At 39.9% G+C, this 1,028,529-nt stretch overlaps 30 protein-coding genes and 1 long non-coding RNA gene across 51 annotated transcripts; 18 read left to right on the top strand and 13 right to left on the bottom strand.

The window, feature by feature from the left end:
- Nucleotides 1-47,834: 47,834 nt before the first annotated feature.
- Nucleotides 47,835-56,490, bottom strand: LOC109044536 (probable transcriptional regulatory protein WD_0484). Its single transcript, XM_072299769.1, has 3 exons — nucleotides 55,925-56,490; nucleotides 53,519-53,830; nucleotides 47,835-49,932 (listed from the first exon to the last, which is right to left on the bottom strand). The coding sequence occupies exons 1-3, from the start codon at nucleotides 56,219-56,221 to the stop codon at nucleotides 49,495-49,497; spliced, it is 1,047 nt and encodes a 348-aa protein (XP_072155870.1). The 5' UTR covers nucleotides 56,222-56,490; the 3' UTR covers nucleotides 47,835-49,494.
- Nucleotides 56,491-86,948: 30,458 nt separating this feature from the next.
- Nucleotides 86,949-92,766, bottom strand: LOC109038940 (uncharacterized). The gene is made up of 3 exons (XM_072299768.1): nucleotides 92,484-92,766; nucleotides 91,845-91,946; nucleotides 86,949-90,567 (listed from the first exon to the last, which is right to left on the bottom strand). Exons 1-3 carry the CDS (start codon nucleotides 92,562-92,564, stop codon nucleotides 90,106-90,108), a joined length of 645 nt encoding a protein of 214 aa, XP_072155869.1. The 5' UTR covers nucleotides 92,565-92,766; the 3' UTR covers nucleotides 86,949-90,105.
- A 170,210-nt stretch (nucleotides 92,767-262,976) lies between these two features.
- Nucleotides 262,977-265,963, bottom strand: LOC109037030 (uncharacterized). The gene has a single exon (XM_019051514.2). It carries the CDS (start codon nucleotides 265,196-265,198, stop codon nucleotides 263,882-263,884), a length of 1,317 nt encoding a protein of 438 aa, XP_018907059.2. The 5' UTR covers nucleotides 265,199-265,963; the 3' UTR covers nucleotides 262,977-263,881.
- Nucleotides 265,964-267,062: 1,099 nt separating this feature from the next.
- On the top strand, nucleotides 267,063-271,340 carry LOC140224497 (uncharacterized). The gene is made up of 2 exons (XM_072299766.1): nucleotides 267,063-268,970; nucleotides 270,304-271,340. Exon 1 carries the CDS (start codon nucleotides 267,625-267,627, stop codon nucleotides 268,888-268,890), a length of 1,266 nt encoding a protein of 421 aa, XP_072155867.1. The 5' UTR covers nucleotides 267,063-267,624; the 3' UTR covers nucleotides 268,891-268,970; nucleotides 270,304-271,340.
- A 105,183-nt stretch (nucleotides 271,341-376,523) lies between these two features.
- On the bottom strand, nucleotides 376,524-384,201 carry LOC109044513 (uncharacterized). Of its 3 annotated transcripts, none has more exons than XM_072299763.1 (3): nucleotides 383,640-384,167; nucleotides 380,951-382,750; nucleotides 376,524-376,916 (listed from the first exon to the last, which is right to left on the bottom strand). In XM_072299763.1, the coding sequence occupies exons 1-2, from the start codon at nucleotides 383,701-383,703 to the stop codon at nucleotides 380,973-380,975; spliced, it is 1,842 nt and encodes a 613-aa protein (XP_072155864.1). In that variant the 5' UTR covers nucleotides 383,704-384,167; the 3' UTR covers nucleotides 376,524-376,916; nucleotides 380,951-380,972. The 3 variants fall into 3 exon arrangements, with proteins under 3 accessions (XP_072155864.1, XP_072155865.1, XP_018917826.2); XM_072299764.1 differs by lacking the exon at nucleotides 376,524-376,916 and having other exon boundaries at nucleotides 378,125-382,750; nucleotides 383,640-383,811; nucleotides 384,060-384,201; XM_019062281.2 differs by lacking the exon at nucleotides 376,524-376,916 and having other exon boundaries at nucleotides 378,125-382,750.
- Nucleotides 384,202-384,317: 116 nt separating this feature from the next.
- Nucleotides 384,318-390,381, top strand: LOC109044508 (uncharacterized). Of its 2 annotated transcripts, none has more exons than XM_072299765.1 (3): nucleotides 384,318-384,490; nucleotides 385,888-385,980; nucleotides 387,206-390,381. In XM_072299765.1, exon 3 carries the CDS (start codon nucleotides 388,535-388,537, stop codon nucleotides 389,021-389,023), a length of 489 nt encoding a protein of 162 aa, XP_072155866.1. In that variant the 5' UTR covers nucleotides 384,318-384,490; nucleotides 385,888-385,980; nucleotides 387,206-388,534; the 3' UTR covers nucleotides 389,024-390,381. The 2 variants fall into 2 exon arrangements, with proteins under 2 accessions (XP_072155866.1, XP_018917813.2); XM_019062268.2 differs by having other exon boundaries at nucleotides 384,337-384,490.
- A 1,285-nt stretch (nucleotides 390,382-391,666) lies between these two features.
- Nucleotides 391,667-400,664, top strand: LOC109044528 (uncharacterized). The gene is made up of 5 exons (XM_072299761.1): nucleotides 391,667-392,624; nucleotides 393,452-393,611; nucleotides 395,589-398,991; nucleotides 399,618-399,711; nucleotides 400,343-400,664. Exons 2-3 carry the CDS (start codon nucleotides 393,548-393,550, stop codon nucleotides 397,379-397,381), a joined length of 1,857 nt encoding a protein of 618 aa, XP_072155862.1. The 5' UTR covers nucleotides 391,667-392,624; nucleotides 393,452-393,547; the 3' UTR covers nucleotides 397,382-398,991; nucleotides 399,618-399,711; nucleotides 400,343-400,664.
- Nucleotides 400,665-430,795: 30,131 nt separating this feature from the next.
- LOC109044468 (protein CDV3 homolog) lies at nucleotides 430,796-436,591 on the bottom strand. The gene is made up of 5 exons (XM_019062196.2): nucleotides 436,220-436,591; nucleotides 434,910-435,141; nucleotides 433,815-433,922; nucleotides 432,435-432,543; nucleotides 430,796-432,021 (listed from the first exon to the last, which is right to left on the bottom strand). The coding sequence occupies exons 1-5, from the start codon at nucleotides 436,433-436,435 to the stop codon at nucleotides 431,769-431,771; spliced, it is 918 nt and encodes a 305-aa protein (XP_018917741.1). The 5' UTR covers nucleotides 436,436-436,591; the 3' UTR covers nucleotides 430,796-431,768.
- A 396-nt stretch (nucleotides 436,592-436,987) lies between these two features.
- LOC109044457 (uncharacterized) lies at nucleotides 436,988-448,432 on the top strand. The gene is made up of 5 exons (XM_019062184.2): nucleotides 436,988-437,259; nucleotides 438,385-438,592; nucleotides 440,540-441,128; nucleotides 441,792-442,001; nucleotides 443,064-448,432. Exons 2-5 carry the CDS (start codon nucleotides 438,394-438,396, stop codon nucleotides 443,302-443,304), a joined length of 1,239 nt encoding a protein of 412 aa, XP_018917729.2. The 5' UTR covers nucleotides 436,988-437,259; nucleotides 438,385-438,393; the 3' UTR covers nucleotides 443,305-448,432.
- A 1,222-nt stretch (nucleotides 448,433-449,654) lies between these two features.
- On the top strand, nucleotides 449,655-471,071 carry LOC109044438 (uncharacterized). Its single transcript, XM_019062162.2, has 15 exons — nucleotides 449,655-450,092; nucleotides 450,910-451,006; nucleotides 451,439-451,714; nucleotides 454,143-454,334; nucleotides 455,298-455,386; nucleotides 456,136-456,330; nucleotides 457,060-457,299; nucleotides 458,468-458,588; nucleotides 459,366-459,607; nucleotides 460,279-460,577; nucleotides 461,627-461,799; nucleotides 463,487-463,570; nucleotides 465,084-465,295; nucleotides 465,858-466,007; nucleotides 466,917-471,071. The coding sequence occupies exons 1-15, from the start codon at nucleotides 449,967-449,969 to the stop codon at nucleotides 467,241-467,243; spliced, it is 2,823 nt and encodes a 940-aa protein (XP_018917707.2). The 5' UTR covers nucleotides 449,655-449,966; the 3' UTR covers nucleotides 467,244-471,071.
- A 1,107-nt stretch (nucleotides 471,072-472,178) lies between these two features.
- On the top strand, nucleotides 472,179-602,188 carry LOC109044449 (uncharacterized). Of its 3 annotated transcripts, XM_019062172.2 has the most exons (14): nucleotides 472,179-472,371; nucleotides 477,776-479,471; nucleotides 564,192-564,386; nucleotides 576,902-577,084; nucleotides 584,618-584,725; nucleotides 586,025-586,170; nucleotides 587,034-587,091; nucleotides 587,911-588,054; nucleotides 589,247-589,441; nucleotides 589,871-589,982; nucleotides 590,964-591,101; nucleotides 592,096-592,410; nucleotides 593,105-593,210; nucleotides 594,346-602,188. In XM_019062172.2, exons 2-14 carry the CDS (start codon nucleotides 477,834-477,836, stop codon nucleotides 594,515-594,517), a joined length of 3,510 nt encoding a protein of 1,169 aa, XP_018917717.2. In that variant the 5' UTR covers nucleotides 472,179-472,371; nucleotides 477,776-477,833; the 3' UTR covers nucleotides 594,518-602,188. The 3 variants fall into 3 exon arrangements, with proteins under 3 accessions (XP_018917717.2, XP_072155854.1, XP_072155855.1); XM_072299753.1 differs by lacking the exon at nucleotides 564,192-564,386; XM_072299754.1 differs by lacking the exons at nucleotides 472,179-472,371; nucleotides 477,776-479,471; nucleotides 564,192-564,386; nucleotides 576,902-577,084 and adding an exon at nucleotides 580,679-583,386.
- Nucleotides 602,189-603,456: 1,268 nt separating this feature from the next.
- Nucleotides 603,457-605,108, bottom strand: Alg2 (alpha-1,3/1,6-mannosyltransferase Alg2). The gene has a single exon (XM_019062255.2). The coding sequence runs from the start codon at nucleotides 604,788-604,790 to the stop codon at nucleotides 603,555-603,557; it is 1,236 nt and encodes a 411-aa protein (XP_018917800.1). The 5' UTR covers nucleotides 604,791-605,108; the 3' UTR covers nucleotides 603,457-603,554.
- Nucleotides 605,109-605,239: 131 nt separating this feature from the next.
- Gyg (glycogenin 1) lies at nucleotides 605,240-645,978 on the top strand. Of its 6 annotated transcripts, none has more exons than XM_072299757.1 (9): nucleotides 605,240-605,377; nucleotides 624,554-624,689; nucleotides 627,507-627,681; nucleotides 636,003-636,165; nucleotides 637,293-637,419; nucleotides 638,099-638,279; nucleotides 641,748-642,203; nucleotides 642,903-643,260; nucleotides 644,504-644,794. In XM_072299757.1, the coding sequence occupies exons 1-9, from the start codon at nucleotides 605,347-605,349 to the stop codon at nucleotides 644,551-644,553; spliced, it is 1,677 nt and encodes a 558-aa protein (XP_072155858.1). In that variant the 5' UTR covers nucleotides 605,240-605,346; the 3' UTR covers nucleotides 644,554-644,794. The 6 variants fall into 6 exon arrangements, with proteins under 6 accessions (XP_072155858.1, XP_018917770.2, XP_018917752.2 ...); XM_019062225.2 differs by having other exon boundaries at nucleotides 605,242-605,377; nucleotides 644,497-644,794; XM_019062207.2 differs by having other exon boundaries at nucleotides 605,332-605,377; nucleotides 644,603-645,978.
- Nucleotides 645,979-648,307: 2,329 nt separating this feature from the next.
- Nucleotides 648,308-755,707, top strand: yki (Transcriptional coactivator yki). 2 transcript variants are annotated; one of them, XM_072299758.1, is made up of 8 exons: nucleotides 648,456-648,958; nucleotides 650,034-650,567; nucleotides 709,948-710,126; nucleotides 718,932-719,090; nucleotides 740,586-740,755; nucleotides 741,854-742,028; nucleotides 742,933-743,039; nucleotides 744,345-755,707. In XM_072299758.1, exons 2-8 carry the CDS (start codon nucleotides 650,074-650,076, stop codon nucleotides 744,435-744,437), a joined length of 1,377 nt encoding a protein of 458 aa, XP_072155859.1. In that variant the 5' UTR covers nucleotides 648,456-648,958; nucleotides 650,034-650,073; the 3' UTR covers nucleotides 744,438-755,707. The 2 variants fall into 2 exon arrangements, with proteins under 2 accessions (XP_072155860.1, XP_072155859.1); XM_072299759.1 differs by lacking the exon at nucleotides 718,932-719,090 and having other exon boundaries at nucleotides 648,308-648,958.
- On the bottom strand, nucleotides 649,225-659,598 carry LOC140224496 (uncharacterized). The gene is made up of 3 exons (XR_011899764.1): nucleotides 654,559-659,598; nucleotides 652,178-652,440; nucleotides 649,225-649,881 (listed from the first exon to the last, which is right to left on the bottom strand). It is a non-coding gene; the product is annotated as an uncharacterized lncRNA (long non-coding RNA).
- A 1,306-nt stretch (nucleotides 755,708-757,013) lies between the features above and the next one.
- On the top strand, nucleotides 757,014-768,278 carry Rab35 (RAS oncogene family member Rab35). Its single transcript, XM_019041956.2, has 6 exons — nucleotides 757,014-757,307; nucleotides 758,700-758,874; nucleotides 760,747-760,871; nucleotides 762,465-762,589; nucleotides 763,607-763,783; nucleotides 764,673-768,278. Exons 1-5 carry the CDS (start codon nucleotides 757,256-757,258, stop codon nucleotides 763,736-763,738), a joined length of 609 nt encoding a protein of 202 aa, XP_018897501.1. The 5' UTR covers nucleotides 757,014-757,255; the 3' UTR covers nucleotides 763,739-763,783; nucleotides 764,673-768,278.
- Nucleotides 768,279-769,091: 813 nt separating this feature from the next.
- Nucleotides 769,092-792,147, top strand: LOC109030415 (ubiquitin specific peptidase 36). Of its 5 annotated transcripts, XM_019041636.2 has the most exons (14): nucleotides 769,094-769,440; nucleotides 769,610-769,917; nucleotides 772,972-773,428; nucleotides 774,280-774,355; nucleotides 774,882-774,995; nucleotides 775,888-775,996; nucleotides 777,086-777,153; nucleotides 777,749-777,980; nucleotides 778,519-778,735; nucleotides 779,654-779,928; nucleotides 780,857-781,321; nucleotides 784,201-784,424; nucleotides 784,934-785,049; nucleotides 785,922-792,147. In XM_019041636.2, exons 3-14 carry the CDS (start codon nucleotides 773,012-773,014, stop codon nucleotides 786,141-786,143), a joined length of 2,535 nt encoding a protein of 844 aa, XP_018897181.2. In that variant the 5' UTR covers nucleotides 769,094-769,440; nucleotides 769,610-769,917; nucleotides 772,972-773,011; the 3' UTR covers nucleotides 786,144-792,147. The 5 variants fall into 5 exon arrangements, with proteins under 5 accessions (XP_018897263.2, XP_018897181.2, XP_018897097.2 ...); XM_019041552.2 differs by lacking the exon at nucleotides 769,610-769,917; XM_019041477.2 differs by having other exon boundaries at nucleotides 769,094-769,909.
- Nucleotides 792,148-792,743: 596 nt separating this feature from the next.
- Nucleotides 792,744-862,169, bottom strand: crb (cell polarity complex component crumbs). Of its 4 annotated transcripts, XM_019041126.2 has the most exons (26): nucleotides 861,751-862,169; nucleotides 827,586-827,841; nucleotides 826,210-826,396; nucleotides 825,783-825,972; nucleotides 824,681-824,806; nucleotides 823,649-823,750; nucleotides 822,491-822,610; nucleotides 821,255-821,365; nucleotides 816,391-816,612; nucleotides 815,827-816,063; nucleotides 814,930-815,010; nucleotides 814,072-814,221; nucleotides 813,155-813,303; nucleotides 812,141-812,222; nucleotides 811,293-811,406; nucleotides 810,910-811,096; nucleotides 810,225-810,410; nucleotides 808,931-809,150; nucleotides 808,205-808,447; nucleotides 807,376-807,588; nucleotides 806,577-806,754; nucleotides 803,924-804,234; nucleotides 802,995-803,222; nucleotides 802,195-802,388; nucleotides 800,168-800,483; nucleotides 792,744-799,893 (listed from the first exon to the last, which is right to left on the bottom strand). In XM_019041126.2, the coding sequence occupies exons 1-26, from the start codon at nucleotides 861,779-861,781 to the stop codon at nucleotides 798,214-798,216; spliced, it is 6,114 nt and encodes a 2,037-aa protein (XP_018896671.2). In that variant the 5' UTR covers nucleotides 861,782-862,169; the 3' UTR covers nucleotides 792,744-798,213. The 4 variants fall into 4 exon arrangements, with proteins under 4 accessions (XP_018896671.2, XP_018896752.2, XP_018896835.2 ...); XM_019041207.2 differs by lacking the exon at nucleotides 821,255-821,365; XM_019041290.2 differs by lacking the exon at nucleotides 824,681-824,806.
- LOC109030704 (18S rRNA aminocarboxypropyltransferase) lies at nucleotides 804,776-805,826 on the top strand. The gene has a single exon (XM_019041835.2). It carries the CDS (start codon nucleotides 804,933-804,935, stop codon nucleotides 805,689-805,691), a length of 759 nt encoding a protein of 252 aa, XP_018897380.2. The 5' UTR covers nucleotides 804,776-804,932; the 3' UTR covers nucleotides 805,692-805,826.
- Nucleotides 862,170-863,727: 1,558 nt separating the features above from the next.
- On the top strand, nucleotides 863,728-873,271 carry LOC109033789 (juvenile hormone esterase). Its single transcript, XM_019046601.2, has 10 exons — nucleotides 863,728-864,473; nucleotides 865,151-865,339; nucleotides 865,940-866,077; nucleotides 867,059-867,206; nucleotides 868,659-869,210; nucleotides 869,692-869,876; nucleotides 870,338-870,506; nucleotides 871,058-871,193; nucleotides 871,868-872,068; nucleotides 872,866-873,271. The coding sequence occupies exons 1-9, from the start codon at nucleotides 864,429-864,431 to the stop codon at nucleotides 872,019-872,021; spliced, it is 1,716 nt and encodes a 571-aa protein (XP_018902146.2). The 5' UTR covers nucleotides 863,728-864,428; the 3' UTR covers nucleotides 872,022-872,068; nucleotides 872,866-873,271.
- A 760-nt stretch (nucleotides 873,272-874,031) lies between these two features.
- LOC109033630 (sodium/calcium exchanger Calx) lies at nucleotides 874,032-929,197 on the top strand. The gene is made up of 15 exons (XM_019046368.2): nucleotides 874,032-874,328; nucleotides 914,236-914,493; nucleotides 917,346-917,654; nucleotides 918,854-919,088; nucleotides 919,952-920,093; nucleotides 920,730-920,838; nucleotides 921,697-921,881; nucleotides 922,332-922,425; nucleotides 923,372-923,513; nucleotides 923,894-924,087; nucleotides 924,508-924,652; nucleotides 924,940-925,118; nucleotides 925,881-926,031; nucleotides 926,748-926,926; nucleotides 927,707-929,197. Exons 2-15 carry the CDS (start codon nucleotides 914,248-914,250, stop codon nucleotides 927,947-927,949), a joined length of 2,553 nt encoding a protein of 850 aa, XP_018901913.1. The 5' UTR covers nucleotides 874,032-874,328; nucleotides 914,236-914,247; the 3' UTR covers nucleotides 927,950-929,197.
- A 1,845-nt stretch (nucleotides 929,198-931,042) lies between these two features.
- Rexo5 (RNA exonuclease 5) lies at nucleotides 931,043-942,192 on the bottom strand. The gene is made up of 11 exons (XM_019046490.2): nucleotides 942,020-942,192; nucleotides 940,332-940,464; nucleotides 939,304-939,486; nucleotides 938,337-938,494; nucleotides 937,264-937,490; nucleotides 936,471-936,750; nucleotides 935,601-935,742; nucleotides 934,557-934,751; nucleotides 933,491-933,680; nucleotides 932,448-932,648; nucleotides 931,043-931,755 (listed from the first exon to the last, which is right to left on the bottom strand). Exons 2-11 carry the CDS (start codon nucleotides 940,434-940,436, stop codon nucleotides 931,391-931,393), a joined length of 2,046 nt encoding a protein of 681 aa, XP_018902035.2. The 5' UTR covers nucleotides 940,437-940,464; nucleotides 942,020-942,192; the 3' UTR covers nucleotides 931,043-931,390.
- A 299-nt stretch (nucleotides 942,193-942,491) lies between these two features.
- On the top strand, nucleotides 942,492-949,294 carry LOC109037076 (E3 ubiquitin-protein ligase rnf146). The gene is made up of 4 exons (XM_019051604.2): nucleotides 942,492-942,703; nucleotides 943,690-943,833; nucleotides 944,679-944,921; nucleotides 946,048-949,294. Exons 2-4 carry the CDS (start codon nucleotides 943,797-943,799, stop codon nucleotides 946,476-946,478), a joined length of 711 nt encoding a protein of 236 aa, XP_018907149.1. The 5' UTR covers nucleotides 942,492-942,703; nucleotides 943,690-943,796; the 3' UTR covers nucleotides 946,479-949,294.
- A 677-nt stretch (nucleotides 949,295-949,971) lies between these two features.
- On the top strand, nucleotides 949,972-952,505 carry LOC109044295 (small ribosomal subunit protein eS17). The gene is made up of 4 exons (XM_019062349.2): nucleotides 949,972-950,127; nucleotides 950,403-950,554; nucleotides 951,438-951,609; nucleotides 952,346-952,505. Exons 1-4 carry the CDS (start codon nucleotides 950,125-950,127, stop codon nucleotides 952,406-952,408), a joined length of 390 nt encoding a protein of 129 aa, XP_018917894.1. The 5' UTR covers nucleotides 949,972-950,124; the 3' UTR covers nucleotides 952,409-952,505.
- Nucleotides 952,506-952,887: 382 nt separating this feature from the next.
- On the bottom strand, nucleotides 952,888-956,044 carry LOC109038811 (succinate dehydrogenase assembly factor 4, mitochondrial). Its single transcript, XM_019054051.2, has 2 exons — nucleotides 955,656-956,044; nucleotides 952,888-954,995 (listed from the first exon to the last, which is right to left on the bottom strand). The coding sequence occupies exons 1-2, from the start codon at nucleotides 955,831-955,833 to the stop codon at nucleotides 954,826-954,828; spliced, it is 348 nt and encodes a 115-aa protein (XP_018909596.1). The 5' UTR covers nucleotides 955,834-956,044; the 3' UTR covers nucleotides 952,888-954,825.
- A 527-nt stretch (nucleotides 956,045-956,571) lies between these two features.
- On the bottom strand, nucleotides 956,572-979,133 carry Rsod (Related to Sod). The gene is made up of 19 exons (XM_019052348.2): nucleotides 978,446-979,133; nucleotides 976,996-977,236; nucleotides 976,133-976,295; nucleotides 975,028-975,235; nucleotides 974,230-974,476; nucleotides 973,633-973,877; nucleotides 972,960-973,095; nucleotides 971,827-972,154; nucleotides 970,378-970,631; nucleotides 969,404-969,575; nucleotides 967,862-968,127; nucleotides 967,366-967,477; nucleotides 966,124-966,210; nucleotides 965,250-965,384; nucleotides 963,703-963,835; nucleotides 962,975-963,122; nucleotides 961,921-962,045; nucleotides 961,232-961,396; nucleotides 956,572-958,932 (listed from the first exon to the last, which is right to left on the bottom strand). Exons 1-19 carry the CDS (start codon nucleotides 978,501-978,503, stop codon nucleotides 958,826-958,828), a joined length of 3,330 nt encoding a protein of 1,109 aa, XP_018907893.2. The 5' UTR covers nucleotides 978,504-979,133; the 3' UTR covers nucleotides 956,572-958,825.
- A 141-nt stretch (nucleotides 979,134-979,274) lies between these two features.
- LOC109030144 (PEST proteolytic signal-containing nuclear protein) lies at nucleotides 979,275-986,086 on the top strand. The gene is made up of 4 exons (XM_019041004.2): nucleotides 979,275-979,479; nucleotides 981,409-981,572; nucleotides 982,257-982,387; nucleotides 982,745-986,086. Exons 1-4 carry the CDS (start codon nucleotides 979,461-979,463, stop codon nucleotides 982,863-982,865), a joined length of 435 nt encoding a protein of 144 aa, XP_018896549.2. The 5' UTR covers nucleotides 979,275-979,460; the 3' UTR covers nucleotides 982,866-986,086.
- Nucleotides 986,087-987,870: 1,784 nt separating this feature from the next.
- Nucleotides 987,871-1,000,447, top strand: LOC109029737 (uncharacterized). Of its 3 annotated transcripts, XM_019040374.2 has the most exons (5): nucleotides 987,871-988,018; nucleotides 988,615-988,739; nucleotides 989,619-989,741; nucleotides 991,497-991,566; nucleotides 993,800-1,000,447. In XM_019040374.2, the coding sequence occupies exons 3-5, from the start codon at nucleotides 989,626-989,628 to the stop codon at nucleotides 995,789-995,791; spliced, it is 2,178 nt and encodes a 725-aa protein (XP_018895919.2). In that variant the 5' UTR covers nucleotides 987,871-988,018; nucleotides 988,615-988,739; nucleotides 989,619-989,625; the 3' UTR covers nucleotides 995,792-1,000,447. The 3 variants fall into 3 exon arrangements, with proteins under 3 accessions (XP_018895919.2, XP_018896000.2, XP_018896074.2); XM_019040455.2 differs by lacking the exon at nucleotides 988,615-988,739 and having other exon boundaries at nucleotides 987,876-988,018; XM_019040529.2 differs by lacking the exons at nucleotides 987,871-988,018; nucleotides 988,615-988,739; nucleotides 989,619-989,741; nucleotides 991,497-991,566 and adding an exon at nucleotides 992,518-993,118.
- Nucleotides 1,000,448-1,001,267: 820 nt separating this feature from the next.
- Got1 (Glutamate oxaloacetate transaminase 1) lies at nucleotides 1,001,268-1,013,553 on the bottom strand. The gene is made up of 8 exons (XM_019040762.2): nucleotides 1,013,158-1,013,553; nucleotides 1,011,266-1,011,447; nucleotides 1,009,189-1,009,297; nucleotides 1,008,419-1,008,636; nucleotides 1,007,399-1,007,549; nucleotides 1,006,661-1,006,826; nucleotides 1,005,713-1,005,855; nucleotides 1,001,268-1,005,014 (listed from the first exon to the last, which is right to left on the bottom strand). Exons 1-8 carry the CDS (start codon nucleotides 1,013,270-1,013,272, stop codon nucleotides 1,004,872-1,004,874), a joined length of 1,227 nt encoding a protein of 408 aa, XP_018896307.1. The 5' UTR covers nucleotides 1,013,273-1,013,553; the 3' UTR covers nucleotides 1,001,268-1,004,871.
- Nucleotides 1,013,554-1,014,295: 742 nt separating this feature from the next.
- On the top strand, nucleotides 1,014,296-1,023,397 carry Aldh (Aldehyde dehydrogenase). Its single transcript, XM_019040651.2, has 10 exons — nucleotides 1,014,296-1,014,679; nucleotides 1,015,367-1,015,471; nucleotides 1,016,006-1,016,146; nucleotides 1,016,789-1,017,035; nucleotides 1,017,711-1,017,895; nucleotides 1,018,508-1,018,657; nucleotides 1,019,888-1,020,025; nucleotides 1,020,872-1,021,036; nucleotides 1,021,753-1,021,910; nucleotides 1,022,484-1,023,397. The coding sequence occupies exons 1-10, from the start codon at nucleotides 1,014,569-1,014,571 to the stop codon at nucleotides 1,022,629-1,022,631; spliced, it is 1,548 nt and encodes a 515-aa protein (XP_018896196.1). The 5' UTR covers nucleotides 1,014,296-1,014,568; the 3' UTR covers nucleotides 1,022,632-1,023,397.
- A 221-nt stretch (nucleotides 1,023,398-1,023,618) lies between these two features.
- LOC109030075 (octanoyl-[acyl-carrier-protein]:protein N-octanoyltransferase LIPT2, mitochondrial) lies at nucleotides 1,023,619-1,025,394 on the bottom strand. Its single transcript, XM_019040886.2, has one exon. It carries the CDS (start codon nucleotides 1,025,126-1,025,128, stop codon nucleotides 1,024,430-1,024,432), a length of 699 nt encoding a protein of 232 aa, XP_018896431.2. The 5' UTR covers nucleotides 1,025,129-1,025,394; the 3' UTR covers nucleotides 1,023,619-1,024,429.
- Nucleotides 1,025,395-1,028,529: the final 3,135 nt, after the last annotated feature.

The raw sequence follows: 1,028,529 nt of genomic DNA, 5'->3' as shown, positions 1-1,028,529 counted from the left end.
TGAATAAAGAGTTTTTTTTCTTGTTGAATTTTTTTAGAGTCTCGAATCTAGAATCAAGATCAAAGATACTATTTAGTGATGCAGCTGCCAACAGTGCCGAAGAATTTCATCAATGTTTCCTCAAATACGCGCTTTCCTTCATTAGCTTTATAATCTTTCAAAAGTTATTTTTTTTATTTCTTTCTTTTGTGCTCTTTGCACTAAAACATACAGAATGAACCTTCTTAGCTGTAGTGAGGTCATTTTATTTAATATTCCCTCCACCTTCAGTGGGCTTTTCCGACTTGGTACATTACATACGTAAAAGTAAAAAATTATCTAGGATCTTTCTTCCCTCCCAGATCGGACCGTGTATGGAAACAAAGTCTACATTGGAACATGACAGTTACAGGGGAGAACGAGGGAAAGGATACAGAATACAAACATGCATGAAATACCGATTGGTTTCAGGAAAGCCATTTGAATACCCCGATACCGTGAAGTAGACCGTATTAGAGCATGCACACGCACACATATCGAAAGTGCACACACTGAATTCGCGCCACAACTTTCTTCGGCCGTGCTCGCCGTGCGCAGATATTAGAATCCCACAATCCCCTCATAATGCGTCCTTACAATGATTTATTCCGCTCGAAAATCGTAAAACGTAGCTCCTGAGATGCTCGCGAAATGGCCGCCTCAAGATTCAGAGCCGCGCATGTTTTCCGCTGAATATGTAATCAATGCCTCGGAAAAGCGGGACATTAACGAACGATATTGATGTACTGCCTTACTCAGTAAAAACGCCGTATAAACATTCGAACGTTGCCAAATTTCCTCTCAGAAAATAGTAATTTTTGAAAAAAGTTGGGAATATTTGGCCGTAAAATTTTCAGACTTTTTAGATCAAACTACAAACGAAATCCTCTGAAAAATGGGGAGCGAATGGACCACTAGACATTGTACGAATTTAAGCAATCTGATACATGTTTCTTAACCAGAATTTTACGTAGAACACGATTCACACTACGAAAATTACCGAAATCAACTTCTAACGAAGATATTAACGTTTTTATTTCGCACTAATTACGAGGAATTTGAACTGCCCGCTCACAAGAAACTCAAAGCTCTACGTGAGTCAAATCGCGCACTACAACGGTTTCAGCAAGCTTCTCAATCGAGCAATTTTCATTTCCCACCACGTGTTGTTCAAACTATTAGCAATTTGCTGTAGCTGAGCCAAAGCGTCAAGATCGAGGTTGCAAGATTTTTATATAGCAGAGGCTGTCATGATAAACATTTAGCGCGCGATGTGAATCACGTAGAGCATTGAGTTTTCATGAGCGGGTGGTTTGAATTCACGCATCAAGAATCATTAAATATCTTTGGAAAGAGTTGATTCCGGTAATTTTCGTTGTGCGCGTCGTATTCTACGTGAAATTTTAGTTAAGAAACATGTATCAGAATGCTGAAATTCGTACCTTGTCTAGTGGTCCATTATTCTTAAAGTTTCCGAAAAATTCATGATTTTAGGAAATAAATTTGGCAACGTCTGATGTCTCATACGTCGTTCTTCCTTAACACGGCAGTGTAGGCATCCCTCCGTGCGCGTAGAGAGTTTTGCAACTTCATTCAAATGGATTCGCTGAAACTCGTTCGGACGTCACCGATTCCCGGAGTTGACATAAGGGCGACGCGTTCGTAAATCACGTACTGTTTGTTTTCCCTCTCACTTTATGATGATTGGAGTTTTTGGCTCTTTGAAAAATTCGCCCAACGTTCGAGAAAACTCCTTCTCGTAAGTGTTTCATGTATGGCTCATTGTGCCATTATACAAGTGAATGTTTAAACTAGAAGAAGACCTCACGTTTTCTCTTCAATATCATCCATAGAAAACAATTTCTACAACGGAGAGTTCGGAAATCATCTCTTAAGAGAGTTACTCGCGAGTAGTTTTGCAAAACACTGTGTACGTTTCTTCAGAATACCTTGCTCATTATATGTAGGCAACTTAGCTACTTGGGAACTGGGACAGTTGTATCATGTGCTTCTCTCTCTTGTTGAATGCGAATCCTTCAACGTGGAAACGCCTTCATCATACTAGGTATGCAATCTGAGCTACTTAGGAGTTAGAATAGTTGTATGGTACAATTTTCTCTCCTAAGAAATAGCGGGAGCTATACATTGAAAGTGCAAGTTTTATTGAAGGGTTCAGAGCAAGAATAAGTAATTTGGGGAGGGGGGTTTAAGGGGGATGAAGCACTCATCTTCTTAAAATATTGCTCGTTTCAAGGATTACTCGTAAAAAAATCGAATCATGGAACTTCAGGATTTAGTTCTCAAAACACCAGCTTATGCTTATTCTCTGCCGTACACTTTCGCGCCTTCGTTGCGCAGGGTATAATACAAAATACCCTTCATCACGGGAAAAAAGTGTAAGGGATTATCCCCTACAATTGTGGTACTACCCTGATTTGTTGGATCTTATGGAAATTTCCAATTCATTAAGGTAGTAGCACAATTTGGGTTAACCTAATTTATTGGAATACTACCACAACTATACCCACACCCTATACCTTTTTCCCCGTGATGCGCCAATTATTAGATTTTTGAAAATGTATGTCATCGTTATATTAAGGCTCTTACTCTTATTTTCAGACACTTTTTTTGACGCATCGTACACGGCGGAGTGAGCCATTGAAAACGTCGAGCACGAATTTGTTTTACTAAACATGCAAATTTTTATATTTATTACGTTCCAGCAAAAATTGTAAGGGGCGTTTCTGCAATCAAGTTTGACCGAAAAAAACAGCTGGATCCACTTTGAAACTTCTGCGTTGTATGATGATGAAGATACAAGATTCCTCCCGTTGACTGTAGCTCCACTTTGCAAAGTTAGACCACTGGTTTCAGCACGCAAACATACGGCGCGAGTTGTATGAAATCAGGAACATCATTCAGGGCTTGTTTTTGTCCCGGGCGGTTTTTCAGGGTGAAGGGAGCGCGTGTTTTTGTGCGAGCGTCATAAGTGAAAACGCTTGGGGGCTTTTTTTGCAGGGCGTACGATGGAGCCTCTCTTGGCTCCTCAAAGCTCGATATTGTGTTTTTGTCATGTCATATCGCGATGAGCGGAGGGGAGGGCGGCAGTCATCCTTCATCCCTTCCGGCAGCGCCAGTAAAAACAAATTTCCGCTGCGGTCTCGGTAAATTTGCCACATGATTTTAGTTTTTTGCTCTGCCCCGCCTCCGCCCGGGCGTGCTTCGCAATTGATTCCGAAATGAAATTGGCGTCAATTCTGGCTTTACATCCAGTCAGGTTTATTGTTTTTTGTTTTTAAAAGGAAAAATAGCGAGCTGATGACGGAAAGGCTCCCTGCAAGTAATTAGTCGTTTCCAGGCGAAGGGACTTAACTCCATTTTAGCGTTGTGAAATTTCCACTTTTAAATTGTACGTCGACGGTGAAACTACCAAACCACGCATCTCGTTTGCTGGGTTTAAAAATCTTCGCTCCTATTTCATATTTTTACGGAAGAACATGTCTACACTTTTTCATTAATTTTTTTCGGAATTTGCCTCCCACGGAGAAGAAAAATCACCTGAGTTTTCAAAATTTGACGTTCAGTAGCTATCCATTTGAAAATTAAAGTATGACAAGAAGTCTGCAATGTCGCAAACCGTGGTTTGGGAGTTTTACCGTCGACATTTACAGAGGAGCTAGTGGGATTTACTGTCAGAATATTTCACTGTTCTTTCTTTTAATCAGTCGCAAAAATCGGTAAGAAGGCAGGTTGTTGCACAGACATATACTTGTAAAGAAATTGAATTGTCTGAATTAATTTTGCAACCTTGGAATGGAGTCACATTCCTAAGGCTGGTAGACAAAAATTAAGCGCATATCAACAAGAAAGTCAATCAATGTGAAGAGATTTGAAAAAACCACTTGAGTGTATGTGCAGCCACGGATATGGAGCTGCGCAATTTCTCTTCAAAACGCTTCTGATTTTTGTGTGTTATCAGAAAAATATCAGAGAAAATTTTCATTTGCAGGAACGCCCAACATACACCCGGTAAAATAACTATTTCCGAATAGAAATTTTGCAGCGTTGAAATGCAGTTACGTTCTTTTGTCCACGAAACGACGTTCGGTTATTGTGCGCCGGACCCCTTTTCAGTCAGCGAACTTCACAGGGGTTGCACCACGCCGCTTTTCGCCAAAACTCACTCGGAAATCTTGAAACGCCTAAGCCGAGGCATATTTGTATGTTTTTGCAGTTCCGTCGTTGCATTCCATCGGCCGGATGAAAACGAAAATGAAATTGAAACTCAAGTCACCGCTCCGGCGGAAAATAAAAAAAATCCGCAGCAGATTGAATCCGAACGAGGGAGCACAAAGGACTTTGTCATAAATATTAATCGCTCGAAGCGTTGCACCACTTTATTTGAATAACTGAACGTCCCCCCCATCCCCACCCCCTCGGCACCTGCAAGCTGTCCGGTGGGGAGCTACCTGAATTGAGCCGCGAATTTGAGGAGTCTTCGCGGCGCGGCGTGTTTGACGAGGCTCGTTGCGCTGTTTCATGAAGCCGCGGTTTCACAGGCGGGACACGGAGGGAAGTTGCCCGCGCGAAAGGGTGCAATGATTTCAAACCTGATCGTTGTCACTGATCTGTCTGCCGAAGAGAGCAGTACCGCCCAAATTTTCAGAACCGAGCTCAATTAAAAAATCGACCAATCCACAATTTAAGAGAATGAAGAAGTTGCACACGAATTTTATACGGTTCCATCTGAGAGTGCTTCGAGAGCTAATTTCGCAGTATGTTTTATAATTTTTTTTTCGAAAATGGGAAATAGTTTAAAAATAGATTTAAAGTAAAAAAATATCAATAACTTTTCTCAACAACGTATGATCTATCCGAAGAAGCTAAGCGACGTACGCATGTTCATACAGCCTTTTTCTTAAGCTGCTTGTTAAAATTGATAAACAAAACGATAAACAAAGAAGAAAAAATTGGCCTCCGGCCAATTTATGCGCGGCGCAAGCGCCGCGTACCGGCGCTTCGCGCCGGCATGTGGGGGGGCTTCGCCCCCCATCATGGTGCGAAGATCGCACAAGACTTTCTCGCTTTTGCCGGCGCTCCGCGCCGGCATAGACACTTTTACTGCAATATTTAGAAAAATACTGCCAATTTCACAAAATCATAAAGTTTGATTGGAATTTTGATCGCAGGATAATAGTTATTAAATTTTTATTCAAACCACTGCACTATATTGTAAATGTCTTCGAGATATAGGATGAATTCATACATTCGGACTCGACTTGTCGATATTATGAGGCATCTTCAATTAAATATGTAATTGATTAATGATGCCTCCTATTAAAGACGGCGATCCGTAAAAATCTTAGCTTTTCTACGATTCATTAGGATCCATTAGATTCATTGGCATCATACTTCAGATAAGATTATATGTTATAATCTTTCCTTAAGCACGGTCAAAAGCCATCAAAAATCTACTTCAATGGGTAGATTGACTATTCGATGTTTAAATAGTCTTAAAACTAAACGGTTTTCGCTTAGCATCGTCCAAATTTTAAATTTGGCGGGCGAATCTACCTGCTGGTAATGGTTCACCACCCGCCCGCCAAGAGCGCCAGTTCCTTAGCGCGTATCCCCGTAATTCGAAACGAAAACAATAGAGAGCGCCACCTTCTTCTTGCTGCTCGTAACCAGTCGTAACCCCGTGTCAACAGACCTCGCAACAGGCAACAACAACATCAATACCTAATTAAATCAATCATGTTTGTGCAGTTTTATTATATTATTATATTATATTTGTGTTCAGTACCTCGTAAAAAGGAACCGCGAAAGATGGAATCTGCCGGGATTCTAAATTCATCAACAACAAACATATTAGTTTCTAATAAAAATCCAAGTGTCAGTGCTTGCGTTTTAGCTTCGATAATTGTATGTAATGTAAGTACCTGATTAGTTGTTTAATTTTGCTTGGTGTATACCTACGGAGTAATTTTGGAGATAGTATATGATGCATTATACAATGCATTTGAATTCCTAGGTTTCATCTGACTCAAAGTGTTCGCTGCTATTATCTAGGAGCGTACCGACTCATTCATTGGAGAATTGAGCGTTTCCTATCGGCCCCTCTGCAATTATGAGATTAGTCCAAGGACCCTTTAGGAACTTAATTAATGACTCAGGTGGTGCTTTTGAGCCAACTTTCAAAGAATTAAAGGCATTTTTTTAAAATCTACTGTCCATGAGCTCTCCGTCTGACCGAAGTGCTCTCCTCGCCACATGACGCGTAACCCTTCAATTTTTAGTTTAGTCCAAAGACCTCACAGGAACTTAAATTAATGAACCAGGTGGTGCTCTTATGCTAACTTTCGAAGAATTAAAGGCATTTGTTTCTAAAATTTACAGTCCTTGAAAATGAGCTGTTTGTGATGTCGCGGAGCAAAGTGCCCTACTTTTGGGCCTCGTAATCCCTTGAATTTTGAGTTTAGTGCAAAGATCTTTTTGGAACTTAAATTAATGACCCAGGTGATGTGCTTGATGCCCATTTTTAAAGAATTAAAGCCATTTTTCAAAATTTACAGTCTTTCAAAATGAGCTTTCCGTGTGATTTTGCTAAAAATGGACAATTGAGCGTAGCCCCCCCAAATTTTAGCGTACCTCAAAATCGTTGGACGTGCATAAGGAGACCATAGATATGGTGTCCTGTGCCAGTTTTGAATGAAATCGAACAGATAGATTCTGAGATATCGCTGTAGACAGATTTGGGGGACGCCACACGGACGGACACACATTTTTTCAAGTATGGTTATTTTTACTCCTGGGACCTTAAAACGTCTAGAAATGATGAAATTTCAACTTTTTTTTTTTTTTTTTTTTGGAGGATGACAATACTTCCTCTCTACCCTATGGGAGCGAGAAAGTAAAAAGGAAAATAGAGCGATATTATTGGTTGAAACAGATGATTTGCAGCAGACCAAGGGGAAAAATGATGGGCTAACTATAAGGTCTCTCGTGGGTTGCCGTTAGTTAGACTAGTGTAACCACACGCTTTCACCGATAGAATCACTCCGTTTTCTCATTGGTTCCTTTGTCAATAAGCTTTGTTAATCAATATCAATAATCAACCCACAGAGAAAGTGGTGGACCAAGGTAGATTAGTGCAATCACCCGCTTCCACCGATAGAATCGCTCCGTTTTCTCATTGGCCCGTTTGTCTATAAGCTTTGTTAATCAATATCAATAATCAACCCACAGAGAAAGTGGTGGACCAAGGTAGATTAGTGCAATCACCCGCTTCCACCAATAGAATCGCTCCGTTTTCTCATTGGCTCCTTTGTCTATAAGCTTTTTCAATAGCAATAATCAGCCCGTAAAGATGGTGGTGGACCATCGCAACGTAGCAGCGAGTCATTTGCTGCTACCGATCAGTTGATTTTGCGTCCAACACCACGTCGCGGTCTGCTGGTGGAGGCGAGACTTTCGGAGGAGAATAATCCGAGGGTAATCCTTTGGGAAGACGTTTTAAACAGGGTTTTTCAACACGTAGGTACACGCCGCACGGGGCACGGCGGACGGGTGGGGGTGCGACGACGACATAAGCGGCTTACGATAATTATTTCAAACTTGCCGCTTTTCACTTACGAGCGTCTATTGCGGGACTCCCGCCGCACCGCTGCGTTGCGTTGGGCCGCCACTCGGGTGTTGAGGGAAGAATTATCCGTAAGTGCATTCGCTACCGTTCACGCGTGAAAGTTTTACCAGATAACGAGGCTAAAATTTACCTCCGATGTTCAGGTGATTCCACGAGAGTAATTTATCGTAAAATTCAATTTTGAAAGTTTCAGGAAAATAAATATATTTAAATGCATGTGAGGTTCCTCCGTCAGTAACGTAAGGCTTATGGCGTTTTCCTACTACAAGCGTTGTTAGCCTTTAAGGAGATGAGGGATTACTATCGCGGAAAAGCAAATTTCATTCGCATGTACATATTTTCATTATGTGTCATATGGACTACGTTTTGCATTTAAACTATTACTTCGATACCTCATTTGCCATTAGTTTTCTAACACAGAAAGGTGTTTTAGTGAGCCAGAAATTGTATTTCCTCATGAAATACAGATGTAATTCATGCGCTGGCTACTTTTTTGCAAAATGCGATCTCAATAACATTCTAAATTACTATCATTGCTGAACATTGTGGAGTGAAATTCTGTGCCGGAGTCTATGTTACACCCAAGAACCCCGAGTGATATGAGCGCGGAGTAGAATCTATTCACTTACTACTTACTACTCACTTACTACTACTTACACTATTACGGAGTGGAATCTACTCTTTTTGCGGAGAGACATACACTTGTTGCTAAGTTCACTCGCACTCAGATCACTCGGGGTTTTTGGGCGCGTTAAGCAGAAAGGAACCAAGCCACATCAGCTATCGCCAAATTTCATTGGACAATTTAATTTTTTACTTGAAAAGGGTTGTGCGGATTTTTGTGCAAATACCAGGAAATTTTCTGCACAATACAAAGCAAATCCCTTAACATTTTTAAAGGAAGTCACACAAACGTTCTCTTACAAAACAATAAATCGCCGTGTTGAATTTGGCAATAGCTGATGTGGCTTGGTTCCTTTCTGTCGCGGTTCATATATACTCCACCTCACTAACTAATATGCGTATTAATGTTTCATTAATCTAGTATTTACGCTAGGATCTTCGATCTACCAATTAGTCTTAACTTATTCTATAAATTGTTAAACTGATATTTCTTAATACTGTATAGTATAGGCAAAATGCAAATAACAGATTTAAAAAAAAAAAAAAAAAAAAAAAAAAAAAAAAAAAAAAAAACCCTACAACCGAATTTCACTCCTCGATTTTTAACAGTGCGCTACAGCATGGATTCTTGAAACAGATAAAAAAATCAAAAGCGAATCGCATCTCGCATCAAAACGGAGAATACGTTTTTAATCCGGAGATTTTTTTTTTTATCGATTTACTCCTGCGACTCTTTTTCAATTAATCGGTGGGACAGTCCCAGACTGCGGCGAACCGGGTGGAGCAGCATATAGATGGTCATCATTAGGACGAGACGCGCTCCTCCGTCATGCAAAGGAGAGGCGAAATCCTGGCGGCGGGGTTGCCGTTTAGGGCGCTCACCGCGGATCCGGCATCGCCCAGTGCTAGGGGATGAAAACAACCCAAGCAACACCGCTCGGAGAACTTGTCCTTTCAACGGCCTGTCCAGGAGCACCGGCCCAGCCACCCGGCGACCTGCTCCACGGTTGAGCACACAATCCAAGTTGCCGATCTGTGCAAATTTCAAATGTACCCGGTTGTGTGTAAACATCGGGTAAAGGTACACTGGAAAAAAAACACATTGGATCTAGAGTCCAGACTCTCAAAAACATCGACAAGAAAAAATACTCTTGATTCAATCAGATTTCAGCTTAAATCAAGAACCAAGCCTCTTGATTTGAGCGGATTTCCTTTTGATTTAAGCTTAAATCTGATTGAATCAAGAGTCACTTTTCTTGTCAATTTTTTCAGGAGTCTGGACTCTAGATCCAATGTGTTGTTTTTTTTCCAGTGTAGAGTCTAAATGCCAAGTTAAGAGTGTAGGGCGTGGACTTGTTGATCGACATGAAGCGATCGAAAAATAAAAAAGTGAATCGATCGATGAATTAATATAAAACCAGAGTCGAATCGATGGATCGACAGACCGAAATCGATCGAATCGAACAATCGATCAAATTTTGTCGATCGAATCGGTGGCGATCGGTTCAAGTTTTTGTTTTCCGATCGATTCATGTCGATCGAATTCATATCCTCTTAAAATAATGATGAAAATAAGGCTGATAATCATTGTGTTATCTAACGTAACCCTGTAAATTTAATGCAATTCGTCTTGTTTTAATTTTAAACCATGTAGGTAGGTAGATATAAGGAAGTACTTGTAGTAGTACTTTAGACTATAATACTTGTAGATTATATAACGATATTTTTAATATAATTCCTGAAAAAAGGCTAAGAAACAAGGGGGAAAACTTAAATTAAGAATAAGATCGCTGAAATTTCTCTCGTTGGTATCAGATATATCTACAAGGAGCACAAGGACCATATTGGGAGAAATTGACTAACTCAATATTTTTCCCAACTTTGTAAGTGGGATTTCCCTGAGACAAATCCCGTGAAAACGTCCCGGGGAGACAAGGCCTAATATACCCCTCGCATGACATGTGTCGATTCAAGTTTTTTCCCTAAAAGGAGCCTACGAACTAAAAAAATCATGATTTTTCATCGGCGAATCGGCATCAGGGGCTGGACCAATCTCTGCGACAAGTCCTGTTCCACGTCTTAAAACCGAGGATTTTAATCAGGCTGCCGTGGTTGGTGCTCAGAGCAGAAAGATAAAAATAAAAATAAAGAACAACGTGTAAGCAGTGGCCCAGGTGAATAAATTACTCCAACTCCTGTGTCCTGCGTCCACAAGCGCGTCGGTGGACCCGAAGAAACCCCCCCCCCCCCTCTTCCTCCAAATAGGCTGCAGCACAGGTAGGTCGAAGATAATCCTTTTTGGGTCCACACAGCTGCCACGGTGGAGCACTCGACCGAAAATGAAAATAAAACGAAACACCGCAGCTGTCGTTTCGGGAAACGCGATGCAGATACGCTCTTTGTTCGATCGGAAGGTGCGCGGTGGCGAAATCAGAAATCGATTTCAACCCTTTGAGGATCGCCTTTGGAGACGGGCGGAAAGGCTACGCGGGAGGTTGAGAGCCTGATTTTCTGCTCCGTCGAAGTCGCGAAGTCTCTTGCGGCTCGATTGTTGAATCGTTATCGATAGATCCTGATCGATAAATCCATCTTAGCAATGCTTTCTATCGATCAAGGTCATTAGGTATCGATAAATACCTATCTTAACAATACTTTCAATCGATATCGGTAAATCCCTATCTTAGCAATGCTTCCTATCAATCATGGTCATTCGATATCGATTCAAAGATCGAGCCGCTAGACCGCGAGGAAAGGTGGCACACTTCCGATCAACTCGAGATCAGATGAAAACTGTGCGGACATCTGCAAAAAGAACCCAATGTGAAGTTTGAATTTCGGTGCAGATAAGAAGGGATCTGTACAAATTCAATTTTATCCTTTAATTCAAATTTTCTTATGATTTTCTTTTCAGAGAAAGGGAATGCACAGGGAGCACTGAAGGATGGAGGCATTTGGGAAGGGGGCTGTTCTTGGATTCTCTCGAAACATATTCTGTAAATTCTGTAAGAAGAACCCGCTATGAAGTTTGAATTTTGGTGCAGATAAGAAGTGATATCAACCGCCTGTGATCTGTGCAAATTCAATTCTATCCTTTAATTCAAATTTTTTTATGATTTTTTTACAGAGAAAGGGGATGCCGAAGGAGCACTGAAGGATGGAGCCATTTGGGTAGAGGGCTGCATTTAGATATTCTCAAAGTGTATTTTGCAAAATTCGAGGGTTCAAAGAATGCAGGTCGGAGAAAAAAGAATTTTTACTCCTCTATGGTTACAGCTTTTTTTAGCAGCTTTATATACTTTATATGCAATAGACCATCTAATGGCACAAGAATGAACCAGCTCGCTTTTAAGTATTCCTTGGGATCCTAGAATTTTATTTTTTCAACGCTACGGCTTAAATTTTGATTTTTAAAACCAACTTGACAAAACCCTTAAAAATTTGCCTCTGAGGACAAATATGAAGAGTGAAATTTAATTGGTTTTCTCGTGATTGAACACTTTGTTAGAGATAAAAAAAACCGAAGAACCTACAATAAGATTCCTGCGCTCTTGCTTTAGTAGTAGTATTATCAAGCTATATACACAGAGAGGAAACAAAAAAACAAACAAAAGAGTAAGAAAAAAAGGGAGGAGGTAAAACAAAGTAAGGCCTTTATGATCCGGATTTGTGCCAGCAATTCGACAACTTAAAAGGAGTTCATGAGAACTCGATCGGTTTTTTCAGTTGTTCGATGAAAGTTTCCGCTAAAGTTATCATGGGTTTCCACCGTTCCCAGAATCTGAGCATTCCACCTAAATTAATGATTCCAAGTTGAAGTTTCTCTGTTGTTCTCTTTGAGTTCTGTAGTCTTTTAGCTTTGAATTCATTTGGGAAAAATCCGGAGTTGGTGATTAGTTCATCGGTAACGGAACCGATGCTTTTGATGGAGAGAGTTACTGTTTGACTCAGGTTATCGTTATTGCTAGTCAATTATCGCAGATTATTGAGAACTAATGACATGAGCTAATGTAGGACTTTTGGTCAAAATGTTCCGGGAGAGAAGAAATAACATGTAACTTGATCGAAAGGATTAAAAATCAATGCTCATTTTTTATATTATAAGTCAAATAGGACTTTTCGCTCTTGAAAAAATTCCTTTATCAACCTAAACAAAATCAGTCATTGAAAATTTACGTATGGGCCGGGAAAAAACTAAAATTGACGACGGGTTTTCAGTTGATGTACGGTCCTTGAGAATTTTGTCGAATATGAATAATATTCGAGCGCCAACATTCGCCCGTTAAACATCGTCGCATTCAGAAATCGAAAACACCTTCAATTATCTCTATTTATTAAGCTCTGATTTTGTTTAAGTTAAATCCATTTATAGTGACCAGGGTTTGTGAGGACTTTTTTCTTTTTGCACTGATCTCGCGTAGAGCGTCTACCCTGCTCCTGTTGGACACGACGTAGGTCACCCTATTCTTCTCTCTCTCTCCCCAAGGACTGGAGAGCAGGAACAGTCACAAGCTGAGCTTGAAATTAGAAAAGGAGCAGTGGCGTGGCGTGCTTTGCGATATATCGATTGATACATCACTCAAACCTGTGAAAAAAGATCGATTATCAGGGTGTTCGCAGCGAACACCTCAGTAATCGATTCTTTACCATAGCTTCAAACGGCGAGATATCGATAATCGATCATTCACGCCACGCCACTGAAAAGGAGAGAGCCGGGAGCAGAATATACGAAGAGACGCTAAGTGTGAAATTTAAAAACTGAGGTACACAGGGTGTTGCCAAATTTTGCTAATTCTTGGTTCCGCACTCAGAATGGGCCTGTTGCAAACTTCAACTAGAGCTTAGGTTGCAAAATTGACCTGAACAATTATTTTTTTTTTCTTTTTTTAAAAGGAAGAATATACCTGTGTGCAAAGTGACCTGTCCATGAGATCAGAAGAAACTCAGTGATATTTTAGATAGAAATGCCAAAGATTCTCCTGGAATGCAGTTTGCGAGAGGGAATTTGGCAACATTAAAAGGCAGTTACGTTCTATCGTAAAGGAAACGACGAAATTTGGGACAAAATTTGAGCTTAGACACTCCAAAACTGCTAGCACGGAGTTCCATCGTGGTAAAATAAACCTAATTCCTGGGAAGGAGACGGTATGGCAGAAAACCTGCCAAGAGACCCTGCATGGCTAAGCTTTTACTCTCGGGACTCCATCATTCAACTGTTGACCTACCTGCACGGTGGATGCTGAACAACGAGTTGGGTATTTCGTTTTGCAGACATAATGAAGTTTGGTAAACTTGTTTGGCTCATTATGTCACCCGAGGCTATTCATCCACCTAGTGGGTATGATGACTGTTGCTCTCTTATAATTGTACTGCATTTTGCAATTTGGAACTATAAATCATGGCTCATCTGAAAAAACACTTTTGTGCATAGGGGAACTAATAGCACATGCGTTGTTTTTAAACCGGGCCGGAATTTATAGTTCCTAATTGCAAAATGCAATCCAATTGACCATAAGAAAGTGTTGAATCTCAGTAAGTTATCGAGTCACCCGTCGCCTAAAGGCCAGTGGAGAGTCTCTTGTTTCTGGCAGAAAAGGCAAAAAAAAAATAAAAAAAATTAAGAGCCCTTATAACCTACTTTCCTGGTCGGAGCTTGATTTTAATTGAAGAAATTAAGCTTAGATTTGACATCATGGTGGGTAATTGCGACGACGAAGACAGCCATGACACCGCAGCTGAAACGGGGAGCGGAGTTGAATATGCAGGCGTCAGAATAATGTCCGCAAGGTGTCGTGCAACTTTGAGCCGGGTTGGCGAACGACAATTTTTTCACTCCCCGGAACTTGTCAGAATATTAAATTTGTTGAAATTTCTGGGACACCCCCTCCGCCGCCCGTCAGCTTGTTGCCCCCGGCCGGTCGGGACTTAGCTCTAATATATTGCTCTTGAATAATAAATCGGGGGTAAATGAAGATTTGCATGAAAAATGGTCCGAGCGGGATGGAAGGGGCGAGGCGGAAGCGCCTTGAGCGTATGCAACCCATTTGTTTGCCCGGCACCGCGGTTCGTCCGCCTCGTAGGTGCTGCGAAGGGGTTGTGTCACGGCTGATTCATCGCGCGCGATGGGCACTTTATGATGAAGTCTGGCCAGTCTCTGATACTCACTGATGCCGTCTTCCCCTCCGCAGTGACGCAGTGTTGCCGAATCGGGTGGCAAAATTTCATGAAAAATGAAATTTTGAAATTTCATGTGATATTTCATGAAATTTCAGAAATTTATGAAACATATTGAAAAATACCGGTTCGTTATCGTGTTTCGCAAAATTTAAAAATATTGACTTTCTTCTATTTTTGTGTGTTTGAGTGCGGGTTGCCTACTCTAGCCCCTGAAAATATGAAAAGTTTCACAGCCTCGTGAAATTTCATGAGATATTTCACCGGAATCTTTCATTTCTTTCTTACGTTTCATGACACTGTGTTGCCGAAAATCAAATAAAATAAAATGGGATGAAATTTGTGTCCAACCAAAAAAACAATTTTCCGCAATATAACACATTTTTGGTATTTTCAGAGTTGTGTCGTTTTCGAACTGAAGGATTCAATTCTATCGGGTTCAGCAGAAAGAAGAAAAAAGAATCGAAAAATAGGTTCATAGTTGTATTTCTTGATAGAACTCAATGTCAACGAGAAAATTTAATTTCTCTTTTTCTGTTAAGAAAGGGTTTTTTTAACTTTGAATTTTTGACTGTATAAAATGTATACGACAAGTTAAACCAAGACGTAATTTTCACATGTTTTCGCCAAAATTTGGGTGTGCCTGTGAGTTAAGATCCCTCCACACCACGAGTTTTGCTTCAAAAATCGAACATCTTATATTCATTGTAAGAAACCCTCCGCAGTCTGGTCTCATCTAAGAAACTAATTTGCCCTCACGGAAAAAAAAAACGCGATGACCATTAAATGTGTTCTTTGTGAAATCTAAAGGCCAGTACCAAATTCTTGACGGTGTTAACAATGTGTCTAATTCATACTGATTGACTTGGTCCTTTTTCGGACTCATAATGGAAATTCCATATCATAGCATACATTTGACAACTTTGGATTTGCCAGGTTATGAGTATCTCTTGTCAACTGGGCCGAAAAGTTCAGCGACTAACTTCTCTTCAGCCTCCGAAATTTTGATTACCTAGCCCCAATTTCTCCCTGCTAAACCTGACCCTAACACTGTCCCATCCCCAAACACGTCACACATTTCCCTCGTATAGTACATCATGCACATGCGATTAATTTTGTACCAACAGCTTGTCCGATTAACAGACAATCTTGTACAAAGCGCCGAAACAGATATTTTGGGAATATTAGCACACAATTTTGATTCACTATAGTGACTATCACTATGATCACTATAGGTCACTACTGTGAGCAAATCTAGAGGAGGTTCAGTTGTAAACGAGGAAATACGATCAATTCATCTAAAGTTGACGATGAATTCATGTGGTTCAAAAACCATGCCTAAACTCCTCAATCAGAAGTGTTCCTAAAGAGCTCTTTACTGAAAGTAGCCAGTACTAATATAAGTAGTACCAATATACTAATACTAATATAGTACCAATAAGGAAATGGTAAGTAAAGTGAGTAAGTATAAGTAAGTAATAGTAGTTTACTAATATAGTATCAATACTAATTATTTTTTCAACAGTGGGTGATCATTTCACTAAATTAGTGATAAAATTAACAACGTAGAGGTAAAATTACCATTTATACTGGTCATAATTATCATCGATAAGGAGTGCATACGGAACACAAAGAATATGGTAATTTTAACCATAGTTCTTTCTCAGACCAAAAATTCAAGTGCGGCCAGACTGCTCTGCAGACAGAGCGTTGGTAGAAGAGATTTGACTAGTAGAGATCCATCATAATACTGGTAGGATTCTTTACCTAGTCATACCTCTTATTTTCAACAAAGGGACCAGAGACAGCTTACATCGACAAATTTTTGCAAAAGTTCGTAGCAGACTCGGTTTCAAAATGACTAATCATTATTGGATTGGATTTAGCAAAAAGGAACCAGCGCTATTACAGTGTTGTAAAAAAGTTGCTTCTTCAGAATTATCCAAAAAAAAATCTCCCGGAATAGCAAACAGCTTTGACTTCCCACCAAAATATTGTTAATTCTAAGGGAAAATAATTTTGTAAATTATAATACTTTACGTATATTAAGTATTTTTAAAAAAGAAGGAGAGGGTGCATGTTTTTGAAAACATTGTAATCGCGCTGGTTCCTTTTTGCTAAATGGATTGCATTTTGCAAAAAGGAACCAAGAGTATTTTAATGTAGCTATGATTGTGTAACTTACACTGAAAAAAAAGAATCTTAAATTGGCTGCCAAGAAGTATTTCTTCTTAAATCAAGAATCTTGCTGGTTAATATAAGCTACTTTTTTGCTTATCCCAAGCATTATTTTTCTTGAATCAAGAAAAAGTCAGCTTAAAGCAAGATAAAAAAATTCTTGGCGGCATATTCAAGAATTATCATGCTTGATCCAAGCTACTTTTTTTTCAGTGTACATCCTTCGCAATGAAATTACTGAAGTCATGAAAAACATTAAAGTCACAAAGGTAATAAATTTCAGTCTTGAATCTATATTTTATTGGGAGTTAAGATACAACTTGTTTCGACGAGTATTTATATTTGGACAGCGTTCAACAGAAAGGAACCAAGCCACATCAGCTATTGCCAAATTTAATCGGCTAATTTAATTTTTTACATGAAAACAGTTGTGCGGATATTCGTGCAAATTTCAGTGAAATTTCTCCATAGTATACGAAGCAAATTCCTTAACATTTTCAAAGGGATCCGCACATACGTTTTCCCGTAAAAAATTAGATTGCCCGGTTAAAATTGGCAATAGCTGATGTGGCTTGGTTCCTTTCTGTTAAACGCGGTCCATTTGCGAGTTAAAAAAATTGCACAATTTTAGTGACATTGAAATTCCTTTGGTTCCTTTTCGCAAAATGCTATCCAAATGTGATCCTTTTGAAATTATGTTTTGTCTAGTCATCTTCTGATTCTTTCAACAGAAAAAAGTTAAAGTTACGAAAAGATCAACTAACGCAGCCGGTAAAAAAAGGAAATGCTTCTGTAGCGTATCAAAGCGCACCATCGCAGAGGCGAGGAAGGCGGAAAATTAAAGCTCATCTGAGCTTTTATGAAATGACGCTAATTTCATAAGGCTCCAGAGGGCTTAGCTAACACAATTCAGAGTCTTTGATTAGCCTCATGTTTCTGACTCATCGTCAGTTTTATTACTTCTTCTCTAATTAATCCTCTCTTCTCTCCCGAATCTGCGAGGATAATTAGTTGGGGTTGGGGATCGTGCGGGAGGGGGCGGTTTTACTACCCTTGCCTGTCCTCACGCAGCTCAATGTACTTTAGAATTCTGTAACTTCAATTATGAATTCGTTACTCGTGACTTACGGTGGCGGCGGCTCGTCCGCAGAAGCAAGAATACTGCCGTGCTAAGGAAGAACGCCGTATGAAAATTCGAGAGTCGCCAAATTCCCAACGATAAAAGTTTCATTTCTTGGGAAAGTTATGAATATTTTCTCTTGAAATTTTCAGGACTTTTCGGCGGAATTTCGAGCAAAATCATCTGAAAATTTTGAAGAAAAATATTCATAAGTTTACCAGGAAATTCGTGTTTTATCAAAGGCAATCAAAGGCAACGCTTGAAGGTTCATACGATGTTCTTCCTTAGCAGGGTAGAACAGCGGTGTCTTCGTAGTCCTTCTTCTCGAAGGATCTGAAAAATAATTAAGGAGTCGAAGAGACAGTGACGATTTTGCAAGTCGGCATTATTATTTTTTCCTCCGTTTAAACCCATTAAAAATATCGATTTTTTGAATATCAAGAAATATCGAATAATCGAAAAAGATCGATTATAGGCGAGGCAAGCTACCTCACCAAGAATCGATTGTTTTACATACATTTAATGCCTGGACGAAAATGCACAATTTCACCCGAAAATTCGTGCTCTGTTGGAGGGAATTTTACAATGTTGCGGATATCCATATTACAATTTCCTTCGGAATGACAGTAGTTAAAAGCATACTGCATAAATGGGGGGTAGGGGGTGGGGAGGGGAAGGGTGGCATGGACAGGTGGACGAAGCGCGATCCGATTCGTCACAGGACGATGACAAATATGAGGTTTTTGACAGTTTTCAAAAGTCAAAGGAGGGGACAATGCCCGCAAGGGCGATCGTCGTCGATAAATTGACACTTTATTCAAAGATCCGTCACACTCCAGATTTTGAAGAGGTCGTCCCGACTCAATGCGTGGTATTTTATTTCGGAGGAGGAGGGTGAGATCGAGGCATTTTCATACCACCCTCCCATTCGGCACTCAACCCGTGGTCTACTTTTGGCTATCCTTGATCATCATGACTGAGTATCATTTTTTGGAACACGTCCACTCAGAGATGAATATTTTTAAATCCTAGCACCTAGTTACAGCTCTATAACTCATCATTAGGGTTAATATCAATCAATCAAGTTGCTGAAATCACACAAAACGCGGCGTGGTAATTTTTAATGTTAATTCAAGTTGATAATGGGTCCGCCGGCTGATTATTGAAATTGATAGACAAAGCTATAGGCAAAGAAAACGTAAGGAGAATGGAGCAACCCTATTTGTTAAAATGGGTGGTTCCTATTGACTGAGGGAGGAAAGAAATGATGGACTAAATGTAGGGTTTCTATAGTGGGTTGCCGGGTTACCTACTTCTTTGTCCATTGCAACCACCCGCTTCCACCAATAGGATCCCTCCACATCCCTTTTGTCCTCTTTATCCATAGCTTTGTCTACATATTTCAATAATCGGTCCGCTGTTGTACGCTTGTAAAGTAGCCGAGTAAAGAGACTCTGCGCAAGTTACATTGCACGAAAATTGCATAATGGCACATCACAGAAGTGTAGAATCCACTGTTTACCGTTTTTCTCCATTTGAATGCGTTGTAAGTAATCGATTCCAGGCGAGACAGACTGCTCTGATAGACATCGCTTGATTTGCAAGCCTTTAAATGGACGAAACTCAGCGTTACTTTGTAAGATTCACCTTATCCTGACCGTTACGTAGCAAAGATCACGGCACTCAACTCCGCTATCATACTGACCGACTGATATCAACCCTCTACCGTGAGTTCAAGGTGGAAATTGATAATTTTTTTTTAAAGTTTAAGTTGATAATTTTTAATTTCAGATACAACTTCCTAAGACTAATGTTGATGCACTGTTGGGTTGCTCTGGTAGAAATACGCAAAACCAATCTAGTTGATGAGTTCGTAACATCCTTCGTGAGAACAGAGATACAAAAGCACGGCTGAAGGCTCGATAGTCTCAGTTTCCCATTGTGATTCAGCCTCTGTGCGTGATCAGATCCCTGCCTGTTCATTCTTGCCCATCTTTTGCGACATGAAATTCCATTCTACGTTTGTCTCATGTTTGATGGTAGCTATTATTGGCATGTTCGCCTTGGTAACACAAGTTGTAGGATATGAACTCCCAAAATCCAAATTCGTTCAACAGACTTCGGTTCAGCAGAACGACGATCCAGAACGGACGATCCATATACCGGTGGTGCCGTCGCCGGCGCCGGCGCAGCCGCAGGCGACGCTCCATGTATACCGGTGCAAGAGCCAATGTAAAAAGTTTAACACATTCGACCGGTCCTAAGTACTTCAAATTCGGCTTGAAATATTGAGTCACGAACATCTGTGGTAGATGGAAACACAGTAAGTTGTTTTATTTAGCATTTCCATATCCAAACTATTCACAGGGTGTGCATTCCCCCCCCCCCTTTTTTTTTCTTTCAAAATCTACACCAGAGTCTTCAAAATTCTGAAAAATGCCTAAAATTATCTTGTGAATCAACAAAGTTTGTTCCATGTTTTATTTCATTTTATTATTATTTTTTAAACGCTTTTACCTGTCACATGAAAATATAAACAATTTCATTACATTTAAGAATAAAAAGTATTAGAAATACAACAGCATGATGGACTCATTCAAAATTTTCGATTAAAATTTCTAAGCAAGAAATTAGTATTTTCCGTGGATATTTATGGATGCAAACTTTTCTTTCGAACATTAAAATTTTAATTTTAGTAGTACGCTGAACTACGAGGAAGTTTGTGAAATGATTCTCTCACGGTTTTCTGAATTGTTCTTGATAAATTTATAAGCACCTTACATCAGAAGGGGATGGATTTTGTTTATGAAATCAGCAAATCTGATTTTAGTTAAAAGATTATTTGTGTTCAACTAATAATACATTTTGTTTTATGTTTCTTTACTTCGTTTACTTATTTTACTGTATTTTTCTTCATAGGCGAGATGGCGAGAGGTTATGAGCGCCGGAAATATTAAACCCTTTTCTCCTTTTGAGTTGATTTTAGAATTCTTAGTAAGTCCAATCAGTTATACACGAACTTTTGATGAGAGAGCAAGTCTGGTGATTCTGTAAAATCTACCTAGTGTAGTGGTTCACAGCTTAGCCATTCTTTGAGGAAACTACGTTTGAGGTTTCAATTTCTGATGAGATCTCAGTTCGAAACGGGACGATATGAAGGTCATATGAAAGTTTTTCCTCCAAAAAAGCTAGTGTACTTCTGTAATCTCTCCAATGAAAATTAATAGCCTGTGTGTTTGTTGGGTTCCGTTCACTACTTTAATATACGCAATTGCACAATCTGGACAGCACCGCACAAAACTTACACCTCGTTCTTGCGAAAAATGTCTGAGCTGACCTCATTATTTTAGTCTTTCGTAACATAATTTGCAAGACATTTTTAGAGGGTGAAATAGTAACAAATTACCACAAACGAATCAGAGTTTACAAGAGTGTCAGAAAACACGTTCCTCCGTTATTTATTTTTTCAATTTAAAAGGCTCGTTTTAAAATTTTCGATCGGTCAATTTTCTAAAATTGAGAGACAACACTGGAAAAAAAAACACATTGGATCTATAGTCAAGACTCTTGGAAACATTGACAAGAAAAAATACTCTTGATTCAATCGGATTTTTGCTGGAATAAAAACAAAATCCGCTTAAATTAAGAGGCTTAGTTCTTGATTTAAGCTAGATTCTGATCGAATCAAGAGTACTTTTTCTTGACGATGTTTTTAAGAGTTTGGACTCCGGATTCCAATGTGGTTTTTTTCCAGTGAAAATAACACTCGGAACATTCAATTTCAGAGGGCCGCAGACTGCGAAGTGCAAAATCTCCGATTGTATTGAAAACGTGAATGAGCACCCCCTCCTCTCAAGCTCGGCTGGAGCCTTGCTGTGTATAAAACCGCCTATTACTCCGGGATTGTCACGAGACAAACGCGGTTTTGGCCATGCTCAGCGGGGTATACAGCGGATCGGACTCGGAGGCCAGGGGGTCAGCGGGTGAGCGAACGTGCCGTAACGAGAGGAAATGGAATCATGATTATTATTTTATTAATGCGAGTACGATCGCTAATTGCCCATATCCGCACCCCCCTCCCCCTCTCCGCGCCGTGTCGGGCTCGTCGCTTTAATCAAAACTATCCTTGTTTTAAATCGAGCCATCCAGCCGCATTATAAGGGGGATGCCGGGGGGAAAGGGTCATTTTCCGCGCCTACCCCCGAAAAAAAGGGATATTACTGCTTTCCATTTCGGCTTAAGCGTGGCCGACCACGTGGTTTTAGTCCATGGATGTCAAGTTGAGGGTAATGGCGAATATTAATGGACCACTAGACAAGGTACGAATTTCAGCATTCTGATACTTGTTCCTTAACCAAAATTTTACGTAAAACACGATGCGCACAACAAAAATTACCGATATCAACTCCTTACGAAGATATTTAATGATTCTTGATGCGTGAATTCAAACGATCCGCTCATGAAAACTCAATGATCTACGTGATTCACATCGCGCGCTAAAGGTTTTCATGATAGTCTCTGCGATATAAAAATTTGGCAACCTCGATCTTGACGCTTTGGCTCAGCTATAGCAAATTGCTTGTAGTTTGAACAACACATGGCTGGAAATGAACATTGCTCGATTGAGAAGCTTGCTGAAACCGTTGTAGTGCGCGATTTGACTCACGTAGAGCTTTGAGTTTCTTGTGAGCGGGCAGTTCAAATTCCTCGAACCAGTGTGAAATAAAAACGTTAATATCTTTGTTAGGAGTTGGTTTCAGTAATTTTCGTTACAAGAATCGTGTTCTACGTTAAATTCTGATCAAGGAGCATGTATCAGATTGCTTAAATTCGTACCTTGTCTAGTGGTCCATTATATGCAAAAAAGACTCTCTAACATGCGTAGATACATTTGTTCTGCTTGATGCGGCTCTTAGAGGCCGTCTTTAAATTTGGTAGTATACGCTAGGGGGAGAAAGGGGGTCGAGGGGCGTTAAGCCATTTTGTTTTTACGTGGTAAACGATAGGGGCCTTTGCCATAAAAGCTTTACAAGGGGGAAGGGGGTCACCAATGCCGGAAAAGTGCGTTACGTATTTCAGGGACGACCCCTTAGCGAGAGTGGAAAAACGCATGGGACTAAGGAAGTTAAGGCTCGTGGGTATTCATTAGCTCAAAGGGAACTAACAAAATGGTAACGCCACGAAAGTAAACAAGCAGGGTTACGTTGGAACCAGGTTTGAGTCATCATGAATCATCAGGGATAGAACGAAGTGATTTAGAGGAAGGATGAGCAATAATAATGAAGTCTTTTTGACCATGGGCGATCACAATTGTGTACTTACTGCCAATTCGCTGACAGTTTTTGCCCATCAGTTGGTGCTCTCTTGCGTCCGTCGTTTTCCCCTTAAAAAAATTTTGCGTCTTAATTTGGGCAGAATCATCTAATTTTTTGTTTTATTTAAATCAACCTACGTGGAAGAAACGCATAATTTTAAGGATTTGGTGCACGCAGATAAGCAATTTTGGTTCACCAAATGGAACACCCTAGTTCTTGCCTAGGACCCTGAAGTTTTTAGTCGTAAGAAAGAAACTTCAGGTCAGGTAAGTAAAGTTTTTTTGGTTACGTTGAGAGTCTTTTCCTTTGCCGAAGATTTAGGTTATATGGAGCACAGTCTTTCTATGACCGAAAACTTTAGTATTACCTCAACCAAACGACTTTGTGTTCAATACGCCGAATTTTTTTTTCTCCCAGTAATAACCGTAACTCGGCAGCACAGCGCAAAGGAACATCATCGACAAGAATTAAAAACATGGGGAGATAATGCATAAAGAATAAAAACGGAAACGATAAAAAAAAAAAAATCAGGTTAAATCGAAGCAATTTGAATGCTAGAGTTGAGTCAACGCAGCATCTGTGACTAGATGGGATCAAACTGTACTACCCTATTGATGAGAACGCCGCATGAGCTTTCGGGCGTTGTCATATTTCCTTGGAAAAAACCACGAAATTTTCTGGTGAACTTACAAATACCCACCTATCAATTATTCAGAGAATTCTATTCGCAGTTTGATTTTTGGGATCTGAAAATCTCATTAAAAAATATTCATGGCTTCTTTTTGAAAATACAAATTTTTCTTCGGGATATTTGGCAACATTTGAGTTTTTATACGCTGTTTATACTTAGGCAGGGTGTCTATGAACGTTATGCGAGAGCAGTGGCGTGGCGTGAATAATCGATTATCGATATCCCGCCATTTGAAGCTATGGTAAAGAATCGATTACTAAGGTATTCGCTGCGAACACCCTGATAATCGATCTTTTTTCATAGGTTTAAATGGCATAACAATCGATAAATCGCAATTCACGCCACGCCACTGTGCGAGAGGGCTCGGGCGGCCAGGCAGGCGGCTTTTGAGTTTTAATTAGTAAGCCGGATTAACCGATATCCATCGATATCTAATTATACCCGAATTGGAAAACGAAAAAACTCATAGACTGCTCTTTTCTCCGCTATACTTCTATCTAAATGATACTGCAGTTGGAGTAAAAATAGAAACCTATTTTTACTCCAACTGCAGTCGACACCATCACTTCTGTTCACACATTATGATTCGATCAGTCGGCTATCGTGGGATCGACCAACTGAGATAGGAAAAGAAATTATAAATCAAAACAAAAATACGAGTCATCACAATTTTAGAACTTGGTGTGACTCGGGAGGGAGGAGGATGAAAAATTTCAAAATTCAACTTATAAGTGAGAAACCAGTAATTTCTGTGTACCTAGGGCCTAGGTACACAGAAATTACCTAGGTCCTAGGCAAACTTCCAGGCGTCAAAAAGCCTAGGTCTACTACAAGATAAAGTTTGCATCTTGATTAAATAAAACACTTTTTTATATAAGATCCATATCCACTTTTCCGGTATGTGGCTATACAAACTTTGCCAAATCTTCGCAGAAAAATATTTATTTAGTGAAAAAGTCGTGAATATTCTTATTTAAAATTTTCAGACACTTCAGAATAAACCGTGAATAATAATAACTATGGATTGATATGTATTTCCTCACTAATTTCCCGAAAATGTATAAGTAGCCACGTATATACAGGAATTAATTAATTATTTGTTTCTATCACGGCATATTTTCGGGCTACATACTATGGCTGAAATGTCTGATATAGGAATTAATGGTGAGCCTTTGAGGCCCCTTCCTCCGAAAACCCGTATATTCAACAATGTTAAATCATTTGATTTATTTTTCCGAGTTAGAAATCTCCGTGTAAACACACTAACTTGTCTTGATTTCATCTGACCCTTATTCTTTCCGATCCCTCGCCATGTCTCGTTTTTCCTTAAATTCTCCTGCCAATTAACAATTAACGAGGCAACGACACGGAATATTCGGAAACTGAGTCTCAAAATTCAGGAAAAGAATAATGTCGTGCTGAGGAAAAACGCCGTATAAGCCTTCAGGCGTTGCCAAATTTCCTTTGATGAAACTCGAATTTCCTGGTAAACATCTGGATATTTTTCCTTTAATTTATCAGGTAATTATGTTCGCAATTTTACCTAAAGTTCTTGGAATTTTCAAGGAAAAATATTCATAACTTGCCTCAATGAGAAGCATTTTAAAGAGGGAAATTTTACAACTCTCGGATGTTCATACGGCGTTCTTCCTTAGCACGGCAGAATAAATCTAGAGCCAACGAACGGGCAGGGGTTCATCCAATCAACACGAAGCAAACACGACAAGCGGTCGGCGATCATATTATACGAAAAAATCGCACAACAAACTCAACATGGAATAATTGTCAATCCCGCAGATAAATCAATCCTCGCCTCGACATTTCGCCACACGCGAGTTTTTCGGTCCTCGCTGATTTTTTTACAGAATCCATATCGACTCTTCCATGCTAATTAAAAACGGCATATGGACATTTGAACGTTGCCATGTTCCACCAGATAAAATATTCATTTCGCAGAAAGTGGTTAAAAACTCTCATCACTCGGTTGTCCTTGATCTCTTCTTCCACAGGGAAAAAAGGAGGTGCGTTTGCATCTCGGGCATCTTGGATATTTTTAATGGCGTAGGTCGGTATACGGACGGTTTTATCATCGATTCTCTTGGAAATAGTGTACTTTATGAAGAAAATTCATTCCATATAAAGTGTTTGAAATTATACCAAGAGTTGATTTAAGCAAAAAAATCGGACGTTATGGTCCATTTTTCATACTTCTAATTCCGGATTTTGCTCTAGTACCTGTACCGACCTACGTGACGGGGTAAACAAGCCTCAATATGCAAATACCTACTTTTCAGTGTATTTTCCGAAGAAAATACACGGGAAATACACTATTGCATTCTCCCATGATGTCGAACCCAGACCTGAGACATTGTGAAAAGCACCGATCACAGGTCGTATTTCAATTTGCACTGATTCCTACCTTCGTCAGTTGCATGATCATTTTCTTGCTTTAATTCTTATAATTTAGCCATTATTTTTAGCTTCAGAGAATGGGGTTCTAAGTGGCCTAAAATGTCCTAGTTGTGCGGCTTTTACCATTTTCCGACCTTCTTATGTCAATTTTGGGAGGTTTTCCCTAATAATTATGTTGAAAGGCTAAGCACATTTCTACTTAACATTTTTGAACACATAGAGCGAAATGTGAATAGAACTCGATGACAAATTAAAAGATGTACATGAATTGGATGGACTTAACGCAAGTCGGCATAACTGAATTTCACGATGCCTGATTTTCCTTTGTAAAATATTTTTTTACAGGCAAACTTAGCAACACAAAGGCTTGAAACTCCGTGTAAATTTTGGCTAAGGTATTTTTTCAAAATTTCAAAGCGAAATGCTGCTTCGTTTCCTCGTAAAAAATGAAAACACGAGAGGCAATTATGCAACGTCTGATGTAGTTAGGTTCTTTCTGATTCCTACCATCTGGAAAAAACGCAAATTTGCATTATTTCCAGCAGAATTTTGGCAACGTCTAAATGTCCTTACGGTGTTTTTCCTTAGCTAGGGCTCTCTCCTCCTCGCCCTCTCCTTCTAAACCGTTGATCGATTCTCCAAAACTTGACTATAACAAATTTCAAATCGATGACGAGTCACTTGATTACTATGTAATATTCCGGTCGGTAACATATTTCAATGCGTAGAATATTTAAAACGAAGAGCCAGTTGTGTTGGTAGCATCTCAAATTTTTCACGCATCCGAAACTTGACCGGATTAGGAAGGACTGAGGAGAAAATATTTAAGAACGAGATGGGATGCAGGTAAGAAGTACGGTTGAGGTGTATTTGCTTAGCTGATGGATCGCGTCCCGACTGTCAACGTTGCCTTATTACCTTAATGATATTTTGATCGATCGAGATATTATTTGGATCTTTGGACGAATGTTGAAAGGAACTATGTGCGCATGTACAGCGTTTGCGTTCTTTAGTTCGATTAAATTTACTTGTAAATATATGTGGTCTTCCTAAGCATATATATCGAGAGCTAAAGTGCAAAACCACGAATCTTCATTGCGAAATTTCATGTTTCAAAATTTCCGCTCCAATTGAATTTTTTCGAAGAGGCACAAGCCAACTTTATAACTTGAAATTCATACCGAATAGCATTTTCCTAAGAACGGTATACTACACCGGCTATATTTCTTTATGAGTGGTAACAATCATAATTTCTACACGGAGAAAAAAACTTCGTGCGTGGGACCCGAAGTTGAGGTCATATGGATCTCTGAAGTTTTCGGATCAAGTATCTAAAAACTTGAGGTCCAGCTGTCGAAGTTCGGGTCAGACATCTGAAGCACTTCGATATATACCGAAGAGTTCGGGTTACACATCTGAAGAACTCCGGTGCATACAGAAGGGTCTCGATGTCTGACCCGAACTTCGGCAGCTCGACCTCAAGTTTTCGGATGCGTGATCAGAAAACTTCAGAGATCCATATGACCTCAACTTCGGATCCCATGTACAAAGTTTTTTTCTCCGTGTAATTAGCTGAGCCAGTGAGCCATGAAGCTATAAAGATCCAAAAAACATCAGGCGTTCTGTGGAGATGGAAACGACAGATAATAAGGTTTTTCTATTTGCTTTCATCGCCGTGAACTTTACTTTAACTAAACAGCCATTTTTACCCATAGAATCTACCCATTTTTTAAACCAATCATGTGCTACACTCAACAAAAATGTTCAACTTTGACCTCGGCAATAAGAGAGGAAGGTGATAAGCGTCAAGGGTTGGCAACAACCACCTTCCATCTAGGGTCAGTAGCATTTTCCTGGACCCTGAGGATCCTCGGTGGAGAATTTCTATTCCACCGTGCTAGGGAAGAACGCCGTATCAGCCTTTAGGCGTTGCCAGATTTCCTTTGGTAAATCACGAATTTTTGAGAAAATATGTTAGAAAATTTCTTCCAATTTTTCATATGATTTTGTTCGCAATTTCACCTAAGCCTCCTGAAAATTTTAAGGAAAAATATTCATGGCGATCCTAAAAAATAGACATATTATCGAAGGAAATTTGGCAACCCTCGAATGTTCTTACGGCGTTTTTCCTTAGCACGGCAGTATTCGTCCCTGCTGAGCGGCAACAGAGCATGCGCGAATCCAATCAGGAATAGCCAATACGCGCGCTAGCTTATGGAGCCCGACCATCATGAGCACCGCCATGGATGACCAATAAAGGGGGAGCCGCCCCCTTCCCTCTTCTCTGGGCCCATTTCGGCGTGACAAATCGATCGGCGACCGAATAATGGAATGCCGATCCCTGGACTCCTTCACCCATCAGGATTTTCAGCTCCATCCGGGCATGGGCATCGTGCATTGAGGCATCATCCCAGTGTCACCTTCCACCCCCGCCACTCTCATACAGTGGCGTGGCGTGCATGATCGATAATCGATATTTCCCCATTTGAGGCTATGGGAAAGGATCGATTGTCAAGGTGTTCGCTGCGAACACCCTATCCATCGATTCTTTTTCATAGGTTCAAATTGTAGATGAATCGATGTATCGCAAAGCACGCCACGCAACTGCCCTCATACTCATCGCTAAGACATGGCGCACTGTCTTGAGAGGTACCTTCAGTTATCCCAAATCAGTTACGATCCGGCAGGTTTGTATTTCGGCGCTTGGCAGTGGTGATTCCGCAAGTTGGCAACACTGTATTTTCTCTTTTTAAATTCATTGGAAATATCGATTTTAGGCGAGGCAAGCTGCATCACCAAGAATCGATTGTTTTACATACATTTAAATGGAGGGAACAACAGGGTTGCTAACTTTCAAGAATTGCCACTGGTTCTTAAGATGAGCGCAATAAGTGGAAAAAATGATTATCTGTGGAAAAACTGAAAGATTTTTAAAATAATGTTTCAGATGACGAGATAAGTCCGTCCTCGTCGGACCGACTAGGTTCGCTTTTATGGCTCAAAAGGAGGTGCTCGAAATTTTTGGGGGGAAAATATTGAGCTCTATTGAGTATCAGTACAAGGCTGAGAAAATAAGGAATTACATTTCCGGCTCTTATTGAAAACAACATGAGTGTCTTAGTATTCCAATGCAGATAGGTCCTTTTATGCAAGACTGAGAGATAGATGTTTTGCAATGCAAAATGTACACCATCTTTGGCTGTGATAGGTTTATGAGACACAGACTTGAACTATCAGCTGACCTGGGAGAAGACCTGACTGTCCAGAACTTCCAGAGAATCGCCCTTGGCAGCCTGACAGCATGGACTAGAATCAGACGTATTGCTAAAGAAGTGATTAGTGTTAAATCTTTAGTTTTTAAGACACTAGATTTGCCATAGATTTTAGATTAACCTAACATAGCTAAATCTGCTCATTGCCCCATTTTCTTTTTAATCTAGTCCCCTGTCATCTTGTTGTCTTGTCCTCCAATTACTGGAGGACGGGAGGGGAGAGCCGATGGTATGCTTTCATTGCGTTTCCGGTTCTCTTCTCTCTCTCTCTCCTTTAATACGGTCACACCATTTTAAATTTCTAACCCTTGTTACTTGTAGTTTAATATTCTTTTATAATGTAATGCATTTAAATTGACCAATAAAGGAGAAATGAAATAATAATAATAAAAAAAAAAAAAAAAATATGCAAAATGTTTTCAATGTAATGTGTACGCGTGAAAAATCCTCTAACCTCGCGGAGACTATGTTAAATTCTTAATTGGCGATTGGCATGAAGTTATAGGAGCACCTCTGAAGAGCTTTTTACGATGATACTCATGCGTGAGTCAGAGAGGAGTTCAATGATCCGATCTTCGGCGTCGGCGAGGAAGACATTGTAGCGGGTGCACCCAGCACCAGCCCCCATTCGCATGTCGCCGTTCACTGTTCTCCGTGCGAATTTGCATGCCACAAAGACCACGCGCCGAAGCCGCCGCACAGAGATGCATCCTCCGACAGTGTGGACTTCACCATTTAAACTCACGATATTATGCAACTATTTTTTTGGATACTGATTTTTTTTTCTTTTTCTTTTAATTTTCGCAATAACATACGGGAGGATGTTCATAATTTACGACTTGCACTGAGAGAAAAGGTCGCTTCAGTCTTACATCGCGGTCAGAACCATGGCACTGACACTACGCATGAGGTCATGCAAAAATTGGGCGAAAGAGAAATAATTTTGAAAACGTATTCATTGTTTGATTATGGAACTGAAGTTTAATTGAGTTCATTTAATATCGTACGAATCCCTCTCTAATATTGCCGCACTGCCATAAATCGAGGAAGCAATGTCGGCAACGGAGTCTATAAAGCGCCCAAAAACCCACAGAGTGATATAAATGCGAAGTGAAATTAGCACCATAATAAAATCGTATGGCACTTCGCAAAAAAGTAGATTCCTCTCCGTAATAGTTTAGGTCACTCCATTGATAGAATAAATTCCGCTCCGCATATGTATCAATTGGACTGAGTTAAGCAGAAAGGAACCAACCCACATTTTGGAAATAATTGAGTTATGAGTGGTTTTGAACTCAACCACTGTTCTACTATCTATCGCCAAAAGTTCAAAGTTTTTGTTGGGGCAAATTTTGCAGAAATTGAACTTGAAGTTTAACTTTTACATTGAGTCTTATGCAGGAGCTAAACTTCAATTCTCTTTTTCTCGGTTCGATCCCGATGTGGCTTGGTTCCTTTCTGTTTAACTCTGTCCAATTGGGGTTTTTGGGTGTTAAAAAGATTTCGGCGCATGAAGAATTTCACTCCAAAATGTTAAACAGTGTGCTAAGGAAGAATGTCATCTGCATGAATGTCCAGTCGTTATCGCGCTTCTTTTGGTAAAATAAAAATTCTCCGGGCAACCTTTCAATTTTTTCCGGTTTTCAGAGAAATTAACTTACGAGTTGATCTAAAATACCTGAAACATTCGAGGAAAACTATTAACGGCTTCCAGAAATAAATGCCTTATTAGGAGGAACCTAGTAACATTTTAAAGTTCTATTGGCGTTTGCCTTAACGCAGCTGAGCCTCTCCGACACGTTTAAGGATCAACTGCTGCATTTAGTTATTTTTCCAAACCCCTCGTAGTAGATAAGTCCTATTTGCTTAATTCCATCCAAGTGTCAACAAGTTAACGATAACCCGACGCCCTTCCAAATGACAGATTTCATTTTACAATCATGCATAGGGCCCCTCACCGAGGAGTGCTTTTAGGGTTGGCCCAGAGAGCGCCGCGTCTAGAGGCAGGGGGTGGGGAGGCGAAGTGGGGGGGGGAGGCGAAGTGGGGGGGGAGTCGAGGGGGAGAGCAAAGATCCGTGGGTGATATCGATATGTCTCGAGCGACGACGACAAGGCGTGATGCCTTAATAACCGACTTCATTATGCATCTACCATGTTTGATATGCTTTGATTGATGAAGACGTTCGCGTGGGCGGGAAACGACGGGGGGGGGGGGGGTGCAGGAAGGAGTCGAAGCCGTTGCATCGCGCCCGGAACGGAGACGCACAGTCGAAAGATAAAGGGGCGCAGTCGCGTTTCCGCCCGATGAGTTGCGAGTTCGTGCGATGGACCACCTGAATTTCAACTTTGAAGCTTTTAAAGTTGAATCAAATCCCGCGGTGGAATTGATTAGAGTGTCTATATCGAGGGCTAACGAACAAAATCGCCTAACTGACAATTTTGGCCTAAATGAGATAGTGACTTTGCCGCATTCTACAATATAAACTACGCAAGCTAATAATTTTAGTTTTTTTTCCAATTCTGTAAGAGATCACTTAAATGACGCTAATGATTGGAAAAATTGCAATTGCAACCTTAAAATTACAAAAATGGCGAAGTTTTCTCTTCTTTCTGCAAAATCTCAGTTCGTAGATAGGCGGCAGTCCTAGTTAGCCATCGATATAGATTACGTGGCTTTCAGACGCCGATAGGAGAATTTCGAAGCTACAACAACGCAACAATGCAACTATTCGTACTCGATGGATGGCCACGTTGCATATACAAGAAATTGAAGGCGCACCGGCTTTCATACTTTCAGCATTTATGCGCACGCCGAAAAGCACTCCAGGTGCCTCGTATCTTAAATTGTATGGCAAAGGCACTCTATAACTACATTAAAGTCAATTACACACGGACCACGTTAAACAGAAAGGAACCAAGTCACATCAGCAATTGCCAAATTGAATTAGGCAGTTTAATTTTTTACATGAAAACGGCTGTGCAGATTTTCGTGCAAATTTCAGTGGATTTTCTCCATAAAACGAAGTGAATTCCTTAAAATTTTCAAAGGAATTCCTACAAACGTTCCCTCGTAAAAAATTAAATTACCCAGTTAAATTTGGCAATAGCTGATGTCGCTTGGTTCCTTTCTGTTAAGCTCGGTCCAAATAATCGATACCAGGAGCAGCAGCCTGCCTCGATGAATATCGATTGTTTCCCATACATTTAAATAGGCGATACTTACTCAGTGTTGCCAACTTGCATTGCCGCGGGGTGTCCTCCCGCGAGGACAGGATGGACAGGTGTTCCGTCGCCCGGACAGGTTGCTCGGACTGTAACTCCTCAAACGATCCAGACACGAATCAAACCATTCCGATGACACACATACGTTGAAATAAACCGTTTATTTTGTTTCCCTCCAAATTTATGCTCGACTAAAAACGGAGGGAGCCGGCCCTGGGGCCCCCATCAAACTCGAATAAACGATATTTCCATTCAAAAACCCGCGAGTGTCATCGGACGGCGCTGACGAAAAACAAAGACCACCTAGAAAAACCGTTGACAATAAAACGACTGCACCGTCTTCGAGCTCCGCTTGAAACCAGTTCTTAATCCACCGTCTAGCTTGTTTCCCGTCATAAATACTAGATAAAGGTGAAAGATAGGTCCATGCACTTTCCTCCCCCCTTCCTGTTTGTTCATTCATTTTTATTCTACCTATTTATTTTGATTTTTTATGTTTTCGACCATCTGTCCATGGTCGGTGTCATCTCTCGATGACTGGCGTCATTTTTCATGGACTTATTTTTAGGCAAAGAGAGATTTCTGATTGAATAATAAAGACCTTTAATTGAATACACTCGCCGCATATATAATAAAAAAAGATATACAGGAAATTAGTTCATTTTAAGTTTAAAATTTTTTGGAACGACTGGGATTTTAGGGTATACGGTGCATACAATCAAAGTTTCTTGTGATTCAAATATCGATGGCCAAAGTGTGAAATCGCATATCATTGTTCTCTCTTTTGGATATCCAACGTAATTTATCGAAAATTTCCTCTCTGTGAGCAGAATGTTCTGTAACACCGTAAAGTTGATGTTTGCCTCTTCATAAGAATAAAATAGGAGCGGAAATTTGAAACATCGCGATGTATTAGATATACGTTGTTCCAGCAAAGGAATGTTCGAGATTAGTACGCCAAATTCAGCTTAAACCCTGGTCGAAACGAGCAAAAATTGTGTGGTAAAGTGAAAATTTTACGAATGAAGCAAAATATCCCTGGGAAATAGGGGTACAAAACGCCCAAAATTTGACAAATACTGAAAAAAAGGTTGATTTAAAATAGGGGAGGGGGGCAAGACCCCCCGGTCCTCCCCAAATATCACCTCAGTTTGACAAGTACCCCAACCTCCGCCCCGATTTGCGTTTTCAAGTGCCCCCTCCCGGGCACTCCAACGCAATATCCGAAGTTGCGATGGGGTAAACACACCCGAGAGCCCCCTTTGCGCCCTCTCGCGGGCGTTAATATGTACACATGAATAAATTAGCGCCCTGCGAAGAGAGGTGGAAAACTAACGGACATCCAGCCGGGGGATGGGGCGGGGGCGAAAAATTGAAGACAGAGGAAACTGCGCCCAGGGCGGGGGGCCGGGGGAAGGAGATGAGGAAAGTGACAGCGATAAAAATTAACCGGCTGCGTCGCAAATGGAGTTTCCATGTCCGGGCCGGAGAGGGAGCTGCAGTAAGTTATTCGCGGGGTCCCGGAGCACTCGACAGGAACAACTCGCGAATCGTCCCCAGCCGGGGGTGGGCGCGCGAGCGAGGGGCGGGGGTGGGTCCCGGATCAGGGTGCAGGAAATTCGAAATGTTTTTATCGATCTATTGTTTAAACAGAGCGCCGAGCAGCCGTGACAACGCGGCCGTCGTCACGAAAAACCGCCTACCCGCGCACGGTCTCGATTGCAGTCACGCGGTTATATCCGCATCGTACCGCACAAAACAAAAACCACCTAACTGCAGATGGTATTGGTATGGAATTACGTGGTTCTATACGACCCGAGGGACCAAGTGGTGCAAACTCAGTACCGCACATCTACACTGGATTTCAGTCGCTGTTACGTGGTTTAATCCGGCCTGAGGGATCGAAAACAATACGCTGATTTAAACCGTGTATCTGCGTTGGACTTCTGTTGGCGTTGAGCGGTTTCATCCGGCGCGCGAGGGACCGAGAGTATGCTCTTCCGTGCTGAGATGAAACCGCGTATCTATGCCCAGAGTTCCTTTTGGAGTTGGGTGGTTTTTGGTCGAGCACTTGATGGTGGAGAGTTGGCCGGTTCCGGCTCGGAGTGGGACATTTGCATAGAGATTGAAATGTAAGAGCGTGCATAGCAGCGCTTACTCAGGCAGGAGTGCTGCCTGCTGCCGCTGCTGCAATCTTCGGTCGACTCTGTTGTCGCGTCGGCAATGCTGCCGCGCTGAGGAAAAACGCCGTATGAGCCTTCAGACGTTGCCAAATTTCCTCTGACAAATCATGAATATCCGGGAAAATTTGTGAATACTTTTCTTCCGATTTTTTCGGAGAATTTTGTTCGTAATTTGATCTAAAAAGTCTGAAAATTTCGAGGAAAAATATTCACAACTTTCTTGAAAATAATTATTTTCAGAGAGGAAATTTGGCAACATTCGAATGCTCATACGGCGTTTTTCCTTAGCACGGCAGAATGCCTGGGCCCCTCATCAATATTCCCAACACCCAACGCGCCCCTGCAGGAGTTTAGGGTTGCTTTTGACGGTCTGTCTTCTATGGACTCATCATTTCATCAAGCGCCCGGCAAAACATATTTTGCAGTGGTGTCATTTTGGCTGAAACTTAGGTAGGGGCGGCATTCGTCTGGAGGGTGCTTCGCTTAGGATGACGTCAGAAACAATGCCGTGTTAAGGAAGACTCTAACTTTAGTGTTTAATATATCAAACACTACCTTCTTAGGTCTACTCCTTGGGTCTAACCTCAATGGGGAAAATTGTCTTGGTAATGCAGATAGAAGCTCTTGACCTCGCGATGAATTGCGTGTAAAATTGAATCACGCAGTTCGAAAACGACCAATTCGGGAAAATGAAATATCTTAGGAGACGATGAAAACCACGTAACAGTCTGAAAAAGAGTGTTTCTACGCAAGAAATGAACATCGTAAAGAACCCAAGTTGGGTCGTTTTCGAACTGAGAGTTTCAATTGTGGTGATTCATGAGAATATTTTAAAAATGGGAGGGTCGCGAAAAGAGGTTTTGAAGATAACACAATTTTAAAAATTCAGACGAAAAATCGTTCGGCGACCGAAATTTCCTGTTTTTTTTTCTAGCCTTGTTCCCAATTTCCCCCTTTTCTCCCGTGTATTTCATATCGCATAAATATATATACAAATGCATTCATAAATCATCAAATCCATCGCTTCGATGCCCGATGACCCATGCAGCTCGCCCACCTCACACAGGACCCGATCCAAGTGGGCGGATTTTTCCGAACGACTCGCAGACCGCGGCGCACAGTGGATCGAGTCAATAGGAGAGGTCGGACAAAATTTGGAAACTTTAAACGCTTATAACTCTGTTTATACAAAACTTTGAGGTTCTAAAAGTAGTTTCATTGGTTTCGCGTGAAGTTTTCGTTTAAAAGCACCCCTTGAAATGTAAATTGTAACAAAATACACACCAAAATTTGTGGTTTCACTGGAAAAAAAATACATAGGATCTATAGTCCAGACTCTTGAAAACATTGACAAGAAAAAATACTCTTGATTCAATCAGATTTTTGCTTAAATCAAAAGGAAATCCGCTCAAATTAAGAGGCTGGGTTCTTGATTTAAGCTTAAATCCGATTGAATCAAGAGTATTTTTTCTTGTCGATGTTTTTAAGAGTCAGGACTCTAGATCCAATGTGTTTTTTTTTTTTTTTTCCAGTGTTTAACAAAAAGTTCAATTCCGACCCCTCTGATTGATACGATCCACAGTGCGGCGCTGTTAATTCGGCCCGAATCTGGATCAGGAAGCATGAATTTTTAATAATTCCATCAGGAATCAAGCTTTGAGCTCCGATTATTTATTACCTGGGATCGGTCATAACAGCCAATCTGGCTTCGGCAACGAGGCGCCAACCACCACTCCACAAAAATCGCGTAAGCCCATTAGTTATCCCGTGGATATACGCGGTTCTCGCTCGGCGTGGCTGCGCTATGCCGCCGGCATTTTAACGCTCCGTCGGGCAAAACATTAAGAAATCATATCACATTATTGCGTGCTTCCTTTATTCCCTCGAATAGAGTTATTTACTGTTCCCTCAGCATCTGCCGTGCTCATCTCTTGCCGGAGGCTCTTTCCTTTAATCCGGGATCTATTAATTAAGACGTATTTTGTCGAGTTCATTAACGTCGTTCTTCGCTAGATTTTGGAGAATAAATTAATAATTTTTGGTGGATCGACTTTTGAATCGTTCTCTAAAGTTCGGAAGAACCACCTTAAAAACCTACAATACTTCTTTTGTCTTCTTTGTCTATAGATTTGTTTATACATTTCAATAATCAGCTCGCTGAGAAATTTAATAATCGATCGATCGAATGCCGATTGATCGATTGAGAAATTCTGGATTTTAGGACATTTCTTTAGAATTTCCGAGAGGACGTCAGGTATTTGTGTACAGAATTTGACGGAGAAAAATTTTAAAATAGCTTTAAAATACATCCCTGGTAAATACCGCAAACGATTTGCGGTAGTCACTCTGAACGTTCTTTGGAGTCATTCCAAAGTGTTGCTTCGTTGAACTTTGTGTAAAAATATTTGACGCACTACAGTCTGTCATGATGTTTGAAATTCTCGAAAAATGTCTTAAAATCCAGAAATTATCGATTAATCGATTGACTCTTGAATCATCCTCTAAAGTACGGAAGAACCACCTTAAAAACCAATCAACACTCCTTTTGTCTTCTTTGTCGATCGATTTGTTTATACATTTAAATAAATACCCCACTGAGAAATTTAACAGTCGGGGGAAACGCTATTTGGACTACATTTTGCGATTGGGAGCTGCAATGTCCGGCTTATCTTTAGGAAACACCTATTTGCACGTGGAAGCAATGCACGTCGTTGTCCTGAACTGAGCCAAAATTCCAGTCCCTAATTATTGCAAAATGCAGTCTATCAGTCAATATTTTCCTTATACTGACAAGGGATTAATTTTGAGGGTCGGAAAATTGTATGGTATTCGGCCAGAGGAAGGAAGGGAAGAAGTAAAGGGGGGAAAAATAGAGGAAAAATGGCTTCATCAATACCTGCTGAAGCAAGTTATGATTTAAAAATTTACAAGATGATATCACGTAATTGGTTTCTTGATATGCAGAGGGGCCATGAGAGGGGGCCCCAGCGTGGAGTCGGCGACTTCCTCGATGGCTCCCATAACGTCGTCCCCCTGACGCAAAGGCGTACCTCGAGTCTAACGTGAGCCCTATTTCTCATGTAAATATATGCGTTCTGAGGCTCATGCGGAAATCGAGCTACGCTTTTACGCCAGGGGAGCGACGATAAGAGCCTGCTGGCGAGGACCGGGGAGGAGGCATGATCACCTGTGAAGCTACGTGACTGACCGGAGAGCCGCCCGATTGGCGACAGAGTTTCATTTGAGCCAAGAATGCAAATTGAACATCATTCAATTTTTCATCGCATCCATGGGAAACGCCGCTGTTTTTACGCGGCTCCCATGCCCAGAAGCGCGCGGCGGGGAAGGGGGGCGGGAGGGGTCAGCACGTGGTCAATGTTTGAGGAACGATCAGTCTTCGCCATCATGTTGCCATATGTGACCGCTGACCGGTCATCGGAAAAGAAACCTGTGTTTGCGATGGTAAAATTTTCAGTAGAGCGATTTTTGACCATTCGGGTTCAAAATTTGGAGTTTGATGCTTCGGTGGGAAACTCTCCCTGAATGAATTTAGAGAGTTTGTGGGCGGTAATGCGTGAAAAACGTGATGTACGGTTATTTTTAAATGTTTGTGCGCTATAGTGTCTTAAATTTAAGTCTTACCTCAAAACTAGTTCTATTCAATTTTCTTGAAATTTTACTCGGCTAAGACTCTGATTTTGAATAATTTCTCGTTTCGACGGAAATTGAGCTTTCATACAGCCGGAATGGCGCGTTTTTTGGCAGTTCTCCGGCTTTGCCGGAAAATACTCCAGGATTTAGTGAGAAACATCAAATTCGGAATCAGCGACGAAAAATGAATGGGAGTTAGCTTCAACCTCCTCTGACCTCTTTCTTGCATTCATAAACTACTATTGATGCCGGATTACTAGCGCGCCACAGAATTAGTTGTGAGCTCTTAGATTCATTTTGGTGTCGATGAAGTTACACTATATTCTTGCATTGTTGTGCTCTGAACATAACAGATTAGAATTTTAAATGAAACTAAATTTTTCCTTTAAAAAAATGTAAATCTTGAATGACCTCATCATTTAGTTACTTGCCATCCCATAAGTTCAATATCCCCTACAAAAATTATCCATTGACAACAATGCCATCTCTTCGTCGTGTCTGCGTGACGGTAGGAACTTTGCATGTGACAGGGGAGGGGGACGAAGGGGTGCCTACCGAAGTGCCGATGTCTCCCATGACATGGTAATCGATTCCCACAATGAGCTGCTTCCGATCATCTCAAGTGATTCGACGATTCGACACGCTGTCCGCCGCTCCCAAAATCGGATTCGTGCTTCCAGCTCCGGCAGCCCAGATTCCTGCCCTCTTAAAAAAGAACCGCTTACCTTTGGTGGAAATCCTGTGTTGATCCGCTGTTTCTGCTTAGCACGGCGAGTTCTCTGGCTGTAATTTGAGGCCCAACCTTAGGGTGTGCCTTATTTTTGAGTTTTCCGAAAATCAAGTTGGTCAACCCCTAAAAAGTTTCTATGTGGTCTCTAAATGAACCCCCTAAAAGGAAAAAATTTTAAAAAAATTTTAACCCGTGCCTCAAAGGGCCTAAAGGGCCTAAACCCAAAATTCAAAAATTTTGGCAAGCGACACATCAATTCTGAAGGAAAATGGCAAGTTACGGCCCTTTTAGGGCAGAAATTTCGTCCGTTTTGCCGTATCTTGAAGCGTAAGGTCACAAACGGCCCAATGACGACGTGAGGCTATGGGCTGGCTGGGGCGCGCCGCGGCCGGCCCGCCGCTGAGCGTGCGCGCGCGGCAGGGTTGCGCATCGCCGCTTTACACCGGCGTAGAGGAACGAACGGTGGAGTGGGAGGGGGATATCCGGTGGAAAAGCATCCACATTTTCTATCCATAATGAAAATGCATTATACTTTTTCAATATAGGTGAGGAAATATGAGCCATACAAGGAAGTGATGAAAAGAGTGACAAATACATATATAGTTTGTACGGTTAAGAGTGTAAGTGGGGAAAATTTGCCGTAACTACAGAACAGCCCTGAAAATCTCGGGGAAATAAAAGCTGCTATTGATGAGAGGTTTAATTAAGGACTAATTAAAAAGATAGGTGCGATGTTGTCGAATCGTAAGCCCTTTACGCGATCAAAAGCGATTAGTGTAAATTTAATTGGAAAAGTTTAAGAAAAATTTGATGAAAGAAAATTGCCCCAAATTCGGGAAGTGCTTAAAGTGTTTTTCTATCATGTGAAGTGTTCGTACATGAATGTCAATGGCAGTAATTCCAATATGGAATGAAAAATGTAGAATCCCTGTGATACATAGTGTCTATGTTTACCCTCCTTTTCATTAGTGCATTTAACGTGACATCAATTAGAAAGTTTAATTCGAGAGGTTCAATATGGCTTACCCTCTTACATTTTCTGGTACTGAACCCCCCCCCCCCCCCGCCACAGTTACTTGCTATAATCAAAAATGTAATATTAGTTTCTCGAAAAAATATGATTTAACTTGGGGTTTGAACCCCACTCTTTATAACCGTGGGCAATGCCCTTGACCACTCGGCTACTGGGGAAGATTTGAGTAAACGAGGCTAATGTGTCATTTAGCCCCGTGGGTGAGGCCAGGCAATCAACATCAGCTGTAAGTTGGCGAAGCCAGATTGAACCGATTGAATAAAACTTTCTAATTGATGCATCAAACCTTCAGTGATTTCATATGAAATGAAAAAACTTATTTTCTTCCGTTTGGCGGGACTCATAAGCGAGCGTGAATTTTTCCTGTCGAGAAACTCTCTCCTGGGCGCGAGCTTTCTTCTTGTCTGCTCTCTTCACCTCTGCTGCAAGGATAGTATCCTTCACTGTGGATATTATGCATTCTCATTCAGGTTTTTGCTGAAGAATTAAAAATGCTTCATCCTCTTCATTTTCCATGATATCTAGAGTATTGCATAAAGCAATGTCGAATAACACGTCGATTTTTGCCGTAAAATCAGTCTCCAAATTCTCTTGAACCAGCGATCGACGGCTAGCATTTATTGATACGCGCCTCCACTCCTCATAAAAATGTAAACATTTTTAAAAACATGGACACTATGTATCACAGGGATTCTACATTTTTCATTCCATATTGGAATTACAAGATCAGAGGTTTTCGACGCACCGCCATTGACATTAATGTGCGAAAACTTCACATAATAGAAAAACACTTTAAGCACTTCCCGAATTTGGGGCAATTTTCTTTCATCAAATTTTTCTTAAACTTTTCCAATTAAATTTACACTAATCGCTTTTGATCGCGTAAAGGGCTTACGATTCGACAACATCGCACCTATCTTTTTAATTAGTCCTTAATTAAACCTCTCATCAATAGCAGCTTTTATTTCCCCGAGATTTTCAGGGCTGTTCTGTAGTTACGGCAAATTTTCCCCACTTACACTCTTAACCGTACAAACTATATATGTATTTGTCACTCTTTTCATCACTTCCTTGTATGGCTCATATTTCCTCACCTATATTGAAAAAGTATAATGCATTTTCATTATGGATAGAAAATGTGGATGCTTTTCCACCGGATATCCCCCTCCCACTCCACCGTTCGTTCCTCTACGCCGGTGTAAAGCGGCGATGCGCAACCCTGCCGCGCGCGCACGCTCAGCGGCGGGCCGGCCGCGGCGCGCCCCGCCAGCCCATAGCCTCACGTCGTCATTGGGCCGTTTGTGACCTTACGCTTCAAGATACGGCAAAACGGACGAAATTTCTGCCCTAAAAGGGCCGTAACTTGCCATTTTCCTTCAGAATTGATGTGTCGCTTGCCAAAATTTTTGAATTTTGGGTTTAGGCCCTTTAGGCCCTTTGAGGCACGGGTTAAAATTTTTTTAAAATTTTTTCCTTTTAGGGGGTTCATTTAGAGACCACATAGAAACTTTTTAGGGGTTGACCAACTTGATTTTCGGAAAACTCAAAAATAAGGCACACCCTACCCAACCTGGACAAGAACCAATAAGTGGAACTCATAAACAAAATCATAAATTCCACAGGATGTTTGTTCAGATGAGCGCAGACATTCGCGAATCAAGGGGTAATTTAATGTTGAGAATATGAAATCAATTCTTAAAATTTGCATATTATTTTTGGTCAAAGGTGTGAATTGGAGGGATCTGAAATCCCATACTCCTTTGAGTCGAAATTTTCCCCCTACAATAAAGGAATTTTTCGAGATTTTAACCTGAATTTTGCACCAATCGGAATTCTTGGCATTAAATGCCCTCAAAATGCTTCGATAAGCATTATTCATGAGTCTTATGACTTCATGGTCAGTTAATATTCTCTCGTAATAGAGATCTAGTCAGGCATATGAGCAGAATTCTTGGGAGAAAATGGAGAGTTCTCTTCTAGTGAGTGACCAAATTGTTATTGCTTTTTGCAGAAAGAAACCAAGAGCAATCCAATATCACGAACAGTAAGATTGTGCAACTTTTTTCTGAACTTGCAAATACAAACTGATCATCTGAATAAGGTTTATCTTTACTCCCAATAAACTATGAATTCAAGACGAAATTTACCTTTGCACATTTAATTTTTTACCTGATTTCAGGACTTTTTTTTCCAAAGAATTGTAAGTTCCACAATCCTAGCAACATTGGAATGATCTGGGTTCCTTCTTAGAAGGTTCGATCCAATTAATACTCGTACAAGTTCTACGTGGATATTTTCTTTTTTTTATAACAGCTCGAAATAATTTTTAAACGTTTCCCGAATTTACGCCCTTGTACAAAATGCGATCCAGTTAGCTCACGTACTACTTAGCATACCAAAATAATAAGCAAAAACCGTTTGCAATTTAGTTTCGCAAAACATCCATCTCGATAATATGGATCGACGGACTGAAATCGGATGGAACTATATTTATTGTAACGTGGGCCTTTCCATGCACGTCTTTTGTGGACTTTAAGGCCCAGGTCACAACGGAGATAGTTCCTTTCGATTCGAATACGTCCATATTTCCGCGATGAGACTCGAGTTTCGGTATTCATTTAAAGTTTGATTTGATGTGCTTCACGCATTGATGATTCATCCGCGGGAGAGAGCCGGAGCCAACGAAGTTAAGCAAAGCCGGATAACTTGAACGCCGAGCTTTGTAGCGATATTGTTGGGTTATTAGCCGCCATGAAGTGGGGATCAAAACAATTTTCGTGGACGGGTTCGAGTCATAATCATCGGAGGGCGGCGGAAAATGGGGGTTGACGGGATATCGCCGGGGGCACCCGAAACAGGGATGAAACGGGAAGAGCCCTGCTCCGAAACCGACGTGCTCAGGAGAAACGGCATATGGGCATTCGGATGCTGTCAAATTTCCCTTGATAAAACATTTATTTTTTGGAGGATTATGAATTTGCAAAGATGTGGAGGAAGTAATTTTAAAATTGTCTGACAATTTTAAAAAAATTGAAGTTTATCTCACTGTGATAAAATTTTACATTACTAATGATGTCTAAAATTATTATTTCTCACTTTGCTTTGTCATTCACAAAATTGATGTGCACATACATACAAGAAGCGGATTTAATAAATTATGTTCTTAAAATTTTGAGATTAAAGTTATGAAACTTTGCAGGAGCGAAAGATGCAACCGGCACCTAAAATAAATTAAGAAATTTCAAAAAATTTAAATAAAGGTATCTCTCCTTCCAATTTACTGATTAACTTGTGACTTTTTACTATTCCATGAGTCCAAGTAAACTTTGGAGGGTGTACAAGCGGGACTTTTGGAAATTACGCGTACATTTCAAAAGTTGAATTCAATTTTTGGACATTAACAGGAATAAATATCATAAAATTCCATGTAAATTTGCTGCGCTCTCGTAAGTAAATTTGTTGCAAATTCCTTATCAAACGTCTAACAATTTTCTTCATAAAAAGATGAGCGAAAATTTTGAAACGACGCGTTTGAGACGCACGTTTTTGCACTTTTTTGGGTCAATATTTCCCTCAAAATATTCTGAGAATCAATTGAGATTGCGAATGAAATTCTCTGAAAATTTTACAGAAAAACCTTCACAGGCTTCCTGAAAAATTTGTATTTAGCCAGACTTAAATCGGCAACGTGAGAGGGTTTAAACGGGATTGTTCCTTAACGTGGCAGAAGACACCCTCGGGCTCGCGAAGGGGTGAGGCAGGGCTCAAAGGGAAACTCCGAGGGCGGTCCTTCTTGGTCTTGCAGCGAGCAAATGAACTAGAGAATTATTAGATTTCGGCGAAGAATAGATGCTGGAACTTAATTTGCCCCGTATTATTGCTCCGACTGCGGTGTTTTGACATTTCGCCACCCTCCACCCGCTTACCCACCCCACCCCCGCCCCCACCATTGTTTATTTATTCATGCGTTTTTTACCCACAATGCACCGCGGCGGCACGTGGACTTATTTACTCTCTGCGTCCGGTTTCTCAGGGATTCGGGCCGGGGGATGTCCCTGCACTTGTGAATGGAGCCCTTTAATCCCGGGTATTATTTCTGGGTGTGGTAAATGTGCCTCCCGTGGGTATTGCATTTGTGTCGTGTACAACCGCATGTTCCATTCTGCCGCGCTGAGGAAAAACGTCGTGTAAGCATTCCGACGTTGCTAAGATTCCCCTAATAAAATACTATTCCTTTTACAAAGTCTATACATTTTTTAGATTGAAATTTTTAAAAACTTTATGATAAATTCTGAACGAGATTCTGTAAAAAATTATAGGAAAACTGTTCTTAAGTTTCCTGAAAAATTTGTATTGTATCAATGGAGATTTGTCAACATCGGAAGGCTCATACGCGCCGTTCCTACTTAGCACAGTAGAGTAGCGTGCGAAACGAATGAGACGCTTGGCTTCGAGTTGAGCTCATGAATACTTTTAAGAAAAGAGAGCGTATTCATTTTTTATTGAACCACGAATTTCATAGAAATACATGCATCTCAAGCTTCATCAAAATTTTTCTTTGGGTTTATAACAATTTGTAGATGCAAATCATTGTAATACCCTGAAAAGGTCTATATCCGAAGATGTCCCGTTGAGTTTCACTTGGAATTTAAAAAAATTGTCTTTTATATGGTGCAATGTTAAGGATCTCCTTAAACTTTCTAATCAGCGGCGCGGCGAGCTTTGCAATACATCGATTGATCTGTCATTTAAACCTATAGAAAAGGATCGATAAACAGCGTGTTTGCAATGAGCACTTTACCAATCGATTCCTTACCATAGTTTCAAATGGGAAATATCGAAAATCGATCATTCAAACCTTGCCACTGCTCCTATAAACCATATCGACGGCTTGGCATAAGTCCTCAATCACATATCTCGTTTGCAGTGTCTGAAAATCTCCGCCTCTATGTTATTTTTTCAAAGGAGAACGAATTAACATCATTCCTTTAAGTTTTTGCAGTTCACGGCAGTTTTAAAGGATTGGCGTTGAGTAGTCTTCCGTTTAAAAAATAACCTATGACAGGAAGTCTGCGACGTCGCAAACTGAGTTATGTGATTGCCGACTTACCGATCGATATGGGGCTCCCTAGGGAAAAGATCTGATTAAGAAATGATTATAGATCCGACTGTTATTCTTTCGGAAACTTAAAGAGTTTCCCATGGAAATCTCGAAGCGGGAGTTTTTGACGCAACTCAAAAAAATATCGCTCTATTAAAAATTTCGCTTCCGCGGACTGGAATCCCTTTTCCCGTGGACGATTACAAATTCAAAAGAAAGCTGAAAAGCTGAGCGGGCGCCGAGCCGGCCAGGGTGCCGGGCCGATATCTCCTGGTTGGCTGTTTGCTCTGGCTCTCTTTTTTCGCCCGCATCCGTCCGCGTCCGCGTCGTCCAAGGGACTAATTATGTTATTACATCGACAATTCGATATAATTACGAGCCTTGCATGCTAACGCGAGGAAAGCGGACTCGCTCCGAGAAAGACGCCAAGAAGCTCAAAGAGCGCCCGGGGAGAGCTGACGCGCATGGGGGGTGGAGGGGTGAGGTTGGTGAGGGGGTGAAGGAGGGACGCACGGCAGGGTAGCTGTAATTTCTGTTGCACCTGAAGTGAGCGAGAGGCCAGATTGCCGAGCAGTGTTTTTTTTTTTTTTTTTTAAATTATTATTTTATTTATTTATTCGGGGTCTGAAGTGTTTCCCTCACACCCCAAGTAGAGTACCTATAGGGAGAAATATAGAAACATCAAAATAAGGATTTCTTAGGGCCCAAAAGGGCAGTCAACCCTTTAACAAGAAAAACAATATAAAAGTGCCGATGCCAATAATCAGATTCAACTATCAAACCAAGATGTCCGAGAATGTACATAAATTAACGCTCTTCAGCAAAAATAGTTATATTTTTGCAGAAACCAAGTGAAATACATGCTTTAAAAACGATGGTTCGTAACAATTGTGATAATGAATCATTCTGGATAATTTGCCTTCACAGGTTGGCTTGTCCTTTTGGGCCTCAAGAGCTCCATGACCTAACCTCCAAAATTACTAACGTGTCCATACTCTTCCCTTTGAACTCTCTGTCTATCGATCCTTTTCCATAAGTTTAAATGGTTGATCAATCGATACATCGCAAAGCATGCCATGCCATGGTTCTTGCCATTGATTTACCGAACTTCAGTAAACTTAAACCCTTTTGAGAGCAACAAAAAACCGAAGGAAAGATGTTTTCCCCGGTGTGATGTCGGGGGAAAAAAACGAGTGTTTACCTCGGCATCGGCAATGTTGGCTCGGATGCGCGGATGGACGGAGGCTGGGCGATATAGCTGCAAGAAGTGGAAGTAAGAGTGGTTTGCGTGGCGGTAATTGTAATTTGCTTCTTTTCTGATCGCGCCATCCCTCCTCCTCCCCCCCCCCCCCGTTCTGGAGCCAATCGACAGCCCCCCCCCCCCCCCCCCCCGACCACGGGTAATCCACTCGGGCAACTTAACTAAATCGCAGTTTTGAACTGTTGGAGCGTCGTTGATCGATCTATCCAGCCGGCTTGAATTTCAGCCTCTTCATTAAATCTCCGATCGGCGGGGAAAGCTTGGCTACGGTTGCGGGGTAGCAAGGCGTGGAAGAAGGGGGCGGGGGCTTGTTTCACTCCGTCTGGAAAAACTGGGCGTCCAAGCCCGAGCGATGCGCTCACTTAACTTTCGATGATGCTACAGGCGGAGGTTGTTGTCTTCTCTCATAGGCGGATCCAGACACTACAGATGGAGGGGTTGGTGGAAGGAGAGGGTTCACATCCCGAATTTTTTTTGAAAATTTAAAGCATCAAATATGAGGGTCTTGGAGGACAAGGCGCGTAAGTGCAGCTTTTGCTATCTTGAGAAATACGTCTTTGAAGTTTTCGAAGTTTCCTTATGACGGAAAAAAGTTCAAACTGACTTTTTGATGCTTAAAAATTGGAATTTGGGAGCGAATTTTTCACAAGATTTGCAACAAGACCAGTTTTACTTGAAATCTTTAATGTATCAATTTTCTTTTAGAAACTGCACGTACGCGCATTGTCCTCCAAGCCCCTCATATGTAGTATGAGTCAATTTTGTCACATATCGAATGAGAAATCTCCCTTCATCCTTCTTTCGTCCGTTTCTTTCTTTCCTCCCTTTTCTTTCCTCCTTTTTTTTAAAAGTTATTTGAGGTTTTTAGTCCATTTGAGGATTCTGCAGCCTTGAATGAGCACCAGGTTGAAGTTAGTACACATCCATGCTCCAATTCAAATTTTCAGGGATTAATGCCGAAATTAGCCGAAATGAGCCTGTTTCTACAGATCTACTCGCCAGTTCCTTGAAAATTTGTTTCCACCACCGGGATTCGAACCCGGGAATTGTTCCAGGGAGTTTTTTGCAATCGATTGTGGGACATTTTTGTATGTATAATTTTAGAAATTGTTTTTCCAATTATGTTTTCCTCTCTTCCAGCAAATTTTGCTTCATCTCATAAAAGTAAGTCTTAAGAAACGATGGGTGAAATAAAACATAAAGACAATTTTAAGCATCGTGCATTCAATTTATGTCTTTTTTGTTAACTTACCTACAAAATAAGTAAACACTTCAAGGAAAAGGGACTTTAGTACCAGAAATCTCAAACGGAGACATTGGTACAACTGCTCAGAGAAGTGTTAAACCCACATTTTTTTACAGGAGGCCCGTCAAATACGTCCACAGGCGACAAAATTACGAAGAGGAAAACGAACACACAAACTGTAATAGCTCTAAGAACAGAGGGATGAATTCTCGTTGGCGAATTAATTAATTTATATTGATTGCAATCAATAAATATAGCTTATACTCTATTTACATGCTAGAAAAAAACACTAAAAATTGTGTTCCTACATGTGTGCTGTCTTTTCATACCTTTTAATCTTACCTAACCCTAAGCGAGCAATTCCGAAGACTTATTCGATGTGAGAGATGAAAGTTATCAATTTTATGAAGATTTTGAAGGCTTCTTTACGCAGAGAAACTTTTTTTGAGAGCATGCATACAGTACTTCGGGTAAATGTTTCTGTTTAAAAAATGGAACTATTTAAATCAGTAGGAACCATATCCATTTTGACATATGGATCCTGAGAGGCTGCGAGACTTATGAGGATACAGAACTCAAGTCACAATGAAGATACTTCTTTTTGATTTAACTATGTCAAATTATGATCTGAGATTAGTTGTTCTTTTTTATTTACTCCCCGAACTCCTAACTCTGATATGCCCACCCTCTCAAATGGTTGCCCCTTTTTCATGATTTGCTCTGATTTTCCAAATACCTCCTCTTCAGCCGCTCTGTACAAGGAAAAATAGAAATAGGGGCTGAGTTCCAACTAAGATTTTTCCGATGAATTGTGGTAGTATCCCAAAGACTTGGTTACTATCCCAAATTTTGCGGAACTACCCGAACTTGAATTGCGGTACTACAAAAATTAACTGAAAATGTCCATATAATACAAAAAATTGGGGGTAGTATCACAATTCGTTGTACTCCCCACAAAAGAACGTAACTCTATTTCAATGTTGCCGAATTCTCCTTGAGAAATGTCTTTTTACCAAGAAAATCTTGGATATTTTTAAACGAAAATTTTACTAATTTTTCCTTTAATCTTATGGAAAAATCAGAACATTTTTGAGCAAAAACTGCACAGGTACATTCTTGCAGCAAATTGAATCGTTTGAGTCAATTTTGCGACCCTGGAATTGAGTTACGTTCCTTTGTCCTGGAAACGACGAATTTAAAAGGATAACCCTTAACACTTTTTCCCGTGTATATCTCCGCCTCATGGTCCATCACACAAACAGAAATTGAACCCTATCTTGCAATAAGGAACCATTATTTCCGGCTGATTTTAGAAACAAAATATAATACTATTGGTTTCCCTACGCAAATAGGTGTTTTACAGAAGAGCCAGAGATAGTGGCTCTTTACAATGAAAAAAAAAGTATAGCTTGGATCAAGCATGATGATTCTTGAATTTGCCGCCAAGAATTTTCTTTATCTTGCTTTAAGCTGACTTTTTCTTGATACAAGAGAAATAATATTCGGGTTAAGCAAAAAAGTAGCTTATATTAACCAGAAAAATTCTTGATTTAAGAAGAAATACTTCTTGGCGGCTTTAAGATTCTTTTTTTTCTTCAGTGTATTGCAAAATGTAATCCAATTATTCTTTTGGCAAAGTAAAATTCGTCTCGACGTACTGGACCTCGTCAATATCGTCGAGGTCATCCATAAGTTGCGTAATTTTATCAACGAGTTCTTTATCAGTGATCTCCAGTACGTTCTTAGGGATGAACGAGAGGCGGGCCAACTCCGGGTCCCCCAGCTTTTTAATGAGGGCGTCCCTGACAATCCCGAACTGCTTGACGTCGCAGGTGATCTCCGCGATTCCTTCGTCGGCGTCCTCTTCGACATCGATGACGTCCAGGTCGGTGGCCAACTCGTAGATATCGTCGAATTTGGTCGCGTTCGTCCTGTAGACAATGAGACCCACTTGGTCGAAGAGATGTTTCACGCTGCCCGCCTCACTGAGTTGTCCTCCGCGGCGGTTGAAGACTTTCCGTATAAAAGCCACGACTCGATTCTTGTTTTCCGTTTGCACCTAGAAACCAAACATTAGGGAAACAAAAATAATCATGCCAGGGGGTCGACTGAGGGATCTAATGAATAAATTTTCCCGGAAAGACTTTAACAGGGTTTCTACTAAAATTTCATTTTGGATCTTCCTGATATTTGGTGGATGATATAGATTGCCTAAGAAGGCACTAAATTCAATTGGATTCTTTCTGGCAGGACGTATAGGGGACGCCCAGCGAAATCGGAGATAGGTGGCATTCAAAATGAAATGGCTGCACGACACTTGCGCACACTTTTCGTACCGATAACGGTTGCGCACAAAATTCCGAATTTTCATTTGCGCACAGTTTTACCGATAACGTTTGCGCACACTGCACTATGTGGCAACGCTGCACCTACGCAACGCGAATCACCCGGACACCGGGCCCGGGTTTGTTATTGTCGGCGAGGTGCATTATCGTGTTGTGATAAGGAAGGTCCACGACAAAAGGAGGAAGAGGTGTGTCTGGAAAGGAGTAACTCAGTAACCTGCGGACCGTTGCTGTCAACACAGTGCCGAATTTTAAATTGTTTTAATGTGCAACTTTTTAACGTGTTTTAGCTCGAGTTTTAAACAGTTTTAATGATAATAATCGTTTTTAATAATCGTGAGTTGTTTGACAGCATATTTTAAACCGTTTTTATTCCTTTATTCGCAAGTGTGTGTGAGTGTATTTCAGTTAAAATTTAATAAAATGAGTTCTGATACGGGCTTTCAGATAATGAGAAGCAATAAAGGCAAACCAATGATACTAGTCGAAGGCTATAAATTCCGACAATTTCGCGTTAAAAAAAAAAATATACATTGGCGGTGTTCGAAAAAAGAGTGCCGGGCTACGATCAAAACAGATGTACCGATGACTACTTTGCTTGAAACGACCAACAAGGAACACAGACCGCAACATGCTCCACCAAGTGATAAAGAAATCGAGCTGCAGCTTATAAGAACCAGTCTGAAGAGAAAAGCAACCGAAAATCTAAATGAACCACCATTGAAATTGATACGCCATGAGGTTGAGAATTCAAAAAAGGTAACATTTTCTGACCTACCGTCCCTTTCACAGTCCAGTTATCGCGCTAGAAAAAAATTGAAGAAACCCGTACCAAAGAACATTGATGGGGCTTTGGACGGGATGGCCAGTACGGTAACCTCTTCCGATGAAAAGATTATTAGAGTTGATAAAAAACATCAGATTGTCGCCGTAACATGTAAAGAAAACCTGCAATTTTTGGTCGACTTCGATGATGTTATTTTGGGAGACGGAACATTCACTTATGCTCCCAAGCATTTCAAACAAACTTATACAATCCACGTGTTCCATCGTGGCTTTTATTTGCATGTTGCCACGTTCTTCCTCCCCTCAAAAGCGGCAGAAACTTACTCAGCTATGTGGGATTTATTGAAACAAATGTGTGTTAAACACACTGGTAAAGAATTGAACGTTAAACTTCTCCTACTTGACTTCGAATCCTCCGCTCACAAAGCCGCTAAAGTAGCTTTCCCTAATGCAACGATTAGGGGCTGCAGATTTCATCTGGGGCAAAGCTGGTGGCGGCGGATACAGAAATATCCAGTGCTACGATATGCATTCACTCGGTCAGAAAAAAAAGGAGAGCAGTTAGAGATTCAATCATGGTTACAGCTATTCTTCTCTTTGTCTTATCTGCCCGCCAATGATGTCCCTGCTGCATTTGAGCAGTTGGCCAGTGCTACTCCTCATGTAAGTGGCGCCTCTGCATTTGTTGCTTACATTCGAAAAAATTACATAAACTCGAAGATGTTCCCCCCTCATCTGTGGGCCAGCCCTCTTACACAAGATTCTTGCACAACGACTAATGGGGTTGAGGGCTTCAATAGTAAACTTCAAGGCGAGTTTTATTACCACCATCCAAGTGTGTACGAAGCAACTGACCAAGTTTTTAAGGCCCAGACTATTGTTTCTTTAAAAATAAAATCCGTACGGAATGGCGAGTTGTTCAATAAACGCAAGGCTCAACAAACGAAAGATGATGAAGTTATTGTGCTGACCAGTGCTTTTCAAAGTAAAGACCTCGATATAATGGAGTTCCTTGAAATGATCCGTGATGTGAAATATGCGAAGCAAGATGCATCAGACTCAAAAAATGACTCGGGAGCTGAAAATGACTCCTTCAATGAAGACGATCTGGACGAAGAAATTTCCTTTCATGAACCACCCACCAGCCATCCTGAGAATACTATTGGCTCCAGTTCAGACTCCTTCAATGAAGACGATCTGGACGAAGAAATTTCCTTTCATGAACCACCCACCAGCCATCCTGAGAATACTATTGGCTCCAGTTCAGACGACTCTGACGATGGCATTTTCTTCCGGCGAGAGTATTTCCTTTCATGAACCACCCACCAGCCATCCTGAGAATACTATTGGCTCCAGTTCAGACGACTCTGACGATGGCATTTTCTTCCGGCGAAAGTAAAACCAAAAATCTGTAAGTATAGCCAATACTATTTATTCAATTAATTTAACTATTTTTTACATAATTCATGTGGAAATAAGCACCTCACACACACTCTCAAACTCACTCACTTCTGTTTCATCACTCGTTTACTCGCCCCCTCTGTTCGGTTTTAAACAATGCGTGCGTATAAATATGCTCCGTATAATGCAGCGTTGCCACATAGTGCAGTGTGCGCAAACGTTATCGGTAAAACTGTGCGCAAATGAAAATTCGGAATTTTGTGCGCAAACGTTATCGGTACGAAAAGTGTGCGCAAACGTCGTGCACCGAATGAAATTACAGGGAGCAATGAAACGCATGACCTCTGTCTCAATAGACAAGATGGCGATTACGTTGTCGCAGAGCGCCTGGGTTGGGCCCGCATGTAGAAGCGACTTATGTGTATACATGTATTTTCCAGATATTTACCTGAAATATCCTGACTTTTAGCGTGAACAAACTGTCGCTTTGTCATTGAACAAATCAAAATATTCGATAATGGAGAATTTGCAGGTGTCTGAAATTTTGTGAATTCCATATTTAAAATGAAACTGTTAAGAAAACCGAGCACGAGGATATCCTCTGTTTCTAAATTGAACAATTATTGGAGGAAAGATTACAGAATAACCTAATTTTCCAAAATACATGTGTTTAAATGGAAAATGCCGTCACATGGCGCATGGTCTCAAGGTGACGCATTTCCTCACTTTTAAATATTTTTTTTCCTATTTCCAATTTCAGAAAAATATACGAAAAATACTGCGAACTCAGCTTATTAAGCACTCTTAGATAAAGCTATAAAATTTTTGTGTGCAAATTCTCCATTGACTCAAATGTTTGAAAATAATTAAAGTACTCAGAATTTCCTGATCCATGACAGATTTTCCTGATTTTTCTGATGACATCGTATTTCCAGATATTTTCTACTTTTAACTGTCGGTAGAAACCCTTAACTCCCTGACAACCCTCCGTCGCTCTGGCCCATACGCGGTGCAGCCCCCAAAAAGTGCCTCGTCGCATGAGAAAAATTGGAGGTATCCATGCTAAAAGGAACTATGTGCATAGGATTTAAACTGTAAAGAGTGAAATGATACCTTGATCATTAACGCGGTGCCGCCAGGGCCGTACGCTTCGTAGTGGACCTCCTCGTAATTTTCCATAGCAGCGTTACCCATGGCTTTTTTGATGGCGGCATCTATCTTCTCTTTCGGCATGTTTACTTTCCTCGCTTCCAGAATGGCGTGCCTCAGACGCGGATTCGAATTCGGGTCCGGCGCACCCATTTTCGCCGCTACTGTGATTTCCCGGATACTTCTCGTGAAGAACTTGTTTTTCTTCTTGTCCTGCCGCCCTTTCCGATGTTGGATGTTCGCGAAATGCGAGTGGCCTGCCATTGTTAAACCATGCTGTGCAAAATAAATGCAAAGTGTATTAAGCTCATATTCACCGTCGTTCCTTAAACAGCGCCTTATTTTTAGGAAGACCTACGCTGCCGCACTAAGGAAGAACGCCGTATGAGCCTTCAGATGTTGCCGAATTTCTTTAAATAAACAGCAAATTTATCGGGAAAATTGTGAATATTTTTCTTCAAATGTCTCAGACAGTTTGGTTCACAATTTGACCTAAAATTTCTGAAAATTTTAAGGAGATATATGAATAACTTTCCTAGGAAATACGTGATTTATTCGTGGAAATTTGGCAACTCTCGAATGTTTATACGATGTTTTTCCTTCGCACGGAAGCACGGGTCCCTCAAAGGTTGTCATTACTTCCTCCCTTTGTCCATTGCATCCACCCACTTCCACCAATAGGATTGCTCCATTTTCTCTTAGTCTTCTTTGCCCATCAACTTCAATAATCGGCCTGTAACTGCTAAGCCTGGAACCTGTAACCTAGTAGGCGCCGTCAGGTAAGTGTTGCTGGGATATTGCATGGGTACTCCCTCTTAAATGACCTGAATGCCCCTACTTCATGGACTTTTTAATTGGACATTGACCCTAAATTTTGGTATTAATTTCATTACTAGAATTGTAATCATCGACATTTGAGAGCGAGACTCTCACAATGATAGAAAGAGGTTTTGTACCTCCACTCTTCAAACAGACCCCTTGGTCCCACCAAAACTTAGTAGTCCGAGAGCCAGACGTTAAGTAACCAAATCTTGACACAATTTTTGATCATTTATAACTGCACTGACTTGGAAAATAGTCGTCTACCACGTGATGTGATGGCACACGCTACAACGCAACGAGGCAGATGACCGTTTTCCATGTCAGTGCATGTAGAGCTATCGATTTAAGTGGTCTTAACTTGTGTCACAAGTTAGTCACTAAAAACTGTCTGTCTCTCAGACTATAGAGCCATTACCTTGACCGAATTTCAATCATGATGAAGCTGATTTCTCGATTGCTTACGTTCTATTTGTTAGATTAACTAATCATCAGATCTATGCTTGTGATATGAGTCCTCTATGCTCTATGCTATGATGTGCTTCCCTCCAAGTTCGCTCTCTTTTTTTATGTCTATCTATGGCTTATCCCAGACCGGAGCTGCGCAGGGTAATATAAATGGTGGAACTACGAAAGTGCGCACCTCGATTTTTGGCGGTTTTGATTTAGCTGTATGAGGAGTTTCTTGTCTACCATCAAAATATACGATTCGGAAAAATCGGGCAGTTACACAAAAATGTGAATCAATTACCGCGTATGTCGAGCCGGCGTCTGTGTGATTCTATAGACTACATAAAAAATCAGTGTTCCTAAAGAGATCAAACACCGGGGCTACTCGTCTGTAGTTGCCTGTACCGCCTCTGTTACCCTACATGCGCTGTGTGGATGCTCCTCGACATATTTACCGGAATGGAACCCTTAAAAGTAGAGCAGTATTTTTTTTAAAAAAAGGGGAATACGAGTGAAAATTTTCAAAGACCGAATTAGAGGTCCGTGGTTTGGTTTTTAGCCATCTTTTTTGTGATTCAGTACCGACACCGGCTCGGTGACCGGTGCTGAAACATACAACTAAGCACATTGCGAATATTCCGGTGCAGGCAAGAAAAGTCAGGGCGCCTTCAAGTGTTGTTTATGCAACACGCATAGCCACGGAACACGAATAGTTGCATTCAGGCGCTATTTACAACTTTACCTCTTTCTGCGCATCTGTCGGCAATAAAACTGAGAGAAACGGAGAACAATTCTATTGCGAATGTAAAATTACCAAACCACGTATCTCGGTTTGCGACATTGCATATCTCCAGTCATATTTCACTTTCCAAAAAGGCCTGATTGTCATTTGTGCGCTGTATTGATTGTTTTTCTCCGATTTTTTCGAAAGTATTCTGTGAAGATTTTCATATACATTTCAAAAAAATCGTGCTTTCTGAGGTATTCACTTTAGAAGTTTTACTGTCGGTACATCAATATACTATGCGCAATTCATATTTATTCTTTTTGATTAGCGCCTATGCCAACTTAACAGCGAAACGGGATCTCCAACACAATTACCTTCGGCAAAACGAGTCGGTCCTCTGAAAAAGTGCCAGCGGGCACTCTGGGTATGTCTTGGTTCCCGGAAATTGGGGACTGCTCCCCCGGGTACGCCTGAATCGATACCTGGATAATTTTTAGAGCACCCTTGGGCAGTTTCTGTTCCGGTAAGGGCGGATGCTTCTCAGCTGAAAGTCGTTTCAATTTTTTGAGAATTTCAGATGAAATCTCCGATGAGTCATCTTCATAATGCGGCAACCAACACTCAACACCGACCGACAGAACTATGACCGCAAGATAAGGATATAACCTCATCGTAGTTTTAAAATTTAGAAAATGCAATTTTTATCCCACGATTTTTGGAAAAGAAGACACCGGTAAAATCAAACACTCAGAGCTTCTCGATACACGCAACACTGACAGCCAACCCTTTGTTGCAATCACGGCACTAATTTCATTGTAAATAAATTTAAAAATGCACTTAAACTTTCGCTCGTTTTTTCAGAGAGAAGTGTCCCGGTTGAAACCATGCTCTCACACTAAAAAAGGTCAGCTTTTTACTAGACCACGCGGAGACTGATACTAATGACATGTGGGATATCAGCGTTTTGAGTGATAAGCATTTCGAGCGTTTAGTTTCGACTATGTAACTCTGATAACCTGCCGTCTAACTGACATTGTTTCAGTGCCTACGTCATGATAGTTATGCTGACTACGACCAAGTAACCTCGGAGCCCACTTGGGTCTATCTCACTCTTACTTAATCTTCCTGATTTGCTTAGTACCTCCATCTCTCGTCAAACGCCGCACGCCTGATAAAGTTTAAAGCAATGATTTTTGGGGGGAATTTGAAAGTCTTGCAATGCGAGCAGTTACGTCTATCTTTGTACCAAAAGATTATGTTGCTTTAACTACTTATTTTGCACTGCCACATAACATCAAGCCACCACAGCTACCGTTCTATTTGACATTCGTCTTGGACTTTCATGTCCCAAAATACCCTACACTAAAAAAAAAAAAAACTGTGGCAGTGCTAGCCATACTTATGGGCTGTATGTATAAACATACCGTCCGTTCTGGGCTCAGAAGCCGAAAGTTCCGGGTGCAGGATTCGTAGCAGCTTCGACTGCTGCGAGTTCAGTAGTCAGAGCAATGGATGCTACACCCAGAACTTTCGGCCTCTTTGCCCGAAGCGGGCGATATGTCTACATAGCCCACAAGTGCGGCTTTCACAGCCGGAGTTTTTGGGTTTTTTTTTTTTTTTTTTTTTTTTTTCCCCCAGTATGAAAACGCCTTCATGCTGCGGTATTTCAATTTTGAGTTTTTAATTTTCCCATTTGATGATCCGGTTTTTTTTTTTTGAAAATTTGCGTCGCATTGTGAGTTTGTCGGTTCTTTCGTCCGATTAGCAACCTGCACACTGCACATCTATATGACTGATTTGAGGGGAGTAATGGTGAAGAGAGAGAGGATGAACACAAAAGAGGAAAAAAGGAAGGTGATGAAGAAGAAGAAGGGGTGGGGGCAGAGTACGAGGGGGACAAGGAGCGGGGGGATGAGGGAAGGAGGAGGAGAGGGGGAAACCTCTTGTTTTTATAAATTTTAGATTCGCAGTCTGAGCCTGGGGTCGTGTACGAATGGGAAGCTTTTGGCTCGGACTTATGGACTAGCTCTAATGTACCCGGGAGGTCTGGTGGCTATCATCGAATGGGGGCGGCTCCGGCGAGCCCCCACCCCCCTCCCCGTATGACAATGAGGCAGGCAATAATTCTGATTGTAAGTCCATTCTGGTCGCTGTTTCAGCTTCTTGGATCTCGAACTTGACCCCGGCTCTGCAAATAGAGTCATCCATTCCTGTCAGACGCTGCTCCTGCCGACTCCCGAGCGGCGCGGGACATCGGTGATGTCTTCATTTCGACGCACGGTGGCGCCGCGTCGCCGAGTACTAGACAAACGAAACCGATTCTTATGATGTCGGTCGTAATACAGTATGAAAACTCTCACATAACTATTTCTAACTGTTGCGGTCGCGAGAGGTACAGAAATAACGCACTCGCAAGATTATGGTTTTGGGCAAAGTCACATCGACTTAAAGTGCATTATTTAATAGTTGGCCCTCATGCACTCTGCACATTGATGAAGTTTTTAAATGTGTTCGGGATTCGCGATTTAAGTACTTTTCCTTAAGGAAAATTTCGCAAGAAACTCGATGGTGCCGATGGTTTTCTCTGAAATCAACTCCCAAGCTCAAAAAAGCTCTCAAAGTTCAGACCTTAATGGAGGGGATATATTACGTTATGTTGAGAGTCCACCTGCATAATATCCATTCAAACTCTCTACGCAAAGCTAGGGAGCAAATACATTAGCAGGGTTGCCACTTCGTTTAGGGACTCCAAAGTCGGAGCCACGGTAACCCTGCCAATGACAATCTGACTTGATACTGAAGTGGTCTCTCAGGATAGCGTGGGATTTCCTCTCCATTTGGGCCTCAACTTTGAGAGCTTTTTTGAGCTTTGTAGTTTGTTCCAGAGAAAACCAGTGGCACCATTGTGTTTCTTGCAGAATGTAACATACGTAGAAGTACTTAAAACGCGAATCCCTAAAACATGCAAGAGTTCCATTTCTTTGTAATGGTGCCAATGCTCCACTTCCGTTCAATCTTTTTATCCCCACAGTGCTGGCTGTGAGGCCTGATTCTGAGGATCGGTGACTCACCGAGCGTCGGGGCATGTGAGCGTAGACCAGTGAACTGGTGCAAGTGGCAGTCGAAGCTAACTGATTGGTTGTCGATGTCGAGCCAGGAGACATGAGCCAAGATCCGAGAAGCGCGGACGCGACGCGCGGCGGCGACGGCGGCGGTGGTGGCACCATCGGCCACCGCCAGAACTAACCAGAAACCGCGTCTCTTCGGCGGCCCCCCTTCGGACTCCCGCTCGACCAATGTCTGATCATGCCCGGAGGCGGGGCGGAGGGGAAGAGAAAGGGGGCAGGGGCTCTAGGAGCCGTGATTAGGCCACCGACTCGGCCCCATGCCATAAAAAAGTATCCATGGCGGGGATGCCGTGTTTATCGTCGTTTAATATGGTTTATGTTACGTGGGGGCAATGTTGTCGGGGTTGTAAACGCTGGTGTACACGGTATGGGTTCCTCTAGGTTTTTATCATAATTGGGTGCATTAACCAAACGAGACAGATCTACATTGAGAGTCTTGAAAAAAGTTACCAGATTATTGAAACTATGTCAGCACGACAGGGCAAGACTATCTTTGCCATCTTTGCTATGCAATATATCCCATTTCGATGTCTTATCGGACTGCTTTAAACTTTCAATAATCGGCCCGCAGCGGGCTTAATATTGAAATAGATAGATAACGAAGACGGAGAGAATGAAGCGATTCGATTGGTGGAGGCGGATGGTTGCAATGGACATAGGGGATAATAACAGATCATTTAACGGCAACCCACCACGAGAGACCACTCAGTTAGTCCAACATTTTCCCCTTTGTCTATAACAATAGGCAATAGGATTGCTCCGTTTTCCTTTTGTCTTTTTTGCCTATAGCTTTGACTATCAATTTCAATAACTAGTCCGCAGAACAATAGTGTATAGCTACCAGTGTATTAGCTAGAAAACGTATACGAATTTGTAAAATACAGGGGGCATGACTTAGAGAGCCAGGAATGGGGCGCAACCGAAAACCACAGAAGGCGCTGATTTCTCCTCGTCCATTCGGTCAACTAGATTCTCAATGCATAAAAATGTATGTCATCAATACATACATAACATTCGATGTCACAACGCACTTCAGCGCTCTGCGACACCCAAACGCCGCATGTGCCTAGCCTCCCGAAGGTGATCGGGCAACTGACAACGCAACTTAGCTTCGCCAACGCCCTACTGGCCCTACCACCATTCCTCCCTGGGACGTCCCCGTCGCTTTTTTCTAGGTGGTACCCAATCCAAAACTATACACATTTATGTCGCTTTATAGCACTCCCTGGCGCTCAACGACCCCTAACCTCGTTTGTCCCCTCGTCGAACCAGAACCCTTCAGGCATCGAGAACCTTATCATCTCTGCTTCGATCTCATCCCTCCAACTTCTCATTGGGCTTTTTCAAAACTATCGTCGTCAATAATTTTCTAATGTTTCCATATTACTAGTTTTTTTTTATCTTTAATTATCATCCACGGATTTCAATTAACCGCGGTATCGATCCTCCCCTATGCACAAAAACCTTCTTTCCTGGCGAAGCACGTCGCGTCGCATCGTGTCGGGCAGCCTGAACCCGCAGCGCGAAAATCAGAACCCCATTCTGGAAAGGGGGGGCAAAGGGGGGATGGGGGGCCGGGGTCGGCGGCGAATTGGCGATTACACTCGCGTCCGCGCGGGGGTTCGCGGAAAGATGGAAAAAGAGGCCGGACTCGAGCTCGGGACTGGTTCTGGTCTCCGAATAAATAATAGCCGCGGCCACGGCCCCAACGAAGCGACGCACAGTGGTTCGACTCAATCAGATAAGTCGGATATAAAATTTTGGACTAAATCTGAAAATTTTGATGATTATTTCGTCACATTTTAAATTTCACGGGGTGCTCCAAGTAGAAAATTTCACGACTAAACCAACGGAACCACTTTTGGAGCCTCAACCTTTTTTATAAACGGAGTTACAAGCGCTTAAAGTTTCGAAATTTTGTCCGACCTTTCCCGTCGACTCGATCCAGTGTGCGACGTCGCTACCCGGCCCGGCAACGGAAGGCTCACCGGCAGATAAATCAACCGGAATCAATGCACCGGGCAGAAACGACTTTTTCCAGCCAACTTACACGCACACACTCGCACGCGAGTACACGTACACACCCTCGTGGTCGTGTGTGCGAGGAGGCTGCGGCAGCGCTCCCGCCACCCGTTGCATCGCAAATAATGTCCCCCGGTGTAGGGAAAGCGATAGGGTCCTCCTCCTGGTCGCTACGCGGGCCAACCCGTTCACAAATGCTGAACTGTATTAGAAATGTTGGGGTGAAATGGAGATGTTGCATGTGTGAGGAATTTGCGATTTGACTGTTGATTCCTATGTAAAAGTTCGCGAGAAACACGACAGTGCCACTGGTTTTCTCTGAAATCATCTCCCAAGCTCAAAAAAAGCTCTCAAGTTGAGGCTTAAATGGAGGGGATATCCCACGCTATCCTGAGAGTCCGGTGCGGTGGCGTTTGAGGATTCTTATATTTTGATCGTGGCGATTGCGGAAAGGCGGAACAGGGCCGGTGGAGTTTGCGGACCAGAGAATTTCGGCGGTGGCGATTGCGGACGGAGGGGTAGGCACTTAATTATGCTGCCCCCCACCCCTGCGGTGTATATTAAAGAAAAAAATTACCGGAGAGGTTTTAAAATTATTTATAAAAATATAATTGAAAAGATGCGAATTAGCTGGGTTTTATGTAATATTTTGTCATTTGAAATGACAAAAACAAACTCAACAAAAGCTTCGAAATCATAAGTTCAAAACCGCTGACGCCGCAAGTTTGAATTATCACATCAAACACAGTGCGGCCGGCGCGCACGGCGCACAGTAGCGCCTTACAAGACCGCAGGATACTTCATGCATTGCGCGTGCGGCACGGTGCGCGTGACGCGTAGTATAGCGCCTTACAAGACCGCAGGATACTTCATGCATTGCGCGTGCAGCACGGTGCGCGCTGACGACATAGCATAGCGCCATACAAGTCTGCAGGATACTTCATACATTGCGCGTATAACACGGTTTGCGCTCAAGTCATTGAAAAGTTGTATTTTCTTGGTGTCGAACCTACCCCGAAGTACCCAATTTCCGAATAAAGCACACTGCCAGGCTCTGGATTCCTTTCCGCGGATGAAAAAAAAATATAAATATTAAACATTAGTCAAGAATCGATTACGGAGGTGTTCGTTGCTAAAACCCTGTGTATTGATCCCTTTCCATATGTTTAAATAGCAGATCAATCGAAATATATATAATAAATATAAGCACGCCACGCCACTGATCGTAACTCGCTTTTCCGCGCCGTAGCGCAACAACATCATCCATAAATTCACGGGTATTTTCGGCGACCCGAACGCTCGACCGAGAAAGCAGAGCGCGACGCCCCCCCCCCCCCCCTCCAACCCTTAGGGGGAGGAGTAGAGGACACTCAAGTGATTATTACGGGGCTCCGGTTTCGTGTCATGTGTGCTGCTATGTTTAGGCTCAAATATTTGCACGCCGGTTATGGCCACGGCGAGTCGATTAGAAGTCAATTTCATTGTCGCGGTAAACAGGTGGACGCGCCGTGACCGGAGAGCGGGGGACGCGGAGGGGGCGGTCGGGGGGGTGAGGCGGGGGGTGTTTCCTTCAAAAACGTTTGTGAAGTTGTTTGCATATCGATTCGGGCTGTGAGAAGTGGTCTGTCAACAGTCAACGCCGAGGACGTGCATCGGCTTTCCCTCCGGCGTTGCCAACTTTCTAACGTTACTCAGAAAGCGTTTCCATCCTACCTTGCGGGGGAAAAATGCAGTTTGAACTTTCGAATGTTGTTAAATTTACTCTCAGGAAATGCTTATTTTAGAGGGTAGCTAGGAGTATTTTTCTTTGAGATTTTCAGGCAATTTAGACCGAATTCGGAAGACAATTCTCAGAAAAGTTGGAAGAAAATTACTTGCAAATTTACCCGAAAATACATTATTTTCCAATGGTAGTTTGGCAACGTCTGAGGGCTCATTCGGCGTTTTTCCTTCGCCTGGCAGCATTAAAAACGACTGAAATTTTGTCCTCACTGTCGCACGGAAGTAAAGCGTCGGTCGATGAGCTGAAATTTCAGCGCACTGGCTCAAATCTGTCCGGACGGATTTCAGCGGATTCGTGACTCCTCTCAAGTATGTTCCAGCCTTGGGAAGAACTAGAATTTTCTCTTAGATCTCGTACCTAAATTGGACGCATTTTTGCTTAAAAGATCTATCTATGTAATGTATTTTTTAGGAAAGAACCTATCTGTTTAAAATGAAGCTACCGATTGGGTCAATTTTAAAAAAAAATGGATAGTGTTTGACTCGGTTGGATGGCAATTAATATTCACTCCTTAATCATTATCTAGAAAAGGTACTAAGACAGGGAAAAATAATATTCGTGGCTCTTTAAACTTATCAATAAGGACGTACAATGACTGTAATGAAAACGACGGAGAAGTATTGCCTTGTAATACATGCATATTTACAGAGAGAAAACAGACAAATTTAGACATAAAAAATGTTAATCAATAATTTTTACTGCATTTCCAGATGTTAACTGCAGTAAGAAGTGATAGTGTGCTGTACTAAGTAAAAACGCCGTATGAGCTTTCGAATGTTGCCAAATTTCATCTTTGAAAATATTTATTTTTGAAGGCAGTTATGAACAAGACACGATTCCTTAATATTTTCAGACTTTTTAGATCAAATCACGAACGAAATCCTGAGAAATCGAGAAATCGAAGGAGAAATATTCACAAATTTTCCTGAAAATTCGCGTTGAATTAAAGCTGGCAACGCCTGATGGCTCATACGGCGTTCTTACTCAGCACGGCAGTAGTGAGGCCTCGACAAAAAATACATTTAATTGAAACCATTTATCTTATTATGGCTCTGCTACAAAGTACTTTTTCTAATTTTTTTAAATGTTTTTTATCATGTTCGTAACTTCGTACCAATTACTTTTACGAGTAATATTATAACAACGCACTTGCACACAGCTTCCCTCCCTTTGTCCCTTCTAACTTGCTGGGCAAGCTCCTGTGGAAAGCGAGAGTGATGACAAATGAATTTTTTTAATTCGATCGAATCCTGTTCCAGGCTGCGAATAAAGAATCGGCGAATTCCATATTGCATCGGATAATAGGAGCGGTGACATCGGTTGAGTAATCACACTCAACGCTCCATGTATCGGGTGTAATCAACTGTGCGAGCCACCCGGACCCGGACCCGTTCGTAGACGATATGCATTATCGCCGGCGAAATAATGAAGCCAAAGAAATAAATTTCGGCCCACCATATCCGCCCGTTCGACAAAAGGCCGCAGATAAAGTTAACTCGAGTGTGAGCAGCAGAATTATTGTTGGAAATGCTCGAACGGGGCGCTGCACTGCTCTGACAGGCGATGATGACAAGGCATTGTTGAAAAAACCTCCCACAATAATAATTATGCTGGCAACTCGTAACAAAAAGTATTTGAATAAAATAATAATCAAAGTTTAAAATAATATGGCGATGAGCGATATCCTCAGGCAAACTTGCTTAAGGTGATTTGTTACAGTTTCTGCGGGGTGATTGTTGAAAGAGTTAAGCAGCAAGGAACCAACCCCATTTTGAACAAAATTGAGTTATGAGTGGTTTTGAACTCAACCACTTCTCTACTATCTATCGCCAAAAATTCAAAGTTTTTGTTGGAGCAAATTTTGCAGATTTTGAACTTGAAGTTTATCTTTTACATTGAGTCTCATGCAGGAGCCAAACTTTAAACCTATTTTTCTCGGTTCGATCCCGATGTGGCTTGGTTCCTTTCTGTTTAACTCCGTCCAATTGATAGACGAAGAGATGGACGAAGTAGGCATAGGGAATATGGAGGGATCCTATTGGTTGAAATGAGAGGCTCCTATAGACTAACAGAGAAAATGATGGACTAAGGTTCTCTCGTGAGTTGCTGTTAGTTAGTCTATTACTTGCCTCCTTTGTCCATTAACCACTCTGCTTCCACCAATAGGATCTCTCCACATCCCTTTTGTCTTATTTGTCTATAGCTTTGTCTATAAATTTCAACAACCCCCCTGATGTGGAGATGGCGTATGCATGGCGAGCATCGATTTTTGTTTAAAATCTCGGTGGATTTTTCGACGGACAAGTCATGACGATATAGCTCCTGATAAAGAGGGAAACTCAAGGAAGTTTTCAAGAAATGAAATTAAACAGTTTTCGAAAGAAAAAATAAAGTATGAATTGAAGTCTGCAAAGTCATAAACGGAGATACGTGGTTTTGCACTTCAGCCATCTAAGTTTTCTCTCACCCGCTGAAAGCTCACAGGAAGTTTCAATGTACTTTAAACTCAGTTCTGGTAAAAAAGTAGGATGTATAAGTAGCATCCTGAAATGCATCAGGACGGATTCTCATTAAACCCTTTGAAATCAGTGAGGGCTCAGCCTTAAAGTACGGAACGCTCTAGTAAGGAGGGGAGTCAAGGAGAGTGTTAGGCCATATTGTTTTTACGTTGTGAAGGGTAGGAATCTCTTCCTCACAAAAGCGTTGGAAAGGGGGTGAGGGGGTCAAAAATGCCGAAAAAGTGCGTTACGTAATTTAGGGACGGCCCCTGCCAACCCTTAGTTTAAATGAGCTCCTTCTTCTTGTCTTGCACTTTTCCCTTTCTTTAACTTTTGCCTTTAACTGACTGATTCATAAAAGGCTACATTTTTATTCGCTGAACTTGGTGCATCGCTTAATTCAGCAATCAATCTCCCATGCATGGCTCTGAAATCACGCGCGCGCAATCCGCAACCCCGTCCGCAGGGCGCGACGACACAAGGGTTGAAAAACACCGCGAGGGGCGAGCGGCAGCTGCGACTGGGAAAAATGCCCGCTAAACGGGCTCAGGCGACAAGTGAAACACCGCGACCTTTAACCTCGCCGCGCAAAAAGCGCCAACGCGATCCCAACCGCCGCCATCTGGGCTGCCACTCTACAAAAAACAGCAGTAAGTACAAATACGCGTGAGCCGTGAGATGCGTAAGGGTTCGTGTCGACCGCGGCTCAAGCTGAAACGCGCTGAGGGCTGGCTCCCGGTGGGGTGGCGGCAGGAGAGCACTTGATACCCCTTTTCGGCACTAAATCATCGCGCAAGGGTGGAGGGTGGGGCGAGGGGCGGTTTCCTAATGAAGCTGCGACGCGTGGCGGCCCCGTGCGTCTCGTGCGTGGGCCCCGGTGTCACGCGACCGGGCCCCTTGAAAATCCAGATCCCGGGGATTTCCGGGTTATTCCCACTCGTCTGGATTTTTCGCACCAACCGTGGCGGGAGCTGCACTTGCCACTTGTGATCCCATTGTTTTCTTGGTTAAATTGGCCGGTTGTTAGAGCGCACAGTTGGTGGAAGTAGGAATGGAGCTATACCGTCCACAGGAAAACTGCCGTGCATAAGGAAATATGCCGTATGAACCTTCAGACGTTGCCTAGTTTCCTCCGATAAAAACCGAATTCACTATAGGAAAATTGTGAGTATTATTTACTAAAATTTTCAGACGATTTTATACGCAATTTAATATAAAATATCTGAAACTTTCAAGGAAAAAGATGCATGATGTCAAAAATGCATATTTTATAAGGGAAAATTTGGTAACTCTCGAATGTTCATACGGCGTTCTTCCTTAGCACGGCAGAAAAATACCGTAACTTTAATAAAGAGGAAAGGTTACAATTTTATACCTTAAAACACATATTGGTTTCGTGGAGTTAGTTTATTATTTATTGTTCGAAGTTCAGGCATATAACCAGTTATCAGCCAAAAGAAAAGTTAAAATTGACACAAGCACGTGCACGCAAGATGCGTTTCAAAAGTTCTAATCGAGGCTTTATATATTTCTTCCACATATACTGCTCTACTAAAAGAATTCTTGATCACCTTGATGTTTCATCCTGTGAATTCAAATTATTAATTTTAAGTCACCGTTGTTTTGAGATTAGGAAGGATAAATGTTATTTTTTTCGGTAGTAAAACATTTCGTCAAAAACTGGAAAAAATCTAGACCGAGTTACGGCGTTTTGCTATGAAAACTAGGCAAAATAAAACATTATAAGCACAGGATTAAATGTTTACATCAAAATTTCACGCAGAACGCGGTTCAAACATAAGAATTTTCAGAGTAAATTCATACATGAGAAATCATCGTTTTATGTGTTGACCAGTTCAAACTTTCCGGTCGCAAAGAAACCAAAGTCTGTACGTATCAAATTGACCGTTTCACTAACTGCATTGTTTTTTCGCATCCAAATCCGCACTAGGAAATACCATTGCTGTATTTTTAAGATCTGACTTTTAAAAATACTTTTTTCCCAAGAGAATTGTGTTTTGAGATTAGTTTTTATTTTTGCGAGAACTTATGGGTTAATTTAAGGTTGAAGTTTTTCTTTATTTTTTTCGGACGGCGAGTCAGTGCATTTAAAAGCGGTTCTTTTTTTTAAAAAAAAAAAAAAAAAAAAAAAAAAAAAAAAAAAAAAAAAAAAACCCTCTCAGATAGCGCGAAAGAGTTCTGAGCTCTGTTCTCTAGGACAGCCTTTTCATTCCGCTATGCGAATTGTGTGCAGCGCACATGCATTCATAAGTGCGGAGTCTATTTAGCAAAACTTCGCCAATTACTTTCGGGAGGGCTGAAATTATTTTATGATGAATACAATTTGAATATGTTCGCTTTGATGTTTGTTCGGGGTTCCGAGCGTAAATAGGAAATTCCTGGAAGTCGGCGCGTTTGCACCCCTTTGCCTCTTGAGAGGAATGGGGCTTCTAATTATCTCATCCTCAAAGGGGAAAATTGAAAGGAAAATTGCATATTGAAAGCGTTAAACAGAAATAATATCGGATATAAGCAGTGCTCACTTGGAGATGCATTATTGGTTTTTTTTTTTTATTAGCATACACTTTAAAAATTCAGAAAATGGGGGGCCGTATTCATGGTCAGTTTTTGAACAGATCCTTCCCTCAGGAGGCTCCTTTGGTTTATACGGTGATTTTGGGAGGATTAGGGAGTTTCTAACATTGTATCATAAAAAGGACAATATATACACTGAAAAAAAAGTTCGGTCGTAATTCGGTGTTCCATTATCCCGATTGATTCGGTTCGTCAAACCGAAATTGCTCCTTGTAACCGAACTTTCGGTTCGTGTAACCGGTAAAGTGAACTGACGAACAAAGTTTGGTTATTGCCGAACGTTCAGTTACACGAACCGCAAGTTCAGTTTGACAAACCGAATGGTTGATATGATATGGACAGGGCCGGATTTACCTACTTGCCGCCCATGGGCCGCCTATATTTTTCCGCCCCCTTCTCATTCGTTTTGAAACATCAATAGATCGTATTCGACAGTGGTTCGATGTATCGTTTGGTTCAAAACAATAGAACAGAACCTCGAACAAAAATTTTAGGATTTAATTTGGAAAAGCTGAAAATGAGAAAATTTCTAACAATTTCATTTTTCATTGCCATTTGGTACTCGAGAGAATAAAAATTCGATCACATAAGACCCGTAACCTGAGATTTCTAAATTGACTTTTGAGGCTGCGGTTACATATTGAAGCAATCGATATCAATGTAATCTCACCTGTGTGATATGTCGAATACGATCTATAAAAACCATCAAGTGAACGTGCCGGTGGGGGAGGGGTGTGTGAGTCGCGTTCACTCGTGTTGGGCACATTTTTTGTGAAAACCCTGACAACACTAACAAAAGTTCAGTTCCGTAAACCCATCCCCGTTTGGACAAGGCCTTCTATTTATAAAAAACGAACGAAAAAATTATGAAAGAACAAACATAAATGTGATTAAAAATTTTAACTTCCACCGCCGCGCGGACCGCACTGTGTTGGCGCAATGCGTGAAGTATTCATGCAGTCTTGCAGGCGCTATGCGTTTCACGCCGACCGCGCTACTGACCACACTGTTTGGCGCAATGTGTGAAGTATTCATGCAGTCTTGTAGGCGCTATGCGTTTCAAGCCGACGACTGCTGCTGACCGCAGTGTGTTTGTCGCAATGCGTGAAGTATTCAAGCAGTCTTGTAGGCACTATGCGTTTCATGCCGACCGCTGCCGCCCCGCTTCAAATTACGTGTTTGGTTTCTCTCTTAACTCGTCTGTTTAAAGGTGTTGTCTCTTGTATCACCGAAAGACGACAAAATTATAAATTACTATACTTTTACTCTCAAGAAATGGGAGATTTTGTCGCTTTTTCTCGTTTCTAATTTATTTTCTGAATCCGATTTTTTTCTCTCTTTTTTTGATACCTAAGTACATTCAAAAAGATTGCAAAATTTGCCACCCCCTACACTTTGCCGCCATGGGCCGCGGCCCATGTGGCCACCCCCTCAATCCGGCCTTGGATATGGAGCACCGAGAGTTCGGTTTATATGACCGATTAATTTTTCAATGATACCAGTTTCGGGTAAAATACTACAGAATAATTCCGAGTATACAAGGACGCATACGGTCGCAAGGACCTACGATGATTTGTCTCTGAGAGTAAAATTAAAAATACAAAAGAATAACTTCGGCAGGTTTTAAAATATTGAGATAGATTTACATCTGCCACGAAGATGTCAAAATTATGGATTTTTTTTTTTCGTATTTTTAATTGTTTGTTGATGCAAGTCATTGTGATCTCTCTCTCTTGATCAAACTCCCAAGTTTTTCTGTTGTTTTTTTCTCGAAATGCGTTATAATCGTCCGTTTAATGACGCAATACGGAGAATCTCCTTGACACCCCCCCCCCCTTAATTACCATGTAGATATTAAGGGAACTCTAGGAGAGGAGCTATTTAAGGAAGGACTATGAATACGATTCTCTTCCATTGAATATCTTTGGCTAAAAATTGCGAGAACCTTACCGTTCCAACATTATTAGAGAAGGGTAAGGGTACAAATATACATGCAGTCCTCCATGAGAGAAGCCTTGAATAATTGTGTGCATACACTATTAGTGCACCAAGCTCAGACATTTCGCTAAATGCACATCCTCAGGTCAAATATTTGCGTCTGCTGGATGGGAGAATTCTTGTACAAACACGCGATCAATCGACTCATTGTAGTTGGCGCCCCCTCCCATCACATTCTGCGATTGTAGAATGGCAAGTGTACGTATGAAGGGAGGGTGCTTGAAATTATAGTGATACCCACATGTGAGTCTGATTATGATCGCATTTGTTGCCATCGCCCTCCGCCACGCAGCGCCACAATCGCATTTTGACGCCTCATGTTACGTTACGCCCTCGCCATGCCGCCAGATTGTGCAGTCGCCGATTCCAACTAGCTTTCATACGTGGTAGAGCTTATTTTTCTCTTTGAAGTTTTCTTTTGAACTCTTGGAACTAAATAGAGCGATTTGTTTGATACTATTGCTTTTTAGATTGGAGAATGTATAGCGATTTTACTGACGTCGATTTATTGTAATATTATCGAGCAAAAAATCTTGATAAACTGAGATAAGATTTCAATTTTTTCTGACGCGATTTTGAGATATCATTGCTACCAATTTGAGAAAAATAGCTCAGATGATTATAATAGTGATTTTATCGCCCAAAAATCACAAAGGAATCGCAGCTTGACGGGTCAGTTGCGCTGGTCACAGAATCGTGTTTTGATGCTTGATTCTTGTAGATTAGCTAAAAATGATAAGATCCGTCTTAACCGCGAATCTCTACGTTCAATACTTACCGAAATATCGCCCTTTGAAAAGTCGGGTTTTTGACGTCATCCACCACGGTAGAGACACCCTTGGTTTCTTCCATCTTGCTTTCATCTGGGTTTCACGTTGAATAACCAGTCACACCGACTGATGGAGACACGGTGGAAGAAACCAAGGGTGTCTCTACCGTGGTGGATGACGTCAAAAAACCTACTTCTCAAAGGGCGATATCTCGGTAAATATTGAACGTAGAAAGTGGCGGTTTCGACAGATCTTATTATTTTTAGCTAATTTACAAGACCCAAACATCAAAACACGATTCTGTGACCAGCGCAACTGACCTTTTTCTGAGTATCGCGATTTTTCCGTTAAAGAATGCTACTTGGGTAGGATCGGTTCATTTTACTTTTGTCTTCTTCATTTGGACGTATTTCTGTCAAACGGAACTAAGCGCCGTAGGGGGAGGAAGGTAGAGGGGGGCTTGGATTGGCGGCGGAATCGGGCGTCGGATTCATTCCGTCCTATACTCGCAATGCTTTTCCATGGCGCTTGGTTCCGTTTGACAGAACGCGCTATCCGGCATTCTAAATTCCTCAAAAGGAACTCAAATTGGCGCTTAGTTCCGTTTGACAGAAATACGTCCATATAGTTTTGTCTATGAGATTCAATAATCAGCCCGGAGGGCTCATTCTTCATCTCATTTCGACGATTTTTCAAACACGTGGCAGCTGATGCTCCCCAAGACGGAGTCTGTGAGTGAATTAACACCGTGATTCGCTGCGGAGGATGATTACCGCCCAGTGCGATCGAGATAAAACACAGACTAATTTTAAGACGCGCTAACAACGGGGAACGGAGGACTGGGAAGACGCAGGCGCGGGCTACGAGCCGAGAAAACGAGGCCTGGCTTTGAGTCTTGAGTGATAATCACGTTTTGATTGGGGCCAAAGGGTTGATTTCGCTCCTCGAAATCGTGGCTCCGGGTGTGAAGGACGAATCGGGACCGGCCGGAAAATTGGGGGCCGCTTCTTCTCATGACTCCGCACCCGTGACCTTGAACCCCGCGTAGCATACACAGCACTGCTGTGATAGCGAAAGAGCAGTAAAAGTCAAATTTTCGAAATCGAGTTTCCTTCAAAATTCCTCTGATCTCCTTAAGATAAAATCTTTGAAATAGCTAAACAAATCAACTTAATCGTATGGAAACGAGACCTATGAGAAATCCATAAGTGCGTAACAATTGACGTAGTTTCAGGCAAATCAGTCGTAAGTGACATTATTCCTCCAAAAAGCCAATGAAATCATTTGAGTGCTTTCAAGTAAAGAGCCGACCTCTTCTGCCAATTTCGAAATCGAGTTTCCTTCAAAATTCGTCCAATCTGTTTTAGATGTAATCTTTGAAATAGCTAAAAAATGCATGTTAATTGTATAAAAACGTGCCACATGAGAAAGCCGTAAGTGCGTAAAATCAGTTTCAGGCAAATCAGCTTTAAGTGACGTTATTCCTCCAAAGAGAAACAAGCCATCTTTGTTACTTGAAATTTTTACCGAATATTTTGCTAACAGAGAACAAAAAATCAGAGACGTCTTTCAGACATTGCTGCGACAAGTTTTGCGGAAAAAAAAATAAAGTAAGACGAGTAGTCTGCGTCGTCGAAAACGTGGTTTCGCCCTTTGGCTGCACGACGGTCTCAGAATCTAAAAGACCTTTTTCAAAACTACGTTTTTCGAACTGAAAGATGATGTAGGGACATGGATATTTCATTCTATTCAATAACGTTCATCGTGAGGTCTATAATCCCGAGTTTGAGAAGAGGTTAAAACTACGAGCTAAAAAATAAAAAAAACTTAATTTTTCATGTGATATTCCTTAGAGGATTCATTACAGTACGCGTCGTCGCTGAGAAGCTGTTAATCCGACGAAATCGCGAGGAAAGCGGATTCCCCGTTCAAACATTCGGCGGACGGAAGCGGATTTTAGCGCGAGCGAAATCTTCATCCCCATGTTGCCAGTTTAGAAACTTTCCTAATTGAAAGTTAAGAAAATCAAAATTGACATGAAGAGGGTACGAAGGATGTAAACTTTATATTCGAAGATACGAGTGTTTTCTCGTTGACACATCTTGCCTCGCAATAATAATGGACTAGGTACATTTAGCGACGAGGTACTAAAATTTCCAAACTGCTTAACATTCAATCTGGGAGGGCCTATTTTTTTAAATTATCCGAGGGATGCCCCGTAGACCCCCTTTTTTTAGGGGGATATCCCAGACTCCCTCTCAACATCAGCGATTGACCCCTCCGACTCACTCTGGATCCGCCACTGATGACTGAACATACATCCAAACCAGTGGAGAGGCGTGAATGATCGATTATCGATATTCCCCCATTTGAAGTTGTGGTAAAGAATCGATTATTAAGGTGCCCGCCGCGAACACCCAGTTCATCGATCCTTTTCCACAGGTTTAAATAGCAGATCAATCGATATATCTCAAAGGACGCGCCATGCCACTGATCGGAACGCTTCAATCCGCACCGCGTCTAAAGGCCCATTGAGTGGATGTACAGCACCAAAAGGGTTAGCTTTTTTTAGCGCTTAAGGGCTAGCAGTCTCTCCGTATCCCACACAAACTTTTATTTTCAACGAAGCAAGCCCGGGGTCTAAAATTGTGTCTCCGCACGATCAGTTCATTTTCCGACCCGGAAGGAACTCCAAATTGGCTTAATTAAAAAGCACCCAATCCCGCACTCACCCCCAAACTTCTGAAAACAAAATCCTCCCTTTTTCCGGGCTCACATGACAATTAGCGGAATCCGCGGTGGCGCCGATTCCACCGAACCGCGAACCACCACGGCTCGGGGGGGGGGGGGGGGCAGAGGGCGAGAGGGGGAGGGGGGCTCCTGCTTAATTTTAAATGAAAGCATTAAAAAGTTGGAGCTTAAACATCCCGGAGTCGTGGCTCATAGTTAAAAGTGCATTATCCCCGGATCCACCCGCAGGGAGTTGGCGAGGGTGGGGCGGGGAAGCAGGGGGGGGCGGTGTAGACAATGCACCCTCTAATGAGCAACCCAGCATCTCGGGCCGTAATGACTTTTATCACTCGCTTTACGATTCCGCCAACATCCCGACGCGGCTCGGACGGACCTTTGATGCCCGCCCGGAGTCGGAATTTAGGACACTGACTCAAATGCGAGCACGCGTTATGGGCATCATAACTAAGGATCGCCATTTTTTCGAACTTTCGGACGAGCGCGAAAAAGTTTCATCCCGGTGCCGCCGTCGCGAAGAATAGCCTCGTGGAAAGAGAGGGAGAGGAAGAGAGAGGGAGAACGGGTAAACTGCCAGAAAAAGAATCTTTCGGACTCGAGAACGATGGTGACTTTGAACAAGCATTGGTGGATCCAAGAGGGGGATATAAGGGCCGTATGGCCCACCCTCCCCATTTGCTCGAAAAAAAGGAAGGAGAAAAAGAGGGAAAAGCAAGAAGGAAGGAATGGAGGAGAGAAGAGGGAAGTATGCTTATATTTGGTAAGTATTTATGATTTTACTAATTCACTAATTCATAAATTCAATTTAATTAGGAGACCTTAGTTGGTATAGGCAGCTAAACTAACTGCGTGGCAAAGCGTAGCGTATCATACAAAAATGAAGGCGTTTAAAATTGAGATCGTGTGTTTGAAGTTCTTCAAAATTCCATTTTTGCCACGCCAACACTCGTAGGCCAGCTCGAAAATTGCCTGCGACAGATCTGCCGGCAAGGGCGAGGGGTAGAAACGCAAAAACGTGTGTTACACCATACTTAAACGGCCCTTGAACCGATAATTAATTTTGCCTCCCGCCTCGAAAAGCCTGTTCAAAATCCTGTGAAGACATGCATTTTCATTTCCCAGCTGCCTGCCATTGCTAAATTCAAATTAACGCACATAGGAACTTTCCATTCGCTCGGCGTGTTGATCAAGCTGAAATGAAAGCTGTAAACGGAAACTTATTTAATAAACGAACTTCTCCTCCAATGGTGTCTAGAGCTTCCGCGAGTCCGTCAATATAGTTTGTCGTCAGTTGAGTCGGTGGATGGTATCAAGTCCATTTTCTGATGCGCTCCGAGTTTCACGAGAGTGCCCGCAGTCCTGGGCTCATCAAAAAATGATTATATTCGCGGTTTTAACGCACACGAAGTCGGCTGTGTTCGTTACCACGCTTGTAAGTGCATATTATGATCAACAGCGGTACGAAGATGAAACTACAAGAAGTAAGTTCAGTGGCGTGGCGTGCTTAGCGATATATCGATTGATCGGCCATTTAAACCTATGGAAAAGTATCGATATACAGGGTGTTCGCAGCGAACACCTTAATAATCGATTATTTACCACAGCCTCAAATGGGGAAATATCGATAGATCGCAAAGCACGCCACACCACTGCACGTAAGCACCTCAATCACGGTGTTTCAAAAGCTCCATCACGAATCTACGTGTGATATAAAGTGGTCGAGTGGACCTGAAGGTGGACAAAAAAGGAAAAAGGGGGAGGGCGGAAAGAGAGAAAATGAGATAGAAATGGCACATATTAGATGTGTTAAAAAATTCCCAAAATTCACCCTTAGAGAGCAATATTTGGACGAAGTTAAAAAAAGCAGTCTCTATACATCAAATTGTCTAATTTCTTTTTATTTTGCTTTTTTACTAGAAAACTAAGCAACATTCTGACTTGGAATTTCTCAAGTATACTCCTCATAATCTGAGGAAAATATACAAGAAGTTTCAAGGCGATAAGTTGGTTAGCATTCTGTTAAAAAATGTAAAAATGAGAGGAAAAGAGGTAACGTGGGATGCAGGTTGTTAAGTTGGCTATATTTTGCAAGCAAGAACTGCAATTTTTGGCTCTTACGTAAAAATACTTATGAACTTAGGGAAACTAATGGCACATACGTTGTTTCTAAACTGAGCCATAAATTGTAGTTCCGAATTGCAAAATGTAGTTCAATTCTGGTTATCTCTTTAGGGTATCATAACAAAAAATCACAAACTTGAGAAATATACTGATTTATTTTGCCGACGCAGTTGCCAACTGTTTGAAATATGCATTTTAAATGCGTAAAACATCATTAATAATACAAATTATAACTTTGAATTTAGGCAAAATGAACTTGAGATTATTAAAATGCGTTCAGCATCGAAAATTGAAAAACGATTTTTGCTGTACTGAAAAGTCCAAGTCTCTACCATGAAGACAATTTTACCTGTTTTGATCACATTTTTAGAGGTAGAGTATTACTGCACATTATTGCAAGAACTTTTTAGAGAATATTCTAAAAATAGCAATTACTAACCATACAAAATTTTCCGCAAGGACGATGAATAGACATCCTAAGAAAAAGTAAAACGTGTCATTGAGCCCCCAACGTCGCAAACCAAGATACTTGGTTCCACAGTTCCACCATGTAACAACCGGATGGCTTGTGCCAACTATTTGGGGTTATATGACTTTTCGAATCATTATTCCTCCATTTCACTGTTCCTGTAATGGGCACTGGTGAGATTTAGGATCTGCTTAAGGGGGTCAGGCGTAAGGGGGAGGGTGTGCTTTTAATGGCAGCGCTTTTAATGTATTTTCAAGTAATGTTGCTCGCAAACTTGAGAAGTGCAATTGCGGTGTTTATAGCTCTTTAATACCGTGTAAAATTATTTTGTTGCTTGCATTATTGTAACGCCTTCCTCCTTAAAGATGAGTTTAACAGCATTATAATTTGCTATCTTTCGTAAAATTTAATTTTAGTAAATATTATTTGCTGTGTAGTTCATGTATGGCTACATATACTTAGCTTATTTGCTTCCCTTTTCTTAAAAACATAGAACACTAAAGTCAATGACACACCTGGTCTTATACGAGGATTATACTTTCAATTAGAGTCAGTAAAAAAACACCTTTTCTAAATTGTTTGGCATGGATCATGCGAAGAGGGGGAAAAAGAGAAAGGTAAAAAGAGAGAGGACCAAGCAAAAAAGAGAAGAAAGGAGGGAAGGAGCAAAGAAGGAGAGAAGTAAGAGGAAAGAAAAACGAAGAAGCAAAAAAAAGCTAGGAGAAAAAAGAGGAAAAAGGACAGTACGATCGTAGAGAAATAGGAGAATAAGAAGTAGGTATATAGCAAATAAAAGAGGAAAGTAATAAGGAAAGGTAGAATAAAAAGAGGACGATGAAAGCTAAAAGAAGATCACGAAAAAGGCGAGGAGGCACGAGGAGAAGTGTAAGAAAAATAAAAACTGTCGATGGAAAGGGTCACGAAGAAAGGAAGGATTAATTTATATAGGATGAAAAAGTAAGACAATGAAGAAATGGGAGAAGAGGAAAGAACTGACGATAAAGAAGATGACGAAAAAGAGAAGAAAATGAATGAAGAGGGAAAGTAGCAGAAGAGGAAGAGGAGGAGATTAAGAAGGATGATATGATGAAGAAAGGATAAAATCAGATAAAAAAGAAGAAGGAGCGGAAATACACGACAAAAAGTGAGCAGTGCTGTGACACAGAAAGGACTCGAGGCGTCTATCGCGCCCTGAAAATTTGAAGGAATAAGCTTCGTCTGGGGCCTCATTATGGCACCCGCATCTCAAAGTTCTTTTGACATGCTTTTCACAAGACCCACCCGAACTTGCTCTGACCCGGTTATCCAAGAATAAAGGCCAGATCCCCCGAGCCCCATCCTTTTCAACACCCACGTCGATGCGTTATGCAGCGCGGGAGAAGAGTCAGCGGGGACTCGACTCGGGGAGGATGCAACGATGCAATTGCTATCCGGGCGCCAAGACGGGGTCCGAGGCACAAACAGGAGCCGTGCTTATGACTCATGAGTCATGAGTGAAGTTCCGTCAATTTCGAGATTTCCAGTTTCCCTCCGCACCGTTTCGGGGCTCGTAAAAGTCTCCGGAGTAATGAATCTCGCGGAAAAATTGTGCAGCGCCAGAGCCGGGCCAGAGCAGGGATGCAACGAGAGGATGGAAATAAAATTTTGAACGAGTGCTCGGCGCACGGTGTCTTTCGAGACCGAGAAACGGGATCTTTTTGCGAATTTTTTTAGCTTGTGTTCTTGAACTAAGAATAGGGGAGCATTGATTCAAAATGCATCTGAATACGTCTGCCGCGCTTTTAGGAAGAACGCCGTATGAACATTCGAGAGTCCCTTGATTTCCCTGGATAAAATATGTATTTTTGGGGAAAATTGTGCTAATTTTTCTTTGAAATTTTCAGAATTTTCGGTTTAGGTGCGAGTACAATTTTCTGAAATTTTTGAAAAAAAGGCGGTAGTGGTAGTGGTAGTAGTAGTAGTAGTAGTAGTAGTAGTAGTAGTAGTAGTAGTAGTAGTAGTAGTAGTAGTAGTAGTAGTAGTAGTAGTAGTAGTAGTAGTAGTAGCAGTAGTAGTAGTAGTAGCAGTAGTAGTAGTAGTAGTAGTAGTAGTAGTAGTAGTAGTAGTAGTAGTAGTAGTAGTATTAGTAGTAGTAATAATAGTAATAGTGGTAGTAGTAGTGGTAGTAGTAGAAGTAGTATTAGTAGTAGTAGTAAACAAATAAAAACAAAAGAAAGTTATCTCAGATTAATCAACAGTTTCGGCCGATTTTTGGTTCATAATGTTCGATATGACCGGAAAAAGTGACTCAAAGTTATCACAAAGTTACCATCGAAATGTTGAGTTACTCAAAGTAACTCAACATATTGAGGGCGGAGGAACAATACTGCCTACCTGCGAACTGACATTTTTTCAGGGCGAGGAAGAAACTTCGCCATTTTATTATTTTGAGGCTAGATTTGCAATTGTTTCATACATTACAGCGCCATTGTGCCACTTTACAGAATTTGAGAAAAACTAAAATTATCAGCTCGCGTATTTTATATTGTAGAATGCGGCACAGTCGTTAACGCTTTTTTGCCAAAAATGTCAGTTGCTGGTATTGTTCCTTCGCCCTCAATTTTCAACTATGTGTGTGGTCTCTAAAATACGTTGTCTCTGTTCAGCGAATCGATTATTGAAATTGATAGACAAAGCTATAGACAAAGAAGACAAAGGGCACATGGAAGGATCTTATTGGTGGAAGCGGGTAGTTGCAATGGACGAAGGAGGTATGTAATATACTAACTAAGGGTAACCCACGAGAGACCTGACAATTAGTCCATCGTTTTCTCCTTTAGTCTATAGGAGCCACCCGTTTCAACCAAAAGGATCGCTCCTCACTCTCTATGTCTTCTTTGTCTATAGGTTTGCCTATCAATTTCAATAATCAGCTCGCTGGACTGAAATGTGTTAAACTAGGGTCAACGGAGCTCTCTGTGTGACGATCGAGAGGGCAACGGGCGAAAAATCGCGCGGGCGGAGACGCAATATGAATTGCATCGCTGAAATGGCGAAATGCTTCAACAACCCGTTTCAGGTCAATAAATGCGGCAATCGTCTCTTTTTGCTCCATAACTTCTACACGTGTAGTTCTCATGTCGCCCCGGTGTCTATGTTTTATAGCCTACCACTCAGCTTCATTCCTGCCCCCCTTCCAGCCTCGCGCTACTTCTTGGGGGATGGAAAATGGGATATCCTCCCTCATGCTCCTGCAATAGAAACTTGATGTGTACGTTCAATTTGGTCCGGGAAAATTGTCGGGTGTGTAATTCAATTCATAGTTCCGGAGCAGTGGCGCGGTATGCTTTGCGATTTATTTATTGATCTGCCATTTAAACCTATGAAAAAGGATCGATAAACAGGATTTTTGCAACGAACACCTCAATAATCGATTCTTATCCACAGCTTCAAATGGGGAAATATCGATAATCGATCATTCACACCTCGCCACTGTTCCCGAGTCGTCGAGGTTTTAAGAAATGCAAAATTAGTGGTATCTCTCGTTTCTCGTTTATACAATAAATCTATCTCACATTGAGCACAACAAATTTACAGACATTTACGATGTGAATTACCATCAAAGGGCAATAACTGAACGATGACACACGCGGAAAAATTTACGTTGGGGGATCAAAAGGGCCCCTAACAACTCTGGTTTCATACAGTAAAGAATAGCTCTCTCCCATTTCAACTAGTTGATTTAGTTCTTCATAATCACTTCGTCTCCTGTAGATTGATTGTTGAAATTGATAGACAAAGCTGTAGACAAAGCAAATATAAGGACTAAGGAGTATGGAGCAATCCTACTAGTTAAAATGGGCGATTCTTATCGACCAAGGGGGTGAACATCGAGAAGAAAGTCACTTAAAACTACCAAAAATCTGGTGAAGAACCTCGAATTCGAGGTTCTTTATTCTTGATTCCAGGGGAAATCCTCTCACCAGCAAATGATAAATATTTCTGCCGAAAGCAAAGTCAGTTTTCCAGTGTTAACGCGTTACTAGAAAAAAAAATCCGTCTTATAAACCGAACGTTCGGTGTTTTACATCATCCAACATATTCAGTTTGTCAAAGCGAACATTCGGTTCGTGCAAATTCAGCGGTAAAGTGAACTGACGAACGAAGTTCGGTTTGACAAACCGAACACTCGAGCAGTTGGTGTGAATGTGGAACCCCGAACGTTCAGCTCATAAGACCGAACTTTTTTCAGCGATTGTTCTGACACCGAGCCATCTTTATTTTTTCATACTTCGCTGAGCTATTCAATATTTTGAACACTAGGCTTCGTGCAAGGATTCCAAAATCCGCGTGAATACGTGAATTTTAACATGAGAATAGGCCCGAAATCTCCGGTTCCATTCATAAACGTCTTGAATAGGTGACCCGGTTACCCGCCAACTTTCCATCGACCGAACAGGAAAGTGCCACCGAGACCTCACTTTCGACCTAGGTTCGGACAGATGGCCGGTAGCGTGGCGTGCTTTGCGATATATCGAATTATCTCTCATTTAATCCTTCGAAAAAGGATCGATAAACAGAGCAAAACCTTAATCATCGATTCCTTACCATTGCTTCAAATGGAGGAATATCGATTATCGATCGTACGTCTCGCCACTGCAGATGGCCCTCTGCTGACGCGGAACGTTGAACTTGAAGGAATCCCTCATATCTTCGTGCTCCTGACGACAGGGGTACAAATCGTCTCTACATTAACCTAAGAGCGTATCTCTCTCAATCTCCACTTGAGGCCTGTTCTGCCGTGCTAAGGAAGAACGCCGTATGAGCCTTCAAACGTTGCCAAGTTTCCTTCGATAAAAACCGAATTTACTGCAAAAATTGAGAATATTTCCCCCAACATTTTCAGACCATTTTGTACTTAATTTAATCTAAAATGTCTGAAAATTTCAAAGAAAAATATGCATGAATGCCGTCAAAAATACATATTTTATCAAGGGAAATTTGGCAACTGTCAAATGCTCATACGACGTCCTTTCTTAGCACGCCAGTGCTGTTCATATAACTCCATGCTATCCGGGGTTCACGTGGAGATAGAGATACGTCCTTCCGTCAAAAGAGGGACGAAATAGAGGCTGTTTCATATGCAATTTGCCGCGTCTTCGTCGTTGTCCGCGGGTCTTCTTTCCTGGAGGTGGGGTGGCGGTGAGGGCACGTGGGCCGCATCGCCAAGTAGCCAGGCGGGCATCGCATCGGCGTTATTTGTTATTCGTGTGGACAAGCGCGCCGGGCACCGATACATGCAAGAACAATGCTCTTCCCATAATCAGCGCAACAAAGACGCGGCTTGTCCCGCACTCCCGCTCGGGAAGGAAAAAAAAACCTCGTACACCTTCCCTCGGCGTTGCCGTGCCCTCGACGGGGTGAATTTCAACCGAGATGGAAGCGAGCGCAACACCTACAGATACACTGGGGAAAAAAAAAAAAAAAAAAAAACATTGGATCTTGAGTCCAGACTCTTAAAAACATCGACAAGAAAAAGTTCTCTTGATTCAATCAGAATCTAGCTTCAATCAAGAACCAAACCTCTTAATTTAAGCGGATTTCGTTTTGATTCAAGCAAAAATCCGATTGAATCAAGAGTATTTTTTCTTGTCAATGTTTTCCAGAGCCTGGACTCTAGATCCAATGTGTATTTTTTCCAGTGCATCCAGGGCAGGGTGGCATGAAACATAAGAAAGAAATGAAAGATTGGAAATTTCATGAAGCTGTGAAATATTTCATATTTTCAGGGGCTGAAGTATGCACTCAAACATACAAAAATCGGAGAAAGTCACAATTTTTACATTTTGCGAAACATAAAAAGGTACCTGTCAATATTTTTCATGAATTTATGAAATTTTATGAAATATTTCACGTGAAATTTCAAGATTTATTTCATGTAATTTTGCCACCCTGACATGGCCGGATTCACCTGCTTGTCGCCCCCTCCTCGTTCGTTTTAAAACTAGATAAAAAACCATCCAATGAACGTGTCAGGGGGGAGGGGTGCATAAGACGCATTTACTCGTGTTGAACACATTTTTTGGGAACGCCCTGTCAAGACTACTGGCAAAAGTTCTCAGAACTTTGCGAGAAAGTTAAGTTCCGTTAACCTATCTCTGTGTGGACAAGGCCTTCCATTCATAAGAAATGAACGGAACAATTATGAAAGAACAAACATAAATGTGGAACAATGATTTTAACTTCCGCCGCCGCGCCGCGGCGACCGTACCGTGTTTGGCGCAATGCATGAAGTATTCACGCAGCCTTGTAGGCGCTATGCGTTTCACGCTGACCGCACCGTGTTTGGCGCAATGCGTGCAGTATTCACGCAGTCTTGTAGGCGCTATGCGTTTCACGCTGACCGCACTGTGTTTGATGCAATGCGTGAAGTATTCGTGCAGTCTTGTAGGCGCTAATATGTGTTACATGCCGATCGCCGCGCCGAGGGCTTCTCCTTTCCATCTCAAGTCCTCGCTATCATTTCCCTCTAAGTCGCGCCGTTCTAGACCAAATTGCGTGTTTGGTATCTCTCGTAACTCGACTTATTGAGGGTGCTGTCTCTTGTATCACTAAGAGACGACAATATTAGAAATTACTATACTCCCAGGAAATGGGAGATTTTGACGCCTTTTCTCGTTTGTAATTTTGTTTTTATAAATCCGATGTTTTTTATACCTACACTTTGAAAAATTGCAAATTTTTGCCGCCCCTTAGATTTGCCGCCATGGACCGCGGTTTGTGGCCACCCCCTTAAACCGGCCCTGCACCCCGATCGTGGGACACCTGAAGATACAGTGTAAAAAAATTGGAGTGAAATTCAATGTCGGGGTCTATAAGGCGGCCCAAGAACCCAAGTGGTATGAATGCGGGGTAGAATCCACTCCTTTTACGGCAAGGATAAAAGAGGTAGGGGTTATGTTCCAACTTTGACACCATATTATGTTAGTACCCCAATCAATTAGGTCACTAACTCAAATGTTGCGGTACTACCAATATTAATTGGAATCCATAACATCTACCAAATTCAGGTACTACCACAATGTTGAGGGATAACCCCTAACATTGTTTTTTTTTTTTTTTTTTTTTTTTTTTTTTTTTTTTTTTTCTCTCTGTGGGAGTGACTTACATTTATACGGAGTGGAATCGACCCGATTCCAAGACTACTCGCCTGAAGACTCATCACCCACGGTATGATGCACCCAGACCTTTACTCTCACAACTCTTGACCCCACATCATTTGAAACCCCGTGCACTTTTGTACACATGCAATTTTTTGAAGAAGGACTTTTCATTTCCATGTATGTTACACTACCCGTAAAAGTCTTAGGGGCGGTTGAGTTGAAGGTGGACTTGGTTTCTACCTTCCGTTTACTCGTCCCTGGAAATCATGCTAACCTAAGGGGCGTGATACAACTATTTCAACTCCTGAGTCGCTCAAATTGCATCCATCGAGTTGAAGGCGAACTTGATTTCTAATTCTAGTTTCCAGTTACTTAGACATGACCGCGATAGCGGTGCTCAATTCTATCTTTGGCATTTTACAACTTAATGAAAACGTTTGTAGGTAAAAAAAAATGTAGGTTAAAAGGGTTGTGGATGATTATATTTGGGTTAAGAAGTCTTGAGTGGAAACGTCTGGGGTGGACGTAATTTAGGAGATTTAAATTTGTTTTAATTAATTAGATTAACTTACGGGGTCCGCGAAACGCGCCATAAAGAGTGCGAAGTGCCCTCAGGGGGTCAGGGGGCCAACCCCCTTGTTTTTGCTAAGAATTGAACTAACACAACTTCACCTTGACTGGTGCAATCTAACCCATATTCTACTGGGGTTTTCTGGAGGTATTCTTTCTCAATACTGGATACAACACTAACTTCTCGATGACACCATCTCGCCTCAATAGACGGCAACAGTGTATCAGTTCACCTTTACGCGTGTCAGATTTTCCTAAAACCGGTCATTTCTACATCCTCCCAACCAGAAAAACCAGACCATTCTCGGCCCATGGCGACAACGCCGCCCGGTAAAAAGACCGGCGCGGCTACAAAGAAATGAACCTCGGCTGTAAATTCAAAAAGAGGTGCTTCGGAGAAAGGGCGCGGGGGGCAGGGAGGGGGAGGGGAGGAAAAGTCTTTTTACGTGAAGTGTCGTCGCGGCGGAGAGTCAACCTGTTCGAGGACTGAAAACGCGAGTGAAATAATGGGCAGGTGCGAGCCTTTTATTTTTCCACTCGAAGAGGAGCCGGGAGCTGAATGAAAATGCCCGGAGAAACTGAGCGACTGAATCCATGAATTCGAAACGGGATAAAGGGAAAACGAGCCCCGCCGCCGTTCCTGGCCCTTGTCCCAACCTGTGCCCCGCGATCCGGGTCCCGGTTGTTAGAGGAATATTGGCGCGTGCTCGTGCGGCGTGCGCGCCCAATAAGTGCATCGAACACTGCCGTCCTAAGGAATAACGACGTATGAGCCATCAGACGTTGCCAAATTTCCTTCGAGAAATCACGAATTATCAGGTGAATAGTTCTCTTCTGATTTTTCAGAGGGCTTTGCTCGTAATTTGATCTAAACAGTCTGAAAATTGCAAGGACAAATATTCGTAACTTTTTTCATAAATAAGAATTTTTGGAGAGGAAATTTTGCAATATTGTCTAATGCCCATACGCGATTTTACTTAGGATGGCAGAACAACCGACTTTCCTGCTGTCCTTTCCGACCAGAGCTGTAACGAAACGGCCCAATTCTAAAATCAGGATTTCTTTAAGTTTTACTGACTCAATTAAAACCTGTGATCTAAGTAGTGAGGAAATTTAAACAAAAACCCCCATGAGCGTGATTTCAGACTTTGACCCCACAGTTCCTGGGAACGTTTGAAATCACACCCCTGAAGGTTACTCCGCGTGGTGGTCGGAGGTATTTTTTGGTTTGTATATGAGTTGGTCGGTCAAATTTTGAAGAAAACTCGATGCTCGATAAGCTAACCCGAAGTTCGTTGAAAACTTGATCCCGCAGTAAGGCTGTCGGTTGTTATTTGCTTACCCCTGATACTTTTTCGGCACACACATACGATGAAGGATGCGATACACATGCGATATCTCCGTTGCAAGATTTGAGAATTTCCGATTATGTTCGATTTCTTTGAAGAATACTAACTATTTCTTTAACATTTTTGGCGAATATATTTGAGTGCCTTAAAGAATATTTACACAACAATTCAAGAAAAACCGACAAACATTAAACAAAAATAACACAAAAAAACAACAACAACTTGAGAGGAGGCTTCCGACGTCGCAATTGAGGATACACAATTCTCTGAAGTGCTTCCTGGGCGCGTACTGATGCTAAAATGAACTTCGCGCAAAATACGTGATTAAAAAACAATTGTGTAGCACAAAAATTCCATGCACATACTTTCATTCAGCATAAATATGTCCTTCTGTCACTTTTACAGGAGTAGCTGTTGCACATTATTTTCATCGCGGTTGAAATGAACCCTTTACAGCCTTTTAATCAAAATAGTGTGCACCGTGACCCATTTCCGAGTTAATCTCATCTCGGGAAACCCCGAAAAAGTAGTTGCGGAAAACAAGTCGCGCTGGCGGTATTCGCGCGGCGTCGGGCGATAATTCACGATCGGGAGGGCGGGGGGTGCGGCGAGGGCGCATTTAAATTCCGCGCACAATTTGCGGGAACAAAAAAGAAACAATATTCATTACTCAGAGAGATGAGCACGGGGAAATTGTTATTCATTTATTCCACCGATAGGCGGCTGCGGGTCCCCCCGTCCCCCTCCTTCCCTGTATCACAATTTCTTGCTATCATTTGCGTAGATTTACGGACCCTTATCGATATCACAACTAATTAAGGTTTTTTAATGTTCTTCAGTCAGGAATTTATAATTGGAAGGAGAATGCTGCCTGTTGAGTTCAATGTTTGACTGTGTTAAAAAAACAAAAATTCAAGTGGCACAGGAAAAATTTACAGAAATGTTCGGCTAGTCGCGGAGAAAGTGAAGGGTACAGTGGAAAAAAGAACACATTGGATCTGGAGTCCAGACTCTTGAAAACATCGACAAGAAAAAATACTCTTAATTCAATCAGATTTAAGCTTAAAGCAAGAGCCAAGCCTCTTAATTTGAGCGGATTTCCTTTTGATTTAAGCTTAAATCTGATTGAATCAAGAGTCCTTTTTCTTGTCAATGTTTTCAAGAGTCTGGACTTTAGATCCAATGTGTTTTTTTCCAGTGTAGGGAGAAAGGTCTTTGGTCTCCGGGGGCAAATTTTCCATCGAAACGCTCCGTCAACAAGAGTCAAAAATTCAGCAATGAAGGTTTCAACGGAAAACGCTCTCAAGTATCCTTAAAAAATATAAGTTTACCTGCTTACTGTCACCTTGTGCCAAATATTGGCCTGATATTCAAATTCTACGGTTTTAACATCTGAATACTACAGAAATCCAGTAGGTTTTTCTCAAAAGCACGTTTTTTTAATAGCGACTACAACTTTATATCGTCATAACTCGGGTTGATTAAACATTTTTCATTCGTTTTCATTTTTGTGCAAACGCTTGATACAGGAAAAATATCTCCCAGTAGTTGATGATTTCCTCATCATATTTTTAGTAGATAAAAATTTCGGCGGAATACCCCGATGGCGGCGATGATATTCGGTTATCGTGACGAGAATCTCACCAGAACATTGGGAATTTCGGTTTTTCCGAATACAAATTAGATGAGGAACTCAGAGGGGCGTAATTTTTCGCTCATAAAGACTCCATGGCCACCGTGTAATGGTACCGATGACTCAATCTGAATTTTTTGGTGGCATTTTGGCATTTGGCTCCTCTCCCAATGGATTGTCATAACCACCAAAAAATGACATCTGTGACGTTAAAATATGTTGCAACTGGACGATCTCCTTAAAATTCTTAAGATAGATTGTCGTTTTCCTTCTTCCCAACGCATTTATAAAATACTAGCAACCAACCCATGCTTCGCACGGTGATAAACCGTCATTAATGAAATTACACCATGTTATAACAATAACTTTTGTATTAATATATTTTACTATACCTATTATGCCCATATTTATATTTTTTAATATAATTATTCAGAAGCTACAAAATATTTTTACATATGGGGGCTGTTGTTGTACCCATCAGCAAAAACAAAAAACATGTTTGCGAGTATCAATTTTGTAAATATGGTAGTAATTTATAGACCCAGCAGTCTTGAAATTAAAAAATAAATAACTGTTGTAAGAAGATGTATTTATTAATTTCAATAAATAAAAAAGGCAAATTTTGAGATGTTGCTCTACACTAAAAACATTAAATGAAAAATCATACAAAAGAATAAACTTAAAAAATATAAAATCATGAGTGTGACAGACATTTTGAGATCTTGCGCTAGACCTAAAAAAGTAGTTAAGTTATTTATTTTAATTGAATAGCAACTTGAATTGACAATAAATTTTGAAAGAAGATATAACATGCTCTGAAATTTTGGAAATTGGAATTGGAATTTTGAATTTATCATCATTTAATAACAATTTAAATTTATAATCTGGAAAAATTAAATTATTCCGGAAAATAATTTCGGACTTTTAAATGTGAAGTACCAGTATTGTGATGCCTTGCATTTCAAAAAAGAGGAGGTGAACGGCCATTTTAACAGATGCTGTCATAATGGTCTTCTCAGACTTGCCGAGCCTGGAATCGAAGACCAACTTCGCGACCTCTTCTCCAAACCTATTTTCATGACCAACATTTTGAGGTACAACAGTTGTATGGCTTTTGCATCTCTGTCTGCTTCCAAAGCTCATATAATTTTGAACCAAATCTTCTGCTATTGAATACGAAAAATCATGGAGAATTTAAGTTTTATGTTGACCAGCTTCTCGAAAGAAAAATAAAATTTCTAAGGAAGTCTGCAACGTCGCAAAAGAAGAAACGTCGTCTCTCATTTTGCCCAAAAATATGTATGTATAAAATTGAAGGCATTATGACTGGCCTCTCTCAACTTATATTCGTATGTAACGATAAACAATGGGACGCGTTTGCTACGGCGCCTTGATACAACTATATAACCTCGACGGATGTCCGTATTGCGTTCAAAAAATTGAAGGCGTTTTGACCCCCTGCTCATACTACCTGTAGTTGATTCGATCGACAAACGCGTTGGTCGGCGGTGACGGGGACTTGATGCATTTTTTTAAACTTGATGGATGTCCGTATCGCACCGACTGTAGTGCGAAACCACGTATCTCCATTGCGGTGTTTCAAAATTTCCCGTTCCTAATTCATCCCTTCCATGAGAAACAATCCAAATTTACGACTATAAATTTTGAACCAAATCTTCTGCAATCGCATACGAAAAATCATGGAGAATTTAAGTTTTATGTTGATCAGCTTCTCGAAAGAAAAATAAAATTTCTAAGGAAGTCTGCAACGTCGCAAAAGGAGAAACGTCGTCTCTCATTTTGCCCAAAAATATGTACGTATAAAATTGAAGGCATCATGACTGGCCTCTCTCAACTTATATTCGTCTGTAACGATAAACAATGGGACGCGTTTGTCACGGCGCCTTGATACAACTATACAACCTCGACGGATGTCCGTATTGCGTTCAAAAAATTGAAGGCGTTTTGACCCCCTGCTCATACTACCTGTAGTTGATTCGATCGACAAACGCGTTGGTCGGCGGTGACGGGGACTTGATGCATTTTTTTAAACTTGATGGATGTCCGTATCGCACGACTGAAGTGCGAAACCACGTATCTCCGTTGCGGTGTTTCAAAATTTCCGTTCTTAAATCATCTCTTCCATGAGAAACAATCCAAATTTACGACTTTAAATTTTGAACCAAATTTCTGCTATCGAATACGAAAAATCATGGAGAATTTAAGTTTTATGATGACCAGCTTCTCGATGGAAAAATAAAATTTCAATAATTTTTCCATCACAATACTGGCACTTCACATTTAAAAGTCCGAAATTATTTTCCGGATAATCATTTTCGATAATATTATCAGTGCTCTGCCGAAATGAATTGAGGTTATTTCCCTGTTCACCCCTACGTCGTACATTATCTATCTCACTGAGATAGCCATCATGCCGCACTTTGCGTCGCGCGGATAAATTGCGAGAAACATTGCCACGCTTCGCCGGACGCCCACGTTTTCGACTCCGATCCATTCTCAATATTAAAACGAATACGCGCACTTTACTAAAAATTCGGGATTCTTCATACACGACAAATATTAACAAAATTCAAAAGACGACGCGCACTGTACGAAAAAATCGGAATTCTTCATAAACGACGAATATCCATGACGACGAACGCCTCGGGCAGCCGAGTCATCAGGTGACCGAGAACGAACAATTTACAATCCTCTAATTACATCAACTTTCAAGAATGAACGCAGAACATTCTTAACACATATGAAAATATAACGTGAAATTACAGATTTCGTGATTTCGGCAACACTGCTCCGGTTCGGAATCTCCAAAATTAGACAGAAAAAACAGCTGATCGAGACGCAATAAAAGAAGGGAAACCACGACGACCAGACGACGACGATCGATCGCGGAACACCGCTCTAACACACGAGTCACCCTTTTTTAGCGTGTTTTCAACCCTTAGAATCAAAATTTCGAAAATCGGACGACGAATTGCACCCCTTCAGCACGAACCGCACATGCGTACAAAGTTTCAAGGAAATCCGCCTTCGGGAAGTCGCTGAAACATTGGGTACAAAATTGGGGCCTCTCCTTTATAGTTTCTATGTATTATAACCACCGAGCAAAACGATTCCGCTGCTCCTGGTTTCTTCCGGATCACACTGGACCGAACTTCGCGTTTCGAGGATCTTTTCGATGGGTAATAAAATGGAAATGTTGCATGTGTGAGGGATTTGCGATTTGACTATTGATACGTATGTAAAAGTTGGCGAGAAACACGATGGTACCACCGGTTTTCTCTGAAATCAACTCCCAAGCTCAAAACAAGCTCTCAAGTTGAGGCCAAAATGGAGGGGATATCCCACGCTATCCCGAGAGTCCACATCTATATCAAGACAAACTCTCCATGCAAAGATAGGGAGCAAATACATTGACAGGGCTGCCACTGTATTTGGGGACTCTAAGACTGAAAACACGGCATCACTGCTAGTGTATTTGCTCCCTATCTTTGCATGGAGTGTTTGTCTTGATGTAGAGGTGGACTCTCAGGGTAGGGTGGGATATCCCCTCCATTTTGGCCTCAATTCGAGAGCTTTTTTTGAGCTTGGGAGTTAATTTCAGAAAAAACCAGTGGCACCATCGTGTTTCTCGCGAACTTTTACTTAAGAATCAGTAGTCAAATCGCAAATTTCTCACTTATGCAACATCTCCATTATTGGTTTTGTGTCTCAAAAAGGTCTATAGGTTTGAGTCCATGGAGGCGCATCCGATGGCTTGTTCCAATCGAAAGGATCTAGGATAATGAACACTGTAATGATTTCCCATTCAACAGGGTCGGGTATACCGTAATAAATCTCATACATGTCCTCAATATTTTCCCTCTCGTCAGGAACCGAAACCGTCAAGGGTCGAACAGACATGTCCGAGGAGTCCTCGTGTAGGGGGACGAGGTTCTCAAGGAACCTCTTCACCCCGATCAACGATTTAAAGAAGCTCGTCCGAAATCGCTGAACGTTTTTCGAATCAAGAAATTCTTTATCAGTAGACGTCAAAAGTAGTGTCCAGCGCTGTTTTCTCGTCATTTGCAAAGGATCCCTGTAGTTTTGAGGCCACAGCAAACCTCCTGGTTGCTCCAACTCTGCTATACGGCTCTTAACGCGAAGGGCTAATAAATATATGTTACGTTGTTCCTGGAAAAAAAAAAAAAAAGCATTAAAAAAATTAAACTCTTACCGTATGTCTCAATCAGTGTTATGGTTTTTTTATGGTTACTAGCCACTAGTTTACTATTTGATATCTAAATTAAAGGACTTGTCCTACGCAGGAAAAGTTAGAATTTTTTTTCTTTTCCCCACGAATTCTGAGATTATCCTCTAGTTAAACAATTCCAATTCGTAACACAGAGCAAAATCAATATTATTGCAAATTTAACATCCGCTTTGAGCCGGACAAAATATTTTCCATGTTTATTCGACACCAAAGACACTAGCACTTTAAGCACACGTATTCTCATTTTATGGTTACACAGCTCCAGGTCACCATCACCAAAATAAGAGGGAAATATGACTGTAAAAAATTTCCGAGAGACGTAAAACGGAGAGAGGAGAAATAGTAACTAACGACAGGCAGCCGTTCATAGGCGGTTCTAGACCTTCATGCTTGAGGGTGCCCAGAGGTGGAAAATGCCGGAGACCTGTCCCGAAGGGTACGGTCGCTTAGGGGAGGCCTATGTCTCGCCCCTCAAGTTTTATTTCTTTCTTACCCTCCTTTCTCCTTTTCTCACCTTCCTTTTTACTGAAATACCTATAAATTCAATGTAGAAAATTTTCAGAAAAACTTTCCATCAAAACTACAATCTTACCATAAAAAAACAGTAAAATCTTTGTAAAACACGGCTATCAATATTTATTCTGTTTAAAAAATTTTCAATTAATTGCTGGAATTTTTTCTCAGTGTGACCGAATACAAAATCTTTAAAAGTATTAATTTCACGGTTCCGATAACCGTGCTTCATTTTTGCTTGGGGGTGCCCGGCACCCACTGGCACCCCCGTAGAACCGCCTATGCAGCCGTTTCAAACGTAAGATTTCTGTTTATTTCACGCTTTGACCGAGCGCAGCGTTAAACGTAACCGCACTGGAAAAAAAAGTCTCTCGGATCCAAAGTTCGGACTTTTAAAAAATTTGACAAGGGAAAATACTCTTGATTTAATCGAATTTTTGCCTGAATCGAGAGCCAAGCCTCTCTATTCAAGCGAATTTCCTTTTGATTCTAGCAAAACTCCGATTGAATCAAGATTATTCCTTCTTTTCAGATTTTTTGACGAGTCTAGACTCAGGACTTTAGAGACTTTTTTTCCAGTGTTTTTTCAGCGCTTCCTGCAAAAGAGGAAGAGAAAAATTACTCGCAATGTCTCCAAAAATTATAAATATGTTCTTGAATGGGAGGGACACGATCTGATACGCACTAAATCAAAATCCAATTTGCGTCGTTCCTCATACAGCTTGAATAACGTTTCCTCTTGAGCGAGAAAATTCGTTTTAAGTCTGTCATACTCGACTCTCAGAACCTGCAATAAGGACAATTTTAATGAAAAATTGAAGCTTTAAAAAAATATAACTTTGCAAAAAAGCGATGTCATGCAATTCCCACTTGGAAACAAATTGGAAGACCAAATCTTATGGATTCGAATCATGGGTTTTTTCAATTCGCACTAACTCGTGTACAGTTTGCTAGTCAGACGTTTCCATTTGGACTTAGTTTGATCCGTAAAAAAATTGAGGTTTGTGCCAGAGATGACTAGAGTAGACCTCAAGATTAAACTACATTCTGCGCACTAAGATCCAATATCCTCGATGTATTCCAAGTCTGTAGGTCTGACATAGATGTATGATCATACTGTAAAAGAGGCAAATATAGACTAAGGTGCGATACTACCATTGCGCCCTATCAATTTCGTTCCTATGTATTCTGACTAATCGATTCCCTATCTCTCTTAGAATCGAAACATGCATTTCAGATGGAGAAAAATTAATATCGCCAACTTACAAAAATTGTAACTGATAAGGGGTCATGATGATGGGAAATAGAAGATTTTGACAGTTACCGTAGCCGTTTCATTATTATGTTCTCCGTTTATCCCGAAGATAAGGGGTAAGATTAATCCGAATAAACTTCCAAAAGTCATTTGAATTAACTGTTGGCCTGCATATACATTTGCCTGGAAGATGCTTCTCTAAGATTCTCAAAGGATTCGTTTCTTCGCTCGCTGCGGTGAGGGAAACTAGAAGTTAGAATCTGTGTAGTATGATACCCCGGCACTAATTCACGTCCTAATCCGCATCGTAGCACTGTATTCTGAGTGGCCACAAACTAAAACTGTAAGTGTCACCATACGGACCAAATATTGAGTTTCGTTGAGTACACGCTTCAAGCCTCAAGTCATGACTTACGATAAAATGAGACAAGCTCTCCAGAAGGCCCAGGTTCATTTATACAACAATTTGATGCATTGACTACCTTCCCTTAGTTATGCGTCCCCAGACTGACATTTTCACCGACGTTAAATAAAAGGTTTTTAGTGTTTTTCAAACCTCCTGTTAAATTTTTTTGTGGTATGTGGGACCTGTCTCTATCCAAAACACCAAACACTCCACTAGCGTCCAGCGTCCAGTTACACGTCTATCTTATATTTCCTCCCATTAGCTGAAATCCATCCATAAAAGACCAAGTCTGGATCTATGCTAAGCCACTTTTTGAGATCAGTACATTTATATCCGAGTATCCTCTCAGTTTGTTTTTCAATCGCCTCTTTAAAAATGTTATCCGAAAAAAACAGTATAAAATATACTGTAAGTATACTACAAGTCTAGTCCTATGTATTAAAATCCGAACGTCACAGCACTTCTTACTTTATTAGTGGCATCTTTCGAGAGCAATAGTGTGGAAAAGAGTCATTATTGTCTAATGTAGGTACACTCTGTTTTAATACCACACTTGATCGAAAAAGACTTCTCTGATACCACCTCCAAGTGCACTGATGTGATCTAATGCTCATAACGCTTTATCATTTCTTCCAAAATCGTGTTATTACGATCGGTAAATGTTTACTTAAACGAAAATGTAACTTCTTGATTAACAAATCATTAATCTGTTGATATTATTTCTTATACCCAAGCATCAATCTCCTTATCCAATATATAAATTGGGGAATTTACAATTTGATTCTTTCCAAATATTTTCCCTACACGATAAACTTTTATGAAGTGAATGTTTTTTCATGCAGGGATTGTGACGTTATAAACGCACATTGTTTTCATGAACGCTTTGAAGTCACCAAGCTCAAATGAAAATTGACTTTTTGAGAGGCCATTCAACCCTCTTTTGGATACGAGAGTCAGTGGCAAAGTTCAAGGACACCTATCGTCTGAAGTCCCTCACAGAAGTCCTCAAGATCCCTTTCATCTCGCTGACCCGGCCGCATTGCTTTGGACGATCGTTAAACATAAGTGAAGAGTATGTTGGGGCCTTGTTGGAATAGAATGACGTCACTTTATCGTATATCGTCAACTAAGTAAAAATAAACCTTGCTCATAGGTAGATTATTTAGTCAGAAAAACCGGTCTGCATCAAAGTTCCTCTCCCCGAACATGATATGGACTGCATTTTGCAATTTGGACCTACAAATTCTGGCTCATCTGAAAAAACACTAATGTGCATACGGAAACTAATGGCAAATACGTTGTTTTTAAACCGGGCCGGAATTTATAGGTCCAAATTGCATAATGCAGTCCATGTCAACTCCTGAGAAACGGGCGGAATAGCTCACATATCATATAGTTATAGTCAAAAATGCAAACTAAAAGCGAGTTTCGTTCCTTAGCCACTTCCACGAGTGGCACTTTTACTTCGTGGATACCTAGGAAAACCCAATTAACGACAAATTTCTCGGAAATCAGCCTTTGAGCAACGTAGCTACAGGGCTTACGAAAAAGGGGTCACAACTTGAGTGGAGTTTGTGTAGCGATGCAATTAAATTATGATAAATTCAGCGACGGACTTCTTTGGAGGGAATGCTCCGATTTCCTCTTTCATCGTGTATCCGCGCTGTATCGATAGTGGTTCTCAGCAGTTCCGTGAAATTCCTCCGAATCATTTACGCAGATTAAACGCTAGAGTGCGCTGTTGTCGAAGTGCGCGAGATATCTACGCACGGGGGTTCGCTTGCAACCCGAGCAAGGAAGTTGAAACAAAATTTTCCTGACGGGAAAATATGTTACAAACGAATTTACAGAATATTGCATGATTAAAATTAAAAAAAACTTACTGTTTGTAGAGGCCGAAATCAGTTGCTGCTCAAGACAAACAGAATATAATATATGATGTATCCTGAAGTTAGAAAAAACACAATAGATTTAGGAGGGCTCTAGACGTTCCGCTAATTGCTATCTTGCCTTCAATTTTCAAAGTAGGCCAGAGAACGTACTATATGCAGGGTAAGTTATCTACGCGAGTATTAATTTTGTTTTGTCCACGAATTTTCCCTCGCAGTTTTGGTCAAGTCCAACTGTAGGTATCTGACGATTTCATTGCTTAACCTGTACTTTACCTTAACTCTCTACGTTTGATAATAACTGTTAATTTATATAATATTAAAATAACAGGTTACTCTCAAATTTTCTTTGGGTGTTAATGCTCCCCTGAGATTAGAGCTAAACATGCCAAAAAAAAATTAGGTGAGTTCTTAACGTTTATAAATTTTGCTTGAGTGGCAACTGATAAAAACAGTTATTAGGATTGGATTCATAATGAGGTGCTTTGAGGTCAGATTGTGACTTTCCCCTATTTTTTTTTTTTTTGAAATATGTTAACCTCATGCTGCTGACTTGGTTACAGAAAGATATTCTATATCTTTATTGAAGAAAATTGAAAATGTGGATTATGATGATTTTATAGTGGCGCATGAACACAAAGATTAGAGACATTGGGTTCGAAAAGAAAAAGTAGAAAAATAAGTGGAGGACAAGAAACACTATGAAGAGGAAGATTAAGACGAAAACTTAGAAAAAGGAGAAACATTGAAAAGGTAGTGTAAGCAATTGAATCGATGACAAGGATTATCCATGCATTTTTTTTTTCAGCAAGGGTTTTTCTAACCCTTTTGCAAGATTGTGTTCGTTATCGATGGGTTCATGTTAAGAAAACCCTTTCGTTAGTATACCACGTCTCAACTTGCACTTGTATAAATAAAATATTCCGGCTAGATTTGGCTGGACGGAAGAACCAATTATTCATCCAAAGCAGGTTTTCCGGGGAAGGTAACCAATTACCTCGTGGGAAAATGAGATGAAATGACATCATCAGAGTGGAAATCATTTAACTGTAGCTGCGGTGCGGAAGGGTCCCCTTGCATCATGCCAGATTTAACTTGTCAACGTTAACAACGTGCCGAGTTCCCTGTTTCTTTATGCTAAAGAAGCGAACGCCGTAAAAATTTTGCCAAATTTTTTGTGGTAAAATACTTATTTTTGAGAAAAATTGTGGGTGATTTTACTTGAAATGTTCAAACATTTTAGATTAAATTATGAATGAAATTCTGTCATCACTCTACGACCAAAGTATCCCAAGCGCCATTCGACGTTTAAAAATTTCCGCCGCCATATTGTTTTTTACAGAGAAATTATTCAGCGAAGCTGTCCGAAAATTTCACTGAATTTTTTTTGTGCTGCCGATAAAATTCAGTGAAATTTTCGAACAGATTCAACCAACAAATTCTCGTTAAAAAAATAACATGGCGGCAGAAATTTATAAACGTCGCATGGCGCTTGTGCTACTTTTGCCGCAAGGTGACGATATATTGACAGTGAAACTCCCAAACCTCTTATTTCGGTTTGCGACGTTGTTGCAGGTTTACTCTCATAATATATTCTTCGACTGGACAACGATTTAACATAAATTCCGAAAAAATTGGTGATTTTTCTTATCAGTGTGAAGCAAATTCTGTGAAAACTTCAAATAATGATGATGATTAATTTGTTCTCTTTTTAAAACCCCGCGAACGAAATGCGTGGTTTGCAGTGGCGAAGCTAAAACAATCGATTATCGATATTTCCCTTTGAAGCATGTAAGCATCGATCATTAAGTGTTTGTTGGAACACCTGTTTATCGATCTTTTCCATAGATTTAGACGCAGATCAATCGATTTATCGCAAATCGATATATACTCCTCTGTGCTTTCACATTTTACAAAATCAAAGAGTCACAAAATGTATTAACTTTTTTTAAGCAACATACACCTGTGGATTTGGTGCATTTGGGTGGATTCCACACGCGAGAGTGGAAATTGCAATGTTGAGACCGCAAAATTGATGGGATCAATTTTTATTTTTAGTAGTGGCTACTAAGTATACTTTGTATACTAAGTAGTGGTGAGTGAAGAATTTTTCCTTTCATGATTATGAACTTGAGAAAATATTTACACTTTTCTTTGACCGTCCTTTGAAACCCCAAAAGAAGGATGAAGACTTGAGTTTAAAATAAGCTTGTAAGTCTGCCATCAGCACTAACGTGTCTCATATCGGCAGCCATGCCTTTAAGACATTAAAGATTTCATAAGTAAGAACATTCGGTTAAAAAGCTCTCATTCTAAAAGGTTTAGGCCCTATGTACACTGATCTATGTTGACTTGAAGTCGGTGATTAAATTATCGATAGATTCCCTGAAAACACTGGAAATGCGTCAGTGTGCAATCACAATGCCCACTCCCTTTCGGCGAAAACTACTTCGGACCACCAAAAGGTAATGCATACTTAATTCAAGAATTCTTGGTATTGAATCGTGGAATCCGAAAACGTACTCTGAGGTACATACGGCCGTCGCGGTACGAGGATTTAATGAAGTTTGGGAGGTTAAATAAACAGTGCGGTCGCTTTGCTTTATCAATTAGTTTTTCAGACCTAGCACACTGCACCTCTACGTTGTCTTCCTTTTCATACTTGAAATCAGAATATACTTCGGAGCAGACAAATAAAGTTTAGGATGGACTTTTATCACGTTTCGTCATTTTTTGTTTGCTTTTATGCAATAAGACACGTTTTTCTATCTTAAATATTATAAAAAAAAAGATTTGAAATCAAGGGCAAATACATGAATGCTTTTGGGAGCATATACAAACCTTTGAGCGTCTTCATCTCTCAAAAAAATTGCCATGGTTGAAAGTCAATAATTGTAAACTGTAGTTATTACATTTTGAGCTTGTATGTTTGCATTTGTAATACTCACACACATATAAGCCGCTTTCACAGCGTTCTGCAACACCTAGCCACCAAAGTCCTTTATTCCTTCCAAAGCCGTTCAGGGAATTAGCACTCCCTCGTTTGCCAGAACCCACCCCCCCCCCACCCTTCTACTGAGTATCCCCTTCGTCTTCTCCCTTTATAATACCTCACAACGTAAGTTTTGCACCGCTGGATCACCAAAACCAACTTCGAATTTAAGATGAAACTTTCACTCCTGACTTGTCTAAACGCAAGGTTTCATTTTGACTTATGTTGTTGAAATTTTCAAGATACGAACAAAGGGAAACAACGAACCCTTCTTTGTAGTATAGAGAAAAAAAAGGAGGTGTTTGCATCTTGAGGATTGTGTACTCTGTGACGTAGGTCGGTACAACCTGGTCAGCAAAATCCGGAATTCGAAATTTGAAAAACGGACCATAACGTCCGATTTTTTTGCTTAAATCAACTCATGATATAATTTCAAGCACTTTAAATAGTATGCATTTTTTCCATTAACTACACCATTTCCAAGAAAATCGATGGTTAAGATCGCCGTACCGACCTACGTCATCAAAAAAATTCCAAGATGCCCGAAATGCAAACACCTTCTTTTTTCTGTATGTCTTTGTAGAGTTCTTTCTCTCAGCGTAAGAAAGCTTCTCGCAGTTTTAAATATACCTCTTCTGAGGCGGTCGACCACATTTGAAGAGGCAAATTTTAAGCCCGCAAAACTTTGCCTAACGGACCGCGGTTTGATTTACCGCGCATAATTGACCGGTTTGAGATGATGACTGCGGTTGCGTACCCACCTTTATTTATTTGACGGCGCATGCGCCGACGATGAATGGTCCAAGGGGCGCAACTCCTAATTTGTTGCCTCTTAATTTGATTGAATGCGGCGACAAGTTGATAATACTGCGGTTACGCTGCCTCGCGTCGCACTCAGGATATTTTCGTTTTCAAATTGGACTGAATTTTGCGATTAGGAGCCAACATTTTTGGCTCGTCTATGAAAACAATTAACTGCACGGGGAAACTATATAGCACATACGCTGTTCCTGAATTGAACTGAAAATTATGATTCCTAATTGCAAAATGTAGTCAACTTGGACCTAATAGCTTTAATTAAAACCAGACTGATTTATCCAGAGCTAGCTTGACTTCATTTCACGTTAACCAATTTCCTCTCATGTTACATTTTTCAAAAGAAATTGAGCACCATATAACACCCTTAAACTCTCTATGAATTTCCTTTGGAGTATAAAAAATATACTCAAAGGGTTTCAAGACAGAATGTTGCTCAGTTTTCCTGTAAAAAAATCTAGAGAAATTTGGCATCGTCTGATGCAGTTAGGCCGGTTTTTGTTAAAATTAAGAATGAAAAAACTAGGAATGCAATGCATGTGATTAACAATGGGGACGTTTTTGTAGAAAGATACTTCTTGGTCCTCATGGTTACGAAATTTTGCTGATAAGTCATTATTTCGTTCATAAATGAATTGGAACACATCTTTTGACCTTATCCTTCAAATTTCCTTGATTCTTTTCCCTCGATAAGGACCTTTAACCTCTTTGTAGAATAAAATCAAGACATACCAATCTCCATTCCTCTCATTCTTTTTCTTATCTTTTTTTCTTTCTTTTTAACACAAGAAAAAAAACTGGGTGAACTTTGAAATTTTACTGTTTCTCTCTCACCCCTTTAATTTCTAAAAATCAGAAGACTAGAGAACAGGTAGAAATCAACCACAGCGAAGAAAAAAAATCAAAACCCACTGATCTATTTCATTGGTCAAACGCTAAAAATGCAGAACTCGAAACAGGCGGGTCGAAACAACACGCGGCGCGCGTCACAGTGTCGCGAATCGTGACGTAAGCCGGGAACGAATCGGTGACGACCCAAAAAATACGCATTCAACCAAAAGGAACTATCTCCATCATGCCATGAGCCCTGTCATGCACGTATTTTTCTGAGTGTAAAAGCCCATGTTACAATGGAGATAGTTTCTTTTAATTTAAATACATCCAAACAGCAAAAGCTCCGACGAAGAGGCGACAAAAGCCGCAACGAGTGACATTAACACCGACCACACTTAACAGTGACACGGGCGTCGGAGCCCGTATCCGTCATCGTGTCACGGCCGATTTCGTGCAGTCGAATCGAGAACCGAACACGAGCGATCATCAGATGCGTGTGGTCGGAGCCCGAATTGAGATCCCATGCGGTTTGCCGTTTGCGGATAATTGGATAAAACGGATTATTTCCGTCGTCCTATTTGTCCGTATCGCTTACCGCAAGTTTGCTCAACAATTCCTACAAGGCCGACAGAACTGAGATCGACGTGCTAAGTTGCAACGCATCCAAGTGAGTTGTCTCTGCAATTTTCAAGTATCCCTGAGACCGAGTTTATTGGTGCTGTTTAGGTGGAAATTCAGGAGAGGCAAAATGGAGATGTTGCATGTGTGAGAGTTTTGCGATATGACCATTGATTCTTATGTAAAAGTTCGCGAGAAACACGATGGTGCCACTGGTTTTCTCTGAAACCATCTCCCAAGCTCAAAAAAAGCTCTTAAGTTGAGGCCAAAATGGAGGGGATATCCCACCCTACCCTGAGAGTCCACCTCTACATCAAGACAAACTCTCCATGCAAAGATAGGGAGCAAATACATTAGCAGTGTTGCCGTGTTTTCAGTCTTGGAGTCCCCAAATACAGTGGCAGCCCTGTCAATGTATTTGCTCCCTATCTTTGCATGGAGAGTTTGTCTTGATATAGATGTGGACTCTCGGGATAGCGTGAGATATCCCCTCCATTTTGGCCTCAACTTGAGAGCTTTTTTTGAGCTTGGGAGTTGATTTCAGAGAAAACCAGCTGCACCATCGTGTTTCTCGCAAACTTTTGCCTAATAATCAACCCTCAAATAGCAAATCCCTCACACATGCAACATCTCCATTGGACTAAATTTTACAATTAAGAACTAAAATTTTTAGCCCATCCATAAAAACACGCATGTGCATGAGGAAACTAATGGTGCATACTTCGTTTCTAAACTGAGCCAGATATCATAGTTTCAAATTGCAAAATACAGTCCACTTGACCCAATACGGCATGGTCAATACATAAATCGCTTTGTCGCCTTCAATTTTTGAGGTAGGCCAAGAAACATCCCCAGTGCAGCAATTCGAGGATTCGTGACTTGTGTGCATATTTTGCCTCGTAGTAGAGGTGCCGCCGTCAGCTAAGTTAGCATTTCTTTACTTCCCGTATGGAAGCGACTGCGATTATGAAGTTGTCCAATAGCAATTAAGGATTGACCGCACGACCGCGACTAGGCGCCGCGCCGCCGCGGTCAATCCGCGATTGCTATTGGACGATTGCATCGCAGTCGCTTCCGAACAGAAAGTAAACGAATGCCAACTTAGCTGACGGCACCTCTATTATATGTCAAACTTAATCCAACGACTTCAACCTAACAACTTCAATAAACCAGTCCATTGCAATGCTATGCATTGGAATCGCTGGATTGCGTGGGCCTGGGCCCTTTGCGACCCAAATTTTCCCCCAAGGGAGGTAAATGTCCAGGACTACTAACCAGTGATTCTCAAGGGATTTTTCTTCTTTTTTTGACCCCTCTTACCTCAACGAATTATTTCTGTATACGTTGATGACTAGTCATCCTGATTAAGTTTTTTGAGGATCACGAGCTGTGAGTGATGCACGTGGGGATGAGCTGACAATTTTGAAAGAAAACCCGAGGTGCTAAGCGGTCCAAAAAGGGTCTCACGATAGCCATAAGCTACCCAAGTTGTTTCGAATGTCACTCTACTCCCCTCAGAATACAGCCCCGCTCTTGCGCTCAAATCTGAATAAGTGTAAATAGGAGAGAGAAATCATGTTCGCCTTCAACTCTGTGGATACAATTTGAGCGGCTTAGGAGTTGAAATAGTTGTATCACGTATTTTAGTTTAGCGTGATGGCCAGGAACGAGTGACTTTTGTTGCAATCTTTGTGTTTTTAATGACCATCGCAGGAAAACTTCCAGTCAGCTTTACTATCTCCTCCCCGTAGATAGCTAAATTGATAGTGACATTGAGGTATGTTGTAAATGTTGCAAGAACGCCAAAAATGACCGGTCAGTCTTGACTGACCAATAGCAATACTGGCGTACTGAGGAAAGCGCGAATGAACATTCGAGTGTTGCAAAATTTTCTGAAAAGATATACATTTTTGCGGAATTGTTTGAATATTTTCCTTGACATTTTCAGAAATTTAGGGTTCAATAGCGAACAAAATCATCTGAAGAATTGACAAAATATCCATAACTTTACTTTGAAATTCGTGTTTCACCCAAGGAAATTTTGCAACATTTGAAGGCTCTCGCGGCGCTTTTCCTTTGTACGGCAGAATACCTCGAATGAATTGAACAGAATTTTGCAATAAGGAACTACAATTTATGGCTCACACATAAAATCACTTAGCTGCATAGGGAAACTAATGGCACATACGTGGTTTCTAAAATGAGCCATACATTGTAGTCCCTTATGGCCAAATGTACCCCACTTTGTATTATTTCGGCAACGGTGCATGTTTTGCTGACGGGGGCGGTCCATCATGGGGAGGAGGGGTTGCAGGGAAGCTCTGAGCCAGAAAAGTTACGCCGCTCGTGCGGTTGGGATTGTCCGGCAGTCGGGACATTAAAACTAATTGCTTTGACTGCCATTTACTTAATTATGAGTTTGTCCACTTTTCAGTCGGATGCAGGCACAGTTTTAACGAGAAAAACAGTCCCACAATTGAACTCGCCCCTCAAAGGGGACGAAGGACGCGCGTATCCGCGGTGGAAAATCCGTTGGTCCGTGGGTCGTTTCGGACCGAAGCCTCCGAATTGCAGGGGGCACCCTGACCCCGGCTCCACCCCCAGATTTCCTTTTCCTGTTGTGGTTCCACCGTCCTGTTACTCTGATCCGCACCTCTGCACCGCTCCATTTTGAATACATTTATTTCTTCGGTTTAAATCTTGCTGCACGTCCATGATGTAACTGATTTTTTTTTTTTTTTTTTTTTTTTTTTTTTTTTTTTTATGAATTTCAGGAAAAATCCCTGACAATATAAGGAAGTGTGGCCATGAGTATCGTGGCATCGCACAGTGGATCGTTTCGATGGGGGGGATAGTACATAGCTACAAATTTTGACGTTTATTTTTGCAGATTATAAATTTTAAGGGGTGCACTGGAAAAAAAAAACACATTGTATCTAGAATCCAGACTCTTGAAAACATTGACAAGAAAAAGGACTCTAGATTCAATCAGATTTAAGCTTAAATCAAAAGGAAATCCGTTCAAATTAAGAGTATTTTTTCTTGTCGATGTTTTTAAGAGTATCAACTCTAGATCCAATGTGTTTTTTTTCCAGTGTGATTTCGTGTGTAAATTTTACGAGAAGACCAATGGAACCACTCTTAAAACCTCAATTTTTGTTATTACCAGAGTTGTGAGCTTTTAAAGTTTCTACATTTTGTTCGACTTCTACTATTGACTCGTTCCATTGCGCATCGGCCGAACAGTTCGGTTCATGTAACCGTAAGCCAGTACCCTGTGTCACACTATCAAAGCTAGCCATCAAAATACCAAGGTCAAGTGTTGTGATTGGCTTATTCGATGACTTACACCAATCACAGCACTTAACCTTGACATTTTGATGGAGTATTTTGAGAGTGTGACACAGGCTGTCACACGATCAAATCTAGTCGTCAAATGGACAGGGGCAAATCTCATTATATACTTTGATTGGCTTATTCGATGATTAGCACTAATCAAAACGTATAACCTTGATAAATTAATAGCACGGTTTGATTGTGTGACATAACTTGTGCTCTCGGTTATGGTCACCGAACTTTCGGTCCTGATAGCCTCATTTTCGGGTCATGCGACGAACAAGCTCTTGGTGCAGTTCGGTTCATTTCACGCTATCCAACTATTTCTACTTTTTAGTATTTGATCTGAAAATTTTGTTATATGACCCGAGATGCATAGATACATGAAATGAATAGTGCAATCGATATGAATGGAGTGCCACATTACTGACTCTATTCATAAATTGATTATTAACTTGATTATTAACATTTGATTATTATAGTAGGGCCCACGAACGATGATCCCTGAAAAATCGGGCGAATAAACGCATGGACCATGTTAATGACAACGCTGCAAGGTCGAGCACGCACATCCACAAGACCGGGTATTGTGAACGCGAAAAGCTATTGTATGCAAACTACTCCAGCTAATTCTACCCCTATCTTCAGGTCAAAATTCTTCATAGGCAGCCCTTTCGTAAAAGATCAATTTCTTGTAATTTTTCCCCAATCTCTTCGGCCATTACATGGTTGGATTGCTCGTAAAATTCTAAGCTAAATATAATGATAACTTGATGTAGTGGTACCACAAAAATATAGTTCATGGTTCCCAAACCCATTTTTGTCATTTTGCACCGTAGACTGTTGACCCCTTTCCCTTCGATATTTATTGAGTACGAACAATTTTCCTGCTACCCTTGATTTTTTGCCGCTCCACAGACCTCAGACACCGACGGATTCTAGAGTTCCTTTGATCTCTTTCTAAGGCATAAAACTCATTTTCGACTTCATCTTCTATGTTTGTCTTGGTGAGAACTTCGGTGGACGAAAGCATTCCACAGTCACTCGGTACCTGAGATTTTGAGATTCGAATCTGTGACTCTCTAGGGGTTTGCCATCAGGGGGTGGGAGTGGATTCGGAGCATGGGACAGTTGTGTGTCCTCGGCCTGGGGACAATAAACAGCCAGTGATGATGGACACGGCCGGTCCGGATGAGTGGGTAGTCAGCCGACTGTCACGCTTAGCTTAAGGGCTTTGCCCTGCTGTCAATTTGCTCGGGAAACCTTTTCCTCGATCCTCAGACTTCCTTGCTCGTTGGCCTCATATACTCGTCGCCCATAGAGCACATGACCGTAAAGGGGGAGCCAGGGGCACCCCCCCCCCCTAATGAGTTGTGTTCCAAAGTGCACTGTGGCGATTTCTGACTCCCCCCCCCCCCACCCAAAAGCTTGTGCAAGTCTAACTACGGCCAGCGCTGGTTGTTCATGTCCATCATTGAAGTAGAATGGATACATGGAGTAAAATTTCATATGGACCAATGCCAATTGGACTAAATTTAGGGTCTCAGAACTACAATTTCTGGCTCAGGTCAGAAACAACTTATGTGCCAGTAGTTCCTCTATGTGCATGAGTGTTTTACGGATGATCCGGATATTGCACGGAGAAAAAAACTTCGTGCGTGGAACCCGAAGTTGAGGTCATATGGATCTCTGAAGTTTTCGGCCTGCGAATCTAAAAACTTGAGGTCGAGGTGCCGAAGTTCGGGCCAGACATCGAGGCACTTCGGTACGTACCGGAGTACTTCAGATGTGTGGCCCGAACCCTTCGGTATATATCGAAGTACTTCAGATGTCCGACCCGAACTTCGGCAGCTGGACCTCAAGTTTTTAGATACGTGATCCGAAAACTTCAGAGATCTACATGACCTCAACTTCGGGTCCCACGCACGAAGTTCTTTTCTCCGTGTGGAGTTCCTAATTGCAACATGACGTCCAATATACTATTATGAACTTACGTTTATACTTTTGGCAGTGAAATTTTCTTGGAGAGAATCGGAATTTTTGCTACATCTTAATCTAATCCTATTCCCCCTCCCCTTCATACAATAAAAATTACGTCCCGCTCTGTTAGATAGCCTCCTATTCACGTTTTTGAAAGATTTGGGAACTTTGTGTCAATTTATTTGTCAGAACCATCGAAAAATTTCCAAACATCCACTTTTTGCGACCAATTTTTCGTGGCGTTAAGTAGAATGAGGCTGCTTCCTCCCACGGCCATTCTGGAAAAGTCTCCATCCCTTTCCTGAAAGAAATCACGAAATTTTTAAGCGGTCTCCAACATATCCTACCAGGGAGACGAATCTTCCCCAGGGGTTGGACGACGCGGTTGCCAGGGGGTGCTCCGGCGTGGCAACGTGTGCGCGGGCGCATGGGTCGGCCCGGTAATTACGGGAGCCGGCTCCGTGGACGGCGGCAAGCGAGGATCCAACATCCAGCTCAACGAACGACTCAACGGCGTTTTATTCCGGTGACTCAGCGGAACGCTAACGCCGACGCGACGCGACGCCCGCCCCTACTAACAAACAAACAAACAAACAAACGACGTTCAACAAACCCCGGGCACCGTTTAGGTATCTGCCCTGATCAAAATGTTTATTAACTCCGGGAGCCGCATCACCTCTCCGCAGGGCCATCCGTGTGTGACCGAATTCTCATGATGAAGCTCCCTCTCCCCCTCGCCCGTTTTTAAAGGATTCCGGGACACATCTATCTTGACTAGATGCTTGTCGAGTGCATGTTTCGATCAAGAGACATGTGCGGATAGGAGGCATTTGTCGATAAGGGAATGTGTGGCAATCAGGGGATAATGTCGATCAGGAGGCCTTAACCGATTAGGAAAAATGTGTTAATATGAGGAAATTATTTGACGAGAGAACATGTGTCATGTGCCGATCAGAGTACATGTTCCGATCATCAAGAAACATGTGTCGATCAAGCAACATGTGCGGATAGAAGGACATTCGTCGATCAGAGGAGTTGTGTCGATCGAGGATAAAAGTCGATTGGCGGGCTGATTATTGAAATTGACAGACAAACAAAACAGACACACACAAACAAAAAAGTCTGTTTTTTGATAAAAAAAAAACAGACGAAATTTGGAGCGATCATGTTGGTTGAAGCGAGTGGTTGCAATGGGGATGGTAAATAATAGAGTAACTAACGGCAGCCGACAAGAGATCCTACGGTTAGTCCTACCACCCGTTTCAACCAATAGGCTCGCTTCATATTCTTCTTCTCTTGCTTTATCTATTGTTTCAATAATTAGTCCGTAGAAGACGGTAACCGATTAGGAGACAAGTGTTGATAAAAGCACACATGTCGATCGGAGTACATATGCCAATCAGGGGAGTCGATCAGGAGTCGTGTGTCAATCAAGAAATATGTTTCAATCAGGACACATGGATCGATAGGAGAAAATGTTTCGACCAGAAGACATGAGCCGATGAGAGGATATGTGTCGATCAGGAGACATGTGCAATTCAGGAGACATGTCGACGGTGAAACTACCAGACCACGTATCTCATTTGCGGTGTTTAAAAATCTCCACTCACATTTTATTTTTTTGAAGGAGATCAAATCAATATCATTACTTATAATTTTCACAGATTTTTCTCCGCACAAAAAAGAAAAATCGTGGAAGTTTTCACGAATTGACGTTGAGTAGTTTTCTATTTAAAAAATAAAGTATGACAGGAAGTCTGCGACGTCGCAAACCGAGATACGTGGTTTGGTAGTTTCACCGTCGATGTGCAATTCAGGAGACATGTGCAATTCAGGAGACATGCTGAGCTGGCAGCACCCCCTGACCCGCTGTAACTGGGCTCCCCTCGCGGCAACCCACATCCACATGGGCGACCGCAAAGGGCGGATCTGCCTTTGGAGCAATATTTCTGGTCGAACCTCTTCGAGCATCAAAGAGTTTCACTGTTTGTCAACACAAGCCCGTTAAGGCAGCGACGACCCCGGGGTCAAAAACAAGCGATGATCAATGGGAGCGGTAACCGAGCCGGACAAAAGAGATCTGTGACCCAATTAACGGCGACGCGCCTAATTCGGGGCATCGGAGGTGTCAACGGTGGCGCGGTGTGTGAATTTTGATGAGCCGGCTGATTGCTCGTTTGATCCCGGCTCGAAACGGAATCAAATCAAAGAGGGTGAACGACTGCTGTTAGATCGGCCTTCATCGTTTAATGGTGTTGATGAAGAAGTGCGCAACTGCATGTGCCTCGTGGTGGTGCATCATAGTAGCCCATGTTGTCGGTTCACTGTGGATCTTCACAAATATTTGAGCAAAGGTCAATGCAATGAAGGAGTACAACGGGGAAAATTGATGTTGACTTAGACTTAACATTCTGGATGTAAAAAAGTGTGCGACAACTCACAAAACACTGAATTAACTGCCACAGCAGTTAGTTTTACATCTTAACATTGCTGGTAACTGATGTGGTGGTTAATTCACCATTTTGTGAGTTGTCACTCAGTTTTTTACATCCAAAGTGTTAAGTCAGCATCCTTTTTTTTTCGGTGTATAATAGTGCAAACCATGAGACAGGATCGAGAAGTTCGAGAACCCATCCGATGCAATTGAAGAGTAGTAAATGGAAGATTTGCACACAAAAATGACATTAATTCACCAGAGAGTGCTTAAAGAGCGGAGTTTACAATATTTTTTATAATATTTCTGACGTGGGATTTTGTAAGCATGAATAGATTTAACAGAGAGAAAATGTACCGCATTGTGACGTCATCAGGCGGCATTTCCCATTTAAACATTCATTGTATCAGATTCGATCATTTGGTCTGATCCACTCCATAACTGTTCAAATTAGATACCAAAGTATAATCTTGTGGTCGGTGCAGTCTGCAGTTTCCACTGCATGAAATTCATCAAATCTTAGACGCCTGCAAATTCTACATTAGGCAACATCGAATTTCGTCCATTTAAATGTGTGTATGGCAATCGTTAGACAAACTGCCTTACTTATAATCATGTATTAACAACACATTGAATGGAGGAAAAGACACAGTGTCAGACAACGTGCAAGAATCGCCACTGAAAGTGACAACGTCTTTTTTAAAGCTTTAAAAAAGGGAAGTGGGCATTGTTCGGAACGCTCAGATTGGCAGTTAAGATACGCCCGGCTTAGAGTCTTCTTCACACCCGTCCTGAAATCCTCCCCCCTCCCCCTCCCCCGCCGTCCTTAACCAGGGGCACGGGATGGCCGTGGGTCCGAAACCGTCAACCCGTTTCGGGCATAAATTTTCATTTCCTCCGGAAGTGGGCTTTAATTGAACGATGCGTCGTCCCTGGGAGATTCACCCGTGGTCGTTGCGTCGTTGCGGCCAGAACTCCTACGAAAGAACGCCGTATGAACAGTCAAATGTTGCCGGATCCCCCCTTATAAAATATTTATTTCATAGGAAAGTTATGCATATTTTTCCTAGAAATTTCCAGATGTTTTAGATTAAATTTTGAACGAAATCGTCTGAAGATTTGCGTGAAAAAAACTCGGAATTTCCCCAATGCATTAGATTTTCATCGAAGGAAATATGGCAATATCTGAAGGCTGATACGACGTTTTTTTACATAGCGCACGGCAAAAGTATGACGCGTATTTATGTGTCTGCTCTCCAGTGGCGTGGCGTGAATGATCGATTATCGATATCTCGCCGTTTGAAGCTATGGTAAAGAATCGATTAGTAAGGTGTTCGCTGCGAACACCCTAATAATCGATCTTTTTTCATAGGTTTGAGTGGCGTATCAATCGATATATCGCAAAGCACGCCACGCCACTGCTGCTCTCCGGCGATGAAGGATTCCGCCGTGGGCTTGGAGGCGTTGAGGTCAGTAGCCAACGCTTGATGCACAATCGCTTGAATGATTGTCTCGTTTAAAAAGAATAAAAATGAAATTGATCAAAGTCTTGCAAGTTAGGCGCGGCCCACAGTACCAGGCAATAACCAAGGAGGGAGAGGGGGCAGTTTGAGTTAACGAGGAGGTTGGAAAGTAGAAGAGCCCCCGATAAATTTTGAATTTCGGGCTTTGAGAGCTTTTTGGAGAGCTTTTTTGAGCGATAAGGCCGTGTTTGTGCTCACCCTGACTGGATTTCCTCAATTCTGCGGTTTTTAGCTCTTGAAAGGTCTATACTGTAGAGAATGTATCATAATTTGCTCATTTTGAGTGTCTTTCCAGGTATACAACACTGATCTAAACATCAATCCTAGGGGCCGATTTTTTGTTGGAATTTGTCCGCAAATCCTTTAAACCAGCATTTTTTTTGCCAAAATCAGCCCTCAGGCCCATATTTAGTCCAGAATTGGAGCCAAAAAGATGCTGGAAATGACCAAATCATGATTTATTTTGTTAAGTATAGACGTTTAATGGGCAAAAAATCATTGAGTTGAAGAAATTCACGGTGGACCGAAAAACGGTTCTTCTCGATACTTATCAGGGCCGGATTAATAAGAGGGTGGCCACATGGGTCGTGACCCATGGCGGCAAATTTAGGGGGCGGCAAATTTTGCAATTTTTTTAAATATAGGTATAAAAAAAATCGGATTCAGAAAAAAAATATCAACGAGAAAAGGGGACTTAATCTCTCTTTCCTGAGAGTATAGTAATTTCTACTTTCGTCGTTTTTCGGTGAAACAAGATCTTTAATTAGTCGAGATAAGAGAAGAACTAAACACGCGATATGGCCTGGAGCTTAGCGCAGAAAGGAATGATGACGAGTACTCGAGATGAAAAGGATAAGCCTTCGGCGCGGCGGTCGATATGTAACACATATTAGCGCCTACAAGACTGCAGGAATACTTCACCCATTGCGCCAAACACAGTGCGGTTGGCATGAAACGTATAGCGCCTACAAGACTGCAGGAATACTTCACGCATTGCGCCAAACACAGTGCGATCAGCGTGGCGCAGCGGCGGAGGTTAAAATTATTAGACCACATTTATGTTTGTTCTTTCATAATTTTTTGGTTCATTTCTTATAAATGGAGGAGCAGAGTTCCGTGCAATTTTGCTAGAAGTGTTGACAGGGCTTTTGCAAAAAATGTATCCAACACGAGCAGGTAAACGCGTCTTATGCACCCCTCCCCCTCCGGCACGTTCACTTGATGGTTTTTATTGATGTTTCAAAATGAATGAGAAGCGGGCAGCAAAATACAGGCGGCCCATGGGCGGCAAGTAGGTAAATCTGGCCCTGATACTCATCCTAGCACTTTGAAAAAATTACTTAAATCGCAAATCCTTATTGACACATGCGAGAGCTCCGTTCGGTTAGCGGTATATGTCCTAGGTTTAATAAAATACCTAGTTATTATCATTTTCGCGATTACGGTAAATTTTAACAGTCTTCGGCTTAAACATCACCCGACAATAGTCATTCTGCATCAATCAGCGGGCTGAGGGTTCATTGCTTCCCGTCGCTGGTTTCATATTCGCGCTGCTTTTGCTATGTCTAATATATTACATCGTTAAGATCTCAGGTATTCAGGTGAAGATCCGGTATCCGTAGTCTAAAATCGAACCCGAGCTCAGGCGAGGAGTGGAGCGGGAGCGGTAACCTCCCCGAACAATAATTCACATCGAGTAATATTGATTGATCACTCACATAATTCCACGGATTCTTCCCGACCGCGACCGCTTCGCGAATCAGATAGTCCGTGATCGATTCGTCTTAATTATACGCGCGCGGCTCCTAGCGACACCGACGGAATCGCCGAAAATCACCAGCCAGGTTGCCGATTCATTCACAAATTACCGATTTTTACATTCGAGAAATGTAGGATCGTAGTGATACAAAATCATTTTTTTGAAATTCAGAGAACCCCCAAAACTGTACTTTTTTGGGGCATGATACATTTTTCTGGGCTACAGCATAGATTACAGCCTAAAACCAAATGGAAGAGACCTGAAAATTTCAGAAGTCAAATTCAATATCATTCTGCAGAATACTTAGAGGAAAGCATTAATTTTCGCCGTTCTGACTCTTCCTATTTTTCTCTTTATTTTAGTCTGTAATGTACAATCATAAGAGCAATGCGTAACCAACATCCCGCTAAACGGTTAGGTGGTGCAGCCCATCTAATTACACACTTACATGAAGGTCATTTGGATTTATGCTTTCATGGTCCTTACACTTTAGGTAACTAAAGACATTTCTTTAAAAGAACGCAATAGTTCCGCAAAAATGAGTCAAATGATATCATCCTCAATAGAGACCTCTCAGTGACTTAATTTTTTGTAATTTTAGTCAATCAATTGAAATTTGTCAAAATTGTGGGGTTAAATTTTCCCTTACATGGACTTCCAAAAGTTAATTTTTGTCCATTTCTTTTTACATATTTTGATACGATTTAAAAAGCACTCGAAAGTAATGCTAAATTCTCAGAATCGTCAAAAAGTAGATTTGTTTCCGATCCTGTGTGCTTCAGTTCTAGATCACTGGAAAATTCAAATTCCGTAAAATAAGCAACACTGGTCATGATTGCCGCCTTTGCGGGCGCGATTGTGTTCGTAAAAATGCGCTTTTTCTTGCGAATCGATTATGCTGGTAGATTTTGGCAACCTGCAATCAGGCCTCTTTGCATGACAAATTACTTTTTCGATTGTAATGCATGACACCGCTTGAGAATAAAGGGGGTTTAATTTTAGGTATTTTTGCTAATTGTCAGGAACGCCGGTCCTAGTCGCTAAGTTTTGACAGTTTTGAGTTTTGACTCAGTGATTTATGCATACACGGCACGAAATTTTCAAGAATCGATTTTATCGGCCTGATTTTGTTAATCGTCTCCCTCTTTGTGATACACCATCGATAATATTTTTTTGCGTGTGTAATAGCCATTATTTAGGTTGGTATTTATACACTTTTGGACCATCCTGCTATGCCAAGGGCATATTCTCTCCAGTGGCGTGGCGTGACTATATCTGGTAGGCGTTCGGTAGGAGTGTTAACTTTAGGGGAGAGGGGGGGGGGTCAGAAAAGTTTAATCCCCTTCCTCAAAGGGGGATGCGGGGGGCCTCCCCCGGAAACTTTTTAAAAAATGAAGCCGCGAGAACACGATTTTAACCCTTTCTGGTGAAAATTGTGCCGGTAAATTGTCATTGAAATTTTGTTCTTTTTACCGATCGTTTTCCTGTAATTTAGTTTGTTAAATGATAACGTATTTTCGCAACACGCACCTGCAGAGAGAGGTGGGAGAGGGAGACTGTGAAACTGGGAGATGCAGCCCGCAGGCGCAGGGGGGGAAGCGGAGGGCGAATCGCGGCATAGAGGAAATTCGGCGGTTCGCAAACCCCTGCGGACCACTGCTATAGGAAACAGCTGGACTGATGAGTGGCTCTCCTCTCTCGTTCTTTTCCCCCTCCTTTTCTCTCTGCTGCGTTCCCTCCGCGAGCGCGGTCCGCACTCGTCTCCGAACCACGCGTCACAGGATTATCTCTCCGCCGCGCCACATGCCGCTGTCGGAAGCCAAGCGCCCGATACTTATTTGCGATCTACTATTCTGTATTCTGTATTGCTTCCCACATTCTTAGCCATAATTTATTAATTGTTTCAAAATATTGTAGGGTGTTCGGCGAACACTGCGAACCTATGGACGCCACGCCACTGATTCTCTCTTCCCCATGCTAATCTTGAAAATACGCCTTTATTAGTATTCTGTTTTAAATGATCTATGATAATGTCACCAAGATAAAGCAATCAATAATTTTAGGTGATATGAGTCAGAGTCCTCTCCTAGCTTTTTGTAAAAAATAAATTATCTCTGAATTTTCAATGACTATATCAGTAATTTTTTTTTTTGTCGGCTACTTAAATGGACCTGAAACCCGGTGCTATACTTTAAAAATATGAGGGAATAAATAGCACATATCAAGATTCAAGACTCGGAATGAATTGAGGAATTTTTTGCCAAAAGTGATTGGCGTTCGGTGAATTATGTATGTTGTATGTATTTCTTCTATCAGATAGAATTTTAATTACTTTGATTTCATCTTTAATAATTTTTGTCTATTATTTTCTTCTTTTATTTTAGGTATTTTATTTTACAGGGCAAAAGCTGAACTTATTCATGGTATCATTTAAAATTGATTATGTTGAAGGAAAGTCCTGTTGGAAAAAGCTTTATGGGAATTACTCTTTAGTCTGCTTGACAATGATGTTTTTAATAGTGGGGTAAATAGACTTTAATTGAGGGTATAATTAGAGGAGGAAGGGTATGAAAGCGAACGCGTAGGTTGCTAAATGTCAGTGACAGCCCCCTGACCTCTACCAACCCGGTCTACAACGCATTTTTAGGGTTGGCTCATAGTTGCCAAAGCCCAATTTGAGAAGGTCTATTAGATGAGATAACAATTTATCAAATGCCAATTTATAGTTCATCTCAATTTTCTTAAGCAATTTTTTTCTTTTTTTCCTAAAATTACATAAAGATTAAAAACTTTGAGATAAAATATGCGAAATATTTTTCTTTTGCAAATTTTGATTTCTGTGGTGACAAATCCGTTTGATGCCTCGTTTCAAAGTTACACTCTTCAATTTTACTTGAAGTTCGGAAAACTTGTCATTTTTAGAATGCCAAATTAGAAGCATCCTCAAATCTTCCTATGCTTGGCCACAATGGGACTTACCTAAGGAGAGGATTTGAGTAAAGAACGACCATGAACACAACCCATGGACCTCTATGAGGCCCAGTGTCCTCTACTCCTCTAAAGGTACTCTAAATAGGGGCAGTTAGAGTGCTTAGGGAGAGAGTACGGGCCTGTCGAAAGATGGAGCTCTTAGAGCCCAAAAAGGCAGCCAACCGTCTAACACGAAAAACACTAGAAAAATACCACTGCTAATCTTCAGATTCCAGTATCCAATCAAGATCACCAAGAATGTTCATAAATGAGCGTTTTTTCACAAGACTGAGTGAATTTATGCAGAAACTAAGTCAAATACGTGCTTAACAAACACCGGGTCGTAATAATTGTATTAATAAAAAGTTCTGAATAATTTTATTTCAGATTTTGGCCGCCCTTTCGGGCCCTAAAAGCTCCATGACCTAACCTACAAAATTACCGACATGTCTGTACTCCTACTCTCTCCATAGGAACTCTAGGGGTAGCTATACGGTTAAGGCTACTAACCTCCGAATCAGTGAAATTTGGCAGCAATAATGTGATTAGACTGGCATGCGGGAGGAATAAGTTGCCCTTTTTCCGCCGACCTCCCCCTCCCCTCTCCGATCAACGACCTTGATTTTACGTTGCTCATTAAGCCGAGCACAGGGCCGTTAGGCGGGGGTGGGGGTGCGGGGGTGCAGGGGTTGATGAAATGAGTAGGTCATCCCGTCGAGGCAGACCTAATTAAGCCTTGTCCAAGCACCGATAGCTTCGCTGCGCTGCTAGGGCCGACGCTACGCGACGACGGAAGAAAATGAATTTTCAATTATGCATTGTTAATGTAGCGCCTAATTGCTCCCGGCTACACGTTTGGAACTTTCGCCCCCCCTCCCCCAGCCCCTCCCTTCCCCGGGATTGTTCGTTCCCTAGTTTGATTGCCTCGGACACCGGACGAAACTGTTGAATTCGCAACTCCCGTTTTGTTTGAAGTGGTTGAAGGACGGGGTTTTTTGAACGGCCCAACGTTTTGTTGATGCATCAAAACCGATGACGCCGGTTCGCCCGCGGAATTTTGACTTTCCTGAAAGTTTTGCCGCTCTATGCGGGGCTGAAAGTCCTAGGAGATATTTAGACTATAAGAAGAGTAATTATAATTAAGTAGAGGCTTTGAGATCCACGTGCACTTTTTACCTTCAAAATTAATGATTTTCTTAAGGATTGAAGAAAACTCATCTAATAAATTGAGAGAAAATTTAAGATGATTTCGAATCCGCCAACCTACTTTGGTGTATTATAAAAACCTATTGATTCTGTACCGCAGTCCTTATGAGGTTAAGCTCCAATTTACCCAAACGGCATTTTTCATAGAAAAAGAGCGTTTTTACCAATAAAATAATCCTTGTCCCTGAAAAAGACACTTGTTTTCCATACTGAGACAGCGAGCTGATTGTTGAAATTGATAGACAAAGCGATAGAAAGAGAGGACATAGGGAATATGGAGTTATCCTTTCGGTTGCAATGGGTGGTTCTCATATATTAAGGGGGTAATTGCAGGACTAACTAATGGGTCTCTCGTGGGTTGCCATTAGTCAGTCTATTAACTTCCTCCGTCGTCCGTTGCAACTACTCGCTTCCACCAATAGGATCCCTGCATATCCCTTGTGTCTTCTTTGTCTATGGCTTTGTCTATCAATTTCAACAATCGGCCCGCAGTCTAGTCTAGAGTAAGTCCAGTGGATCAAATATGACGAGGACCCTTATAGCGGTGAAATAAAGCGGTTTTCTCGGTGCAAGACCGAGAAGCGCCCAAAAAATGGGGAGGACTAAAATGTTCTGTTCCAAAAGCTAACGGAACATATTTGACATTTATTGATGCAGATTACTAAAGATACGCATCTGAACTTAATCATAAATCTGAGTTAACAGTGGTTAAAAATTATCTCTGATTTTGGATGAAATAAAAAAAATACAGACTGGACACCGATTGCCCTGAATGAGTCTTCTTTGGCCTCGGAAAACACGGTTTAAGATCGCATATTTATTCTCAAGATGGCCACTAAAATTTGTTAAACAGGCGCTAAAACCAGTAAAAAATCGAGCGGAACTTCCAGCATCGGGGTCATTTGGGGTGTGGCCCCGGAGAACTGTACCTTCCTCAAAGCGGTCTCCGTTCCGAACAAGAGGCAATCGAGAGCGCTGATAAAATACAACGAAATCGGTCGCCGATCTCATACTTTTAATGCAGGGCCCGGACTGTCCACTCCAATTTTATTTCCGCAATAACTCATTCCCACAAGTCGCACTGGTTTTCACTGAGACGCCTTTTCGACCAAAAATACGGGTTATCGGTGCTGCCAATTTTTGAACGAAGAATAATGAAAATGATCATGTTTCATTTGGATGAATTGCGGGTTTGCACGTTTTCTTATGACACCCTTTGAATACTGAAAAAAACTTCAATTTCTTTTTCAATATTTGGTTCAAAGAATCGGAATTGTGATGTTATGAACCAAAACTTCAGGCAAGTGATTTTTGGTGTAACTGGGCGTTCGATGTGTAAATTGGAACGTACCAGATGGTAACTTGACATGAGATATCAAATTTTCGATCCGCATAAACAAAAATCGCCATCGAGAGAAAAAGCATTGTGCGAAAAATGAAGATAAGAGGGGTCCCTATCGACTCCATTATACACGGAAAAAAAGTGTTAGGGGTTACCCCAAAAGATTATGGTACTACCACAATTTGTTGGATGATACGGACATTTCTAATTAATTGTGGTAGAACCGCAACTCAAGTTAGGGTAGTACCCGAATATTTGGGTTGGTAACCTAATTTATTGGGGTACGACCACGATTAATTCGTGTACTACCACAATTAATTCGTGCACAACCACAATTAATTGGAAATGTCCATATCACACAACAAACTCATGCTTTTTTTATCCGTGTAAGCTTACGAAAAACTAAGGAGCGTCCTGTGATCAGAAAAAAATAAAACTTTTATATTGTGGGAGAAGAGGGTAAAAAACTTGTGGCCTCTAAGCGCGGGCTTAGTACGCCTACATGGTAAAACCAGCCCTGCCTCCTCCCCAGGAACGCTACCTATTTCATGAACGACCCCATATCATCTTCACAAGCAATCAGTAGTAATTTCACTCACAAATTCTCTCGAAGGAAAAAACAGGGATTCCACGCACAAAAATGCAACCGCGTGGTACTTTAACCGTGTCAAAAAACACTCAGGCAGAAGTGGGGAGAGGGCATTCGGGTCCCGGGTGACAGGTGATTTCCGATATGCATATTTGATTGTCGCATGATGCCCATCTCCAGACGGCTCCTCTCTCCGGCACCGACGCGACCGGCGGGGGGGGGGGGGGGTAACTGCATTTTAATGAATCCGAAAGGCGTTTATTACCAGGTGCGCGGGTTATCGGCGACTGCGACGGCTCCGGCTGATGGGTGCAATTTTCATTACAGGGGGGCCGGGGGGCGGGGGGGGGGGGGGGCGCCCGGGGTCAGAACCGGACACCGCTGTTCGTCTCATCGCGCGTATTCGGGTGAAGCGGCACGATTTATCATTCGAAAATTATCACCGTCTCAGACCGCGGACACTCCGGGCGCGAGGAAGAACTCGCGCGCACTTCTGCCGTGCTGAGGAAGAACGCCGTATGAACCGATAGGCGTTGCCAAATTTCCTTTTACAAAGCTCGAATTTGCAGGAAAATTTGTGTGAAAATTGCGGGAAAAAATCATCAAAATGAAGGAAAACGTGAGCTCTTCTCCGCTGACTCGGACTTTCACGCAGAATAGAAAAGTTGGATGGAAATTTCCTTTGATAAAGCTCGAATTTTCAGGAAAATTTGTGGATATTTCTCTTCCGATTGTTTGGAGGATTTAGTTCATGATTGGACCTAAAAAGTTTGAAAATTCCAAGTAAAAGAAATGAACAACTTTTTTCATGATTGAATATTTCCCGAGAGGAAATTTGACAACATTTGAATGCTTTTACGGTGTTTTTACTTAGCGCGGTAGACTTGACCGATGCTGTGCTCTTTTCCTTTCCGGGTAATCGATTCGACGGCCCGAGTGAGAAAGTATGTACTTCGATTACGCAGTTTTCAAAATTTGTGCACGTACTCAACGTACTGTCATTCACCAGGAACCAGGATGAAAGCGGACCACAAGTGTGGCTTAAAAGAGGCTTCAAAAAGTGTCCCTTTTGGAGGAACTCAGGGATTTTGTTCGAATAGAGCCTATGGAGGAAACCTTATTGTGCGAAAATCCTTCGCTGAGAGTTTTAGCTCGAGTTTAAGACGTGTTTTGAACTCAATCTTAATGGGCGAAACACGTGATACGACTATTTTGACTTCCAAGAAGATGAAATTGCATACCCTCAAAATGAAGGAAAACGTGGTCTCTTTTCGGCTGCCTTGGAGACTTTAACGCGGAGTAGAAAAGTTGGATGGGGCGAAACGCGTGATACAACTATCTTGACTTCCAAAACGATGAAATTGCATATCTTCAAAATGAAGGAAAACGTGAACTCTTCTCGACAGACTCAGAGACTTTAACGCAGGGTAGAAAAGTAGGATGGGGCGAAACAGGCGATACAAATATTTTGACTTCTATCAAAAGATACATTGCATGCCAACAAAATGAACATAATAACGTAATGTTCCATATCACTCCCACAATACTTGGATCGTTAAGCCCAACTTTCAGTTAGTGTAACCGAACTTATGAGTATGAAATGAATAGAATTGATGAAAGAAGTTCGGTTACATGGACCGAACGTTCGGAATGAAGAAATCAGCTTTTTTCTAAAGAGTGAACGCTAAATGCACAGATTGTTTAGACAAATTATGTCGAGGACGTAGACTCATCTTAATATATACTTCAGCCCTTTTGTCAGCCGGGCTACGATATGCTGTTTTTGCTCTGCAGAGGAGTTCGCCGGCGTTCAAGGCCGCTAAGCTCGACCATCGGGCGATAACTCGACTTAAAATACCTGGAAATGGAGCCAAATTCTAACGGATAACTGTACCTACAACCGAGAAGTAAGAGATTCGCGCTGACAAGAGTCATTATGAGAATCGAGAAGCTCTAATGTCCGCTAACGACCCTTCATTTGCCTCTCGGCTTCCGCTGGGTGACCTCTGCTGAGAGATGAAAAAAAAATTAAGTCCTCCGGAGTGACCAAACCCAGATTGAATCGAAAAGCGGATTGATTTTAATTTTGTTCTTAAAATTAGGAAGTACACGGCCGGTAGGCTGCTACACGGTCCACCCCCCAACGAGCGACTCTCGCCCGATAGAAGACCGCTCGATGGCAAAATAAAATCGCTCCCTCATATCGATAGCCAAAGTGTGAAACCACGTATTTCCATTTGCGACGTTGCAGACTTCCCGTCGCGCTTTATTTTTTCTTCGGAAAACTAGTCAACGTAATTTCTTGAAAACTTTCTTAATTTATCTTCACCGTAGGCAGAATATTCTGTAAAAACTTCAAACTATAAGTTGACTTGTTTCTCCTCGAAAAAAAAAAAAAAAACAAACAAATAGAGGCGGACATTTTGAAACATAGCAATGAAGATATGTGGTCCCGCATTTCAGCCATCGATATGTGTGTTGCCTATGCGGCGAAATTGAAGGCGAAATCCAGATGGACGATCCCGATGAATCCGTCCAAATATTCATAATTTTTCTTTAAAAAATATGTTTAATCGGATGAAATATATCCGGTTTCAACCGCCATACGACTTTCTTTTTCAGCAAAGCATCGCACGAGGTAGGCTGTTTTCCATCCGAAAAACAAGACGAGTGTTTGACTCAAGACTCCAACAAAGCTTCCTCTCGAGCGTAAGATTTCCCGTGCTCCTCGTCACCGATCTAGGCAAGAACCACGTACACTCCAATTGAAAACTTAAGTACATAAGTTGTTCTCGTTCAGCGGCAGCAAAGTTGCCAGGTTGTTTGAAAAAAATGTGGATATTTTACATAGTTTGACATAAGGAAAATCGCTAATTTTTCAGTCGTATCTGGTAGCAGTGGATGACAGCGTTCTTGTAACTTGTAAGCCGTGCTTTATTGGGCGAGACGCAGCGTGTACTAACACTGTGTTGATGGACTCCGAATGCTAATTTGCCGAGTTGATTGTGAACTAACACCAGGAGGAAGGAGTTAGAGGCGCAGGACTCGGCGTTTGAGCGGAAATTCTGCAGATGAGTTTGCTTTGTTCTGCGGTTGTGTTCCCCGCGGGTAAATCTGTGTGTGAAATTTTTTATTATTATGGTTGAGATTTTCTGAATTCAAATGGGCGAGGTACAAAGCATCTGGGTGGCGAATTCTCATCGAGGTCAGATGTTAAAGACAAAAAATTAAACTTCTGATACGAGCTATAAGAGTTCTTCTCAGAGGGGTCAAAAGATGATCCGCATTCTGACTTTTGAATCACAGCGCAATCATTTGAAAGACATTGAAAAAAAGAGAGGATGACAGATAGAAACTCTCAGAAAAACGCCAGACGTTTCAATGCATGTCATGGATCTTCTTCGGCGTTACGATAAAAAAAAAAACAAACGGAACATATTAAAGAAAATGAAAGTGAAGTCAAACGATTTGTTTATCGGCTTGTAGATCAATGTCTATCAATTCTATCATCTTATTTTCCTAATTCTTTGAAACTTTGGGTGATGAATGGGCCTTCTCGGTTGCGGTGTTTCAGAACTTTTGCCGCTACATTATATTTTAGCAGAAACTATAAGGTGATTTTTCTGAAATTCGTCATTTAAAGTATGATAAAATCACTAAGAGAATAAATCTTTGATCATACTTGATGAAACGTTAGCGGAGCTTTGAAGACATCACCGCAGAGAGGTGCCTCTTTTGCACCCATCGCTTCAATTTTGAATGAGGTAATTTATGGCGTTTTCATTTAGATTGCAGTATGCAAAGCAGAACCAGAGTTCGTTAGGGAAAAAGAGGTCCGTTTGTTTCGAAACAATATCATATTTTGAGAATCGACCCGTAAGTATAGTAAGAAATCATTGGTAGGTACATAATCCAGCTTGTGGCTCATTTTGGCGAAACATTTACTCGTAAATCCGCAAGTTAGTACGTTTAGCAAAAAGGAAGCACAGGACCATAGCGTATTTGCCGACGAGTTCCTATGGGCACTTACGCCGTTCTCCAAGCCACGGTGGCTTCGAAGCCGAGACCAGGTAGTCCTCTTTCAACAGCTCGCGAGCTCACCTTCTCTTCCTCCCAAACTCTTTGTAGAGTGCCATCCACTTGTGCCCTCGTCCAGGCCTCGACCAAAGACCTTCAAACCTCTCTCATATCCTAATACATTGACCCATTTTTGATGATTCCTGTCCCATTTCCCCGTTTCAAACCGTCCTTTTTCTCCCATCTCCCCAGTGACGTATCCACGCCGGACCCAGATGAGAACATATTTTGTACTTACCGTTTGCGTGCGGTCAGTCGCTCAGCGAGGGTTGTAACTCTGGAGCCTGTAGCAGGGAAATAATACATTAGTATTAGTGTCTCATCATTTCTAGAGAGGCATACTTTTCTTTTGATTTTCCTAGAGTTTTAAAGGGACAAGGATTCTGATTTCAGGATTTTAAAGTAAGTTTTTAAGTTGTAGGAGATTTAAAGATGAGTTTGTCGCTAACTTCTTAGTCTTGATTGACGGTATAAAATCTAGGTACTGTATACTCGTTATGCGACACAATTTGAATGGGATCGTGTATTGGCACATAGGCACAATTGTGCACAATATACACAACATAGGCACAATAGTGTAAAATTAGCCGACCTCTTGGTTTTTACACCACTGAGTAAAAAAGGGTCGGGCACTCCAGGTTCTGCTTTTCTGAATAAAGTGACACAAATAAAACAGTTGAATTTATCCTCAACTGGTCGTATTTAAAGCAAAAGGAACTATGTACATTCTAATAAGAGCCTATAGAGATCCAAAAGAATACATGCATGATAGGGCTCAAGACAGAGTGGATATGGTTCCTTTCGATTTAAATACGTCCAACCAGTCTGCCTTCTTGGAATGTGTTGAAAATATCTTAATTTTATGACATGGTATCGAGTCCGGAAGTCCCTTACGATGATGCAGAGGCTTTTCAATAATTGATAAGGTGGCCATTTTGGGCATTCTACATACTTTCGCGTCTGATGTTCCGTTTATGGAGAATTTAATTTTGAATTGCAATTGCATCGATAAAAAATGGAGAGGATAATAAAGTGCTCGGCAAATAGATGAAGAACTGAACTGCAGCGATCATCTTTCATCCACAGCATCTTTACCATCATCTTCACCTATACCACCACCATTATCAACTACAGCGCCTCTGCCACCTCTACCCTCTACACCTTCTACCTACAGCCCTATCATGACAGCCAACTCTATTACAGCCACGCTCAGTACGCTCACCATCGTTATATCTCTTCTTCTGTCATTTTCACCACTTCCATCATCTCCGGGCCCTTTACCACCTTACCACCTCTCCCGCCCTCACTTCTTCAACCATTTCCTCCTCTTCAGCCACTTCTACCCCTTTAACCACCTCCACCCCTTCAGCCACCTCCACACCTTCAGCCACCTCCACACCTTCAGCCACCTCCACCCCTTCAGCCACCTCCACACCTTCAGCCACCTCCACACCTTCAGCCACCTCCACACCTTCAGCCACCTCCACCACCTCCATTACAATCACCGATACTCCCACCACCGTTGGAACCAAATGAACGAATACAGATTTTAACGCATTTACTCGTATACACAATGCCTCATCCACAGTATTCAATTAACCGAGGTTCCAAGAAAGCCCCTCAGTTTGAACTCAATCTGGCCATATGGCTTTTAACGAGCGGCCTTTGGGAGCATCATATTTTCATCCGAAAGAACAATGAAACCCGCTAAGACACGAGAGGTATGAGGGCCGGACAAACAAAGCCGATGGAACAAAACCTGTTGAGCAAACACCTGGAAACATCTCCACAGGCTCCAGGGGCGCATCGGGGACGCTGAGACGGTAGCGCGGCGCGCGGCGCCGGCGCACGGCGCAACACCCGATCGAAAATCGAACAAGAGCTCTCTATTGAAAGAGCCAAGAGCATCCAACAGCAACAGCAAGAGCCACGGCGGTGTTTGCTCGGAACAAACAGTGCACAAAGATACCTTTGTTTCCTCGGAGCGGGGCCCATTAACACCGAAGTGGACGCTCCGAATACGATTTATCAACTGATCTGCCATTTAAATCTATGGAAAAGGATCGATAACCTTGATGGTCGATCTTTTACCATCGCTCCAAATGGGGAGATATCGATAATCGATCATTGACGCCTCGCTGCTCGGATGCTCCAAACTCAATCTCGGCCCCGGAGCACCTGCATTGTGTTTACGTAATCAAGTGGACTGATTTTTCAAAGCCCCGGCTAATTATAAGTAATATATTCAGTAGCCTAATAATATGAATCTGGCCCGAGTTCGGGTCTCCGTGCCTGCTGGATGTGGATGTGGACCTGGACGCGGGCCGCCAAATTGAACGAGCGGCGCATCCCAAGCCAGACGCCTGCCTCCCCTCCCCCCTCGCCCCGCCCCTTCCTCGGGGGGCCTGCCCGGGCCCTTACCTTATCATTAAAATAGCTGCCATGTTTGCTTCCATTAGCATCCCTGCCTGGCGCACAGGGCTGAGGCCGCTTTCAAGTTGGAACAAGAGTCTTGGGAGTCGTCCAATGAGCCACTTGATCAAGGAGTTTGAATTTTATTGTTGCGATGTCTTATTTCTTGATATTTCTTCGATTTTTTCAGGTTCTTTTAAAATCCCTGATGAAAAACTACGATTCTCTCTCTTTGGAATTATCATTGAGTTAGGTTAAAAGAGAGAATTATGAGAAAATTATGATTTTGTCATCTTAGGGTTATTTTGTAGCGCCGCTTCAAGTATAAGTGGACTGCTAATTGGACCGAGTTAATCAGAGAGGAAGCAGCCCACATTAAATTTAAACTGAAAAAAGAGGTTTAAAGTTTTATTCCTGTATAAGGCTCAAAGTAGAAAATAACCTCTAACCCCTCTTCTCATAAAATGTTTGTTTTTTTTTCGACTTCCAGATTTTGGCAGGAGAAAATAAACGACTAGTGGAAGTCAAAAACACTTTTAACTTAATTTTTTTTAAAAAATGTGGGTTTGTTCCTTTCTGATAAACTCGGTCCAGTTAGATTTTGCCACTTCACGTGCTCACTCTCACGACAAGATAGACCGCGCTATTTTTAAAAAATGTCAAAATTTCGAGTTATTTTTCAAACAATATTGACTGCAAATGGTTTGTGATATAGTTTACAGAGTATTATGAAACTATTTTAAAAGATACGTTCGGCAAAGGTAGCTAGTGCTGAACGATTAGTCTGACTTAATCGTTTAGTACTGGCTATCTTTACGAATCATATTAAACCGAAGTGCTAAGACCTACTACTAAAATGCTATGCATTAGTTGATTCACAACTTTTGAAAGAGTATTTCAAGTACGGAGAACACGTCTTAAAAATGATATTTTGAGACCGTTTTTTAAATACACCCACAATACTTTGAAAAGTTAAAGCACTATGTATTTTAAAAAAAAAACTTTCACTGCTCACATATTTCATCATTAAAAAACTTCAACATTTTTTTACTTTTTATTTTTGTTCCAACAACACAAAAAATACTGAATTTTGAATTTTGCTGTCCTAATTTATTTTAGCGGTTTATTATTGTTAAGAATTACTTGGGTGCCGAATCCTGGAACATGGCCATTGCTTGAGTAACTGTCTCATGTTTTGTTACAAGGGTTCGAGTCAAGTCTGTTGAAGAGCATGATTTTGGTTTATGTCTACGCAGCGCATGGTAGTAATTATGCAAATTTTGGCGGTAACACGTAACCCGCCCAGTGCAGCGAATGTACCCACCAGGGTGAAATGGTGTATTACAACATGTATTTATGTTTTTGAATTATTATTGAGCCAATAATTTGTACTTCGGCTCGCTTTGGACTTGAATAGAGTTATGACCACGAACTCCTCTCTTTGAATATGGCTGCTCAGAATCGATCGATTCAACGATTCGGATACCGTATAGTGATTCCCTCAGTATTCATGAACGAGTTTTAGGTATGATTGAACTCATTTTTCAAGGTGCGATTCATATATTTAAGCTCACGCATCTGCCAATGTTAACCAGTGTTCCTTTCTCGACGAGTGTTATTCAAAGTGTAAACAACATGCAGTAGCTGAGCCAAAGCGCCGTTTTGAAGTTGCAATATTTTCATGCTGTGAAACACTGTCACGGTTACGTCTCGTGTGCTATTAAACTAAAGTAAATTAAGGGCTTTTTTGAGAGTGAGAAGTTCGAATCCATGCATCGAAAAACGTTATAATCTGTGAGGAGTGAATTCCGATCATTTACGTTACACAAATCTCGTTTCGCGTGAAAATTGTAGAGTAAAAGTACGTAACAATTCTTGAATTTGCAAATAGGCCTGTTGCACACTTCAGCTAGAGCAAACAGAGGAATTATTTTTCAACTAAAATTGATCAAAAATCACGATGAGCGCATTAGGAAAGTCTGAAATATACTCCTAACTTCACAATCTGCGTAAGAAATATGCATTTTTTAAAGTTTCCCGTTTCAAAAACGCTATCACGGCATAGGCAAGCATTTCGTATGAATAGCCGTTTCATTCAACCCTTGCGCACTAAGATGCTACACAATATTCAACATGCCTAAAGTTTCTGCCCGCAAATCGCGAGGAAACGTCACGGTCTTTACCGCGGCAAGAAAAATGTAAATATAAACACGCCGGTTGATAAAATCCCCTCTCGACATGTATGCTTTGTCGAGTTGGCTTTGGCCGTGTTAAATATTGTGTAGCGTCCCAGTGCGTAAGGGTTGGATGGGACAACTCCTCTTACGAACCTGTGCCATAATATCGTTTTTGAAGCGCAAAGCTTAAGAAAATGCATGATTCTCACGTAGATTATGAAGTTAGGACTACATTTTAGACTTTATCGGAGCCCTCATCGTGATTTTTGAATCATTTTCGATTAAAGATAACTCTTCGTTTTACTCGAGCTGAAGTTTGCAACAGGCTGATTTTCTGGTCTCTGCTAGTCGATCTTGAGAACTAGAGCACCTGTATAAGGGAGAGTATTGCCATCTCTGTGCCGGTCTTTGATTGATTCATCAGGTCTAGGCTATCTTGTAGCTCCAAAGCTGGACCAATGTAAACAAACCCGACACAGAGGAACACGTATTATCGGCTGAGAAATGAATGATAATCACATTCAAAGCTTAATTTTCGGCAAAAATATTCATCAAAGATCGATCCGAACTCAATTCAGAAGTTGGATATAAAAAATGGATTTCACACCCAAAATCACGTCTTGAACTTTGCAGAGCTTTTTCGCCATCTTGCTTGTTTACGTTGGGCCAAAGTAGGAGCGGAAGGGCTGGGGTTTGTTTACATTCGTCCAACTTTGCACTGGAAAAAAAACACATTGGATCTAGAGTCCAGACTCTTAAAAACAACGACAAGAAAAAGTACTCTTAATTCAATCAGATTTAAGCTTAAATCAAGAACCAAGCCTCTTAATTTGAGCGGATTTCCTTTTGATTAAGGTAAGTTTAAATCTGATTGAATCAAGATTCATTTTTCTTGTCAATGTTTTCAAGAGTCTGGACTCTACATCCAATGTGTGTGTGTTTTTTTTTCCCAGTGTGGGGCTCCATGATAGCCGACCAATCAGTGAAGGGCACACTTTTTTTGTGGTAAAATGATTGAGATGGCAATACTCTCCCGTTTACTGGTATACTCTGGTGAGATCTCCAAGATTGTCTGCTCGAGACCACTGAGCGGCGCGGACTGGAGGAGGCGGGTCCTTTGGAAATTTCGAAAAACCTCACTGACAAATAATCAATTATTTTGAGTTGAGTGATATTGCATTTTCCGGGGGAGCATCCGGCGCGGCGCCGGGTCCGGCCTCCCGCGGTAATTTCTCTCGACCTCGAGGAGCTTCCAGCGCTCGGATTCCTTCCTGCATTTATCGCTTTCCTCCAAATCTACGGCTGGACTTTCCAAGCGCACCCGCGGCCACTCCACTTGGCAGCCGTTGTTGCAACATCCTTCTTCCGGGAGAAAATATCCAATCACGGGAGCCCTCCAGAGCACGAGAGAGAAAGGGAGACATTTCACCAGTCTCTTTGTGACGACCAGAGACAAGAGACCCTCAACTAATATCTTGGCCATGGTGGAAGCTTGTAATTTCGGGACTTCAGCATTCTACTGTTGACTTACCTATATGGTTCACGGAGAAAAAAAAAACTCGTGCGTGGGACCCAAAGTTTAGGTCATATGGATCTCTGAAGTTTTCGGATTGAGCATCTGAACACTTTAGGCCTAGCTGTCGAGGTTCGGATCACACATCTGAAACTTCAGTTCTTACACCTGAGGTACTTCAGATGTGAGAACCAAAGTTTTTCGAATGTGAAAACCGAAGTACTTCAGATGTAAGAACTGAAGTTTCAGTTGTGTGATCCGAACCTCAACAGCTAGACCTAAAGTGTTCAGATGCTCAATCCGAAAACTTCAGAGATCCATATGACCTAAACTGCGGGTCCCACGCACGAGTTTTTTTCGCCGTGTAGATGTTTAACAACGTGTTGGCAGTTTCGTCTCGCAAACAAGCTGAAAATAGCCGAAGTTTGGGAAACTTGCTTGGCTCATGACGTCACCCGAAGCTCATCATCCATCATGTAGGTAGGTCAACAGCCGAAATTAGGGCGATGACTGTTGCTCCCTTCTAATTGTCCATAAGGAATTGTTGAATTCCTGCAAGTAAAAGCTTCCACCTGTCGCCAAGAGGCCAGTGGAGGGTATCTTGTCTCTGAAGACGACAGGGGGAAACTTTTATCTCCGGGGAGTCAACAGGGCCGGATATACCCACTTGCCGCCCATGGGCCACCTGTATTTTGCCGCTCCCTTCTCATTCGTTTTGAAACACCAATAAAAACCATCAAAAGGAGTACCGGAGGGGGAGGGGAGGGGTGCATAACACGCGTTCACTCGTGTTGGACACATTGTTTGCGAAAATCCTGTCAACACTATTAGCAAAAGTTCACGGAACTTTGCGCGAAAGTTAAGTTCCGTAAACCTATCTCTGTGTGAACAAGGCCTTCCATTTGTAAGAAATGAACGTAAAAATTATGCAAGAACAAACATAAATGTGGTTTAATAATTTTAACCTCCGCCGCCGTGCCGCGCTGACTACACTGTTTTTGACGCAATGCGTGAAGTATTTCTACAGTCTTGTAGGCGCTATGCGTTTCACGCCGACCGCGCTGTGTTTGACGCAATGCGTGAAGAATTCATGCAGTCTTGCAGGTGCTAATATGTGTTGCATGTCGACCGCCGCGCTGAGGGATTCTCCTTTTCATCTCAAGTCCTATTTCATCATCAAGTCGTATTCATCATCGACAAATTAAAGGTTGACTCTTATGTCACCGAAAGATGTTTTTCTCGTTTGGAATTTTTTTTTCTGAATACGATTTTTTTTATACCTGTATTCAGCAAAATTGCAAAATGTGCAAATCCGGCCCTGGGAGTCAACACTTTCCGTATGGACAACGAGTCAGTTGCGCTGGTCTTAGAATCGTGTTTTGATACGTGATTCTTGTAGATTGGCTAAATCAATAAGATTTTCCCAAATTGCGACTTTCTACTTTGAATATTAACCGAGATATCTTGCTTTGAAAAATTCGGTTTACGACGTCATCCATCGCTCTCAGTTTCTTCCACCTTGCTTTTATCCGAGTTTCACATTGAACAATGAGCGTCAGGCTTACTAATGAAAGCAAGTTGGAAGAAACCAAGGGTGTCGCAACCGCGACGGATGACGTCAAAAACCCAACTTTTCAAAGAGCGATATCTTGGTTAATATTGAACGTAGAAAGTTGCTGTTTGAACAGATCGTCTTATTTTTCGGTGCTTTTCAAGAATCAAGCATCAAAACACGATCTTTTGACCAGCCCAGCTGATTCATTGACATTTTAAAATATTTGTGTCAAAACTAAGTTTTGACTGAAAAACTTCAAATTGTGCTAATTCGCAATCGGTTCGAAAATTTCAGGTGCGTATTAAGCCAAAGTATTCCCAAATCATGCTCTCTGATCGCAGTTATAACTAAAATATGTGTGACAAAAATATATTTTTGACAGATAAAACTTCAAACTTTGATAACTCCCAATCGGCTAGAAATTTGCAGTTGTTTTTTAAATGCCAAAATATTCACAACTACATGCACACAAAACACACAAGATTTTTAAAAAATCAAGTGTAAAAATTAGAAATTTTAACTAAAAAATAACAATACTTTTATAATACACAACATTCCAACAATTTTGATTTATATTAATCCAAATATGGTAGTTATTTAGATCTAACTAGTTTATAAAAATATTAATACGTGAAATTAATGGTAACTTAGAATACTTTTCAGATTATTATAATTACCTTCTTCTGAGCATTGTTTGCCTAATGTTCTTAAAGCAGCGGTACCAATAACTCAATTTTAAATTTTCAACGCATGGGTCCCTTTCCCTGGTTACATTCGGCGTTCACCGATGAATCGATACTTTCCTGATGGAACAATGGTGGAAACCCGATAGCAGGTTATGTCTGAATGCGATGAAGCGCGGTTTGGAGAGACGTTCGACGGGAGGAGCATCTGGAGTTGGCATGCGTAACTCGCGTGACCCAAGACGCGAGAGCAGATCCGAACGCTCCTTCTCGAATTACTCTTCGTGTCAAGGAATTCGAAAGCCCCGGGTCGATGAGATCTGATTTCGGATGGAGGCAGCATGCAGCTCAGCCTCAGCTTAGGCTTTGTCCTAGAAGACAGAGTATCCCAGGAAATCGGAATCGGCAGCCAGCTCGGGGGAGATCTGGGCTGTGTCCCTGTATTCGGCAGGTCCGAATGCCCGAATTTTGCCCCGAAGCCGCTGGCATCTTTATATTGATTTAGCTTGTATCGGTAAAACACTCATGTGCATAACTGCCGTATTTAAGAAAAACGCCGTATGAACATTCAAGAGTTGCCGAATTTCCTTCAATAAAATGTTTGTTTTAGGGGAAAGTTGTGAATGTTTTCCCTTGAAATTTTCAGATTTTCTAAATGAAATTTTGAGCAGTGAAACGAGAAAGGTAAAAAACACTAGACTCTTTGGTAGTGTTCACCATATTGTGGTATGTATCATCTGCGCTCTGGTGAATACTACTATAATTCTAGTTAAATTCACTAAAAAGTATCCCTTTGTAAAAAATCAAGTCGACTTTTGCTAGGTGTTATCATTCTTTTTTTTTTCAGTGTACTTTCAGTACTATAAGTACTGTAATAATACTTGTTTTCCTCCACGTGCGATGCAGTATCAAAGCTGAAAGTGCAAGCTTTTAACTTCGACGACGTGAGGAAAGGGTGGAAGCGAAGGGGAGGGGGTTGGAGTCATGAATGGGAACGACAAGGGCTCGGTCGAGTTGACAGCTCGCGGGCGAGATGGACCGGCGCGGCGGAAAATCAAATCTAAATGAATCCAGCCGGGATGAAGCGTGCCATTACGTAATGAAAATAGTTTTTTATGATTCCGATGAAACATGATAAATAACTCCGAATGGGCACATTAAAAACTTGCCAGTTATTGTTCTTCCGTTCTCTTCTGGAGCAGCTCCGCGCCCACCCTCGAGGTTGCCACTTCCTAGTGGGGATTCTCGCAGGTTGGTAACTTTGTTTTTCTGCGGTGTGTCTCTTTGTGTTCTAAAAATATGGCACGAATACTGCAGGTGACAGGATGGTAAAACAGTGCTGGTTTTACATTAGTATGTGGCGAGATCAAGTGCAAAAATTAAAAAAATTAGCATTAGAGTATTTCATTCGAAGAGCATTGGGACTATTTTCAAGTAAGCATCTATTTTTTTTTAAAAAAAAAAAAACATTTTTTGGTTCCAAAAGCGGAAGCAAAATGCATACAAAATATGCCACCAGCTTTTCTTAAATTTGTAAAGCTGTAAGACGGCTCTCAATAAGTAAAACATTGCGTCATAATGTAACTAAATTACAGTCGCCCTTCTGACACCAACATAGTCTTTCCTATCGAAAGAAATTCGACAGTCTGTAAGGATATCGACTTACTTCAACCTCAGTTTCGACAGTACTAGCAGAGAGGAAGCTCTCTAAAACATTTTCAAGCATTCCCTCCTCGTTTTCCCGTGCCTCATCAATTTCAATTTGAGAACATCCACGCTCCGACACTTTTCCGTATTTGCGTGATACTTTGACTTTCAGCTCTTTTCAGACATTAACAGGGAGAGTAATCACATCAAAACTTCATAAAAGCAAGAGCCGAAACTATCATACGGACGGAGTATCGAAGGAAGGAACTAAGTTTTTTGGCAAGCAAGGGGTGAGCTCGTTAATTGCTTGGAAGAGTTTTATGAGCATCTTCATGCAGTTGGTTCCTTTTCCTGAATGCATTTCACCACTAGGAAATCTGAAAAGGAACCATAACTTAAAATCAACACTGTGGTAGAAAACAACTGGAGGCTTCACACAAAAGTCTCTTCACGATATGATGGGGTGGGTGTGGGGATTGAAAACTAAGCATCAACAAATTCATAAATCATTTCATTATAATTTCAGAAAGATTCGGCATATTAATTTTCAGTTTCAGGGAAGATACGCAGAAAAGAATCAAAAGTAAAAGGGAGTATATCATTAAAGTAGCCCCGTATCAATGCATATTTTTCGCTTTGCTTGAGGTTTTTTGTTACGAACCCTTGATAGCCTTAATATTAATACCCTTCAAAGAATATTAGAAAAGGAGATATATTATTATTGTTGAAAAAAATAAAAAGAGGATTTCCTGTGCTATCATTACAAGAAATTTTACAGTACCAAAAGAGAAAAAGCATAAAAAACAAAACTATTTGTATATTCTTTTCATAGTTTTCACCACCTAGACTGATCTCAGGCTAATTTATGACAACGCATTCCAAAAAACAACACTGCCTTCTCTGGGCGTTGCATTGGTTCTCTTCCGTTGAGATCCCAGAACCGATTGCTTTTTTTTATTGTCAAAATTTCTACTTACAATTCCAGAAATCATCCATCAAAAAACGCCTAAGGGGTAGTTCGAGTAGCTATGCGAATTCCTGACATTGAAAAAAAAATGAGTGAGATGTCTGGTGGGGTGTTGAACAAACGACACCACCTTGCTCGAAATAACAATACCGGTTGACAGCTCACAGGAGTCGGACCCTTCATCCCCCTTCCCCCACCCCCATCGATGCGTTCAATTTCAATTTACCGCCCTTACACAGTGTTATTACACCCCCGCCCCCGCCTTTGCGGGAAGTTTGATCCGGTGCGTTAGCATCTTCACTTTTCGGGCACAAAGCGGGGTCGCGCCAAGATTTAATTGCTGAAACCTCCTACGTTTGTGTTCCAAAGAACCCTGGAATACGTACATTCTTCCGAACACCGGGGTTTATGAATGTACGAACATGCGCGGTTTTAGTAGGGGTTGATTCAAGTGGCAAGCGACAAATCACACCCTGGCGCGGGGTGCGCGTGGCGTGGTAATGAATGCAAGGAATCGCGGGACAACCCCGCGAGAACCGCGTATCTGAGTGGGGTTTTCGTGGGGGGTTGGGTGGTTTGAGCCCGAGGGGGTGGCACAACGCTCATCGTGCGTGACTCCACTCGGTGCTGTCTCCCTGTCTCATCCCCCGCTGACATTTCGAGACGACACTAGTCGACACTCGCGTCAGACTCTGCTTGCAAAATCGCACGGAATTCATCATATTTGTCGTTGTTATCTTTTGTCGGTGTATGAATTTTAGCAATGTACTTTTAGAAATATCATCAGTGGAATTGTCAAGTAATGGGCTTGTTACAAATTTTAGCATTAGTAAAAAGAAGAGTTGATTCTTACAGAACAGGGCTCAAAAATCACGATGATAAAAGAGCTGGGGCACTGATTTAACCGTTTGTGTACAGGAAAACAGGCATATGTTCACGTGGGACTGAGGGTAAAAATGTCCTCCTACGGACGGACGTATTTTCGCTCATAAACGATCAAGAATACAATTCAGATTTTTCAAACCTACTGATGGCAACAAATTGCTCCCCCCATGAAAAGATTGTTTCTATGCACCGAGGACTCTTTTCCCACGGTGGTCACAAACGAAATTTACAAAGAACAATTTACTGCGCGAATATTCTAATTCTGCATTATTCGAACTTTGTCCCTTCCGTCAAGACTCGGTGGAAATCAGGATTCGATGTGACAACCCTCTGGAAACCCCTTTGGCTTCTTATTTGCCTGGCGGGATCGAGGGCGACCCCTGTTGGGCGCCGCCGCTCCCCCTCGTATTATCACTTCGCTCCAGCTTTTACCTCCGTAATTTGTCACAGCCACCCCCTCGCCCCCCTCTCCGTGCCGCGAGGTGCGCCTCCCGTCACTTGTCGTAAGTCATCTCTCATTTTCCGTTGTCCAATTTGATAACTAATTAATTGAGTCAGGAACACGTTTCACCCTGCGCCGGAATCCCTCGAACAAAAGCCCACCCCACAACATTAATTGCGCATGGATTTTTTCGTCCCTCCTCGATAGGGGACTCCCGGGGGATCCGCTATTTTCCGTCGGTTTAATAGCGTCGGCGGGGAGGGGGTGGCATTTTTCACGGTTACGCGAGGGGAGCGGCTATGGAATTTTCCCGCCGTGTGAAAGCTCTAGGCTAATCTGACTCAAACGCGCTCTTAAGTGGAAAGGAAAGCCTATAACTCAAGTTTGCTTTGCATAGACCTACGAAATTGAACCGTGGGGTTCTGAAAGAGCACAGTACTACCTTGCTAAAAAAAACCGACGTGAGAGTAGACTATCGTTGCCGGATTTCCACTTAAAGGATTCATTTTCTGGAAAAGCTAATAATATTCCTTTCATGAAAGTCTATGGCTCAATTTTGCTTTGCATAGACCTACGAAATTGAACTATGTGGCTCTGAAAGAGCATATCACTGCCTTGCTAAAAAAAAAAAGCGCGTAAGAGTAAACTAGCCTTGCCGGATTCCCCCATGAAAATACTAATTTTGGGGGCAAAACTACCAATATTTTTTCTTGAACTTTGCAAAAAATTTAGATACAATGGGAGAAAACTTCTCTGAATTTATAGGAAACATTTCATTTTGACTGAAGATATTTGGTAGCATCTAGACACTAGAACGGAGACGCTGTTAAGTTCTGAGGGGAAAAACAGGAGTCACCGGAACTTCTGGTCAAATAACCACAAAAATAAACTTATCAAGAAAAAATTAAGAGGATCATCAATCTCAAAAAGTCTGGTAACTAACCTAAAACTTAACTTTTGTACCAAAATAACATAGTGCTATTAGATGAGTCAATTTTTTATTAGTGAGTTAATTTTTTACCAATGAGTGTTAATTATCTTATTAATGAAAATTTCAGATTTATCAGAAAAAAATGATCGGAAACACAACTAGTTAGATTAAATCAAAAGTAAAGAAATACTGAATAGCATTTTGACTATGACCTGAGCTTGGAAAAGAAATACTTTTAATTTTTGGTGGGCATTTATTTTTCATTTTTTTCACTCAAAAGTTAGGATATTTTTTTCCCTATTTAAAATGTTTGTTTTGCGTAGATCACTAATTTGTGTTTTGTGAAAAGCCTAAAAGGTCTGAAATATATTGATGCGATAGCGGCGGAAATAATTAAATAGATCGCAACTTTCCATTCCTTTTTCCAGATGCCTCAACATCAAAATTCTTAATACAATCTTCCTTCCCTCCAGGCGTGTCATCCCTGACCACACATATTTTTTAACGAAATTACTTTTTTCAGTCCCGAAAAAAATCAGCCGAAAACCATGTCCACTCGTTGCCTCAGGTTACCTCCATATTAAAGTACTCGACTTTTTTTCGGGCGATCCAATCTTCGGGTGGTTATGATCGCGCCAGTCACACCCAAATCAAAAACGGTCGAGACATTCATGAGGGTCTTTGTTCTCCGGGGAACCCACGCTCGAAATCATTTTTCTCACTTTCAAAATGTAAATTGACGGAATCATTCGGTGAGTTATGTAAATTTATGAGGGAATCAGCGCCGCCAGTACTCATTCCCGAATCGAGGAGGGGTTTTCAAAGGAGGATTCAGACGGGGAGAAGGATATTTTAGATTAACCTTTGGACATTATTGTATTTGTTCCGAAAACTGTTAATTTGAATTCCATCTCAGGATCTCAGCTTTTTCCTTACGCGTGAGCCACGTTCTTATACACTGCCGTGCTGAGGAAAAACGCCGTATGAGCCTTCAGACGTTGCCAAATTTTCTTCGATAAAAATCGAATTTACTGAGAAAATTGTTAATATTCTTTCCCAAAATTTCCAGACAATTTCGTACACAATTTAATCTAAAATATCTTAAAAGTTCAAGGGAAAATGTGCATGAATGTCGTCAAAAATACATGTTTTATCAAGGGAAATTTGGCAACTCTTGAATGTTCATACGGCGTTCTTCCTTAGCACGGCAGTACAGGTGTTATTCGTGTTTTGTTTCATGCCGGAAAGGTCAGAGCAAAAAGAATCTCTTTTTTCGAAAGGACTACCTTCGATTAAAATAATTTAACCACACAAGGAAGGTGGGTATCGTTTTTTTAAAAAAATAATTCTCAGCGTGGTTATGAGTTCTGTGATATCTCTGCCGAAGAACGTGAAATACCAGCAATGGCAATGTGTCCTTAATTGTTGGGGAAATCAATCTTGTGATTCATGCATTGAAATTTTCGATTCAATACATGTGGTTTTCTATTATTTTTCTTTATTCATAATTCACGTGGAGAAAAATCAGATTTATTATCGCAAGGAAACACCTCTCCACTGTATGACCAGAAACTTCCAAAAGTTTCGAAGCATCAAAGTTTTCGTTTGATGTAATAAACCCCATTTTGCTTTTTGGTCGTCTGAGGTTTTCCATTCTTTAGGGATAGAGCAGCGTCAGGAAAAGGAAGCCAGGGAGAAACCCGTAGTTTAAAGTTGACCTTATTTGGGGTCAATTCTGATTGATTTTCATCAGTCAAGTGGACATATTTATAAAAATTGGCTGAAATGACACCTCTAAGATAGTACAACCTTGGAGCACAGTTGGATTACATTTTGCAATAAATATAAGTACTATTTCTAAGTCCTGTATAAATATCATCTATAACTGCATAAAGAAATTAAAAGCATGTTGATCAACTTTAAAATGAGCCAGAGATAGCAGTTCCACATTGTAAAGTAAGTACCATAAAGGGATTCCAGCTTATACACAAATAACTTCGTGATTTGGGCTTTTGAATTATTGAGGATCTAGGCCAATAGAACCCATTTTAGCGGGACCTTTTATCAGTTCCATAAGACGTTTCATGAAACCTGGATCGAGAGCCAAACCCGCTGCCCACTAGGCCAACCAGGCTGGCAAACCTGATTTTCCTCACAGTCCAGATCGTCAGGATCTCCCACTATCAGTCTCGCAAAGGAAAATAAAGTCCAATAGCCAATTACAAAACTTTCCTCTCGTGACCGCTCATAAATGCCATCGCGTCACCATTCACAGTCACGAAACATTATCCGTCGAGACAAACGCAGCGCAACGATCCGAGGCGCAAAACGTAAAACCGCCCACTCTCGGAGCAGATATCTGCGGTGTTAAGTAAAAACACCATATAAGCATTAGAATGTTGCCAAATTCCTCATTTTAAAAGATTCATTTTTGAAGAGGGTTATGAATATTCTTCCTCGAAATTTTCAGACTTTTTAGATCAAATTAAGAACGAAACCTCTCGGAAAATCGGAGGAAGAATATTTACAAATTTTTCTAAAAATCCGTGATTTGTTGAAAGACATTTAGCAACGCCTGATGGCTCATACGGCGTTCTCACTTAGCACGGCAGATATACGATCTGACACCTTTCAAGTCCCCGAGATGACATTTACGCACTGCAAACTGTCCTCGCGCGACCTGAAAACTTACCGGGCGCGCGCACCTGATTTATCACATCCGAGCTGGAACCCTAGACGTTATTTCTAATGAGCCTTGAGGTCCATAAGAATGCTTGTACTCTAGGGTTCATCGATGTGTAAACATGTTCGGTTTGAACTTGGACCTTTCCGAACGGGTCCCGCGCCAGGATTTTGATTTACTCGACACAATTGCTCGTCGCTCGTCCCCGCGCGCGCGCGACGGCGTACAGTGGATCGAGTCGATAGGAAAGGTGGGACATAATTTGGAAATTTTAAACGCTTATAACTCCGTTTATACGAGACTTTGAGGTTCTGAAAGCGGTTCCATTGGAATCCTCGTGACATTTTCTACTAAATGCACCCCTTGAAATTTAAAATGTGTGAAATACGACGAGATAAACATCAAAATTTATAGTTTTAGTAAAAAAATTTCATGTCCGACCTCTCTGATTGACTCGATCCACTGTCCGTCGCTCGTCCCCGCGCGCGCGCGACGGCGCTTGCGCAAACCGCGCTCGCTGTTCGCCACTTCAGAAGCCCCTGAGGAGGGGCCAAGAGGAGGGGGGGTGGAGGGGGCGAGCGTTCGATTACTGATCATAGGCCGGTCAATGTGCGTGCACATCCAATCAATTTCGAATAAATATTTGATTCGCTGCTTCGTTCTTGTCGCGCCTCGCGAGGTTGTCGAATCGTGCGGGAAATTCGGTTGGATTGTAACAGAAATTTAGGTGATATTGGCGATATGGCAATTTTGATCGGGTGTAATTTTAGTACCTTAGATTCGACTCCCCACGCTTGCTCTGATTCACCCACGGCACGGGTAATGAGGAAGCCGTAAACCATGTCGTGTACTTTGGAAGTATGGAGGAGCCATTATCGAGCGGTGAGGAAGGTGAAGCTTGCAACCCCCTCCCCCTCCCCGCCTGAGCAAAAAAAGAAGATTCAAACAAACCTTCGTATATGCAACCATTGGTAACCAGAGGATGTTGATTGACCTACCTCAATAATTGAAGGGAAAATAGCAATGTGGAATGCACAATGTACATTGTACATGCTTCATGTCGACTTGGCTTCATTTAACACGAAATGACCATTTTTCTTGCTAATTTTAGGAACATTATCCTTGCAATTTTTTTTCCTTTACAGGATTACGCCAATTTGACTTCATTTTACAACATGGAATGACTATATTTCTTACTCAACGTGCGTACTTAATACTTAAGATTGCAGCAAAGTCGCGAACTCTTTTTTGCCAAAACTGTCAGTTAGGCGTTATTGTTCTTCAGCCCTCGATCTGTACCATTAGGTCTCCTATGCAGATAGATACTTTTATAAATGAGAAATAAATTGTGGCTCCTCATTGCAAAATGTAATCCAAATTACGATGAGAAGAGCGCCAACCCGATTCCGTTAAAATTGCATTTTACTCACTTGGTTGGGATTGATTTCCTCGTAGCGACCACATTTTGATTTGCCGTATCTATTTATAAGCCTCTTCGATTTTTTGTTCCAACGCGAATCCGTTGTTTACGAAGCGGCGCGGCGGACGATGAATTGCCCATTTGATTGCGGAGCTGGGACTCAAACAGAGTAGCTGCAATGGTCTATGCAAATGATATACATTTCTCCGACTGGGTAGCGACCTTTCCGTCATTTCATCAATGAGATCTATTGCACCTGTTGCCATGTTTTGACACACACAAAAAAAAAAAACGCTTTCCCGCCACATTGGAAACGAAAGGTTGATTCCGACTAATCGTTTCTATGAAAACAGTTGCGTCTAATGAGACTGACAGGTCGGAAAATCATTCCCCTTTGAACTTGATATTTTCTAAAAAAATTTCCGTCGTGAATCGCATTTTTCCCAAGAGAATCTAGGGATCTCCTAACTGAAAATCTCCCTGATTTCTCTCTCGATCTCGTGCAAAAATCGAGAAAATTTTGAGGAAAAATTGCACGAGGACGATCTGGTCAAAATTTGAATTGTTTGAATCAATTTGGACGTATTTCTGTCAAATGGAACTAAGCGCCATAGGGTGAGGAAGGTAGAGGGGGGGGGGGGGGGGGGCTTGGATTGGCGGCAAAATCGGGCGTCCGGCTGATTCCGTCCTATACTCCCAATGCTTTTCCATCGAGCTCAGGTCCGTTTGACAGAACGCGCTATCCGGCATTCTAAATTCCTCAAAAGGAACTCAAATTGGCGCTTAGTTCCGTTTGATAGAAATACGTCCAATTTTGCAACTTTGAAGTGGAATTACGCATCTTCGTGCGGGAAGCGACAAAATATTCAAATCCCTCGATGGAGATTCCGCGATATTTTCCTCAGTCCGGCACCCTGGTGTCACGTTTTGGCGCGAGGCATTTACATGTAGCTGCCCCGGCCTGGCGCGATGGGCGCGCACGGTATTTTAGCGTATTTTATTCGCCGGAGCTCGCGGATTGAGATACCATTACAGTGATACTGCTCCCGACTAAATAAGCTCCTTCAGGCACGACCGCCTTTATTTATTTCTCAATCCTACCGTTATATTGACGACTTCGCGGGTAAATGACACACCGCCAGCTCATAATTTACCCCCTTCTGGGACTCTGACTGGCAGGAAACCTTCGGTTCTCGCGAGGGATATTGCCCGGGCACCGTTATGAGCTATGCAAGTTGTGTGGAAAAATGCATACTTAGCGTCATCGACAATGAAACGGCCGATTTTGGATTTTAAATCACGCGCGCACATACTGCCGTGCTATGGAAGACAGCAGTACGTGCAAAATAATCCTATGTGCAATTGCTCTGAATTATTACTCTGAAGTTGACTGGCAGGGCACGCTCGGCTCTGATGGTTAGGGATATATTGCTCAGGCACCGTTATGAAGTATACAAGCTGTGTAGAGAAATGCATGAAATAAATCAGCGAGTCAATTTTGGCTTGCTGTATTTGACCGTAGGAAATTTTTTCCGAAAACATTTGTCCAATGCTCTCCGTCCAAAAAGGTTTGTCCAATCAATTTTTGACGGTGCAAATAAACGCCCGCTAGGCCACTTGGTCTATAAAAACAGTTTTTGTCCAAAGTGAACTCATGTTCAAGGTTGTCTAATATCCAAAATGCAAGGTCATGAAAGGTTTGAATTCAATACATATTCGTTGGGTATGCGATGCACATCGTTCATCGTTCTGTTGTTTAACAGAGGTTTAGCAATATGAGTATCCAAAAAAAAAAAAACATGAAATGACAGTGAGGTTGATTTCAGAGGAGACTCTGTTTTTAAAATTTCAACTGGTACTTAAACGCTTGGGTGCTACTTACAATTAGATTTGCCTACTTGTACCAGGATAATAATTCAAAAAAGAGAGACTTGGACAAATGATAAATGCACGATTGAAAATAAAAGTTTAATTTTTAAAAAAAAAAAATTCTTAATTTTTTACAGCGTTAAAACAATGCAATACCTTGCAGTTTTCAAAGAACCTATTATAATTTTTTCCCTTCCATATGGATAAACCGCACTAAAAACTCACAGCTAAAACAGAAAAATGGAATTTAATGCAAGCACATTCTAATGTTGTAATACCGCGTCACAAGAATCTCAAACCTTGACATTTTGCCCTTAAGGGTGAATATACTATCTTTTTGCCGACTCGGTTATAACGCAAGTCAATGCCATTCATCGACGTGTCAGGGGGGCTCAAGGCGTAGACATCAAAAAATGAAATTGGAAGTTGATAGAAACGGCTTGAAACAAGGGGTTCACTGATGAGCGAGGGTCCGACGTTTCCAACAATAATGCGCATCCCTTTAAACGCGAAAATAATTGCAAAATCGCGAGGGTAGAGTGGTGTCGCGAACGCACCCCCCCCCCCCCCTTGCACCGCCGTAACAAGGCACAAACGACGTATTAAAAGGGGGTGGGGCCTGGCGCGTAAGTAAAGGGTCGCCTTCACGCCGACCACTTATTTGAATGAGCCGGTCTGGAGATTTCGCGATTGGCGAGGGAGCCGGGGTCGTATTAAGGGGTTGTTGGCGGCGAGAAAAAAATAATCAGGGAACAAGAAAGTAATCTAAACTTTTAAGTTCAACGACAGACTAGGCAACAGAAATTTAGGTGATATTGGCGATATGGCAATTTTGATCGGGTGTAATTTTAGTACCTTAGATTCGACTCCCCACGCTTGCTCTGATTCACCCACGGCACGGGTAATGAGGAAGCCGTAAACCATGTCGTGTACTTTGGAAGTATGGAGGAGCCATTATCGAGCGGTGAGGAAGGTGAAGCTTGCAACCCCCTCCCCCTCCCCGCCTGAGCAAAAAAAGAAGATTCAAACAAACCTTCGTATATGCAACCATTGGTAACCAGAGGATGTTGATTGACCTACCTCAATAATTGAAGGGAAAATAGCAATGTGGAATGCACAATGTACATTGTACATGCTTCATGTCGACTTGGCTTCATTTAACACGAAATGACCATTTTTCTTGCTAATTTTAGGAACATTATCCTTGCAATTTTTTTTTCCTTTACAGGATTACGCCAATTTGACTTCATTTTACAACATGGAATGACTATATTTCTTACTCAACGTGCGTACTTAATACTTAAGATTGCAGCAAAGTCGCGAACTCTTTTTTGCCAAAACTGTCAGTTAGGCGTTATTGTTCTTCAGCCCTCGATCTGTACCATTAGGTCTCCTATGCAGATAGATACTTTTATAAATGAGAAATAAATTGTGGCTCCTCATTGCAAAATGTAATCCAAATTACGATGAGAAGAGCGCCAACCCGATTCCGTTAAAATTGCATTTTACTCACTTGGTTGGGATTGATTTCCTCGTAGCGACCACATTTTGATTTGCCGTATCTATTTATAAGCCTCTTCGATTTTTTGTTCCAACGCGAATCCGTTGTTTACGAAGCGGCGCGGCGGACGATGAATTGCCCATTTGATTGCGGAGCTGGGACTCAAACAGAGTAGCTGCAATGGTCTATGCAAATGATATACATTTCTCCGACTGGGTAGCGACCTTTCCGTCATTTCATCAATGAGATCTATTGCACCTGTTGCCATGTTTTGACACACACAAAAAAAAAAAACGCTTTCCCGCCACATTGGAAACGAAAGGTTGATTCCGACTAATCGTTTCTATGAAAACAGTTGCGTCTAATGAGACTGACAGGTCGGAAAATCATTCCCCTTTGAACTTGATATTTTCTAAAAAAATTTCCGTCGTGAATCGCATTTTTCCCAAGAGAATCTAGGGATCTCCTAACTGAAAATCTCCCTGATTTCTCTCTCGATCTCGTGCAAAAATCGAGAAAATTTTGAGGAAAAATTGCACGAGGACGATCTGGTCAAAATTTGAATTGTTTGAATCAATTGGACGTATTTCTGTCAAATGGAACTAAGCGCCATAGGGTGAGGAAGGTAGAGGGGGGGGGGGGGGGGGGCTTGGATTGGCGGCAAAATCGGGCGTCCGGCTGATTCCGTCCTATACTCCCAATGCTTTTCCATCGAGCTCAGGTCCGTTTGACAGAACGCGCTATCCGGCATTCTAAATTCCTCAAAAGGAACTCAAATTGGCGCTTAGTTCCGTTTGATAGAAATACGTCCAATTTTGCAACTTTGAAGTGGAATTACGCATCTTCGTGCGGGAAGCGACAAAATATTCAAATCCCTCGATGGAGATTCCGCGATATTTTCCTCAGTCCGGCACCCTGGTGTCACGTTTTGGCGCGAGGCATTTACATGTAGCTGCCCCGGCCTGGCGCGATGGGCGCGCACGGTATTTTAGCGTATTTTATTCGCCGGAGCTCGCGGATTGAGATACCATTACAGTGATACTGCTCCCGACTAAATAAGCTCCTTCAGGCACGACCGCCTTTATTTATTTCTCAATCCTACCGTTATATTGACGACTTCGCGGGTAAATGACACACCGCCAGCTCATAATTTACCCCCTTCTGGGACTCTGACTGGCAGGAAACCTTCGGTTCTCGCGAGGGATATTGCCCGGGCACCGTTATGAGCTATGCAAGTTGTGTGGAAAAATGCATACTTAGCGTCATCGACAATGAAACGGCCGATTTTGGATTTTAAATCACGCGCGCACATACTGCCGTGCTATGGAAGACAGCAGTACGTGCAAAATAATCCTATGTGCAATTGCTCTGAATTATTACTCTGAAGTTGACTGGCAGGGCACGCTCGGCTCTGATGGTTAGGGATATATTGCTCAGGCACCGTTATGAAGTATACAAGCTGTGTAGAGAAATGCATGAAATAAATCAGCGAGTCAATTTTGGCTTGCTGTATTTGACCGTAGGAAATTTTTTCCGAAAACATTTGTCCAATGCTCTCCGTCCAAAAAGGTTTGTCCAATCAATTTTTGACGGTGCAAATAAACGCCCGCTAGGCCACTTGGTCTATAAAAACAGTTTTTGTCCAAAGTGAACTCATGTTCAAGGTTGTCTAATATCCAAAATGCAAGGTCATGAAAGGTTTGAATTCAATACATATTCGTTGGGTATGCGATGCACATCGTTCATCGTTCTGTTGTTTAACAGAGGTTTAGCAATATGAGTATCCAAAAAAAAAAAAACATGAAATGACAGTGAGGTTGATTTCAGAGGAGACTCTGTTTTTAAAATTTCAACTGGTACTTAAACGCTTGGGTGCTACTTACAATTAGATTTGCCTACTTGTACCAGGATAATAATTCAAAAAAGAGAGACTTGGACAAATGATAAATGCACGATTGAAAATAAAAGTTTAATTTTTAAAAAAAAAAAATTCTTAATTTTTTACAGCGTTAAAACAATGCAATACCTTGCAGTTTTCAAAGAACCTATTATAATTTTTTCCCTTCCATATGGATAAACCGCACTAAAAACTCACAGCTAAAACAGAAAAATGGAATTTAATGCAAGCACATTCTAATGTTGTAATACCGCGTCACAAGAATCTCAAACCTTGACATTTTGCCCTTAAGGGTGAATATACTATCTTTTTGCCGACTCGGTTATAACGCAAGTCAATGCCATTCATCGACGTGTCAGGGGGGCTCAAGGCGTAGACATCAAAAAATGAAATTGGAAGTTGATAGAAACGGCTTGAAACAAGGGGTTCACTGATGAGCGAGGGTCCGACGTTTCCAACAATAATGCGCATCCCTTTAAACGCGAAAATAATTGCAAAATCGCGAGGGTAGAGTGGTGTCGCGAACGCACCCCCCCCCCCCCTTGCACCGCCGTAACAAGGCACAAACGACGTATTAAAAGGGGGTGGGGCCTGGCGCGTAAGTAAAGGGTCGCCTTCACGCCGACCACTTATTTGAATGAGCCGGTCTGGAGATTTCGCGATTGGCGAGGGAGCCGGGGTCGTATTAAGGGGTTGTTGGCGGCGAGAAAAAAATAATCAGGGAACAAGAAAGTAATCTAAACTTTTAAGTTCAACGACAGACTAGGGCCGACTTTGAGAAAGACACGATCGCTTCGCGCAGTGCGGTTGAAACACCTGGATCGAGGACAATTAGATCTTAGGTGGAGATGGATGAGTAATATTTTTGTGATTTCGTGAAAAATGTTTCGATGATTGAATGGAAGTCCGATATTTGGGCTAAATTTTGAAACTAGATACTTATAATCCGGATCATTATCAATCAAAGAATTTTTCGGTTCTTGAGCACCGAAATGGCATATTCGTCGATAAGCTGAAACTGCATCACTGGTCAGTCAAAAGCTCTAGCACGGACTTGAAAGCCTGAACTTGGAATCCAAATCCAGATATCTAGACATTTTGGACTGTATTTTGCGATTCGGTTCTACAAATTCTGGCTCGATTAAGAAACAACAATATACCATTAGTTTCAATATAGACACACGTGTTTTTACGGATGAGCCATAAAGTTCAGTTCCGAATTGCAAAATGCAGTCCAATTGGTCAATTGACTGTTGAGTCGTTTACGAAAGTGACAAAGACTCTCTTTCAAAATCAGCACGGTAAAAGGAAATAAGTTACAAAAAAATCAGAGATATCCTCAGCCCAGAAAGCTCGTTATATCTGGAGCCATTATTTGGCGAAACTGTCAATGACTGCTGGTAGGTTTTAGCCGCTGAGCTTTTCAGGGTGCGGGTATATTGAGAAATTTTGCTTTGTGAGTTTGAACAAATGAAGATACGAGAAAATTTCCCGTCTTGAACAGATTTCCTTGAATTTTGAATGTATAGAAAACTTGTAATTAAACTTCAGAGGGGATTTCAGCTGAAAACGTTATACTGGTCCCTAAGACTCTCGAAACGTGCCAAAGTGGCAATTGTCTCCCCATGTAAGGTTACAAGCCAACCAACTTTTGAACTTTACGTGAAATTTTTGGGAGCACTTCTCGGAGTCATCAAGTTTCATTTTCGTCGTAATTAAATCGTCCGAATTAAAGTGACAGCTTAGAGAAAAGGGGTGAACGGAGACACTTTCATCAACAATTTGGTTTAACAACTATGTAGGGTGTAGCATCCTCGAGGGTTCCTTTCGATAAGGGTGTGATCAAAAGTCCAACTTTCGAGGAATTCCACCCCACCGTGCGCAAGGGTAGGAAACTTCTTACGAGGAAACTTATCCGCCGGCACCTGATTGATTTCTCCCCCCCCCCCTCATCGTCTACTCTTAGATTCGAGAGATATGGTATCAAAAGAAAATTGAAACAATGATTTTCTCCCGGACTTCCTTCCTCTGAAAGTCTGGATGACAAGCAACATTTTAGTTCGGTGATTTTGCAAGAAGCAAAGGAATCGAGGAGCATAGAACTGCATCAATTTCCGTCCGATACTTTTCAACTTACTTTCTTTCCTCGATTAATGGCCTTGCTCTAAAACAAGATGAAGTCCGTAGAATTAGACTCATAACCGAAACTTTTCGCAACTTTCTTATTCGATCACGAAGCTGAAGGAAAAATAAACCAGGGGCACTGTGTTCGAGTAAAAGGAAGCTGTACACAAGCAGGTACAGGATAGAAAATTTTTGATCTAACATACGCAGGCACGTGATTTTGTATAAATCCACGTAATGCAATCTAGGGTAGAGTATCGCCCCTAATTTACATGAAATAATGTTGAGAGAAGCAAAAGTTTCCGATTTTGTCTTACATCCTTAGATCGAATCTAACCTACGTATCCTAGGTAATTCAAGCTGAGGCGGAGTCATGCTGAATTAGAACTTCCAACTCAATTTTCATGACCTTTTTGAAAGTGCTTTAAGTGCAATTTTAAAAACGCTGTGGTCAAGTTTACATCTTAGTTCAAAAATATTGGCATATCAACGATCAAAATCGCTATTTCGTGGATGAAAAATTATACTCACATAATTTGGACGGAAGTATCACATGTTGCAGCAAGACGCAGGCTAGCCTGCCAAAATCCTTGATAGTTTCCACCACAGTTTACTGTATGTAACTACAACTGCATGTTGGAATTCCAAAAACGCACAACAGCTGTGGATTTTTTTTTTTTTTTTTCCTTTCTTGATCAGGAGGTTTGAATTTGTTTATGCGTTACTTTTACAGCTGCCATGTTTCGATGGGTTCTACGTAGAATTCTGATGAGAAAATAGATGATATGTTGAAAAATGCCTTAGGTACATGTTTGAGGATACATTGTGAATACAATTCAAAGAAAAATTCACAGATTTTTTTGCTTTTTGCGAGGCATTGTTTTTTTTACAATTAGCAAAACAGTTTAAGAAATATTTTACGATAAAATTAGCACTCTTTCAGAGAAAATCGACAACGTCTGAGTATACCCATACAACGATTTTTCCCAGCTTTGCAGAATGGTAAACCATAGAGTGTTTGTCGAGTGTGAACCGCGTTCACGGGGAACAAGTTGCCGCAAGGTTGCCAGGTCGTGCGATAAAATTCGGAAATTTCAAACGGGCTTGGATGGGGGAGAGCAGCCCTATCTGGAAACAATGAGGTGCCGGCGCATCCCCGCGTGCGAAACGGAAATATTCCATTGCAGCGATCTCACACCTGAACAGAATATTTTATCGCCGTTAATGAAATGGTCGATATTAAGCGAAAAATGAAAGCCTTGTAATGACACGCGGCGACCAATACTGCAGCGCCGGGTCGTAAACATGTGTGAAGATGCAACAACGTTTCGCTAATGTATGGAACCGCCATAAAAACGAGTACCGTCGCCAAAAACCGCGTATCCGCGCGCGGTCGGTATTGGAGTTAGGTGGTTCCTCCTCGAGAGAGAGCGATGTGGTTGTTTGATTCCGCCGCAGATAGAGGGCTGTGGGTGGGGGGGGGGGGGGGCGAATCGACTCGGCTCGAGAGTGCATCTTTTTAAAATAAATTTAAAAATTCCGCGGATGCTGACTAAGCTCGTATCGCGGGGTTTATCCTACCGTGCCAAGAAAAAACGACGTATGAACACTCTAGAGTGGTCAAAATTTCTTTGGAAACAACATTTATTCTTGAGGAAAATTATGTATCTTTACTTTGAAATTTTTCGGTATCGTGGAGAAATTGTAAACAAAATTGTCTGGAAATTCGAGGAGAGAATTCACAATTTTCAAGTAAATTCGTTTTTTAAATGAAGGAAATATGGCAACGCCTGAAGGATCATACGGTGTTCTTCCGTAGCCCGGCAGTATCCGACTTAAGATAACGTCATACCCGCTCTGAACGCCTCATGTGCATATTGTTGCTCGTTGCTCTTCGTGCGACAGGGTGTCCAGAGGGAACCGTGACATTTTTAACTTCGACTTTGGATGGAAATGCTCAGAAAAACAAGGAAAGTTTTCTTTTACTTTCTGATAATTAAAGAATTGCTTTTAATGAGGTTTTCGGTGAATGAGGTCATTTCGCCTTCAATTTCGGGGGTAGGCCAAATTACATCCTCTGTGCGTCAATAGTTGCCTACTTACAGATTCGCCATCTGCGATATTCGCCTCAAGGTAAATTATGAGTTATGGTGAACGATGACTGCGGAATTCCGTGGGACAGGGTGTCTCAATGCTACCGTGACATTTTTAACTTCGTCTGCGATAGGAAAAAAGGGGAAGTTGATTTTTCTCTCTAACAGGTAAAACAAGGAACTATTATTGAAGTCTCGCGCAAATGAAACCATTTCGCCTTCAATTATGGGGGTAGGCCAAATTACATCCTTCGTGCGTCAATAGTTGCCTATTGGAAGATTCGTCGTCTACGTGTTATTCGCCAAGTAGTAAATTAGTAATGATGGTGAACTATGTCCGTAAGATTTCACAGGAAAGGTTGCCTTGGGGGTAACTAACATATTCAACTTTGACTTTTAATTAAAAAAACTTGAATAAGGAAAGATTCTTTGCAAATTAAAAGGAGTGACCTTGCATGAAGTCTCTGATGAATGAGGCCAATCCGTCCTCAATCTTCGAGATAGGCTAGGTAACATTCATCGAGCTGTAGAATAGTTGCCTCTCGTTTACTTTATTCACCTCTCATAAATTAAGGTGGACGATGACCTATGTCTAACGTTTTTAATGCTACAACTCTCTTTCTCCGCTAGGTCTACATAATTTATCAATTAATAAAATATCATTACAAAAGTTAGATTTCTTTGGCTAAGCAAATGCTTGCATGCAGAGAATCATGCCACATCTTTGTATGTGTGCATTTGTAATGTGTATGGTATTCTCCTTGATGCGTGAAAATCCTGCTGCCGCAGTAAGTTGGCCGATGATCTTGAGGGGCACACTGTATTTACCCTTATCTATTTCCACTCAACATGGTTTGACACCCCTCCCCCCTCCTTCCACGGGGATCCCTGTGTGTCGCCTATGGAATTATGCATGCATTTAAATATTAAGTCTGTATCACTCGACGACGATTCTAAGTGAATGCCGAGGTGACGAAACTTTTCAAGAGAGATTTTTTATCATGAAATGTTATAAAGAAAGATACAAGTTGCGCTTCGTCAGTTTTTCAAAGGACAGTTACGAAGGGATGCAAATTGGAAATTATGAGAGACTCGATGTTCGTCACAAAGAAATGACGACTGTCCCTCCGCGTAACGGAAGATTCCAATTTTAACTTTGTGACCCACGAGCAAAAATTGCATTTGCAACTTGGAGACTAATAGAGGAAGAGAAGGAAACAATAAGAAGTTGAGGAAAAAATTAAAAGGAGAGACAAAATGAGGCCGGCCGTACTTTATTAAATGACTGGAAGATCTCGTGCCATAGTTCCAGTTAACTTACAGACTTTAATTACGAATCTGAACGTCCGTCGACTTTAAGTCTAAAACTTTAGAAATCATCATCAAATCCATGGGGTGGAAAAATGGAAAAATCCATTCCCATTTGCCAAAAAATTACTGAAGAAGGTCACAATAGTCAAGTTGTATAATTACAAACATAATTACAATTAATACATAATTTAGTGATTGAACTGTAAGATAATTTCACCGCTGAATATGTATTTAGTCGTATTCATGAAACATTGAATTTTTTTTTTAGTTAAATCATAATTGAGACATGGCATGGGTTAGACTATGGATTATAAAATCCCTAAAAAAAACCCTCATTTTCCCCAGAAATGTGACTTGTGTCTCTGCTAAACGTGTTCCATATGCATTTGAAGTATTATATTGGCGGTGCCCCTTACATCATCGTCAACAATTGGAATGCCGAGACATGTTTGGCGGGGCGTTTGAACGGCCCAATCATCCGCGCTAAACGACAAGGCATCTAAATCCAGCGGATTATAAGGTCGTTGTTTCGTAATTGCGTGGCTAATCATAAGAGCGAGCTGTAAACTCAATTGCACTGAGCTATTTCCAATTTACTTTTAAGGAAAGACTTTTCGAATCGGGGCGTTGTTAACAATGTCTCGCGTTCAGAGATTCTGAGCGTTCGAGAAATGTTTGGAGCATTTCGCGAATCGACACGAGAATTCTTTGCCGTATCACAAGAAACGTTTCGATAGGAGTTGATAGAGAGCTTCCGTAGTGAGATTCAGAGACAAGTAGAGCCCCCTCATTGGTATCTTGGCAATGGAGACTTTTACTCTCTCTACTGTTTCCTTTTTTAATGAGGTAAGAATGAAAACCTGAAGCCTTTTTTTCCGATGAAAGATTAAAGTCTGCGTATAGTACGCGATGTGAATTTTTTGTTTTCCAGTCTTGAGGCAACATTTTAAATTGAACCGAGAGCCTCTCTTCGGAATTGACCTGACTTTTTACCCAGTGAGTAGACATCCAACAAGACATACAGTCTAAGACTCAACACAGCGACTAAATTTCTCTCAGCAATTTAAAGTTATTATGCACGACTGCACACAATAACTTTTTACGTCCGACGGTGTAAAAAAGACCCGGGAAATTTGCGGTCATAAAACGGAAACAATCTGGTGGAGAAGCATTGTCGGCTGTTTCGGGTCACGTATGAGCGTATTAAAAGAGCCGTATTAAAATGTATGTTTTAATTTGCAAGGTGCGGGGTTGATGAGCCAGCCGGTGGACGAAAGCGGGGTTAGGGGTGGTTTGGAACGAGCCCAAGTGCATAAACACATCACTTATGCTATTGTGACGTCACTCCACGTCGCGTCGCGTTGCTTCCACGTGAAACCGGGCCTGCTATTTCAGCGCGCGCCTTCAGAACCGCCATTCGGTAGTCGGACGCGACTTTGTTGCGAGGTTGCGCAAAAATTTCTGAGATGTGTTCATAAGCCCGAGGAACTTGAACCGGGAAATACTGATGGGGGAAGTCTAAGGTCAAGGATTTGTACACAGAGAGAAATTTCAACACGAAACAACCTTACCCTTAGCGGAGGTCTGAGGTCAAGAATTTGTACACAGAGAGAAATTTCAACACGAAACAACCTTAGCCTTCGGTTGACCATTTCAAAAGTAGATGTCAGCTATAGTTTTCGCGAAGAAATTTAAATAAAAACGACGTAGGGGACGCCCAGTGAGAGGTTGGCGACAGGGGGTGGTAAATGAGATGAGAGATTGTCAACTCCCTGATGACCTGTGGGAAGACCGAGCTTTGTGGCGATTAGGCGTCGTAAAGCGCCAAAGAGCGCTGTAAAAGCGACTAATATATATATAATTTAAATAAAAAACGAGTGGTAGATACCAACGTCGCAATCGGAAGAAGGCATTTCCCTAGGCTCTTCATTGTTTTCTGCTCTAAATGCACCGCAACTTGTACCAAAATCAGCACGAAATTCGTGTTAGTTTGTGTTTCACTTCCTATTTTAAGCAAAAGGAACACAAGAACACAAATACATTTATCAGTGTAGCTGAAGTTATTCATGCTGAAAATTGCAGAAAATGACCTCTTTTCGGAAAAAATCTAGGTTCCCATTGGAGAGTGGGAGGAAAGAACCCTCCATGTGAAAGCGTTCCTGAAAAATCCGTGCGACAGCCAGTGGCACGGCAGCACATACATATTCGAGAATTCTTGTTGGAAATGAAAGATGATCAATTTGAACCTATGTTTTTGGTTTCATTGAACATAACCTTCCGTTCGTGCGACTGAACTTCCGATTCACCAATTCGAAGTTCGGCTCTATCGACTAGAGATGTGGGTTCGTGCGGCCTACGGCTTAGGTTCCTGAACGTAAAAGAACCTAAGGGGCCGCTCAAGCATTACGTAACGCACTTGGTTGGGGACTGGGGTTTGGGCCGAAGTTACAGTACGTCACAAGGGGGGAGAAGGGGATGAAGCCCAGTGTTCCGTAACGAATCCGAGCCGAGGGGATAAAAAAACATTGAAAAAACTTGCAAAAATTGAAAATCCTGAAATTTTTTATCAGCAATTTCTTGCTTTTAGAAAATGGGGTGAGGGGAGGGGGTTCAGCGTTACAGAACTCAAAAGGGGGGTGTAGGGTTTTGGTATAGGTGGTTACGAGGGAGAGGGGGGTCAAATATCGGAAAAAATCGCGTTACGTAATTCTTGAAAGACCACTAACGAACTTATCGGATCGTGTAGGGGTAGCGTTCTCTCCGGGCGTTTATAACTTCGTTGACTTTTGTTTCGCTCTTGACGGGAGTTGGTTTTCCTTTGCAGGTTGGCAATGGTGGGAGGTGGTGTTTTCTGCGAGGCCGGCTGACGAATTATTAAATTTAATTATTCTGCTTTGGTGGCGTATGCCGCTTGCGCCGTGGAATGGAGTAGACCGCGCGGAAAATGAAGTTGAAATCTGGCCAGAATCCTCAATGAGCCCGCGCTGGCCGCTGCCCCTCCAAGCGAGCGTTTTGTCTTCTCTAAGACCGCAGCCGAGGATGCTGTGAGACCTCAGGTGAATGGGGATGAATGCTCTTCAGTGCGGATTTTTAACCCTTGTACTCTTTAAAAGATAAATTCGGTATTCTGCCGTGTTAAGGAAAAATGCCGTATGGGCCAATAACGGTTGCTAAATGGCTGAGAGTAATGGCTTTTTAACGCTTTTCACAGATTTTCTTTATCTATCTTAGTTTAGGAGATATTGAATAGATGAACTTACCAGCTGAACGACCCTCGTACAATTTTTTGAGTCCTCATCTCTCACATTACACAAAAAGTGCTGGTTGTCATTTCTTCCTGATTCTGTTTTACTAAAAAATTCCTCTACACGGAAAAAATAGGGTAGTCGACACAACCAGCGGCTAGTTAAAAATGCGCCAGCTACCGTGCGGTAGTTACGAGAACTACTGCGGTGGAAGTCACAACTAACCCGGTAGTGTCTTCAACAACCATGGATGTTGATGTAACTACCGGGTTAGTTGTGACCTCCACCGCGGTAGTTATCGTAACTATCGCACGGTAGCTAGCGCATTTTTAACTAGCTGCCGGTTGTGTCGACTACCCTATTTTTTTCCGTGTAGAATCACACGACCTCTGAGGAAACTCGCGAGAAATACATCCCTTCGATTTTACATGTACTTTTTGTGGGCTTTTCTCATCCTGCAATATTATTAACATCACTTCAAAAAGTCCATCACACTTTGTTGCCCGATTTGTTAAAATTTCCCTAAGCTCAGAATAAGATGGGCCTCTTTGAGAATACAACTTCAATATGGCTGAACGGTATTGTTGTAAATCACCATTCACAAAACAATACAAAAAAAAGGAAGTTGCGGGACAAAGTTCGACGGCAATAGGAGTAAACTTTCACATTATTTTGATGATACATTTTTTCCATATTTTTATGATTCCGTTTTAAATTTGTTTAAATAAAATCAAAATAGGTGGCTCCTCAATTTAACGATCGATATGGTGGCTTTGAGTCGGCTTGAGGTCGCAGAAAATAAATTTTTGAGCGAAATCATATTTGCGTCCCAGAAAAAAAAAGAAAACGAGAAAAGCGGACAGAGGTGACAGGATTAACGAAGGAACGCCACACGTTGAGATGAATAGCAAGTTGAGAAGAAAACATGACAAGATAGGTGAATGCACTGGATTTTCAATGCGCATTTGTTTCTAAAATAATTCCTCCAGATGAATGCAAGCGTGATTCTAGTAATTTGCACGCTTTTACAGCGTGTGTGAGCACGCTCGGAATTATTAACACGTTGTCGAACTGTGTGTTGAGCCATTTCAGTCGTCCGTTCAAAACTAGCGCATGCAGACTCGCAGAAGCTTATGGCTCCGCATAATTTGTGTTTTGATACAACTCAGTATTCAGTTATATCGGGATAGAGGGCTGAGATGAAAATTGCTTTTTCCAGTCATTTGTCTCTGCTGGAACTACCAATTTGCTCCCTTTATTATATGCACACTTATAAAAATATTTGCGTTCTCTTGTTAATTTTGGTTAATATTGGAAGTGATACACAAACCAACCCAAATTTTGTGTTTGTGTGTGTCTACCAGTGAACTAAACGAAAAAATTCTTAGGGGTGAAAGGCGCAAAAAACGTTAAGATCTTACAATTAGTTAGGAGTTGATTTCAGTTATTTTCGCTGCGCAGATTGTATTTTACGTGAAATTTTGGTCAAGAAACATGCATGAGAGTATTCATATTTGCTACTTGTCTAGTGGTCGTATTTATGCTGAAAGGAACCGTGTACTTTAATAAAATCTTATGCACATAGTTCTTCTTGATTTATTTCAATTGCAACTAAATCCTTCTAAGATTATTCGTCGTTTTCCGGACGAAGGAACATAACCTCAATCCAAGGTTGCAAAATTGACTGAAAAATTTAAGTTTTTACAAGCATTATTGTAACATTTGCCCAAAATTTTTCTGATTTTTGCATGAAATCAGGAGACGAATCAGTTAAATTTTTAGTCAGAAATACCCATGATTCTTCCAGTAAAAAAGCAATTTGCGAGGGAAAATTCGGTAACATTGAAATGTAGTTACGTTCTTTCGTAAGGGGAACGATAAATTACGTTCAATCGCCAATCGTAACGTCAGACTTTTGACGAACTAAGGTCTCTTGCTGAAAAAATATGTAAATTTTCGTATATTTAAAAACATGATCGTCAGCCTGATTGGATGAGGCTGATTCAAAGAACGGGGATTCTCTTCGAGTTTCGTAGCGGATTTCCGAGCGACAACACGGGCGGGGAAACTAACGAATGAATAATAAAATGAGAAGGTGTCACCGGCATTCAGCATCTTCCCCATGCCCCATGCTGGAGCAACAAACGAAATGAGTCCTGACACCCCGTCGCAGGTTTTACAGTCAAGTTCGCTCATCATTTCCAGCGCCCTCGTCAAAAGGACCCTGCAACTTCCTTCAAGCCTCGCTTCCACAGGCAGTGCTCGACGCGAAGAAGATCGCGAGAGCGAGAGGTCAAGCGCAGGGTAGAGCCGCGCGACAGAGGACGATGATTTCAACCCCAGTTTTACTAACTTAGATTGTAGAAAGAAGAAGAGGAAGAGGGGAAAGAAAAGAAGAGGAAGAGAAGAAGGAAAAGAAGAGGATAGAGATGAAGGAAGGAAAGAAACACGCTGAAAAAGATGGAGAGGAAGAAATTGAATGCGCAGAGGAGGAAGGAGAGAAGAAGAAATAGGAGATTAATAATAATTATAATAAAAAGAAGAAGTGATAGGAGAATTAAGGAGAAAAAGAAGGAGAAGAGGCAGAAGAGGGGATAAGAAGAAGAAGAAGAAGGAAGAAGAAGAGGAAGAAGAAAGATAAGAAGAAGAGGAAGAAGGAAGGTATGAAGAAGAGGAAGAGGAAGAAGAAGAACAACACAAGCGGAAGAAGAGAAAAAATATAGGAAGGAGAAGAACACGAAGACGAGGAGGTGCAAGTGTAATTTTTTACCCTCCATCTTTTCCTCTTCTCCTTTGTTTGTTTTCTTCTTCATTTTCTTCTGCTTCTTCTACCTCATAATCTTCATCTCCTCCTCTTTCATCCTCCTTCTCTTCTTCGTTTTCTCCTTATCCTTCTCTTTCTTCTCTTTCTTTTTAGTGTTTTCTCTAATTATTTTTCTTCTCCATCTACATCTCCTAATTTTCTTCTACTGATTCTTCTTCGTCTTTCATTATGCGTCGCCATTTGGCATGTCGTCGCTCCCCCTGCGTCAATTTTACAACCTTAAGACGCGTTACGTTCCCTCGTCCGGAAAACGGCACTTTGTCGGACGCTCCTCGTTAATGCACGAATGTGATTTTTCAAAAGTCTTCGTGTGAATATTTCTGTCGCTCAATTCCATGCAGTTACAACAAAATCAAGCCTCAGGTGTAGAAAAGAGAAAACCCGAGCTCAAACCTGCCAAGCAAGTTTGAAACCTACCTGCTGCCCTTAAAAATACAATGGAGATGTTGCATGTGTGAGGAATTTGCGATTTGACTGTTGCTTTAGGCAAAAGTTCGTGAAAAACACGATGGTGCCACTGGTTTTCTCTGAAATCAACTCCCAAGCTCAAAAAAAGCTCTCAAGTTGAGGCCAAAATGGAGGGGATATCCCACGCTATCCTGAGAGTCCACCTCTACATCAAGACAAACCCTCCATGCAAAGGTAGGGAGCGAATACATTAGCAGGGATGCCGTGTTTTCAGTCTTAAGAGCTCCCAAATAAAGTGGCAGCCCTGTCAATGTATTTGCTCCCTATCTTTGCATGGAGAGTTTGTCTTGATGTTGAGGTGGACTCTCAGGATAGCGTGGGATATCCCTCTATTTTGGCCTCAACTTGGGAGCTTTTTTGAGCTTGGGAGTTGATTTCAGAGAAAACCAGTAGCACCATCGTGTTTCTCGCGAACTTTTACATAGGGATCGACAGTCAAATCGCAAATTCCTCACACATGCAACATATTCATTTACGGCATCATTCTCTGCGTCAAAAGACAGCTTTAAAATCAGCGCCCCCATTCGCGCGCGCACCTCCGCGTCGCGCGCCATCCGTGGAAGCGCGGCTCGAGAGCTCGGATTCGACTCGCGCCGGGGCCGGAGCCGGGGACAGAGCCAACTTCTTTTGATGTAAACTCAATTTGCGTCGGGCGAATCCATTCACTGTGACGGTCGTAAGTTCCGAGATGATGATAATGAAAGAGAGCTCGGATGCACCGAACGGCAAGTACAAGTAGGTCACGAAAAAAATCTTGAATCAAGTTATGATCGGACTTTTCCGCTAAAAGCGCAGTCTATCTTCCGTCGAATTCTCTTTGCGAGCCAGGAATAAACTCGCCGAGACTCCGTCGAGCTAGGATTTTTATCCGCCTCCTAAATATTCAGCGCACGGAGGAAGAAAAACTTCGCGATACGAACGTTTTCGGTACCAGTGGGCTGATTGTTGAAATTGATAGACAAAGCTATAGACAAAGAGAACACAGGGAGTATGGAGGGATCCTATTGGTTGAAATGGGTGATTCTCATGGACTATGGGGGTAAATGATGGACTTACTATAGGGTATCTCTCGTGCGAGTTGTCAGTTAGGTTTAGTCTATGTAAACTATCCTCCTATATAATTTCCTGTCCATTACAACCGCCCGCTTCCACTAATAGGATCCCTCCACATTTTTTGTCTTCTTTGTCTATAGCTTTGTCTATCAATTTCAGCAATCAGCCCGCAGGACCCGTTTCAAGTAACCAAACTTTATGTCAGCCTTACTAACTAATAAGATTTGTATTTTTCACCGAAAACTTTGGTGAAACAAAAAGAGGGTTCTTGCATGTTTCAGGGATCTGCGAATAAAGAATTTTTTTACCGGTAAAATTTCGCGAGAAATACGATGGTGCCACTGGTTTTCTTTGAAATTAACTCTCACGCTCAAATTGATTACAGAGGAAACCAGTGATACCATCGTGTTTCTCGCGAAATTTTACCGGTAAAAAAGTACTTTATTCGCAGATCCCTGGCGCATGCAAGGACTCCATTAAGCACCTGTTTCATCGGCCTCTTTTCCCTCGTTTGATAGATCACATAATTTTCAAACAAATTTCAATCGTAAAGCTTACTGAAATGAGTCTGGTGCCCAGTCTGATTATGGTAAACTATGCTGCCTTGCTAACTAAAACACCGTATGAGAACTCGAATGTTGCCAAATTTTCTCCCTGGAAAGATTTATTTCTGAAGAAAGTTATGAATATTTTCCCTTGAAATTTTCAGACTTATAAGATCAGACCACGAACAAATTTCTCTGAAAAATTGGAGGAGAAATATTCCCAAATTTTCCTGGAAATGCGTGATTTGTCGAAGGAAATTTGGCAACGCCTGGTGGCTCTTATGACGTTCCTCCTTAACACGGCAGTGTGGTACCCTTCGCAAATGGAGAGCTTAAATCGACCAAATGAAGAGGGCTAATCACTCACTTCGACGTATCTATGCCAAAAGGAATTATGTGAATACGGTTTGCGCGAATCATAGCTCCTTTTAGCATAAATACATCCACTCAAAAGTTACGATCGGAAACTTTCAACGTGTCCACCGTGCACAGTTTTAACGAGAACCCATACATTCCAAAGCTCAATTTCTAACCATGTCAAGTGGTCCATTCGTAAATGCACCGATGAAGTGAACACCGAGCCGAATCGTCACAAGTCGGCGCTTCCAGTCAACCGAGAACGGCATTTCCGTGTGGTGAAATTAATTAAAACCAAGCGTAATATCACAGAAACCGATTTCCCGGCTTTTCCGCGAACTTCCTCGCATGCGGAACTTGCACAAAAACCAAACACCAACAACACCGTAACCCGAGAGCCCCGTCACAAAAGATTACCGTCCGCAGCGCACGGAACGCGGCGTGCTTTGCGATATATCGATCGATCTGCCATTCAAACCTACGGAAAAGGATCGATATACATAGTTTTCGCAACGAACACCTTGACGATCAATTCTTTACCATAGCTTCAAATGGGAAAATATCGAAAATCGATTATTATCGTCTCGATACGGAAACGCGATACGTACGGAAGTTTCGTAAATGTCGCTCCGTAGCGGGTAGCGACTCAATTTCAATAGCCTTAACGACGGCGACGGGACAGGATCACCCTTTGTATTTGTACACGATCGTCGAGTAGCGTCAAAGGTCGTATTTGAGTCGTGGCTATTATATTTCTGCAGTCGACGAATTTCCAACGGAAGACAAGCGCTCAACTAGTTCAGCAGTTCTGTTAGGTCCCCTCGGTATTTTATTAGTCCGACGGAGAAATGGGGGCAACGAGGAGGATGCAGCTAGTTTTGTTTACGGAAATGGATTCAACGTGTTGCGGGATTGTATTTGACCAGACATTAGACTTAAGAGACTCTGCTCTGGCAATCTGAGCAGTGTAATCAGGTGAAGCGAAATTTAATTTGAAAGACTTGATGCGAGATCAGTAAACTGCACAGTTTCAAGAGAGAGCAGATTGCTATACTCTCCTTATACATGTAAATCCCCAGGGCTGGATTGAGGGGGTGGCCACATGGGCCGCGGCCCAGGGCGGCAAATTTTGCAATTTTTTTAAATGTAGGTATAAAAAAATTGGATTCAGAAAAATAAAATAATCAATGAGAAAAAGAGACAAAATCTCTCTTTCCTGAGAGTAGAGTAATTTCTAATTTTGTCGTTTTTCGGTGATACAAGAGACAGCATCTTCAATTAGTCGAGTTAAGAGAGGAACTAAACACGCGCAATTTGGCCTGGAGCTCAGTGCAGAGAGGAATGATGACGAGGACTTGAGATGAAACGGACAAGCCCTCAGCGCGGCGGTCGGCATGTAACACATATTAGCGCCTACAAGACTGCATGAATACTTCATCCATTGCGTCAAACAGAGTGCGATCAGGAGCGATTGACGTGAAACGCATAGCGCCTGCAAGACTGCAGGAATACTTCACGCATTGCGCCAAACACATATAGCGTCGATCAGCGCGGCGCGGCGCGGCGCAGCAGCGGAAGTTCTCACAGATATAGGTTTAGGGAACTTAAATTTCCGGCAAAGTTCCGTGAAATTTTGCAAGTCGTATCGACAGGGCTTCCGCATAAAATGTATCCAACATCGAATAGGTAAACGCGTCTTATGCACCCCTCCGCCTCCGGCACGTTCACTTGATGGTTTTCATTGATGTTTCAAAACGAATGAGAAGGGGGCGGCAAAATACAGGCGACCCATAGGCGGCAAGTAGGTAAATCCGGCCCTGCTTTACCCAGCTGACAAAAAGACGTCACTAACATTGAGATGAACCCGGAAAAACATTGACTTTTATGGGTGACGGGATCCTCCGCAAAATGTCGATACGTTCTCTGGAAGGCGACAAAATGTTCGAGTCAAAAATAGCTGCGATTTTGAAAAGGTTTTTGTTTCCATTGTTGAACACTTAGTACTTGTTGACGATTTCATCGTCGATAGAGGAAGTCAGTGCATAAAGAATGAAAGAACTTGCCTTGAATACAATGCTTTTTGGTCTTTTAATGAAAGTAATACGTTTTAACGTGTTATTATTTGCCAAAGTTAAATTAATGGTGCTAAAAACGAATGAAACTAGATTTTCAATCGTTTCGATCATCATGTGCTCGGGATTCCGCATTTTCGAGCTCTAGATGGTCCTACGAAGTCTTAATGGTTGAACCAATCAGAAATGGATCCCCTGGTGTCCATTCTGGCTTCTTAAAGTACTTTACTTGGGTCGTATAGGGTCTGTCAGTGGCCATATGTCCTGTCCAAGCTGTCCTCTCTATAAAAATACTCCAGATACATTCAGACCAAGAATATTATTCTAACAAGTTATACATTCAGTGAAGACAGAAAGCAACATGATAGGCGTGACTGTAACTTCAAGAATTCCGTCGAAGCAATGTCGGGAGAGACACTATTCGACGCTTTTATGTTAAAATGAACTATGTGCATAGGATTTGCATGCAACATAATTTGTTTCAGCATAAATAAGTCCTATTAATCGGGAGAAGTTGTTAGAATAACTGGGCGTCCGGAATTTTGCCGCGTCAATCGTTATCGACTAGGCAGGTGTTGGGTAATAAGAGCTTAACTTGCAAAGAGTATCATTGGAGAAAAGCTGTTTTTAATTCGCGCAACAGTACATATTAGAAGTATTCTATAAACAAACCACGGATGTTCTAACGAAGATGCATTGCATTTGCATTGTTTTTACACATGATGCATAATACATTTATTGATAAAAACAACGGATCTCCCGTTTAATTTGCTGTGCGATTCCGTTGTTTTTGCACTTCACATGCATGGGTGCACGAGTGAGTGACGCTTGTTGGGGAGGATTCGCTGGATTTGCATTTCAATCCGCAATCCTCATTCCGGAGTCGGCGTTAACTCGCTGTTTCACACCTGCGGGACTCCGGCCCCGGTTCGTTGCCGCGTTCCGATGCGCGCTCCGCATTCCGCTCGTTCCTCGTTCCGCGCCGACACTCCTCGGAGAACTGACAAGTGGCTCAAGAGACGACACCGCCGCCGCGTTGCGGTCTTTAACGATTCTGTCAGTATTTTAGATTGAAATTTTGCTAATTTGAGTGATGACATATATTACATACAGGGTGTACCAAAAGTCCGTCCCACCCTTGCTAACTTTTGAACGAATTGAGCTAGGGTAATGAAACTTTGGGAATGTTCCTATCTCAAAAGAGACCATCTTTTGGAGGGGTCAAAATTTTGGTCCCCTCTCAGGGGGGGCGCGGGGGGCCCCCAACTTTTTTTTTTTCAAATGGCAACCCCTATCTTGTGATATCTCATTCGAAAGAGCATAAAAAACTAAGAATTTTGGCGCAAACCGCAGATCAATATCTTAATTTTTGACCGAGTTATGGTAGGTCAAAGGTCAAATTTGACCTATTTTCAAAAAATCATAACTCCGGTTCAAATTATCGTAAAGCAAAAAATAAAACGGGAAAATTTACCAAATTGTGTTCGCTTTTAAGTAAAAATTGCAGAAATCACTTCGATTTAATTTTAAGGGGGGGCTCGGACCCCCAAATACGTCAATTCAAAGGTCATTCAATTTTCCCGCGAAATAAGCCAATTTCCCCTAGATTTGCCCCCTCATTATCTCAGTAAGGTCAAAATAAGTTCAACATTACGTTGGCAAGTCCCCAAATTTCGAGAAAAGTTAAAAAAAAAAAAAAATTAAGGTGATTAAATTTAACCGTTTAAATTTCGTTTTTTTTTAACTTTTCTCGAAATTTGGGGACTTGCCAACGTAATGTTGAACTTATTTTGACCTTACTGAGATAATGAGGGGGCAAATCTAGGGGAAATTGGCTTATTTCGCGGGAAAATTGAATGACCTTTGAATTGACGTATTTGGGGGTCCGAGCCCCCCCTTAAAATTAAATCGAAGTGATTTCTGCAATTTTTACTTAAAAGCGGACACAATTTGGTAAATTTTCCCGTTTTATTTTTTGCTTTACGATAATTTGAACCGGAGTTATGATTTTTTGAAAATAGGTCAAATTTGACCTTTGACCTACCATAACTCGGTCAAAAATTAAGATATTGATCTGCGGTTTGCGCCAAAATTCTTAGTTTTTTATGCTCTTTCGAATGAGATATCACAAGATAGGGGTTGCCATTTGAAAAAAAAAAGTTGGGGGCCCCCCGCGCCCCCCTGAGAGGGGACCAAAATTTTGACCCCTCCAAAAGATGGTCTCTTTTGAGATAGGAACATTCCCAAAGTTTCATTACCCTAGCTCAATTCGTTCAAAAGTTAGCAGGGGTGGGACGGACTTTTGGTACACCCTGTATAAATTCAGGGCCGGATTTACCTACTTGCCGCCCCCTTCTCATTCGTTTTGAAACATCAATAAAAACCAGCAAGAGATCGTGTCGGAGGGAGAGGGGTGCATAAGACGCATTTACTCGAGTTGGACACATTTTTTGCGAAAGCCCTGTCAACACCATCTGCAAAAATTCACGGAAATTGGCGCGAAAATTAAGTTCCGTAAACCTATCTCTGAGTGGACAAGGCCCTCCATTTATGAGAAATGAACGAAAAAATTATGGAAGAATCAACATATTATCGCACTAATTTTTGGCGCAATGCGTGAAGTATTCCTACAGTCTTGTAGGCGCTATGCGTTTCACGCCGACCGCCGATGAACGCACTGTCTTTGACGCAATGCGTGAAGTATCCATGCGGTCTTGTAAGCGCTATATGCGTTAAGGTTCGACCGCTGCTGACCGCGTTGTGTTTGATGCTATGCGTGAAGTATTCACGCAGTATTCGAAACAACGTATGCACCTTCGGTTTCCTTATGCAGATGTGCTTTTATGGAGGCCCGAAATAGAAGTTCTTTGGTGCAAAATCTAGTCCAATTACGACTCGACTACATGCACACGGCTTAGACTTCCTCTTGCGTTTGTCTCTCGGTGCCCGTACACGTTTGCTCTGAGCCAACGCACACATCCGAATTCCGGGTTCTCTTTTGGTTCATTTTCCGACTGGAGCAATGACCAACAGAGGGACCGGGCTCCACCCCCCTCCTCCTCATCCCTTTGCGTGTCCCCCAAGTCACCCACTTGTCGGTGGTTGTGAGTGCAAGTGCAGCTCTATTTTGACCCCTTGTAATCGAGTTACGGGTGGTGGGTCGGCTGCACTGTTGCCGGACTTTGCAAATAGATTTGATAACCTGGAGTAGCGTGGTCCTGGTGGGATTTTTCAGACAGAATCGGCAACGGTGCACGACGTTGGCGGCGTGTCACCGCGACTTATGCAGTCGCAGTCTCCGCCAATTTGTAGCCGCGCAGTCCGCAACATCTCCGCACCCGCACCCACAGGGCTATCATCGATGCCAAATCGTCTTGGAAATGACCAATTTTAGTTTTACGCAGACCTTTTTGATGAATTTTACTAACTTGGCGGAAAAAATTGATATGCGTTGCAGTATCGGAAAACAAAAATAGATGGATTTCTTCGGTTACAGCATCTTGTTCGGAAGGTTACAGCTTATCGGTTATTAATTAGCAAAAAGTAATAGGAATGCTACATGATTAGGTGACATGTCCCAAGTAGAAAATTACAGAAAGCAGAAATTACACGGAAGGGTTATGCATGTTTTTCTCTTTTCTGATTTACCTTCAATTGTCGCGATAGGCTTGAAAAAATCCTCTCCCTTGTTCATTTCAGAAGCCAAGGATATTCTCATGCTCAGTTCACTCAGCAGTTTCTTCTTAAACATGAAATTCAAACAATTTCAGACACCAGCAAATTCTCCATCCCGGGTTTTATCCTATACCATTTCCAGTCCATTCCCGAATACCTGGCGAAAAACGCAGGTCACCGCATCCTCTGACCTCTGGGGCAATTCACCCGCTACCATTTCGTCGCTTGCCCGGCAAAAGGGCGTAACTACACTTTGAGATGAGCCCAGGAGACTATTGAAGTATATAGACGATAGGGTTCATTGCGAAGTGCAGATACATCCATACGTCAGAAGGGCGACGATTTGACCCCACGGGAGACCCGCGGCTCACTTACATGGTTGATCGGAGTCCAATCGTAAGGATGACTGCATGAGCATGGGCAACATCCACCCATCGCGCGGCGAAACACAAAGTCATTTCCTCCTAATTACACGCGTGTTCCGGGGCCGGGGCCAGGGCGTCCCGGGCGGGAAATCCATTGTTGCCGCCCGGGGTCGCTCACACATGTCGGCCCGCGAAAAAAACCGCGGAAAATTAATGAAGCCCGAGGTGCGCGCCGAGGCATTGGCCTCCGGCCGGGAGCCGCGCGCTCCTTCCTGCCGGGATTTCCTCGGCCGAAAGGCGCGGGCTAAGAACAGACACAGGAAAACACATAACAGGACTGCCCAGTATGTTCCCCCCCCCCCCCCCCCCAACCGCCAATGTCCCGGCAGGAAGCGCGTTTTTTGGAGGGGCTCTCACCCGTGGCCGTCGCACAGCCGACGCGACGGCACGCGCGGAAAATAAACATGTTCAGCAACACAAAACGAAAGAGATTTACACTGAAAAAGGAGTTACGGACTATATAGACTTACCGTCCGTTCCGGGCTCGGAGACCGGAAGTTCCGGGTGTCGTAGCTTCGACTGCTCCGGGTGCTACGCCCGGAACTTCCGGCTTCTGAGCCCAGAACGCCGGTGGTATGTCTGTATAGACAGTACACTGGAAAAAAACACATTGGATCTAGAGTCCAGACTCTTAAAAACATTGAAAAGAAAAAATATACTTGATTCAATCGGATTTTTGATTAAATCAAAACGAAATCCGCTTAAATTAAGAGGCTTGGTTCTTGATTTAAGGTAGATTCTGATTGAATAAAGAGTACTTTTTCTTGTCGATGTTTTTAACAGTCTGGACTCTAGATCCAATGTGTTTTTTTTCCAGTGTAAGAGGTGTTCTTTGCAGAAACGTCGTATAAGCCTTGCAGGGCTACTTAAATGGGGAATTTGCATGTGTCTGTAATTTGATAAATTTCGTGGTTAAATGGAAACTGCTGAGAGAACTGAACACGAGGCGAGGATACCCTCGGTTCATAAATTGAACGATTGATGGAGGAGATAAAATCAAATTACTTAATTTGCTAAAATACATATATGTTTAAATGGGAACTACCGCCAGATGGTGTCACTAAACGATGCACTTTCTCATTTTCAAGAATATTTTTATGGTACTTACTATATCAGAAAAAAATCATAAAAAGCACTGCGGAAGCAGCTCATTAAGCGCTCTTAGATGAAGCAATAAAAATGTTGCGTGCAAATCTCCATTGTGCGACTTCTTACATAATTTTAAGGAAACGGAACGAACACATGTGTGAATAATTTGTATGCAAAAGAGAGTAAAAATTGGGTGGATTTTTGGGGTAAAAATTCTAGTAGGGCTTTTTTACTTAGTAGTGTTCACAAAGTCAGCACAAAGTTGCGACTCCCAAGCGCAGAAACGCAAGCTCATCAGTTGTTTCTGCAAAGAGTGACTCAAACAAAAGTTTTTCATGCTTTTTAAAAATGAAGTGTGTCAGAAATTCTGCGGTGTCGCAAATCGACATCCACGTTTTTGCGGTTTTGCCGTCGATATAAGGCATTCTTTCCAGGAAACGTGTATTACCTTTGAAAAGCTGTTAGATTAATACGACTTGATAATGAGCTTATAATTCTTCGGGTGAAAATTTCAACCAGATCCGTGTATCGTTTGTGGAGTTGAAGAGGAAGAAAAGGTAGAGGATGGTGAATGATAAATCGACTTCAACATGGAATTGAGGATTTCAGGTCTCCGAAACCCGGGAATATTCTTCGTCTTCAGATTTTCAACTGGCTGACTGGCGATACGTTCTGCCCTTTGTGCGACGAGCTCCCTACACGTCGTTTCCCATCAGTGCCGACTAATTACTTCTCAATTATATCACGGAAAAGGGGAAAGAACGAAGAACAGAGGGCAAAAGACGCTCGCAAGAAGAAAGGAGACGGAGGAGATCGACATAAGGAAATGGCAGGGATGCACCTGAATACATTACATGAATCACCTGGATGTAGAAACTTCACATGTCCAATATCTGATGAGTTCTGAAATACAGGCGTACTTATAAGACTCAAGGGTCATCAGGGAATACATTTGTTAGGCTTCAACATCGACTGATTCTTATGCGTATCATGCGAACGCCTTCTGGGCCCGGCACCTCATACCCCCGTCCTTCCTCTGGTGTAGAAAATGGCTTTTGCACTGAGGGAAACGTCGGCCATGCTTTTTTTCCGTTTGATTAAAACGACCATGTTAATTAATGAATGAAATGGCGAGTTAAAAAAACGTAACGTTCAGTAAGAGGGAGAACTAGAGAGGAAACATATTATGGGCTGTTTTATGTATTACACTGTTCATGCGTATGAGGAACTCCAGACAGGAAGGAAGGTCCCTCTGCAGGAGAGGGAGGGGCGCTGAAACATTACCGTAATTACTTAAATGTTTTCCGGTATCATTGAAAAACATTTGAATGTTGCCAAATATTCCTCGGTAAAATTCTCAATTTCGGTAATATATCAACTCTACACTGAAAAAAAAGAATCTTGAATTTGCCACCGAGAAGTATAATTTTTCTTAAATCAAGACTTTTTCTGTCTAATAGAAACTACTTTCGCTTAAACCAAGCATTTTTTTGCTTGTATCGAGGAAAATTCAGCTTAAATCAAGATAAAACAAATTCTTGTCGGCAAATTCAAGAAATGTCATGCTTGAGCCAAGCACCTTTTTTTTCAGTGTAGATTATTTTCAAGACCTAAAATATTAAAAGCTGAGTCAAGATGAGTAAAACATTTTGATTCTAGCAAAAATTGATCATTTAAACGTAGACAAAATTACATTAAAACTAGAATTTCATTGACATTCTTTGAAACACAAAATCAAAGTGCGGACACAATCCTCTGAAAATACATATGAAATACGTCTATTTCTATGATTTCCTCCCAATATCCCGGTGCTTCATAGCATTCGTCCACCTCAATCTTCGTCCTCACTTGTCCTCTTCTTCCATCTTATGCGCACTGGCCGTCTTTTGTGGGTCCGGGGACGTTGTTGTCATCGAAAATGGTTCCACCACCCACAAGACCGGGGTTGACGTTTCCGACAATAAGGAGGGCGATTCTGACAGGGGCGGGACCATCGCTACCGCTGCCGAGGGCGCAAAGACCAGTTGTACCTACCATACACTTATTTGATTCGCAATCCGAATCTTCCGCGCAGCAGTCGCCTTTCTTGGAGAGGGTCGCACCACCATTCGGTTCTTCAGCAACCCAGACGAGCACAAAATGGACGTATTTCTATCAAACAGACCTATGTGGAGGTGAGAAATATGGGGTGTGCTTGTTTGTTCTCTGGCCGTAAGAGTGAATGATAATAATCAAGCACCAGTGACGTCAGCGACGATGACGGGAGCAACGATGCCCGGCAGCGTGGTCTTTAACTCATGAGCCCTGTCCACAACGCTTTCGTGCCATGCCCGTGGCTCATGAGTTCCGCATTCAGTTGGCACATAGGTCCAGTGGCGTGGCGTCCATAGGTTCGCAGTGTTCGCCGAACACCCTAAAATATTTTGAAACAATTAATAAATTATGGCTAAGAATGTGGGAAGCAATATATAATAACTCGAGGAATACAGAATAGTAGATCGCAAATAAGTATCGGGCGCTTGGCTCCGACAGCGGCATGTGGCGCGGCGGAGAGAGAAAATCCTTTGACGCGTGGTCCTCACCGGCTACCGAACCTGGATGATCTGCGTACGGTGAGGAGAGAGAACCTGGGTGCAATGATGAAGGGGCAAAGGGTACACGAGAGAGGAGAGGCACCGGCGCGCAGCGCAGAGCGGAGCGTGAGCATTGGGTTCGGAGACAAGTGCGGACCGCGCTCGCGGAGGGAACACAGCAGAGAGAAAAGGGAGGGGAAAAGAACGAGAGAGGAGAGCCGCTCATCAGTCCAGCTGTTTCCTATAGCGGTGGTCCGCAGGGGTTTGCGAACCGCCGAATTTCCTCTATGCCGCGATTCGCCCTCCGCTTCCCCCCTTGCGCCTGCGGGCCGCATCTCCCAGTTTCCCAGTCTCCCTCTCCCACCTCTCTCTGCAGGTGCGTGTTGCGAAAATACGTTATCATTTAACAATATAAATTACAGGAAACCGATCTGTAAAAAGAACAAAATTTCAATGACAATTTACCGGCACAATTTTCACCAGAAAGGGTTAAAATCGTGTTCTTGCGGCTTCATTTTTTAAAAAGTTTCCGGGGAGGCCCCCCGAACCCCCCTTTAAGGAAGGGGAGTGAACCTTTCTGACCCCCCCCCCCCTAAAGTTAACACTCCTACCGAACGCCTACCGGATATAGTCACGCCACGCCACTGCATAGGTCTCTTTGATAGAATGTAAAATCCCACTTTTCCAATTCTTCAAAAGGAATCACGCCCACTGACCACATTGCTTCTTATGCAGCTTCCAAGAGCACACCCCATATTTCTCACCCGCACATAGTTCTGTTTGATAGAAATACGTCCAAATAACAACTCAAGATCGCGACCGGGAAGAACCAGACCGGCAGCGTTCCAACTTTCATGATGAAAACACGACACTCTAATATACGAAAATCAACCGACAATGGGCCTTGTCCAGGGAAAACAACGAAAGTGTTAGCACCGCGAGGGAATGTGGGGCAAGGTCCCCCTCAGTTCTCCGGTCCGTTTCGAATATTCTGCAATTCTGCCGCTCAAAGGAAGAACGCAGTATGAACATTGAAGAGTTGCCAAATTTCATTCGATAAAATGTATACTTTTGCGGAACGTCATGATTATTTTTCCTTGAAACTTTCAGGCGCTTCAGGTGAAATTGCGAGCAAAATTATCTCTGAAAATTGGATGGAAAATATTCATAAGTTTACCAGGAAATTCGTGTTTTATCGAAGGAAATTTGGCAACGCCTGAAGGTTCATACGGCGTTTCTCCTTAGCACGGCAGAATTCGTCGTTTTCCCTCGCAAAAGGACGTAACTGCATTTCGACGTTACCAAATTTCTCTTCGCAGATTCCATTTTTTCAGGCGAATTTTGAGCGTTTCGAACCGAAGGTTTCACTGATTTGTCATCTGATTTCATGCAAAAATCAGACAAATTTTGTACGAAAATTCCACAAGTACAATGCTGTAAAAACTTGAATGGTTTGGGTCAATTTTGCAACATTGCAATGGGGTTACGTTCCTTCGCGCGGGAAAAAACGAATTGTTTAAAAAACGTACATAGTCTATTCAAAGCGACAACATAACGAGGAAAAACAATGCGACAAAGAGACAATGTAAAGAAATCGAGTAATGATAATTTTTATGGTTACTTGCGGTACGTTTGTTGAAAAAAAATATCTCGAAGGCTAACACGATAAGAGAGAACAGGAAATCCGAAAAAAATTGACCAAAAAAAAAAAAAAAAACACGGAGATTATACAATGCCCTCATTTGCTTATCAGGGTCGAATTGTATTACTGTCTTAAGCGTATAGCTAGTAAAATTTTTTTGGGGGGGAAGGGAGACAAGCAATCATTCGCCTCCTCTGGTGCCTATCGGGATGGAGAGATTACAAACCATCAGAACTATATCCGACAGAAGGGAGGTTATGATCCTCGGGCTTATTGAGCTTGCATCAGAGCATTCAGAGCTGTTTTTGGGTTCTAACTTAACATAATAACGTACGCTATCGGGTGTGAGAAATTAGTTTCACCCGAGAAATGCGTATCACTCTGCTTCAAAATTTGTTTTGCTTATTTATATACGAAAGAGGTCTGATTGGGCTTAATTTTGCAATTACACTGAAACTAAAATTTCTGACTCATTCGTAAAAACACATACGTTTATAAAGAAACAAATTAATGGCGAAGGATAAATACTGGCAATGTGCAAACTGACGATTTTACAGGACGAAGAGAAAACTTCGCCATTTTAGTGATTTAGACATTAGACTTGCAATTGTTTTTACATATTTTACAGTCATTACAGCGATCTCATGCGAAATTGGAAAAAATAAAAACAGCAACTTCCATATAATGTAAAATGCATCAAAGTTGCCAACCTATTTTCGCCAAAATTGTCAGTTAGGCGGTATTGTTATCCGTAGCCGTCTAAATGACACATGCGTGGTTTTTAAACTGAGCCAGAGATTGTAGCTCCTAATTGCAGAATGTAGCCCAATTAATATTCTTTCAACAATTGAAGACAATATTTTCAGCAATGCATCTATATTCACCACTCAATTCTTCTCCCGAATTTTCCGAAGCTCGAAAAAATAACTTAGAGAAATCAATCGTAGCATCCGTTTTCCTGATTTTCAATTGAATGGTCCACTAATCTTCGCATGCCATATTACGCATTACAAATGCTGCTACATTATTAATGCATTCATCTCTTCTATAAATTATTAGATTACAATACGTATTGCTTCTTAAGGACACAGACCGCGTAACAGCGCAACGTAGTGGCGGATCTTGTCGCTAGATCACTTAAAGCCTCTTTAAAACTTGCGAAACCGATCAGGGAGCGTCACCAACGCGACGTGGCGATACTCTCCCTACACAAGCACTCCAGGGTACGCCAGAGTAAAAACAATGAGCAAGGCACTTTTGACTCACCAACTTTTCTCCCCGGCCGTGCATGCGACCCGCGCTTGACTCTAATTGCAGCGGACAAAAGAGTCTGCAAAAATGGCTGCACCTCCATTACGCCCCGATTGGGCAACCGAGATTTCAGTGCAGATTACGCTCGGAGCCATTAACACCTCTTTTCCTCCGGGTATTTAATTGCATCCAGCCCCTTGCCACTTGGCCCGTCCGGGACCTCGACCCGATAAAAAAGAAAAACAACACATCTATAACAGGGTTTCCATCGGGGATACGCGGATCCTATCGCCGCAGAAGGCGTCGGTTGAGTTTTTCGATCATCTGGCACCCGCGCCTAGCTTTGCATCGGCCTCTGTGAAAAAGTTCGCGCTGTGCCAGGGTCCAACTGCATGTCTCCGCGATAACTCTTGAGCCTTACCCGAGGCCTAAGCGAACGGAGTACAAGGCTCATCAATTCTGGTCGTCGGGGTGCGCGGTGCAGTGCTTGATCCTTCAATTGACGTGTAATGAAAAAGCGAAAGAAGCAACTGGTAATTTAATGGTCGAATTGTCTTGAGCGGCCTGACGTCGACACGATAAACGCCGGGGCCCTCTTTCGATTTGACTGCTGCCCCCTCCCCCCACCCCTCACCCGGGGAGAAGGAGGCGTGATCGTAAAGGGGTGGGGCTTCTTCTGGTGGAGTTTGATGTTAGTTTGTCGGACTGGAGGACTCTTGAGATGTCGGCAGACCTTGACACTTAACTTGATGATTAGAGAGGAGAAACTTTATCAATTTACTGACTAATCAGTAATTTTGAGGAGTATCAATGAGAATTTAATTGTGACTTACGATAAAATGGAAAAAAACCATATTTGAGACACAAATATTCTTGAATTTACCGCAGGAGGAGAATTTTATCGTATCAATATCATGAAAAAATTATGCTTACATAAATACAGTCGTTTGTATCAAGCGGGAACCTGCTTAATTTTGCAATTTTATTCTTGATTCGAAAGAAAATTCCTCGAAGGCAAATTTAGACCACTTTTCATTGTAATTTTACTAAGTTTGGCGCATGTAATACATTTTTCCATCCAATAAAATTTAATAAAAATATTTCAATGCAAACGCTGGTCCTCCTTGTCCTCCTTGTCCTCCTCGTCCCCCTCGTCCTCCTCGTCCTCCTTCCTCAACCTCCTCGTCTTCCTTGTCCTCCTTGCCCTCCTCGTCCTCCTTTTCCTCATAGCACTCCTCGCCCTCCTCCTCCTCCTCCTCCACCGCCTCCGCCACCTCTTCCGCCTCCTCCGCCACCTCTTCCGCCTCCTCCGCCGCCTCCTCCGCCTCCTCCTCCACCTCCTCTTCCGCCTCCTCCGCCACCTCTTCCGCCTCCTCCGCCGCCTCCTCCGCCTCCTCCTCCACCTCCTCTTCCGCCTCCTCCGCCACCTCTTCCGCCTCCTCCGCCACCTCTTCCGCCTCCTCCGCCACCTCTTCCGCCTCCTCCGCCACCTCTTCCGCCTCCTCCGCCTCATCTTGAGGAGGCGGCGGAGGAAGCGGATGAGGCGGATGAGGCGGAAGAGGAGGTGGAGGAGGAGGCGGAGGAGGCGGAAGAGGTGGCGGAGGAGGAGAACGAGGAGGACGAGGAGGAGGAGGGCGAGGGCGAGGAGGGCGAGGGCGAGGAGGGCGAGGAGGACGAGGAGGACAAGGAGGACTAGGAGGGAAAGGAGGACGAGGAGGGCAAGGAGGGCAAGGAGGACAAGGAGGACAAGGAGGACAAGGAAGACGAGGAGGTTGAGGAAGACAAGGAGGACGAGGAGGACGAGGAGGACGAGGAGGACAAGCAGGAGAAGCAGGACAAGCAGGACAAGCAGGAAAAGGAGGACAAGGAGGACGAGGATGACGAGGAGAACGAGGAGGGCCACCGAACGATCGGTTCGTATAATCGAACTTATGAAGTCAAGAGAACTGATCGAAGAAGTTCGGTTGCATGAATAAAAAAAAAATCTGTTTCATTCTAAAGAGTGAACGCTCAATGCACTGAGTTTTACAAACTAGTGCGAAAGCGTTGAGTTTGTGAAAAATTTTCAATGCAAGTGTTGGCTTGTTTACAACATTACTGCATAAGTGTTGAGTTTTTGAAAATATCATTGCAAAAGCCTTGAATTCTTGAGACATTGATGCGACTGCGGTCAATTTTCAGAAAATTACGCATAACACGGTATTCTTGGTGGAGACAGAACTGTTTTCACCCGTAAAGTTGATTTAGCTGTTTTTTCACTAAATTTCATCAGCTAGTGAAGACCTAAAAGTCAAACCTATCCTCGACTGTGATTTCGTAGGAAATATCTGACGGTTGAAACAGTTTCAAATACTTTATCACTTTCTCGTCTTTTTTCATCTTTCTCCGTCAAAATCACAGGGGAAAAAAATATTAAACACCCATGATTTCAATACCTTTGGTTTCCGACGGTGCTACTGTTACATACTACCCGTGGCGAAATCCCATTACTCCAAAATTCCAGAAAACGATCACCTCTCCAGTCGCAGCGAGCCAGTCCCAGCCTCCGCCTCTATTAAAGAAACAGCATCCTCCCGAACTGCATTTAATGGAGTCGTCCACTTTAACGTTTCAACGGAAAACAAAGAGCTCGAGATGCAAGTCCCAGACGATGGTCGTTGCCACGATGTGCACGTTTCTCGGCTGGAAAAACGACAATTTCTAAACCTACGACCCGACATGGCAACGGTGAACGCAGGTGACATCGCAGCGCGGACCCTCGAGGTTTTCAGGTAAACAGGAACAACAGGTATCCAGGGAAAAGTCTTTCGAGGGTGGCGCCATGCAGAGTGCTCCGCTTCTTTTCAACCCGCGAAAACAAACCGAAGGCACCGAAAGACAAATAAACGGCCCGATCGCAGCTGATTTTTGTGCCATGGTCTTGAGATTCGCTTCTAAGGTGCTCGGAGGCCAAACTTCTTCCAAAAAAAGGATGTTTACGCGGGAAAAAAATGTATTTGAATCAGGAAGAACTTTTATTAAATATATCTAGCAAAGAATCCTACTTTATTTCAAAAATATTTGTTTTTTAAGAGACTGGAATGAGCCTCTAGACAAAATATGAAGTAAATCACAACGCTGCGTGTTTTCTCTTCAAAATTTTAGAAGGAAAACAAATCGCACAACGGGAAGTCTAAGAATCAACTCCTTTAGAAGATATGATATGGATATGATATGGAAGATATGGTTTCCCATCAACACTGGTTAAATGGCAAAAATACAAATGACGTCATTTGAATAATCGAACTTCCATTTGATCTATGTTTAAAAGACTTCTTAATATCTCGTTCAGAGATTTCAAAAACTTTCCGTTATGTGTGGATTGTTTTCTATGTAAGATTTTGACGTTTAAGATGTGACGTTTTCCTCTTCTTCAAACCTTTTCTAGTGGTTATCTTTCAAACAAAATGTGATTTCCCTTCGCGGAACATTCAATGGAATTTCTTCATGCTTCAAATAGACATTTGGACTGTATTTCACAATATGGAACACTATAATTTCTGGCTCAGTTTAGAAACAACGTATGCATCACTTATTTTCTTGATGCACATTAATATTTTTACGGATAAGCCATAAAATGTATTTCCTAATTGCATAACGAAGTCTATGTTTCTACAGTGAATGTGAGCTATTCAAAAACTGAATCTTCAGTGGGAATCTTTCCTCAATGTTTGGATATACACACCAAATTATATAGTTTTTAAGCATGTGTGAAAAAGAGCGAATGTCAACTATACTGCCCTCTGGACACTATATGCAGGATTGTGGATTTGTTGTGACAAATTGTATTGAGGATTGGACAACTATTTCATCGAAAGAAATTTGGTAACATTCGTCTGTCCAAACGGCGTTTTTCCTTAAACCAACAGTTTTTTTTTTCAATATATTGTAAATTAACAATTGAAAAAATTAACATACACATATCTAGACTGCTTTAGTCTTTACAAATTTGTTTTTAGCATGAAATAATCAAATATAACTAATGGTTCTACTAAGATTTTAAGACGCTGAAGATTTCACTTATTTTACTAGCTTTAAATTGCTATTGTGAGGGGTTTTTAACCATTTTACTTTACAAGTTAAATCGAGGAAATTTTTGAAGATTTTGAAGTAGAAATGAACCAACAGTAAAAAACCGTGCAAAATGCCCAATTCGGCACCCGCGATCCACAGCAATTCGCCGAAACCAAAACCGCCCTCTCCACCCCCACTCACCTGTGTCTTGACATCTTCATCCCTTGTTCTTGGTCACCTCCGATCGCTTCTGATGAACTCGACCCTATAGTTGACTCTTTATCAACTACTGACCGAGTCGATGTCAAGCCGTAAATATTTAATTTTGAGCCCTGAGCCCCGTCAAATGCGTATACTTCAGGGGTCATCAGGAAATGGACATGCGCTGCTTCAACATCGCTCTTTCGCGAGTGGAGGGAACTCCCTCTCCTTTCGGCCGATTCCCTCGTAAATAATCGATTCGCTTTTTTGTCCGGGCCGTTGACGTTTTTATTTCGGGGTGTCGGCGGCCGAAAACGACAAAAGAACGCTATCAGATCCGCCGCAGGCCGTCCGTCACTTTAATGAGTTTTAATCTCAGTCAGCATCTATTCTAATTTCTAATTCCAGCGGCCAGTTTGAGTTAATCGTCCGATAAACCCAGGTTGGATTTATACGTAGTTTTCTGGCTCACTGCTCTTCTCTGATATTTGTTTTCATTTCCCTCTCGCTTCGCCGATATGAATCTGAGGCCTCGCGTGTAAAAACCTCGGATGCTACATTTGTAATGTGTTGCTTATCCGTCATTTTTAATATGTTTTGCTGCAGGTAAGAATTCGAGTCTTCGGTTGGAGGACACAAAGGCGCGGACAATACGCGCTTTGACTTTTGCCCTCGCCGGATTTTATTGCGAGAGAAACATCGTGGAGGAATCCGAACGATGGGTATTTTTTAAATTATCGATCGAGGTGTTTCAGATGACTGGATTTTCTCTTCCACCTAATTTAATTTCCATGAATGGTAACTTTAAAACGAATTAAAATAAAATTAGACACTCTATCCTCTACCTTTTGTTGTATTATTTTCACGAAGGTTCTATAGGCGAAGATTTAAACATGTACCTATCATGAATCTTCGCTGCCGTGATAGCAAAGAGAGCAGTAAGTGTCAAATTTTTGAGATGAAGTTTCCTCCAAAATTCGTCTAATCTCCTTTGGATGAAATCGCTGAAATAGCTAAAACAGCAAATTCATCGTAATATTGTGAAAACGAGACATATAAGACAGCCGTATGTGCCCAAAAAATGACAAAGTTACAGGCAAAACAGCCGTGAGTGACATTATTCCTCCAGCGCGCCGAATGAAAACAGTGCTATCGAGTTAAGTTCCGTCCTCTTCATCCAATTTCTGACCTAAAAATATGTTTGTTGTATGTCTATTAATAACGCAACCACGAAAACATGTACTAACGACCATTTTTCCTAACTTTAGCATAACATGAAAATGACTAACATATGTAAACCCTTTTCAAGTAATTGAAATAAAATCGGTCAATTTTAAATCATCCAAGCGATTAATAAGAGTTTTTCGGATGATTAACAGCAATTTGTCAAAGAACGGATGCGTATTTCAATAAAATTTTCTGGTCAGACGCTTTTGAGCCCGTTTTCTCAAAACTTCATTTTTGCACTTACTGATTTTGAGATACGAATATTTCGACTCCAGCCGATGATATAAAATGGTTTTGTGCACAAAACCCTTATGTGATGATTTCCCTCTCCTCTGAGCATTTATAGCCCGCATCCTGTGTCTGAATTCCGATTTCGCGAAAATCCGACGAGAAAAGGCGTCACACTGGGATTCCAACCCTCCCTCCACCGTTTTCCGTTCGAATAATCCCACGGCGATTGCTTTTATTCCCATTACCATCTCTCACTCTTACTTTTTAAGCACGTAGCATGATCAGCCGTCGGACGATTCCGTAGCATAAGAAAGCCATTTCAATTTTTCGATCAACGCCTGAGAGACATTCCCTCCGACTCAGTATAGTCGTTATCAACTTATTTTTACGAGCCACTGCATGGTTGCCGATACGCCGTGCAGATGCGAAAAATTGAATATTAAACGGAGCTCACGATTCACTTGGCTGACCCTGCTCTAGGCTAGGGAAAAACGTGTTATGGATATCCAAATGTTGCCAAGTTTTCTGCCGTAGGCAATGTTCCCAAAGAAAGCTATGAAGAACCCCTCAACATTTCAAGGTACACGAGAAAAAATTTTTAGTCGTTACTAGATCCCTGATTGCACATGATCCCTTGGAAATCTAGTATCCGGTGCTTAATTTCTGACAGTGCTCATCACGCGACTGATAAACGTAACTAGCAATCAGATGCAAGCTTCACTCTAACGTGAATCTGGTACCTAGTGGTCTATAAAAATCCTTCAAATAATATGTACTATGGAATCTAGTAGCCACGATCATTTTTTTCATCGTTTTTTCGTCATCTCGGCGCGTTTGACATTCCGTCGAACCTCTGGACTTTTTGGAGGCAGACTTGTCCGGGAGTTCGGCTCCAAAAATACGCTATAAATTACTACAATAACATACGCACCTGGTGCTTTCAGAATATTAAGCATAAAAAAACACAAGGTTTAGTGACCCATTCGTTTTTTTCACTTCAAAGTATGCAATTAGACAACAGTGGATGCAAAACTGGAAAGAGGATGGACTTTAAGGCAATGATAAGGATAATATTATTACCTGGCGGTGGCAGAGGCTGAAACAGCGCGGTGACCGGTGAGTCATCTTGCGGTGTAAATGAAAGAGTCAGCCCTCCGCGACAACTTTCTGGTGTTAACTGACGAAGTGTTTGGCAAGGAAGAAGATTGTGCTGCGAATTTCAGATTTAAAAACATACACTGCGCCTTCTGAATGGATTGCATTCTGCAAAAAGGAACCCAGCGCATTCCAATGTTGCTAAGATTGTGCATCTAATATTCATTCAATAAAATTACTGAGATGGTGCAAAAAATTAAATTTACAAAGGTAATTTTCGTGTTTGAGTTATAGTTTATTGGGAGTAAAGATACAATTAATTAAGTTAATCTGTGTATATTTGCAAGGCAAACAAAGTTGCACAATCGTAGCAACATTGGAATGCTCTTGGTTCCTTTTTGCAAAATGCAATCCAAATAGCCTTGAAACAATAAAAATCAGGTGAACTGAACATACACGAATTTTTTGGGTTACTTCTTGATTTTTAAACTTGAAGTATAGGTCACTCGTTTATGTAAAGAGGAAATCATGAGAAATAAAATTTAAAAAAAAAAAACTGAAATACTGCTACGTTTTCATGATGAATTAAATTTCAATACGAACCAACAGAAACATAGCACCCTACCTATTAAAGTACGTAATTTTGCTCCGTTGTTAGTCCTAAAAAATAAAATATTTTCGCACTGTGAATGTCACTGATCTTTTCTTTCTACTTGGAAAAGGCAACTGTGTATTGAATATTGCAAGCATACTTCTTCCAGATGCTGGCTCAAGGCACTAGTAATATAACGGTTCCAGTACTTGTAGAAGTTCTCTTACTTTGTAGAAAATTTGTTCCCGAGAGGTATAAATGTATTTTCATGTCTACGTTTCGGAAGATAAAAGATACGAATGCAAGTTGGAAATTGAAAATTACACTTCGACTTGGATAGATGTTAACCTTACGTACGTAAGGTCGATATAGTCCCATACAAATCCAATCGTTATAAAATTAACGAGAGTTTCATTTTTTTTCACGAAGGTGAAACCGCACTGCACAGTGCACATTCCGAATTCTAAGTGAAGGCAAATAATTTCTGTAGTTCTTCTCAAAAAATGGTTTGTGCTACTCAAACCGACCTCAAATGCAAGTCACAAAATACATTCATAGGGGTAAATTAAGTCTGATTCTCAAAATCTTCCGGTCTCAGACTCCTGTTAATTACGGCGAGGTATTGATATACTGAGAGACTTAAACGCCAGTATAAGAAAGTAGAGCAGCGCTTGAAATACGTGATTGCTCCCTTCTAGATGTTTGCCTAAGTCAATCGCTCCGATGGACTTTACCAGCAACATTTACTCAGGAAAATAGTTAACTATGCCTCATAATTTTTCTCTGACTCAAGATGAACAGTGCCTTTTTCTCTTGTTTTTACGAAAACACTTTTTATCGTGAAATGAGATCTTCGGCTATAAGCAACCCGGATATTCTGTCATCAACACTTTGTATGTTGTCTTAAACTTCTTAATTTGAAGTTACAGTTCTATTTGGCATAATACTTTACTTTTAGTGCAGATTTTACCATAGTGGGTTCACGTTTCATTTTTTTCAGAATTGCAACCCGTATAAGTGATTCTTTTTGAGGAACGTTTTTATTTCTTCGCAAGCCAAAATTTATGGAGATTTTTTCATTTTATTTTAAATATTCTTTGTATCTTAGAGTGGAGGAAGTTTGACCCCAATGTGCGTGTCCAAATTCACCCGTGCAAACCAACGTTGAATGTATTCTGAATTTCAGCTTTTTCTAGCGTGCAAGGAAACACAATGATAACGAAAAACGACCGAAAAAATATACTTTTTCAGTTTCGTGATATTTCCTGTATTTTCGAATGATAACAACACAGCAGAGATCACATTGTTGTCAGCCAGGAGTAAATGTAACCGTGTATGCGAGAACACTTAAACTGCCTGTTTAAGCCATGAGGAATAACATTTTAACGTGCGAATAAACTCCTCATATTACATATCGTTGGCATAGCTCGTATAAATTGAACATTGAATAGATTTCGTGCAAGGTTTTGAAGCACCAACTCCTTTAGAAGGTGTAAAGTAATAATTTTTACATTGTAAGGAATAGTTCACGAAGAGGGTCTGTGTTGCATGCTAACCAGCCAGAAAACTAAGCACAGACCACCATCCGGGCCTCTGACCTCTGCCCGGCAGACAATACTGCATCACGGATGAAGTTATGCACATATTTATTCAAACATTTTCTGGATCTCAAACAAAATCTGACTTATTGATGCACTTTAAACAAATTTGTATAAAATCTGTTGCGTAGCATTTTTTACCCTGTCTCTACATTGCTTTTTATTATTTTCAAAAAAGAAGGGAAAGAGAAGTCTGCCACTACAATTATTTTACACATCACATGTCGTTACAAAAAAAACGTGCGAATAGTGTACATAAAAGGCATGTGATTGGGAATTAGAATTCTTTCCGTTTATGTTTAGGTTTTTATTTGTTATGGATACTGTCTTTTCAGTAGACGCTCAATGTTGATGAATTCAGATTTCTAGAACAAGTCTCTTCATACGTGTTGGTTTTTGTATTATTGATCGATTCATGTTTTAACATACTGTCACAATGTACAGAATATACAGGAATCCTTGGACGTTTGTGACGTAAATGCATTGAAAACCTTTCCCTTCATATTTTAAATTCAATACTTGGGTCAGCATACCGCCTTATACTGATGGTTTTAACAAAATTAATTGTTGGATAAAAAGCCCGAGTTTTAGAAGCTAAATAGTCAAGGCCTTATATCTTTGTTTGACAGCAGCAGAAGAGGAGGAAATGATTTTGAAATGGAGGAAAAGCCTTTAAGGTCTGCAAGGACGTTTTTAAGGTTTACTTATACGTGAGTTTCTTTTGACCGTGTCATTTTTTGGCCGAAAATAAGTTAAATTTTAAAATATTCGATTCATCAGTCATCATCGGGCAAATTCATTTGATTTTTTGCTCAACTGGGCATATTTCTGCTATAACGGGCAAGAGGCGTGTGGAAAAGATGAGGTGTGCTCGTGGTGAGCTATGCTTAAAAAACAATGTGAAAACAGGCGTTTTTCCTTTAGGGAAATCGAAAAGCGGGACTCATAAAATCAAACGGAACTAGGCGCCAACTATATGCTAACTCGCGAGCCGTGGGAATGTGACAAGAGTGTTGTGGACAGGGCTCATGAGTTAATGCGGCATCATTGAACTCGTCCAGCTCGGTCGTTGACGCTGACGTCACTGGCGCTTCACAATTCCAATTCATTCTTACGGCCCTCAACTGACGAGCGCACCCTTTCTTTCTCACCAGCCTCTCGTTCAAATCGCAGAAATAATTCCAACTAGTCACTCATCGATCATCATGGGACGAAAATAGCGTTGACCTCCGAAATTAAATTTTCGATGGCTGACAAACAGTACCAGTACCACCTAACTGAAATTTTGGCAAAAAAGAGTTAACGACTTTGCCGCACTCTACAGTATAAAATACTAAAATACTACAATGAAATAGCTCGTGATTTTAGTATGTTTTCCAATTCTGTAGGTGAGCGCTTCAATGACGATATAGCGTGTGAAAAAAAGCAAATTCAACCTTAAAATTAAAAAAATGACGAATTTTTCTCTTCGTTCTGCAAATTTGTCAGTTTGCAGATGGACGGTATCGTTCGTTGGTCACAGTTTTGTCCGCCTGGATTCTTACTAGAGGGTCTCTAAAATATTATATTTTTGTTAAAGCCGCAGGGATTTTTCCCGAAAAAAAGCACATCCTGGCATCGACTGGGCTCAAAGGAGCCTCACGTGGCTTTGACCTAAAAATTGCCGATGGGAGTGTATTACGCGAGTCGGGGTCATGGCACCGCTGCAACGCGCAGCGCGGATGGGGGGGGGGGGGCTAAGGGAAAGGTCAGGGTCTGGAGGAGCCTAGGGCCGGGGGCCGGGGGCGCAGGCGCTGGGGTCAGCTAATCAAACCCCCAGGCCCAAGGCCACGCTGCGTTGGCCGCTTTGCCAGCGTCGGGGCCGTAATGCGAATAATGCCGCCACCGCCGCGCCAAAATGGGAATCGTCATTATGCGGCGTCTCCGGACGTAGCCAACGCGCTCTGTTGTCGATCTATCTAAGCTCCGTTTCTTCCTGGACCAGGAGGAGCAAACTCGATAGCAGTGTGAGTGATATTCTTTTTAGGATATAATTTGGACGGTTGTATAAATAGATGGCCACAGGGGGTCGTCGCTAAATTACGTAACGCAAAATTTGCGGTTTCTTAACACCTTCAACCCTCTGTAACGCTCCGTAACGCTGTGCTAGGCCCCCTGAGAAATTACGTAACGCTTGCCCAGACTCCCCCATAACCATAAAAAATAATCTAAATAGGGAGAGGAGAAACTAAAAATCTTCCACTCAATCGCAAGGACCTTTTTCCTTTTTGAATAATTTTTTTATTTTCGAGATACTTCAAAACTTTTAAAGACGACCGACGAAAAATTCTACGAAAACTCGAAAAAAGCACGTAACCTCGTTATGTGACGCCTCGCTCTGTACTCTCCACCCTCTTGTAACGCCAGCAAAGATCCCCACCCCCCTTTGAAGCGTTAATGAATTTAGCGCTGCTCCTTTCGTGCGAAACCACGTATCTCCATTGCGGAGTTATTACATTTCTGCTCCGATTTTGTTTTCGTTGAGAGACGAGCCAACTTTATAGTTTAAAATTGTTACTAGATATTCTGCTGACAGAGGACGAAAATCAGGGGAGCTTTCAAGAAATAACGTTACCTATTTTTCCTAAAATAATTAAAGTATATGACAGAAAGCACAGAATGGATGTACCTGGTTTCGCGTTTGGTCTATCGGAATGCAAGAAGGAGGCTCGTTTTCACAAGAATTCTTTTTACAATGATCGTGACACTTTGCTACAGTATCGAAGCAACATAATTACTTGCCCCAGATAGGGCAAGGTTTTTTTTTTTTTTTTTTTTTTTTTTTTAATTTGCCACCCCCTAGGATGCTGACACTGCCGAAGCCACTGAGAGTGGGGAGGACTTAAATAATTTGAACAATTTATTTAAAAATGCATGGCTTTGCAGTCCGAATTTCACAAGCGGTTGAGTCTGGGGCGACAAAAGGCGCGAGACAAGGGAAAAACCAAGATTCGCCTTCATTTTCGCGTGCTACCACATACCTACTCCGGAGTTCAAATAGTTGCGCGTTGATTTCCACATGTAATGATACAGGCTCCTTGCATCCATCAAATGTTGTAATTTGAGACATGGGGAAAGGTCAGATTTGCCTTCATTTTCGCGTGATACCACATGACTACTCCGGAGTTCGAATAGTTGCATGCTTGGTGTTCGAATTGACCAGTGTTGATGTATGAAACATTTTTAAGTTTCAGTGATTAGGAGACGGCAAATAGCTGCGTGCTTGATACCTGCTTACCGTTGCGTCTGTAACCTCCTTGCAGGAAGCCTCCGCTTCGATATAAATGGCCAGTGAAAGACCAGCGAAATATTAATGCTAGTGTTAAGAAGTCATCGTTATGTGAACAGTTTTGAGCAGAAACCCCACAAGTCGCGTTAAGTTTACAGGAATGCAGCGAGTTCTTAGCCTTCCAATTTTTTGAACTTTTATTCTGTTTAAAAACTAATTGTGAAATCCGAAATCGGACGCAGTCTACTTAGAGTACCTTTATGGACAGAGTATGGCCATTTCTGTTCCGGTTTTTCATTGGTCGCGAGCGAATAGGCTGACACGATGCTCTCTTGGGGCCGTAAATAAACAAACAAGATGGCTGTTATCAGCAAGCAAGATTGAGGTTACGCACATCTTACATCCTCCTGTGATAAAGGTGAAAGGCGATTTAACAATGTTTTCGTGTTTTTTTCGTGTGTTATTCGTAGATATGCTAGTTTAAATTGTTACTGCCGTATAATTGAAATTTTTGTCAAATTTAGCTTCTTATCGATGTTACGGTGAGTCGCCATCTTGTTTGTTTCTTTACGGCCCTAAGAGCATCATGAAGCCTAAAAACTCGTTGACCAATCAAAAAGCGGAACAGTTTTCCTGTAGTAAAAAGATACGAATGGCCATACTCTGTCTATAAAGGTACTCTAAGTCTACTCGAAGATTCCATGATAACCACTCGACCTCAAGCCGATCGAAAACTGGTCACGGAGTAAAGAAGGTTTTGCGCTATGCGGCCCTCTTGCAACCACAAAAGTTATCCTGTTGTAAGGGGATGAACACCGTCCGATTCTGGATTTTTACTAATACTAATTTAGCCTCTGACCGCTTTGCGGTCCAACCCCCTAAAGCGCTTCTCGCCTCAGGCGTTAGGCGTTACTCTTTATGATTTTATTAATATAAAAATTATGATTTTTACGTCATTTTCTGTTATTTTGAGTCATCTACAAGCAAAGTCAGTCCTCACTTTGGATTCTAGGACCTTCATGGAGCCTTAGATGGCTAGACCTACCAAAAAGAGATCCTCTGGTGACCATTCCCTCACCAAAGGTACTCAAAACGCAGCGTGAACGGCGACTTTGCTACAGCGGAGCCGGCTTCGGACGCCTGTCTATAATGCACTACTATGTATGCTTCTGATGCACGTGAGTATGATTGCGGGAAAATTTTCCGGACAACGCATTGCAACGCAACCTGGGCGCAAGACGCGGGGTCGCAGGACTCAGGATCTCAAGGTACGTTCGCACAGGCAGGCCGCGACGCGACGCGAAGTTGCCCGCGTTAAGTTAACCGCGCGGATAATTCGCGCAACGGGATGCTTGGCTTTTAAACCCATCCTTCGCCAGCGAGATGATTGTTGACATTGATAGACAAAGCGATAGACAAAGGAGTCATATGGAGTAAGGGGTGATCCTATTGGTTGAAATGTGTGGTTGTTATAGACCAATGGGGTAATGATGCATTAACTAAAGAGTCTCTCGTGGATTCCCGTTAGTTAGTCTATCACCTACCTTCTTTGTCCATTGCAATCGCCGACTTCCACCAATAGAATGCCATCATACCCCTTTTGTCTTCTTTGTCTATAGTTTTGTCTACCAATTTCAACAATCAGCTCGCACGCAGCGATGTTAAGGTGGCTCGATGTGATCTAAGGTAAGACCCGTCATCAGCGGGCTGATTGTTGAAATTGGTAGACAAAGCGATAGACAAAGAAGACAAAAGGGGTAGGATGGCATTCAATTGGTGGAAATCGGCGATTGCAATGGACAAATAAGGTAGGTGATAGAGTAACTAACGGGAATCCAAAAGAGACTCTTTAGTTGATCCATCATTTACCTCCTTTGTTTTTTTCAACCACCGACCTTCACCGATAGGATGCCACCATATCACTTTTGTCTTCTTTGTCTGATGCTTTATCTATCAATTTCGCCAATCAGCCCGCAGCTTCGCGTCGCGCGCCGCCTAAGAAAACGTGGCTCGAGACTGGGAGTCGGTGTTGCGGCGCGGCGTATAAATATGGTGCGAAATTACACGGTAACGAGGCGGCTTGGCGAGTAATTTCCACTCGAATCGGGATTTTAGCAGTGTGATAAAGATTCCTCGGTTCAGGCTCATGCTCTTTCCGATTCCCTTTTCGCGCGCAGTCCGAATCGGGCGAGTATTCGAATCGACTCTGAATGTGCGGACTTAATAACACCTATCATAACTATGTGAGATTTACGTGCCAGAGATGGCTGGATATACTATGATCAAGGTATCGTGCCTGACCTTCGATGTCAGTTTTTAGGAGCGTGGAAATGACTGATTTTAATGAAAACACAACAATAGCTCTGAAATGCATTTCGTCATTTCCCTCGCGAAAGAACGTAACTTCATTCCGATTTTGTCAAATTTACCCACGCAAATTGTATTTTTATTAGGGGAATCTGGAAAATTTCTAACTAGAAATTTTACTGATTTTTCCTCTGAAATCATGCAAAAATTTTGGACAGAAATGGTACTGGTACATTCTTGTAAAAATTGAATTATTTAAGTCAATATTGCAACCTTTGAATGGAGTTACGTTCCTTGGATCGGGAAACGATGATTGGTGGGCGGAAATAGGAATTGAGGTATTTTTCGTTAAAGAGCGTATGAGACTTCCAATGCTGCGAAGATTGTGCAACGTGGTTTTCTGGTTGTGAGTAACTTATCCGACCGCTCTGCTATCAATTTCCCCTAAATCTACTCCGAGTTTTTCCTCACGGTTGTAAGGAAGTAAGTCGACTGTGAATGAAAATCATCTGCCTCAGAAGCTATAAAAATTGCACAATTTTAGCAGCATTGCGAGTCTCATAGGCCCTTTTACCCGAAAAGACCTCAATTTTTGAAACTTACTAAGCTCCGAGAGGAGGGCCTGAGGGGCTTCCCCAGGAAAATTTTGACAAATTGAGTCGTCTTCGGAAAAATTTTGAGTCGTTCCAACCATAAAATTGATCGAGACACAATTTCAAAGAAAAGAGATATGTTACGGACTTACTAAGCAGAATGTCTCGCATTTTGAGGAGAGGTCGAGTAGGTTTCTTTGGGGGAGAGAGGGGGCGTGGGGGTGGGGGGTGTAGCGTGGCCCCTTTGGCTCCCGCCTAGTTTTGCTCACGAATATGTAGCAAAGAATTATGTTAAACATGGGTGTAAATTGTCAAAATTTTCCCGAGGCTACCCCTCAAGCATCTCATCAAGCTCTCCCCCCCTTAATAAGATGCTTTTTTTGCCCTTTACCCCCCACAAAGGAATTCTTAGTTTCATAAAAGGTTAATATTGTGTTCTTCAAGCGGAAGGAACGATGCTGGATCTGAAGAACCCCAATTAAATCTATGAATATTGAACAAGAAAGACATTTTTGTCCTCTAATTTGCCACGTTCTGGGTCTAAACGTTGATAAAATTGAACAATTTTATATGCGTTATAACGAAGTCGGAGCCAAGGCGTTCAAGTAAAGTCCTCGGTAAAGAAGTGACTGATTGTCGGTAACTTCCTCCTCCTGCCTCACTTCGTCACTTCCCTCTCATGAGGATGCATCTCAATTTCTAAGTGAGCCCTCGAAAACATAGAGTCTTACGGACATTAAGGTTCACTCCTTAATTTCAGAAAAGTGACGACTTATCGGTCTCGCCGAGTTTTATGTTCCGGAAATAACTTCACTCGGATGCGGAGTAAAAAAGAGAGGAAATAAAAGCTTTCCTGAATTCTGAAGAAATTGCCATGAAAATCTACGATGATTTCTTTGACACTCACTTACAAGGCAAGGATAGACTCTGCTCCATCTCGCCTCCCTCCCCTTGCCTCTTGGCGTTTTAAGTTGAATGGCAAGTGTTCTCCGGTATTTTCTCGCTTGTAACGAGACGCCTGATTGGAAATTGGAATATTCAACGAGCCTTCGACTCAGAGGGCCTTAAAATAGTCCGTCGCGTCCATTAGAGGGAAGTTCCCTCGATTTCCAGTTTTGAATAATTGTTCCCTTTTTTTAAATTTCACTCATCGTATCCACTGTTGAAATAGCGTCATTTCAATTTTTTCACAGCCCTATGCAAAATGCTATCAGCAGATGATTTTTGACGATGTCATAGTAAGAAACATTTGTGAGCTAAAATGATGATAAATAGTTAGCAAATTCAAAATGATTCAAATTGATACGATTAAAACGATTATTTTTAAGGGGGTTTACGTTTGTCGCGTCAACTGCCATGGCATATTCTGCATCTGCATGTAAACTGTGAAATGACTAAACCACGTATCTTAATTTGTGAAGATGCAAATATTTTGTACCGTCTCATTAATTTATTAACTTTTTAGGAGGCCTTTTCCGCACAACATTCCGTTTGATTTTACTTCATTCTTCCGGGAATATTTCCTGAACACTTTGCACGAAACGTTATCAAAAATTTTGGGTGGATTTCAAAGAAATTAATTTTCAGGCAAGATCTGTTGACAACAAAAGGTAATAATCCTCGAATAGATAACTATTGTTGCAAGGGGATATTATTTTGCCTACTTGAAAAATTGAAGGAGGGATAAAAATGAGTGGAAATTTGTGTAACAAATCAAACGAAAAACATGACTCTGATATTCATGGAAAAATAAGTGGAAGTGCACAAGGTTCTTAGAATGAAACTTCCAATAGGAGCTTCATTTTATTCAGTTGCAAATTAGAGGCCAAGGTGAACCTACTATACAACATTGTTAAACTTTAACGTCATTTCTAATAAGAATGCTATATACAATCATACTGAGTATAATCGAACTTAATATTGCAAGAAACCCGTTTCCTCAAAAGTTTCCCTTCCGTTTGTGTCGAAAGAACAGTTGGACCGAGTTCATCAGAAAAGGAACCATCCCACATCAAGTTGAAACTAAGAAAAAGAGGTTTGAAGTTTCATTCCTCCATAAGACTCAATGTAGAAAGTAAGCTTTAACCCCTTTTTTACAAACTAATATATTTTTTTTCGACTTTGAGTTTTTGGCAGGAAAAAATATACAACTAGATGAACTCAAAAACATTCCTAACTCAATTTTTTTTTTAAAATTCGGGTTGGTTCCTTTCTGATGAACTCGGTCCAATTTCCCTTACCAGGGTGGTTTGTTTTTCTGCGTTATGAAATCCCATTGCTAGTCTTATTTAGCATACAAACGTAGGTAAGTGAGAAGCAAATCCCAAGAATGCTCTCTATTCCGAGAACTAACTCAATAATCTTGGAACAATTATTATTCCAAGCCTTCAGGATACGCATACCAGACAATCTACGACTCCCACAACACAGGCGAAAATCACTTACGAAATCGCATAGATCGTCGTCCCTTTGACGTAAGGGCGTATCTTAATCACCACGTGAGCCCTGTTTTACATTTAAACCATTTTTTGGGGGGCTAATCCAAAAATGAAGATACGCCCTTACGTTAGAGGAGCGACGAGATGAGTCAGAGCTAAGATCAATTTTCTGTCGTCTGAAGCCCCCACACAACAAGATTCAGGATCCAATTTAACGGGGGAGAGATGGGGGGCGATTTGATACAATCGCCTGCAACGACACTCGCAGCTCCGCCCAAAATATCCAAATCTGAACTGATATAATTTATACGTCTCGTCCGCCCGGCAGGTGAGAGGTGAAACGTCCGCGTTTCTCATCCCTTCTCAAAATCCGATGGCGTAATTACTAATTATCGAGTTAATTGTTGGTCTCGGTTTGCGCTGCGCTAATATATCTCGACTCGCCCTCCCAGGGAAATTTATGTTACTGAATTTTGAGAGTCCTAATACCCGAGTTAGAACAGTTTTGCGCCATTGTTATAAATCATGGGTCCCTTGTAATACGGGGTTTTGCACTCCGATTCAAGGATGACGATTTTTGGGCTATCAAGACTTTCCGAAAGGATACAATGAATCACTTATGGGAATAAATTTAGCAGGCGAATAGGCTGGACAAGCATTAGGTCGAATACCCGAGCGATTATGTACATTTTTAGGACTGTACGTTTTTACATATACAAATTCCTAGGTTTTTATTATGTTTAAAGGGAAAATTGATCACTCTACTTATTTATCTTATCAAGTATTGAAAATTTCCCACATTACTCTCGTACATTGGACGTTTAGATACTGCGTAATATACGAAGTACCACAAATTTTTGAGATTTTAGTATCCATTCAACATTTTAAGTAACATTTATAAAAATTACTACGATTTGATTGCGGTTTAGAAAATATTCTTAAAAACGACACAAAATGTGAAAAAAAAAAATAAAAAGACTTTCGCTAAAAACGTAGAATATGAGGAGAGATTTTGTGTCATTGCACATCAAGATACGAGATTAAGGTTGTTTCAGCATGGTTTTGATGAATGGAGTTCTATAGTTGCTGCGACAATGTTAAACCCTAAAAAAAGTAACAGTGTTAACAGTATTAATTAAACTCAATTAAATAGACCAAGTCATTTTTCGAGGGGAAAAATGAGTTAGGAATGGTAATAACCTCATTGACATATATTTTTTCCTGTGAAAAATTTAAAGTCTAGAAAAAATAGTTCGAAAGTGAAAATAGGCGTTGAACTTCATCTCCAACATGTAGGGGGATACAAATTTAAATCTCTCGCCGAAAAAAAAAATTACTTGAGATATTATTTTGACTTTAAGCGTCATTTCCTGTGGACAAAATTTGATTTTTTTTTTTTAGTTAAATCGGTGCGGATTTAAGTTAAAGCCAGATTTTTAAGTTAAAAAAACGTTGATTTGTTACCGTTTTTGAAACGTAAACTTAACGATAACAAAACAACGTTCCTTTAACTCAAAATAACTGACTAACCTCACGGCCTACCTATGGCCTTGCCTATAAGGCAACCTATGCCTCACGGATTTAACTTTAAAAAAATCAAATTTTGTCGACAAGAAACGACGCCTCAAGTCAAAATAATATCTCAAGAAGAAAAATTTTCAGTGATTTTTCTTGTCTCGGGATTGTTATGACTTGGTTCCTTCCTGTAAACTCGTTCCGATATCAGGTTGTCACTGAAATTGGCCGAAATTTCCGGACGCAAACTCATAACTCAAGGCCCAGCAGCGAATTGAAAGCGAAGAGTCATCGGGGTTGATTCTTCTGACTGGCTCACCGCTAACCGCGTTTATGGGGGTGATTAATGGAACGCTAACGGTGGGGGTGGCGACTGGAGGAACAAAGTAAATAAATAAAGCTCAAGGGCACGGCAACGAGCTGAAAGCGATAAAAAAGCTCTTTAGCCACCCCCACCCCCCGTCCTGCTCACCCTCCCCGCTCGCTTCGACCGGAAGTGCCGTCACCGTCTTGAGGTAAACAGCGTGTAACCCTCCGTTTTACTTGCCACGTTGTGCTAAAAAACAACCCCTTGAGCTTCGGCGAGGATTTTCCTACCCTGTAGCACCAGTGGCGTGGCGTGCTTTACGATGTATCGATTGATCTGCTATTTAAACCTTTGGGAAAGGATCGATAAACAGATTGTTCGCTGGGAACACCTTAACAATCGATTCCTTACTTTCTTTCATCGATTAATAAGGAAATGTTCGTAATCGATCATTCACGCCTCGCGACAGAATAGCACAATGATGGTTAAAATATGCCTTTAGAATATCTTTGTATCTTTAAAAAAATTATATGTTACAGAGGTTTTTCTTTAAAACGGGGGAAAAACTGAATCATTGCTCCACAAAAAGAAAAGCATACCAGCAACAAAAGTAAACTTTGTATTTAACGGTCCAAAGATAAAGTATGGGTTTCATATTTCAATCATTTTAAAAATTTTAAGAGTCATTAGCAGTTTTGAATTCATTTTTGAATTGTCACGTAAAAATTGTGAAAATCGGGTTATTGCCATCGCCGCACTCGTATGGAGTTGAAAATGACGGTTTAAAACGAGCTCATTCCAGGAAATGGTCCAAAACTGACCAAAATGCGGGTGTTTTGAAACAATTTCCAGGAAGTAACATTTTTAGGAAATCTAGTCATAAATGTCAATTGGAATCCAAAAGAATGAAAAGAGATCCGAGGCTCATCATCGGTGTCCTAGTCGGATCTGAGTTAAACTTTTGGGTCTAATTATTCTGCTTGATTGTTTTTCGCGGGGGAAACATGGATTTTTTTCTATTCTTTTGCATGATCGCACGTTTGACCATTAAAAATATTCCCAAGCACCTTATCGTATGCCATACGTGCATGAGATGGTATCCCGTTTTTAACCACACAGATTGGTTCTTTATTTTTACATCAACGTCCTTTTTTTCGTAACTATGGCAACTACACCACTTTCATCCCCTTGCTCTCATACCCTCACACGTATTCTTGAGAATTCTTCAAATCACTCGATGAAAGCACCCGTCTTTGTTCTAGCTTCTCAAGTGAGCTCAGTGTTTTTAAGCTTTAGACCTGGCAAGTGCATTTAAACTCGACGTTGCAAAATTCGCGAATCTCCTCGCATAATCCACTTTATGACTTAACTTTTTGCGGAAAGCTAAGAAGAGCTGCACGTGCAAAACATGAGCAAATATTCGGTTACGAAGATATGTCACAAAATATAAGGTAAACATAAAGAAAAAAGTAATAAAAAGGAGAGAAGAAGCACAAGGAGAAAAGCACAGACTGACAGTGGGCATTGCCTTCTACACAAAACGGTTGAGAAAAGAGCAGATTATTCTCTTCGCGAAGTTACACACATAGGTTACGATGTCACTTACTCAAATAGGTGAGTGTATCTACATGGTCGTAAGTGCATCCATCGGACTGATTAATGACATATATAAACAAAAGTATGGATAAAGAGGACAAAGGGAAAATGAAGTGATCCTATTGGTGGAAGTGGGTCGATACAAGAGACAAAGGAGAACGGACTAGCAGCAGTAATAGACTTACGAACGCGGTAACCCACAAGAGAACCTATAGTTAGTCTATCATTTTATCCCCCAATTTTATCCCCCTTCATGAAAACACCCGTTTAAACCAATAGGATCGTTTTATGTCCCCTTTGGCTTATTTGTCTATAGCTTTGTCTATCAAATTCAGTAATCGGCAACGCGACACACAACTACCCAAGCGAGTGTTATTGGTAACCAAGGAGTGTAACTTTGCGGAATATATCAGGTACCTCAATTTTCAGAACCTCCGTGTGCTGAAAGCTATATGCACTTTTTTTCGCGTAAAGGTATTGTAGCTTTTAAAATGCTTACGGTACACCAACCAAACTTATAACCTTAATTCTCAGTCTCAGTTACTCTTACTTCGCAGTCGGGTTGCGCCAGTTGACTGGCCTCTAAATAGATGTCTCGGATTGAGCGAAAATTTGGCAGCAACCAAGTTGGAAAATTTAAGAGACAGTGAGGTCTCAATTTCGAACACTTTCATCATCTGTAAACTTTCCTCGCCCGCGGAGGCAATAAAGTAAAAAAGTTGTATAATCCACGCAATGAAGCTTCGTTTTTCCAGTCTCGACTCGTATTTTATGCAAATATTTAAATCGTAAACACCCGCCAAGGCTCCATATTTTTTTCCAGGTCCGACGCGACGCACGCTGAAAAGGGGGAGCGGCCGCCGGGAGAAAAATCGGGCCTTAAAAGGCAGATAATGGGCGCCGCTTTAAAGTTATTCTCTTCTCGACTACCGCTAATCAGTTTTCACGATTTTTCAACTGTTCATAATGTTGAATTATGGGCGCGTGTGGGAGGGAGGGGGAGGAGAGTGGTGATTCAGATTTAAAAAAGGGGATGAAAGGTTGAAGATTAAAGTTACTTGGAGTAGTCTCATCGAGGCCCCTGGAGGGGGAGGGGGTCGGAAACAGCAGAAAATTGAATTGTTGTGTTTTTTCTGTCCTCTTTTAATGGGAAGAGTCTTTGTGGAAACGCTCTGGCGGGACACAGTGGAGTCGTCCAGGCTAGATTCTGACCACAGTGAGAAGTGAGGACAGTTCTTTCTTCAAATTTGTGGTTATTTTAGGCTATTTTTAGTTTCAATTCTGTTCAGCTCGTTGAAGAACCTCATGTCTTATTTCAAGTTAAGAAGGATGGCATAAAGCAGAAATACACCAGTGGGGGGCTATAGTCAAAATATTCTCATATGGAAGAAGGCAGGTTACTAATGCCTTATAATTTCGGGAAATCGCCCATTTTAAGAAACAAGTTCTTATAGGGAGAGAAGCTATAATCCTCAAAATCGTCTTGACTTTCCGCCTGATATGGTCTTAATACTTCTTGGTTTCCTTTGAAAAATACGGTACAGCGCCTCGAAATCGACAGCCCATAATCTCAAATCGTCCCGTTTGTGCTTATGGGCTGTCGATTTGTGGGATTATCGTTTAATCGATACATCGATCAATAAAATACATTAGCGGGACGTATCGCAAAGTTATCAAGTTAATAGTATCGATTTTAAATCGATTGTAAACATTTCAGTAAACTTTCTTAAAAGTTTAAACTTTCCACGAATCCTTCAAGATCAGAATATGATAATACTACGGAAATGAGTAGGGGGAGGGGGGGGGGCTAGATTTTGATTTTCTTTTTAAGGATAATATTATCAACATGTGAATAGAGACACGTTCTTCTCATTTCTACTTTAAGTTTGATTTTTTTTAATTTGCGCTACATTCGATGTATCAAAATTCATGTTTAACCAATCGATACTAATTTGCGTTTTTGGGCCTTAGAAAATTTGCGCTTTTGGGACATCAATTTCGGCAATTTGCGCTTTTGGGCTATCAATTTCGGAAATTTGCACTTATGAGTAGTAGCCGAAAAATAAAATACGAGAAAATTTTGAAAATCTGCGATTCGGTGGAAAATTCACCACTGAGCGACAGCGTGGAGCAACTCGAAGAGCTTGAGTCAACTTGGAGAGACCTTTATCCGGAGCTTTTGTCGGGACAGTTTCGAAATCGTTTCCAATTGCGGGGAGAGGGAGGAAAACCCCCGCAGAAACCTGCCGAGTCGCCAGAAAGTCACCGCCTCCGATGTTTCTAATTTTCTCTCTTGCGTTTACAATACGCCTCCCCTCTAGGTACACAAATTAAAATAAATTAAAAACCAAAGCCGGGAAATCCCAAGGACAGGGAAATGCCGGGAAAGGGCCTACTTTATTTATCCATCCATGCGACAGAAAGCTCCATTTATCTACTTTTTCTTTGCGATATTCTAGGCGCCGCTGCGCGCCGCGCCATCAGGGGATTTTTCCGAATGAAAAATGGGGAGGGGGGAGGCTGCTTCAATAAAATAAACACGCGATTTTTTATGAAGTCGTCAACCTATTATAGTCTCGGTTAAGCATTAGCTCTGCTGAAGTCAAGAAATTTTTAACGATCAGACTAAATTTCGGTAACCCGCCCGTGAGCAACTTTTAGAAACAGATAGAAAGTGACTCGATTAAAGCAGTGTTATTCTTGAATTTGCTGCTCCCTTTAAAAAAAAAAAAAAAAAAAAATTCTCGTGAATTTAAGTGGATTTTACAGCAACACAGCACATAGTCAACCGATCAGCTGGTATTTGCTGAATTTAAGGACGTTTCTTAAAAATTTCCGAGCAAACCACGTTGTAGAAAGTTAAATTAGTATTCGCATATAAAATTTGATCAAGAAACACTTTAAAATAACTCCGAAAATACGCCCAGCAGAGTGAATATCGCGTATCGATTTGCATTCTAATTTGTAATATTCACTCTGGATGCACATTTAAAGTTATCTCCGAATGCTTCTTGGTCAAATTTTGCGAGTGCAAATCCTGACTTCAATGAGAAAAAACACTAAGAAGTGGCCTTAACTGTATGTAACAAGGTGGAGAAATGGTGCTGGGTGCACACCATTTCGCGGGGAAAACAAAGCCAAGAAGTTCCAAAAACCTGACTTACTACAACGTGAAGGGATGCTCAGAAATTCTTAAAAATGTTGTAAAATTCAAAGATTATCAATTGCTCAATCGATTATCGAGTTATTTTCCAAAAAACCGCGTGAAAAACTACCTTTTCAAGCACAAAATATGCTAATATCACGAGAAAAGTCGCTTCTATCGGGCAAGCAGTTACCTCATTCAAGCGATATTATTCCTGATTCAAGAGGTATCTTCCTGACAGCAATTTTTTCCCGAGTATAGTCATCCGGTCCGAATAAGTAAAAATACTCAACACATACTACTGATGGATTTCGCTCCCGCCGATGAGTAGTTGAAATATCGATTTTCGATTCATCGAAACTGGAATTCCTGGTTCTCGTCCGCTTCGTTATGCTCGCTTTTAATTTTAAAATAATTACAAACGCTCGAGTTGGGAGATCATCGTAGGAGCACGCGAGCGCGTGTCTGTGTGAGTTGGTGCGCGCATCCGTGTGTGTGTTTGAGCGCGTAAAAGTGTTGGTGCCGGATTCGGAGCTGCCGTGGAACTTAATTAAAAATAACACTATTTTCAGCCGGACCTGGGCCCAGGTATGCACAGGTAGAAACGCAGGGCCCACCCTTATCTGCTCGACCAACGGGTTCCTTCATAGGTAGCATGATTTGTTTCATATTTATCTTCTTTATGAGTTAATGGGATAATTGGAATCATACCTACGTGACTTCCACGGAGAGAGAGACCTTAAAATCGGAAACTACAAGTTTGACCGCGGGGCTCACGAAAACTTAAAATTGATTCATTCATACCTGAGCATAGAGGAATGTACTGCAAAAATTTTGGAACGGAAACGCCAGAAAATATAGAGCCAAATCGGAGCTAACGCTAACCTAGCCTTTCCTTTGAGTGAACGCTTCAGGAGCACTAAAATGAAAGATACAACTATTTCAACTTCCGCGCAGCTAATATTGCATATCAATCGAATTGAAGGTGAATCATATGAGTATCTCGTTCTTAAATGAATTCGTCCAGGATTAATACGTGGGGGTTTCCCGAAGTTGATTCATGACTAGCTCGTAAATTGTATTGCATTTTGCAAAAGGGATGACCGAGAGCATTCCAATGCTGCTAGGATTTTGCAACTTACATTTTTTGCAAAAAATTACTGAAACCATGCAAAAATTAAATGTTTACAAACGTAATTCTCGTCCTGAATTCATAGTTTATTGAGAGCCTAAACAATACTTGTTTGGATAATCAGTTTATATTAGCAACGTAAAAAAAGTCGCAGAGTATTACAATTAGCGATATTGGAACGCTCTTGGTTCCTTCTTGCAAAATACAATCATATTGGCAATATTCGTGGTCAAAACAGCACCCCAAAAGTGAAAAAAAGAAGTGGAAACCATTTAATCTGCACTCTTGCACCAAGTGGCCGGATGACATATCCCATTAAAGCGGATGTTAATGATGATTTACGCCTCTTTCTTGATTGGACGTGCAATGAACGCCAAATCGCCATACGGGTGCCGCCTTGTCAAGCCGTGCGCTTAATTACTAAATTACTGCATGGAGTTCAATAGGAAAATTTAATATTCGGCGACAAATCGGCAGATACGCGCGAAGAGGGACAATTGGGGGCGTGGCCGAAGCCTCCTGATTAATCATCGATCGAGGCAATAACTTGCAATTACGATTGATGCTGGTAATATTGCACCAAGGAAAGAGGGCCGGACCGAATTAATTCATCGGATATTCGCGGGCTTTTCTTGGAACTCCCGATAAAGGAATGGACACTCTAGTGTAAAAGAACACAATCTACATAGAGGTTTTACTGGAGATAGTCTCCTTTTACAGAAACGGATTTAAAACAAGGTCGAGAAATTTTGCACGGGTTCTTGTAAATAATTTTGTGCAACCCTAAAATGCTCATTCTTTCCTTGGCCTTTTGTTTAATCGCTTAATCGCGGCTTGCATCCTGCGTTGATTGCTTAAACTAAGGCTCATTTTTATTTTATGTAATTTAAGTTTTTTTTCTCTTTTTTTCTGACAAAAGGTCCTTGTTATATTTATTTGTTTTTGAAGTAGCGTGCGAAAATATTTGAATGGTAAATCAATGGGAAAGATACCGGATGACATTTTAATGGTTTTCAAAGAGGTATTAAAGACTAAGAATTTGCATGGAAGCTGATGGCTGAAAGTAACTGTAAGCTCGAATATGTATTTAACTTTAGTGTTCGATTATCTCACTTGTTGATCTTTTCAAAATTTTCCAGAAGTTAGAAACGCATTTTTGCTAAAGTTCCACGGCGCACTGTGATAAAAAATTGATTGACTGGGCGATTAATTTGCAAAATGAAGTCCAAATGAACCACATTAAGCAGAAAGAAACCAAGCCACATCTGCTATTGCCTGGGCAATTTAATTTTTTACATGAAACACGGTTGTATGGATATTTGTGCAAATTTCAGTGAATTTTCTGCATAGTACGTGGCAAAATCCTTAAAACTTTCAAAGGAACCCGCACAAACGTTCTCTCGTAAAAAATAAAATTGCCCAGTCAAATTTGGCAATTGCTGATATCGCTTCGTTCCTTCCTGCTAAACGCGTTCCAAATATTGGAGAAATCACGGGACCATCAAACCTCCCCCCCCCCCTCTCTCTCTCGCTCTCTTACTGTGCATCCGCTTCGTCAACGAATTTGTATAAAATAATATACCGCGGAGATGAATACCACTTTTTTCCTCCGAAAGTCAATCAACAATCACTGAACCAAGCGCACGAAATTTCAAACGCAGTATTTCGGGGGGGGGGGGGGGGGGTGTTAAACGAATGCGGTTGAAACTTCGCGTTCGTCGAAAGGGCACATTTCGCGCTGTCAAAGTTTGCAAATTTCTCCCGTCAACGGCAGCTCAAAATCAGTCTCGATGGGAGGGGGGGCCTTGGGGGGGGCTTTCGGAGGGAGGGGGAACGTCACTCATCGGCGAGGGATGCGACGAGAGGCAGAGGTGCCACAGCCGAAAACGACGCGATGATTTACCGTTCCATTGTCCCCGATCCGCTGTTCATTTTTCACCGCGGTGGGGGAGGGGGAGGGGGGAGGGCGAAAAATTGCACTTTTACACCCTTGCTCGATTTCAATAACTGCGCCAATATGATGGCCACTCTTTATCCGAGCTGCATTGTTGACAAATCTTGGCAACAATTATTTTCGTAATAAACTGTGTTAAAATTTTCATGGATAGAGGCGATTTTTCCCTGCCAATTTAACCTCTCAGACTTGGAGATTTCACAATTTTTATGATGCTCTCTTGATTACTTGCAAAAATCAGCAAAATTTTGAGCAGAAACTGCAGAGTCACATTGAGGATAAAAATAAATTGTTCGAGTCGAATTTGTAATCTTGGAATGGAATTACATTCATTTGTCTGAGAACCAACAATTTGAGGAGCTATTGAACTTTCTTTTCTGTCCAAAGTTTCCAAATTTTACCTCCAAGTTCTTTTATTCGGAACTGAGACCCGAGTTGCATCTATGTCTATTACAAAAAGACAAAATGAATCCCTATTTTGATCATGCAATGCATCGCATTCCAATATCTCAATTCTGTTTATCCCTTTTTTTTTTTTTTATGTTAGCAAGTAAGCTTAAATAGTCTTAAGAACTATATTATCATTTCCCAAAGACCTGAATACATCTGAAAATGATTAAATATTGCATAGTTAATTTGTACATTCACTGGAAAAAAACACATTGGATCTAGAGTCCAGACTCTTGAAAACATTGACAAGAAAAAATACTCTTGATTCAATCGGATTTTTGCTTGAATCAAAACAAAATCCGCTTAAATTAAGAGGCTTGGTTCTTGATTTAAGCTAGATTCTGATTGAATCAAGAGTACTTTTTTTTGTCGATGTTTTTAAGAGTCTGGACTCTAGATCCAATGTGTTTTTTTTCCAGTTGTAATGAGAAAGAAGAAAAACTAATATCTTGTCGTAGCGACATGAAATTCGAGGTTCAGCCCGCTGACCTGTTTTCAACAAGCCTCCCAGCAGGTAGCGAAGGCTATTTACTGCCGTTGACGTTATTACAGGGCGCTTCGAGTTTCAAGAAGCGAGAATTGATTTGCTTCGTGACGAGGGGCATTTAGCGCCGGCGACTCAGGACGGAGGAATCGCCCCATAAATCAGACAATAAAGAGTGACAAAAAATATAGGAAGCCGCGCGGCGTTACCGCTTGCGTGCCAGTCCAAACATAATAAACTTTGAAAAGTTGAAAGCTTTTTTTAATTTGCGAGCGGACGCCGCTTTAATGTGCAGTTATTCAAGTTAGCGCCACACCATCCCGCAGCCCGCTAAATGCCCCCTTGTTTCCCCCCGGACGCCCCCGCGGGACCCCGTGCCTTTTTCCTGCGGCCCCCCTGCGTTTTTCCGTGACCCCTTTGCGGTCGCTCCTAGCTTTCCGTGCTCAGCTGGAGGGTCCTGTAATTGCGAATCAATTTCTTGAGTTTTTTTATTTGTATTTATTGTTCGATTCTACTTAATATGACAGACCTGCCGGGGGATATATCTCACGATGAGCAGTGGTTACTTAAGTTAAATAGAGCACTCGGGAAAAACTTGATTTCGTTTTATGGAGTTGGAGGAAAAAGAATCTCTTTTTTATGTTTAATTTTTACGCATGGCTTAAGGATGACTGCCAATCTTCAGATTCTAATATCAAAGTAAGATGGCCAAGAATTTTTACAAATGAGAATTCTTCCGCAAAAATAAGTGAATTTATGCGAAAAATCCGTCAAATGCGTATGCTTCACGAACGACGGGCCGTAAAAATTAATTGTAATAATGAATCACTCTGATAATTTCGAATTTATATTTGTAGACTGGCTGCACTGGAAAAAAAACACAATGGATCTAGAGTCCAGACTCTTGAAAACATTGACAAGAAAAAGTACTCTTGATTCAATCAGATTTGAGCTTAAATCAAAAAGAAATCCGCTCAAATTAAGAGGCTTGGTTCTTGATTTAAGCTTAAATCTGATTGAATCAAGAGTATATGTTTTCTTGTCGATGTTTTTAAGAGTCTGACTCTAGATCCAACGTGATTTTTTTTTCCCAGTGTGCCCTTTGGGCCCCAAAAGCTTCATGACCTAACCTCACAATAACCAACAAGTCCGAGTCCGTACTCAAGTCCCTGTATAGGTGCTCTACCCAGCACCGATCGGTATTCGATTTAGCATACCGCAGCTGTGCAAGTCGGTCGTAAGTTATCATCTAGAAATGGAAACAATACAAATGCATTTCTTAATTTCCATATTTTCCTCAATATCGGAACTCATAGAGCATGCACACGATACCGGGGCTTGCGTGGCGAGCGACTCCACCCCCTGGCCAAGACAAGCGATGCCAGACAATCAGGGAACCACTCAAATTCAATAACTGATTCTGATCGGGGACGACTGATTAATCGAGCATTTGGGGCAGACGCGGCCGCGGCCTTCAACCCACTAAGCAACAACCGCGCAACTCAAACAAAATACCCGATGATATCGGCGATTTCTGCTCTGAAAACAGTATTAATAAGTTCAAAGCGTGTTAAACTGCTCTAATGCCTCGAATAACCCGCGGCCCTCTTTCCACCCCTCTCCCCTGCCCCTCACGATTCTTCGTTAAGAAATAAATTAGTTTTCCCCAACGGCCGGCCGTCCCATCGGCGATCGGGACCCTCTCCGGACGATGTTTTTTTTTCCTTTTTGAAAATTGGACGCTCATAACCAGGCGGGTAACGGCAATGCCGCTCTTGCGCTCGGGAAAAACGGCGTATGGACACGCGAGCGTTGTCAAATTTCCAGTGGTAAAATTGCCTGGGATGTCAGTGAATATCTTTCCTCGGAGTTTTCTTAGAGTTTCATTCGCGGTTTAATGCTTTGTGTCTGGAAAATATGGAGGAAAAAATAGACATAACCTAAATCTGCCAGACTTAAGGTCCGAGGACTCCTCATGAATGTCAGATGAGGACGCGTTGAAAATAAGGAAAAAGAGAACAGAGTAAGAATGGAGGAAGAAGGAAAAAATAATAGGAAGAAAAGAAGAGGAGGAGAAGAATGGAAGGAGAAGAGAAGGTGAGTATAATAAGAGGAACGAAAGTAGGGAGAGAAAGAGTAGGAGGAAAAGAGGCTGAAGAAAAAAGGGAGGAAAAAGATGAGGAAATAAAAGAGGGATCGGAAGAACAGAAGGAGGAGGCGGAGGAAAAATAATCATGAGAAATGAAGAGGGAGAAAATGAGAGGCCGAAGAAGAAAACGAAAAAGGACGAAATGACGAAAAGGAGGAAGAATTTGAACAACATGGAACAAAAATGTCTTTTTCTTAAAGTTTTCATCTTCTTCTTGTTTCTCCTTCTCCTCTAGCTACCTCTCCTTTGCTCCTCTTTCCACATTTTGGATTATGTCTTCCAATTTGGATTTTTTGGATCTGAAAAACCTATGTCTACGGTCGGTTAAAGGTGAGTTTCCCCAAAGATGAATATTTTACCAGCGGTAGCCTGGCAACATCAGAGCGTTAATAGGGTGTTCTTCGTTGTGCAGCTGATAACTAATCTAGATACTCCGAAAGTGTCCGTTCGTTCTTGATTGAAGACGGACCAGAACTAGTTGCACCTTTTAACTTTTCATTAAGCCCTATGGCTTTCCGAGGGCATGTGCATGCGAGTTGATTTTTTTAAATTTATCTTCCAATCGATTTGAATTAAAAAACGGGCTAACATTATAATAACAAACTTAAAGGTGTGTATAAACAAATCGCGGCCTAGGTCAGATGCTCTTTCGATTTGGGTTCCTTTTATAGACCAAACTCAATTAACTTTCTGGTATTAAGTTCAGGAATTTGTAATAAACCAGCGTTTCTTCGTTTATCCAAATCGTCAACTTTTACTTTTTTGCTTCGCTCCTAAAGCTCTGGTTTTTAGCAAACAATTCCAATTCGAGACGCAAAGAGAAAATCGAGAGTTATGACTATTATTTTTTCAACGAACTTCCTCTATGACTTTGTTCTCCTTCCAAAATTAACATAGTGTCGCTTTTTAACCATTAATATGATGATGGACTCATGAGTTTGAGTACCTGTGCAAGCAAATAAAGAAATTAAACGTATAAAACAGGGGTCATTTACTGTTTCGTCTTTGGGGTTTTTCATGAGACGGAATGAATTAACCTTTGAAAGTTCACCGGGAAAAAGTACCTTGAAACCTGAGTCTGGACTCTAAAAAATTTGACAAGAAGAAGAACTCTTGATTCATCAGATTTTTGCTTGAATTAAAAGGAAATCCGCTTCAATTAAGATGGCTCAGCTCTTGATTCAAGCTAAAGTCCGATTAAATCTAGAGCATTTTTTCTTGTCAATGCTTGCAATACTCTGAACTCAAGAAGCTTTTTACCCAGTATAGGAATTATATTATGCATTGAATTGTATCAAACGCCTTCTCCTCTTGAGTGCAGAGCAAATGCTCGTGTATAGTACATTTGTGCGCGTGTATAGTCAGACCAGTGTCCTCAGTTGGGTTAAGCAGCTAAACGAACTCCGCGGCAATGCGCGAAGTATCAGGAAAATTGAAGGCGCCCCAAAATGTCGTGCTTCACAGCACGCATCAAAAATACTACAAAGTAGCTCTTGCGTGCATCAGGGATTTCGGATCCAAGAGACTTTTTTTTTCAGTGCTCATTGTCAGACAGAAATACTTGCTGAAATTTTTCACCGTCCACCGTGCATGCATCAAGTTTATCGATTTTGTCCCTTCGTTTCTTTCAAGTTCACTCTATCTTGAGACACTTTCCAAGTGCGAAGTCCTAGCGCTGGAGGTTCCATCTTACACCTGACCGTCGCGTCGCGACGCCGAGAAGACGCAACGAGAAGAATGGCCCGGCAATCGATTTCGGGTAGAGGGGCAGCGGGGGGGGGGGGGGGGTCTCCGGCAGGCTGCAAGCGAGATGACAATGGCCGCGAGAGCGTGTCTAATAGAGGAAAGTGGTGTTAAGATGGGTGCTTGCTCGTCGCATTATCGAGTGTCAATATTAGTTTTTTCAAGCTCCGCGACGGGCCCCGGGCCCCCGGAGCGCGGCGGGGGGGGGGGGGGCGTGGGCGTACGTTGGGGACCAAGACGTGGCTCGGTCACACTCGAGGGCCCCGAGTTAACGAGCCCCCATCCCCCCTCCCCCCCTCTCGAGGTGCATCCTGGATTTTTCGGAACGCCCAAGATTGTGTACACAGTTTGATGGGCTCACCGCGGCCCGGGGGTGCGACAACGTACCCCTGGCAGCCACTCACAGTGGAAATAATTGGAGCTGCGCTCGGGAACGGAACGTGGAGCTGGAGTTGATGGAAACCCCGACTAACCTTCGTTAGCAGCCTGTAAGAAGTCGTTCATAATACACGCAAAGCTATATTTCGGATTTTTTGACCGACCACCCCCCGGTCTCCTTGTAACGCATCCCTATCCTTCAACACGTAACGCTCTCCTCGACTTTTCACCCCTGCTGGGGCGTCAAGTATTTCATGAACGGACCTAATTCAATTTTTTATTCTTTCTTTTAGCACTAATTCATGCCGATTTAAAAGAATATCCAAAAAAAGGTTTCCTGAAAAATAATGTTCATCAAGTTTTCTTTATAAGCTTTGAGAGTTGATTTTTATACATCCCGTTCAAAAAATATTCAAAAAAGGTTTCCTGAAAAATGATATTCATCAGGTTTTCTTCACAAGCTTTTGAAAATAATTGATTCTTACATACGTAGTAAACATTTTAATAGAACATTTTAACTTACGGCCGTACCTATTCATAGTCGTTCCTTTCCTTGTGAGTCTCGGATGGTAATCTATGTGATTATGGGAGCGTTAAGGAAGCCTTCAACATCGTATTTAAAATAGAAAATTTCTTAAAGCCAGAGAAATAAAACTGAATTTTTAAATGTGTGGTCCTATTGTAAAACACACCAACCGACTAGTCCTCTCTGCGTTATCCAAGACAAACGTTTTCTTACGGAGCGACGCACAATAGGACGAGCGTATTAGGGAGATTGGACATGAAATATTTTACAAAAACTGCAAATTTTGATACTAATTTTGTCATAATTCATATGGATTGCATTTTGCAAAAAGGAACCACTAGCATTGCAATGTTGCTAAGATTGTGCAACTTCTTTTGTCTTGGAGGAAAAACCCGATCATCCATTAATAGTTTCTATTTTACTCGCTAAAAACTGTAAATTTAAGACACAAATTACCATCTAAAGTTCCTAGTTTTTCACGATTTCCGCAATTTCATTGCAAAAGATGAAGTTGCACAATCTTAGCATCATTGCAATGCTAGTGGTTCATTTTTGCAAAATGCAATCCACATTGTATGGGTTGCCTTGGAATTTACGTAAAAACCAACGAAACCCCTTTTAAAACCTCTACGTACCACATATTAACATAAATATGAGCTTTCAAAGTTTCCACATTTTGCTCGACTTCTCCTATCGACCCGGTCCAGTGTGCGACGGGCGCCTTGGCCGTCATTATTCCCTGACGACGACGTCGCAAGTCGTCAACCGCAAGCCGCGACGCGACGGACGCTTGGTGGCATCCTGCCGGGCCGCGCGGCCGCTGAATGCGCGCCTCCTTACACGCACGTTCCCGCATTTTCAGTGTTTGCTCTTGAAATCCACTTCATTACCCCGATCCCGATCCACCGATCGGATTTTAATCGCTCCCGCTCCTCAGCGATTGGACGCGCGCACGTCTCCCTTTAATCGTCGCCCCTTTAACATATAGCCGTATCTCCGTTTCCACGTGAGCCCTGATTTACAAATACATCTATGTTTTCTGGGGCTCATGCGGTGATCGAGGTACGAGGAGCGACGTAATGCGTCGCATCCGCTGCGTCTCCTAAACGGCAGCCTCTTGTCTCCCTCCCGTCGAACTCATCTTCCAGTGGACCCGAATCACGTGGAACACGTGGTCATCTCCGTCTTTACAATCTACCCTGGTTTTTCAGGTCTGGTATTGTCTCGTCCGGTCTGATCACTTTTTGTAGGTGTATACCGACGGTAAGCTCCCAAACCACGTATCTTGATTGCGATGTTTGAAAAACCTAAATATGGACAGCTTACTGCTTGAAACAGGTGGTTGATATGAACTGAGGAGGAAAATGATGGAACACTGGACAAAAAAAGCACATTGGATCTAGTGTCTAGTGCTCTTTGTAAACTATTGCACAAGATACCCACAAGCAACTCTTGACTCATCAGATTTAGGCTTCAATCTAGAAACCAGCCTCTAATTGAGCGGATTTCCTTTTGATTAAAGCTTAAATCTGATGAATCAAGGGTCCTTTTCTGTCCATGTTTTCAAGAGTCTGGACTCTAGATACAATGGGTTTTTTTTCCAGTGAACTCTATACTGATAAAAATATTTGTGTTTTTGTGTTACTTTTGGTTAATATAGAACAAACACCGATTCAAATTTGGTGTTGATTTCGGTACAGTTTGCGGTGCATTTGGTGCAGAAAACAATTAAGAGGCAGGGAGACCTCTAAGTCAACCGGAGGCTGGGGTTATTTTGTGTTTTACTTCCAACATTCATCAAATTTTGTGTTGAGATTTCTCTCTGTGTAGTGGATTGCCGTCTTAGTAAGTCTATTATACTGACCTCGAGCCTCCATTGCAACCACTGTTTCCGCAAATAGGATTGCTGTGTTTTCCCTTTGTCTTCCTTATCAAATGCTTTTTCCATCAATTTTTATAATCAGCTGCCTTGAAGGAAATTCCTCATCAAATTTTTCGGATAACTTTTGATCTTTTAAGTGGTTGTTAAGAAGTCAAAATATGTCATTCTTGAAATTCATTAGGAGTTGTAATCTTGAAAGTTCCCGAAAATTTCACAATTTTTTCGGTTATGAGTGATCAATGTTAGTCGAGGGCAATCACTTCAATTTCTAGATGACCGCTTACTTTCTTACTCTGCGTTTAAGTCTCCAAAAGTATGCAGTATGACACTGGTCGGTCTTGTGCGGCGTATTTGTGGGTATGTCTAAAATTTTACGACGAGACACCTCCAATTCGTTTCATTTCGTAGAAAAACGTGTAAAAAAATATTTCAGCCCAAAATTCGAATATCATTATATTATTATTATTTATCGAATTATATTATAATTATATCTTTATCTCAAAGTTAACGATTAGGCCGAAATTAACAAATTTTCATTATTGTCAAATCTTGAGATTATAAGAAAGAACTATCGAGTTTCCCGATACTCCGTTTGGAAAGATCCAGTGGCATCATTGGACAATGAGCCCGACCGATTAATAATTTTATTACAATTTTCAAGTTCAGAACCTTTTTTTGATCCATAGAAAGGTGAATGTGGATGGAGATGGCGCACAGCGAACAATTTTGGAATTTCACCTTTATATATGTTTCCATGTGGCGTGCCGGGATTAATTACTGAAATTTATAGACAAAGTGAATAAGTGATGGATAAAGAAGACAAAGGGTAATTGGAGGGACCCTAGGTTGAAAAATTTAGTTGTTATACACAAAGATAGAGGAACTATATAGTCTTTCGTGGGTGGTCTTTAGTTGGACGGAGTTAAACAGAAAGGAACCAAGTCACATTGGGATCGAACCGAGAAAAAGAGGTTTAAAGTTTGGCTCCTGCATAAGACTCAATGTAACAGATAAACTTCAAGTTCAATTTCTGCAAAATTTGCTCCAACAAAAACTTTGAATTTTTGGCGATAGATAGTAGAGCAGTGGTTGAGTTCAATACCACTCATAACTCAATTTTTTCAAAATGTGGGTTGGTTCCTTCCTGTTTAACTCAGTCCAGTTATACACTGGAAAAAAAACACATTGGATCTTGAGCCCAGTCTCTTAAAAACATTGACAAGAAAAAGTACTCTTGATTCAATCAGAATCTAGCTTAAATCAAGAACCAAGCCACTTAATTTAAGCGGATTTCGTTTTAATTCAAGCAAAAATCCGATTGAATCTAGAAAATTTTTTCTTGTCAATGTTTTCAAGAGTCTGGACTCTAGATCCAATGTGTTTTTTTCCAGTGTAGTCAATAACGCACGTCCTTATCCCACTGCAACCACCCGTTTCCTCGATCAGGTTGCTCCGTTTTCCTTTTGTCTTTCTTATCTATAGCTTTGTCCATCAATTCCAATAATCAGCCCGCTGGGTACTTTCGGTATCATCATCGAGTTTCAGTTTAGAAATAAAGGTCATCCAGTGGCACCATTAGGGCGTTTTTAAATCAAAAGGAACCATATCCATTCTAACATGAATCCTGAGATCCATAAGAATACATGCAAGACAGGGCTCATGTTAAAATAGTTATAGTTTCTTTGATTTAAATACGTCCATTAGACGATGAGCCCGACCGGGACGGCGACAGGATCTCCGCGACGAAGGGCGACACGGAGGGAGGCGTGGAAAATCCTGATCAAATAAGCGTGGCAGGGTCCAGGGTGCGCCATCCAAGCGCGACTCGGTTTTAATTAGGCGCTACCTGTAGTCAAAAGAGGACACAAAGGAAGCCACGCGGAGGGTAGGGGTAGCACCGGGACGTGTCGGGATCCGATCCTTACAGACTCCAAAGAAAAAGTTAATCGATCGAATTTGGGCCCGACCCGACGAGACGCGACACGTGGACGACGTGACGAGGAGCTTCGAATTTTCTTTTTATCGATGATCGACCTCGAACGTTGTTCAAAGGAAGAAACCGTGTTTGAATGAGCCACTAAGCCATGGAATATTTTTGACTTGCAAGTACGTTTTTCTGAGGCAAATGACGCGTACAACACGATGCGCATGTTAAAAATGCGAAAAAGTAACTCGGAGGCCGAGATATACGCAATTCAAAAAGCGCAACTTTTTCCTAAATTTGAAGCGCCCCGGTTTCGCGCAGAACAGAATGATGTCATCCGGCACCAACTAATAGCCAACGCGCACGACTTTCGTCAAATGTCTCTCTTCTCCTCGTTTATGAAAACAACAGAAAATTCGGAGTTATGAGCACATCCTCAAAATCGAGTATCGAATCTCATTTATGTTATCTGTGGTTGTCAAGCAACGGTTCCACATTGAAAATCCTTTAATTTAAAAAAAAAAAAAAAAAAAAAAAAAAAAAAAAAAACCCTAGGGGAAGAGAAGAGAATATAGCAATTTGACTGCGGTAGTACATCACAGCTATCATTTTCCCTGCGATTGTTGTTGCTCTGTTGTTGTTTTTGTCATAATTTGGAAAAATTGGTTGCTTCTCGAGGTTTCTGGTGAAACCGTCACTTCCGTACACTCTCCGATCTACCTCCAGAGGTGGGTCAAGAAATTTTGGATTTGGTTCAGACACCGGTTGCTGATGAGCTCAATGGACAAGTCGATTGGGTTGGGAAAAAAATGCTCTTCGTTATAGGATTTGGTCGAAAAAGTCAACCGGATCCACTCGCGAAATTTGCCTTTTGCAAAAAGATTAAAAAGAAATCGTCGCTAGCTCGGCGTTCGGTAAGAGAATACACCATCCGTGTTTTCAATCGGAACATGGTCGTCCGTTGCATTAACTTTTATATTGCGAGTCGGGGCGGAGTGTTTTCTAAGCCGGCCACAGCCGCGGGAGTGGGAACATTCACACTGCCCGGCGACCACTTTCCATGGGCCATAACTTTCAAGGGTACCATTTACCGTCCCCCGTACTTCTGCGTTTCCAGTTGCGTGCCGATGTCCCTTATAGTATCACTTTCCGTTCCCTTTTCTCACTCCTCTTACTCCCGACAGAGTTGACACGTTTGGATTTCTTCCTTTTTCCCTCTCTTTCTTTTAACAAAACACTGCTCAAAGCTCGAGAAAAGGAAATCTCAATTTTATCCATTTACTGATAAAAATATTTATGATCTTGTTTTACTGTTGGTGAACACAGAAAGTGAAACACAAACGATACTGATTTTGTGTTGATTTTGGTACAGTTTGCGGCGAATTAGCGCAGAAAACAATGGAGACTGGGAAAATGCGCTCCTCCGATTGCGACTTTAGTAATCACCACTCGTTTGCTATTTTTCTTTAAGAAAACAAGCTGGCATTTTCTTTTGAAATATAGTCAACCGAAGGCTGGGGTTATATTGCGCTTTACTTCTCGTTCTAACCATACTTTTGTGTTGACATTTCCCTCTGTGTATGTGAATGTCCATGCAGGAAGGTAGAATTTCATGAAAAATACAATCGTGAAAAGATTAGTGGAGACAGATTACATTTCCTGTCGATAAGGGTCGTTTTTCACACAAATTTTTCAACTAATTTCTCTGGAGAGAAAATAATTCTCTCCGTAGTAACTTTTCGTTCCATTGAAGAGTATAAATATTTTTTCTCCGGAACACTAATTGATTGCTCTGGAGAGAAAATAATTCTCTCCGTAGCAATAACTTATCGTTCCCAAGTGTTAGGGAAAAAATTCAGCGATGGTCGCAAAAGGACGCCTCTCGGAATGCGCAACAACTAGGTCGGTCCCATCAATTGAAAATTGTCGCATTGCAGTTGATGGGCTTAGAGGCACATAAAAACAGTTTATGCTATTTCGAGAGATATGAGTTTGAAGTTTTGAAACTTCATGGATCCTTATGGCGGAAAGAAAGTTCAAACTGACTTTTTCATGCTTAAAAATTGGGATTTGGGGTCGAATTTTCCACAAAATATGCATTAAGACTAATTAGACTTGAAATCATTAACATCTCGATTTTCTCAAAAACTGCACTTACGCGCCTTGTCCTCCAAGCCCCTCAGTTGATCACACATTTAATTTACCGCTAGTCCTCCCCACACACGTACCTCGACCGAACGACTTATCCCGGAATCGACACGGAATTAAACGTAGCGAGCCTCATTTGGAGCAGTTTTCACGGTCATTAAACGGAGCCGGTCAAACGGGGGTCACACTCAGGTGGCAACACGGGCCCCCCGGAGGGGGGAGGGGGGAGGGGGATCATTATGCGTCTTCCAAATGATGCGGCGTCCAGCCCTGCAGTTGGCGAAGGTGTGGGTTTACAGACAGACAGCACCGGCGAGGACGGGGGCGGCGGGGGGCGAATTAAGAACTAAGACACGGTCATTTAACAATAACTGTGGTCGATTTTCCACTTGAGCATCGGAAGCGAACTTTAAATGAGTTCGGTGATTACACCGCCGGCCAAATTGTGTCTGTGCTTGTGCTCTCCCCCGTCCCCGGTGGCGCCATGTTCACCGTGGAATTCGCCTAATCTGAACGCTGGAAAATGTCTCACGGCTTTTCCGGATCGCCGATAATGGACGCTGGAAAATTCGTATTCCCTTCACTGGAAAAAAAAAAACACATTGGATCTAGAGACCAGACTCTTAAAAACATTGACAAGAAAAAATACTCTTGATTCAATCGGATTTTTGCTTAAATCAAAAACCAAGCCTCTTAATTTGGATTTCCTTTTGATTTAAGAAAATATCTGATCGAATCAAGAGTATTTTTTCTTGTCAATGTTTTCAAGAGTGTGGACTCTAGATCCAATGTTTTTTTTTGTTTTTTTTTCCCAGTGTTGGTAAAAATTGGCTATACCGGCCAGGTTGGCCTGGTGGTCAGTGCGTCTGACTCCAGGTCAATAGGCCCCGGGTTCGAATCCCGGTGGTGGCGGCAAATTTTCACGGAATTTAAGAGTAGATCTGCTATAACAGATTCTACTCGGCCCTAATCCCTGAAAAATTGAGAAAGCCTGGAGCATGGATATGCCTAAATCCCTCGGTGTCTACGGACAATAAACATAGTCTAAAGTTGGCTGAAGATGCTAGACACTAAGCCACGAAACCAACAGAAAAAAAAGTAGAAAAAAATTGGCTATAGGAGCTACATTCCAAAATACCATGGGACTTCTCGTAGCTGGCTATAGGAAGCTATAGAAAGTCATCAATGGTGAGGCGTGAATGATCGATTATCGATATTTCTCCATTTGAAGCTACAGTAAAAGATCGATCATTACGGTTTTCGTTGCGAACATCCTGTTTATGGATCCATTTTCATAGGTTCAAATGGCAGATCAATCGATTTATCGCAAAGCACGCCACGCCACTAAAAATAATACGGGCTGTGCGGAGCTATCAAAATTTATATAGCCTGGCCTTATGGTTCCTATCGCCGGACTATATTGCTTATCGCTCGGCTATCTAGCTCTTGCAGCTGTTGGCTATATCCTAATCGCCATTGCCGGTAGGAGGCTCTAAGAAATTGCATGGCTGACCATAGAAAGCTATGAGAAATCTTATAGCCGGCTACAGGTCTATAATCTTTTGGAACACAGATCCTACAGCCGATTTTTACCAGGAGGCAAGAACAGGAATTTTACAGAACTTTTACCAGACAAACCCGCTTTTAAAAAGTCAAAGGAATTTCAAACACGCCAAAATAGCGAGAAAATGTTGGAAACGATGTACTTCTACAGTCAAATCGCTATTCTCATTTTCCCCTGATGTTTGTCAAGAGAAAGCGTACTTCAATGTGGAATTGTTAACTACTGATAACATGAATGAGGTTACATTCTCAGATTCTGAAGATATATTTTCGACTTTCATTTTGTTTTCATACAAGACGAGTAGGAAGACATTTGAAGTAATAGAGACCCGTGCTCGCTTCTGATTGGTACCGAATAACACCATTCGGTTCGGCGCGAAACCAGGGCGTTTTAAATTTGCGGAAAAGTGACGCCTTTTGAATTGCGTATTTCTCGGTTTCTGAGTCACTTTCTTGCATTGCCAATGTGCGTATCTTGTTGCACGCGTTATTTGCACGTTAGTTAACATTCGTTCATGGTTCAGTGATCCATTTTATACGATTTTCCTTATGAAAATGTTATCGATGGTGGCCGGTGGGTGTGATCGATTTTGCGAGGATATTACGATGAGCAGAGTAGTTTTCAGACTAGTTACGGCAACGACGTAACCCCGTGTTGCAGCCATTAACTCCGTTTAATGTTGAATGGTATCTGATAGTCATGCCACTCGCACCCTCCACCCCCTCCCTGGGGGAACATGAGATTTCCTCCGGAAACATAGCCCTGCAACCGCGGTAGTATACCGGCCCATTTTTCAGCTGGATTTTTTGATACTCCGGTTTCTACGGCTGGAGCACAGATTTGCCCCGGAGGTCTTTAACATGTGCGGTCTCCTCGACTTGTTCTCTGTTAATTACTAATCGCTTTTTTTCTTCTCTACAGAGGTTTCCTTCTCCAAGCTAGAGGTAGATAAGAAAACGAAAAAGATTTTGCTATCCATTGTGGGAGGCTAATTCTTTTATCGTGCAAAACGGACTTTTCTTTACTTCCCGTATGAATTCTCCACGAAAAAAAGAACAACTCAGGACTAGTTTACCCTTCTGTCGAGATGCTGAATCTATTTTAAGGCGCTCGACTGCAAACTGTCCGCAAAACTTACAGCTAGTGACGTTTTTAGGCAAAAAAAAAATTGATTAATGATTTTCTGCGATGGTGCATGTGGTTTTTTAAGGTCTCATGTCACAGATATTTATAATTGATTTTCTCACAAAAATCAATCTTGAAAGGTTTCAAAAGAGACACCGGTCACAGAAAATATTGAGCTCTCTCTACGTCTGTCATTCTGTTCATTGAAAAACTTCAAAGAGCGGTTTGAAAATGAAACATCTTTCTACAGATTGAGGGGCTGTACCACAAACAGAAATTTGATGACTCGCGTTACAACAAATGCTCAAGTGAAACTTACATTGTCTTTAGTCTCTCATAATTTTTGTGCCTTACACAGTACGTGAAGACTTACATTTCAACTTTATTTTGTGATGAAGAATTACTGTTTCTGGCTCATGAAAGTAACTATCTGCATAGGGACACAAGGAGCACATGATGTTGTTAAAGATTAACCAGAAAAATTCGCTATTGCAAAATGTAGTCCAACCGAAAAGAAAAGGTTTGAAGTTTATTCTCCGTAAGAGGCAATGTTAGAGATAAAATTCAACGCCCATCTTCACAGTCCTCTCAACTTTACAAGTTTGAAAGGGGAAAATGCAAAACTACGGTCCTAAAACAGGACTACATGAGCTCCTACTCTTGATTTTTTTTTCCAAAATAAGATTTAGGTTCTCTCCGATCAATTTGATTTAATTTTAGCCGGTTGCTTCACATATCGAGCAGTTATCATGAAGAGCATATTCCCTATGAATGCAGGCACGCAATGTGCTTTCTCTCAGTACTAAGGAATTCCGTGGATGAGATCCGACGAAAGTTTACTAGACATCTTCATGGAGAGGGGGGAGGAGGGTTTGCATCCGACTCAAACAAAAGCCGACGGAGCAACGACTGCTAAAACAAGAGAATCGTCAGTCAAATATGAGACAGAAAGGTGACAGTCATTGTTGACAGTCTTCCTGGGAACCTTGGAATCCCGCTCTACGCGAACGTAAGATTACGTTGAACGTAACGTAACGCCCGCAACTGCTAGACAAATGCCACACGATAAGCTGTCAACATTATCAAAATTTTCCATCAATTCATCGCGCCTTCAATCCTGATAAGACGCAACTCGCGAGACACTATCTTTCCTCCTCGCGTCGTGGTTGACATTAACGCGCTTCTATCGGATGTTTCATGATGCTGTTTGATTCTCGTTCATTTTAGATCCATACATACAGCATTAAAGGTGGTTTCTTCATTTTGAACCCGGTTTGGTTCCCAGAATGAGGTCCAAAATTAACAAAGGTTCGCCCTTTTTCCGATTGACTGGTATGTATCCGTACGTTCATCAGCTATTTGACACACTTCCCTGCTCTAGAAAATTGCTGGGACTTCTCAGGTATATCAACGGCCAAAGTGCGTATGAAACGCCGTATGAACATTCGACAGTTGCCGAATTTCCTCCATTAAAACCAGTGGCGTGGCGTGCTTTGCGATATATCGATTGTTATGCCATTTAGACCTATGGAAAAGGATCGATAAATAGGCTGTTCGCAGCGAACACCTTCATAATCGATTATTCACCATAGGTTTAAATGGCATAACAATCGATACATCGCAAAGCACGCCACGCCACTGATTAAAACATGTATTTTTGACAACATTCATACACATTTTTCTTTGAAATTTTCATATATTTCAGCTTAAATTGCTTACGAAACTGTCTGAAAATTTTGGAAAATAATATTCACAATTTTCCCAGTAAATACAGGTTTTATTGGAAGAAACTTGGCAACGTCTGAAGGCTCATACGGCGTTCTTCCCTGGCACGGCAGTATACAAGGTGTGACGTTAGATCCGAAAAAAAGGAGAGAAAAAAGTATGACAGGAAGTCTGCGATGTCAAAAACGGAGATACGCGGTTCGCGCTTTGGCCATAGATATGCTCCTACGCCTATACAAGGTGTGTCACTAGGTTCGGGGGGGGGGGGGGGGGAATGCACCCATCCTCTTTTTCCATACTCCCTTTCAACGACAAGAGGAAAAATTCCAAAGGTGCCGTGGATTTGACCAAGAGCAGCGCGTTCTTGAAAAGCAAGAGCGGGGGTTTTCCGTGACGACTCGTTAGTGGGCCGCTCGGGGCTGGAGCGCGCCCGCCGCCCGCGCCCTCCCTCGCGGGGCTCAAAATTACAGATTTATAATGGGCACGTTGATGCGCTAAATTTGAAAAATGCTCCGGCGCTCGACTCTGGCTTTGCTTTCCAGCGCAAACCTATTAATCTCGACCGGACGGTGGCTCGGGCTCCCGGGCGGCGGGGGGGAGGGGGGCCCGTGGTCCGAGGCTAACCTATTAGAGGAGCTAAAATTGTAAACTGGAACTCCGGTGCCATGGATCAATGGGATTCCGAGTGCAATGAATACTCTGGCTTCCAGGCTTCTGGGTATGAGCCTAATTATACCGGGGCCCGGACCCTGGTCTGGCCTGCACTTGGAGTAAAATATAATAACCAGCGCCCACAGCGCCCCAAGCGGCCCCCTCCGTCAAGACGCGAGTCCACTCCATCGCCGTTGCCAGAGTGTACATTTGTCAAAATAGTTAGTTAGTTAGTTTATTTAAAGACATTCAGTGTCATAGGCTATTAACGTCTTTACAAAGAATTTGGAAAATGGGTGTATATACAAAAATTTAGATTTTTAAATTAAGAGACACTGGAAAAAGAACACATTGGATCTAGAGCCCAGACTCTTAAAAACATCGACAAGAAAAAGTACTTTTGATTCAATCGGATTTTTGCTTCAATCAAGAACCAAGCCTCTTAATTTGAGGGGATTTCCTTTTGATCTAAGCAAAAATCTGATTGAATCAAGAGTATTTTTTTTTGTCAATGTTTTCAAGAGTCTGGACTCTAGATCCAATGTGTTTTTTTTCCATAGTGTTTTTTAAATCAAGAGAGGCAAAGAGTTTCAGAAGTTTGGTAATGACATTGGGTTCATCGCATGTTTTGGTAAAAATATTTGTGTTCTTGTGTTACTTTTGGTTAATATAGGAAGAAACACACACCAACACAAATTTTGTCAATAAGTCGGAATTTTTTGGCCAACGTGTGTTAAAAATCCAGAAAACTGGAAATCTCAATACAGAGGAAAAAAGCTCGTATGAGCATACTGTTCCATCAAAGAGATACGCTGTTTTTTTAACAAACGTGGGCTATAAAAGAGTCCAACTTACTGTCTTACGACTCGTGCGCATACTGCAATCAGTTTGTACAAATTTTGTGTTGATTATAGTATAGTTAGCGGTGAATTAAGCGTGCAATCCAATGGAGAGACTGAGAAATACATTTCTCCGATTGAGAAGTTGGTATCTACCGCTCGTTTCGTATGAAAGTTCTTCAACAAAACTAGCTGACAGTTTTTCTTGAAATTGTCAACCGGAGGCTAAGGTGCTTTTGTGTTTTACCTCTCGTATTAACCAAACTTTTGTGTTGATTTTTCTCTCTGTGTAGAGAGTATCTTCTCCGTTGGTGCATGGCAACTGGAGGATATATTTTTTATCTGGCCAGGGCCTAAATTTTGTGGGCTCTTTCACACGGAGGTACAGCATCCATCGATAAGTTTAAAACGCATAACCGGCCAATCAGAAGCGCTAAGCCGGATTTAAAAGCAGCCGAGACTCTTCCGAAGTATATTTCAGTAAAGTGTTTGGTACAGTAGAAGGACCAACAAAATTCGGCCCCAGGTATCTTCGGCTTCATGGAGTTCGTAGAAAAAGAAAAAAAAAATAATAATAATAATAATAATAACTGCATAATATGTAGTTGCATGCTGATCGTTGAATGTAGATTATTCAAAATGCTAGAAAATAAGTTTCATTGCCTGGTATCCGCACCCGCCTGGAATATCGAACAGAAAAGGTATAAGGAAAATGAAAGATATTTTAGGCGTTAAAGAGACAAGTGTGCCCGATATAGTGACTGGACATGTGTGTGGTATGGGCATGTGCGGAAAAAGATTCTCAAGTGGTTTCCTACTCAGGTACCCAGATAAGACATAATATTTTTACAATATTGGGCAAATATTGTCAGTACTGTCGCAATATTTACACAATACTGACAATATTTTGATAATATTATAATCAAAATTATTTTTTTAGAAAATATTTAAAGAATCATCATTTAGTATTTTTAAAAATAATATGTTTACCCAAAACATCATAAAAATATTTTCAAAATATTTGTATTTCAATACTGTAAAAATTTATATCGTGAGAGTATTTTTAAAATATCAGTACATATAATATTTATATTCAAAATATTTATTATATATTTTAAAAACATTTTAAAAGACAGTAATGCATTGGTAAGTATTTTCAAAATATTTTGAAAATATTTTAAACAATAATACTGCTATTCAAAATATTTTTAAAATATTTTCGATATCCTAATCGGTATAAGTCATCATACTAAATGCCTGCCCATAACGAAAAGTATTAAACATAATAAGGCTTAGATTTAAGACGTAGCTCAAATGTGTTCTTTCTGAACAATTATCCATTATTTTCAACCTTATTATTCATAAAGGTTATTGCAGTTGTTGTCAAATTTAATATAATATAATATAATATAATATATATTTTTTTGCCTCCCAAGAAATTGTTGAATTTCCACCTCCTTGAGGTCATTTTCAATGTATTTGCGCGTGATCTCAGTTTATTTCTTTTTTTGTTTCGTTTGTAGTTCATGTACTGTTGTGAATATTATCATTGAATGAGAATGTTATCATTCATTCACATCTGGTTGTTTATTTTTTATTTTTCAAATTTCAAATGAAACATTTAAATTCAACTGAAGAAGAAATTCTTGATCTCGTGTGCTTATTGGTCTCCTGTAGAACTTGCACTTAGTAGCTGTGCAGCTGTGAGATTATGGCAATCGCACCTGCATAGTCTTTATGAGGAAGACATCAAACTGCAATCAAATGCAAAATGCATCTCAGAATGTCGATGAAAAATTTAAAGAGAAAAAAATAAATAAAATAATAGAATGGTGGAAATAATAGAATAACAGAGACAAAAGAAGAGAAATAAAATGAAGTAAATCAAATTAATGATAAAATGAAGTCAAAGACTAAACTGAAGTAAAACATTAGAGGGAGCAAGGAGATGAAGTAAAAAAACTGAGATGAAGAAAAAAATAAAGTATAAGGGAAAAAACTAAATGAGGTTAAAGAATAGAATGAATTTAAAGAATTAACTGAAGTCAAAAAAATTATGATGAAGTATTAAAATAAATTACAGTAAAACAAAACAAAGTAAAGGAATAAGAAGTAAATAATTAAAGAAAAAAAATGAAGTGCTTGAAAAAAAAAAAAAAATAGAGTGAAGAAAAAAATAGAGTCAGCAAGGAAATAAAACAAAGTAAAACGATAAAATAAATTTAAAAAATATAGTAAAGTAAAAAGTAAAATAAATACACGGACAAATCCAGGCAGATGGAAAATATCCTAGTTGCCCGTCCAACTCGACGTTAAATACCGGTTTTAAGTCACTAAAATACATCGTCTAGTGAAGCTCAATCGGTAGGGTCGTCGGTTAGTGTTAGGTAGGTCCCGGGTTCAATCCCCAAGGTGGATGAAAAATTTCTAATCTGCAAAATCGATTCAATAACATCCCAGTGGTTTCATTATTTTTATTTTTCATGGTTTCTAAAATTATTTCCACAATTAACCCTTTTCCACCATCCCCTAGCTGCGAACCCCTAAATTGATTCAATATTGGTGTAGTATTGTCTCAATATTGATATCCAAATACTTTCCCTTTGAAGTACTGGCACAGTATTCTCAGCCAAAGTATTGGCACAGTATTTATGCCAAAAGGAAAGATGGTGTACGATTTTAACATTGGCTCAATATTTAACCAATATTGGCCCAATGTTTGCATAAATACCAAAACAATATTGTTTAAATATTGGCTAAATATTCCTGTCTTATCTGGGTAGGCATCGTAAAGGGTGTTTAGCTGAAATAACACCCAAAAAGAGGTGGAAAAATAGAAGTCACAGAGTCGTTTTAAATGTTTTCCAAAGAGGGAAAGTCGCTAGGAAGGAAAGGTACTATGCGGCTTCGTACTGAGTTTGGGAATATTCAACTGGAGGTCGCTGAATACTTTTTGCTGAAAATTTTCGAAGCATACGCGTTCGGCGTTCGGGTAATGACCCTCATAAGTCAGAATGATGACACTTTTTGCACCGTAAACCAAGAACCAACCCCCGCGGACATTTTTTACTCGGGGCCCTCTTGGTGTTCATTCATCTCTTCCGTGATTTAATTCATTTCGATCCAATGATTCCTAAAACAGCGTTTCTCAACGTGCTAAGTCCGGAATTGGTAATTAACAATGAGTAAGTACATAATCGAAGACATGGGTAATAGACTAACTAACCGCAACCCACGAGAAACCCGATAGCTAGTCTATCATTTTCTCCCTTAGTCTCTAGGAACCACCCATTTCAACCAATAGGATCGTTCCATACTCTCTAAGTCTTCTTTGTCTATCGTGTTGTCTATCAATTTCAATAATCAGTCCGCTGGTATTTTTAGAATTTTAAATAAAAAACACCAGGTTCAGTGACCCATTTAACCATCTCCTCAGCTGGAGTCTATGCGACTCGGTTTGAGAACCCATTTCCCGGAGAGACAGGAGGGATAGCCATTGCGTGGAGGAAATGGGACCCGGGAACCTGGCCCTTCCGTGTTCCGATGTCCCTGGAGCCGGCCAGCGCGGATTCGCAGGGATCCCTGGCGGAGCAGGGTCGCCGAGGATTCGCACGGGCAATTATCCCGGCTTTTATCGCGCTTTTAATCATCTCATATTTCATTACGCTCCAATCGCAAATTCGCAATTATCTCTCCCGCATTCCTTCCGCCTGTTGCCGCTTCCCGCGCGGCCCCCAAGTCGCGCACCGGTCCTCAAGCATGGAAAAGGCGGTCATCGCTGCGGGTGGCATGCCCTCATGCAAATATTCTTTGTATTTCTCGACATTTTTTTTATACTTCCTACCGTCTGCGAAAACCCCTCGATCCTGGATAAGCATTTACCGTTCTCGAAGGGCCGAAAAAGCCTGAATTTTAAATTTTAATTTTTTGTCATATACGGAAAAAAAGCACGAGGTTGTTGGATGATATGGACATTTCTAATTCATTGTGGTAGTACCGCAACATTTGGGTTAGTTACGTAATTTATTAGGGTACTACCATAATTCATTGGAGTGCTAATATAATTAAATGGTTTACTACCACAATTAATTGAAAATGTCCATATCATCCAACAACATTGTGCTTTTTTCCCCGGTTATGACAACAAATTTAAATTTTAATATTCAGACACCTCAAGAAAACGAAAATTGTGTCTCTCACATATCTATCACAGGGCCGAATTTAGGGGGTGGCCACATGGGCCGCGGCCCATGGCGGCAAATTTTGCAATTTTTTAAATGTAGGTATGAAAAAAAATACAAACTAGAAAAGGCGACAAAATTTCTCATTTCCAGAGAGTACAGTAAGTTCTAATTTTGTCGTCTTTTGGTGATGCAAGAGACAGCACCTTTAATTGGTCGAGTTAAGAGAGAAACCAAACACGCAATTTGGCCTGGAACGGCGCGGCGCAGAGGGCAATGATGACGAGGACTTGAGATGGAAAAGGAGAACCCTCGGCGTACACGAACTTCTTAGTAAACTTATGAATATTTTCCTTTCAATTTTTTTAGATAATTTCGTTCGCAATTCCCCTAACACTCCTGAAAATTTCAAGAACAACTATTCATAACTTACCTCAAAAATAAACATTTTATCAAAGAAAATTTAAAAACTCTTGAATGTTTATACGGCGTTCTTCCTTAGCACGGCAGAGCTGAGGAGATGGTTAAATGGATCACTAAACCTTGTGTTTTTTATTTAAAATTCTAAAGATACTAAGGGCTGGATTAAGGGGGTGGTCACATGGACCGCGGCCCATCCATGGCGGCAAATCTAAGAGGTGGCAAAAATTTGCAATTTTTTAAAGTGTAGGTATAAAAAAAAAAAAATCGGATTTATAAGAACAAAAATACAAACGAGAAAAGGCGACAAAATCTCTCATTTTCTGAGAGAGTAGTAATTTCTAATTTGTCGTCTCTTAGTGATGCAAGAGACAGCACCTTTAATTGGTCGAGTTAAGAGAGAAACCAAACACGCAATTTGGCCTGGAACGGCGCGGCGCAGAGGGCAATGATGACGAGGACTTGAGATGGAAAAGGAGAAGCCCTCGGCGTAGCGGTCGGCATGTAACACACATTAGCGCCTACAAGACCCTATGAATACTTCACGCATTGCGTCAAACTTATAGTACGTCAGCAGTGGGCGACGTGAAACGCACAGCACCTACAAGACTGCGTGAATACTTCACGCATTGCATCAAACACAGTGCGATCGGCGCGGCGGCAGAAGTTAAACTTGTAGAACCACATTTATGTTTGTTCTTTCATAATTTTTTGGTTCATTTCTTATAAATGGAAGGCCTTGTCCATATAGAGATAGGTTTACGGAACTTAACTTTCGCGCAAAGTTCTGAGAACTTTTGCTAGTAGTGTTGACAGGGCTTTCGCAAAAAAATGTTTCCAACACAAGTAAACGCGTCTTATGTACCCCCCCCCCCTCCGGATCGTTCACTTGATGGTTTTTATAGATGTTTCAAAACGAATGAGAAGGGGTGGCAAAATACAGGCGGCCCATGGGCGGCAATAGGTAAATCCGGCCCTGATCTATCATCCAAACGATTTCTAAGAGTATTTTGGGTGATAGGTGGCAATTTAACAAAGAACGGAGACCTCTTTCAATCAAATTTCCCAATTAGAAGCTTCTGAGCCAATTTTTTCAAAACTTCATGTTTGCGAATAAACGTTAAATTTGCCAGTATATATACTCATGAGTACATAATTACTCACTTATTATATAATTACTCACGATCATTTTGGCTTTCTTTGATCTTTAAGTTCACTGTAGACGCGCTTTGCCCCCCATACATAGCCTCTTCAGTGCTGACATTCAGTGTTTTAGTGTTAGATGTCAGCACTAAAGAAAGAAGTAAGAGGGGCCAAACGCGTCTGCAGTGAACTTGAAGAGCAAAGGAAGCCAGAATGCTCGTGAGTAATATTGTGATTCATTTTTGGACTTACAGCTCTCTTCGCTATCACTGCAGTCTAGACATTGACATCAGAACATAATATTGCACACTACCTCAGGAAGGAGAGCAATGGGATAGGTTGCTCAAATAAACTGTTCCTCGCTGCTGTCTCGTGTACTTAGCCCAAATTGGACGTATTTCTATCAAACGGAACTATGTGCATAATAGCATGAGCCCTACTATGCATGTATTCTTATGGGTCTCAAGGCTCATGTCTTAATGCACATAGTTCACTGAAAAAAAATTCTCGGCGTCTTTACCACGGTTCGTTGGTACCTTTACCATCTCACTTTTTTCACCAATTATTGGTAATTTTACCAAAACAGACTGGTAAACTTACCTAAAAACCGGTATTTTTACTGTTTTTTCAGGTAAGAGTACCATTTATATTGGTAATCAATTCCCGGTAACTTTGCCATTTTATCGCGGTAATTCTACCACAGTCGATAAAAAATATTGGCGTTTTTACCAAGGTCCAGTAAAATTACCGAGAAAGTTCAATGATTTCTCGGTAAAATTACCAATTCCGTAAATGGTAATTTTACCAAGAAAAAACTGGGATCTAATAGAACCCTGAATTCTTGGTAATTTTACTGTTTTCTTAATAAATACTCCAAGATTTTTTTTTCAGTGTTCCGTTTGATAGTAATACGTGCAATTCATAATGCGACTTTTGAGCTTTAGCGGAAACCCGCCTTCACCGAGGTGAATCGGCAACACTCATTTCTCGATACGCGGCGGAAGGAAGGATTAATCAAGTGACAGAGGAACATAGGGACCGGGAACAAGAGAACAACACCCACTTGAATACGTGTGCAACTGAGCATTTTATTCAATAGTTTTATCTCTTCCCGAGTGTTGGCACGCTTCGCAGTCGCAGCTCTGTCGGCGCGCGAGAAATTTGTCTCCGAGAATTCCGCGCCGGGCAAACTTTTCAAAGTTGTTACCGACACGAAAGCTCCCGGCCGCGCACCCACCCACCCGCGCCAGATTGCCGCGAGCTCCGATTATCGATATTTCCCCATTTGAAGCTATCGTAAATGATCGATTACTAAGGTGTTCGTTGCGAACGCGCCTGTTTATCGATCATTTTCCATAGGTTTGAATGGCGATCTAATCGATACATCGCAAAGCACGCCACGACACTGTAAAGCTCCCGTCACGAAGGGACCACGGAATCAATTATCGGTTATTAGGAATAGTAAAATAATAACTGGGTGGCGAGGGTGTGGGGTTTGTTTTTTCCCGCTGGAAAGCGGAAGTGCCACTTTACGGTCAGTGGCGTGGCGCGCTTTGCGATGTATCGACTGATCTGCCATTTAAACGTATGGAGGAGAATCGGTGAACAAGGTGTTCGTAACGGACACCTTGATAATCGATTCTTTGTCGTAGCTTCGAATGGGGAAATATCGATGATTGATCATTCAGTGCTTACGGTACGAGTACAAAGTAGGTCAGTGCTTACTGATCACTGAGATACGAATTAAGGAAGCCGTAAAGTGGTTGTAAAGCACGGTTTTACGTTTGTAATGTCACGCGACTGGCTCTCTTTGTACCTGCATTGTGCGCATGTAAACCTTTTTTATGACGTTTTGCGACTCGGGCACAAATGAGAGTTGAACTTTCATTTTTTTTAGTGGTTGTGGCTTCAAAATTAAAATTGAGCTTTACCTCGTAACTACAAAAATAATGACCACTGTCGCGATGAAAATTTTTACTCACAACGTATGCAAGGGCGTTAAGGCTGAACATTATCAGAGTGGTGGTGATGCTCCTTTCTCAACGAAAAAAACCTCTCGTTAGCTACAAAGGTTCGGCTATGATGCAATGAGGGTGAGTCAGCTGCGCATATCACAAAATCATTTTTTAATGATTAAAATGTGTGGGCTGGCGTGAAAATATTAAGATCAGACGAAAAATTTCCACAGCCAGCCCTAACATTGATAGCGCCCTACAAAAACACGGTGATTGAAGTTATTCTCCGCACCAATGATTACTACGCTTTCTGCCATAAAGGACAAAGGTGCCATGGCGGACAAAGTCTCACACGAGGCGACGAGATACATAAGTCGAAGACAATAATTGTTCATCATCGGCCCTTTGAGGGGCCTTAACAGATCGTATAATTCTTAACATCTGCACGATTAAAGGATCCGTCGGTGAATGGGCTCAAATCGAAGAGCTCAGCTTAGCTCCTTCAAAATCTTGTGATACCCTTCGCATTGCCATGCGGTTAGTTTAGTTGCCTACCGGACCTGAACCAGCTATCGCTACATGCTCACGCGAGTGCATGGCCGGATTCACCTACTTGCCGCCCCCTTCTCATTCGTTTTGAAACTCGATAAAAACCATCAAATGAACGTGTCAGCGGGGGAGGGGTGCATAAGACGCATTTACTCGTGTTGAACAAATTTTTTGGGAAAGCCCTGTCAACACTAATATCAAAAGGTCACAAAACTTTGCGGGAAAGTTAAGCTCCCTAAACCTATCTTTGCGTGAACAAGGCCTTCCATTCATAAGAAATGAACGAAAAAATTATGACAGAACAAACATGAATGTGGATCAATGATTTTATCTTCCGCCGCCGCGCCGCGCCGCGCAGACCGCACCGTGTTTGGCACAATGCGTGAAGTTTTCCGACAGTCTTGTAGGCGCTATCCGTTCCACGCTGACCGCAATGACCGCACTGTGTTTGATGCAATGCGTGAAGTATTCGTGCAGTCTTGTAGGCGTTAATATGTGTTACATGCCGATCGCCGCGCCGAGGGCTTCTCCTTTTCATCTCAAGTCCTCGTTATCATTTCTCTCTAAGTCGCGCCGTTCCAGGCCAAATTGCGTGTTTGGTCTGTCTCTTAACTCGACTTATTGAAGGTGCTGTCTCTTGTATCACTAAGAGAAGACACAATTAGAAATGACTATACTCTCAGGAAATGAGAGATTTTGTCGCCTTTTCTCGTTTGTAATTTCGTTTTTATAAATCCGATATTTTTTATACCTACACTTTAAATAATCGCAAATTTTTGCCGCCCCTTAGATTTGCCGCCATGGGCCGCGGCCCATGTGGCCACCCCCTTAGTCCGACCCTGCACGCGAGTGAAACAGCTCCGACTATACTAGCTCTACAAGGAAGAAATAGCTCCTATCTTCTCAGTGTACCGATTGTATCGGACATATGCATATTTGAAAACAAAAGTAAGAGGGAAATATAAAAATAAACTTTTTAATGTGACCGAAGAGGCTTTTTGAACTCTTTCAAGAAAAAAAAACTCTCTTTCAAAAACTCATACAGAATACTGTATACACGCTTGATCCACAAGACTCCGACTCAGCCGAGTATATTTCCGTTTGGCACTCCTGTTCCTCCTTTGCTATGACGTAAGTACGAGTTGCGAACATTGGAGTATTTCAAAAAGTTCCAACAACCGATCCTAAAGTTCCCGGTAGCACTCGTAAAGGCTTTCGCTGCCGAGTTGTTAATCATGAGCAAGAAGGAAAACAAAGCTTCGAAAACCTGGAGAATCGATATATCTTTATCGCCGCTTTTATGAATCGCAGCTAGACTTTTCTGGATCTTCGATGAAATGTTTCGCAACTTTGACCAAAAGCTTTTATCGCCAGGTTATAAATTTTCGCGCCTTTGTCCTCATTCTCGGGCTTACCCGACGAGAAGACAAGACTCAATTTAAATGTGAGCTAGGGAAAGCAGAGAGTTATATGGAAGGAGAGACACGACTCAAAAGGTATTTGAGTCCTTTCACGGACGAACGACGATTTTTGCACTGTGCGAACGGTGCTCCTACGTTCAGGAAAAACGACGTTTGAACATTATTGTATGTTGTCAGGTTTCTTCTGATTAAATATTTGTTTATGAAGGAAATTATCGATGTGCGACGCCACGTAACTTTCTATTAGCGGTTTTTTCAAAATCTCTGCTTCTATTTGACAATTTCGAAGAGGAACAAGGTAACTTTAAAATTTGGAATTAAAGGAATATTCTGCTAATATCGGAGGATAACCATGAAAGTTCTCAAGATACTAGGTTGACTAGTTTTCCACAGAAAAAAAATTAAATATGACCCGAGGTCTGCAACGTCGCAAAGGGAGTTACAAGGTTTCGCGCTTTAGCCATCAAAATGAGTTTTTTTTTTTTTTTTTTTTTTTTTTGTCGTCAACTTTTAGGGGGAGTTTTTTAGGATTGGGCCGGGGTGGCTACCGCCACCTAGAATTCTTCATTGACATTTCCAGAAACCTTATATTATATAGCGAGTAAACTTTCCTGAAAAATCGGAGGAAAGATTTACAAGTTTTACAAAAAAAAAAAAAAATAGATAAATAAAAAATAATAACACAAATTGGAATAATATAAAAATAAATGTTGCAACACTTGATTTTTCATATGAGGTTTTCCTTTCGCACGGCCGAGTGCAGCTTTGCGATTGGCGCGGAGTTTATAGGGGGCTCTTGTGCTTTGTTTTGTTCAAGTGCCCCGTGACTTTAGTGTCTTGTTTTGCCTCGCAGAGCTGGGCATTGGAGTTTCCTGTTTAACACTCGGCAATCGTCGATGCTGATCGCTGCTGTATGATTCACAGCTTTGAGAAAAAAGGGAAAATTGGAAAACACTCCCGAAGGTGAGATGCGAGCTTTTCCTCTTTCGAGATGAATGTTTGCTGAGAGGCCTACTCCTATACCCTTTGATGGCGTCAATCCAGTCGCATTTTTAGAATACCTTTATGGCGAGAGTATATATGTCGCAGGCAAATACAGCCGTGCAACGCAAAAACGCCGTAAACGCCATTATGAATTTTTTGGAAACAATGTATCATAGCTGAAAAACTTGTGTACCTTGGAACAATGTTTTTACTGAATTGTTTCGCAAATACTATCAAGAACTTAACCTGAAAATTTGAGGTCCATGAGTAAAACAATTTTTATTTTATAAAGAGTTAAGTTCCAAAAAACGCGGGAAAAGTTGATGGATTTACGGCGTTCTTGCTGAGCACGGTAGAATAGTCAAATAATCATACTATAAGATCGAAGTTCTGATTACCTTCCTAATTTTAGACACATAAATGCATTGCTCCTGTGAGAATGAACCATCTGTAAAAAAATATTCATCATTCAATTGTATTTATTTAGAAATGTTCAACATGTCATAAAATGCTGACTTTTTACAATTGTAGCATTTGAATACATAGGATGCATTCGAAGAGGAAGATATGAGAAGAGTTCGTAGATTTGATAAGTTCTTTTTCCCAAAATATTGAAAACTCGTGAGCTCTTCGTCATAAATTTATATAATTTGGTAGACTGTCAAAATTAGACTATCTGCTTAGGCATTTGATAAAATGCCTGATTTGAGTAATTGCATGTGACATAGACAAGGAAGATCCCATTTCTGATTGGCTAAGCCATCTTATACTTCATAAAGCTATTAGGGTGGGAAAAATGACCGATGTTGCATTCAGATGATTCCAAATGACCGAAAATCAGGTATCTATTTCCTGCAAAATTTACTCAAAATACGTATCCAGTCACTGCTTATTAAGGCATACTGAAATACAAACGATAAATCTGACCAATTTGAGTTACCTTTTTATTGGTCTCTCGGTCACAGAGAGAAAAGAAGCTTTGCCCTCCAATGCTCATAATTGATTTATCATTACCCAAGACTAGAAAAGAAGGTGGAATCTGGAATCCACCAGTAGTATTTTTAGAGCAATAACGAATTATTTTTTCTGCGGAAGTGAAGAGTTAGAATTTTCTAATTTCAATGTCAACTATAAACTTTAATATGCCACTCACACGCGAATTCTTTTAAATTTCTAAAACTCTCAACGTGTTTTTCCTGAACCGTTGATGAAAAATCATGTCTCGTGGTATTTTAATTTTTATACTGTATACTGGTCCGTTACATCCATTTCTGAAACGTTTAAATGTTCGTACCCTATACATTCCTCTAGATTTTATCAATGGATGGTCAAGTCAAGAGAAATCCACGAAATTCGATCAACACTGTTAGAGTGAGGATTAATGATTTTTCGCTGGATTTGGTGTTAGTGGCGTGTCTTGATAGACCTAAAACGAGCGACCAAGACCGTAAAGTTTCCAGCGGTCAGACGGTGGATGTTGTTAGGAAGTTATGTTAGTCGCAGACGGCCTGGCACCGCACCGGTTCCAGCGATCGATGACCAGGTCTGGTCGCGTAGTTCACCGATTCCCAACCGGGCAGTGGCGTGGCGTGAATTGCGATGTATCGACTGTTACGCCATTTAAACACATGGCAAAGACTCGATTATTACGGTGTTCTTTGCGAGTACCCTGTTTATCGATCCTTTTCCCTTAGGTTTACCGGACAGATCGATCGATATATCGCAAAGCGCGCCACGCCACTGCAACCGGGAACCGGGACTGGGAGCCGGGCGTTTATGGCAAAAACCGGTGAGCAATACCTTGTTCGAACCCGGTCACTGTTGTCGCTTTGGCTGTGTTTTTGACTGATGTAACTCCATGTCCTGTCCTCTTGTCACCGCGCCGTGTATACTGCACCGTGCCGACTCACAATCAGGGCTGAGATACGATCAGATAAGCCTGGATGTTACAGCCACTCTAACCTCACCTGCGTCAACCGGTTTGACCTAATTTTCTATTTTTTGTCCAGAGACGATATATTTTAGCAGAGGCGGATGCAGACACATCGAACGGGAGGGCGTAAGGGGGGTCCGGAGGCACCTCCCTCCGAAAATAGTCAAAATTTGAAAGCATCTAATGTGCAGTTTAAATAAATTTCGTCATGAATAAATACCAAATTTAAGCGCCCTTCCTTCTCCATTCCTCCGTCCCTTCCTTCTTTTTTTTAGGCGAACGTGGAGGGAGGGTATGCGCTCCCTCCCCCGCCCTGGTTCCGCCTATGTATTTTGGAGATACTCACTAGGAATCTTAGGAAATACAATCAGGTAAGGTAAAGCAAATATGTATTTCGAGACCAGTGGCGCGGCGTGCTTTGCAATATATTGACTGACCTGTCATTTAAACCCACGGAAAAGGATCGATAAACAGGGTGTTTACAACGAATACCTTGGTAATCGATTCTTTGCCATAGCTTCAAATTGGAAACTATCGATAGTGGATCAATCACGCCACGTTTTTGCTCAACGCCCTTCAGCATTTCGAATCGATTCCGCTCCACACTCATATCACTCCGGGTTTTTGGGCGCTACATAGTCTTTTGTAGGACGACAAAATTTTTAAGGGTGTATTCTTCTCCTTCTGCATCTAGTCACTGATCCGGGTACACTGGAAAAAAAACACATTGGATCTAGAGTCCAGACTCTTAAAAACATGGACAAGAAGAAGTACTCTTGATTCAGTCAGAATCTAGCTTAAATCAAGAACCAAGCCTTTTAATTTAAGCGGATTTCGTTTTGATTCAAGCAAAAATCCGATTGAATCAAGAGTCTTTTTTCTTGTCAATGTTTTCAAGAGTCTGGACTCTAGATCCAATGTGTTTTTTTTTCCCAGTGTACGGAGGAGGAAGGGCGCCGAATTCGCCTTTAGCGTAGGTAACAATTCACTCTCGCGATAGCCAGCCCTGCCTTCATTTCCCCGAGATTTCACCGGGAGCTCATCGGGTTCTCAACGCAGCCGACGCAACGAAGGTGGAAAAATCCGGTCGGTGCGAACGGCGCGGAGGCTAGCGATGCCCAAGTCCATCAGAGATGTGAGTTTGTTTTTCATCCTATTGTTGTTTTGTTATCGGCAATATTGTTTGCGGAGCGGGGGGAGGGGGAGGGAGGCGGTGATGGATAGGACACTCGGTGGACGGGGACGCCGACGGCAGGGGACAGGGGCTTAATGATGAGCCATGAGTGTGGTTGCCATAAACGGAGCGCCCGGCCCGGCCCGCGCGGCCAGCGGCAACGGGTCAACGGTCCCGCCGCCATTCGCCGACTGCATTTCAAAATTCACTTCCTATTTTGAAGCCCAGACCCCGGCCCCGGCCCCGCCTCAGGACCGAGAGTCAAGTCCAAGCTCAAGATCTCAGACTTGCTGCCATGTCTCACACCAGTTCGATATATTGCGAAAAGCTTACTCTCTATGGAGATGGCTCCATTGAGAGGAAGGTTTTTCGCATATATCGAACTCCGTGATCATTCTGACAGCCGCCAGTCGTAGGTTAGGTCATAGAGTGCCTACATGGGCAGTACAGATACTCAGTATTTTGTAGGTAGATCATGGAACTTTTAGGGCCCCGAAAAGCAGCCAACCTTTTGACACAAAAACGCTTGATAAATTTTTAATGATTTGTCCAAGTTCTTGGGTACAAAAAAAAATCAATAGGAGGTAGGTAATGTACTAACTAACGGCAACCCACTGAAGACTTGACAGTTAGTCCTCATTTTCTTCCTTAGTCTATAAGAACAACCATGTCAACTAATAAGATCGCTCCATTCTACACATATGGAATCTTCTTTGTCCATGATAGCTTTGTCCATCAATTTCAAGTGATTGCCCCGCAGACCCTGTAATCCAAATCCAGTGGCGTGGCAGTGAGATAATCGACTATCGATATTTCTTCATTTGAAGCTATGCGGTAAAGAATCGTTTATTAAGGTGTTCGTTGCGAACATTCTGTCTATCGATCCTTCTCCATTGGTTTAAAATGACAGATCATTCGATATATCGCAAAGCACGCCACGCCACTGCACAATGTGACAACAGACCTGTGATCTGCAGGCGGCAAACTGAGAGGAGCCGCAGGTCGGATGCTCAAGATCTGCTTCTCTTAATCTGAGGACATGTTTCCATTTTTGAACTTGCCCCCCCCCCCCCCCCCCTCCTTTTCTTCTCACTCTGCGGTTCTCGATTCAATCCGTTTTTCCGGCTCAACGACCAGCGAACGGTAGCAATCCCAGTCCGAAACGACGAGGAATTTCTCGTTTGTAATGAAGACGAGATAATGAGGGATTTCGTCGTATTTTGATTCGAGATTTTGATCTGATCATCATCCGAGTGATTTAATGAGACACTAAGGCGCATCCTTTCGCGTTGTATGTGTGCTGCTTCATCCCTCGACGTTATTTCAGAAATTTTCCATATGAATGTTTTGTCGTTGTTTTTTTTCTGTTTTCTTCGTTGACCATTCCATGCGTGACCGGGCAGTAATAAATAATGGTGTTAAAATCTATTTGACTTGTTTTCTATGCTGCCGCGTAGAAGACGAACGCCATACGGACCACATTTTGCCATTTGGAACTATAATTTCTAACTCAGAAACAACATATGTACCATTAGTTTCCATATGCACATACTTTTTTTTTCCAGGTGAGCCATTAATTGCAAAACGAAGTCCATTTGAGCCTTTAGCGTGGAAAAATTTCCTTTTGTGAAACTACAACTTTCGGCAAACTTGTGAACATTTTTCAAAAAATATTCTAAAGACTTGTATTTGGACGTTTTTAAATAAAAAATACATGTATCCATTAGTGTGAACCCTGAGATCCACGAAAATGCATGCATGACAGGGCTCATGTCACATAATGGATATTGTTCTTTTCGATTTAAACGTGCCCACTCAATGTTAGATTTAAAATAGCTGAAAATGTCAAAGAAAATTATCGATAACTTCCTCGAAAGATGTATATTTTATCATGGGAATTTTGTCAACGTCGAGATGCCCATGAAGGATGAGTTACACATCCTAACTCGAGGTGAGGAAGGCTACACTTCCTTGATTTTTGTACTGACAGAAAAGGTTTATCATAATCATTTGAGAACCGCCAAAAGTCCCCTTTTTCGCCGATTTTTTGAGCGCCTCTCATTTCCTGAGAGTAAATGTATAGTAATTTCTAATTTTGTCGTCTTTCGGTGACACAAGAGACAACACCTTTAAATAGTCGAGTTAAGAGAGAAACCAAACACGCAATTTAACCTGGAATGGAGCGGCGCGGCGCGGCGGTCGGCATGAAACGCATAGCGCCTACAAGACTGCATGAATACTTCACGCATTGCGTCAAACACAGTGCGGTCAGCAGCGGTCGGCGTGAAGCGCATAGCGCCTACAAGACTGCAAGAATACTTCACGCATTGCGTCAAACACAGTGCGTTCAGAAGCGGTCGGTGTGAAACGCACAGCGCCTATTTGACAGTAGGAATGCTTCACGCATTGCGTCAAACACAGTGCGGTCAGTTTGTTCTTTCATAATTGTTTCGTTCATTTCTTACAGATGGAAGGCCTTGTTCATATAGAGAGAGGTTCACGGAACTTAACTTTCGCGCAAAGTTCCGTGAACTTTTGCTGGTAATGTTGACAGGACTTCGCAAAAAATGTGTCCAACGCGAGTAAACGCGTCTTATGCACCCCTCCCCGCTGCACGTTCACCTGATGGTTTTTACTGATGTTTCAAAACGAATGAGAAAGGGGCGGCAAAACACAGTGGGCCCATGGGCGGCAAGTAGGTGAATCCGGCTCTGGCTGCAACGCAACCTACACAGATATCGATGTACTTTTATATGACTTGCAGCACGATAATAATGCATATACCCAACTCAACAGAGTTTTTTTTGGCATACAGCGGGAGGAAAATTGATGTTTACACAGTAATGGAGCTCATTCTCCTTTTCTAAACCGAGCTTTTGATCCCGTCAACTCGGAGACACCAAAATCAAACGCTTCCTTAGCAATCGGAATCGTCATTCGTCACTACTCTGGCGAAGAGGGAAAATCCCCTTCGTTTTCTATGTATGCAACCCCACCCTACACAGACGTCGATATAGTTGTATATGATTTTTCAGATAAACTAAGTTGAATTCACTGTTGATAATGTAAAATTTGAGCGTTCCTCTCTTGTTTAAGAGTTAATTTTAGGGGTCTTCAATATTTCCAACGTGATATTTCAGTGGGGAAAAACAAATAATTTAGTGCTCAATTCCTTACTCTACCCATTCCTCATCAAGTTCCCGAAAAAAGGGCAATTTTGTGAGACTCTTTCTACACACGCAAAAGCGAGAGTCTGCCTTCTTAAATCAAGAGTATTATTAATTAATGGACGAGTGGGCCGGCCAACAAAGCGAAAAAACGACAACAAGGCTGATAAAGCGAATTAAAAATGCGAAACAAGATAAGGGACTTGTACAGCTGGGTTTCGCAGCCCACACTTGACTGCGCCTGCGCGGTGATACGCAACAGGAACATAAATCCTCGTGTTTTCGCTGATAAATGGAGGACCTCAAGGGGAGCCCCACGTCAAAACACGGCCTTTGAAAAATCCATAGGGCGTGAGGAGGCCGAGAAAATCATACGAACGCACCAGTAATGGCGAAAGGATGTGTTTAAATACAGGGACTTCAAGCCAACATACGATGTTGGCAAATTGAGCGCCCGTTGGAATCGAAAATGATACAGAAATGAACTTATTAAACCTACAATGTGATGAAATTTATGTCGTTTGTAATTTACTAATTGTCGTGAGGTGACAAAATATTTGTGTTAAAAATCGTGCGACCTCGTTAAAAGATAGTCGGGAGCCGCCAGGATCTAGCCTAGATCACATCGGTGGAAATCCAACGCTCTAGCCTTCGTAAGTCGTATTCGTAAGTCGCGACCTGTAAGTATGGGAAGGAAAACAAAGTTCGGCAGGGAACTTTCTATATGATCCGATGTCTCAAAGTCTACAGAGTATAACCTACCGCGGTTTGGGTCAATTCAACAAAAAATTGTTTTGAGCAGCCAAGTCCTTTGGGTTGATCTGACACAAGAAAGTAACACAAAGTAACGCAGCTTAACACCGCAAGACGGAAATTTTTAACTGTGTGGTGGTTTTTCAACGCTTTTTACAACTTCACAGACAAAAATGAAATTGATGATTTAACAATCTTGTAGTTAAAAAAACCGTCCGACTTGTTTCAGTGTAGATTTTACAATTAAAAAATGCTAATTCAACCACCCCTATGGTTGAATTAGCTTCCCAATGTTGTAAAATGTACATTTGAAACATGCCGGATATATTTTTAATAATTTAATTGTTAAATTAGCAATCAATTTTTTATTTTTCTCCTTTGTATTTTAGTTTAGGAGATATTGAATGGGTAAACTCGCTTTCTGGACGACCCTCGTAGATCCGTGGATTTCGGATCGGTCGGAAATCGCCGAGAAATCGGATTTCGGATCGGGGGGCAACGATGGAGGGCCGGGGCCGTTGCTCACCCCGAATTGACACCCCGGTTACGCCTCGGGATCGGATCCCTGCTTAATAATGACACGTTAATTGGTTTTTTTCCTCTTTTTCCCTTTTTGTTTCAGACGGCCCGCCCCTCCCCCCGCCCCGCCCTTTTCGCTCCTCCAGCGGGCAGCCAGCTCCTCCCCCCGCGCGTCTCTCATTAAAACTCTCGCTCTCTTAGTTAATAGGGCATCATGTTAAATGATTTCCCCCGTTTTATGTTTTACTCGCTCGGCATCGATTCTAATTTATTTCCCGGCCCACGGCCCCCACGGCCCCCGATACCTCCCCACTGCCCCACGGGCAGCACTCCCGCAACGTTGCCAAACTGTCTTAAAAAAACCTCGATGTTTTACATTGAGTGAAGTGGACCGCGTTTCGCAGAAAGGAACCAAGCCACATCAGCCGTTGCCAAATTTAACTGGGTACTTTAATTTTTTACAAGAGAACTTGTGTGCGGATTCCTTTGAAAATGTTATGGAATTTGTTTCGTGCTATGCAGAAAATTCACTGAAATTTGCACAAAAATCCGCGAGACCATTTTTATATAAAACATTGAAATGTCCGATTAAATTTGGCAATAGCTGATGTGGCTTGGTTTCTTTCTGCTTAACGCGGTCCAAGAATGGAAAATGCGCTGAATTTTTAGTATAATTCGACGGCAGTGCGCTTGCGTTTTCGAGTGCCCGGTCAGCTCACTGATTGAACTTCTATCGCGGCTATTACACGCTCGCCAGTGCTCGATCGACTTATCCCTTTGTCTTTGTTTTTTCATTCTTGCTTCGATCTGGGCTCATTTGCCAAAATTCGCTAAAATCGCAACCGAAGTTGATAATGTTACGCAAGCTAGTCATCTATATTGTCAGCTTTGATAAAATACCTTTAGGCTAGGTACTCTAAACATAGGGTACATAAGAAATAGACTGATTTAGTGGATGCGTTATTCGATACATTGTGATAAAACATAGTCGAAATTGAATTGGCCCGTTTGATTTTCGATTCGTCTTACAGCTTAGTCTTAATTCAAACAGCCAATCAGAGGACTGATTTTTTTGTTGTGTTCGTTTACGGTTGAACTAACAAATATTATAGATCTATTGAATAATGTATAGTCACTAAATCAGTCCATTGAAGGCAGGTAGCTCTACGAGCCCGACACGTAGAACACTTGAAAAATCTATCTGGGCCTCCACTAAACTGCGACTGGCTAGTCATGAAAGTGTTCTGAAATCCTCCTGTAAATGCGACACATCTGCTTGCTGCAATCCTTACATTCTTGCTCTCGTAAAATTATTCCATAGCAAATTCGTGACAGACAGTGGATCCTTTACCGACCCATGGCTGGAATCAGGATTACTTTTGGTTGCTTCCTAAACTGCAAGATCAGTTGGAAAAGACACTCTGATCAACCTTCTTTTTTTCAGAAAAAGAGAAAAGAGGGACATCAATGAGTCTCTCGTGCACTCTTTTCCTGACGTTCTTAGACATGAAAGCTTTATTGTCATTTGAAGAAGTCTTAACAGAATGTCTACTTCACACTGGCGTTTCTGCAGGTTTTTGGGCAAAGGCGAAAATTGATCCTAATTTCATCGTGATATCAATCAATCAATCAATGATGTAAAAAGTGGGAATTTCGTCCTCATGTTTTTCTGAAGATGGTAACTATCTTGTGGTAGAAAAGAGGTAAATCTATCGGTGCTCATAAACATGACACTCTTCGCGCATTTAAAATCTACACAAATAAATCATATCAGTCAGGTGTGCATCACCGGTAAAACTGTTCGAATTTCCATTGGTCCGACCACCTCATGCCCATTGCTCTCAACATCAGTTATCTCCTCTCGTATATGATGCCCTTAATACAGCGTTGTGCCCACTGCCTATCTGGGTCGGGGGGAGAGGAGGGGGGATTTGGTTGATGAGCCTGAGGCGGATGCTTATGCAGGGCCGGCAGCCCCCTCCCTCCCCGATTTGAATAAGTCAAGACAGCCTGATAAGGCCCTTTCCGATCCGTCGTTTAAGCAGTGAACCCCCTCCCCCTTACCCACCCCCGAGGTCACTTATTCGATGTCACTTTCGATCTGTATCGGGGCCGGACGAAACAATAGTGAATTAATTACAGGGGGGACTTGTCGTGGGCCGCTCGCAGTGCTGCCGTTCAGATCAAAAACAGCGTATCTACTGCGACGTGCTTTGCGACGGATCGATCGATGAGCCGCTTAAAACTGTGGAAAAGGATCGATTAGCAGAGTGTTTCTAACTGTTCGATTCTTTACATAGCTTCAAATGGGGAAATATCGATAGCCGTAATTCACGCCTCGCCACTGATCTACAAGTGGTTTTCATCAGATTTATGCTGTTTTTGCCTAGCAGCGTGGGCACCCACCGGATAGCGTTGCAAGTCCGTCTGTGAAAATCCGTTTTTTAAAGTTTGAAAATGCACATTTTTATGAGACGAGTGGCAACGTTGGGACTAGGTTTAAGGATTAGAATTTTGAGTAGTGTAGGTGCATTCGAGGATTTGGATCGAACTGCATTTAAAATTACATGACCGTTGTTTTCGGGAATCAAAAATGTCCAACCGTTCTGCGGAGGCCTGATCGCCGTTGACATGATAAGCACACTATCTGAATTGAGGCTGTGGTTAGTTAAGGGAGGCAAATTTTTCTCAGTACCTTGATTACTGAGATCGTGGTTGGTGCAAGGAGGCGATTTTTTCTCAAAACTTAGTTCTGTCAAAACTTCGTTGTTCGAGTTCGGAATTTTCCTAGGCGATCTCTCCCTCTAGTACATCTTAAGTAATAATTTCCGAGCTGATAATTCATTTTCGTGCCAATGAAGAATTTCGGAAGGAGGCAAGGTTCCATTGGTAAACAATTTCAAAAGCACACACTCGGCTTGAAACGCCTTCAAATCTCGTTGATACACTCTGCTTCGCCTGGCAGTTAGTTTTGTTGCCTCTCCCCGAACCAATCCCAACTAAGCTCACCGACTACACTATACAACCTTGCGGGTGTGACCGTCTGTTTTTCTATTTTCATGTTTTATAAATGGCAGTGAGCTGATTTGAACGATATGTAGATTAATATACTGTGTAACTGAGGAACAATTTTAAAACTATTTCAAATACATGTATGTCAGTAGGAAATAGGTGGTAGTGGTAATCAGTAGGCAAAAGTATAATCAGTACTCCTTTTTTTCGCGGTCCTGAAAAGTTTGGTCAATTTGACTTTAGGTACACTTTTCTCAGGAACTACTGAAGATATCTGAACTTTTTTTTACCATGACCAGCGAAGCATGCGCTATTTGTAGAACCAGGATTATAGCCTTGCAAAAATACAGGGTTATTCAAAAGTCACGCACCACTGACCATAACTTAGTTCTAATTATGATATCGACTTGCGGTTTAAGACATTTTTCCTCTTATCGAGGGGGAAACTTTTATTAGGTACTTTCCAGTTTTTGATCTCCTCGGAGGGGAGCAAGACAGGGGGGCAACTCAAGAATTTCAAATGGCCACCCCCCTTATGTCCAGTGGAGCGTGACTTTTGAATAACCCTGTATGTGTCCATCGTGACCACTGCGAATTGAACAGCATAGATCCAGCCAGTTTCAGCGAATCTCTGATATCAGCTCATTTCCCGACCGAAGTCTCGGCACAACTCGGCAACAGCGCTTTGCGGGCTGGGGCCGATTATTTATCTCTTCATTTCTAGGGCTCCCCGATTTTCTTTCGGGATTCGGGAGCGGGGGCGCCCGGCTTAAAACAAAGTACCTCGGGATCGAAGTCCGGGGGGGGGGGGGGGGGGGCGATGGATAAGCCAAGAGTTGATTCCGTTGCATTGTTCTCGGCCGCCTCCTAATAAGCATATGTTTGTCATCCTGACTGCAATCCAGCTTAAATGCTCCATTTCAGATACCCCTCCCTCTCCCTCCGCCTATCGCTCGTGCCCCCAACGGCGGGATTGTCCGATTGTCGCGACGAGCAACCCTCTTCGCGTTCTTGGCATTCCAGCAGCACACCACCCCTCGTTTGCGCGTCTGACACGTGTGTAAAAGTAACTGCTCTGTATTTAAATTTCGTTCGGGTGCTTACTCAGGGTAAGTTCCTGCTAACCTCTTTTAGAAATTAAGGGTGTGCAGGAGGGCGATTACCTTGAGTAATGGGTAGTTAGATTGAGGGTAGTATTCATAGCCGTTCCCTAAACTGCTACTTTCCTTAGAGAGAAGGAAACCCCTATGGAATGGTCTCTATGGTTTGAATTGGGACTAAGGGAAGTTTAGGGAGGCCTCGGAAAAACAGTATAAAAAAGATGATTCTTAAAGAACTTTGTGAGCAATGCAGTACAATGCAGTAATACTTTGGAAATAGATCCCAGCAACGATATGGTCTACATTTCAACCGTATGGTATGAAAAATACCAAGTATAGAAGAGGTTGTTCACTTGTTCAGTCTTTCCATCAAAATACAAAACAATGGAGGATTTGCACGAAAGAATTTTATTGCTGCGTTTGAGAGTCCTTAGTGAGCTGCGGCCTCAGTATTTTTCATGATTTTCTTTGGAAAATTCTAGAAAAGTATATTTAAAACAGAAAATATGCCGCCTTATGGCGGCATTTCCCATTTAAACACATGTTTTTCGCAGATTCGGACGGTTGGTCATATCTCCTCTATTAATTGCTCATTTTATAAATCAAGGACATTATCATGCTCAGTTCACTCAGTAGTTTCTTCTTAAACACATGAGCAAAATTGCATACACCTGCAAATCTCCATTTTCGATATTCACTTGGAATGTACATAGAGTTGCTTCAATGTGTTTCTCGGTCAAATTACATGTGTAAACCTTTACACTACCTTCTGAACTATAGCGTTATGTGAATTTTGGAAATTTTGTATGATAAAATTAAAGACACATCGGATTCGGCTTATCACTTGAATATCAAATCGTTCTTAAAAATTCTGAAAATACAACTCAAAACAAAATTTTCATTTCTCTCTTGCGCGGGCAACTACATTTTATAGATGAGCTAGGGCTTATTTGAACGGAACAGATGAGAAAAGTGAGTTGCAACATCTTTTTCATGAAAAGCTTCTTTCAAAAATGTTTCAATCTTGGATTGTCGTTTCTTTTGCATTCTCAAAAAATACGGAAGGGGAGCGAATTAGCCCTTAAATGCCTGTTCACGACATACACTGCTTCTTCATGAGAGTATGTTAATACCGCTTGAGCGCTCCCAAAGAAGCACCGGAAAACCAAGAAGGAATGGTTTCAAGTGTCTAATCTGGAGGGTATTTTTCTTTGGCTCCTGAGCTCAAATCGCTCAGAAGGAGTGCGAATAAAAAGGGAAATGAAGCATAAATCATCATAATCGAACACTCTGCTTATACACACTTGGCAATGGAAGCTGCGCGGGTAGGCTTGTGAGGAAAAGGGAAAGTAAAGCTCATGAAGAAAATTTTCTCGGATCTCCCACCCCTGGCTGGTCGATTTCCTATCTAGTCGGTTACATTATAAACTCCCCTTTGCAAGTTATCTTTCCTCGATATTCTTTAAATACTCGGCATTACGCAATGATTGGAAAAATCGCAGCGTTGTTGCCTCATCGAATGAAAACGCACACTGTGCACTGAGCAGTCAGATTAATTGAATTCCCAGTCCATATTTCTGTTATGCGAGAGAATCTGGTTCAAAATATAACTCATCCGTTAAATTTTATATTCTGTATTTTGGAAGGAAACGGACGTTCATTATAGAAGAAACAGTGGCGTGGCATGCTTTGCGATGTATCGATTGATCTGCATTTTAAACCTAATGATAAGGATCAATAAACAGGGTATTGGGAACGAATACCTTAATAATCGATTTTTTACCGCAGCTTCAAATGGAGGAATATCGATATTCAATCATTCACGCCTCGCCTCTGGAGGCAGATATTATGATGATTAAAAATAAAAACAAAACTCTTCGAGAAATATTTTTAAATGCACGTGATAAGTAAAGCTAATTCTTGGAAATACCTTCGTCTGACACCACGGTCATAATATGAAGATTTAATCCTGTAATTGGGTTGAAAATCGCTAAAATTCAAGGTGAGTTTACCTTACGCCGTCAGAGGTCGTAAGAGCACCATTTTCCGTGGTGATGAATGTTATCACGAAGTCTAATAATTTTAATATATTTCTGGTATAGTTTTATTGGTTTTCTGTCAATTCTGCAGGGTTTAGTAAGGAAAAATTGACAACATTTTTGGGAAAATTATTTAGTAAACCCGGAATGATGGTAATGTCAGCAGGAATTCGAGGTGCGTCTACTGGTTAGGTTTTTTTTTTTTTTTTTTTTTTTTTTTTTTTTTTTGCGAATGCTGTTTATTTTAATAACTATTTGTTTGCATCTGCTGTACGTTTGTATTGACGTGTTTTCCACGTGTACAGTTGTAGTATCACACATTTTCATTTCTTTTTCCAACGCTGAAATTCAAGAAGCGGCAAGGATGGAAACTAGAACCACGAGGGACGGGGAAACCCGTATTTCACTTTAATTAATGAAACGGTTGAGCGAAGCGGGCGGCCACCGCAGGAAACTTTTAAAAGATTTCACGAAAGAAACGCGAGCAAATAAACCTAAAGCCAATTACAGAAAAAAATCCTCAAAGTTGCTGCCGCTGTGCAGTGCCTACTGCCTACCCCGCCAGGCGCGGCGCGGCGTCGCGTCGGCCACGCCGAGCTCTCTCGAGTCGGAATACCTAATTTACTCGATGCTCGCGATGATTCGCGCTTCGCCCGCCGGTCTCTGTGCTTTCTCGCGGGATGTGCGCGAGAAAAATGTCTGGAAAATGACCTACGACAAATGATGCAGATGAAAGTGGTCGGGGAGCCTGGAATGGAACATTTTCTGCAGTATTAGTCTAAGCGTGCCGAGATGTTGTCGGTTTTTGCAGTTATTTCATTCTCTCACGTTTACTTTTTCTAAAGTTGACGAGTTTCGGCGAAAAATTCCATCTGAAGGGCTTGGAGGACAAGGCGCATAAGTGCAGTTTTTGCTATACTAGAAATACGTGTTTGAGGTTTCGAAATTACATGGAAAGAAAGTTCAAACTGACTTTTTGATGTTTAAAAATAAAAATCAGGGAGCGAATTTTTCACAGAATATGCATTAAGACTAGTTTTGCTTCAAATCATTAATACCTCAATTTTTTCAAAAACTGCACTTATGCACCTTGTACTCTAAGCCCCTCATCTAAACTCGGAGATCTAAGTAAAAACCTACCTATTTAAGGGGCAGAGCAGATGTTTTGGGTGGAGTATGAAAGCTGGCTCAGGGTTCATTTTATGCATAAAGACTAGTAAGGGTCAAAATGAAATTACATGTCTTTTTGCGCTGGATCCTCCTCGAAAAATAATGGTAACCATGGACCAAAAAATAGTCAAAGATTTGCAAAATTATAAGTTTTTTTTAAAGATAGATTTGATTTGCAATGATTTTGGTTTTCGCTACGAGCGAAAAATTTCAATGCTACAGCTCTAATGTGAACAAAAGGCTAAATCGCTTGATAGTTGATTTTTACTTCAAATCATTAATATCTCAATTTTTTCAAAAACTGCACCTATGCACCTTGTCCTTTAAGCCCCTCATCTGTACTTGATAATCTAAGTAAAAATCTATCTATTTAAGGGGCAGAGCAGATGTTTTCAGTGGAGTATGAAAGCTGGCATTGCGCATTTCAAATGATCTACATTACATTTCGAAGGAAAAAGTGTATTGCGTTGATTGAATTTCTACCCAATCGGGTGGTTATCGAACAAGAAGGACCTGGACCCTGTTTCCAAAAATACGCGGCCCCCTTTCAATAAACCAAACCCATATAAACAGTGATAATTGTGTTCCTCATTATATTTTTCAAGCCTTTATTGAGGCCGTTTCGCGACATTTAGGCGAGAAATATCTCGGGTGGAGCGTAGAATATCTCGAGCGTGCGATGATGCGAAGACACTGCCTCATTTGAATCGGCAGCTGTTAAAACTTGACATATCCATCATCTCATGATCCCCAGGCTACAGTTACTCTAATGGAGCCCAGGGTTCACCAGAAAATCCACTTGCGAGGTTTTAACATTCACAGATTCATTTGTAACACGACCTGGGAATCCAGGCATGCAGGGCTGTTTGGGCGGGAAACTCGAAGCGCACGAGGTGTCGCTGTGGCTCTCGGGGGAAGATTACAAATGTGGCGGAACAATTGACAACAGCAGGGTGCAGGGTGCAGGGTGCACGGGGCGGGCCCGGCTCAAAATACGCAAGAAAAAATGTTAGAAAAACCAAAATAAACCGACCGACCGCTCGCATCAATTTATGTGCGTTTCGGGGAACGTTGCCGATCTTCGCGTGGACTTCTACGCACAAAGAAATTTCAACACAACAGTTTGGCTAATAATCTCAATTTTTCGGCACTCGACCACAAATTCACCAAACTCGCATTATTCGCCAAAATCAGCCTCTAGACCCATTTTTAGGCCAGTATTAGGCCCAAGAAGAGACGGAAAAAGACCAAATCATGATGCATTCCGTATAATATCGGTCTTCACCGAGCAAAGAAATCGTAAAGTTGAGCAACCTAAAAGGGCCCTTTAAATTCATCGCAAACTGTACCACAATGTGTTAATTAGTGTTTCACTTTCTATATTTACCAGAAGCGACACAAGAACACAAATATTCTAATCTGCGTCGATTTGAGGATTGTATACCAGAAGAGGTTTTTTGCTGTGCTCAGGAAGAGGACAGTGTGTTTAGAAAAGTAGGCAAACGTACGGGGAAAAAACCCAGAGACCCGCAAAAGTATATGATCCCGCGTTACTGTGCACGCAAATATGCCAAAAGGGACTAAGATCAAATAAATTAATTAAAAATAATCATGTTCGTAAAATTGTTGTGTTTCATAGTTCCTATTTATTGAATTTATTCGTACATAGTTCATTTCAGCATAGGTAGGTACGTGCAATTCAGATTTTTCACCGTTTATACTTTGTCATTCGTAATCGAAAGAGAAATTTGCACGCTCATAGGATCATTTTTACATAACACTCAGCCTCTCCGTCATGCAAAACACCGCTTGCCCAAACGTTAAGGGTGAAGAGGGACTCATATCACAGATGCCAGGTGGATTTAAATATAATTTAGTGCAAAACAAGGTTCGTAAACAACACGAGATAGGATTTGCATACAATACGAGACAAAAATAATTAGATAGATAACTATTGCTGCACGGATGATGCTCTCTGGCCTACCAGGGAAATCGAAGGCGAAATGGAAAAGCGCGTGACCTCCGTTCCCTCTAAGTACCTATTAGGCGTATTATAAAGTAAAAGTATGGTTGGTTGGTTAATACATACATTTACAGATGCCTCAACACACATAAACATCTTGAAAAACAGGATCAATAGAACTTTACAAAAAATGAAAAAGACAAGGAAAAGTAAATAAAATTCAGAGTTTTTTATTTTACCTCATTGGAGCACACTGGAAAAAAACACATTGGATCTAGAGTCCAGACTCTTAAAAACATCGACAAGAAAAAGTACTCTTGATTCAATCAGAATCTAGCTTAAATCAAGAACCAAGCCTCTTAATTTGAGCGGATTTCGTTTTGATTCGAGAAAAATCCGATTGAATGAGGAGTATTTTTTCTTCTCAATATTTTCAAGAGTCTGGACTCTACATCCAATGTGGTTTTTTTTTTCCAGTGCATAATTCCTTCGGTGGAAAAAAAAACAAAACTCTACAAGAGGATTTACCGCCAAAATTGCGAATTCAAATTCTCGGACCCGGCTCGACAAAGATGACCCTGAAACGTTGTGTTCGAAAAACCTTCACCGATATAAGGGCGCGTTGATTTCTTCAGCTTCTTCATTTTAAAAATGAGTATATTTACAAAAAGCCCTTGGAATAGAAGCCCTTCGCCCCCAACTTTGGCAATGATGGCAATCCGTACACTTTATCGCGCCCTGTGAATAACAAGACGCCTCAACACCCACCAAAGGTCGGGTCAGGGCTCCGACGTTCCAGCAAAAAGCTAAAATTAAGTGTGTGATTTATTGTGGTTTTATACTCTGTGCGTCCGCAGGTACACGGCCGTGCGGCCGGGCCGTAGGGATAGGGTACGCCTCTCCGAACTCCGGGATTTAAAACAGAATACGTATAAATATACTCCAGAGGAGGTGTGATTGTACCGTGTTTAAACGTCCATAACTCAAACTAAAGTCATGAATTTTCTTCAGAAATTCTCAAAATAAACCGAGCCGTGCACCGGTTGGACATGAAATGGTCTATCCATCAAGGTAAACCTATAGTGGGGAGTGAGTAAACATCGAGATATCAAGAACATTTTTCCGAAATGCTAATTTAATTTTGATTTTTTGGAAAAAAACGGATCTATTACGTTTTAGAGCACATTGCAGCCGATGATCTAGTTTGTAAACTATAAAATTAAGTTAGAAGTGTGCAAACGTGGGAATCAGCTGTGCATTCTCACCAATCAAACGCAAAACTTTGCGTTTGTAAACTCTTTGATTTCGGCCGATGCTATCATTGGCCGGTCAGTGACAGCATCGGCCGGCCCCCTAACATTGACCGTAACATGAATATTAGAGCCTAACAGAGCGGAGCGGCGTGCTGCCAGCGCGAGAGGCTCACTGGCGCGGCCTACAAACCTAAGTGGATACTTCACGCATTGCACAATGCTTGAAGTATCCTCTTAGGTTTGTAAGCGCCAATGCGCGTTTCGCGCCTACAAACCTAAGTGAATACTTCACGCATTGCACAGTGCTTGAAGTATCCACTTAGGTTTGTAGGCGCCAATGCGCGTTTCGCGCTGGCCGCCTGCCCGTCGTGCGGCGGCGCCTGAAGCAACTATTTCACAACAGAGGTGTTGCACACTATCATACGAAATTGATCGCATTAAGAATGACAGACATCCTTTAAAAGTACAGATCTTTCCCCGCAAAATAAATCAAGATACTTATCGTACATAGGATAAATCTGAGAGCCTTTAGCTGAGGCAAATATAGAGGTTCATCCGGTTCAGGTGTAATAAGGTGGGAATTTCTTGAAAGATAATTAAGTTCTGTTACACCAAAGAGGTCTAGAGAGTTTTAGTGCATTTTGTCTCATGGAATTGACGCTCCCCCATTTTTACCAAAACTCTCAACTATATATTATTCTCTGTTGGACCAAACAGACAAAACAAAAAAACAAGCAACCCCTCATTCTTCCAAGACATTATACATTTTCATCCAAAAACGTCGTGAGCAATTGTCGTTTGTATTTACACGTGGGCCAATTTACTTTGGGTCTCAACTGGCACGTGGACCAAAACTCCCGTGCCGAAAAAACGCGTGGACATAAATTACTGGAAAAAACAGGTGCGCGAACAAAAAATCGTTCACGCAATGTCCTATAATCATTTGGATTTAAGTAATAGTTATCGGCATAACAAAATATATGTGAACATGCACCTTTACTGAATTTCGGACATTGTAAATATCCAAAAACTTTTGGAGGTTTTTTTGAGAAACCTTCACGGTGAGGATTCAGGTTCCGTATAACCTCACCGTAGAGGTTTTGATTTTTAACTGTGTATGCTTTAATTTAGGGTTTATGAAGTAGATTTTTTGAGAAAAACAGCTGATTTGGATGTAAGGAATACGACTTTTGCTAAAAATTTAAAGTGAAACTAGCAGTCTGGTAGAATTTGTTCGAAATCTAGATCTTTGTTTCCTGGTGTGTATTCGCCTTAAATTTTCACCACTCAAACTATTTCCCCCTATACAAGAACCGTTCAATGGCAAGAATATCCAAGTTTTTAATTACATACTTTAAATCGAACATATCGAGATCTCGGGACGTTCAAATAATAATTCATACAAATTGGTGGTTAAAAAATAGCATGAAGGAGTCTCCGTCAAGGATAGTTCCTGTTTTCTTTCACGCGAAACAAATATACTGTCTTTTATACGGACATGTGCAAAACCGCAAACATACACATGAATAGCTCGGCCATCCCTGCCCCTACTTCCTGAAGACATGCGTATTCAGAAGAATAGAGGCAAATGCATAATTTTTATGACTAATTGCCAGTCTAGTGCTGTCCGAGCCCGCATCCCATCCAACCACCAGCAGTCCGAATTCACTTTTCGCGCAAGTGAAGACGAACGAAATACATAATTAAAATCTGACCGAGGGATGGACGAGGGGAGACGGGGGAAGGGGAGCGGCCCGGCCACATGCGTTCCGTGCCGCGATTAATCAACGGAAACGGAAATAGATCATCGTGACATTCTCAACAACGGCATAACGCAACGGCCCGGCTGAAAATTTAATGGAAACTATAAATTAAAAACAACAATGTGCCGGGAAAAAAAGCCCGCCGCTGATATTCGGCTCAGCGGCGGCGGCGTTGCCAGTTCGGTCGAGTTTTCCGGGAGATTTTTTAGTCGAGAATTCCCGGGAACTCTCTCGATTGCCTTTCAATGTGTGAGCTTCCACCAGCGCGCTGATTATTGAAATGGATAGACAAAGCCATAGACAAAGAAGACATAGGGAGTGTGGAATGATCCTATTGGTTGAAACGGGTGGTTCCGATGGACCAAGGGGGGAAATGATGGACCAACTGTAGGGTCTCTTGTCGATTGACGTTAGTTAGTCCTTTACTTACCTACATTGTCCATTGCAACCAATCGCCAATTTGACATGGTTGACATGGTTTTTTAGGGGCCGGGAAAATTTTAAAAAATATCTTTTTTTTAGTGGCCTATTTGATATGGTCCATTAGGGGTTTTTTTTTGGGGGGGGATGAATTTACTGATTCTAATGTAAACGGAAAATATTAGTCCTCTGTAGATACCTTTCGAACATTTTAACGTGCTCAGTATGAAATTTTGATGAGGAATTCACCTATATCTTTCCTTGGTTTCGAGCCCTACCTAGTGGTCTACTTTTAGTTTAACATGAAAAATATCAAGAGGGGGGGGGGAGGGAACGGGAAACCAAACTAAAAATGCACTACTAAAAACCTGAGACGCTCCGACTCAAAACTGAGTCATTTTCAGTCGGAAAAATAAATTGAAAATTAAAAAACATCGAGGAAAAAACCTGAGACCCACATGTTGTTGACCGAGATCCTAATCCTAAAATTTACATTTTTTTTTCAAAGAATTTTATTTTAACATAACGTAACTACTACAAGTATAACCTTGTATCTATCTACATGGTTTAAAACTAGAACTGGACGAATTGCATTAATTTTACAGGGTAACGTTGGGAAAACGTCATACGATGGTGAAATTTATATCTTTCAGTTTACCATGCAGAATTCTGGCAACAATGGCGGGAATCAGGAGAGGGTGGGCCGGAGCGTGACTGCTCCGCCGTGCAAGTGGGAAGTGGGAAAATTCATTAAGGGCTGGGAACCGGGCAAGACGCAGGAGCGCGAGCTGAGGGTCCCAAGAATGGCATTGTACCCTCACGCTCGCTTTCCGCGCTGCCCAAGTTCCACCACCGTAAGCCTCAAGCTCAGACCGCGGCCGTCGGCACCATTCCACCCTGCGGGGATGTCTTCATCGCCCTCGCGGCGCGGCTTGACGCGGATCAGCTGTGCGCCGCCTCGCCTCTCCCACATTAATCTAGTCCCAGAGCCGCCCTAAGCTCCACACGTCGTAGACCCAGCTAGGTGGGAGCTCTCGGGGGGTGAGTTGGGACTTACAAGCATCGGTGTCGCTTAAAACATCGCATGTCCGTTTTTTGATGATCTTCGCAGCCAGTAGTACTGCCGTGCTAAGGAAGAACGCCGTATCGTATGAACATTCGAGAGTTGCCAAATTTCCCTTGATGGAACGTGTATTTTTGACGGCACTTATGCACATTTTTCTTTAAAATTTTCAGATATATTAGGTTAAAGTGCGTACAAAGTTTTCTGACAATTTTGGCGGAAAATTTTCACAATTTTTCCAGTAAGTTCGGTTTTTATTGAAGGAAACTCGGCAACGCCTGAAGGCTCATACGGCGTTCTTCCTTAGCACGGCAGAGTAGGTATCAGAAGCGGATCCAGCAATATGGGAACACCGGGTTTCTACCATTTAAACCAGTGTTAAATAATTTATTCTTGTCGGAGCACCTGGCCACTACAAGAATTGATGCATTTCCATTCGTTTAAATGGGGAAAAAACGAATTTGCCAATTTGCTGGATTTGCCAATGGTAAGTATGCTCACGATACAAGATGGGAGCTTTGGGAAAGTGAGTTAGGACTTAAAACAAATTGTCTACTAAAACTACACAATTAAAAATTTCCTTATTTAGTGTTACTCTATGTTGCTGCTTCGACCTAAAGAACTTTATTGCTTAACAAAATTGTGTGTTAAATCGACGCAAACTGTAGGTTACTCTGCAACTTCAAGGTATAATGAAAGTATCCTGTGGAACTTCATATACTCGTATGTACTCGTGTTATCCTCCTAACACCTCAACGGTCGAAACTTGCCAGTTGCCAGCGCATAAGATACCACCGATCCAGAATCAATCTTGGCGGCTGCCACATAATTGAAAGTAATACTACCAAACCGAACCATGTGCATTAAGACATGAGCTCTGAAACCCATAAGAATATATGCATATCAGGGCTTAATTCATGCTGCACATAGTTCCGTTTGACAGAAAAACGTCCAGTTGGAACGAGGTCATAGATTTTCAACACGAAGATTTAGTCGATTTGACACAGGGAAAATTAACCCACAAAAATTAACCAACGGCTCGTGTTACGTCTTCTCTCGTTACGTCTTCACATAATAAATTGTGGTTTTCTTCGCTATGGAGCTCGACTTCGGTTGGTTTGGACAGCCTTCGTATTTCCGTGATACTTCACGCTTCGTCACGTAGTTAGTTTAGTTGCCTATTCGACCCTGACTCAACTCAGGTCCCTAATTTCACTGCACGCATATGGGAGCGCGAGTTTACCAGTTGCCGTAAGATTAACAGAGTTAAAAGCGTTTGTTTTCGAGGCGAAATAATGATTTATCACCGGTGGCTGGCAAACTGTCGCCGATTGCTACCTGCTATAGATGCATACTTGAAATTGTTTTTTATTCTATAATCTCAGCGTTTTATAGTAGAAGAGATTGATGTCGATCCATTACAAACACTACAAAGATAAAACTCTTGAACAGATAAAAAATCAAAGAGCCTCTACAGAACTAGACATATTCACGGTCAGAGAGGAACTGTGCGAAAATGAAATATATAATAGAAATTAAACGCAAATTATATGGACATGCTAGGTTTAGATTTTATTCATTTTCACATAGTTTCTCTTAGCAAAAATATACGTCCCCAATACACTTTAAGCACACAGCGAGAGTTCGTAAAAATATCGATGGCTGAAGTGCGAAACCACGCCTCTACGACAATGAGACTTCTTGTCATACTTCGTAAGGACGTATTTCTGTCAAAGGGAACTATGTGCATTAAGACATGAGCCCTAAGACCCATTATAATATGTGCATAACAGGGCTCACGTCATAATGCACATAGTTCCGTTTGACGGAAATACGTCCATTTGAGGGGCTTACAGCACAAGGCGTATACAAGCAGTTTTTGAAAGAATCGAGGTATTAATGATTTCAACCAAAACTGTGTGAAAAGTTCACAACTTAAATCCAACTTTACGGCATCAAAAAGTACGTTTAAGCAACTTTTCTGCCATAAGACTCCATGTAATTTATAAACTTCAAACACGTATTTCTTGGAATCGCAATAACTGCACTCATGCGCCTTGTCCTCAAAGCCCCTCATTTTTTCTTTGGAAAACCAGTCCAAGTAATTTCTTGAAAACTCATTTAAATATTCTTGCTCTCCGTAGAATATTCTGTATAAACGTCAAGTTATAAAGCCAGCGTGTTGCTATTCGAGAAAACATAATATATGTAGGAGCAGACATCGTGAGACGCTATTATTGTTGGCGAAAAGCGTCAGCTGTTTTGTAAAGTTTTGATTCCTCCAGTTTTTCATTTCTCAGTTTCAGTTCGGTATGATACCTTGCCCATAAAGGTGATCTAAAAGCGTCCTCCGAGTGTTATTTCTTTCCATACCACCTTTAGCTTTTACCTTTAGCCTTTAGGTTATCAAATTTACATTTCAAAATTTACATTTCATTTTTTCAATGTCAAAATTTAATCCCCAAGTTAAATTTTGAGGGGGCGTGTTGGCGAAAAGCGTCAGCTGTTTTGTAAAGTTTTGATTCCTCCAGTTTTTCATTTCTCAGTTTCAGTTCGGTATGATACCTTGCCCATAAAGGTGATCTAAAAGCGTCCTCCGAGTGTTATTTCTTTCCATACCACCTTTAGCTTTTACCTTTAGCCTTTAGGTTATCAAATTTACATTTCAAAATTTACATTTCATTTTTTCAATGTCAAAATTTAATCCCCAAGTTAAATTTTGAGGGGGCGTGTTGGCGAAAAGCGTCAGCTGTTTTGTAAAGTTTTGATTCCTCCAGTTTTTCATTTCTCAGTTTCAGTTCGGTATGATACCTTGCCCATAAAGGTGATCTAAAAGCGTCCTCCGAGTGTTATTTCTTTCCATACCACCTTTAGCTTTTACCTTTAGCCTTTAATTATTAAGATACGTGGTTTCGCACTTTGGCCATGGATATGTTTTACAGGCTACACACACTGATAAAAAATTCTCGGCGTTTTTACCACGGTCCGTTGTTACCTTTACCATCTCACTTTTTTTTACCAATTATTGGTAATTTTACAAAAACAGACTGGTAAGCTTACCTAAAAACCCGTATTTTTACTGTTTTTTTTTTTCAGGTAAGAATACCACTTTTATTGGTAATCAATTCCCGGTAACTTTACCCTTTTATCTCGGTAATTCTACCACAGTCGATAAAAAATATTGGCGTTTTTACCAAGGTCCAGTAAAATTACCGAGAAAGTTCAATAATTTTACCGAGACTCTCGGTAAAATTACCAATTCCATAAATGGTAATTTTACCGAGAAAAAACTGGGATCAAGTAGAACCCTGAATTCTTGGTAATTTTACCCTTTTCTTAGTGAATACACCGAGATTTTTTTTTCAGTGTGAGAAGCTATTATTAAGATACGTGGTTTCGCACTTTGGCCATGGATATGTTTTACAGGCTACACCCTGTGTTCCTTACGCACCGGTGACGCCCGACTTTTCAAAAATAAACTGCAACTGCCATACCGTTATCTAAGGACCCGCCCTTCGAACGTTCCGGCCCAGAATTCTGCCGTGATAGCGAAGAGAGCAGTACGTGCATTCCTGTATGAGCCATGATCAGCCCATGCTTTTATGTGTCTCGAGGCCCATCCCAGCACGCACTTACTGCTCTCTTCGCTCTCACGGCAGGATTCAATCGGCGCCCGAGGAAGGGAGTCGACCGACGGAAGGTGCACTTTCTCACCCTCCTCCCGACCAGCGAGGGGAGGGGAACAAACTTTGGAAGTTCGGACCCTGCTGCGTATGCCATCTGATCACTGATTTATTTCCCCTGTCACATAGCTCAGTTGCCGAGTGTTGACTCAGCCGCTGAAAAATGATTCAGATCAGACTGATTGTTGAATTGATGATGATGTCAATCCCGGCCGAGGGGAGGGTTAATGACGCATGAGGGGTGGAGGGGGAGGGGGAGGCGGCAGGAGAAAAGTTGAGATAAATGGGCTGCATTTCTTGAGGCGCTCCCCGTCTGGTTGAGTAGCCCTTGTTCCAAGTTCAAGTTCGAAGCCTGCGATTAATTTATTTCCCGGTTGCCATTTTCCATTGTTGTGCCTGCGCTGCGCTGCGCCACACCTGATTCCGAGACCCGACCTTCGCGGTGTGAATCCATGCCGTGTTAAGGAAAAACCTCCTATGGACATACTTGAGTGTTATCATATTTCTCTCGATAAAATTTTACTTTCTAAGAGGAGTTTTGGGTGTCAGTCCTGGTTTAACGGACTCAGGTTGTAGAGCTTCCAACACATGGACTGCATTTTGCAATTTAGAGCTAAAATATTTGGCTCAGTTTAGAAACGACGTATGTACTATATGCACATGAGTGGTTCTACGGATGGGGTAGAAATTGTAGCTCCTGATTGCTAACTGTAGTCCATGTGTCTAATGAGGACACAACTGAAATCAAAAGAAGAAGAATAGGAAAATGAGTAGAAAGAAGAGGAAGAAAGGGAAGCAGAAGAATGAGAAGAAGAAAAGTTATTTATTTTTAAAGAGGGATACTTTATATTTCTTTTCCTCTACGTCTTCACATTCTTCTATGAAATGTCCTTCTCAATCTCCTTCCCTTTGTTTTCCTTCATCATCGTCCTGATCATCCTCCTCTCCTCTTTTCCCATCCTCTTCTTCATCTTCTCTTCATCTTCAGGTGTCTACTGCATATCTATATTCCAAATGTATGCTAACAATAAGAGTCCTAGGTTATTCCACTTATATTCTTTTTAAAAAAACATATATAAGGTGTATTATGCACATGGGATCCTATTTTTTTATTGTTAATGTACGCATGTGATCCTATTTTCTGATTGTTTTGCTTAAATGCATGACAAGTCTTAGGGTCCAAAAAACCTGAATCTGTCTAATCTGGCTTATATTGCAAAGACAATTTTAAATTAGAAATTCACAAATTCTCCAAAAAATTCATGTTTCATTGAAAAAAAGACAAATTTGGCACCATCCGATTGCTGATACGTTGTTTTTCTGAGAATGAGCACAAGGCGCACCACCTCCCGGCGGCCAGTATCAACCCGAAAAGGATACCAGGAATCATTCAAGCTTTCGATCGGGAATTCACTTTCGAGAATGCCGCTCGACATTGATTCATTCCGCCATTTTTAAGCTTTCATTGTGTTCCGTATGTAAACGAACCATTCGAGTTAGATGCGAGAAGAATGATTGGAGTCGACTGCACTAACAATGTCGATTTTGATCGACATTCGGACCTTCACATTCTTTGCGTGTATTTCTTCCGATCATAAGTTCAATGAAATTGAATCGCCCATACGGAAAATTATCCTAATGCACGGAGAAAACTTTTTCGGGGAAGTAATGAACTTTGCCGAATAGACCACTATGAAAGGTGCAAATCCAGGCAATTTAGTACATGTTCTATTCGTGAAAAAATTAATTTTTTTGACGAAAATTGTATTTACCGCGCAGAAAATTGATGGGTGTATGAGAAAAACCGGGGTCGTTTTCGGACTAAACGCGCTGAAAATCACACAATAATCAAATAATATCCAATGTCCACTTTTTCGGCGTAATATCCTGTTTTACTGGAACTGCATTGGCACGAGAAGACAAAGCCCAATCCATACCATGCAGTATATTGAATTTTTGTTGTCTTATCGTCCTAACATTTAAAGATCCACCGGCAGTCTCGAATCCAGCATTTTATATTCATCATTGGCGAGGCGTGAATGATCGATTATCGATATTTGCCTTGTTGAAGCTATGATAAAGAATCGTTTATTAAGGTGTTCGGTATGCGAGCACCCTGTCTATCAATCCTTTTCCATACGTTCAAATGGCAGAGCAATCGATATATCGCAAAGCACGCCACGGAACTGATATTCATAGTTGAATCAACAGTCTCCGCCACCTTGCGCTGAATCGCTGATAAATAGGTGGAAGAAATTGAGGTATGCACTATCGCGGTGACTGGAATCATCGACAGTGTTTGTCGAAAGGTGATATCTTCGTTTGTCCTAGGTGTGAAGACTTGGCGTTTGGAGACAGCTGTCAAGATTAATGACTAACGACGCCACACAAGCACTCAAACTTTGCCGAATTTCTCCCGTATAATGTAATTGATTTTTAGAGAAACAGAAGACTAGTATCCCCCGGAATCTCGAATGTCCTAAATAATATTCTTAATAAAAAGAGAAAAAATCGGAGGAAAACGATTTCTAGGAATTTTGTATTTTACCTCAAGAGATGTGTTTTCCAGACCAGCGTAGTGGAATATTGAGAGTAAGTAGAGAACAGGAAAGATCCAAGTTTTTGGGTAAACGAAGGAAGTGCTGTTCAGTTGCCTGAAAATACTCCAACAGTTACACTGTGCAGTTGGTTTCTTTCCCTGAACTTTGGCACTCCTCTTTCAGCGTCGACGGGAGGGGTAGTAAGACGGGGGTGTATATTACACTTTTTTTTTCAAAATTTAAAAAAAATGGATTTTTAAAGCAAAATTGACTTTTTTGTCCGAAAAAAAAGAAAAAATGAAGTCTCTTGCAATTTAACCGGTTAAAATTTTTAGACGAAAACTTTTCCTCTTGAGGAATAAAGAGGAAACTATCCGAAAATCAGATCTTTTGCTCTTCAAAAACTTTAATTCATATTTCCTTGAACTGCATCTCCGTACTTAACCTTCAAAAGGACGTACTTATACTAAAAGGAACTATGTGTACAGGGTTTGCGTGCAACATTGTCCCTTTTCGTAAATAGTGTACTTACATGAGCTTTGGAAAGCATGATTTAATATGGAAAACAAGGCTCATTCCAACATTCAGCCACGCCCTTGCTTCGTCGGCTTGATTGCTGAATCGATATCAAATGATCTTGATCGATAGAAAGCATTGCGAAGATAGGGATTTATCGATCAGGATCATTCCATATCGATTTAACAATCGATCCGTAGAGGAGCGACAAAATGATTCGCTTTTTTTGCTCTTGAATAGGGTAAAAGTATTGACCAGAGGGTCATACAGCCGGGCTAAGGAAAGACGCCCTATGAGCCTTCAGACATTGCCATATTTCGTCGACAAGAAGTGAATTTCCTAGAAAAATCGTGAATATTTTACTTTAATTTTTTAAACAACTTTGTTCGCAATTCAATCTGAAATATCTAGAAATTTCAAGGGAAAATATACATGATTTTCTTCAGATGTACACATTTTATCTGGGGAAATTTGGCAACTCCTGAATGTTTATAAGACGTTTTTCCTTAGCATGGCAGCACAGTACCGCGTCTTTTCTTACCTTCCGGAGGTCTTAACTGGCTCTGAACGACCGTTTAATATGCTGAACTTTTGTTTGTTTACTGTGTATCCCTTTCCGAGATCCTAGTTTCCTTTTCCGCGAAAGTTACTCCACGCGAGTTCAAGCGAAAGAAAACGAAACCGTCCTGAAAAAAAAAATCCCTCCTTACTGGGGATTGGGATGCAGTCAGCAGAATTGTGGAATTCGTGGAACTCCGCTCATAAGTGGTTTCCAGCAACTCGTAGGCCCAATCGATTTACACTTGTTCCAATAGTTTCCCGATATCAATCCCCTCCTTCAGTGCAAAAGCCAGGCGTTGAACCGATGCGATCGTTGTTGCGAATTTTCCTCAGAAGATTTTCTTTTTGACAAAAGCCCAAGATGCAGAGAGTCAGTTCGGTAGCATCAAGCATAGTACCATCATTCCCTCGTCAACATGTAGTTCCAGCGGGCTGATTGCTGAAATTGATAGACAAAGCTATAGACAAGGAAGACATAGAGATATGAAGGGATTCTATTGGTTGAATTAGGTGGTTCCTATAGACTAAGGGAGAAAATCATGAACTAACTTTAAGTTCCCTCGCGGATTGCCGTTAGTTGGTCACCTACCTTCTTTGTCCATTGCAACCATCTGCTTCCACCAATGGGACCATTCCATATTCCTTTTGTCTTCTTTGTCTATAGCTTAGCCTATCAATTTCAACAATCTATCAAAAATCCTCAAAAATTCGGAGCCGGTCTAGTTCGCCTTTACTTAATACCGTGCTTGGTTTACTAGAATTCTTTAAAATCACAAAGAGTATTTTCCTCAGCGCACCAAGAAACTGGCCAGAAACAGGGGCTTACTTCTCCTACTGTGGATTTTAGAACCAGTTTTTGATTGTGTAATGTGCACCACATACTGGAGTAATGCAAATTAGCAGTTTGAAATGGACACATAAAAAGTAAACAATAAATACTAGATAAGATATCCAATAGAAATTTTTGAAATCAACTCCTAAGTAAGATATTCACGTGAACACTGAACACTGATCAAAAGGAGGCACAAATTACGCAAATGGCGTCTTTTGCATACTTGGCATTCAGCTCATCCAAATTAGACTTCACTTTTCAATGACAAACCACTATTTATGGATCGTACATTTCTGTTTTTTCATGAGCGACAGGTTTAAATTTACAAAATCGAAAAAACGATGATAAACTTAGTTAGGAGTGAATTTGGTTCCACGAATCATATTCTACGTGAAATTTTGGTAAGGGAACTTGTATAAGAATGCTCATATTCGCAACTTATCTATCATCGGCAACCACGCATAAATTCTCGATCAAACGCTTCTTGGAAAACTATTAATGCGATTAATCGATTAATCCGACAACGGCGGAATGACACATACGTGACGGCACGAGGAGGCGAGTTCCTTGGTTGAATTTCCTCCGTCTTTTACGTGATAGCACGAAGGGAGTATCAAAGGAGGAGGGAGGCGCGGTTTTACTGACCGCATTCTAATAGATGACCTGTTGCTTGCCATCGAAAGGCTGAGTGAAAATTGGACGACACTCGGTGAAAAGACCCCGATTGCTTAGAGATCCCTTGGCGGATACGTCTTTCTTCCCGATGTCCTTCGCTTGAGGCAGAAAAGCGTGCGCCATGACCGTCAACAGGGACGATTAAACTTCGGTGTCTACTATGAGCTCGATCATCGAGGAACAACTAGGAAATGCTGATGTAAATGCATAAATTTTTGTCAAGGAGCTGTAGGGATAGAATCACAGCAATTAGGTATGGTTAAAACTTGCAAAAAATTGAATTGCAAGAAGTTGAATATCGTTTTGACCGTCATTTCAGCAGCACTCATCATATCTTCACTTATACTCTTCATGAATTTTAGCTGCCCGAAGCTTGAAAAGTCGGAAATTTCGAATGTTACGCACGGATATGGAACAGCAGTGAATTTTCGAAAATTTCCGTTCATCGAATTGACATCATCAATTTAATTTATTTTTCTTTGTTAGCAATATAAAGAGGAGAGAAACAGTGAGTCGTTAAAAAGAAGCCGTTGACACCATGGTATCATAGCGTCGAACTCGTTTAACCCTGCTTAAAGCAAAAACAGTTTATTAGTATTACAGACGTCATTTCAGCAGCACTCATTTCATTGTCACTTACTCTTCATGAATTAAAGCTGTCCGAAGCTTGAAAAACTAGAAATTTCGAGAGATTCAGATAGAAAAAAAAGAGAAAAATTTTGGTATTTTCCGTTCATCGAATTAACAGCGCCCATTTGAAATATGTTTCCTTGTTAGAAATATGAGGGAGCGAGAAACATAATCCTCCCCAAAGTTGAGAGTATACTCATTGATCTTGAAAAAGAAAATCAGGATACCTCCCTTTGGAACTATCCTCGTATTCTGCCGCACTAAGGAAGAACGTCGTTTGAGCCTTTAAAAGTTGTCATATTTCCTTCAATAAAAATGGAATTTAATGGGAAAATATCGAGTATTTTTCCTCCAGTTTCCAGGCAATTTTGTTCACATTTTCTCCTAAGACATCTGAAAATTTCATGAAAAAATATTCATAACTTTCCACGAAAATAAATATTTAATTGAAGGAAATTTGGTAACTCTCGAATGTTCATACAGCGTTTTTCCTTAGCGCGGCAATATGCCCCTTGGGTGGATTTGTAATGAAAATTATGGTTCACTTGTCTCTAAGTATCAATCGAGGCTATTTCTCACTCACCTTTTACCAGAAAGTTGGAAAATGAGATGGGCGTGTACGAAAGGGTTGGAGCTGTTGTAGGCTCGCGCTAATCTGCCTGCAAGATCTCGTTGCCCCGTGCTCCTTCGATCATTTGCGAAAACGTGCCTATAGTCTTCGTCCTCTGACTTCACACGCCGAAGAATGAAAAACGTATTCCACCGTTAAAATTTGCCAAATTTCCTCTGATGGAGGTGTATTTTTCAGAAAAGCTTTCTGTATATTCAGAGTTTCCCAAGCAAAAAAACTTATCTCCGTTTCAACGTTAATTAATTGGATCATGTTCAGCAGAAGGGGCACAATGTTTTTTACGTATTCATTTCGTGCTCGTCGAAGAAAAAGAAATAACCGATTCAAATACTGGCTGGATGAGAGACTCTGTACATGGGTGCTCGTCATCAGAGTGCTATAACTGACGAGTTTCGAGCTCGACTCCCGACCATCTCTGGAGAAGTGAGAGAAGCGAAATTGCCTTCAATTTTTGGATATGCAATACGCACATCGTGGAACACGAATAGTTGCATCAAGGCGCTGCAGTCAACTCAGTCTCGACTTAGTATTGCTGAAACGCCTCCAATTTTTGAATATGCAACACACGATTCAAAGATACTGAATGTAAATGTAAATTTTAGTAAAAAAAAAAAAAAAACTTTTCGTTAAAAACTTCTAAAAAATAAAAAAAAAATAAGTTGTAAAATTTGTTTACAAAACCGACCTGTAAACTGTATTGTTACTTTTAAGTTTTGCTCAAAATCTCGCGAACAATTTGTCAAAAGTCGGTTCAGTGGGGGACATACGTCAATTGGACGTATTTCTATCAAACGGACCTAAGCGCCATCGGAGGAGGAAGGTAGAGGGGGGCTTGGAATTGGCGGCGGAATCGGGCGTCCGGCTTATCCCGTCATATACTCGCAATTCTTTTCCATGGCGCTTAGGTCCGTTTGACAGAACGCGCTATCCGGCATTCTAAATTCCTCAAAAGGAACTCAAATTGGCGCTTAGTTCCGTTTGATAGAAATACGTCCAATTAGCGTATGGATTGCATATAAAATTAATGTCAGTGAACGACGTGATTTTTAGACTTTTGACCGGCCATTTCGAAGACTGGGCCGTCAGGGAAAACTGAATAATACCCAAAGGAAACGTGTAATTCTCAACAAAGATATCAATGAAAGTTTTTCGCTCCTCACTTTAAAGATTGAAAATGTACAACTTCTTATCACGTTTAGAACTCTGTCGTTATCTTGTGTGTTTACCTCGGGCCTTGAGATCTCCGTTAAAGTCTAAAAACATGCAAAGTTTCAAACGTGCTGAAGGATTGAGGAGGCAGTACCAGTGTAAATATTCTACGTGAAACGGGAGTGAATGGGTGCGTATGTCAAGCTTATTTATTACTTGCATTACGCTTCAACTCACGTGCGTTTACTGATGACCTCCAAACCATCAATGAAAGTAACCAACGTGAAGCACGTAAGAATAAGTATAAAGCATACAACTTATTTTGTGCGTTCTGTTAATTGGAAGTTGAGTCTTTCGTCTTCACTAAAGTGCTGGAAACTGCGGATACAGTTCCGTGCTTCCAGCTTTGGAGGTGGAAAGAGTTATGTCTCGTCAATCCACCTGTTTGCTTCTTAAAATTCACGACTCTTGCTTTGGATTCAATGTTTGACTGAGAGATGAATGGGCAACTTTTGAATAATTCAGCACTGGCCAGACGTGGGACAAAATCAAAACAAACGACGGGAGTTGAAACCGACTCGAATAGGCGATATGCCCTTTCGCTGCTGGGTCATGGATTGGACACACAGGGAACTTTGGTATGCAAGCTGTTGATCCAAAATTTTTCTCCCTGAAATGATGTCCATTTTGAGAAATTTATCCACGGAATAAACCTGTATCGTAATAATTTAATAGAACACTAAACGAGGTACGAATTAAGGCACTCTGACGTAGGTTTCTTCATCAAGATTTCACGTGAAACACAATTTGCTTAAGTTTTCTGCGCAAAATTTACCGCACACTGTACCCAAATTAACACACAATTTGGGTTGGTTCGTGTTTCACTTTCTATATCAACCATAAGTAAGACAAGAACGCAAATATTTTTCTCAGTGTAGAGTACTTTCCCCACCTTGTGTTGTTCAAAGTGTACAGAATGTACAACAGCTGAGCCAAGTCCGGTCAAAGGGGAAACATTTTTTTATTTAAACCTACGAGGCTCACAGATTGGATGAAATTGATTATGGATATTTATGAGCTTCCCTCGAGTTTACAAGCTCAATTAATCGAAGCAGCCCAAAAGAGGAACGGAAAAAATTATACCAGGATACTAGTTGAATACACTTCAAATCTCCAGGCTGTTAAATCTTAATCAGTTTGACACTATGATAGATTGTCACGGCAAAATTAACAACTGATTTTGGTCCTCTGACCAGTGACCAGCCGGACAGGAACTAGAGAGCCAGCTATAGCAGGAACAACTGACAAAAATGGGTTTTGACCATATGTCATCCAGGCCGATTGAGTTCCATCCATAGAAGGTACGGTGCAAATTCGTCCGTCCTTTCATCTATGTCTCTATAACTGCTTTTTCTGGTCTTTTTCAGATCGCGTGAAGTTAACATCACTTCGACACCACACTAATTTATTTGTCAATCGAGCACATTCATCTTACGAGTCTCTGCTGAAATAAGGACATCGCTGATAAATTGGGAACAAGATCCTCTCGAAAAATATTGATCAATATGAGAGGCTTTGAGGATTGCTGTTTAACTATCTATTTACGAGAAAATTGACGCAAGAAAATTAATTAATCGTGTTCTTGACGCTGCAGACAATATCGACCGATTTTGGTCGATTTTTTACTTTTACCCCCGAAAGGGAATGGGGTTAAGCTTAGGATGACGTAGTTTTTAGGGGGGGGGGGTCTAGTGGTGGATGACAGTCAGATACGGTGATGGAGGGAGGAGGAGGGGGCGAAAAATTGATAAAAATGGTTGACGTAATTTATGGACGGCCCCTGAAGTGGCTTAGCCAGGAATTATTCCTGAAGCCCAAACATTCCTGAAAATCACGAATGATGACGTTTCCCAAACTACTACGCCAATAACCGCGAGTATGGAACGTAAGCTTCTTCAGCCTATGTCACACTATCAAAATACTCCATCGAAATGTCGAAGTCATTGCTGATTGGTCCAAGTCATCCAATAAGCCAATCACAGCACCTGATCATGATATTTTGATGGCTAGTTCTGATAGTGTGATAAAGGCTTTCGTCATGAGTAGCCATTGACAAAATACCCCAAATTCAGCATTACACTCGCTAAGGGGGGGGGGGGGGGGGAGGCTAGGTGGTGTTGAGCTGCACGCGATTCACTCGCCGCAACCGGCGTTAATTCGCGCTAATTTCGTCGGGCGATTCGAGCCGCGGGTCCCGTGATCCCTCGACAATAACTCATGCGCCCGTTCGTCGTGCGCGAGTGCGAATCTCATCGCGCGAGCGTTTCCGCGACGTCGTCGTCCCGTAAATCACTCGCCGCGTCTCGCGTCGGCGCGGCGTCCGGCGAGTCAACGCTTCGCCTAATTAACTCGACACACGCCGGACCCCGTGAGCCCACGAAATTTCTAACACCTCACGCGAGTAGAGTATATAGCCTATATAGAGAAAGTAAGAGCACTGTGATGGAGACCAGGGGGCCATGGAACGTAAAGAGGACATGAAAGATTTGTAATTTCACGAGGCTGTGAAATATTTCATAGTTTTCAGTGGCTACAGTTTGCATTAATAAAACATAAAGTAAGCCGAAAAAATCGCTGTGTACCCGAAATTCCAGGTAGCCTCATTTTTAGCTACCAGGCGCCTGGACTATGTGTTTTAATGATCTTAACTTCCGCCGCCGCAGCGCCGTGTCGCTCTGACCGCACTGTGTGTTTGGCGCAATGCGTGAAGTATTCATCCAGTCTTGTAGGCGCTTTGCGTTTCAAGCCGACAGCTGATGACCGCACTTTGTTTGACGCAATGCGTGAAGTATTCATGCAGTTATGTAGGCGCTAATATGTGTTACATGCCGACCGCTGCGCCGAGGGCTTCTCCTGTTCATCTCAAGTCCTTTGTCATCATCGCTCTCTGCACTGCGCCGTTCCAGGCCAAATTGCGTGTTTTTGGTGTTTGATTTCTGTCTTAACTCGACTAATTAAATGTGCTATCTCTTGTATCACCAACAGACGACAACATTAGAAATTACTATACTCTCAGGAAATGAGAGATTTTGTCGCCTTTCCTCGTTTGTATTTTTTTCTGCATCCGATTTTTTTTTAAAAATATATTTACATGTAAGAAAATTTGTAAAATTTGTCGCCATGGGCCGTGGCCCATGCGGCCACCCCCTAAATCCGGCCCTGAAAGCACTCCAAATCAATCAAACTTATCTGAAAATTATTTTAACGCAAATAAATGTGTGTACCAAACACAAATAAACATTTGGATCTTCTCAACCGGTCCTTTTAAGCAATTAGCTTTCTACTGAATGTTGTACCACAAACCTTTTTGTCATTGTTTTTCATCAACAAAATTTGATTAAAGACTAATGTAAAACTGAGAGGAAAGGTTACATTTCAATGTCTTCAAAACACATGAAAGCTGACGAAAGAAGATCACAACATTCCACTATACCTCCGCTCGCTTAAACCAAATATCTACGTCAATGTTTTCATTTTATCTCAATTTTCATGAGTTTCGTTTATCTTTTTCTCGTTTAGAACAATATTAATTTCCCTTCACTAAATTTAATGCGCTTGACGTTTTTGAGTGGAGCTGTCCTCTATTCAAACAATGGTGCTTGTTGATCATTTATAAAATTTTCCTCTTTCAACATCAACGAAGTCCTCCAAAATTTCGACAGTCCCACCAACGCAATTCAAGAGTAAAAGTGGTTATACTTGAGGCTTTAACCTTTGGTGGCCGAATATTAATGCGGCCAAAGTGCAAAACCACGGATCTTCATTACGGTGTCTCAAAACTGCTGCTCTTATATTTTGCCTTTATTTTATGTTTTAAAGGAGGAAAAAAAGGCAACTTCATAGCTGCAATTTTATACAGACTATTCTACTAACAGAGAAGAAAAATCAAGACCATTTTTAAGAAACTACGTTGGCTAGTTTTCCAGAGAAAAAATAAAGTATGACGGAAAGCCTTCTATATCACAAACGGAGATATGTGGTTTCGCACTTTGAGCATTGATATACTATTTCTAGATACCATGCACTCGAAAAAAAAAACACATTGGATCTGGAGTCCAGACTCTTAAAAACATCGACAAGAAAAAGTACTCTTGATTCAATCAGAATCTAGCTGAAATCAAGAACCATGAGCCTCTTAATTTGAGCGGATTTCGTTTTGATTCAAGCAAAAATCCGATTGAATCAAGAGTATTTTTTCTTTTCAATGTTTTCAAGAGTCTGGACTCAAGATCCAATGTGTTTTTTCTCCAGTGTGGCGTGAGGCATCTCTCAAGCATGTTATCATGTGGATTACCCACACTACTGGCACAGTGGCACACCGTACCACTGTGGGACACTATACTGTATGATTGATGGACAAAAATTGAGGAAACATGTAGATTTATTCTTAGATCTTTATAAAATGTAAACTTAAAACACTAATGTAAAAAAACCTCAAGTAAAAGAAAATAATGTTTAATTAATCAATTTGTACAACTAAAGAGGGACCGAGGGTCAAAGATACTGAACTAAATTGGAAAGTTTCATAGATCCACCTGACTGTTGTTTATAACAAGTGGATGTTATACAATAAAAATTTTAAAAAAAATGAACAAAAGTGTCCAATCAGAATATTTTAATCTGAGAATGTTCCTTGAGCAAATAAATTCATTCTCAAATGAAATTTTGTGACAATGCAACCCCCTCCTACTCTCACCTCTTCATTTTTTCAACGTACCTTCATGTACCTCTTCCCTCAAATTCAATCCCCTGTCTAACAGAGTCGGATCTTCTAAACTCATAAAGGCTCGCCACAGTCGGATGAAACTACTTAGCACTACCTCCATGTAAGTATGCCCCCCCCCCCCAATATTTTAGTATTGGTTTTAGTATTAGGGTTATACATTTTATACATAATGGGGGGTTTTGGAAACAGATACATGTGCGAAAGTTAAGGATTTTTAAGATGACGGAGAAAGAGAAAAGCGAGAAAATAGAAGAAGAGGAAGAAGAAGAAGAAAAAGAAGGAAAAGGATTTGGGAAAGTCAAAGAAGATAATAGATGAGAAGATAAATGAGGAGATAGAGAGAGAGAGAGAGAGAGAGAGAGAGAGAGATAGATAGATAGATAGATAGATAGGATAGATAGATAGATAGATAGATAGATAGATAGATAGATAGAAGACGAGCTAGATGATGGAGTCCTAAGTTATCGCACATCTATCTGCTTTTCCAAACCTCTCCATGCCATTCCAGTAAGGCCCTATTCCTTACTTCCATCCCGAATCGGTCAGACTAGGTTCAGGGCCCTCATTATCTTCAGAGGCTCAATTTTATTCACTTCCGATTCGAAAACGTACTTAAAATCAAAGTTAAGGTCTATCATGTGTCTGACAAGTTGTGTAACTAGCATGGTTGCCTTCTCACCTCCAGCAGCAAGTCGGCACTTGATGAGTTCGTCCACCGTCAACTTGAACCAATCGTCGTTCGCTTCTGATTCGAGCGACATCATCATCGGCAGATACCAACTCGCCCAAACGTACCCGAAGAAGCCCCGCCGTCGTATATCTATCTGAAGCTCGATGAAACACAGTTGGAATTCAGGGTCGAGATAGGGGTTGGACGTCACCGCCGAGTGGTAGATCGTCAGGATGTCGACCCAATGTTCGGCCTGAACCGCCGGAGAGGAGTTTATGAACAAGTAGTATGTGAGATCTATAACCGGTGATGCGTAGCGTATGGTGACCCAGTCGATAAACTTAACTTCACAAGGCTCGTTATTAGAGTCGTACTTGTAGAAAATGTTGTTCCTGTTGAAATCCCCGTGAGTGATCACGGCTAAGGGCTCGATCGGAGAGATCATTTTAGCGACAGCTGGGTCAACATTCTCCACGAGGGCCAGCAAATCGTCTACCTTGTGGTTGTAGTTCGGGTCATCTCTCAGAGGCAGAATTCCGCGCTTGCAGTTTTCCTTGAAGAAATCATCAGGGTTCTTGAGTCTCTTTTCGGTCCAATGAGGCTCTAATATTTTATTGATGACGCTCCTAAATTTTTCAGGGTAATTTTTCTTGCACACCAGAGACAAAGCGTGGAACTTACCGAGCCATGTGAGGGTGAGCTCGATGTGTTTGAAGTCGTTGAAGGTTTTCCACGGCGACAGTCTGAACCCCTGTTTTTGTAAGTTCTCAAAAACCAGGATACCGCTGGCTGGATCATCTTTCACCGCATGAGCGTAAAAACACTTTGGGAATAATTTTGTAACCGTGTCGTCAGGGTCGCACCTCCTGAGCAGAGGTAGGATTTCGGTGTAGAATAAGACCTCGTTATAAAGCTGAAGGTTATACGAGAGCTTATCTGCTATTTCGTTGAGCTTACCACCGGTTTGAGCCTTGATCACAACACTTTGAGACACGTATTTTCTGTTCTTAGTTGCCAATATTACATCACCAAAGTAGATACTTGACGCGAAATGATCTACTGCCTGAAACTTTTCATCAGGTTTGAATTTTACAAACCTAAGAATGTTGCGACCAAATTTTCCCTCTGCTGCCAGTTTTGGAAATATTTCTGTAGTCAATTTCTCTAACACGGACATGTTTTGATTCATATAAGATATGTCAATAGACAAAATTAGAAATGAGTCACAATGAAAGTCGTCGGAATCGTAAATAGACTTTTAAGGCTAAAAATATTAATATTTTCAATAGAATAAACTGGTGATTTTCTTCACGGCAAAAAGTAATTGTTTAATTTTGGAGAGCAAAATATCTATGTGGCTCTGATTATAAATACTCTTTCTAAAAATTTTGAGATTATCAATGAGACCTTGTCCGAATCTTGAAGATCATGGCAATGCATATACTTTGTCGATTCATATGTATACTTTAATGAGCAAATGAAGTAGAGTCCTTCATTACCACGTCTATTTTTTGAGAGTCAGTTGTATAAATACGGTACACACTGAAGCTAATGATGGCAGTTAACACTTCTCTCAAAAAATATTTAAATTAGTCTCAAAAATACGTAGATCAAATTTGAAATGTTAAGTCTTTCAATCGCTTGGGTAGTCAATGACAGTTGTTTGAGCACAAAGAAACTCGCACTACTGGAAAATTCACGTCCATTCATACGATGAATCGTGACTGCGTAGAATAATTTTTCATAAAAGAGTTTTAACACGTTTTCACTATTTTTTCACCACTAAATTTTGAATCCGGATTTGTGAAAATGAAGAGAACGGTTTAACTGAAACTTTCACAGATTACCTACAGCGGGATCAGCGGGACAAAAAAGTCAAAGATTACACTCATTGCAACGCAGTACTGAGATATTTCTAAACTATCTCAATTTTCGTTGATCCTCTTATCTCTCTCACGGCGATGTTGGTTTTGCCTCAATGTACTTCACATTCATTTTTAAGTGGGCCGCTCTGATGTGTGTACACAGACGGAGGAGTCTCAATGAAAACAGTGAGTATAACTCACACACACGCAAAGTTTACACATTTCTAGAAGAATTTCAGAACAAAACCATTCACGTTTCGGAAGATATCGATAACTGACCTTGCTTAGACATTTAGAGACACTTATCTTAATGACAGTGTTCCAAAATTTCCGATTCTGAAGTATTTCTGCTTAAAATAAATTGGACAACTTTTTATCTTGACTCTTTTGTCGGACATGCTCAAAACAGAGAAGAAAAATGGCGAGAATTTTGCGAAAATCAAGTTACCGCATTTTCTGATGAAATTATGGTGAACCATTTGCAACTTCATTTTTTTTTTTTTTTTTTTTTTTTTTTTTTTTTTTTTTTTTTTTTTTTTTTTTTTAAAGTTTAATCTAACCTTAATGTGTTACTCCAACCTTCACATTTAACGGGATAAGGATTGTAAACATTTTGGAGGGAACTCAAACCAGTGGTATGTTCAGGAGAGAGGCCACACAGTGACATGACACGGCCTACTCCCCGAACAAAAAAATTAATATAAAGAAAGTAGAGAAAAGAAAGTAGAAATAAAGACGGAAAGAAAGAAAGAAGAAGAGAATTCAACGGCATAAAAGTTAACCTCCGGAAAATCAAGTATAAGACTGAAAGCAATTTTGAGAGTAGACTAGCATACTGTTGTTTTACGATATTTATTCATAATAGATCGAACAATAAAACAGAACTAACATCAAAATCGTAAGGTGTTAAATGACATGATTTACAGGTGGACGTGATCTGCAGGCAACGAAATATACAACTCGTCGAATAGATAACTAATACTGCACGGGGGATGTTGGCTGACCTACCTTGGAAATTGAAGGCGAAATATCATTGTGCGCAACCTCGACATTTCTATCGTGTCAACACTGTAAACTCTGCTTCCACAAAATTTTGAGTCAAAAAACATTCTACGATGAATCACTAAATGAATCAATGGATATACCTACTTACGTCACTATTTGATGCTGATAAGCTGAATCGTGAAATCATATCTTATCATTCAGGTGTAATTCTAGGAGAGTTACATTGAAACGTATTGGAGTCTTTCGATTATGTAAAATTCAAAAAACAGTGATGAATAAAAAAAAAATGAAAACAAATACCGCAGCATCTGTGACATCTTGATTCTGTTTAAAGAGTTGCTTTGATTAAGACATTCTTAGTTGAGCTGTCTTAGCTCTATCTCCTTTTGTGTAACGTTATTTTGGTAAATAGTTTACAAGTAAAGTGATTATTAGCTTAAAAATAAAGTTCTTAAAATTGGAAAAAAGCCTGAGATATTCTGCAGCAACTTTAGGTGGAAAATATTTGCATGTCCTCTGACGACAGAGTTATGAGTAAAAGTCAGCAGACTCCCTGGAAGTTGGTGTGATTACGATAGACCCATGACTGATTTGTGTAATTCAAGACATATGAGGGCATAGACAAAAATGAAATGTGTTTTCAATCGTCTTAAAGATCCTCCTGGTGTCCTTTGGAAATTCGGATTTTCTCTGTACCATTGAAAATAAAATCCTATCAACAAACTTTTTAAAAATAATCTGAAAAATGTCTGTGTTGGGGAGACTAACATCAGACATATTGCCTAAGGCTGCACTAGAAGGTAAACTCGGCCATGACATTGTCAAATTTTTGGATTTTATCATAGATGGAACGTTTCAAGCGGCAAATTATGTTACATCAACTATCTACTTTGGTGACTTAATATTGGAAACAAAGGATAGAAATCATGTGTCTCGCAGTGTTGTGATAAAAACTTACGAATGCGGCAAACTTTACGAAGCAGCTGATAAGTTCGCCTTTAACCTCAGTCTACATAACGAGATCCTTTTCTACACCGAGATACTGCCTTTGTTTGAAAAATGTGATCCTAGAGGCACCATTGCACAAATATTTCCAAAGTGTATTCTGGCTCACGCTGATCACAATGACCCCACCAACGACGTATTAATTTTTGAGAACGCCCAAAAACAGGGTTTCAGATCGTCACCGTGGAAGCACTTTAACGACTACAAACACATCAAGCTCACCGTCACATGGCTTGGTAAGTTTCACGCCATGTCGTTGCTTTGCAAGGAAAAATGCCCGGAGGAGTTCGCAGAAATTATGTCAAAAATATCAGAGACTCATTTCAATGAAAGAAGACTGGCCAATCCAGACAATTTCTTCCAAGATAACTGTAGACGCGGGATTCTGCCCCTGCAAAATGATCCAAACTACGAGAGTAAGCTGGAGGATTTGTTAGCTCTGGTGGAGAGAGTCGATCATTCGGTTGCCAAAATGATCACGCCGCGTGAGCCTCTAGCAGTGCTAACTCACGGTGACTTTACCACGAACAACATTTTCTACAAATACGACTCTAAAAACGAACCGTGCGCGGTAATGTTTTTCGACTGGGCTTCCATTCGATATTCATCTCCGGTGACCGACTTTACACATTACTTATTTGTCCACTCTTCGCCCCTTTTGAAGGCCCATCATTGGGATGACATCTTCCGGACGTATTACTTGGCTTTGACGTCCAATCCACTTCTTGATCCAAAACTGAGGCCGTCTTTTGAGGAACTGCGACTGGACTTACGGCGAAGGGGATTCTTAGGATACGTTTATGCGAGTTTTCTTTTACCGAAGATGCTGGCTGTAGATGAAGAACCCAAGGAGGAGTGGTTTAATTTGACTCTTCCCGAGATTACGGAGCTGCGACTCGCTACTGGAGGTGAAGTCGCGACAACGTACGTAACTGAGATTGTCAAATTCATGATAGAGCATGACTTTGATTTTAAATACATGCTAAACTTAAAGATGAAGGAATAGATTCTGTATAAGATTACTGGAATGTACTCTCTTTCAGTCAACATAAAATATTAGCTTCGTGGAAGAATGCAAACATTTAGGTTAGTGTATTATTTTCTATGTTCGACATTAAATGGAGGGATTGCTATTATCTATTATCTTCACTTATGTTTCATACATGTTGCAAGCAGCCAGCAATTGTCGGCAATTTGCACACGGCATGCGTGTTAACTCGTGAATATGTAATAATTTGGATCGATGTAGTGAAGGTTGCATTGGTACAGAATGTCAAGAATACGAGTTCGACTTCGACCGCCTTCAATCTCAGTGATACTCCCCGCCTTGTCAAAGCGTTAGTTTAATTGCCTATCCGAACAAACTCAAGGAGGTCACTGATTTTAATACACACATTGGCAAGTGTGCTAGTTACTACCATGCATTCAAGAAGAAAAAACGTACCAAATTTTGAAATAAATGCATAAGACTCAGGACATTCTTTTTTGTTTCTTTACTTATGATTTATATAGTTTTTAATTCAACACAATAAAGAGATTGCAATCTGTCGTCGATTGCTAACTGCCTGCTGTATACATTCTCCTCAATCAGGGTAACAAGTTTTTCTGGGTTTTAAAATTCCTTGATTTTTCAGGGGTTGCAAACATGCAACTCCCCGGTGGGTGTTTTTGTTTTCAATGTTTTATCGTAAATATTATTTTCGAGAAAAATTTTAAGCACAATTCTTTTGAGCTTAGAAAAATGCAAGGTTTTGGCTTTAAAAAAAATTAAGGCACCACAGCAAAATATTCTGACGTTTCAGGATTGGGTAAAAGTCTCTGACTTCTCTAGGTTTTCCCTAACTCCCCGAGAACTTTTATCACCCTCTCAAGTATACTATGGACTTCTCAGGGTTCTCACTGTTAAAATCGAGGAGTGAAATTCGGCGCCAGAGTCTGTATACTGCCCAAAAACCCCAAATGATATGAATGCGATGTGAAATTAACGCTATATTACAGACTCCTGACTCCGGCACAGAATTTCACCTCAAAATTTTTAGCGGTGCTGTGAGTCATCGTGTCAGCTCATTTTACAATTGAGGGACTTGAAGAGCAAGGCGCATAAGTGCAGTTTTTTTTAAAAAAATGAGTCAAGAACAATTTTTAAAAAAAACTATTCTTAAAGCATGTTCATTGAAAAATTGTCTCCAAAATTCCATTTTTTAATCGTCAAAAAGTCAGTTCGAACTTTCTTTCTGCCATGAGGAATCATGTAATTTCGGAACTTCAAACACGTATTTACCTATCGAAATAGCAAAAACTGCTTTCATGCGCCTTGTCCTCCAAGCCTCTCAATTCTACTCGCGTATATTATCGGTGAATCCTACGTTGAGAAGAGTTCAAAACGTGTTTTTTTCTCTTTTTCTTTTTTTTTGCACAGAAGGCGAATTTCACCGCAAGTGACGGGGGCAACCGTAAATCGTGGGAGCCCGCATAATTTGAGTCCATCTTCCGCACACGGCCGCGACGTCAGAAACAAAGCCGAGCTCCTGTTCTCAGTTTTTTGCTCTTTCCTCCTCATTTCGGCCCTCGACGCTTTCCTCCTTCCCCGGCCATGGGTTGAATGCACCCGACTGATCAGTCGCTCCTTAACAGGCATCATGCGAGCGGCAAATTAATTTCAATTATAATCCTAGCGCTCATCCACGCTGTTGCCGCTATCTCTAATATGGGCCGTGCGAGCGGTGGCGATTTCTGAGAACATAATCGACGCATTCGATGGGGTATCGATGGCGAAGGAACAATATTGCCTTCCTCCTGCACTGAAAAAAATAAGATGCTGCTTTAGCACCTAGGATGTCAAAAATGTGTCTGGTGATTCCAAGATGCTGCCTTTACTGCACCGGCAGTTAACTTTTTATCCTATGAATGCAAATTCAACTGCGTGGGCATTGGGCAATCAAGGTAGCTTCTTAGGATCACCAGACATATGTTTGACATCCTCGGTGCTAAAACAGCATACCTTTTTTTTTCAGTGCGCAAACTAACGGGTTTGCAGGGGAAAGAAGAAACTTCGTCATTTTTTAATTGTGTGGTTAGAAGAATATCCGACAAGGAATCGCACGTTCGCAACCCCTGAAAAATCAGGTAATTTTGAAACCCAGAAAAACTTGTTACCCTGTTTAAAAGACCACGATGCGAAGACATTTAAGTGGTTTCACAACGGAGAATACCATGACCAACCTTAGCAATACCTGCGGGTCCATTTTTGAATCGTTATCGAATGATCCTGATAGATGGATCCCTATATTAGCAATGCTTTTCATCGATCAAGGTCATTCGATATCGATCAAAGTCATTCGATATCGATCAAGGTCGTCCAATATCGATCAAGGTCATTTGATATAGATTCAATAATCGAGCAGCTGATGGCGCCTCCTAATACTTTCGTGATGCTAGTGTAATGGGCACTTGGCCGTACATAAAAATTCTAGTTACGATAATAATAACCCATGTTCACTTTAATTTGAATTCGGTTTTTGATGCTGGATCGAGGCTCTCACTCCGCGTTTCCGGTGCAAATTCGGCATCGATGGCCGTTGACGTGGGCGAATCGGGAGTTTTGCATGAAGCGCTGCTCTAGACGTCTGCATCATGTTGAAACAATCTGCTTTAATTGCCGCCCGGGCATCAACCGCTTTAGTATCTCCAACGTCTTTAGCCCCCCCCCCTTTCCCTCCCTTTGTATCCGCCCGCACGCGAACCCCCCCCCCCCCCTTCACAAGACTCAATTGATGAAATCGCCTCCAGTTTGCCACCGAAAGTTCAGCTGGGCTTCATCAGAACTTGATGGATCGCTTGATCATAACGTCATGACGTTAAAAACATGACGTCATGAACGGTGGATTTCCACCTTCGTTGAATGAAGGGGTTTTAGAAATGCCAAGTTTGATTTCTCTTTCAACATTTTCGTTATCTTATCGCTCCTCAGGCGTAAGGGCGTACCTCCATTTTCACGTGAGCTCAAGGAAGCATGGGTACGTATAAACACTACGTATAAACATTACGTATAAACACTATAAAGTGTTTATACGTAAAACAAGGCTCACGTAGAAATTGTGATTTGTCCTAACGTCAGAGAGGAGCGGCAATTTGGGGGCAGATGGGCCCTTTAGACACTGAAGATACATCGAACTGAGAAGATTTGTTACGGCTAAAATCACATGAAAATTGCATTGAGCGAGTCGAAACCTTCCCAAATCTACTTCTAAACGCACAATTTTTGTTTTTTGTCTGATTTCAACATTTTAAAACATTTTCTTTTAGCCTTTTTTCATTCTAAGGAGAAGATAAAGGTTTGAAAGCCGCTAAAATCGTACGAAAAAATGGTTTAGAACAATTCGCGAAGCCGTCTCCTCATTCAAACTAGATTTTCTTGTTTTTCTCGCCTTGGAAAACCCTGATTCTTGATGACCAAAAAAAAATCGCGCTGTGTTGTGTGCACTGTGTGACCGTCTTTTGAAAAAAAACATAGCACTTCTGACTCAAGGACGAATCTCTATTTTTAGACGGGCCCTACTATCCATATTACTCCGTGCTTTGCAGGGCTCATGCGAAAATCAAGATACACCCTTACGCCATAGGAGCGACGGAAGGTGGTAGCGGATGCGGTTTTAGGTAAGTGCGGTAAAGGAGTGTTGTTTTCTAGAAATATCTGATATGCCCAAAGTAAATTTCGAGCGATTTTACCCAGAACAGGCTACTCACTTTGCTGCATGTACTTCCTTGTTGTAACTGACTCATTTCAATCTTTACGGAGTAAGACTCCAAAATTGAAATGTTTCACCAGTGGCGAGACGTGAATAATGAATTATCGATATTTCCCCATTTGAAGCTATATAATCGATTATATAGGTGTTCGCTGCGAAACCCTGTTTATCGATCCTTTACCATAGGTTTAAATGGTGGATCGATCGATGTATCGCAACATACGCCACGCCACTGGTGGAAACTTTTCACCTGTCACCAAGAGGAAGAGAATTGAAAGGATCTCTATTTGTCTCAAACCCAAAGGAACGATCGCCACGCCGCTCCCCCTACAGTCGGAATTTGAGATCCTGCAGAGGTCCGGGGACTCGCTTTCATCGTGTAATTGTGGACGATATGGACGTATTTATGCTAAAAGGAACTAAGTGTATAGGGTTTGCGTGTAACATAGTTCCTTGTAGCCTAAACACGTCCATATGAAAATCGTCCGGGGCTATCGAAGCGGCCCGATCGACAGATCATGATCGATGACCCTTCATCTTCCTCCTTACCATTCTAATGATGCACAAGATAACATCGAAAAGCGGCGTGGCGTGCTTTGCGATAAATCGATTGATCTGCCATTTAAACCCATGGGGAAGGATCGATAAATAGGGTGCTTGCAACGAATACCTTAATGATCGATTGTTTACCATAGCTTCAAATGGTCAGGTATCGATAATCGATCATTCATGCTTCGCCACTGATCGGGACAACGGCCCCGAGCATTTCTCACATGATGAATCAGACTACTTGTTGTCTCCAGCGTGACATTACTCACTTTTATCATGCATCTATTGCCTTACCGTCGGGTAGCAAATATGTTTTTCCTGGCCGTGTTCCATTCGGAGGAAAAAAATTCTACCTTTCTATTATTCCGCTTCTCTCGGTAGTCCAGAGAAGGGAAGAAACAGTGGCATAGCCGAAGGGAAGAGGGAGATTCACGGGGTTCTAAATCTCCTTTCCGCGTACTCGACAAATTTTTCAGAACAAAAATATCGGCATGTTCGAGATTTTCAGGGATTTAAAACATTTGGAGCCCTTCCTTTTCGTAGGGAGACCCTCAAGCGTAAAAGGGGACGGCCGGGGCACCCCAGAAAATTTTCAACATTTCGAAACACCTGACATGCATTTTGAGTCAGTTTCGTCCTGAAAATGACCAAACAAAAGCGCCCCTCCTTCTTCTTTCCCCCCCCCTTTTTATCCCTCCTTTATTCGGGCGGAGGGGGGGGGGGGCGTACGCCACCCTGGATCTACCTATGCCCTCTATGTATGTTGGTCCTTTAAAGAACCCTTAGATTCACCTCTCTCCATGACATTTTCGAAAAACTTTTCATCCGAATGTTATCCACGCAGGTGATAAACATGGCAACCGAAGAGGGGCGAGTGTTTACAGGAACCACGGCAATTCAATGTTCATTCCGGGAACCCGGTGTATTTATCAGTTGGACCCCGCGCGCGCCTCCGGGGCCCGGTGGAACATACGTATCAATCAATGCTAAAACCTAACAAACCCATCATCTGATGAACCCTAGAATACAAGAATTCTTATGAACCTCAGAGCTCGCCAGAAAACGGACTTTTTAGGTTTGTACATTCACCGATTCATACACCGTACGCAGTGCACCATGCACCTCACCAGTCACCATTCACCGGGCCAAGATCACCTTGCACCGGCCAGGACCCTGCCGCCTGCCTCGCCTCCCCCCCCCCCTCCCCGATGAGCCAATGTAAACAACGGCGCTGTTTTTTTGTAAACAGAAAATGCCGAGGTGGCTTGCGAGGTTGACTTATTTTGTATTAATGTGATATGTCTTGAAAAATTGTCTGAGGCAGGCGAATTTTAAAACGCGGATCGGCAACGTCTGCGAAGCGTGCGCCCGTTCGCGGGCAGCAGCCAGCCACCGGTGAACGTTGATGTAAAGCAGCTCCACCATTCAACACTCGTAAAAGCTCGTCGCAACGAGCGGCGTTGCCTTACACTTTCATTGAAAATAAGAGAATTGCTCCATTTTTTGAACTGAACAAAAAAAATACAGCATTTTAGGGAATTACACAAGCTTCCAGCCCACCTTCAAACTAGGGGCTTCAAAGAGGCTCATCGATGGAGCTGTTGACTGTTGCCTTTCAAAGATCGTTGGCCCAACGATATTTGAAGGAAACCGATGTGTTTGAGATACATCACAGATCAGATCTTGAAATTCTCGAGGAATTCCGTGCAGAAATGGCTGAGAAATAGAAAAATTTGTGCCAGTTTGAGAGCCCCAGTTTGTAAGTGGGCTGGACGCTACAGAGAGAAATTTCAACACCAAATACGGGAAGTAAAACACAAAATAACCTTAGTCTTCGGTAGAAAATTTCAACAGAAAATGTCAGCTAGTTATCTTGAAGACATTTAATAAAAAACGAGGGATGGATACCAACGTCGGAGTCGTAGGAATGAATTTTCCCAGTTCTTATTCACCGCAAACTGTACCAAAATCAACAATTTGTGGTCGTTGGTGTTTCACTTCCTATATTTATTAAAAGTAACACAAGAATACGGATAATTTTATCAGTAATGTTGACTTTACAACCAAATTTGTTGGTGAATTCCACGCATGGTGCCCGGTAAAATTAGAGCGCTAGTAACGGTAACTTCTGAATAGCTGAAATAAATGTTCTTTTCTCTCATTCTGACACCTGAGTATTAAGGCCGGATTAAGGGGGTGGCCACATGGGCCGCGGCCCATGGTGGCAAATCTAATTTTGCAATTTTTTTAAATGTAGGTATAAAAAAAGTCTGATTTAGAAAAAAAATACAAACGAGAGAAGGCTACAAAATCTCTCATTCCCTGAGAGTATAGTAATTTCTAATTTTGTCGTCTTTCAGTGATACAAAGAGACAGCAACTTTAATTAGTCGAGTTAAGAGAGAAACCAAACACACAATTTGGCCTGGACTTAGGGAGAAATGATGGCGAGGACTTGAGATGAAAAGGTGAAGCTCTCGGCGCGGCAATCGGCATGTAACACATATTAGCGCCTACAAGACTGCACGAATACTTCACGCATTGCATCAAACGCAGTGCGGTCATTGTGGTCAGCGTGAAACGGATAGCGCCTACAAGACAACATGAATACTTCACGCATTGCGTCAAACACAGTACAGTCAACAGTGGTCGGCGCGGCGCGGCGCGGCGTGAAACGCAAAGTGCCTACGAGACTGCGTGAATATTTCTAAAATATTTCTTAAATTCTAAATATGTATGTAAGGGCCCCTCTCCGCCATCTTGTTGCTAAGCTGGTACGTCATCTGAACGCATTGCCAATAGTATACTAGAATTCCGGAGACAGGTTAAAATTAAAAAAACGCTCCCTCTCGGCTAAGCGCTTAATACCATTAGGTATACTTTTAAGAAACTGCTGGCTTTATGGTTGCAAGCACTTCCTCATTGGGGTTTTCTTTGAGCATGACCCATGACCTAAGGCCTGTTCTGACAAAGACTTCTATGAAAATATCATGTAAGGGCCGCCTGTATCGACTGCAGTTTAAAAAGTCAAGCTTCTGCCTGGCACCTCTTGTCTTTTCTGCCTTATAAACTTGAAAGAAAATTACTCCTCGGGCATCATCGTTTGAGCCGCCTCCGTAAGTTTTCGACGGGCTTTACTTTTTTTCGTTCTCTGCCCTTTCGTTAGAACTTGAATTACGTAACTACCGGTGGCCACGATTCCAGAAAACCGTTACGATTTACTGTTAAAATGAGTATTCGTGAAATGCACCCGGCGACTTTCAATTCGAATCGCTTTTATCTGAACAGCGCGGCAGCCTGGCTTAAGGCCAAGGAAACATAATTAAAGTTGGCGCAAATAAACTAAAGAAACTTGCGAATTAACGATTCTGCGAAGGATGCCATCCAAAAAGAAAAAAAGAAGAAATGGAAAGAAACCGCTCCGGGTTTTTTTTTTGTTTTTTTTTTTTTTTTATGTTTACAGTTCGTCTGCTTTCTTTTCCACTCGTTTTTCCGCTGGCCCGTTGAAAGAAATACGGCGAGGAAGGAGTGCGTTAACGTAATTTTGTAGATTTATTGACCTATCAACCGCTTCCAAGTAAGCACAGCTTTGATGCATAATTGTATTACGTTTTCCTTACTCTCCATCAATTTTATTCTTATTTGAAGTTAATGAACTGATAAACATTCCAAAAACTGATCTTGATTAAATTCTTTTTTACGGGAACAGGAATAGTTTATATAAAATGTTATCGCATGCAGCTATACCGCGATTCCCTCGGAAAATTTTTCAGTGAGACTTTTATGTCAAAGTTAGTTTTAAAACAATGGCATTTGTTTCATCGACGGAAAAGCTCAAACAGCATGCCATAGAAAAACTTTTGAGTGGTTCATTTTTGTCGCAAAAATTTTGCGATTAGGGCGTATATAAAATAATTAAGGCAATAATATACTTAAGTAATATAATATAATCTAATTCAGGCATTTGGGCAAGTACAGCAATAACTTATTAGCTTAAATAAGCGACGATTGATCGAGTCTGTTGGCGATTGAAATCTGAGTCGCTCTAATATCACCCAATTCGATCGCCTCCTCGAACAGGGTTCAATGCCGCGCTGTCTAACCCGGATCCAGCGGCACGAAGCTCTAACGAACCTTCAAAAATCCAGCTTCTGTAGAGCGGGTACGGGTAACATTATCCACTATCAGTGGCGAGGCGTGAATGATGGATCAAATCGATATTTCCCCCATTTGAAGCTGTGGTAAAGAATCGATTATTAAGGTGTTCGTTGCGAACACTCTATTCATCGACCCTTTTCCATAGGTTTAAATGGCCGTTCAATCGATATATCGCAAAGCACGCCACGCCACTGTCCACTATCAGGCCCCGAAAATCTCCCCGAATTTTCCGGGTGGATGCTCCTGAGGAACCTGTTCGTTAGACTCATCTACCGTCTAGTAATTAGGAAAGAAGATTCCGAACTCGGCCGAACCGGTTGTAGCGCGTGTCCCCAAAATTGGAGCTCCCACTTCTAGGATATCGGGAGATTCTTTCGGTGTTAGTGTCGTCGTTGTCGGGAATAACTGTAATTCGATCTCTTCCCTCTCTTCTCTTCGATTGGACTCATTTCAACGAAAGAAGTCCATCCACGACAGGATTTTGGAAAATTAAGAAAAGAAAGGAAAAGGAAAAGAGAGGGGGAAAAGGAGAAGAAAAAGACGTATTGAGGGTGAAACTCCCAAACCACGTATCTTGAATCTAAAGTTCAATGAATTAACACAATCGGCTCACGAAATATTTGTACGGGAGGTTATGTTACGCAGGGCCGGATTTATCTACTTGCCGCCCATGGGCCGCCTGTATTTTGCCGCCCCCTTTTCATTCGTTTTGAAACATCAATAAAAACTATCAAATGAACGTGCCAACGGAGGAGGGGCTCATAAGACGCGTTTACTCGTGTTGAACACATTTTTCGGGAAAGCCCTGTCAACAATACTAGCAAAAGTTCACGGAACTTTGCGCGAAAGTTAAGTTTCGTAAACCTATCTGTTTGGACAAGGCCTTCCTTTCTACGAAATGAACGAAAAAATTATGAAAGAACAAACATAAATGTGGATTAGGTAATGCTTTTAACTTCTGCCGCAGCACCACGTAGACCGCACCGAGTTCGGCGCAATGCGTAAAGTATTCAGACAGTCCTGTAGGCGTTATGAGTTTCACGCCGACCGCTGCTGAACGCACTGTGTTTGATGCAATGCGTGAAGTATTCGTGCAGTCTTGTAGGCGCTAATATGTGTTACATGCCGTTCAACACGCCGAGGGCTTCTCCTTTTCATATCAAGTCCTCGACATCATTTCTCTCCAAGTCGCGCCGTTCCAGGCCAAATTGGGTGTTTAGTTTCTCTCTAAACTCAACTAATTAAAGGTATTTTCTCTTGTATCACTGAAAGACGACAAAATTACTATACTCTCAGGAAATGAGAGCTTTTGTCGCCTTCTCTCGTTTGTAATTTATTTTTCTAAATTCGATTTTTTTTATACCTACATTTAAAAAAAATCGCAAAATTCGCCGCCCCCTATAGATTTGCCGCCATGGGCCGTGGCCCATGTGGCCACCCCCTTCATCCGGCCTCCGGCCCTGATGTTAGGTCGTATTACCTATTTGTTTTGGTTTGAACTAAGAGTTTGATATTTTATCGAATAACGTAGTCACTAACCCAGTCTCTTAGCTGGAACACCCCCAGCGGGCCGATTATTGAAATTAATAAACAAAAAGCAGTAGACAAAAAAGACACGCTAAAAATTAAGCGATCCTATCGGTGGAAAAGTATGATTGCAACGGACAAAGGAGGTAAGTATAGACTAGCTAACGGCAACCCACGAGAAACACCATAGTTAGTCCATCATTTTCACCCTTGGTCTATGTGAACCACTCTCTTCAACCATTAGGATCGCTCCATACTCCCTACATCTTCTTTGTCTAACGCTTTGTTTATTATTGTCAATAATCATCCCGGGGGTCGATTTGTTTGTGGATGAATCATACGCTCACTGATCTAGGGTCGTCTTGAGAAGGATTTGCAGAGACGGGCTTGGACGAGAAGGGAAGATCAGCAATAAGAAGACCGCGTTTTTCCGCTGCAACGACTCCAGGACTCCAGGAGATGCGATCTGTCGGTGAGCAAAGGAGTTGGAAGCTACCCGACCCGACAGACCCTGTTCCAGACCCCGGTAACCGCCGACCGGTCCACCAGTCCGATTCCCTTTCTGGTCAGCTGCACCGAGCGTCCACTTGTCTAGCGTTGCCGCTTTCAACGGGACGCCCTTTCCCGGACGCACGGTCAGAACTTTGAAAATTTCATATTAGGCGTACACCGTAAGGAAAAGTAGAGTCCCTTTATACTGAGAGTCAAGACAACACCCCCTCATGGAGTCACAAACGGGAATAAAGATTACACAAATTGATCGTGATTCGTAATCTTTGATCGGCCCATTTTCAAATTCCTTTCTCCGTTCCCTCTCTCATTCCGTTAGTTCCTTGGCGAACACGTAATTCCTCGGTCCATTCCAGATTATGATCTTTGCAATCGGTGAAAATGTAATCTTTATTCCCGTTTGTGACACTGTGGTCACTAAAGAGGCCTAAAATACGGTAACCAATCAGAAATGGATTCACATTGTCTTGACTCTCAGTATAAAGGGACCCTAAGGAAAAGTAACTGATTATGAATTGGTATGGGGAGTAGAGCAAAAAGTCACCTAAATGTGCAGTTACTAGTTTTTGTTCGTTATATTTTATCGACCAAAGGGGCTTGAAAGACAAGGCGCATAAGTGCAGTTTTTGAAAAAAATTGAGGTATTACTTATTTGAAGTAAAATAAGTTTTAATGCATATTCTCTAAAAATTTCACCCCCATATTCCAATTTTTAAGCATCGAAAAGTCAATTTAAACTTACTTTCCGCCGTAAGGAGCCATGTAATTTCGAAACTTCAATCACGTGTTTCTCGAAATAGCAAAAACTGCACGCATGCGCCTTGTCCTCCAAGCCCTTCAAACCTTTGAGTTGAAGTTTTAAACCTTCAGTTTAAATAAAATCAGGAGCAAGGCGACAGGATCAAGCCGGGATCGCTTTGGCGATAGCCCAATGATGAGCTAGCTACTCTCAAGTCGCAACCCCTGAGGGACGGCGAAAGATACGAGAGCAGTGGCGTGGCGTGCTTTGCGATAAATTGATCAATCTGCCATTTAAACCTATGAAAAAGGATCGATAAGCAGGGTGTTCGTACAAACACCTCAATAATAACACAGGAAATTAAAAAAAATTGGAGGCACACGAAAAATTGATTCTTCGGTACTCTCTGAAAAATATTACTTTTCCTGCTAAATTTTAATAACCTCAGCTAATTGTAAGTCGACATAGTTGCCTCATAATTATGCTACAAAATGTGCAAAAATTAAGTTACATGGGTGGTATCTGGCTACGGGGCAGCGAAGAAATGTGACGTCATGCGGTAAACGCTGCATGGGTTTGTGGTTGGGCAGCGTTTGATTGGCGCGGGCGGTGATTGGCCGCAGTCCGTGAGGAATCTCAAAGCCTAGCCCGGGGGGGGGGGGGGGGGGGGCACTGTCCTTCCGCAAGACTGCCGCCCTGTTATCGTTGTTCCTAATTGAACGAACAAGCTCTAATCGCTCTTAATCCTAATCGAACTCAATCAGTTCACCGCGCCGCTATGGGCCTTTTCTCGAGCAGCTGATCCGTGCGGAGGTGATAGTGACGTCATAGCCCCCCCCCCCCCCCCGCCCTAAATTGAATTGATTAATTGGAACCCGTTCTATAGGACCCCGCTTCGGCCGAATTTCCGGGGGTACAGAAGTTATTAGATGGGAAATGGGCAAATTCACTCGGGAGAGAAGGCGAAACGTGTGATATTTTTAAAATGAGTCGAGTTTTTATCCAAGGGCGCAAGTTCCATTTGTCTTTTCAAATTAGACGGTCCAGTGTGTAATCCTGTTAAAATAATTTTTTGTGACTTCAAGAGAATCGAGTTTACATTGATCCCTGGAATGGCCATGGTAATCTGACACTGGCGCGGTCAATCGGAGAGTGTTATGGATGCCCCGGGGTAACGATAATATAATGACAATTAGACGTTTTCCAGACAAAATTCGTCCGATTATTTGTACAGCGATCCGAACATGCAAAGAATACGGAGTTTTTCAGTGAGCTGGCGTCTAAACCATTAGCATTTGCGATGCACCTGCACTTCAAGATAAGCCACTGGAACGATGATACTATCTTGTAAGCACTCCGATGATGAGAATCCCGCAGATGCCTTAAACGGCTCAGAGGCCCCAATAAAATTATTGGTCGACGCTTGCCGCTCTCCGCTCGAAGATCTTCGCCATGCATAAGAACACCGAACTTATATTATTTTTTGGTCTGAAGGTACCTCCCTTTTTCCCGAGTGGTAAAATGAAACTGGAACGACCATTAGCACGTTTGCTTTGCACCCAGCACGCACAACGAATTGATGCAGCTATCCTTTGAAACGAGACTTCTTTTCTCTCCAACAACTCGGTGGATGAACTTCAACGGTAAAAATAGGAACGTCAGCCTGCTGGCCGATTATCGAAATTGATAGACAAAGAATACGAAAGGGATATAAAGAACTCCTATCGGTGGAAAAGGGTGGTTGCAATATGAACATAAGAGGTGTGGGCAATGGACTGACTAATATAATGACATCCGATACGAAAGACCCTGAAGATAGTCCATCGTTTTCTCCCTTAATTCGTGGGACCCACCCATTGCAACCAATTGGATCCCTTTACACTTCCTGTGTCTTCTTTGTGTATCGCTTTGTCTACCAACTTCGAAAATCAGCCCGCTGGATATGGATTCGTCATTCCTTAGACAAAAGAACGCACGTACATTATTCATCGCTGCAAATTTCCCCTCGCAACTCGTACTTTTATTAGGAAACTGATGATTTCTGTATATTATATATTATATATATATATATTCCGTATGGGGGACTGATGTCACAGGTTTAGCAATCCTGCGGACCCCAGCTGGTAACCCCTGCCTCATGGGGTAGTGGAGATGGTCACCGGCTTCAAGGCGTATGAACCACCCATTGGAAGGGCAGACAGGGCTCTCAGCTGTAGTGGAAGCAACCTGTCTAGGAGAGGAAACTCCGAAATCAAACCCCGGTCCTCCAGGTTGGGGGTTGAGTCATCGGGCTAACTCCCCGATACTCGGAAAAAGGAATACTGTTAAAAGACCCAATAACAATTGCCTCGGTACAAATGGAAATAAACGGATTTATCGGAAAAAATTACGTAAACGGATGATGGTTTTTGGAACATGGAACGTACAAGGAATTTCTACGAAAATGACGGAAGTGGTATCGGAGATAGGGAGTCGCGGATTTGATGTCACGGTATTAACAGAAACGAAGAAGAAAGGACAAGGCTCTGTAAGTGTAAAGGAATACGATTTGTTTTATAGTGGCGTGGAAAAAGATCAGCGAGCTCAACAGGGTGTTGCAATTCTTATTCGCAAGAGCCTACGGAAGTGCATCACTACATGGGAAGCTGTTAACCCCCGAATGATAAAGATGAATATGACAGTGTTTGGCCATAAAATCACCATTTTGGGAGTGTATGGAGTCAACGATGATTCCACTGTCGCAGTGAAGGACCAATTTTTCGAAGAATTGAACGAGGAAATTGGTAAGATTGGATCCAGGAGGGAAATCATTGTGTTGGGAGATCTCAATGGTAGAATAGGACGTCAAATTAAAAGTAAGATCGTCGGCCCTTTCGGAGAGGCGGCACTAAATGATAACGGAGCCCGTATCATTGACGTATGTGAGCAAAGGGACATGAAGGTGCTCAATGGGTTCTACCAACACAAGGATATCCATAAATTTACTTGGGTTCAGTCTACTCGCGGATTGAAATCAATCATTGATTATGTGGTTGTCAGACAAGACACGGGAATGAAGATTCAGCAAGTTAGAGTGTGGAGAGGTCTTTCCTGCGGCAGTGATCATTATTTCCTCGGGGCGAAAATAGCTTTCCCAGTGAAAGGGAGCCAGGAGACCAGGCAAGCACAGGAAGAAGTTCACCAACAAAAAGATCGTGTCAAGCTTGTAAACTATAACATTGACAGCTTGCAGCATCCAAGTGTAAGGGCTTTATATGGAAAGCGCTTGGATGAGAAGTTGGGCGAATCAAGGGACGGTGATACCGAACAGCAGTATCAGTTCCTGAAGGATTGCATTCACTCGGCAGCAATGGAAGCTCTTGGTGTCGCTGATGATAGGAAAGTTAGCGAAAAACCTTACTGGTGGGACGAAGAAATTGAGAAGGAGATTCAGGAGAAACGGAAAAAATATCATCAGTTCCTTTCCTCTAAAAAAACAGAAGACAAAGAGGCGTATAAAAAAGCTCAGACGCAGGTACGAAGGCTCATAACCAAGAAAAAGAACGAATCTTGGGAGAGGAGCTGTAACAAAATAGACACGTACATAGGAGGAAGGAAAAGCACTGAGAGCTGGAAGTTGCTGAAAGGGCTGCGAAGGGACATGAAGCGTGACTTAATATCTCCGATATCCATTGATAAACTGGAGGGGTATTTTAAAAATTTACTGACAGAAAGGCGACCTGAATTTCAAGATGGAGGCGTAAGCTTGGAGTATACTAACGATAATCATAACTTGGAGATCCATATGGAGGACGTGGTAAAGGCCGTACGAGAGCTGAAGAACGATAAAGCTCCAGGTCCGGGAAATATCCCTGCTGAGTTGATCAAGTGTGGAACCTGCAAGCTGTTTCAACGGTTGAGATACCTGATGCAAGATTGCTTGGACGGTGGAAAGGTACCGACAGAATGGAAAGAGTCTTGGGTGTCACCTATATACAAGAAGAAGGGTAGAAAAGATGAGTGTGATAACTATAGAGGACTGTCGGTTGCAGGTACCCTGAGCAAAGTGTATGGAAAAATCTTGAAAGCAAAAATTGAAGAGGAGTGGAAAGAACATGAAGCGGAAGAGCAAGCAGGTTTCAGAGCCGGTCGGTCAACGATTGATCACTTATTTACCATCATCCACGTCATAGAGAAAAAGAAGGGAGTTGGCCAGGAATTACATCTAGTGTTTGTGGATCTCCAGAAAGCTTACGATAGTGTGCCATTGATGAAACTTTGGGAAGCCTTGAACAAAAGGGGTTTTAGTGGGGGACTAATTAGTGCTATTAAGGAATTTTATGGTGGGGCTTTCTCTAGGGTTAAATCGCATGGGGAGTTATCGTTGGGGTTTTTAATTACTAAAGGACTGAAACAAGGGTGTTGTTTGTCGCCAACCTTATTTAAAGTGTACCTGGAAGAAGTTTTAAAGGAATGGAAAAGATGCTGTTCGGGAATGGGCGTCCCGCTACGTGAAGATGGCACCCTTTATACTCTGTGCTTTGCTGATGATCAGGTGGTAATAGCTCAGGACGAAGAAGATGCGAATTACATGACGCGGAAGCTAGTGGAAGTATACCGAAAGTGGGGAATGGAAGTAAATGTGGTTAAGACGGAGAAGTTGGTTATCGGTGGTGATCAGCAAAGCATTGAACTGGAGGATGGCCGGAAGATCCTGGACTGTGAAGAGTATAAATATCTCGGAGTTTGGTTAACTAAGGACGGAAATTTGGATCGGGCCATTAAAGATCGGAATGTGCAAGGCAGGAAAGCTATCGCGATGCTAAATGGGGTTCTCTGGGACCAGAGTATCTCCAAGGAGACCAAAAGGAAAATTTACAACGTCATCGTGAAGAGTATCGTAACTTACGGGAGTGAGGTCTGGCAACTTAAGAAAAGAACTGAAGACATGCTTAGGGCAACCGAGATGGACTTTTGGCGAAGGTCTGCTGGGATATCGAGAAGAGAGCGTATCCGCAATGAAAGGGTACGCGAGATAATGGGTGTGGAAAAGGACATCGTGCACGATATCAGGTCCAAGCAGTTGGTCTGGTATGGACATGTGCGAAGGATGGCAGATGATCGGTTGCCCAAGCAGGTCTTCGATTGGGTTCCTCCCGGAAGGCGACGGCGTGGACGTCCTGTGAAAGGTTGGCGACAAGGGGTGGAGGAGGAGATCAGAAGGTGCCAATTGCCTGATGATCTCTGGGAGGATAGGGGGCAATGGCGATTGGGCGTCGCAGAGCGCGAGGCGGCGCTATAATCGCGACTTTATGTATGTATGATTTCTGACTTTTTTTCAATTTCACGACTTCATTTTTCATTATGGGGAGAAGTCAGCAAAATTTTGACGGCAAGTGCCTCTCATCATAGTCTTTCCAAGCACTAATTTTTTTTAAACTAACCACTTTTGTAACCTCGGATCATGGGATTAAGTTCTTTTGTGCAAAGGAATGACGGATTGACAAGTCTTAAAATTTTTTGGAAATTTAGGAAAGAATGCGAAAATTTAATTTCCAAAGTCTTTGTGAGAAGCCTCCCTCCCCGCGTTTTTTACTCTAAGTGGTGATAAGTTCAATTTCTTCGTAAGAAATTCTGGTGGGAGTAAGCAATCGGTAAACGGAAAAGTAAAAATGGAGTGAGCAGGAAGTAGCGACCAAATTTTACCAAATTATTGGCTTTAAATTAAATTTTTGGCGAAAAAAAGATCCCCTGCCTCTAAAAGCACAATAAAATGTTTATTCCAAAAAAGTATCGTTCTTAAAGCCTGAATTAGAGCTGAAAATAGCCGTACGCGAACATTGACCATTCGATTTTACTAATTAAATGCACCATTTTATGTTCGAATACTTTTAGCTTCATTTCAGGGCTAAAAAATTGATCTGTTCGGGAATGAAGATCTACAACTTACTTGCAGGCGTGATGAATCCGTTCTTTTTCCAAACATTTAAAGTGAAGCCGCAATATTAAACAGGATGGCTGACAAGATTTCATTTTGTCATTCCCTTACTTATCCCTGACTTCTTCCAATGAAATTCCCTGACTTTTTTACGATAATGTAAGAGCATTTGATTAATGTTGTCAAAACGTTGGCACAACAGCAAGATAAGTGGCCCGTTGCGGACCCAATTTTTACGTACAACCCGGCTCCACAAACAAATCCCTGGTCGTTGATGAAGTCCCTTGACTTTTCCCTGATTCTTTCCGGCCGAGTTGCATTCCCCGACTTTTCCCGGTCTTTCCTGCTTTTCAGGTCGCTAGCCACCCTGCGGGCTGATTATTCAAATTGATAGACAAAGCGATAGACAAAGAAGACATAGGGAGTATGTAGCGATCCTTTTGGTTGAGATGGGTGGTTCTTATAGACTAAGGGTGAAAATGATGGACTGACTAAAGGGTCTCTCGTCGGTTGCCGTTAGTCAGTCTATTAACTACCTTCTTCGTCCATTGCAGTCACCCGATTCCACCGATAGGATCCTTCCATATCCCTTTTGTCTTCTTTGTCTATCGCTTTGTCTATCAATTTCAATAATCAGCCCGCAGATTCGAGCGAAATCCGTTGAATGTCTCGATGTTTGCCTAACTTCCAGTAAAGATTTACATTGAGATCTTTGTATTCCTCTCCACTTCGGCGGAATTCTAAACGCGCCTCCGTATGAACCGGAAGGCCTAACAACGAGCTTCTTTGTAACAAAGTGTCGAAACTAATTATTCGACATTCGTCTACTATCATGATTACTAAGGAGCAGGTCCAGCAACTGCATTCGCCGCCTTTCACTTCCTCTCTCTCGCGGTGAATGGAGAGACAGCGCCCATTATAAAGCTCATAAAAAGCCCTCCATATCAATTTTGCATTATCAAGATACCCATTTGTATGTCTTTGATGATTCCTTTATCACAGCCATCTCGAGAATAAGCCAAGCCTTAGAATCTTATTCGCACAATCAAAAAGATTTCGACGACACTGGAGAGGGATGTCCTTGAAAATAGATTTGAATGATGGGCCAACGCCAACGGTTTCAATGAAATCTCGGTTTTTAGGGTCGATAAATAAATTATCACATCGACGGATGAGTTTGGGAATCAGCAAGTAACTCGATTGAAATTTATCAAGAGTTTCACTTCAATTTTATTCATTTCAACGAGCAATCTTTGATGACATAAACGATTTTTCGAACAAAGAAGAACAATCGGGAACATTTACGTTCTACCCAGCAAAAATCTATTTTTTACATGCATTTCAACGAACGGAAACCAGCGTTATACGCGATTTGCCACTGTTGCAGAATCTGAATCAGAGTGTTCTGCCTGTTTTCTCCGCAACATCTCGAGACCTCGCATTGTCGTCCCTCTACCAGTGGCGTGGCGTGCTTTGCGATATATCGATTGATCGGCCACTTAAAACTATGGAAAAGCATCGGTAAACAGGGTTTTCGCAGCGAACACCTTAATAATCGATTGTTTACCACAGCTTCAAATGGAGAATTATCGATAGATCGCAAAACACGCCACGCCACTGCCCTCTACATAAGAGAATATCTCTATTTCCACATGAGCCGCGGAAACCATAGAATTATACGGAAAACAGGGGTCCCGTGAAAATCAAGATACGCTCTTACGTCAGAGGATCGACAGCATCTGCGTTTCGATTCGGAAGAATTTGACAGGAAGGAAGGGGGTCTGAATTTATCGTCAGGAGCAAAGTAAACACAATCAAGCAGAACAATATTGTCTCAAATAAAGGCGAATTCAGTTTTAGCTACGAAAATGAAGCATAACCCGATATCCGAAGACTGCTTTGAAACGGAATTACATTCTGAAATCCTGGAGGAAGCCTTTATTCTTTTCCAGCTTGGCGGCTTGATTTGTCATTCCGCGCTCGAATCCTCCCCCCCCCCCTTTCTACCATTATTCTTCCAGTGTCATGCAGGCGACAAACGTCGTGTGAAAAGTGCGCCATCTTATCTATTCTGATATATAAATTGCGAATTTTCTGGAAAAATTGTTGTTGTATCTCCATAAAATTTTAAGAAAATCGAATTAGTAAGTTAGTCCAACGTGACTGAAAATTTGAAAGGAAAACATTCGAAACTTTACTCAAAAATAAATAATTTACTGACAGAATTTCGGTAATATGCGCTGTTCGTCCGACGTTTTCTCTTGGCATGGACGTTAACCTGTAGCCCATGATTTCGTCCCGCAAAAACGGTCTCTGAAAATAATACTCACAAGGAGTTTTAAGCTCGAAGTCACTTGAAACTGAAACAATGCAATTTGGCCGAAGGAGAAAATGTAAAGGCTCCGCAGCAAAATTCTTTGACTTTTTCATAACTTTACATTATGACATTTCAAGGTGGAACAAATTTTCTAGACCTTACTTTAACCAGGTTTTCTTTTTTCTTTCCACAAACTTGCCACCTCTGATGTGCACAAACAAAGAGGTTCTTGCGGAGGGAAAAAGGTTTAAATATACTAAGGATTTTCAACGGGTAAAAGCAAAATAAAGAAGCGTCCGTAGGTATACCTAACATCATACATCTACAAGCTTTACCTACAAGCTAGAGCCATCCGATTCAAGGGATTCCAAAGGAAAAGACAAGCCCCGCTACAAGACCTTCCAGAAAAGCCGCTATGCGGATTCGATGCATGATAGCGAGAATATGCAGCACACACACCCCCCCCCCCCCCCTCCGGACCACAAATCTACCAACCGCGGTGTGCAATCGCGGATAAGTATAAGTGGAAACGACATAAGAAACTAACGGTGCGGGAACCTATCAGACCCAGAGGCCGCCGCAGTTGAGAAGGTGATAAATTGTGCGCGCTGACCTTTCACCCGTGGCTGTGTGTTTAGACACCCCCGCTGCGGAAGAGGGGGGGGGGGAGCGGGACCCCCTCGCGGAACAGACGCGCGGGCGGGCGCAGCGTCCGTCGACGCCAGACGCCGTACAGTGGAGCGAGTCCATGGGAGGGGTCGGACATGGTAAGAACTGCATTTTATAGTTAGGAACTACAATTTCTGATTCATCCGTAAAAACACCTATGCACAGAGAAGAACCAATGGTACATAAGTTGTTCCTGAAATGCGCCAGAAATCCGTGAAAACACCTATGCATAGGGAAACCAATGGTACAAACGTTGCTCCTAAAATGGACTGCATTTTGCAATTTGGAACTATAAATTCTGGCCTGGTTTAAAAACAACGTATGTGACATTAGTTTCCCTATGCACATAAGTGTTTTTTTCAAATGAGCCAGAATTTATAGTTCCAAGTTGCAAAATGCAATCCAAATAAGCCAGAAATCCGTGAAAACATCTATGCATAGGGAAACCAATGCTAAATACATTGCTCCTAAACTGAATCAAAAATCCGTAAAAACACCTATTTATAGGAAAACCAATGGTACATACGTTGTTCCTAAAATGAGCCAGAAATTGTAGTTCCGAATTGCAAAATGTAACTGATTTGGAGATTTTGAAAGCTTGTGTCCACGTTACCACGTAATAGAGTATTTGTAAAAGGAGAGTACCTATAGACTTGTCAAAACCTGGTGCTCTTGGGGCCGAATAGACAACTCGCCCTAGAGTGCAAATTTTTATTTTTGCTTTGAAACGTTAAAATAATAAACTCCTTCATTGTGAGAGAACGCAACCTGGACGTCCGTGAAGCACGAATAGTCGCATGCAGGTGCCGTTCGCGTATTCATTGCATTTTCGGCCGAAGCATCACTTGCAACTAGAGCACTCGCATAAGGAGAATATGGGCATGTCGAAATATGAAGCTCGTGGGGCCAAAAAGGGCAGCCAACCTTTCTACTCTCTTACTCTCCATTGTCAAACCAAGATGGCAAAGAATGATTATATGAGCATCCTGCGTTCTTCTTCCATCAGCAAAAACGAGTGAATTTATTACGTAAAAATGAGTAAATTTATCATGCAAAAACTAAGTCACGTGCGTGCATTACTAGTAACGGACCGTGATAATTTTTAAAATAAATCATTCTGGAAAATTTGATACCATAGGTTGGCTGCTCTTTTGGGCCCCAGAGCTCCATGACCTAACCCCCAAAATTATCGATAGGTCCATACTCTCCGACAGCGGGCTAATCTATGAAATTGATAAGCGAAGCTGTAGACAAAGAAGACAAAAGGGATATGGAGGGATCCTATTGGTGGAAGTGGATGGTTGCAATGGACAAAGGAGGTAGGCAACGGACTCACTAACAGCAACCTACTAGAGACCTTTAGTTAGTCCATCATTTATTCCCTTAGTCTATAAGAACCACCCATTTCAACCAGTAGGATCGCTCCCTAGGGATTATCCCTACGTCTTCTTTATCTATCGTTTCGTCTCGATTTCAACAGTCAGTCCGCAGGTACTCTACTACAGAACGGAGAATTTTAGAAAGGGTTCACTTGTGCACAGTGCTTCTGCTAAAATGTATGATGTGATGGAATGAACAACAAGATGTTGCAGTTTTAGTCCTGTTGCGGTTTTCATGTTCGACCTATCTCAGGAGCTCAGCCCCGTGTGCGCCGCGAGCCGCGAGGTGCTTTCGCGGACTAGGCCAACGAAAAGCTAATTACCCGACGCACGGCAGTAACGTTGCCACTCGTGATGGAATTGTGACATTTTCCCTCCAATCGAAGTGTTTAAAATGGGAGGGTTCGGAGCCGGAAAGGCTTGACTGAATTACAACGTCGCAAAGATCCCGCTAAAAACGTATTCATCTCCACAAGATAGATTTCAATTGTTTTCTCTAAAATCATCCTGTAAATAGACTGCGGGTGAGAAAATCAGCACCCTCAGCAGGGCCGGATTTAGGAGGTGGCCACATGGGCAGCGGCCCATAACGGCAAATTTAAGGGGCGGCAAATTTTGCAATTTTTTCAAATGTAGGTATAAAAACAAGAATCGAACTCAGAAAAAAATTACAAGCGAGAAAAGGTAACAAAATCGCTCATTTTTTTAGAGTATAGTATTTTCTAATTTTGTCTTCTTTCGGTGATACAAGAGACATTCATCACCTTTAATTAGTCAAGTTAAGGGAGAAGTCAAACACGCAATTCGTCCTGGAGCGGCGTGGCGCAGAGAGCAATGACGAGAACTTGAGATGAAAAGGAGAAGCCCTCGGCCGTTGGCGCGCGGTCGGCATGTAACACATATGAGCGCCTACAAGACTGCATGAATACGTCACGCATTGCGTCAAACACAGTGCGTTCAGCAGCGATCGGCGCGCCGTGAAACGCGTAGCGCCTACAAGACTGCATGAATACTTCACGCTTTGCGCCAAACAGAGTGCAGTAAGCATGGCGCGGCGCGGTGACGGAAGTTAAAATTATTAAACCACATACATGTTTGCTCTTTCATAATTTTTTCGTTCCTTTCTTATAAATCGATAATTTTGTCCGTATAGAGATAGGTTCACAGAACTTAACTTTCGCGCAAAGTTCCGTGAACTTTTGCTAGTAGTGTTGACAAGGCTTTTCGCAAATAATGTGCCCAGCACGAGTAAACGTGTCTTCGGCACCCCTCCGCCTTCGGCACGCTCACTTGATGGTTTTTATTGATGTTTCAAAAAGAATGAGAAGGGGGCGGCAAAATATAGGCGGCTCATGGGCGGCAAGTAGGTAAATCCGTCCCTGACCCTCAGGTCTTGTTTCCACGGGATGTTTTCACGGGATTTGTCCCAGGGAAAAAGCCAGCACTTGCAAAATCAAGAAAAATATTGAGTTGGTCAATAATTTCTCCAGTGCGGAGTATGGTCCTTGTATTCCTTGAAGGGATATCCAAGACTACCTAAAAGACTTAAAGGTTAAGGCACATAAGCGCAACGTTTGAAAAAAATTGAGATTTTAATTATATAAAGTAAAACTATAGTCTTAATGCATATTTTGTGAAAAATTCGCTCTAAAGACTCAATGTTCAAGCATCAAAAAGTTAGTTTGAACTTTCTTTCCGCCACAAGGATCCAAGCTGCGAAGCTTCAAACACTTATTCCTCGAAATGGCAAAAACTTACGCGCCTTGTCTTTTGAGCCAACACCAAGAGTCAAGTGTCACTACCGCGGTGGATGACGTCATAAACCAAATTTTTCAAACGGTAATACCTCGGATAATATTGACCGTGGAGAACTGCTGATCGGACGGATCTTATTAGTTTTAGCTGATCTACAAGAATCTACACTGGAAAAAAACACATTGGATCTAGAGTCCAGACTCTTAAAAATATCGACAAAAAAAATACTCTTGATTCAATCAGATTTAAGCTTAATTCAAGAACCAAGCCTCTTAATTTGAAAGGATTTCCTTTTGATTTAAGCTTAAATCTGATTGAATCAAGAGTATTTTTTCTTGTCAATGTTTTCAAGAGTCTGAACTCTAGATCCAATAGGGTTTTTTTTTTTTTTTTTTCCAGTGTAGCATCAAAATACGATTCTGCGACCGGTGCAACTGACCCATCATCAACTCGCAGCTCCACGAGAAACGACTTCATTTCTATGTTGCCCGACATTTCTTTCTCGGTGCATCAGTGAGACGAGCTCCAGCTCCTAGATCGTGAGCAGTGTGCAAGAGCAACGCGTGCGATTCTAATTTCGAGTGTCACTGAAGCAGTCGCAACTTTTCACTCGGGCCTAAGTAAGTGCCGCGCCAAAGCGAGCGGAGGAGCAGAATAATCATGGTCTCCCCGAAACTTGTTGAGTGCGAGGGGTGCAAGGCGCGGAGGCCTGGTCTCGACATCGCGGGGGAGGGGGGTGTTACTTTTCGCCTCTTCGAAACGAGAAACCATCCCTCTGACATGAGCTCTGCCGGCCGTTCAGAACCAGGCTCCCTGGGGCTCACGCGGGAACGGAGATACGGCGACGATATGACGCATGTGTTTCGGCGAGAAAAGTTACGCCGTAACGTGCACATATTTCCTGCTGCATCTGCGAAGTTGAGTCTTGGAGTGTGGAGAGGGTGGAATAAATCACGGTTGACATTCGACTTCGCGGCGCGTTTTCACGGGTCCTTGAAGAGGAGGCGCGCAGGGATGCAATCAATAGATCGGTGTTCTCTTCGAAGGATCGTCAAAGGGATCGTCGTAGCGTAGGTTATGGCGTTGGAACTGACTATACAGTACCTAAATACAAAGAGAGTATACGGACAGTTCGAAATATAGAGCTCTCAGGGCTCATAAGGGCAGCCACCCTTCTATCACAAGAAAATGTCACTGCTAATCTTCAGATTCCAATATGAAACCCATAGAGTTCAATAGTGTCGAAATGAGGCTAAAAACACATAATGAAAACACTGAGACGTTTCGGCTCAGAACTGAGTCATTTTCAGTCGGAGAAGATCCAAATATAATAAGTAATTTTGACTTTCTACAGAAAGACGAAACCAGTCTTGGCTTGATATTGACGCAGAATATTCTCCATGCAGGGAGGAAAAATCACCGAAGTTGACAAAAATTGACCGATTTCTTGCACTGACGTCGTTTCTCTTGAAAACAGCAATTGATCAGCTAATAAAAAACTCCATGAATTTCACAGTATAGAGAGTGATGCTATACGAACCCTTAAAGAGACGTCGTCATCTCTCTAAAGTAAGGGCGTGCCTGCATTTACACGTGAGCCCTGTTCTCCCTATAAAGCTATGCTTCCCGGAGCTCTTGTGGAAATAGAGATACCCCCTTACGTCAGAGGAGTGACTATTTCGGTGCACTTACTCCGTAACATCGGGGAGTAAGATTGCGAAAAGCTCTTTTTCGATGATCTTCACGGGTTCATATTTAATTCAGCGAGTTGCCTCCCGGCCGACTGTAAACGGGCGTTGACTGCCGCGCCAAGGAAAAACACCGTATGTACATTCGAGAGTTGCCAAATTTCCCCGAATAAACATGTATTTTTGAGGAAAGTTAATGCATATTTTTCCTTGAAATTTTCAGATATTTTAGATTAAATCGTGATCAAAAGGGGCTGAAAATTTGAAGAAAAATATTCAGAATTTTTCCTCAGTAAATCAGATTTTTTGAAGGAAATTTGGCAACGTCTGAAGGCTCATACAGCGTTCTTCCTTAGCGCGGGAGTTGAAATTGCGCCTGCACTCTGGGCCCTTCGACTGCGAAAACAAAGGGAAAGAGGAATTGCGTTTGGGATCGGATCGAAGGAGCGCATCGGGTGGTTGTGCAACGGGAAGAGGCGATGAAAACGGATCGGCAGCGACGCGTTAAGTCGTGACCCTCTCAGGAGGAACCCGGCCCGGTCGGGAGATGAAAATTGACGTAATATGACAACAGATTATGACAGCCGAACCCCATCCTCGCGGATCAAGGGAAATATGGGAAGATGCGTTTTGTGACTCTCCGTCAAAACTCGATTTGGTGCATCCCCGTCGCGGTTGCCGATGTCTTGATATTTGGACGTATTTTTATGCTAAATGGAACCAGTGTTCGAAACTCACAGGCGCCAACGCGCCAAATGCGCCTAAAAAATCGGCCATGGCACCTAAAGAATGAAGGCTCTGCACAAACGAGGCCCCTAAAAATTGCCTCCTAAAAATCTGAATTTTCATATTAGGTGATTATTCGAAATTTTCAGCACCACAAGTGAAAGCTTTTTCTATTCTTCACGATTTCATCATTTGTGCTTTTGTCTTCCCCAGGTTACAACTACTTACTAGTTCTGTTACGAAAAAATCTGACGTCTATATTTTCACTAAATGCGCCGTAATATGTAGGCTAAAAGTCAATGTGGCCCCTAAAAAATCTTCAATGGCGCCTAAAAATCGGGCTTGATGCGCCATATGTCTCATTAAACTCAAAGGTGAGTTTCGAACACTGAATGGAACTATGTGCAAGTGGGAAGATGGGGTGTGCTCGTCAGTTGAGGGCCATAAGAATGAATGAGGATTTTAAAGCGCCAGTGACGTCAGCGGCAACGAAGCCGTCTCCGTTGTCGTTCTCGCTCGGCTTTAACTCATGAGCCCTGTCCACAAAGCTCTTGTCAAATGTCTACGGCTCACGAGTTAGCGCAGCGTTCCTTTTGATTTAATGTCAAATCCCGCTTTTCCATTCTCTCAAAAGGAACTATATATCCACTTTTACATTGTCTCTTATCCAGCTGGCACAAGCACACCCCATCTTCCCACTTGCAAATAGTTCCTTTTAGCTTAAATACGTCCATTTGTATTTCATGCACGGAACGGTGCCTATTGTTTTAGCGGCTCTGGTGCTTGCACTAGAGCCGCTATTCCGGACGGTCCCAGCTGGGGAGTATCAATGCAGCATGTTACATTGTAGAGACCGCGCATTGGTTGATGGGAATCGGCGCCATTTTCGGCTATGTTCCTTGTCATGACTTTATTTTATTGCATACTGTTTTATTGTTAGTCAATGCTATGTTGTGTATTGTATTTTTGGAATCATGGTGATACAGTCAACAATTCAAAACTTGTTTGTGCTTTTATCTCGTGATGGAAAAAATGTACTTTACGTTCAAAATTTGAAAATTTGAATTTTAAAGTTTTCGCGGTTAAGGAAGCTTTAACCACTGGGTTGGAGCTTCCTAGTCATATTACTTGATATCAGCTGATAGCAAACAAAGGTTACCAGGGAAACCGTAAACGTCTAACAACTATCGTGGCCATTGGGGCGATTCGACAGTTTGAATCGTTTTCGTTGATTGAATCGACAGTTGTCGGATTGTACATCAATGACAAAATGTGTCTAGGCCTCATTCTTGACTACAACTACTGCCCCAGAGCGCTCTCCGACGCCAATGCGTTGGAGCTTCCTGCTTGTTAACGTTGCAATCGGAGATACGCATTTTATAAACGTGGTTTCGCTCTTTGGCCATCGATATATGAAGAGAGAAATTGTAGTGTTTTATATTCGTCAAATCCTCCTCCTCGACTTTCCATTGATGAGAAACTGAAATCTTTTTGCGTTCAAGTCGATTCAGGCTTTGAGGGTTAGTTGACGTGCCTCGTGTTGAAACAATTTTTTTTTTTTTTACATCGTTCTGATGATTTCAGAGGCACTGCGCATCAGAATAGGGAATTTGCGGGTGTCTGAAATTCCATGAATTTCGTGTTTAAGTGGAAACTACTGAGTGAGCTGAACCCGAGGATACCCTTGGTTCATGAATCGAACAATTATTGGAGAAGGTATGACAAAATAATCTAATCTGCTAAAATACGTGTGTTTAAATGGGAAATGCCGCCAGATGACGTCACCAGGCGGTGCATTTTCTCACTTTAAAATCTATTTTTATACTATTTCCCATGTCAGAAGAAAATTATAAAAATACTGTCAAATCAGCTCTTTAAGCACTTTCAGATGAAGCAATAAAAAATTTGCATGCAAATTATCCATTGAAATGAAATAGCAAGAAACTACTTTGCTTATTTTTCGAACAGCGAGTTTCTCTCTGGCAGATTTGACCTACGTTGAGTTTCACGATTTTGGGTTGGTTGAGCACGATTCCACATTGAGAAAAAAAACTTCGGTTCATATTGAAAACCATTTGCAGTTCAGGCAATTGCAATTTTTAGCTACCGGAACTGAACTTCAAAAACTAAGATTTTAATTAATGGTAAGGCTCGTTTTCTTCATCATAAAATTCTACTGTCATGGCGAGAAACTTCGGTTGCCGGGATCAAACCCTCGTGTTCCTCATGAACCAAAGTGTTTCCTCTCCACGTGACATGTGCGATAACACATTATTTCCAGTTCTCTTTGGCAACTATGTTGATTAGAGTAAATAATTGAAGAGATTTCAAGGATTGCATCAATGGGAGGGGTGATGGAGTAAAGGCCTTAAACGAGTCATACGGATAGGGGAATCCATCTCATAGTACTAATTTCACAGTTTGTTCACAAGGGGAAGAAGTCTTTTAGGCAAGGGTTCCCAAGTAAAATGCCAAACACCACTCAGAATATTAAATGCCGTACTTCCCTGTTCTTAGCTTTTTGGGCGAAAGCTCTTGGGATTTGGCGGCAAAGGCAAGAACTTCGGATGAAACCGCTTGAATGAACTATGAAAGTCGATAGCGCAGATGAGATGTGGTCGAATTTGTTGTTGTTGAGGTCCCACTAGTATTCAGTAAAATTTCATTATAGTTTAAGAGCATTTGATGGGACGCTTAACAGAAACTATAAGGGAGCGGGGGGGGGGGGGGGGGGAGGTTGCACCCGGTAGACCCCTTCACTTCTTTCCAGACCCAATAAGGAAATACGTCTTTTCCTCAATCTGCGAAAGATTTCAGGCCTGTTCGTGCTGAGAGAGTCCCAAGGCTTTTATCTCTGAAGGAAAATTCTCAAAGAGGGGTCTCAATTCTGCCGTGCGATAAAAAAACGTCGTAAATGCCATTTTAAATTTTTTGGAAAAATGTATTCAAGAATTTTGATTCAAGAAAAAATCCAATGGAATCGAGAGTATTTTTTCTTGTCTTTGTTGAGAGTCTGGACTCTGGATCCAAGAGATTTTACTTCCAGTGTTCCATGTTTTCTCTGTAAACTTTTATAATTTTAGTGCTTTTCCCAAATATTTCTTTGCGAATTCGAGTAAATTTTAACGTGAATAAAAGAACAAAAAATGTGCAAAATATCAGTGATATTGTTGCAAATATTTTTCGAAAAATCGTTCAAGTCGTCATTCCCCTCACGATACTAAATTTCAGCGTTGCCGAATTTCCCCTCGTAAATTGTATTTTTACCAGAAGAAATCTTTTTTCTAACTGAAAATATCACAGATTTTCCGCGGATCTCATGAAAGAGTCAGAAGAGTGTTTGACTATAACTACACAGATATATTCTTGTAAATAAAATACACTTTATGAGTCAATTTTGCAACCTTGGAATGTAGTTACGTTCCTTAGTCCGGGAGACGACGAAAGATCCACTGACACTGTAATATCATAGTATGTTTACTTGAAAAAAAATTTTTTTTACATTTTGTCGAAACTAAATGCGGCAACGTCGGTCGACGAAGAAAGTCCGAGAGGGACTTGGATGGAAACGCACAAAAATTCATCAGCACTTGAACACACGCATCCAGTTGCATAACGAAATTGATTTTATTTCACGTTCCGTTTGGGAACGCCACAGAATCCGTGAGCGCGTAATCGCGCGTGCGTCTGATTTTCACTCAACAACAGGGTGTCCGTTCGTCGCACGGTGAGAACTTCCTCCTCAATTTTAAAAAAAAAATAATCAATTTCTTTAGATTTTTCAAAAATGTTTTTATTTATTTATTAAATGAGTAGATGACTACAGTAATGTATTAATCCTAACTTTTTGAACTTATTCAAAATTTAAAGTGAATTCATGGCAACGGGCTGATTATTGAAACTGATAGACAAAGCGATGGACAAGACAGATAGAGAGAAAATGGAACGACACTACTAGTGGAAGCAGGTGGTTCCAATGGACAAAGGAAGCATGTACTACACCAACTAACGGTAACCCACAAGGGACCTTATTGTCAGTCCATCATTTTCCTCCATAGTCTATGGCAACCACCCGATCCAACCAATAGGATCCCTCCATTTTCCCTTTGTCTTCTTTGTCTATTGCTTTGACTATCAATTTCAATAATCGACCGCAGGTGTGGACGAAAATTTAGAATACGACAACTTCTGCTGAGACTGGTTTCACTGTAAATTTTTGGCAAATAACAGATCCATAAAAAAAGCTTGGGAAACTTTTTGTAAAACCTGCATCAGATATGACGGTAGCCAAACGCGAAAATTAACCGATCGAACAAATCTGATACAACATTTCGCTTTCGCATACTTTCAATTTTTTTACAGTTTACAAAAAAGATTTTTTGGAAAAAACAGCAGAAATGTGCATCTAGGCGTGACGGATTCGTTTAATGCCAAAATATAAAACTGATTGAGAAAAAATGGAAAAACTTGATGGAGAAGAAAAAAAGGACAAACGGGAGGAAATGACGAGAACGACGGAAGAGAAGAGGAGGAAAACGAATACCGACAGTGAAAACAAAGTCGAAAAAATGTCTCTCCACTCGTTTTTCCTTGCCCTGTTTATCCTTCCTCTTTAGTTTTTTCTAATGTTCATCTTCCTCCTCTTTTTCTTCTCATTCATGCATCTTCGTCTTCCGATTCAGAGGACGAGGATTCGGCTCTAAAACATCCGAGTCCGTCAGACCGCGGTCAGACGGTGTAGTGGGTGGTAAAACTGGTGAGCTCACTGAGCGACGGAGATGAAGGTGCCCATGGCCGAGGGCCTACTGCTCCTAAGTTGAATTACCACCTGAAATCCCAAACCGCATGAAACGAATTAACGTCGGCACGCACGCTGGCCATATTCACACTTTCACTATGCCCTCGTCCACCTCCGCTCATGATCATGCGATCCCCTCTCTTTCTTCCCGACACCGGCTAAAAGCTTCAGCCTTCAGCACGCAGCGCTCAGAGTTTCGCCAAGATTTTTCGTTCCCTCCATAAATTTTAGGCGCTACGGTCAAAATGGGTTTCACTAAAATATGAACGAATTTTGAATTGCGAATACATTTCTCCAGTTGTAAATGGCGTGTAGAACACGATGCGCACATTAGAGACTCGAAAAAGTAACTCAGAACCTGAGAAATGCGCAGCGCTAAAAACTCAACTTTTTTGTAAATTCAAAACGCCCATTTCGCGTCACATCGAGCGACGTAATCTGGCACCAATTTCCACAACATCAACTGTAATATCGAGGTGTCAAAAAAATTTGGTGAAAAAAAAAACCACCTTTAATCGTCCAAACGTCTCTCCTGTAGAAGAATTTGAAATAACGTGTTGTGTTGACATAACATTGAATAGGCCATGAAAAACTTGCAACGTCGCAATTGAGGTACGAGTATTTTTTCCCCTCACCGTCGGTGATGAGAAAAAATGTAGTTGCGCACGCGCTAAAGTGTAATTTCAGCGATAATCGTCATCTTCCGCCATCAACTCGAAGCTATATTGTTGAAGGCGCTCCGAGCAACTATTCCACCACAGAAGTATTGCACAGTATCAGGCGAAAATGAAGGCGTACTGGCGTTTGTAAATTGACTGGTATCGTTTATCCCTGTGTGCGAGTCATACTGATCCTACGATTTGATATCGATACATTTTTGGTAAACCTGGTACCAAGGGGCATATTTGACACGAAAGTTGACTTTCAATTCTAATTTTTAAATTTCGAAAATCAAAGAAAGTAAATGTGCCCTAAAATGCTATCTCGGCTCCTATTCGCTCGATTTTTGGGAAACTTGATGCCAGCAAGAAGATAATTATCATGACTTTGGTAATTCCGTTGAATAAATTTTACGTCAGGTGTGAAACAATCCGCAACATTATCAAGAGGGCCGGGGCCTCTCTCTACATACATCGATTATCTACAATAGATTTACATTTAGAAAAAGTACTACTAAAACTCGTGAGATCACTCATTGAAAATTTCTAATACTTCACATTGAGTTGTGAGTAAACTTCTCTGAAAATTCTGATAAAACAATTGATGAGTTTTTTAATACATCAAAAATAATTCTAGAAAATTCAGACGACCCGTGCCGTTATTACTCAGCACACCTGCATTCCTGCACATAAAAAATTTATCCAAGATTTGTAGTGCGTATAGATTTTCAAAGTAACTCTTTACAGGAAAAACATTGATTTCATGTTGTTTACTGACAGGTCATCGTGCAATTAAAACACTCTTTAAGTATGAATTCCAGACATTAAATGCATTCAAAGACCGACAAAATCGCCGAAAATTTGACCGCGCAAAAAGAAGAGAAGAGAAAGAAAGCTTTCGAGCAAGGCTTACCACCCCTACAGGAGCGGGCGTTTCTGTAAGATTAAGGGTTAATTAATGACGAGGCTTCCATCCATGCGTGCTGTATGTGCGCTCGTTTTGGCACGAGGCCAAAAATTTGTAGCATCCCCCTCCGCAACCCCCCCCCCCCCCACTACCTCGGCGGTGTGGTGTAGACTCCCCAGAACACAGCGCTGGAGTGATTAATAATGTTATGACCAGTTAACTAATAGTAATAGAGCGAATGAAAAATGGTCGTATCCATGGTTGCCAGGTTGGGCAGAAGATCAATACTTTTCCGCATCCAACTTAATGTAGAAAAAAGCTTTTTTAACCGGCAATATGCAACTTTGGTCGCATCTCTCGCTCCGATCTCCCGTTTATTGGATTCATCTGTCTTTGCTTCATTCGGGACTGCTCTGTGGATTGAATTTAGGAATCGGTTTGTAAAATTAAATTGGCGAGAAGAAATTTATTACAATGTAGTACTGATGCGTGGATAGCTTATTTTTTGTCCAGGTTTTTCTTTCAAAGATTTCTAACTTGGCTAGGGCTTTAGTGTAACCTTTCGCAAAACCAAAGATTAAAAAACGCGATGAAATTCACTCGCTAAGCGAGACAATTTTATGATGAAGCCATCACCGACGTTCCCTCCTTGAGGAGGAAATTCAGAATTCTGAATTTTAATGATTTATTAATCGCAGCATGCGTAATGCGCGCTTTATAAATCAGTATTGATCATTTTTTTTTCTTTTCTGCTGGTTTAATGGCTTCGTGTCTAGCACCTTCAACCAACTTTAGCCAATGTTTAGTGTCCGTCCGTAGACATCGTGGGATCTCCATGCTCTAGGCTTTTCCAATTTTCAGGGACTAAGGCCGAGGAGAATCTGTTTCAGCAGATCTATTCGTCAATTCTTCATGGGCTTTAAAAGCTCCGTGGCCTAATTACCCAATTACCAATTCCAAATTACCCACTTGTAGCCTCACCTTTCCGTATAAGTTCTCAAGTTTTCTTTTAAAAAAAAAAACGAGAAAAAAGTTACAACATCGCAAAGTAAAACACGCAATTTTCACTATTAGCCATTGATATTCCAGATTTTTCCACGAGCCGGTAGCCTTCCGTGGTGAAGTTTTCGCCTCTCCCCCTACTTAAGAAGCCCCCAAACGTCACCGCGAATTTCCCGACAGGGACACGCCCCCACCACGCGGCATGGGGACAGCAACCGCCTTGTTTGCATTGGAATTTCCCTCGCCGCAACTTGTCGTCTCTCGGGTTCCGCAAACATCTTGCGGGACGGAAGCCCCCTCCACCCCCTCCCCCTCCCATTGGGGGGCGTCGGAGTGGAGTTAGTTAGCAGTGCTTTTGTTACGGGCGTCTGCCTCCGCCGCGTCTCGTAGCGAGAGGGAGGGGGGGGGGGGGGCTCGCTGCCTCGCTGCATCCTTTGCCGGCCGCGGCTTTTGTGGCCTTTGTCGCGGCCAAAAAACCAGAAGTAATGAGTGGTATTGTGCCACTCGTTTGCGGCTATTCAACAAGTCACCGATCCGGACGCCTCGCGCCTCCCGACCTCCGTCCGCCTTCGTCTTCGAGACGCTCCGAGTCTTCGCTCCACCACCGCACAGTGGTACCGGAAGAAAAGCACAGGGCTGCCACAATCAGAGAAAACTAAGAAAACTTGGAAATTTCAGGGGAAATGACGAAAGTATTGATGAGAAATTGTTAAGTCACCTTTATTGTTATCTAAAATGGATCCGACGTTTCGGAAAACTATTTTTGTCGAGAAAACCGGGGAATTTTAGGAGGGAAACCTGGAAATGTCAGGGAAAATGGCGAAAGTTTGGTGGGGAGAAAATGTTTAAGTCATCTTTAGTTTTCGAATGGATTTGACTTTTTCAATACCAAATTTTGCCGGAAAACTATATCAAAGTTTGTCTGTTGGGAAACCAATGGCAAGTACGTTGTTTTGAAAATACGCCAAAAACCACAGTTCCAAATTGCAAAATGTGGTCCAAATCATGTATACCGAACTAGGGCTGATTGTTAAAATTGATAGAAAAAGCTTCAGACAAAGGAGACATGAGGAGTCTGGAGCTATCTTATTGGTTGAAATGAGTGGTTCTTATAGACCAAGGGAGAAAATGATGGACCAAGCACAGGGTCAGGTCTCCCGTGGGTTGCCGTTAGTTAGTCTATTACCAACCTCCTTTGTCTATTGCAACCACCCGCTTAAACCAATTGGATCCCATCCATATAATTTTTGTCTTCTTTGTCTATCGCTTTGTTTATCAATTTCAACGATTAGCTCGCTGTTCAGGTTAGGAGTTAACGTAAAATCGACGACGGATATTACAATATAGAATCTTGTTTAAAGTGTCCAGTCTATAGCGCGAGATACCCTCTTGTGCGACTTGCTCCTGCCGTGATCTCGAGCAGGACTCTAACAAGCCTCGATAATGACATATTTCTCCCACATCCTTTCGCTTCTCTTCCCCGTCTTGTTTTGATTGAATTATAATTATGTCTTATCCCCCTTTCCACTTTTTACCCTCCTTTTCACTCTCCAGCCACGTACTCGTCACTCTCTCTTAAAAAAACACCTCTTCTTTTCTTTCTTTGATTTGTTTACACCTCCCTCCCATCACCGTCTTGACATCCCCACGCATCCCTCACCTAACCAGTTCGGTGGCTAGCTTTCAGGGGAATGATTCTGGCACCTGATTTGAGCTTCGTCGGGTTGAAAAAAAGCCGTATGAGTATTTGAACGTTGCCAGTTTCTTCTTACAACATACCAGATTTCTGGAAAACTTGAGAATTTTTTCCTTTGAATTTTTCGGAGAATTTTACATGCGATTTAATCTACTGTTTCCGAAATTTTTAGGGGAAAATATTCATAATTTACGTAAAACATTAATATTTTATCGGAGGAAAATTGGCAATATTCGAATATTCATACGGTTTTCTTCATTGGAACGGCAGACAAAAGCCTGGAATAAATAAGTAGACTTCGATCAAGTTCATACTTTATGATTTATGTGACGGTCATTAGAATGGAATTTCATAAGTTTTTCAGATGAGCACGTTCTGACAGAAGTGAAATGAAACTTACCTTAAAAAGCAATTTCTGTTTCATGAGACCGAGAAGAAATGATTGTATTTAATTTTCTACATATATTCATCTACTAATATGCATCTGATATTATGTGATCGTCGTCAGAAGAAAAAACGTTTGACCGCAAACAATAAAATTTCAGTAGGTAATCCAATTTTTGTCAATTAACACGTATTGGGGATGATTTCTTGTCTAGTATCACTTGCGAAATTCCCCACTCTTTATTATATATTGTTTTTCATTGCTCACGGAGAAAAAAACTTCGTGCATGGGACCTGAAGTTGAGGTCATATGGATCTCTGAAGTTTTTTGATCACGCATCCGAAAACTTGAGATCGAGCTGCCGAAGTTCGGGTCAGACATCGAGGTACTTCGGTATGTACCGGTATGTACCCGAACTTCGGCAGCACGACCTCAAGTTTTTAGATACGTGATCTGAAAACTTCAGAGATACATATGACCTCAACTTCGGGTCCCACGCACGAAGTTTTTTTCTCCGTGCTCCAAAAAGTGTCTCGCTATACATATCGACGGTGCAAGTCGGCAATCACATAACTCGTTTGCGGTGTCTGAAAATCTCCGCAACTATGTTATTTTTTTAAAGGAGAACAAATGGACATGATTCCTTGCAGTTTTTGCAGAATTTTCCTCGCACATAGAAGAAAAATCACGGCAGTTTTAAGGAATTACCGTTGAGTAGTTTTCCGTTTAAAGAATAAAGTATGACAGGAAGTCTGCGACGTCGCAAATCGAGTTATGTGATTGCTGACTTTCACCGTCGATATATTCCTCCAGCACTGCTCGACTTAAATTAGCGAAAAATTGAAGATCAACGTTGAAACAGCGCGGCCCGAGATGAGCTTTTTGACATCAGAGGACTCAAAGCACCTCTTTTGCAGAGCGAGCAACTGCTTTAATTCGTTTAAATGTTTTATAACCTCTCTCAACCGCTGATTAGCTCCTCTGCTTTTCGGACCCGCGGTCTCGGCTACCGCGAACAAAGGACCCCAACTTATCCTCTCGAGGGATCCATTCAGACGCATTTTATTGATAATTCATACTCTCGGAAAGTGTGCCGCCTTGAGTTGACCTAAATTACATCTGGATCACATGCACGGGCCCGAGATGCAACTTATAATTAGGCCCAGCGCGCCGGGGAAAAGTTCTCGTCTTTGTTGGCTCCCCGCTTTTTATTTCTCTTTTTTTCCTTCGACTGAAACGCAAACCTAATTTGCGCGGTCTGTTTCGACTAGAACAGAGGAGCGTGCCAACTTCTGGCCGAGGAAACCGTCACAATCGTAGAGAAAAATATATCAGCGTTGCCGTCGTCGTTGCTGAACGCAACAAATCACTGGTGAAAGTTCAAGCGGTGTATCGTACTGTTAATGTTTCATATTTGGACGTATTTCTGCTAAACGGAACTAAGCGCCAATTCGAGTTCCTTTAGAGGCATTTAGAATCCCGGATAGCGCGTTCTGTCAAACGGAACTAAGCGCCGTGAAAAAGCATTGCGAGTTCAGGAACGAATGAGCCCAACGCCCAGTTACGCCGCCAATCCAAGCCCCCATCTACCTTCCTCCCCCGATGGCACTTAGTTCCATTTGACAGAAATACGTCCATTTATGACTCTACTTCGATTTTTCGTACGAAAGATGAGGGAATACTTACATTACTATCTGAAACGTACAGATATTCTTAGTGAGGTGAAGGTTGAGGGTGTCTACTAAACCATGCAGGTGTGGAAAAAAATTTGTACTTTTACAGTACATTACCGAGAAATTCAGTACCTCTTCAACCGAAAAATTCAGTACTTTTTCAGTACCTCCTTCAGGACGAAATTAAAAAAAAATCGAAAATTTGAAATTCTCGCTAGAATTGCGACAAAAATGGCGTATTTTTGGGGTTTCTCCAAAATTGCATCTCCCCTCCGTGGCATGATTTTGCAAATTTTCATAAGTTTTTCCCTTTTTTGAATAACTGATTCTCAAAAATTCAAAATTTTGAAAGAAAATTTGATACTCTGTGTTTTTAATGCGAGCTGCAAAATAGATGAATTCCGGCCAGAATCTGAGATCAAAAATTACTTCGTGCCATAGAGGGGGAGTAAGCTTGATGCTACTGCTTCTTTTTTTCAGTTGTAAACAGAAGACTTTCTTACAAAATCCCCGTTCTTTAGTTATTCAGCTATTCATGTCTTGACGATTATGCAATCGGAGGAAAAATACTACTAGCGAGTGGCAACCTACAAAGAGAGGTCTGCCAGGTCTGGTGCAGAGTAAACTTTTAATTCATGGATCTGCGAAAGTTTTTTGAGTGGGAACGTGCGATCCGACGATGCCAGATTCTCGATTTTCCTCGTGATCAGCGGTGGGAGGGCGACGGTTTTCTCAGGGATGTGGCGAGGATGCCGGTCTTGAGGCTGAGTGTAAGCAGGAGCAGTCCTCTTAACTGAATTACTCTAATTAATAACTACTCCGATATTTCAATTTTATGTTAAGATCCCCGTGTTTATGCTGGAGAGCATTTCGTTATATTTAATTGCACGTGCAGTCGTACCTGCTTCCGCTCACTGTTGCCAACTGCGTGCAATGACGATTCATCAAAAAAAAAAGTCTTCAAAAAAGTACGTTGAACAATTCTCTATTTTAAAAATAGACCCTGACTGGAAATCTGCAACGTCGCAACCAGTTTTGCACTTTGGCCATCGATATGCGATTAGTCCTTTGTTAACATGCTTCAAAATTACATTCATTGACGATAATTAGAATATTTAACTTGGCAACCAAACGCCTAGTTTCGTCCATGAAAATTAAAGCTCCATTTATTACGCTTGAATGAGTATTTTGAAGTTCGTGATTTCATCAAACTGATAGAGAGTAAGCTCAAAACTCAAATTTCACGGAAATTCATTTTCTGCTGAATCAATAGAAATTCCAATTACTAATTTCGGAACGAGAATTATAGTTGAGTCAACAAGAAATCGCATCATTGCGACAGTATTTCTGGTATTTTGGAGAGACATCCTATCACTTTGAAGAGATTTCCAATAGACTCGTCGAGAGTTCCCGTCCGGGTGTTTTTAACAGGAAACGTTTCTTCTTTCAACGAGAGGAGCTCCTTCAAGTAGTGGATCGGCAACACGCGCAACACTCTGATGCCATTATCAATATTATATTTTACCATGGAATTGCAACCTACAATAGAATATAGATAAACCTGTGTGAGAATATTTTATTTTTTGTTTCATTGCAACAGCAAACAAAGGATCAGTTGATAAGTTTCGCAACGCTCGAGCACTATTGGGTCCCGCCGAGAAAAATAACGAGACGGAAAGGAAATTTCAGGAAATTTTCCCCGCTCTATTTTTCTTGCATCGGATCGAGGCGCGCCAATTCCGAAGTCCACATCTTGCTTTGAGTATTTCTTTGAGCGTGAGTGTGCAGAGGATGTCTCCAATTACACTCCGTTTGGTCCCTGAAATACTCTCTTTCTTTCCTCCTACCCCGCAACCCCGAATCCGGTAGGTATATCATATTTTCCGATAGCTACAGGGTGTCCTGAGTCAAACTTGTCGAGAAATACTCGTTAGAGCTCATAGTTTGGACTCTAATGAAAATTTGTGAAGCTTCCGGCAGAATAGTGTGGACCCAGCACTGCCGTGCTAAGGAAGGACGCCGTATGAACATACGAGAGTTGCCAAATTTCCTGAAAATATTCATTTTTTAATAAAAATATCAATAGTTTCCCTTGAAATTTTCAGACGTTTTATACCAAATTGTAAACTACGTAAATTACCTGAGAAGTTTGAAGAAAAATATTCACAAATGAACTTAAAAATTATTGTTTTTTCAACGGATATTTGGCAACGCTTGAAGGTTCATACGGCGTTTTTCCTTGGCACGACAGAGCACTACTTTGCGATCCTATTCAAACTTATCTCGTGGCTAGTTAGCAAATTGGAAATTTTGGCTGAAGGTTTGGCAACCTTGTCGTAAAAACGCGCGAAACTTGAGTCTCGAGAAAAGAATTCGGCCCGCTTCTGAAGATGTTAGTGCCTTCGAATTAGGGGCTGGCTCGCATTACAACGTCTTGGGTTCATTCAGGACATCAGCATACCCGGTTAAATTATTACAGAATGGTAGAAGGGGCCCGGTGTCAGGCCTTACAGCTTTGTAGAGTGTTCTTCGATCATTTTTGCATAAAAACTTCCAAGATGTCGCTCCATTCCAAAGTTTGCCGACTGGAGAATTTGCACGAAAAAATTGTATTGCTGCATCTAAGAGGGATTAATGAACTAAGTTTGCAGCGATTTTCATAATTTTTTTCTAATGTGTGTGATAAATTTCAAGGTGAGAGAATCTGCCACATTAAGACGTCATCACGCGATATTTCCCATTTTAACGCACGAATTTTAACGGAGAAGGTATTTGGTTATAATTTCTCTGATAATTGTACATTTTCAAAACCAATTCTCATGCTCAGCCTCGGTTTGCTCAGTAGTTTTTTCTTAAACTTGAAATTCACAACATTTCAGCTGTGATAAATTTTAAGGTGAGAAAATCTGCCACATTGAGACGTCATCAGGCGATATTTCCCATTTTAACGCACGAATTTTAACAGAGAATGTCATTTGGTTATAATTTCTCTGATAATTGCACATTTTCAAAACCAATTCTCATGCTCAGCCTCAGTTCGCTCGGTAGTTTCTTCTCAAACTTGAAATTCACTACATTTCAGACACCTGTGAATTCTCCGATCCTCACTTCCGAAGAGGGGTTTTACTCTCTGTTCACATCACTCGGATTTTTACGGGGGCAACATAGGCTCCAAACTGAAACGCACTCCTGAATTTCACCCCGAAATTTCTAAAAGTGTAGATTCACCGTTTAAAAATTAAAAAGCAGGTAACCGCTGTAAGGAGGGGAAAGCGATCCGTTGGAATGCGGTAGCAACGGGGGAGTCGGGAATAGCAGCGTGGGTTAAAATTCCCGAAGACTAATAGGAAATCAATGAGAGGGTTTTGGTGTAGCCGAGATCCACTATAAACATAGAAAACCAACAAAGCATAATTAATTTCGATTTTATGATTGCCCTTATGAATGCCGCGGCCCACATGGGGTTGATGATTCGGGCTATTGCGGGCGCCTTGTCCGCCGCTGTGGCGCGGCACCCATCTGTAAAACTAATATCGGGAGAAACCTTATAGTCGTCGGTAGGTGTCTATTGTTTCTCTCCTCGAATCTCATCCTCCCTTGTTTGTTCTACATTATGTGTGCGGGTCCATGTGAGCATGCGACGCCATCGCAGGGCGGCGGAGGCAATACTGACGATATTTCTAGCGAATCATCGTCTAAACGGGCAGTGTTTAGCGAGAGGGAACCGATTTACCAGGGGAAAAAAGCCTCGTTCGTTAGAGGTGGTATCTAGTTTCTACATTTAACTTAATCATTCTAACATTACATTCTACATTATCACAAAAATAGCCCAAATAATTTAACTAAAAAGCACAAAAAAGCGGGTAGCCAAGGCTAACAAAACAGCAAAGCTTGGGACGTTTTGAGTGATCTCAAATCCCTCCTCGACCAGGAAACAAAAATATATAAAAAATTGTAAAAATCAAAATACTAGGGTCCAGTATTTTGATTTTGATTTTTATAATTTTTTATATATTTTTGTTTCCTGGTCGAGAAGGGGGACGTTACCACCCCGGAAGGCCCAGGCTTTATTTTGTTGTTTCTTAGCCTTGGTTACCCGTTTTTCTCGTGATTTTTAGTTTCTACATTTCATGTCTACGAGGGAAAGTTTCAGAGCTGAGATTTCAGTGTATATTATTCATTCGGCGCCCAAATCCTTTGAGTAGATAACTATTACCACACGAAGGATGCTCCCTGGCCTAACTCGAAAATGCGAAATGGATATTGGTCAAAACAAACAAAACAAAACAAAAAAGCCTCGACTAGATGGATTACACTTTGCAATAAGGAACTACTATTTCTGCCTCTCCACGAAAGCACATTTCTGCATGAGGAAACCGATGGCATAAATGTTGCTTTGTTCCTTATCGCAAAATGTGGTCCAGATAACTATTACTGCAGGAAAGATGCCTTCTGGCCTACCTTGAAAATTGAAGGCAAAATGGATACACTGGAAAAACAAACACATTGGATCTAGAGTCCAGACTCTTGAAAACATTGACAAGAAAAAGGACTCTTGATTCAATCAGATTTACGCTTAAATCAAAAGGAAATCCGCTCGAATTAAGAGGCTTGGTTCTTGATCTAAGCTTACATCTGATTGAATAAAGAGTATTTTTTCTTGTCGATATTTTTAAGAGTCTGGACTCTAGATCCAATGTGTTTTTTCCAGTGCAGTCGCCTGGGCATTTATTGACAGCACAGTCGGGCAACACCGCCCAAATATTAATACAAGATTGCACCCGCGTTCACGGTGCTTTCGATTATTTTCCTAGAAAGCCGCGGACGGGGGGTGCAGGGGGGTGCAGGGGGGTGCAGGGGGGTGCAGGGGGGTGCAGGGGGGTGCAGGGGGGTGTTGCTCCCCGGGGGACGGCGCGGCACAGCATAGCGGTGCTCACCACCTTTCCTCATTTTTGCCGGTCCCGAAAACGGGCCAAAGCCCGGGTGCTCGCTCGGGCCTTTATCCTCCGCGCTGAGCAGGAACCGCGTATCTGCGTGCGATATCCAATCGCAGTTGAGCTGTTTCTCCCCGGGCGGCAGTATTGTCCTCGGCTCACCGCGCTTGTTTACCTATCCTCCTCTGTGTGAAGCTCCATTGTTGGCCCGCCTCAAATTGAGATTTTATTGGTCGCCGGCTGTTGTTTCAACGTTGGCGGCGCCTCTCCTCCCGCCGGTTTGTCTTTCATAGGCTCATCCGCCTGGTATTAATTACTTGTCGATGACTTTTATAGCGATCGGTTCCTAGAGCGAAGCAAGGTGTCGACGGCTACTGTGTTGTGCGAGCGTTGGTTGGAGGTATGCTTCGGATCTCCGTGAAATTCCTTCTTTGGCCGCACAAATCGTCGTCAGTGGCGTGGCGTGTTCTGCGATGTATCGATTGACCTGCCCTTTAAACATATGGAAAAGGATCGATATACAGGGTATTCGCAGCGAACGCCTTAATAATCGATTCTTTACCACAGCTTCAAATTGGGAATATCGATAATCGATCATTCACGCCTCGCCCCTGATCGTCGTTTCCCGGACGAAGGAGCGTAACTCCATTCCAAGGTTGCAAAATTGATTTACACTATTTATTTTTTTACAAATATGTACCTCCGCAAGTTTTATCAAAAGTTTTTCCGGTTTTTGCATCAGATTGGGAGAAAATTTGGTGAAATTTTCAGCTACGAATTCCCAAGATTCTAGTGGTAGAAATGCTATTTGCGCGGAGACGTTTGGCAACATTGAAATGCAGTTACGTTCGCATCACCTGATTCTAGTTCAGCTTCTAGTTCAGATTTTTCAGCAAGATTTTTCCCCCAGGATTATGAAATCATCGTATTTTTACCAATGGCGAAGCGGGAATAATCGATTGTCCCTGATATTTCCCTTTTGAAACGACGATAAAGAATCGATTTGCGAACACCCTGTATATCGATCCTATTTGACAAGTTTAAATGGCAGATAAATCGATATATCGCAAAACATCCCACGCTACTGATCCGATTATATTGCTTCGACTGTTAGTGCGAGACAGTGGCGATTTCCAGCAAGTTGGCAATACCTTTAAAACTCCATCTAAATACATTGAATATATCGATTATAGGTGAGATAGACCGCCTTACCTAGAATAGATTGTTTAACGTACATTTAAATTGAGAAAAAACAGTTTTGCCAACTTGCAAGAATCACCACTTGTGCGAGATCTCTAAGATACTCAGTGACGAGGCGAGAATGGAGATGTTGCATGTGTGAGGAATTTGCGATTTGACTGTTGATGTAAAAGTTTGCGAGAAACACGATGTGGCCACTGGTTTTCTCTGAAATCAACTCCCAAGCTCAAAAAAAGCTCTCAAGTTGAAGTCAAAATGGAAGGGATATCCCACCCTATTCTGAGAGTCCACCTCTACATCAAAACAAACTCTCCATGGAAAGATAGGGAGCAAATATGTTGACAGGGCTGCCACTTTATTTGGGAACTCTCAAACTGAAATCACGGCATCACTGCTAATATATCTGCTCCCTATCTTTGCATGGAGAGTTTGTTTTGATGTAGAAGTGGACTCTCAGAATAGCGTGGGATATCCCCTCCATTTTGGCCTCAACTTGAGAGCTTTTTTTGAGCTTGGGAGTTGATTTCAGGGAAAATCAGTGGCACCATCGTGTTTCTCCCGAATTTTTACATAAGAATCAATGGTCAAATCGCAAATCCCTCACACATGCAACATCTCCATTGTCTCTGAGTAGCTGCTAGTTGGTTTATTGGCGTGTGGAGATGATCTGTCTAACGCGCCCTAAAAATTAAACCCTTGGATTCATAATAAGCCGTACTTAACTCAAGTTACACGACGAGCACTCGGAATCCTCCTCTGCAGGGAGAGCACATGTCATAACACAAGCTCTGCACTGTCTCAGGTTCACAAAATGCAACCGGAGGGTTGTTATTTATTTGTGATTCCACCTCTTCGGGGCGGAGGCGCGGCGCACGTGAGAATGGGCCGGAGGGATGCTGCAGGCTCGAAATCTGAAATCCGAGGCTTGCCGCCGCCGCCTCCAAATTAACGCCGTCCGCGGCACGAAATTAGCTCCTACCGCACTGACAGTCGGCTAATGGCCTGTTCAATGTTGCATGTTCAATAACAGCTGAACAGAGATCCATCGCCGGCGACGTGTGGCTTCTTAGGCAGTGACGTGGCGTGCTTTGCGATATATCGATCGATCTGCCATTTAAACCTGTGGAAAAGGATCGATGAACGGGGTGTTCGCAACGAACGCCTTAGCAATCGATTCTTTACCACAGCTTCAAATGGAGAAATATCGATAATCGATCATTCACGCCTCGCCACCGCTTTTAAACAACCCTTGCTGCCGTTCAGCCCCTGATGATCGTAAAAATATGACCGAGGTTTGAAGATAGGAGAGCATAACGTTTCACTGTTGTGCGCGGACAGAGGAGAAATGGGTCAGTTTCGCTTGACATGGAATCGTGTTTTAATGGTGAAAGCTTATATATTAGGAAAAAATGAAGTTTGACGAAACGCTAAGTTGCTGCGCAGAGCAAAAATTATGCATACACATATTTATGCATATTCCGTATTTTCCGACTTTACCCATCGCAATATATCCCATTCTCAATGTCTTCGCGCGAAAGAGGAGAAGTCACTAATTTTTCAACGACCATCATTAGTCATGTTGGTGCTATGATGTGTTAGCGGGTGACTCGCAGGGCACTCATCTAAGATTAAAAAAGAGTGAATACGGTCATTTTCCAAAGTCAGATCCCTTACCTCTCGAAAGACGTGGAAAAAAAGAGTCCGGGCAGTGCTCGGCGCAAAGACGTCGTGCGGCGTCGCACAGCAGAGCAAGTTAATGGGAGAGGTTGGACAGTCTGGACAAGATGTAAAAACCTTAAAATCTTATATAGTCGCTCCTCTGGAGTAAGGGCGTACGAGTATTTCGATTTCCGATTGAGCCACAGAAAGCATGGATTTATATGCGAAACAGGTCTCGCGTGGAGATTGAAATGCGTCCTTAAATCAGAGAAGCGCTGGGGCGACGATTTTCTCGCGTTGGTACAAAACGTAGAAGTTCATTGTAAAAAATACAAGTTACGGGCTGTATAAACATACTGTCCGTTCCGGGCTCAGAGACCGTAACTTCCGGGTGCCGGAGCCGTAGCCTTGATTGCTCCGGATGCTCCACCCGGAATTTTCGGCCTCTGAGCCTGGAACGTGGACGGCTGGACGGTATATCTATACAGCCCGTAAGCAAGGCTTTCACAACCCGAGTTTTTTTTTTTTAGTGTTTAAGGGGGCTCGATTGCTTTTTCCGTAAATAGGAAAGAAACCCCTTAAAATGTATTGAATGACGAATTAAACATCGAAATGTGCAGTTTAGGTCGACAATTTCATGTCGCACCTTTTCCACAGGTAGGCGATGGCTTGTACCACTGTCCGTCTTGGTGGAACCCGTGAGAGCTCTCCCGCTGTTCGGGGTAACCCTAGACGGGATCTGATCGAGCCGTTCGGGGTGTTTTCGGAGATGCTGCTTTTTTGATCCGTCCGCGAGCTGCGTTTCCATCGGAGAAAAACGATGGATCTGGAAGATGGGCCGCGGGTGGGCGCAGCAGCGAAATAAATGATACCGACGGCGGATCAAATACCATGAGACAAATTAGTCAGGAGGGGGATCGTCACTTCGGAGACTGCGCTGCATGGCCGGGAAAAAAGTATATTTCAACATTACCTAAGTACCTGAGTCCCTCGTTTGAAAATTGAACGTATGTATGGTTAAGGAAAGGAAGCGCTGATGCATATGAGTTGAATTGAAAGAACTATTAGCACGTAAACCTGGTGCATACATATAGAGTTCCTTTTGATTTGATGTATTTTCACATATAGCTCCGTTCAGAAAAATTGCGTTCAATTGATCACAGAAAGTCGTGATTTTTCATGGAAAATGGGGCCTTGTTGACAATTCGTAGATCTATTTTTGTCGATAGTCGGGCTGGGAGTGGAACTGTCCAAGTACTATTCTCTTTATAACCTCAATAACATGTGGATCTTACGCAGTGACCGAAACTCACCTTTGAGTTTCCAGAGCCGTATGACCCTTCAAACTTAATTTTTAGGGGTCATATTGACTGTTTGCCTATATATCATGGCGCATTCAGTGAACAGTCAGAATTCGTCTGCCATGTGTCGAAATTTAAAAAATCACGAAGCAGAAAACTTAGGATTTTTTTGAGGGGGGAGGGGGGTTAGGGGCCACGTTGACGCAGAGCCTTCATTTTGTAGGCGCCATGGCCGATTTCTTACGCGCATTTGGCGCGTCGCGCGTCGGCGCCTGTAAGTTTCGAACACTGATATCGTACAATAAATGATTACCTAAGCGTTGAAAGTATCGTAAACTCACTTGAAGAATGACCAGGTTTCATATCTGGACACAGATTTTCAAACAGTTGCTTCTGAATTTGCATTAAGTCCTTATTCAGTAACAACCCCTTGAGAAACCATGGAAACCGACTATACCCATCCTACCTAATTGTTGTTCCTGGTGTGTTACGAAATTCACCGTTGGTGCAGCATAGGATGACTTTATCTATACTTTCTAGATCGTTGGTTCTCTACATACGGTAGGTTGGGTCCCACGTAACCTAAACGTGCTTTCGGCAACAGAGGGACTCAGATTTCGGGTGACAATCTCACCGCTACCCCGCAGCCGCGATGATTCCTACACCTCAGCGCTGCAGCGCTTAATGGCGCGTAAAATCAGGAAGGTGCGCATCTTGGCCCGGGTTCCTGCACCCCTAACATCAACATCCTCCCGAAAGACTAAAACGATCGCTTAGCAACATTCGAACCTGACTCGAACCAGATGGGTGCGGGAAATCCAATCTCGCGCCCTTGCCACCTCCTTTTTCTTTCCTTCCAAAAGCAGTGGAGAAAAAACGGGTTTGAGCCACGGTGTGGCAGTGAAGGATGGGGGTTGAACCCGAAAATCGAGGTGCTTCGAGAAAGTTAATCAAGATCGAAATTAGAGATTTCCTCCTGTCGAGATGGGCGCACCCGGTTGGTTGTTCGAGTTCTTTCACCTAGGCTTGATTTGGCCTCTAAGTAATTAACTCATCCAAGAAAAAGGGAGTGAGCGACAAAATTTAACATATACGACTTGGAGCATATTCATAACTAGGGGTACGCCCCCTGGCCGCTACGCCCCCTGGCCGCTACGCGGCCCAACCCCCTGAAGGCGCTCCGCGCCATCAATGGGCCGCTTCGCGGCCCTATTTTTACCCTCCTATCGGTGTTAGTTTTATTTATTTTTCCCCTAAAAAATTACGATATGAGGTATACTTTACTTTTAGAATGAAATAATTTTTGGTTTTGATGAATAAAGAAACAAACATTTTTTTTTGAAGTCTAAAGGGCGCGATTTGGAATGACTGCTTGATGAAATATTGCAGTAAAACAACGAATATTGATAATCAGGTAATAATTAGGTGTATCGGAGACGGGGATCGAACCCACACCATGAACTGAGTGGACGCTTCCGACGTCTTTGACGACTCGGCCACCGCTCGTCTTGAGGAAATGATGCGAATCTTGTGTAGATAGGTGTAGAGCTGATGCGCAGGCTACACAGCTACTGCGCAACCTCCTCGACCACTGCGCATCCTCCCGCGCATAGCGGTAGCAGTCTCGGAGCATTCTGAAAATTCACTCACTTTTATAACGTGATTGTAAAAAAACCTGGGTCCTATATCCAAAATCTGAATAAAGCGGGCTCATCTAGGGCCAATTACCCGTCGATTACCGCAAAAAACTTGGAAATCGGCCCGGTAGAACGCTCAAACGAACTATGACAAAAAATATAAATTTACATTGTTTAAATGGGAGAATTCGCAACTTTACCACTTAATATAAAAAAACCTGGGCCATATTTTGAAAATCTGAAAAGAGTTGGCTTATCTAGAGACAATTGCCCGTCGATAGCCGCAAAAATCATAAAAATCGGCTTGGTAGAACGCTGGAACTAAGCGTTACCAGTTTCGCAAAATTAGGAGGCCTCGGAGCTTATAGTATAGACTAGGGGGCTACGCCCCCTGGCCGCTACGCGGCCCAACCCCCTGAAGGCGCTCCGCGCCATCAATGGGCCGCTTCGCGGCCCTATTTTTACCCTCCTATCGGTGTTAGTTTTATTTTTTCCCCTAAAAAATTACGATATAAGGTATACTTTACTTTTAGAATGAAATAATTTTTGGTTTTGATGAATAAAGAAACAAAATTATTTTTTTGAAGTCTAAAGGACGCGTTTTGGAATGACTACTTGATGAAATATTGCAGTAAAACAACGAACATTGATAATCAGGTAATAATTAAGAGTTTCGGGAGACGGGGATCGAACCCACACCATGTTTAAGGTGGACGCTTCCGACGTCTTTGACGACTCGGCCACCGCTCTACCTGAGGCAGATCGGGGCGAATCTTGTGTAGATAAGTGTAGAGCTGATGCGCAGGCTACACAGCTACTGCGCAACCTCCTCGACCACTGCGCATCCTCCCGCGCATAGCGGTAGCAGTCTCGGAGCATTCTGAAAATTCACTCACTTTTATAACGTGATTGTAAAAAAACCTGGGTCCTATTTCCAAAATCTGAATAGAGCGGGCTCATCTAGGGCCAATTACCCGTCGATTACCGCAAAAAACTTAGAAATCGGCCCGGTAGAACGCTCAAACGAACTATGACAAAAAATATAAATTTACATTGTTTAAATGGGAGAATTCGCAACTTTACCACTTAATATAAAAAAACCTAGGCCATATTTTGAAAATCTGAAAAGAGTTGGCTTATCTAGAGACAATTGCCCGTCGATAGCCGCAAAAATCATAAAAATCGGCCCGGTAGAACGCTGGAACTAAGCGTTACCAGTTTCGCAAAATTAGGAGGCTTGAGAGCTTATAGTATAGAGAAGATTATCTTGAGACGACTCAGCTTTTTGGTTTTTTTTTTATTTTTTTTTTTAGAGCCATCAAACTTGTGCTCTGATACATGATATTACAGAGATTGTGCTTTGGGTTTCTGTGAGCGGGCATGTCATTTCTGGGTTTATTGACCACTATACAAGGTGCACTGGAAAAACTTTCTCTTGGATCCGGAGTCCAGAATCTTAAAAAAATTGACAAGAAAAAATACTGTTGATGTTATCTGATTTTCACTTTGATTAACAGGAAATCCGCCTAAATTAAGAGGCTTGGCTCTCGATTCAAGCAAAAATCCTATTGAATCGCGAGAGTATTTTTGTCAAATTTTTTAAGAGTCGGGACTGCAGGTCTAAGGCTTATTTTCCAGGCAGTGTGACATAATTATGTTTCCTTATGAAACGTAATAAGTACGTACTTACTTTTCCAGTATACGATTTGTACAGCGAATATTACTGAAAGTAAATCACAGCAAAGGTATTAACGTTTTACGTGCATCAAACTTTCCGTTCACAAAAAAAAACCATAATACTCTCCTTACTGGTTCAAATCACAAGCAGTATGCAAGTATCATAAACTTGATCTCCACGCTTTGGCTCAGTTGGTGCACGTTGTTTACACATTAAACGGCACAGGGTCAAGATGAAACACAGCCCGTTGAAAAACCCGCCTAAACCATTGTATTGCGCGATTTGATTCGAGTACCTAAGCTCTGGTTTTTCACGTGAGCGTGGGCGGGAAATTCAAATTTTTCGTTCCCAAATCTGTATAAAAACGCTAATATCTTGGTTGGCGGTTAGCTGCAGTAATTTCAGTTGCCCGAATCATGTTCTACATGAAATTCTAGAGAAAAAATTGAATCAGAATGTTTAAATTCCTTCCTTCTTCAGTGGTCTATCTAGGTCTTCGACAAGAAACAGTCTCAGTATCCCAAAGAATAGCTTAGGAACGCCTTGACCTATCATTTTTACGTCAAAATAGTACGCGCGAAAAGTATCTAAAAAAAAAAAAAAAAAAAAAGCTTTGCTGATTGGGCTCCGCCTCCAATTTCAACTTATTCCGAGGATCTTTTGTCAAGATGAAATTTCCATGAACATAATAAAACTTTATAATAGAATTAAGCGCTTCACTCCTCCTTCTAATCGCCGGAAAAATGCTGAAAGGGTGACAAAATCATGTTGTCGATTCAGATCTTGAAATCCATTAATAATTCAATAAGTCCGCATCGCGGATCTTCCATCGCACCCACCCTAACATGCGTTTCGTGAGTCCAACCCCCCCCCCCCCTCCGCGTTCGAGCCTCCCTCCTCGTGCCCTGATTTGCGGTTTTTGGCGGTTTGGGTGCTTTTAGCTGTGCAACCTCAAAATCAAAGTTGCGAGATTGCACTATAAAATCTGCTAACTGTACAATATCTTGCATCAATTTTCACGGCCGACCAGCAACCAAGCTCAAAATGGAATCGGAGGCGAATTCTGCCGTGCTAAGGAAGAACGCTATATGAGCATCCGAGCGTTGCCAAATTTCCCTCGATAAAACACGTATTTTTGACAGGTTTCGTGCATATTTTTCCTTGAAATTTTCCAATATTTTAGATTAAATTGTGTACAAAATTGTCTGAAAATTTCGGAAAATAATATTCGCAATTTTCCCAGTAAATTTAGTTTTATCGGAGGAAACTTGGCAACGTCTGGAGGCTCATAGGGCGTTCTTCCTTAGCACGGCAGAATTCAAGTGCAGCCTGTTACAATATTCGCTCGTTCTGTGTCGGTGTGCGTCTCGTGGGTGTGTGAGTGTGTGGTCGCGACATTAATTGCATCGTTTGTTTGGAAATGAGTTAAGCTCCACATTTGCACCGCAATGAGGCGGCAATCGTTCCTAGTTCCGCGATGCACCGGAGCGGAAGGGGGGTCGGGTCGGGGGTTGGTAAGGGGACGGCAAGGGGGCTGGTAAGGGGTAGGCGTCAAGTTAAATAACCCTCGGTCAACTGACAGATTTCGCCTCGTAGCCTAGCCATGCAGAGCGACTGGTTCGCGCTCTTGATTCCAGATGTGTTTTACATGGCTCCATTTGCATTTTCATGAACGCGCGAGGTTGTATCATGCAAGATTTTGACGACGAATGGCGTGTAATTATGTACAATGCATCGTATAAAATTGAATTTTAAAAATTTAAGAAGAATGAGTTAAAATGCGTTCAAGGGGGTATTCTACCTTGAAACACTTTCTCCCCCTCTACACCTGATATTGTTTTCTTAATACTTGTTTGTTGTACTTTTTAATATTGTTTTGTTTAAATTGTTTTAGAGTGCTTTAGGGTAAGCTTTATGCAAATTTTCAGCTCGTATGACCATTGGCAGATCCAGCAAACTGGCAACATTGTATTTTTCCATTTAAACCTATGGAAATGTATCGATTCTTAGAAGGGCCAGGTGCTCCGATAAGAATCGATTTTTAGCATGGGTTTAAATGGAGGCAATCCGGTGTTGCGAAATTGCTGGATCCGCCTCTGAATATGACCCATTGGATGCTCATTGCTCCCACCCCACCCATAGGCGCATTCAGAATTTTATCATTTCAATAAAATCATCTAATACATGTACTAACAGACCAATGCTACAATTTTTAGAGTATTCAATTCTGAGTGTTTAAAAAATAGCTTTCTAGCTACAATTGAACTGTAGTTACACTTGTTCCAAGATCTGGAAATTCTTAAAAGGTAAAGTTTTCAGTATCGACAAATATAGCAAAGTATAACGCTAATTAATTTTGATGGCTGAGCAACTTTTAAAAATGTATTATAAATACTTCTGAAGCACTTAAAAAAATAATACATCATTCATTTCAGCAGAATCCAAATAAGAGGAAAATACAAAAAAAAAGATAAAAATAAGTTTTGAAGGGTGACTTCCCCCCCCCCCCCATTATGCGGAAGAGAGTTATTATTTCAGAGTCCACTGAAGTCAAAAAATTAAAAATTAAAAATTAGCACGTTATATTGCCTTATATTTGCCTTACAGGTGTGGTGGCTAAATACTCCGTCTTAACTAGGTACTATTCAAAAGTGTAGGACCTCGAACCCGCTTCATCAGATAAAGAAAACCCAATTTTCCCCCGGGGAGTTTCAAAGTCACAGCCCTAAAAAAACTCAACCTCCCCTCAGTGGCAAAGCGTGCTGCCTTCTTATACTGTCGTGCTGAGGAAAAACGCCGTATGAACATTCGAAGGTTGCCGAATTTCCTCCGATGAAATCTTTATTATTGAGGGGAGTTGTGAATGTTGTTTCTTGAAATTTTCAGATGATTTAGATCTGGTCGCGAATAAAATTCTCTAAATAAATCAAAGAAAATTGCTCGCAGAATCCCCTGGAAATTCACATTTTATGAAAGAAAATCTGGCAACTTCTAAAGGCTTATACGGCGTTCTTCCACAGCACGGCGTTATTGCCGCGCGAGGAAAAAGAGAAACAAACAGCGTGACAGGTCTAACAGATTTCATTCGTTGAAACGATTAATGACTATTTGTTAGTCTCGAAGCTAGATAATTGTTGAAGCCGTTTATTTATGAGAATGCCGGGTTTATGCCTCATTTAATCCTCGGTTTTCGGAGTCTGGCCCTGCTCGGAGCCCGCGCATCCCCCAAAGGGTCTACGATCCGTGTAATGACTTGGGTTTTTCTGGCCGGGGCTTATGGGGCATCTTCGCGGGGTTGTCTTCCAGCGAGGCAAATCGTAGTTTATGGACTGTACTCATTGTAGTTCCTTAAACAGCTCCTTTTCTTCAGGGGTCCCATGTAGTTGACATTGTGATAGAGGAGGGTGGGTTTAATGAGATCTTTTACATAGTACCGTAAGAAGGGCAATATTTGCAAACCTCGATTAAAATTCAGTAGTGAAACTTTGTAAATGGAAGTTGAAATTGTGAGAAAGGAGGGTTCAAGAAGACCTTTGATATAGTATCATAAAATGGGCAATGTTTGCAAACCTCGCGTAAAATTCAGTAACGAAACTCTGTAAATAGATCCATGCGAGGGATTACAATGATTTGGCGTTAGAAAAAGTACAAAAACGAAACTTTATTGCAAGTTTTGTATATACTAAATTAGGTTCCAATCTACCTTAAGTTAGTCAATATGGCACACAATTAAAATGAATTTTGGCTCTGAGTGAATTCTGGAGTGTTTTAATTTGAAACTGAAACTGAGTTAACATAACTAAGGGGCCGGGAAGGTTTGCCGTGAAAAATGGTTAATTCACTCATGCGCTGATTTATTCTTTTTAGGATCCGCGTCAAGTGCTAAGAAATTCACTCAGACGCTGACTTATTCCATAACGAATCCATGCCGTTATTCGTGAGCATGGAATATTTTTAGCCGCTGAAATGTACTAGGGGTGACTCTGTCAGAAATCCGAGTGACTCGAGGAAATGTTACATATTAGTATCACTGATCGTGAGTCTGAAAGTTTTTTTTTTTTTTTTTTTTTTTTTTTTTTTTTTTTTTTACAGTGTGGGTTATTCTCGTATTTTTTACTTTCAACGGACACAAATTTTTATCATTTTCATACCTTGCAAGGATCCATTTCCAGAATTTCACTACTGAATTTGACTTACTGTTTGCAAAAATTGTCCTTTTTAGGATACTATGTCAAAGACCTCCTAAAATCCACTGCATGTAAAAAATTGTCGTCCTTAAAATTGAGTCTCAGAGGACTAAATTCTTATCTGCGAATAATCATGGAAACCGACTCCGTTGTCCTCTAAAAATAAATATGAAAATAACTAATAAACTCGCGAGTCGGGAAAATCAAAAGAACTATTTATAGCAAGTTATATTATTTGTAAATGCAGTTATTAGAATTTATAACCGTGTCTTGATTGCAAATGTGTTTACGATAAGATGAAACAACAATGGTTTTTTATATTTCCGGGAGTACAGGCGCAAAGCGCAGTCATAAAGTTCACTCACATCACAATCGGTCATCTGAAAAGAGAGGAATGAAGCGCCTTCAATTGTGAAGGATACAACATGCTGAACCTTTTCGAAGCAACCAGATATCGAGTGCTACAACAATCCTCTAAGTGCACTGCCACTGCCGCTTATACGCAAGAGATTTCACAATTCATAAATTTTCCGCAGTTTCTACCAAAATTGAATGTGTCGTAAGAAAGGGTTTCGTGCACAGTTTTGAGGTATACGAGTCTGGAGATGATATTTCAGACTGAAAAATGGCTAAATCGACATGATCCTCGTGAATTCAACAAACAAAAGGAGAATTCAGGAGAATCCCTTTGACTTTTAGGAAACTTTGAGTCTTATCTCAAACAATAAAACGAGCACTTGAAAGTGAGCTTTTGATTGAGTTTTCGACGAAAATGCAACTCGGAGATGTCAGGCACGAAAAGGGATGAAAAAAAAGAAAGAAAAAAAATTATCAACACACAAAGAACACACAGCACATAACAACTATTGGAAAATAAACAAGACTATTCTTAGACATTAGAAGGATCTGTGATAGTTTTTCCGGGAAAGTTCAATGTTGCAGTGTAGACAAGTTAAAAACTAAAGCACTCCTATGAATGTTATCTCATCAAAATTTTTCGCAAAAAAGTATTCTTACAACGAGAACTTCAGGAATCGACTTCTAATGTTAAAATTATTTATGATTGAATTTAATTATATAGGTAGCAAAACTAAAAATGACGTCATTTGTATGTTTGATCAATGACAGATGAGTGTACAGAATGTTATCTCGTTTAAGAGCTGATTTTTGAACTCCCATTCCCTGACCCACCTCCTACGTAAAATTTTGAAAAGCAAAACATATCGTTTTAATTTATAAATTGGCGAAAATCTCAAAATTTCATATACCTCAAGTTTTCCACATCGTTAACAAAATTTGAGTTTCAGTTTGAAGCAAACGATAAGTAAAGAGTGACAAAATACGAGATATACTACGGAATGTCTGTTGAAATAAGTTTTGTTCGGATATACGTCACTAAGAATTATTTTCTGAGGCCCTGCGACACTGTGGCGGACTCATGTCTTCTTTAGGGGATGAGAGAACGAGTGCGATCCTTGTTCTGTTTTATTTCATTCTTAAGTAATCTCCAACTCTGTCATAAACGAATTAGGGGTGCCAGAAATACCCCGGTAACATTTTTGTGTGCAATGTGCAGAGTTTTGTGTAATTTTCATGATTTATCCTTTTGCCAATGGGTCCGCACTGTTATGAATTGTGTGGTGGTGTAACTCATCTAGCGATGTGTTGGTGCATGGTTATTGCAAACTTTTGTTGGAAAGAATAAAACGTTGTATCTTACGATAAGTGGGGTAAGGAACTCGATGAGTAAACATCGGGAAAAGTTTGAAGCTCACCTCTAACTTCACACTCAGTGTAAGAAATTTGCAATTTTTTAATATTCCGCTTCAAATAATGTAGACCCTGTTGGTGCGACGTTACAGAAAAAAGAAATCAATATCGGTTTATTCTCATTCGAAGATGGCTGCCATAATTTATCGTGATTTTTCGATTAAAAAGACAAATCACAAACATCACAAACGCCCTTTCGTCGTCTCCAAGACGAAGGAACGCAACCTTATTTCATGATTGCAAAATTAACCAAAACTTTGTTGACCCAACTTTTTTACAAGAGTATGCCTACGCAATTTTCGTTCAATTTGTACATCTAATTTTTAGGCGAGGTAAGAAGAAAAATCAGAGGAATCCTCAGTTCGAAACGCCTCCCTGATAAAAATCCAATGAAGAATTTGCGAGGATCTTAAATCTGGAGAATTTTGTGTTAGAATGGAGACCAATTAGAGAACTGAACATAAGGATACTCTTCGTTCTTAAATTGAGCAATGGGCCTGTTGCAAACTTTTGCTAGAGCAAAACTAAGAGTTGTTTCTTATAGATAATGCCTCAAAAATCAAGATGAGCGCATCGGCAAACTCTGAAATGCACTCATAACTTCACAATCTGCGTAAGAAATTTGCGGTTTTTTGAGCTTCCCGCTTCAAAAACGATACTACGGCACAGGTGAACATTTTGTAAGAGGAGTCGTTCCAACGTCGGCAATAATCATCATAGCCGACGCCAATCCGCCAAAACACGTTTGATGGGACGAGATAACACCTGAACTGGATTAGACCAGATAACAATCGGTGTGTTAACGTTCATATTTTCCACGCCCGAATTGATTGACCTTGAACTCTCCTTGAATTACGCGCGGAACTGCGTGCAAGCGTCGGCTATGATGAATATCGCCGACGATGGAGCGACTCCTCTAACAAAATGTTCACCTATGCCGTAGTATCGTTTTTGAAGCGGGAAGCTTAAAAAAACGCAAATTTCTTACGCAGATTGTGAAGTTATGAGTGCATTTCAGACTTTGCCGATGCGCTCATCGTGATTTTTGAGGCATTATCTACAAGAAACAACTCTTATTTTTGCTCTAGCAAAAGTTTGCAACAGGCCCATTATTGGAGAAGATAATTTGACAAACTGATCTAATCTGCTTCAATAAATGTGTTTAGATTGGAGATGCCACCAGTTGACGTCATAAGCGGTGCATTTTCTCACTTTTAAATCTATAGCGACGAACAATTTGCGTGCAAATTCTCCATTTGCGAGGAGAAAGGGAACTTTGAAATGTAGCTACGTTCTTTTGTGAGGAGAATGACGATTTATCCAAGAAGTCGTGAACTCAGTCATAACTTGTTAACTAGTCCATGTCAGATTTTTCTAGAGCTCTAATCGCGGTTAGTGAACGAAGGTTTTTTTTCGGAGCAGCTACGTATCACACCAATGGCGATTAATGGATTACACCAATTAATGATCGATTATGGATAGTTTCTCATTTGAAGCTGTGGTAAAGAATCGATCGTCAAGGTGTTCGTTGCGAACATGCTGTTTATCGATCCTTTCTCATAAATTTTAACGACATATCGATCGATATATCGCAAAATACACCACGCTACACAGTGGATCGAGTCAATCAGAGAGGTCGGACATGAAATTATGGACTAAAACTGCAAATTTTGATGTTTATATATATTTTGTCACATTTTAAATTTCAAGGGGAGCTTATTGTAGAAAATTTCACGGAAAAACCAATGGAACCACTTTCAGGACCTGAAAGCTTTGTATAAACGGAGTTATAAGCGTTTCAAGTTTCCAAATTTTATCCGACCTCTCTATTAACTCGATCCACTGTGCGCCACTGGATCACAATAGAAATTTCGAGACAAAGTTGCTCATAACGGCAACCGAAAGGAAAAAGTGAAGAAGCAGCCTCTCAAAAAGCAGACAGAATCTCAATTTATCTGTAATGAAAGTATGAGAACGACTCCGCACGAGCGTTCGCCTGCCCGATTGCTTTATCAAGAATTCTTATTCTCGCAACCCTCCCCCTTGCCGTTCGCTAAACGCTTTATTTTTAATACGCCGTTCTGGATCCGAGCATTTTTCTTGTCGTCTTTAACAGATCTACTTTACTTCCACCTCATTTCAACCCTCCTTCGACGCGAGGGTGAGTTTGTAACGTAGTCGCATTTTTTGTTTCCCGAGAAAATCCTGGAACGCATAGTGAATATTTTTGGGGTGCTCTACCGGAGACAATACATTTCAGAAACCCCGCACTGCTATTTTCACAATTGCGGAAAAGTTACTTTCGAAAGTCATGGCTCATATTAGCCAAATGATGACCGATAACCAAAGATTTGAGCAATTGGTTTAGCAGCTCTAATTTAATTTCAAAAAACTCGCCTATCAAAAAGCTTACCGCAACATTCATCAGTCAATATCAGGCGAATTTTATCTGAGTCTTTGCTTGAGAAACTGCTTATCGATTATTACTGCGCGAAAAGTACATTTGAGCTCCAAGAACTTAAAGTTTTGCAACACCTGATCACATTGTTGCGATCAGGCGGATTTTCGCTGGTGGATTTGGTTGAAATTTTTAACTTACTGCCACCTTCCGTTACAATAAAAAGAAATTCCATCCGGACGATGGTGCGCCCGGAACAGTTGTTTTTCATGTTGGTAGCAATGACGACCAAATCCGAAATTCTCGACCCATCTCGGTTGAAGAGCGGATGGATAGGAACGTTGGCAAAATGCATCAAGCAACTGAGTTTCTAGTTATTAAATTCATCAGGGTGCTTTTCTCCTCTGGTCTGCAATTCTGCTGATCTGGTTGAGAAAGTCGATCAAATCCACTCGCAAAAATTTGCCTACTTATATTGTGCGGGGTTCCTAAAATATATTGTTTCTGTTTCAAACTAGCGTCATAGTTCGAATTTTCAAATAGTTTATGAATTCACCACAACACCAACAGGGTGAGTATAGACGGAATTGAACATTTCTGCTTACCTGAAATCAAACAACAAAAATAGTCAAGAAACGGATGCAGTTGAGAAAACTTAATAAACAAGATAACTTTGGAATCTATGCAAATTTTTGGATTTAATTATTCAAAAAACAATTTCATTTTGGTACTTTACTGTGAGCAAAATTTGATTTGATTTTTTGCTTTACTTGTTGCCTATCAATCTGATAAGTCTGTCATGATAAGCTCCGTAGGTTAGACTCGGATCAGCTAGGCAACTAAACCAACCGCAGAGTAGGAAGTGAAGCGTCACGCAAAAATGCAGGCGCTCCGAAAGAAAATTCTATTTTCCAAAGGATATCTTGACGGGAATGATGCGACAACACTGCGGGGGGAGGTTCGGGGGAGCCGTTCGGGAGTCGGCGACTGAAAAATATTATTAAACGGCTTAACTCGCACCATGTTCGGTCGCATTCGCCGGCAAAAAGTTATTCGTAACAAGTTCACTCGGCAATCCCCCCTCTCCGCGCCCGGCGGTCCTTGATGCACTGTTTCCTGTGCATTTACAAACTGCGCTCTCCGGATGGTTAATAAATATGTCGTTTTATTAGCGACCCTGCTGTTGAATTGCGAGTCTTATCACCCGTAAAGTTCCGCGAGACACAGGGCTGTTTGCACGAGGGCGGATATTTTTCAACCCCGCGTCTCGGCCCCCCTGCCCCCCCTCCCCCACAGACGCTCCGTTGCGAATTTTCCGGTGAAAATTTTCTGGTCTCAATTTGATTGAACCCAGGAGAGTGGAGGATTCGAACAAAAATGTTTTATTGCTTTAGCAGTGAGTGCTTAACGAGCTAAGATCGCAATGTTTTTCGAAGGAATTTTCTTCTTATGTGGGAAATTGTCGAAAAATCAATTTAAAAATGAGAAAATTTACCGTCTTGTGACGTCAGCTGGTGGCATCTCCCATTTAAACACGTGTGCTTTAGCAGATTTGATTATTTTGTCATCTCTCCTCCAATAATTGTTCAATATAGAAACCAAGAATATCCTTGTGGTCAGTTCTCTTAGTAGTTTCATCTTGGACATCTTTGCCTTTCGGACACCTGCATCTGAGTCAGTTGCGCTGGTCACAGAATCGTGTTTTGATGCTTGATTCTTGTAGATTAGCTAAGAATAATAAGATCGGTTCAAACAGCAACTTTCTAGTTCTACGCTCAATATTAACCGAGATATCGCCCTTTGAAAAACTCGGTTTTTGCCGTCATCCACCGCGGTTGTGACACCCTTGGTTTCTTCCACCATGGATTCATAAATCTGTGATGCACGCACGTGCACTGGCTGCTCTACTCAAAACACGGATAAAACTAAGGTGAAAGGAACCTAGGATGTCACTGTACCGCGGTGGATGAGGTCAAAAACCGAGATTTTCAAAGGGCGATATCTCGGTTAATATTGAACGTAGAAAGGTGCTGTTTGGACAGATCTTATTATTTTTAGCTAATCTACAAGAATCAAGCATCAAAACACGATTCTGTGACCAGTGCAATTGACCCATTCTCCATTGTGCCGACGAAAACTGACTGAGGCCCAGTTCCATCACTTCTGGTTAGGAGTTCAATCTCTAGACAACGAATACATTTCTTAGAGGATAACATTTGGCCGCCTCTTGTGGTGTAAGGTGTGGTGCTTGTAGCACTGCTCGTGCTTGTGCTCTATGATCATGAGATCCTAGGAATGGCGGAGACTATCTTCTTTCACTAAAGAGTTAGAGAAGGGGCTCTATTCCATATTCTATTTTCTATATTCTCCTATATTGAACTTATCTTTGGAAAATTTCTATATTCTCTGGTGGTTTGGCTACCCTGTATTTTTGCAGCCCCCGCAACAGCAGGAATGGCATCCAAGACGCCTTAATTGCAGTTACGAAAGCGGGCGAAACTTGCAAGCGGGGAAAATAATGAGGCTCACGTTGTTTTTTGCGTTTTGTTCGTTCTTTATTTTTTTTACATTTTTTTGTTTTTCATTTAACAAGTTTTCTCCAATTGTGCGGAACAATATTGGACCTCAATCCGAACGCTGCAGAGTTATTACGCTTGTTGCACGAGCATGTGTCGCTTCAGCACCTCAACAACCACGACACGATTAATTAATTAAATCTGAAAATGCGGGAAATTCTATATGATTTGGCTTGGAAGCGCAAGGCTAAAAAACAGTCTCGTTTATGAAAATGCAATGATTCCTAAAATTATTTTTCGAATGATTTCATCAAAGACTTCACCAATGACATCATCAGAGACTCCACTACTGACGTCATCAGATACTTCACCATTGACGTTATCGAAATTGTAAACCGTACACTTGCCCATTTGGTTCTTTTTTAACCTTTCATGGTGACTTTTGGCAGTGGTTAGGGGATACACTGAAAAAAAAAATTCTTGAGATTTTATTTTGACTTGAAGCGTTGTTTCTTGTCAACAAAATGTGTGTGTGTTTTTTTTAATTAAGTGTGGATTTAACTTAAAGTCGGGTTTTCTTTAGTAAAAGAGGCACTATTTTGCTATCATTTTTATCAAACTTAAACTAAACAATACAAAAACAACGCTTTTTAACTAGAAAAAGCTGATGTTGAGTTGAATCCGGACGTTTCAATTTAAATTATCAAAATTTTGTCACCAAGAAACGACGCTTTAAGTCAAAATAACTTCCCAAAAAGAATTTTTCTCACTATAGCCCCGAACACTTTTTTATCGTGCCTTGTTTTCAACAACGAGAAAAAACTTCATTTATTCCTCCTGAACTCGATCCACTTGGTCAATGATGACCCTCCGTGGTGCTGACAGCGATAACAAGCGAACAATGCGATCAGATCAACCCCCTCTCCCCCGCCCTTGACAGACTCCACGTGCGTGAAACGAAAATACCCCTCCTCGCGGTGATCCTGGAGGCGTCGCGAGGGGGGACTCCAGCCACCCGCGCCTTTGAGTTTTGAGTCCGGAGCCCTCCGGGTTTTTTAAGGTATTCAAAAACAGGGCCGCGGAAGGAGGGTTGATTCCGGATCCGCCTCGGGCCTCCCCCCCCCCCCCCCCCCGCGGCGAGGATGTCTCGGCTTTAATTATGAATTAAACAAGCACTTATCACAACAATTCCTCGTTCACACTTATTCCACCCCCGCATTGATGCCACTCAGTTCAAATTTTCGGTGTACATCCGATTACTTTGGGTTAACTTGTTTCCGTCAGATCAGCCTTAAGAAATTGGTCTATGGGCTGAATTTTTTGTTAAATCGATCGAAACCGTTGATTACTCTGCGATATTTGGTACTTGTGTATTTCGTGTTTTACTCCCCATAAAAACACAAAATTTTGGTTACTTTGCTTACTGTGGTGAACTATCACCAATAGAATTTATAGGTTCGATCCTGGTGGCTAATTTCTGACGCGCTTAATTTTCTTTTTTTCTCATTTTTAACTCAAAAATTAGATCAATGTATACAAGAAAACCAACCAAAAAAAAAATTGAATACTCGTTGTGTTAAGCCGATCACTCTTTCTTACTGCACAAATGGTGCTGATAAGTCAGCAATTTTCCCCCTTTAACCCCCATTTGACATATTCATAACCATGATCCATATCCATCGCATGATCTGACAACCTTGCACCACCCTATATCACTTCCCTTTCAGAGGAAATGAGCATATAGCGCCTCAGGAAAAATTCAGTCTGCGCCTGGATAGCTCAAGTTTATTCATTTCGTCTATACTTCAGAACTGTTGTGCTCATCATCGCGCTTTATTTGGGAACTTTAATTTTTTTCTCCTCGAAATTTTTGCGAAGAAGAAAAATGCTGTAGGTACCTGATTCCTCAAACATACAATTGAAACATTTACCTAGGTTAGAGAAAAAAACATTATTTTTGCTGAATCCGCCATCGTCCCTGAGATTTTCCAATTTCAATGTCTCTCCAGAGCATTTTTGCTACTTGAGTTCCCCGATTATTTAGACTTCACCAGCTGAGGTAACCCTGAGTATCATCAGCATAAAAGTTACCGGCATGATCAGTGCAATACACAGCAATACACTCCCCCCCCGCCCCCTCCCCACCCCCACCTTACGGGCGGGAGCTAACCAGAGGTGGGATTAATATCGTGAAGGACATCAACTTCAACGTACGGTCGAAAGGGTGACATGAAATTCTTGCGCCTACCGCGGGCTCTGAGTGTACTTATCTATGATATCGGTCTCCAAGGAAGAACCGAAATTAATATAGGCGGTGGAACAAAATGGGACTAGATCAACGATACCCTTTGAAACGAGCCGCGGTTTTCACTCAATGTCGCATCGCAACAGCGTGTGCCGGACTCACGAAGGCATCCGGCTGACGATTCTTAATCAAGATCATTCTATCGTTCTCGGATCGTCCGGTCGCCTTTTTCCAAACCGGTGACCCATAGAAGAACGCGATGAGTCAGTTGCACGTAAGAAATACAGTGTCGTGCTAAGGAAAAACACCATACGAACATTGAAGAGTTGCCAAATTTCCTCCTATAAAATTTTTATTTTTGAGGAAAGTTTTGATTATTTTTCCTAGAAATTTTCAGAAAATTTAGATCCGGTCGCACATAAAGTGCGCTAAAGAAATTGGAAGAAAAGTGTTCAAAGAATGTCCTAAAAATTCAGATTTTAACAATTAAAATTTGGCAACATCTGAAGGCTCCTACCGCGTTCTTCCTTAGTACGGAAGTATGCACAGCAAAATGGATCCTCGTTTCATGTGTGAAATCACGTTGAGCACATGTGATGTAAAATGTGCAAAATAGACATTTTGACGGGGAAAATCCCGTACCAAGTTTCTCAGTTGGCGACGTTGCAGTTTTCCTGTCATAATTTATTTTTTAACTCTTGGATGTCTATACTTGGTCAAATTGACGCAGAGCTTACTAAAAACATGTGTCCTGCGAGTTTTATGGGCCGCTACATATGAGCATTAAATATAGGTCAAAAAAATTACACCATAAAAAAGAATCAAACGTCAATTTGAAATAAAAGAAAAAAATCGACTATCACAGCCGAAGATAGGAGAGATTTATTTGGGCCTCATTTTTAAGCTATTCTACCGATTCTGAGTGACACCTTATTGGCAGCATAAAGCGGAGCATTGTAAGTTCACACCTCACACTATCGAGCCTTCATTTTTCTAGATACAACACAGACATCCATCAAGTACGAATAGTTGTATCTCTGCGCCGTCATCAACGCGAGTGATTTCCTTTGCTTTTTCCTTATTGTGTTTGACAGCAGCCTGCACAATGGGTTGGATCATGAATACAGATTGTGCAAATTTCAAAATACTTCAGGCTGCCTCTTTAGAAAAGTGAGGAGGGTGGGAATCAATGACGAGGCGTGAATGATCGATAATCGATATTTCCCCATTTGAAGCCACGATAAAGTATCGATTATGAAGGCGTTTGTTACGAACACCCTGTTTATCGATCCTTTTTCATAACTTAGTATGGCAAATCAATCGATACATCACAAAGCACACCACGCCACTAGGCGCCACTTCCATGCCTTTGATATTCCCAGCTGGAAAATCAAAGGCACGGAAGTCGCAAATTAACTCCGTCGTTCGTAATTCAAAAAAAGGATAAATTAATTAAATTCTTCCACTTTCGTCAGTAAAAAGATTATTGAAAGACGCCATCCTACAATGACCAGTCACTGCCAAATCGTCAGGTCCTTCAGGCAATAGTTACAATTCTTCAATTTCGAGTTCTTCAGGACACGGTTCACTTGTCCATTTTAAGAGATCCCGGAAATATCTTCCGCGAACATTTTCAAAAAAATACTCTCCAACCGTCAAAAGAACAGGATGAGTGATTAAGAAAATTGGCAACCGGGTTTGCTGCAATCAAATATACTAGCAGTGATCTTGTTCGAGTAATATTTCAAAAAATCAGGACTCGGAATTAAAGGGCGATGACAGAGGAAATAAATTGACTACAGAGTCGAATCTCGGGGTGGGAGGGGGGGGGCGCATGGAAATGAGACGAATCGCTCCCTGCGCGGCGGGAGGGGGGGGGGGCAGAAGGAAGGCTCCGGAAAAAAGGAAATCTTAAAAGAATACGCTGCTCACTCAGTTAATCAAGTTTTCAAATCGTCCGTTCTTGACGGGAAACTCCGGGAAAAGCGAAAAATTTGCATTAATAGAGATTGCGTAAAAAGGGGAGTCAAAGGGCCTTCGCTCCTCTCCAGTTGAGCTCATCAAATTCGTATTACACCGCGCTCCAAGTTCGTTCGGACATTAGAAAGAGGCAAAGAAACTAGTCGGAAGAAGTGAAAAAGTTACGTGCCAGTCTCTGCCGTGCTTAGGAAAAACGTCGTATGAACATCAGAGAGGTGCCAAATTTACCCTCTTAATATATTCATTTCTGAGGAGAATCGTGAATATTCCTCCTTGAAATTTTCAGATAATTCAGATCACATTACGAAGGGAATTCTCTGAAAAATTGGACACAAAATATTCGCCAGTTTTCCTGAAAATTTGTATCATACCGAAACAGATTTGGCAACGTGCGAGGGTTCGTATGCTGTTTTTCCTTAGCACGGCGGAGTTCTCCTCTCATTAAACGTTCGGCGCCCAACTTTCCGAAATATTAAAACTCGGTTAGTTTCGAGATGCGTCTGTTCCGGCGACCGAACCTCGCGGCGAAGGAAGAGAGAGAAGTCTTTGACCGAGTTTCAGCTCGAGATAGAAATTCTTTACAGCTTGTAAAAGATTATGCACTTTTTTGTGCTTCTTATGGTGTCTGAAATTTCTTAATTATTTTGAATTTTTCTCTCTCGGATCAGGAAAAAAGATTCCACAAAGTTATATCCTCGAAAAGGAAAATTGAGAACCATTGAGGCAATTTAAAAAGAAGCGACCCAAACTGCTCCTTACTTATGAATTGTATCCAGAGATAGGATTCATACAATAATGGATACGCATTGTTTTGATCAATCTTGAGCGTTTTGATCCTTACATATTAGTTCAGAAAAAACGTGTGTACCATTAGTTTTTCTATGCACATGAGTGATTTTACAGATGGGCTAGAATTCTCGACAAAATTCTCTGACGTTTACCTGACTGTCCAGGATTTTAAAATTCCCTGCCCCTTCCAGCTTTTTCCTGAAGTTTGCCACCCAATTCAAATACGTATGAAGTAAGAATCGAAAATAAAACGAATAATAAAAAAGCCCGTCTCCCCCTAAATACTATACCCTTTCTTGGCGGGGCAGTTTGTCTAGTGGTCCATGGGGATGATGGAAAAGTTCCTCCTAACAAGACCCTCGAACAACGACCTTCACACTGTGGAATCTCGATATCCCAAGTTCGTTAACCTCCCCCAGCATCGTCTCCCACCTCACACGAAAAATAACTCACACGAGACTTATCTGGGGGTTGCGAGGGAGCGCCTGGCGCGTTATGCAAAACGTGCGGTTTTCGTGACGTGTGCGAAAGCGGCCCCCGTGCCGACAGGGGCGCTAAGCTCAGGCAGGAGGGAGACAGATCTCATTACAGTCAAACCATGACAAATGATGCGCGCCCTCCCATCCCTTCAACCCTTCACCTAATCCACCCCCCTTCCCCCGCAATTAGACACATACTCATGGAGCATCCTCTCTGCATTATTTTTCATTTTTTTTTCCGGAGAGAAAGGGACGCCAGGAACGAAATGATTCGATGGATGTGCGCAATATTTTATTTCGTCAGCGGTATTTCACCCGGAGGGATGAGGGGTGATCGTGCGACGCCCCGAGCCGGAGCGAACGGGGAGGTTTTTTCGGAACACTTGTTGAAATTAAACTGACAACCTTTGTGCGCTGCAAGCTGTTCGGGCTGTCAGGGATGATGTAGAGGAAGGTATTGTGCACGCGCCGAGCGGTTATGAGTATTCATATTAAAAATGTAATTAAACTCTACGGCTTGATTTATAAATTGGCGGTGCGTCAATTTGTTTTTATCATAGGAGCCCCCAGGGTTCGCACAAGAGATATAACGGATCTGCAAAATTAATTTATCGCACGATTTTTCAAGTTAAGATTTGCGTTGTAGGTGTTTCTAAGAAATTTACAACCCCCAAAGAGTGGAAATACGTCGTTTCCTAACAACGGAATGTATTTCCATAATAGAGATTCATTGATCTTTAAAGATTGATGAATATACTTTCACATTTTTTTTTCGGACATAATATCAACAAGATTTCTACCAAATCTTGCTGATTTTTCACAGTTACCTGCGGATAACCTGTACATTTTCAAGAAAAAGCGTCAAATAATTTCCCGAATAAAAATACGAATTGGAAGTGGGAATTTTTCATCGTTGATACTTAGCCATGTTCATCGGTGTATTTCATCGTTGATACTTAGCTATGTTCATCGGTGTAGGATGCAATGTGTGGATTATGAAATATTTACAATTATTACGTGAAATAAATAATTTTTTCGACCAATTTTTCCGAGGAAATAAAACCTTGCGATAGGTTTCCTCTAAGTGCCTTTTCCACCTTGGTCACCGTTGAAAAATCAGGTCCAATCCATTCCTAATCCGTCCTTTTCATACTGTAGCTGTATGGTAGTGGTTTAATATTGAAGCGTTCCGAAGATGCAAGAAGCCGAGTAAACACATGAAAATCGTCCGTGCTCTTACGACTTCTTGAACAAGTGTTTCAATCAGTTGACAAATGAGAAAGTTTTCGTAAGACGTTTGCTTAAAATGACAAAGCTGAAACTTTCAGCTCCTATTTTTAATCTCCAAAATGTAAACTCGTCTACTTATAAATTGAGACAGCCTCCTTCTACTGTCAAATGAGTTATTCGGCCGCACTGTGCATTTTGACAGTAACGAAATAATTGTGCACTGTTATCTACGAGAGCCTGTGAAATACAAGCTCAAAATCTTAGGAGAATTTCCAATTTGGTGCCCTGCAGTAAGCAGGAAATTAATTAAAGGGTTGGATGTAAATCCCTGGCGGTTGAGGATTTTCCCTCCCACCCCCTCCCATCACCGGGACCTTAGGCATCCCCTTGGGGCTCGATAGAAATAATTATGTAATTAATTGCTTGAAAAAACATTCCTGTAAAAACAAAATTACAGTCGCTTATCCGGAAGGATGAGGCTTCTGCTGGGTGCAGTCCGAGATTCTCAAAAGTGCGTTCTAATAAAAATTAAAGCTGCCGGAAATGGAAGCTTTTTGGAGTCATAATCCTCATCTGATAAAGAAAAGAGTAAAATTTTTTTTCTTTTCTTGATTCCCTTTCGTTCATTTATTCAAAGCTGCAGGATTGTCTGGTATCAGACCGACTGTTCAAAATTTTCTTCATTTCAACTCAAGAGGGATTCCGAACCAGACACGTGCATTCGCCTAATCGCGCGATGGCGCAAATGTGCCTCAAGGGGGTGACACTCTTCAGGAATCCATCATCGTGATCCTAAATTATAGAGTGGCACACGAAGACTGTTTGTATTTTTAATTGGACTTGCTTCACTCTCACGTTAGAATGATTGAGTTATAGAACCACCGAAATTATTATATTCTAATGTCTCCAGTATGAAAACAGTATGGTCGTTAACTAAGGGATGTTTTTTTGATGATCATTTAAAAAATTAATAATGAATTAAAACTTGTAAACTTTGCCAGTTTTCTCTTGTTGAGAGCTTTCCAAACCTAAAAATATGTTTCATCCAAGACGCCAATATTAAAATTTGGAGAAAATAGGGACAACTATAAAAAGCCCGTCGTCAATATGCGTCGGCAAATTTTTCAGAGCAGAGATTTTTGTCACGCCATAAGGCTTTCAAGACAAATACAGCTTGTTAAGAAAAGTTTTTATCGCTAAGAGAAGCAAACGGTAGTCAAGTGACCAGATCGACACAAGTATACTTTTGTTTTTAGAAGGGCGAGAAAATTGAACTGACGAACACGGAAAACATTATTGTTTTTTCGCCGGGGTTTTGCTGGGCAAACAGCAAAATGGTGTGGACCCAGCACCATTTTACCACCTTATTGTGTGCTTTTTACATTTGAACCATAACGTAGCCACTGAATCAGTTTGCAATGCAATTTTTTCTCGGGTGTTTCTAATTTTCGTGCTGAATTATATCCTTGCGGGGGGGGGGGGGGGTGCAGGGTGGCAGGACTCTACCTCTAACCTTTAAATTTTCACGAGGGCTGGTTTCTTGACACGAGCTTCGTCGGGTCTCCCCGGCCCCTGCGCGGCGGACCGCAGGCTTTTTGCCACGCTTGCCCCGTTAATCCGGGTTTAGGGATGCCGCAACTTGTCCTCCGCGGGGGTGGAGGGGGCAGTCGGACAGCCAGGGGGTGGCCGCCACCACCGCTTCCTCTTAATTAAAGGCGCGAGGCAGCCCATTATGCGTAATTAATGGTCTCGCCTCGTTGTTTCTACACTCGAGATGAGGTGCCCAGTTTTATTTTCGACCTGCGACTCCCGCACCCCCGCCCGGGTTCTAACGTGTAATCTTGGTCTTCCAACCCCCCCCCCCCCCCCTCGGCCCCCGTCTTAGTCGGGCTTTCGCCCTTGTCCGCGAGAAGGGTAAGTCGTCGCCCTCCTGACAAAAGGGTGTACATCAATTTCGAGATGAGCCCTAGAAAGCATGGATTTATACGTAAAACAGGGCTCACGTGGAAATTGAGGCCCGTCCTTATGCGGGAGGGGCGACAATTTGCGTGGTCGTCAGCGTCGATAATTCTTGAATAACCGCGCTTTTGTCTCGGTTTCAGGGTCTAATTCACAGTCGTTCTTTGATCTGTTGTCCTATGTTTTTCCGCTCGTACTGCCGTGCTAAGGAAAAACGCCGTATGAGCCTTCGGATGTTGTATCCTTAGATAAAATTTTTAATTTGTGGCGATTTTTGAATATTTATTGTTTTAATTTTCAAATACTTGCCGATGGATTTTCTGATAGATTAGAAGGAAAATTCAAAAGTGCCCTTAAAAATTCAAATTTTATCCAAGGGAATTTGACAACGTTCAAATGTTCATACGACGTTTTTTCATAGCACAGCAGTATGGGTGGAGCGGGGCTTTGCAGAATCTGAGACTCTCACAAAAAAGTTTCTTACAACAAATTATAGACTTTCATGCAGAAGGTGAGAATCAGCTCTCTTACGTAATTTTTCAGCGTCGGGTGCTTTTGGATGCAGCGTAACTTGACGAAAGATTCAAGAAGTAAGCGTATGAAGTATGGATAATTTATAAATTCTCACGAATTTTACTCTTCTACGATTATACATTTATTAAACATTTCTGTAAACTTAGTGTCCCCTCTACTTTTCAAAATTACAAATCTTTAATTTTAGAGATAAATGGGTACCTTTACGATTCCGATCTTGTTACAACTTGTGCGCGTGCTCCTAAAAACCATAGGTTCTTCCTTCAAAACCTTCAGACCTTCATTTAAACCCATAGAAAAGGATCGATAAACAGGATGTTCGCAACAAACACCTTCATAATCGATTTTTTACCGTAGCTTCAAATGGGGAAATATTGAAGATCGATCATTCACGCCTCGCCGCTGGTGAGTACTGTGTCCAACCAGATGTTCCTTCATTAAAAATAGAATCTTTGCAAATTGTTTCATTTCCACAAGCATGTTTCCAATAACTTAATTAAATACTCGGGTATTAACCGTGATTAATCGATAGCAATTACGCGATTAAAAAGGAAAACAACACTTGCTCGAGGAGACACAACTCATCCGCGTTCTCATTATGCAGCGAAGAGAGCGCAACAATTATTCACAACTCGAGTAATAACTGATGACATCTACTCGATCGTATAAAGACGCATCGACAACTAGAGGGTTGAAGTCAGGGGTACGAAGCAAGACAAAACTGCGAGCCTCAGCAAAAACCCTTTTCTGAATAGGGTTTTTACTGCGGATAAGCGGTTGCTGCACCGCATGGCAGAGGGGGTAGCCGGTGCCGCCTGTGGGTTTAATTAAAAAGAACCTCTGTCACACCGCACTTCCACACTTGTGGCCGATTAAATGTGAATCAAACCGGAGAAAAGAGTTGAAGACGGATGAGACTCATCGGCAACGGTTGCTCCATCGACCCTTAATTAGGATTTGAATCGATGGAAATTAGTTCAGCTTGCGAATGTTGCGACTGTCGTAATTTTGCTTTTCCTTAGACTGATGAGAGTAACGTCGGTGATGTAAAGTACTCTGCACTGGAAAAAAAAACACATTGGATCTAGAGTCCAGACTCTTGAAAACATTGACATGAAAAAATACTCTTGATTCAATCGGATTTTTGCTTGAATCAAAAGGAAATCCGCTTAAATTAAGAGGCTTGGTTCTTGATTTAAGCTAGATTCTGATTGAATCAAGAGTACTTTTTCTTTTCGATGTTTTTAAGAGTCTGGACTCTAGATCCAATGTGTTTTTTTTTCCAGTGTGAGACTTGAGACGATTTGGACGTATTTATGCTAAAATGAACTATATGCATAGGGTTTGCGTGTAATATAGTTCATTTTAGCATAAATACGTCCATTTGAATCGACATGCTTAAATTTAACGTTTTCGAAATTTTACTTTTATTCTCTCATCTGTGACGCCCATCGACTAAAATAAATATACTTTTTTAGAAAAAAAAATAATATTTATAAGGACATGATTTATAACTTGTAACATTTTGTCTAAGAAGGCACTAGATTGGGTTCCTCCTGGGAGGAGACGTAGGGGACGTCCAGCAAAATCGTGGATAAGTGGCATTCAAGATGAAATTACAAGATGCCATTTACCACATGACCTCTGGATTGATAGACAAGAATGGCGATTAGGTGTCGCAGAGCGTCCGGGCGCGCTGTTAATGCGACTTGAATGTTTGTAACATTTTGTCACAGAATTATTTTCAAGTGCGTCTTTCTGAAATTGAGAATTGTTTTTCCTTTACATTTAGCGTGTGATCATCTACTTTAAATACAGCTTTACGAAATAGTAAGCATTTTTCCGGAGGTTCTAGTTCGAAAAAAACTCGAATTCAACGAAGGTTATTTGAGATCTGACTCTAAATTTCTCCGATTTATGAAAGCAAATGAGCTAAAATGTAGAGCCAGACTCCTTCATTTAGTGTCCAGAGCCGTCATAGATCGAATGCGAATTTGTGTTAGCTTCACTGACGTCAGCGCCTTGATGCAACCATTCGCACTCAATGGATATCCGCGTTGCAGGCTCAACTATTGAAGGCGCGCTGCTTTAATTTGGCGCATAGATGTGACTTGTCGTCGGTGTCTCAACATATCCTAAAAACACAAACATCATTCTGAATCATCTGCATGCAAATTCCGTTATTTTTTAGAGCCAAGGAGCTTCCTGCGGCTTAGGAATATACTAAACAATAAAAAATGTATCCTCTAGTGTCCGTACTCTCACTATAAAGGTAACCTAATCTACATCCATATGATGAAATACTTAAATCATTCCGATGCATGCCAAAATATCATTCCCCTCACGAGACGGCATCCTTGACGGCCGATAACGTCGGGCGTGTTGCCGTTTGATACATTGCAGGCGCTTAAAACCCTTTTCCAGTCCCGAGTCGAAAACGACCTTTGACGGTGCGTGGCGGCGGCAGCGGGAGGAGGAAGGGGGTGCGGATATGCGGTAATGAAAAAGTTGGCATTACGAGCTGGAATTCTTACGGGATGAAATTGGATCCCTTTGAGTCGCGGCGGGCAGTTTTCTCCCGGTGCCGGAAGGAGGCGCTGAAACAAAATCAGCCGAGTATATCGGCTAAATCACACCCCGGAAACAGGGGTTTCGACCCCTCCCCCGCTTCGCCCTCTCCTTCCGTCCGGGAGTTTCCTTGAGTTTTCCACCCCGTTTCTCTACTTTCAAAATATCAGCTTCGTGCTACGTTTTGAGTGGAAAATGGGTTTGTGAGAATCTAATTTGTGGGAAAAATCCAACTTTAAAGACGCAGTGCTCGATGAAATCGCTCGATTCGAATGGACCTCTGGACAGGAGTAGATATCTAGTGGATCACATTTAGCAAGAAGGAACCAGGGCGATTACAGTGTTTTCAAAACTGTGCTGCTTCTTTTTTCCTTTTAAAAATACTTAATATATGTACAGTATTAAAATTACACAATTATTTTTCTTTAAAATTAATAATTTTTTGGTGGGAAGCAAAAACTATGTGCTATTTTTGGAGATTTTTTTAGATAATTATGAATAAGCAACATTGTTACAACACTCTAATTGCGCTGGTTCCTTTTTGCTGAATGTCAGCCAAGTATTGATACGTATTTTATCTCATCAAAATTACACGCGCAACACAGAGAACCAGTTGGAGATTTCCAATCGGGATACATTTAACAATGAAGAACTTTAATATGCGCTCATATATGAAACAACGTATGAATAATTATTACTTTCATGCTGGTTGGCGATTTTATGAATGAGCCAGAAATACTGTATTCTTATCGCAATTAATACAGTCCAATTTTTGTAACTTATAAGTGAGAAATCAATGTCACTCGCTTGGCACGTTCAATCTTTCCACTCGCACTTTCCCTTCCACCCCCCGTTCTAAATGTCTGGATCCGCCTATTTACGCCATAACGTCGTTAAGCAACGAAGGAGCCTACACGTAAAAGCCATTTCACTTGCATGCCTCTATACAGAATTATTAATAAAAATACATGTAAATAAGGAGAAGAAAATTAGTTGGGTTTTTTGTAATGTTTTATCATCAAAAATGACAATAATTCCAACTACCTCGTACAAAAACTTCAAAATCATAAGTTGAAAACCGCTGACGCCGCAAGTTTGTATAACCGCGTCGAACACAGGGACTGGCGCGCACGGCACGGAACGCTCGATAGCGCCTTACAAAACTACAGGATACTTCATGCATTACGCATGCAGCACGCGGCGCATAGTAGCGCCTTACAAGTCTGCTGGATACTTCATGCATTGCGCCTATACCACGATGCGCTCATGTCGTTGAAAAGTGGTATTTTCTTGGTGTCGAACCTACCCCGGTGCACACCATTTCCGAACAGTTGAATTTCTGTGGATTTTGGGTATTTTTATATTTTTCGACGCATTCTGTAAATGGCGAAATAACACGGTTCGCGCTATCTAAAATCAAACCGCGTTCAGTGGTCCACCAATGCCCTTATTGTTGACGGTTCATTTACACTGACGGTAGGTTCATCACCGAATAAAAATACTCCAGCGTTCGCAGCATTAGACGGATTTTCGTTCATAATTCAATCTACAACAAAACTTCTCTGCCGGGTGCGGATCTGTCAGCTCTCGCAACACGAGAAACACAGAAACTTTGACATCCCGGAGCTTCGTCGACGCGGAAAACTTTGAAAAATAATCAGAGCTAGACGCTGAGAACGGAGGAAGGGCAAAGTTGGACGTATTTCTGCCAAACGGAACCATGCGCATTATGACATGAGCCGTGTTATGTATATATTCTTACGGATCTCAGGGCTCATGTCTCAATGCACATAGTTCCGTTTGGCTGAAATACGTCCAGTTGAACCCTTTTCGCAACATTCGATACCGGGGATGATACGAGGGAAGAGAGAGGATCTCGTATGCAAAGGAGCTTGACGGCGAAAAAGCCCTTGAATATTTCATAAATCCTTCGCGATATGCCGTGACGGCTTTTAAAAATGCAGACTTGCGTTAATTTTTCCGAGGGAATCGTTTTGTTACGTCGGGAGGATGCGTGTGCCTCCGGTCTCGGCATTCTTCCTCGCGTCAAAGTATTTCTTTTCAAAGCGGATTTTAACTTCCGCCCGTGGCTAATTCAGAGGGAGCTTTTCAGGGGCACTCAGACCGGTAATAATAAAACTCGGGTGAAGTATCAAAGGTAAGGCCGGTGCAAAGTTGAAGGCATAAGAGCAACTGGACTCCGTTTCGTAATGAGGAACTACAATTTCTGGCTCAGTTTAGAAACAACGTATGTATCATTAGTGTCTCTATGCACATATGTGTTTTTAATAATGAGCCAGAAACTGCAGTTTCTCGTTGCAAAATGAAGTCCAATTAGGGGTCAAGCTTGACGTCTACGATATTGCTAAAGTTAAATGTCGTGAGTATATTTGAATGTCGCTTAATTTTTCGAATAAAAACTTCATTTTTTTAAAATAAGTATTACTTTTCAAAAATTTTAATTATTCTTAATTATACTTGCGAATAAAATTCTCAGAGAGCGGAGTTCTTGCACACTTTGTCATGAATTCAAATGCGTTAAAAGTTCCAGGAGGTACTTAATAACTTATTGTATACATCAGAGATGATCCTCCAATACGGCATTAACTTCAATGCAGAGCTGGCTCTAAGCTTGAAAGTTGACTTCAGACAAAACCTAGACAAGAAGAAACAAAGACACAAAGAAAAAATGTTCGTTGCTTTCACAATGTTCATGATGGATTTCAGGTCAAACTTTGTTTTATAGTCGTGTTTACTTTTGTGGTGACCATTGATTTGGTAAAAGTAACGATGCCGTTCGGATCAAATATTTACCGACCGAGCTAATTTAATCACAAACGTAAGAATGCAACGAAGACTTAAAAGCTGATGAATTTTTCTCAAAAAGCCGAAAATTCTACTTTTTCCCCTTTTTTGGAAAATTCTTTTTTTTTCTAACACGGCAGAATACGCACCTGCTGGTATGCAAGAATCATCCTCTCTTGAATTTCTTTCAAATTTTTAGTCCAAGCAACCATTTAGAGCCAATAAGATTTGTTATGCCGAAGAATTTCGACTCAAGCTCTGGTTGAGACCGGCTGGGTCATTACACCCCACCATCCATCAGCCCACCTTGAACACACAAGCAATAAACTGAATAGTGAGGGAGGTCATGGGGGTATTCAAAACAAATAGGTTTCCGAAACAAAAGTGGGAAAACGCTGCTTTTATGGAGGGGGGGCAGGGGGACGTGAGGTGAGGATTTAACGAAAACGAGTGTGAAGCAAAGCACTAGCGACGGGATCGATGTATCGAAGATAGGCTTTCGATTCCCTTATCGATCCTTTCTACACAACGGGTTCGAGCAGTTGCAGGATATCGCGTATCGATTGTATCGCGCCGTTGGAAGGTGCGTTGGACGTAATCGGTACTGTATTCATATGGGCACCTAACAAATGACGCACGGGTAGTTGGCCCGTCTAACAAATCTGTTCCCTTTAGCTTACTGCGGTGCACAGTGGCCCGAATAAGGCTGAAATATGGATACCCCTTTGGTTCGAGTGTGACGGTAGGGAGTCGAGTTTTTTCGAAAAACGAAAGATTTGCTCTTCAGTTGCTTAGGAGGGTTTATCATAAGCAGTTGGTTTCTGTCTCTGAACTAATTTCACCGATCAAAAATTTGAGAGAGAACTAACAGTGAATTTTGTTCTTTTTTATGAATTGAACTACATTTTGTAGTTCGGAACTACAATTTCTGACTCATCTGCATCAACACTAATGTCCAAAGGGAAACTAATGGTACGTACGTTTTTTCTTGACCAAGTCAGAAATTGTAGCTCATGATTGCAAAATGTAGTCCAATTGGGACACGAACAATAAATCATCAAGTTGTAACGGACGATGCATAGCTTTTTTAATTGGAATAGTTTTGATTTGGTAATTGTTCACAACAGAATCGACTCAAATTGCATATCAGTAATTATAATTTTGAGAGTAGCCACGCGGATCCCCCTTTTGCCCCATCCTCATCAAAAGTGTCCGGATCCGCTCATGTCTACTATTAACCAGGTGGCAAAATAGTGCTGGGTCCACAACTCAAGAAGTTCAAAATTTTTGAATTTTTTTTGGAACTTTATGGGCTTGTTTTCCCCGCAAAATAGTGTGGACCGAGCACTATTTTACCACCTTGTTCCGTACAATGCGGGCCACGTTACTTAGTGGGTTCTCTCGTTTCTACTAGAAACATTATGCATGTCTACTATGTCTTTTACTTTGTCTCTCCGATTTTCAATGCATCCTCGTCTGACACAAGTCAGCAGACTGATTATTGAAATTGATAAAGCGATAGATCAAAAAGACATTGACTCTCTGGGGTAATTCTATTGGTTGAGACGGGTGGTTGGTATAGACTAAGGAAGAAAATGATGGACTCACCAAAGGGTCTCTCTTGTGTTGCCTTTAGTTGGTCTAATACATACCACCTTTGTCAATTGCAACCACCCTCTTCCACCAATAGGATCCCTTCATGTCCCTTTATTCTTCTTTGTCTATCAATTTCAATAATCATCCCGCTGGAGTACGAAGATCTCAGTCTGGCATACTAAGCTGAGGTAAGGATATAAAACGTGTGCCTGTGCGGCGTACGTGGCGTCCACTACGGGACGACGATGACGACTGTGGATGATGAATGACGATTTGAGGAGTCGAAAGCATGCGCCGGGCATACACGACTCATGAAATTTCATTTTCAACGGGCCTGTTGCCTCTCGCTCCTAGCACTTTCCAACAACCCCCTCCCCCTTCCCCTCCTCCATCAAGGTCTCCGATGCTTCCCATTGACTCCCCGCCCCCTCCCACGACACTCGCTATTCAAAATGCTGAGTCAGTTTCCATGTTGCCGTAAGAAAGATCAGTCAAGTAGCCAGACATTTTTTCTGTACGACAAATTTCTCACGAAGAGCAATATTTCGGAAGGGTTGTTGGATGATGCGGACATTCAAATTAATTGCTGCAGTACCCCAATTAATTATATGACTAACCCAAATTTTGCGGTGCTACCCCAACTTGAGTTGCGATACTACCACAATTAATGTACATATCCATAACATGCAAATTGACGTAGTGCCACAATTTTAAGGGATAACCGCCAACACTTTTTCCTCCGTGCGGAGTAGCGAATTTGACCATTTTTGAAAAATAAAAAACTGGGTAGTTAAATCGATTTTGGGAGATTTTTCAGATCCTTTTAAGATTCACTCCATTTCTAACCAAATTTCACTTCCACGAAACAACCTCCTACCGCAATTCCGACGGTGGAGGGAGTGGAAGAGGTTTCATAAGGATCGAGTTCAACAGAGTGGAGAACCACGTCACAACCAAATCGAACCGACAAAAAAGGTTTGGAGGTTTACTCCTCCATAAGACTCAATGTTTGAGAGAGAGTTAATTGCCTAATTCAACCTATGCAAAATACCTTTTCTCTACTTTGAATTATTGAAGGGAGAGTGCGCGGCTAGTTCAACTGAAAACTACTCCTGACTCACATTTTTCTCTTTTTGAAACTTGGTCTCATCCTCGTCTGTTTAATCCAGTACATGCGTAAAAGTTGCTTGTAGGAAATATCCATTAGGGTAACATTTTGGATGGTAAGGAAAGGAGGGCTTACCAACCCAAAACCAAAAATCTAGCCTTTCTTCACACGAGAGACCCTTCAAATTTTCTTCTACGAACAACGAGACAAAATAACCTAACAATCCTATCTAGGATCGAATTTTTATAATATACTGAGTCCCTCACAAGGATATGAACTTAGAATTGAGGCATTTTTAGATAAAAGGGCGTATGAGACTTCCGATGCTGCTAAAATTGTGCGACGTAGGTCTCTAGTTGTAAGTAATTTATCCGACAGCTCTGCTATCAATTTTTTCCTGTATCTGCTCCGAGTTTTTCCTCACTATTGTAAGGAAGTAAGTCGACTGTGAATGAATTTCATCTGCCGTAAGCTCTATAACAAATTGAACAATCTTTGCAGCATTGTGCGTCTCATACGCCCTATTACCGAAAAGTCATCAATTCCACCTGAGAGAGCGCGAAACGCGCATAGCGTGAAGTATTCCTGTTAGGTTTGTAGGCGCCAGTGCGTCGCCGCGCAATGCGTGAAGTATCCATGTTAGGTTTGTAGGCGCCAATGTGTCGCCGGTCCGCTTTGTGTTAGGCTCTAATATTTAATCTCGCGGAGTCAGCGTTTTTCAACTCATAATTTTGAAATGTTTTCACACTCTGTATGGACCATCTCATTTTAATTGATGAAAAAACAATATGTTTTAAAGGAAAATATAATGTGTGTTTTGTAAATATTAAGGTGGTTCCGTATCAAACTTAATAATGATTTCCAAACCACACGAATTTCTACACAATGTCCTTTAGCCTTTTATAATCGATGGCGAAAAAGCAACAGCCAGGCGATAAAGTGTAAAGCCCGGCGATGGGAACTATAGCCCGGCTGCATAATTTTTTATCGCTTCGTATAGCCCGGCCGTATGATTTTCTCCGCATTCTACAGCCAGCTATATGATTTTCTGTAGCCTTCTTTAGCCGGCTATAAGAATTCCTATGGTGTTTTGAAACGCAGCTCTTATCGCCAATTTTTACCAGGGAATTTCAACGAAACGATCTTTTAATTTCCAAAGAATGTCTTCCCTTTGCGGTAAACGCTGCCGTTCTAAAAAATATATACATCCTAAATTCGGCATCGATGCGTTTAAATCTCTAGGTCGCTCGTCCCTCTCCCGCTGGGGGCTCCTCCGTCCACCCGCACCGTCCACGCTTTTCGTGCGCGCGGGCTTTCAATTTTTCAAATTTACCGTTCTTATCGGTTTGTTTGACTAATTATTCTTTTTGTCCCCCTCTTGAGACCCCTCACGCTGCACTCGTGCTCGAGTTTCCCCACGAGAAAGGGCCTCGCGGGGGAAGGGGGGTCCGTGTAAGGGAAGAGGATGTTGCCACTTATCCGAGTTCTTCCGCGGAGTTTCGAGTAAACTTTGACTATTGGTCGTATTCATGTGCCTCTTTAAACCAGAGGCGGACCCAGCAATTTGGCAACACTGGATTTCCTTCCATTTAAACCTATGCTAAATAATCGATTCTTGCCGGAGCACCTGGCCCCTCTGATAATCGATACACTTCCATAGGTTTAAGTGGAGAAAAGACAATGTTGCCAATTTGCTGGATCCGCCAATGCTTTTAAACAACTCATTTTCCCATGAAGGTCTCTTACGGGTTATATTGAGACTGAGGAAGGTTTAAGGGGGATTTCATTGTAGCAAGTATCAAAAAACGGACAAATTTTAGGATCCTTGCCTGAAATTCAACACTATGATTAATTGTGAAAAAAGAGCCTTGGATGGGACGTTCGATGATTCGTCATTGTAAAAACGTCCATGATTTGACAATTTTTTTTAGATTGCTACCGACCTACCTTAAAATTTGGAAGATCTACAGTACATTTTGCAATGAAAAATTATCAAGGATCTTTTGCCAAAATTGAACATGAATTTTAATTAAAGTTCGTAAAAGTTGTCTTTTTCATGATGTTACGATGATGATTTTTTTTACCTTTCTTTTCCATCGATCGCAATGGAAACCAAATGAGACCTCTCTGAAGAACGATGGTACTTTAAAGAATGAATATGATTACAGTCCAATGATGTGTATCAATACCAACAACCAACTGAATGAAACACTTATCAAGTTCAGAAACCAAATAGCACCTCATAATTAAAATTTTTCATGGGGATTTCACGTGGAATACGATCAATGCATTAAAAATTTCCAAATTCAACGCATAGATAACAATGTCACATTCTTAATGTTCGTCCATCCAAAATTTTCGCTTACCAAGACATAAAATTCTGATTGAAATTACAAGGGCATTAAAATCACTCCAGATTAATTTAAGCTGAATTAATTATTTTTGGAGGCTTAGTTCCTTTTCACTCGTTTAAAACTTTAAAGGAGAAACCTCGTCGTTGCTTTAAGCGTAGCTACCCTAATTTTGTGAGGAGGCCAAAAGTCTAATTACAAGTCACTGATATTAAGCGACTGCATACAATCACAACTTTTCTGGGGGACAAATCCCCCCTAGGGGCCCCCAGGAGCCCCGTGGCTCATGATAATTGCTAACTTGCGAGAATCCGCGTCGCCAGTCGCGGATCCAGCAAGCTGACAACATTGTTTCCCTCCATTTAAACCTGTGTTAAATAATCGATTCTTGTCAGCACACAAGTGGCCACTCCGAGAATCGATACTTCTCCAAAGGTTTAAATGAGGGGAAGAAACGATGTTGCCAACTTGCTTGAGCCACCAATGTCCGCCGCTTCCTCATACCAATTTGGCAGCGCGGTACAAGCTCGTGAAAAGGGAATCTTTGACATTATGCTTCATCTTTGCGCGGACATCTTGCCATTTTTGTCCACCATGGGTGGGAAGGCAGTTATGCATTTTGTTTGCACACTTGTCTAACACCTGAATAAAAGAGCACGCGCGAAAGACGCCTTGAATATGGACCGTTGCTCCGCCGTGCTGAAGAAAAACAGCTTATGAACATCCGGATGTTGCCAAATTTCCCTTTGAAAAACATTCAATTTTGAGGAACTACCCGTACATGGTTGTTCTTCCTTTAAATATTCGAATACTCGTGATTAAATTGTGTAATGAATTCTCAAAAAAAGGGGGTGGAAAACATCCATTGGTTTCCTTGGAAATGTTTTTTAGCAGAGGAAATTTGGCAGCATCTAAGGGTTCATACGCCGTTTTTCTTCAGCATGACAGTGTCGCTGGCCGGGTTCGTGACATGGCCGCGCACTTCTTTCTCTTCCGTGTCGTAACGTCCTTGCCGGCATGAGCCTTCTCGTTTGCATTGACTGACGAGAGAAATTGAAAGTGACATCTTCTGGGTGTCGGGACGTGTTGCGAAACTCATTTGTGACCTAATCGGCCCAAGGCGAGCTTTTAAAATCTACTTAGCAAGGTTGAATTTCACCGCGCGATTTCTCTCTATCAAATATCGCGCACTTCGTGAATTGGGAGCAAAAAAAAAAGGAGTCTATCTAAAGAGACACTTATGCATTGGCTTAAGATTTCTAACAAAAAAACTGCATTTCGCAATTAGGAACTACAATTTCTGGCTCATTCCATGGCCGGATTTACCTACTTGCCGCCATGGCCGCCTGTATTTTGCCCCGCTTCATTCATTTTGAAACATCAATGAAAACCACCAAGTGAACGTGCCGGAGGAAGAAGGGTGCATAGGACGCGTTCACTCGTGTTGGACACAAGTTTTGCGTGAGTCCTGACAACACTACTAGTAAAAGTTCACGGAACTTCGCGCGAAAGTTCAGTTCCGTAAACCTATCTCTGTGTGGACAAGGCCTTTCATTTGTAAAATTTGAACTAAAAATTAAGAAAGAACAAACATAAATGTGGTTTAAGAATTTTAACTTCCGCCGCCGTGCCGCGCTGACCACATTGTGTTCGGCGCAATGCGTGAAGTATTCATGTAGTCTTGTAGGCGCTGTGCGTTTCACGTCGCGCCGACCGCTGTTGACCGTGCTGTGTTTGACGCAATGCGTGAAGTATTCATGCAGTCTTGTAGGCGCTAATATGTGTTACATGCCGACCACCGCGCCACGCCGAGGGCTTCTCCTTTTCATCTCAAGTCCTCGTCATCATTTCTCTCTGCGCCGCGCCGCTCCAGGCCAAATTACTTGCTTGGTTTCTCTCTTAACTCAATTAATTAAAGGTGCGCAGTCTTTTGTATCACCGAAATACGGCAAAATTAGAAATTAATGTACTCTCAGGAAATGAGAGATTTGGTCACCTTTTCTTGTTTGTAATTTTTTTTAATCCGATTTTTTTTAATTTAAAAAAATTGCAAAATTTGCCGCCCCCTAATTTTGCCGCCATGGGCCGCGGCCCATGTGGCCACCCCCTTAATCCGGCTCTGGCTCATTCGATTCGTACAAAATCTCATGTGAATAGGGTAACTAATGGCACGCATGATGTTTCTTAACTGAGCCAGAATTTTTAGTTCCTAATTGCAAAATGTGGTCCAATTTTGTACTCCGCGTTTACGGAACAGATGGACTACATGTTGCAGTTAGGAGCTTCTATTTTTGGCGTATTTCAGAGACAGCGTTAATATTATTAGTTTAACCAGAAATAACAATAGTTTCTGATCACAAAATGAGTCCAATTGGAAGAGAGCAAGGGTGATACCGGGCCGGATCGAAATGCGGAACTTTCATAAAAACCGCCCATGACTCCTTAAAAAGCCAACAAAAAAAGGCAGATCAACAGTTGTCATTCACAAAAACCCCCCATAAAGTTGTGGCTCAATTGTTTTCCATCAATCCTCATCTCCAGTGGCGAGATAAGAATGATCGATTATCGATATTTTTCCATTTGAACACTGAAAAAAAAACTCCGGCCGTGGGGGCCGCAATTACAGGCTATATAACATACCGTCCGTTCCGGGCTCAAAGGCCGAAAATTCCGGATGCTGGAGGCAGAGCTTCGATTGCTCCGGGTTCAGAGGCCGAAGCTACGGCTCCAGCAGCCGGAATTTTCGGCCTTTGAGCCCGGAACGGACGGTATGTCTATATGGCCCGTAATTGCGGCACCCACGGCCGGAGTTTTTTTTTCAGAGAATCTATGATGAAGAATCAATTATTTAGGTGTTTATTGCGAAAACTCTGTTTATCGATCCTTTTCCGTAGGTTTAAATGGCGGATCAATCGGTACATCGCAAGGCACGCCACGCTACTGCTCATCTCTAGGAAACTCGAGTCGAGCCCGGGGTAAATGAGCAAAATCTGCTCGTTCTGTCCTCTCTTGGAAAGCGCGACTGAATCAAAATATACCTTCAAACCCATTGACTTGAAGTTGTTGTCTCGAGTGAGGAGGGACCTTTATTTCCGCATGTTTCACGGCGGATAATGACGGCGAAAGTGTGCTCTTTTCGCCCTGGACTCGCCCCGGCTCCCGGCATTGAAACAAATCACTCGAAACTGGGCGCTGACCGCAATGAAACCCCACTCTAATAAATAAACAAAGCCGCGAGAAAATAAACGCTCAAGCACACAGTCTGGGCCCCACCCCGCGCGGCTTTTAAACCCTTAAAGCGGAGAGCCATTACTCATAATTAGGGAAAAATACCCCCGCAGCACCCCCTCCGCGCCGGGAGACCCCCGCCAAGGGGAGAGGGGTGGGGGAGGCAATCATTACCCTAACGAACGCGTTCGCGCGGATGCCGAACTAGTGCGAAGTATGCCTACGACTATTCGTCGCTCCACTGGCGTAATAGCCTGTTTTTAATATGAGCCCCAGAGAGCATAGAGTTATACGGAGAACAAGGTTCACGTGGATATCGAAATATATAATCGCCCTTCCGTCTGCAGAGAAGCGACTATTTTGCCGTTTCAAGGAAGAATTTCGATGGAGCATGTTTGGATGGGGTCGAATTCAACGATTAAAAATTCATTTGTGAAGGAATTTATGAATAGTTTTCCTTGAAATGTTTAGATCAAATTTCGGCTGAAAATCTTTGAAAAATTAGAAACAAAATGCTGAGAAATTTCCCCCAAAAATATGTTTTTTTCCGTTTGGTTTTCGGCTCATATCGACAGTTAAAGTGCAGAACCTCGTATATCCATCGCGGTTTTTCAAAATTTCCACTCCTTTTTTATTTTTTCGAGGAAAAATGTGCCGACTTTATTGCTTGAATTTTAAACAAAATATTTTGCTGACGGAGATCAAAAATCAAGGAAGTTTTCAAGAAATTACGTAGATTTCTAAGGAGACGCGCAGTATGACCGAAAGTCTACAACGTCGCAAACACTGCAAACAGAGATGTATACTTTCGTGCTTTGGCCATCAGTATTCTGTTCCGATACAGACATCTCTAATTTCTGTTTAGTGTCCTCCCCTTCCGATTTTACTTAGTAGAGCCTCCTTCTACTAAACCTACCTCCGGATCAACTATCAGCGTCGAGACTAGGGTAACAAGCTGTCGTAGATTTCAAAACTATACGACTTCTCAAAGTTTCGAACGTCAAATTCCGTGACTATCTTATGAGTTTCAATTGTCTTTTGGCATGATTTATCATGAAAATGCTTTGATCAAAACATTTTTTAGTACGAAGGCTCTTGAAATTGCAAACATCCCAAATTCGACGCCTCAAAAGCCAAAAATTATAATATTAGTGGATAAAATGTGCAGATGGGATAAAAAATAATTAATTTTCCAGCCACTAGAAGAAAGAATTCCAAAGTGTACCAATTTTCCCTGACTTCCTCTCAAATTTATGGGCTGGAGAAAAATCCCCTGGCTTTTCCAGACTTTGAATAACTTTTCAAGAATCCGTCATCGTGTGGTTCGAATAATCGACGAACATCTAAAATGTACTTGTGTTCACTTATTTTATGGCCCGGTCCGATCCTTTGTTTTTTGGGAACAAAATATAAGACAGCACAAGTGATAATGACATCCGACAAAGTGCAAAAACCCCCTAGTTTACACATCTGAAATGAGGCTTGAAACGGCAACACCAGCCCACCGTCCATCGAAACGTAGCAAATGGAGGGTTGAAGAGGGAACAAGGGGGGCAAGGGCCCAGCACTGAGAGGGTGAGAGGGATGCGTGTGCTAAACACAAATCCTGTCTTTGGCGAGTAATTATCATCGGCTACCAGTTTACCTCAATTCAAAACGATTTCATTACAATTTGGACTCGTTTGTCCACTTAATTATGCTCAAAAGTGCTCGGCCGATGAAAGCACCCCCCTTCCCCCCTGGTGTCGGTAATTATACGAGCCGATGCGAGCCATTATTTAATGCTTGGATTTTGCCACACTTGAGCCCTGTAAACCGACGGCCGACGACGGCTCATACATTGCCTATTGGGTCATTGTTTTCGGCGGATTGTCCTCTTTTGGATCCATTCCCCGTTCATGTCAGCCATGCGAAAGCTGTGCTGTGACAACTTTCAGAGCGACTTCATGACTGTTTCGCTTGCTTGTTGAATGTCAACGAGTATAATAATACAACAAATGTGAAATAAACAAAATCTACGAGATATCTTCGAGATGAATTCTTTACTTATTTTTAGACGACTTATGATAATAAATGCAAGCGTCTTTATTAACAGTAGATCGAGTGCGAATTAATGTTAATGCTACTCATGCCTCATGCCAATATCTTGACGCAACTATTCAAACTCAATGGATATGCACGTTGCATAATCAAACTGTTGAAGGCGTGCTGTTTTGAAGTGGCGGAGAATATGATTTTGTAAGTGCCTACATCGAAGTAATCCAAAAAAGCATTTAGGTTTTGGAGGAGCTCCAAGACTGGAATTCTTCTTGTGCCATGGAGCCCTAAAATTTTAATGTTCGGGCCTCCTGAGCGCTAGCCCGGCCCTGTCTGTGACAACCACCCATTTCAATGAACAGGCTCGCTCCATTTCCTCTTCGTCTCTTAGGTCCGGCGCTGTATCTATCAAAGTCAATAACTTAGCCACAGTTTTATATCGCTCCGATTTCATCTCTGTGGGTCAATTAGGAATTTTCAATTTTTTTTTAATACCACGATTTCAGCAGAAACCCACGGTCAAATTGAATAGGATGAAAAATTAAACGAACAACCATTCAATATGATATGAAAACAAATCAACTTCGATCGCAAAAATTCGCCTACACCCATTGGATCCCGACGTTTGAAATAAACGGTCGGTGAAGTGAAATGGCCTACCCCCGATCCCGTGATAGGTACGTGAATGGAGCCCAAACAAGTCGCTCGTTTATCGAAGCATATCGATGAATATCAACCCTCCACCCATTTCGTCAACATAGAAACTCAAGTGAGGGGATTTTGAATATATTTTCATGGTTATTCTCGACGAGACGCGGTTTCGTCCCGAATATTTCCCTCTTACTCGAGCATAAAAAACCCCCCCGTACTGAAGAGAAAAATACGCTATGATTTATTTCTATGAATGTGTCCTCTCCAAAGCGCGGGCGGAGGGGAGGCGGGGAGATTATTCGGCCCTAATTTGATTGAACCGGTGAGCGATGACCGGTTGGCTCAACAGTCAACTTGAACGAGTATTGTGCATGTCTTGCACGCTGTCGTGTTGGGTAAAAACGGCGCATGAACAGTCAAATGTTGCCCAATTTTCCCCGTTAAAATGCTTCTATTTTCAGGAGAGCCTTTGCTATTTTTCCTTGATATTTCCAAATGTTTTAGATTGACTTGTGAATGAAATATTCTGAGAAATCAACGGAAAAATATTCACAAGTTCTCTAGAAAGTTCGTGTCTCCTGAAAGGAATTTTGGCGACGTTCAAAGGCTTTGGTAATCTTCTTTCTTATTAGTGCATCCAGTGGCGTGGCGTGCTTTGTGATCGATCGATATTTCCCCATTTGAAGCTGTAGTAAATAATCGATTATTAAAGTGTTCGCTGCGAACACCTTGTTTATCGATACTTTTCCATGGGTTCAAATGGCCGATCAATCGATATATCGCAAAACACGCCACGCCACTGAATGCATCATACTACTATGCTGCCGCGCTAAGGAAGAACGCCTTATGAAGATTCCGGAATTGCCAAATTTCCCTCCATAAAGTGTTTATTTTTGAGGGAAGCTATGAACATTTTTTCCTACAATTTTCAGAAACTGTAGGTGCGATTGCGAACAAAATTGTATGAAAAATTGGAAGAATAATATTTACAAATTTACCCGAAAATTGATTGATTTACGCGAAGGAAATTTTGCAACACTTACAGGTTCATACGGCGTTTTTCGTGTCAGCAAGAAACATGCATTGATTTTCTCTTATCTGCGTGTCTTTCATTCTATTGAGTTCACCCTCAGTGACGTGATGGCAAAAGTTGTACGTAAGAATAACTATAGGTACCATTATTCTTACGTGCAATTTTTGCGCTCTCCTCTAACTTTTTGGTGAGAAATCTGGCACGCACACACACACACGCCATTCAAAAATCACATTCATTACCGGGCTCAGCGGCGCATATGATAGCAACATTGAGATGATTCACTTCAAGTGAAAAGGTCTCATTTCCCCCGTGGGTCATCGACCGTCGTGCCTCAAGAAAGACGGATCCATCTGTAAAATCGGCCAGGCGAGAATCTGGCATCGTTTATAAATATAAAGATTTATAAACCAACGAAAAAATAAAATTGACTCTACTCCGCGCGGCATCTGATATGATCGTCAGATGAAGATGGAAAATCATAATTGTAGCTGATGCCGCGGGGGAATGAACTTAGTTGATTCATCGATTTCACAACCATGCATACATGTATTGCTTCATAGATTGGATGGATGAGTAATTTTTTTATCCAATTTAGAAGTCGGAGTAAGATGAAGGGGAGTAAGGACCGACCCTTGCCGACAAAAGGTACTTAAAATTTAGAACTTTTCATACACACACGAAAGTTTATCATAAAATATGAGAATTGGTGTGTAAGTGACTTTTGGACCTATTTTCAAAACCAACTTCTGTTCGCAGATTGAATGGGCGTGAATTTGTGTTTCGAAGACCAACAGGGATATTTAACCGTTTTTATTGTTACAAAATTATGATTATTGCGTGGAATTGGAAACAGAGTTTGATATAGGGTGATCTGATCCCTGCGTAACGCACATTCTTGACGAACACCTCAGCCCCTAGGTTCAATAACCTTCACGCGAAACTGTCTAACTCTAAGAATCTACACTGGGAAAAAAAACACATTGGATTTAGAGTCCAGACTCTTGAAAACATTGACAAGAAAAAATACTCTTGATTCAATCGGATTTTTGCTTGAATCGAAACGAAATCCGCTTAAATTAAGAGGCTTGGTTCTTGATTTAAGCTAGATTCTGATGAAATCAAGAGTACTTTTTTTTGTCGATGTTTTCAAGAGTCTGGACTCTAGATCCAATGTGTTTTTTTTCCAGTGAAATTAGAGAAAGAAGTAGATGGTGGCCGCGGAAGCTTTCTCGATTCAACACCTCCTTCGATGTAGAGTCCCTTTATACCCAGAGTTAAGACAACTCGATTATCAGCTGACTGGCAGCCGGCCTTGGCATGGCCATGGAGGCCGAAACGAGTGCACCCAAACGAACGATATTGAGGGATAAGGATTAGGAATCCTGCGATGTCTGTCACACAAAAACAACAACATCAATTAATTGATCAGTTTAAAAGAAAATGAGATTGGTTTGTGAATAATTTCTTAATCTATTTTCATTTTGGACCGATGGAAATAACAATTTACTCTTGAAAAACCACAATTAGGTAATATTTTCATTATTCTTGTTCACATTCGAGGTACCGCCATCTTGGTGCACTCGTTTTGGCCTCCATGAGCGAGAACCAATCAGAATTGGATTTTTTTTTAGGCCACTTTCAGCCCAACCCTGGCCCAACCAAAAGTGAGTTGTCTTAACTCTGGGTATAAAGGGACTCTACTTCGATGGAGCGCTTCGAGTCAATTTTAGACATTTTAAAGTTGATCCGGCAACAACGTAGGGTCCCATTCTCCTTGATTTATCGGAATGACTGGAAGGCTGGATGCCTGGCACTTTGTACGTTCGATTCCAAAATGGCTCTTCGTTATAGCTTTCCAGACGACTTCATTTACCTAGACCCCGCCGAACATCGTCAAGTTAGGATAGGTTCACCCGAACCTCTCCACTGCCCATCATTCCGAAGAGCGCCTGAGTTTAGATTACTACCACACAATTACTCCACTATCTTCGCAAAGGAAAAATTTGATAGTTTGATTTAATAATGGATTATGTAAAATTAAATTTTTGGCCAAACGTGAGGTGGCAATAAGGGCCGTTTTTGGGCCCCTTTTGGCTACATTCCCTAAAATCTATGATTTTTTGCTCATGAAAGGTCCATATATCATGGAATTCTCAATGATTTGATCAATTCTGCAGGTCTCTTTTCAGGTTTAATGAGACTAGCACTGGCCTATAAATGAGTCTGAAGGCCGATTTTGGCGAAACATGCGGGTTTTGAGGGTTTGTGGTCGCATGTAAACAAATGCACCAAATAGCATATCTCTTTGAGAGAAAAATGTGCTCACATGCGGTTTTTCCCTCTGTATTGAGATTTTCAGCTTTATGCTGAATTTTAACGCACGTTGGCAAAAAAACTCCAGCGTACTGAAAAAATCCGCTTTTTGCTAAAATTGGCCCTTGCGCAGCCCCGTAAAGTTGGGTAAATTCAGGTAGAAAGTGTAGAAAGGGCCCGAAAACTGTCCTTATCGATACACTTCAACTTACTTTACGGGGTCATAACAGTCACAGACGAAAATTCAAAATCTGATTCACCGACTCAATTTGCCAAAAATAACTCTCCTGGAAAAACTGTCGCTCCTTCGACCCAACGGTGTGTCTCTGTTTCCGTATGAGCCCCAGAAGGCATGGATTTATACGTTAAACAAGGCTCATAAGGAAATCTAGATACTCCTTTACTTCCATGCTAGGGAAGAACGCCGTATGAACATTCGAGAGCTGTCAAATTTTCCTAGATAAAACATGTATTTTAACGAAATTTATGCATATTTTTCCTTAAAATTCTCAGATATTTTATATAAAATTGCGTGCAATATTGTCTGAAAAATTTTGGAACAAAATATTCACAATTTTCGCAGTAAATTTGGTTTTTATCGAAGGAAATTTGGTTACGTCTGAAAGCTCATACGGCGTTCTTCCTCAGCATGGCAGTTTAGGTCAGAGGGGCGACAAAATGTCTATCCAATGAGTTCCTTTTTTCCGAAGACTGTCACAAAATTAAGCCTGCAAAAATATTCAGATCGGTCCCCAATAACCTACTTATCGATCTTCACCCCTACAGAATCGATTGTTTTCAATATTTTTCATCACTTCTTACCACGTTAAATTTTTCACCGGGACCCACCTTTCCTTAAAATCCCTCGTCCGGGGCGAGTTCCTCTTCATTTCGATAATAAATGTTGGAAGATAAGCGGGAAGCTGACGAGGGTATAATTACACACCTTGCACTCTAATCACGTAGAGTTGTGGCTGCTCGAAGGAGGCAGGAGGGCCTGACGCGGAGACGTGTCCGGATACGATATGATAAGAAAAAGGGTGTAATTAAAACACCCCGGGTCCCGAATCGAGCTCGGATGAGGAGTCCCGGCCAGGTGGCCACTAAATTCGGCCACTTACAGCCCTAACTCGCCTTCCTTGGAGAGTCTGGACAATTTTTAACACATAAAGCTTGATTTATTTTGCCTTACAGTCATTTAATTTGACGTGATAAACTAAGGGAAGTCAAAACTGGGTTGTTTTGAAGGGACAGGTTGTAATAGACAGAGCAGAGTGTCGACTAAAATTTTATTTTGGATTTTTTTGATATTTTACTGATTTTTCCTGATGATTCAAATGAAATTTCCTGATTTTTTGGACGAATCCACGTTATACGGCCACTTACAGACCTAATTTGCCTTCCTTGGGGAGTCTGGACAATTTTTAACACATAAAGCTTGATTTATTTTGCCCTACAGCCATTTAATTTGACGTGATAAACTAAGGGAAGTCAAAACTGGGTTGTTTTGAAGGGACAGGGTGTAATAGACAGAGTGTCTACTAAAATTTTATCTTGGATTTTTCTGATATTTTACTGATTTTCCTGATGATTTAAATGAAATTTCCTGATTTTTTGGACGAATCCACGTTATTTGGCCACTCACGGACCTAACTCGCCTTCTTTGGAGATTCTGGACAATTTTTAACACATAAAGCTTGATTTATTTTGCCCTACAGAAATTTAATTTGACGTGATAAACTGAGGGAAGTCAAAACTGGGTTGTTTTGAAGGGACAGGGTGTAATAGACAGAGTGTCTACTAAAATTTTATTTTGAATTTTTTCGATATTTTACCGATTTTTCCTGATAATTTGAATGAAATTTCCTGATTTTTTTTGACGATCAAAAGGCATTCGCTTGATTTTGTGGACGAAACCGACACACTGGTTGAATTGAATCAAATACTTCACTTGTGCATGGAAAACTATTAGGTTTCCATCTCAAAGGGAAATTCTCGATTCCTTCCACGGCCATAAAATCATCAACTGAAACGCTAAACTAATTTGAAAAACATTGCTTGTTCGTCCAGTTTGGCTATTGATTGCTTTGTACGTACTGATCAGTGATCATGCACACTTATTATACGTCGGTGGCCATTGAATACGTAAAGTGTAGCTGCACCGGTAAATTACAACTGAAAATATTTCTGCTAAACGGATTCGTGCATTATGATATAAGCCCTGTATACCCTTATGGGTCTCAAGGCTCATGTTTTAATGCACATTGTTCCGTTTGTCAGAAATACGTCCATACTATGCACTGTTCATGGAACCAGACTCGCTGGGGACATTACGCTCGGTTGCATTTTTTCTATTTTTCGTGACAGTTGAACCTTATTAAATTATCGGCCATGTTAACTCGGATCGTAAAATATACGTAAAGACTAAGCAACTTTGTTTACGTTTCCCTCAGTCTTCCGCGTATACATGTTAGAGCCTCCGGTCATTTCCGTGGTTGCCAAGTTGTTTGCGATGCACAAATATCATCATAAGTTCAGTGTAGGATGGTGGAATTTACGGCTGAAAGCTGACGTTCATGCCAATTTCTAATTACACTGTTGCGTGCATCGTCGCGCTAAATATCGAGCATTCTACGTGGAGGGGGAAAATCTTGGAGGAAATAATTTCATTAGGCTCCTACAAAGAATGTATGTACAGGGATTGATCAGTCATTATTTTTGCAGGCAGCTGCTTGAACTTTACACTCAGTGTAATGATGCCAAGTCGATGAGTAATGTGAAAGAAACAAACTTGGAGGCATTCAGCTTGCAAAAATTCATAAAAAGATGTAAAATGAAGAAATGTGTATTTTCACTAATTAGGGAAGAAATATGAATAAAAACTTGATGGCCGGTGCTGGAGGGGGAGAGAGGGCAAGGATGCTATGCCCCTGCCAAAAAACAAGTAACCACATTTATGATTTGTATTCCATTTATTAGTATTATGACATAGATAACTCAGTTTTCGAGCTGGGTTCTGAAATGGCATCACGTAGATTTTGGGCGGGCACATGCCCTATTGGACACTGATCCGGGTAAACTTACTGCCTGAGTGCCTACCCAGAGTGCAGGCGATATCATTTGACACAAAACCATTTTTTCCATATTAATAATTGCATTACCTCGCGTCTCAGTATTCTGAATATTCCGTTGTGAGAATATCTTTCTGAATAAAACTATGGGGTGCGCCCTCTGATCGCCTCGTGGTCCATCCCCCGAAGTGCTTTGCGCTTCAGACGTCGTCATGCGTTATACACTTATGCTTTTATGTAAAAGAGTAAGATTTAGAGGGCAAAACCTACAACGTAAAGATTTCATCCATACTTCTTCTACTAGCCCATTCTTCTTGAACCAATGCGGCATTAAGATACCCATGTACAGGGTGGCTAGAAAAACGTCATTTCATCATTCCTTGACTTCTTCTGATGAGATTCCCTGGCTTCTTTATACAATGACGTAAGGGCACTTAATTAATGTGATCACAACTTTGGCACAACAGCGTGATCACCTGCCCCGCCGTGGACCCGATTTTTACGTGGCACCCAGTTCCACAAAAAAATTCCCTGGCTTTTCCCTGATTTTTTCCGGTCGAGTTGTATTTCCTGACTTTTCCCGGTTTTCCCCGTCGCTAGCCACCGCCCTGCTGTGATAATAATTGTAACATACGGGGAAATCTAGCAACGATGGCTGCCGGGTTGAGTTTGCGGTAGCAGTCCGTTGAACCGCATGCAGATTTGAAAACTCGGCCGATTAACCAATATGTTAGTTGTATGTAGCATAATTGAGCGTGAGCGGTTGCTATGAAGAGCGGGGGGCGGGGGGTTGCAAGTCGGGAACAAGTGCTTATCACTGGATCGCTTCGGGAACAAATTGTCGTCTAATTATGTCGCGAAACCCTACGTCGACGTCGTGACGTGATGGCGAGACGGCGGGAGCCCCGGTGACGCGTTGAGTTGAAGGCATCGGGCAGGAGCAACCGGCCAGGTTTCCTTTTTCCATGGAAATCCGCAACCATCCGCGGTGCCGGAAATTTTGTGAAAAATGTATTGAAATCCGTCCCTTTAAGCTGATACAATGACATTTGGACCGCGTTCAACAGAAAGGAACCGAGCCACATCAGTTCTGCTGTGCTAAGGAAAAATGCTGTATGAACCTTCAGGCGTTGCCAAATATCCTTTAATAACACAAGAATTTCCTGGTAAACATATGAATATTGTCTTTCCAATTTTTCAAATAATTTTGTCCGAAATTGCACCTAAAGTTCCTTAAAATTTCGAGGAAAAATATTCATAACTTGCCTTAAAAATGAACATTTTATGGAAGGAAAGGCAACACTCCGCAGCCTTAAAATATCTGAGGGTTGCCTAAAAAAATGTGAAGGCAAAAATTTCTCTGCACCCCAGGCGACACGCAGTGGAGATTCCGGCAAGTTTCCAACTTTGTTAATACTCCATTTAAATTCATTGAATATATCGATTCCAGGTGAAACGAAACTAGGTGAACCTACAATCGATTGTTCATCATACACTCAAATGGAGAGAAAACCATGTTGCCAACTTGCAAAAGTCACCATTGGCGACACGCCGGGGGATGGCAACGGGGCATATTTACCCGTTACAGTGTTCCTGTTTGAGTTATTCCACACGAAACTTAGTCATAACTCATTTTCTCCGGAGTATGATTAAGCCGTCGCCCTGCGCCCTGCTTTGCAGTGCACGGCGAGTCCGCACTCCTTCAGCGGATGTCAATGTCGCTCTTAATTTCAGCACGCTGCTTAAACACACGGCGCGCTCCCGCGCAGCATTTTAAGCTGAGCCGCCCTCAACTTTCTTTCCATTTCAGTCATGTTCAATTCGAGCTGAAGCCTGTTCTAATCTCCACTCGTATACTGAGAAACATTTCCTTCAGGATCAATCGGAACCTCGCACCAAAAGGCTTTTTATACACTGGAAAAAAACACATTGGATCTAGAGTCCAGACTCTTAAAAACATCGACAGCAAAAAGTACTCTTGATTCAATCAGAATCTGGCTTAAATCAAGAACCAAGCCTCTTAATTTAAGCGGATTTCGTTTTGATTCAAGTAAAAATCTGATTGAATCAAGAGTATTTTTTCTTGTCAATGTTTTCAAGAGTCTAGACTCTAGATCCAATGTGTTTTTTTTCTAGTGTGCACAACTGGAATTTTCAAATAGAACAACTGGATTGCATTCAGCAAAAAAAAGCAAGACCATTCTTATGTTGCTAGGATTGTGTAACTCACATTCTTTGCAAAAGAAATTACTAAAATCATGCAAAAAATCAATGTACAAAGGTAATTTTTGTTTTGTATCCATAGTTTATCGGGAGTAAAGATAAACTTTGTTTAGATGATCAGTTTATATTTGCAATATAAAATAAGTTGCACAATCTTAAAGGGCCGGATTAAGGGGGTGGCCACATGGGCCGCAGCCTATGGCGGCAAATTTTGCAATTTTTTTAAATGTAGCTATAAAGAAAAAGCGGATTCAGAAAAAAAAAATTAGGAACGAGAAGAGGTGACAAAATCTCTTATTTCCTGAGAGTATATCTCTAATTTTGTCGTCCTTCTGTGATAAAATAGACAGAACCTTTAATTAGTCGAGTTATAAGACTAAGAGAGCAACCGAACACGGAATTTGGCCTGGAACGGCGCGGCTCAGAGAGCAATGATGACGAGAACGTGAGATGAAAAGGAGAAACCCTCGGCGCGGCGGTCGGCATGTAACACATATTAGCGCCTACAAGACTGCATGAATACTTCACGCATTGCGCCAAAGACAGTGCGGTCAGCAGCGGTCAGCAGCGGTCAGCAGCGGTCAGCAGCGGGCAGCGTGAAACGCATAGCGCCTACAAGACTGCATGAATACTTCACGCATTGCGTCAAACACAGTGCGTGCAGCAACGGTCGGCGCGAAACGCATAGCGCATGTAAAACTGTAGGAATACTTCACGCATTGCGTCAAACACAGTGCGGTCAGCGCGGCGCGGCGGCGGAAGTTAAAATTATTAAACCACATTTATGTTTGTTCTTTCATAATTTTTTGGTTCATCTCTTATAAATGGAGGGCCTTGTCCATACAGAGATAGGTTTACGGAACTTAACTTTCGCGCCAAGTTCCGTGAACTTTTGCTAGTAGTGTTGACAGGGCTTTCGCAAAAAATGTGACCAACACGAGTAAACGCGTCTTATACGCTTATTTCCCTCCGGCACGTTCACTTGATGGTTTTCATTGATGTTTCAAAACGAATGAGAAGGAGGCGGCAAAATACAGGCGGCCCATGAGCGGCAAGTAAGTAAATCCGGCCCTGCAATCTTAGCGACATTGGAATGCGCGCTCTTGTTTCCTCTTTGCAAAATGCACTCCAACTGGAATGCATTTTGCAATTGGGAACTGCAATATATGGCTCTATTCAAAAACAACATATGTGCCATTATTTTCCCAATGCAGATGGGTGTTTTAATGTATGAGCTAGAGATTGTGGTTCCTGATTGCAAAATGCAGCCCAACTGATATATCGTCCAGGTCCGAGGAAAGGTCTTCGTTTGAAAAATTTGGGAAATTGACTTTCCTTAAGTGCGATTTGAGGCTATCTACCCTCACGCGAAATTACGCACAATATTTGAGAATATAAGAGGATTCAAAGATAAATTTTAATGCTTGCAGGTTGGCTCAGTGTAGAAAGCTACAAAAATGCTACCTACAAATTCAAAAAGAAGAGGCCAAAAATTCGTGCAGCTACCATGAAGCAGGACAAACATCAGAGACAAACTTGATCGTGCACTTTGCTGCGCTGGAGGAAAAATGTTCTTCGAAGGATTTAGGTAATACTATAAATTTGAATTTTCACAAAAAAGCCCATATAATGTTCCTTCAAACCTCATTCTACCCAAACAAAGTCACGAGATGACGATTCAGTGTTCTCGTGAAAGTATTGAAGCTCTACGAGCCTAAGGTTTAAAAAAAATGTCCAAAAGAAAAGAGCTCTCATCATGTTTTGAAGAGGGAAAAGTCCGCAGCAGTCGATTATAAAGGAAAACAAGCAGGAAGCTCCAACGCATTGGCGTCGGAGAGCGGCTCTGGGGGCAGTAGTTGTAGTCAAGAATGAGGGCCTAGACACATTTTGTCATTGATGTACAATCCGACAACTGTCGATTCATGTTTTGTAACTTAGCAGATTTACGTAGCCGGTGTATAAATGTGTATTGGGCTTTGATATGGCGAATACATGGCATTATCACTTGTTGTATACTTTTAATTTTGAAAGCTCTTTGGAGGTCCGCTTCCTAAAAAATCTCTGGTTGATAAGTCGTTTAGCGAGGCTGCAAAAAATTTGCATTTTTATATCTGAAAGTGTAGGTATTGGTTTTTTGTATAATTGTTTTTTTGGATTGCTGGAAAAGTAACGCATACTTCTATAATTTAGGACTGAGTCAGGGAAATATAAGGTTCGTTAAATAGTAAATATTCCTAGTACCGTGTGACACTATTGTTAACGAAAAGTTTTTGCAACTTGTCAAAGAGGTTGTTGAATGATCTTCGAATAACTTTTGATGAGCTAGAGGTAATGGTTCTATCTGCAGCTCGTGGACTTCTGTACGATATTGTCCAGAATCATCTAAATTTTCAAAAAGTGTCCGCTTGTTCGATACCCAATTTGCTCATTCATGCATACAAGGAGAAGCGCATGAAAGCTTTAGCAGACATTTTGGAGATGAATCAAGAATTAGATGAAGAATTTATGACTTAAATCACGGCACCTTAATCACGGGATGACCTTAATTACGGCAACTATTTATTGTCCATGAGATGCAGATGGTTCCATTTCCCTAGCTCATCAAAAGGTATTCGAAGATCAATTTCATCAGCCACCCGTACGAACCACGTTTCTAGTGACCCGTACTTGCTTCGCACGTATGAAACATACAATCAGAGAAAACAGAATTCATCTTACAATAATCAATAATCAGTAGGACATGAATCGTTGCGATGTATAATACGACATTATAATGCGGCATTACTATTGTAATTCATTTTAATGGATTAGGGGCATTATAAATCATTATTGCCACGTCGGAATGAAATGTTGTAGACTGAATTGAAAAGCATGTTGGCAAAATTTATTATAAAAATAGTATAACATGTAGGTACATAACATAAAGGTAATACAAATTAAATGATTAGAGCGTGTATATTTCATTACATTATAGGTATATTACAATCATTTTTGTCATTGTTGGAAATTTTGATAGTTTGAAATTTGATAGTTGATAGTTGATAGTTTGAGAGTTGAAAATTTGGTTATTTTATTTAGTTAAGGTGATTCGATAGACGCCATATTTTGTGTCAGAATGGCATGCGACATATCCCATCAATTGGTTCCATTTTTTCATTTACTCATCATTTTTCTCCAATTTTAAGTTTCGCAATTCTGTTTTCAGGAGACTAAAGCACTCACTTATCAATTTGTATATTTATATTGAGTTAAGGGTAGAGACGTATTCCTCACCGGAATTGAGGAATGGAGGTGTTACAGTAAGTCCGGCATTAGGTTCCATTTCGACATCAGCGACGATCAACGCTACGATACTGGAAGCCAGTCTTCCGATATTAAATCCCTAGCGGGGAAGAAAAAAAATGCCTAGATTTCGCTAAAAATCCCTAAATCCCCAGATTTGCTCAAATATACTTAAAAAATCCCTAGATTTTGCAAAAAGCGCCATTTTTAACGAAGAATCATGATGTCATTCGATGTAGCGATTTGCAATATTTAAATCTGATTGGCTCGTTTGAATTTTGGCGCTCTCTGAAAGCAGTGCTAATCCAGACCAATAAAATGAAAGAATATTAGTTGATTTCTTATTATTAACAGGTTGAATGCAGTTGAATGTCAAGTACATCGAAGGACGCAATCGTTTTAATTTCCGGCTTATTTGCGGGGAAAATAGTGTTGCCAAAAAGGCCTACAAAATATAGATGAAAAAATGTTTTCGATTGTCGAAGCTAGAATTGAGGTTAAAAAAATTGCGATATATTACACAGTTAAGATAGGGCTATGTCCTGTCGTAAGCGGCGACATACAGTCGATATCATTTCAATAATCGCCCCAATGGCCACGATAGTTGTTAGACGTTTACGGTTTCCCTGGTAACCTTTGTTTGCTATCAGCTGATATCAAGTAATATGACTAGGGAGCTCCAACCCAGTAGTTAAAGCTTCCTTAACCGCGAAAACTTTAAAATTCAAATTTTCAAATTTTGAACGTAAAGTACATTTTTTCCATCACGAGATAAAAGCACAAACAAGTTTTGAATTGTTGACTGTATCACCATGATTCCAAAAATACAATACACAACATAGCATTGACTAACAATAAAACAGTATGCAATAAAATAAAGTCATGACAAGGAACATAGCCGAAAATGGCGCCGATTCCCATCAACCAACGCGCGGTCTCTACAATGTAACATGCTGCATTGATACTCCCCAGCTGGGACCGTCCGGAATAGCAGCTCTAGTGCAAGCACCAGAGCCGCTAAAATTCAATGTTGAAAAAAGGGGGTTTTCTTAAAGGAGTACCCTCGTCCACCCTATGTTCAAAACTTGACCAATGCGGTCGTATAAAATAGCGCCTCCCATTTAAAATGTATCGGGTATCAAGAAAAGAAGTGAAATCGAAACTCTGTTCGGCGAGGGCGTGGGGCAGGTCTCCAACCTCTCTAATTCCCGAAACATTACTTAGAGGAGCTTGCCCCTGATTGCCCTTTATCAGCTGTAAAAAGCATTCCCGGTGCGTTTAACGCACAGGTGCAATCAGGTGCATGACTGATTGCACGTTAAAACAAAAAAGGCCAGACAAAACCCGGGAACGCGTCGCCGTGGTATTTGGTCAAAAGCACACATGTCCATCATTCGAGGAGCCCCAAAATACAAGGCATTCTTACGGAGCTCAGGACTTATGGAGAATTGGACTTAGGTGTTTTATGATCGTACGTTACGTTTACGCACTCCGGGCCCCAAACAAAGGGAAAGCAGAACGAAATGAATAAGTGAGCCCATAAAAGCTCATAAAACGCATTACTACCTAAATTTTTACGGCCGGGCCTGACAATTTATATGCTGAGCTCATTCAAAACAGTGAAGATGTAGCGTTTTATGGCCGGCTACTAAGGTATAAGGACGAACGCGGGCCAAGACATGGAGCAGATGTGGGCATCGTCTTCCCGGCTCCGTTGCCTCCTATTTTTCCGCCGGAATAAAAAAGAGACGGAGCTTTTTTGGACCGAAGTTTCACCTCTCATACTAGAGGGACTTAAAAGCTCATCATGATCTGTGTAATAACTCAGAAAAGCTTCTTGAAATGGACGTATTTCTGCCGAACGGAACTATGTGCATTATGACGTGAGCCCTGTTATGCATATAGTCTGATTGGTCTCAGGGCTCATGCCTTAATGCACATAGTTCTGTTTGGCAGAAATACGTCCAAATGATGATCGAGGTGAGTGCGATTACTATTTTTTATGCGAGCTGCGAAGACGACCTCACTTTGGAGACTTTGCGTTGCGTTGTCGCCTTTTGGAGAAGCCTAACTCCAAACTTCAAATTCTCCTTTTCTCCGTACAAAACTGATGCGACTTAGTCCGTTTTATCATCAAACCTTTTGGACAAAGTGTATCGATGGCTAAAATGCGATACCACGTATCTCCATTTTGCGGTTATTTTCGAAATCTCCGCTCCTGGATTATTTTTTCGAGGAGGAACAAGTTAACTTTGTAGCTTTATGCAGAATTTTCTAACACAGAAGAAAAAGCAGGGACGTTTTCAAGAAATTACGTTGACTAGTTTTACAAGGAAAAAATAAAGTATGGCTGCGGAAGTCTAAAGCGTCGCAAACGGAGACACAAGGTCTCGCGCTTTAGCTGTCGATGTATTACCATCAAAATTCTGCAAGCCAGAAATTACCGTTTTTGATGAGCGCGATGAATTAGTTGAAATTAAAATTATTCTGATACTCCCTTGCGCTCAGCTAGAAAAACGACAAATATAACTCGAAAAAAATACAGAATTACCATTTTTGGTTTTCAGATTTGTTTTATGGCAACATATCTCTTAAAGGGTTTAATGATAGGTTAAAACCAGTCAATATTGTTTTAATGTATACCTTACTTTATGATGTAAAAACGCTGGAATTACAGAAATTCATACAGAAAATCCATTTGATATAGATTTCAGGTCTTGGGTGCGTCCAATTTTGGCCAGTGGCGACGGCATTCTCCACCCGCTGACTAAAATTAACCAATGACTAAATTGTAAAAATTTAGCAGTTTTACGTGAAATTGCACACAAGAGTGGCTAGTGGCGCATACCAGGTTTTAATTTCCATTCTTCAAATGTCATAGCGTTAGATTTTTTCGAGAGAGTACCTGCTTTCCAAATTGAGGTTCCTCAACATAATTCAACGCCTTCGCTACCAAGGAAGAACGCCGTATAAGCCTGTAGGCGTTGCCAAATTCCCCCTGATAAAATATGATTTTCAGGAAAATCCATGCAAACTTTTCCTCGAATCATTCAACAAATTTCATTCACGATCAGATCTACATCATAAGATCATTCCAAGGGAAAAAATTCACAACTCTCTTCAAAAATAAACATTTTCTCGGAGGAATTTCGGCAACCCTCGAATGTTCATACGGCGTCGTTCCTTAGCACGGCAATTTACTCCGGATGACAGCTCAAAACCCTCAAGTGCCCTGTGCCCACGTTGGCAACGCGGCGCAAAGCTGAGGTGGATGGTCGGCGGGGCTTGTTATTCGGGTGGACGTGAGTGATGGAGAGCAGACAGAATGATTATCGTATCAAGAAAAACGAGATCAGTTGGATCATTCGGATCAGGACGCCTGGGTCCCGGGGGATGTGGGGGGGGGGGGGGGTGCCACGACCTTGGTGGAAGGAGCCACCTTGTTAGGCCTCCTCCCTGTTCCCTGTAAACTGTTCCTTGTTCCTCCTCTGTGCACCCCGAAAACTTTTCCTCGTCCTCAATGCCTGTTTTCCGTCTGTTCGCTCGTAAAAGTGGGCTCGCAGCCTGGCATGGCTCGCGCTCGAACAACCATTTCGGTCGTGTCCGGCTACTAACCAGTCATCTACCGGCGATTGGTCCAATTTAGGGCTGGCGCTCCGTCCATATTGAGTCCTTTTAAGGAGAGTATGGTCACGGAAGGATCTAGTTTGGGTAGTCCCAGTAGGGCATCTTAGACCTTAAAGATTCAAAGGAAAATTGGACTACATTTTCTAATTCGGAACTATAATTTCTGGTTCATTTGTAAAAACACTTGTGTGCATAGGAAAACTAATGTTACATAAATTGTTTCTAAACTGAGTCAGAAATTATATTTCCTATTTGCAAAATGTAGTCCAGTTGTACGTTGTATGCGGATGATTCAAAATGACAGAAAATGAGGGCCGTACCTATTTACTGTCGCTCTTTGAACGGATCTTTACCTCAGGAGGAGGGATCGTTTAAATGTGAACTAAAGGAGGTTTGAGAAGGCCTTTAACATATAGCTTCACTGACGGGTTAAATTTCACGAGCCCAGAAAATCAAGAATACGACTCCGGAAATAGATTCTTGTTAGGGGAAAAATTTTGTTGACACTACTGAAATCACAAAGTACAGATGAAAAAATTGGGGGATTCCGCGAAAAATTAAGGTAGGCGCAAGCCTACTAGACTAAAGTTTCTGATGATGGAGGAATTTTTTCCTCCCAATTTTGTAATTTTTGCAGTTTTACAACATTTTTATCCTTGGCAAGGATTCACGAAAAAAAAGCACGAAGATCTTGGACGATACAAACATTTCCAATTAATTGTAGTAGTACCCTAATTATTTAGATTATTAACCAAAATGGTGCGGTACTATATCCCAACTTGAGTTGCGGTACTACCCCAATAATTTGTTGGAAATATCCATATCATCCAACAAATTGGGGTAGTACCATAATTTTAGGGGATAACTCCTAACACTTCTTTTTCGTGTCCATTTCCTGAGTTACGCTCTTGATTGATATATATTCAGTGAAAATTTTCTTTTTTATGAAAGTGCGTTTAGGACCTCTTCAACCCTCCATTGGGCTCAATGAAATCTATACGTTGTCTTTTGAGAGAAGGTGTTCAAAGGACGATTGAGACTAGGTCCAGTTCTCGGAAAAAAGCGCCTTAGACAAATCCGGGTATACCTTGATTTTCGCCGGCGGAACGGGAGAACAGAGCTCTCTTTAAAACAAGCTCAAAAATGTTTCCAGGTTGATCCTCAGCTCCCTTTGCAAAACTTCAATCGACTCAGGAAACTGCCTTTGACTGATGTTCGGCTCGGGATTATCCTGCGAGGAAGCAAAATCGAGTTGTTCCTTCTTCCCTCTCGGTTTCGATGAATAAGAAACAGAAAACTGGGGAATGGTTGGGGGGGGGATGAAGGGGGGACCGCGATAAAGCCGCACGAAGCTCGCTGAAAAATTCGCGCCACTTGATTCAACCGCCCACCGAAATAAAAGAAAAGAGTATCGCCCCCCTCCTCCCCCTCCCGTGTACAAGCGGGGTGACACAATGGAGTCGACCGGATCTATAACACTCCTCGCAAACTTGCAACAAGCTATCATTTCACGTTCCATTGCGCGCGAAGCGAGAAAACCATCGCAAACAAAATAAAGATTAAGACATTTGCCCGGGTGCACCTCGTTTGAACCTCGAGAACCCCCCCCCCCCCCCCACCCATCTTCAGCTCGGCCAGACAGAATGTTCCATTTTTCGTATCCTTACTGAGAACGTTGCAAAATTGGAAAGGAAAGGAAAGAATCACCGGATGGGTTCCGAAATTAAGCACTACAGTACATGTTTCCTTATCTATATTATTGTTCTTTTTTTATATAAACATAATTTTTACTTTCTCGCTCCCCTAGTTTTCTTTTTTTATGTAAATCGTGAATTACAGCACACTCGTTATAGTTAAAATGTTTGATACATTCATTCTGAAGTCCTAAGCCGATGATCTATTTAAATTTAAATTCAATTAGTTAATTAAATGTCATGATGCGCATGTTGTTTTTCCGTCAACATATTATTAAATTATTCAGAATCAACGAAGATTTTTTTCTTCTTCTTCTTTTTTCTTTTTCTTTTGGTACAGAATGAAGCCCAACAATAACCATCCAAGCCTCAGACTGCTCTTAAAAATGCGGAGACTGTTCGGCATTTAAGAATGGAAGGGGGCAGCACAATATGAGAACTCTTCGTGTTCAGGTACAGAACTGAAATAAATTTGGGAAAGACGAACTCTGCGCATGACATACACGGGAAACCGTAACGGGAATTGAGCATCAACAGAGCAGGCATAAAAATTAAACTCGCCGTTTTACCGCCTATAAAACGCCTTCAATCTACAGCATATGCACTTTCACATACTTCTAACAGCATGCAATATTGCTACAGCGTCGCGATCTTTGTATGTGGTGCTGGTCAGGCTCACACAACATCACGTTTTGGTAGATTTTACACCCATAAATTTTTTCGCTCCTAATAAATCTTAGCAGCTTTTTGAAGTGCCAGCAGGCCCGCCACAAGGGGGGGATACTGGGTCCCTGGTACCGGGGCTCGGGCCCCGGAGGGGGCCCGTGTTACTCGTGAAAAACCACTACGAATTCACATGCAACCCTTGTTTCGTAAGAAAAAGTGAAAAATTTACCCTGAAAATTCCGCAAAAGGTGAATAGATTTGAACAGAAACAAGCTGGGACACTGAAGACTTCTTCTTAAATTTTCCAAGAAGTATATACTTCTTGGAAAATTTCTATCTTTTTTCAAGATTTTCAGTACCGAGGGATATTTTTAGTAACTGCGTTTCATTTTCTTCCGTCGTCAGATGCTAAGAGTCTCCAGTCTGGGCATCCTCAACTTCAATGGCTCATGGCTCAACTCCCTTGCAACAAGAATCACGTATCAAAATACGATTCTGTGACCAGCGCAACTGATCCATTTAAAAATGGCATCATAATATTCTACCGCAAAAATTCGCCTTTTATCTTCTGGACAAGTTGCTGCATTCTTATCGGCACCACTTACACTAAACGAGCGGGAAAAGTTAGCCGCGAAGCCGGTAATTCCGGGCACGTCCCCGCGATCTCGCACGCTCTGATTTGCCGGTGCATCCCAGTTCGGGAGCATTTTTCTTGGCGCGATGATGAATTCGCAGGAGCCATAAATCACGAGTCGCCTCTCGCGGGACCCGAAATTAATTTAGTAAAGACGCGCTCCAATTGATCGTCTCGTTCCGCCGATCCCCCCGAACCCACCGGGCGTCCCGCGTGGGAAACTCGAGAAAAAATGCCACGGGGACGTGCCATACTCGTCCGTTTATACTCACATCCTTGAGGCTGGATCAAGGGGAGATAAATCCATCTTCTTGAGAAAAGAGCGATCTTCTTCGTTTTCGGAGGAAATCGAGCGAAAAAAAATTGTACTGAAATATGGGGTGTTCAAAGATTGAACCACTAGACAGCGAGAGCCTGTTTTATTAGTCAAAATAGGGCCTTTTTTTCTTTTCATTGTTTTTTTTCCCTCTTTTTTTATAAGTACCCCTCGTCGGGTGGGAAAATCATCGGTTTTTTCTGAATTTTGGTGGCGGGGGTGGACCAAGAATCATGGGGACTAACCACCCACGCACATAATTTTCAGGGCTGAATAGGTCTTAGGATCTTTCAAGGCTAAACAACTTTGGCCCTCCAGCCTCTTGGACTCCCTGAAACCTTCAACTTGAAATTGCAATGTTTTTAAGGACATCGGTGAATTTAGCGGTGAAAATTTTAAGGGGAAATGGTCATTCTTCAGAATTTCTGAAGTTTGCTTCAGAGAAAACCAGGTCCACGATCATATTTCTCATGAAATTTCACGCGAGAAAAAGTGCTCAAATTGTAAAACCCCCAAACATGCAAAAGCTCGCACTTGAAGTTTGGTTTGAACGACCGAAAATGTCAATGTCTTGCGCGAACTGAAGCTTAGTTTTTGAAACCAATGTTAATTTCTCAGTGTACAACACCACTCCTTTAGTAATCACAATTGGACCTGAGTTCATCAAAAGGAAACCAACCCACATTTCCAAAAAAATTGAGTGAAGAATATTTTTGTGTTCCAGTAGTCGTGCATCCTCTTCTGCCAAAAACCCATAGTCGTTATAAAGATTTTCCGTGGAAAGAAAGGTTTTCGAAACCAATGTTACTTTCTCAGTGTACAACACCACTCTTAGTAATCACAATTGGACCGAGTTCATCAAAGGAAACCAACCCACATTTCCAAAAAAATGAGTGAAGAATATTTTGTGTTCCAGTAGTCGTGCATCCTCTTCCGACAAAAACCCATAGTCGTTATAAAGATTTTCCGTGGAAAGAAAGGTTCAGGTTTATTTTCTGCATTGAATCTTAAGGAGAAATAAAACTTCAAAATTCTCACTCTCAGTTTTAACTTTATGTGGGTTGGTTCCTTTCTGCTAAACTTCGTCCATTTTTTCTTGGTGCATGATTTGGGAACATTCCACGTTGACTGACTCTCATCGCACATTTTGTGTCCAAGGTAAGGAATAGCTTGAAGAGAGGTGTAGACATACACATTGGGTCTCCTTTCGTTGTGGCTTTTTACTATGCTCTCCGCAGCACCGTCGCGAATAATGAAAGCCATTTAATTCCGCATCCGCAAATCTTTTACGACGGCGAGCGCTGCTAAATTCAACTATTTCGCGGATACTCGTAACTCGCACGGGAACGGAACACATCAAACGGACGCCCAACAATGTGGCAAAGCGCAGTAAATCGCTTTTATGAAAAAAGGGAGCCCAAGAAACCCAAGCCGCACTGTGGTCAAAGTGACTTCGCGTTCGAGGGTGATCCGAATATTCGCGATGGCGAGTGATCCGAATATTCGCGATGGCGAGTGATCCGAATATTCGCGATGGCGAGTGATTCGAATATTCGCGATCACCACTGAAAACTTTCGACTTTTCAACATGAATCGAGTGTAGTAAAAAAAAAAAAAAAAAAAAAAAAAAAAAAAAAAAAAAAAAAAAAGTGTACCTCGATAGTGGTGTTTAAAAACTCCGCACCTACTTTATTTTTTATAATATTATACATTATATATTTATAATATTATATTAATACAGAGACAACGTCATAAATTGAGAGTTTCGCTAAATATTATTTTCATTAAGAAAAAAATCAGGGAAGTTATCAAAAAATGACGCCTACTAGTTTTTCATGTGGAAAATGAAATATGGCAATAAGTCTCCGCAAACCGAGATACGCATTTCTGTAGTTTCACCATCGATTACTCTTTAGTTATAAAAATTTACACATTTTTACCTTTTTTCAAAATTTTTTAGTGCATAAAAATTTGTTGGTATTAAAATATTAATATTGATAGACTACAAGCGCTTCTTGGGCCAAGTGACTCAAAATTGCTGCAAAAAGCGTTATTTTTTTCCAAGATCATTACCGGGCCCAGCATTCCAAGATACGAAGGGAAACATGTATCGCATGTCTACAAAATTTTCCTTGTTGTGTATAACTCGGTGGTTTTTTCGGTCAAATGGCATCATCCACCCATTTGCCCTTCTAAAGATTTATTTCTTACGATACATGTTTTTCTATACATATAAGTATATTTTGAAATGCTGAGACGTAAAATGACCTTAATCTTTTCTCTGGTGGAGCCATTCTGTTTTTCCCAAAATTTTACATGAGACTAGTCCGTCATGTCGAAAACCCCTGACTCTTGTAGGCACTCATTTTGGTTAGTTCATCATTTCTCAGCAGCCCACTGTGAGACTGCGGGAAATTTTTGGGCAGAGTTGCAGTATGCTGGTTGCATTTTTGCTGTACAGTGTAAGGGACGCCATGCTTGAATCAAAGTAAAGCTGTGCAACTTTTATTGATGCTCGTTTTATGTTAGCTATAGAAGGGTTTTATTTTGCTTCCTGACTCAAATCAAAATTTTACGTTTTAATTCCCGCCAAACTAACAGGAGATTTCCTCAGACCTTGGCTTCCTTTTTCTCCCTCTCAAAACGTTGGGCTTTTTCTTTCCTTCCGAGGTGTTTTCTTCCTATTTTTCAACCATGCAATTTTTATATTCGCGGTGGCAGGATCTTGCTCATTTATAAATATGTTCTGAAGAAGACCTTCTTTCCAGACATTTTTTAACTTCTGGACAAGGTTCCTTTCCAAGTCACGTATACTTCCTCAAAAACAACCAAGAGTAGTTTCAAATCAACTAGAGACCTCTCTTGCATGGCTCGAATTTCATTCCGGAAACTTTCTTTCACTGATTTTGCAGTTTATTGTGTCATTTGTCGTTAAATGTGAGTAGAAATTACTGTCATTGTCAATGTGACACTTTTTTAAATGTGAAAAATTCAATCAAGGCGAAATAGAGCCGAAGTAGGATAGTCTGTATAATGAACATTTTTGACCTCCCCCAAATAAGAAGAGGAATCAGTCGGATCAAAAAAAATATTTGATTTTATTCTTAAATGTGTTCGTTCAAAAAAAGGGATGAAAGCTTCTCACTGGTTTTAGGTACTTACATACTTTTTTTTTTTTTTGTGATATATTATTGAAAGAGACAAAACAAGTTACTGGCTATTCTGACTGGTTACTAATATTCCATTACTCTTTCAAAAGTAAAAAAATTCATTTGTGACAAGAAAAACCTGAGTATTGTACTCTGTTATGAGAAAAGGTTCAGAGTCCTTATACATTGAGTAAAGTGTTTGGTCAAATCAACAGGAGTTGCATGCACTCTAAAAACATCTTTTGAAAAAATCTTTAAAAAAATGAAAATACAAAATCTAATCAGGTCTGTGAGACAGATCTTACCATCCAGAGGAAGATGTAGCCTAACTTTGCGCTAATGCGTGGAGGAGGAGAGCCTGGAAATTTTGGCGCATGACCCTGCGAGCCCAAAAATTGAAGGATGGGGTTCAAAAACAAAAATTATTAGATTGTAGCAGAACGTGGTTTAAGTTCCTGAAAAAAGCTTAGGAGGATTTCCTCCCAGAAGATTAGGACCCATTTCCTTATAGATCCGGTCACAAGTAATAAAAAATTAATAATATGTGTTATCTTTTACGATTCGATCACGCCGTCTCCCAAATGGCGCCATCAACGTACGATCACAAGACAATAACCCAGGGGGAGATAGAGGGCTCATCTTTAAAAGAACGCAGCCAGACAGTCTGGGCGAAGGGACCCTCGGCCAATGGTCCGAGATCAATAACATATTAGGCTGACATCGGGGCAACGAAGATTATAAACGGACGTATTTCTATCAAACGGAACTATGTGCATTATGACGTGAGCCCTGTTATGCACATATTCTTATGGGTCTCAGGGCTCATGTCTTAATGCACATAGTTCCGTTTGATAGAAATACGTCCAAACGGAGGTCTTATCCCGGCTCGGCGGGTCCTCGGACCCGGTTTCCGTTAGATTTGGCGCTGCTAAGCTTTCGTAATCAGTTTTCGTCGGAATTGCTCATCGGGGGATGAAAACGGCCCCCTCCCACCCTCCCCCACCCCCTCCCCGCGGGCCGGGAAACAAATATGATGTGTATATTGCGTATAAATCAAGTTACCGACGACGACGGAAAACGTACAGACGGGCCGATTCCAGAATCCAGATCCGCTTGGCGCTTCCTATCCGTCTCGAGTTTCGAAATTTGATTAAACGTAGAGATCGTGCCTTTTTGTTGTCCTTCTCGCTTTCTCCCTCGCGATCCCCCCTCGGAGGGGAGAGAGATAGAAAAACACACCGTCTTCCCTACGAATGCGTTTGTATTGCTTTGCGTGGAGCTTTCGCCAGACTTTGAACTCGCCCCCCTCCCCCAACCCCCCACGCTCGGAGTATGAATCTTATTGTTAATAACAATGAGGAGCCTACGCTGGAAATGTTGTGTTTTCTAAGTCAGGCGTGTAAAAGTGGGGATTTTTACATGCGGGCGCGGGGCGTACTACCCTCGCGTTGTTGAGAAATGGGGCTGATTTTTGAGTTAGAGCTTCTTTGTAGCCTGCGTGGCTTCCTCACTTGGTTGAAAGTGTAAAATACTTAAATATTGAAAAATAAATTGAATAAATTTACAAAATTTGATGAAACAAATTGAATAAATGAAAAAAATAAATTTAATAAAAAAAATTGAGTAAACTTTAAAAATATCGTAAACTAAACAACGTTTTCTCTATGGAGGAATGAAGTGCTCTGATGAGCTTCTTCTCTCTGAATTGAGAGTTTCCGCTTTTTACTGAATTTATATCGCACAAGCAAAATTACCAAATCTCTCTAAAAATAAAAGTTGCACACATTATTCAGGGTCAACATTCAGCAACTGTCTTTTGCTATCAAGTGCCATAGTCTGATTTTTAGGGGGATTTCACCCCAAGGACAATGGTCACCTGGGGCTGGGGTAACAAGCGTGGGAATAGCCAATATGAAACTTGGTAAACAAACAAAAAAAAATAAAAAAAAAAAAAAATCGCACGGTGGTGATGGAGCTTCTTTCAGGGCGGAATCACCACCTGTGACTGAAAATCGGATGACAATCCTGCCTCTGGTGGGACATTTTGGAACTAGGGGTGTAAAATCCGATTAAAATGTAACTGGTATCCCGAATGCTTGTGAAATTTTAACCGGAGGATAAATTCTTAAAAAGAAGTAATAGTACCGGGCTTCAGTAGTCTTACAATTAATGATTCCTCAATTATTAATTTTCTACCCCAACAACTAATTCGCTGTTAAAAAGGGCCCAGTCCGACCACAACGCCCCGTATAAAAGGCCTCAGAATAAGTACATAAACTAAGTTTGGTTTTTTTTGTCCTTGACCATGCAAGCGGTTGTTTATTTACGGTTAAGCCGAAGCTACGGCCGTCTGAAAGGAAACCACCGACGGGTTTGTCTTTCTTTCTCTCGGCGGTGGATACTCAATTTGGTAACCTCATTCGCCCTGCTTTATTCACTCGAGCTCCTTGAAATACGCTTTGAAATCAAGCGAGGCGTGATATTAAAAAAAAAAGGGAGCACGCACCCGGTTTACTCTATGTCCACGCTCGTGCGATCAAACTCTTACTCGCAGCTGGAAGGTGCCTTCACCGAGGAGAATTAGTGACTATCATTACTAAGGTAGTGTTGTTTCATTTGAACTATATTTTCCAATAAGGACCGGTTATTTCTAGCTCATCCAAGAAAACGCTTATCTGGACATAGTAACTGGGAGTATTATCATATTGTTCCAAAAACCGTCGTTTCTCATACAAAAGAACGTAAATCCGTTTCATGTTGTCAAATTCCCCCGCGCAAATTGTGCTTTAACCAGGAGAGCTTTAAGATTTACTGATTGATGAATTTACTGATTTTTCTTCCGATCTCATGGAAAAATCAGACAAATTTTCAACGAAAATTCCGCAGGTACATTTTTGTAAAAAATTGAATTGTTTTAGTCGGTCTGGCAACATTGGAATTAGGTCACGTTTCTTCGACCAGGAGACGACGAAATGTGCCGGGAATAGTAGTCACCCCCGGTAAAAATTGGCAGTAGAATGTGTGTTCCAAAATAGTATAGACCTAAAGCCGGCTGTAAGATTTCCAATAGCTTCTGTAGCCAGCTGTACAAATTCTTATAGCCTTTTATAGCCGATGGCAAGTAAGCAACAGCCAGACGATAAAGTTTATGCTAAAAATTACTATTTACGGATACTAGGACTTAGTTAGTTTTTTGACTACCGCTCTCTTTTTGTGCCGTAGTTTCTTGATTTATTTCGCGAGGAATGTTCCGTGCTTTTGAAGGATGCCTGTCATTCTTAATATGTTGGAGCGCCTTCAATTTCGTATGATACTGTGCAATACCTCTGGTGTGAAATAGTTGCTTCAGACGCCGTGGCACGCTGCGGCGCGGCGGGCGGGCAGAGAGCACGAAATGCGCATTAGCGCCTACAAACCTAACAGGGATACTTCAATGCGTGAAGTATCCCTGTTAGGTTTGTAGGCGCCAGTGCGTCGCCGCTCCGCTTTGTGTTAGGTTCTAATATTTAATCTCGCGGAGTCAGCGTTTTTCAACTCATGATTTTGAAATGTTTGCTCACTCTGTATGGACTATTCTCATTTTAATAGATGAAAAAAAAAAAATATGTTTTAAAGGAAAATATAATGTGTTTTGTAAATATTAAGGTAGTTCCGTATCAAACTTAATGATTTCCAAAGCACACGAATTTCTTCACAATTTCTTATAGCCTCTCATAGCCAATGGCGATAAAGTGTTAAACCCGGCGATACGAACTATAACCCGACTATATACTTTTTTATAGCTTCGTATAGCCCGGCTATACGATTTGCTCCGCTTTCTGCAGTCAGCTATATGATTTTCAATAGCCATCTTTAGTCGGCTATAAGAACTCCTATGGTATTGTGAAACGCAGTTCATATCGCCAATTTTTACCAGGGACTTGACACAAAATATGATCCATATGAGAACTTAAACAAGGTGGTAAAGTGTCGGTGGTATAGTGTTGGGTCCGCACTATTTTGTTGGGAAAATAAGGCCAAAAAGTTCAAAAATTGTTGAGCTCTAATGAGCTCTTCCAATGCAAGTTGCCCGAGCTAAACATTCTCCCTTCTCAGTTTTGTACTGGTACTCAAAAGAGCTCAAAACAATTTTTGACTCAAATTGAAATTTTTGAACTTTTTGACCTTGTTTTCCCCGCAAAATAGTGTGAACTCAGCACTATTTTACCATTCTTCTTTCATACAGTTCGGGCCAAGTTTCTTAGTGTTTTTTTTTATCTGTTAAGAACTTACTAGTTACTGTTAAGAACTAATATACTTCATTTTACAATTAGGAGTTACCATTTTTGTCTAATTTATAAAGGCATCTTACGCTCTATGTAGTGTCTTTTTCTGATCGACGAAAGAATTTACTGTTATGCGGAAACTTACCCACCTCAAAATCAGCCGTGACTCTTTTACACATTACGCACTTGTTTGAACTCGTCTCTCGTCATGCCTTTTTTTCCATAGCTTATCGAGACCTGACACAAGGCATCCAAATTGATCCCTACGAAAATCGTTGACTCAATCTTGAGACCTTTCCAGTCATGCTCGAAGACACCCTCATAATCCGAGGCCATAGCTGCTTCCGAAAATTCGCGCGCACTTTCGCCCCACTTCAGAGTGACCACAAAAGCTACAGCGTTTTTGCGAACGAGCACCAGGTCTGGCTTGTTCGGCTGAACCCCGACATGCAAAGGTGTCAGCACCGCTTCAAAGGCCTCCGGGTCTTCGTAGGCTAGAATCGTGAAAATCGGACCCACGAAAGACACCCGCTCCTTAGTCACCAATGGACAAGCCGGATGGAAAAGGCCGTGAATCGCCGCTGCCAGCTCTATCATCGTCTCTTCGGACAGCGCTAGATTTTTAACAGCCTTCACGAGTTTCATCTTCGCAGCCGAAGAGATATTGCGAGAATTTTGATAATAATTTGAATCTCGCGCCAAAGTCGTCCCCAGGGCGTAAGCAGCATCCTGATTGGTCGCTAGGAACCCGTCTTCGGTGACCATCCTGACATAGCCGGACTCCTTGAGGAAATTCAAAAAAATGTCGCCAGCTGCGACTACATCCTTCTCACATTCTGTGACATTGCCACGAATAGCGTGGAAAATATCATTCCCGATCGTATTGTTGAGGCGAGCGAATTTTGGCAGATCGTTCATGTCCCGAAAAATGGCCTTCTCGACCAAAGATCCGATTCCTGGTCGCGAGATGAGGCCTAGAAAATCGTCTTTCAACGGCTCAATATATTCCGCCCAGTAGGGCGCAAATTTTCGTTTCTTTACAAATTCGAGCGAGGAAATTGTGTTGTACACGTGTATACTAGAATTAGTGACAGCATATCCATCGTAATACGACGTGAATCTTGGTAGACATTCTGCGAGATCAAATTTCTCGAGTAAATTTTCTACTTCTCTTTCAGTGAGGCCAAAGTTCTTCGCGTACTTTTCATTATCATTGAAAGCAACTCTTTCGATGCAGGCTGGATAAGGATCCACATGGGCTAAGCGGTCCGTGGACACAGATCCAACACTAAAACTCTTCTCAATGTGCTCATTACCCTCCACCCACTTCTCTAGTATCACCCTAAAATCCAATACCGCCCCATCTTGCTCTACAATGTTATATTTTAAAATAGCACGTGTTAGCGCGTCGATCTCGTCGATCAGAATAATTATCCTTTGAAGATAATGTAAGTACACCGCCGCAGTGTAATCGATTGTGACTCTGTCGAACCGGAACTCGCTCACACAATCGTAACTGAAATTTTTAGCCTCGGCGATTTTCTCCTCGGCGGTTAGATTGAATAGCGTTGGATCTGTGTTGTTTCTTATATCACTAACAATTTGGCATATGTGCCTCCTGAAGCTATCGCGATCTGTTGTTGCCAAGAGAGGTCGGAAATTTATGTATACCACCGGGTACTTCCGGAAATGGGCGTTGAAAAAGGCTTTTTCCTTGGTGTGGATTTCTGTTCCCTCGAAAATTTTACGGGCCTGTGCCTCGTTGTTGGTGATGCTGAAAAATTCCTCCATCATTTTTAGGTTGGTCGTTTTGCCGAACCGCAAAGGTGCGGTGAGATAAACATGTTTAGAGGGAAGCCCGAGGAATTCCTTTAGCCACAGCGTTTTATCGACGAATGTTTTGCTTGACCGTATTTCGCCAAAAAATGAGGTTGGAGCGATATTTCCATCTGTAAAGCAAGCAAATTTTAAAAATGTCTTTTCTGTTTGAATAATATTTCCCAAAACTGCGTCTCATAAGTGTGGCAATGTGCGAATCTACTCTGTACGAATTTAACCACCACGTCATTTGTACGTTTCTTCTTCAAATTTTATGTTAAAAGCTATTAACTAAACGGGAAGTTCGGAAATCAGCTCCTGCATGAGCTTGTAACAAGTGCACTTTCCACTGATGAAACGTCAATCATATAAATGAAATCATTTGCATTTTTTAAAATAATGTTAATTCTTTAACGTACCATGTAAACGTTACTTCTCGTTGTGTGAATAAAATACTGAAAAAATTTGAAAAAGGAAACATAAAACGGAGGGCTCCAGGCCGTACCTTGTCTGGTGTCCCATTTACACACGTAGTCACCTAGTTCATTCGTTGATAAGGGTTTACCTATCCACGCCATTGACAAGGGTAAAATCTTGAGCAATGCAGTGCTTCTAAATTAAATGAGTGGAACAATTGTGTCAACTTCTCCATAGGTCAAATTGCATACCCGACGAAATGAAGGAGGACTTGAAAGCAAAATTTTTCCCGCACGAGATGTTTCTTAAACCCACATTTCCCCCGTTTTCAATTGATTCCAAGTTCATACGCTACAAATGAGCTACAATATGGTGTCGTCATAAATACTATTTTAAAAAAATGATTTTGAATATAACGGGGGTTAAATGGAGGCAGTGGCGATTCTCGCAACATTGAATGGTCGACCATTCAAACTCATCTAAAACAATCGAATAAGACTATCTCACCTGGAATCGACTTGATTCTACATTAAAATGAAGGAGAAGCAGGGTTATAAACGGGAAGTCATGAGGTAGGTGACATAAGAAAGAAAATGTACAAACCATCAGTTTTTCCGGTGAGGCAATTCGTCCAGCCAAGAAGTAAGGTTAGCAAAGACCACCGCATCCTCCAAGTTCTTTATATTTATCAAGGTTCTGATGGGATTATGTTAATAAAGTCAGGAAACCAATACTTGAGTCTTACAACGGAGAAAAATCCAAAACTCAAAGAATGCTGCATTTTAAGAAAAATGAAAATTGGAGGAACAAATTGAAGTTGGAACAACGATAATGATAAAATTGATGACGAGGTGCACAAATGTGTAGGAGCTAAGTTTGCAGACACTTTATCCTATTTTATAAGCTTTCGGTACAAAATTTCATTGACAAAGATGTCGGAAAAGTGAGCAGACTGTCTCTATAACATCCTTCAAAGAAGAAAGGGAAATTGAATCTGGTCTATGCTAAGAAGCTACGTCTTACACTTCTCGCTGGCTCAAATCATTCGATCTCATAGATTTAAAAACAGGAAAGAGTGCAGACTCAATCTTCATTCATTCCAGAACCACACAAAGAATGCACCATGCACATCCGAAATTCCTAGACACAAAATAACCGACTCAAAACTACTACAGGGAGTTTATCGACCGGCACTTTTTGAATGAAAAGAATCATCAGATAAAGGAGTTATATTACATTTCATTACGTTCCCTAACAGTCACACAATTAACCTCCTTTTGATTATTTCATCGTACGAGTAACCCTTTCTAAATGTGTGGTCATGTATTTCTGAGCTTTTTTAAGATATATTTAAAGTAGATGGATACGATATTGATTGGTCAACTCATTGACAAAACGTGTGTCGTCGTTCGAGCGTTTTGAGGGAGTTTAAATCTGTATCCCATCGTTGGATTGTGAGTGTTTTACTGTTAGATTTTCTAGTTGTAAATATAAGGAATTGTGCCTTGTTTCTGCTTGAATTCCGAAAAGCATACAGATCATTTTAAATAATCTTAGGATGTGCACTGTGCAGATAGGCCTCATAGTCCGTTCAATTTTACACCCTCTGGTTTTTGGTCGGATCGACCGAATTTTGGTCTAGATAACCGACATTCTCAGTAACAAATAAGATAACTTTACATGAATAAAACGTTTAATCACAAGAACTGATGGAATTCGGTCTCTGAGATCGCAAACTTTATTTACCAACACTAAAAACTTTAGTGCTGTATAATATAAAGCAGAGTTTTATTTTCGTCAATCATTCTCATCCATAACTAAATTGGCAAAGATAACAATGAGCTAGTGTGCCATCCTATAAAATAGTATTATTAAATAGCATAGTTCGCGAGCAATTTTTAGGAGAGAAATGTTTTTCTCTCCTGAACAACTAGTTGGTGCTTTGGAGAGGAATGTATTCGTTCCTAAGCAGGACCGGATTTACTTACTTGCCGCCCATGGGCCGCCTGTATTTTGCCGCCCCCTTCTCATCCGTTTTGAAACATCAATAAAAACCCTCAAGAGAACGTGCCGGAGAGGGAGGGGTGCATGAGACGCGTTTACCTACTCGTGTTGAATACATTTTTTTGCGAAAGCCCTGTCAACACTACTAGCAAAATTTCACGGAACTTTGCTTCTCCATTTACAAGAAATGAACCAAAAAATTATGAAAGAACAAACATAAATGTGGTTTAATAATTTTAACTTCCGCCGCCGCGCCGCACTGATCGAACTGTGTTTGGCGCAATGCGTGAAGTATTCCGACAGTCTTGCAGGCGCTATGCGTTTCACGCCGACCGCTGCTGAACGCACTGTGTTGGACGCAACGCGTGAAGTATTCATGCGTTTCACGCCAACCGCTCCTGACCGCAATGTGTTTGGCGCAATGGGTGAAGTATTCATGCAGTCTTGTAGGCGCTAATATATGCTACATGCCAACCGCCGCGCCGAGGGCTTGTCCTTTTCATCTCAAGCCCTCTTGCTTTTTCGAAGAATTCTTTTGCTTAAACATTTCCCGCAAACCATGTTATTTTATGATGCTATTATCTGGGATGACACATTGGTAAAAAAAATCGATCCTGGCCATATTCCCCGGAAAAAAACCCATATTCGGCACCCAGCGTTTAGTTATTATTCAGTGTCTGACATTAGGTTTCCACTTTTGAATTAAAATTCTCGGATGATTATTTTAACCAACCTGGTAATCTAAAACCACCCTTCGAGAATGACCGAGCTGCATGTCGCATGATTAAAAACAATTATTTTTATTTTAAAAGTATCATTATACTTTTGTTTTAATTGGATGTTTCAGAAACTTTTTAGGGAGGGAGGAGGACGAGCATGGAGCGGTTTTCAATCATTTTACTTCTTGGCTGTGCGAATTTCCTTGCTGAGACAATCGATGGTTTGTAAAGACTCTTTCCACCGTCAGCTTCCTGTGCCTCTCACAATTTCTTAAGGTTTTTTTTCTTCGATTCGCACATTTATAAATAATCCATTATCGAGAGGGCAACCTGCTTCGATCTATCTCGATTATGTTTACATGCGTTTAAACGTCAACACAGTTTTCTATTTTACGAGGAGCTCTGTTATTACCACTTTCTTTCACATCCATACAAAATTCTTTAGCTGTTCGTACAATTTTCTGAGGAGTTTTCCTCAGCTAAAATTTAAAATTAATATTTGTTGAAATGGACACTACGCTGCGAAAATATGACCGCGAGTCAAAGAGCCCCTTCAAATCGATGCTATGCAATTTGAGCTACGGAGAAGTCGAAATATTTATATCACACATTTCGGAACCCTTGATGAGAAGTTTCAAAATTTCTGTTCCTATTTTTCCTTTTTTTCGAGGGCAAACATTATTGTTTGAGTCTATTGTTGTTGTCTCATCTCGAGTTCTAAGGAAATCAGCCTAGTATCTTGAGACATTGTGCATTTACTGTAGATTATAAGGAGCATATGCAAATGATTTCAAAGGAGAGTGTTCCTTACTTTACTGGTAAAAGAATGAAGCACCGACGGCATTTCGGCATTAAGTATTGTTAGTAGGCCGATTCTAGTGAGAGCTGTTCAATGATCAGTTACAGGAGAGAAATGCAGAAATTTTCATGTAATTATGTTAACCAGCTCTGGAACTGAAAGGAAGGAAGGTGGAAAATCGATTAGATGAACAAGATTTTTTGTGGATGTGCCTACAATGAGAGTCTCGTCCTTCATTCCTTCGATAGTAACTGCTTCATAATCAGCTCCAGGCAAAGGTTGTCTAAGACCATCACACTAGGATCATCTACTCGAGACGGAGCACCAGCATACAGTGGATCGAGTCAATGGGAGAGGTCGCACAGGATTTCAAAACTTTAAAGGTGTTTATCTCCATTAATATGAAATTTTGATGTTTTTAAAGAAGTTTCAATGGTTTTCTCGTAAAATTTTCTATTTAAATCACCTCTTAAAATTAAAATTGTGATGCGGTAAACGTAAAATTTTACAATTTTTGTCAAAAATTTCATATCCGACTTCTTCCATTCACTCGATCCACTGTGCGTAGCGGAGGACGGAAGAAATCAATCAAAAGTTTTTGAAAATTTGAATTATTTTCATAAAAATCAAATGTTTTTGATTTACAGGTAGAAAAACTGCAGCATCAACAGTCTTCAGTGAAATACGGTCTAGCAAAACATTTGTGGACAAAACATTATGGCTGAAGGAATTTCACGAGCTACCCTCCAAACACATTTATCTCACAGCCCCCTTGCGGTTCGGCAAAACAACCAACCTGAAAATGATGGAGGAATTCTTCAGCATCACTAACGACGAAAAGCAGGCCCGCGAAGTTTTTGAAGGCACCAACATCCACTCCACAGAGAAAGAGTTTTTTCAGCGCGCACTTTCGAAAATACCCAGTGATATACCTCAATTTCAAACCCCTTCTGTCGACGAGGAGTAAGCTTACCTTTAGGGAAAACGTATGCCAAATATTCACCGATATAAGAAACAAAACAGACCCTCAACTATTCAATCTAACCGCCGAGGAGAAAATAGCCGAACTAAAAGAATTTAATAAAGGGTGTACAGACGAGTTTGAATTCAAAAACGCTACGATTGACTACACGAAGGCGTTGCACACACATTATGGCCAGAAAATAATCGTTCTTATCGATGAGATGGACGCGTTGACGCGCGCCAATTTGAGAAACGACGTCGTGGAACAGAACGCGGTGGTATTGGAATTCGGGACTATACTAAAACAGTGGTTGGAGAGAAACGAGTACGTTAGAAAGAGTTTCAGCGTCGGAGCCGTGTTCACAGACGAACTATCCCATGTTGATCCCTATCCAGACAGCCTGGAAAGAGTAGCTTTTCAACGACCAGGAACGGTTCGCCAAATACTTCGGCCTGACTGACAAAGAATTAGAAGATTTATTCGGGAAATTCTCTCTTTCAAGCAATCTACCAAGATTCAAGTCGTACTACGATGGGTATACAGTCACAAATTCCAGTGTGCAGGTGTACAACACAATATCTCCGACCGAGTTCGTGAAGAAACAAAACTTCGCGCCCTACTGGGCAGAATCAGTGATCGAACCTTTAAAGAATGATTTTATTGGTCTTTTTTCCCGACCGGATAATCGGGTCTCTGGTCGAGAAGGCCCTTTTCAGGACAAGAACGACCTGCCAAGATTCGCAAACCTCAACTCTCCGGTCGGGAAGGACATGTTTCACACCATTCGCGGCAATGCCACCGTCGATTCGACAAATCTAGCTAGGGCTGGTGATGTTTTCATTAAGTTCCTCGAAGAATCCGGATACGTCAGGATGGTCACAGGGTTGGATGGTCACAAGGTGGTCGACGGGTTTCTAGTGACCAATCAGGACGCTGCTTTCGCCCTCGGGCGACCTTAGCGCGAGATTCGAACTACTACCAAAATGCGCGCAACATCTCCTCCGCTGCAAAGATGAAACTTATTGAGGCTGTGAAAAATCTAGCGCTGTCCGAAGAGACGATGATAGAGCTGGCTGGGGCTATTCACGGTCTTTATCATCCGGCTTGTTCGTTGGTGACGAAGGAGCGGGTGTCTTTCGGGGGCCCGATTTTCACGATTCTGGCCTATGAGGACCCGGAGGCTTTCGAAGCGGTGCTGGCGCCCGTGCATGTTGGGGTTCAGCAGAATAAGCCGGACCTGGTGCTCGTTCGCAAGGATTCTGTCGCTTTTGTGTTCACGTTTAGGCGGGGGGAGAGTGGCTACGAAGCTTCGGAGGCTGCTTTGGTCTCAGAATATGAGAACGTAATTGAGCAGGATTTGAAGGGTGTCAAGATTGAGTCGAAAATTTTTGTGGGAATCAATTTGGATGTTCATTGTCGGGTATCGATAGGCTTCGGGAAAGAAGGAATACAAGTGAAAGAAATTAAAGAAGTGAGCAGTCCGGTTGATGAGACTGGATAACGAACGAACACACAGACTTTGAATTTGACAATTTCATTTTAATGGAGAATGTGCACGCAAACTTTTTATCACGTCATCTGAGAATGCTTAAAGAAACTTGGCCTGGGCGAGGCTTGAGCATATGAAGCATTGCTTCGAAAGTAGTTGCCTCGAGATGTTAAGATCTTTGAGGAAAACTTAGACTCTTAAAATCGAATCGAAAATTTTCCCTGGATCTACTTAGACGCCTAGTGAAAGGTCTTTATAAGCTTTGGAAAACAGGGAATAATAGGTAATACAAAAAATCAAAGAGGCAGGCGATTCGATCGATGAAAGTGACTGGAAGTGAAGAATTTTGAGTCTAGCAGGTACAAGTGAAACACATAAAGATTTTAAGCATGAGGAGGGAATACAGAGATGTTTTTCGAAAGACTGAAAACCCTTAATTGCCCATCAAAAGTTCTACACATATATTAAAATGCGAACATTTGTGGATACAAGAAGATAATTTTCACTTCATACATATATTTTAGCTGTGAAAACATGTAGTCATAATGCCGCTGGTTACTTTAACTTGTAAAATTGTAAACACTTCATTAGGGTACAGGTTACATATTGCTCATGGCAGTTACGGCAAACTTAAAACTGTATCATCCAAAGTTGCATTCCACACCCTGACTCAGGAATATAGTAATGGATAGAAGTATACATTTATCCCATCGTTTACAAGAAGTTGACCAAACTTGAAGTTGCCGAGCAGTTAAGACCTGCCACGGCTTGGTGATTTTTGGCAATGGCAAATCCAGTAAATTGGCAACATTACTTTTTCTCAATTTCAACGTATTGAAATGTATCAATCCTCGGAGGAAAGATGGTGATTCGGCAAAAATCGATTTTCAACACAGGTTTAAATACAGAAAAATCAGTGTTGTCAAATTGCTGGATCTGCCTCTGTACTTAGCGTGAGACCTCGTCATTGGTAAGTTCCATGAATTCAAATTTTACCATTGAGTCCTTGCAATTAAGAAATAATAGCTAATTTTGATACCATTTCATTTTATCAATTTCAAAATAAGTGAGCCACGCCTTTCATGTACACACCAAGATGTGCAATAGTAGTTTTTGAGCCGTTTCCAGCAATGGCTTAAGATCAGAACCCGAAACATGATTTTTCATGTTGTTTTAGGAATATCTTAAAAAGCTGATTTTAGCATGTTGAATTTGTTTTTTTTGTAAAATTTGATTTCAAATGTTGAAATAATTCCTATTGTTTTAAGGTTCTTTGGAAAATAAGGGAATTTGAAATTGACGAATAGCAAATGCATCAACGAACTTTTGTTTTTATTCGAAAATAAAAATGCCCTCTTTGTTTTGTTTAATTTTCAATCTATCTCTTAAAAATGACCTCCATTCCTCCATAATTTCTGCTTCGCAGTCACTTTAAAAGATCAGCAATGAGGATGATCCTGCATTAACCGTTTCATGTTTTCAAGTGGATGCTACCACCAGAGGAGCAAGCTTAACTTCATTATGCAATTAGGAGCTACAATTTCTGGCTTAGTTTAGGAACAATGTATGTACCGTTAGTTTCCAAATGCACACAAGTGTTTTTTTTACAGATGAGTCATAAATTATACTTCCGAATCGCAAAATAAAGTCCAAATGATCACATTATTACATCGCTGAGCAACGACGGAGCCTACACGTAAAAATCGTTTCCACCTGCATGCCTCTATTTAGAATTCTGTTGGCGCCGATTTTCATCGTATTTTTTCGCTATATTTGTCGCTACAAGTCGGGCTTGCAGGACGGCAGGAGGAGAGAGCCCCGAGGCGGCTGATCGGCCAATCAGAGCTGATTGGAGATTTTCCCCTACTTTCCCAGTGAGCCATTTCAGACTTCAGCTCGCGTCGCCTCACTTACGTCGATTACGCCGAGAACGTCGCCGCGCTTCTGTGATTCTCTCTCCTGCTGCTGCCTTGCTGCCTTGCTGCCTTTTTTGGAAATTGCTGCTCTTGCTGCCATTCTCACCGCTCTCATCACCGTTTCTTTCATCGCTCTTGGTAAAACAAGCTTGCTTATTTAGTAGTAGACGACTATTTTCCTGCTTTAGTTATGATGGTATGAATGAGAGTGTGCTTGTGTCGCCCAACCGCACCCTTGCCCTTAGCTACCGCTCCTTTTTCCTGATATGTCCGCACTTTTGATCCTTTACGCCCCCGCTTGAGAGCTGTTACCATGCTAGGCTAGATTTCTAGCTTACGCGAGTGAGATGGCGCCAGGTTTCGCCCGTGACGTCGAGAGCATGCCGCTTCAGCGCCGCATGGCTGTACCAGACTGAGGACTTCGGTGAGTGCTTAGAGTGCTTATTTTTCATATTTTTATAGTGCATTTTCTCTCTGTCATGTAGATTTATCCCCATTTTCTCGCTTTATGGACTGGTCGCTTTGAGTTCGACGGGTTCCATCCATGCGCTATCTATGATAGGCTCGGAACTCGTCGTTCCGAGGTTGCCAGATCGCTTCGCCCTACTCTTCTTTCCTCTGTCCTATTTCTCTCTCTATTCTATTTGCTCCCCTAGCTATTGGAGACCGCACCAAATTCTTTATAAAAAATATGTAAATGAAGGGAAGAAAAATAGTTGGGTTTCATGTGATGTTTTATCATTTGAAATGACAATAGTTCCAACAACTGTAGAACAACTTCAAAATCATTGAAACCGTTGACGCCGCAAGTTTGAATAATCGCGTCAGACACAGTGCGGTCGACGTGGCGCGAGGGCTGACGCGCACGATGCGTAACGCATAGTAGCGCCTTACAAGACCACAGGATACTTCATGCATTGCGCGTATAGCACGGTGCGCGCGGCGGCGCATGGTATCGCCTTACAAGTCTCTAAGATACTTCACGCGTTGCGTGTATACCACGGTGCGTCATACGCGCTCAAATCGTTGGAAAGTCGTATTTTCTTGGTGTCGAACGCACCCCAGTGCACATCATTTCGGAGCGGTGTACACCGCGAGCTCGGAGCACATAATTGTAGAGATTTTGAAAAACTGTATGTTTTCCGGTGAAAATATAATTCATTGGCGGAAATTTTTCAAGTTGGAAACTTTTTACGCTAACCTTTTACCTTTTTTCGTTTGGAAAACGTCGAGGTTAGCTATCTCCCGGGGAGAGAAAGTGGACATTTTTTACATCACAAATGTGGCAAAATTTCCAGGGAGATATATTCATGGTGTCACACTCGAAATGCGTAGACACACAACGACCAACTCAATTTTACTGGCAGTGAGTTTATTTACCTATAGACACTTTTGTAATGAAAAAAAATCATCAGATAAAGCGTTTGCGATGGTATTACGTTATTGAGTAATCATTCAAATAGCCTCCTTTTGACTGTGCATAGCAAAAAACGACCTACTGTATGAGAAATCCTTTCTAAATTGTTGTTCTCATGTATGTTTGCATGTTTTTTCAAGGGAGCTTTAAAGTGGTTAATTACGATACTGATTGGTCAAATCCTTCACGAAATTTGTGTCATCGTTCGAAAGCTCTGAGGAAGGTTTAATCTGAATTCCATCGTTGTATTGTGAATGTTTTAATTTGAAATTTGCCGGTGGTAAGTACAGCGAGTTGTGATTTGTGTCAGCTTGAGATCCTAAAAGTAAACAGATCATTTTGAGGATTCTTAGGGCACGTAACGATACCCCGATTTTCGATCGGATGAACCGAACTTCAGTAAAGATAACAGTCTCTGAAAAGTTTCAGTAAAATATTCGGCCTTGTCTCCGCGGGACATTTCATGGGAGACTCGAGTAAACCTAACCTAAAGAATCAAAAAGTCTCGCGATCTGTTCAAAACTTTCCTTGGGTGAGAATTCAATCGATTTAAAGCTTTTGTTTTTGCAAAAACAAGAAAAAAGGAGAGAAAAATACCATAAAAGGAATAAAATTATGCACTAGAAAAAGTTTGGAAATTTTTTTGTTTATTTATTTTAGATTTCTCTCTGGGAAAACCTGACTGTCGAACACTATGAAAAACTGCCCGCAGACACGGAAAATTTGAAATGCGTATTAAAAGCTACGTAGAATGCGCGCTAAGGGGTGCATTTCAGACTTTCTCTGTATGACGAACGTGATTTTCAGTAACAGACAAACAATTTATTCACGTGGCTGTATCTCCTGCGTGCAACGGACTTATTGCACTAATTGGCTAGAATAACAATTACTTAAAAACTCGATCGGGTATTATGCCGCGAATAAACTTGATTTTGCTTTTTTCGACTTTCTGTTAGAACTTTTCTGACGGTTATATAAACCAAGTTGGTCATTCAAGCCTAACTACTCTCCGAAGATGATGGACCAATCGTTGCATTAATGAAGAACATTCTATATTACACACTTTTTGTCTATCAATGTCCAATATTCATGATTCTTTTGGCATAGTCTGTTCCAGACATCTTTTAAGAGAGGAGGAGGAGGAGGAGGAAGAGGAGGAGGAAGAAGAGGAGGAAGAGGAGGAGAAGGAAGAAGAGAAGGAGGATGGAGCGGTTTTTATTCATTTCATTTTTCGGCTGTACTAATTTCCTCACTGGGAAAACGAATGGTTTGTAAATTTTTTTTCATAAAGCAGTTTTCTGTGTCGCAAATAGTACAAAAAGTAAACACAAATAATTGATTCCAGATATGCCAAATTGCTGCGTTTAGAAATAAAAACAGTTTGTCAACTTGCGAAGATCACCTCAGTCTTTACTTGACATCCATACAAAATCCTATAGCTGTTCGAGGAATTTGCTACCTGTGATCTGTAGGGGTTTCTTCCGACTGAAATTTAGGAAAAATACCAATTCGTTGGGATGATTTCGAAGCAGCAAAAAATGAGCATGAATCAAAGAGCCCCTCCAAATAGATGCTATGCAATTTGAGCAACGGCAAGGTCGAAATATTTGTATCATACGTTTCACATTTCTTGCTGAGTTTCTTTAAAATGCTTCTATTCCTACATCCCAATTTAGAGAGGGTCGAACGTTAGATATTGCTCGAATTTTTCATGAAGTAATTGAACGGATTTAACCAAAATTAGCCAGATTTTATTTCAAGTTTCCTTCTTTCTGAATCCTTTTAGAGGAGAACAAAGCAACTAAATATCTTGAGACTTTATTATCAAAAACATATACACATGATTTCAAAGCCAAATAATTACTACTCAGTTATCTCGTTAACTAATATTACATGAAAGAAAATCTGGCAACATGTCCTACAGTAAAATTCCAGGGTTACCATAATTTCCTCGTCATCAAATTCCCTGACTTTTTTGCTTTTCCTTGACTCCAAACTTTTCTGACTCCTTGATTTTCCCTGACATTATGATAAAATTTTCACTTTGGTCTTTCCCCCTTAAATTACATTCAGTACTGCTAAACGCACCTCGAACTATTTCCTGATTTTTCCCGGTCACCGGAAATTCCCTGACTTACCCGGTTTTCCAGACTGCTGGCAATCCTACAAGAATAATTTTGGTTAAAATCGTACAGTTTTCAGTTTGAAGGAAAAAAAAATGGATGAGGCTATTCGTCGGTACGGTACCGACGGATAAATGGCTATTCGTCGGTACCGTACCGATGGATAAATGGCTATTCGTCGGTACCGCATCGGCGACATTAATTAATAAAAATGTGTTGTCAAGCCTTGGTCCGAATGGACGAGCAAACGCCATCTATGGTGCTCTGTTGTAATTACACGGAGATACTAAGTGCCGATAAACCTCGAAAACCTGCGAATCTTCAGTATCTGTCGCTGCCCCAACTAACAACGATCATAGTGCAGAGAGCTATTCCACCACCAGCAAATGTTCGGTTTCTGTTGCTGCTCCATCTGACGAAAATGTCAGTGCAGAGAGCTTCACGAAGCTAAAATTTAAGAGTAAAGTCATTTCACGAGGGCGACCTAAACTGCCAGCAAGACAACTTTGTTCCTTTAATCGCACCGTTGCCGACCGACAATCTGTGGAAAATCCCCCCGAAAAACGAAAACGAAAGAAAACACCTGCAAATGAAACTAAAGGCCCCACCACCCGAAAAAAGAAGCGTTCTTGATGATTCTTTTGACAGAGTAGTACATTTCAGTATTATGATGATTCATTTGACAGTGAAGTACATTTCAGTATTATGATTATTTATTTGACAGAGTAGTACATTTCAGTATTATGTGAGAGTATTAAATACATAAATTAAATTTGGAGAATATTTCTTTACAACTCGTGTTGGGTTTTTTTTCCATCTTTCACCCAATTTTTAGCTCTTAACTTCCACCAAAATATTATTAAGAAATCATATCTTTAATATAATTTACGTACTAAAATCAAAGTACGGTACCGACGAATAGCTATTTATTCATCGGTACGGTACCGACGAATAGCTATTTATTCATCGGTACGGTACCGACGAATAGCCATTTATCCGTCGGTACCGTACCGACGAATAGCCACTTCGAAAAAAAATTGCTGTAATCTTTTCGTCGACGAACTGTTTTTCCCCCCTTTACATTGCTCCTAACACTAATTAGCGATTAATTTCTTTCACAGATGTAAAAAATGCGGCATCCTCAGTTTTTGGTGAAATACGGTCAAACATTGAAACATTTGTGGACAAAACATTATGGCTGAAAGAATTTCACGAGCTACCCTCCAAACACGTCTATTTCATAGCACCCTTGCGGTTCGGCAAAACAACTAACCTAAAAATGATGGAGGAATTTTTCAGCATCACTACAAACGAAAAGCAGGCCCACAAACTTTTTGAGGACACCCTTATCTACTCCAAAGAAAATAATTTTTTTGACACATACTTTAGAAAATATCCAGTAATATACTTCAATTTCCAACTTCTTTTATCCACGACGAGTAAGCTAACCTTCAGGAAAAACATATGCAAAATATTCACTGATGTAAGAAACAACACCGACCCAACTTTATTCAATCTAACCACTGAAGAAAAAATGGTCAACTTAAAGGAATTTAATGAAGAGTGTACGGACAAATTTGAATTCGGGAAGGCTACGATTGACTACATGAAGGCTTTGTACACACACTATGGTCAGAAAATAATCGTTTTGATCGATGAAATGGACGCGTTGACGTGCGCTACTTTAAAAAGGGACATCGTGGAGCAAGACGCGGTGGTAATGGAATTTGGGCACATACTTAAACAGTGGTTGGAGGGAAATGAGTACATTGAAAAGAGTTTTAGCGTCGGATCCGTGTTTACAAACGACCTACTTCATGTCAACCCCTATCCAGATTGCATCGAGAGAGTAGTTTACAACCTTAAGGAACAGTACGCAAAATACTTCGGCCTTACCGAAACAGAGGTAGAGCATCTACTCGAGAAATCCTCTCTGGCAGGCGATTTACACAGATTCAAGTCGTACTACGATGGATACGCTGTCACGAATTCTAGTATACGTGTGTACAACACAATTTCACCGACCAAATTCGTAAAGAATCGGAAATTCGCGCCTTACTGGGCCGAATCTGTTGAGCCATTGAAAAACGATTTTTTGGGTTTCTTCTCACGACCGTTAATCGGATCTCTGATCGAGAAGGCTATTTCTGAAGACATGAACGATCTGCCAAAATTCGCCCGCCTCAATCATTCGGTCGCGAAAGATACGTTCCACGATGTTCGTGGCGATGCCATCGTCGATGCGAAGAATACGGCTGCAGCTGGAGACATTTTCTTCAACTTCCTCTATGAGTCCGGTTATGTCAGGTTTGTCACCAAGGACGGGTTCCTAGCGACCAATCAGGATGCTGCTTACGCCCTGGGGACGACTTTGGCGCGAGATTCGGACTACTACCAATACGCGCGCAGTATCCCATCCGCTGCGAAGACTAAACTCATTAAGGCTGTGAAAAATTTAGCGCTATCTGACGAAACGATGATAGAACTGGTAGCGGCCGTTCACGGAATTTTTAATCCGGCTTGTTCGTTGGTGACCATGGAGCGAGTATCTTACGTTGGCCCGATTTTCGCGATTTTGGCCTACGAAGACCCGGAGCCCTTTGAGGCAGTGCTGTCACCCTTGCGTGTTGGACTTCAGCCGAAGAAGCCAGACGTGGTGGTCCTTCGCAAGGATTCTGTCGCTTTTGTATTCACGTTGAGGCGGGGGGGAAGTGCCCGCAAAGCTTCAGAAGCTGCTCTGGCCTCGGAATACGAGGGCATCTTTCAGCAGGACTTAAAGGATGCCAAGATTGAGTCGAAAATTTTTGTAGGAATTAATCTAGATTTTCATTGTCATGTATCCATTGGATTTGGGAAAGAAGGCATACAAGAGAAAGAAATTCAGGAGGTGGGCATAGGCGGTCCAATCAGATGACGGACAAACATTCACAATTTTGACCTAGTTGTCGGTCCTTGTGAATCGGGGAATAATTTTGAGCGTGAGACAGGAGAACGCAAATGTTTTTCAATTAGTTGAAACCCCTTTTCCCATCTAATTTTTTCAATTGAAAGACGGATATTCTAGACTAGACATTAATTTTTACGTACTTTGGCTAGGTGTAAGCCTATAAGCCTGCTCTGATAATTATTCTGAGAGCTAGGGGAACTTGACAAATTGCGATTTAACTTTTTACGAGAGTACAGATACATCTGATAGCTTACCAAGGTGAGAGCTACACCATCCAGAGAAACATAGCAAGCAAACTCCTATACTCAGTGATTTTATCATGGATGGAAGAATGAACTTTTTTTATGTTCGTAGGTTTTAAAAGTAAAAAAATTCATTTTCAACCAAAAACGAGACGGTCATGCAGTTACCACGAGTTACCACGAGGTTTTATGTAATGATTCATCATTTGAAATAACAATAATTCCATTAACTGTATAACAGCTTCAAAATCATTGTAACCGTTGACGCCGCAAGTTTGAATAATCGCGTCAAACCCAGTGCGGCCGGCCGCCGGCGTGCCGCGGGGCTGACGCGCACGGTGCGTAGTAGCGCCTTGCAAGACTGCCGGATACTTCATGCATTGCACGTACAGCACGGTGCGCACGGCGGCGCATAGTAGCGCCTTACAAGTCTGTAGGATACTACATGCATTGCGTGTATACCACGGTGCGCCATGCGCGATCAAGTCGTTGAAAAGTCTTATTTAGAACCCACCGCAGTGCACACCATTTCCGAACAGTGCACGCCGTGAGCTCGGAACTTGCAATCCTAGGAACATAGGATTGTAGAGATTTTGCAATCCGGAATGTTTTCCGGTGAAAATATAATTTACGAGTGGAAATTTTTCAAGTTTTAATACTGCTACGTTCTATCGTTCAGAAACCGTTGAACTTTGCTATCTTCCGGGGAGAGAAAGTGGACATTTTTTTTTATCAAAAATGTGACAAAATTTCCAGGGAGATATATTCTTGGTATCACTCTCACACAAAAATACACTCTGGCAATCGAACCTAACTTCGGCAATTTTTGCAGAATGACCCATACGCCTGCGGCTAATATCGAAAAATTATGGGGGGGGGGGGGGGGGGGGCGATCTGTTGGCGATTTCCCGGGGCCGCGGCCGCTTCGAGGAGCCAGTCCGCCTCTGACCACATCTGAAATGCGAAGACACACAATGACCAGCTCAATATTACTGACAGTGAGTTTATTTACCTACAGACACTTTTCAAATACAAAAAATCATCAGATAAAGCAATATTACGGTATGGTATGACGTTATTGAGTAATCACTCAATTAACCTCCTTTTGATCATTCATGGCAAAGAACGACCTACTGTGTGAGAAATCCTTTCTAAACTGTTGTTCCCATGTATATGTGCGTGCTTTTTTCAAGGGAGCTCTTTAAAGTGGTTAATTACGATACTGACTGGTCAAATCCTTCACAAAACTTGTGTCATCGTTCGAAAGGTCTGAGGAAAGTTTAATCTGAATTCCATCATTGGATTGTGAATGTTTTAATCTGGAATTTGCAGGTGGTAAGTACAACGAATTGTGCTTTGTTTCAGCTTAAGATCTTGAGAAAATACAGATCATTTTTGAAAAAATTTAGGATGCGCAGAAAGGCCTCATAATCCGTTTAATTTTACATCCCCCTGGTTTTCGGTAGGATAAACCGAACTTTGTCATAACCCAAGTACCAGTAAAGACTACGCTGCTTAGTGTTCCATGAAAAATAACTTAAGCCATATGAACTGATAGATTTCGGTCTCTGAGACTGCAAACTTTGGTTACTTTGGACTGACGACTTTGGAGTTCCATAATATGAGGTTGATTTTTCTTGGCTGACCATACTTATTTATAATATATAATTGCATTAATTGGCTAGGACAACAACTGATTCAAAACTGGATCCGAGTCTTATTCTGCGAATAAAAAATAATTCATTAACGGCAACAAGCATTTGATATTCATTTGAAGAAAAGGTTTCGAATTTCAGTTTAGAATTTTTAGAAGGTTATTTAAATCAAACTGATCATTCAAACCTAATCACCCTTCGAAGGTGATTGAATCGTTGCTTGAATGAAGAACATTCTGTATTAAACATACTTTTTAATCTGTCGATATCCAATCTTTATGATTCTTTTGGCATTGTCTGTTCCAGGCATCTTTTAGGGGGAGAGGAGGAGGAGGATGGAGCGGTTTTTTTATCATTTCACTTCTTGGCTGTACTAATTTCCTTACTGGGAAAACGGATGGTTTGTAAATTATCTTTCTTAAGGCAGCTTTCTGTTAGCATCTTCGGGTCTATTGTTTCTTTTTTCTTTTTTAAAGTAATTACAAATAATTCATTCAAGATAAAACAACTTGCTTCGCGGTAGGTGCGGTAGGTATATATCGACGGTGTGAGTCGGCAATCGCATAACTCGGTTTGCGACGTCGCAGACTTCCTGTCATACTTTATTTTTTAAACGAATGACTACTCAACGGCAATTCTTTATAACTGACGTGATTTTTCTTCTCTATGTGCGAAGAAAATTCTGCAAAAACCTCAAGGAATGATGTCAATTTGTTCTCCTAAAAAAAAAATAACATAGAGGCGGATATTTTCAGACACCGCAAACGAGTTATGTGATTGCGGACTTACACCGTCGATATATAGATTATTCAACATGCGAATAATTATAAATAGTTTAAGAAAAAAAGCACTGAGAAGTGGCCTGAATACTGTATGTAACAAGGTGGAGAAATGGTGCTGGGTCCACACTATTTCGCGGGGAAAACAAAGCCAAGAAGTTCCAAAAATTATAATTAGAGTGAAAGATAATTTTTTTTAACTCTAATGAGTACCAGTACAAAACTTTAAGACAAATTCACTTCCGTTCACAGATGTAAAAAATGCGGCATCCTCAGTCTTCGGCGAAATACGGTCAAATAATGAAACATTCGTGGACAAAACGTTGTGGCTTAAAGAATTTTACGAGCTAAACACATCCTCCAAAACACATTTATCTTGCAGCCCCCTTGCGGTATGGGAAAACAACCAATCTGAAAATGATGGAGGAATTCTTAGCATCACGAACAACGAAAAGCAGGCCCGTGAACTTTTCGAAGACACCCTTATCCACTCCAAAGAAAAGAATTTTTTTGACGCACATTTTCGAAAATATCCGGTAATATACTTCAATTTCCAACCTCTTTTGTCCACGACGAGTAAGCTAACCTTTAGGGAGAACATGTGCAAAATATTTACTGATGTAAGAAACAACACTGACCCAAAACTATTCGATCGAGCCATCGAGGAAAAAATCGTCAAATTAAAAGACTTTAATAAAGCGTGTACAGACGAGTTTGAATTCGGAAACGTTATGATTGACTATACAAAAGCACTGCACACTCATTATAGCCAGAAAATAATCGTTTCTGATGGATGAAATGGACGCGTTGACTCGCGCTTCTTTTAAATGGGTTATTGCGGAAGAGGACACAGTCATAATGGAATTTAAACACATACTTAAACAGTGGTTGGACGGAAATGAGCATATTGAAAGGAGTTTCAGTGTCGGATCCCTGTATTCAGACGATCTACTTCATGTAAACCCTATCCAGATTGCATCGAAAAAGAAGTTTACAATCTCAAGGAGCAGTACGTGAAATACTTCGGAATTACCGAAACAGAGGTAGAGCATCTACTGGAAAAATCCTCTTTGGCGGACAACCTACCTAGATTCAAGTTTTACTACGATGGTTATTCTATCGCCCACTCACCTAAAAAGATTTTCAACACAATTTCACCGACCAAATTCGTAAAGAATCGAAAATTTGCGCCCTACTGGGCCGAATCGGTCGAACCGTTGAAAAACGATTTTCTGGGTCTCTTCTCACGACCGCTGATCGGATCCTTGATCGAGAAGGCCATTTTTTGGGACATGATGAAACTACCAGAATTTCCACACCTTAAACCTGCAATCGGGAAAGATATGTTCCACGCTGTTCGCGGCAATGCTACAGTCGATCCTGAGGTTGTGGCTTCAGCTGGCGCCATTTTCTTCAACTACCTTTATGAGTCCGGTTACATCGGTATGATCACCGTCGACGGTTTCCTAGCGACCAATCAGGACGCCGCATTCGCCTTAGGGACGACTTTGGCGCGAGATTCGAACTTTTACCAAAATGCGCGGAATATCTCCTCTGCTGCGAAGATGAAACTCGTGAAGGCTGTGAAAAACCTAGCGCTTTCCAAAGAGACGATGATGGAACTGGCAGCGGCGATTCACGGCCTTTATCATCCGGCTTGTTCATTGGTGACCGAAGAGCGGGTGTCTTTCGTGGGCCCGATTTTCACGATTCTGGCCTACGAGGACCCGGAGGCCTTCGAAGAAGTGATATCACCCTTGCGTGTTGCATTTCAGCCGACCAAGCCAGATGTGGTGCTCCTTCGCAAAGATTTTGTCGCTTTTGTATTCGCTTTGAGGCGAAACGAAAGTGCCAGGGAAGCTGCCGAAGCTGCTTTAAGTTCGGAATATGAGTACGTCTTTGAGAAGGACTTTAAGGGTGTCAAGATTAAGTCGACAATGTTTGTAGGAATTAATTTGGATGTTGATTGTAGGGTCTCGGTAGGCTTCGGGGAAGAGGGAATACAAGCGAAAGAAATTAAAGAACTAAGCAGTCCTATCGATGAGACTGGATGACGAACAAACATACAAAATTTGAAGCTGACAGATTCTTGTGACCGATTCTTGTGTCAATTTGCACGCAAATTATTTTTACTGCTTCATCTGAGAGTGCATAAAGAACTGATCTCGCAGTTTCTTTCATATATTTTTTTTCGAATATGGGAAATAACATAAAATTAGATTTACAAGTGAGAAAATGCACAATCTAGTGGTGTCGTTTAGCGGTTTTTCTTATTTAAATACATGTATTTTAGCAGAATGGATAATTTTGTCTTATTATCACCAATGATTGTTTAATTTAGAAACCAAGGGTGTCCTCGTGTTCAGTTCACTTATAGTGATTACACTTATACACATGAAATTCATAATACTCCAGACACCTGCAAATTCTTTATCAGTAAATAATTTTGAGCGTGAGACAAGTATGCGCAAATGTTTTTCAAATGGTCGAAAACCCTTTTTCATCTAATATTTTCAATTGGAAGACGTGAATTCAAAAGACTTGAAGGTAATTTTAACTAAATACACGCTGGCTGGATCTAGGTGTATAATTATTCCTAAACGCCTATTATTCCTATTAGCCTAGACTGATGATTACTCTGCGAGCTAGTAGAACTTGAAAAATTGCAGTAACTTTTCATGAGGGAACAGGTATATCTTATAGCATTTTTACCAAACTTACAGTTACATCATCTGAAGAGGCATAGCAGGCCTTTACTCAGTAATTTTGTAAGGAATGAAAGTATAAAAGTTGTCCACGTCTGTACGTTTACAAGAAAAAAATTCAATTTCAAGCAAAACTGAGACAGCCACGCAGTTAAGACATGATAAGACTTAAGGATTTTTGGGTGACTCAAGATGAGAACTCATCATAACCAACCAAACTATTGAGTGCTTGCAATCCTGAAATGATTATATTTAAACTCTAATACTATTGCATTTGAACTGTTTCGACAAGTTCCCAAGGAGACACAGAAATGTGTAAGTAACAAGAGATTTTAAGCCATATTTATAACAATGACTAAAAAATGACTTTTTTCCTCTTCTTTAGTTTGGAACGTAAAATTGTATGTTTAGGCTAATTCTTAAGTTTAGAACTTTAATCCCTAGCTAGTCATTTGTTATTTGTCGATGGCAAGTGCTAATTTTATTCCTGTTGTTAGTAAGTTTTTTTTTTTTTTTTTTTTTTTTTTTTTTTTTTTTTTTTTTTTTTTTTTTTTTTTTTTTTAAGAAAATAAATGAATCCGAAATTGAGAGATATCAAATGAATCCGGAGTTTTCAACATTCATTTGAATAGTCCTATTTTGTTTTATTTTCTCTCCATACGGAGAAAGAAACTTCGTGCGTGGGACCCGAGGTTGAGGCCATATAGATCTCTGAAGTTTTCGGATCACGTATCTAAAAACTTGAGGTCCAGCTGCCGAAGTTCAGGTCAGACATCTGAAGTACTTCGATTATTACCAAAGGGTTCCGGTAACACATCTGAAGTACTCCGGTACAGGCCAAAGTTCCTCGATGCCTGACCCGAACTTCGGCAGCTCGACCTCAAGTTTTCGGATGCGTGATCAGAAAACTTCAGAGATCTACATATCGACGGTGAAACTACCAAACCACGTATCTCGGTTTGCGACGTCGCAGACTTCCTGTCATACTTTATTTTTTAAATGAAAAACTACTTAACATCCAGTCTTGAAAATTTCTGTGATTTTTCCTCTTTGTGCAGAGAAAATTCCGTGAAAATTTCAAGGAATGATATTGATTTGGTCTACTTCAAAAAAATAAAATGTGAGCGTAGATTTTTAAACACCGCAAACGAGATACGTGGTTTGGTAGTTTCACCGTCGATATATGACCTCAACTTCGGGTCCCATGCACGAAGTTTTTTTCTCCGTGCATCACTGGAAAAAAAATCCCCCATTCCTTGCGCACAGAATTCTTAGTCAGAGTACTACAAAAAATGCAACGAGGAGGGTGATGACCCGTACATTAAATCGTTTCATATTTTTAAGTGGACGCTGCCACCAGTGGAGCCTGGAGTAAGCTCACCTATGACTGAGCGATGCAATGGTGCGGAGCGGAGGGCGGAAGGGGTCAAGCGGGCAGATGAGGGGTCGCGCCGCCCTGCTAAGTTTAAAACCGAATCAATCACTGGTCGGATAAGAATAAACAGTGATTACGATGAACGGTGACTATGTTTCCATTAATCACTTCTAAATATTCAAATATCCGCCCTCCTCCCGACCCGCCCGCGTCCGCCGACAACAGCGGGACTTGAGCCTCCAGATCAAAATTTTGGATTGAGTCACAATTTCCGTTTAGGAATCAATCACCCCTTTCACCCTCCCCCTCCCCCGGCTACGTTCCCCCTTCTATCAATGATGCCTCCCCCACCTTCTCTAAACAAAAAGTCGCACAGTGGAACAAACTACTAAATAATTATTTCGTTTCATTTTATTTCACAACTGCCCTGCACAGAGAAAAAAAAACTCGTGCATGGGATCCGAAGTTTAGGTCATATGGATCTCTGAAGTTTTCGGATTGAGCATCTGAACACTTTAGGTCCAGCTGTCGAGGTTCGGATCATACATCTGAAACTTCAGTTCTTACACCTGAAGTACTTTAGATGTGAGAACCGAAGTTTTTCGGATGTGAAAACCGAAGTACTTCAGATGTAAGAACTGAAGTTTCAGATGTGTGATTTGAACCTCAACAGATAGACCTAAAATGTTCAGATGCTAAATCCGAAAACTTCAGAGATCCATATGACCTAAACTTCGGGTCCCACGCACGAATTTTTTTCTCCGTGTGCCTGTATGAGAATTAATGGAGAACGTCGAAAACAAATTTCAATTCTACTCACGTAAATACGTAAGAAAAGTTTATAGCCCTATGTGAAGCGACTGGTATAGCTCTTAAGATCCCAAAAATATGAGGGGAGTTGCACGCAGATGATACAAAATAACTTAAACATTGAAAATAAGGTACTAATTCTATGTATCACCGTGCACCTGACTGAAATATTAGTTAGGGTTGTTTTCATAGTCGATTCTTAATTAGTTCCTTACCTCAGGAGCCTCATTTGGTTTACACCATGCATGATTAAGGGAGGCTTAAGAAAATTCTTTGCATATAGAGTCACAAGAGTTCCATTCGAGAAAATCTTTCCCACCTAGATCTCTGCGAAAGCAAAGTTGGCAACGAGTGAAGCAGGGGATAAGCGTCAAAGATTGTCAACTTGGAATCTCCGCCATTTTTCTGGATCCTCAAGGTCTCTATAAGGCCCGATGTCCACACTCTCTCTATAAATGTACTCAAAATGTATGGGCCAAGTTATCTTCGAAAAGTACTCCACTGTGCCGCTAGCACCCTCGACACGACGTTATGCCGCACTAGATTGATCGACTTCTCACCATCCATCAAAAGCACACGCGACTCGAAAGATCCCACTTCGATTTATCGATGATCGAGACTTTACCCGAGAACGATGGGACCTCGATCGAGAGAAAATCGACCGATGTGTCGAAGGGGTGCAATGCATGACAAATCCGAACGCAGGTCTTGGGACGCATCCCGCCCCCTCCCCCTGATGGTATCCAGGGGGAGCCGTCACCACTTTCAGTTTTATTCCCCCTCGATTATGATTAATAGACCCTCGTACCCTGACGTTCTAAGGAAAAGCACCGTATGTACCTTCAGACATTGCGAAATGGTCTGAGTTAAAATACAAACTCTGTGAAAGTATTAAACATGTAAGACTTATAATTTTTGAGGGATTTTGGCCCATAAATTTACCTAGGATTTCTGGAAAATTCAAAGGAATATATAAATAACTTTCTCTCATAAATAAATATTTTATGGGAGGAAATTTGGCAACGTTCAATGTTTCATACGACGTTTTTCAGTACAGCAGGACCCTGCAGCATCTCGTCACGACCTCGGTGACGCGAGTCATGCGTGAGGCGAGGTACTCCGAGCAGGTTTGTCAAACTGTAGGCCTAAAAATCTAGAAATCGCACATTTAAATTAAGACTCTCAGAGAATTTCATCGCAATCTGACAACGTATTAGAAGACAAAAACTAATAAAATATACGGTATTCTTATTGTGATGTGACAACGTGCTTGAAAGAAGAAATAAAAAAAACCCTTGGATTTTCGTACGTAATTCTAGTTCATACATGTGACAGTTCACAAAAGAAGGGACCCTAATCCTCTGAGGGAAAATAAAATTACGTAATAATATGTAAAATATGTAAAAATTATGTAACAGAGAATGTAAAATAAAATGTTTCACGTGGCGTCGAAAAAGTTAATTTCCGAAATTTCGTTGGAAAATTCTCTCTATGATGCTCTGAAGACAAAGTTTTCATGGGTTAAGTTCTTTTCGTGGATAAAAACGAGCGTGAAACTGCATTGAAAATCAGAAAAATAGTACCAATAATGAATGACAAAAAAAATTTGAAATAAATCTTTCCTTGAACTACTTTTTTTGAACTGTAAACAACAAACCACGATATGTACATCTGGTTTTAGATAATATGTTTTGACTTGTTTCGTCCAAAAATTTGCGTAAAACGCATCCTAATACTATGCTTTCTTTTTCAACACTTCATGATTAAGTTTTTGTGGATCACGGTGAGAGGGAACCGACTGCCCACTTGCTCTATTTATGAAAATTAATTTAGCTCTCTTTTATTCCCTGGTAAAAATTGGCAGTAGAATCTGTGTTCCAAAATACCATAGACCTACAGCCGGCTGTAAGATTTCCAATAGCTTCTATAGCCGGCAACACAATTTCTTATAGCCTTTTATAGCCGATGGCGGTTAAGCAACAGCCTGGCGATAAAGTGTATGCTAAACGTTACTAATTACGGATGCTACGACTTGGTGAGTTTATGGACTATCGCTCTCTTTTAGGGCCGTAGTATCTTGACTTATTTTGCGAGGAGAGCTCCGTTCTTTTGAAAGATGCCTGCCATTCTTTATATGTTGGAGCGCCTTCAATTTCGTATGATACTGTGAAATACCTTTGGTGTGAAATAGTTGCTTCAAGCGCCGTGGTACGTTGCGGCGCGGCGGGCGGGCAGCCAGCGCGAAACGCGCATTGGCGCCTACAAACCTAACAGGGATACTTCACGCATTGCGCAATGCGTGAAGTATCCCTGTTAGGTTTGTAGGCGCCAGTGCGTCGCCGCTCCGCTTTGTGTTAGGCTCTAGTATTTAATCTGGCGGAGTCAGCGTTTTTCAACTCATGATTTTGAAATGTCTGCAACACTCTGTATGGATTATTTTCATTTTAACTGATGAAAAAAAATATGTAGTAAAGGAAAATATAATGTCCGTTTTGTAAATATCAAGGTGATTCTGTACAAACTTAAGGATTTATAAAGCACACGAAGTTCTAAACAATTTCTTATAGCCTTTAATAGCCAATGGTGATAAAGTGTAAAGCCAGGCAATAGGAGCTATAGCCCGACTGTATAATTTTTTATAGCTTCGTATAGCCCGACTTTATGATTTGCTCCGCTTTCTGTAGCCAACTATATGATGACAGTAACTATAGCCCGGCGCGGCGACAGTAACTATAGCCCCGCTGTTTAATTTTTTATCGCTTCGTGTAGTCTGGCCGTATAATTTTTTCCACTTTCTACAGCCAGCTATATGATTTTCTATCGCCTTCCTCAGTCGGCTATAAGAACTCCTATGGTATTTTGAAACGCAGCTCCTTTCGCCAATTTTTACCAGGATTTAGAGGAAAAACCCAGATGATATATAATAATCGAACGAATTGATGATTTTTACAGAAAATTTTACTTTTTGGATCAGAAATGAGCAAGCAATTCCCCTGAAGTTTATAAAGGTTTCAATTTTGAAACAAAAAAATGAATAAAAAATCAATTATATGCAAAAGGCAGACCCTTTGCTCTGTTTTTCTCACTTATTTCTAAACCGAAGGCGAGGCGTGAATAATCGATCATCGATAGGTATTTCCCCATTTGAGGCCATGGTAAAGAATCTAAGGTGTTCGATGCGAACACCCTGTCTATCGACCCTTCCTCATAAGTTCAAATGGCAGATCAATCGATTTATCGCGAAACACGCCTCGCTACCGTTCTAAACGCGATCCAACTGACGAATCCTCACTTTGCAGATCGTCATTTTTCTCTTCTCTGAAGGCTCGTTTTACAGGGTCTGATGGTCGAAGCAGGCATCGCTAGACACCCGCAAATTCGTCGCCCCTCCAACGTAAAGGCGTATCTCGATTCCACGTGAGCTCTAGAAGGTATGGAGGCATATGGACAATAGGGCTCACACGGAAATTGAGATACGCCCTTGCGTCAGACGCACGGAAATTGAGGGGCTCCGCGTTTTGGCAAAGGGCGTAACTGTCTGATGTATAAATAATATCATTATTTTTGCAGCGTCCCTCGTTACCGGTCGCGGCCACCGGACACAATAAAACCGATCGGATGATTGAGGTGGTGGAGGGTGGAATGGCCGACAAGTTGCGCGAGTAAATTATAACCGTCGCCGCCCCTCGGTGCCGAGCCCAGGAGAAAGGTCTGCAAAGAACCAAAGATGCACGCGCTTAAGGCTCGGACAGTCAAAGCCAGTGCCTGGAATCCTGAATTGTTAAATCCATATCGGATGAACGAGATCGATGAATCTATGTCCAACCACGCTGGATGAAAAAGACTCCTAGATCCTGAGTCCCGACGTTTAGCAAATTTGACAAGAAAAAATTCTCTCGATTCAATCGGATTTTTGCTTGAATCTAAAGAAAACTTCTTCATTACAAGTTAAATTGAGTAAATTGGATTATAATTTTGAAAATGATTAGTTTAGCTTAACTTCAAATATTAATGAAATAAAAATAAAAATCAGTTAAATAAAAATCAGACAAACGAAGGCTTCGCTCTCCATTCAAGCGAAAAATCAATGGAATATGGAGCATTTTTTTTTAAAATTTCATAGGAGTTTGCGGACCCTGGATCCAAGAGATATATTTTCCAGTGAATGCTATCGACGAAGATAAATTGATAAAGAATCAGTATTCGACACGCAGGTCGATCTGGCATTAATTCTGTCGTGCTAAGGAAAAACGCCGTTTGAATGGCCGCACGTGTACAAATTCCCTGGTAAAAATTGGCAGTAGAATCTGTGTTCCAAAATACCATAGACCTACAGCCGGCTGTAAGATTTCCATTAGCTTCTATAACCGGCTACACAATTTCTTACATCCTTTTATAGCCGATGGCGATTAAGCAATAGCCAGACGATAAAGTTTATGCTAAACGTTACTAATTACGGATGCTAGAACTTAGTGAGTTTTTGGACTACCGCTCTCTTTTTGGGCCGTAGTATCTTGATTTATTTTGCGAGGAAAGCTCCGTACCTTTGATGGATGCCTGCCATTCCTACTATGTTAGTGCGCCTTCAATTTCGTGTGGTACTGTGCAATACTTCTGGTGTGAAATAGTTGCTTCAAGCGCCGTGGCACGCTGCGGCTCGGCGGGCGGGCGGCCAGAGCGAAACGCGCATTGGCGCCTACAAACCTAACAGGGATACTTCACGCATTGCGCAATGCGTGAAGTATCCCTGTTAGGTTTGTAGGCGCCAGTGCGTCGCCGCTCCGCTTTGTGTTAGGCTCTAGTATTTAATCTGGCGGAGTCAGCGTTTTTCAACTCATGATTTTGAAATGTTTGCAACGCTCTGTATGGATTATTCTCATTTTAATTGATTAAAAAAAAATATGTATTAAAGGAAAACATAATGTGTGGTTTGTAAATATTAAGGTGGTTCCGTATCAAACTTAATGATTTTCAAAGCACACGAATTTCTACACAGTTTCTTATAGCCTTTAATAGCAGATGGCGATAAGGTGTTTAATCCGGCGATAGGAACTATAGCCCGCCTTCATAATTTTTTATCGCTTCGTATAGCCCGTTTCTATGATTTTCTCCGCTTTCTACAGCCATCTATAAGATTTTCTGTCGCCTCCTACAGCCGGCTATAAGAATTCTTATGGTATTTTGAAACGCAGCTCCTATCGCCAATTTTTACCAGGGTTTCCCTCGGTAAAATATTTCTATTCTAGGAAAGTTTTAAATATTCTCTTTTTTAAATTTTAACATACCCGAGATTAGATTGCTGATAAAATCCTCCAAAGAATTTTCTGAAAAGTCATGAAAAGCCTCCCTGAACAATTTGTTTTTTATCAAAGGAAATTTGACAACGTTTGATGGTTCATAAGGCGTTCTTGTCTGGCACGGCATAACAGGCTATGGCCGGCTCGGCCCAAGACTCCCGAGCTGTGAGCCGCATCTGAGGGAAAAACGTTTTTTTGCGTTTTTTTTTCTTTGGGTGGGAATTTTCCCAAGGAAAGTTACTTTCGTAGCTAAAATTCAAGAGTAAAATCAGACACACTGACATAAAAGGAAATTGAATAGATCTCATGTCATTTACTCGTGAAAGTGTTTAAAAGTACGTCAAAAGGGTTACAAAGAATAGGAAGAAGTTCGAATCTTTGGGTCCTACGGATAATATAAGCCTGCGTCTCGTGGAGAAATAAATCGAAAAGGCGACCATGACCCTATCACAATTAAAGCGTAAAAATTGTATGAGAGGAAAGGTAAACATTTCACTCAGGAGAGTGCACTCTGCTATGTAATGCAATAATGAAGTTGCACTATTATTCAAATTTTACATTGGAATTACATGATTCGAACTGTACAGCGTCTTGCATCCTTCGGACTTTTTTTTTTATTCACGCTCGGAGTAACAGTCCCCTTGGCATGATACTCGATAAAACCGACGCTCAGTAATCGACCCAATGAATGATCCAATCTAATGGCCCAATGAATGATCCAATCTAATGACCCAATCTAATGATGTTTTTATTAGCGAGGAAGGTTGGAACCCCTCTGAGGGCACCCCTTGTAGTCACTTCTCTAGCTATCAAGAACAAGACACTCAGACAGAAGGAAGAGACACGCAAAGCTTCGAGTGTCAAGAAGACAAGACCGACATCTTCGGGAGTCAAAACACTACCCCTGGCGTCGAGAGCTCGGTCACTTAAATTAAGACGTTCTGTGATACATATTAACGGGCTGGATAGAGAACGAGTCGGTCGCTTTGAAGGTGTTGAGCAGGGTCTCCACCCCTTGTTTATGCCCTCTGTGACATCCGGCCATTAGACCAAAAACAACCGGCCGGTCGCTCCGTTTGTTTTTTTAAAGTTTTTGTTGCACGCAGCTCTAGCCCAAATCGGTGTTGTTTGGACTTACTACTTTGCATCGGCCCTGGAAAGCGATGTTGTCAACACTGGAAAAAAAACACATTAGATCTAGAGTTCAGACTCATGAAAACATTGACAAGAAAAAAAACTCTTGATTCAATCGGATTTTTGCTTGAATCAAAACGAAATCCGCTTAAATTAAAATGCTTGGTTCTTGATTTAAGCTAGAGTCTGATTGAATCAAGAGTACTTTTTCTTGTCGATGTTTTCAAGAGTCTGGACTCTACATCCAATGTGTTTTTTTCCAGTGAAGGTTTCCCAAGCATAAGGGTTGCTGGGATACCAGCTTTGTTACTGGCGATCCGAACGATCGATAAGACGTCTAAGAAAGTTGAAAAAAATGAGAGGACATAATTTGAATCCGATTGAGTCTGCAAACCTTTTTACGTCTTGTTTGTTGCACGTCATGGTTGATGACTTTTTTAAAAAAAACTGTTTTAAAAAAAAGAGGGAAAATAAGAAGAAAATCAATTTTTCGCTGAATTGAGCGTTTGTCTCGATCCAGAGGAACTGCTCATCGAAATAATTTCGTCTAAAAGTTCGATTCCGAGGATAAAAATTCATGGAAGATTGCGCGCGTTCCTAAAAATCCTTTTCCTGTGATACTTGTGAAACAAAATGTTCAATTTTACCGAGTTGGACAGTTTTCGAAGCAAGACATTCAAGTGTCATTTTTGCGTAGTTGCATTATTGCAACTTGTATGTTTTGCTAAACTACTATCCTTAAGTCTTATATTATTTAATCTAATAACTCTGCTCATCACTTTTATATAAATCCTAGAATAAGTGATAACATTAATATATAAATTATTAGAAATGTACTAGCCAAACAAGATAACAATGAAAGGAGGACCCTGTTAGTTTTTTAACACATATTTTTTTAAAACGAAATTTTCAATTTTGCTGAGTTGGGCAGTTTTCGAAGCAAGACATTAAAATGCCACGTTTGAGCAGCACTTTACTGCCCTAGCCAAACAAGAGCACAATAAAAAAAGGACTCTGTTAATTTTTTAGTAGACTCTGTTAATTTTGTAGTAGGTAACGAGTATCCTATTCGCAGATCACAGTGTGCGTAACCAAGATTGCTTTTTGACATGATCAGCGTTAAAAATCCCCCCCCACCCGCCCTACTCTTCCCCCTCCATAGCCTCAAATGGGCGTATTTCTGCCAAACGGAACTATGTGCATTATGACGTGAGCCCTGTTGCGCATACATTCTTATGGGTCTCAGAGCTCATGTCTTAATGCACATAGTTCCGTTTGGCAGAAATGCGTCCAAATGGCGAGCACAGTTGAGGCCAGGATGACCCGCGGCCGTAACATAGATAAATAGGGAACTCATGTTCGTAGTACCGAACTTTGACAGGGTTGCTGTGTTTAAGGATAATACGGTGGGTTCTAAGGTGCAACGGAGGCGTTTTCCATACACATGGCACCCGAGTTTGTTCGATAGGCTGCGGCCAGCGAAAGCATTGTTTGCTCAACGCAGTAGCTTCCAGGTATCATTACAGCCTTCAACATTGTTATCAAGTTTCGTAAGTATGAACCGCTGAAAAGTTGAACTTTTGTTGCATATGTTCTTAACGAAGAGAGTACAAGAAAAATGCACAGAAAATCGGTACAACAAGACTAAAAAATGGTAAAAATAACCACATGCAGAGCGTTTCGGACCTGCTATGTGCCTATACTGAAAAAAAATCTTTTAAAAAATGAGCATAACAATATTCAAGGTAGGAATCAGTGTAAGATGCCAGTGTTTTTTTAACCATTTTTTAGTCTTGTTTTAGGAACTCATTTTTTTTAGTGTATTTTCATTGTATTATATCGTTGAATCGGGTATGTCATGAGGTTCTCCAAAGGATTGTCTAAAAGAGGCCATAATTGCTTAAACCCTTAGAGGCCCAAGCCGGTTTAAAGTGACACCATGGTTCCATCGCGCCTTCAATTTTGCAGATGCAACACGGATGTCCGTGTGGACATCCATCAAGCACGAATAGTTGCATCTCTGCGCCGTCAACAACGTGCGTTGAGGTACCTTTGTTTTTGAAAAAGAAATGCATATCCGACGGGTTGTGTGAGGCTATGGTACGTTCGAGCTGTAGATAAAGGTCCACGAATACACCGTAAAAAAAGGATCAGTCATCAAACGGAAAAAAGGATATAACTCGAGTGTCAACACAACCGAAGATAGTAAATATGTATTCAGGGCTTCGAGAGTCATTTTTTAACTTCCCTCCCAAATCTGAGCGGCACCTCATTGGCAGCATGAAGCGGAGCATTGCAAGTTCACTTCTCATCGCGCCTGCAATTTTGCAGATATGCAACACGGACATCCATCAAGCACGAATAGTTGCGTCTCTGCACCGTCAACAACGTGAATTGAGGTCTCCTATTTTTGAAATTTAAGAGAAGTTAAGGTTATGTTTGCTCAAAATATGTTATGATGTAACAAATCAATAGTCATAATATGAGTAAGAGAAAAAACATTTTTAGAGGTCCATCACGCGCTCTAAGGGCGCACGTCTAAAAATTGGTATTTTGGCAAGAGTTGTGGCGTGTCAGGGAATTTCATTTTGAAGACTACCCTTAGTAATCTCAAGCCTATTCAAATTGACCCGACCAGTAGAAGAGCCTCCAGATGATCCGATAGAGGAGGCTGGAGGAGTTACACATGGCGGGCTTCAAAAACTATCAAAATCAATGTATTTAAATACGGGTCAATTTGACCCGACTTGGAGCTTTGCGCATATAAAAAAAAGTCTGTAGCATCTAAGTATTAAGGGACTCAAGTTATTTCCCGTTGAAATATAATTGGACTACATTTTGCAATTGGAAACTTTAATTCCTTAAAAAACACTTATGCGCATAGGGAATCTAATGGTGCATACGTCGTTTCTAAGCTGAGTCAGAAATTGCAGTTCCTAATTGCAAAATGCAGTCCAATAATTGTTTCCCGTGTAACAATTCTTATCATCCGTGGGAAAATACAGATGAGGATATTTTGGCAGCTGCGGAAAGGCAGAAAACCAGAAGTCAGCCGGTAAAAAAAGCAAAAAGACAACAGCGGGAAAAAGAGAGCAAAGAAAATAAGAGACTGTTTTGACGGACGCTGCTGCGGGCAAAATCTTTGTTTACTCTCGACAATAAACCATTACAATACACTCGGGCACAATGCAAGAGTCACTTTTTTCAACTCGAACAACGGCTATTTCAAGTGGTAGCGGCATCTCTACTATACACCCCATCCACACTCTGTGTATGTACACCGCCGACAAGGATCAATCAGAACCCCCCCCCCCCCCCCACCACCGAAGTCCCCCTGACGCTCGTCTGTAATGCCCCACCCGGGCACTGACCCGTTCGGTGTCAAGCTGTAATTAAGAAGGGCACAAAATTGATTCGGGTGTTGTTTTGGTCGGGATAAGTGGACCAATAATAGGGTTCGAACAGTGGGCTCTTTCCGGGGATGTTCGAACTCACCGAGAAAAAAGTTCATTAAAAGAAATCGAACATCGATTCTTACACAAAACTAGACTTTTTCGGTTTCAGGCAACCGAAGTTTTCGGTTCCAATGACCGAAAAATTTGCGTTATCTGAAACGGCATAGTTCAGTTTTTGCGTAATCAACCGCAGCCCGGTTTCTTTTTACACCCGCGTTGGGGCAAAGGAAAACCTGAAATTCAAAACATTCCAAGAACCATCAGATTATCGGGTTTTCCTACAAAACTTTAAATTACACCTCTTTCAGCAAAACGCTAAAAAACGCAATTTCCTAACTTCGTGTGTGAATTCCCTGACATTCCGTGACTGTCCCCGGTCGCCACAAATTCCCCGACTTTCCAAGTTTTCAAGACCGCCGGCAACCCTGCATTTGGACACAGTTTGCAATGAGAAACGCAATTTCTGGTTCATTTTACAATCAACATGTATCCCATCACGTTCCATATGCAGATAGATGCTTTTATCGATGCACTGGAAAAAAAAACACATTGGATCTAGAATCCAGACTCTTAAAAACATCGGCAAGAAAAAGTATACTCTTGATTCAATCAGATTTAAGCTTAAATCAAGAACCAAGCCTCTTAATGGGCCACTAGACAAGGTACGAATCTCAGCATTCTGATACATGTTTCTTAACCAAAATTTCCCGCAAAACACGATACTCACAACGAAAATTACCGAAATCAACTCCTTATGAAGACATTTATTGATTCTTGATGCGTGAATTCAAAACACCCGCTCATGAAAACTCAATGCTCTACGTGACTCACATCGCGCGCTAAACGTTATCATGACAGTCTTTGCGATATAAAAATCTGGCAACCTTAATCTTGGCGCTTTGGCTCAGCTATAGCAAGTTGTCTATAGTTTGAACAGCACATGGTGGGGAATGAATATCGCTTGATTGAGAAGCTTGCTGAAACCGTTGTATAGTGCGCGAGTTGACTAACGTAGAGCTTTGAGTTTCTTGTGAGCGGGCAGTTCAAATTTCTTGTAACCAATGTGAAATAAAATCGTTAATATCTTCGTTAGGAGTTGGTTTCAGTAATTTTCATTACGCGAGTCGTGTTTTACGTGAAATTCTGGTTAAGAAACATGTATAAGAATCCTTTAACTCGTACCTTGTCTAGTAGTCCATTTTAGCGGATTTCCTTTTGATTTAAGCTTAAATCTGATTGAATCAAGAGTCCCTTTTTTGTCAATGTTTTCAAGGGTCTAGACTCTAGATCCAATGTGTTTTTTTTTTTCCAGTGTGAGCTAGCAATAGTGGTTCCTCATTGCAAACTGCAGTCCGTCTCGTCTGTTTACTCATTTTTTTCTCGAGCAAACGAGATGATCACGGCCCCCGGTGCGACGGGGCGGTGGACCGGCGCTGAAGGACCAGAGCGGAGCTCAGATGGAGCAGTTCCCCGAGATTGATTACGGCTCAATTTCTTCGATAAATGATAATGAATAAATCTCCTGCTCTCTCCCATAGCATCTTGGCCTGGGGTTGAATCCGAAGTAGAGTCCGTAACAACTCAATAAGTCAGTGACAGCCACCACAACACTTGCCCACTTCCGCTCATTCCGAGTCCACCGACGGACGGAACTCTATCGATACCTCGTTTCCCCGTGTTTACACTCCTTTGTTTCGGCTCGCTCGAAATGCCTTTTTCGATACCCGATACCTCGTCGGGTTTTGATAAATCGCGGTAGCAATTGAGCTGAGCAGGTTACTACTCCAGGACGAGACCCTGATCTGATCCGAGGCGCATACTGCCGTGCTAAGGAAGAACGCCGTAAGAGCCTTCAGGCGTTGCCAAATTTCCCCTGCTAAAATACAAATTTCCTGGTCAACCTATGAATATTTTTCTTCCAATTTTTCAGGTAATTTTTCTCACAATTCCACCAAAGAGCCATGAAAATTTCAAGGGAAAATATTCATAAGTTTCCTCAAAAATGAACATTTTAACATTTAGGAAATGTGGCAACTCTGGAATGTTCATACGACGTTCTTCCTTAGCAAGGCAGCATATAACAAGGTAGCGATGGATATTTTAGACTTGTGCTTATGCCTCCTCATTAGGGCCGTTGCATGCACAGGCACACTATTATAAATGGTCTGTTTGTTTTGATTTGAATTTGGTATTTTAAAAAATGTGAGGTCCATTCGACTTGTGGCCAGTGGCGATCTTTGATAATTGCGAGCAACACTGTTTTACCTCCATTTAAATACTTACACAAGTATGTAAAATAATTGATTCATGACGAGGCAGCGTGCCTCGCCTAAAATTGATATTTATAATCAATTTAAATGGAGAATTCCTGATTGGGCCAGTCCTCTGAATCTGCATGGAGCTCTTTGGATCAAACAATTGGCGGACGTTAAAACTTTACTTAAATTACATAGTTCAACCTATTTGCTCATAGTTTTGAAACCATTTTGTGCAGTATATCCGAGAAAATGTTCTTAACTTGGGCCTCTTCGGTGGCAAGGTTAATTAACAGGCACAACAGTGATAAAATATAGAAATTAAATAAAAATTGTATTTTCAATTATTAGACTATTTAATTAAAGATAAAATAAAGGATTTTTCAGACAAATGATTATACGCAGGACAATAGTCAAATCGGGCATTTTGTAAAATACCTGGATAAACAGGGCTGGATTAAGGGGGTGGCCACATAAGCCGCGGCCATGGCGGCAAATTTAGGAGGCGGCAAATTTTGCGATTTTTTTAAGTGAAGGTATAAAGCAAATCAGATTCAGAAAAAAATACAAACGAGAAAAAGCGACAAAATCTCTCATTTCCTGAGAGCACAGTTATTTCGCATTGCGTCAAACACAGTGCGTTCAACACCGCTCGACGTGAAACGCAAAGCGCCTACTAGACTGTAGGAATACTTCATGCATTGCGTCAAAAGCAGTGCGGTCAGCAGCGGTCGACGTGAAACGCATGGCGCCTACAAGACTGTAGAAATACTTCACGCATTGCGCAAAACTCAGTGCGGTCAGCGCGGCGCGGTGCGGCGGCGGAAGTTAAAATTATTAAACCACATTTATGTTTGTTCTTTCATAATTTTTTCGTTCATCTCTTATAAATGGAGGGCCTTGTCCACACAGAGATAGGTTTACGGAACTTAACTTTCGCGCAAAGTTCCGTGAAATTTTGCTGGTAGTGTTGACTTTGGTGTTGACATAGGGCTTTCGCAAAAGATGTGTTCAACACGAGTAAACGCGTCTTATGCACCCCTACCCCTCCGGCACGTTCACTTGATGGTTTTTATTGATGTTTCAAAACGAATGAGAAGAGGGTGGCAAAATACAGGCGGCCCATGGACGGCAAGTAGGTGAATCCGGCCCTATGGATAAATAGTAAAATAATCTTACTTAGTCTTACTAATTCTGACTCGATAGTTTTTTTTCAAAATAATTCTTTACCTGTCGAGGAAAGAATTTTCTGTAAAAATTTACATGACCTAATGGTTAATTAATATAATTTCTAGTCCTTAGGTATAACGAGCATCTATTTCGATGTCTGCCGGATGTTATATAGAGCACAGCAGATTTGAATTGTTGACAGTTAAAATACATGAATTAGGAGTAGGTATTTGAGGAACAAAAAGACAAGAACAATTTGTAAACTTGATGAATTCTTACTGTCAAAGGATCGGAAACTCGAGAGAATTACATCAAAAACATACAAAACTTCGTAAAAAACGTAACATTGCAAAATTTGACTATCTGTCAGAGGCATTTGACAAAATGCCTAATTTGACTATTTCCCTGCGATACTTATTAAAATTCAATTGAATAGGTAGCCAAATTTTAGTTTTCAACCAAGTACTGTTTTCCAGGCAATGAGAATACACATTAATCAGTGGCAAGGCGCAACATGCCGACCGCCGACGTCTCATCGATCCCAGCACTGCCATGCTAAGGGAAAACGCCGTATGAACCTTCGGGCGTTTCCAAATTTTGTTTGATAAAATGTGAATTTCCTGATAAACTTAAACATATTTTTCTTCCAATTTTCAAGATAATTTCATTTGCAATTTCATCGAAAACTCCTGAAAATCCCAAAGCAAAAATACTCATAACTTTCCTCAAAAATAAATATTTTATCGAGGGAAATTTGGCAACTCTCGAATGTTCATACGGCGCGCGTTCTCCCTTAGCACGGCAGAGCAGTAACTCAGTAAGCTAGGTTGGGTATTGTCCACGACCAATAAAACGCCTTCAATTGTCATGCTAGGTGTACCGAGCTACACTAATTTTATCGTCGCGCCAAGTCGCTACCTGCATGATGGGTAAACTGGGCTGACAGAGTAAAGTTGTCTGCGACCAATAAAACGCCTTCAATAGAGAAGCTAGGTGTACAGAGCTACACTGGATTTATCGTCCCATCAACTCGCTGTAGCGTCATGATGCGCCTGGTCTCACCTAGACATGAGTGCTTCCCTCCGATTCCCAACCTTCAATCTGTCATATTCGGATCGGAATTCAAAATGATCGGATTAAAATGCAACTCTACGCCCCATTGACGAATTCAGGAAGTTGGCAACATTGTTTTTTCTCCATTTAAACCCATGAAACACTATCGATTCTCGGAAAGGCCAGGTGCTCCGACAAGAATCGAGTATTCAACACAAGTTTAAGCGGAGGAAAGCCAGTGTTGCCAAGTTGCTGGATCCGCCTCTATACGAGGGTGGGCTGAAAAATATTTTTGCATAAATAACCAGCGATAGTTTTACTCAAAGAATTGATTTATTGGGGTTTTATAGGTATACCTGGTTTGGGCAAGTTTTGACTCAAATGTGAAAATCCAACCCTAAAACTTTAGCCCACATGTTTACGATGAAGATGAAGGAGTTATGACCTGGGATTTTTACTTTCTCGCTCCCCTAGGGTAGAGAGGAAGTATTGTCATCCTCCAAGAAAAAAAAAAAAAAAAAAGTTGAAATTTCATCATTTCTAGACGTTTTAAGGTCCCAGGAGTCAAAATAACCATACTTGAAAAAATGTGTGTCCGTCCGTCCGGCGTCCCCCAAATCTGTCTACAGCGATATCTCAGAATCTATCTGTTCGATTTCATTCAAAATTCTCACAGAACACCATATTTATGGTCTCCTTATGCACGTCCAACGATTTTGGGGTACGCTAAAATTTGGGGGGGCTAGGGTCAAATTGGGTTAAAGGTCCATTTTCAGCAAAATCACACGGAAAGCTCATTTTGAGGGACCGTAAATTTTGAAAAATGCCTTTAATTCTTTAAAAGTGGGCATCAAGCACATCACCTGGGTCATTAATTTAAGTTCCTAAAAGATCTTTGGACTAATCTCAAAATTCAAGGGATTACGAGGCCCAAAAGTAGGGCACTTTGCTCCGCGACATCACACAAACAACTCATTTTCAAAGACTGTAAATTTGAAAAAAAATGCCTTTCATTTCTTCGAAAGTTGGCATAAGAGCACCACCTGGTTCAATAATGTAAGTTCCTATGAGGTCTTTAGACTAAACTAAAAATTGAAGGGTTACGCGTCATATAGCGAGGAGAGCACTTCGGTCACACGGAGAGCTCATGGACTGTAGATTTTGAAAAAATGCCTTTAATTCTTTGAAAGTTGGCTCAAAAGCACCATCTGAGTCATTAATTTAAGTTCCTAAAGGATTCTTGGACTAATCTCATAATTGCAGAGGGGCCGATAGGAAACGCTCAATTCTCTGATAAATGAGTCGGAACGCTTCTAGATAATAGCAGCAAACGCTTTGAGTCAGGTGAAACCTAGGAATTCAAATGCATTATATAATGCATCATATACTATTTCCAAAATTACTCCGTAGGTATACACCAAGCAAAATTAGACAACTAATTAGGTAGGTAAGTACTTACAATATATAGTTACTATTAGTCATCAAGCTGACGCAAGAACTGACACTTACATCTTTATTAAATACTAATATGTTTGTTGTTAATGAATTTAGAATCCCGGCAGATTCCATCTTTCGCGGTTCCTTTTTACGAGGTACTAAGCACAAATATAATATAATAATACGGCACAAATATGACTGATTTAATGCTTGTTACTTAATGAAGGAGGTTATAAATTGTTAGAACCCGAGGTTTGGTCTTTGGGTTTGGTTGAAGGAGATGGCGCTCTCAGCGCTCTCTATTGTTTTCGCTTTGAATTACAGGGATACGCGGTAAGGAGATGGCGCTCCTGGCGGGCGTGTGGTGAACCTTCCAGCAGGTAGATTCGCCCGCCAAATTTAAAATTTGGGAGATGCTAAGCGAAAACCGTTTAGATTTAAGACTATTTGAACATCGAATAGTCATTCTACCCATTCAAGTAGATATTTGATGGCTTTTGACCGTGCTTAAGGAGAGATTATAATATAAAATCGTATCTGAAGTATGATGTCAATGAATCTAATGGATCCTAATGAATCGTAGAAAAGCTAAGATTTTTACGGATCGCCATCTTTGACAGGAGACTTTGTTAATCAATTACATATTTAATTGAAGATGCCTCATAAAATCAACAAGTCGAGGCCGAATATATGAATTCATCACATATCGCGAAGACATTTACAATAAAGTTCGGTGGTTTGAATAAAAATTTCATAACTATTATCCTGTGATCAAAATTCCAATCAAACTTTATGATTTTGTAAAATTGGCAGTATTTTTCTAAATATTCCAGTAAAAGTGTCTATGCCGGCGCGAAGCGCCGGCTCGAGCGAGAAAGTCCCGTGCGGTCCCCGCACCAATCCGCTAAGCGGATGGGGGGGGCGAAGCCCCCCAAATGCCGGCGCGTAGCGCCGGTACGCGGCGCGAAGCGCCGCGCATAAATTGGCCGGAGGCCAATTTTTTTCTCGTTCCATTGGTGCCTTTTGGCAACTTTATAGCCCTAGGGGTTTCCAGATATCCAAAAAAAAAAAAATCGACCCACTCTACTGTGCACGCCCTCGACCCTCTGTTGACAAAAGGTTGGACTTATTTTGCAATCAAGAATTATTGTTTCATTTATACTAGCATCTAGCCACACCGGGAAACTAACTATACTGCGATGTACATATACTGCAAAAAAAAAAATTAATAAATAATAAATAAAATGAAAAAACACGGGAAATAGGTGTTCCTTATCGCAAAATTAGGTTCAATTAACTCCTCTTGCAACTCTTGGCATTGAACTAGAGCGTAGTTTTCATCGAAAATCGAAATACTGAATTTTCTCGCAAGCTTGACGAAATTCACGTTCCTGAAAAACTCCTCCTGCTGATTGTAAGTTTTTCCCTTTATTTTATGGATGATAATGAATATATTGCGGACTCTATTGACATTGATAATGGCGGTGCAACTTACACTAAAGTTCAAGATCTGACAGGGGAGCGCAGCGGAAAAAAGCCGCAAATTCCGCTCCTTAAGTGCCGTGCAAGAGAATCTGAGTATCTCCTCACCCTCGACTTCACTCAGTTGCAGTGTTTGACGCTCCTACGGTTCTGCGTACCTTAAAAAATTGATCATGCTGAACCACACAAGAGATCGCCAAGACGACAAAATGCAATGATCACTTCAAAGACTTTAATGCAACGCAGAAAAGTAGACAAATGCAAGTCGCTTGACGCATGCAAACCTTAATATTTAAAAATTTGCCCTTTCTGAACTTTACCATAGATTTTAGATCTTTAGGGGCGCGCATTTATTCTTGGCCTATGTCTTCAATCGGCGAAAAACGCAATTTGCGATGAGAGCGCCTCGACACAGTTACGGGTGTGGCAATGTTGCGAGGGGAATGTAAATATCGCCTTCAATTTTACCGCATATGGAACAAACATACCGGGAGGCGCAATTATCTATAGGGAAACATACCTTGCTATCGCTCTATGGGATTTGATTCGTTAGAATTTCGTTCGTGTTAAGAGCCATACGATCTTCGTCTGTCGGACTAAGGTCAGTCTGACAACGCTGCGCCTTACTCAAACACGAGGCAAGCTATACGAGGGTACTTAATTACTTTTAGCCGGTATCCCTTCATCGTCAGTTACCGAACGAGTTGAAAACTAGTTGCCGCGTAACTAAATGTTTGCGTTCAATTTTGCGCACTTTCGAAACTATATCCAACTTGTCGTGATTTTGACCCCAGGACTCCCTTTTCTGACCGTACCGTCTCAATCCTCATGCCTCAAGTCAGAAGTTCGGCCTCCCCCCCCCCCCCCCCCCCCCCGACCCCCACAGTGCCTCCTCACCAAAAATTCCTGGGCTTTCGCTGTGATGACAGCCATATTATTGCAAGTTTACTGGAGTGTCCTCCTGGCAAACCCTCAACGCAATGCGATTAGACCGGCGTTGCCGTAGATTGTAAAATGAAATTTCCTGACATTTCCCGGTCAAGTTTTGGCAAACTTCCCTGACATTTGAGGATATACGGAATTATTGAATATACGTGGTTTGAAATATTTTTTACGCGTACCATTTAGTGATAAAATTCGGTTTCCGAAACCTCGAATACATTTTGGAGAGATTTGGAGGCGAATTGGACTGCATTTTGCCAAGAGGAGCCATGATTCACAGTGGTTTTGAAGCACAAATAAAAAATGCGACAAAAATTTACCAAAAAGCGGTTTGCAGGGGGTGAGTCTTCGGTACGTGTGTGTGGACTTGGAATCGTGAAAAATCAAAATCTTGGCTGATCCTATTTCCAAAACATTGGAATTTGAAATTTTCATAGTAAATGCAAGTTCTCTGCTGATTTTGAACCGGTTTTTTATTTATCTGTCCATTGAATCGGTGCCGATCGATTCACGTTTTTTTTCGTTCCATTCATGTTGATCGATTACATACCCTCTACTCATTTCACGCGTGGACGTTCACTACTGGACAAAACAGGTGCGAGGACAAAAAATCGTCGACGGAATGTCCTGAAACCTTTTTTTCTTTTCGTTCGATTCAAGTCATGTCCTCTCGTGTCATGCAGACTTCCTGTCATACTTTTTTTTTAACAGAACAATTCGCCTTCTGCCGCGTCTGTAGCAATTGTTGTTACGAATGTGTTGTGCGTGCTGATTTCAGCTCATTACATACTTGACTTTCTGAAGGCGTTTTATTTGCATCAGTGGAGCGATCTGTTGGAGAACGAACGAAGAATGTCATTAAGAATGACAGGCATCCTTTAGGTACAAAGCTTTCCTCGCACAAGCTCCCTCCAGGATTCGAATAGTTGCGCGCTTGGATTACGCTTAAAAGAAGGTGTGAATAGTGGAGCAGAAATATGCAATTTTTCCAGCAGTTTTGTGAGAAAGAAAAAAAAAAGAAAAAAAGGGGATTCAGCGCTTTCGTCTCGATGTGGCAGTAAATACGCAATTTTCCGAGTGGTTTCGTTAAAAAAGAGTGAAAAATTGTTCCGCGAATCACATGTGGATATCGCGGGCACTAGGCGACTTACGCGCTTACGAGGATGGGAGCATAATTCCTTCATTCACAAATGTCAGTAATCTGAAAGAGGCGATAAGCCGGATAAGCTAAGACTTTCCCTCAATTTTGCGTGAAACCACAAACCCTTCTGCAATGATTTTCGTGGAAGTTAATGTGAACTTTCAACTGATGCTCGATTTTTCAGCGATTTATGAGATCCTGGGAAATACCTGCATTTTCAGCTCAATTTCACGGGAAACGTGCGATTTTTTAAGTGCCTCCTACAGATAAAGTCAGAAATTCTGCAATTTTAATCTCAATTTAAAGGCCATAACGTAGTTTTTTCTGCGGAATGGTTAACACAACTGAAAGAAAAAAAAATTATAAACTTGACGATTTCGTCTAGATATCGGGAAAAATACTCGATTTTTCCAACGGCTCTGTAATGAAGTAAGAAATTACTACGCAATATTCACACAAATATTGTGACAAAATACGCAAATTTTACAGCAAACATTCAATTTAGGTAAACGATTTACGCCTCTATATCTTAGAAGGTACACGCTTTTGATAAGAATGCGACAATAACATCCGAAAACGCCTGCAAATAGCGACAGACGAAAGGCTAACATTTTCCGTTTAAGACATTAACAAGACGACGTTTCTCCATTTGCGACGTTGCAGACTTCCTTAGAACTTTTATTTTTCTTTCGAGAAGCTGGTCAACATAAAACTTAACTTCTCCATGATTTTTCGTATTCGATAGCAGAGGATTTGGTTCAAAATTTAAAATCGTAAATTCGGATTGTTTCTCATGGAAGAGATGAATTAAGAACGGAAATTTGGAAACGCCGCAATTGGAGATACGTGGTTTCGCACTTCAGTCGGACCGATACGGGCATACATCAAGTGTAAAAAGTTGCATCAATTCCCCGTCACCGACGACCAACGCGTTTGTCGATCGAATCAACTACGGGTAGTGTGAGCAAGGAGTCAAAACGCCTTCAACTTTTTGAACGCAATATGGACATCCGTCGAGGTTGTATAGTTGAATCAAGGCGCCGTAGCAAACGCGTCCCATTGTTTATCGTTACAGACGAATATAAGCTGAGAGAGGAAAGTCATAATGCCTTCAATTTTATACATACATATTTTTGGGCAAAATGAGAGACGACGGTTCTCCATTTGCGACGTTGCAGACTTCCTTAGAAATTTTATTTTTCTTTCGAGAAGCTGGTCAATATAAAACTTAACTTCTCCATGATTTTTCGTATTCGATAGCAGAAGATTTGGTTCAAAATTTAAAGTCGTAAATTCGGATTGTTTCTCATGGAAGAGATGAATTAAGAACGGAAATTTTGAAACGCCGCAATGGAGACACGTGGTTCCGCTTTTCAGTCGGTGTGATACGGACATACATCAAGTGTAAAAAGTTGCATCAATTCCCCGTCACCGACGACCAACGCGTTTGTCGATCGAATCAACTACGGGTAGTATGAGCAGGGAGTCAAAACGCCTTCAACTATATACATACATATTTTTGGGCAAAATGAGAGACGACGGTTCTCCATTTGCGACGTTGCAGACTTCCTTAGAAATTTTATTTTTCTTTCGAGAAGCTGGTCAACATAAAACTCAACTTCTCCATGATTTTTCGTATTCGATAGCAGAAGATTTGGTTCAAAATTTAAAGTCATGAATTCGGATTGTTTCTCATGGAAGAGATGAATTAAGAAAAATAATGGAAATTATTTCGCCTATTTTAAAATGCCCTTTTTTCCCCCCTCAAAGAGGCCACATCGTGCGATTTCGTCGATGATTGTTCGTAACATTCTTCTTCTACTCTTTCTTTATTTTCCAAATTTTTTTCATTCATTTTTTTTTTTTAAAAATATTTTCATTTTGCCACTTGGGTTGCCCATGAAGGTTCTGGATTGGGTTACCCCTTGGATAAAACGTAGAGGACACCCTGCCAAATCGTGGATTGAGGGAACAATAAGGCAGGAAATGAGGAGATGCGATCTGTCGAGGGAGCTCTGACAGGATCGCTGTCGGTGGCGGTTGGGTGTCGCAGACGCAGAGCGCACAGAAGCGGGGTAAGAGCGAATGATCAGTGGTAGTAAAAGATTCTGATTAACCGAGGGATTATGTGGAACAGTGAGAAATTGCTCCTGTTCGCGCTATTTGGGTGAATATCGCAGAAAATACACGATACATCGCGTATCTGTAATTAATTGAGAAAATACGACGCTATTTTTGCCTAACTATCGTGGCAAATACGGGATTCTTGCAGCAAACTCGAACAAAAATGTAAATTGAACGATTTACTCTCCTAAACCGCGGAACATTCGCGGTTTTGATAAAGATGCGAACATACTATCCATACTAATCACCAATTTGAGACATTTGAGAGAGACACGCTGAGCTATGATTTTCCTTCAATTTCGTGTGATACCACATACCTACTCCAAAGTTCGAATAGTTGCACGCTTGGTTTCCGCACACACACACACAAGCATGAAAGCATGATACCTCCGTTGATAAACGTCAGTAAATTGAAAGAGGGGAAAAGCTATCCCAGGTAGCAAGGTCTGCTATAAAATAATTTTTATTATATCTTCGAAATAACAGTTTTATTGCTATTAAATGAGAGTTTTAATTCCTATTAATATATTATAAAAAAACAATTTATATCGGTTGAAAAGATCGATTAAAGTACTCCCCAGTTACAACAGTTTCAGGCGCTATATTCCTATTTTATGAAGTTAAAAATAACAGTTTAAAATAATTTAATGACATAAATCAACAATGATTAAAGTAGTGAAAAACAAATTTCATTTGGAAAATTTACTGGTGTAAAGCGACACTTGTCTTAAAATAAAAATAAAAAATTTAAATGTTGAATACGAGTTTTGAATTATTCTTGTAAAGTATTAAAAAAAACTTAAAATATCCATAGAAAAACTAATTTCTAATAATAGAACGACTCGTAAAATTGTAGTTTTATTGAAAATTAACAGTGTCAATATATGAAATTTTATTCGTTTTTAATATTTTGTTAAACTGTTATTTTTTGGTTTTAAAAGATCAATTATAGAACTCCCCAGTTTCAGGCCTCATATTTCTATTTTGAACACCGATGACGGTGAGCACCGATACTTCCTCTAAGGAGGAGCAACAAAGACTATGCAGCAGGGATGTGACTACACTCGACACACCACACTACAATCAACGCTATAGATAGGCCCATGCCCTGTCTAGGCACAGTTAACCACAGGGGGGTCATCAAAAATGTGAGAAGAAAATCCACTCATATGCACCGAACAAAGCAAACATAGAAGCCGTCGATAAAAAAACGTATGTCGTAGAATATAAATAATATATTTTATGTTTTCACTACACACAAAGGTTAGACAGGCACCATAAACGACCCATCCAAAAACAAAATAAATCGGAGCTCTCTATCGGAAATAAAAGGAAACACCCCGATTACAATAAAACAATCGGAAATTAAAATCGGTATTTAAAAAAATAATGTAATACTAATTTATATTTCACAACTGTTTAAAATAAAATGTTTTGCAGAAAAACTGCAATAAATCAGATATTTAAACTGTCATTTTATCACTATCACTTGTATCTTTTTATCGATTTAAATTATATTTTCCTTGTTAGTGATAAATAGTTATCAAAGTTTTTTATAAGGATTCTTTTTCGACAAAAATTAAAGCTACACCGGTTTTCAGGAAACAATGATTTAAAAATAGTTTCTCACCAATATTGTTTAATAAATAATGTAATAATAATTAATATTTCATGGTTATTTATAAGAATGTGTTTTGCAAAAATATGGCAACAAATGAGATATTTAAATTTGTTTTTTATTGTCTTTTTTTTATCTTTTTATTGATTTAGATTAAATTTTTCTCATTAGTACAGTATAATACTTTATGTTTTGTAAAATAGCTTTTTTAAAACAAAATGGTCTACTTCTGTGTTTTATGAAATCAACTTTAAAAAAAAATAAATTAGAATAATTTTTTTAACTTTTTTTAGTTATTAAAATGTTAATCTACTTTCCTTTCTTTAAAAAAGTTTTGTTAAGTAAGTGATTTTGATTGAGAATTTTAAACCGTCGTTTTATTTCAAATCTAAGTATGTTTTTATTGCAATAATAGTTTCCTTTTCGATCGGTGTATAACACTAGTTAAATTTGTGTTATATTTTCAGAAAACATGACTAAATTATAAATTTTCCACTGGTATTTTTTAAGTATGTAAGAAAAATTTTTCAGTGATTATAGTCGCAAAGGACTTCTCTTTTCCGTTGGTTTTTCAACTGTTGTACTAGAGCAAATTTTTCGATGAAAAAGTGCACAAAAGTAACAGTGTAAAAACTGTTGTGAAATTGCAATTTTGAACTGTTACTATTGCTACCTGGGAAGATATTCCTTCATTTTCGCGTGAAAACACATACCTTCTGCGATGATTTTCATGAAGGATACCGTGAACCTTCAACAAATGCTCGACTTTACAGCAATGCATGAGATCCCGGGAAATAACTCGATTTTCAGCTCAAAATTGCGGGAAATATGTGATTTTATCTGCCCTTTTATGAAAGCGTAAAAAATTCTGCGATCCTCAGCTCGGTTTGACGGCATCCCGCGAGAAATCCAGCCGAAGAGTTGTAAAATAAGGCATACATCACGCGACTTCTCCTCAGTTCTGACCATGATTGGTGTCTTCTTTGTAAACTACATGACAAAAAAATTTGACCAAAGAATGTTTTGAGAGCAGGAATAAAGGGATCTCTCTTTGTCTCCTTTGCTTCTCTGAGGACTCTTTCATCCCATTCTTGGTTTTGAAGGAGGATACTTGAAAAAGAAGGAAATCTGAAATTTGTATAGTACCTATACCTATACAGTTTGAATTCACATTTTCAAAAAATAATTCATTCTATTCGACACATTTGGATTTTCAAAAGATCAAGTCCTCAAAACTTATTGTTGGCCATTCTGAATGTGTTCAGTCATTTATGAACGTTTCTGGGCAAACATGATTACTTCTGTTAATTCCTTGTCATTCTGGTCATTTCGATGATTTCTAAAATTTCTGGTCATCGTGGGAATTTCTGATTATTTTGGTCATTTTTTGTCATTTAAAACATTTCTGATCATTCTCCAGGATTTAAACTATAGCAGGTAAAATCTATTGATGAAAGATGACCGATACTTATTTTTCAAGTTAAATGAATTAAATCAAGATCTGAACTCGCCAGCACTTTTTACGACTTCTTTAGGTCAAAGGCATCCAAAGAAAATGTGCGAAAAATAGAGCCATAACGCTCGGTTGATATTCAATTCCTTCTGTCTTGTTGTTTTTTCGAATGCCCAGAACGCACGTGGTATAGTAAAATGCTGATTTGGAAAAAATGAATAAATGAATGAGATTGAGGCAAAAACGTTGAGAATATAATAATAAAAGTAACTGAATTATTGGTTCGTTATTAAAAAAACTCTTGCAGTTCATTAAGTGATGAGTACTCTCACAGAGATTCCAAGAAAATATGACAGCTTATGAGTCAGTCCTATATAGACAGGGTCATAGTTTAACCACCTTAGCTTTTACACCAAAAATCTGAGGATAAGTGCAGGCCAAGGGTAAAACCATACTGAGTTAATTTTTCATTGTTATTATTTTGCGCTCACAAACCATGAATGTGACCTTTCACAGTAAAAAACCTCCATACCGAAAAACTCAAAACCTAGGTATTGCTACTGCCACTTAGAGGAAAACTTAAAGAGCATTTTGATACAGAAACTCTCAGAAATTTTGAGACCAAACAAGAAATAAGGGCGGTTTGGAGTTTGGAATTCGAAAAAGTCATTTTAAGGAAAGAACAATTTGAACTTTCAATTTGGTACGATGATAGAACTTTACTCCTTCAATTGGTACAAATATAAACTGAGCCACTAGTAACTTTTTATTCTGAATACAAGAGAGTGTTCTCCATCGGAAAGTTAAATCTCCTTTTTTCCATCCCAATCTATTAGAATCAGCTCTCTTAAAAAATTGACAACTGTGGATGGTCACATATGAACTCGCTGGCAATTTTATAGACTGTTTGGAATCAATCAAACAGGCTCTTCACATAGAGAATGAATGAAGAGAATGCTGCAAACCTAATAAAAAGATGGCGTGGACTGATAAAGATTAGAAAATACTAGGAACGGTGAAACTAAACAACAGTGGATGACTTGTGTATGACAGTAAGCAGATATTTCTGAATTCTGAGATCCAAGAAAGAGTATAAGGTTTTGATTTAAAAAAATGTTAGATTTGTTTAGAAATGGCTGTTAATTCTTTGAAAAATACTGAATGCTGGGGTAAAATGCTGATACAATAACTAATACTGACATTAGTTAGTCCCAAAACAAAGGAAATTGAGATATAAAATTGAAGACTTAAGACTGAAGTTACATATTTATATTTTTGAGCAACCGATGAAAAGTTTTTTACAAAACAGTTGAGGGTTTCTGTTGCTGGATTTTTTAAACAAGTCATGTTTTAGAGTGATCACTAAAAAAAGTTGGTTGACAAACAGTCTTAGCTGAAGTTGATATACTATGCTCTAATGGACAATGATCAATTTTGAAGTTTTATTGCTTCAAAAGCTATTGAATGAAGAGAAAAAATTAATGCTGAGAAAATTTACGTACTTAATAATGAAATTATGATACACTAGTTTAAAAAAAGAGAATAAATGAACAGTGATGGAAAAAAAATGAAAAGTGTTTCCTTTAACATTATTTTCTGAACAGTTTTAAGTATCTCGAGAAAAGACGCTCATCGTGCTCATTATAAGATTTAATCGGAGGTAGTGATAAAAAAAAATGAATAAAAAAAACAAAAACTATATAAAAAAAGTTCCACAGAATTTCTACAAATATCATTAATCAAAAGTCATATTTTCTCTGGTTGCATTTTTACTTCCGAAGGTATGAAACGATTTTCCGAGTTATTCCGATTAGATTCTTGGTTTTACAAACGAGGTCAATACTATCAAAACTTGTTACATATTTAAGTCTTCAGGCAAGATTAAATTTAACAAATAGCAAATCAGGATCTTGATGACACCGCTTTACATTTCTTCCTTGTCTACTCGTTACAGATACAGCTAATTTAGATAAAAAATACATACAAAAATTCAAACAGTTAAAATAAATGCTAAAGAATAAACTTGAATGCACATTAAGTAAACTTCTAAGTATTAGAGTAAGCAGGATTCTTCGGAAGTGCAATTTCCTCTTAATTATTGCTATCTGTAGACTCTCTGTGGAACGCACAGAGGCAGAGGCGGAACAGGAGTTAAAAAAATCGAAAACTTTAAAAAATAACAAAGACGATAAAAACCCCTAGACAATTGTTCTACACTAATTCCAATTCAGCTTCGGTTGTCACGCAATGAGTCATATCTGTTATCGGATGGTCTATTGTAATCAGATCTGTCTGACCGGTTGTAGTCTGATCTGTTGTAGTCGGATCTATTATAGTCGGATCTATTGTAGTCGGATCTATTGTAGTCTCTGTCCGATCTATTGTAGTCTGAATTCGATGACCTATTGAAAGATGGAGGTCCACGTATTGTTCTACTATCACGAGGGAGTGCTGATGGCTGCTGAGGCTCGTCTGTTCTCCTGCAAGCAAAGATACTTTTTTTAGGAGGGAACTTAGAATAACGAGATGAAAAATGCACATAAGCGTAGCAACATGTATAGCACATGAAAGACATAAAAAAATATTGAAAGAAAAACTTGAAGCACTCTCAAAAAAATTACCAGTCTTTCTCATGAAATTTCTCAACAATTCTTGGTGTTCTAGACATGGAGGTACCCTTTTTAAATTTTATCACAAAATAAATGATAATGGTATCAAGTGAACCAACGAATCATTAATACAGCAAGAAGGGACAACGCATAGGAAGGGCAGATAGAAGCACTCCATATGGACCGTGTTCCCAAAAAAAGGATTCTGACAATTGAGTATTTTAGATTCTAGAGTGCTTGTTTTCAAACTCTTTCATTTTCAGTTTCATAAAATAGACACTTACTTTTTTCCCCAAGCTGATGTTGAAGCTGGTGCTTTCTTGGCTTGGTCTAAAGTTGGAAATGATGAAACATCTCCAAGATCAGGTGTTTGTCCTTTCTTCAGATTTTTCACTGCAAAAAAACAGAACACAACAAAATGTCACTTATAGATAAGAACAAAATAGGCCAGCCAAATTATTTGGAAAAACTAATGCAATTAAGGTTAATTCCGCTGAATTCTAATTCTATTCAGGTTGTTTGGTAAATTCTTTTTCTTCATTTCCCTGACACTCAGACCTTTGAAATTTCCGTTTTCTAGACCTATTTATCCAAATCAGAAAAACACAAAAATAAATATGGCTTAGCACCAAGTCTTAGTGCAGGCCCATGAGGGAGGTCTATTTGTAAGGGAAAAATTCACAAAAAACCGGAAGAGAGTGTTATAGAGCTCGGTGTTGAAGCGCTGTGAAGTTAAACAAAAAATCATAGCCTTGCATAGGAGTTTGCCACTCCTGGTTTCACACTCACTCTCCCCAACTCTTTCAGACCTCGCTCCAACCAATTTCATTACCTTGCTTTAAGTAGAGTCAGAGACCACATGACTGTCCAAGATTGAGTTGAAAGTCATATTTTTGAAACGTTTTGTGGAGTAATGAGGCCACAACTTAACCCTATTTGTGAAAAAATATTTTCTTTGGAATTCATCTATCATCTGGCAAGACCTGATGCTGTCGTAAAATAAAACACGCCGCCAGGTGTTTTTAATTGTAAGACGGTAAGAGCAACTTCATCAGACGCTGGCACTTAATACTCAAGCCAACATGTCCGCGGTTGCGGCTCTGTAAACATTTCTTAGAGCACCAGGGGTGCAGAAAACTCCAAACACTCGCCAAGACAACCACATGAAAATGTTGAGGGACCCTAAAATTGTGGAAAAAGGGAACACTTTTAAAGATCAAAAGTCGAAAGTCAAAGGTAAAAGAAGAGAAAGGTCACCACTTTTGCAATTGGTGTGCAATTTTGTGGAAAGAATATGAGAAACATATGACGAACGCATTAAAATGTGGAGGCCTTGAAGAGTTTGCACACTTGTGGAACACTTAACTACCAATGGACAGTTCTTGACCATGTGTGGTAAAGAGCAGGACCACTTGATTGTGGGCTAAGCTCTACACCATAGATGCTATTGTTGGTAATGTTACAATCATATCAGGTTAAATCCAAACAATTACGAAGACAATTTTTGTCAGTGCTACCATCAGAACAGATCAGTGCATATTGTTCCTTGGTAATATATGTAACACTAATATTATCTTCGAAGATAAACCTCCTTCTAAAAAGACAAGGATAGTACAGTTCACTTGTTCCCAAAACAAACAGAGTTATTTTTTAGCTTAACTTACATGAAGCTCTTTGTAACTGTTTTTCTTGCATCATTGCTTGCCTTAAAGCTGGACTTATGTATTTCCCTGAGGCAGGCTGAGCAGCTGGAGGCACTTCTGCTGGTTTGGCTGGAAAAAAAATTGTGGACGTGATTTAAATTCAAAAACTGATGGGAGTGTGGTAATTAAAAACTACAAGTAATGATGGAAGTATGGTGTTAATAACTTTGAAATGCATGATTTGGAACAAATGCGAAAATGAAAAAAGGTCCTTTATAGATAATTTTACGATTTGTTTAATACATAATTACAAATCTCTCATTTCAACCAAATGAGTCGATTTGGCTAATTATTTAGATTGCTTCACTTGTAAGTACTGAGCGCTCAGAGCACTTTCTTTAATGAAATACTTTAGAATCACAATATCAGAGAGAACATTGGAACAATCTGGAACATTGAAGTAAATATGTATGTCAACGGTGTAAGTCGGCAATCACATAACTCGGTTTGCGATGTCGCAAACTTCCTGTCATACTTTATTATTTTAAACGGAAAACTGTCACTGGAAAGATGTCAATTTGTCCTCCTTTGAAAAATAACATAGAGGCGGAGATTTTCAGACACTGCAAAGGAGTTATGTGATTGCCAAATTACACCATCGATATACTTGTATCACCATACTTCGATGCCTGAATTGATGATTTGGGCCGTATTGAGCAGAAAGGAACTAAGTCACATAGGCCATTGGCAAACCTTATCCGATGATTTGATACTTATCGGTGAACTGTGATGGAGAATTATTTGAAGATTTCCGGAGATTTTTTTTTGTGTTGTGGAACGAATTCTCTGAAATTTTCAACAGATTCTGTACGACTGTTTTCCAGTATAAAGATCAATTATTCGATAAATTTTGGCGATGGCTGAAGAGCCTTGAATCCTTTCTGCTTGACGCAGTCTTCATATTTATACTTCTCTTGGATAACTCAAAGCAGACTTTCAGTGGGATACCTTGAGAATTTTAAAAAAACCTAGGTATTTTAGCTGAGAATTAGTCAGTGAATTTCACAGATTAAATAAGGGCAACGACTTTTGTGGTGCATATTTTGAGGAACTTACGTTCAGGTTCCGGCTCTGGCTGAGCCTGCGGCTGAGGCGCAACCATTTTCCATGGCCCTTGCTTGCGTCTGCTCCCAGGCTGGGTTTCATTTCCTTCTTCATCAAAGCCATCATAATTGCTATCGTTCTGATCCCCATTTTCTGCATCATTCTCCGAAATTTGGAGGTGCTGAATTTTCAGACTTGAGTAGTCTTTTTTCTCCTCCGTGAACTCTTTCCATTCATCCTCATCCTAATAATTAAAATTAGAGAGAGGAAAAATTAATTCAGCTACAAGTTAAAATTAAGTCTGGGAAAATTAAAGACAATAATCAGTTGGTACAACATTGTTGTGCAAGACCGACAAGTAGAAAACGTATTGATTGGTACCTTGTCCCATGCCTGGGGCATCAACTTCTTACGTATTCTCCAGCCCAGAATACAAGTAAACTATCCATAGGAAACAGAGCTCATTGCGTGGTGCTGTTGTAACTGAGGTCACAGGGTTACAACTAAGAGCATGGTGAAAAAATACAGTTATTTCTCTGGTGGACCAAAATGGGGTCTCCATTAGTAGGACAAGGTTCGAATTTGTATTTTTCCTCGTAACCTCATTGCAAATGTAAGTAACCTAGTTGAGGGATTTCTTTGCATGAGAATCTTGGAGATTTTCGGGTGAAAGAAAATGTATAACCAAGATGATAATATGCAAAGTAAGGCTGTACACTGCTCGGTGAAGAACATTTTTCTAGGTAAATAACATTACCTTCATCCAATGGACGAATCAGTGACAGTATTACTTTTGAAATCATGCCCCAAGTAATCAAGCCTAAAAAAGGCATTAGAAACCAATTTTAATTGCTTTTCAGGCTTTTTTTAAAAACTTGTTAGAAGAAAGATATTTTCTTTCCACAGCTCTGCAGAGTTTACGGTTAAGAATGGCAACAGAAGTATTTAGAATGGGTAATCAGTTGATAAAAATGATTCGGAGATGGAGCATTTGATCAACAAAGGAACAATTAGATGGAGCTAAGAGGACTAAACTGGGAAATTTCTTGACTTACGAGATAAACAGTATGAAAACAGAGATGGAAAGGTAGACGCTTACTACTTACATTCCAGTGAGGCGCTTAAGGAATGGTGCCACTTGTGAAAGAACTATTAAAACTCTAAACAGAAGCGCAGTTCCCACAAGTCTCAGCATTTGGATGCAAGTGTTTGGTAGTTGGAAAGCGCAAAAGTAATAGTGACACGGCAGGAATGAGATACTTGAAAAATACCATAGGCTTTCGCGATCCAGAGAATATCACTAGGTACAGAGTGATACTTACATTGAATGCAGGAGCTGCAGTTTCATCAGCAACTATGTCCTGAGCTAAGTTGTTTGTAGGGACAGATGAGGCAGTCATTTTCTCTTTCTTTAGTTTCTCTGTTTTTTTGGACGTTTCTTCCAGCTTTTTGGCGAGGTCATCAGTGGTTGTAAATTTCTTAGTAGTTTTGCTCTTCTTACGGTCTTTCTTCGCAAAAAAGTCGTCCAAGTCGGCCATGGTGTAGGAGCACTATTTCACTTTAATCAAAAGAATAAAAATTACTATCTAGAACTATAATAAACCAACTGAGAGAGGAATAACATGTGCTTCAATGAGGGAAGGATTTGCCACAGTATCAGAATCAAGATTTTAGGCGGGCACTGCGATATCTGTGATATGAGAGTCTGATGGGACTGATTTTCAGCGCCTTTTGCAAGACACAGACATTGAAGGAACTGAAAGTTAAAAAAGTTGCAAATCATTCGAATAAATATTCAATTTTAGTGCGTTTGAGGCAGAAGTAAATTTATAAGAACCATCTATTTGGCAACGTTTACTAAAGCTCTGATTTTACCTGCGCAGAAAATATATTTTTGTTCACAGCGCATCGACGATGTGGTCAATTTTAGTGTTCTTTTGTAACCAGAGTCGAGACATGTGAGATCAATCTGTGATTGGCTCGCGTTATTGTTGGCTGCTGTACTGATAACCCTAGCTCGTAATGCTAACCAATGAGACGGCTGGAAAGAGCAACTTTCAACTCTCATTCGCTTCACATGAACTAACTCTCCCTGTAAAAGCTGTAGTCTAATCGCCTCAAAGTTCTCGCTCAGCTTGATTTTCGACTGTAAAAATGTTGGATTTTACTGTGCTAATCATTCGCTGAATTCGTAGTCTTGTCTCCTGTCTGATCCTCTTTTATGTGATTGTGATCATCGTGCCGTATATTTTTCTGCGAAAGTTTTTAATAATCGTTATTCCATTGTGAATCTTGGTTGCAAGTTTTTTATGTTGCTCCAAATTAGATCATTCCTGAACGTTGAGTTGTCCTTGCTTGCCAGGTAGGTTGGAGTGATGTTTATTATTTTTGATCAGGGACTTCTTACTATCATATTGCCATGAATCTGAGAAATGAGATGGCCCCTTCCGATTCTTCCGATAATTGCTGTCCCCTGGTTTTTTCCAATAAACTCCAGGGGTAGGTAGCTATTACCATGTTAACAGAAACCAGCGGTAATACACTACCCTCTGGAGTAACAGTTGTCAGCAGAATTTAACTGTATTATGCGATTATAAACTCAGCTGTCATGATGAATTGATGTTTCTTCACATTTATCATGTATACCCAGGGTTCTCTTGTCCTCATTATTTTTAAAGTGCAAGAATCATCCTTCTAAGATTGCTTATCAATCATATGGAAGTAGCCCTCTGCAGCTGTATCAAGGAAAAGTATAAATTACTGGAATATTAAACTGTGGACAAAGTTCATTTACATTTTTCACATGCGCGTAAACATGGTTGTCCTAGGTCCCGGTTAAATAATGTGCTTGATTGACTGATAAGATATCTTTAAACGTCAACACTGTTGACATGGTACTTAGTTCCTCAGGCATTTCCATAGAGATGTTTCAGTCAGGATTTAAATACATCAATTCCTTGTTTCCCTCATCATTGTTGGATCAAGTCCCACTGGGCATGTCAAATTTTGTTGATGATTTTCAAAGGAGGATGTTAGAAGATGAGGAGTTAGGTGCAGAACATACGGAAATATCATTTAAACCATGCAAAAAATTTGACTTATGGCGAGAGAGCAGGGCGGATAAAGAATCGTGGTCGCATTGCGATTTTGGCTGCCATCTTGAAGCGTTGTGACGTCAAGAGGGTATGGGTTTTGCCGTGCAATCCGAGGTTGAGTCGGCCCCCCGGCCTTGGCCAGCCCATTTACCCGATACCATGTGACGTTCAGAGGGTACGAAATGCGACCACTATTCTTTATCCTCCTTGGCGAGAGAGTGATAACATCTTCAAGGATTAGATACGCGTCCACATGAAGCGCTGCAACCTTATGTGTATGTAGCACTGAGAGCTGCTCACAACTCGTATGTCTTTCTATTTAATGGGGGAACATTTACCATCATCTGGAAAAAATCGTTTTGAATAATCCTATTTTTTCTGTTGGTTTCCAGCTAAACGAGATGACCTACATCGAAGGAATTGGCGATGAAGTCATTGAGTGTTTAATTGTTCTGGTGATCATTGTTTTTGCAACACTAGCATGGTGGTCCACATCAACCTCCGACCGTCCTTTGATGCGCACAGTCTACATCGTAGCACTTCATGGTAGATCTGCCTCTGAAAACGGTCAACCTGTTGGACTCACCGAGGCCCAAAACGGTATGTTCTTACGAAGTTCTAATGTGTGCACAAAGTTTATCAAATTACGACTAACTCATGAAAAACCGTGCATACTTGCCCTCGGCATACAATGAAAATGGACCAAGACAAGAGATAATTGTAAAAACGCTCCCAGCTACATTAACTATATCTTACCCTTGGCTCCAAAACAAGAGCTGGCTAGAGCATATTTTTCTCATCAGATGGGTAGAGCAAAAGAGTAGAATCCAATTCCCATCAATCTAAAATTTTCAAAGGATGCAAATTACAGCTTTTATGCAGGATGGATTTTATCCTCTAGTCGTTTGAAGTACGTCCTTACTTTTTGATGAATAAATCCCCCCATGTTAAAAATGTAGAGTCTGATCCATATTAGTTACTCGTGACAGATATCTACCAGGCTGGATAACTAAATGTGTTGGATGAAAAATTGTCCAACTTCAAACAAAATGAGAAAAAGAACTGAGTAAGCCCCAGATTTTTAATGAATCAAAAAAGTTTTTGGTGCAGGTTGTCAACCAGTCGTAGAGAATCTACCTGGCAATGTTCTGATTTCTTTTTTTGTGTGTGTGTGTGGAATTTTAGAGAATTAAGAAATATGGAGGGAAATCTTTTGCAAAATATCAAACTTCACCCAAAATTTTTTGGAAAAAAATAACCAAAATTTTTATTTGACCCTCAAAATAATTTTTCTGCATTAGTGAACATAAGTTCATAAACTTTTTTGTATGTTTGGCTTAATCAGTAATACTTTTAACTATAGACACGGCAGGAGACAAGACTAGAGTCTAAGCTATCCCCTAAGGTTGAAATGCAAAGGCAAATACATACGTAAAGCTGACAGAAAAGTACATAAAAGGTGAAAAATTACCAGTCGTAATGCAAATATGTTCAATATTTATTGTTTGTAAGAGGTAAATACCGTCTTAGCAAGATTAACGAACAGAAAGAGGAGGAGAAACAAAGAAATAGAGCCCACGCATGAACCTAACGGTTATTTAATAATCTACATTCTGATGAGTTGATGTAAATCAATTAACGTTTTTATCTCTGTTAGCCATCAATTAATCAAATTAATTATTCATTGAGTAATCTGTTGCAACTCAATTATGCAAGAGCTCCATCAAATCTAGTTTAATATTTCAGACCCCCCCCCCCCCCCCCATGAATGAACCATTTCAGGCAGGAATGAGTAAAGCATAAAGCATGGAAGATGAATACATATGCCCAAGTGGCAACATTGATATGTACCTGATGTGTTTATTTTCCTTCTTCTTCTTTAATACTATTGTCCAGATTTAATAGGTGGCACTAAAACTGAATGTCAAGTTTTCCCTATTGAATCTCTTTACCATTCATACTTGCCAGCATAAAAAAATGAGAAGAAGAAAAAATTTTATTAGCTGCCCGTGTCCTCCAGGTGGCTGTGGAGCAGAGCGGTTGTTAAAACTTGGTACTTTATTAAAAGTTGCTCTCCGACAAACATGCCACAATTTGTATTCTCTTCTTAAAGGCTTTTTCATTGTAATCTTGATGGATTTGTCATTTTTTCAATCTATTCCATTTTTCAGTAAATTTTCAACTTCTTACTTGAATTTATTATCTATCAATGATGTTTGCGACTCTGACATGCTGACCCAGACTTGCTTTTTCTGTCTGTGTTGTCCAAATTTCTGGTTTAGTTGCAATTTCTGTCACCAGAAGCACTCCTCAGATTTTTTTTCTTATTTGTCTTCTATTTCCAGTTATTAATAATATGATAATATAATAATATCTGCCTTTATTTTATCTTTTTCTTTTCCACAACAATAATAACTTCGGCTACCTCATGACAGACATTCCTACCATCTGAGGAAGTTCGATCTCCAGTTTTGGAATTTTAGGATCTTCCAGTTTTTGTTCACACCCAACAAGCCCCTCTTGATTCTTTTTTATTTAATTTTTCAGGTACGCAACAAAGTGATGCAACATTACTACCACCGCACAGCAGCAGTATAAAACAAGAAGAAACTGTAGAACCTGTTGCAGAGGTCAGTCTTACGGATGATTCGCCTGACGGAGCGTCGAGTCAAGCTAGCGGAAACTCAGAATGTCTTGAAGTCGTAGGGATAATGGATGAAGGCATTCAAAACGATACATCCACAGATGACTCCCCATCAAATGTTTTGCGCCAACGACGGATTGCATTCTTTCAGAATCGCGGCTCCACTTTACTTGAGCCTACGAGTAGTAGCAATATCGATAACCAGAATAAAGAGCAAACTGAAAGCAGGGAAGGAACTCCTCAGGAAGTAGCAACAGATAAGTGTGTTGAAGATCAGACAGAGGATAATGCAAAGCAGGATGAACCACTAAATCAAAGTAGTTCAGGGAATAGTGAGAGGACAACCGAGCAAGCACCCAGTGAATCACAAACGAGTCATAGCGGAACACAGCCAATCGGTGATGATTGTATTAAAATCAAACTCATGTACTTAAATGAAGAACAGAAGCTTGTTGATGGAAGGCGTCAGGAATTGTTAGGAGAATTCAAAAGGTATTTAATTTCATTCCTGTTTTCTTTTCCTTTTTTTTTTTGCCATTTTTGTCTCTTCTATCCTAACTCTTGCATGATGTCTACAGGTCTGGAAAACCAGGCATTGTCAAGGAATTTCATCAGGTCAGGAAGTTTTATACAAAAAAAAAAAAAAAAAAACGGAAATTTTGAGAAAATGTCAGCTTGTCCACACAATCAAACTGAGTTTCAGCGCGGTCAGGGGCTAGCGCCCAGTGCTCTGACTCCTACTCTAATTATTGATGAAAGGAATCATTTCCAAATATGAATCACAATTTTAATCAATATTAAATTATTACCACCTGAGGAAAAAAGGTTCACATGATGAGTATCTTTGTATGAAGTGCCTGAAAGAAAAACAGGTTATTGCAAAAATTTAGGTAAATGAGGGGTCCTATTGGGAAGTACAAAAACTTCTGCCAAATGATTTGAAGCTCCTGAAATAAATTGTTTTATTATTAAAGCTGACTTTTTTATAGTGGTATTCTTCTCTTTTCGACAAATTTACGAAACTGCAACACAATTGAAATTAAAACAACTTAAGTCTCCTCCAAAACTACGCTAAATGAATTTATAATCTGTATATTTGTTGCTGTTTATGTTTTGTCTTTTATGAAAATTTAATTGTGCATTGGATTTTTTTAGGCGTCATTTCAGCACCGAGCTTTCAGCCAACAAGGTAGTCAAACTTATTTTCAATGGTCGACTCCTTTTAAAAGATGCTGAAACGCTGCAAAACTGCGGTCTTTATAATAATTGTGTCGTTCACTGTTTGATCCATGTCAACCGAAGTAGTCAGCAGTCAGCAACTAGCAATAACACATCAAACACTTCGTCCAATAATCACTCAACTAGGTATGTACTAGCGGTAATAGTAGAAAATGTTTGAAGTTGTTGGAATTTAAATTACTGAAGAAGTGCTATTTTCTGGACAATCACTCTATGGCTTTGGTTAATGTCCATGAAACTGAGGATGTTCATAAATCTTTCCATGATGCGCAGTGATCCTCCAGTCTCATTTTTCTTTTTTTAAAACGATATCTACCAAGCTAGCCATATCGGCCGTTTTTTTATTGGTTGTGCAGGAGTAAAAAGGTCGCAGTGATTGCTGTTCCAAACTGCACGTTTCAATCATCCAGTTATGCAATTGAGGCTGTCTCTGGGCCCTACAAGAAATTAATTGCAGAGCACTAATTAGGGAGGTTGGTGAAAGCTGGTCCCAAGCGTTCAATTCTCTCGTTTTGCCTGTTTGTTTTTTTTCACAGGAGAGATTTTGCCAGTTAACCCAGTACTTATTGACCGCATTCAATTACAGTTCATTTCCCTCCAAATTGCCCCTCGTGTATCTGCTTGGATAAAATCCACCCCATTATTTTCATTTGTACTTTCTTTTATTTAATTTTAAAATTTACAGTATATTTAAAAGAAAAAAGCTTTCTGTTAAAAGACTCAACATTGAGTTTAGAACAACATGATGCTTAAAAGCAACTTATAAACATATTGGCTGAAGATACGTCCAAAAATGCCAAATAAAAAAGATTTAAACGGTTTGAAGTTAACAGCTCAGAGAACGTAACTTCAAGGAGCAGAGGCTCAAAGCCTTATCTGTCAAACCCAAGACTCAAAATATTCGGAATAATTGCAACTAATCCGTTTGGAAACTAATGCGTAGTCATGTGTAATTTTAATCTTCGATGTTTTGGCCGTACTCAATAAAAACGGCTTTTCTACAATTTGCTGCTGTGCACAAAAATCTACTCCTATGAATGATCAAAAATGAATTTTTTTTCTTTTTTTTTTCTTCATTCTATTTTATTAATACTTGATTGTGCTATAACCATCAATACCTTATAAGAGGTGAACTACACGTCATGTGTACTCTAAAACTAATCTATGATCTACTATTTCTTTTCCCAGGTATACTAATCAACAGAATGGGCAGCAGTCTGAGTGGCGCTTAGGAAGTCTTTTGTATAGCTGTCTCCTCATAATACTTTCATTTTGTTGGTACTGCCAGTTCTCTTACTCACAACTGTTCACATTCACAACAACGGCAGCACTCACCGTTCTAACCCTCTTGTTTCTAATTTCGTTACTCCCTAATAATATTCCCTACCTGGAGTACTTGCACAACAACGAAGTTCATGTCATGCACTAGTCAACCTGGTTTTGCATTTGCTCTCTGCTTTAGGTGCACAGCCATGCCTTGTTTTGTTTTGTTTTTTCTGCTCGTTGAAATGTTGCGGGAGTGTTTTGAGATTCTGTATAACAAAGGAATGTCGAGATAAAGTTAAGATTTTCCTCAGATGGAAGTGAAAGAGCTACAAATCTTGAGAATCAGAAAACACCTAGAAAAGCAAGGGCGTGTTGTCAAAACCCTCTCCTCTTGCCCTCTGAATTTTGCAGAAGGGCTAATGAATTAGTGAAAAGATGAACTTATCAATGAGCAGTAAATTTGAGTGTCTTGCACATTGTAGAACCAGAAACTTTTCTTGTATAAAGAAAAAAGTGAAAAATAGTCTTCAAGACTCTGTGACTGACAGTAGATCTACTCAATTGGGGTATTAAAATTAACTTCTCCAGAAAAATTGCCAATTCAGCTGATTTTTTAAGAAATTTGTCCAAAATGTGAATACATGTAAGTTTTCAAATCAAGGGAAACAAAAACACACAAAGGTGTCATTTCTATGATCATACAATGTTACAAAACACATTAAAAATTGTGAATTTACAAGTGAACATTTTCCTGCACAGGTTTTTTTTTTTCTTTTTTTTTTCTAATTGATCTCAATTCATGCTATTTTTTTGCGCTTTTTCTGTATGTGCATCTTACATTTATTCATATTTTCAAGTCGCAAAGTTGTGGATTATTGTTTACTTCTTCTTTCTTCTCACTGTACAGTCGAATCGTTCATTCTCAGAAATACTCTAGCACCAGAAATGAAAGTGCAAGAAAAACTGTATTCATCGCCCTGTTTAAAATCTTAGCATAAGTAATAGTGCGATTAATCAATTAAATGCTTCAATATTTTGGAGCTATGAGATTTGGAATGGGTCGATTTGAACAGTTATTTTGTTTTATTTTTCTGTTTTGTTTTTTGTGCATTTGCATTTCTGACGCTGAAGTCTTTTGGAGAGCGATTGATTCAATTATTCCTTTTCTTTCTACCAAGAAAATGAATTAACAAGTAAATTCTGTTCTACAATGGACCAAAAGTGCTCCCTTCTAAGTTTCACTGTATGGAATAGGGAAAAGATTATAAGCTGCATTCAGAATTAAAGAGTGCAGCATTTTCAGTAAGTTGTTGCCGCTAATGCAATATAAAATTCAGCGCCAGAAGAATCTCTGTAGTTTCGTAAGCAATTCAGTCCTGCAACCGTACTCTCATTAATTTTTCACTCCTTTGCTTTTAGTGTATTCTATCCTTCTAACTTTTTTTAATAATTCTCCATCTCCAATTCTGGCAAAGGAACATCATCTTGGCAGTTCCAATTTCTAAAGTCTTGATCAATAGTAGTGTTCATCAAAGGAACAATAGACAAGGTACAAATTTAAACTTTCTGATACATGCTTCCTTTTTGAAATGTTATGCCGGACTCGATTCACGCATTGAAAATTACTGAAATCAACTCCTAATCAAGATAACAACGTGTTTCTTTAGCTTTGGCTCGAAAAAATTCGAATTTCCTCAAGAAAAATCAGACTCTATCCCAATCATATTGCGCATTATGATGGCTTTGGCAAGTTTCTTAATTGAGCAGTGATACTTCCATGTCTTGTATTGTTCAAAGTCTGAAAAGTGTGAATCAAATGAGCTGAAGTGTCGAAAATGAGCTCGCCGTATTTTCATACTGCAGAGACTGTTTTGGTAACGTTCAGTGTGCAAGTCAACTCGAGTAAATCATTGTTTTTTTCTTGAGCGGGAAGTTTGAATTTTTGCATGAAGAAACATCAATTGTGCTCTACAGGAAATTTTGATGAGAAAACGTATTCCATAATGATTACATTGGCACCTTGTCTAGTGATCCGTTGTTTTACTTTTCCATGAGGGCTCATTATTTTTATTTTGGTGCTGTATTTTCCAGAGCTGGGAATTCGCAGCTTTGTATCTTTTCCTTTGTATATTAATTTATCACATTTCTTGTAAAACTCTCTGATCTTTCCTTTACCATCGTATGTTTCCCTCTAGAGACTTATCTGCTGTACTTGTGAAGGAAATGTATTCATGATTAGAAATAATTAGAAAATAACCTCCAAGTTAGAACTAACTCAGGTTTTCTTTCTCTTCTTCTCGTTTTACATGTTACGTCCCCTATTTATTATTTTTTTTTTTTGGTATTCAAAGAGACTTATTTAATAAAATAAGTCACGGATGACCACAGTCAAGGAAAATTAGGACAAGCTGGTGAAAAAAAATGAGTCAGGGAAAAATTATGTTAGCGTAAGTGATAAATTTTTATGCCTCGCATCACGTAGTTTCAGCTTGTCTCCTCGTTGGATCGGAAAATATTAGAATTATTATTCCTATTTCTATGTTTTCTCAGAAGTCGGAAACTTTTCTCAAAGTTGGTTAAAGGAATTGTTAAAGAGACGAGGAATTCCAGTTTTAAATCTTTGTGGCCACCCTGATAATGACTGTAAAACTCCAAGGAAATATCAAATTAATTAAAATAGAGGTTCCAAGGTAATAAGAGAGTCATCTCTGCAACCTTGTATACACCATCATTGAAAAGTAGTCTCAGTTTTATCTTTAAACTGAAGAAAATGGATGGCTCTTAAGGTGAACTTTTAGAGAAACAACCTTTCAAAGGGTTTGTTATTTTTTGGGCTTGTTTCAGAAACATATTTTTTTACGTTAAACTTTTGTTCTACGTCTTTCCCTCAAGATCATATCCCCTTCTCCCTCTTAAAGTAAAAAGCAGTATCTGCGCATCAATATCATGATTGAATTACCAGTCATATAACCCTTTATGTTTCCTATGTGTAAACCCAGTTTCAGACGAACTGTCTCAAACGTCGAATCTTTCAAGTTATATCCTCTATTGTCGTTCCCTAGATGAAGAAAGGTAATTCCATTCCAAGATTGTAAAATTTACAGAAACAGTTCAAATTTTTTACAAGAATATGCCTGTTCACATTCTGTCTTGACTTTTACTGATTTTTACGTTTAATTTGCTGAACAATCAGCCAAATTTTCAATTTGAAATGTAGTTACGTTCTTTATCAGAGAAACGATGATAAGAGACGCTCTTTTCAAAAGAATTGGCTCCTTGTAATCAAGCTAGTTTATGGATTGAAGCTTTTTTTTTTTCATGTTTATATCTGCTAGTGGCATAGCTCATTCTTATCCCTTGACTGGTCAGCTTAAAAATGACATTACTTTAAATTTTTTACATTGACCAGTAAGCTATTTTTTTTTTAATATTTTTTGTTCTCTCAGCGTTACTTGAAACATGTGTTTTAAGTAATAAGCAGCCATCATGAAATGTAGAGGGTGTTGCGTTTTAGGTTGCTAACTATACAAGTATAATTAGTTGATAATTCTATTTATCTTCATATCAAAAATGGGAACATGAGTGAAATTAGAGCAACGTTGACCTTAATTCATTATTTCTGTTTTCTCACATCTGTGTAGGTGATATCAAGGGCTGTGATTTATCTATTGTTTCAGACTTTTGAGGTTTTTGTTTTTTGTCCTCAAATAATTCGCAAGAAAAAATCAACTGTCCATTTCATACTTAAATATTTTTCTTATTTGCTGGGTGTATAAAAAATGAATTCAACTCATATATTTAATGCCGTCAGCAATTTTTTTCAATGTAAGTACTTTCTTTGTTGAATATAAGTCATTTGTGCTTATTTCCTGTGCCAGTGAATTTGGTCTATAAAAGTTTTGATGATCAGGTATTCACCATTTGTGATTCGCGTTTCTCTATCACTACTTTGTTTTTTTTTATTCCATTAATCCAACACTTCAAAGTTTCTCTTCTGCATCAAGAGAACTTTCCTAGCAATTCTACCCAGTTTTGTTGGTCGCAGTGATCTCTTGCTAAAATGAACTATGAAAGGAAGCTCTTGAATAACTCAATTGAAGTCAACGTTCCCTAGTTTATCTCTTGACACAGTGTGAAAAATGCATTTTTGTCGTGTTTGCATTCGTGTTCAGGATGCTGCCTTTGCTGTTGAAGAATCATTTAATTTTTATCGAAGAATGGTGCCCTTAGCCCAAATTATTAGGTGCCAATTCTTCAGAAGCGATCAACCCACTTCTTCTCTCTCTGAATTTCTGTCTTGTCTTAACTTTCAATGTGTTAAGTAGTGTTAAGTATAGCTATGTTTGAAGTGCCTCAACTTAAATTTCAAGGTGATTTGAAAATATGGAATCATTTAAAGTAAGCTTTTCGAAAGAACGGGTTTACTTGGAACAAAGTTACTGTTCAGAGCTGTTATTTATTCCTAAAAGTTTTCTTTGTCGAAAGATCAATTGAAAAAGAAATCAGTCTGTAGGACTTTAAGGGCAAGCCATTTTTTGGCAAGGAATAGGTGAAAGCAGTACTAGGCAACTTAGATTGTTAATATCCTTGCTTTGTTAATACCCTCTGGATTATCAGAGTCATCCGTTACTCTATGTTTCTACTCCTTTAATGGAACTGCATATCGATGGCTAAATTAGGAAGAAATGTACCTGGTATTTTGGTTTGCGTTGTCATTGACTTCCCATCATATTTTATTCTTCGATTGGAAAATGCATGCAAGTAATTTCTTCTAAGCTTATTAGATTTTTCTCTACCATTAGAAAAACTCAATTACAAGCATAAAAATAGGCATATTTTCCCTGGAAAATAACATGAGAGCAGGGATTGTAAATGCTGCAGTTGAGATACGGGATTTCTGAGTTTAGCCATCAATATAATCACTTTTTTGTCTTTTCATCAGTTTTTTACGCTGAACTTCTATCCTCTCTCCAGTAGCTCATTTTCTAATTGTCTGTCATATTCTGAAAGTCATACAGCTTTAAATATATCATGGTTTGTCCACTATCACTTTTTGAAGGAACAGTTTGACTCTCTGTTTTAAGGCTACACTGTTTTCTAAAGTCAAATATTTGTATAGTTGAACATGTTTTGTTTTTAGTCATTGTATACAAGAAGCTTGAATCCACCTCTTTTTGTTCCTACGAGTGGATTTTGAGTTGTATGTTTTGCGAAACAGTTGTTTTATCATTCTATCTGTATCTGTGTATTATTATTTTTAGTCATCTTGAAATAAACATATTTGATTTAAATTGTCAGACTCTTTTTGCTTCACTAGTTGCCCCAAACATTAATCAAATGCATTGTTCAGAGAGAAGAAAATCCAGCCAGATTAACTTTGTAGGAAACATGAATTTTTAGTCTTATTTCAATCAGTTATTGCGTCAATTCTAAAGTGTGTAGCATATTTTTCAGTCCCCTTGAGTCGAATGAGAATTAATTTACCGGAAAATAACATGAAAACAAGGCCTGTATTAACCATATAGGTGCACTAAGGACACATCCAGAGGCCCGCACCACAAACCCTCTCCCTCTTCCTCTCGCATAAGCTTATCACAGTTTTTAAAAATAGTATTTCCCCTTGTTTCTCTCACTAGTATATGCCCCCTTGTTTCCTGAGGATTTTCAATTAAAGCCGAGGGGGAATCTTCTCCTTTATTTTCATTCATGGTGTGTGCCAAAAAATGCTGTAAACAAAGTTTCATTGGAATAAAAATCTCCAAATTTGTTGGAAGGAGGCATAGAGATAAAAAAGGAGGTGTTTGCATTTCGGGCATCTTGGAATTTTTTTGATGACGTAGATCGGTACAGCGACTTTTATCATCGATTTTCTTGAAAATGGTGATTTATGTAAAAAATTCATTCTATAAAAAGTGCTTGAAATTATATTATGAGTTGATTTAAATAAAAAAATCGGACTTTATGGTCCGTTTTTCATATTTCGAATTCCGGATTTCGCTGGCTAGATTGTACTGACCTACGCCACAGGGTAAACAAACCTCAAGATGCAAACACCTCCTTTTTTTCTCTATGGGAAGGAGGACCCTGTCCCTCTCATTAACGGGAGATATCACCACCAAACTCCCCTCTTTTTGGGACCTGTAGAACAGATATAGCCGAGGGGCCCAGAGGAGAGAATAACTGGTGCAATAGAACGCCTTCATACTGACAGGATACGATGGAAGCACACAATATTCCTGTAACAACAATTGCTGCACTCTATATTTCAGGCGAATTAAAAAATAAAAAAAAATCTCTCATACCGTTGATATCCCCCTTTCAACTTCAAGTCGGGGACTTGGTAACATAGGTAATATAATAATTGATTGGGGGAGTTTTTTTTATCCATTACATTTATTATTTTTTACACATTTTTGTTTAGGAATCTGTGAAGATTACGTAAAAAAATCAGTGTAATTTTGTCGGTGTTGGTAAACGTGTCTTACGTCATTTTAGGCGCGTGTTTTGTTTTTTGCTTTATTTTGATTTTGAGGTTATAAACTTGTTTGGCGGTACCAGTTGTTTATTGATGCCTCCAATTGAAGTTCTTCCTTCGCCTCCGAAAGCTCTCAACTTTCAAAGTTCCTCTTATAAAGCTGTGAAATTCAATTACTGTAGTTTACCTCTCTATAATGTGCCTCGGTAAATTCTCCACTATAGTTCGTCAGTTATGATGCCTAGATCCTAACCATTGCATTGTGTTGACCTCTCCCAACCACTGTCTTTTCATTTACATTTTTGCCGATGTAATCCTGAAATTTCTCTCGAAAATTAAGTATTAATCTCATGATCATGAGTGATAATCCTGGTGTTAGCTTATTCCAAGGGAATGAAGAGTTGGAAATCGAAACAAATACACAGAGACTAGAGGAACAGGAAGCTCTTGAGGATGAGAGACGAAGGCAAGCTGAGGTGAGGATTTTTTTGTAATTCCATTCTCTCGATACAAAAGTATTATCCAAGCAATGTTTATTTTTCCATTGTGCAAGGTATCCACTATTTTAGTACCAAAGCGCATTAACCCTGGACACTTTTTCAGGAACCGAAAGCTAGTTGTCATAGTCGTAAGTAAGTTGAATTATAATGGAGGCTCATACTCTATCCTCCATTCAAATCCGACAAAGCAATAGAGGGCAATCTACAAAGTAAGTGAACTCAGCAAGATGCCCTCTCCTGCAGTCAATGAATAAATGGGTCTCTCGGAAGACCGTGGACTCTCAATCAATTAGTGCTGATATCTCACAGAAATTTTACTCAAAGCATTCAAATTTAGAGCCCTAAAATCAAGCCCAGTCTTAGCACCAATTTAGGAGAAAGCCTCCTTCAAAAGTTTGTTTCTCAAAGGCGTAAAACAGAACAAAATGAAGTCTGGATAAGAAACTCTTAATGGCACAAGCATCAATTTTCTGAGAAAAAATTATTTTTCCCTTTATGTAACTTTCATTTAATTATTTATTACTATTGATTTTATCCCACGCCAGAGTGTCGAAAATCAGGCATTGCAAATCTGATTCCTGTGTCTCCTGCTTAGATAAAAATCATTAGCACTGGTGGTATTCTACCAGAGAGAGACAGGATACCTGGTACACCAGCACATTCGGTGACGTAGAACCCAACGGATCATGATGTATTGAAACTAAGAATTTCAGAACTGCATGTACCTCTCCAAAAAGATCATTTCTTTTCTTCCCTACCTTTCTACTTCATCCAACAATACTTGTTTTGACAGATTGGAAATGCCATCGCCTCAGCATTTGAAGATCTGGAGGATGAAGATGATCTCAAAACAAGTGATAGTAGTTTTAGCAGTTCTCCTAATCAGTATGGTATGTATAGTTTCCAAATTTGAACTTATTCCAAGAAAACTTAATGATGAATGATCGTTTTATCAGTCCAATAATATTTTTTAATCCTTTTGTATACCTATTCACTTACTGTTTGTCTGATCTACCTTTAGTTTTACGGTTCCATAAATTGATCCAACTTTGGATGGTGTATTTTTATGTTTTATCCTCTAGTGTACTGAGAAGTGCACTGAGGTGGGAAAGAAATACATTCTTTCAAATTAATCAATAAGATGGGGAAAAAATACATTATTTCAAATTAATTAATAAGGTGGGAAAAAAATACATTCTCTCAAATTGATGAAGAAGGTGGGGGAAAATACCCTATTTCAAATTAATTATCATGCTATCATGTTTTCTTGTTCCTTTCTTCTTCTTTTTTTTCCATTCATAAAGTTTTTTCTCTCTTTCCAGATCCTCCGCAGTATTATGAGCATTTGATGAATAACAATGTGAAAAAGAACACGCAAGACAACTCGGAACCTAGACCATACATGAATGGAGGGTATCACATCAAGGACCTCCAAGGTATTATCGATAACAGCCACCTGTACATAACTCAGCCTTCAGCAGAGCAGTATCAAAAAAAGCACGGTTTCGAAAATGGACACATTTCACCAGAGACATTCCAGCAGCCGGACCATACCAACACGCACCAGAATTTTTACAATCAAAACTATGGGGATGAAGGTGACTCTTCAACTTGACCTACCATACCTTTAAACTTGCATTTTGTTTTTAAATTGTATATAACATGCCTCTTGCCAGGGTCAGCAAATGTATCCACCAATTGAAAATTGGTGAAAATTTCAGAAAATTCAGAATTGGAATTCTGAGGCCTTTGAAGGACTGGAAATGAATGAGTCTGTAACCTCTTGTCTTTAACAGCAAAAGGCTATTATTTTATATCTGCTCTCTGGTCCTGATGTCAAGACTATTTTGTCATCCTCTTATTTTAAGTTCTACGTACCTGAAGTCAATTTTGCCACTTTGCTCATCACTCGATGATAATGTAAAAAATGTCAGTTTTTGCATTACATTTAAGTTGTGTGAGCAATTTCCAAAAAAAAAAATATTGCATCTAATCACTATGATTTTTCTCAATTATCAATGCCACTTAATCAACAGCAGCAATAAATTGATTTCCTCAATTAGTGAGACTTTGTCTCCTGCCAGGAAAGGTATCGCAAGCACCATTTTCATTTAAGTTAAGTTTTTAATGATTCCAGCCTCTAGGTATCTTTACCTAATCACAAAAATGATGGATTTTTATCAAGTAAAGATCATCCCAAAAATTATTGAAAATCATTATATTTTATAAAATTGCTGAAGATTTTGACTGATTCTTTTCCCTCTGTGAAGTTTAACTTTAACACAAGTTCTAGTTTTCACAGCACTTAGTCGTTATTTTTTTTTTAAATTCTAATGAAAGTATGAGTTGCCACAATTGAATAACCTATCCAGTTGTCGCACATCAGTTTTTTGTGTCTGCTGCAAAGTTGATGCTTTGACACTAAAGATTTTCTATCTGGAAGAGGGAGGTGAAGGCACCCCAGTAGAGTCATTCAAAGAAAACAGAAATTAAAGAAAAGAAGAAAATATATTTTAATATCTAATATTAATTCATCAAAGAATCTTCTAACCTCACGATTTGTACCTATTTACGTTTAAAAATCAATTTAGTCATTCTTCATCTTCGGTTTTCTTTTTCTTTTTGAGTATAAACTTTTCTTGACTAATTGTACCAAATATTTTTTCCCCTGCTAAATGCTGCAAAAGGACTGAGGATGTTTCATAACAATCCTCTTATATTATATCTTTAAGGTCAGTGTCACTCAGAGTTCTAAAGATCATCAGTTTTGGTTTACTTTATTAAGATTTTGTGAAACTGAATGGATGTCTCTTGGCTCTTGATAACTTTCTCTCAGGATACTGAAGAAAGAAGTATCTTTAGTCTTCATCAAACTAGACAGAAAGTCAATTTTAATTAAGACTTAGGAAATAGTGATTTATGTTCCAACCACTATTGTGGTAGATTCCCTTATAAATATCTGCTACATTTTGAAGGATGAATAGTTTGATGAGCACATCGATGGCCAAAGTGTCTGTTCGGAATGTTGTAGCCTTTCTGTCTTACTTCTTTATTTCTTTGGAAAACTAGACTGTGTAATTTCTTAAAAACTTCCTTTTTTCCCTTCTATGATAGCAAATTATAATGTGAATTTCAAGCCATTATGTTGGTTTGCCTCTTCTCAAAAAATAAAATGGAAGCGGCAATTTTAAAACACAGCAATGGAAATATATGGAACTGACCAACGAAATAGTGTTCCTGGCCATAGTGCAAATATCATGAAATTCTAAACGCTACAACTGATGTTGGTAATCACCTTCTTCAATCAGCCAGAAAGTAACAAATATCATGTAATGAGCCACTAGATAAGGTACGAATTTCAGCATTCTGATACACGTTTCTTAAGAAAAGTTTTACGTAAAACACGATGCACACAACGAAAATTACCGAAATTAACTCCTTACGAAGATATTCAATGATTCCTGATGCGTGAATTCAAACCACCCGCTCAATAAAACTCAATGCTCTACGTGATTCACATCGCGCGTTGAATATTATCGTGACAGTCGCTGCGATATGAAAATCTGGCAACCACAATTTTGACGCTTTGGCTCAGCTATAGCAAATTGCTTATAATTTGAACAACACATGGTGGGAAATCAACAGTGCTCGATTGAGAGACTTGTTGAAACTGTTGTAGTGCGCGATTTGACTCACGTAGAGCTTTGAGTTTCTTGTGAGCGGGCAGTTCAAAATCCGCGTAAGCAATGTGAAATAAAAAGGTTAATATCTTCGTCAGGAGTTAGTTTCTGTAATTTTCGTTGCGCGAATCGTGTTCTACGTGAAATTCTGACTAAGAAACATGTATCAGAATGCTTGAATTCGTGCCTTGTCTAGTGGTCCATTGACCTGTACTTGGCCAAGTTTGCATTGATTGTTAACAGCTCTGTTTTGGAATCATGATATACAAAAACACTAGTATTTTCATGAGGTTTAAGTTTTCGTCCATTTTATTCAAGATACTTAATTCATTAATTTATGTTACAGCTATCAATTCAAAACAACTGGAGGTTCTCTATGACATTAGGCTGAAAGAAATCGACCGTCTGGAAAATGAACTTAAATCTGTTAGACACGAGTTTGAGGCTGAGAAGAACAAACTTTTACGGAAAGCAACTTTAATGGAAGCTGAAAAAGAAAAGGCTGTGATCGCCAGGAATTCTGCTCAAGAATTGTTAGGTGAGTTCGCTGATTAATGATCCCACAATGTTGATGAAGGTCAATAAGATAGTTCTTAACTATCAACATTATTCATTAAATTTCAGGCCGTCTGAGGACTATGACCCAGTTTGATATCAAAGTCTGCAAGAAAATGAGATTTGTCTCGAGGAAACAACAGCAAGTTCGAACAATGTTTGACAAATTTGACTACAAACAGCCTAATCAGTAGTACCTGACTACATCAAATATTGTCTAATTTTCTCTGATGTTTCATTTTTTAAACAGTAAACTAAAAAAAGCTGAAACTTGAAATTTTATGAGTTTATTCTTCATAATCCACGGTTAATTCACAGAAAGTGCATAATTGTTATTAGTTCTTTGTTGGTAAAATGAAACAAGAGAGAAAATTAAGCCATATGAAATGCAGTAAGGTTGATTCCAGTTAAATCCATTTAAGATGTCTGAATAATGCTTGTAATTTAGTAAGAAATCAAGAAGAGGGTATTTTGCTCTACTCTTGACTGATTGCATGATGAGACATAAAAAGTCAAGAACATCGACTCAGTACAGATAAACTATTTTCTTGAAGTATTCGCTCTATTTTTCTCAAAACTTAGTGCTTAATATTAAAGTCAGATTATGATTGAATTTACTTGCCCATTCATTACCAGGCTAGATTCTGTGTGCGCACATATCTGAACAGAAATTTGTTTGTCATGCAGAAGAATCAGAGTGCATTTTAGAGGGCAGTGTCTGAAGCTGTAGTGCAGATCCTCTTTGACAGATAAAGCTACAAATGTGACCTACCTCTGAATGAAGGTTGTGAAGTAATGGCAGAAGTGCTGTGGAAAGGGTACAATTCTGCTGAGCAAAGATGCTACGTTCTTGGTAATGGAAGGGTTAAATGTCTGTTTGAAAAGTAAGAAACTACTGTTGAAGACTGAATCTTAGATAGTAACCTCTTTTTTTTTTCTTTTTCAGTGGAAAGTAAGGAAAAAATCTCCAACTCTCAGAAAGAAATTGAATCTCTCAGGATAAGTTTAAAAAGTGCTGAACAGAGCAAAAAAGAGGTAAGATCTCTCTGAAATTATCAAATTGAGCCATCCATTGAGCCAGGGCATTGCATTTTGCAGAAATACATTAAGATAGATTTGGGTAGAGACAATCAGGCTCTGTATGCTAACTTTGTACTGTTTTCAAGAATTAATATGTAAACACAGCATGAGAAAAAAATTAGAAGTAAAAGAAGTTGTTTTCAGTTGTATACATGTCATCAAAAGACCTATGCAATGCCTGATAAGAAACATGTATCGATGGTAAAACTGCAGAAATACGTATCTCGGTTTGTGGCGTTGCAAACTTCATGCCACCCTCTATTTTCTGGGTGGAAAACTATCGAAGGTCATTTCTTGAAAACTTCGCTGACTTTTATTCCCTGTGTAATGAAAATTTTGAGCCGTAATGTTGGTTGGGTCCCTTTTAAGAAATTTAGTGTGAGCTGAAATTTTGAAACACTGCAATCAAGATATGTATTTTTGCAGTTTCACTGTCAATATTCTTAACAACATATAAATTAGTAAAATTGAAGGGCAGGTAACCAGACAACCGAGCCAAAAATTAGATGAGCGTTAAGTATTCTAGATAGTTTGATGTCTCAGCAGCAATAACCATTTTTTCCTCAATCAGAGCTACAATTTTTTCGGCAAGGAAAATAAAGGAAAGAATGGAAAGAAAAAAAAGAACACGGGTCTGAATTTTATTTAATATGCTTCTAAGAATTTATCTATGGACCCTCATACATCATTTGTTCATTTTACAGTTAGCCAAAGAGCTTCAAAAGTCGATTTTAACCGTTGATGACCTTCAACGCAGATTAAAAGCCATGGAGTCTTTCAATAAGAATGATGTAAAGCAAACAGACGATATTGTGAAATCTCTAAAATCTAAGCACGAACATGAGCTAAGTGAGTTATCACGGAAGTATGAGTCAGTCAAACAGGAACTGGAAACAAAGGTAAATTCTATTCATGGATTTTTGTCGAAAAGGGTGCAAATGGACCTTAAAATTAATAAATAAATGATAAAATTCCCGGGTCAATACTTAGAATTGTACTCACATTTGGTCCCTAATCAACATTTTTCCTTAAGGAGGCAACATCAGGTTAACATTGTGATGAAGTGAAATTTAAGGTGTCCTTAATCTAGTATCACTAAAGGACAATTTTTATGCACCTCAAGTGAAATCCAACAGTATGCCTAACTTCGGAAATAATTCCTCACAAGAGATTGAAAAACTTCAGCTGGTACCTTTGGATTTTTTCTTCTGATTAAGCTGATTTTGGCTAAACTGTGGACAAAATCTCCACTTCTTGGATTTCAAATTCAAGGAATCCGAAAGTTAGGAGTCAGGAAAAAGCATAAATGTAAAGAATAGTCAGGAAATTGGAAAATGAAGAGAATTAGGACACCCTGCTAGAAGTTTAGTTAAAAGGAAATTAGCCGCAGCGGCATTACATTACACTAAAATAGTTAAATATAGCATATTTCTGCTCAGGAAGTTGTGAAGCATTCTTCACAACCTTCATAGGAGAAAATAATAAATTTATTTTAACTGTCTAGTTTTCAAAGGGTCTCCTTTTAGGCGCCAACCAAAAAATTCTAGAATCACTGCAGATATCTACCTGAGCTCATGTCAAAGTTTTATCTCTGCTCTAAATTCTTTTTTATGTGCTTGGTTTTTCAGAGGAAGGATGTTTCAAGGTTACAACGCACCATCGAAGAAATGGATAATAAACACACAAAAATGTTACTCGAGAAAACGGAAACTATCAATAAATTAAGTCAAAGTTTAGAGAAAAGCCAATCTCAGTGCCAGCAGTTGATGACCTCCAGTATGTCTACAGACAGTGGTTACCTTCAAAAAATTCTCGACCAGACCAACAGAGAGAAAAGGGAACTCGAACAGAAAGTGCAGAATCTAAGCGTAAGTAAAGCTTGAATTTAGTTTTTTCAACTTTGAAACGATTTTCCTTGGAAGGATCAAAATTGAAGGCGTTTAAACCAAATTTCATTGTAATTTTTGCCTTGAGGATATAACTGAAAGTTCAAAGTTTTTGTCGTACGAAAGAGGGAGGTTTAGTGTAATCTACCGTCCAAAACAAAAATACTGTAATTCCATTCTAGATTTTTAATTTATCCTTCACATATACTGCTCTATTACACAAAAACTTGATCATTTTCATGCCTCATTTTTTCAAATTGAACTAACGGTACGTCACCATCTCACCAAAATTATAAGTGATAAATATGTGTAGATTTTCTTGCAGTAGAATGTTTTGTTGAGTCGAGTGATGTAGATTAGATTTACAGCGTTTTTGCTTTGAACAGCAGTAATGGTTTCCTGCTTATTTTCTCAGCAGCAAACCTCTGTTATATTTTTTCAGAACTTTTGAACTGTGATTTCCTAATCATTAACTGATTTTAGAAGGTTTTGCAAGTCATTTGATGTTTTTTACCATGGATCATATATCGATGGTGAAACTACCAAACCACATATCTCGGTTTGCGACGTCGCAGACTTCCTGTCATACTTTATTTTTTAAATGAAAAACTACATAATGGCGAGTCTTGAGAATTTCTGTGATTTTTCCTCTTCGTGCGAAGAAAATTCTGTGAAAATTTCAAGGAATGATATTGATTTGGTCTATTTCAAAAAAATAAAATGTGAGCGTAGATTTTTAAACACCGCAAACGAGATACGTGGTTTGGTAATTTCACCGTCGATATTTTTTTCCAGTAAATATAGGAAGCAAACTTTGTTGGCTGATTCTTACAGAAAAACGTTCATATTTTGAAAATTCTTAACATCAGTAAAAAGTTTTTTTTAATTTTTAGCCAAGAGAATTTATGAATTTGGCTCTCCTATTCCAAGAGCCTCCGATGAGACTTGGCTTGGATTTAACAATCCAGGATCGTAAGAGGTCTCGTCAGTATTTTTCACTTGATTAGCCAAAATCAATATGACCTGTCCGTAAGTAATATATATTGGCTCCAGCCAAAGTTCATTTCATGACCTTGCTTTTTTTATTTTGTTTTTTGATCACATTTATCTATTCATTTGAACAATTTTAGATGTAATCTATGTTTTTCAGAGTGAATGTGAGATGCTTCGCACAGATCTAGTAACATACGAAAATAGCATCAAATATGGTATTGTGCAATTTGACTTGTCCAAACAAGACAAAAATGACTCAATAGCATTACTGGGATTAGGTATGTACATTAAATGTTTCTCATCAGAACTCATTCTTATTATTCTTAACCATGTCTGTGATGTGGTGTTAATGTCCATGAAAAGGTAATTACACAACGAGTTGTTCGTAACATCGCCGGTTGCAATATTTTTAAAGAACTCAAAATGGAGGCCCTGTGGTTTTAAATAATTTACATGATTGAGCACGAAATTTTCTTTTAAGTTTGTCTGGTCGAAAAAGATTATGTTTTCAACGGCTAAATTATTTGCCTCTGCTAAGGGATCCCATCTCTCCTTTCTGAAACTCCTGCAGGGTGTTTACAGGCTTGAAAAACCGGGGATTGTCCAGGAATTACATCAGGTCACGGAAAAGTTGGGAAACCTCATGATAAAGACAGAAAATTTTAAAAATCTTGATACATGAAATCTGGAAAAAACCTGATAAAGTCAGGGTTTTTCCTGCTAAGGCTTTCGACACCCTGACCCTATATGAGAAGGAAAAGTTGTATTATTTTTCTAAAACTATTTCTGTGTCAATTTTTTATTGTTGTGACCTGTTCCATCTCTATCGCAATCAAAAATACAAATAAACTAAGAAAAGAACACTCGCCATTTTTAAAAGCATGCCAAATACAGTCCAATACAAAAAACTAGAGGGGAAAAATCAAGTCAAAGAGGAACAGATGTCACCATTTAGCTTTTAATGACGAATAAGTTTTGCCGTACAAATACATCCCATACGTAATGTGAATTTCTAACACAAAAAAACTGCAGGATTTTATTTTTTTCTTCAACAGGCGAAAACAGTTATATCGACACTTCAAATGAATCGAATCGTGGTTTTAAAGACGGCTCAAAAGTCGGTGACGATAGTCCGATAACCAGACTGCGAGGTGAATTACATCGATCAATGATTGCAAATAAAGCAAAACGTAATAAAATCACTCAGCTAGAAACGAAACTGCGTGCAGCAGAAGGTCAGATTGAAAATTTGAAGCAGGAAGAGGCTAAATATTCCACACAGAACAAAAACCTTTTGGTAAGTAATTTCCGGTACTTTAACATGTGTTCGCTACAAGCATATTCCCAATCCATTTAAGTGGAGTGCAATTTTTACATCGGACTAATCCTTTTTATTCTTTGAATAATTCTGTTATGAGAGTATAAGATTTCTGAAATGAACTCTCCCTCCTCCTTATTCTATAATTCCTAAACGCTGGTTGCCAAGGAAACCACACTGTAAACAAATCTAATTTCAACCCTCTGCTTTCCTTGATCTTTTAATATCAAAAATTTGAAAAAACATTCAACTGCAAGGACATTTTCTACATTTGGATAGAAAGTACTTAAAAACAAATAATCACACTTCTTTTTCTGGAAAGTTGTTGAAACAAAATTGCTAAAGAAAATTTTCCAGAATTTCTATGTGTTCCCAGTTATCAACTCCTCATTTTCTATGATTAAAAATGGACATTGATATTTATTTATTTTTACAGAATTTTAAAAATTATTCAAGAGTATAAGCGATTATCAAACGATTATTTAAATGACTATTTTGATTAAATTTTATCTTCTTTCCAAATCTTCTAAAACTTAAAACAGCCTCAGAAAGTGTTTTGATGATAATCTAAGCAAACTTGTGTCACACTCAGTTCACTATTATAGATTTTTTTCCCTTTTCTGTAATGTGTGTGGTTTTTCCTATTGTAGGAGAACATTCATAAATTGACGGAGCATATTAATGCGAAGGAAAAAGAATGGCAAGAAAAAGAAGATCAAAGCGAGAGAATATTGCTATACGAGAAGCAGCTACGAGAGAAAGAGGCTAAAATCGAGCAGCTGAAAGAAGAAATCAACAGTGTCCGCCTCGATTTAGAGATGAAGAGCATGGAAGTAGAGACGCAGAAAAGTAAAATTAGCAACGATCAGTTTATGCTCCGAGAAGATGCAGTCGCTAGGATCAAAAGAGATGTCTCGTATGAGAAAGAGAAGATAATTAAACAACTAGAGTAAGTGGAAATATGCCATGCTTTAAAATTGGTCTCATAGTAGCAGCGGGCTGTTTATTGAATTTGATAGACAAAGCCATTTACAAATAAGACAAAAGGGATATGGATGACCCTCTTGGTGAAATCGGGTGGTTGCAATGAACAAAGGAGGTAGTTCATAGACTAACTAACGGCAACCCTACAGTTCTAGGGCTGTCCTCGAAACGATATTTCGCTCGTTGGTTCGTACGAAACGATATTTCGCTCGTTGGTCCGTACGAAACGATATTTTGCTCGTTGGTTCGTACAAAACGATATTTTGCTCGTTGGTCCGTACGAAACGATATTTCGCTCGTTAGTTCATACGAAACGATTTTTCGCTCGTTGGTTTGTACGAAACGATCAAGCGATCATTTTGTAATCGTTCATTTTGATAAAATTGGTTCGAAAGCCTATTTTGTTTCAAATGCCGTTTCGATCAGAATCAGTTACAGTTACTTTGATTAGAGCACTCTTACATACTACTTACATGAGGATTCCCATGGGAGTTGCATGCACCGCTGATAAAAGCTCTAAAACGCTACCCGAAGGAAGTTCACGAGATGAGAGGATCCCTGGCTTTCTGGCTTACATCTTTCCAGTAAAAAAATGTTGGAAGAAATAAGACAGAGCCCCACATATTTTTACGCAGTAATTACAGACCTACTTACTTTTAGAGCCAAATAGAGTCATATTGAAGGTATAATCCCATCTCGAAGTTGTCCGATTGAAATATTCCAGTTCCACAAGTCCCAGACCTTTTTCAGAATCGGACATACTTTGAGATTTATTAAAATTTGATCCATGTATTCATATGGAGTAGTCGGCTTCCTGAATGATTAATGAAACCAAAATCAATTTAAACCATGGTAAATTAATTAATTAAATGAAATCATGATTCAGTTAAGTTTAACAGTGATTCAATGATTAATTAAATTAACCGTTGATTTTAAAGAAACCATGATTAAATTAAATCCACCTATCTACTTTACCGTAGCCATTCATTCTCTTTACAAACTCTTTTGTTTCAGACTTCAGCTAGATCAACTCAGAACGGAATTAGACGAAGTGAAAGAGCTTTATACAATTGCATGCGCGGATAAGAAACTCTTGCAGGAAGAGAAGCAGAATTATTTGAAGCAAGTCAGTGATATTTCAGCGGAGAGAGAAGCCCTCTCCAAGAAGCTTGATCTAATCAACAAGGGTAATAATTCAGATTTAACTCTTTCTCTTTTTTTCCTGCTTCGATGAGAATTGAGAAAAAAACAAATAAATAGGTATTTAAATGGATCATTATGCAGTCTGATGGTTGAGTGACACCTATTTCTTCAAAGAATCCCGCACAATCCTTATGGGAAATGGCTCTCTCTACAATCTGATGAAACTCGGATATATTGCTCAGCTAGTCATTCTGATCAAAAGTTCTCATTAGCCGAAAGGGATCCCAAGGGCGGTTTTCGAGATATTCGCTGAATAAACGTAAATTGAGGTTTTGCTGGCCAGATCATTGTGCAGCGCTTCTTGTGCCCTTCCCTTCCAGTCCACTCTAGCCGCTCTCCGCTTCCCCGCCACCCATACCGGAGGCTCGGACTCCGATCCTCACAAGACTTTGCTCAGTGTTGCTGAGCCGGGTGGTCTTATCACCGTGAGAGTCGGAGTCCGAGCCTTGGGTATGGGTGGCGGGGAAACGGAAAGCGGCCGGAGTGGACTGGAAGGGAAGGGCACAAGAAGCACTGCACAATGGTCCGGCCAGCGAAACCTCAATTCACGCTCATAAACCGGCGAATATCTCGAAAACTGCTCGTGAGATCTCTTTAGGCCTATGAGAAATTTTGATCAGAATGCCTAGCTAAGCAACATATGCAAGTTTCATAAGATTGTAGAAAGAGCCATTTCCATAAGGATTGTGCGGGGATTCTTTGTTTTCTTGAGCCACTGAGTGAGTTGAGCTTTCAGTCATGTTTTCGAATTTGTTATACTTGAATTGACGAAAAAATCGAGTTGGAAGTCACCAAAATCTAGACCCATTTGAAACAATATTTTTAGTGGTCTGTTATGATATCGGCAGGAAAGGGAGTTTGCATTAGCTGATTGGCTCAGGACCAGCGGATGACGTAGCCTAGTTACATCCTTGGCCTCTGGTTGATCTGATTTTGATCATTTTTTTCTCCTGTTAGAAATGCTTTATCAAACCTTTCAATGGACTTTTTTATTTTCATGAACTTTTACCCATAGAACTAATGTCAGATACTCTGCAGGAATGCTAGGCCTTGTCCACACAAGCGCAGTTTGGGCGAAATATTACTGTGAACTAGGATTTTGCGGGATAAGTTATAGCTGAGTTGCAATAAGTTTCTGGAGCAAGTTTGCCTAAAGTTCTGCAAACTGCACTTGTGGAGAAGGAATTAAGCGGCTGACTAATTATGCAGTGATTTATTTTTGCCATTTTGATACAAGCATTTCTTTATTTTATTTTTCTCCAAAAAAGAATGCATGCTCCAACAGAGTTTGGATCATGTGAATATTTTCTGTAATTCTACTTTCGAGACTCTCTCACAGGGCTGGTTTAGTGTAGCTATTCAATGAAATTTTTACTGAGTAACTGGACTGATTTGGGGCGATATTCCAACCCCAAATCTTTTATCAGACGTACGAGTGTACTATCCTATTTTGCACTTAGTACCATGAGTCAAATTCTCCTAACATTTTTCTCTAATTTGAAAGGACAAGTATTTTTCAAGGTATCTTTTAGAACAAGAGATCCAAATGAGCAAAAGTCCGTATTCTTTTGGCATCCAATTATTTACCTTAAGAACAGAATATTTACTCATTTTCAAAGCGATCCCTTAAATGTCTCTCGGCTAATGCCTTGTTTTTTATTTTATTTGCAGAAAAACAGCGGCTTCTGCAGCAGGTGGAAGATCTGATGACTGCCAAAATTAACTTGTCAAAACGAATTGAATCTCTTGACCATGGTAAGTTACTATTTGTTTTTTTTTTATTTTATGTGAATATAATTTATAGGCATTTTACATTTTTACATACAATCAGTGTCAACCAAGCACACTCTCAGAGTCCGGTGAGTGTCGGTATTTTGAAAAGGAAGAAATGAAGCAGCAGAGAGAGAGAGAAAGACTAACAATATTTTGATGTCCAAATTAAAAAAAAACAAGCGGGAAAGTTCTAATACTGTCGTATTAGAAAAGCGCTCAGATGTTAGTCAATGTATTTAGTGAAGAAAGGAAGTTTAAACTCCGTCGACTTGCCTGGGTAATGGAAATAAAACATCAGCTGATAGCAAACAAAGGTTACCAAGGAAACCGTAAACGCGTTTTTTCGTTTCCCGAAAATGATAGTCACCGTTGAGCTCATCAGGCGCGTTTTTTTTAGGCTTCATTTGAGTTCAACGATCAATTTTGATAAGAATTACTCTACCGCTAAGGAATTTTCTTATAGACAAACGATCGAAACTACCTGCGCATTACGTTAAAAGCGTAAAATACGATTTTCACAGCTTTATTTATTTTAAGAATGGACCCCCCCAAAAAGCCTACACATCGATGAGCTGGTGCGCCATTTAAACGAATTAGCACTAGTATACTAGTACTCTAGAGGTAAGTCGAAATCAAGAAGTGCTGCCTATTGGCTGAGCGCTTAAAATGTGCATCTCTGATTACACTGTTGTAAGTTGCTTCTCAAGTTTTACTTCTATTAAAAAAAGAAGAAGAAGAAGAAAAAAAACCAACAGTTTTTTTCGAATGTTACTGTGAATTTTCCTTTCTCATTCCCAAAAAAATCACACAACATTGCACGAAAGCATTTTGAATAACTTTCCCTACAGAAAATAAAACATAATCAGAGATTTTCAAGCATTTCAATTTAGGTACGCATTAGTACATTTGGTCATAAAATTACTTTCTCCTAGCGAAAGCCAAGAAAAATTCAACCCCCAGAAAATCTAAAAAATTTGATAAAGTTATACTTATAATAAGACTAGCAGAAAGAGTGAACATTTGTTCAAGTGTCAAATTTGTTCGTTGCAAATTAAAGGAAATTTACGCCAAAAATCATGTCTAATATCTACAAACATACATTTAGCTGAAATACAAGAAAAATTGATCTTGTTTGCCCCCTATATAATTGTAATGAAGTTTTTAAAAGTTACACACAAGGTTTTGGCTTTATATCTAACATGCTAATTGCCGCGCTGGTTATATTGACTGATATTGAAGGTGAGCGGCACGCTAGTAATTCCCACTAAAATTCTGCTATCCTGGGAGCCGTGCGTATCCTAATAGCTCACGGCTGGCATAGCCCTAGCTGAAGGCTGGGGAATGCAACGCTGAACTTCCGTTTTTCAGGCAGGGAAAAACCGCCATGACGCCAGGGGAAATATGTACCCAAAACACCGAGGCAGACAACGTGTTATGGATTAAAATCAATGAGCCTCCTTGTTAAAGGTGTAAAATTCATAAGAAACTTTTTCAGGTGCTGATTCAAAACTGAAAGAGAGACTTCAAGAAATGGAACAAACTCATCAAAAGGCACTGCAGGAGGTGAGAGAGCAAGTAAAAGAGCAGACGATAAGTTATTTTGCTGGGAAAATGGAGCAGCTGGAAGATAGTTACAGGGCACGACACTCTCAGATTGTCATGGCTCAGAAGAAGTTGGAAATCCAATCGGAACAGAGGCTAAGAGAGGTGAGCGAGAAATTTATTTATATATTTTTTAAATAATTTGATATGCAATAAATAATGTACTTATTTATTATACTTTAGTACATAAAGTGAATTTTACAGGCTAAAGGTGCGGCGTCCAGATTACTAGCTTACTGTACCAGCTGATTTTTTTCCTATCCATCGTTATAATTCTAAGAATGATAATATCGAAATCTTGCTAAATATTTCTGAGAGTAATATTAATTATTTAGCAATTCAGTCAATGAATGCTCTTCTGTCATAAATATCACGCTGGATTCATGAGCCCAACACCAGCAAACAGACATCGGCAAACTGAAGGGGCCCTTACAAACTTCAGGCTAAAAATTCTTTTGACTCATATTTTTAGTGTCTTTTTATTTTTCAAAGAAGTTGGCCCTTTTTGCATGTATGATGCAGGTGAAAATTTGTGGGACGCAACAAGTTCATGGACTCTGTCTTTTACTCAGTTATAATTGAGATATGATAAGTTTCACGAGCTCACTCAGTTGAAATATATTTGATCATGAAGTAAGCTAGAAATTTTCATTGTGTTTACTTCCAGATTGAGGAGTTGAAGAAAGAAGTGAACGAAAGTAAAAAAGAAAAGGAGATGGTCGAAAAAATGTTAAAGAAACGGGTTGATGAGTTGAGTGAGCAGATTGAGGCTGAACGAGAAAAAGCTGCCGAGTTCCTGTCAACATGGACTAGAGAAGTAAGTAATTTCCCAATTCTTAATCTTCCTAGCTGAAAATGATGCAGGATAACGTCAAGAGTCATGTCTGTCCACTTTATGTAAATTTTTAAATTGACAAACAATATTATAACTCATGTAGATTTCAAATAATTCATGATTACTGCTTCATTTTCCAGCTAGCTGGAATGAACTAAGAACTTTTCTATAAAGAAATTTTTCTTACTTTATTCTGGTGGTTGGGTTATGTGGAGAAAACTGTATTAAATCCGATGGATAATAAGTAAAATTGAAAAATCCCATTTTCCATAAACTTTTCAGGCTGTGGAATTAGATTTTCCAAAAATAGCAGCTCTAGGAAATCCCCAACATGTTTGGTTTTTTTCCAACTTCCAATCTTCCTGACGTTATTTTCAAAGATTCATTATTTTTGGAGAATTGCATTTCGATTATTTTTCCTTACATGCTTTTTCTTCTGGAAATTTTGCCTAGATATCAACTCAGTCAATGGCAAAGTAACTTCAATTTCAACCTTTCCTTGAGTAAATCGACAATGAAACTGCATAACTTCGTATCTCGATTGTGGTGTTTCAAAATCTCCGCTCCTATGTTATTTTTTCAAAGGAAACTGGACCAACATCATGACTTGAAATTCCTTCGAATATTCTTCACAAATAGAAGAAAAATCACCAAGGTTTTTAAGAAATGAAGTTGTGTGGTTTTTCATTCCAAGAATGAGGTATGCTAGAATGTCAGCAATGTCGCAAATGGAGGTACCCGTCTGTGCAGTTTCACCATTGAAAGTATTCAAAGTTCTCAAGATTAGGATTGCCCCAAAGATAATCTTATTTCTCATTTTGGCGGACCTCCTGATCCATATGTTTCATACCTGCATTTTTTCTCTAATCTTCATTGTTTTCTTTCTATAAGGTCAGTGATATGCAAGCGGAAACATCAGAAGTCAAGCAAGAGCTAGAAAAACTGAGACCGAAGTATCACAACCTGAAGAAAGCAGTGCATGTTTATAAAACGCGGGCTGAATATTTTGAAAAGAAAGCAAAAGAGGACCACGACAAGCTAAAGAAATCCTCTGAGCTCATTGAGCAAAAATACAAAGCTATGATCAACAAAAAAGAACTAGAGATCGAAGAAAAACTTCACCAGCTAGAAGAAGTGTACCAAGAAGCTGTTGGAACTCCTCCCTCAACAAGGACACGGATTTCAGCAGGAGATAATGTTGTAACGAACGATGGTTGAAATTGAGTTGATTGATTCCTTCAAAAATTGTTACATTTTTAAGTTAACTAAACTTTATTAAGTTTTATTGGCACAGGATGTCCTCACCAGGGTTGCTACGGTCAGAATTAGCTGGGAAAGTCAGGTTTGAAAAAGTCAATGTAAACTGGGGAACATCAGTGAAAATAACGGGAGTGGCTAGGAAAAATGGTTAAATCCCTATTTTTTGCTCTCTAGGATGTGTCTGGTGTCTGAACAGCAAATTTTGCATGTTTGAGTATGGAAACAAGGAATTGTAACCATCCCAAATACTTTTGAATGTCAGAGAATTTCTTTTTTCAATTTCTGTGGCAACCCTTGAGTAGGAACAGTTATGAATTTTGGAAAATTTCACTCTCCATTATCAGAGTCTGAAAATTTGAGACCATTCAAGAAAATGAAGAATTTTAAGGAGAGATTTGAAGACTGATGCTTTCGGATTGTAGATCAGACAATGTCATACTGACATTGCTGCATTTTTTCTATCCATTTCCAGTGCATATTTCGAAGAGGCTCCTCTAATAAGATTGAATGCAGCTTTTAGTTGCCAATCACCCTGCCTTGATGCCTGAATGTAAAAAATATGTTTATCAATCACAACATTTGAAAGCTCACATTTTTTTTATTTTCCTTAAGGGAAACTAATCAAAATGTTTCCTCACAATTCTATGTGATTTTTTTAGAATGAGTGAAGAAAATTCACGAATTATTTCAACAGAAACTGTGTGGTTAATTTTCCTTTTAAAAAATAAAACACAAGCGAAGGCTTATGTCGCAATCTGAGGTATGCATTTTTCAGCTATCAGTATCTTTTTCTATTGGGTTTTTCCAATTCAGAGAAAGTACAAAGGTGATGCAAAACTTCCACTCATAGGCCTAACTAAAAACTCATAAATAGTGGAACAAGTATTGTGTAGTTGTGAAGCTAGCATATCGACAAAAGATCATTATATAATTTGCATTGTTTGATGGTAAAGCAATGACATTTTTCCCATTTTTCTCACATAAATTGTTCAGTCCATATCTAATAGTTTAGAAGCATATCGACAAAAGATCATTTTATAATTTGCATCGTTTGATGTTAAAGCAATGACATTTTTGCCATTTTTCTCACATAAATTGTTCAGTCCATATCTGATAGTTTAGAAAACGTTGAAATGTAAAGGAACTTTTAAATTTTTGTAACTCCAGACATTTTAGAGTTTCTTAAGAATATTGAAGAACTTTCTCTCAGATCAAAAGTTATTAAATTAATTCTTGCTATCGGAATGAAAATTAAGTTCTGAAGAAAAAAATTGATTCTGAATAATTAAATGCAAGAGTCTGACCTTGTAATTAGCAGATCAAATAAAAAAAAAGCTCATTTACATGCAAATGAAGCGTAAACTATCCTGACATTCATTAAAATATTCCAGAAATTGTTTCTTTTCTTTTGTTGCATTTGTGATTTTATTGTTTTTTTATCTTTTTCTTCCGCTTTTATTAAGTTCATTCCAGTATATTTGTTTTATAGGCTTATATGTGTATACTTTGTATAGTGATGTTATCTTTTCTAGTGCCTAATATTATAGTACAAAATTCAATGAACCTAAAGTGAAGACAGCCAATGTTGATAGTAGAGCTACAATTGAATCTCACCATGATCGAGTTCAACAGAATCGCGTTAAGTCGCATCAAGTTTGAACCAAGAAAAGGTCTGAAGTTTTGTTCCACAATAAGATGGAATGTTAACTAAGGTTAACGACTATCCACGTGTTCAAACATTTTTGACGGGAGAAAATTTATGTCTAGCTGAATTCCAAATCACTCCAAAATGCGACCTGATATGTTTTTGTTGAACTTCATCTATTTCAACCTCTGTAAACTCGCATGAATGTTACAGCTGAGCTTTCATAGCTTTAATTGTAAAAAAAAACAAACAAAACAAATCAAAGATCTCTCTCTTGGACTTTACACCATAATTTTCAATTTTTATTTACCTTTTTTGGTTATTTTAATATTCTTTGGAAAAAAGAGAGAAAAACATTATTGATTGTTTAAAATTTTACCAGTGATGATGCATCTCTTTTCATAGTATTAACAAATAGATTCCTGTACATTTAAAAGTTTGTATGACATCTCATGTGCTTTAAAAGAAAATATGAGAATGATATGTGATTAATTGCAAAATAGTTAATACCGGTAGGGATTACTATGTAGTAATATTGTTTTCAGTCAATGCAGTTTTCCGGACCTTCTTTCTATTATTGGTTAAAATATAATTGTACTTAAAAACTAGTGAGAAAATACAACTGACTTTTAAGAAAATTGAAAGTTTGCAACAATCATACTATAGGTAATCATAAGAAGTGAAAATTCAGTGATTATGGTATTGAAAAACGACTGTTGATGTTCCCTAAAATATATAATCTATTCTGATGCAAATCGACTCTGAAATTAAGCTGATAGTTACATAATTTTCTTTGTGGAATCGCAAGTTTCTATTATTAGCAGACAATGAAGTATAATCCTCTGCATTCATTTTCCAAATTTATTACCTGTGGCGAATTCAACAAACCATCTCAAACCGATTGTGTATTAAAAACCATCAACCTTAGCTATTATTCATGAGAGACTCGATATAAATAAAAAATTTAATGGCACATGGTGCCATTCTAAAGAAGACAATTAACGCCGCACGATTTTTTAGATGTTGCCAAATTTCCCTTGATAAAATACCAATTTCTTACTTCTATTTATTTTTTATTCATTTATTTATCAACTTCTATTTTTCAGACAATTTTCTGTACAATTTAATAAAAAGGACTTAAAATTTTCAAGGAAAAATATTCATAAATTTCCTTGAAACTCAGTATTTTATCTCGAGAAATCTGGCAACCACCGACTGTTCAAACAGCGTTTTTCCATAGTGCAGCAGCATGGATAGCGTGAGAATGGGCCTAGAAGGGGTCCTAGCCTGTCCATTTTGTCAAAACGCAAGGGACTGAAAAGGCCAATTTTTATACACTTTTCAATTTTAGCCCTCTCATTCTTGGATGTAAGAGCTAAAGCGTCAAGTTTTAAATTTTAGATCTCCTGCATTGCCCTTGTAAAGGTATTTACAATGTCTTCCCCATATCAGAACATGGTCATTTGGACCAAGTTCATGTCACGATTCATTTTTTTAGGATCTGTGTCTCTATGCAGACTGACATTTGCGTTTACGAATGAAAATTCTAATTAAACCAAAATCATGGCAATAGTAAATGAAGTAAAGCCAGCCAGAGAGGCTTACTTGCTGTTACCAAATTTCATCTAGCAATATACTTGAATGACTATTTTGTCTCATGTGCATGTTTTGTATATTTTGAAAATTTCAGGGAATTTTCACTGAACTAACTTAAATTTCCAATCAATTTTGGTAGACATTTTTCAATTCTAAGTAATTTTTGGATGAAATTTTGCAATGTTGCGATGCAATTAAGTCTCTTAAGCTCCTATCCTCTTCAATGATCATCACTGTCCAAAGTGTTAAAAAAGTTTCTGTATTGCCTATGACTCCGAAAATTTACATTCCTCGATTACAAAACTGAATGATCTGTTTCATCCAAATTTCATCATAAGATTTTTTGGTATCAGAATGTATTGTCTGTAAGCAATGCTAAGGCATGGGCAGAGTGACAACTGTCCATAGCTGAAAATTTTATGTAAATTAGGTACCTTATTAATTGTAAATGATGGTAAATTAGCTTGTTGTTTTTTTCTATTTTTTCAAATTATTTTTCCTACCTCTAAAAAAATATGTACAAGAATAAAAAAAGTTAAATTTGATTTCTTAGTGTGTCTTTCTTGTCTGTACCACTTACCTTATTTTTCTTCTTGTGATCACTGTACGTGTGTATATTTGTGATCAATTTTTAATCGGTCGTATACCAATATAATTTCAAGAGAAATAAGACAATATCAATGGTAAAACTGCAGCAATGCGTATCTCTATTTGGGACTTGCAGACTGCCTATCATACTTTATTATTTTAGGTGTTAAAATATTCATTGTTATCCCTTCAGAAGTTCCTTAAAATTTCCTCTCTTGGTGAAGGAAATTCTATGAAAATTTCAAACAATAGCCTTGATTCGTTCTCCTCGGTTAAAATAAAATGGTAGTAGAGATTTTGAAACACCTCAAAGGAGATCTGCTTTCCTGCAGTTTGACTGTTGACATGTAATGATGTAATTTCTGGAGATGGGGTAGCATTGATGAAAATGTTTTGTACCAGAGCATTATTTTTGGAAGGTTTCACGCCACCAAACCTAGACCTTTTTTTTTTTAAAAAAAAAAATTAATCCTTACTGTGTTGATTGGTACAGTCTCATTAAAGTTCATAAAACTGCCGTTTTTTGAGTTTCATCAATATTGACGTTTATCTTTGCGGCAGCTAGGTACTCTATTCCCCTTGCGTATTCTTCAATTCATTGAGGAAGATAGGGAATGATTCTAAGCTTCTTCAGACATTTAAATTCCTCTAAATGCCTGCAGTCAATTATCTTTCTTAAAATGCTCATTTAGGAACTAATGCCTTCGCTATCGTCCGCTCATGAACTGAGATTTTAAAGAACAAAAAAAAAAATCGTCGAATTGCATTGAAGTAATAGGATGTTTGAAAAGCGCGGCACTTCTGTGTTATCCAAGTTTGCGCTTTCGTCAACTTTCACATCACCAACCTCACTCTACAATTTGTTTGTTTATCTCTTCCTTAGGAATCAGTAGTGTTTTGTAATGAGTTTTCGACAAACCAATTTATCATTGAACAAATACAATTCATAAAATTAGTATGCCACCCACGTTGAACATGAAGATTAACTAATGAGTCACTTCTTGCACTATCTCGTCATTGCCTGGTGCTTTCTCGAGTTTCCAGGTTGGCAATGTATTATCAAGAGGATGGGAAGGAAACGGGAGTTGTCAGGTGAAAATTGAAATCAGTGTCTTGCGAGTTTTGTGATCAATCAGGGACTCGTGATTCCGCTCGGGCTATTACGTGTTTTAATTCATAATAGTTAGTGTTGTTTTTATGTTGTGCGATTTTAATTGTTCGCGTGTTGTGCTACAACCCTCCAGTTTCCAAGAGGAGGTGAGAATTCATCTTTATCTGTTCTACCGTCTGAAACACCATGGCCTCTATCTCCCAAATAACTGTGAATGAGCTTGTTCAGCAATTCGTAATTCTTGCATTTTTGGAAACTAGAGAGTGCACAGAGTTCACAGGAATTTTCCCCGATTTTTTTGAGCAATATTAACCCACGAAATACGAGTCCAAAAGTCCGTATTTTGGGCTCCCATTTAAACGCGCGCCGCTTGGCCCATCTCAAAATGGCGCCCATTTTCTCCGTCCGGCGGTGGCCACACTTTTGACCCGGCGTGCCGGCAAGGTACCTCTGCATGCCTCTGCCGTGTGTGGGTCGTATAAACAAACGAAGATTGATAACACAAATGATCCAAACAACTCGAAATCTCTTAATTTTAATTGATTTAAATCCATTTTCGACTTCAACCAAGCATTTGGCAATAATATTCATCGTATTTTACAACCAGGAGCCACGGCCTATCGGCTCATTTTAAGGTGCATTCTGAAAATCAGTCTTACAAGTCCAGTGTCCAAACCCAGACTTTCTTCTTTTACTTTTTTTGACCATTCTCTTTTCATTTTCGCCTCAAATCAAATGTTTTGCAGTTTCTTTGTCTTAAGTATGTGGTCCTGAATTCATTCAAGAGTTAGAAGTTCACCATTTATTTAGTATTACAGCCTTTTAACCTCTCAAGCTTTACCGATATGATCTCATGTAGTTCGAGGTTTCTTTGGCCCAAACCAAGTGATTACATATCTGATGTGTGTCTTATGGCTCTTCAAATTCGCAGTTTAGAAGTAAATCAGAGACTACAATTACTTAATCCAGTTCTGCTCTCTTGTTCAATGTTTGTCATAAGTGTTTGTTCGTGTCTGTTCTTTATAAGTGACCACTGTAGTGCATATACTTATACACAGTTATGCTATCGGTACAGGTATTATTTCTTGTTTTCTACAGTCAGACTTTCTCTTAAGCGCAATAATTGACCAAAGAAATTCACCTAGTTGCGTAAATAATTTGGTGTATAGATATTCTGTTAATGTCTCCTTGCGGTGATTCAAAGTTTCTGAGATCTATCACAAGTGGATTTTGCATTTAGACGGTCACTCTTGTCTGATAAAATTACTGCTCTAGCAGCTTCAAATTTATACTTTGATCTCTGATTCATCACTAAATGACACTCATGCGGTGTCATTTATCTTTAATCAGTTCAAAGCTATTTCGACAATGAATCATCAAAGGTCCGATCGAAGAAGGAATTTTCTGGTGAGTGCTGCGGCTGAACCGACATCACAACTCTACTATCGAAAGCATCAACCAAGACATGATCATTCGTCTGGAAGTGGCTAATCAGCAGGCCGATTATTGAAGGCTTAGAGCAACCTGACAAGACATCAAATTCGAATATATTGCATGGATATGATAGGGCTATGTCTTTTCATGTCGGGCTGACATAGTTTCAATAATCGGGCAGCTGGTAGTTTAACAGGTAAGATTTGTAAAGTCACTAAGGTATCACAAGTTACATCCGCATCTCTTGTGGTACAGTTTTTGTAAGTATGCTTACCTTTGTGGAGATTAATTGATAACAAAACGAGCATATCAATGTCATAGCCTAACTAGAAAACCACTAACGTAGATTTACAAAGTTTCAGACTTTCTGTTTCTCTTCGATTATAAAATCATGCAACGAAATGTTACAAATGTCATCCCCAGATAACCTTAACCATGTTCCTTACATATTCTTATGGGAGGATGTAATTCTATGTCTTTTCAAAATCCTTCCATCCATCTGTACCTGAGAAATTCAGTAAACCAGCCGACTTTCAGACTTTTAACAAGAATCGTTGGCAACTTTACCATTGAAATGATTCTTAGGTGTTTTTGAACAAAGGGATTTTATTAAAATGTTTGTTGGACAGGTTTGATTCACCCTGAATTCTTAAATAGAGAGAAAAAAAAAAAATTTTCTTCACTCTAGGAAGACATGAAACTGACCAAGCTGTAGGTAAGTAAGTAGTTTTTGATTACTTCATTCCATGAAATATGATGAGCCTTGTTTCTGCAGGAAACACAACATACTAGCAGGAATCCTCAAATAAATTTTCTGTCTTGTACAATATCTGTTGATACTTAAGTATTTGATGATACCTATGAAGTACAAAATTTCTGAAAAATCCCTGGGAATACCAGCAGAGTCGTCTCCAAATTTTCTCTCAGGAATAAAACTAAAAATTGTGGAAGTTTCCTAAGAATGCTCTCAAGACAAATTTACGTATTATTCATAGATGAAGTGTAGCCTGCTACATATCATGTCGTATTCCTCTTCAAATAAACATGCAGGTGAGTAGATTTTGAAATTTTGAGCGCACAATTTGCTCATGAAAGAAGCGAGCACTACCATGATTTCCACTTACCATTACCACTTCCTGATAAATTTTTATAAGTTGATGCTTTTGAAAAATGAGTTGTGATGTCGGTTCAGCCGCAGCACTCACCAGAAAATTCCTTCTTCGATCGGACCTTTGATGATTCATTGTCGAAATAGCTTTGAACTGATTAAAGATAAATGACACCGCATGAGTGTCATTTAGTGATGAATCAGAGATCAAAGTATAAATTTGAAGCTGCTAGAGCAGTAATTTTATCAGACAAGAGTGACCGTCTAAATGCAAAATCCACTTGTGATAGATCTCAGAAACTTTGAATCACCGCAAGGAGACATTAACAGAATATCTATACACCAAATTATTTACGCAACTAGGTGAATTTCTTTGGTCAATTATTGCGCTTAAGAGAAAGTCTGACTGTAGAAAACAAGAAATAATACCTGTACCGATAGCATAACTGTGTATAAGTATATGCACTACAGTGGTCACTTATAAAGAACAGACACGAACAAACACTTATGACAAACATTGAACAAGAGAGCAGAACTGGATTAAGTAATTGTAGTCTCTGATTTACTTCTAAACTGCGAATTTGAAGAGCCATAAGACACACATCAGATATGTAATCACTTGGTTTGGGCCAAAGAAACCTCGAACTACATGAGATCATATCGGTAAAGCTTGAGAGGTTAAAAGGCTGTAATACTAAATAAATGGTGAACTTCTAACTCTTGAATGAATTCAGGACCACATACTTAAGACAAAGAAACTGCAAAACATTTGATTTGAGGCGAAAATGAAAAGAGAATGGTCAAAAAAAGTAAAAGAAGAAAGTCTGGGTTTGGACACTGGACTTGTAAGACTGATTTTCAGAATGCACCTTAAAATGAGCCGATAGGCCGTGGCTCCTGGTTGTAAAATACGATGAATATTATTGCCAAATGCTTGGTTGAAGTCGAAAATGGATTTAAATCAATTAAAATTAAGAGATTTCGAGTTGTTTGGATCATTTGTGTTATCAATCTTCGTTTGTTTATACGACCCACACACGGCAGAGGCATGCAGAGGTACCTTGCCGGCACGCCGGGTCAAAAGTGTGGCCACCGCCGGACGGAGAAAATGGGCGCCATTTTGAGATGGGCCAAGCGGCGCGCGTTTAAATGGGAGCCCAAAATACGGACTTTTGGACTCGTATTTCGTGGGTTAATATTGCTCAAAAAAATCGGGGAAAATTCCTGTGAACTCTGTGCACTCTCTAGTTTCCAAAAATGCAAGAATTACGAATTGCTGAACAAGCTCATTGCCACTCACACCCTGTTTAGTCATTTCTCAAGAGGCTTTCATCTTGAGGTCATTTCCTGCTCTAATACTCGCTCAGAACCTCGCACGATTCATTTTATCTGTTCGTTCAGTTGATATTCTTGCTGATCAGCTGATTTCCTCACTGAAAATAGTTTCAGAACCAGAACATTTTAAATCCTCTGACAGAAATAGTAGTCAGAGCTTCTTCATAACCAAAAAATCAGCCAGCAACCTGTTTGCTGATCGGGCATGCAATACAACCATGTATACCATCGATCGTGAATTGAGCTTGATAGATCGCTCGGTCTTGGCATTTGATCAAATCCATTGGTTTATTCTAATCCGGTCCATATTCATTTGAGCACTTATGAGCCGAATTTTGATACCTACAGATGTTACCATCTTGACAATCGTATATCCGACGCAGAATGAAACGTTAGCACCAAATACGGGGCTACGATGTTTCCGTATTGCAAGCTCAAAGCTCAACTGTACACTTATTAAAGTTCGTTGTTTGATTTACCAAAAATTGTAAACTATCAGTCCCACCAATTTCTGCTTTTCAACCAATTGATCATAAGAACTTGCTCATCCTATATCGAGGCAAATACCAATCTCTGATCAGTCCTGTATCAACACCATGTAACAGGCTAACCCAAGTAGTCAGATAGCCCTAGTGGCAAGTGTTGATGTAAACTAAATTTAACTTCTGTCTCAATACGCAGTGAGTAAGCTCTGATGTTGATAACGGGACTCGCATCGTAAATTTGATGTCAATTACTCAGACCTGATCTTAAGACCTTTGCCTTAAGTAAGAAATGTGAGCAGCTCTGTGTAGTTTTCTGAGAATGGTAAATGCTCCTTTTGAAGTTAAGTTGTTACGGTGAAAGTAATCAAAGTTGTTGTAGGTGTACAGAATTTGCTTAAAATTTTGTGAAATTTATGTGGTTATGCCGATAGCTTCAGCTTTTGCACAAAGAACAGCCAAACTCAGCATATCTTTAGGAGCAGAAAGAGAATCAGTATATCAGAACCTAAGGTTGGGCATCATTTCAGGGAGGGCTGAGGGTAGAATGGGATAAGGGCATTGACTCAACAACCACTTGTGCTCTGAGCATTAAAATGCCACACTACACACACTGCAGCTACTGTTCGGATTCAAGTTGGAAGCTGCATGCAAAGCGTAAAAGTAATACTAAAGTAAATTAAATCTCTCTTGGCTGGAGCACAGTTTGATGTGTTGCTCATCAAGATGGTCTCAGTGACTAGGTTTTGTATACGCTTCCGAGAGTCATGTTCATGATTGTCCTGAAGCAATGAGGAAAATACCTCTCCTTACCCCTCCCCCTACCACGTGAAAGAAATAATTAAGATGGAAAAATTTCAGTGTTTGTTCTCTCTCATGGCTATTCCTAAGCAAGAAGTACATTTACATATTCACAGCTTTTTTCCTCTGTGTTCTGATGGGAACAGAACTGCAAAAACACATTGATTGAGAATGTGTTAATGGCTAAAGCAGCCTCTTTTCATCACTTTTAAGCAGTTTTCAAAAGCTGGTTACAGCCTATGCAGACAAGTTAACGGGCCTTTAGAGTAAAAAATATTCCTAGCATTTTTGACTGTAGAGCTTCTTGTCTCTTCTTGCATTTACCTACCTACCATAAAATTTACAACTAGCAATTGAAAATTACTTAAACTTGACCTTTTTTGATTGCAGGTGTTTGTGTATGGTGCCTTGAATATGGTACAAGGAAGCTCAGGCTTAGCGTCGTATAATGGAGCTTCAGGATATAACTCTACGTGTTCTGTATGACTTCAAGTATGCCACTAAAGATGGAAAGAAAGTGGAAATTAAAGAAGGTGAGAAACTGTATCTTATAAAGAAGACTAATGAGGATTGGTGGCAGGTCATCCGCAGTAGTGGAAAACCTTTTTATGTGCCTGCATCGTACGTCAAAGAAGTCAGACGCATCAATAATGAAAATGCCAAACCAGAAATTCTCTCTAATTCCAATCCAACTTTTGTCAATGACAGTAATGACACAAAAAGTCTAGAGTGTAACCCGACCCCTCATACAAATGACTTTCGAGAGAGGTCTCACTCTGTCGATCATGTGCCTGAAAGCAAAGAGAAAAGACCCGTCCCAACCAAAAGAACAATTTTTGACAAACCTATTCCTCCGTATGAAAACATTCCTGTAGATGAAGTGGCTAAAACAAGAATCATTGATGGACATATTACCACTGAATCAGTACAGAAGTCCTCATTTTTCAGAGCTGCCACGTTGGACGAAGAGGCTGATTATGTAAACCTTCGAAAAGAAGGAGATGGTTTCGTAATTGATGACAGCCCTGTTAGCACGTTGAATTCATTGAATTCCTCAAGAGGATCTATTGGAAATCAGTCAACACAAAGTGACAAAATTCCTGGGACAAACGGTTACTCTCATGTCAGCCTTAACAAGCAAGACTCGCCTGTCAATGTCACACCAATAAAGTTGACGAACTCTTTAGAAGAGTTGAACAACGAAATTAAACTAAAAGCAGAAATCATCAGCTCGAACAAGAGTTTGAATCTGCCGATTAAAGAATCAAGCCGAGAAGAATTGAATAATCATGATTCAAAAAATAATCTCCATTACAGTGGTAGTTTTAAAACCAAACATGAGCGGGCGAAGTGGGGTAAACAGCAGCTGTTGCCCCCCGCACGCGAAGAAAAAAGCGATGAACAAGATTCGGAGCCTCCGTCACCAGAAGTTGAACAGCCGGCACCTGAAAAAGAGCCCAGTAACATGGAAACACCGGAATGTGATCAAAAGAAGAAAGATTCCGAACCGATATTCAAGCCCTCCGAAACGGAGGCAGTCAAGAATAAAGAGCCATTGATCATCGAAGGTGATAGGAAATCAATATCTGCCCTGAAAAACAACTTTGAGGCCAAGTCTGAGGACAGTGGCAAACTTACAGGTCGTAAATCGTTCGATGGCCATGCTGAACCACCTCGGAAAATCAGTGAATCGAATCATGTGAAACAGATAGTGGAAATATTCAGCAACAAGGATCGCAACACTTCTCGGGAGAGTATCCACAACGACTCAACGGAGTTGAAGGAAAATAGTTCAGTGTCTGTGAGTAGTGTAGTGCAAGAGTTGGACCGCCGCTCTAGTACCATGGATGTGAGTCGGTTGTCCACGTCAGATAAAGGCTCCACGGAGAGTCTTCTGGATGTAGACTATAGTTTAAATCGTAGAAAAGCATCAGTTGGCACGACTGCCTCGGAGTCAATCTTGCAAACGGATGATAATTTTTCGGAAAGTGGTGATGACTTAATAATGGATTCATCAAGGAAAAGTAGCTCGAAGGTCACTGGAGATCGGAAAAAACGAAGATCATCTCTGAAGCGGAATAGAAGGGTGAGTCCATTTTTCTTCTCTTTTTTCTAGTGCTCTAATGAATGTGTAATTGTTAATGTTTTTACAAAACCCGCTAGGGGAATCGCTATCTACCGCGAAAATACGGAAAGTAAAACGCGTAATTTCTCACTGTTGTACAAAGCCGCCGGAAAAAGCGCGAATTTGTCGCGATCCTGAAATGAAAATCCCGTATAGTTTTTTACGTTTCTACAAAACCGCAGTAAAACGGTATTATATTCACGTCATTAAATGTGGAAATCAAGCGCGCAGCTATTCGAACTTCGGAGTAGGTATGCGGTGTCACCAGGGCCAGATTAAGGGGGTGGCCATATGGGCCGCGGCCCATGGCGGCAAAATTAGGGGGCGGCAAATTTTGCAATTTTTTAAATGCAGGTACAAAAAAATCGGATTCAGAAAAAAATTACAAACAAGAAAAGGGGACAAAATCTCTCATTTCCTGAGAGTGCATCAATTTCTAATTTTGTCGTATTTCGGTGATACAAAAGACTGCGCACCTTTAATTAGTTGAGTTAAGAGAGAAACCAAACACGTAATTTGGCCTGGAGCGGCGCGTTGCAAAGAGAAATGATGACGAGGACTTGAGATGAAAAGGAGAAGCCCTCGACTTGGCGGTCGGCATGTAACACATATTAGCGCCTACGAGACTGCATGAATACTTCACGCACTGCGTCAAACACAGTACGGTCAACAGCGGTCGCGTCGGCGCGGCGAGAAACGCTCAGTGCCTACAAGAATACATGAATACTTCACGCATTGCGTCAAACACAGTGTGGTCAGCGCGGCACGGCGGCGGATGTTAAAATTATTAAACCACATTTATGTTTGTTCTGTCTTAATTTTTTAGTTCATATCTTACAAATGAAAGGCCTTGTCCTCACAGAGATAGGTTTACGGAACTGAACTTTCGCGCGAAGTTCTGTGAACTTTTGCTAGGTAGTAGTGTTGACAGGGCGTACGCAAAAAATGTGTCCAACTCGAGCGAACGCGTCTTATGCACCCTTCTTCCTCCGGCACGTTCACTTGATGGTTTTTATTGATATTTCAAAATGAATGAGAAGAGGGCGGCCCATGGGCGGCAAGTAGGTAAATCCGGCCATGGGTGTCACGCGAAAATGAAGGCGAATTTTGGCTTTTCTCTCGTCTCATATTACTCACGTTTATGAATGCCGTGATATTCATGTGAAAAGTCAGTCTAATGCTTCCAGGGGCGCAGGAAATGCCTGACAGAGAAAGAGGGAACATTTTGAAGAGTCAGAAGTCCGTGAACCAGTGAGCCTCAGCCGGTGCCATTCAAGAGGGCAAGAATTACTTCCCGATGGCTTTTTTTTCATATTTTCAAACTTTAGAAGTGAAAATTTCGTCCTAAGTTAAGTCAGCATTATTCCTCGTTTCCCCCACGAAAAAACGTAACTGCATTTCAATGTTGCCGAATTTCCCTTCGCAAATTGCAATTACACCTGTAGAGTCTTGGGCATGTCCAAGTAACTAAAAATCGCACCGATTTTTCATCGGAACTCATCCAAGCATCAGACAAATTTTGGATCGAAATGGCACAAGTACATTCTCGTAAAAAGGTGAATCGTTTGAGATAATTTTGCAACCTTGGAATGGTGTTACGTTCCTTCGTCCAGGAAAGGACGAATTGCAAGAAAAATATTTTAGTGGAGGCACCCAAGTATTGCCCGAAGTCCCAAGAAAGTCAGAGAATACGGCATTAACAGAGTCAGTGAAAAGCAAAAAAAAAGCTATAGAAATGTCAGGGAGTTGAAAAATGAAGACATTTTAGAAATCCTGTCAATATACTCAACCGTCCTCGGCGATCTGCTCTCAAAGAACAAAATTTGTTAGGTTCCTTGCTCCTGGTTTTGTCAACTACCTGCCTATGACCAGTGACTGCGTATGTTACAAATCCAGTTATCAACGTAATATATTGTTATTTTTCATACGGTTCGCGGCAGTGTGGTATTAGGGCCCCTGAGGAGGGGAGGGGGTTCTGATAAACAGCAAGATAAGCCTACTCAAGTGGTCGTGGTTCTGCGGCGTAAAATCGGCTAAGCGTGAAATGAGCTGATAGCCCTGTATGCGCACGGTTCGCCTCTACAACAACGCCTTGCGAGCTCATTTATTCCTCAGGATCCACGCCCGTCACCTCGAGGGATGGAGGGACGAAGGAAAGCAGCGTGTAGGTCCATGATTACATTTCAGCGTCTGAAACGCCTATAGGTAGAAGGAGATACGTTCGAACTATCTGTTAGTGGCGCGGCAACAATCGGAGAGTTTCCGCCGTAAAAGACGTTTCTTTTGATTTTCATGAATTTTTGGAACCTCACCTTTCTCCTCTCCATAAGAAATTACCGGCCCCGGCAGTTCGGAATTTGCGCCGGTCTCGAAAAGGAGGAAAGTCTTCCGAGTTCACGGCGTTCTGAAAAAGTCGGGGAAGGTTTTTATGTGTGACTGGATTTGTGAAAAGGGGCCTTATCTGCCGGGAGAAAAGTTGCCTAAACTTTTCCCAAAAACTTTAACCACGTTTCACGCGTGTCTAGGAGGTATTCTTAAAGCTTTCAAGATCACACTTGGGTCAAAATGTCTAGATTTTGTTCCTCCATAAATGAAATGGTACTTGATAACTAAAGTTTGATTTTTTGGAAGGTATATCTCTTTGCACGGATCTGGTCACTTAATAAAAGTTCAGGTTTTTTCTGGATAGGAGGGAGTTGCTGCTGACCTTTAACGGTTACACCCTGCTCCACTTGGTGTTAACCTTGCTGTTGTTTAGGTAAAAATAATGTTTTTTGCTTTGGGGTATGCCCAGTCCAGCACCCCCTGTAGGTAACGCGGTCGAGTCATCGGCGCAGTATGACGCGCCTTCAATCCAGCTAGCGGCAAAATGCTTACACCCGTGGTCGAATGGTTATCTCGTTGCGCCTGCTGCGGATGAATTCAAATTCCGGCAGCTGCTTGCGAAAAGAGCGTATTTATCCATCCACGATTGCGACCTCAGTTTATGTTTTACTCTTGATCAATTATTTTTTTAAAAAGCTTCGCTGAAAAGGTCCCGAGAATTTTCGTAAATGATTTCAAACAAAATTGAACACAACTTCCCCGAGATTTTTTCGTTCGATCTCAGTCTTTTTTCAACCGAAAAAAATTAAAAATGGTCCGAGTTTCCGAATCAATTCAGAGACGTCTCGTAAAAGTAAGGGGTACCAATCGGCCCGCAAACTGCTGCTTTTGTTTTCTCTTTGGCTAAAAGCTCTAACTGTGCATATTAAGAGGTAATTTCTTCGTATATAAATACGTTCATTATTCCTTAAGACCTCCTCTTAAGGCCTCCGCTCCAGCTGAAGCCGATGAACCTACCAGAGATTGACTCAGAAGTGGTAGCGCTCCGCCTACAGGTTCTTTACCCTTACCAGCCCTCCCCTCAGTCTGCTCCGTATCAGTCCATGAGAAGGCCCGATCCTCCCTGGAAACGAAAAGTACACAGGACACGGCTGGGCGGTTCTAAAATTGGAGTTTCTCCGCTCCATTTCTCAGGCGCATTCCGTCATTTTTTCTGTTTACTCTGCCGGGTCGCTTCCTTTCCCCGCTGATTTGCCTTCTCCGTCGAAACCGAGAGGCGACTCGCCCCAATAAGCTCCAGCTGGAAATCGCCGAGAAATGGGAGTTGCGTCCTCGTCCGCGTTGCCGTTTCCAGTGGTGATTTCCCCAGTTGGCAACATTGTTTTTCCTCCATTTAAAGCCATTAAAAATATCGATTTTAGGCGAAGTTAGCTGCCTCACTAAGAATCGATTGTTTTACATACATTTAAATGGAGGTAAAGCAGTGTTTTCCTCCATGTTGCTTTTCCTCCATTGAAATACATTATAAATATCGATTTTAGGCGAGGTTAGCTGCCTCACTAAGAATCGATTGTTTTTCATACATTTAAATTAAGGAAAAGCAGCGTTGCCAACTTTCAAAAATCACCATTAGCCGTATACTAATGCTAATAACGCTATGGAGTCAGTTATGAAAGATGAAAAAGAGCCCCTAGGATTTTCCTCATAGCAGTTCCTTTGACAGTTCTCTACCTTAGGGAGGTAGGCGTAGGCCCCACGGGCCCCATGGGGTACACAGGAGGGTGTCCTCTAGTCTGGAATATCCGGAAAGTCAGAATATAACACTGCTTTTTGAGGATGGTCCGGATGCATTGAAGAAGTACGGCATTCCCGCAAGTAAGTCTGGAATTTTTCGCTTTAAGGCCTAAATACACACGGCGATTAATCACCGCGAGTGAAAGACGAAAGCCAATGGAGAGCCTTGATTTCAATCCATTGATGTCGATTTATCGAAATCAAGGCTTTCGTCTTTCACTCGCGGCGATTATTCGCCGTGTGTATCGAGACCTTTATACCACGCGTGTTTTTATAAGACGGACCGGAAAGTATGCAATCCCTTGGGCATTGATTCTTAGAGCAGTATTTGCCTGCAAAATCGCGATTGTCGATTTTCAAGCCAACAATGGAATATTATGGCCACGTCATTTTGGTTACATTTTCTAGGTATGAGTTCAATTTCAACCCTGAGAGTTTTGGGCAATTTTGGCTATCTCGATCATTCTGAATTGCGATCTTTGCCTCTCAGAAAACCCCATAGACACAGAAGCTCTTCATGGACGCGAGTTCGTTAGTTTTTAAGAGCACACAGACGGATTGATATGCGGATACCGGCGCGGCGCGGCGCCGCCAGTCGAAATTATTTTAAGTTTCAGGCGCGTCAAAACGTCTAACGTTAAGAGCTTCAGCGAGGAGAGGTACATGCATTGAGTGGATCCTCCACGAAATAAATCTGTCAACGATCATAACCACTTTCGTTTACGCCCCTCTGTGGAACGTATTCAGAACAATCTCTTATTTCGAGCACTCAGCAGTCCTGCTCAGAGCAAATTCTCCTCTCGGTTAATAATAATAAAAATAAAAAATGAATCAATAAAATAAGAAGGGTTTATTTGACAGGTTGAGATGGAATTCCTGATAAAAATAGAAAGATTCTTCAATTTAAAAAATGAAAAAAATTAGTTTCGTATCGTTCGGTTTTCTTCGCGTGCCTAACACAAAAATAGCGGTGGCGAAGGGTGAATGATCGACCATCGATATTTCCCCATTTGAAGTTATGGTAAAGAGTCGATTATTAAGGTGTTCATCGCGGAAACATTGACTATCGATCCTTTTCTATAGGTTTAAATGGCAGATCACTCGATATATCGCCAAACACGCCACGTCACTGAAAAATAGTGTTACAGAGTAAATGAAGTGGTACACTTTACTTGATATTACCCTTATCTTGTCACTGAAGTACAGAAGTGTTACAAAATGATGCTTACTCCAGGTCTGAGTCATGAACCAATGATGATGAAAATTAATATTTGCCACGTGGAGACTTTTTTGAACACTCTAAGTAGGTAACCCTAGTCTGAAAGACCCGAATATTAGATTCCTAACATAATTCAGATGAGGATACATTAAAAATCGGAAGAAGAAAGAAAGAAAGAGGAAGATGAAGAATAGAAGAAAACAACTAGAAGAAATGAAGAGAAATGTCGAAGTAGAATGAATTACTTTTTACGAGGTGCCTTAACATCGGAGGTCATTTACACCTCTGGAAAAATTAACATAAAAATATAAATAAATGGGGAAACACGGAACAAATTCGAGAGGCAGCAGTAAAAGCAAGTAGGTGTCAATAAAGAAGATAAAAAATAAGAAAAATCGAATAGGAAATAGCTAAAAAGCGGAAGAATGTAGACACAGCAGTGAAAGAGAAAAATAAGAATTTGTGTCTTCATCTTTTTACTTCTCTTTTTTGTGGTCCTCCATTTCAATTTCTCTTTCCTCCTCTGTTTCGTCTTCGTCATCCATTCCGGAACATCGTGACTCGAACGCTTTAAATATATACAAGCCAATCAAACAAGGGTCAAATTTTTTACAAATTTCAAGGCCACCAAAGGTCTTAGTGAACACCCCTTCTTTTTAGCTTTTGCTTATACTCTGCCGTGATAATGAATAACGCCATATGAGCATTCATATGTTGCCAAATTTCCTCTTAGAAATTATTTATTTTCGAAGAAAGTTATGAATACACTTCCTTGGAATTTTCTGACGCCTTAGATAAAATTACGAAGACGATTCTCTGAAAAATCTGGGAAAAATATTCACAAATTCCCTCGAAATTTTGAAAATTGTAAAAGGAAATCTTGCAATGTCTGAAGGCTTTAACGGCGTTCTTCCTTAGCATGGCAGAATCGGTCTCCCTGAATTCGCTGAAATTCTCAATCCCCGAAGACGCGTAGCTCTGCTCGCGACTCATCCTTAAGCCCCGACCGCGGCGGAGTCTGGATCCTGGGCTCCCCGCTGCGCGCCGTCCCGAGGGATGCGCGGGGGTGGCGGGAAGGGGGAGCGGCGACCCAGAAGCGGAGATAGACCCCCTCCCCCCGACCCCCTCTCGCCGTCGCCGTGAAGGTCACGTCGCGTGGAGTTGCGTCAACGAGGACAGCGTGAGCCCTCGCCGCCTTGACCCCCAACCCCTCCACCCCCTCTGCCGATCGCCCCCCTCGATTTTGCCATTCAGCAGTCGTCGGGGATGGGGTGCATCATTGTTGGCTCGGGAAGGAATTTACGGCGAGGGGGCTTCGGATTATTTGGATCGGGTTCGGTAGAGGAACGAACACATCGAGATTGAGCCGAGGAAAAGGGGTTTGAAGTTTTATCCCAACGCAAGACGTGGCGTTTGAGATTGAAGTTCAACGCGTAGTTTCGCGATCGAAGTTTATTCTCTCAACTTCATATTTTCACGGGAGAAAATGTGTGGCATGTCGTGCTGAAAATCAATCCAATCTCATTATTCTCCCAAATTAATGTAACCTGCTCTTTCGTTTTAAATTTAATTTCCTGAAAAGAGAAATGGAAATCGTCTACTTAATTGAATCTAAATCATCTAAAATTGACTGAAATGGACTGCTAGATAGCGTCTGAGGGTTTTTTTTTTATTTATTTATTTTTATATTTTTGTTTCCTGGTTGAAGAGGGGGTTGAAAATTGAATTAACCCCCGAAACGTTCCAGGAATTCTGTTTTTTCATCTTTATTCTTGGTTGCCCATTCCCTGGTGTTTTGTTTCGTTATCTTTACCTTCAGTATCACTGTGTCGAAAACCAACTAGTTTCACGATAGAACTCACCGTACTTCTGGTAAAATTTGCTATACTTGTTTTCAGTCTACCGATCCTCCCGACGAATGGACATTTGTTCCTTATAGACTATTTAGTGGCTACGCCATGGTTCAAATGTAAAAAAACGCATAACTTCGTTTCTGATTCGCACTCTTTGCGCCATGGTTGTAAAATGCGTCCAAGCGTTTCTTACAATCGAAATTTCTCGTGTTTAATTACTCCTTAATTTATTTATGATCGGTCAATGACTAAATTTCAATAAATTAACACAAATAACTCATGAAGCATTCGTACATGAGGTTGTGTTAATTTTTTGTTTTTTTGTTTTTTTTTTTGTTTTAACCAATCACTGGGAAAAAAAACACATTGGATCTAGAGTCCAGACTCTTGAAAACATTGAAAAGAAAAAATACTCTTGATTCAATCGGATTTTTGCTTGAATCAAAACGAAATCCGCTTAAATTAAGAGGCTTGTTTCTTGATTTAAGTTAGATTCTGATTGAATCAAGAGAACTTTTTCTTGTCGATGTTTTTAAGAGTCTGGACTCTAGATCCAATGTATTTTTTTTCCCCCCAGTGAAGAGTTCGCTAGTGCATCGAATGAGGTAGTCACTTAAATCAGTCTATTTCCAGGCGCCCAAACCAATAATCACCCCGATCGGTGCTAATCGATGCGGAGCTCGCATGCCATCGTGCGCACGCATTAAAATAAAAAAAGGATCATGTCCATTCTGACAAGAGCCCTGAGATCCATAAGAACGCACGCATAACAGGGCTCATGTCACAGCGGATATAGTTCCTTTTGATTTAAATGCGTCCATGCGTGAAACCGCCCGCGCTCGCCGGCTCCTGTCCGGTTCACCGTGCGATTAGAGAGCTTTATTTATTCGACCAAGCTCTACTCGATCAAGGCCGTTCGTATTTGGGTGGGGGGGGGGGGTGCAAAAATGACGGGGGCCGCGGCCCTGGTTACGGCCACGGCCGGGGGGGGGGGGGGGGCGCGTATCGCGAATCATTAATTAGGCCCGGACGTCAACGTCAATCTCGTTGCCAGGTGCTAAACTGCCGTACTAGGGAAGAACGCCGTATGAACCTTCAGGCGTTGCCAACTTTCCTTTGATAAAACACGAATTCCCTGGTAAACTTATGAATATTTATCTTCCAATGGAGAATTTGCATGAAAATTTTTTATCGCTTCATCCGAAAGTGCTTAAAGAGCTGATTTCGAAGTATTTTTTATAATTTTTTTCTGATATGGGAAATAGTATAAAAATAGGTTTAAAAGTGAGAAAATGCACCGCCTAGTGACGTCATCTGGCGGCATTTCCCATTTAAACACATGTATTCTAGCAGATTAGATCATTCTATCATATCTCCTTCGATAATTGTTCAATTTATGAAGAAAGGGTATCCTCTTGATCAGCTTACACGGTGGATTCCACTTAACAACAAAATTGATCAGATTTCGGACACCCGCAAACTCTCCATTATTCAGATAATTTTTCTCGCAATTCCACTAAAAAATCCTGAAATTTTTAAGGGGAAATATTCATAACTTTTCTCAGAAATGAACATACAACATCGAGGGAATTTTGGCAACTTTCGAACGTTCATACGGCGTTCTTACCTAGCAATTAGCATGGCAGTAAAAGTCGTCGCCCCTTTGTCGTGAGAGCGTATCTCGATTTCCATGTGAGCCCTGGTTTACAAGTAAATCTATGCTTCCTGGGGCTCATGCGGCAATCGAGATACGTCCTTACGTCAGAGGAGCGACGAAGTGGGATCGGAAGGAGCTGCTGATAAACCGGGGTTTTCGGCCTCGTAATTTTGCTGTTTTAATAGCCGTTATTAGCGATGTAGAGGCGAAATGCGGGCGAACCGGAATGTTCGACGACAATACTGTTGTGTTAAGGGAGAACGCCCTATGAGCCATAAGGCGTTGCCAATTTCCATTCCAAAAATTAAGGATCTGAAGGAAAATTCGTGAATATTTCGTTTCCAATTTTTCAGAGGATTCCATTCGTAATTTGATCTAAAAAGTCTGAAAATTTCATGGGAAAATATTCATAACTTCCTCCAAAAATAGATATTTTTTGAGAGGAAATTTGGCAACGTTCGAATGCTCATACGGCGTTTTTACTCAGCACGGCATAATAGACCACTTGACAAGGTTCGAATTTAAGCACTATGATGCATGTTTTCTCATCAAAATTATACGTCGTTTGCGATGTTGTGCAACAAAAATTATTAAAAGTAGGTGTACCTAACCCCTAACCAAGATACCTATCAACGTTTTTTGCTGCTCTAATTTCAAAATTGCCGCTCATAGAAAAGAAAAACAATAATATACTTGAGTTAGATCTCACAGCAATTTTAGTCGCACGAATGGTGCTCTCAGTGAAAGTTTGAAGAGGATAAGAATATCAGAAAGCTTAAATTTGTACCTTGTCTAGTGGTCCATTCAGTAAAATATGTTGAGTGTGGGAATTTTAATTTATAGCCTTAACATCGATTTTTACGAAAAAATCTAGGTATAACCCTCTGTTATTAAAGCGACCATTTTAAGCACTAGTATGACTGATAAGAAAATGAACTGGATCGCATTTAGCAAAAAGGAACCAGCGTGATTACAGTGGTTGTAAAAATGTTGCCTCTTCATAATTATCTAAAAAAAATTTCCAAAATAGCTATAAGTTCTTGCTCCCACTAAAAAATTGTTAATTTTTAAGGAAAATAATTGTGTAAATTTTCATACTATACTTATTTTGAGTATTTTTAAAAAGAAAAAAGAAGTTGCATGATTTTGAAAACACTATGTAACTGCGCTGGTTCCTTCTTGCTGAACGCGATCCAACTAAGTAATTTTCCAATCAAATATTGAAACTCAATGCTTTGAATGGTAGGCATGTTTGCTTTCCGAGGGAAGGGGGAGGGCGTCATCGTCAGAGGTTCGCACGATTCGATCGAGCGGTCCTGAGAGTCGGTCATGGAGTTTCTTCATTTTTGTTCGTCGGTCTATGACGCGGCGACAAGCGGCGCGGCGCGGTGGAAGCAGTATTCAAATAAAGTAATGAGCGTCGAAATTGATGTTCAACACTTTTCCCACTGCAAAAAGGCCTGCCTGGCGCCGCGCAACGTAGCGCAGCAGCCAGATTTACGTTCACCGTCCATTTATTGTCCCTTATTTTCTCAAACATGTGAAATTCCTTTGTGAAAGGACTCGGAATATACGCAGCCAAATCTTGGTCTTGGTCGACCGCAACTTGAGAAACCTAACCTCTAAATTCGACTTTAAGTCGCAATGATAATATTCTAAACTCAGATTGTCCGCAAGTTGAGCTTTTTTAACAGCAGGGTCGAGCCATCCTTAGTTTCTCAACGGTGCAAACCATCGATCAGCGACCGAATTACGAAGTCATCGTCCTCACCTCAATGCCTCAACTTGCAGTCGACCGCAATTCTGCCAACAAGATTCGTGCCAGGGTGATCCAAAAGTCCCGCACCACCCTTTTAGCCCTTAAGATTCTTGCCCCTTTTCAGAATGTTCTCTTTTAAGTTTTAGGGGGTCCTCGCAAAAGTATTTTCCTCTGACCTAGGAGCACTCACAAAATTGCAGGTCTTCAAACCCAATTTTTTCAAAAGCTACAGGGGCGATGTCTGATTCCGGTGGTGTTGGACTTTTGGATTACCTAAGTACCCTGCTTGTCACTTTGGATGAAGATGCATCATAGAAATCGAAGACGAAGATGAGGAGGATACTGGAGACAAAGGAATAGAAGAGGAGGAGGGGTTAAATGAAGATAAAGAAGGAGGAGAAAAGAAAGAAGAGGCAGTGAAAAAAGGAGGGAAAGGACGAAGGGGAGAAAAAAGAGGTTGAGGAAAAAGAAGGAGAGGTAGGAGATGGAAATAATGCCTGAAGAGAAGAAGACGCAAAAATGGACGAAGATGTTCTTTTTGGTCTTCCTCTTTTTCCACTGCTTCTTCTTCAGTGTCTTCCTACTTATTTCCATTTCATTTTCCTTCCATTATTCCTCCTCACTGGAAAAAAAACACATTGGATCTAGAGTCCAGACTCCTAAAAACATCGACAAGAAAAAATACTCTTGATTCTATCGGATTTTTGCTTAAATCAAGAACCAAGCCTCTTAATTTGAGCGGATTTCCTTTTGATTTAAGCAAAAATCTGATTGAATCAAGAGTATTTTTACTTTTCAATGTTTTCAAGAGTCTGGACTCTAGATCCAATGTGTTTTTTTTTTCAGTGCTCCGCCTCTCCTTCCTATCCCTTTTTGTCTTTCTCCTCTCCATTTTCCGACTTTCATTGCGTCCTCGTCTGATATCCTTCAGGAGTCTCGAGATCTGAGCCTGTCTACCAGGGCCGAGGAACTAAATAAAAAAAACGAATATGAACAAGAAAAAAATCGTTCGATTTGACAACGGGTCGATGAATTACGTAAACGCATCGATGAGCGGGTCCGGGCCTCGGCGCCGCTTGATCAGAAACGGGAAAACGGCGGGAAAACTCGGTTTCGCGTTTCGCCGAGAAAGCTGCCGGAGAGCCAACGAATCGGAAAAGTGGAAACCTCAGGGACCCCCGGACCTCGAACCCGGCTCCGACGATTTCCATATCGATATCGCTCCGTCTCGATGGGCAGCCAGTGAGGTTAAATACACCTGACGAACTTATCGGCGGTTTTTCGTTTTTTTGTGTACCGCCCCCTCGCAGTGTCATCAGAGGTAGAGGCGCCAACGGACTGATTTTTAGAATGACTGGTTGATATCACGCAGAGATAGAAATCAAGGATTCTCCCGGTGATGCTCCAATTTCATGGCGTCACGCGCAGAATCTTCCGAAAATAAATCGACGGTGAAACCACTAAACCACAGATCTTAATTGCGGTGTCATTTTATTTTATTTTTTTTTTTTTATTTTTTTTTTTTTTAGAAATACTTACCTAGTACTCGATTTTTTTCGCACGAGGTTTCCATATATTTTTTTTTTTTTTTTTTTTTTTTTTTTTTTTTTTTTCTGGAAAAAAAAGGAACGGAAACGAACGAGGAGGAAACTGAAGTAAACCCAAGGAAAACCCCCCGCACGATTATCTGAACTTTTTCCAAATTTTATGTGATAAGATTCAAATTTTCGGAAACAAGTAAATACTTTTATTTGGATCGTTTTGGAGAATTTTCTTCGAAATTCAATTTAATTCGCATGAAAATTTCAGGGGTGAATCCTGATAATTCTCCCGAAAGTCATCATTTTTTCTGAGAAATTTTGCAAGTATTAAAAAAAGTAAACCATTTTAAAAGTGTTAAAGAAATCCGCACAAATGCTCTCAAGTCTTGTAAAAAATTAACTGCCCCGATTAATTTGATGAAAATTACTGATCTCAGATGTGGCTTGGTTCCTCTCTGCTAACGCAGTCTATTTTGGAGTTGATCGGAGCTTGAAGTTGACCAAGTTCCGTTTGGCATAATCACGTTCAATTCCGATCGACCACAGTTGATTTTGAGTTGATCAGAGTTAAATTTTACCAACCTCGGTTGATTTTTCGAAACAAATTCGCGCTCCTCATTGAAGTACGATTAGGAAATTCAGTTCTCGTTTGGATCAGATATACTGAATTGCTGACCTATTGTCTCTTCGGGTGACATGGTTTCATCCGCTAGCTGTTCCCCCCATTTTCGAAGAGCTATCCATTTTGGCGAGCGATGAAGCTCTTATCAAGAGACGATAACCGGACCGGCTCTGCCGAGATGGCGAAGAGAGCAGTAAGTGCATGCTGGGATGAACCTCGAGACCCATAAAAGCATGTGCTAACCAAGGCTCATACGGAAATGCGCTTACTGCTCTCTTCGTTATTACGGCAGCGCTATCAAGTTGAGTGTTGCGGAGTCGGAGCGAGTGAAGTCTGTTCGCGGTTGTGGTGTTATGGTTTCGCTCAGCGAGGCGGCAGCAGCAACAGGTGGCTGCGCGCGGCTGGAACTGGAGACTAGAGCTGGTTTCGCATCTCCGTTCGTTTTCTGTCTGGCGCGACCGCGCCGAGACTGGCGTATGTAACTGTATAGTGAGAATATGGTCAACGAAGGATCTATTTCTGATTGCCGTGGCCAGCTTAAGTAAGCTTCGTGGAGCTTTTAGAATCTATAAAAATGTACTGTTGGAAATAGAGAGAATACACCGGAGTGAAAACAGGAGTGAGAAATGAGAGTAGCATTAACGATAGCTGGGAGTACAATATACGTTGAATCGGTGTTACAGACGCGAGGTTGGAGCGAAGCAAACTCCGCATGAGCATGGAACACTCTGTCGTGTGGCAACATCAATCTTGATGCTAAGCTCAAGCTGGTCACACTTTGAATTCTGTTTCCGTAATCGATGGACAAGAAAAACCGTGAATACACGGAAAAAACAAGACTAGTGTTGAGCACTACCCGCCCAACACGGAAATATTTTAAAAATATTGCTGAAATATTGTCAAAAACATTTTAACAATATTTTAACAATATCGAAATAATATTGCTGCAATAGTTTGTTGTCCGCCCCCCTGACAATATTGCAGCAATATTGTCAAGGTAATATTGATAATATATTTTAAAAATATTTACTTGCGATGAGGTTATCATATTCCATATCCGTGTGCGCGCACTCTAGGAGACGTCTTTGGTACTAATTTTCTTTCTAATGTACACATGCGTCCAGGTTGTGGATCGTAGAGTTGTTACTGACCTTAAAATCCGCGCCGTCCTAGTCGGGATTAGAACCCACGCCTCGGGGTGGAGTTGATATCCGAAGTCCAGTACTTTACCACCAGACCAGCCAGGCTTGATGTAGATGGGCCCGTAAATTCAATCTCTTAACTATCGCAGGCCTCTGAGTCCGTAATATGTTTGTTTATTGACGGATTCTTATAATATTTTACCAGAATTTATTATTTATTATTTATTTATTATTTTTTATTTCATCCTGTAATTTGTGTTTCAAATTCTTTATTAATTGTACTCAACATATTCCTATTCATGTATTACAAATTTTCGTTTTTTTTAACTCTCTCTCATTTTTTTCTTTACCAAATTACTGTTTTTTATAATTGCGTCTTTTTCCAGTTTTAATTATTTGAGCTTTTTCCTAGTTTGAATTTATGTCGATGTATTTATGTTATGTTATTTATTTTTTTCCCTTCTTTTTGTCTTTTCTTCCCCCCCCCCCTTTCTTTTTTCTAGCGATTGATTTTAGTAAGTTCCGCAAAATAATTGGTAAACAGAGCAAAACCATACGCTAATTTGGCAAACATTTTGAAAATCTAGCAAAAATTTTAGCCATAATAGCATAAACTAGTAATGTTAATTTCGCAAAAGTATAGTTTGCCATTTTCGCACAATAAAATTACCACTTTTGCAAATTGTTTTGTCGTTCTCGCCACGAGGGTGGGCATTTTAGCAAAAAAAGCAAATTGCAGAAATCGCAAACCATTTTTTGCCATTTTAGCAATTAATTTTTAAATATTACAAAAATATTTATAAAATATTTTTAACATAATATTAAACAAATATTTTTAAACTAATATTTCTAAAATAATTTTAAAATATTTTGTAAATATATTTTACAAACTGTTTTAAAAGTAATTACATAAATATATTTTGTAAATATATTTAAAACATTTTTATAAATATATTGTTACAATATTGTCATGAAATATTTTAGCAATATTGTCAACATATTTCTGCAGTGTATTTAAGGAAATATTTACATGACAATATTGTTTCAATATTGACAATATTGCTGCAATATTGCTGCAATATTTCGTGTTGGGCGGGTACTGGCCGTTTAGTGGGGAGTAGTTGAGGGCTGGCGTCTAAGCGCTTTACAGCTCAACACCGGAAGGCAGTACAGGTGAGCACTGAACATGAGTAGTGCTAATCAGATGCCCGCGAGACGTAGTTGCGCTTAACAGGTGTAAATTCACCCCAGAGACGTCGGAGTCACGATAGCCTGGTGGTAACGCGCTGGTCTTCCACCGGCGCAACCCGAGTTCGATCCCAGGCGGAGGCGTTTCATATTTTACGCTCGCTCCAAAGTCACTTTAGGGCTTGACACTACTTCTTCCTTAGTGACCCAGCCTCGAGCTGTTTAGTGCCCAGCACTACTCTGACTTGCTGGCTCCATTTGATCTAACCCTCGTTAGTGCCCAGCACTAACATGTAGGTCCCAACCCTAAGCTCGTTTTTTCCGTGTAGCTTAGCTAGAAGTTAGTTTCAGTAGTTTTTGTTGCGCGAATCGTGTTCTGCATGAAATTTTCTTGAAGAAACATGTATCAGAGTGCTTAAATTCTTAACTCGTTTAGTGGCCCATTCAATCTAAAGAAGCAAACGTAGAAAACTTTTCTAACTTTTCTCAGAAAAAATGTTTTATCGGGAGAAACAAGGCAACGTTGGACTGCTCATACGGCGTCGAAACACAACATAAGCCTTTTAAGCCCCATTTTCCGATACTGCAATTATCCTTACGCGAGTTCGAACAATCGCGCCGAACACGGTGCGGCCGGTGTCAAACTCATATCAGTGCCTGCAAGACTGTAGGAATACTTTACGCATTGCGCCAAACAGTGCGGTCGGCGTCGAACGCATATTAGCGCCTACAAGACTGCATGAATACTTCTCGCAGTGCACCAAACGCAATGCTAGAGTTATTTGCGATAACTTCTCGACCACGGTTATGGGCACATTGACGCGCCGCTAATTGGATTGAAGGTGCGTCACATTGTGAAGATGACTCGACACTCGACTGAGCTCCCTTCCCTGGCTTGCGCGACGCTAAAATCGCCGCAAAACTGGGACCACGCGCCATTTCTTTTGACTGTTCCTGCCCGGTTTTTGTCTGGTGGTGTTTTTAAGTTGTGAACATAATTAGTAAAATACATCGAGAAGAAAGGGGTCGGAGGAATGAGAGCGAGATTCAATCGTTTGAGACAAGTTGAAGTGTTTCCTAAGTTTATGTGTAGGTTATGAACAGTTTGGTTACCCGAGTTGTTTTTTTGGTCCTGATTGATTGGATCTTCTTTTTTTCGTTCAATCAATCAGCGCTGAAAAAACAAATAAGGTAACTAAACAATGATAAAGCAACGTGATAAAGTTCGCCATCATCCGGAGTAGGTCATAAACATTAGAAAAACAGACTTTTGTCGTCAAGATTCATACGAGGGGCGTTCAATAAGTAAGTATCCCCCCTCTCTAAAATCCATAAGAATGGACCAATTTTAAAAAACTTGGGCTCAAAATCTTCCTTAGGATATTTCGAGTTCAACAAAACAAACCGCAACAAAATCGGACCATGTGCGGCCGAACGCGAGCCGTTTGAACGCGCCGAGGTGCTCGACGCTCCCGCCGAATCTGCGAGGATTTGAAGTCCGCTACAGGAGAAGAGCTTCTCTGCCAAAGCCTCAGTCGTTCATCACTGACGAAAAATCAAAGAAATTTTTGTAGAATAAGGGGCTTACCTCACTTCTCCACATAACCAGCTCGATCCAAGCAAGTCTGATACTGAGACTAAGACTAAGAGAACAGCTTTTGGATGCCTCGTGCGTGGAAGTCTTTCAGCTGACCGCGGATGAAAGAGTGGACGGCTTGTTTGACCTCTTCCACTGATTCAAAATTAACTCCTCCAAGTTCAGATTTCAGGAACGGGAATAAATGGTGGTCTGGTTTGCCATTTATTATCGTATCTGAAATCTGAACTCGGAGGAGTTAATTTTGAATCAGTGGAAGAGGTCAAACAAGCCGTCCACTCTTTCATCCGCGGTCAGCTGAAAGACTTCCACGCACGAGGCATCCAAAAGCTGTTCTCTTAGTCTTAGTCTCAGTATCAGACTTGCTTGGATCGAGCTGGTTATGTGGAGAAGTGAGGTAAGCCCCTTATTCTACAAAAATTTCTTTGATTTTTCGTCAGTGATGAACGACTGAGGCTTTGGCAGAGAAGCTCTTCTCCTGTAGCGGACTTCAAATCCTCGCAGATTCGGCGGGAGCGTCGAGCACCTCGGCGCGTTCAAACGGCTCGCGTTCGGCCGCACATGGTCCGATTTTGTTGCGGTTTGTTTTGTTGAACTCGAAATATCCTAAGGAAGATTTTGAGCCCAAGTTTTTTAAAATTGGTCCATTCTTATGGATTTTAGAGAGGGGGGGATACTTACTTATTGAACGCCCCTCGTAGTTTGTTTGCATATTTCGTCTGATAAATTGGATTGCATTTTGCAAAACGGAACCACTAGCATTGCAATGTTGCTAAGATTGTGCAACTTCTTTTGTCTTGGAGGAAAAACCCGATTATCCATTAATAGTTTCTATTTTTCTCGCTAAAAACTGTGAATTTAAGACAAAAATTACCATCTAAATTTCATAGTTTTTCACGATTTCCGCAATTTTATTGCAAAGGATGAAGTTGCACAATCTTAGCATCATTGCAATGCTAGTGGTTCCTTCTTGCAAAATGCAATCCAATTTTTAATGTGCCCTTTATAACAAATTTTGACGAAAAAAAGAGGCAATCGCGGAATTTTGCAGTATTTTCTTGGATTGTATGCCCAGTACGAGTGATGAAAACTACACCGGAGAGTACGCACATAGAAAATACACTTTCTACCCACAGTTTTGGTCTCCTAAATGTTTTTTTTTTTAGAATTGCAATTTTATATGATGACCCTCTCGCAGCCAGAAACTAAGGAGAAAGTGGAATTCTTTGGTATTTTTAGGTTATTACCAATCCGGAAGCCATGAGAGACGTCAGAAAATTGTGAAAAAAAATAATCAGAACTGAATTTCAAGCAAACGTTGCCAAATTTATCGCATTATTGCTTGGGAGACGAAAACTCGGGCGTCCTAAAGCATCGAGTCTGCCAATCTAGAGTTACTTAAATGTTGCTTTACGAAAGGAGTGCAATGACACCTCAGGATCCCAGAACAATAATTAGTAAGTAGGTCAAAAAGTTTACGCACCGGGGAGCGGCGGAAAGAGGGAATGAAGGAGGGAGCGACTAAATGGGATTTACCTCAAGGAGGAACTTGATACCTCTCTCGAGGCCATAGTAATTTCTTCGCACTCTAATAGTATGTTTCCTATTTTTGTCTTTTTACGAGTGAAGTTGCAATAACCCAACAAGAGGTGGAGAAACTTCCACGTCTTAATATTCGTCTCTTTTTCCTCTTTTTTCCAAGCACAAACTCCAGTATGAAACCATCAAGCAACACTTGATTAGAGTCGCAGAAAGTTCTTTGAAGCTAAAGTTACTAGATAGTCGCAATCTTACAATCAGTATCAAAATTTCCCACTTCGTAGCAAAGGTCTAAATTACGCGCTGAATTGAAAAATGTCGAAAATCAGCGTGCTTTTTATCATTTTTCGCTTAAGGAAATAAATAAATACGAAAATAGATTTACCCTTCTTGTACCCTTTAATTAATCTAAACTAAAAGGTGTTTTTTTTAGATCGTGATGTAAATCGATTTACTGTTTTGCCGTGATAATATTCTCTCTCACGGGTACTTAACTGTTTAAACAAATTGAATCCTTGTTTTTTACGGTCATTGGGTTTAATGATTGATCAATTTTTAAATATAAGTTTTCAAGGGTCGATTGTTACATCTATTTATCATATAATTTAGATCATTGATCAGACCAATCAGATTCAGGTATAAAAGTGGCTTATTACATTTCCAGATGCATTTCGGCCCTTGGGGCCATCTTCAGTAGTATAAACACTAAACAGGCAACTACTTCTGGTTATTCTACAGAAGATGATGGACCCTGGGGTCGAAGTGCATCTAGACTAATGTTAAACCACTTTCATACCTGCATCTACTTGGTCTGATCACTAATCCATATTATAATTCATTGATGGAAATTACTTAAGACAGGCGGATCGAGTTGCCATGATGACGATGGTTAATCTAGGAAAACGGACGGGTTTGATATTTATTTTGGCAGGCAGCTTAACGCATAGATCTTAATTGTCGCGGTTCGAGTTGCGTCACGCTGTCACGAGGATGGGATCCGGAGACCGGTACGGGATGGACTTTAATCGAGAATGATGAGCTAGTTCTCGCGACACGTGGCCCGTGGGTACTCTCAATAAGAGCTTATAATGCTGGTCGTGGGAGACCTCGTTCGAAAATCCCTTCTTCGTACGGTTGAATAAGAAACTTAAAGTAGATCTGCCATTGATTTTTGTCGAGGAAGTGATTAAATACAGAAGAATTCGAGTTCATCCTCCACTTCAACTTATCTGAGGAAAACCTAGATTATTTTGCATACCCACCAAGTAAACTTTACGTCGTGAAACTGCCTCGTGAATATTTGGACCGAGTTCATCAGAAAGGAACCAACTTTCATTAAGTTGAAACTGAGAAAAAGAGGTTTGAAGTTTTATTCCTGCATAAGGCTCAATGTAGAGAATAAAATTTAACCCCTCTTTTCACAAGCTAATTTCTATTTTTCGACTTTCAGTTTTTGGCTGTAGAAAATATACAGCTGGTGGAACTCCAAAACGTTCTTAGCTCGATTTTTCAAAAAAGTGGGTTGGTTCCTTTCTGATAAACTCGGTCCAGGGAATGTAACCGGAACCTGCCGAACCAAATCAAACGTTGCTTATTACTTTCCAGAATTTTGCTTTATGCTCCTTTAGATGTTCGATTGAACTATCTACGTACTAACGGAGGAGCAATATTCTGCCTTGCTAAAGAAGAACGCCGTATGAGCCTTCAGGCGTTGCAAAATTTCCTCTGACAAATACGAATTTTCAAGGAAATTGTCGGATATTTTTCCTTGATGTTCTCAGAAATTTTGAACACAGTTTAATCCAATTATATCTGAAAATTTCAAGAGAAATATGCATGACTTACATCGAAAATATATGTTTTATCCGGGAAAATACGGCAACAATTGAATGTTCGCACGGCGCTCTTCTTTATAGCATTGCATTATTATTCACGTATGGTTTTACACGCGGCAACGGCGTCCCACTTTTTGTGGTATCCTGTCTGATGAGAGGAGAGGAAGCATTTATTTGAGTCGTGTCAACACTCTCGTAGACAAGTTGAACACGCATTCATGGCCGTGGCCGAGGAGCTCTAATCTTATCGCGTAATTGTTTTTAAGCGAGTAATTACACCGTCTCATTGTCTTGCCTCTTGCCGCCCCTTGTCGCCCCGACAAAAAATAAACAATCAGATATGATAATTTGCTCTTCTACGATTCGCCAATTCGTGTCGATCACAAATACATATCGTCACCTTCCGGGCAGAGTATCACAAGCGCTATGCGACGTTTCAAAATTTTACGCCGCCTTTTTATTTTTTACAGAGAAATTGTGCAATGAAGCTGTCCGAAAATTTCACTGAATTTTTTTTGTGCCGCCGATAAAATTCAGTGAAATTTTTTAATAGATTCAACCAACAATATGGCTGTAAAACAAAAATAAATTGGCGGCGGAAATTTTGATATGTCGCATGGTCCTTATGATACTTTGGCCCGAAGGTGACGATTTGTCTCGCTGAAAAAAAAATCTCGGTGTATACACTAAGAAGAGGGTAAAATTACCAAGAATTCAGGGTTCTATTTACCGAGAAATCTCGGTAAAATTATTGAACTTTCTCGGTAATTTTACTAGACCTTTGTAAAAACGCCAATATTTTTTATCGACTGTCGTAGAATTACCGAGATAAAATGGCAAAGTTGCCGGGAATTGATTACCAATAAAAGTAGTATTCTTACCCGAAAAAAACAGTAAAAATACCGGTTTTTAGGTAAGCTTACCAGCCTGTGTTGGTAAAATCACCGATAATTGGTAAAAAAAAAAAGCTAGATGGTAACGGCACCAACGGACCTTGGTAAAAACGCCGAGAATTTTTTTTCAGTGGTATGGTAAAGAATTGGGGCTGCCTCTGGTTTGTTTCTTACGTAAAGGAACAAACCAGAGGCAGATGCGATTCTTTACCGTGGCCTCGAATGACTAAGTATCGAAAATCAATCGCTACCCGCCACTTTTTTGGATCCTAAGAAAGGGACTTGAGACCCAGTGTCACGACTCTCTCCATAAAGGTTCCCCGGTGAGGTCCTGTGAATGAGACTGGTGCTGTGAGAGGAAAAAAGAGTCCGGTTATTATTCTCGGTGGCGCGGCGGGCAGGTGCGGGAAACGAGAGCCGGCTTTCGGTGCACTCGATGCAAGTGCACTAGGTGCATCCCGACGCGACGCGATGCGACGCGGCGTGAAGTTTGCATGCGTGGAATGACGAGAACCAGGGCTCCCGGGGCCGGGACCCGCGTTGTTACTCGTTCAGTCGTTTCACGGCTCTGCGGCCCGGTAATTAAGTTATGAGAGCTTCTCTCCTCGCCGCTGCATCGCTGCACAGTGGATCGAGTCCATGAGAGAGGTCGGACATGAAATTTGATAAGAAAACTGCAAGTTTTGATGTTTATTTCGTCACATTTTAAATTTCAAGGGGTGCGTTTTGGAGAAAATTTTACGAGGAAACCGATGAAACCACGTTTAGAACCTCAAATTTTTGTGTAATCGGAGTTAGAAGTTTTTAAGTTTTCCAAATTTTATCCGACCTCTCCTATTAACTCGATCCATGGTGCGCCGAGCCGCGAGTCGCCTCTCACCTTTCCACGCACTCAGCACTCGGCTGTCGGCAGATGCCGACGCTAACGGCCCGGAAAACTCGGAATCCAGGGAAAATTCCCGGAATCCACTCCGGCTTGTAATGAGAAAAGGGTTGAGTTGGATGGAGTCATCAGATTTTTGATGCATATCTACGATAGTGAGATGAAATCAATCAAACGCGTGGTGCACTGGAAAAAAAAATAAATAAAAAAAAACATATTGGATCTCGAGTCCACACTCTTAAAAACATTGACAAGGAACAATACTCTTGATTCAATCAGATTTAAGCTTAAATCAGGAACCAAGCCTCTTAATTTGAGCGGATTTCCTCTTGATTTACGCTTAAATCCGATTGAATCAAGAGTTCTTTTTCTTGTCAATGTTTTCAAGAGTCTGGACTCTATAGATCCTGTGTTTTTTTTCCAGTGTGTGTAAATCCAGGCTAGCCGGAAACGGGGGGAAGCTAATCGCGTTGTTCTGTCAACGTTTTGACCACTTTAATCAAGTGTCTTTACGTTTACTACACAGAGAATTTCAACGCTGAAGTTTGGTTAATACGGGAGGTAAAACACAAAATAACCCTAGCCTAAGGACCCTGATTTGGCCCAGCCTTGTTCCTAGTCCTAGCCTTCGGTTTACAATTTCAAAAGAAAATGTGAGCTAGTTTCCTTGAAGAAATCACGAGTACCTAAATGAACGAATGGCGAATACGAGCGTCGCAATCGGAGGAATGTATCAGGGTGTCTACAGGTCCGGAATTTCCGGAAAGTCCTGAGATAGTACTGATTTTTTAAGGGAGGTCCGGAAGTACTGAAAAAGTGCGGAAATTCCGCAAGAAGGTCCGGAATTTTTCCATTTTTTTGACAATTTGAGTGAGAAATTCAAATTTTCGGATTTCATCAAATAGAGGTACTATAAAAGCACTGAATTTTTCTGTTGAGGAGGTCCTGAATTTCCTGGGAATATACCGAAAACGTACTGTAAAGGTACTAATTTTTGGCCAGCCTGTTTCAGTAGACACCCTGATGTATTTTCTCAGTCTCTCCATCGTTTTCCGCGCTAAATTCACCGCAAACTGTACCGAAATCAACACAAAATTACGTTGGTTTGTGTTTCACTTCCTACATCAACCAAGAGTAACACAAGAATACAAATACTCTTATCAGCGTATGCAGTACAATTTTCCGTTGGGACAGCACGAGCTCCATTTTCTCTCGACTTCTTTTCGGGCTCGGTACTCTCTTGAGTAACAAGGCAGCATTGTTTTCGTCCCTGTGGGTCGCGAGCCGTCTAATTGGAGCCGTTAATTGAGCACTGACAATGAGCAGCGAGCAGTGAGCTTGCGAGCTCGTGCTCTCGAGAGCCTCCTCAGCCCTCGGCTCGGCTCACAATCCCAGCTCTGCCGTGCTAAGGAAAAACGCCGTATGAGCATTCGAGGGTTGCCAAATTGCCCCGGATAAATCATGTATTTTTGAGAACGATTATGCGTATTTTTCTTTGAAATTTTCAGACATTTTAGGCGAAATGGAGATGTTGCATGTGTGAGGAATTTGCGATTTGACGACTGATTCTTATGTTAAAGTTGGCGAGAAACACGGTGGTGCCCCTGGTTTTCTCTGAAATCAACTCCCAAGCTCAAAAAAAGCTCTCAAGTTGAGGCCAAAATGGAGGGGATATCCCGCCCTACCCTGAGAGTCCACCTCTACATCAAGACGAACTCTCCATGCAAAGATAGGGAGCAAATACATTAGCAGGGTTGCCGTGTTTTCAGTTGTGGAGTCTCCAAATAAAGTGGCAGCCCTGTCAATGTATTTGCTCCCTATCTTTGCATGGAGAGTTTGTCTTGATGTAGAGGTGGACTCTCAGGATAGCGTGGGATATCCCCTCCATATTGGCCTCAACTTGAAAGCTTTTTTTGAGCTTGGGAGTTGATTTCAGAAGAAACCAGTGGCACCACCGTGTTTCTCGCGAACTTTTACTTAAGAATCAACAGTCGAATCGCAAATTCCTCACACATGCAACATCTCCATTGTCGGAAAAAATTGAGGAAAAAGATTCACGATTTTTCCAGTAAATTAAGGTTTTATTGAAGGAAATGTGGCAACGTTTGAAAGTTCATACGGCGTTCTTCCTGGCACGCAGAGCTCCCAGCTCGCTCGCGCCGCTCGTCGACCGGCTCAAGGATCCTCCCGACTGTCTCATTACGAGATTCCCTCTCCTCTTGTTCTTCTTCTTCGTCTCCGGCTGTCTAGTCCTTTCTCTTCCGAGCCCCCCCCTCCCCCCCCCCCAGAAGCCCCCGCGCCTAACTGTACATCCAACCGGGTCAGTCCCCGGGTCGCGCCCGTCGATTTGAACGTCACGGATTTCCCGGGGGAAAATCGAGGTTTCCGCCATTTTTGCCGCATTGTGGGGTGTCACCATCACCTCTAGGCTCGGGAAGAAGCAATATTTCGGAGAGAAAAATCGCTGCTTCCCGGACGAAGAAACGTAACTTCATACCAGGGTTGCAAAATTGTCTCAAATAATTCCATTGTTTACCAAAAAAGCACCCGCGTAATTTTCCCCCTAATTTTCCGGATTTTTGCGTGAGATCTGAAGAATAATCAGTGAAATTTTCAGTTAAAAATGTTCAAGAGTTTCCTTGTAAAAATGCAGTTTGCGAGGAAAAATTAGGCTACAAATTCGGGCTCATCCATGAAAACACTTTGTAGTTTCCAATCGCAAAATGTAGTATATTTGATGCTCGTAGCGAGATCTTGGAAAACTTACGTTTTCTAGGAATAATATTTTTGAACGGAGAGTTCGCATTGACACTCACTCGATCGTTTAATGTAAGGCCCTTCATTAGGTCAATCATTGATGATAGGCCGACCGTGAATGGAAATTAACCTTGATGGCAAGTGGTGCTGTAAACAGACGCTGAGTCGGACATTACGTGAGGAAACGTAGAATGAATATTGCTGCGTTAAGGATGTACGTCGTGTGAACTTCTATATGTTGCCAAATTTGTTGCTTACATGAGCTTTCAGGCACATTTATGAACGGCAAACTGTGTACGTCTTGAATTTTCAAAAAGAAGCGTGTTTTCCCCCTTCCGTCTTTTGACTAAGGCGTAAGCCCTATTTTACATGAAAGCCCTAACAGAGACTCCGTAGCTAGTCTATCATTTTCCCCTTAGTCTGTAGGAGCCAAACCAACCATTTCAACCAATAGGATCGCTCCATACTCCATATTAGGTCGTCTTCGCCCATCGCTTTGTGTATCAATTTTAATAATTGAAAAGGAGCCAGGCCAAGAGAAAACTGCGTAATGAAACATTTAGACTTCGTCAAATCGACCCTGTATAAAATATTCATTTTTAATATTTCATTAAAAAAGCTAAAATACCTAGTTTTCCTTGGAATTTCGAGGCACTTTAGATTAAATTGCAATGACAGTTCAAGGAGAGAAATTTACGGTGGGGGGGCGCACATTTTTCTGAAAATTCAAATCTTATCAGAGGAGAATAGGCAACGTCTAAATACTCTTAAGGCGTTTTTTCATAGCAGTACAGAACAGTCCTCTAACCTACAAGGCTTCTCTCGCAGTGTCATATTACATCCAATCCGGGTTGATTTCATCTACGCTTAAAACAAGGAAAAACATCCTCTAGTCGTAAATCCAGAGCCTGGTGGATTTAAATCCTCAGAGGGGATAAGCGTAGAAACAATATACCTTTTAGGGACCCTGCACCGATAATCTAACACTAAGCAATATAATCGAGTGAGGCAAGAATTAAACTCGGAGGTCAACGCTTTACCTAATGATGATCGATGTACAACGTATTAATCAAAATATGGGATAAAAATTCGCCAAATGGTGACTGACGAATGCCCGTGTGAGCTGTCCGATAGGCGAGTTTTTACAAATAACAGGGTGTGTAGCATCAGGATTTTCCCGATTCTATCAGGATTTGAGAAAAATCGGCCGTCCGATCGGACTGCATGCGTACGCTTCTGCAGAAATTTTAATTTATCTCCGCCAAAAATCCGATTTTGGAAAAACTATGAAATCAGGGTTTGGCAGTCAAAAATCAGGAAAAATCAAAATTTCCCAAAATGAAAAAAAATGGACACACCGTAATAAGGTCAGGAATGCTAAACCGATTGCTTGAATCAAACTGAAAGTTACATCATTTCAAGACTTCTGTTTCCTGCTCGTCGGGCCTTATAAGTCGCCTGTTAGGTGCATGAAGACCATCAAATTTCGATTCGACGATCCATCACTCTTGAAAACTGTCAATGAGTCATGTGTTATCAGAGACAAACAGCGCTGCAATTATCACGATGACGACGCTGCATATGTAACCACATTGTCACCTGTTTTGTCGTTTGCTCCTCAGCTTTTTGTCACGCATGGACCTGTATCCGGCGTGTAGATCCACGCGAACCTTGTCGTCCATATAACTCGATGCTTTCCCGGGCTCGTCTCAGAGTGTAGTTATGCTCTTTTGTCAGACAAGCGACAAAATGTGTCCCAATAGAGGTTCCCTGAAGTTTACCTTCCTCCTAGGATCAGGAGAAGTGTAATATGCTGAATTTATGCTTTATGCTGAATTTTTTAACGCACATTGGCAAAAAAACTCCAACATACAGAAGTGTAATAATTCTTTTCCTTTAAATCGATGGCCGAAGTGCGAAACCGCCCATCTCCGTTTGCAACGTCGCACAGTAGACCGCGTCAATAGGAGAGGTCGGACAAAATTTGAAAACTTTAAAAACTTTAACTTTCCGTTTATACAAAATTTTGAGGTTCTGAAAATTATTTCATTGGTTTCCTTGTAAAATTTTTTTCTACACGCACCCCTTGACGACGAAATAAACATCAAAATTTGCAGTTTTAGTCAAAAATTTCATGTCCGACCTCTCTAACTGACTCGATCCACTGTGCGTCACCGACCTCCTGCCAGCCTTAGTTTTTTTTTTTTTTTTTTGTAGAAAACTATGCAACGTAACTTCTTGAAAACTGGCTTGATTTCTCCTCGTTGTCAACAGGATATTCTGTAAAACTTGCTTGATTTCTCCTCGTTGTCAACAGGATATTCTGTAAAAATTTTAAGTTCTAAAGTTGATCAAGTTCTCTTCGAAGAAATCGAATACACTGGAAAAAAAAAACACTTTTGATCTAGAATCCTAGGCTCTTAAAAACATCGACAAGAAAAAGTACTCTTGATACAATCAGGATCTAGCTTAAATCAAGAACCAAGCCTCTTAATTCAAGCGGGTTTCGTTTTGATTCAAGCAAAAATCCGATTGAATCAAGAGTATTTTTTCTTTTCAATGTTTTCAAGAGTCTGGACTCTAGATCCAATGTGTTTTTTTTTACAGTGTAGGAGCGGAAACTTTGAAACATCGCAATGGAGATACACGATTTCGCACCTCGGTCATCAAATCGACCATCGAGTCAAGCGACGGAGACTACTTTTAACTATTCGGCAATCGTGGATGAAGCATTTGCATAGGAGGAGGGGGAGCAGGTTCCGCAGGATGTCGTTTAAGAAATTCGGCGGTGGAGCGATGATGACAGCCTTGAGCTATCGCCGTCCCTCTGACGTAAGGACGTATCACGATTTCCACATGAGCCCTGTTTTTCGTATCAATCCATACTTTCTGAGACTCATGGCGGAATTAAAATACGCCCTCACGCTATAGGAGCGACGCTGTGTGAACGCATCGTGATACGAATGATACAATGCTCGCGGCCGCCATGCTGCCGTGCTAAGAAAAAACATCTTTTGAGAAAATAGACGTTGTCATATTTCTCTTGATAAAATATGAATTTTTGAGAAATGTTATAAATACTTTTGATCGGAATTCTCAGGTATTTAGAGGAAAAAATGTGAGTTTAATTCTCTGAACATTCTGAAAAAAATTATGGCCGAGCTTTCACAAAAGTTTGTAGTTTAGGTATCCAATGAAGTTCGGCGAAGGTTAGTTGTCCATACAGTGTTTTTCCTGAGTATAGTAGTATGACCCAACGAAGTTTTGACGAAAGCTCCTGAATAGTTACACTGAAAAAAAAGATTGGTGGAATTTAACATTCCTTCACGCTGTATTTCACACAGCGCAGCATCAATTCAGAGTCAATTCTGCCAGAAGAATGGTAAACGTTACTATGTACTGGTACAGGTAATCATTCCTCTGACAGAATCGACTTGAAGATTGGTAGAATTTATCATTCCTTACAGCGTGAAAGAATGGTAAATTCTACCAATGTTTTTTTTCAGTGTACAGGGTGGAAGCGCATGAAATATGAGTTACATACACGGTGCAGATTTTCTTATGATCGAGGTACAACATTCTATAAGTGATCATTCATTAGAAAAGATCCAATATTTATAAGTTTAGACATTAATTTGACATGATCAATTCGGTAACATTCTTATGCGAATCGGCATTCAGACAGGGTGGTTAAGTTTCATGAAAAATAAAATCGTGAAATTTTCTTGTGAAATACTTCATGAAATTTCAGAAATGTACCTATGAAAGATTTATCTCAAATCGTGGATTATTAACTTACGCGCCAAATAATAATCGAACCTCTGCCGAAATAATTTAGTGGTGTTGTTTTACTCGTTATCATCACTCAAATTTCCAAAAAGTACTAATCCAGAGCTAGATGAAATATTTCAGGATTTTGTGTGTTGTTTGATTTTTTAGCAGCAGTTGCGTTTCCCGCCCCTGAATTGATTGCTTCATGTTTTTCAAAATTTTCACAGCCTTTTTTTTTTTCATGAAATATTTTACGGAAACCAAGCTTTCTTAAGTTTCTTTCGTTTCCTGTAGCTTATTGCTATATTGCATGCACTTATGAATCTGAATTTATCTGTAACCTACTTAAGATTCTGACTTTTTCGTTCTCGTTTTAATTTACATTGTGTTGATTATGTTGCAGGTAAGAAATGTTCGTTTGAATCTTGGACTCGTTTGGAGGTAAACCCGAAAAAAATTAATCCTACACGATTACAATCTCTTGATGATTATCTCTTTAATTAGCGAGGCAAAGTCTTTAACACTTCGTGTTGTAACCGCCCGTTTTTTTCTCGTTTTTTAATCACATAAAAAAATCGACCGCTTCTCCCGTGCATGCTTTTTTGAACCGAGTGGCAAAATTCCGAGGAAGTCAAGGCTATGACCAAGTTTCGATTTGACTCGCGTGTAGCTAGCCTGGCCGTTTCAGAACTGATTGTGAGCCATTTATTTTTATCGAGAGGTTAATAATTAAATACTTGTGAGAATGAAAAGTCGTTGCAACAACTGAGGGCTGACAGTTTTTGGCGCTCTCGCACGCTTTTGAAAACGAGTGGTTGGATTCTGTTTTGTGCATTAATATTTATGTTTTTACGTGCGAAGATTTGCCAAGTGCAGCGAAAAGGAACTGGCCCTGTCGATTGGTTCTGAATTGGTGTCACTATAGGTTCAACCAAGACAACTCAATTTTTGCACGAACATACAGAATCTCACTTTTGTTTCGCATAGTTTTTTCTTTCGAAATTTCAATATCCCACTGTTAATATTTTGTGCAGTGAAGCCTTCTGGAACAGTCCATCATTGAGAATATTTCCAAGTATATATTTCCAAAGTAACCGACGAACTTCACCGATCCATAGAAACATAATGTGACATAGTAGTTAATTGGTTGCCAAATGGGTTGGAACTTGATTTAATTTCCATCAAATTATACCCATTTTTAAAACTCGACTTCATCAAAATTTCGCCAAAATTTGTCCCGATTCGACCTAACGTCCTCAAAACTAATAGGTAATGTTTATGTAACTTGAAAAGCTTGTTAAAATAATTCTAAAGTCTGACCGAACGACTATGCGAAGCTTCTCCACGCAAAAGATAAAGAGCCGTAGAGAGTTTTCCGCACTCTTAAATTGAATTTTGAACTAAGAGTTCTTAGTTCCCTAGACAATTTCTGAGATTGGACGATAATGGACCATTCGTCACTCCTTTGGCGTAAGGGCGTATCTCGATTTCTGCATGAACCCCATGTAGCATGAATTTATATGTAAAATAGGACTCACGTGGAATTGAGATACGCCTTTACGCCAAAGGAGTGACAGGAGTCCTTTCGGTTCCCAAATAAGTAGCTCTCACTGAATGTGAGCTTTTTTTTCTCATTGTATGGGAGCATGAGACCGAGTGTCCGTACTCTCTCTATGAACTTAATCTAGGACCTTCTAGAGCAGGCATGTTAGCCGCTATGACAATGCTGCCGTGCTAAGAAAGAACGCCGTATGAACCCTCAGCCGTTGCCAAATTTCCTCATAAAAATCACGAATTTTCAGGAAAATTTATGAATATTTTTAGAGGATTTCGTCCGTAATTTGATCTGAATTTTCAAGGAAATTTGTGAATATTTTCCTTCGTAATTTTCAGTGAATTTTATTCGCATCAAGAGAACATACTCATAGCATTCCTCAAAAATAAACATTTATCGGAGAAAATTTGGCAATTCGCGAAAGTTCATACGGCGTTTTTCCTTATCACGCGACGGCAGAATGGGGGCTATGACGAGTCCTACCGCCCGAGTCGGCGCGTTTCGGATTTTTGCACGATTTTCTCAGCGGGGTTGGGGGGGGGGGGGGGGGGGGTTGTCGGACGAAAGCGCGAGTGTACGAATTTCAAGGCCGCGGCCGGACCGAGTGACACTGATAAGTGCGAGTGCGGCCGAAGCGCGAGGTGGAAGCGCTGGAACCAGACACGCAGGCGCCACTAGCCCAGTTCCCACGACCGAAATTCCCTCCACTCGCCCGCCTCCATTGCCAAATTTTCCTCCCGTTCAAAGTCGCTTTTTTTTCGGACCAGCAGCGCTGGAATGCGATTTTCTCGTTACTCGGATGAGAGTTTATGGAGAGGATATTGACACCGGATGATCGATTTCTGATTGGCTCAGCCATTGTAGGCCTCACTGGAAAAAATCACATTGGATCCAGAGTCCAGACTCTTGAAAACATTGACAAGAAAAAATACTCTTGATTCAATCGGATTTTTGCTTGAATCAAAACGAAATTCGCTTAAATTAAGAGGCTTGGTTCTTGATTTAAGCTATATTCTGATTGAATCAAGAGTACTTCTTCTTGTCGATGTTTTTAAGAGTCTGGACTCTAGATCCAATGTGTTTTTTTATTTTTCCAGTGCTCATCGAACTCTCTCAAGGTATGTCTGAAGAACCAGGGAATTTTCTTTGAATCGTAGAAAACCTGGAATAATGTCGGAGAATCCGCGGGAATGTTTCAACCGCGGCTTTTTTTTTTTATTGAAGTGACAATTGTCACCTCGCGTTTGGTGAAAACGGAACTGGAGCTTTAGCTCAGCACTATGCTGCTATACTTATTCGTCGATCACGATAATTATAATTGTTCTGTGAAGACACGTGCGTTATAGCAGCTTGAAATAATGGTGGTTTATGTTCGTTGATTTTTGAAAAGTGCTTTGAACAGCATTCCTCTTGCTTTGAGACATTCTCCTCCCCCCCTTCAGTCTCTCTCAGCCCCCCCCCCCCCAAAAAAAGCAGGGTCTGTACAAGTGTGACTGCATTGCAGATTACTAGACAAATGGAGCAAGGAATCTACGACCAAAGAGCTGATTATAATGCCGTACGCCCGTCCTGAATCCGTCAATATTAGCTGGAATTTTTTTTTTTACTGATCATTAATTTGGTAGTGAATCATATATCGAATGGAAACATGCAGAAAAGATGAAGTCCAAAAAACTCATAAACCCTGAGATGTGTTGCTTATGATGTCCAGCAGGGCTCTTGGGTTTTTGGACTTTCGCTCTTTCCGCATACTGTGATTCATTCGAAACTTTCCACTTTCATGTCGATGTGATTCATAATCGTTGCCTGTTCGACAAGTGACAGTGATTTCACGCGGGGGAAGAAATCCCACGCTCTTTGCCACACCCTCCAAGAATAGCTGTCGAGTCGAGCCAAGAGGTGCAAAATACCGACAGTTTTTTCTTACCTACGACTAAAACTAAGTATTTGTCATTCCTTTCATTCAAGAAGTGCCTATCTAAAACTATTCTCAAAAATAAATAATTTATCACAGGAATCTTGCACTGTCTGAATGTTCATACTGCGTTTTTCCCTAGCATGACAGTACTTCGAGCATAGAGAACTTATTTTGTGATTATTATATATTCTGGCATGTTTGCTCGTTTTCACGGCAGTAGACCGAAAATCCCACCTCTTTACCTCGGAATGAAGCTCTGCACTAAAATCGTCGCCTTTCTGACGTGAAGGCGTATTATATCAATTTCTACGTGAGCCTTTTTTTACATCTAAATCCATGCCTCCTGGGGCTCATACGCAAATCGAGATACTCCCTCGCGTCAGTGGAGCGACGAATTAGAGGACGCAGAGACCTTCTCATGGTCTCTTGCGCTGAGCCATGGTCCTGAATTTTATGGTTATTACCCTAGCGCGAAGAAGAGATTTTCTGTCCCTTAAAACGATACCTTAAATACAAAACAGTGAACATATCAAGGTTTTCCGTTTGAAAAATAAACTAACGAACTTAAAGTAAGCACCTTCTGGAATAATTAAAGTATGCACTGTCAGTCTTATCAGTAATAAAAGGGACCATCGTAGAGAAGAAACTTCACCGGGGGGGGGGGGGGGGGGGGGACCGCCACATGACGAATTGTGATGAAAAAATTTTAAATTAATTTCCGTTAATACTACGTCTTGTGACGCTTCGACTCACACCCTGTATCGATTCAATGCTCCATCGAAAAATAAGCGAATTGTAATTTTTTCAGTCAAGCACTGGAAAAAAAACACATTGGATCTAGAGTCCAGACTCTTAAAAAACATCGACAAGAAAAAATACTCTTGATTCAATCAGATTTAAGCTTACATCAAGAACCGAGCCTCTTAATTTGAGTGGATTTCCTTTTGTTTCAAGCTTAAATCTGATTGAATCAAGAGTCCTTTTTCTTGTGAATGTTTTCAAGAGTCTGGACTCTAGATCCAATGTGTTTTTTTTTTCCAGTGAGCGGTGTCTACATCGTAAACACCAGTGGCGTGGCGCACTTTGCGATTTATCGATTGCTCCGCCATTTGAACCTATGTAAAAGTATCGATAGACAGGGTGTTCGCAACGAACATCTTAATAATCGATTTTTTACAATAGCTTCGAATGGGGAAATATCGATAATCGATCATTCACGCTTTGCCACTGGTAAATACATCGGATTTCTACTACATTCTAGAAATATTTTCGAATGGCGAGCTACAAATACTTTCCTCGCGCCTATTTCTCCTAATTTTCCTCCAATAATTCCGGAGTCGATGAGTCTCGGCGTTTTGAGTAACCGAAAATTCACCAATCGTTGCGGTTGAGGTTGTATCGTCGCCACCGCGCCGGTAGCTGTGGAAAGACTAAATTGCATAATGCCCCGCGGTCATAGCGAGCCGAGCACCGCGGCCGCCGCAGAGCAGAAAGATGAGAGATTATCACCCGACGACGTTGCAATGCATTCAATTCTCGTGTAGTTTCGATAACAAGATTTGAAAAAATTACGTCAGGATTGGCTAAAGAAGGTTTTTTTCTATTTTTTTTTTAATTTTTTTTTTTTATTTTTTTTCCCCAACAATCCGATTGGTGGAGCAACGAGTTTTTCGCTGCTTATGCTCAACGAAGCGATCGAATTTACTATCCGTCGGGATAAATGATCTACAGTTGACGATGATGGAATTACTGTACCTCCTGTTAAAAATTTTGGAGTTAAATTTTGTGCCCGGGTCCGTAGGGTATAGTGCTGGGAAACCTCGAGTGATATAAATGCGAAGCGGAATTTTTTCTCCTTGCGGAGAGACTTACACAGTACACTATTATACGGAGCGGTATCTACTCTTTTTGCGGAGTGTCCATACGCTTTTATGATTTCACTTCGCATTCATAGCACTCGGGGTTTTCGGATACTACATAAACTCCGGCACCGAATTTCACTCCTCGATTTTTAACAACGTATGTCTGGCTCGTTATTGAGGAACACTGTAAAGTGCGTAATTGACTCTGTATGATAGATTTTTTATGGATAGCGGTTCTGTATTGGTAATAGAGTCCAAATAACATCGATCGAAGTTCTCCAACGTCTTATCAAAATTTTGGGAGCCATGATCTGCGAGCCTAACTTAGAATTATCAATGCAGTTTCCTCTAGGAGCTGCTAATTTTAATACCGAAGCATAACATTTTACTGGGAATAAGGATGCAACTAGCACTGGAGCTGCTTAACATCTCGTTTGATTATCGCCCCTTTTTTTAGGCGCCAAACTCCCAGAAATAATGAAGATCGCTTTTAAATAACGGTTGCCCTCTCGGGCTAACCTCTAGTTGAATTGCAATGTAGCTCATCCAATTCGCTTTTCCAGCTGTTAAATTTTTCCCTAAATCGCATTTGAATCAGCTATTACAGAAAGGGCACAATCGACATTTTTTTCGAAATTGAGTTTTTTGCGGTTTTCGCATTAGTGTATGTAGACACATCCTCTAGTGCAGACAGGGCACTATATTCGCATTTTTTATGTGTTTTTGACAGGGGTCAAGTTCTTCACGTAGAGCAGAAAGGGCACTGTTTGCAGCATATAGTGCCGTTTCTGCAGTACATGCCCACTGGGTGCGCGCGCATCGGCAGCGGCAACTCGTCGTTTGTTTTGTTTTGATACGATTGAGAGGTTAGTTTTGCGTTTCGAAACGACAGTGATCACGCTACACGCTTCACTCACGCTGGAAATGAAAGGAGTGAGAATTGAACCTTGAGTGTAGGAAGTGAGAGGAGCCCTTAACAGGTTGGATGAGGAAGCAGGTAGAAGATTACTGCGCTATTGAACTTCAAGGGATACATTTTTTTTTTTTTTTTTTTTTTTTTTAAATTTCTTGACTTGAAATAAGCCAGAAATATTTTTAAAATTTACATAGCTGTGGGCAAACCACATGGTGAAAGTTCGAAATCGCATACCATCAATTGCGACATTGCCAATTTTATTTCGTCTTCTTTTTTTTGTTCTTAAGTATTCTCTATTGAAATTTTGTGTAAATTTTCTTCACACCATCAAGATTGTTTTCTGAAAATTTCATGGGAAAATCTCTATTAGTTCTCTTTCAAAAAATAGTATAAAAAGAGAGCAGAAATTTTGAAACGTTGCAATGGAGATATACAATTTCCAACTTTCGCTATAGACATGCATCATTGCCATACATTTGAGATGAAAAACAAGGGCTAGAATAATTTTCTGGCTTCATTCTATCACTCTTTATGCCTCCTTCCCCCATGTATTACAGAAAGGGCACTAATGCTCTTCCTTCAAGTGTCATTATTTACAACTCAGAAAGAGTATCATGTAAAATTTTTTTATGGAAATTGTCAGTCTACTTGGGGGACAAAAGAAAACCTCGAAATTTTTTTTTCCAAAAGCTTATAGTTTACTCAAATCAGTTTTTTGCATTTTCTGAACAGTTAACATTTCTGCAATAGTGCCCTTTCTGCAATATGTGATTCATTTACTCTTTTCATCGATCATGTCTGCTCCGGGTGAGCACACTGGAAAAGAAAACACATTGGATCTAAAGTCCAGACTCTTAAAAACATCGACAAGAAAAATTACTCTTGATTCAATCAGATTTAAGCTTAAATCAAGAACCTAGCCTCCTAATTTGAACGGATTTCCTTTTGATTTAAGCTTAAATCTGATTGAATCAAGAGTCCTTTTTCTTGTCAATGATTTCAAGAGTCTGGACTCCAGATCCAATGTGTTTTTTTTTTTCCAGTGCACTTTGCTAGGCGAATTGTTGACAGGGGCGGTCCGACCAGGGGTACTAGGGCACTTCAGCGCCCCAGAAATTCCGACAGGTGGCTTAGGGCCCCGGCAGGACTCCTGTAGGGGCCCCCAAAACTTGTAAATCCCACATAGAAGAGGAATTTTTGCGGAATTTCATTTTACACCAATCACTCAACACTTCGGACGTGAGTCATCATCGTGCGAATCTGACAACACATTTGCCTACTTTGTACCACAGGGAATATAGGATTGCGAGGTGTCTAAGACCCGCACTGGAAACAAAAAACTCATTGGATCTAGAGTCCAGACTGTTAAAAACATCGACAAGAAAAAATATTCTTGATTCAATCAGAATCTAGCTTAAATCAAGAACCAAGCCTCTTAATTTGAGCAGATTTCCTTTTGATTTAAGCTTAAACCTGATCGAATCAAGAGTCCTTTTTCTTGTCAATGTTTTCAAGAGTCTGGACTCTAGATCCAGTGTGTTTTTTTTTTCCAGTGCGGATTATTTGCTCAATCGATACGATTTATCGAAAGGTACGCTCGAACATTTGGCAACGTCGCGACAGTCATCTTTGGGGCCCGTTTCTCCATTTCCACCCGGTTGTCACGTTCGCCGCAGCGTACACATTTTTCACTCGTCGAGAATCGCGTATTCTCGGTCCGCTTCGACAGCCGTGTTTCCACCTGCAATACTACTCCCGTCCTTCACCACCACCCCCCCTCCGCCCCCCTCGCCTGGCTCCTCCGGGCAATTACCGGTACCGCCAGGGTGCAGTGGAGCAGTTAACTGTGAATGTAATCGCGGCCAAGAATTAAGGTTCGCGCCGTTGTAGGAAGCTCCGGCGGATATGCGAGTCGAGCTCAAGTAGCTCATCTTCGTCGTTTTCTGTCGAAAGAGGGCTGCAATCAGTGGCGATAAATCGATTGATCTGCCATTTAAACCAATAGAAAAGAATCGATAAACAGGGTGTTCGCAACGCGCACACTGGAAAAAAAAACATTGGATCTAGAGCCCAGGCTCTTAAAAACATTGACAAGAAAAAGTACTCTTGATTCAATCAGAATCTAGCTTAAATCAAGAACCAAGTCTCTTAATTTAAGCGGATTTCGTTTTGATTCAAGTAAAAATCCGATTGAATCAAGAGTATTTTTTCTTGTCAATGTTTTCAAGAGTCTGGACTCTAGATCCAATGTGGTTTTTTTTTTCCAGTGCACCTTAAAACTCGATTCTTTACCCCAACTTCAAATATGGAAATATCGATAATCGATCATTCGCGCCTCCCTACTGGTTGCTAAGGAGGAATATAAACCTCTAAGTAAACCTCGGAAGCATTTTAAGACAGTTTAAAGTACTGTTTTCAATTCTTAGTTCGTATCTAGGGCTGATCAGACGAACACATCGATGGTGAAACTACCGAACCACGTCGCTCGGTTTGCGACGTTGTGAACTTCCTGTCATACTTGATTTTTTATTCGGAGAACTACTAAACGTCAATTCTTAAAAATTTCCATGATTTTTCTTCTCTCTGCGAGGCGAATTCTGTGAAAACTTCAAGGAGTGATGTTGGGTTTTTTTCCTCTAAAAAAATAGAATAGGAGCAGAGATATTTAAACACCGCAAACGAGATATATATATGGTTCGAGAATTCCGCCATCGACTTGTCTTCATTTACCAGACAAAGTAACGCAAGTTAAAACTTACCTAGTTACTCTGCTAAGTACTTTCATCTACTAAACTCTTACTACAAAAATTTTAACAGCATGATTGAAATTTTTGCAATTTATATTTTAAGCACTCAGTCGATAGGGGGCGTTTTTTTATTTCGACCTGCTCATAGAATTCTAGTACACTAGTGGCAATGCGTGATTTTTTTTCTTTTGGCACTCGCCCCGATTATGAGGGAGTCAGATCCGTTCCGTTTGGTCTCCAGCGAGAAATAATGCGGCCAATCGGAGTCGCATATCGTCACTCCGCTGACGTAAGGGCGTATCTCCTTTTTCAAATGAGCCCCGAAAGTATGGAGTTATACGGGCAACAGGGCTCAAGTGAAAATAGAATTACGCCTTTACGGCAGAGGAGCGACGATATGGCAGCTCCTCGAATCGAGCGCCAGCGAGACTGTCAAAACATCGGATGACAATATACTTTCTACCGTCACCCAACTGTCGTATATGCTTCATACTCATTGATTAGCTTGATACGTAGTTGCCAAATGTGATTGTTCTACAAAATATACTCCTTCATAATGGGAAACCTTCACCTCCTTCACGTTCAAGCTTCGCTCAGGCAGCCCTCTAGGGAATGTAGGATCATTTATCCAAACGCACAAATATTGCCTCGCGCAATCCCATTCATGATTCTGATTTTGAGATAGCTCCTTAAAATAGAACTTTTTTGAGCCACCACATTAGGAGCTAAATTTTCAAGTTAATTTTTTAACGTTTGGAAAAATTTCCTTTAAAATTCACCGCGGGCTGAGCATAAAAAACGCAAAAGCTTAGCATTAACCATTTTTTTTATCGTGTTGGTCCGAAATGAAAATTAATCGATGTACCAAAACAATACCATGTTGTCTCAATCAAAGTCTCTGAACACTGCTCTCCAGACGACTCTGTTTTCAACATTTTCGCGAAAAGGCCCCCGGTACCCCTCTTCGGAGTTAGGAGAGTCCTCCAGATCCTCCCCGGTGGAGGATTCTTTCTACAGGAAAAAGGGTCCGAGGTGTGCAGGTGCACCCTCTAGACCCAGGTACCTCTCTGCTCTTTCCAAAAAGTAAATAATAAAGAAATCTTTCCTAGCTCGGCCCGCGTTATAATGTCGCTAAGAATATTCAAAAAGCCCTGATTGCGCCCACTTTCAGCCCCCTTTTAGCTCCTTCACAAGGCGCCCCTCTTCCCCCCCCCCCCATGAAAATTAAATCTTTTTTAGTTCCGCCCGTTTTAGATCATCTTGGAAGAACTCGCTGAAAAATCTCAAGAAGTCCTTGTACTTTTAGTTGGGTCTCATCGAAAATCCAGGGTGTCTACAAGTCCCGAATTTCCGGAAAGTCCGGAAATAGTACTGATATTCCAAAGGCGGTCCGGAAGTACTGACAAAGTGCGGAAATTTTGCGAGAAAGTCCGGAATTTTTTAAATTTTTGTCACAATTTGAGCGGGAAATTCACATTCTTGAAATTTCGTCAGTCGAAGGAATGTACTGAAGTACTTTTTTGGGAATGCACTGTAAAAGTACTGTAAAGGTACTGATTTTTGGCCAGCCTGTTTTAGTAGACACCTTGGAAAACTTGGCGATCCGTTGTCTCGTGGTTACTCGAACCCGATTTTAGCGAAACCGAAAAACCAAACGACAACTGCGATCGCCCGGCCGAATTCAGATCACCGAAACGTGGAGGAGCGTATCGCGGCGTGCCACCGCGCCGAGGGCATCGTAGGGAGGGGGCGGGAGGCGAAGGTTCGGGGGGGGGGGGGGGGGCAGAAAAATAATTAAACGGGAGGCTCGGCGGTGTCACCATCCAAGTGCCACTTTCCAACTTGGCACTTGCAGTTGCATAATGCGGCCGCCCGTCTCCTAGCGTCTCCGTCGTCTCGTTACCGACTCGACATGGGAAATTAGGCCCCTCAGAATTTAGTAATTAGATGGTATGGCACGGCTGCTCCACTGCCGCGCTTCGGGAAAACGACGTAAATGCCTTCGGATGTTGCCGATTTTCCTCGGTAAACTCTTTATTTTTCATCACAAGATTATGCATACTGGAAAAAAAACACATTGGATCTAGAGTCCAGACTCTTAAAAACATCGACAAGAAAAAATACTCTTGATTCAATCAGATTTAAGCTTAAATCAAGAACCAAGCCTCTTAATTTGAGCGGATTTCCTTTTGATTTAAGCTTAAATCTGATTAAATCAAGAGTCTTTTTTCTTGTCAATGTTTTCAAGAGTCTGGACTCTAGATTCTATGTGTTTTTTTTCCCCAGTGCATACTCATCTTGCAGATCTCCAGATGCTCATCTTTAAGTGCGCATAAAATTATCCATAAAAATGGAAGAGGAGTATTCATACGTTTTCCTGAAAATTCTTTTATTATCGGCAATTCGGCAATGTTTGAAGGCTCATGCGCCGTTCCTCCTCAGCATAAAAGGCAGTGTACCTACAGTTCAGCATCTTCTTCCTCTAACTAATTGCGTTGGTTCCCTTCTGTTAAGATTCAGAGTGTTTGCCGTCAGTAAAAACCAGAAACCCATGAAAGTATCAGGAAATTCGATGTCATCAGGAAAAATCAGGAAAATCGTCAAAAAATTTCGAGTGATTCAAGAATTCTTCAAAAATTTGATACAATTATTTTTTTTTTTTTTAAAAAAAAAAAAAAAAGAAAGAAAAAAAAAATGAACTGGTTTATAAAATCAAACCAGTGCCAATTTATTTGCGCAAAAAATTAGGAAATTTCTTTCTAAATATGAGAAAAGTTTGAAATGAAATTTTAGTTGACACCCTGTAAATACAGCATTTTAGATTTTGAAGTTCCGAAATTTTTCTCAGTTTGAAGTTTTCAGCCCGACCGTGTGAAGATGAAGACAAATTTTCATACTTTCCTTGTCTAATCATTCCGTTTTTGGTAAAATTGACGCGGCAACCGCTGTCCGGAGTCAAACCGGCGCATTTCCAGTTTGAGACCGTTTTGAACCGGTCCGCAATTCGCGACGGTATAAGTTGTGCAGGTTGCGGCGCCGAACTATGGCGAAAACTTTTAATTTTAAATGCTTTCTGGCAACCGTAATCACGGCGCGCCGTATTCCGTAACCGACTGAAGAAGCTCGATGAGCGACAGTTCTTGATTCGAGTCGCGGACGATCGGATTTCCAGATCTGATCTGATCGTGGTTGTCAGATCCAAGATTTAGAAAAGTATGAAAAATTGAGTTGAGTGTCTAGACGGCATTACCCACAATCGCCCGTTATCCTGTCTCCTGGGTCAGTGCCGTAGTCAGAAAGTTTTCATGAGAGTCCCTTTATACTGAGAGTCAAGACAATGTGAATCCATTTCTGATTGTTTCCCGTATTTTAGGCCTCCACGGTGTCACAAACGGGAATTTTGGGGATATGCAATTTTACCCTTTTGGAAGTCAAAGAAGTTGTACCACGTGTTTTCCATCCAACTTTTCTTTACCCAGCGTTAAAGTCTCTGTGTGAGCCGAAAAGCGTTCGTGTTCTCCTCCATTTCGTGGACATGCAAATTTACCTACTTGGAAGTCGATATAGTTGTATCACGTGTTCCGCCCCACTCAACTTTTCTAGTCGGCGTTGAAGTCTCTGACAATTAGTCAGCAGAAAAGAGAACAAGCTAATTTTCATTGTTATAGATATGCGAGGAAGTTGTGTTGCTTCATAATTATGACCGGATCTGTGAAAAAAGACCTCATCTTCCGGAGGATAATCTCCAAAACTTTGAATTGTGCGCGAAAAACGATCGCGGGAAGCGCCTGCAAAACTGCAGGGATACTTCAAACATTGCGCCATTTGCCCGATTTTGCTCTCGGCTCTTGACTCGCGAATCGCGCTGAAGATCCATGCGCTATTTGGACCGCGTTGAGCAGGAATGAACCAAGCCACATCAGCTATTGCTAAATTTAACTGGGCAATTTAATTTTTTACAAGAGAACGTTTGTGCGGATTCCTTTGAAAATTTTAAGGAATTCACCTTGTATTATACAGAAAAGTTAATTAAAATTTTGTGCTGAAATCCGCACGACCGTCTTCATTGATCACCCAAGTGAATTTGACAATCTATACTATAAGCTCCAAGACCTCCTAATTTTGCGAAACTGGTAACGCTTAGTTCCAGCGTTTTACCGGGCCGATTTTCATGATTTTTGCGGCTATCGACGGGCAATTGTCTCTAGATAAGCCAACTTTTTTCAGATTTTCAAAATATGGCCCAGGTTTTTTTATATTACATGGTAAAGTTGCGAATTCTCCCATTTAAACAATGTAAATTTATACTTTTTGTCATAGTTCGTTTGAGCGTTCTACCGGGCCGATTTCCATGATTTTTGCGTAAATCGACAGGTAATAGGCCCTAAATGAGCCCGCTGTAATCAGATTTTGGAAAAAAGACCCAGGTTTCTTTAAAATCACGTTATAAAAGTGAGTGAGTTTACAGAATGCTCCGGTAATGCCACCGCTATGCGCGGGAGGATGCGCAGTGGTCGAGGAGGTTGCGCAGTAGCTGTGTAGCCTGCGCATCAGCTCTACACTTATCTACACAAGATTCGTGCTGGAGATCTCACTTCGAGCGGTGGCCGAATTGTCTAAGACGTCGAATGCGTCCACTTTGATCTCGGTGTGGGTTCGATCCCCGACTCATAAGTGCTTATTAATATATTAATTATATATCATTGTTCATTGTTTCACTGCAATATTTCATCAAGCAGTCATTCCAAAACGCGTCCATTTAATTTTAAAGTAATTTTAAGTAAAGTTTAAAATTAAAGTATACCTCATATCGTAATTTTTTAGGGGAAAAATAAAACTATCACTGATAGGAGGGTAAAAATAGGGCCGCGAAGCGGCCCATTGATGGCGCGGAGCGCCTTCAGGGGGTTGGGCCGCGTAGCGGCCAGGGGGCGTAGCCCCCTAGTAGCTAATGTGGCTTGGTTACTTTCTGCTTAACGCGGTCCATTTGGAAATGCGTGCGAAAGCGTTCACAACTTCGAGAGGGAGGGGGGGCAAAAAATGGAGCGCACTTTGATCAAAATGTATGGTGCCGTGCGTCGAAATTTCAAAAAATCACCGAACAGAAAAATTAGATTTCATTTGAGGGGGGAGGAAATTTTTAGGGGCCACGTTGCCACATAGCCTGCATTTTTTAGGCACCATGACTGATTTCTTCGGCGCATTTGGCGCGTTGGGTTAGTGTCAAACACTGTTAAGAACTAACTTTAAAAAATACTATCACCTCTCACCGGTCGCTGTGTCGCGGTCTCGCTGGCCTTTTCTTTTCGGTCTCGATTCGACCCTGGCGAGCCAATCACACTACTCCTGCAACCCAGAAGTCGCCTTTCTTCTGACGTGAGGGCGTATCTGAACTTCCACGTGAGCTCTATTCTCCATATAACCCCATGCCGTTCGAGGCTCACGTGGGAATAGAGATACGCCCTTATGTCAGAGAGAAGCGGCGAAGGAGCCGTTGAGTCATAGCTCGGCGCGGCACTGGTCCTGCCCACTGCCAGTGGCAGAGTGGCTAGAGTTCATTTCTAATCGCCCGAGTGAATGTCGCGGATCCTGTTTTAGTTCTTCGGAATTCCGATGAATTATTCAGCACTCATGCCGTCATCATCCGAATTGTTACACCTCTGAGCATCGACGCTGCACTGCTCCGAAATTCAACGCGGCGGGTAGTCGACCATAGGAATCGGTGATCTGTATCAAATTCGATGGAAATGGAATATTTTGAGTATCTTTTAGAGAGAGTATGGACATTTGGATCCATGGAGACCCGTAACATCCAGTCAAATGGCCAAGATTCTGGATGGAAGCTGGTCGTTGCTAATCTCTGACGGGTTTCACCTACTTCGTTGTCAATAATCAAGAAGGGTGCTAACTAAAGAATCGAGGAGCTTGGAGGATAAGTCGCATACGTGCAGTTTTGCCGTATTGAGAAATATTACTTGAAATTATTACTAACTCAATTTTTTTCAAAAACTGCACTCATGCGCCTTGTCCTCCAAGCCCCTCAATTATCGTAGTTGACTGAATATTGTGTCTCCCGAAAAATGTTATCTTCTCAGAGCTAGCTTCTTTTCCAAATAAACGATTCGATTGTTTCGTGTCTTGTCCCTCGCTTGTAACTGTAACTCTTTTTGACCAAATATGTTTATCACCGGCGGATTTTGGTCGCCCGTCGAAACCGAAATCATAGTCTAAGTGAACCCAAAGGAAAGTCTTTTTAGTACGGGCTGGTTATTGAAATTGATAGACAAATCAGACAAAGGAAAAATGAAGCTATCCTGGCGGAAGCGGGGGTGGCGGAAATGACCAAATTAGAAGAGTAATAGATAGACTAACTAAAGACACTCGCTAATCATTATATACAGAGGCCTCATGAGAGGTTTCTCAGCGCATTATTTTCCCTCTTACCTAGTCTATAGCTCACCTGTTTCAACCAATAGGCTCGCTCCATTTCACCTTCGTCTTCCTTGTCTATCGATCTCGATAATCAGCCCGCAGCGACGCGACGCGACGTTCCAACGCGAATTGTCTCCATTCCTGCTCCTTACAGCGTCTTCTGTCTGACAAGGGGAGGCTACCGATTGTCCACCTCAGATCGGGTTCAAATTTGGCAGAGAGGGTAGAATAGGTTTAATATAAGAACCCGTATTTTTTTTTAGGTGCCAATGCCCAGCCGTTTTTGAGTTATGAATTTTTGAAGTTGCCGTTTTTTCGTGTCAGCGACGCGCTCAATTTGAGCCTACTGTGCGCGCACCTTTTAATGCGATCTGAATGACGAAATGGTCATGAGAGACAGTTGTCCAAGCGGTAGCGCGCTCGCCTGTGATGCTGCAGGTTCGGAGTTCGATACTTGATCCACACACTTGATTTTTAAAATTGATTATTTTGTTTTTTAATCGCTTCATCACAAGAAATTGTAAGTCACCTTGTAGACGTTATGATTCTAATTATTTTTTATGTATATTTAATATTTTATTTTTTTTTAATGAGTGTTTGACAATAAAGGAAAAAAACATAATTAGCATCACAACGTCTACAAGGTGACTTACAATTTCTTGTGATGAAGCGATTAAAAAACAAAATAATCAATTTTAAAAATTAAATGTACGTAACAAGTATCGAACTCCGAACCTGCAGCACCACAGGCGAGCGCGCTACCGCTTGTACAACTGTCTCTCATGACCAAGTTAACATTCGGATCGCATTAAAAGGTGCGCGCACAGTAGGCTCAAATTGAGCGCGTCGCTGACACGAAAAAACGGCAACTTCAAAAATTCATAACTCAAAAACGGCTGGGCATTGGCACCTAAAAAAAAATACGGGTTCTTATATTAACCTATTCTACCTCTCTGCCAAATTTGAACCCGATCTGAGGTGGACAATCGGTAGCCTCCCCTTGTGAGTCCTGATGCGGAGCAAGAGCGCGAATCAATTTCGAGGCGAGATTATGACGATGTGATGTCATTGCGCACACATTCCGCCATTCCCGGCTGGGTCGCGGGCACCTCGCAGGGTTGCCACTCGACCGGAATTTCTCTCGCATTACACGACTGTTTCTGCAAGAGTCTTGGAGTGGTTTGATAACATTGGACAATGCGCCGGCGGCAGTCACGCTTTGCCATCATCGTCGCCGTCGGCCAGTCCGGGTCTGGCCGCTCGCTCACGTGACGTAACACGCATACACTCGCAGCTGTGACGTCACACCTCGTCGAATCACACTCCGAACAGTGCCCTCATCAGCCCTCGTTTTCGCCTGGCGGAAGCTGATCAAGACGTAACAGAACGGTGCTCCAGTTCCAGTTTGCTGAGGCGCCCGGCATCAAATGCGCTGAAAATTTTCCAATGGACAGCCTTGATTTTTCTTGCAGCCCTGCTTTTCGCTTAGTTCTCTGCTTCGTAATCAAAAATGTCTGAGGCACTTTAAAAACTGCAGATGGCCTTGTCTTACATGGTTGCCGGCGGTCTGGAATATCAGGAATATCAGGTAAAGAAAGGGCATTTTCGACGACCGGGAAAAGTCAGGGAATTCGTGGGAAAAGTGAGGAAATTCGTGGGAAAAGTCAGGGAATTCGTGGGAAAAGTCAGGGAATTTCTGACACATCTACTACTCACTAAAACGTATCATTGATCTTCCGACTGTTTAGCCTTTCTGGTCTTTTTTAAAGGTTGTCGTCTTTCAACCAGCTACTGAATGGCTTCTTCCAAAATTTGATCTTTATACAAGGAAAATTTGTAAATTTTATTAGAAGATCGGGGAAAGTCAGGGAATTAGAAAATTTTGGAGTCAGGGGAAAGTCAAATAAGTTGAAGATGAAGAAATAATAGCAACCCCACTCTCATGATTTGACCGAGCTTAACTAAAACGAACCAAGTCGCATCAAGTTTGAGCCGAGAAATAATTATGTTTGAAGTTTTATTCCTCCGTAAGACTCAATGTCAAGCATAAACGCCCCGGAGCGCCTTCATTTTCACGGGACACCTAACGCTTTGCCACTAAGTTTAGTTGCCTAGTTGACCCGAGCTCCAAGTATAAGAGCACATTAGGTAGTATAGTTTCGGCCCCTCATCGAAAAATTTTAAAAAGGTGACATTTTTTTGGCCCATTATGAAGCCACTCCGATTGAAATTATCTTGAATCTGTGTTATTCATGACGTTGACTGTTGAATTTTACCCGGGATGTTCCGATTATCAATTAATAATATATTCATCAACAAATTGGTCCTTTTGATTACCGATTCGTGACCAATTTCTCTATGCTTAATTAATTGAGCACCCGCCAATCGAAAAAATTGATCCAACTCAATCAAAATTTTCTTTTTTAAAAAAAAAGAGACAAAAGCGGAATGACCTCATGCCAACTAACCTAAATTGAGAGGCTTGGACGACCAGGCGCATAAGTGCAGTTTTTGCTATTTCAAGAAATACGTGTTTAAAGTTTCAAAATTACATCGAGCTTTATGGCATGCAGAAATTAAGTTTAAACATACTTCTTGAAGTTTTAAAGTTGGATTTCACTTAGTTAAGAATTTTTCACAGAATATACTCTCAAACTAGTTTCAGTTGCGCTCATAAATATGTCAATTTTTAAAAACTGTACTTATGCGCCTTGTCCTCCAAGCCCCTCAATTCTGATGAAAAATGGATGAAAAATGTCAAAAGCGAGAATCACCCTTTCTAGGCGTTTATTGACCTCCAGAAGGCATCCCCAATAAAATTTCACGCGAATAAATTTCATGGAATTTTCAATCTCCCCGGGTAGGGCAACCGTTTACCGACGACGATCAATCGATTAGTTGAAGAATCGAACATCTGTAAATCACATAGGATGGAAGCTTTACGTGGCAACGCTGGTCGGAGCAGTGCAATGCCCCGTGCGTACGTCGCGACTTCGCGAGTTGTGTCTCCGCTAATTCGGTCCTGTCTCCTTTTTTGCTGCGTTCCGTTGAGAGCTGAGCTTCCGCGGAGACAGTTACTCGCGCATTCGCATGCCTAATTACATCCCAATCGGCACCTGTCAAGCCCGTCTACGTCTATGCCCGAGTCCGAGTATCGTCGCTAGTGTCACCGACCGGACCGGCTCACAGTAGATCGAGTCAATAGGAGAGTTCGGACCAAATTTGGGAACTTTATATTTTTAAAAATATGAAACAATGAAGTTCGAGAGTGGTTTTATTGGGGTTTTCGTGAAATTTTCTTTAAGAAACACCCCTTGAAATTGACTGTGTGACTATGAAAACATCCAAATTCGAAATTTTGGCCGAAAAATTTATGTCCGAGCTCTTCCATTATCTCGATCCACCGTGCGGCTTCCGAAAGCGACCGATTCTATCTGCAAGTCGTCGTCTTACGGACGAAGGAGCGTAATTTCATTCCAAGGTTGCTCATTTTACGCAAACAATTCAATTTTTTACAAGACTGTACCTGCGCAATTTTTGTCGAAAATTTGTCTAGGTTTTGTATGAGATCAGAAGAAAAATCAGTGACATTATCAATTGGAAATCCTAGTAATTCTCCCGTTTATTGTGGAATTTGCTTGGGGAAATTTGGCAACATTGAAATGGAATTACATTCTTCTGTCAGAGAAACGACGAATTCGGCGCACTGCTGCAAACCGCAATATTTGTTTCGTTTCTCCAATAGCCACCGGCCCAATTGGACTACATTTTGCAATTAGGGACCACTACATCCGTCAAAATACGAATGTCGGTAGGGAAACTAATTAATGTGAGCTATAATATCCTGGTATATGAAAATAGTGCAAAAATATCCTTTCCTGTCCTGGACCAACATTGAAAGTAAGTTACATTCTTTCGTGAGGGATCGACGAATTTTTCCTCCAGTCTAATAGATGTAGGACAAATAAAAAAGCAGAACGCTAGGGTAACCTAGCTCATAGCAGTCGATTTTTTCACCAAATCTCGACTACGGTCGTGCGGTCAAGCATCGCGGTTTCGAATTTTCGGGCAAAAACCACCGAAAATTAAGCACGGAACATCTGCCATCGAGTTGGAATTGATTCCGGTCATCGGGCAGCTAACTTATAACGGACGCGTGCACATCAGTGAGAATTTGTCGGAGCCACGTGGAGGATCTTAAGTTTCTGTCTCGATTAAATCGCTGATCCCGCGGATATATTTTGCCTCAGTTGCCGCGTCTACTCGAAATTGTTCAAGTGCAACACACCTGCAATTTTATTCATTTAAAAACGACGCATATTCGATACCGTCTTTATATGGAAAAACGACGTATATATGCCCTCTCAAGTTGATTATCTTTTCATGATATTCGACTTCTCAGGGAAGCTGTGAGTTTTTCTCTTCAAATTTGTCAGAAAATGTTATCATTATTAGAGTATCGGGAGATACGAGCATGTAAAAACATGGAGTTTAGGGCCCAAAAGCACAGCCAACCTTCTGACACGAAAAACACTAGAAAAATGTCGCTCCCAATCTTCAGATTCTAATATCAAACCAAGATGGCCAAGATTATAAATAAATGAGCGCCTTCCCCCTAAAATGTGTTAATTCATGCAAAATTAAGTCAAATACATGCGTTTCAAACGACGGTTCGTAACGATTGTAACAATAAATCATTTGATATCATCGGTTTTCAGCCCTTTTGAGTCCTGAAAGCTCCGTGGTCTAACCTCAAAATTATCGACACGTCCGAGTCCGTACTCGATTCACTAATTGATTCTAAAGCCCCTGGTGAAAATTGGCGATAATAGCTGCGTTTCAAAATACCATAGGAATTCTTATAGCCGGCTAAAGAAGGCTACAGAAAATCATATAGCTGGCTGTGGAATGCGGAGAAAATCATACGGCCGGGCTATACGAAGCGATAAAAAATTATGCAGCCGGGCTCTAGTTCCTATCACCGGGCTTTACACTTTATCGCCTGGCTGTTGCTTTTTCGCCATCGATTATAAAAGGCTATAAGAAATTGTGTGGAAATTCGTGTGCTTCGGAAATCATTAAGTTAGATACGGCACCACCTTAATATTTACAAAACTCACGTTATATTTTCCTTTAATACATATTTTTTTTCATCAATTAAAATGAGAATAATCCATACAGGATGTGAGACCTTTCAAAATCATGAGTTGAATAACGCTGACTCCGTCAGATTAAATATTAGAGCCTAACACAAAGCGGAGCGGCGACGCACTGGCGCCTACAAACCTAACAGGGATACTTCACGCATTGCGCAACGCGGGAAGTATCCCTGTTAGGTTTGTAGGCGCCAATGCGCGTTTCGCGCTGGCTGCCCGCCTGCCGCGCCGCAGTGTGCCACGGCGCTTGAAGCAACTATTTCACACCAGAGGTATTGCACAGTATCATACGAAACTGAAGGCGCTCTAACATATTAGGAATGGCAGGCATCCATCAAAAGTACGGAGCTTTCCTCGCAAAATAAATCAAGATACTACGGCCCAAAAAGAGAGCAGTAGTCCAAAAACTCACTAAGTCCTAGCATCCGTAATTAGTAACGTTTAGCATACACTTTATCGCCTGGCTGTTGCTTAATCGCCATCGGCTAAAAAAGGCTATAAGAAATCGTGTAGCCGGCTATAGAAGCTATTGGAAATCTTACAGCCGGCTGTAGGTCTATGGTATTTTGGAACACAGATTTCTACTGCCAATTTTTACTAGGGGCATCTGAAAATTTCTAGGAAAAATACTCATAAGTTGCCGAAAAAAAGTGAAAATTATTTGGGCAAAATGTAGCAATATCCGACTGTCCGTAGGACGTTTATCCGTAGCACGGTATGCTGCAGCATAAGTGAACATAGGACATATATTGAATATTGATTCCGTTTGACGCCATTGCAGACGGATTGCACCACTAGTTGAGCGTCAAGTGGCATCCTCGAGTTGAAGGCACTCAAAAAGTAAGACATGTGAAAGTGTCACCGCGGTTGTAGACTATTGTAGTTTTCACCAGTGGCGTGGCGTGAATTGCGATGTATCAATCTTTATGCCATTTAAACCTATGGTAAAGAATCGATTATTAAGGTGTTCGCTGCGAACACCCTGTTTATCGATCCTTTTCCATAGGTTTAAATGGTATAACCATCGATACATCGCAAAATTCACGCCACGCCACTGATGAAAACTACAATAGTCTCAGTGTTGTCATCGCTCATCAGAATTTGCCAATGGATTTTCTGCTGAATTCGAGAGTTTCTAAAGAAGTCCAAAAACCTTGAAAACTCGGAATACCGGGTATCAGGTCTCAAAATAAGCAAAAATTTGTTGATCATGTAACTGTTGCGCGGAACCATCAAGTTTTCTCTGCCACGGTTTGAAAATTGAAAATTTTCTCTTTTTAATTTCGAAAATCATCGAAACACCATGGAATATTTCTCTAAAAATAACCGATAATGAGGGTTCTTTTTCCTCTGAGAACTGCAGGACACCCTGATGTGAGATTATTTGACCAACCGCTTTTTGGTTTTACCTGAAATAATCTCCGAAGCTCATTATAAGCTTCCAATACTCAGACCGTGCTTTTAGGGCATTGCGTGATTTCAGGAGAGCTCTACCTCCACGTCATTGTTCATTCCATATTCAATTAAATTCCTAATGCAGCAATAGAGTCGACTACTCTAGCAGGATTGTCATGATTGTGGACTGCATTTTAAGGTATTTGACTTTTGCAGCACCCGTCCTCACGTGAAGTCGCTCTCCTAACAAAAGGGCTTAACTCAACTCTACAATGAACTTTGTCGTCCATATAATTAAATGATTTTCCAGGCTGATCTCGATGTGTAGTTACGATCTTTTGTCAGCCGGGCGACCCTGCTATCGTATGCAACTCTATTCTGCGCCGAGACTTTGACTGAAAACGGAGGTAAACTCTCCCACAATCACACAATGGACTCGCTCAACGCCTTAACCTTGGGGACTTTTCGTGAGCACAAGAATCGATTTTATAGACGGAACCCGTAGAATTCTTTTGAATTATGAATTGGACCATATTTTGCTCTGTGGAACTAAAATTCCAGGCTCATCCATTAAAGCACTTATTTATACATAGGGAAACTATGTCATATGTGTTGTTATCTGAAATAAGCCAAAGTGAGTAGCGCGTCGCGTCGCGTCGGCTCAACAACTTCGGCGGGTATACATCATTCAAGAGATCACGCACGACTTCCAAGTGCTTTTCCCGTAATGCCAATCCTTAGAAGTAGTTTAGTCTAAAGTTAAGGGAAAATTCGCATATTTTAAAGAATAAAAAATCAAGTTGAAATTTTGCTCACCATAAGGTAAGGAAATCCTTAGAAATTTGGGGGTCAGAAATACGCGAACAGTTAGAGAAAAGACGCTGTAAATCAGGGGATGTGAAAAATGAAAAAAATTATGGATACCCTGATCCAAAATTCCTCCTTCCCCGGGTACCATGCGCCTAACGCTTGAAAATTAGGCTTTAGCGACAAAAAATGGGGAGGGGGGGGGGGGGCTGTGCTTGTGGTGCTTCAAAAACTTGACGCACCCGCTGATTGTTTAAAACTCCCAATCGCGATGTGGAGTATGCAAAAAGTCAATCGGACTTTACATTTTGCAATCAGGAACCACCATTTCCGGCTCATTTTAGAGTCAAAGTATGCACTATAAGTTTTCCTACGCAGATTTGATAGATGCTTTCAAGGGTAAGCCAGAAATATCAGTTCCTTATTGAAAATTGATGTCCAATTTACCTTCTGAAAAGTTCTTGATGGCTCCTTAAAGCAAGGCTTTCCAACCTGAAAGTGGCTCCAAAATTTTAAGGGGAAAGCAGAACACTAGCCTAATCTCATCGGATAGTTGGCAACGTGGGGTTTTGCCCGCGGTGCACTTGAGATGGAGCGCAAGGTCACGCATCGGGGACCCGGGACAGCGGGACAGTGGTGACACTCGATCCGCGAGCGAGAGCTTTCAGCCGTGGCAGTAGCGGTTCCGCTCATCTCTCTCCGGGACCCCCTTGCCCCCCTACATGTGCATCGGCCCAAGATGGAAATCCTAGCCTAGCAGAAAAGCTCACGGCGTAGAGGCAAAGCTCCCAGATGGGAATACAGGGTAATCCAAAAGTCCCGTACCCCCTCCTTGTAACCCTTTTGAGGTTCTTGCAACCAGTACTGAGTACTCCCATCTCCTGGAACTAGTTCCAAACTCCGGAACCTTTGAGATTTTCCTCAATTTTTCCTAGAACTTTTAAAATTCCTGCAATGTTCCGGATCTGTTGCATTTTCCGGAACTTTCTCGGAACTTTTGAGCAAATCTAACAAGAGTCCCGGAACTTTTGACGGTCATGGAGCGGGAGACATTGGAACAAAAATGTTCCGAATCCTGGAACTTTTGACGGACACGAAATTGAAGCACTGCTTGCCACTTTTCAGGGTGGTTTCCTTAAAATGTTGGGGGGTTCCCGGATTTGTTGTTTCTTTTGACTTAGGAGCACTCATAAAATAAATCTAAAGTCTCCATTTCAATATATTTAAAAGATACAGAAATGATGCTTGGTGCTGGTGGTGCGGGGCTTGTGGTTCTCCTTGTATACTGCAAAGTTCACCTGCTCGTAACGAATGCACAACTTTTTTTTGGGAAGAGAGAGGGGCATTCGATCAAATCAAAGGGAGAGCCTTCTCAAGAAAGTTTGTCCAAAAACTGCCATGATCTACAGTTTAGACAGATTCGGTTTTCTGAATCAAAAAGTGTGCCCGTATGAATTTGAATGTCGTGTGAACTAAGCTCTGTGTTTAAGGAAAATTTAGTATTTTTCTTTTTGAAAAATTGAGAAGCCAGCAGTTTCACTTTGACTAATCTGATTTTTTTCGTTTGTTTCAGGTAAGAAAACTTTTACAATACGAGCAATTATTCCACAGAAATTGTACACCTTCGTCGGCCGGTAATTTTCTTTTGTATTATTTTTTTAGAAGTGCCCTCGAAGTAGCAATATAAAAAGAACAATTTTGGCCAACCTCAAGTGGAATTCAGCAAAATAACTTCGGAAATAGATCCTTACACGATATTTCAATTATTTGCCATTGTAAAAATGACAAAATACAAAAGAAAATGCATTAGGAGTTTTGTAAATTTTAAGGTAGGTTCCACTGGTAAGGATCCATTTCCCAAGATATTTTGCTGGATTCACTCGAGGATGGCAAAATTTGTCGTTTTTATGATGCGATTTTGAGGGCTCTCTTAAGCCTCCCTTAACCACAATGTAAACCATTTGGGGCCTCCTAAGGGAAGGCGTGTCCAAAACGCAACTACAAACGCATGCAGGTGACAGTACTTACAGCTGTCTTGCCTATCACTAGCCTAACATGAAAATGAAAAATACCCTTTTTGTGCAATTGAAATGAAATCGGTCGATTTTTTAATCATCCAAACGATTCCTCTTTCGGACAATTAGGGGCAATTTGGCAAAGAACGGAGGCTTCTCTCAATATAATTTTCCGGTCAGACGCCTCTGAGCCCGTTTTCTCAATACTTCATTTTCGCCCTTACTGCTCTCTTCGCTATCACGGCAGTATGTCCCTTCATGCGTGGCCTCAAAGCTTTCGCAGGAGAGCGGCAACGCGGGGCGTATGGTCACGGACGTAGGGGTCTCCATCGAGTAAGTTTTATTAATCAAATCCCGGGGGAACGGTGGGGGGGAGGGGGAGGGGGGCGCGCGATTATCCCACCGCGCTCGGCGCTCCCCGGCCCCGGTCGGCAGTCGCCGTTAATCGTCGGTGAATCGCACCTCGCCGACCCGCGCCACGACGCCCGATCCCGGTCCCCCGTTTCGGATTCGGTCCCCGGTCCTTCTTCGCGCCGGACCCCTCACTGACGTCATCCGTCACCGCGTCTGTGCGTCGTCGCCCGCCGCTTTCGAGACCCAGGTTTGCTCCCTCGAAAGAACCTCGCGGAGAAAAAGACGTCACACATTGGGTAGAGTCAATAGGAGAGGTCGGACAAAATTTGGAAACTTTAAACGCTGATAACTCCGTGTTTGCAAAACTTTAAGGTTCTGAAAGTGGTTCCATTGGTTTCCTCGTGAAATTTTCTTTCAGAAGCACCCGTGAAAGTTTAAAATGTGACTAGATGAACATCAAAGTTTGCTGTTTTAGTCGAAAATTTCATGTTTTACCTCTCTTAATGACTCGAGCCAGTGTGCGTCAGCTCAAATGCAGAGTAACGAAGTTTTTAGTCCTGCAGGCTGATTGTTGAAATTGGCAGACTAAGGTATAGATAAAGAGGACAAAAGGAATATGGAAGGATCTTATTGGTGGAAGCGGGTGGTTGTAATGAACGTAGGAGGTAAGTAATATACTAAGTAACGGCAACCCATGAGAGACACTACACTTAGTCCATCATTTACCCCCTTAGTCTATGAGAACCACCCATTTCAACCAATAGGATCGCTCCGTACTCCCTACGTCTTCTTTGTCTATCGCTTCGTCTGTCAATTTCAACAATCGGGCTGCAGTCTAATTATTTAAATTGATAGACAGAGGGTAAACGGATCGATCCTTGGGTGGAAGCGGGTGGTTACAATGGACAAAGAAGGTAAGTTAAGTAGTACACTGACTAACGGCAACCTACGAATTCTCCCTCAGTCCATAACAACCACCCGTTTCAACCAACAGGATCGTTCTCCTTTCCCTTCATCTTTTTTGCCTATCGCCTTTTTTTTCCGTCGAAATTTTTCGGGCGTACAAACCAAACCTTGGCTCAGCTGATCGAGGTCTTTGGTTGGAAGTGCGAGCCTTCACGGAAAAAAAAGAGGTAGGGGTTAAGTCCCAACCATCGGATGATATGGACATTTCCAAGTAATTGTGGTAGTACCCATTAAATTAGGTTACTACCCCAACTTGAGTTGCGGCACTACCACAACTTGAGTTGCGGCACTACCACAAATAATTATAAATGTCCATATCATCCAACAATGTGGGATGATACCATAATTTTAGGGAATAACCCCTAACACTTTTTTTCCTCCGTTATTTTGGTTTCCGAGATGAAAATTTTAGTTACCTGGACCGGAATCTTCGGTGTGCCATATAATCCGAAGTTTTTTCTTCGTGTTCAATGAGAAAGTATATATAGTGTCATATCTGTGCTGCAATCTGATTGGTTTATCTCTTCTAGGCTGCTTATGAGGCTTTTGTATAAGAACCATTGCAAACACACCCGATCGAAAAGAATTTTGTGTTATCGAAGAAGGTATGAATCCTACTCACGGAAATAGTGCAATCCACGGCACAAGTATATCCATCAAGAATCGACAAGAGTTTGAATTGGAAAAGTCATATTCCTCCTTTAGAACTCTGTTGCCATTTTGTTTACTCGTATTTACAGTAGGTCAAAAGTAGAAGTAAAGAGGCTTCGTGAACTGGGAAAATGATGAAACCAATCAGCGAGCGGCACAGTTTTTCTTTTCTGAAAGGATTGAAACGGCAATATTCTCCCTTTATAGGTTCTCAAGTTCCCACTCGCGTGTTGGCATTGTTCGCAAACAATCCGAGCATAGTTAAAGCCGCGACCTCGACCACCTTGTTCGGTCAGTGCACCAGGAGAAAAGTGCTCAAATCTGCCGTGCTCAGTAAAAACGCCATATGAGCTTTCTAATGTTGCCAAATTTCCTCTCAGAAAATGTTTATCTTTGAGGAAAGTTATGAATATTTTCCCTCGATATTTTCAGACTTTTTAGATCTAATTACGAACGAAATCCAATGCAAAATCGGAAGAAATATATTTATAAATTTTCCTGAAAATTCGTGATTTATATAGAAGTAAATTTGGCAACGCGTGATGGATAATACGGCGTTTTTCCCTAGCACGGCAATAGTGCACCTTTTCATAGAGCTTTGTGAAGCTATGAGAAGTGGATCACATTTTGCACTGAAGGGACCACTGCGTCTAGCTCATTGTAGAAACAACAGATTTGATTTGGCGTTGATTTTCCTTTGCAGGTACCTAGATGTTTTTGCGGACGAGCCAATTAGCCAAAATAGCCTAATAGTAGTTCCTTATTGCAACGTGCAATCCAAGTTACATTTTGGGGGTTTTTACGTTTGCTCATGGATAACGATACGATAGATTGCACTGAAGTGACTCCTGAACTTTGTCGAAAGTTTTCTTTTTGCTTTTTCTTGACCTACTCACCTTCTCAGTACTCACAGTCACACGGTTAAAATAAGGTATTCAAAATTTGATTTTGGATGATCCGGTTTCTCGCTGCTGAGAGTTGGACGGTGTATTGCCTGAAAAGGCATCAATCATACTCATACATTTCGAAAACCTTATAAAGCCCCTGCGGTATAATGGAGATTAAGCCTCGTTTACCGAAAAAATGTGCCCAATCAGTGCATCTTTCATCAACTATCGTGAGGCAGACATGAGTGTCTTTAATCTCCGAATGTAACCGACGACCTAGGAATTTTTTTTCTTAAAAAATTCCTTCCGTTAATAGGTATGAGGAAACAAAATTTGCCCGAAAAGATGACAGAATCCGAAAATTGCCGAAGAAAGTTCCAAATTGTATCAAACTTCGCGAAAAATTTGACGTGTTTGGATCACAGTCATCTATTTCTTTCAAGAAGGCAGGTGTTGCAATGAAAGATCAATTTTTTGTTAGAATTTCGGTCGATATTTTTAAAAATTTACTACTTTTTTTTCATATTTTGAAGTTTTACCCGATACATTTCTGTCTCCCTCTCTCCCCTCGCCCCCGTGAGATTTGGCTGAAATAAAACCTCGCCACCGATGTGATCCAATCTCATCAGAGTTCTCTCCGCACTCCTCGCTTGGATCTCGGATGACGTAGCCTGATCTGAAGCTGTTGCGTTCGAATCCACTCGCACCGACGCACAGTGGATCGAGTCAATAGGAGAGGTCGGACATAATTTGGAAACTTTAAAGGCTTATAACTCCGTTTATACAAAACGTTGAGGTTTTAAAAGTGGTTCCATTGGTTTTCTCGTGAAATTTTCTTCTCGAAGCACCCCTAAACATTTAAAATATGACGAAAAAAAACGTCAAAATTTGCAGTTTTAGTCAAAAATTTCATGTCCGACCTCTCCAATTGACTCGATCCACTGTGCGACGACTTTCCCGAAACGCGGGTCTCCCATTGGTCCGCGGAGCTCGTGACGCGACGCTAAAAAACTATTGCGCCGAGTGTGCGAACGCAAACGCAGCTGAGCTAACCGCACGAGGTTGTCAGAATGTGCGGGTTTTACATCGAGTTTTACGGGGTAAAAAGGGTGGTTTTTGGCACGATCTGGCGACCGTGCAACCGCATCTGACAATGAGCCAGCCTCATCACGCACGAGCACGACCGCCCCCGAAGTGTCGGGTGAAAACCGCGTCAGTCCCACGGGAAACCCGCCGAGTTACGTGTTTTTTAACGAGCGTAGCCGCCGAAAAAGAGGCGATAAGAGCGCCACTATCGCCGCCGCCGCCGAAAAATTATCGTGATTTTTTCTCTCGGTTTTTTTCGGGTCTCCCGAATGTGATTGCTGGCAAATGATTTAAATTCTGGGGAACCCACAAATCGCAGCGATTTTAAGTGAAATCCAACCCTTTTATCGGAAATTTTTACCGCATTCGATTCTACCGATTTCGCTTCTTGCGCCTGATTCTTGTCACGGCAGATGCAACAAGTCCGACTTACCTAGACGTCGAAATTCTAAGAAATATCGAGTATAGCTATTTTTAATTTTCATTTTAAGTAAAACCCCTATGTCCCGCTTTATCAAATTAAATTGACGAGAAATTCAACTCCGCCATCAGAAAATAAAGCATGTTATACAATAAGTGCATGGTTTACGGCGGTCTGGAAAAAGAGTCATGAAAAGCAGGAAAAGTCGGGGAATCGGAAAATGAACGAATTACTATGCCGTGCAGTGCAGCAAAGATCGTTCCTCCCAACTTCCAAGGGTTTAGTGGGGTATTTATTTGCACTGACGCTGAGTCTTCATTGAAATAAGATTTTTTCCTACGTATTTTGCGTGTAGAATATTTTCCACACTGGAATTTTGGGAAATACCTGAAGCATTTTGATAGCATTGTATGCTATACCTAGAGAAACTGTTCTTGCGACAGTTTTGCTGCATCCAAATCCACCTCATAATCACCGCTTCTTGCCCAACACAGCAGATCAGATGTCACTCGTCTGGGCGTTCAAATTGCGTAAACAGGCCAAATTTGATATCCTACGAATATACACGGATACTTCATACTACTAATTATTTTTTCAGACATCATCTTAATCAAATCTTTGGAATGTTGCTCTGCGCCCTTTTTTAAATTACTGATGAAACAGGGCTGCCATCGTCAGGGAAAATTGCGATTCCTCAGGGAATTTTAGAAAGCCAGGGAGAATCTGGAAATTTCAGAAAAATTACGAATTCTTATAAGCCATACTAATTTGCATTCTAGCATAGATTTTACGTTTCGAAAAACAGATTCTGCCTGAAAACTACTTCAAACCATGTCCTTACGTACACATCTGGCATGTCTTCAATTATGTCAGGGAATTTTACCAAAATGAGAGGGAAATCAGGGAAATGTCAGGGAATTTCATTTTCTAAATTCTATGGCAACCCTGAAAAAAATGTAACGCGCAGTCATTTCCCTTTAATTTGTCACTTTATCCCCCTCTTGTCTCTTTGTTCCCGTTTCACTTTTTCCACTCTTTCACTCTGCTTCAAATGATGATGTTCTTTTCGAATTCTGTGAATCCATCCTCGGTCTCCAGCAAACATTCGGTTAAGTTATCTTCTCCCCGCCAAATTCATGATTCCATCCGCAGTAGAAATCATGTCGCTGTGTCAGAGAAATCATCTGTAAATTATCTCTCCCACGCCTCTAGTTCCCTCTCCTTGCACCTGATTGGTGAAAAACCACTACGGTTGCGGTGCATGATGCATCTACACCCCCTCCTTACGGTATATTTCGTGGAACTTGCCGTATCAGTTCAATTTTTTCCTGCCCGCGTGTGTGGTGTGTGTCAAAGCCTCCGTCGTCAGCCCGAGTGTATTATTTTCGGAGTGTTTTTAGTAACGTGTTGTCCGTCGAAGTCAAAAATTGATATTCCCACCCCGGATCGTGAGTCAATATTTCTCTAACCTCACGCGATTGCGTTCGGGTCCATTCAGATCCGGCCGTGTAATCTAAACAGTTTATTGTGTTAATATGGTTGTGCTCCACCGAGGCCTACTTCGGATTCGGGTTTGTTTACCTTATATTTCACGCAGTTTGTTTTAAGCCCCAAATTTTGTTTACTAGCCCCACCGATTTGCATCTCTCGATATTGGTGCGGGTTTTTATTGTACCGATAGCTGTTTACTCTGGTCAGTTTGATCGATTGGGATTTTGAAGGTCCAGTGGATTAAATCTATTTATGGAGTCATTTCTTTTCTAATTTCATCTGTGGCGAGGCGTGATTGTTCGATTATCGATATTTTCTTATAAGAAGCTATGGTAAAGAATCGACTATTAAGGTACTTGCTGCGAACACCCTGTTAATCGATCCCTCTCCATAGATTTAAATGGCACATCAATCGGTATATCGCGAAGCGCGCCACGCCATTAAATTTTAAATGAAAACGCGTTCGTAGAGAAAATATTTCTCCCATGATCGGCCTCAGGATCAGTGATTCCAGATCCAGAAATCCTGATTTTTTTTGTCGGAAAAATCGATCGATCGCAGAACGCAAGAATCAAAATCAGCCGAGCTGCAAAGAAAAATATGCCAAATCCACGATCCGACCCCGTAACTTTTGCCACTGTTTAAACTTCTGGAAGGTGCTCAGCTAACTTTATTTGTATCTTGTCCTCTCGTGCTTTCGTAACGCAATTTTTGTCATGTTTTGAGAGTCTTTCGAGACTGTCCACCCTCTCGAGCTATTTTGTGTTTCCCTTCAACAACATTTCATCATCTCCTTTTCCCCTAAGATTTGGCCGTAATGGTGCATCTGAATGCGAAAGTTTTGAAACATTAAATCTCTGTTTTTTTTTCCATTTAATATTCGAATGTGTATTTGCGTCATAAATATCCGTGACATTTTCGATGGTTCTTGACATGGAAGATCGTGAACCGTTTTTCCTTGAAAGCAAAAAATCTCCATCAGCCCTTTTATCCGTGATGCTCTTTAAATACAAGCGGTTCCGTTGAAGGAGTGCAATACATTTAGACTAGCCGGAAGCGAGTAGACTCATTCATATTCAAAGGAATTTGGTAGTAATGAATTAAATCCAACCGATTTAAACGGTAACGATCTGCATAACAGATACGCACGCGTCCAAGGGGCGCGATACAACTATTTCGACTTCCAAGTAGGTCAAATTGCATAACCGAGTGAGTAAAGGCGCACTGAGTTTTTCGCTCCGGAGTGTTACATGCAGTAGGTCTCGCGCGCGCTTAGCACTGACTTACTATTTTGTCTGAAATGTAACTGAATTTTGTCTTCCAGTCTACTGAATCAGTACGTGCCTTGATCAAATGGACGTATTTGTGCCAAAAAAACGACGTGAAAATGAATTTCATTGTAAGAAATTTAAAGAAAGACTGTAGTGAGGCTACAGAATTTTTTTTTATTGAATTAATTTTTACGTAGTTCTTTTTAGCATTAATACATCTATTTGATCAAGGCACGTATTCAGTAGACCAGGAAACGCAATTCAGGTGCATTTTACAAAATTTTAAGTAAGTGTCGAGCGCGTGCGAGACCTGATGCATGCAACATTCAGGAGCGAAAAACCGAGAGCGCCCTCTCTCAATCGGTTATGCAATTTGATCTACTTGAAAGTTGAAATAGTTGTATCACGCTCCGTGCCGTGAACGTGTGCGTATGGGACTGTTATGCAGATCGTTACCGTTTAAATGAGATGCTGCGAAAAATCGAGTGCTCCTTCATTTCGACGTTATGTAAGTTTGAGTCACTTGCAGGTCGAAGTACTTGCACTAGACACTTTGGACATTCGGCGCCTTTGATAAAACCTAAAATGTCAGGAAAGTAGATGATTTGCAGGTGTCTATGGTGAATTTTGTGTTTAAATGGAGACTACTGAGTGAACTGAACACGAGGTATCCTTGGTTTATGAATTGAAGAATTATTAGAGAAGATAGTACAAAATTATTTAATCTGTGGAAACACACGTGTTAAAATAAGAAATGCCACCGGATGACGTTTCTAGGCGGTGCATTTTCTCACTTTTAAATCTATCCTTATTAGATCCGAATATCAGAAAAGTATTAGAACAACTGCAAAATCTACTCATTCAACACTCTTAGACAAAACAATAAAAAAAAAAACGCGCAATTGCTACATTTGTGACTATTTTAATTTCAGTTTTACAGAAAACTGTATTCGCCATGGGCCAGTTGCGCTGGTGACAGAATCGTGTTTTGATGGTTGGTTTCTGTAAATTAGCGAAAAATAAGATCTGTCCGAACACCAACTTTCTACGTTCAATATTAACCGAGATATCGTCCTTTGGAAAAGCGGGTTTTTAACTTCATCCACCGCGGTTGTGCATAACATAGTATGCACTACCGCACTGGATGACATCATAAATCGAGTTTTTCAAGGACGATATCTTGGTTAATATTCAACATAGAAAGTTGCTGTTTGGACTTATTATTTTTATTTCATCTGTAAACATGAAACATCAAAACACGATTCTGTGATTAGCGCAACTGACCCATTGGATCTAAAGCATGCGAAAATACCAAGATAAACTATACGTCGTCCTATGCCAGCGGAATAGAAAATTATGTTTCATCATGGGAAATTTGGCAATATCCAAAAGTTCACACGTCATTTTTCCAATTCCTCAGCACTGTAGAGTTGTGTGTGGTACTGTGCGGTGCGGTGTTGATCTCGATAATTAATCTATCGTCCCTGGCTAGCGGCAGAGTTTATTCCGAAACATTAACGGTATGTACGTTGATGTAGCAAGTGGCATCGGGTCGTTTGTTATGGTCGATCACGATTTCTTTATGCTTAATCAAGTTTAATTCGCTTATCTACGCACGGTCGCGCGCCGCTCTCACTCCAGCGCGACGGCATCCAGCGGCGTCTTCTGTCTATCGATACACTTTCATTCGCTCCCGATCCGAGTGACGAAAAACTTTCGTTTTCTCCCCGGCGAGCTCTGCCAACTTGATCTATCGCGGTGCGATGCAATTTCGACTCTGGTAATGAAATTATGTGGCTGATTATTGAAATTGATATTTAAAGCCATAGGCAAAGAAGCCAAAGAGAAAATAGAGCGATCCTATTGGTTGAACGGTTGGTCCTTACAGACTAAAGGGGGAAATGATGGACTAACTATACACTGAAAAACCTTTTCTTGAGATATTATTTCGACTTTAAGCGTCGTTTTTTGTCGACAATTTTTTTATTTTTTTTTTATTTTTTTTTAAATTTTCTTTTACATAAATCCGTGCGAAGTCAACTTAAATTCAGATCTTTTGAGTTGAAGAAACGTTGTATTGGTGTCGTGTTTTTAACTTAAACTTACAAATAGAAAAACGACGTTTTTTTAACTGAAAAACTGACTTTAAGTTAAATCCGCACGGATTGTAACTAAAATGTAAAAAAAAAAACAACAAATTTTTTCGGCTAGAATGGATGCTTTAAGTCAAAATAATACCTCAAGAAATTATTTTTTTCAGTGTGGAGTATCACGGAGGTTCCCGGTCGAAGGAACGTGACTCCATCCCAAGTTCGCCAAATTCATTCAAACAATTCATTGTTCTACTTGAATGTACCAGTGCAGTTTTTAACCAAAATTCGTCACATTTTTGCATGAGATCAAAAGTGCAACTAGCGAAATTTTCAGTTGAAAGTGCCCAAGATACTCCGTTTAAGAGCGCAGTTTGCGAGGGGAAAGGCATCATTGAAGTGTAGTTACATTCTCACGTTCCATTGTCACCGAGAAAAACATTTCGTGGGCTATTATTTTGACCTAAAGCAACGTTTCTTGTAGACAAAACGTGGGTTTTTTTTAGTTAAATTCGTGCGAATTCAACTACAAGTAAGTTTTTCAGTTAAATAAGCGTCGTTTTGTTATCGTAAAGTTCAAGTGAAAAAAATGATAACATAACAACGTTTCTTTAACTTAAACAACCAAATCTTGTCGACAAGAAATGACGCTTTAAGTTAAAATAGAATCTTAAGAAAATTTGTTTTCAGTGTGGTAAATTGCAACCACCCGCTTCCACCAACAGGATCCCTCCATTTTTTATGTGTCTTTTTTGTCTATCAATTTCCATTATCAGTCTGCAGGTGCGAACTTCGGGGTAGGTAGAGTGTAGAGTAGGTACCTATAGCGGAAATTCGTCACGATTTTCTGCTGGTTACGGAGAGCAGAAGGCACTCGTGAACTGGCGCACAGAACAGGCAGTCGCGTGAATCCCGTTGCTTCCGTGAGTTTAACCGATATTTTTTCACTCAGTACGAGGAAAAAACGATGACCCAAAAACGAAAGAATAACGGACAGGAAATTTTAATCCCTCCGATTTTGACAGGCTCGGCGTCCAGGTTTGGGCATCGATCCAGAGTTGATGTGCATAGTTGTTGTCGCTTACGTCACGACTCCGTCCTTGTGACATCCTTTCGGTTGAGAGAGCATTTTGAAGCATTCAAAATCGGAAAGCCGAGGAACTAGTCGAATTTTTTCACCATTGATTAAAGTAATTCTCGAGGAAAGTTTGTTCAGGGCTTTTCACAAGTTCATTGACTGCTGTGTCGATGAATTTGAATATCATGCTCTTGGGTGGTTGAATAATCACAAATTATTACGTACAAGCGCATAATACTAATTCAATATCAGGATTGAAATTACGTTGAGGAAATATAATTTCATTCCCAGATTCAGACTAAGAGTGGCGTCCTTTGGGGGAGGGAAAAATCGCGCATTCATAGTTTTGCTACTTGGATGTTGGACCAAACTTTTAGCAAACTTCTCTAAAATTTTCATTCGATATTTTTTAACGAGTGCGAATTTTGAGCCTTCACTGGAAAAAAAAAACACATTGGATCCTAGAGTCCAGACTCTTAAAAACATTGACAAGAAAAAATACTCTTGATTCAATCGGATTTTTGCTTAAATCAAGAACCAAGCCTCTTAATTTGAGCGGATTTCCTTTTGATTTAAGCAAAAATCTGACTGGATCAAGAGTATTTTTTCTTGTCAATGGTTTCAAGAGTCTGGACTCTAGATCCAATGTGTTTTTTTTTTCCAGTGTTCGTAATTTTCGACCTTGTGTCACGATTATTATGGAAGAAATCAGATCTCGAAGAAAATCGAATCGATTCATCGATTTTTCCGAAAAAACTCCCAACACTAAAATTTACGACCACTACGAGCCGAAGGGGGGGGGGGGGGGGGGGGTTGTCTGTGAACGCGACAACGTTGCGTTGATGATAAAGCTGACCTCAGGCTCGTACTGGGTATGGAGCTCTGATTGACTCATAAACTTGGTCATCTGGTGAATATGGCGGTGGATATCTACGTGAGCAACGACGCGCAATGAGCGAGGGCGTTCGTCCACGCCACGGTCCGCGCGTCTCTCACGGACTCGCAGGGCGCCCAATTGAAGCGCCGAAGGGAGACCCACGGCAATGTTGCCGAATCTTAGATCCTCCTATTTCTCACGCACAGGATGATGCAAAAATCCCGAACCAGCAGCAACCGGTACCCTCCTGTAACTTTTGAACAAATTGAGATAGACCTGTAGAAGTATGTGAGAGTTCGTAGGTCAAAGAATACGACTTTACGGCGAGTTGACGTTGGCCGTGAATACTGCGTAGCATCCTAGTTTGCAAGGGTTGGATGGAACGACTCCTCTCACGGAATGTTCACCCGTGCCGTAGTATCGTTTGTGAAGCGGGAAGCTTAAAAAACGCGCACTTCTTACGCAAGATTGTGAAGTTCGGAGTATGTATTTGAGACTTTCTCGATGCGCTCAGCATGATTTTTGAACCTTTTCTACAAGAATAACTTCTTCTCCTTGCTGTAGCTCTGAAGTTCGGAGCAGGCCTACTATCAGAGCCTGATGTTCAGCACACAGGGGCGTGAAGCGTGGAATTTTAAATCATCAAGTTTTACTGAGGTTCACTGGAAAAAAAACCACATTGGATCTACAGTCCAGACTCTTAAAAACATTGATAAGAAAAAATACTCTTGATTCAATCAGATTTAAGCTTAAATCAAGAACCAAGCCTCTTGATTTGAGCGGATTTCCTTTTGATTTAAGCTTAAATCTGATTGAATCAAGAGTCCTTTTTCTTGTCATTCTTTTCAAGAGTCTGGACTCTAGATCCAATTTGTTTATTTTTCCAGTGTTTGAGTTCATGTGAATTTTGGAGCCCTGATCATTTTGCTGTTTTTAGGGCAGTTTTTCTCCTGGAAACACCGCTGGGAGAGGATGGCCCTGGTAAAAATTGGCGATAGGAGCTGCGTTTCAAAATACCATAGGAGTTCTTATAGCCGACTAAAGAGGGCTATTGAAAATCATATAGCCAGGCTATACGAAGCTATAAAAAGTATACAGTCGGGCTATAGTTCCTATCGCCAGACTTTACACTTTATAGCCATTGGCTATAAAAGGCTTTAGGGAATTGTGTAGAAATTCGCGTGCTTTGGAAATCATTAAGTTTGATGCGGAACTACCTTAGTATTCACAAAACACACATTAGATTTTCCTTTAAAACATACTTTTTTTCATCAATTAAAATGAGAATAATCCATACAGAGTGTGCAAACATTTCAAAATCATGAGTTGAAAGACACTGACTCCGCGAGATTAAATATTAGAGCCTAACACAAACGGAGCGGCGACGCACTGGCGCCTACAAACCTAACAGGGATACTTCACGCATTGCGCAAACGTGCATTGACGCCTACAAACCTAACAGGGATACTTCACGCATTGCGCAAACGCGCATTGACGCCTACAAACCTAACAGGGATACTTCACGCATTGCGCAAACGCGCATTGACGCCTACAAACCTAACAGGGATACTTCACGCATTGCGCAATGCGTGAAGTATCCCTGTTAGGTTTGTAGGCGGCAATGCGCGTTTCGCGCTCTCTGTCCGCCCGCTGCGCCGCAGCGTGCCACGGCGTCTGAAGCAACTATTTCACACCAGAGGTATTGCACAGTTTCATAAGAAATTGAAGGCGCTCCAACGTATCGAGAATGACAGGTATCCTTCAAAAGTACGGAGCTTTCCTCGCAAAATAAATCAAGATACTACGGCACAAAAAGAGAGCGGTAGTCCAACAACTAACTGAGTCCTGTAAATAATAACGTTTAGCATAAACTTTATCGTCTGGCTGTTGCTTAATCGCCATCGGCTGTGAAATGCTATAAGAAATTGTATAGCCGGCTACAGAAGCTATTGGAAATCTTACAGCCGGCTTTAGATCTATAGTATTTTGGAACACACATTCTACTGCCAATTTTTACCAGGGGGGGCTTGAACAACACTGCCGTGCTAGGGAAGCACGCCGTATGAACATTCTAGAGTTGCCAAATTTCCCTTGATAAAACATGTATTTTTGACAACATTCATGCATAATTTTCCTCGAAATTTCCAGATACCTATTTTGGATTAAATTGCGTACAAAATTGTCTGATATTTTCAGAAAATAATATTCGCAATTTCCCCGGTGAATTCGGTTTTTATCGAAGGAAACTTGGCAACGTCTGAAGGCTCATGCGTTGTTCTTCCTTACGACGGCAGAACAGATGCCCAAGTATCGATGACGCACACCGGCCAATCACTCTCCACTGACTCCCGTTCGGTTTGAGTCGGAATAATTGAATTCGTACGGAGCCTCTTCTCTTCGGGCTTTGTTTCTTTTTTGTCGATCGCCGCGCCGCGTCCGCGGAGCGGCTCAAAAACAGAGGCAACTCGACTGATTGAGATTGCAATGAGGTGGGAAAGTAGCATCGGAGCGCAATTAACCCTCGGGGAAACGGACAAAAACCCGTCGAACGGAATGTGCTGTGTGTCGAAACGCCCGCGACAGAACCGCGCAACTCCCCGACGACAGCTCCGAGCACTTGCGAGTTTTTTCATCTCCGCTCTCCGCGTGTCAAGAGATCTCTGCCGTGCTGAGGAAGAACGCCGTATGAGCCTTCAAGCGTTGCCAAGTTTCCTCTGATAAAAACCGATATTACTGATAAAATTGTGAATATTATTTTCCAAAAATTTCAGATAATTTTGTACGCAATTTTATCTAAAATATCTGAAAATTTCGAGGAATAACAAGCATGAATGATGTCAAAAATCCCTGTTTTATTAAGGGAAATTTGGCAACTCTCGAATGTTCTTACGGCGTTTTTCCTTAGCACGGCAGATCTGGATCCGATCATTTTCATCGCGCTCGGGTGTTGCAGTCGTTTATCTCCGTTGCGCTAGGTTTTTGTTCCTGCGCGTGCAATGCAACTTGTTGCGCTGACTTTAATTCGTTTTCGGTCCTTTTACTTGTGCTTCAAGCCAAACCTCCGCGTAATTTAAAGCTACGGTATTTTTAGGCTTTGATGTCACGCGCAGCTCGGAGACCCTACTGCCTTCTGACTGACTTCTGCAATTTCCAAGGGCTTTCGACCAATGGAGCTTTTGCATGCGTGCGGGGATTTGCGATTTAAGCACTATTTCCTGCGTGTACTTTCGCGGCACAAACGATGGTGCCTCTAGTTTTCTCTAAAACACGAACTCCAAAGCTCAAAAAAGCTCTCAAAGTTGAGGCTGTGGTGGAAGGGATATCTCACCCTATCCTGAGAGTCCACCTCCGCATCTTGTCAGACTCTTCATGCAAAAATACGGAGCAATACATGAGCAGGGTTGCCATGTTGTCAATCTTGAGACCTCAAGCAAAGTGCCAATCCTGTTGATGTATTTGCTTCCTGTTTTTGCATGGTGACTAGATGCAGGGGTGGACTCTCAGGATAGCGTGGGATATCCCCTCCATCACGAACTCAACTTCGAGAGCTTTTTTGAGCTTTGGAGTTCGTGTTTTAGAGAAATAACTAGAGGCACCATCGTGTTTCTCGCAAAATTTTACATCAGAATCATACATGGAGTACTCAAATCGCAAATTCCTGACTCAGATTGATTTTTGAGCAGTTCTAGCACACAACTTGTGTATTATTCAAAAATTTGAAAATCAACGAATAATATACCTCTCTCAGTTTGCTTTCATTTGAGTTTATGGATTAGATAGGTATTAATTTCTGGGGTGTTGAGTAACCTTTGATGTGGTAAACTTTGGTTACATAGTCCAGTCTTGAAAACGTCTCAGTAAATTTTTTGTAGCAACTTTTCTCTCCCTCTTTCCCCCTTCCCCCTTTTTTCCTTCCTTTTTTCATTTTTTTGCCCGAGATGGGGGAATTTCACCATTCCTTCCATCCCCCTAAATTCGCCACTACTAATTCCTGAGGCATGCAAGAGCTCCATTGTTGGGACGATGAAAATCCGTCGCGTCTATGGAATCATGGCTTTAGGTGAGCCGGTGAGCGTAGCTGAGAGTGATTCGAGTGAGCGTGCAATAATTAAACGTTTAAATTGCTCGAAACAATGACACGTCGGACTCGAACGGAAGAGGAGAACTCATTTGTGATGTTGCATCTCGGAATCCCGAGCAGCACCAACCAAAAAAGACGTATCTACCCAGGACTCTCCTCGGGAGTTGCGTGGTTTGCGCTTGGTGGAGCGAGCCTAACTCCTTTCCAGTTCCAGTTCCACCGCCGACGAAAACGGGGTCCGTGCGATAATCGCGCAACTGCAACGGAGACGCCGTGTAGATACGTCCTTTTTGCACGGCATGATGTCAGTGTGTCTCTTAGCTCCCGAGTTTTTCGAGCGCCCCACTTCCGCGAGGCGTAGAACCGTAATCCTTGCTCGGAGGAAAAACGCCGCATGAGCGTTTGGATGTTGCCGAATTGACGCTGAAGAACGTACGGAAATTTTGGATAACTTGCGAATTTTCCAGGAACCTTATTTGGCGTTATTTCGAAATCATGGTGTCGAGGATCTGGAAAAACCGGGACCTTCCCCGGGGAATGAAAAAACAATTCAGGGAAATTAAGGAATTTGTGCTGAAAATCGGGACGTTTCTCTTCCTCCACCTCGAAATCAAATTAATCTTAGAATTGGACTTCATATTTCTGGCTCATTTTAGAAACAACGTATTTGTCATAAGTTTTTCAAGACAGATAGGTAGTCTCATAGTGTTCACTTCTGAGTTGACTTTACCCTGAGGAATCAAACAAAAGATGGTTTAAAATTTTTTATTTTTTCAACATTATGTATTTCCTGACTTTCTCGTAAATCGCTGCATTAGTGAGGAGTCTCTAAAACAAAAATTTTTGGAGCGGATGAAATTTGGCAACATTGAAATGCTCGTACGGTGTTCCTTCTTATTGTTAGCGTGGCAGTAATGGCCGCATCATGACAGTTAATAGTTTACCTAGGGTTTCCAGCTTATTGCCCCCTTTTAAGTGTCCGCAATTCCGTACGCGCGGCTAATTATCCTCCAGTCATCTCTTGGTCTCTCATTCGGGGGACCATCATCGGCATGTTTCTGCGCCTCTTGATGCAGCATCATCCGAAATTTGTTGTTTCCCGAATGGACTACTTCTACTGCGAGAAATTACTAATTTCTGGCTCATTCATAAAAGCTCGTATCTGGCACCGCAGGGTGTCTACAAGTCCGGAATTTCCGAAAAGTCCAGAAATAGTATTGATTTTTTAAGGGCGGTCCGGAAGCACTAAAAAAGTGCGGCAATTCCGCTAAAAGTTCCTGAATTTTTTCACATTTTTTCTCATTTTTGTCGCAATTTCAAATTTTTGAAATTTTTCGAATTTCGTCAAATGGAGGTACTGAATTTCTTGATAAGGTACTGAAAAAGTACTGTAACAGTACCTATTTTTGATCAGCCTGTTTCTGTAGACACCCTGAATGTTGTTCCTGAAGTGAATCAACCTTAATGGTTCTTTATCGCAAAATGAAGTCCATTTATGTGTTATGTTAGGAATTCAAAGTGTGTCCATTGCGTTCCACTTGAATAAGGAAACGTGTGTCGTAGTGCTTAATTTTTCGTGTCTCGTGTGCCATCACCAGAAATGCAAAATTTCGTAATATTTCATGTTCATGCATCATGTCGCTAAAGTCATACGTGGGACGAACGCTGAACGAATTTCGAATTACAACGCCTGGCTGGATGCAACTATTCGGGCTCCACGGATGTCCGTGTTGCATACGCACCTAAGTGAAGGCGAATTCAATTTCCCCTGGCCGAATTAGGCAGGAACAGTTAGTTAAGAGACAAGACGGAAGACACGCACTAAGTTTTTCCTTCTTCTCAGCGAGCCTGTTCTCAAGTACCGAAACTCCGGAAGGAAGGGGAATCTTTTTAACTCTTTATCGCCGAATTATCGAAACTGCAACCGCAGGCCGTCCGAAAACGGCGCTTCGTAGAAAGTTGGCGCGATGATGACTTTTGATCGGCATCCATATTGATTGACGAGTTTAGTCTAATAGAATAATTGGAACAATCTATCCTCAATTCATTCAATCTACCATACTTAACCTATATTTCCTACAGAATACTAACGCAAATTCCTAGACCTACAATAATGCCTCTACCCTCTTACATCTGGACCGCGTTAAACAGAAAGGAACCAAGCCACATCAGCTATTTCCAAATTTAATTGGGCAATTTAATTTTTTCCATAAAAACGTTTGTGCGGATTTTCGTGCAAATTTCAGTGAAAATTCTCCATGGTACGAAGCAAATCCCTTTAAAATTTCAAAGGAATCCGAACAAACGTTCTCTCGTTAAAAAATTAATTGCCCAGTTCAATTTGACAGTAGCTTATATGGCTTGGTTCCTTTCTGTTAAACTCGGTCCATCTAATATTCCTGAAATTACTCTCCATCTTTCAGCTCCCTTCTAAGGCTGCAGTATCTCTCAAATAAAACGCCCTAAAACCACGTAAAATAGATAGATATTTCTTCGACATCTACCTTAAAAAATAAAAAATATTTGGAAATCGAACATGGCATACTTTCCCATAAGGAGTGTGCGGGGCCCTTTCATGGTTTTGCGCTTCTTTCATGAACGAATGTCTTCAGTCAGGATCGTACGCAAGTCTTAATCGCTCCAGCTCGTGCTACTCGTGCGCGTCAACTTTGCACGGATATCAGTGTTGCCAGCTCTATAGAATCCCTCTCATCAAAAACGTTTTTATTACGAATTTTCCGAGCTGAACGGCAACGCTGTTGATCTGTGCTTTATCGAGCGTGGCACGTGGTTCGGAGGCCCCCGTGTATCTGGATTCCGGATGATGCTGCGCGACATCGCATCGGGCGCCCATCTGTTGCGACGCCCCCAACGCCCCAAAGTGCGGTCTGATTCTGCGGGTAATCTTAATTGCCGCCGCCGCCGCCCACCCGGAACTGATTTCCACGCTCCCGAAGGAGAGGGAGGGGAAGGGGGGAGTCAGCTGAGCTCAAGGCCAAGGATGGGAGGACGAGGCGCCGAAGACCCACAGCCCACGGCGTGGTTCGTTCTCCGTCAAAATTGCAGGAGACAGGGTTGCCACGTCTGGGAAGCCTGGAAAACTCCGGGAACGGAAGTGCTCTGGAGGAAATTAAATCTCTCAGTTCGAAAACGACCTATCTTGGAAGTATGAAATTTTTCCGGAGACGATTAAAACTGTGTAACAGCCAGAAGACAGGGTGTCTTGCATCAGGAATTTCCCGATTTTCCCGATTCTATCAGGATTTTTGGTCAATCAGGATTTAATCACGATTTCATCAGGATTTGAGAAAAAATCGGCCGTAAAATCAGGATTTGAGAAAAGTCGGCTGTCCAATCGGATTTTTTTATCCTTTCGCATACGTTTATGCAAAAATTTCAATTTTTCTCCGCCAAAACTAAGGATTTGATCAGGATTTTGAAATATTATGAAATCAGGATTTAGCAGTCAAAAATCAGAATTTCCCAAAATGAAAAAACTAGACACCCTGGAAGAGGATTTTTTTGCGCATTAAAAAATGAACATCTTAGAAAAAACCCGAGTTGACTGAGACCGAGTTCAATTGGTAAAAAGAAAAACTCCGGGAACTAAAGGAAATAATGAGGAGTCGCATTTGAATTGGAGGAGGAAAATATTATTTATCGTTTTTCATATCATATTGTTTTTCATTTCATATCGTGCGTTTTTCCCTAGCACGGCAGTAGTACGTGTTTGGGCCGGCCGTTCTGGTCAAGTTAATTGGAGCATCAAAGCTCCTTCAAAATGTGGCGAAGCAAATGTTGCTGCGTGAGTTAACTCCACTGCCGCATTAGCCGGCCAGTCACATTGAAGGATCCAATGAAAGTGTTTTAGTGATCGGTTTAAGTCTAATCACGAATTTTCCCTTTCGCTGTTTGTTTTCAATGCTTCTTAGTCAATTTCTACGTATCGCGTCAGTATTGGTGCCACCGTAAACTTGTTGCACCAATTATTTATATGCGAAGACTGGAAATATTTTGTATACAAAAATCACAAAGGATCTTTTAACAGGAGGTCATCGTCATCTAAACAATTTTATCCAGTAGATCGGGAGGTGAAAATTCCCCGAAGATAGTTTCCATTGCGGATTCACAGAAGTTGTCTACTGTGAAACGAATATTTTATTTTTGTTGAAAGCCACGTCGGCGGAAGACAGGTCCTGTCGGAAGAATAGACGCTCGGTAAAATCACCGCGGTTGCCTTGTTTCCCAACATTCAAGATTTTAACGCCTTGACGATATTGATTCAACTTCTGTTGCCTCCTGTATTAAGAATCTTTGATAAAGTTTTAACGTATGACGTATGAAGGCGAGCGCGCAAGTCATAACGTCACAACTGAAGATTCGTTCGTGGTAGGCAACATCGCCGTTTGTCCCTCGCGTTGTCGCTGGATCAGCGGGCTGATTATTGAAATTTATAGACAAAGCGATAGGCAAAGAAGTGACGGTGATTTTGGAGCTATTCCATCGGTTAAAATGGGTGATTCCTACGGACTAAGGGAGAAAATGATGGACTAACCATCGGATCTCTCGTGAATTGCCGTTAGTTAGTCTATTACCTACCTCGTTTGTCCATTGGAACCACCCGCTTCCACCAATAGGATTCCTCCGTATCTCTTAAATCTTCTTTGTCTATAGCTTTGTCTATTAATTTCAATAATCGACCCCCAGGACTTTGACGCTTGTTCGTTCGGTTTCGGGGCAATGTGACAACGGATACGAAAGGAGTAAGTGTTTTGACACGGCGGTCAATTTGTGTCGAGGCTTCCTGGCGGGTCGCGGAAGTACAGGATTATAGACAAAAGCGTCATTGCGTATTCGTGTCACTCGCGCAGCTTTCCAAAACCGTGGGCCTCGCCGTTGACGTTGACGTTGCCGTCACCGTTCAGGCCAAAACGGGAAACACCCGATCGGACACCCCCCCCCTTGCCCCCGCCCCGATGCGGTGGAAGCATCGCCAACTCGGTGCTGAGTGTGTCTGTGTATCGTCGCCCCTCTAGAACGTATCTATAATTCGGCATGAGCCCTAGAAAGCATAGAGTTAGACGGAGAACACTGCCATGCTAAGGGAAAACGCCGTATGAGCCTTCAGGCGTTCCCAAATTTCCTCTGGTAAATCTCTAATTTTCAGGAAATTTTTGAATATTTTCATGCCAATTTCTCAGATAATTTTTTTTTTTTAATTTGATCTCAAGTGTCTGAAATGAGCTCAAATATAGCCAAAATACTGAAGTCAACAGGTTGACATGCCTCAATAGGAAGAACAATTTACTTGAGTTAGGTTCTAACCTAAGAATACGACTATTTCGACTTTGGTGTGTTGCACAGTATCACACGTAATTGAAGGCGTTTTACAGTGCAAGTTTTTCTTTCTTTCGGTAAATGCGCTTGTGGGGTGAGTTTCGTCATTCACCCTTCGCGCTTTTTGGGTTATACATTTCCTACTATATCTGCCGTGCTAAGGAAAAACACCATATGAACCTTCAGGCATTGCCAAATTTCCTTTGATAAGACACTAATTTACTGGTTAACTTATGAACACTTTCCTTCCAATTTTCCAGATAATTTTGTTCACAATTTCACCTCAAGTCCCTGCAAATTTCAAGGACAAATATTCATATTTTTCCTCAAATCTAAACATTTCATTGAAGGAAATGTGGCAACTCTCGAATGTTCATACGGCGTTCTTCCTCAGAACGGCAGAACAGGCCTCGCGTGGAAATCGAGATACGCCCGTACAACTTGATGACGTCACGACTTTAGATGCGTTCGTGATGGGCAACGGATATTCATCGCTGAGATTACCCGGTGCGCTGTCCGGCACCAACTCAAGCTTAGCTACTATCACGTGACTGTCAGCACAGTTCAACAGTCGAATTCAACGCATTAATCGGCGCAACATTGCTAGAAACTTATGTGGACACCAGACTCCCCTCACTGGAGCTCCAATGGACGGTTCTCAAATGCGCAGACCCCTATACTGCCGTGCCAAGGAAAAACGCCGTATGAACATTCGAGAGTTGCCACATTTCCTTCAATGAAATGTTTAAAATCGAGGAAAGACATGAATATTTGTCCTTGAAATTTGCAGGGACTTGAGGTGAAATTGTGAACAAAATTATCTGGAAAATTGGAAGGAAAGTGTTCATAAGTTAACCAGTAAATTAGTGTTTTATCAAAGGAAATTTGGCAATGCCTGAAGGTTCATATGGTGTTTTTCCTTAGCACGGCAGTATAGTAAGAAATGTATAACCCAAAAGCGCGAAGGGTGAATGACGAAACTCACCCCACAAGCGCATTTACCGAAAGAAAGAAAAACTTGCACTGTAAAACGCCTTCAATTACGTGTGATACTGTGCAACACACCAAAGTCGAAATAGTCGTATTCTTAGGTTAGAACCGAACTCAAGTAAATTGTTCTTCCTATTGAGGCGTGTCAACCTGTCGACTTCAGTATTTTGGCTATATTTGAGCTATTTTGGAAGAATCGCTTGCTTTCAGGATGTGCCGACCCTCAAGGAAAAGTATTCCGTCGAAAATACGTTCTGAAATCAAGGCGCTCTTCCGAAAATTTGCGCTTTCGGACTTGAGCGCTTTTAAAAGTTGACCGTTCCAATCATGTTTTTGAGTAATCCTCTCCCACTGGCATTTCATCGTGTTTTCGATTTGGGGCGCGTTTGATTTGCTTCGCAGAATGGAACTCTCTCGCGTTTGTAATCCGGCCACTAAGCGAGTCAGTGAAAATGCCTCGATACCGCCCACAATTTCACGGGAGGCCTCCGCGGCGAGGCCTTGATTCCGGTCACGATCTAACTCTTTACATTTTGATCCGTACCAGTGGTGCCGAACCCAAGCTCGGATGAGTCAGATGCACGCATCATGGGGGTTTTTTCGAAGCGTAATGTGTGGGCTATTCAAATGTTCAGTGAAAAAAAAATAGCATTTAGCGTCAAGTTCGTTCTTTAAAAAGATGGGATCAGTAATGAAGACCACATTCTGTAATTAGGAACTACTATTTCTGGCAATTCTGGCTCATTTTAGGAGTAACATTTGCGACATTAGCTATCCTGTGCAGGAAGGTGCTGTTGTGGACGAGTCAAAGATAGTAGTTCCTCATCGCAAAATGAGGGGCTTGGAGGACGAGACGCATAAATGCGGTTTTTGCTATTTCGAGAAACTCGTGTTTGAAGTTTCGAAATTCCATGGATCCCTGTGGTGCATTGAAAGTTCAAACTGACTTTTTGATGCTTTAAAATTGGAATTCGGGAGCGAACGTTTCCAAAAAATATGCTTTAGGACTAATCGGACCGCGTTAAACAGAAAGGAACCAAGCCACATCAGCTATCGCCAAATTTAATTGGACAATTTAATTTTTTACATGAAAGCGGTTGTGCGGATTTTCGTGCAAGTTTCAGTAAAAATTCTCCATGATGCGAAGCAAATTCCTTAAAATTTTCAAAGAAACCCGAACAACCGTTCTCTCGTAAAAGCTTTAATTGCCCAGTTAAACTTGGCAATAGCTGATGTGGCTTGGTTCCTTTCTGTTAAACTCGGTCAAATTTTAATTGAAAGCATTAATATCTCAATTTCTTCAAAAACTGCACTTACGCGCCTTGTCCTCCAAGCCCCTCAGTTCCCCCCTCATTTACCGCTAGTCCTCCCCACACACGTATCTCAACCGAACGACTCATCCTGGAATCGACACTCGAAGTTTTTCAACAACTGCACTCATGCCCCTTTTCCTCTAAGTAGAGTCCCTTTATACCCAGAGTTAAGACAACTCGATTATCAGCTGACTGGCAGCCGGCCTTGGCTGGCCATGGAGGCCGAAACGAGTGCACCCAAACGAACCATATTAAGGGATAAGGATCAGGAATCCTGCGATGTCTGTCACACAAAAACAAAAACATCAACAAATTGATCAATTTAAAAGAAAATGAGATTGGTTTGTGAATAATTTCTTAATCTATTTTCATTTTGGACCGATGGAAATAACAATTTACTCTTGATAAACCACAATTAGGTAATATTTTCATTATTCTTGTTCACATTCGAGGTAGCGCCATCTTGGTGCACTCGTTTCGGCCTCCATGAGCGAGAACCAATCAGAATTGGATTTTTTTTTAGGCCACTTTCAGCCCAACCAAAAGTGAGTAGTCTTAACTCTGGGGATAAAGGGACACTACCTCTAAGCACCTCAAATGTACTCTGTGCAAGAAGCGAAGTGTCACCACTTGGCAACGACGGATATCGTGGGGTCGGTCCCGTGCTGCCATCTGTCGTGCCGAGGAGTCCCCTCGAGGCGGGCCCGCGGTGGTTTTTTCTTCCTTTTTTTTTCCTCGGCGGCTTACTATGACCATTGTAGAATTACGAGGGCGGCCCCTCGCGGCCCATTGATAAGCGCGGCCCGGCGGATTCATGAATGGAGCCGCGACGATGAGTCACTCACTCGCGCATGCGCCGCCGCACAGTGGATCGAGTCAATGGGAGAGGTCGGACAAAATTTGGAAACTTCAAACGCGAATAACTCCGTTCACACAAATTTTTGAAATTTTAAAAGTGGTTTCAATGGTTTCCTCGTCAAATTTTCTTTCAAAAGGACCCCTTGCAATTTAAAATGTAACGAAATAAACATCAAAAGTTGTAGTTTTAGTCAAAAAGTTCATGTCCGGCCTCTCCCATTGACTCGATCCATTGTGCGCCGCGGCCACGCGCGGGTTGTCCGCTCCACGCCGCCACGCTAAGGGAAAACGCCGTATGAACATTCGAGCGTTGCCAAATTTCCTCTCAGAAATGGTGTATTTTTGAAGAAAATTTTGAGTATATTCCCTTGAAATTTTCAGGCACTGTAGATCAAATCATGGGCTAAATTCCCTAAAAATTAGGATGAAAATTATCTACGAATTTTCCCGAAAATTCGTGTTATAAGAAAGGAAATCTGGCAACGTTTGAAGGCTCATACGGCGTTCTGCTTTAGCATGTCAGCACGAGCGGACGACGCGACGGGGACGCGTCATTAACTCAATTAACGCTCACGACATTACGAGGCTCCTCTTGAGTCTTGACTGGCGTTAGTGGATTTTGAGGTGAGCCCTGTCGATCGTTTAACCGCGTGTTATACGTGGCTCGTGTACGAATTGAGACACGTTTTTGTCGTCGCACCTCCATCGTAAGGGCTCATCGCGATTTCCATGTGAGCCCTGTTTTAAATATAAACCCATGCTTTCGGGAGCTCATGAGAAAATCGAGTTACTCCCTCACGAGGAGAGATGGTACAAGGGTCATGCGGCTTTGCCGCATGCGATCCCTCCAGCCGAGCAAATGCCGTGTCGTTCCGTCTTATGTCGTGTATTTTCAAGTCGGTGGAATAATTTATTTTTTTACATTTTTCAGGGGTTTCGCACTGCCGTGCTGAGAAAAAACGTCGTATGATCTTTCGAGAATTGCCCAACTTCCTCCGATAAAAAGTTTCTTTTGGAGTAGAGTTGTGAATATTTTCTCTTAAAATTTCCAGATAATTTAAATCCAGTCGCGCATAAAATTATCTGAGAAATTCGAATGAACAGATTCTATGATTTCCTTGAAAATTCATATTTTATGTAGGGAAATTTGACAAGGTCTGAAGGCTCATACGTTGTTCTTCCTTGACACGGCAGTATACTACCTTAGAATGACTCAAAGAAGAGCCAAGCAGTGTTATTTTGTCCCTGTTAGAGCATAATTGTATCAGCTGATAGCTGCTAACCTATTTATCAGTACGAGACAGTTACTTTTACTTCTAAGTCCTTTCTATTGTACTTAATTCTCTCAATAAAATATTCGTGTATTTCGTCGGTAATACGCTAATAAGGCTTTACAATTTAACAGCCCCGAAGAATCTATCTCTAAAGTATCGGAAAAAAACTTCGCTACAAGTTTTGCAAATCCTTTAATTTCAATCACGATAATACGATTTTACGACACGCATTACTGGCCTATTGTATTCAGTGTGGGTTTAGAGGAAAGGCAGTGTTCCGTCGGAAGCGATGGACTCGATGGAAATGAAAGCTAGAAAAGCGAAAGAGCAACGCAACGATGCATCAAGCGTGATAAATCGTTGTCAACGCAAATCACGTTTTTAGCAGGACCGCGCCCGCACCCGGGAACATCGTTGCCAGATGGTGCTGAAAACTCAGAACTTTTCATAACTGAAACCGTGGATAGTACGCACATTTAAGCGCACGACATGGCAACCTTACTCAGGAAGCAGTACTTGCCCCCGCTCTGCCGTGTTGTGGAAGACAGCAGTAAGTACATCCCGCCTGGGGCCTCAGATGGAGCGTATCCTGTGCGCCGCGGGGTTCACGTCGATAACCGTTCGATACTTACTGCTGTTTTCCGTGACACGCTAATGCTGTCCGCCCAACGGTCAACGCGATTGCCAGCGGATTACCTGATCGTAACGATTTTCATCTGAATTTTTATCAGATTTTTTCGAAATAAGCGAAAAATATTATATTTCACCGTTCAAAAATCGTTGCGTCTTGAATGCGTGAGAAGTCGCGGAGTTCAGCGTCAATTTAAAACTGAATGGTTGCTAGTTTTGTCGGGTATTTTAAAGTTTCAGCAAACGATAAAAGCTCCATAGAAAAGGTCTGGAAGAGTGCAGAGAGGGTTCAATCTTGCGGGACATGGTAGCGGCGAACCTGAGGCTATCTTTAGATGTAATAATAACTCAACACTGGTAAAAAAAAAAGTAGCTTGGATCTAGAGTCCAGACTCTTAAAAACATTGAAAAGAAAAAATACTCTTGATTCAATCGGATTTTTCCTTGAATCGAAGAGCCAAGCCTCTTGATTTAAGCGGATTTCCTTTTGAATCAAGAGTATTTTTTCTTGTCAATGTTTTTAAGAGTCTGGACTCTAGATCCAAGCTACTTTTTTTTACCAGTGAATAAAGAGATCCTGAAAATGAAAGGGTTTTCAATAGCAGTATAATTGGTCTACATTTCGCTATTAGGAACTAAAATCTCTGGCTCACCCGTAAAAACACTTTCGTGCATAGGGAAACTAATCGCACATGCGTTCTCTCTAAACACGTGGACGTTGTTTCTACAATGAGCCAGAAATAGTATTTAGTTCCCCATTGCCAAGTTTATCCAACTCATGTCGATACTTTCATCCTAACATCGATGGCCAAAGTACAAAACCACGTATCTCCGTTCACGACGTTGCAGATTTCCTGCCATACTTTATTTTTTCATTGGAAGACTGGTTAACTTAATCTCTCGAAAACTTTCTCGATTTATGTTCTCTATTAGCAGCATATTCCGTAGAAATTTCAAGCTTTAAGTTTAGTTGAACCGTTTCTTCTCGGGAAAATAAAATAGGAGCAGAGATTTTTATACACCGCAATGGAGTCACGTGGTTTCGCACTTGAGGAATCAATATCAGTGGCATGGCGTGAATTGCAATGTATCGATTGTTATGCCATTTAAATATACGATAAAGAATCGATTATTAAGGTGTTCGCTGCGAACACCCTATTTATCGATCCTTTTCCATAGGTTTAAATGGCATAACAATAGATACATCGCAAAGCACGCCACGCCACTGATCAATATGGGATGTGAATTTTTGTGGACTTAGCTTTTTGCGTGTGCGATGTAAGATGGAGAGAAATCCGACTTCGTTCGTGTGTCTATCAGTGGTGTGGCGTGCCTCGCGATTTATCGATTAATCCACCATCTATACCTATGGAAAAGGATCGATAAATAGGTCGTTCGCAATGAACACCTTGATAATCGATTCGTTGCCATAGCTTCAAGTGGGGAAATGTCGATAATCAATCATTCACGCCTCGCCACTGTTTCGAGTGTCTATGATTCATCATCAACCTACAAAACACACCGCGACCAAAAAAATTTAACAATTGAAATTTTTCGCCGCCTTCCAGTCTGCAGTGTATCGGAATTTTAGTTTTTAGAGCGAACGATGGAAATAGCGCGATAAAATTCACGTGATAACGCGATAACGCTCACCAAGCACTCGCTGGATAATGCTAGTGCGGGTCTCCATAGCCAGTTTACCGCAAGTAAGTTTTGGCCTCGTATCAAGTTATTTGCATTCATCACGCCATCAATTTTTACATTGTTTTAGCGTCAACACCTCAGGAGTTCTTCGGCTGTGGTTCACCGCAGACCGACTCTGTCGTGCTAAGGAAAGAACTCCGCATAAAGCGAATTTTCGCGATCGAATTTCATTCATCAAACGAATTGATGATTGCTGAGAGATGCCGATGATCGGTGGAAGCAGGAGCCAATCAGAGTTCAGATTTTTTTTTTTTAATGAAAGTAAGAAGAAAATACGAACATACGAAACAGTGAAACGCAGCAAATTTAAACACAGCAGACTTGAATCGACAAAACACAAGAACAGAAAGAAGTGACGAAACAAAAAATCTGGTGAAAGATGAAGTTTCTGACATCGATTGCATCAATTGAAAAATCAAATTCAAGTTGATTCAAGTCCCGAGGTGATTTCGAAATTTCAAATCAATGGATTTCAACGGTTTCCGGTGAGACCAACGAAAAAGTCGAATATCATATTAAAAAATTGGCCTCCGGCCAATTTATGCGCGGCGCTTCGCGCCGCGTACCGGCGCTACGCGCCGCGTACCGGCGCTACGCGCCGGCATTTGGGGGGCTTCGCCCCCCCCCCATCCGCTTAGCGGATTGGTGCGGGGACCGCACGGGACTTTCTCGCTCGAGCCGGCGCTTCGCGCCGGCATAGACACTTTTACTGGAATATTTAGAAAAATACTGCCAATTTTACAAAATCATAAAGTTTGATTGGAATTTTGATCACAGGATAATAGTTATGAAATTTTTATTCAAACCACTGAACTTTATTGTAAATGTCTTCGCGATATGTGATGAATTCATATATTCGGCCTCGACTTGTTGATTTTATGAGGCATCTTCAATTATATATGTAATTGATTAACAAAGTCTCCTGTCAAAGATGGCGATCCGTAAAAATCTTAGCTTTTCTACGATTCATTAGGATCCATTAGATTCATTGACATCATACTTCAGATACGATTTTATATTATAATCTCTCCTTAAGCACGGTCAAAAGCCATCAAATATCTACTTGAATGGGTAGAATGACTATTCGATGTTCAAATAGTCTTAAATCTAAACGGTGTTCGCTTAGCATCTCCCAAATTTTAAATTTGGCGGGCGAATCTACCTGCTGGAAGGTTCACCACACGCCCGCCAGGAGCGCCATCTCCTTACCGCGTATCCCTGTAATTCAAAGCGAAAACAATAGAGAGCGCTGAGAGCGCCATCTCCTTCAACCAAACCTCGGGTTCTAACAATTTATAACCTCCTTTAGTACTCGCTTCGGCGGTACATATACTAAAATTGGAACGATACAGAGAACGTGATCAATTATTTTTCGAAGATCATCCATCCCGGAACAAAATTTTAGTAGATTATTATCGAACCACCCATTGACCAAGACATTAAACTTTGTTTATTCTCTAGGGAAATGATCATCTAGTGTGTGATCCCGAACTTTTGTAAGTGGCTGTTTATCTGCAAAGCGGAATTAGGCCAATCAACCTACAACAACAACAACAACAACAACAACATAACCTCCTTTATTAAGTAACAAGCATTAAATCAGTCATATTTGTGCCGTATTATTATATTATATTTGTGCTTAGTACCTCGTAAAAAGGAACCGCGAAAGATGGAATCTGCCGGGATTCTAAATTCATTAACAACAAACATATTAGTATTTAATAAAGATGTAAGTGTCAGTTCTTGCGTCAGCTTGAAGACTAATAGTAACTATATATTGTAAGTACTTACCTACCTAATTAGTTGTCTAATTTTGCTTGGTGTATACCTACGGAGTAATTTTGGAAATAGTATATGATGCATTATATAATGCATTTGAATTCCTAGGTTTCACCTGACTCAAAGCGTTTGCTGCTATTATCTAGAAGCGTTCCGACTCATTTATCAGAGAATTGAGCGTTTCCTATCGGCCCCTCTGCAATTATGAGATTAGTCCAAGAATCCTTTAGGAACTTAAATTAATGACTCAGATGGTGCTTTTGAGCCAACTTTCAAAGAATTAAAGGCATTTTTTCAAAATCTACAGTCCATGAGCTCTCCGTGTGACCGAAGTGCTCTCCTCGCTATATGACGCGTAACCCTTCAATTTTTAGTTTAGTCCAAAGACCTCATAGGAACTTACATTATTGAACCAGGTGGTGCTCTTATGCCAACTTTCGAAGAAATGAAAGGCATTTTTCTTCAAATTTACAGTCTTTGAAAATGAGTTGTTTGTGTGATGTCGCGGAGCAAAGTGCCCTACTTTTGGGCCTCGTAATCCCTTGAATTTTGAGATTAGTCCAAAGATCTTTTAGGAACTTAAATTAATGACCCAGGTGATGTGCTTGATGCCCACTTTTAAAGAATTAAAGGCATTTTTCAAAATTTACGGTCCCTCAAAATGAGCTTTCCGTGTGATTTTGCTGAAAATGGACCTTTAACCCAATTTGACCCTAGCCCCCCCAAATTTTAGCGTACCCCAAAATCGTTGGACGTGCATAAGGAGACCATAAAATATGGTGTTCTGTGAGAATTTTGAATGAAATCGAACAGATAGATTCTGAGATATCGCTGTAGACAGATTTGGGGGACGCCGGACGGACGGACACACATTTTTTCAAGTATGGTTATTTTGACTCCTGGGACCTTAAAACGTCTAGAAATGATGAAATTTCAACTTTTTTTTTTTTTTTTTCTTGGAGGATGACAATACTTCCTCTCTACCCTAGGGGAGCGAGAAAGTAAAAATGCACAATCGTTGAATATCATTCACTGGTGAGTGATATTCTATCGCGAAAATTCGCTTATTACCATTCGAGAGTTGCCAAATTTCCGTCGATAAAATGTTTATTTTTGAGGAAGATTTTTTTCTTTGTGTTTGTAACCTGATCTGGATTGGTTCGTTTCTACCTCACTTACAATTAGTTATAATCGAGGTTGACTTAGCGAGCTTTTACTGCATATCCAGTCCATCTGCGGACTGCCTGAAGTATGTTTGCTGATTGAGTAAATTGAAGAGCGTACCTCGTACGAAATACCCCCTTTTTCTGTAAAAAATGACGTATTTGTATCTCAATACGGCAAACGGTTTGTCGGCACTTGTCCCGATTTTGTCACATTTACACCCCTCTCCTTCCGGAGACCAACTTGACCTCTATACCTTCGTCTTCGACCGGATAGCACTTAAATCGTGCTCAATCTTATCCGTCGCAGTTTTCGTCCTCGACGATGTGAGTTTTGTCATGCGCCGTGCGAGAATTTTCGACCGATTGTCAGCGCCACACAGTGGATCGAGTCAATGGGAAAGGCCGGACAAAATTTGGAAACTTTAAACGTCATAACTCCGTTTATACAAAACTTTGAGGTTCCAAGTGGGCTCATTGGTTTCCTCGTGAAATTTTCTGCTAGAAGCATCTCTTTAAATTCGAAATGTGACGAAAAAACATCAAAACATTTCTAGTCAAAAATTTCATGTCCGACCTCTCTAATTGACTCGATCCACTGTGCGCCATAGCAAGACCGGGAGTTCGTAGAACTTGCCCGTTTTTACACTTAGCACGTCGCACGTTTCCCAGCAAAATTGCATCTCAGCAGAAGATGAGAAAATAATATTCAGGAGAAGTGTGCTCACTGTGTCACTGGAGACACAGAGGCTTTATTTATCTCGAAAATAACTGAAAAATGGAAATATCCACAGAGCAAACGTTTATACGGCGTTTTTCCTTAGCACGGCAGTACTCTCGTGCTAAGGAAAAGCGCCGTATAAACATTCGAGAGTTGCCAGATTCCCCTTGTTAAACATGTATTTTTGACAACATTTCTGCATATTTTTCCTTGAAATTTTCAGATATTTCAGATTAAACTGCGTACAAATTTGTCTGAAAATTTTGGAAAATGATATTCACAATTTTCCCAATAAAGTCGGTTTTTATCAGAGGTAACTTGGCAACGTCTGAAAGCTCATGCGGCGTTCTTACTTAGCACGGCAGACTAGTGGAGGGTCTCTGGTCCCTGATCCTGAAGGTCTTTCTCGGGACCGAGTGTTTATACTCTCTCTATGTAGGAGGAGCATGAGTTTAAGGTGGATGTTTTTGTGGTGTTGCAGGTGGAGTCGTGTCGACTGCGGTTCCCGCTGTCGTCGATCTCGCCGCCGACGGTGCTGGCCGAGCAGGAGCCCGTGCGGGAACTCCTCGGCGGCTGGGCAGAGTACTTGACCGCCGACGGCCGGACCTTCTACCACAACTCCCGCTCCGGCGAGAGCAGCTGGAAACCCCCCAGGCGCAGATATAACACCGACAATGTGAGTCCCGCCCCCATTTAATTCGCCCTCAAGGTGGCAAATGTCAGGGATAACCTAGAAAACCTCGGAGTCCACAAAAAAGCCTATTGGCAGGGTTGCCACAATTAGGGAATACCGGGAAATGTCAGATAATTTTAAAAGTCAGGGAAAACCGGGAAATGTCAGAGAAAATGACGAAAATGTCAGCGAAAATTTTTTAAATCACCTTCATTTGCTTTCTAGAATGGGTTTCAGGGTTCGAACAACAACTTTTGCCTAAAAACTATTTTCAATTATGACTTCTTAATAACCAACCGTCCTATCTTCAATTGTCAGGGAGTTTCACCGAAATGTATCAGGGAAATGTCAGGGAATTTTATTTTCTAAATTCTATGGCAATATTGAAGTAGCGTCCCCGCTTGGTTTTTTGGTTTTCCTGTGCCGCTACTGCAGTTTCGACCGTTAAGGCCGTAGTTTAAGGGCGATAAAGGCAGGATTGTATCTCGGAAATAGATAATTTTCGCAGAATAATTATAAATTAAGAAGCAGGAGTAATTTAACTCAATAATAAAAGGAACTCAAATCAACAATATCTTGCAAAACCATTTGGAAAATCTCGTCATGTAAATACAGAAGATTCGAAAACGCCCTCAAGTGAGGCGTGATACCTCACGCGTTCCGGAGAGTTCAAATAATTGTATCCCTGCGCCTTAGCAAGGCGATGGAAGTTTAATATTGAAGTAGCGTCACCGCTTGGTTTTTATTGGTTTTCCTGTGCCGCTACTGCAGTTTCGACCGTTAAGGCCGTAGTTTAAGGGCGCTAAAGACAGGCTTGTATTTCGGAAATAGATAATTTTCGCAGAATAATTAAAAATTAAGAAGCAGGAGTAATTGAACTAAATAATAAAAGGAACTCAAATCAACAATATCTTGCAAAACAATTTGGAAAATCTCGTCATGTAAATACAGTAGATTCGAAAACGCCTTCAATTGAGGCGTGATACCTCATGCGTTCCGGAGAGTTCAAATAGTTGTATCCTTGCGCCTTAGCAAAGCGATGGAAGCCTAATAACCCTGTATTGGATCCTGAGTCCAATAAACTTGACAAGAAAAAATACTTTTGATTCGATTAGATCAATCGGAGTTACGCTCGAATCAAAAAGAAATTCACCTAAATTAAGAGGTTTGGCTCTCGATTTCAAAAAAAATCCGTTTTAATCTAGAGTATTTTTTCGTGTCCAATTGTCTAAACGAGACTTTTTTCCAGCGTCGAAGAATTTTTAGAAAACCAGGAAATATCGGGAAATTTAGCTGGAAGTCAAGGAATTTCTCCATTTGTACCTAACTTTTAGACTCCGTAACTACCATATTTTCCCATGGATAAAGGTTAACCAAGCGAAGTGGGGACCATTTTCTGAATAAAGGAACCAAGAGCATTGCAATGCCGCTCAAAATGAGCAACAACGGAGTGCAAAATCCTCAAAAGGAAAGAATAATGTAAACAATTTCTATGCATCTTCACACAGGGAAAGATCATAAAATCAAAAGAACCCTCTACTTTCGTTTATTTTTATTTTATCCTAAAATAAAAGGTTTCAAAGTTGTACTAATATTTCATACTCTTGCTGTTTTCTTTTTAAGAATTTCGTCCTTATTAATGTGCATCTCTCGATCGTCAGTTCTTCGCAACCTGAAAAAGAAAATAAATTAGAATGCTTTTGTCAATCATTTTTCATGGAGAGAAAAAGCACCAAGATTTTTCCACCTGCTACTCCTGCAAATGCTTTGAACAGTAACATTTTCGTTCAAGAACGGAAGCGCCGCTCTGTTTGATCCATTTGACAGACTGAATTTACACCCTGATTTTCTCTCTCTCTACCCTCGCTTTGACATTCTGTGACATTTAACGAACTCGGTAATCCAATTGACTTTTAGGTACGCTCTCATTTGTCTCCTTTTTCGACACAACATCGCATGACCTCACGTCCTTTCTATTTACTTAACAAATATACACAACGCTCATCGAGACAAAGACGGTATAGCGCCAAGTTTCGCCTTTAGAAATACACAATGCAAGACGTCAGCTCTTGAGACCAGATAAGAATCAGAGGCGGATCCAGTAATTCGGCAACACCGGATTTCGTCCATCTAAACCTATATTAAATAATCGATTCTTGTCGGTGCACCTGGTCCCTCCAAAAATCGATACATTTCCATAGGTTTAAATGGAGAAAAATGTTGCCAATTTGCTAGATCCCCGAATGCTTAGAATTAAAAATCGCCAATACAATCATGTTTTCTTATCAAATGTTCATCTGAAACACATTGGGCGTACTGAAATGTTCAAAATCAATCAACATTAAATAAAAAGATGCCCAGGAGTTTTTTTATTTGCACAATCACTGCAAATAGAACGAACGGGGAAAAAACATAAAATGGAAATAAAGCCAGGGAACGGACGCGCGTTGTTGACGGCGCAGAGATACAACTATTCGTACTTGATGGATGTCCGTGTTGCGTCTGCAAAATTGAAGGCGCGATTGCGTGAGGCGTGAACTCTCAGTGCTTCACTCCATGCTGCTAATCAGCGGCGAATGTACTGTACATACGCGCGGTGTTTTTCCTTATTGCAGCAGAACATACATCCATAGCTTGCCCCCCCCCCCTCAAATATCCCCGAGGGGGTAATCCCACGCTTATAGTCAGTGTCCCTGTCCCTCCCTCAATGCGCATTGGGGAAAAAAAGTCTCTTGGATCCAGAGCCCATGACTCTCAAAAATATGACAAGAAAATATACTTAACTCTTATTCAACAGGATTGCCATAGTCAGGGAATATGAGGAAAACCGGGAAATGTCAGGGAATTTTAAAAGTCAGGGAAAACCTGGCAATGTCAGTGAAAATGACGAAAGTGCCGGGGATTTTATTTTTTAATTACCTCTATTAGTTTTCTGGAATGGATTTCACCTTTAGAACAACAAATTTTGCCTGGAAACTGTTTTTAATTATGTATTTTTGGCAGTATACATATCTTCGATTGTCAGAAATTTCACCCGATTGGGTCAGGGAAATGTTAGAGAATTTATTTTCTAAATTTTGTGGCAACCTTGATTCAATCGAATTTTTGCTTGAATCAAAAGAAGATTCACTTAAATTAAGAGGCTTGGCTCTCGATTCAAGCAAATATCCCATTAAATCAAAATTATTTTTTCTCGTTAAATATTTTAAGAGTCTGAGAATGGACCACTAGACAAGGTACGAATTTTAGCATTCTAATACATGTTTCTGAATCAAAATTTCACGTAGAACACGATTCGCGCAACAAAAGTTACTGAAACCAACTCTTAGCGAAGATACTAACGTATTTATTTCACATCAGTTCAAAGAATTTGAACTGCCCGCTGACAAGAAACTCAAAGCTCTACTTGAGTCAAATCGCGCACTACAACCGTTTCAACAAGCTTCTCAATCGAGTAATGTTCATTTCCCACCATGTGTTTTTCAAACTATAAGCAATTTACTACAGCTGAGCCAAAGCGTCAAGATTGAGGTTGCCAGATTTTTATATCGCAGAGACTGTCATGATAACGTTTAACGCATGCACGATGTGAATCACGCAGAGCATTGAGTTTTCATGAGCGGGTGGTTTGAATTCACGCATCGAGAATCGTTAAATATCTTTGGAAGGAGTTGATTTCAGTAATTTTCGTTGTGCGCGTCGTATTTTACGTGAAATTTTAGTTAAGAGACATGTATCAGAATGCTGAAATTCGTAACTTGTCTAGTGGTCCATTCCAGGAGTTAATCGGAGAGTTTGGTCTAGAGACCCAAAGGACCTTTTTTTTTCCAGTATAGGTTGATTACCGATCCTGTCTATCGGTCCATTGAGAGTATTTTCTGATGTTTTACAAGGTTGTGTTTGGTTTTTTCAGGAAGACTCGCGGGACGGAAGCTCAGGGAACATATATTCGGGAAGTTCTAGTCCTCTGGCGAAGTAGACGAATCGCCGACGACGTCCAGCGTGGAGCTCCTGTCTGTGCCCACCGGCTGGTCCGCCCACATCGACAAAGACACCGGTCTACCCTGCTACGTCAACGCCGTCACCGGAGCCAGGGTGAGTACCCCTAATTTATTCAATGTCAGACAAATTTATTTTCAACCCTTGTCTCACACATGGACCGCGTTATAAGCAGAGAAGAACCAAGCCCAGGGTGTCCAGAAGTCCGGAAATAGTACGGATTTCTTGCAGGCGGTCCGGAAAGTCCGGAAATAAGTAGTACAGATTTTTTAACGGCGGTCCGGAAGTACTGAAAAAGTGCGGAAATTCTGCAAGAAGGTCCGGAACTTTTCGTCATTTTTGTCGCAATTTAAGCGAGAAATTCAAATTTTGGAAGTTTTTTGAACTCGTCAATTTGAGGTACTGAAATTTTCTGTGGAGGAGGTACTGAATTTCTTGGGAATGTACTGAAAAAGTACCGTTAAAGTACTGATTTTTAGCCAGCGTGTTTTAGTAGACACCCTGACCAAGCCTCATTAGCTATTGCCAAAAAATTGTGTGTTATAAATTTTAAAAAGGAATACGACTGTTCGAATTTTCGTGCAAATTTCAGAGAATTTTCAGTATGTTACCAAGCAAATTCCTTAAAATTTTCGGAGGAATCCGCACGAATGTTCTCTCGTAAAAAATTAAATTCCCTAATCGAATTTGGCAATAGCTGAAGTGACTTGGTGCCTCTCTGCTAAATGTGGTCCAGATATCGGTCTTCAGACTCGAGTCTTGAAATGAGAAAACATTAGAAAAGCAGAAAGAGAAGAGGATTACGAAGTAGAAAGGTGAAGAGGAGGAGGGGGGAAAGAAAAACTAAACAAGAAGGATAAGTAAAAAGTTGGAAACGGATTAAGATGAATCGGATTGAAACGTCATCTCCCATACAGAGGAAAGTAATTCCATTCTTAGATTGGAAAAAAACGACACGAACAACTCAATCCTTCGCGAAAATATAAATCGGCAATTCTTTTTCAAAATTCTACTGATCTGTGCATGGAATAAGTGGATTAATCACTTTCGTCATCGGTTAGAAACTCCCCACAGTTTCTTAGTCAAATTCAAATTACGAGTGGAAATTTTGCAGAGTTGACATGTAGTTACGATCTTTATCCTGGGAAAGGATGAAAAACAAGAAGCATGAAGAAGGCAAAGAAAGATACGGGGTGAAATGGAGAGGTAGGAGAAAAAAAAGGGAAGATAAATTACAGGAAGAAGGAGAACGAAAACAAAGAAAAGAAAAAACATAGGATGATAGAAAGCAGGAAGGAGAGGAAGCATAGAAACAAAGAAGAGCAAAGAAGAAGAATAAGTTGCAAGAGGAGAAACGAAGAGAGATGCCGAACGAAGTTCCCAGTTTTTCAACTCAAGTCCTTCCTCAACGTGCAGCTGCCCCCACTAATTTTCGCCCAATTTCGCGATGTTGTTGTTTTTTTAAGCCTAATTTGCGACCTTCGACAAGACATCTTGCCGTGCAAAACGTATTATTAACATTTGAATGTTGCCAAATGTCCCCTCATAAATTATTTAATTCTGAAAAAGTTCTGGGTACTTTTTCTTCAAATTGTCTGCATACGCTGGATTAAAGTGCGAATAATATCCTGTAAAAAATTCAGAAGGCAATGTCCGCAAATTTCCCAGGAAATCAATATTGAATCCGATGAAATTTGGCAACGTTTGAATGTTCGTACGGCGTTTATCATTCAGCACGAGAGCATCCTACCGTGCTTAGGAAGAACACCGTATGAACATTCAGACGTTGCCACATTTCCTTGAATAAAACCTTAATTTACTGGGAAAATCGGGAATCTTTTTCTTCAATTTTTTCGGTCAATTTCGTTCGCAATTTCGTCTAGAATGTCTGAAAATTTCAAGGAATAATACGCTTAATCGTTCTCAGAAAGATATGTTTTATCCCGGGCAATTTGGCAACTCTCGAATGTTCCTACGGCGTTTATCATTCGGCACGAGAGCGTTCCCCCGGTGGCACCCGCCCGATTCGAACCATACCTGCTTCTAGTTCGGCAAAAAAGTGAATCGATCCAGGCTCGGGCAATAACCGTCACTTGACTCAGCGGTTGGGCTGAAAACACCGATACAGACATCGAGAGCAAATCGATGGGCTCCCGTGCTCCCCCGGCGGGGGGGGGGGGGGGGGCAGGAATGCCTCCATTAATTAATTGATTCTCAAGGAGTTATGGATGAGGCTTCCTGTGCAGCTGCCCTGGTATCGCGCCTCATCTGGGTCCTGCCCGGGCCGCCCTGGCCGCCTCGGAACACGCAGATCTCAAGTGCTTTTAATTGGTCAGCCCCCTTGCTTACTCATCAGTCATAGGCCCGAGTCTCCCACGTTGTCCAATTTTATCTAGAATTTCAAAATTCCCGATTTTCGGAGGAGAGGTCGTCGCCGAGTAGAAGTACTACAAAAATAAACGGGTTTCTTTTTTTCCAATTCCTCTCAAAACAGTCTCGGAAAAAAATATAGAGAAATCTTCCAAAATTCCGCTCCGCGCCCCGTTCGCAAGATGTCAGGTTTGACTTTACATTACTTCAGTTATCAACAGTACAATCCAGGGGTCTAGCATCAGGATTTTCCCAATTCTATCCGGATTTGAGGTCAATCAAGATGGAATCCCGTTCTATTAGGGTTTGAGGAAAAATCGGTCGTAAAATCAGAATTCGAAAAAAGTCGGCCGTCCGAAATTCTAGAGTTCTTCTTTCGCACACGTTTATGCAGAAATTTTAATTTTTGTCCGCAAAAAAATCAGGATTTAGCAGTCAAAAATCAGGAAAAATCAGAATTTTCCAAAATGGAAAAGAACTAGACACCCTGAATACAATCAGTTTTGACTAATACAATTCGAAACGCCGAGACAAGTATGATTTAATGGGTACAATTCTGGATGGCCGGAGGGCGACAGGGCAGCCCTGTTTTGGAATTTTGGCCTTCATGAGTCAATTTTTGGATTTGAAATTTCCTAAGTTTCGCGCCCCTCCGAAAACACTTTATTCCTCGAAAACAGCCTGTGTCCCTCCTTCAAGGAAAGAACAAAACGAAAAATCTGGCGAGAATAGCGCCGCGGGTTTTAAACATGTAACAATTGTAAGTGGGGAGAGGGGGTGTTTAATTTTGAGCAATCATGTTACGCATATTACTCTACTCTCTTTAGTTTAGGTATTAATATTATTTTTTCTCTCTTGGTCGTTGAGGGGAAAAGCTCTTAGCTGCGAAAATAAAACTCTAAAATTTGAAATTGAATCAAATAAGAGCCAGTTTTTCTCTGTTCAGATCTCTTGAGTCTTAAATCTCATCATTATGTTTCGAGCAATCATTATCATCCTAAAAGAACCTATAAGTACCATTGAACTTCCATTTTGATCCTTCCTTGTAAAAGTTTGGAATTAGAGTACTTTTTGGCAGCAATGTGCATGCTTTCACTGATACAGCTGGTCCGTTTCCACTATGACATCATTGTCATCTCTGCCATCCTTCTTTACCAGTATTTGTCTGATTGAACACAACAGCATGTGTTTTCTGATTTTCATCTCCCCTCCCTCCCCTCAGAAATAAACAAATAAAACAAATTATTTCAACAGTTTTAGTCGGGCTGGATCAAATCATTTGCCGTATGGAGTTACGGTATACATCAGCCACATTTTTCAAGTCCCAAGTACTTTGCAAAATTTGGCAACCAAGTATGGATTCTATTTCCTGCCTTCAATGCGCGTCCAGTTGTTCAGTAATTTTTCCCACCCAGCCATGACTGGTCACCACTGTTCTGTACTGGACTTTGAGCCCGATTGATTACCTCTTATCATTTATGTGCAGTAATTACTGTAGTGATATTTCAAGTGCATCGAGGTGTTAATTTCTAATTTGACTTGTGCGATTTCTTGCGTTCGCCCGGCGTATGGATTAAAGAGTGATCTTTACGGTTTAATTTATATACTTTTTACATTTTGTGTTTATGTCGACCGAAAATGGAATGAAAACCACACCTGTGATTTTTTTTTATATTTTTTTCACTGAAGTGGGTGGAAAAAACGGTCATTGCATAAACTGGTTTTGTGACCCCGCCAATCGTGAGGCATGAACTGAGAACCCCGCCCACCCTAACTGCTCGGAAAATGTGATTGTAACTTTCGAACGCAGTGAAAGTGAACTTTGGGAATACAGTGATTTTTGAAATTTCGTTTTCCACGACATCTGTTCAACGTCGGCAAAGGATCAACTTATTTTTTTACCTATTTGAATTATTCCGGAGGAAGTTGCATTCGACTCCGTGCAATGTTTGGCCTCTGCACAATTTATTTTGATTCAAACCAAATTATCAGCAAAACAGATGACATCTTTCAGGGTGAAAAAACTCTTCTCTTGGATCCATCCAAAATATTTCTTCAATGTGTCTCTGAGAAACAAGCCTTCTGAATTCATGCATTGTCTCTACTTCGCAAGTGTTTTTTGTTCATAGTAGTGCCACCTTCAGAGTCCTTTTATTATTTATGATATTAGTATTCGTTGCACACGCTGTGTTTCTTAGTTACAATTATTACCGCCCGAGTAATCGTTTTAGCCGGAAAAAATGAGTCTTTATGGCATGTATAAAAAAACGGTGCCCTAAAAGAATGGGCATTGCACTTGATGACGAGGAGCTAAATTCCCTCTTCGAAAGCAATCCAAACACCTTTCAGCCGACATCCAAAACAAATCCCATTCCAAAAAGACCTTTGAGCTATTACAATGAACTTTATGACTGCTTATCCAACTTGAAAGACAAAACTTTAGAAAATCGAAGTCACAGCCTGGACGAGTCAACTTTCGCTCCAAACGCAATCAATTATTCGCATCATAGCCAAAATGATGAATCAATCGACAGAGCTAATTCTGTAGAATCAATAGAGCCACAGCTTTTGGATGAAATAGGACTCACAGTTCAAAAGCTCATTGCGCAGTGCCATGAACTTTCGAAAAATAAACAACTGGAGCGGCGAAACAGTTTGAGAGTTGGTAAAGTTGCAGATAGGCAAAACGCAGATCAGATGATCTACGAAATTGATTTAAGTCGATTCTGCAATCAGACTTCGCCCGATCATTGCAAAACTAACATGAACTTAGTCGTGAGTCCTGACAGAGGTAAAGTCACTACACCCCAAGTCAAAGAGCTGGTGATTAGTTTCAGCGGGAGCAAAAGCTCCTGCAACGATTTAAAAAATTCTAAACCTAACGATGGAAATATCGTGGACGAAAACCTTTTAGGAAATGAAACCGATTTTTATTACAGCATCGACGACATCAACTCCGCGTTGGACGCAGATTCAGAGGTGAAAAGCTCTTTTGACAGTTGCCTCAAAGATCAAAACATTGAACTCGATAAAAGCCTGGAGCCAATAGTCAGACATCCGAAAGCTTTTGATGAAACCCTGTTAGCTTCTGGTAATCGGCATGCGGGAAGCTTCGAACGCGATGTTCTTTTTTCCTCCGATATTGAAGATAAATATCAAGCCGATGTGTCGTCTTCCGAGGATTGTCCAAGGCTCATCATCAACGTAGAGCTGAATCTCGACGACAATCAAAGCTCTGACGTGACAACAGAAAGCTCTGAGTTAAGTTCTAGTGCATCCACAAAAAGTGGCTCTTATCTGCTAACTGAGAGTGAAACTTATTTCGGGAATCAAATATTGGAAAAGAAAGGAAGCATTGCCAAAGGGGAGGTTAACTCCGAGAGTCCAACTTCGAACTTAAACGCATCCGATGATGCTGTTAGCATTCACTCCGATTTCCAACTTTTCGACCGCAGGAAAAAAGTGCCCTCGAATTGTAGTACGGATTCGATCACGAAAAATGGAAGTTTGCAGTGCGCGGATAAGAGTGTTTTAAAATTCAAGTTTGCGCCATTAGAAAATAGACTCGCCGATTCCATCTCCGATATTGAATCCTCCACCGGTTGTATCAATTCCAACGCCTCGGACGGACCGGTTTACGCTGAGGAAAATGAGTTTTCAAACACGGAAAGCACGGGTTTCTCCTTTTATTCCGAGAATCGGCTCTCGAATTTCGGGATCTCCAAGTCGTCGATTTGTTCTGAGGATCTTTCTGTGTTCTCCAATCGAAGCACTTCATATGGGATATGCTCAGAGGATAGTGTAGCTCCGAATTCGGTCGACTCGAGTGAGCCCGTCTCGCAGTCTGAAAATAACGCTGAGTATAGCGCTGACAATTTTTCAGAGGATAACACTGTGTTGATAGAATCGGAGTCGGAAGTCAGCATTTCAAGTGATATCATAGCCTGGCAGCGAGATATATTTTTGTCCGTCTTGGATGATTCAGATGAAGATTGGGTCATTCACGACAGGGCGGAGGTACCTAAATTCTTTTTTTCCTTCTTGTGTCAAGAGTTTCGTTTTCACTGTACTAGTCGCTACCATTTCCCGTTTTTTTTCAGAGTTGCCACAGTCGGGGAAAACCGGGAAATGTCGGGGGAAATGCCGATAATGACGAAAATGTCAGGGAAAAATTGTTAGATCACCTTCGTTGGCTTTCTAAAATGGGTTTGAGGTTTCGAACAACAAATTTTGCCTGAAACCCTACTTTCAATTATGCCCTCTTAACCATCCATCACATCTTCCATTGTCAGGGAATTTCACTAAAATGTGTCAGGGAAATGTCAGGGAATTTTACTTTCTAAATTCTGCGGCAACCCTGTTTTTTGGAAGCAAAATCTGAAAATGTATTGCTTAAGTGATTGTGTGTACTTTGGTGTTCAGAGGGGAATAGTCCTTTGTAGAGAAATTGGTAGTGTTTCTCAAGATTCTCCTAAGATAATTTTCAGACCACGTGATGTCGCGAGGACAGCGTCGTATGATATTTTTATTCTTCATGGTGAAAAGCGAGATAATAATTTTCTCTGGATCCCATCTCCACGCTCTCTGTAATTTTTTCTGATTTATTCCAACTTTTTCCCTCCTTCATTTATTTCATGCTGAAGGCATCTTCTTAGGAGACAGACAACCAATCACTAATCGGACTCAACAAATAAATTGAGTTAAACGATTGATTCACCTATCGACCTATCGAACAACTTAATGGAGAATTTGCAGGTGTCTGAAATTCGGTGAATTTGATGTTTAAGATGAAACCACTAAGAGGACTGAGCACGAGAATATCCTTGGTTTTAAATTTAAAAAGTACTCGAAGAGATACGGCGAAATACCCGAATCTGCTTGAAAAATCTCTATAAATACAAAATAAATAAATAAATCTATAGTCAGTGTCCCTCCCTCGAAGTACACTGGGAAAAAAAGTCTCTTAGATCCAGAGCCCATGACTCTTGAAAAATATGACAAGAAAATATACTTAACTCTTATTCAACAGGATTGCCATAGTCAGGGAATATGAGAAAAACCGGGAAATGTCAGGGAAATTTAAAAGTCAGGGAAAACCTGGCAATGTCAGTGAAAATGACGAATGTGCCGGGGATTCTTTTTTAATTACCTTTATTAGCTTTCTGGAATGGATTTTACGTTTAGAACAACACATTTTTCCTGGAAACTGTTTTCAAATTATGTATTTGTGGCTGTATACATATCTTCGATTGTCAGAAATTTCACCCGATTGGGTCAGGGAATCAGGGAAATGTTAGAGAATTTATTTTTCTAATGTGGCAACCCTGATTCAATCGAAATTTTGCTTGAATCAAAAGGAGATTCACTTAAATTAAGAGGCTTGGCTCTCGATTCAAGCAAATATCCCATTAAATCAAAATTATTTTTTCTCGTTAAATATTTTAAGAGTCTGAGAATGGACCACTAGACAAGGTACGAATTTTAGCATTCTAATACATGTTTCTGAATCAAAATTTCACGTAGAACACGATTCGCGCAACAAAAGTTACTGAAACCAACTCTTAGCGAAGATACTAACGTATTTATTTCACATCAGTTCAAAGAATTTGAACTGCCCGCTGACAAGAAACTCAAAGCTCTACTTGAGTCAAATCGCGCACTACAACCGTTTCAACAAGCTTCTCAATCGAGTAATGTTCATTTCCCACCATGTGTTTTTCAAACTATAAGCAATTTACTACAGCTGAGCCAAAGCGTCAAGATTGAGGTTGCCAGATTTTTATATCGCAGAGACTGTCATGATAACGTTTAGCGCATGCACGATGTGAATCACGCAGAGCATTGAGTTTTCATGAGCGGGTGGTTTGAATTCACGCATCGAGAATCGTTAAATATCTTTGGAAGGAGTTGATTTCAGTAATTTTCGTTGTGCGCGTCGTATTTTACGTGAAATTTTAGTTAAGAGACATGTATCAGAATGCTGAAATTCGTAACTTGTCTAGTGGTCCATTCCAGGAGTTAATCGGAGAGTTTGGTCTAGAGACCCAAAGGACCTTTTTTTTTCCAGTATAGGTTGATTACCGATCCTGTCTATCGGTCCATTGAGAGTATTTTCTGATGTTTTACAAGGTTGTGTTTGGTTTTTTCAGGAAGACTCGCGGGACGGAAGCTCAGGGAACATATATTCGGGAAGTTCTAGTCCTCTGGCGGAAGTAGACGAATCGCCGACGACGTCCAGCGTGGAGCTCCTGTCTGTGCCCACCGGCTGGTCCGCCCACATCGACAAAGACACCGGTCTACCCTGCTACGTCAACGCCGTCACCGGAGCCAGGGTGAGTACCCCTAATTTATTCAATGTCAGACAAATTTATTTTCAACCCTTGTCTCACACATGGACCGCGTTATAAGCAGAGAAGAACCAAGCCCAGGGTGTCCAGAAGTCCGGAAATAGTACGGATTTCTTCAGGCGGTCCGGAAAGTCCGGAAATAAGTAGTACAGATTTTTTAACGGCGGTCCGGAAGTACTGAAAAAGTGCGGAAATTCTGCAAGAAGGTCCGGAACTTTTCGTCATTTTTGTCGCAATTTAAGCGAGAAATTCAAATTTTGGAAGTTTTTTGAACTCGTCAATTTGAGGTACTGAAATTTTCTGTGGAGGAGGTACTGAATTTCTTGGGAATGTACTGAAAAAGTACCGTTAAAGTACTGATTTTTAGCCAGCGTGTTTTAGTAGACACCCTGACCAAGCCTCATCAGCTATTGCCAAAAATTGCGTGTTATAAATTTTAAAAAGGAATACGACTGTTCGAATTTTCGTGCAAATTTCAGAGAATTTTCAGTATGTTACCAAGCAAATTCCTTAAAATTTTCGGAGGAATCCGCACGAATGTTCTCTCGTAAAAAATTAAATTCCCTAATCGAATTTGGCAATAGCTGAAGTGACTTGGTGCCTCTCTGCTAAATGTGGTCCAGATATCGGTCTTCAGACTCGAGTCTTGAAATGAGAAAACATTAGAAAAGCAGAAAGAGAAGAGGATTACGAAGTAGAAAGGTGAAGAGGAGGAGGGGGGAAAGAAAAACTAAACAAGAAGGATAAGTGAAAAGTTGGAAACGGATTAAGATGAATTGGATTGAAACGTCATCTCCCATAGGTACAGAGGAAAATAATTCCATCCTTAGATTGGAAAAAAAGACACGAACAACTCAATCCTTCGCGAAAATATAAATCGGCAATTCTTTTTCAAAATTCTACTGATCTGTGCGTGGAATAAGTGGATTAATCACTTTCGTCATCGGTTAGAAACTCCCCACAGTTTCTTAGTCAAATTCAAATTACGAGTGGAAATTTTGCAGAGTTGACATGTAGTTACGATCTTTATCCTGGGAAAGGATGAAAAACAAGAAGCATGAAGAAGGCAAAGAAAGATACGGGGTGAAATGGAGAGGTAGGAGAAAAAAAAGGGAAGATAAATTACAGGAAGAAGGAGAACGAAAACAAAGAAAACAAAAAACATAGGATGATAGAAAGCAGGAAGGAGAGGAAGCATAGAAACAAAGAAGAGCAAAGAAGAAGAATAAGTTGCAAGAGGAGAAACGAAGAGAGATGCCGAACGAAGTTCCCAGTTTTTCAACTCAAGTCCTTCCCTCAACGTGCAGCTGCCCCCACTAATTTTCGCCCAATTTCGCGATGTTGTTGTTTTTTTAAGCCTAATTTGCGACCTTCGACAAGACATCTTGCCGTGCAAAACGTATTATTAACATTTGAATGTTGCCAAATGTCCCCTCATAAATTATTTAATTCTGAAAAAGTTCTGGGTACTTTTTCTTCAAATTGTCTGCATACGCTGGATTAAAGTGCGAATAATATCCTGTAAAAAATTCAGAAGGCAATGTCCGCAAATTTCCCAGGAAATCAATATTGAATCCGATGAAATTTGGCAACGTTTGAATGTTCGTACGGCGTTTATCATTCAGCACGAGAGCATCCTACCGTGCTTAGGAAGAACACCGTATGAACATTCAGACGTTGCCACATTTCCTTGAATAAAACCTTAATTTACTGGGAAAATCGGGAATCTTTTTCTTCAATTTTTTCGGTCAATTTCGTTCGCAATTTCGTCTAGAATGTCTGAAAATTTCAAGGAATAATACGCTTAATCGTTCTCAGAAAGATATGTTTTATCCCGGGCAATTTGGCAACTCTCGAATGTTCCTACGGCGTTTATCATTCGGCACGAGAGCGTTCCCCCGGTGGCACCCGCCCGATTCGAACCATACCTGCTTCTAGTTCGGCAAAAAAGTGAATCGATCCAGGCTCGGGCAATAACCGTCACTTGACTCAGCGGTTGGGCTGAAAACACCGATACAGACATCGAGAGCAAATCGATGGGCTCCCGTGCTCCCCCCGGCGGGGGGGGGGGGGGGGGGGCAGGAATGCCTCCATTAATTAATTGATTCTCAAGGAGTTATGGATGAGGCTTCCTGTGCAGCTGCCCTGGTATCGCGCCTCATCTGGGTCCTGCCCGGGCCGCCCTGGCCGCCTCGGAACACGCAGATCTCAAGTGCTTTTAATTGGTCAGCCCCCTTGCTTACTCATCAGTCATAGGCCCGAGTCTCCCACGTTGTCCAATTTTATCTAGAATTTCAAAATTCCCGATTTTCGGAGGAGAGGTCGTCGCCGAGTAGAAGTACTACAAAAATAAACGGGTTTCTTTTTTTCCAATTCCTCTCAAAACAGTCTCGGAAAAAAATATAGAGAAATCTTCCAAAATTCCGCTCCGCGCCCCGTTCGCAAGATGTCAGGTTTGACTTTACATTACTTCAGTTATCAACAGTACAATCCAGGGGTCTAGCATCAGGATTTTCCCAATTCTATCCGGATTTGAGGTCAATCAAGATGGAATCCCGTTCTATTAGGGTTTGAGGAAAAATCGGTCGTAAAATCAGAATTCGAAAAAAGTCGGCCGTCCGAAATTCTAGAGTTCTTCTTTCGCATACGTTTATGCAGAAATTTTAATTTTTGTCCGCAAAAAATCAGGATTTAGCAGTCAAAAATCAGGAAAAATCAGAATTTTCCAAAATGGAAAAAAACTAGACACCCTGAATACAATCAGTTTTGACTGATACAATTCGAAACGCCGAGACAAGTATGATTTAATGGGTACAATTCTGGATGGCCGGAGGGCGACAGGGCAGCCCTGTTTTGGAATTTTGGCCTTCATGAGTCAATTTTTGGATTTGAAATTTCCTAAGTTTCGCGCCCCTCCGAAAACACTTTATTCCTCGAAAACAGCCTGTGTCCCTCCTTCAAGGAAAGAACAAAACGAAAAATCTGGCGAGAATAGCGCCGCGGGTTTTAAACATGTAACAATTGTAAGTGGGGAGAGGGGGGGGTGTTTAATTTTGAGCAATCATGTTACGAATATTACTCTACTCTCTTTAGTTTAGGTATTAATATTATTTTTTCTCTTTTGGTCGTTGAGGGGAAAAGCTCTTAGCTGCGAAAATAAAATTCTAAAATTTGAAATTGAATCAAATAAGAGCCAGTTTTTCTCTGTTCAGATCTCTTGAGTCTTAAATCTCATCATTATGTTTCGAGCAATCATTATCATCCTAAAAGAACCTATAAGTACCATTGAACTTCCATTTTGATCCTTCCTTGTAAAAGTTTGGAATTAGAGTACTTTTTGGCAGCAATGTGCATGCTTTCACTGATACAGCTGGTCCGTTTCCACTATGACATCATTGTCATCTCTGCCATCCTTCTTTACCAGTATTTGTCTGATTGAACACAACAGCATGTGTTTTCTGATTTTCATCTCCCCTCCCTCCCCTCAGAAATAAACAAATAAAACAAATTATTTCAACAGTTTTAGTCGGGCTGGATCAAATCATTTGCCTTATGGAGTTACGGTATACATCAGCCACATTTTTCAAGTCCCAAGTTTTTTACTTCGCAAAATTTGGCAACCAAGTATGGATTCTATTTCCTGCCTTCAATGCGCGTCCAGTTGTTCAGTAATTTTTCCCACCCAGCCATGACTGGTCACCACTGTTCTGTACTGGACTTTGAGCCCGATTGATTACCTCTTATCATTTATGTGCAGTAATTACTGTAGTGATATTTCAAGTGCATCAAGGTGTTAATTTCTAATTTGACTTGTGCGATTTCTTGCGTTCGCCCGGCGTATGGATTAAAGAGTGATCTTTACGGTTTAATTTATATACTTTTTACATTTTGTGTTTATGTCGACCGAAAATGGGATGAAAACCACACCTGTGATTTTTTTTTATATTTTTTTCACTGAAGTGGGTGGAAAAACGGTCATTGCATAAACTGGTTTTGTGACCCCGCCAATCGTGAGGCATGAACTGAGAACCCCGCCCACCCTAACTGCTCGGAAAATGTGATTGTAACTTTCGAACGCAGTGAAAGTGAACTTTGGGAATACAGTGATTTTTGAAAATTTCGTTTTCCACGACATCTGTTCAACGTCGGCAAAGGATCAACTTATTTTTTTACCTATTTGAATTATTCCGGAGGAAGTTGCATTCGACTCCGTGCAATGTTTGGCCTCTGCACAATTTATTTTGATTCAAACCAAATTATCAGCAAAACAGATGACATCTTTCAGGGTGAAAAAACTCTTCTCTTGGATCCATCCAAAATATTTCTTCAATGTGTCTCTGAGAAACAAGCCTTCTGAATTCATGCATTGTCTCTACTTCGCAAGTGTTTTTTGTTCATAGTAGTGCCACCTTCAGAGTCCTTTTATTATTTATGATATTAGTATTCGTTGCACACGCTGTGTTTCTTAGTTACAATTATTACCGCCCGAGTAATCGTTTTAGCCGGAAAAAATGAGTCTTTATGGCATGTATAAAAAACGGTGCCCTAAAAGAATGGGCATTGCACTTGATGACGAAGAGCTAAATTCCCTTTTTGAAAGCAATCCAAACACTTATCAGCCGACATCCAAAACAAATCCCATTCCAAAAAGACCTTTGAGCTATTACAATGAACTCTATGACTGTTTATCCAACTTGAAAGACAAAACTTTAGAAAATCGAAGTCACAGCCTGGACGAGTCAACTTTCGCTCCAAACGCAATCAATTATTCGCATCATAGCCAAAATGATGAATCAATCGACAGAGCTAATTCTGTAGAATCAATAGAGCCACAGCTTTTGGATGAAATAGGACTCACAGTTCAAAAGCTCATTGCGCAGTGCCATGAACTTTCGAAAAATAAACAACTGGAGCGGCGAAACAGTTTGAGAGTTGGTAAAGTTGCAGATAGGCAAAACGCAGATCAGATGATCTACGAAATTGATTTAAGTCGATTCTGCAATCAGACTTCGCCCGATCATTGCAAAACTAACATGAACTTAGTCGTGAGTCCTGACAGAGGTAAAGTCACTACACCCCAAGTCAAAGAGCTGGTGATTAGTTTCAGCGGGAGCAAAAGCTCCTGCAACGATTTAAAAAATTCTAAACCTAACGATGGAAATATCGTGGACGAAAACCTTTTAGGAAATGAAACCGATTTTTATTACAGCATCGACGACATCAACTCCGCGTTGGACGCAGATTCAGAGGTGAAAAGCTCTTTTGACAGTTGCCTCAAAGATCAAAACATTGAACTCGATAAAAGCCTGGAGCCAATAGTCAGACATCCGAAAGCTTTTGATGAAACCCTGTTAGCTTCTGGTAATCGGCATGCGGGAAGCTTCGAACGCGATGTTCTTTTTTCCTCCGATATTGAAGATAAATATCAAGCCGATGTGTCGTCTTCCGAGGATTGTCCAAGGCTCATCATCAACGTAGAGCTGAATCTCGACGACAATCAAAGCTCTGACGTGACAACAGAAAGCTCTGAGTTAAGTTCTAGTGCATCCACAAAAAGTGGCTCTTATCTGCTAACTGAGAGTGAAACTTATTTCGGGAATCAAATATTGGAAAAGAAAGGAAGCATTGCCAAAGGGGAGGTTAACTCCGAGAGTCCAACTTCGAACTTAAACGCATCCGATGATGCTGTTAGCATTCACTCCGATTTCCAACTTTTCGACCGCAGGAAAAAAGTGCCCTCGAATTGTAGTACGGATTCGATCACGAAAAATGGAAGTTTGCAGTGCGCGGATAAGAGTGTTTTAAAATTCAAGTTTGCGCCATTAGAAAATAGACTCGCCGATTCCATCTCCGATATTGAATCCTCCACCGGTTGTATCAATTCCAACGCCTCGGACGGACCGGTTTACGCTGAGGAAAATGAGTTTTCAAACACGGAAAGCACGGGTTTCTCCTTTTATTCCGAGAATCGGCTCTCGAATTTCGGGATCTCCAAGTCGTCGATTTGTTCTGAGGATCTTTCTGTGTTCTCCAATCGAAGCACTTCATATGGGATATGCTCAGAGGATAGTGTAGCTCCGAATTCGGTCGACTCGAGTGAGCCCGTCTCGCAGTCTGAAAATAACGCTGAGTATAGCGCTGACAATTTTTCAGAGGATAACACTGTGTTGATAGAATCGGAGTCGGAAGTCAGCATTTCAAGTGATATCATAGCCTGGCAGCGAGATATATTTTTGTCCGTCTTGGATGATTCAGATGAAGATTGGGTCATTCACGACAGGGCGGAGGTACCTAAATTCTTTTTTTCCTTCTTGTGTCAAGAGTTTCGTTTTCACTGTACTAGTCGCTACCATTTCCCGTTTTTTTTCAGAGTTGCCACAGTCGGGGAAAACCGGGAAATGTCGGGGGAAATGCCGATAATGACGAAAATGTCAGGGAAAAATTGTTAGATCACCTTCGTTGGCTTTCTAAAATGGGTTTGAGGTTTCGAACAACAAATTTTGCCTGAAACCCTACTTTCAATTATGCCCTCTTAACCATCCATCACATCTTCCATTGTCAGGGAATTTCACTAAAATGTGTCAGGGAAATGTCAGGGAATTTTATTTTCTAAATTCTGCGGCAACCCTGTTTTTTGGAAGCAAAATCTGAAAATGTATTGCTTAAGTGATTGTGTGTACTTTGGTGTTCAGAGGGGAATAGTCCTTTGTAGAGAAATTGGTAGTGTTTCTCAAGATTCTCCTAAGATAATTTTCAGACCACGTGATGTCGCGAGGACAGCGTCGTATGATATTTTTATTCTTCATGGTGAAAAGCGAGATAATAATTTTCTCTGGATCCCATCTCCACGCTCTCTGTAATTTTTTCTGATTTATTCCAACTTTTTCCCTCCTTCATTTATTTCATGCTGAAGGCATCTTCTTAGGAGACAGACAACCAATCACTAATCGGACTCAACAAATAAATTGAGTTAAACGATTGATTCACCTATCGACCTATCGAACAACTTAATGGAGAATTTGCAGGTGTCTGAAATTCGGTGAATTTGATGTTTAAGATGAAACCACTAAGAGGACTGAGCACGAGAATATCCTTGGTTTTAAATTTAAAAAGTACTCGAAGAGATACGGCGAAATACCCGAATCTGCTTGAAAAATCTCTATAAATACAAAATAAATAAATAAATCTATAAATCTGCTATAAATACATATACATGCGTTTAAATGGGGAATGGCGCCAGATGACGTCACAAGGCGGTACATTTTCTCACTTTTAAATCTATTTTCGTACAATATCTCATGTCAGAAAGAAATTATAGAAAACATTGCGAAAGCAACTCATTGTGTACTTTCAGATACAGCAATAACATTTTTCTTGCAAATCCTCCACTTCAGCTTACAAGTCTTATTTAGTACCCACAACTAAGATAATGGTTCAACAGATGGCTTACTGATTAGAATGAAATATTTTTTAATATCTTTAGTGGAGTAATTTATATTTTATCTTGTTTTGTTTCAGTGGTTTTCATCAAATGATTACGAGGGCCGAGTCTACTTCTTCGAGGAGAACAGCAATGAGTCTTCATGGACATTGCCAGAAAATCCTGATCCTTCAAACGCCAATGAAGTACGTTTGTCTGGTGGTCCACTTGTCTCCCTCTCTCAGAATCAACGATCTCTTTATATTGATATGCTGAGGAAGAACGCTGTATGACCATTCAAATGCTCCCAAATTTTTCTTAAAAAATATTATTTTCGAGGAAAGCTCTGCATAATTTTCCTTTTCAGATATTTTAAATTGAATTGCGAACACAATTGTCTGAAAAATTGGGAGAAAAACATTCAGAATTTTCCTGGTAAATTTGTTTTTATTAAAGGAAACATGGCAACGTCTGTAGGCTCATACAACTTTTTTCCTTAGCACGGCTGTATTATAATATGCTTCACATTGTGATGCGGAGTGTTCATTCCATAGAATCCGACCAAAATATGTTCCCTATTGGAAGTTTGCAGTCTTAGCTGTAAAATATTTCAAAGCTCTGAAGATTTTCCTTGTGGGGAAATGAGGGAAAAAAAAATAAAATACAAAGAAAAATACAGACTAAAATACAGAAGACTGTAACTTAAATTAAGGTTGTCTTTTAAGTGTTTGCTACTGTCTCCTCGTCCAAAATGGAATAGACCTCTTTGAGAATTTTCTATAAATTAAGAAAGAGCAGAACAAAAGTTGTTCCAGAAAGTGCTGGTGACTTTTCAGTGTTTTACAGTCAAAGCTTTCATGATAATTTGAGGATTGTAGAATTCTTGACATCAAAATTTCAGTTCCCATACGAATTTCAAGTCTGATTTTTCTAGCCAATTAGGTTCGAATGATGAAAAAGTGATACCAGTCCCGAAATCAGGGGTGCCGAAAGTTATTGCGATCTTACGCTCATGCCTCGTGGCTGAATTTCCAATTTTCCTCAGAGAGCAATGGCCAAATTAATATCAGACTGCCCAATTCCACAGCAAAATGTCAGCTTTTTCCCATTTTTTCACAGAGGAAAAGCAAAAAGGATGGTCAAAACTTTCGAAAATCGCCTTTTGACCCATTAATTGCTTCATGTTTTCCACAATTTGCAAATCACAAGATCGGGCATTTTTTGCACTCCTGCATACTGTCACTTATAATATGGCTTCATTCCATAAGTACATGTTGTCGAGTGCATCATTGAGTGATATCCATGAACATTTTTTTGAAGGGCGATATCTCTATCATATTGAACGTAAAAGATTAATATCAGGACTGGTCTCACAATTTTTTGCTGATCTACTTAATGTTACGACCAAACTTTGTGACAGCAGCTTATCCTGTACGGAATCACCGTACTTCACTTTGTTTTAAATCAGTTTCCTCTTTTGATGTTACTTTTTTGTGTCCTTCCAGTCAACAGGAAATGAAAAAGAGAGTACTCAAGACCAATCGCCTGCACATGAGCCACCTGTCAAGTCTGGTAAAGTGGATGGAGCGCCTGAAGAAAAAAACTTGAGTAGATCTATCAAGTCCAGATCAATGATTCTTCTAGATTCCAAGTATGCTTATAATTTTACATGACTCAGCTCTTAAACTCTTTTCTTACACTGGTCAAGTACTAGTATAGTAAATTATTAGCAAGGGATAAAAATTCAGGAAGAAAGCATTTCTTGTACTCCTATTTCCAGTCCCTCCTTTAAACTGATGGTAATGCATTTACAATGAACTTCCATCAACAAGCTACAAATCTGCACTAACTTACCGCTTCTAAACGACAGTTTACAAGTTCGTGCGCTCATCACTATAATGTATCAAGAAAAAAATGTCACATTATCCAAATTATTTCAATCCTCCTTTAAATAGCTTTTGAGTTATGCATTATTTTCTGTTGTTGAAACAGTTGTTGATAGAATATCTTGAAAATAATATACTTATAACTGTCCAAGAACAAAAGTTACAAGACAGAATTCAAGGGGGAAGTAATTTGAATGGTGAATTTATGTGATAATTAAAATTCAGAAAGCTGTTAGATAAAAGTGACAAGTAACAATTTCAAAATTTGTGAAAACTTAGGTCATGAGTTTAAAAAACATTCTATCTTATTTCATTAATAGAATCCTCCGGCGGATAAAACAGTTAAACTGATGGTACAGAGCTGAAGTTCAAGTTCCGGAGGGCTTTATTCTCAATCAGTTTGCTTTGAAACAAGTTTTTTTTTTTCATAATTAATAATATCTCAGTCTCCTAAGAATCATACCTCACTTACTTGATTTCTCAAAGGCTATGATTGAGGAAGCAAAGAAAGTATTGGACATTTTTGGACGATTTTTTTTTTTGTACATAAGTACTAAATTATATTTATGCTTTGGTTTAAAAAGTGCTATGTCGAGTTTATAACATGAATCATTGTTGCTTTTTTCAGACTAGAGGAGTTAACACCCATGTCAAGGAATTGGCCTCAGCTATGGAATGGCCACATGGTTAGTATAAATCCTCTTTTCACCATAATATCTTAGGAACCTTTTTTGGTGTGATAACTACAAGCAAAAATAATTTTAAAAGTTATGAGTCTTGTAAAATAGGAGACTGTCAATAGAATTTAAATTAGTCAGGAATTCATTATACTGCCTTTCGAATATTTAATGTTGGAATAATTGTTGACATCAATGATGAGAACTTCCCTCAAGCTATTCTACAGGGAATGACACACATCTTATTTGAAATAATGTGATATAACTTCCAGAATATTCATGTTCTCTAATGAAGGAAAGAACTGAGGCAGTGTTTCCTAATTCAACCACCAGAGTTCACTGGCATACCCAACATACCATCATAGTAAAAGAATAATGGTGCTGAAGGAATATACAACGGGAGTGCCATTTTAATCATTAAAAATGAAAGACAATAGTTGTAGCTGTGATAATAGATCATACAATTTAAGTTAACAGGCATAGTTCTAAAGGAGACGAAGTAAAAACAAAATGCTTCCATGAATCGCTCTTTTACAAGTATGCATTGGTTTCCAAATGAGTTTCCAGTATGTGGGATCTGTAGGTTCATGTCATCCAACTTGTTAAGCAATCACCTAACAGCAGCAACTATAACAGCAACAACAACTAACTTTCTCAACAGATTATACTTCTGAGTATGAAGATGAACCTACTATGATCCTCACAAGTTAAATCAATTGCACCCGACACCCAGACTGCAAGTAGTGTATATCCTTACCTAATTTTAACCCTTGAAGGAGGAATGGAATAGACTGCTGTATCTGATCTCTTGATGTGCTTTATTTTCAGTGTATTCTGCAAGAAGGTTCCTTAAACCGTACCAAAATAACAGAAAATGGTAAACGATTGAGGAAAAATTGGGCCTCTGCTTACGTAGTCCTAACCGAATTGTTTCTCCTTTTCTTTAAAGACGCTAAATCTTTTGCTGCCATGGTGAGTTTGCATTGTTTTCAGTTAATTTTGAATGTTTTAAGTCATTTACTTTCATTGCTCTAAGTACTATTGTTAAAATATTGTACCTATTGTAATCGCTGATGTATGGATGGATAAATGTGCCTCTAATTTTTGGTGAACACAACTGCTTGTGATTTCATTACGCCCAGTCCAGAAGGTGGACATTTTCTTCCTGATTTATCAAACTATACCTTTTTATAAAAGTAATTTCATCTGAGCCAAATCTGATTTGTTGAATTAGTTTGGTGGAAGTTCAATCAATGTTTGAGCATCTGGACTGCACCTTCAATTGGTATCAAATTTGGCATGGAAGGGCCGAGGGCGACCGCGACCCTCTCGGCTTGTAAACTGTCGTGCGAGAGTTTTATGGGTCTTTTAGGACGCTGCCGTCTGTCCCAAAAAATATCGATAACGCTCATTTGTCTTTAAAGAGAATCCTTGTTATTTCTGCGAAATCTGACAATCACATTATTTATCCCAGTTTTGCAAATTTGGAAAAAAGGCAATTACTCTCGTGTGGGTGAAAATTTCAAAAATCGGACTTTGAGGTGCACAAGTGCGTACAAGGCTGCATCGGTGGGTAGGAAGGTCTATGTTAAGACTTCAATGGTATACCTATACTCTGTACACCTTGACATAGAAACGGTGAATTTTTTAGATTTTTCGCGATAACTGGACCAATTGTAAACATTTGATGGACAAAAAGCTTCAGCATAGCCATTTTAGCTCGCCCCTTCATTATGACGAATTTTAAGTTCATAGGATCATAATTAGTCACGAAATAGGCAAAAATAGATTTGCAGATTTTTCGCAATAATTCGGCTAAAAATGAAAAATTCAATACGCCGCGCCGTGCTACAGCACATAAAGGTGTCACAACTTTGTAAAATTTCCACACTCTTGCCCTAACGGTAACTTCAGGACAGCGGGGAACAGATCTCGACAATTTTAGGGCTTAGAATTTTATAATATAGTAAGATGTTCAAATTATAATACCTAGCTCATGAGGCTATCCTAAGGTTTTTATATGCATCCTCATCTTATGCACGTTTCTTGGTGTACACCTTATTCATTCTGTAGACTGTAGTTCAGAGCCCAAAATTTGCTGGCAGAATTTTGATTTACTGATGATTGCAAGTAAAACCATTTCATTTTTTCTTTTTTTTTTCAGAAAAATGGTGGCTGGAAACCAGAGCTCTGTGTGGATCTAAACGGTGCACTGATCGACCGAGGCGATAAAGTATCCAGTCGAAAAAATGTTTTCATTATAAGCACAGTATTAGGTCTTCAAGTGTTGATCCAATGCGACTGCACGGCAACTGCAAGTAGTTGGCTCAATGCCATACAGTCAGCAATTAAAAATTTGGTAACTTTCTTTTATTCATCCTAAATATTCAGTGTGAATAATGTCTGCATCTTAAAACTTAATAATAAAAGTTTCTGGATCTATCTCAAAAACAAAGTTATGTTCCAGTCTGAAGAAAATCCTTTTTACAAAATACGTTCAATGTTCAAAAATCCCTCGATTCTCAGTTGATAGGTATGCGTATTTGCAAACAGAGTCTGAAGGTCCTTCAAGAAGTGCACAAAAGAGTAAACAGTCACAAAAGTTTGGACAAAATTATTTTTTGAGTGCTGGAGTGACTTAAAAACTCGGGTCACCTTTAGGTTTTACAAAATTTTCCAAAAAAAGGTCAAAGATATAGAAAATGAAGCTCAAATAATGTGAAATTGATTCAGATGTTCTCCCTTTGGATTTTTAAATCTCCTAATCGCCATTTGCATTGTTTCTCAGCCTTCTGGATTTGATAATTGCTCAAGACTTATCAGGAACTCAACATCTCCAGAATGCAACTCTCCTGAAGGTGGCAAGAAAGCAAAAATAGGCCGCTCAAAATCAGTCAAATGTAAGTGATGCTCTCCGCTTAAGCACAGTCAATATTTTAGATCTTTCAAATCGTATGAGAATCAAAAACCTTGCCTTTGACCGTGTATAAAATAGGGCATTAAAAACATAAAAAGTAAGGAGAACCTGAGAATATAGATAACGTTTTAGGGAAAATGGACCACTTAACAACGAAAATAATTAATGAAAGTAGCTCCTAACCAAGGTACGTATTAACATTTTTTTATGCATCAGCTCAAACTTCCTTGTCTTATCATTAAAAAAAATAGTGATCTACTTGAGTTAAATAGCACATTAAACGTTACTGTGACAGTTTCCGGGTATGAAAATATGACAATGTCAATCTCGGTGCTTCAGCTTAGCTTTTAAACGTTGTTTTTTGGGGAAGGATCATGGATCGATTGAGAAGCCCATCAAAACCGTTGTAGTGTGCGCTTTGATTCAAGTAGACTTTTGCCTATCTTGTGAGTGGGAAATCCAAATTTTTTATAACTGATGCAGAATAAGAATGTTATTATCTGAGTTTGTAGTTAACATCTGTTATTCCGTTGCGGGAGTCTTGTTTTACGTAAAATTTTGAAGAGGAAATTTGTATCAGTTTGCTGAAATTCGTACCTCGTTTAGTGGTCCACTTGAACATTTTAACAATATTTTGGGGTTTGTTTAAAAGCGAAAAAACAATCAATGCTACTAGAGATGATTTCTTGTACAAACATTCTCTGATGACTTACACAGAGACTAAATTTCCATTATTATTCAGAAGTGTATTCATTCACCCCTGTACCTTGAATCTATATTTCATGCATTATACTCCAAATACTTTGTCCAACTTAAGGACGCACCTTAACATACATTGTAACTGGAAAATTTTCTCCAGAGTCCTACAACCAGAAAATTTAATGTTCCTGAAACTTTTCTCCTCTCTTTTCTGTCTCTTTCTAATTTTGGTTGAAGTTTCTGATTCTTCTTTATTTCAATCCAGTGAAAAATAAAGATGGCAGTATAGAAGATTTAACGATTAGTGTAGCAGAAAGACAGACAAAAATCCGAGCGAGACTGAAGAAATTCTTCCACCGAAGACCAACTATGGAATCCCTAGTCAAAAAAGGAATCTGGAAAGGTAAACTTCAAATTCCTCAAAACTTGTTTCCATCTTTCAAACATATTAGACGCACACCATCTGATTCTAAGCAATTGTCTCTTCCATTCTATTGTAATTTTATACATATTGTAATGTATTCACTTTTTCTTCTTTCCTTATTATTTATTAAAATTATGCACAAAGGAGACGGATCATGCACCTGTTGTAGGAAAGAGTCTCGTAGCTGTTTTTTGAGACGTACATTAAAGTTTGCTCACTAATATTTTGTCAGAGAGCAAATATTTTTTATCGTCACATTGAAGACAAGTGTGTCTAGTTTCTGTATGAACTAATTGTATTTTGTTGTTCTCCAGAGCACAATAACTCTCTTTTCCTTGACGACATAAAAGTATCTTAAAACTGAAGTTTGGGACATCACTGCACTCAAAAGATCTCCTCTAATTTCTCAATTTCTCCTCTAAAAAATCAGGAGAAAATTCCAAAATCTATAACAGTTCTTCTTTGGTCCCAATCTCAACTGAAGGAACATCTCTAACAGCTTCATTGTCTCATAATTTGTAACCAAACACTTGTGCATGGTCAATGACCCTTCTTTTCTTCTCTTCTCTTCTCTATGATTAGACCATAATTAATCAGGAATAACTGCTCTGTCAACAGTGGAATATTTTCTGAGCTTTTTCTCAAGTTCTCATCACTAATGGGGGCCATTATCTCAGTAATGGTCGTATCATTTACAAAATTAACCTCCAACTGCTTTTGCTCAAAACTAAAGTCAGTTCATTATCAGCTTTGGAGCTTAGAACGAACAGTTACACACTGTGCATTCTCCATTCACCCTGTATCAGTTCAAGTTAATAAAAACGTTTCTGTTTCTTTGTTCGTTTTTAACTATATCCGAAATTTTAAGTCTTTTTTGTGTTGCGATGGCCTCTAGTATTTTGATAGTTTAAATCCTTTCGATCGCTTACCGGATTTTCAAAGAGTGTCTTCATAATGGCGGAAAATGTTACAGATGAGCCGGTCTTCGGGTGTTTCCTGGAGCAGGTCTGTTCTGGAGAGTCGCCTCGCGTCCCGCTAGTCGTTCAGCGATGCATCAAATGCATTGAATCGTCCGAGGAGAACATGAAGGCTGATGGCCTATACCGTGCATCCGGGAACCTGTCACAGGTTCAGAAAATTCGCCTCCAGGTCGACCAAAACAATCTGGCAGTCTTGGACCAAGAAGAGGATGTGCACGTTTTGACTGGCGCCCTTAAGCTCTTCTTCCGCGAACTGAAGGAGCCGTTGATCCCGTGTCACCTCTTCAATAAAGCTTTGAAAGCTAGCAGTAAGTTTGATCCTATATAACTTATCAGAAAGGGGAGGGGTCTGAAAGAAAGCATGAAAGGGTCAGAAAATGAAATAGAGAATCCTATCAATAGAGTCAAGTTTTCAAGTTTTTTCTATCTGGACTGCATCATGTGAAATTTGTTCAACTTTAAAATATGTGATTTATGCAATTTAAGCCGTAGGTTTTCCCCCCAACAAGTATTACTTCACCAGAGTGAAATTATTCCATTGGCTGTGAAATGCTAAAAATTTAGACCTTGCATTGAAATTGTTAAGAGGAATGTATTCAAATTCTTTCCAAGATGAATAGTGTCTGGGAGAGTCAAAGATAGAAAGATTACATTACTCAACAAATAAATGTTTTTTAGGTTGGTCAATAATTTATAATTTGCTTCCCACTGCTCATTTTACCAAAAACGAATTTATCTGAAGACCAATTGTAATTTTTCTCCATGAAAATGTCAGGAAAGGTCTCTAGATTAATAAGTGAAAACTCTGAAATTGTAAGTACAGGAACGTTTTTTATTTTTTTTTTTATTTTGTCAATTTTAAAGGGTAAAATGGTGTCAAAGGCGGGTGTGTGATGGTCACTTTAGTTTTTTTCCCCTAGGTTTTTATCAATTTTCGTCTATTTACTTTTCGATCTTCTTTTTTGCAAGCCTTTAAGTGTGTCTCATTCTATTTTTTTACAGCAAGTCACAGCAGAAAAGAGAAACTGAACTGTTTCCGTGAAATTACCAAAGCATTACCTACAGCTAATCATGATACACTTAAGTTTTTATTGCAGCATTTACTAAGGTAAGACGAACTCTTATTTTAAAATTTTCAACCAAAATCAATTGAATCGATTCTTTTCACATAAACGATAGTCCATTGCAAAGTTTCGAAACTGCCAAGGATACTTTATTTTTGTGTGAACAAGCGACAGAGGAAATTTTTTAAGAGAGAAAGCATGGAGTATTTTTCTTCAGTGACCAACTAAGTTCAATTGGAGTCCCAGAGAAATCTATTCAATAGTTCACCCAGGCAAAATTGACCATTTTCAAATGTCCTTGTGACTTACGCCTAGGTACATGCCAAAAATCTAATCCAGTTATTATTTGGTCCCATTGTTAGCATGGAAAATTTTGGTCTAAGTTTAAAACTAAACAATGTTTTATATCAAGACATAGTAGAAAAATAAAATTTCAATTCCGAAAAATTTATGAATTTAAATAAATGAACAATTTTTGAAAAATTAGTTGAGGAAAAGGTGATGGATCTCTGAAGAGGGTAAATTAAAGTACTAAAAGTATTTTTTTAAATCAAAATTTCTTGTTCAGAATCCAAAATTTACTCATGGGCGAGGAACTAGCATTTGCATTTTACATGAAAATTGGTAAATTTACACCCCCTGCTCACAAAAAAAAACCAAAATCAATTTAGGTCAAAATTATCATCGTATGTAAACTCTTTAGCAGCAGCTAGTAGCTATAAAAGCAAATAGCTAGATAATATCTTTCCTCTACCCGAATAGCCCTTTTGTATCCTGCATCTCTCAATACATAACAACTGTATAAACTTTCAGTGAGTGTGAACTTTTCAAGAATAAGTATGCACACAGAAAAAATTATTTGATTGCGAGACACAATGGAATAAATTTAGAGTCTGATTTGACTCTAGTAGATTATGGTTTTCTTGACAAGCAGAATGTGAAAATATAAGACTGTGGAAAATGTTAATAACTCGTGTATAAGTTGAATTTGGAATTTTTCTATCAGATCATATTTTGCAACAAAGAACCACTAAGCTATTTTTAGAAACAACATTTGTGTGGTTGGCGCAAGTAGGTGCTTTCTTGTATGAGCCACAAAATATCCAATTGGCAGCAATATTTATTGAATGCTTGAGCTTGATATCTAATGACTTATTATAACCGTTTTCTTATTTTCAGAGTTACCAAGTACAAAGAATTCAATCGCATGCACATCCCAAATCTAGCCATCGTTTTTGGACCAACGCTCATGTGGCCAGCTCAGGAGTCTGCTAATATGGCGCTAGATTTAATGCAGCAAAATCTGGTCATAGAATGTTTCCTCGTTGAATTTGAACAGATTTTTCGATAATTTCTAGGCCTCTCAAGTGTGGTAAAATTATTATCAATTAGGTAGCTAATATGGCTTTCCCAACGGACAATATGTCGATCTCTTTTAAACTTACCAAATTTCAGTAACATAGCAGACACAGTTGCTATTTATTAGTTTTTGATTCTCCTTAAAATGATCTGTTCTAAAATCTATGTTGGTATTCCAAGTTACTCGAAACTTCAATGACTTGCTATTAGAGTTGAACTGGATAACCAGTCATTTTTCTATACTGACTGGATAAAACTTTTGCATGCTTAGTAGTCACTGTTTTTCAGTGTCTTAAGTTCACTTATCTTATGCTCAGAATTTTCAGCACTTGTCTCTGTGTGTAGCTGATCAGTTGTTCAAGTCCTTGAATTGCGTTTTTCTGATTTAAGCCTGTAGGTTAGCAAGAAATAATAAAATCAATTTGAATGCCTGACCAGGACTACATTCAATACTAACGAAGATATCATCTTTTGAAAAAACACAGTGTATGACTTCATACACTGTGGTAGCATATGCATCCATAGTTTTTACACCTGTGATTCATCAATAAGTGATACACATATTAGCACTGATTGCTCCTCTTTTCATGCATCATGAATTTTTAAAAAAAATTGAAGGATCGTGGCATGCAGTGGATGATGTCATACGCCGGGTTTTTTTTTTTTCTTCTTTTTTTCTTTTTTTTTTTCTTTTATGAGGGGAGCATTTCTATTAATACAGGACATGAAAAGTTGATATTTGGATGGATCTTGTTATTTTTTGCTGACGTTTAATCTGATATCACCAAAACACGATTCTGTGACTAGCGCAACTGACCCATTGCTACCTCAAAAATTTGAACACTTATAATTGACATGAAATTCTACAAGATATGAAACAGATTTTGACAACTTATTAATTTAGCCTTCAATCACTAACAAGAAATAGTACAGAAGCTTGTTCTAGGTGTCTATTTTTACAAAATTTACCTCTGAAACCGTAATTTCAAGCCAAAAGTGACTGAAGATGAAGTATCCCATTCAATTGGTAAAATTGAAAGGTGATTCTTGCATTCTCTTGAATTCTCTCTTTGGTGTTCAGTTACTTTTGACTACAGGCTTTTCAAAAGTATTTTTTTGAGAAATGAACAGCTCACAACATATTGCTTCTGTATTTTTTTTTTTTTTTTTTTTTTTTTTAAGTTAAAAGATAACTCCTTCCTTTAGCAAACTTTGCTCAATGCAGTCAAATCTCACTAAGTCAGAACTTGTTTATGTCACAAACCGTACTAATACATGAAAATTCCCTGTCCTATTTTTCACCTATTTACGCGATGACAACAAAGTTTGCATAAGTCAGCTTCTTTGTATGTCATAAGTCTTGAGGAGGCCTCATACTTATAGGAACAATATGAATTCCTCACTCAGCACCATTTCTTCCTGAGTAGCCCTGTTGTTCCCATGGTGCCAGCAGCGGTCGGTAGACGAGTCATCATGGTATGTAGTAATTTTGACAGATTTTGGCGGGAAATTTAAAGTGCAAAATGGAATAATAGTAAGTTTGTTGATTCTGGAGCTCCACTAAGTGAAATAAATCCATAATCTCAATGCATTTTGACTCAGTGGGGTTTGACTGTATCTAATAGTTGTTCATTTTCAGAGCAGGATCATTTCACTGTTTAATTTAGAAAAACGCAGACTTTTGCAAAATAGTAATTTTTAAAACGGAAGACCAAGACTCATTGGACAAGTGCTGGCTTTATTGACGCCAGGCAAAGTTGACGATTTTTCATACCCAGATTGAATCACAGCAACCTTGATCCGATGACTAATGCAGTGACTAACTCGGTCATGTCTGAAGTGAGTCTGGAAGGGTTAAATTTTAGATTTTTTACTTTGGGGGGAGTTTTTTCTTCGTTTTTGTTCGGGGGCTGTTACGGAAAGAAAATATTCGTGTTTAAAAATGAAAAATTCATGTAGAAAAGTCTTCAGCCTATGTCCAGTTGAGTCTCAGGTGTTCATTAATTTCTACGAGATTCTTTGTGTTGGGAAAGCAGAAAGCTACGCTGCACTGAAGATACGCAAAAATAAAATGTGCATGTATAAATCACTTTTTGTTTGTGATCTCTTTTCATTAGTTTAAAAAGATTTGATAAATGTTTCGATCTTTAATCGTGCCCTGTAAATATACTCTAAGTAAGAAAAGATTATATGTGATGGCTGTAAACTGTGTTATGATAGAATACCCTTTTACTATTTTCTTCCTTTCCTGTCCATCAAATGATGTATATATTCAGTTGCTTTTTTTCCTTTGTCAGATGTTTAATTAATCATGTTATCTCATGGCAGTCTAGCTGCTCTGTTTATTTTATGGTTCAGGACAAGGAGTTATAACCTGTCAAGTTTTAGGCTGTATGACAATTTTATGCACCAAATATCTTGGGCTCAATGTAAGGATGAGTACCTTCTGCAAAGCAATACCTGTATTACCGTGGTCTTTAAAATTTTAAGTTTTATGATAAATCTATTTTCTTAAATTTTCTCCAGAATTTGAAATTGCAGAACAAATTAATATTTTATCATTGTATATTTTATCTGCTACTGTCATGTTTGAGAAAGGCCTTGTATAAAGACGTACTATTTTTTCATTCGGAATCAGATCATATTTTGATGAACTCTTATTTACCCCTCTGCAAAGCTTTTCAATTTAATGAGCTTTCCATAGCCTTTGGAATATTTCTATTATGTTTGTATCTGTAATAATCGACCATTTTATTTTTATGAAGTCGAAGATTGTATTTCTTACGGTTCGATCGAATCAAAAGATTTGTTTGACCCAAAAACTCAGCCGAAAGCTGCTCCAAAGTTGAAAATTGTTGTTTGTTTCCCGCTTGTTAACCGTGACTATGGACGATTCATTTCACAAAATTTTTCTTGTTTCTAATCTGAAGAATTGTCTTGTTAGAAAATAGTCTGAAAATTTTATCTCTCGGTTTTTTTTTATTTTTATTTTCATTGGAATTGTACGTTCCGTTTGCATTTAGGATCTATGAATTTTTATCATTCCACCTTCAGATCATCTCAGATTTTGATATAATATTGATTTTACTACAAGCATGAAGTTTTTGCTGTTTATACTGATCTCGAAAAAAGCTAATAAAAAATATTCTGCAATTGACTCATTCTGCCAGCAGATTATCAGAAGTGAGGCAGTCCTGCACTCTAACCGAAAATGTTACATTTTTAAATAATAGTGGATTTTCGTCATATTATCAGACAACATTAATAGAAATTAGCTACATATATTTGAATTGACCTTTTACTTTAATGATACACTTCATGTTTATCTACTCTTAAGACTGTCTCTGTTGAGTTATACGAATAATTCGAAATGTCCAATTTGTATTTTACAAACTAAAGTATGGAGACCAAAATTCAATTGCAAGGATTCTGTAAAAATATGATTTGTGCGGCCTTCAAAAATACAGGAAGAGCGCTTGATTTTGAAATCCATTTTCAAGGATTTGAAAACGCTGGTTTTGCACATTTCAGGTTGAAGATCCCTCCGAGTAGTGTCAATTCTGAGTTGGGTAGCTAGAAATTTCGTCCTGAAGGGTTAATCAAAACTTGCTCATAGAAGAGAGATCCAATGAAAGAAAAATCCTGAAAATTTGGGAACTCCCATCATTTTTGGTTACACCTTTGTTTCCATCCTACCTATTAAGTCCTACATCATTCCATCAGTATTCTAAAAGTACGTTTCCCTCCTCTCGTTGAAAGCTCAATTTTTCTTGCAATTATGCTCTTTTTCTCTTCTATTCTTGTAATGGACTTTTGTAAAAAATCAATTTCATGGTAAGAAACTTCTTAAGGATTGATTGACTTGTTCATCATTCCCATTTTCTTGGTCGTAGCCATCTTTGTTAAGCCTCAGATACCAAATGTACTATGATATGAAGAACATTTGTCTCCATTTTTAGATGAGTGGCCAGTTCAGCTCAGAACTAATTTGTAATGTTAGTTCATCTTGGACCACCTTGGCCTTTCATGGCTTCTCACTCTTTCTCTCCCCCCCCTCCCCCCTTCCCCCCTGGCCCCTTAGTGGAGATCCACTAGACCAGGAAATTCAAAATTCAAAATCCTCATTCTATTATTTTCGTACCTCTAAGCCCATTCCAGGATTCACTTTTAAAAGGTATTTATTTATTCCACTGTTTCTTGTCTGGGCTGTATAACATGGCATTGAAGCCCGACTGCACTTGGGGATACCTAGCCTCTGAAATTGGCTTTCTTTAAAAGAACTGAGGTATCAAAATTTTAAAGTAGGTCACTCATTTTAACTGTTATATTTTCATGCCTTCAATCATGGCGGCATTTGTAAATAAAACTTCAAGAGAAGGTTCCCATGCAATAATTGTGTTGCCCTGACGAGCGTCCTATATTTTTGTATAATAGCACCTATTTTTTCACGCTTCTGTACAGATTCAATTCTTTCCCTTGCAAATGGAAGAATTCATTGTATCCTGTACATAGAATTGGTGGTTTCGATGCAAATTCGACAAGTCTATTTTTAGAATGGGAATAGTAATTTTGCCTGTTTCTGTCTTGTTTTGTTTGAATTTTTGTTACCATTAACCTCACCATGCGCACCGTTTGGCGCGGATGAAAATGTTGATTAATTTTGCGTTCGAAGCCCCTCTGCCTTTTTGAGCTCACTATAGTCTATTTAAAGTTAATTTTCTGCTCAGTCCACTGGTTATTGTTATTATTGTACATGTTTTTTTCTCATTTGACATCTTGTCCAAGTTGCAGCATTTCAAATCGTGGAACTGTCCTATTTTCAGATGTCACTTAGTAGAACAAATCCATCTGCAAGGAGAGATTTGAAAAATGAGTCTCCTCTGAAATAATGTTATGTTGCCCTGCTAACAAAAAGCATACAGCCTACACTATGGTGCTAAGGAAAAAAGCTGTATGAACATCCGGATTTTGCTCAATTTCTCCCTGTGAAACATTCAATTTGGAGGAAATTTTAAGAAGTATGTTTTCTTGAAATTGTCAGCTATTGTAGATTAATTTCCATGTGAAGTTCTCCGAAAAATAGAAAGAAAAATATACGATAGTTTCCTTGGAAAATCGTATCTTATCAAAGGAACTTTGTCAACGCCTGAAGGCTCATACAGCGTTTTTCCTTAGGATGGCTGTACAAGGAGTAGGCTTTTAGAGATAATCAACCGTAGCATTGGCCCGTTCTCATAGGTCCCATGGATTTGTTCTGTGTTTATCCTTCTTTTTCACGCGTTAAAATTTCAGTTCTCATATTCTTTTTGCATAATATTGTTCTCCAAATGTACAGGATGAGATTTTAAAATCCAATGACCCATGGTAAATACCATGTTCTCCCTGTTATTTTGTGCTTTCTCTCAGCAGATGAGTTTTGACAGTATGTTATCTGAAGCTCCCCTTGTAAACTGCGCGTTCCACCATAATGACATTCAATTGGACTCTGATCGTGTTTAAATGCTATCAATCTTATGTTCATGGTTACAGGATTGTAGCTTAGTTTAGCTTGTTTGTTCCAATCCTGCAACTTGAGTCAAATGGTCTAATTTTAATTGATGCCAATTATTAGTTCGATGTCCATTGTTTTTCTCAGGGCAGTAATGAGAACTGCTATTGAAATATATGCCAGACTCGTTTTCTTCAGCAGTACGCTCTAATTGGGCATTTTACTTCCTCCTTTTTTTATAAACACCAATGCGTGGTTTGCTGTTATATATTTGGCTGGTGAAACATGAATGAAGGACAGCTTTCATGTCCTGCGTGATTCACCTGATGTTGATATCTGTCCCCTATAAAAGTTTGTTGACCTCCTACTTTTATCATAATTCAATTTGCACACAATGTATGTATCCTTCATCGTTTATGCAGGGTAAATTTTAAAAACCAAGGGATCATTCGTGTAATTGTTTAAACAAGCCGTTCAGAAAAATAAATACCCATGTAGTATATTCGCTCTACAGAGATCTTTGTCTCGCTCTATATCATCCAATTATGTCTCGCTCTAAATCATCTAAAGTCGTCTGTATACCTGTAAAATTATTGACTTTTTAAAATCACATATTAGCTAAGTGAGAGGATAATTAATTAAGCAAGTTTACCCATTTTTTTGCTCTGAAACCATAAATACTAGAAGCAAATCCAAACCAGTATTGAAACAGATATATCTTAGAAAATGAGATTACGAGCTAAAGGCCTTGTCCACTCGAGGTTCGAGGAATTTCGGGCGAACTTGTAATAACTCACCCATAAGTTGCTCTTGGAACCCCCAGTTTGCGGAACTAATTCGTCCAAACTGCGCTCGTGCGAACAAGACCTAATGAAACAAACCACCTCTGTCAAGATATTTCTCTCTACTATGCCAGTTTCTCAGCTGCAGAACTTGTGTTTTTGTTTTTTTTTTTCCACCTCCTCATCCTTGTAGAACTTACAATTTATCTGGGAGGTTCTGCTCCCCTTGTAACTTCTAAACCATAATTCCCACCCTGTGCATTTTAGGAAGACCAGTTATTGGCCTCAAAATATAAGCATAACGACCTGTTGCTAGCAAGTGCAGCAACTGGTCTCTGTTTTTTTATTTTGCGCCAAACAAAAAATATTACTTTTTGCTTCCTCTGTTTTATTCCTTAACTAGTATGAAGCTATTATGATTTTAAAACCTTGTTCAGCATTTTTTACTAACTCCATCAAATCACTAAATTATAAGGCAATCAAGTTTTGTTTTGTTACGTGTAGTTATGAATCTTTCATTTATTTTTAACTAGAATATATCTGTTCTTGTTTACTTTTTTCTTCTTTTCCTAGACAACTTCTTTGCTTGTTAACTGCATCACATTATTTATTTTGTATACTCGAACTTTTTGCTGTTTGTACATCACGGTGTTAAGTTTTTATCAAGCCAAAATGACCTTCGGCTAAGAAAAAGTATTATGTATACTTTATTTTTGGAGGGAAGAAAACGGGATGGTTAGCATCGATTTGATTTTAAAGTATTTCAAATACACATTTGTGTATTTATTCTTACTTTTTTCTCTCACATTGCTTTTTTAGCAATATTTATTATTCACGCCACTACTTTTAAAGTCTAGTTAACAGATCAATTTTGAAATCAAATTTTTTATTTATTGCTCCTTGAAAGTAAAATATAAAAATTATAGAAAGTATTTATCAAATTTCATGAGTTCTGCTAGACAGACCAAACTGACTAGTTTTCAAATTTTTTTATTCATCCCAAATTGATTATAAATTAAACTCAATTTGATGAAATATATTTTTATTTATTTTTCGGTGCCTATTAACAATTTCGAGTCTTAAAATTTTGAAAGAAAATGGCTCAAAGATGCTGCTTCAAAGAAAAAGAACCCTAATGGTTTTGCACGATGACCTAAATTTGGTCCCAAAGTAACACAATTCATGAAAGAACTTGTGACTACCTTTTTGAATTAGTCCCATCTGTGTCATAATTTTGATCTACTTTGTAAGCGTTAAAACGTATCCTCTACCATTGTTTTTAATCTCTTGTCTATCCTATCGTCCATGCAGTATAGCAAATGTATTTTCGTATTTAATCATTTACTTGCGCTGAATATTATGATTTTAATTAAAGTGTTATATTTTTGTTTAACTGGTGTTTCTATTTCAGTCCTCTAAAATCCTGATTCAACTTTCTTTTTCGATTTTTGCCGTGTAATTATAGACGGTTAAATTGTGAAACCTGGTTTCTCCTTTTGCTACGCTACAGACTTAATTTGCTGTCGTACTTCTTTTTTTTTTTTTTTTCTGAATATATCCAAAGTAATTCTTGAAAACTTCCTTGATTTTTCTTCTCTGCCAGCGGAATAATCTGTATCAATTTCAAGTAATAAAGTTGACTTGTTTCTCTTCGAAAAACAAAATAGGAACAGACATTTTGTAACTTTGCAATGGAGATATGTGGTCTGTGACTGCAGCCATTGATGTTTTGACAGAGTTCAACTGGAAATTACCGATTTGCGTATTAGATACAAATAAGTGAAAATAAAAAATTCCAAATTGAGTTTCAAAATTTGTATGTGAAAATAATCTTTAAACTTTTTCCTTCTTACTGAATCTCAAGAAGGAATAATTCTTCCAACCTCGTTTTCTTGTTTCAAACTTTATGTGGTTTGGTGTATTTCTATTAAACCCTGTCCATGTTATCATTTCCCAAGCGATACATATGGCCAGAAAATATTACCTGTATCATAAAAAGGAGAATTCTATTCACAAATGGTCGCCTAGGAAGAAATATTGCTAGGCTGATATTCACAAAAAACATTTCTAGGAGTCAGAGATGAGATGGAATTTTGCAAGAGAGTAATCCGATGCAGCGATTGAAAGAATTGCTTGTCATAGAAATTCGGATACTTCTTCAAAGTGTTGAAAAAGAAGCTTCTACCATTCTATCTTACAAATTCTTCAGTTGCAGATAGGCAGGGGTTTTTCCAGTCAGCAAAATGAGAAAATAAAAGAGAGGGAATGAGGTGACAGAGAGATGAGAGAAAATAAAAAGATGGATAGTTTCTATTTTTACATTCCCTTCTTTAATATCTAAAAATATGTGAGACAAGTAGGCATATTCAGATTGCTCTAGAGGCATCAATGTTATTTGGTTTTAGACTGTTCGAAATCAGCAGTACAGTAAGAAAAATTATCTGCAGAGATCAATACATCAAGGTAAGTAAGATGGGTGCAAAAAGAATCATAAAATCATATTAATATTAAAGCTAACAATAAGCTCTGGTGCTGAAAGTAACATTGAAAAAAATAATTATTCATGCGTAAACATATGAGAAGTAACATATCATCTTAATCTTGGTATCTCGACGAGGTTAGGTACTTAAATTAAAGTGAATAAAAAATCAGTCTCATTGAGAAAGTAGAAATAAAAGCTTTAACAGTTTTAATTATTAAAAATTAACAAGAGCTGTCTTTGTAGGTACGTACATAATATCTGTGAATAATTTTTTTTGTTAATTAGATTTATCATCAACCACACATTGCACATAACTTTCTAACTTCTGAGAAAACGAATCTGCGGAGTAGAGTTCATCAAATCTCTTCCTACCTTTCAATCCCATGGACTGTGATAGATTGGGATCGTTAATAAATTTTTTCATTGCCTCTGCAAATGAATTAGAATTATTATCACATAGAAATCCGGTCTCTCCATCAACAACTGTTTCAGTTGGCCCACCACTGTTTTGAGCTATGACAGGTTTATTTAAGAACATTGCCTCGATAGGAACAATGCCATAATGCTCATTTGGTGGCGTGTAAACTATACTCACACAATGTTTCATCAAAGATACCTTCTCTTCATTTGAAATTGATCGTAGAAAGCAAACGTGTTCTTTGACGTTACTCGTTTCGCATAATGCTGAGAGCTCATCATAATGTTCAACATTTTCTAACAGCCTAGTGTCATATCCCCCAGCGACGATCAAGTAAACCTTTTTCATTGTAGATTCAGGGAGACTCTCTTTCAATTGTTTCAAAGCTTTGATTGCAAGATCTATGCTTTTCTTGCGCTCATAGCGATTTATCGACAAGAATACAGTGGCATCACTGGGAAAGTCTGGATTTTTTAAAATTTGTTTCAGCGGTAGGCAGCTGATTGTTTCACTGAAATTTTCTATTGGAATTGATGGATAGAGAATATCAGGTGTGCTCTTAATTGTCTTAAATGTTTCTTTGAAAACTTTTTGAGTATATTTGCTGTTAACCAAGATAATACTAGCCTTGGCAGTTGTTTTTTCTTCAAGCCAGTTCAAAGGAAAACGATACAGAGCTTTTAGCCTTCCACCAGCTTGACTCAACAATAGGTCCGGATGATGACAGTAAAATATTACGGGAATGTGACCAAGTTTTAGAACAGGGATACAAACAGAGACTAAATCACAGAATACAAGAAGAGGTGCAAGATTGCTGAAAAATACAATGTAAAATGCTGCGTATATCATTCGCAAGTATGCGCACAACGCAAAAAAGTAGCCAAAAATATTCCTTGGTAGCCAATCGCCGACAACAATCACTTCGAATGTTCCATCTACAGTTTCTTTAAAACAATGAGAGCGATCGTGGTGAGTTGTCACGAAGCAAACTTCGTGATTCCTCTTCTTCAAAGCTAAAGCTGCATCCACAACCAGTCTTTCAGCCCCTCCAATTCCAAGATCAGGGTGCAAAATCACAATCCTTTTGGATGACATGATGAATGGGACGGAGATTTTTCAAATTAAGATAAATGTCACTCAGGGGCACTGGTCAAATTTGGTGAATTCATGAAAATTCTATGTGACTTTTGTAGCTAAACACTGAACTGATAAGACACATCCCCTGAGACAGCCGAACACATTGCAGCGTTAGGTAGACAGAAGTATCGTCACTATTATATATTCTGATGAAATATGATTAAGTGGGGAAAATTGGAACGAGTGTCACGCAGAGAAAATAAGTTTATTTCACAGACACCGCACTGATAATCCGATGCAACCGAAGCTCTTTCTTTCATGAGTCGAGTTGGCGAAGTTTGGAAGTTAGGTTATGTTTGAAATTCATATGTAAACAAAAACAAACTGCTCTCTGTTATCACCAGCACGTGTCAGATAAATGTAGAAATAATTGTTGGTGGTTTGTTACTTCGTGTAATTTACTTTTTCAGTGATTTATCCTGTTTCTTGCAGTGTTTTAAATGGCAGGAATTAATTTTCCTCGTCCTTCAGCATGTAACAACCGCGAATTTTACAATCCAGAGATGAGTTATCCATGTCCAGAACGTGGTCGTCAAAAAAAGAAGGTAAGCAAAAGCAAGCAGCCCTTTTCAATGCACTATTAAGACAAAGGTCTTGGCCTCTTACTTTTATGAAAGAAAACCAGAAAGAATAACTTTCAGCCCGAGTGAGGGAATAACGTCACCTCCCGGCCAAAGTATCACTAGCGCCATGCAACGTTGAAAAATTTCTGCTGCCATATTAATTTTTTACAGTGTAACTACTTGTTAAACATGTTTGAACATTTCACTGATTTTCTTTGTGCTGCCGATAACATTCAGTAAAATTTCCAGAAAGCTTCAACGAGTAGTCTCACTGTAAAAAATTAAATAGGCAGGGGAAATGTTTCAACGTCGCATGACGCTTGTGATATTTTGGCCAGAAGGTGACGATACAACCTCTGGTTGATTAGATGAAGGATCCCCAACCCTAGTAGCAGTGATCGCGATAAATAGCGTTTTTATTGGTTGGTTATCGCGATTATATCGGTGGCAATATATCGAGATATTATCACATGAAAAATCTCGATAAATGGCAATTAAATCGCAATTTTTGTCGATAAAATCTAGATTGAATCGCCATTTATCGTGATTCTTATTTCTAAAATATTGCGATAAATTGTCGGGCAATAAATGCGCGATTTTATTGCGATAAGATTGAGGATAATCGCTCGGATGTTGATGATCCTGGTGATTTTATCGACGATGAAATCGCAATATATAGCGATTTTTCCGTTGAGGAATGCTACTTGGGAAGGATAACTTGAAATAGTAGATTTCTTGTGCTGTAGTCTGCAGAAAAGCATGGTAATTAAAGAGTTATTTTGTAGTTTGTTTGAGACTCTGAGGAACAGTTTTAACTTAATTTAATTAGTTCGCATGTTAAGAGCAGAAACTGATACAGGGGACATTGAAATTTGCCTGCAGACTGATTATTGAAATTTTGTGTTTGTCAGGCGGAGATAGATGACATCGGTTCAATGACGTAGCATGATCGGTCAGCTGTGTCTTATCTCTGCTTTGTAGTGTCTATGTCTAGTATAAAGAACAACTTACTGTCGGAAACTGAAGAAGTGCCACTTGCTTGCTGTTGATCCCACCTGACATAGGCACGACGAAGCAGTGATAAGACATAGCCGACCAATCACACTACACCATTTAACTTAAATCAAATAATTGGCCTGCTGGGCTGACTTGGGGTTTGCCCGTGAACTTGTGAGTAATGAGTCGCGATCTTAAAAATTTTGTTTTGTATACTTGAAAATTGAAGATTGTCATTTCCAGTGTCGCATGTCAGTCATGTATCTTTGTTATCTTTGTACCCCCACTAAAAATATGGAGCCCAACCTGTATTTTAGGACCTGTATGTACCTATATGTGGCCCAGGTGTCCCTCTGAACAGCCCACGATCGGCTGCATCTGATGAATGAGTGTCAGAGAGATAGAAGACAAAACAGCGCATGGGCCAAGATAAGTTGAGCGTTGGCACCCGCTCACAGGCTTGTTCTCCACGGCTCTCTTAAAAAAGCAACCAAGTGGTCTTGCCGTCGAGAATTCGCATGATCACCGTGCAGAATGTTTACAAACCAACGACCGCAAACTGCGTAGACAGTGGGAAAATTGCGTAGTTACTTTCAATGAGGGATGATGTAAAATTTATTATGTTATGATCAAAATGCGCTCCAATTTTTTTCTTTTCTTTTTCTTTTCTTTTTTTTTCTTTTTTTTTCTACAGGCTTCAAATAGCCCCTATTGGCTAATCCCACGCTTACCACTAGCCCCAGGTGACCATCATACTCAGGTATACCTGGCCGGGAATCGAAACGGGGAATTTTGCGTATACCTCCCGAACTTCCAAAGTTCGCCAACTTCCAAAGTTCTATACGCGTCGTGCTGCCGTACTCATTTCCAAATAGCGTACGCACCTGCCGAACCGCTCGCTATTCTTGAGTCAGGACTCCAAGAGGAGACCAGGTTCCTTTGAGGGGGAGCGCAATGCTTGAAGTACTCCTTCAATTTTCAGGCGCTTCCCAGGGCCGGATTAAGGAGGTGGCCCCATGGCGGCTTTAGGGGGCGGCAAATTTTGCACTTTTTTAAATGTAGGTATAAAAAAATCGGATTCATAAAAAAATTATCAATGAGAAAAGGGGACGAAATCTCTTTTTCCTGAGAGTATAGTCATGTCTAATTTTGTCGTCTTTTGGTGATACAAAAAATAGCATCTTTAAGTACCTATTAGTAGAGTGAAGAGAGGAACTGAACACGCAATTTGGCGTGGAGTTCAACGCAGAGAGGAATGATGACGAGGACTTGAGATGAAAAAGACAAGCCCTCGGCGCGGCGATCGGCATGTAACACATATTAGCGCCTACAAGACTGCATGGATACTTCACCCATTGCGCCAAACACAGTGCAGTCTGGAGCGCGGAGCGGTTGGCGTGAAACGTATAGCGCCTACAAGACTGCAGGAATACTTCTCGCATTGCGCCAATCACGGTGCGATCACCGCGGCTGCGGGAGCGGAAGTAAAAATTGTTAAACCACAATGGACCACTAGATAAGGTACGAATTTCAGCATTCTGATACATGTTTCTTAACCAAAATTTTACGTAAAACACGATGCACACAACGAAAATTACCGAAATCAACTCCTTCCGAAGATATTTAATGATTCTTAATGCGTGAATTCAAACCACCCGCTCATGAAAACTCAATGCTCTACGTGATTCACATCGCGCGCTAAGCGTTATCATGACAATTTCTGATATATAAAAATCTGGCAACCTCAATTTTGACGCTTTGGCTCAGTTATAGCAAATTGCTAATAGTTTGAACAACACATGATGGGAAATGAACATTGTTCGATTGAGAAGCTTGCTGAAACCGTTGTAGTGGGCGATTTGACTCACGTAGAGTTTTGAGTTTCTTGTGAGCGGGCAGTTCAAATTCCTCGTAACCAATGTGAAATAAAAACGTTAATATCTTCGTTAGGAGTTGGTTTCCGTAATTTTCGTTGTGTGAATCGTTTTCTTCGTGAAATTCTGATTAAGAAACATGTATCAGATCGCTTAAATTCGTACCTTGTCTAGTGGTCCTTTATGTTTGTTCTCTCATAATTTTTTGGTTCATTTCTTATATAGAGATAGGTTTACGGAACTTACCTTTCGCGCAAAGTTCCGTGAAATTTTGCTAGTAGTGTTGACAGAGCTTCAGCAAAAAATGTATCCAACACGAGAAGGTAAACGCGTCTCATGCACCCCTCCCCCTCCGGCACGTTCACTTGATGGTTTTTATTGATGTTTCAAAACGAATGAGAAGGGGGCGGCAAATTACAGGCGGCCCATGGGCGGCAAGTAGGTAAATCTTAGTAGTAGATAGATAAGTAGGCCCTGCCCTGGCGCTTCCCGCGATCTTTTTCGCGCTAAGTTCAAAGTTTTAGACATTTTATTGTAAAAGATGTGGACTCGAGGTCCCTGTCAAATCCGGTCTCAATTACGAAGCAACAAATCTTTCCTGCAGATCTTCAAAAATGAAAAAGAGTCTTTTATCCGCTGACTCGGAGATGTGAACGCAGAGTAATAAAGTCGGGTCAGGCGATATGCGTGATACAATTATTTCGACTTCCTAGTAGGTAAAATTGCATATCCACGAGTTGCAGGAGAATTTGAACTCTTCCGGCTGACTCCGAGACTTTAATGCAGAGTAGAAAAGTTGGATGGGGCGAAGCACGTGATACAAATATGTTGACTTACAAGTAGATAAAATTGCATATCCACAAAACAAACGAGAACATCGTGCTCTACATCATCCCAACAATTCGGCTTTTCAAACCCAACTTTTAGTTCGTGTAACAAAACTTATGAAGTTTAAAGAACTGATGGAAGAAGTTCAGTAACTCAAATCAAAAGATCAGTTTTATTCTACAGAGTGAGCGCTCAATGCGCACTGATTTTTCCAAAAACTGATGACAAGGATTATGATATTTTGTAAAAATTAGTGCTATCGCACTGATTTTTACAAAACTAGCGTTGGAGCGTTGGCTTTTTTAGTACCTTTGAAGTGTTGAATCTTCTAAGTAATTACTTACCGTGAAAGCTTTAAGAGTTTAAACGAAATTTTCTGCGAAAGCGTCAAATTTTTACAATTAATGCAACCGCGATAAATTTTGGTGAAAATTACTGCGAACGCCCATCATGATGGGCTGATTTAATGCTTCTAGGCTTATTCCCTAGTGAAGGCCGAAGAACTCTCTGCACCCCTGTTCAAAAATCACCGCGAGCAACTATTTTAAATTTCCCGGAGACTGGAGACGGAACTAATCCAATAAATGAAGGAACTTCCAGTTAGGTATTCATATGGTGATTTTTGCTATGATGATTCAATTGAAGGTCGGTGCCCCACACCGTGATTTGCCATTGTCATAAGTTCGCGGAAAAAGGACATCAGGCAACTATTTCAACTCCTCGGTGACGAAATTGCATACCCAACGAAATGAAGGAACTTTAAGGGAATGTGGTGATACGAGCCCTTTAACTTTCTAAGTGAAGGCGTTTTTTGATTTCACTGTCCAGCTGTTTTAACTCCGCAGATATTAAAATTACACATGCACCGAAATGAAGGAACGTTGAGGGAATCTACTATGTCGTGCCTTCATAAGACGCTCTGTCGGATTTTTGCCCGTACCCCGCGCAATAATTGCGATCATTGGATTATTGGAATTATTTATGTATTCCCTGTCCTTTGGGCGCACAAACTGTATTTCAACAGCGAAACTCCCAAACCGCGTATCTTGGTTCGCGACGTTGCAGAGTTCCTATCATACTTTATTTTTTAATCACGTCAATTCTTAAAAGCTCTTTTTAAATAGGTACGAGCTTAATGAAAGGGTTTTGAAGGGGGTAGAGTTTTAAGAGTCGTTTTTTTCTAAAACTCGAAGATTTTCGAATACATTTTTAACTCTCGTTGCCAGAGTCAACGTCAAATAAGTTTACGTTAGAAGATCCGCCAACTTAATTCCTGCATTTCTTTCCAATGCTAAACGGGCGTCCTACAATCTTATACTGCAGTCTGCAAGTGCATAAACTTATTTGGACTACGTTTTAAAACTTGAGCTAAAATTTCTGGCTCATCTGTAAAAACACTTGTGTGCGTAAGAAACCAAATGGTAGATACACTGAAAAAAAAGTCGCTTGGATCCAGAGTCCAGACTCCTAAAAACATTGACAAGAAAAAATACTCTTGATTTAATACAATTTTTTCTTGAATCGAGGAGCCGAGCCTCGTGATCTAGGCGGATTTTCTTTTGATTCAAGCAAAAAGTCCGATTGAATCAAGAGTATTTTTCTTGTTAATGTTTTTAAGAATCTGGACTCTAGATACAAGCTACTTTTTTTTCCAGTGTATTGTAGCTCCTAATTGCAAAATGTTGTCCATTTGGCGTGGATTCCTGATGAGATTCGCGCATTTCTGATCCCACATTCTGCACGTGTTGCTTCAGCATCCGTTTCCGTCGGTTTTGGCGCGAAGATTTGAACTTTGAAGCTAACAGCGGCCGGCGAGACGAGACGTAGCGGATCCCGAAAAAGGGAACCTGCGGCGCAGCTCTCGGCGAAACAGCGCGTCGCGGCAAGTTGCCAAATTACATATAAATGCAGCTATTTTACATGCACTTGTAAGGGGAAAATGCTGATTTTTCAGCTCGATCTAGCAACAGCGCGTCGCGACGCATCCCAAGTCCGCGATCCGCGAGTGACCATAGTGCACCACCTTCCCGACCCGGTAGGTCTCACCGCAGCGCAGTTCCCGACCCTGAGTTTCCCGAGCCGCGAGTGCGTCAGCGTCGGCGTGTCTGTGATAAGTGTCTGTGTCTATGTGTTTACCGCCCAGAATTTTAGAGAATTTCACTAACGGATAATATCAAAATGTCAAAATGTAAGTACCAATATTCTCCGAGATTTCCGTCCCGACACCTGATCTGACCCATCAATCGCTGCGTAGGAATTTCGCGGTCAAAGCACCCCCGAATTGCACATTTTTCCCTCGAAAAAAAAGATTTTTGAAAACTGCGGTGAAAATCACTTATTGGCCAGTTTGGCCCTTGAAATGGAGGTTTGGTTCCGCAGGAGAACCTGTGCAGTCGCCGACAGAACTTTCTGGCAATGGCCCTATCTTGAACCGTTTTCGGCTGCACGTGGTATTCAATTCGACGATAATCTTGCCTTATCTAGCTTTACGTAACACAGGAAAGTGTAACTTTGATCAGGAAAACAAAGCGCTTCCCGAGGGAAAACTGAGGAGCAGAAAGTGGGAGATTTTACATATAAAGTTAAAGTTTAGTTTCTCTAGGTAACGTAAAAGAGATAGGTTAACGCACATCTATGACCGGAATTCTAGGACGCAGAAAAGACGGAACTACATTTAATGTTACACAATTTCCACTCACAAATTGTACTTTTACGAGTTAAGTATTGGGCATTTCTAACCGGAAACTTCACTGATTTTCTTTTTGATTGCACGCATATCAGTAAAATTTTAAACTAAAATTACACGGTCGTATCCTCGCACAAAAACTTGAATAGCTTGAGTCGATTTTACAACTTAGAAATGGAGGTACGTGCCCTAAGGCGATATGCTTCAATCAGCGAGCCGATTATTGATATTGATAGACAGAGCTATCGACAATGAATAAAACAGGGATATGAAGGGATCCTATTGGTGGAAACGGTGGTCGCGATGGACAAACTAAATGTAACCCACGAGAGACCATACAATTTGTCCATCATTTTCTCCCTTACTCTGTAGGAGCCACCCTTTTCAACCAATAGAAATGCTCCACAATCCCTATATCTTCTTTATCTATCGCTTTGTCTATCAATTTCAATAATCAACCTGCAGAGGGGTTTCAATAGACACACTTAAAGAATTCTCAAGGAGTTCTATGTAAAGGTCTTCTCACGGTGCGTTCGAAAATTCCTAACCTGGTGTCTGAGTGGAGGTTCCGATCATGTTTCACAATGATTCAGAATTTCTTTAATAAAGTTCCGCCGGTCATATTAGAGCTTTCGAATGCAACAGGCATATGCGCTCAAAAATTTTACCCTACAAGTGCTTTTTCACCTGAGAGTTAATTATTTTGTAATATACGTAGTGGAATTTGACATGCAAAATTTTAGTCGCATAAATCATGTTATGCTAAAATCGGTCTTTTTCAATTGTGACCCACACAAACGCAATAGAAAATTCCGGAAAAAATATCGGACGATTTGAAAATACTCGCAGCCTTGAAAGAGGAGGTCAAGTCCAAAAATTTCTCCAGTTCCAATTCGAGGAATCCGTCAAAACGGACCTGAATAGCTTGAAACTTCAAAATATCCAATGTCGGAAGTTCAGTACAGCCTTCCCCGTGCTTTCCTGAGATTAAAGCGTACGGTGACACAAATCAGGGCAAAATTTTTACTGAAGGATTTGAGTGGTTTTCGAAAAACGAGGAGGGGGGGGGGGGCTCTAAGGTTAAATTTTTGCTCTCTCTAGCGCAACTTTCTTTAGTTACTCAGCTCTGTTTCCTCTTGAACTATGCTTACCTGCGTACATTAGCGCATTTTGTACAGTCTTTTACGTAAAAATTGCAAAAATATATCTTTTAAGGGGTTGGAGGGGGGAGAGGGTGGAGGTATCAAATTTTGGACCAATTTTCACCCTCTGGATCCGCAACTCCCCCTCCCTCTTCGTTTTTCAAACACCGTTCTTTTACTTCAACTGAAATTTTCCCCGAGTTGTGTATCATCGTACGCTTTAATTTATGTCACATTTAGTCCAAATCCACGATGGCTATTTTGAGGATGGAGAGGGTTACCAAGGTTTTTTTGATTTGTAAGAGTTATTATTACGACAAAATTAGGTAGATAGCGAAAGTTGAGACCCTAATCCCCCCTCGCACCGGGAGGTGACCCCCAGATCCCTTCCAATTAGATTCCATCGAATATTCGTCCCCCATATGCGACTTTTTTTTTTCGATGTGACTGACGCAGGTATTTGAATGTTCTGCTCGTATTTCAACGTTCTCCTATCATGCAGTCCTGACCACTCCTTTCAAAACTAAAGAAAATTATAATGATTCGCTCAAGTTATACGGATGCTGTTCGAAAGTGAGAATGTGTTCCCCCTCTGTACTTCAACATTTTTGCCTTAGTAAGCACATAATGGAGCGATTGCATGAATGTTTCCGAAAGGAACTTTATCGCGTTTCATGCTTCAACGTGAAGAATGTCGTATCAGGAATTTGGCCTAATGCTAGTAAACAAAGTCCCAATCTGTTGTTAGATGAAGGTAACAGGTGCTTATGAAGCGAACAGGTGGAGGACAATATACGTGAGAAGATGGCGAATATCACTTTTTTTGCTCTCAGGATTTTTGTAGGTATAGGTCCCTGTTGTGGATAGGTACGGAATTTGGTATCTCTCCCCTTGAATGAATTATAGGAGGTTTGTGCTCGTTTAGGCACATTTTGAATGCAGGCTTCTTCAACTCTGAATTTTTCAGTCATGGGAAAGTGCGTGCAAAAGTCGCCAAAAAACAAAACAAAAGTGTCATCTCACGAAAGCTGCGTTTGACTAGCTATCGCTCACATTCAAAATACTTCTTATAAGCTAGTCCTTTCCTTGACATGACTAGTTTGGGATGCAATGGGTCTTGTAATCTCTTGTTCATAAATTCTAGTGCCCGCAGAAATCAAAATTCTACGAGTTAGTAATTTTTAACTGGATACTTTCAGAACTCGCAAACCACTACCTTTCCTGAAAACGACAAAGTTTTCGCTTAGATTATTAGATTATTAATCCTTTTATCAGCCACACTATTTTCAAAATTGCTTTTGCTTAGTTTAAAGGTACATTAAATATTGTCAACTTTTACAACTTATTTCAAAATTGCACTATGACGTTATTCTTTCACCAATGACGAAGAATATATGAAAGTTTGAGCTTTTCCAACTAATCTTATCAGTCAGTCGTATGATCTGAATGTAAAACCGCAGCTCATCTTTTGATATGTGCTAAAAAAACGAAGGTTATGTCATTTTATTTTGAAGGAACTGATAATGCGTAGCGACATTCATGTGTTTGTTGCGTACTGAGGTTACGATGAACTTGAGGAATGACAATTTACCTCATAAGCCCCTTTGAACTTTGGCTCCGTTTAATCTGTCTAATTTCGTTGACTTCTTGCTCTCGGCTCTTTAGCGGGAAATCGGTAAAAATAAACCTTGGGTCCACACATAACAGCTTGCTGTGATTCTGTAGAGAAACGTAGGTACACACTCTTTTGACCTTGATCTCCGGCGACCTTTGACCTGGAAGAAAGCTCCGCCTCGCTCCCGGTGGCGATTCTCATAAGTTGGTATAACTGTTTTTCCTCCATTTAAATCCATCGTTAATATCGATTCTAGAGGTAAGCTGCCTTACCTAGAATTGATTATCGTTTTGCATACACTTAAATGGAGGAAAGACAGTGTTACCAATTTGCGAAAATTGCCAAAAAGTCGACTGAAATGGCTTACGTAAAGCTTGGTTTTCACGATCACAACGAGTCCATCACTATATCGCAATGGGTCATCGATGCGACTGTTGAAGAAAGAAGAGAAAAAGGGAAAAAGTAGCGGCGCCTCTTAATTTTGATTGACAACACACAACAGTCGCATCGATGACCAATTTTGATGGGCTCACTTTGATCGTTGGAACCAAGCCTCTAAGGCAGATTCTAGGTGATGGGGGGGGGGGGGGCGTGGGCTCCCCTCGTTTGCCCGAAAAAATGGGGAAGGAAGAGAGAAGGAAAAAACGGAGGAAAGAGGAAGGCAGGGCGCTTGTTATTGTAATTCTTCCTGACAAAATTGACTCAAACTGACTATCAGATGCCTACAAATTTCGAAAATTTTTATCCAGGAATCCCCCCCCCTTCCCCCGATCCTCTTCGCCCCATGTTCGAAATGTTTGGATCCGCCTGTGCCACGCTCAGAGCGATCTCTTCGGACTGAAATGCAACATCCGTCGACGAGCTGAAACTGCACCTGCCGACGCCAGCCAATCAGAAGCAGAACTGATTGAGCGCAGTCACAATTTATCCTAGGTTTAGACAGAAAGTTGGAGATGTAGCCAACGTGCGGTACATTCCAGAAAACGATAAATCTCAAAGGAGACGGGAAAATCTCATCCAGGCACACATATTTATCCCTCGAAGAGATACGCTGTTCGGTGCAATACATAACTGGTGACTAGTGTTGACACCACTAGTCTTGAGTAATGTTGGTGACTAGTGTTGCACCAAACAGCGTATTTCTTTGAGGGGAAATTGTGCTTGGATGCGCTCTGTATTGAGATTTTCAGTTGTCTGAAATGTAGAGCATACGTTGCCTCCATCTCCAAATCATTGTCTATACGACCCGTGCGTCTGCGGCAATCAGTTCGTTATCCTAGGTTTATTTGGACGGAGTTAAACGGAAAGGAACCAAGCCACATCGGGATCGAACCGAGAAAAAGAGGTTTAAAGTTTGGCTCCTGCATAAGACTCAATGTAAAAGATAAACTTCAAGTTCAATGCCTGCAAAATTTGCTCCAACAAAAACTTCGACTTTTTGGCGATAGATAGTAGAGCAGTGTTTGAGTTTAAAACCACTCGTAACTCAATTTTTTCCAATATGTGGGTTGGTTCCTTTCTGCTTAACTCAGTTCATTTAATTGTAAATTATGGTCATTTTTCGTCTATACGACTCGTGCGTCTATCTCATTCAGTTCTTTATCCGAGGTTTATTCAATTGTAAATTATGATCGTCTTCCCGACAAAATTCGCCCTCCGTGCTCTTGCAGCAGGGCAGCACAGGTGAAGCTAAAGGCATCACCCACGACGAGCTGCAAAATTCACATCGCAAAGGCGCGGGAAAGCGTGTCATCTTTTTCAGCCTCGTTTCCACAGATTTCAGCGTCCGCAGCCGGCCGTCGCGTCCATGATCTAAAACCCCGGACACCGAAAAACTGGAGCGAGCACCAAAGTTCAGCCGCAAGAGGCGCGGTCGCTAACCGCCTCGTCTGGAGTCGCGGTAGACCCGAAAGCCGAGTCGGGCGCGAACCCCCTCGCGGGAGTTATGACAACGTCGGTATGACTCCCCATTGATGCGCTGCAACGAGACCCACAGCCGGCTTGAATTCCGATCAGCTTTATTTTTATCTAAAGGTTCTTTTCGCTCCGGAGCGATAAGGCGCGCGTAATCGGCGGACGTGGACACCGAAAGGTCAAGATACGAGGCTCACCTCTGCCCGTGCCATCTCAACCTGAAAACAAACGGTTTTTTATAGATTCTGTTCCGTCTCGAACGGGAAATCATACGTCAATGTCTCCGTGATATTGAAGTATCTTTTTAGGTAGAGTACTTTTATGGACAGGGTGTCTACAAGTCCGGAAATTACGGAAATAATACTGATTTTTTAAGGGCGGTCCGGAAGTACCGAAAAATTGCGGAATTCCGCAAGAAGGTACGGAATTTTTTCATTTTTTTGGTCATTTTTGTCGCAATTTGAGCGGGAAATTCAAATTTTTTTTAAATTTGCCGAATTTCGTCGATTGGAGGTACTGAAAAATTATTGAATTTTTCTGTTGAAGAGGTACTGAATTTCTTGGGAATGTACTGAAAAAGTACTGTAAAAGTACTGATTTTTGGCCAGTCTGTTGTAGTAGACACCCTGACAGAGTGTGGCCACAGCGGGCTGATTGTTGAAATTTATAGACAAAGCTATAGACAAAGAAGACATAGGGAGTATGGACCGATCCTATCGGTTGAAATGGTTGCTTCTCACAGACTAAGAGAGAAAATGATGGACTGACTGTAGGGTCTCTCGTGGGTTGCCATTAGTTATTTTAGTATCTACCTCCTTTGTCTATTGCAACCATCCAACCGGTGAGATCTCTCCCTATTCCTTTTGTCTTCTTTATCCATAGCTTTGTCTATCAATTTCAACAATCAGCCCGCTGGAGGACCTACTTCTAATGAAGCTTTTGCGTGTCGACGGTGAAACTACCGGCCCACCTATCTCGGTTTGCAACGTCGCAGACTTCCGGTTATACTTTATTTTTTAGTGGGAAAACTATTCAACGTCAATTATTGAAAACTTCCGTGATTTTTCTTCTCTGTGTGAATAAAAATTTGTGAAAACTTGAAGGAATGAGATTGGTTTGTTCTCTTTCACAAAAATAAAATGGGAGCAGAGATTTTCAAACACCACAAACTAGATACGTGGTATGGATGTTTCACGATCGATGTGTCTGGAATTTGCAATTAAGTATTGATATCTCTGTAAAATTTCGCGAGAAACACGATGGTGCCTCTGGTCTTCTCTGAAACAAACTCCAAAACTAAACAAAGCTCTCAAAGTTAAGGGCGTAATGGAGGGGATATCCCACGCTATCCTGAGAGTCCACCTCTATATAAAGTCAAACTCCCCATACGAAGATAGGGAGCGAATACAGTAACTTACTAGCTATAAAAATCACCGCAACCAATAGGAAAGCTTAATGTTCCCTACATCTCCTTTGTCTATCGCTTTGTCTATAAAGTTCAATAATCAGCCCACAGCAACCTGTTTGGTAAATGCAGTAATTACACGCTGTCGAGGATGCATAACACGTGTAAATGCCCGGCGAATCTAGTGCGAGAGGTGCAGTCTTTGGAACCAGGATCGGATAGGGTTTCTCGTGAAAGTTGCGGGTCCTTTTCCGGGGTTCTTAACCCCCCCCCCCCCCCCTTCGCAGCGATGCAGAATGTTGCGATGTCTTCTCGAGTTCCCTCATTTTTACTTTCTCGCTCCCCTAGGGTAGAGGAAGTATTTTTTAAATATTTTTTCGAACCACTCGGCAAAGATTCTGCGGCTTCGTGTTAGTCGTGTTGACGCATTTGATAACGTTGCCATCTTTTGGAAAGCTCCTCGTGGGAAAAGCTCGTGAATCTGTAGTTTTTTAGTTCGATCTGGAATAAGTGCGTTGTGCGAGCGTCTTCGGGAGTTAATGTCTTGTCATACGGAGACTCTTCGTCTTTCGACTGTTAAGTGTTTGAGTTGTTCGTGAATTTGTTGTGCATTTTCCGAGAAATTACCCCGATATTTTAATGTATTTCTTTATGGGGCGTCGCGATTCGTCACTACAATGTGTGATCGGGAAAAGTTGATTGATTTGTGCTATCGTGAAAATCGTTGCGGTTTTGGTACCACACACGCCGATAGATAGAGGATAAAAGTAATTTGCAGTTCGTGAAGTTTGTAAAAATCTGTCGTTAAATATAGTTTTCCATCAGCGATCTGATGCCAAGCTTTTTCCGAGGTACCAATTTCGTTGGCTTTGATTCTACCTCGTATTTCACAAGGAGTTGGATTGCTGTGTTATTTTTATGAGCTGCTTTTAAATCCCTGAATTTTATTACTATGCTTTAGAATTTGTATCACTTCAGACAAAAGCTAGAATTAGGCAGAATATAAGATCAAAAAAAGGTCACCTCCAAAAAGACGCTGATACTACTTAACCTTGTTGCACGGAAAAAAAAAATTTCATTTTTTTAAAAAAAATGTTATGGTTCAAATTTAATGATAAAGATAAGCACAAAAAACGCTTCAAAATTTTTTTTCATCCCTTCTGAAAAATTCTGTAGGGGTAGGAAAAGTGGTAGAACTGTCATACCACCGCACACTGACGTTCCAGGTTTGTCATTGTGCGGTGGTATAACTGTCATACCACTTTGCTGACCACATTGGATTTTAGTCCATAGAGTACATTTGTATGTATGTATGATTTCAACTTTCTAATTTTAGTAATATCGATTATCACATATATCATTTTTGGGTCAGGTTTAGGAGGGGGGGGGGGGTTCCAGCGAGTGGAGAACGGCAGTCAAGATGAAAATAAATATAAATAAAAAAAAATCAAAATTGAAATTTCAAACATAAGCAAAATTTTTTTTAAATGAATATGAAAAAGGTCAAAATCCAAAAACTTTGTGACTACACAGAATTAGGGTGGAAGGAATGGGGGAAAAGAAGAAAAAGAAAAAGGGGTGTATATTTGAAGTTCCAGGGGAAACTTATTTTTTTGTGGGAGGGGGGGGGCAGGAAAAAACTAAAGAATATTTGTGGTCAATAAAGAGTGGCATGTGTGTATTTTCTGGGTCATTTTGGTAGTAGATTTAATGTATGAAGTCAGAACAGCCACCCCCCCCCCTCCACAGTCAAAGATACTGCCCCGAATTCAATATATCTGACTTTGAAAGGCAGGAGGGTGCATTTTGTAAATTTTTACGTGATTAGGCAAGTGAGATATCAATTCTTATGAAATTTTGGTCCAAAATTCCATATAAGGATTCAGAATTTCATATAAGAAGTCATAATAGCCCCCCGGTCAACGAAAAAGCCCCAAATCAAAGATGGCGACTAAATTTGAAAGGCAGAAGGGTGCATTTTTTTTAAAAATTTTACGTTATTGGGCAAGTGAGGTATCAATTCTGATGTAAATTTGGTCGTCGATTTCAAATGTGAAGTCATAAAAGCCCTCCAATCCACAACAGTGCCCCAAATCCAAGATGGCGGCCGAATTTGAAAGACAGCAAGGTGTATTTTTTAAATTTTTACTTGATCAGACACCTGAAATATCAATTCTGATGTACCTTTTTTCGTAAATTTTATATGTAGTCATAAATGCCTCCTGGTCGAAGGGGGTACCCTAAATCCAAGATGGCGGCCAAATCTAAAAGGCAGGAGGGTGCATTTTTTGAAATTATAAGTGATTAGGCAAGTTAGGTATCAATTCCAATGTCACTTTGGTCACCCACATTATATATAAAGTCATAACACCCCCACCAACCAAACCCCCCCCCCCCCCGGTCAAAGAGGGTGTCCCAAAAGCCAAGATGGCGGTCAAATTTGAAAGGCAGGAGGGTGTATTTTTTAAATTCTTACGTGATCAGGCATCTGATATCAATATCAGATATCAATTCTGATAAGATTTTTGTTGTGAATTTCATATATGAAGTCATAAAGGCCTCCTTTACAAAGGGGGTACCCTAAATCCAAGATGGCTGCCAATTTTGAAAGGTAGGAGGGAGCATTTTTTGGATTTTTTGTGATTAGACAAGTTAGATTTCAATTCTTATATCACTTTAGTCGCACATTTCAAGCATGCAGTCATAAAAAAATCCCGGTCAAAGAGGGTGCCCCAAATCCAAGATGGCGACTGAATTTGAGAGGTAGTAGCTTCACCCTTCACCCGAGAAATACGCTTAGGACAAGGAAATGTCGGTTCTCGAGTGACATTGGGATCAAAACTTGAAACGGGGAGAAAGATTTCCTCGAGAATGCACAAAAAATTGAGTTATCTACAAAATGCTGTGTGTGCGGTGGTATAACTGTCATACCACTTTATTTCAGCTCAGAAAATCGACCAAAATGAAAAATCAAGTAAAAACTGCAATGCACCTAGTAAATTACGGCTAGTTAGATTAGAGAATCACATTTATCTAAAAAATAACACCTATTTTTCACACACGACTCGAAGAAAAACAATGCGGATCCGACATAACCTAAAATACCGGGTTTTCATGACATACAATACGCTGTAGCCATGTCATTTTGTAAAAATGAATGGTCATACCATTTAGCAATGATAACCAGAGGTATATTGGACCCAATGATTCAGTAGTTGAGTCCGCTCATCACATTGGCAGCGCTGTAAAAATTAAAAACCGAAGTGGTATGACATGTATACCACCGTGCAACAAAGGGTTAATCGATTTCTTATAGACCCCCCCCCCCCCCCCGAATAGGCAGGTTGTGATGGATTTCCTTTGATTCGACCAAAGTGCTCAATAACCGCCCTTTAAAAGCTTATGCCCAATGAAGAATCTCCGAACAACGATGAATGACACTGGGACTTATAGGTGTTTTTTGCACTTCAGCAAAAGGAAAGGAGTTAATTTACGTAAGCAGCGTCACTTTTTACCTTTTATTTGGCGGTTATCGTATTATCTTTTGCGCACAATTACAGGCGATTCGAATTCTAGAAAATTGTTTCTAACCAAAAACAGATTTTCTGGGGAAGTTGTGATAGTCTTCCTTACAAATCAGAAAATCTCATTTAAGCGGCTTGGGAGAAAAGGCGCACAAGTGTGGTTTTTGAAAACATTGAGGTATCATTGATTTCAAGTAAAATTAGTCTTAATGCATATTCTGAGAAAAATTCGCTCCAAAATTCTAAATTACAAGTATCAAAAAGTCAATTTGAACTTTCTTTCCGCTGTAGAGAGCCATGCAATTTCAAAACTGCAAACATGTATTCCTCGAAATAGCAAAAACTGCATCACGCGCCTTGTCCTCCTAGCTCCTCGTTTGCAATTTGATTTTAAACATCCGAATATATTTAGGCAAAATAAGTGTAATTTCTCGCAAAAATAAGTGTCTATTAGGAGAAATTTGGCGACATTCGAGTTGTCATACTGTGTTCTTTTTTTTAGCGTGGCAGTTTTAATGACTTCCCGTGACACAACTTTTCTCGATGACCTTACAGAACGTTAAACTTACAGCTCCGTAACCTGCCAAAATGTGCGACTCGTCATTAACTTATTTTTAATTCGTGATGAAACTCCCTGATGCAACCGTATTTTCGGTACTAATTTTTGCGTGATCTACTCAGCAAGTGCACCATGGTAAAATTCACCGTTGTCTCTTATGTTATAGAGTAAATTTCCTCTGAAAAAACTCACATTTAATGACCAGGAGACTTAGAACCTCCTTGTGGGCATAACTTCATGTTGGGTAGAAAATGTGCAAAGAAGGATCACACTTTTCATAACTTCTCTCTAGTTACAAAATTGGTAAAAATTAAAAGCGCCTAAAGTTTGTATGTGACAAGACGTCCTTTACTTTAAGACTCTGGCCCATTTCATTTCAGAACTTACCTACATAGCAAGATAATGGTTGTATTTAAGTGTTCCAAATTGGGCTTCTTCCTGTCAATTTTGACTCCTAGAAACTGTACTGTATGTTAAGCAGTTGAAATCGACCAACTTTTGGACGAAAAAAGTCTTAATGGGAATCCTTCCTTTTACGCGTGAAAAACTTACGATAAGGCAGGAGTTTTTCACCAACAATGAAATTATTTTTCTTCAAGACCATTCAAAAAAATGAAACGAATCTGAAGGTCGTGGAGTGTAGGGCAGTATTCAGCCGCGCTGTGGAAGAACGTCGTATTAGCCATTTGGCGTTGCCAAATTTCCTTCGATAAATCACGAATTTGCTGGAGAATTTGTGAATACTTCTGACTTGATAGTGAATTTTGTTCGTAATTTGATCTGAAGAGTCTGAAAATTTCAAGGAAAAACATTCGTAACATTCTTCAAAAACAAATATTTTTGAGAGGAAATTTGGCAATATTCGAATGCTCTTACGGCGTTTATACTCAGCACGGCATTATACCTCCCATACTGTCGTGCTAAGGAAGAACGCCGTATGAACCTTCAGGAGTTGCCAAATTTCCTTTCATAAAACGCGAATTTCCTGGTAAATTCATGAACATTTTCCTCCCAATTTTTCGGAGAATTTAGTTCACAATTTTACCCAAAGATTCTGAAAATTTAAAGGAAAAATTATCGTAACTTTCCACAATAATGAACATTTTATCGAAGGAAATTTGGCAACTCTCGAATGTTCATACGGCGTTCTTCCTTAGCACGGCAGCATAGTTGTGGATAGGTCTTGTTTTCGCTCGTAATCGTGTGACAGTTACGGGTCATTGAATGTCATCTACGATCGGTTGATCGGTGATGTTGTATCGGGCGTGTTCCTTAAAAGTTAAGTCCTTGTATCTTGACTCCGTTCTGCAGTCCGCACCGCAACGTGACACTCCAGTCCATCGCTGCCGAACTATCGCAAAAAAAAACCTCTGAGAACTTTACGTAACTTACCCGAGTCGAATGAGAATATGCTCCCGTGTTACCGAGTAGATCAGTAACGCCCTTTTGGGTCTCGGACTTTTGCGTAAAGAAAGTCTATGCGCTTGACTGCATCTCTTAAGCGCAGTAGACCCATTGAGTCTAAATGAGTCTAACCCCCAAATTTTGCAATCTTTTTTAATGTAGGTATAAAAAAAAAGAGAAATAAATCGGATTTAGAAAATAAATTACAATGAGAAAAGGCGACAAAATCTCTCATTTTTTGAGAGAAATAGTATGGTAATTTCTGATTTTGTCGTCTTTCGGTGATACAATAGACAGCACCTTTAATTAGTCGAGTTTAGAGAGAAACCAAACTCGTATTTTGACCTGGGGCGGAGCGGCGCAGAGATCAATGATGACGAGGACTGAAATGAAAAGGAGAAGCCCTCGGCGCGGCGCGGCGGTCGACATGAAACGCATAGCGCCTACAAGACCGCGTGAATACTTCACGCATTGCGTCCAACACACCGCGGCGGTCAGCAGCAGTCCGCTTGAAACGCACAGTGCCTTCAAGACTGCATGAATACTTCAAGCATTGCCCCCAACGTAGTGCGGTCTCAGCGCGGCGCGGTGGCGGAGGTTAAAATTATTAACCACATTTATGTTTGTTCTTATAATTTTTTCGTTCGTTTGTCATAAATGGAAAGCCTTGTCCAAACAGGGATGGGTTTACGGAACTGAACTTTCGCGCAAAGTTCCGTGAACTCTTGTTAGTGTTGACAGGGCTTTCACGAAAAATGTACCCAACACGAGTAAACGCGTCTATTACACCCCTCTCCACCGGCAGAATTTTGGACTCTGTCCATGTTGAGATTTTGATTCATTACGGAGGCTCATTACTGCGTTAATTTCAGGCTTGTGCTTTTTTTATTTTTCTTTCTAAAATTAAGGCTGAAACTTTGTAATTGCAGTATTGTATTTATACTCACATCACTGCACTCGCAAATAAATAATTAACCCGTGAAAAATTTAAAATCAAACAGAATAGTCATTTTTATAAACATCACTTCAAAGAATTCGAGAAAATTCTTGGGGTCAATTCGCTCTCATCCGGAACGAAAGCAATCTTACGCAACGCCCATGTCTCCTACATACCGCTCCCCGTCCACCTCGATTTTATTTTGACATTATTAATAATGCCGTGTTATTTCGACTGAAATGATGACGTGATTTGTGTCTTTTTCTCGTTTCAGCGAGCGCGTGGGTGACTCTAACAACAAACGATTCGTACGCACTGGGCGCCCTAGTTCTAGCTGCCTCCCTGAAGAGAGTTGGCACCAAACATGAACTCGCCATCCTAGTCACGCCTGGTGTCTCCCAGGCCATGAAGTAAGTTTGTCTTTTGTCCTTTGCATCCTCTGTAAGGCAGGAGTACCTTTGTAGCGAGAGTATGGACTCTGGAAGATCCATTTTTGTTTGGCTCACCCACCTCAGGTTTATGAAAACCGAAAAAATAACTGACGTTCTGTGCATTATACACTGGAAATTGGTTCATTTATTTTATTTTTCACGATTCCGAAAATGATTTCCTTAAGTAATCCTTCGGGGCGGCTTTTTTCATCAACCATACCCTGCTGAAAATTTTCCATGAGGCTGATTTCCATGAAACAGTGACTTGAAAATATTTCCTGTTCCATTTTTCCATGTCATTTTTTTCATAGAAACCAACTTCATGGAATTCGGCCGCATGCAACATTTTTAGCAGAGAAAAAAAGCCTCTTGAATCCAGAGTCTTAGACTCTTAAAAAATTTGATATGGAAAACCCCTATTGATTCAATCGAATTTTTGCTTGAATCAAAATAAAAGAATATCCGCCTAAATTAAAAGGCTTGGCTCTCGATTAAAGTAAAAATTCGATTGAGTAGGTAGTATTACTTTTTGTCAAATTTTTTAGGAGTCTGGACTCTAGATCCAAGAGACTTTTCCCCAGTATGATTCAAAAAGACGTTTAAAATCGACCGAGTTTAACAGAGACGAACAAGCCGCATTTTGGAAAAACGAAATGTGTCAAAAGTAGTTTTGAATTCAAGTAGTCACTCATTTTCACCTGTGAAAAATTCGAAGTTCAGAAAAAGATTTTGAACATGCAAACAGTCGTTATTTGTTCTTAGCATTGAGGATTGTAGAAATAGAACCTCAGATCTCCTTTAAGGTGTTCGTTACGAACACCCTGTGTATCAATCTTTTTCCATAGGTTTAAATGACAAACAAATCGATCCATCGCAAAGCACGCCACGCCACTGACTAATGTAAGCTGCCAGAGAAATGAAAAGCTTACAACCCTGTCTAGTGAAAGCTTATGGTTCGAGCTCCCCGGCGTGCTTGTTGCCTGCGCGGCCAAATTGAAGGCGAAATCCAAATGGACGATACCAATAAGTTCACAACTCTGTTTATCGGTTCAATCAAAATCATTCGATAGCCATTAGTTAAATCGATTTATTGAATCGACCAGTTTGCGGGCGGGCCTTCGCGCGTTCACCTCACGAGAAAATGAATGAAAATGTGGAAAAGTGATTCTTTGACAGTCGAAAGTTACGTGCGGGCGTTCCCGATGACGTGGACAGAGTTGAAGCGGGTGAAATTTCGCGCGTCTAAATCTAGATCTGTGTTGTCTGGTGATTAAATTTTAGGTCGGGCGTCCGGGGAGGGGTGACGCGTGAAATATTGGCGCCACTTCATCGCGCATCCACGTGGGTTTTGGTTATGAGCTGCAACGCGCTGCATTCCGTGGCGATTCTGCGAGTTGGCAATAGTGTTTTCCTGCATTTAAATCCATTAAAAATATCGAGTTTGGGCGGAAAAATTGCCTCATCAGGAATCGATTGTTTTACGTACAATTAAATGGAGGGAAAGCAGCGTTACCAACATTGGCGGATCCAGCAACTTGGCAGCACCCGATTTCTTCCATTGAAACCTATGTATCGATTCTTGGTGGGGCAAGGTGCTCCGACAAGAATCGATTATTTAGCCTAGGGTTAAATGGAGGAAATCCGGTGTTGCCAATTTGCTGGATCTGCCTCTGGTTGCCAACTTTTAAGAATCGCCACTGGCTGGATTTAGAGGTTACAGATAGGCGTCATTCCGCACATCAACGCTTTTCTGGTAGGAAATAAATGGGAATTCTGAAAAACTTTTTACTCCTTCCTTCTGGTATAACAGCGGGCAAAAAAATATGAATAAAGATTATTTTCCGGCAGGGCCATACATTCTTTTAGACTAACCCAGTTAACCAGTTTGACTGACTCGCGTCCTCAGACCCGAAGCTCGATGCTGCCACATCTCGATTGAAATAAGACATAGAATCATATCTACGTAGGGTCTCGTGAAAAAGACACGTATGTGCAATAGTCTAGTACTACTTTTATAGGTGTAATTGAGACACATTAGCAATCTGAGGACAAAAAAGAAGAAAGAGAAGAGGGAAGAGGAGGATTGAAGAAGAAGTAGAAGAAGACAAAGAGGAAGAAAAGTCAACTGAAAGACGAAGGAAAAGAAAATTTTCCTTTATTTTTTCTTTTTTTGCTCTCTTCTTCTGCTTTCTATCCTTCCTTTTTTATTTCGGTTCATATTTTCCTTTTCTATCGATCGAGGGGTATCGATACGGGTCATTTTGGGCCCATTCTAGCTGATTTTCCTATACTAAATTTAACGATTTTTTGCTCATTGAAGGCCTATATTTTACTGTTTTACGGAATGCATCATAATTTGGTAAGTAATTTTCGGTCTCCTCTCAGGTCTAATACGGGCCATATAGAAGACTAAAGGCTTATTTTGGCGAAAAACGCGGACATTTCGGCATTCAACCGCAAATCCCACATTTTACGCCAAAATCGACCTTCAGCTCCATGTGTAGGCCAGTATTAGACCCGAAAAGACACTGAAAATAACCAAATTATGATGCGATCCGTAAAATATAGACCCTCAATGAGCAAAATATCTCATAATTGAGGAACTTCAAGGTGGGCTCAAAAACGGCCTACCGTAACCCTTTCCTGTGAGACAGCGTAAGTGTCGACTAACCCGATGGCAGCAGTGCAATATTTTCAGGGTCAGGGAAGATCCTCTCTGCACTGCTTTCATGACGCACCGTGGGAACTTTGGAGCTTTTCCCATTTTCGACTAATTACCGTGACGTGTGTTTGCAGAGCCCAGCTGAGAGCGGCGTTCAACCACGTTGAGGAAGTCGACGTGCTCGACTCGAAAGATGTGGCCAATTTGAAGCTGTTGACACGACCTGAGCTCGGCATCACCTTTACCAAACTCCACTGCTGGCGACTCGTCCAGTACGAAAAATGCGTCTTCCTCGATGCCGACACCCTCGTGAGTACCCACTAAACCCACTTCTAATTGTTGTTGGAGATTTGGACTATATCTATCAAACGGAACCAAGCGTCAATTTGAGTTCCTTTTGAAGAATTTAGAATCCCGGATAGCGCGCTCTGTCAAACGGACCTAAGCGCCATGGAAAAGCATTACGAGTATAGGACGGAATGAACCTGACGCCCGATTCCGCCGCCAATCCAAGCCCCCCTCTACCTTCCTCACTCTATGGCGCTTAGGCCCGTTTGATAGAAATACGTCCATTTGTTACTCTACTTTTTAACCGAAAAAATCGATTAAGTCGCATCGATTTTATTGGGTTCCAGTCATCATGTAAACCGATTTTTTCCGTCAAAATCGTAAATTCCGATATTATGTTACCCGAATGCATTATATCGGCACGAGAGCCGACTGTTGGACCAAAATTTCAGCAGAATTTCCGAAAATTTTCATTCGAATTTTATTTTTTTTCATATATGAATGCGAATTTTAAGCTCTCATAATTTCCTTTTTTTTTAAAAATCGATTTTTTGTCACGGTTGAAATCTATGAAATCGGATTCTCAAAGATAATCGAATCGATTCGATTTATCGATTTTTCCGGAAAAATCCCCAACATTACCTCCAATGAATCCACGCGTAAGTGTAAGTCCTATCTACAAAAATAGTGTATTTCCCTCGGAAAATACACTAAAAACAGGGCGAGAGGTATGCGAGAGTTGAGGACAAAACCTGTGCGCCTTCATTTTGGGAGGATGCACCACGGACATCCATCGAGCACGAATAGTTGTATTCAACTTATTCAAGGCGTTATCATTTACGGACGCTTCTCTGTTTACCCCTTGTCAATCAGTCGATTGTTGAAACAGGCACTAACTGATGGACCTTCTCTCTTTCACTGCTCTTTTTGAAATTAGATTCGTTGCTCTTATTATTTTTCGTATCATATTTAAGAAGAAAGTCGAGTAATTTTTAAAGGCACGCATCCGAATGCCGTTTCGAATAATGGACCACCAGACAAAGTACGATGTTAAGCATTCTGATGCATGATTCTTAACCATAATTTCGCGTAGAATATGATTCGCGCGACGAAAATTACTGAAATTAACTCTTAGCCATGATACTTAATGTTTCTTGATGCGTGAATTCAAACCTCCCGCTCATGAAAACGCAATGATGCACGTGAGTCGAATTGCGCGCACTAATCGTTGCCGTTAAATTCTCTGCGGTATGAAAAGATGGCAATCTCAATTCTGACGCTTTTTCTTGGATATAGCAAGTTTTTTACGCTTTGAAAAATACATGGTGGGATAATTTTCGGTGGAGAAACCTGCCAAAACCGTTGTGGTGCGCGATTTGACTCACGCAGAGTGTTGTGTTTCTTGTGACCGGGAAATTTATAAATTTCCCATAACCAATGTAAAATTAAAACGTTTTTATCTTAGTTAGGGGTTGATTTGAGTAATTGTTGATGCAAGAATCGTGTTCTACATGAAATTCTGGGTAAGATACATGTATCAGAATGCTTAAATTCGTACCTTGTCTAGTGGTCCATTCCCGAAGCATCCCCGTATTTCGGTGGACCGTACAGCCAGGGTGGAGCGTTGTTTAAAAAAGTTGTCGGATCGAAACGGGCAAGCGAAAAAAGGTGCTCCATAAGGTTACAAACAAAAGAGCAAGAGTAACATTTTTTCGAATTTTGACGTTTTCTGTGAGTACATTAGGCCTAAACATGGTAAATCCCAAATTCGATTTTTCGGGCAAATGAATAGTTGCGAAAATTTTCGCCTTCGGCGCTAAATCGTCAATTTCAGCTGAAGTTGACTATTCATTTGCCCGAAAAATCGAATTTTGGATTTACCATGTTTTGGCCTAATGTACTCACGGAAAATGTCAAAATTCGAAAAAATGTTACTCTTGCTTTTTTGTTTGTAACCTTATAGAGCACCTATTTTCGCTTGCCCGTTTCGATCCGACAACTTTTTTAAACAACGCTCCACCCTAGCTGTACAGCAACCAAGATGCAGATCCCCCACCACTTATTTATACCTGACCTATCTAACCCTGAATGCCCGCAAAAGATTAAGTATAATCATGGATTATCCGCGTGCCCCACTTTTTTCAATTTTGTCATCACTCCCTCTCCCTTCTGGCATCGATTATTTTCGTCAGTAATGCCGTTGATCCTCAATATGAACCACCCCCTGCCCGCGCTTGGCTGTAGCAGTATCACGCCGTTGACACCCTCAATCTCCCGGGTTTTTCGTCACTTGAATTTTCTGCTTCGTTCCGCTCACGCCTTGGATTCGCGTGCCAAAATTTCGTCGCCAATATTCCCACGTTTCAAATTTGCTGCGTAATTTTTTCATCGCCCAACGCTCTGACACGACGCTGAATCTTGTCAGATGTGTCTGATTACTTTTTCGCTGATAAACTAAGACGCTCTTACTGTGCCATGCCAGTACAAACAACATATGAGCATTCAAATTTTGCCAAATTTCCCTCGATAAAACATCCACGACTGAGAAATATGAGGGTTTCTCGTCTCGAAATTTTCTAATGCGCTTGATTTACGCATGCGATTTATGAATTATACGAAAAAATGCAATACAAAAAAAAAAACAAAAAAAAACTTCCAAGTTTTTTGGAGAATACTTATTGTTTTAAAGAAGATTTGCAAAGCCGGAATGCACGTATAATGTTTTTCCTTAGAACGGGAGCTCTCTGACATGCTAAGATAAAACAACGTATGAACAATCGAATGTTGCCAAGTTTCCTACGATAAAATATATTTTTTAATAAAAAGTTGAGACTTTTTTCTTTGGGATTTGTTATAACTTCGGCTGCAAATACAATTCTCCAAAGAGTACGGGTTTTCCGCGAAAATTCGGATTCTATCTAAGTAAATTTGGCAACGTTTGAAAGCTCAAACGGCGTTCTTCTTTGGCGCGGCAGTTTTGTTGTCGTGATAAAGAGAGCTGTCCTTTCACTCAGCATCTTGAACTAAAATGTTGCCTCACTACAAAAAGTATTGTCGACTTATCTTTCTCACCGCCATAACTTTTACACTCAACGTAAGACTTTATTACAAGGTATACATTTTAACATTTTGACTTTAGGGTTCTAACTTCATCGTAGGAATCTATCACCAGTTTTACGTGTTAATTTGTCTTTTTTCCGTTTCTTTTAACTTATTATTGTGATCATATCTCAGTCGAATGGTGACTGCCAATAAATCTTTGCATAAACCGTGCCAAGATACCATAATCCTTGCGGAATGTATAAAAATACTGTGAAAAAAGACGAGCTAGCCAAGAGGCTAAAGGGTGGCGGGGCTAAGAAAAAGCGGAGAGGATGAACGAGCGAGTCCAGTAGCTTGGCGTGCTTTGCGATGTATCGATTGATCTGCCATTAAAACCTATCGGAAAGGATCGATAAACAGGGTACTCGCAACGAGCACTGTAATGATCGATTCTTTACCATAGCTTCTAATGGGCAGGGTGTCTGCAAGTCCGGAATTTCCGGAAAGCACGGAAATAGTACTGATTTTTTAAGAGCGGTCCGGAAGTACTGAAAAAGTGCGGAAATTCAGCAAGAAGGTCCGGAATTTTTTTCATTTCTTGTCATTTTTGTCATAATTTGAGCAAGAAATTCAAATTTTTGAAATTTTTCGAATTTCGTCAATTGGAGGTACTGCAAAAGTACTGAACTTTTCTGTTAAGAAGGTGTGGAATTTCTTGGAATTGTGCTGAAAAAGTACTGATTTTTGGTCAGCCTGTTTTAGTAGACACCCTGAATGGGAAGATATCGATATTCGATCACTCATACTACGCTACTGAGCGAGTCATACGAAGTTCAGCCGCGGAGTTGTCCTTTAATGACGTCATTCATCACTTTAATTTCTGTGTTTCTCATCTACCCAAATTGGTCTCGTCAAACCGTGTGAATCATTGAAAGAGACCAACATGAGACCATTGCACACACCAATACAATGATTCTCGTCATTCTTGGTGTTTTAAAGCGACGATATTGCCATGAGTACTGATTGTGAGCGTAAAAACTTGAACGGACCTTTTTTTGCCGACCTTTTTTTTGTGAGAATATGGACATAGGCAGATCCAGACACTACGAACCGGGGGGAGGGGGGCATGTGGGGGTCCGAGGGGCCTCCCCCTGGAAATTTTCGAAATTCTAAAGCATCTAACATGCAGTTTGAGTCAATTTCGTCTAGAAAAATTACCAGAGTTAATTTAACAAGCAGTTCATTACCAAAAGTTAATAACCAAGCGTTCTTTCTTCTTCTTTTTTCTGTCCTTTTCTTCCTCCTTTTCTTCGGGCAATGGGTCCCCATGGTCCCAGTGCCCGTGCTTCCTGTTCAAGGGTCCTCTACCACAAGATGAAGGTTCTGCGGTAAGCGCAAAGCAGTAGCGATTCTTGAGAGTCGGCAACACTGTTCTCCCACCATTTAAATGTATGTGAAACAATCGATTCTTGGTGAGGTAGCTTGCCTCACCTAAAATCGATGTTTCCAATGGATTTAAATGGAGGAAGAACAGTGTTGCCAAGTTGCGTAAGTGATTGGTTGCGTCACGGTGGATCGGATCTGCGGCGCGATAGGACGGCTTGAGGCGGGATGGTGTGGTGTGCCGCCCTGCGACGGGCGTCTCGGCCCCCGGTCTAATATTAGCCCCCGTGCCCGGTCCCTAGCCAAGAAACACGCCGCGACCGCGTCTGCCCCTGCACTCATACGCAATTTAGGTGAATTATCATCTCGTCCATCAGTGTTTTTCGCCGCAGCTTTAAGTTCAAAACCATGCCGCAACGCCACGCCGCGCCATGTTGCCGCACTACGCCCGAACGAATTGCAGCAAGGGATCGACCCAGGGTTCCACAATGGAGAATTTGCAGGTGTCAAAAATTTGGCGAATTCCATGTTTAAGATGAAACTACTAAGAGATGAGCACGATAATACCCCCGGTTTCTAAATTGAAGAATTATCGGAGGAGATGTAACGAAATAACAGAATCTGCTAAAATACATGTGCCTAAATGACGCCTAGATGACGTCATTTTTCAATTTTTAAATCTATTTTTATGTTATTCCCCATATCAGAAAAAGATTATAAAAAATGCTGCGAAATCAGCGCATTAGGCACTCTCAGATGAAGCAATACAATTTTTCGTTCAAATTCTTCATTGAAATGAAAAATATGAACGTCTGGGAAAGTCGGTCAAATATTTCATGAACCTGTGAAAAATATGAATCTTGTTCTTATGGGCAAGGTATTCAAGACGCACTAAAGAACACCAAAATTAAATAACCATAATTCTTTGCATTTAGTTGCGAAAATTATTTTTCAATCTCTCATACATTTCTGAAATTTCATAAAATATCTCCCGTGAAATTCCACGATTTTAATTTCCATGAAAAATTGAAACATTGCAACTCGACCCTAACATGCTACCTTCTTTCGCGTCGGGCTCTCTGCAAGGTAAGACTCCTCCCCTAAAAAGTTTTCCGCGCGACATTTTGAGAAGGAAACATGCGGAGTTTGCTTCTTACGTGGTCTTGGATCCGTTGAAATGAAAATGGAACCCTAATCAAATCGACCCGAGGCTTTTTCTCCGGAATGCAAGCGTCAATGTCGCCTTCAATATTCAAAGTATGCAACACGGATATCCTTTGAGCACGAATAGTTGTATTCAAGGCTTTATCAGGAACTCACGTGTCTAAGCTCTGCGTCCAACAGTTCAATGCATGTTGAATTAGGCACCAACTAAGGGATATTTGTTTTTAAGTATCGGATGACAAAGATGGAGAAGGAGGCAGGGCTGAATTTACCTACTTGCCGCCCATTGGCCACCTGTATTTTGGCGCCCCCTTCTCATTCGTTTTGAAACATCAATAAAAACCATCAAGTGAACGTGCCAGCGGGGGTGGGGTGCATAAGACGCGCTTACCCGTGTTGGAAAATTTTTTGGGGAAAGCCCTGTCAACACTACTAGCAAAAATTCACCGAACTTTGCGCGAACGTTAAGTTTCGCAAACCTATCTCTGCGTGGACAAGGTCTTCCATTCATAAGAAATGAACGTAAAAATAATGTAAGAACAAACATAAATGTGGTTTAATGATTTTAACTTCCGCCGCCCCGCCGTGTTTGGAGCAATGCGTGAAGTATTGCGATAGTTTTGTAGGCGCTATGAGTTTCACGCCGACGCGACGACCGCTGATGAACGCACTGTGTCTGACGCAATGCGTGAAGTATTCTCGCAGTCTTGTAGGCGCTATGCGGTTCACGCTGACCGCACTGTGTTTGGCGCAGTGCGTGAAGTATTCATGCATTCTTGTAGGCGCTATCTGTTTCACGCTGACCGCAGTGACCGCATTGTTTTTGATGCAATGCGTGAAGTATTCGTGCAGTCTTGTAGGAATGTAGGCGCCAATATGTGTTACATGCCGACCGCCGCGCCGCGCCGAGGGCTCCTCCTTTTCATCTCAAGTCCTCGTCATCATTTCTTTCTCAGTCGCGCCGTTCCTGGCCAAATTGCGTGTTTGGTCTCTCTCTCTTAACTCGATTAATTAAAAGTGCTGTCTCTTGTATCACCGAAATACGACAAAATTAGAAATTACTATACTCTCAGGAAATGAGAGATTTTGTTTGTAATTTTTTTCTAAATCCGATTTTTTTTTTATACCTACATTTACAAAAATTGCAAAATTTGCCGCCTCCTAGATTTGCCGCCATGGGCCGCGGCCTATGTGGCCACCCGTATAATCCGGCCCTAGGAGGAGGAAAAAATGAATAAAGGAAAAATAAAAATACATGTGAAGAATAGAAGAAGCAGAAGTTGAAAATGAAAGAAAATCGAAGATCAGAAGACAAAGAAAAATAAAATGTAGTAGTAGCAGTAGTAATACTCGTTTATTTTAAAGCGGTACCTACCTTAGCAGTTATGGCCATTAACACCTCTGCAGTTAGGTTGCAGGGTTGGTTACAAAACACGAACTTTGGAAAGTAGTAGTAAAAAACAAGAACGTAAAATTAAGAAGACAAGGAAAATGGAGCGAACGAACCCCCCAAGAAAGGGGGAAAATGAGAAGAGAAAGGAGTAAGAGAAAAGGATGGAAGTAAAAAAGGAAGGGGATGAAGAAGAGGCAGACAAATTTCTTCTTCCTCCTCCTCCTCCTCCTCTTCTTGCGTTTATTTTTCTCGTTTCCTAGTATTTCCCTCCATCTTTTTCTCCTCCCTATTTTTATTATTCCTGGACCTTATCCTCTCCCTCTCCCTCTTACTTTTTCTTTTCTTCTTTCCTTCCTCTCAATATCTAATGCGACATTATCTGTTATCTGACGTATTTTAAGAGTGCTAGAATCTGAGCCTGTCAGACCAGGGTGAATAATCACTGCTCAAGTGATCCCCGCGGCCTCTCTATTATGCCGTGCTAGGGAAAAACGCCGTATGAACCTTCAGACGTTGCCACATTTCCTTTAATAAAAATCAAATTTACCGGGAAAACTGCCAATATTTTTTTCCAAAATTTCCAGTAAATTTTGTTGCAATATGATCTAAAATACCTGCTTTTGAGGAAAAATATTCCTAACTTTCCTCAGAAATACATGCTTTATCCGGGTAAATTTGGCAACTCTCTAATGTTCTTACGGCGTTCTTTCTTAGCACAACAGTCTATTCCCCATCCAATTTGACACGTGAAAAATGTATGGACGCTAGACAGGAATTTTATCTAGGGACTGGGGGCCGGGGTATTGTAATTTGCGTTTTGCAATCGCTGAACTTACTGCGCTAACTTCAGATGCCAACAGGTAGTGTTTTTGCCGCCATGTTTCTGCAGGTGCAGCGAGTCAGCACTTGCAAAGAAAACAGATCATGTGTGTTCCGAGGTATTTACGGCGGAATAATATGCTGCGCTTCAGACACTGACACTGCGCACTGACCCAGTGAGAACGCGTGTGCCCAAAATTGCCTAGCTATTATATTGAAGGAGTTTTAAGAGCCGATGAAGCTAGGTTCACAACGTGTGTTAATTCTGAGAGAAAGATTACGCATCCATGCATCGCATGAATAGTGACCATGGCTGGTAGAAAGTAGCCAACGTTTATGGCTTTTCTCACAGACGACACATCTGCCCTTGAATTCCCAATACAAAATCAATACAAATCTAACAAAGTTGTACAATTTTTCAACATTAAGGATTGGAAATGAACATCCTTTTTTTTCCGTGCGACTTAATTTAAATTGCAACTATCGGGTGGATATAGCTCGTCGTGTTTTATTTTCTAATCGATGATTGAATTTTTTTCAGGTTTTGCAAAACTGTGATGAATTATTTGAGAAAGAAGAGTTTTCAGCAGCACCCGATGCTGGATGGCCGGACTGCTTCAACTCTGGTGTATTTGTGTACAAACCCTCCGCGGATACATTTAGCGCCCTTATTGATTTTGCCCTTATACACGGCAGTTTTGATGGTTTGTAGAGAATTTTTTTCTCAGCAGGTTTTTGTTGTTACATTTAGTGCATATCGACGGTGAAACTACCAAACCACGTATCTCGTTTGCGGTGTTTAAAAATCTACGCTCGCATTTTATTTTTTTGAGGTAGACCAAATCAATATCATTCCTTGAAATTTTCACAGAATTTTTTCCGCACGAAGAGGAAAAATCACAGAAATTTTCAAGACTGGACGTTAAGTAGTTTTTCATTTAAAAAATAAAGTATGACAGGAAGTCTGCGACGTCGCAAACCGAGATACGTGGTTTGGTAGTTTCACCGTCGATATGAGAAAACTAAAACACTAGGCCTATTGAAGAGGACCTTTAGTATAGCTTCAAGTTTAACTTTTTGTGATAATTAGGTAATCTCCCCACGCAAATATAGCATATTGGCTGTGGTAGAAATTCATTGTTGTCTTGGAAGTGTCCTGCAAGAGTCAGTTTCTTTATCTAAGAAAGCTAGAAAATGAGCTAGATCTGTTCCAGGGAAATCACTTACTGAGTTGGACGTATTTGAATCAAAAGGAACCATATCCATTCTGACATGAGCCGTAAGGTCCGTAAAAATGCATGTATGTTAGGGCTCATGTCACAATTTATATAGCTCCCTGTTATTTAAATGTGTTCAATTGTAAATTGATAAGATATTATAAATAAAGATCAGTAAAAAAATCACTCACTCATTATGTTTTTGAAATAATTTTCTCTCAAATTTCATTTTGCACTGGTATGCCTCTCAGTCCAAAGACATTGATCTAAGCTTGATGCGAAGTTTGTGAAGTATTATCAAAGATAATGATTTGAACGGAAAGTTTGGCATTAGATGACTCTTCGCGCCATTTGTATGGCTCAGCTCATTGTACATCCGGGCACCTCGACAAGCCTTCCATGAGGTTTTTTAATCAGAGTTGATTTCAGAATTACTTTTTTCCCTTATATTTTTATTTGGGAATGCCTTCAAAAATTCAGTATGCTGAGATATTCAAGGAATAAAAAAAACTATGTCTTACTGTTTAAAACCACAAACATGGTTATCAAAGTTTTCATCTCAATTATTTTCTCTCTGATGATCTCAATCGTTTTCTCTAATTTAACTCTTTCAGGTGGAGACCAAGGACTGTTAAATTTATATTTCAAAGATTGGGCAACTAAAGATATTAGCAAGCACTTATCATTTGTATACAATATGTGTTCCACAGCAACTTACTCATACTTACCAGCCTTGAAACAGTGAGTTTTTGTATACTTACTTATTCTTTTTTTCAACTCTAATGGCAATTAAAGTATAGAACTTGGCAGTACGTATACTTAATTTTGGACTGAATTAAATCATTTGGACAAAGTTTTACAAGGGCGTAACAAATCGCATTTTGTTTGCATCGGAAGTACTTTTGAATTTAACTTGTCGCAAATTTTTTTCTTTCAAAAATTCAATGTCGAGGGCAAATATTTTGAGCATAAAAATATTCTATAAACTTTGTCCTTAACATCAAGTCTTATTGAGAAATAAAACTTTAAACCTCTTTTTCTCAGTTTGAACTTGATGCAATTTGGTGTGTGATAAACTTAATCTACTTGTATCCAAATATATTGTATGACCCATAAAAACGGCAATTGTGGTTCCAACCAAAGCCTATTTTTGAATCATTTCAAGCTGTGAGACTGGTTTTGCTCTTTCAATTTGAGTAATCTAATTAAGTTTCCAAATCTGTTTAAGCTTCCAGGAAAGTTTAAACTCTCCGTGACATATGTTCACTGTTCCGTGAAATGTTATTTTCCAAAACAGAACTAAGTTTAACTTTTAAAAATTGCAACAGTATTTTCGCACTCTGAAACATTGCTCAATTGATTTCATTTGATAATGTGCAGTTTGTTTTTTGATTAATCTACAATTATTTGAATGTAATAGGTATGGTCAAAACATAAAAATCATCCACTTCATCGGGACAAGTAAGCCTTGGTTGCATCAGTTTAATGCAGAAACACAATTAGTCAGTATTTCAGAAACGACAACTCATTTAGCTCCATTTCTGCAAACCTGGTGGGATCTCTTCTGTACGCATGTCCATCCAGTCCTTTCCTCAGAAATGGTAAGTACAAAAATCTTAGTTTTTAGAATTTGCCTCACTTTCTTATCCTGTAACTCTCAGTTAAAAGCATGGCTTTCCTTAAATTTTCATGCTTGGCAAATTTTTTTTTTTTTTCTCACATTTTTGTCGTTCGGAAAGTATTAATTAAGATTATAAAGGAGTAGCACGTTCAGAAGGAAATATGCTTTATATTTTAGTACCTAGTAATCTTGATTGTCTTATGTTTAGCTCATACAAAATACCAAATCTGGTCACTTTTCTTTCATAGTTTCTTTCCTTTGAAACAGTGCCTTATTGAATCTCGTAACTTCAGGCGGTAAGGTTCCCAACTGTTTCTCTCAATATTTAATAATTCAAAGTAAATCTGACAAATGAAACCTTAGAGTACATTGATTTGGAAAATCTAATCTCCAGGGAAAGTATGCATGAGCACGGTTTACTGATGATGTCCTCAATTATTTAATCACAAAGAAATTCAGTGCGGTTTTCTGAAGATGTCTTCAATTATTTAATCACAAGGAAATTGAACCATCAAGAAAATTTTTAATTTTGAGTAAGAAGGAAAAAAATAATGATAAATCAGCAGGATGATCCAGTTTTTAATGAGAAAGCTTTCAAAACTGATAGGTATTTTAAATCATGAATAGTATAAAAAGCAAGAGAACTCATTCAATTACCCTGTAATTTCACCACCCTCTGTTGTAAAACAACATACTTTACAACCTTGCAAAACATTCGGGGTCCCTCAATATACACTATGTTAGCAAACTTCACTTCATCTTTTATAAATAAAAGTATCATCATTTAAACTTTTTTTTCTTCTTTTTTTTTACCAGCAAAAGCAATTGAATCATAACCATTCAAATAATTGTCACTGAGATAATTCCAAAGAAAATCACGTAAATTCACCCTCTCTCCTCCAAAATGTTTTTAATCTCATTTTCAGTTTTTTCTTCTTTGCCTTCAGTACTATCCAAAAAGCTTTATGATGAAGGGTACCAAGAGATTCCCTTTTTAAATTTGCTGGGTAGCTTTTTCATTGCAAATCGCAGACAACTTAGCCTAATTTGCTCTGCTGCTTAGTAAGAATTGCATTATGCACTTTATCCTGAATGAAAATAGCTACGTGTTGCAAAAAAATAAAATATTCATTCATCAGAAATATTCATTTTGTGTCCAAAAGAGAAACAAAAAAAAAAAAAACGATTATTGTCGTTGTGAGGATGCTTGCTTTTTAAAATTGTGCTATCAGCACCCTTTTCTGTCAGATGTTCTGATAGCTAATCCTACTCTCTTTCATGCAGGAATCTTGGAGTCCCTCTGAGGCGTTGGTAAAGTTATCTTTCTCATATGAGCCTGTAGTTTTCCTCTCAAAAAGCATTTTAAAAAATGTCGATTTTAGTATTTATATATATAACTCTTGCTCAAAGTAGTTGTTACTGGATTGTGAATATGTTTGACTGGAATGCAATGTATAGATTTTTCAATTTTTTAATTTTCTGATTTTTTTAAAAATATTAACGCTGTGTCCAGGAGACTGCTAAAAAGTATGCAAGGAGCACTTTTTTCCATTGTAAATATCATCTGTAATTGGTATTTTCATGAATCTCGTAGAAATTTCAATGATAAATCCTCAGCGCTGTAAATAGGCAGGTCTAATGAATGGAAATTATCATAATGGCTGTTTTTGCATTTCGTTTCTTTTTGCATATGACTAGAGGACATCCAAAATTTTATCATGGTGAATTTATTTAAAAAAATGTTCTCACAAAAAAACAAATCACTGAGCTTCTGCCAGTGTTTCATTTTTTTTTTTTTTTTTTTTGCTTTTTATAAAGCTGTTTTGTTGGGCTCATAGAATGTGAGCCTCTTTCACACAAAAAATCCAAGAAAATATAATCCCTTTAAAGTGGTATAAAGTCTCCATTTATACATTTTGTATTCATGCAAATCTGAGATTAAATAGGATGTTTAGAAAGTGGGGCAATATCAGTTCATGTTATATCTTTTCAAATTTGTTTAAAGTTCATATTTTCTAACATCAATCTGTTCAGATTTTGGAACGGATGAAAGTTCATCTTGTGTCTTTAAGCAGCGGATTCTTAAATTTCATGTCTAGCTAAAAGTCACAATTGATCCCTAACATAGAAACACTTACTTCTGATTTCTTGCTGAGGAGGGCTATTGTAGTATAACTTTTAGATTGGCTGATATTTAAGAGTTATCATGATTCCCTTGAAGCTTGTTCTGAATCCTTTTCCCTTGTCTTTTTGTCCCTATTCCCTATTTACTCAACTTCATTTTCCACCCAAATTTTTTTCTTTAGAACGGTTGGGAACCTTAGCTACTGAGGTTACTGCAGGTCTTACTGCTTTTGAAGTGTTTTTCTTGCCCGAGCGTTTGTAATCTTTCAAACTAAATAAGCAAATCCAGGAATGCAGAGAACTTTGAAAAACATCTTCTGAAGTTAACTTGACACCGTTAGGATGCAATTCCGAACATCCGCACACTAGTGTTTGTAAATAACTAAACAACAAAGATTTTCGTAAGTGAGAGTTGTGCAAAAAATTATGCTGACATAATTCTATAAGTATACAATTTTTAATGAGGTTACAGTGACTAAAGTTGCTTTGTTGAAAGTACCATTATTTTCCACTCTACCTCCAACACTTTCCAATTTTCTTTTTTGGGTACTTTCATGCACTTTTTTTAAATACATTAAGTCTTTTGCACCTTTTCTTTCTTGATACCGTAGCTTTTGAAATTAGAACTCCTAACTATCTCTAAAACTGAACTCTAAACTGATTTGTTTCAACTACTGTATGCAAGCTCGTTATTTCTCTTCCTAAATTTTGTTTTAATGGGAAGTTTCTCTTTTTATTTGCTTGCTTTGCCCTCTCTTCAATTTTTAGCACAACTTCACTTTTTTCAGCTATTGACAAAAATTTAAAGGCGAGACTGCCACTTTTCATTGAATGTGTAAAGACCACTCGCAGGTTTTGGATTCAGAAACTTTTAAGAGATTTTCACCTACCTATCCAAAATTAGTAGAAGAGAGTCTACGGTTTAATCTCCATTAGCTTGTTTCATCTCATTTTTTGCGGCTCCTCTTCAGTTCATGGGCTTGAGAAAATCTCAATAAAATTGAACGTAGATAAATATTAACATTCTTGGATAGATGAAAAGGTCTGCCAAAAACTAGTTGTACATAGTCTTTATTTTTCCCGTGAGTCTCGTAGCTGATAGTCTATTTCTGAAAAACTTGAACTTATTTCAAACTTGAAAATTGAAATGTTTTGAAACTTGGCGCATTCGGGAAAAAAACTTTCAAGAAGTCTGCCTTTAAATTTTTGGCCTGCATCTGAGTTTTTCGTTTTCTGTTTACCAATAACAATTTGACTTCTTTTTAGTAGACGTTTCTCTTATTTTCTCTAACTCGTTTGCGCTTTTTTTTTTACTTTCACGCAGACAAGCATTCGCCTCAGTAGCTGGTACTCTTCGCCCTCTTTCTCCTCACCTAATCCTCCGAATCTTTCCTTTTCGAGCATTCCAGAGCCCCTCCCCACTCCTGCTGAACCGTACATTTTCAGAGACCCTTGGGACGATTTTCTCAACAAAGTCGAAACCCCAGAATACCACCCACAAGAGCCTTTTCCACCCCATGTTACACCCGAAAGTTCGAACTACCACAACGATAATTCTGCCCATGAGCAACACACTCAAGAAAGTGGTCGTGAGCATTATTCGTATCAGTCTCACAGTATTCACCATAGTCATGATGAGCATGTTCAGAATTTTAATGAAAAATCAACTCAAGATTCTCACCCTCCTGACAATAGTTTTGCAAATGATTCCTCCGTTCGTGATCCTAGTCCTGTAAATAGTAGTCAATTGCAGACGGACTCTGCTGGAAATCAGGATGAAGTAAGTTATCAAAAGAAACTGTAAGTTTTAATTATTTGGATGGCGTTTAGCAGGAAGGAACCAAGCCACATCAGCTATTGCCAAATTTAACTGGGCAATTTATTTTTTTACAAGGGAACGTTTGCGCGGATTCCTTTGAACATTTTAAGGAATCTGCTTTGTACTAGACAGAAAATTCACTGAAATTTGCACCAAAATCTGCACAACCGTTTTCATGTAAAAAATTAAATTGCTCGATTAAATTGGCAATAGCTTATGTGGCTTGGTTCTTTTGCTTACGCTGATTTTTTCATACTTTTTTATAACAAAAAGTTTTAAAAATAAATGCACCATAGGCTAAATTTTTTTTCTACCTTACCATAAACATCCTTGAGAAAGCATTGACCTGTTCAACTTACCCCTTACTTTACAAGGGGATGCTTATTCTTTCATGTTTTCAAACGAACCACCACTTTTGTGCATTTGTTTTATTATTATTATCAAGGACCTCATTATCGCTCTGTTATATTTCATTATCTGAAACTATTTTCGTCTTATTCCAGCTTTGTATCTCTAGTATATGCCATCTTATGTAGCTTTATTTTTGCACATTTACAAGTAAAAAATAATGGATAGATTCTCCTCCTAAAATGAAAACAATAATTATTTTTCGCCCTATTTTTAAGTATGATTTTGCTAATCCTATTTATCATCTTACAGTCAGGAATAGCTGGTGCCCTCTCAAAGATCAAATTGGGCTCTGCCGCCTCTGCAGGAAATGCTGTCATCGAAGACCATCTTCGCCGCCAAAGTTGGGAACAGGGAGTGATAGATTACATGGGCCGCGATGCTTTCACAAATATCTGGGACAAAATCTGTCAAACTGTAGGAGGACCTAGTCAACCAGAGATTCCAGAAGAAACTGTAGAATCGACCTCCGAGGCACCAGCAGACATCAATTTGGTGGCAACGTCTGCCTCAACAGAGCAAGTGTCAGTCACTGCAGTCCAGACAAGCATAGTAGGATCAACAAAGACAGAAGTCTCGCAACCACAGCCAGTCAAACAGGCACAATCAGGTGAGGTCTTTTTACTGATCTCCTTTTTCAAGTCGTCCTTCAAATTCTCAGCTTTTATCGTGATCATTAACATTCAGATTTGTGATCAAGAGCACAAAAGTTTGCAAACTTTTTGATTGATCAAGTGATTTACTGTTGTTTCTCAAAAAGCACCTGCCTGGGAAACCAAGGGATTCTGCTATGACTGATTTTTTTCTTTTTTTAATATGATGTTCTTTACGACCCATTGAGCACAATAAGCCTTCGAATAGACTTTCTCTGTGCCAATTTTGAGAAAAGTGGGGCTGAAAAGTTAATTTTTCGGCACGCGTTATTCACATTTGCTCTCGGAGACATGGCATGCTGTGTTAAATATGCTGCCTCTTTTATTCTGGAGCAGTTGATGTGACGAACGCCAGGTGCCTATCTTATTTTCCTGGCGGATATGTGGTAAGAAAAGAGGAATTCCTGTAACTTACCAACATTTTTACCGGGTAATGTGTGTAAAAATGCAGAAAAATCTACTTTCAGTGCTTCCATTCTTGGAGTTTGCAATGCAAAGTTTAATTATTTAAGCTCATTGTACTCAAAAGATCATAAAGAACATCATATCAAATAATAACAAAATTCAGCTAGCGCTGAAACCCTTGATTTAGCACAGAGCCTTTCCCTAAGATCTCTCTTGTTGTAAGAATAGGTATCCCGTTACAATTTCGAGCAATGAAGCTTACTTTTTTTCTTCTGAAAAATAAAATGAAGGGAGGAATTTTGAAAGATCAAAATCGCAAGACATGGCACCCTAGTTGAGCCATCTATATGCTGTATCAATGTATTATTATTCGACATCATTTTTAAAAAACTTTAATGATTTTTCCTCTCTGTGTAAAAAATATTCTGTGAAAATTCCAGGCAATATTGTCAATTTTTTCTACTTTGATCAAACATGGTGAGCGAAGATTTTGAAACTTTTCATATGAGACAAGAATTTTTGGAGTTTCATTGTTGATACGTAGCCTTATTGGTATTGCGTTTATTTCTCAAGTGCAGTCCAAGTGCAACTGCTTCCAAGCGCAAGACCAAGGTTTCTATATGAGTAATTATTTTTCCTCATTTAATAATTAGTATTTAATTAGTTTTGCTACTTGCAATCACCTTGTTTATAGGTCAAATTTTTTCTTACCCACTCTTCTTATTTGAAAATGACCAGCCCTTTGGGGGCCCTACCATTCAAATCATTACAGAAGTGTTATTCCTTAGTTAACAGGTGCAAACCATTCTGATTCGAAACTGAAAAAATCCCTGTCTAAAGACTGAAGAATAGTGTTAGGCGCTTTCTTACCCTGCTTTCTCGCTTTCTGTTCAGCTGACGGTAAGAAGACGGTCCCTCCCATATCGACATCAGAGCAAGCACCTTCCACCGCGCAGCCTGCTACGCCGACCGTCATAGCCCCAACGCCGCCTCTTTCACCGGTTGCGGCAGCCGCAGAAGCAGTGGAAGCTCTGACAGTAAGCGAGGCGCAGCCTCCGGTCCCACCTAAAAGACATCAAAAGAAAACAGAGGAGGCAGCGTCATCAGCAGAGAAAGAAGACTCACAACAAAAACAGAAAGGCAAGGGTAAGGGTAAAAAATGAGAAGGGAACTGCTGAGTTGTTATAGATTTTATTCTTTTTTACTTTTTAAGGCGATGAGGAAACTCCCCTCGCGCCTTTTTGCTCTTAGTTCAGCCAAATTGAGATTTTAGCATGAATATTTGATGCTTTTGTATTTAACTCCGTGAATTAAGTTTTTCTTATTTGTTTATGTGCATCTTAATGTATGAGGAGGAAGTAATGAAATGTGAATTACGTTCTTGGGTAGAAAATTACCTTTCTAAATGATGTTGTTGAAGTAATATACTGAGATTATATTTATTTTTCTTTGTTGCCATCTGAGAATTATATCGTGCTCCTAATTTTGTCTGTTTGTCTATTTTGGTTCACAGTTTTAGATTTATGATTTAGTGTCATTAAAATTCAGTACAAAGAAATCAACGCCTTCTTAATATTTCACACTCTGTGAATGAAAAACGTAATTGTTCCTTCAAAAAGTTGCAAGACAAAATATTAACGCAATTATTTTCATTGAAAATCCCAACTTATCAGATTATTGTAACTATTAATGTTTTTCAAAGTTATTCAATTTCAGTTATAATTCACCTTTTAGAGTGTCCTATTGAATGTTATTTGCTAACTGTGTAGGTATTTATTGGATAATTAATACTCAGTTGCAATGACGGAAGCAAGGTACATAGTTGCAGAACCTCTCAGAAGGTTAGATCCGACAGTTGCTATTGTTATTAACTATTTTATTTCATTTATTTACTTATTTATTTTTTCTTGAACATGCCTTTGGTTGAGATCTGGTTCTCTACACAAGAAGACAAAATAAGGGTACAAAAAGCGAAAACACCATAAATTTTAAATTATTAAATTGGAGCAAAGCAGAAAATTTCCTCGCAAAATGTGTCCTTAGTAATCTTCATCAAAGGCAATGCACCACTTATTGAAGGGTGGAAATTACTTTTGTTACCTTTTTATAAAAATTTGGAATCCTCTCGGCTAGTCTTTTGTTCTGTTGGCACTTCCTTTGTCTTTTTTTATGCACTAAATTTAACAGACATTTTTTATGCGTTTGTATGTCCTCTTTGTTACTTGTATTCTTATTTTAATAAATTATTTTAACTTTTTTGAAAAATTGTATTCCCTCTGCTGTTATTTTTTTTGTGTTTGTGTAAGTTACCTCCGCAATTATTCTTTTTTTTTTATGGTACGTCCAGGTTCAGAAACTCCCCTTGACAGTTCTCAACTATTTTTTGCTGAAAATTGTAGAGGACCATTTTGAATTACATTTGGGCTCCAATTAACCCCTTGCAAAAGTTTGGAACTGTTTGTAAAGGTGGTTAACTGAAATTAATCTGTAATGAGAAGAATCAGGCTAATTGTAATGATTCGATTCACTTGTTCTTAACCAGTATTCATTTTTCTACTAGGAAAATACACACTTTGACCAATTTTTCTCTCAGGTAACATTACTAAAGTTCAAAGACTTATTCATTTTTGTAAGGATCAATGAAGGAACTTTCTGGAAGTCTTCTAGCGGAAGAACATTGTTTAAGTTTATTTAATGAGGAAGATTTGAACCGATAAAATTACCTCGTTAGATTTACTGCTTACACAATAAACACGAGTAAACCTCAGCTGCAGAGAATCATTTATTTCTGCAAAAAACGCAAAAATCCTGTGTGCTGGTTTTTTTATTCTTCCATAAAATTATTTTAATTTTCCCTAAATGCTATAATAAAACAAGGAATCCAAACCGAAATAATATTAAAAAAAAAAAAAAAAACTTAAAAAAGAACTGGTTTTCTCCCCATTTTATTTAAAGAGTCATGTCCTACTCGTAACAACTGGAAAAGCCTCTGGCATTATGTTAAAGCTAGTTAAGTGGCTCCATTTAATTTTTAGTCAAAATTGTTATCTCGTAGAAAATTGATTCCTTCTCCCCAAAAAATTGCCTTTTTTGTCATCTGCTCTTTTCTCATATGTCTTGATTAGCTCCAAAATAATTAGTAGCCTCTTTTGTGACGTTACTATGTTAAGCAAGCCTATTACTGACGGCAGAACTCTGTCTGAAATTGTAAACTATTTTCTTCAAAGATAAGCATTAACTAAAGTCATCAGAAATGATATGTGTTCAGAAAAGCAAGTTGTAGGATTATAAACAGGGCAAACAAGTTTTGAGGCATTATTTACTCCTGGGGACTGAAAATCGCAATTATAATGTTCTGAAATCTTTCTATACAATAGTATCAGGGTTTGGAATCCATGCCTGTTTCAAAACTGAGGATTTTTAAATTGCAAAGAGGAGAATCAATAAGATTTCAAATCCAGGAAGTTTCAAGGAGTGTTTCGAAGTCTTGGCCTGTACAACTGCTGAAGTGCAGTGGGATTGTCAGTGTGGTGATTGTTTTTCTATTTTTTTCTCTCAAACAAATAATTGCACCGAACGTACACAGAGGAGCTGATTTCAAAAGTTTACTTTCAACTGGGCAAACAACGCGGAGGCTCCTTCAAATTCCTGTTCTCAGTTTCGTATCTCTCTAGTTTAAAGTAGGTAGTTTTCATAATAAAAAAATCAATGAAACTACTTGAATTCCTTTTAAATATGGCATTTCAGTAGTAAACGCGTTCGTTCACCCCACCCCCATTTTACTGTTTCATTTTTCCTCAAAGTCAGCAGCAAAATGATTAAGGAAATTAAAACATTTTAATTTATATTTATTGAACTTCTTGTTTCGTTGTCATGGTGTTGGATTTTCAAAAAATTGATACCGATTTCGAGGGCTCTGTGACAGTAAACGGTTGGTCAAAGTTTTCGTGAGTGATCTCCCCGACATTGATATTGATTTGAGCGGAAACACCTATTAATTTCAAGAGAAAAAAATAAGTGGGATGGGGTGAGGTGAAAGTACTTTGGGTTGGGGAATTAACTCTGAGAGTACCCAGGAACCCCTTTTGCCCTAAAAACTTTTGATGACTCGAAAGTCTGGTTTTTACCAAAAATATTAGAAAATCATCCTCGATATCGTATAATTGAAAATTGAACTTCGCGTTTTCACAGGTTCATTTTTAAAAACTATTTTTTTGCAAATAAGAGCTGATTTCAGAATGAAAAATAATTTTGTGAATGGTTCGATTTGCACCAAAAAATTTAACCATTTTGCCGCTGATTTTGAGGAAAAATGAGATACTAAAATGGGGGTGGGGTGAACGGACGCCTTTCCTACTCATTTCCTCACCTTGGCGAGGTATCCAATTAATTTTTGCCCATTATTACTGTACTGTAAGTACCGCTCGATTACTGCGTCATATTCAAATTTCGCGCCAAATACTGGAGTTGACGTTGATTGGCCGGAAAAGAATCAACAGGTGGGTTCATTCATGCTGTTTACCAACGTAATAGAAATATTGTCCAAAAAAACAATTGACGAGTGTCTCACAATTAGGATTAAAAATAATCATTCTTCGGTTCAATAGATTTTAAAAATATATTGTTCTCAAGTTAAACAATTAAATCTGAGAATTTAACTAATATACATCATAAATAAAGCAGTGATTAAAAATTCCTCAGAAGGCTCACGAGTAATTTGAGCTCCAACTGTTGCATCGCCCCCAAAAATTCCCAGTGCAGAATACTTCGTGTCTGAGAATTCAGTGCCGCAGAGCGATGCTAAGGAGCCGTGTGTAATTCGCGACGCGGTCCTCCTGTTATTAGTTTACCTCAGTTTTAATTTGTTATATTTATTGTTATTTATGTATTATCTCGGTTGTTTCGGTTGTAGGTAAACGCTATGTTTCTCGTAGACTTCGTACCTTGTACCTAGTGTGTGTTCATCCGCGCCTTACGATCCCGTATGTAGTTTTTAAGTGACACCGTGCTCCCTCTTGTAATTATCTCATGATACTTACCTGTGCTCGCTAGTGATAAAGCTCTTCGCGGTCCAAGTTGACCAATTCGTCGGCCCCTGCAGTAATGAAGTTCGTGTAGGTGAAGGGATTAGGTGCCTCCTGCATCCTAATTTCCTCGTTCGTAGTTCGAGTGATTCTGTGTTCGGCTGCAACGCAGCATATCTGCTCCATCTTCTCACCTCTCAGGTGTATCCCCAAGTAAACACAGCAGGTGAATATCAGGCTTATTTTTTCCAGGCTCCATCCTTTCCATTCCCGAATTTTGTTTTCTTTCTGCAATCCTGTTTTAACATCGTCTGAGGTAGATTTATTCCGTCTCGGTCAGAAAGGTCAGTGAGTGAAAGATAACAGCAGGTTCTTGGTACCTACTCACCTGACTCACCTGTAGCATCTGATTCCTAGAAGTAACAGGTGTCGCGACTGCCGTGTGAACCCAAGGGTTCCAATTTTAATCAGTTTTATCTCTCAGTGGTAGAGTTACCCTCTCAGTAATTTTTGGGGCTTTTTGATACATTTAGAGATTAGTTGTTCTTTTTTGTTTAAATTTTATTGAAGTATTCATTTCGAACTTCTATATTTAAGTATACTATCTTGAGCCTCAACCTGATGATTCACTACCAATATTCTTTAGGAAGTGTGTTGTTGTAACGACTGCTGCAGCTGATAACTGATATCAAAATCCGTTATTGCTGGATTGCAACAATTAATGTTATGTTCAAGGTTGCATCACAAGCAAGTATATTAATTTATGAGCGCATCAAGTTAAGTACCTAATTTAATTTTGCACACATTGTATCTCAGAAGCTGAGCTGGAGAATAAAAATCTCAAATTTTGGAGATTCTTTCATCTAGCACATTGTACCTATCAGTTAATGCGATGATTTTATGAGTTGAATTACTTGCCGTGTGAGGTAGGTAGCCGTGTGAAACGGGGAGCAGAGTTTCAGAATTTTCAAGAGCTCATGCATGCATGTTATGGAAAATAAATGCATTGAATGGTATGGAATTGATTCAGAAGTGTGTGCCCAGTCAAGCGAGGCCCTTGTGTGTTGAGATATCTACCAAATTCTTTGCATGCGTTTGTATCAACGCATATTCACCCTCTGCTCATCTGCTCTTAATTGCATCGAATACCTAGTCCAAAAAATGATTCCTCTTTAGTTGACCTGATCATGAGACAAAATATCCTAAGTTCATTTTCTAGTGCAGCTGCAGTGGTTTCGGTACAGCATTTATACTTCATCATTCGTTGACAACAGTTTTAATTATCCTTTTTTCCTTTGCAGTGTATTAACTCTGTAGTGCCTTCGTAATAATTCATCAACGATGGCTTTGAATCAAGACGATTCAAAGAACAACCTCATGGTTAGGATGGATCAGAATTCAGAGACAGAGCTTCAAAAGTTGTTTGATACCGTGCTAAAACCAGACGCTAAAATACCCCTTCAATTGCCATTGCGTATGCGTAAACTGCCACCCTCATTTTTCAACCCGCCATCTACAGGCTCAAAGTCACCGTCGGTCTCGTCTATTTCACACTCTCGTGAAAACTCGGCAGACTCTGCGTTCGGCACGACCACAATAACTACATCGACTAGTTTGCAAGTGAATCACCCGCGTGCACACTCTTCACCGGCATCTCTACAGCAAACATATGCCTCTGCGCAACAGGCGGAGGCACAACAGAAGCAGCAGCATCAGAATCTTCATCTGAAACAGCGCAGCTATGACGTGACAAATCAGACTGTTGATGACCTGGGACCTTTGCCACCCGGCTGGGAACAAGCCAAGACCTCAGAAGGGCAAATTTACTTCTTAAAGTAAGTCATAGTATTTCTCTCTTACCCGCATGCTAGTCCTATTTTAAAATTTAAGTTAAAAAATTTTTTGAGAGCTTTAGAAATGGATAAGAAAAAGAAACTCTTATGGAATGGAAACTGTATAAACTCATCAAGCACTTTCTAATTGAACTCTTCCTAAGTTCGTACCAAATCTTAAGTCTTCAGCCTCAAATGTGGGAAAAATTATAGATTGCGTGGCCTGCCTGTTTTATGGCCCTAATTTTTTTCACCCCATTGGGATCTTTTCATTAGGTGGGATGTATCAAATCAAAAACTATGAAGTCCAGTCTTGCCAATTATCAGAGTGTAAAAAGAGAGTCTGCTAAATATACCTTGTCTCCATGGTATCCAGGCTGGAGAAGGAAGTGAAAAGGAATGAAAATTCAGGGAAAAATCAGGGTATTTATTCCAGAAACCAGGAATTTCTTCTTTTTGTATTTCAGTTTCAAGTTTTCATGTTTTTTCAAAATCGCCTAATAATCGCGCACATGCTGTGATATTAAGGTGGAAGCGAGTAATCTTTCATTTTATTACAAAATCGCTCACAGAATCGCGTATTTGCCACTATATTGAGGTGAAGTATACGTGATTTCCTAAGTCCTCTGAAAACTGCTGGAAAAATCGCGTGTTTGCCGCGCGTTTGAGATGAATATCGCAGAGTTTCTCACTAGACTTTTTACTAGACCACTGACAAAGGGGTGTATGCAAAATCGACAAAAATTCCCCCCTCATGGATGTTGACCAATTTTCAGTATGTAATTCCTCACTATGGGATACGCCTTTTCCCAAAATTTCAAGGCCTGAAATGAATTTCTTTCCGCGTAGCAGCGTTGCCAAGTTGAAAACTGTCGAGTTCCATATCTTTTGAACGAAAATAGATATTGAGGTGCGGTTTGCGCTAAAATTCTTCAAAAACTGCGTTCTTTTGAAATATGTACTCACTTTAATCGTTTACTTAGGTAATTTAAGATTGCAATGATGCCATTTTTTACACTTTCTTAAGGGTCAATTTTTTTTCAACCCTAGTACATCGTCAAATGCCGGATTCTCGATTCGAAAAAAATACTATTCATTGTATTATTCGTACTTTTCCATTTCTTTTGATATATTATAGCTCCCAGGGAAACGATTGGTAACGGAGATATGATCAATCTAAGTTTACGCTCCGCGCGCGCCGACTGGAATCCGGGCGCCGCTCGCCGCTCTGAGTCGTCTGCACACTCCCTTCCTTCAGCTTCACGTGGTCATTCCTACGTATTTTTTTGCGTACTTTCCATTTCTGGCCTTTGAAAAAGGCTCCGATGAATTTTAAGGGGCCTCGCGGTCCATTGTTGCCATTTTTTGCTCGTATTTAGGGTTTTTTCCCTACTTTACTCACAATTCTACTGTAAAACTTAATTTAAACGGAAAACTGTGTGCGTTGAAGGAAAAATAAAAATTCATGTATAAATTTTTCCTTCGTTGCCGAATTTTCGAGAAAAATCGTACCAAAGAGCGAAATATTTGAAAAATTGGATAAATCCCCACGCCATGGTTTATGAAAGTGGGGCACAGCTTTCATATTGACGTACCTACGTAACAGATCTTACCTATCTATACAACATATTAAAAAAGCATAGTTGTATTTGGATTCCCACGATCTGAAAATTGTCCGGGATGTCACATTTTGCGGCCTTTTCTTATGTGTAAGGTAGATCTTTTGAATGTTTCTCGACCTTTAGTCATCCTCCATGGGGGTTTATCGTTAGTATTTTTGCTGCAATTTTCATTTTTGGCAGTATAAATTGCTTGTGATGAATTTTAAAGAGCCTAACGATTCATTGTTGCCATTTGCCGAAATTATAAACTGGAACTGGAACAAAAAAAGAAAATATCAAATCGAAAATTTCATATTAGACGCTTGGAAAAAAAAGAGAAACAGAAGTTACAAAAAAAAAAATTTGAACTGTTACTTTTGACAAAAAAAAGGAAAATATCATTCTTCATTGAGAAGGTCGCTTCGATTTTCATTTCTTCCTTTCGCACTCCGTGAACGGGGCATCCAAGAGAGAAAAATGAATTTTTCTCTCTTCAACGCTCCATTGAAGGATTATACCAACTCATGAAAGGCTAGGGAAAAGGGGGAAGAAAAATTGGCTGCCACCTTGAGCAAGGAACAAGAGAAAAATAAATTTTTCCCTTGTTCAAAACTCGAGCCTGGCATGGCTGACATCGTCAGTACCTATGGACTTTATGAGGGAAAATCCGTACCAAAATTTCTGTGGTTTTTGTCATATTTTACTCTTTTTACCATTCTGAGCCCTCCGGAAAATGCTCCGGGTAGGCCAGCCGCGGGTACAACGCCCTGGATTGACCCTAGCGTCCGTGTAGCCTCTGGAATTACTGCCAGAGTCGTTGATCCACGACTGACCTATCGGCAGCATGGAAATGCTCCGATCTGGAAAAAAAAAAAAGCAAAGACATGGTGATGTTTTATCACATAGGATAAACATCATTAATTGTAAAGAAAGAGGTAAGTAGTCACAAGTCTTACATCATTACTTTAAGTTAAGCCAATTACAAGGTGCCAAGCTAAAAACCAATTTACATAAAGAGAAAAAATTTTCGAGAAATATGAGAAATTATTTAGATGAATTATTTATTTAGAGGAGAAAAAAAAGTAAATTGGTCTCTGGGTTTGCAGGGCATGTCATAAATTTAAAAATAAATCTGATACCATGCGTGTAAAAGACGAGGTCATAGATATTTATATTAAGCGCTCAGCCGATAGGCAGCGCTTTTTGTTTTCGACTTGCCTCTAGAGTACTAGTATACTAGTGCTAATTCGTTTAAATGGCGCACCACTCACCAGCTCATCGATGTGTAGGCTTTTGGGGGGGGGGGGGGGGGGGTCCAGTTTTAAAATAAATTACGCTGTGAAAACCGTATTTTACGCTTTTAACGTATTACGCAGGTAGTTTCGATCGTTTGTCTATAAGAACATTTATCGAAATTGATCGTTGAACTCAAATGAAGCCTAAAAAAAACGCGCCTGATGAGCTCAACGGTGACTATCATTTTCGGGAAACGAAAAAACGCGTTTATGGTTTCTTTAGTAACCTTTGTTTGCTATCAGCTGATGTTTTATTTCCATTACCCAGCCAAGTCGACGGAGTTTATACTTCCTTCCTTCACTAAATACATTGACTAACACCTGAGCGCTTTTCTAATACGACAGTATTAGAACTTTCCCGCTTGTTTTTAAATTGCGAATTACCAAGGCTTTAAAGTTTCACCATTGACATTATTTTTACGTGGAAGATCACAAATGCAGTCGTTCGCGCTATCCCTTGAAATCGGGTGCCATGTTGATATGCATTTGCGTCTGTTTTTCAGGGGATGCCTTTACTATCCCACTTCACAAAAATAGTGAACAGATTCACTTAGTTTGAACAAATAACTCGATCACCTTAAGGTTGCTGCAATTCACTGTAACAATACTTTGCGGTGTTCTCTGACAAAGATGCTCATCTTAATTGCTCCAGTAAAAGTTACAAAACTTTACAACGCCTAAAAAGCGAGGGGAACCAAACGATAGATGTGACTCAGGAAAAGAAATCAACGCAACACCACAGTCATTATTCCGTGAAGGTACCTTCCAAAGCCAAAGAATTGTACGGGTTCCTCTTTTTTGGGCGAACGACCAGCCCAGAAGCAGGGTTACTGACTTAACAATTCCCTTAAGAGTCATCACAAAACGGTGGATCGCAACAAAAGTTGCCGATTCAAAAAAGGGAAGGCGAATTATTTGCTAGAAGAAAATGAGAGAGAATAATTTTGATTAGGTTCAAATTTTAGCGTCGTGTTCTCACGACCCTTGTTGAAAGAAATAATAAACAAAAACAAGTCCACGTGAAGCCAAAATTGTTATAAAAAAAAATCAAAAGTTCATTAAAAAATTATAAGGAAATTTTAAAAAATGGAGACTTACAGTTCTTTAGACTGGACTATTAATGTCAGCCATACCCCGAGCACGTCGTAGAGTTTTTAGCTCCGTTTTTACAGCTTGATTATGTGCCTTTAATTTTGTGCACCATTTCACTAAGAAAAATACTATCGCAGCAAGAACAACCAAAAATAAAATAAGATTCTGAATCAAATCTTGCGTAAAGGTAAAAATGTACCATTTATTATTAGAATCGTTTACTGAAGAGTTAACGTCGTTGCTTGCAACTCCCATTTTTTAAAAAGAACAATTGAGAAAAAAAAAATTAAGGCAAAAATCACTAGAACTGAACCCGTTGGCTAGAGAAGTAACAATAACTAAAAATACGAGAGCAACTCTTTGAAAGCGGAAATCGTAAATGAGTTCCCTTCTTCGTATTTTGTTATCACAATCCTTACTCGAGAATAAGTCCACGTAGAACGAAGAATTAAGAAAAAAAGTATGACTCAAAAATTTCAGTCTTTTTCAAGAGAATAAGTCGTAAAGGGCTCGTAGAACTTTTTTAATTTGGATACATGAACGACTTCCTCCGTTGCTTTATTGAACTTCTCCATGTTGATGACATAATTCAGATCATTCATCCTTTTCACAACGTTGTAAGGGCCAACATATTTTCGGCTTAACTTTTTATTTTTATCTTTTGGGACATTATCTTTCAAAAGTAGAACTTTATCGCTAGGTTGAAAAATAATTTGTTGCCTCTTCTTATCAAAATTCTGTTTTTGATTGTTCTGCGCTTTTAGTAAAATTGTCGGTAGAGTCCTTCGAACATTCGGAGACTATTTCAACAAGTATGGAATATTACGTAAAGTGGTTGGAAAATAGGGTAGCAATAACCGTTTTTGATTATGATAAGCTATAAAGCACATTATTGCCTGCGAGACCATAGCGTTATCATTCGTTAGAAAAATATGTAACTCCTCTTTCCTTTACTGTAAGCCTAAAATCATTAAGTTAATGTTATTTAGAGCATTTGACAGTTGAAAAATCTCTTTATCAGAATTACTAATCAATTTTAATTTGAAAACAGCGAAGTTTCGGAAGATTTTCATCTAAGAATTTCATAAGTCTTACATTTGATAATCAAATCATATAGAACCAATCTTTCCGTCAATTTATTTAAACGACTGTTCTCATTTTTGAAATCTCTAAAATATTCCAAACTGTAATGATCAGACAAGAGAATGAATTTATGATGATTGAATTTCTTAATGGGTCGAGAAATTGTCAAAATGTTCGAAAGACTCTAAACTCCTCGTAATTCTAGACATGTTGCAGACCAAGAGGGGGGGGGGGGGGATTTACTTTTAAAAACAATGTTTAAGGATGAAATTTCCCATCATAATTTGTATGATTGAAAAAGTCTCCTGTAACAAATTTGACATATCTACCAAAATATAGATATCTAAATTATCAGAATTAAAACAGGAAGGTAAAAGAATAACTGTTTCAAAGTTTTTAAAAGCTTCATCGGCTTCGTCTAAAGAAAGTTATATTTCTCATATTTCTTATTCGTAAGCTCTATCAGAGGCGCAGCAATATTAGAAAAATGAAAATTGCAGCAAAAATACTAACGATAAACCCCCATGGAGGATGACTAAAGGTCGAAAAACATTCAAAAGATCTACCTTACACATAAGAAAAGGCCGCAAAATGTGACATCCCGGACAATTTTCAGATCGTGGGAATCCAAATACAACTATGCTTTTTTAATATGTTGTATAGATAGGTAAGATCTGTTACGTAGGTACGTCAATATGAAAGCTGTGCCCCACTTTCATAAACCATGGCGTGGGGATTTATCCAATTTTTCAAATATTTCGCTCTTTGGTACGATTTTTCTCGAAAATTCGGCAACGAAGGAAAAATTTATACATGAATTTTTATTTTTCCTTCAACGCACACAGTTTTCCGTTTAAATTAAGTTTTACAGTAGAATTGTGAGTAAAGTAGGGAAAAAAACCCTAAATACGAGCAAAAAATGGCAACAATGGACCGCGAGGCCCCTTAAAATTCATCGGAGCCTTTTTCAAAGGCCAGAAATGGAAAGTACGCAAAAAAATACGTAGGAATGACCACGTGAAGCTGAAGGAAGGGAGTGTGCAGACGACTCAGAGCGGCGAGCGGCGCCCGGATTCCAGTCGGCGCGCGCGGAGCGTAAACTTAGATTGATCATATCTCCGTTACCAATCGTTTCCCTGGGAGCTATAATATATCAAAAGAAATGGAAAAGTACGAATAATACAATGAATAGTATTTTTTTCGAATCGAGAATCCGGCATTTGACGATGTACTAGGGTTGAAAAAAAATTGACCCTTAAGAAAGTGTAAAAAATGGCATCATTGCAATCTTAAATTACCTAAGTAAACGATTAAAGTGAGTACATATTTCAAAAGAACGCAGTTTTTGAAGAATTTTAGCGCAAACCGCACCTCAATATCTATTTTCGTTCAAAAGATATGGAACTCGACAGTTTTCAACTTGGCAACGCTGCTACGCGGAAAGAAATTCATTTCAGGCCTTGAAATTTTGGGAAAAGGCGTATCCCATAGTGAGGAATTACATACTGAAAATTGGTCAACATCCATGAGGGGGGAATTTTTGTCGATTTTGCATACACCCCTTTGCGTATCTGCCGCGATACTCAGATGAAAATCGCGCGTACTTTTTCTATGGTTTTACAAAACCGGTAAAAAAATCGCGCATTTCTTTAATGTTCACGGAAATTAGCATACAATTTTATGAAACAACACTGGTCAAAGTGGACACGAAGCACGCAACTATTTGAACTCCGAAGTAGTATTGTGGTATCACGTGAAAATGAAGGCAAATTATGCCTTTTTGCATGTTTGAAACTTCGTATTACCACCATTTTTGAATGTACTCATTATGCTCGCACCGGTAACTGTGTAAATCAAGAATTAAGCATTCAACTATTCGAACTCCGAAGTAGTCATGGATATCACGCAAAATTGAAGGAAAATTTTAGTTTTTCGCCTGCCGACGTTTATGAATGCCGCGATATTCATGTGAAAACTACTCTAGCCTGAAGCTTGAATTGGAAGATTTAAATTATTAGAAATCTGGAATCTTGTCTAGGTTGCGCAATTTGGCACCCACAAACTCTCAAAAGTTTCATCTGAATACGTTTAAATTGTCCAGGGACAGTGATCTGAGGAGATCACTGAAATGATATTATTCTCTGAGGAAAAAAAGAAAATGTTGAACCATTCGAATTGTGAAAGGATGATCTCTCGATCTTGTTGCATTTCTCCGACACCAATGAAATTTTTCTCTTTATCGTTTTTCGTGAGTAATGATGATTTTTAAAGTATATACAGGGTGTCCCAAGTCGAATGGCCGGTACTCTAGAGGTCGATTTTTCAGACCAGATTGAGACAATCACTCATTTGAGGAGTATTTTCATGCGCTTCAGTGTAAACTGAAAACATGCGAAGGGATCCGGTGGCGTCCCTTAAAATGGACCAAAAGAAAAAATTGAATAACTAACAATAACTGTCTTTTTTCGATCTGAAGAATTGATCTTTTAAGTTTCCTCCGGCCAATTAGAACCCTCCGCACTGCTATTATCGGAAAAAATAAATTGTCTGGGTTTGCGGATACGTTCAGACTTGGGGCTTCCCCCGAGGGTATGAAATTTTATTTACTATCGCTTCTGGAGTTCACAAATTTCCATGAACAATGATGAGACTCACGATGACAAAGCTCTGCCCTGTCCTAGCGACCTGCAACTCGTTGAATTTCCGTCAAAATCTCTAGGGGCCGGGCCCCCACCCTGCGAGGTGGGAAAAATTCTTGAATGAATCTCGTCCTCAGTCTCGGACGGAAGGTAAACAGAGCCCTATGCGGCTGCACCCAGCAGATCTCGTTAATGAGACGAGAGCGTTGGGAATGTTTGCGCGCCAAGAGCCCTCAGAAAAATCTACACGTGATTCGGCCGGAAAACTATTCGCTGTGAATAACACCTCGTCCAGTTTCTCATCACGGACACTCGGCCCTGCGTCTCAAAGTTTCTGATATATCGTCACCCTCCGGACGAAGTATCACAAGCGCCATGCGACGTTTCAAAATTTCCACCGCCATTTTATTCACACCAACAAATAACATTATTCATTACAGGGTGTCTACAAGTCCGAAATTTTCGGAAAGTCCGGAAATGGTACTGATTTTTTAAGGGCGGTTCGGAAATACTGAGAAAGTGCGGAAATTCCGCAAAAAGGCCCGGAATTTGTTTGTCATTTTTGTTGCATTTTCAAATTTTTGACATTTTTCTAATTTCGTCAAATGGAGGTACTGAAAAAGAACGGAATTTTTCTGTTGGAGGAGGCACTTAATTTCTCGAGAATGTATAGAAAACGTACTGTCAAAGTACTTATTTTTGACCAGCCTGTTTTAGTAGACACCCTGTAAAAAATTGAATCGTTTGAGTCAATTTTGCAATCTTGGATTGGAGTTTTGTTCTTTCGTGCGGGAAACGACGGTATACGCCCTTTTACCGAAGTAGTTCTCATTCGAGGGAGGCTTTCAATACAACATGAAGAGTATTTTTCCACTCGACAAATGAATTATGACGAGAAATCCGCAGCGTCGTGAAGCGAGATACGAGTTTTTTGCAGTATGACCGCGGATATCTGCTGCCGTCCACGCCCGGAGTGTGAATTTCACGTGCATGTTTATCAAACGCAAGTGTGAGTTTCCGACGGGACCCCCTTCCCCCTCTTCCTCAAGAATGCAGAGGGCACGCTCCGGTTTCCGAGGGGAAAACTCGCTGGTAAGAAATGAGAAAGGAAAAGCTTCGGCTTCATAGAGCAATTCTGAGAAAAGCCGAGGGTATTGTGGAAATGGTATCCTGCCTAGGTTAGCATAATGGGGGGAAAATAGTGCAACGTATCGTTTTGTTTATTTGGACGGCATCATGCAAATAGGAACCAGAGTTTGTCGGCGAAGAGGAGGTCAGCTCGTTAGTTGTTGCGTGCGAAGAAAAAACGCTGTATGGACATTTTGACGTTGTAAAATATCCACCACTAAAAAATATGTTTTTCTTGGAAAATTATGAATATTCTTCTTTGCTAATCTCGGATAGTACAGAGTAAATTGCGTTTTCTATCCTCACTGAAAAAAAAAGTTCGGTAAATCCTAACTAGTTAGGGTCATATGGAACCAGGTTTTGTTCGGTACACACAACCGAATTATTCGGTCTGTTCAACTGAATTGTTCGGTTTGTGCGACCGAATCATGATAAATTCTTACAGTTTGGTTCAGTGGACCAAACAGTTCGGCTGAGCAGACCGAATAATTCGGTCGTGTGTACTGAACAAAATTGTGGTTCCATATGATCTTAACTAGTTCGGATTTACCGAACTTTTTTTTCAGTGTGTGAGAAATTGAACGATATACCTGGGTGTTCACAAGTTTCTCTGAACATTTGTTTTTTTATGGAAGAAAATCTGGCAACGTCCGAAGTCTATTACAGCGTTCTGCCTTTGAGCACGGCAGAGCTGTGGAAAGAATACCTGGTCGCGGCTTCGAAGCTACCGTGCTTTTGGAACGGAACTCTCAAGACACATTTTAACGAAACACAAGATATTTTTTCTTCAAGCCTCGGTACCCATCGCACCGGTTTCTGAATGAACCGAAAGTTGGTTTACATTTCTGAAAGGACTTTTTTCCAACTCTTCAGCGCAAAGTTTTGGAAAACTGAACATTTCGTATTTTCCACCAAGATTTTCAGAATTTGCGATTACGCGTGAAAATTTCGCCGCTCTGATAAGTGATTTTGCGAGAAATGTTGATACCTATTCGTGTAAGTTGCTATTGAGTGAATGTACGTTTAGGTACCAGATCTTTCTGGAATATTGACAAAGTCTACCATTTACAAATAAAAAAATCTCCTTACCTGTTTCCCTTATCACAGAGGAGTCCTCATTTTCGATCACGCTTCGAAGCTGTCCTTAAATGACGTGATCATTCGATAAAATTAGAAAACTCCCCGATCCCAGACGAAACTTGGAAACTCCCCAAATCCTCGCAAAAAGACCTCACTTCTTCGGAAAATACCTCAGTCTCGCCGAGTCGAAGAGAGCTGAAATGCCTGTCGATTTGAACGACCGTTTTCCGATACTCTTTGCAAGCGAAGGTTCATTCGGAATGCTATTCTGGGATCCTAGATGAATTCGAAAGGAACATTTTTGTCGGCCCTCTTTCTTTTCCACTTCGAAACCCAATTTAAATCGAGAAAAGGAAATTGACCGAAACTCCGTCAAGTCGCGAATCGACGATTTTAAATTACGCCATCGATCTTAATCTTTTACTCCATGTTTCTCCCACACGTTCTTCTTGGCTTGAAGAAACTTGATGTGAACACAAGCTTGTAAATCCTTACAATTAGTGTTGACACACAATGAAACCTTTGAAAGTTCACAACTCGGGGATCATGTTGCTGAACAGATGTGCTCCAAGTCTTAAGGCGAGAAGAATGATGTCACGAAGTGTACCCATGCCGAAGCCATACCCAGTCGATTTCTTTATCTGAATAACCAAGCTGAATTATTTCTAAGCCTCTTGCTCGCACTTTTTCTCATGCGTTTAGCGCGACTCGAATTGAATCGGTCAGTTACGAAAGGGCTCGAGCGCCGAAAATGAGAATTCGAGAAAAACTGGTAGTAAACCGTTTTAATTGACCCCTTATAAATATCAGATCTCTAAAATATGAAAGCGATGAATTATTCAAGCACATTATTACTTAATCTGCAGTTTAAAACGGTTTGGTTCATACAGTTTCTACTGGGTTTCTTTTTTTTCCGTATTTTATATCTGGCGTTAGAGCCCTTTTTAACGGACTGATTCAATTATGGACGCTCGTCACTGTATCTTTAAGGTCAATTTCATCCCAATTTCGAGGAGAGAAAATTGAATTAATTTTAATTAGGTTTTCAACTATTCAAAGACATAGAGGCAGAGAAAAAAATCAATTTATTAATTAAAAATGTATCTTTTTTACATCAGCGATAAATGAACAAAGTAGGACTACTTAATCATCACTGACTTACTTTCCGATTGACCTCTTTAAAGACGCCTCCAAAATTTCAACAATTTTCCTCGTAAATATGCTCACCCTTGCATGTTTGTCGGCAAAAAATTGCACGGCAATTTCAATAGGCAATTGTCTCCGAGACTCCAGAAACCTGCATTGTTCTTTGTCCATACGAAGTTCCATTGTTACGTCAGGAATATTCATTCAATTTTTTTTCTTCGTTATTGAAAGGGTGAATTTATTCATTACTTCGTCAAATTGCTGTGATTGTTCGAGCAGGTTAATTTTTTTGACGCAACAATTTTGCTATGAAGAGCACTTCTTATATTTAGACCTAATTTTTATTAGAACCTGAATCTTACATTAATTTGTTGATCTTCTGCCTGAAAATCTCAATTGTCTCCTCCCGATGGTGAATTTGACGCCGTTATTTACACTTACAGAAATGAGCCTCCTCTCAAAATGTGCTTAAATTAAGAGAAGTTGATCGATCAATGGCGATACTTTCTCGATACTGGGAAATTTTTTTCAAATATACCCGAAATATCACGCTGTAGTCCATTAGATATTTTTACACAAAATTTGTCTGAAAACATTTAGAAATATTTTTCTACAGGGCTACCGTCATTAAAAACCGGAAAACTTGGATAATATTAGGAAATTAAATTTTATCAGTAAAATATCCGGAAAATTGGCCATGGACCAGGGAAATCTGGGTGCTTCAAATTGAGTTCAAGTATCTTTCTAACATTTGATTCGATTCATCAAATATTTTGATTTTCTAAATCAAACGAGTGTCAATTTATATTCGCGCGAAAAATCAGGAAATCTCGTCCAAAATATCAGGAAAATATAAGAAAAATCCAAAATTAAATTTTAGTAAATACCTTGTATTAACTTTAAAAGCTCGTTCCGAGTGAACATTGCAAATAGAAAGACAGAACTAGTTACCTTATTTTACCTGCGACACACTTTTGGTGTCATTTCAAAGTGTCTTCCAGTCAAATCTTGTCCACGAATACCTGACAACGTGGGAACCCTTGGAGTGGTGGAACGATACGTTCGGGAATTTTTTAAAAAAAGGAAAAACCCTCGAGCATTTTGAAGCTTTTAATTAGGGCCCAAACAAACCGCCAGAGGTACCTAGAGAGGAAATTCTTGCTTTTGCTTCGGAGCGTTAAAATAAAATAAACTCCTTCATTTTTGGGGAACGCAACCTGGACGTCCGTGAAGCACGAATAGTCGCATGCAGGCGCCGTTCCCACATCCACTGCGTTTTAGCCGAGACCAAAGCACCCCGTAAAACTGAAGCACCTGCATTAGGAGAGTATGGTTATGTCACAACATTGAGCTCTCAGGGCCCGAAAAGGCAGCCAACCACCCTACACGAAAAACGCTTGAAAAATGCCACTGTCAATATTCAGATTTGACAAACCAAAATGACAAACCAAAATGGCCAAGAATGTTCATGTATGAGCTTCCCCCCTCAAAAATTTATCTTAAGCAATTTCACCACAAGAAAGATGGCACTGAGGGCCTCGCGCTACTGGGTTTTCAAAATGTTGACAACTGATTTGATTCCACCACGTTTAAATACGCAAAATGAAATGCACTGTCACGCATATTTTCTTTTGCCCAGGCAATGGAGGGGGTCAAAACGCGAAACATATTTTTTTTCTTTTCTCTCCAGAAGTGTAACTTTGCAAATCAGTGCAAGTAATTCCCCTCAAAACCCTTTTTTCCAAAATAATTTTTTCCTGCCCATTACTCACAAAATGACATCCATCAGGGAGTCCAGATCGAAGAAATTCGGTCGAAAAATGACGACCATTCTGGCGCGGGGTCTCTTCAATAAACTGCCTCTGTCGGCGTGTCGTTAGATAGGCGGTTTCTTTGAAACCCAATAGCTTCATGACGCTTCAGAATGCTGAGCCAAACAAAATTGAACCCTTCAGTCCCATTGATCTTACTATGAAACCACTTCACTCAGTCTAGGCAGACGATTTTGAATGCAAAATTGCACTTTAAATAGCTAACATAGCGACCCAGAGATGAATTAAAAATTTGTCGTTAACAATGAGCCACGCGCGTCGGACGGTGGCCGAGTTTTTCGTAGTACGATTCGAGTAGTCATGAATGGGACCTGCTGCCGACTGGTGTGCGGGGGGCAGGGTGGGGTGGGGGAGTGGGGTACGTTTTAAAACAACAAATTCTTCGAATGTGTCGATTCAGGCCGATCGTAAGACTGTGTGCGGTGTGCATCGATGAGTCAGTACCGTCGTTGTGCCGTGTGTATATTTGCCCGCCAGGTTGAATGGAAACGTTTCGTACCTCTAGTCGAATGCATATACGAAAAGGTGCTTGAAAAGCTGTCGAGACTCATTCAGTGACTTACTACGTCATCGTGTATGTTTTCTGGTTTCAGTGTAAACAAAAAACACAACCTCAATTTGGAAGCTCATTCTGGTTTGGTTTTTTTTTTTTTTTTTTTTTTTTTTTTTTCTCTCTCTTGTCCGCTTGATTTACAGAATTGATGATGAACCGATCATTTTCCTAAGGGCCCAAATGCCCAAATTCAAGTTAGAGAAAAACTGGGTAAACTGTGTTTGTCGCAGCATGCGCTCAATCTTTTGTGCCTCAAATAGATGTGTGACTGAAAACTAACTACTGAAACTGGGTTCAAAAGATTTAACGCACGCCGACGTGTACACCTTCTTCAGTCTTTTCGAGACTTGAATTTTGGCGCTCGGGCCCTCACGAAAAATGTCGGTTCGATCTTTCGCCTCTATTGGAAGAGTCTATAACATACTCTCGTCTCCTCTATAACATACCTACTGTCTCCAGAGATAACACCCCGCTCTGGTAATACGTCAGTTGCGCTGGTCACAGAATAGTGTTTTGATGCTTGATTCTTGTAAATCAGCGAAAAATAATAAGATCTGTCCAAATTGCAACTCTCTACTTTCAATAACGACAGAAATATCGTGCTTTGAAAAATTCGTCCAATGACGTCATCCATCGCGATAGTGACACCCTTGGTTTCTGCCACCGCGCTTTCATCTGTGCCTCATGTTGAGTAACCAGTGCAAATATGTGTCTCCTTGACTGATGAAAGTCAGGTGGAAGAAACCAAGGGTGTTTTCCGCGATGGATGACGCCGTAAACAGAATTTTTCAAAGCGCGATATCTCACACAATATGCAACGTTGAGAGTCGCTGTCTGGACATATCTTATTATTTTTAGCTAATCTATGTAATAAGCATCAATCATCAACCCACGATTCTGTGACCAGCGCAGCTGACCTATGGAAAGTGGATCGAGGATGCGAAAAAGAACTCCCCCCGGTTTCTAGGCAGTAGGGAGGTCAGGAAAAACTGAGGAACCATTTTTATACATACATGTACACCCCCGCGGGCTCTTGCGAGGTTGTAGAACAATGGAGACGTTGCATGTGTGAGGAATTTGCGATTTGACTATTTACTATTGTGTAAAATTTCGCGAGAAACACGATGGTGCCTCTGGTTTTCTCTGAAATCAACTCCCAAGCTCCAAAAAAGCTCCAGTTGAGGCTAAAATGGAGGGGATATCCCACGCTATCCTGAGAGTCCACCTCTACATCAAGACAAACTCTCCATGCAAAGATAGGGATAGGGAGCAAATACATCAGCAGTGATGCCGTGTTTTCAGTTTTAGAGTCCCCAAATAAAGTGGCAGCCCTGTCAATGTATTTGCTCCCTATCTTTGCATGGAGAGTTTGTCTTGATGTAGAGGTGGACTCTCAGAGTAGGGTGGGATATCCCCTCCATTTTGGCCTCAACTTGAGAACTTGGGAGTTAATTTCAGAGAAAACCAGTGGCACCATCGAGTTTCTCGCGAAATTTTACACAAGAATCAACAGTCAAATCGCAAATTACTCACACATGCAACATCTCCATTTCGCCCAGTTGACGTTCCCGTCTTTACGGTGTATTTTGAGACTTTTTCTCGAGAGCGGCAACGCGTTTTGAGAGACGTGAAGCACTGAAGCCACCATTTTTATCACAAGCGGTGCAGTGCGGTCGGGCGTTTTATGCTGTTGTTGCACCTTGCTCGCCGCTCCAACCGCGATAACCCAATAACGCTTGTCAGCTAATTGTCAGCTCGGATCCCACTCCTATCGCGTGCTCAGCGGCTTGGTACAGCTGCACTTATACACTGCAATCAGGGCCGGATTTAGCAATAGGCTACATAGGCTATAGCCTAGGGCGCAACATTCTGAGGGGCGCACAATTTTTGAAAATTTATTCAAAAACGTATTTCCCAAAACCAACTTGCAAACGTAAACGTATCTCAAAACTGTTTAAAATCGTGCTTTTTTAAAGGTGAATTTGAACATTTTCCGGACACCTAACATCCTCCCTCTGATCTGGAGGGGAGGAGCGCCCCCCCCCCCCACAAGAGCGCCTACTTTCAGGGGCGCCACCCTAAGCGCCTAGGGCGCTAAAAATGTAAATCCGGCCCTGACTGCAATGCCGAGGGAGAGCTTTTCTTTTCTTTGGCAAATATCGAATGTTTATACGGCGTTTTTCCTTAGCACGGTAGTATAACCCATCGATTTTGAATTCGGTTTATTGAGTCCCGCAAGCCCAGAACGAAGAGGAAAAAGAGTTTTCCAATTTCACCAGCCATGCGATCTATAAGCGAATTCTCGCGATCGAATAGCATTCACCGTTGAATGATACCCGACGATTGTGCCTTTTTTTAAATGATATTCGACTTCTTCGTTGGTCTCGTCGGAGACCGTTGAAATCCATCAATTTGAAATTTCGAATTCACCTCGGGACTTGAGGCCTCGATAGACGATCAAATTCCCGAACCAATTCCGATCAAAGTAGCATCAAAGTGTCGGGAGTCATCAGTCTTAAATTCATTAATTTGCTTCATTTTAAAATGAAAACTTGGCAGAAATGTTTCCTGTGGCAGGAAATGATGAATGGTGGCACTCCGTTTTGATCTTACTTTGAACAAAAAAGTGCGGCCCGTCATTTGATGGTAGATGGTGACCACCAGTCATCAGCATGTCTTCTTTGATCGGAATTGGTTCTGAATTTGATCGTCTATGCAAGGCTAAGAATTCGATTTTTGGATTGATGCAATCGATCCCAGAAACTTCACCCATCAGTAGAATTTTTCTTTCGTCATTTCTTTCTGTTTTTGTGTGTTGTCAATTCAAGTCTGGTGTTTTTGCAATATGCTGTGTTTTAGTGTTCCGTGTTTTCTTATATTCTTTTTAATTTCATTCCAAAAAAAAATCTGAACTCTGATTAGCTCCTGCTGTCACCGATCATCGGAATCACTCAGCACTGATCAATTCGTTTGACGAATGATATTCGATCGCGAAAATTCGCTTAAAGTCTAGCCTTGTCAGCAAGCTAAAACTGCTGAAACCAGGCCCGCCACAAGGGGGGGGATACTGGGTCCTTGGTACCGGGGCCCGGGCCCTGGAGGGGCCCGTGACGCAGGTGACAAACCACTACAAATTCATTTGTAACCCTTGTCTCGCAAGGAAAAGTGAGAAAATTACCCTAAAAATTCCGCAAAAGGTGAATAAAGTTTCAAAAACACGATAGGGCACTATACAATTTTTCTTACTTTTTTAGAGATTTCTATCTATTTTCAAAATTTTGAGTACATGTAGAATGATATTTTTAGTAACTGCGTTTCATTTTCTTCCGTTGTCGAATGCTAAGAGGCTCCTGTCTGGGCATCCTCGACTTCAATGGCTCAACTCCCTTGCCATAGACGTACGGAAGGGGAGTCCAGGGGGGCCCGGCTCCCTCTAGAATTGAAAAGTATCATCTGCCCCCTCAAAAAAAAATTTATAGATGTTTTGAATGCAACAATTCGAAAGTATTTGATGCTGAAAGTAAAAAAAGGCGTTATTATTCTACAGAAATTGGTGGAAAATCTCCATCAAAAGAGCTTCAAAATGCGTCCAAATAGATTTAAAATTTCAAAAATTTTTCCGGGGGGGCCCCCCGGACCCCCCTCTGTGCTAGGGGCCCGGGCCAGAAAACTGGTACCAGGGCCCGAGATGGGATGTGGCGGGCCTGGCTGAAACACCCCCCCCCTCCCCCCGGACCGCTTTGGTTTTTAACTGAAGCGCTCCTGTTGTGTTTTTTCCGCGCATTTTCCAGAAATGGCGCCGTCAGCTGATTCCGAGAAGCCTGCTCGGCGTCTTGAAGCGAGTACTCGGTAGTGCAAAAGTAAATAAATAAAACGGATAGGTCACGAGATAAAGAAAGGGTCGGGATGACTGGGGGTCGCTGCTCCATTCCCCCTCCCCTCCCCGCTTTGACGGTGCTAATAAATCTAGCACGACTTCAAAGAGCAACATCGGCCCTGATTTGCTCATTAATTGGAGAACTTTGATCGGCGGCGAGTGACCGAGTGAATGACTCACTCCCGAGTTGTCCATCATCAGTTGTGATTCTGGACTGGAAAAAAAAAAAAAAAAAAAAAAAAACACATTGGATCAAGAGTCCAGACTCTTGAAAAATTGACAAGAAAAAATACTCTTGATTCGATCAGATTTTTGCTTAAATCAAAAGGAAATCCGCTCAAATTGAGAGGCTTGGTTCTTGATTTAAGCAAAAATCCGATTGGATCAAGAGTATTTTTTCTTGTCGATGGTTTTAAGAGTCTGGACTCTAGATCCAATGTGTTTTTTTTCCAGTGTGCTTCATTCAAATCCATAAGAAATGTCGGATCTAAGGAAGACGAACTGCCTCACCTAGAATCGACTCACGTATGGATCGTATCCGATAGTGGTTCGATGTATCGTTTGGTCCAAAACAATAGAATGTAACCTCAAACCAAAATTATAGGGTATTAATCAGGAAAGCTAAAAATGAGAAATTTCGTAACAATTTCTCTTCTCTTGGCTAATCGGAGCTCATACGAATCAAAAATTTATCCCAAAAAACCCGTTCCGTTAGATTACTCTTTTGACTTTTGAGACTATGTTTATGTTTTGAACCAATCGATATCGATACAATCTCACCCGTTTGATGTATCGAGTACGATCTCTTTAATGGCGGGAAACAGTTTTGCCAAATTACAAGAACCTGTACCTTTCCAATTGACAGGGTAATATGTGCTAGTCAAGTCACGGAAAACCTGAAAAAGTCAGAGAAATTTAAGCCCAACCTTGAAAAGTTATAAAATTTTGTTCAATCTTAAAAGTCGAGAAATTTTTCTGCGAGACTTGACATACTTTCATCCAGCCAAAAAATAGCGATTTTTTAAATTTCGGGAGACATCGCGCCTTAAATTTTGCGGGAAATTAATTTTCATGAGAGACCGTGCCGAGAAAAAACATTGAGGAGTCATGGAGTTCTATGTTCCAAATACTCGAAAAGTCAGAACTTAAATTTCGAAATCTCCAAAAAACATGTCACCCATAGCCGAGTTTTTTGTTTTTTTTTTCAAAAACTTCAGGCGTCGATGCTTTGACCATCGGCCCATCGAGGTTCTTCGATTTGGAATCTTCTGAAAGCTCGTTACGGTCGAAACGAAGTTCGGATAGGATTTGGCGCTTTTCACCGCACTGACCCACCGTTCACAGCGCTGCCAGATCAGTCATGAAATCGGGTGATCTCCATTAGACATTTTCCGATGATACGGCGAATGTGGTCGGTATGTCGGTTGTTTTATTTACACGCCGCCAGAAACCGCGCCACTCTGGCGGACCGCTGTTGTCGCGTCGAGGGAACTTCAACTCTTTTCGCATGAAATCTTGAATGCGAGAGAATTTGGCACGTGCAAACCGGCAACCCTGTCGTGGCATTACTCCGATCCGCGCTAAAATTAGAATGGCGGGCAACGCACCCCCCCCCCCCTCCTCCCGGGCGGGTCGGTCGCCCCTTCGCCGCCCTCAGGGACGGGTTTACTGATCTGGAGAGCTAAGTTTACAACATCAGTGCTGCTGCACTTCTTCGATATCGTTCTGTTAAAAGAACTTAATCCAAAAACTCCAAACTTAATCCAAAAAGAACTGTCACTGAAGCCAAGGTTGCAAACTTGACTCAAACAATTCAATTTTGCACAGAACTATGACCTTGCAATTTCTAATAAAAATCTTGCTGATATGTATTTGGAGCAAATATCGATGAACTTTCACATTAGAAATGCTTTGAAAGTTACGTGTAGTGAAACCGAATCCTTTTTATGAGCGGAAATTTTGCAACTTGGGGATGCAATTTCGCTGTCCCGTATGAGGAACGAAGAACGCGACCCCATTTTCTCTTGCATTTTTCTACATTATTATCTGGATCCCTGCGGCCCGATTATTGAAATTGATGGACAAAGCTATAGACAAAGGAGACTTAGGGAGTATGGAGCGATCCCATTGGTTGAAATGGGTGGTCCTATAGACTAGGGACATAACTAAAGGGTCTCTCGTGGGTTGCCGTTAGTTAGTCTATTCCTTTCCTCCTTTGTCCATTGCAACCACCCGCTTCCTCCAATAGGATCCCTCCAAATCCCTTTTGTCTTCTTTGTCTGTAGCTTTGTCTATCAATTTCAACAATCGGCCCGCAGAAGCGTCACCGAGCCCAAGTTCGCTGGACCAGCCAGGAATGGATCCCTCACAATTAGTGTCTATATTCTCCATAGAGAGGCACTCTATCCAAAAGTGTTCGAATTCACGCCAATCCAACGTGCAGCGTATTTTCGATATGACTTATCTCTCACCTCTAGCGAACGGTACTCGTCCTTCGGCTGGGCCGACAATCCGAGCCGCGGTTCCATAGGCAGTGCGCGACGCGGAACTTGCCGCGCAAAGTCACCCTAGCGGCAGTGCCGAAGCCGCTCCACCCGGTGCAGTGATTCTGAACCTGCCCATCACCACAAACGTTATTGACAACGGGACTCATCTTATCAGTAACAATAGGTTTGCTAAAATCATTAAGCCCGATTGCGAGGCCAACATCACACGGCGCGCCGCGCGCGCCGTCTCCGTCTGTGGAACCGTAGCTTCCAGATGCTGCTACAATCCGCTCCCTGCTAGCTAGGTGTTCCGGGGCCGCCGCGCCATTTCCCAATCCGCGCCCGTAGAAAAAACAATGACAGGAGAGCACATCGAACTCGGCCGAGCCGCGAAAGAGGGAAAAAAACGCGAGCGGAGCGCTATCAGCGGTCGTTTATGCAACCGCTTGCGACACGCCTTGCGTCGGTGTCAAACAGTTTAACACATGCTTTCGATGTTTACCATTCCCAGGTCAAATGCATACTCTGTAAGTACCTTGCGAGGGCTCCTATATCTCTCGCAAGCCCGGGACGGTTTCCTCGGGGGCTTTTCAGACCGCGGGGGGGGGGGGGGGGGGGCGCTATCGGGCGCCGACAAATATTCTGTCCAAGAGATTTTTTTTTTTTTTTTTTTTTTTTTTTTTTAATCTTGGAAATGTATGCAATTCATAGGAAGCAAGTCGAGGACTGTATTAAGGGTGCGTTAATGTCTCGAGATGACTTAAATTTTGATTGAGATTCTTTAGTCACGTGGGAAAAGCGTGATATCATCGTGATATCAAGCGTGATATCGCTCTGTCGGGCTGCAGCAACATCCATCGGCTCATGCTGAAACTAAAGACGCTTTTCTGTGGACTGTATATCCGCTGAGTTTGAATATAACGATGAGAATCGAGTATTGTACCCCTTTTTCAAGAAACTGATGAATGAAACTTAATTCAAAATGTATGGGCCCTTTCCTTCATTCCTTGATTGAAACTTTCCTGGCCATCAACTCTGCCAGTAAACGACAATGGATATGTCCGCAGGATTAAGATTCCCCCTAACTTTCTCTAAAGCTTTTAGAAACCAGGGAGTCCTCAGGGAATTTGGTTTAGTTAGTCAATTACTTACCTCCTTTGTCCATTACAACCACCCTTTCAACCAATCTGATCGCTCCATACTCCATATTATGTCGTCTTCGACTATAGCTTTCTCTATCAATAATCAGCTTACAGTTCCTGGAACCCGGCAACGCGGGTTAAGGATTGGGCCGAGTAAAAATCGATTCCCATGGTAAAACGGTCGATGCAGATCTGTATTCCCCTTTACCGCGAGGGACAGAGTGGGGGGGGGGGGGGGGGGCTGGTTTGGCCAAGATTTATGAGTGGGTCGGCCGGCGGGAGGAATAGGTCAAGCCGCGCCCGAGTCGGAGTCGCGACGACCGCCGCTCTAATCAAGGATTCGGCTTCGTGTCTGCTTGTCTGCATCGCCGCCCCTAGTAGAACCAGATTGCTCTTGGAAGGAGAGCGCCTTGAACTTTTACCAACTTTTACTCGAGTAGAATGACGAGTCTTCGAAAAGTCCCGAAAAATCCTGGAACAGGCAAAAAATCGTCATCAAAACCCCGGATTTAAATGTCGCGAGTAGGCCATTCACTAAGAAAGAAAAAATTCTGGCTGTGGAAGCCTAGCTTTATAAACATACCGTCCGTTCTGCGGGCTGATACTTGAAATTGACGGACAAAACGATAGAAAAAGAAGACATATGGGACATGAAGCTGTCCTCATTGGTTCAAATGGGTGGTTGATGTAGAATAAATGGGAAAATGATTGAGTTCTTAACTATGGGGTCTCTGCATTCTGATTTTTAGAATTGATAGACAAACCTATAGACAAAGGAGACAAGAAGGATATAGAGGGATCCTACGGGGTGGTTGCAATGGACGAAGAGGGTAGATGACAGACTAACCAACGGGACCCCATAAATAGTCCATCATTTTCTCCCTGAGTTTACAGGAATCAACCATCTCAACCAATAGGATCGCTCTATACTCCCTATGTCTTCTTCGTCCATAGCTTTGTCTATCGATTTCAACAATCTTCAGAGTATTAAACGACAAACACAAGGTTTACTTAGTGACCTTGAATTTTTTTAAAGTCTTCAAGATCTTACATACATACATGAAGCCGCTTTTATAGCGCCGCTTCGCGCTCTGCGACGCCCAATCGCTATTGCCCCCTATCCTCCCAGAGATCATCAGGCAGAGATCTTCGAGATCTTTCGATCGATACATTTTCAGGGAAAGCATTTAGGTTAGGGGTGTTGCTTAAACATCTGGGGCTTGGTGAGAGGAGGCTGCTTCGAGTACCGGAAGCGGGAAGGAGACGCGCGGTGCGGCGTCGCGGCGTCTCGCGCGGCGCGGCGGCGTCTGGGCAATTCATTATTAATTGATTCAATAATGACGGACGCGGGCGCCCGGGCGCGTCATAGTTCGCGACTCGAATGTGACCGGTGACCCATTGCCAGAGCCAGACTCCCGACTCGGCCGACGACCTCTATCCATCGAACTCGGGTACTTCTATCGAGATACTCGGGAACACCAAAGATCGCCTCACGAAAGAACGTTACGACAATTACGACATCTCAACATTGAAAAATTTCCTCACGCAAATTATGGTTTTACTAAAGAACTATCAAGCTTTCTAGCTTTCTGGCTGGAAATTCTAGTATCCATTCTTCTGTTTACACAAAAAATCAGTAAAATTTTGGACCTAAATTGCACGGTGACATTTTCGTAAAATGTTTATTATAATGTTTTAAATGCATGTTTAATACATGTGGACGTATTTCTGTCAAACGGAACTAAGCGCCAATTTGAGTTCCTTTTGAGGAATTTAGAATGCCGGATAGCGCGTTCTGTCAAACGGAACTAAGCGCCATGGAACTTTGTCTATCAATCATCTACCCCCTTCGTCGATTGCAACCACCCGCTTCCACCAAAAGGATCCCTCCATATCCCTTTTGTCCTCTGCGTCTACAGCTTTGTCTATCGATCATCTACCCCCTTCGTCCATTGCAACCACCCGCTTCCACCAAAAGGATCACTCCATATCCTTTTTGTCTTCTTCGTCTATGGCATTGTCTATCAATCATCTACCCTCTTCGTCGATTGCAACCACTCGCTTCCAGCAAAAGGATCCCTCCATATTCCTTTTGTCTTCTCCGTCTATAGCTTTCTCTATCAATCATCTGCCCTCTTTGTCCATTGCAACCACCCGCTTCCACTAAAAGGATCCCTCCATGTCTTCTTCGTCCATAGCTTTGTTTATCAATCATCTACCCTCTTCGTCCATTACAACCACCCGCTTCCACCAATAGGATCCCTCCATATCCCTTTTGTCTTCTTCGGCTGTACCTTCGTCTATCAATTTCAACAATCAGCCCGCTGACCTAACTTTTGCCTCTTATGGTTGATGGTGCGGGGTCTCTGCCATGATACCAACAGAGGGTCTCTTGTCTCCGGTCGTGGCCCGTTGCGGCGGTGGCTGTCGGGGTCTACGTCAACTGGAAGCGGACGAGCGGAACCGTCTCCGTGGTTTCACTCGGAGTCCGCCGGAGTCCGGGTCCGGGAACTCATCCGAACATCCGACTCGGAGCACTCGGAGCCGCCGCCGCCGCCGCCGTTCTGATCCACTACTCCACTTAATCAATGGATGACGCAATGACGTCTGCCCAGCGCCGAGCTCCGTTCGACGCTCGACGTCGCGACGTCCGTCGCGTCGCACTCGGGGGATTTTTTCGCACTTTCGCTATTGCTCTCGTCCACCTAGAAACCAAGGAAGAACCGAAGATTTGTCTTTACAACGATGCTACCGTGCTAAGGGAAAACGCCGCATGGGCCTTCAGACGTTGCCAAATTTCCTTCGATAAAACCCGAATTTACTGCAAAAATTGTGAATATTTTGTTCCAAAATTTTCAGACAATATTGTACGCAATTTAATCTGAAATATCTGAGAATTTTAAGGTAAATTATGCATAAATTTGGTCAAAAATACATGTTTTATTAAGGAAAATTTGACAACTATCGAATGCTCATACGGCGTTCTTCCTTAGCACGGCAGAATGGGTCAGTTGCGCCGGTCTCAGAAACAAGTTTTGATGCTTGATTCTTGTGGATCAGCTGGAAATGATAAGATCCGTCCGCACGGCAACTCTCTGCGTTGCATATTATGCGAGATATCGCGCTTTGAAAAATGCGTTTAGTGACGTCATCCACCGCGGTGGTGACACCCTCGGTTTCTTCCACCTTAGTTTCATCAGTTAGGAAGACACACATTTGCACTTAGTACTCAACGTGAAACTTGGATGAAAGCAAGGTGACGGAAATCAAGGGTGTCACTACCGCGGTGGATGACGTCATAAACCGACTTTTTCAAGGCGTGATATCCCGGTTAATACTCAACGTAGAAAGTTGCCGATTAGGCAGATCTTATTATTTTTAGCTGATCTACAAGAACCCAGCATCAAAACACGATTCTGTGACCAGCGCAACTGACCCATTCTTACGACCCGTTGTTGGTTAAAGCACGTACCTGGCTCGGTTTTGCATAAAACTCATTTTTGCGGAAGAACGCTCGCTGGAATCGCCACTAACGGCGAGATGCAAAAACACCCCACAACTTCTAGTGCGCTCTCAACTCGGCCGCGAACCGAATACGCCGCGCCGCACTATGGTCCGAATAGCCGGTTTAAGCGGCATTAAATCAGATACGTATGTTTAAACCTCGCAATATGAGTTTTCAGGGGTTTTTAGGGTCGCTGAGTGCAAAAATGCTAATATTCTTCAGGAAAAATCCATTTTTAACATTTTTATACTTTATATAACTGTGGTAATAATTTGTTCACAAACCTTAAATTGAGGTTGCAAGTTCGAGTTGAAGCGGTGGAGCAGTTGGCATCGCGTCTCACTCATCTTCTTGATGTCCCGGGTTCGATTCCCGGTAGAATTTTTTTTTTTTTTTTATAAGTTTAAAAATTAATTTTACATTGGATGGACTATAAAGAAGCTAAAAGTAGAGCCTCGTCAAACACTACTATCAAGGGAACTTGAAAAAGACAGCTCAGGATAATACTTCTACGTTTCATGGCTCCAGAGGCCTACTTTCAAGTCCCACCGATCAGCCGTTTGAACTTGTTTTCGTCAGCCAAGCGAAACTTAAGCTTAAATATATCCATTTTGATAGATTATTTGTTTGAAACATGGGTAAACGTAAAAAAAAAAACGTTTACGGGACCTCAAAGTGGCTTCCTAAGACAATTTCATTGCTCGGGAGCCTTACTTTCAAGTCCCACCGATCAACCGTTTAGACTTGTTTTCGTCTGCCAGGCTAAACTTATGCTAACATATATCTACACTAATAGATTATATGTTTGAAACACTTAAAACGTCAAAAAAAAAACTTTTACGGGGCCTCAAAGTAGCCTCTCGAGGCGATTCTTTGCTGTTCTTGAGCACAAAGTTTCAATTGGTCCCGATCAACCCCATCAACTCGTATTATTCTGCCTGGGCAGATTTAGGCTCTAATGCATTCGATTTGCTAGAATATGACAATGGAACATGATAAAAGTCATCGTCAATGGCATATGATAGCTAATTGTAGTAAGTGATAAGAAACGCGAAAACGTCATTTTTCATGAGAAATAACTTGAGGCTATGGTGGACTATGGTTCAGCCATTAGACTTGAAGGTAGTCTAGAGTCATGACAATAACTTCCGAGTAAAATTACGAGGTGCTCAGAGGTGCTAAGTATATTTTTTGGGTCCTACTTCTGCGATTTTATTGATAAAACTGACTATGTCTAAGGGTTAATCTAGAGCATTAGATATGATAAAAAAAAAAGTTTCAGCATAAAACATTTTAAACTTATCTTATATTTTGTGAATCAAGTGCCCAAACACTTTCAGGTACGGTGAAACGACGAAAACAAGCCCTTAAACACAGCACTGCCGCTCGGTAACTGGAATCGCACTCATAAAGTGCTCTGCGCGCCGCACTTCCCAGGCTTGTCACATCTTTATTAGTGCTTTAATCGAAGTGAAATTTTACAGGAGTCTTCTCTACAGTATGTACTATCGATCTACCTCTTAAAATCTAACTTTTTCCAAACTTCACTTTTTCGATTTATTGCCGCTTAAACCGGCTATTCGGACCATAGTGCGCCGTGACTCAGAATCTCTGCTCCAGTAACTGCGATCCGAGCCCCTGGTATGGTTGCCAGATCGTGCTGAAAATTGAGCACTTTTCCCTGTTTAAATCCTTGTAAAGTATCCACATTTCACGGTACGATCTGGCAGATGTGGCCCCTGGACGTAGGCAGAACAATGTGCCGGTTTGAGTTGGGCCGTCTGTTCACTTGGGCAGGATGTCGGGTCGGGGAGGCGGAGAGTGGGTTGAGACGGAGGTTGCGAAGGTCGCCGCGGCGCGCGGTGCGCCGGTCAAGCGTCGCGGCGCCGGAAGTGACCACTGACCGGTAACCGTTGCCGCCCCCCCCCCCCCTTTCCACGGGTCGTGGCCGGCTTCTTTGGCCGATTCCGAATCGGTCGTCGTCCGTATGGGCAGCCACCTACTTCGTCGCTCCTCTGACGTAAGGGCGTATCTCGATTCCCTCGTGAGCCCTGTAGTGCATTTGCATTCCTGCTTTCTGGGGCTCATGAGAATATCGAGGTGCGTCAGAGAAGCGACGACTCGTACGTTGGAGTGCAGGGTTTCCGGGGGTCTGGAAAACCTGGAAAGTCAGGGAATTTCGGGAGTAGCGATCAGAATATATCGATTTTCGGTGAGGCAACATGCCTTGCTCAGAATCGATTGTTTTACATTTTTATAAATTGAGCAGGGTGTCTAGCATCAGGAAAAAGCGGAAAATATCAGAAATTTCGGCCGACAGAAACAGAATATCAGGAAAATCGGAAAAATCAGACGTTTTATTAGGAATTTTTCTTACGCGAACCTCCTCAGCGGAGAAGTCTTACTGCTTTTTGCCCACCGTGCCAGGAGTCGTCGCGCCGTCTTTGTTGAAAAATCAGGAAAATATCAGGAATTTTCAAAATGAAAAAATCAGGAATTTTTTATAAAATGTCAGGAAAAATCAGGCAAGTATCAGGATTTTTCAAAATTAAAAAATACTAGACACCCTGTTGAGGGAAAACAGTTTTGTAAACTTGCAAGAATCGTCACTAAAGGAACATGACACATTCCGTTTGTTCCCTGTGGAACCCGTTATTCCTCGGTCCATTCTACATTAAATTCTTCGCAATCGGTGCGAATGTAATCTTTATTCCCGTTTATGACATTGTGGAGGCCTGCAATACGGTATCCAATCAGAAATGGATTCACATTGTCTTGAATCTCAGTATAAAGGGACTCTAAACTAAACACTTGCCGCGGAGGATTATCATCGGATCTAGAGTCCCTTTATACTGAGAGTCAAGACAATGTGAATCCATTTCTGATTGGTTCCCGTATTTTAGGCCTCCACAGTGTCACAAACGGGAATAAAGATTACATTTTCACCAACTGCAAAGATTATAATCTGGAATGGACCGAGGAATTGCGGGTTCGGCAAGGAACAAACAGAATGAGAGAAGGAACGGAGAAAGGAATTTCAGAATGGGCCGATCAAAGATAACGAAAAACGTTCAATTTCTGTAATCTTTATTCCCGTTTGTGACTCCATGAGGGGGTGTTGTCTTGACTCAGTATAAAGGGACTCTAATCGGATCGAACGCGGAGTCCCTGCTGCACGTCGAGACAGCGTTTCGTTTTCTATCTGCTCCCAGATTAGCGATGACGTCATGGAGTTGATCTTTGCGAATCATCGGCGATAAACTCTCGCGGATCGATGACGCGAGGGCCTCGGATCTGACCCGGCGCGGGACACGATCCCATGGCGCGGTGACCCGGCTGCTGATCCCACGGAAGGGAAGAAGAAGACGCCAGCTCGGCGATAAGATTTCGATTTCGACACTCCTCATGCTGACCAAGTGTGAACCGCCCTCCGAGACGTTTCTCATGTGATCGCCACCGTGTTGTCGCATCGCTCCCGCCGACCGTAGACACGTCTTGACGTCACACCGCCATGGGAATCCGCTCGTGAAACGGGATCCGAAGATCCGAGTTCCTGTTTGCAACAGGCGTTATGGATCGTATTCGATAGTGGTATCGTTTGGTTCAAAACAATAGAACATAACCAGGGTGTCTAGCATCAGGATTTTCCCGATTCTATCAGGGTTCGAGGTCAATCGGGTTTTAATCCCGATTTCATCAGGATTTGAGGGAAAATCGGTCATAAAATCAGGATTTAAAAAAAGTCGTCCGTCCGATACGCTTATGCAGAAATTTCACTTTTTCTCTGCAAATGATCAGGATTTGGAATAATTATGAAATCAGGATTTAGCAGTAAAAAATCAGGAAAACTCAGGATTTTCCTGGTAACTGAATAGAACTGGACACCCTGAAACCCACATAAAAATGTAGGATTTAAGTTGGAAAAGCTGAAAATGAGATAATTTCAAAAAATTTCATTTTTCATTGCCATTTGGTACTCAAAAGAGTAAAAAATGTATCACATTTTACCCGTTCCATCAGATTTCTAAATTGACTTTTGTGGCTTTGTTTACATGTTGAACCAATTGATACCGATAGGTACGATCTTTAAAAACTGTTTCGAATTTCTAGAAATTTGTAACATTTAGTTCGTCCTTCAAATTGTTCTATTTTCTCTGCCCTGGAGAAGGGGGAGGGGGATTTCCGTACGGTTCTTTCCTCAACCACTTTTTGGACCACGTGGCGTTGATGAGAGGATAAAAATCTGAGCATTGGAGCCGAAATGTCTGGCGGGGTCGGGTCGGGCGGGGACGTCGCTGTCGCTACCGGCCGGACGAAGAGTGAGCAGTGATGGAGTGAACCTGACCTCTGGGCTCCAATTGTGACTCATCATCATACGCGTCTGGTTCCCACCACGCGGCCGCGGCACCCGCGATGCGCAGTGCATCGGACCACTTCCACTTCCTATCGCCATAGGTGGCCGAGCACCGTGTTCCCAACTTCGCACGCAGGTGCCGCGCCACGCTATGCAGGCGAAAATGGGCCCGATTAGGCTCCTTCATATTGCAGGTCACTAGAGTCCCTTTATACTGAGAGTCAAGACAATGTGAATCCATTTCTGATTGGTTCCCGTATTTTAGGCCTTCACAGTGTCATACAAACGGGAGTAAAGATTACAGTTTCACCGATTGCAAAGATTATAATCTGGAATGGACCGGGGAATTACGGGTTCGGCAAGGAACAAAAGGAATGAGGGAAGGAACGAAGAAAGGAATTCGAGAATGGGCCGATCAAAGATTACGAAAAAACGTTCAATTTCTGTAATATTTATTCCCGTTTGTGACTCCATGAGGGGTGTTGTCTTGACTCTCAGTATAAAGGGACTCTACAGGTCACGGACCGCCACACTGGAAAAAAGAAAAGTCGCTTGGATCTAGAGTCCAGACTCTTGAAAACATTGACAAAAAAAAATACTCTCGATTCAGTCGGATTTTTACTTAGATCCAAAGGAAATCCGCTCAATTTAAGAGGCTTGGTTCTTGATTTAAGCAAAAATCCGATTGAATCAAGAGTATTTTTTCTTGTCGATGTTTTTAAGAGTCTGGACTCTAGATCCAAGCGGTTTTTTTTTCCAGTGCAGTAGTAGGCGAACTTCCGCGATTGGAGTTCGTCAACTCTTTCGATCAGTTCGGCAGAGGTTGCACTTCAGGGTGTCTACGAGTCCGGAATTCCCGGAAAGTTGTGAAATAGTACTGATTTTTCAAGGGCGGGCCGGAAGCACTGAAAAAGAGCGGAAATTCCGCAAGAGAGTCGGAATTTTTTTCTTCGTACTACCTAAGCGTGTTTTTTAAGAAAGCCTGAAAAGTACGCAATTCCCTGCGCGTTGATTCTTAGAGCAGTACTTATTTGCCTGCAAGATTGCGATTGTGCAGTCAGCCAGTGATATTTTATGGCTACGTAATTTTTGTCTCAATTCGAGGGAGGACTTCAAATTTTCGAAATTTTTTGAATCTCTTCCAATGGAGGAATTGAAATAGTACTGAATTTTTTTGTCGAGGAGGTACTGAAATTTTTGGAAATGTACTGAGAAAGTCCTGTAAAAGTACTGATTTTTGACCAGCAAAAAAAAAACCACATTGGATATAGAGTCCAGACTCTTAAAAACATCGACAAGAAAAAATACTCTTGATCCAATCGGATTTTTGCTTAAATGAAGAACCAAGCCTCTTAATTTGAGCGGATTTCCTTTTGATTTAAGCTTAAATCTGATTGAATCAAGAGTATTTTTTCTTGTCAATGTTTTCATGAGTCTGGACTCTAGATCCAATGTGTTTTTTTTTTTTCCAGTGAAGTGCAGGGTGTCTTCTAAAACAGGCTGGTCAAAAATCAGTATTTTGTACTCCAGTGTTGTAATCCAAGGGAGAAAAACGCCCTGCTGAGGAGGATTTCCGCGAATGGATTTGGTCGACTGTTTCAACTACAAACTTTCGGTTCCTTTCTGCTTAACGTGACACAGTTACTCCATTACTTACCTCTATAACCTAACCACCCGCCTCCACCGATAGGATTGCTCCGTTTTTCCACGTCTCCTTTGTCTATAGCTTTGTCTATCAATTTTAATAATCAGCCCGCTGGTTACGGAAGTCCTGACCGATGACTCCCAAAAGCCCTGTATAGTGCGTCGTCTGTAAAACTTTCACTGATCTCGTGAACCTCTCCCGGTGGATCTCCACCTCATTCCGGGGACCAATCCAAACCGAGCGGAAGCTAACGGTGCTGAAGCGACCCCGCGGGGGGGGGGGGGGGGGGCGATCCCGGGTCTGTGAGCCGGAAAACTCGGCAGGTAGCGGGAAAGGGAGTACGGCGCGTGGATAATCCCAAGGTCGTAGCCGCTTTCCACCGCTGCTAGCGGTCCGCCCCAATTTCCCGGCTGAGGAAACGCTCGCACCGTTACCGAAACGCAGATGGAAACGCTCCGCTAACTTTCTTCGCCCCCCCCCCCCCCTCTCTCTCTCCCCCGGTCGGGCTAGCTCACGCTCACTTTCAAGCCACGTCCGAGGACGGAAGCCCCGGAATCGACTGATCTGCCGTTTAAATCTCCGTTCAATCTTCACGCCATTGAAAAGCTTTAAAGTTCGTGGCTACGTCATTTTTGTCGCTTTTTCAAAATTGTTCGATTCCATTTCTGACGAAGTAATGATTTTTTCTGTTCAGAAAGTACCGATGAATTTTATGGGAAAGTACTAGTACTGATTTTTTGCCCGTCAGTTTTCTTAGGCACCGTTTCCCGTACAAGTGAAAAGAACTAAAACTTGCAAATAAATCGAACCTCTGGACAGAGTTTTCCTCGTCGGTAAGTCGTGAACCGTCAAAAACTTCAGCGTTTCGGATTTAACTTATAAAACGTGCCCGACGCACTCAGCTGTCGTCTTAGACGCCATATGCGTGACACTATGACGTATCAGGGCGCACGGCGCGCGTGATCAGAAGGACCGCTTCGAGTGACTGATGACGTCATTGTACAGCCAGGAGTCGAGCGCGCGAACAATGACAAGTATGACAGCTCCGTCGTTACCGGCTTCTAAGCGGTGTTTGAGGAAAAACTATGCATGGATCATAAAACGGTGTATAAAACGTTAATGGTGATCGCGTCGATGTATTGACGCGGAATTTGACGTTTTGACCGAATGGAGATAGTCAGATTTTTCGATGCGTTGTATCACCTGAAATTTTTACAAGATCTCGGTGGAAACAGGGCCGGATTAAGGGGATGGCCACATGGGCCGCGGTCCATAGCGGCAAATCTAAGGGGCGGCAAAAATTTGCAATTTTTAAAGTCTAGGTATTAAAACAAATCGGATTTATAAAAACAAAATTACAAACGAGAAAAGGCGACAAAATCTCTCATTTCCTGAGAGTATAGTAATTTCTAATTTTGTCGTCTCTCAGTGATACAAGAGACAGCATCCTCAATAAGTCGAATTACGAGAGAAACCAAACACGCAATTTGGCCGGGAACGGCACGACTGAGAGAGAAATGATGACGAGGACTTGAGCTGAAAAGGAGAAGCCCTCGGCGCGGCGATCGGCATGTAACACATACATTATTAGCGCCTACAAGACTGCACGAATACTTCACGCATTGCATCAAAGAAACCGCAGTCATTGCGGTCAGCGTAAAACGGATAGCGCCTACAAGAATGAATGAATACTTCACGCATTGCGCCAAACACGGTGCGGTCAGCGTGAAACGCATAGCGCCTACAAGACTGCGTGAATACTTCACGTATTGCGTCCAACACGGTGCGGTCTGCGCGGCGCGGCGGCGGAAGTTAAAATTATTGAACCACATTCATGTTTGTTCTTTCATGATTTTTTCGTTCGTTTCTTATGAATGGAAGGCCTTGTCCACACAGAGATAGGTTTACGGAATTTAATGGAACTTTTGCTAGTAGTGTTGACAGGCCTTTCCCAAAAAATGTGTTCAACACGAGTAAATGCGTCTTATGCACCCCTCCCCCGCTGGCACGTTCATTTGGTGGTTTTTGTCGAGTTTGAAAACGAATGAGGAGGGGCGGCAAAATATAGGCGGCCCATGGGGCATGGGCGGCAAGTAGGTGAATCCGGCCCTGGGTGGAAATCTTGTTTCGACGGCGAAATCGGTCGTTTGACTCATTATACATTTTCCTAATCGCTCGGATTGAAGAAAGTCACAAGCTTCGCCGCGGCCGTACTAGATCCTGATGACTAATCCCCTAATTTCCTCTTTACTTCAGTTGCCTTTTTCTGAAGTAATTTATAACCACAGAAAAAAGGTCCACTTGCTTCCGTCGTTTGAATGCCAAAAAGTGTTCAAATTGTCAGCGCAACAAGTCACGGAATTTTGACAAGTTTGGTCGGGGAAAACCAGGGAAAATCAAGGAAGTTTCCCCCGCTTTGAGTCTGTTGATACCCAGAGGCCGAATTTTGTCGGCTCTTTCCTAAGGAGGTGCAACATCACATCCATCGATGAGTCCGAACCGCACCACCGGCCAATCAGAAGCGCTGAGCCGGACTTGAGTGCAGTCGAGACTCGTCTTTAGTATATTTAAGTACGGTGGAAAGACCTACAAAATTCGGCCCCCTGCGTTTGTCTCTCCTGGGCAAATGAGACTTTTCAAAATGCATTTTTCTTTCTTTCATTTTTTTTCAAAAATTAATTCAGTCGCCAATCGGCGAAGTCGACAAAGCGGATGACAGTACTTGGAACTCACGTGTTCATCAGTCGCGGAGCTTATCTTGGGCTCGATTGCGAGGTACTTACTCCAATTTGACGCAAGTGGAAAGCCGAGCACCGGAGACGAAAACAAATTCCACGGTGAGCGCACGTTTCGGCTCGTGTTTACGAGCTCCCGAGTGGAGACGAACCTCTCGTCAAAAAGTAGCAAGTTTATGGAGTGATGACCCCTGACATGCGAGTGTTCCAATGGACTTCGGGGGTCATCAGAAAATTGACTTGTTTCGTTTTGACGCGGATCGATCCGGACGTGCAGGGAGGAGCACTATTTCCTGTCCGTGCTAGAATAAGCTGTCACGGGGGGAAAAGTTCGGTTCATTTTAAACATCGACCTTTTTCGGTTCTGATAATTGGATTGCATTTTGCAAATAGGAACCAGGAGCATTGCAATGTTGCTAAGATTGTGCAACTTCTTTTGCCCCCGGAAGAAAACCCTGATTATCTATGAACAATTTTTATTTTACTCGCTAAAAATTGTTTTAAGACAAAAATTACCATGTAAATTTCACATTTTTCAGGATTTCAATAGTTACACTGCAATGGATGAAGTTGCACAATCATAGCAACATTGCAATGCTCCTGGTTCCTTTTTGCAAAATGCAATCCAATTGAAGTTCTCCGTCACCTCGGTTCAAATTACCGAAACTAACAATAAGATCGAAAACCAGCGATACATGAACCGAAAAAGTGCGATGTTCAGTATGGACTTTTATTGAAATTTGGAACTACAATTTCTGGCTCAGTTTAGAAACGACGTCTGTACTGTGTGTTTTTACGGCGGGGCTAGAAATTTTAGTTCCCGATTGCAAAATGTGGTCTATATGAACCGAACGAACTATTTTCTCAAGTGGCACACAAAATATCAATGTCTTTGCAAAATATACGCATTGACCGTTTTCTCCACGAAAACGGAAGTCTCTTTGTTACGGAACGCAAAGTGAAACATTAATCGAAAAGTTAGGGAATTTTCATCGAAGATCTTTGTTTTTCCTGAAAAGTCAGGTCAATGTTGAGAATTTTGCTGCGGAAACTAGAAATTTCTCCTCTAGCCCAAACATAACATTTTTTTTTTTTTTACTTTCAAGAGATTTAACCCGAAAATTTTTCAGCGAAAAGAATTGATGAGCAATTATGCCAAAGAGCATTGAAAATTCAGATGCCTCTATTTTCAAAACCCCGGAAAAGGCATCGGAATTGTAAAATCCCATAAAATCTGTCACCGTGGAGCAAAATTTTCACTCTATTATCGTCCTAACCGATGATAATAAAGGCCGAATCGACGGAGTTGAACGAAAGAAAATCAAGTGCATCGACAAGCTTGTTAACGCATCTATCTGGACAGGGGCATCCGACGTTTAGAATAGTCCTTTAGACATCCCGCCCCACTTTGAGCTTCTACACTAGAAAAAAAAAACACATTGGATCTAGAGTCCAGACTCTTAAAAACATTGACAAGAAAAAGTACTCTTGATTCAATCAGAATCTAGCTCAAATCAAGAACCAAGCCTCCTTCCTTATGTAAGCGGAATCCGTTTTGATTCAAGCAAAAATCCGATTGAATCAAGAGTATTGTTTCTTGTCAATGTTTTCAAGACTCTGGACTCTAGATCCATTGTGTTTTTTTCCAGTGTATATGTAAATCGTGGAGACAGGGCTGATGATTCAGAGGATCTTGAAACGCGAGAGCTTTGTCTCAAAAGTGAAAGCCCACGAGGCGTGAAAACTTCGAAAAGCGAAGAGTTTATCTGTAGATAAAGGGCCCTCTTCGATTGCCCGATGCCGATTGGCGGCGAGTGACGATCGAGCAATGATTCATTTGATTCACACCCACTTTAGCGAGTACTCGAGATTTCCGCAAGCTCAAGCCACGGTTCCACAAGCAGCTCGCGACGCAGAGTTTGGCGCGACGTCATTTAGCCGCACTGCAACGCGTTGCGGCAGACGTTCGCGCCGTGAATCGCCATGTCTGTGACAACAGGCAGCTTTAAAATCGGTGCACTCGGTCGCGCAAACAAGCCGAGCATTTGCTTTGCGCGGATAATTACGCGTCGCCAACTGTCTGTGGAATCGTGGCTTTAATGGGCTTTTTCCACCACTCGAGTGGTTTTTCATGATAATTTCTACCTGGGACTTATCAATCTGCCGACGAAAACACAAGCAGAAACAACTAATGATCGAGGTCGGAGCTAATGGATGAGGTATACAGGCGCATTTTTTTCTGTTCAATTTCATCCGAAGCACCCAATGAGCCGATCGCACAACTTAATTTCTGAGATAAATTTTGAATTTATATTAAAGGTACCTATAACAGATTAATTATGTTTTTGACTAGGTTCCGCGATAAAATATAACATCTTATGCATGTTGCAGGGTGTCGTCTAGAAATTTGTTTCCTACTAGAATCCTTGATTTTTCATACCTTTTCCTTATTTTTTCTTTACCTCCCAAAAAATCCTCTTTTTAAAACTTTCCTGAAATGCTTGATTCTTCAGATTTTTCTTCACCAATCATGCTTGTTGAATCCTACCAAGGACAGATTTTAGCGACAGATAAACTTTGAATTCGGGAAATTTATACCAAATGAATTTGAACGATTGAATTTTTTAATGTTTAAAGCTAAGGCAAAACATTTTGTGACCAACTTCAGAATAGCCGTGGATTTAACTTTTTTAAGTCAGATTGAAACACACGCGGCAACCCTGAAATAGCGTAATGGGTCTACCCCAGTGGGCAGCTCATCGCCAGCGTCCTTGTAGCCCTATCCGTACCCGACCCAACCCCATGGTCGACGCCGCGACCGCAGCGCTCGGTGGCGGGGTGAATGTGCCTAACCCCCTCCCCCGCCACACCGGGAACAGGGGCCGACCCCAGTTCCAGGGAGTGAGTCACCTGTTTCGCCCCCGGCCGACCTAGCCGCGGTAGGGGCAGGGATTGTGTCACTGCATTCACTTTCTGTGTCAACTCACCTGTCCTGCTCCTGCTCCGTCCCCAATCCGAGCTACAAGTGGCCTACTTACCTCGCCTTTTCATCGGGGTGCAACGCTCTGTTGCCTAATCGCCTAGCTTTGCTTCCACCCTCCTTCTCAGAGACGATATATTTTAGAGATCCCGCAGTGCTATCCTCCTTATAGTGTAAAACAAGGGCGAGGAGTGCATCGATTAGGGCCATTTAAGTATTTGGTAACTCATTCAGGGGGAAGAGGGCTTGAGCCAGCGTTACAGTGCGTTTCACGTAGAGCGGGGAGGGGGGGGGGGGTTAAGCCAAGCGTTACGTAACAAATCAGAGCCAAGGGATAGATTAAAAGTTCTACAAAGTTATACCTTAAAAACGTCTTTTTTTCACACAAAAACGTCTCTTTTTTTTTTTAACTCGGAAACGTCTTTTTTACTCAGGAACTCGACTCCTTCCATATTCATACTCAACCCTGGGTCACACTGTATACTTGTGCTTTTTATTTACATTGTATTGATTTCATTGTTTTGTGTTTCAGGTGAGTATTTGATGGACTCTGCCTTTTTGTGTTTCTTGATGACGCGAGTGAGTTTTTAACTGTTTTCACCTCATTTTTGAATACTTGCTGATTTCAAGGATATGAACGGAATCCCGAACAATGATTGATGACCGAAGAATGAACCAAAGAATGGGGGAAATATTTACAATTTGTCCATTAAATTCGGTTTTTATCGCAGGAAATTTGGCAACGTCTGAAGGCTCATACGGCGTTCTTCCTTACCACAGCAGTGCGGGATCTCTGAGATAAATTATATTTGGGCTCGGTCGGTGATTGGAGGCTTCGTCAACGTTAGTCGTGGGGACCCGGATCGGTTGAGGAATTAATGCTGTGCTAAGAAAGAACGCCGTTTGAACTTTCAGGCGTTGCCAAATTTCCTTTCACAAAATGCGAATAATCTGGTGAACTTACAACTGCTTTCCTCTTAATTTTTCGAATAATATTGTTCGCAATTGCACCTGAAGATTCTGAAAATTTAAAGGAAAAATATTCTTAAATTTCCTCCAAAATAGTCATTTTATCGAAGTAAATTTGGCAACTCTCGAATGGTCATACGGCGCTCTTCCATAGCACGGCAGTGCGGGGCCTTTAAAATGCATTTTATCTGCACTGGAAAAAAAAACACACTGGATCTAGAGTCCAGACTCTTGAAAAAATTGACAAGAAAAAGGACTCTTGATTCAATCGGATTTAAGCTTAAATCAAACGGAAATCCGCTCAAATTAAGAGGCTTGGTCCTTGATTTGGACGTATTTCTATCCAACGGAACTATGTGCATTATGACGTGAGCCCTGTTATGCACATATGCTTATGAGTCTCAGGGCTCATGTCTTAATGCACATAGTTCCGTTTGACAGAAATACATCCATTTAAGCTTAAATCTGATTGAACCAAGAGTATTTTTTCTTGTCGATATTTTTAAGAGTCTTTGGACTCTAGATCCAGTGGGTTTTTGTTTTCCAGTGCGGCAGTGCGGGGTCTCTGAAATACATTTTATCCGGGCTCGGCGGCGCTTGGAGGTTTCGTCGGCGTCAGTCGTGGAGACCCGGATCGGTGGAGGAATATGTGGCCGGTTGCGGGGCGCCCGCGGAGGACCCACGGTGCGGCAGTGGCGCTGGTGGCGGGATCGGGGCGATCGACGGCCGGTGTCGAAGCCGAAGCCGATGCCGGCGCGGGAGTCCGTGAACTCGGAGCCGAAGCATCGACATGGAAGCGCCATCGAGCCAGGCCGAGTGGAGCGAATGCCGAACCCGTTGGCTTCTCGCTTCGTATCTGATCGGTCCTCGACCCTCGCACTCGCACAAGAGCTGACAAGTGACGAGCCAGCGTCGCGTCGCGGCCTTCCGCCATCCACACCGCCGCCGCCCCGCCGCAGACGCCATCGCCGACGCATCACGCTCATAGCGCCTCCGCTCTCGGCCCAACTTGGGGACTTTTTGAGCATGGTGCACGGAGAAAGAAACTTCGTGCATGGGACCCGAAATTAAGGTCGTAAATGGATCTCTGAAGTTTTCCGATCACGCATCCGGAAACTTGAGGTCGAGCTGCCGAAGTTTGGGTCAGACATCGAGGCACTTCACTGGAAAAGAAACCACATTGGATCTACAGTCCAGACTCTTAAAAGCATCGACAAGAAAAAATAATCTTGATTCAATCAGATTTATAGTCTGTCCCAGATACGATGAGCCCTGGAAAATCAGAGTAATTAGCACTATTTGGCGGGTTGGGGTGCCTCGACCCTCGTCACCTGTCATCTCGTCGCCTCTCACATGCGTCGCACAGAGGGTCGCAAGCCACCTTGAGGCAACGCATACTCCCTTCGCATCTTTCCGCGATGGTTTTCCCCCGAGGCCCAGGAGCGGATTCCCGGCGTAAGACGCCAACGCGCCGCGGAGCTCATAACCAACCCTCTGTACGGTGCGGGGTTTGCTCGGTGATTAGTCGGGCACAATAGAGCGAACGATACCTTGCTTCTACATAGTGCAAATTATTCTGATTTTCCAGGGCTCTTCGTATCTGGGACAGACTATAAGCTTAAATCAAGAACCAAGCATCTTAATTTGAGCGGATTTCCTTTTGATTTAAGCTTAAATCTGATTGAATCACGGATCCTTTTTCTTGTCAATGTTTTCAAGAGTCTTGACTCTAGTAGAGTACCTATATTAAGAGAGTATGGCCACTGGGTCCAATGGAGAGGCTTAGGACCCAAAAATGGCGGTGCTTTGTTTTGGTTTTTGAGGATGGGAGGGGGGTCATTGCCAGCTTTTGACGGTTATCACCAACCGCACTTGCTGCCAACCTTACTACATCTAAGATCATTTTTCTCAAAAATTGCACACGATTAGCCTTAAAAATATGTAAAAAAAAGTCGCAATAGTGCATTTGGGTAAAGTTCTCGTTACGATAAGCAAAGACAACTACATTTTGAATCATTTTGCATTACATTAACTTTATGGCGTCCGCCATTTTTGGGTCCTAAGGGCTCCATTCAGCCTAAGATGGCTGAGCCAATCAGAGGTGGTAACTCCAGTGGCCATACTCTCTCAACATCGGTACTCTAGACTCTAGATCCAATGTGTTTTTTTTTCCAGTGTTCGGTATGTACCGGAGTACTTCAGATGTGTGACCCGAACCCTTCGGTATACATGGAAGTACTTCAGATGTCATTGTCTGACCCGAACTTTAGCCGCTCGGCCTCAAGTTTTCAGATACGTGATCCGAAAACTTCAGAGGTCCATATGACCTCAACTTTGGGTCCCACGCACGAAGTTTTTTTCTCAGTGTGTGCAGAACCTGGAAAAGCCGGGGAAGGAAAATTTCTAGTTGTCTGAAATTTTGCGAATTTCATGCTTGAGAAGAAACTACCGATTGAACTGAGCAAGAGAGTACTGGTTCCTAAAATGAACAACTATTCGAGGAAATTTCGACATTTTATTGACGGGAGAACGTAATTCCACTTCAGTGTTGCCAAATTTCCTCTCGCAAAGTGCACATTAACTAGGAAAATCTTGGGCATTTCTTGTAGATCATTCCACTGATTTTTCCCAAGATTTCATACTAAAATCAGAAAATTCTGAATAAAAATTGCACAGGTACGTTTTTGTACAATGAATTGATTGTTTAAGCTACTTTGGCAACTTTGGAATGGAGTTTCGTTCCTTCTTCCGGGAGACGACGACTTTAGAACCTATTTTTTGATTCGCGTAATCAAACTTCTTTCGAAAGTTTTTTAACCTCACAAGTTCGGTCGTACGAACCAAACGTTCCGTTATGCAAACTAAAAGTTGGACTTGAAGAACCGAATTGTTGGGCTAGAACACCGCGTTCTCCTTCATTTCGTGGATATGCAAATTTATCTTCTAGGACGTCGAAATGGCCCAATCGGAAATTTGACCTTGGGCAGATCGGAATAATATTGTGGCAACCTTAGCGAGATTGTGAGCATATTTCAACAGTAAGGTTGGCCTGAGAATCTTGGTACAATATACCATCAATACTGGATATATAACCTTAGTATTTTAATATTGCACCAATATTAGCAACATTAGAAATCCAAGGTCAGGTGGTGCTCGGTGATTCCAAGATTGTCACAATGTTGTCACAATATTGGTTATACAATATTGGTAAACTAATACTGTCGTAGAGTTATGTTTTCAATATTGCAGTAATATGTTAGTTTTAACATTGGCACATTATTAAAAAAAATACTGAACATAGGCTTCTGCTTATAATATTGACACAATATTGACACAATATTAGGAAAACAAAATTGCTAAAATAATATCGAGACGATGTTATCTCTGTGATACTGCGGTATTGTTATTATGTTAACATTCAATTAACGTTAGAACAACAAACATAACAGGCTTCTGTTCGTAATATTGTCATAATATTGACACAATATTGGATATCTAAAACTGCTGAATTGATATTATGCTAACATTATTTTTACAACATTGTGGTAATATTCGCACTTTAACATTGTCACAAGATTAAGAAAATAAACATTTTAGGCTTCTGTTTCTAATATTGTCATAAGATTAACACAATATTGTGCGCGGCGAGCACAATTCGACCGCGTTTGCTATTTCCGCCACCAGGGCGCGCTCGCCGCGGATCTGCCGTTGCGGTCCCTTTAAGGGCAAATTAAAGGGCAAAAACTGCGACCTTTCGCTTTTTGACGTAATAGGCACATGATCCATAGGCGTCTAACCCATCTTACCGATATTCTTAGGCCAAGGGCTCAAATGGAGCTTTTTGGCAACGGTCCGCGCGCGGCCGCCCCGTCAATGGGGCTGGTTCTCGTTTCGCCTGGGCAGTGCCCGTTACAAGTGGGATCCAAGTTGAATACTTCAGCCAGTGCAAGCAGCCAAGAAAGTAGCTGACTTAGGAAGGTTCCTCGGCACTCCAATGTTCCGTATGCCTACATTAGGCATTGCGACGCTATGAAATTTCTTCCGCGAGGACGGCAGGTAATACGGCGTTCTATCGCCTACCTTGCCTCAGAGGTAAGATTGGAAATCCAAGCTTGTCTCAGAGGTAAAATAAATATCCTGCCAATACTATGGCAATATTTTAACATCAAGTCTATGGCAACATCATGATCACAATATCCGCTGAACAAGCTTGGAGCAATATTATTAACATAACGTTGTCACAATATTGAATATCCAAGTTTGTCTCGGAAGTAAAATAATGTCCCACCAATATTGTGGCAATATTGTCAGGATAGGCTTGGAGCAGTCTTACAAACCTAACCTTGGCACAATCTTTGGGCTCAAGCTTGTCCCAGAGGTAAAATAAATGTCCTGCTAACATTGTGGGAACATTAGCAAGATAAGCTTGGCAACTCTATTCAAATGTGAAAAAATGTCATACTAAGCTTGTACCAAGGTCAAATTTCCGATTGGGGGATGTATTACGTGTTTCGCGCCATCCGATTTTTCTATCCATGCGTTAAAGTCTCTGAGTCAGCCGAAGAGTTCACGTTCAGTTCACGTTCTCACGTTCAAAATGTCCTTGTATTTAGCTAACTTTACTCGAAGATCACAGTTAGGAGTGTTTTTATCCACTCACAGTCAGTTTTAAAACCAATTTTGTGCATCCCATTAGAGAAAAATCTGTTGAACCTCGCGACCCCTACTAAGGCAAGGCGAGGTTGGCAACAAGTGCAACAATTAATAGACGGCAAAGGTTGCCGACATCCTATGTTTAGTCATTTTTTAGCAGAAATGACAACATAGAAGACGGTAGCGCCGCGGGCGTCGACGCCTAAGAGCAAGAGACGCCTCGTAGAGCGTAGAGCCACGGTCTCGTAGACAGCGCGCGACGCGACGCCAGGTTAGCCGCGCGACCGGGTCGAAATACGGAGCTTATAGGGCCCAAAAGGGCAGCCAAAAACCACGGAAAACGACTAGACAAATGCTTCTGCCAATCTTTTGTTTTTTTTATTGAACTAATTGTAAGAAGGCTAAGAATGTTCACAAATGAGCGTCCTTCCGCGAAAGTGAGTAAATTCACCCGAAATTAAGTCAAATACGTGCCTTACATATGACGGATCGTCTTAAATGTAAAAATGAGTCACTCTGAATAATTTGAATTCAAAGGTTGGCTGTCTTTTTACGCCTCACACCTACAACATCTCCATTGTGAGGAAGCACCATGGCCTTTTTATTGATTTGATCGGGTTTCGATTAATCGTGTAAATCTATTTTTACTCTCTCAATCAGAAATTCCGATTCGTGATGTACTAAATCGGCCCTCGGTCGCCTCGAGACCCCCCACTGACCCACTCGGCATCAGCAAATACTCCGACTCACTCCGGATCCGCCACTGGTCATCACAGCCCTCGTATGTGGAATTGGAAAAACTAAAATTCCGTATTTCAAACTGCAGAATGCGACAAAGTTGCTAACTCATTCTCGCCAAAATTGTCAGTTAGGCGGAATTGTTCCTTAGCCATCCATGTGTCCGGGATTTGAACGCATTTATGCGTTTCTCGCAAACTTTTACATAAGAATCAATAGTCAAATCGCAAATCCCTCACACATGCAACATCTCCATTGTGGTGCACTCAGCCACTCAACTCCCCAAAATCTTCCACCATAAGTTGATTTCGCGCGGTGAAGCTCGTGTCGCGCACCGCCTGTGGAGCCGTGGCTTCGTAGGTTGGTCGGCCAGGAGTCGCGGGTTCCTGGTGCAAGTGATTCTTCCGAGCGGACTGTCCAACACCGACTGAACATTCGAACCGTGCGGCTCCTTCTCGGTCCAGCCCATGGGTATCCCAGCCAGCGAAAGATGGAAGCCACCACCCCCCCCCGTCCCCCCCCCCGTTCCCCCCCCCCCCCCGGTCCCCCACACGATAAGTCTCTTAATATTACGCCATTCAATTATCCCGCTCCGCCTGCACGGCCTGCTGCCGGGTCGCCAGGAAAGCCCCGCTTTCTTGTCAAACTCGAGAGGAACCACGGAGAAAATGGATGCGAAGAGGACCCAAAGTTATAGTAAAAGCAGAGGTCAGTATTCAGCCTGCGGGCTGATCATTGACATTGATAGACAGAGCGATAGACCAGGAAGACTAATGCAAAGTGGAGCCATCCTGTTCTGTCGTGCTAAGGAAGAACGCCGTATGAACTTTCGGGAGTTGCCAAATTTCCTTCAATAAAATGTTCATTTTTGAGGAAAGTTATGAATATTTTTCCTTGAAATTGTTAGTAACTTCAGATGAAATTGCAAACAACAATATCTGAAAAATTAGAAGAAAAATATTCACAGGTTTATCAGGAAATTCTTGTTTTATAAATGGAAATTTGGCAATGCCTGAAAGTTCATACGACGTTTTTCCTCAGCACTGCAGTATTGGTGTATTGGTGGTTGCGGTGGACGAAAGAGGAGACATCAAGTGATAGTCGAACCAATAGCAACGCACAAGAGACCCTTTAGTTCAGTGGCGTGGCATACTTTGCGACATATCGATTGATCTGTCATTTAAACCTATACGGAAAAGGATCGATAGTCAGCTCAAATGGGGAAATATCCATTATCGATCATTCACGCCTCGCCATTGCTTTCGTCACTAGTTAGTCCATGATTTTCCTCCTTTGTCCATTGCATCCACCCGTTTCAACCAACAGGATCGTTCCATTTTCCCTCTACTGTCTTCATTCGTCGAATTTCCGGGGGTGGATTCGGTTAAACTGCCAACCTCTGCGTTACAACAAGAAAAATCAGTACAATTTTCAATTATAAATGGACCGCACTAAGCAGAAAGGAACCAAGCCATATCAGCTATTTCGACATTTAATTGAATAGTTTAATTTTTCACATGAAAACGGTTGTGCGGATTTTCATGCAAATTTCAGTGAATTTTCTGTGTGGTACGAAGGAAATTCCCTAAATTTTTTTAAGGAATCCGCGCAAACGTTCTCTTGTAAAAAATTAAATTGCCCAGTTAAATTTGGCAATAGTTGATGTGGTTTGGTTCCTTTCTGTTTAACGCGGTCCAAATGCCCAAGATTCCCAATGCAGTAATGTAATTTGCGCGGGGAAATTGAGCAGCACTGAAATGTAGTTACTGTAATGTAGTTACTGAAATGTAGTTAGTGAAATGTAGTTACTGAAATGTAGTTTGTGAGGAAAACAACGAACTGTCCAATTTAGAAACCGAATTTCTTCTCACGCTCAGCATAGTCAGTAGTTACCACTCAATATGAAATGAATCAAATTTTAGACACCTGCAAATTCTCCATTCTCCTAAACGGGAGTTTGGTTTATTTTTAACCCTCTTTTGACCCAATAGTGGCCGCAGTATACAAACCATTTCCGGGATGTTTGCGTGGTGATTACGGTGTTTTTTCTTGTGATGGCGATTCGGTGGTAAGGACGGTAATATCGCGGAGCCCCTGCTGCGGGGGACTTGATCCACGATGTAGAGATCCATCGTATTTTATATCGCCGCACCGGGTACCGGGTGAAATAGGCTTGGGCCGCGGTTCTTTCTTCTTTTTTTTACCGCATCAGGTCTTCGATGGGGAGGAGGGCGGCTAGGCGACCTCGGTCCGTTCTCGGAATCGCTCCTGCGTTTCTAGGTGAATTTCCGGAGCCACAGCCTTCAACGTTGCCATTCGCGGCTTTTTTATTCTCTATTTTACCAAAAGAAAGCTAAAACATTCTAATATGAAAGCCCTCCAAGTGCTCTCAAGCTTATGTAAGGACTCGTATTTTGCTTTCAGTTTTAGGGGTTGTGACGCTGCGAAATGCCCGATTCGGACGTATCTATGCTAAAATTCTAAAAGGAACTATTCAAAAATGAATAAAATCGAAAGTAACTATGTTGCCCGCCAATCCTATGTACTCATTTTTTAATATAATTCATTTTCACGTATTTACGGGAAAAAGGTGTTCGCTGTAATCCCTAAAATAGTGTTACTGCCCTATTTTGTTGCATAATATCGACGGTGTAAGTCGGCAATCCCATAACTCGGTTTGCGACGCGACGTCGCAGACTTCCTGTTATACTTTATTTTTTGAACGGGAAACTACTCAACGGCACTTCTTTAAAACTACCATGATTTTTCTTCTCTGTGCGAAGAAAATTCTGCATAAACTTCAAGGAATGATGTCAATTGGTCCTCCTTTAAAAAAAATAACATAGAGGCGGAGATTTTCAGACCCCGCAAACGAGATATGTGATCGGACTTTCGCCGTCGATGTAGGCATTTCCAATTAATTGTGGTAGTACCTACCGCAACTGTTGGGTTAGTAACCTAATTCATCGGGGTACTATCATAATTTTAAGCTCCCCAATCTAGTTGGGTCTTAACCGCTGCCTCTTGTTTTCCTTTGTGTTTTTTATCAAAATACGACGTTTTAGTAACCTAGTAAGCTTCCAAACAAGACCAATTTGAGCTCCTGTGGTTGAATATCTACTGATTTAAAGTGGTTTCTCAAAGGAAAGTTTACAGCGCCCCTCTACAATCTTCATGCTTACGCTGATCCAAACTAAATAGCCGAAACTGATACCATTGTCACAGGTCCAGGAAGATATTAAAGCAAGCGTATAAAATCAGACTGATTGGGTTCAATTTGGTCGAAAATTCACTGAATTTGACTGTAGTTTTTCAAAGGAAGATATTGAACCCCTCCTAAAATTAGATTATGCCGCATACCAAGAAGAATTTTGCAAGAGAACGAAGCCAGATATCAAAATACGAGTCGCGGGAAATTTAGAAATTCAATCAGCTTTCAAGTGGTACCGAGTTATACCAATGCAGTTTAAAATTTACTGTTCTTTGGCGAATATTTAAAGCCGAGTCACTATCATCAGTATTAGCTGCCTTACGACTTCAAATTTCTTAACCCTGAGGTCCTTTCTAGAGCTTTCAGAGCTCGTCTATCAAGAAAATGAGTTCCTTTTCGTTTCTTGAAGTTGATGAGTTAGGTTAAATTCTTGGGCAGCTCACATTTGATATCCAACCAAGAATTCTCACGTGAAAACGTGTCTCCATTATCTTTGGGACAGTCTGAATAGCTTTGGCCGCGTTTGATTTACGTCGATCCCTTTTAAGAATAGGGACAATATTCTCTGGACGTGCGACAACAATGGAAAGCGCCACCGTCGCCAATTCCAACATTCCCATCACCCTTTTGCAGTGTTGTCGCGTTCTTCTGGTTTTCTGGTTTCGTCCTCCCTCGCAAACATCTTTTTTTCGAGGAGAAATGTTTTCAATCCAGTGGTTTTACATGATGAATGCTTCGATATCACTCAACGCAATTAAATACATTGGAACTTTTTGCAATCGTCTGATGACAGGTGTATACTTTGTACTTCCAAGAATACAATACTTTCAATCTTGTTGGGGCCTAGTGAATATTGAAGGAGCACTGAAAACTTTTTTTCTTGAGATATTATTTTGACCTACTTTCAATATTGTTGGGGCCCAGTGAATATTGAAGGAGCACTGAAAACATTTTTTCTTGAGATATTATTTTGACCTAATGCGTCGTTTTTTGTCGACAAAATTTGGTTATTTTTAGTCAAATCCGTGCGGATCTCACTCGACATCAGTTATTTTTAGTTAAAAAAGTGCCGATTTGCTATCGTTCAGTGTAAGTTGTAAAAACACTAACAAAACAACGTTTCTTTAATTTAAAAAAAAACTGACTGAAAGTTAAATCCGCACGAATGTTACTAAAAGACCGAAAAAAGAAGAAAAAACATTTACAACTTGAAACGATTAAGTCAAAATTATATCTCATAAGAAAAAATTTTCAGTGAGGGAGGTTGGCAAAATATTTTCTTTTGTAAAATTATCGGGCGCATCGCGCAGGACTGCAGGAGGGATTAAGAAAAGTTGAGTTACATTTACGTTTTCTGCGGAATAGTCACTCTGTCTACCGGGGTGTACCTCTGCGTTTTCAAGGGGCGGAAAACGAAGTCCCACGAGTGCAAAAGTGGAAAGAAAGTGTCCTAAACGAAATCAGTGCAACGTTAATTAATGGTGATGTGTATGGATTTATTCTGATGGGTATAGCATAGAAAAAGATTATGTCATTGTTATTGTTTGGTCCCGATGCGATAATGTGGAGAATCCCCACGATGACGTCACGTCTAATAGTGTCTTCATGGCATCGGATCTCCCCGAGCAGTTCAAGGAAAGCGACGGCCGAGGCGCTAACGATGGTGATTAGAAAGTGATGAGCTTGCCACTGCAAGTGTTAGAGCACTTGATCCGAACTCGCGAAAAGTGTGATTGCCGCATGCACAGACACATAGTCGCGGGACTGAGCATCAAATTGGATTCGTATATATTTAATTGGTTGGAAATCCCGGCAACCCGGCTAGCGAATCGATGCAAACAGGTCCTCAAAAGTAGGAAAGGAAGCCGTCTTCATTACGCAGAGAGACATTTCAACGCAAAAGTTTGGTTAGTACAGGAAGTCAAACAAAAAATACCTCTTGCCTTCGGTTGACAATTTAAAGAGAAAATCCCAGCTCGTTTTCTTGAAGAAATTTAATAAGAAACGAGTGGTGAATGCCAAAGTCGCAATCGGAGGAATGCATTTTACCAGTATATCCGTTGTTTTTTGAGCCGAATTCACCGCAAACTTGATTAAAATCAATACAAGATTTGTGTTAGTTTGTGTTACACTTTCTATATTTACGAAAAGTAACACAAGAACACAAATATTTTTTATCAGTGTAGACTGGGCGGAGTGACGCTGTTAGCGTAACGAATGCACGTTGAACCTTTATACTGTAAAAATCGGTACATTCGCACTCATTTTTGCATACTATCAACATCCCTCTCATAAGTCCTCGTAGAAATCGGTACGTTGAGCGGTCTCTCTTTAGATTGAAGCCGATTCTTTAATTCGTGTAATCGAACTCTTTCATCAGTTCTTCTAACCTTGTAAGTTCAGTTCTATGAACCAAACGCTCTGGTACACAAACTGGAAGTTGGGACGAACCGAACAGTTCAGATATAGCGCCATGTTCTCCTTCATTTGTAAATATGCAACTTTAGTCGTAGTTAGTCAATCTTCTTAGAAGTCAGAATAATTGTGTCACATATTTCGCCCCATCCTACTTTTCTATTCTGGGTTAAAGTCTCTGAATGAGCGAAAAATAGTTCAAGTTCTCCTTCATTTCGTTGATATGCAATTTCAGCTACGTGAAAGTCGAAATAGTTGTATCACTTATTTCGCCCCCATTCAACTTTTCTACTCTGCGTTACAATCTCTGACAATGAGTCAACCTCAAAGAGACGAAGCTCTTTTTGAATGTCGTGGATATTCGAGGAAGTTTTATTGCTTTATAATTGTGATCAGATCCGTGAAAAGAGACCTCGTTTTCGGAGGAAAATTTCAGAAACTTCGAACTTAGCGCGAAAACTGATAGCGAAAGGCGCCTGCAAAACTACAGGCATACTTCAAGCATCGCACCGTCTGTCTCCTCGAGTCCGCGGCTCTTGACTCGCTGGATGCGTACGTTATTTGGAAATGCGTAGTACACAACCGCGGAAGGTGTACGCAAAAATAGAGCACATTCTGATCAAATCGTAATGAATTTCATCTCATCCGTTATTCAAGATCGTCAACGTAATTTTCTCGCTGCACGCCAAGTTCTTGGTCGTTGGTTCGTGAACACTATGCACCCTCGTAAAATTCCCCGATGAATTGGAAGAAAAATAAGTTTCACAGGTTTCCCGGAAGTGTTTCATTGAAATAAAAGAAATTAGCAATGTCCAGGGATTCAAGCTGTGTTTTTCTTTAGCACGAGTGTTTCTGTACACATACCGTGCCTCTTCTTAGGAGGGCAGAATTAACTTTAAAACTGCAAACTTCGAAGTGAACAATTTCCAAAAGGACAGAGTTCAGCAGAAAGGCACATCAGCTACTGCCAAATTAAACTGCGCAATTTAATTTTTTACAAGAGAACGTTTGTGCGGGTGCCTTTGAAAATTTTGAGGATTTTGCTTCGTACTATGCAGAAAATTCACGAAAATTTGCACGAAAATCCGCACAACCGTTTTCATGTTAAAAATTAAATTGCCCAATTAAACTGATTTGGTTTGGTCCCCTTCTGCTAAACGCGGTGCATTTTTATTTAGATATTGTAGCTCCACGATGAGAATCATACAATTTAAGGCTTATCCACTGCACTGACTCAAGCGTAAGAGCCATGCTTATTATTCAGGCGGCTCCCTTCGCCTCTGCGCATAGGTCATGACGTCACCCACTAATTCCGCAAAATTTACCTCTCCTACCTCCCGAGTCCACGAGACGTTTGGCAAGGACGGGGTACTGTTACAAACTGGTTCGGAGCCCCCCCAGCTTCTATGACGGCGATCTCATCGTTGCCGATTACTCGGAAATTCTGCCAATCGACTGATTTGGTGACTATGTGTTATTCGACGTACATCATGATGCGTTGGTTTCACTGTAAGTAGACGTTTAGTCTCATCGCAATCACGCGCCAGGATGATCATATACTTGTAAGAGTCTCTTAAAATTAAAACTTCTCCCGTTTGAAGGGTCGTCTATTGATTTATGATCTATGAATGCCGATTTGTGTATTGCTTACATCAGAATTTTCAAACATCCGGCAATATCGATTGTGATAAACGACGCCAAATTTTGCAAAAATGCGTAAATATCAACGGCGATTGCCGGCTATTTTTTTCCTACTCCTGGCAACCGGTTCGCACACGGCGTCGCACGGTAGAACGAACCATCGGGAGAGGTCGGACATGACATTTTGAATCAAAGCTGCAAATTGTGATGCTTATTTCGTCATACTTTAAATTTTAAGGGTGGTTTCGGAAGGAAATTCTGTGAGAAAAACCAACGGAGCCACTCTCAAACTTTGACGTAAATCCTATTTTTACATGCAAGGAAACAATCGGTCGTGTCCAACTAAACATTTTACAGATTTTCCTCCAATTTTACTCATAAATTTTACTGTCAACCGAACATTTCACTGATTTTTCCTGTGATCGCACGCAAAAATCAGCAAAATGTTGGACGTAAATCGCACGGCCAACGGCCATATTCCTGTAAAACATTGATGAGCTGTTCGAGTAAATGTTTACAACCGCTAAATGGAGTGACATTTTTTGTCTCAGGCAAGACGACTGTTTCACACGGCAACAAGGAAATAGGAAAATCAACGAAAACTGTCTAAACCTTAACTTCCAAATTTCTATCGATGCTTTGGCGCCGCACCATGGATCTTGGTCCTTAACCGCACAGCGTGAGGAACGAGTAGAAGCGGTTTGGCATGGACTTGTGGTCTAGAAATGCAAATTTTGCTGTTTACTTCGTCACAATTTAAATATTTATTTAATTTATTTTAATTTTGTTGGAAGTGCGAAAATTGAGCCTTTTTAGTTTCCGATTTTTCGGAAAATCGTTTTTTGACCTTATTTCGACCGACGAAACGGGATTCGCGAAAAAATGAATCGGATCGATTCGATTAATCGATTCTTTTGAAAAATCCACTGTGCGGTGGCATCGTCGACGTCGCACCCATCGTCGCGTCGCATCGTCGGGGTTGTAGTGTACGTTGTGTCTGGTTAACCTGTGTCCGCGATTCGAGGACTCGACCCCGCGGAGAGGGCGGGGGGTGGGGGTGGAGGGCGGTGGGGGCCAATCAGCTGATTTTAGCGAGCCGGTTTCGTAACCGATCGTTAACGCTCGGGAAGCTCGATCATGGCTGAGTCGGAGGAGATCCGAGCTCATGCGATCCGATAGTGTTGAAAGTACTCACTTCGGATGCTATCTTTCGACTCCGCACGATCGTATCGGGTTGCCAACAGTCTCGCAAATTTTCGTCGCTCTGACGTCACCCCTCGGGCCAACGCGAATGCGACACTCGTTCTATACCATGGTGTGTAGGACCGGGAGTAACCTGGATTCATCAGGGAATGAAAAATTTAAGGGGGGGGGGGGGATCAGGGAATTCGTTCCAGAAACCTGGAATCTTCCTCTACCGTTGAGAGGCCATTCTGTTTTCAAATTTAGCGAAAATTTTAAGTACCAGCGGGCTGATTGTTTAAATTGGTAGACAAAGCTATGGACAAAGATGACAAAAAGGATACGAAGGGATCCTATTGGTGGAAACGGGTGGTTGCGATGGACGAAGGAAGTAGACACCAGACCAGCTAACGGCAACCCACGAGAGATCCTTTAGTTAGTCCATCATTTTCTCCCTTAGTCTATAAGAACCACCCATTTCAACCAATAGGATCGCTCCACACTTAATATGTCTTCTTTGTCTATAAATTTCAAGAATCAGCCCGCTGTCATTATGTATGTTTGTCATTGCTCCTGAGTCGCCAGTTTGGACTGTAAAGAAAAGAAAGCGTCTAGTAAAGAATACTAGACTCCAAGTCTTAAACAGGGGTTTCCGGCTGTTCGACGTATCTGGAGAGTCAGGGCATCAACGGCGACCCGAAAAAGTCGGGAAACTTTAGGGAATTTCACGAGCAGTCTTCGGTTCACCAACTCTAGCTGATACAATTTTAGAGAGCGCAAACAACTCTCGAGTACCCTTTTCATTAATATTTTGGTTATGAATAAATGCTTGAAACTTTCCACTTACACCCCCGATTGAATATCTGCTGTAACGCAACGACTAAAAGCATCTACGGTATCTTGCATGACGTTCCCCCAGACATAGAAGTTGGCTCTTCAGGTGTTCTGAGGTAACAAAGCCGTTGAAGGTAGAGAGGGGCGGCTGGAGGGGGGCTGGGGCGGCCTTGGTCAGTCCCAACCAGCTCCCCACCCTCGGGACCCGCGCGAGGGGTAAATTCTGGTCGGAATCACACGAGCTCTCAGAAGCTCGGGATGAGGGCAACAAGTTGTGCTGTGTGATGCTCTCAAGGGTTCTCAGACTCGGAGTCCCCACTTTGGGTCAAGTTTTCGCACCAGTAGCATTCCGTGCTTTGCGATTATCGATTGATCGACTATTTAAACCTGTGGAAAAGGATCGACAGGGTGTCTAGCATCCGGATTTTCCCGATTCTCTCAGGATTTCTATCCGATTTCATCTGGAGTCAACGAAAAATCGGTTGTAAAATTAGGAATTGGGAAAAGTCGGCCGTCCGATCGGATTTTTTTATCGAGGTATTTTTGTGGTTACATCCGTCAATTTTTCCTCCCAATTTTTCTATGCAAAAAATCAGGATTTGGAAAAATTATGAAATCAGGTTTTGGCGGTCAAAAATCAGGATTTCATCCTGGTTTTTTGCAGTTTTTCAAAAAAAACTGAACACCCTAATAGATAAATAGGGTGCTCGCAACGAACAAAAATAATTGTTTCTATACCATAACTTTTAATGGGGAAATATCGATAATAGATCATTCGCGCCTCGCCACTGTTTCGCACCCCGGTGAGCTCTCTCACATTGCACGCTTGCTGAAAGCAGGACGTCTACAGGTCTGAGAAATGCAGAGAACAGGTATGGGGAAAGACGGGGGAGTGGGCCTGTTGCAAACTTTTGCCAGAGCAGAATTAAGAATTGTCTCTCATGGAAACTGTCTCAAAAATTACGATGAGCGTTTATTGGCAAAGTCTAAGGTGCACTCCTAACTTTACAATCTGCGTAAGAAATGAGCTTTTTACTTTCTCGCTCCCCTAGGGTAGAGAGGAAGTATTGTCATCCTCCTAGAAAAAAAAAAGAGAAAAAAGTTGAAATTTCATCATTTTTTTAAGCTTTCCGCTTCAGAAACTGTACTGCGGCACAGGTGAACATTTCGTAAGAGGAGCACTCGATCAATCTCACCCTCGCGCACCAGGGCGCTATGCAATATTCAACATGGCTGAAGCTTCCGCGCGCAAATTGTGGGGAAGCACCATGGCCCTTTTATTGATTTTATTGGGTCTCGACTAATCGTGTAATGCCGCAATCACACGCTGAATGTGGGAACTGAATGTGGCTTGAATGTGGAAGTCATCGGCCCGATGCCTGAATTTTGCGCGTGACGCGCAAAATTCAGCAACGATTCTCAGCAACCATCGGACTAATGTTAAATTTGTCTGAACTATTCGAGTAGATTTGATACACATCTGGATGAAAATAACTCGAATTTGCTAAATTTCAGTCGTTGGGCGATGACTGTTGACCTCCACATTCAGCTGCTAAATTCAGCGTGTGATTGCGGCATCAATCTATTTTTAATCTCACAATCGGAAATTCCGATTTTCGATGTACTAAATCGGCCCTCGGTCGCCCCGAGACCCCCCACTGACCCACTCGGCATCAGCAAATACTCCGACTCACTCCGGATCCGCCACTGGTCATCACAGGCCTCCCATGTGGAATTGGAAAAACTAAAAACACGAGCTTCCGTATTTCGAACTGCAGAATGCGGCAAAGTTGCTAACTCATTCTGGCCAAAATTGTCAGTGAGGCGGAATTGTTCCTTAACCATCCACGTGTCCGGTATTTGAACGCATTTATGCCAAAAGGACCTATGTACTTAGGGATTACGTGCAACATAGCTCCTTTTAGCATTAATACGTCCACTGAGGTGTGACTACTTCGCCTCGTGTAAATTTTCGCAAGGAACACGATAGCGCTACCGATTTTCACAGAAATCAACTTCCGAACTCAAAATAAGTTCTCAAAGCATAGACGGATCCAATATGTGCAGTACTTTGTGTCCTTGATTTTTCGTGCTCTTTCACGTGCTGTAATCCGTTTTTCCACTTATGATCTATAAAAAAGTTATTGCAATTTTAAAATTTGGGAACGCTCGTAACGTCTTTTTCCGAAGACGGACGTCTTTGACAAAACAAGAAATGAACAGTAGGTTAAGGAATACTCTCCCATCACTAAATTGCAGCCACTTACGACTAAATACCGAAGAGTTACATCAAGTTGAAAGAGCAAAAAAATGGCAAGTTTGGAAGCGCATGATAGCTCACTTACAAAGTGTGTCCGGGCATATGTGTTTAGGACACAAAAGTCATATTCTGAGCCGAAAAATAGATTCTAGAAGTTAAGTACGGAAACTTCTGGTTACCCAGTACATCCAATTAAACAGGGCCGGATTAAGGGGGTGGCTTCACGGGCCGTGGCCCATGGCGGCAAATTTAGGGGGCGGCAAATGTTGTAATTTTTTCAAATGTAGGTATCAAGAAAAAAATCTGATTCAGAAAAAAAATCACGAATGAGATGAGGCGAAAAAATCTCTCATATCCTGAGAGTTAAAGTATAGTAATTTCTAATTTGTTCGTATTTCGGTGATACAACAGACAGCGCCTTTCATTAGTCTAGTTGAGAGAGAGACCAAACACGCAATTTGGCATGGAGCGGCACGGTGCAGAGAGCAATGATGGCGAGAACTTGAGATTGAAAGGAGAAGTCGTACCGGCGCAACGGTCAGCATCAAACACATATTAGCGCCTACAAGACTCCATGAATACTTCACGCATTGCGTCAAACGTAGTGCGGTCAGCAGCGGTTGGCGTGAAACTCTTGAGTGCCTACAAGACTGCATGAATTTGACGTAGTGCGGTCAGCAGCGGTTGGCGTGAAACTCTGAGTGCCTACAAGACTGCATGAATACTTCACGCATTGCGTCAAAAACAGTGCGGTCACTTGGTCAGCAGCTGTCAGTGTGAAACGCATAGCGCCTACAAGACTGTAGGGATACTTCACGCATTGCGCCAAACACAGTGCAGTTGGCGCGGTGGCGGAAATTAAGACCATTAGACCGTACATTCATGTTTATTCTTATTCATAATTTTTTCGTTCTTTTCTTATAAATGAAAGGCATCGTCCACACAGAGATAGGTCTACGGAACTTAATTCTCGAGCAAAGATCCGTGAACTTTTGCTAGTGTTGACAGGGCTATCACCAAAAATGTGCCAATAGCGAGTAAACGCGTCTTATGTACCCCTCCTCCACCTGATGGTTTCTATGGATGTTTCAAAACGAATGAGATGGGGCGGCAAGAAGGTAAATCCGGCCCTGCAATTAAAATCTTTATGCAAGATAACAAATGCATTTGCAGGGTTGCAATTTTAGGTGGTTGGAATTTTGGCAACGTTCGAAGGGTCATACGGCGTTTTTCCTCCCTCCTCCGCTCGTCGACGGAGCGGGCGGCACGGTGGTCAAAGCAATGCACCAATGCGATTCCCTTGACTGCGTCCATGGTTGCCAGATAGTTCTGATCCCTCGTTTGAACCCATGCAAAATATCCACAATCTGGCAACCTTGACTGCGTCGGCGGGTGCGCTGCTTGCATTGCATAATTGATCTAAATCGGCAAAAAATGCAGAGGAGGCTTATTCAAGCGACTCGGCCGAGGCCCGTGCCGCTGCTTTGCGATGGATCGATTCATTTGCCATTCAACCTTTGGAAAAAGATCGATTGTCAGGATATACCATGATAATCGATTCTTTACCATAGATTCTAATGAGGAAATATCGATTGCTGATGATTCGAACCTCGCCACTACGCTGGACCCGCGCGCGGCACAACACTGGACTCCAACTCCACGCAACGGGGATCGCGATGAAAGTGAAATGGACAGCAGCTCGGCACTGCCGCGTTCCGTTTCGAACGCCAGCGGGTTGATTATCGACATCGATGGACAAAGCTATAGACAAAGATGACGAATCGCAAATGGAGCCATCCTATCGGTGGAAGCGGGTCGTTGCAATGGACAAAGGAGGTGTGTAATAGACTAACTCACGGCAACCCTCGAGAGCTCCTTTTGTTAGTCCATAAATTTTGTCCGTGGTCTGTTAAATTAAAAATCACCCGATTCAACCAATAGTATCTCTCCACTCTCCCTTGGGCTTCTTAGTCTATTGATGTCTCTATCCATTTCTATAATTGGACCGCGTTAAGCAGAAAGTATCCAAGCCACATCAGCTATTGCCAATTTTAATTCGGCACTTTACACTTTTACCGAAAAACGAATGTGGGGATTTTTGTGCTAATTTTGGTGAATTTTCTGCATGGTTCGAAGTACATTCCCGTAAATTTTCAATAGAATCGGCACAAACGTTCTCTTGTAAAAATTTAAATTTCCCAGATGAATTTGGCAATACTTAGCTGATGTGGCTCGGTTCCTTTCTGCTTAACGCGGTCCAATTAGCCCACAAGGACAAAATCCTTGCAGAAACGGAACAATTCTTCTACAATATGCTCCTCTTTGGTGAATGCATGCAGTGAATACAAAGTTTTCGTGGATTTTAAAATTCGCCGACTTTACGGGGAAGTTGAACATGAAATTCCCTAATTGTTCCATGTTTTTCGGCATGATTTCTCCTAACGATCATTTTCACCCAAAATATCAGCCGCGAAATCTCCCGGTATTGGGGGAAAACGTAATGATTCAACTGCATCCTCTGCAGTCCCAAAACACACACACTCAGCACATTCTTGGATCACCCCCTAAATCTAGAAGTAATTTACTATTACCGATTACCAATTGGCGTAGTACACCATTGAACCTATTTCTGCCACACGGAACTATGACAAGACAAGACAGGAGCCTCGAGACCCATAAGAATATATGCATAACAAGCTCACGTCATAATGCACATAGTTCCGTTTGACAGAAATACGTCCCTTCCCCGCCGTTCTGGCACGTTTGAAGTTCCTTCGACTCTTCGGACTTTTTAAAAGCGGGCTTGTCGGCATTTTGGCTCCAAAAATACGCAATAAATCACCACGTAATCTACTCACCTGGTACTTTCAGAGTACTCATTAAAAATCACAAGGTCTAATAATTCATTCTAGCGAACTACAGTAAGCACATGAGGAGCACAAAGCGTCAGCTTCAAAGCTTCTAAAAAAAAAATCCAAAAAATCCTAGGAGCTTCAGTCCATTCTTCCAGAAAACGAATAGAAAAAAATGGGTGCCTCTGGCTGGACAGGATCTGATCATCCAGAGCCCGCACTCTCATTACAAAGGTACTCCACACTGAGTCAAAATTTCAACGATCGGACTACAGATCCGGAGTAAACACACACATTTTTCACCTCCGCCAGTGCATATCGTAACAAAATTATTGAGTTTTCGGCTTCTCATAATGAAAGTAATAAATACTGAGCTTTAAGCCGGTTTTCTTCTTAATAGTAGGTAAACTCAGGCCATGCTTACAAAAACAATGTTCTTTGCACTGATGAAGGTCATTGTCATGGCCGACACGTTTGCCATTATCACCATGATAAGGTAATTTTTAAATAAACATAATCTTGCTCTGTTTTCTTTAGCATGGCGTGAGTTTACTCATTTCTAAAAATAAAATCGACTAAAAGCTCAATATTTGTTTCTTTCATATATTGTAGAGTCCCGTTTTAAAGAGAGTTGGGACAACGCGGCTTATGGACGTCACAACCGGGAATAAAGATTACACAAACCGGACGTTTTTTGTAATCTTTGATCAACCTTTTCCTGGATTCCTATCTCCGTTCCCTCTCTCATTCCATTTGTTCCTTCCCGTACCCCCAACTCCCTGGTCCATTCCAGTTTATAATCTTTGCAACCGGTGAAAATGTAATCTTTATTACCGTTTGTGACACTGTGAAGGAGCATAATGCGGGAACCAATCAGAAATTGATTCACATTGTCTTTACTTTCAGTATAAAGGGACTCTACTATTTTGTTATGATCAAAGATGTATTTGACAATCTGACAACAGCGCGAGTTGGGGGGGGGGGGGGGGGGGGGATCGCACGAGGACGTTCACCCGTCGCGATGCGGCGGCGCGGCGCGGGTCACTTTTGTCATAACTCGCTCCGCACCGCAGCAGTCGCGTCGTATAGGGCACCGTTGCCTTTTCCGCGGAAAAACTCCCCGGAGAAGTCCCATAATTCTCACGGAATGGCAACGCCGCGTTTAGTATTCCTGAAGCGTTTTCCACTATCGAAAGGAACCCCGTCGAACCGCGGGAGGACCGTTTAACGCTGAGGAACTCTCGTTCGGGCCGATCGCGCCTTACGAATGACCGATGCAACCTGTGCGGATACGGAGGTCGAGGAAACTATTGCTCCCGGATTTTAGTGTAGGGAATATTATTCGAAAAAATCGATTAATCGATTCGATTTTCCTCAAGAATCCGATTTCACCGGTTGAAATCGTGACAAAAATCTGTAATTACGAAGGCTCAATTTGTACTCGAACATTTGAATACAAATTACTGGGAAGTTTGCAATAATTGGTGTCCAACTTTGCAATTCTGGGAATTGCGAAGATTCCGAGTAAAGGTGCACTCAAAAAAAGGTGTGACTCTGAGACCCATAAAAAATGGCTCGGAGATCCATAATTTCTAACCGAAGGGACTTACCGTCTACAGCATGGCTTTCTGAGCCATACTTTATTGGTCGTGAACCTATAAGCATGGCTCCACGAACTATATTGTATGGCTCCATGATCCATAACTCGGCTGGCAAGTCACTCTTCCCATACTTATTTTTTGAAGGTGCGAGAAATTATAAAAGTTCTAAAGTTCGGAACTAATTCTTGGAAATGTCAGCACTCTTACTGTCAGATGTTATACTATCTTGTAACCAGTGCTCTCATTCCATGTCCGTCGAAAGTTCCGGGATTCGGAACTTTTTTGCTCCAATTCCTCCCACTCCATACCTTCAAAAGTTCCGGGGCTTTTCTTACATTTTTCAAACGCCCCCAAAAAGTTCCGGATAACGCATAAGATCCGGAAAATTTTGGGAATTTCAAAAGTGTCGGGAAAATTCAGGAAAATCTCAAAAGTTCCGGAATTTGGTACTAGTTCCGGGAAATGGGAGCACTGCTCGTAAACGTCTTGAAAAAGTTCCGAATAACACATAAGATCCGGAAAATTTCGGAAATTTCAAAAGTTCCCCGGAAAAATCCAGGAAAATCTCAACAGTTCCGGAATTTGGTACTAGTTCCAGGAAATGGGAGCACTGCTCGTGACTCTCATTATTGCTAAACTTGTTGGTTTTGTTTGTTGTTTTGAGCACTGCTCGCAAACGTCTTGAAAAAGTTCCGGATAACACGTAAGATACGGAAAATTCGGAAATTTCAAAAGTTCCCGGAAAAATTCAAGAAAATCTCAAAAGTTCCGGAATTTGATACCAGTTCCGGGAAATGGGAGCACTGCTTGTAACTATCATTTCTAAACTTGTTGGTTTTGTTTGTGTGTTTCAGTCACATTACGCGGAGCACAACGTGGGAGGACCCGAGGAAAGCTCTGGCGGCGCAAGTGCAGAGCGTGCAGAACCAGCTGGCGGCCCAGTGCAACGCGGCAGCGGCGGGCGGCGGCGGGAACCAAACCTCCGGCTCGGATCAGCAGCTCTCCTCCTCCACAACTTCAGTCACATCCCCAGGTAAAGCCCCCGACAACCCCTCAGCTTCTCCGCTTCTTCCAATCTTGGCCCCGGGTAATCACAGGTCTGCGAAAAACAAAACGAAAATTGTTATAAAAATGCTGGGCATCTAATGCCATCACCAAGACTTTAACGCTGAGTAGAAAAGTTGGATAGGGCGAAACGCGTGATATGACTATTTCGACTTTCAAGTAGGTACAATTACATATCCACAAAACGGATGGGAACATGGTCTCTTTTTCGCTGCCGCAGAGACTTTAGCCTAGAGTAGAAAAGTTGGTTTAGTCGAAACGCGTGATGCAACCCCTTCGACTCCCAAGTGGGTATTATTGCACATCCCCTAAATGACAGGAAGCATGGCCTCGTTTCTACTGATCCGGAGACTTTAACACTGAGTAGAAAAATTAAATGGGACGAAATGAGTGAGGGGGTATCCGTGGCTTTCAAATTTTAATCGAGGAATTCGTCTGTGGGATCCAGAAGAATCAGAAAAATCGAGAATCTCAAACACCATGCCCTCATAGCTGAATCTGAGAACGGACTCGGTTTTTCCTCACCATTCATAACTTTTTCTGAAATTCAGAAATCAAATGTCGGTAAAATACGTTTTTTTAAAAGGAAAATAATTTCGGTTTTTTGGATACAATTGGCGAGTCCAGGATTATGACCAAGGACATTTTCGGACTCGATGCTGTACGGATGGCACGAGACCCACAATCAGATATCAGATGCCCAGCACTTTTCTCGAGCAGATCTGTGTAAAGTTTATTTTCCAAGCAATTAAATGCCTTGATAAACCTGGTTTCAGAATCAGCGAAATCAGTAAATCAGTCAATGAAAACACTACGTATCAATGTCTCGTGTTTCAGCTACGTAGAGAACGACATCCTCACGATGAATTATGGAATACATTTTGGATTTTGTGACCTCTATTTCTGGCTCATTTTAGAAGCAGCACTTGCGTCTTTTCATTCCCTGTGCCGATAGGTGCTTTTATGGATGAGCTAGCAATAGTGACTCCCTATCACAAAATAAAGTCAAAATATTCAGGAGGCAGGCTTGTGTGATATTGCTGACGCGTCAAGTTTTCCTAAATTTTCACCGGGAAATGTAGAAGAGGTCCTTTTAAGCCCATTCTTCAGTTTCAACCTCTGGACAAGATATTTAATGTTTCTTGACGCGTGAATTCAAACCTCCCGCTCATGAAAACACAATAGTCTACGTACGTCAGATCGCAAACTAGACGTTACTGTGGCAGTCTCTGAGATACGAGAATATGGAAATCTCAATCTTGACGCTTTGGCTCAGCTATAGCAAATTGTTCACACTTTGAACAGTAAAGGGTGGGAAATGAACAATGTTTGAGAAGCCGGCCAAAACCGTTGTAGTACGCGATTTAACTCAAGTATAGAGTATTGTGTTTCTTGTGAATGGGCAATTCAGTTTCCCGTGAACCATGTAAAATTAAAACGTTAATATCTGATTTCAGTTATTTTTGATGCAAAAATCATGTTCTACGTAAAATTCTGACTAATAAATATGTATCAGAATGCCTAAATTCTTACCTTGTCTATTGGTCCCCTTCCTCATTTATAACAATAAACTATTTTCATACCGTACGTGGAAGCTAGGATATTTTTTTCGGAAACAACATGCCCGCCCATCCACTACCCAGTAACGCTACCTCTATGGTATAAGTTCGTCTCGATTTCTCGGTGGACAGTGACGATCCTTGAAAGTTGGCAACACAGTAGTCTCCCCATTAAATCCATTGAAAATAATCAATTACGAACTAAAAATTTTTTTTACCCCTAATTGGTTTCTTTATCGTTGTGGGTAGTATAAGTTTCCATCTCAAGGGCCTCTCCACCCGACTCACATTTAATGAAAGTTTTCACTGCTCCGCTTCCTCTATTTTTAAGCATCTATCTACTAACAATTGCACTGCTTTCATTGGCTTTTGCACCTGAAGTAATTTTGAAATCCAACTATCACAGCTAATTTGGCGTGAACTTTTCAGTTTTATTTACGGACAAATTACGTTTAAGTGCCTTGAAATTGGTCTTGATTTTCAAGCTTTAAACTAGACTTTTTCGACCGAAGACAAATTATGTACATTCCTTCCTGCGTACATGCGTCAAAATTTAGAACCAAAAAATTCAGACGACTTTGTCAAGGAGAAAACGATCATTCTTTGTGCGAGCCGCAATCGGAAGATAAACAAGAAATATCATGAATAAAATTCAAAATGCGTTAAAGGGGAACATTGCATTAAGTGGCATGCCAGTTCGCCTTCAATTGTTAGTGTAGGCAACACAAGCTCCCACATGGTCGAATAGTTGTATCATCGTGAAATGACCTGCTCAGTATTGCTCGTCCGCCGCGGTAAGGAGGAACGGAGGAAAAAGCCAGGATTACAGGTAACTCCTGGAACGAGAACCTTTTTCGGAATTATGGAAAAATTAAGGAAAGGCGATGGATAATCTAGAATTTTGAATAATGACGAACCAGTAGACACCTTGAAAACGTTTTGAAAAGAGAACGGAAGATATTTCACGTTTACATCAGTAATTTAAGGTCGATGTTTAGGCTTTGCGCAATTCATTCTATGTCCGACAAATTTATTTAAAATTCTAATTATTAGGGGGAATTATTTCGGAAAAATTGAAAATTCAGTCTTTAGATCAATCATTAAGGAATGTTCGTGCCAGAAAATTATCTTCCAAAATCTTGAAACGATCAAAAGTAAACTGTTTCTGGTTTACAACCGATTTCCATATCTATATTGATGGTTGATCGAAAACAGTACTTTTGACTTTGTTTCAGAATTTTTTCCTATTATATTTTATAATTGCAAGATTTTATATAATAACAACTAGATCTTAGATCGTACCCAGAATGTAGTGTACGCAAAGGTGAAGATCCGCCGTTCAAAGCACTAAAGCGCCATTTTTTATGGCGAATTTGCCACGCGCTAGCTCACACGAACCAAATGATCTGCGCCTGACCAGGGCTCGAGAAGCTGTGTATGCATCTCTTAAGAAGAGGAATCTCAACTCCTCTCGGTGATTCCATCTCTCCTCCTAGCGGTGTCTCGCCTCACCAACAACCTCAGAATCGTTCCAGGTAAATATTCCCCCCTCCCCTGCAAGCATTGCCCCTACCGGACCCCCACCACGAGCAGAGTCCCCCTTGGGTTCACAGGTAGCTTAAAGCCACGCTCCCACAGACAGCGCGCGACGCCAATTTGACCGCGCCGCCCGTCTGCCGTGATAGCGAAGAGAGCAATACTACCTTGAGTCCCTTTATACTGAGAGTCAAGACAACACCCCCTCATGGAGTCACAAACGGGAATAAAGATTACAGAAATTGAACGTTTTTCGTAATCTTTGATCGGCCCATTGTCAAATTCCTTTCTCCGTTCCTTCTCTCATTCCGTTTGTTCCTTGCCGAACCCGTAATTCCCTGGTCTATTCCAGATTATAATCTTTGCAATCGGCGAAAATGTAATCTTTATTCCCGTTTGTGACACTGTGAAGGCCTAAAATACGGGAACCAATCAGAAATGGATTCACGTTGTCTTGACTCTCAGTATAAAGGGACTCTAGTACTACCGTGCTGAGGAAAAACGTCGTATGAACTTTCGAGAGTTGCCAAATTTCCTCCGATAAAATAATTTTTTCAGAAGGAAGTTATGCATATTTTTCCTAGACATTTTAAGATATTTTAGAATAAACTGCGAACAATGTTGCCTGAAAAATTGGAAGAAAAATATTCATAACTCTTCCAGTAAATTTGTATTTTATCAAAGGCAGCTTGGCAACGCCCAAAAGCTCTTATGGAGTTCTTCCTTAGCACGGCAGAGCAAGTGTCAAATTTTCGAAATCGAGTTTTCTTCGAAATTCGTGTAATCTCTTTAAATGAAGTCCCTGAAAGAGCGAAAGTAGCAAAATTCTTCATTATTCTATGAAAACGAGACCTACTCGTATGAGAAAGCCGTAAGTCCGCCAAAAATGACGTAATTTCAGGCGAAACAGCCGTAAGTGACATTATCCCTCCAGAGCGCCAATGAAAACAGAGCTTCTAAGTAAAGTGCCGCTCTTTCCTGCTAATCTCTGGTCTGTAAGTGTCTTCTTTGTGTGTCGAACACGCAACCACGAAAGCATGCAGGCAGAAGATAGCACTTACGGCTGTCTTTGCCTAACATGAAAATGAAAAATGCCCTTTTTATAATAATTAAAACATGATTGTACATTGATTTTATGAAATAAAATCGGTCGATTTTGAATCATCCAAACGATTTCCAAGAGTCTTTCGGATGATTAGTCGCAATTTGACAAAGAAGGGAGGGAGGCTTGTTTCTATACAATTTTCCGGTCAGACGCTTTGAGCCCGTTTTCTCGAAACTTGATTTTTGCACTTGCTGCTCTCTTCGCTATCTTGGAAGAGTGGCAGTTTAATATACGCATTCTCTCCCTGTAAAAGTAAAGTCCCTTTATTCTGAGAGTCAAGACAACACCCCCTCATGGAGTCACAAACGGGAATAAAGATTACAGAAATTGAACGTTTTTCGTAATCTTTGATCGGCCCATTCTCAAATTCCTTTCTCCGTTCCTTCTCTCATTCCGTTTGTTCCTTGTTGAACCCGTTATTCCCCGGTCCATTCTACATTATAAGCTTTGCAATCGATGAAAATGCAATATTTATTCCAGTTTGTGACACTGTGAAGGCCTAAAATACGGGAACCAATTTGAAATGGATTCACATTGTCTTGACTCTCAGTATAAAGGGACTCTATATAAAAGTACTTCGTCCACCCCAATAGCGCGGTCACCCTCGCGTCGCGTGCTGTTAGTGGAACCGAAGCTTACGTAAGAACCTCGCCCAACCGTAAGTGCGCTCTTGATCCCAGACTGTTTTAAACCTACGTCACAAGCAAGTAGCCATCATTCGGAGGGTATATCCACTGACTCTTTCTTATGCTCCCGTGCCAAACAAGAGTGCAGTATGCGAGAAATGACAGTTAAGGCAAAAGCAATAATAAGTCATTACTTTTAATGTCTCGCAAAACAAGATGCATGCATGGTTTTGTCTTGCGCGAGTCTCTGAATCACTGGAATTGAATGATACTGACTGTGAGCACCTGTTCGCCGGGTCTATCATTCGGTTATATCATCATTTCGCCGGCCGAAGTTCTCCGCGTATTTTTATGCGACGACCCATTTACATGCGTCAATTAAAACCGAGAACAATGCTTTATGATTGACGATATAAATTCGAGTGTGTTGTGCAGTTTTCAAATCCGAACGGCGGGCGTTCCTCCGACATGTTTCCGTCGAAATCTTGAAAGTCGACTTTTTGGTCTAACTCGACAAAAATCATCGGACTGAAAATTTTGCCCTCGTGGACTAAGAGCCGGCATTGCCACGTCTGGTCAAATCTGCTCGCTATACGTAACAGTGGAAAAGCGTTTATAAATCCTCTCGTCAAAAAAAGAAACCGTTCTATCACCTCTTGTCGGTCACATCTATCCACTGGTTAAAATTGTACTCGTGTCCTGGAAAACATAGCGACAAAGCTATAGACAACGAAGAAAAAAGGGATATGGCGGGATCCTAATTGGTGGATTGTGGTTGCAATGGACAAAGGAGGTAGGCAATAGGCTATCTAACCGCAACCCTCTAGAGACCCTATGACCAGTCCATCATTTCCTCCCTTAGTCTGTAGGAACCACTCGTTTTAACCAATCGGATTGCTCCTTACTCTCTAAGTCTTCTTCGTCTATTAATTTCGACAACCAGCTCACTGTAGCTTGTGAGAGTTGAGGAGATCTAAGATTTAAACATGGCTTGGAGTCAGTGAATATTCTTGAAAATCAGCAACGCTCAAATTGGAGGTTCAGTCTGGGGACATCGATGCGTGTGTTTACTGTCGAACTTCCGAAAACTCCGAAAACAACAATCACCGGAACATACGGCTTCCCCCCATTTTTTGTCTTTAACGTGAAAATTGTACTGTTTTCACTGTTTTTGTAAAGGCTCAACGGTCAACACTCGCCGATGCCCCTAGACTGAACCTCCAGTTTGAGCGTCTGGAACGGGCAATTGTTTTTCCTCTTTTTAAATGCACGTAAAATAATCGATTCTCGGTGAGGCAGCTTGCTTCACCTGTAATCGATATTTTCAATGGATTTAAATGGACGAACAACAGTGTTGCCAACTTGCGAAATGGTCCCTGTTCGGAGACACGGTTTCGGTGCCCAGCGTCATGTCAGGTCAGTGTTCTCATCATGCTCTGCCGCGCGTCCCGCCGCACAGTGGATCGAGTCAATTGGAGAGGTCGGACAAAATTCGGAAACTTTAAACGCTTATAACTTCGTTTAGTCAAAACTTTGAGGTTCTAAAAGTGGTTTGATTGGTTTCCTCGTGAAATTGTCTTTTAGAAGCTCCCTTAATACTTAAAAGTGACAAAATAAACATCAAAATTTGCAGTTTTAGTCAAAATATTTGTCCGACCTCTCTAATGGACTCAATCCCTTGTGCGCCGGTTATCGCGGAAATGAAGCCGGAGCCGCACAGTGAATTGAGTCAATTAGAGAGGTCGGACAAATATTTTGACTAAAACTGCAAATTTTTGTGTTGCTTCCTCACATTTTACATTTCAAGGGGTGCGTGTAGAAGAAAATTTCACTTGGAAACTAATGGAATCTCTTTTAGAATCTCAAAAGTTTGTATGAACGGAGTTACAAACGTTTAAAGTTTCCAAATTTTGTCCGACCTCTCCTATTGACTTGATCCATTGTGCACCGGTTATCGCGAAAATGAAGCCCGGAGCCGCTCAAAGGATTGAGTCAATCAGAGCGGTTGGACATGAAATTTTTGACTGGAACTGCATTTTTTGGTGTTTACTTCGTCACATTTTACATTTCAAGGGGTGCGTTCAGAAACAAATTTCACTTGGAAACTATTGGATCACTTTTAGAACCTCAAAGTTTCGTATAAACGGAGTTACAAGCGTTTAAAGTTTCCAAATTTTGTCCGACCTCACCTATTAACTCGATCCACCGCGAGGCGCGGCCGGGCCTCAGAAGTCCAGGCGAGCGCACGTGAGTCCATTGTGAACATGAAGGTCATCTACCGGCCTTGAACTTTGCTAACTTCTGCGTCTCGCGTTCGAGTCAAATTCGCCTCACACTCCATTTCTTCGGACCATCGGCCGATCAGGGTTTCCGGCCGTCTGGAAGACCCGGAAAGTCAAGCGACCCGGAAAAGTCGGGGCATTTCGCCAGCAGGGTATTTATTTGGATTCAGCGTGAGGGTCAGTTGCGCTCGTCTCAGAAACGTGTTCACTGATGTGATTACTGATTTTATGATGCTTGATTCTTGACGATCAGCTAAAAATATTGAGATCCGTCCAAACAGCAACTTTCTACGGTCATTATAGAGCGACATATCGCGCTTTAGGAAATTCAGTCGATGACGTCATCCACCGCAGCAGTGACACCAGAGACAAAGTGACACCCTCGGTAATTTTGGAGGTTAGGTCATGGAGCTTTTAGGGCCCAAGAGGGCAGCCAACCTATGAACTTACATGGGTCAGTTGCGTTGGTCACAGAATAGTATTTGCTGAATGTTTGATGCTTGATTCTTGTAGATCAGCTAAAAATAATAAGCTCCGTCCAATCAGGAAGCTTTTCTTGTAAGGTCTAGTTTTTCTAATTCGTGGACTTAGTTTACGGGTGAAAAGCAAGTAGTCGTTCTCTGCGTAAACTTTGAGGAGACAACATGAAACGTAGTGCTTTTGTTTCAACCCGGTCGACAGTTCTTTTGCCGCTCTTTGCAACTATCTTGGGATAAAAAGGGTGCCAAGAATTTTTTTATCTTGTTTGTTGGCTCATGATTTCCAAGTTTCCCTCTCTCACTTCTACAAAGTTTTACATAATATAAAATCATTTATTTAATCATTTATTTTATTCATCTGTAAAATTCACAAGTCTTATTGTCATCTTGATTATATTGATTTATTTAATCGGATTGAAATCCCATTTTTTTTAGTATTATTTGTTTCGCCTCACTTTTATAAATGTCAAGGCAGATATGGTTTTTTCTGTTTTTCGAAATGGTGAAAATGTAGTTACGATTCTTTGGCCCGTAATTACCGGTGGCGATTCTTGAAATTCGGCAAAACTGATTTTCCTCCATATAAATGTGTGCAAAAAAATCGATTCTTGCTGCGGCAGCTGTCTCACCTAAAATCGATATTTTTAATACATTTCAATGGAAGAAACAGAATACTGCCAACTTAAAAAATCGCCACTGGTAACTGCAGTTATTACCGTTGATTCTGCACGTAGAGAAACCAGTCTCAGACGGATATCATTATTTGCTAATCTACCATGCTAAGGAAGAACGCCGTATGAACATTCGGGAGTTGCCAATTTTTCTTCGATAAAATGCTTCTTTTTAAGGAGAATTATGAATATTTTTCTTAGACATTTTCAGGAGCTTTAGGTGACATTGCAAAAAAAAATCATCTGAAAAATTGGGGGAAAAACATTCATAAGTTTCCCAGAAAATCTGTAATTTATCACAGTAAATTTGGCAACACCTGGAGGTTCATACGGCGTTTTTCCTTAGCACGGCAGTAATCTAGAGGATTCAACGATCAAAACACGATTCTTGAACCATCTCCCCTCGTAAGGATGAAAGAACCTCGCAAATATTCCTAGGAAGCTTGTTTTTTTATTGTTTGTTTTCACTGGATTGGCGTATTTCTGACGAGGATTTTCGGGGTTTGTCTGTGCAGGAGGCGTGGGAAAGAGTCCGGGGCCCCTTAGTCCAGCTACGAGTCCCGGCTCGCTGGGCCCCCTGCCCGAGGGCTGGGAGCAGGCCCTCACGCCCGAAGGCGAACAATACTTCATCAACCATCAGACCAGAACTACCTCTTGGTTCGACCCCAGGATACGTAAGTGCACTCCACGTCCTATTCTCCCCCGCCCCCCGCCCTCGACTAGTAATACGCACCGATGCCCCCTCGATGGACATTACCTGCTCATTGATTTTCAAGTTTTAAAACATGTGGATGACTAGATTCAGAATGTTTGGTCCAAACTGTAATGTCCGAAATGCAACGTCCAAAGACAGAAAGTCCAAAACTTTAGGTTCAAATTTTAGAGGTTCAAGTACGCATAAATCCATTTATGAAATGCGCTAATGCATCACGTGCAATTTAAATAATATTTACCACAAGTGTTTTTTTTTTTTTTTTTTTTTTTTTTTTTTTTTTTTTTTTTTTTTTTAGTTTGTTTGTAGCCAGAAAATATATATTTGAAAATTTTTAAGTCAGAGCAACCAAGGCATCTACTGCAAAGTTGTCGTGTGAAACCCATAGTTAAGAGAATGGACCAAACCGAACCTTTGCCGGACTTTTCATGGTTCTGAACTTTTTTGTAGGCCGGAAACATAGTTTTTTGGACGTTACTAGGTTGAACATTCGTGGTAATTGGACATACATTATTTTCTTTAAAATATAAAATTATGATATTAGAGCTTTCCTGCTTGTTGAAATTATTGGAATGTTATTCTCTTTTAGTCAACCATTGAGATTGAGAGTCATTCATTCCATAAGAATCGTCTTTCCAAACTTTGAAATATGGTTAGAAGTTCAGTTTTCAATTGACCATTAATATCGATTGAACCAACTGTCCTCTTCGGTAACACGATAGTTTGTCCATCGAGGAAGCATTTTCAGCATCCAAAGCGCCTCATCTCTTCTTCTATCCTAATACTAACATTTGTAGTTATTAAATATAACATTTCATTTGTAACGTCATTGCCTAGGTGAATCCGATTGGTTTTTGTGACGCAGTACTCCATTTGTTTACCTTCTTCCTCTTTTCGTATAGTGACCCTTAACGCAAACCCAGAACCCTTAGTTTTTTGCACCCCTTGACTTTAATTTCTGCATGTGTTGTTGGTCTTGAGCCTACTTCCCGCAAGTGTTCAAAATGTGTGATAAAATTAGATCTTCGCAATATTTTCAAAACGCCTAACCATCCAGACTCATTCATCATATCTTATTGCCCGGATCTCTCTCATGACCGGAAGAAAGTGTCGTTTACTGCGCTCAACATAGAATGAAAGGGATTATTTAAATCAAAGGGGAAGGAAGAGGAAGAACGAGAAAAAACGTAGAAGTTTGCAGCGCACTGCAGAACCTCGGTAGAATTAAAGGCACCATAAATTCGGCGGCTCGGTCGATAAATCTAAGTTTTAGGCGCGGCAGAGGAAATCCGTAATCCCGAAGCGCTCGTACCACAGAAAAATGTGTTATGAGCACTTGAACGTTGTCAAATTTGTCCTGGTAAAACACATATCTTGCGGTAAACGTATGTTTATGAAAGGGTGTGTCCCATTAAGGAGAGTATTTTGGCCCTAACTTTGGTCGAAAATTGAGACAGCTTAGAATAATGTCGTGTATGGTCAAATTGACTCTTATTCATCTACTCTGTCAGAACTTGTCCTATTTTGAGGTGTTTTTGAAAGGTTTTTGCCTGATTTACCAGCGCAAAGTAGTGAGGTTTTGCAGTTTTCTCGAATAATTGCTCATTTTCGGTCCTAAATTAGATTGTTACTCTTTAGTACACCCATTACATCATATTTAAAGGAGAAAGTGGTAGTCGCTTGTGCTCATACATGAACAGTCTAATTTAGGACCGAAAATGAGCAATTATTCGAGAAAACTGCAAAACTTCACTACTTTGCGCTGGTAAATCAGGTGAAAACCCTTCAAAAACACCTCAAAATAGGACAAATTCTGACAGGGTAGATGATTAAGAGCCAATTTGACCATACATGACATTATTCTAAGCTGTTTCAATTTTCGACCAAAGTTAGGGCCAAAATACCCTCCTTAATGAAACACTTCCTTTTTAGGTAGTTTCAGGGAAAATTTCCACTTTTTACCCATTGTCAAGCGTAACCAAAAATTTTCAGGATCAATGTTCGCATCATTCCCAAAGAGATATCCTACAGGGAGAAAACCAGAATATATCAAACGTTTTCTAATTTCACCCCGCGATTCATTCAGAATACATTTTGCAATAAGGAACTACTATCTCTGGCTCCTCTGTAAAAGCACCTTTCTGCACAGGAAAACCAATGGCATATATGTTGTTCCTAAAATGAGCCAGAAATAGTGGTTCCTTATTGCAAATTGTAGTCCAATTTTCCGTCCAAAAACATGAAGTTCGAGTAACGTAAGTAACGATAAAGGGATTACATTTTGCACTAAGGAACCACTATCCCTGGCTCTTCTGTAAAGCTCATTTCTGTATAGAGAAACCAATGGCATATACGTTGTTTCTGAGACAAGTCAGAAATAGTGGTTCCTGCACTGGAAAAAAAAACACATTGGATATAGAGTCCAGACTCTTAAAAACATCGACAAGAAAAAATACTCTTGATTCAATCAGATTTAAGCTTAAATCAAGAACCAAGCCTCTTAATTTGAGCGGATTTCCTCTTGATTTAAGCTTAAATCTGATTGAATCAAGAGTCCTTTTTCTTGTTAATGTTTTCAAGAGTCTGGACTCTAGATCCAATGTGTTTTTTTCTTTTCCCGTGTGATTGTAGAAAATGGTCCAAATACAGGTAGGCTGATTCTGGTGGAATTAGTCCATGTGAAGGCTCTTATGGGTTTGGACGTTAGCGTGCGGTGGGTTTCTGGGCGAAATACGGAAAAAATAAGAGGCGCCCTCCAAAAATAGCCGAGGAGTCGTCACTCCCGTCTGCGCCGGGCCGAAAATAAATCCGCGAGCTCGCAAATTCCGCCCCAGGGCATTCCCTAGCGTTGAGTGAATGGACGCGACTACGTCATCACCGCGATACATCGATGCATCGATTCGTCCAAGCCAGGTTTGTCGCAACTAATTGTAAGTGTTGCCGTGGCGCACTCACAAAAACTTCGCCTTTTTCGATTCGAATGTAGCGTGTTTCCAATTTTTTTTTCGCTCACTTCTTAAGTTTATTTGGCTTCTATTCCTATTTATTTAGTAACTTAGTGATCTAGGAATCTACAGCCATCCATAGACATGAGTTTTTACCATAGAGATTATTTTATTGTTAGTAGACGCATCATCATCTTTTGTATTAGGGTTAATGAGGGTAAACAACTTTGCTGCGGTGAAACTAAATTTTCATTTTTCCTGAGTTGGACAGTTTTCGAAGCTAGAAACTCATTAATGGGCAGACCCAGAAGAAACAGAGAGCGCTGTTTAAAAGGGTTAATTTACAACAGAGCCTTTCTAAATTCTCATTTTCCCCCCTATCCGTGCGTTAAAGTCACTTGCAAGGTCTTGCCAAAGATTCACTAAGCTATTGAAACCAATCCTTGTATAATATTATTAATATTAATCACAACCGATGTAATTGCTCTCTCTGTCTTCCGTTTCATGTCCACAGATTGAAAGTCAAAACATTGGTCTGGCGTGCTTTGAGCTTTGAAATTGTTTTATGTCAATCGACAGTGAGATTTTTTATTGTCGTTAAATAAACCGTCGCATAGCACTAGAAACACTTCAGTCGTGTCGCTCCAAACTGCCATTCGCTCCGAGCAGTGGTGTGGCGTGATTTGCGGTATATCGATTGACTTGCCTTTTAAACCTATGAAAAAGGATCGATAAACAGGGTATTCGCAACGAACGCCATAATAATCGATTGTATGCCATAACTTCACACTGGGAATATCGATAATCGACCATTCACGCCGCTCCACTGGCCCCGAGCCGTTTAATGATTGTGATTGTACTTACCGCATCTTGCTCCAAGAAAAATGCAAGTATGTATGTATGAGCCGCTTTTACGGCGCGCTTGGGCGCTCTGCGACGCCTATTCTCCACAGGAATCTGTCCTGGTAGAGACCCTCCGGAAGCTGGCATCTCTCCATCTCTTCATGGATGCCCTCTACCCACCGTTTGGCTGGACGCCCTCTCCGTCGCCTACCTGGGGGGACCCACTCCAACACCTTCTTCGGCAACCTGGTATCAGCCATTCTCTGCACATGCCCTGTTGCAAAATGCAAGTTTCCCTTTAAATATCAGTGTCTCAAAGTTGAATCGTCGCGACATATCAGTGAAAAAAGGCCATCTCAGGAAATTCAAAAGAAAGTAAAAAGTCGTCTTTATGGTGTCTCAAGGGGAGGGGAGTAAAAATTCGACCAAAATGTAACTGAATATGAAACATGAATGTAATGGGCCCAAAACTATGATTCCCGAGATTGAATTCAGTCTCATGTTCTTGAATGCTTACTTTTATCACCATGAAACATTGTTCGCACTGCGTCGTAGGCTATAAGTCAGCCACTCCATTATTGCTTGTTGTCACTCCTCTCTTTTATCAAATTTCTTATCAGTTCGCATTGAGCCCATGTAGAACAATGTGAAGTGGGTATGACTCACACTTTCATAGGTGTCCGACATAATGCGGAAAAATGAAGGAACGGTGATTATTCACTTGAACGGTCGATTATTCGACAGTGAATGTGATTTGAATGAATCAATTACATTAATTGCAACATCTGAAAGTTCGTACTCGAGTATTTGTTTTCTTAGCTTTAACATCTGGAAAACAAATCTGGTTTCGATTGATCATGTATTGTAGTAACATTCATTGCATTCACTGGGAAGTAGGTAGATTCAAATCAATTAGGAGATAGGGGAGACAGTGGCGACTCTCTGAAGTTGGCAATACTGTTTTTCCTCTATTTAAATTTATGTAAAACAATCGATTCTTAGTGAGGCAGACATTTTTGATGGATCGAATCGGTAGATATTTTTAATGGATTTAAATGGAGGAAAAACAGTGTTGCCAACTTGCAAAATCGCCATCGGATAGGGCCGGGGTGAGGAACTACAGCATTGCTCCAGTGCTAAAGAAGAACGCCGTATGAACATTCGAGAATTGCCAAATTTCCCTCAATAAAATGATTATTTTTAAGGAGAGATATTAATATTTTCCCATGAAATTTTCAGACACTTCAAATCAAATTACAAACAAAATTATCTGAGAAAATATTCACAAATTCTCCTGGACACTAGTGCTTTTCCAAAGGGAATTTGCGGCAACGCCCTTTCAAATAAAGGCGACAATTCGACAGTATGCAATTGTTTTTGCACGAGAAATTGATCCAAATAAAATTTCGAAAATCGCGGAAGCAAAATCGCAAAAGCGGAGGGCGTCAAAGGGAAGATTCCCCTCTCGCCCCTAGCTCCGCCCATGCTGACGTCACACTATAATTTTAACATCTCGCTCTCGTCGACGGAGTGAGAAGTTGAAAGCTCAAAGCGAGGATCATAGGTCACTCAGTATAAACTTTCGTACGTACGAGCGGTTGAGCCAAATCATTTTTTTAATATAACGGCCGCACGGGGGGATTTTTGATGGGCCCTTTCACCGGTGCCGTTGCGTGTCGCAGGCGAGAATCGAGAGTGAACCGCTGGAGGGGGGGGGGGGGCCTTCGTCTTTGACTTCTCGTATTTGATCGGTGGGTGGTTGTCGCAATCGGTTACACGGCCGTTGTATAATACATTTATCGAGAGTTTGGTAACTGATAATTTCATCTCTTATTGGTTCAGACATCCTTGAAGTTTTTCCTGGTGATGTATTTGGGAAACTGGAAAAGTCGGGGAGTTTTTTCCAACCCTGAAAAGTTAGGAAATTTCGCCACGGGATCCTGAGATCTTTGCTCCCAGTCGAAACATCACATGTTATCCTTGGTTCAGACATCCTTGAAGTTTTTACTGGGTGATGAATTGGGGAAACTGGAAAAGTCGGGGAGTTTTTCCCAACCTTGAAAAGTTAGGAAAGAGCTTGATGCAAAAACGGCTTTTTTCGCCCCCCCTCTGGAAGTTCTTCAGACTTTGTCTATTGATTACTCATACTTGAGCGCTTCTTTTTCCAAATTTTCAGACCCCCAAAAAATTTTGGGGGGGAGCAGGGAGGGGTGGAAGTCAAAACCTGTGAACCTCGATATCTCTTGAACAAAGAAAGATATCGAGGTCCGGTTTGGACGAAAAATCGTCTAAAATTGCATACTTTAAGATTCTAAAGGTCGAAATCCCGATATCACATTTTTAAGTCAACATACGTGCTTTTTTTCCAGTTTTTAGGTGTAGAAAATTTCTTTTAAACGAAAATTTACAAAGATCTCAATTTTTTATTTGAACCAAAACCAGTTTTTTAAATTGTTCGTCTTTTTCCGCATCCAACGAGTGGTCCATTAAGCTAGGGAACAAACGGTTCCGGAGTTATGATCGATTGAAGTTTCCGCTCAACGCGCGCCGACCGATTTTCGCGCGCAAAAAAGTCGGATTTGACTGTTATTAGATCAGATTGAATGTTCAAACTGAGCAAAATGCTTTATTAGGGACTCTTGAGGGTCGCTGAGTTCAGAAATTACCGATACTTCCAAAAAATTCACGTTTTTAAAATTACAGCTCCGCAGCGCTATTTTAGAGGCCCACTGAGCGCCGACCGCCGCTCAGTGGTCCTGTCCGAAGCTGCAATTTTAAAAAACGTGAATTTTTTGGAAGTATCGGTAATTTCTGAACTCAGCGACCCTCAAGAGTCCCTAATAAAGCATTTTGCTCAGTTTGAACATTCAATCTGATCTAATAACAGTCAAATCCGACTTTTTTGCGCGCGAAAATCGGTCGGCGCGCGTTGAGCGGAAACTTCAATCGATCATAACTCCGGAACCGTTTGGTTCCCCAGCTTAATGGACAGCTCGTTGGATGCGGAAAAAGACGAACAATTTAAAAAACGGTTTTGGTTCAAATAAAAAATTGAGATCTTTGTAAATTTTTCGTTTAAAAGAAATTTTCTACACCTAAAAACTGGAAAAAAGCACGTATGTTGACTTAAAAATGTGATATCGGGATTTCGACCTTTAGAATCTTAAAGTATGCAATTTTAGACGATTTTTCGTCCAAACCGGACCTCGATATTTTTCTTTGTTCAAGAGATATCAAGGTTCACAGGTTTTGACTTCCACCCCTCCCTGCTCCCCCCCAAAATTTTTTGGGGGTCTGAAAATTTGGAAAAAGAAGCGCTCAAATATGAGTAATCAATAGACAAAGTCTGAAGAACTTCCAGAGGGGGGGCGAAAAAAGCCGTTTTTGCATCAAGCTCTTTCGCCACGGGATCTTGAGATCTTTGCTCCTAGCCGAAACATCACATGTCTCCGATTTCCATAGGTTTGACGCTTAACATTTCGCGTGGAAGGATTTTTTATGCGATATTGTGCCTATAAAAAAGTCAGTTGCGCGACGTGAATGGTCGATTTTCGATCCGTCCCCTTTTGAATCTGTGGCTAAGAATCGCGACTATCAAGGTTTTTGTTGTGAACACCCTGTTTCTCGATCCTTTTACATGGGTTTAAATGACAGATCAATCCATAGTATATTGCAAAGCACGCCTCGCCACTGCGAAAAGTATCCTTCTGTGTCCATTCTCTCGCTGTCAACATAATCCAGATGAACAGGAAATTTGGTGCCCCCCCCCCCCCCCCCTCCCCTCCACAGATCGATCAAGGGAGGGAAGAAGAAAAAGAAAATAGAGGCAGAAAGGGATTGAGAAGCCAAAGAGGAAGAGGAAGAAGAATAAACGTAGACATAAGTACAAGAAATAAGAGAATCTGTGTAAGGAGAGTAAGATTATGTCAAAACAGAATAAACTCCTTCATTTTGGGAGAACGCAACCAGGACGTCCGTGAAGCTTGAATAGTTGTATGCAGGCGCCGTTCGCGCATCTATTGCGTTTTCGGCCGAAGGACCATGTACAACCAGAATACCTGTTAAAAGAGCATGGATTTGTCAAAACATGGAGCTCTAATGACTCAAAAAGGCTGCCAACCTTCCAGTGGCGTGGCGTGCTTTGCGATATATCGATTAATCTGCCATTTAAACCTATGGAAAAGAATCGATAAACGTGAAAAGAATCGAAAATCGATAAAAGGTGTTCGCAACGATCACCTTGATGATCGATTCTTTATCACAGATTCAAATGGGGAAAAATCGATGATCGATCATTCTCGCTTTGCCACTGCAACCTTCGTACACGAAAAACGATTGAAGAATTCCGCTGCTAATCTTCTGATTCCGATATCAAACCATGATGGCCAATGAGGTCATAAATGAGCTTTCTTTTGCAAAAACGAGTACATTCTTGCAAACCAGGAAGTCTACCGCCAGTAAAAACCATTAAATATTTATAAATTCGATGGTATCAGTAAAAGTCAGGAAAATCGGCCATGGATCAGCCGAATTTTTCAAAGCGCGACATCTCGGTAACGGAGAAAGTTGCTGTTCGGACGGATCTTATTATTCTTAGCTGATCTACAAGAATCTACCACCGAAATACGATTCTCAGACCAGCAAAATCATCCCATTTAAGTTCATGGTTCTGCCCTTTTGAGACCCATAAGCTCCATGACCTAACCTCCAAAATTACCGACATGCCCGTATTCTGAAATTCGAGAAGTGCCGGCGCCCCCGACGAGTGGTCACTTCTTGTACCCCTTGGCCTGGTGACTCGAGTGCTGGTGTGGAGCAGCACGTCAGTGGCGCGCGGACGGCGGTGACGATGAGAAATCAGGAATCAGGAATCAGGAGGCAGGGGGCGCACGGCTGCCGATGCTGATTATTACTCAAACGAATTGCTCAACGTGGAACGGCTTACGCCGACCTAGGCGAACCCGCCAACCATCCATCCATGCGCCCAGCCACACTGCCACAACGCCGCGCAGTGGATCGAGTCAATTAGAAACGTCGGCCATGAAATGTTTGACAAAAACTGCAAATTTTGATGTTTATTTCGTCACATTTTAAAACTTCAAGGGGTGCTTTTGGCAGAAAATTTCACCACACAACTACTTGAACCATTTTTAGAACCTCTAAGTTTTGTATAAACGGGGTTACAAGCGCGTTTAAAGTTTCCAAATTTTGTCCGACCTCTCCTATTGACTCGATTCCACCTTGCGCCGCCGAGACGCGCTTGCGTCTATTCGCTCGTGTCTCCCCTGCGGCTTTGCTCCCTACTTCGACCCCTTGCCCCCCCCCCCCCCCCCCCCCCGTACAACAAAGGGCGAAAGTGAGTTTGATCCGTTGGCTTAAGGTGGATCCTCAGCTACGATCGATCTATGTCTAATAGACCTGTGGTACCCGTTTTTAGTGTATTTTCCGAAGGAAATACACTTTTTTTTTTTTTTTTTTTTTTTTTTTTTTTTTTTTTTAATTAAATTCATTTTTGAAAGTGCGGATTGAACTGTATGAGCTTGGGATCAGTTCAATGAGTTGAGCTTAGGAAGTTTCCCGATTTTTTTAAACCTTACATGACCAGGGCAGGATTAAGGGGGTGGCCACATGGGCCGCGGCCTATGGCGGCAAATTTTGCAATTTTTTCAATGTAGGTATAAAGAAAATTGGTTTTAGAAAAAAAAAATTACAAACGAAAAAAGGCGACAAAATCTCTCACTTCCTGAGAGTACAGTAATAGCTAATTTTGTCGTCTTTCGGTGATACAAGTGACAGCACCTTTAATTAGTCGAGTTAAGAGAGAAACCAAACACGCAATTTGGCCTGGAACGGTGCGACTTGAAGAGAAATGATGACGAGGACTTGAGATGAAAAGGAGAAGCCTCGGCACGGCGATCGATCGGCATGTAACACATATTAGCGCCTACAAGACTGCACGAATACTTCACGCATTGCATCAAACACAGTGCGGTCACTGCGGTCAGCGTGGAAAGGATAGCGCCTGCAAGACTGCATGAATACTTCACGCATTGCGTCAAACACAGTGCGGTCAGCGTGAAACGCATAGCGCCTACTGCGTGAATACTTCACGCATTGCGTCCAACACGGTGCAGTCAGCGCGGCGCGGCGGAAGTTAAAATCATTAAACCACTTTTATGTTTGTTCTTTCATAATTTATTCGCTCATTTCTTATGAATGGAAGGCCTTGTCTACAAAGAGATAGGTTTACCAAACTTAAATTTCGCGCAAAGTTCCGTGAACTTTTGCTTGAAATGTTGACAGGGCTTTCCTAAAAAATGTGTCCAACACGAGTAAACGCGTCTTATGCACCCCTCCACCGCTGGCACGTTCACTTGATGGTTTTTATTGATGTTTCAAAACGAATGAGAAGGAGGCGGCAAGATACAGGCGGCCCATGGGCGGCAAGTAGGTAAATCCGGCCCTGTATATGACGAAGCAACCCCGTTTTAAAAATGCCACACATTTTGGAGTCAAGGGAAAGCAAAAATGGTAAGAGAATTCGAAGATGAAGAAAGTATGGCAACCCTGTATCATTTTCCATGACCCCTATCTGCAGGGTGATTCAAAAGTCCCGCACCACCAGCATTTCGCACCACCCTGTAACTTTTCAAACAGATGGAGATAGAGACTGGAAATTTGGTGAGTGTTCCCGGTTGAAAGAAAAAGCTTTCAAAACGCCTCGAGCATAACTTAAATGGGATCCCTCTGAAAAGGCTCAAGAGCCCTATTGGGGTGGTGCGAGACTCTTGGATCACCATGTATGATCCCACCACCTCGGGCTGTAGTAGAAAGGGCCAGGGGGCGCTGGCACTCTCCCCCCTCCCCTCCTTCGGCAAATTTAAGCCGCGGTGGGGGCCAGGGCAGGTTAGGTCTGGGTGCAGGTCTGCGGTGGGTCCGGAGTGAAGGTACCGCTGTTGCCAGTTTGGGCGATAAGCGTCCCATCTCGGATATCCAGGCATGCTTTTAGTCGCGGACGATCCGGCAAGCGTGGTGGGGGGTCGCGGGTAAGTGAATGGGCAGAACGGCCGCCCCGCCGTATGCCGCTCGTAAACGGTTACGTGTTTACGTCACGGCTCGACCCCTGTCTTCGTCCGTCGTGCAGAGTCGCCAGATTGTGCTGAGAAAGCAGCACTTTTCCTCCATTTAAACCCGTGTAAAATATGCATGTGATAATGCACGATTTGGCAACCTCGCCGTTGTGTTCCCGTGTTTACGTCCACGTTTCCGGCCCAGGCACCGTGCCCTACACCAGCATCGACGTCGCTTCCTCCGACGACGTCGATCTTCGGGCGCACCGCTGTTAGGGAACCTGTAGAAGGTTTGTATTGCCATGCTTGAGCTGCTCTCTGATTGGTTCATCAGTTTTAGGCTCGGTGCCGGAGACCGCGGAAAACCGCACGGAGAAAAAAAACTCGTGCGTGGGACCCGAAGTTCAGGTCATATGGATCTCTGAAGTTTTCAGATTGACCATCAGAACACTTTAGGTCTAGCTGCCGAAGTTCGGATTATACATCTGAAACTTCAGTTCTTACATCTGAAGTACTTCGGTTCTCACATCCGAAGTACTTCGGTTCTCACATCCGAAGTACTTCAGATGTAAGAACTGAAGTTTTATATGTATGATCCGAACTTCGGCAGCTAGACCTAAAGTGTTAAGATGCTCAATCTGAAAACTTCAGAGATCCATATGACCTAAACTTCGGGTCCCACGCACGAGTTTTTTTTCTCCGTGCGGGATTCATCAGGAAATGTAAAGTTTCAGGAAAAATTTAGGGATCCGTTCCAAAAATCGGGAACCTCCTCCAGGGCCGGACTAGTGCTCAGGGGCCCGGGATACTAGTGGGTAAAGGGGCCCGCACATTATTGGGGGTCGCATACTCTCTAAATTGAAGGCGGTTCACGTCTCCCGAAGAACGAAGGGTCTATACGGCCATGACCTTATGCCCCCGAAATGGAGATGTTGCATGTGTGAGGAATTTGCGATTTGACTATTAATTCTAATGTAAAAGTTCGCGAGAAACACGATGATGCCACTGGTTTTCTCTAAAAACAACTCCCAAGCTGAAAAAGGCTCTCAAGTCGAGGCCAAAATAGAGGGGATATCCCACGCTATCCTGAGAGTCCGCGTCTACATAAAGACAAAGTCTCCATGCAAAGATAGGGAGCAAGTACATTGACAGGGCTGCCACTTTATTCGGGGACTCTAAAACTGAAAACACGGCAACTCTGCTAATGTATTTGCTCCCTATTTTTGCATGGAGAGTTTGCCTTGATGTAGAGGCGGACTCTCAGGATAGCGTCGGATATCCCCTCTATTTTGGCCTCGACTTGAGAGCTTTTTTTGAGCTTGGAAGATGATTTCAGAGAAAACAAGTGGCACCATCGTGTTTCTCGCAAACTTTTACATAAGAATCAATTGTCAAATCGCAAATTCCTCCTACATGCAACATCTCCATTAGTGCGGCGTCCCTTAAGGTCCAGTCACACGATCAAATTGAGCCATCAAATCGGGCCTCTCATTGGTCACATCCTCACCTCAGGTCTTTTTCCAACAATCAGAGCTTCAGTTTGATGGCTCAATTTGATCGTGTAACTGAACCTTTAAATACATTGTCTCCGAACCCATTTTGCACAAGAATGTGACGTAGTTCCTCTTCGATGATTCTTCGATGTTTCGTTGATTCAGATGGAACGACTTGGCTGAATTTAAACCAATTCCTCTGAAAGTAACCATTGGTTTGCAGAGTGAATCTACCCATGAGTGAGTGAACGGTCCCACTTGAGGGAACCTTGTCCCCGCAAGTCGAGTGCGAGGCGAGCAGCTCAACGAACCGGGCGGCGGTAGCCCCGACCATGCGATTGCTGGCGAGCTTTAAATCTTTGAAAGTGACGTCACTTTTTCATAATTGCCTCCATTATTTCTGATTAACGACTCTTTCATCTCGGCCAAGTCTTGAAGCGCGCGCCAGCCAGCGTGGCTCGGAGTCTTGCAGCCACTCGCTGGGGCCCGCCGCTGTACAGGGTGTTCCCGACAGCGTAGCGCCATGAAACGAAAGGGGGAAAGGCCAGGGTGGCAAAGTTTCATGAAAAATAAAAGCTTGAAATTTCCATTGGCGGATCCAGCGAATTGCCAGCATTGTCTTTTCACCATTAAAACCTATGGAAATGTATCGATTCTTAGAGGGGCCAGGTGTTCCGTCAATAATCGATTATTTAGCATAGCTTTGAATGGAGGAAATCCAGTATTGCCAAATTGCTGGATTCGCCTCCGGAAATTTCTCGTGAAATATTTCATGAAATTTCAGATATTTATGAAAGATATTAAGAAATACCGGCTCCTTTTCATGTTTCGTAAAATGTAAAAATTGTGATTTTCCTCTGTTTTTGTGTGTGTGTGTGTTTGAGTGCGGGTTGCATACTGTAGTCCCTGAAAAATATGAAATATTTCACAGCCTCGTGAAATTTCATGCAATATTTCACAGAAATTTCCAGTCTTTCATTTTTTTCTTACGTTTCATGCCATCCTGGAAAAGGGCTCCCTCCTAATGCTGCCGTGTAAGGGAGAACGTCGTGTGAACATTCGAGAGTTGCCAAATTTCCCTTGATGAACCATGCATTAATGACGAAATTAATGCGTATGTTTCCTTAAAATTTTCAGATGTTTTAGAGTAGATTGCGTACAAAATTGTCGGAAAATTTTGGAGGAAAATTTACAACATTTTCCCAGTAAATTCGGTTTCCATCGAAGAAAATTTGGCAACGTCTGGAGGCTCATGCGGCTCTCTTCTTTAGTACGGCAGAATGGATCAGCTGCGCTAATCGCGGAATCGCGTCTTGATGGCTCAAGCTTATAGATTAGGGGAAAATCACAAAATGCGCTCAAATGCCTCTTTTCTACTTTCAATATTAAGGGAAATACCACCCCTAGAACGTCATTATGACGTCATCTATCACCCTCGAGGTTTCTGCAGTCTTGGATTCGTCAATTGGACTTCATTTTGCAATTAGGAACAACAATTTCCGGCTTAGTTGTAACAACACATGTGTCCACAGCTAATGGTACTTACGTTATTTTTAAACTGAGCCAGAAATTTTAGTGCCTTAATGCAAAATTTAGTCCAACTTGCGACTGGTTACATTTGCACTGATTGCTCGATTTTTAACACGGGTGAAACCAAGATAGATAGTGGATTTCCGTCAAAATTGGACGTGGAACTTACTCTTCGGACAGATCTCGGTCACACACAAAAATTCGACATTAGGGTTTTTAGCCCTGATCTCACTGTAAAATAAAGGGATTTTTTTCTGCTTCATCCATTTTTTTTGGCTTCAGATCTCGTTACTTAAGAACACTCTGTAAGCAGCGCAGCGTTGGCCTAGATGATGCATCGAAATCAGGCGATAAATTCTATCAATACTCAGTCAATGGTAGTCAGAACGAATAAATCAGTTACACGTAAGATTTGCTGCGTTGCCACGTGTTGAATTTTTATCGTCACTTTTTCCCCCTGGCAAAGTGCTAAGCGCCAATGAGATTTGAGGAATTTTGAGAATAGAAGTGATCATCGACGAGATCGCCACAATTTTGCGCTGCTACATAAATTGTATCTTACAGAAGCAATAACCATCGTGATCTATGAATTTATGTCAGAAACTGAGCCATAACGTATAGCAGCATCGTAATACTTAGGAAAATGACATCCTATTTGAAAGACCATTTTTAAAAAGAGCTCAGGTCAATCGGCCATTTTTGAGGGACCTTTCAGCTTTGACGCAAAGCACAGTGATGAAGCTGAAATATTTTCATCAAATCCTAATTATCTCATATTTTTACATCGATAGACGCAAGAATTTTTGAAATTATATTTTATCTGTATGCTGCAGAAAAAATTGCAAATAAAAAATGCGAAAATTCGACGAATTCATGAGAAAGGGCACATGCCCAAGAATATGTGCTACTCACCCTCCAGCGGCTTATAGTGGACCTTGCAGTGGGCATATACTCTCTTTGAAGGCGCACCACCCACCGTGTGAGGAACCCACCGAAAACTACTTTTTCGCCTCCGTCTGATACATTTGCGCGATCTGGCATTGCGGTAGATAGAGCTTGCTTGCTACCAAGATTTATGGAAATTCCTCCCCCCTCCTTCCCCCTGCCCTCCGAAGCCGACGTCTCGTCAGTAGATCAATCATAGCGTCCGTCACTCCTGCCTCGGTGCGTAATGCGCCATTAACAAGGGAAATAAGCGATTGATTGATAAACTCCTCGACGTCGAACGCATGCGCAATGCGGGCACAGCCCGTCAAATCCACCGGGCCTTGCACTGGGCTTCCAAAAAATATCCACAATGGACCATTCGGACCGATTTGTCCGATTGTGAACTGGAGGGGGGGGGGGGGGGGAGGCTGCCTCTGTAAGACATGAGGGATTTAGCGAAATAATTGCTAGGCACTTTTTTCATCTTTGAACTTTCATTTCAGTCAATTTTTGATGAGGACAGCTCAAAATTGCTACTGAGACGACTCAATGTTTCAACATTTCCTCGAAGAGCCTCTTCAAAACCCTCTTTTTAAAACTAGGAAAGTACCCTTCGAACTCCCATTGTAAGCTGAGAACATCGTCAAGACCCACCCCTCAACGGGTCGCCTTTCATGTGCCTCCCAAAGCTTCCGTGATGAGGTGCCTGGTGCCTTTATGAACCCCCTCACAAAAAATGCTTGCTTCCATGCCATGAAATTCTGTGTAATTAGTTTTCCTTTACCGATAGGTGCTTTTATGGACCCGCCAGATATAGTTGTTCCTTAGTGCAGAATGCAGGTCATTTACGTCCCCCTCGTCGAAGGGACCATGATTCGCGAGAGCAACACTGCCATGTTAGGCAAAAACGTCGTATGCATTCGAATGTTGCCTAAGTTCCTCTCAAAAATATTTGTTATTGGAGAAAGGCATAAATAGTTTTTCTTGAAATTTTCAGACTTTTTAGATCAAATCGCGTACGGAACCCTCTGAAAAACCGGAAGAGAAATTTTCACAAGTTTTCCTGAAAATTCTTGATTTTTCGCAAAAAATTTGGCAACGCCTGGTAGCTTATGCGATGTTCTTCCACAGCACGGCAGAACAGTTGGACTACATTTTGCCATACGGAACTACTATTTGGACTTCATTTTGCAATTAAGACCTGTAATTTCTGGCTCATCCGAAGAAACACTTAAGTGCATAGGGAAAGGGAAACTAATGGTACTTACATTGTTTTTAAACTGAGCTGGAATTGGTACTTTCTCCTGAATTGTTTGTCATTCCTGATTTGTTTTGGGAACAACGCATGGGCAAATAGTCTCCCTGCGCAGATGGGTGCTTTCATGGATGCACCAGAAATAGTAGTTCCTGTCCTTCATTTTGCAATAATTTCTGGCTCATCCGAAAAAAACACGCGTATAGGGAAAGGGAAACTAATGGTACTTACATTGTTTTTAAACTGAGCTAGAATTTATAGTGTCTAATTGCAAAATGTGGTCCATTTCTGATTTGTTTTGGGAACAACGCATGGGCAAATAGTCTCCCTGGGCAGATGGGTCCTTTCATGGATGCACCAGAAATAGTAGTTCCTCGTTGCTAAATGCAGTGCAAATACGATCAATAAATTCCACCTACGACAGTTGGACGTTTTTATGCTAAAAGGAACTATGTGCATAGGGTTTGAGTGTAACATAGTTCCTTTTAGCATAACTACGTCCAGTTAGGACGAGGCGTGGCGAGCACTTTCGGAGCCCTAGCGCGGGCAGTCGGAGTGGAAGCGCACACACGTGAAATGGAAGCGCTTATTAAAAGTTGGATGAGTAAGGCTGATTCCAAAAATAAATTGGGTCATTAATGCTCTAAAGATAGATGCGAGACCTGTGTCGATATCCGCCTCATTTATTTATCCGTTCGATCCACCCTCGGAACCGAGAGTGTTCTGCCGCGCTCAGGAAAAACGCCGTATCGACAATTAAATATTGCCAAATTTACGCCGATAAAATACCTATTTTTCATGAAGAGTTCCGTGTATCTTTCTCTAGGCTTTCAGATACGTCAAACCAAATTACTAGGAAAATTCTCTGAAACAAATGAAAATAAATATTTTGAAGTCTCCCCCAAAAAATCATGTTTCATCTGAGGGAATTTGGCAGTGTCTGAAGGTACATAGTATGTTCTTCCTTAGCACAGCAGTATTGCTGTGGCGTCGCATCTCTCCGATTGGTTTCACCACCCTGTTCCAGAAATTTTAAAAAAACGGTGGGAATATTCAATGTTACTTGTTCGGTCTACGATACGGAAAGGGCAGGGCAGGTGCAGTTTTTTGGACCTATTTATCAACTTTTTAAATATGCAAAAAACTTTTCGCGTAACTAATTTTTCTTTCCAATATTATTACTTTAAGACCACATAGCCTGGGTTTGAAGGTACATCGCATGATAAGGGTGGTATTCAATGTCCGAAGTAGGATCTCCTCTTGTTTTTCCCCACAAATAGTCGAAAGCTGGCAACTTTCCGCTCGTAGTTAAATTACAAAAAATGAGTGCATTTCCTGAACATTTTCAGAAAGTTACCTATTCTTAGCTATTCGTAGGGGGAAACAAGAGGAGATCCTATTAGGTGCTTCAAGCGTTTTTCAAACTTTTTTAAATTATACGAGTGTCAATTTATTTATTCGTGCGAAAAATCAGGAATTCCCGTCTAATATTTTAGGAAAAATCAGGAAAATTTAAAATTTAATTTTAGTAGACATCCTGTAACCACACGGAGAAAAAAAAAACGTGCATGGGACCCGAAGTTGAGGTCATATGGATCTCTGAAGTTTTCTAATCACGCATCCGAAAACTTGAGGTCGAGCTGCCGAAGTTAGGGTCAGACATCGAGGCACTTCGGTATGTACTAGAGTACTTCAGATGTGTTACCCAAACCGTTCGGTATATATCGAAGTACTTGAGATGTCTGACCCGAGCTTCGGCAGCTGGACCTCAAGTTTTTAGATACGTGATCCAAAAACTTTAGAGATCCATATGACCTCAACTTTGGGTCCCACGCACGAAGTTTTTTTTTCTCCGTGCAGTTCTCACCTTCGCCATATCGTTGGATTTATGGTGAGATTGGCCTCGTCCCCGAAAATCCTTGAGTTCCTGCCCCACGACCCGACCCCCCCCCCCCCCCCCACACCCCGAAAAAAATCGGAAACGAAGCGCATTCAAGCAAATGGTCGACGAAGACGAGGGCAAGCGTTGTCGGTAGTGTCCGATCGGAAATTCTCTGCATTCTCCGCATCGCCGCGGCCGCATCTTCGCTCTTGTTTCCAAATACGGGTGCTCGTGCCGGCCGCTCCGGTCGCGGCCCCCGGCCAAACCGCGCCTCCCCACGCGCCATTTTTCGGCCAGGACCGTTCCATCATACGACCTCGTGCGGTGCCCCCCGCGAATGTGTTTTCCAGAGACAAGAGACCCTCCACCACTGGTCTCTGGGCGACGGGTGGAAACTTTTACTTTCGGGGATTCTACACTTTCTCATGGACTATGGACTTCAGCTAAAGCAAAAAAATAGAGTATTTTGTTTTAGAAAATGGCCTAAATAAGCGCAGCGGAAAAATCCGAGGTACACTCCTAACTTCACAATCGGCGCAAGAAATATGCTTTTTTTTTAAAGCTTCTCACTTCAAAAACGATACTACTGATGAACTCGGTCCAATTGGTCAAACAGTTCCTGCATCGCTGATGAAGGGCTCACTTCTCTTAACCCATAGCCTACGGCTTCTTGTCTCAGCAACTTGGTCAAACTTTGGGCACAGTACTTGGACTATTGAGATTTCCGTGGGGTTTCGCGTTGACTGGGACATAGCTCTGCGGTCTACCGTGGTTGGGTACTGGCTGGTGATCGCACATCATGACACCGAACAGACGACTCACGAGTGTAATGTCAAGGCCAAAGAATGTTCCTCCCCTCACTCTGCCGTCATAGCGATGAGAGCAGAAGTGCATTCTTGTATATGAGCCGTGATTAGCACATGCTTTTATGTGTATCGAGGTTTATCCCGACATGCACTTACTGCTCTCTTCGCTATCACGGCAGCACTGTTGCCGACTCCACGGTGCCAATGCCGGTGCACTAAGCTCCTGTATAAGTACAAGTTCATGTGTAGAAGTGCACAAGATTACACTAAGGAAGAACGCCGTATGAACATTCGAGAGTTGCCAAATTTCCTTCAATTAACTTTTTCTTATTGAGGAAAGCTATGAATATTTTTCCTTGAAATTTTCAGGAACTCTAGGTGAGATTGCGAACAAAATCACCCGAAAAATTGGAAGGAAAATATTCATAAATTTACCAGGAAATTCTTGTTTTATCAAAGGAAATTTGGCAACGCCGGAAGGTTCATACGGCGTTTCCCTTAGCGCGGTAGTACAGATTGCTGATGAAAAGTATGAGTGACGCACATGACCAATGCAAGGTTGAAACCATAGCGTCTAGGACCGGGAAAAAGCGGGATACATCAGGGAATAAAAATTTCCCAGGAAAATCAGGGAATCTTTTCCTGAATCCGGAATGTCTTCCTCTACGACGTAAAGTTTATATGACTGCAGTAGCTGCCACATTATTGACCTCTTGAATGACATCTTCGAATCTTCAAATCATCAAAATAATAGAGAAGTAGAGAAAAGACCAAAAAAGGCAGCCCGAAAAGGAAGTAATAGGATGAAACCAGAAAACGGCGGAAACAAGGCTAAAAACATACACAAATCAGCAGGACGTTTCGGTGTCTCACGATACCATTATCAATGAAAATGAGAAATAAATTAGAAGCAAATAAAACCAGCACTCAATGGCAGACTTTCACGGCAATTTATACGTACAGACAGTACAGAGCCATGCCAAAGTTTTTTTTTTTTTTTTTAATTGCTGAGAGAAAAGGGGTTTTTAAAATGGGAGGGCAAAGAACTTTCTGCATCCCTGCTTCCTTTTCTCCCTCTCGCCCCTTTCCTCCGTTTCTTTTTCCTTTTCCTTCTTTTTTTGGCGCGAGAGGCAGGTCCGAGAATGGACGGAGAAAAAGACGTAGACGTCCGGATTGACGGGAATTTATTTTAAGAACGGGAAACTCCGTCGATGGCAACAGTTCTGCCGTGCTAAGGCAGAACGCCGTATGAGCCTTCGCGAGCTGCCAAATTTCCGTCGATAAAATGTTTATTTTCGAAGAAAATTATGAATATTTTTTCTTGAAATTTTCAGACACTTGAGATCAAATTACGAACAAAATTATCTGAGAAATTGGCTGAAATATATTCCAAATTAATTCTGAAAATTAGTGATTTGCGAGAGGAAATTTGGCAACGCCTGAAGGCTCATACGGCGTTTTCCCTTAGCACGGCAGAGTTGGAGTCGGGCGATTCGCGATGAAAACTCCCGGTTCCGAGCTGCCCGGTGCCCGGAGTCGGAGCGTTGCCGTCGCCGTTGTCGCAGGGGTGGAATCCCGAAAATGTCGGCATTTTTTACACTCGCGACTCGCGGTTGCGGCTCTCAAAGTTTCGGGTTGTTTTTAGAATCCCACGTCACCGCTACTCCGTCGCGCCGATCGCTATGCTCGCAGCAGGCTGCAAGTTTAACTCCAAAAGTGCTGCCATTTTATTTTACCATAGATGCAGGGGTTCCCGAAATTAATTCTGATTTCCCGAAGTTCCGGGAAATGTCCCGATTCTTTTCGAAACCCTGCTAATTTATTTGCTTTAATTTGCTCCCTATCCTTGTCTTGATATAGGGGTCGACTCTCAGGGTAGCGTAGGATATCCCTTCCATTACGGACTCAATTTTAAAAGTTTTTTTGAGCTTCGGAGTTGATTTCAGAGAAAACAAGTAGCGCCATCTTGTTCCTCGCGAACTTTTACATATGAATCAATACTTAAATTGCAAATTTCAGACACATGCAAGAGCTACCGAGCTACCAACAAAATCTCTCATTTCCTGAGAGCACTGTAATTTCGCATTATCAAACACAGTGCGTTCAGCACCGCTCGACGTGAAACGCAAAGCGCTTACAAGACTGTAGGAATACTTCACGCATTGCGTCAATAACAGTGTGGTCAGCACCGCTCGACGTGGAACGCATAGCGCTTACAAGACAGTAGAAATACTTCACGCATTGCGCAAAACACAGTGCGGTCAGCGCGGCGCGGCGGCGGAAGTTAAAATTATTAAACCACCTTTATGTTTGTTTTTGCATAATTTTTTCGTTCATTTCTTATGAATAGAGGGCCTTGTCCACACAGAGATAGGTTTATGGAACTTAACTTTCGCGCAAAGTTTCGTGAAATTTTGCTGGTAGTGTTGACATAGGGCTTTCGCAAAAAATGTGTCCAACACGAATAAACGCGTCTTATGCACCCCTACCCCTCCGGCACGTTCACTTGATGGTTTTTATTGATGTTTCAAAACGAATGAGAAGGGAGCGGCAAAATACAGGCGGCCCATGGGCGGCAAGTAGGCGAATCCGGCCCTGGATGTGCTTTCCCTCTATTATCCTTTTGTAGACTTTGGCAACTTTTTAACGCGTCGCCCGATCAAGGATTCATTAATAATTGATTTACTATTATTTTTGTGTTGACAGCTCAACATATGCAGAGGACACTTTCTGCTGGTGCTATACTGCCAAGCGGTTGGCCGCCCACTATCTCCTCGACGACCAACAGTCAAGCCAGTCAACAACAGCTTCGTCTTCAGTCGCTGCAATTGGAAAGAGAAAAACTTAAAGCCAGGCAAAGAGAGATTTTCCGTCAAGTAAGTAGAATAGTGTCTGTTATATTAGAATGGGTCTGTCGTACGCAAGAGATGCAGCCAAATGAATTTATTTCATTTGGCTGTGTCTCTTCGAAAAATCGCAAAAATCACGAAAAATCGGAAAATCTTCTCTGTAAAATCACACGAAAATCACGTTACGCACGTCAAAAAAGTCTGGAATCCATTCTGCCGTGCTGAGGAAGAACGCCGTATGAACATTCGAGGGTTGCCAAATTTTCTTTGATAAAACATGTAGTTTTGACGGCATTCATGCTAATTTTTCTTTGAAATTTTCAGACATTTCAGATTAAATCGCATCCAAATTGTCTGAAACTTTTGGGGAGGGGGGAAACATACACATTTTTTTCAGTGAATTTGGTTTTTATCGAAGGAAACTTGCCAACGTCTGAAGGCTCATACGACGTTTTTCCTTAGCACGGCAACATTCCTTAACGTGCAATCTGCGTGGTTTGTAACACGCTTTTTCAAGTTTCCCTCGTCTGCAGGCAGTTTTTCTGAGTCACCGCCCACCAGGTTTGCACAGGCTGAAGAGTAAGAAAAACTAACCTGAGTAAACAAACGATTTCACTAACTTTTTCTAATGTATGATTTCCATCGTTTCTAAGAGTTTGTTTCCCTTTTCTATCTTCATTTTGTAAAAACAAAAGGGTCAAACTCAATAAGTAGTCTAAATACTCAATATTATCAAATAATGTTGATGATGCAAGTCTTGCCATTCTGCCGTGTCAAGGAAAATCGCCGTAGGAATATCTAGATGTCGCCAAATTTTGCCTTGTGAAACATTTATTTTTGAGGAAATTTATGAATACTCTTCTTTGAAATTTTCAGAAATTTTAGATCAAATTCCGAACATAATAGTCTGAAAAATTTGAAGGATAATATTCCAAATTTCTCCAAAAAAATTCGGTTTTTACTGAAGGAAATCTGGCAACGCCTGAAGGCTCATACGGCGTTTTTCCTCAGCAAAGCAGTATTGTTGGAAGTGTTGGAACTCTTCTTCTTCTCAACCAGAGCTTCTCGTTTTTTAACAAGTTTGTCAGTAGCTTTATGACTAACAGAATTTATTTGTATTTGCAGCAAGAATTCATGCTGCGTCCCAATTCGACAGCAGATCCATTCCTGTCAGGACTGACTGAGCATTCACGACAGGAGTCGGCCGACAGTGGCTTAGGGATGGGCAACAACTACTCTCTACCTCACACTCCAGAAGATTTTCTCAACACGGTAGACGATAATATGGATGGTGTTAGTGGTGAGTAGTCTCTTAGTTTTCGGCAACATCGGTTGCCCCTCTGTTGGATTTACCTCTCAGAAGCGTTTTTCTCTTTAGCGTCCTCTGAAGCAGAGCACGTTTCAGGGTGTCTAGCATCGGGATTTTCCTGATTCTATCAGGATTTGAGGTACTCAGGCTTTAATCTCGATCTCATCAGGATTTGAGGAAAAAGCGGTCATAAAATCAGGATTTGAGAAAAGTCGGCTGTCCGATCGGATTTTTTTGTGCTTTCGCATACGCTTGTGCAGAAATTTTAATTTTTTTCCACAAAAAATCAGGATTTGATCCGGATTTGCTAAAATTATGAATCAGGATTTCCCAAAATGAAAAAAAGAAGAAGAAGAAGAAAAAAACTAGACAGCCTGCATTTGAGAGTACATATTGACAATAACTTTTAATATTTATTTATTTATTTAAACAAATTGGTACATGAGCCAACAGTATAAGGCTATTATACAGGTCTTACATACAATGAGAACAATGAGAAATAGAAAGGAATCAGAAATGGTGTCTATAGGTTGAGGAATTCCTCTTGCCTGCCAAAAATATAGTTTCAAACGGTTCCCATTCTTGGCATCTTCAAAAAGACATTTCTTTGTCATTTAGGTTTTATCAAATCTGAAAAACATCTTGGAAGCTAAGTTCACTCCATCCTTCCAAAAAATGAATTTAAAATAATGGGTGCCACTGACCCATTCATTGCTGTTATCTAAAACAGTGAAATCAATCAAAAGCAAGTAACACACAGAGGATGCACAGAGGATATTCAGTTGGTGTGCTAAGAGTTGAAGTTATCTCCAAAAATTAATGCTATTATGATCATTTCAATGTTTGAGTTAATGCCTGTTTTCTAATTTTTCCACCTCCATTTTTAATGTTGCAGAAGGTGGAACTTTAGGGCCATCAGACATGAGCACCTTAGATTCTCAAGAAATGAGTTCATTGACTGATACTATTGACTTGACAGAAGACCTTGTTCCTTCATTGCAGGTATGTTTCCAGCTTCTTAATGTAGCAGAGGAAATTTCTTAAGTTTACAGGGTGTTCTAATCACAATGATAATGACTCAAATCTAACATAGAGCCACTGGACAAGGTTGAAATTAGGAATAACTGTAACGCATTTCCTCTGCAAAACTTTATGTTGAAAATGATTCACACAACAGGAAATTTGGAGATCCACCTTGAAGAAAATATGAACAAGTACTTTTAACGAAGATTAAATTGAAGTTAGATCATACAAATTATGTCACTTGTATTCAATGCAATTTAACCAATGTTATTTGTTAACACTTGTTGGTACTTGTTGATTTTTAAACTTCCTGTTGTGCAATTTGTTTTCCTCATGAAATTTTGAAACTGATTAACACATTTCTGCAGTTCCATCATTGATATGTATAAACAGCAGATGTCAAGTTTTCAAATTTTAAGAAAATCGGGCCCAAGCCACATTAGCCATTGCCAAATTTAACTGAGCAATCTAATTTTTTATCGAAGAGCATTTGTGCAGATTCCTTTGAAAATTTTAAGGAATTTGCCTTGTACCATAGAGAAAATTCACTGAAATTTTTACGAAAATCCGCCCAACCATTTTCATGTAAAAAATTAAATTTGGCAATAGCTGATGTGGCTTGGTTCCTTTCCGTTTAACGCGGTCCAGGTATCAGTCCACTAAAATGGAAAATAATTGAAGAGGTCGCCATCTCTCAAAGACCAATATGCAGCAGGTCTTATTCACTTTTTCACCTTGTAATTTGCTCATTACACATGATTCTTAAAGAGATTAATGAGCTTCAGCAAATCATGTAGATGAACAGTAGTTTCTGACATCTTCTGTTTTTGGATAAAATGCGGTTTTTATTCACGTCTTAAGAGAAAATTATGCCAGAAGTCTGGAAATCCACCAAATAGGTACCAACACTCTTGAAGGTTTGAGGATTCAAAAAATGTGTCATCCCTAAAAATGAAGGATGTTAGATATCCACTCTTCATTGAGACGTTGCCTCATGTTATGGTTAATTTATTCTAAAGAGCTTGATAGAAACAAGCATGGAGGAAAGCTTTATTGCTATGTTCCTTTACAAAAAACCGAGCAGTGCCTTAAACCTACAACCCAGAGCCAATGTATCATTTAGTGACCAATTGTCAATGACACAAACTGTATCTATTAGCCCAGGACAGCCCTTTTGCAGCTAGTTTTACTTATCATTTCAACTATTACAACCAATCAGTTGCCAATGTCCCACAGCATAATCAACCAGAATACCTCTAACCCTTTTTTTACATTATTTTTCAGCTAGGTGAAGAACTGTCCAGTGACATCTTAGATGACGTTCAATCTTTAATTAATCCTACTAGCAAAGCTGACAATGTTTTGACATGGCTTTGATTCGAAGTGCCACAGAAACCAGCCGTCAAGTGCGATTGATTGCTCCTGGAACTCCACAGCCATTCGACTATCCAGTGTGGCAGGAACCAATCGACAAACAAATTTGAAATCCAACATGTCGCAGCCCCATTTATCCGGAGTGCATTTATGCTACGCAGTGGCACATGCATAGTTATTTTTAGCTTTTTTATTGAAATGTTTGCTTTAATGTTTTACTTTGCCCGTGGATGGGTCGTCCATAATTCTGTTTGTTTTATGTTGCCTGTCTTCAAATTATGTCTTTCAAGCTAGTGCCTTTATGTAATGTCAAGCAATGAGCACGAAAATGCCTGCAAGCAATTCTCGTGTAGTTTTTTTTATAAATCTATAAAATCTTGTCTCTAAGCGTTTTTACACTTAAATGAATTTTTAAGTGAAAAATTCTTTTATTATTGTGGTGCAAAAAAATTTCAGCCTGCAAAATTTGAAGCAGTTAGTCTCTGTCCCATTAAAAATAAGTTCTATCCTCTTTTGTATATCCTAGAATTCGAAATGCATTTAGTTTTAGAATGAATAATTCTTACCTTACGTTATAAGTATCGGTGTTTTATGACAGTGTGGACTACAAAAGTTTACAATTAACTAACATACAAACATTGACAGCAGTACTTTTTTTAAATAATAAAATTTAATTTAAACTAGTAATTGGACTTAAATTTAGAGTCCTCAAAACATTTTGGAGAATTTCGATGGTCATTTTGACTTGTAAATAAAAGATATGTTTGTGCGTTGAGTGATTTAGGAATGTTTCAGATTTGTTTTCTAATTTCTCCTTTCCCACAGTTCTAGAGTTCTTACAAGCTTTTTAATCCTCTTTTAAAACTTAAAAGGCACTTGTCCGGTGAAGATGTGAAATATATTTTAGACCTTCCTATTTTAGCCTTGGTTTCCATTATGAAGCTTTTAATGATCAAATATCGTCCCTCTCCTCCCCGCAGCAATTATAGATTTATGATTCATGCCGTACATTGAGCTGTAAAATATTAAATTTTATCATTACTCATTCAAGTTAAGATTAACCTTTACAACTTCTTTTATCAGTTGCCAATGTTCATGCTCTATCAAAGTCATATTAACCTTGTCATGGCTAAAGATATCGTATTTTTACTACATTTATTTCAGTTTTTCTCCTCATTTTAGCTATGATCAAATATTTTTACCCTTAAAAATTTATAGGTGTGTTAAATGTTTCCGCCAAATCGTTATGGCTTTATTCAGGATTTATGCGGACTAATTGTACCTCTCATGAACTATCATGCCTTCTGAGCTAAGAAAAAACAATACAACATTTCACACCACAACACCTTAAGAGCTGTTCTCAAATGTGCCTTGATCAATGTCTCTTCATGGATGATGGTTTTTATAATGATGAAAATAATTTTTTACAGTTTCGTAAAAATTTCTAACATTAAGTCCTATTTTCAAATACCAGTAAGAATTTTATTTTTGAAATGTTTGTGCTGTTTATTGGGTTTCCATGGACAATATTTTCACGGATTTCTTTTTATCGTACTTGAATATTTTGGGTCAAAAAAATTTGCAACGTCTTTCAATAGGTAGTTTCTTAAGAAAATTGCATTCTGACTTAACTATCAACAAATATTCCGTTCTTTGTTTTTCTCCCAGAAATCTCTAAAAAGATCAGGTCCTATCAAGAAGTTTAAGACATCCCCACAGTAGACGGCTGCTTTAAATTTTGCAGAGCATATCTTGCCCTAATCATTTTCTGAATTCGATTTGGATCAACAGTCAAAATCGATCGTACATCTTTCGGCTGGTTGTAAACGTAAGCAGATTTGTTAATAGATAATTCTAGGTTAAGCTCTGTGAAATTACTCATTTTAGATTTTACTGTATTTAATTTATATCTTTGTCGTGAAAATATTTTGTCCTTTTTTGGAACGTCCGTCCAAAAACTGTAACCAAGTGCCTAATGTCCTTCCAGAAACAGATGGAAAATAATTAGATATATCCAAAAAGACAAGTATTATGTTGGAATAATATTTGTTACCTTCTTTGTATATTTATACAATGTTGTGAAAATAATGTGATCTTAGGTTATTGTAGATGGCTTTCCGCGCGATTTTGTGTATCGTATATTTTGAGCCAACCTTCTCTTTCAAATAGATGTCCCTTACAAGCTATAAATTGTTTTGCAGAGAAAATTTATGAGAAAAGAAAAGAAGAATTAATGCTGCGATTGTTCTCCTGAAATTTTACAAGTAACCCTTTAACAAATCTCAGATTTGTTCTCGTTCAGAAGGCCTCCGAAGGTTTTGTTTTGCAGATGAGCAAGAAATCTCCTGAATTCGTGGACAAAGTAGAGAAATCATGTTTGTGACTCTAGAAGCAGTGAGGACCATTAGGTTTTTCGCAAAGTGCAAGGACTCTCTGAGCGAACTCAATTCTTTAACATGTCTAGACTGTCAGGCAAAACTTTTAAAAGGAAAATTCTCAACCTGGACTTAGTATTTTTGATAAAATCATCAAAATCATTGGATTCAGCAAATCCGTGAAAATTGTGTAGAATTCCTTACAAATAGCATGTTTGATCATTGCAAAAATCATTTTGGCTTATTAAAAATTCATAGAGAAAAGTACAGAAGGTGGTGGCGAGTGGAGGAGTGTACATTTCTACTCCTCCGCAAGCCAACGCAGGTCTACCAAAAATCGTGACAAAGTTGGGTCATCTTAGCATTCAGCTATATCTACTCTGAAGCCTTACTCTATTTAGCTGATCGGCTGATGTTTGTTTCTATGTCAAAACTGAATTTGAGGGCTGCTGCCTTATTGTCATCACATTTCTATATTTTCTCTATGTTGAAAACTGGAATAACTTTTTATTAATGTGATGGGCCTATTTAATTTCGAATGTAACGAAATTATAATGAAACAGTTTGCTGCATTTGTACGTATATAAAAGTTTTAATTTGTTTGTTTTTTCTCCCATTACTTCTCCTTTTTACCATCTTTTTCTCTCTTATTTTTTTACCACCTAACACAAAATAACAACGGTAAAAATCATCTCAAAACTTAAAGTAGTATCCAAAAAATACAAGGCTCTCAATGTGCTTTTCACCAGAGCATTCGACGAAAAAATTAAACTTTTTTAACAATTCAAACAGTAACTTTACTCCAGCTTTTTCTGGTTAAATAGTTGTGGTCCTTGTTTTACCACGAAAAATGATAGGTTCTGCTCCTTCCAAGTCTAACAAAATTAATGATATCTCAAAGTTATTTCAAGGTAGTCTTGATTCGGCCATGAATTCATGAAGTGAACTTAAGCTAAAAAGAACTCTCTATTCTTCCTTTGGAATTTACATTTCTTTCTTTCTCTCACGAACTTTTCCCAATAATGAAATTGAAGTTTTTTCAGTTGTGATTTTCAATTAATTAATTTTTCTTCTTATTTTTTGGCAGAGGGATTTCCTTTAACCTGATGTTTATAAGTGATTTTTTTTTGTTTCTACTCTCTTTCTTTCAAAAGGATGACAAGTGAGTTCTCCAATATGATTTTCTCTAAAAGCTCATCGACAGCATAAGTCTGCAATCACATATCTCGTTTGCGGTGTCCGAAAATCTCCGTCTCTTTGTTATTTTTTTAAAGGAAAACCGAGTCATGTGATTGCCGACTTACACCGTCGTCATGCTTGATTGTCCTTCTTAGATTGCAAAACAAAAGTTTTGATCCTTTTGGAAAATCCATCAAGAAGTTTGCACTCCTGCAAAAGTCGATGTGTCATTGTCTGTGCAAAGTGACAGAAGAGTGTAAGTCTTGGGTTCTCAAGTACCTTTCAATCGTGAATTCACAGAATTAAATGTATTTAACTTTTCAATTTTATTTTTTCATTCATTTCTTATCAATCTTTTACTGTGCTCAATTTTTGATGATGTTACCTGTGACTTTGTATGCGTGCGTTTGAGTGGTTTTGCGAGAATCTCAATAAGTGTTTAGTGAAAGTCGTAACTCGCAATTTATTTTAACTTATTCTTTTAATGTTTTTAAATGATTTATAATTTATATTTATTAGCTCCGTTTTACTCAAAATGTGAACCTCCTTCTATCTTTGTTACTTTCTTTGAAAATTTTAAACTTTATTCTTCATAATTGTATTTAAAAATTTCTTGGATTCATGCTCTGCAGTTGTCAGAATTTGAGTCTTTAAGCTCAGTGGGCGCTTTCTTAGAGTTATGTTTATATTTTTTGTTTAATCTTTGCTATGTGTAATAACTCAGCGAAACTATTATATCAGACTAAACTAGAGGCAGAGATAATTCCAGTGTTGTTGATCAACCCAGCTCAAATTATTTTCTCTCTCAATCTTCATTGAGTTCAAAAGTTTCCAAAAAGAAGAAACATCTCTTTTAATTAATGAAACATGATGTCCATAAATCCAAAATGTTTTTACGCTATGTATCAACAGCTTCAAAACAAAGAGTTGACAGACAGACTCTCATTTTGCTTACTGTTTTGTCCTAGCCTTGCAAAATTTTGTACTAATGAGGGTCGGTTCTTTCATTGACTGCAACCAAAGGAATAGAACTGGATTTTTGCAATGTTCGTTACACAAGTAATCTGAGAGAATAGCAATTCAGGTTTAGGATGAACTTGTTGCGCAAGTTTCCTTGCCTTGACGTGAATTTGCTCTTTTCTCTCTATGAAAAATGTTGAGATATCGGCAGGAGGATTTTTCTATGCGATTTGCTTGGTTACCTCTGACATTAAAGTGTCCACGACTGTAGATATTTAAATTTTCTGGATTGATATTTTGTAGTAATGAGTAAGAAATACTTGTATGCTTGTAAGACTTGAAATATGCTTGAGGAGTTTATCTGTATTGGGAGACTTAAGGAAGAATATACCAACGCGAGAGAGTAATTAGATCTTTGTGTGAGAGAAAGGAGGCTAAGTGGAATTTGATATTCCAGCAATGCCACAAACAGAGGACTTAGTGGCTGAAAGAAAATTTTCCTTACAGTTTCTCTGGTGATTGACTTATTTTGAAGCAAAAGAAGTCTGCAGGAAATTAACAAATCCTCAACTATCTTTGGGTTTTGATGGTCTTTATGTGTTCCTTGTTTCTGCACTTTTCAAAAGTTGTGCCACTGCCCCTCCCCAATTGCATTTGAATTCCTATTTAACGAATGTAACCAATCTAAATTATTGCACACATGCCTTTTTTTCAAATGTGTCAATGTAGGTAGACTCTCTTTGCATAAATGTGCCCACAGAGAGCTACTCCAAGTCTTTTCTGGCTGACCTCATTTGTTGCTTTTTAGATTTTCTGAGAATAGTTGAGCAGAATGAGGTCTCTGTAGAACCAAAGTATCCGTCAGAAAAAAATCAGACTTGATCCCCAGTTGTTTAGCTCTACATCTGGGGCAATTTTCTGAATCAATGCCTTTACCACGTTACCGTTCCAAAAGTTCTCATTGTTCAAAATTTATCGATCCATTAACACAGAATGTCAGCAGAACATTTTTGAGCAGCTATAATTCTTTTCTCTTGAGACTCAGCTCTCCACATGAAATGGAGTGAAATCTGTTGTCTTTTTGAGGTGCACTTTATTTAGCTACACGTCATTGCAACAATGCAACTATTCCATTGGTCAATTTTTGTCATTGAAGCTCCTGGTAACCTATTAATTCGAAGTCAAGAGGCTTCAACTTTAGACAAAATCATGTTTGATATTCATAAGAATTTTGGAATGAAAGCCGAGATAGGCAAATCAACGCTGAGACTGCTAAAATGCGTACCTGATTTGTGGTGTTCCAAAATCTCTGCTCCTATTTTGTTTTGTTATACAGAGACCAAATGAACGTCATGGCTTTACAGAATACGCTTCCAAAGTTTTCAAGGAATGATGTTGAGAAGTTCATTTCGTAGAAAATGTAGTATGACAGGAAGTCTGCAATGCTGCAAACCGAGATACGCATTTATGCAGTGTCACCAAGATAAGATACCTAATTCTAATTCAGTCTAATATATTGGATGTATATGGCATCAAAGTTTGTCACTCAGACCGGCAGATCAATGTATATTTCCTTTATACTTGAGTTAGTCTTATCTTGTCAATGGCTGTGAATATTCTCATCTTAAGTTCATTAAACAAGCCGATGTTCACCGTAGGCATCAATCTTGATGAAGCAATAAAAATAAGTATAGTTTGATGTGTAATGTTCCTTAAGTTTTCACTGTAGTCTGAAGGGGGGAGGAAAAAAACAACAAAAAAATAGCATTATCACCTCAAATTGCTTGTATTTTAGATTGATACAGCAACTCAAATCATTGAAAATTTTTACGTCCATTTTACTGTTCCTCGTGTCATTGCTCTTGATTTTTCATGTATGCTTGTAATTATGGTGCTTTGTGAGTGAATGACCGTTATTCTTTTAACAAATTTTATAACAATTGATCGTGACTGTTTTAAACTTTGTGTAATCACAGGCACTTTTCTAAAGTTTTTTACAGTAGTCGTAAGCATGTTTTGAAGGACGTTTTAGTGAGTTGTGCGATAAAGTATCTGTATTTGAAGTTTGTACTTTTGTGTCCAGATGTTTAGTACAGATAGGCTTTTGTAAATTCCCCTGCGCTTCTACCTTGTTTGTCCAACGACCAATCATTGCACGTAGTTAGGAAAATGTATTTTAAAGAGAACAAAGTGTGATTTTTCTTGAAGAACCTTGCATTTTCAAAACATTTTTATCTTTATTCAATATTAGAGTCCACACTAAGTAAGTTTAAGCACTTTTTGAGTGCGACAGAAGAGCTGTCATCCTGATTTTTGCATTCAATTTCAGTGCAAAACTGAAGACGATGATCTCCTGTCAACTCTAAAAGTGCGTACACTTATTTTAGTGTCTTTAATTTAAGGTCAGAAAAAAAAAGTGATTTAAAGATGTAAATTCAAACAGAACTAGAGAAAGAAATAGAGTTGATGGATACGTTTGTGAAAACCTCTGCCTGTATTGGTAAATCAATGGAAAATAATGTCATTTACAAAATTAGAAAAAGAGCTATCTTATTTCTGCTAAATTGAAGTAAATTTTTTTAATTCTCTTCTATGCAGAAATTTGCAAGGTTAGATAGTTTCAGCTGTCAACATATTTAAAAACTTCAGCAATTGATAGTTTCACTTTTGTCACTTCCTTTCCAGCAATGATTTTTTGTACACAAATAATTTTATTTCGATTCATCTTCTTTTTTAACTTTGAGGAGTGAAAACAGAGTTCTCGAAAGATGCATGAGCTTAAAATTGAACTGTTGTTCAAACTTTCTGGGAAAGTAGCTTTATAGAATTTCCTCGGATTTTAGGAATCTCAAGAATTTTGATCTCGTAAATTGGTTTACCAAATCTGCACCCTCTATATTTTTATAGTTTTCTGTAAAGTGAATTCCTGTCAAATTAATATCATAAAACATTTTGTTTCTTATTGAGTTCAGCTTATGTTATAGCTACGTTATACAATCAAGAAAATATTTTTCTTTTACAGAGTTGTTGTACACGAAGTTGGCCAATAGTTTTGTATTTTTGGAATGTCATTAATCTCTCTCTTTCTCTCTCGCCCTTTATTCCCCTCTCTCCTTCCCTCGTTTTTTTCTTAAACTGTTCCGATACAATGTTTTGTTCGTCTCTGTTAATGGAGGGATTTCTTTTCAACCATGTCTGCTGTCTCCAATTTTTCATACCAGAGAATACTATGTATTGTCTGATCTATTGTCGTATTTTAGATGTCTTTATTGATCATGATAATAACAATTTGAGAAGCCTTTTTTTATGTTATGTTGTATTCATTGTAAGTGAAGTGCCTTTAACTGTACATTGCCCTTTTCTCAACAGAATTTTTTTTTTATTATTTGAGATATGCCTGTTTAAGATCAGTGTTTAATGCTCTGCTCTTGAGAGCACAGAAATATTTAAATTTTTTAGATTTCCATAGAATCTTCCGCAACCTCTCAATTTCTTAATTTTAATGAGTTGTTTGAGCGGTATATTAGATCCCATTGTTTTTATAGCATACTTTTTAAAAATGCCATGTTCAATGCGTATCATTATCATTGTTAAGTTCAGAATCCAATTTCAATTCTTCTCACTGCGTCTTTTGTATACTTTAGATTTTTTTTGGGGCAATTATTTTCATTTTCACCATGCCAAAATTTTAATGGATACATACTGAAAAGGATAAATAATCCTCAAATGCAGGGTGCAAGTGACATTTTTGCTTAAATTGAGGTATTATTTGAACTCATTTCAAAATTAACTCTGCAAGAAATTTGACCCCAAAAAACCTTTTATGAGGCTCCGTATAATTATTGAACTTTCAACTCGCTTTTATTAACATTGTGAAAATGTTTACTACCTCATTCATTCTCACTTAATGGGTCTCAGTGAAATTGAGTTTTCTCAAGGATCCTGAGACCGATTTTCAAAATCTTAGGCTCATTTTAAATCTGAGAGTACGCGTAATACATACTTCTTTACCAAGTTGATTTATCTTTTTTGATCCAAAAGATACAATGCCCCTCATTCTTTCACAAGACAGCTCAGTTTTCCATTTAGTCAATGTATCTCAACTTTTTTTCTTTATCCTTAAATTTTTTTTTGATCTCAAGCTATAAGTACTCAAAAATATACTCCACATCGGATTATTCAAGCAGATCAAATTATTATGTGGGGGTTGCCTCGTGGCATTATCTGTAAGTCAGTTGTAATGCTTCATTCGTAAAATTGAATGAAATGTATTTGGAGTAACTGTTGTAAAAATACTTGTTATGTAATGTATCCTCAACTTCCTCAATGAGAGAGGCGTATTTCTTTCATATCAATGCAAAGGTTACCAGGTGTGTGAGCAGAAAAATTCTAGTTTTGAGGAGGAAAACATAAAGTGAGTTGGCAAGGCTCATTATGATATCTCTGCCCAAAAATCAGGTCTCTGAAACAGAGTTAGATAATCCGATGCGGAGTGAATGACAATGACTGTCATTTAATAATACTAGGTTAAAGAATATTATATTGGGCCTGATACAACTGAACAGGTGACAACCGAATGTAGATAAGCAAGTCTTCCTTTCAATTTTGAAGGGTTTAATCGCAATTGAAGAAAGTGTCACTTTGGAAGGACATTTATGTTAATGAGAATGATACGTTGCAAATTAAATGCCCTCAGAAATGTATGTTATCAGTCTATTTTTAGGTATGTTTTTGTTTAACGCAGCAGAGGATGCCTATTCTTGGGAACCTCATTGAGTCCGACAGTCAAAGCGTAGTAACATCATGCTTCATGAGAGTGTGACAAAAAGTCCACAATCTTGAATCTTACACTTAATCCTAATTCTAAGATGAAAATTGCAGATTTTCTGTCATACTTAAAAAGTGCGCAAACTTATTGGGCGGCAAGTCCAGTGTTACCTATGGAAAGTTTAGAGCGGAGTGTAGCTGATGACATCCCTGCACTGACTGGGAGAAACGCTGGTTCCAAATTCAATTCTTTGATTTAAACCTGTGTTGCTCCCAATTTTCTGATCTGCAATTCATATGTCGTCACCTTCCCGGCAAAGTATCACAAGCGCCATTTTTACCGAAATTGAGTTATGAATAGTTCCGAAATAACGAGATGCATTTACATACGAAAATAATCATTTTTTTTACAACAAATATGTAGAAATATGAATAAAAGTCGATTAAAGTTGATGTACTTTTGTATCACAAGCGCCATTTGGGAGAAAAGTATCACAAGCGCCAAGTTCGGCAACCGCCTACCTTTCTGATTGTTTTACAATTTTTGTCACGGCAGTCTTCGGAATGACTTGAAACTAAATTATTTTCGCATGTAATTACATCTCGTTATTTCGAATATAATATTTTTTTTAGACTAAATATAAATAAATATTTAAAATACTCCTTTGAAGTTGACGAACTTTCGTATCACAAGCGCCATGTAAGAGAAAAGTATCACAAGCGCCAAGTTGGGAATAATCGCTCATCTTTGAGATTGATTTTCGATATTAGTATCAACAACTTTTGGAATGACTTGGAGCGATTCGTCACTTTTCGGCCGAAGTATCACAAGCGCTATTTTTATTAAAGTTGAGTCATGGGTAGTTTTGAATTAATGAGATGCATTTACATACGAAAATAATATTTTTTTTTAGATTAAAAATGAAGAAATATGGAAAAAACTCCGTTAAATTTGATGGGCTTTCGTATCACAAGCGCCAATAGATTCTCAGAGTGCCCCAAGAAGCCGATATCACAAGCGCCAATTTTCAAAGAAAAACCCGTTTTTTTAAAGAAATTTTATTAAAATTCGAAGCAGGGAGGTGTGCTGGATCTATATTTCAAGTTTCAAGCCAAACATCCGTCTTTTACGGTCGCAATTCAGTTTTTTGTGTCTCTTGAAAAGTTGGCAAAGTGGCGCTTGTGATACTTTGCCGGGAAGGTGACGATGTGACCATCTTCAGGAAAAGGATAAGGAACCAAGTATTCTCAGAAGATAATTTTTTTGCAGTGTTTCTTGTTGAGTTGGCAAATCGGTATTCTATGTTTTCATTGGAAATGCAACAAAAAAGGTGTAGGAAATGTCTCGGTCAATTTTTAGGGCGCTTCGAAGGGCCGCTTTACTGTTCACAGACTCATTTCAAAATTTCAAATAATGTTTTCTCACCAACAGTTTCTTATCTGTCAACCCAAAACACTCCTTCATATGATGATAGTAATTATCAATTCATGAAAGTTCCCTTTTCTGCGGAGGGTTACTTACTTAGTAGTCCAGTTAAAAATGTTGGAAAATTCTTCCTCAATATTTTGAATGAAACGTAGCAATTTGTTCAATTCAGCAATATTATCCGTTGTTAATGAATGTCAGTTTGTTTTAAGCAACAAACTTCGTTATGTGAGAGTGTGAATGATTTTTCCACTTCCTGTCTCTTTTGATGCACCAGCAATCCACCAATTAGGCACTCTTAATAAAAATTGTCAAATTACTTTGTAAATAGAAATCGTATGTCTGCTAAGTTGTAATGAACTATTTTAATAAGGCATATGAATTATCAGGAAACTTTTGTACCATCAAAGATGGGAAAATTGTAATGGAGAAAAAAGAACTGTTGTAGAAAAATGAAACTCTTGCAGCTCACAATCATTGAGAAGTCTAAACCTTAATTTTCTTGTATTTTCATTTCTTGATGTTGTATAAAATTGAAAGAATAAAGCAATATTTAGTAAATGAAAGTGATAGTGTAAATTTATTCCATAATCTTGACTTAAATTTCCCTAATTATTCTATCCACCATTTTAACAGACAAAAGAAATCACCCAATTTTTATGCCTGAATACTATTTCAAGTACATTAAATCAAAGTTCAATGATAACTAGGATGCCTAAAATTGAAGTCATTTTGAAGTACCAATAGATACCGCTCAAAGCAATCGAAATTTTGAAATAATAAGTTGCATTTATCTGCCAATGGGTTAACGCGTTGTCTGTTGGATCCATCAAAGCTTTTGGAGTAGCATAAAAACTGATGGCAAAATTTAGAGGACGATTTCTATCAAAAATAGGATAAGATCGGGACGGGCGCATTATTTAGGTACCTACTATATTGTGATAGAGATCTCTAAGGAGAATTTTGATGGTTTCACTTTTTATGTATCCAAACATGTAAATAGAAACTTAGGGCTCTAGGTACTCAAAAGCCTTTTAATGAAAACTTAAAACTAGTTTGGCTTGTATGCTCATTTACAGTGCTTTACATTAGTCACTCATTGGGAAAACCAAGTGCCTGACTGTCAGTAAACCTATCAGTGAAACATTGGTATTGAAGGACCGATCGAGTCAGACCGTCGGTTATCAGTTGGACCGCGGTAGCAGAAAGGAACCAAGCGACATCAGCTATTGCAAAATTGAACTGGACAGTCTAAATTTTTACACGAAGACGTCTGTTCGGATTCCTTCGAAAATTTTAAGGGATTTGCTTCGTAAGAATTCTCTGAAATTTGCACAAAAATCCGCACAGCCTTTTTCATGTGAAAAATCAAATTGTCCACTTAAATTTGGCAATATGCGATGTGGCGGAGGCTTAACTGCTAGGATTCCAAAAGTTTGTTTGTTAGTTTTTTTTTCGGCGTATATTCTTGTTGTTCTATCATCACCCAAGTAAGTAACACAGTGCAATGGAAATGGCAATAATATTGCAAAATTTTGTTTAAGTATAAAGAAATTGCAATATTTTCGCATCATTTGGCCAACAAATACCGATTTAAAACGAGCATTTAAATTTGTTCCATGTGTGAGGAAGGTAGGTCATCTGCGTTGAAAAAAAATTGAAAATCCCAATTTTATTGCAATAAATTTCAATAAGAGAAGTCCCTTCAATCAGTGAATAGACAACATACCTTACAAAGCGAAATGTACACGTGTCTGCTTAGACAGAGGTATGTACTTCGTGACGTAACTCTGACGTTTAAAATGGCCGCCGATCAGTTGCTAGCTCACCTCCTGCCTTCTGTCCTGTCTCCTGTACCTGTTTCCCTGTTTATCCAGTTTATCAGACCTGAAAGACATCATTGTAGGGTGTAATTTCTGTTTAGTTTCAAGCAACAAAGATTTCTATTTTCTCTTTCCCTTTCTTTGTCGCAATAATTCTCCCAAGTGCCCGTAGTCTTTCGTAATTCGAAGTGTTTGCAGCTTAGTTCTGCGAGGATAAAATATCGTCAATATTATTAGTCAAATGAAGTCTTTTGTTGTGCAAGTACAACCAGCCTAGGGAGTGATTTCAGAATGGCTAGAGCATACGACCACTTATTCAAACTACTAATCATCGGTGATAGTGGTAAGTGATTTCAAGGCCTTTTTTGTTCAAATGGAAATTGCTTCCTTGAGATTGTAGACTTCTCTCGATTTGATCCACTGCTTCCACTGTCCTGCATTAGAACTGAATTTGAGTCTATTGGCAAACTATTCCGAAGTTTCCAATCTGAATACCTCATTGAAGGTTATGATCAAGAAAGCTCTGTGGGAGAGCTTATCAGATGCATTTTATTGTTTTCCATTGAGTGATTAGGTAAATCTCTCCATGCCCTTACTGCTTGGGTACGCTTTAATTTTTTGTTGAGCTGAGCAGGCGGTATTTTCCCCGTCTCAAGTGACAACCTCAAGCGTTTTGCAATGCTTCATTTTGCCCCATGCCAAAATTCTGCTGAATTCATGGATTCGTACCTAGCCAATGAGATAACACAGTGTGTGATGTATTTTTCAATCCAATGGTAATAGTAGCCGTGCCAGAGGCAAATAGAGACATCCCTGAAAATACAACCTTTCGCTGACTTTCTCAGCTATCTATAAATACGTTTCACTTGATTGTGCCATAATTTTTCAATGTACCCCCTCTAACATTAACTAATAATGAAGTAACAACCTTATTCCACGATTTTGAGCTGTAGGCCGCGCGCTTTAGTCCTTATTTAATTCTCAACATCTTTTAGTTAAACATAGGTACCTGCGGAACTCTTAGATAGTTTTCAAGGCAAATACTTGTTCAACCTCCTCTCCTGAAAACAGTTGGGCCAAAATCTCAATTCAGATGTCATCCTCAATGATTCTCATCACTCAAAGAGTTTTAACTTTTCCCTCCAAGAATACACCGCAATTCCTGATCATTTGTCGGGCGTGGCTGAATGGAATGTAACTTCGAACTGGATTCCTACTTTTGCTCGCAAATAGCCATGTATTGGGGAAATCAATTCGTCAAGTGAAATTAACTCTATTCAGATAACATATCATTTTGATTTCATCTCCTTCTCCACGAAGCATGTTCCCACTATCGCAATTAAGGATAATCGAAATTTATTTTTCGTTATCTCCAATATCCTAATTTTAGAATGTCTTTTAAAGAAAGAGATTGGGGTTTCTAGAATGACCCTCCAAGGCGAGCATTTTCTTTTTCTTCTGACAATTTCCACAATTTTACTAAAATTCTCGATGATTAATTTTATTGTGCAATTTAAGAGATTTTTTTCACGCGTACGTCATCAAAAATTGTATGAGAGTAGCGTACTCCGATCATGTTGAAGTCTTACCTTGGGTAGTAGATGCCTCAATTTACTGAGCAGTGTTGTTTTTGAGCTAAGCAGAGATAAACTCCTGTCTCAACAAACGATGAGCAAACTCCGTTTAATTCACGATTTTAAAGTTGTTGAAACATTTATGTAATTCTTCTTTTCAGGTGTTGGAAAAAGTTCTCTGCTCGTAAGATTCTCAGATAATAGATTTTCTGGAAACTACATTACGACAATTGGTGTTGATTTCAAAATCAGAACCGTCGACATAGATGGCGAAAAAGTCAAACTACAGATCTGGGACACAGCTGGGCAAGAACGATTTAGAACTATAACATCTACGTAAGTTGAACCTTCCTGCATTCTTAAATATCTTTTACATATGCTGTATCAAATGAAACAAATTTGGGGGAAAATGAACAATATAAAACGGCAATGCAAAGCTAGATGCCTTAAAATTGCATGCATCATATTGATGGCTAAATGAAATAAACTATGTAACTCGGTTGCAATGTTGTAGGGTAACAGTTCAAAATGTTTTCATGCAATTTTTTTTTTTTTTTTATAAAATGGATGAAGTCGCAGAAAATTTTGATACCTAGGAATCGTCGCTTAACTTTTCTGTAAAAAAATAAAACTTGAGCAAAGACTTACAACATCACAATCTGACGTACGCATAATTCGATTCAGCCATCAGTACAACGTTTTCAACTTTTTCATCTTGGATTAAAATTTTAATTTAAATCTAAGCTACTCTTCTAGAAATCGATAAAACAACATAATAAAAGGGGGCCTGTCCCATAAACCACTGCTCATTTTGGACACCACTAACAAGGGGAGGCTACCGATTGTCCCTCTCAGATCGGGTTCAAATTTGGCAGAGAGGTATATAAGAAACCGTATTTTTTTTAAGGTGCCAATGCCCAGCCTTTTTTGAGTTATGAATTTTTGAAGTTGCCGTTTTTGCGTGTCAGCGACGCGCTTAAGTTGAGCCTACTGTGCGCGCACCTTTTAATGTGATCCGAGATATGAAAGTGTCACATTCGTCCATTGGCCATGCGGTAGCGTGCTCGCTCACGGCGCCAGGGGTCCGGAGTTCGATTCTTGATCGGAAGATCTGATTTTTACTATTGATTATGTTGTTTTTTCATCGTTTCAACACATGAAATTATAAATCACCTTGTAAACGTTATGATTCTAATTATTTTTTATGTATTTTTTAATATTTAATTTTAATGATTTCTTGAGAAAAAAGGGGAAAAAAATATTATTCACATCCTAGCTTTTACAAAGTGACTTACAATTTGTTGTGATGAAGTGATTAAAAAACAAAATAATCAATTGTAAAAATTAATTTTCGGATCAAGAATCGAACTCCAGACCCCTTGCGCCGTGAGCGAGCACGCTACCGTTTGGCCGGTGGACGTATTTGACGTTCGTATATCTCGGATCACATTAAAAGGTGCGCGCACAGCAGGCTCAACTTGAGCGCGTCGCTGACACATAAAAACGGCAACTTCAAAAATTCATAACTCAAAAACGGCTGGGCATTGGCACCTAAAAAAAAATACGGTTTCTTATATTAACCTATTCTACCTCTCTGCCAAATTTGAACCCGATCTGAGGGGGACAATCGGTAGCCTCCCCTTGTAAGTGTAGACTTAAACAATATTGTATATTCTTCGAAAAATTCACTTAAAATAGAAGTGCAAGTAATTAAATATTACAATAATGTGATTGTGATAGCAGCATTTCGACAGTGAAACTCACAAATGACGTATCTCTTCAGCAGTCTTTTAAAAGCTCCCCTCCTATTTAATTTTTTTTGGAAAACTAATCAACATTATTCCCTGAAGTTTTTTAGAATTTTCGCACAGAGAATAAAAATCATGGACGTTTAAAGTGTTGACGTCTAGTCGTTTTCCATTTAAAATAAAGGTATGACGGGAAGCCTGCAGCGGTGCAAACCAAGATACATAGATTGGGCGTTTCACCGTTGTTGTATCTTTGTAGGCTTTAGAATGGATCTTGGGCCTCACACAGTCTCTTGTATGTAGCTGTAACTCATTTTTGGACTGTTTTTCTAAAAAGACAAGATTATAAATGATGGAATAGAAAACATAAGGTTTGCGGTTCATATCAAGAATGTAGCTGTTCATTCAAAATATCACTGTTTTAAAGCAATAATATTAATTAAGCCATTTTATTTTGCAGTTATTATCGTGACACTCACGGAGTCATAGTTGTGTATGATGTGACAAACGGTGAGTCTTTTGCGAACGTTAAACGCTGGCTTCATGAGATTGATCAGAACTGTGAAGTTGTTAACAAAATTTTAGGTGAGTTCTTTTTACTATCTTTGAATCAGCCATGGTGTTTTCCTTTTCTAAGTATAACTTCGGATCCTAAAAGTGTAAACATTGGTAGTAACTTCGTGTATTATGCATTGTATTTACGGAGAATACCTAATGTTGTCTATTAGTTTTACCGTGGGCTTATAGTCAGGGTAATAATTAAAGCACTATGCAACATATTTTCACTTGACCCCCATGTTGTTCACGCAACCCCATGTTGAAATTGATTTACACAGTGGGAAGTCTGGAACTCAACCATTGAACAAGATATAAGTATTTACAATTAACATTGGTTAAAAAGTAAAAATACAAGCAACACTATTTGTACAGCATAGAGTACATAGAGTCGTAATGTAAGTGGGAGAGCTGGCGCCACTTTTAAGCATTTTCCATGTCCCGAATTCCGAGACTCCTGTGTGATGCCGGGTCACTTTTTCGATACATAATCAATTGTTTGCGATACACGGGTACCCGGCCATCCGATGACAACAACAACAACAACAGAGGAGATAGGGATTACCACGTATTCCACACCGCCATTTTGGATCGAAAATGTATCGAAAAAGTGACCCAAACTCGGCGCACTCCGGGCTCGGAATTCGCCAAGCAGAACATGGCGCCAGCTCTCCCATTTACATTACGACTCTATGTACTCTATGTTGTACAGTCGGACTTCATTTGGTCTGCGTTAAAATACTTGTTAATATCTTGTTCAGAAGTTTATTTCCGAACTTTCCATCAGATAAATTGTTTTCTATGTAAGATTTTGAAAAGAAACGTGCACCATCTCCTCTCGTTAAGATCTTGTCATGGAGCCTATTTCCTTCTGAAAAATACTGAAGTCTCTCTTAACTCGAGAGATTACGCATCATTCTGTCCACAGTTCATGGCAACTGCAAATCAACATCTTAATGTAGCATGTTGAATATGTCTATGTTCAAGGGTTCCACGAAATCAGTTGTTATTTTTCAATAGAAATATAAATTTGGCACTGTGCATAATTTTCTATAAGTATAGAAGTTCGTAATAGTTACTAGAAGTGGTACAGAGTATGCAAATAGTTACTAGAAGTGGTACAGAGTATGCAATGTGTAAATTTTGTTTTATTAGCCAGATGGCTTCCAAAATTTTATGTCAAAATTAGGGCCCTGTCTATAATCACTGATTCAAATGTAGCAGTGTGAGCATGACCATTCTATGCTTTTACTTGCACATGATGCACCACCTGACACCTGGACAAGAATCGCAGCAGGATAGAGACTTGTTGCTCACAGAATTTTTTGAGTATGATGATAATTTGCACTCAAACTTTACATTAAAATCAATAAATTCAAACTCTCCGCTTGTGGAATAACCTGCATCAACTTATATCTAACAGAGTCGTTAGCAATGAAGAAAACCGAGAAAAGTCAAGGGAAAAAACCAATCAGGAAAAGTCAGGAAATGCTGGTGCTGGTATGGGATTTTTCAGTCACACATTGAGTAAGTATTACATGAACTTTAACCATCTTCACAAGAAGTTTCCATCAAATGCAATTAATTTTTTTTTTTTTTTTTTTTTTTTTTTTTTTTTTTCAGTTGGCAATAAGAATGATGCTCCAGAGAGCAAAGTTGTTTTGACAGAAGATGCTCAACGATTTGCAAATCAAATGGGAATCCAGTTATTCGAAACCAGTGCTAAGGATAATATAAATGTCGAAGAGGTAAGTGAAAAATGGAAAGTAAATGAAATGGCAATAGTTTTTTGGTGCACCAATGTCCTGTAAATTGTAGGTTCCAACAAGAGTGATGCTTATAGAAACTCTAGTAATATCTTTTACAACACTGAAGAATTCGACTTAGGATTTTAGGTTTTCAAGGGAATAACTTTCTACCAGTTGCTCACAAAAAGCATCTCAAAATGGGGCTAAGGTTGACAAAATAAACAATCAAAACCAGGAAGTTTTGCTACCAATTACGGGCGCATTTGCAATCAGGGAACGAAAATGAAGGAAGAAAGATAAACAGATGAACGCCTAGCTTCGACGATGTCATTGCAAGACTAGTTTTAGAGTTTTGCAATAACACACACTTGCAATAAATGTTGTAAGAATTATGTAAAAAGATCCAATCAGAACTAAAAAACTTCAGACAGTTATCAATCTTTCCCTTGTATGATTTCGTTCATTCTTAATCATACATTTGTGCTTTGTTTGTGTTAAGAAGAGAAAGATGATGTCTGAAACTATTGAAGTCGTATGTGAGATGGATTTATAATTGTTTGTGGTCTATTTATTTATGTTAGGTTTTCTGATATATTTCCTTAGCAAATCTGATAGCTGGTTACCAAGAAAAAAGTGTCCATGGACAAGTAAAATTTAAAAAGCACAATTTGGAAATGCATCAAGTAGTACTTTAGATTTTTCTATTTCTGATACGCTCAATTTCATGTTTTTGCAAGTTTTCTGGATGATGAAATTGGCCGATTTCCCGGATTTATTTTGTGCAACCAATCCATCACCTGTCCTTCGCTGATCATAAAAACTGTAGCTAAACTCTAATTACTTTGTATTCGAACCAGCTACTGAACCCTTTTTGTTTTCAGAATGTCATTCTTGATGGTGCGATTCAGTGGAGTTGCAAAGCAACTAATTGCGTTGATGTAAACTAGCCAGGAAAAAAAAATTACGAGCTCAACCGATTGTTCCTCTATCATTGCTAATGTTATGATTTTTTTTCAGATGTTCATGGCAATAACAAGGCTAGTTCTACGATCTAAAAAAGAACGAAAAGAACGACAAGCTAATGCTAACAATGATATAGTCAATTTAAGGAAATCACATTTGAAATCAAATAAACGGAAGTTCTGCTAATTTTTTTACTCACCGTCACATAGGAATACATTGAATCATCGGGAGGTAAGTGTCGCAAATTAGTTAGACAATACAGGTCTACTTAAAAAAAAATGCATGGCATATGACAGGCTTTTCTGATGTCTTTTTTAGGGCTGTATTTAAAAGTGACCGATTTTTCACATCATCCATCAATATTCCTACAAAACGGATTTTTTGGGAGGAAATGTTGATCTTCCGAAAAATTTGTCTGCGAAAAAAATTTGAAGGAATGTCAAATGCTAATTTCTTGCATATCCCGGGGATTATTTACTTACTGACTATTTAATTCAATCCCTTATTTAATTACCCTAGAGACATGCATGAGTGTAGAAAGTTTTTCAGGGAAAAAAATCAGTTGCAATCTCGGATTCAAAATTTCCTCACTTTGTAGAAAGGTCAGAAGTATGCATTGAGTCACAAAATTTGCGCTCTTCTGTTTATTTTTATTTTCTGATTTATTGGGAACAACAAATTTCGATGACCTAAGTGAGAAACCACCTATCTCCATTACGGTGTTCCAAAATTTTCACTCCTATTTTATTATTTCAAAGAGAAATGAGCCAGCCAAATGGCTTGAAATTTTTGCAGAATATTCTGCCAACAGGAGAAAAATCAGGGAAGTTTTTAAAAAGTCAAATTGACTCTTTGAAGGAAAAATTAAGTATGACAGGAAGTCTGCAGCGACACAAACAGAGATACGTGGTTTTGCACCGTAGGCATCGATTTGCCATTCAAAACACTTGGAAATGGTAAACTTGCTGTATGTTGCATGTATGATTACTAGTCATTCACATTGTGTAGATGCTGAGGAGGGCTCTGCAACTGCGTCTGTTTTGGAGAAAATTTAATGTGCTCATAAGATAAACTTTAAATTAAATTTTAAGTGTATATCAATTTTTTTCTCTGTTTTTAGCTGTAACCCACAAGTAAAGCCAGTCAGTCAATTGAGCCCACATAGTCAGATAGTTGAGAGTTTCAAGGATGTCATTACAGCTTAAGAACTCCATCGACCTGCCAGTTACGTCTTCGAGTCGTCTCTCTCCACTAACAGTCATTCCGAAGCCCCACATCAGCTCTTGAAGAATATACAGGAGTCAGAACACTTAGCTTGTGTTGGCGAATGTGTAATGGAACTGTACAATACATGTTTTGTCAGTATGAAATGTCATCAAAGGTATCATCAGTGTACAGAATTTTCATCAATCGATTGAGGATTTGAGGAAAATTCAAGTCATGCAAAGGAAGATGTAAGAAATGATTAGATTTTACTTTGCAGAAAATGAAGTCTGAAGAAAAAGGTAAAGCAAGTTCTTGTGCTAAACAGTTTTACAAGAATCATCCTTTGAAAAATGGCATATGATTTCACCAACCAATTGAATGATAAGATTAACCATTGAACGCACCCACCAAGCCGCACATATGTTTACTTTTTTCCAGTATAGATGTCAGAAAAAAATATTTTTTACAGCTTCTCCTCATAAGTAATTGGGTCCTTTAGCAATGATGTAATTAGTTTGACTTAAAAAGTTTGTTCTCTGTGCAGCTGTAAATAGGTATCCCAACAATATCCTCATTGCAGCCAAGTAGAGTGCGATGAATGATGAAATTAAGTTTAATTTCCAAGCGTTTAATCACAACTCATTACAATTTCAACCAATGCTGCATTCTAAAATGTTGTTGAACTTTGATGACAGTGAAATTAAGATTATTTTTGTTTTCACATGTGAGTAGGAACAGAAATTATGAGCTTTGATGTTTTTCTTCAGTATCATGAATCAGGTCGAGGCCCATCTTTTCAGCTCCCATTTGTTATGAGAGAAAACGGCAAATGCTGTCGCAGCTGTCAACTGCTCTTAAAGATGAAATATCTTTGAGGTACTTTCTAACTTACCCGCACTATGTACCAAAGACTGTTATTTGATCGACTCGAGGGCCAATATTTTTTGTTATCAATTCCTAATGAGGACCAGTGTCTCTGCACAATTTAAAACGCATTCCAATTTTACTATCATTCAGCTGTGTAGTGCGCTTTTTGCACTTTTGTTTTTATTTTAGGCTTGTGTGCCACTGAAAGTATTATACTGTGTAGCCTCACTCTGCCCATTTCTTAAATTAATTGAAATGTATCCTAAAACTGAAGTTCGTTTAAATAAGAGGATTTGCAATGAGTCAGCTTTTGTATTTGTTTAAAGTGTCAATTACGTAGGAACTTGCATGTCCTCTTTTGCCAGCAGTGTTTGAATTTCTTCCTGTACACAACTTCAGAAGGCTTTAGGGAAGGGCTTCAGGGCTTTAATTCAGTCCCAGTCTAGGAGCAAGACATTTCATCGCTTCATGGCTGCTTCTTTCAGAAATGAATCTGTAAGATTTAATAGTGGAATTGTATTATTGGAATTGATAAACTCAACTCAAGACATTTTTATGTTTTCTGGACAAGTTGCGAAGTCCACCTTGACTCCTATACCAAGGAGTTCTAGCAATTTAGCCAGTTGAGTCCATTAATTCCTTTTCTCATTTGTTCTATCCAAAATCAGACTCATCATTCAGAAACTCGCAAATTCTGTGATGAAATTAACAGAAAATGGACAATGTTTTACTAGCGGTTTTGGCGTAGTTGGGAGTGACTTTCTGTAGCCTCAAGTAAAGGATCAATCGTTTTCCGAAGGGTCAAATAATATATTTGCATCAAATAGTTAATGTACACCTGTTTAAAATTCATTTGAATGGTTGCATTTTTGTTATTTTTGTACTGAAAGCTTCAATTCTTATGAGTCATTTTCCCCCTGCAACCTGTACCTACGTCCAATTCAGCTCTTTCTTTGTAATTTTTATTACTATATAATTCTTTTGATTAAATCATGAAGTTTTTCCTTTTCTACACATACTTTTTTGAAGGGTCAATGCAGTATTTAAATTTTGATCACAGTTATGGTGTATACATGTTTCTCCCTGAATCTTATGGAATTTTTCTCTATGTCTGTGCTAATTTTTAATAGTTAATTTTTCAACCATACCTGTTAAAATCGTATGAAGGGATAATAATTTTTTATACTTCAGTACATTATGTATGCATGGAAAAAAGATTATTACATCTTATACCCCCGCATAGATCTGAATGTGAAATTTCTCAGAAATGAGTTTCTAGAATGAATAATTTTTTCCTGTCAAATATTACTTGGAGCGTGTTTTTATTTAGGCAGAAGGATTGAGGAGACAGGAACAGTTGAGATCAAAACGGATAGAAAAAGAACAAATTTGTTCAGTATTTGCTCCTCTTTTTCCTTTCTGAAAACAGAGGATTTTATTTATGGTATACGTTACTTTGTTTACCTATTTAAAAACGATTATCTTGTAGCTTGCTTCAAACTTGATTCAAAAGAATGAAGACTGTCGAAAGGCTTTATCAATAAGCAATCTCATAAAATTCAGAAATCTAATTAGTGCTAGAAATCACTGTAAATGAAAAACTGGAGGGTAGAAAATTATAAAACATGCCAGAAAAGTAATTAATGCCTTAGCTCCCGTGCACTTGACAAAAGTGAGTAAAAAATGCTGATTTTCTAATTAATTCAAGAAATCCTAGGTATTGGTTTTGTGATTGTAAAGATAGTTTCAATCGGTATTACAAATGTATTTGGTAAAAATTGACAAACTTGTTAAATATGATTAGATAAGTCTGCCTCATCACTTTCAAGAAGGTGTTCCCACCTGAACATTTCGGAGACTCTCATTCTGTAATTTTTTTTATATTTTGTGACCACTTTCCATGTTACACTCCACTGATGTTGCTTGTACTAAGTACATGCAAAAATACATGAAAAGTGCATTCAAATTTTTTTCAACAAAATCTTTGAACTACTTTTTTCCCCTATAGGTTAGCAAAGTCTCAGTGTAGATCTTGATGAATAATTAACAGCTCTGTACCTTCTTAATTATGGCAAGTGAGATCCTTAATTACGCTTCAACTCCAGATGTTTTAAAAAAAAACAAAAGCTTACTAGGTTTTAGGTCCAGTTTTTTTTTTAAACCGTACATTTTTTTTCATTCTTATATTTTTACTTTTTGTCATTCAAATTAAATTTTTGACAGTCTCTTGAATGTTCAGTGACTCGCTTTTTCTTGATCTTTCACATACTAAATATTTTTTCATTTAGGATGGCGGAATCAACTGGACTTGAAATCATAAAAACCGTCATTATTGATCTCTTCTTCTAAAAAATTCATAATCTCCTCACAAAGTACCGAAAACTGCAGGTCCAATGCTTTTTCTGTAACTAGGCTAAACTCGATAGATTTCCTTTATCAAAAACAATGCTAGGCTAAGGCATGTTCTCGAATTTTTTTCAAATGAAAAATTGCTGCGACTGGATTGTATTATATTAGCGCTGTAAATATCTTCCAAGAATTGTACCATTTTTATCAAGTTACCATTTGGTATAATTTGCTATGTATACTTTTCTGTAAGGGTATACTTTTTTGTATCTAGAAATGTGTAAAATACATTATTTTTATAAATTTATGAAGGCATTGTTGCTTCTATTGAAATACTTTCTCAAACTAATTTCCCCCAAGTGAAATGTATCCGTTGTCCTTTCAAACCCTTGATCTAGAATCCACTGTCTTTTTCATTCATGCTCAAATAATTTTTTAATTATTCCAACCGATATTTAGATCGGCACATGCAATAAAAGACAGTACTTTTATCCATCCCAAAATTAAAATCATCGATAAAGGACATTGGCCCGTCTCTGTATTTTGACAAGTTCTTGAATGAATAAATTTTGTCTGCCGTGATTCCAGATGACAAATGTACTTACTTGAAAGTGCACGGAAGTCAAAAAGCCCATACTTCCATTGTAATTTTTTAAAATCTGAAATCTCATTTTCCTTTTTCCTCAAAGAATTGACCAAAATATCTCATTGAAACTCTCTGTGACCTCATTTGAATGAAAGAAGAGAGTCCCCTGGAAATTTCAAGGAGACCCGTCCGTGGCGTTGAATAAAGTCAAAACCTCAGCATGAGATTTGGAACGCTGCGACTCAAGATACTAATTTTAAGCCAGTAAATAACCAATCCTCCGTTGTTCGTACTCATGCTGTATGCTGCCAGTCAATCAAGCATGTCGAAAACTACAAAATTTTTCTAGAAGCTGATGCCACTGAAATCGATTGATATTGGGAAACGTGCCCCCCCCCCCCCCCTTCATCGTCTAATTTACCGGTGAAAAACCTTCAATAGCGAATGATCGGTGACCTTGGCAGACCAAACTTTCGAGGTTGCCTTTGTTTTTTGTGACGTACGTAACAGAGTGTACCACAGACTCCGCTCCGGTCCGTAGGTACTTATCAGTACTTCTAACATTCCTACACTCCGTAGCAAGCCACATCAGGCCTAACTTTTAGTTTAAAGTACTCGGATTCTATATCTGCGTAAATTTCGAGCTGTAATAATTTTAATACCGAAAGTTTAACGTCCGACTTTTCGCCCACGTTGAGTAATTGTGGTGGTAGTATTGATCAGAGCCTCCATTTTGTGCCGGTGGCCGGTTCTAGGCTGTTTCCTGTAAAATCAATGCGCTCGCTCGAGGCTCGGGTGATCGCGGAAAGCGTGTCCGTCCGTTTTTATCAGTTTTTCGTGTTATTAGTATGTGTCGGTTCGTTCGGTACTATCACCGTTGATGGTAAGCTTTTTTAATTTCAACATGCCGTGCCGCTCATTCATTTTTCCATAGTGTTTTCCTGTGTTAATTCCGAAAAATTTCCCCGTGTGAGGCCCGTCTCATGGAAGACCTCTTGATGGCGGTTCCATAAGGCGTGTTGCATTGTAATCTCTCGTTATTATTTTTCCAGTGGAAGTTGTGGATTTTTTTGAATTTTCGGTGTATGAATGGTTTCTCTCGCATAGTATCCATGCAGTTGCCGCTCGCTATAATCCTCGAGAGAAAGAAGACGTTAGTGTAATCTCATTCTGACCATGTGAATCATATCCTTTGACCCACTTTTCTCGTTGTCTGTGGCTGAATTATACCGGATTCTCCCCCGGACGTGCATATTCCTAAATGTTAAATCAGTGGAACTACTGTCTAATCTTCGGTTTGTGCCTCCACAGGAGCTGAAAAAGGTTTTTCCTTCGAATTACTCCAGCACAAGGTCATTAGGTTTGTCTAACCTCAACTTTCTCATTGTAACTTCCTTCTTTTTTCTTTCATCTATCAACCGAAATTTGACTCGTCTTTGTCCTCGTTCACTGAATCATGAATGGGTATCTTTGCGTTTTGCGAGCTTTGAGCACCATAACTTCTGTCTACACCATTATCTCTGCTGATGTTTATCATCTAGTATGGCGGTTTTCCCTCCACATTTTGCTTAATCCAATAAGCTACGGCCATGATGTGATCATGTCATTTTGCGCTTAATTTTTCTCTCCTGACCTCATGTTTGAAGAAGTTTAAACTTTGAGGACACCTTGATATGGTCGAGTTTTGGCAGTGAAACCGCCTCAGTGTAAATAGACACTTATGATTACCGCATACGACAGTGGGCCGGTTTTTGAAAGTTTCCAGCAGCCGGATAAGGCATCAAAATGCGATATATTGCATGGTTAAGATGGGACTGTCTTGTTGTGTAGACATAGTTTCAATAATTGGCCTGCAGCTTAGTTTGCTCTAGAACTCTCAAGTTACCAGCCGAAGCGCTAGCTTAATAAAAGCATCAGTCAACCAGAGTTTACTCAGCATGTTCAGAATAGTTATGACCAACTCTCTTGTGTGAATTCCCCCTAGTTTCCATGTAGGAATCGCACATTCTCTCCGTGATTAATATCCCTATCCTAATACACGTATTTGTGAAGCCTTGTTTTCGCTGAATATTTCTCTTTTTAACTGAAGAACAGGTATTACCACTGATAGAGATGTTATTTACCTCTCAGCCACTTCTTGGTGTCAGGATATTTTTGCCAACCTCAGCAACCATATTTAATTACGTCTTGGTCCATGTTAATTTGTCAACGTCAATCTGGTCTGTGCTTCATGGCAATGCTACATTTTTGCAAGATAATTTTCTAAGTCAATATGTACCCTAAACACTTTGTGGCATTATGCAGAAATTAAATGTATGTATGGGGATTGCAAAAGCAATATGATTTGATCTAATATTTGGAAAAATGAAGAGGCAATCACTAATTGACACCCATTCCATGTTGACAGCAATCAAATTTGTGTATGAAATCTAAGTCAAGAGCCTATTACTTAATCCCAGATATGAATTAAATTCCTTATATACTAGAATTATTTTACCTTCTGTGCAACTTTTCTGCACCATTGACTAGATTATTAACACTTAACTCAGAGAACTTGAGTAAATGGACCAAAAAATTCTGAACCAGTGCTCATTGGCCAAATTAAGTATGTACCGTTGATAAGAAATCTTTGATAAATTTTCTTTTATCAGATCCCTCTCTTTCCCCTCCTGAACTGACCTCAGTCAACATTTTATTTGATATGTTAAATTATTGCAAAAAAAGAAGTATTGATATTTAGAAATTATTATGTACCTAAGAAAAAGGAAAGAGTTAGGAAAATACTTTTCATTTGTTGCCAAATGTTTTGCTTCATCTAGTAAAATGTATTTATTTTCAATTTTCAAAATTATTTTCTCAAATTATGTGAAATTCCAACCATTCTAACCTTACACAACTCCATTGTAAAGCTTACAACTACTATTAGTACATAAAGGATCTTGCTTATGAAACCAGCAAGCTAGCCTAATGAAAATAATACGAGGAATAATTTAATCTATTAGGTCAAAGAATGTAAACATTTTTCAAGGCAAGCACTTAAAAAAGCATATAGTTATCATTTATTCATCACAATTTTATGAAAACATTTTATTTTGAATACCCCAATGAGAACTAGTGTCGGTGAAAGTTAGGTTGGCACTGCCTTCTATTGATTTCGCACTATTGCACAACTTGCTTATACTGTTGTTTAAGGTTATGTGTAGTTAACATGGGCTGCTGGAAAAACATTAAAGAGGTTTGGAAAATTCTCTCTTTTTTAATTTCATCTACTTGTCAATTTCATTTCCTCTCCCTGCTATCAATGCCCTTTCATCATAAATTTCAATGCTGTAGGTACATGACAATCAATGATTTCACTTTTGTAAACATGGTCTTCGGCCCTAACGTTTTCCCTTTTTCTTTCCCTCTCTTTCTTTAGGAAATATTTCTCTCTATGAAGTATCTCTTGTTGACTTTTTATTCAGGAAGAATTTTGATCGTATGCTTCTAATGTAATGTCATGTTTGCTTCAATGTAAGATTTTGTTCTGGTTTTGTAACTTGAAATAGAGAATAGGCGTAACATTCCTAATGGGCATTTTGGCTCAGGCTGGAAGATTTTTGAATTATTGTCCTGTTTTAAAACAAATGAGCGACTATGTTTCTCCTTTGGTCAAATGCTTAAACCTATGTATGTTGTTAGATGCTGACATGCAGTTTTATAATGTTACTGGAATCACTCCTAAAATTATTTTTGCTACATAGTACCTCATTTTTACCTGTTCAGTTATGCAACTACAGTAAGGAATTGGAAGATTTGATAGTGAGAAAGTAATGATGGTAAGAAACAAAATGTGCCGTAGGAACAAATGTTCAAAATTGGAAATGATGAAATTACACTGGTCATGCTTTTCCGTCTGAATAAGATGACTGAAGAACAACGTCAGTGGTTATTTTTTTATCAATTTTCAGTAAGTTTCCAGTCTTCATTCAGTTCCAGTTCCTTCATCATTAGTTGAGATTCAAGTGAAATTTTGTTTGTTTCAACTTTCATTTATGGTATAACATCCGGAAGCATGTATTAAATTGTTGAGCAATTAAAATATTATGAGAACTAATTCCGTGTGTGGTCCCGGGCATATGATCTCAAAAATGAACTAATCATTTACCCGAGAAAGTGAGGATTTGGGAAGGGAAGGGTTGAGAAGGGCGTAGCAAACCTGAAAAGAAAAAAAATTCTATTCATGAAAAGTGGTAAACACAACAAATAAAGTAAAGTCCACTGCACAGCGCTGGTTTAAGGTTAATCAAAAATGACTTTTGTCTCAACTTTTGATGAACCTGCTCTAATACTGTTGTGGATCAGAGAGATCCCTTTAAGTATTGAAGCTTTTTGTCTTGCTTGTGACTAATTGATGTCTTGTTTATTTTTGCAGGTGGTTCGCTTATTTGCAAGCAGGTATCGCTTGATTCAAAATGCCTGCGTCAAGTTTAGATCCTATAAGCAGCTCGATTCACTCTAGCATTGAATCGGGCAGACGAGAGTGCAGCTTGGAAAATCTTAATACCCAAGTCACCATTTCGGCAAAACGTGTGCTTTTGCATCCAATCGAGTACAAAGAAACGACTGTGCAGAACTCAGTGCTTACCAGTCCGCAGAAAAGCAAGTATCTCATACTTAAAACGTCAACTCCCAGTCAAAACCAGATCAACGGTGATGACCATAGGAAGGCGGATGTTAAGACTAATGGCAGTTCGCAGGACACTTTGCCCTTACCAAAACACACCATCTACCCTCCTGAAAACATCAAGTTGGGCTGGCAAGGAAAAGAGCCTGTCGGGTCAGGTTTTCTAAACCTTGGCAATACTTGCTACCTCAACAGCACTCTGCAGGTACTTATCATCACTATTTTTTTATCTTTTGTAGACTTCCTGTGTCCATTATATTGTGTAGTTGTCCAAACAGTTTTCAAAGTGCTGAAGAGACTGTCTATCATTATGGCTCAAAAAACTTTGGTGCGATGCCACCTTTGACGGATTATTGATTATTTTTGCTAGTTAGTCAGAAGCATTGTAAACAATAATTATGTGTCGTCCTAGGTGTCTTTTTATGCAAAGAATGTGCTGAGAGCGCTACCGAGCAGCAGGGACTCTGACAACTTAGGGTGCATCAGTTGCTAAATGACAACATCTCCCTCTTTTCCATCTCAACTCAGTGTGGTTTGTAGCAGCAAAAATGCCGGAACTGTTCTTCCAAAAGCCAGATACATATGCACTTGTTTTATTGACCATTTGTTGCTGTTGAATGAAGACTGCCCTATGGCAATCTTTCATCTTTTAAGAGGACCCCGCACACTCTTTATGGGGATGTGTACCACAAGTGTTATGCAAAAACAGTGGCTCGTAGAAAGTTGACGCAATTATGACTTTTAATCTGCATCCATAGACGAATTTAAAACCATAAAGAAATCATAAATCGATTGTGGCACACATCCCTGTCAGGAATATGCGGGGTCCGTTCCCGCAGTAATGGAATGTAATGAGGAATGTGACATATGAAAAATTGAAAGACTAATTTTTTAATCTTGAAACTCAACAGCCAGCAAAAGTTCTCTCAATTAAATCGGTGGACCAATGAGTCATTCAATTTATTAATTAGGATTAGAGAAGGAAAAGTTCATTTTTGTTAGCGCAAAATACACCCTCAGCGGAAAATGTTCTAACTGTCATTTTGTCTGTCTCAGGCACTATTTCATGTTCCTGCTTTTGTCAATTGGCTCAGCAATGATCAGAAACATTTCAGTAGTTGTGAACAAAAGAGTAAGTATGACTCCCTCATAATTTGATTAAGAAAATGAAGCTACATTTAATTTCATTTTCTGTGACTTTTCAAGGAGTTTCAAGGACTTACACGGCATGAAAGTAAAAGATGATAGTCATTTAATCTAGATTGACTTAGTTTTAAAGCTCTGAGTTTTATCTCTTTGATTTTTGAGGTATAAGTTATTTTATCAAGTATTTGATCAAATTACATGAAGCAGTCATCAATGACATCAGCATGAAAGGATGAGGGCCAGCGTGAGTGAAAATTTGAAATGTGACTAATACCCGCAACAAGGCAGATAACTTTTCAAAATTTAAATGATGGTACCAGCTTCAACAACAGCCTTGAAACTTGCACAAGCAAGTGAACCAATGATGAATACATTGTAAAATTAAGTAGATATTCTGATGAGTCTCGTAAATTAATTTTAAATAAAGATAAAGCTGCAGTTTTTGTGCTATCGTATTATTGTTTCTTTGATTCAGCTAACCTGTACTCATTGTTCTATTTTTCCTTGTGCAGATGGTTTTCTACACAACGAGTGTATGGTCTGCGCATTACGGGATACTTTAGTTGCATCACAGAAGAGCACTGGCAGTGCGATAAGGCCAGTCCACATAACCACAAAATTAAAATGTAAGTTTGTGTTAGCACCTTGTTTTGAGGAATTTCTAGTTAAATTTGGTTGGAAGGAATGTAGCGAACCAAGTTTTTTGAAAACTCAGCTCATGAAAAGGAAATCACAAAAAGCACTCCATGTGACTATGGAAAATTTACCCCTCAATACCACAAGATTTCTTGCATAATTATAACCATCGAATTTTCTCAATGAGCTCCGAAGAAAGTAATATTTATCACGTGAGCAAGCATTTCTCATCGCGGTCCCTGCCATTGAGGAAGCTCTCTATTGTTTTTCACCAATGTGCCGCAGAACTAAAATTTGGCCGTGGCTCAATGACCTATCTCATATATATGTGTATAAATTAGATAGTCGTGAACAATAACGATTTTTCTTAGTTGGCAGTATTTGAAACACACTGGGATTTGCCCATTTAAGTATATAAAGTGATTGATAACTATCAAAAGAATTAATTACTGAAAATGAATTTGAATGGAGAGTGAAGAAGATTAAGAGAGGTGCCAACCTGCGAGGAACTTACCTGGTCATGAACCCTAACTCATGCCAATTCCATTTGTTTTATCATGCTTTCAGGGGTGCAAAAATATCCTTAACTTCACCTATTTCCTGCGATCTGGTGTTTTTGCCTCTGACCAACTACCAATTTGCCTCAAGTATAGACTGTATAGCCAAATGGCGGCATTTAAAATAATGGTCCCACGTTTGCTGCAATTTCTGTATTGCAAGATCAGGCATATTTTGCTCCTCTACATGCCTCTACTCAAGACTCGCTAAGAAACTCTGTTTTAATTAAAACTAAAATCCAACTTTGTGAATTTTTTTTCAACTGTTCCTTTGTTTATTTGATTTGTTCAAGTATTGGTATAAATGATTCACTATTTGTTTCAGCTATATGTAAACACTTCCAGTTTGGTCATCAAGAAGATGCCCATGAATTTCTACGTTATCTCATAGAAAGTTTAGAAAAGTCTTACCTTGCACCCTTGCAACCAATTAAGTAAGTACTGCTTCTCCACATCATGAGCCTGCAATGGGCAAGTGGATGACATTTCTACTTAGTAGCTGCCAGACAATCCTAATGTAATGTGTGTCTATTGCTCGCAAGAGATAAGTTAAGTTAGTAGACTTTTTGCGGGTAAAATCGCATAAAAATCACATTCGGCACATTTCAGAGGTCTAAAATCCACCCTGTAACGCCCAATATACACAGTTTGTGACCTGTTTTCTAAATTTACAGCATCTGCAGGCAGTTTTTCTAGGAGGCTGGCAGTCAGGTTTGCCAAGCAAGAAACGCAAAAAACCTAACTTAACTAAACAAAAAATCTCACAAACTGTTAAAAACTTTCCTGACGTAAGATGTTAACAATTTCAAAGCTTTGGTTTTGCAGAAGGAAACAATCACTTGCGAACGAGTGAAATCATACACCAGAAAAAGTTTTGTTCGTTTATTTATGTTAAGTTTTCTTACTCCTCAGCCTCTGCAAACCGGGTCGTTGGAGACTTAAAAAACTGCCAGCAGACGCAGTAAACTTGATGAAGTGTGTTTTTAAATTCATTATTAGGCTGTAACTCTAGTGTACAACAAACCCATTGCATGAAGAAACCAAACAGTCCATTGAAAAGTTTGAAGAATCACTTTCAAAGGGAGAAAAATTGATGACAATCTGACCAACCAGACGCGGACAGTCATGATGAAGCAACTATGCCGTATCTTAAGCTGAACTTGGGTCAATCGGTGTAGGCAGACTCCCTCTGTTACTAACCTCTCCCGAATTCACCTTAAAGTGCAATTATAAGTTAAAGAAAATTAGTATTGGGGAGACATGCTGAAACGCGGATCAAAGCTGATACAGGAAAAAATCCATTATCTTACAATTTTTCTGGATAAACCTACATTTTGTAGATTTTTGTTGATTTTCGCTGCAATCTGCTATATCCATCTAATAATTCCACCTGCTGATCCCATGAAATTCGATATGAGAACCCATTTTATTCAAGTGTTTATTTTGTGTCCCTCATCCTTCAGTGTTTTCATTTTTTGTTTTGGCTCTATTTAATATTTACCTCCCCCTTTCCTGTGTTTCAGATTAGATAATTACTCTAGAGAAACAACTCCTCTCAATCAGATTTTTGGAGGTTATATCAGGACAGAAGGTAATATTTTATCTGTCGTCGTCAGTAGTGTAAAGCATCAATCATTCTCATTTTTTCAAGTAGTAAGCAGCTATTACATTAAATGTTCTTAATCTCACATTTTTTAAAAAAAACGAAGCCAGTCTCTAGTTTCTAGCCAATGCAAGGGTCATGATGCTCCCAAAAAGTACCTATAACTGTAGAAGAAATGATAAAAAAAAGAAAAATTTGTTCCTTGCTGGGTCTAGTAAGTTACTTCAGCTGAGGTATGTATTGAGATACATGCATATGAATTTTTAGGTAATTTGTATGATGCATGTTTGCATAACACTTTTCCCAGCTAGGGTATCAGTATATCCACCTAGAGAATTTTGGCACTACGATATCTTTCTTTATGGGCAATCATAGGCATATAAATTTAGGTACAATTTAAGTATCAAAAATAGTTGCTGATCTGATGATGGCCGGGCAGTGAACGAGCGAAACACGTCTGGTTTTAAAGTTTTATTTTAATGTACATGAGATTATATTTTCTGGATAATTCTAACTGCTCAACAAACCTTTGTGTTTTCTCCCTCCTTGCATGTATTTCATTCATGAATACCTTTGTTTTCAGTAACTTGTCTGGAATGTCAATATGTGTCAACAACCTTTCAACACTTTCAAGACCTCCTATTGGACATCCGGCAAGCAAGCACGGTAGATGATGCTCTGGAAAATTATTTCAGTAAAGAGCGACTGGATGAGGAGAATGCCTACAAGTGCGAACACTGCCGTCGAAAAGTCTCCGCCCACAAAAAGTTCTCTATTGAAAAACCGCCCAATGTCCTCTGTTTGCAGTTGAAAAGGTAACACCTTCTGTTCAATTGTACATTCACTAAAGACCATATTTACCATATGTTGGACATATTTTATAATATAAAATCGTTGGGTATTGTGTAACGAATACGCAACCCCTTCCATTTTGTAGATTCTGTACCATCCTCCATCCCTCCCGACACTAATTTGGAGTCACCTTTCCCCCTGCCTTGCCTATCATTTGAATACTTGCACTTGTCTTGGCAGAAAGCAACATTTCAAAATTTTATGTCCAAAGTGGTGCTTTGATTGTCCGCAATGATGCGCTGGTATCGCAAATTTTTATGTAGGCCAGTACAAAAACATGCTGTACCTTTAACTTTGAAAAACATGTGACCACGTGTTCAGGACTTCTCTACATTTTCTCCTTGAGCACTTTTTGCAGCACATTTCTATATTTGTCTTGTCAGCTGTTCCATTCTGCTTTATTTTTGTATTCATCCTCTGTTCTATTCCTCATTGATTTGTAATACACAGTAGGTTCAAAATTGGCTGTTGTAGGCACTAATTACGTTTTGTATATTTCAGGTTTAACACTCTTGGAGGAAAAAACACCAAAGCGATAACAATTAACCGAAATTTGGATTTAAGCAAGTTCAGACCCAAAGGAACTCACAACTCTCAACAATTAAAATATAAAATAGCTTCAATTATTATGCATTACGGAACCTCAACTAGTTGTGGACACTACACAGCAGTTGCATATTCCTCGCAAGGGGTCCTGTATGCATTTGACGATTCTTCTGTAAGTTCTCCTAAAATTTTCCACTCTCACTCTTGCATTTCTCTATTGTCTTAAAAGTATATATTTTACAAATTGGTGCATTACCATTATTTACCTGCCATGCTGAGCAGGACAAGCAACCAAGAGGGCAAAAGAATACTCTTGAATAATCCTCGGAACAATATCCATGGTGTTATCTTTTATGCAGTTGGACAATTGTGACCAAACAATTAACTATGCAAGATACCTCATCCACCGGTGGTGAAGCGTGGATGATCGACCATCAATATTTCCCCATTTGAAGCTACGGTAAAGAATCGATTATTAAGGTGTTCATTGTGAACAGCTTGTTTATCGATCCTCTTCCATAGGTTTAAATGGCAGATCAATCGATATATCGCAAAGCATGCTGTGCTACTGTCTTCTATGCACAGTTGTCCTGGACGGTGCTTACAAGTGTACTTGTCAATGTACTCAAATAGGTTAATACAGGTACTTAGAATTGAAAATGCCAATCTTACAAGAAATTAAGCAGGGGGTGTAGAAAGTCTCTAAATGCCAACTGTATGCTGCGTTCTGGCATTTTGGTCTTAGAGTCAAATTTTCAATATAACTTTCCGAAAAATGTCCCATCTCATGGCAAAATACTCCATTTCACCGCAAAATTTGCGAATCGCTCCTTTTATGGGGAGTGGAAAGTCTTCTCTTTTGAAAATTTCATCACAACTCTGAAGCCTTACATTTGCTGTGGTTCGTGACACAAGTTTCAACAGAGAGGAAAGTTATCAAAAAATTACGTTTGACTTCTTTTCCAAGGGAAAAATGATGTTTGACTGGAAGTCTACAACGTTGCAAACAAAGATTCAAGGTCTTGCTCTTAGGCATCGAAATATATAATCGAATCTTTAAGTCTAAACCGTGTCCTTTACTTGCTTTCAGGTTTATTCATCTACGTTTTCAAATGTCAGCGCAACTGCTTACGTAATCATGTATGAGCTGGATCAACCCTCGCCAGTAATGAGAACAACGAAAAGCATTTCCAGTTCCAACGTTTACATGAACGGAATATCTTTGAAACAGGAGAGCCCGTCCACACACAGACCAGTAAAGAGGGAAAACTCGCCAAGCATACTCAGGCCTATCAAACAAGAAAGTTCGTCGTTGCATCGACCCTCCTTCAGTGCAATAAGTTCATCAATATCGCCCCTGGAAAGGTGAGAGAGTGAAAATTCATAAAAATATCAATATATTACATCAAACGAAAAAGTAGGGTGATTATTTGGAATTTTAAATACTTAGTTGTGAGAGTTCATGAGTCGTAGGCATGAAGAATTAACACGGAGAATTTTCTCTTCTTTGTTTATGAATGACTGAATGGAAGATAATATTAATTTCTATTGCTTTAAAAAATTATCAGTGATTTTGAACATGGTGTCCAGAAACTGTAAAAACTGATAAATAGCAGGAATTATCACGGAATAAGAAATCTCTCGGAAAATCAGAGAGAACATTAGGAAATTGGTGTGTTTTTCCATTAGGAGATCAATTTCTTTACAACTGCTGCAGACTTTAGTGGTGTTTTGCTCAAGATTTTAGACAAATGTGATCAAGTATATTCGCTTGGAAAATTGTAGAGAAATTCAATTGATTCAAAGGAAAACCTGGGTTTTTGCCTCTGAAAATGAAGGAAATATTGGGAGTCAAGAAAGTTCAAGAGCGCTAGACACCATGTTTTGGAGTTTTGTCCTATATGTCGATGAATGACTGAATGAAGAATTATATTTTTACCGCTTAAATTATTTATCAGAGGTTCTAAATTATGCTGCTATGTAAGTAAAAATTTGGAGACTGTTGTCTCTGCTCTTTGTATTTCTTCTCCATTGGTCGAGTGTCTTAAGTTTTTCCTTTTGACTAAGCCACAGTTTTAAATGAGATGGAGGAATCCCGAGTTAGCTGTGGTCAATATTTCCTGAGGCTGAGCTTTGAAATGAAAAAATAAAGAAAACGCTTGTCCATGTCCAGTTTTCTTAAAACTATCTGTCCGATGTAATTTTTTGGGGTAGCGTGTAAAGTGGCTTGGATTATAATTAGAGTAGCCTGTAGCAACAACTGCTAATGCAATTCAAATTGCCTGTTTTATAGGCCTGACAGCGATAAAAAATCGTGGAAGCAAGGCAAAGTGCACAACTCCAATGGGACGCACCCTCAGCCGACCCAACTTGCCCCTGCCTCATCCAACGCCGCAACCAGCGCATCGCCCTCACCAACGTCCAGTAAAAGCCTAGTTCCTTACATGTCCGACTCGGGAAGTGACAGTGACGCGAGTGACTCGGTCAAGTACCGGACTAATGGGCTGAGCAACGGTCACACGTCGCCAGTCTCGCTTTCGCAAAGTTCGAACACTCCACAGTTTAAATTAAGTGCAAATGATAAATTGCAAAATCCTAGTCAAGAATCAGTTGCAAGTGTGAGCACAACGGTGCAATCAAACGGGTGGTTGGTGACGGACTCGCCAGTCAAGTCGAACGGGAGCGCGGGCGCTGGTGCCAAGCCCGTCGAGAGGGGAGTCGGTCATTGGAGTGTCACTGAGGCCAAGCGTTCGGAAGCGTAAGCGACTTGAATTTTTGCCTTTTTTTCTCTCTGTGCTTTGGCTTGGTATGCTTGGAGGTTAGGATTGCCAAGTTTAGTGAAATTCATCCCTTATATTGGTGTCGATGAATGATCTCATCCTTGAGAACCAACTTTAGTATCATCAGTCTATATTTTCACATTGAAACAATCAGTTTCTATAAAATGAGACATTTTTAGACATTCATCTGCTCAATATCAAGCTCCTGTGAAACTTATTGTTCCCTTATTATTTGTTAGTTTTGTCATGGCATTTGTTCATGATCGTATGTCTCAATGAGGAAGCATAAAATTTTACTCTATTTGGCAATCCTACCGGTGGTGTAGTGGCATTTTGATGTGTAAGTTAGAGCACTCAAATCTTGGGATGAAAATTAGTAACTTATCTGTAGTATTGTGTTATTATTTGAGAAGTTGAATCTGATACAAAATAATGTTCCTTTTCCGTACCTTCTGAGCAGAATTCCCTCGAAATCAAATAATGAGTTGCATATGAGGTAGTTACCTATGCCTGTACAATGTATCTTGAGGATTTAATTATTATCCGAACAGTTACTTTTGTTTTCGGCTTTCATTCTCACTGGCACAAGTTAGCTTCATCCAGTTTCCATTCACCAAGTATGCTGTGCTCTATCTTTTAATGATTGTTTTTATGGTGGTGCTTTATTAAGCTCCTTAGGAGCTTCTTCGCAACATATTTCTTTAGTTGAATTCCTTTTTTAATTTTATAATTTTAGCAATTTTGGTTGGATAGGCTTTTCCCAACTCCAGGTCCAAGCCTTATCTGATTGTCATTGGTTCAAGCAGAGATTACTCTCAGGCTGTGATGATCCAAAGTCTGATCGAGCAGAAGAGCTTCACATTGTGACGCTGAATGCCTTTTACCTACTAAAAGACGTAGAGCGGTATTCTTAATTTTTCCCTAAATGTTAAGGCCTCTTTAAGCCATTAGTATTCCATTTGCACTAAGGCCATAATGTTTAAGGAACAGATCTTAATATAATACCGAAGGTGAGGTAAAACAGTTATAAAAAATGTGAGAGATACTACATGGAATAAAGGCTAATCACCAGTTGCAAAAAGTATGTCTCTCTAGGCATTATTCATTCTGATTTTTTAATTTTTCAAGCAATTTATTTTTTCATACAAAATTTCTATCATGCTCTTACTAAAAACTACCACTTGAATCTGACCATGATGCCTCTCCTTTGTTTTGGGTCATGTCCCCCTTCCCCTCCCTTTTTTTGTTGAATCCTGAGGAGTAGTGGTTTAAGAGCTGAATGAAGTGACAGGATGGGTCCATAAAGCGAAGGTTGCTTTATCAATTCCTGTTTGGTGAGTTTCTTGGGCCTCTTGTGGTTTGGGTTCTGTTTCTATTACTGGTTCTGGGAGCAGGAAAATTTGTTTATTGATTTTATGGTTCCAGTGGGGTTGACGCCCTAAGTAAGTTTTCATTTCATCTGTCATGTCATGGTTCAATGGGTATTGTGTTGACCCAGTTAAAATATTGGCCCTGCATAGTGCCATGGTTTTGGTTGGAGCAGGTGTGAGATTAAAAAGACATCTTTTAAGATGGCAGATGTATAATTTTTTTTACTATTTAAAGTGCTAATGGGGCAGTGGCAAGGAATCTTAGCAGGGTTAAAACCCTGTTAAAGAACAGTTATTCTTTCATAAGAACTCGTGAAAAAACTAGAAAGTTAACTACAAAATTTAAAAAATTATTTCTAAGGGAAGAAAAAGCTATGAAAATTGGACCAATCCAAAGCTGACAGGCAAGTTGACGTAGAAAGACGATGCCTTAAGATAAGTTCAGCCAATCAGCAAATGCCATTTCCCCTACCTGGCGATGTCAATCAGAGCCCACCAAAGATGTTTCAAATGGGTTCCATTTTTGGCAGTTTCAAAACGAAGTTTCTGTGCCATCTAGGGTTCCAAAAGTCTGACAAAAGTCCTAGAAGCCCAGTTCACCCCATATTTTCAGAAAATAAATTTTTAAAAAAATGAGTGCCACTGACCCATCGGATTAACATACAGGTAAAAGAAGATAAAATGTGTCTGCATCCATCTAGGCAAACTATTCTTGGTCCCTATCTCTCGTTTGGTGAAAGCAATTATTGAATGTATCTTTTCATCGTCCATGGAAGTAACTCTTTTTCAAGTTACCAGTCAGGTTTAAGCTGCGAAACTCTAAGGTTTTTTACTTCTCACTGTTTTCCCTTCACACTTTCTCTTATTCCTGCTCTTGTATAGCTTCCTGCACTTTTCCAAAAGAAACTAGCTTTAAATCGAATCAACGTCAAAACAAATGTCTCCAGCGTCAGAATCGAGATGAATACTCAAAAATGTTTTGTCAGATGTTTTCTGACTCAGTTCTGACTAATGATTAGTCAGGCTGATTGTCCCGGAGAAAGTTTAATCGAGTAAATTTGTCGAAGCAAGAAACTGGAGAAAAGCACATAAACATCAGTGCAGGGTAAAAATATAGCTGGAACCCAATCTCTAATCGATCTCTGTGTCAGCATTGTGAATAGCTTTGTTATAATTTAAAAAATATGACAAGATTGGTCATCGTTCGTTTTAGGGGAACCAGTTATTCTGGGAAATAAGGAGCCTGCTGGCTAGCTGGTTTACAGAGTTTTTTGTCAGACAACACATCTTAACTTTCATTTGGTTCTCTTTCATGAATAGTTTTACCAATGTGTAAGTGCAGGGTAACTAACTGATGAGTTGGTTTCCTTTGAACTCCCTTATATTGTTGCCAAGGCCTTTTTTTACAAAAATAGTTGGGGAGGGGAATATTACAGAGTGCTTCTTTCAAGCTCATGTCTCAACTTCGATTTTCTCATGTGTTTCAGGAATGACCAGTCACACACGAACGGCTCAAGTAATCACTGTTGGCGGAAACCCTTCCCACCAGAAAATGGACTAAGTAATCATATCAACGGTAACAATAATAGCAGTAACGGTAGCAGTAATCCTAACATCAACGGCAACGCAAGTAATTGCAACGGTAGCTCATCAAAATCATCTGTACTGAGTCATTTACAGAATTCTTCCCACCTTGGATATGGGAACAAAGGTGAGTTGATGGTGTTCTCTTTTTCCTGTCTTTTTAATAATAGGCACATCTCAAATTACAGTTGAACTCTTATGTAAGCAAAGCAACGGAATAGGCGTAGTTGATTCTGCCAATTCTTGACATGCACCAAAGTCGACAAAATGAGAGAGACCTGAAGTTATCTTTGCTTAGAACCAAAAGTGACCAGCAATGCTGGGAATGGCCTTGTTATAGTTTGACAAGTATGACAAGATTGGTCATCATTCGTCTCAAGGGAACCAGTTATTTTGGGAAACAAGGAGCCTGCTGGCTAGCTGGTTTACAGAGTTCCATTCCTCCAATGCTGTTAAAACCAAATTCTGCTCTATATCTTTTAATGCATATTATTACTCAGGAAGATTTTTAATTTTTCAAATGCTATCAAATCATGTTAATCCAAGTTTTGTCTTTTTGCTCTCCTTTTTTCTTAAAAGTCTGAGCTCTGACTGTTTTTCTCATGAGAGTGTTTCTTTTTTTGTTTGGTTTTGCAGTTAACTCTTGGAACGGGTGTCAAAGTACTGTAAATCGTGATGCAGAAAGGGATAGGTTAGAGTCAAATAAGCGATCCTACAGTCAAGCCTACAATTCGGACTTCGATCGGGGCAAGGTAAAGTTCAAAGTTAATTACGGAATCATCTTAATTTTGACAGAATCATGACAAGCGGATTTTCTGTGTAACAGCATTTGTGCCGTTGACCCTAGTGCTGAGAAACCAAAATAAAAAATCAAAGCTTTTTAACGTTTCTATTGTAACTTGTTTAAAGCACAAGATTGCAGGCTTGAAATGCGCTTTTGTGTCCTTCAAAAATTAATTACATTGCACTCACCGTACTCCTTGAGACACCAGAAAGTTAAATCAATTAGCATAAGTAAATTTTTTAAAAAATATTTAAAATTCGATGTATTAGATTTCTGCCTCCAAAGGCGACCTTTATTCGTTGACTAGAAGTAATTTCCTCTGAAAACTTAAATTGATTTTTGAAACTTTCTGCAAAAATGCAGGTGAAACGCTCTATTGTTCAAGGTCATTGTCTCCGCTCTCTAGCGCTTGTCTGAAGTTGAAGAGTTGAGAGCCAGAAAACCGGGGATGTTCGAAAATTCATTAATTTACCCAAGTACTGGTACTGGTGCGCATTAGAGTTCTAAAAATTTATTTTTGACTCTAATTTTAATTTTTGGTATTTCTTGGCTTTGTTTCCCCGCGAAATGGTGTGGACCCAGCACCATTTCTCCACCTTGTTAAATACAGTTTCGGGCCACTTTTTAGTGTTTAATTTTTTAATTTACCCAAGTATATATTCTTAATTTTCTCTTAAAACCCAGTGAATTTTCTTTGTAATTTGTTGAAAAGTTTATTTTATTTATAAAACACATCCGTCAATGAATGAATCCATCGCTCATAGCTGGAAATTAACCTTTTGTTCACTGTTCAGCAGCATGTTGAGCAACTTGTTTGACCAAAAATTGTTCTTTTTTCAGGTGAAGAAAATGAAATTTAATAATGGTAAGTCAGATTACTCTAATGGCTATGACAAGTCGCGCTTCCAAAAAGTTCATCAGCGCCCACACTACCACAACAAATGGCCAAGATCTCAACCTTACAATAACTACCGCAAACACAATAACAATTCTTTCCGGCCACCGCACAAACATAATGGTAACCATCATGGCTTCCGTGATAACTTCTGGCGGAGGAAATGATTTTAATTAAGGATATCCTGCTCGAATCTTGAGTTTTGTTGATGTAATATATGTTACTTTGTTAATTTTATTTCTATCCATGAAAATTGTCCGCAAATCGCGGTTTTTTTATTCGAAGAGGACCCTATCTATCGATTGCTTCTCTTGACTGGTTTTATTTTACTATGTTTTACATTTTACCACAGGTTTGACAGGAATAATCATCTAAATTCTGTCTAGATTTTAAATTTATTGTTTTCTGTTCTCTTATTTTTAATCTGAAAATAAGTAGGATTAACGTCCCTCAGAATATAAGTTTGCTTTCACCTAATTTTCAAGCATTAATTTGTAGAGAAAAAAATTGGAAGAAGTTCCCTACCTCTCTTTTACCCAAGAACTCTTTTCATCATTTAACATATTATTTTTCCCTCTTTTTTGTGCATCTTTTATTCTGGAGAGATTGTCTTGCGTCTTAGTGGTCTGAGTGTTATTCCGATTTGGCTTGATGCTTTACTCTCATGGGCCTCTGATATGAAAGGAACTGAGCCATACCCAGTGACTGGGGTTTGCATTTAATACCATAGTCAACTCTCCAAGATCCAAGCTTTTGTTTCATATGGTCTCAGTTGAAAACTTTTTTTTTATTCCACCCAAGTCTTAGTGTTCTCTGCTATTGAATTTTTATTCGTGATTTTCCACATTGTTCATCATTAGCAACACATTTGATACCAAGTTTCCACTCTCAGTACGTGTCCTCTCCGTAATTTAGGTCATGAATATTTTTTCCACCTCATTTTTTCCAACTTTTCCATTTGTTTATTCAAATCATTCTTTTCTCTTCCCAGAAATGTTTTAGTTTTTTGCTATCAATGCTTTTTCAAAAATTCAACTGTAAAAGATTTACGAACTCAACAGAACTAAATTCACCAGAGAGAACTTTGAAGAGGTTTAACCATAAAAAAACGACCTCTCAGAGTGTTGTAATTTGCTGACAGAAATATTTGCTGCACTTCACTGCTTGGAAGGTCCGAAACAGCTGATCTAGTTGTCATACATGAATTTGTTTCGGTAGCGTTGCCAGAATGTGTGTATTTTTGCAATTAAGTAGGCCTTGCCCTCCAGCATTAACTCTTGGTAACTTAATTGTGAAATAGAAGTATCTTTAACTGTCCAAGGTTATTACCGATGCTGAAAGCAAATAAAATACACCTTAAATGTGTAAATTTCCGAAAATTGAGACCCAGATATATTTTCATTTTTCTCCTCTTTTTTCAACTGTAGTTTCGTTGCGACTGACTCCTTCTTTGATAAGTTTGTCCACTTCCGTTATAATTCTAGTAACAATTCATGACTCAAGTTATCTATCACTTGCGTCTGTTAAGTCTTAAGTTTACAGCACTCAGCTGTAAAATTATTAATTGCAATGCAAGAATCAAGTAAAACTGTCCAATAGTTGATGAAATAAACTGGGATGTATCGCAGAATTATCTAATCCCTGAATTCACATTTTTATGGAACATTAGTATGATAATGACAGTAAAACTGAATTCTACTGCAACCTCTTTAAAAATTCAAACTGCAAGTAACTATGCATGAAAACTCACTTAGCTTACATTAAAATTTAATGTAAATAAAATTTCCTGACACAAAATTAAACAATTTTTATTTACATTTAATGTTAATCGAAATTTGTGTCAGGAAATTTTGTATATCTTTAACCGTTTCTTCTGAAAGCTGTCCTAAATGCTGATGATGTACAGTATAAATCAACGAGTCGCTCATCTTTTTCTCTTGTCTGTGGTTGTTTCAGTCTTCGCCACATGAATTTTGGAAGTTGGTTTTTTTTAAAAGAATAAAAATCTCTACCTCCTCTGAAATACTAACAATATTGGAAAATTCCAATATTCATTGTCTGAGGCCAAAGTAAAGCACATTGTCAGTGCTGTTTTGGTATATCTACAAACATTTTAATTTTTCACAGGAGAACCGTCGCATGAATTTAGAGTCTATTCTCACGAGGGTAAACATGGTTGCCACAGTCAGAGGATACTGGGAAATGTGGAGGAATTCCAAGAAATGAGGGAAAATCTTGGAAATCTGAGGGTAAATGATGGAAGTATTAAGGAAAAATTGTCAAGTCAGCTTTATTTGCTTGAGAGAATGGGTTTGAGGTTTCGCACAAATTTGGCCTGAAGATGTTTTTAAATTATGCCTCTTTAACCATCTGGCATAGCTTTTCACCAAAATATTACCTGGAGAATCGGAGAAGCGTGGCAACCATGGAAAGAAAAATCTTCAGGAAAATTCATAACACTGTTTTCCCGTGAACAAATAAAATATAAGTAAGAAGCGCTGGAACAGTGCAATCCAGATATGTTCCTTCGTGCGACAGATGAAGTATTGGCCACAAGTTTACAATCAATGGTGAATTTCGGTGCCCATTTTCAAACCAAATCAGGTGAAAAACGTTGAGAAACCTTGGAGTGAAAGATTTCTCTCATAAAATAAAGATAAATAAGTCTTATGACTCTAATTTAGGCCACTTTTATACTTTTTCACCCTTTCATTTTATATGATGTTTTAATGTGTGTCTTGTTATTTTAGTTTAACGGGATGAATTTATTTTTGGGTGATTACACTCTTGTATTTGAGTGATAGTTTTTTTCCGATGAAAATCATCAGTCTAGCCAGCGAAGTTGGCTCACTGGGGCATTTTGAGTCCCCATATACTTTTCAGGATTTTGTTCTTCGTTTCAAGTGGGAAGTTTTTTTTTTTTTTTAAATGCCTCGTTTCATTTAGATTAACAATAGTTTTGGAAATTCACATCTCTGCTTCCTTCCTCCAATTTATATTTCATAAATAGAATTTACCGATATCAGATATGTCTTCAAAGACTGCCAGCAATATTTTGGCATTGGTCATATTTTGCATTTTTCTATTCAACTATTTTGATTACTCTATATTGTCTCTGCAAAAACTGTTAGTAACTTTTTCCATATCTATCAGGAGACAGTTAAAACTCTCACTAAAGTCTTTGGGCCGTTCAAAAGGGGGCAGTTCGCCTCCAGGAGAGGGAGATGGGGTTGAGAGAACATCCGTCATGCTGTCTCGTTCATATATGTGAAAGAATGGAGACCTAAGCCACAAAAGCGTTATGAGGGGAAAGAGTGGTTAAAAAATCCTAAATTTAGAGTTATGTAATCCATGAACAGCCTCCTCCCTATTTTTCTGTCATGGATTCTGTTTTGACCATAATGGTGTCCATGAAGTTATCTACATGTCATCATAAAAGGATTATGTAGGTTTTATTTGTATTTTGTTGTTTCTTCAAAATGTTTGATTCCATGAAAAAACATGAAAAATAATTGTTTCAGGGCTTTTGTGTCAACTGCTGTGAAATTTTTCTCTGAACATCTGTTTGCCAAGATGAGCATTATTATTGCAGGTTATCGCAGAAAATCTCAGTGCTCATAATAAATAAGGGTGACTCTTGTTCCACACTTAGAATTTGATAGTTTTCATCCTAATGCAATGCCCATTGTATCAAAGGGCTTAACTATTGAGTGGTAGAAATCTGTTGTTAGTGGTCAATTAAAATGTCTCTTTCATAAAGGTACCAACTTGAATCTCTTTCAAAATAAATATCCTCATAGGTTTAGCGTTTTGTTTGTCCAGAAATTAGGTCATCAACTCATCATTCCAAAAACCAACTGAAAAAATAGTGTAAACATTCGAGTTGGTTATCTTTTTGATATAAATATGTCAAGAGTGCCACTGATAATTTTCTCAGTAATGAGAACAGTCTTAACTTTTTATTGATTTGTAAGTTTCAAAACAAATAAGAAAACTAAATCTTATTAAATAACTAAGCTTTTTCAGATTTGACTGTTAGGGCATTGCTTTAGGGTGATCACAGTCGTTTTTAAACTGCTTTATAAGAAAGTCATACTGTGAGCAACCATTGTAACTATGTTTTAAGAAACTGCGAAAGCCACCTAATCTGAGTGTGTTCATTTAAGCTAATAATTTTTAATTGTCTGTAAGAATTTCGTTTTATTCAACTGCTCAATGTTCTTGGTTTTATTTTCCAACTTACAATTTGCTGCCCGAGAAAACCAAACCACAAAGCGATTGAGCTTTCCATCATGGTTTTATGGGATGTTGCTCTTTGAGGCTTCCTGGATGTTTTGCGGCGGAATCCTGGAAACCACCTAAATAGTTGCTTTAATTTGTGCAATTTTTTAAAGATTGATACATTATTTTAAACGAAAGGAAAGGTAGTTACAGGCACTGTTTTCATTGGCAAAATTTTCTGTTTTATATTTTTTTGTGTTCGAGGAAAAAATGTCCTCCTAGTGAATGTTCTTGATGATTTACCAAGAAACCAAAGTTTGTCTTTAATACCAATGGTCGTAAAATTTATTGTTATTTGACTTCTCTTTTTAAAATTTTCCATCACCGAACACTAGGGCTGCATTCTGCCATAGGAACTATAATTTCTGGCTCAGTTTCGAAACAATTTATGCACCATTAGTTTCCCCATGCACACAAGTGTTGTTACGGATGAGCCAGAAAATGTAGTTCTTTGTTGCAAAATGTAGTCGGATTGACACAGTCGTACCCCTCAATTTCCTGATCTACACTGATTGACTACCAATTTTGGTGAAGAGAATTCAATTGCAGGAAACAAATATGTAATTCCATCCATTAATTAAATGTTATCTTTTATCACGTAAACCATATGCATTATATTGTATAGTTAGGGTTATAGATACTAATTTTAACTTGTATCCTAAAATTCTGTCTACTGAATGGTGTTTCGTAGAATTCCTAGGATTATTGAGTGAAGTTTGAAATTATGATGATTGCCTAGCTCTTACTCAGATATCATAATAATATTAAATATTAATCTTGAGTAAAAATCACCTCACAGCATAAACTGTGAATTTATAGTAAATTTTTTTTATGAAACTATTTCTAAGGAAAGACAGGATTACGTTCTCTGAAATTTCCTTACTTTTGTTATTTACTTTTAAAGTTGAATTTTTGGTCTTACTTGTCGCAAGTCTGACGTTTTGCGGCTACATTTTTTTCTCTGCTGTAAGCTATGTAAGAGTTTCTGTTTTTTTTTTTTGTCGCCTTGCGAACTGAAGACTAATTTATAACTGCGCATAACTTTGTGACTCAGGAAGTTTACACGTAATACGTGGCAATGGTTTTTTTTTTTTTTTTTTTTTTTTTTTTTTTCAAATTACGTCGGCCCTGACCTGACCAAGGTCTACAACTGGATTAACCACCAGTTTAGCGTCTAAATCAACCAATAGAACTGATATTGAAATTTTCTCAAACTCTCTTTTTTATGCTGCCTTTAACATTGTCTCTTGTGTCCTGGCCGCAATATTTTATTCTTTAAAGGTATTTTATTACCTTATTATTTGTTCAGTGATTCATTTATTTTGTGGAGGTCATGGAGGGCTTTTTGCTCGACTTTCATTTCAGAAGTTTTCTTTCATTTAAAGGCCATTGATTCTAAAAAAATTTGACGATGAGCAGGAAAAAAAAAACGAAAACTAGGTATGTCAATTGCCACTGATGAATCCATCTTCCTCATCAAACTTTCGTCTTGTACGCATCAAGTCTGGAAAGACTGCAGACATTGTTTCATTCACCCGTGAATTTTGAATCACAGTCTTGTTATCAATGGCCTCTGCTCCTGTTCAGAAAACCGTCAAACTTTGTGTTTAATTTATTGATTTATGATCATTACATGTTGTTATTTATAGGTATAAAAGGAAATTGAATTACTACCTATTTGTGTATATTTTGTATAAATGTATTCTAAATGTTATCCGACTAACTTGTACAGTTTTTTGGCAAAATTTTGTAAAAAGAAGGAAGATGAAATTATTGTCAATCGGTTATTTTGTATTTTTCTTGAAAAATTGTAGAAGGCGTAACAAATTAAATCGAATACATCTTCGGTTTCATGTAACAACAATAAAATCTGAATTGTCTGTCTGAATATTCAAAGAGTTATTTTTTTCACCCCTCATTTTTTCCCGACAACAGTTAAACAAAGTCTGATAAACAGTTACAAAGCAATGGATGTCTTTTTAAATATTTTTTAAGTCTATGTGAGAGTCTTTTTTTTCTGTGTTAAGAGCTCAAAGGCTTTTTACTTTTACGTCACCCCTCTTTTATTGTTACTTCACATCTGATTTTGATTAAAGGTCCTGTAGTGCATGGAACCGGGGTCTAAGTCGAAAGTTCTCCAATTGGGCTGGAAGCGAGCTGCTCTGCTTGGAAGTTATCCGCTGAGTCCGATTTTCTGGTCCAAAAAGCTCCACGAGTCCGCTGGTTCGCACGACCGGCGTATAACGCACATTCTGTGAATTTTCACCTATCGGTCAAAGTGTTTTTGAAAGTTTCTGGACTCAGGAAGCCTCGTGGAGCCTTGGGGCCACGTGCAATCGATTCCACGCCTTGAACGATGTAGGATACAAAACAAATCTCGAAATTTTTTTCCCTGTCCAAAATCGAGAAAATCAATACAGGCAGGTTATATGGATTGTTCTGTAGAAGATTGCAAAATGCTAGATGTAATTTAATAAAGAGACAAATTAAAATTGAAAAATAGGTTGCTTTATTCTTGTAGGCTTGGAATCAATCTTTTCATCAGATGTAAAAAAAGTTATCTAAAAAAAACTCTGATAAAAATTAGACTGAATAAATTTTAACAGATTACTTACATGGACAAATTTTCGAACATTTAAAGTAATAAAAATAGGAGACATCGCTACGTTGGTGTCTTATAAGCTCGAAATTGATTACAGTAGCTACCTTAAATGGACGGACGTTACAGACTTAAGAACCTCTTTTTTATGATTAAAATTTACCAACTTAAGTTACTCGAACACGAGTATGCTAAGAATGCATCACAGTTAGTCTTGCTGATTTGCAAAAATTACAATATTTCAAACTTTGATAAACTACAGCTGCAACAAATTAATGAAATGAGAGGGAGGCCCATAAAAACGCTGATAATTCGAAAATGAGGCAACAGAATATGAACTACTTTCTTTACATTTCTGATTAACGAGATGTTCTTAAGGTAGGTGCACACTTGAAATCATGCAAAAAAAATATGTCAAGGCCCTGTAAGGTTACGAGTATTAACACGGATGATACAAATCAAAAATTTGTAATTTTTTATAGATGCCAAGATCAATAAAATTTAACATTGTTACAAATTAAACTTTAAAATGTCTATAACAAAATACCTTTGGGTGGTTGAAAATATTGCCATGCTTAGGAAGAACGCTGTATGAGCAGATGTTGTCATATACCCTTCAATAAAAACCGAATTTACAGGGAAAATCGTGAATATTTTTCTTCGAATTTTTTAGCCAACTATGTTTCCAATGTAATTTTAAATATTTGAAAACTTCAAGGAAAGAAAAACGTAACTTTCCCCAAAAAACCTATTATATCCAGGGAAATAGGCAACTCTCGAATGCTCGTAAGGCGTTCTTCCTTAACACAACAAAATGGGACTCGCTAGAGAACTACTAATCTAAAATAGCCATAGGGAGCCTCAAAATGGCAGCTATGTACAAAGAGATTAACAAAAGAGTATATAATTATTTTTCCTGTAAACACTTCTTTTTTAAAATAATCTGAAAACAAGAACAATAAATTGCAGCGCAAACTTCACTTTAGTTAGACGGGAGGAAAAATATGCGTCAATTGTGAATTAAGAATATTGTTGATCAGTATAGACTTAATTGAGGTAAATTCTTTCACCTTACATCTCATATCATTATAAAATTAATAATAACATTGTAAGTACTTGGGTTACTGCATTCACGCAAAAAGAAATTAATAGAAATTTGCTAAATTATGTGTGGCAGCAGCCACCTCTGAACAAAGTCTTCTGAGGACCATGGGGAATTATTTGAAAAAAGGCACAAGACATTGCTGACTGATCTCAACATTGGATAAATTAAAGCTCTCTGTAATATCCTTTTTACAGAGGAAACAAAAATGCAATTGGACTGAACTTATTTAGATGTTCATTTTATGGATGAGGACAAGAATGCTTGCATACGAACATTAATCTTCAAAAGAGAAGGGGTTTGTTGTTTTTCTTTTTAAAAGGGCCAGCCAAATTGAAGAAATAGCTTCCTGGAAATTTCCAATAACAGGCGCAGGAACCCAAATTCTTCTTTTTTTCTGTTTTTTAATTAAAAAAAAAAATAAAAATAATAAAAAGGAGGCCCCAAGGTGCAAATAACTGTAAGTAGGTGAAATCTGGAGTTTCTAGGTCAAATTAAAAATCATGATTTCATTTACAAATATTGTCATACATATTTCAGAGAAAATTTTAGAAATGAGCTGTTTTAAGCTAGGAGATAAAAAAAGTACATTAACGGTAAACTTGATCTGGTACGTTACTAGTGGTGTACATCATTATGCCATTATGTTACAAAAATTACAATTGTACACATGAAAATATTACATCTCAAGAGAGAAATAAAATAAGGACAGATTCAAGACTTCCAATGAATTTAGGTTTAAAGGTTCTTCAATTTATCATCCAAGAACTGAAGTTAGACGTTTTGTAACATCTGAGCGGAGAGGAAAAAATATAATCAAGCAGGCTAAGAGGTAAAATATAATGATGATCTGAGTGCAGAACCTCAAATCTTCATTGCGAAGTTTCAAAATTTTCGTTCTTATTTTACTTTTTCGAAGAGAAAAAAGCCAATGAAATAGCTTGAAATTTTTACAGAAGAAAAAAAATCAGGTAAGTTTCAAGATATTACTTTCACCTGTTTCTCAAGGAAAAGATAAAGTACGAGAGAAAGTCTCCAAAGTCGCAAAAGGAGATACGTGGTTTCGGACTTAGTCATCGATAGCTTGTTCAGCAAAAAATAAGATAACAATATTTTATGAGATATCTGAGGAGATGATGTTCTTTCAATGTTGCCCAGTTTGCATCGACAGATGAGGAATATACTTTTTTATATTTTTGATGGTACATTACATTCATGCTTCAGAACCGAGCATGTACAGTTACAGTTAGTATTTCATGTTTAGTGATGGGGGTCACTTGAAAATCTCTCAAGGCAACCACATCTAAAACAAGTAGGGAGAGCTGCTTGACTGATAATTTCATTCCTCATCTAAGAATCTAAAAATGTATTCCACCAGAAGGGATAAAAAGTAAATAGTTGCTGCAGACTAAAAAAAATGCATTATCTTACAAGATAAAATGTTAGGAGAATCTCCACACATTTCGGGTTTTCCAATGTCAATGGTTAATCTAAAAGTAAAATAACTTACGTCTATCAAAAAGGCACATACTTCATTCATATGGCTATTTCTATATCACAAAACACATTAATGCAGAAATTTTACAAAAGAAAATACAGTTATTACAGCAGAAATTGATTCAGAAAGATTTCTTGGAAAATAAATAACAAAAAAAAAAAATATGTACAATTGCTAAAATATGGAATCCGCTTGGGACAATCTATAGAGAAGAGTGATCTGCTCACAATCAAATTATTTATTGATCTAAATTAATCATTTACTCTTTATATACAAAATTTTAAATACAATCGAATTCATATTTCCAACAGCATTAATTGCTGGGAACATAAGAGGAGAGGCTTTCACCTCAGAAAAATAAGGTTTTGTTGGCTTTCAATGAAGAACTACTAATAAATTAAGTTTTGCATTCAATTTGAAGAAATTGAATACACAAAATAAAATCAGTAAAGCAATACTTGGCAGAGGAAATTATGTCATTTTGCCGGCTTTACCAAAATGAGTAAAAAATGGAAGTCTTTTCAATTATTGGAGGGAGTATTCAACAATTTCTCTGCCATCTGTGGCATTCCGATTAAAAAGCTGGTGATTGATAAGGTACAAACTAAACCACCGTGTTAAATTTCTCCTCTTCAAAATTTTAGAGGAAAAGGAATTCATGCAGCAGCAAATTTTGAGATTAACTCCTTAGCGATATATTATTTTGTGCACTAAACACTAATTATATGGTAGACAAGGCGTATTAATGTTGTTATTTTTATTTCAACTATATAAAAATTGATAATTTTAACTCATTATACGCACCTTCCTTGGGAGTTGATTTACAAACTCTTCGTTGTGTAAATATTTTGCTGAATAATAATGTGAAGAAAGAATCTGTAACACAGTGCTTTCATTTGTAACTTATCTAGTGTCCCATTGTTGTACTTTCTCTTCATGAATAAAGTTTTGTATGGCGTAAACCTCAACTGAAGAACTATAGCAGCAATGAAGAAGGTAAAATTTTTACCAAGATAAATACAAATCAAATTATGGAATATTTAAAATTTTTGATCAAGTTAAAAGGAACAGATGTAATTCTTCTGGGAAAGGTGTAAAAGCATTTCCCGAGAGAACATTCAAAAAGTGTTTGGCAGTGATTTTGGAATTATTCTCAGCTAATTTAAAAAAATACATTTCTAAATCGGTGATCAAAGGCATACCTATGAGACTGGACCCAACTAATGCCCTTGAAAGGTGAAGCCCATCTACATTTTGGTTGTGCTGTAAAAAAGATTGCGCTATATAGCACGGAGCTGCCCAAAAAGAAATACTTCCTCAGCCTGTGGCTTCATTGATTATTGTAATTGACAGATAGAGCAATTAACATAGCATATTAAGAGAAAATGGGATGATCCTAAAATCAGTCACGACCATAAAACTTCATCAAGTTTCTAAAATTGACGAATCTCCTTTTTTAAAGCTTGAGGGGAAAGTGGAGTAAATATAATCTTACAGGTAAAAAAAAAAACCATAGTGCTATAAATGCTAGAGGCAATTCGGATCAATGACATTTGGCAAATTTTACATTTTCAAGTCTGTTCAATTTTAAAACCTCTCGCACATTGAATAAAAAGGGAAATTTTTAAATGACCATGATGCTTCGATTTTTTATTGCATGTCAAAGAAATTGGAGACATACAAGCCGTTCGTGCACCAAAAGTAGTTTTTGCTTGTGGCCACTTCCACCTTCAGTACAAGTTCAGAATCATTGACTTCTAGTCAACTCAGAAAAGGCAACAGGACAAGGAAGATTAATGGTGCATGATTGCTTCAGTGAAACAGATTAGATAAAATGGCTTTACAATGATCATGTACTTCACATTAGATGAGCTGTGCTTACATTCCACCACTCATGGATGCTCATTAAATCTCTTTGACAATTATTTTGCCAAGATTCATACTCACCAGAAACTCAAAGCTCAGAAAATCTGAGTAACGTTTGTTCAAAGTGTAAAATAATGGAGGATTTCAATTGTTCGATGTTAATGTCCAAGAGAATTTGACAAACGACAGTCATGATAAATGCCTCCACTCTTGTAATTAAAATTGAGCAAAATCTCTGAAACTATGAGAGCACGCCTTTGGCAGTTGATTGAAATGAAATTGGAACAAAGAACGACCATTTGCGTTTTGCCAAATTGTGACTCTGTCACTTAACTCTGCACTAAAAACAAAATGGTAAGTACAAAAACACCATCTATGTACATAATTGAGACATTTTGACTTAGCATCTTTGATCTCAAAATATTTGTTCACAATAAAAGTTAACACTTGCATTTATGAAATGCTGCTGAATTTATATGTACATGAAAAGCCTCCCACTAAAAAAATTCTGCTCAGTACGAAAATCTTAAAATCTAATTTCGTACAGTTTAACACATAAAAATAAGGAAAAATTTATAATTTACAGAGAAACACAGCTTAATCATTCATTCATTCATTGATCAATTCTTTGATCCCCATAAATTTTACGCCTGCATGCACCACACTTGCCTGGTTATTTACAAAAATGGGAAAAATCCAGAAAAATTTAAACACAATGTACAAAAAAAATTAAGGTAATTAAGTACTTCTAACTTTCTATCACAAGATGAGATGAAGTTACGACCCGCGTTCTGTAATATAAATATTTGAACTCCTCCAAACTTTGACTGAGGATATAAAAACTTGGGAAAGATCACAAATTATAAATAACAAATTCAGCCGAAAGAGGACTTAAATCAACCGTTCTTCTGGTGGAGGTTTCATGACATTATCTAGCTCAACGCGAGGGTTGCAATACTCTTGTGAGCTTGGGCTGTATGTGCCTCTCATTGCTCGCTTTTTCCGAGCCATCATTACAAACACTGTCAGACTAATTGCTGTAGCTATTATCAAAATTGCTAAAATTGGTCCGATGATAATGGCAATATCAGAGAAGTTTGATGCACTATACTCAGGAGACTCTGTGCAGTTTTTACCTGCGTGTCCAGGTGGGCAGATGCATTTATAGTCGGAGATATCAATACAGACTGGCTCACAGGTTCCGCCATTTTGACAAGGATTGAACTCTGCACACGGATTAGCCATCTCACAATTGTAACCACAATCATTGACATCGCACTCACAATGATAGCCACCATTTTCGTTTACGCACTTGCCTTTCTCTCCACACTTGACTGTCAACAACATGCATTCGTTGATATCAATTTCGCAGGTGGCACCTTCATAACCTGTTCCTGTGCAGTTGCAGGAGAAAGAATCTATGCCATCTATACAGTGACCACTATTCTTGCATGGACTGTTCTCACAATCGTCAATATTTTCATCGCACAGCTCACCCCTGAACCCAGGTGCGCATTCGCAGAATGGCACTGGACGATTTGTGAAACATGCTCCGCCGTTCTTGCAAGGCTCTTGCATACAGTATGGAATGTCACAGTAAGTTCCGACGTAGCCTTCTGCACAGCTGCAGGTGAAATTATCGCTAGTTTCTGGATTTTTCACATCTATACAAGTGGAGCCGTTTCTGCATGGGGCATTAGAACATGTGACTTGCTTTAACTGATCACAGATCTTACCAACAAACTTTGGCGTACAAGAACAATCAAAATAGCCGACAAAATCGAGACAAGTACCCCCGTTGAGGCAGGGATTTGACTCACACTCGTTAATTTCTGAGTCACAGAGCCATCCTTCCCAACCTGGCGGGCAGATACAGGTGTAGTTAGCAATACCATCAACGCAAGTGGCACTGTTTTTACAACCACTGTTGGCACATTCATCAATATTGACGGAGCAGTCATCTCCTTCGTAACCTGGTGGACAATCACAGTTGTAAGACTCAACAATATTAGTGCACTTGCCTCCATTCAAGCATTCCGAGGGGGAGCAGAGGTAACAGCCCAATTCTACGTCTGGCTCACTGTCATCATAGGTTGTCAGGGAAAAATAGTCACGCAGGTTGAAATAAGAGGAGTTCAGTTGTTTCGGGGTAAAGTATGGAAGGAGCAGACCACCAATTCGGATCTCCCCGATGCAGCCTTTGTAATATCCACTGGACATTTTATAGTGATACTTCTCGACAGATGACATTGCCATTTCTGGGAATGAAAAGTCGACGTGGTTTGTACTGTCACCATCTTCTGTAATGTAACTGTTCCTATCTGAAACACCTGTTTCACCACCTCCGACCATGACGAAACCATTAATTAAGAGATTTTCCCACTGGCTGCTGGAGAAATTTGTAGGTGGGAAAGAGAGACCAGGTTCGTCAGAGCTCTCGATGAAACCGCCTTGGATACTATTGTTGCCAATTTTGAGAATGACAGATGTCCACCCTCCGTCTGCTTTTTCTTTGCCGAACTTTCGAACTTCACGACTACTATTCGGGTCCAGTTTCCAGGCCACAGAGATCTGAAATACAAAATGTTCTGATGAGTCTTGACAAACAGGGGCTACAAGAAATCAGAGAAAAAGAAGCAAAATTTACCTGAATATCAAAGTGTAAGTCATTATTAAGAAAATTAGAACGTTAATTTTTAAATACAACCTACAAATGCATTAATGATGATATAGATACTGAAAATATGTTTCAAGTAACTGTAGTTTAACGGTTTCAGTAATCAAATTTCATTTACATTATCAAGGTTAGCAGAAGTTTTATAAACAAATTCCAGCTGATATTTACCTGATCCTTGAATACATAGATGGAGAAGTAGATGCGGTCTGAATTGTAGACATTCAAAGAGTTAGAGATGTGTAAAATCATTCCTCCATAGCGACTGCGGTAGGAGAACTCGATTGAATTTAATGGGACAGACTGCTCGCCGCGAGATAAAGTATATTGCAATGACGTGTTTCCACTTCCATCGAGAGTCAAGTTAGCGACACACTCAAATCCGTGATGCAAGTTATGACATTCGCTGTCCAAAGGACAGTCTTGCAGCTGACAGAATTCCATTTCTTGACAGGTTTTACCTTTGTAGCCAACTGGGCATGAGCAACTGGAAATGAAAGTTTTAATATAGAATCTCATTTGAAATCCAAACACAAATCTTTAGAAAATGAATGAAGCGGGTAAGTCTCATGAGTCGAAAGCTAGATAAATTGCACTGTAATATTACAGTCAAACTCAGGTTGACTGAAAATATGAAACATTAATCACTTATGTCTGGTAATCACAAATTCTTTGTGTTTTGAGGATGATTTATTTAAGAATTACGCTTCTAAATGGCGAATAATTTTGGCTGCGTAAGTTGCAGAGGAAAGAAATAGAAATCAGGAGGGTTGGTTGATTTTTTCTTTTTCAACCCCTGGATTTTATACTTAAATTTTATTTTGGATTTTAAATAAAGCAGCATGGAAGCTATATGAAATCACTCAACTCTGGTCAATCTCCGAAGGAGTTTGTTTTAAGTCATTTCAAAATTATTAGCCTTTTGCTATGAATTTGCCTATGAATTTTAAGATACCATTGTTTAAGCATTATGCAGAGTAGGATTGCTGATCCATGTTCCTTATTATAAGCATTTTCGATTTCCGTCAAAATCTCTAATTTTAAGGAGAAAATATGATTAAGATAGCAAAAAAATACATGACCCGCTTTTTGCTTCTTATTTTTCACTTTGAATTTCAACAAATAAATAAATAACTGATTCATGAAAACAAATATACTGTGAAGAATACTATCAAAAGTCAAAATGATCATGACTATTACAACAGAATATACTAGTTTGGAGCTCATCTAAAAGCAGAGGCTATACGCCATGTTCGGCCAATTTAAGGAAAATTTATTTTGAAAAAAGATAGGCATTGAAATGAAGGTTTGAAAATTTCTCTCGGCACTACTAAAAATCGTTCATTCAAAATTAAAAAAATTATAGGTAAAACTCGTAGGATGAAACTCATGATCGATAGAAGGGATTATGCCTAAATTATTAGAAAAATTAAGATTTAAGGTTCTGCAAAATCTAGGCTCACCAGAAGCTTTTAACTCTGGGGGGAAAAATGATTGACTATCAAAGAAACCTTTGCTACTGATACAAAAAAATAAATGTATGTAGTGATTGAAAAATAAATTAGGAAATCAATAAGAGAAAACCAAATAAAAAAATACAAAATAGGGTGGGGGGGGGGAGAGGACTAGAGAACTCACCGTAAGGAAGAATAGGAATGGCTAGAACAATAATATTAAAATTCACTTTATGCTTCGGAAAGTGCTGGACAGATGTTTTCTTTCATCTCAATTTTTCCCTAGAATTCTAATTATATTTTTTTTGAATTTGTATCCTTGTAAAAACCTTCTGAGCAACTATGAAGGGCCTAAGCTGGCCTCATGCACTATGAGGCCAGCTTTAGCTGGTTTCTATGTGGCTTCAAAGAGAACTTCACTGCAGGTCAGTTATCTTACACTGTCCAAACATAGTCATCAATTCAGTTCTTGGATAAATATTTTTAAATCATAGGAATACCCTCTGAGCAAGTGCTCTCGGTGATCAGAGGTACACTAAAATTCTAATTTTACTTCATCCATTCAGATTTTCATTTCGAATAAATGGCCATTGAAGACTCCAGTATCTCATCCGTCTTCAGTATTTGGATGATTCAATAAAAATAGACGGTCACAAGGGTGTTCATACATCACTCGGAATAAGTTCTGGCACATTTTAAATTTCAGAGTCCTTGCAGAACACAAAGATGATAGCAAGAACTTACCTGAAATCATTCCAAGTCACCGTACATTCTCCTTCATTTGCACAGGGATTTGATGCGCAGGAATCATCTGATATAACGCCCTGTAAGACAGCCATGGAGTCAAACGTCACATTCCCAAATGAGGCAGGGATTTTCACATCACTCACTCGCAAAGGGAAGAATTCTACCACCATTGTTGTTATTCCGTTGTTTATCTGAAACAAAAAAAAAAAATAATTGAATAGATACAAAGTTCTAATAAAATAAAAATGATACATACTAAATAAGGGTCTCAATGGTTAAAGAAAACCCTGTTTTTAGGCAGAAGAATTTGAAAATCACTTGAATGGCAACGCAGCTGTCAATTAATTGAAAGATGAGGGCAGCAGCTCTACACTGGTATTATAAGGTTCCCTACTTTTCCAAACATAATAAAAATAGTACACATTTACAGATTCATCATTTTAAAAAAATATGATTTGGAACTCAGTGCCATTTTCCTCCATATTACTGAAAAGTTTGATAACAGGCCCAGAGAATATGTCCAAATGAAGCTGAATTAAAACTTAAACAAAATTCGAAGCACCCCATACTGTAAGAACTGTTTTGATGATGTAACTTAGAAAAAGGCAATGACACATCTAGTAGCGAATACTTGACTTTCTGAGTTTTCATTTTAGAAGCTTTTTTTTATACAAATCTGAACACAAAGGCTTTGCCACAAATAGCTGGGCAAAAATAGATTGAAAATTTTTATTCTTTGACTGTCTTTCCTTGCACATAAAAATGAATTTAAAACAGGATAATATTAAAGATCATACCTGCACATCTTGAATGATTCCTTTGAATGGTGATACCGTGTCGGAAGCTTGTCGCACTGATCTATCCACATTTCTTGTCTGTCTTACCGGGGTAGGAGAGGAGCGCAAGTGAGGCATTCCACCAAGAAGCAAAACCTGAGCATCTAACTGGCCAGTAGCGCTAATTGTTTTTCTGAAGTACTCAGTTCCGTTGATCTTCACTTGCACCAGAGTGACATTTCGAACAACCTGAAACAAAGAAAAAATCGTTACTCATCATCCTGATTTGAATAGTATTGAGTTTATTCTGAAGAATGTATAAAAACATATTCCCTTATTTTTTCAGCAACTGTGTCAAATTCTGAAAAAACACAAAATTCATAAGCAGCGATGATCCACAAACGCTGTTTTTGAACGCTATTTGGAAATGCATTGGAAAGTGGTATTGAAATGTTAATAAATTGCCAGGAGGGCAAATACTAAGTGACAAAAGGCGAATTTTATGCAGTAAGTTTATCTTCTTGCAACTTTATGGAAGGCGATCTCATAGCTTAAACATGACAGATGAGCAGGAAAAAAAATACACAAAAACGTTGGCACGCTTCACATACATGATATTATAGTATCTGAATGTAAGTGGTACTGGTACAGGCATAACTTTAATTTCACCGACTATGATTGATTTTTTTGGAAGTCAAGTTTGGTGTCAGAAAATCGTCCTAAGGTAAGAGAAAAATAGATAAAATTATGAGAATGAGTGGTAAAAAGTCTAGAGATTCTACTGTCTGAGAGAGTATCCCTGATTTTGACAGTGGACCTCTTACTTGCAAAAGTATGAGAAAACAGATTTGGAATAAGAGGAACATTCCAAAGGCTATGGTGACACATACGCAAAAACTCATTGACAAAGTTAAGAAAAACAAATATTAAATTTAATTGGTTTGTCTTACTTGGATCAAATGATTATGTCCATCATCCAACTTGACTCCACCGACCGTGTATGATTCTTGAGAGCCACTTAACTGGATTCGAACTAAGAGCTCACCACCTTCCAGCTCAGCAGCAATGTGGGTTTCATCAGAGAACGAAACAGTACCAGGCGATGAGCCCAGATAGAAGATAGCGCCTTTTGCTTGTCTGGTTCGGATAAACATGGAAATGTCAACAATGGTTCGGATGGCTCTTCGTGCAGTTGATGCTACTGCAACACTCACAATGCTTCCTGTTGAGTTTTCGTGACCAAACGTAGCTGCAGTGTAATCTGAAAAATACCAAGTGTGCAAAATGATGAATGTTGTACAAATCTGACTGCTACAGATTTCCTACTTTGATTTGGTGCTATTTGTGCATCACTTGCAAAAAAGTAGGCTAAAGGAATACCGCAATGTAAAGAGAAATTTGAGATTGTCTCAAGGCCTTGCATATTTACCCTATAATCATTTGCCATGAAACCAGGAATGCCCACACTTACAACCACCTAACCACAGGATCTGATAATAATAAAAATTAAAGTTCAGTTTTCGAGCAAAACGGCATATGTAATGGAGGGAAAAATATAATACAATCTTATTGCGAGTTGATAAAATAACAGATTAAATCCCCAAATCCGACTGACTTCGTTTAGAAATAGCCGCACTCACAATGTTAGATTGTTAGTAAATTACGAAGCGATCGCACCGCACCTCGTTTCGCAAGACGAGCGTACATTTAAATAAACCGCCAAACGCGACTAGAGCGCTCCTATTGGTTGAGCAGACAACCACTACCATTGCTTCATTCTACCACCAGCAGAGCGCGCTCTCTTCGTAATGTTGACATCGCACAACCTAACCTATAATGTAAGACGGAAATTCAAACGAAGCACAGCACAAATTTTAAGTTATCGTTTTCTACGAGCAAAAGTTACGAGTTTAAATGTAGTGTCAAGTTAATAACATAATTTTAAAAGTTTCTTTTAACATGCCTTACAAGAAAAACAGGAAGTCAGCTTCCACTAGCACCCACAAAGGTAGGTCAGCAGCGAAGCATGACTACTCAGATAACTTCGTCAGTAGATTTGGAGCTACTTCTATAGAATCCTCGAGTGATGAGGAAGGAGTCTCGGTAGACTTCCCTGTAGCGATGTGGGACTTGAAACATTGTGACCCCAAAAAATGCTCGGGGCGTAAACTAGTGCGACATGGCATGGTGCAAATATTGAAAATGAATACAACATTCAATGGTCTTGTGTTGACTCCAGTTGGCGAGAAGTGCGTCTCTCGTGCAGATAAAGACATTCTTGCCCAGCATGGTGCAGCGGTAGTAGATTGTTCTTGGGCTAAAATCAATGAAACCCCTTTCTCACAGATGCGAACGCCTCACCCGCGTTTATTACCTTTCCTGGTTGCAGCGAACCCGATTAACTACGGCAAACCGTGCCAGCTTTCTTGCGTTGAGGCTTTGGCGGCCACTTTTTATATTACAGGCTTCAAAGAAGCAGCGGAGAGCTATTTAGGCAAATTTAAATGGGGTCATTCATTCATAGAACTTAATCAAGAGCTGCTAGATATTTATGCCACATGTGCCGATAGCTCAGACGTTGTAGCGAAACAAAATAAATACTTAGAGGAAGCAAGAAGTGTTAAGAAGACAACTACTGATGCATATGAGGATGAAACTTTGCCTAAGTACGATTCAGACACGGATGATAGTGAACCTGAAGAACCAAAAGAACAATGAAGAAGGGTGACCTGCCTCCAGTACTGATCTTTTATACGACGTATTTTAGCTCATTAATTTTTTTTATTTATGGCTGTGAAAATCAATTTACTATTTTTGTGGAGTTTACAAAAAATAAATGTACATATATTGTTATACGAGGTTTTCTTTCTTTCACTTCTTTCAGTAGACATTCAACTGAACACCTGATCCACTAACAAATCAACATTGAGATTTTTCCTTCACAGTTCGAATCCCCTTTTCCCTCTTTTTATTGTGGAATTGGGAAAATTGTTCGATGTTTTTCCTTTATTCACTAGCAACTTAGAAGATTAAACAACATGATAACAGCTGCACTTGACATCAGAATTATCATCAGAAAAATGTTCCTATAATTTTTCAGTTCTGCTAAACATTAGTGTGACTCTAAGATTACAATCAAAGAGACAAGGATGTTAGAGGTGTTAAGCTAAATGGGCACTTGTTCACATTCCAATTGCAAGCCATCACAAAGTAATCTCCCAATAGCGATTGAGGATTGACCACGGCCCGATCATAAGCGAATTCAATCCTCGATTCCTGATGGATGACTGCATTGCCGTTGCTTGCAAATGGAATGCAAACAAGTTCCAACTTACCTGACGACACCTCTAATATTACATCACAGCCATTAGGGCTTGTTTCTGTGAAAAAGAAATACTCAGTGTACAACAAGAACAACTAAATTGCTGGCAACACTGCTGTTGTGGACAGATACTTAGAATGGTCTACTGAATGAGACTGTCAAAAGTAAGCGACTGCCAACTTGTGTGATGCGTGTTTTAATTTATTCACACACCCCATAAAGACAAGAATAAGACACAAGAATAGCCTGTTTGGCTCACACAAGATAAACTTTGAACTTACTGTATTGGCAAGTGTTTCCAAGGAATGGTCTCTCACAAGTGCAATTGAATCTGCTCCAGGCATCAATACAGTGCCCTGAGTTTTGACATGGATTTGGATTACACTGATCCCTTCTAGGACATCCAACTTCGATATCGAAAAATTGTGCAGCAGTGTTAGTCTTGTCACCAGGAACAACCTGAAAAAATAAAGAATGAATGAGGGATGATGAGTAATAATTTTGGAGAAGAAATAGGTCCACTTTTCAAAAACGTAATATGAAGGAATTGATGCGCCAAGTTTATCATTCATTCAAGAATCCAAGATACATTTCATGACATTATTAAAACTTTCAAAAACGATTTTATTTTAGCGCACGTTTTTGCAAGACCGCTACCTGCCTCCTTCAAGGAGCTGTGCATAATAAGTTCTTGACATTCTTTTCCATGGCTACGTGGTGTCAATTGATTTTCATTATACGATTAGCCAACCACAATAACAGTGTTGATTGACAGAATCCAGCTAATAAAACAGTATAAATTGGCTTGAGACTCTGAAGAATACAATGTCAAGGAAATGTTGTGCACAGTTTTCTGAGGAAGGTTGGCCTAAGTTCTGACAAAACCCATCTTAGAACAAAATTAGCTAGAAACTATAAGGGTTCTACTAGTTTGAAGCGATCTATATGCTGATTCTAGCAAATTTCCCAGGTTATCAGGTTTTAGCTCTATTCACGTTACAAATATTGAAAACATTTTGAGCTTCAGAAACAAAATAAAAAAAAGTTGAGCATTAGGAAATCATTGGCACTGATGCTTACCCATTGGCCGTTGATGATGATATTCTGAGTGCAGCCTATGAAAGATGTTGGTCCATGTGTAAAAATGCGCAAGTTCGATGTTGTGCCACCAACATAAGTTGTTGGGAAGCTAGTGTGTGCAGCAGTTGCACCCTCATTCAAATTGATGGGATAAATAGTTTGCTCCTCATTGGCTGATAGAACAAGATGGGATGCATTGATAGCGACAAAAACCTGAAAAACACCCAAATAATAGCATTTGAAGCATAGTTAATTTTGAGGCTCAGTTCGTTCGGCTGTTCTATGAATAAAAATCTAATTCAAACAAAACATTGTCAGCAGTACTCATAGTATCTTTACTTATTTCTGGAGAAGATTATTAAGTTGCTGTTCATTCTCTACAGCACGGCATTACTTACTTGTATCAACGCATTTTTTGATCCTTTAAAAAGTAAGCTTTCCTCTGAGGCATGGTTTTGCAAATTTTCATCAGTACTTTCTTTTCTTGAAAAAATTATTACCGAAAATTTGAAATTTTGAGAGAAAGAATTGGGACTCTACATTTTGAGGAGGGCTACAACATAAATTTGTGTCCCCCAGAATCCAAGATCCAATATTAATTCATGCCATAGAGAGTTATAGTTATATGAGATGTTGGATGTATTGTTAAACCCAACAAAAGTGCCTGCTACTGAAGCTTGACAAACATTACCCTATCAACGGTTTTGCCACCGTGAGGGGCGGTCATGCATAAAAAATGTCACTCAACTCATTATCCACGATATTTTTCAAAAACTGAGTAGTCTCTCAATAAAACAAGCAGAAATGTCACTTCTAAGCTAAATCTTACTTTGTGCCAGTTGCTGTCATTCAGTTGAGATCCGATGAAAACACCCTCCCACTTGTTCAGTAAACTTGAGTGAAGATTCAGCCTTCCTTGTGCCAGTTTCAAAATGTAATAAGTGGGTCCGCTTCCCAACGCAAGGAGACCACTTGGTAAGGTGGTTTTAAAGCGGAAGGAAATATCGTAGCCTTCATCTCTTGATGTATTCACCATTATATACGAGTTGCCACTCAAAGACATTGTTGTGACCTGATGAAGAGAAGAAATAAGAAACAGTGAGACCATTGGTTTGGTAAAATTGTTGAAACAAAAAAATGTAATGAATTCACTACTAACCGTACATTCAGCAATACCAATCTTACCACCCATCAACTGATTACTAGTAAAAAGATGTGAGTGCTCCAAAGGCACTATGGATCAAAAAGTTGAGAATTTAAAAAAATTAAATTCAAGTTTTTTCTTTGCAAAAATGTGTTTAAAAAAAAACGTTTTTGTTATGGCTCAGCCTGACAATTCCAGCTACAACTTGGTTCAACTAATTCCTAATTTTATTACCATCATTAAAATACTTACTATACCTTTCAAGACAAGCGTACAGAAAAAAACAAAACTGCTTCGCAAGCACTGAAAAATAGTAGCTTATATAATATAATCAAGACGTAGTAAAAACAAAAAACAATCCATCAAGATTTGTAATCATAAATATATTTTATCTATTGATCTAAGACTTACCTTTTCACAAATTTGACCATGGAATCCATATGGGCACGTGCAGTTGAATTTGTGCTCAGTTTCATTATCCAAGTAGGGTTTACAAGTTCCATTATTTAGACAAGCATTCGGCTCATTGCAACCTACAAGCTCAACAGAGCAGTTCTTGCCTCCATATTGCGGAGGGCATTCACAGAAATAGTTTGCCCTTTTGTCGATACACACACCGTGCACACATGGTCTGTAAAAGATTAACATAATAAAAATTCACATTTAATAAAATCTGAGAAACTTGTTAAAGATATTTTTGAGGTATTATTCTCATTTACTTCAGGTACGGGGCTCAGGAATAGAAAGCTTTCAATCCGTGGTCTTCGAGTTTTGCTACTAGTAAAGTTGCAAAGTCCACCCTCAAAAATTTAGCATGTCTTTATAAGAAGTACCATGAACAACAATAAAAACTTCATTCAAAAACTGCTTCTTGACAGTGAGGTAAAGTCATTGAATTGTTCCTAAATCCTTTTGCTTGATGAGTCCACAATCCAAATTAGAAGAAAAAGCTGAACTAGATGGAATGCGTAAATGAGACAAGTGTGAATGGAAAGAAGATTTCCAAAAAATTTCGCACAACCTATCAGGAGCTGAACAATTGGGCAAAAATATAAGCTTTCCTTAAACGATTTCTCAATTTTTCAGTTGATCGTTGTGCTTAAAAAATAAATTATTAAGTTTATCTGATGAGAATTGATTGATATTCCATATAAGTTTTTCTTGTCATGAGCAATAATTCTGTAAACAACTCGTTGTTGTCAATCGGATTCACATCACAAAATTTGATCACTGCGATCCGGCTGTGAGCGACTATTCGCTTTAAAACACTAGCCCAAAGAAAGAACTTCTACAATCATTGTTTCTCTACAAATCATGTGAATATCACCATATTTTTTGTCAGCCACGAGCAGATGCTAACATTTACCGCGAATCTCACCATCATCTGATGTAGTAATAACAGCAAAATTGGTTCAGAATAAAACACGAAATTGACAAGTAACTCATGGTTGGTTAACATGATTGGAAACAAAAAATGTACATGTTCCTGAGTTGGATGTCCTAACCTTAAACTTTCCTGAAGATAGATAATATATATTGAAAGCCACTTGAAACAAGTGAACCAGGACAGAATTTTACATTCACTCCAAGGAATCCATAGGCCAGTTTTCATGCTTCAGGACTTACACCTACCCTTCATGGATTTCTCTTAAGGTTATCAATCTGTGGCCCTCTATTCATAACTGGGGAATTATTGAAAACTTACTTGTATTTTTCACATTCATTAATATCCGTTTCACAATGAAGTCCTTCAAAACCGTCCTCGCACTCGCAAATATAGCCACCGATCTGATCTTGACAGACACCATGAAGACAAGGATTACTGTCGCACTCCTGGATATTAATCTCACAGTTTGTGCCCATGACACCAGGGACACATACACATTCATAACTGAAAATAATTAGAAAATTCAACGAATTAAGTATTTGTGAGGAAAAAAAAGGAATTCATAAAATGCTCTCAATCTGTCAACAGGGCAGGAATAAATAAGTATGCATTGTAACGAACTATAATCCACGATCAAACAACTATCAAACAAAGTGTTGGAGAATGAACTATGTATTTTTCATCTTTAAAAATCAATGAAAAAACTTTTCTAACTGTGTCACAGTAGCAAATCTTTCATAGCCATGTTTAAAACGCTTAGGGTGCTACTAAACTGACTTATTACTTAATTACAGTTCTGCACACAAAAAAGTGCTAGGATGGAAGCTATTAAAATGAGGAGAAACATTGCAAGGTAATTCATTTGGTATATTAAATGAGAGCCAATTATAGGGAATTTACATTAAAACCTCATACACATTAATAGCGGTTTTTGGATCAGAATATTTGGAGGAAAAATTCAATGATTTCTTTGGTAAAAAGTGCTTCAAGCTTATTTACTCACCCACTAGCAATGGAGTAATTGAAATCTTGGTGGAAGAATTTCGGCAGCGGTAAAGTTCCCATCATTGGCGGGGGCGTTGTGGGGTGACGACCAACGAATAAATCTATATCAGAATGCTCCAGGCAGGTACCATTAAATTGACACGGATTACTCTCACATTCATTGATATCGATTTCACAGTTTTTCCCTAAAGAAAAAGAGATTGCAACATTTATTAGTTCAAAGAAATCAAAGTTCATCATTTGGATGGTATAAAGTATATTAGTTCTTTAGTGACTAAAAGAGCGAAAAATATTCTTGAAAACAAATTATGAAAATTACTGTAGCAAACTATTCACTGACAAATAATGACTGAGAAAATAAATCTGTGAGTATTTGTTTACCTGTGAAACCATTAAAGCAAATGCAATCATAGTCCTTCACTCCATCGACACACTTCGCTCCGTTTACACATGGATTGCTGATACAGTCATTGATGTTGACCTCACAATGAGCACCTGGTAGGTAAAAAAGATGAGAAAATCATTTAATTCTACTTATGAGCACAACTTTAAACCGCAGGTCCAAGACTCCAAAAATATTAGACTATTGAAAGCAGGGCACTCCTATCAATTGCCTACAGTAACTTATGCAGAATATTTTGAGCTCAAGGGCTGACAATGGTAGAATTTCAAAAGTAACGAATAAATACGTTGCAGCGTATAGCACTTTTACAGGGTTAATTTTCTGAAGTTAATGAGATGACAGAAATAATTGTAATGAATGCAAATATTTTACCAATTCAATTTTGACCGGATCTGCGAAAAGGGACCTTATTTTTTGGGAGAATACTTTCTGTAACGTTTTGCAAAAGCGTAGAAGAACAAATTCTGGAAATTATGGCACAAGTTTAACCCTAAAATCTCTAACACTGAGGGAGATATTAGTCCTGAAGCTCCAAGATAAAATTCCTTAGGTTATAAAAAAACGTGGTTTAAGTGTTTGCAAAAACATGAGGAAAATTTTTTTCCAGACGTAAGACCCCGTCTCATAGATCCCTTCACAATTAAAGTTGTATGATAGATTTTTAGGGGCCACAGAGAATTTCAAGTTGAAATGGCTTGGAAAATTATGGAAATCATTTAAATTAACAACTGCCGAAAGCCACCTGTATATTCTAAACTGGCTCTTCGATAAACTTAGAACTGTCAAAATAAAAGTCAATGAAAAAAAGATAACAATTGACACATACCCTCATAACCAGTATCCGAGCAGTTGCATGTATAACTGTTAATACCATCAATGCAGGCACCATTGTGTAGACAAGGAGATGACTAATGACAAAACGAGCAAACAAAATATGATTAGAGCGACCAAAATATTGGGAGGTGAAGTTGTTGCATATTCACCGAAATTGATAAATAAAAAAGTTAAATTAAAAACCTGACAGACACTTTTGACTAAAGAGCCTAGAAATTCCAAATCATCAACTTCTGCCAACTTTTTACTGGATCAGCAATGAGTGTTACATTGGACACTCAGAATTGGATTTCCGAAAAGAAAACGCACGAATTACAAAGAAATTTGGTGGTGGCTGAATGCCATTATTTTGCATACCATATCCTTCGCAACCTCCTAAACTTGATAAGCTTTGAACTTTACTTTCTACTTCCCAATTTTGAGAAAAGCAGGGCTGAAAAGGGAATATTTCAGCATTTTAACATGCATTTAAGATTGGAAATGCTGCAAAATCAGATTAGTGATCGAAGTGAGATGTTCTTTCCCCGCCCATCGGAAGGATAAGACAGACACTCCCCAGGATTACCAATTTGCTGCTGCAATACTTCTACTGGGAAGTGCTGATGAATTCACTGCAAAACCCCGCTTTCCGCAAAATTGGCGAATTAGGATAAGAATTTTCAAAGCTCATCATGCTTAAGAGATTGACCGGAACATCATACCAAAAAATAAAAAAATTTACTTTCGATATTTTTGGAAAGCACCAAATTTGTTAGTAATCTGTATAATTTCCTTTTGTGCCATTTTCCTTACTACATTTTGCCGACAAGACCCAAAAGTTTGGACAAAAATTTGGATATTAGCAGGTTTGCTTAAGGGATAATATAAACTTAACGAATAAAAATAAAAACAGGCAACCAATATAGTATCTCTTGGATGAGTGACACATTGGGATTTTAACAACTGTATTCATTTCAAACTGAATCTGTTATGATTCAAATTTTGAAGGGTGAAAATATTTTCTTACCTGGCAATCATCGATGTTAGTTTCACACACTATTCCAGTCAGACCTACAGGACATGCACAAGTGAAAGCTGCGATGCCATCTATACAAGTTGCTCCGTGGAGGCAAGGATTTGATTGACATTCATTGATGTTTATGTTACACTCTTTCCCTGAAAAATGGATGGATACGATTTCACGGGTGAATAAAGTGCATTGAATAATACACATATTAGGTGCAAGATAAAACTTACTCCTCAATGGCACTCCACAGCTTATTTTTTTGCTGGCGTGACTCACGAGGTAACAGATTACTGGATGAGATAAAAGGATGAGCACCGTAAAATGTGTGCCGTCATCAAAATTATACTTTATAATTTAAGTTCATAAGAGTAACGTATAATGCCTGGGGTGCAAAGCGCTCCAGAAGGTTGGACTAAGAAGCAGTTGGCGGGCATAGCACTCTAGATTTAGATAGAAAACAAGGGACAAGTTGAAAATTTTCAAATCAACTAACGAGTGAGACAATAGTTTTCTTGTTTTTGTTAGTTCAAACTTCCCCATCTATGAAAAAAAACCTTGAGTGTCCTCAAGTAAACTTAAACATTAATACACGGCGTGCTGCAGTATTTTTACACATGTTACACCAGCACCATAGCTTGTCGAATTTTTAGGAATTTTGAAGAAATCTTTTGACTGACTCAACAAACACGCAAAATATTGAACTTGAGACCCTTTTCAAAGTGTGCACAATAAGAGGGTATTCAAATTATTTTGCAGACGGATGTTCTTGTATTTTAGATGAGTCGACGGAAGGATTGAAAAACTTGGTTTTCATCAAATTCTAGTTTGCATGAAAATGAATTGATTATTAATGATATACCCTTATCAACTAATAATGAACAATTTATCAACTAATAAATGGAATATAGAAGTTATACCTGTGTAACCAGGCGTACAAATACAGCTGAAACCGTTGATTTTATTTTGGCAAGTGGCTCCGTTGAAGCATGGCTTTGACAAGCACTCATCAAAGTCAACATCGCAATGATCGCCAGAGAATCCAGGCCTGCAGAAACACTGATAACTTCCTGCAAAAAAGTTGAAAAAAGACAACTTAATTCTCATAAGGTCTCACGAAAGCATTACACTATCCTTACCTACCGCACTGAGTGTATTCGGCAACACCTAAATTCTATTGTGCGGATTTTTATCCGCAATTGGGTTTCCACACACATGTTAGATTCGTCACTTGTGCATGTGACCTAATTTCTACAAATATTTCAGAAGAAACAACAAAAGGAGGGTTGTTACTGTAGAAAGAATAAAGGCAACCCAACAACCCAGGTAAAACTTTGGCTCCCTTCCAATGTGTCTTAAGAAATCCTTTGCCTCAAATCCCACTAATATATTCTTCATTCAATAATAACAATTCTATATTGATAAGGTCTTCTATGACTTGGATGAACTCTTAAATGCTCCTGTTTATAACTTGACTGTACTATAGTTTATTTTATAAATCTATGTAATGCTAAGCTGTTTTGGTGAATTGTTAACAAAATTAATCCGTCTTTTTTACTTTTTCGATTTATTGATGACCTGTACCATAGCCAATCGGCTCTCATGTACAAATTGTGAACAAATAAAATTAAAAGCCTAATAATTCAAATTTTTTGGATTCATTACTTACATAGGAAACATATTATGGACAAATAAACATACACAAGAAATAAAACTAAGCCTGTTCAAAAGCTAAACTAGTTGCTTGGAGTTTAAAAAGTTGTAATAAAAATTCTTACCTGCGTTATTAACGCATATTCCATAATTACAGATATCTTTGGTTTTTTCACATTCATTGATGTCAGCTTCACAGTGCCGACCTAGAGGATCAAGAGGGAGAGAAATTAATCACATAACAATTCACATTTGATTGATCAATAAAAAAACGATTCGCATTTGATTAAGGTTGTGGGGAAAGAGAGCTTTAAAAGTACCTGATTTATCTTTTAAACAACACGTTACAAATAGCAATTTATAAATAGGAATCAGGATCCTTAAATTTTGATAAAATATAGATGAGGATGTGAAAAGAGAGTTAACTTGAATTTGACTAGGCTTTACAGCATTTTCCTATCCAAACGTTTTCAGACAAAAAAATTCCATGAAATGCATAATTCTTCCTCTTTCTTTCGATACATTTTGAAATTTATGAGAGCTGTACAAATCTGTTCCAACAGCTGTTCATGACGGTTGACAATTGTCTATTCAGTATCTGTTGATGTTGATAATATACATCCTTTGGACTTTTATTTCACGTTACATTACACTGGTTCCAAATCTAGAGAGTGAACATTTAGCAATAGCACTTTATCAAAATATAGAAAATAACGATGAGTATCCAATAAAATAACAGAACTACAAATGCGCAACATTTTAGAAATGTCACCTTCTCTGTACTAAACTCACTAGGATTATTTAAAATGAAAAGTGTTGAACCCTGATTAAAATGAAAAGAGTATCCAATAAAATAACAGAACTACAAATGCGCAACATTTTAGAAATGTCACCTTCTCTGTACTAAACTCACTAGGATTATTTAAAATGAAAAGTGTTGAACCCTGAAACAACATAGCATATCACAATTTCTAGAAAATCTTACTTCTGAGATTAATGACTTTGACTAATAGGATACGTACCTTCAAAACCTGGTGGGCAATGACAAGTGTAGTTGTGCGGAGTATCCTCACAGGTGGCATTATGTTTACATGGACTGTTGCTACAATGGCTTATATTTTCAGAGCAGTTTTCGCCGATAAAACCTTCTGGGCACCGACACTCGTAACTATTGACAAGATCGACGCAGACTCTCTTATCAGGGCACTCCACATGCAAACAGTCGTTAATGTTCTTCTCACAATTCTGACCTTCAAAACCTAAAAAACAAAAAAATAATTGGGGTTTTTCATTAGAAAAGACATGGGATGGCTAGAATTACTATCCACCACTACTGCGTTATACTATCAGTTCAAAAATTTTTGAAATAATTTGAGGCTCTAGTTGAAGTTTTACGATAATACATCTGAGAGAAATTATCAGTTAAAATCCAAAATTTCATTTTTCTATACAACCTAAAAAAACTTTTTTCTGAGGACTGGGCCCTTGCATTAAAATTTTTTCACCAGTAAATGGCCATAATTAATATTCACAAGATAGTTTAAAACTGTGCTTACTACGCACTGAGAATGAAATGAAAAACTTACCGCTCTTGCATTCACAGACGTAATCTCTGGATGTTTTATTGATGCAGGTTCCATTGTTTTCGCAGGGGTTGAAAGCACAGACGTTATAGTCGAGCTCACAGTTGGCACCCATAAAATCTTCTGAGCAGTTACATCTATAGCCATTGATGCCATCCAGACAGATTCCACCGTTCATGCACGGCTTTGATGAACACTCATCCACGTTCAACTCACAGAGAGCTCCTAAAATTGAGCAGAAGCAAATGATTATACTTAAGCTGGATGAAATTTGTTAGACTTAACAAATAAATTAACAACTCATGGAGACACTTATCGGAATTCTCTGGCCAAAATCATCCTCATTTTCTGTTTGGAATCTCTGTGCATGAACCCATGTTCCATAAGAAATCCGAAGGGTGGCTGATTGATGGTAAAAATGAGGAATTGTTCAAATCCAATGAGAAGACCTTACAGAAGTATCAGGGCCTCTAGATACACAGCACAGCATCCAAAAAAAAGTAATTCATCAGGGACTTTTGAATTTCACGAAAAGAAGTCTGAAACTGCCTTATTGAAGAACTAGCAATATAGAAACTTGGAGGATTCCACCATCAAACTTTGTCCTCAGATGGGGCCTTTCAGGCGGCAAAATATCTTCCATGTCAAGACAAAACAACATTCTTATTGAGTGTTTAATAATTCTCAAGGATTAAAAATTTAAAATTGATAGTTTGCCAACAACGTTACATTGAAAGGCGAATGTGGATTTGTGCGTTTTCCTTTATAATTGATGACGATTTTTTATGAAATGTTCAACCTCTACCCGCAAAAGAAGATTCATGAACAGTACTTTTTAGGATACCTACACCACACTCATCACAAGATAGCTCTTATGTGTAATAAAATATGAACATTTGAACGACACAAGAATGGGATTTTCCAAAAGATGCATATTTACTTATCCCTTTTTACTTGAAATGTTCTTAATAAAAAATTTAACGATTCTTGCAATGTAACAAGTAATGAACAAAATTATGAGAAAATAAGTATTGAAAATAACTAGGGTATCAAAAGGAATAATGAACACAGCCACTCTGTTTGTAAGCATGGTAAGGAATCCTTCGGTTCATGATGCAAAAAGTAATTTTTTCAACGCTGCCTGAAAAAAACTATGAGTAATGGTAATGACCTTCTCCCAACCATGAAAACTGAAGTTAATATAGAAAATACAGTAATTTGTGCAAGGTTTTACAGTGGAGGAAAATCACCACATATTATTTTTGAAGTTGAATGGAAAATTGTATGACATTAGAACTTGAAATGAAGTTGCCAATGGACATAAATGGTATCATCTGAGCAATAGGTACCCTCTTGAGAGAGGTGCCAAAAATTTAACTTTCTTAGGAGTGGATTATTTTTTTTCAAATAATTTTAAAAGAGGAAGTCCGTTCACAAGTAGACAAGACCAGATTCTGTAAGTATCTACTTTGATTTTAGCTACTAAGACTGCAAGGATTTATCAACAGAGAAAATACCAAATGACGTATCTCGTTTGAGGGGTTTAAAAATCTCCGCTCCTGTTTTATTTTTTCAAAGGAGAACAAATTAACATCATTCCTTGAAGTTTTCTCAGCATTGCTTTGAATGAAAAAGTAAAATCATGGAGGTTTTTAAGAATGGACGTGGAGCAGTTCTCTATTTGAAAAATAAAGTATGGCGGGAGATCCATAATGGCTCAAACCGAAATATGTGGCTTGGGAGTTTCTCCATCGTTAAACATTTCACTTAAAGAAGAAAAAGCTGAGTTACATGTTACAGTGAAAATTGTTACAAATGCTTGTAAATGCTTAATTTGTGTAGGATGCAGAGCACTTTACATCTTATCCATTGTAAAATCTTGCAAAAGCTTAAAATGGACAGAATGAAACAACTGCGAACACCAACCACCTACCAGTGAACTGTGGAGGACAAATGCAGAAATATCTGTCAGCTGAGATGGAGATGCATGATCCGCTGTTTAGGCACGGCTTCAAAAAGCAGTCGTGAATATAAAGTTGACCCGTTAAACCAATAAGGCATGTGCAATTATACCCAAGAGTGAGCTAGAGATTGGTAAAAGTGCGCAAGAAAGATATGAGAAAACAGTGAGCCCGTAAACCAGAAAAGTATTAAGACAAGAGCAAGAAATTATTTTGATGTGAGTTCAGGCTAATTTTGATTTTGTTATGTTCAATTTTTGAAGTCTAGTCAAACATAGGTCAGTTAAAATTTAACAGGAGAAATTGATAGATTGGTATTTTAACCATTGTTTTGATTTGTCATCCATCAGCTGTAGAAAGCACATATATGATGTGAACACCACAAAAGCTACTGATTTCCTGCGTGTTACTTCTTCCACCATTAAATCAGCCATTGCGATCTCTGATGATTGCATCTCTGACAATGTGAAGTACCTTTCAGACTTCAACATTTTTTCATTTTTGAGAGAAATTTTCGCCAGTGATAACAAAAAAATTACAAAACCGACTGTAGAATGGCCTAACTAGTTTATTAAAATGGTGCAGAAAAAGACGTTAGCTGCGTAAATGTTAACTAAATACATTCATTCAATCACTGTGTTCGAAAAGCTTTTAAATCTAAGTTATGTCTCTTTATTAGATGATAAAAAAACCAAGAAAATCAAAGAAATTGAGTATTCCTTTCATGACTTTCATCATAAGTTTCACGGCTGGAACTTCTATGGAAAATTAGAAGTAAGTTAACCAAGTAAAATACTCCAACAATAATGGGTCAGTTGTGCTGGTCACAGAATCGTGTTTTGATACACATCTAGAATTTGAAGATGGAATTTGCAGAGATAATTTTTTTCAAGCCGAGTTCAGTTTCAGAGATCTCTATTGTCCTTAGTCTGTGTAGAAAGCCCAAAAAAGCATACATAAAAAGTCTTGTTTATTTTACATAACTTAAACAAACTTGAAAACTGCGAACACTTTTGTGTTTACCTTTCACTTATTCATTTTCCTTTTATCAAAAAACAAAAAAAAGAAAAAAAAAAACCAATTGATGGCTTAAGTGGAAAATTGGGTACCTCAGATTGCAACGTTGTGAATCTCACCTTATGCTTTAGTTTTGTTAAGGAAAACTAGGTAGCAGTTTCTAATGACATTTTTTGTCAATTTCCTTTCTTCATGGTCAAAAAATCATGCAAAAATGCAAAGAAACATTGTGACAAGTTTTCCTTGAAGAAAACAAGACATAATTAAAGATTTTTTAACATAGCAATTAAGTTCAGCTCTTTTCACACTCAACCATTGCGACGATAATGTTCGATGGTGAAACTGCAGAAATGCGTATCTCCGTTTGCGGTGTTACAGGCATCTCGTCATACTTCGTTTTCTACGTAGAAAACTACTGAACGTCTTTTCTTCAAAACTTATAAAAATTTTCTTTTCTAGAGAAGAATATTCTATGAACATTTCAAGATATGATGTTGGATCAGTCTCCTTTTTAAAAATAAAACAGGAGTGGAGATTTTGAGACACTGCAACCGAGATACGCATTTTTGCAGTTTCATCATAGATTAAGGAAGCAGCAGTTTTATTGGAAGTGCTAGAATAAATGCAATGATGCAAATTGCAATTACTGACCAAAAAAAACCTGAGCATTCTGTAGGCAAGAGAGGAAAATTTCATCAACTCAAAGTCATATTCTGAAGATGGTTTGCGTTAAAAGATTAAAATACTTGACCTCTTAGTTCAAAATAAAAAAAATGTCAGTACTCTCAGTGGCAGACTTTTTTCTTAAGAACAACTCAAGCACATACAAATGCGGGAAAAAAGTAAAAGCAAAAAAGAGGACTCTCACATCGTTTCTGCAGTCTTCACTGCCGTCACACAGCTGTAAAATATTGTTAGGATCAAGGTCCACGATGATCTCATTTCCCTCCTCTTCTTCTAGGTTGCTCCAATCGCCACCTTCTTGGATCTGATTTTTTTCGTTCGGATAAAGTATAGCATCGTTTTTGTTTGTCGTGTCAGAAGCAGATAATTTGTTGTTCTTGTCATTAGTGTAGTCAGTGAGGTCAGCATTTATTCCATACAAGCAGAAAACACCTGAGCATGCAAAACATGCAGAAGAAAGTCATTCCTGAGAGAGTGATCAACCGGCTGACTTGGACTCAAAGTAGATTGCTCTAATTTTTTACCTTCAAGATTTCTATTTCAGTACAAAATTTGAAGCATGTAATTATAGATGCACCATTTCAACTTTTTATGTTAGAGGATTTAGAATTACCCACAATCCAATGTAAAAATAGCAAACAAAACAATTAAAGCTTAAATTTATTGGACTCCATGTATCAAATAGGATCTACTATTTTTGGCTCCCCCACGAAAGCATTTAGTTGCACAGAGAAAGTAGTGTCAAATACCGTGAAATAACATGAAAACGCTTCATTAAATAATGAGTTGTTTTTGAAATGAGCTAGAAATAGTGATACCCTATTGTAAAATGTAGTCCAATAATTCTTCTTTCACCAAATGAACAGATGAGATGGAGAGAGGTAAATAAAAAGTCCAGAGAGGGCATGCAAAAAATCAAATCCTTATGAACTACGTAAAATATCAGAGGAGTAAGATTCCCAAAGATTGAAATCATGCAACAAGTAAGAAAATAATTCAATTGCTGAGCATAGTCATCCTAGATAATTAGACGTTTAATTCATGCATTTTTGTTCTCTTATTGAGGGAAGACAATTTCAAGTAAAATGCACCTTTAGAAGATCAGTCTGGTTATATTTGAAAGTGGCCTCCCAGATCAATGAGCATGCGCTGAAAATCGTATGAGTATAATGAGGGAAAACGGCAAGAGCAAGAGGCAAAATTACCTGTATAGCCTGGTGCACAAGTACAATTGAACATGTCAAGGTAAGGATTGCAAGTACCACCATTCAAGCAAGGTGCGCTCATACAAATGTTCGTCTCGCTACAATTCATACCTGATGGAAATATCAATAGTTAGACATGCATTTGGACATTTCAGGATGAGTCTTACTGACAGACGAGTTACTTTGGTGATGCTCCAAATTTGGAGGGGTTAAAAAAGCTAATTTGAGGAATTTTGCCCAAAAGGTTGAACCTGGGTGTATATTTTTAAAGAAAAGATGGCAACGCATAGTATGTTTCTGCAGAATTGGCATTAACGAGTGATTATTCTAAATATTGTTGGTAGCAAATTAATGGTCTATAAATATCTTGTGCATCTTCAACTCCTTGTAGATAATAAGAATAAAAAAAGGAACTATTTGGCCTAGAATACTCTATAAAAGAAAAAAAATGACATACGATTCTGAAGAAGTCACCAGAAATAGCATCAAATTATTTAGGGGCTCTATGTTCTTTATTTTACTGAGCTAATTTCTTTGTAAGAGATTGTAACAAACCCCAAAAATGTAGGGACTAACTGTCATTGAGCCTTCAATGTTTTTTATTCCCCCTTCACTTTCACTATGATCATTGATAAACCGTTGAATATGCCATCGTAATATTATTCTGAAATGATACCATAGAGGATTTTCCAAAAATATGCACATTCCTCAATTTTTCTCATCCTTTTCATTTTAAGTAGCTGGTGCTGCTGAGTCTACGTGAAATTGGAATGCTTGAATCAAATACTAGGTGTGTTCTAATAAGACTAATGGAAGAAAGAGAACAGGGCAGGTTGAATGTCAGAGAATGAAGAAACCATGCAAAGTGCTTATAAAAACTAAGAAGTTGATTGTTAAGAATCACTCTACGAAATTAAAAACAGAACGAATTGAGGAAAGATTTATGAAAATTTTCAACCCTACTAAGCAGTTTGCTACATTATGTTATACTGCAAAAATAAGAGCTATGAAAAAAATATCTCTTTTAAAACAGATAATTAAAAGAATGTTACTTCTTCTAAAGAAAAAAGAAAAAATGACATGAGTTTTTCTTCAGTGCTGATGAATAGAAATGCACTAAAATAGATTAAAAAAAGGGAGGAAGAGAATTAGATTTTGTTTTCAAAACATTCAGCTACAGTGCTTATCTTGTTTCCAAGTATATCAGGCAAAAAATATTGGTGACAAAATAAATACCTGGAGGGCAGGCACATTCATACGAATTCTTTTTCCCCGGCACCAAACGACATGATCCATTGTTGCCGCAGGTCTTATCGTCACAAGTTGTCATTAGCAGCTCATCTTCACAATTTTGTCCTAGGGTGAGGAAAGATATTACAATATAAAATGTGAGAATATGCAATGCTCCTATCAGTTGATATTCTACAAGCGCAAGCAACTAAAGAAAAATCACAAAAAAATATTAAGACAAAAAGGGTATCATTAATAATGTACCTTCTTCCCATGAGATCATTCTTGTGCATTCTCTCTACCTCTTCCAAGACCGACATAAATTTTTAACAAGTCCAAAAATAATTTTTGTTTTTTAATTTACAAATATAACTCAGGGGCTAATTCTGTGCCTATACCCCCTCCTTACACCCACTTGCAGGCGACCCTTGCCTGAGACCGTCAAACTCAGGTTACCAGGCTGGGAAATAAACCGCCGACCTCCTGATTGAAAGGTCATGCACTACATCTACTGTGCAACAGGAGGCTGACGCAAAGGACGATTTGAATTTCTGCAGTGGCATTTTCTCTTTTCAGACACATTGTTGAAACTGTTTGAACAGAAAATTTTTGGTAGAAACACCAAGTTTGAATCTATGATTAATTTTAAAATTGGTGAGAGGAAATACTTTTTAAGCTGCATTACATACTGACATTTGTTATAAGTCTGAAGAAATTAAATCTCTGTTACACCCCTGGAATTTTCTGGGCGTAAAATCCATAACGAAGCATATCAGAAAAAATCTAGTAGTAATTTATTTTTAACTCAGTTTAAGACGAAAAGAGGAAGAACAGAACAGAGTTGTTGATCAGTAAAATATAAAGGGCTCTATTACTCTACTTATGTTTGAACATGTTCATGGCTAAGACTTCTCTCATCAAAACTGAATACTATGCTTGGTAAAAAAAACCATAAAAAAACTGCTGGTGATCATTCAGTGTTCCCGAATCCAAAAAAGAGTTTGCTCTTACTTTGCATTGCTTTTTTAGGAAACACGCACTTTGGTGCCTGTATCACCTGTCTCCAAGGATTGTGTGGGAATCAATATGATTATTGAGGGATCATTTTGGAAATAAACAGAAGAAATTACACAAGAGATTATGCATTATAATAATAAATTGTACCGGTAAATCCAGGTGGGCAGTGACAAATGTAGTCTCCTCTTGGTGTTTCTTGACAAACGCCATTATTTTCACATGGATTGACATTAGGTGCACATGGTGAGCCTAAAAAATTCAATTCATGGAATCAAATGGGGAAGCATGGTATAATTAAAATAAGGGGTAAGTATACAGGATCACATAAGAGTCCAAAAGTGACTTTTTTAAAGAGTGTGGTATGGATACTTGAAAGTCATAAAAATCATGCGAATTAAGAGCTAGAATAATCATAATGTGCTTTTGATAATCTTATCTGTGCAGAAGTTCAAGGTATATAATGAGGAAATAATGCGTCTCATGCTAACAAAGGTTCCTGACGATACATCATGAACTCCACTTCAATAATTGCAAGTCATAAAAATACTGACATACATTTATGATATGTTGAGAAATAGAATACAAAGAATATAGGGTTGATGACATATCAATGGCAAACTAGAAAAACATCGACTTCAGGTTTTTCATCTACAAGTATTAAGGAGGATTGAATCCAAATTTCTCGAAAAATGAATTAAATATATCCTAAGAAATCCTGCTCTTAAAACTCATAGAGTCAGCATTGCCAACATTTTGAATTGTTTTTCATTCAATTGGCTTTAAAAATCAAACAAAATGAATGTGAAATAATCTCATTTTTATTTGCAACATCCATGTTTAAAATGTTGCAAAGGCAGATTGGTGACCAAACTGAGCTTCTCTTTCTCACTGGCCTAGAGGATAAGACACACAAAAATAACTAAACTCCTTACGATGATAACAGCGTCCATCTTTAGGAGAAAACATGCCTGAAAATGCTGAAAAACTCGTCTTAAAATTGCTACTTAAGAAGTTTGATTTTGATAGCTTGTTGTGCCATAAAAGTAGTAAAAAACATCATATATCAAAAAAAGCAGATGTTGACCAGCACCAAAACTCTCGGTTTTAGGAGCAAGGTCACATTTGAGTAAAAACAGGCCACTGAAAATAACTGACTACGCAAAGAACTGAGAAAATTACCATTATCAATCTCGCAGTTGTTGCCTGAATACCTAGCTGAACACTGGCATAGGTATCGATCTCCTCTTTGGAAACAAACACCGTGCGTCAAGCAAGGATCAAGTGCGCATAGGTCTGCTATGTTACCTGCGCAAGCAATTCATGAGTCATGCAAAATATACAACTATGTGCTTCAAAAGAATTGACATTCCTTCAAGAAGATTTTCTAAGTATATAAAGGGGGCCTTGAACACAAGCTACAAAGGACATTTTTTGGCAAAAATAACCGTGCAACGTGCGTACAATCAGGCGCTAGCACCTGGTGCAACCACAATTTACGTTTCTGATTAATCATGAGGTGAAGTAAAAAATCATAAGCCTGATTGAAGTAGGGCTAAATGTTTCTGATACTTTCTGGGGAGTTCAGAAACCACATTTTGCGGGAAAGTAAGTTTCATCATTAGTTTTACAATTTAAAGTTCACGTGTCAGTCGCCAGAACCTGACACATCCTAAAGTTAAGAATAGAGTCAAGCGTTATTTATATGCGTTCCATGAAAACGCTAATGGATTCCACATATGTATCACAAGATAAAGACTTAGAGGTTGATCCTTAATAGTGGGATTGCAATAAGGGCAGAGTTGTTTTGACCTTTCTGAGTGGTTCACTAACCAACGAATTAGCCCTCTTATTTTTGTTTTTTTCTGATATGTCTTACAATTATTTGAGCTTTCTGTAAAAACTTCACCAAAAATTACTGAATTTTTTGCTTTACATATAAAACAGTAACTAAAAAAGACACGAATAATGTGAGTGCCGACCATGCTTGTGATGTAAGAAATGATGATCCAATACAGAGTGTTCATCTTATAAGCTCTGTGTAATCAATTAAGAGTAATGGGTGCAAAAATACTACAAGAACTGATAGGTATTTCTATTCTGCAATCCAACAGCAAATAAAATAAAAAATTAAGTCGAATGTAAGGACCAAAACAAGACACTAATCTGAGCAAATAATTTGAAAGGCATGCATTTCTCATTCAATTTAAACGAAGACCAAGTTATGTACTTGCTGTGCAAAATATTGGATTAAAAACTGCCGTCTGTACATGGTTATACTTACAAGGTTCATCATCCATAATACAAGGTCCCCAAATGACGTTGAATGACTGCACCGAAGTTGAGTTAAGAACTATGCTTGGCCCTTCTTGAATGCATCCCACAAAGCCTTTTCCGACTAGAAATTCTGGGTTGTCGTTCGCGTTAAAAGCTATTTTCAAAATCTCCGGGTTAAAGGTTGCATTGGCAATTAGCTGGAAAAAGTCATGACATAGTATTTTAGAAACATTGGTTGCAAGATATCACACGTTTACATCAGCTTCACGTTAAATTTAATTAGCAATTTTTACATAAAAAAATAACAAAAAAAAACTATCAGGAATCGATGGTCGAATAAAGCCACACTTTTGCAATTCATCTCAGATGAAAAAAACTATACCTACTTTCGTTACAATATTTTAAGGGAGACATTACTATGTCAAGCTACTAACCTGAGAATGACCAGAAACTGATATAGAGAGATTTCCAGATCTATACAATAACGTAACAGTGTGCCAGGTATTGTCCAGTAAATTAACGTTCAGTCTTGTTTCAAATCGTTTAGAGGCAACGATTGCAATGAAAACCACACCCTCTCGATGTACTTCTAAAATTATTTGTTGATTGTTCAGTGCCGACCTGAAACACAAACAGAAAATATTCACTCACAGAAATATTGAGTGGATTCACTTACTTTTTTTCAATATTGCTTTAAAATTCTCGGCATTGCATGCCTTGGAGATGAAAATAAAGGATGTTGAAATGCGCAGATTTGTCCAAAAATATTATCGATAAGAACCTTATAATTCCAAATTTTTTCTCACAAAACATAAAAAAAAGGATCACTGGCACCGCTAGTGATCTATTCATGAAGGAAGGGGGTTCCGTTCAATGGTAGAAAAAAATCTGATCTAAAAATTAACAATTTAAGAAAATTGCGTTCCCTCTTGATGTCAGATCTGGATCAAAGAGCGTGTTGTGGGCATCGATCATCATGGGTCGTAGATTAAGAGTATGCATGCCGTTCGAATCCGAAATAGTGCTTAAATTGGACGTATTTCCGTCAAACGGAACTATGTGCATTATGACGTGAGCCCTGTATGCATGTATTCTTATGGGTCTCAGGGCTCATGTCTTAATGCACATAGTTCCGTTTGATAGAAATGCGTCCAATTCACACCTTGTCTAATAGTCCATTCCATTTTAAAATTAAATTCTAAGATTTTTCCTGATTGTTTGACGTGGAAACGTTTCAAACATGCAGATATGAACTTCCCTGTGACAGGTTTGACCTCTCATTGAATTTTTCAGAATTTTTAGCACTGAATTATAATAATTTTTGCACATTTGATCGATGCTTTATAAAGAACAAATTATTTAAAAGTTTGATAGTTGAAAATTCTACTTAATCAAATTTAAGAAAAATTGGAATTTTTATGTATGTTTCTTCTTCAGGAACCAGTATACTAAAACATCTGCGTCCTAAACATTAAAACCTGTTAGGTCTTTCTTACCAATTTGATAATCTGCCTAGGTTTTGACGAAATGCCTGATTTGGCTAATTTGCTCGACGACGGCAACATTAGCGGATCTAGCAAATAGGCAACATTGTTTGTTTCCCCGTTTAAACCTATGGAAATGTATCGATTCTTGAAGGAGCCAGGTGCTCCGACATGAATCGATTATTTAACACAGGTTGAAATGGCGGATATTCGGTGTTGCCAAATTGCTGGATCCGCCTCTGGACGTCGAATTGAATTCAAGCTCGTACGAAAAAACTTCACTCGATTGATGAAACTTGAGGTGTTATCAGGGAGAGGAGACTGACCTTTGCGTGAAAAGCTGGCCGCCGACACAGGACTTAAAACTTAAAGCTATGTGTTGATTTAAGGCTATGGGAGTCAGTCTTGCGTAAGAGGTGACGTTGAAGAATCCCTCCCTGTGCGGCAGGGATAGCGACGGCGCGCTCGACGTGAGGGACGGCGGCCCTGGGGTGGAATCCAGCGACGAGCCCGGAAGTTGTATCGAAAACGTCGGCGCACAGGACGTCAGGAACAAGACCCCAAGTGGTAAAAGCGACCATCCTGAAAACAGAGAAAAAAACACAATGGATTAATGCGATGATGAAAAATTAAGGAAGCATGTGCACATGCTCCCGAAAAAAAAGAAAGAAAAAAAAAAAAAAAAAAAAAAAACACCGAGATAAGTGGGGGCAAAAGGAGGGGGGGGGGGGGGGAGTTGCGCGAAAAAAAATGGAGGAAAAAAGAAAGAAGGAAGGAACGGAGGAAAAAAGTTAGAAGGAAGTAGTAGTAGTAAAATAATTTTATTTTAGAATGGAGGAAAAAAAGAAGGAAGAAAGGAGCGGAGGAAAAAAAAAGAAGGAAGTAGTAGTAGTAGTAATATAAGTTTATTTTGAAGCGGTGCTTTAGCATCTAAGGCCATTTACACCTCTGTGTGTTTACATGGAAATCAAGGTTACATCAGTGAAAATACAAAAGGGTTGAGGGGGAAGGTTAAATTTTAAGTTTAACGGAGCGCATAAATTTAAAAAGTTTTACAGGATGGGTATTCAGAGGTAAATTTTTAAGAGAGGGTAAGGGGCAGGGAAAAAACGTTTTCGGATTTCTTTATGAAGTGGGCAACTTATGGGAACGTGATCTACTGTGTTGAGGGGGAATTTGGACAAGAAGTACGAGCAGGGCGGTTCGATTGGGTCATCAAATAGCTATGGGAAAAATTTGTGTGACCAATTCTCAGTCTAGTTTGGACTACTTGTTGAAGTCGAGTCAAATGAAAGTTTTCAGATGAAGTTGAAGTAGGTAATGCAGGGGGGCATTTAGCATCAGTGAAATGATGCCTCTCAGTGACCCAATGGTGGAGAATTTTTTCTTTCATATCTAGAAAAAGATCTTTAGAGGTAACTGATCCCTTTAAGAAGGGGCCAGAACGGAGGAAAAAAGAAAGAAGGAAGTAGTAGTAGTAGTAAAATGAAGGAAGGAACGAAGGAAAAAAGAAAGAAGGAAGGAACGGAGAAAAAAAGAAAGAAGGACACTCGTATTCATGACGAAATTGATTCAAACTCAGATGCTTCATATGCTATCAAATTTCAAAAATTTTCTGGGGGAGACCCCATACCCGCCTTCCACCCCCATCGCTCGAAGTGTCTGGATCCGCCTTTGAGCTAATAGAAATTGAACCGTTCAGTTCGAAAGAGACTCAACCCTGAAAACTTCGACAATGACAGTTCATTATTTGGTTGAAGGGCCGCCCCCCTGGTTTTAAAACATTTTCTTTTCCAATTTCCCATTTTCAAAAAGAAGAAATTGTGGGAAACCCGTGAACTTAGCTCATAAAGCACTTTCAAAGATAGCAATAAGATTTCCTTTCTCAATTCACGATTTTGGGATAGTAATGGGCGCGGACAAGCTAATATTAGAACAGTGAGGGGAAATATAAAGGAGGGGGGAGGGATGGAGGGAATGACCCCCCAGAAACTGAAAAAGACATCCGTCATGCATAATATGCATCGGGGTAGAGTAAAAATTAGCATGTGGCGAGCGTAGAAAGTTTCCGATGAATGCGATCGTGGCCAGAAGAAAAGTTATGAGAAAAATCACGGAGCGAAATGGGGGAAAAGAGCATAGCATGACGGTCGAAAAACGCATTTTTTTCCGACGCGCCGTGGCGTGTCTCGGGGAGGGGGGGGGGACTGGTTGGCTGTGTGTCGCGAAGAAGTCGTGCGAGCCGTCGGGGGATGACAATACACGAGAAAGGAGCGGCACACGCTCGACGCCTCACAGTGGATCGAGTCGATAGGAGAGGTCGGACAAAATTTGGAGACTTCAAACGCTTATAACTCCGTTCATACAAATCTTTGAGGTTCTAAAAGTTGTTCCAATGGTTTCCTCGTAGAATTTCCTTCGAGAGGCACCCATTACAATTTAAAATGTGAAGAAAAAGAAACATCATAAGTTGCAGTTTTTGTCAAAAATTTCATGTCCAACCTCTCTAACTGACTCGATCCACTGAGCGACACGGGATGCGCGGAGACTCGAACGCGCGGATAGGAAAGAGAGCGTAGAAGTCATCCGTCATCGAAATCATGTGCGGCGCTTGTTCCCGCCTCCCGTTGCCCGACACCGGTGAAAATAAATGAATAACGCTCTGCACGGTGAGCATTACCGTCGTGCACCGGCAAAACATCGTAAAAACATTATACGTTGCCAAAGTTTCTCCGATTGAACGCGCACTGAAAAAAAATTTCTTGAGATATTATTTTTGTGACAATTTTTCTTGGATTTCAAAATTTCCTGCCTTTCCAAAGTTTTTTTACGTATTGTATGATTTCTTATCAAAATTATTTACACGAAAAATGTACATCACAAAGCCTCTTGTTTAAAAATGTGATGTTTCGGCTAGGAGAAAAAATTGAAGCTTCCGCGGAGAAATTTCTGTCTTTTCCAAATTTTCCCTCAGTGTTCAAGGAGTTGTCACCTTAAAACACTTACTTACACTACTGCGGGCTGATTGTTGAAATCGATGGACAAAGCGATAGACAAAGAAGACATAGCGAGTATGGAGCAATTTTACTGGTTGAAATAGGTGGTTCTTATAGACTAAGGGGGTAAATAACAGAACTACTTTAGGTTCTTTCGTGGGTTGCCGTCAGTTCGTCTATAACTTACCTCCTACTTCCATTGCTACCACCCGTTTCCACCGATGGGATCCCTCCATATCTCTTTTCTTTTCTTTGTCTAGAGCTTTGTCTATCAAATTTAACAATCAACCCGCAGGAATCAGAGGAGCAATTCTTCATTTCCCTCACGAAAGAAACAAATACATTTCAGTGTTGCCAACTTTCCCCTCGCAATTTTCAGTTCAACCAGGGGAATCTTGGTTACTTCTAACTGAGAATGTCACTGATAATTCTTCTGATCTCGGGCAAAAATCAAAATTTTGGATACAAATTGCACAGGGACATTCTTGTAAAAAATTGAATTGTGAGTCGATTTGGCAAACTTGGAATGGAGTTACGTTTTTTCGTGCGGGAAACGATGGATTGACGAAAAACTGCAACACGGCACTCGCGCGTTGAGTGCATGGAGCCGAGCTGCGCGACCGAGGGGCCGAATCGTTCGAAAAACCAGCATTCCCCATTCGCACATGTACAAAATTGCCGAGCTAAGAAAGAGCGCCGTGTAAACCTTCAGACATTGCCATATTTCTTTCAATAAAAAACGAATTTACTGGGAAAACTCTGAATATTTCCCTCTAATTTTTCAGGCAATTTTGTTGAAAATTTAACCTAAAACATTTGAAAATGTCAAGGGAAAATACGCATAACTTCTCTCAAAAATGATTATTTTGTCGGGGGAAACTTGGCAACAGCAGAATGCTCATACGGCGTTCTTGGCCACCGAGCCGTGGCCCAATTTTTCGCTCTCCGGAGGTGTTCACCGTTCACACGTGCGAATATTCCTCCCCGCGTAGCGCCGCGACTATGATTGTCTCGCCGGCCATTATTGATTTTCATCTTTCGCTCTCATTTTTTTCGTTGCTTGATTCGAAACCGATCGCACCAAATCCAACGGCGCACAATGGATTGAGTCAATAGGAGAGGTCGGACAAAATTTGGACATTTTAAACACTGATAATTCCGTTTATACACAACTTTGAAGAAATAAAAGTGGTTCCATTGGTTTTCTCGTGAAATTTTCTTCAAGAAATACCCCATAAAGTTTGAAATGTGACGAAATAAACATCAAAATTTGCAATTTTAGTCAAAAATTTAATGTCCGACCTCTCTAATTGAATCGATCCACTGTGCGGCGAGTGTGTTTGCTTTGGATTGGATCCACTCGCGCGTAGCTCCACGGCCGAAACCACCGGTGTTAGATTAATCGAGCATCGTACCGAAAATAGGAGATTGGAAAAAAAAGCTGGATATTTGTAGCGTAAGATGATGGGACGGATTAGATTCACAATGAGGTATAAACTCGCTGGGTCTGGAACTTCTTTTTCATTTTCGATCTTTCCCAATCTCGCCCCGAATTTTTCCTGATTTCCAAGGAAAAGTTCCCTCATAAAATCCTAGGATTGTCCGACGATCATGGTGTCAACAAACAGGTTTTCTAAATTGTCTGTATGGAGGTACGCGTTGTACCTCCGTTTGACGAGATCCGAAAAATTTCGACGATTTGAAATTCTCGCTCGAATTGCGACAAAAATGACGTAGTCACAAAATTTAATCGGTGGCTTCTTCGGGATTGGCAGTACAATCGCGATCTTACAGGCGAATACTACTCTAAAAAATCAATACCATTTCCGGACTTTCCGGTAATTCCAGACTTTTGGACACCCTGAATATTGCATGGTCCATGTTGCGTGGCTTTGTCTTGGCTTGTCTTATCGACATAGATTCAATACAGGGTTACCACAAAAATTTAGAGGATTACATTCCTTGACATTTCCCAGATTTTCCCGACACATTTGACTGTTCGATGTTCTGAACGTCAAATCCATTCTAGAAAGCTGATGAACAGGGTGTCAAGTTTTTTCCACTTTGGGAAATCCTGACTTTTGACTGCTAAATCCTGATTTCATAATTTTTCCAAATCCTGATCAAATCTTGACTTCACGCAAGGCGAATAAAACTTCACAAAAATAGCTCGATAAAAAAATCCGATCGGACGGCCGACTTTCCTCAAATCCTGATGAAATCGGAATTAAATCCTGATTGACCTCAAATCCTGATAGAATCGGGAAAATCGGGACAATTCTGATGCTAGACACACTGGAAAAAAAAAACACATTAGATCTAGAGTCGAGACTCTTGAAAACATTGACAAGAAAAAGGACTCTTGATTCAATCAGATTTAAGCTTAAATCAAAAGGAAATCCGCTCAAATTGAGAGGCTTGGTTCTTGATTTAAGCTTAAATCTGATTGAATTAAGAGTATTTTTTCTGGCGATGTTTTTAAGAGTCTGGACTCTAGATCAAATGTGTTTTTTTTTTTCTTTTTCCAGTGCACCCTGAGAAGGTAAATAAACAATTTTCTCTTGACATTTCCAGGTTTTCCCTGACGTTTAAAAATTCCCTGACATTTCCCGGTACTTATTCCCTGACTGTGGCAACCCTATCGCTAATCGGGCCGCAGGACGTGACGTCACAAACCACAATCCTAGTACATCTTGAAACGTGGCGTTCTTTCGCGGGTGCGGAGAGCGTGAGGTCACCGCGACACGCATCCTCATCTCGCGCTTGGAGCCTGCGAGCGCCAGCTTTGAACGTAAGTTGGTTGATGACACCTCTAGCCTTCGAGCTGAAGCGCGAGTCACGTGGTCTCCCCCCCCCCCCCTTGATATCCCCCACCCCGGCTTAATTAAGCTTCGACGTATCGGAAAATCCGATCTATGATTCCGTCGCGGCCTTCTCGACCATGTGCCGAATCATAACAGGACCCTTTTGTCCGTTCGCGTGCCATTAAAAATTTTTCATTTCCGAACCCCTCCTCTCGTTTGGACCTACTTTCGACGCCGGAGACAGGGCCAGTGGCGCGGCATGCTTTGCGATATATCGATATTTCCCCCAATTGAAGGCGTGGTGAATATTCGATTAGTAAGGTGTTCGTTCGATGTCGATAAAGAGGGACATTATGTGACTCTTGACAATTGGACGTATTTCTACGAAACAGATCTATGTGCAGGTGAGAAATATGGGGTGTGCTCGTCGAAGCTGCATAAGAAGCAATGTAAAAGTGGGCATGATTCCTTTTGAAGAATTGGCAAAGCGGGATATTACATTCTATCAAACAGACCTATGTGCCAACTGAATGCAGCAGTCATGAGCCGCGAGGATGGGACGAGGGCGTTGTGGACAGGGCTCATGAGTTAAGGACGAAGCGGAAGCGGGATGACGGCGGTTCCATCTCCGTTGACGTCACTGGCGCTTTATTATTCTCATTCACTCTTACGGCCAGAGAACTAACGAGCACACCCTATATTTCTCACTTGCACATAGGTCTGTTTGTTAGAAATACGTCCACTCGATGTAATTATAGTAACTTGTTATATATATGTTACGGGTAATCTAGTCAAACCGGGTAATGTCGACATTACCCGGGTAATGTCGGCAATAATTGACATTACCCAGGCCGTTTTGGTTAGGTTAGGTTAGGTTAGGTTAGGTCAGGTCCAGCCGGTCCCGTCTGCGGCCCTCCCTGACGACTGAGGGGTGGGATGGCGGGTATTATAACCTAACCTTACCTAACCAAAACGGCCTGGGTAATGTCAATTATTGCCGACATTACCCGGGTAATGTCGACATTACCCGGTTTGACTAGATTACCAGTAACATATATAAAGAAGAAAATTTAATCTTTCCTCTTATCCTGCATGTCCTAATATATCCGCTCATAATACTCATAAAAAAGGTTAATATTTATTTAATTATATTATTTAGTATATCGGATTGTTATCCGAATTGGTAACAGTGACCGTCCACGGGAAAAGGGACCTTAGTCCACGGAAGCAACATCTTCAGTAAAGCGATTTTAGTCGAGTTGGGTCGAAAAATTCGATCCAGCGTCTCCGAATCTGCGAGAAGATTGTGGTGCTCTCCTTCATTTTTTGGAAATGAAAGACCCTCTTGGAGGTCGAAATAGTTGAATCACGAGTTTCAACCCATCCGACTTTTCTACTTCTGCGTTGAAGTCGCTGAATCAGCGAAAGAGAAACCATTTACTCCTTCATTTTGTGGAAATGAAAGTTTACCTGTTCGGAAGTCGAAATAGTTGATTCACGAGTTTCAACCCATCCGACTTTTCTACTTCTGCGTTGAAGTCGCTGAATCAGCGAAAGAGAAACCATTCACTCCTTCATTTTGTGGAAATGAAAGTTTACCTGTTCGGAAGTCGAAATAGTTGATTCACGAGTTTCAACCCATCCGACTTTTCTACTTCTGCGTTGAAGTCGCTGAATCAGCGAAAGAGAAACCATTTACTCCTTCATTTTGTGGAAATGAAAGTTTACCTGTTCGGAAGTCGAAATAGTCGAATCACGAGTTTCAACCCATCCGACTTTTCTACTTCTGCGTTGAAGTCGCTGAATCAGCGAAAGAGAAACCATTTACTCCTTCATTTTGTGGAAATGAAAGTTTACCTGTTCGGAAGTCGAAATAGTTGATTCACAAGTTTCAACCCATCCGACTTTTCTACTTCTGCGTTGAAGTCGCTGAATCAGCGAAAGAGAAACCATTTACTCCTTCATTTTGTGGAAATGAAAGTTTACCTGTTCGGAAGTCGAAATAGTTGATTCACGAGTTTCAACCCATCCAACTTTTCTACCTCTGGGTTGAAGTCGCTGAATCAGCGAAAGAGAAACCATCTACTCCTTCATTTTGTGAAAATGAAAGTTTACCCTCTCGGAAGTTGAAATAACTGTATCACGCGCTTTAACGCACTCAACTTTTCTACATCTGCGTTAAAGTCTCCGATTAAGCGGAAAAGAGACCATTTTCTCTTTCATTTTGTGGAAATGAAATTTAATCTACTCGGAAATCGGAATAGTTGTACCACGTGCTTCAGTGCATCCAACTTTTTTTTCAGCGTTAAGGTCCCCGACTCCCTGAGTCAGCGGTAAAGAGACCATGTTTTCCTTCATTTTGAGGATATGCAATTTTTCCTACTTGGTCATTCGGTGGTCCCTAAGCACCACTAAGCGACGGAATTTACAGTCGTCCAGTTCCCACATGAGGATGATTGCTCAGTCTTGTTTCCAATATGTCTGGACCGTTGATGAACAGTTGCACTAACCGAGCACCACGTTCAATGCAACTGCTTTTGCAATAAAACATACGTCCGACAGTGGGCAAAACTGAACGTTTTAGTGATCGAAGATCGGGTACAAATAAATTTAGAGAAGACTCAACGGAACAGATGCCCGCACAGTAGAAATTAAAGCGTCCCTGGCCACGTTCTGGTGAAATGTAAGAAATTACAACAGGTTTACTAAGAATTTTGAGCCTCCATCTACAGCAACAAGCAGGACTCTTATTTTTCGAATCCGCATGATACACGATTTGGGCGTTCCATCAGGCCATCGTTAGTTTTTTTTTCCAAAGTTTATCATTTTCCATCCATATTATTCCTTTCTTTCCTACACTGGAAAAAAGAGTCGCTTGGATCTAGAGTCCAGATTCTTAAAAACATTGAAAAGAAAAAATACTCTTGATTCAAAGGGGTTTTTTTTAATCAGAAGGAAATCCGCTTAAATCAAGTGTCTCGGTTCTTCGATTCAAGTAAAAATCCGATTGAATCAAGAGTATTTTTTCTTGTCAGTGTTTTTAAGAGTCTGGACTCCAGATCCAAGCGACATTTTTTTTCCAGTGTAAGGTATAGACGACCCTTTGTGTCCCTATGTAAAACTCTATCGTTTCTAGTTCGCTAAAGGCTCCTTGGTTGGAACACAAGCCATAAAACTCACGTAAAATAAAGAAAATAAAAACATTTTAGAGTGAAAAAATTGGATTTGCGCCGGGTATACAAGATTCTTGCACTGGAAAAAAAAACACATTGGATGTAGAGTCCAGACTCTTGAAAACATCGAAAAGAACAAATACTCTTGATTCAATCAGATTTAAGCGTAAATCAAAAGGAAATCCGCTCAAATTGTGAGGCTTGGTTCTTGATTTAAGCAAAAATCCGATTGAATCAAGAGTATTTTTTCTTGTCGATGTTTTTAAGAGTCTAGACTCTAGATCCAATGTGTCCCCCCCCCCCCTCCTCAGTGTGCTTATTATTATTTCGCAATAGGTCCCTGTATTTTCCGTCTTTGGGGAGGGGGAGGGAGGTGTTTCAACACCATGGATTCGCGAGCGTGGAAAACAGAACTCGGAGCGACTGTGCGCCGAAAGCGGCTCATAATTTCCACACGATGAGTGCGTCTGCGTCGCGTCGCGGCGAACAATTGGACGTATTTCTGCCAAACGGAACTAAGTGCATCAAGACATGAGCCCGGAGACCCACAAGAACGTACGCATAACAGGGCTCACGTCACAATGCACTTAGTTCCGTTGGCAGAAATCCGTCCAATTACGGGGAACTTTCTTCGCTCTTATCTGGAGCTGCGTCCGCGGCCGGCGTTCGTAGGTGCGTTTACCTCTCGTTTGCGTAGCTTTGCATTGCTGCGGAGTCGCTAACCTCAAAAACTGCTCCAGTCCGCGGGCCGCCCCAGTTCCGCGGGATCGACCGACTGCGGCTGCGACTGTGACTGTTGAAATCTAGAATGGGATCGGAAACGCAGCGCGGCGGGGCCGGGCGGGGCAACCACATGCATGCTGAGCTGTGCGTACTTCCAGGGAAAGTCACTTCACCCAGAGGCAAGTTACCCCGCGAAAGGCCACAGGGCTGTTGCTGACATTCACCGGAGCTTGAAAGAGAGAGATCCATGAAACTTAAGTGCCTTTATGCACGCACTAGTAAAAAAAAGTAACTCGGATCCAGAGTCCAGACTCTTAAAAACATTGATAAGAAAAATTACTCTTCATTCAAATGGAAATCCGCTTGAATCAAGAGGCTTGGCTCTTCGATTCAAGGAAAAATCCGATTGAATCAAGAGTATTTTTTCTTATCAATGTTTTTAAGAGTCTGGACTCTAGATCCAAGCTACTTTGTTTACCAGTGCGGGTGTAGGGTCCAAGCTTCCACATTTTCAGACGCCCGCCAGCCGGCTTTCCACATTTTTTTTTTTCTCATCAGTCTTCCAAAAAATTTCCCACCGACCTAAAAAAAGATGACATTTTTCTTCCGTTTTCCTTGGATTTTTGACGTTCGGCCCCAAATAGCGCTCCCACCTTCCAAATGTTTGGGGCTTTTCCACATTTACATGTGCCCGCCCGGGCGCGTGATCGAACATTTTCTGCACCACTGTCCAGACCTGTCCGTTGAAAAGGCCGGAGCGCCTTTTTCCCCCGCTTGTGATAAAAAAATGTGTCACTCATTGCATTCATACGCCGTCGTTGCATGAAGACAGGGCGGTTTGGATATTTTACCACATAGGAAAAAAGAAATCAGTAAATGAATTATGATTAAACTTTTCCCGACTTATCGGGGTTGGGCAAAATTCTTTAACTTAATGCATTCTTTGCCGTGATTTAATTTTAAAATTTTCCGAATTTTCCCTGGATCTCCGAAGGGTTTTTAATAGTATATATATTTTTCTTAGGTAACAAATCTTAACCCACGTGATACGCAAACTATACATTGAGCAGTAAATTTCAGACTTTTCCGGAGAGTTCATCGTGATTCTTAATTCAATTTTTCCCAGCAACGCCTACGCAGTTGGCCGTCATCTCTCATGTGCACCGCACCCATTTCAGTGGCGTAGCGTGCTTTATCGATTGATCTGCCATTTAAACCTACGAACAGTATCGATAAATAAGGTGTTCGCAACGAACACACACCTTAATAATCGATTCTTTACCATAGCTTCAAATGGAATACTATCGATAGACTATTATCACGCCTCGCCACTAGCCCATTCCTGAGTCGCTCGTCAATCACTATGATGCATACAATGATGTCGTTTCTCGGGAATAACTTCTACACGGTGAGAAACCTGTTGTGGCGCGAGTTCTGCAAAGGCAGACAACAGAAAACACTAGAGTCCCTTTATACCCAGAGTTACGACAACTCACTTTTGGTTGGGCCAGGGTTGGGCTGAAAGTGGCCGAAAAAAAAATCCAATTCTGATTGTTTCTCGCTCATGGAGGTCGAAACGAGTGCACCAAGATGGCGGTACCTCGAATGTGAACAAGAATAATGAAAATATTACCTAATTGTGGTTTATCAAGAGTAAATTGTTATTTCCATAGGTCCAAAATGAAAATAGATTAAGAAATTATTCACAAACCAATCTCATTTTCTTTTTAATTGATTACTTTGTTGATGTTGTTGTTTTTGTGTGACAGACATCGCAGGATTCCTGATCCTTATCCCTCAATATCGTTCGTTTGGGTGCACTCGTTTCGGCTTCCATGGCCAGCCAAGGCCGGCTGCCAGGCAGCTGATAATCGAGTTGTCTTAACTCTGGGTATAAAGGGACTCTAGAAAACACAAATGAGGCAACTAAAACATAGGAAGGCGCCAGCGTCAACCAAAAAGGGTTATCGACAAGCGTCAGCTCATTCATTCATTTCACTCGATCACTCATTCATTCGTTACGATCGCCATCGCGGAGTAGCGCGCCCGTAAATACTTACTGAAGCGCCTCCGCGGTGGCGTCAGGAACGCAACACCTTGCCACGTCTACGTCACAATCAGCGAATTTCCAAACCTGACTCGATAACAACAGTAGCGTTGAAAATGTACAGCAGATTAAGCCCCAAAAGGACACTGCTTAAAATCGAGGAGTGAAATTCGGTGCCGGAGTCTATGAAGCGCCCAAAAACCTCGAGGGGTATAAATGCGAAGTGAAATTGACACTATGAAGGCGTATGAGACTCCGCCGGAATTGAATTGAAGATTCCGCTCCGTTAGAGTGTACGCGGAAAGAAAAAGTAACCAACATTTTGTATTAATATCTATAGGAGGTAAGACATGAAGTAACACAAACTGCTGATTGATTTTTTCTGAAACCGGAATCACACGCTGAGTATGGGAGTTGAATGTGGCTTGAATGTGGAGGTCATTGGTCCGATGCCTGAATTTTGCAAAATTCAGGGTACCGATGGGGATCAGAGCTCAGCACTGCCGCGCTAAGGAAAAACGACGTATGAACATTCGAGAGTTGCCAAATTTCCTTCGATGAAATGTTTATTTTTGAGGAAAATTAGGAATATTTTCCCTTAAAATTTTCCAGAACTTTGAGTGAAATTGCGGACAAAATTTTCTGAAAAATTGGGAGAAAAATATTCACACATATTCCTAAGAATCCTTAACTAACCAAAGGAAATTTGGCAACGCCTGAAGGTTCAAACGACGTTTTTCCTTAGGATGGCAGAGCAGTTATCAGTTTGTCTGAACTTTTCGAATGGATCTGATACAAATTCTGATGAACCTGACTTAAATTTACGAAGTTCCAGCTGCTGATCGTTGACCGTTGACTCACATATTCAGCGGCCAAATTCGGCGTGTGATTTCGGCATGTGTTAGTTTTTCCTGGGTCATTCTCTCTTTCCCTTTTCTTCCTCCTTTTATAGAGCCCCCCCCCCCCCCCCCCAATCATAGATCCGCCTATGAAAGATTCCTGGTTTTCGGAACGGATTCCCTGATTTTCCCTGAAATTCGTTCCCGCTGAATCCCGGATTTTCTCGGTTTTTCCCAGCCCGGACACCATGCCGTTAAGGGATCGCCGCGAGGGACATGGACAACTGGACGTATTCCTGCCAAATGGTACTAAGTGCATTTAGACATGAGCCTTGAGACCCATAAGCCTATACGCATTGCAGGGCTCACGTCATAAAACACATAGTTTCGTTCGGCAGAAATACGTCCAACTTGTCAACTGCGTCCAGGTGGACTAAGGTGGGACACCGGGACGCGGCACGATTGCCAAACCGACACGGAAAAAAAGCCTCAATCCCATCTCGCATCATCATTCACGGCCCAAAATTCACTGTCAAGTTGGCATACCGCCCGCGGTTGTGGCGGAGCCGTCATTCATCTGACAATGGTAACCGCCGCGCGCTGCCATCCTGCGCTCGAGCCCGTCGGAGTCTAATCCTCCGGGTGAGAAACCGCGTATCTCCGTCAGGTTTCATATGTACTTGTGCGTTTTTTGATGGGGGTGGGAATCTGGCAACGTTGCGGCCGGGCGCAGACGGAGGAGCGCGACCGTTGCGAATCGATATCGTTGGCCTCAGCGGCGTCCGCGAACCATGGTCACCGCCCGAATTTACGGCCGCTTTACGGAATATACGGCCAGTCGACTCATCCTCAGTTCGGATGCCTCGTCCGTCAAGAATGGAACCTCCAGGTGTCTACTAAAACAGACGGGCCAAAAATCAGTACTATTACAGTACTCATACAGCACTTTTTGAGTACATTCCAAAAAAATTCAGTACCTACTCAATAGAAAAATTCAGTACTTTTTCAGTAACTCCACTTGACGAAATTCGAAAAATTTCAAATATTTGAATTTCTTGCTCAAATTAAGACAAAAATGACAAAAAATGAGAAAAATTCCGGACCTTTTGCGGAATTTCCGCACTTTTTCAATACTTCCGGACCCCCTCAAAAAATCGGTACTTTTTCCAGGCTTTTCGGAATTTCCGGACTTGTAGACACCCCGAACCTCGGACAGGGTAAATAAGAAATCGTCGCTTCTCTGGCGTGAGGGCGCGTCGCAATGGGTCAATTGCGCTGGTCACAGAATCGTGTTTTGATGCTCGATTCTTAAAGATTAGCTAAAAATAATAAGATCAGGACAAACAGCAACTCTCTACGTTCATTATTAACCGGGATATTGCGCTTTGAAAAATTTGGTTTGTGTAGCCATCTACACGAAAAAAACTACGTGAGTAGGACTCGAAGTTGAGGTCACGATCTCTGAAGTTTTTGGATCGCACGTTCAAAAACTTGAGGTCAAGCTGCCGAAGTTGGGGTCAAAAATCTGAAGTACTTCAGTACATACCGAAGTCCTTCAGATGTGTGAACCGAATCCTTAGTACTTCAGATGTTTGATCCGAACTTCGGCATGTGGACCTCAAGTTTTCGGATGTGCGATCGAACTTCAGAGATCCATAACCTCAACTTCGAGTCCGACATACGAAGTTTTTTTTCTCCGTGTACCGCAGTAGCAACACCCTTGTTGTCTGAATTTTACGTTGAAAAACCAGGGTAAATGTGCCTGCTACCGGTTTATGAATCTAGGTAGGAGGTGAGGGAGGAGGAGGAGGAGAGGTAGAGGGGTATGCATAACCGCGGCGGATGGTCACCATCGGAAAACTAGACGAAATCCCGAATTTTCGCAGCAATTTAGTGGGATGGATTTGAACCAATGAATCAATTTCCAAAAAGGTGTTTTGTTGGGTTCTTGCGTACAGGATATTGATTTCATCAAAGGGATGCTCCTTGGTCGAAGCTCCATGCTTTTCTTAACATTATGCTTCGAATTATTTGCCTCATTCACATATTGCAGGTTCTTTGACCTGTGAACGCTCTTTGAACGCCACAGTGTCTCGATAGATTGTTGACTATTTAGCTTCAGCTGGGTAAACACGACTGTCCGAGTGTTCACTTCCCGGAAACTAAGCGCATGCGACACTCCTCTTCGGCGGAGTGGAACTTGCAATCGACCACATTCTGAGAGCTAAAATTTTTGGGAATTTTTTTGACTTGATTTTCCGTAGAGTGGCCCAAATTTGAAACCGTTAATAGGTTTACATACACGTACCAAGCCTAGTGCTAGGACAGACATAGGCATAGGTATGGGCACAGTCACAACGAACTTTTTTTCTACCCGCACGGAGAAAAAAACTTCGTGGGTGGGACCCGAAGTTGAAGTTATATGGATCTCTGAAGTTTTCAGATCACGAATTTAAAAACTTGAGGTCCAGCTGCCGAAGTTCGGGTCAGACATCGAGGCACTTCGGTATGCACCGGAGTACTTCAGATGTGTGACCCGAACCCTTCAGTATGTATCGAAGTACTTCAGATGTCTGACCCGAACTTCGGCAGCTGGACCTCAAATTTTTACATACGTGATCTGAAAACTTCAGAGATCCGTATGACCTCAACTTCGGGTCCCACGCACGAAGTTTTTTTCTCCGTGCGAGTCTACCGCTATCCGAAAATTACCGAGGAGCGATATGAAACTGCCGAATATTACGGGAGTCACTTCCGATTCTGAAATAACGAGGTGCGGCCGTTACGGTGCGGAGTTCCGGGTTTTACGGGAGCCGCTTGGCTGGATCAGAGCGTTCTTACGCAATGCGTAAGCGAGCCGGTACGTAACCTCACCGCCGCGGAGGTGGAATCCTCGGCACCGATTAGTCACCGATGCTCCGGAGGTCGGTGCACGCCAAAACGTCATGCAACAACTTCCCGTCATCAGCAGTTACCATCTTTGATTCGGAAAAACTGGAGTGAGAAAATATCAAGCAAACGTTGGACTTCATAGGACGTCGTCGTCACTGATGTAACGTAACATGTTCAAGACTGTCCAACGGAAAGTCAAAAAATCTTCACATCACTTTTGAAAAAAAAAAGGAAAAAAAACATGGGGCAATAGGCCGGTAGCACAATTTTTTTTTTTTTATCGCTTGCATCGAAAGGATCAAGGATCCTGATGGAGGAATTTTCCCGGAATATTTTGGTCACCGGAAACTCCCAAAAAATCAACTTAAAAACGCCCCAAAATTCTGATTTTCAAAACGGTTACAATTACGCGGGATCGAATCCGGAACTTTCGTTGGTGGGGGTACTCGGTACTATCACTCATCTTTTTGCTCTAGCTGAAGTTTGCAACAGGCCCGTTGCCTTAATGGAAAAAATGGTATCGGTGGGGGAAGGACGATATTCCCAGTTTTTAGGACAGACCCAATGACTTTCCCGAAGATTTTTTGTTCCTGATAAATCCCCAGTTTTTCAGCTCCCCGAAAGCATGATATCATCCCGAGGAGAAAGAAAATCCCGACACTTTTTTCGAGCGCTGATAAAACTAGGAAAAATCAACTCAGCGCATCAGAATGACGGCTCATATCCCGATGGAACCAGTCATCGAGCTTGCGGCACACTTTTCCTCCATTTGACAACGGCGAGCGCATCCGAGCCGCGATAACGGTCGCTCCGAGCCCCGGTCGAGGGGCGCCGAAAGGGGGGGGGGGGCTCCGGGGCCGAAATGAGCGAAGAAATGAAGCGGCAAATCAAGTGGACGAATCTCGGTTGGGGCCGCGGCGCGGCGGTCTCGCGAAAAACTGGGTAAACTGGCCAAGCTCTCGATCCGTACCGTCGTGCTAAGGAAAAACCTCGTAAGAACATTCCAAGGTCGCCGAATTTCCTCTGACAAGAAATTCGCTCTCGAAAAAATTTACTGATGTTTTTCTTTGAAATTGACATGAAAACGCAATCAACTTACGCTACCGTGCAACGCAAAAACGCCATAAACGCCATTTTAATTTTTTTGGAAACAATGTATCCCTAGCAGAAAATCTTGTGTACCTACCTTAGGGAATTTTTTTACAGGATTCTTTTATCAATACTATCTAGAACTTAACCTGAAAATTTGAGGTGCATGGGTAAAACAGTTTTTATTTTATGAAGTGTTAAGTTCCAACAACCGCAGGAAAATCTCAGTGGATTTACGGCGTTCTTGCTTAGCACGGCAGTATGAGACGCATGAGAATGGCATGAATTAATTTTGGATCTCAGATTCTGGGGGATACTAATCTATTTCGTAGCTTGCATAAAAATCATGGAGTACCAAATATTTTTCAAAGTTCTAAATTTTTGGGAATCGGTTATTCGAAAAAAGAAAAAATTAATGAAAATTTTCAAAATCATACTAGAAAAAAAATTCAATCTTGAAAACCCCCAAAAATGTTGTTACGAATTCGTAACGCTATGCCATAGAGGGTTAAGATTAAAGTGCTTACGAAATTCTGTGGAAAATCCGCAGAAAATTAAGCACTAATCCTCGTGAAAATTTGGCATTCATCCGAGGAAATTTGGCAACGTCTGGAAGTTTGAACGCCGTTTTTCCCAAGCGCGGCAGCATATGGGTGCCTACCAGGTCGCTGTTCTGTATTTTCCGTGCCGTAGCGGCAAGAGGCACCAAAATACGTCCTTAGTACTTGCGGCCGTACTTGAAGTCGTTCCGTAGTGGAGTGGACACAGAAAAACAATATAATTTCCCCTCGCTTTTTTGGGTTTCCTCGCGTAAATTTTCGGAACATTTCTTTTCTTTTGAGCTGACACGGGATGATCAAAAATGATTTTAAGATTTTCCAATCAGGACAGAGACAAGCTGAGACTAAAAGATGCGACGCAGTTAAAGTTCGTATGGTTTTCGTTAACACGATTTTTCTCTGACTTTTGAGAATTATAGCTCGTTATTTCGCTCCGAATTTTCCCGATTTTTCCTGACTCATTTTTATCCCTGCCTTTGCCAACATTACTCTGATGGTAGCCATTCAGCAGGTGGGATTCAGTCCCTGGGAAAAATAAGTGATTCAAAAAATAAAGGGAGCTGCGTTTTGGTGCGCGTTACTAAGGGGGGGGAAAAAAACCAGAAGATGCACTGGGGAAAAAAACACATTGGATCTAGAGTCCAGACTCTTGAAAACATTGACAAGAAAAAATACTCTTGATTCGACCGGGTTTTTGCTTGAATCAAAACGATATCCGCTTAAATTATAAGAATTAGAAATTACCTATGTATAATAAGAAATTATAAGAGGCTTGGTTCTTGATTTAAGCTAGATTCTGATTGAATCAAGAGTACTTTTTCTTGTCGATGTTTTTAAGAGTCTGGACTCTAGATACGATGTGTTTTTTTCCAGTACTTATGGGCGTTCTGAAAATTCCGTTTTACCAAGATTTGAACAGATTCAGCGTGTATTCCTCCCAGATTTGTACCGCCTAAATGCGATTTGCCTCCTAAAATGCGTACTTGAACGCTCCCTACCCTTAAAGAGGCTCACTTTCTATTGTTCTGAAAAGCGATGTTCGAGCAGTGGAGTCGCTCAAAGGAGTAACTATTCATATACTTCTTAATGTCATGAGATTCGGTCATGACGTAAACTCCGTAAGCGTGGTGAACAGATTTGTTGGTAAACACACAGCATTAGCAATAAACATTTCTAACGCACAGCACGAATTATGAAACCAAAAAAATTTAACCGGCCGTCGCATTCACACAATCAATTGCTGCTGCGATCAGTTCGTCGAGACGGTCTCTCGATCACCAAATTATATGAAAGCGCGAGAATGTAGCGGCGCTGAAGAAAGTCAAGATATGTAGAATAGCCTAGATGCATGAAAAAGTTCATTACAAAATTTTCATCAATTTACATACCGATGCATTTCGGTATGAGAGAGTATTTTTAGCTAACCCACAATAAACAAAGATCAAAACACGATTCTGTGACCAGCGCAACTGATAGGGTTGTCACAGAATTTAGAAAATGAAATTCCCTGACACTTCCCTGACACATTTGGGGAAATTCTCTGACAATTGAAGATATGACAGGTGGTAAAGAGGGCCTGATTGAAAACAGTTTTCAGGCAAAATTTGTTGTTCGAAACCTCAAACTCGTTCTAGAAAGCAAATAAAGATGATTTAACAAATTTTCTCTAACATTTTGGTCATTTTCCCTGACATTCCCCGGTTTTCCCCAAACATTCCCGGTTTTCCCTGACAATTCCCGGTTTCCCCTGAAATTTCCTGGTTTTCCCTGAAATTTCCCAATTTTCCCTGAAATTACACGGTTTTCCCGGTATTCCGTGACTGTGACAACCCTGAACTGACCAATTTAAATATGGACAGCCCCTTTATGTTTTCCAGTTTTTTTTTTCTCTCTCTTCCAAGAAATGGACACCTGTCAAAACAAGTATGCTACGAGCAGACGAGTTCCTTTCGAGATGCGTCAACCTCGACGTCAAACTTGGACGTCAACGCGGTTACAGGGAGCGGTGAAAAGAGGCCGGGAGAGGGGGGGGGGGGGCTCCGGCTCCGTAATGGAGGCAATTAACGAAAAAACCGCGATGCCATTGAAATCTATGAGTGATCTGCCTAATTGCCGATTAACGCCCGTCTTCCACGCTTGGGCTGCGAGGTGCGAGACAATGCAACTGCATCGGCGACGGCGACATGGAAGTCTTTTCCTCGCTACTGTTTTACGCTCATTTCAAGGGTCATTTCCTCGAGACCACGAGCAGACCTCACGCGCGCGCTCCACGACCGCGGCCGAAGAGAGTTTTCACCACCCATGGGCGCTGCCCCAGTTGATGCTAGGTCATGGAAAATCGGTACGTATCGATTCGTTCTCGGCAGGCTCATGGAGTAAAAAAGGAAGAGTTTGCATCTTGAGGATTCACTGGAAAAAAACACATTGGATCTAGAGTCCAGACTCTTGAAAACATTGACAAGAAGAAAGGACTCTTGATTCAATCAGATTTAGGCTTGAATCAAAAGGAAATCCGCTCAAATTTAGAGGCTTGGTTCTTGATTTAAGCTTAAATCTGATTGAATCAAGAGTATTTGTTCTTGGCGATGTTTTTAAGAGTCTGGACTCCAGATCCAATGTGTTCTTTTCCAGTGTTATTTACCCCGTGACGTAGGTCAGTACACCATGGCGTCGATATTCCGGCAAAATCCGAAATTCGAAGAATGAAAACGGACCATAGCGTCCGATTTTTTTGCTTATGTCAACTCATGATATAATTTCAAACACTTTATATACCAAGAATGACTTTTTTCTATAAACTACACCATTTCCAAATAAATCGAAGAAAAAAATTTCCTATGCCGACCTACGTCATAAAAAAAATCCAAGATGCCCGAGATGCAAAAACCTCCATTTTTCCCTCTAGGAACAGGCTGACCATAAATCAGTACTTTTCCAATACTTTTTCAGTGCATTTCCAAGAAATTCAGTACCTCCTCAACAGAAAAATGAAGTACTTTTTCAGTAGCACCATATGACGAAAGTCGAAAAATTTCGAAATTCTCGCTCAAATTGCTACAAAAATGACGTGGCCACAGAATGTCTGCAAACCGAAGAACTGCAAAAAACTATAGGTACCTAACTTCTTTTTGGCGTGTTTTTTTTTTCTTTTTCCTTTTTTTAAATGGGTGGAAATGAAATAGAAGAGGAGCTAGAAAAATTCGCGGCTCCTCAAACATAGGAAAAAAAACACTTCATTTTTGAACAGGTTGTCCGATTATTTATAATTTATTTTCCTCGTGCATTCCAATTCTCCTAGAATTCCGTGTATTTCATGGATTTTCGGGGTCTCTCACGCGCGGTGTATTTGATGAGCCAAATTAGATAATTACGTCAGTGGACGTAATCGACACGTCAGAGTCTATGATCTTTTTTTTCGACGCAATAGAGTTGGGTGTTCGCGGGACGGATACAAAAACACGCCAGCCAAGGTGAAAAAGGATGAGCATCCATCAATGCCTCCTTTCCTCTAACTCAATGTCTTACTTTTTATTAATGTTAAATTGTTCACTCTGTCAGGCCAAGCCAGTGCCAGGACAGTGGGTGGACAAAACACGAAGCCGTTGTCCACATCGAAGGCGTAATTTAAAAACAGTGTAGCTGCACGTCAATGTTGAACAATTCGTCGTTCCCCCACTGAAGATCGTAACTGCATTTCAAATATCCCTCGCAAATTGCGTTTTTACCATTAAAATCTGGGCATTTCTATCTGAAAATTTCACCGATTTTTCTTCTGATCTCGTGCAAAAATCAGGACAATTTTGGACAAAAATTGCACAGGTACATTATTGTAAAAAATGGACTTGTTTGAGTCGATTTTTCAACCTTGGAATGAAGTCATGTTTGCATTCGGTCGGTTTTCCCTTTTTGGGAGAACTAACTGATTTTGATATTAAAATATGTCAGATGAGCATGTAAGAATCATAGTTTGGTGATTGAATCTTCGAGATTGGCAAAATAATAACATACATTGGACGTTCAGGCATTCTGGCCAATTTTTTGACCCCTTCGTCAGTAAGTCACCCTTAAACCAATCTCTCACTCCCTTTCGAATCACTAAAGACTGGTTTGACCTCTCACCAGAAAATTTCACAGAGAGTCTGAAAAATTGTTTAAGCGTTTTACATTGACGGTAAATCTCTGAAACCGCGCACCTCGTTCGTGGTGTTTAAAACTCTCCGCTCCTACTTTATTTTCTTAAAAGGGGCACATAACACCATTCTGACAAGTTTTTTAAAAATAAGCTTCGTGCATAGAAAAAAAAAATCACGGAAGTTTTGCAGGATTATCGTTGAGTTATAGTTCTCCATTTTAAAAAAAATAAAGTATGGCAGGTAGTCTGCAACGTCGCAAATCGAGAAACGTGGTTTGCGTACTTCACCGTACATATCCACAAAATGAAGTACATGATCTCTTTACCGCTGACTCCCAGAGACTTTAACGAATGTGTAGAAAAGATGGAAGGGTTGAAACGCGTGATACGACTATTTCGACTCCTAAATACATGTTGTATATCAACGAAATGCATGGGCGTATGGTCTCTTTACCGCTCATTCGGAGACTTTAACGCAGAAGTATAAAAGTTGGATGGGTTGAAACGCGTAATACAATAAATTGACAAAAAATCAATGCTGTTACAGTAATTTGAACACAAAATCAGCGCGACTACCGCCGGCACAGTACACTGTGTTTTGCAGTGTACACCGTTCACCCGCGAGATATATAGCGCCAGATCGTGAAAATCCTTCCCCCCTGACCAAGAGTCCAGCTAAAAGCCGAAATATAACGAGCCAATCGGAGGACAGCACAGGCCCGGCAATACTCTTTCTACATAGATACGCTACAGCCTAGGTCAGGGATCAGCAACGACGAGGCGGCGGAAATTGGACAAAGATGTCGGGAACTCTGGGATCCCAGTCGGGAGCGATTCGTCACCTTTCTATCATAACGACTTAACTACATTTCACCACGAACTCTGTAGTCCATATACCCCAGTGCTTTCCCGGTATCATCTCTAAAAGTAGTTACGCTCTTCCGTCAGCCGGGCGACGGATTGATGCGGCGTGATGCTAATCGCCGGCGGTGGCGGTTCCCGGCAACGGCTCGAAACATCTTCGTTTCCAGGGGCCGCCGAGCCGGAGTCCCTGAAGAACCGCCCAACTTCGAGACGAGATCCGCGGTAGATAGGCTCTTTTGGCAAGGCTCCACTTGGGAAACAGTCGAGTGCGTTCACAATCCACATCCTTCGCTTCCCCCAGTTCCGCTCTTCCGCCCGTCCCGTCTTCCTTTTAATTAATAGCTCCGTCTTCTCGACGGCGGCGGTTGGCGGCGCTGCGCTGCCCGACTGAACTTGGGGACTCTCGATCGTCTTCTTCAAAAACACCAGCACTGGGGAACATTGAATCTAGAGTCTCTAAAACATCGACTCGATTCAATCAGATTAATAAGCTTAAATCAAAAACCAATTAGCGGATCCTTCTGATTTAAGCTTAAATCATATTGAATCAAGAGTCCTTTTTCTTGTCAATGTTTTCAAGAGTCTGGACTCTAGATCAAATTGTTTTTTCAGTAGGGTGTCTAATAAAATTCTGGCAAAAATCAGTACTTTTTCTGTACATTCCCGAGAAATTCAGTACCTCCTCAACGGAAAAATTCAGTGATTTTTTAGTACCTCCATTTGACGAAGTTCGAAAAATTTCAAAAATTTGAATTTCTCTCTCAAGTTGCGATAAAAATAAAAAATTCCGGACCTTCTGACGGAATTTCCGCACTTTTTCAGTACTTCCGGACCGCCCTTAAAAAATCGGTACTATTTCCGGACTTGGAGACACCCTGAACACGACATTTTCCCCGTCTGTTTTTAACTAGAACTATGTTTTCTCGAAAGCTTCAATTGAGCCGGACGATTGTTCTGATCACCTCCCTTCTACAGAAAGGCCATTCTGCGGGCTGATTATTGGAATTGATAAGACAAAGCTATGGACAAAGGGAGTATGGGGCGATCGAATTGGTTGAAATGGGTGGTTCTTATAGACTAAGGGGGTGAATTATGGACTAGTCATATGGTCTCTCGTGCGTTGCCGTTAGATAGTCTATTACCTACCTCCTTGGTCATATTGCGACCACCCGCTTCCACCAATGGGATCCCTCCATATCCCTTTTGTCATCTTTGTCTATAAATTTCAACAATCGGCCTGCAGGGCTCTAAATCATAGTGTCTACAAGTCTTTGCTTTTTCCCATTCCCCCATACTTCCCAGATTCATCCCAATTTCTATGTAACCATCCCTAAAAAAACCCGACATTTTCGAAAATTGGACCGTTACGGCTCTCCTCGCTATCACGGCAGTAAAATTAACTGTTTCGAGGTTCCTCTGGGTCTACCCCAAAAAATAAATTTACGTCAAAATGAAAGACAACCGTTCAAAGTTCTCAAACCTGGAGGTTTCCACCGCCAGATCGGGCAACCTGTTCCCGAGTAAGCAGAGAGGAAATCGTAACGACCTGACGAGGCGACGATTGACGGTTAGGAAGCCCGGAATACCGAGCACACTTGCCGCACTCGGCCGGAAACCATCATTTCCGTACGCTTCCAGGGCATAATAATCTTCGATCTCTAGGAAAATCGGCAACAAAGCTCGCAAAACTCGGCGGTTGAATTCACTCTCGCTAAATGGACTGATTTTCATACCGCGGCTTACCCGAGAGGTCATCGGTCGGCTTAGCATGAACTGGAGCGACTCCCGGGCCGCTGGTCTTATTTTTTTTAAAAAAAAAAATAAAATGAAAATAACATTAAAAAAATAGGTAATTTTTCCGGTGATTATGTAAATTCTCCTTGACTTTCCCGACTGAAAGTTCACACGACTCCTCGAACATTCACGCTCTTGTGAGAATGCGGTATGTGGTTGGTGCTCCGCCATAAACCAAAATGTTCGCAACAGCCGGACATGGTAATAAATAAAATGAAAGGATGCCGAGCATTGACCACATCTACACTACGCTCTCTAGAATTCTTTGTTTTTTCATGCTCTCGTATATTTCCGTGATTTCAGAGGAAAATTTCTCCGGGATTTTCTCTCATTTCCGGCTACGCTCTCTTGGAAAGCAGGAAATTTGTCTCCAAAGTTCGAGGGAAGAAATCAACTCTTTCATCATCGGTTTAGCTGACCATTTTGATACAAAATTTCTTAGAGCTAACGAGGTTTGATCATGCAAATATGTACTATAGTCCACGCCACGAAAAGTGGCGGGTGAGGGGCGGAGACAGTCGGCCGGTCTAGTCTATCGTTGAAGGGTTGAAGCGCAGGTATTGGCCCGTAGTTGAAACGGGGTAACGACCGCATAATTTTTGGTGTGAGTAAGCAACATGTCCCTGTTCAGTCAGTTTTTTTTTGGCTACATTCGAGGAATTGGATCAAATTCTTTCCTAACACATCGACATTCTCATCAAAATCCAACATAAAGACAGGCTACCTTAAATTTTAAAATCTTCTTACTGTTCCTGGACAGGGTTGCCATAGAATTTTGATTGTGAAATTCCCAGACACATTTAGATAAAATTCTCTGACAGTTGAAGAAATGCCAGATGAGTAGATGGTGAGAAAGACACAATTTGAAATAGTTTCCACGCAAAATCTGTTGCTCGAAATGTCAAAATTGTTGAATTTGATAGACAAAGCGATCGACAAAGAAGACATAGGGAGTGCGGAGCAATCCTATTGGTTGAAATGGATGGTTTCTGGAGACTAAGGGAGAAAATAATAGACTATTCATAGGGTCTCTCGAGGGTTGCCGTTAGTTAGTCTAATGCCTCCTTTGGCCATTGAAACTACTCCCGTTCATGGATGAGACGGCTCCATTTCCCTGCGGACTGATTATTGAAATTGATGGACAAAGCTAAAGACAAAGAAGATCTAGGGAGTATGGAACAATCCTATTGGTTGAAATGGGTGGTTCCTATAGACAAAGGGAGAAAATGATAGACTAACTGTCGGGTCTCTCGTTGGTTGCCGTTAGTTAGTCGATTACCTACCTCTTTTGTCCACTAAAACCACCCGCTTCCACCAAAAAGATCTCTCCATATTTCTTTTGCCTCCTTTGTCTATAGCTTTGTTTGTTGGTTTCAATAATCGGCCCGATGTTGTCTTCTTTGTCCATAGCTTTGTCCATCAATTTCAATAATCAGTCCGCAGGGAAATAGTCGTCTCATCCATGAACGGGAGTAGTTGCAATGGCCAAAGGAGGTAAGTATTAGACTAACTAACGGTAACCCTCGAGAGACCCTGTAGATAGTCTATTATTTTCTCCCTTAGTCTACAGACACCACTCATTTCAACCAATAGGATTGCTCCGTACTCCCTATGTCTTCTTTGTCGATCGCTTAGTCTATCAAATTTAACAATTTTGACGCTTTGAACAACAGATTTTGCGAGCCGCTGCAGGCCGATTATTGAAACTGATAGACAAAGCTATAGACAAAGCCGACAAAAGGGATTTGGAGGGATCTATTGGTGGAAGCGAGTGGCGGCAATGGACATAGGAGGTAGGTAATGGACTAACTAACGGCAACATACCAAAGACCCGACAGTTAGTCCATCATTTTCTTCCTTAGTCTATAAGAACCAACCATGTCAACCAATAGGATCGCTCTTTACTCCATATGTCTTCTTTGTCTATCGCTTTGTCTATCAGTTTCAATAATCGGCCCGCTGGTCCGGGAACCGGTGGAGACGGGCTCTCGGGCCGTCAGCGCCGTCGTTGACGTCTTCATCGTGGCGGCCGACTTTCCGGAAATGGCTTGTCGCATCGTCACCTCGACCGCGCTTCCAGTAATCGAGTAGAAATTTCCATTTGCCGCTCGACTAATTACTCCGGCTCGCGGGATTAGCGCGCCCCTCCTCCCCCTGGAGCCGCGAATCGTAAAGAGCTTCCAATTCCACACCTTTACGAATACGCTCTTGGCACCAATCAGCGCGGTTACTCCGCGCGTCCAGCTACGGCGCCGTCGTCCCTGACAAAATATTTTTTTAAATTGTTTTGAGGGGAGAGGGGGCAAGTTCAAGGTTCTTGATGGCGCATTGCACTCCGTAACCTCGCAGGAGAAAATAGGTTGGCTACAGTAGTGTGGCGTGCTTTACGATAAATCCATGGATCTGCCATAATTGATAATTGGAAACCAAAAGATCCATAATGAAACTTACTTTTACAATTTCATGAATTTGCATCCTCCAAGAGAAAGTAGAATTTTCATACACGGTGAAAAAAACTCCGGTCGTGAGAGCCGTACTTACTGGCTACATACGTAGACATTCCGCCCGAGTTCCGGACTCAGAGGCCGAAAGTTCTGGGCGTAGCACCCGAAGAAATCGAAGCTGCGGCTCCAGCACCTCGCACTTTCGGCCTGAGCCTGGAACGGACGATATGTCTTTACAGCAGAGCGCTTAGTGAAGGAAAGCTTCCTTTGTTCAATATTATCTCAATACATTTTAAAGCGGTTTTCCATTAAAGTCAGCTTCCTGTTGAGTTGAACATCGTTTCCCCCATTCAGGATCTTTCTTTGAGTCCAGTCTGAGTATTCGATCTCAGATCACTTCTCAGATCTGTGCGGTGCTTTCTCGCACGCGGACAACGTACATATTTCAAACCCCGTATCAACGCCGTTAAGAGGCAGCGCGGCGATTTTTAATTTAGCCGCTAACAAGGGAAAGTACTCGCGAGCTTTCAGAGTTTGAGGCCGGCCGGCGGATAAAATTTCGAGAACGTCCGTCAAAACAAGAAAACGCGACTTGCGTAGCGTGGGGCCCTCTTCTCGCGACGAGTGAAATTTCGCACGCGTCCCTCCCTCGCCACCAAGTCGAAGCGCTAATCCGTAATGACGAGGAGGACCCCAAACGCCGGACGAGGAAAAACACCGTATGAGCCTTCAGACGTTGCAAAATTTCTTCTGGTAAAATACGAATTTTCAGCGAAGTTTGTGAGTATGTTTCTTCAAACGCAGTAGAGAATTTAATTAGTAATTTAATCTGTTGTGTTTGCGAGTTATCGATGAGCGATGACAAATATTCATAAGTTTCCTAAAAATTACACGTTCTCTCCCCAAGTGAAATATGGTAACATCGGGATGTTCATGCGGCTTTTTCCCTTTTGGGGCTTAGGGAGGATAGGGGACTTTGGCGGCTAGTTGTCGCAGAGCGCCAGAGAGCACTACGAGCGGCTTTATACGCACATACATACATACTAAACTGCCATGCTAAAGAAGAATGGCATATGAGCCATCAGCCGTTGCCATTTTGATTTAAGACGAATTCCTGGGAAAATTGTGAATATTCTTTCCAAATTTTTCACATCCTTAATTTAATCTAAAATATCTGACAATTTCAAGGAAAAAGATGCACACCTTTCCTTAAAAATGCATATTTTAATCTGGGAAAATTTGGCAACTCCAGAATGCTCATACGACATTTTACCTTAGCACGGCAGTAAAACACTTAACGCCTTTAAACTTTCTATCAATTCATCATAGATTAAGAAGAGTACACTCACAAAATTTCAAGTTTTAGTGTTGCTAAGTTACCTGTATGCAGAAGAAAACATCAGGCAACAATTATTAGACAACGTCCAATATAATTAGGCTGATTCCGATTACTGCCGTCCCTCTAACGTAAGGGCATAGCCCAATTTCTACGTGAGCCCTGTTTTAGGTATAAATCCATGCTTCCTGGGGCTCATACCGGAATTGCGATACGACCTTACGTCAAAGTAGCGACGAATTATGCAGTCATAACGCAGCTAACGAGCTCATGTAATTAAGGCGATTTTACGCTTATTTTTTTCGGTGGTGTGTAAAAAAGCGGAATTTCTTGAACAAGATCTGGCTACCTCGTGATTGTGCGTCTGGGAATCACAGGAGCACACTCACTTTCACACGAACTTTTTTGAGGTGGAATCCGCGGATTGCCGAACCTGATCACTAATCAGGAATGAATCAGTTGCGCTGGGCTCTTAATCGTTTCTTGAAGCTTGATTCTTTTCGATCAGCTAAAAATATTAGGATCCGTCCAAATAGCAACTTTCTACGTTCAACATTAACCGAGGATATCGCGCTTCGTAAAATTCGGTTTATGACGTCGTCCAACGCAGTTAGTGTCCCTTGGTTTCTTCCACCTTGCTGTCATTCGAGTTACCCCTGGTAAAAATTGGCAGTAGAATCTGTGTTCCAAAATACCATAGACCTACAGCCGGCTGTAAGATTTCCAATAGCTTCTACAGCCGGCTACACAATTTCTCACAGCCTGTTATAGCCGATGGCGACTAAGCAACAGCCAGGCGATAAAGTGTAAGCTGAACGTTACTAACTACGGATGCTAGGACTTGGTGAGTTTTTGGACTACCGCTCTCTTTTTGGGCCGTAGTGCCTTGATTTATTTTGCGAGGAAAGCTCCGTACTTTTGAAGGATGCCTGCCATTCCTAAAATGTTGGAGCACCTTCAATTTCGTATAATACTGTGCAATACCTATGTTATGAAATAGTTGCTTGAAGCGCCGTGGCACGCTGGGCGCGGCGCGGCGGGTGGGCAGCCAGCGCGAAACGCGCATTGGCGCCTACAAACCTAACAGGGATACTTCACGCACTGCGCAATGCGTGAAGTATTCCTGTTAGGTTTGTAGGCGCCAGTGCGTCGCCGCTCCGCTTTGTGCTGGGCTCTAATATTTAATCTCCCGGAGTCAGCGTTTTTCAACTCATGGTTTTTGAATGTTTTGCATTTGCACACTCCGCAGGGATTATTCTCATTTAAATTGATAGGGGAAAAACATGTATTTAAGGAAAATATAATGTAAGTTTTGTTAATATTAAGGTGGCACCGTACCAAACTTAATGATTTTCAAAGCACACGAATTTCTACACAATCTATACTATAAGCTCCAAGACCTCCTAATTTTGCGAAACTGGTAACGCTTAGTTCCAGCGTTCTACCGGGCCGATTTTCATGATTTTTGCGGCTATCGACGGGCAATTGCCTCTAGTTTCTTATATCCTTTTATAGCCGATGGCGATAAAGTGTAAAACCCGGCGATAGGAACTATAGCCAGGCTGTATACTTTTTTATCGCTTCGTATAGCCCGGCTACATGATTTGCTCCGCTTTCTACAGCCAGCTATATGTATGATTTTCTATAGCCTTCTATGGTCGGCTATAAGAGCTCCTATGGTACTTTGAAACGCAGTTCCTATCGCCAATTTTTACCAGGGACACGTTGAGTAACCAGAGAAAACGTGTGTTTCTCGGACTGATAGATATTTTTTGCCAATCTACAAGAATCAAACGTCAAAACACGATTCTGCAACCAGCGCAACTGACCCACTGATTAAATCCATCTACAAACGGAAAATTATCACCTCGTTTCCGGAATAGCTATTCTACCAGATTCTAATTTAAACTCGAAGTTTTAAGGTCCATTTGGCCGGCGAGCCTACTTTTTAGGAATCCTCTAAAAAGGTTTTAGTTACGTTGAAAATAATTTAATGCAAAATAAGGCATGGAATATGTAAAACGAAAGAGTGAAATATTTCCCAATCCCCATATACGTTCAGTTTTTGTTGGGTCCTAGTAAAAGCGTACATATATTTGCGATTTTTTTTTTAATACAGCGATTTTAATTGGAAAATTGTGAAAATTCAGGGCAATCATGAAATAAAAACTTCTGAAGCCGTCCCTCATTTTCCCTGACTGACATTGCGAACGAGACCCATAATTCAAGTTCCCCAGCTGGTAAAATATTCATTTTTGGAGAAATTCATTAACATTTTTCTCCGAAATTCTTGAATAGGTACTTTACATTATTTACCTAACCAGCAAATTAACTTCTCAGAAATATTGTGAGGAAAATTTTAGAATTTTACTCAGAAAATTCGCACTTTATCAAAGGAAATTCGGCAACATCTCACGTATCATACAGCGTTTTTCTTTAGCAAGACGATGCGATGGTGTCCTGCAACAGGCCAAAAAACCTCGAGGTCTTTGTTCAAGTATGCTTGAGCTCTTCATACGGATTACGGTTGAATAGTGAATGGACGCTTCGATCGCAGGATACCGACACACACAATGCCAGTTCTCGTGACGGGGTTTCGGCGGTGTTCAATTTTGGATACCGCGCGAAGAATTTTTAATTTTCCTTGCAATATTGCATCGCCGAGATGCGTAATTAATTCAATCCGCGGCAGCGATTGGGACCAAAAATTCATGCGTTGTTGTCACGAATACGCGTTATTCGGTTAAATCATCTCGCCGAGTCCAACTTCGGTTGAGACGAAATCCCGCTTAAGTCGAAAATTTCTTCGGCCCCCACACACCTTCACACTGGAAAAAAAACACATTAGATCCAGAGTCCAGACTCTTGAAAACATTGACAAGAAAAAATACTCTTGATTTAATCAGATTTAAGCTTAAATCAAAAGAAAATCCGCTCAAATCAAGAGGCTTGGTTCTTGATTTAAGCAAAAATCCGATTGAATCAAGAGTATTTTTTCTTGTCGATGTTTTTGAGAGTCTGGACTCTAGATCCAATGTGTTTTTTTCCAGTGCATGAATGGTCATTGTTGATAGTTCCCCATTTGCAGCCGAGATTAAGACTCAAGTATAATGGCGTTTGTTGCGAACACCTTGTTTATCGATCCTTTTCCATAGTTTTAAAAGGCAGATGGCCAGAGCGCCTTCAATACTTCGGTATGCAACACGGACATCCATCGAGCACGAATAGTTGCATCGTAGCGTTGTCTCACGGAAATCAGAGCGCCTTCATTATTCAGTGCACGCAACATGCACATCTATGGAGTATATATAATTGTATTTAGAGCCGTGGGTCGTGGGTGTCACTCCTTAGACTGCTCATTTACTTGGGAGGTCCCATGATTTACTATGAGATCAAGGGAGGTTCAAAGAGATCCTTAACATCATATCAGAAGAAATTCTATAACTTTGACAAATTTTTTACTGAATCAGCCTTTCGCTACAGACAATCGAGACCTCAACCTTACTCGAATCAGTCGACAAAAAAATCCACTAAGTCACGCATGTTCTACATTAAAATCGGTCGCTCCGAACGAGTGTATTTTCCCAATGGCGAGGCGTTAATGATCGATCATCAATATCTCCCCATTTGAAACTGTGGTAAAGTATCGATTATCAAAGCGTTCGTTGCGAACACCCTGCTTATCGATCCTTTTCCAAAGGTTGTAATGGCAGATCAATCGATGTATCGCAAAGCAAGCCACGCCACAGTATATTACGAGCAGCAACTACAGCGCGCAGGTGGATCTCCGGTCGACATTTTCGGACTGAAATCCGAAATCGTGACACACGGAGTGCACAATTCCGATACAAGATGGAAAGCATGACGAGTTATTTTTTTCATCGATGAACACGGCTTCGGATGTTACTGGAGCCGGGCAAGTAAGGATGCTGAATAAGTTTTGTTCGTTTATTTTACGTCATGCATCGCCGCGCAAAGATGGCACACGACACGATGACACACACCACACACCCGGGGAAAGTGGTGGATGCGTTCGAAATAATCATTGTGAATGCTGGTGAAGTGGCCTCGAAATTTGACTCTGCTCTGCAGACGTCAAAGAACATGTCTCAGGTTACCTAAGACGGAAAATTTAATGAGAAATATAAGAATTTGAAATTTTAAGGATGAAACTTCACTCGAAAAATCATGAGACTTTCCTGTAAAATTTCAGGCTATTTTTCATGAAATTTCAGAAACTTTTTGGAATTTCAAGTGAAATTTTAAGGGAAATTTGGCTACTTGTCAAATCGGGCATTTTGTAAAATTTTGACGACTCATCAAGTTTTCCACATTTAAAAACTAGTATGTCAGCCCTAAACGACGCCGAAGAACTTTTTCGGAAGAATCTATTAATCTTGTGAGGAACAACAATTAGACCACATTTTGCAATTTGGAGCTATAAATCCTAGCCCGGTTTAAAAACAACGTATGTGCCATTAGTTTCCCTATGCACATAAGTATTTTTTAAGAAGAGCCAAAATTTATAGTTCCAAATTGCAAAATGCAGTCCAATTGTCAATCGCGAGAAACGTAAGGAAATACACCCATGACTTACGAGAGAAAATTTTCGAGAGTGTATCGAGAAAAAAGGGAAAAAGGAAACGAGAGTGAGAGAAAGGTCAATAATTTGAAAAATTTGGGAAAGTCAGAAAATTTTTCGTAAAAGAGGAGGAAAAAACCAGGATCGCGTAAAACGCTCGTCAGAATGGGGTTTGGTACTTCTTGCACCCCTGCGTTACAACATATTGAAAATTCGTCAACACTGACTTTGACAAAGGTCAAAAAAAAAAAGATATTGCCCATAGTGCGGTTCTACACTGGAAAAAAAACCACATTGGATCTAGAGTCCAGACTCTTGAAAACACTGACAAGAAAAAATACTCTCGATTCGATCGGCTTTTTGCTTGAATCAAAACGAAATCCGCTTAAATTAAGAGGCTTGGTTCTTGATTTAAGCTAGATTCTGATTGAATCAAGAGTACTTTTTCTTGTCGATGTTTTTAAGAGTCTGGCCTCTAGATCCAATTTGTTTTTTTTTCCAGTGTAATGAAGTATTAGAGAAATCGAAATCATAGATACACTGATAACAGAATGAGGCGTGAATGGAGGGCATCGACCCCATTGTGTACCATTTAACGAAATCCCTTGGTACTTAGGGTATAAAGCCTGAGATCGCGTGAAGAGCGGACCTCGCGATCCTGAATTTTCGTCCATTTGGCGTCGAGCGAGAAATAGCGTTGTAGGCTACGATAGGGGCGGTTTTAACAGGATTATCAGGAACTGGAGCTAAGTTGAAACCTTATCGAGTATCGCCACGACCTGGGGTAAAATCGATCACGTGCAGCCCTATCTCGTCACTTTTTGGCGCTGGCACGCGCCTGGAAATCTTGTCACCATTTTTAGGAAATTATACGCGATTTTCATCGCAATATCATATAGGTACGCGATTTTTCTAGCGGTTTCAAAAAAGTGAAAAATTACGCGATTCTCACCTCAATATTGTGAGGTTGGAACAGTTGTGCACTCGATGTCCGCTTTTTTTAATTTATTTACTTGCACTTTTTTTTTTACCAATTTTCATACAGCCTATCGGCTAAACAAACACTTCTTACCCCCGCCCCAGGTGATCATTACTTGCAAACATCAAACTCCTCGGTCACCTGGCCTGGAATCCAACCCCGGACCTCTCTTGGCCAAAAGGTCAGCACTACAACCACTACACCACAGGATACCAGTTTTGACCAATGTTGATTCATAAAACATATGTGTGCAAATTTCCTTGGGCATTTAAAAAAAACGTACATTCCTTGTAGTTTTGAAAAAATCATATGCAATTATCATATTAATATTACTGCTAATACACAATTTTTTCAGCAGTTTATGGAGAAGTTGGACATTACTTATGCAATTCCTTTTTCAATATCGCAGGAAATTGATACGCAAATTTCCCAGCGGTTCCAAAAAAACTTGAAAAATCTTGCAATTTTCAACTCGGTATCCTAAGACACTTGGAGATTCACTGAAACTTGACTACTAAGTACCAAAGTACTTCTCAAAGAAATTATCATCTGAGGAATTCAATACAACTCTCAAACTTTTTATGAACAACCACGGAAGCATCTACAATGAAAATGCTTACTATCTTCCCCTGTTTGAGAAATTCAAAATACAGCAATAAATGCGCTGAAAAATTCTTGAAGTAAACGCAGTCTTAATTAGGTATATCCAATGCGGTATCACAATAAACTATAGACCTGTTACCAGAGGTGAACACTGATGCCTAAAGCATATATTTCTGTTTGCGATACTGCAGACTTTTTGTTATACTAACTTTGTTTTATCTTCAGGAAAGCTAGAAAACATGATTTCTTAAAATCGTCCTGTATTTATCTTCTCTCTTGAGATAATGTTCTGTAAAAATATTGAGCTATGAGATTGGCTTGTTTCTCTTCGAATAAATGAAATAGGATGGCAAACTTTGAAACACAGCAACAGAGGTACGTGGTTTGACACTTTACCTATCCTTATAAAATTACATTTTCGGTGACTCATATCGATACCTTCAAGCAATGTGGGTCATTCCACTCGAAATTCCTACTCTGCTAAAATGTATACATACTCATTCTATAGGAGATTTGATGCTTTTAAAGCTGTATTAGCTATGAAACTTGTATTCTCATTATAGAAATGAGAGAATATGTAGAGCTGATAGGATATCAAAGAGAATTGAAGTCTTGGAAGAAAGTGGTAGCCTACCTGAGTGATATGAGTATCCGCCAGGAGTCATCTTTCCATGAATGAACTAGAATATTCCACAATAAGATAACAATGCAAGAATTTACACCAATGAATCAAGAACACTCTTAAATTAGCATTATTGACTTATTTCACTTCAGAAACGGGACAAAACCAACACAACAAAGTGGGTGGATAACCTTATTTCACACAAAAACACCATACTTTTCCCGACGATCACCCGCGATATTCACGTCCAAAACGAAAAAAACTCTACGAGAACGAAGCCTTCCGAACTAAATTATAGAAAAGCGGTTAAATTCGGCCGAAAATTTGCCGCTTTCACTCATATTTTCAGAAAATTATCAGGCTTTCCGAGAAAGCGCACGGCACTCGCGATGAGAAATCGGCCGTTGCGAACGTCAACTGGCCGCCCATGGATTCCCAAGGCAACAAACTCAGCAACGAACAGCAACAGGTACGATGACGTAGCGCGGGCGGTGGTGGTATGGTGGCGGGGGTGGGGTAGCTGGCCGTAGCTGGCAGGTGAGGATGATTGGGGCTGAATGCGAGGGTGCGAGGTGGATTTTTACGATGAATAACCAGATCCCAAAACACAAAGGCTCGCGCAGCGCGCATCAGCATAAAAATATGAATGGTTCGTAGAATGGAATACGGATAATGGATATCTCGGGTCACTTGTCGTGAGCTTCACGTTGTATTCAATTTCACACCCGCGTTCGTTGGGGAGACAAAATCCACATGGATTTTTTGAAAAAATAGGAGAAAGGTTCCCTCCACTCTAACTAAGTATTCGATTCAAAAAATATGAAATGAGTACCGCATCCGATAGGGTTTAAACTCTTTATTTTTATAGTGTCACGTTTTGTACGTGACTTGACTTGGCTCGTAATTTTTCACTCTGTGACTATGATGCAAAATGCAGTTTCTTTCGCTCCGGCGAATGAATTTAGCGACGAACAATGAAAAAATAATTAGATGGCTTCCTAACGAGAACGACTGACTCGGAGGATAACACTTTTTTAGTCTTCGATTCGCCTGTTGGTAGGCAAAAATTACGGGCCCGAATGATCAATTGCCTATGCATATTTCTGAAGGAGAATTTACGGCTCTTCATCGTGAGTTGATTCTGAGCGCAAGCACTGCTGTGCGGATGAAAATAATAACAGGGTAGTGATAGCCAAATAACTGCGCATTTTATAAAATGAAATTATGATACATTTTATTAACTCCAGCCTTTCAGAGGTGTACATGGTTGATTAAAAACAAAATTATAGAATTTCATTGTGTTTCATTTTACAAAATGCGCAGTTATTTGGCTATCACTACTCTCTTATTATTTCCATCGTTCTTAATTGCTAACTGCAACACGTGTAATTACTATACGAATGATCGCAAGAAATCATAATGATGTCGGAGGGGAGGAAAAATTACATACACATGCTTGCCAATTTGTGAAAATCTTTCCCTTATCCCAGGCAAATTGAAGGTAAACAAGTGAATGGCGATATTCTCACTTTTCTATGTTGCGTTAAAGTCTCTAGGAGTCCACAGCTTACATCCCCCAATAGGTGGATAGTTGGCTAATGGTGGTATGTAAATAAGCAATATGCATTCAGGAAGAGGTTCTTTCGAATTTTTGAGGATTAAGTACATACAAGCATTTAATATTCCTGAAAATCTTCAACCCTGCATTCTTGTTTTTTTTGCACAATTTCTTAAAGATTTTGCGCGAGCCGCACGACAACAATATACTGATTTTGCGAAAGTAAGAGATTTTCAATTCGAGTAATTTTACAGTTTTTTATTGTCAAAAATGGGAAATTATTTGCAACGTTGCGTGTTATCAGAATATGGATATTTTAAGTTGTTTGGCAATCCTTAGCAGCGGCATGGTTGCGTTGTTTCTCTTGCGTCATTCATTAATTACAACCTGACAACACTGGACGATAGTTTTTTGTTGCTGCTTGTGTTTGTACATTCCGCACTTCGAAATTCGAATTTCAATTTTGTAATTGTGTCGTGACTGTGGGAGATCGTGAATTTCAATTCCTCCTCTATGTTCTATCCAAAATCCCTCACAAAATTTTAATTTGTCGAAACTATCTCTGTCTATTACTTTCTCGAATTTTATTCCTGTCTTGTCTAGCTTGTCTAGAATGTAACCTCTGCAGCTCCTTAGCCGGCGGATGTTATGATGAATTCTCACGTGGTTTCCAGTGACAATTTTGCTGATCATCCTTCATGAATATTATGTTCCATTCAATCATTTATTAAACTAAAGGCCAATTCAGGCTTCATCCCGGTTCGCAGAATCATTCAATATCTACAACCAAGGAGATCTAAGTGCAGTGTGCCCTGAATACATAATTTAACTACTTATTATCACCTTTCTTTTTACATTTTAGGAGCCTCTCACTCAGTCATTCGTCATAGTCGTCAATTGAATGCCTATTCATCACAGGAAAATTGTGCTTCATGTTCTGCATCACACACCGTAAGAAGAAAAATCAAGAATCAAGAAAGAAGCACAGGTTCAACATAAGAAAGGCGCAATGCCCAGTGAACTTCTATATTCGCCCTCCACGATTCTAAATCCTGTTGTCTGAAGATATTGGGCTTTTTTCTAGATTGTTGTAAAGTTTTGCCTTGCTTCTCAACTCCAATCAAAATTTAGAATGTGCTCCATCTTCCATTCTTGTTCTACAAAATTTTTATTTACAGTAAGTACTTTAAAATGCTAAATGAGGTTATTTTCACTAGATTTGTTACTAAATGTCTTGGCAGGTTTGTAGCGGGCGTCAGATAATCTACTGGCTTCATTTTGGTATAGATCAAAAGCATGAGTCAAGATATCGAGTCGTAGGATTCCTGCTAGATATCAGACAAAAAGTTCGGTAGTAATGCCCATCACATTTCATATTGCATGGTTCTCCATTTCGATGGTAAGTTGGCAATCACATAACTCGGTTTGCGATGTTGCAGACTGCCTGTCATACTTTATTTTTTAAATGGAAAGAACTCAACGGCAATTCTTTAAAACTGCTGTGATTTTTATTCTCTATGCAAAGAAAATTCTGCCAAAACTTCTGGGCTTGATATAAATTTGTTCTCCTTTATAGAAATAACATAGAGGTAGAGATTTTTTTCAGACACCGCAAACAGGATATGTGATTGCGAACTTACCCTGTGGGTTTGCTGCACCGTTTAAAAATAGAGTCAAAAATCAGTGAGTACAAATACACTTTGCCAAATATTATAATTAACATTGCAATGTTCATAGCCCTATCTATAATGATGAAAACAGTGTTTTCAAGTCTTACAGTAATCACAAATCTAGAAATATATATAATTTTGAATTGTATTTGTTTGTTTACTAATCTATTGCTCTGCCCAACAGGGTACTCTAAAACAGCGAGTTCTCAGTGTTGTCTCTATCTCTCTTCAAAGCAAATCAGATTATCCTGAAGTAGTCACAGACTATGGGAAGCTCCGAGGTGCAATCTCAACGTCAAGAAATGGAAGAAAATTTCTGAGTTTTTCTGGAATTCCATATGCCGAGGCACCTGTTGGCTCTCTAAGATTTAAGGTGAGATGAAACGATCATATGTTAGAATTCAGCACCAATTTTGCAGGTAAGTAACTGAAGACTTCAATAAAAGAGAAAATTCAAATGAAAGGTTGCAGAAAATACCCAATGTCCTGAAGTGTGGCTTGACAGAGGCTGAACAAGGAATGCAAGGATTTTGCTGTTTTAGGATCTAGACAAATTTTTGTGGAAAATTTGTGAGAAGTATATAAAATTTTTGCCTGACAAATCACTGCAAGTGGCCCGTGTTAATGAACTTTCAATGTCTATAGAAAGTATAAATAGGTAATAAGCGCAGGAAAGTCAGCAATAATACCTGCTTAAAGTATGTATTATAAAGTTTGAATTTGCATCAGTAAGTTCCTCAGTTAGGTAACAGTTCCAGAAAAAGGGAAGAGATTTTCAGACCTCTGCATTCATCACTGAAGTTTATCATACAAGTAATTGGTGTATCAACGTTCCTAAATAAAACCTTCTCATTATTTCTTTATTACTTAATCAACTCCTCTCATTTTCTTCCTGGACATGTTGTTTTCATTTCATGCCAGTTTCTTTAAAAGTTTTTATTTCCCTCAGATGTCCTTTTTCTGTTATATTTAGCCACCTGTTCCTTGCAAAGGCTGGGAAGGGACAAGAGATGCTACAAAGGAAGGAAACGTTGCTGTCCAAGCTGGTCTAGCGTCCAAGAAAATTTTTGGAGATGAAGATTGTCTTTTTGCAAACATTTATACCCCAGAGGTAATTTTTTTTTTCATTTAAAAGTTCTCAGGGCTCCTGAAATATGAATGGATTATTTCACTCTAAAACCCTCTGAAGTAAGTCAAATGACTGGAACATAAATCACAAGGAAAGTTTCCATGTTTAAAACCTGATTTGTTTACCATTGCAATGTGACAAATTTAACATGAAATCTTGAAATGGATTTTAAACATTTTGCCTAAAACTTTCAAAGTATGCGGGCCAGTCTTTAAATGGCAGTCAGCCACCAACATAAGCCCTACTTGCCAAGTATTGAAATTTCGTCCCTCTTGATGAAATGTCACAAAACTAAGCAAAAGTGAAATTACAATACTAGTCAGTTGAAGCATTTTCTTGTTGCGCCTTTGCTAGACCTTTTTTTTCTCTTTGATGGAATCCATTGTGGAAAGTGGAACAAGGGTATGCTCTACCCCAATTAAAGCACTTGAACTGGCAAAGCGCTCAGTAGCATTGATTTGGTCCCAGTCTTGGCAGGAACCTTGAAACAAAGTTTCTGCTGAGACTTAAACGGAACTATTCCAACTGACGACTTTTCAATTTTGGGTGATCAGTAGCGAATGAACAAACCTACCCTCATTTTCCTTATCCTAGAGTCCTCTCATCAAGCCCTGAAAAAAGTGCCACTAAATCAAGATATTTAAACTGGAGAAATACTACCAACCATTGATGCCCTTTAATTCTATCTTGGTCTGCTCCTGTCATGTAGATAAAGACAAAGTTTCAAAATGGGTCTACTGCTGTAGGTCTTCATGTCACTTTATTGCCGGCTTTATTAAATTTTCTTTCAAATTCAACCCTATAATATTGATTAGATCTTTTGATAGATTTGACACTTTCAACCTACCAAGACACCTCCAGAAAATTCGAGAACCCCAAAGTTTGCCTCATCCAACTAAATCTCACCACAGATTCTGCAGTCTTTGTGTTTTCCTTCTATAATTATTTTCTTTTCTGCAATAGGGTGATGGGGCACTGAAACCTGTCCTCGTTTGGATTCACGAAGGTGCATTCGTAGTTGGATCAGGCAGTGCTTTACTTTATGGCGCTCATTTTTTCATGGACTATGACATAGTCTTAGTAACATTCAACTATCGACTTGGTGTTTTAGGCAAGTCTCTAATTTTAGTAAAAGTTAAGTAATTAGAAGAGCTTTTCCCTTTCAAGGGAGGTTAAGATTAATTTCTAATGTTGATAGTTCTATTTGTAGGCAATTATAGATATCAAAAAATTAAATTCAATATTACAATAATATTTGCATACTCACACTCAACAATATTGTTGCTCTAAAGCGCAATGATTTTTTATCTTTCTGAAATGGAAGAATACAAGTCGTATGTGATGATATCATTCCTGCCAACCACAGTGAGCACAGTAATACAGTGGCTCAATTTAGTAAAATAGCTGTGATTCACAAAATCATGTGTCAATGCTCAAAACTTGCAGATCAGACTTATAGATAGATATGAACAATGCTAAGTCCCACGCACAGCCATTGTTAACGGAGACATGGCATTTTGAAAGAGATGGTGTGTTCTCTCATCCACTGCAATAATGCATACCATTTTCTCTTCTTTCTTGAATTCATCACTGAGTGATGAACTGAGCAATGATAGAAAACACTCATCAAAGTAAAAGTAGAAGAAACCGTGGAAAGCACTTTTGTTGTACACAATGTTACTCATTGGTTTTTCTAGGTAACATTACTACTGTTGATATTGAATGTAGAAACATGGTGTTTGAACAGATTCTATTATTTTTGCTTCGTAAATAATAATCCTGATCATCAAAACACGAACCTGTATGCATCGCCATCGCGCAACTAATATCTTATTATTTTAAACCTTATGTAATGGCAACTGTTACTGTGGTGAACTCTCTTCGTAGTTTTTCCGAGAGAGAGATTGAAAAAAATACATTTTGTCCATGAAAACATTGATTTGAAACAATGTACTCTTTACTGGTGAATCAAAATTTATTGATAGTGTTGTTCTTGTTCAGAAAAGGTCGTGGTACATCTGTAGGAACTGTCATGATGAAAATAAGTAGGGTTGTCAGAGTTTTAGTTCTTACCTATGTACTTCCAGGCCTCTTTTCTAACACATATACATCTTGAAAATATCTATAGGAACTGTCATGATGAAAATAAGTAGGGTTGTTCAAGTTTTGGTTCTTACCGATATTTTCTTCCGGGCTTCTTTTCCAACACATTTTCATCTTGAAAATAACCAAAAATTCTAGTAAATTCAGCTGTTAAATCTGATTGCTCAGCACTCAATACCACCATTTTATCTTCTTGCAGGGTCAAAATTTCTGAGCATTTTCTATCTAGAAAATATTATAAAGAAATGCTCTAATGTGAAAATTGTTATTTGATCTATCTCAAGAGTTTAGCCCAGAACTGCAAAATTGACTGTTTTTCCCAGAAATTATTTCACAAAATGCCCTCAGAAGATTTGACTGCATTAAGTACCCGTTTCTTCTAATCCATAGATTATACTTACTACATTCATCATTAGTTTCGTCCAACCTTCATCATTAATATTTTCCCTTTTCTTTGCAGGGTTTTTGAATTTAGATTTAGAAGATGCTGCGGGGAACATGGGGATGAAAGATCAAGTCCTGCTTTTGAAATGGGTCCAGAAAGAGATTAAAAACTTCGGTGGAGACCCAAATAATGTCACACTTGGTGGAAGTAGCGCTGGTGGTGCGTGCGTCCATCATCACATGATATCTCCCATGTCCAGAGGCCTATTTCACAAGGCAATTGCTCAAAGTGGAACACTTCCTGGCGAGTGGGCGTTTATGAAACATCATCAGAAGATTGGCCTTGATCTTGGGAAGCACCTAAGCTTTGATGCTAAAAACAAAGAAGAATTGCTTGGGCACCTAATGACGGTACCTGCTAAACAGCTTATTGAAGTCCAAGACTTTAGTGTCTCTCAAGAGAAACACTTCAAAGGAAATGATTTTGCCTTTTTACCCAGTATAGAGACGGTAGGAAGTGATAGGTTTGTCTCCTCTGATCCTCATGAATTGATTGTCAGCAAGAACCCCATGGACATACCTTTTCTGACAGGTGTCAACTTGAACGATGGATTTCTCATCCTACAAAGTTAGTATTTTTTTCATTAAATTTGTATGATTACAGTAAACCCTATCTGTATTGCCAGTCATAGCACCCCTCCTCTACCCTAGCGGTTTGCAGAAAAAGCTTGTCAAAGCCTGTGAAATGTTTTTGTAAGTGGAAAAGGACAGCAATAGACAGAAAATTTCAGGTGTAAGGAGAGAATTCAAGAGATGTTTATTTATTTTCAACTGCTTTTGTATCGGATATTACATTTTTATACTGAGTCTTCATAATAGTCTTGCATTTTCAAAGGTGGTACATGACCGCCAGATACAGAAAATTACTCTGGCAAAAAAAGTTTAGGAAGTGCTGCTCTACCTCATACAATTTCCTTTCATATGTTCTCTGCTTTGATACCAATCCAGTTCCTAGTTTTTATTTCATACTAAGCTTTGCAAAGAATCATGATTGAAGAATCTCTCTGTATAGTCTACTTAATCCATCAATGTTCTTGTGCTTGTTTCAGCCATCAAAGAACGGCCGCATATGATCAAAACATTAAATACCGATTTGAGATTTTTGTTTGAAGACCTAGTATTCCCTCCATCTTTGACATCCGAAGAAATTACCAAGCTGGCAAGTAGGATTAGAAGACACTATTTCGGAGAGGAAACTATCGAATACCCAAAAAATTTTCATGAGCTGGTAGATGTAAGTTTTTTCTGGATTTTGTAAAGTGTATTTTTCAAAGTATGCAACCCCCTCCCCACCCCCCAAAAAAACAGAAAACAAATTGTAAGCATCGATCTTACTTAGGAACTCCTTTGAAAGTACATATTGCTGAGTGTTTTTTACACCAATACTGCACCTAATAAAAAAGGTCTCATCAAATTTGGTATATCCATGTACTGTTTTTGCTTCAATCTGAATAATCATTTGAGCGCTTTTGATGTTCCCAGCATAGCAGAATGCTCCCTCTTGACGTTTCATCACTATGGCTATATTGCTCCATGTTGCATCCAAAATTTTTTAGTAGCGCAGAATTTTTCTATTTATCTCATTTTTTTGTACGTATAACTGACTTTTCTTTCTAATTAGTCTCAAAAAAATTTGCAGTTCCTATACCCCCAAAGAAAAATGTCTTAACTTCTTTTTCTTCATATTTTTTGCAGCTTTACGGGACACTCATAGTACAATTTCCTGCTATTCTTACGCTTTATCATCTCAAGAACAAACCACGAAAGAGCCCAATTTTTTTCTACAAATTCTCCGTGGACACACCTTTTGGATGGTACACACAACTGCTCATCAAAAGGGGACTCTTAGAACCGGGAAAAAGAGGTAATTTTCTTTCACAGTTTTTCAGTGTAATGACTCTAAAACTACCGAAGCAAGTATCTCGCTTTGCTGTGTTGTAGACTTCCTGTCATACATTATTGTTCAAGTGAAAAACTACTCCACATCAGTTATTGAAAACTTCTGTGATTTTTCTGCTCTGTTTGAAGGGAACTGTGAAAACTGCAAGGAATGATATTAATGTGTTTTTATTCAAAAAAAATAAAATGGGAGCAGAGCTTTTTAAACACCACAAATGAGATACGAGGTCTGGTAGTTTCATCGTTGACATGTGTCTTTGATTCAGATATATTTTTTATTTTTATTTTTCATAATAAAAACTATGATCCATTTTTTCCAAATGGTTAACTCTCAAGTCGGAATGTGGCGTAACATATTATTGACTCAGAGAAAATAAGAGTATGTTGGACCTCGACTCAAAAATGTTCAGTGTACTTTATTTACTTTAATTATGTATGGAAGGACTTCGTTAGGGTTTTTTTTTACAACATTTATGTCTGGAAACTTGTTAATCTCTTGTTATGTTTTCTCCTCAGGAGCCGCTCATTGTGACGAGCTTGGGTATTTGTTCAGTTGTGCCATGAATGCTGAAAAACCTCTAGAAAGTGGATCTCTGGCAGATATGACAATTTCAAGGATGACAAAAATGTGGACAAATTTTGCTGTAACTGGGTAAGTGTTCTAGGATTTTGTTGTGTCTGAATTTCCTAAAATGTGATGATCTGGGTTGGAATATTTTAAGTATTAAACACTTTTTTGTATCATAGAATTCAAAGGAATGACTGTTCAAACGATTTTTTGTCACAGAGAAATTTTCTTATAACGATTGGCACTGCGCGCAACATAGGAAGTTTAAAGACCAAACAATTCCTGTGTTTTAGAAAAATTTCAAGTTAAATCTGATGTCATAGAAAGAAAGCTCTGTAATTATAGTGAGGTTTTATTGTCTCCTATATCACTTTCCTTATTATCAAGCTTTGAGTCATTCATTTGGACTGCATTTTGCAATTTGGAACTATTAATTTTGGTTCTTCTGGAAAAACACTTATGTGCATAGGGAAACTAATGGCACATACGTTGTTTTTGAACCGGGGTAGAATTTATAGTTCCAAATTGCAAAATGTAGTCCATTTAATCCACTGAATATTCTGGAAGCAGTCATGTGAGCTTCTTGAGAGGATGATTTTGAAAGATTGAAGCAAATCAATCTGAACTGGGTAATGGAGGAGTCATGAATTTTAGTCTGCTGTTTCCATGTTTTTTGCAATATTTTTCTCCTCTAGATTTCTAGTCGCAAAGTACAAACAGCACAAGTAAACTTCTCATATTACTTACTGTTATTTCAGAGATCCCAGTGCAGACATCAAATGGAAGCCCACGTTTTCCACGGAGTATGAAAAACCCATGGGGTTGAAGATTGGAGAAGAATTAGTCTTTGAACCTATCAAGGAATTTGACCTCCTTTCGACTTTCAAAGAATTAGTCCGACTTCCAAAGTAATGTGCAAAAAAGGATCTCTCAACTTTTCAACAGTGCAGCCATAGGAGGTTTGTGAAACTCTGTTTTAATACTCTCATTGTTTCTCTGTTTTAGTTCGTTAGATTGAAGTAATGTTCTTGAATGTTTGTTTGACTGTTTTCTTGAAACGTTCTGTCGAAGTTGTTCCTCTCTCATGCCACCTGGAAAAATACTGTTATATGTTAGTTTGTGGTCTAAAGTGCTTGCATGGTTTATGTTTTTTCATGTTGCTATCTTTCTCACTGTTCATGTAAGACCTCTCGCAAGACTTCCGCTTTGAGCATGTTTATCAAAACTTCTGTGCCTCCCTCCTCATTTGAGGAAAAAAAATAGTAAAAAAGTTAAAGTCGTAGAAAAATTAGCATCCGGTGATTTTGATAGTTTCTTGCTCAGGGAAAATGATGGGTGCATTTAGATACCTGAAAAATGATTTTCAAAGAAGAAATAATCAACGGTGTAAGTTGGCAATCACATAACTTGTTTTCGATGTCTGAAAATCTCTGCCTCTAGTCATTTTTCTAAAGGAGAACAAATTGACATCATTCCTTCAAGTTTTTGCAGAATTTTCTTTGCACAAAGAAGAAAAATCAAGGCAGTTTTAAAGAATTGCCATCGAGTGGTTTTCCGTTTAAAAAATAAAGTATAACAGGAAGTCTGTGACGTTGCAGACCGAGTTATGTGATTGCCGACTTAGACCATCGTAATGCTTCTTATAGTTTGGATTCCAAGGAAGTTTTGTCATAAAATGACATGAGCGAACTCAAACCTGAGAAAATTATTTCACAAGTCAAAATGGGTAATCAATGCAACTGTTGATGGTTGGTAGGTTACTGGTTGGGAATTAGCAAGCAAAGAAGATGAAGGGACACAATAAAATCATCAACTTCGAGGACCAGAAAATTGGGCCTGGATTTTGTCATGAAAAAATTGTGAAGATCACTGCGGGCTCCATATTAATTAGACCAGAAACTTTTACTTTTTTAATGATACTGATAAGTGAGGTTTTTGGCCCAATATCTTTCAAGTTACAAGGAAATGAAACAACAAGTTTTATCTGTTTTGTGTGTGTTATTCAGTGTGTTTTCCTAGTTAACTTGTGTGATAAATTCATAGATAATTAGGTGTTTCTCTCTTGTATTTATGTTTTGTTTTGTTTTCTGTTTTTATTCAGTATTTGTTAAATATATAATTGTATTTTTTCTTCAGTTCTTTCCTCACTGTTTTAGCTTAGTTCTTCTTAATACCTTCTTAATATAATGACAGTCATGTCATAATGCCCTATAATCGGCTTATTAAGAAGCCTCAATTTTGAAGTTCAAGCTGATTTTTCTACTTCTTTTTTCCTTGATCACCTGATTGGAAAATTTGCTCTTGGTTGCAATCACTTGGAGGTAGAATGACGTCATTCTACCCTCGAAGGGGGAGTTTTCCTACCAACAGTTGGAAAATGGGACCACCCTTTGAGGAACTCGACTTTTCCCGGGACATTAAAGGATTGGCTGGAAATTTTGAAAAAGAATATTAATAATTTTCCTGTAAATTCGGTTTTTATCGAAGGAAATTAGGCAACATATGATGGCTCATATGGCGCTCTTGCTTAGCACGACAGCATACCCCTTCAGCTCACGTGATTACAACATTACGCACGCTTACTACGCGTACGCAAAACCCCTCCTTTGATCGTCCGCGATGTTTCATTCATAAATCGCGAGTAAGAGGAGGGCTGAAGTATGACTCACCGATGACAAGCCCCTCCCCTCCTCCGCGTATCCAACCACCCGGGCGAGGGGGCCACGAAGCCAGCAGAGCTACCGTCATAGCGAAGAGAGCAATTTGTGCATGCTGGGATGAACCTCGAAGCACATAAAAGAATGTGCTTATTATGGCTCATACAGAAATGTACGTACTGCTCTCTTCTCCATCACGGCAGAGAGGGGGAGACAAGTCTACCAGAACCGCCCCACCACGAGCCACGAACCCAGAAAGGAATCCCGTCCACGCTTCGCACCGCGAGCACGCCGACAGTGCATTGTTTACGTCGCCTCGACTCGGGAATGAGCTAATCGCGTCGGATTTTCGCTTTTTTCCACGCCGGTCTTTTGTCGCCTCTCGGTGTGCCGTTAAAATTCGTGATTGGCTTTGCGATCGGCGCGTGTTTTATCAGAATACCCCGCGGTTCGTTCCGTGTATTGTCTCCGAACATGTTGCGAGTGTCTGTGTAGTTGACTGCATTCGAGTTTGTGACGAACATCCCAGGACCAGGATTTTCTCGATCGCTAGCTGAGCTTTGTGAGTACGAATTACAGTTCGAAGGTTTGGTCTTGCTTATCCGCGGATATTGGAAGTGGGAGGAGCGCGGATAGTGGAAACCGCGGATGATCCGTGGAAATTGTCGTTTTTCACGAACCGAGGGCTATGATTAAAAATTTTAGTGTTATGGCTGCGTCTTGTCGATCCGCGGTTATTGGGAGGAGGGAAGCGCGGGTAGCGAAAACCGTGGATACTGCGTCTTGTTGATCCGCGGTTATTGGAAGGAGGGAAGCGCGGGTAGCGAAAACTGTGGATAATTCGATTTTAAACAACGAGAGGAAGACTGTATTCAGCTTTGTAATTAAACATTTTAGAATGAAGGCTAGGTCTCGTTTATCCGCGGTGACTTGAATTGGGAGAGGCGCGGAGTGCGAAAATAGCGGATAAGTCGATCAGAAAAAGAAGGAAAACGAACATGAGACTAGTGTCATTTTTCAACAATAAAGCGCTATGAATCAAAATTTTAGCACAAAGACCGCGTCTCGCCGATCCGCGGTAATTGGGAGGAGGGAAGCACGGATAGCGAAAACCGTGGATAATTCGATTGATACAATGAAGAGGAAAATTATGAAATTGTATTATTTTTCACTAACTAAGCTTTGTAATTAAAAATTTTAGAATGAAGGCTAGGTCTCGTTTAGCCGCGGTGACTGGAGTTGGGAGAGGCGCATATAGCGAAAACCGCGGATAAGTCGATCGGAAAAAGAAGGAAAAGAAGTATGAAATGAATATCACTTTGCAACAACCAGGCGCTGTGAATCAAAATTGTAGCACGAAGTCTGCGTCTCGTTAATCCGCGGTTATTGGAAGTGGTTGTGGTGGCCCGCGCGGTTAGCGAAAACCGCGGATAATTTGATTTAAGACAGAAAAGATAAAAAATATGAATTTTTCTATAACTTACAGTTAGCTTCGAGATTAAAAATTTTTAGTTCGAAGGTTGGGTCTGGGTTATCCGCGATAGTTATAAATGGAAGAGGCGCGAATAAGAAAGAATTTTGAAGAAAAAAAGTCCCTCTGAGTAGGTAGCAAATATATGTCTTAGCACACCTGCATCTTGCACTTAGTGCTTATTATGAGCACAAACTGCATCTTGCACTTTATGTTTATTATGAGCACAAACTGCATCTTGCACTGTGTGCTTACTATGAGCACAAAGTGCAAGATGCAGTTTGTGCTCATAATAAGCACACAGTGCAAGATGCAGCTTGTGCTCATAATAAGCACACAGTGCAAGATGTAGTTTGTGCTCATAACAAGCACAAAGTGCAAGATGCAGTTTGTGCTCATAACAAGCACAAAGTGCAAGATGCAGTTTGTGCTCATAATAAGCACACAGTGCAAGATGCAGTTTGTGGTCATAATAAGCACAAAGTGCAAGATGCAGTTTGTGCTCATAATAAGCACAAAGTGCAAGATGCAATTTGTGCTCATAATAAGCACACAGTGCAAGATGCAGCTTGTGCTCATAATAAGCACAAAGTGCAAGATGCAGTTTGTGCTCATAATAAGCACACAGTGCAAGATGCAGCTTGTGCTCATAATAAGCACACAGTGCAAGATGTAGTTTGTGCTCATAACAAGCACAAAGTGCAAGATGCAGTTTGTGCTCATAACAAGCACAAAGTGCAAGATGCAGTTTGTGCTCATAATAAGCACACAGTGCAAGATGCAGTTTGTGGTCATAATAAGCACAAAGTGCAAGATGCAGTTTGTGCTCATAATAAGCACAAAGTGCAAGATGCAATTTGTGCTCATAATAAGCACACAGTGCAAGATGCAGGTGTGCTAAGACATATATTTGCTACCTACTCCTCTGGACTGTCTCGGCTATTGGAGACTTCACTGTAGTGTACGTATCATAAACAAACTTTTCCGGGGGGAGACTGGTGATAAGAGGTAAGAAAGAGGTGTCAGCTAATCGAGTGCATACACGTTTAAATAGAATAGGTACTTTACTGCCGGCTTTATTCGCATGGAAGGACGTAGCGTGTTTAAGACCGTTTTAAGTGTCTTACACTGTCATAACATCAGCTTCTTGGACCGATAAACTAAGTACCCACTCCAAAATATCATGCTTTCGCCGCATTCTTTTTGGTCGAAAAAGTTGAACTTCAATCTTTTCTAAGTAGGATTCAAAGCCTATGGGACCGAATTGTTTATTGTAAATCCCAGTTCCAAATCGATTTTTCTCAGGACCATAAATCCATAGATCCATAAATACATCCATAGATCCATAAATTTCCACCTATTGTCAGGAAAGGTATGCTTGTTAAAAGGTTTGAATCGATGACAGGGGAGGGGAGCACTTAAAACTCGTCCCGTAGTGTTGCCATCCCGCGACGTTTCTCCCGCAAACGGCCACAGTCAAATAATTTGATGATTTTTTCAAACCGATGATGATACCGTATTAGCAACAATGCTTGCTGCCTGTAGAATTTCTTTCGCAACTTATTCGCGCTTTGTCTGGGGGTTTGGAGGTGGACAGTCTGTATTGGCGGTTACCCACTGATCCAGACCTGATGACTGCTCTGCCGTCCTAAGGAAGAACGCCGTATGAACATTCGAGAGTTGCCAAATTTCCCATAATAAAACATGTATTTTTAACAACATTCATGCATATTTTCCCTCGAAATTTTCAGATACTTTATATTAAATTGCGTACAAAATTGTCTGAAAATTTCGGAAAATAATTTTCAGAATTTTCCCAGTAAATTCGGTTTTTATCAGAGGAAACTTGGCAACGTCTGAATGCTCATACGGCGTTTCTCCTTAGCACGGCAGTGTTGTTCTTAAGGAAAAACACCGCGCAAGCATTCGGATGTTGCCAAATTTCTTCTTTGAAAATATTCATTTGTGAGGAAAGTTATGAATACCTACTTTTCTTTGAAATTTTCAGCCTTTTTAGATCGAATTTCGAACGAAATCCTCTGAAAAATCTGAGAAGAAATAATCCCAAATTTTCCTGAAAACTCGTGATTTGTTGAAGACAAATCGGCAACACCTGATGGATCATACGGCGTTCTAACTTAGCATGGCAGATGAATCATCAATTCATAAGAGATCGTGCGCGGTGTTTCTTTTTCTGTTTATTTCCAACCCACGCGATCGTTCAACAAGAGCCTGCACCTACTTTTTAACATTGAGGATGTTACGCGATCTCTATGGTGCAAATAATTCTTTGATCGCTCACCAACAATGTCTATTTCAATTATCGGAAATGTAATCGGACGTTGCCTTGTCAGTGACGTTTTCTGATTAAGACTTAAGAGAAGGCAGAGTTAACATGAGAAGGTATGAAGGAAACGCATATCGCCATTTCGCCTTCAATTTTCGTGGTAGGCCATAGAGCATCGCCCGTGCAGCAATAGTTATGTCTTTGCGAGATTAGGCGTAAATTACACGAAACTCCACTTGACTATTTTGACACTAGCTTTATGTTTGTATCCGTGTCTCTAAGATGAATGAAAGGTAGTGGAAAATATACAAATAATCGTCTCTTCTTTAAGAGCCTGTCAAGAAAAGGTCTTTTTGCGTCCATTCTTGGGGGAACTCTAGAATTTAGCTCACATGTGGACTAAACGAAATCTCATTATGATGAGGTAATGCTCCAGTGTAAGTTTTAGATTGAATTCAAAGCCCGTTTTGGCGTAATACAGCCTTGCAAAGTTTACATTTTTTACTTTTGAAAAATACTAATGTTTTGAAGTTTCTCGGTTGAAAAAGCAACTTTAGTTGACCCCTTTTTATTTTTTAAAGCGCTGGATTTTCAGTTAATGTTACTGTGCTTCAGAAAATAAAACAAGATCTACTGAAGGTGTTTTTTAGCGGCTCTGGTGCTTGCACTAGAGCTGCTATTCCGGACGGTCCCAGCTGGGGAGTATCAATGCAGCATGTTTACATTGTAGAGACCGCGCGCGTTGGTTGATGGGAATCGGCGCCATTTTCGGCTATGTTCCTTGTCATGACTTTATTTTATTGCATACTGTTTTATTGTTAGTCAGTTGCTATGTTGTGTATTGTATTTTTGGAATCATGGTGATACAGTCAACAATTCAAAACTTGTTTGTGCTTTTATCTCGTGATGGAAAAAATGTACTTTACGTTCAAAATTTGAAAATTTGAATTTTAAAGTTTTCGCGGTTTAAGGAAGCTTTAACCACTGGGTTGGAGCTTCCTAGTCATTTACTCGATATCAGCTGATAGCAAACAAAGGTTACCAGGGAAACCGTAAACGTCTAACAACTATCGTGGTCATTGGGGCGATTATTGAAATGATATCGACTTTATGTCGCCGCTTACGACAGGACATAGCCCTATCTTAACTGTGTAATATATCGCAATTCGATATTGTTTTGATTTTTAAAAGGAGCAATTCATTCATACAGTTCCGATTAGTTTTGGCGAACGGGCCCTTAGCCTGCTTAGTACGTATAATCCCAAAACGCAGGAAAATAGATTGTAGGAAAATATTTGCATCGGAAAATCGTAACAATTTTCCCCTAGATGTCTTCCATTCCGGGTACATATTTATTGAAAACGGCGAATTTTTCAACAGTCCTATTTTATCTACAACATCTAAGTGGCCCTTCATAATCATTTAATTTTGGCCCCTGGCCAGAAAAAGTTCGGAAATTGCAGTGATTTTGCCGAAAATGCTGAAGTAAGTAAATTTGGGCAATTTTTTTTCCTTCTTCAAACTCTGTGGAGAAGCACTTCTCCAGTACATCTATTTTTTTACTTATCTCTCGCAAGGTACATTTACAGAAGGTGTGTTCCAGTATTAACAGTTCAGATTCGTTGTTTTTTTATTATAACGCTTATTTCGGAAAGCAATTATTACAATGTTCAATTCTACTGACTTTCAACACTCGATTATACTCCCGGCAAATTCTGCAGCAGCGTTTCAAATGTTGACTCTAATGCTTCCAACAGCCATCCGATGTCTAAGAGTTTATTCCTAGATTTAGGGATTTTCCGGAATTTCCAGGGATTTAGGGATTTTTCAGGAAATCTAGGGATTTTTTTTTGATGAGGTAAAGTTACCAAAAATCAACTTTTTAACCTCAATTCTAGCTTCGACAATCGAAAACATTTTTTCATCTATATTTTGTAGGCCTTTTTGGCAACACTATTTTCCCCGCAAATAAGCCGGAAATTAAAACGATTGCGTCCTTCGATGTACTTGACATTCAACTGCATTCAACCTGTTAATAATAAGAAATCAACTAATATTCTTTCATTTTATTGGTCTGGATTAGCACTGCTTTCAGAGAGCGCCAAAATTCAAACGAGCCAATCAGATTTAAATATTGCAAATCGCTACATCGAATGACATCATGATTCTTCATAAAAAATGGCGCTTTTTGCAAAATCTAGGGATTTTTTAAAGTATATTTGAGCAAATCTGGGGATTTAGGGATTTTTAAACGAAATCTAGGCATTTTTTTTCTTCCCCGCTAGGGATTTAATATCGGAAGACTGGCTTCCAGTATCGTAGCGTTGATCGTCGCTGATGTCGAAATGGAACCTAATGCCGGACTTACTGTAACACCTCCATTCCTCAATTCCGGTGAGGAATACGTCTCTACCCTTAACTCAATATAAATATACAAATTGATAAGTGAGTGCTTTAGTCTCCTGAAAACAGAATTGCGAAACTTAAAATTGGAGAAAAATGATGAGTAAATGAAAAAATGGAACCAATTGATGGGATATGTCGCATGCCATTCTGACACAAAATATGGCGTCTATCGAATCACCTTAACTAAATAAAATAACCAAATTTTCAACTCTCAAACTATCAACTATCAACTATCAAATTTCAAACTATCAAAATTTTCAACAATGACAAAAATGATTGTAATATACCTATAATGTAATGAAAAATACACGCTCTAATCATTTAATTTGTATTACCTTTATGTTATGTACCTACATGTTATACTATTTTTATAATAAATTTTGCCAACATGCTTTTCAATTCAGTCTACAACATTTCATTCCGACGTGGCAATAATGATTTATATGCCCCTAAACATTAAAATGAATTACAATAGTAATGCCGCATTATAATGTCGTATTATACATCGCAACGATTCATGTCCTACTGATTATTGATTATTGTAAGATGAATTCTGTTTTCTCTGATTGTATGTTTCATACGTGCGAAGCAAGTACGGGTCACTAGAAACGTGGTTCGTACGGGTGGCTGATGAAATTGATCTTCGAATACCTTTTGATGAGCTAGGGAAATGGAACCATCTGCATCTCATGGACAATAAATAGTTGCCGTAATTAAGGTCATCCCGTGATTAAGGTGCCGTGATTTAAGTCATAAATTCTTCATCTAATTCTTGATTCATCTCCAAAATGTCTGCTAAAGCTTTCATGCGCTTCTCCTTGTATGCATGAATGAGCAAATTGGGTATCGAACAAGCGGACACTTTTTGAAAATTTAGATGATTCTGGACAATATCGTACAGAAGTCCACGAGCTGCAGATAGAACCATTACCTCTAGCTCATCAAAAGTTATTCGAAGATCATTCAACAACCTCTTTGACAAGTTGCAAAAACTTTTCGTTAACAATAGTGTCACACGGTACTAGGAATATTTACTATTTAACGAACCTTATATTTCCCTGACTCAGTCCTAAATTATAGAAGTATGCGTTACTTTTCCAGCAATCCAAAAAAAACAATTATACAAAAACCAATACCTACACTTTCAGATATAAAAATGCAAATTTTTTGCAGCCTCGCTAAACGACTTATCAACCAGAGATTTTTTAGGAAGCGGACCTCCAAAGAGCTTTCAAAATTAAAAGTATACAACAAGTGATAATGCCATGTATTCGCCATATCAAAGCCCAATACACATTTATACACCGGCTACGTAAATCTGCTAAGTTACAAAACATGAATCGACAGTTGTCGGATTGTACATCAATGACAAAATGTGTCTAGGCCTCATTCTTGACTACAACTACTGCCCCAGAGCCGCTCTCCGACGCCAATGCGTTGGAGCTTCCTGCTTGTTTTTCTAAACCGATGTACTTCATAATATTAGCATTTTTCCATGGTAAAAAATGTAAACTTTGCAGCGCTGTATTGCCAAAACGAGTTTTTTAGTCGATCCAAAAACTTTCTCTGGAGTATTATTCAATCACAAGGTTTGCTTCGGATCACATGAGAATGAAATCCCTAAACAGATCCTGTTCAAAAATGGGAATTTTTTTTAAAGGCTCTTCTCCTTCCGTACGCTAAGCTCCTGTTTTCATATTCGGTCACAAAAAATTGACAATTTTCGCTGGTGCTGGATATTTTGCCCCTTATCTAGTAGAATAAGAACGTTATGCACACGTCTCGCGTGAATTATTCTGAGAGATTTTGTTTTACTCCAACTCAGCTTCCTCTAATTTTTCAGAAGTCCGCGAGCTAATTTTTGAAACTGATAGACAAAGCCTTAGACAAAGAAGACATAAGGAGCACGGAGCTATCTCTTTGGTTAATTTGAGTGATTCTTATAGACTGAGGAGAAAATGATGGACTAGCCAAAGGGTCTCTCTTGAGTTTCCGTCAGTTAGTCTATTACCTACCTCCTTTGTCCATCACAACCACCCGCTTCCACCAATAGGAGCCCTCCATATCCTTTTTGTCTTTTTTGTCTTTAGCCTCGTCTACCAATTTCAACAATCAGCCCATGTAACTTGGAATATCCAGGCACCCTGAAGATTTAGAAGAGGAGTGGAAACTTTCAAGTATTTCAGACGAGATTGACTCAAAAATCTACGACTACATTTTTCGCTGCATCTCAGCTCTCTATGCGCATTCACACACAGTATCTCTGAAGCATCGTTAAAGAATGTGGGTTTTGCTCTTTAGGGCACTCCTCCTGCCACGAGAGTGCGTTTTTATGTGAATTTTACGAAAAATGTCGGGTCATTAGCACCGAAACTTCCTATCTCCACCTTTTAAGCTCGTCCAATTTGACAACGATATGAGCTGAGGAATTTGATTCATGCGGCCCACGCATAACTCGTAACTCACAGCTGCACGGTCATATCGTGTCGCCTATAGTCAAAAGTGCGCCCGCCTGGTGAGATGGGTGCATTGGCCGCCCAATGACCCCCCCCCCCCCCCCTCCTCCCCTTAATAATTCTCCTTGCCTTCGGGGAGCAACGGAATTTGGAGTTTCTTTAAGGAGATGTTCCCGCGCGGTCTTTTGGCGTTTTGATTTTTATCATCACTCCGATTCTGGAATCAAAGCTTCGATCCTTTTAAACGGCGCTTTATTTCTCTGGAAATCATCCATATCTGTCGTTTTTCTCACTAGGTTTGGAAAGGTTTTTCGGTACAGATGGGCTGAGTTTATCAGAAACGCAATAAGTTGCATTTTTGAAGAAAGTTAGCTGAGAGTAGTTATGAAATCAACCAGTCTTAAATTTTCCCCTGTCAATTTTAAGTCGAGAAAAATTATTTTGAACGAAAAATAGTCTTCGAAACGAAATCTTCAACACGTTGTCAACCATCTACCTAGTGGATAGGTCAACAATTGAATGGTTTAATCCTGAAAGTAAAATCTTCCGCCATTGCCAAGATATTAGCAGAGGGTCTTTTTGTCTCTGTATATCAATGACTTAATTTTGAGTTTGCGTAGACCAAAGTCCCTCTTTCAACGAGCGGTCATATATTTTTTTTCTTTGGTGAAACCAATTCATACTATCGATTTTCATCCAACAGCGAGTCCTTGCCACGGCCAAACGACTGATAGTGCAATTTGATGACGAATTACCCGGTAAATCGAGTTCATTTTGTCTCCGTCGCTCTTTTTTCCACCGCCCTGCAGTGTCTGTAAGCCAGTCACGCGACGTAAAATTAACACTTTCCACCAACGCAACCCCGTCGGAACCACCCCTCTCCATCTTGTAATTCAACTTTAATGTTTTTGGTTGCCGGAAATGAAAAACATCCATCTTGAGGAAACAGCTCCGGTCCGGCGCACAGTGGACCGAATCAGTCAGCTCGGTCGGACACATGAACTTTTTGACTAAATTTTTTAATGTTTAATTCGTCTTATTTTAAATTTTGAGGGGTGCCTCTAGAAGAAAATTTCACGAGGGAACCAGTAGAACCCTTTTAAAATCTCAAACTTTTGATTTAACGGAGTTATGATCTTTTAAAGTTACCGAATTTTGTCCGACCTCCCCCATTGACTCGATCCTTTGTGCGGCGGGTCGAAACTACACCCTGAGTCTGGCGTCGCGCCGCTCCTACCCACACGCGCCGGGGCTGTTAACTAATCGTTCCGTCTGACGTAAGACAAAGTGAAAAAAAAATTAAAAGGAAGGAAGATAGGCAAGAAGAAGAGCCAGAAAAACAATACGGTTCATCGGCTCCGGTCGACCATCGTTGTCTAGTCGAGATTGATCCATTGATCCATTGTTTGGCGTAGATTAATCGTTTTGATCGTGAGTTTCGTGTCACCTCGAAAAGTCCTTGAAGATCCTAATTTTTTTTCTTCCAATTTTCAGGTTTTTGAATATCTTTGACAGATGCGGATCCAGCAATTTGGCAACACCGAATTTCCTCCATTTAAACCTATGCTATGTAATCGATTATTGTCGGAGCACCTGGCCCCTCCAAAAATCGATAAATTTCCATACGTTTAAATGGAGAAAAGTTAATGTTGCCGATTTGAGTGGATCCGCCAATGATCTTTGATTTCGGAGAACTTTGGGGGACTCGTCTCATAAACAGGACCGACAAATACGTTTATAGGACCGAGATACGTGGTTTCGGACTTTGGCCATCGATATACTTGAGCATTTATCGTTTTGAATCCACCATCAGTTTGAAATCAGAGTCTGATTAAAATGAGATCGTATTGACATCGTTAGTAATTAGTGACGGCTGTAGCAGACAGTTATATCAACTTCTTATGCAAGCACTACCAAAAACAGTTCATCTCTTGCTTCATGCTTTCACGCTCTTTTCGGACATCGGCCCCGCGACGTGGAATTCATTTCCAGACTTGGCACTGTCTGTGTTCAGCAAATTAAACTTGCCGGCGCTAAGCTAACCTGGAAAAGTCAGAGAAGTCATTGGAAAAGTCAGGAGATTTCACACGTTGAACCAGGTGTCTTTGGATGCGCCTTGACTGATCGTTATTGAATGTCCTTGATCGATATATTCCTATCTTAGCAGTGTAATTTATCGATTCAGGTTATTCGATAACGATTCAACAATCGATCCGCTGGGTACCATCAGGGACGAGTTCTATAGGACGCCGTTCTGTTGTGAGCGGGTGATTGCAGCGCATTCTCGCGTAGGATCCTAGTCAACTCAGAGGATCCTTCCCCCCGAACCTCGACTCATCCATCGCCCGCTCCAAAAGTGAGGTTAAGCCGGAGATTGAAAAACAAGCAGGAAGCTCCAACGCATTGGCGTCGGAGAGCGGCTCTAGGGGCAGTAGTTGTAGTCAAGAATGAGGGCCTAGACACATTTTGTCATTGATGTACAATCCGACAACTGTCGATTCATGTTTTGTAACTTAGCAGATTTACGTAGCCGGTGTATAAATGTGTATTGGGCTTTGATATGGCGAATACATGGTATTATCACTTGTTGTATACTTTTAATTCTCTTGAACTCTTGAACTATAGGTTAATGAGCTATAGATTGTGCATAGAAATTGCCAGTCTAAAGTTTCAAGAATGAGAAAATAATCAGCCCATGAGTGGGTCCAGAATGAGGGAGAAGGAAAAGTTGAAATAATTTTACTGGAAGGAGGGATAAATGAGGTACTCACCGAATTTATTCGTACAGAACATTCAAAAATCCCGTGAAAAAACAGCTCACAAATAAAAGCAAATTGCCATAGAAACTTCTTCACGAAATCACACACACAACGAAGAACGAGGCGCTACAGACGAGTCCGTCCAGGACAAGTTAAAAAAATTCCCATGAGCCGAGTGCCGTAGGTTAAGGGCCCGTTCGCCAAAACTAATCGAACTGTATGAATGAATTGCTCCTTTTAAAAATCAAAACAATATCGAATTGCGATATATTACACAGTTAAGATAGGGCTATGTCCTGTCGTAAGCGGCGACATACAGTCGATATCATTTCAATAATCGCCCCAATGGCCACGATAGTTGTTAGACGTTTACGGTTTCCCTGGTAACCTTTGTTTGCTATCAGCTGATATCAAGTAATATGACTAGGAAGCTCCAACCCAGTGGTTAAAGCTTCCTTAACCGCGAAAACTTTAAAATTCAAATTTTCAAATTTTGAACGTAAAGTACATTTTTTCCATCACGAGATAAAAGCACAAACAAGTTTTGAATTGTTGACTGTATCACCATGATTCCAAAAATACAATACACAACATAGCATTGACTAACAATAAAACAGTATGCAATAAAATAAAGTCATGACAAGGAACATAGCCGAAAATGGCGCCGATTCCCATCAACCAACGCGCGGTCTCTACAATGTAACATGCTGCATTGATACTCCCCAGCTGGGACCGTCCGGAATAGCAGCTCTAGTGCAAGCACCAGAGCCGCTAATAACACATAAGGCGGCTGAATTCTTGAAAAATAAGTATATTTTTGGCGTTTTTCGACCCCTTTCGACAAGGAAGGGCCCGCCTCATGTCTGAGTATGACGAAAAATTCGATTTTTCGCAGTTATACGCGATCCTACGGATTTTAATGAAGTCCAACAACTGATAACAGCAGTGAGTTGCGAGGATCCTACGCGCGATAGCAGCACTAGTACCTGCTCACGAATTTTTACATTGACTCTTACGGGAGTCCAGGGTCCTATAGAACTGGTCCCTGGTACCATTTGAGAGAGCGTGAACGATTTTCGCGTAAGTTTCGTCCAAATAAGAGTATCAGAGGGCAGCGCAACTGATAGGAAACGAGTCTAAATGGAAGTTCCGTTCTTGAAAAGTTTGGAGTCAGGCAAAAGTTAGGGAATGGCCGTGCTGCACTTTTTTTTACTGCTTGTATCAAAAGAACTTAGGATCTGAGGAATTTTCCCGGAGTTTAATGACTACCGGAAACCCCCCGAAAATTAACTTAAAACGCCCCAAAATTCGGATTTCTAAAATGGCCACTTTTACGCGGGAACAGATTCGGTACATTCGTGACGTCAAAGTACATGACGAACCTGATCTCTTCACCGTTATCAATGCATTTCTCCATAAGGAATTGGCAGCCGATGAATGAAGAGACCAGGTTTTTTATTTACTGTGACGTCAAGAGTGTCCCGGGTCCGTTTCCGCGTAAAAGTAACCGTTTTGAATGGGTTGGTTCCTAAAATAGCTTTTTTTGAGTTTTGGAGGTGATTTCAAGATTTTTTTTTTATAGCGCCATTGTTCTTTTCGTGATATTTTCCGTCGGAATCAGCTATCGATTCGCAAATCCCCTGCACCTTGCAACAGGCCTATTGCATGGAATATGCAGAAATGGACCGCATTTAACGGAAAAGAACCAAGCCACATCGGCAATTGCCAAATTTAACTGATCAATTTAATCTTTTAAAAGAGAATGTTTGTGCGGATTCCTTTGAAAATTTTAAGGAATTTGCTTCTTACTATGGAGAAAATTCATTGAGATTTACTTGAAAATCCGCACAACCGTTTTCATGTAAACAATTAAGTTTGGAAATAGCTGATGTAGCTTGGTTCCCCTCTGGGGCCGTATTTTCTCGGTCCTTCCACCGTACTTAAATATACTTAGGACGGGTCTCGACTGAACTTAAGTCCGGCTTAGCGCTCCTGATTGGCCGGTGGTGCGGTTTGAGCTCATCGATGGCTGTTGCACTCCGTGTGAAAAATCCGACAAAATTCGGCCCCTGTTTAACGCGGTCCAAATCATGAAACCTCAGCTGCGCTCTTATCCTTTGGCCAGGGATTCTTTTCCCTCGATCTGGAAAAAAAAATCGTATCGAGCGAGTGAGGCATGTTTTTCGGTTGCGGCAAATGGATGCTCTCCAACAGTGCTGGTCGGTACGCGTGGTCATGGAGTAAAATGGTCCTCTTGTTGTCGTCGGAAGCGGGCCTGACCGGGCGATCCCCGCGGTGTTTTCACTCTACTTCTCGCGAATAGTGAGTCGGCAGTCGTCCGGTCCGGCCGTAAGTGCCCGATGCTCGATTTAACACGGCGATGATGTGATCGGGAAACGATGGCAGTGTGTCACACTAGGTTCCCGTTATCGGACAGTCCGGTCCCAATACAGCACCAGACTCGGCACTCGGCAGGATGCTTGTTCTCTTCCTCTCTTGTAGTCGGTCTCTCAAGTCTGTCTCTAATCGCTGCAGTCAGCCTCACAGTCAGCTTGGTTCTTTCAGTTTTATCGCCCCGCGGAGAGGAGAAGGAGAGGGAGGGGCTAGAGATGACCCACAGCCGGCCGATTATTACAATTTTTTGATACATACAGCTATAGACAAAGAATACAAAAAGGATATGGAGGGATCATGTCGGTGGGAGCTTGAAGTAGACAAAGGGGGTAGGTAGGTAGTGGACTAGCAGATCTAACGGCAACCCACATGGAGAAAAAAATTTCGTGCGTGGGACCCGAAGTTTAGGTCATATGGATCTCTGAAGTTTTCAGACTGAGCATCTGAACACTTTAGGTCTAGCTGTCGAGGTTTGGATCACACATCTAAAACTTCGGTTCTTACATCTAAAGTACTTCAGATGTAAGAACTGAAGTTTCAGATGTGTGATCCGAACCTCGACAGCTATAGACCTAAAGTGTTCAGATGCTCAATCTGAAAACTTCAGAGATCCATATGACCTAAACTTCGGGTCCCACGCACGAGGTTTTTTTCTCCGTGCACGACTGCACGAGAGACCCTATAGTTCGTCTATCATTTTCTCTCTTAGTCTACAGGCACAATCCATTTCAACCACTAAGATCGCTCTATGTGTCTTCCTTGTCTTTCGCTTTGTCTATCAATTTCAATAATCAGCCCGCAGACTGGAGGTATACGAGGGTCGAGGGAGGACCCAAAAACTCGGAATTTTGCTGCAACTTAGCAACGGTAGGAGGTGTAACCAGGAGCTATGAAGATTTATTTGGCCAAATTGTAACATCGCGTCACAGCACGTTTTCTTCCATTTTAGCAAGACTCAGCTTTCACAGGTCGTCCGGAGAGTTCGTCGTTTTTGAAGCTGGATGGGTCAGCTGTCAACTTTGAAAGCTCGACAAGGGCCATGCTCACTTGGTACTGGGAACAATATCAATTAACTCAACATTTTTTCCGAATTTGTAAGTTAGTGGACATTTTCCCTGGGAAAAATCCCTTGAATCGGCCCGTGGAGACAAGGTTTTAAGGTGACTGAGCAATCAGAAACGTATCGCCAAGTATCCTTACTTTCTCCATGAAAGGATGAAGGCACTCCAACCGAAACTGCCCCGTAACTGAAATCCTTGATCTCGCACTGATTAATAGCTCGAAAAGTGAAAATCCTCCGCACATAGTAACACGCTGTAATAACAATAACAGAGTAGGGTTCACAAGAGGTCTGAAATGCAATCCTCGCCATAGTGTCCGCGTTCCAGCTCTCCGAAAGAGCCGCTCTGCTCGGAAACGTCTCGCACACAATGAGCCATTACCATAGGGGAATCTTTAAATTCGTTTTTTGCCATCGGGCCGCTCGCGTCTGGAAATAATAATGGTCAGGGAAATGACACTAATGACCCACGCAAGTCGCGGTGCATTAGGATCAATCCTCCGGGATGCAGCTCCGATCTCGCCCATAGCCCGCGTTGCCCAGCATACGGATAAAGGATCAAATCTGGAGGGTTCAGCAGCTTATTTCGTCCGAAGCCGGAATTTTTAGTCCAACACAATTTTTCCTCAACTTTTGAGAATGGGCCAGTTGCGGTGGTAACAGAATCGTGTTTTGATGCTTGATTTTTGTAGATTATGTAGAAGATTTTGTAGATTTTGTAGAAGATCCGTCCCAACAGTAACGCGCATCCAAAACGCAGCTCCCTTCATTTTTTAAATCACATAATTGCTGACAGGATGCCCTCTGCTGGATAACTGCAGTCAGGGTAAACTTGGTAGGTAACGGCTGGGATAAAAATGAGTCAGGAAAAATCGGGAAAAGTTGGTGCAAATTAGCGAGGCATAATGGGTCAGTTGTGCTATAGTCACAGAATCGTGGTCTGGTGCTTTATTCTTGCAGATCAACTAAAAATAATAAGATCCGTCCCAACATCAACTTTCTACGTTTAATATTAACCGAGATATCGTCCTTTGAAAAGTCGAGTTTTTGATGTCTTCCACCGTAGTAGTGCATAACATGGTATGCCCTACCGCTTAAAATAAGAGGATTAAGAGGATTTAATTAAATTAAAAGGGCACTCGCTTAAATTAAGAGGCTTGGTTCTTGCTTTAAGCAAAAATTCGATGGAATCAAGAGTATTTTTTCTTGTCAATGTTTTTAAGAGACTGGACTCTAGATCCAAGCGACTTTTTTTTCCAAAGTGGTTGAACCAAAAAAAACAAAACGATTGCCCTGCTAAAAATGTTCCGTGTGGATGATTTCCATGAAGTTGATTTCCATGAAAAAATGACACGGAAAAATGGAACAGGAAATATTTCCATGTGGCTGATTTCCGTGTGGCTGATTTCCATGTGGCTTATTTCCATGAAAATTTTTCATGGAAACGAAATCATTTCCGTGACAATTTTTCATGGAAACAAAACCATTTGCATAAAAATGATCACAAGATGGTTTCAGTACCATCCAAATTGCTCACGGAAATTAAATAAATCTTAGAATCAAGACAAAGGAGACAAGCATCCCAATGGAAGCACATGATATTTTGACCATGCAGACATGCTCAGTAAAATAGAAAATGAACAAACAACACTCACCAACTTGCTCAAATCTGTAATCCACTGGGTCAGAAAGATCCACTTGAAGACAATAAATCCAAATTTCCGATTAGAACTGGTGCAGGTACGAAGGAACTTTTGAAAACACGATGAGTGCATTGTAAAAATATCTAAAGCACTCTTTAACGTAAGAGAAAAATTAGCACCATGATTTAATAGCTGATCAATACAGAACACCACTCTCAGAAAAGCACTGACACAACACGATTCTTCAGTTTAGTTTTAGAGGAGAAAGCATTTTTCGAAAGATGCGAAATCATAGATCCACAGCTTAAATAATTTCACGATTTACTCCGATCATTGATGATATTAAGGTAGCCATCGATTCTCTACCCGACGTTCCTTCCACACATGACAGGAAACATCTACAGGCATAGAGCAAATGGCACTAAGCAGCAATGTACATCTGATAAGGCAAGCTCCTGGAAGTGTCGATCTGCAAAAATACAAAGCGGGAGACAGATCATCAAATTGATCTACCTATGGTTAATGGCCGTCCTTGGAGACAGACAATAAACTACGTAACAATATATCAACCACCTTTTGATAACAGAACGAATTTAAAATGAGAGCAAGACCCTTCCTTATGGAGGGAGGGCCAAGAAACATTTAAAAACGGAACATTTTACTACTTACAGGTCTGAGCCACTGAATAAAATACATTCCACCAGTCAATAAAATTTTAAATTTTGAATGTTGATGGATAACCTGATTGCCAGTATACATTGAGTTGAAACATCTGATACGTAGAGCGGTTCATTCTTATAGAAGCTTTCGTAAGTAGTTCCAGATAGGTACTTTAAAATTAGACACCGGTCAAATGTAGTACAAGAGAGGAAATAGGTGCAACAAAACTTTAATTGTCCTTGATTCTTTTGAAGACACAAGGAAAATGCAGGCAGTATGAGGATGTTCCAACAGACTATCTATAGCCCTCGCCTGCAAGAGTTGGGAAGTTTCTACTTGTGATAAAGTCCGCGGATAATAAGATTTGCACTTAGAGAGTGCAACAGAAGATCCACCATCTTGATTCTGGTCTTTCCCTTCAATGCTAAATGGATGAAAGATTATCTCCCTTCCCACGGAAGGAGTGGATAGATTTATTAGACGTAGACTCCTCGATCAACTTCGTAACCACGGTTAGGAATAGCACATGGTAGTAAATGCATTCGCAAACCAAGAGAATAGAATTCACGATTACCTCGCTCGTTAGAAAATATCGACTGAATCGTAAATCGGCAAAGAAAATTAAACTCGAGTTACTTGATCAGTATAGCTTGACATGACAAATGTGTAATGTAAGTACAAGGTGACAGGCTCATACTTAGGTGTGTCCGTCGTCAAGAGGTGAAAAGAGATAATTTACCTGTGTTCGATGAAACTGAGTATAGTCAAGTAGACGCCGATAATACAATCGATTCTTCGTTAAGAATCATGAAAAGTATGTAGATCAAATTAAGTTTTCATTTTCAAATTCACAGCATGGCATGGCTTGGCTGGCCGGGCCGGGTGGATTGAAGATTGAAGATTGAATTGAACAATGGTCCGGAGTTCCGAGTCCGAGTTGGACATCGAACAGTTGGACGAGGGACCATTCCGCGGTTCTGCCTTTTGCCTTTTTATCGAGGTTGCGTATGAAAATGAGTGAAAATCAGCCGCTACAATGATTTAAGAGAGCCAGTTTTTGTATTTTAATCCTTTTGAAAACATTTGCCTGATATTTATTTGGATAATAAATACAACCCTGGAAGTATCGGCAAGGAACGATTATTCCAGGAACTAGGAACATCTTCACAAAAGTTAGGTTATATTTATCTCTAAAATCACCTCAAGTAAGTAATTTATTGAATAATTTTTCACTTTCACACCTTTCCCTACCTCAATTCAGCCTGATGGCATCTATCGATTGAACTCAAAACGCATCATCCTTAGAAATTTTACCAATAGCACATCTGCAGTGCTGCGGATGTTGCCCTAATTTTATCCCCTTAAGGTACCCACAGTCAAATCATCAGTTTGTGCATGTACCTAAAAGTCGTATAATTTTAAAATACCTCAAGAGCTTATACAAAAATGAACCGCTCTAAGTATCAGATGTTTCAACTCGATGTATACTGGCAATCAGGTTATCCATCAACATTCAAAATTTAAAATTTTATTGACTGGTGGAATGTATTTTATTCAGTGGCTCAGACCTGTAAGTAGTAAAATGTTCCGTTTTTAAATGTTTCTTGGCCCTCCCTCCATAAGGAAGGGTCTTGCTCTCATTTTAAATTCGTTCTGTTATCAAAAGGTGGTTGATATATTGTTACGTAGTTTATTGTCTGTCTCCAAGGACGGCCATTAACCATAGGTAGATCAATTTGATGATCTGTCTCTCGCTTTGTATTTTTGCAGATCGACACTTCCAGGAGCTTGCCTTATCAGATGTACATTGCTGCTTAGTGCCATTTGCTCTATGCCTGTAGATGTTTCCTGTCATGTGTGGAAGGAACGTCGGGTAGAGAATCGATGGCTACCTTAATATCATCAATGATCGGAGTAAATCGTGAAATTATTTAAGCTGTGGATCTATGATTTCGCATCTTTCGAAAAATGCTTTCTCCTCTAAAACTAAACTGAAGAATCGTGTTGTGTCAGTGCTTTTCTGAGAGTGGTGTTCTGTATTGATCAGCTATTAAATCATGGTGCTAATTTTTCTCTTACGTTAAAGAGTGCTTTAGATATTTTTACAATGCACTCATCGTGTTTTCAAAAGTTCCTTCGTACCTGCACCAGTTCTAATCGGAAATTTGGATTCATTGTCTTCAAGTGGATCTTTCTGACCCAGTGGATTACAGATTTGAGCAAGTTGGTGAGTGTTGTTTGTTCATTTTCTATTTTATTGAGTATGTCTGCATGACAGATGTCATCCATTATTACTTTGCATGATGCATATTTAGCTGAAAGATTCTCTTTACACATGCCTAGTGGAAGATACATGTGTGTTTAGAACTGCTAACATGCAAACTTTGAAAAACTACGCTGCTATGATATAGAAAATCCTACAAGTCCAAGAAGGTCTATGCGCTGATATCAATTACATACTGACATATACCCGTCAAACAAGTTCCCATGGCCATCATAGATGGCCTGCCCACAAAGTATGTCTGAAAGGGTGGCCCTAATTTTCATCAAGGAGCTTTGAGTACACCATGTACTTTTTAAAATTATTGTGCTTATTATTGCTTTCACTTGAGTGTAGATGTAAGTACACACTAAGCTTTTATCCATCATACATTTTGGCACATTTCTTTAATTATTGAGCTTCATAAAATTTCAGGTACTTGATTTTCAGGGGCTGAGATCGAAATCATATCATTAAAAAAAATTGGTTCCAGCAATTCAAAATTTAGAGGATTTAATAACTGAAGATAAAAACATAACATGCTAAACACTACCTTCTGATGAAAAAGTACTTAAGTGATGACCAAAATTGAGACTTTTTTCGATCACCCTGATATGGGGATCTTCTTCACCTCCTTTCTAAACATACGCCTGAGAAGAAAAAATTTGACTGCTAATATGCAACCCGCAACAATGATCATATAGCTCTTCTTTCGGTTTTTTTCCTTTTCCCCTTCATCTCCCCCCCCCCCCTCCCCCCCTTCCAAAACTTAAGATTTTTCCTTTTCATGTCATAATGAACCCATAGCACAGAAGTTTTCAAAAATGATTGGAATTCACGAAATTTCATTTTATGAAGTTACATATAAAATCTTGCATCTCTGGTTTGAACCGTATACCGAGTATAATTCCTTGGCGCGCACCTTGCGGAGCGCCTTCAACATCGTAGTTATGCTTCAAACGTGACACTCACGCTCCGATGTGTAATTTTCGCATGTTGCGCATGTCGGAGCGTATGTCCAGTTTAGAATTGCCCAAGAATTGAAAGATTTTAAAGCCGCGAAATTCATGTTTAAATCCGCAATTTTTATTTCCATGCCGAACTGAGAAGGGGATTTTCAATTCCATGAAGGCTTGATGGAAATGACTTGGTTTCCGTGTGAGTTGCATGGAAGTGTTATGAGTTCCATGTCGAGCTCACAAGGAAATATTTTCATTTCCATGAAGACTTGATGGAAATGACTTGGTTTCCGTGTGAGTTGCATGGAAACGTTATGATTTCCATGTCGAGCTCACAAGGAAATGTTTTCATTTCCATGACGGCTTGATGGAAATGACTTGGTTTCCATGTGAGTTTCATGGAAACGTTATGATTTCCATGTCGAAGGACATGGAAGTCAGACGATTTCCATGAAATCACATGGAAATCGGGTCATTTCCACGTGAATCCACATGGAACATTTTTAGCAGGGATGTCCGCTGACTGGCGCTGACGCAGAGCCCAGAGCGAAACCAGCCGAGGTGGCAATGATATTGAAGGTGGGAGTTGTAGCGGTCACTAAACTGCATCCGCCCAGACCCCTGGTCCAGGTCGTGTTGTAGTCCAACAAAAAGCGCAGATCTCCCTAAAGTTTTAACTGGAGTTAAGCTGTTCTTACTTTGGCTAGGGAGGGCAGTTAGTGGAGTGATGATTGTCACGGTCCGCTGCGCTGTCGCTGGAATCGGGGATTTGGTCCACAGCAAGTGGACACTGCTGCCGTGCTAAGGAAAAACACCGTATGAGCCTTCAGACGTTGCCAAGTTTCCGTCGATGAAAACCGGAATTACTGGGAAATTCCTGACTATTTTTTTCCAAAATTTTCAGACAATTTTGCTCGCAATTTAATCTAAAACATCCGAAAATTTCAAGGAAAAATGTGCACGAATGTCATCAAAAATACATATTTTATCGAAGGAAATTTGGCAACTCTCGAAAGTTCATACGGCGTTTTTCCTTAGCTCGGCAGACTGGACAGTTCGTCGCTCCCCTTAGCGTAGAGACGTATCTCGATTTTCGTATGAGCCTCCACGAAAAAACAAGACTAGTGTTGAGCACTACTGGCCGTTTAGTGGGGAGTAGTTGAGGGCTGGCGTCTAAGCGCTGTACAGCTCAACACCGGAAGGCAGTACAAGTGGGCACTGAACATGAGTAGTGCTAATCAGATGCCGCGAGACGTAGTTGCGCTTAACAGGTGTAAATTCACCCATGAGACGTCGGAGTCGCGATAGCCTGGTGGTAACGCGCTGGTCTTCCACCGGCGCACCCCGAGTTCGATCCCAGGCGGAGGCGTTTCATATTTTACGCTCGCTCCAAAGTCACTTTAGGGCTTGACACTACTTCTTCCTTAGTGACCCAGCCTCGAGCTGTTTAGTGCCCAGCACTCCTCTGACTTGCTGGCTCCATTTGATCTAACCCTCGTTAGTGCCCAGCACTAACATGTAGGTCCCAACCCTAAGCTCGTTTTTTCCGTGTCAGAGAGCATGGATATATATGTAGAATAGGGCTCACGTACAAATGGAAATTCGCCTCGTGAGGTGAGAGGGACGACGAGCTCACCGTCCATTTCGCGTCCCGCGACATTTCGCCGCTCCACTAACGTAAGCGCCCAACTTCATTTTCCTGTGAGCCTTAGAAAGTGTGGAGTTATATGGACAATACAGCTCATCTTAAAGTGTAGATACGTTTTACATCAGTTAAGCGACGAGTAGATTTACAATGGTGTTTCCGCACTGGTATACAAGAGCATCAGCTTATTCATCCGCAGACATCGTCACGTTCCGGCCAAAGTATCACAAGCGCCATGCGACGTTTACATTTTTCCGCCGCCATTTTATTTTTTTACAGATATTTTCCGCCGTGCCAAAAAAGAACGCCGTTTGAACAATCGAGTGTTGCCGAAGTACCCTCGGTAAAATTTTGATTTTTTAAGAGATTTGTGAATATTCGCCCTCAAAATTTTCAGGAACTTTAAGTGAAATTGCAAAAAAAATTATCTGAAAAATTGAAAGGAAAATAATCATAAGTGTTCTCGAAAATTCGTGTTTTATCGAAAGAAATTTGGCAACGCCTGAAGGTTCATACGGCGTTTTCCCTTAACACGGCAGTATTGTTGGTTAAATCTATTTAAACATTTCACTGAATTTTATCGGCAGCACGAAAAATATTCAGTGAAATTTTCGGGTAGCTTCGTTGAACGATTTCTCTGCAAAAAAACGTAAAATGGCGGCGGAAATTTTTAAACGTCGAATGGCGCTTGTGATTCTTTCGCCAGAAGGTAACGATATGCTGCCTTCATTTACTACGGCGAGAGCCCCTTAAAAGTGACTGCTTTTTCGTCGGTTACTTCCCTGCAGTATGCATGTACGTATTTATTTTCCCCTCTCGAGAGCAGTTCAGTCAGAAAGTGAAGGGCAGTTTTTTCGTCGTTCTGTGCACATTAGTCTATGACTTTTTTTCCCTACTATCCGCGGGTTTGTGAACCGGATTCATAAGCGAAAGTTCCATAAACGCCGGCGATCGCCACGCGCAGCAGAACGTACCTCCTAAAAGCACGTGATCTGGCCTCAGACGTTCCTGCCTGGAATCTCAATCGTTCAGTGCAGTTTATTATTTGCACGTCACTTGCACAGAGTACATGCATTTACTAACCCAATGGACTCAGTCCAATCGTGTCAAAACTTTTCGTGAACTGGGAGCAGTCCATGAACTGCTCAAAGAAAGCCTTTGTGATCGTTAATGGAACATGTCCACCCGCTTTACTTTCCCTCAAGAGTTCTTTTGTTTACCTACATGCCAAGAGACGTTTAACTACATTTTATGATCACCCACCAGTGGGCCGATTATTGAAACTGATAGACGAAGCTATAGACGAAGAAGACAAATGAGATATGGAGGGATTCTATTGGTGGAAGCGGGTGGTTGCAATGAAATTAAAGGCAACCCACGAGAGACGCCTGTAGATAGTACTTCATTTTCTCCCAGAACCACCCATTTCAACCAATAGGATTGGCTGCATGCGTGCTCTCCCAGGGCCGGATTAAGGGGGTGGCCACATGAGCCGCGGCCCATGGCGGCAAAATTAGGGGGCGGCGAATTTTGTTATTTGTTTAAATGCACGTTCAGAAAAATCGGATTCAGAAAAAATTACAAACAAGAAAAGGTGACAAAATCTCTCATTTCCTGAGAGTTTATTAATTTCTAATTTTGTCGTATTTCGGTGATACAAAAGACTGCGCACCTTTAATTAGTTGAGTTAAGAGAGAAACTAAACACGTAATTTGGCCTGGAGCGGCGCGGCGAAGATAGAAATGATGAGGAGGACTTGACTTGAGATGAAAAGGAGAAGCCCTCGGCGGGGCGGTCGGCATGTAACACATATTAGCGCCTACGAGACTGCATGAATACTTCACGCATTGCGTCAAACACAGTACGGTCAACAGCGGTCGGCGCGGCGTGAAACGTACAGTGCCTACAAGACTACATGAATACTTCACGCATTGCGCCAAACACAATGTGGTCAGCGCGGCACGGCGGCGGGAGTTAAAATTATTAAACCACATTTATGTTTGTTCTTTCTTAATTTTTTAGTTCATTTCTTACAAACAAAAGGCCTTGTACACACTGAGATAGGTTTACGGAACTGAACTTTCGCGCGAAGTTCCGTGAACTTTTGTGGACCCAGCACCATTTCTCCACCTTGTTACACGCAGTAATTTCGGGTCATTTTTTAATGTTTTTTTTCGTGTAATATTTCTGCACCAAGAGTGTAAGAGCTGAGTATGCGCATCATCTAAGGTTTGGATCTCCGGATTGAATTAGGTCAAAACATAAGAGGACGAACGAACTCTATTGATGAAATGCTTGGGTGTTTCATTTCCGATCTAGTATCAACGAAGGGATGAATCATCCTGTGACTTGTGACCCCAAGCACGGCAAATTGTCTTGTGAAGTATACAAGGTGGCCTTAGATTGGCTTTCAAAATCGGTCTGATTAATGGCATGCGAATGCAAATAGGCGGCGAATAACGCATAGCGCGGCGCGGCGCGGTGTGGCGCTACCTGTTGTCACGTCGCACAGTACCGCGTAGAATTAGGTTCGAAACAATGGAGGTGATAATAGAAAGCATTATCTTCTAGAACACTGCTCTGCTCAGGATTTGGAATTTACTTTAATTTTGTCGGTTTTAAACTTGTTTAACATAAACGTGCTCTGCGTGACGTCGATGGCTATAGTGCGAAACCCCTTATCTCGGTTTGCGAAGTTGCAGACTTCCTGGTATACTTTTTTTTTCTCTCCGAAAACCAGCCAACGTAATTTCGTGAAAAAATTCTTAATTTGTATTCTGCATCAGGAGTATGAATTTCTGTTTTAATTCATGCTTTGAAGTTGGCTTGTTTCTATATTCGAAAAAATAAATTAGGAGCGGACTTGTCCGAACACCCCACTGGAGGTACGTGGTTTCGCACTTTGGATATCGATATCTCATCTTGGTATGAGCTGTAATTCTCACTTTGTTGAGTCGTTCATTGTGCGCTATAAACGAAGAACCTCTCTACTACCTCTAAACGAAAAAAAGCCGTAGGAGACTTTAGGCGTTGCCAAATTTTCTTTACCAATCACGAATTGTCGGGAAAATTTGTAAACGTTTTTCCTCCAATTTTTCAGATGATTTTATTCACAATTTCACCTAAATTTCCTGAAAATTGCAAGGAAAAATATCCATGGCTTTCTTCACAAATACAAATTTTATCGAAGGAAATTGGCAACTTTTGAATGTTCATACGGCGTTTTTCCGTAGCACGGCAGTATGATGTTTCCATGCTTCCCGCAACGAAACCGTCTCTTCACCTTCTTCTGAATCGGAAATCGCGTATAATTTGGCGACTTTGCGTGTGCGAATTAAGTGGTAATAGAGTAGCACGGCCGGCGGGGGGGGGGGGGGGGATTGGCGAGCCATGAGGTAGGTATGTATACGAAGACAAGGCGTGCGCAGGAGACGATGGCGTCGGACGATGATGTCATTGTGCGCTGAACGCGACTCGTAAAATGCCCATCTCAAGGCCCGACGCAGGAAGCTCCGGTCTTCCCGCGCCCATCATCCACCAGGTTGTCGGCTGTTGAGAAATTTAGCGTAAGCGGAGGCTAAATCGTCTAAATTTACGAAAAAACATGTAGTTGGGAAGCTGAGAAAAAAAGTCCTTTCTAATTCATGAAGAATCCTGCTGAAAAAAAAAATTCCGAATTTTCTCAGTTTTCAGCAATCCTTCATATCAGTAGCGTGGCGTGCTTTGCGGTGCATCGATTGTTCTGCCTTTTAAACCTATGGAAAGGATCATTAAACGGTGTTTGCAACGAACACCTTAGTACTCGATTCTTCACCGTAGCTTCGAATGGGGAAATATCAAGTGTCGATCATTCACGCTTCGTCACTGCTTCAGTGCTTCATGGGCGTTGGTTTAGGTATCGAATCGACACCAGTTTGACTCTTCTTTTCGGAAATTTCACAACTTTTTACGGACTTACATAAATTTTTACGAATAAAGTTAGAGGGAGTTCGATTCTTCCACTGAATGTCGATAAATTTAAAAATTAAGTTCCAGAATCGGACCGCGTGTAGCAGAGAGGAACCGATATCGCCAAATTTAACTGGGTGATTTAATTTTTCACAAGAGAGCGTTTGTGTAGGTTCCTTTGAAAATATTAGGGAATTTCGAATTTGATTTTTACCATGCAAAAAATTCACTGTTTGCACAAAAATCCGCTCAACCGTTTTCATGTAAAAAATTAAATTTAGCAAGAGCTGATGTGGCTTGGTTCCTTCCTGCTTAACGCGGTCCAAATTCCAATAAGGATGCCTTGGGAGCCTTTTGAAAGAAGGAATTTTCTCAAATTTGCCCAAAAATTCTGAAATATCCGAAATTCTCTTAAAGTTTTGAAAAAACCGAGGAAGCGCGGAAGCTTGCTGAAAAAATTGGAACATTTCTACGTTCTCTCGAAAAAATGTGGAAGATAAAGAAAAAATGGAGACAAAAAGATAAATGCACCTGCACATGAAATGAGACTAATGTGGAAAAAAATCTAAATCTAGTAGCTTTCCTAATTTTCCGCCAAGTAGCGGATTTCGGACTTCGCGATTTCACACTTTTTTCAACCCTAGTAAAATTATGTAGGTACGTACCAATTATTATTAAATGTAGTTGGATGGAAAGTTAAAATGAGCAATATCAAATGGCCCAGTAAAGTTTGACGGATCATCTAATATCGTTGTATCAAGTGGGCGGGTCCACAAAGTTCAGCCCGGCCAAAGCGAGCTTTCACTCGTCAGAAATTTTCGTCCCAACTTTCCATCCGTCCCGTTTTCAGTTTCCAGACCGGTCGATGGCTGAAGTCAAAAAGCACGTATCTCAACTGTGCAGCTGTGGTGTTGCAAAATTGCCGGTTCAATTTTATTTTTTTTTGGAAAGGCAATAACGAATTTAATTGATTTCTGGAAATACCTTCAACATATCATCTTTAAACTACGGGAAAAAATAAAGTTATGGAAACTTGCAAGACATTGCATTAATCAGTTTTCCAATCGAAGAACAAAATACGACCAGAAGTTTGCTAAGTCTCAAACTGAGATACGTGGTCTCGGCTTATACCATCGCTATATGAAATCACTCTCGTCTGATTTCGGCCGGTTGAATTATGTTAAAGTGTCTATCCAAATATCTATTCAATTTTGCTATCTGCTTGCAGATGAGCGGAAAGTCAAACCAATTTCTCGACGTCTCGTGTAATTCTAAAATTCATCTTACTCTAGTTTGTGTATCATATCACCTGATTCAATAAACTTGGTATGACGCGGCGGTTACTGAGAAGAAATGCCTCGTCATAAATATTCGCTGCAGCTCATCAGCTTGCCACTGACTCGGAGAAATTATGTGTGTGAGAGGTGTAATCACTAAAGGCAGTCACTAATCCGGCTTCGAATTTTAAACGCGTGGGATGCCTTTCAAATTCTCAAACTCATTGCAGAGATACGTATTCTGCTTGTTGATGATTTTGTGTTTAGCTTCGTCAAAATTTTCATTCACAGCTCGATTGTAAATTTTCGGGAAATTCAGAGTACCTGTGCAAGAAGAGTATGGGCATATCGGAAATTTTGGACCCTGGTAAAAATTGGCGAAAGGAGCTGCGTTTCAAAATACCATAGGAGTTCTTATAGCCGACTGAAGAAGGCGATAGAAAATCATAAAGCTGGCTGTAGAAAGTGGAAACAAGCAGTTCCAACGCCAAAGCGTTGGAGGGCGCTTCTTTAACACTGCGCATGCGAGAAACGTTTTCATACGGCCAAGCGAGAGTATTGCGGACGGACGATGTATAACAAATTGCCTACGTGAAGGTGGTCCGGCAGCAACATACCCGCCGCTAGTCTCTGGAAAACAATAGAAAATAGTAGTTGCGTACGTTGCCAGCGAGCGCGCTGCGAGCGCATCTGTTTCAATTACCTAGCATCGAGTCGGGCCTCTAACTTTCTATTCGCTCTGACATAACCTTAAACCTTCAACCCAGAGCCGCAAACAGCTGACGCTTGGCAATGCTGCGCCGAGAAAATGAACCAATCACAAAATAGCACAGTAATACGTCACTAAAATGAAGAGATCACGTGACTGTTCGTGATTTTTTCGAATCAATCTGAAACTACAACCTCGAATATGAGGCATTTAAGCATAACGAAGCCCCAAAATAGTTTAACCAGGTAATACGTCCGTGCGAGATTGTTATGCTTAAAAGCAAAACATTTCACGAAAACTTTTACGAATACCAGATGCAGAAAAAAATCAAATTTTCCCGGGTGTACCAGAATGGCGTCATTACCCATAAGGCAAAACGGTATGTAGTATAGTACATGTTACATCGGGGGAGTCGAACGGCTGGAAAGGCGCATCTGGTACCCAGAAGCGCCCAAAAAGCATACGGCCGGGCTACACGAAGCGATAAAAAATTAAACAGCCGGGCTATAGTTCCTGTCGCCGGGCTTTACACTTTATCGCCTGGCTGCTGCTTTTTCGCCATCGGCTATGAAAGGCTATAAGAAATTGTGTAGAAATTCGTGTGCTTTGTAAATCCGCAAGTTTTTACGGAATCACCATAATATTTACAAAACGCACATTATATTTTCCTTTACTACATATTTGTTTTCATCAATTAAAATAAGAATAATCCATACAGAGTGTGCAAACATTTCAAAGTCATGAGTTGAACAACGCTGACTCCACGAGATTAAATATTAGAGCCTAACACAAAGCGGAGCGGCGCGGCGCGGCAGCGCACTGGCGCCTACAAACCTAACAGGGATACTTCACGCACTGCGCAATGCGTGAAGTATCCCTGTTAGGTTTGTAGGCGCCAATGCGCGTTTCGGCTGGCTGCCCGCCCGCCGCGCTGCGCCGCAGCGTACCACGGCGCTTGAAGCAACTATTTCACACCAGAGGTATTGCACAGTATCATACGAAATTGAAGGCGCTCCAACATATTAAGAATGGCAGGCATCCCTCAAAAGTGCGGAGTTTTCCTCGCAAAATAAATCAAGAAAAAACGGCCCAAAAAGAGAGCGGTAGTCCAAAAACTCACTAAGTCCTAGCATCCGTAATTAGTAACGGATAGCATACACTTTATCGTCAGGCTGTTGCTTAATCGCCATCGGCTATAAAAGGCTATAAGAAATTGTGTTGCCGGCTACAGAAGCTATTGGAAATCTTCCAGTCGGCTGTAGTAAGTCTATGGTATTTTGGAACACAGATTCTACTGCCAATTTTTACCAGGGGAGTTGAGGTTTGAGCAGGTCACGGATGGAGACAAAGAGAGAGAATCTCCATTTTGCTGCCGAGATAGCAGGGAGATAGCCGTGTCTCTCAAATATTCGAATAATCCAGTTTCTTTCGAAATTCGCCTGATCTCCTTTAAATGCAATCACTGAAACAGCTAAAATAGCACAATCGTTCTTGTTTGTATGTAAACGAGACGTATATTAATGAGAAAGCCGTAGCTATGAGTAGCGCTTCTGTGTCAGGATGGGAGTGAAGCCGCTTCACGTGTCGGTGGCTACTTTAGTGATGTATTCCCGAACGGTCTCCATTCCCGAATCCCTACGTATGTCGCCATCTCTCTCGAACCATCGAGTTAGAGACAATCGTTCCAAGATTTAACCGGATATAACAGCATCAGCATGAATTCAAAAATAACTTTCAAATGACGCTTTTTAAATAAAACAATAACTTTAGAAATATCCTGCCAAGTGCAAGTCTACAGCCATTGTCGAGCGTGCTCAAAATAATTTCTCCTTGAAGATCTATATCTGGAAGATTTATCTTTAACCTTTGTGAAATTCACAAAACCCGAGATCATGCTCCAAAGACCCCTTCAAAATCTACTACCGTAGTCCTTCATTTTTCTGCATAAATTGTAGTAAGCGCGATTGAGCGTAGAATCCTAAAATAATGTGATTATTTATCACTGAAGACAGAAGTTTCCAAACCGAATCCTTGGGCGCCTTCGGAGAGTGAACTCTGAAAGTCGAATAGTGTGAATTGCAGAGGTGCGTCGATCTATCGCCTTTTTTTTTGTCACCAGATTTTAGGGAAACCCCCGATTCATAACTTAAAATGCGTCAATTTTTAAGATGATACGACAACGTGATTGTAGGTTCTGCGAGTTATGTGGTCACGGTCCTATCGTTGCTTTCACGTGACGTCATCGATGATGCCTCAGTGCATCGGAACTGAACCGGGAAAGAAACCATGCTTTGAGATAGGCTTGGATTAAAGATGATCCTGTGGGCAGCGAACTGTTAAATTGAATTTATGGAGTGTCTTCGGAAAAGTTATTTGCTTTTGCAACGACGAATTTTAATATGAAAATATTCAATTCCGGCAATAACGAACAATCCATACCCAGTTAGAATCAAAAATATTTAGTCAATCAATATCACCTAGAACTTAGTTCGCAGTTCATACGCACTACGCAGTTTAGAGAAAAACCCCGTTTAAAATTCTAATTTGCCCTAGGGTATAAAATCGCCAAATTATGCTAGGTACAACTCCGTGATTTTTGGCACAGAATTAATCTCAACCGCTCGAAATTTTCTTTGTAAGCCAGTAAAGAGAGGAAATCTCAAATCCAAATTTTCAACATACCTCGAGAAAAATTGCTCTACGGCAAATTTTATGTACCTCATTGGACCAAGGCTGCTTTTCCTGCTAATGGTCACGTGGACTTTATCAAAAAAAACCCCTTAACTAGTGGCGTAGCCAGGGAGAGGGAGGTTTAGGGGATCTTCCCTCCCCCTTGACCGGAAAATCCCCCTTTCCCCCAAACGTAATTTTTCGTGATCTGATGGAATATTTTACCCGCGAACCTTCCTTCATGAGGAATTTTCTATCGTAGACTCCCTTTCCCCCTGAAAAATGTTCGGCTACACCACATGCACTTTTAACAAAAATGAATAACTCTAGAATTAATTATTCGAAGATAAAACTGAAAATGTTTAGCCTCCTCTGCGGGCTGATTATTGAAACTGATAGACAAGGCAAAAGACAAAGAAAACATAGGGTGTATGGAGCAATCGTATTGGTTGAAATGGATCGTTCCTGTACGACCATGTGAGAAAATGATGGACCAACTATAGGGTTTCCCATGTTTTGTGTTCGTTAGTTTATTTATTACCCATCTCCTTCCTTCATTACAACCACCCGCTTCCAAATAGGATCCCTCCATATCACTTTGGTCTTCTTTATCTATAGCTTTGTCTATCAATTTCAATAATTGGCCCGTTGGTTTCATAGCAAGTACGTTTGATAGTTTTCTTTTTCGCAGTCAGAGCACGGGGTGTCCGTCCTTGTACGTTCATCTTGTCTTCATACATCGTATTCGATAAACAGGTGAGATCGTATCGATATCGATCGGTTCAGCATGCAATCATAGCCCCAAAAGTCAATTTAGAAATCTGGGTCTTTTGTGATAGATTTTTTATTCTTTTGAGTCCCAAAATGGCAATGATAAGTGACATTGTCGGGAATTTTCTGATTTTCAGCTTTTCCAACTTAAGTCCTAAAAATTGTGTTTGAGATTATGTTCTATTGTTTTGAAGCAAACGATACATCGAACCACTATCGAATACGATCCATTGGATGGACTGGTTGATTTTCGACCCCATGTCCAGTTCCCACCATTACCTGCCTCAAGGATCTAAGCGTATAATTAGAAGTTGGAAGTCGTCGCTCGTTGCAGGCGGCGGCGCGGCGCGGCGTTGGTAACGATGGGAACGTCGGATTCATGTTCTTCGTTTTCGTTAGTTTCGTGATCAGATCGCGAGCCGCCACCGCGCCGATACACCTCAACTGCTTGCCAGTTTCCCCGCCTAATCTTCATTTTGTAAGCTTCGATGATGATCCCATATCGACCTGATTCGTTGCCGTTCCATAAACAGCTTCTTTCCGCAGTGGGGTGGCGCGCTATACGATATATCGATTGATCTGGCAGTTAAACCCATGGAAAAGGATTGATAAACAAGGTGTTTGCAAAGAACACTCATAATAATCGATTCTTTACCACGACTTATTCAAATGGAGAAATATCGAAAATCGATCTTTCACGCCTTGCCACTGTATCTATCCTTGGGGAGGTCCCATATAATTTACTTTGTACATGGGAGGTTTAAGAACAACGCCTCTAAGTAGCATCGTAAATAGGACATTTTTCTGCAAAACTTGAGTAGAATTCATTAGTTCAACTTTGAAGAACTAGTTCAAATAGTTCTTTAATAGTTCCCAGAACTTCAACTAGTTCAAATGAATCTCTTTCCGGAGGGTTTCCTCTAGCACTTTTTTCAAGATTTCGAGGTCAGCGTACACGCATTTTCGATTTTGTATGGGGATTTATAAATTAAAATGGGAGGACTAAACTAAGTGCGCCTTCGTCTCAGTGGCTATGCAATTTGAGCTACTCGGAAGTTAAAATAGTCGTATCATTATTTTGGTCTCGTAAAACATAGTGTTGAATGAAGCCCCAAATGCAGTGCGAGCGTAAAGTTGAAGGAAACGTGGCCTCGGTTATTTTTAACGAACATACTGATTTAAATTATTATGTCAAGGTATTTTAACATTGGGTCGCTTTTTGAAGAGACCGTGTAGAAAAATTAAAACCGACATTCAATGAAAGAATCGGTTGTTTTTTTTTCTATAAAACCTCTACCTCTCTAAGGAAATTGTTCGTGAAACTCAATTTGACCTTGTTAAAGACCCCAATAGAAACTGAAAGCAAGGGAACTCTTAAAAATGAAACATTGGATCATGAATAAGGAGGAATATTGTGGACTAGTTGTTGTACCGTACACCCAAGATGTAATCCTGAAACTAGGGAATCAGTATTTTGTCGAAATGTATGATATAGCTCTCAAGAAAGCCGATAAATCCAGATCTTGCCCCCAGTTAAAAGAAGATGGCTAATGTTCCAAACCACTAATCTCTGTTTGCGACGTTGCAGACTTCCGGTTATATTTGTCTTTTATGTGGAAAATTAGTCATCGTAATTTCTTGAAAACTCCCTCGACTTTTCCTCTCTGTTAGGAAAATAATCTGTATACATTTCAAGCTATGCAGCTGGCTTGTTTCTTTTAAGGAAATATAATAGGAGCTGAAATTTTGAAATAGTGCAATAAAGATACGTGGTTTCGGACTTTAGCCATCGATATTAGGGATCACGAAAATGCTCATCTCTCTAAATTGAATGAAAATGCATTCTTGAGATAAGATAAGATAAGATAAGATATATTTATTTCAACAGGCAAGACCTTTTCATGTTTAATTCTTGGAGGCGCGCGTCTCAAATCATGTGAATATTTGTTGTAACCTTTCCTTGCATCTAATGGTTCTCATGCTTACTTGGCCAGCTTTCAAGAAGTGTCTGTAGACTCCTGGCCGCCTCATTCTCGTATTGTCTAATTGTGCATAAATACCAGTTTTGTTGCTTATATTTTTTCATTGATTCAGTCGGTAGCCTCAAAAATGTGGCTAACGTCACCGCCTAACGACAGACACCGCTGCCGATTTATGCTTTAATTACCGGATTCGTTCCTCTTTTTTGAGATTTGTTCGAATCATTTTTTCGAAAGACGGCAACGGCCACTGGCTGGTGGCTACGACCTTACCTTGTCAAATCTCACTCGGTAGCCTTGTTTTGAAGTGTTGCTCGACTGTAATAAAACTCATTGAGCTTTTCTCTCAAATTTTATCATTTCAACATCGCTGTTTAATGACTTTATGGACCGTGATTCTTCACGTTTAGGTCAACCTAAATTTCGGTGCCTTCAAATACGTTGGGGAAAAAAATCATCTTTATTGTGATCGAATACAAATTAGATCGCGCTCAGCGGAAAGGAACCAAGTCACTTCAGCTGTTGCCAAATTCAATTGGGCATTTTAATTTTTCACGTCAGAACGTTTGTGCGGACTCCTTTGAAAATTTCAAAGAATTTGCTTCGCACCACGAAGAAAATTCACTGGAATTCTCACAAAAACCCGCACAACCTTTTTCATGTAAAAAACTAAATTGCCCAATTTAATTTGGCGATAGCTGACGTAGCTTAGCTCTTTTCTGCTTAACGCGGTCCAATTATTTAACCTGTCAGTTCGAATCTCGGAGTGAAAAAAATGTGTGAAAAAAATGCGAACTGATTGGAGCCGATTGTTTCAGTGATTCGAGCTTATTTTGGTGCATATTGTCGATAAATCTCAAAGAGATTCTCGAGCAGTGGTGCCAAAGTTTTCGCTTTTTGACTCGAAAATTTAAGAGATTGAAAACTTCGCAGATGGATCGTTTCATAACTCCAGATATTCGCCAGTGTTATGTGAGGTGAACAAAATGTTTTGAAAAACAAAATGATAAGGAATAGTAAAAAAAAAAATGCGCGTTTGAACCTAAAATAAAAAGCATCCTCTACAAAAAATGAATGTTGGAATACCTCGGATTTTGAATCGATATATCTGTTTCGATGGATTATCTTTGTAAGTCACATTAATTGTGACTATGAACCTACGGAGAGACTTTAACGACTGGTCAGAAAAAAGGAAGTAAATGAAAAATGCGCGTTTAAACTTTGAACCTGAAAAGCATTCTTATACAGAGAATAAATGTTTGAATATCTCGGATTAGGGTCGGTTTTTAACCAACAGATTCATTTGGGATACATTCATTTGCGGCACCTGTGACATCTTGAACATTTTTTCTCAGGCCTATATAATTAGCGGGCAAAGAAAAAGACGAATTATTTCATGTAAGAGGCGTTAAATGAGGTTGTTATCAGTAATTTTATTCGATGAAATCCGAAAGAATCGATATCTGTTTCAACAGATAATCTTCGTACGTCACACGTGTAACTGACAATGAACCTACGAAGAGACTTCACCGACTGGTTAGAAAAAAAGAAGTAAATGAAAAGTGCGCGTTTGAACTTGGAACCTGAAAAGCATTTCTTCGCAGAAAATAAATGTTTGAATTTCTCGGATTTGGGTCGTTTTTTAACCGACAGATTCATTTGGAACACATTCATTTTCAGCACCTGTGATATCTGAACGTTTTCTTTCAGGCCTAAATAACGAGCAAAGGGACGAATAATTTCATGTAAGAGGCGTTAAATGAGGTTGTTATCAGTAATTTTATTCAATGAAATCCGAAAGCATCGATATCTGTTTCGATGGATTATCCTCGCACGTCACTTCAGTGACCGACAATGAACCTACGGAGAGACTTAAACGACTGGTTAGAAAAAAGGAAGCAAACGAAAAGCGCGCATTTGAACCTCTACTGGACCTACGGGTTCTCTACTCGTGGGCGCGGCGGTCACAAAAGTATTCAGTAACATGAGAATATCGATGGTTAAAGTGAGAAACCACGTATCTTCGTTGGGGTGTTTCAAAATCTCTGCTTCTCCTTTATTTTTCCAAAGAGAATTAAGTTAACTATGTATACAGCTTGAAGTATACGCAATATTTTGCTGATGTCGAAGAAAAATCAAGAAACTTTTCAATAAATTAAGTTGACTAAGTTCACCAGAGAAAGAATTAAGTCCTACTTGAAGTCTGCAACGTCGCAAACGGAGATACGTCAGACACGTGGTTTTGGACTTTAGCCATCGACATCATCAATTCGATACGGCGATGAAGACGTCATAATTCTTCGAGAACCAATGCTCTTTCGTTATTCTCGTGTGAGAAAATGCGGTGGGCGTTTTGAGTCATTTTGTTTATCATCTGCCCGTGTCTCTGAATTCTTTTGCCCAAGCAAAGCCGGAAATGTTCGTAGCGCTTCAGGCGCGCGCGATAAATGAAATAAATCTCCGAGCGAGTAAGCGAAGCTTTTAAATTGGAATACAGGACTCGGCTGACCTTTATCAAGACACTTATATTTAGTTGTGTAGGATTGTTCTCTAAGGACGACTCCCAAGCTGAGAGATCAAAAAACGAAGATGGGCTATAATCGGAAGTGCCTCAGTTAGATGCTCTTTAAAACCAGTTAATTTTACTAGTGACGAGGCGTGAATGATCGATTATCGATATTTCCTCTCTGAAGCTGTGCTAAAGAATCGATTATTACACCGAAAAAAATCTCCAGCCGTGGAAGCCGTACTTACGGGCTATATAGACATACCGTCCGCGTTTCGGGCTCAGAGGCCTAAAATCCCGGACGTAGCACCCGGAGCAATCGAAGCTGCGGCTCTAGCACCCGGAACCTCCGGCCTCTGAGCCCGGAACGGACGGTATGTCTTTGTAGCCCGGAGCTTTTTTTTCAGTGTAAGGTGTTTGTTGCGTACACCCTATTTATCGATCCTTTCTCATAGGTTCGAATGGCAGATCGATCGATGTATCGCAAAAGCACGCCTCGCCACTGAATTATCACTTTGGAAACGTTCTATCGGCACAAAGTGAAGAAAATGAACAAAATATTGAATGGAACCGATGACTCGGTATAATATTTACCCTTGCCTGTTGCTAAGATATCACAGACTGAGAGTAGAACTGAAGATTTTGCTTATTTTGTCTTGGGATTAAGCGATAGGAAACTTTTAGAAATGGGTCGTGTTCGAATTGAACACAATGCGCAAATGTTAACTTTATAAGAGGTAAAAAAAGGAATACAAATCAGAGAAGAATCGAAAAAGAGAAACTTCGCCTGATTTAAAAAACAACGTTTCTGCTATTTTTTTTAAAATTTGTTATCGTAAATAATATTAAAAAATGTAAATTTTTTATTCACTGCTATAAAGACGTTGGTAATTTTTAATCATATGTATTGTTTACTGAGTGTTCGCGTGTGTACGAATTATTGCCTAACCGTATTATAATTTATTCTATTTTGAAAAGATTCCATAGAGTTGGTGATCCATGAATGAATGTCAAATTCTCAATCCTAACGAGTCATTTAGCTCTGCTCTGAAGTGCAAAGACATACTTATGTGTTAATTTGTGAAGTGTTAAATGAATTCCTGTCTCTGAATGTGTTGTCATTAAGCCAACAGCGATGATTCGTCCATAGAGTTATTGTTTCAGCCCAGCAAAATAGTCCTTGAGATCGTCATTTTCCTTCAGAATTGGTCTCTGGTAATCTCTGTCAAAAACAAATTATAATGTGTATCAATCGGTTATATCATCTCGCGTTTGCGTGTCTTTAATTTTTCCTGGTCATGTTTCAGCGCCACCACTGCTGGGAGTGGTGGTTCATAATTAAATACTCAGCTTCTTAACCGAAAAGAACCGTCAAAAAGCTAATGGTTCGTTGAAAACACCAGAGGTGCTAATTTTACAACAAGGCCTGCTGAAACCTGAAGTTATTTTTACGGACAAATTACTTTGACATTTTTGTAACGCTTAATGTGATCACGCACCTCGTCCTCGTCAAATAACAAACCAAAAGTCAAAACTATTTGCTACACTTGCGGCTGGCCAGGAAAAAACAGAAGATGAGAAATGGCGAAATGATAACACAACGCGGTATTATAACCCATGATTAAATTTTTCAAAAATATTCCCGAGAATCCATTTTGAACCCCAAGGAACACCCCAAAATGCTTGCGAATACTGAAAACTATTTCCAACTATTTGTGCAGTTCACTTTCGTTGATGTTATTTAAAACTACTCTATGATACATTTTCTCCCTGATTTATTGAAATACTTTTCCCTAATATTTGCACTTGCAATACCTAGATCTAGGAAACTTAGGATTTGTAAAATCGGAAATTCTGTGAACTTTAGGGATTTTTTTTCTTAAAATGTTTAGGGGGTTGGTCAGTCGATTGACTCATCAACACTTCCTATAAACCACCATTAGATCTCATCCCCACCTACTTTATAGTCGGAACTTTTGTAATCGAAATCCTTCGAGAGCTAGGTCTAGTTCTTGACTTTTTGTTACCTTTAGTCGGGATAAATATTTTTCTTTTCGCCTTTTCTTTGTCCATGTCGAAGGTAGAAAAAAAAATAATCGAATGAGACCCGTTTTGCATTATAATTGAGTATGCACCCTTCTTTGAATGTAATTTGAGTGGCATTTAAGACGATACAAACAAATAAACAACTCTTTCAATTATTTTAAGCCATCTATTTACAAATTCCACCATCTTCTTGGGTCCTAGGCAGCCCCTCTAAACCCGAGACGGTTGACGTATAAATTCCCTGCCCGGAGGTAGGTTTAGAAGTAAATGGATGCAAATGTTGCCCGTAAATCACAGAACTGAGTCCTCAGACGCTTTTCTCCGTGGATTGGAATCCTGTCTATCGGGTTCAAAAATGCATCAAAGCCTTTCGCCGAAATTCCGCTTATGTGCACGCGCCTCAAGAATTTTAATCTTGCAACGATGGATCGTGATGTGTAATAGCGACCTTGACCGTGGTGGAGTCTCGTTCGTGAATGATACCAATTTGGATATCCCCCCTTCCCGCCCCCTCTCACCCCGCGTGCCCCCCCCCCCCCCCCCGCCGCCGCCGCGGGATAAGTATCCGAGTGATCTGTAATCAAGACGACCCACCATCACCAACTCTAGCGCCATCCGGAGCGCTCCCCCCTCTCCATCATTATTTATAGGAACCGGCAGAAGGGTGTGGGCGCTTTTTGGCGTGTTTAGTCCGTAGCCCACCGTCGATTCAACGCAGAGAAGTCAGAAGATCGCGCGTAGTCAAGGACTTATTTTCCTTTTGTACCTGAAGTCAGAGAAGATCAGAGCAATTTGAACTTAAAACCGAAGGTGAGGCGTGAATGATCGATTATCGATTTTTCCCCATTTGAAGATATGGCAAAAGATCGATTATCAAGGTGCTTGTCGCGAACACCCTGTTTATCGATCCTTTTCCATATGTTTAAATCGCAGATAGATCGATATATCGCAAAGCTCGTCACGCCACTGCTTAAACCCCCAACACTATGAATATTTTTCCCTGAAATTTTCAGGAATTTTGAGTGTGATTGCGAACAAAATTATCTGAAAAATTGGAAGAAAAATATTTATAAGTTTAGCGAGAAAGTCGTGTTTTGTAAAGGAAATCTGGCAACACCTGAAGGTTTATACGGCGTTTTGCCGGCTGCACTAGGAAAGCGCGCAAAGAGGGGAAAATTTAGAAAAAGGCAGTGTTAGGAAAGCGCGCAAAAATCATATTAATCATACAAATAAGGAAAGCGCGCAAAGAATTAGGCGTTGAAGTGCGCAAGTGTGAGTGTCTCATCTGATAGCCGCCCGACAGGATCCTGACATCCTGTGATACCGTGTAGGCAGTGGACAAAGCTCACGAATTTTGCAGCTTACTTGTTGCCGGACAAGTTTTCCGTACTTACTTTTTAGAGCTTGCGCGCTTCTCTGGTTTACCGGTTTTTCCTTAGCACGCAGAATACGAACCACCCATTTTAACCAATAGGATCGCTCCACACGGAGAAAAAAACTTGGTGCGTGGGACCCGAAGTTGAGGTCATATGGATCTCTGAAGTTTTCGGACCACGTATCTAAAAACTTGAGGTCGAGCTGCCGAAGTTCGGGTCAGACATCTAAAGTACTCCGATATATACCGAAGGGTTCGGGTCACACATCTGAAGTACTCCGGTACATACCGAGGTGCCTCAATGTCTGACCCGAACTTGGGCAGCTCGACCTCAAGTTTTCGGATGCGTGATCGGGAAACTTGAAAGATCCATATGACCTCAACTTCGGGTCCCATGCACGAAGTTTTTTTCTCCGTGCATGCTCCCTATGTCTTCTTTGTCTATAGCTTCGTCTATCAGTTTCATTAATCAGCCCACTGGTGTTCGTGCGGTCCAAGGTCCCGGCTCATACAGTTATCCTATGCTTCTTGTAATGGGCCTTTTGCAAACTTTTGCTAGAGCAAATATAAGAGTTGTTTCCTACAGATGATGCCTCAAAAATCACGATGGGCGCATCGGCAAAGTCTGAAATGCACTCATAACTTCACAATCTGCGTAAGAAATTTGCGGTTTTTTGAGCTTCCCGCTTCAAAAACGATACTACGGCACAGGTGAACATTTTGTTAGAGGAGTCGTTCCATCGTCGGCAATGTTCATCATGGCCGACGCTTCCGCAGTTCCGCGCGTAATTCGAGGTGAGTTCAGGGTCAATCAAGGCGGGCGAGGAAAATATGAACGTAAACACGCCGATTGTTATCTGGTCTAATGCTGCTCAGGTGTTAGCTCGTCTCATCATACGTGTTTTGGCGAATTGGCGTCGGCCATGATGAATATTGCCGACGATGGAACGCCTCCTCTAACAAAATGTTCACCTGTGCCGTAGTATCGTTTTTGAAGCGGGAAGCTCAAAAAACCGCAAATTTCTTACGCAGATTGTGAAGTTATGAGTGCATTTCAGACTTTGCCAATGCGCTCATCGTGATTTTTGAGGCATTATCTATAAGAAACAAATCTTAGTTTTGATATAGCAAAAGTTTGCAACAGGCCCATTCTAGGTTTTGGTTTGTAATTTGAAATTGGTGTTTCAGGGTTGGGGAGCCATGACGGGGCACAACGTCTCGCACTACCCGTGGGGCCCGCCGGACGTGTGCGGGCCCGGTCTGATCCTCCCGCTGGTCGACGAGCGGCTCTGGAACCTCAAGTTCCGCGCCACCCTCTACTTCCTGGCCCTCCTCTACTGCTTCATCGGGGTCGCCATCGTCACCGACGTCTTCATGTCCGCCATCGAGATGATCACCAGCAAGACCCGCAAGGTCTACCTCTCCAAACTTGCCAAGGGCAAGAAGGTTAGTTCCTCCCATACTCAACGGAGAATTCCCATGCAATTTTTTATTGCTTCATCTGAAAGTGCTCAGAGAGCTGATTTCACTGTATTTTTTATAATTTTTTTCGCATGTGGGAAATAGTATAAAAATAGATTTAAAAGTGAGAAAATGCACCGCCTAGTGACGTCATCTGGCGGCACACTGGAAAAAAAACACATTGGATCTAGAGTCCAGACTCTTGAGAACATTGACAAGAGAAAGAACTCTTGATTCAATCAGATGTAAGCTTAAATCAAAAGGAAATCCGCTCAAATTAAGAGGCTTGGTTCTTGCTTAAATCTGATTGAATCAATAGTATTTTTTCTTGTCGATGTTTTTAAGAGTCTGGACTCTAGATCCAATGTTATTTTTTTCCAGTGCATTTCCCATTTAAGCACACGTATTTTAGCAGATGAGATCATTCCTATTCCATTCAGGACATTTTCCGATATATTTTGACGCTCCTCCCTTAATTCATTCCTAGGATTGAGATTTGGTCGGAATGACACCCCTAACTTCATTAAAGGGAACACTGTGATATGTCACGATGCTGTAGCACGTGTCCCTGAACTGTGGCTAGATTGTTGAATCGTTATTGAATGCGACCTTGATCGATATACATCGTTGTTAAGAAAGGGATTTATCGATCAATGTCGTTCGATATCGACGCAAAAATCGACCCGCTGGAATCGTGGATCTGTTGAAGACGACTGAAGACGAAATGGGGTGGGGAACATTGTTGCAAGCCGTGCATCTTGGCTCATGGAACGGGACCTGGACTCGATAAACGCCGACTGCAGCGCCAAGAGACAACGAATCGCGAAATAACTCGACTCGAGAATAATGCACAGCAATTTTAACGCTCTAGTTGGTTCACGCAGACTCGCCTGCCAGGCTAATCACCGCTCAGCACTCAGCGTTGGGGATTTTTTGAAAAAGTCGATTAATCGAATCGATTCTACTTCGAGAATCCGCCCAGAATCCTTGAGAATCCGATCTTATCGATTTAAATCGTGACGAAAAATAGATTTTTCGAAATTTGATTTTTAAAAAATCGAAAAGCACGAAGGCTTAACATTTGCTCTCTACAAGATAAGAAAAAAAGGTGAAGTTTACCGAAATCTTGGTCTAAAACTCGGTTCATGCGCCAATTTAATACACAGGGCCGGATTTAGGGGGTGGCCTCATGGGCCGCGGCCCGTTGCGGCAAATTTTGCAATTTTTTCAAATGTAGGTATGAAAAAATTATAAACGAGAAAAGTCGACAAAATCTCTCATTTCCTTAGAGTATAGTAATTTCTAATTGTGTCGTCTTTCGGTGATGCAAGAGACAGCACCTTTAATTCGAGTTAAGAGAGAAATTAAACACGCAATTTGGCCCGGGACGGCGGCGCGGCGCAGGAAGCAATGACGACGAGGACTTAAGATGAAAAGGAGGAGCTCTCGGCGAGGCGGTCGGCAAGTAACTCATTGTAGCGCCTACAAGACTGTACGAATTCTTCACGCATTGCGTAAAACACATTGCGTTCAGCAGCGGTCGGCGCGGCGTGAAAGGCATAGCGCCTACAAGACTGCATGAATGCTTCACGCATTGCGCCAGAGCGCAGTTAGCGCGGCGGAAGTTAAAATTATTAAACCACATATCGACGGCGTAAGTCCGCAATCACATATCGACGGTGAAACTACCAAACCACGTATCTCGGTTTGCGACGTCGCAAACTTCCTGTCATACTTTATTTTTTAAATGAAAAACTACTTGACATCCAGTCTTGAAAATTTCTATGATTTTTCCTCTTTGTGCGGAGAAAATTCCGTGAAAATTTCAAGGAATGATATTGATTTGGTCTACTTCAAAAAAATAAAATGTGAGCGTAGATTTTTAAACACCGCAAACTAGATACGTGGTTTGGTAGTTTCACCGTCGAATCTCGTTTGCGGTGTCTGAAAATCTCCGCCTCTGTGTTATCTTTTTAAAGAAGACCAAATTGACATCATTCCTTGAAGTTTTTGCAGAATTTTCTTCGCACAGAGAAGAAAAATCACGGAAGTTTTAAAGAATTACCGTTGAGTAGTTTTCCGTTTAAAAAATAAAGTATGACCGAAAGTCTGCGACATCGCAAACCGAGTTATGTGGTTGCCGACTTACGCCGTCGATATGTTCGCTCTTTCATAATTTTTTCGTTCATTTCTTGTAAATGGATGACCTTGTCCACACAGAGATAGGTTTACAGAACTTAACTTTCGCGCAAAGTTCCGTGACCCTTTGCTAGTATAGTGTTGACAGGGTTTTCGCAAAAAATGTGTCCAACACGAGTAAACGCGTCTTATGCACCCCCTCCCCCATCCGACACGTTCACTTGATGTTTCAAAGCGAATGAGAAGAAGGCGGTAAAATATAGGCGGCCCATGATGATACATTCGAGTAGCAAAAAAGGACGTTTCGATTTTGAGGAAAATAATCTATTTACTCGATGAATCGAATCCATTATAATCGATGCGATTTAATCGATTTTTCCGGTTTAAAGCACGATTTTTCAGGAAAGTCGTTCAGCAGCGGTCGGCGTGAAACACATAGCGCCTGCAAGACTGCATGAATACTTCACGCAGTGCGTCAAACAGTGCGTGATGACACACAAAATGAAAAGGAAAAGAAGAAGACAGGGAGGGGATTGAAGCGGAATTGTTAAGGTGCTCAATGCCCCGAGATTTGTGGTTTGAAAGAGAGTAGTGGAGGTTAGGAGTCGTAGAGCGCGAGGGAGTGCTGTAAAGCGACCCATATGTATGTATTATTATTATTTATTTAATTTCATGTTATTTTTACTTTTGATGAGCAGCAGAACGGGAGCTACAACGCGGTGGAGGACGGTCCGCAGCCGGAGACGAACCTGAAGGAAGACGAGCCGGAGGTGATCGAGGTGCGGGTGTGGAACGACACGGTGGCCAACCTGACGCTCATGGCGCTGGGGACCTCGGCACCCGAGATCCTCATCTCCGTCGTCGAGATCGTCGGCCACCACTTCGAGTCCGGGAAGTTGGGGCCGGGAACCATCGTCGGGTCCGCCGCCTTCAACCTCCTCATCATCACCAGCGTCTGCATGCTCGCCCTCCCCGCCGGGGACATCCGCAGGATCCAGAGGTTCAAGGTGAGGACATGCATTGGAAAAAAAAAAAAACACATTGGATCTAGAGTCCAGGCTCATAAAAACATCGACAAAAAAAATACCCTTGATTCAATCAGATTTGAGCTTAAATCAAGAACCAAGCCTCTTAATTTGAGCGGATTTCCTTTTGATTTAAGCTTAAATCTGATTGAATCAGAGTCCTTTTTCTTGTCAATGTTTTCAAGAGTCTGGACTCTAGATCCAATGTGTTTCTTCTTTCCAGTGTGGTATCTAGAACTGAGAAAAACCGGGAAACTGACATCCTTCAGGGGAAGTTTCGGAAAAATCAGGGAATCTATTCCAGATAGGTACAGGGATCGGAGAATCTGCACGCAGATTTTTTATCGCTTCACCTAAGCGTGCTTGAAGAGCTGATTCCACAGTACCTATTTTTTGGGCTTTGGGCTTCTCTGAATGAGGGGCCTGGAGGACAAGTTGCATAAATGCAGTTTTTGAAAAAATTGAGTTATGAATGATTTCAAGTAAAACTAGTTTTAATGCATATTCTGTGAAAAATTCGCTCCCAAATTCCAATTTTTAAGCATCATAAAGTCGGTTTGAACCACCATAAGGATCCATGAAATTTCGGAACGTCAAGCACATATTTCTCGAAATAGCAAAAACTGCACCCATGCGCCTTGTCTTCCAAGCCCCTCTAATGGGAAATAGTATGAAAAGAGATTTGATGATTGAGTTAAAAATTCGAATGTGTGCTGAAAAATCGGCTGAAAGATGAGAAAATAAATCGATATTCATGCCTGGAACTCCGGAGGATTATACATGTACTATAATTTTTCCCAATTAAAATCCCGAGGAAGTAGGAGGAAACTCCGGTTTTCTCTCAGGGAATGAGCCCCTAGATATCAGGAAAAATTGAGAAACAGGAGAAAATCACGGAAGCAAGGTAAAAAAAATAACATGTTAAACAATTGCAAGACGTTTCGACGACCTTACGTTGTCAATCAGTCAATTCCATTGATCATTGTAATTAAATCATATCACTATGTAATTGCCGAGGTTTTTAAACATATTTTTGATTTTTGTTTTAATTTCTTTTCTTTCTTTCAGCAGTTGATAATGACACTGTAAGGTTGGCGAAACGTCTACTTAATCAAAAGTTAATAATTTTAATTTTCAATACATGTAAAATAGTCCAACTGTATATGTTACTCATGTTCCAGGTGTTTTTTGTAACTCTCCTCTTCAGTTTCTTCGCGTACATTTGGCTGCTGATCATTCTGCGATTCATCTCGCCGAATGTTGTTGAATTATGGGAGGCTGCTGTAACAATGATCCTCTTCCCAGTTCTCACGATTTTTGCCTTCTTTGCCGATAAAGGTTGGTGCGGCCTGGGCATGATCCGCCCTGGACGCAGTAAACGGCAGCTTGAACTGGGCCCAATGAAGGATGAAAGAGGTGTGTACAATCATTCCAAATAAAAAGACTAGGGGCTAATGTTTTAGTTACCACAAGGTAGTAAGTTACCATTGCATCTTGCTTTTTAGTTAGAGTGTGCTACCGAAGAGTATCAGAGACTTTTTTTTCTTTTTTGTGTGGGAGGTTTTGCGTTATGGGTGCAAGACTCTACGTAAAATGTGAGTACATGAAAAATAAATAACAAACGAAAACTCATTTAACTGCAATAGCCCTAACTACATCTTTTGAAATGCTCGTTACCTTGTGTTGTAAGTAAAAGATGTCTTGAATTTATCTCTAATTCTTGATAGGTTGCCTCAATGAAAATCCAAACAGGTCATTTTTTTTAGCCTCATTCTAAGTATAGGACTCTGCTTGTTTACCTCCGCTTTTTGTTTCTAGCTTCCCAGTGTACTTGCCTAGATTGTCATAGGAATGACTTGCCGTAAAATGATTTAAAATGAAAGTTGTTGAATCCAGGACGCTGGTACTTAACTTTTCTAAAAATCAAATTCTTGTACTTTGCGTACTTTCATGCACTTAGTTGACGGTTTGAGATTGATGAAAATGAAGTAAAAATTCACGTTTTTTGATTATTCACTCCCATTTTTCATCCTGATCCTCTCCTGAGCTCACAGTATTCAACCTCAGTGAGCTCTTAGTCCAAAACAACATCTTTAATGAGCACTTAGTTCAAGAAAAATTTATATTTTGTATGACTTAATCACACATTTTAGATTTCCAAAGAACTCAGTAGGTAAGTCTGTTTCTTAAGTGTTCTGTTGTTATTTTGAAGAGAAAATCCTATGTCCCTGGAAAAATAATTATCAATACTACAAGTGAAATAATGTATGTTGTTACAGTTGGAAGTAAAGCGCAAGAATGTGCGAGTGAATTTTTCAGAGAAGGAAAATTGGACAGAGAAAATTTAGTGAAATTCGTCAAGGAAGTTAAAAAATATCCTGGCCTAACAGATGAAGATGCTGCTGTTTTAGCCGCTGCCAAGTATGTTTCCTTTATTTTTAATATTTTTAGTACTGATGTACATATTACAAACATTTTTCAAGGGTGTCATGGGAAAATATAATCCCATAACAGTTGTTTTTTTTTTTCAAATCTGTCCTCTATTTTCGGCTCAAGAGAAAAACTCCAGTGAAATGTCATTGAATGACAAAAATAATCGTATGGTGGCTCTGAGTGTATTTCACATTTGAAGAATTGCCAACTTTCACGTTTTGTAGCATTTTTTATTTTCCATTTCAAAGTTTGACTATGAATTAGACACAATTCGGTTGTTTTGTATTTGATAGGATCATCGATTGGACAAGTTGTGAGCTGACCTGATGTCTTGTTTGCTAACAATTATTGATTAAATCCAAATTGTTCGGGCCAATACTTGAAAAAGTGAGTCTAATACCTTTAGGAATAGTACAATCTAGTAAAGTCGATTCATTTTTATTTCCAAAATTTTGCACACCTCAGATACTCTGTGAGTGCTCTTTAAATAAAAAAAGCAAGAAGTCTTGTCTCTTGGAAGACAAGAAATTTAAAATTTTATTCTGTATGTAACTCTAGTACACTGTTAGAACAAAGAAACCCATTAAGTTGTATATACTCAAAATAATGTTTGTTATCATACAGGATGGTGAATGCGCAGCACCACACTGCGATGTGGTATCGAATTGGAGCTGTTCGCTCCATATCAGGAGGCCGGCGAATGGAACCAGTTTTAAATGACAAATTGAAACAGGTATAATAAATTCATTAGTTTGATTTGATCTTTCACTCTGGAGTTTTATTTTTTAATTTTTTAGTTCTATTTTTTAATTTATTTTTGTTCTTTTTAAATTTATCCACTTATTCTGAATGAACCACGCAACATTAAGAGATTAAGTTATTGAAGAAAACTTTGTTTCATCATTAAAAATAAATGATAACAATTATGAAACAGTAGCCTTTACCATGATTTGTTTTGTTGTATTATCACAATATTATGGCTGACAATTTGAAAAAAAATTGTAAGTTAAAAATGAAGTAGACTTCAAACAAATTTTTATCCCACATTCATGTCAAGATTACAGAGATTGGAGCGCCACGAAGCTGGGAAGAAAAACACTCCTTTTTCAATGATAACAGCTCCAACTAGCTTCTGTATTTCAAACCCTTCAGCAATGCTAGGGCGCTATTTGTCAACCTAATTGTAACATGCCAAATATTAAAATTGATAAAAGATGGAGCTTTTTTGGAAGTATTTTTTTCTTGGCCATGGGAGAGCTAAACCCGGGAAGCAACTAAAATAATAAATTGTATAGTTGGAAAACATGCTGTCCAATTTTTATGAAAAGTGGCCAACTTGAGTGATTTAATTTGATACCTAGCATGCATAGTTTCCAACGCAACAGAGCAGATGCAGTCAAAGCCTAGAATCACTTTCTTGTAGGAGAATGGTGATAAGAATAGTCAAGTTGATTGAAAATGGTCGAGAAAAGAGTTTCAGAAAAAAGATGGTGAGTTTTTTTCCAACTTAGTGACTCCATTGTCAGCCCACAATGAGTAGGCTGTATGTAATTGTTTTTTTTTTTAATGAAGGTATTCTTTCCTCATCCAGGTTTACGAAATTATGAACAGCCATCCTGAAACCCCAACTGTTGGTGAAGCACCACCGCTACCAGATTTAGATACACACTCCGTCATTGAATTCCATGCAGCGACTGTCGCAGTAAGAGAAAACATTGGTAAATTTAATGTCACTCTTTGGCGTCACGGTAATCTGGAACCCCAAGTTAGAGTGAGGTAAGTTTTGTGTAACTAATGTCACAATAATCAGCTAATTATACTAAGTTTTTATTGACTAAAGACAGACTTAGTAATTGATTACATGCCTATAATCAAACTTAAAATCACAGTTTTCTAATTAAAATCACAGCTGATGTATTCAGATGTAAGTAACACATATCTCTCAAAATTTTAACAGAAATGAATCCATTACACTCCTATCGTTTGAAATTTGCTTATTACTTTTGTCACTTCCAAGGTAATGTTCTTAGAATCAAGATTCAGCCTTTTTCCATGGCGTCCATATCATTCTAATTCAATACTTTTTCTCTATTTTTCCTAGATTAAGTACCGAGGTTAAATGTTTTCCTACAAAAATATTAAAAGAAATTTCAGTGTTGAAACTCTTACACTCATCTGTTTCATCTGTTATTTGACACTTTTGTATATTATTATATCTATTTTTAGAGTTGAAACAATAGATGGAACAGCACGCCGAGGGGAAGATTATGTTGCTTTAAGAGAAATTGTTACGTTTGAACCTGGAGAGAAGGAAAAACAGGTGTGTATTTTATTTTTAATAGTTTTTGAGCCAGAGTAATTTTTTCCCTTGAATATCATGTTTTTTAAAACTGATCTGATGTTTTTCATACCAAGTATTACATTCATCTTCCTGAACTTGAAAAAAATAAATGTCAGCCTCTCAGAAAGAAGAAGAAGAGAGAAAGAAGTGATCGATTATCAGCGAATTCATATGCAAATATATACTTTTAACCATACATATTGACGGTGAAACTTCCAAACTACGAATCTTGGTTTGGGACATTGCAGACTTCCTGTCATACTTTATTTGTTGAGTAGAAAACTATTCAAAGTCAATATGTATTTGAAAACTTCCCTTGATTTTTCTTTCTCGTGCTAAGAAAATTCTGTGAAAACTTCAAGGAATGATGATGATTTGTTCTCTTTCAAAAAAATAAAATGGGAGTGGGTATTTTAACAGACTGCCATAGAGTACATAGAGTCGTAATGTAAATGGGAGAGCTGGCGCCATGTTCTGCTCGACGAATTCCGAGCCCGGTGTGCGCCGAGTTCGGGTCGCTTTTTCGATACATTTTCGATCCGAAATGGCGGTGTGGAATATGTGGTAATTCCTATCTCCTTTGTTGTTGTTGTTGTCATCGGATGGCCGGGTACCCATGTATCGCAACAATCGATTGTGTAAAAGTGACCCGGCGTCACACAGGAGTCTCGGAATTCGGGACATGGAAAATGCTTAAAAGTGGCGCCAGCTCTCCCACTTACATTACGACTCTATGTACTCTATGCAGACCGCAAACCAGATAAATGGTTTGGGAGTTTCACTGTCAATGTACTATTATGAAACTGAGTATTCAGCACAGAATCCGCCATTAGTTTCAGAAATTTTACCTGGTGCTAGAAGTACTCTTAGATGAATTTTATATTTAAGGTATTTATCATATGATATGTTTGATACCTTATTTCAGGTTACCGTTGAAATCATTGATGATAACAAATGGGAGCCAAATGAAGAATTTTTCCTTAGACTGACTTTGATCAATGTTCGGAAACAGCCTATCAAACTTGGACGAATCTCCATTATGGAAGTTACAATTATTGACGATGACAGTAAGTTTTTAATCGATTAAAGAGGAAATCTCTTCAAATCATCAAGAGCTATTTTATTTACAATCCTACCCATGTTGTCCCTAAAACAAATTTATCTCAAAAAAAAATGCTCCATCAAAAACTCTCAGAAGATATCATAGTTTGATGGTAAGAATTTGGAAAGGTTCTTCTGTAAGGGAAATTTTATTTTCATCATATTGGCCGTATCATTCAAATTTTTTCATCAGGCAGTTCGTTGTTCCTACTTTTCATTTTTGATTTTTTCAAGGAAAATAATCGTAAAAATATTGCTTGTCCAATTGTGAAATTAATGGACACAAGTTGGCAATTATACAACCTCTTTCATGAGTTGAGTTTTTAATGAAATTATTTTCTTTCAGAGCCTGGTGTTTTGTCTTTTGCAAAAAGAGGATTTGTTGTAAAAGAGAGCGCAGGTGTTGTTCAGATCCCGGTACGCAGGAATTGTGGTGCTGACGGAGATATCAGTGTGAAGTACAGAACCATTGACAAATCTGCAATTTCTGGAAGAGACTACAAGGGAGGAGAAGGCGAAATCACATTCAAAAACCGAGAAGTACGTATTTGTTCTTCCATGTTAATACCATTCGCTGAATCTTCCAACCAGAACCTTAGATCCTTTTCTGTGCCGATGAAAATTTTTAATTTTCACGTATGTATTCATTTGCTTCAAGCAAATCGTGACTTAAAAAAGTACCTTCAGTTTACACCTGCAAGGCATGAAACCTTGTACGTTTTATATTCGAGTTTTTGAGTTCAAAATGACTGGTGAGATAATTTCTTATCTTCATCAGCTTTTACTTTTATATTCTGCCCACCGGAACATTTTCAAAAGAGTGATCAGTGCTAATATTTGGTAACTTTAAGTTTATATAGTTAGTCACTTGAATGCAACACTATGAACTGTAGGTTTTCCTTATTTATGGATTATCTTCAAACTCTTCTCAACTGACTGAAGTTTTGATTTTTTATTCAGGTGGAGCGAATCTTGGAAATTCCTATCATTGATGATATGGACCCAGAAAAGGATGAGTGCTTCGAAATTGAATTATTCGATCCTTCAGGAGGAGCCAGAATTGGAAATATTAATCGAGTGGCAGTTACTATAACTAATGATGATGGTAAAGAGGAATCTCACATTCTTTAATTTTTTTCTTCTTATTTATTCATAGCTCTTATCTGCATTTGAACCCTCAAGTACGCTGTTCCTACTCATAGTAAATCAATCAATTTTTACAGCCAAGGATGTAGTACAACAGTTTGTCACATTTTCCCTCAAAAATTGTTCCAAAGTATACATGTATACATTTAAGAAGTTTACACAGAGGCATCATTTTTAAAAAAATTTAAACTTTACCTTTCCTTTCCGTGATTGTTCTCCTATATATTTATCTCTTCAAAATTTTAGATTTCAACACTGTTATGGATAGACTGATGGTTTTAACGAATACAAATCTGGATGCCGTTCGTATTCATACGGAAACTTGGGGAGAGCAAATCAAAACGGCCATGACTGTGAACGGAGGTGACATTCCTAATGCTACTGCATTTGATTATGTCATGCATTTCCTGTCCTTCTTTTGGAAGGTATGTAATTGAAAGACTTAACTAATCAAATGTTCTGAGTTTATTAAATTTTACATTGTTGATCCAGTTTTCTCATCAGAATGGACCGCTAGGCAAGGTATGAGTTAAAGTACTATGTATCATGATTCCTCTTAAAAATTTCACAAGGAAAATAAATCACACCACTAAAAGTCTGGGAGTGAACTCCGAAAGAAGATAAAGGTATTTACAATCAAAATTGGTCAAAAGGCAAAAATACAAATTTTGGCATTTGTGTATTTGACTATTAACACGAGATTATAAACTTTGAAAATGTAAATTGACAAAAAATGAGTTGTACAAAAATTCTAACTTTCTAATTACCTGGTTTTAACAAAGAGAACAAATTTGTCTCCTTAGTTGGCATTTATGTAATTTAACTTCCATTTGGACTACATTTTGCAATTAGGAACTGCAAATTCTCACTCAGTTTACATAGAACGTGTGTACCATCAGTTCCTCCAATCACATTAGTGTTTTTACGGATGAGCCAGAAATTTTAGTTTTTAATTGCAAAATACAGTGCATTTGATCAGTGTGAAAAATTTGTGTTAATATATCATTCAGGAGTTGGTTTCTTAATTTTCCGTTGGGTGAATCGTTTTTTGCGTAAGATTTTAAAAAGACGAATCATGTGACATTTTCTATTAGTTCAGACCTTGTCCAGTCGCCCACTCAACAATGATAGACACTATAATTCTTGTGTCGGTGTGGCAAGTTAATAATTTTTACTCAATTTTTCAGGTGTTCTTTGCTCTTATCCCTCCACCAGGCATTTTCGGAGGATGGTTGTGCTTCTTTGTTTCCTTATTTGGAATTGGTATCTTATCAGCTATTATTGGAGACTTAGCTACAATATTTGGATGTCTAGTAGGACTAGATGATACGATAACAGGTATGTTCTGAAAAATTTTCATTCATACGAAAATAGGCTCTACAAATTGAACATGCTTACTCTTCGACCTAGAACTTCTTCACCTTTATAAACAAGAACTCTGATACACTGTAATAAAAAAAACAGCGCCGAAATCAAGCCCAAGCCAATGATTTGAATCTTCCTGTTCTACAGTTTTTTGTGATTGAAGTTGATATTTCAAAAGTTGGCTGCTCTCAGTCGCCCTGATTTTGTAATTCTCTTTACAAAACTTCTACCTACTTTTGAAGCCATTTGGTTAAAAATCCTCTTGCTTTTGGGACCAATGGAGAATTTGCATGCAAATTTTTTATTGCTTCATCTGAAAGTGCTTGAAAAATTGATTTCATAGTATTTTTTATAATTTTTTTCTGATATGGGAAATAGTATAAAAATAGATCTAAAAGTGAGAAAATGCACCGTCAAGTGACATCATCTGGCGGCATTTCCCATTTAAACACATGTATTTTAGCAGATTAGATAATTTTGTCACATCTTCTCCAATAATTGTTCAATTCATGAACCAAGGGTATCCTCATATTCAGTTCACTCAGTAGTTTCCGTTTAAGCATGTAATTCATCAAATTTCAGACACCTGAAAATTCTCTATTTGGCATAAGTTTTTGCCTTTTTCATAGCTCAAGTTTTTAAATTATTGCATAATCATGAGACCAAGTTATTTTTTCTTGCTCTTTCAGCAATCACTGTTGTCGCTTTGTTCACGGCACTCCCTGATCTCCTCGCCAGTAGATTGGTGACAATTTATGAGAAGTTTGCTGACGGAGCTTTGATACACATCACAGGCAGTATTGCTGTCAATGTTTTGATGGGTGTAGGCATGCCTTGGTTTGTTGCTGCCGGCTACCATTCATACCACGTAAGTTATATCTTTACACAAAAGATATCTGTATTTATAAAAAGAACTGAGAAACTTTTAACATTTTCTAGTCTTGAGATTCAGTCTTTACATATTGGGAGGCAGATTCTTCAAGTTTCGGAATTCAAGCCGAGAGCAGTGCTGCCATGCTAAGGAAAAGCGCCGTATGAACCTTCAGGCGTTGCCAAATTTCCTTTGATAAAACGCGAATTTCCTGGTAAACTTATGAAAATTTTCCTCCCAATTTTTCAGGTAATTTTTTTCTGAAAATATAAAGGAAAAATATTCATAACTTTCCTCAAAAATAAACATTTCTTCGAAGGAAATTTGGCAATTCTCAAATGTTCTTACGGCGTTCTTCCTTAGTTCGGCAGAGTGATGATTTGCACTAGCACAGTGAGCGGTGCCATCAACACTACTCAAGGGCACTAAGCTTGTTGAAATTGGGTGAAGAAACTTTACATACAGATAAGTCTCATTATTTTTCACTGACCAGTAAGATTCTACCATCAATAATGGTTTTTTTTAGAGATCAATGCCTCTGGAGCCCGTTGTCAATCACACTGACCCCGAGGAACATGTTGAAATAACTTCTAAAAACTTGTGAAAGAGAAGTTTAGGCTATTTTCCCATTCATCAGCTTGTCGATTTTAAAAACTTCATTTTGACTTGTTTGAGAATGCCTGAGAACGCATAGCAGACTTAGTGTAAATATAGGAAATTGAACCGAATTCAAGAAAAGTAAATTTTGACATCATATATTTTTTTATTCTTTTGCAGGACTCGCAATTCAAGGTACCAGCAGGGGCTCTCGGATTCAGTGTTCTGTTGTTCTCAATTGCTTTTGTTCTGGCAGTGGCGCTCCTACTCATCAGGCGTAGACTGCCTGCATTTGGTCTGGCTGAAATCGGTGGACCCAAGATTGGAAGAGTTGCATCTGTCGTATTCTTAGTCACTCTGTGGATTCTATATATCCTCTTTACATGTCTTCAAATATCTGGAGTGATAAAAGCTGACTTTTAAGTTCTCAAAATGTTTATGATCATTAATTATGGTACAAAATTGTATCATTTAAAACATCAAGTTATAAGTTGTGCTGACGTAAATGTATTCTGACTAATTTTGATTTCTGTAGCCCATCAATCTCTTAGGAGTAAAATGTTAAGTCTTGATGAATTAAAATCTCTTTATCTGCCATTATGTTTCGGCAGAAGTACTTAGACATGGAAGTCACTCTCCAGAAATGAATGAAAATAAGGGTTATGGTTATAATGACTGACTACCTGACTTATTCAAAATTCATTGTTTTGATTAATTGCATCGAAATCTTTCTGAACTGGGATAATCACCCGAAGCTCTACGCAAATTTTTGCTATGACATAAAAGTCCTACTGTAAATAAACATTTCAATGCACAATTACTAAAATTCATTCTCTGCCAAATGGTTTTTTTATTTTTGTCATCAAATAAATCTCAAATTCGGAGGCATCGTTTTATTATTTATTTTTAATTACGAAAATTTTATTTTCATCTAATCCTTCACAACTCCTTAAATCTTTTTAAAGTGCTCAAACTAATTTGTCACTGCTTTTTTTTTTTATTTTAGGCCCAGTCAGTTTGATATGAGCTACAATCCACACTTATCGATGGTGAAACTACCAGACTATGTATATCATTTGCGGTGTTTAAAAACCTTCGCTCTCATTTTACTCTCTTGTGAAGGAGAACAAACCAATATCATTCCTTGAATTTTTCCCAGATTTTTCTTCACACAGAGAAGAAAAATTACGGAAGTTGTCAAGAATTGACTTTGAGTAGTTTTCCATAAAAAAAATAAAGTATGACAGGAAGTCTGTGACATCGCAAACCGACATACGTTGTCTGGAAGTTTCATCATCAGTATGTGACTTCATGGTTGCTTAAACCAGTTTTACGATTAACTGAGAGTACCTAAATATCAAAAACACAAATAATTATAAATTGATACACTCTCATCCAAAATTGGCCAGCCAGTAGATGCTTTTCACCTCACTCTAATAAACAGTGAATAGGGAATAGTGTAATAAACTTAGAGCATTTAAGCTTTTATCTATCCTCAATTAATTTATTTGTAAATAAAATTAGATTACGGATGAAGCTATGTAAAGAAACTAATATTTATTTTTGTTTAAGTTATGAAATTTGTTGGAGTTTTATTTTTTTACTCTTTTGTACTTTTTTGATACAAGTGTTTTGTATGAAAAATTGTGAATAAAAACTTACCTCACATAACCTCATGTACAAAATTTTTGTGAGTCAATGGGCCTGTTGCAAACTTTTGCTAGAGCAGAATGAAGAGTTGTTTCCTATAGATAATGCCTCAAAAATCACGATGAGCGCATCGGCAAAGTCTGAAATGCACTCATAACTTCACAATCTGCGTAAGAAATTTGCGGTTTTTTGAGCTTCCCGCTTCAAAAACGATACTACTGCACAGGTGAACATTTTGTTAGAGGAGTCGCTCCATCGTCGGCAATATTCATCATGGCCGACGCTTGCGCAGTTCCTCGCGTAATTCGAGGAGAGTTCAAGGTCAATTAAGGCGGGCGAGGAAAATATGAACGTAAACGCCGATTGTTATATGGTTTAATCCTGTTCAGGTGTTATCTCGTCCCATCACACGTGTTTTGGCGGACTGGCGCCGGCCATGATGAGTATTGTCGCCAATGGAACGACTCCTCTAACAAAATGTTCACCTGTACCGTAGTATCGTTTTCGAAGCGGGAAGCTCAAAAAACCGCAAATTTCTTACGCAGATTGTGAAGTTATGAGTGCATTTCAGACTTTGCCGATGCGCTCATCGTGATTTTTGAGGCATTATCTTCAAGAAACAACTCTTAGTTTTGCTCTAGCAAAAGTTTGCAACAGGCCCATTGTGTTAATTCATTACAATTCAGTCATTGACAAGTCATACTTAAGTCAATAGCAGACTCATTCAACACGAGATTTGTAATAGATAATATGGTTTGGTTCCCTTCTACTGAATGCTGCCTGAACGGTCATACATAATTCATGATAAAAATTTGACGGAGAGGTAGGAAGCCAAAATCAGAGAGAAAGGATTCAACAGAAGTTACCCTTTTTTTATGAAAATCACGGTATAATCCTCCCAGAGGGACTTAATGAGGACGATACTTATTGATGTGTAGTGTGAAGCATAAGTACCGCCCTCTTGAAAAGATACAATGTATGTACCTAACTCCAAACAATGGGCTCTAAATTTTCTTTTCTTTTCTTTAGGAGGAAATTTCTATAAAGACATGAAGCAAAAGTCAAATATTTAACCCATCAAAACTAAATAACAATGGTGTGACTAGTTAAAATGTAGAGAGGGTGGGGAGGAGGGATGAGGACTTATTTGAACTGTATTTTAAACGAGATATTCCTGTGAGTTCTTGTAATCCTTGGAAAATCTAACACTGTGGAGGCCACCTATGGGTCGTTTTTAGCTAAGGGGCTAAAAGTTTTGTCGCCACTTTTTATTTATCATCATATTTATTTATTTTTTCCTTCGAAGGGTCTACTAACAGGGTTGGCCCAAACAACATATAAATGAAAAAACATAGTTGAGTTCAATGTTGATATGTGCAGCAAGCTATTTTCAAGATATACATTGGTTTCAGAAGGACTTAAGTGCAAACACATGTGCTCCCTGTCATTTGGGCGACAAACTTCACTTTCTGAGGTTTTCACTTTACCTCCAATGATAAGGAATTCCTTATTGTGAAATTGAGCTGAAAGGCATCAGTATGGGCTCTTGAAAGTTAAAGTCATAGTTCAATGTTGTAACATTCTCCCAGAAGGTTCAATGTTCATACCCCTTGCTTGGTTCAAAGTCTTCGTCAGTACCCTAGATTATCAGAGGATAGACTTAAAGCCTACATTTTTGAGAGAGGGGACAGCCTGAAGGTTTGGACACTTTTTGGGTCTCTGGCAAAACCTAGAATCTATACGGCTCCACAGTTTGACTAAAAACTGAGTAAAAATAAACTAAGGAAAAAGAGAATATATGTTTATTTTATCACCCTTTGATTTCTTCATAAGTCTATAAGTAAGAAAAGAAAAAATGAACACAGATTCTGGAGGATAATGATAGCACCCATTTATTCTCTTGCAAAAAATCAATCACGAAAAATACAGGCTGAGAGAAGATCATAAAATGAAGTAAAAATCTAGGAAAAAAGGCTCTTTCAATAAAAGGATAAGACCAGTCTTGGAATTAAAATTGGTTGAGACTAACACTTAACAAAGAGACAATCGTTTTCGCCTTTAACAAAACTGAACTGCCCTTCAATGACAGGAGTATTCTGGAAGAACGTAATTGAAAATAAAGAAAAACAAGAAACTGAACATAAGAAGCAAGAAAGATAAGCAGGTCGATGATACCCAGAGATCAGATAAACAGGTCGCTATCATATCCCACCATCAAGAGTTCTTCCCTGTGTTTCTGGTGGGTATAGGGCAAGGTGGAAAGACAATTTTAACAAACGCTAAACCATTGGCATTGGTCTTCTTCGACCCGGGAAATAGGACTATAAGTAGCCCATTCTCCTTAATGCTATTTCTGATTTGTTTACACCAGTCATCAATCTTCCCGGCTACATCACTGGCTTTTTCTGGATTGATGGTGATGTGCGATACATTGAAAAAATACTTTTCTGCCAAAGAGCACGTTTTCACAACTGTTTCTTCATTACCACTGGTGACGATTCTCCCCATTTTGGAGCTGTCTTCTTTAGGCAAGTAACTGGAGTACGTATCCATGATGTCTTGACAACCGATCACAGCCGCTGTGAAAAATAGAAAGAAGTTAAGAGGTTTATACAAGAACGAAAGGAAAACATGAGTCCCTGTCTTTACAATGTACAATTTACCAATGATAGTGTGGATTTTTCTCAGGTTTTACTGAATGGATTTTCAAAAACGTTTTTGTTCAATTCCTTAAAACTGTTTCTAGTTTAAGACAAAAGGACTAATAACAATTCTGAAAACTTAAATTTTCATGAGTTTTTTTTAAAAAAATAAAGTTTTTGAAGCGAATAAGGCGTGTCTCCTATTATGCCATTACTTAGGATGTTTAACAATCTTTCCTTAAACTTAGGTAGGTTATTGAAAAGCATGGAGGTCGGAGCTTTTCGAAAAGACGAAAAAACCTTACTAGTTGATGAGGCGTATTATACTTCAAATGATTTTTTAATGATTCTCAATGTGCTTTTGGGGGGCCCATCAACAAGTATGATGAGTTACAATATGTGTCACTTATTCACTCAATCGTAAATAAAATAAATAAATAAATAAAGGAAATATGAAGTTCGGAGGAGGTGTGAAGAATTTTCAGGAAAAATAATTTTGTTTTTACCACTGAAAAATGGTTAAAAAAATTTGCGAGAAAAGGCCAGCGTTTCAAAACTTTATGCATCCCTACTAGATATTACCATATTTTTTATTCCTTCTAACTGTAGTAAATGAGGACTGTGATTACCTGTTTTTTTGTCAAGGATGGTATGCCGGAAAAGACTAGAGATTCTATGGGTGTTCCTCTGCCAGTACTGCAGGAGGATTTCAGATTCACTTTGATCAGATTTGACACGTGTAATGTTCTTGCCTTGCTCTTCATCTATCTTACACTTGATCTCTGAAAGTTCTGCGACAACATTCGTAACAGCATCACCAAAATCAATGCCTGCAGAAAATAATGAAGCAAGAAAACATATTATTATGAATTCAGTTTTGTGTTTTGAAAGAAGGGGAATAAGCAAAAAATCAAAATGCTTGATGGATAGGAAATTGAAAGCTATTGGTGTCGTTTCTTGGATGTTGATGCGTAAAAGCAAATTATATTATTTGGACACTCCGCTCATGGATCAAATTCTATTCCTATGAATTCTTCGAATTTTCAAAGGATGTTGATCATGTAAACTCTAATATACTTGATGAGCATTACATTGAACTGAAAAGAAAAGCTTATGTCGACTCCTCCAGTTTTGTTTAAAAATAAAATGGAGAGTAAAGTAGAAAAAACAACAGGTTAAAAGTATTGGATAACATACAGTCATAAATTTCTGAATACCTATTACAATTTGTCAACTTGATAGGAATGTCGAAATATATGACCGATTTGACAAAAATTTAAAAAGTACATGTATGCAACATTCCGATCTGAAACTCTATGAGGACCTAAATTTTTTGATACCAATGGAAAACTCACATAAACTTTTAAGGCATTATGTTATTTGGTGTTCGGTTAAAATAAAGCATGTGAGGAAATTTGGCGATGAGATCTGCGGTAAGGCTCATCCTGGTTCAACTGGACTACATTTTGCAATTAGAAACTACGAATTCTGGTTCATAGATAATAACACTTATCTGCATAAGGAAACTAATGCCACATGCATTGTTTCTAAAAGGAGTCAAACATTGTAATTCCCTATTGCAAAATGTAGTTCAGTTAGGTCATTTATCTGTTTAGGAGGAAAATGCTTCCGAGGAAGCTAAAATGAAACTAACAAGTGATGAAAAACTTACTATTCATCAGCTTGAGCTGTACTAATTTTAAAGATGCTAAACTGTCTTCCACAGAGTCGTGTCCAGCATCACCAGATTGAATTTCCATATTAAGAAACTCAGATGCTAACTTTGACAGCTTGGGTTTATGCCGGCGCACACCAGAAAGGTTGAAGATAACACTGGTGTCTATTACATAGGGATGCATCATCTGAGAAAAAAATCACACCTCAAAACATCAAAACATATGAAGATTGAAAGAAAAAAGTTTGTAAGTTTCCTTTTCTTTTCTCTAGGAATTTCTATCTGCTCAGAGAAATGTTTTTGAGAGCTTACAAAAATACTTACAATAAAAAATTATCGTAGTAAGCAGCCATCTGCAGGGTGAGTATAATATGTAGATAGCCCTGGTAAATAACAGGGCTGTTTCACATATTTTTGAAAATTCATTTTGAGGAAGTACGTAAAAACTGAGGATACTTGCATTTTAAATAAATCAAATTTCAGTTGAATTCAAGACTTTCAAAGTCACCAAAAGTTCAACCCCATTTCAAACAGAAAAATATTGCAGAAACAGATTCTGTACCGTCACAAGAAGAGGTGATCGCTTTGTGACCTTTCACTTGTGTCGTGTAAACCACAACTTTAAAATTTTTTTAAACATGTTATTTCTCGTCTCCTCTTGTTCTCCCTGTGATCCTTCTCTGGTACAGCCACAGTAATGTGACTTTTTCGGACATATTTGCTACTTATCAAGCTCAATGAAGTTTATTTGAAGTTGTTCAATTGTGATTTTGTCTAATGACATCATGCTCTCTATCAATGGCCTCCCTTTAGTTTTCTCTTGCCTTTTGTCTTTTGCCTCCCAACACCCATAGAATTGACCCCTTATGGTCAATGTTAAGTTTAACCACGGGTGAATCTTTACTGTGTTCATTATGATGTTTTTGGGTACTGAGACATTGAAACGTTAGGAATAATAGAATTAAAAACAGCTATAAGCAACTTCTCATATAGTTAGAATATCTCTTTGAAAAATCTAATTACCACTTATTACCTACAGTAAATTTTGATGGTCATTACTTACTTTCATAGCTTGAAGATCCATGTTGAGGGACTGACCTACTAATATTGCATCAGCAGGAAGAATGGCTCTAATGTCATCTTGGACGTCTTCCAAAGTTTTCGTAACATTAACAAGCATGTTCTTCGTAATTCCAGAGTACTGCGTCAGGTAGTTGATGATTTTGTTAGTAGGTTTTACTAAGGAATCATAAATGACCTAGAAAATTAAATAGAATGTAAAGCAATGAAATAAAGGAGAAGCTATTGTACCATTTCATCAGGGTGATCAGCAATAGGAGCATTGTTAATTTGAGAGTACAGATATCCTAAAAAAGTTTTACTTACAAAGTAGATTAGGGAAGCCGCGTTTGAAATTTGCTTCCATGGAAAGTAAGTAATAAAAAATATTAACAAAGACAAAAAGGGGAAATTTTAAAGTTGATTAATGAGAACAAGATTTGGTGAAATCGTTGGTGAAACATAAAAGTGTTAAAATGTCTTACTTGTAACAGAGAAAAATATGGTGTCAGTCTATGTCAAACTACACAGAGACTATTTTTTGTTGGTTATTGAAACATGAAACATTGAATGTACCTCTGTGCTTTTTGTAAAATATTAAATTGTCTGAATTAACTTTGTAACCTTAGAATGGAGTTACAATCCTTCGTACAGGAAACGGCAAAATGCATGCAACTTTACAATTGCATGAAGGCTCTAGGCAAACTTAATGAAAACTGAGTACCAACACATGCAAAACGGCAGCTTGTGTACAGATTAAAAGAACGATCGATTTGAATTTTTTTTCGCAACGGCTTAACACAATTTTGCAGCCCACTGAATATGAAGTATAAAAAACAAACAATCTCGAATAGTTCTGAAGTTAGTCATTCTTTCACAGCCTATGCTCAAGTTGGTAATGCTGTTTTTGTTGACTTCCTGTATCAACCAATCCTTTTTGGGCTCCCTTTTTTATTGTTTATTGTGCGTTCTACCGTTAAGCTTCACTGATCTCCAAAATGTTTATTATGTAAGATCAAGAGCCCCTTAAATAAAATCATATACTCACTTCATGTTTTTCATTGACAAGGGCTATCCGTGTCAATTCTTGACCTTCAGCAGAGAGACACATTTCACAATCTAAACCAAACAATGGAGAGTGCGCTGTGACCTCACTGTACGTATCTTTTGTGAATTTAAAATCTGAGTACCTGGAGGAAGGGTGAAGAGGTTACTAACGAAGTTTGCATTAAATATTAAAATGTCAGTGTTTAGACTGATGAAAATTACTCAACATGCCAACAGTTAACAGATCTCCAACTTGGTGTGTACAATTTGGAAAAATGTATTTTTCCAAGAAAGTAGGATGGAAAACAAAAAACGTATTTTTAAAATATAAATATACAAGCAGCCAAAAGTCTCCTAGCAATGTAAGCATTTTGCCATCAGTTTTCCCTCGCTCGGTTTAAGGGGGGGTAGGATGCGCTTAAACGCCCAGTAAAAGTTTTTGCCAGTTTTTAATTGCTTTGCTACAATGTTGTATTTTGATAATTTTTCTGAGATTAAAATAATTTTCTTGCAAATATGAGTGGCCATTGAACAAAATTGCTGACTGCTTGACCTCTTGAATGAGCGGAAAACATTAAGTGAGGCATTTGAGTGCTCAAATTGATGTGTGCTAACTTATGTGATAGGTGCTAACTTGAAAATGCCCCTTGTTTCTTCCATTATCGACCCAAAAACCAAAAAAAAGCTTTCAGATTAGAGTCGTAATATGAATGCGGTACATCAGAGAGGAAGAGTCACAGAATTTCACTTGAGGAACTTCAATATCGTTGACTTAAAAATCCTGAACTGTTGCACGGACTTGAATTGAATGTACTTAAATCAAGAGGAACTATCTCTCTAAATTCGTGAAAGACCAGACATTATTGCTTACTTGAGGGCAAGTTCTCCAGGCAGCGGTAGCGGGTAGTTTTCATCAAGCATTTGATGTGGTGACAACAAAAGTAACACTCGAGAAAATTTATCGGTCGCAGGTAAAGGAGTTTCACAAATTGACAAAGTTGAATCCATTTTTTCATCTTGTTGACTCGATTCATTTGGCACGCAGGATTCTTTTAAATAATTTTCAAAGAGATCGATAGGGAATGCTGACTTGAGTTTCTTGTGCTCTGCGACAGAATCTGCCGAATTCATGAAGGTTATTTTTCCAAAACCTAAAATCAATAAAAGATTCTACAGGATAGGTTGACACATATTAAATTAATAATAAATTATTCCTACAGATGTGGTGATTACTTATATCAGCTGTCTACCATTCTGGCATCAACATCTGGATACTGTCAAATTTCTCTTCGTAAAACCTTAATATTTGAGGAAATTTATGAATATTTTTCCTTGAAATTTTCTCATGCTGTAGATTAAGGAACAAATTAAATTTTCTGACAAATTAGATGAAAAATATCCAGAAATTCCCTTGATAATTTCTATTTTATCAGAAGAAATTTAGCAATGTCTAGAGGCTCATACGGCGTATTTTCTTTGGCACAACAGCATTAAAGAAGGTGCAAAGGATTTACTTTCCAGATTCTGTTTCTTATAACATTCTAATTTTTAGGAACAGGCCAAAATCAGGATTGATTCTAACCACACATAGATTGATAGCCAATTAATAGGTAGTCCCACATTAAAATTCAATAGAATTTAGGATAAAAAACAAAATTTATTACGCTTATTCAGCCTTTCTTCCTCTTGTCGATTCAATTTGACAACTGACAACTCTGCTGCTATGTCGGATTGGTAGCCAAACGGAGAAACGAATTCAGCTTTAATTTCAAACTCCTTTGATAACGTTGGAAACTGTGACTCATTGGAGAAAAATGTATAGGATGAGGCACCTTCAACTACGAATACAATTATTTGGCTAACTTTTTGACTTCTTTCAAAATAACACCATCTGAAAATTAACAAAAGAGGTACTTAGAATCTTTAATGCGGATCCTCACTCCATTGAGAAATTTTTTGACAGGATCAATTCAACTCATTATTCTTAAAGAAGATAACTCTTTAAAAGGGACCAGCTTAACTTAATAAATTTAATATATTTACTGAGTGGCATTAATTTTATCTATTCTTTGCAAAATTCTCTGATGATTTTCGGAACTTGCAAGGTGAACTTCCCAAGCTGCCGCCTCCGATCGGGCTGGAAAAATTTGTATGAACTCTTTGGATGAATTCATTAAACCCTTGTGTATTTGCTTTTTCCAATGCGCCCTGGAAACACCCTAAAAAATTCCAATGAGTCCGATTTTGAGTGCACCTGGGCAGTGCGCTGGGAGGGCTAAGCGAGGCGAAGGAGCGCTACTTCTCCTTGCCCAGCTCTCCCGGCGTACACTGGGTGTCCGGTGCGCACTATCCACGCACGCTTAAAACTTGACTTTCTGGAACTTTTTTGGGGTGTTTCCAGGGCGCATTGGAAAAACACACACATAAAAAAAATGGGTCTAATGGATTCATCCAAAGAGTTCCTACAAATTTGTTCAGCCCGATCGGAGGCGGCAGCTTGGGAAGTTCCCTTTGTTGGTCCCGAAGTTTCATGGAATCTTCTTTTTTTTGAACCATTACTCTATAAAATCAAGTCAAATAAGAATTCACCAACTTTAGCCTTGTTGTATCCAATAGATAAATACAAAATTTCAACGATCAGGCTACTGAATTACCGGAAATGATATTTGGTAAGGAATCGATAAGACTAGGCTTAAATTAAATGATTTTCGAGATGTTAATCTAATATAATTCGAACCTTGGTGGCAGGTATGGTGGATGATAGGGACCACCGAAAATTGGAAAAAACAATAGATGCTGGATATCTGCCGCAAATAACGGAATAATTTTCCCAGGCTCATTCATACTGATTGATGCTTTTTCGCCAACTTCTTTCAGCCGAAGAGTGGGTTTAGCCTGAAACAAAAAAAAATGAGGATAAAAGCTCAGTTGATTACTTCATAAATAATTGAGATGTAGCTGACTATATTATAGCAGATGATACAAACTTAAAGTGATCTAGCATAGAGATCGGCCCTTACATTGCGTTGCTACAGTCAGTGTGTAAGCCGGAGTCTTTGAAGAGCAATGATTATTGAAATCTAAAAATTTATTTCAGAAATTGATTCAAAATGTGGAGTAGCATTTATACTGAGTGTTATGCCATGAGATAATGGATTTTCATTTGACCCTCAATGGCATAGCGTTACAAATTCGTAACAACGTGTTTTCAGAGTTTTTAAAAATCGAATCTTTCCTCTGTGCTATGATTTCGCAAAATTTCATTAATTTTTTTCTTTGTTGAAAAATTGATTCCCTTAACTTTAAAACTTTGAAAAAAAATTTGGTACTCTTTTTTTTTTTTTTTATGCAAGCTACAAAATGGATTTGTGTCTCCTAGAATCTGAGGTCCAAAATTAATTTATGCCATAGAGGGTTAGAAATGTCCGAAAGTACTATAAACAACGTTGCTCATTGATTTAATTTGTAACAGAGAGAGACAGATATTGTAATACTATCTCTCTCCGATATATTGAGTTTATGAGCAGTGTCTGTTATGGTAATTGATAATCTGTCAGCAGTTTTTTTACTTCAGTAATCGATATTTTGTTATTACTGATTGAGTTTAATCAAAACTACAACACTGATGACTCATCTAATGCCTGTAAAGTAATAGACATTTTAAGAATACAATTGTAAAAATAATAACTTCTGTGATTTTTTACCATGAGATATTTTTTTCGCTTCTTCAGATCGCTCTTTAATTGCATATATTCTTCACTTGATATATTATAAGCTGCTTGATCAATTGTATCTGAGTTTGTTTTGGAGACGGGAGTCCAAGGTCCCATTCCAGTGAAACTTGATGAAGAAACACTGGACATACTTCTGTTCTTGACAGAGGGCTCCTAAATGAAAAAATAAAACCGAATTATTAAAGCCGCTTTACAGGACTAGAGGTAGCTTTTCAGAAAGTTGATGACTTCAGTTTGCACTCCAGTTTTTTTCATGTTGCTTTAAGAGCTGAGAATGTTTGTCTGGAAAATACTTGCATTTCTTAAGAAAAAAAAACCACACATGATTAGTGATGGTAAAAAAATTACATGAATCTTAGGGCCGCCGCATTCAATTCAATGGAAATATACATATATTCCCAATAATGTCCATGGGAAACAAATTTTTTGTCCCCCTTGCTCACCCAAGTGACTTAGTCAAGTCATTTTTTTTAAAGAAACCTTGTGAAATTATTGGTTGAACTGACCTAATGGTTACTTCTCTTGATTTGTTTTGCTGATTGCAGTCAGGGGAAAAGTAGATTCTGAAGTGCAAAAAATTCAGGTACCTAGTTGTAAAAGTTGTTTCGAGTTGCAGTTGCATGGCAGCCGGTCTGGCAAGTTACATAATGTAAGCTGGGTGCGGGCAGAATCTGTGGTGGTTAAGAAAGCAGCAACGTGGCTGTGTGCTCACCGAGAGGTTTGAAGTTGGCTGGTGCGGTTTCAAGCTCAGAACTGCTGACTATTTCGTTTGGGAGCTGTACCTTGCCAGATTCGCGAACCCGCAAAAGCAGCTCGGTTCAACTGCACTTTTTAGAGCATTGCAAAAGCATTATTGTTCTACACGAACAATTTTTAAGACTTTGACACAGTCATTGTTTTCCTTATGCCAAAAACTTAGAGTAAATTTTTTTGGCAAGCCAGTGTCTCCTGAGCTTAAAAGACTCATTTTGGCATTTTTTAAATAAAAAATTACATACCAGTGAGTCTTCATTTGTTGGTTTAACAAGTTCTAGAAATGCAGCAACTTTTTGCTTCTTTTTTTCTAGACGTTTCATTTTTTTGGCTGGAATCTTAGTATCCATTTCGCCGTCGCTAGGAGGTAGACTGAATCTTTAAACAAAAGAATTAGCAATTCCACATAAATGATGGAGAAAAAAAAGTATAGTGCATTGACAGACTGCGACAAAAGATTTTTAACACCTGTACAGGGTTGCCACAAAATTTAGAACATGAAATTCCCTCACATTTCCCTGACACATTTTGGTGGAATTCCCTGACAATTGAAGATGTGACAGATGATTAAGAGGGCAAAATTGAAAATAGTTTTCAGGCAAAATTTGTTGTTTGAAACCTCAAACCCTTTCTAGAGAGCAAATGAAGGTGATTTAACTTTTCCCTGACATTTTCGTCACTTTTCCTGACATTTCCCGGTTTTCCCTGACTTTTTAAAATTCCGTCATTCCCCGGTTTTCCCTGACTGTGGCAACCCTGTGTACTGAGTAATTAATGCCATACCTTCCACAAGTTCCACCACTAATGCCTGAATCACAGCTGAATTGAACAGCTGAATATGGAAGTCAGCAGTCATCGCTCAACAGCTGAAATTTTGCAAATTCGAGTTACTTTCATCCAGATGTGTTTCAAAGCTATTTGAAAAGTTCAGACAAATCCAACATTATACGATGCTCGCAGGGAATCGTTGCTGAATTTTGCGAGGCACGCGCAAAATTCAGACATCGGGCTGATGACTTCGAAATTCAAGCCACGTTCAGCGTGTGATTGCGGCATAAATCTTCAGACAAATATTTTCCTGAAAAGACAGTCACTTCAAATTCTAGTGGAATGGTCAAAGGTCTTGAGAAAGATAGAAATGGGATTGAGACACAGGTTACAGCATGAATTCGAAGAAAAACAGGGTTCTAAGATGCTCTATGAAGTTAAAAGGCCAGGACTTGGGAGCAAACCTTTTTCATTCCATCTTCATTAATTCACACGTCAGATATGATTGCAAATGTGTGAGACAAAAGATGAAACAATTTTTTTTTTTCGGCAAAAACACAAATGCCACAGCCTGCAGAAGGCTTGCAAATGCTTTGGAAGTGCTGATAGATCTTCAGTCCTTAATCAGGTTAAAACTTAGACTCCTCGGTGGCATATTCCCTCTTTCTCCCTTGAACGTTGAATTTTTTTGCAGAAGTTGAAAGGCTAAATTCAAAGGGGGCTTTCGACACTCGGCTTCAATTCAAAGATCGGTATTTCGCAAAACTATGAACATGCGGAAGAGGTTAGAACAGCTTAAACAGTGTCAGCAGGTGATTATAGCATTTACTTATTCTGTTGATTGCAGACATCGACAGAATGGAGGAGAAAGGTTTCCTCTTGAATGCATTGAAGAGGAAGCATGAAGTTGTGCGACATTGAAGACACCGGCAACAGTCTTCCGCTCAATGGGCCTTGTCGTGTTGTTCATCCTTCATTACAGTCAAGTTGAGGGTGGTGCGGAAATAACTTATAAGGAGCACACCATTTGTTTCGACTGACACGGTTTGCATGTATTCCATTGTCAATCCTGATGTATGTAAAAAGATTTTATAGTTCGGAGTGAATTCCACACATTATAAGCCTACAATTCTAATCGTATGAATGGACATAAGTTGATACTTACCGTTAGATATTTTTAATTTCACCTGAACGAATGTCAAAGTTGTTCAGGAACATTACTGCACTAGTAATTTAAGATAAATTAGGAAAGTTTAACGAGATTTTAAACAGGAGCAATTCCAATTTTACGCTCACATGGCACGAGTTTTCCGTTCTCCTGTTTGTTTACATGTTGCAGTGTGTCCAAAGGGTAAGCTAAAAAAATTTTTTTATGAGATCTTGATCAAAATTTTTTGCTTTTAATAAGTTACGAAGGAAAGAATAATTAAAAACTGACAATTCCTTCTTTCGAAATCAATTTTGACATCTGTCAAATTGCTTACAGTTCTCATCAAAATCTTATTCAGAATTTCAGAAGTTTTCTTTTTTCCCTCAAAAGTGTCAAAAGTTCATCAAAAAGTCAACCTGTTGCATACAGCGCTCTCTGACGAACATTCCTTGAAGCTTAGCATCTAAACTTTCAGCTTTCCTTTCAGTCAGCTGATTTTAATTTGGAAAGGTACTAATGTAGGTACTGCTATTCTGATTTTTCCATTTTAAGTGTTTTAAAAGAAAACTTTCAAGATCCAAGAGCTTGCTTATCAGGTGGATCAAAGGGCTAGATCCTAAGTATATGTCAACTCAAGGTTTTTCAATCGCTTCGGAGATTTCATTCCTGTCAAGTTGCAGGGCATTGTCTGTAGAATTGGTATGAAATAAGTACTTATTTTTCATTTTGCTTTTTTTATTTTTTCATCATGGCAGTCACTTTATACCATTGAATCTTGCCATAGTTTCATTGTGCACCGAGGACGAAAATGACAACCCTTCACAGCTATTGATCCCAGTGGACTTAATTCCTGGTTTGTCTCCTGCCAAGAGAATATACATCAGGACCTCATAGATTATTCAGCTATCTATGTTTCCATTACATCCTCCCTCTTTCTGATTTCTACTCAAACATTAATATCATTATCAACAAGGCTACCGCAGGGATGCCTGAAACATTTGTGGGAGGTTTGGGTCACTGACGGATCAAATTTTCCTCCAGAATCCGAAATCGACGTGATGAGCTTAGATGTTTGACCTAAACAGGTGTCAGCTCTAGCTGCCAGTGAAAATGAAGGCCTGTTTTGTCTTTTAGATCCTTAGAACCCATTGATCTGTCACGTATTTGTCAGAGAAGTATACTCAAACCATACAATGATACCATTTTGATCCTTTCAGGCACAGTCTGTTTGGGATTCCAACTTAAACCCAATTTTTTGCCCCCCCCCCCCCCCCCCCCTTTGGATAGGGATTAGAAAGAGTTCTTACATAGCATTAACTGAAAGCTACTGGTGCCTCCACCAGTTTTTTCTCTAATACTAGACCATCACCATCAGAAGATCATTCGTCGGCTGTCTGTGGTGCAGTGGTTGTAGCGCTAGCCCCATCACAAAGAGGTTCCGGGTTCGGTTCCCGGCCAGGTGACCTGAGTTTGATGGTCTCAGGCAATGGTCAGCTGGGACTGGGCCTCAATTACTAGCGCTAAGTTGACCATTGCTGGAGACTATCAAGCTCAAGCCACTGCTACTGCGAATCTGACCTCTTTGTCGCAGAGCAAATGTTAAAACCATCACATTATCGTAGACTGAAATGAAAGTACAGTTTTTATTATGCTCTCATTTTCACCAAGGCGTCTTTCTCTTTCAGAATCACTGACTCCGAATTGATACTCTTTCCTTTCAATTTGAGTACTGGCTTCCATGATAATGAATCAAGTAGCTATTTCCTTAGAGCTCTGAGCGCAAGAAGGAATCATGGGCTCCACCACTCAAGTCTTCAAGGATCTTGCAGGTTTGTTTGTTTTTTTGTCCTTAAGCTGGAGCTTTGATATACCTTAGCGTTTATTTTCAAGAAAACTTATGTCAGAAATAGACTCATCAATGATCACCCTGAGTATCTTGGGTTAAAGTGTCAGAATCTAATTCTCAAAATTTGTATCTTAATTTTTCTCTCATGATTTCCAGTGAGTAGTTGAAGTTATTTTTGAAAGTGCGTATAGAGTTTTAAAGAGCATCTCTTTGTTGCTGTTTACAAAAGTTATTATCTTTTTACCTTTCTTATTTTGTCCTCCCGAGAAATCAAGTTTTCCAAATTAAAAATTTCTGCAATTTCACCTTTGATGGAAGTGCCCACACAATATCGAATCGGTAGTCTTTCAAAGAATAGATGAAGTATGATGGAAAGTTTCCAACACTAGAATATGTATGCTGCCGTACTGAGGAAAAACGCCGTATGACCCTTCCGGCGTTGCCAAATTTCAATTTATAAATCATGAATTTTCTGGTAAGCCTTCGCAGATTTTTGTTCCCAATTTTATCTGAAGTTCCTGAAAATTTCAAGGGAAAATATTCATAACTTTCCTCCAAAATAAATTCTTTACCGGAGGAACTTTGACAACCAACGAATGTTCATATGGCGTTTTTCCTTAGCACAGCAATATTATTCTGATTTAATCTTTGAAGGTTCTCTTTCAGTAAGGTACACATGATACTCGTTCAATATCCATACATTTACAGTAATTTGCCTAACTACCATTGTGGTCGCAGGTTGTATTTTCATCAAACTTAATGAAGGTCTCAGTTCCTCAGTGCATTTTAGTCCAATTATTTGTGACATTTTCGTTTTTTTCTTTTTAGGCAATGAATGCGCGGTATGTCTGCAAACAATAATTCACCCTGCAGTTCTTCCCTGCGGCCATGTTTTCTGCTTCCTATGTGTCAAGGGCATCGCTTTCCAGAACAAATGCTGTGCAATGTGCCGTCAAGAGATTCCTTTGAGTTATTTTGATAAGCCTTGTCTTCTGAATTCACCAAATACGAGCAAAAGTATTGAGCCTGTCTTTGAGGATGGCTATCAGTGGTTTTATGAAGGCAAAAATGGTATGTTTTTTTTATTGTTAGCTACAAGGGTTTTTGTCAAGAGAACTGGAGCATGAAAAAAAAATCTATTTATCTAAACTAAATAAAATTATTAGTGCTTCTCAATAAAATAAACAAGGAAAAATTTGCTCAAAATTTCATTATGTACATATGCATTGCTCCTATAGTGCACTCTGGCGCTTTGCTACACCCAAATGCCGCATGTACTTATTGTCCCAAAGGTTTTTGGGCAACTTACGTCGTAAAATCTCTTTATTAATGCTCTGCCGCCATCCCTTCATGGGAGGTCTCTGCAGCCTTCTTCCAGGAGGCACCCTATCCGTAACTCATACAAAATGACACAAATTCGTCACAACAAAATTTTATTGGCTCATTCATCATCAGTCCCCAACTTTTTTTAGGGTCCTGCAGTATAATATTGTGTGCTATGGTGTCAGCCATATCAGGAAGGGCAGCGTGTACTCAATGAAGAAACACATAATTAGCCTTGCATATCGAAAAAATGTCAAACAATCACCAATATAATCCCTTGTTTTTGTCATGGTTTTTGTAATTTGTTTACTATTTTATTTAATTTATTATGTTACCAATAAACACAAGTTGCCAAAGCCATCTTACACAGGGAAAGCAGCACAAGGTTTTTGGGATAAAAGTTATGTTTTCTGTATGATTTACCTTCTGTTTTTACTTTCTCGCTCCCCTAAGGTAGAGGAAGTATTGTCATCCTCCAAGGAAAAAAAAAGTTGAAATTTCATAATTTCTAGACGTTTTCAGGCCCCTGGTTTAGTTTTCTTGGAATAGCAGAGGCAATCACCTTACTTGCCTCTCTTCTAAATTTCCCTTTGGAACAGAGCTTTTAGTCTTTTTATCTATGTAATTAAGTAAAATAGAACAATAAAACCAGATATACTTACGGACTCTAGACTTAACAGATGTATTACTTTATGCAGCTTCCACTTGTAGTTCTATTCAGATAATAAGAAAAAAACATTTTAAGTATAAAATCTCATCGTGTTTTTGATGAATGGAGAAACAAACAAAATGTTTGTTTCATCATTGCCTGAAATATTTTTAAATTTCAAGTGATGAGTTTACCTAAGTGTGCCTTTCTATTTTTATTTCACAGGTTGGTGGCAGTACGATGAACGAACAAGCGTTGAGTTGGAGAATTCCTATCAAAAGGGTGAAAAAATGTGTCAGCTCTTGATAGCTGGGTTCATATACGTAGCTGATTTTGAAGCGATGATTCAAGTGCGGCAGAATGATCCCTCGCGTAGGCGGAAAATCAAAAGAGACCTAGCAACAATCCAGAAGAAAGGTGTCGCAGGACTGCGCCAAGTGGAAGCAGACTTAGAGGTCAAAGCAAGCTCTTTACCCGAATCTAGCGAATCTAATGGAGACTCGTCAGAGAGATCTCAAGAAGCAGAGGGTTGTGACAGCCCAGAAAACAGTGAAAGTGTACCTGTTTCATCGCCTGAAGATGACACTGTAGACAGCATTTTAGTTCGTTTCCGAAGTTTCCGACTTAGAAGTGAGTCGAGCGATGATAGTTGGTAAACTTAGGGTGAAATTTTGATCATGTTCTCAAATATTGTCTTAATGCTGGAGGTTTGAATGCTTCAGCTTTTGCATTTCCTATATTCTGCTCTTGTTTCAGTTGTTATTTTTATTTTTTCTTTGTTTTTGCGTGAAACTCCTGAACTGATATGTAGTCTGAATTTCAACCTGAATCTGACTGCAGGTGTAATTAGTCTAAACAAACCCTTCATTAAAAGAATTTGGTGAAAACTTTTGGAGATAGTAGCATTGATTAATGACTTCATGGTAATGAAATCCATAGATTCCTAAATAAAATTACCAACCTTAGATTATCAAGAACTTCACAGGGACTTAGGCTATTTTGATAATAATATTTACGAAGGTTAGGATTGGTCTCAAAGCATTCTAATGCAGCTTGTTCTTACAGAAACCTTTGATTACCAAATATCTTTCAGTGTAGGTAATCTAAGATAACCCTTGGCTTTCTTTTTTCTGAAAATATGAGCTTGAAGATTTTAGTTATCTGTTTACTTCATATCAGAGTTTATTATGAGCTTTCAACTCAAATCTCTATCAGGATTCGTAATTTTGAACACTACTTATTGCAGGCATTGTTCTTTTCTGAACAGAAGGCCGATAAAATCTTTTTCCTTGTAGAATTTGCATTTGACAATCATTAATGATCTTGCTTTTTCCAAAAGTTGTTTTCATTATTTTTAAACGTACTTCATCTCTGCAAAAGTATCTTCCCACTTAGATTTTATGATTCTGAAGTAAATCCAATCTCTTAACAAAGTTCCAAATTCTAAAATTAATTAGATAGATTTTTTAAGATCACTATTTCCTTATCATTTATTTTTAAGTATAACTAAATTAAATTTATTCTTACTTGTCAGACAGCGAGCTTCTAAGGGTTTAGCCTCTTTTTCCACAGGTTTTTTTAATTGTTGCACTCAAATCAAGGACATGCAGGATGAAAGGTGATGATATATATTCATCCCAATGATGAAAATAGTTACAATTTTAACCAGTTTGTACGGTCCCAACCAACATGTAATAAATTTTGCCTCAAGTTATATCTTAACTTTGCTATGCTAATTAAAATTACTTTGTTTGTGGCACCTGTTAATTTTTCTTTGCTGTCATATTTTTAACTTACCATTCATAATTTCAAAGTCTAAATGTCAGGAAGGAAATTTATAATTTATAAAAATACCTCCTCTGAAATGTTACTCTCATATTTCTAGAGGGCTCACTCATTTGCAGCTGAGTAACTATTGACAGGTTTATCTACGTAGAAATGAATTTTTCCTACTTTTCTTTGTCTTTCTCTTTACCGCACAATTTCTACATGATTCTAAATCCTGCAATATCAGAAGTTTTAGTTTTTTTATCGCTATTTTCTTTATGCCACAGTTCTTTTCCCTCACTGTTTCTTTTGGCAGAAGGGTTTTGTATTAGACTTTCAAAACTATTATTTTGTTCAATATTACAACATTTTCGTCAATTTTGCAAACGAATGTGAAATTACCATTTTGTTTATTGCGTTCAACATGCTGGATGCCGTTTACTCAATTGCAATTTCAACCATTTCTCCCTTGCATGTAAAATTTCCCCAGCAACTGATTTGGTCAAAAGATGGAAAAAAGAGGTGTGAATACAGTTCTATCAGGACTTTTATAAAGTCTCATGTAACGAAATGAAGAGAAGTTATCAGTTTAAGAATTTTATCAAGAAACTAAAACTGTCCAACGACTGAAATGGGGCACCTCTGTTTTTGCCGTTTTCAGTGACCAAGGTTGCAGATCTCAACTTCTTACTGCCTTTATTATGTAATGTTTTGTCCATATTATTGTAAATAGATACATCTATGTTTAAGAACACTGGCATTATGCTCTGTGGCTATTTTTCGATCATTTGCAATCAAGACTGGTAGCAAGATACAACACTGTATTTAAACAGGCATAACTTGGCAATCCAATTTCACCAGGAGAATCCAAAATAAGTTGCATTGAGACAGGGAGAGTTATCTCGCAATTCATATCATTTTATTTCAATTGGAATGCTAAGTATTGCTCCAAATTATGTACATTGACGGTTGAACTCAAAAACCATGTATCTTTGCGCTGTTGTAGATACCTAGTGATAATTAACTTTTTAATTAAGGCATTTTTGATGAAAGGGAATACGGCAAAAAGTGTGGTTTGAGAAAAACGCCTTTGAAAATTCTGCACCTTGAAAGCCGTTAACCTGTTTGAACCTTTAGAATCGGGTTTCAGGTACATATCGCTTTGAGCACTATGAGCCAAAATTTCATGTACCTTTCTCACAACTAAACTTGATTGGAAATGACAATTTTGAAAGAAGGATCCATATCCATCTCTATCGTAAAACGCTTTTACTGCAGAATATTGTTGGTGAAACAGCAAAAACGTGTATCATTCTTGGTTGGTCATCTACGCTCTTTCTCTGAAAAATGTCTCAATTGGAAACCATTCAAAATTATTTCTTGGAAATTTTGGTGAATTTTCTCCTCTTGCTTGAAGAATATGTATTATTTGAAAATTTCCAGGAATGATGTTGACTTATCTCCCTCTGAAAAATTAAAGCATGAACGTAAATACTAAAAAGCAGCAGTTGAGATATTTGGTTCCAAAGTTTAAGTATTATCATGTTAATGATAGTGTTGCCAATGTCATAGTGTTAATTGAAGTTATTTTCACGAATTTCTGTACAAGTTATTATTTGATGCATTGTTTAAAAAATTATTGTTGTTTAACTGTTGTAAACTTTAAAAATTACAAGTTCCAAAAAATATATTATTTTAAAATTAATATTCTTGAAACAATTTTGACCCTCTCCTCCTAAAAGTAAAGAAATAACAGGCAGAAACACATTTCAAAGAAATGTTGGAACTTGCTATCTGCATGGGTGTGAAAAGAACACCCCATTGAATACATGTTTTAATTCGAATTTAGATGATTCTCTTAATATTTGCCAAGTTTAATGACAATGCTGAACATTCTGCAAGAGGTATGTACTCATGAGATGTAAAATGAAATTTCACAGAATTAAGTTTGTTGGAACTTCTATCTGCTGAGAAAATTTCATATGCAATTTCATAAAGCTGAGAAAATTTTACATGAAGTTTTATTTTGTTGAGAAAATTTCACATGAAATTTTATTTTGCTGTTGTACAAAATCGAGGCTCTAGATACGAAAAGGGGACCTCTCGATTGCGGTGTTTCAGAATCTCTGTTGCTAATTAATTCGTTGCAGTTGACTTTAATGGGTGGTTTTTCCAGAATTCTTTCCGTAGAAAATTTTAGAATCATAAGGAATATTCAGTCAAATTTTTAGTAAAATGGATGCATTCAGTCTCCTTACAATGAATGAAAATTAGAGAGGACTCTGTAACAATGCAACCGAGAAGTGCCCTTTTCGCATCCAGTGCCCCAATTTCAGTGTGAAACCTGATGAAACACTGAAATTTCGCGGGAATTTTCAAAAAATAGTTGGCGCTGATGGTCGATGGCGCGTAATGGTGATTGTTGTTGTTCACGACTCACGTTACTTTTTTCTTAGGTTATGTTAGGCCTTTTGTGTTTGTGTCAAAACGTCAGTGATCCATGTGCTCGTAGCCACAACTTGAAACCGATCAATCATGGTAAGTGAAATTATGCACCTACTTAAAATAATTCATTTTACTCTATTAAGAGCAACTATCACTAAATCATGTAACAAGCTGTTGGTCTGCAAGGATTTTAAGGCATCTACGTAGAGCACAGCCACATGCTCTCGGTGTGAATTCCATTCCATGGAAATTCGAAACTGCTGCTATCGCACAGTACGCTTTGTACCAGTTCAGGTCTCATCTTTGTCTTTGCGCCAATCATATTACCTAACGAATTCTAATCCTTCTTACAAATTATTATTTTTCAGGGTCGAGTCAGGACGAAAACTGTCAAACGAGCATCTCGGACTATCATCGAAAAGTATTATCCTAAATTAACTTTAGACTTCCACACCAACAAAAGGATATGTGAGGAAATAGCTGTCATCCCTAGCAAGCCCCTTAGGAATAAAATTGCTGGGTAAGTTTGCATATTGTAATCACATTAGAGTACCTAGGAAAGTAGAATGGGGGAAAGTTAAGAATGGACAGAAGTCGTATTAACCTGAACGTATGAATCCTTCGGCTCCTTCCGACGAGAATTCTCGTCTTGGAACTTAAGAGGCATTATTTTTGGTGTATTTGATTTGAAAAGAAAATCAGGTGCTTGTAATTCACTTTTGGTGACTGATCTTCACTCCTATGTACCTTTGGAGGAAGCACACAAAATTTCATGTTATTTGATGGAGAAATAAGTAAATCAAATTCAGAAAACCATGAAGATTCATTTTTGCATGGTTTCCCTTTCCTAAGTTAGAGCGGAGGAGTATGGGGTAGAAATCTATCTCAAGAATCGAAGGGATAATCATTGGTCGGCACAAAGTCCACATCCACAAAGTTCATCTTTCAAGTAGTGAAGAATGTCTTAAACTAGACTTTTTCCACTACATGATTCTACTCCAAGTAAGAGATCCCTAGCCACAATTCTACACTAGGATAGCGTTGAAGCCATGCTGCAATATTTAAGTTGACACTTGAATCCATCAGGTGTGCTTGCATTCCCAAATTTGTCGTTTATTTCCAGAAAAGTAATCCTGTATTGCTCAAAATAGCCATGCATGTATCTTTTGTCCATTTATCTGTTCACAGAATGTTATCTTAGTTCAAACTTACTGTAACCAAAGTTTCATTGGATCCATTTAGACCTCTCATGAATGGATATCATCATCGGACATCAATTAAGTTTACTTTGACAAAGTGTCCACAATTGTAGAATTTTGATGCAAGGACCATAAAGAACTCAACTGGCAGCAAAATCGTTGTTGCTGTTTGTAAGTTCTAATATTGAGTTTGCTTGCTTTCAGTTTCGTCACTCATCTAATGAAAAGGTTGAGGCACAGCCAAGTTCGAGGCATCTCCATCAAGCTGCAAGAAGAGGAGAGGGAAAGGAGAGACAACTATGTTCCAGAAGTCTCTGCCCTTGAACAAGATGTCATCGAAGTAGACCCAGAGACCAAAGAGATGTTGAAACTGCTCGTAAGTAGTCTAGTTTATTATTTCAGAGATGCAAAAACTTCTTGACCACATGATCAGGCCAGCCGCATACAAAATGGGAAAGGTGGTGGAACTTAGTTTTGGAAATGGCAAGGCTGGTACATACTGACATGAAAATTACGGTTTTACCTTTCAGGAAATTTTGTAAAAAAGGAGCAGGTTTAATGGAAAACTCTCTGTGTTCCTGTATCTGAGAAAGCATGTCCACGGCTACATTATGGCAAGATAATGGTTTCAAAAATACCCTTGTTGCCAAATTTGCCAATTATTGTTTGGGTCATCATGTGTACCAATAGCTATTTGTTCTGACTGAAAATATTGGTTTTTGGACTGATTTAAATATCAACGGACCCCTAATTGAATCAAACAAATTGAATTTACTTAGTTTAGTGCTCGATTTGACTCTAGTAGCCTCTGATTTTTGGTTAGAGTCTGATTTGCAATATTAAATTTCCTGATGTTCCGAATCTTGCAGATTCCCTGACATTTTCCTTATTTTTCATAACACAAAAGAAATTCCCTGCTATTTTCTAGTCGCTAGACACCCTGCTGATGATGTCCGTCCTGCACAGGCGAAAAGCTTCAACGTATTTCAAAGCTTTGTCGTGCATGTGATGTGTGTTTTAAATTATTTTTTCCTTGTTTTTGCTTCATGTAGCTTCCTATTATTTTCTCTGCATGATAATAATCGTTAACATCTTTGTTCTTTTTTCCTCAGGAATTCAACAACATTAGTGGACTACAGCTCATCCAGCCGACACCTAACTACCGAAGAACTTAACTTTAGAGGTTTTCTTCTCTTTTTTTCTTTTTTCTTTCTTTTTTAATTTTTATGGACTTTCCTTCACACGTAATAAACAAGTTTTCATAAAATTTTATTTTTTTGTCGTTATTTTGAACCTTGAAAATATTCCTTTCAAAGATTGGATTGTGGTCAAAGTAACATTCCCAAGGGAATTTACTATCGCAACAGAAACTCGTCAGATATGCAATGACAAACATAAATATTGGTAAATTTCATTCATTTGAGATGTTTATGAAAAATTTGAATTTTTCTGGAATAATGAGGAATTTTTCGAGGAAAGTGGGAAAATCAGAAGAATTTCCTGGATAACAAACTTCGGAAAGTCTCTGACAATTATTTGTGAGTGGTGAAGCGAAAAAAAGAACATTTATTTAATACCTTCATTGCTCCACAATAATCATGACTCAAAGTATTTCATAAGGTTGTAAGGCTCATTCACAAAACTTCAAAACATCTTATTGGGTGTAATAATTTTTTTACTCAAGTTTTTAATAAACAACGATCAGGTAACAGTGGTTTCTGATAAACATTATTATTAATTGCCTAGTGACAGCTCAAGTGAAAAGAAACTAAATTATTTACAACAGAAAAATCTAGAGAAAAATTGACGAACATAGTTTTGAGAACAGATCTTTTGCTGTTATCATGCAAGAATGAATTTTGAAGGTTGAGTCCAATTGATATCACAAATTTAAGGTTTACAGCTAATAATGGATGGTCATCATCATTTTCCTTACTGACTCATTCCATCACTTTCGAAAATTTGAAATTCCTCTCAGTTACCAAACGTAGATTAGCTTTGAACTCCTTCCTTATGGACAAGAATTACTGATAATTGAGAAGAGTACATCATTGCTGTAAACTCATAGTAGTGTAAATGTAAAAAATATCTGAAGGACTGATTAACACAATGAATTGATTGCCTATCTTTAAAGAGCAGTTCTTCTAGAAATTCAGACCTCGCTTTCTTTTGCTAAAATGTCACAGACCAACGTATAAGCATCAAGAGTTTTGACAATACCATATATCGACAGTGAACTGTAAAAATGGGTTTAGAGGTTGCAGTGTTCCGCTTCTATTTGATTTTTTTAAAAGGAGCTCAAAATCAACGGCATGGCTTGGAATTTTCACAGAATACTCTTCACACAGAGAAAAAAAAACACTTAAAATTTCAAGAAATGACATTTAAAGGTTTCTATGTAGATAATAAACTATGACAGGAGGTCTGCAACGCTACAAACCGAGATAGGCATTTCTGCAATTTTATTCTTGATATCCGATTACTTAAACAAAACCCAAAATTCTCTTCTGAGTGAATATTAGACTTGAAATCCTAAAGCGTGATTTTTACTCATTCTTTAAGTAGTTTATCTGAACGGAGAGCAATGCAGATAACTGAAAGAAAAATAAATAAATGATAAAAATACTTAAAAGCTATGTCGCTAAAATTCCGTTTTGCATTATTGTGTTAAGGAAACTTGCCGAGCTGTGTGTATTCATCCCCTTCTGAAAAATCTGTCATTTCACCAAATAAACTTAAGTACTGAATCCATCGGAGGACATTGGTTGGAAATGGAGTTTAGCAGGTTATTTTCATATACTTGCTGATAAAAACTGATGCTGATAACTATTTGTATTCAAAACATTTTGAAACAAAATTTTAAATTCAAAGAAAATTTTTACAAACACAATAACTTAGGGTATGCGTAAATGTTGGGTAAGTCTGCGACTGAAAGCAGCCCAACGGTCTGTCAAAGGAAATACTTGTGAGCTCCTTCGACAGATCCTTGTGCCAAGGTCGCTTGCTGACCTGCGCATTTTAAATGCCATTCCTTGGCATGGATGGCAAATTTAAAAAAGGGCACATATATGCATTTGAGGTTGCTAACATTATGCAATTATTGGTGTTTCACCTGGTTAATCAGAATAATTGTACCTGCACAACTTTTCTATATATTCTGTGCTCAAATTAAAGGCATTCGTACTGGAGTTGTGAAATGGCTAAGTTGTAAAATTTCAGTGAAGCCAGAAGGGCTAGCCTATACCCTTTTTTAAAGTGACTGTCGTCTGCAAGTGAATGAAGGGAAGGCAATCATGAGGAGCTCCTACGAAGTTGAGCAGTTACAAGACTACCAAGTTCGATTCATTGGCTCCCATCGGAAACTACATCACTACACCTCTGTGTTAGCCTTCTTTTGCAAGCATTTTAATGTTACTCAGGGTCAAAGCAGAGAGCATAGAGTAATGTTTGTTCCATTGATGATAGAAAGACAACACATCTTAATGACGGAATACTGAATTGCTGGCATGATGACTTTTTAGAAGTATGATGATGCTATTATAGAGGAGTTTAAGATTAGAACTAGGATAAGCACAGGTGTTTCGTTTAGAGACTAGAAATCTGTTACTCTTCCTTTTCGCTCCCAGTCTCCATATCTAGTTGGTTCCGGACCTCTAGGACCTCCTACTTCTCCAGTCTTTGGATTGATGTTGTCTGGAAATGGGGGCAAGGGCTCCTTTTCTTGAAAAGGATGTTTACCCTCATCTAACTCGTCCAATTTACCTGCAAACAAAACAGAGTGTGTGATTAAAAATATGTGCTAAAAGGGTGCTAAATATATGCGCTATAAAATCCAGTACTTAAAAAAAAACCTCCTCGAAGCGTTGAAATGCATTAAAAATTTTCCTCTGCAGTTAATATTTTTTCTCATTTTGGGGATGATAAAATTGTAAAAGTGTGATGTTGAGCATCTAAAATTCATAATAATTCAGACACAACAACTTTTTGAAGCTGTTCACAAATAATACCTCACACAATGGAAAGGGGGAGATGGTCTGATATAGCATGATAATATTTTGTACTCCAAATTAGTACCATAAACTGCAAATAAGTTCAGCCTCCAAAATCAACAGATTCAAAGCTACTTGTGAAAACCAAAATTGAAAAAATTTTCGTTACAAAGTTGATGTTATATGAACTGGGGTAAGAAGACAGATTAGGAGTTAACATGCTCAATGGAAGATGGACATTTCTTCAAGCAATGACAGCAGACAGATCGTCAGAGTTCTCATTAAGATTTTTCCTATTTTTACGTAGGATCTCTACGAGGAGAGAACTTTTGAATTGCTCTAATATCATCTTTACAATGAAAAAACTTGCCTAATGATAGATGCATAAGAGACAAGGAACATAAAATTACGAGAACTCGCTAATGGCACTTACCGATGGGGGTTTTGGCACGGAGTTTTTGGGCGAGCTTTGCTGTTTTCTGGCAAGCCGCCTCAGGTTCTCCGTCTTTGGCATCACCCTCAGATTGTGACTTACTCGTTTCATTAGCAAAGCCTCGGCGAACAGCTGGATTGAAGAGGACAAACCTTGAGTTCCTTAGTATTGAAAGCATTTTGTGACTCTTGCGAAACACTTTTGAGACTTTAGGTACCCATGAATTTGAGGAACTCAATCACAATAAGAGTAGTTCGAGACACAGACTCAGTTACGTAAGACGTCCTCAATAGTTTCGAAGATTTTTAATTCCTCGTGATAAGATAGTTCGACGAAGAAAAAACTGTCACTAGGTCTGGGTCTGATAAACACAACACAACACAACATAACCTCCAAGTTTGTTATTGATAACAGCCCTGTCACCAAATTTCACACTTAAATTATGAATTAAAAATGTCACAGATGTCACAGAGGTAGGTTCAAAAACATTGGTTTCAGGTTTTCTACACAGAAGAAAAAAGAGCGGAGAGCCCGTAAGTTTAATGCTGAAATTGTCAAAAAATGTCCAGCTATGTATTAATTATAGGTAAGAAATGAATTATAAGTATTAGTTTGTGATATTTACATATCAATTCAAGCATTAATTAATGTAAATATGGCAATCTTGAAATTGAAATTAGCGCCAAATTTAAAATTTATTTTTATCACCTTTAAGTTAGTCTCTAACACTTGATAAATGGATTATATTTTGCAACTATTTCTGGCTCATTTTAGAAACATCATATATGCCATTGGTTTGCCTGTGAAGAAAGGTTCTTTTATGGAAGAGCCAGGGAGCCTTCCTTATTGCAAAATGTACCTAATCCAAATATCCGGATGCTGATTGAGGAGAGATAAAAGACAACAATCAAAACTGCATTATAATACTTAAATATTTATTCAACAAAAGTCAACTCAGCTCGGTGAGTATTATCACATAAAACAACAAAATTTCCCAAATTCTTATAATAATATACGCCAATTTGAGCAAAGAAAAAGGAATGAGACAGGTTTTGTTTTAAGAAGCTGTACATAAAGAGAGCAACTGTAAAGATAAATTTTTCCATAAAAGATTATAATAATTTTGGATTCTTTGAAATTCATACAAAATGATAAGGTAGCATTATAATACGAAATCACCATTTACCAATTCAAATTATATTAAGGAGGAGGGGAAAGGGAAATGACAATTGATCAAAAGACAGCAAATTCTTGAGTTCAAACTTAGTCAAGAGACAAAAAATTTCCAAGATCAAAATTGGCCAAAAAAGCAAAAAAAAAGAAAAAAAAGTTAGTACTTAAAACCAGTGGGTGAGAACTGAATGTTATTGTATTATCTATAGCATAAGCATATCAGTCAGAGGAAGATTCTCCTGGCCTGATTTTCTCCTCAGGCGAAAAAGAAGGCGTATGCCTACAATGGTGATATGAGGACATCACTAACAAAAATGTATGACATTTATAAGCGGTCAATTCCTCATGAATTTCTTCAAGTTGAACAGATTTGATTCAATTTTTTTATCTAAAAATTGAAACTTCCAATATGGTCTGCAGTGTTAAACATATTTGTTATGACTTTCACAGACAAAGAATAAAAGAAAATACACTCATTAGTTTCGAAACGTTTTAAAACCAAAAACACAAAAAGGTACATGCATGATAAGGGACCGTTCATAAAACATGTGATGCTCGGGTCAAAAAATCCGAACTCTGTGATGTGCATTATGTGAATGGCTCCAATGAGGCCAAGTTATGACAAATAACAAAACAGGCACAAAAAATTGTCAACAACTCTTAGGAGAGGAAATTCAACAGCAGAAAAATTGGTCCAAAATTGGTTGGTTCGTTTGCATTTTGCCTCTTTATCAGATTTCTTGAAAACTAATGAGCTTTTGATATACATACTGTAGTCATTAAAGCAGTAAAAATCATCTCTCTATGAAGGAAAAGTACATTACCCAAAAAATTTAATTTATTTGATAGACAAGAGTCTCAACAACCACATAAAGTTCGCTTCAAACTGACTCCAAGAGCAACGTTCAATTAATTGAGTACCTTGTCTGTTGATAGACATAGGGAGGGGGGGGGGAATAAAAATTTGGACTGAATACTGCAACAGAATAATAGAATAATGCTGGGCCCACAAAATTCTGCTGGGAAATAAAAGCCGAAAAATTCTATCTTTTGATAGATATTTAGACACTTCACTACCTGCCTAGATTTTCCTATAATAATGAGTATTCAAAAAACCTAATGAGCCTAATGACTTGTAAAAAAAAAATATTGCACAAATTCACTAATTAATTGGAGAGCTATCATTAACTTCTTTCTACTTTGATCACACAAGAATAGAGGTAAGAGCTACTTTTAAGATAGTCTATACGACTAGTGCTGCAAATGGTTTTGAAGGATTTTCTTGTGGAAGTAATCTGGTCAAGCTGTCAGTAATTATGTCATAAAGCATGAAGGAGCTGAAAAAATGCATGCTACTGACTATTCTGGGCAGATTTCATATGGCCTAATATTTTGTGGCAAAGTTAATGTCCCAGAAGCAAAACTGATGCCAACTTTTGGCACTCAAGGTGTGGAAATAGCCTGATTGTTGAACCTAATGCAAGGACAAGACTGAGGAAGAATGGAGTTATGTCATTGGTTGACTGTAACAGTCTTCTTCTTTGTCATGCGTAAATCGGTTGGAATCAACTAGAAGCTAAAGTCATCTCTTGAATTCCTGATACTTTGTCATCAAATCCATCTAAAGGAGCCCCGACAAAGAAGGCGACTCAAAAAGCCGACAAATTCCTCCATTCTATTCCTCCTTAATCATGCCTTGTCCGGTTGACAAACATAAAATTTAAACAATCAGACTGCAGGGTAACCATACAAACTGAGTCTTTACTAGAGCCTTAGTAGCCACTTGAAAAGGCACCCAAATACAGCGAATGATGATAACTAATAATATTGTGACAGAGCCAAAGATTCACCCGACAGCATACATAGATGTAAATAATAAATGAAAATATATAAAAGTAAAAAAAAATATTTTAACTAGAATATTATCTAAACTGATTGAAATGCCTTATTAAAAAGGAGTTTTGTTTGAACTTGTAAAACAGTTGTGAGAATTTAAATTAAAACCAATAAAAATTAAGAGGAACTAAAAGCAGTAACAAATAGTTACAGGTGATTGTAACTGAACTCCTGCCTGTTGAGTATGAGAACAGCTTATTTTTGGGCCCTGAAAAGGAGAAGAAAGCACATTATAGATGAAGCCTAAGTAAAAAATCTTACGATGACACAGGAAGGATATTAATCATTATACCTTTCACAGAAACCATACCTCTATAGATGTTAAAAGTGGAGAGTGGGTTTCAAAAAATCTAATAAACCACTGGACAAGGTACGAAATTAAGTATTATGAAATATTTTGCTTTCACAAAATTTTATGTAGAACATGATTGGCGCAGCAAAAATTACCGATATCAACTCCTGACCAAGATGTTAAACGTTTTAATTTTTGTTGCACAAATTGTATTCTGAGTGAAAATTTAATGAGTCAACATATAATAGTGCTAAAGAGCCATGCACAAAGTGGCCCATTTTTGGGCCCTCGAAATTGGGGTCGAAGTGAGGTTTTTTTTCATCCTTAGGGTGACCCTTTACACATACTAAAATTTCAGATTGAGTATATGCACCGTTTTCGAGTTATGGGGGGGCAAAGTCCCCGATTTTCACCCATTTTTGCAGGTGTTTTAATGTCGAACTCCGGCTGTTACGAGGTACCAGATTTAGATGTTGAAGCGCGGTTTGCGGTGATTTGTTCACCTATTCCTGTAGTATTTTTCCACATCTTTCACAAAGCCCCAAATGGTTTTTCGGGGGGCGGGGAGGGGGGCTTTATTCATACTATCATGACCGTTAGCGCATCTTACTGACTTTACTTTGTTCTCTTCTCTCCACGCCGCAGTCACGATGGTATTTTCTGTTGGGGATTTTCCTTCTTCTTCACATTTTACCAATTTTCATGTCCTCCCCCTCTTTTCCCTTTTTACCCCCTCCCCCTCAATCCAAACACTTCCTCTCAAGCGCTTCTTCCTGTAAGGCAGATATGACGGGGTCATATGTGGGGGATTATTTTTCTTTCTTTACGATTGATAAACTTTGACCAAACTTACTTCCCCCGTACATACAGGGCCCTCCTTACCCCTGTATTATCCCTGCCCCCTACCCGCTCCACTTTACTTGAAGTATTTTGCTCCCTCCGCAGCAGAAATGACGATGTTTCTGAAGAAAAGAATGTTTTACTTATGTTTAGGTACTGAAATTCTGAATACATGGGAGCCACCCTCCTCCTCTTCTCTATTAATTATTCCCCCTCTTCTTCCTCTTCCCCTTACCCTCTTGTTTGTCCCTCTTTTGCCTCGTTCTCTTTACTTTTCACTTTTCTTTTTTTTTACTACTTTTTTGTGGGAGTCATATGGTCACGCGACGAGAAAGTGGAAGAGAATGTACCTAGGAAAGAATAAATCAAACATAGAAGTGGAAAGAGAAACGAGAAAAATATGAATAAGAAACAATTCTTCACAGGAAACATCGTCATTTATCTGCTGCGGAGGGAGCAAAATACTTCAAGTAAAGTGGAGCGGGCAGGGGGCAGGGATAATACAGGGGTAAGGAGGGCCCTGTATGTAAGGGAGAAGTAAGTTGGGTCAAAGTTTATCAATCGTAAAGAAAGAAAAATAATCCCCCACATATGACCCCGTCATATCTGCCTTACAGGAAGAAGCGCTTGAGAGGAAGTGTTTGGATTGAGGGGGAGGGGGTAAAAAGGGAAAAGAGGGGGAGGACATGAAAATTGGTAAAATGTGAAGAAGAAGGAAAATCCCCAACAGAAAATACCATCGTGACTGCGGCGTGGAGAGAAGAGAACAAAGTAAAGTCAGTAAGATGCGCTAACGGTCATGATAGTATGAATAAAGCCCCCCTCCCCGCCCCCCGAAAAACCATTTGGGGCTTTGTGAAAGATGTGGAAAAATACTACAGGAATAGGTGAACAAATCACCGCAAACCGCGCTTCAACATCTAAATCTGGTACCTCGTAACAGCCGGAGTTCGACATTAAAACACCTGCAAAAATGGGTGAAAATCGGGGACTTTGCCCCCCCATAACTCGAAAACGGTGCATATACTCAATCTGAAATTTTAGTATGTGTAAAGGGTCACCCTAAGGATGAAAAAAAACCTCACTTCGACCCCAATTTCGAAGGCCCAAAAATGGGCCGTTTTTGGCCCTTTTTGTGCATGGCTCTTTGCACCTTGTATAGTGGTTCATTGTTTTTTGTTAATTCACATGCAGCAACCATTTATATGCTATTCTTTAATGCGCCACTCACCCATCAGAAACTCTAATTTTAAGACGATCCGGCTCATTCACAAAATGAAAACTGAAGAGAATAAGAATACAACTTTAGCATACTGTGTGCATACTCTAATGTAAATGAAACTGGAAGGAATAATTAAATGCATGGAAACTTTACCTGATTTGAAGTCATCTTTGGAGTCTTTGACACCGCAGGACTGGTAAACTATGGTGTTTTTCCGATTAGTGTTTATGTACCCGTGAATATGTATGCTGGGGGCATCGAGACGACCAGTATTGAGAAGATGACTAAAATCTTGCTCAAGTCTGTTTACATCCGGGCCTGTAATGAAAGAATAGATTAATTGCACTTTGTAAAAAACAAAAAAAGGAGTGAGATCTACTTGAAAAATTTTTCTTGACTTTTTAACCACTGTCCAATGAAATTTCCTGGTTTTAGAGGAGTGTAACCATCCCCAAAAAAACCAATAGCTTATCCTGGTTTAATCCGAACTTAAAAAGAAGTATCCCAAAATCCTTTTAATTTTCCTGGTTTCAATTTGGTGCATCATCCATTCCACATTCACTATGGGAGGAAAAAGTAATCATTCAAATTGTGAAAAGTCAATTTTGTTATAGCATTTGTTCAAATAGTAATTGAAGGTTGTAGCTATCATGCAGTATTCAGTTTTTACAAGTCAGAGATCCAGTTCATTGACTCTTTTCAGTTCAGTTACAGACAAAGGTGGGCGTCAAATTTTTGGATATTTTTCCTACCAATAGAACAGTGCAGAGCGCCGTTTTTCAATTAATTTGTCTCATAGGAAAATTATTAAAACAGATAGTAGATCTTTAAAGCAATTTTACCTTTAAAATGAAAGAGAAACTGAATACAGGCTCCATCATGGAGGATCTTTGTTTTTCGATGATCAATAGTCAGAAACCATTCAGGTATTCCCATCACAGCGCGTACGTCATTCAAAAACTGAGACCTAAAAAAATCAAGATAAAAAATACCAAATAAGCATTTTGTGAAAAAATTGATATATACAACATTTGACTTAATTAGGACCATACTTGATCATTATTGGCTTTAGGACTTAAGAGACTCTTGTATCAACGGTAAAACTGCAAAAATGCTTATTTCGGTTTTGGTGTTTCAAAATTTCCACTCCTATTTAATTTTTTAAAAGGAGACCAAACCAACATTATGATCAATTGGTAGTATCAGAAAAAATGGGGGAATGTAATAAAACTCTTTGTCACCAGCACAAACTCCAAAATCGAAAGGAGAAGTAAGGTGCTGAGTGTAGAGCTGAGCCGTTAGACTTTCTGTTGGCGCAGGTGCCAGAGAACCATTGCACTCCTTATGTTAGAAATTATAGTTTCTGCTAAAACGGTGAGAGACAAGGAAAAACAGGTAAAATGATATTGATTCATAATGCGGCAAACTCTTCAGAAAGTGGCAATGCACAACTTCTCCATGACAGCAGTTCACCTTATGAGTAGGAGGGGTGTGCTGAAAATTGTTTCTTGCGCCTTAATCAGTCGTTTGAGGCTTCCCTATGAAAGGCATATCATAATGAATAAAATATTTGGCCACAAGCCCATAAATGGGCTACTTAACTTAAAATTGACTTGTAGCACGTTCCAGAATTTATATTTACACATTGCACTGATTAGGCCTAATTCACACACAGAAGCTAACATTTTAGCAATAAATTTGAGCTCCAAAATTTCTTAATTTGGGAGCAGTTATTGCCTTGCATCCAAATTCGATCAATGATTTGAAAATGGTTTTTTGAAAAATTGCTCTACTGTACGCGGCAGATATACTTCATTAAAGCAGATTTTTAAAAAAAAATGAAAAGAGAATACTGAATGTAAATGCTGGGCCCTGAAAAGAAAAAATAGTACTTACACATCGAATCTTGGATTTCGCTTAATGTTTGCATACTTAATAATATCTTTGTCAGGTTCAATGTTAGCACATGCAAACCTTTCTTCTCCGCCTTCCTTGTTCAAAATAACAATTGACTTCCCCATTGCGGAAGAGGCAATTGGACCCTCTGTAGAAAAAAAAATGATTTTATGGTCTTGGAATAATTTAGAGTGCAGATGCCAGTCAACAAGGTCAGTCTGGCAATTCACTTTGAGATTATCATGATATCGATGGCTGAAGTAAAAAATTGCGAAGTTCATAAATCTTCAATTATGTTTTATTTCCCCAAACAAAACCAATCAAAAGATCCCTTCAAACTTTTTGTGAATATTTTTCAGTTTGGGAAAGGAGAATTCACATGAAATCTCAAGGAAAACTGTTAGATAGTTTCCTTTAAGAAAGTAAAACACAAATGCCCTCTACTAGATACGATTTTAATGAATTCCACTTCGTTTTAGAAAATAAAACAATACACGCATGCAAGTTTTCTTGTTTTTGTTTTTTATTGAATTTCCTGAGCTCTTAAATGAAAATGAATGATCAAACAATGACTACGAGCCAATTCAGACACCAAGGTTAAAACAGTTCAACAAAATTTCAGCAAGAGGGTGAATTTTACTCTAAAATTACCGTCAAAAGACAACATCTTTTTTTCTTTAGGTAATGATAACTTTCAGTTCAGTGAGCAATGTAGAAATGGGTATTACCTAGAGGAAAATTTGAATCTGTGAAAACTTTCCTCCCAAGTCCGATGTCGATTTTACCCAAGCGACCAGACAGATCTCCAACATAGCAACGTAACTGATTCGTCGGTCCACATTCTTGTTTATACAGGTCACGCTACAACAGAGTAAAAAATATTGATTCTGAGGACTCTGTAAAGGTAATTATTACCATGATTATTATGGACCAAATTATGAGAGATATTTTAACTGACATTGAATACTACGCTTTTTTAAAACAGCTATGACAATGATAACAATGATATAACTCATTCTCTTTTTTTGTCATGAGGCTTACTGGATCAAGTTGATCTTCAGATGGAAACATGCTTTGACACTGATCCAGTTGTTTTCAAAAAAAGAATGAAACTTTTAGTGAAGAAATCCATACTATTATGTCAACAATTTCATACTCCCGGGCTAGAATTAGGTTTTACTTTTCTTGAGCTCCAGTTTAAATTTTTTGATCATAAGATAAGTGTTTTATTTATTTTTAATTTTACAAAATATGTACGCCAAAAAAAAAAAAAAAAAAAGTTGCCAGGTATCATTACTTTATTGGGTTGATTCAAGCATCAAGATTTTAACTAACTTTTACTTCCCGGCTCTGATTGTCAACGATCAGGACCAAGATATAAACGGGAGTCAAAATCTTGATAAAGAAAAAGATTCGAGAACAAAGGTACTGGACTCCACGGACCGAGTTGCACAGACTTCACAATTGATCAGTTGCCTAAGTCACAGAATCTTATTTTTGATGATTTCGAAGTATGGATCAGCAAAAAGTAATGAGATCAGTCCAAACATCAAGTTCTCACCATTCTCACGTCATTGTGTTAACAGAGATATTGCCCCTCAAAAAACACAATGCACGCGGTCATCCACCTTTATCAAGACACAATTAAAAGGAGAGAGATTTGTGAAAATTTAGGTTTTCTGCTACTTAAGCATAAGCATTGAGTTCAATAGCATTTTTAAGTCAAAAGTTACCTGTTTAAAACACAGTTTTTTTTCTTTTACAATTGTCCATACAACACTTGAGAACATCAGTGATCTTCAAAACTCAAAATAGTAAAAAAGAAATTATTCCCTATGATCTTTAGGATTTCTTCTATTTTTGGATGCCTTTCATGAGTGAGAAATACCTATTGAAAACCTACCTTGAGAAAATTTTCTTACAAAGCAATTGAATCTACAGATATTGATATGTAGATTCAATTGCTTTGTTATGTGGTTTTGCATTTTAGTCATTGCTAAAGTGCAAAACCATATAACTCCACTGCAGTGTTTCAAAATCTCTACTCCTATTTTATTTTTTTGAGGAAAAACAAAGCAACTGTACAGCTTGATATTTCAACGGAATATTTTGTTAGTAGAGAAGAAAACTCAAGGAAGTTTTCAAGAAATTAAGTTAACTAGTTTTCCAAAGAAAAAATTAAGCATGACTGGAGGTCAGCAACATCGCAAACAGAGAAACATGATTTCGCACTTTAGCCATTGAGGTGGTCTCTATGAATTTTACGTGCACTTACATTGAGAGGGTCAGCCAACTGAGTGAATGCTGGGTTCCAAATATATCCAGCCGCAGTGCAACGTGTATGAAGAACTTTCACAGCTGCATCGACACCAACTGGGTTCACGTAAATTGCCCAATTGTGGTTCATTGTCTATAAACACAAGCAAATTGAACATGAAAAGAAAGAGAGAAAATATAATAATGGTGCGAGCTGGTGCTGATGTTCCAACCGGTATAGATACACATCAGGTGAGGGTGCGACAGTAAAACTTCCTTCAGATTGAAACAGAATGCAAACTGTTTTATGAGTCTTGACCCCACCTTCAGAGAAAGTAAACTTCTGACTTATCAACTATTGACGGCGAGATAATCAACAAGGTCGGATACTTTCCAGACAGACTCATACCTATGTCGGGTAGAATTAACAACAAGTTAAAGGTACCTAATGAGTTCCCAATAGTATTAGTCAATGCTGCCCAACATAGGACAAAGCAATGATAGGACATGGCGGACCAATCACTCCTCTCCGTTTAACCTATGTCATCAATGTCCGCCTGTCAAACACAAAATTTCAAAAATCGCCCTGCAGACATGATCAGCTGTTACATGTACTCTGGTATTGGATACAGACGTTTCATAAGTTCCTCGTTCTAAATATTTGTTTCATTCCCTCATTTCAATTGCGAGGCTCTTACAGGTTAAATCATCTCCATATGCTCTAATATAACAATGGAACCATAGCCATACAGAGTGGAGGGGGCAACATAATTATTTAATATGCGCAAAAACTTTCTATTCAAATTACAAAAAAAATGCGAATTAAGAATTACAGTCTTGCCTGGTGACCGTGTATATGATATTAGAAATGTAGAATAAAAACTTTAACTTACAACATTCCTGTTATTGTCACCAGGATGCCTGAGTTTCACCTCGATGATTGTGTCGCTTTTGCTTCCGTCATTGTGGACCAGTTGTGTCTGAAAATAAGACAGAGATAAGTTTTATATTCTGCTTCATGTCTTTGGCATATGCATGCACATAATGTAAACTATTTTCAACTTCTGAATTTCTCAGAAAAGTTTGAGAATAGATGGTTAATATATCACATGCAATTAAGGAATTGGAAAAATCTTAGCATTTTGTTCAGGCAAAATTGGCTTGGTTTAGATAACATTTCTCTATTGCAGGCATTTGTATAGGTTAGTACAGTTAAATAAGATACAGAGGTAAAAATGAGTGAGCGTAAGTTAAAAACAAAGCTGACATGATTTTATTTTATGATATAAAATATTGTCGGACAGTGACCAGCATTTAAGAAGAATAAAACCAGCAGCCCTTATACATAGGACTTATAATTAAAGAAAAAATGTTTATAGATTTCCATGAAGCAATAGTGTATCTATGGCAGATTGTTGAACTAACAGTTACAGTTTTATTCACCAGTCGTGTAGCTGAAAAATCTTTAAATGGAGTCAAAGACCAAACCTTTTCTCAATAGGGGCTTAAATATTAAATAGTGTATCTTTCCTGCGGAAAATACACTAATTGAAGCTTTGGGTGCTGAAAAGGCACTTCTCGATTGCATATCTTAGAATCTCTGCTGACATTTCATCCACTACAAGGAAAGCAAATGCGTATATTTTGATGTGAATTTCACTAAACTTTCTTCCTTTATTTCAATGTTTTAATCGATAAATTCCACAAAATCATCCATGAGTTGTTGGCCCCTTCAAACATGTCATTTCGACAGTGAAACTTGCAAACCATGCATCTCCTTTGTGTTGCATAAAAATCTTCACTTCTTCTTCATTTTTTCGAAGGAGAACAAATCAACATAATTCATTCAAGTTTTTTCAGAATTTTGGAATTACAGAAGTTTTCAAGAATTGACGTCGAGTAGTTTCCCATTTAAAAAATAAAGTATGGCGAGAAGTCTGCAACTTCGCAAACAGAGATAAGAGATCTGGGAGTTTCACTGTGGATATGATGCAGATTGAATACTAATTAGTCATGAAAACATGAGAAAATAAATGAGAGAAAACATAGATAAAACAGAATATTTACATTTGTAAACAGCCATCCACCATAAAACCCATCACCAGTTCTTTCAATGGTACACAGGACATACGAACCAATCTTATATAACCCCAAGCAAATCCATCTGGATGGTGAAACGAGGCAATTGCTCGAAGTTCCCTTGCTTCTGAGGGGGCATAGCCTCTTTCAATAGTGGCACAGGCCCACCTGAAACAGATGTAAAATATTAGGAACAAAACAAAAGGATTGCAAGAGGGTTGCTAGGGATATCTGTTCATCATTTGCTAACAGGATTCGTATGAATACTGACGAAGAAAAGAGAGGAATATTAGTGGACAAAAATAGAAATTCCTTTTAGAGAGAAATTTAAAAGTACAAAGAAACAAAGAGAATATTAAAGCTTATTCACTATATTTTTCAAAGGAATTTAATGTGAAAACTTGGCATTCAGACAAAAAACTTTTCCCTCGGTAATCAAAAAGATTTCAGCATAGAAAACAATTCATACCCATCACCATCGTACAGTCTCCTCTTGTTACTAATTCAGAGAAGACGGAACTAGGAGTAAAGATAAGGAAGGAAAGGCCTTACCTCTTTTTTTTCACACTTGTATATATAACAACTGATCTTCCGATCACGTTCAGCTGCCCAAAAATTTGGAGGCTTGAATCATTGAAGCTGCGATGTGCCATTGATGACCCGTCTAGTGTACCAAACTTTCCACTCAAATCACCGACAGCATACTGATCAGGAGTACCGAATCCGGGCAACAGATTTTGCAGACTATTGTAGGGGTCGTAGCGACTATTTAAGCTTGTATCCTCACATGGGAATTCAAGTTCTTCTTCAACTGGAGCCTGAAATAATATAATGATAATAGACTAATGAGATTTAAAAGTTCTGAAAATTATGCTCAGAAAGTATCAGGGGTACAGAAAGTTCCAAGTCTTCACCTGAATTCAATCAGCCTTCATACTTTTAATCAAAATTCCCCCCTTCATAAAAAAAAAAAAATTGCGTAAACGTATGCACAGTATGCGTAAACTCAGACAAAAAAAAAAAAAAATTATTTGAAGGGTCTGATTATTAATATTGGGATTGCGAATCTGTGTGGCTGCAGCTATGGCAATTTCCCTATTGTATTTCGATGGCCAAAGTGCAGAACTACATATCTCTATTGAGAAGTTTCAAAATTCCTTCTCCGATCTTACTTTATTGAAGAGAAACAAGGCAATTTTGTTACTTGAAATTTTTCTAGAATATTCTGCTAACAGAGAAGAAATACAACATATTTTTCTAACAGAGAAGAGAAATCTGGGAAATTTTCAAGAAATTAGAGTAGTTTTTCAAAGAAAAAATAAAGTATGACGATGAAGTCTGCAATGTCCTAAACAAAGATACGTTGTTTCACATTTTGGTCATCGGTTTGCTCCCTATCTATCCATGGAGCGTTTGACTCTTACCAAAACTTAAACGACCCCCTCCATTACAGCCTTGATTTTGAAAGATTTTTTTTGAGCTCAGGACTTCCTTTAAAACAAAATCATTTGCACCGTAGAGTTTTTGACAAAATGTTACACACAAAAAAGTACATGAATCGCAAATCCCTGTCACATGCAAGAACCCTATTTGACTGAAACTGAGGTTCCTATTGTAAACTGTTCTAAGAGAGACTAGGGTTCCTAAATTCTCAGGCATCCAATTTTTTGAATTCCTATACAAAGCAATGAAATCTCAAAATAACCCTTGACTGATACTAATTTCATAATTAAGTTTGAACATGTTTCTCTGAGAGGATATAAATTTTAATGTAGATGAGGATAGATCTCTCTAAAACAAGGAGTTCTAAGAACAGGATCAGTTACGCCCAGTCGTCATTTACGCAAAGAACAATTTCTTTAGAGCTTCGTGCACTCTCCGTCATAAGTTTTATTACGACTCCAGTAATAAAGCTGTCAATCAACTGATAAAGTCCGATAGTCGTGATAAAGCTGATGATAAGTGACATGAGAGTACACGAGGCTCCAAAACAATGATTCTTTGTGTAAAAAAGTGAGTGAGCTCAGAGTTTACAATTTTATAATGGACGACTGGGTGTACCTATACATTTTAATACAAAACCAAAATACTTACAATGTGAATTCCGTAACCACCGTTATCACTGAGATTCTCCAGATCCATTTCAACATCTACTGTATCGTATTCTGTCATTTGGAAAAATTCAATTTTACCACTGATAGAGTTAGTGTGACCGTTACCAAACCAATCTCGAACAACACCTTTCCTTCGGTGGAGGGCAATGATCCTGGAAGAAAAGGGATACATAAATTCAAAAATAATTTGTTAAGGTGATGATAAAAGTCTGAAGGTCCTGTTCACGGTTAAGAGGTAGTCTGTAGAGGTTAAAGCAGATGAAACTCTCTAAATTTTGTGAATCTTTTGGGGGAAAAGAAGGAGAGAGCAAATAATGACTTCCATAAATTATCATGCTGAGATGTCGAGAAAATAATTTTTCAGCTCTGAGAATATAATAAAACAAGTTTTAAAGCAAAATGCAGTGAAAGTGTTGCATGTTTAAAAATATATAGGTCGAAATATTTTGCTGTGATGAATATGTCTCTATGCTGAGTTTCTGATTCTCTGATGATCCATTGGATGAAAATCTATCATAGTAGAGGCTGATTTCTTTTGGATGATGCTAAGAGAGTGGAATAAAGATTGAAGGGTGAAAATTTCATGAGAGGAAATTCCTTGTGACAGCTAAGTAGAGCCATTGACAATGTTTCCAATTAGAAAAAACAACAAAACCATATCAAAACCAGGCAGCTGGTTTGGTATGGACTCGCGTGAAGAATGGCAGATGGTAGGTTGCCCAGAAAGGTATTTGATTGGGTTTCTCCGGGAAGAAGACGGCGTGGGCGTCCAGAAAAAGGTTGGCGGGAGGGAGTGTAGGGGGAAATCAGGCAGTGTAATCTGCCCTATGCTTTGTGGGAGGATCGATTCCGATAGCGATTTGGAGTTGCAGAGCGCTCTGATGCGCTGAGGTAGCGGCTTGATATATATACATAGAAAAAACAACAATTTAATTGTTTTTATTTTGAACTTACTTGCTACATGCTAAACGATCTCCTCTGGCTTTGGGTCCATTCGGATCAAAAATGACAAGAGATCTACCAATGATACTTCCATGTCCAGTTAGAGGTAAGTTTTCATCGCTAAATAAAGTTCGACTGATGTCCAAGGATCTGGCTTTGTGACCAGCGATTGAGATTGTCCCCAACCGCGTGGAAATGGAACCTACACTACAATATTTGCGATCGTCACCAGCTGCACAGAACGACTTCTTATTGAACATACTGATCTGAAAATATTGAGTAGGCGTTCCATCAGATGTAGCGTTAATAGTTGCACAGATAGTTTTTTTACAAATGGTTAAACTCAAAGGAAACATATTTTCTGCACTATTTTCTTTTATTTTTTCCTGGATTACTTGGTTGTCTTACGTTGAGGGAGGTTGCTTATTCTTTGCGGGATGGTAGGTGATTCATGGAGGGTCATTCCAGGACCAACTTCCATTTTTTCTCTCATGGATGGTTAGGTACTGGAATGACCATCCAGTGGATCTACAAAAATGTCCGGATTTGATGCATTTTAAGTTTTTAGCAAGGAGGCGGGCTTTGGAAACTTATTAGTGGTAATTTTTTGATGTGATAAAATCTTGTAATGTTTAGTGTATCAATTCATTACCTTATTGTATTGTTTAATTGCCTTGTTGTATCTTGGGTTTCTACCCGTTCATTGTGTAATAAATAAATAAATGAAAAAAATACGACTCACAAAAGGGACTCAGTTTTGTGAAGGTTTTGCATAACTAATGCCTCTGACAGAAACTGTTTTCCTAATAAGTTTTTTCAGGGGTTCAGATAGTTTAAAAAAGCGGAATGTTTACCACCATCCAGCAATTACTGCCTTGCGACAAAATCTTCAATTGGCCTCACTTTCTGAGAAGTGATGAGAATAAACAAGAAAAGAAGAAAAAGGCAATCACTTCTTAAAATTGCCACATGCCTGTGTGGCTCACTGACTGCTGCTGTGATACAAGCAAAACAAAAACATTCCGAAATTATTATCGAATAAAACTATGTGAAAACGACGAGGACTAGGTATTACTCTCTACTTTTTTCTTTTTTTTCTTTTCTTGGAAAAAGTCATCTTTCATGTTTTTCACTGGGTAGCATAATTATAAATGTAAATGTTTTTGATGGTACACATATTTTCAATTTTTGAAGAATACATATCATCAGACAGGCAAAGCAAAATCATGCAAAATTTGGTAAACTGAAATTGATCAGTTTTCCTAAATTTAAAAGCTGTAAGACACAAAATATTCTATATTGTGAAAATTAGAAATAGGGTTCTGTAATTTCACCACCAATAGAATAAATTATAATCCGAAACTAATGAGCAGAAGAACCTACAAAATGAGTTAACAAAAAAGTGCTTCATTACAATGCATTAGTAAATATACCCAATTTCATCAGAAATAATTTACTTACTTTGTGTGGGTCGAACAGTTTGCCAGCACTAACGCAGCGGGCAGTCCAATTATAGAAATCTTTCCCTGGTGGATTTTCATGAATTTGCCAAGAGAGGTCTTTCGTATCGTTCAAGGATGTGCCATCAGAATGCACCAAATACTCAACAATTATGGTAGTATCTGCTTGAGGTTCATCAAGAGGCTGGCGAAACATGATTCGCCCTGCTAGTGGATATTGAAAAGTGACTTCTGCCGAGGAGAGAGGTACTTTAAGAGTGGAGTTTATACCCGCAAATCTAGTTAGAAGACCGCAGGCCCAAGGCTCCTCAAATCCATCCGCAGAATTTCTAGAAGTGACAAACATTTGTTGAAAACTCAATATGTTGAATTTACCTTGAAATGAAAATCTTATGAAATAAATTTTTTCTCCTTTTTTTTCGATCAAAATGTAGAACCACCATTAAATTTCTTATTGGAATTGACATGACCTTTGCTCTATTTATTCAACAATATGCATTGCATTGCAGAGTCAAATGCATTTTTCAAGAGAATTCAGCAGTTTTGGACAGAATTGGCACCTCTCCACCCATTCAACAAGATTTTACTTCATTTGCGGGAATCAGACTGGAAGCAATAACACAGCTGTTCATAGATGTCTCATATGAGATGGAAATCCGTTTACATCAATACATTCTAAAATTTCTTGCCATTTCAACTTAAAAGCGGTCATGTAAAATTAATGTGAAATATTTTTTACTGACCCATGTTATCGATCAATCTATAATTTTAATTCCCAAAGAAATCTTAAACAATTTTGACATTTATTTGGAGCCACCGAAAATTTCAACTAAAAGCCTCAGCATTAATGAGCCTAGTCTCAGTATCTGTTGGACTATAGCAACAAAATTTACATACTTTAACGAAACTTAGACTAAACTGATTGAAAAAACCAGTTAATTAAACTTCATAGTCAACACACAATAATGCATAAGGTTAAAAATCTAGATTGGAATGAGGGATGTATAAACATGATTAGATTGACATCTGAATATCAGATGCCCACCGTGGCTCCTCATGTTTCCAAATAATTGATTTTTTCTGAGTTTCAGCAAGATAGTGCGCAAAATCATTGTGTGAGGAAACTTAAATTACCTGTACAGGGCCAAGGAACGATGCACAACACTATGTTGACCAGATAACGGAAGAAAGACATCCCAAAAGGTTCCATCTTCATATCCAACCTTCCCACTCAAGTCACCTACAGCATATTCATTTTGAGTTCCTGCACCTGTGAACAGATTTTAAAAAATAGAATATGAAGAAGAAGAAAATATAATGATTCAATTTTAAGAGAAAAAATGCCCAGAGAAGGGGTTTTTACAAATAGTTAAGAGCAAAATCTTCAGAGATGTCAACAAAGTTACCGAGCTGTTTTCTGCTGTTTTCCATTGATTTTCGATGTAGTAATCTTCTGGAGGATGACAGATTTCCTTATGTGAATTTTGAGAAGTGCATCTTGGATAATTCAGGGCAGTTTCAGCAATTTTTGATGAAGATCAAATTTTTACATCTTTCGGTTTGAAGATATGAGTCGTAGAAATGTTGACTATAGTCCCTTCCCCTATTGTCCCCCAAAATTTTTTAGGGGCATCTGAAAATTTAGGATAAGAAGGTTGAAGTATGAGTCATCAACAGACAAAGTTTGGAGAACTTCTGGGGGGGGGGAGCAGGGTGAAAAATATTATTTTTGCATAATGCTTATCACAGAGTGAACTAAGGAAAACCGACCAAGCTAAATATTTTGTGTTTATTTTTGGAAATTTACCATAAGCCAATGCTTCATCTTTTATTTTTTTGTCCGTTGGATTAAAAACATCTTGACTACCAAGGCACTGAAGTGATTTTGAGCTAGCAACCGAGGCAGGATAGGCAGGAGAGGAATGAATTCGAAATCCACCGAAAGCAGGATCTGAGTTCAATGACAGGTTCACTTTGACTAGAGTTGGGTCGAATGGAGACTGTTGATGCAAAATCACTTCTCCGCGTTTCCCAGCGTGACTGATTAGAGACCTTAAGTAAATGAAGGAAAGGAATAAGAAAAACGCAGTATTAGAAACATTGTAAAAAGCTTTACAAAATGAAAGGAAACACTGGAATAAATTTCAAGTTATAGAAGTTGGCTTGTTCCTCCTTGAAAAAATAAAATAGGAGTGGAAATTTTGAAACAATGCTATAGAGATATATTGTTTTACACTTTGGCTAGGTATCTACATGCTGAATCAAGTAATCTTATTCTACTCAACTTAAAATGGCGTCATTTTGAATTATTCTTGCATTACTGAATAAAATGAATGATTGGTTACATTCTGATGTACGTTAATTGATAATCTGACTAATGGCATCAAAATTTCTAAAAACTTACTTCAAAGTGATGGGTTTTAGCAGATTTATTTTAGCACAAGTCAAGTAGCTGCCGGTATGAATGTGATCATAAATTACTAAGTAGAAGCTATGTTGTTGTTTATGTAGGTCAAGTCTACTGATTGTCGGATCACGGAACATCACAGGTGCTCCAACCGGAATGGGGCCCAGTTTTGTGTCTAAATCTCCCGATCCACTTGCTGATGAATATATAATTTGCAGTGAGTCACATGATTCTCGAGCTTTATCTAGAAAAAAAAAGTTTTGATTTTCCGGTCAAAGCATTTAAGTTGAAAGCAAAAACTAAGATGGACCTGAAAAACAGCTACAGAACTGGAGCAAATGTATCACTTTACAGTCAATTCTTACAGAAATTCTTGAGACGGAACTAGTTCACCAGACAGCACAATTTTGGAGAATATTTTTGAATAGAAATGGATGGAGTGCTGGAGATCTTTGCCATAGCCAGAGGCAACCATTGTCGGAGCATAATTTTTGGAAGCAAACCAAGTGACAGCAACTGTTGCCAAATTTCATTAGTAAATTACATTATTCTTACAAGAAAACAGTTGCGTCAGTAAACATGAACATTTCAGGGATTTTGCTTCATGCAACAGAGCAAATCCCCAGATATATTTAAAAAAATCAGTAGAGCTATTCCCTTGCAAGAAATCAATTCCTGAAGAAATTTGGCCTTCGCTAACGTCATTTGATTTCTAATGATAACCTGAGGAATTATAAAATATTTATGAGTCTCTTACAGCCGTCTGCACTTGAATAATATGAAATTGAATTTTACCTGCTTCTGAGTCCAGGATGTCCGTAACAAAAATTTTCCACTTGTGTAATGACAGGGGCTCTTGTTTTTTAGCTGACACCAAGTCAGCATAGATAAATGCATCATAAAAGGACCCAGTTATACCTAACCAGTAAAAATAAACGGATCCAATGACCGAGGATGTGAATTTTGCAGATGCCACCTCCAAGTTGCCTTCTTGATGACTGACCTAGAATTAATGAATGATCAATACCCATGAAATTTTGAGTTTTGAAAATTACAAACTGTGAATCATCAAAGAATTTTCTCTTGGCATCCACATCAGATCAAACTCAACTCAATATAGTGTAAGACTAACTTTGTGATTCTCAATTTTACTCAAGTTATTTCTACAAAATTACATCCACAGGAAATGGGCATGCATTAAAGGAGAACGTAATCAAATGTTTAACATAATCAAAAACTCAAGTATACCTATGGCTAATAAAAATCCCTGCTGTTTCAATGATGAAATTAACATAAAGAAAGAATAAAAAAGTAGGTACTTCCGTTGTTGTTTTCACTTCAGTTCAGAGAGCTCAGACTTCATTAATTGAAAACATTTTACTTTTAAGATATGTATTTACTTCAAATTTGTTAGTGTAGTCCAAATAAAAATCAAAAAACATCATACGCAATGGTAAGAATATGATTTATAAATGATTTATAAGAACTGTATGAGTTTTCTCTGCTTTTTCAAAATCATTCTTCGAAAATTCCATGAAAAAATGTTTAGTTATTACTTTTCAAAGAGGTGAAATGTTGGAAATTTTGAAATATCGCTACTGTAGGTCACATTCTAAAACTTTCACCATTTAAAGTTAAACCATTTACCTTTTTTTTCTTCTTCTATTATTACTTTCGGAAGCTTAAACATTGCATGAAGTACAAAGGCAAGCAAACAGTTGCTTGAATCAGATTTAAGTGTTTCCTTTATCTCTGGTAAAAAGTACTTGGACTCTTATCTTGCTTACCTCACTGAACTGGTAATTTAGTGCCAGTTCAAATCTAGAGACGTATTTTCAGAGGATGAACCAAAATAGATTTCAATAGCAATTTAAACAACAGATGATAGAGTAATACGTACAATAGTAGCACACGCCACTCGGCCATCGTTAGAACGTAATAGCAATGACCTGCCCCATATTCCTTGCTCTCCAAGAAGTGGTAATATGTTAGACGCTACAGATAGATATACAGGTGTAGAATTTACTGGAGATTGTGGGAATAGATTGTTCAAATTGATGATTCTACAAATACAAAAAGTAAAGAATAAATTTCAACATACCATCAAAACAATTTTACTATACCAATATAGTGCCTTAAGTATGACATCAACAGGTTCTATTGGTTCGGTTTGAGGTCAAAGTATAAGGGCCAAATTTAACAGGGATAGCATATATAGGGGGAAAAATTAATTAGGAGTACCTAATTGGGCAAAACCGGTCAAAAACTGTCTCCTGCCAAAAATTCTGAAATGAGAAAAATACTTAGAGTGAGAAAATAGTTGTTGAAGTCTTCAACACTGAGCCTCATGGAGAAATGAAACTTCAAACCTCTTTGTCTCCGTTCAAACTTGAGCATCTTGATACGTTTCTCTTTAGCTCGGTCCATATCCCAAGTCTAAACTTTAAACCTAATGATTCAATAAAGGCAACAGTTTTCACGGGTTTCACAATTTTGGAACAAAATTCCACACTAAGCCTTCATTTAAATTAATTTATTTTTTGAAGCTGTGCTAAATGTACAAGATCTTGGCTTCAATCACAGGGAGCTTCAAGTTAAGGTGTTTTGGTAATGCAGAGAATATCAAGATGAAAATGTCAATCAAGTATTGTTCTATGGGTCGGTTATTGAAATTTTATGGCGGATTGACAGAACATCAAAATGCAGTATATTTCACAGAAAAAAATATGAAAAAAATAATGGCAAAATTTGGCAAGTACTAACTCATTTCCAAGATATTGGGAACTACATCTCCCACTTAAACGTCTGTAATCAACAGGGTATGCACGAATACTCCATGACCATTTGGTTGATGCATCCAGCTCGGAATTTTTTTCTGAAATGGTGGATTCAATCCTTATGATATTATCAACATTGTCGTGCATGAAGACGACTCTTCCTGAAATTCCACTTTCTGAAATATCTGCAGAGAGCTTATGGGCTTTGCATTTTGAAAACAACAAGACTGAAATCAGAAATAATCAAAACAGGATTAAATCATCTGGGGTTAAGATACTGGGGAATATGCCAATGGTTTTGAGAGTTAAAATTAATTACATTCATGGGAACAACTGTGAAAATGTTTGTTTTCAGAAACCCTTTTTGAGTACTTTTTAAGTAAAATTTACAAGAGATAAAATTTAAGTAAAGAATATTTAAACACTCTTAGAATAAATTTCTTAAAAGAAAAACGTTTGTAAAACTGTTACTCTCAAAAATGTAGACAGTTATTAGACATTTCGGGCCTTTACTGGTCATTGATGCTGCTAAATCTCTATGACAGTAATACTTAACCAGAATTTAGGGGCTGTTCCACATAGCAACTGGGTCAGGACAATCTACAGGGACAGCTTGAAGTGTATTTGCAACGCATAACTGCAGACAACTCCAGGTTTTCTTTAAGAAAGAGGATAAGACATTGCAAGAAATCTCCAAAATAGGAGCAAACATAATTCCTCATATGCCGGAAGATAGCTGGAAGAGAACATTGCTTTAAATGCTCATCTTACGGAATCATTTATTCATTAAGTACTTAGGTAAGGAAATATGATCTACGTGATTCATTTAAAAATGCATTAGAATTAAGATATTTGGATCAACCTATGAAGATACATTTTTAGATGATGCTTTGAGAACCTGTATTATTTGCCAAAAAATGGGGCCATAATTAGGGCGTGTCCTTTTTCACTAGAAACATGTCAGTTGTCTCGCATTATCTGGCATGAATCCAGTTGGACAGTTGACCCTACTCTTCATCTAGAATGCATTGGAGGTACAGGCTTAGTTTAACCCATTCGCCTCATTTGACGAACATACTCGAGAAAGCGCGCGGGGGACATATCTCAGTTGACCAATTAATTTGCGGCATCCATTGGCATTGCTACGCAATTATTTTGGTCATTTTTTTCGCTTTTCCGATAGATGGCATCTTAAGCATCGCAACACCGACAGATAGCGCAAGTTAACTCGTCAGCTGAGATACATCCTAGGCGCGGGCTGACAAGTAAACTTGTTATATAAGGCACATGGGTTAAGTAAGTAATTCCCTGTTGGTCAAACATGCATAAAAATACTTGTCGCTCTTCAAAGAACATTTGGTAGTTGCTCATAAAAGATCTGTGGGCAGCAAGATGAATAATAAAGAAAGTACCACCAAAAAATTTGGAAGACTTACACGAAAAACAATAGATGAGGAGGGCGCGACTAGAATATTTGAGGCCATAGCACTCCATAGTTAAGATTTGACTTGTGGACTAGATTGAGGATTGAGATGAGTAGTTCTGACTTGATCGAGGAACGATCTGACGATGATACTTAACTGTCAATGCGGACTGGTAAACTCTTGAATAAAGAATAGCCTCAGACGATAAAATCTAGAAGAAAATCTTCTAAAATTATTATGTGTTGCTCCCATGGCACTTTGGTGCTGAGGAGTTGAAGCAAAAATTTTGAGCGGAGGGAAGGATGTTTGATTACGTCAAGAGATTCGCTGATTTAATCAAAACTACTGGAGGAAGATGCACTTTGAATGGAAATAAAAAGTGGAAAAAATCACATTAATCATTAAAAAATCTAAACTCTGGATTATTGTCGAATATCATTCTATCAATCTGAAAACTTTCCCATCCCATATGCCCATATGGTATGGTTCACGTTATCAACAGGTTGACACGACAACATAACCTTCCGTCGGTCGTCGCCATAAACCAAAAAATGCCAAAAACTTCTTATAGAAACGACCGGAGATTGGGAGAAAACCAATTTTTCACTGCTTACTAGGAAAACTTATGGAATGAATTTCAACTTGAGAAAACTGAACTTTTCGATTTCTGCCACTTCTTACAATATCAACAGCAGTATCATGGACCAATGGCAGTATGTCACAGAGAGTATGTTTACCAAACAATGCTGTACTACCCATCCCAAAAATACATTTTTTTTCAAAAACATCTGACAATTTCTAACCTCCAAATAATTTCAAACGTAAATAAAATAAAAAAAAAGAATCTGACTCCGAGCGAACTTCCTCCAGGTTCTTCAACTTCAAGTTTTAATTTTTGTTTTGGTTTGTTCAATCGTTCAAAGTCTGTCTGATCGCGTCTAAAATTTTGAAAACTTTTGTCAGATCATCAGGGTGTGATTCTTGTAATGCAGTGGTACAAGTTCTAAATTTTAACGCAGTGTGCATCATGGAGAAACTTGACACAGGTTCATTTTTTATCTGCTCTATCTATTGCACGTTAGCATTACGGATTTATTTTACACCAAGTGTTCTAAGATAAAGCGAATCGCCTTCAGAAAAGGTGGCTCAGGAGCCTGGGCTCGGGTTATATCTGTGCCCAAGCTATGGCACAAGTTGATCACAAGTGTCAACTTGGCCAGAACGATATCCAATGGTAGATATAGAACACTTTTCCCGCAAAATGTATGCAAGTAGATCTGTTTGGCTATTTTGTGCTAATATTTTTTTCCTCGTCATTTTGCAAGAGTAACAGGCACTGAAGTAAGGCAGCAATGACTTAGCTTAGTCAGAGTCTCATTTCTATTTAAGCGGCAACTGAGGCACTTGCCGAAGTATGAATTGCAAAGAAAACAGTCGATACTTTATAACACTCCGTCATGTTTCACATCCTATGTCCTTGCTCTCAGAAAACAAATCGTCACCTTCCGGGCAAAGTATCACAAGCGCCATGCGACGTTTTAAAAATTCCGCCGCTGTTTTATTTTTTTACAGAGAAATTATTCAACGAAGCTGTCCGAAAATTTCCCTGAATTTTCTTTGCGATGCCGATAAAATTCAGTGAAATTTTGAAACAAATTCAACGCATGTAGTATGATCCCCTTTAAATTTAAAATTTATCAAATTCGGCGCCCTCCAGGCGGCAGCCAATCCCGTGGGAGCACTCTCGAACCCAGAAAGTGACGCCATAGGTGCTGCTTTCTGGTTGGTCGAGAGTGCTCTCAGTTCGTTTTTTGGCTCGTTTTTCCTGGATGTGCGAGTAAGTCGTTTGCTCTCGATATTTTTCCCTTTTTGGGGGTAATCCTTGCTGATTACCCCCCATCTTTCATTGGACGGGTCGGAAATGTTTCTGTAGTTAAATTTTTGGTCACGCCAAACTAAAGTTTTGTGTTTCTTGTTCATTTTCATCCCTTCTTCATTTGTGGCATGTGGCCTGAGTCTCTAGCCCGGCGCTCAGCAGTCTGTTCTGTTACCCCACATCGCTTCACAACCAACAATTTCTCTGTAATAAAATAAAATGGCGGCGGAAATTTTGAAGCGTCGCATGGCGCTTGTGATACTTTGACTGGAAGGTGACGAAATCAAGAATCTGCTGAAGGACACCTTCATTGCGGAACTCTATAAGAAAGTATTCAAATTGTATCGTTTCAAACTTTCTATATGTACGATTTTTTTTAAAAGAAAGAAAATGAATCAAAATCTAGTAAGGCGTGATATATCTAGCTTGTCCTCACCATATTTTAGTGACCTTGTAAAAATTTCAAGTGCTGATGTTAATTTTTTTCCTGCTTGATTATGAAATATGTACGGTACTTTATATAATAAAAAATTTGCCTACAGATTTGTGGTTTTATAGTGAAGTCATTGAACTTGTATTTTACTTTGCCCATGCCACATTTGTATCCAAATGAATACATATTTCTTGCAGACCCGAAATAATTGGTTATCACTTGTGAATTTATCTCCTAAGGAACAGCAGATTTAAAGAAAATTAATGAAATAAGCATCGGTCTTTTACATTTTTAGGTATATGAAGAAGCATATCACTAACTGAACGCAAATGGTACAAGTCTTGATCGTGGTTTTTCAGTATTCTCTACTTTAATCTTCCGAAAAGAAATAAGTTAATTTTATTGCTTGAAATTCGCACAAATATTCTTGAAATAGATAAATATCTACATATTTTTTCAGGAAATTTCTGGGTCAGTTCTCCAGGGAAGAAATTAATTATAATGGGAAGTTAGTATTGTCACAGACTGACATTTTGTGGTTTCCAAGTTTACCTACGAGTTTAAGGATACATCAATAATATTTTATACATCGCCTATACCTCATTTGTATCATGTTGAAGTTTATTATATTTCCATTTCTGACGTCTGCCAGTTTTTCACATTCAGGAGTTACCAAGAAACGAAGCCTCAGTGTCGAGCCGGACGATGACAAAAATGAGGAGGTTAATCCACAAAAGCTCAAAACCGAAGCTGGGTCCAAACCAATATCTTTTGATCTCATGAAAAAGAAGTCCAATATCAAGCCAATTAGCATTAATCTCAAAGCTCAAGTAAGTTTCCTCTGTTATAATGTTTAATAATATATTATTTTTATCTATCGGTTTGATCACATGGGTGGGACTTAGGGAACTTTTTGTGGAGGGGGGCAGAAAGGCACCTTATTAAGGAGGGCCTAGGGCACTGGAAGACACCCCACTAATGGGGGTTCTGAGGGACTCTACCAGTTCGAAAAGGGGATTTAGGGTCTAAAGGAGGCCTGCTGGGGAGCCCCGCCACAAAAATTTGAATACCTAAATTGTGTCCTCTCAACTGAAACTTCAAACTGATCTTGTTAGAAAGTTTAACCACTTTTGAGTTGCTTCACACAAAGCACCACTTCCTGAACATGAAGCGAGTACAATTTTCTGAGACATGCTTTGCTGTAAGCTGTTGGGTTGGAAAGGCCCTAAAAATATTCATAACATCTTAACTGTAAAAAATTGCATAGCAATAGCTGTCTGCTTTTATCGAACTTTGCATGCAGTCATGCCATAAGTAATGATTCAGTTAAGGTCAAAAGTGGCTCCAGACATATTTTGATATTTTACTTTTTGTCTCTCTCGAAAATCTCTTTGATCCTAAAGGGAATGTACAGACAAAAGTTGAAATTATGGGAAGACATTTCGTAGTCTTCAGCATTTTGGTAGGTCATATATTTCTTAGTTTTTTGAAGCATGTGTTTTCTTCATTTTCAGAAAAACCTCTCGTCAACTACTACAACTTTAAAGACTCCCTCAAAATCGGTGGCTGCTGTTTTCAATGATGAAGAAGAAGAACCCGAAGAAATGCCTCGAGAAGCAAGGATGCGGATGAGAAATTTTGGCCGGTAAGTTAAATTCTCTGTATTAGAATTATTCATCATACTTAGCTCAAGCTGATAGCTGCAAAAATTTGTGTTTTCAGTGTACATTTTCTTGGGATTATATCTGAAAATAGAAGTGACTTGAAGGTAATCTTGACGAGGGATCCAAATAAAGGGCGCAGTAAACCTGTCAACCATATGAGAAGCAAAAAAAATGAAAACAAAAAACTAGCTTCGTAAAAAACTAAAACTAAAACAAGACTCAAGTAACAAGTAATACAGGTTCATCTGTGTTTGAGAGAGGGGTTTAACAATTTTGAATACATTTATTTATGCACATCCATTGCTTAATGCTTTGTGTATTTACATTATTATTTTCAGAGATACGCCCACCTCAGCAGGTCCTAACTCCTTTGGCAAAACCAAGCATGGCTTCTGTGATATGAAAAAAGTCTTTGAAAAGCAGCTGCGGGAAGTGGCTGAAAAACATGCTGACAACTAGTACTCCCAAGTTCACCTTTTCTCCAATGGCAAAGCTTAAATAGTTGTTTGATTTTCTCTTGTCACTTCTGCAATGATGTTGTCATTTCTATACAGCTTATTACTGAGGAAAAGTATTTCCGAAACAGGCTCTTGTAGGAGTCTCTCTCAGAATTTTCAACATAATCTTGGGTACGTGTTTCGAGACGTTGCCAAGCCAGGCACTCTAGTTGGGTCACATTTACCAGAAGGGAACCAGCATCATTCGTCTTTATTGTTTTCAAAATTTTGTATCTTCTTCTTTGCATCAAAAGGTATAAAATTCAAATGTATGTACAGTAATAAAATTTACATGATAATTTCTCTTAACATCAACAATTTTTTGCTAGATAAACCAAAATTATTTGCTGTTCCAGGAATTTTTTTAGAGGTAGATCAGAGATGCCACTATCAGGAAATACTAAAAAGCCTGGGAATTTTAAAAAGTCAGGGAAAATGGCAAAAATCTCAGGGAAGAATTCTTCAGTCACCTTTATTTGCTTTCTAGAGTGAGTTTAACGCTCGAAATAACCAATTTTCCCTGAAAACTATTTCAAATCGTGTCTTTTCTACCATGAGAATTGTCAAGAAATTTTAACAATATGTGCTAGGGAAATATCAAAGAAATTACTTTTCTAAATTCTGTGACAACCCTGAAAAATGAAGATACACAATTTTTACAACACTGTTATCGCGCTGGTTCCCCTCTGTTAGATTTGATCAAATTTTCCTTTTGAAATGCGTGTTTCTTAACTTTTTTTCTGACAATGCAGCTAATTTTTGTGCATCTTTTATCATGCGAACGAGTTACAAAAACCCTATCCTTATCGAAGTACCCATATAGCATAATCCGGCGTTTTAGGTCAAGTTAATTACAAGAGGGGCAGAATGTCTTTATTTGCTGAGCGAGCATGAGCCTTGGAATTGCAATAATTAAAAGTAGCTTGGTTCCTGACTGATACGCAAGTAAATGCAAAAACTCAGTTGTAGGAGTATGTTTTAGCCTTTGATGAATTTTCATCTTCCTAGGGCAGTCTTGTACTTAAGCCAGCATTGACATCATGACGTCCCCGTAGGTACTATATATTTTTTTCTTTTTTTTCTTCTCGAGCTGTCGCAAAATTCTGTTTAAAAATATCAGTGTTTTTGTAAAGCGTATTATCATGTGGACTGCATTTTGCTATTGGAAACTACAATGTACCATTAGTTGCCCAATGAACACGAGTGTATTTACGGATGGGCAAGAAATTGTAGTTCCTAATTATAAAATGTAGTTCACATAATATATGTGGCCGGATCTGCTAAGAGAGAATTAATCGCACAGGAGAAAATTTTCTGTAACTTTTTGCCAACACTTGAACCGACCTAAGAATTTTGGTCTTGGAACCTCAGGACCAGTAACTTGTTCAATATTTGCAATTTTAGAATCAAGCGTGCAGCAAAATTTTTAAAGTTTCTTTTTTCTCACTTTCGCAAAAAGTTGGAACAATTTTTTCCAGGAAGGTAAGGTCCCACTTCACAGATTCGGTCACATATTGTATTAGAAATTTCTGAAATGTTTAGGTAAGCCTGTTAATAAGTTCTTCTAATGAAGGCTATTATTATTCCCTCTGAAATTCTAAAAGACATAAAATGTACCGGAGTTCCTTTATTATCTGCACTTTTTATTTGAACTCAACTATTTGTAGCTGAATATGAATGATCAGCTTGTATTTTAAAACATATTTGTAGGAGGTAGCTAGGTCATCATGAAGTATTACTTCCTTTATTTATGTCAATTTTTCAATAGGTACATATCTATGATGAAACTGCAGAGTTGCGTATCTCATTTGTAGTATTTCAAAATCTTGGTTCTCATTTCATTTTATCAAAGGAGAAGAAACCAACGCTTTTCTCGAAATTTTCATAGATTATTCGCCATTCAGAGAAGAAAAATAGAGAAAGTTTGCAAGACAGGATGTTTTGTATTTATCCATTTACTATATAAAGTGTGACAAAAAGTTTGTAACGCCACAAACTGAGACATGCGTTTCTGCAGTTTCACCGTTTATATGTACCCCGTCTAATAAGTTTACTTTATTCCCTGTATCGTTCATGAAATTTGAGTCATCGAAATAGTCATACGTAGTACATTTTATTTATTGATTTTTTCCATTATAAATCTCAACATTTCTTAAATCTCATTCCAATTTCACATCATTGATTCCAGTAATGAACATATCCGTGCTTTGTGTGGAATTTTAGTAGAAGAAGAAAAAAAAACTATCCTTGTACGTTTTCCATGATGCAAGGTTGTACGTATGGATTGCATCTAGCAGAAGGGAACTGCGGTTTGATTACAGTGTTTTCATAATTTTTGAACTTCCTCCATGCCTTCAAAAATAATAAATATATGTACGCGCAACCATGAGATTTACAGACTTGTTTTCCTTTAAAATCAAATTTTTTGTTTTTACTTTAGACCTTTTTCTCAGATCTAGATGAAGATGCAAGATTTTTACAACACTGTAATCAAGGTAATTCCTCTCTGCTACATGGGATCCATATGGCTCTGAGTAGAAAAAAGTTTCTCTGCTTGTGTTAACAGAATCAAGAACTTGGCAATAGTAGCGCAGTTTTTCTCGTGAATGTGTGTAATCAACCCATGTACAGACAGACGGTGGAACTACCAAACCATTTGTACTTTAGTTTGCAATATTTTTTTGTAGAATAACTGATCATCGCTAAGAGAATAATTTTGCATCATTATTCCTTGTCTTTTCAAGAATATTTTCTGAAAATTTCCTGCAGAAATGTTGATTAGTCGTCGTTGAAAAAAAAGAAGAAAAATGACGAAAATATCGAAACACTGTGCGAGATCCAAGTTCTTCCAGCTTCACGGTCTATATGACAAGCGTGACATCATATGATAACATTAGAACCACAGTAGCAATCATTACGAATCCATTTTCACATTCATCAAGTCTCAAGACTGAATGGAGACTCCATGAAGAAAATAATCCCCATCTTCTATGTAGAATAGTAATCAGCAACCTGAATACATGCCTTCTAAATTTTCTTTTGCTCTAATTTCCAGCCTTGACGATTCCAAGTATTTTTATTAGTTTGAAAATTTTTGTTCCTCCATGAGATTGTGTAGAAAGAGTGGCACCTCACTTCTTGTGAATTTTTGTAAATAAATTCTTGACACCGCTGGGCAACCTATCAACCAGAAGTTTTAATTACAGCATCATTGAAAATAATTCGGTTTTGATCCGGAAGAACCAACAAGTCCAATTTTTTTTTATCTCTGTTAAAATAAACAATTCTTAAATTGATTTAGATCAACCGTTTCAAGGGTGCAGAAAGTTTCAAGATGGCCCTCTTTCCTCCGGCCCTCTTTCCTCCTAACCAAATTTTTCAATGCTGGACTAAATTTACCAAGTTTCTGAGAGAGGTATAACACTTTTTGCAAATTTCCTTAAATTGCTCACCATGCCTCCTGTCATATGTATCATGGTCAACTAGAGCAGGTATTTTCTGCCCCGTTAAATCATTCTTTTAAGTGCCCAAGTATGGCCTTAAGGACTCCTCACTTTAAATGAAAAACTCATGATAGTCACTAATCAATATTTTTCGTTTCCATTCTTTCGTCAGCGAAAAGATTGGAGTTTTTAGGAGAAAGAAGTTAATAGAGAGTTCCATAAAATAATGGGAAAAACTTTAAAAATGCAGCCTGAATAGTCTAATACTGTAAGTGACAGCGTGTAATAGTGCCACAAATCCACATTTCTCTGAAGGAAGATCAAAGCCAGAAGTAATGATGTCTTTGAATTAGTGTCACAAAATGAACTCTCTGTCTTGCCAGGCTACATTGCTTGTAAGTCATGGCCGAGCATTCCGGAATTATCTTCCCTTTTCTTTTTAACTCTGAATATGTAACCCTGAAGGTAATCAGAACACACATTTCGATGGCCAATGTGCGGACCCCCGTATCTCCATTTGCAACGTCATAGACTTCCTGTCATACTTTACTTTTTCCTAAAAAACTAGTCAATATAATTCCTCAGAAACTCCATCAATATTTCTTCTCTTTTAATAGAATGCTCTGCATGAGTTTCAAGCTGTGAAGTTAGCGTATTTCTCTTAAACAAATCATATAGATGGAGCGGAGATTTTGAAACACCGCTCTGGAGGTATGTGGTTTTGAACTTTGACCATCGATTTGTCTGAATAGAAAGCCCGAAAATTATCTTTACTTGATAAAAGACAATTTTAGAACTAAACTAGAAAAGAAATCCAAAAAGGGAACTGGAAAAACAAAACTTTAAAACAGCTGACGCTTGACGACACTGCGCCAACACGCCCCCTCAAAAATTAATCACTTGTTAAATTTTGACATCTAAGCGCCAAGTGTCAACACGGGCACAAGTGCTGTAGGAATGGTTCCTGTGCTGCGTTGTCAGATTAATTGTTGCATAAGAGGTTGCCTTATGGGTGTCTTAAAAAGGGAGAGAAGAGAGAGGAGTTGAAAGAAGGGTGGTGAAAGAGTTGGTCAAAATGCCTCACACAACTAACACTTAATTAACCATGATGGAGAGAATGTGTGGTTGGTTGGTATAGACACGTTTATTTGGTGCTTTTAACATCTGAGCCATTAACACCTTAGAACAGAAATTAACAAATTTAAAAAGTAGGGTTCCTCCTTCAAAATGGTGAATGAAGGGAGTGCAATCATTGATTTCAATTTCCCCCAAATTTTTTGAATTAACGCGGTGCTGGCGCCACCGCCGTGCCGGCGTCGGCAGCCAATCGGCAGCGAGCTTCACGCAAAGTTGCCATTATGAATGATTTTCGAGTCGTAAAGCATTTCAAAACATTTCAGCTCTTGACGCTTGAGGAATTTATAGTTTAGGGATGAGGAAATAATTTTCTGAAGAAAATACCAAGCGAATAATGAGTGCTTGCGAAGAGTGTGCGAGAAGTTCTATCAATCTTGGCAAATTTTTCTAGTCTAGACGCCGGTTTGGCAACACCGTTTGCTCCTTGCGGCCACTCAACCTCAAAATTGTGGAGTCAAGTTCAATCCCCGAAATTTGTGTTGTGTGCTCGTAATTCCGGCATTGAATGAACGAATGAACTTCAGCTTTAAATTCGGTAAATATCAGTATTCACAGCTCTCCGGTTTTCTATTAGAACCTCACAGTTGAGCTTCAACTTTGCTTTTTACCCATAGCTTCTTTCGATTGCCCATGATGGATGTCATGTCCACCATCACACCCTGCTACTTTTACTTACATTTTGTTATTATGATTCTGCTTTCAAACTGACAGTGGACTGTCAGTTGAGCTTTTACAAACTTTTACCATTATTGTATCGCCGAGGCTACCTTATATCATTCTATGGGACGAATTTTTTATGAACTTTACTTTTCCTTCAGTATAATATTGTTGTGGATCAGCGAACTTGCCTGTAAAGGACTGACCATCTCGATGCCACTTTGCATGATTTCATACCTCCTAACTATGTACATTAATAGCTTTAACCGGCTGTACTGCTTAAATATTCTAGTTATTTCACGCTTTCAAACAGATACTTTTCTCTGTCAGCCTAACACCATTGATTAAGGTTTTCGGAGAGCATCCATTCTTGAAGGAAAAATTGGACCTGAGTCAAACCAGATTTAGCCAGGCTAATTTTATCCTTTCTCTACAATTTTTATCATCACTATCTATTTGCTTCTTATTTTCTAGACTCTGTACGAGCTTCTTCACAGCGGAAAGCTATTGATTTATCTCTTTCAAGATACTTGCTTAACCTTTTCTCTTACTTACTGAGCTGGTTGAATAGTAACCTAACCTTGCGGGTTGTTGTTTTAGTGAGTATTCCAAGGTTTTTATTTCAATATTTGCTGCTGCCAGTTATGAAATGCTTGTTTGTAGTCATGTTGGCATAACTTAGCATTACTCTCTTGTGGCACTCATGCTATCGAATGTAAAGGGTTCCTTCTGCAGGGCATTCTGCAGAGCTCTTTGAAGTTTTATTTTACCCTTATTGTGACATTGATTTTACATCATATTCAACTTATTATTGGGCAGATATTAATGCACCAGGATTTTTGTGCTCTTTCAATGATCCATGAAAATTATTCCCAGGAAATTAAATGTTAAAATGTCTCATGATATTTTGTCGGAAACATGAGATACTATTAGAACAGAACACTGCAATTAAAATGCAGGCATCCCTTGTTTTTCTACTTGCAAACTGTACATGTAGCAGTCAAATGTGACAAAATTGAATGATGTCACCCAATCCAAACGGCCTTTGTGCAGTATAGTGCCATAGCTTGATGTGCACAAAGGTTTTGTTTGCATCCAGATGAACTTCCTTGGGCTTGTGGATCTTGTTTAGTCTACAGTAGTGAGGCTGCTGACAGTAGTTGGTCCCTTGCTATTTCTCTCAATCCATGATATCCACTGGAATTTGTAGGGGATGTAATGGATCCCTGCCATCTCAGCATTATCTTTGAGAGCTTTTTTTTCTAACTTCGGAGGTTATTTCCTCGAAAACCAGTGGTACCATTGTGTTCCTTGCAAAATTTTTTAATCTGATATCATACTTAAAATTGCAAAGCCCTGATACTTGCAAGATCTTTTGGAAGTCAGCCATCAATGTCTATCATATTGTCAGTCATTGAGTCTCATCGAATTTTGAATTTTATCTTAGATTGTTCATTAGTATTTTTTTTTTTTTTCAGTGTTTGCATGGCTAATTCAAACAAGACAAAAAAACAGTCACTGAAGCTCAAAACTTGTAGAAAGGATCATGGCTTAGCAACAGATTCCAACACTGATAGCCGTTTTCTTACATACTGTGCAAGGTGAATTTTCCTTCTTTTACTCATGCAAAACTGCAATTGAAAGGGTCCAAGGGAAAGGAATTTTCTTAAGTGCACCCCAGCATTGAAAAAATTTACCATACAACTAAATTTTTTTTAAAATTTAATAATGATTGTATACCTTTTGTGGACAGTTGTAGCAATTTTTTCACAATCTCCGAAAATTTCTAAAGAAAGTTTGCAGCCTTTTTGAAGTAAGTAAATAAATTTTCCAACGGAACTTAGCTATGCTACAATGCAATTATACACCCCTCCCCCTCTTTTGGCTCTAATCCCTTCAAGTTCGCAAGATAACAGGGCTCATGTGTTTTACCGCACACTTTCCTGTAGGAATGGAAAGTTTATGTAACAACTAAAAAGCGTCTCAAGCATTGAGTTAATAATTTTTCAAAGCAAGCATGGTTTGAAGTATACAAGTCAAGCTTCTTTCCTGAGTCCTGATCAGAACAAGTTACATCGAATAGTTTCTCAAGGTAGGACTTTTGATAGGTCTTTCTAAATTTAGGGCCTTATATCAGGATCAATCGGTAGTTCAAAGTAAATCAAAATTTTTATCAGTGAGGGCTCTTAAATTTCTGGTCAGTGGTAGTTCTATGGCTAGGCCAGTACATCCGAATGATAAGTAATCCACGATGTACATATCTTTACAAAGTTCGTTGAGGACGGATCCTGTCAAATCGATTTCAGTATCAAAAGCACTGTATGACTAAAGAAATTAAGCACTGTAGTATTAAAGAAATAAAAAAAAAGGACATATATTCAATTCATGGATGTTTTTAAAATATTTTTTTGCACCACGGTAATCCTTCGCTTCATTCTCAGCTCATCTAAATTTTCACAATTTTGGAATTGGTTTTGGTTTCATTTAAGATTCGCATATATTAGATGCTGCTCCTAAGTTTCTGTGTAGATTTTCTCTATCCAACCGATGGCAACCATCCCTCATTTTGTATATATTGATGAGGAGATTGCTTGTCCTGCAGATGGTCATGGACACATGTTCAAGAGCAAGATTGTTACAATGAAGTATTACTGAGAAATTTGTGGTGTTAGCTAGGGGGGCAAGTTCTTTGTCCTATTTTTACTCAACAGTTGGGCCAATAGTGGTGTATTGCTGGAATTAATAGTCTTTACAGACTAGCATGAAAAATATGTTTTTCGAAGGTTCAGAAAGCTTTTTGCCTCCCACTTTGAAAAACTCTAATTTCCTTGTCTTTTAAAAAGTGATCACTGGTTTTTTATCTCCCTCCCTCACTCACTGTCTCTATAAAATTATCTGCCATTTTGCAGAAAAGTAGAGTTTTTGCTTCTAATCAAATTGGGTGTTCAATCAATTGAAACTTGCTTACAGACTGAGTTGCCCAATTTTGGGCTCGTCTAAGTGTGACCTGTTGGTTGTATGTCAAGAATAATCTACTTCTCAGATGTTTTCTCCCTCGTGTGAAGGAAATAATTAATTTTGACCATAAACTCAATTTAACTGTCTTTTTTATCAAGTGTAAATTAAATGCAATAATTTTTAAAAATTCATAGTAATAACTTGGGTGCCAGCACATCTTGTTACACACATACGACAGTGGCAGAAATAACTCCTATAATTTGGTGGATACGTTTTGAAATCTGTTATGATATACAGAGTCAAATTCGAAGTCTAAGAAATCTGAAATAGTTTCTTTTAAAAATGATTTGTCTGATAATATTAATCGAATAACTTAGCTGATAATTTTAATGTTTCAGTGCTTCTTCATTCCCGCCACTTCCTCCAGTATCGAACCTCACTGCTGTTCAACGGCTACAAAGATTCAAAGTAAGTTTATGTATCACAGATACTCAAAATAAGTTTACAAGACCTCATACTTCAATTTGTTGTCTCCCGCTTGAACGTATTTCGTCTGTGCTGTCTCAATATTTCTTGGACATTTTCTTTTCTCATGGGAGAACCACTACCCAAATTTGTTTAATTATTTTAAGTCTTTTCTAAAGAGTGTAAAGAATATTCACTGATAATTTGAGGTAAATTCATCTGATGGTGCTCCCATATAAAAATAGAATATCAGTAAGCAAGTATTACTGAAACATTGCAAGCAAGGTACATTTCTTCAAATGAGAGTTGACAAGTTATTCTAGATGGCAACTGTTTCTAGATCCTGATTACTAAATTAATCGGCAGATATTCCTCTTGACTCTCTCATCAGACTGCTAAAACATTAGCCTAAAACAGGCTTCTTCCATCAGTAGATTCACATGTTGGTTCGAAGTGTTTAGCCGAGTGGAATGTGAATGTTCTCAAAATCACCCTCACTTTCTAACAGCTTATTAATGAATATTCATCAATTTTATTATAAGGTCGGATTAGGTAGTTGAAGCAAATCAACATGATTATTGTCAAATCCTAGGAATTTTCAACCAAAATTCTCTGAAGAAAAGGCTTTAACTTCGAATTTGTTTAAAAATAGTTTGATTCTCCTCTTGATAAGCATAAAGAATATTAACTATTTGTGTGTGGGGAAGGCATGGATGAATATACTTAAGTGTTGGTTCAAGTAAAAAATGGGCATCACATAACATTGTTAAGTAGGTATAAAATGAAATTATTTGACTCAACAAAAGTTGTGCATGGTTCCTATACAGTAATACTGTATACAGTAATACTGTATACAGTAATACAGTATACTGTAGTATGGAAACCTGAGAACTGAATCTCTGAGTGAGAAAATCCATCATTGGCTGACAGGATATTTGTACCTTGAATCATAGATTTTCTCTTAACATCATGTATCCTGATATTTGAATGAAAAACCTTTGTGCCATCATTGTGAGCCAAGTTTCAAATTTCATCTTCATGCTTCGCCGCAGAATGTGAGCACGAGACAAAAAGCATGGAAGGGGAAAAATGAAGAGCCTTTGTCTAGAAACTATATTGAGAGAATTACTATTCCCTCTCATAATGCTTTTTATGTTGTTTGCGTATTGCATTACTTCAGTTCCCTATCAATTAGTGTGTGCTAGCTCTGTTTCAGAATTATAGTCCAGCCTTTTACTCTCTCATTCCCCCAATGATTCTGATCAATTTTATGGGTCTTCTTCTAGATTTAAAGAAGTGATATCTCTTACCTAGTATCTATTTTGCAGTCTCCTCTTAATAATTTTTTTTTTTTTTATTTATTTACTTTTTTAAAATATTGAGTTTTTCTTGTATTTACCTTGCATGGTGAGATTATGTATGCCAAAAAACTAGGTATTGAAGAATGTATTTCAATGTGAAGTAGTTTCCAGGCCTTTAAAATAATTATTTTTTAACCAAACTAATACTTACCTTCTTTCTTTTGATCCAAGCTTTTCGTCTGAGAAATAAAAGTGTAAGTGATAATTCAGAATTTCTCTCACTCTTTGTAACCACAATAAGAAAACTTAAAAAGAAAAAAATGCACTCTTCCACAAGGAGACTTATTCTTTTGAAAATTGACAGGTGTTAGTGTTTTATATAGATGGTGTTTGCACCACATGAGCATTTTTTTAAAATAACAAATTCCAATATTCAGCTGAAATTAATCTTCGAATTACATTTTTTATAATAATAAATTTAGACATATTACAGGAGTGTTATACAATTTTCAGCAAGCAATCCATCATATTCCATTGAGGAGAAGTGAAAATAAGCAATCCTCATCACTAATTATCAAAAGTTTTTAAATGGCAAAATTGAAAAGTTGTCGAATGTTTAAGTATTGGGCAAAGATGCATGGACTCAGAGTGCAAGCAGTTCTTGAAGAGGCCGCCATTATGGTTGGCAGCAATCTTATCAGAGTTAATCAATTAACTGGAAAAAAGACTTTTCTACATGTATTAGTTAAATCCATTGAATCCTAAAAGATCAAAGCCCAGTAATCTTAAAGGTGTTCAAAGGCACACTGTCGAGCATACTGTCTTTTTAAAAAGTGCATGCTGCTATGTAGCTGTGTGTTCAAATCTTGATACAAAATTCTTAAAAAAAATTCAGTTAAATTAATGTATTAATTAATAATTCTTGTTTTTTTCAGGCTATTTGTAAGAAACAACAGTTTGCTGCTTCCAACTACCGGAAGAACAATTGTGGAGCATCAGGGAAGAAAAGCCTCGGTGTCACTCTTATCGTGAGGAAGAAAGGTGTTCGAAAATCAGTAGCTAACACTCCAGGCAAATCTCCTTTTGTAAGGTCTGCCCGAAGAAAATCCCTGAAGCGAAAGTCTGTTTTATATCAGAAGAACTCTCGAGTTTTAGACCTTGAAAAAATGACGGAAGTAGGTGGATCGGTAAATGAGATGTATACGAATGGAAACACGGGGTTCGAAGCTGCTTTATCTCCCGAAAATATTCGCGAATTGAAAAAAGAAGCCGCCAACATTGTTTTCTTGAATGATAGAAACGGGGAGCAAAGCACAGAACCTTGCCGACCGAGGCCATCGATGGAATCCTTTGTAGAATATCCTGATGAAAATGGCAGCAATGCTTCCGAGGAGATTGATGTTGTGAACGGTAAGCATGAAGTACCAGTAGGTCAATTTCCCACCAACAGACATGCCAACGGAGAAAGCAATGGTTATGGAGCCTATCACTCCAGTAATGGATTTGACAATTATGAGAATGGAAGTTCTGATGATGATGATAGGAAGACTGAAATCCTGGGCGATGATAGAAATAGCTGTGAGATGACAGAAGATGTCGCTAGTAATGAAGTTGTGGAGACGTCAACAGTTGATTCTATTGAGGACAGCTTGCCAAAAAGCAGTCCCTCCTCAGTGGAAAGCACTGATGATAAAAACGAAAAACAAATTGGTGAGAGTCTAGAAAGATCTTCCAGAGATGATTTGCAAGATGACAGTACTGAGTTTCAAGAGGATGCAAGTTTTGACGCGGTCCTGCAAGTTGCTATTGAAGATGGCTCTTCAAACGCAACCATAATTGAAAACGTTGAAGAAGAAGTCGTTTTAGAGGTAAAGAAGACTCCAGCCTCAAAGAAAGAAGCCTCCAAACCATTTACTGAGCAGGCAGAAGAAGACTCTCGAGAGATGCCCGTTTTGGCAAATGAACATGCTCTCTCTGAACAACGAATGAATGAAAGCATGGAAGAAAGTGATTCAGATTCACCTAATCTCCGCGAATCCTTTGTTAAATCAAGCCCTGAGAAGTCGACCTCCAAAACTGTGAAGGAAAAAGGCAGAAAGAAAAAATCCCCAAAACCCAGCCCTAAAAAGCAACGGTTATCGAAGACTCCACCTTCACCGAAGAAAACACCTCAGAAAAGAAAAGCATCTCCCAGTCGTACAGTTAAGAGCAAATCAAAGAGCAAGAAAGAAGTTCAACTTTCCACCAGCTCTGACAGTCCCTCCCAAATTTTAACGGAAACACAAATCCCTGCGGAGTCCAAATCAAAGACGCTTAGCAATGATGAATCAGAATTGAGGCAGAGCGTAAGTATGGACATCACCCAGGATGAACCGGCACCTTCTCGGCGATCAAGCAGAGCCAGTCGGTCGCGAAAGGACCCTGCCGTCGAAGCTGTCATGTCAGTGGATGAGGCAATTGCAAAAACTCGCACCAGCAGTGCAGCAGCTGTAGACCCAGAAGAACCCTCCACCTCCCAATCACCGAGGTTGAGACGCTCACAAAGGTCCTTCTCCCCGTCCAGGAGAATGCCACTTAGATCATCGCGACGAAGTGGAGCCAGTCAGCGCAGCACAAGCCAGATTGTGAACCCTACGCCTGTATCGAAAAGGAAAGCTGAACCGGAAGAAGACGACAAAGGAGATGACAGCACCAAGCGCCCTAAGACGGAAGTGTTTGAAACCCCTCGCTGGAAATTCCTCTCATCACCATTCAAGAGTTACTGGTCGCCCCAGCTGACAAACAAAATCCACTACAAGCAACCAGAAACTCCAACAGAACAGCCAGAACAACCTACGAATTCTAAGAATGAAGAGACACCAAAAAGTCCCTCCAACAGCGAAAGCCCCAATACAGCCAGCAGCAAAAGTTGGTGCACTATTGCCTAAATGGTGCAGCAAGTTGGTATGATATCTCTCTTCGGGCATACAATTTGACGTATGTGTAATCTACTTTCTAAGCTTTTAAAAAAAATGACAAGTCGGTCAAATAACCGATGATAGTAGGGCATTGTATGATATTAGTATTCTGTGTCCTTTGGCAAGTCCTGCAAGATTTCTTATTCTTCTTTCGAGTCCTATCAATAGTTGAAGAAAACTGAATTTGTTTGTGCATCTATGATATTGATACTCAACATGATCAAATCGTTGCTCCTCCGACAGTAAGATGCATCTCAATTTCTATGTTAGCCCCGTTCACCATATAACTTCATGCTTTCTGGGGCTCATGTAGAAATGGAAGTACGCCGTTAAGTCAGAGGAATGACAAAATAGGAAGTTTCTTCAGTTCTATTTTAGTTGCTAATGGGTTTAAAAAATGTTCTTATTTTAAAGAAGTTGAAAAATTCTCATGATTTTCAATTGAAGAGTCTAGTTCTACATTCTCATTCAGTTTTCTTCTACCATTCATAGAGCCTCAAATGGAAAAGGGAAATGTTTTTTTTAAGTTTCTCTTAAGACTGCAAATTGACTTAGGAGCAAGATCCTTTGCAGCTGTTTTAACATTTAACTAATCCCGTGAGCAAAACTGAAGATTTGTTTACTTTATCAATATTTTTGTCAGTACCTCAATGTCTTGCAGTCAATATTAAGCGGAATGATGCCACAACCAGTCTGTTTTCCTCAGTATGTTGTTGCCTACTAAATTTTCATTATCTGGTTGTTACATAGTCACTGATTGCGTAACCTTGAGATTTGACGAAAATATTGATAGACAGACAATGGCTCAATACCAGCCACTTTTTTGCCAAGATTTATAAAATTTAGGTCAGCTCATTTGCTGGATATTCTTAGTGCACAAAATTAGAGTATCCTCAATTTGATTGTTCAGTCTCAATCGTCTCTTTAATTTGATCGCTGCACTTTCACAGATGTTCTGAGAACCAAGCAAGGCAATTGAGGAATTTTCCACTAGTTTGTAAGACTTGGAAGATAACCGGTTCGATTCATAGAATAAGCAGACTTGACTCTATTGGCCTTGTCTTGGTTGAAGCCATGCCAATTGCAATTATTATTGAGACTAAAACTGATGTGTCTTTCTGTATTGTTGGAAAGCTATTTCTTGTATCGTCTGTTGCAATTGCTTCAAATCACCAAGCTCAAGGAGAAGTGATTTTTGGCTGTAATATCGACCGTCTAGCAAACCTCTCTCTTGTCTTGCTTGATAAGTAAGTTCTCAGAAACTATGGGCAGTTAGTTCGTTAAATAACTATGTATTTCCCTGTTTTCATTTTTTCAACCTATTAAAGGTAAAGTGGGTATCTCTCTCATCAATGATGCTTATTCATCAATTTATTTCTCTATTTTTTGTTTTAGCGTTTTGATAAATTTTAAGTTTATTTTGTTTTATTCTGTTTATTTGACTGTTCTAAGGTTAATCTTTTTAGGTTATCTGTGTTATATTCCCAAGTTTAAAAATTCTGTGATGCTTAATATCTGATTTTCTAACATTTCTCTCACTTCGCAATTATCTTCTCCCCTGCATGGCATACAATAATACCGAACACTCAAATATACCCCTTTCTTCCCCTTTCCCCCTCCCCAAAATTTGAAGAGAGAAATTAAACAAAGTAAAATATGTCAGTAATAAAATTGTTTGACGTGTACGGTACTCTTCAAGGGTCTGATGCACTAAAATAGAGTCAATTAAATAGGCAACAATTGAACGGCAGTTATTGAATTAAAAGCGATGTAAGTAATATCACATAATTTTTATCCTCCACAAATAAAAGAGAAAACATTTTATCGAATATTGATTTCTATGGAATGTGTAGGCGGATTATACGAACAGAAAGGTTTTAAGGCACTCAAGTAAAATTTAATTCATTTTGGGAGACTGACTAATATTTCTTCTTTTTTGTAAGATTATTTGTAGTGAATAAAATATTTTTCTCATTTTTAAAGTTGCTGTATCTGTGTCGATACCAGAACGGGAGAGGCATCAGCATCTTATTTAAAGTCATAAATAGATGTTTAGAACTTGAAAAAATCGGAAAATAAGTTGCGCAAATTTTGATATAGGAAGATTATAATGGCATTTTATGGAACGAACTATATTTCCATCCCGGAGAAACTTCTTTACCATGTTATCAAAGCAGATGGTAGTGCATGCTTTTACTTCTTTCATTTTTCAATTTTGACCAAGTTTTAGTCAGTATTTTTGTAATATCTCCAACCGTTCCGCAACTTGCTTTTTGAAAATGAGAATCGTAGATTTATCTTAAGTAAAAATCGGAAGTTTAGTCTCTTTCTCTCATCCCTCTCAACACTCTATAGTGTCTTATTAGTTCTGCAGTGTTGCCTCTTTTTCGTGTATAGCCATGGACTGTGTCACTTGTAATTTTTTAGGTGTGCACTTAACTATTTTAATTTTCTCTATGTTTTTCTTAGAGTTATGTTTCAAATCAGTTATTATAGCTAAGGTTTCCGTTTCAAGGATGGAGAAATTATGTTGAAATATTTCGTTCAAAATTGATAGTATGATTGTTTTTTTCTTCTCTTATTTTCATAAGTTTCCTCTATAACAAGTAGTTTTGAACTCATTCACCACTATAGGAGTCATGAATGGTCCTCAATGTGATGTCCAATCAGAGAAGGGATTTTAAACTTTTGGGGGCTCAGCAGGCTGTTGATAGGCAGTGTGATAGACAAAGAAAGATATAGAGCAATCCTATCGGTAGAAGCGGGTGGTTGCAATGGACAAAGGAAGTAAGTCATAGAATAATTAATGGCAACCCATCAGAGACTCTGTAGCTAGTCCATTATTTTCCACCAGTCTATAAGAACTACCTATCTAACTATAGGATCACTAAATTTTCTCTTTGTCTATCGATCTCAATAATTAGCCTGCCGGAAGATTTGTCCTCATCTCAGCCAATTGCTTGTGGTGCTAGTGTTATGTGTAGGTCACCTCTATTACCCTTCTTAAAAGAGTGCAGTGCGATGTTGCCACGTTTCCTGTGATAATTCAAGAGACATATTTTGAGGCTAAAGCTGCGTACTTTGATGATTCCAACCAATTAAAATGAAGGGTTCAGTTAATGTCATTTCGCTGTGCTTTTGTAGAGCTTTGAATTAATGGAATTGATAACTGACTTGACCTTGGTGGTGAATGTGTTTAAGTAAATTCGTCATGTAATGGAAAGAAGATAAATCAATTGTCGTTTAGTATTCAATTCTTTAAATAGTTAAATACACTTTTAGTCACTATGTAATGCGCAAATACTCTGTTAGTTTTTTTTTATTGTCTCGAAGATTTTAATAAAATCGCTGTAAGTCCTCTCAGCTTCTCAAAACACTCATCTGACAGGAGAACATATAGATGTAGACAAAATTTTCAAAAGTTTGGAATTTCCTGGAAATGAAGAATCACCGATACTTCTGAAGAGCTATTTTTCAAATAGGACATTTTCAAAAGATGGATAAGTTCTCACTTTTAATTTGAGATTAATTGCTCAGAAATTCTTCATATCTTTGTCTTTGTGATTTTGAGAAATGATTGTTTTTGTAAAGCGTGTTTAGCAAAAAATTCAAGTTTCATTCAGAAGATATAATTGAAATATTTCTCGCTTTTAATGCTAATTCAGCCTTTTTTGCAAAATCATTGTTAGTTTTTTTTTTTTTTTCGTTATCTAAATCTATTGTGAAAACAATTAGTTTATCTCCTAATATCAGCATCTAATGAATATGCAAATCTAAAATTTCAAAGGCCCATTCTTGGTTCATTTTTGAACTTGGTGCCTCTAAATGCCCAATTGGTGCCCAAAGCAACCATCAAGTTTTTGTTCTATGGGCCGATCCCATCTTGTTTAAATGTTTAGTTATTCATTTTGTAATTTTTCTTTTGTCAAAAGTTAATCAATTGAGGAAAGGAGTTTAAATATTTGGAAAAAAGAAAACCGTGCAAAAACTTAGTCTTCCCTTAGTTGGCAAGGCTCAATTTTGTTTTGTTTGGGAGCTTTCGTTCTTCTTGTTGAAAGTTCGACTTTACATTGTAGCAAATTTCTAGAAATTTGCATCTTTTCCTAGTGGATTAATTTGTTCGGTAGCAAAGTTATATTGAAGGTTCCAGCTTTGAATCTCACTCTTGATACATATCGATTGATTATGAACTACGAGAAAGTGAAGATCATTCGGTCTTGTCAGAAAAAAAATGATGGCACTGAAATTGAAGAATCTTCTGACGTCAATAAGAAATGACTCTATTTGTGTACATTCTCTTCAATATTTTTTTCTGCTGAAAGGAAAAAATTGATAGTATTATTTAAAGAGTTGAACTTAGGACTATGTGGTAAAATAAAATTATAGTACCATTTTATATTTATAATTTACTGTAATTGTCCATCACAAATTTTTGTATTTTAGTTTCACGCAGTATCATGAAACTTCTTATAGTTTCTAATATTTCGAAATTTTCTTTTGATGTACTGATAGGTAAGACTTATCCTCTTCAATATCTTTTTTCTCTTTTTCTGGGCAAGCCGTTATTCTTTTGTGTATTGTTGTAGGCATAAAAGCCACGTTTATAATAAACCACTTTTTATAATATTTGATTCAAATTATTTCCCCTGTATCTGAGACTTACCATCATGGAAAAATAAATCCATTTAAATCATTTTAACTCTAAAGTATTCCCATCATATTTTTGGAAAAGTTCTTAGGGAAAAAAAGAATGGTGGCAATTTCCAATTTGTGACGCACATAGGCATAATACGGTGTCAATATTTCCACAAAATCCATAATTCAGAGTATGGCCAATGAACCTATAACATCCATTATTTTGCATAATTCATTATAAAGTATAGTTTTCAACACTCTTTGAATGACTTTTCTTCTATTAGCCGCACAATTTTCAAGAAAATCAACATCAAAAATAGGTAGTGTCCATCTATATACTATACAAAATTCAAAATGCCCCAAATACAACCACTTTTTTCCCCTCCATGTCAAAAAGTGTCACAGTTGAAAACTTCTTGAGTCATTTCTGAGGCTTATGTTTCTTTCCATGGAAGCACAGCTTTATTGTTGTTTCAAGCACTCAATTTTTGGACAACAATTGGACAGATACAGCTGGAATCCTCCTTTCTACACCAGACGCTAATTCTCTCTGACGTCTTACTTTTTAAACAAAAAACAAAGCAACATAGAAACTTTTCATTTTTTTAGTTGATACTTGATGATCCAGGGCACAACCGCAGAGAGTTTAAAGGAATCAAGAAGCCTGTCCTCTGTTAAGAAAATAAAAGTTGAGAAAAAATTAGGCAACATGAAATAGCATTAGGCCTTACTTTGGATAAGTCTGTACACTTCAATCATCTAACTTGAATACTGGAGAGGCGACTGACAATAACACGAATGCATTTAGATGTATCTTCATATAAAAGGACATTTTATTTCAAAAAGATGGTGGGCACAGAATAGTAAAACATTTTTCAGGGCATAATGAGTGTTACAAATGTTTCAAAAATTGCTTGAATAACAGTGATACAAATATAAAGAGAAAAGTAAGATAACTAACCAAAAGAAGAAACCAGAATTAATGTTGGAGAAATATTCTAAAATCATAAATATTTCACAAACTGAAACTTGTATACTGAGTACGGTAGTGTAAGAGTGAAAAGTTGAAAGGCTATAACAACATTTTGATTGAAATAAATTAACAGGTACGATTTCGAAACATTCCTCACTACCAACAACTTTGCTTCAGTATTTTAGAAAAAGAAACAGAGATGATCTTTTAGTTTTTATGCGCGTCAGATTGAAGCATAGTTGATTGAGAGGCGATTTCCTGAGGAAGATGGAAGAACACGTTTGAAACTTCTTTTTGAAAAGAAACACTTTTTTGATGGTAGAAAAACGATGTATAGAGCTATGAAACGAAACTAGAAAATGAAATAATAAGTATGACAGTGTACAAGAACATGATAAAAACCTTAGAAAAATATTCATGCAATTAGGTAAATATGATTAAACAATCGATTTTTCCAAAATGAGAGGCCGATATATAATAAAAAATAAGCACACTCTGCAACGAAATGCACAATTCAGTTGCAATGTTTTATAATCTCTGAGATTGTTTTATTTTCTTGAGGGAAAACTAATCAATACGTTTCCTTGCACTTATGTGTGACTTTTCTGGAAGGAGCGAAGAAAGTTCACAAAAAATTTCAATAGAATCTGTAAGTTAGATTTTCTTTAAAAAGTTAAACATAGGCAGAGATTAACAATGCCACAATCTGAGATTTGCATTTTTTCGGTTTTAACCATCCATATGACAAAAGAGAGAAATTTCAATCTGAACTTCTTAAAAATACCTTCCTCAATAAAAGGAACAAATTCATTGGATGTGATGTACTTGACAGAAGAAGAGTATAATTAGGAGCCGATCATTCATCAAGAATTGTTTTTTGACTTAGATTTTAAATCCCTAGCTTTAATAAAACTTTCCATGGAAAAATAATAACAAAAGGGTGTAAAAAAATGAAACCTTCCGATCAAACTATACCTACTGATAACAACTTCAACAGTGTCCTATTATTATGCTAAGAATGAGAAACAAAAGTTAATTGAAGTTTGATTTGAAACAGATTTGTCCTATTGTCTTAAAATTAATTAGCTTAAAACGAGAGATAAAAACAAACAAAGACAGATATTGCTTACACAATTTTGAGGACAAGATAGACCAAAACTGAAAGATTCAGGGCTTGAATTATTAACTTGATTTGAGGCTTTAACGCAAGCTTGAGGCTCGATCTGTGTCGGCACACTGCCGCTGAACACTGACAAATCTTAATACATACAGTCAAGGAAAACCTCACGATTAGGTTGAATCAAACAAGTTTCAACAGGAAAAAAACTAGCTATGGGCTGATTACTGAAAATGATTAACAAAGCTATGCACAAAAAGGACAAGGGGAAAATGAAGAAATCCTATTGGCGGAAATTAGTGGTTGCAATGGACAAAGGAGGTAAGTGATAGACTAGCTGACAGCAACCCACGAGAGACTTCATAGTTAGTCCATCATTTTCTTTCTTAGTCCATCTATAACAACTACTCGCTTCAACCGAAAGGATTCCTCCACTTTTTTTTGTCTCCTTTGTCTATTGCTTTGTCTATCACTATCAAATTAAATAAAGTTCTGTCTTAACTTATCTACTCAACTACTGTGCTACAACTACTCCACTGTGCTAATTAAAAACGCCATAAGAACCTTCCGATGATGCTAAATTTCCTTTAATTATACACAAATTTTCTGAGAGGCTTACAGTTATTTTCCTTCGAAGTTTTCTGAGAATTTCAATTACAATTTTATTGATAGAACACATCAGAAAAATTCAAGGAAAAATATTCATGACTTTCCTTGAAAATAAAAATTTCATCAAGGAAGAGGAATTTGGCAACGTTAGAATGTTCATATGGCATGCTTAATTAGCCGGCAGTATGAAGCGAGTCTTCATTTGGTACCCTTAGTTGACCCAAAAAAGTGCAAGATTTTTCTTTCATTTTTGACCATTGAGCATTTTCAACGCATCTTATGGTCATAACATCACATTAAAAGGGCTCTAAACAATGTTATTTTACAAAAAAAAGAATAACATATACAGTTATAAAAAGGAATGTAAGCCTTTTCATCATTTCCTCACATAAATCTGGGTATGAGTATCCACAAAAAAAAAAAAAAAAAAAAAAACCGAGGAAAACAATTGGACAAAAACATTCGATTCTTCACAAGTGACTAATTTTGATTCTTCATTGGTTACAATTCATGGTTTACACAAGTACTTTTCTGTATTTAGGGAAATAAAAAAAAGAGCAAAGGTAAGATTTTTTGCTGATGGCTCATTTTCTGTTTTTTCTAATAAGGGGAGGCTACCGATTGTCCCCCTCAGATCGGGTTCAAATTTGGCAGAGAGGTAGAATAGGTTAATATAAGAACCCGTATTTTTTTTTAGGTGCCAATTCCCAGCCGTTTTTGAGTTATGAATTTTTGAAGTTGCCGTTTTTTCGTGTCAGCGACGCGCTCAAGTTGAGCCTACTGTGCACGCACCTTTTAATGCGATCCGAATGTCGCAATGCTCATGTGAGACAGTTGTCCAAGCGGTAGCACGCTTGCCAATGGTGCTGCAGGCTCGGAGTTTGATACTTGTTCCGTGAATTTAATTTTTAAAATTGATTATTTTGTTTTTTAATCGCTTCATCACAAGAAATTGTAAGTCACCTTGTAGACGTTGTGATGCTAATTATGTTTTTTTCCTTTTTTGTCAAACACTCATAAAAAAAAATAAAAAAAAAATATACATAAAAAATAATTAGAATCATAACGTCTACAAGGTGACTTACTATTTCTTGTGATGAGGCGATTAAAAAACAAAATAATCAATTTTAAAAATTAAATTCACGGAATAAGTATCGAACTCCGAGCCTGCAGCACCAAAGACGAGCGCGCTACCGCTTAGAAAACTGTCCCACATGAACTCCACGACATTCGGATCGCATTAAAAGGTGCGTGCACAGTAGGCTCAACTTGAGCGCGTTGCTGACACGAAAAAACGGCAACTTCAAAAATTCATAACTCAAAAACGGCTGGGCATTGGCACCTAAAAAAAAAATACGGGTTCTCATATTAACCTGTTCTACCTCTCTGCCAAATTTGAACCCGATCTGAGGGGGACAATCGGTAGCCTCCCCTTGTAAGATCACACCGCCTAATGATGGCTAGTTTAAAATACGATAACCAGACACAATGCGTTGTTGATAACGAAAGAAGTGCTCCGTGAAAAACCTTGCATTAAAAATACCATAAAACAAAGATCACAGGAATTGGAAACAGAGACGAGCCCAACTGGCATTGTAAGTGTTGACTTACCTACTCCCACAAGTGTGAAAAGGGACAACTCATGCAGATAAAACATTATTTTCATTCTGTTTTCTGTACCAAATTTCATGAATAGGTAAATAGGGATAGGTGCTATTATTCATTCACATTAACAACTGCGTCATGGATACTGCTGGCGACATAATCTAAATTCTTGGTCGTGACAGCCGCCATATTTATTCGTCCAGATTTAAGAGCATATACATGGTGCTTTGTCTTCAGATACTGAACTTGAGCAGCTAAAAGCGGGAAAAAAGACAAAATCAAATCATTAGACAAGGAGAGAGGGATTCTTGAAATAGTGGAAATTCAGTCTTTTAGGAATATTAGCCCAGGTTGGAGGGATACACTTCATTTCAATCAGGAAAGAAGTGAAAACAACCATGAAATTTTCCCCCGGAACATTATGTTAGCCTTCATTGGCGATTTTTTAAAGTATCCAAAACACTTTAATTTCGTTAATCATGGTCTGATAACTAGACAAGATTCTTTTTGATATGTACACTGGAAACATTCAACATTAAAAGTTAAACCCTCGAAATAAAAGCTGAAGGTGAATATTTTAACATTGATTGTTTGAATCTCTCTGAGGAAACTGAGAAACTGATCTGTAAAATGGCAGAATTTGTTCTTTTGGAGGCTGAAAAATCAAGGCTCTACCGTTATGTTTGATTTCCTGTGGAACAATGCACACACAAAATTTTTAATAAATAGGTACCTTAAGATGATATTGAAAATAAGGCTAAAAAACAAGGAAAGTACACGTAATTTTAGAATAAAATCGCAAGAAATTTAAAAAACTCAAACTTTCCTCACTTAATTATTTGTTTGGACGACGTTTTTAGCGATTTTATCCTTGAGGGACCTTAAGGTTTTGAAAAAAGTGCACGTAGGGCTGTTATGAAAAGAAAATTAATGTAAAGTGATGGGCACTTACGAGTGAGACCAGTGTAAGAAAACATGCCGATTTGTGATGTGATATGTTCCCAAGAGCCCGGAGTTTGTAGTTTCACTAATCTTTCCTTCAAACCTGCTCTCATCTTCTTTATTCTGTCTGACATTGTTTTGATGCATCCTTGCCTATTTGAAAAAATAATATTAAATTAGACATATGACATTTACTTTAAATTCCTTGCTTACAAAAAGACAAAAATCAAAAAGGTAGGACAAATCAATCTTAGAGAGAAAACTTTTTTTTAATTACTTACAGTGCTCCCAAAGGGATAATCCTGCGCACTCACTCGCGGCCCCATCCTTCCCTGCAAATGTTGTTTGAGACAATTGAACACAGGTCCTTTAGCCCGGAATCAACTTGGGACCTCCTAATCATAGAGCCAGCCCTATGACCACTGTACCATAGAATGACAGCCTCTTGGTCTTCCGGCAAATAACTGGAGGTCAATTTCACAAAAAGCTCCTTTCTTAAGTTTGTACTTATTACTCTTTTCTTGTTTTTTACTCAGGGAAAAAAATCCTTCACCGAAAAATTATCTCACAAGCATGAAAATTTCCTTATGCTAGTTGTAAGAGAAAGCTTGTGCACTTTAGAATTTTCTCTACCTCTAAAGAGTAGTAATTAGAATTTTCTGAAAAGCAAACACTTTTAATGTTAAATTTTGTTCATATGGTGTTAATTTTTTTTCCTTGTCGAAGAGTCTACTACTAAGTTACAGCGAATCAATGGTCTTTCATTAACTTATGATTTTAAGAGTTTGGCAATGATGAAATTATTGAATTTCTATTCAATAGAGATTCAAAATTTTACTGTTCTGGAAATTGATTATTGGGAGCTGCAGCCTGCGCTACGCTGACCATTCCTACAATGAGTTCTCTCATCCCTGCAGATAAAAGGACAACAGTTCCAATACAGAATTTAATCACATACCATTCTTGGAATAGTTCTGGATCATTTAGTACAGTTGAAACAATGCTGCTTCCGTGACTTGGAGGATTAGAGTAAAGTCCACGAACGATGATAGTCACTTGAGACAGCACAGAGGGGATCGTACTGGGATCGTTTGTTACGAACGTCAGATTTCCAACTCTTTGACCTGTGGATGAGGAAAACTGTGAGTTGGGGTACAAAGCAACAAAATTATTTTTCAGCTTTTAAAAGTAATTTAGAGGGCAAGAAGTTTCAAATGGCCAACTGTCTGCTGCCATCTGACGTTTTTTAATCTCGCAACATATTTTCAATAAGCTTTGCAGCCGAACATCTGATTTTATAATAAAATCCCCGATTTCCCAGTAAAATGTTCAATTCTTCCCCTTTTTTAAACAATATAAAGCAAAAATAGGAGTTTAGAAAAAGTCACTTGAGAAAATTGCCTCATGTTTTTCTAAGTTCATTTCTACACTCCTAAATAATTCCAAAAATAAATTTTTACCAAAAAAAAAAAAAAAAATGAACGATAGAAAAATTAGTTTAATGATAAAATAAAAAATAATATTTCCACTTACAGTTTATCTAGAATAAAAATTATATATATTTTTTTTTGAACGGACTAAGAATTCAACACAAAGAATTAAAGATTCACCATGTGTATCTTTTGCCTTCTCCCAGGTACAATTTAATTCATGCATTCCAATACAGGGAACACGTATGGCTAAAGGGAAAACTTACTGTATAAACCAAAATTCTTGGCGAAAGATTGTGCACACAATAGCTCGAATCCTTGGTCGATGAAATAGCGGACTGCTTTTGCGTCTTCATCCAAATCACCAGATGCAAAACCTTGGTATGCTGAGTCGAAAAATGGAAACAGTTTCTTTTCCTGCAAGTAAAGAAAAAAAGAGGCAGATCAGAATTTGTGTTGGGTATTTTTTTGGGAGAATATCATCCAGCTTGCAGACTTAAACCTACAGAGCCAGACTCTGCAGCCACTAAGTATTTCCGACATAATCAGAGAACTCGAAGCCTGTCATCTCATCTACAGATTACTACGTTCCCTTTGCCAAAAACTCATGGCAATTGCCCATGAAGGTCTTTAAATATAACTTTGATAAAAAGTGAAAATTTAGGAATTCGGAGAGCTTAAAATTACAACACTCTACTTAAAAATGTATAAAAATAATATGTAAAATCAAAATTAAGAAACTCAACTCATGAAATAAATTTCATTTGCAAATTGAGTTTATTGTGGAATCTTGATGTTACACATTTTAATGCTGCGTTTTTACAGCAAATTTACACTCGATGTTTGTTAACTTGGTGTTTTTGGTTTTCATTGTTATTACATTGTCAACTAAATTCTGACACAGGAATTTTTCACTATTACATCTGAAGAGTAATATGGATGAAAGAGGTGTAAGATGAAGAATGAGAGGTATAATACCCTTTAAAAAATGAAAAAATAGCTGCTTCGAGTAAAACTCATCTCATGATATGGTTTGGGAAAAATTCAACACTAACTCATGTGTCATTTGTTAGCTTCATTGGTCATAGCACGTAAATTTAAATTCGATTGTGCCATGAGCTTCTTTGCGATTTTTTAACTTGGATGCCTACTTCTATGAAACACAAAAATATCCTTTGACATCATCCATGATACCTTTCATTCATTAAAGCCCAGTCGAAAATTGTAATAACATCAGATCTTCTTGAGTTTTAAATAAGTACATTAATGAAAGAGAAAAAAAACACCTTCATCACAGCAGCAATTTGGACCCATTGTTCAAGGGTAGGATCACAGCCAGTAGGGTTGTGTGCACAGGAATGAAGTATTATCACCGAGTTTGGTTCTGCTTTCGACAGATCTTCTAGAAGTCCTTCCATATCAATACCTCGTTTTCCTGCATGCCAATACCGGTACGCAAATCCTTTTTCAAAGCCTGCATGTTGGAACACCAGTCTGTGGTTCTCTGAAAATTTCATGCTAACATTAAATACATTACTACTTAAATCCTATGCTTTCAAAGCATTCGCTAGGTTGGTTTTAGTCTTTGTTATAATAAACCGCTGCTACTTTAATTGTGATAATTCTTCTGTTCAAGGGAAATCACAGCAGAGAATCAAAAGTTTTGAAGTTTTCCCCTTGTAGAGCGGAGAAAAAATGTGTGATTTCAGAAGGGCCTGTATACAATATTATACAAGTGTTAAACAATGGTAGTTAACCTTTGGGTGGTGGATAAAAAGTATAAGATAAAAAGATAAGAGCCCTGACATTATTATGGAAAAAATAAAATTGCTAATTTAACAATTTTGTAGTTAAAAAAAAGTGTTTGACATGTTTCAATGTAGATTTTACAATGTAAAAATGCTAATTTAACTACCCCCGTGGTTAAATTAGCTTTCCATGATAGTAAAATGTACATTTGAAACATGTTGGACATAATTTTTAAAAAATTAATTGTTAAATAAGTAATCCACTTTTTGCGGAGAGGAAAAAAACCTGGAGGAAAGTTTAAACTCACCCCAAGTGGGATCAGAGTAGTAGAAGTGCTTGGCACCAAGGTGTTGGACAAGAAATCTGCTACCTACTGACAAAGCTCCAGTACCGCTTAGCGTTTGAACACCAAATGCCTGGAATAAATTACAGAAAATGATTTATTTGTAATACAGTTGAAATATCTTAATGATAGTCAGGATGCTTCTAAAACGGTCATTTTAAGATAAGCATTTAATATTTATTCACAAATTTCATTTTTTAAAGAAATTTTCACCCTGCATTGTCCTTGGGTGGTTATCTAAGTCAACGTATCCCTGGAACCCTACAACTAGGATAGTGGGGATGTCGAAATCCTCCTGTGAATAAAAATTTCCCCCAACCAAGTTGTTTTCAGCAATTTCATTCCATTTTTGCCTCCCTCTCCCTCAATGAAAATCATCTATCATAACACAATCACCGGAGAGACGAGTTTTGTTCAAGTATAAATCCATTCAGGAACAAATTTTGACAGTCAGATTCAGTAGAGCAGGAGTGATATGCAAATAATTACATTCCGTTGGAGGCTTTAAAATCTAATCAGTACTTTTATCATCATAACTTGACAATGCTCACTTCAAAAGATTAACAATTCACTTGGATTAACAAGTGAAAATCAAAGTGGAATATACTCCTACGACAAATCTCACTGTCAAATCATAATAGAAAAGTAAACAAGTAGGAAGATAGGCTTGTTGCTTTAATTGGGATCGAAGGTTAATATTCAAACTTAAAAATATAAGTGCCCTATGGTTCTTGATAATACTGTTCCTTGACAAGAGATTTCCCTAGAGCATAAATGCTGGTGAGTTCTAGGATACCTATTACAAGCCAAAAATTTCCTAAGAAAAACAGGATAATTCCTAAATTTCTAGATAAATGAGATGAGATATGAATAAGATTCTTTGAATTAATAGTCAGGACATTGTCACCTTGACGTTGATATCTTGATCTTTACCATACATGGCAGGTAGTGTTGCATTAATTGCACAGGGACAAAATTTTCACAGGGATAAAATTTTATTTTCCCTCAAAAATGTTTCAAACAATAAATTTTGGCATTTGAGACCAAATTTTAATTTTTCAATTTCTCATAAAACTCCTCATAAATGATCTCATGTTATTATGAATATGGTGACTGAAAAAGTTAATCCACTATTGCACCAATTTCATAAATTGTTGTTTGATACTTTTTCCTGATCAATTAGTGGCATAGCTAGAAATTATAAATTACTAAAGGAGGGGGAAAAAAGGCCTCCAAGGGTGGAATCCAATAGATTATTGCAGGAATATGTCTTTTTTTTTGGGGAGGGGGTAGGGGGATCAGATCATTAGGAAGGATAAAAGGGTTTAGTTTCACTGATTTTTTTCTCTTTTGAAAGTCAAGTACAAAAGCTGCCATCCATGGGGAAAGAAGTCTCACAGCAAGGAGGTGAATTTTATACGAGAGATTGTTTTTTTAATTCAGTCAAAAATTAGGAATTTGAGCTTTTAATGGCAATCGCTCTGGTGCTTGCTGAAAAATAAATAGACCGCTAAGCAGAAAGGAACCAAGCTACATCAGCTACTGCCAAACTTAATTGAGCAATTTAATTTTTTACATGAAAACTGTTAAGTGGATTTTTGGGGAAATTTCAGTGAATTTTCTGCATACCACAAAGCCAATTCCTTGAAATTTTTAAAGGAATCCGCAGGAAGGTTCTCTTTTAAACATTTGAATTGCCCATTTAAATTGGGCGATAGCTAAAGTGGCTTGGCTCCTTTCTGCGAAATGTGGCATAAATTGCTGGAAGTTTAGATGACAGAAGTTCAGGCGCCAAAAAGAAGATTAAATCTTGCCAAAATCTGTAGTTTTCCAAAACTACATTCTTCAGGCTGTAAATTTTAACCTGTTACAATTTTAGATTGTATGAAATTTTTGGGCATTTCGTTTGAATGTGCATGGAACAATACTCTAAGCAGTGGTGTCTACTTATTCATTTTAAATCATGAAACTTAAAGGTCTTTTTCCTTGCAAATGGTTGTTCCTTCTAAAATAATATTTAGTGTTTTTAGATAATTCATACCCTTTTCTCTTTGAGAGCTTTTGAGTCCTTGCCAAGTAGCATGGCAGTGGCAGCGGTGGAGAATGGAGCCGAACCCAAGATTGGCAGGTACTCATGATTGGTTTTTTCATTATTCGCCAGCATAATTTCTGTTTTTCGCACAACTGGTAGGACCCATGGTTGACTTTCTTCAGTGCGGTAAGCTAAAAAATAAAAGAAAATGTGAATAAAACAAACTTTCAAAAATTTCCAAGGAGAAGAAAAAACCATTGAACAGGAGAGTAAAAATTGAATAATTTCAGATAAGTATTGATATAAGGGGAGGATGAGAAAAGGAGGAGGTAAAGCACAACCATATTAGTGGAAAGTTGTAAGCGGCATGTTACATCTATTTATAAAGATTAATAATAAATTGAAGATGGGACGAGGTTCCCAAAATGCATTGGCACATAGAAGTGGGAATCAAGAGAAATGACGGGAGCATGGTCCGATGATTTCCTCTATTTCATATTGAATTTTATTATCAACCTGACAAAAAACGGATTTTAGCATTTTCTTTGAAAGTAGGGTGGAAAGCTTACGTATGGTTAATAGCCCTATCCTCCCCCTCGTTAGGCACCGTAAGGCTGTTACAGGCCCCCCTCCCCCCTAAGTGCCTTAAGTAATTTATGGATGGCCGCTGACGTACCACAGCCTCTGATCATTTTCTAGTTTTCATTCTTTTTTTTTCCAACAAAAATAGTATCTAACTGAAATATCTCCTGGAAATTTACAGGGAAAAGTTTGAGCAGGTGAAAATATTTACAGGAAATTAAGAAAAACTTTTGATTGATTCAACTGACAAAATGAAAAATTGTTTATTTCCAAGTATTTTCAATACACCCAAAAGTGTAATTTTGCACATACAGTTACAGCCTGACCCTCCTCGGTCCCTAATGAACAATTAGCCCTTGACAACTGATGTTTAAGACCATCTAACTTGAGTTGCCTGGTCAGGATTCAAACTAGGATCTCTTGATTGTCTCTGCAGGTTAATGATGTCCGAACCAATACAAGACTGCCCTAGGGATGTCGATACTCAGGGAAGTATCGATACTCGGTATCGATACCGGTATCGACTCTAAGCATCGATACCGGTATCGAGCATCGAGCTGAAGTATCGATACTTATGAGGTATCGATACCATCGATACTATTTCTGAATTATGCCGTGATTCTGAGTGTGCGTATGTCTGTCGGCCGTTAAATTCCGCCAGATTTACGCCTCTCTCGAAAAAGCCCTGTTCGCGTCCTTGGTCAACTATTTTGAGCCCTTAACTACAGTTATCGAATTGAGCTTTTAACATTTTCATTGAAGTATAATCATCTTGAGCAACTTGATTACTCCGTCGTTTGTCACAGTGCATCATGGAGGTGAAATAGTGGGGAGAGAGTTTTTTAAAAAAGAAAAAGAGGCCTTTTTCATGGCCAAATCAGACTAAGTATCGATACCGTCGATACTGGGGTCTTGGCATCGATACTGCATGGTATCGAAATCGTGGAGTATCGATACCGAGTATCGTTAAGTATCGATACTTTGCAAGTATCGGATAAGTATCGACATCCCTAGACTGCCCATTATTTGACCCCTGCACTCTCCACCACTTAGGGAAAGAAATTTGTGATAGATAAAGAAAATGTGCTACGGGGCATGTCACTACATACTGGCACATCATCCAATCGAGGGTCCATTAGAGTTTCGGAAGATGTTCAACAGCTTAAGCGACCAGCGAGTACTATGAAAATCAGACAATTGTTGCATCATTCACAACGGATGGTTCCAATTTTGAGCATCGAAACTCCTAAACGAGATATGAAGCATGAGTGTGATAAGGTTAAAGAGAACAAAAATTTTGGATCAGAATGATTTCTTACCACCAATGATCAAATTGACTTTCTTCTCGAATGGATCGTCGACACATTCTTTATTCAAAGCGAAAGCTTCAATGGGGGGTCCGGGTTGAACGACAGAAAACACTGAGGCTGCCATAACTGCTGAAGTTTAGGAAAGCTCACGACTTGAAAGTTCACGATGTTGAGCCGACTGTAACACGGTTTGAAGTGAGCGTAAACAGATCCCGAATTTCAAGTTCGGTAATGCACCGATGAGAAACTAATCATGCGCTATTCGTTACGTCACCTTCAAACGACCTTTTCCTTGAGCACTCCTGGAGCGATGAGCGAATAACTTTCACCGCCTTCCTCTGACAATTAAAATATTGACGGACGCGACCGCCTCGCTTCAAAGCACCCACAACCACCACACGCTGTTATCAGAAGTGGCTGTGTACAAAAATCAGCTGATGAGCCAGGATCATTTTTGCGCAGTTGCCAAATGCCTCAAGGTCAAGAGCGGTAACCGCGTAAGTTTGAAAGTCTCGTGATGAAGCTTTCGCATGCGGCGGAGGTTTAAAAATGTTTGTATTTCTTACTAGAGCTGATAGTGCAGGTGTGAAATTCATGCAAAAATCTCATCGAACTCTACATTCAACTCATGCGGTTAGTTGGGAGTTCTGTTCGGGGGGGGGGGGGGGGGGGGAGTTCTGGATGCATAGGTAGATCTGTCATCTGAACATAGGTAACTCTCCTTTACTTTTTCCACCTTTATGATGGTAGTGGATTCCTTAAACGCTTCAGAGCTTATTTGTCAAGATGCTTATGTAATTATATCAAATTGCGTTACATAACTGTCACCTATCATCTTTCCGATAATTCGGCAACAAAGTTGGGAGCAGGTCAAGAGCAGGTTGCAGCTTCGGGATGCCTAAACAGAGGTGTGATTGATTTCACAAACCCATGGATTTTCATAATCTGTTGAAGTGGGTAAAGGATCGCTAAAAACTGTAAAAACCATACATTGAACAGTAAAACTATTGAAATAGATTTTTTGAAAAATTACTTCAATTTGGCAACGTTTGGCTGAGTTCTCCTGTGACGTAAAAATAGCCTGAAATTTGATTGGCCATAGCATTCCTGATAACATCTGATTGGTCGATCAGGGTAGAATCTCTTATCTCTAGTTGGGTTTGTTGTATTGTTGTTGCTTTTTCCTTATGTTCGGCAAAATAGTGATTTAAATTTTAAATTTTTTTTTTATCAGCATCAGCATTATTTCAGAGATCAGTAACTTGACCATTGACCCTAAGTTAACACCACGTGATACTTGAGCACTTGAAAGCTCTGCGGGAACCGGCAAGCGGCGACTTGCGTTCGTTTACACCAAGTAACCCCTTTGTGTTTCTGTTGCTTTCTTTGCGTTCTGAGCTTACTTGCTTTGTGTTTTATCATGTTGGGAGTACGGGAAATGAAGATGTTCAATCTCAAAAAGTTGGAGAGATTGATGAGCACTCTTAGCTTGCCGGCGCCGGTGAAAAGCCCAAACGTGGAATGCACTGGGGTGAGTATTTTAATGCAGCAGCTTTATTCAGAGAACTCAGTCTTTCCAGTTTTATTTTTGACGAAAAATTCACAAAGCCTCTAATCAATTACTAGTGAGCAATCATCAGTTTCTTCGCATGACATTATTTTATTCAAATAGTGATTCGGCAAAATTGAAACACCAGGAGAAATATGTTTTGTGTCGATTTCTGACCGAGCAGGGTGAGCGTTGCAAGCACCCCACAGTCATCTTTATCTTTTTTCTTCTTTTCTCCTATCATACTGGGAAACTTGTATCTCCTATTGATCCACCCAAGTTAATTCAAACTATCAAATTCAATACAGTTAAATATTGAAAAATTTTCTACGATTGTAGATGATTCCATAACTGCCCAAGTTAGCCCTGAAGTGTACCAGATTCCCTGTTTATTAATTTGAAAAATGAGGGAAAAAGAAGGTAAGACTCAAGGATGGTGACACTGCTGATCTTGCTCAGTTGCTGAGATATTGTGACAATTACTCACAATTTCCCGATATTAGTTCTAAGTGTCTACTTTGAAAATCTGATCTGAGTTACATAATCAGTCAAACCAGACTGCCTGCTGAACTGCAGATGTGGCTCATGACAATTGTTCTATTTTTTGTAGCGCACATTCACTGCAGCTCCTCTCAACTGTATTTCTCACCTACTGTTTATTTATTCCAGCTCTTTATCAACAATGAGTGGCACAAATCATCCTCCGGAAAAACTTTCAAAACTGTTGATCCATCCACTGGAGAGACAATTGCTGAAATTCAAGAAGCAGGCAAGGTAAAATAAATACCTTAAAACTTAATTACATGTCATCCTAAAAACGTAAGGAAAAGGATTACAGTGGATGTATAATTTCTGCTTCAAGCATACATAAATCGAACATATTTTTACAGCTGGGATTGCGGGGAATAGATGTACAAAGGCTATACTGTAAAACGCTCACCTCATTCAGAAATATTTCAACTTATGCACACCTTATATTTTAGATCAAACAAAATCAACATTTTGGCTTGAGTTTTTCCTGATTTATCTTTATGATCCAGTGGCTATCAAGAAAAAGTCTGCTAAGTAACTTGAAAATCTTGCTCAGTAGTAAAATACCCACAGTTTTACTTAATACTTTTAAACATAGGTAGTGAGATTTGACTGCACCAGATATCAAGAAAAATCTTTCTCTTTTAATCACATTAGTATGAATAAATATTAGTTTACATAGCATATACTTGTGACTCACTCCGATACCTCGGTTCCTTCATTTTTGCCAAATCAACACATTTTTAAAATTTTTCAATTGATCAACTCTTATTATAGGCTGATGTCGATAAAGCAGTGACTGCAGCGCAGACAGCCTTCAAATTGAACAGCCCATGGAGAACAATGGATGCATCTGCCAGGGGTGCTCTCTTGAACAAGTTGGCAGATTTGATAGAGCGAGATGCTGTGTACATAGCTGTAAGTGTAGATAAATTCTTTTGGAAATTATTTGTTGTTTTTGGGACAGCGATCAACAGTGATCAATCATATTTACAAATTAGTAAGTTGGGACTAGACTTTTCTTAATGTCTATTCAATGTGTCAATTTTGATGACCGATCTATAAAGCTGGAGTTTGGGTAATAAATGTAGGTTCTTATGAGGGTGCAGAAAATGCCTGATTACACGCCTGCCCGGGTATGTAAAAATGTGTAGAGACCCTAATTATAAATGTGAAAGTGCTTTTGCACTTTTTGCCTTTGATATTTGAGGTAGACACTGGTAGGTACATTATTTTGGACGATCAAAGGATGGAGATTAATTTTCAAAAATTTTGAAATCTTAATCCAAAATTCTTGTTGAAGCAAATACCTACGAATTGAATAAAAAACGAAATGGGGCATTCTTTTTAAAAGTGGAGGTAAATTTTGTAGAAAATAAAAGTTAGGAAAAGTGTGGAACACTATGAGACAGGTATTTTAAAGTGCAGAAGACAGGATCTTTCTGCATCTTTGATCTTTCATTTGGTTTGTAAACCTTCTGTATTCTCTGAAATGGTTTTTAATTAGTCATAAACAATACTTGCACACAATATTTTACATCTCTAATGGTATTATTACAGAGTCTTGAAACCCTGGATAATGGCAAACCATACTCAGCAGCGTTAACTGGAGATGTTGCTCTAAGTGTGAAAACGTTGCGGTACTACGCAGGATGGGCTGACAAGAATCATGGTTTGACTATTCCAATGGATGGTGATTATCTCGCTTACACACGGCATGAGCCTGTTGGTGTTTGTGCCCAGATCATTCCTTGGAACTTCCCTCTTCTCATGCTTGCTTGGAAGTTTGGTCCTGCCCTAGCAACAGGTTCGTGTTCTCACTTCTCATTTACTTACATGAATGAAAATACCATGGATGGAGAAAATAAAGTGTATCCCAATAATTGTGGATAAAATGTTATATCTCATATCAATAATTTATTTCTCATATGGTAAGCGAGAGCCTTAGTGACAGGGAAAGTCCTTATTATCCAAGACCTGGAAAAACCAAGTGTCCTTGGGATTCCTTAGAGAAAAAAAAAAAGACCTTCAGGAGAAGCAGGCAATCCTCCAGAAAATGGGTGTTAGAACATGGAATTTTCATCTCCTTTCGCTGACTAGGCTATTTTGTTTTTAAGTTTTATATTTCATGTTGCCCTGAGCAATATATTCAGCAACTAGTATGTTTTGCCTTATGTAAAGAGAAAACTCTTGTTCTTCTTACGCTATTTAGGGGAAGGAACTGATTTTTTTAATTAAAAAATTTACCTTTGAAATTCGGTGAATATTAGGGAATGAGAATTTGCAAAAATTTGAGGTGAAGTCAAAACTTAAAGACAGATTCAGAGAAGATTCTCAGGGAGATTCTAAAGGAGTTTGCCTTTTAAATGTCTGTTGCTCAAAAGTGAAAGATAGGTGGAGGTTTGCTTCAAATCATTCTTGAGTACGAATTAAATTTTTGTGTCAATTATTCTTCAAATTTGACGGCTCTTTTTCTTTCTAGGGAATTGTATCATCATGAAGCCTGCAGAACAGACTCCACTAACTGCTTTGTACACGGCTCAGCTGGCGAAAGAAGCAGGTTTTCCCCCCGGGGTTATCAATGTTTTACCAGGCTACGGAGATGCTGGAGCAGCCTTAGTTCATCACCCTGGAATTGACAAAGTTGCATTTACTGGATCAACTGAGGTATGTTTCTTCAATTTTTGTCTAAAATCTAATCAAATTTGGAGATGAAGGAAATCGTAAACATTGAACCCTGCTCTTGAGCTCTCGGCAACAAATTTTCAAGCTGAAATATGGATTCTTGTGAAAATTTGGAAACCTTCTCAATCCTCTTCCACACCATCCGTAGTGGATTTTCCCCTTGAGTCGTGGGTAATGAGTTTTGAACATGTTTGCATTTCTTTTGATTTGGGAAAGAAGGTCTGGGAAAGGCAGGGAAAATCAGGGAGTTGGAAAATCCAAGGGTCAGGGAAACCTGGAAAGTCAGGGTGCTGGAAAAGAAAATGTTAACAGACACCCTGCAGTGGAAAGAATAGAATATTTTTTAACAGACGTTCCCAACAGTTATTGATACAAAATTAATTACTGCGACCAGTCCTTCACATAAATTTGACATCTTCACCTGGAGGAAAAAAGTCAATGATTTGATGTATAACCAAGCTATGAGACTCCAAAAAATTTCTGCTATGTTTGTTGCAGAAATTAATTTTAAGAAAGTCAGAATTAAAGGTAAATTTGCTTCTGTAACCTGTTATTAATAGCACACTAATCTTGACACTTATTCTCAATTTCTAGGTCGGAAAACTAATTCAGCAAGGAGCTGGAGCCAGTAATTTGAAACGAGTCACTTTGGAGCTGGGTGGAAAATCACCGAACATTATCCTGGATGATGTAAACCTACCAGAGGCTGTAGAAGTTGCCCATTTCGGTCTATTTTTCAATATGGTTAGCTAAAATTCTGTTTTAATTTTTAATACAACTTCAGGTTTGTGACCATTGACAGGGATGAACCTTTATGGATAGAGGTCAATTTTTCTAAAGAAGAGGTTGCCACAGTCAGGGGATCCCAGAAAAAGCAGGAAAATGGAAAAAATGTCGGGGAAAAATTGTTAAGTTACCTTTCTTTACTTTCTAAAATAGATTTGAGGTATCAAACAACAAATTTATCATGAAAACTATTTCAAATTATGTCTTCTCAACCATCTGGCATATCTTCCGTTGTTCCGGAATTCTACCAAAATGTGTCAAGAAAATTAAATTTTTAAATTCTGTGGCAACCCTGCGAAGAGCTCTTTCAGTCAAGTCCAACTCTCTCTGGTAGTCCTAAGAATACGCTGATGGGGGTTTCGCCATTTTTTGTGGTAATTCAAGTTAAAATCTTTTGTGTCATAATCCAACTATATTCAGCAAGAGTGCAAAAACTTCTTGTCATAATGACCTTCGTCGCAAAAAACAATGGGAAGGCTGTAAAAAATGTGAAGGTCAGCACGAAGTAGGGTGTGAATAGCGTATTGTTCTTTAAAAAATCGTGGTAAACAATGTGTCATTTGTGAGTTTGCAGTGATGCTTAATTAAAGAGCAGAAAAGTTGACTCATCTGCAGCCTGATTGTTGTTTTTTCGTGTTTGTCGGGTAGACATAGATGACATAGTTGAACGGCGCAGCGTTATTGGCCAGCTATGCCTTATCGCTGCTTTTGTCAGGTGGAATGGATGACAAACTGTCAGAAAATTCCGAGTTACCTTTGGCTTGTTGTGAGTTCCACCCGATGTAGGCACAATAAAGCAGCGATAAGACCAGACCATAGACATAGCCAACCAATCACGCTCCGCCTTTTAACCTATTTCATCTATGTGTACCCGACAAACACAAAATTTCAACAATCAGGCTATTGCACTGAATTATGTCTACACTTTATTGTTTGAAGTAAGAAGCGCAAACATTTTTTAACTTCTCACTGAGATTTTAAAATATAGGATGAGTTTTAGACATTGCAAATGTGCTCAGTATGATATTGAAACAATATTCTTTAAGAAACTACCAGAGATAAGTTTGCAAGAGAGGTATTATTGTTGAGTGGATGGTTTTGTTTGTTGGCCCTCAACGAAACTGGAAAAAATTGTTAATTTTGCTTTTTGTCTAATTCATTTTTGTCTTGCTTAATTTTTACCCACAGGGGCAGTGCTGTTGCGCTGGGTCCCGAACATTTGTTCAAGATACAATTTATGATGAATTTGTTGAGCGCAGTGCAGAGCGAGCCAAGAAACGAACTGTTGGAAATCCATTTGAATCAAGCACAGAGCAAGGACCTCAGGTACCGCAAGATTTATATATCCCCACTCTCATCTTAAGGAATACACTCTGAATTAGACCACATTTTGCAATCAGGAGCTATAGTATCCAGCTCACTTTAAAAATGACTTAAATGCCATTAGTTACCCATTTAGATAAGTGCCTTTACTAATGGGTCAGAAATTGTAGTGCCTCATTGTAAAATGAAGCCCAAATACCCCCATTTAAATATTAGAATAAGCGTCTTCATATTTTCGCTAATAATTTTGAAATTACCAAAGTTCAAGTAAACTATAGCAACCTTTTCAATTTTTGCGAATAAAAAGACTCTTATCTCGAAAAACGATTTGTTTCAGAATGAAATTGTTGCTGTAAATGCTTGAGTCATTGTTTTCTTTTAAAGCTTTGTTCAAAAAGAAGCATTTGAATAATTCATTTATTCGCTTTGTCTTTTCAATAAATGTTTGTAAATATTTACTAACTATTCTGGTGTTGAAAATTTGTACTTACTTTTGTGGTATATACTCAGTGCGTCAAATTTCTTACTTTCCACTCTGCTAGATCCAGTGTCATTGTATAAACAGAGTTTTGTAAATGTCATCAGGCAGATGGAACTTATCTACGCGAAGTAGTTTTTTAAAAGACAAAGAGAAATATAAGAAAAGCGTATTATTTACCTAAAAAATTTTAATAGACTTTGCTATTTAATAACAACCTTGAAGTAACTTCAATATAGAATCAAACAAGCCAAAAAGATAAAAACTCAAAAAAAAAAAAAAAAAAAAAATACTCGGATCAACATTCTTTACTATGATTCCATATTTTTATTCTTTTTTCACACTATTTTATTGCTCTCTGATCATCCCAGATTGACGAGGAGCAACTGTCCAAAATTGTTGGGCTTATCAATAGTGGCAAGAAGGAAGGCGCCAAGCTAGTCGCCGGTGGAAACCGTGTCGATAGCAAAGGATATTATGTTCAACCAACTGTGTTTGCTGATGTTGATGACAACATGACAATTGCTAAACAAGAGGTAAAGTGATTTGCCTCTATAAGCCGTTCCAACTATGTATTTCCTTGAGGAATTTAAATCAAAGTTATCATAGATTTTGGCCACAGTGATAAATCAATTATTTGTACTCAGCTTGTAGTTAACTTATTTTTTTGTTGATGAATTTCTGATCATTTTCACCCTTGTCTTTCATTCTTCTTGTCTAAAAAATTCGAAACTCTTTCATCTTTTTCAAATTTAAAGCTAATTTATGTATCTTGAGGTCCCTACCTGGTTGCTGGGCAACCTAACCCCAGGCCTAATGCTATATTAAATAACTTGAGTCAGAGTCCACACTAAATAAGTTTCCGCACTCTCAGACTGCGACGAAAGATCTGCCATCTTGATTTTTGTATTTACTTACTTTCCATGCTAAAATGACACCAGATGATCTACTGTGGCAATCTAAAAGTGCGTAAACTTATTTGTGTAAACTTTATCCAAAAATAGAAAATTTAAAAACAGAAGACTAATTTAGAGACTGTTACATGCCCATAGCCAGAAAAGCCTAGAAATTGACCAAATAGATCTCAATGATGAAAAATGAAAATTTGAAGAGTCAAATAGCTTTTAGCAATAATGTTTTGGACTGCCACATATAACAGGCAGTGCAGACACAGGAAATTTGATTTTTCAAACATTCTATGCAGTATTTAGATACATTTGGAGGGGTTAAAAACAATGAATTTTTTTTTCAGATTTTTGGTCCAGTGCAACAGATAATGAAGTTCAAATCCTTGGATGAAGTGATTGAAAGAGCTAACAACACGGAGTACGGACTTGCTGCTGCTGTGTTCTCAAAAGATGTTGATAAAATTAACTACTTAGTCCAAGGAATTCGTGCTGGAACTGTTTGGTAAGTTGATTGGAGAGTGATTTTTAAGTTTCATAATTTGCCCTTTATGTCAAATTGTTTGAACAACTGCTTATTCTAATCAGAATAGTCATTCTACAGAATCCTGATGGTACTCTTTCTTGCTCTATCACCAAGGATAGAAAGCTTTGGAGAAGAACAACAGGTCTACTACCTGTTCATCCTGAATATTTGTCCTCTGCCCTTTATTTATTTGTCACTTCGGGAACTTAAACTCCTAGTAGCAGCCAATGTCAATGGTGCAACTGCAAAACCAAGATTCTTACTTTGCGACATTGCAGATCTTGCTGTACTTTTCTCTGTGAAGGACGAATAATCATACTTATTGCACATAATTCTGTGTGACTTTTCTTCTTGCTCTCTCAGGAATATTTTCTGAATATGTTGCACGAATATTCTCTTTAAAAGAAGGGATAAAAATTTTGAATGATGTGTCTTCATATAGTTCCGCTTTCAACATAATCGGAAAGAATAATGTAAAGGAAAAGTATAGGCTAATTATTTGGTTGTCTCAAAAATCCGTATATTAATCTGAAAATACTTTTTGTCTCACAGGGTGAACACTTACAATGCATTTGGACCCCAGACACCTTTCGGTGGATACAAAATGTCAGGTCACGGCCGAGAAAACGGAATGTATGGTCTTGAAGCATACACAGAGGTTAAAACGGTCATCACCAAAGTTGCCATGAAGAACAGCTAAATCATCAAAATCGGTAAAGAAAACACAAAACTCATGTTTTCTTGAGAATCAAACTAATTACGATTGCATCACGTTTCAAAAAGTAATGTGCCATTATTAAAATAATCTTTTTATCAAAAATTTTTATATTTTAATAAATCTTTTAGGCCATTCTTTTAAAATTAAGTAAATTAATAGATTAGAGTAAATTTTATTTCCAGTGAAGGCTGATTTTGAGAAACCGGTGAGAAAATAATTGTTGGTTGTCCTGACAATTTTCAGAATCACTGTATCAGTGCGCATGATGAATTAGGTTACTAAGAATATTAATTAAGTCTTATAAGGAACCGTATTATTTTATAGTCAAATCTGGCCCAACACTATTATTTATTTTTGTAAGACTCCTTTATTACTATCTCTGTAAGCTTTATTGGGTACTCAATTGAAATCTGTAGAACTGTATTCATGATGCATCAAGAAGTATTGAAAATGTACCTAGTATAGCATTTTAGCGAATCAACAAGTCCAAATTCAATTTTGTCAATTCTTAAGTAAGTATTCTTTAAAACTCAATGAATAACCTTACTCTTGGGCCGAGTCTCACACATTTTGTGCGTTTTCATATTTTTTTCAGGTCCTAAAGACTTCCTTGATCATTGTTCATGTTTTCCTATTTTATATCAAAATTTTACTATCATTGTGTTATCTGTTTGATTTTTTTTTTTACAATTTTTATTTTGTACATGCTAAAGCTGAATTTTTTAATAAAGCTTTATTCTTTTAAAAACTGAAATTCATTCCAAACCTGTGTTCCCACCCAGTTAACACCCTAAAATTAAACTATAAGTCATGTTTTAAAATTATCTGACCTCTTTATTTATCAAATTTTTTCCTGTAGTTTTGAGGGGTTACAGAGTTTATTACAAATAAAATCTAAAGTTGGTCCAAGGAAAGCAATGAGGATCGGATACATGCAAAGTTTTTACATCCAGGGAAAGCAGAACGCAGTTGTTCAACAAAAACTTTTTTAATCACATAATATTGTCTCTTGTATAAATTATTCACAATTCAGATGGCATCCTTAAAAGCTGGGTTTTAAAAATTCAGGTTGGTTCTCTTGGAAGACTTGTATCCATTATGGATAAGAGTGCTTAAATCCTAAATTTCACACTGAAGGTCAAGGTGCGCTAGTAAGTTAAAAACTTTGACTCCAAAATCAAATGTTGTTTGGCATGTTGATTGAAAATGTCTTTTTCTTGTACCTAATAATTTTAAAAGGTCTATTATTCATGTACCTAAAAATTTTGGCGCCATCTCTCTTCTGCAGTTTACAGTGAATTACATCATAATCTGATCTAGAGTATGGCTGGCCATGAGAGGTCATAGAACTACAATGCAATTATTGATGTGTACAAAAGCAAAAACAGATGTGTACAGTAGCAAAAGTATTATTGTGAAAATAGTACTTCGAAGTTACCGGAGACCTATAAAATTAACTTTTACTGGTTCTTGAAAAAAGCGTTTTTCCTTCATGGTACAATAAAACTTATCCTTCAGTTAATCATTTGACTATCAATAATTAAATAAAAGGTCAAATGAGTCATGGTGTCTCTACACATAAATTTTGAGAATATGCTAGAGAACTAAGCTCAGATCACAGGATTAAACCAGATAGAGAGGTAATTTCTAATGGTAGCACAGCTGGTCAGAACCAGTTTGGTCAAAATTCCACAGAGGTTTGCATGCAAATTAAAAGCCTTTGATACTTTTCCCCTTACACAATTGATGACTGAAGCTGCTTGAGTCAGTGTAAGACATTTCATAAGCAAGCGATCAACTCTTTCGGTGTATCAAACTCAGCACCAAAAACTTCTTTAAAACATTTCAGAAATGCAGGTGTCACCTCCTCAATAGTGACATCTCTACCTAGCTCTTTGGATAATGAAGTTGCAGTTTTGCCTTCGATACCGCAAGGTACAATGTGCGAGAACCAGTTTAAGTCTGTGTTACAATTTAAAGCCAATCCATGCGTTGTAACAAACTTATTACAACGAACACCAAGGGCACATATTTTACGATCATTTACCCACACGCCTGTGTGTTCACAAGTGTATGCTTTAAGTCCATACAGTTCACATAATTTGATAATCGTATTCTCTAAACTAGCAACGTACGTTCCCACATGCAGATCAAAATATTTTAAGTAAATGACAGGATATGCCACGAGCTGACCTGGTCCATGAAAAGTGATTAGCCCTCCTCTGTTAGATCTGTAAAATTCTGCATTTAAGCTTCTTAGTCTCTCCGCAAACTTGTCATCGTATCCATTTTCCCGAGCTCCGGTGGTGTAAATTGGATTGTGCTCAACGAGGAATAGTGATCCATGATAAGGTGGGTTATCTTCTTTATCCTGAGTGATTTCTTTCAGGGTTTTCTCAGCACTTTGCTGTTTTGCTAAACTTTCCATGTATCCTAGTCGACCAAGTTGGTGAAGGATAACTTTACGAGGGATTTTCATTGTTAAAAAAGTTTAAGAATTCACAGGAGACAGTTACACAGAGCACAGAATGGGCAGCAAATTTTGTTGTGGGAAAGTCATTTTTTTTGGCCAATCGATTATATTAACTGCGGGAAATCAATGATGACATGTTGACTCGCTGATAACTGACCACCACTTGATAGTAATTTTTTCATGACGAGAACGGTTGAAAGGTAAATGAGGGGATGATGTTCAGAAGTTCTTGGTGATAACTGATAAGAGGATAAGAGTGATAAGGCGAGAGGTAAATAAATACATAACCTACAAAATCAAATATCGATTTGCGCGCTACCTATCGTCTGTATTTACAACTAACAACTGCGCAATCTTTCTAAATAATTACCACAGAGAGCGGTTGTAGTGTCGCAGCATAAAATCCGCGCGGTAAGTTTGAAAATAAATACGTCAGTTGGACGGAGTTAAACAGAAAGGAACCAAGCCACATCGAGATCGAACCGAGAAAAAGAGGCTTAAAGTTTAGCTCCTGCATAAGACTCAATGTAAAAGATAAACTTCATGTTCAATTTCTGCAAAATTTGATCCACCAAAAACTTTGAATTTTTGGCGATAGATAGTAGATCAGTGGTTGAGTTCAAAACCACTCATAACTCAATTTTTTCCAAAACGTGGGTTGGTTCCTTTCTGCTTAACTCATTCCAGTTCAAAGGTCGTACGATTTTCCCGCGAAATGAGCCAAACTCTCTTAACTTTGCCTCAGTATTATCTCAGTAAGTTCAACGTTACGTTTTCAAGTCCCCAAATTTCGGGAAAAGCTAAAAAAAAAACGAAATTTAAATGGTCAAAATTATGGTCACAAGATAGGGGTTACCATTTGAAAAAAATAAGTTGGCCCCCCCGCCCCCCCGAGGGTGGGGCAAAAATTTCGACCCCCTGGAAGATAGTCCTCTTTAAGAAACATTCCCAAAGTTTCGTTTTTCTTTCTCAAGCCGTTCAAAAGTTAGAGGGGAGGGGGGCGGGAGCGGGAATTTTGGAACACCCTGTATACTCTCGCATCGCTGAATTCGAAAATTAAGCGCGAAAACATTCGTGCTCCGGCGCCTGACCGGATTTACGTGATCGCCGCCCCATTTCTGTTAAGATTTTAACCACCCCCCCCCCCCTCGTTTAAGCACGTGGGTGGGGGGGGGGGGGGGGTCATGCCGATCGTACATTTTGTACCTAACATATTTTTTAAAGCAGATTTTCCAACTTTTTCATCAACTATTTTGCAGTCATCATCTTACACCTGATTCTCCTGGATTGAATCGCCACCTTGCGGCGCCGCCTTCCGGCGTACTTTATTTTTTCATCGGAAAACTTGCCAATTTGGATATTTCTTGAAAACTTCCCTGATTTTTCCTCTCTGGTAGTGGAATATTCTGGGTGGATTTCGAACTGTAAAGTTGGTTTATTTTCCTACAATTATGTAAAAAGGATCAGATATTTTGAAACACAGCGCAATGGAGAATGGAGATACGTGATTTCACACTTTAGCCATCGATATATATTTTTTTTATCTTATAATAGATATCAGAACCAGGCACCTATTTGAGATACTTCCGGAGACAATGAGGACAACCGCAATGGAAATGGGCAAATAGATCCTCAAGGTGAAAAAACATAAAAATGAGACTACATTTAACTGCATAGTGGTTCTTTTGAACCTCACATCTTCACACAATCTCGCAATTTCAAAAAAGTTCACTTGGAAAGTTATGTTTAGGATTTTCTATACTTTTTTATTTTTTTTTCCCAAACGCGTTCGACAGGCTGACTTGAATGACTCCCAACTTACTCACGGGACATGAGTCACACTTTTTTTTTACGAGGTCTGCTTGCGTGTTTTCAGTTGCGTGTAACACTCTTCGGTTTAAAAACAATTTTTTTGGTTTTTCTGCTGAGGTGGTGCTTTCCTGGAAATACGTCACATCGTCACGTACAGGATTTTTCGCCGAAAACTACTCGATGAAGGGAGGAGTGGATAAAATTTTCAATCTCTCCCGATTGAGAGCTGGGAGAGCGATTCCGCCTGTTTTTGTGAGTGTCCAAACAGCAAAAAGATTGCTTCAGTGTGCGTGCTCTCGTGTGCGTCATATCAATGATGCCAGCAAGTGGTAGAAATCCAAGATACTAGGACTCCAGATACCGCATTGAAATAAAAAACGGCCCCCCAGTCCCCTGCAGCTCCAGGGTAGGCAACCTGTTTAGCGGTATGCCATACTTCGAGCTAACGAATATCGACGGTGAAACTACCAAACCACGTATCTCGTTTGCGGTGTTTAAAAATCTACGCTCACATTTTATTTTTTTGAAGTAGACCAAATCAATATCATTCCTTGAAATTTTCACGGAATTTTCTCCGCACAAAGAGGAAAAATCACAGAAATTTTCAAGACTGGATGTTAAGTAGTTTTTCATTTAAAAAATAAAGTATGACAGGAAGTCTGCGACGTCGCAAACCGAGATACGTGGTTTGGTAGTTTCACCGTCGATATACTGCTTGCCGTGTGTTTGACCGGTTTCGCCGTGCTGTGCTAAGTTTGGTTGAAGATTCACTATATTAAATTTTCTTATGTTTTAAATCGTTAAAAAATGCCGAAAAACCCCAAAAAAAAGAAAGAAAGAAAAAAAATTAATGCAAATATCTCTGCTCAATTTTCTGAGTCCATTTACCATGACTAGTGACTAAAATGAACAATTTTCGCAATTTACCGTTCATAATCTGCACATTCGAAGTGTTCGAAGTGCAATTTCCCATGCACTTCCATTACGAGTGGGCTAAAGTATGGCATACCGCTACACAGGTTGCCTACCCTGGCGCTGCAGGCGACTGGGGGGCCGCTTCTTTCCTACGGCAAGTATACGGCGTGCGGTATCTGGAGTCCTTAGTAATCTTTGTAGAAATCAACACTTTTTCCCATTTGGATGAATGAAAAATAGCCCCATTTTATCGCAAAACCTAACAATGGTGGGTCATAGGCCTGCAGTCAGCGAGAGCTTTCAATTTTTACCCGCGTTTTGTTTTCAACCACTGGTACCACGGCAGATCCATAACACGAAACTTCGAAATCATGAAATGTAACAAAGGAACACGGAAATGCTTTTTCCTCTCCAACTGATATGCATTGCGATTTAATTGCAATGATGCAGATGTTATGCCATTTTCTACTGTTTCAACAGATGATCAATCATTTCATGATGTGTTTCATTTAGCATTCAAGAATAATCTGCTAACAAATTTATTTCCCCCCAAAAAGGGTAAAATTTTCCTCTTGCAGATTTTCTATCATGTTTGTTCCAAACTATTTCAATGGATGATCAAACATTTCATGAGATGTTTCATCCAGGGCCGGATTAAGAAGGTGGCCACATGGGCCGCG

The sequence above is a fragment of the Bemisia tabaci genome, chromosome 4, assembly GCF_918797505.1.
Source record: "Bemisia tabaci chromosome 4, PGI_BMITA_v3".
Taxonomy (NCBI): Eukaryota; Metazoa; Arthropoda; class Insecta; order Hemiptera; family Aleyrodidae; genus Bemisia; species Bemisia tabaci.
Note: the sequence above shows the minus strand (reverse complement) of the source record. Positions and strands in the feature narration are given on the sequence as shown.

What these genes read in the sequence shown, in the direction of transcription:
- LOC109044449 (XM_019062172.2), top strand. Translation starts at nt 477,834, where the DNA reads ATGGAGCTTCAGGATATAACTCTACGTGTTCTGTATGACTTCAAGTAT. An exon ending in GCAGATATAACACCGACAAT is followed by an intron (nt 564,387 to 576,901) that starts GTGAGTCCCGCC and finishes TGGTTTTTTCAG; the next exon opens with GAAGACTCGCGGGACGGAAG. An exon ending in TAAAGCTTTGAAAGCTAGCA is followed by an intron (nt 592,411 to 593,104) that starts GTAAGTTTGATC and finishes ATTTTTTTACAG; the next exon opens with CAAGTCACAGCAGAAAAGAG.
- Got1 (XM_019040762.2), bottom strand. Translation starts at nt 1,013,272, where the DNA reads ATGGCAGCCTCAGTGTTTTCTGTCGTTCAACCCGGACCCCCCATTGAA. An exon ending in AAGCTCTCAAAGAGAAAAGG is followed by an intron (nt 1,009,298 to 1,011,265) that starts GTATGAATTATC and finishes AATTTATTCCAG; the next exon opens with GCATTTGGTGTTCAAACGCT. An exon ending in CCAGAACTATTCCAAGAATG is followed by an intron (nt 1,005,856 to 1,006,660) that starts GTATGTGATTAA and finishes TTTTTCAAATAG; the next exon opens with GCAAGGATGCATCAAAACAA.
- Aldh (XM_019040651.2), top strand. Translation starts at nt 1,014,569, where the DNA reads ATGTTGGGAGTACGGGAAATGAAGATGTTCAATCTCAAAAAGTTGGAG. An exon ending in GAGATGCTGTGTACATAGCT is followed by an intron (nt 1,016,147 to 1,016,788) that starts GTAAGTGTAGAT and finishes GTATTATTACAG; the next exon opens with AGTCTTGAAACCCTGGATAA. An exon ending in GCACAGAGCAAGGACCTCAG is followed by an intron (nt 1,020,026 to 1,020,871) that starts GTACCGCAAGAT and finishes TGATCATCCCAG; the next exon opens with ATTGACGAGGAGCAACTGTC.
- LOC109044457 (XM_019062184.2), top strand. Translation starts at nt 438,394, where the DNA reads ATGACCTACATCGAAGGAATTGGCGATGAAGTCATTGAGTGTTTAATT. An exon ending in ACTCACCGAGGCCCAAAACG is followed by an intron (nt 438,593 to 440,539) that starts GTATGTTCTTAC and finishes TTAATTTTTCAG; the next exon opens with GTACGCAACAAAGTGATGCA. An exon ending in TCCAATAATCACTCAACTAG is followed by an intron (nt 442,002 to 443,063) that starts GTATGTACTAGC and finishes TTCTTTTCCCAG; the next exon opens with GTATACTAATCAACAGAATG.
- Rab35 (XM_019041956.2), top strand. Translation starts at nt 757,256, where the DNA reads ATGGCTAGAGCATACGACCACTTATTCAAACTACTAATCATCGGTGAT. An exon ending in ACTAATCATCGGTGATAGTG is followed by an intron (nt 757,308 to 758,699) that starts GTAAGTGATTTC and finishes TCTTCTTTTCAG; the next exon opens with GTGTTGGAAAAAGTTCTCTG. An exon ending in TTTAGAACTATAACATCTAC is followed by an intron (nt 758,875 to 760,746) that starts GTAAGTTGAACC and finishes TTTATTTTGCAG; the next exon opens with TTATTATCGTGACACTCACG.
- LOC109038811 (XM_019054051.2), bottom strand. Translation starts at nt 955,833, where the DNA reads ATGCTTTCAATACTAAGGAACTCAAGGTTTGTCCTCTTCAATCCAGCT. An exon ending in CCGTGCCAAAACCCCCATCG is followed by an intron (nt 954,996 to 955,655) that starts GTAAGTGCCATT and finishes TTTTGTTTGCAG; the next exon opens with GTAAATTGGACGAGTTAGAT.
- Rsod (XM_019052348.2), bottom strand. Translation starts at nt 978,503, where the DNA reads ATGGAGTGCTATGGCCTCAAATATTCTAGTCGCGCCCTCCTCATCTAT. An exon ending in GAGTGGCGTGTGCTACTATT is followed by an intron (nt 975,236 to 976,132) that starts GTACGTATTACT and finishes CATTAATTCTAG; the next exon opens with GTCAGTCATCAAGAAGGCAA. An exon ending in GTTTCTCTTTCATTTTAAAG is followed by an intron (nt 961,397 to 961,920) that starts GTAAAATTGCTT and finishes CTTTCATTACAG; the next exon opens with GCCCGGATGTAAACAGACTT.
- LOC109044536 (XM_072299769.1), bottom strand. Translation starts at nt 56,221, where the DNA reads ATGAGGTTATATCCTTATCTTGCGGTCATAGTTCTGTCGGTCGGTGTT. An exon ending in ACCGACTCGTTTTGCCGAAG is followed by an intron (nt 53,831 to 55,924) that starts GTAATTGTGTTG and finishes TATTTTGCACAG; the next exon opens with CATGGTTTAACAATGGCAGG. An exon ending in GCACCGCGTTAATGATCAAG is followed by an intron (nt 49,933 to 53,518) that starts GTATCATTTCAC and finishes TTTGGTTTCTAG; the next exon opens with GTGCAAACGGAAAACAAGAA.
- LOC109038940 (XM_072299768.1), bottom strand. Translation starts at nt 92,564, where the DNA reads ATGACTTTTGGAAGTTTATTCGGATTAATCTTACCCCTTATCTTCGGG. An exon ending in ATAATAATGAAACGGCTACG is followed by an intron (nt 91,947 to 92,483) that starts GTAACTGTCAAA and finishes TCCTTATTGCAG; the next exon opens with GTTCTGAGAGTCGAGTATGA. An exon ending in GCAAATTGGATTTTGATTTA is followed by an intron (nt 90,568 to 91,844) that starts GTGCGTATCAGA and finishes TTTTTTTTCCAG; the next exon opens with GAACAACGTAACATATATTT.
- LOC109029737 (XM_019040374.2), top strand. Translation starts at nt 989,626, where the DNA reads ATGGCTAATTCAAACAAGACAAAAAAACAGTCACTGAAGCTCAAAACT. An exon ending in TTTCTTACATACTGTGCAAG is followed by an intron (nt 989,742 to 991,496) that starts GTGAATTTTCCT and finishes TTAATGTTTCAG; the next exon opens with TGCTTCTTCATTCCCGCCAC. An exon ending in AACGGCTACAAAGATTCAAA is followed by an intron (nt 991,567 to 993,799) that starts GTAAGTTTATGT and finishes TGTTTTTTTCAG; the next exon opens with GCTATTTGTAAGAAACAACA.
- LOC109044438 (XM_019062162.2), top strand. Translation starts at nt 449,967, where the DNA reads ATGATCATGAGTGATAATCCTGGTGTTAGCTTATTCCAAGGGAATGAA. An exon ending in CGGAACAGAGGCTAAGAGAG is followed by an intron (nt 465,296 to 465,857) that starts GTGAGCGAGAAA and finishes GTTTACTTCCAG; the next exon opens with ATTGAGGAGTTGAAGAAAGA. An exon ending in TGTCAACATGGACTAGAGAA is followed by an intron (nt 466,008 to 466,916) that starts GTAAGTAATTTC and finishes TCTTTCTATAAG; the next exon opens with GTCAGTGATATGCAAGCGGA.
- LOC109044508 (XM_072299765.1), top strand. Translation starts at nt 388,535, where the DNA reads ATGAAACTTATTGAGGCTGTGAAAAATCTAGCGCTGTCCGAAGAGACG.
- LOC109044528 (XM_072299761.1), top strand. Translation starts at nt 393,548, where the DNA reads ATGGAGCGGTTTTTATTCATTTCATTTTTCGGCTGTACTAATTTCCTC. An exon ending in CCTCACTGGGAAAACGAATG is followed by an intron (nt 393,612 to 395,588) that starts GTTTGTAAATTT and finishes TTTCTTTCACAG; the next exon opens with ATGTAAAAAATGCGGCATCC.
- LOC109044513 (XM_072299764.1), bottom strand. Translation starts at nt 383,703, where the DNA reads ATGCGGTGGTCTTTGCTAACCTTACTTCTTGGCTGGACGAATTGCCTC. An exon ending in CCTCACCGGAAAAACTGATG is followed by an intron (nt 382,751 to 383,639) that starts GTTTGTACATTT and finishes CTTGCTTTACAG; the next exon opens with ATGGAAATATCGCTCCAACC.
- LOC109033630 (XM_019046368.2), top strand. Translation starts at nt 914,248, where the DNA reads ATGACGGGGCACAACGTCTCGCACTACCCGTGGGGCCCGCCGGACGTG. An exon ending in TAAATGACAAATTGAAACAG is followed by an intron (nt 920,839 to 921,696) that starts GTATAATAAATT and finishes TTCCTCATCCAG; the next exon opens with GTTTACGAAATTATGAACAG. An exon ending in CTGGAGAGAAGGAAAAACAG is followed by an intron (nt 922,426 to 923,371) that starts GTGTGTATTTTA and finishes ACCTTATTTCAG; the next exon opens with GTTACCGTTGAAATCATTGA.
- LOC109033789 (XM_019046601.2), top strand. Translation starts at nt 864,429, where the DNA reads ATGTGCTCCATCTTCCATTCTTGTTCTACAAAATTTTTATTTACA. An exon ending in TTGGCTCTCTAAGATTTAAG is followed by an intron (nt 865,340 to 865,939) that starts GTGAGATGAAAC and finishes TGTTATATTTAG; the next exon opens with CCACCTGTTCCTTGCAAAGG. An exon ending in TGGATTTCTCATCCTACAAA is followed by an intron (nt 869,211 to 869,691) that starts GTTAGTATTTTT and finishes TGCTTGTTTCAG; the next exon opens with CCATCAAAGAACGGCCGCAT.
- crb (XM_019041126.2), bottom strand. Translation starts at nt 861,781, where the DNA reads ATGACTCCTGGCGGATACTCATATCACTCAG. An exon ending in CTGCCCACCTGGATTTACCG is followed by an intron (nt 822,611 to 823,648) that starts GTACAATTTATT and finishes TCCTCACCCTAG; the next exon opens with GACAAAATTGTGAAGATGAG. An exon ending in TTGCTTTAATGGTTTCACAG is followed by an intron (nt 811,097 to 811,292) that starts GTAAACAAATAC and finishes CTTTTTCTTTAG; the next exon opens with GGAAAAACTGTGAAATCGAT.
- LOC109030144 (XM_019041004.2), top strand. An exon ending in GCATTAATCTCAAAGCTCAA is followed by an intron (nt 981,573 to 982,256) that starts GTAAGTTTCCTC and finishes CTTCATTTTCAG; the next exon opens with AAAAACCTCTCGTCAACTAC. An exon ending in CGGATGAGAAATTTTGGCCG is followed by an intron (nt 982,388 to 982,744) that starts GTAAGTTAAATT and finishes TATTATTTTCAG; the next exon opens with AGATACGCCCACCTCAGCAG.
- LOC109044468 (XM_019062196.2), bottom strand. Translation starts at nt 436,435, where the DNA reads ATGGCCGACTTGGACGACTTTTTTGCGAAGAAAGACCGTAAGAAGAGC. An exon ending in ACAGTTACAAAGAGCTTCAT is followed by an intron (nt 432,544 to 433,814) that starts GTAAGTTAAGCT and finishes GTTTTTTTGCAG; the next exon opens with TGAAAAATCTGAAGAAAGGA. An exon ending in ACATCAGCTTGGGGAAAAAA is followed by an intron (nt 432,022 to 432,434) that starts GTAAGTGTCTAT and finishes CTTTGCTTGCAG; the next exon opens with GAGAACAGACGAGCCTCAGC.
- LOC109030704 (XM_019041835.2), top strand. Translation starts at nt 804,933, where the DNA reads ATGCCTTACAAGAAAAACAGGAAGTCAGCTTCCACTAGCACCCACAAA.
- LOC140224497 (XM_072299766.1), top strand. Translation starts at nt 267,625, where the DNA reads ATGTCTGTGTTGGGGAGACTAACATCAGACATATTGCCTAAGGCTGCA.
- LOC109037076 (XM_019051604.2), top strand. Translation starts at nt 943,797, where the DNA reads ATGGGCTCCACCACTCAAGTCTTCAAGGATCTTGCAG. An exon ending in AGTCTTCAAGGATCTTGCAG is followed by an intron (nt 943,834 to 944,678) that starts GTTTGTTTGTTT and finishes TTTTCTTTTTAG; the next exon opens with GCAATGAATGCGCGGTATGT. An exon ending in GTTTTATGAAGGCAAAAATG is followed by an intron (nt 944,922 to 946,047) that starts GTATGTTTTTTT and finishes TTTATTTCACAG; the next exon opens with GTTGGTGGCAGTACGATGAA.
- yki (XM_072299758.1), top strand. Translation starts at nt 650,074, where the DNA reads ATGGCTTTGAATCAAGACGATTCAAAGAACAACCTCATGGTTAGGATG. An exon ending in GGGCAAATTTACTTCTTAAA is followed by an intron (nt 650,568 to 709,947) that starts GTAAGTCATAGT and finishes TGTGTGTTTCAG; the next exon opens with TCACATTACGCGGAGCACAA. An exon ending in TAATATGGATGGTGTTAGTG is followed by an intron (nt 742,029 to 742,932) that starts GTGAGTAGTCTC and finishes TTAATGTTGCAG; the next exon opens with AAGGTGGAACTTTAGGGCCA.
- LOC109044295 (XM_019062349.2), top strand. An exon ending in CTTAGGAATAAAATTGCTGG is followed by an intron (nt 950,555 to 951,437) that starts GTAAGTTTGCAT and finishes GCTTGCTTTCAG; the next exon opens with TTTCGTCACTCATCTAATGA. An exon ending in AAGAGATGTTGAAACTGCTC is followed by an intron (nt 951,610 to 952,345) that starts GTAAGTAGTCTA and finishes TTTTTTCCTCAG; the next exon opens with GAATTCAACAACATTAGTGG.
- LOC109037030 (XM_019051514.2), bottom strand. Translation starts at nt 265,198, where the DNA reads ATGAATCAAAACATGTCCGTGTTAGAGAAATTGACTACAGAAATATTT.
- Gyg (XM_019062207.2), top strand. Translation starts at nt 605,347, where the DNA reads ATGTCCAGAACGTGGTCGTCAAAAAAAGAAG. An exon ending in TCCTCGATGCCGACACCCTC is followed by an intron (nt 627,682 to 636,002) that starts GTGAGTACCCAC and finishes AATTTTTTTCAG; the next exon opens with GTTTTGCAAAACTGTGATGA. An exon ending in AGTCAAACAGGCACAATCAG is followed by an intron (nt 643,261 to 644,602) that starts GTGAGGTCTTTT and finishes CTTTCTGTTCAG; the next exon opens with CTGACGGTAAGAAGACGGTC.
- Alg2 (XM_019062255.2), bottom strand. Translation starts at nt 604,790, where the DNA reads ATGTCATCCAAAAGGATTGTGATTTTGCACCCTGATCTTGGAATTGGA.
- LOC109030075 (XM_019040886.2), bottom strand. Translation starts at nt 1,025,128, where the DNA reads ATGAAAATCCCTCGTAAAGTTATCCTTCACCAACTTGGTCGACTAGGA.
- LOC109030415 (XM_019041552.2), top strand. Translation starts at nt 773,012, where the DNA reads ATGCCTGCGTCAAGTTTAGATCCTATAAGCAGCTCGATTCACTCTAGC. An exon ending in CATAACCACAAAATTAAAAT is followed by an intron (nt 774,996 to 775,887) that starts GTAAGTTTGTGT and finishes TATTTGTTTCAG; the next exon opens with CTATATGTAAACACTTCCAG. An exon ending in CCTTGGATATGGGAACAAAG is followed by an intron (nt 784,425 to 784,933) that starts GTGAGTTGATGG and finishes TTGGTTTTGCAG; the next exon opens with TTAACTCTTGGAACGGGTGT.
- Rexo5 (XM_019046490.2), bottom strand. Translation starts at nt 940,436, where the DNA reads ATGGATACTAAGATTCCAGCCAAAAAAATGAAACGTCTAGAAAAAAAG. An exon ending in GGAAGAAAGGCTGAATAAGC is followed by an intron (nt 936,751 to 937,263) that starts GTAATAAATTTT and finishes TATTGATTTTAG; the next exon opens with GTTTTGGAAAAATAACCTTC. An exon ending in CATCCTTGACAAAAAAACAG is followed by an intron (nt 931,756 to 932,447) that starts GTAATCACAGTC and finishes TATTTTTCACAG; the next exon opens with CGGCTGTGATCGGTTGTCAA.